Source organism: Eurosta solidaginis, chromosome 3 (genome assembly GCF_040869045.1).
Source record: "Eurosta solidaginis isolate ZX-2024a chromosome 3, ASM4086904v1, whole genome shotgun sequence".
Lineage (NCBI taxonomy): Eukaryota > Metazoa > Arthropoda > Insecta > Diptera > Tephritidae > Eurosta > Eurosta solidaginis.
In genome coordinates, this window is record NC_090321.1 from 97,536,680 (window position 1) to 98,690,112 (window position 1,153,433).

At 38.2% G+C, this 1,153,433-nt stretch overlaps 3 protein-coding genes, 4 long non-coding RNA genes and 2 pseudogenes across 17 annotated transcripts; 4 read left to right on the top strand and 5 right to left on the bottom strand.

Moving 5' to 3' along the window:
• Positions 1-15,261: 15,261 nt before the first annotated feature.
• LOC137244196 (beta-glucuronidase-like) lies at positions 15,262-680,209 on the top strand. 10 transcript variants are annotated; one of them, XM_067772845.1, is made up of 12 exons: positions 15,262-15,568; positions 16,644-16,825; positions 587,060-587,466; positions 587,536-587,702; positions 587,769-587,911; positions 660,637-661,001; positions 663,550-663,722; positions 676,744-676,887; positions 676,968-677,052; positions 677,114-677,290; positions 677,349-677,487; positions 677,555-680,209. In XM_067772845.1, exons 3-12 carry the CDS (start codon positions 587,077-587,079, stop codon positions 677,755-677,757), a joined length of 1,986 nt encoding a protein of 661 aa, XP_067628946.1. In that variant the 5' UTR covers positions 15,262-15,568; positions 16,644-16,825; positions 587,060-587,076; the 3' UTR covers positions 677,758-680,209. The 10 variants fall into 10 exon arrangements, with proteins under 10 accessions (XP_067628946.1, XP_067628945.1, XP_067628949.1 ...); XM_067772844.1 differs by lacking the exon at positions 15,262-15,568 and having other exon boundaries at positions 15,907-16,825; XM_067772848.1 differs by lacking the exons at positions 15,262-15,568; positions 16,644-16,825 and adding an exon at positions 453,046-453,323.
• Positions 166,252-166,788, bottom strand: LOC137245938 (tigger transposable element-derived protein 4-like; annotated as a pseudogene).
• On the bottom strand, positions 544,599-546,343 carry LOC137246550 (uncharacterized). Its single transcript, XR_010951548.1, has 3 exons — positions 546,252-546,343; positions 545,192-546,195; positions 544,599-544,869 (listed from the first exon to the last, which is right to left on the bottom strand). It is a non-coding gene; the product is annotated as an uncharacterized lncRNA (long non-coding RNA).
• Positions 680,210-831,600: 151,391 nt separating the features above from the next.
• LOC137246551 (uncharacterized) lies at positions 831,601-832,629 on the top strand. The gene is made up of 3 exons (XR_010951549.1): positions 831,601-832,295; positions 832,362-832,421; positions 832,490-832,629. It is a non-coding gene; the product is annotated as an uncharacterized lncRNA (long non-coding RNA).
• Positions 832,630-903,977: 71,348 nt separating this feature from the next.
• Positions 903,978-907,930, bottom strand: LOC137246552 (uncharacterized). The gene is made up of 5 exons (XR_010951550.1): positions 907,633-907,930; positions 907,460-907,563; positions 906,945-907,177; positions 904,542-904,730; positions 903,978-904,460 (listed from the first exon to the last, which is right to left on the bottom strand). It is a non-coding gene; the product is annotated as an uncharacterized lncRNA (long non-coding RNA).
• Positions 907,931-940,190: 32,260 nt separating this feature from the next.
• LOC137246553 (uncharacterized) lies at positions 940,191-942,220 on the top strand. The gene is made up of 4 exons (XM_067777643.1): positions 940,191-940,282; positions 940,347-940,494; positions 940,574-940,704; positions 941,955-942,220. The coding sequence occupies exons 2-4, from the start codon at positions 940,356-940,358 to the stop codon at positions 941,991-941,993; spliced, it is 309 nt and encodes a 102-aa protein (XP_067633744.1). The 5' UTR covers positions 940,191-940,282; positions 940,347-940,355; the 3' UTR covers positions 941,994-942,220.
• A 40,902-nt stretch (positions 942,221-983,122) lies between these two features.
• Positions 983,123-1,053,186, bottom strand: LOC137247287 (protein fuzzy-like; annotated as a pseudogene).
• Positions 1,027,638-1,106,848, top strand: LOC137244200 (uncharacterized). Its single transcript, XR_010950841.1, has 3 exons — positions 1,027,638-1,027,757; positions 1,106,477-1,106,624; positions 1,106,685-1,106,848. It is a non-coding gene; the product is annotated as an uncharacterized lncRNA (long non-coding RNA).
• On the bottom strand, positions 1,053,166-1,055,361 carry LOC137246554 (regulator of G-protein signaling loco-like). Of its 2 annotated transcripts, none has more exons than XM_067777644.1 (2): positions 1,055,076-1,055,361; positions 1,053,166-1,054,990 (listed from the first exon to the last, which is right to left on the bottom strand). In XM_067777644.1, exon 2 carries the CDS (start codon positions 1,053,966-1,053,968, stop codon positions 1,053,234-1,053,236), a length of 735 nt encoding a protein of 244 aa, XP_067633745.1. In that variant the 5' UTR covers positions 1,053,969-1,054,990; positions 1,055,076-1,055,361; the 3' UTR covers positions 1,053,166-1,053,233. The 2 variants fall into 2 exon arrangements, with proteins under 2 accessions (XP_067633745.1, XP_067633746.1); XM_067777645.1 differs by having other exon boundaries at positions 1,053,300-1,054,990.
• Positions 1,106,849-1,153,433: the final 46,585 nt, after the last annotated feature.

A 1,153,433-nucleotide genomic window follows, 5' to 3' on the forward strand; every position in this document is an offset into this window, starting at 1 on the left:
ATATCATAATGAAATTTGGCAGGAACGTTACTACTATTACTATATATGTGCCAAATAAAAATTAGCAAAATTGGACGAAGAACACGCCCACTTTTAAAAAAACAAATTTTTTTTAATTCAAATTTTAACAAAAAATTTAATATCTTTACTGTATATAAGTAAATTAAGTCAAAATTCAACTCCAGTAATGATATGATGTAACAAATTACAAAAATAAAAGAAAATTTCAAAATGGGCGTGGCTCCGCTCATTTTCATTTAGTTTGTCTAGAATACTTTTAATGCCATATGTCGAACAAATATTTACCAATCCTTCTCAAATTTGGTAGGAGCATAGATTCTATGACGGTAACTGTTCTCTGTGAAAATGGGCGAAGTCGGTGGAAGCCACGCCCAGTTTTTATACACAGTCCACCGTCTGTCCTTCCGCTCGGCCGTTAACACAATAACTTGAGCAAAAACCAATATATCTTTACTAAACTTAGCCCACGTACTTATCTGGACTCACTTTATCTTGGTATAAAAAATGGCCGAAATCCGACAATAACCACGCCCACTTTATCGATATCGAAAATTACGAAAAATGGAAAAAATGCCATAATTCTATACCAAATACGAAAAAAGGGATGAAACATGGTAACTGGATTGGTATGTTGACGCAAAATATAACTTTGGAAAAAACTTTGTAAAATGGGCGTGACACCTACCATATTAAGTAGAAGAAAATGAAAAAGTTCTACAAGGCGAAATCAACAGCCCTTGGAATCTTGGCAGGAATACTGTTAGTGGTATTGCATATATAAATAAATTAGCAGTACCCGACAGATGATTTTCTGGATCACCGGGTCCACATTTTGGTCGATATCGCGAGAACGCCTTCACATATACATCTAAGGGCTACTCGCTTTTAAAACCCTCATTAATACCTTTAGTTTGATATCCATATCGTACAAACACATTCTAGAGTCACCCTGGCCCACCCTAATGGCGATATCTCAAAAAGGCGTCCACCTATAGACCTAATGCCCACTCCCTCTTAAAATGCTCAGTAACACCTTTCGTTTGATACCCATATCGTACAAACATTCTAGAGTCACCCCTGACCCACCCTAATGGCGATATCTCGAAAAGGCGTCCACCTATAGACCTAATGTCCACTCCCCCTTAAAATGCTCAGTGACACCTTTCGTTTGATACCCATATCGTACAAACATTCTAGAGTCACCCCTGGCCCACCCTAATGGCGATATCTCGAAAAGGCGTCCACCTATAGACCTAATGCCCACTCCCTCTTAAAATGCTTAGTAACACCTTTCGTTTGATACCCATATCGTACAAACATTCTAGAGTCACCCTTGGTCCACCTTTATGGCGATATCTCGAAAAGGCGTCCACCTATAGAACTAAGGATTACTCCCTTTTAAAATACTCATTACCACCTTTCATTTGATACCCATATCGTACAACCACATTCTAGAGTCACCCTGGCCCACCCTAATGGCGATATCTCGAAAAGGCGTCCACCTATAGACCTAATGCCCACTCCCTCTTAAAATGCTCAGTAACACCTTTCGTTTGATACCCATATCGTACAAACATTCTAGAGTCACCCTTGGTCCACCTTTATGGCGATATCTCGAAAAGGCGTCCACCTATAGAACTAAGGATTACTCTCTTTTAAAATACTCATTACCACCTTTCATTTGATACCCATATCGTACAACCACATTCTAGAGTCACCCTGGCCCACCCTAATGGCGATATCTCGAAAAGGCGTCCACCTATAGACCTAATGCCCACTCCCTCTTAAAATGCTCAGTAACACCTTTCGTTTGATACCCATATCGTACAAACATTCTATAGTCACCCCTGGCCCACCCTAATGGCGATATCTCGAAAAGGCGTCCACCTATAGACCTAATGCCCACTCCCTCTTAAAATGCTCAGTAACACCTTTCGTTTGATACCCATATCGTACAAACAATCTAGAGTCACCCTTGGTCCACCTTTATGACGATATCTCGAAAAGGCGTCCACCTATAGAACTAAGGATTACTCCCTTTTAAAATATTCATTACCACCTTTCATTTGATACCCATATCGTACAACCACATTCTAGAGTCACCCTGGCCCACCCTAATGGCGATATCTCGAAAAGGCGTCCAAATATAGAACTAAGCCACGCCCTTTTGAAATACTCATTAACACCTTTCGTTTGATACCCATATTGTACAAACGCATTCTAGAGTCACCCCTGGTCTACCTTTATGGCGATATCTCGAAAAGGCGTCCCCCTATAGAGGCAAGGTCCACTCCCTTTTAAAATACTCACTAAACCCTTTCATTTGATACCCATATCGTACAAACAAATTCTAGGGTCACCCCTGGTCCACTTTTATGGCGATATCTCGAAACGGTGTCCACCTATGGAACTAAGGATCACTCCCTTTTAAATACGCATTAAAACCTTTCATTTGATACCCATATCGTACAAACAAATTCTAGAGTCAACCCTGATCCACCTTAATGGCGATGTCCCTAAATGGCGTCCACCTATAGAACTATGGCCCACTCCCTCATAAAATACTCTTTAATAACTTTCATTTGATACACATATCATACAAACACATTCCAGGGTTACCCTCGGTTCATTTTCCTACATGGTTATTTCCCCTTATGTTGTCACCATAGCTCTCAACTGAGTATGTAATGTTCGGTTACACCCGAACTTAACCTTCCTTACTTGTTTTTATACTCAGTTGAGCAGAGCCCACAGAGTATATTAACATTGATTGGATAACGGTTGGTTGTACAGGTATGAACGAATCGAGATAGATATAGACTTCCATATATCAAAATCATCAAGATCGAAAAATATTTGATTAAGCCATGTCCGTCCGTCCGTCCGTCCGTCTGCCCGTTAACACGATAACTTGAGTAAATTTTGAGGTATCTTGATGAAATTTGGTATTTATGTTCCTGAGCACTCATCTCAGATCGCTATTTAAAATGAACAATATCGGACTAAAACCACGCCCACTTTTTCGATATCGAAAATTTCGAAAAACCGAAAATGTGCGATAATTTATTACCAAAGACGGATAAAGCGATGAAACTTGGTAGGTGAGTTGAACTGATGACGCTGAAAAGAATATTAGTAAAATTTTGGACAATGGGCGTGGCACCACGCACTTTTAAAAGAAGGAAATTTAAAAGTTTTGCAAGCTGTAATTTGGCAGTCGTTGAAGATATCACGATGAAATTTGGCAGGAACGTTACTCCTATTACTGTATGTATACTTAATAAAAATTAGCAAATTCGGAGAACGACCACTCCCACTTTTAAAAAAAATTTTTTTTAAGTCAAATTTTAACAAAAAATTTAATATCTTTACAGTATATAAGTAAATTATGTCAACATTCAACTCCATCAATGATATGGTGCAACAAAATGCAAAAATAAAAGAAAATTTCAAAATGGACGTGGCTTCGCCCTTTTTCATTTAATTCGTCTAGAATACTTTTAATGCTATAAGTCGAACAAAAATTTACCAATCCTTTTGAAATTTGGTAGGCGCTTAGCCTCTGGGATAATAACTTATTTCTGTCAAAGAGGGCGAAATCGGCTGAAGCCACGCCCAGTTTTTATACACAGTCGACCGTCTGTCCTTCTGCTCGGCCGTTAACACGATAACTTGAGCAAAAATCGATATATCTTTTCTAAACTCAGTTCACGTACTTATCTAAGCTCACTTTGTATTGGTATAAAAAATGGCCGAAATCCGACTATGACCACGCCCACTTTTTCGATATCGAAAATTACCAAAAACGAAAAAATGCCATAATTCTATACCAAATACGAAAAAAGGGATGAAACATGGTATTTGGATTGTTTTATTGACGAAAAATATAACTTTAGAAAAAAACATTGTAAAATGGGTGTGGCACCTACCATATTAAGTAGAATGAAATGAAAAAGTTCTGCAGGGCGAAATAAAAAACCCTTGAAACCTTGGCAGGAATACTGTCTGTGGTATTATATATATAAATAAATTAGCGGTATCCAACAGATGATGTTCTGAGTCACCCTGGTCCACATTTTGGTCGATATCTGGAAAACGCCTTCACATATACAACTACCACCACTCCCTTTTAAAAGCCTCATTAATACCTTTAATTTGATACCCATATCGTACAAACCCATTCTAGAGTCACCCCTGGTCCACCTTTATGGCGATATATCGAAAAGGCGTCCACCTATAGAACTAAGCCCCACGCCCTTTTAAAATACTTATTAACACCTTTCATTTGATACCCATATCGTACAAACATATTCTAGAGTCACCCCTGGTCCACCTTTATGGCGATATCTCGAAAAGTCGACCACCTATAGAACTAAGGCCCACTCCCTTTTAAAAAGACTCATTAACACCTTTCATTTGATACCCATGTCGTACAAACAAAGTATAGAGTCACCCCTGGATCACCTTTATTCCGATATCTCGAAAAGGCGACCACCTATACAACTACCACCACTCCCTTTTAAAACCCTCATTAATACCTTTAATTTGATACCGATATCGTACAAACACATTCTAGAGTCACGCCTGGTCCACCTTTATGGCGATATCTCGAAAAGGCGTTAACCTATAGAACTAAGCCCCACGCCCTTTTAAAACACTCATTAACACCTTTCGTTTGATACCCATATTGTAAAAACATATTCTAGAGTCACCCCTGGTCTACATTTATGGCGATATCTGGAAAAGGCGTCCACCTATAGAACTAAGACCCACGCCCTTTTAAAATACTCATTAACACCTTTCGTTTGATACCCATATCGTACAAACGCATTCTAGAGTCACCCCTGGTCCACTTTTATGCCGATATCTCGAAAAGGCGACCACCTATACAACTACCACCACTCCCTTTTAAAACCCTGATTAATATCTTTAATTTGATACCCATATCGTACAAACGCATTCTAGAGTCACCCCTGGTCCACCTTTATGGCGGTATCTCGAAAAGGCGTCCACCTATAGAACTAAGGCCCACTCCCTTTTAAAATGTTCATTAACCCCTTTCATTTGATACCCATATCGTACAAACAAATTCTAGAATCAACCCTGATCCACCTTTATGGCGATATCCCTAAATGGCGTCCACCTATAGAACTATGGCCCACTCCCTCATAAAATACTCTTTAATACCATTCATTTGATACACATGTCATACAAACACATTCCAGGATTACCCTCGGTTCATTTTCCTACATGGTTCTTTTCCCTTATGTTGTCACCATAGCTTTCAACTGAGTATGTAATGTTCGGTTACACCCGAACTTAACCTTCCTTACTTGTTTATTATCAATCATCCCTGCCTTCTCTGCAAGGTAGTTCTAAAATGGAGTGGCCAAAATTCGTAAAAAACGGACACTCGCATTGGGTGAATTTTCGAGATTCACCTTCAACCTCTGGCAAATGACTTCTGAGACCTATTCGAAGGTTTTTAGCATTCAGCATCAAAAATATACAGATATGATACAAAATCGGGTCAGTCTAATGTACATACAACCCAAGCTTTTAAAAGCTTGGTAATACAGGAAATGAAATAAAATATCGTTCCCGCTTAGGTATCGGTTGATCAAAGAGTTTTCCGCAGACCACTTGCAGGCTAAAAATGCCTTGAAGGAAAAATCAAACGAATGCTGAAAGACTTATTCACACCAAAGGCAAATCGAACAGGGTAGAAGGGAATTTGAAATACTTGGTTTTTGAAGGAGTTCTTGCTTCAAAAAATTGTAAACAAGCAGCGCATTAACCCTTTCTGATCGAAGCATATTTTGGGGTACTACATACATATTTAATTCAAAAATCATAATGCGTATGTTAAATCCTCCAATTTCTCCACCGATGACATCAAAGATTTTGCGTCTACTAACTGAAAAATATGCTTTCATGTTTTATACTCTATAACTTCATTCGCTTTAATAATCCCTGAATGAAAAAAATTTACTACTTAGTAATACGGGTGTTGTTGTTTGCACTACTAGTACTGTTTTATTCGAATATAAACTTATATCATTTCCATAATTCCACACCACATATTTGAAGATACATAATTTTTCAAACGAAAAAATTGTACGTAAAATTCAAATATTTTTAAAATCAAAGGGTTAAATTCTTTTTTTTGTTTGGCGCAAGAACTCCTACAAAAAAGAGAGAACTGTCAAGTTCACTATTACTTTGCTCAATATGTTTATTACTCCCGTTTCTAGCGTTAATCTCCGAGTCGTAAGATCAGAGTTGAGAAATTTTAATTTAGTTGTATACTTTTTATCCTCGTCGCAATGCAATCTTCGAGCGCATTTTAACAGCAATCGTCTGATTGGATGCCAAGGTTGTGGCTACTTTCTGCCCAGATCAGTTTAAATGCAATGCGTTTGTAATAAGCGCTGGCGTGTTAAAAATTACGTGACACAATTAAATATTTCTCCACCCACACGGGCCCCGATGTTTTCCATTAAAAAATAAACATCAAGCCGTTAGAAGGCTAAAGCCCTGTTTTTCAGTACAAGTTCAACTCAGCTTGTGAGTTAAATTACGATTAAACTTATTCTGCAATTTTTCAGTCTACTTTAACTGGGTTTTAAGATGAGCTTAAGTTGCCAATCTGGCAGGGTTTAACTCTAGTCAACCTATCAGTTATTTCCGTTTATTCGCAATGGACTCGAATAAACCAAAATAGCATTTGGCTTGAGTTCCGTAAGAACTCATGTTGATAACTAAAAAAAAATAAATGTAAGGCGCGATAACCTCCGAAGAGATCTAAGGCCGAGCTTCTCTTCCAATTTGCGTCGTGCTCCTATTGATTCTCCCTACAAATTGGCCGGACGGGACCTACATGTTTTATGGCGACTCCGAACGGCATCTGCAAGCAGATGAGTTTTCACTGAGAGCTTTTCATGGCAGAAATACACTCGGAGCGCTTGCCAGTCACTGCCGAGGAGCGACCCCACTTAGAAAATTTTCTTCTAATTGAAAAGCTTTATTTCTAAAATTATGATGTTGCTTTGCCCGGAAGTTGAACCCAGGGCATACGATGTGATAGCACGCTACCATCACACCACGGTGACCGCCACATGTTGATAACTAGTATACTTCTAAATCACAAGCGTTGCATCGCACTGTTTCGAAACAAATTGAAAATTGTAGCGTTCTCGGCAAAAAAGGGAATTTTTTTAAAGGAAAAAAAAAACGCTTTATTACTGCTAACTACCAGGTGTTTATTTCTCACCGTAAACAGTTCTTGAATATGGTGGTACCACCATGCAGAATTTTTTAAACGGTTTTATTTAGGTTGACTTGACAGGCTACACGGCCGGCCGTTGTGAACGAATTTTGTAATTAAAATTTAAGTAACTTCCCGATAAGCTACAAGCTTGAAACTTGGAATATAGTTCAGAACCCGATGACAATGCAATAATAAGAAAAAAATCGCCGCTAGGTGGCGCAAGGATAGAGATATTCACAAAAATCGTATTTGTGGTCCGATTTGGCTTATATTTGAAACACATAATACATACATGAATAGAAAGAGATCTATGATGTCCGGTTTGGCTCATATTTGGAACAAATATTACATACAGTCCGGTTGAAGTGACATCAAAATATTTTGGAGTTGGAGGAGGGACAATCATATGTGGCGCAGATTCGAGTAAAGTCTTTGGAAGGACTATGTACTGAGGACTTAGATTGTAACAAATTGTCAGGAAAGAGTCCTTGTAATAGTGAGTCACTAAATGAACTAAATAGAATGGGAAATAATAAGCAATTAAATAATGACTAAAAACTTTCAAATAAAATAATTAAAAAAAAATTTTATTAAACGGTGTTATTGAAAACAATACTTACATGAAGTAATAATAATACTAAAAGCTAGAAAATAATTAGGTAGGTCCTAGGTACTAGTCATCACACTCCTCATCAGTCTAGGGCGTTGATCAGACAATTAAATAAAAGCGTTGGACACGTAAAATTTCTATTGATAGTCATAAGTATGACCAACTGAACCTTCACAAGGTTATGATACGCCTCACATTTTTAGAAATTTCAATAAAACCGTTTAACTAAAAAAATTTTTTTTTTATTATTTTATTTTAACTCCACCTCAACTCGATAGGCAATTTGGAAGGTCAACTGGAGAAATATGTTGTATATTCATTTGAGAACTATACGTTGAAGATCAACTCGAGAAGTATAAATTTTACAAAATTTCTCAAAGTTTGGATAGTGATTGAAGAATGATGTTGGATATCAACTTGTGAACTATCAGGTTTAGGAATAAATATAAAATGATGTTGGATATCTCCCTTTCCTTAAAATTTAAGAATAAATATTTCATTTGGCAGCTGGCTTAAAACGCTGTTTATAAAACACAATTTCTATTACTCAACTGACGCAAACATGTTTTCAACGTAACACTAATCAGTTGAAACTCTAATTCAAAAGGGGCTACAATTGATACACTTATCAATGAACAGCTAATCACTGAAACTCAAAAGTGGAAAGAAATTTTATATAGAATTTTGGACAACACTATTTTACTTTGGGTGAAAGAGGCCTAGCTTTCAAGGGCGAAACCAAGATATATAGATGAACGAAACAATGGAAATTGTTTGTGCATCTTATAACTCATAAGCCATTATGATCCCACACTTAGAGATCATTTGGAGAAAGATAGGATTTCAAAACAGTAGCAAAAACGTTTACAGGTTCTCTATCTTTCCCCAGACATTCAGAACAAGTTTATAGAAATTTGTGCAAAACACGTGAGGGAAACTATATTAGATCAACGCAAGAAAGCCAAGTATTTTGCTCTTATCGTTGATGCTACGCCTGATGCTAGTCATGTTGAGTACGTTCATTTTGCGCTACCTCCATTTCAATTCGAAAGCAACAAATTCAAATTTTACAATTCAAGAACGGTTTTTAGGTTTCGTGGATTGTAACCAAAAAACTGGTCAGGAAATCACTGATTTAATTTGCCATACTCTAGGTAAACATGGAATCCCATTAAAAGATTGTCGTGCACAAGGGTACGATAACAGCGCCAATATGAAAGGAGCTTACAACGGACCATTACGTCACATTCTCGATAAAAACCCGAATGCTGATTACTCGCCTTGTGCAACCCGCAGTCTCAGTTTATGTGGTGTTGATGCTGCAGAATGTTGTAGTGCTGCAATTACTTTCTTCGGAGTTGTACAAAAATATTTTACTATTTTCAGCAGCACTCCACAACGATGGGACATCCTAAAAAAAAATGTACCGAGCTCTCTTCATAGTCTTTCAGCCAAAAGCCCAATTTGACTGTGCAAGCATACGTAGATGTTACCAGCATTCCCAAGTACATCTACAAGTTCGAATGTATCTTGCTGTCCTCAATTTGGTTCAAAATACTGACTATCATTATTTAAAGAAACGTCATACTCCAAGCTAGAGACGCCACCATAGATGTTGAGGTCCGACATCTAGATGCCTTATTAGCTGATTTGAAGTCGATCAGGAACCAATGGGAAAAATAAAACGAATGACAAATAATTCCTATTCAATTGAACATCTCGCCAAAGTTTCCGGACATTCGAAAAGGAAAACCCAAAAGACGCTTTGAAGATAATGCAAATGAGATGATTACGACTGATCCAGAGTCTGATTTTAACAAGTAAGGAAGGCTAAGTTCGGGTGTAACCGAACAATAAATACTCATCTGAGAGCTTTGGAAAAAAATAAGGGAAAATCACCATGTAGGAAAATGAACCTAGGGTAACCCTGGAATGTGCTTGTATGACATGGGTATCAAATGGAAGGTAATAAAGAGTATTTTAAAAGGAATTGGGCCATAGATCTATAGGTGGACGCCTTTTCGAGAAATCGCCAAAAAGGTGGACCACGTGTGACTCTAGAATGTGTTTGTACGATATGGGTATCAAATGAAAGGTGGTAATGAGTATTTAAAAGGCAGTGGCCCTTAGTTCTATAGGTGGACGTCTTTTCGAGATATCGAAATAAAGGTGGACCAGGGGTGACTCTAGAATGCGTTTGGACGATATGGGTATAAAATTAAAGGCATTAATAAGGGTTTTAAAAGCTAGTGGTCCTTAGTTGCCTTCACATAGGTGTTTTGGAGATATCGACCAAAAAGTAGACCAGGGTGGCCCAGAACATCATCTGTCGGGTACTGCTAATTTATTTATATATGTAGTACCACGAACAGTATTCCTGCCAAGATTCCAAGGGCTTTTTATTTCGCCCTGCAGAACTTTTCATTTTCTTCTACTTAATATGGTAGGTGTCACACCCATTTTACAAATTGTTTCCCAAAGTTATACTTGCGTCAATAAACCAATCCAATTACCATGTTTCATCCCTTTTTTCGTATTTGGTATAGAATTATGGCATTTTTTTAATTTTTCGTAATTTTCGATATCGAAAAAGTGGGCGTGGTCTTAGTCGGATTTCGGCCATTTTTTATACCAATACAAAGTGAGTTCAGATAAGTACGTGGACTGAGTTTAGTAAAGATATATCGATTTTTGCTCATTTCTTCGTGTTAACGGCCGAGCGGAAGGACAGACGGTCAACTGTGTATAAAAACTGGGCGTGGCTTCAACCGATTTCGCCCTTTTTCACAGAAATGAGTTATCGCCTTAGAATCTAAGCCCCTACCATATTTCAAAAGGATTGGTAAATTTTTGTTCGACTTATGGCATTAAAAGCATTCTAGACAAATTAAATGAAAAAGGGCGGAGCCACGCCCATTTTCAAATTTTCTTTTATTTTTATATTTTAGTGCACCATATCATTACTGGAGTTGAATGTTGACATAATTTACTTATATACTGCAAAGATATTAAATTTTTTGTTAAAATTTGACTTAAAAAAAATTTTTTTTTTTAAAGTGGGCGTGTTCGTCATTTGATTTTGCTAATTTTTTTTAGCATACATATAGTAATAGGAGTAACGTTGCTCCCAAACTTTAAATAATATCTTCAACGACTGCCAAATTACAGCTTGCAAAAATTTTAAATTACCTTCTTTTAAAAGTGGGCGGTGCCACGCCCATTCTCCAAAATTTTACTAATTTTCTGTTCTGCGTCATAAGGTCAACCCACCTACCAAGTTTCATCGCGTTACCTGTCTTTGGTAATGAATTATCTCGTTTTTTCGGTTTTTCGAAATTTTCTATATATATGGTTATATTCCGATTTCGTTCATTTTAAATAGCGATCTGAGATGAGTGCCCAGGAACCTACATACCAAACTTGATCAAGATACCTCAAAATTTAATCAAGTTATCGTGTTAACGGACAGATGGACGGACGGACCTGGCTTAATGAATTTCTTTTTTCGCCCAGATCATTTTGATATATAGAAGTCTATATCTATATCGATTAGTTTATGCCGTTACGGATTACCGCTATGCGAACAAAATTAATATACTCTGTGAGCTCTGCTCAGCTGAGTATAAAAACAATACATTAGTGGTGATCGTTGATTCGGTAATCACTGGCATTACTGAACAATTTGCAGCTATGAGAAATTTGAACGAGAAGTTTTCCTTTTTGTGGCAATTTGAAGACATGGATGAAACTTCGGTTCGGCCGAACGCAGCAAAATTTGTCGAAAAATACAAGACGGGCGTTTCTCAAAGCTTAGAATGCGAAATAATTCACTTGAAACACATTTACGAAGCAAATTTTGATAAAGGTCTGTCACCATTGGAATTGCCAAATGCCATCTATGTTCCGAATTTGTATACAATTTTCTCCAACATTTATGTTGCCTTACGTATCTTTTGCACTATACCTGGCACTGTAGCTAGTGCAGAACGTTCTTTCAGAGTCCTTGCAAGAATCCAATACTTTCATAGATCGTGTTCATCTCAAGAGCGAGTTTCAGGACTTGCCACGCTTTATGTTGAATCCGTTTTGGCAAGACAGTTTAACTTTGATATTATTATAAAAAAAAGCCACTCTTTGATATCCGAACCTTCTATGTAGAATAACTAAATTTATAATCATCATTATATTTATCAGAAATGTACTAAAACTAACTAGAAAAGATTATTTGAAACAATATGTGGCTCATATATGTAATACTCCTATATTGCTACAAAAGGCTAGGTACATTCCCAAACATCAGAGTGCCGATATATTGCTGTTTAAACGTTTTTGTTATTGTATTCAATAATCGAATGTACCTAAATTTAAATTTTTTCTTGTCACACTTATGCTGCTACAATCACAAAAATTTTATCGATCTCTATTGATGGATTACAACAAAAAAAATTTTTGCCACATCAACTAAATGATTTTTGGACTATGAGCTGAAAATAAAATTAACACAGAATATTTATAATTTATACTGTTTTATTGTAACGTAGAAAAAAATTCTCTTTTAACAGCCACATCATATATGTACATATTTAATACTTAGAGATGGGAAACGGGTAAATAGTCAAATGGTAAATATCCGGTAAATTGGTTATATTGGTAAAAATGGGTAAATGCCCAAATATTTACCCAAAAGAGGGGTAAAATAATCTTTTACAAAATATGAGAAACAAACACACAAACTCAACTAAAAATGTACCCGAATTGTCCTATATAGGTGTGGGTGGTTATCCATTGCCCTATCGAATCAGTTTTAATCTGTAATCCAGCGTTTTTCAAAAATCTTTACCCAATAATGCATGACGTTGCAAAAATTTTAGTTTACCCAGCAAACATTTTAAAACACAAAAAAGTAAGAAAAAATGTTTAAATCGGAGCTGTTACAGTTGATATGAGCTTATTTGAGAGGCTGGAATGAATGTAGTTGCTGTACGAGCTATACGCAGACATCAACATAGTCCAGCGAATTAAAACGCAGCGGCTGCGCTGGATAGGCCATGTTTTGCGAATGAATGATGGTGCTCCGGCCAAGAAAGTGTTTCTATCGGAATCCGCCTATGGAAGCAGAGGTAGAGGACGGCCCCCACTCCGTTGGAAGGACCAGGTGGAAAACGATTTAAACTCCCTTGGTGTGACCAATTGGAGCCGGTTGGCGGAGCGAAGGAGCGACTGGCGCGCCTTGTTGGACGGCCATAACCGTTTAGACGGTTAAGCGCCAATTAAGTAAGTAAGTAAGTAAGTAAGATGACTGTGAAGAGGCGTCCAAAAGCGGAAAAACTTCGATGCCAATACAAAAAGGAATAGCAAGGGTAACAATAATGTACAAATGTAACTAATTTTTTATTAAAATGAAAAACTGTAGTGACAAAATATCAATATTTGTTCCAAACTCGCTTTGACAAATATAAATATTTGCAAAATGATCATTTTCTGATTTCGACATTTCCCACAATGTGGGTCCGAAATATATGAAAAATATTAGCCTCACCTATGAGTCTGTTATGATTCAAATTTGATGAAATTATAGACAAACAAAAATTTTTAAATTAGTAAATTAGACAGCTCCGGATAATTTATTCTAAATAAAAATTTAATTCAATTAATACTAATTTCATTTCTATCTTATCCTTATGGGAGTTTTGTTACAACAATTTAACAAAAGTTCTTCCTAAAAGCCCTTAAATGGTGTCACTATTGGTCTCAAAACTAGCAGTATATGAGGCCAATAAAGCTCATATATGATATCGGGAAGAGACCTGTATAAGAAGCAAAATATGAGCGTGCTAGGAGTTATATCAAATTCACTTCAGGCTCCTAAATGAGTTCATAATGAGTGCAAACGATCCAAAATCGGACTCCTTTCGGACTTATTGTTGAATCCGAATGTTTGTTGGGTTGTTTGTTTAAAATCAATACTATTTTTTTTTTTTATTTTCAAACGACGTATAAATTTAATTGCTGAATTGTAATGCTAAGCAGACTCGATTCAAATAATTTTTAAATATACAAAAGAAGATACAAACAAGTAAGGACGGGACTGTCTTCGGCTGTGCCAAAGACTTCATACCTTTCATCAATGGGGCTGAACAATAATCTTATCCCATGCATTTTTTTAATTTTTCGAAATTTTCGATATCGAAAAAGTGGGCGTGGTCATAGTCGGATTTCGGCCATTTTTTACACCAATACTAAGTGAGTTCAGATAAGTACGTGAACTGAGTTTAGTAAAGATATATCGATTTTTACAAGTTATCGTGTTAAGGGCCGAGCGGAAGGACAGGCGGTCGACTGTGTATAAAAACTGGGCGAGGCTTCTACCGATTTCGCCCTTTTTCACAGAAAACAGTTATCGTCCTAGAGTCTAAGCCTCTACCAAATTTCACAAGGATTGGTAAATTTTTGTTCGACTTATGGCATTAAAAGTATCCTAGACAAATTAAATGAAAAAGGGCGGAGCCACGCCCATTTTGAAATTTTCTTTTATTTTTGTATTTTGTTGCACCATATCATTACTGGAGTTGAATGTTGGCATAAAATACTTATATACTGTAAAGATATTAACTTTTCTTTTAAAATTTGGATTTAAAAAAAAAAAAATTTAAAAAGTGGGCGTGGTCGTTCTCCGATTTTGCTAATTTTTAGTAAGCAGACATATAGTAATAAGGGTAACGTTCCTACCAAATTTCATCATGATATCTTCAACCACTGCCAAATAACAGCTTGCAAAACTTCTTAATTACCTTCTTTTAAAAGTGGACGGTGCCACGCCCTTTGTCCAAAATTTTACCATTTTTCTATTCTGTGTCATAAGTTCAACTAACTTACCAAGTTTCATCGCTTAGTCCGTATTTGGTAATGAATTATCGCACTTTTTCGATTTTTCGAAATTTTCGATATCGAAAAAGTGGGCGTGGTTATTGTCCGATATCGTTCATTTTAAATAACGATCTGAGATGAGTGCCCAGGAACCTACATACCAAATTTCATCAAGATACCTCAAAATTTACTCAAGTTATCGTGTTAACGGACGGACGGACGGACGGACATGGTTTTTTTCTATACTGATGATTTTGATATATTGAAGTCTATATCAATCTCGATTCCTTTATATCTGTACAACCAACCGTTATGCAATCAAAGTTAATATACTCGGTGAGCTCTGCTCAACTGAGTATAAAAATAGGTAGGTACTTTGTGTGAGGGTGTAAAGTTTCAGCTTGTGGTCTGCGTGTAAAAACTATGACTACGAATCACGTATTTCAACAATATACTGTGAAAGCGACTGTCGTGCTGTTCGGACGTGTTTTGTTTGCATTCCTATTTCTTTCTATAAACTAATAATTTATTAATATTACTGAGAATATGACTTTTCTCTTTAGTGTCTTTTGAAATAGTTGGTTATTGCCTACTCTATAATTATGAGATAGTGACTCTTGTTATTGTGACAAATCAATAATTAAAAAATTAAATAAATAATTAAAATTTTATTTCGCTTATCCACGCATATACAAAACAACAATAATACCTTGTGTATGCGGCAAAAGGTTGATAGAAATCTCCCGAGAGAGCAGAAAGTGCAGTGTGCAAAGGGCAACGATCTCTTCCACGTTACTTGTGTTGGTATCTTTCCGGCTGATGTCGATTTTTTGCAAAGTGCTGGTCAATGTTTTGTCTGCGATGTTTGCGCTGCTAAGCGTGGGACTTTCCTCCGTTCACCTCCCCCACCTACTGCAAAGGAGAACCATCTGCCTTCATCACCTGTTCTTATTCTTCTGGTTCTCAAAAGTCGAATGATTCTTCAAAGCATAGTGACATTTCTCTTATTAATGCAGAGAGCAATCAAATAACATTAAACTCTCAATTTGATCTAATAACATATCTTTAAACCGAAAATGCTAGTGTGATATATTTGGTGACTGAGCTTAATGCTGCAAACAATAAGCTAGTGCTGGAATCTGCCAAAATAAATTCGGCCCTTCAATATATTCAAAGCAAACTCGCTGATAAAGATGAAATGATTGCTGCCCTCGCCTCTGAAGTAAAATGTCTTCGTAACTCTTTCAATGTTGCCTTTGACAGTTTCAAGCTAAGAGTTAGCAGCGAAGCTAATTACTCTTCGATGCCAGTTAATACATTATCAACGTGTGCTACCTCTGTTCCATCTTTCGTTGGCACACTCTCCTACGCTCATACTCTATTACCAAACAAGAGTGTAAATTCTAATATCATTCCCACAAGAACCAGTGTTGCTAGGTTAGCCTTTTCGAGGCTAGATTTAGCCTTTTTTTTACCTTTAGCCTCGAAACTCTGGGTTTAGCTTCTTGACTTTTTTCTAGCCTTTTTTACTCCGAATGTATTTTTAAAAATTTCTAAAATAAAATAATTTCAATAGTTCCTGTGAACACCTAATACCTAATAATATGAGTTCTCTACAAAAGATTAATTCTTTTTCTGCTGAAAATTCGTTGAACATTTCAAAGCCAGATGTATTTTCTTACTTTGAAAAAGAGAAGTACAGTTATTCTTCAAGTCAAATGGCATTAATAGAGCTGCAGTGGCGAAAACTTATAACTATACAATGGAAAAATGTACACTTCACCATAGAATTTTGGTCGGAAGTCTGAGAACATAAAAATGCATTAAACGAACCTCCTTTTTTAGAACTTGTCGAATTAATATTTAGTTTTTTAGTATTACCACTCAGTAACGCGGAAGTTGAAAGAATTTTTGGTGGCATGAAAATTCTGAAAACTAAATTAAGGAACACACTAAAAATTAAAATGCTTAATGCGCTGCTTAATATTAGATGCTCGTTAAAACGCTTATCTAAATGTTGTAATGACTTTGAAATTACCGATGATCTCATATCTATGGTAAATAGCGAAACTTTATACCCAGACTTAAGCTCTTCTGATTCTTCAGACGGGGAATATTTTATATAAATAATTAGTTTGTAATATTTTTTTATGTATATACACATATGCAATCATTTAAAGTAATTCCATGTGCTAGTCAAGGAAAATGTGCCTGATATGTTTTGAAACAGGAAGTTATGATTAAGTTATGTTTATAAGTTTTTATTTACAAATGTGTAAACTAAAATATAAAAAATTTAATGAATTAACCAAAAAATTTCTGGCCGTTTTTTAGCTTCTTTTTTTTTACTAAATTTAGCCTTTTCTAACCTTTTTTTTTTGCCAATCTAGCTTTTTTTTTTGCATCACCTTGCAACACTGACAAGAACAATGGCTTGCCCAATGCATTCAATATCTACGTGCACTGTGACGTCGGCAATAACTGATGTCATCTCAGTTTTGACCTCCCATCTGATTCTTCGGCTGACGCTAATGCTTGTGCGTCGATTGGTAAAGCTGATGCTTGCGCTACTGTTACAACTACGGCTGCAGTGACTGCGGCGCCCGTATCCGAAGCTTCTGCTTCACCTTCGCCAATTGTTAACACTAGTATCACTAACAATGTCACTGATAATGATCAGTGGGTGAAGGTGACGAATAAAAGGGCCAGAAGCAATAATAAAAATGCTCGTGCTACTACTACTACTACGGCTGCAGTGACTGCGGTGTCAGCATCCCAGCGGACCAAATGCTCACAAATGATACCCCATTTGAGTGATTTACGGTATTTAACCGGATAAAACTCTCGCAAACGCATCTGAAAACGATAGCAGTATGATTCATATGTCGTTTAGTTTGTGGCAGTGAAAGTATTGTTTAAGATAGTCGCAATAAATAAAGCTGGCGAATATTAAGCAATATTTTTTATAGGCTTTTTTTGATACTTCTGCGTAGTCCGATAAAATATTTCATTTGATACATTTTCGACTGAAATTAGATACTGAAAAAATTGTTTTCCCGAGTCGGAAACAATATTATATAAGTATCAAAAAGGATATTGCAAAATGATCACAAGAAATAGGATAAGCGAATTTTTCAGTTGTTCCGTTTCCCGTTGTGTTCCCCTATATTAAATACATTGAAGCGCACTTGAGGCGTTTATACTTACGTTGCACTTTGTTTATTTGAGTATAATAAATATTAAAAAATATTCAAACACAGCACTCAAGTATTCACTTTCACGGATATCATAGAACTAAAAAATTGTTTTATTTCTTATTTGCGCTGCGCATTGATAGAAGAAATAACGCTATACACGAAATTATGAACCGTTATTTTGTCTGCATTTTGGTTTTTGTCACAAAACGCATGTTACAAAGATCATGAGAAGTGTTTTGCGCCACAAAAATGAGCATCGTCCTTTGCTCACTTGCGAGAATTCCTGCAAACATTAAGCGAGTGATATGCGGTAAACAAATTTTCTATCGCTCTTTGTTCGCGTAGGAGCTTGGTTACAGGTTTTTTGCGATAAAAATAAAGTGTATATCTTCTTTTGTTCACATATGAGCTCACTTCTGAGCATTTTGCAAGTCTCGCAAATTAATCAAACTTGGTCCGCTGGGATCTGAAGCTGCTGCTTCCTCTCATATGCCTACTGTTATGCCTAATAATGTTGCTGACAATGCACAAGGGGTAAAGCTGTCGCATAAACGTCAAAATAATAATAATAACATTCGCATAAGAGGAACCAATGACAATACTGATCTGAATGTCGCTGACCCCTACAAATGGCTCCATTTGGCTTCTTTTTCACCATCTGTATCAGAGGATGATATAAAAAATTATGTGGCTAAACAAATTGATTTAGATAGAACTCTACTTTCATGCTCTAAACTGATAAAGAAAGATGTCTCAACTCAATCCCTGAATAGGATTAATTTTAAATTAGGAGTTCCTGAATCCTCTTATGAAAAATTATTATGCTCGGATATCTGGCCAACAAATGTTACCGTAAAGCCTTTTCAGATTTTTTGGAAGGGTCGACGAAAGCTATTACGGGCGTAGCAAGTAGTACCCGATTACACATAAACAATAATAGTGAGCTGAAAATTTATTTTCATAATGTATCTGGTATGAGAACCAAGTCCGAATTGGTGTACAACTTTTGTGAGCAAATGAATTACGACATCTTTGTTTTCGTTGAAACATGGTTAAACAAGAACTTTTTTGATGGTGAATTCTTCAACTCAAATTTGTTCACTGTATTTCGTAAAGATCGTGATGCTGAAAAAACTGGCTGCCTTCGAGGATGTGGTGTTCTTATCGCCATTAAGCGTCAATTGCAAGCGTCTTTAGTCCCACTTTCGAATGGTGACTCTTTACTGGATCAGCTTTGTGTACGTGTTAGCGGTTCCACACCGCAAGGCTCTTTATATATTCTCGTATCGTACGTGCCACCGGGCAGCTCTTTTGAGTTATACAAGCACACGCAGACAACATTCCATCATTAGCTCTCAACAACGTTAAAGAGCACTATCTCTGCGTGCTTGGCGATTTTAATCTCTCTAACATTAATTGGTCAACCAGCATTTCTAATAAATACGGTCTCACGCCCAATAATGTCATCTCAAATCTGGAGTTGTATTTTACCGATAATGTACTTAGTCTTAACTTAATTCAAATTAATAAGTATTTTAATACTCTAAATAGGTTATTGGATCTCATATTCATAAGTGACAATTTTTGTTGTGAAGTTAGTGAGTGCTTGAGTCCAGTTACTTCTAAGGACAGTCATCATCTACCACTTGTCGTTGAGTTTAGTTTTTATCATTTTCTTCCGGTTACTACTGACAGTAAATTAATATTTAATTATTCTTTATGTGACCTTGCAAGTCTCAATGATTTTTTACTTGAAATAAATTGGGAGGAGCTACTTGGTGGACTTGATACTTCTGTTAGCTTTTCCACTTTTAAGTCTATTTTATTCACCGAATGTTTGGATAGAATCCCCCTGCGGGTAAAAAGAGCGTACAAATTACCTTGGTACAATAAGGAATTAAAAAAACTCAAGAATCTTAAAAACAAATTCTTAAAAAAATTTCAAAAGAATAAGAATAACATGTTTTTCAGTAAATATAAGTCGTACTTAAAGGATTTTAATATTTTGAATAAAACTCTTTATTCTGAGTATATGCGGAATATCGAGGGTAACATCAAATCGAATCCAAAATGTTTTTGGAAATATCTTAAGGACAAAAAGTGTTCCGCTAGTGTGCCTACCGGAGTTTTCCTGGATGATAACTCGGCGAAAACTCCAAATGAGGCTGCTAACTTATTTGCTGATTTTTTTAAATCCAATTTTTCTGTGGATGATAGTTATCAACCGCTCGATTTTTTGAATAGTCTGAACTCTGCCTTAAAATTCGGAGCTCTACATCTTTCTTCTGATGATATTAGTGAAGCTATTAATAATCTTAAGCTTTCTTCTCAAACAGATTTAGACGGATTTTCTCCCATCTTATTGAAAAATTGTCCGGCCCTGGTTTATCCTCTCCAACTTATTTTCAACAAATCACTGCCCTCTGGGAATTTTATTGATGATTGGAAGGTTACGTCTATTCCACCTATCTTCAAGAGTGGCAACAAAAATGATGTACGTAACTACAGACCCATATCCAAACTGACCACTGTTTCCAAAATTTTTGAGCATGCAGTCTATGCTAAGTTGAGCTTTGCGGTTAAGTCCCTTATTTCTCCTTATCAGCATGGTTTCGTTGCGGAGAGGTCAACGATTTCTATCCTTGCTGTTTTCAGAGAGTATTGCATTGAGTCTTTTTCAGCTGGTTCGCAGGTAGATTGTATCTATACTGACTTTTCGAAAGCCGGGGAGTGTTGTTACTGTTGATGGGGAGTCTTCTATTCCCTTTATTGCCTCTTCCACAGGGGAGTATACTAGGTCCATTATTATTTAATCTTTTTATTAATGAAATTAGCAATAGCTTTACATTTGCTAAATGTCTCCTTTACGCTGATGACCTAAAATTGTTTTCAATTATTAAGTCGCCTGATGATATACTGAAATTGCAAAATGACATTACCAAGCTACATCTGTGGTGTCTCAGGTCTCATCTGTCCTTAAATGCATCTAAATGCTTTCATGTGACCTATTCTAAGTCATCCAATATACCTAGCTCAAAATATAGTATTTCTAATTGTGAACTTCAATGTCTTAGTGAGATTAAGGACTTTGGGGTTATATTTGATAGCAAGTTTTCCTTCAATAATCATATTAGCCACGTTACCTCTAAATTTTACTCAATGCTGGGTTTTGTTAGGCGCAATTCTGCGAAGTTCTGTGACCCTTATATTTTTAAAGCTCTCTATACTTCTTTTGTAAGGTCTCATTTAGAATATGCTGTCTTTATTTCGAGATCTAGTACTATGACAGCTATAAATAGACTAGAGAGAATACAAAAACGCTTTCTTAAGTATGCTCTTTGGACGTTAAATTTTGAGGAGCCCATACAGTCTTATACTGCTCGTCTTACTTGTCTTGGAGAGTCGAAGATCTATACTCTCCTTGTCCTTTATTTTCAAAATTGTCAAGGGCCTCATTGACTGTCCATACTTATTAGAAAGGATTCGGTTTAATGTCCCTCAACGGTTTCTTCGTAATATGTCTCCTTTCTATGGGGTTAATACGAGAACGCTATATGCTCGTAATGCTCCCGTAAATCGTGCTTTAAGGGAGTTAAATTCACTAAGTGATGCTATCACTTTGGATTTTTCGATGCCAATAACGCTTTTCTCGTGATGCTTAACTCAACCCTATAAGTGGTTCGATTTATACACAAAATTAGTATGTAATCTATAAATTAGTTAAGTACATAGTCTGTAAGGATTGTATTCCAAAGACTCATAATTAAATAAAGAAATAAAGAAATAAATAAATATATGACGTAAACCTATTTGATGAAATTTTATGAATTTTGAAACTTCTAGCCGTAAAAAAGGGGCAAAAAAATGCAGTTTATATGGGGTATATAATATATGTACCACCGATCTCTATGATTTTTTCAGACAACAATATATGCTATATACGTAAGCATTTGGTGAAATTTGAAGCTTCTAGCTGTTAAAATGGGGCAGAAATTTCGCAAAGTTTCTTATCTGAACAATCGGTTGTATGAGATATATACTATATATACCAACGATCTCAATGATTTTTTCAGACAACAATATATACTATACACGCAAGCATTTGGTGAAATTTGAAGCTTCTAGCTGTTAAAATGGGGAAGAAATTGCGCAAAGTTTCTTATCTGAACAATCGGTTGTATGAGATTATATATACCACCGGTCTCTATGATTTTTTCAGACAACAATATATGCTATACACGTAAACATTTGGTGAAATTTGAACATATCTAAACGATTTTTAAGATAAATATAAAATAAACAAGTAAGGACGGGACTGTCTTCGGCTGTGCCGAAGACTTCATACCTTTCATGAATGGGGCTGAACAATAATCTTAGCCCATTCGTAATCTCCGAATAATCGGATGTATAAGATAAGAAATATATAGTGAACAAATCTACATACCTAAACGATTTTTAAGATAAATATAAAATAAAAAATAGGTAGGTACTTTGTGTGAGGGTGCAAAGTTTCAGCTTTTTTGTGGTCTGCGTGTAAAAACTATGACTACGAATCACGTATTTCAACAATATATGACGTAAACGTAACTATTTGATGAAATTTTGTGAATTTTGAAACTTCTAGCCGTAAAAGAGGGGCAAAAAAATACAGTTTATACGGGGTATATAATATATGTACCACCGATCTCAATGATTTTTTCAGACAACAATATATACTATACACGTAAGCATTTGGTGAAATTTGAAGCTTCTAGCTGTTAAAATGGGGAAGAAATTGCGCAAAGTTTCTTATCTGAACAATCGGTTGTATGAGATATATACTATATATACCACCGATCTCAATGATTTTTTCAGACAACAATATATTCTATACACTTAAGCATTTGGTGAAATTTGAAACTTCTAGCTGTTAAAATGGGGCCGAAATCGCAACAAAATAAACATATATATATACTATATATACCATCATACTATATATACCATCATATATATATTATATATACCACCGATCTCAATGATTTTTTCAGACAACAATATATGCTATACACGTAAGCATTTGGTGAAATTTGAAGCTTCTAGCTGTTAAAATGGGGCCGAAATCACAAAAAAAAAATATATATATAATATATATACCATCTAATATATAAAATTCTTCTGTCACGGTTTTAGAGGCTGAACTCCTCCGAAACGGCTGAACCGATTCTCATTAAATTTTGTGAGCATATTGGGTAGGTCTGAGAATCGGCCAACGTCTACCTCTTTTTTCGCTACGTGTCCAGGTTCTTGAGATCAAAACGTGGACCCGGGTACACCTAGAATGTGTTTATATAATATGGATATCAAATGAAAGCTGTTGATAAGTGCTATAGTACAGGATAATTTCCATACCCCTGGGTGACTAGGGTCTCGAGATATAGGACAAAACGTGGACCCGGATACCCCTAGAATGTGTTTATACGATATGGATGCCAAATGAAAGCTGTTGATGAGTGCTATAGTACAGTATAATTTTTATACAACTGGGAGGCTGGGGTCTCGAGATATAGCCCAAAACGTGGACCCGGGTACCCCTAGAATGTGTTTATACGATATGGATATCAAATGAAAGCTGTTGATGAGCGCTATAGTACAGGATAATTTTCATACAACTGGGAGGCTAGGGTCTCGAGATATAGCCCAAAACGTGGACCAGGGTACCCCTACAATGTGTTTATATAATATGGATATCAAATGAAAACTGTTGATGAGTGCTATAGTACAGGATAATTTTCATACAACTGGGAGGCTAGGGTCTCGAGATATAGCCCAAAACGGGAACCCGGGTACCCCTAGAATGTGTTTATACGATATGGATGTCAAATGAAAGCTGTTGATGAGTGCTATAGTACAGGATAATTTTCATACAACTGGAAGGCTAGGGTCTCGAGATATAGCCCAAACGTGGAGCCGGGTACCGCTAGAATGTGTTTATACAATATGGATATCAGATGAAAACTGTTGATGAGTGCTATAGTACAGGATAATTTTCATACAACTGGGAGGCTAGGGTCTTGAGATATAGCCCAAAACGTGGACCAGGGTACCCCTAGAATGTGTTTATATAATATGGATATCAAATGAACGCTGTTGGTGAGTGCTATAGTACAGGATAATTTTCATACAACTGGGAGGCTATGATCTCGACATATAGCCCAAAACGTGGACCAGGGTACCCCTAGAATGTGTTTGTATAATATGGATATCAAATGAACGCTGTTGATGAGTGCTATAGTACAGGATAATTTTCATACAACTGGGAGGCTAGGGTCTCGAGATATAGCCCAAAACGTGGACCAGGGTACCCCTAGAATGTGTTTATATAATATTGATATCAAATGAACGCTGTTGATGAGTGCTATAGTACAGGATAATTTTCATACAACTGGGAGGCTAAGATCTCGAGATATAGCCCAAAACGTGGACCCGGATACACGTAGAATGTGTTTTTACATTATGGGTATCAAATTGAAGCTGTTGATGTATGCTTTAGTACAGATTAAGTTTTACACCGCTGGGTGACTACGGTCTCGAGATATAGGCCAAAACATGGACCCGGATACACCTAGAATGTGTTTTTATATTATGGGTATCAAATTGAAGTTGTTGATGTGTGCAATAATGCAGAGTAAGTTTTACACCGCTAAGTGACTAGGCCCTCGAGATATAGGCCAAAACATGGACCCGGATACCCCTAAAATGTGTGTGTATTATGGATATCAAATGAAAGCTGTTGCCGAGAGCTCTAAAATTTATTGTGATATTCGATTTAGTCGCATCAACCTGGCAAAACTGATAAATATGCATGCGAAGCCGAAATAAAGACAAGAATTAATAATACCTACATACCTAATTACATACGTCCTATTCGATTTGCCTGAAATTTCGTATATAAATTTGCGTATATTAGTATTTACGATGCTTGTTTCCGGGAAGTATACCAGAGACGGACTGGGACTGGGATTAGGACTAGGACTGGGACTGAGACTGATACTCGGAGTGGGACTGGTTCTGAGACTCGGAATGGGACTGGAACAAAATACATGCCACCTTCTGGGACTTGCAATAAGAGATGAAGAAGAAGGAGGTAAACTTGAGAGAAGAGAAAATGGAGAAGGAGACTGAGAAAGAGATAGAATGAGACGAAGATGGAGATGAAGCGAAAAAGACGGAGGGAGGAGTGAATAAAAAGATTAGGAAAAAGTGTAGAGGGGTAGGCAGAGTTAGACGGAAAAAGTTATTAAAAAGTATGCATATAGGCCAAATTTAGGGCAGAACAACGTCTGCCGGGTCTGCTAGTCATACTATATATATCATCATATATATATTATATATATCACCGATCTCTATGATTTTTTGACACAACAATATATACTATATATGTAAGCAATCGGTGTAATTTGAAGCTTATAGCTGTTAAAATGGGGTAGAAATTGCGAAAAGTTTCTTATCTGAACAATCGGTTGTATGAGATATGTACTATATATACAACCGATCTCAATGATTTTTTCAGACAACAATATATGCCATATACGTAAGCATTAGGTGAAATTTGAAGCTTCTAGCTGTTAAAATGGGGCTAAAATTGCGAATATATATATTTATATACTATATATACCACCATACATATACTATATATACCACCGATCTCTATGATTTTTTCAGACAACAATATATGATATATACGTAAGCATTCGTTGAAATTTGAAGCCTCTAGCTCTTAAAATGGGGCAGCAATTACGAAAAGTTTCTTATCTGAACAATCGGTTGTGGGGGATATATACTATATATACGACCGATCTCATCAATTTTTTCAGGCAACAATATGTGCAATATAAGAAATTATATGGTGAAGTTTGAAGCTTCAATCTGTTAAATTCAGTAAGATATTACAAAAATCCTCTTTTTCTGAAAAATCGGTTGTATGGAGGATATATGCCATAGTGGTCCGATCCGGCCGGTTCCGACAAATGTCTAATCGGACACCCAAATACACCCGCTCACCAAATTTTATCAAGATAATTCAAAAATTGAGGGACTTGTTTGCATACAAACAGACAGACGGACAGACAGACAGACAGACAGACGGACATGGCTAAATCAACTCAGCTCTTTAACCTGATTATTTCGGTATACTTAATGGTGGGTCTATCTATTTTCCTTTAAGGACTTACAATTTTGGGTTTCGTGACGAAATTAATATACCACTTCATTTTCATGAAAGGTATAAAAAGGAATATTCCGGGTATTTTTCTTGTATTTACCCATAAAAATGGTAAATACCCGGTAAAATCTCATCTCTATCAATCAATAATGATTCATGAATGAGACGTCATTAATTCAAATTAATCAAATGTATTAATGGATTTTTTATAGGGGGCCCGTAAATTGTTTAGTCCCGGGCCCGTATTTTCTCTCTACGGCCCTGCATACGTACATACATATGTATGCACACATATACTGTGGAAGGGTATGCCATGAACGGGAGGGATTCGATTGTAGCTCTTACAGAATATTCGATGAATGGCTTTGCATAGGTTAAGCGCCAAATACACGACACGAACATTTCCGCGAACATTCCCGTTATGTCATGTTTCTGCGACCTTTTCTGTCGTGTATGGTGGTGTTTGCCAGTTCGCGCGTGTATGGCGAAATAGTTCATAATCGTAGTAGTTTCTGAACGGAACAGACGTGCGCGGAAAAGTAAAATGGACAATAAAAAATTTCTGAGTGAATTTATTGAAATGTATAAATCTTTGCCATCATTGTGGCAAGTAAAAAGCAAAGATTATTGTAATAGAATTAAAAATAATAATGATTATAGCAAAATTTTTTGTAAAAGTTGGTCAAATGTTGCCTTGCTCATACGAACATTAAACCATTCTTTGCACCAAATTCTTTTTTTGCGATCTTCTCTCTTTTTTTTACGCTGAATTGCCACAGCGAGCAATAATGCTGCAGCACAATTGTTGTCCGTATTCATCGCTGTCTGAAAGAGAACTAATGTTCGGCCAAAAGTTCGTATGGTGTATGGCCAAAGCTGCGAACAAGATTGCGGAATGTTCGCGGAAATGTTCGTGTCGTGTATTTGGCGCTTTAGGTTGAACTGGCCGGTCAATAAAGACCTCAATGTACTGAATGTGTCCACAATGTTACCAGAATTTGTTTGACGATCAAACATTAAAAGTCCCAATTAAGTACCAGGGCTTATGTTATAAAATAAATCAATCCTCTTGGCGAATACTAAAGCTTTTCTAGCACCTAGCTTAATAGCTGACTAATAGTAGCTGGAGCCTTGACGTGGCAGCTCTTGCTGTTATTGGAACTTATAAGCATGTGACGCCAGAAGGCAGTGTCCTCTTAGTATGCCCATCATGAGCCTTAAGTGTTTTGTCTTCAGAGATATAAGCCAATTTGTGTGTCTAATACCATAGGATTTGCACATGATCTTAGAAATTTTGCAGCCCCACGCTTCTGCCAACGCCTTTCCTGCTTAATGGGTCATATGCAACTCTTGTCTCCTCTCCAAACGAATTGGGACATCTAACGTCGACTCGTCGAATGCTGCACCCTCCTCAGCCAACTTTTCGCTACCTTCTATCTATCTAGCGCTGGCCGGAGACCCAGTAAAGATGTAAGGTCCGGCCGGAACGAAGTCTCTCTAATGCTTATTTGCGTTCCAAGACATTTCTTGATGAGATACTGGGTAAGGGTTTTGCCTTAATCGTAGCGACTGTAGCTTAAGCACACTTCTCTCCAGAATTTCTGCTGCTTTCTGACGGTGCAATAATTTGGCAGCCTGTAGGATCTATTTATTTCGACACAGTAAACAACAGGCCCGACGCCTTCCATTAATTTAGAACCATCCGTATACACGTGTATAGTATGTTCTGCCATTTCTGCACCCCAACACCAACCCTCCGGCTTAATTGGGGCCCCAAAAAAAAAGGAAGAAAAGGAAAAAGTCGAATAATTTTCTAAACTCCTTAGCAACCATTTTTTATTCCTTCATATTGATTAGTTGGAAAAATGCACAATGTTAATTTCTGTCCATAGACTAAGCCTGTACATGGAATATATATGTGGATATAAGTAAAAGAGTAAGAAGAGAATTTAGGCCTAACTACAGTTCCAGCTAACGTCGTGCTCCTTTTAATTTTTCCTAAAAATTGTTTTACGCCGACCTCGAACGGCATTGACAAGGCAGTTAAATTTTCACTAAGAAACTTTCCATGGCAGAAATACACTCGAAATCACTTCCGAGGGGCAACCCCGCTTAGAAAATGTAGTAAACTACATTGCTACATTGTTGGAGATCTATGGGTGTTTTTGTTTTTGTAAAGCACGTTGCCAAAGTGCAGTTCGACCTGTATGCTAGTTTAGTGTTTGTGTTTGATGTTTTTGTCAAGTCATGTGTGAAATTTTCTGTGAGCTTAGGAATGTAAGTGACACTGAAGTATCGCTTTGTCTGGTTATTTGTATCTGAAGACTGTGTTTTTTGGGTTATATTTTCTATTTCCATTTGTTTCTGATATATTAAATTTGATATGATATGGTCCGGATAATTATTCTTTTTAAGCGTCAATTTAATTTTCCTAATATTTGCGTCATGAAAACTTTGATGGCTGATAGATAGTATTTTGTCTATAAAGTTCTTCGCCGTATTTATTTTGTATTTGAAAGGCTGTGAAGATATAAAGTTTATGAGGCGCCCAGAAGAGGTTGGTTTCGAGTACCAATCCAATATTAGTTTATTATTGAGCCTGTGTATACGTGTGTCTAGAAAGGGGATGTTGTTGTTTTTTCTTTTTCGATCGTAAACTTTAGTCGATTATGGTATTTATTTAAAATATCTAATAGTGTATTTGTATTTTTTCTTGGGGTTTTAGTTAATGTCTAAAAAAAAACAATTGTACGACTTGTTCCGTACCAACCGTGGAATGCTCCAGTAGCAATTATTGTAAAGAGCGGATGGAGCATTATCACCTTCGCTGGGTGATTCAACGTTGCCTCCGTTTAAGATGACGTAGACCACTTCCCCCTAGAATCTGAACACTCTCTGAATATTGGTTTCCAGGTCGCCCTCTTTTTTTCTTACAGAAATTTTACTCGGACTTGAAACCTTCCGTCTTTCGCCGAATTTTTGAAAACATTTTTAATTTTTCCTATACTATGTGACATATTTTTCAAGCGGGTGACAGCCATGTTGCTCTATGAATCGTTTAATGTTATGGCTTTGATCTGGATATGAAAACATTTCGGGAAACAGCGAATTCGATCGTCCTCACTCTATTAAGTAATATCTGAAATTGCGGAAGAGAATATGTCCGACACTACCCGTATGGATACAAAAAGGGCCTATGGGACACTTCCCATAGGGGTACAAAGAGGAAGTGTCGAACAGTACAGAAAAGGTCTGTTGAACAGTACCCGTAGGGGTAAGAAGGGGAGTGTCGAACAGTACCCAAAAGTGTACAAAGAGGAAGTGTCGAACATTACTAAAAGGATCTGTTCGACAGTACCCGTAGGGGTATAAAGAGGATCAGTCCGATACTACCCGTTCAGGCATAAACAGGTACAATTGGTCTCTCCATAGGACATGCTCAAACAAAAGGGACCACCTCAACCCATATAAAGAGATCAGAACTGGTTATGGTCGCATACTCCATTGCGACTCATCCCGGATTCATCCTAGACTGTCGCATTTTTTGCAGGGATTCTACAGATCTCGAATTTGTATGTGTGTTCTATATGTGTATTTTTCATTTTTATATAGAAAGTGGGCGTAGTAATCAACCGATTTTGTGATTCTTGTCTAAAGCAATTCTATTTTGAAAAGGATATACATAAATAATATCACTACATCTTCAACCTTCTTTGATGTCGATGTAAAGATTTTCAGATGGTTCGAGGGGCCTTACTAAGCATCGCCAAGCGCTTCTTTTCAAGATATTTATATTTAGTTTTTAAGTCAACCTTATAAAATAGATCATAAAAAATCTTAGCAGTGTAGCCTTATAAATGACAAAAATATACCGCAAAGTATTGCATTATCACAGAATTATATTTCATTTTGAAATAATATTACTTTTTTACAGGATTATTACTCGCGATCAGAAGAAGTAGTGTGTTTTTAGTAGTTTCTACCTATCCTGGTTTTAGCATATTATGGTTTTTCTAAAAACTCTCAGCACCATTGATCTGCTTGTGCGCCTTTGCCATAGCACCTTTGCCCCTCCATTTGCCACTGCTTTCACGTTTTCGTGGTCCTTTTCCTCCTCGCCAGGTTTTAGCGTATTGGGGTTACTGTCCTGAAGACTCCTCTTTCTAAGGCACATATAAATACTACCAGCGTCCAAAGACATTTTCAGGTTTTGACGCTGTAGCATGTTAAGCGTGTCCTCCACTTGGGGTATCCAAACCTTGATTTTTGGTATCTTGGGCATCAGTTCTCTATCCACCACCTTCAACCTTGCGCCTTCTTGGGTTGGAAGGTCTGGAGTAACTCTCTGTAGCCATTCTAAACTCACATTATTGGTGCAGGTCATCAGTTTAACCCAGTTGTGTTATCCAGCTGTTTCCAAAGATGATAGCGGTTTATTTGGTTCATCATGCATCATTTTGATCATGATAATGATCAGCTCCCTTCTACGAATATCCACCTTTCGGTTGACATTTGCCCATTGGGGTTGCTGCAATATAGTAGTGCCCAGTCACTTCCTCTTCGGTGCAGCTGTTAATTGAGGATTGTCCGTAGCAAATTTATTGTCAGTGAACTGTCTCTCGGGCCCATGCAAAGCCATCGCTCACGTCGTTGATTGGGTCAGCCACTGGACCTAAGCGCTGCATAATTCAACATGTCATTATTCACTATGCTTTAATGTAAGTACCTGTCAATGGAAAACTCAACCTCACGGTATCAAACCCGGATCTAATTGCACGGTCAATGGCCCAACTGTCGGCTCCATATTACCTACCTCAACACTTCGTAGTCGAATCATTGGTACCAAATTAGCTTGCAGTTGTGCGTTTCAATCACAAATACTTGCCTTTAACCTGTTACAGTACCCATATTGAAGTTAAGCTAGAGCGACGTGCGTTTCCCTAGGGAGAGTGCGTTCCTCCTCTGCTAGTTTTGGGTATTGTTTTTTGAGGACAGGATTCACCGAGCAATTCCTGGCATAGAGGGTCAACGCCCGTTTGTGGATTTCAGTAACATGTCCTAATTGTAGGGCTCATCAGAAACATTGATACAATTCCACAATTGTAATACAAGTAATGGGGATATGAAAACCCCGTTCTGAGCACCAGGAATAATAATAAAGCATAACCTGTGTCACAATTAAGGGACTGTAATTCAACCTCTTCAACACATCATGATTAAAATGTCCGTTCGCTGTGAATAACATTTCCCAATGCTAGGCTCCTCAGATAGATACATCATTAATCACAGGAACCTAACGCATTTATACTTAAGATGCATCTTCATTAATCACAGGTACTAAGACATTTACTCTAGATCAGATGATACCGGTCAGCATACCCTAACGCAGTTTCAAACATTTCCAAAAGAAGGGTCAGCACAAACCCACTCTTACAATTATAAACTGTAATCAACAAACTATAGGCATCTGTTTATTTTTCTTTATGTCCACACAAGTTTTATTCAACATTTTTTAATTTCATTCACAATTTTTGGATGTGATCAACTTTTGCTTTGACCTTCCGCAGAAGCGTCTTTGAGATATTTATGCTTAGGTTAGAATAAATAAAAGGCAGTTTACCCGTGCGGGCGGACAAAGAGTTAGATATATGCCAACTTTCCAACGAAGAAGACCGCATTACTCAGAAGAGAATGCTTTATTGTCTGATTCGAGGGCTGAAAGGAGAAAATATATTTTTTTATCAGCCGCTTATACCAGCAAACTCTATACGATGACGCTCTGGGAGAGCTGGAAAGCAAATACATCTTACATATGAGTAGTGGCAGGGCTGTTATATCCCTCCCCTTGTTAATTTTTATACTCAGCTGAGCAGAGCTCACAGAGTATATTAATTTTGTTCGCATAACGGTACCCTGTAACGGCATAAACTTATCGATATAGATATAGACTTCTATATATCAAAATGATTCATTTTTGATTGATTCATTTAGTCATGTCCGTCCGTCCGTAAACACGATAACTTGAGTAAATTTTGAGGTATCCTGATGAAATTTGGTATGTAAGTTCCTGGGCACTCATACCAGATCGCTATTTAAAATTAACGAAATCAGACTATAACCACGCTCACTTTTTGGATATCCAAAATTTCCAAAAACCGAAATAGTGCGATAATGTATTACCAAAAATGGATAAAGCGATGAAATTTGGTAGGCGGGTTGATCTTATGACGCAGAATAGAAAATTAGCAAAAGTTTGAGCAATGGGCGCGGCAACGGCCACTTTTAAAAGAAGGTAATTTAAAAGTTTTGCAAGCTGTAATTTGCCAGTCGTTGAAGGTATCCACCGTGAAGGCGGCCACCGTGGTGTGATGGTAGCGTGATCCGCCTATCACACCGTATGCCCTGGGTTCAACTCCTGGGCAAAGCAACATCAAAATTTCAGAAATAAGGTTTTTCAATTAGAAGACAATTTTTCTAAGCGGGGTCGCCCCTCGGCAGTGACTGGCAAGCGCTCCGAGTGTATTTCTGCCATGAAAAGCTCTCAGTGAAAACTCATCTGCCTTGCAGATGCCGTTCGGAGTCGGCATTAAACATGTAGGTCCCGCGGGCGGACAAAGAGTTAGCTATATGCCAACTTTCCAACGAAGAAGACCGCATTACTCCGAAGAGAATGCTTTATTGTCTGATTCGAGGGCTGAAAGGAGAAAATATATTTTTTTATCAGCCGCTTATACCAGCAAACTCTATACGATGACGCTCTGGGAGAGCTGGAAAGCAAATACATTTTACATATGAGTAGTGGCAGGGTTGTTATATCCCTCCCCTTGTTAATTTTTATACTCAGCTGAGCAGAGCTCACAGAGTATATTAATTTTGTTCGCATAACGGTACCCTGTAACGGCATAAACTTATCGAGATAGATATAGACTTCTATATATCAAAATGATTCATTTTTGATTGATTCATTTAGTCATGTCCGTCCGTCCGTAAACACGATAACTTGAGTAAATTTTGAGGTATCCTGATGAAATTTGGTATGTAAGTTCCTGGGCACTCATACCAGATCGCTATTTAAAATTAACGAAATCAGACTATAACCACGCTCACTTTTTCGATATCCAAAATTTGCAAAAACCGAAATAGTGCGATAATGTATTACCAAAAATGGATAAAGCGATGGAATTTGGTAGGCGGGTTGATCTTATGACGCAGAATAGAAAATTAGCAAAAGTTTGGGCAATGGGCGCGGCAACGGCCACTTTTAAAAGAAGGTAATTTAAAAGTTTTGCAAGCTGTATTTTGCCAGTCGTTGAAGGTATCCACCGTGAAGGCGGCCACCGTGGTGTGATGGTAGCGTGCTCCGCCTATCACACCGTATGCCCTGGGTTCAACTCCCGGGCAAAGCAACATCAAAATTTTAGAAATAAGGTTTTTCAATTAGAAGACAACTTTTCTAAGCGGGGTCGCCCCTCGGCAGTGACTGGCAAGCACTCCGAATGTATTTCTACCATGAAAAGCTCTCAGTGAAAACTCATCTGCCTTGCAGATGCCGTTCGGAGTCGGCATAAAACATGTAGGTCCCGTCCGGCCAATTTGTAGGGAAAATCAAGAGGAGCAAATTGGAAGAGAAGCTCGGCCTTAGATCTCTTCGGAGGTTATCGCGTCTTACATTTATTTGAAGGTATCATGATGAAATTTGGCAGGAACGTTACTCCTATTACTGTATGTGTTCTAAATAAGAATTAGCAACATCGCATGACGAACACGCCCACTCTTTAAAAAAAAAATGTTAAGTAAAATTTTAACAAAAATTTAATATCTTTACAGTATATAAGCAAATTATGTCAGCATTCAACTCCAGTAATGATATGGTGCAAGAAAATACAAAAATAAAAGAAAATTTCAAAAGGGGCGTGGTTCCGTACTTTTTCATTTAATTTGGCTAGAATACTTTTAATGCCATAAGTCGAACAAAAACTTACCAATCCTTGTGAAATTTGGTAAGGGTATAGCTTCTGTGACGATAACTGTTTTCTGTGGAAACACATTCTAGAGTCACCCCTGGTCCACCTTTATGGCGATATCTTGAAAAGGCGTCCACCTACAGAGCTAAGGCACACTTCCTTTTAAAATACTAATTACTACCTTTCATTTGATACCCATATCGTACAAACACATTCTAGAGTCACAATCTACAATTTCGGACTCATAATTAAGAGCGATTCGAAAATATTTCAGGGGTGATTTAAAAAATAAAACGGTTGATATATGAAGAAAATTCATACCAAACGGCGGAATCTTTCGATCAAGTTTTAAGAAGCTTCCCTCTGCGCTACAAATTTGTAAACTTACGGTAAGTTCAGAGGACTTGGAGAATGCAGCCAACGGAAAAAAATTGGAAAGATATGGATTTTCGGGATCTCGTTTTAAAATATTCCATGACAGTTTGAGACATATGACAAAAAATTTCGTTAGGTGACGCACGGATATAGATATTTCCAAAAATCGTGGGATTCGAATGGAGTCCTGCGATCAGTTTCTGTGAGACTCGCCATCGAGCTACAAACTAAATACCTGGTACTAAGTTTAGCGCCTTATTATAATGCAATATAAAAGAAGAAAAATTCCAATAGGTGGCCACCGGGCGAGATATTATAAATTTCGTAGCAAACGCGGCAATCTCGCGATAAAGTTCAAACAACTTCCATTAAACTAGAAGCTTCAAATCTCACACAAAGTTTCCTCGGCGGGTATGGGTTTAATAGAATATATCCACGGCAGGCATGACGGCGTAAGGTGTTTTTGCTCAAAGGTAGCGAGCTGCAAAGTTGAGTATCTCTTGAGATAACTACCATGGTCTATAAAAACCCGGTTCCGCGGGAAGCTGGAGCCCAGTTGTAATCTATATATGTGATCCGGTCTACGAAAAGGTGGCTTATGACTCAAAAAAGAAGTTGCGAGAAACAGTTGTTAACAGCTGTTTTTTTTTCTTGCGAGAAACAGCTGTAAACATCTGTTTTTTTTAGTCATAAGCCACCTTTTCATAGACCGGTTCAAATATATTGTATTATTGTATAGAGGTCTCATCACCAGTAAAACCATAAAGTTTCACCCCGGGTTTACCCTCCTCCTAGGGAACTCGGTGTCCAAGCTTGTCCCAAAAACTTCATTCATTGAAAACTGACCCTTACAGTTTTTTTGCCCATAAGCTTGTTTGCATTAGCTGCTAAAATTTCAAAATCATAATTCATTAACATTAGCTGTGTTTTTTATTACGTGCATATACATCTGCTTTTAAACTTTATATGTAATGCTAAGTGCACAACTTTATCCACACTTATGAAATAGGTTTTTATAAAATCAGTACTTCCAATTTTCATTATGTAGTTTTTATCGAGTTTTTTAATGTTTTGAAAGGTCAACTGAGGAAATATATGTCATGTTGTTCAATTGCTTTGACATTAACGGGGCAGTGCTGCCAAATATTTTGTTAGGCTATGCGCAATTGACGATGAGTGTTTTTTAAACGGTTTTATTTAGCTTGACTTGACAGGCTGGCTGGCTGGCACGAATTTTGTAATTGAAATTTAAGTATCTAACTTCCCGATAAGCTTCAAGCTTAAACTTGGAATATAGTTCAAAACCCGATGACAATGAAATAATAAGAAGAAAAAAACTCCGATAGGTGGCGCATGGATCGAAATATTTCAAAAATCGTATTTGTGGTCCGACTTTTTTCATATTTGGAACACATAATACATACATGATTAGAAAACGGCCTGTGAAAAAATCGACGCTACTTGGCACAATCGTATTTTTGGAACACATAATACATACATGAATAGAAAGCGACCTATGATATCCGATTTGGCTCATATTTGGAACAAATATTACATATAGTCCGGTAGAAGTGACATCAAAACATTTTGGAGTCCGAGGAGGGACAAGCATATGTGGCGCAGAGTCGGGGCCGCACCGAGAGTGGTGCAAGCGGTGCGGTGCACCAGGGCTCCCAGCTCCGAGGGGCCCTCAAACCCCCGAGTCGCAAAAGTTTCACCGAAAAATGTATACACTAAATTATGGGAAAAATTCAATTTTTTATTTATTTTATTCAAATTCAAATCCAAAGGCAAAAATTGGGATGGACGTCTAGGATAGAAATTGAGTAAAATACCCTATTCTACACATACTAAACGTCGATTTAGACCATCCACTAAAAATTCTAGGCTTCGCCTTGGATTTTGAACTGTGGATGAGCGAAAATCGACGTTTCGAATGTGCCAAATGAGCTTTTAGTGTCTGAAAATTATCTAAATATTGAAACATTTTAAGCCCATTAATATTTATATAGTTGTCTAAATGGACACAATGAAATTCCACTTATATACGAACGACTCCAGACTAGAGAACCGTGCGCGAAGATTATATTAAAACCTAGTAGGAAATAGAGGGACCTAGTAGGAAGTAAAGTAGATCAATTAAGTCAGGTTTTTCGGTATGACAAGAACTCAAGATATGTGAAGTGTTTACAGGGTTTCAAGAAATTTAAGATTCAACTGCGAAGGGTCCCTCACAACAAATTGTTGAATTAGTTGAGAAAAAAGGATTACAATTGAAACAAGTAAGGAAGGCTAAGTTCGGGTGTAACCGAACATTACATACTCAGTTGAGAGCTATGGAGACAAAATAAGGAAAATCACCATGTAGAAAATGAACCTAGGGTAACCCTGGAATGTGGTTGTATGACATGTGTATCAAATGGAAGGTATTAAAGAGTATTTTAAGAGAGAGTAGGCCATAGTTCTATGGATGGACGCCATTTAGGGATATCGCCATAAAGGTGGACCAGGGCTGACTCTAGAATTTGTTTGTACGATATGGGTATCAAATGAAAGGTGTTACTGAGCATTTTAAGAGGGAGTGGGCCTTAGGTCTATCGGTGGACGCCTTTTCGAGATATCGCCATTAAGGTGGACCAGGGGTGACTCTAGAATGTGTTTGTACGATATGGGTATCAAATGAAAAGTGGTAATGAGTATTTTAAAAGGGAATGGGCTTTAGTTCTATAGGTGAACGCATTTTCGAGAAATCGCCATAAAGGTGGACCAGGGGTGACTCTAGAATATGTTTGTACGATATTGGTATCAAATTAAAGCTGGTAATGAGTATTTTGAAAAGGAGTGATCCTTAGTTCCATAGGTGGACGCCGTTTCGAGATATCGCCATAAAGGTGGGCCAGGGTGAATCTAGAATGTGTTTGTACGATATGGGTATCAAATGAAAGGTGGTAATGAGTATTTTAAGAGGGAGTGGGCATTAGGTCTATAGGTGGACGCCTTTTCGAGATATCGCCATTAGGGTGGGCCAGGGGTGACTCTAGAATGTATTTGTACGATATGGGTATCAAACGAAAGGTGTTACTGAGCATTTTAAGAGGGAGTGGGCATTAGGTCTATAGGTAGACGCCTTTTCGAGATATCGCCATTAGGGTGGGCCAGGGTGACTCTAGAATGTGTTTGTACGATATGGGTATCAAATGAAAGGTGGTAATGAATATTTTAAAAGGGAGTAATCCTTAGTTCTATAGGTGGACGCCTTTTCGAGATATCGCCATAAAGGTGGACCAAGGGTGACTCTAGAATGTTTGTACGATATGGGTATCAAACGAAAGGTGTTACTGAGCATTTCAAGAGGGAGTGGGCATTAGGTCTATAGGTGGACGCCTTTTCGAGATATCGCCATTAGTGTGGGCCAGGGGTGACTCTAGAATGTTTGTACGATATGGGTACCAATCGAAAGGTGTTACTGAGCATTTTGAGAGGGAGTGGGCATTAGGTCTATAGGTGGACGCCTTTTCGAGATATCGCCATTAGGGTGGGCCAGGGGTGACTCTAGAATGTTTGTACGATATGGGTATCAAACGAAAGGTGTTACTGAGCATTTTAAGAGGGAGTGGGCATTAGGTCTATAGGTGGACGCCTTTTCGAGATATCGCCATTAGGGTGGGCCAGGGGTGACTCTAGAATGTGTTTGTACGATATGGATATCAAATTAAAGGTATTAATGAGGGTTTTAAAAGCGAGTGGCCCTTAGATTTATATGTGAAGGCGTTCCCGCGATATCGACCAAAATGTGGACCAGGTGATCCAGAATATCATCTGTCGGGTACTGCTAATTTATTTATATATGCAATACCACTAACAGTATTCCTGCCAAGATTCTACCTAATATGGTAGGTGTCACACCCATTTTACAAAGTTTTTTCCAAAGTTATATTTTGCGTCAATAAACCAATCCAGTTACAATGTTTCATCCCTTTTTTCGTATTTGGTATAGAATTATGGCATTTTTTTCATTTTTCGTAATTTCCGATATCGATAAAGTGGGCGTGGTTATGGTCGGATTTCGGCCATTTTTTATACCAAGATAAAGTGAGTTCAGATAAGTACGTGGGCTATGCTTAGTAAAGATATATCGGTTTTTGCTCAAGTTATTGTGTCAACGGCCGAGCGGAAGGACAGACGGTGGACTGTGTATAAAAACTGGGCGTGGCTTCTACCGATTTCGCCCATTTTCACAGAGAACAGTTACCGTCATAGAATCTATGCCTCTACCAAATTTGAGAAGGATTGGTAAATTTGTGTTCGACTTATGGCATTAAAAGTATTCTAGACAAACTAAATGAAAATGGGCGGAGCCACGCCCATTTTGAAATTTTATATTATTTTTGTATTTTGTTGCATCGTATCATTACTGGAGTTGAATTTTGACTTAATTTACTTATATACAGTAAAGATATTAAATTTTTTGTTAAAATTTGAATTAAAAAAAATTTTTTTTAAAAAGTGGGCGTGTTCTTCGTCCAGTTTTGCTAATTTTTATTTAGCACATATACAGTAATAGTAGTAACGTTCCTGCCAAATTTCATCATGATATCTTCAACGACTGCCAAATTACAGCTTGCAAAACTTTTAAATTACCTTCTTGTAAAAGTGGGCGGTGCCACACCCATTGTCCAAAATCTTACTAATTTTCTATTCTGCGTCATAATGTCAACCCATCTACCAAGTTTCATTGCTTTAACCGCCTTTGGCAATGAATTATCGCATTTTTTCGGTTTTTCGAAATTTTCGATTTCGAAAAAGTGGGCGTGGTTATAGTCCGATATCATTCATTTTAAATAGCGATCTGAGATGAGTGCCCACGAATCTACATACCAAATTTCATCAAGATACCTCAAAATTTACTCAAGTTATCGTGTTAACGGGCAGACGGACGGACGGACATGGCTCAATCTAATTTTTTTTCGATACTGATGATTTTGATATATGGAAGTCTATATCTATCTCGATTCCTTTATACCTGCACAACCAACCGTTATCCAATCAAAGTTAATATACTCTGTGAGCTCTGCTCAACTGAGTATAAAAATGCTGCGGAAAAACCTACGATAGTGCAGCTGTCATGAATGGTTGCTTGAATGGGATGCAAAAACATTTAAAAGAAAAAGCTCCTTATGCGTATTTTGTTCATTGTGCTGCGCATAACTTGAATTTAGTTCTGAATGATGCTGTCAAACAAAATCCCGAAATTTTCCGTAGTTCAAGATGTTTATAATTTTTTTTTGAAAAAGTATCGTTCGTTAGAATCCGATGAAAAAAATTAAGCTGCGGCACTCCAAAAAAAAATTAGAAAAGTTTGATTTCGTATTGCTACTGACAATCCAATGCAGAATCCTAGAAAAAGTAAATGTTGCATCTAAAGTTCTTCAGTCAAAAGAACTTGACCTTTTTACAGCTAAGGACTACCTGGAAAATGCTTTCTCAGAAGTCCCCAACATTCTTCACTCTTTTAACGACTTGGTTTTAGAAGCTTCTGAATTGTGTGCGAAATTAAGTATCAGTAACTGTCATTTGAGGAAAAAAGAACAATCAAAAATATTTTGATGAGCTCTACGAAGATGAAAGACTCACTGATCCTGAAAAATTGTTCAAGGTTTCAATATACTATCCAATGGTTGATACGATTTGCTCACAGTTAAAACACGGATTTGAAGGAATGACTATGGTTCTGGATACGTATAGAGTTGTACAACCTCAATTCAGTGCTACTTCAAGTGAATCCGAAATAAGAGTAGAGGCAGGAAAATTCGTTCAAAAGATTCCAGATTACATATTCCCATTGTTTCCTGCACAGTTGATGTCAATGAAAGCTGCGTTCAATTCAAATGAAAACAATCAAAGAGCTGGCAGATTTCTTGTAATTGAAAACAGTTCATTGATATCAAATTTTTCAGATGTTTATACTGCTTGATTAATGTTCTTGACCATCCCAGCAACAGCCACCACTGAACGATCGTTTTCAAAATTAAACTTGATCAAAAATTATTTGCGAAGTTCGATGGGTATTGAACGATTAAATTGACTGGCAGTTCGGAAAAATGATTTTTCAAAAACAATCGATGATTTTGCGAGTATAAAAAGAAGAAAAAAACTTTTCTAGAATGAGAGACACAAGAAACTCTCAATATGTGCAAGAAAATTTGAAGTTATAATGTTTCTGAGATTTTACATTGAGTATTAGTCATTAATTTACTAGTCAAATGTAGTGATATAAGAATATTTTTTTTTGTCACTTTCACTTGTGATTAGCGACACAAGTAGTACGAAAATTTGGCTCTAAAAAAGTATGTAAAAAAACTATGTATGCAACATAATATATAAAAATATCCTACAAGCAAAACCTTTTGTGTCGTATAACCTTTTTTTTTTAGAAAAAGGGCCTCCTGTGAATTTTGCACAAGGGCCCCCACGACCTCCGGTACGGCCCTGCGCAGAGTCGAGTAAAGTCTTTGGATGGATTATGTATTGAGGGCTTAGATTGTAACAAATTGTCAGGAAAGAGTCCGTGTAATAATAGGTCACTAACTCAACTAAATAGAATGAGAAATAATAGGCAAATATGTAAATAAAGACTAAAAGCTTGAAAATAAAATAATACAAAAAAATTTTAAGTTAAACGGTTTTATTGAAAACAATACCTAGAAGAAGTAATAATAATACTAAAAGCTAGAAAATAATTAGGTAGGTCCTAGTAGAGGTATACGCCGTCGATAAAGGCCGCCACCGCCGCCGATTTTGGTCGTTTTTCGCACGCCGCCGCCGAATGTCAAAAATACCGGCGCGGCGGCGGCGTCCGGCGCGTTATTATATTTTCTACTCGTTTAAGACTGTTTAGGCCATTTACTGTTCATGTTCAAAATTAGTCGGATATGGTCGAAAGTGATATCAACGGATGCGCAACACTTACTTACTTACTTAATTGGCGCTTAACCGTCTAAACGGTTATGGCCGTCCAACAAGGCGCGCCAGTCGCTCCTTCGCTCCGCCAACCGGCGCCAATTGGTCACACCAAGGGAGTTTAAATCGTTTTCCACCTGGTCCTTCCAACGGAGTGGGGGCCGCCCTCTACCTCTGCTTCCATAGGCGGGTTCCGATAGAAACACTTTCTTGGCCGGAGCATCATCTTTCATTCGCATAACATGGCCTAGCTAGCGCAGCCGCTGCGTTTTAATTCGCTGGACTATGTTGATGCGAAATTTAACTCTTTCTAACTTTTATGTATAAAAAATAGGCGCTTTCGATGTCAGCTTAACACGGACTTTACATCACCCAATTCACTTTGAATATTTGAACAATGAATTCAATAAAATTACCCAAGGCGAACATGTTTTCCAGTTGTTAAAAAAGCAAATTACAAAATAGGTGCCGATTTTTTAAAGAATTTTATATTGCGATTGGCTGAAAGTATAAGCGAAATCAGTGATACAAAAACTTTAGTAGGTTCTAGGGGCATAAACACTCCTTTGAAAGGTTTCTTACTTCATACTTAAGTTGAGGGTATACATATGTACGTATGAGAAGGGTTTGAAAAATCACTTGGGCTTACATTCAAACATCTGCTGTTTGTTTGCGAAACTATACAATAGCGTCTCCAAAACTACTCCCTTGGAGTGAATTATAGCCTATTAACCTAGTTTAAATATCACCTACACGTTACGGCTCCTTTTACAAATGTGAATACGTTGGCACATATATTTACCAGGTTAGGCTTTGTCCTTCACAAGAACACCAAAAGTGGTGAAGCAAAAGCTTTCCCAAGACAATCGAACTAATGACCGTGTGTGCTACTACCCTAACGTAGTGGACATTGAAACTAGTCTGAAAACTGAAGATACGCGGCCATCCATAATGAGCTCTTATATCATAAGGCCGGAAAACAGCAGTTAACTTCTTTCAACTTAAAATCGGTCGAATTCTATAATATCGTTTTGATTTAACGAAGACAATTGAAATCAATGTTGTGAAGACAAACGTCTGCAAACTTTGGCCTACATTTTAAGAATTTTATCCAGGGTCCTTGTAAAATTGTAATTATGTAGATGCGCCGAGGATTAAGCGATTTTCACCCATGAGTTACGCAATGCCATTCACTTAGACTGCTTATGATTTCGAGGGCGGCATCCTCGGTCGTTTCAAGGTGTTTCTCTGGTGTAGCTCGGCAGCATACCGCGACAAAAACATCCGTTAGAAAGTCTTCGGAGCTACACCTAGAGCTTCAAGGAAAGTGACGTCGGCGAAGGTCAGGCCCGTCGAGAGGGGGGAGGGGGGGGGCGCGCGATTTAGAGGTACTAAAACATTTTTTTTTATTAACGAGAGTCTTTAGTTGTTCCATGTGCATACTTTAATTCGAATTTCAAAAGAAACGAATATTGATAATGATTTTTTGCTTGGGCCTGAGGAGACAATGAAAACATTAAAAAAAATTTGTTTCTCAGGGGGCCGTGATTTAGAGGTACTAAGACATTTTTTTTAATTCAGGAGAGTCTTTAGTTGTTCCATGTGCAAATTTTAAGCCGAACTTCAAAAGCAACGAATATTGATAATGATTTTTTGCCTGGACCTGAGGAGACAATAAAAACATCAAACAAAAATGTGTTTCTCAGGGGGCCTGCGATTAAGAGGTACTAAGACATTTTTTTTTAATTCAGGATAGTCTTTAGTTGTTCCATCTGCAAATTTTAAGCCGAATTTCAAAAGCAAAGAATATTGATAATGATTTTTTGCCTGGGCCTGAGGAGACAATAAAAACATCAAACAAAAATGTGTTTCTCAGGGGGCCCGCGATTTAGAGGTACTAAGACATTTTTTTTTTTTTAATTCAGGAGAGTCTTTAGTTATTCCATGTGCAAATTTTAAGCCAAATTTCAAAAGCAACGAATATTGATAATGATTTTTTGCCTGGGCCTGAGGAGACAATAAAAACATCAAACAAAGATGTGTTTCTCAGGGGGCCCGCGATTTAGAGGTACTAAGACATTTTTTTTTAATTCAGGAGAGTCTTTAGTTGTTCCACGTGCAACACGTTTCCACGTGTTCACGAGCGTGACTGGTTAGTGTGGTTAGCCAGTATCAATGCTTTTTATTGCCTACCATGTCGTCTGTTAAGCACCAATACTTTAAATCGACCTAAAATTTGTTGTATTGGCATTTGAAATATTTGAAATTCCAGGAGGAAGAAGATATACGATAAACTGCCATCACACGAAAATACTCAAGATCACATTAAATGTTATATACCAATGGCGATCTTTACAAAATCTAATTCAAAAGGAAGCTACAATTGATACACTTATCAATGAACAGCTAATCACTGAAACTCAAAAGTGGAATGAAATTTTATATAGAATTTTGGGCACGCTTATATTTCAAAGGCGACAGTATATATCATGATGAACGAAACAATGGACATTTTTTGGGCATCTAAGATCTCATAAGCCATTATGATCCGATACTTAGAGATCATTTAGAGAAAGCACAAACGTTTACAAGTTCACTATCTTTCCCCAGACATCCAGAACGAGTTGATAGAAATTTGTACAAAGCACGTGAGGGAAACTATATTAGATCAAGGCAAAAAAGCCAAGTTTTTTGCTATTATCGTTGATACTATGCATGATGCTAGTCACGTTGACTACGTTCATTTCAGTTCGAAAGCAACAAATTTTACAATTCAAGAACGGTTTTTGGATTTCGTGAATTGTAACCAAAAAACTGGTCAGAAAATCGCTGACCAACTTGGTTCAAAATACTACCATTAATGAAAGAAACGTGGTCCTCCAAGCTAGACACGCCACCATATATGTTGTGGTACGACATCTAGATGCTTACAATTTTAAACGAATGCAAAACAGTTGCTATTCAGTTGAACATCTCGCCAAAGTTTCCGGACATTCGAAACAGAAAACCCAAAAGACGTTCTGAAGATAATTTAAATGGGATGATTCAGAATCTGATTTTAAAAACAATACATTCCTGGTAATCGTTGATTCGGTAATCACTGGCATTACTGAATGATTTGCAGCTATGAGAAATTTAAGCGAGACGGTTTCTTTTTTGTGGCAATTTGAAGACATGGATGAAACTACGGTTCGGGCGAGCGCAGCAAAATTTGTCGAAAAATACAAGTCGGACATTTCTCAAAGTTTAGAATGCGAAATAGTTCACTTGAAAAACATTTACGAAGCTAATTTTGATAAAGGTCTGTGACCATTGGAATTGCTTAATGCCATCTAAATAACTAAAAATAAATGTAAGGCGCGATAACCTCCGAAGAGATCTAAGGCGGAGCTTCTCTCCAATTTGCGTCGTGCTCCTCTTGATTTTCCCTACAAATTGGCCGGACGGGACCTACATGTTTTTATAATTTCATAAAACTTGTAAATTTGCCTAACGACCATCTACATACATATCAGAGAACAACAAAAATCGAACACAACAACGTTCTATTACATTCGGCAACATGATCGGGTTCAATGATCCAACTTGCTTAAACGAACATAATCGACAATGATTTAAAATCAACCAACTTATTGCATGCGTGAATATAATCAATTCAGGCGTTTTCTCGTTTGCCTCAACCGCGATTACATTCATCGGAATGAAAAGGCAAATATGAAAACTCCATGCGTCTGAATATTTGCACAATTCTTCTGCCCTTACGTCACGGCGAAAAGTACATATAAACATTGCTTACGGTTCTGTTTGTTTGCCGAACTAAACGATACAAATTCTCGTGCTTTGATTTTATTCTCCACATTTAAATAATACTAAATTTACAGCATTTTTTCGAAGTACACATTTTCTATTTTGAAATAGAATGCAAATTTGACATTATTTTCCATGTGGAAAACATATTATTATAATGTAATATCTACATTTTTGTTCATGTCAAAAACACATTTCAAAAAATGTAAAATTCAAATTATTTGATAAATGAGAAAATAATGTGTTTTTCACATTTTAAAATGTAAAAAACACATTAGTGTTTTTTCCGTGTAGTTATGACTTTTTTTAATTAAATTTTTTCTATTCGATCAGTTTCTTTCTTTTGAATTTTATATACGTATACGTTAGATCCCATGCATAGGCTCAAAAAGCATGAATTCTACTTATTCCTGAAGGAGGTACTTCTGTTTTTTTTATCAATTTATCTATGATTGATATTACAGGAATGCGATTCTGTGGCTTTTCCTAATGTTCACATGTTGTTGAAAATCTTGTGTACGCTTCCAGTAACAACGGCCACGAACGAGAGATCTTTTTCAACTCTTAGGCTGATTAAAAACTATTTGAGAAACACGATGAGTGAAAATCGATTGAATAGCTGTGCATCACTAAGCATCCACCGTGATCAAATTGTTACCGTTGATGAAGTTTTAGATGAAATGGTAAACAAAAGCCGACGCATGCGCTTGAGTTTTTAATGTAACCTTTTTCATATCATATTCTAAATACACATACTTTAATGTTAAAGCTAAAGACAACATTTTTTTTATATATTTAACTGAAAAAAAAAATTTTTTTGTTTGAACATAAACTTGAATATCGCACACGTGTATTTTAATGGTGATTCGTACACCCGTAGGACGTTAAAATTTGAATAAAAAAATTGGAAAAAATTTAATTTTCATCGGCCACCATTTTGGTAAGTCGTATATTTGGCGAACCTATAGCCGTGCCATCATTGTAACAGTGTGAAAAATACTTCTTAGGTACTTTTTAAGGATACCTTACCGCTAAATGGCAAAACAAAAGTTAAAAAAAAAATTCATTTTTGTTATTAAAAATATGAAATGAACTACAAAAACCGTATTATTTATGTACCTCTCTTGTACCTTATTTTTGTTTTTTTTGTTTTTTTTTTGTTAGTTTACTGTACCTATTTTATAACTTTGTTTAAGTTTGATTTGAAATAAATGTGAAAACTTACATTGAAAAGTATACATATACTTTTAGCTCTTTTCGAAACGGGTTTTGGATTTTCTTGAAGAAATTAAGCTTTGTCTAGCCCTTTTTTTCTAGATTCTAGCCCCAAAGAAATTTTTTTTGTGACAACACTGATGCGAAAACAAACAAGGTTATTATGTCTGTGTTCAAGTACACATTTTCCCCTGTACCTAAATTCATGCATATACATAGAGGAAGGAACCGCCACCGGCTGTTTTCTTATGTCCCCAGAGCACCATCTTCATAATGGGGCGCGAATATTTCCCATCAGGGAGAGAAATGAGATGCTAACCAAACAGTTCCTGTTGAATACCCAGAAACCTGGGCATCCCAACATACATCTGATTGATGAGCCAACACCGTCCAGGGGCTTATTAGGTCATCTCCGTAAGCATTATGCGGAAATACGACACCTGAGAACTCGGCCGTATGAAGCAAAAAAACACAAGCAGCGAACTCCACAAACAGGAGTCAGAACTTTATGCCGAGAATTGCCCGGTGAATCAAGTACTCAAAGAACAGTACCCTAAACTTGCGGAAGAGGAACGCACACTCCCCAGGGAAACACGAGTCACTCTAGCTCAACTTCGATCTGGATACTGTAACAGGTTAAACTCTTACCTATCCAGAATCAACCCCGACATACAAAATGTATGCCCCGCTTGCAATGTGTTCCCACATGACACCAACCATCTCTTTAATTGTAATGTGGAACCAAAGTCTCTAACACCCCTCTCATTATGGTCCACCCCTGTTAAAACAGCAAGTTTCCTTAGACTCCCGTTAGAGGATATTAATGAAAATTTGTGATCGGTCGCACCTATTGGATGGGGCGAAGCACTGCTACAACAGCAACAACTCCACGTTGCTATAAAAAATATGGAAAATAAATAAAACACCTTTAAAACACTTCTTGTTTCACATTTATAAGCAGTATATATATATTTATTATTTGTGTTGACATTTTCTGATGATTAGTTTAATACTGTAATTAGCTCCAAAACTAAATAATGTAATTATAGGATTTTTTTTAATTTAATGAAACCAAATTCTGGACTGGTGTCCGACCAGAAAAGGAAAATATCTAAGAAAATTCCCAAAAAAAAAAATATAAAGCAAATAATTCGTAGGTATTTTGTATGGAACGAACAAAGTGACGTTAGCTACTATGCTTCTAATTGAAGAGCGCCTAGACTGATGTCAATGATTCACACCAATTGTTGACTCAGAAAAAAAATATCATAAATTAGCGAACGTACTAAATGGAAAGTTCAAAGTTGTGGGAGTTCTCATTCCGAGAATTTCAACGCACTGATTTCAATTTCTGTTGCCCATCAATGGCACGCGTGCAAATAGTCTGCCATCCCTGCGGGCGGTATGCCATTCGAGTTGAGCGAATCCAAGTTTCAATTCTCCTAGCTTTCATCGTGACAATCAATAAATCATAGAACCAATTGTTGAGTGTGGTCTGAATGTGGGAAATTAATGTTTTTCACACGGTCAACTATATTTCTCATGTTCTTGTGTCGGAAAACCATTCACTTTGATCGTTCTCCGACCTAAGAACAGAGCGCAAAATATCGCTTAAACATTCATATTGCTTCATTATGCAAAAAATTACAAAATCGACACGGCTGCAACCCATTACGAACCGTTTCAACAAAAATCATCAATTCGATTAGACAATTGACAACAGATTGTCTGCTATTTGAAATGACTGCCGATTGTCATACTTTTCAAAATAAACTAATTAATTAATTAATTAACTAATTATTGAATAGCTCTTTCATATACAATATTTTTTTGTTTTGCCCTGAATTTTGGTGTATATAAAAAGAGCTGATGGCTTACCTATACGAGAACATGCTACATACGAATTTACTGAAATTCCGCTTATTTGCAACCTTCTACTAACGTCCGTATCGCTAAAATAAATGTAAGGCGCGATAACCTCCGAAGAGATCTAAGGCCGAGCTTCTCTTCCAATTTGCGTCGTGCTCCTCTTGATTTTTCCCTACAAATTGGCCGGACGGGACCTACATGTTTTATGCCGACTCCGAACGGCATCTGCAAGGCAGATGAGTTTTCACTGAGAGCTTTTCATGGCAGAAATACAATCGGAGCGCTTGCCAGACACTGCCGAAGGGCGACCCCGCTTAGAAAAATTTTTTTCTAATTGAAAAATCTTATTTCTAAAATTTTGATGTTGCTTTGACCGGGAGTTGAACCCAGGGCATACGGTGTGATAGGCGGAGCACGCTACCATCACACCACGGTGGCCGTATCGCTACACTGTTGGATAAATAAATATTCAATAATGCAAAATTGTCTTTATTAGACTACTTTGAAAATACTTCACAATAACACTTATACTTCGCAACTGATGGCGTGCTTAAATCAATCTGATTGCTCATGCCTCAGCTGGTGATGCTTATATACCCTGCGGTTTCCTCGTTCGCATATTTCTAGGCGATTCTCCTTCTAGAATTTACTAGTTCGCAGAAGATTGCATACTTTTATAAGTATCTCAGAAATATGCATGTGTATGTGTGAGAACTACTTTGCTGATGATTGCATACTTTTGTGAGTATTTCTCCGCTACTTATGTACATATGTGTAGACATAATGATTGATTTGTTTATGTAGTTAAAAGTGACTGCTTAGTGTCGGCTTAGAGATGATAGTATCCCTTAGTGTTGCTTATATTCGTCACACTGCCCTCCACCTAAGTCTGATCGGGACAAATTTCCTGATATAAACGCCGCCAGCCTTTCCAGATGAACTACTTTCATTTTGGTTCGTGGTTTACCAATAGTGTGTATGCGGTAAACTACATCGTTGATCCGTTTTACAACTGTTTATGGGCCTTCCCAGTTACACTGCAATTTCGGGGACAAACCTTTTTTCCGTTGTGGGTTGTATAAGAGCAACAAATCTTCTTCCTGAAAACCTTCCGAATTAATTGCTTTATCGCATCTGGCTTTCATCTTGTCACTCATAATCTTTGTTCGTTGCCTTATCAGATCGTGTATTTCTCTCAGCTCTTCTTTCAAAACACCAATGGATTTCTTGACATTTCTCTCCGCATCAGCATCTATCCCAAACTTCAAATCAGCTGGCAGTCGAAGATCATTGCAAAAAATTACTTTTGCAGGGGTTTGGCCCGTTTTCTCATGCACTGCTGATCGGTAAGCCATCAAGAATAATGGTATGCGGGTATCCCACTCTTTATGGAACTTGTCCACTACTTTCCTTAAGTGCTCCTCCAATGTTCTATTGAATCGTTCCACCACACCATCGGACTGAGAATGCAACGCAGTTGTCCGTGTTTTTTGAATGCCCAATATTTTACACATTTCTTGGAACACAGCTGATTCAAAATTTCTCCCTTGGTCAGAATGTAACTCTATTGGTACAACATACCTTTCAACCCAATCGTTTACGAACACTTCTGCTACTGTTTCCGCTTCTTGATTTGGAATTGGATATATGTAGCTCTGGCCATTTGCTGAAATAATCCACAACCACCAGTACATATTTGTTTCCGCAGTTGCTAGTAGGAAATGGACCTGCGACATCCATAGCGATCCTTTCAAATGGCGCACTTGAGTTATATTGCTTCATCTGGCCATTACTTCTGGTTTTGGGCCGTTTCGCTCTGCTGCAAACCTCGCGGTTCGCAATCCACTCAGTGACCGACTGACGGCAACCAACCCAAAAAAATATCTGCTTAATCTTCTCGAGCGTCTTCGTGATTCCAAAATGACCTCCACTTGGACCATTATGTAGCTCGTCGAGAACGTCAGGAATCCTTTTCCTGGGAACAACTATCAGGTTCCACTTACATTGACTATCTTCACTCTCCCATACTCGATGCAAGCAACCGCATATCAACTCTAAACTCTTCCATTGTGCCCAATATGACTTCGAAGTGCGACTCTCTGCTGACATCTCCTCTCTGTTTGGTTTTTCGTTTCGTTCGAACCCTTGCATAACATGTGACAGCTCTGTATCTTCTAGCTGACACTTCCTTAGTTTTTCCTTGTCCCCTTCATCCGTACACGTTATAGTCATTAGCCGGACAACTATAATGTCTTCTTTAGCCACGGCCTTTGAACAGTGCTTGCATTCCAAACTACATGATCTTCGTGACATTGCATCAGCATTCCCTTGGGTACTACCTTTCCGATGCTCAATGGAAAAGTCATAGTTTTGCAGCCGCTCGATCCACCGTGCCAATTGTCCTTCCGGATTACGGAACTGCAGAAGCCACTTCAACGCTGCGTGGTCTGTCCTGACGCGGAATCGATGGCCGTAGAGGTATTTGTGAAAATGTTTAATGCACTCTACCAATGCCAACAGCTCTCTCCGTGTAACGCAGTAGTTCCTCTCTGGTTTCCAATTGAACGGCTGTAATATGCAACTACCTTCTCTTTTCCATCAACCAGTTGAGACAAAATGCCTCCTATAGCATATCCGCTCGCATCTGTATCTAGAATAAACGTTGCTCCTGGAATGGGATATGCAAACATTGGGGAAGTGCACAAACGCTCTTTCAATGTTTGGAAAGCTACTTCTTGCCCCTTGTTCCATTCAAAATCTTTTTTTTTCTTGTGAGCTCGTGGAGGCTATGGGCTACGCTGGCAAAATTTGGTACAAATCGCCGGTAATATGTGCACAGCCCAAGGTCTTGGCCAATCCTTCACTGATTCTATCTTTTCATTCGCGGTGCAGATGCTCTCCGTCGTTACTTTATGACCCAAGTAACTAACTTGAACAGAGAACACTTTTTGAGACTAAGTTTCAGACCAGCACCAGCTGTTATTTGGAAAACCTCCTCCAAGTTCTTCAGATGTTCTTTCCCAATACGATGATATCGTCTAGGTACACTAAGCATATTTTCCAATGTAGTCCTTTCAGTACCTGATCCACGAGTCTTTCAAAAGTAGCTGGTGTATTACATAGTCCAAAAGGCATCACTGTAAATTGCCAAAGACCATCACCGAAACTGAAGGCTGTTTTCTGTTTGTCTTCCTCCTTCACTTCCACTTGTCAGTAGCCGCTTTTCAAATCCAGTGTGGAAAACCATTTCGTGCCAGATAGCGAGTCCAGAGTGTCGCCAATTCTTGGCAATGGGTAGCTATCCTTTTTCGTAACGTCATTCAACCTCCGGTAGTCTACGCAAAACCTCATTTTCCATCCTTCTTCTTTACAAGTACTACCGGTGGGCTCCATGGCCTAGCTGATGGTTCGATGACGCCGCTGTCGCTCATTTCTTATATGATTTGACTCACAACTTCCCGCTTCGCCAGTGGAACACTACGTGGAGCTTGACGGATCGGCCTCGCGTCTCCAGTGTCAATTTGATGTTTCGCAATGTTGGTGCGGCCTGGTTTTGAACCATCTTGGTCAAATATGTTCGCGTACTTTGGGAGCAGTTGTTTTGCCTTACTCTGAAGGTCTTCCTCTAGCCCCTCCGTCTATGCCGTGATGTCATTTGAAAGATCAGTATTACTAGTTGAAACGTGTTCCTGGAGCTGTTCACAGTTAGTAACTACTTCAGCCTCTTGGCATCTTCCCAATATAGCTCCTTTGGTCAGTTTGAGTGGTGACTTGAATTCATTGAGTAGTCTTACCGGAATATGTCCATCTTGTTTCGTCATAGCAAGGGTTTTTCCTACAAGTACGTTCGGCGCTGATTTGTTTGCTGCTTCGACAACCCACAATTTGTTTGTCGCACAATCTCCATCAATCTTTGCCCAGATGACTGCTTCTTATTTTGGTGGTATTTGCTGACTCTCTTCCACCAGCACTCGTTTACTGCTGTAGTCTCTCTCGTAGCCGAAATTAAGTAGCACATCCATGTTCTTGTATCGCATCGTCTTGCTTTGCATGTCGATCTTGATGCCTTGGTCGATTAATAAGTCTACTCCAATTATGATTTCATCAACAATCTCTGCCACTATAAAATTGTGCACCACCGTGACGTTCCCAATTGTGACTTCACATGCTACTTTTCCTACAACCATGGTGTCTTTTCCAGTGGCTGAACGCAATCTTACTCCATGTAATGGTCTTATCTTCTTGTTGACTAAATCCGTTCGAATGATGTTATGAGATACACCCGTATCTACAATCAGTAAACGTTCCTTTCCATCCACATGTCCTCCTACAGTGAGATTATTAGACCTTCTTCCAATTTGTCAGATAGAGATTATGGGGCATTCAATTGAGGGAGCCAGCTGTCGCCCCTTGGGGCTGACTCGCTTTAGTTTAACGATTGAGTGGACTTGGAGATTTGCTCATCTCCTTCAGCTCTGCGTTTATGGCCACCCATATTACTGGATCTGTTAGGGCCGGTGCTGCAATGACGTGCAATGTGCCCTGGCTTTCCACACTTAAAGCATTTGACGGCATCATCGTTTTTCTGCTGCGTTCCTTTTAATGCTTCCAAAATTGTGTCTACACAGTAAGCACCGCACGAAAGAGAAATTCGTCTTAGTTTGCAGCAATTTAGGACTAATTTAAATAGATTTTTTGAAAGCAGTGAAGGTCGACATACACGACTCAGCACTGACCGAGAGCACCATGTATTGTCTCGAAGTTCTGAACCTGTTGTCGAGAGAGAGTCCCGGCTAAATGATCAGCGTATCCGCTCCGCAAACTTAGGGTCACAGGAAACAAGTGACCAAAGGGACAATAGGCAGATGGCTGATCGTGAAAGTCACGCGCTGTCTCGCGAATTAGAAACCTCCCCTGAGAGAGAAATTCGTTTAAGTACGCAGCAAGTTAGGACAAATTTAAATCGCTTCTTTGAAAATGAAGAAAAACAACTTATACGACTGAGCAATGACCGAGAGCGCCACATATTGTCTCGAGGTTCTGAACCTGTTGTCGAAAGAGAATGCCGTTTAAATGATCAACGCATCCGCTCAGCAAACTTAAGGTCACAGGAAACAAGTGACCAAGGGCCAATTGGCAGATGGCTGATCGTGAAAGTCACGCCCTGTCTCGCGAATTAGAAACCTGCCCTGAGAGAGAAATTCGTTTAAGTAAGCAGCAAGTTAGGACAAATTTAAAATACTTCTTTGAAAATGAAGAAGAACAACTTATACGACTCAGCAATGACCGAGAGCGCCACATATTGTCTGGAGCTTCTGAACCTCCGGAGCAGTATAGTTATGACTGCAGAAAATTACGAACGCCTAGGTGAAGATCAAGAAACATACAGGGCCAATGAGAGGGAAAGAATACGCGGAATACGGCAGTTGGAGGCAGAGGAAAATCGCCAAGTTCGCCTGCATGTTGACCGCGTGCGACATACGCTAAATAGGGAACAAAATGGCTCTGAAGAGCTTCCCCCAAATATTGATGTAGGTAACGGCTTACTCTCCTGTCCTAAGACAAAAAGTGCTTTTGCATATAACCCTTCAGTAGATTATGATAAATACTCATTAATTGGCGAAATGAATTTGAAATGCAGATTTTGTGAAGCCCTTAAATTCCAAAAAGAAACGGTTGGAATGTGTTGTTCCAATGGAAAGGTCAGTTACGAAATTTTCCTAAATCCGCCTGAAGTTTTGAAAGCTCTGCTCAACGGTGATCACTCGCAGTCAAAGTATCTACTTTTTAGAAAACATTCGTGCGTATAACAGTTCATTTCAAATGACATCTTTTGGAGCAAAAAAAGTTACGGAAGGACCTTTTATGCCTGCCTTCAAAGTCCAAGGACAGGTTTATCACCTTATTGGTTCATTGTTACCCGAGAATGAGCCAAAGTTCCTGCAAATATATTTCGTAGCGAATTATGAAGATCAGGCGGCTATTAGAAACGAAAACTGTCCATAACTTAATCGTAGTCTGATATATATTCAGCAAAATATGCTACATGATGTAAATCCATACGTTCGCGATTTTAAAAATGCCCTTTATTTCGTTCCCGAAGAGCAAAATAATAATTATAAATTTGTAATATGTGCTGATAAAAGGCACGCAACAGAACATCCAAGAAGGTACAATCCTCCTACTACAAATGAAGTTGCAGTTGTTTTAGTTGACTAAGAGTGTGAAAGGCACGATATTGTTCTGCGCACTCATGACGATCGTCTTCATCGTATATACGAGACACTTCGATCATACGATGCGCTTCAATACCCATTAATTTTTTGTCACGGGGAAGATGGATATAATTTTGAATTACATCAAATTAACCCTACTACTAGATTGCCAAACCCACATAAAAAGTTGTCATCACAACAATTTTATGCATACATGCTACAGATAAGAGTAAACAGTTTTGTATACTTGCAAAGATTTCGTGCACTATTTAATCAGTTTATCGTCGATATGTATGCTAAAATTGGAACCGAGCGTTTGGTTTACATATGGACTAATGAAAGACGTTTGCGTGCTGAGGAGTATGTGCACTTAAGTGATGCTATGCAACAAGATGGAGGTACAGAAAATTTGGGCAGATTAGTAATACTTCCGTCCAGTTTTACGGGAGGTCCACGATACATGCACGAACGTACACAGGACGCTTTTTGCTACGTTAGAAAATATGGAAAGCCTGATCTCTTTATAACGATGACAACAAATCCGAAGTGGGCTGAAATTACACAGCAACTTTTGCCTGATCAAAATGCATACGATCGGCACGACATAATAGCTAGAGTGTTCCTCTTAAAACTTAAAGCTCTAATACGCCCAATTACAAAGGAGAATCTGTTTGGGCCAGCTTTGTGCTTTATGTACAGCGTTGAATGGTAAAAACGAGGTCTACCACATGCACATGTACTTCTCTGGTTGGAAGACAAAATACGCCCTAACGATATTGATAATGTGATAAGTTCCAAATTTCCAAACAGCAACACAGATGCCACACTATTTGACATAGTAAGAACACACATGGTTCATGGTCCTTGCGGGATATTAAATAGCAACTCTCCATGCATGCAGAACGGCCGATGCTCGAAAGATTATCCACGGGCACTTATAGAACACACCATAACGGGGGAGGATGGATATCCCTCTTATCGGCGACGGTCCCCAGAAAAAGGTGGGTTTACTGCCGCTTTAAGATTACGTGGTGAAGATATAATTTTGGACAATAGATAGGTCGTACCATATTCACCTCTACTCTCAAAAACGTTTCAGGTCCACATCAACGTGGAGGTGTGCAGTAGTGTATCATCCATTAAATATATATGCAAGTATATAAATAAGGGCAGTGACCAGGCAACGTTTGCGTTAAGTAATGAGAATGACGATATAACTAGATTTTAATCAGGGCATTATATAAGCTCTTCAGAAGCCGTTTGGAGAATAAAAAGCTTTCCCATCATGAGCGATATCCCCCTGTAGTGCATTTGGAGGTTCATCTAGAAGGAGGGCAAAGGATATACTTCAATTGCGAAAACGTGACAAATCGAGTAGAAAACCCGAGGCAAACCACTTTACTGGCATACTTTCGGCTTTGCGAAAGAGACAGGTTTTCGAGGACATTAATGTATGAGGAGGTTCCCTCTTATTACACGTATGATAAGCAAAGAGGTGTTTTTAACCGCAGGAAACGGGGCAGATCTGTAGATGGGGATCTCGGCATTTTTAAGGAACATGTCATTGGACATGTATATATGGTTCATCCGAACAATGCCGAGTGTTTTTACTTGCGGTTGTTGTTGCATACAGTACGAGGACCTACTTCCTTTTCGGAACTTCGCACTTTTTTGCGAGTTGAATATCCCACTTTCCGCGATGCTTACCGAGAACACCACTTGCTTGACGATGACAAGAATTGGGATGATGCTATATCCGAAGCAATCATTAGTGACAGTCCAAGCCGGTTGCGACATGTGTTTTGCGTTTTAGTGGTATTTTGTTCTCTATCGAATCCTATGGCTCTGTGGGTAAAACACAAGGATAAGCTGTCAGAAAACTATCTCAGAAGCATGCGACGCCATATTGAAGGAAATTAACAACGTAATGCGGGACAGAGCTGTTAATCAATGCTTAATCGAACTTCAGAATACAGTTTTGTCAATGGGGGAGGAACTTACTATCCCAATACGGCTTACCCGAACTATCTATAGACGGTGAACGCGTGAACAGGGAATACGCAAGCGAAATTTCGTATAATCCTACAGAACTTGCGGACACTCTACGTAATGGGATTCAACGTTTAACGGATGAGCAAAGAGGAGTATTCGAACGCGTTTGTTATAGTGTCGATAATGAAGTAGGTGAGATTTTGTTTTTAGATTCCCCTGGTGGGACAGGAAAAACTTTCCTAACTTAAATTGTTTTGGCAAAGGTGCGAGCTCAAGGCAAAATAGCTCTGGCAGTGGTTTCATCTAGTATAGCTGCAAATCTATTACCTGGTGGTAAAACTGCCCATTCCATGTTTAAAATCCCCATACACTTAGATATCAATGAATATCCAATGTGCAACATAGCAAGAAATTGCGATAAAGCCAGCCTTATTCGTGACTGTGTGTTGGTAATATGGGATGAATGCACCATGGCGAACCGGACAGCCGTAGAAGCTGTGGACAGAACGCTGAGGGATATACGCCAAAATGACAAAGTTATGGGTGGTGTTACTTTTCTCTTTTGTGGAGATTTTCGGCAGATACTACCGGTCATACCACGCGGTACAAGAGCAGATGAAATACGAGCGTGTTTGAAGAGCTCATATTTATGGTGTAACATTAAAAGAATGCATTTAACAGAAAATATGCGCGCTCGAATCGGAGGCAACATAAATGCGCAGAACTTCTCCGAAACTTTGCTAAAGATTGGAAATGATACATACCCCGAAGAAGAGGGAAAAATTACACTGCCCGATCATTTGTGCCGTACCGTACATTCTTTGCAAAAACTAATTTCTACTGTTTATAATGATCTAGGAGTCTGTCATGATAACTTTTGGCTTTGCGAGAGGGCTATCTTGATGCCACGAAATGACCAGGTTTTGAAAATCAATTCATATATAATCAACGATATTCAGGGAGAGGAGGGCGAATACTTTTCAATCAACAGAGTTTTGGAGCAAGATGTCTCAACAAATTTCCCTGTGGAGTTTTTAAATAGCCTTAGTGCACTTGGACTTCCATTCCATAAAATTACTTTGAAAATCGGCGCACCAATTATTCTGTTGCGTAACCTAAGCCCACCAAAATTGTGCAATGGAACGAGGCTCAAAGTTGTTTCTCTAAAACAAAATATAATTGAAGCACAAATTTTGACAGGCAGTGGCAGAGGAGAGAGAGTCTTTATACCACGTATCCCCCTTATACCAAACAACTTTCCCTTTAGATTTATACGTATTCAATTCCCGGTGAGCCTTTGCTATGCTATGACAATCAACAAAGCACAAGGCCAGACGATGAGTGTTGTGGGCGTTGATCTGACTGTGAGTTTTTTTCTCATGGCCAGCTTTACGTGTCGCTCTCACGTGTTAGTGAAGCAGACAAATTCATCGTCTATGTTCCTAACACTTCCACATCAAACGTTGTTTGTAAGGAAGCATTATAAAACAATTCTTTTTTTTAAATAAGCATTAAAAATGTTAAATTTTGTATTACAAGTTAACTCTCCACACATACATACATATTCACACTGAAGAGCTTGGAATAATTTTGTTTTATGTGTGCTAAGTATGTAAGCATTCACTTTTATAACAATCATAATGCTATATTTGTCTATGTATGCGCATAAGTTATTCTATAACAGTTTTATATAATTCGCCTTATTGTATGCAACAATTAAAAATTAAAAAACCGTAAAAAGCTATCAAAATGAATTCTTTTAAAATTATTCACTCAACAAAAAAGTATTATTTTTTCCAACCTAATTTGTAAAAACTAACAATTTTAAAAATGTGTACTAGTTTTTTTTGTCAAACTCAACGATTTTCAAGCGAAATAAACACGTATGTACCCATATATAAAAAAAACTTTCTTTTATTCTCTGGTATATCAACGGGATCTGTAAGTATTTTCTGTTTTATATTTTTAATGTGTATGTATATCCATATATGTATGTAAGTTACGGCTTATAACTTTTAGCCGATTGAAGCAATACTTATTGATTTTATTGCATGCTTTAGCGGTAAGCTTAGACAAAAGAACTGAAAATAAGATATGGTAATAGAAATGTGGGGGGAAGAGTGAAGAAAATACCGAAAAGAGGTTGAGCGCGAGAAAAGAAGAACGGGATCGCCAGAAAAAGGCACAGAGTAAAGTAAGTGTGATGGTCCAAGCAAAAAAAGGGGAGGAGGGATAATGTGGGAAAATAAATAGTGTTTTATATAAACGGAGCCTGCGGATGGTTTCGTGATTTAGGTTAGCAGAAATGTTTTAAAATTTGTTAAGTTAAAGACCCCAGATATCGATATTTAGAAAAAAATAAGGGCCACTTTACTATAAATACGCATCCCGAACAACGTCGGGTATCCTGCTAGTTTAAATATTTCTATGTACATATGTATGTATGTATGTTTGAATATGTTTGTTCAATAGGGAAATGGATAAGGATAGGGCTAGTGATAGGGATAGGGATGGGGATAGGGATAGTGACTTACTTTATATAACCCCTTACCTATTTTCAGTAATTAAATTCTATTTTTTCACTCTTCACTAAAATAAACACGTTTGTATAAGCAGGAAAACTTTAAGAGTGGCATCGTGAAATAAATTTTATTTACTATTGCAAAAGTAAAGCGCAATTAAAAATTTGCAATTTTAAATATTTCTATATACATATGTATGTATGTCTTTGAATATGTTTGTTCAATAGGGAAATGGATAAGGATAGGGCTAGTGATATGGATAGGGATGGGGATAGGGATAGATACTTACCTTATATAACGCCTTACCAAATTTCAGTAGTCTCGCATTAATAGTTGCATAGATATTGAGTATGAAGGATCCTCTTTGTATGGGAGGTGCCACCCCCATTTTTCCGATTTCAAAAAGGGATAGATATCGGGATAGGGACTTACCTTACATAACGCCTTACTAAATTTCAGTAGTCTAGCGTTAATACTTCCAAAGATATTGAGTATGAAAAATCCCATTTGTATGGGAGGTGCCACGCCCCCTTTTCCGATTTAAAAAAAAAGTGCATAAGAACCATGCGGGGCCATGTACCTGAAATGTGTGTAAGTTTGGTTAAAATCCGTCAACGCGTTTGAGCGTCAAGCGGCGACAGGAAAAAAAGTGTTTACTTTTTATAATATGTATAGATAGGGTAGATGTACCAGTAACCGGCCACTTAACTTTTTTTTTTGCTTTGGAACTCTTCTTGGTTACATTTTATAAGTGATATTAAAAAACTTTGAATTTTGAAATGACAATTGCTTAATTCTAAATTTAATAAAATCAGCCACTTCGATAGAAAACTCGCTATTTTTTTGTAAAAATTATTGTTTTGGTACAAGTCAGAATTTGCCAGTAACCGGACAGTTTTTTCAGAAACCGGACAGTAAAAGTCCAGTTACCGGACGCTTATGATCTAAAACAAAAATAATTGTTTTGTAAGGTTTTATAACCTTCTTTTTATTTTTATTTAATATTTAAACCAAATAAATAAATAAATAAATACAACAAACTTTTGCACATTCTTCACATTTCATTGATTTGCATAGGTACTTATTACTTAAATATTAAGAAAAACAAGTAAGGAAGGCTAAGCTCGGGTGTAACCGAACATTACATACTCAGTTGAGAGCTGTGGAGACAAAGTAAGGGAAAATCACCATTTTGTAAAAAGAACCTAGGGTAACCCTGGAATGTGCTTGTATGACATGGGTATCAAATGGAAGGTAATAAAGAGTATTTTAAGAGGAAGTGGGCCATAGTTCTATAGATGGACGCCGTTTAGGGATATCGCCATAAAGGTGGACCAGGCCTGACTCAAGAATTTGTTTATACGATACGAGTATCAAATGAAATGTGTTAATGATAATTTTAAAAGTGATTGGGCCTAAGTTCTATAGGTGGACGCCTTTTCGAGATATCGCCAGAAAGATGGACCAGGGGTGACTCTAGAATTTGTTTGTACGATATGTGTATCAAATGAAAGGTGTTAATGAGTATTATAAAAGGGAGTGGGCCTTAGTTCTATAGACGGACGCCTTTTCGAGATATCGCCATAAAGCTGGACCAGGGGTGACTCTAGAATTTGTTTGTACGATATGAGTATCAAATGAAAGGTGTTAATGAGTATTATAAAAGGGAGTAGGCCTTAGTTCTATAGATGGATGCCATTTAGGGATATCGCCATAAAGGTGGACCAAGGGTGACTCTAGAATTTATTTTGTACGATATGGGTATCAAATGAAAGGTATTAATGAGTATTTTAAAAGGGCGTGGGCATAAGTTCTATAGATGGATGCCATTTAGGGATATTGCCATAAAGATGGACCAGGGGTGACTCTAGAATTTGTTTGTACGATATGAGTATCAAATGAAAGGTGTTAATAAGTATTTTAAGAGGGCGTGGGCCTTAGTTCTATATGTGGACGCCTTTTCGAGATATCGCCATAAAGGTGGACCAGGGGTGACTCTAGAATTTGTTTGTAGTATATGGATATCAAATGAAAGGTGTTAATGAGTATTATAAAAGGGAGTGGGCCTTAGTTCTATAGGTGGACGCCTTTTCGGAATATCGTTATAAAGGTGGACCAGGGGTGACTCTAGAATTTGTTTGTACTATATGGGTATCAAATGAAAGGTGTTAATGAGTATTATAAAAGGGAGTGGGCCTTAGTTCTATAGGTGGACGCCTTTTCGGAATATCGTTATAAAAGTGGCCCAGGGTTGACTCTAGAATGCGTTTGTACAATATGGGTATCAAACGAAAGGAGTTAATAAGTGTTTTAAAAGGGAGTGGGCCTTAGTTCTATGGGTGGACGCCTTTTCGGGATATCGCCATAAACGTGGACCAGGGGTGACTCTAGAATGCGTTTGTACAATATGGGTATCAAATGAAAGGTGTTAGTGAGTATTTTAAAAGGGCGTGGGCCTTAGTTCTATAGGTGGACGCCTTTTCGAGATATCGCCATAAAGTTGGACCAGCGGTGACTCTAGAATTTGTTTGTACGATATGGGTATCAAATGAAAGGTGTTAATGAGTATTTCAAAAGGGCGTGGGCCTTAGTTCTATAGGTGGATGCCTTTTCGAGATATCGCCATAAAGGTGGGCCAGGGGTGACTCTAGAATTTTTTTGTACGATATGGGTATCAAATGAAATGTGTTAATGAGTATTTTAAAAGAGAGTGGGCCTTATTTCTATAGGTGGATGCCTTTTCGAGATATCGCCATAAAGGTGGGCCAGGGGTGACTCTAGAATTTTTTTGTACGATATTGGTATCAAATTAAAGGTGTTAATGAGTATTTTAAAAAGGAGTGGGCCTTAGTTCTATATATGGACGCCTTTTCGAGATATCGCCATAAACGTGGACCAGGGGTGACTCTAGAATGTGTTTGTACGATATGGGTATCAAATTAAAGGTATTAATGAGAGTTTTAAAAGGGAGTGGCCCTTAGTTGTATATGTGAAGGCGTTTTTGAGATATCGACCAAAATGTGGACTAGGGTGATCCAGAACATCATCTGTCGGGTACCGCTAATTTATTTATATATGTAATACCACGAACAGTATTCCTTCCAAGATTCCAAGGGCTTTTGATTTCGCCCTGCAAAACTTTTTCATTTTCTTCTACTTAATATGGTAGGTGTCACACCCATTTTACCAAGTTTTTTTCTAAAGTTATATTTTGCGTCAGCAGACCAATACAATTAACATTTTTCATCCCTTTTTTCGTATTTGGTATATAATTATGGCATTTTTTTCATTTTTCGTAATTTTCGATATCGAAAAAGTGGGCGTGGTCATAGTCGGATTTCGGCCATTTTTTACACCAATACAAAGTGAGTTCAGATAAGTACGTGAACTGAGTTTAGTAAAGATATATCGATTTTTGCTCAAGTTATCGTGTTAACGGCCGATCGGAAGGACAGACGGTCGACTGTGTATAAAAACTGGGCGTGGCTTCAACCGATTTCGCCCTTTTTCACAGAAAATAGTTATCGTCCTAGAATCTAAGCCTCTACCAAATTTCAAAAGGATTGGTAAATTTTTATGCGACTTATGACATTAAAAGTATCCTAGACAAATTAAATGAAAAAGGGCGGAGCCACGCCCATTTTGAAATTTTCTTTTATTTTTGTATTTTGTTGCATCATATCATTACTGGAGTTGAATGTTGACCTAATTTACTTATATACTGTAAAGATATTAACTTTTCTTTTAAAATTTGAATTAAAAAATTTTTTTTTAAAAAGTGGGCGTGGTCGTTCTCCGATTTTGCTAATTTTTATTAGGCAGATATATAGTAATAAGAGTAACGTTCCTGCCAAATTTCATCATGATGTCTTCAACGACTGCCAAATTACAGCTTGCAAAACTTCTAAATTACATTCTTTTAAAAGTGGGCGGTGCCACGCCCATTGTCCAAAATTTTACTATTTTTCTATTCTGCGTCATAAGTTCAACTCACCTACCAAGTTTCATCGCTTAATCCGTATTTGGTAATGAATTATCGCACTTTTTCGGTTTTTCGAAATTTTCGATATCGAAAAAGTGGGCGTGATTATTGTCCGATATCGTTCGTTTTAAATAGCGATCTGAGATGAGTGCCCAGGAACTTACATTCCAAATTTCATCAAGATACCTCAAAATTTACTCAAGTTATCGTGTTAACGGACAGACGGACGGACGGACAAGGCTCAATCGAATTTTTTTTCGATACCGATGATTTTGATATATGGAAGTCTATATCTATCTCGATTCCTTTATACCTGTACAACCAACCCTTATCCAATCAAAGTTAATATACTCTGTGAGCTCTGCTCAACTGAGTATAGCAAACGAAAACATTGTTTCATTTTCAGTTAAAATATACTTAAATAAAAAATAAACACACAAAACTCCAATAAATAAAAAATTTAAATCTAAATATTTCAATAATTTCAATAAACTTTAGCTGAAAACATACCGACGTAGTAATTAAACATAATACAAATGCCACATTCTGAGACTGCTTCGCAGCTTCGCTCATCTTCTTCCCGGTGAAAGCCGGAGTCTCAGCGTTAGCTTCCTTTAGTATCATCGATTCAGCTGGAGTCTGATTGTTATCTCCCTTGTGCCTTCCAAGCCATTATTGTCTTCCTCTTCCTGTATTACAGCTTTTGGTGTACATGGCTTTCCAATACTTATATTTCCCTCTTCGATCCTCTTTGCAGATTTTGAGGTTTGATTCCTGTCATTCCGGCTAATACGCCTCCTGGTTCTTGGGAGGGTAAACGCTCCACCCCTTATGCCTCATAAAAGCATGCTTGTCAGGTTCTGTCGATCGCTGCCTCTTGACTCTAGGGACATCTTCCTCTTCGATGCGATTGCAAAATTGTTGTTCGCAGCAAAGTTTTCGTCTGTGCATAGTCTTCGACATTCTTCCACTGTCTCACGGACCCTTGCCAATCAATCGCTCTCATCGTTGGCTGGGTGAACTACTGGGTCCAAGCGCTGCATAATTCTTAATACAGCCCGATATTTTGAGAGGGTTATCTTAAGCTCCCTATCTCGTTGTTCCCGTTCTAACCTTAATTCTTTGTCCGAGCTAGTATGCCGCTACTTTAACGATCGCACTAAGTGCGCACTATCATCGCTTGCGATGCCATCGCTTTTTCCTTCGCATCCTTAATTTCTCTTAAAGTTTTTTAGTTCATCTTGGTCGTACGATCACCTACCCAAAAGGCGGGCTCAGCGGTCTAATGTTCAAAATGGGGATAAAAACCGTCCGCCACAACAGCACCCCTTGCTGTGGTAAGGCCATCATTACTTCCCGAGGCGGCCCAATATCGGGAAGCCTCCGTTCAAATACAGCCGAATATATCCCCTGGCTGCAAATCGTCCAATAGGCACGGTCCGTAAAACACCCTGGATTAGGGATTATCACACATAGTCTAGGTTAGGTTGAACTGGCCGGTCCATGAGGACTTCACATACTGAATGAGTTCGTAGTGTTACCAGAAGTTTGTTTTAACGACCAAACTAAAAAACTCTATCAAAAACCAGGACCTATGTTAAAAAATAACTCCGTCCTCTTGGCAAATACTAGAAGCTTATTAGGACTTAAGCCACTTGCTGCTCCTAGATCTGACAGCTGTATCACTCCTAATAGCTGGAGTCTTAGCCTGGCAAGCGCAGGGCACGAGCACTGAACGTGCTCGATCGTTTCCTCCTCCAACCCGCACTTCCTACATCTGCTATCACTGACCAAGCCTAATTTAAAGGCATGTGACGCCAGAAGGCAGTGTTCAGTCAGAATACCCATCATGAGTCTACAGTCTTCTCTTTTTAATGACAGAAGCAACTTTGTTAGTCTAAGGTTGTAAGACCTGCACATAATCTTCGACACTTTACAGACCAGTGATTGAACCCACGTTTTTCCTGCTTGGTCGGTCATGTGCACCTCTCACCTTCACTTAATCTCACCCAGTCTAATTGGGATTATTACACATACCATAACTAACTTTAATATAAACAAAAATTATTTAAAAAAAGGGCTAAAGAAACAGTATGTCCGGATACTAGAATTGTCCGGTTGTTAACTATTTCTAGTAACCGGACACTTTGTCCGGATTTTGGAAAGCACTATTATTTTTATTCCAGTATCCGGTCAGGTGCATTTACGAAACTATATACATATTTTCACTAATTTTAAACTGTCATCACGTATTTTTATCAATTATTTATGGAATAAGAGTCATTTGAAACACTTTTGTCACAAAATTATTAGTAACAAGTAAGGAAGGTTAAGTTCGGGTGTAACCGAACATTACATACTCAGTTGAGAGCTATGGTGACAACATAAGGGAAAATAACCATGTAGGAAAATGAACCGAGGGAACCCTGGAATGTGTTTGTATGACATGTGTATCAAATGAAAGGCATTAAAGAGTATTTTATGAGGGAGTGGGCCATAGTTCTATAGGTGGACGCCATTTAGGGATATAGCCATAAAGGTGGACCAGGGGTGACTCTAGAATGTGTTTGTACGATATGGGTATCAAATTAAAGGTATTAATGAGGGTTTTAAAAGGGAGTGGTGGTTGTTGTATAGGTGGTCGCCTTTTCGAGATATCGCCATAAAGGTGGACCAGGGGTGACTCTAGAATGCGTTTGTACGATATGGGTATCAAAATAAAGGTGTTAATGAGTATTTTAAAAGGGAGTAATCCTTAGTTCCATAGGTGGACGACGTTTCGAGATATCGCCACAAAGGTGGACCAGGTGTGACCCTAGAATTTGTTTGTACAATATGGGCATCAAACGAAAGGTGTTAATGAGTATTTTAAAAGGGAGTAATCCTTAGTTCCATAGGTGGACGCCGTTTCGAGATATCGCCATAAAGGTGGACCAAGGGTGACCCTAGAATTTGGTTGTACAATATGGGTATCAAAAGAAAGGTGTTAATGAGTATTTTAAAAGGGAGTAATCCTTAGTTCCATAGGTGGACGCCGTTTCGGGATATCGCCACAAAGGTGGACCAGGGGTGACCCTAGAATTTGTTTGTACAATATGGGTATCAAAAGAAAGGTGTTAATGAGTATTTTAAAAGGGCGTGGGGCTTAGTTCTATAGGCGGACGCCTTTTCGAGATATCGCCATAAAGGTGGACCAGAGGTGACTCTAGAATGAGTTTGTACGATATGGGTATCAAATTAAAGGTATTAATGAGAGTTTTAAAAGGGAGTGGTGGTAGTTGTATATGTGAAGACGTTTTCCAGATATCGACCAAAATGTGGACCAAGGTGACCCAGAACATCATCTATTGGACACCGCTAATTTATTTATATATGTAATACCTGCCAAGATTTTAAGGGTTTTTTATTTCGCCCTGCAGTACTTTTCATTTTCTTCTACTTAATATGGTAGGTGTCACAACCATTTTATAAAGTTTTTTCTAAAGTTATATTTCGCGTCAATAAAATAATCCAATTACCTTACCATGTTTCATCCCTTTTTTCGTATTTGGTATAGAATTATGGCATTTTTAAATTTTTCGTAATTTTCGATATCGAAAAAGTGGGCGTGGTCATAGTCGGATTTTGTTCATTTTTCATACCAAGATAAAGTGAGTTCTAGTAAGCACGAGAACTAAGCTCGTTAAAGATATGTCGATTTTTGCTCAAGTTATCGTGTTAACGGCCATGCGGAAGGACAGACGGACGACTGTGTATAAAAACTGGGCATGGCATCAACCGATTTCTTCCATTTTCACAGAAAACAGTTAACGTCATAAAATCTATGCCACTACCAAATTTCAAAAGGATTGGTTAATTTTTGTTCGACTTATGGCGTTAAAAGTATCCTAGACAAATTGAATGAAAAATGGCAGAGCCACGCCCATTTTGAAATTTTCTTTTATTTTTGTATTTTGTTGCACCATATCATTACTGGAGTTGAATGTTGACATAATTTACTTATATACTGTAAAGATATTAAATTTTTTGTTAAAATTTTACTTTAAAAAAAAAAAATTTTTAAAGTGGGCGTGGTCCTTCTCCGATTTTGCAAATTTTTATTAAGCGTACATATAGTAATACAAGTAACGTTCCTGCCAAATTTCATCATGATATCTTCAACGACTGCCAAATTACAGCTTGCAAAATTTTTAAATTACCTTCTTTTAAAAGTGGGCGGTGCCACGCCCATTGTCCAAAATTTTACAAATTTTCTATTCTGCGTCATAAGTTCAACTCATCTACCAAGTTTCGTCGCTTTATCTGTCTTTTGTAATGAATTATCGCACTTTTTCGGTTTTTCGAAATTTTCGATATCGAAAAAGTGGGCGTGGTTATATTCCGATATCGTTCATTTTAAATAGCGATGTGAGATGAGTGCTCAGGAACCTACATACCAAATTTCATCAAAGATACCTCAAAATTTACTCAAGTTTTCGTGTTAACGGACGGACGGACGGACGGACGGACGGACATGGCTCAATGAAATTTTTTTTCGATCCTGATTATTTTGATATATGGAAGTCTATATCTATCTCGATTCCTTTATATATGTACAACCAACCGTTATCCAATCAAACTTAATATACTCTGTGAGCTCTGCTCAACTGAGTATAAAAACTTACCTGATAGAATTGAAGTACAACTAGTCAAAAAATTTAAAAGTAGCACGTCTTAACACTTCACTTCACACACGTAAACTAAAAGTGAAACAACAAAGCTTCTTTTGAGAATAAAGCAAAAGGCAAATTGCAAAACCGTTATAAACGAATGGCTTCTTTTAATGAATTTTTCGAATTTTAAAATAAGCAACGGTTTGCTTATTTCAAACGATTAAAATGAAAAATTTCCTGTTACTGGGGGAGTCCGGTTACTGGTACATCCACCCTACATAAGTGATGCCAGTCTTGAGTGGATGTCCATAGTGATCGGTCGCTACTGCAGTTTCTCTCCGCGATTTAAAATCAGTGCATTACATATGTGTCGGATATTTCAAGAAAAAACGTGTTCACCAATGGAAGAAAATATTACTCTGTCGACCCCCCTTAGGGGCGGCGAGCGCAGCCATTTACAACTATTTTTTGAAAAATCAATTAAATTAAAAAAATTTAACTCCTGGACCTAAATTTCTTCTAATGAAAAGAATTAAAAACAGTGAAAGTTCATCAGAACCAATTACAAAAGACAAAAGTGTAGTGAACGGTAGTTATAATAATGGTGCAATTAACGAGGTTGAAAATAAAGAGAGCAGCTTAGACAATATTTCCCCTTTTCTTATTAAAAAATGTATAGACAAAACATGTGGAAGTGAAGTGAGTGAGTGTATAAAACTCAACAATGGAATGCGTCTAATTAAAACAAAAAAATTAGAGCAAGCTAAAAAACTAATATCACTCACTGCTCTCAATGAACAAATATTAGTGGAAGTGTCAGAACATCCCCTCTAAATTATACTAAAGGTGTTATATACTACAATTATTTTACGTGGTATTGACGAGAAAGAGATAGTAGAAGAACTAAAATCATCTTTTGTTGTTGACGTCCAAAAAATAAAAAGAAAAGTTAATGATCAATTAATCGAAACTGGGCTACTAATACTTTCTTTCTCCTTATCATCACTACCAACTCACATACATATTGTAACGAATTTACTTGCAAATCCTCTTATTTGCAATCCTCTGCTAAGTTCGAATCACTAAACTGTTGAATAAATAACTCCAATATTGAATAATGGAAAAATTGCCTTTATTAAAGTACTTCACAATAACACTTATACTTTGCTACTCGCTGGCTTAATAACCAAACTGATTGATAACTCAAATTAAACTCTACTATTGGCCGCCAGATCGCGTGCTTAATCAATAACTGATTGATTGCTCAACTCAAACTGAATTACTTCTTACTCGCTTGCCCCGCTTTTATAGTTTACGCTGCATACTTCTAGGCTCTTCGATTTCCAGAACTTACTAGTTGTTTCGGCTACAAAATCGCCAGCCACAACTACGTGCACAAATTATTGCTCTCTCTTGTGACAACTCAGATAAGATATATGCATGTGTTTGTGCATTGCCGCTCCGCTGCTCGTATATGTACATATGTGTAGACGCAATTATTTATTCGTTTATGTAGATACATAAAGATTGAATTATTGATGTGAATGTTTGTAGTTTACAGTCTCTTGCGCGCACATAGGCATATAAGTAAATACATCTGTGTGTGACATCTATCTGGGCTGCCTTACATATGTGTATACTTGATTTGATTATTAACGTAAATACTGCTTGGCATGGCCTTAGCATCGCCTTAGTGATGGGATAATTTAGTGATGCTAATATCCGTGACACTGCCCTCCACCTAAGTCTGATCGTCCCGATCAGACAAATCTCTCGATCTAAACGTTGCTAGCTTTCCAAATGGACCACCTTCATTTTGGTTCGTGGTTTACCGATGGTTTGTATGCGGTACACTACATCGTTGATCCGTTTTACAACTTTGTATGGGCCTTCCCAATTACACTGCAATTTCGGGGACAAACCTTTTTTACGTTGTGGGTTGTATAACAGCACCAAATCTCCTTCCTGAAAACCTTCTGAATTAATTGCTTTATCATATCTGGCTTTCATCTTGTCACTCATAATCTTTGTTCGTTGCCTTATCAGATCATGTATTTCTCTTAGCTCTTCTTCCAAATCACCAGTGGATTTCCTGACATTTCTCTCCGCATTGGCATCTATCCCAAACTTCAAATCAGCTGGCAGTCTAAGGTCATTGCCAAAAATTACTTTTGCAGGGGTTTGGCCCGTCGTCTCATGCACTGCTAATCGGTAAGCCATCAAGAATAATGGTATGCGGGTATCCCATTCTTTATGGTACTTGTCCACTACTTTCCTTAAGTGCTCCTCCAATGTTCTATTGAATCGTTCTACCATACCATCGGATTGAGGATGCAATGCAGTTGTCCGTGTTTTTCGAATGCCCAATGACTTACACATTTCCTGGAACACAGCTGATTCGAAATTCCTGCCTTGGTCAGAATGTAACTCCATTGGTACACCATACCTTGCAACCCAATTGTTTATAAACACTTCTGCTACCGTTTCCGCTTCTTGATTTAGGATTGGGTATACCTCTGGCCATTTGCTGAAATAATCCATAACTACCAGTGCATATTTGTTTCCGCCGTTGCTAGTAGGAAATGGACCGGCGACATCCATAGCGATCCTTTCAAATGGCGCACCTGAGTTATATTGCTTCATCTGGCCATTATTTCGTGTTCTGGGCCCTTTCGCTCTGCTACAAACCTCGCAGTTCGCAATCCACTCAGTGACCGACTGACGGCAACCAACCCAATAGAATCTCTGTTTAATCTTCTCGAGCGTCTTCGTGATTCCAAGATGACCTCCGCTTGGACCATTATGCAGCTCTCTGAGCACATCAGGAATCCTCTTTCTGGGAACAACTATCAGTTTATTCTTGTATTTATCATCCTCACTCTCCCATACTCGAAAAAGGCAACCGGATATCAATTCTAAACTGTTCCACTGTGCCCAATATGACTTCGCAATCGGACTCTCTGCTGACATCTCTTCTCTGTTTGGTCTTTCATTTCGTTCGAGCCCTTGCATAACACGTGCAAGATCTGCATCTTCTAGCTGGCACTCTCTTAGCTGTTCCTTGTCCCATTCATCTGTACATGTTATAGTCATTAGCCGGACATCTATAATGTCTTCTTTAGCCTCGGCTTTTGAACAGTGCTTGCATTCCAAACTACATGGTCTTCGTGACATTGTATCGGCATTTCGATGGGTACTACCTTTTCGATGCTCAATGGAAAAGTCATAGCTTTGTAGTCGCTCGATCCACCGTGCCAATTGTCCTTCCGGATTACGGAACTGCAGTAGCCATTTTAAAGCTGCGTGATCTGTCCTGACACGGAATCGCTGGCCGTAGAGGTATTTGTGAAAATGTTTAACGCACTCTACCAATGCCAACAGCTCTCTCCGCGTAACGCAGTAGTTCCTCTCTGGTTTTCCAATCGAACGGCTGTAATATGCAACTACCTTCTCCTGTCCATCGACCAGTTGTGATAAAACGTCTCCTATATCCACTCGCATCTGTATCTAGAATAAATGTTGCTCCTGGAATCGGATATGCTAACATTGGGGCAGTGCACAAACACTCCTTCAATGTTTGGAAAGCCACTTCTTGCTCCTTCTTCCATTCAAAAGCTTTATTTTTTTTTTGTAAGCTCATGGAGGCTATGGGCTACGCTGGAAAAATTTTGTACAAATCGGCGGTAATATGTGCACAGCCCAAGGAAACTTCTTAATTCATGTAGGTTCTGTGGTCTTGGCCAATCCTTTACAGCCTCTATCTTTTCGTTCGCAGTGCAGATGCCCTCTGTCGTTACCTTGTGACCCAAATAATTTACTTCCTTTTTAAACAGCGCACACTTTTTGGGACTTAACTTCAGACCAGCGCCACCTATTCTTTGGAAAACTTCCTCCAAGTTCTTAAGATGTTCATCGAAATTCTTGCCCAATACGATGATGTCGTCCAGGTACACCAAGCATGTTTTCCAATGTAGTCCTTTCAATACCTGATCCATGAGTCTCTCGAAAGTAGCTGGTGCATTACATAGTCCAAAGGGCATTACTGTAAATTGCCAAAGACCATCTCCGACGCTGAAGGCTGTTTTCTCTTTGTCTTCCTCCTTTACCTCCACTTGCCAGTAGACGCTTTTCAAGTCCAGTGTGGAAAACCATTTCGTACCAGAGAGCGAGTCCAGAGTGTCGTCAATTCTTGGCAATGGGTAGCTATCCTTTTTCGTAACGTCATTCAACTTCCGGTAGTCCACGCAAAACCTCATTTTTCCATCCTTCTTCTTTACAAGTACTACCGGTGAACTCCAGGGACTAGCTGATGGTTCGATGACGCCGATGTCGCTCATTTCTTGTATAATTTGACTCACACCTTCCCGCTTCGCCAGTGGAACACTACGGGGAGCTTGACGGATCGGCCTCGCATCTCCAGTGTCAATTTTATGTTTCACAACGTTGGTGCGGCCTGGTTTAGAACCATCCTGGTCAAATATGTTCGCGTACTTTAGGAGCAGTTGTTTTGCCTTACTCTGATATGCTTCCTCTAGCCCCTGCGTCCATGCCGTGATGTCATTTGAAAGATTAGTATTACTAGCTGAAACGTGTTCCTGGAGCTGTTCACAGTTAATAACTACTTCAGCCTCTTGGCATCTTCCCAAAATAGCTTCTTTAGTCAGTTTGAGTGGTGAATTGAACTCATTGAGTACTCTTACCGGAACACGTCCATCTTGTTTTGTCATAGCCAGGGTTTTTCCTACAAGCATGTTCAGTGCTGATTTGTTTGCTGCTTCGACAACCCACAATTTGTTTGTCCCACAATCTCCATCAACCTTTGCCCAGATGACTGCTTCGGATTTTGGAGGTATTCGCTGACTCTCTTCCACCAGCACTCGTTTACTGCTGTAGCCTCTCTCGTAGCCGAAATTAAGTGGTACATCCATGTTCTTATAGCATCGTCTTGCTTTGCATGTCGATCTTGATGCCCTGGTCGATTAAGAAGTCCACTCCAATTATGATTTCATCAACAATCTCTGCCACTATAAAATTGTGTACTACCGTGACGTTCCCAATTGCGACTTCACATGATACTTCTCCTAGAACCGTGCTGTCTTCTCCAGTGGCTGTACGCAATCTTGCTCCATGCAATGGTGTTATCTTCTTGTTGACTAAATCCGCTCGAATGATGGAATGAGATGCACCCGTATCTACAGTCAGTAAACGTTCCTTTCCATCCACATGTCCTCCGACAATAAGATTGTTTGACCTTCTTCCAATTTGTGAGATAGAGATTATGGGGCATTCAATTGAGGGAGCCAGCTGTCGCCCCTTGCGGCTGACTCGCTTTAGTTTAACGATTGAGTGGACTTGGAGATTTGCTCATCTCCTTCAGCTCTGCGTTTACGGCCACCCACATTGTTGGAGCTATTGGGACCGGTGCTGCAATGTCGTGCAATATGACCTGGGTTGCCGCACTTGAAACATTTAATAATTCCGGCATTTTTCTGTTGTGATCCCTTCAGTGCTTCCAAAATTGTGTCTACCCATTCTGGCCTTTCTACTTCTACACGATGAGCCTTATATGCTGGTTTACTTAATAGGGAGGCAGTTTCCTGAGTCAATGCATGTGATATCGTTTCAGCAAATGCCAGTTTTGGGTTCGCGTATGTAGCTCGCTTCGTTTCCACGTCTCGTATGCCATTTATAAAACTCTGGATTTTTACCCTCTCGGTGTATTCCACGGGTACGTCCGCATTTGCGAGATGAGCCAACCTTTCAACATCTGAAGCGAACTCCTGTAATGTATCATTTGCTTTTTGGTAGCGGTTTTGCAACTCAATTTGGAATATCTGTTTCCTATGCTCGCTTCCGTAACGTCTCTCGACAGCGGCCATCAATGCTTCATAGTTGTTCCGCTCTCCTTCGGGAATCGTCTGTAGGATTTCGGCTGCTGGCCCTTTCAATGCCACGAACAGAGCTGCAAATTTATCTTCATCATTCCAGTTGTTCGCTGTCGACGTCTTCTCAAATTGGAGCTTAAATACCTGGAATGGAACAGAACCATCAAACGTTGGGGATTTTACCTTCAGAGTAGACGTTGAAGTGATTGGATGGTTCAATTGTAACTCCTGAATCCGATCTTTCAAAGCATCCATCTCGGCCTCCACTTTATTTTGTCGTTCACTAACAGCCTCCAGCTGCGATGAGAATTTTGTTTCCTGTGCCTCCAGCTTTGTTGAGATACGTTCTTCTTGTGCTTCGAGCTGTAATGTTATGCGTGCCTCTTGTTCTTTTAATTGTTCTGCAATTTGTGACGCCATGTGTGTTTTCTGTTCTTCCAATTGTGATGCCATATACGTCTTCTGTTCTTCCAGTTGAGATGACATGTTGGTGGATATTTGCGATGACATTTCTGTTATACGTGCCTCTTGCGCTTCCAGTTGGGATGCCAATTGCGACGACATTGATGCTACTGTCGATGTTTGTGCAGATATTGCAGCCAATATCATGTTCAAGTCTGTGCTGGTAACCGTCTGCGATGTTTCGTTTTTCTCTTCAATTTTTGTTGTCTCCTCGCCATCAAGGTGAAAGACATACTCTTCCACATCAATTCCTTCTGCTTCCATTGCCTCTCGTAGCCGTGCCTGAAGTTCGAGTTTAACGCCGCTTGTATTCAATCCACGGCTCTCCAACTCCTTCTTCAGTTGCTGGATCTTTAATTCACTGAACTTTGCCATGTCCTTGTTGTCTTCTGGAATTTATTCAACAATTCCTCTTCTGACACCAATTGTAACGAATTTACTTGCAAATCCTCTTATTTGTAATCCTCTGCTAAGTTCGAATCACTAAACTGTTGAATAAATAACTCCAATATTGAATAATGGAAAAATGGCCTTTATTAAAGTACTTCACAATAACACTTATACTTTGCTACTCGCTGGCTTAATAACCAAACTGATTGATACCTCAAATTAAACTCTACTATTGGCCGCCAGATCGCGTGTGTCACCGACAGTTTGCGTGTGAGAGCATTGAGGGGCATTCGCTGGTTGACTGTGAAGCAGAACGGTAGTCAGTTCGTGGTACAATCAATTTCCTTAACATTTGAATTATAATTTAACCTAAACCTTTTGTTAATTAAATAAACAAATACATGTATTACTTTTATAAACGTGGTGAGACTATTCATTTTAATCCATTTGGACATTCCTGACATCTCAGAAGTGATATGAACATATTTTACATCCATTCCTACATACGAATTGAATTTTCAATCAACGATACAAGCGAGGGGAAATACCACAAGTAAGCGAATCAACGAATAAGTTTAAAAAGAAAAAGAGCAAACAAAATTGCTTCAAACGTCTCTTAACATATTTAAGAGATCATTTGCAACAGTTACATACGAAAAGTTACAACGGCAAGTGACTTTGCATACGTACAAAACAAAAGGTAAACGCAAACGAATCAACAATCGAAGTAGCGAATGTAAGAACACAAGCAGAAGGGCAGTTTGTGTGTTTGCAACGACTTCGATACAAATAAAACGACGAGAACGCAACAACAACAACAAAAAAAAAAAACAAGACAACAGCAAGAGTAGATTTGTTTTGTTTTGTGTTTTTGGCAACGGCTTAAGAGCAACGTAAAAGGGGCAGTGGTGTTTATAGCTGCAATATTAAAGAACGTTCTGGAATTCTATTGAGGAGAATTATTGTGTGCCATACGGGCTGAACAACGGCGAGACGTTCAAGAAAAACCAACGTGATTACAAGTGAATTTCTGCAGAACTGGAAAAAAAAAGATGCAAGACAATTTTTTTCATATTTGTGGATGACAATTGCATGCAGAAAAGTTAATTGCACTATAATATGGGAAAAATGATCAAATTAAACACTTTAAAGGTTGATCAAATCAACAAATTGCTACAAAACCAAGGTGCGACGGTAATGGGCAATAAAGCAACAAAAATTATTAAATTGACAGAAATGTACGGCGTTGATGCTGAAGAGTTGGAGGTAAGCAGCGAAGTTACAGCTATGCAGAAGCAAATGGAAGAAATGCGTGGCATTATTGCGGGGCTAGCTAAGTCTGTAAACGATTTGGTGACAGTACAGACAAGGCAAACGTTAACACCGTCGAACGCCACAACGATTCCAGCAGAAGCAAGTTGCCACGACAACCATTCAACTGCCACAACAGAGGTTCACGCTGAAATACCAAGGAGTTCATCGGAACATGATTTTAATGGTACACCAATAGCAGTTCGTCCATTGTTAGTCCCAATGACGCAACGTGAATGGAAAAGAAGTGCAGTACACGACATCATCGCAATATTACCGGATTTTGATCCATTAAAAGGGAGTTTAACATCGAAACAGTTTGTTGATAAAGCTATACAGCTACGAGAAGCATACGGATGGTCTGAGCAAGAAATTTTGTTAGCCGCTCAATCAAAGTTGAAAGGGGTGGCCAAAGAATGGCTCGATGCACAAACCGTATTTCAACGATGGTCAGCTTTTGTATCAGCATTTCAAACAGATTTTCCTTTCACAATGTGTACGGCAGAAGTGCACACGGAATTATCACGAAGAAAGAGGCGAACAAATGAAACTTATAGTCAATACTATTACGCTATGTTAAATATTGGTAGGCGAGGTAAGGTTGATGATGAATCAATCAATACATATATTATTGGGGGGTTAAATGACAGTAATTTAACACGAACCCTTATGGCAATGAAATTATCAACATGTAACGATTTATTGCGATCTCTTGATAGTTTAGCAAATGTATATTGTGCGTTCAAAGGTACAGATAGTGGTAATAGAAATGTAAACGAGGTAACACGAAATGTTACTACAGAAAAAAAATATACAAAATGTTTTAATTGCAACGAGTATGGACACATTGCAGCAAAATGTCCAAAGCCTGCAAGAAAGGAAAGATGCGCAAAATGTAACAAGGTGGGACACGATTCTAAGTCTTGCCGCTATGAAAAATCAACGGTTGCAAAGGTAGTTAGTGAAAATTTATATCCACCTTTAATGTCAAGTGTCTTGCTGAATGGTGACCAGTATTCGGCGTTTATCGATACTGGCAGCGACACATCAATCATATCCGAATCCAAAGTACCAACCAATGTGGAAAAGAAAGTATGTGCTAGAAAGTTAGAGGGATTTGGGGGTGCAAGCGTTGAAAGCAAAGAAGAGATTGAAGTAGAATTAGTTATAGAAGGCAGCGCACTTAATACGAAATTGCATGTAGTACCCGACGAGTTTATGCCATACGATCTGTTCATTGGACGAGATGTTTTATGTCGAAAAGATTGTTCACTGGTTATACAGTCGGGAAATATGCAAATACAGAAAAATACGGCAAAGGGTTTTAATGTTAATGTATCATTAAGCAAAGATGAAATGCATGAAGTACTTCACTTACTAGAAAAATACGATGATTGTTTTGCAGAAGATTTAGGAAAGCTTGGACGTTGTAAAACAACAACTATGGAAATCGTTGTCAGCACCGAGAAACCAATTACAGGTAGGCAGTACCAGGTACCTTTTATCCAAAGACCTGTACTTTCCACGATAATTGACGAATTGCTTAAGCACAATATAATTCGTCAGAGTTCATCACCTTACGCAGCTCCAGTTGTAATAGTGAAGAAGTCAAACGGGGAAGATAGAATGTGCGTTGACTTTAGGGCACTTAATGCGGTCACCATAAAAAAACAATTCCCAATGCCAATAGTAGAAGAGCAGTTGTCAAAGCTTGGGGGGAATACGTTTTTTACCACCCTTGATATGACTGCAGCATATTATCAAATTCCATTACATGAGGAGAGCAAGAAGTTCACAGCGTTTTTGACGCCTGAGGGATTATATGAGTATAATGTAATGCCATTTGGACTGCGAAATGCACCAATGGTCTTTCAGGAGATGATTATTCAACTTGTACGTGGTTTGAGAAACCGAGATAAAATTATAAGCTACGTTGATGAGGTTATAATTGCAACAAAGAATGTTAGTGAAGGTATTGATGTCCTAGCCGAGTTTTTGGATGCAGTACGAAATGCTGGTCTCACGCTAAAACCAAGTAAATGTACTTTTATGTCAAGAAATGTTAAATTCTTAGGCCATGTCGTAAGCCAAGATGGTATTAAGCCTGGTGAAGAGAAAACAAAATCAATTAAAGCTTTTCCTCAACCCACTAATGTAAGTGAAGTCCGTCGATTCCTTGGCTTAACAGGGTTTTTCAGGAAGTTTATACCAGATTATGCTAGTACCGCTATGCCGCTAACAACGTTACTAAAGAAAGCACAAACATTCGTGTGGACAGACGAACATGCCATAGCTTTTGAAAAATTAAAACATGCACTTTGCACTCAGCCGGTGTTAGTTTTGTTTGACATAACAAAGAGCCACGAAGTACACACCGACGCTAGTTCCATAGGGCTATCTGGAGTGTTGTTGCAGCTAGAAGGCGAGGATTGGAAGCCGGTACACTATTACAGCAGACGATGTAAGGCAGCTGAGTCTACGTATCCATCACATGAATTAGAAGTATTGGCGATCGTAGAGACGCTTGAACGATTACGAGTTTATTTAGTCGGTACTCCATTTGTTGTACGAACGGACTGCAATGCAATTGCAACAACTAAGTCCACTACAGCATTGAAGCCGCGCATTGCCAGATGGTGGCTAAAACTACAAGAATTTGATTTTACATGTACATATCGACCTGGGTCTAAAATGCAGCACGCAGACTCACTTAGTCGAGCGCCTGTTGAAATATCGAAAGGTACAAACACTGTTGCAGAAAAGGTATTGAAACTTAACCGAGGCAATACGATGGATGATTGGATTTACTCAATGCAACTCCAAGATGAAAATTTAAAACGAATAAGCGATATAATTACAGGGAAAGAAACGGCAGATGAAGCTACAATTAAGCAAATGAAAACCGATTATACGATGCATAACAGTCGATTATTTAGAAAAGCTAAGGGCGAAATGAAATTAGCAGTACCAAAGGCAGTAAGATGGCGAGTTGTTAAGTCATGTCATGATGACTCTGGACATTTTTCTTTAGAAAAAACATTACAGCGACTATGCAAATATTTTTGGTTTCCACGCATGAGGAGGTATGTCAAATCATACATAGCAGCTTGTGAAGAGTGTTGCTTAAATAAAATGACGGGAGGTAAACCGCAAAGCCAATTGCACGTAAGCGATGTGTTGCCGATCCCATTTAGGCACATTTTTATTGATCATGTGGGTCCATTCCAACGCAGCAAATCAGGGTTTTCGTACATATTAGTAGTTGCATGCGGATTCAGTAAGTACGTAATCCTAAAGGCAGTCAGAACTACGAAAACTGAACCAGTCGTAAAAGCACTAGAAGAAATCATGGCCATTTTTGGTCAACCACTTAAAATAACATCAGATCGAGGTACGGCGTTCATTTCGAGGCAATTTGAAGAATTCATTTCCAATCATGGTATTCAACACAACAAAACTGCAGTACGAACACCGAGAGCTAACGGACAGGCCGAACGCGTAAATAAAACAGTTATCAACGCTTTGAAATGTATGAGCGAAACGGCCAAAACATGGGATAAAATGCTTCCAAACATTCAATGGACGATTAATTCCCAACGTAATGAGGTAACAAAATACACGCCTAATGAACTTGTGTTTTATTTCAATCCCAGAGATGTAACATACAACCGAATGATACAAGCTATAAACGATGATGATAAGGGTAATCCAGATATCGAGGTGAAACGTGATGAAGCAGCAAACAATATAATGGCAGAGAGACATAAGTGGAAAGAGCGTTATGACAAAAGACACCAAACTCCAAAGAAATATGATGTTGGCGACTTAGTGGTCATTGATCATGTTCCAAATGCAACAGGTCTCACCCATAAGCTGGATCCCGCATTTAAAGGACCATATATTGTTACGAAAGTACTTAACTACGACAGATATATTATCGAAGATCTACCAGACTCAACACATACACAAAGACGTTATTGCAACATATGTAGTGTGGATCACATAAAACCGTGGTGTGCATTGATTCCTGAACTTGATGGTATCGACGACGACGATGATTCGTCCATGCAGGACGAAATGTCAGGAAAGGCCGAGCTGTCACCGACAGTTTGCGTGTGAGAGCATTGAGGGGCATTCGCTGGTTGACTGTGAAGCAGAACGGTAGTCAGTTCGTGGTACAATCAATTTCCTTAACATTTGAATTATAATTTAACCTAAACCTTTTGTTAATTAAATAAACAAATACATGTATTACTTTTATAAACGTGGTGAGACTATTCATTTTAATCCATTTGGACATTCCTGACACGTGCTTAATCAATAACTGATTGATTGCTCAACTCAAACTGAATTACTTCTTACTCGCTTGCCCCGCTTTTATAGTTTACGCTGCATACTTCTAGGCTCTTCGATTTCCAGAACTTACTAGTTGTTTCGGCTACAAAATCGCCAGCCACAACTACGTGCACAAATTATTGCTCTCTCTTGTGACAACTCAGATAAGATATATGCATGTGTTTGTGCATTGCCGCTCCGCTGCTCGTATACGTACATATGTGTAGACGCAATTATTTATTCGTTTATGTAGATACATAAAGATTGAATTATTGATGTGAATGTTTGTAGTTTACAGTCTCTTGCGCGCACATAGGCATATAAGTAAATGCATCTGTGTGTGACATCTATCTGGGCTGCCTTATATATGTGTATACTTGATTTGATTATTAACGTAAATACTGCTTGGCATGGCCTTAGCATCGCCTTAGTGATGGGATAATTTAGTGATGCTAATATCCGTGACAATATATTTTGGATATGAGGGCAAACCAATTCGACCATATATACCGCGTCCAATTCGCTGCAACATATGCTTCCAATACGAACAAAAATAATGATATATGTATTAATTGCAGTCAATCTTCACACATAAACAAAGAGTCCAATGATAAATGCACAAGAGAAACAGTTTGCATCAACTGTAAATCTACCGACCACCGGCCAGAAATTTGATCACTTAAGTTCCATATGTCCCATATTTGTAAAAGAGAAACAGCTTCAAACTATAGGCACTTTTCAAAAGGTTGGACATAAAGTAGCACTCAAAATATACAACGACCGGCATATTTTACCTTATACATACTTTGATGTAACAAAAGAAAACAACAACAACTCACTTACAGTACAAACCTATGATGACATCCCATCGCAAGCGGAACAGTGTTGTCACTTCTAAAATCTATTAGTGGTAGATTTTCAAAAAAAGGGTGGTAGATCTCCTAAAAATAGTGGGAGAATTTTCAAAAACATTAAAACCAATTTTTTCAAATTATTATTATCCAACAATTAAAACGAACATAACAACTTCAAGTGCATTAACAACATACATATAAACATCTGTATGAAGAGTATGTGTATACTGTATAGGCTATAGACCTTATCAAATAAAAAAATAGAATTAAATAATAGTGGGACTCTCACCTAGTTTTTAATTCTGAAGTTAGTTGTCGGTAGTTTTTAGGCGTTTTTTTGAGAAACTATTTGAATAAATATCAAAGAACTAGTCTTAAAAGTTTGAAACTTTTTTTACTACAAAAACCTTAACAGCTGAAATTGATAATCAAATGCGAACTACCGACCAAGAACTTTAACAAAACATGTGTGGATACGACTGAAGTTATATGAGTTAACCGGGGATTCCCCGTATCGCTTTAAATGTATGAAAACATTTATTTCAAGCAATTTTTAATTTTATAATTTATTTAACAATTTGGGAAAAATTTAAACAACGTGATCTCAGGACGGACAAGGCGACAGCTGTTTTGATTATACTTTGTAAATCTCTTCAAAGCCTTTTCTCCCGGGAGTGGGAGTCGAACCCGCACGCCTACGATAGTTGAAATGGTTACAAACGCATTCAGCTACGTCATGCCTTAGTTGTTGTAAAGTTTTTCCCAATTGCCTTCTTTTCGCATATATTATCTTCTACACATCACATAATTCGTATGTAGTTATGTTTTGAAGTTATTGTAAGGCGGTTTTCAGAGAAACTTGGTATTTGTTGTTGTTTTTGTTCTATTTATAGAACTACAACGAATTAATCAAATTTCGTCTACTTATATGAGTTAACCGGGGATTGCCCGTATCGCTATAAATGTATGAAAACATTTATTTAAAGCAATTTTTAATTTTATAATTTATTTAATAATTGGGAAAAATTAATAATTAATAATTTGGGAAACGGCTAAAGTTAATTTACAGTCTCGAAATATTCCATTTTTCATAACACATAGTTAAAACATATAATAATACAACTAAGAAACCTTAAAATATCAAATTACTTCAATGGTATCCAACGAATACCAATAGCCCGAATCTAATGAAATAGACTTGTGCATTAAACCAATTTATTTTTTAAATCTTACAACTTACATCCGTGACATCGAAGGCATCCATCGGATACTGCAATCGACGGCTGAGTGGAATATCGCTCGTATCTCGGCTGCCAGTTCGAGAACGCCCTATCTGAGAATGTTTTTCAAAAACACCATGTTTCAGTTTTTCTTTTGAAAACGACCTATCTCAGAACTCGATTGAAGAACGCCCAAAATGTTTTTCATAAACGTCCCAGATTATGTCACAAATTTATTGAATTTAAGCTGAGATAGAGCGTTTTTGAAACGTGTTCTGAAAAATGGCGTTATTCTAAAATTTTCATGGATAGGGCGTTTTCGAAACGGCGGCAGAAATACGGCGATATTCCACTCAGCAGTCGAAAAATCAGATTATTACAAAGTTTTTGGCATGAATTTCCCATCAATAAAGTTAAATGTTACAAAAAATTGTATAAGTTCTTTCGAAGGTACGTAAGTGTTATAACAATCACACATTTCTTTGGTGAAAATTTGAAAAACTTATACAGAGTGTGCTTTACATTTAATTTTCAACATAATTAAAATCCATAATTTTAGGTCATTGTGAGAAACTTAAAGAACATAGTCAAATTCAGGCAAATAAAAAAGTGGTAGATTTTTAAAAAAAGTGGTAGGAGTGGTAGATCCGGATTTTAGCGTAAATAGTGGTAGATCTACCACTATAGTGGTAGAGTGACAACACCGAAGCGGAAATTCACACAGCTGAAAACAGCACTCTCAACCCAGCAACGTTAAACAAAAACACTAGCGAGACGGCGGAAAAACACTCAGCGGAAACCAACTCTCTCACACTAGCAAAGACAAACGACAACACAACGAATTGTAGTAGTAAAGCAACTGAGAGCAGCCCTCTTACCACAGCAAAGGTAAGCAAAGACACAAATGATACAGTTCGCGTATGTATGTACATCCTCGGGAAGTAGCACAGCAATGAAAATCACTATACTGCCTAAAAATGCATCAAAGCGTTTGAAAAGGCAAATAAAAATTGCTCGTAAAGCTCAATCTGCGTTGAGAAAAAGTCTGAGAAGACAATTGAGGCGATGGAGGAAGAGTTTAATTTCTCTGACTCAATTTAATGGCATAGTTCATACTCTTTTATTTTAGAACAGAGCCAGGCAAAAGTTGCACATTGTGCAATTTGAGTTCGTATTTTCACACAGACACTGTACGATCACGATCGTTTGCTTTCGCTTGTCACTCACTAAAATCAACAGTGAATGCTACTTTTTGGGCACATAATAAAAACAATATCCTGCAATGTTAAAGTGACTTTTAATACGTTTTAGTTAGTATTATTTAGTTCCGTTGAACATACATAGTAATTTTGACAATTTAAATATTAATAATTAAAAATAATTAATTAATTATTAATAAATGTTGACAATTTAATATAAGTAACTTTTTATACGTTCTACTCAGTTTTATTAATTTTTATACATTTTTTTTTTTTATTGAATAACTTTATGTTTTGAAAATATATATTTCTATCTTTACATTTACTTTGTTTTATAGTTTTTTCTTAATGAAAAAGTGATTTTATTAAGTAAATTTTGCATTAAAAAACACCATACCTTTTATAAAAAAGTTTTATCTGACTAGCTCGACCTCCGCGTTCTTAGTTATGTGAATATAAGTAACTATTGTTAGGATTAGCTTGAAATCAAATAACCAGAGTCCTTTTTAATTTCGAACTTCACTCAATTTTTACACACACTTATGCAATTGTTTTAGGATTTGTGTGGCGGGCTCTCCTTTATAAATAACAAATCTACAGACCACGCAAATTAATAGAGGCAGAATGTCTCAATTGTGTTGTTAGTGTAGAAATGAGATAAACTGAATTAAGCAAGGAGACAAATACAAGCAGGATAAAGTATGCTCGCACAGTTCAAAGCGAACCAGGCATGCTTAACCAACGAACCGATATCATTTCGTTATGATAATTAACGTTAATAAACGAAACAAAGTCATTTCTTTTCGTTTATTAACGTTAAGAACGTTAAATTAACGATATGATTTTGTTTCGTTTTCTGCCATATCAAAACGAAATCAAATCGTTTATGTTGATTATTAATTTCAAACTATGCTGGCAAAGCTGATTGATGGCGGAGTCATTAAGGCGAAAGCATTAGCCAAGCTGATTGCACCTTTTCTCATGAATTTTGACAGTACGAACATTTCTCAGAGTATTTTTGACATTACCACCAACGAATTTCACAAACAAATTACATGGAGTTTGTATGTATGTCCGCTCGCTGTTACCACCTTACGGCTTCACCATGGCTATAGCCTATAGCATTGCCAGCACAATTCAAACATAAATTATCACGTTTTTGTTACCGTTTTTAACGTTAACGAAAGCTTTTCGTTTCGGTTAAAAACGAGATACAATTTATCTTGATAATTTCTTTATCGATAATATTTCGAAGTGTTTCAACGGAAACGGTGGAAATTTTTTGATAAACGATTAGCTTAACGTTAATGTGCATCCCTGCAGCGAACAAACACAAGCATTGAATATTTTGGAAAACAATTTTGCTTTTGTTTAGACAATTTTGTTCATATTAGAAAGGAATGAAGTATTTTTTTGATGCAGAATGAATACGAATATTTCAAAGTTTTACAGCAAGGAAGAAATATTAAAAACGAATCCATACAAGGTATTGACAAAACAACATCTTGTTGGACCAAAGCGTTGGTTGGCAAATATCAAAAAGAAGAAATCATCTGGTACTGAATTTGCCTTGCCAGGTTGTAATATTTCACGTAATTGGGTTTAATGAAAAATTTTCTTACTCCGGGTTGCTCTTCATTTTGTTTCATGGAAATGCTCGAAATTAATCCAGAGCATGCGTCTCCAAAAATTTTAAGTTATTGCCCTTTCGCATTGTGCTATGGAATGCAAACTCCTGATCTAGAGCGTTCTACATTAAAAATTTCTCTACCAACTTTTTTGTTAGAGCAAAAAAGAAGTTGTCAGTTATCAAAACGAAAATTGTAATTCGGATGGAGGATGGAGCTGTATTTAGAAGTCCACGTAAGTGGGAAAAGCTTCTGATCGCCATTCACCAGGGAATAGCCAGGGTGATTCGAACCCCGATATCAGTGTCCAATACCCGAAACTCGCACACATTTTCTTTTAGCACACTGTGGGGAGTTGTCACTCAATTTTTACACACAGTTATGCAATTGTTTTAGTATTTGTGTGGCCGGCTCTGTTTTAGAACGTTATTCGCATTAAACCTTTTGTATTCCTTTCTTACTTAGTTTTACTCTCTATTTTTTAAGTTGGTCATAATGAACTGCAGTATAATTTGTTATAGTCCACCTGGGAGAGTCACCTTTGGAACGCACCTAGTGTCTAGTGATGGCAAAGAAAAGGTGCCATGGCAATTTTAATTGAAAATGGACACTAGAGATCGCCACGGCCGCGCGAAGGATGAACTCTAGGAGGAAACACGCTATTTCCAGGAAGAAAGAAAAATAAAAGGTTACGGGATAGTCAGGAGAGATTTCAGGAGATGGTGGAGCATAATTTTGTACGTGCTTTGAAAAATCAAAAAATTACATAAAATATTTAATTAAATTTCACCAAAAGTATCGCAAACAATCTAAGCAATAGTAAAGTGTGAAAATTTCATAAATTTTAGTGTTGGGAACTATCGAATGAAAACTATCGAGTTACTCGATAGTTCACCAATTTTCATTCATTCGATAGTCATTTGAAATTCGTTCATTACTATTTTTTCGAGTTCCTAGTTTTAGGTATGAATGATTCGTTCATTACTATTTTATCGAACTACTAGTTTTTGGTATGAATGATTCGCTCATTACTATTTCTTCGAATCGTTCGTTCTATTTAAATTTTTGCTGTGCATATATCAGTGTTAAAAAGATATTAAAATAAATTTAGCATACGTCAACATAATCGACAAACGTTTTAAGCGTGGTAATTATTAAATATTTTTAACTGAGGAAGTGATTTTAACGACTTAATTTGTGTAGATATTTATAATGCGGCCTGGATTGAAGAGATCTTCCGTTTGGGAGTTTTTTTACCAAAAATGGCAATGAAGTTAAATGCCATATATGCAAAAAAATTTTTTAATTTTCTGGCAACACATCAAATTTGAATGACCATCTGCGCCGTAAGCATCCGTCTTTCTCAGAACATAGGAATCTAACTTCAGGAGAAATAGCGCCAGTAATTTCAGAAGAAGAACGTAGTTCCACTTCTCTTTCGTCAACTACTGCAGGGAGTGCAGCGCGCAGTTCGTTAACCGCGCAGTTCGTTAATTCGTACCTACCGAAGACATTTCCAATAGTGGATGTTTGAGAAGGACTGTTCAAACAAAATTATTTGTTACCAGCACACGTTCTGAGCTCTCAGAGCAAGAAAAAAATAATATTGATGAATTTCTTTTAAAGATGATTAAAAAAGACTTGCAGCCGATTTCCATCGTTGACAATGTAGGATTTGTAGAATATACACAAAAGCTTCAGCCTTTATATTCCTTGCCAAACAGAAAAGTTTTATCAAATACAATGCTACCTTTTAAATACAATGAAGTAAGAAAGAAACTGCATGACTAGCTCAACATTGTAACTCATATTTCAGTTACAACTGATATGTGGACTTCTGACAGTCAAAAATCTTTTTTGTCAGTTACTAGTCATTTCGTTCGGGATAACAAAATGATTTCTGCAGTTTTATCAACAAAGGAAATCATACCTCCCAAAATATAGCTACAAAATTCAAGTTAATATTTGATGAGTGGTCCGTTTTTGACAAAATAGTTACTGCAGTAAGTGATAACGGGGCTAATATTAAAAAGGATATAATTGAAATGCTACAGAAGCACCACCACCCATGTGTAGCGCACACATTAAATTTATGTGTAATTGATGCCATCAAAGCTGTTCCACAAGTTACTGTGCTCATAACCAAGTGTCGTGCCATAGTCACTTACTTTAACCATAGTTCTCAAGCGACGGAAAAATTAAAAAATATGCAAAAGCAAATGGGCGTTACTGAACTGAGGTTAAAACAAGATGTCCCTACCCGGTGGAATTCCACGCTTATAATGATGGAGCGCATATGCTTGGTAAAAGAACCACTCTCTGCCATAATAACTTCTTTACCAAATGCTCCTGATTTCCTCAATTCATCAGAATGGGAAACATTGTTGGACTACACTAATCTTTTCAAGCCCGTAGAGGCCATGACAACCGAATTGTCAGGAGAAAATTATCCCACGATGTCACTGGTAGTGCCCCTAATCAGAGGTCTTCAATACGCAGTACGAAATCGCAAAATGAAAACTGTAGAGGGAGAAAGTTTGAAGAGCAGATTGTTAGAGGTAGTTTGGAGACGATTAGGGCAGTTGGAGTCTGACAAAATGTGCGCCAAATCAACATTCCTAGATCCTAGGTTTAAAAAAATTGCGTTCGGTAATGAAATTAATGCAAATAATACAACAAAATGGCTAGTGGAAGAAGTAACTTCCCTAATACGGCAACAAAGCACAAGAATTTCTACCAACACCCCAAGAGAAGTATCGGTCGATAAAAGCGAAGTATCTCTCTGGGACCTTCTCGATGAAAGAGTTGCTGAAGCAAAAACAATTTGTCAAAACGCGCCCGATGTCAATGCAAATATTCAGTTGGAGCAATATCTAAGGCAAAATTTTGTTGATCGCTCAAATAATCCCCTAGACTATTGGAATCGTAGCCAGTCAACATTTCCGAAACTATATATGCTTTCGAAAAAATATTTATGTATACCCGCAACATCGGTTCCGTCAGAACGAGTTTTCTCGAAAGCAGGGCAAATAATTAACGACAGGAGAAACCGACTTAAAGGGGATAAACTAGATATGATAATATTTTTGAACAGAAATTTAAACATTCAAGGTATTTTTCATGTCAACTCGATGCACATACTTGTATTATTTACTTTACAATCAATTTTTTAGGGGTTTAATAACACAATCAGTTGCCATCTCTGCGGCGAAAATTTAATATGGACCCTCATGCACTATCCGATTTTGGCTAGAACAACTATAGCGACTTTTAGTATTTAAGTGCTTGAAATATTTGTTTTATGTTTCTTTTATAAGTGAAATTTAATGTGCAATTTTTATATTAATTAAACGTGACCTGAATTTTGAAAAAAAAACAGTAGCTTATGTATAAGTTAAGGCAATCAATAATGCCTCTGAAACAGATTTGAATAATACAGATAAAAATCCATTTTAAGTAACCTTCTTTCCTGTTGTTGTTGTTGTTGTAGAGGCATAAAATCTCCCCACAGGTTTGGGGGAGACCAAAAACTCAGTGGGTTGCGAACCAAGGTCATTTGCATATCATTCATGCGCTTTGCATAATATGTAACAAAGGCATTTAAATTGAATATTTTCATTATTTACTTGAAGCAAAATTTACACCATGTTAGTCATATTTAACGTTTTTGTTACGTTCCAATGTAGCGTGATCCAGATACGGATAGAAATTTAACATACAAATGCAACAACAAATTGATCCATATGGTTCACATTGTTGTCGCATTTGCATGTTAAATCTCTAGCCGTATCTGGATCACGTTTCATTGGAACACGACGTTTTTTGTCTTATATAGGTTTGTTCCTTAGCTACCCCGAGGGGTAACTAAAACAATCCAGAAATTGTTCTTTTGGCTTCTGGCAAGCTAAAGAACAAATCAAATGAATGAATGAATGAAAAAATTCGTTCGATAGTTAAAATCACTCAGTAACTAACTATATATAGTTGAATTCATTCGATAGTTCCCAACACTAATAAATTTATGGAGGTATAAGGGTATAAAAGTAGTATAAATTGCGTCAAAAATTTGGAGTACCACCCACGAATTGCTACATAATTGTCTGGCGTGTGAAGGACCAGTAAAACCCGAGAAAGCAACCATCTGCTTACTTGAGGGAAAAAAATGTATGTATGTATGTGCACCACCACCAACTTTGTGCGCCCGAGACAGTGCACAACCGCCAACAGTGCCCTCCAAAACCGTGCACCATCACCAACTTTGCGCGCCCAAGACAGTGCCCAACCGCCAACAGTGCCCCCAAAAACCGTGCACCACCACCAACTTTGTGCGCCCGAGACAGTGCACAACCGCCAACAGTGCCCACCAAACCCGTGCACAGCCACCACTACGGCGCCAACACCACGCGCACATACCACCAAATACGACAACCACCACACCGGCAACAACCCTCTATACCGACAATGACAAATGCCCAGATACATTCGACACCAGCTACAACAACAGCAGCAGGGCCGCAACCATAGGCCGGCTACAATAACATCAACTTTATAACAACACCGGCAGGGCCGACAAGCATAGGCCTGCTGCAACAGTACCGGTAAAGACCGTTACTAGCAACGACAGCAAACACCAAATTCAGGAACAACCGGGTGAGTCCGTTCACGAGCAATGATCGGCTTACAATATGTTCGTGTAGAAATATGAGTTGGTCCATTGCTGCATTACAGTGGAGTATAATGGTAAGTACTCCAGTGGACCACATGATCCAACGATTTTTGCAGGGTGGAAATACATACTTAGGTGCTTATAGTGAATATAGCTATATGTATATATGAGCATATACCTAAGTAAAGTTACACATATGTGTACAACCCCCTAGAAATACATACTTAGGTGCCTATATTGGATATAGTAATATATATATATATATAAGCAGAGGCATACGTAAAATTAAGCCCCCATTACTGATACTTAGCATAGACTTGACTTGACTTGGCGTAAACTTGGCAACTTAGCCACGATTATACTCCACTTAGCGCATAAAATCTGGCATCATAATCAGCGTTGAAATTTATTTTTAAATAAATGTCAATTTGTATGACAAAATGTCAAAATGAAATGGAAACAAACAAATGGCATCTCAAAATGTAAACGTCACTTAGAACTTACATAGAAAATCAAAATTCAACAGACTTCTGAGTCAAGTTAAGTTTTGAGTAATCAGTAACATGCAATGTTCATTTAACAGAACTGTAAGTGACAGTTCGCAAGCCAAGTCAAGTCTATGCTAAGTATCAGTAATGGAGCCTTTACCCATAGGTATACATTAACGTAGAAATACATACATATATACTTATATTAAATATGGATGCATATAAGCACATACATACAGGGAGATACACGTATGCATACAATTATATTGGATATAGTTAGGTATATATATAAGCAGATGCCTACGTGGTATTACACATATGTATACAGTGACATAGAAATACATACTTGAATACTTATATTAAATATAGATGCATATAAGCCAATACATACATAGAAATACACGTCTGCATACAATTATTTTGGATGTAGTTATATGTATGAGCGAGCATATATATACCTATAAATGCACAGGTGTGCAAGGACATATACATACATGCGTGTATCCTTATAGTAAATATAGTTGTAGGTATACATAAGCAGATAGATACGTAAAATTATCCGTATGTGTACAACAACATAAAAATATATACTTAGGTGCTTATATTGGATATAGTTATATACATATATAAGCACATACATACGTAAAGTTACACATATGTGTACAACCCCCTAGAAATACATACTTAGGTGCTTATATTGGATATAGTCTAATCTAATCTAATATATTGTCACGGATATTAACATCACTAAGTTATACCATCACTAAGGCGATTCCAAGGCCACGATAAGCAGTATTTACGTCAATAATTAAATCATGTATACACATATATAAGGCAGCCGAAAGATGTCACACACAGATGCATTTACTTATACGCCTATGTATGCGCGAGAGACTGTAAACTACAAACATTCTCATCAATAATTCAATCATTATGTATCTACATAAACGAATAAATAATTGCGCCTACACATATGTACGTATACGAGCAGCGGAGCGGCAATGCACAAATAACTAGTAACTTCTGGAAATCGAAGAGCCTAGAAGTATGCAGCGTAAACTATAAAAGCGGGGCAGGCGAGTAAGAAGGAATTCAGTTTGAGTTGAGCAATCAATCAGTTATGGATTAAGCACGCGATCTGGCGGCCAATAGTAGAGTTCAATTTGAGTTATCAATCAGTTTGGTTATTAAGCCTGCGAGTAGCAAAGTATAAGTGTTATTGTGAAGTACTTTAATAAAGGCTATTTTTCCATTATTCAATATTAGAGTTATTTATTCAACAGTTTAGTGATTCGAACTTAGCAGAGGATTGCAAATAAGAGGATTTGCAGAAAATTCGTTACAATTGGTGTCAGAAGAGGAATTGTTGAATAAATTCCAGAGGACAACAAGGACATGGCAAAGTTTAGTGAATTGAAGATCCAGCAACTAAAGAAGAAGTTGGATAGCCGTGGATTGAATACAAGCGGCGTTAAACTTGAACTTCAGGCACGGCTACGAGAGGCAATGGAAGCAGAAGGAATTGATGTGGAAGAGTATGTCTTTCATCTTGATAGCGAGGAGACAACAAAAATTGAAGAGAAAAACGAAACATCGCAGACGTTTACCAGCACAGACTTGTACATGATTTTAGCTGCAATATCTGCTGAAACATCGACAGTGTCATCTCAACTGGAAGAGCAGAAGACATATCTGGCATCACAACTAGAATCGCAAAGACAGATATAACATCTAAGATGGAAACACAACTGGAAGAACAGAAAACGCGTATGTCAGAAATGTCGACACAGATTACATCGAAGATGGAAGCACAAGAGGCACGGATATGCGAAATGTCGGCTCAAATTTCAGCACAGATATCATCGCAGATCTCTGCTCAACTGGAAGAGCAAGAAAGACGTATTTCCTCGAAGTTGGAGGCGCAAGATACAAAAATTTTACAGTTTGAAGAAAAAATCGAGGCCGAGGTGGATGCTTTGAGAGGACGTATCGAGCAGTTGCAACTAAATCGCCCAGCAGTTTCAACTAGTAATCCAAAGGTAAAAACACCATCCTTTGACGGTTCTGTTCCTTTCCAGGTCTTTAAGCTTCAATTTGAGAAGACGTCAGCAGTGAACAACTGGACTGCTGAAGATAAAGTTGCTGCTCTATTCGTAGCATTGAAGGGGCCAGCAGCCGAAATCCTACAGACGATTCCCGAGGGAGAGCGGAACAACTATGAAGCATTGATGGCCGCTGTCGAGAGACGTTATGGAAGCGAGCATAGAAAACAGATATACCAAATTGAGTTGCAAACCCGTTACCAAAAAGCAAATGAGACATTGCAGGAGTTTGCTTCGGATGTTGAAAGATTGGCTCATCTTGCAAATGCGGACGCACCCGTGGAGTACACCGAGAGGGTAAAAATTCAGAGTTTTATGAATGGCATACGAGATGTAGAAACGAAGCGAGCGACATATGCAAACCCAAAACCCACATTCGCAGAAACGGTATCCCATGCACTAACTCAAGAAACAGCATTGCTTCTGTATAAGTCAGTTTTCAAAGCACGCCGTGTGGAGGTAGAAAGGCCAGAGTGTGTAGACGCAATATTGGAGGCGCTGAAAGGATCGCATAAGCGGAATGAAAAAGTTATCAAATGTTTCAAATGCGGGAAGCCCGGTCACATTGCACGTCAATGCGATCTTGGTCCTGGTAGTTCCAACTTGGGTGGCCGTAAACGCAAAGCTGGAGGAGATGAGCAAGAGCGTGCCAGATGGAAAAATCGAGAGCTAGCTCCAGCTATTGAATGTCCTGTGATGTCTGTGTCACAAATTGGAAGGAAATCAAGCAGTCTTGCCGTCAGAGGGAATGTGGATGGCAAGGAGCGTGTACTGACTGTAGATACGGGCGCATCTCATTCCTTGATCCGATCTGACTTGGTCAACAGGAGAGTAAAACCGTTACCTGGAGCAAAGTTGCGTACGGTCACTGGCGAATATAACCAAGTTCCGGGAGAAGTGATATGTGAAGTATTGATTGGGAAGGTCATAGTTCTACACAAATTTGTTGTGGCGAAGATTGTTGATGAAGTTATATTGGGAGTGGATTTCTTGGTTGACCATGACATCAAGATCGATATGCAGAGAAGGGTGATACGTTATGAGAACCAAGATGTGCCACTTAACTTTAGTTTGGAAAAAGGGTTCAGCAGTAATCGGGTACTGGTGGAGAATACTCGACGAAGGCCACGAAATTCAAAGGTAAAGGTTGATGGAACAAATGGGCCAAACAAATCAAAACCGAAGGTACCTGTGAGAGAAACACTGGCATTAAAAGGCCTTAACGGACGTACTAAAACGAAGAAAGAATGCAAGAGTGGTTTCAAGCCAAGGCACACTACTGTTGTGAAGCGTCGGAACGATATTGATTATGCAAAGCAAATCCGTCCAGCGCAAGCTCTGCGAAGTAGTTCTTCATTGGCCGAGCAACAGAGTGCGAGGGAACGATCGAGGATAATGAGTAGTAAGATGAAACACAGGTCCGACAAGGAAAATAATTCCGAAGGTTTCCGGGAGGGAAATTTGGTACTGTTATACAACCCTCACCGGCGGAAAGGTGTTCCATCCAAATTTCGGTGCAGTTGGGAAGGCCCGTACAAGGTTGTGAAGAAGATCAGTGATATCATCTACCGCATACAAAGCATTGGGAAACCACGGAGTAGAAGAGTGGTACATATGGCGATGCTAGCAGCGTTTAGATCGAGAGATTTGTCTGCTCGGGACGATCAGACTTAGGTGGAGGGCAGTGTCACGGATATTAACATCACTAAGTTATACCATCACTAAGGCGATGCCAAGGCCACGATAAGCAGTATTTACGTCAATAATCAAATCATGTATACACATATATAAGGCAGCCGAAAGATGTCACACACAGATGCATTTACTTATACGCCTATGTATGCGCGAGAGACTGTAAACTACAAACATTCAAATCAATAATTCAATCATTATGTATCTACATAAACGAATAAATAATTGCGTCTACACATATGTACGTACTAGCCTTTACCCGCGGCCCCGTCCGCAAGGAGAAAATGAAATATGTGGGCTATTCACGTTAGCCTGCTTATAAAGTTATCTGTTTAAAATTTTTTTTCTGTCTAATGCATTTTATTTTTGTAATTGAGTAAAAAAAAGAACTTTATGAGCTGATAACCTGATAGGATCCCAAAATGATAACGAAATTATCCAGAAAAATCCACGAAATGACCCCGACGCTGTCGCGGACGGATCCCGAAAACCATCCAGAAACGCCCCGGAAGTGTTTCCAAAAGTTCCCGAAGTAGTCCCAAAAAAACCCGAAATGACAACGACACGATTCTAGACTTATCCAGATAACCACACAGAAATGATGCCTGAAGGGTACCAAATTGATCCCGAAATAGTCCCGAAAAAGTTCCGAAATTACCCTGACGGGCTCCCGGACGGATCTCAGAAACCATCCAGAAAATATCCAGGAAGGGTCCCTAAATTATCCCGACTAACTCCAGAAAAAGTTCCGAAATGGCTCCGAGGGGATCCACGATGGATCGCGAAAACCATACAGAAATGATTCCGGAAGGATTCCATAATGATCCCGAAATAGTCCGGAATTGACCCAGATGGGATCCCGCACAGATCCAGAAATGATCCCGGAAGGGTGCAAAAACTATCCCGGAAAAGTAACAAAAAATCCCGAAATGGCTACTACGGCATCCCGGACGGATCCAGAAATGATCTCGGAAGGGTCCCCAAATGATCCCAAAATGGTCCCGAAATGACCCTGATGGATCCGGCAAACCATCCAGAAATTATGCCGAAAGGGTCCCAAAATGATCCCGAAATAATACAGAAAAAGTCACGAAACGACCCCTAGAGGATCCCCAAATGATCCCGTATTAGCCCCGAAAAGGTCCCGAAATAACCCCGACGGGATCCCGAACAAATCCCGAAAACCATTCAGAAATGATGCCGGAAGGAATCCCAAATGATTCCGTAAAAGTCCCGCATTGATTCCGACGGGATCCCGAACGGATACCGAAAATCATCCAGAAGTGACGCCGGAAAGGTCCTCAAATGATCACCTAATAGTCCCGAAATGACCCTTAATGGGTCATGGACGGATCCCATAAACCATCCAGAAATTATCCCGATATATTCCCGAAGAAGTCCCGAAATGACCCTGACGGGATCTCGAACGCACCCCTAAATGACCCTGACGGGATCCCGGACAGATCCCGAAATCCATCCAGAAATGATCTTGGGAGGGACCCCAAATGATCCCGAAAAAGTCCCGCAATGATTCCGAGGAGATCCTGATCGGATACCGATAACCATCCAGAAGTGATGCCGGAAAGGTCCTCAAATGATCACCTAATACCAAAATGACCCTGACGGCATCCCGGACTGATCCCAAAATCCATCCAGAAATGATCTTGGGAAGGTCCCAAAATTATCCCGAAATAGTCTCGGAAAAGTTCAGAAATTACCCTGACGGGTTCCCGGACGAATCCTGAAAGCCATCTTTAAATGATCCCGAAAAAGTCCCGAAATGACCCTGACTGGACCCCGAAAGGATCCCGAAAACTATCCAGAAATGATGCCGGAAATGTCCTCAAATGATCACTTAATCGTTCCGAAGAGACCCTGACGGGATCCCGAACGGATCCCGACAACTATCTAGAAATGATGCCGAAAGGGCCCGCAAATGATCCCGTATTAGTCGAGAAAAAGTCGTGATGCCGAAAAGGTCCTCAAATGATCACCTAATAGTCCCAAAATGACCATGACGGCATCCCGGACAGATCCCGAAATCCATCCAGAAATGATCTTGGGAGGGTCCCAAAATTATCCCGAAATAGTCTGGGAAAAGTCCAGAAATTACCCTGACGGATACCGGACGAATCCTGAAAACCAATCTTAAATGATGCCGAAAGAGTCCCGAAATGACCCTGATGGGACCCGGAAAGGATCCCGATAACTAACCAGAAATGATGCCGGAAAGGTCCTCAAATGATCTCCCAATAGTTCCGAAAAGACCCTGACGGGATCCCGAACGGATCCCGACAACTATCCACAAATGATACCGAAAGGGCCCGCAAATGATCCCGTATTAGTCGAGAAAAAGTCCGGAAATGACCCCGACGGGATGCCGGACGAATCCCAAAAACCATCCAGAAATGATTTTGGAAGGGAACCCAATGATCCCGAAAAAGTCCCGCAATTATTCCGACGGGAATCTGAACGGATACCGAAAACCATCCAGAAGTGATGCCGGAACGGTCCTCAAATGCTCACCTAATAATCCCAAAATGACCCTGAGGGCATCCCGGACAAATCCCGAAATCCATCCAGAAATGATCTTGGGAAGGTCCCAAAATGATCCCGAAATAGTCTCGGAAAAGTCCAGAAATTACCCTGACGGGTTCCCGGACGAATCCTGAAAGCCATCCTTAAATGATCCCGAAAAAGCACCGAAATGACCCTGACGGGATCCCGAAAGGATTCCAAAAACTATCCAGAAATGCTGCCGGAAAGGTCCTCAAATGATCCCCTAATAGTTCCGAAATGACCGTGACGGGATCCCGAACGGATCCCGACAACTATCCAGAAATTATGCCGAAAGGGTCCGCAAATGATCCCGTATTAGTCGAGAAAAATTCCCGAAATGACCCCGACGGGATCCCGGACGAATCCCAAAAACCATCCAGAAATGATGCCGGTAGGTATCCCAAATGATCCCGAAATAATCCCGAAATGACCTCGTCGGCATCCCGAACGGATACCGAAAATTATCCAGAAATGATGCCGGAAAGGTCCACAAATGATCCCCTAATAGTCCCGAAATTACCCTGATGGGATCCCGGACGGATCCCGAAAACCATCCAGAAATGATGCCAGAAGAGCCCCCAAATGATCCCGAAAAAGTCCCCAAATGACCCCGACGATATCCCGGACGGATCCCGAAAACCATCCAGAAATGATGCCGGAAGAGCCCCCAAATTATCCCGAAAAAGTCCCCAAATGACCCCGACGAGATCCCGCACGGATCCCGAAAACCATTCAGAAATGATGCCGGAAGAGCCCCAAATGATCCCGAAAAAGTCCCCAAATGACCCCGACATACTCCAGAAAAGGTTCCGAAATGGCTCCGAGGGAATCAACGACGGATCGCGAAAACCATACAGAAATGATTCCGGAAGGATCCCAAAATGATCCCGAAATAGTCCGGAAATGACCCAGATGGGATCCCGCACAGATCCAGAAATGATCCCGGAAGGGTCCAAAAACTATCCCGGAAAAGTAACAAAAAATCCCGAAATGGCTCCTACGGCATCCCGGACGGATCCAGAAATGATCTCGGAAGGGTCCCCAAATGATCCCAAAATGGTCCCGAAATGGCCCTGATGGATCCGGCAAACCATCAAGAAATTATGCCGGAAGGGTCCCCAAATGATCCCGAAATAAAACAGAAAAAGTCACGAAACGACCCCTAGAGGATCCCCAAATGATTCCGTATTAGCCCCAAAAAAGTCCCAAAATGACACTGACGGGATCCCGAAAGGATTCCGAAAACAATACAGAAATGATGCCGGAAAGGTCCTCAAATGATCCCCTAATAGTCCCGAAATGACCGTGACGGGATCCCGACAACTATCCAGAAATGATGCCGAAAGGGTTCCCAAATGATCCCGTATTAGTCGCGAAAAAGTCCCGAAATGACCCCGACAGGATCCCGGACGGATCCCGAAAACCATCCAGAAATGATGCCGAAAGGGTTCCCAAATGATCCCGTATTAGTCGCGAAAAAGTCCCGAAATGACCCCGACGGGATCCCGGACGGATCCCGAAAACCATCCAGAAATGATGCCGGATGAGCCCCAAAATGATCCGGAAAAAGTCCCCAAATGACCCCGACGAGATCCCGGACGGATCCCGAAAACCATCCAGAAGAGCCCACAAATGATCCCGAAAAAGTCCCCATATGACCCCGACGAGATCCCGCACGGATCCCGAAAACCATCCAGAAATGATGCCGGAAGGGTCCCCAAATGATCGCGAAATAGTCCCGAAATGATTCCGGAATAGTCCCGAAAATGTTCCAAAATAACCCCGACGGGATCCCGGACGGATCCCGTAAACTATACAGAAATGATCCCGGAAGGGTCCCAAAATGATCCCGAAATAGTCCCGAAAAAGTCCCGAAATTACCCCGGCGTAATCCCGGACCGATCCCGAAAACCATCCAGAAATGATCCCGGAAGGGTCTCGATATGACCCTTACGGGATCACAAATAAGGTGAAGCTAATTATAAAACCATGTTAATAAGGCAGCAGGCGCATTGGAGCGAATAAAAAGTTTGATAGAAACATACAGGTAAAGCTAATAAAAGCGTGCTAATAAAAACAATTGATGGAGGGCGGATGGCGGGAGTAGAGGAGAGGACCACTGATCGTTCCTCCAAAATTGTCTAGATCTCGATCTGTATGTACCAGATACCAAAAACTATTGATTTAGGAGACAATTTAGATTGAGTTATAACAATTTATGGATTTTACACCAGAGGGGGAGATAAAGGGGGGCGGGCGGAGGGTGTCACTGCTTACTTTGTAAGCCCTCGACTTATTTGACCCCTTGAGTCTGTGATATTGGTGAAGGCCAGTATACGTAAAGTTATAATGTGTAAAAATTATGAAAAATAATTTCTCGAAGGGTCGTGGGACCGCCACCCCTCTTTCCATGTTCGAAAAAAATTTCGCTAGTAGACTACTGTCTGTGTCCCAAATTTCATCAAAATCCGTGTAGCCATTCTGGCGTGATTCAGTCGCAAAGACGAAAAAATATAATAATTAAATTATAACTGTTCCTAGGGGGCGGGGACCACGCCCCTTTTGAAAAATATATAGCTAGTAGATCCTTCTAGACTATTGGCTATATGTGTGCAAAATTTCATCCAAATCGGTCCAGCCGTTCTTGCGTTATTGAGTCACAAAGACAAACGTCTGGACAAACATCCAAACATCCAAACATCCAAACATCCAAACATCCAAACATCCAAACATCTAAACATCCAAACATCCAAACATCCAAACATCCAAACATCTTAACATCCAAACTTTCCCATTTATAATATATATTAGATACGAGCAGCGGAGCGGCAATGCACAAATAACTAGTAACTTCTGGAAATCGAAGAGCCTAGAAGTATGCAGCGTAAACTATAAAAGCGGGGCAGGCGAGTAAGAAGGAATTCAGTTTGAGTTGAGCAATCAATCAGTTATTGATTAAGCACGCGATCTGGCGGCCAATAGTAGAGTTCAATTTGAGTTATCAATCAGTTTGGTTATTAAGCCTGCGAGTAGCAAAGTATAAGTGTTATTGTGAAGTACTTTAATAAAGGCTATTTTTCCATTATTCAATATTGGAGTTATTTATTCAACAGTTTAGTGATTCGAACTTAGCAGAGGATTGCAAATAAGAGGATTTGCAGAAAATTCGTTACAATATATTAAAATTGGCAAAGTTTGGATATTTAGATGTTTGGATGTTTGGATGTTTGTCCAGACGTTTGTCTTTGTGACTCAATAACGCAAGAACGGCTGGACCGATTTGGATGAAATTTTGCACACATATAGCCAATATTCTAGAAGGCTCTACTAGCTATATATTTTTCAAAAGGGGCGTGGTCCCCGCCCCTTAGGAACAGTTATAACTTAATTATTATATTTTTTCGTCTTTGCGACTGAATCACGCCAGAATGGCTACACGGATTTTGATGAAATTTGGGACACAGACAGTAGTCTACTAGCGAAATTTTTTTCGAACATGGAAAGAGCAATTACTTTTTAATAACTTTTACACATTATAACTTTACGTATACTGGCCTTCACCAATATCAAAGACTCAAGGAGTCAAATAAGTCGAGGGCTTACAAAGTAAGCAGTGAAACACTCCGCCACCCCCCTCCCCCCTTTATCACCCCTCTGGTGTAAAATATATAAATTGTTATAACTCAATATAAATTTTCTCCTAATTCAATAGTTTTTGGTATCTGGCACATACAGATCGAGATCTAGACAATTTTGGAGGAACGATTAGTAGTCCTCTCCTTCTACACCCGCCATCCGCCCTCCTTCAATTGTTTTATTAGCACGCTTTTATTAGCTTTACCTGTATGTTTCTATGTAACTTTTCATTGGCTCCAATGGGCCTGCTGCCTTATTAACATGGTTTTATAATTAGCTTCACCTTATTTGTAATCCCGTAAGGGTCATATCGAGGACCTTCCGGGATCATTTCTGGATGGTTTTCGGGATCGGTCCGGGATCCCGCCGGGGTAATTTCGGGACTTTTTCGGGACTATTTCGGGATCATTTTGGGACCCTTCCGGGATCATTTCTGTATAGTTTTCGGGATCCATCCGAGATCCCGTCGGGGTTATTTTGAACCATTTTCGGGACTATTCCGGAATCATTTCGGGACTATTTCGCGATCATTTGATGACCCTTCCGGCATCATTTCTGGATGGTTTTTGGGATCCGTCCGTGATCTCGTCAGGGTAATTTGGGGACTTTTACGGGATCATTTGGGGGCTCTTCCGGCATCATTTCTGAATGGTTTTCGGGATCCGTCCGGGATCTCGTCGGGGTCATTTGGGAACTTTTTCGGGATCATTTGGGGGCTCTTCCGGCATCATTTCTGGATGGTTTTCGGGATCCGTCCGGGATCCCGTCGGGGTCATTTCGGGACTTTTTCGCGACTAATACGGGATCATTTGGGAACCCTTTCGGCATCAATTCTCGATGGTTTTCGGGATCCGTCCCGGATCTCGTCAAGGTCATTTGGGGACTTTTTCAGGATCATTTGGGGGCTCTTCCGGCATCATTTCTGGATGGTTTTCGGGATCCGTCCGGGATCCCGTCGGGATCATTTCGGGACTTTTTCGCGACTAATACGGGATCATTTGGGAACCCTTTCGGCATCATTTCTGGCAGGTTTTCGGAATCCGTCCGGGATCCCGTTGGGGTCATTTCGGGACTTTTTCGCAACTAATACGGGATCATTTGGGAACCCTTTCGGCATCATTTCTGATTGGTTTTCGGGATCCGTCCGGGATCCCATCCGGATAATTTCGGGACTATTAGGGGATCATTTGGGGACTTTCCGGCATCATTTCTGGATAATTTTCTGGATCCGTCCGGGATGCCGACGAGGTCATTTCGGGACTATTTCGGGATCATTAGGGATACCTACCGGCATCATTTCTGGATGGTTTTTGGGATTCGTCCGGGATCCCGTCGGGGTCATTTCGGGACTTTTTCTCGACTAATACGGCATCATTTGCGGACCCTTTCGGCATCATTTATGCATAGTTGTCGGGATCCGTTCGGGATTCCGTCACGGTAATTTCGGGACTATTAGGGGATCATTTGAGAACCTTTCCGGCATCACTTCTGCATGGTTTTCGGTATCCGTTCAGAATCCCGTCGGAATAATTGTGGGACTTTTTCGGGATCATTTAAGGATGGCTTTCAGGATTCGACCGGGAACCCGTCAGGGTAATTTCTAGACTTTTCCGAGACTATTTCGGGATCATTTTGGGACCTTCACAAGATCAATTCTGGATGGATTTCGGGATCTGTCCGGGATGCCGTCAGGGCCATTTTGGGGCTATTAGGTGATCATTTGAGAACCTTTCCGGCATCACTTCTGCATGGTTTTCGGTATCCGTTCAGGATCCCGTCGGAATAATTGCGGGACTTTTTTGGGATCATTTGGGGTCCCTTCCGGCATCATTTCTGGATGGTTTTTGGGATTCGTCCGGCATCCCGTCGGGGTCATTTCGGGACTTTTTCTCGACTAATACGGGATCATTTGCCCTTTCGGCATCATTTCTAGATAGTTGTCGGGATCCGTTCGGGATCCCGTCAGGGTCTTTTCGGAACTATTAGGAGATCATTTGGGGACTTTTCCGGCATCATTTCTGGATAGTTTTCGGGATCCTTTCGGGGTCCCGTCAGGGTCATTTCGGGACTTTTTCGGGATCATTTAAGGATGGTTTTCAGGATTCGTCCGGCAACCCGTCAGGCTAATTTCTGGACTTTTCCGAGACTATTTCGGGATAATTTTGGGACCTTCCCAAGATCATTTCTGGATGGATTTCGGGAGCAGTCCGGGATGCCGTCAGGTTCATTTTGGGACTATTAGGTGATCATTTGAGGACCTTTCCGGCATCACTTTTGAATGGTTTTCGGTATCCGTTCAGGATCCCGTCGGGATCATTGCGGGGCTTTTTCGGAATCATTTGGGGTCCCTCCCAAAATCATTTCTGGATGGATTTGGGGATCTGTCCGGGATCTCGTCAGGCTCATTTGGGGATGCGTTCGAGATCCCGTTAGGGTCATTTCCGGACTTCTTCGGGGCTATATCGGGATCATTTCTGCATGGTTTACGGGATCCGTCTAGGATCCCTTAAAGGTTCATTTAGGGACTATTAGGGGATCATTTGAGGACCTTTCCGGCATCACTTCTGGATGATTTTCGGTATCCGTTCGGGATCCCGCCGGAATCATTGCGGAACTTTTTCGGAATCATTTGGGATCCCTTCCGGCATCATTCCTGGATGGTTTTCGGGATTTGTCCCGGATCCCGTCGGGGTTATTTCGGGACCTTTTCGGGGCTAATACGGGATCATTTGGGGATCCACTAGGGATCGTATTATGTCGGGATCATTTGGGGACCCTTCCGGCATAATTTCTTGATGGTTTGCCGGATCCATCAGGGTCATTTTGGGATCATTTGGGGACCCTTCCGAGATCATTTCTGGATCCGTCCGGGATGCCGTAGGAGCCATTTCGGAATTTTTTGTTACTTTTTCGGGATAATTTTTGGACCCTTCCGGGATCATTTCTGGATCTGTCCTGGAACCCATCTGGGTCATTTCCGGACTATTTCGGGATCATTTTGGGATCCCTCCGGAATCATTTCTGTATGGTTTTCGCGATCCGTCGTGGATCCCCTCGGAGCAGTTTCGGAACTTTCTCTGAAGTATGTCGGGGTCATTTGGGGACTTTTTCGGGATCATTTGGGGGCTCTTCCGGCATAATTTCTGGATGGTTTTCGGGATCCGTCCGGGATCCCGTCGGGGTCATTCCGGGACTTTTTCTCGACTAATACGGGATCATTTGGGGACCCTTTCGGCATCATTTCTGGATAGTTTTCGGGATCCGTCCGGGATCCGGACGGGGTCATTTCGGGACTATTTCGGGATCATTTGGGGTACCTACCGGCATCATTTCTGGATGGTTTTCGGTATCCGTCCGGGATCTCGTCGGGGTCATTTGGGGACCTTTTCGGGATCATTTGGGGGCTCTTCCGGCATCATTTCTGGATGGTTTTCGGGATCCGTCCGGGATCCCGTCGGGGTCATTTCGGGACTTTTTCGCGACTAATACGGGATCATTTGGGAACCCTTTCGGCAACATTTCCGGATGGTTTTCGGGATCCCTCCGGGATCCCACCAGGGTAATTGCGGGACTATTAGGGGATCATTTGGGGACCTTTCCGGCATCATTTCTGGATAATTTTCGGGATCCGTCCGGGATGCCGACGAGGACATTTCGGGACTATTTCGGGATCATTTGGGATACCTACCGGCATCATTTCTGGATGGTTTTTGGGATTCGTCTGGGATCCCGTCGGGGTCATTTCGGGACGGTTTCGGGATCATTTGGGGTACCTTCCGGCATCATTTCTGGATGGTTTTCGGGATCCGTCCGGGATCCCGTCGGCGTCATTTCGGGACTTTTTCGGGATCATTTGGGTTCCCTTTCGGCATCCTTTCTGGATGGTTTTCGAAATTCATACGGGATCCCTTCGGGGTAATTTCAGGACTTTTTCGCCACTAATACGGGATCATTTGGGGGCCCTTTCGCCATCATTTCTGGATGGTTTTCGGGATCCGTCCGGGATCTCGTCATGGTAATTTCGGCACTATTTGGGGATCATTTGGGAACCTTTCCGGCATAATTTCTGGATAGTTTCCGGGATCCGTCGGGGATCGCTTCAGGGTCATTTCGGAACTATTAAGAGATCATTTGAGGAACTTTCCGGCATCATTTCTGGATAGCTTTCGGGATCAGTCCGGGATCCCGTCGGGGTCATTCCGGGACTTTTTCTCGACCAATACGGGATCATTTGAGGACCTTTCCGGCATCATTTCTGGATGGTTTTTGGGGTCCGTCCGGGATCCCGTCGGGGTCATTTCGGGACTATTTCTCGACTAATACGGGATGATTTGGGGACTTTTCGGGATCATTTCTGGATGGTTTTCGGGATCCGGCCGGGATCTCGTCAGAGTCATTTCGGGACTATTAGGTGATCATTTAGGACTTTTCCGGCATCATTTCTGGATGGTTTTCGGTATCCGTTAGGAATCCCGTCGGGGTCATTTCGAGACTTTTTCGGTATCATTTGGGTTCCCTTCCGGCATCATTTCTGGATGGTTTTCGGGATTCGTCCGGGATCCCGTCGGATTCATTTCAGGACTTTTTCGGGATCATTTGGGGTACCTTCCGGCATCATTTCTAAATGGTTTTCTGTATCAGTCCGGGATCCCGTCGAGGTCATTTCAAGACTTTTTCGCCACTAATACGGGATCATTTGGGGACCCTTTCGCCTTCATTTCTGGATGGTTTTCGGGATCCGTCCGGGATCCCGTCAGGGTAATTTCGGCACTATTTGGTGATCATTTGGGAACCTTTCCGGCGTCATTTCTGGATAGTTTCCCGGATCCGTCGGAGATCCCTTTAGGGTGATTTCGGGACTATTAAGGGATCATTTGAGGACCTTTCCAGCATCATTTCTGGATAATTTTCGGGATCAGTCCGGGATCCCGTCGGGGTCATTTCGGGACTATTTCGGGATCATTTGGTGTACCTTCGGCATCATTTCTGGATGATTTTCGGGATCCGTAAGGGATCCCGTCGGGGTCATTTCGGGACTTTTTCTCGACTAATACGGGATCATTTGAGGACCTTTCCGGCATCAGTTCTGAATAGTTTCCGGGATCCCGACGGGGTCATTTCGGAACTATTTCGTGATCATTTGGGGTACCTACCGACATCACATCTGGATGGTTTTCGGGATCCGTACGGGGTCCCGTCAGGGTCATTTCAGGACTCTTTCGGGATCATTTGGGTCCCTTCCGGCATCATTTCTGCATGGTTTTCGGGATCCGTAAGGGATCCCGTCGGGATCATTTCGGGATCATATGGTGTACCTTTCGGCATAATTTCTGGATGGTTTTCGTGATCCGTCCGGAATTCCGTCGGGGTTATTTCACGACTTTTTCGGAATCATTTTGGGTACCTTCCTTCATCATTTCTAGATAGTTTTGGGGATCCGTCCGGGATCCCGTCGGGGTCATTTAGGGACTTTTTCGGGGACAATACGGGATCATTTTTGAACCCTTCCGGCATCACTTCTGGATGGATTTCGGGATCTGTACGGGAACCCATCAGGGTAATTTCGGGACTTTTTCGGGACTATTTCGGGATCATTTGGGGACCATTTAGGGGTCATTCCATGACTTTATCTGTATTATTTCGGGATCATTTGAGGACCCTGCCGGCATCAATTATTGATCGTTTGCCGGATCCATCAGGTTCATTTCGGGACCATGTTGGGATCAATCTGGATCCGTCCAGGATGCCGTAAGATTCATTTGAGATTTTTTTGTTACTTTTTCGGGTTAGTTTTGAAACCCTTCCGGGATCACATTTGGATCTGTGCGGGATTCCATCGGGGTCATTTTCGGCCTATTTCGGAATCATTTTGGGACCCTTCCGGAATCATTTCTTTATGGTTTTCGCTATCCGTTGTGGATCCCCTCGGGGTCATTTCGGAACTTTTTCGGAGCTTTTTCTGGACTATGTCGGGATAATTTAGGAACCCTTCCTGGATGTTTTTTGAGATCCGTCCGTGAGCCCGTCAGGGTAATTTCGGAACTTTTTCGGGACTATTTGGGGATCAATTTGATACCCTTCAGGGACCATTTCTGTGTGGTTCTCTGTATAAGTCTAGAATCGTGTCGTTGTCATTTCCGGTTTTTTTGGGACTACTTCGGGAACTTTTGGAGACACTTCCGGGGCGTTTCTGGATGGTTTTCGGGATTCGTCCGCGATAGCGTCGGGGTAATTTCGTGGCTTTTTCTGGATAATTTCGTTATCATTTTGGGATCCTATCAGGTTATCAGCTCATAAAGTTCTTTTTTTTACTCAATTACAAAAATAAAATGCATTAGACAAAAAAAAAATTTTAAACAGATAACTTTATAAGCAGGCTAACGTGAATAGCCCACATATTTCATTTTCTCCTTGCGGACGGGGCCGCGGGTAAAGGCTAGTATCTAATATCTAATATATATTATAAATGGGAAAGTTTGGATGTTAAGATGTTTGGATGTTTGGATGTTTGGATGTTTAGATGTTTGGATGTTTGGATGTTTGGATGTTTGGATGTTTGGATGTTTGGATGTTTGGATGTTTGTCCAGACGTTTGTCTTTGTGACTCAATAACGCAAGAACGGCTGGACCGATTTGGATGAAATTTTGCACACATATAGCCAATAGTCTAGAAGGATCTACTAGCTATATATTTTTCAAAAGGGGCGTGGTCCCCGCCCCCTAGGGTCAGTTATAATTTAATTATTATATTTTTTCGTTTTTGCGACTGAATCACGCCAAAATGGCTACACGGATTTTGATGAAATTTGGGACACAGACAGTAGTCTACTAGCGAAATTTTTTTCGAACATGGAAAGAGGGGTGGGGGTCCCACGACCCTTCGAGAAATTATTTTTCATAATTTTTACACATTATAACTTTACGTATACTGGCCTTCACCAATATCACAGACTCAAGGGGTCAAATAAGTCGAGGGCTTACAAAGTAAGCAGTGACACCCTCCGCCCGCCCCCCTTTATATCCCCCTCTGGTGTAAAATCCATAAATTGTTATAACTCAATCTAAATTTTCTCCTAAATCAATAGTTTTTGGTATCTGGTACATACAGAACGAGATCTAGACAATTTTGGAGGAACGATCAGTGGTCCTCTCCTCTACTCCCGCCATCCGCCCTCCATCAATTGTTTTTATTAGCACGCTTTTATTAGCTTTACCTGTATGTTTCTATCTAACTTTTTATTCGCTCCAATGCGCCTGCTGCCTTATTAACATGGTTTTATAATTAGCTTCACCTTATTTGTAATCCCGTAAGGGTCATATCGAGACCCTTCCGGGATCATTTCTGGATGGTTTTCGGGATCGGTCCGGGATTACGCCGGGGTAATTTCGGGACTTTTTCGGGACTATTTCGGGATCATTTTGGGACCCTTCCGGGATCATTTCTGTATAGTTTACGGGATCCGTTCGGGATCACGTCGGGGTTATTTTGGAACATTTTCGGGACTATTCCGGAATCATTTCGGAACTATTTCGCGATCATTTGGGGACCCTTCCGGCATCATTTCTGGATGGTTTTCGGGATCCGTGCGGGATCTCGTCGGGGTCATATGGGGACTTTTTCGGGATCATTTGGGGGCTCTTCCGGCATCATTTCTGGATGGTTTTCGGGATCCGTCCGGGACCTCGTCGGGGTCATTTGGGGACTTTTTCGGGATCATTTTGGGGCTCATCCGGCATCATTTATGGATGGTTTTCGGGATCCGTCCGGGATCCCGTCGGGGTCATTTCGGGACTTTTTCGCGACTAATACGGGATCATTTGGGAACCCTTTCGGCATCATTTCTGGATGGTTTTCGGGATCCATCCGGGATCCCGTCGGGGTCATTTCGGGACTTTTTCGCGACTAATACGGGATCATTTGGGAACCCTTTCGGCATCATTTCTGGATGGTTTTCGGGATCCGTCCGGGATCCCATTAGGGTAATTTCGGGACTATTAGGGGATCATTTGGGAACCTTTCCGGCATCATTTCTGGATAATTTTCGGGATCCGTCCGGGATGCCGACGAGGTCATTTCGGGACTATTTCGGGATCATTTGGGGTACCTACCGGCATCATTTCTGGATGGTTTTTGGGATTCGTCCGGGATCCCGTCGTGGTCCTTTCGGGACTTTTTTCGACTAATACGGGATCATTTGCGGACCCTTTCGGCATCATTTCTGGATAGTTGTCGGGATCCCGTCACGGTCATTTCGGGACTATTAGGGGATCATTTGAGGACCTTTCCGGCATCATTTCTGTATTGTTTCGGAATCCTTTCGGGATCCCGTCAGGGCCATTTTGGAACTTTTTTGGGGCTAATACGGGATCATTTGGGGATCCTCTAGGGGTCGTTTCGTGACTTTTTCTGTTTTATTTCGGGATCATTTGGGGACCCTTCCGGCATAATTTCTTGATGGTTTGCCGGATCCATCAGGGTCATTTCGGGACCATTTTGGGATCATTTGGGGACCCTTCCGAGATCATTTCTGGATCCGTCCGGGATGCCGTAGGAGCCATTTCGGGATTTTTTGTTACTTTTCCGGGATAGTTATCGGACCCTTCCGGGATCATTTCTGGATCTGTGCGGGATCCCATCTGGGTCATTTCCGGACTATTTCGGGATCATTTTGGGATCCTTCCGGAATCATTTCTGTATGGTTTTCGCGATCCGTCGTTGATTCCCTCGGAGCCATTTCGGAACCTTTTCTGGAGTATGTCGGGGTCATTTGGGGACTTTTTCGGGATCATTTGGGGCTCTTCCGGCATCATTTCTGGATGGTTTTCGGGATCCGTGCGAGATCTCGTCGGGGTCATTTGGGGACTTTTTTGGGATCATTTGGGGGCTCTTCCGGCATCATTTCTGGATGGTTTCCGGGATCCGTCCGGGATATCGTCGGGGTCATTTAGGGACTTTTTCGGGATCATTTGGGGGCTCTTCCGGCATTATTTCTGGATGGTTTTCGGGATCCGTCCGGGATCCCATCAGGGTAATTTCGGGACTATTAGGGGATCATTTGTGGACCTTTCCGGCATCATTTCTGGATAAGTTTCGGTATCCGTCCGGGATGCCGACGAGGTCATTTCGGGATTATTTCGGGATCATTTGGGATACCTACCGGCATCATTTCTAGATGGTTTTTGGGGTTCGTCCGGGATCCCGTCGGGGTCATTTCGGGACTTTTTCTCGACTAATACGGGATCATTTGCGGACCCTTTCGGTATCATTTCTGGATAGTTGTCGGGATCCGTTCGGGATCCCGTCAGGGTCATTTCGGGACTTTTTCGGGATCATTTGAGGACCTTTCCGGCATCATTTCTGGATAGTTTTTGGAATCCTTTCGGGATCCCGTCAGGGTCATTTCGGGGCTTTTTCGGGATCATTTAAGGATGGCTTTCAGGATTCGTCCGGGAACCCGTCAGGGTAATTTCTGAACTTTTCCGAGACTATTTCGGGATCATTTTGGGACCTTCACAAGATCATTTATGGATGGATTTCGGGATTTGTCCGGGATGCCCTCAGGGTCATTTTGGGACTATTAGGTGAGCATTTGAGGACCGTTCCGGCATCACTTCTGGATGGTTTTCGGTATCCGTTCAGATTCCCGTCGGAATAATTGCGGGACTTTTTCGGGATCATTGGGGTCCCTTCCAAAATCATTTCTGGATGGTTTTTGGGATTCGTCCGGCATCCCGTCGGGGTCATTTCGGGACTTTTTCTCGACTAATACGGGATCATTTGCGGACCCTTTCGGTATCATTTCTGGATAGTTGTCGGGATCCGTTCGGGATCCCGTCAGGGTCTTTTCGGAACTATTGGGAGATCATTTGAGGACCTTTCCGGCATCATTTCTGGTTAGTTTTCGGGATCCTTTCCGGGTCCCATCAGGGTCATTTCGGGACTTTTTCGGCATCATTTAAGATTGGTTTTCAGGATTCGTCCGGTATCCGTCAGGGTAATTTCTGGACTTTTCCCAGACTATTTCGGGATAATTTTGGGACCCTCCCAAGATCATTTCTGGATGGATTTCGGGATCTGTCCGGGATGCCGTCAGGGTCATTTTGGGACTATTAGGTGATCATTTGAGGACATTTTCGGCACCACTTCTGGATGGTTTTCGGTATCCGCTCAGGATCCCGTCGGAATTATTGCGGGACTTTTTCGGGATCATTTGGTGTCCCTTCCGGCATCATTTCTGGCTGGTTTTTGGGATTCGTCCGGCATCCCGTCGGGTTCATTTCGGGACTTTTTCTCGACTAATACGGGATCATTTGCGGCCCTTTCGGCATCATTTCTAGATAGTTGTTGGGATCCGTTCGGGATCCCGTCAGGGTCTTTTCGGAACTATTAGGTGATCATTTGAGGACATTTCCGGCATCATTTCTGGATAGTTTTCGGGATCCTTTCGGGGTCCAGTCAGGGTCATTTCGGGACTTTTTCGGGATCATTTAGAGATGGCTTTCAGGATTCGTCCGGGAACCCGTCAGGGTATTTTCTGAACTTTTCCGAGACTATTTCGGGATAATTTTGGGACCTTCCCAAGATCATTTCTGGATGGATTTTGGGATCAGTCCGGGATGCCGTCAGGGTCATTTTGGTATTAGGTGATCATTTGAGGACCTTTCCGGCATCACTTCTGGATGGTTATCGGTATCCGATCAGGATCCCCTCGGAATCATTGCGGGACTTTTTCGGGATCATTTGGGGTCCCTCCCAAGATCATTTCTGGATGGATTTCGGGATCTGTCCGGGATCCCGTCAGGGTCATTTAGGGGTGCGTTCGAGATCCCGTCAGGGTCATTTCGGGAATATATCGGGATCATTTCTGGATGGTTTATGGGATCCGTCCATGACCCATTAAGGGTCATTTCGGGACTATTAGGTGATCATTTGAGGACCTTTCCGGCATCACTTCTGGATGATTTTCGGTATCCGTTCGGGATCCCGTCGGAATCAATGCGGGACTTTTACGGAATCATTTGGGATTCCTTCCGGCATCATTTCTGGATGGTTTTCGGGATTTGTCCGGGATCCCGTCGGGGTTATTTCGGGACCTTTTCGGGGATAATACGCGATCATTTGGGGATCCTCTAGGGGTCGTTTCGTGACTTTTTCTGTATTATTTCGGGATCATTTTTGGACCCTTTCGGCATAATTTCTTGATGGTTTGCCGGATCCATCAGGGTCATTTCGGGACCATTTTGGGATCATTTGTGGACCCTTCCGAGATCATTTCTGGATCCGTCCGGGATGCCGTAGGAGCCATTTCTGGATTTTTTGTTACTTTTCCGGGATAGTTTTGCACCCTTCCGGGATCATTTCTGGATCTGTGCGGGATCCCATCTGGGTCAATTCCGGACTATTTCGGGATCATTTTGGAATCCTTCCGGAATCATTTCTGTATGGTTTTCGCGATCCATCGTGGATCCCCTCGGAGCCATTTCGGAACTTTTTCTGGAGTTAGTCGGGATAATTTAGGGACCCTTCCTGGATATTTTCTGGATGGTTTCTGAGATCCGTCCGGGAGCCCGTCAGGGTAATTTCGGAACTTTTTCGGGACTATTTCGGGATCAATTTGGTACCCTTCAGACATCATTTCTGTGTGGTTATCTGGATAAGTCTAGAATCGTGTCGTTGTCATTTCGGGTTTTTTTGGGACTACTTCGGGAACTTTTGGAAACACTTCCGGGGCGTTTCCGGGTGGTTTTCGGGATCCGTCCGCGATAGCGTCGGGGTCATTTCGCGGCTTTTTCTGGATAATTTCGTTATGATTTTGGGATCCTATCAGATTATCAGCTCATAAAGTTCTTTTTTTACTCAATTACAAAAATAAAATGCATTAGACAGAAAAAAAATTTTAAACAGATAACTTTATAAGCAGGCTAACGTGAATAGCCCACATATTTCATTTTCTCCTTGCGGACGGGGCCGCGGGTAAAGGCTAGTATATTATAAATGGCAAAGTTTGGATGTTTAGATGTTTGGATGTTTGGTTGTTTGTCCAGACGTTTGTCTTTGTGACTCAATAACGCAAGAACGGCTGGACCGATTTGGATGAAATTTTGCACACATATAGCCAATATTCTAGAAGGATCTACTAGCTATATATTTTTCAAAAGGGGCGTGGTCTCCGCCCCTTAGGAACAGTTATAACTTAATTATTATATTTTTTCGTCTTTGCGACTGAATCACGCCAGAATGGCTACACGGATTTTGATGAAATTTGGGACACAGACAGTAGTCTACTAGCGAAATTTTTTTCGAACATGGAAAGAGGGGTGGGGGTCCCACGACCCCTTCGAGCAATTACTTTTTAATAATTTTTACACATTATAACTTTACGTATACTGGCCTTCACCAATATCACAGACTCAAGGAGTCAAATAAGTCGAGGGCTTACAAAGTAAGCAGTGAAACACTCCACCACCCCCCCCCCCTTATCTCCCCCTCTGGTGTAAAATCTATAAATTGTTATAACTCAATATAAATTTTCTCCTAAATCAATAGTTTTTGGTATCTGGCACATACAGATCAAGATCTAGACAATTTTGGAGGAACGACCAGTAGTCCTCTCCTTCTACACCCGCCATCCGCCCTCCTTCAATTGTTTTATTAGCACGCTTTTATTAGCTTTACCTGTATGTTTCTATGTAACTTTTCATTCGCTCCAATAGGCCTGCTGCCTTATTAACATGGTTTTATAATTAGCTTCACCTTATTTGTAATCCCTTAAGGGTCATATCGAGGCCCTTCCGGGATCATTTCTGGATGGTTTTCGGGATCGGTCCGGGATCCCGCCGGGGTAATTTCGGGACTTTTTCGGGACTATTTCGGGATCATTTTGGGACCCTTCGGGGATCATTTCTGTATAGTTTTCGGGATCCATCCGAGATCCCGTCGGGGTTATTTTGAACCATTTTCGGGACTATTCCGGAATCATTTCGGGACTATTTCGCGATCATTTGATGCCCCTTCCGGCATCATTTCTGGATGGTTTTCGGGATCCGTCCGGGATCTCGTCAGGGTAATTTGGGGACTTTTACGGGATCATTTGGGGTCTCTTCCGCCATCATTTCTGGATGGTTTTCGGGATCCGTCCGGGATCTCGTCGGGGTCATTTGGGAACTTTTTCGGGATCATTTGGGGGCTCTTCCGGCATCATTTCTGGATGGTTTTCGGGATCCGTCCGGGATCCCGTCGGGGTCATTTCGGGATTTTTCGCGACTAATACGGGATCATTTGGGAACCCTTTCGGTATCAACTCTCGATGGTTTTCGGGATCCGTCCCGGATCTCGTCAAGGTCATTTGGGGACTTTTTCAGGATCATTTGGGGGCTCTTCCGGCATCATTTCTGGATGGTTTTCGGGATCCGTCCGGGATCCCGTCGGGGTCATTTCAGGACTTTTTCGCGACTAACACGGGATCATTTGGGAACCCTTTCGGCATCATTTCTGGCTGGTTTTCGGGATCCGTCCGGGATCCCATCCGGGTAATTTCGGGACTATTAGGGGTTCATTTGGGGACCTTTCCGGCATCATTTCTGGATAATTTTCGGGATCCGTCCGGGATGCCGACGAGGTCATTTCGGGACTATTTCGGGATCATTAGGGATACCTACCGGCATCATTTCTGGATGGTTTTTGGGATTCGTCCGGGATCCCGTCGGGGTCATTTCGGGACTTTTTCTCGACTAATACGGGATCATTTGCGGACACTTTCGGCATCATTTATGCATAGTTGTCGGGATCCGTTCGGGATTCCGTCACGGTCAATTCGGGACTATTAGGTGATCATTTGAGAACCTTTCCGGCATCACTTCTGCATGGTTTTCGGTATCCGTTCAGGATCCCGTCGGAATAATTGCGGGACTTTTTCGGGATCATTTAAGGATGGCTTTCAGGATTCGTCCGGGAACCCGTCAGGGTAATTTCTGGACTTTTCCGAGACTACTTCGGGATCACTTTTGGACCTTCCCAAGATCATTTCTGGATAATTTTCGGGATCCGTCCGGGATGCCGACGAGGTCATTTCGGGACTATTTCGGGATCATTAGGGATACCTACCGGCATCATTTCTGGATGGTTTTTGGGATTCGTCCGGGATCCCTACGGGGTCATTTCGGGACTTTTTCTCGACTAATACGGGATCATTTGCGGACACTTTCGGCATCATTTATGCATAGTTGTCGGGATCCGTTCGGGATTCCGTCACGGTCAATTCGGGACTATTAGGTGATCATTTGAGAACCTTTCCGGCATCACTTCTGCATGGTTTTCGGTATCCGTTCAGGATCCCGTCGGAATAATTGCGGGACTTTTTCGGGATCATTTAAGGATGGCTTTCAGGATTCGTCCGGGAACCCGTCAGGGTAATTTCTGGACTTTTCCGAGACTACTTCGGGATCACTTTGGGACCTTCCCAAGATCAATTCTGGATGGATTTCGGGATCTGTCCGGGATGCCGTCAGGGTCATTTTGGGACTATTAGGTGATCATTTGAGAACCTTTCCGGCATCACTTCTGCATGGTTTTCGGTATCCGTTCAGGATCCCGTCGGAATAATTGCGGGACTTTTTCGGGATCATTTGGGGTCCCTTCCGGCACCATTTCTGGATGGTTTTTGGGATTCGTCCGGCATCCCGTCGGGGTCATTTCGGGACTTTTTCTCGACTAATACGGGATCAGTTGCGGACCCTTTCGGCATCATTTCTAGATAGTTGTCGGGATCCGTTCGGGATCCCGTCAGGGTCTTTTCGGAATTATTAGGAGATCATTTGAGGACTTTTCCGGCATCATTTCTGGATAGTTTTCGGGATCCTTTCGGTGTCCCGTCAGGGTCATATCTGAACTTTTTCGGGATCATTTAAGGATGGTTTTCAGGATTCGTCCGGGAAACCGTCAGGCTAATTTCTGGACTTTTCCGAGACTATTTCGGGATCATTTTGGGACCTTCCCAAGATCATTTCTGGATGGATTTCGGGAGCAGTCCGGGATGCCGTCAGGTTCATTTTGGGACTATTAGGTGATCATTTGAGGACTTTTCCGGCATCACTTCTGGATGGTTTTCGGTATCCGTTCAGGATCCCGTCGGAATCATTGCGGGGCTTTTTCGGAATCATTTGGGGTCCCTCCCAAAATCATTTCTGGATGGATTTCGGGTTCTGTCCGGGATCCCGTCAGGGTCATTTAGGGATGCGTTCGAGATCCCGTTAGGGTCATTTCCGGACTTCTTCGGGACTATATCGGGATCATTTCTGGATGGTTTACGGGATCCGTCTAGGATCCCTTAAGGGTCATATCGGGACTATTAGGTGATCATTTGAGGACCTTTCCGGCATAATTTCTGGATGGTTTTCGGGATCCGTCCGGGATCCCGTCGGGGTCATTCCGGGACTTTTTCTCGACTATACGGGATCATTTGGGAACCCTTTCGGCAACATTTCCGGATGGTTTTCGGGATCCGTCCGGGATCCCATCAGGGTAATTGCGGGACTATTAGGTCATCATTTGGAGACCTTTCCGGCATCATTTCTGGATGGTTTTCGGGATCCGTCCGGGATCCCGTCGTGGTCATTTCGGGACTTTTTCGCGACTAATACGGGATCATTTGGGAACCCTTTCGGCAACATTTCCGGATGGTTTTCGGGATCCGTCCGGGATCCCATCAGGGTAATTGCGGGACTATTAGGGCATCATTTGGGGACCTTTCCGGCATCATTTCTGGATAATTTTCGGGATCCGTCCGGGATGCCGACGAGGACATTTCGGGACTATTTCGGGATCATTTGGGATACCTACCGGCATCATTTCTGGATGGTTTTTGGGATTCGTCCGGGATCCCGTCGGGGTCATTTCGGGACTTTTTATCGACTAATACGGGATCATTTGGGGGCTCTTCCGGAATAATTTCTGGATGGTTTTCGGGATCCGTCCGGGATCCCGTCGGGGTCATTCCGGAACTTTTTCTCGACTAATAATTGATCATTTGGGGACCCTTTCGGCATCATTTCTGTATAGTTTTCGGGATCCGTCCGGGATCCGGACGGTGTAATTTCGGGACTATTTCGGGATCATTTGGGGTACCTACCGACATCATTTCTGGATGGTTTTCGGGATTCGTCCGGGATCCCGCCGGGGTCATTTCAGGACTTTTTCGGGATCATTTAGGGTACCTTCCGGCAACATTTCTGGATGGTTTTTGGGATTCGTCCGGGATCCCGTCGGCGTCATTTCGGGACTTTTTCGGGATCATTTGGGTTCCCTTTCGGCATCATTTCTGGATGGTTTTCGAAATTCATACGGGATCCCTTCGGGGTCATTTCAGGACTTTTTCGCCACTAATACGGGATCATTTGGGGGCCCTTTCGCCATCATTTCTGGATGGTTTTCGGGATCCGTCCGGGACTCGTCATGGTCATTTCGGCACTATTTGGGGATCATTTGGGAACCTTTCCGGCATAATTTGTGGATAGTTTCCGGGATCCGTCGGGGATCGCTTCAGGGTCATTTCGGGACTATTAAGAGATCATTTGAGGAACTTTCCGGCATCATTTCTGGATAGCTTTCGGGATCAGTCCGGGATCCCGTCGGGGTCATTCCGGGACTTTTTCTCGACCAATACGGGATCATTTGAGGACCATTCCGGCATCATTTCTAGATGGTTTTTGGGGTCCTTCCGTGATCCCGTCGGGGTCATTTCGAGACTTTTTCTCGACTAATACGGGATGATTTTCGGGATCCGTCCGGGATCTCGTCAGAGTCATTTCGGGACTATTAGGTGATCATTTAGGACTTTTCCGGCATCATTTCTGGATGGTTTTCGGTATCCGTTAGGGATCCCGTCGGGGTCATTTCGAGACACTTTCGGTATCATTTGTGTTCCCTTCCGGCATCATTTCTGGATGGTTTACGGGATTCGTCCGTGATCCCGTCGGATTCATTTCAGGACTTTTTCGGGATCATTTGGGGTACCTTCCGGCATCATTTTTAGATGGTTTTCTGTATCAGTCCGGGATCCCGTCGAGGTCATTTCAAGACTTTTTCGCCACTAATACGGGATCATTTGGGGACCCTTTCGCCTTCATTTCTGGATTGTTTTCGGGATCCGTCCGGGATCCCGTCAGGGTAATTTCGGCACTATATGGGGATCATTTGGAACCTTTCCGGCGTCATTTCTGGATAGTTTCCCGGATCCGTCGGAGATCCATTCAGGGTGATTTCGGGACTATTAAGGGATCATTTGAGGACCTTTCCAGCATCATTTCTGGATAATTTTCGGGATCAGTCCGGGATCCCGTCGGGGTCATTTCGGGACTATTTCGGGATCATTTGGTGTACCTTTCGGCATCATTTATGGATGGTTTTCGGGATCCGTAAGGGACCCCGTCGGGGTCATTTCGGGACTTTTTCGGGAATATTTCGAGATCATTTGGGGACCATTTAGGGGTCATTCCATGACTTTATCTGTATTATTTCGGGATCATTTGAGGACCCTGCCGGCATCAATTATTGATCGTTTGCCGGATCCATCAGGTTCATTTCGGGACCATGTTGGGATCAATCTGGATCCGTCCAGGATGCCGTAAGATTCATTTTGAGATTTTTTTGTTACTTTTTCGGGTTAGTTTTGAAACCCTTCCGGGATCACATTTGGATCTGTGCGGGATTCCATCGGGGTCATTTTCGGCCTATTTCGGAATCATTTTGGGACCCTTCCGGAATCATTTCTTTATGGTTTTCGCTATCCGTTGTGGATCCCTCGGGGTCATTTCGGAACTTTTTCGGAGCTTTTTCTGGACTATGTCGGGATAATTTGGGAACCCTTCCTGGATGTTTTTTGAGATCCGTCCGTGAGCCCGTCAGGGTAATTTCGGAACTTTTTCGGGACTATTTGGGGATCAATTTGATACCCTTCAGGGACCATTTCTGTGTGGTTCTCTGTATAAGTCTAGAATCGTGTCGTTGTCATTTCCGGTTTTTTTGGGACTACTTCGGGAACTTTTGGAGACACTTCCGGGGCGTTTCTGGATGGTTTTCGGGATTCGTCCGCGATAGCGTCGGGGTAATTTCGTGGCTTTTTCTGGATAATTTCGTTATCATTTTGGGATCCTATCAGGTTATCAGCTCATAAAGTTCTTTTTTTTACTCAATTACAAAAATAAAATGCATTAGACAAAAAAAAAATTTTAAACAGATAACTTTATAAGCAGGCTAACGTGAATAGCCCACATATTTCATTTTCTCCTTGCGGACGGGGCCGCGGGTAAAGGCTAGTATATTATAAATGGCAAAGTTTGGATGTTTAGATGTTTGGATGTTTGGTTGTTTGTCCAGACGTTTGTCTTTGTGACTCAATAACGCAAGAACGGCTGGACCGATTTGGATGAAATTTTGCACACATATAGCCAATATTCTAGAAGGATCTACTAGCTATATATTTTTCAAAAGGGGCGTGGTCTCCGCCCCTTAGGAACAGTTATAACTTAATTATTATATTTTTTCGTCTTTGCGACTGAATCACGCCAGAATGGCTACACGGATTTTGATGAAATTTGGGACACAGACAGTAGTCTACTAGCGAAATTTTTTTCGAACATGGAAAGAGGGGTGGGGGTCCCACGACCCCTTCGAGCAATTACTTTTTAATAATTTTTACACATTATAACTTTACGTATACTGGCCTTCACCAATATCACAGACTCAAGGAGTCAAATAAGTCGAGGGCTTACAAAGTAAGCAGTGAAACACTCCACCACCCCCCCCCCCCCCCCTTATCTCCCCCTCTGGTGTAAAATCTATAAATTGTTATAACTCAATATAAATTTTCTCCTAAATCAATAGTTTTTGGTATCTGGCACATACAGATCAAGATCTAGACAATTTTGGAGGAACGACCAGTAGTCCTCTCCTTCTACACCCGCCATCCGCCCTCCTTCAATTGTTTTATTAGCACGCTTTTATTAGCTTTACCTGTATGTTTCTATGTAACTTTTCATTCGCTCCAATGGGCCTGCTGCCTTATTAACATGGTTTTATAATTAGCTTCACCTTATTTGTAATCCCTTAAGGGTCATATCGAGGCCCTTCCGGGATCATTTCTGGATGGTTTTCGGGATCGGTCCGGGATCCCGCCGGGGTAATTTCGGGACTATTTCGGGATCATTTTGGGACCCTTCGGGGATCATTTCTGTATAGTTTTCGGGATCCATCCGAGATCCCGTCGGGGTTATTTTGAACCATTTTCGGGACTATTCCGGAATCATTTCGGGACTATTTCGCGATCATTTGATGCCCCTTCCGGCATCATTTCTGGATGGTTTTCGGGATCCGTCCGGGATTTCGTCAGGGTAATTTGGGGACTTTTACGGGATCATTTGGGGTCTCTTCCGCCATCATTTCTGGATGGTTTTCGGGATCCGTCCGGGATCCCGTCGGGGTCATTTCGGGATTTTTCGCGACTAATACGGGATCATTTGGGAACCCTTTCGGTATCAACTCTCGATGGTTTTCGGGATCCGTCCCGGATCTCGTCAAGGTCATTTGGGGACTTTTTCAGGATCATTTGGGGGCTCTTCCGGCATCATTTCTGGATGGTTTTCGGGATCCGTCCGGGATCCCGTCGGGGTCATTTCGGGACTTTTTCGCGACTAACACGGGATCATTTGGGAACCCTTTCGGCATCATTTCTGGCTGGTTTTCGGGATCCGTCCGGGATCCCATCCGGGTAATTTCGGGACTATTAGGGGTTCATTTGGGGACCTTTCCGGCATCATTTCTGGATAATTTTCGGGATCCGTCCGGGATGCCGACGAAGTCATTTCGGGACTATTTCGGGATCATTAGGGATACCTACCGGCATCATTTCTGGATGGTTTTTGGGATTCGTCCGGGATCCCGTCGGGGTCATTTCGGGACTTTTTCTCAACTAATACGGGATCATTTGCGGACACTTTCGGCATCATTTATGCATAGTTGTCGGGATCCGTTCGGGATTCCGTCACGGTCAATTCGGGACTATTAGGTGATCATTTGAGAACCTTTCCGGCATCACTTCTGCATGGTTTTCGGTATCCGTTCAGGATCCCGTCGGAATAACTGCGGGACTTTTTCGGGATCATTTAAGGATGGCTTTCAGGATTCGTCCGGGAACCCGTCAGGGTAATTTCTGGACTTTTCCGAGACTACTTCGGGATCACTTTTGGACTTTCCCAAGATCATTTCTGGATAATTTTCGGGATCCGTCCGGGATGCCGACGAGGTCATTTCGGGACTATTTCGGGATCATTAGGGATACCTACCGGCATCATTTCTGGATGGTTTTTGGGATTCGTCCGGGATCCCTACGGGGTCATTTCGGGACTTTTTCTCGACTAATACGGGATCATTTGCGGACACTTTCGGCATCATTTATGCATAGTTGTCGGGATCCGTTCGGGATTCCGTCACGGTCAATTCGGGACTATTAGGTGATCATTTGAGAACCTTTCCGGCATCACTTCTGCATGGTTTTCGGTATCCGTTCAGGATCCCGTCGGAATAATTGCGGGACTTTTTCGGGATCATTTAAGGATGGCTTTCAGGATTCGTCCGGGAACCCGTCAGGGTAATTTCTGGACTTTTCCGAGAGATAGTTTTCGGGATCCTTTCGGGGTCCCGTCAGGGTCATATCTGGACTTTTTCGGGATCATTTAAGGATGGTTTTCAGGATTCGTCCGGGAAACCGTCAGGCTAATTTCTGGACTTTTCCGAGACTATTTCGGGATCATTTTGGGACCTTCCCAAGATCATTTCTGGATGGATTTCGGGAGCAGTCCGGGATGCCGTCAGGTTCATTTTGGGACTATTAGGTGATCATTTGAGGACCTTTCCGGCATAATTTCTGGATGGTTTTCGGGATCCGTCCGGGATCCCGTCGGGGTCATTCCGGGACTTTTTCTCGACTAATACGGGATCATTTGGGAACCCTTTCGGCAACATTTCCGGATGGTTTTCGGGATCCGTCCGGGATCCCATCAGGGTAATTGCGGGACTATTAGGTCATCATTTGGAGACCTTTCCGGCATCATTTCTGGATGGTTTTAGGGATCCGTCCGGGATCCCGTCGTGGTCATTTCGGGACTTTTTCGCGACTAATACGGGATCATTTGGGAACCCTTTCGGCAACATTTCCGGATGGTTTTCGGGATCCGTCCGGGATCCCATCAGGGTAATTGCGGGACTATTAGGGCATCATTTGGGGACCTTTCCGGCATCATTTCTGGATAATTTTCGGGATCCGTCCGGGATGCCGACGAGGACATTTCGGGACTATTTCGGGATCATTTGGGATACCTACCGGCATCATTTCTGGATGGTTTTTGGGGGTCGTCCGGGATCCCGTCGGGGTCATTTCGGGACTTTTTATCGACTAATACGGGATCATTTGGGGGCTCTTCCGGAATAATTTCTGGATGGTTTTCGGGATCCGTCCGGGATCCCGTCGGGGTCATTCCGGAACTTTTTCTCGACTAATAATTGATCATTTGGGGACCCTTTCGGCATCATTTCTGTATAGTTTTCGGGATCCGTCCGGGATCCGGACGGTGTAATTTCGGGACTATTTCGGGATCATTTGGGGTACCTACCGACATCATTTCTGGATGGTTTTCGGGATTCGTCCGGGATCCCGCCGGGGTCATTTCAGGACTTTATCGGGATCATTTAGGGTACCTTCCGGCAACATTTCTGGATGGTTTTCGGGATCCTTCCGGGATCCCGTCGGCGTCATTTCGGGACTTTTTCGGGATCATTTGGGTTCCCTTTCGGCATCATTTCTGGATGGTTTTCGAAATTCATACGGGATCCCTTCGGGGTCATTTCAGGACTTTTTCGCCACTAATACGGGATCATTTGGGGGCCCTTTCGCCATCATTTCTGGATGGTTTTCGGGATCCGTCCGGGACTCGTCTTGGTCATTTCGGCACTATTTGGGGATCATTTGGGAACCTTTCCGGCATAATTTGTGGATAGTTTCCGGGATCCGTCGGGGATCGCTTCAGGGTCATTTCGGGACTATTAAGAGATCATTTGAGGAACTTTCCGGCATCATTTCTGGATAGCTTTCGGGATTCGTCCGGGATCCCGCCGGGGTCATTTCAGGACTTTACCGGGATAATTTAGGGTACCTTCCGGCAACATTTCTGGATGGTTTTCGGGATTCGTCCGTGATCCCGTCGGATTCATTTCAGGACTTTTTCGGGATCATTTGGGGTACCTTCCGGCATCATTTTTAGATGGTTTTCTGTATCAGTCCGGGATCCCGTCGAGGTCATTTCAAGACTTTTTCGCCACTAATACGGGATCATTTGGGGACCCTTTCGCCTTCATTTCTGGATGGTTTACGGGATCCGTCCGGGATCCCGTCAGGGTAATTTCGGCACTATATGGGGATCATTTGGAACCTTTCCGGCGTCATTTCTGGATAGTTTCCCGGATCCGTCGGAGATCCATTCAGGGTGATTTCGGGACTATTAAGGGATCATTTGAGGACCTTTCCAGCATCATTTCTGGATAATTTTCGGGATCAGTCCGGGATCCCGTCGGGGTCATTTCGGGACTATTTCGGGATCATTTGGTGTACCTTTCGGCATCATTTATGGATGGTTTTCGGGATCCGTAAGGGACCCCGTCGGGGTCATTTCGGGACTTTTTCTCGACTAATACGGGATCATTTGGGTCCCTTCCGGCATGATTTCTGCATGGTTTTCGGGATCCGTAAGGGATCCCGTCGGGATCATTTCGGGATCATATGGTGTACCTTTCGGCATCATTTCTGGATGGCTTTCGGGGTCCGTCCGGAATTCCGTCGGGGTTATTGCACGACTTTTTCGGAATCATTTTGGGTCCCTTCCTTCATCATTTCTAGATAGTTTTGGGGATCCATCCGGGATCCCGTCGGGGTCATTTAGGGACTTTTTCGGGGACAATACGGGATCATTTTTGAACCCTTCCTGCATCACTTCTGGATGGATTTCGGGATCTGTACGGGAACCCATCAGGGTAATTTCGGGACTTTTTCGGGACTATTTCGGGATCATTTGGAGTCCATTTAGGGGTCATTCCATGACTTTATCTGTATTATTTCGGGATCATTTGAGGACCCTGCCGGCATCAATTCTTGATCGTTTGCCGGATACATCAGGTTCGTTTCGGGACCATGTTGGGATCAATCTGGATCCGTCCAGGATGCCGTAAGATTCATTTTGAGATTTTTTTGTTACTTTTACGGGTTAGTGTTGAAACCCTTCCGGGATCACATTTGGATCTGTGCGGGATTCCATCGGGGTCATTTTCGGCCTATTTCGGAATCATTTTGGGACCCTTCCGGAATCATTTCTTTATGGTTTTCGCTATCCGATGTGGATCCCTCGGGGTCATTTCGGAACTTTTTCGGAGCTTTTTCTGGACTATGTCGGGATAATTTAGGAACCCTTCCTTACCGTGAGGGTAATTTCGGAACTTTTTCGGGACTATTTCGTGATCAATTTGGTACCCTTCAGGGACCATTCCTGTGTGGTTCTCTGTATAAGTCTAGAATTGTGTCGTTGTCATTTCGGGTTTTTTTTGGGACTACTTCGGGAACTTTTGGAGACACTTCCGGGGCGTTTCTGGATAGTTTTCGGGATCCGTCCGCGATAGCGTCGGGGTCATTTCGTGACTTTTTCTGGATAATTTCGTTACCATTTTGGGATCCTATCAGGTTATCAGCTCATAAAGTTCTTTTTATACTCAGTTGAGCAGAGCTCACAGAGTATATTAACTTTGATTGGATAAGGGTTGGTTGTACAGGTATAAAGGAATCGAGATAGATATAGACTTCCATATATCAAAATCATCAGTATCGAAAAAAAATTTGATTCAGCCATGTCCGTCCGTCCGTCCGTCCGTCTGTCCGTTAACACGATAACTTGAGTAAATTTTGAGGTATCTTGATGAAATTTGGTATGTAGATTCCTGGGCACTCATCTCAGATCGCTATTTAAAATGAACGATATCGGACTATAACCACGCCCACTTTTTCGATATCGAAAATTTCGAAAAACCGAAAAAATGCGATAATTCATTGCCAAAGGCGGTTAAAGCGATGAAACTTGGTAGATGGGTTGACGTTATGACGCGGAATAGAATATTAGTAAGATTTTGGACAATCGGCGTGGCACCGCCCACTTTTACAAGAAGGTAATTTAAAAGTTTTGCAAGCTGTAATTGGCAAACGTTGAAGATATCATGATGAAATTTGGCAAGAACGTTACTACTATTACTATATATGTGCCAAATAAAAATTAGCAAAATTGGATGAAGAACACGCCCACTTTTAAAAAACAAATTTTTTTTAATTCAAATTTTAACAAAAAATTTAATATCTTTACTGTATATAAGTAAATTAAGTCAAAATTCAACTCCAGTAATGATATGATGTAACAAAATACAAAAATAAAAGAAAATTTCAAAATGGGCGTGGCTCCGCCCATTTTCATTTAGTTTGTCTAGAATACTTTTAATGCCATAAGTCGAACAAAAATTTACCAATCCTTCTCAAATTTGGTAGGAGCATAGACTCTATGACGGTAACTGTTCTCTGTGAAAATGGGCGAAGTCGGTGGAAGCTACGCCCAGTTTTTATACACAGTCCACCGTCTGTCCTTCCGCTCGGCCGTTAACACAATAACTTGAGCAAAAACCGATATATCTTTACTAAACTTAGCAGACGTACTTATCTGAACTCACTTTATCGTGGTATAAAAAATGGCCGAAATCCGACCATAACCACGCCCACTTTATCGATATCGAAAATTACGAAAAATGAAAAAAATGCCATAATTCTATACCAAATACGAAAAAAGGGATGAAACATGGTAACTGGATTGGTTTGTTGACGCAAAATATAACTTTGGAAAAAACTTTGTAAAATGGGCGTGACACCTACCATATTAAGTAGAAGAAAATGAAAAAGTTCTACAAGGAGAAATCAACAGCCCTTGGAATCTTGGCAGGAATACTGTTAGTGGTATTGCATATATAAATAAATTAGCAGTACCCGACAGATGATTTTCTGGATCACCTGGTCCACATTTTGGTCGATATCGCGAGAACGCCTTCACATATACATCTAAGGGCTACTCGCTTTTAAAACCCTCATTAATACCTTTAGTTTGATATCCATATCGTACAAACACATTCTAGAGTCACCCTGGCCCACCCTAATGGCGATATCTCAAAAAGGCGTCCACCTATAGACCTAATGCCCACTCCCTCTTAAAATGCTCAGTAACACCTTTCGTTTGATACCCATATCGTACAAACATTCTAGAGTCACCCCTGACCCACCCTAATGGCGATATCTCGAAAAGGCGTCCACCTATAGACCTAATGTCCACTCCCCCTTAAAATGCTTAGTAACACCTTTCGTTTGATACCCATATCGTACAAACATTCTAGAGTCACCCCTGGCCCACCCTAATGGCGATATCTCGAAAAGGCGTCCACCTATAGACCTAATGCCCACTCCCTCTTAAAATGCTCAGTAACACCTTTCGTTTGATACCCATATCGTACAAACATTCTAGAGTCACCCTTGGTCCACCTTTATGGCGATATCTCGAAAAGGCGTCCACCTATAGAACTAAGGATTACTCCCTTTTAAAATACTCATTACGACATTTCATTTGATACCCATATCGTACAACCACATTCTAGAGTCACCCTGGCCCACCTTAATGGCGATATCTCGAAAAGGCGTCCACCTATAGACCTAATGCCCACTCCCTCTTAAAATGCTCAGTAACAGCTTTCGTTTGATACCCATATCGTACAAACATTCTAGAGTCACCCTTGGTCCACCTTTATGGCGATATCTCGAAAAGGCGTCCACCTATAGAACTAAGGATTACTCCCTTTTAAAATACTCATTACCACCTTTCATTTGATACTCATATCGTACAACCACATTCTAGATTCACCCTGGCCCACCCTAATGGCGATATCTCGAAAAGGCGTCCACCTATAGACCTAATGCCCACTCCCTCTTAAAATGCTCAGTAACACCTTTCGTTTGATACCCATATCGTACAAACATTCTAGAGTCACCCCTGGCCCACCCTAATGGCGATATCTCGAAAAGGCGTCCACCTATAGACCTAATGTCCACTCCCTCTTAAAATGCTCAGTAACACCTTTCGTTTGATACCCATATCGTACAAACAATCTAGAGTCACCCTTGGTCCACCTTTATGACGATATCTCGAAAAGGCGTCCACCTATAGAACTAAGGATTACTTCCTTTTAAAATATTCATTACCACCTTTCATTTGATACTCATATCGTACAACCACATTCTAGAGTCACCCTGGCCCACCCTAATGGGGATATCTCGAAAAGGCGTCCAACTATAGAACTAAGCCACGCCCTTTTGAAATACTCATTAACACCTTTCGTTTGATACCCATATTGTACAAACGCATTCTAGAGTCACCCCTGGTCTACCTTTATGGCGATATCTCGAAAAGGCGTCCCCCTATAGAGGCAAGGTCCACTCCCTTTTAAAATGCTCATTAAACCCTTTCATTTGCTACCCATATCGTACAAACAAATTCTAGGGTCACCCCTGGTCCACTTTTATGGCGATATCTCGAAACGGCGTCCACCTATGGAACTAAGGATCACTCCCTTTTAAATACGCATTAACACCTTTCATTTGATACCCATATCGTACAAACAAATTCTAGAGTCAACCCTGATCCACCTTAATGGCAATATCCCTAAATGGCGTCCACCTATAGAACTATGGCCCACTCCCTCATAAAATACTCTTTAATAACTTTCATTTGATACACATATCATACAAACACATTCCAGGGTTACCCTCGGTTCATTTTCCTACATGGTTATTTCCCCTTATGTTGTCACCATAGCTCTCAACTGAGTATGTAATGTTCGGTTACACCCGAACTTAACCTTCCTTACTTGTTTTTACTCAATTACAAAAATAAAATGCATTAGACAGAAAAAAAATTTTAAACAAATAACTTTATAAGCAGGCTAACGTGAATAGCCCACATATTTCATTTTCTCCTTGCGGACGGGGCCGCGGGTAAAGGCTAGTCTAATATCTAATATATATTATAAATGGGAAAGTTTGGATGTTAAGATGTTTGGATGTTTGGATGTTTGGATGTTTAGATGTTTGGATGTTTGGATGTTTGTCCAGACGTTTGTCTTTGTGACTCAATAACGCAAGAACGGCTGGACCGATTTGGATGAAATTTTGCACACATATAGCCAATAGTCTAGAAGGATCTACTAGCTATATATTTTTTAAAAGGGGCGTGGTCCCCGCCCCCTAGGAACAGTTATAATTTAATTATTATATTTTTTCGTCTTTGCGACTGAATCACGCCAGAATGGCTACACGGATTTTGATGAAATTTGGGACACAGACAGTAGTCTACTAGCGAAATTTTTTTCGAACATGGAAAGAGGGGTGGGGGTCCCACGACCCTTCGAGAAATTATTTTTCATAATTTTTACACATTATAACTTTACGTATACTGGCCTTCACCAATATCACAGACTCAAGGGGTCAAACAAGTCGAGGGCTTACAAAGTAAGCAGTGACACCCTCCGCCCGCCCCCCTTTATCTGCCCCTCTGGTGTAAAATCCATAAATTGTTATAACTCAATCTAAATTTTCTCCTAAATCAATAGTTTTTGGTATCTGGTACATACAGAACGAGATCTAGACAATTTTGGAGGAACGATCAGTTGTCCTCTCCTCTACTCCGCCATCCGCCCTCCATCAATTGTTTTTATTAGCACGCTTTTATTAGCTTTACCTGTATGTTTCTATCTAACTTTTTATTCGCTCCAATGCGCCTGCTGCCTTATTAACATGGTTTTATAATTAGCTTCACCTTATTTGTAATCCCGTAAGGGTCATATCGAGACCCTTCCGGGATCATTTCTGGTTGGTTTTCGGGATCGGTCCGGGATTACGCCGGGGTAATTTCGGGACTTTTTCGGGACTATTTCGGGATCATTTTGGGACCCTTCCGGGATCATTTCTGTACAGTTTACGGGATCCCGTCGGGGTTATTTTGGAACATTTTCGGGACTATTCCGGAATCATTTCGGGAATATTTCGCGATCATTTGGGGACCCTTCCGGCATCATTTCTGGATGGTTTGCGGGATCCGTGCGGGATCTCGTCGGGGTCATATGGGGACTTTTTCGGGATCATTTGACGGCTCTTCCGGCATCATTTCTGGATGGTTTTCGGGATCCGTCCGGGATATCGTCGGGGTCATTTGGGGACTTTTTCGGGATCATTTGGGGGCTCTTCCGGCATCATTTCTGGATGGTTTTCGGGATCCGTCCGGGATCTCGTCGGGGTCATTTGGGGACTTTTTCGGGATCATTTTGGGGCTCATCCGGCATCATTTCTGGATGGTTTTCGGGATCCGTCTGGGATCCCGTCGGGGTCATTTCGGGACTTTTTCGCGACTAATACGGGATCATTTGGGAACCCTTTCGGCATCATTTCTGGATGGTTTTCGGGATCCGTCCGGGATCCCGTCGGGGTCATTTCGGGACTTTTTCTCGACTAATACGGGATCATTTGCGGGCCCTTTCGGCATCATTTCTAGATAGTTGTCGGAATCCGTTCGGGATCCCGTCAGGGTCTTTTCGGAACTATTAGGTGATCATTTGAGGACATTTCCGGCATCATTTCTGGATAGTTTTCGGGATCCTTTCCGGTTCCCATCAGGGTCATTTCGGGACTTTTTCGGCATCATTTAAGATTGGTTTTCAGGATTCGTCCGGTATCCGTCAGGGTAATTTCTGGACTTTTCCCAGACTATTTCGGGATAATTTTGGGACCCTCCCAAGATCATTTCTGGATAATTTTCGGTATCCGTCCGGGATGCCGACGAGGTCATTTCGGGATTATTTCGGGTTCATTTGGGATACCTACCGGCATCATTTCTGGATGGTTTTTGGGATTCGTCCGGGATCCCGTCGGGGTCATTTCGGGACTTTTTCTCGACTAATACGGGATCATTTGCGGACCTTTTCGGCATAATTTCTGGATAGTTGTCGGGATCCCTTCGGGATCCCGTCACGGTCATTTCGGAACTATTAGGGGATCATTTGAGGACCTTTCCGGCATCATTTCTGGATAGTTTTTGGAATCCTTTCGGGATCCCGTCAGTGTCATTTCGGGGCTTTTTCGAGATCATTTAAGGATGGCTTTCAGGATTCGTCCGGGAACCCGTCACGGTAATTTCTGGACTTTTCCGAGACTATTTCGGGATCATTTTGGGACCTTCCCAAGATCATTTCTGGATGGATTTCGGGATTTGTCCGGGATGCCCTCAGGGTCATTTTGGGACTATTAGGTGAGCATTTGAGGACCGTTCCGGCATCACTTCTGGATGGTTTTCGGTATCCGTTCAGATTCCCGTCGGAATAATTGCGGAACTTTTTCGGGATCATTGGGGTCCCTTCCAAAATCATTTCTGGATGGTTTTTGGGATTCGTCCGGCATCCCGTCGGGGTCATTTCGGGACTTTTTCTCGACTAATACGGGATCATTTGCGGGCCCTTTCGGTATCATTTCTGGATAGTTGTCGGGATCCGTTCGGGATCCCGTCAGGGTCTTTTCGGAACTATTGGGAGATCATTTGACGACCTTTCCGGCATCATTTCTGGTTAGTTTTCGGGATCCTTTCCGGGTCCCATCAGGGTCATTTCGGGACTTTTTCGGCATCATTTAAGATTGGTTTTCAGGATTCGTCCGGTATCCGTCAGGGTAATTTCTGGACTTTTCCCAGACTATTTCGGGATAATTTTGGGACCCTCCCAAGATCATTTCTGGTTGGATTTCGGGATCTGTCCGGGATGCCGTCAGGGTCATTTTGGGACTATTAGGTGATCATTTGAGGACCTTTTCGGCATCACTTCTGGATGGTTTTCGGTATCCGCTCAGGATCCCGTCGGAATTATTGCGGGACTTTTTCGGGATCATTTGGTGTCCCTTCGGGCATCAGTTCTGGCTGGTTTTTGGGATTCGTCCGGCATCTCGTCGGGTTCATTTCGGGACTTTTTCTCGACTAATACGGGATCATTTGCGGGCCCTTTCGGCATCATTTCTAGATAGTTGTCGGGATCCGTTCGGGATCCCGTCAGGGTCTTTTCGGAACTATTAGGTGATCATTTGAGGACATTTCCGGCATCATTTCTGGATAGTTTTCGGGATCCTTTCGGGGTCCAGTCAGGGTCATTTCGGGACTTTTTCGGGATCATTTAGAGATGGCTTTCAGGATTCGTCCGGGAACCCGTCAGGGTAATTTCTGAACTTTTCCGAGACTATTTCGGGATAATTTTGGGACCTTCCCAAGATCATTTCTGGAAGGATTTTGGGATCAGTCCGGGATGCCGTCAGGGTCATTTTGGTATTAGGTGATCATTTGAGGACCTTTCCGGCATCACTTCTGGATGGTTATCGGTATCCGATCAGGATCCCCTCGGAATCAATGCGGGACTTTTTCGGGATCATTTGGGGTCCCTCCCAAGATCATTTCTGGATGGATTTCGGGATCTGTCCGGGATCCCGTCAGGGTCATTTAGGGGTGCGTTCGAGATCCCGTCAGGGTCATTTCGGGACTTCTTCGGGAATATATCGGGATCATTTCTGGATGGTTTATGGGATCCGTCCATGACCCCTTAAGGGTCATTTCGGGACTATTAGGTGATCATTTGAGGACCTTTCCGGCGTCACTTCTGGATGATTTTCGGTATCCGTTCGGGATCCCGTCGGGATCAATGCGGGACTTTTACGGAATCATTTGGGATTCCTTCCGGCATCATTTCTGGATGGTTTTCGGGATTTGTCCGGGATCCCGTCGGGGTTATTTCGGGACCTTTTCGGGGCTAATACGGGATCCTCTAGGGGTCGTTTCGTGACTTTTTCTGTATTATTTCGGGATCATTTTGGGACCTTTTCGGCATAATTTCTTGATGGTTTGCCGGATCCATCAGGGTCATTTCGGGTCCATTTTGGGATCATTTGGGGACCCTTCCGAGATCATTTCTGGATCCGTCCGGGATGCCGTAAGAGCCATTTCGGGATTTTTTGTTACTTTTCCGGGATAGTTTTTGCACCCTTCCGGGATCATTTCTGTTTCTGTGCGGGATCCCATCTGGGTCAATTCCGGACTATTTCGGGATCATTTTGGAATCCTTCCGGAATCATTTCTGTATGGCTTTCGCGATCCATCGTGGATCCCCTCGGAGCCATTTCGGAACTTTTTTTGGAGTTAGTCGGGATAATTTAGGGACCCTTCCTGGATATTTTCTGGATGGTTTCTGAGATCCGTCCGGGAGCCCGTCAGGGTAATTTCGGAACTTTTTCGGGACTATTTCGGGATCAATTTGGTACCCTTCAGGCATCATTTCTGTGTGGTTATCTGGATAAGTCTAGAATCGTGTCGTTGTCATTTCGGGTTTTTTTGGGACAACTCGGGGACTTTTGGAAACACTTCCGGGGCGTTTCTGGATGGTTTTCGGGATCCGTCCGCGATAGCGTCGGGGTCATTTCGTGGCTTTTTCTGTATAATTTCGTTATAATTTTGGGATCCTATCAGGTTATCAGCTCATAAAGTTCTTTTTTTTACTCAATTACAAAAATAAAATGCATTAGACAGAAAAAAAATTTTAAACAGATAACTTTATAAGCAGGCTAACGTGAATAGCCCACATATTTCATTTTCTCCTTGCGGACGGGGCCGCGGGTAAAGGCTAGTATATTATAAATGGGAAAGTTTGGATGTTAAGATGTTTGGATGTTTGGATGTTTGGATGTTTGTCCAGACGTTTGTCTTTGTGACTCAATAACGCAAGAACGGATGGACCGATTTGGATGAAATTTTGCACACATATAGCCAATAGTCTAGAAGGATCTACTAGCTATATATTTTTCAAAAGGGGCGTGGTCCCCGCTCCCTAGGAGCAGTTATAATTTAATTATAATATTTTTTCGTCTTTGTGACTGAATCACGCCAGAATGGCTACACGGATTTTGATGAAATTTGGGACACAGACAGTAGTCTACTAGCGAAATTTTTTTCGAGCATGGAAAGAGGGGTGGGGGTCCCACGACCCCTTCGAGAAATTATTTTTCATAATTTTTACACATTATAACTTTACGTATATTGGCATTCACCAATATCACAGACTCAAGGGGTCAAATAAGTCGAGGGCTTACAAAGTAAGCAGTGACACCCTCCGCCCGCCACCCCTTTATCTCCCCCTCTGGTGTAAAATCCATAAATTGTTATAACTCAATCTAAATTTTCTCCTAAATCAATAGTTTTTGGTATCTGGTACATACAGAACGAGATCTAGACAATTTTGGAGGAACGATCAGTGGTCCTCTCCTCCCGCCATCCGCCCTCCATCAATTGTTTTTATTAGCACGCTTTTATTAGCTTTACCTGTATGTTTCTATCTAACTTTTTATTCGCTCCAATGCGCCTGCTGCCTTATTAACATGGTTTTATAATTAGCTTCACGTTATTTGTAATCCCGTAAGGGTCATATCGAGACCCTTCCGGGATCATTTCTGGTTGGTTTTCGGGATCCGTGCGGGATCTCGTCGGGGTCATATGGGGACTTTTTCGGGATCATTTGGGGGCTCTTCCGGCATCATTTCTGGATGGTTTTCGGGATCCGTCCGGGATATCGTCGGGGTCATTTGGGGACTTTTTCGGGATCATTTGGGGGCTCTTCCGGCATCATTTCTGGATGGTTTTCGGAATCGGTCCGGGATTACGCTGGGGTAATTTCGGGACTTTTTCGGGACTATTTCGGGATCATTTTGGGACCCTTCCGGGATCATTTCTGTATAGTTTACGGGATCCGTCCGGGATCCCGTCGGGGTTATTTTGGAACATTTTCGGGACTATTCCGGAATCATTTCGGGACTATTTCGCAATCATTTGGGGACCCTTCCGGCATCATTTCTGGATGGTTTTCGGGATCCGTGCGGGATCTCGTCGGGGTCATATGGGGACTTTTTCGGGATCATTTGGGGGCTCTTCCGGCATCATTTCTGGATGGTTTTCGGGATCCGTCCGGGATATCGTCGGGGTCATTTGGGGACTTTTTCGGGATCATTTGGGGGCTCTTCCGGCATCATTTCTGGATGGTTTTCGGGATCCGTCCGGGATCTCGTCGGGGTCATTTGGGGACTTTTTCGGGATCGCTATTTAAAATGAACGATATCGGACTATAACCACGCCCACTTTTTCGATATCGAAAATTTCGAAAAACCGAAAAAATGCGATAATTCATTGCCAAAGGCGGTTAAAGCGATGAAACTTGGTAGATGGGTTGACGTTATGACGCGGAATAGAATATTAGTAAGATTTTGGACAATCGGCGTGGCACCGCCCACTTTTACAAGAAGGTAATTTAAAAGTTTTGCAAGCTGTAATTGGCAGTCGTTGAAGATATCATGATGAAATTTGGCAAGAACGTTACTACTATTACTATATATGTGCCAAATAAAAATTAGCAAAATTGGATGAAGAACACGCCCACTTTTAAAAAACAAATTTTTTTAAATTCAAATTTTAACAAAAAATTTAATATCTTTACTGTATATAAGTAAATTAAGTCAAAATTCAACTCCAGTAATGATATGATGTAACAAAATACAAAAATAAAAGAAAATTTCAAAATGGGCGTGGCTCCGCCCATTTTCATTTAGTTTGTCTAGAATACTTTTAATGCCATAAGTCGAACAAAAATTTACCAATCCTTCTCAAATTTGGTAGGAGCATAGACTCTATGACGGTAACTGTTCTCTGTGAAAATGGGCGAAGTCGGTGGAAGCTACGCCCAGTTTTTATACACAGTCCACCGTCTGTCCTTCCGCTCGGCCGTTAACACAATAACTTGAGCAAAAACCGATATATCTTTACTAAACTTAGCAGACGTACTTATCTGAACTCACTTTATCGTGGTATAAAAAATGGCCGAAATCCGACCATAACCACGCCCACTTTATCGATATCGAAAATTACGAAAAATGAAAAAAATGCCATAATTCTATACCAAATACGAAAAAAGGGATGAAACATGGTAACTGGATTGGTTTGTTGACGCAAAATATAACTTTGGAAAAAACTTTGTAAAATGGGCGTGACACCTACCATATTAAGTAGAAGAAAATGAAAAAGTTCTACAAGGAGAAATCAACAGCCCTTGGAATCTTGGCAGGAATACTGTTAGTGGTATTGCATATATAAATAAATTAGCAGTACCCGACAGATGATTTTCTGGATCACCTGGTCCACATTTTGGTCGATATCGCGAGAACGCCTTCACATATACATCTAAGGGCTACTCGCTTTTAAAACCCTCATTAATACCTTTAGTTTGATATCCATATCGTACAAACACATTCTAGAGTCACCCTGGCCCACCCTAATGGCGATATCTCAAAAAGGCGTCCACCTATAGACCTAATGCCCACTCCCTCTTAAAATGCTCAGTAACACCTTTCGTTTGATACCCATATCGTACAAACATTCTAGAGTCACCCCTGACCCACCCTAATGGCGATATCTCGAAAAGGCGTCCACCTATAGACCTAATGTCCACTCCCCCTTAAAATGCTTAGTAACACCTTTCGTTTGATACCCATATCGTACAAACATTCTAGAGTCACCCCTGGCCCACCCTAATGGCGATATCTCGAAAAGGCGTCCACCTATAGACCTAATGCCCACTCCCTCTTAAAATGCTCAGTAACACCTTTCGTTTGATACCCATATCGTACAAACATTCTAGAGTCACCCTTGGTCCACCTTTATGGCGATATCTCGAAAAGGCGTCCACCTATAGAACTAAGGATTACTCCCTTTTAAAATACTCATTACGACATTTCATTTGATACCCATATCGTACAACCACATTCTAGAGTCACCCTGGCCCACCTTAATGGCGATATCTCGAAAAGGCGTCCACCTATAGACCTAATGCCCACTCCCTCTTAAAATGCTCAGTAACAGCTTTCGTTTGATACCCATATCGTACAAACATTCTAGAGTCACCCTTGGTCCACCTTTATGGCGATATCTCGAAAAGGCGTCCACCTATAGAACTAAGGATTACTCCCTTTTAAAATACTCATTACCACCTTTCATTTGATACTCATATCGTACAACCACATTCTAGATTCACCCTGGCCCACCCTAATGGCGATATCTCGAAAAGGCGTCCACCTATAGACCTAATGCCCACTCCCTCTTAAAATGCTCAGTAACACCTTTCGTTTGATACCCATATCGTACAAACATTCTAGAGTCACCCCTGGCCCACCCTAATGGCGATATCTCGAAAAGGCGTCCACCTATAGACCTAATGTCCACTCCCTCTTAAAATGCTCAGTAACACCTTTCGTTTGATACCCATATCGTACAAACAATCTAGAGTCACCCTTGGTCCACCTTTATGACGATATCTCGAAAAGGCGTCCACCTATAGAACTAAGGATTACTCCCTTTTAAAATATTCATTACCACCTTTCATTTGATACTCATATCGTACAACCACATTCTAGAGTCACCCTGGCCCACCCTAATGGGGATATCTCGAAAAGGCGTCCAACTATAGAACTAAGCCACGCCCTTTTGAAATACTCATTAACACCTTTCGTTTGATACCCATATTGTACAAACGCATTCTAGAGTCACCCCTGGTCTACCTTTATGGCGATATCTCGAAAAGGCGTCCCCCTATAGAGGCAAGGTCCACTCCCTTTTAAAATGCTCATTAAACCCTTTCATTTGCTACCCATATCGTACAAACAAATTCTAGGGTCACCCCTGGTCCACTTTTATGGCGATATCTCGAAACGGCGTCCACCTATGGAACTAAGGATCACTCCCTTTTAAATACGCATTAACACCTTTCATTTGATACCCATATCGTACAAACAAATTCTAGAGTCAACCCTGATCCACCTTAATGGCAATATCCCTAAATGGCGTCCACCTATAGAACTATGGCCCACTCCCTCATAAAATACTCTTTAATAACTTTCATTTGATACACATATCATACAAACACATTCCAGGGTTACCCTCGGTTCATTTTCCTACATGGTTATTTCCCCTTATGTTGTCACCATAGCTCTCAACTGAGTATGTAATGTTCGGTTACACCCGAACTTAACCTTCCTTACTTGTTTTTACTCAATTACAAAAATAAAATGCATTAGACAGAAAAAAAATTTTAAACAAATAACTTTATAAGCAGGCTAACGTGAATAGCCCACATATTTCATTTTCTCCTTGCGGACGGGGCCGCGGGTAAAGGCTAGTCTAATATCTAATATATATTATAAATGGGAAAGTTTGGATGTTAAGATGTTTGGATGTTTGGATGTTTAGATGTTTGGATGTTTGGATGTTTGTCCAGACGTTTGTCTTTGTGACTCAATAACGCAAGAACGGCTGGACCGATTTGGATGAAATTTTGCACACATATAGCCAATAGTCTAGAAGGATCTACTAGCTATATATTTTTTAAAAGGGGCGTGGTCCCCGCCCCCTAGGAACAGTTATAATTTAATTATTATATTTTTTCGTCTTTGCGACTGAATCACGCCAGAATGGCTACGCGGATTTTGATGAAATTTGGGACACAGACAGTAGTCTACTAGCGAAATTTTTTTCGAACATGGAAAGAGGGGTGGGGGTCCCACGACCCTTCGAGAAATTATCTTTCATAATTTTTACACATTATAACTTTACGTATACTGGCCTTCACCAATATCACAGACTCAAGGGGTCAAACAAGTCGAGGGCTTACAAAGTAAGCAGTGACACCCTCCGCCCGCCCCCCTTTATCTGCCCCTCTGGTGTAAAATCCATAAATTGTTATAACTCAATCTAAATTTTCTCCTAAATCAATAGTTTTTGGTATCTGGTACATACAGAACGAGATCTAGACAATTTTGGAGGAACGATCAGTTGTCCTCTCCTCTACTCCGCCATCCGCCCTCCATCAATTGTTTTTATTAGCACGCTTTTATTGGCTTTACCTGTATGTTTCTATCTAACTTTTTATTCGCTCCAATGCGCCTGCTGCCTTATTAACATGGTTTTATAATTAGCTTCACCTTATTTGTAATCCCGTAAGGGTCATATCGAGACCCTTCCGGGATCATTTCTGGTTGGTTTTCGGGATCGGTCCGGGATTACGCCGGGGTAATTTCGGGACTTTTTCGGGACTATTTCGGGATCATTTTGGGACCCTTCCGGGATCATTTCTGTACAGTTTACGGGATCCCGTCGGGGTTATTTTGGAACATTTTCGGGACTATTCCGGAATCATTTCGGGAATATTTCGCGATCATTTGGGGACCCTTCCGGCATCATTTCTGGATGGTTTGCGGGATCCGTGCGGGATCTCGTCGGGGTCATATGGGGACTTTTTCGGGATCATTTGACGGCTCTTCCGGCATCATTTCTGGATGGTTTTCGGGATCCGTCCGGGATATCGTCGGGGTCATTTGGGGACTTTTTCGGGATCATTTGGGGGCTCTTCCGGCATCATTTCTGGATGGTTTTCGGGATCCGTCCGGGATCTCGTCGGGGTCATTTGGGGACTTTTTCGGGATCATTTTGGGGCTCATCCGGCATCATTTCTGGATGGTTTTCGGGATCCGTCTGGGATCCCGTCGGGGTCATTTCGGGACTTTTTCGCGACTAATACGGGATCATTTGGGAACCCTTTCGGCATCATTTCTGGATGGTTTTCGGGATCCGTCCGGGATCCCGTCGGGGTCATTTCGGGACTTTTTCTCGACTAATACGGGATCATTTGCGGGCCCTTTCGGCATCATTTCTAGATAGTTGTCGGAATCCGTTCGGGATCCCGTCAGGGTCTTTTCGGAACTATTAGGTGATCATTTGAGGACATTTCCGGCATCATTTCTGGATAGTTTTCGGGATCCTTTCCGGTTCCCATCAGGGTCATTTCGGGACTTTTTCGGCATCATTTAAGATTGGTTTTCAGGATTCGTCCGGTATCCGTCAGGGTAATTTCTGGACTTTTCCCAGACTATTTCGGGATAATTTTGGGACCCTCCCAAGATCATTTCTGGATAATTTTCGGTATCCGTCCGGGATGCCGACGAGGTCATTTCGGGATTATTTCGGGTTCATTTGGGATACCTACCGGCATCATTTCTGGATGGTTTTTGGGATTCGTCCGGGATCCCGTCGGGGTCATTTCGGGACTTTTTCTCGACTAATACGGGATCATTTGCGGACCTTTTCGGCATAATTTCTGGATAGTTGTCGGGATCCCTTCGGGATCCCGTCACGGTCATTTCGGAACTATTAGGGGATCATTTGAGGACCTTTCCGGCATCATTTCTGGATAGTTTTTGGAATCCTTTCGGGATCCCGTCAGTGTCATTTCGGGGCTTTTTCGAGATCATTTAAGGATGGCTTTCAGGATTCGTCCGGGAACCCGTCACGGTAATTTCTGGACTTTTCCGGGAATATTTCGGGATCATTTTGGGACCTTCCCAAGATCATTTCTGGATGGATTTCGGGATTTGTCCGGGATGCCCTCAGGGTCATTTTGGGACTATTAGGTGAGCATTTGAGGACCGTTCCGGCATCACTTCTGGATGGTTTTCGGTATCCGTTCAGATTCCCGTCGGAATAATTGCGGAACTTTTTCGGGATCATTGGGGTCCCTTCCAAAATCATTTCTGGATGGTTTTTGGGATTCGTCCGGCATCCCGTCGGGGTCATTTCGGGACTTTTTCTCGACTAATACGGGATCATTTGCGGGCCCTTTCGGTATCATTTCTGGATAGTTGTCGGGATCCGTTCGGGATCCCGTCAGGGTCTTTTCGGAACTATTGGGAGATCATTTGACGACCTTTCCGGCATCATTTCTGGTTAGTTTTCGGGATCCTTTCCGGGTCCCATCAGGGTCATTTCGGGACTTTTTCGGCATCATTTAAGATTGGTTTTCAGGATTCGTCCGGTATCCGTCAGGGTAATTTCTGGACTTTTCCCAGACTATTTCGGGATAATTTTGGGACCCTCCCAAGATCATTTCTGGATGGATTTCGGGATCTGTCCGGGATGCCGTCAGGGTCATTTTGGGACTATTAGGTGATCATTTGAGGACCTTTTCGGCATCACTTCTGGATGGTTTTCGGTATCCGCTCAGGATCCCGTCGGAATTATTGCGGGACTTTTTCGGGATCATTTGGTGTCCCTTCGGGCATCAGTTCTGGCTGGTTTTTGGGATTCGTCCGGCATCTCGTCGGGTTCATTTCGGGACTTTTTCTCGACTAATACGGGATCATTTGCGGGCCCTTTAGGCATCATTTCTAGATAGTTGTCGGGATCCGTTCGGGATCCCGTCAGGGTCTTTTCGGAACTATTAGGTGATCATTTGAGGACATTTCCGGCATCATTTCTGGATAGTTTTCGGGATCCTTTCGGGGTCCAGTCAGGGTCATTTCGGGACTTTTTCGGGATCATTTAGAGATGGCTTTCAGGATTCGTCCGGGAACCCGTCAGGGTAATTTCTGAACTTTTCCGAGACTATTTCGGGATAATTTTGGGACCTTCCCAAGATCATTTCTGGATGGATTTTGGGATCAGTCCGGGATGCCGTCAGGGTCATTTTGGTATTAGGTGATCATTTGAGGACCTTTCCGGCATCACTTCTGGATGGTTATCGGTATCCGATCAGGATCCCCTCGGAATCAATGCGGGACTTTTTCGGGATCATTTGGGGTCCCTCCCAAGATCATTTCTGGATGGATTTCGGGATCTGTCCGGGATCCCGTCAGGGTCATTTAGGGGTGCGTTCGAGATCCCGTCAGGGTCATTTCGGGACTTCTTCGGGAATATATCGGGATCATTTCTGGATGGTTTATGGGATCCGTCCATGACCCCTTAAGGGTCATTTCGGGACTATTAGGTGATCATTTGAGGACCTTTCCGGCGTCACTTCTGGATGATTTTCGGTATCCGTTCGGGATCCCGTCGGGATCAATGCGGGACTTTTACGGAATCATTTGGGATTCCTTCCGGCATCATTTCTGGATGGTTTTCGGGATTTGTCCGGGATCCCGTCGGGGTTATTTCGGGACCTTTTCGGGGCTAATACGGGATCCTCTAGGGGTCGTTTCGTGACTTTTTCTGTATTATTTCGGGATCATTTTGGGACCTTTTCGGCATAATTTCTTGATGGTTTGCCGGATCCATCAGGGTCATTTCGGGTCCATTTTGGGATCATTTGGGGACCCTTCCGAGATCATTTCTGGATCCGTCCGGGATGCCGTAAGAGCCATTTCGGGATTTTTTGTTACTTTTCCGGGATAGTTTTTGCACCCTTCCGGGATCATTTCTGTTTCTGTGCGGGATCCCATCTGGGTCAATTCCGGACTATTTCGGGATCATTTTGGAATCCTTCCGGAATCATTTCTGTATGGCTTTCGCGATCCATCGTGGATCCCCTCGGAGCCATTTCGGAACTTTTTTTGGAGTTAGTCGGGATAATTTAGGGACCCTTCCTGGATATTTTCTGGATGGTTTCTGAGATCCGTCCGGGAGCCCGTCAGGGTAATTTCGGAACTTTTTCGGGACTATTTCGGGATCAATTTGGTACCCTTCAGGCATCATTTCTGTGTGGTTATCTGGATAAGTCTAGAATCGTGTCGTTGTCATTTCGGGTTTTTTTGGGACAACTCGGGGACTTTTGGAAACACTTCCGGGGCGTTTCTGGATGGTTTTCGGGATCCGTCCGCGATAGCGTCGGGGTCATTTCGTGGCTTTTTCTGTATAATTTCGTTATAATTTTGGGATCCTATCAGGTTATCAGCTCATAAAGTTCTTTTTTTTACTCAATTACAAAAATAAAATGCATTAGACAGAAAAAAAATTTTAAACAGATAACTTTATAAGCAGGCTAACGTGAATAGCCCACATATTTCATTTTCTCCTTGCGGACGGGGCCGCGGGTAAAGGCTAGTATATTATAAATGGGAAAGTTTGGATGTTAAGATGTTTGGATGTTTGGATGTTTGGATGTTTGTCCAGACGTTTGTCTTTGTGACTCAATAACGCAAGAACGGATGGACCGATTTGGATGAAATTTTGCACACATATAGCCAATAGTCTAGAAGGATCTACTAGCTATATATTTTTCAAAAGGGGCGTGGTCCCCGCTCCCTAGGAGCAGTTATAATTTAATTATAATATTTTTTCGTCTTTGCGACTGAATCACGCCAGAATGGCTACACGGATTTTGATGAAATTTGGGACACAGACAGTAGTCTACTAGCGAAATTTTTTTCGAGCATGGAAAGAGGGGTGGGGGTCCCACGACCCCTTCGAGAAATTATTTTTCATAATTTTTACACATTATAACTTTACGTATATTGGCATTCACCAATATCACAGACTCAAGGGGTCAAATAAGTCGAGGGCTTACAAAGTAAGCAGTGACACCCTCCGCCCGCCACCCCTTTATCTCCCCCTCTGGTGTAAAATCCATAAATTGTTATAACTCAATCTAAATTTTCTCCTAAATCAATAGTTTTTGGTATCTGGTACATACAGAACGAGATCTAGACAATTTTGGAGGAACGATCAGTGGTCCTCTCCTCCCGCCATCCGCCCTCCATCAATTGTTTTTATTAGCACGCTTTTATTAGCTTTACCTGTATGTTTCTATCTAACTTTTTATTCGCTCCAATGCGCCTGCTGCCTTATTAACATGGTTTTATAATTAGCTTCACGTTATTTGTAATCCCGTAAGGGTCATATCGAGACCCTTCCGGGATCATTTCTGGTTGGTTTTCGGGATCCGTGCGGGATCTCGTCGGGGTCATATGGGGACTTTTTCGGGATCATTTGGGGGCTCTTCCGGCATCATTTCTGGATGGTTTTCGGGATCCGTCCGGGATATCGTCGGGGTCATTTGGGGACTTTTTCGGGATCATTTGGGGGCTCTTCCGGCATCATTTCTGGATGGTTTTCGGAATCGGTCCGGGATTACGCTGGGGTAATTTCGGGACTTTTTCGGGACTATTTCGGGATCATTTTGGGACCCTTCCGGGATCATTTCTGTATAGTTTACGGGATCCGTCCGGGATCCCGTCGGGGTTATTTTGGAACATTTTCGGGACTATTCCGGAATCATTTCGGGACTATTTCGCAATCATTTGGGGACCCTTCCGGCATCATTTCTGGATGGTTTTCGGGATCCGTGCGGGATCTCGTCGGGGTCATATGGGGACTTTTTCGGGATCATTTGGGGGCTCTTCCGGCATCATTTCTGGATGGTTTTCGGGATCCGTCCGGGATATCGTCGGGGTCATTTGGGGACTTTTTCGGGATCATTTGGGGGCTCTTCCGGCATCATTTCTGGATGGTTTTCGGGATCCGTCCGGGATCTCGTCGGGGTCATTTGGGGACTTTTTCGGGATCATTTTGGGGCTCATCCGGCATCATTTCTGGATGGTTTTCGGGATCCGTCCGGGATCCCGTCGGGGTCATTTCGGGACTTTTTCGCGACTAATACGGGATCATTTGGGAACCCTTTCGGCATCATTTCTGGATGGTTTTCGGGATCCGTTCGGGATCCCGTCGGGGTCATTTCGGGACTTTTTCGCGACTAATACGGGATCATTTGGGAACCCTTTCGGCATCATTTCTGGATGGTTTTCGGGATCCGTCCGGGATCCCATTAGGGTAATTTCGGGACTATTAGGGGATCTTTTGGGAACCTTTCCGGCATCATTTCTGGATAATTTTCGGGATCCGTCCGGGATGCCGCCGAGGTCATTTCGGGACTATTTCGGGATCATTTGGGATACCTACCGGCATCATTTCTGGATGGTTTTTGGGATTCGTCCGGGATCCCGTCGTGGTCCTTTCGGGACTTTTTTTCGACTAATACGGGATCATTTGCGGACCCTTTCGGCATCATTTCTGGATAGTTGTCGGGATCCCGTCACAGTCATTTCGGGACTATTAGGGGATCATTTGAGGACCTTTCCGGCATCATTTCTGTATTGTTTTCGGAATCCTTTCGGGATCCCATCAGGGTCATTTTGGGACTTTTTCGGGGCTAATACGGGATCATTTGGGGATCCTCTAGGGCTCGTTTCGTGACTTTTTCTGTTTTATTTCGGGATCATTTGGGGACCCTTCCGGCATAATTTCTTGATGGTTTGCCGGATCCATCAGGGTCATTTCGGGACCATTTTGGGATCATTTGGGGACCCTTCCGAGATCATTTCTGGATCCGTCCGGGATGCCGTAGGAGCCATTTCGGGATTTTTTGTTACTTTTCCGGGATAGTTTTTGGACCCTTCCGGGATCATTTCTGGATCTGTGCGGGATCCCATCTGGGTCATTTCCGGACTATTTCGGGATCATTTTGGGATCCTTCCGGAATCATTTCTGTATGGTTTTCGCGATCCGTCGTTGATTCCCTCGGAGCCATTTCGGAACCTTTTCTGGAGTATGTCGGGGTCATTTGGGGACTTTTTCGGGATCATTTGGGGCTCTTCCGGCATCATTTCTGGATGGTTTTCGGGATCCGTGCGGGATCTCGTCGGGGTCATTTGGGGACTTTTTCGGGATCATTTGGGGGCTCTTCCGGCATCATTTCTGGATGGTTTTCGGGATCCGTCCGGGATATCGTCGGGGTCATTTGGGGACTTTTTCGGGATCATTTGGGGGCTCTTCCGGCATCATTTCTGGATGGTTTTCAGGATCCGTCCGGGATCCCATCAGGGTAATTTCGGGACTATTAGGGGATCATTTGTGGACCTTTCCGGCATCATTTCTGGATAATTTTCGGTATCCGTCCGGGATGCCGACGAGGTCATTGCGGGATTATTTCTGGATCATTTGGGATACCTACCGGCATCATTTCTGTATGGTTTTTGGGATTCGTCCGGGATTCCGTCGGGGTCATTTCGGGACTTTTTCTCGACTAATACGGGATCATTTGCGGACCCTTTCGGCATAATTTCTGGATAGTTGTCGGGATCCGTTCGGGATCCCGTCACGGTCATTTCGGAACTATTAGGGGATCATTTGAGGACTTTCCAGCATCATTTCTGGATAGTTTTTGGAATCCTTTCGGGATCCCGTCAGGGTCATTTCTGTTTTTTTTCGGAATCATTTAAGGATGGCTTTCAGGATTCGTCCGGGAGCCCGTCAGGGTAATTTCTGGACTTTTCCGAGACTATTTCGGGATCATTTTGGGACCTTCCCAAGATCATTTCTGGATGGATTTCGGGATTTGTCCGGGATGCCCTCAGGGTCATTTTAGGACTATTAGGTGAGCATTTGAGGACCGTTCCGGCATCACTTCTGGATGGTTTTCGGTATCCGTTCAGATTCCCGTCGGAATAATTGCGGAACTTTTTCGGGATCAGTGGGGTCCCTTCCGACATCATTTCTGGGTGGTTTTTGGGATTCGTCCGGCACCCCGTCGGGGTCATTTCGGGACTTTTTCTCGACTAATACGGGATCATTTGAGGACCTTTCCGGCATCATTTCTGGTTAGTTTTCGGGATCCTTTCCGGGTCCCATCAGGGTCATTTCGGGACTTTTTCGGCATCATTTAAGATTGGTTTTCAGGATTCGTCCGGGATCCGTCAGGGTAATTTCTGGACTTTTCCCAGACTATTTCGGGATAATTTTGGGACCCTCCCAAGATCATTTCTGGATGGATTTCGGGATCTGTCCGGGATGCCGTCAGGGTCATTTTGGGACTATTAGGTGATCATTTGTGGACCTTTTCGGCATCACTTCTGGATGGTTTTCGGTATCCGCTGAGGATCCCGTCGGAATTATTGCGTGACTTTTTCGGGATCATTTGGTGTCCCTTCCGGCATCATTTCTGGATGGTTTTTGGGATTCGTCCGGCATCCCGTCGGGTTCATTTCGGGACTTTTTCTCGACTAATACGGGATCATTTGCGGGCCCTTTCGGCATCATTTCTAGATAGTTGTCGGGATCCGTTCGGGATCCCGTCAGGGTCTTTTGGGAACTATTAGGTGATCATTTGAGGACATTTCCGGCATCATTTCTGGATAGTTTTCGGGATCCTTTCGGGGTCCAGTCAGGGTCATTTCGGGACTTTTTCGGGATCGTTTAGAGATGGCTTTCAAGATTCGTCCGGGACCCGTCAGGGTAATTTCTGAACTTTTCCGAGACTATTTCGGGAAAATTTTGGGACCTTCCCAAGATCATTTCTGGATGGATTTTGGGATGAGTCCGGGATGCCGTCAGGGTCATTTTGGTATTAGGTGATCATTTGAGGACCTTTCCGGCATCACTTCTGGATGGTTTTCGGTATCCGATCAGGATCCCCTCGGAATCATTGCGGGACTTTTTCGGGATCATTTGGGGTCCCTACCAAGATCATTTCTGGATGGATTTCGGGATCTGTCCGGGATCCCGTCAGGGTCATTTAGGGGTGCGTTCGAGATCCCGTCAGGGTCATTTCGGGACTTCTTCGGGACTATATCGGGATCATTTCTGGATGGTTTATGGGATCCGTCCATGACCCCTTAAGGGTCATTTCGGGACTATTAGGTGATCATTTGAGGACCTTTCCGGCATCACTTCTGGATGATTTTCGGTATCCCTTCGGGATCCCGTCGGAATCAATGCGAGACTTTTACGGAATCATTTGGGATTCCTTCCGGTATCATTTCTGAATGGTTTTCGGGATTTGTCCGGGATCCCGTCGGGGTTATTTCGGGACCTTTTCGGGGCTAATACGGGATCATTTGGGGATCCTCTAGGGGTCGTTTCGTGACTTTTTCTGTATTATTTCGGGATCATTTTGGGACCCTTTCGGCATAATTTCTTAATGGTTTGCCGGATCCATCAGGGTCATTTCGGGACCATTTTGGGATCATTTGGGGACCCTTCCGAGATCATTTCTGGATCCGTCCGGGATGCCGTAGGAGCCATTTCGGGATTTTTTGTTACTTTTCCGGGATAGTTTTTGCACCCTTTCGGGATCATTTCTGGATCTGTGCGGGATCCCAACTTGACCGATATACACCTGCGACTACAACATCCAACATCAGCATTATCGTCTGCATCTTAAAATACGGATATGATACGGGATGTTGAAGCCGTATCCAGGTATGTCAAGATAGTTTCACTTACCTGGGGTTCAAATAGCTCACAACCTATGTATTGTCCAATCATTATGTATTTTCTGGGAAGCTGAAAGGTAGAAATGGTTGGGGAAATCTTCGTTCACGAGCAGCATTACATTATTTTTGTCTTGAAGAATATCTTTTGCATAAATAATACAATTTTTATATATTTTTTCTTAGCTTCATGATTGACAAAATATGTGTATGTGAAAAAAATAAAATTTTTAATGAAAAGTAAAATTTCAACAAGTATAAAATTCATTATTCAGTCAACAAATATATTCATAAAAGATTCAGAAAGTTGAATGAAAAATGATTATAAATTTTTGATCAGCTAAAGTAAACACATTTGATTCAAATTTATTTCCAAAATGTGATTGAAAAACTATATTCAGTTTTTGATCATCAAAGGTAATAATATTTGATTATTCTTTTTGTTGGTTTTTATGAAATATTAAAATATAGTCATTAAAGGACTTCAAAAATGATTCCAAAAAGTGACCGAAAAATGCTTTTTAGTTTTTCATCATCAAAAGTATTCATATTTGATTATTTCTTTTGTTCAATTGTATGATAACTCATTATTTAGTCAGAAAGAGTAATCAAATTGTATTGATATGTAGGGAAATTGAAAATTGAATCACCTAAATGCTGAGTGTAAAATCTATAAATTGTTATAACTCAATATAAATTTTCTCCTAAATCAATAGTTTTTGGTATCTGGCACATACAGATCGAGATCTAGACAATTTTGGAGGAATGATCAGTGGTCCTCTCTTTTTACCCCCGCCATCCGCCCTCCTTCAATTGTTTTTATTAGCACGCTTTTATTAGCTTTACCTGTATGTTTCTATGTAACTTTTCATTCGCTCCTGCGCCTGCTGCCTTATTAATATGGTTTTATAATTAGCTTCACCTCATATGGAGACCCTTCCGGGATCATTTCTGGATGGTTTTCGGGATCGGTCCGGGATCCCGCCGGGGTAATTTCGGGTCTTTTTCGGGACTATTTCGGGATCATTTTGGGACCCTTCCGGGATCATTTCTGTATAGTTTTCGGGATCCGTCTGGGATCCCGTCGTGGTTATTTTGGGACATTTTCGGGACTATTCCGGAATCATTTCGGGATTATTTCGCGATCATTTGGGGACCCTTCCGGCATCATTTCTGGATGGTTTTCGGGATCCGTCCGGAATCCCGTCGGGGTACTTTCGGGATCATTTGCGTACCTTCGAGAGACAAATTCTTGATGGTTGCCGGGATCATTACGGGACTTTTTCGGGGTTATTTTGGGTCCCTTTAGGCATAATTTCTGGATGGTCTTCGGGATTCGTCCGGCATCCCGTCGGGGTCATTTCGGGACTTTTTTGCGACTAATACGGGATCATTTGGGGACCCTTTCGGAATCATTTCTGGATGGTTTTCGGGATCCGTCCGGGATCTCGTCGGGGTAATTTGGAGACTTTTTCGGGATCATTTGGGGGCTCTTCCGGCATCATTTCTGAATGGTTTTCGGGATCCGTCCGGGATCTCGTCGGGGTCATTTGGGGACTTTTTCGGGATCATTTGGGGGCTCTTCCGGCATCATCTCTGGATGGTTTTCGGGATCCGTCTGGGATCCCGTCGGAGTCATTTCGGGACTTTTTCGCGACTAATACGGGATCATTTGGGAACCCTTTCGGCATCATTTCTGGATGGTTTTCGGGATCCGTCCCGGATCTCGTCGGGGTCATTTGGGGACTTTTTCGGGATCATTTGGGGGCTCTTCCGGCATGATTTCTGGATCGTTTTCGGGATCCGTACGGGATCTCGTCGGGGTCATTTGGGGAATTTTTCGGGATCATTTGGGGGCTCTTCCGGCATCATTTCTGAATGGTTTTCGGGGTCCGTCCGGGATCCCGTCGGGGTCATTTCGGGACTTTTTCGTGACTAATACGGGATCATTTGGGAACCCTTTCGGCATCATTTCTGGATGGTTTGCGGGATCCGTCCGGTATCCGTCGGGGTCATTTCGGGACTTTTTCGCGACTAATACGGGATCATTTGCGGACCCTTTCGGCATCATTTCTTAATAGTTGTCAGGATCCGTTCGGGATCCCGTCACGGTCATTTCGGGACTATTAGGGGATCATTTGAGGACCTTTTCGGCATCATTTCTGGATAGTTTTCGGGGTCCCGTCAGGGTCATTTCGGGACTTTTTCGGGATCATTTAAGGATGGCTTTCAGGATTCGTCCGGGAACCCGTCAGGGTAATATCTGGACTTTTCCGAGTCTATTTCGGGAATATTTTGGGACCTTCCCAAGGGATGCCGTCAGGGTCATTTTGGGACTATTAGGTGATCATTTGAGGACCTTTCCGGCATCACTTCTGGATGATTTTCGGTATCCGTTCGGGATCCCGTCGGAATCATTGCGGGACTTTTTCGGAATCATTTGGGATCCCTTCCGACATCATTTCTGGATGGTTTTCGGGATTTGTCCGGGATCACGTCGGGGTTATTTCGGGACCTTTTCGGAGCTAATACGGGATCATTTGGGGATCCTCTATGGGTCGTTTCGTGACTTTTTCGGTTTTATTGCGGGATCATTTGCCGGAAGCGGCATAATTTCTTGATGGTTTGCGGATCCATCAGGGTCATTTCGGGACCATTTTGGGATCATTTGGGGACCCTTCCGAGATCATTTCTGGATCCGTCCGGGATGCCGTAGGAGCCATTTCGGGATTTTTTGTAACTTTTCCGGGAGAGTTTTTGGACCCTTCCGGGATCATTTCTGGATCTGTGCGGGATCCCATCTGGGTCAATTCCGCACTATTTCGGGATCATTTTGGGATCCTTCCGGAATCATTTCTGTATGGTTTTCGCGATCCGTCGTGGATCCCCTCGGAGCCATTTCGGAACATTTTCTGGAGTATGTCGGGGTAATTTAGGGACCCTTCCTGGATATTTTCTGGATGGTTTTTGAGATCCGCCCGGGAGCCCGTCATGGTCATTTCGGAACCTTTTCGGGATCATTTTGGAACACCTTCAGGGATCATTTCTGTGTGGTTCTCTGGATACGTCTAGAATCCTGTCGTTGTCATTTCTGGTTTTTTTGGGACTATTCCGGGAACTTTTGGAGACCCTTTCGGGGCATTTCTGGATGTTTTTCGGGATCCGCCCGCGATAGCGTGGGGGTCATTTCGTAGCTTTTTCTGGATAATTTCGGGATCATTTGGGATCCTATCAGGTTATCGGCTCATTTAGTTCTTTTTTTTACTCAATTACAAAAATAAAATGCATTAGACAGAAAACAAAATTTTAAACAGATAACTTGATAAGCAGGGTAACGCGAATAGCCCATATATTTAAATTTCTCCTTGCGGACGTGACCGCGGGTAAAGGCTAGTAATATATATATATATAAGCAGGGCATACGTAAAATTACACATAGGTATAGAGTGACATAGAAATACATACTTGTATACTTATATTAAATATAGATGCATATAAGCCAATACATACATAGAAATACACGTCTGCATACAATACCTATAAATGCACAGGTATTCAAGGACATATACATACATGCGTGTATAGTTATAGTAAATATAGTTGTAGGTATACATAAGCAGATACGTACATACGTAAAATTACCCGTATGTGTACAACAACATACAAATACATACTTAGGTGCTTATATTAAATATAGGTTTATACATATATAAGCAAATACATACATAAAATTACCCGTATGTGTACAACAATATACAAATACATACTTTGGTGCGTATATCAAATATAGTTATATACATATATAAGCATATACATACGTAAAATTACACATATGTATACAAGGACATGAAAATACATACCTAGGAGCTTTTATATTAGATATAGTCATCTATATGTATATATAAGCAGATACATACGTAAATTTACACATATACATACAGCAACATAGAAATATATACATGTATACTTATATTAGATATAGTAGTATATAAGCAAATACCTACATGGAAATGCGCGTATGCATATCCTTATGTGGAACATGATTATATGGATATATAAGCATATACATATCTATGAACCCACCTGTATGCACTGACGTATACATACTTACATATAGACTTATAGTTAAATATAATTATATATATAATCATTTCAAAAATACAAATGATAAATACATTCAGGCACATATACTTGCATCGAGTACCTATATATATACATGTGTAAGCATTTAACGACCTAGAAATAACCGGTCATATACAAGGAAAGAATTTTAAATAATGAATTATAAATAAAATTATAATTAAAATGGGAATGCTGAGGTGTCTATTTATTTAGAGGACACTAGGTAGGACAGGTAAGGGGCCACCGAAAACTAGGGGCATCGGTGGCCATGGATTTGGGGGTGGGTAAATGCACCGGCGTAGCAACAACATCCGTGGCGCCCCTCTATATATTCGGCCTTTTGTTTACTATCTTCTTTCCTTACTTTTCAGGAATATTTTTTTATTTTGTTTTTCAGTGTTGGTAACCGGCCATGTCCGGTTCGGTAAATTTTTTTTTGCGGTTATTTTTTTTTTGAATTTAAATTTTAGAATGTCTAACGGTCTGTCCGTGACATCCGGTTCGGCCGGATATTGTTTTAGTCCATTTGAGCGTTTTGAGTCCTCTCTCCGCTTTTTGTCAGTTGATTTTTTTAAAGGCATGATAAGAATTTTTTTTGTTATGGCCGCCCAGCCGACATGACTAGCCACTGTGCAACACCAGATCATGCCGACTGCCTTCCTTGCTGCTCCCCTAGTAGATGCGAATCCATAACAAATTCATTGCAACATAAGGGCTATTTAAATAATTACAAAGAGTTCTTAATATTTATAAAAGAGAAATCACCAAAATCATCAGTCTTCAATCAACTCATTTGCAATCTACAATAAATATACCTATTCCAATAAATTATAATTTATTTATTTCTAAGAGTTCTAACTCATTTGGTGGAGCTGCACGTTTGATACATAATTCTGTGCAGCATTACTTAAATACAACTAACAATAGTATAAGTGATATAATCTCTGCAACAGTTACCTCAAAAATTAAGTGTAAAAAAGCATTTGATAGGATAGGAGTACATGCAGTTGTAGATCAACTACAAAAATGAAAAATAGGTAGAAAAGTAACGAATTATGTAAAGAATTTTATGTACAATAGAAAAATTAGAGTTCGCGTTGAAGCACTCTGCTCGCAACCTTACAATATCGAAAACGGCATACCACAAGGTTCATCATTATCCGTGGTCCTTTTCCTTGTGGCAGGTAATAAACTGGATGTGACTTCAATTCATAACGAAATAAGCGTTTTCGCCTATGCAGACAATTTTGTTCTCATCATAAAACTTAACAAACACAAAACCAATCAATTGAACTTAATAATTTGTACAATAATATATCCACCTATTGCTATTACATAGGAGCGAAATTATCCCCAGAAAAATTTAAACAAATGCATATATGCCGTAAGAAAAATTGCCTGGTAAACCTAAAATTAAATAACATTCCCATCCCTATCGCTGAGGAACTAAAAATACTTGGCGTTGTTTTTAATAAAAGATACAACTATAAGAATGGCACTTGGAGCCAAAAATATCACCAATAGAAAATCGTGTATTATTTTCAACAACTAAACTCTTTAAAATATTATTGAAAAACAATAAACTTCTTTCAAATATTGTCAAAACAATAGATTCCTAAAAAAAAAGTACCAAAATATAAGTCCGCTATACAAAAATGTATTGAGTTATGTAAAAAGATAGGCATACCATATATAGCTGCAAAATCAGTTACTGAAAGATACCCTCCGTGGTTTTTAAATGACGAATGCTTTGACGACAGCCCAAGTTATTTTATGAAATCAGACACAGCCCCAGAGATCTACCGCAGTAAATTCAATTTTATTCGGAATAGATACAAAACTGACTTATCTTGTTTGGTTGATTTTCCGACAGGGTGGATAAATGATGTATATTGGAACGATTTTCCGTCATCCCTTGTCAAATTTGGTTTTGAGACAAACCGGTTTCGGCGTTGTGCCATCGTCAGTGTCGATTTTCCTTCTGATCTGTTGTTGTCGTTTGTCCTGTATTTATAGTTCGTAGGTATATGAGCAGGTATTGTCAAATTGATGCTTGTGTATATTTAGTTATTTGTATGTGCTGTGTGTTCATTTAGAACCGAGGGTGGTTTACTAATCGATATAAGAGAGAACTTGAGGTCATATATAATATCGCTGCGAACAACGGATATAAAAAAGCACTAGTAGATAAGCTCAGAAGGACAAATGGAGAACCAAAAAGAAATAATGAAAAGGAAAATAATAGCTGGACGACTATGACATATACTGGAAAAGCAACATATAAATTGGCAAACTTCTTCAAAAAATACAACATTAACACAGCATTCAAAACATCGAACAATCTAGGGCGAAAACTAAGAACTAACATTAACTCAGAGGATCGGTTTAGCAGCCACGGCGTATACAAGCTCACCTGCGGATGCCAGCATGGTTACATAGGACAAACAGGACGGCAAATAAGAACAAGGTTCAGAGAACATATTAGAGATTACAACAAAAAAATACGGAATCCAAACATTATACCCGAGTCTAACTTCGCGAATCACATGGTCGAGAATGAATGTTCCCCAGCAAACATCAATAAAACAGTTAGGGTTCTTCACATACAGGAAAAGGGCCGACGTCTCAACGTACTCGAAAACATGGAAATCTACAAACAGAAAACATTCGACGGTAGAATAATAAACGAACAGATAAACACAATTTCTGACACAATATTTGAGCCTTTAAAACTTGTTTACAGGAAACAACTTAATCACACAGGTACAGCAGACAAACACACAACAACAAATAAACACAAAACAATTGACACACCAAAACAAAAAATCGACAAAGAAGGTCAAACGACTAAAATCACAGATTTCTACCTACCCCAGTCAGCCACACAAATCGATTAGTAAACCACCCTCGGTTCTAAATGAACACACAGCACATACAAATAACTAAATATACACAAGCATCAATTTGACAATACCTGCTCATATACCTACGAACTATAAATACAGGACAAACGACAACAACAGATCAGAAGGAAAATCGACACTGACGATGGCACAACGCCGAAACCGGTTTGTCTCAAAACCAAATTTGACAAGGGATGACGGAAAATCGTTCCAATATACATCAGATACAAAACCTATAAATTTATATACACTGATAATTCGAAGTCAAATGAGAGCATCACATTCAGCATTACAATAAGCAAACCACTTTAAAAGTAGGCGTACCCCCTGAGTATAGTTCTGTCTACTCGGCTGAAATAGCAGCTACGCTCGAAGCATTATTGTTACTAAAAAATAACAATAGTAACTATATTATTTCCGCTGGTTCACTTGGAGCTATTAGTTCTGTTAAAAATGTAAAAAATACAAACTTTTATTCGAACCAAATAAAAACTATTTTAATTAATAGTTTTCCAAAATTTATTCTACTTTGTGTACCCGGGCACGTAAACATTACTAGTAATGAATTCGCCGACAAGATCGCTAAAGAAGCTCACTAATCACCTACCTTCTTAAATAAAAACGTTAACAACACAGATATTATAACATAACCAAAAGCAAAACTACAAAAGGCCCACATTTCTTGTTTCAATAAAACTTCAAACTGGTATAAAATATCTAACCCTCATAGAAACAGCCTAATAAATAAAATTTCCCGTATAGGAAAAAATAATTTAAAACGACTAGATTTGATCAAATATATCCGATTAAGATTAGGGCATACTCGAGTGACACACCAACACCTAATGGATAGAAGTTATTCGCATTTATGTAAATTTTGCAATTGTTCAACAATAGCCTCTATTGACCACCTTCTTTTCCATTGTACCAAATTCAGATACGTTGGACAAAAATATTAACGAATGATAATATATTGGATTGTTGATTTGATCCCACGGACACAAATATTAAATCTGTAACTGAGTTCTTAAAAGAAACTCATCCTTGATTCAATATTTAATACTTCTTTTAGCTTAGCATTAAATAGACCTTAAAATTAACCCCTACTATTAGTTCAAAAAGCCTGTAAAATAGGGTTCCCTTAGATTAAGCATTAGCAATAAGCATTACGTATCAATTAGCCTAAGGCCCTTGCTGCTATGGCTTTATAGCTATATTATAATTTCATATTATAATTTTAGCTTTTGAAATGCGTCGAGGATTATACGATTTTCACCCATTACGCAATGACATCCATTTAGACTGCTTATGATTTCAAGGGCGGCATCCTTGGCCGAATAGTCATTCCCTAACGTTTCAAGGTGTTTCTCTGGTTTAGCTCGGCAGCATAGCGTGACAAAAGCATCCGTTGGAAAGTCTTCGAAGCTACACCTAGAGCTTCTGCGAAAGTGACGTCGACGAAGGTATGAGTTCGAAGTCGCAGTCATATAGCTTCTGTGCTGGCATATGGTGTGAGGGTCAGTAGGCGTGGTAGCGTCTGGTGGTCGCGATTGCTACTGTTCGCACATCGGGAATTGTGGCTCTTAAAAACAGCCGAAAAACTGGAGGCGCCCTGTGCCACTAGAGTCATGAATATTAATAGACCATTAATAGCAACCGTAAATCGCCTTTGTGCGTGACCGCCAAGAAGCCACAAATGATTTAAAGAAATTGTGTTCGCGACGATTATTAGGAGTTAACCCCAGGTGAAACTACGCTTTGCGCGACATATACAGACAAAAGTGTGACCATTTTATGTATCTCATTTCTTTTCAGCAGACGCAGCAGTACCAATTTCAAAGACCGGGGTAGGTTCGAAGCCTCTCTGGAATAAGCGAACGAGGGGCAATCCCTCCGCAAGGAGCTACTTCTGAAAATTTTTTAACGGTGTGCGAGATCTTGGGGCAAAAACCCTGGATCTTTCCGAAATGGCCAACACGTTGATAAATACATACAAACAAAACCTTTCCTAAATATTATTTTTTTTTAATAGAAAAATCAAGCTTTTTGAAGTAAGAACACCGGCGTACGCCGCGCCGCCGGTATAGAATAGAGCCTACGGCGCCGCCTCCGATAAAGTTATCGGCGTAAACCTCTACAGGCTAGACAGCCGATTGCTAACTAGAGTCTAAAACGCCAGTGTTGAGTGGTTAAACTTTAGTAAACTCGACATGAAGATCAGAAATCTTTAACACAGTGTTACGAAAAAGACAAAAAGTGGAGTGATGCCAATTTTTTGTAGATTACTGTAGAATGACTGACTGCATATAAGATTTTGCTCGTTTTATTCAAATTTAATTGCAATAATTGACAGTCAAAAATAAATGTTTTCAATTATTTTCGAAAAATACAAAAACACACTAATTATTTTATTAACCCTCTATGTGAAATTGGAATAAGTCCTTATAGCGAAAGCAATTCAAATAATTTACATGCAAGAATAGAGTTCTATAGAATTTGGGCCAGACACGTACATATCGTCGCCCGCTTGCCAGAAGCATGAATGTGCCAAAATGAAAATGTTGGGAAATCGAGTTTCAAATTTTATTGCTCTCTCAAAATTATAAGAATTAGTTTCTAGTGTAAAAATGTACTTATATATTATACTCACACTATGGTCTTTTAACTGAGATACTTGTTCTGCTCGCATTCCTTCTATTCTCCGAGAGTTAGTATATTCTGGAACAACAAAAATTTAAAAAGCTGCTATCTTTTGTTAACACATTAATACAAAAAAATCAAAAGTAGTCGGATCAGGCTAATCTGCTCATGCTTTCTATGCATTAAATTGCGCTGAATCCGAATAAGCTATAAGAATTGGCCCTACTGATCATGATATGACCTTAACCTCAAATGAGCCAAGACCTGCTAGGCCTATTCCGTTGGCGGATTGCGATTCGGAACATCAAAATACTTGGGAAAACATCCGCGGCTTTGACTTATCGAAAGTATGTATGTAAATGAAAAAAACAAAAAATAAATAAACACATTCAATTCAATTTCAATTATTGCAAACTTAGAACTAGTTCTTATTTTCATCAGAATCAGAATCTTCTGAAATGTTGCGTTCGGGTAAATCGTTGCCCTCAAGATTTTTATAAAAAGAATGATATTATAACCAGTTTTTCACAAGTATTTTAGCTTTTATAAGTATTTTAGTTTTGATTCGGGAAGTGGCAACGGCTTTGAATAAACCGGTTTGCCTTCAATTAAACAACTATTTTTTTCAGATATTAAGCTATTAAAAATTCTTCATCGGTATAATTTCTTTTGAAGAATACCAGGCACGCACACCCGAACATTCGAACATACGAATATGTGCTGTTCTTATTTTTTTCAAAAATTGTTTAGCCATATCAACGAATGTCTCATACAATGTGCCACATTCATTTTTCTGGCTCAATTTGTGTGATTGAATTACACATTCGTGAAAATGGCATTGCAGATTATTGGGGTTTCCATCTACGTAGGAAGCCCTAGATTTAAGTAGAACCTAGAGAATCTGAAGGGTAATCCAAAGAGGCCTCAAAATCGGAAAATTGCACATTCATGGCTCTAGCTAGCGGGTGACGATATGTATTGATGGAAGAAAAACTATTTTGACGTCAACTTGCAATATATGTATATATATATATTAATTAGTACTTTTGTTATCCGCGAAAAAAAAAATTAGCCACACTCAAACAACAGAAGTCCCGAAACTATATAAACTGCATGAATACACAATACCCTATTCTGTTCGTAATCCTGCTCGATATTTCAAGCTCAGCAAATCGAACATATCATTTACGTAGGTCATAAACACTTGTTTTGACAGTTCCACTTTATTCTTTGGCCTATTCCTGCCTTGCGAATGTTTAAATCTTTTATATCAACAATCTAGTTTACAAATGTACTAACAACGTCAGCAACAGTGGCATCAACGCCAGCATAGCAAACAACAACAGAAGATTTGGTTGCAACTTCAAATTCGTATATGTATGTATGTAAGTATGTACATGAGTTTTGCTCATGTAGGTATAAACGATTCATACAATCGCACATACATATATATATGTCCATAAGAGCGGGTCAAATTGTATGGATGGATTTTTTTCCATTAGGAGTATAGCAAAAACGTAATCTACAGATGATTCTAAGAAAAACTGCTGAAGACACCAAAGCTTTAACTCCGATTTCGAGGCCCCACTGTAGGGTTATCTACTTATAATAATTATACCTTGTTAAATTTAAAAGTTTATTGTTTTAAGATTGTTTATGGTTAATTATCAAAAATTTAAAATATTTTCAGTCATCAAAAATATCTTTTAAAATAAATAAAGTTTAAATAAATTATTAAAAGTTTGTTGAACATTAGGAGTGTGCCTGAATGCAAATTGGGAATTATACTCACGCCGGGTATTTATTCCGAATTGATGGGTACAACTTCCTTTCAATTAATTCAGGGTTTTTATTAACAATAACAACTTATGAACTAACAAAGGAAGATGTAATGAATTAAATTTAAAGTAAACCAAACTTCAATGATGAAAGTTAAACTAGGTAACTATCGACTTAAGAAAATGTTCGAATTCATGAAATTGGTAACAATTTAGGTAAATGGAAAAATATATAAACGATGATTTATGTTGCTGTATATAGCTATATATGTGCATGAGCGAACCTATGCACATATGCATGTATATATATCGAAGTCACAGGAATGGATCCGGGAGTTTTGGGATTTTGGGAAAAATGTAAAAAATGGATAGATTTATGAGATACTTATCACGTTGGCTTAGATGTGCTGACACTGAAGATGTATCCTCTTAATCCTGGTCGTCTTGATGTGACCGCGGTGATTTGCTCAAAATAATACTTCGTTGACTATGATGTGTCCTCGACGATGGTAGTTGATGAGAGATCGAAAATTAAGTGACAATAGACTATATACTATGCAACACTGGAAGCAATTCCAATGTCGCATTCGAAGTTCCAATTACAGCAGGGATGCTTGTAAAGGAATTTTTTGCAGGGATGCATGGGTACATGAGCGCAAGTCACGCGAAGACTTTAAACGACGTAAGTCGCTTAAACAAAGTTATATAGGAAATTATTATTTTCTATATCTGGCGATCCTACCAACGATCTTTCTGACCTTCTCACCTATTCTCGATTTACGCGATAACAAAATTACGAAAATCCTGGATGAAATTTCGCTGTTAAATAATCTAATAAAACTTGATTTTACAAATAATTTAACAACTAATCTACCATTGTCATTAACCTCCTTGGCACATTTAGTTAACTTACAAATCGACGGCAATCCGATTAAATCCATACTACGCGTATTCAATGAACATTACGTGAACGTGCGTGTACCTCTATCGAAAAACAACAACATCTTTATCAAAGTGATACAAATTCTCTTTAATCGACATCATCGGCAATTTCATTAAACATGATGGCAGATAGTTTGAATTGCCCACGTCGTCCAACTGACGACTGTAATGAGAAATACACAAACACTTAATGTGACAATGCAATATCTTTCACCAATGCTTTATGAAGTATTCCAAACGGCATCAGAGGAGCATATTAGCTTCATACGTTAATTTATCTAAAAATCTTCTCGAAACATTGCCTGAATCGCTTCAATTTTTCAAAAGCTATACTAAACTTGATATGCTGAGTAGGTACGTTACGGGAGTTGAACATATGCAATAATCTTTTTGATCACATACAAAGCTGTCTTTATAAAACAAAAATCTTGAAATGTTGTTGTTGTTGTTGTTGTTGTAGCAATGCTCGCCCCACCTAATAGCCGCGACCGATCACAAATTGTCATCAATATCCTCTAACGGGAGTCCAAGGAAACTTGCCGTTTCAACAGGGGTGGACCATAAGGAAAGGGGTGTTAGAGGCGTTGGTTCCACATTACAATTAAAGAGATGGTTGGTGTCATGTGGGGACACATTGCAAGCGGGGCATACATTTTGTATGTCGGGGTTGATTCTGGATAGGTAAGAGTTTAACCTGTTACAGTATCCAGAACGAAGTTGAGCAAGAGTGACACGCGTTTCCCTGGGGAGTATGCGTTCCTCTTCTGCGAGTTCTGGATATTTTTCTTCAAGTACTGGATTCACCGGGCAATTCCCGACATAAAGGTCCGACGCCTGTCTATGGAGTTCACCAAGGACCTGCTTGTGTTTTTCCGCTTCATACGGCTGGGTTCTCAGGTGCCGTATTTCCTCAAAATGCTTACGGAGATGACTCCTTAGGCCCCTAGGCGGTGCTGGTTCGTCAATCAGATGTCTGTTGGGATGCCCAGGTTTCTGGGTATTCAACAGAAACTGTTTGGTCAGCATCTCATTTCTCTCCCTGATGGGGAGTATTCTCGCCTCATTATGCAGATGGTGTTCTGGGGACATAAGAAGACAGCCCGTGGCGATTCTGAGAGCAGTATTTTGGCAGGCCTGTAGTTTCTTCCAGTGGGTGGTTTTTAGGCTTGGCGACCATATGGGTGACGCGTAGCACGTAATCGGCTGGCTAATTGCTTTGTATGTGGTCAAGAGCGTTTCTTTATCTTTTCCCCAGGTACTTCCAGCAAGGGATTTGAGAATTTTATTACGGCTCTGAATTCTTGGAACAATTGCGGTTGCGTGCGCACCAGAATGTAGATCCTGATCAAACGTCACACCCAAGATTTTGGGGTGGAGGACAGTCGGTAGCGTAGTGCAATCGACGTGGATGTTCAATATGGTCGACATTTGGGGCGTCCATGTTGTAAATAAGGTCGCGGAAGATTTAGTCGGTGACAATGCCAGGTTTCGCGAGGTGAAAAAACTGGAGAGATCAGGGAGATAGCCGTTTATTTTATTGAATAGCTCATCGATCTCTGGGCCTGGGCCTGTGGCCATTATTGTGCAGTCATCGGCGTAGGAAACGATTGTGACTCCTTCCGGTGGTGAAGGTAGCTTAGATATGTAGAAATTAAACAAAAGCGGGGATAGGACACCACCCTGTGGCACCCCTTGTTTAATTCTCCTTTGTTTTGATGTTTCGTTTCTGAATTGCACCGATGCCTGCCGACCACCCAGATAATTTGCGGTCCACCTTTTAAGACATGGGGTAAGGGTAGACCCTTCCAGGTCTTGCAGTAACGAGCCATGGTTGACCGTATCAAAAGCTTTTGATAGGTCTAACGCTACGAGTACTGTTCTATGGTGGGGATATTGATTCAAACCGCAATTTATTTGGGTGCTAATGACATTTAGCGCGGAGGTAGTGCTATGGAGTTTTCTGAAGCCATGCTGATGAGGGGCTAGCTGCAAATGTGCGTGGAAATAAGGGAGCAACATGGCTTCAAGCGTCTTTGCCACTGGCGATAGGAGAGATATCGGACGATATGACTCACCTACGTTAGCTGGTTTCCCAGGCTTTAGTAGCGGGACCACCTTGGCCATTTTCCATTTCTCGGGTATGACAAAGGTGGAAAGAGACAGGTTGAAGACATGCACTAAATATTTGAAACCCTCTTTCCCTAGGTTTTTAAGCATCGGCATGGCTATGCCGTCTGGGCCCAATGCTTTGGATGGTTTAGCGCGACCAATGGCGTCCTCAACCTATCTAGCGGTGATGGTAATTGGTGACGCGCTGAGTTTGTGTTTATGTGCGTGTCTATTGGCTCTCCGTCTATCTTTGTCGACCGTAGGATGCATTATATATTGTCGGCAGAAAGCGCTCGCGCATTTTTTCGCATCCGACAGCACCTTATCGCCAAAGGCGATGGAAGTTTTGTCTTTGTGCTTAGTCGGATTCGATAGGGACTTTACGGTGGACCAAAGTTTACCTACACCGGTAGAGAGGTTACAACCTCTTAGGTGCTCTTCCCATTTCGCCCGCTTGTGTTCGTCCACAAGCAATCTGATGCGTTGGTTTATATCCCTTATTTGGGGGTCGCCTGGATCAAGCTGTCTTATAAGGTCGCGTTCCCTCGCTAAGCTCGCGGCCTCCGCCGGGAAGTGGGGCCGGATTTCGGGAATTCTTCCGGCGGGAATGAAATGTGCCGAGGCGGATTCAATGACCTTACGGAAGGCACGCTCCCCTTGGCGGGCATCAGTCGGGATAGGGAGGGCAGCAAAGCTGCTGTCTGTTGCAGATTTATATTCTTCCCACTTTCCTTTTTTGAAGTTTATGAAAGTGTGTTTTTCGGTGACGATGAAGTCGGCGGTACGCTCGAACGAAATAAGTATGGGCAGGTGTTCGGATGCCAATGTTACCATCGGCTGCCAGTTGACGCAGTTTACGAGTGATAATTGTGTCAATCATATAGATACTTAAATCAAAAATTAAATATATATATACATATATATGTTTAACATTATGAATTTTGGTCTACGACGACATTTATTTTTTAACACTAATAATCTACTTAACAAGTCATATAACGTACAATTTGTTTTTGAAAATTATACTTTTTTAAAATTTAAAAATACCAAAATAAATGTAACACATAAATTAGTAGTATCAATATAATGATATTACCATTTAGTGAGCTGTATTGTTAAAAATTTTTGCATTTTTCGACAACTAATACTCATATTTTATTTAAAAAAGTTTGTTTCTCCAATCAAATTTAATCTAAACAAAATAACTCCATTTAGAATACTAATGTTACATTGCTTAAAAATTTATATTAATTGATATAAAACTCCAGTTTATATTCAAGAATATTTATCATCTACACATATACAATATTTTACAACAACAGACCTACAAATTCCGCAATGCAAATTAATTCATATTCAATTCGAAAATAACACAATACATTACAAAAAAAAAGAAATAACTTTGATTTTTAAAAATCAAACAAATTTCTACAATTTTAAAAAACCTCTTAAATATTTTTTAAAATAAATATTAACGAAATATTTTCCTAAATATCAATATTTCACATTGAAATGTAAATCATATTAAAAACTCAATTTATACTCATTAACTTAACATGAATCAATGACAATTTCACCCTCAACCAATTAAAGGAATCAACTTTTCATTTCTTATCAACAACTTGGACATACATACATTATGCAGAGTACAATTATATATTGAACATATATTCTGCATAATACAAGTTTTTAATTTTTGAGTAATGGTGCACACAAAGTTGCCATCTACTATAATTCAACCTCATTCTAGGTTCTTCAAAAACATAATTATAATTGGCATTATTTAACAAATAGCTATTAAGTGATTTTTAACCTCAACAACATAACAATAACACAACCAAATATTAATATACACAAAATATTAATGCAATAAGTAAACATAACAACAACTTAAAATAAGCTATTAAGTACATCGAATCATCAAAAGATTGAGTACTTACATCAATACCAACATAAGCTTTTTACACAATTAACACAAAATTCAAATGTTTTTCAAACTACAACACAAAACTCTTACAATAATCAATATACACTATAAATTAACATTTAAAACATAAATTTTTCGTTTCACTGGAGGGGGAGTATATGTAGGGTTATCTGCTTATAATAAATATACCTTGTTAAATTTAAAAGTGTATTATTTTAAGATTGTTTATGGTTAATTATCAAAAATTTAAAATATTTTCAGTCATCAAAAATCTCTTTTAAAATAAATAAAGTTTAAATAAATTATTAAAAGTTATATAGGAAATTATTATTTTCTATACCCACCTTTGCAAAATAGATATTTTGCATTTGAATATACTTAGGATTTGGCCAAAAAATCTTCATAGATTTTGATAGAATTATAGGAAAAATATCATATTGGGCTTTCTTTAACCCTAGAATATCATACTTCGTCGAAACGACGATGCATGTTTTTGTTTTTGGTTTTTCTCCTTAAATTATATATTTTTTTTTGCTGATTTTTTGTATAGATAATATTTAAAAGCTAAACTGTTTTTGTCTTATTTCATTAAAATACATTAAAAAGAATTTATTAATACAAATTTAAACATCTTTTTTAAACAGGAGACATCCTTTGTACCCTTTTAAATATTACCGTAGTCGATTCGACGAAGTATGATGTTTACGTATTAAAAATAAGTATGATATTCTAGGGTTAAAGGTATTTTACCTACATTTCAGAATCTGTATTAATATCTATAGTGTTTTTGAATTTTAGTAGAGATATCAGGCTTAAATTATGAGAAATTAGCCTAAAATTAACTTTTAACTACTATATTATCATTTTTAACAAATTTCTTATGGACATTAAGCCTAATATCTTTCCTAAAATTCAAAAACGCTTTAGATATTAATACAGATTCTGAAATGTACGTAAAATACCTTTAAAGTGAGGCCAATATGATATTTTTCCTATAATTCTATCAGAAGCTATGAAGATTTTTTGGCCAAACCCTACATTTAATTTCAAAATATCTATTGTGCAAAAGTGGGGACCTCGAAATCGGACTTAGAGTTATGGTTCAGGAATTTTCCTTAGAATCATCTGTAGACTACATTTTTGCTATACTCCTGATGGGCAAAAAGTTTGGCCCGCTCTAACGTCCATATATACATGTGGGCAAATCCCAGAAAAGTGATGTAAAAAAAAATGAAAATATCGCCATTGGTAAGGTAGTAACCAGCCTTTTCATTTTTATATACTTTTATGCTAAAACTATAGGCAATCCTGGTTATATTAATTTAAAAGTCTGTCAGTGTTTTAAATATTATAATTCGTTTTTAGAGATGGGATTCCACCCGGTATTTACCATTTTTCAGGGTAAATACCCGGAATATTCCTTTTTTCTACCGTTTCTTGGGTATTTTCAAAAGCATTTGAATCGAGGTTCGTTGGAATTATATGTCAGAAATTCAATGTATGTATACGTAATTTGAAAATACATATTTGTTTTGATTTTCCAAAAGTGAATGTTGATAAAATTTTACAAATCTACATATATTTGCGCAAACAAAACAATTAAAATTGTAGAAACGGTATGTATTGTTAATAAGCCAATACCAATGAAATTCGTTAAGTTTTCATTTCTTTTGGGCTAAATCATGGGAAGAACCAAGAGAGCTAAAATAAGGAAACATTTTGAGTCACATGCAAATGCCAAAACAATTTCTTGCAAATACTGCAGTACAGTGTACCAATGGGCGAATGTTAACAAAATGGCTAATCATTTATCCAAATGTTTTAAATGTCCAAGCTTGGTTAAAACAGATATTGTGGGAATAAATCCCTGTGATCCAGGAACAATTTCGAATTCCCCTTCCATTAATGCTAGCGATATTTCCAGCTCATCCAGTTCTCTCCGATCATGGAACTTAGTTCATGAAAAATTATCCAAGGATATAATTGTATCTGGTACTCCATTTTCCATTGTGGAGCATCCTCTCTGGGTAGAGTTTTTTAAGGAATTACAACCTGCATACAAATTGCCGAACAGGAAGACAGTTTCTTGTAAGTACTTAAACAAATTACACAATGAAATGGCAAGCGATATAACCACACAATTAATGTCGTCAAGCTACTTACATTTGCAATGTGATGGTTGGAGTAACATTTGTAATGAAGGTATGATAAATTTCCTTATTTCTAAGCCAGATTGTTTCTGTGCGTAGTTTAACTGCGGAAAACAACAGTCACACTTCTTATCTCGCTGACAAAATTATAGGGACAATGAAAAAATACGGTGAACAAAAGTTCGTTGCCTTGATAGGCGATAACGCCGGAAACATGCAAGGTGATTTTAAAGAAGTAAAAAAAAAGTGTATCCTCACGTTGTACCGCTAAATTGTGTAGCACATTGCCTCAATTTAATAAATAAAGATTTTTTAAAATCTCGTTTGCTAAAGAACAGTTTTTTACAAGTTATTGAGATAGTAAAAGCAATTAAATACAGTCAAGTATTGTCATCCCTAATTTACAAAATTTGTAAAGAGAAAGGATGCGGAGAACAATTAAAGCTTCCGGTTGAGATCAAATGGGGCAGCTATGTACATATTTCAACAGCAAAGTGGTACTTCAAACTTTGGCTGTTCGTGAAAATGTCAATTTAAGATTAGCACTAAATCAGTATTGTTGAGTGAAGATTTTTGGAAAACAATGGATTACAAATTGAAACTATTTCAACCGATGCCGCAATTGATAACTTATTTTGAAGCCAATAAGTATAGTATACATCGAGTATATTTTGCATTTAATCATATTCGAAATAAGATACGAGCTGAATTGGAGTCTATTGCAGAAATTGATGACGATGGCAAGCAACAGTTATTATCTTACTTTAAGGAAAGGTTTGAAATGTAGGTAAAGCCCACACATTTGGCCGCTAATTTCCTTGATCCGAATAGCCAAGGGCACGAACTACATTTAACGATGTATGTTCTGTATTGGCAACGTTTTCTTTTGACGAAGTAAACTTTCTTAGAATCTGAATAGCGGAATAAGCTTGATTAAATATAGGTATAGTTTCAGTCGTTTTTTCAATCTCGCTTTCACTAGAGACTTCCTCCTCTAAGTCTGAAGCAATATATTATTTTTGTTTAACAATGTTGAGTTCTACAAAGTTTACTTTAGACTTACCTATTACAGAAGGACTTAGATTCTCAATAATGCTATCTAAAATGTCTTCGTCTGTTGGGAATCCCATTATTTGAACAAAATCGTCAATATCAACGTAATCATCAAAAGAAACATTATCACTTCCCATTGCCGTTCTGTATGTGGTTCAAATTTATTTCAATTCAGCAATGTAAGATCGTCTTCTTCATTACATTCACTTGTAGTTGCATCCTGCATTAATTCATGTTTGGCAGAACCGGCCTTTCTAAAACAATTCCAGATTGTTTGTTGTTTAACATCGTGATTCCAGGGTTTATTTAGATCCCTGATTGTATCAAGTAAAGACACAGTCGTAGATTTTGATTCCTCCATATTGGCCAACACTTTCATCACAATTCGTTTTCTATAATGTTGCTTTAGATTTTGTATAATCCCTTGGTCCATTGGTTGTAGAACAGATGTGAGATTAGGGGGAAATGTTTAATGTTTTTTATAAATTTGGTTGTACATTTTTAGGATGTGCGGGACAATTGTCAACAAGCATTCGAATTTCCCTATTTTGGGCAACAAAGATTTTATCTAGTTTTTTGAGCCACTTATCATAAATTTCATTTGCATCGCTTTTTTGTTGAACTCATAGTCCACATCAAGTGATATTATGCCCTTAAAACAACGTGGATTTTTTGACTTGCCGATAACTAGCAATTTCAACATTTTTTTTTTCCAATCTTCGCCAGACATATGGGCGATATTATGCCTTTTTTTTAATTTATCTAGCCACCCTATACTAGCTGAAAAATCTTGGCGACCCAAAGCAACTGCAAATTCTTTACCTTTTTCTCTGATTAAGGTTCCCGAAAAAAGAAGATTTTTGGCACGTGCGGTAGTAACCCACATAAGCATAGGTTTCATCAATATCATTATTTAAACAAGCTGTAATCCTTTTTCGTTTCGAGTTAAAATTATAGTCACCTTTATCTAAAAGTTTGTGTTTGTTTTTCAGAATGGTTGATGGCGTGTTAGGAGGTATCCCAAATTGTCGTGCACTTTTTTCTTTTCGCCCTTTTCAACCTCAGCGCTTAATTTAAATTTTTCCTTAATCGCTAGACACTTCACATTTCGCTTTGATGTCATTTTAGTCTCCCAATAATATTGTGACGAATATTAGTGACACTAAATAATACTCACATCACTAATCTGAAAATAATTAAATAAAGCCACAACAACAATAAATACACCTCTTTATTTCGATGAGTACTGTGCTTTGCGCCATCTGTACGCCGTTGTCGCCTTTAAGTTTTAAATAACTGCCTGTTGCGGCATCTGTGAGAAAAAGTCAAAGCTTCAAACCACCTAACAGCCACTATAATTTTCCCAGAGTAACTACTAGCGCTGGAAACTATAGCCTGGTTCAGATGATTCTGAACGTAAATGGTCGCGTAAAAAGTTCACATGTAGGGTGCCTCAAAAGAACAAGTTGCGATATTTATGCGGAATTTATTATTCTATAAAATATACCTAATACATACATATTTACCTAATAAGGTATTGCTTCCAATAAAAATGTTCACTTAAGTTTGGGACTATTGTTTACGAGGGGCGGCGAAGCAAGTCTGAGAAGGCGTTTTTGCTAGATTCCAACTTTTTTGCATGTGAACACGTCTTGCACTTCACCACCCACAATCCAATTTCAATGTTAACCAGTTAACAGCAGAAAATTCTCTGTCAACTGTTTCAGCTGGTGTATAAATTCTCTGGATTTTCTCTTAAATTGATTTCTTTGTGGGAATATAGGTCTTTAGTAGGGTTAATTAAATTTAAATTTTATTACTTGTAGCAATATATTTGCTTGTTTTATGATTTAATATGAATTTGAACTTAATTAATATAATAATAGCAATATATTTGCTTCTTTTATGTTGCAGCAAATTGCAGAAATTTTGCTTATGTTAGGAAAATGTATGCAAATTGAAATATGCATGCAAATAGTGTTTTGCCGACGGCATTTGCACACTTGGAATTTCTGTGCACACGAAATCCATTGCATATTTATAAAACGTTAATTTGCATAAAATGTATGCATATTAACCATGAAGTATGAATTATTAATAAATTGAAAAATTGAAATAAATAAAATTGAATAAATAAAAAAATATTTAGTTATTATTTGGACTATGGGTGGGAGGGGAGGTACCTATAAAGAAATTTCCTAAAGCATTTTATATGTGTTATTCAGTACAATGAGGTAAGTACCTATGTACTTGAATATTTTCAAAGGCAGGTTTGATAATCCAAGTCAAACTTAAATACATTTGACCTGCCTCAAATCAACCCTTAAATATGTTAATAAGACCAACAATACACAAAAGCCATGTGCCTGTTGATCAGATGTTGAGCATTGTATCATTGAATATATATGTATGAAAGTACAAACCAAAGCAAAAAACTACAAATGTACATACATATATACATATTCAATAATACTCCAATTAAAGGCAGACATGTATAAAAAGGTTGGTCGCTTTGATGCTGTGGCAGTGTCTTAAGTTATTAATAAAACAACTTGTCGCTTTCCGCGTTATGAAGCGACCAAATCAATTATGGCAATCCGCGTATACGGCCATGTATAAATATCAATGCTCGTAGCAATTAGCCGACGAAATACAATAGGCACGAGCCAAATTATGTGTCGTCGGTGGTTAAAAGTGTTGCCGTTTACACCTTTAACAACTCACAGCTAAAAGGGGAATTTATTATAAAATTAAAATAAACGAATTTATTTCTCTTTTGCGAAATAATGTTATATTTCTTCGCAAAATTACTTTAATTTATTTCGCCGCTCCCATATATTAATTTTTATCTATGAAAACAATGTAAAATTCTTACTTTGTACTGACATGTGATAAACAAGTCAGCATATACAGTATGACGTCACAGCGCGAATTCGGGCCAGAAACGGGTAAAACACCAGTCTTATGTAGCAACTGCAACACAGTTGCTGCAAATTTGGCAGCGTGACTGCGCGAACAATTTTTCGGCAGAATACGATAGGGCTTTTCAAATAGCAAATAAAAATGTCCATAAGCTGTGACAACTCGGCAATTCAGGATATGAGAAAATTATTTGCAATAATTTATATGAACAATGGATGGAAATTTTTAGATTATATTGCTAATATGTTAGTGGACATTTACTAGGCAATATCTGTGCATGTTTATTTGCATTTTTTACTACCATATTAGTACTTTCATACAGGCTTATAAATAGTTTAGTATTATTCCATAGGAAAAGTGCGGGGTTATGAAAGTAGTTATGCTCGTCATAATGAATACCCCCAATATGCATCGAAGTTGGAATTTATAAAATCGCAAAAATTTGTCTTTTGACGATTTTATCAAATGCCATGTTGCCGAATTGCAAAATTCTATCATCAATTTGGACAACTTAAGAAGAAGCATTTATGAATGAAAAATCAAGAGGAAGCTAGTTTTCAGGATTTTGTGATTTACATACAAAACATGAGCATACATATGTAAATATGTATGTGTGCTTGTGCGTATGGTGTGGTTGATTGAAACTGTTTGTCTTTTATTTGAACATGTGAAAGTACAAACATTTGTTAGCTTATGCATGGATATATTGGTATCAATGAAGTGGGTGGGAAAGGGGGGTGTGTAGGCTGATCTTTAGTTTAGGAATATATGTGTGTACATATATACCAATCTAGGTTTGTTTATACCCACTCACCATTTAGGTGATTAAATTTTCAATTTTCCTACATGTCAATATAATTTGATTACTCATTCTGACAAAATAATGAGTTACCATACAATTGAACAAAAGAAATAATCAAATATGAATACTTTAGATGATCAAACACTGAATATATTTTTTCAACCACATTTTGGAATCATATTTGAATCAAATGTGTTTACTTTAGGAGATCAAAAATTTATAATTTTTAATTCAGCTTTCTGAATCTTTATACTCAGTTGAGCAGAGCTCACAGAGTATATTAAGTTTGATTGGATAACGGTTCGTTGTACATATATAAAGGAATCGAGATAGATATAGACTTCCATATATCAAAATAATCAGGATCGAAAAAACATTTGTTTGAGCCATGTCCGTCCGTCCGTTAACACGATAACTTGAGTAAATTTTGAGGTATCTTGATAAAATTTGGTATGTAGATTCCTGTGCACTCATCTCAGATCGCTATTTAAAATGAACGATATCGGACTATAACCACGCCCACTTTTTCAATATTGAAAATTTCGAAAAACCGAAAAAGTGCGATAATTCATTACAAAAGACAGATAAAGCGACGAAACTTGGTAGATGAGTTGAACTTATGACGCAGAATAGAAAATTAGTAAAATTTTGGACAATGGGCGTGGCACCGCCCACCTTTAAAAGAAGGTAATTTAAAATTTTGCAAGCTGTAATTTGGCAGTCGTTGAAGATATCATGATGAAATTTGGCAGGAACGTTACTCCTATTACTATCTGTACGCTTAATAAAAATTAGCAAAATCGGAGAAGGACCACGCCCACTTTTAAAAAAAATTTTTTTTAAAGTAAAATTTTAACAAAAATTTTAATATCTTTACAGTATATAAGTAAATTATGTCAACATTCAACTCCAGTAATGATATGGTGCAACACAATACAAAAATAAAAGAAAATTTCAAAATGGGCGTGGCTCCGCCCTTTTTCATTCAATTTGTCTAGGATACTTTTAACGCCATAAGTCGAACAAAAATTAACCAATCCTTTTGAAATTTGGTAGGGGCACAGATTTTATAACGTTAACTATTTTCTGTGAAAATGGGCGAAATCGGTTGATGCCACGCCCAGTTTTTATACACAGTCATCCGTCTGTCCTTCCGCATGGCCGTTAACACGATAACTTGAGCAAAAATCGACATATCTTTAATGAACTTAGTTCACGTGCTTACTTGAACTCACTTTATCTTGGTATGAAAAATGAACGAAATCCGAGTATGACCAAGCCCACTTTTTCGATATCGAAAATTACGAAAAATGAAAATATGCCATAATTCTATACCAAATACGAAAAAAGGGATGAAACATGGTAAGGTAATTGGCTGTTTTATTGACGCAAAATATAACTTTAGAAAAAACTTTATAAAATAGTTCTGACACCTACCATATTAAGTAGCAGAAAATGAAAAAGTTCTGCACGGCGAAATAAAAAACCATTAAAATCTTGGCAGGTATTACATATATAAATAAATTAGCGGTATCCAACAGATGATGTTCTGGGTCACCCTGGTCCACATTTTGGTCGATATCTGGAAAACGCCTTCACATATACAACTACCACCACTCCCTTTTAAAACTCTCATTAATACCTTTAATTCAATACCCATAACGTACAAACTCATTCTAGAGTCACCCCTGGTCCACCTTTATGGCGATATCCTTAAATGGCGTTCACCTATAGAACTATGCCCCACTCCCTCTTAAAATACTCAAGTTGAAAAAAAATAAAATAAATTGGTGCAAGTGCTTTACATCTGCACCAAACATGCTATTGAATAATTGTCTCCTAAGACCTTACTTAATGGGGCAAGTCAATTTACAATGAAACAATTCCAACCATCATAATTTATTTACAAAAAATCAGAGAATTAAATTTGCAATATACTTGCTCTGATCAGAGAATTTTTTGGTAACAGATACAATGATTGGAGTTTTAGAGAGTAAAAATTAAAATTCTGAACAGATTAGCTGAATAAAAAATGTACAAATAATTGTGAAACAATAGATACAGACAGTGGTAGTTTAACACATTCTGCTGTGCTGAGTGGTGAATGAGGCCTACTACATTTTTTCGCGCATGCAACATCTTCATTCTTCAAAAATATTTGCCTATGCCTTCGACGATTACTTGATGCCTTTTTCATGAAGTTACACAATTACGCCCCGATTATAGTGTGGTAACAACATTCTTCACCACGGTAACGAAATCATGTGGCAACTTTTACACCCTTTTGGTATTCCACCCGCGAAAGTAGAAGGATAATTTTTTACCCACAAAAGTAGGTGGTTACATCGAAATAACCACACAACAGCTGTTGTTTAGAAAAAGGCAAAACTGAAAAATAAAAAATGTAAGCGCAAATAAGTAAAGATAATAGTAAAAAAGTGTTGCCTCTTGCTATACATATTTGTATACATTATGTACTTTCACAGAATAAATTACAATATACCTATGTAGAAACTTTTCATGCATAATATGCATATACACACCGTCCCGTTTATTCGTTAACCTCGTATAAGTGAGACATTTTCGGTAAAGCGAACACGGTTGCCACACCATGTTTTCATTTTGGGACCAAAATTCATCGAAAAAAGGACCAAATTTTTGTTTTATTTTATTAGTATAAAATACAAATTTTTAGGATGCGTCCATATAAAATTTTACTAAACATAGTGAAGACTTTCCTTTAATTCAAGCTGAACAAACAAATATATGTGCATGCAACCAAAAATGGTACTAAGCCTTTGTCTTTCACCAACCGAACGTTGTAAACCTAGTTTTGGTCACAAAGCTCTTGATTCTAGCATTATGTTGTTGATTGCAATGAAATAAAATGTATCGTGCAGTTAGGTTTTAGTAAGAAACGGTTCAAAATTTGCGTTCTGGTGTTGCCGAACTATGTATATGGAAAACTCAGTAAATCATAAATGAAACTAAGCAATTTTGTTAGTGCTATTTTTATAGATGCTTACTTTTTCCGTTAACGTTTAAGCTTCATATCAGAGCCTAGATTCAGTAAGTGTGAGTTTTGATCCCAAGCCTCAGGGGTTCTGCTAGCACCTACGGGAATAATTTTATACAAAACATTTCTTCCAAAATCAAATATCTTTTGCATTTGCTTCCTTCTCTCTTCGAGTTAAAATATTTCTTGTGACAAGATACTTAGTTTTCAATTACCTTGCGTGGCTTAACACCACAATAGTCCTGGAATTCGTTGAACTCATTGAGCTGGGTGAGAAAGATTTAAATATCAACGTCCCAAACGAGAAGTAATGCATAGAATTTCTTTGTATAAGTTTTGAAAGTGTTAGGCTCACTGTAGAGTGCTCGCTATAAGCTATGCTAAGCGAGAAGCAATTTTTATTTTGATATATTTTACATAGTGTTGTATAGCCGATCGAAATATGTAGCCGTTATTAATATTAGCCGTGTTTTTTTTTATACGCGTATACGTTTCATTTTCGCGTGAAAAAACGCCTATCCTCGCTTAGATAATGGTGAGGAGACCCATCTAGAGGCTGTGGTTAAACAACTAGCTGCAGCAACAGGGTGTACCGAAAAGCGGGGACACAACGCTCTGATGGCCATAGGGTAACATATGGCTGAATCAGTTGCGATGAATTGTGGACACACATAGAATACATAGAATTAGTGTAGAGGATGAAACAAAGACACATATTTCAGTTACATCTGAGTATAATGCGTATTGAAATTTAGTAGGACAAAATTTATGCGCAGCAATTTCAGAGGTATATTTAAAGTTTGTCGCTTAGCAGTCCACATAAAGTTTAAGTGTAAACGGATATACGCGTGTTAAAAAACACGGCTATTATTAAAAACAAGAGTTTTTTGATTACTCGGTTATTTCATCAACAATTAACGACAATGTGTTTGCCAACACTTTTCTTTTTAATGCCTGGGATAAATTATATCCTAGGTGAAATGTTATTGTTCTGGTACATTTTATTGACTGAGCAATTTTTTATGGTGAGAGTTCCATTGAAGTAAATTCAAAATTATATGGGGGCTAATGAAAGTGTGGCGAATTTTTGGGCAATATTGTGAATTTATACCTGAGTGAAAAAGAAAGAAAAGTGCCAATCGTGGCTACTGTCTAAAGAGGACCAAAATTGAAGAAAAGGGACCAGCGGACCAAGAGCATTTTTGGTCCAAATGGACCAAAGTGGCAACAGTGAATGTGAAGAAAACTACCTTTAAAATTTCTCCACAGACACTGGTGAGTTTTTCGGTGAAGACAGCGTTACCACTTGGGCCAGAATCGCGGATAAAAGAACTGGTAACGATATTCGGTTACATAATGTTATGGGTACTTTTTTACAGGTAACGCTCAAAATCGGGGCGTTAATGTCAAAAAATGGTTGAAACACTTTTAAACGTTATGACTGCTAGTATGATTGTTAACTATGCATATACATATTTATGCATTGAAATATACAAGTATACTTAAGGCCGAATTAATGGTGACTTAAAACCATAAAGCCATAACCAGATAAAACAGCTGATCGAACCTACCTTTTGGAAATCAATGTAATCGATTAATGGTGCCATACCATAACGCTAACTCAATTACATTGATTTCCTTAAGGTAGGTAGCTGATCGATGTTTTATCTGGTTATGGCTTTATGGTTATAAGTCACCATTAATTCGGCCTTTATTGACCTATCTTAATCGAAGGCTCGCAACTTAAAAGTTTTGTTAATAAGGCCGTATCTGAGCGAAGTCGTTAATAAAGTCGTATCTCGGGTTTTAAAAAGGTCGCAACTGAAAAAAATATTTTTTTTGTCAAAAAAGCTTCGAATTTAACTTTATTTCCTACTCACAATTTGCAAAAGGCATAAATTGGTAAACCAGAATATTGATTTTTTGTCTTCTATATTATAGTTTAGCATTTAACCAATTTTCAAAAGAAATTGAACTAAAATTAGTTCATATCTCGACTTTATTAACGACTTCGTTGAGATACATCCTTTTTAACAAATCGTTTAAGTTGCGTTTATAAAATTGTTAAGTTAAGTTTATAAAATTGTATGAAAAAAGAAGGTTCGGTTGAAAAGAAATTGATTAAAATTAGAAAATTGTTTAGCAGCTTGGTATTATGTCTCTATCTCGAGCTTTAACTGTTGAGATACTTAAAATTCGTTTTTTTACGGCTTGAGGTCTATTAAATATCTTAATTTAAAGAACTTCTAAAACATCACGAACGAAAATCAGTGCTGATTAAGTCCACTTACTTAAAACCTGAGTAAGTTTGATGCTAAAGTTACGGCTAAGAAATAAGGAAGGTTCTACTAACTGATTCACAGGGGCAAAATTAAATTATATAAAATTAATCATTCAGGGATTTGTATTAAATTTTTTTCATAATTTATATTTATGTTTTTGTCTTATCTATTTTGTTTTACTTTATTTAGAAAAAAAGTAATAATTATGCGCGGCTAAACTCTGAAAATTGGAATCACCTCAAATGATTCGTACAACACCAAAAATGATTCGCTGCTTTTTAGAAGGCAGCAATGTCATTCGACGTGTATGCCGATTTTAACGTGGGGAAAGCAACGTGCATCATACATACGTCGACAAAATGTTGCATACTTTTGAGGGTTTTTCACGCACATAGAAACATTTTCGTTCATATACTGACAAAAGTACAAAATCTTAAAATTAAGTTGAATGAGTTTCTCTTGGTACAAAAAAAATTCATATACATATACATATATCTGAATATATTTATATTTTTTTTATTTCTTTGATACCTATCTTTGACATTTCTGTTAAGTAAACTACAAAACCAGATAGATATCGCGCCTTTAGGAGCATAGGGCAAAAACGAGTTCCCTCCACCGAGTTCTGTTATGGGCTAGTCTCTTGACCTCTCTCCACGACCCTTCCGACCGACATTCTGCCTTAACAGTTCTAATCCATGTCGTCCAGGTTTGTCCTCTTCGCCGAGTTCCTTGTGGGTTCCAGTCAAGCGCCCTTTTTGCTATACGTGATTCGCTTTTTCTTAGAATATGGCCGATCAATTGCCATTTTCTTCTCTTTATAGTTGTTTGAATCAACTCAGTGTTCGTCAGTCTTAAAAGATCTTCATTTGAAATAATATTGGGCCAGAATATATGGCATATTGTCTGCAAGCACGTGTTTACGAACACCTGTAGTTTACTGCTTATGAGTTCCATCGCTTTCCACGTTTCAGCGCCGTATAGTAGCACCGACTCCACGTTGCTGTTGAATATTTTAAGTTTAGTGCTGCGGATGAGTGTGCTAGATCGCGACACTTTTCTTAGTTTTTGAAACGCCACCCAGGCCTTAGCTATTCGTGAGCTTACATCAATTTCAGCTCCGCCAGTACTAGCTACTATACTTCCGAGATAACAGAACTGAGAAACTTTTTCAATAGTTTCGGTTGTAACGGCGAGCAGAACTATCAGCTCTTGCGTGTTTTGTGTTTGGAGCCACATTAGCTTAGTTTTCTGCACGTTTATTTTCAGTCCCACTTTGCTCGCTTCTTCTATTAGCTTGTCGATCTTCATTTTAATCTCAGTAAAAGAATGCGGCAGGAGACATACATATATCGTCCGCATAACCCAAATAATTTAATTTTTCGCGTAATCCCCACTGAATGCCATCTGGCGCTGTACGATTTGTTACAGCTACTAAGCCATCTAGCACAAGTGTACACAGCAGCCGCGAGAGAACGCAGCCTTGGCGAACGCCTTTGGTGATGTTAAACTTAGAGCTTGATTTTTATTTGAATTTAAATTGGGGTTTTTGTATAGATCCATTATTAGCTTAATAATTACATCCCGTACTCCGTGATGCTGCAGCGCACTCCAAATAGCGCTTCTGTGTATCGTGTCGAAAGCACGTTCAAAGTCCGCAAAGAGTAGATAGAGGCGATTGCCATTCAGCCACATGACCGTTGCGGCCCAAAACCATTTTGGTCCTCTCGCAGCGCCGGTGCGATTGTCTCCAAAATAATAAAAACAAGTAATTTTTGGACGATGTTAAGAGGGTAACTCCCCTCCAGTTTTTGCAGATGCTACGATTTCTCTTTTCTGGAATAGGTATTATTACGCCTTCTTTCCAGTCCTCAGGTATTATTCCTGCCTCCCAGGCGCAGCGTAAAACAGGTTGTAACACTTCCGACAGACACGAGGCACCGTGCTTGAATAGTTCTGCCGGTACTCCATCGGGACCTGCAGCCTTATTTCTTTTTAATTTCTTAATTGCTGCAGTTATTTTAATTACTGATGGCGGCTCGGACGAAATCTTTCTGTTTGGGTTGTGCCCTCTACCGAGCCTCAGTGGATCGCTGTTTTCCGCTATTGGGAGCGCTGGTACTTCGAAAACCTGTCGCCACCTTATAGTTTGGGGCTCATCTGAGGTCAATACGCTTCCATCATCACCCTCTAAGGGTGTAATGTTCTGTCTATTTCCAGTTAATTTTTTTGTCGTAAACTATGTGCAAATTTCCAGCGCGAGAGGCAGATTCGGCGTCTGACGCTAGGTTGTTGACGTATCTTCTTTTGTCTCTCTTGACCATCTTCTTCACTTCCTTTCAGCTTCGTTATATCGTTGATGTATCCTATGTCTCTCGTCGGCGCTGTTTACATGTTGCAGGTCAAGCTTTAAAGATTGACGTTTCTTAATGCAATCCTACGTGTCATCACTCAACCACGGTTTTTTGTTTGACTTTAAGATTCCCACCACTTCTCTGGTGGTTTTTGTACAAGCTTTGCTTATTTGTTTCCATGTATATACGTCATTCATTTGCTCAATGCGTCTCCCAAGGTTGACATTTTATGCTTCTTGTATGGCCGGGACATTTAATTTAGCTAAATCAAATCTAGGGTTGGAGCTTTTCCTCTGCTTAATGGCAGAAGGTCGTAGACGAACTTTTGCGACGAACAAATTGTGATCAATATGTATGTCCGCGCTTCTACGAGATCGAGCATCTAGCAAAGTATTGTGAAATTTTCGGCTAATAAACACATGATTGATCTGGTTACGTGTAACCCAATGAGGGGACTGCCAAGTATATTTGTGTATGTCAGGGTGAGGAAACCTTGTGCCACCAATGAAAAGATTGTGCGATTCGCAAAATTCGATGAGCCGCTCGCCGTTATTGGATCTATTTGCATTTAAGCCATGAATGCCCATAATTTCCTCAAGACCGGCGTTGTTATTACCAACTTTCGCATTAAAATCGCCCGTAACAATTGTAATATCTCCAGCTTGAACCGAGGTTAGAACTGAATTAAGTAACTGGTAGAAGGAATCTTTGTTCCCATCATTATCTGGGTCTGTGGGGGTGTAGCATTGTATGACCGTAACTTTCCTGAATTTGCAATTAAATCTGGCCGTTATAATTCTTTCAGAAACAAATTTATATTCCAATAACGCTCCTTTAGTGTCCGCCGTCAACAGAAAACCGACTCTATTTATTCTTAACTCTTGGTTGCCACTGTATATATAATATAATATATATTTAGTTATTATTATTTTTAAAATTACTTAAAGGATTTAAGAATAATAAATTATTTAAAATTTTTGGTCTTAAGCGATTCCTTTTGTCAGTTATAATATTTCTTGCGAGTGAAAAAACTCTTTCAGATGGTGCACTGCTTGCAAGAATGCACAAAATCATTCTTGCAAATTTTGATAGGCTGGGATATTCTGATAAGTGATGATCCCACCATTTCAATGCCTCAACATTTTTATCCGGATTTACTTTATACGAGCAGTACCTTTGCAATTCATCTCCTACACGCTCTCTATCCCTGCAAAAATCGTTTGATCATGTGGTCCACTGGAGTACTTACCATTATACTCCACTGTAATGCAGAATGGACCAACTCATGTTTCTACACGATCATATGCTCGTTTTTAACGATTGTAACCACTAAACGATGTTTATTGGACTGTGGGTACTCCATGGATTACTCTGATGTAATGCGGACCTGGAGTATATGCTCCAATCCTAGGACATCGCAATGTTAATTGGACCATATTTTTTGTATGAATTGTGGTTAATTTTGGAGCACTCGGTTGGTCCATAGCGAGTACTCCATACATGCATGCATGGAGTACTCGCGATTTTTGCAGGGATCTGAACGGTTCCCTGTACTAATCACACTTGAGAAAAATTAACTGAAATCTAGATCTTGATTTGTGGAACTCATTGGGGTATTATCGACTGCTAAATCAATTGTTGAGTTAACCATATTTCATTCAAAAATTTTAGAAATGCAAAAATTTTTGATTTCAGCATTGTCTTCAATTAGATTGATAGTGGGAAGATTCAAAAAACAAGCTACTTTGTGGTATATGCTAAGATTTGGTGTCCACTTCTCCTCTATTTGATGCAAAATCTTATCCTTCAATGTTTGTATGACTAACAAGTCTTAATGATGAGGAGAACAAATCTGCCTTATGCTGGGAATCGAAAGGTATATAAAGCTGTGTTTTTTTTTTACATCTATAGACGCTTACGCTTAAACTTTATGTGGACTGCTAAGCGTCAAACTATAAATACGCCTCTGAAACTGCTGCGCATAAAATTTGTACTACTAAATTTCAATGCGCATTATACTCAGATGTAACTGAAATATGTGTCTATGTTTCACCCTCTACACTAATTCTATGTATTATATGCGTGTCCACTATTCATCGCAACTGATTCAGCTATATGTTATACATTATGGCCACCATAGGTTTGTGTCTCCGATTTTAGGTACACCCTGCTCTGTAGCTACTTATTTAACCACTGCCGCTAGATGGGTATCCTAAGCATTATATAAACGAGGATAGGCGTTTTATAACGCGCAAACGTAAACGTATACGCATGTAAAAAAAGCACGGCTTTTATTGACACATAATTTGTTCCCTGTAGCTTTCGGTTGATTCTATCAAACTTTTCAAAAAGTTCTACCAAAGCATTTAAAGTCGCGTAATCTATCGAACTTATTCTATACATTTCGTTGTGATTGTTGTGGCTAATAGCCGTGTTTTTTTTTTTACACGTTTATAAGTACGTCTACGTTTGCGCGTAAAAAACCGCTTATCCTAACTTAGATAATACATGCTTAGGAGACCCATCTAGTGGCAACTAGCTACATAACATGTACCGAAAAGCGGAGACACAAACCTCTGTTGTATGTCTGTGTATAACCTATAGCTGAATCGGTTGCGGAGAATAGTGGACACACACCATTTGTAGAGGTGATACATAGAATTAGTGTAGAGGTGAAAACTAGACACACATTTCAGTTGCATTTGAGTATAATGCGTATTGAAATTTAGGAGTACTAATTTTATGCGCAACAATTTCAGATGCGTATTTAAAGTTTGACGCTTAGTGGTCCATATAAAGTTTAAGCGTAACACGCACCCGTAACAGCCTTTTTTTCAATTGCCTACCTAGTCCAAAGTAGCATTAATTGGCAAGAGTGATTCTTCGCTGAGTTTCAGAACTGAAGTTGTTGTTTGTGTTAATGCTGGTAATGCTTGTCCTCATTCACCATCAAACCCATCTTTACCGCTTCTTTTTCCAGTTTGGAGTAAGCAGAACCAGCAGAACTAACGGCGCGGGTGTTTAGGCCGATATCAATGTCATCAACATATGGCAGTAATTGCCCGCTTTTATAGCATATTGGTCGAGAGCGGGTAAGCTCTGCAGCTTGTATTATTTTCTCCACCACCAAATTAAAGAAATCGCACGATAAGGGTTCACCCTGTCTTAAAACTCGGTTAGTTTCAAACGGATCGGAGAGGTGCTTCCCAACGTAATCAACGTCGTTTTTTCACAGGCGTATAAGTTTTGTGTGGAAACCAAATTCAGACATGGCGGCATATGGGTATCCCCTTTTCGTGCTGGCGAAGACGGCTTTAAATTCGACGAAGAGATGTTGTGTTTCTATTCTTTTTTCGTGGGTGTTTTCCAAGATTTGGCACATTGTGAAAAGCTATTCTATAGTAGATATACCAGGTATGAAGGCGCACTGATAATGCCCAATCTGCCGAGTCACGGTGGCCAATCTTTCGCCCAATACATTTGACAGGACCTTATATGCGATATTAAGACGCCTGACACCTTGAAAGCTGTGGCAATTTGCAGGATCCTCCTTCTTGCGGACTGGGCAAAGAACACTTAGATTGCAATCGTCGGGCATGTACTCTTCCAACCATATTTTCCATAGAAGCAGATGCATGCGCCTTACCAACTCCTAGCCACCGTATTTGAATAGCTCTGCAGTCCATCCCTCACCACCCGCGTCCTTGTTGTTTTTTAATCTGCCCCGAACTTAAAACATTCTGTAAATTGGTAAATTGGCGTTATTCCGGGTGGCTAGCAGCGAAAGTGTGGTTGCTCTGACTGCGTGTATTTATTTGCCCACCCTGGCGTTAAAGTCACCAATCACGACCTTTATATCATGGCGGGGGCAGCGCTCGTATGTGCGTTCATAGAAAGCGCCTTTCACCTCATCGTCTTCTCCTCTGTCGGTAGCTTGGCGCAGATAAATGATACATTAAATAATTTGTTTTAATTTGGATAGTGGCGAGACGTTCGTCCACGGGTGTGAACGTCAGTAATAAACGACAAAGTCTTTTTCCACCACGAATCCGATGCCGCAACTTATTTACATGATAGTTCCTTAACCATCGTATTTCCTGGATGGCGCTGATGTGGGTTTTTGGTTTGACCATGACATCAACCATCCGGGTTTCTGCACCTATTTCATTAAGGGAACGGACGTTCAAGGCGCATGCCGTCAAATCACAGTCCCTTAAACGTTTGCGAGGTAGTCATCATTGATGGTTGTGTTCTTATACGAGGCCTTAGTGTTCTTTTCATTGGAGTGTAGTTTAATGTGACTGGCCCCAAGCTCAGAGCACAACCCGCTCAGCGGTGATAAAAATATTGGGGCATATTCATAGTCAAGTTAAAGTATGCGCTAAAAAAGTTAGAGCATATTTCAATAAAAAGTATACTTTATCTTTATCATAGTCGCAAAAAAGTCGGATTCATCGGTTAGAGCCATCACTAAAGTTAAAGAGGCGAAAAGCTCTCACTAAAGCTATTACTAAAAGCTGTCAAATGAAATGAAATTTCAATTTACGTGTTTATTCGGTAATTTAAGCTGTATTTTTGATTCAAGAAGAGTAAATATGTCTTACTTTGAGGAAATCGAAAGAGATTTTGAAACTATTGACGATTCGCGATTAATGAGAAAAATAAATAAAATAAATATAAGGCGCGATAACCTCCGAAGAGATCTAAGGCCGAGCTTCTCTTCCAATTTGCGTCGTGCTCCTCTTGATGTTCCCTACAAATTGGCCGGACATGTTTTATGCAGGTCTCCACATGTTTTATGCCGACTCCGAACGGCATCTGCAAGGCAGATGAGTTTTCACTGAGAGCTTTTCATGGCAGAAATACACCCGGAGCGCGTGCCAAACACTACCGAGGGGCGACCCCGCTTAGAAAAATTTTCTTCTAATTGAAAAACCTTATTTCTAAAATTTTGATGTTGCTTTGCCCGGGGTGTGAACCCAGGGCATACGGTGTGGTAGGCGGAGCACGCTACCATCACACCACGGTGGTCGATTAATGAGAAAGCCAAAAATAAATAAAGAACGATTTGATCCATTTGTTTTAGGGTACAAGGTTTCTTTAAATACTAAAAAAAAAAACATAATTCGATTTGCGAGCAAAGCTCATTATTTAATACAATTTGTATTCTTTTTGGTATTAGACAAAAGGTGCACACGGCGATGGTTACTAGGGCATGTTTCTGAATTTCACTTCTTCATCGGATGGCGAGCTTCGAAATCAAGTACCTGCATTTGAAAAACAAGCTGATGACGAAGTGAAATTCAGAATCAAGTCCTTGTAACCATCTCTCTAATATGAATAACAAACGTAATTCAATCTAAATATTTCAAATATACTACATGTTAACACCGTTCTATCATTTGGTGCTAACCACTTCTTATTGTATTTGTATCTGGATTTGTGTATAAAATAAATAATAAAATTAATTACTTACTTACTTACTTGATTGGCGCTTAACCGTCTAAACGGTTATGGCCGTCCCACAAGGCGCGCCAGTCGCTCCTTCGCTCCGCCAACCGGCGCCAATTGGTCACAACAAGGGAGTTTAAATCGTTTTCCACCTGGTCCTTCCAACGGAGTGGGGGCCGCCCCCTACCTCTGCTTCCATAGGCGGGTTCCGATAGAAACACTTTCTAATCTTTCATCTAATTACTACAAAATACTTAAATGGAATCATTCTTCCAAGCAGATATGCGTATATATACATATAAAGCAGCGAACAGAAAAATAGCAGTGGAATTTTTATTAAATTTCGTAAATTTTCTGTAATATCTATTTGGCAGTTTTGTTTTTTTTTTATTGTTCTGTAGTAATAAATACAAATTTTAATTAATTAACGAGGTTAAAATACATTTTTTATTAACAAATTGCTTACTTTTTGAATTTTTAGCAATCAGGCGCAAGAAATGAATAACAAGAAGCAAACGTCAAGACGAGTGATTTGACAACATTGCGTAATAGATTTTTTTTATGTAATAGAATTTTGCCTAAAGTAGGCTCTCGTTACAGCACGTCACTAAACTGACTATGATATACTTAGAAATGAAATGTACTCTATCTTTTTAGTACCGCACCAAGTGAAGCATACTCTAACTCAGGACTATGAATATGCCCCATTGTTTGCACGTTTATATAGCGAGCCGCTTTATCCAAGAGAGGTGCCCGCTTGCAGCCGCACCTTGTGGTAGGCAGATGTTGCCGATGAAAATCCCCAAGCCGAGTATGTTAGAGGTGGCTAGCCAGGTTGTCACCTTCTCACGTTAACTCACCACTAAACGGATCTTCAGTGGCTTCCCAAGGGATACTCGGCCGCAAACGACCGGCAGTAGTAAGCTGCTTGAATCATATTCAAAACAATCGATATGACTGTTCCTTGGTTAATGGCGGTCAGAACCTTTCCCTATTTGTGTGGACTTTAACACACGGCTTCATCCTTCTAAAAAGGCGTTAACAACTGTTTTACTGGTATGTATCGTTATTTTCCGCAATCAAAATACGAAAAGTTGTTTGTCATTTTCATAATCGGGTAAAAGAATGTTGTTACCAGCTTAGAATAAAGGTTTAAGAAGCCTTTCTGAAAAGTATTGTAACGAATTTAGTGCAGTTTCGCTTATTTCATACCTTCTACTAACGTTCGTATCGCTAAATTGTTGAATAAATAACTCCAATATCCAATTATGCAAAATGGTCTTTATTAGACTACTTTCACAATAACACTTCTACTTCTCAACAGATAGCGTGCTTAAATCAAACTGATTCCTGCTTACTCAGCTTTACCTCCCTTTATACTCTGTAATAATTCGTTCGCATACTTCTAGGCGTTTCTATTTCTAGAATTTACTACTCGTTTACCAGCTATAAATGTCTCAGCTATAACTACAGATGCACGACTATTATAGCTTCTCGCATAGCCCATGTGCGTGTATATGTGAGTGATACTTCCACAGATGATTGCCTACTTTTGGGAGTATCTCAGATATATGCATGTGTTTGTGCGTTACTCTCCGCTGCTTGTATGGACATATGTATAGACATAATGATTGATTTTTTGATGTGCATACAAGTCAAAGCTTAGTATTGGCTTAGAGATTATAGTATTCCTTAATGTTGCTATTATTCATCGCACTGGCCTCCACCTAAGTCTGATAGTCCCGATCAGACAAATCTCTCGATCTAAATGCTGCTAGCATCTCCAATTGAACCACTCTTCTATTTCGTGGTTTCCCAATGGTTTGTATGCGGTAGATGGAATCACTGATCTTCTTCACAACTTTGTACGGGCCTTCCCAACTGCACCAAAATTTGGATGGAACACCTTTCCGCCGGTGAGGGTTGTATAGCAGTACCAAATCTCCCTCCAAGAAACCTTCCGAATTGTTGTTCTTGTCAAACCTGTGTTTCATCTTACTACTCATTACCCTGGTTCGTTCCCTCACACTCTGTTGTTTGGCCAATGAACTACTTCGTAGAGTTTGATCTTGACGGATTGGCTTTGCATAATCAGTATCGTGTTGACGTTTCACAACAGTAGTGCGCGCTGGCTTGAAACCATCATTGCATTCTTTCAGTCGTTTTAGTGCATCCATTAGGGTTTGTCAATGCCAGTGTTTTTCTCGCATGTACCTTCGGTTTTGATTTGTTTGGCCCATTCGTTCCATCAACCCTTGCCCGATCGACCGCCTTTGACTTTTGTGGTTTTTGTCGAATCTCTTTCACCGGCACTCGCTTACTTCTGAACCCTTGCTCAAAACTGAAGTTAAGTGGCACGTCCTTATGTGTAGAACCATGACCTCCCCAATTAAGACTCCACATACCACTTCTCCCTGCACTTGGTTATACTAGCCAGTAATCGTACGCAATCTTGCTCCAAGTAATGGCTTTATTCTCCTGTTGACCAAATCAGATCGGATTAAAGAATGAGATGCGCCCGTATCTACAGTCAGTACACGCTCCTTGCCATCCACATTTCCTTTGACGGTAAGACTGCTCGATTTCCTTCCAGTTTGCGAGATAGGTATCACACGACATTCAATAGCTGGGGCAAGTTCTGCATCTTTACATCTGACTCGATCTTACTTATCTCTTCCAGCTTTGCGTTTACGACCAGCCAAGTTGGAACTACCATGACCGGTGCTGCAATGACGTGCAATGTGACTTGGGTTTCCGCACTTGAAACACTTCATTACTCCGGCATTTTTCTGCTGTTATCTCTTCAGTGCTTCCAGAATTGTGTCTACCCAATCTGGCCTTTCCACTTCCACGCGATGAGCTTTGTATGCGGGCTTACTCAAAAGTGACCCTGTTTCCTGAGTCAGTGCATGGGATACCGTTTCAGCAAATGTTGGCTTTGGGTTCGCATATGTAGCCCATTTCATTTCGACATCCCGTATTTCATTTATAAAGCTCTGAATTTTAACCCTCTCGGTGTATTCCACGTCTGCATTTGCGAGGTGAGCCAATCTTTCAACATCCGACGCAAGCTCTTGCAATGTTTCGCCAGGCCTCTGGAAGCGGTTCAGTAACTCCATTTGATATATCTGTCTATGCCCAGTTCCGTATCGTCTCTCTAGAGCGCCCATCAATGCTTCATAACAGTTCCGTTCGCCCTCTGGAATGGTTTGTAAAACCTCAGCTGCAGGTCCTTTCAATGCCATGAACAGTGCAGCAACTTTATCTTCCGCATTCCAGTTTTTCACTGCTGACGTCTTCTCAAATTGAAGCTTAAATACCTTGAAAGGAACAGAAACGTCAAAGGATGATATTTTTACCTTTGGATTACTCGCTGAAACTGCTGGCCGATTTAGTTGCAACTGCTCCATACGACCTTTTAAATCATCGACTTCTGCCTGAAACTGAGCGATTTTTGCATCCTGCGCTTCCAGCTTTGATGTTACCCTTGCTTCCTGTGCTTCTAACTACGAACACATTTGTGCCACCTGCAATGATAAGCGCTCCTCTTGTTCTTCCATCTTGGATGCTATGCGTGTCTCCTGTGCTTCCATCTTGGATGTTATACGTGCCTCCTGCGATTCCAGTTGGGATGCTATACTTGTCTTCAGTTCTGCCAGTTGGGATGTTATATTTGTCTTTTGTTCTTCCAGTTGAGATGATATTTGTGACGACATTTCTGAAATGCGTGCCTCCTGTGCTTCCATCTTCGATGTTAAACGTGTCTCCTGCGATTCCAGCTGAGGTGCCACTGTCGATGTTTGAGCAGTTATTGCAGCCAATATCATGTTCAAGGCTGTGCTGGTAACTGTCTGCGATGTTTCGTTTTTCTCTTCAATTTTTGTTGTTGATTCTTCCACATCAGGATTAAAGACATACTCGTTAATTCCTTCCAATTCCATATTCCAAATTCGTGCCTGAAGTTTGAGTTTTTTGCCGGTTGTATTCAATGCACGGCTCTTTCACTCCTTCTTCAGTTGCCGGATCTTCAATTCACTCCACTTTCCCATGTCCTTGTTGTATTTAAAATCTTCGGAATTTATTCAACAATTCCTTTTCTGACGCCAATTGTAACGAATTTAGTTCAGTTCCGCTTATTTCACACCTAACGCTCGTATCGCTAAATTGCTGAATAAATAACTCCAATATTCAATTATGCAGAATGGTCTTTATTAGACTATTTTCACAATAACACTTCTACTTCTCAAGAGACAGCGTGCTTAAATCAAACTGATTCCTGCTTACTTAGCTTTACCTCCTTTTGTACTCTGTAATGTCTCGTTCGCATACTTCTAGGCGTTTCTCATTCTAGAATTTACTACTCGTTTACCAGCTATAAATTTCTCAGCTATAACTACAGATGCACGATTATTATAGCTTCTCGCATAGCCCATGTGCGTGTATATGTGAGTGATACTTCCACAGATGATTGCCTACTTTTGGGAGTATCTCAGATATATGTGTTTGTGCGTTGCTCCCCGCTGCTTGTATGGACATATGTATAGACATAATGATTGATTTGTTGATGTGCATACAAGTCGCTGCTTAGTATTGATTTAGGGATGATAGTATCCCTTAGTGCTGCTAATATTCGCCACAGTACTTTGACAGATAAATCGGTCGTCTTATTTTGATTAAACTGATTAGTATAATAAAGGAAAATAAAATCAGCTTTAATGCTATAACTGGATAAAGTAAGTGCGTCAATCCAGGAACGCTGATTTAAAAGATAATAAATTGAAATCATTCCTAGTCTACAAGGTGGTTAATCATAGCAAGTAGGTAAATCAAATTAGAAAAAAAAAACTGGTTTCATATCAAAATACTGCAAAATCTTCATTTCGGGTACCTCCACGTATTAGGATTACAAATTAGTCATACTAAACATGTTTGAATTTTTTTAAATCTCTATCGTCATTTCGGGAATGCAAAATATACCGACTAAAATTTAATTGTAATACTCTTGTATTGCTAATATAAAATGCTCGCAATGAGTTTTGAATTCGAAATGAAAACAAGACGGCCTACAAAGTTTTCGTGTTTGTTTCAGCATATGTAAGTGTGACAAGAAAAAATTTAAATTTAGGTACATTCTGTAGGATTCTTATTATTTTCATTTAACTTTGTGTTTAAGTTACTTTGAATTTTGTAATTTTGAAATGTTTTACCAATTTTTAATATTCAATATTGATTTTGTGATTATCAAAAGTTTTCATTACAAAAAGAAATTGTGTTGAATATAAACTTAATAAAAGATAAATATCTATCAAAATAAAAATTACATTTTATAAAATAATATATGTTAAATAGAAATTTATTAATTTAGTCGGATCTGTATATTCAATACGAGAAAGTCGCGTATACGCCTAGTGGCTACACGGGAAGTCTAAACAATTGGATCTGTACATTCAGTACGAGAAAGTTGCGTATACGCCTAGTTGTTACACGGAAAGTCTAAACAACATATTTTCATATAACCACAATTGGCGATCCTGCCTTTTGTCGAGTTCAGTTGCAGATACATAGAAGTACTAATATTACAGACGGATGTTCAATTCGATTTGCCACACCAGAGCTGAAAAGATAACATAGAGGTACTAATATTACAAACGGACATTCAATTCAATTAAAATATAGATCACATTTTGCCACACCAGAGCTGAAAAGATAGTGACACCATAACTGATAAAGTTCTAACAAGTTGAAATACAAATAGTTCTTGTATAACAAAAACGGAAACGTTAGCCTAACGCAGTGAACTTCCTTTGGAACTACTTTGCCGTTTTTGTGTTCCATTTAAGTGTAAAAAAAGCAATAAAAACATCAGAACATTACCAATAATGCCCTTTACACAATTGCAACGTCATTATCGAATCTTGGATTGTATGTAGTTGACAAACGTTAAATCAAAATAACGCAAATACATATAACATAGAAAAAGAAACACAAACATTGAACGTTGTTTGCGTAAAAGATTGGTGGTAGTGAAACGTTGGTAGTCATATTTAATATTGTTTTATAATATCATTTATGTATTAATGTTATTCTTTTTCTAATTTAATATCACTTTTGCGTAATTCAATTACTCAGATATAAATTTACATACTATTAATTTTTCTTTTGGTCAATAATAAAGATTTATTTATTTTTATTTGGTAAAAATTTTTAAATTGTAAACGCTCTTTTCCAGAGATCTTAAATATTATTTTTAATTATCACCAATAACATCTATTTCTGAGAATTAATATAATTTATTATGTATCATACACCAACACACCACAGACATTCATCTACATCAACACATCAAATTAACGATTCGCTTATCAATTTAGAAGATTGTTCTTCACAAAATGATCTAATAAATCCGTATGCGAATCAAAACAATAATGAAATTTTTTCTACTTCAGTAAAACTTCCTCAATTTTGGACAAATTGTCCTGAAGCATGGTTAATACATGCTGAAATGCAGTTTAATACCAAAAAAATTACTCAAGAAACAACTAAATATGAGTATATTATTACTGCATTACCTCAGGAAGTCATAATGACCATTTTAGATTTTATTCAAAATCCACCAGAAACAAATAAATATTCTGCATTAAAACAAATTTTGATTGAAAGGCATTCCATAAGTGAGAATGCGAAAATAGATAAAGTGTTGTCCGATTCTGAAATGGGTGATCGCAAACCTTCGGAATTTTACCGATCTTTAGTTCTACTTTCTGGTTCTAATTTTAGCCAAGAAGTTTTAAAGAAACTTTGGATGCGAAAATTACCCAAAAACTTGAATGTAATTTAAACAAGTTCAAATTCCAATGACATAAATGATCTAACCAAATTAGCTGATAACGTTTGGGAAGTTATCAGTAAAAATGAAGTTGCTTTGATAAACAATTCTCAAAATTCTAAAGGAGAAAATGCTATTATTACTAATTTGGTTAAGACAACATCTTTAATTTGTGAAAATTTTCAAAAATTATCTTTGGAATTAAGTGAAATTAGGAAAGAAATTAATCAGAATTATTCAAGATCACGTTCAACAAGTAGAAATAGTTATAGAAGTCCTGTTAGATATCGTTCAAAATCTCGTGATAATCCCAACTGGTTATGTAGATATCACTACAAATTCGGAAATAAAGCTAGGAGATGTGAAGAACCGTGTGCGTTTGTGAAAAATAGTACTCCAAAAAACTAAAATGTTCCGTTGTTGCAGCGACGAATAATGGAATTTCAGAAGTATCAACTCGTCGTTTATTTATATTTGACAAAGAAAATAAATTAAATTTTTTGATTGATAGTGGAGCAGAAATTTCAGTGCTTCCAGTTTCAAAATTCTCGTGTACAAAAAAATCTTCTGATATTATCTTAACAGCAGCTAATGGTTCAACGATTTTTACATATGGAAAAAAACTTATAAATGTTAATTTAGGTTTAAGGAGAGAATTTCCTTTTGAGTTTTTGATCGCTGATATAGCAAAACCAATTATAGGTGCAGATTTTTTATGCAAATATAGACTTCTTATTGATATTAAAAACAAACGTTTAATAGATCCATTCACAAATTTATCAGTTAACACAATTGCGTACTATTGTAACATCTCTCTTCCAAAATTTTTTTCAGTAGAAAATCAATACACAAAATTGTTGAAAGAATTTCCTTCTCTTATAAAAGAGCCAAGTTATTCAAAACCAGTTAAACATACCACAGTTCATAGATTAGTTACAGGAGGTAATCTTCCTTTCTCAAAACCCAGACGTTTAGACCCAATCAAATTTTAGGTAGCTAAAACTGAATTTGATTTTCTTGTAAAAACTGGAATTTGTAGACCATCAAATTCCTCTGTAGCATCACCACTTCATTTAGTACCAAAAAAAGAGAGTAATGATTGGCGTCCCTGTGGTGATTTTAGAAGACTTAATACTGTTACTGTTCCTGAACCGCTATCCTTTACCACATATTCAAGATTTTAATATGAATCTAAGAAATAAAAAGATATTTTCAAAGTTGGATCTTGTTAGAGCGTATCACCAAATACCAATGGCAGAAAAAGATATTTACAAAACAGCGATTACTACTCCTTTTTGTATGTTCGAGTTCATTCGAATGCCTCAAGCCGAAGGAACTCAGCACAAACTTTTCAAAGATTCATCAATGAAGTTGTAGTTGAATTAGATTTTGTTTTCACGTACATTGATGATCTTTTAGTTGCAAGTGAGAGTGAAGAGCAACATTTTAAAGATCTACGTATACTTTTTGAACGTTTGTCTGAATATGGTTTGAATGTTAAACCAAATAAATGTATTTTTGGTGTCACTAGAATTGATTTTCTAGGGCATAGTATTTCTGAGTTAGGAATACGTCCATCTGAAGATAGAATAAAAGCTATTCGAGATTTTGAACTACCAAAATCCATTAAACAAACACAAAAGTTTATTGGTATGGTTAATTATTACCATAGATATATTTCACAATTAGCAGAATTTACTGGAGTTATATATGATTTAATTAACAAATCAAGTAAAACAAGTAAGAACGGGACTGTCTTCGGCTGTGCCGAAGACTTCATACCTTTCATGAATGGCGCTGAACAATAATCTTATCCCGTTCGTAATCTCCGAATAATCGGATGTATAAGATAAGAAATATATAGTGAACAGATCTGCACACCTTAACGATTTTTAAGATAAATATAAAATAAAAAACAGGTAGGTACTTTGTGTGAGGATGCAAAGTTTCTGGTTTTTTGTGGTCTGCGTGTAAAAACTATGACTATGAATCACGTATTTCAACAATATATGACGTAAACGTAACTATTTGATGAAATTTGATGAATTTTGAAGCTTCTAGCCGTAAAAAGGGGGCAAAAATTAGAGTTTATATGGGGTATATAATATATATACCACCGATCTCTATGATTGTTTCAGACAACAATATATGCTATATACGTAAGCATATGGTGAAATTTGAAGCGTCTAGCTGTTAAAAAGGGGCAGAAATTGCGCAAAGTTTCTTAACTGAACAATCGGTTGTATGAGATATATACTATATATACCATCGATCTCAATGATTTTCTCAGACAACAATATATGCTATACACGTAAGCATTTGGTGAAATTTGAAGCTTCTAGCTGTTAAAATGGGGAAGAAATTGCGCAAATTTTCTTATCTAAACAATCGGTTGTATGGGATATATACTATATATACCACCGGTATCTATGATTTTCTCAGACAACAATATATGCTATACACGTAAGCATTTAGTGAAATTTGAACATATCTAAACGATTTTTAAGATAAATAAAAAATAAAAAATAGGTAGGTAATCTGTGTGAGGATGCAAAGCTTCACGTTTTTTGTGGTCTGCATGTAAAAACCATGACTACGAATCACGTATTTCAAAAATATATGACGTAAACGTAACTATTTGATGAAATTTGATGAATTTTGAAGCTTCTAGACGTAAAAAAGGGGCAAAAATGATAGTTTATATGAAGTATATAACATATACACCACCGATCTCTATGATTTTTTCAGACAACAATATATGCTATATACGTAAGCATTTGGTGAAATTTGAAGCTTCTAGCTGTTAAAATGGGGTAGAAATTGCGAAAAGTTTCTTATCTGAACAATCGGTTGTATGAGATATATACTATATATACAACCGATCTCTATGATTTTTTCAGACAACAATATATGCTATATACGTAAGCAATCGGTGAAATTTGAAGCTTATAGCTGTTAAAATGGGGTAGAAATTGCGAAAAGTTTCTTATCTGAACAATCGGTTGTATGAGATATATACTATATATACAACCGATCTCTATGATTTTTTCAGACAACAATATATGCTATATACGTAAGTATTCGGTGAAATTTGAAGCTTCTAGCTGTTAAAGTGGGGCTAAAATTTGCCAAAAATATATATATATATACTATATATATATACTATATATACCACCATATATATACTATATATACCACCGATCTTTATGATTTTTTCAGACAACAATATATGCTATATACCTAAGCATTCGTTGAAATTTGAAGCCTCTAGCTCTTAAAATGGGGCAGTAATTACGAAAAGTTCCTTATCTGAACAATCGGTTGTGGGGGATATATACTATATATACAACCGATCTCATCAATTTTTTCAGGCAACAATATGTGCAATATACGAAAGTATATGGTGAAGTTTGAAGCTTCAATCTGTTAAATTGGGTAAGATATTACAAAAATCCTCTTTTTCTGAAAAATCGGTTGTATGGAGGATATATGCTATAGTGGTCCGATCCGGTCGGTTCCGACAAATGTCTAATCGGACACCCAAATACACCCGCTCACCAAATTTTATCAAGATATCTCAAAAATTGAGGGACTAGTTTGCATACATACAGACAGACGGACATGGCTAAATCAACTCAGCTCTTCAACCTGATTATTTCGGTATACTTAATGGTGGGTCTATCTATTTTCCTTTAAGGACTTACAATTTTCGGTTTCGTGACGAAATTAATATACCATTTCATTTTCATGAAAGGTATAAAAAGAGACAAAATTTTAGTTTGGGATGATAAATCTATTAAAGCGTTTGAATGCATTAAAGATAAATTTGCATCTAAGATCTTGTTAAATCATTTTAGCAAAGATGCAAAACTGACTTTAACTCTAGATGCATCCAATACGGCTGTCGGTGATGTTCTACAACAAAATTTTAACAATAAATCTGAGCCTCTCGCATTCTATTCGAAGAAACTTTCTCCAGCTGAAATGAAATATAGTGCTTTTGATAGAGAGCTATGGGGCTAAGATACTTGGCTTGGATATCATAAGTGGTTTCAGGCTCTGGATCAGGGACTGATATCAGTCTTAGACCGGCCATAGTGACGAATGTCACGCGTGATTAGTTATCACGTCCTGCACGAGGTGCCCCTGCTTCTACTGATAATGGCGGATCTAGAGAGGACAACTCGATAAAACCCGCACCCCTTGAGTCATTGTGCCGAGCTCAGGGGAGGGAGAGTCAAGATCGGTACACAACGGTGACGAACTGGACTGTTTTAGGACTTTGATTTCACTTTACATTTTGACTTCATGACATTGGGCTGGTAGGTGCGGTATTCTGCCACTTTAGTAGGTCGGGGTGAAACCCTACCAAAATGGCTGGTAGGCTAATGCTGCACCTGCCCACGTCCCGTTAAAACCGTGGCGGGCCTCAAGGTACGTTCCGGCTCCGTCGCCGTTAAGTTGGTGGTGTAGGTGCGGTTGAAGATTTTCCCGCTTCGCGTCCGGTCTGGCTCTGAACGCATTACTCATAAGGTAATGCGTCAACCCTCGCGTGGCCTCCCTGCGTAGCATAGATAACCACGAGATCGTTAAAGGGCAACTACACAATCGGCTCCGGATAGCGGCCTTGAGGGGGGACTTTTTTTAGAATGGACAATACTAATACGAATCCGCCAAGGATGGGGTGCGGAAGAAGAGCGCTTTTGATGGAAATCCGTCAAATAAATCTTCAGCACTCTAAGGCGGCTTCCGCAAATTTGTTGCTCTGCCTTGAAAAAGGCGGAGTGGATATAGTCCTTGTCCAGGAGCCGTGGCTGAGTAGTAACGGCAGTAAGATTTCTGGATTAAGGACTAGAAAATTCAACACCTTGGTGCATGGGGAGGCAAGTAGGCCTAGATCCTGTGTGCTTGTTAAAAAAGAGATTAAAGCTTTTATTCTCTCTAATTTCAGCAATGCTGACGTAACCACGGTCTGCCTCGAGCGAGGAAGTAATGAAATGTGGGTGGTCTCAACGTACATGCCCCACGGGGACGTAGTGGGACCACCACCTGCGATACTGTGTGAAATCACCGCTGAAGCAAGGCGGAGAGGTGTTGGCGTGATCATCGGTGCCGATGCAAATGCCCATCATAGCATTTGGGGAAGCTCGGATACCAACACTAGAGGTGAGTCTTTATTTACTTTTATTGTAGATGAGGGACTTTGTATATGTAATAGGGGGAATGACCCGACTTTTATTACTGCGTTAAGGGAGGAGGTCCTGGACCTCACCCTGGTTAGTAGAGAACTGGAAGGTCGGATATCTGGATGGAGGGTTCTCAACGAGCACTCCTTCTCTGATCACCGATATATTCAGTTCTCAGTGAACGAAGAACGTCCCGGTAAAATATCTTTTAGGAACCCTAAAAGTACTAACTGGGACTTGTATTGTAGGAAGCTGGGAGAGCTACTGCCTGCGGTGCCTATCATTAGTTCGGGCCTGTCCGAATCTGAGATAGACGTTCTGGTGGAAAACTTCACCTCGGCAAGCAATAGCGCCTTTCAGCTGTCCTGCCCATTGAAAACTTACAGGGGGAAGGGCAAGCCGCCCTGGTGGTCGGATTCTCTTGACGACCTAAGAGCGTCCAGTCGGCGGCTCTTCAACAGAGCCAGGAGGAGTAAATTACCCTCGGAATGGGAGCTCTATAAGGTGAGTCTGGGGATTTATAAATATGAAATAAGGATAGCCAAGCGAGATGCATGGCGAAGCTTCTGCGAAAACGTAGAAGGCTGCAATGAATCCGCGAGATTTAGAAAAATACTCTCTAGGAACCCCGCTCCTCTCGGGTATCTGAGAGATGATGGTGGGGACTGGTCGATGAGTAGCGAGGAGTCCCTAAGGCTTTTACTGGACAATCATTTTCCCGATGTCCCAGTTGCGCAGGGATCTTCGCCTGCATGGTCGGCGGTCGTTGGCCATGCAGAAGTGCCTGCCATTCCAATACGGGAAAGTCAGATAACCTGGGCTATAGGGTCGTTCAAGCCCTATAAGTCTCCGGGCCCGGATGGAATCATTCCTGCGCAGCTTCAAAGGTCTTTGGGGATTTCCTGCCGCTGGTTGGCCATCATATATACTAACTGCCTCAGGCTTAACTATATCCCGAAATCTTGGCACACGGTTAGGGTTATTTTCATTCCGAAGGCCGGCAGAAGCTCTCATGTATCACCTAAGGATTTCAGGCCAATCAGTCTCTCGTCGTTTCTTCTTAAGACGTTTGAGCGGCTGATTGACCTGTACCTACGGGAAAGGATACCTCGGGGGTTACTGTCGGCTTCACAACATGCGTACTGCAAGGGCAGATCGACGGAAACGGCTCTCCATTCGATTGTAAAGCAAATAGAGGGGTCCCTAGAACATAAAGAGTATGCTCTGGGTGCCTTTCTAGACATCGAGGGAGCTTTTAACAATGTCTTACCGGGGTCAATCGAAAGAGCTCTGGTAGGTTTAGGAGTCGAGGCGGCTCTGGTTGAATTTATTAGCAAACTTCTATGCGGCAGAATTGTCGCAGCGGAGTGGGGAGGGGCCATAATAAAGAGGAAGGTGTGCAGGGGCACGCCACAAGGGGGTGTCCTATCTCCTCTCCTCTGGGTTGTGGTAGTCAACGAGCTTCTTGTGGAGCTGGAAGCCAATGGTTGTCGGGTGGTTGCCTATGCAGATGACCTCGCTATCCTAGTCAGAGGCAAATTTCTGGGCGCCCTGCGCGATGTTCTTCAGGGCTACCTGGATACTGTGGCTAGGTGGGCTGAATCATGTGGATTGGCGGTCAACCCGGGAAAAACGGAATTGGTCCTTTTCAAAAGAAGATATAAGGTGCCCGATTTCAGAACTCCCTCGATTGGAGGGGTACCGTTGGTACTTTCTGATAGGGTTAAATATTTGGGGATTGTTTTGGACAAGAAACTGTCCTGGAGACCCAATGTGGAAGATCGGGCCAGGAAGGCCGCCATTGCCTTGTACTGCTGCAGAGGAGCTATCGGAAAGAGATGGGGACTCTCGCCAAGAATAGTACACTGGCTTTATGAGATGGTGGTCAAACCGATTCTGCTATATGGGGTGCTGGTCTGGTGGAAAGCACTGGACACGGCGAGCACCTCCAAAATGTTAGTGTCAGTGCAACGGACGGCGCTGATCGGTATCAGTGGCGCTCTCAGAACAACGCCTACCTTGGCACTGAACGTCATGCTGAACATATACCCAGTAGATATTGCGGGAAAGGCGGCCGCGGCAAGGTCGTTGGTCAGGCTTCGTGATATGGGATATAGACTTTCTGACCGCGGACACTCTAGCCTTCTTACCAGTTTCGACTTCATCCCGGACAGAACGGACTACTGTATGCCATTAACAGCTCCCTATACAACCTTCACCCCAGTTATTCCAGAGAGAGAGGATTGGGGAAGAGGAATTATCTGGGGCATGGGACCGGTTAACTTGTTCACGGATGGGTCAAAGCTGGATGGAAAGGTTGGTGGGGGGTCTTTTGTCAAGAGCTAAATTTAAGCCGCAAGTTTAAGTTGGCTGATCACTGCAGTGTATTCCAAGCGGAAATTGCTGCGATTAAGGATGCGGTGGATGGAATGCTATCCAGTGCTACCACGGTTAGGGAATTTAACATCTACTCTGATAGCCAATCGGCTATCAAGGCCTTGAGCTCAACTACAGTGCGATCGAGGGTGGTCTGGGAGTGCCTGACCTCGCTTGCGATTGCATCGAATTATTTTACAATTAAGATTATCTGGGTCCCGGGCCATAGTGATATCCCGGGTAACTGTCAAGCGGATCTCTTAGCCCGCATCGGTACAACTGAACCGGATGAAGATGGCTGTAGGGACTTCGGGATCCCGCTGGCCACCTGTGGATTGCTCCTCCATAGCTGGGCCTCGAATCAGCTCAGCAAACGTTGGGCGGATACCACGTCTTGCAGGGTAGCAAGATCTTTCTGGCCGAAAGTGGATGGCAGGAGGTCTGCTGAAATAATTGGGTTCACTAAGGCTCACCTATCAATGGTCATTGGGGTTTTGACAGGGCACTGTCCCATGGGTATCCATGCGGTACGTCTCAATATACTGGAAACTCCATCCTGCTGCAGCTGTATGGAGGATGATGAGGTGGAATCACCAAATCACTTTATGCTTGATTGTCCAGCTTTTGCCAGAATTAGGCGAAAGTACTTCGGTCGCGACTCACTTGGATCTCCCGAGGATATATCCAAAGTTGAGATCGGTATCATTCGGAGCTTTATCGTTGCTACCCAACGATTCTCTAAGTAGCTGGATCTAGGTCACCGTTATTTTTGGTGTATGTGGTATCACAACGGACCTTCGTGTTGTCCAAGTGAGCTATCCTTATCAGGGCAGCTACCACCTAACCTATCCTATCCTATCCTATAGAGAGCTATTAGCAATTTATCTTAATATTAAGCATTTTCGATACCTATTAGAAGGAAGAGAATTCACTGAGTTTACTGACCACAAGCCTTTAATTTTCGCTCTAAATTCAAAAACTGAACGTAGTCCACGACAAACCAGACATCTTGAATTTATTGCACAATTTACAAGTGATATCCAGCATATTACTGGACAAGCAAATGTGGTAGCCGATACTTTATCTAGGGCATTTGAAATAGAAACAATTCAAAATTCAGAACTTAATTTTAAAATTTTAGAAAAGGAACAACAACAAGATGATGAACTAAACAACCTTGTATCTCAACAATCATTTCAAAATTACAAAATTCAAAGTAACTTAAACACAAAGTTAAATGAAAATAATAAGAATCCTACACATTCGATTATTGAATACTGATGGAGCTAGAAGCCTTTTTCTAGCTCTGGATTCCCAATGAATAAAAAACTCGAATAGAATTTATTTTAACTTTATTAAATAACAAGAGTTAATCTTAACGCGTGGGTGGTTGAAACCATAATAATTTCTTTTAATTATATGTGCAGCTAGCCTAGCGACAGCGAAGATTCTTGAGTGCTGTTTGTTGTTGTATTATGCGACCGGTGGTATGATTTTGTGCCGTGCCGAAATATTCATTTTTTATGCACGCAATTTTGTATAAGCTCTTGATTAGCGGTACCTTTAATGAAAAACATCAAAACAAGTTGCTGTTAGGTGAATCGCTGCTAGCGTCCTACCGTACGCTGCTGCTGCGTTGTTTTAAACCCAGTGATAAATTTTGATGCTTCAATAACCACCCGCCCCTGGGAAGCGATTCTTTACAGTATTTACTGAGGATTTTCGACTGGAAGTTTTGCTACCTTGGTGATTGCTCTTTTGTGTGTGCCGTTGGCGGTTTTCACCACAACTACTCGTACCTTTCCGTCTGAACCTTCAATTGTCTCTGTAACGCGGCCCATTGGCCATTTGAATGGTGGATTATTTTTTTCAGATAACATAACCAAGTCATTTTTAATTATGTTTGGAGTCGATGATTTCCACTTCTTTCGAAATTGTAGCTCTTGGAGATAGTCTTTACTCCACTGAGTCCAAAATTGTTGTTGAATTCCTTGCATAATTTGATATCGCTTGAGGGTTCCAGTTTTTAATGATTCCAGAGACGGTTCGGGTATGGAGGTTAAAGATCGACCGATAATGTTGTTGTTGTTGTTGTAGCGATTAGGTTACTCCCCGAAGGCTTTGGGAAGTGTTATCGATGTGATGGTCCTTTGTCGGATACAGATCCGATACGCTCCGGTAACACAGCACCATTAAGGTGCTGGCCCGACCATCTCGGGAACGATTTATATGGCCACATTAAACCTTCAGGCCATCCCTCCCTCCCCGATAATCAAATGTGCTGGTGTTAATGGGCGAAGACCTTTTGGTGAGCTTGACATGGGCATAAGTGGTCTACTGTTAATCATCGCCTCAGTTTGGCAACGAAGTGTATGAAGTTCATCGAATGTGAGGATATGGGAGCCAATCGTCCTTCTCAGATAATGTTTAGCTTGCTTGACCGGACTTTCCCACAGACCACCAAAGTGAGGCGATCTTGGGGGTATGAATTTCCATTCGATACCTTCCATGGCGCAGGCCGATTGAACATTGTCTGCGTGCTGTTGAGATGTGTGTTGATTAAGAAGTTGCTTTAGTTCGCGGTTTGCTCCGACAAAATTGGTGGCGTTGTCGGAGTAGATAATCCGACATATGCCGCGACGAGAAATGAACCGTTTCAAGGCAGCAATGAATGCATCTGTGGTGAGGTCTGGAACCAACTCCAGGTGGACTGCTTTGGTGCTAAAACATATAAAGATTGCTATATATACCAAAAATTTTTGAATATAAAGATATTGCATGCGCGAACTTCGGTGGAAAGCAGCGGAGCGTAACAAAATTCTAGTAGGTCACTTTCACCACACCAAAAACTTTAACACAATTTTTAACATAATTTAAGCACAGAAATACACTGATTGGAGCTTTAGTGAGTAAAAGTTAAAATTCTGAACACATTAGCTGAATAAAAAGTGTTCAAATAATTATTAAATAACAAATACAGACAGTGGTAGTTTAACAAATTCTGCTGTGGTAAGTGGTGAATGTGACCTACTAGAATTTTGTGAAGCTTGCTTTTTCGTCTATGCAATGTCTCTATATTATATCGTTTCTGTATATACTTTAATTGGGGATTTACCTCTGAGCCTTTGGGTGATGAGCAAAGGGCCACAGTAATCTACTCCAGTTTTCTGAAAGGGCAGCGATCTCACTACTCTGTCTCTTGGCAAATCTCCCATTAATTGCTCTGTCAAAATTGGTCGAAAACGATAACAGGTAATGCATTTGTGAAGTTCGTGCTTGATGGTGTTTCTGGCACCAATTATCCAAAACTTTTCTCGAAGAATGCTGAGTAATGTTTGACAACTAGCGTGCATGTGATGCCGTTGAAAGTGCATGATAATGGTATAAACGAAAGGGTGCGATTTCGGTAATACGATTTGGTGCTTTTCATCAAAACTTAATACAGAGTTTTTGAGGCGGCCTCCAACTCTAATTACTCCGTTGTGCATGAAAGGTGTTAGTTGCGAGAGTGGTGATTTCCGAGGTACTGGTAGATTTTCTTCGCTGAATGTGTGATTTTGAATGATCTGGCAGATGGTGAGTAAAGCATTATTCATTTCCAATGGTGTGATATGATCATGGTGGCTGTGGTGCCTTATTTTTCGAGCTGCGTCAATATAACATAAAATGCGAAGAATTTGGTGTAGTTATTGACGAATTTGTGCTCACCGACGATGTCTACTGTGTGTTTTACTATTAATGTTGTTTTCTGCCGACGACGTTCCATGATTTCGATGTAGATATTCGATGGTGGTGGTGGCCAATGGTTATGTTCCAGTGTAAGAAACCCGGGGCCGTTAAACCATAACTTGTTTTCAATGAGCTGGTCTACCTTTTCCCCGCGTGACAGTATATCTGCTGGATTCAGCTCGCTTGGGATGTGATGCCACTGATAATTATTGGTGAGCAATTGAATTTGTGTTACTCGATTGCTGACGAATGTAGTCCATCGCGATGGGTCACCGTTTATCCAGCAAAGAGTGATCATTGAGTCTGTCCAGCAGTGAATGTTGGCTGGATCGTGATTTAGTTTGCTGCACACTGACTCCAACAACTCTGCTAGTAGCAATGCAGCACGCAACTCCAATCGAGGGAGACAAATTTCTTTTGTAGGTGCAACTCGCGACTTCGCGCACAACAGCCCCGAACTGGATTTAGTTACCAAATATATTGATGCTCCATCTGCCTTTGTGCTGGCATCTGCAAATGCATGAATTTTAGAATCATGATTGAATGGTACTAACCTTGGCGCTTGAATATTTTCGATAAGAGGAAGTTTGCCCATGAAAGCCTCCCATTGTTTGTGCACGTCAGGAGGTACACTTTCATCCCAATTCAAGCTAAGCTTCCAGAGTTGTTGCAATAAGACCTTGCACGTGACAATTAGAGGATTGAGTAACACGAGGGGATCGAAGAATCTAGCGATGTGGGACAGAATGCTTTTCTTGGTGATCCTAGCTGATACTGGTGGTGGTGTATAGCGAAAAACAAAACTATCTTGAGTGGGGGACCACATAAGGCCCAATGCCTTGACGTAGTCGATGTCATCTAGCTGTATGATTTTTTCTCGCTCTGTTTGTGGTACTTCTGCTATGATGCGTTGATCGTTCGAGGCGAACTTCCTTAATGGAAATCTCCCATTGCTCAAAACTTCGATCACTTCTTTCTTAATTTTGATCACTTCTTCGACCGTGGACGCACCCGTCATTAGGTTGTCCACAAAAAAGTCGTTGTGAATGACAGGCGCGCCGATTGGATGGGATGACATATGCTGAAGTGCTAATTGCTGCAAACACTTTGTAGCTAGATAAGGTGCACATGCCGTCCCGTAGATCACTGTTTGGAGCTGATATGTCACGATGCGGTCGGTTATTTCGTCGCGCCACAAAATGCATTGCCACTTCGAGTATTGCTTGTCAACCAAGATCTGTTGGTACATCTTGGCAATGTCAGCCATCAGTACGAAGGTGTGGATCCTGAACCTGATAAGAATCGAAAAAAGGTCTTCTTGAACTGTGGGACCAACAAACAGTATGTCGTTAAGTAATTTGCCGTTTGAGGTGCGGCACGATGCATCGAAAACAACCCGGAGCTTGGTGGTGGTGCTGTCCAGCTCCATCACAGCGTGGTGCGGGATGTAATTTACGAAGGCGCCAGAATGAGGAATGTGAACCATGTGGGAGAGCTCTATATATTCCTTTACGAAAGAACAGTAGTCGCTTTGCAAACGTTTGTTACGCTGAAGTTTGGATTCGATGGAAATTAATCGCCTTTATGCTATATCATAAGAGCTTCCTAGGGACTGTGGCGATTCTTTGTACGGTAAACGAAAGATGAATTTGTTAGTGATGGGGCACCTTTTTGCAGTCTCTGCGAAGTGTTTTTCACACATAATTTCCTCAGCCGTTAAAGGTTGTTTTTTTTGTTTGCAAGTGAAATTATTTTTCCCAATCGTTGGTAATTTTTGTAACATTTTTCACAATTGAAAACTGCAATTTAACAGATGAATAGGACACAAAATATGTTACAAAGTATATTTCTTGTATGTATAGTGAGAATGTTTATAATAGTGATTCGCCAAATTTTGTATATGTATATGTGAATGGCTAAGGCGAAATAAAGTTCAATTTCAACACGACACACAAACGAACTGAAGTGTGGTGTTGTTTGGCAAAAACAAATACATATGTATGTGTGTATGTTTGTATGTACTAGGCCAAGAAAACATATAAAAGATGTACTTCGAAATAGTAAAGCAGTACTACAAAATTGTTCATTCACTCAGCTGGTCGATAGAACGTCCGACTTATGTATTCCCTGTAGGAAATTCTATTAACGAAATTCCGGGACGGTTTCGTGTTTTCTCCTCAGAATCCTCTGCGAAATTTATTAATCCAGAATTTCTGAATCGGTAGGGTTATATATTAAGGTTGAGCGGTGTTATGTAAAGGAAGTGTGCTGGTCTAACTAACCGATTCAAGTAATGAAACAGTTGTGTTTTTGCTTTCATTAGTAGATGAAAAAAAGCTTTTTTAACCATGTAGCCACAGAAAATGCTTTTTCCAGATGCTTTGGTAGAGAATTCTGAGTAATTATATGGCGAAAAGATATTGCCAAAAGATCGAATATACATATATACCTAGGTACATGCATAAACTGTAGTTGCAAAGTTGTCTTACATATTGTAACGAATAATAGCAACACTAAGGGATACTATCATCTCTAAGGCGATACTAAGCAGTCAATTGTATGTACATAAACAAATCAATCATTATGTCTACACATATGTACATACTAGCAGCGGAGAGATACGCACAAACATATGCATATATCTGAGATACTCACAAAAGTATGCAATCATCGGTGGAAGTATTACTCAAATATACATGCGCATATGACTATGCGAGAGGCTATAAACTTGCATCTGTAGTTTACAGCTGGTAAACAAGTAGTAAATTCTAGAAGAAGAAACGCCTAGAAGTATGCGAACGAGACAGCAGAGAGTATAAAAGGAGCGAAAGCTGAGTAAGCAGCAATCAGGTTGTATTGAACACGCTACCAGTTGCGAAGTGAAGTTAATTGTGAAGTACTTTCAAAGCAGTCTAATAAAGACCATTTTGTAATAGTTACAGAATATTTTAGTATTTTATTCAACAGTTCAGCGATACCAACGTAGGCAGAAGGTTGCAAATAAGCGGAATTTCCCTAAATTCGTTACAATTCGTGTCAGAAGAGGAATTGTTGAATAAATTCCGAAGATTGCGAATACAACTTGGACATGGCAAGTTAAGTGAATTAAGGCTCCACCAACCGAAAAAAGAGTTGGAGAACCGTGGATTGAATACAACCGGCAATAAGATCGAACCTCAAGCACCGCTACGAGAGCTATGGAGCCGGAAGGAATTAATGTCGACGATGATGTCTTTCATCCTGATGAGGAAGAGACAACAACAAAAATTGAAGAGAAAAACGAAACATCGCAGACAGTTACGAGCACAAACTTGAGCAAGATTTTGGCTGCAATATCTGCTCACAAATCGACAGTGTCATCTCAGCTGGCAGCACATGAGACACGCATAACACCCAAGATGGAAACACAACTAGAATCCTAGGAGGCAAGCATAACATCCAATATGGAAACACCACTAGACTCGCTGGAGAGCCGTACAATATCCATGATCAAATCACAAGAAACGCGTATTTCAGAAATGTCGATACAGATTACATCTAAGATGGAAGAACAAGAGGAGCGCTTATCATTGCAGGTGGCACAAATGTCTTCGCAGTTAGAAGCACAGGGAGCAAGGGTAACATCAAAGCTGGAAGCACAGGATACAAAAATAATGCCGTTTGAGAACAAAATCGAGGCTGAGGTAGATGCTTTAAAAGGTCGTATACAGGAGCTGCACCTAAATCGCCCAATTGTTTCAGCCAGCAATACGAAGGTAAAAACTCCCTCTTTTGGCGGCTCTGTTCCTTTCCAGGTGTTTAAGATTCAGTTCGAGAAGACCGCAGCAGTGGACAACTTGAGTGCTGGAGATAAAGTTGCTGCACTATTCGTGGCATTGAAAGGATCTGTTGTTGAAATCCTACAGACTATTCCCGAGTGAGAGCGGAACAACGACGAAACATTGATGAGTGCTCTAGAGAGGCGATACGGAAGCGAACACAGAAAGCAGATATTTCAAATAGAGTTGTAAAACCGCTACCAAAGAGCTAATGAGACTACCCCTGCGGGTTAGGGGGTCAGAATATATCCGCGGTAGGTATGCCTGTCGTAAGAGCCGACTAAAATACCAGATTCAAGGGGCTGTGTAGCGCAACTCTTCAGGTTGCCAGTGCAATATATAGCTTATCCAGACCCAATTGTCAACCTCACCTATCCGCGGCGAATCCTGTTTCACTAACAGATGAGACTCTGGCGACCCTAAGCTCCTCATGGAACTTGGGGGTGGAGAGGGAGGGATGGCCTGAGGGTTTGATTTGGCTAAATAGATCATTCCCGAGATGGTCGGGCTGGCGCCTTAATGGTGCTGTGTTACCGGAGCGTACCGGATCTGTATCCGGCAAAGGACCATCACATCGATAACACTCCCCAAAGCCTTCAGGGAGCAATCTTATCGATACAACAACAACAACAGCTAATGAGACTTTGCAGGAGTTTGCCTCGGATATTGAAAGATTGGCTCATCTCGCAAATGCGGACGCACCCGTAGAATACACCGAGAGGGTAAAAATCTAGAGTTTTATAAATGGCATACGGGACGTGGAAACGAAGCGAGCTACATATGCAAATCTACAGCCAACATTTGCTGAAACGGTATCCCATGCACTGACTCAGGGAACAGCGTCACTTTTGAGTAAACCCGCATACAAAGCTCATCATGTGGAAGTAGAAAGACCAGAGTGGGTAGACGCAATTTTGGAAGCTTTAAAGGGTACGCAGCAGAATAATAATGATGCAGTCAAATGCTTTAAATGTGGAAAGCCAGGGCACATTACACGTCATTGCAGCACCGGTCCTGGTAGTTCCAACTTGGTTAGCCGTAAACGTAAAGCTGGAGGAGATAAGCAAGAGCGAGTCAGATGTAAAGATCGAAAACTTGCCCCAGCTTTTGAATGTCCTGTGATATCTATCTCGCAAATTGGAAGAAACTCGAGCAGTCTTACCGTCAGAGGAAATGTGGATGGCAAAGAACGTGTACTGACTGTAGATACGGGCGCATCTCATTCCTTAATCCGATGTGACTTGGTCAACAGGAGAGTAAAACCGTTACCTGGAGCAAGATTGCAAAGAGAAGTGGTATGTGAGGTCTCATTTGGAAAGGTCACAAATCTACAAAAATTCGTGATGGCAGAGATTGTTGATGAAGTCATATTGGGAGTGGACTTCTTAGTTGACCATGACATCAGGTTCGATATGCAGGGAAGGATTATGCGCTATAAGAACCAGGATATACCACTTAACTTCAGTTTGGAGAAAGGGTTCAGCAGTAAGCGACTGCTGGTAGAGGACATTCAACAGAGAGCACAAAAGTCAAGGAAAATAAAGCGAGCAAAGGTTGATGGAATGAATGGGCCAAACAAATCAAAACCCAAGGTACCCGCGATAAAAAAACTGGCATTGAAAAACCCAAATGAACGCTCTAAAACGAAGGAAGGAATTTCGCAGAGTGAATGCAAGGGTGGTTTCGAACCAGGGCACACTACTCTTGTGAAACGTCAAGACGATGCTGATGATGCAAAGTCAATCCGTCAAGATCAAGCTCTGCGAAATAGTTCATTGGCCAACCAACAGAGTGTGAGGGAAGGGTCCAGGGTAATGAGTAGTAAGATGAAACACAGGTACGACGAGAACAAAACTTCGGAACGTTTCTTGGAGGGAGATTTGGTACTGTTATACATCCCTCACCGGCGGAAAGGTGTTTCATCCAAATTTCGGTGCAGTTGGGAAGGCTCATACGAAGTTGTGAAGAGGATCAGTGATACCATCTACCGCATACAAACCATTGGGAAACTACGAAATAGAAGGGTGGTCATTTGGAGATGCTAGCAGCGGTTAGATCGAGAGATTTGTCTGATCGAGACGACCAGACTTAGGTGGAGGGCAGTGTGACGAATATTAGCAACACTAAGGGATACTATCATCTCTAAGGCGATACTAAGCAGTCAATTGTATGTACATAAGCAAATCAATCAATACGTCTACACATATGTACATACTGGCAGCGGAGAGATACGCACAAACACATGCATATATCTGAGATACTCACAAAAGTATACAATCATCGGTGGAAGTATTACTCACATATACACGTGCATAAGGCTATGCGAGAGGCTATAAACAGCAACTGTAGTTTATAGCTGGTAAGTTTAAAGCTGGTAAACAAGTAGTAAATTCTAGAAGAAGAAACGCCTAGAAGTATGCAAACGAGATAGCAGAGTAAGCAGCAATCAGTTTGTTTTGAACACGCTACCAGTTGCGAAGTGAAGTTAAGTGTGAAGTACTTTCAAAGCAGTCTAATAAAGACTATTTTGTAATAATGAACATTGGAGAGTTTTATGCAACAGCTTAGCGATACGAACGTTAGCAGAAGGTTGCAAGTCAGCGGAATTTCCCTAAATTCGTTGCAATATTTTTTTTAATATTGCTTGATGGATTGAAATTATAGGAACGAGTTGGGATACATATACATATGTGCAGTATATTTATGATAATTTTTATCGATATCCGAAACTCGTTTTCGGAGATATCGGTTACAAGGCCGTCGAGAGCAAATTCGGCCCCAGTACCAAAAAAGTGATGAGCTTCTATACTAAAATGAACTAATCCTCAAAGTCAAATATACCATCTATTACATATTTTATTATTTATTAACATCTATATATATGTAACTTAAAGGATCTGTGATCCTTACACTAAAAAAAAATTAAAGGGCCAACTTGCCCTGCAAACACAATAGAACAACACAGTTAAATTTTACAGACTGATTTATTTTAGGATAGTTGTAATTGTAAATACAAACTTAGTGAATAGAATAAGGATAGGTTAGAACGAATACCCCAACGCATCTGCCCTCTGCGTGGACTGCTGCTTCCTTTTATAACATTTTGTGTGGCTACATTCTGTAGCTAGACATATGCGACGTCTGAGGGTGAGTTTGGCCTTGACTTCCCGCAGGTGTCTTACTTGGCTGGAATGTGCAATGCAAAAGTCTCACAACATTGTGAAATAGAAACATGCTGACTCCGCTGCAATGAGTATAGGTACTGACTTGGTTCCCATAGATTTGATAACGTTGCGCAATATTGTCATTGCGCGATATGATGAAATGCACTTGCCCTTGAAGCGGGTGTTGGGTTGCAATTATGCTGCTTACAATAATTATGCCAGCGCAGCTGCAGGTGGCCCATCTAACGTGGGAAGAATAATTATGCTGACACAGCTGCAGGTGGCCCATGGGACTGTGGGAAGAATGATTATGCTGACATAGCGGCAGCTGGCTATGGGATTGTGGGAAGAATGGTTATGCTGACACAGCTGCACGTGTAAATCCAACATGTTGGGGAGCCGGCAGCGTGTTAACTCCTCCCCCTTTAAAGATCTGCGTCCCGCGGATTAGTTGGCGAAGAAGGATTTTCGCCTCTTCGACTTAGCCGATTTGCAATGTGTATTTCAGGTAAGATTATCCTTGCTGTGATCTTCCTCCAAATGCACCAAATGAATAGCATAAGTAGCAATAACCCTGATCCTTCAGAAAGTGCGAACCAATTGGTCTTGTCCCTTAGGTATTTCAGAAGTTTGATGTTTTCCATTGTTATTCCGTGTACCAGGTTGAGGTTCAGTGCCATGCTGTGGTTTGTAATGCTGGTCAAAACTGGTGGGAGAACCTGTGCTCCAGAACTATCAGCGCTTGAGTATGTTTCGTTGTTAATGACAATGGTCTCGTTGTCCATCTGAAGAATATAAGAACCGTTTAGATAAATTAAACTTTTACCTGATCCTACTGTGCCCATAAAGTTATCAAGGAATATCGTATCCTCTTTGATAACTTCTACCGTGGATTCGTTGTATGTAGAGTAGGTACAGCTTGTGTGTCCGCCTTTGAGGAGGCGTGCCAGACAACCAGTTTCCGGTAATAAGTCAAGAGATTTCCGGTCGCAGACCATAGCAGAAGATAATTGCAAGCAATTTTCCCTTATCCCATAAGTCTCGAATTTGTTGGTCAGGATTGATCTGTATCGCAAATGTATACGGTGACCTCCTTGGATGTTTGCCCTCGTGATTAAGTGATTAAATCTAGCATCAGTGACCTTAGGCAAGGACAGCACATACAGAAGGAATGTGCTGTTGGGGTAAATCGATGGCTTGCCATATTCAATGGCTTCGATAGCGTTGCTGTATGGGAGGACGTCGATTTCACTAACAAGTTGGTTGACTTCTTCTTTGCTCAAAAGGTTACTGTTAATAATGCCAGCTTTAGCCATCTAGCAGGCGCGGATTAGCTCTTTAACGTCCTCCTTTAAAATGGTTATTCCGTGCTGGATTTCTTGCTCTAATTTTTCCAGGAGCCTTCGATCACGGACTTTGTTCGTGATGGTCACTACTTCATTTAACTTCTGCAATAATTCATTAGTCTTTTTGAAAATGGCATTGTTTACCTTGTATTGCTGTTCAGTGTTTTCTTTGAGGGCATTTTCGTTACGGAGGACTTCGTCCCAGTCGGTGGCATCAGGTGAGCCAGCGATCCACTTCCAAGCAGACCCAATCCAGTTAATTGACCGTCTTGCTCTTTCGGATTTATGTCCTCTTAGTTCGCTCAGGTGTGTGCGGATTCTGTTTAATTGGAATGATAGTACCTCTGTCGATGATGTTGTTTCATTAAGCGTTTCTAGTGTTTGCTCTAGTCTCGTTGTTGCCAAGTCATATCGCTGCAGGTCAATGGTATGAAAAAGTTTGAAGTGCCCATCAATGATCCATGCGTATCCATCTCGTATGGTAGCTAGTGGTGAGTCTATCTCGAATATATCGTACGAGTGTACAGTTGCGCATAGGCAGATGCTATTAATAAAATAAAGACATTAATCTAATTTTATTGAGTTAATTTCCCATGCTTTTACCCCATACGTATATTTTAATTCTAATATTAATTTTCTAATCTAGGATTTTACACATTCATTCATTCATACAGTGAATCGATTAAAGCTATGTAAAATTATAACTATCATTATTCTAGGATTTTTATACTAGTTGAGTTGCGTGGGTTGGAAAGGAAAGTAAGTATTAGTAATTTGAAAGAACAATTAGATTTTGTTTTCATTTTTAAGGTATTTTTAAGGGTTTTTTTTGTTTGTTTGGGATCAGTGAAGCAGTGTAACGAAATTACTTCGCTCTTTGTTTGGTGTTAGTTATTAGTATGTTAGTTGTTTCTTTTTTCTTTTTCTTTTTCCTTTAGTGAGGATGCCCTTTTTTTTATTTTTTTTTTTTATTTTAATGAACGCTTTTATGCGTTTTACGTATTGTCGCTTTATGCGGGTTTATTTACCAGCCTAATGACTGTAAGATTGTTTATTATTATTATTATATTTTTTCGTTTTTATTTTGAGCAGTGCGTGCATTGTAAAAAAAAATTTATTTTGCATCGGAATATAGGCGATTTCTCAGCTGACGAAAGGGTCGTGGTGATCCTTTTTAACCATAAGCGTTGATGATTGCAAATGGTCTACTCGGGGCACGAGTAGCTTCACGTCAATTAAAGCAAAGACCTTATGGTGGAGTTGAACCACACCGATCGTCATCATTCGAACCAACGAGTTATTTGGAATTGAACCAACCTCTGACTGGATCGGCTACAAAATAATTTGCACCCAAAGCCCTGGGACCAAAGGATCTAAGCATGAGACTTGCCTTGTGACCAATGTTATCTCAGACGTTTTTTACGTCGGTCTTGTGGAATTTTTTCCCACTTTCAGTAACAATAGTTATGTTTCTGTTTTCAGCAACAGTTTCTTCTTTGTACAGTGGCTTTTGTTTAGCCTTTATCTGTTTATTTGCAATATATAATTTGTCTTCTGCACTGAAGGTGCGTGGGGTAGAACGTTTATTGTTCAACCTAGCGTTCCTGACCTCCTGTTCCCCTTCCAATAATGCTTTAATGTCTTCATACGTTTTCTCTCTGAAGTCCACCAATCCCTGGTAATTGATTCTAGAAGTCCTGTTAAGGAATACGTCTGCTGGTTTTCGTTTAATCACAGAGTGAACGGTATTGTTGTACCGGTCCACTGTTATTGAGACGCGTTCCTTCGGAGTTAATCTATTAAATTCAACAGAAATGCAGCGGTATATTTCAATCAAGGTTGAGTGCAAGCGCTCAACCTGACCGTTGCTTTCACTTCGTTGTGTGGGGGTTTGGTAGACTTCTATACCGAGTGAGCGGACATAGTTTAAGACAAGAGGAGTTAGAAAACCTCTTTCGTTGTCCATGACCAATATTTTTGGTACTGAGAAGTAGTGCAGGAGATCAGTCAGCTTTTTTCGAATGTGTATTGAAGACTTGTTCTTTATCGAAAATAGCTTAGCGAAATTTGAAAATTTATCTATTGCGCTAAGGTATTTTTGTTTTTCAATCTCGAAGATGTCTATTTTCAGAATCTCACAAGGATAGCCTAGTGCCTACTAATTCGTTTCCATTAATCGGTTGAAATAATTCGCCATATTTTTCAATTTTTTCGCTTATCCTTCTTCTCGCTTCTAAAGGAAGGTCGCTAGACATTGTATAATTTACTTCACTGGATATTCGTGCCTTAAGGGGTATTTTATATTTCTTAATTTTTAAAACATTGTTCTTCCTATCTACCACTGCTCCGATTTCCTTAAGGGTATCGTCGCCAATAATCCCATCGAATGTTTTAAGACCGGGAAGGATAAAGAAAGTTATCTCGGAATTAATGCCTATGTCTGTAAAAAATTTCGAAGTTATCTTTTCGTTTATATCTACACAGCCCCCAGCTGATCTAACGCTAAATGCTTTCTGCACAGGACAACCCTCTTTGGCCACAGTTGGTCTAATAAAATTTTTATTAGCACCCGTATCGACCAGAAAGTCCAGCGTGCGGCCGTCGGAAAGTTTGTATTCTATATATGGTACGCTAGATGGCCGTTCGGTAAAAAATCCTCTTCCTGTACTGGTTCAGGTTCTTTCTCCGCGTCGTCTGTGGTCACATGATAAAGTCGCTGTTGCTTTGTGTTTTCCGACGTAGCATCACATTTGAAGGAGCTTGGCCGGATTATGTAGTTTACGCGCCTACTCTGAATGGACTGGTCCACGTCCATCTTTTCAACGGGTGGTTGCGAAGAAGTTGGTTGGCCTAGCTGTGGGGATTCCTGTTGATTTGAATTTCGCTTTTCGAAAGGTAATATTCACTCCTGGGGACGCCACGTTGTCCTTGGAGGTATTGGTGGTGCCTTGGTGGCACCTAAACCATGCATGTGATCTAGTATCACGTTCATTGGCGCAACAACGCGATTGTCGTGGCGTGCGCTGTGAATAGTGTAGTTTCGGAAATTAGTGTTTTGAATTTCGAGGCATGCAGAATATGCCTCAGGTAGGGTTTTGGGACGTTGTATGAGGAGCATTTTAGCAAGCTCCCCGTTCAGGCCGCGGATGAAAACATCCAAGGCGCGATTCCTATAAGTATCTATGAGGACTTTTGTCGTCTCCTCAGAGTACGTCTCCGTTTTGATCTTGTTTATAATTAAGGAGAATTGGTGGTTAACGGCAGCGTAGAATTCATCAAGCCGTGAATTTTTTTGGGACAATTGATGGAGTTGATACTCTAAAGTGCGGATGTCGCGTTTATCCGCATAATGGAGTGATAGGCACTCCTTAATGGCACTCCAGTTAGTGTCGAATATATTGTACGATATTAGGGCACTGTCAGCTGATCCCCGTACCTTTTGGCGAATGTGCTGTAAAATAGCACGATATATCGGTTTGTTTTTTACCACCTTGAAGTCGGACAGGATGCTCTCAACAGAGTGCACCCATGAAATGTATTGGACGGGATTACCGTCAAAGGTTTGCAATTCTTTCACACATTCGGGTAACCTGGAGATGTCCTTAAGATCCGCCTCCGTTGCAGGAGCTCGCGGTTCCGCTTCCGGTACGGATGATTGGCTTGTTCCTTCCAAAACGTCGAGCCGGGATCGCAGATTATCCAAGGCAGATACCCGCCTATCTACGCTATTCACCTTCTCCAAGAGTGCGCACCTGTCAAATTTGTAACTGTAGTCTGCAGCGCTTCCATTATCCTGCAAGAAAATATTAAGGTTTATTTTTAGATATTCTACTTACGCCCCTATTACGTATAGGTTTAGCATTAGCACACTGTTTTTTGTTTTTATAAAAAAATTTTTGGGCTATCAGCCTCTTTTCACTTTATACAGCAGGGTTATTCCCTTTTTTTCCAATTTCTTGGGCTATCAGCCTCTTTTCACTCTATATAGCAGGGTTTTTCCCTTTTTTTCCAATTTCTTGGCCTATCAGCCTCTTTTCACTTTATACAGCAGGGTTTTTCCCTTTTTTCCAATTTCTTGGGCTATCAGCCTCTTTTCACTTTGTTGTGCACTTAGCTTCACTGGTCCCTGCTCGGGCGCCACTTAAAGGATCTGTGATCCTTACACTAAAAAAATTAAAGGGCCAACTTGCCCTGCAAACACAATAGAACAACACAGTTAAATTTTACAGACTGATTTATTTTAGGATAGTTGTAATTGTAAATACAAACTTAGTGAATAGAATAAGGATAGGTTAGAACGAATACCCCAACGCAACTGCCCTCTGCGTGGCCTGCTGCTTCCTTTTATAACATTTTGTGTGGCTACATTCTGTAGCTAGACATATGCGACGTCTGAGTGTGAGTGTGGCCTTGACTTCCCGCAGGTGTCTTACTTGGCTGGAATGTGCAATGCAAAAGTCTCACAACATTGTGAAATAGAAACATGCTGACTCCGCTGCAGTGTGCATAGGTACTGACTTGGTTCCCATAGATTTGATAACGTTGCGCAATATTGTCATTGCGCGATATGATGAAATGCACTTGCCCTTGAAGCGGGTGTTGGATTGCAATTATGCTGCTTACAATAATTATGCCAGCGCAGCTGCAGGTGGCCCATCTAACGTGGGAAGAATAATTATGCTGACACAGCTGCAGGTGGCCCATGGGACTGTGGGAAGAATGATTATGCTGACATAGCGGCAGCTGGCTATGGGATTGTGGGAAGAATGATTATGCTGACACAGCTGCACGTGTAAACTTTAGTTCGTGGGAATCCAACATGTTGGGGAGCCGGCAGCGTGTTAACTTGTATATATGTATGTAGATATATTTTATATTCAATGAATATACATATGTTTATCAACCCTAATATTTTTTTTACATACAGATCCACATATGCGTAAATATGTTTATGTATAAATATACATAGTTTTCATAAAGTACTAATATCTTTGTTGGCTAAAAAGAAATATTATACTGATTGCGAGAGATATCACACTTTAAAAATCGGTGAATTGAGGTGTGAAAACTAAAATAAGTAAATTGATTTGTTTATAGTGCTTTATTTAAATATTGCATTAATTGGAACAAACGTCCACTGAGTTGAGAAAAGCAGGTGGAGGAAGGCTCCACCTCCCTTGCTACTTCCAATTGGCATTAGTTTTCGCGATAGAGGGATAGCTGACTTGTTAAATCGTTTAGTGCCTGTTTCCTGCTATGTTTTGCAAACGGCTTAACTGCTTCAACTCTAGCTGACCACCATCAAATGCCCCTTTTATATTAGCACTGTTGTCGTATTCACGAAAATATTCCAAAGCGACCCCGCTTAGAAAAGTTTTCTACTAATAGAAAAAAAGTTGTTTCTAAAATTTTGATGTTGCTTTGCCCAGGGCGTGAACCCACGATATTCGGTGTGGTGAGCGGATCACGCTACCAGCACACCACGACCGCCGTGTGAAAAAACGTTGGTACTTCGTACCATATTTTTCGTATATCGAGCGCCCGACGTTTTACAATAGTACTAGTATTTTTCGTTTATTTTGTTGTAAACATATTTTGAAAATTATTTTTAACTTTTTAGTTCGATATTATGTATTTAACCCAGATAACCCTGATGTACTGTATGTAGTACACCAATTTCATGTCGATTCACGCACGCGCCCGATGGCCAGGAAATAACGGGAATGTATTTTTGCATGCAGTAGAAATGGTGCAACACCGCTAGTAACTGTTTACAGTCCCTCAGTGAGAGAAGTGTTCGTTGTCTTATTCAGAAAATTACTAATTTTGAAAAATGCAAAAGTATAACATACGATTTCAAAAGTGAGTTAAAATTTATATCATAAAATTTAAAAAATATATAATTTTTATTAAAAAATTATAGAGAAATAAACGAGTTTTTAAATGTGTAAAATTATAGTTAAATACATTGAAAATTAATTAGTAGTAAAAATGAGCAAATATTAGTGTACTACATATAGTACATTAGGAAGATAGGTGTCTACAAGATCTATTTTTTTGCAGGGGTCTCTGGCTTCATGAGGTTGTTGTTTTGTTGGAAGATGGTGAAGAAAACACTGGCGACATCGATGAAGTGGTTTTGTTTCCTCCAGTTAATGCAAACGACGAAGATTCTGGTCCTGAGCAAGCTTTTGGCGTGAATAATTTTCCATCTGCCCAACTGCAAGCGCCAGCAGAAATAAAATGTTAGTGCAGCCGGGCCTGAAAGGTCATCGGATGAGTGGGACCATAATATATCGTTATATATGTAGAACAACCGCATTTGATTTACATGTATAACTGGGAGGAGTGGAACGTTCTGACCAAAATATAAGCTTGTACACAACTTCAATGAGGGGCAAATGGTACCTGCCTTTGCCAGCCCACTGCATCGATATGGCGCTCCAAAACGCTTGGATCATACATCGCGAACGGGGCGGAAGTTTTGACCAACTGAGCTTTAGGCGTGCAGTGGCTACCATGCTGCTGACTGCCCATAGAAAGCAATCAACCTACCAAAAGGCCATCCAAGTTGCCCTAAATAAGCCGAGATTCGCTATTACGGTATGGATCATCTTGTAGAGCCACAGGAAAAACAAACCCGATGTGGATATTGCCATCAAAAAACCATTACAAGATGTGTAAAATGCAATATTGGAGTACATACAAAGTGTTTTGTAAACTTCCATTCCAATACATAAAAATATGTTTTTATCCCTTATATTCCTAATGCACTATATATAGTACACGTCTAAAATAATAAAGAAAAAAATTAAAAAAAAAAAAAAGTATCAGAGTCTCTTTATATAGTGGTTTTAAACAGACATTTCCAAAAAAATGAAAAGTTTTCGCCTGAGTAACTTTCAGGGTTATCTGGGTTAAAAGCGTGTTTTTTTTATTTTTTTAAACTATATTTATTTGGATAGTAAATTTTCTAGTTTGAAGACTTAAGTCGAGATACCGTAAAATGAACATAGTTTCGCCAACGTGGCTTGAATCGGCAAAGATGACTCAATATTAATCAGTAGAAAATGAAGCTTATTAAAGCCGACGAGCAGCGATAATAAACCGACACATTTGTGACAAAAGCTAAAGGAAAATGACGCATGAATTGCCCATAAAAAACAGCTGATCTAGTGTTTACATGCGCAATGCGCAATCTTTTCTTGTGCGATTTGTGGGGAATCAGAGTAGGTTACATGTCGTCGGTACAACGCCAAAGAAACGAATGTGCCATTTCTGTTTAAAAGAAATATTATATATGTAAAATTTTGCAAAGCCAAAACAACAAATGTGCATTAAAAAAAAAAAAAAATTTAAAATAATTTTTCAATTAACATTACTTAGTGGTATACAAAGTAAACCTTCCAATAGTGGTTGAAAACACAAAATTTAATCTCTTTTAATTAAATCTCTTTTTTTAACAATGTCTTACGCGTTTTTCTCAACACATCAAATATGCACATTCGTTTCATTCAAGGGCGTAGCCAGGATTTGATTTTGGAATAATTAGGGGGGGAAGGGGCAATCCAATTTAATGTTTTTTTTATGAGGGGGAAGCATCGAAAGCCTCAAAGTTAGTGTGGGACTTGAACCGCACTAAACTTCCTACTGTCTGATTACCATATACCCCCGGTACCACCGTCAATTATTCCGTCGGGAGGTAGGTTGAGCACTAAGCTCTACGTCTGTCGGGGTCAGGTTGCGCAATTCCATCCAATTTAATGTCAAGAAACAAGAAGCAGTGAATTATATAAGTGCCAAAGGGCGTGGATCTTGTGCAAATCGTTCTAAAGCTCTGAGTACCATACCCTTTCCTTTATCCTTAACCATTTTCCTATGTACACTCATCATGCATAATCCTAAAAAAAATGTATCATATTCATCATTACAATTAATAAACTTTTAGATTTTCATCACTTTTCTTACCATTCAAACGATTTTCGACCATCGTTGAGCGAAGCCAAGTCTTTACTGTTCTCAACTTGGAACTTGTCGTACAAGGTAATGCGATAGCAATATACAAAGCAAGCTTCGTTGTTGGATAAAACAGTTCCGCTTCTTGAACATCACACAGGTCTAACTTATGAAGTTCTTCAGCTTTTAAGTGTTTGTCCTTCCAATGAAAATACCACAATTCGGCCCCGCAGCAAAACTTGTAAGACCGTAAAACTGAATAAAATTTTTTGTTGCTTTCTTGAAGTCTTGGAAATTCATTTTCACATGTTAGGTGGGTGCAAGTGAAACAATGCATACGTTGGCAAGTTCTCTTCAGGAAATCTTTGCTCCAGTGAGGCGAAAAATGAATATAAATACGGAATTAAAACTGATCTCTTCCAAAATTGAGCGTCATCAGAAGCAGGATGATTCGAGCGATGTTTTTGACGGTCATCGGTCCTCGGTTTTTGTAGTTCTAATCCTAGTTATTCAGCAATCGACTTTGAATCTGTCAAAAGTTCATAAATTCCAGAATCCGCATTCATTCGATGATCTTTGGCTAATTGAATGATCCGTTGGATTTGTTTTCTGCACGAAAGAAGATCCAACTGCTTTGATTGTAAAATATTAACCACTGGCTCAAGATAAGACGAGTATTTCGAAATCAAAGAAAGACATATGATGAAAGTTGATTGAGCGACAGCTGAAAGGCAGTTGTTTTTGCTGAAGTGTTTCCTTCGATGAAAAGTTCTTTGAATCCATTAACGATGCTGACAAAGTGCTGTAGAAAGATCGAAATACTCCTGTGTTTCTATGACCATCGTGTTTCGCAAAAAGCAGGAATATGTGGAACATATTTCCTTCTGGCAAGAGAACAACGATAAAAATTGATGACATCCTTGATTGTTGCAATAGTGTAACGAATTTCGGGGACTTCATTTAAATCATTTACCACTAAATTCAGTTTGTGACTTGCGCAATGAAAGTATAAAGCTTGAGGATATTTCTCCCTCAAAATAGCTTGCACACCATTTTCTTTTCCTGACATTGCTGAACAACCGTCATACCCTTGTCCTTTAAGTAAAAATAATCTATCGCGGTGGCAATTGTTTTGGCATCCATAGCGTTTAGTTGAACAAAATCTACAAATTCTTCTCGAATAACTTACTTTTCTTCATCGTAGAGTCTGATACCAATTGATAATTTTTAATTTCCTGCTATGTCACGGCTTTCGTCCCCAATAAGACTGAATGCTGTAGCTCTTTCTGCATCGTTTATAATGTCATCTTGAATAACCTGTCCACAAAAAATGATGATTTCATTCTGGATTTGGGGCGAGGTGTATGTAGCATCTTTTTTCCCTTCTTCAAAATGATTTGGAGGCCGAGTAGGTCATAAAATAGTTTTCGAAGTTTGCTCTAAATCATGAGATATGAGGATAGAAGTAAATGTTTTGAAACAATAAGCAGTAACAAGGCAAATTAAACAAGGTAGAATTGACAACTGAAAAATTTTAGTTTTGCATGAATTGTTAATTTAAAAAAATTGCAAACAAGCGCATTAACCCTTTGTGGCCTAAGCATATGTTTTGGATCCTACACATGATTCAACTACTGCAGGTTTTCTCACTCGAAGCACTCGAAATCAAAAATCAGTACCGGTTGCTTTTACTTAGCATGGAAAAGTAGTATGTAGTAGTAGTAGTAGTGCTAGCAAATGCGTAAATGCGAGTAGGTTTTCGTCACTTTGCACAACTAATGAATGTCTTCCCACACTGATTTATTCCAGGATATCACTTATTACGGATGTGCGTTGTTGTTTTTTTCTTTTTAAACAAATGTATTCAAATTGAAAATTCTGTGTGTTTACGAAAAAAATTAAATTTTTCGGAAGTCAACGGGTTAAATATTTTTTTCATTTGAAACAACAATCCATACAGAGAAGGGATAACTGTCCAGTTCACTATAACTTTGTTTAATATACTTTGAGCAGTAATATTCAGATTTGTCTTATTTACAACACTTCTATTCTATCACAACTGAAAATGAAAAGTGATATTTGGCTGAAGTGATAAAGTTACACAATTCTATATAAATCTGTAATTTAAGAAGCTTCACTGGAATTTAGAACAACCAAGTCTCAAATGCGAAAAGCGTGCTTATGTATTTGTCACAATAAAAATTTTAGACACGATTTAAAAACTGGTGCTAGTTTAAAAATAAATACTTCTACCATATACATAAAATTCAAAATATGAATGTAATATCATCATTGTTCTTTCCTCTCAGTGGCAGATCATGGCCGCCACAGAATATAACAGTTTCTATAACAGACGATATAAATTTTCTATTCTCCTCCACTATTTTTTCGTGCCCAATTTTGTAATGACAGGTTGATTGGTGTTATTGGTATTGTAGAGTGCTTTTTGCAATATTCATGCATTGGTTGGTTTTTTTATCAAGGATCCTAGGACACCTGGAACATTTTTCGACGGAAAAAGAACACAATATAAACACCATGCTCCCTTCAGTTTTTTTCGAATATTGAAGCCAAGGAGAATACATTTTCAGCCATTCAAATTTAAATTTTCGGCCTAAGTCTTCGACGTCGTCATTAAAATTATAATTTTCTGACGGTACTCAACATCTCTTTAGAAATTCCATCTTGTCAGTAGTTGATATCTGTGATGATCGTCCAACACAAAAGCCTAAATCATGTGAGTGATATTCTTCCAAATTTGTTTCATTTAAACATGATGATGCTGAAGTGAAAGACCTTTTTTTAACACGTTGATGACTAGAGGTCGAAGTTTGGCCTTCATCACACTTCGAAGTGCATTCTTTAGGATCGTTCGATGGAATATCTGTTAAATTTTCTACAAATACGAGCAATTATTTGTTACTGAGAAACTCACAATAAATGTTATCAGTATGAAGCTATAATTTTTACCAATCACAATATTCATTAGCATGTATACGCAGGTAATGTTCTAGGAGAGTGGCCGAGTGCTAAAAAAATAGCTACAAATCCGAAAGTGGTACCCAAAAACGCGATTTGCACAGCATTTCTGCGCAGAACACTTTTACCCACAAATTTGTTTGTGTGTACAACAAAAACAAAAGAACCACATGAAAACTTCAAATTGGTTTTGCAAAAATCTCGAGAGTTATCAGAGATATCGAGTTTACGGTTTCGGATTCGAGATCCTGGGGTCAAAACGCGTTTTTGGGTACCACTTTCTGATTTTTAGCTATTTTTTTAGCACTCGGCCACTGTCCTTGAACATTACCTACGTATACATCCTAATAAATATTGTGATTGGTAAAAACACAAAAAATTTATATCATTCATTCAAGCCTTTTGAACATGTAGGCTTCTCTTGCAGACTCAAACAAGAAGCAGCAACTTCTTCAACCCGAGTCGTGGGGGTTCCACAATCTTTCGTTTGGTACTGTGAAGACACAAGTATACAATTTGGGTTGAAGCAAGAACAAAACTTTTTGAGGAAGATAAGCTTCAAATGCGAATCTCTTGAATTTGAATAGTTTTGTGATTATGTGTGGAAATGCATTGTATACTTTAACTCTTTCAGCCTGGCTTTTACTTGAAAAATTTTAATTGATAAAACTCATTTTGGTAATATTCTAGAATAGGGATCAATTTCAAAAACATTTCCAAATATATATGGAAAGTTGTCGAAAGACGCATTTTGACTTCAGTATTATTAATCCGAAGGCGGGAGTCCAAAACTCACCAAAAAAAAACACAAAATGACCACGGATATACATATTTGTATGCGCTAGTCCATATATGTTTTATGGTGGATGTCAAACCCAGCTAAGTGCCAGGTCCCTGACAAAGTTCAGGAAGATCTTGTGGTATAACCGTAATATATATATGTATTTGTACGCGCTAGTGCATATATATATTACGGTGGATGTCAAACTCGGCTAAGTGCCAGGTCCCTGACAAAGTTCAAAAGATTTTGTACTATCATCGTAATATATACATATATTTGTACGCATTTGTGCATATATGTATTATGGTGGATGTATTTTCTGGCGCCCGCTGGTAATTGCATTTTTTTGGAGTTTTCGCCTTGCGCCATTGCGATTTTATGAAATATAGAATAGATTTATTAATTAATACAATATCTCGAAAAAAACAATAATACATCACAAAAGTGTGTAAAATGCATTTCAAAAGCGGGCGGCAGAAAATTCATCAACCGAAATTTTAGCAAACTCTGCCCGAATAACGTGTTGGCGCCTCTTTTTGGAATTACCAAGGTTAATTGCAGACTGCAATTTTATAGAAATGTTACTAAATTTAACCAAATGGTAGCCACTGTGGTTAAAAGTGCTAAGGTTATCAGTATGTCCATTTTTGTAATTTATTATTAAACAATTCTACTTTTTTTTTTATGTATGTTTGTTTAATGGTTTGTTCAGTTTATACTTATATTTAAGAATTCATGAGCTTAACACCGGCTTATAATAATTGAATTTCAATTATTATGTTTTCTATGAGAGACTGAAAAGAAAGAAACATTTACTGGCATATTGCGATGGACCCATTTCGAAAACCGCCAACGTAATCATCATCAGGCAATTTTGTAATGTTATCAAAGGTTTCACCGGGATTCGAACCGTGAATCACATGATGAAACTGCAGTAGCCTTTAACCACTAGGTCATCCTGCTGGTATTTGTTTTCATGCTTAATTCAGTTTTTCTCATTTCTACACTAACAATACATTTGAGACATTTTGTCTCAATATTGATTTGTGTGTTATGTAGATTTGGTTTTGTAAAGTTCTTCTTCGTTGCGAATGAGAAGCTTTGTAAACTCGGGCTCAGTTGTACATATTTATGTATGTTTGTTTAATGGTATGTTCAGTTTATACTTATATTTAAGAATTCATGAGCTTAACACCGGTTTATAATAATTGAATTTCAATTATTATGTTTTCTAAGAGAAACTGGAAAGAAAGAAACATTTACTGGCATATTGCGATGGACCCATTTCCAAAACCGCCAACGTAATCATCATCAGGCAATTTTGTAATGTTACCAAAGGTTTCACCGGGATTCGAACCGCGAATCACATGGTGAAACTGCAGTAGCCTTTAACTACTAGACCATCCTGCTGATATTTGTTTTCATGCTTAATTCAGTTTTTCTCATTTCTACACTAACAACACATTTAAGACATTTTGTCTCTATATTGATTTGTGTGCCATGTAGATTTGGTTTTGTAAAGTTCTTCTTCATTGCGAATGAGAAGCTTTGTAAACTCGGGCTCAGTTTTACATATTTATGTATGTTTGTTTAATGGTGTGTTCAGTTTATACTTATATTTAAGAATTCATGAGCTTAACACCGGCTTATAATAATTGAAATTCAATTATTTTGTTTTCTAAGAGAAACTGAAAAGAAAGAAACATTTACTGGCATATTGCGATGGACCCATTTCGAAAACCGCCAACGTAATCATCATCAGGCAATTTTGTAATGTTATCAAATGTTTCACCGGGATTCGAACCGTGAATAATTTTTTTGAACTTTAAATCAATGGCAGAGAAACTAAGTCTCCTTAAACTAAATGTATTCCAAGAATTTTGTATTCAAATCCAAGTAATTATAACACATTATACACACTTTCCACTTTAAGAATAGCATTTAATTGTAATAACGGTGTGATAAAAACTATTACTCAAGTAGTCATATTTGGACATGAAATACTACAGGGTGATCAATTGCATTCAACTTCACCAAAACATCTTTTGGTAAATTGTTATCGGATTTGAGTGGGAGAGAGAGGGGGGGGGGGGGGGGGGGGTTTTGACAAGCGCAAAAAATAAAAAAATCATCCCACTTAAATTAAAAATGGCCAAAAAATAAATAAAAGTAATTGTATAAATAAAAAAAATGATAAGACTTCATGAATTTAGGGATGGGTACTTCCCGCCCATCCCCCCCTGCCCCCTGCCTAAGCCCTTGGTTTCTTTGGCATTGGACCGACGATGTCGTTTGTTTATGTGTTGTACCCCGCTGTGCCAAAACTTCGTTTGTTTTGAATTATAGAAATACTTATTGCTGAAGTGGCTTATTGATGAGAAAGGTGATTAAAGATGTGGCCCGGGGGTAATACTCCATCACCAGTACCTAAAGTCAATAGTACAAGTTAACTGTATATATTTTACATATCGCTCCTTTACTTCAATAGTGTCATAACTCAAAAAACACAATTTTCGAGGAGAGCCATTGAAAGATTTTAACTGCCATATGTTGCGCATATAAAGGCATATTTTCTTTTTTATAGCACGTGGTAAATTTTTAACTGAACACAAAGATTTTTTTACACAACATAGATCATGATATTGGGAACGTTTCTATGTTATTAACTCAAACAGGCCCGTCGAGAGGGGGTCTGAGGGGGTCATTACCCCGGGCCCGGGCTTTGGAGGGGCCCGGTAATCTCAAAATGTTATCCAAGCTTTTTGCTTACAGAAAATAAACAAAACACACCTTTAATCACCTTTCGTGTATAGCAATAATTTTAAATTTCAACAAATTTTAAAAATCTCTTAACGTGTCTGCACCCCGCATAAGGTGTTGTTGGTTTTTGGCATTGGCTTTGTAGCATAAAGTTGAATTCGTTTTCTGTTCCAGCAGAAAAATTCGGTATGATGCAAATTCTTATACAGCGATATACATGTATGTACGTATGTAAAAACATTGGCGATAACAGTTTTTTGAAAAAAAAAACCAGATATCTTTTGGGTCCGTATTTTTTTTGCCCCCGGGCCCGGATTTTCTCTCGGCGGCCCTGAACTCAAAAGTCATGTTTTTTGAGTTATGACACTATTGAAGTAAATGAGCGATATGTATCCACATGCTTTAAGTTCTTCTGACCAGAGTAACATTTAAGGAACAGAAAACTCAAAGATTTGGTTGCAGTTTATGCCCATATACTGCTTCTATTACTTACAAAAACTTGTATGTTTTGCTACCTGCGGTAAATTGGAAAAGGGGCTCCGCCGAAATCTTTTCCGCGGTATATACTACCATGTATAAATTTTATTTCATAGTGTTTCGCAGATGCACTCCAAATAAAAATACGAATAAATTTTTTTATGCAGTGAGGTGAAGGTAAGTTGTTTTTAGAAGAATATTCTCATTGGGGTATGTGTTAACCACCTAAGTTTTCAAGGCAAATGTTCACGAGCATTTCCTGGTGATGATATCTCTTAGATTCTTCGTTTTCGCCAGACTCCCAGCTAAAAAAAAACTTCAATATGGCGCCTCAAGAATTAGAAGTTCTCAAAGGATGGAAACAAGCGTTTTTCAGGCATACATTTATTAAAAAAACCATATTTTATTTTAATTTTTTAATTTTGGCAACCCAAAAAATGATATTAGATTTAAAAGAAAAAGTTATGAAACTTTAAAAATTTTGAAAAACACATAAAAACTTTAAGTCTGGTTTTCTAAAAAACAGCTTTAAGTGACTTTTTCTGTTATACCGGGAAGCCACAGAATTAAGTTTATAGTAAGTGTTTTTCAATTATGGTACTATTTTGTTATAATAAAAAACTCGAAAATGAAATATAGCCTTCTCGAACAGGAAATAGAACCCTGGAACTTCACATTTTTATCCGCAGTAGTCTATCGCTGGGCTATAAGTATTGCGTATGTTTCTATGCTTTTTTACAATCATCTTTGCTGTTTGTATTTATTTATTATACTCAGTTGAGCAGAGCTCACAGAGTATATTAACTTTGATTGGATAACGGTTGGTTGTACAGGTATAAAGGAATCGAGATAGATATAGACTTCCATATATCAAAATCATCAGTATCGAAAAAAATTCGATTGAGCCATGTCCGTCCGTCCGTCCGTCCGTTAACACGATAACTTGAGTAAATTTTGAGGTATCTTGATGAAATTTGGTATGTAGGTTCCTGGGCACTCATCTCAGATCGCTATTTAAAATGAACGATATCGGACAATAACCACGCCCACTTTTTCGATATCGAAAATTTCGAAAAATCGAAAAAGTGCGATAATTCCTTACCAAATACGGATAAAGCGATGAAACTTGGTAGGTGAATTGAACTTATGAAGCAGAATAGAAAACTAGTAAAATTTTGGACAATGGGCGTGGCACCGCCCACTTTTAAAAGAAGGTAATTTAGAAGTTTTGCAAGCTGTAATTTGGCAGTCGTTGAAGATATCATGATGAAATTTGGCAGGAACGTTACACTTATTACTATATGCCTGCTTAATAAAAATTAGCAAAATCGGAGAACGACCACGCCCACTTTTAAAAAATTTTTTTTTTAAATTCAAATTTTAAAAGAAAAGTTAATATCTTTACAGTATATAAGTAACTTAAGTCAACATTCAACTCCAGTAATGATATGGTGCAACAAAATACAAAAATAAAAGAAAATTTCAAAATGGGCGTGGCTCCGCCCTTTTTCATTTAATTTGTCTAGGATACTTTTAATGCCATAAGTCGAACAAAAATTTACCAATCATTGTGAAATTTGGTAGAGGCGTAGATTCTTGGACGATAACTGTTTTCTGTGAAAAAGGGCGAAATCGGTTGAAGCCACGCCCAGTTTTTATACACAGTCGACCGTCTTTCCTTCCGCTCGGCCGTTAACACGATAACTTGAGCAAAAATCGATATATCTTTACTAAACTCAGTTGACGTACTTATCTGAACTCACTTTGTATTGGTGTAAAAAATGGCCGAAATCCGACTATGACCACGCCCACTTTTTCGATATAGAAAATTACGAAAAATGAAAAAAATGCCATAATTATATAGCAAATACGAAAAAAGGGATGAAACATGGTAATTGTATTGGTCTGTTGACGCAAAATATAACTTTAGAAAAAAACTTGGTAAAATGGGTGTGACACCTACCATATTAAGTAGAAGAAAATGAAAAAGTTTTGCAGGGCGAAATCAAAAGCCCTTGGAATCTTGGAAGGAATACTGTTCGTGGTATTACATATATAAATAAATTAGCGGTACCCGACAGATGATGTTCTGGATCACCCTGGTCCACATTTTGGTCGATATCTCGAAAACGCCTTCACATATACAACTAAGGGCCACTCCCTTTTAAAACCCTCATTAATACCTTTAATTTGATACCCATATCGTACAAACACATTCTAGAGTCACCCCTGGTCCACGTTTATGGCGATATCTCGAAAAGGCGTCCACATATAGAACTAAAGCCCACTCCTTTTTAAAATACTCATTAACACCTTTCATTTGATACCCATATCGTACAAACAAATTCTAGAGTCACCCCTGGTCCACGTTTATGGCGATATATCGAAAAGGCATCCACCTATAGAACTAAGGCCCACTCCTTTTTAAAATACTCATTAACACCTTTCATTTGATACCCATATAGTACAAACAAATTCTAGAGTCACCCCTGGTCCACGTTTATGGCGATATCTCGAAAAGGCGTCCACATATAGAACTAAGGCCCACTCCTTTTTAAAATACTCATTAACACCTTTTATTTGATACCCATATCGTACAAACAAATTCTAGAGTCACCCCTGGTCCACCTTTATGGCGATATTTCGAAAAGGTGTCCACCTATAGAACTAAGGCGCACGCCCTTTTAAAATACTCATTAACACCTTTCATTTGATACCCATATCGTACAAACAAATTCTAGAGTCACCCCTGGCCCACCTTTATGGCGATATCTCGAAAAGGCGTCCACCTATAGAACTAAGGCCCTCTCCCTTTTAAAACACTTATTAACACCTTTCGTTTGATACCCATATTGTACAAACGCATTCTAGAGTCAACCCTGGTCCACTTGTATAACGATATTCCGAAAAGGCGTCCACCTATAGAACTAAGGCCCACTCCGTTTTAAAACACTTATTAACACCTTTCGTTTGATACCCATATTGTTCAAACGCATTCTAAAGTCAACCCTGGTCCACTTTTATAACGATATTCCGAAAAGGCGTCCACCTATAGAACTAAGGCCCACTCCCTTTTAAAACACTTATTAACACCTTTCGTTTGATACCCATATTGTACAAACGCATTCTAGAGTCAACCCTGTTCCACTTTTATAACGATATTCCGAAAAGGCGTCCACCTATAGAACTAAGGCCCACTCCGTTTTAAAACACTTACTAACACCTTTCGTTTGATACCCATATTGTAAAAACGCATTCTAAAGTCACCCCTGGTCCACTTTTATAACGATATTCCGAAAAGGCGTCCACCTATAGAACTAAGGCCCACTCCCTTTCAAAAGACTCATTAACACCTTTCATTTGATACCCATATAGTACAAACAAAGTCACCCCTGGTCCACCTTTATGGCGATATCTCGAAAAGGCGTCCACATATAGAACTAAGGCCCACACCCTCTTAAAATACTCATTAACACCTTTCATTTGATACTCATATCGTACAAATTCTAGAGTCACCCCTGATCCATCTTTATGGCGATATCTCGAAACGGCGTCCATCTATAGAACTTAGGTCCACGCCCTTTTAAAATACTCATTAATACCTTTAATTTGATACCCATATCGTACAAAATAAATTCTAGAGTCACCCCTGGTCCACCTTTATGGCGATATCTCGAAACGGCGTCCATCTATAGAACTTAGGCCCACGCCCTTTTAAAATACTCGTTAATACCTTTCATTTGATACCCATATCGTACAAAATAAATTCTAGAGTCACCCCTGGTCCACCTTTATGGCGATATCTCGAAAAGGCGTCCACCTATAGAACTTAGGCCCACTCCCTTTTAAAATTATCATTAACACATTTCATTTGATACCCATATCGTACAAACAAATTCTAGAGTCGGGCCTGGTCCACCTTTATGGCGATATCCCTAAATGGCGTCCGTCTATAGAACTATGGTCCACTTCCTCTTAAAATACTCTTTAATACCTTCCATTTGATACACATGTCATACAAAATAAAATACTCATTAACACCTTTCATTTGATACCCATATCGTACAAACAAATTCTAGAGTCACCCCTGGTCCACCTTTATGGCGATATTTCGAAAAGGCATCCACCTATAGAACTAAGGCGCACGCCCTTTTTAAATACTCATTAATACCTTTCATTTGATACCCATATCGTACGTTATGGCGATATCTCGAAAACGCGTCCACCTATAGAACTTAGGCCCACTCCCTTTTAAAATTATCATTAACACATTTCATTTGATACCCATATCGTACAAACAAATTCTAGAGTCAGGCCTGGTCCACCTTTATGGCGATATCCCTAAATGGCGTCCATCTATAGAACTATGGTCCACTTCCTCTTAAAATACTCTTTAATACCTTCCATTTGATACACATATCATACAAACACATTCCAGGGTTACCCTAGGTTCTTTTTACAATATGGTGATTTTCCCTTACTTTGTCTCCACAGCTCCCAACTGAGTATGTAATGTTCGGTTACACCCGAACTTAGCCTTCCTTACTTGTTTTTTCCTCGCTTTGTTCTAGGCAGGGTGCAGTTGGTTAATATGACACAATATAGGAATGCTATAAAATAAAATAACTTCATACGTAAACGAGATTACATTTGATGGAGACAGTAAGTACAACACAATCGATGAATGCGTTCAATATTCATCGTTGGTGTATGATCTCATAATTGATGAAGCATATCCGTTCAATACCTTCCCTCGGTGGCCGTCGGTGAATCCGCCCAAAACTGCTGGGAAGCCAACAAGAGGAAATGTTGACTATCCCTAATATTAATGGCTGCAGAACGAACAGGCTAGCGATTCCAGTCACTGGTAGACCATGTCTATACCGAAATAAATTATTTTTGTTTACCAATATTATATATTATAATGCCCCATGTATTCCTGCTTGTTTTAACTATATTATGTATATTAAAGCATTCAAAATGCCTGTACTCTGCTTATGTGAATAATACAATCCGGAATAGAAGCAAGTAACGAAGTGTAAGCTCCAGCGAAACAACACATTATATACCCAGCTGTGAGCTTTTAAATATACATATTTAGTAAGGATACATTTAAAGAGAAATCGCACGAACATTATGAAAACTGAAATATACTACTTATACATATCCAAATATCGCCATGTGTTAGAAGCTATAAAACAATGACTGACGCAGAAATAATACCTTTATCAAATGTCGTTAAAAATGGTCGATATTTGTTCTACTTGAGTAATAAAAGATATGTGAAGAGCTTAACTGAAAGGAGCGGACTAGGCTCACTTAAAATTTTTTATATTTTTTCGTACATTGCACCACCTGATCTATTATAGTAATGCAGCTAATTATACCCGCTGTACTTGTACACAAGTTATTATAACTTTGATTGGATAACGGTTGGTTGTACAGGTATAAAGGAATCGAGATATATATAGACTTCCATATATCGAAATCATCAGTATCGGAAAAAAATTTGATTGAGTCATGTCCGTCCGTCCGTTAACACGATAACTTGAGTAAATATTGAGATATCTTCACCAAATTTGGTACACGAGCTTAACTAGACCCAGAATAGATTGGTATTGAAAATGACCGAAATCGGATGATAACCACGCCCACTTTTTATATATATAACATTTTGGAAAACACAAAAAACCTGATTATTATTAACTAAATACATCTGGAATGTTGAAATTTGACATGTAGACTGATATTGACAATCTTGCTAAAATCAATTTTACAAATATTATTAATCATAAATCAAAAATCGTTAAACCTATCGTAATAAAATTCGGCAGAGAGGTTGCCTCTACTATAAGGAATGCTTTGAAGAAAAATTGACGAAATCCGTTAAGGACCACGCCCACTTTTATATACAAGATTTTTAAAAGGGTCGTGGACGAATAAAATAAGCTATATATTGAAAAAAAGCGTTTTATAACAATGGTATTTCATTTCCCAAGTGGATTTATAACAAGAAATAGGAAAAACTTCAAATTAAAAAAATGGGCGTGGCACCGCCCTTTTATGACTAAGCAATTTTCTATGTTTCGAGAGCCATAACTCGAAGAAAAATTAACGGATCGTAATAAAATTGGGTACACAAATTTTTCCTATAGCAGGAAATATTTCTAGAAAAAATGGTCGAGATCGGTCAAAGAACACGCCCACTTTTATATAAAATATTTTTAAGAGGGTCGTAGACGGAAATAATAAGCTATATCTTAGAGAAAAAGAACTTTGTATCAATAGAATTTTTCTTTCTAAATTGAATTAAAACATTAATTGGAAAATACTAAAATTTTTGAAAATGGGTGTGGCACCGACCCTTTTTTGTCTAAGCAATTATCAATGTCTCGGGAGCCATAACTCGAACCCGAAGAAAAATTTACCTAACGTAACAAAATTGGGTACATATGTTTTCCTTATAGCAGGAAATATTTCTAGTAAAAAGTGATAAGATTGGTTAAGGACCACGCCCACTTTTATATAAATGACTTTAAAAAGGGTCATAGGCAAAAATAAGAAGTTAAATATTAGCCAAAAATAGTTTTGTACCAATCGTATTTTTATTGTTCTATCTTTATTTAAAAAAAAAAGTAGGGAAATCTCCATATCTGAAAGAAAACTGCATTATTACCCGCTCAAGATCATTGGTGTTAGCCTCTGTATCATTTTTGCTTCTGTTAAACGAAAATTAGTTCAGAATAGAACCATACTCTGATGAATATTAGCAACACTAACGGATACTCTCATCTCTAAGCTGATACTAAGTAGTCACTTGTATGTACATAAGCAAATCAATCATTGTGTACACACATATGTACATACAAGCAGCGGAGAGATACTCACAAAAGTATGTATCATCAGCGAATTATTTCTCACATATACACACGCATATGGCTATGCGAGACTCTATAAACTACAAATTCACATGCATATATCTGAGATACTCACAAAAGTATGCAAACATCGGTGGAAGTATTACTCACATATACACGCGCATATGGCATTGCGAGAGGCTATAAACGTGCATATGTAGTTTATAGCTGGTAACCAAGTAGAAAATTCTAGCAAAAGAAACGTCAAGATATTTGGGTACAGAGTACAAAAGCAGCGAGTAATCTGCGTCAGTTTGATTTAAGCACGCTATTGGTTGTGAAGTAGAAGTGTTATTGTACTTTCAAAGTAGTCTAATAAAGACCATATTGCATTATTGAATATTGGAGTTATTTATTCAACAATTTAGCGATAAGAACGTTAGTAGAAAGTGTAAAATAAGCGGAGTTTCACTATATTTATTACAATATGTTTATGCATTATTGCGCAGCCTTGTAACACTATTAAGCACACAAAACAAACAATAGCATTTCAGGTATACAGCTGGGTATGTTATATTCGGTTTCACCCGAACTTAGACTTCCTTGCTTGTTTTTAGTAGTAGTAAGTTTTTAAAAAAGTGGACGGGGTCCCAGATCGATTTTGCACAGATCTATATATAATATCAAGAATCAGACTTCTGACAAATTGCAAAATGATATTAATGCCTTCTGATTTGCGGCTTCCACAACTTTTAAATTTTCTTTTTTTTTTGGTGCCACGCCCATTCCCCAAAATTTTACTAAACTTATACTTTGCATTTTAAAGATACTAACGATTAATGCATTGTTCGATCATTTCCATTTCGATATTGGAGAAGTAAGCGTGTTTATTAATACACTACGCCCAATTCCAATCTTTCCATGTGTTTTCAAATAAGCACGTATATGGGTAAAAAAAGGGCCGAGGCTTCTATCCGATGTCGTTTCCATTTTTAAAAAAAGCAGTAGTTAGTTTTCATAAAAACAATCCTTACACAGAATTTCGTTAAAATTGCTCGATTTATGGCAATTATTGTAATATGGCCACGCCTATCTTCAACATTTTTTCAACTGTCGTCCTCTGCTACACCATATCATTACTGAGGTGATATACTGCAAGAATATTTAATTTTAATTATTTTTTAAGTAGGCACTTTAGTCTAGCGCTATTTACTTGCAATGAATACACTTTACTTCTGAAATTTCATTATTATATTGTTCATTTTAAACTATCAAAATATAAAAATTATTCCCACTCAGCATTTAGGTGATTAAATTTTGAATTTCCCTACATATCAGTACAATTTGATTACTCTTTCTGACTAAATAATGAGTTATCATACAATTGAACAAAAGAAATAATCAAATATGAATACTTTTGATGATCAAAAACTGAAAATCATTTTTCGATCATTTTTTGGAATAATTTTTGAAATCCTTTGATGATTTAATTTTAATATTTCATAAAAATCAACAAAAAGAATAATCAAATATGCTCTCCTTTCGATGAACAAAAACTGATTATAGTTTTCAATCACATTTTGGAATTATATTTGATTGCAATGTGTTTACTTTAGGCATATATGTAATACTCCTATATTGCTACAAAAGCTAAGGTACATTCCCAAACATCAGAGTGCCGATATATTGCTGTTTAAACGTTTCTGTTTTTGTATTTAATAATCGAGTGTACCTAAATTTAAATTATTTCTTGTCACACTTATGCTGCTACAATCACAAAATTTTTATAGGCTGTCTTGTTTTGATTTCGAATTCAAAACACATTGCGAGCATTTTCTATTAGCATATATGACTTTAGGTGATCAAAAATTTATAATCGTTTTTAATTCAGCTTTCTGAATCATATAAGTTAACACGCTGCGGCACCCAACACATTCCATTCCCACACTCTTCCTGTACGCGTGCCGCTGTATCAGCATAATTGCAGTCATACCATTTTGCAACCCAACACCCTAATTCAAGGCCAATGATATTTCACCATATACATCTGTGGGAAACCAAGTTCATGATTAGTACCACGTACTAATGTTTACGCAATAAGAACCATAGCAACAGGGCCAGACAGTAGCGTCAGCAAATTATGTTTCACACGATTGTGAAATACTTGCAAATCAACAAGAATCATACCAACAGGGCCAGACAGTAGCGTCAGCAAATTATGTTTCACACGATCAACAAGAATCATACCAACAGGGCCAGACAGTAGCGTCAGCAAATAATGTTTCACACGATTGTGAAATACTTGCACATGCCCTCAGTGCATGTCAACCGTGAGAAGTTAGGGCCTAAGCCAGCGTACCAAATACTGCGCACCCCAAGGCAGCAGAGCAACAATTCTATATAAGGAAGCAGCGCGCATCAAAGTGGCAGTTGTATCGTGGACTCCTAACCCGCTTGTTCTATTTCAATAAATTACTGTAAATCTAACTTTTCTGTTTTTCATTTCAGGGCAAGTTCGCCCTTTAATTTTTTTAATGTTCAAGGACCTTCAGTCCTTTACTTATATATATTTTTTTCACGACTGAATAATGAATTTTATACTTGTTAAAATTTTACTTTTCATTAAAAATGTTATTTTTTTCACATACACATATTTTTTTCAATCATGAAGCCATGGCTCAATTATATGGTTGGCTCATTTCATCAGCTGATTTTATTTATTTCATTGCATGGTTGATGGGATTGTCAAAAGGAGATGGCAAACTCAAAATGAAACCAACACATTGGCAACATTTTCTTCCACATACAAAAATTGCTAAGTTTTATGTTTCCATTCCATACTATTCGCACCAACACCAATACACAAATGTTGTCTACTCATATGAGTTAACCGGGGATTGCCCGTATCGCTTTAAATGTATGAAAACATTTATTTCAAGCAATTTTTAATTTTATAATTTTTTTAATAATTTGGAAAAATTTAAACAACGTGACAGCAGGACGGACAAGGCCACAGCTGTTTCGATTATACCTTGTAAATCTCTTCAAAGCCTTTTCTCCCGGGAGTGGGAGTCGAACCCGCACTCCTACGATAGTTGAAATGGTTATGAACGCATTCAGGTACATCGTGCCTTAGTTGTTGTAAAGTTTTTTCCAATTGCCTTCTTTTCGCATATATTATCTTCTACACATCACATGATTCGTATGTAGTTATGTGTTGAAGTTTTGCATGTTTGTAAGGCGGTTTTCAGAGAAACTTGGTATTTGTTGTTGTTTTTGTTCTATTTATAGAACTACAGGGAATTAACCAAATGTTGTCTACTTATATGACACTTACAATCATGAAGCTCAGAAAAAATATATAAAAATTTTATTATTTATATAATTATACATATTCTTCAAGACAAGAAATAATGTAAATGCTGCTTGTGACCAAAGATATCCCCAACTATTTCTCCACCTTCGGATTCCCGGAAAATAGATAATAGTTGAATAATACAAAGGTTGTGAGCTATTTGAACCCCAGGTAAATGAAACTCTCTTGACATATGTATGTACCTGGATATGTCTTCAACATCCCGTACCGCATCGTATTTTAAGATATTGACGATCATATGTAGCTGATGTTGGATGTTGTAGTGGCAGGTGTATATCGGTCAAGTTTGTTTGCGAGTTTGCTGTGGTTCGAACAGCTCTCTTTCGCATGCTTTCGTCCCCTGATGAAATAAAATTATTATGTAGTATCCTATTTTGAATGAGATATGAAGAATAAATTCATTATAATGGCATTCAAAAATGATTCAAAAATCTCAACCAAAACGATTGAAATATATTCACGAATATGATCAAAAAATGACTGTGAAAAGCAGTCAAATATTACTCTAAAACAATTAAAGCTCAATTTTACAATGATATCAAATATGAATAAAAAGCGTTTCGAAATAGGAATCATAAATGATTATTCAAGAATAATCATATTTATGGTACATTTTTCTCCCGACGATACGTTAATTTTCGAACAGAAACTGCTTTTAAATTTGAACGTTTTTAATCATCTCGGAGTATGATATTTAAATATTTTTTGATCAAAATTTTCAAAAAATGTTGACTGGTAAAAGACATGTTTTGTTATTGTACAGATGAGCCAACCATATACTTGAACCATGCATGAAGCTAAGAAAAAATATATAAAAATTTTTTTATTTATACAAAAGATATTCTTCAAGACAAAAAATTATGTAATGCTGCTCGTGACCGAAGATTTCCCCACCCATTTCTCCACCTTCGGCTTCCCATAAAATACATAATGATTGGACAATACAAAGGTGCTGAAAGCTATTTGAATTCCCCAGGTAAGTGAAACTATCTTGACATACCTGGATACGGCTTCAACATCCCGTATCGTATCCGTATTTTAAGATGTAGACGATAATAGCTGATGTTGGATGTTGTAGTCGCAGGTGTAGGTATATCGGCCAAGTTTGTTTGCGAGTTACCTGTAGTTCGAATAGCTCACTTCTGCATGCTTTCTTCCACTGATGAAATAAGATTATTATGTAGTATCTTATTTTGAATGAGATATGAAGAACAAATGCATGACAATCAGATTCAAAAATCTCAACCAAAACGATTGAAATATGTTCACGAATATGTTCAGAAAATGACTGTAAAAAGCAGTCAAATATTACTCTAAAACTATTAAAGCTCAATTTTACAATGATATCTAATATGAATAAAAAGCGTTTCGAAATAGAAATCATAGATGATTGTTCAAGAATAATCACATGTATGGTACATTTTTCTCCCGACGTTAGCAACACTAAGGGATGCTATCATCTCTAAGCCAATACTAACCAGTCACTGGTATATACATAAACAAATTAATCAGTACGTCTACACAAATGCACATACAAGCAGCGGAGAAGCAGCGGAGAGATACGCACAAACAAATGCATATATCTGAGATACTCACACAAGTATGCAATCATTTGTGCAAGTATCACTCACATATACGCGCGCATATGAGAAGGTTTTTTTTTCTGTTTTTTTTTTTACGAGGAGGAAGCATTGAAAGCCTCATAGCCAGTGTGGAACTTTAACCGCACTAAACCTCTTACCGTCGGAGTACCATTTACCCCCAGGTACTACCGTCAAGTATTCAGTCGGGAGGTAGGTTGAGCACTAAGCTCTACGTCTGTGGGGGTCACGTTGCTGTACTTAGATAGTCCCGCGGTATAGTTAACGCTGGGACTGGCACGCCCTGCTTACTAACTGAATGGCACATACCACTTCTACGAATATTTCCAAGCATACCTTAAACACTGTGCATATAGTGCTTGTGGCATGTTTGTGCGTTCGACTACTTGTATTGTAGGGTTTTGTTTTTTTATACTCAGTTGAGCAGAGCTCACAGAGTATATTAACTTTGATTGGATAACGGTTGGTTGTACAGGTATAAAGGAATCGAGATAGATATAGACTTCCATATATCAAAATTATCAGTATCGAAAAAAAATTCGATTGAGCCATGTCCGTCCGTCCGTCCGTCTGTTCGTTAACACGATAACTTGAGTAAATTTTGAGGTATCTTGATGAAATTTGGTACGCTGGTTCCTGGGCACTCATCTCAGATCGCTATTTAAAATGAACGATATCGGACAATAACCACGCCCACTTTTTCGATATCGAAAATTTCGAAAAATCGAAAAAGTGCGATAATTCATTACCAAATACGGATTAAGTTGGTAAGTGAGTTGAACTTGTGACGCAGAATAGAAAACTAGTAAAATTTTGGACAATGGGCGTGGCACCGCCCACTTTTAAAAGAAGGTAATTTAGAAGTTTTGCAAGCTGTAATTTGGCAGTCGTTGAAGATATCATGATGAAATTTGGCAGGAACGTTACTCTTATTACTATATATCTGCTTAATAAAAATTAGCAAAATCGGAGAACGACCACGCCCACTTTTAAAAAAAAAATTTTTTAAATTCAAATTTTAAAAGAAAAGTTAATATCTTTACCGTATATAAGTAACTTATGTCAACATTCAACTCCAGTAATGATATGGTGCAACAAAATACAAAAATAAAAGAAAATTTCAAAATGGGCGTGGCTCTGCCCTTTTTCATTTAATTTGTCTAGGATACTTTTAATGCCATAAGTCGAACAAAAATTTACCAATCCTTGTGAAATTTGGTAGAGGCTTAGACTCTAGGACGATAACTGTTTTCTGTGAAAAAGGGCGAAATCGGTTGAAGCCACGCCCAGTTTTTATACACAGTCGACCGTCTGTCCTTCCGCCCGGCCGTTAACACGAAAACTTGAGCAAAAATCGATATATCTTTACTAAACTCAGTTCACGTACTTATCTGAACTCACTTTGTGTTGGTGTAAAAAATGGCCGAAATCCGACTATGAACACGCCCACTTTTTCGATATCGAAAATTACGAAAAATGAAAAAAATGCCATAATTATATACCAACTACGAAAAAAGGGATGAAACATGGTAATTGTATTGGTCTATTGACGCAAAATATAACTTTAGAAAAAACTTTGTAAAATGAGTGTGACACCTACCATATTAAGTAGAAGAAAATGAAAAAGTTTTGCAGGGCGAAATCAAAAGCCCTTGGAATCTTGGAAAGAATACTGTTCGTGGTATTACATATATAAATAAATTAGCGGCACCCGACCGATGACGGTCTGGATCACCCTGGTCCACATTTTGGTCGATATCTCGAAAACGCCTTCACATATACAACTGAGGGCCACTCCCCTTTAAAACCCTCATTAATACATTTAATTAGATACCCATATCGTACAAACACATTCTAGAGTCACCCCTGGCCCACCTCTATGGCGATATCTAGAACTAAGGCCCACTCCCTTTTAAAATACTCACTAGCACCTTTCATTTGATACCCATATCGTACAAACAAATTCTAGAGTCACCCCTGGTCCACCTTTATGGCGATATCTCGAAAAGGCGTCCACCTATAGAACTAAGGCCCACGCCCTTTTAAAATACTCATTAACACATTTCACTCGATACCCATATCGTACAAACAAATTCTAGAGTCACCTCTGGTCCACCTTTATGGCGATATCTCGAAAGGGCGTCCACCTATAGAACTAAGGCCCACGCCCTTTTAAAATACTCATTAACACCTTTCATTTGATACCCATATTGTACAAACGCATTCTAGAGTCGCCCCTGGTCCACGTTTATGGCGATATCCCGAAAAGGCGTCCACCTATAGAACTAAGGCCCACTCCCTTTTAAAACACTCATTAACACCTTTCATTTGATAACCATATTGTACAAACGCATTCTAGAGTCGCCCCTGGTCCACTTTTATAACGATATTCCGAAAAGGCGTCCACCTATAGAACTAAGGCCCACTCCCTTTTAAAATACTCATTAGCACCTTTCATTTGATACCCATATAGTACAAACAAATTCTAGAGTCACCTCTGGTCCACCTTTATGGCGATATCTCGAAAAGGCGTCCACATATAGAACTAAGACCCACGCCCTCTTAAAATACTCATTAACACCTTTCACTTGATACTCATATCGTACAAACCAATTCTAGAGTCACCCGTGGTCCATCTTTATGGCGATATCTCCAAAAGGCGTCCATCTATAGAACTTAGGCTCACGCCCTTTTAAAATACTCATTAATACCTTTCATTTGATACCCATATCGTATAAAATAAATTCTAGAGTCACCCCTGGTCCACGTTTATGGCGATATCCCGAAAAGGCGTCCACCCATAGAACTAAGGCCCACTCCCTTTTAAATCACTTATTAACACCCCTTGTTTGATACCCATATTGTACAAGCGCCTTCTAGAGTCAACCCTGGTCCACTTTTATAACGATATTCCGAAAAGGCGTCCACCTATAGAACTAAGGCCCACTCCCTTTTAAAATACTCATTAACACCTTTCATTTGATACCCATATAGTACAAACGCATTCTAGAGTCGCCCCTGGTCCACTTTTATAACGATATCCCGAAAAGGCGTCCACCTATAGAACTAAGGCCCACTCCCTTTTAAAACACTCATTAACACCTTTCATTTGATAACCATATTGTACAAACGCATTCTAGAGTCGCCCCTGGTCCACTTTTATAACGATATTCCGAAAAGGCGTCCACCTATAGAACTAAGGCCCACTCCCTTTTAAAATACTCATTAGCACCTTTCATTTGATACCCATATAGTACAAACAAATTCTAGAGTCACCTCTGGTCCACCTTTATGGCGATATCTCGAAAAGGCGTCCACATATAGAACTAAGGCCCACGCCCTCTTAAAATACTCACTAACACCTTTCACTTGATACTCATATCATACAAACCAATTCTAGAGTCACCCGTGGTCCATCTTTATGGCGATATCTCCAAAAGGCGTCCATCTATAGAACTTAGGCTCACGCCCTTTTAAAATACTCATTAATACCTTTCATTTGATACCCATATCGTACAAAATAAATTCTAGAGTCACCCCTGGTCCACGTTTATGGCGATATCCCGAAAAGGCGTCCACCCATAGAACTAAGGCCCACTCCCTTTTAAATCACTTATTAACACCTTTTGTTTGATACCCATATTGTACAAGCGCATTCTAGAGTCAACCCTGGTCCACTTTTATAACGATATTCCGAAAAGGCGTCCACCTATAGAACTAAGGCCCACTCCCTTTTAAAATACTCATTAACACCTTTCATTTGGAACCCATATAGTACAAACAAATTCTAGAGTCACCTCTGGTCCACCTTTATGGCGATATCTCGAAAAGGCGTCCACATATAGAACTAAGGCCCACGCCCTCTTAAAATACTCATTAACACCTTTCACTTGATACTCATATCGTACAAACCAATTCTAGAGTCACCCGTGGTCCATCTTTATGGCGATATCTCCAAAAGGCGTCCATCTATAGAACTTAGGCTCACGCCCTTTTAAAATACTCATTAATACCTTTCATTTGATACCCATATCGTACAAAATAAATTCTAGAGTCACCCCTGGTCCACGTTTATGGCGATATCCCGAAAAGGCGTCCACCCATAGAACTAAGGCCCACTCCCTTTTAAAACACTTATTAACACCTTTCGTTTGATACCAAATTGTACAAGCGCATTCTAGAGTCAACCCTGGTCCACTTTTATAACGATATTCCGAAAAGGCGTCCACCTATAGAACTTAGGCCCACTCCCTTCTAGAATTATTATTAACACATTTCATTTGATACCCATATTGTACAAACAAATTCCAGAGTCAGGCCTGGTCCACCTTTATGGCGATATCCCTTAATGGCGTCCATCTATAGAACTATGGCCCACTTCCTCTTAAAAGACTCTTTAATACCTTCCATTTGATACACATGTCATACAAACACATTCCAGGGTTACCCTAGGTTCTGTTTACAACATGGTGATTTTCCCTTACTTTGTCTCCACAGCTCTCAACTGAGTATGTAATGTTCGGTTACACCCGAACTTAGCCTTCCTTACTTGTTTATCTATGTATATATGTATTTTTTATGTGTTTTTTTTTTAATTTCAATAGGTTTTTTTTCATTTAATTTCAATAGGTTACGTGCTCAGCTCAATCCCCTCCACCTTTGCAGTTTGTTCTCCACCAACACAACTCGATTGTTCAATGGTCCCTCCTTTCCAGACTTCGTAGACACTTCATTATTTCCGCTATTACATCACATGCCGCGGACCATTTTACCTTGCTTTGTAGCATGCATCCAACAATTGTATGGGGAGTGTAATCCTCTCCAAAAATTCTTCGTGGTTTGCACCTCGAGCTATAGAACCTAGGACACTCGAAAAATACATGGTAAACATCTTCTACTGTATCGCCGCCACAGTGATCGCATATGCTGTTAGGCTCGTAATTGAATCGGTGCAAACATTCCTTAAAGCATCCGTGACCACTCAGAAACTGTGTGAAGTAGAAATCTACTTCGCCGTGCTTTCTAGATATCCATATATTAATATCTGGGATACATCGGTGTGTCCAGCGTCCATTTTTTTGAGGCATTCCACCTGAGCTGCCAGTTCTGCACACTTAGCTCTCGTGCTCCATCACGCGAGCTTTGATGCCGATAAATCGTCGCTGCTTCTTTTGTTAATATGTCTATAGGACACATTCCTGCGATGATTAGTGCTGCGTCGTCAGGGACAGTTTTAAAGGCGCTACAGACGCGTAGTGCACACAGGCGGTAAGTCGACTTTACCCCGCGGAAGTATGATTTATACTCCGTGGCCTGATGCCAAACAGGAGCCCCGTAAAGTATTTGGCTTTTTACAACGCCAGACAGAAGTTGACGCCGTCGTTGCTTTGGTCCTCTTGCATTTATCATTATCCTAGATAATGCTGCTACGGTTTTTGCTACCTTTCCATTGGCATACTCTAAGTGGGTTTTGAATGACAACCTCCTGTCTATCACAACCCCCAAGTATTTTATTGCAGGCAGTGTGTCGATATCATGCCGGCCGCTTCTTGTAGTGACCTGCTCCACCCTTTTCCTACTTGATATGAGTACAGCCTGTATTAGATTGGCGCATATTTCGCCTAGGTGCTTTTGGCCGTGATTACCAATGCGATATCGTCCGCGAATCCGATAATTTTCACCCCATAATGTTCCAAAGCAGTGGACCGAAGAACGCCGCCTGTGACGTGAAGCTTTTCTACTCCAGCAGCCGTTTCATATTCCAGCACTCTACCTTAAAGTAGCTGCGTATGATCCTACGCAGGTAAAGGGATATGCCTATCTGGTCCAGCGTGTCTAGAATTTTTGCCCAAGTGGCAGTGTTGAAGGCATTTTTCACATCTAAAGTAACGATAAGGCAATATTCCTTAGAGCTTTCGAGCCATCGAGTGCAACTTATGGCTTCTAGGGCCCCTTCCTTCGCCATGTTCGCAGCTTGGATGGTAGATCTTCCTTTCCTAAACCCAAGCTGGTTATCGGAAATACCACCAAATCTTCAATTTCTTTTTCGAGCTGATTATAGAGGACTCGCTCAAGAACTTTACCGGCGGAGTCGAGCAGGCAAATGGGCCTGTAGCTAGATGGTTCCGCCGTATTTTGACCAGGCTCTGGCAGCAGTACCAGCTTTTGTCGTTTCCATATTGTAGGAAATGTCCCCTAAACCAAGCTTGCATTAAATAGTTTCACAAATGTTGGCGTGTTATAAGTGAGAGCTAGTTTGAGTGCTTTATTTGGTACCCCGTCTGGGCCAGGAGACTTGCGGTCTTGCAGTCTATTCACCGCTTGAAGGACCTCGACGACGGTAACCTCGTCAAATGAGTATAATGCGGCGCCTGATGTGGGAGAAACTAGCTCCCTTTGCGTGGGAAATAAAGTATCTACCACGTTTCTGAGAAAAAAGGCGCATGTTGGCATCACCTCTCCTTTGTGTTTCAATTTCTTAAAAACCAATTTATAAGCTGTGCCCCAAGGGTCATTCTCGACGTCATCGCAAAGCTTAAGAAAGCATTCGCGCTTACTATCTTTTATTTCTCTCTTAAGTGCGAGTCGCGCTCTTTTGTAGGCAGCTCTGCACTCTAGAAATTCCGTTCTCCCTCTGGCTCGTTGATAGCGCCTCCTAGCCTGAATACACTCTCTCCTTACGGAATGTATGCGCTCGTTCCACCAAAATGTGGAACAATGTTGTATGTGCTTGAGTTTTCTAGTCATTGACGCATCGCATGCTGCTCTAATATCAGCCATTAATTTATTCGCCATGTTGTTAGCACTGCCTCTATGCTCGGCTGTTGTCAACATTAGCTTGAATATGTCGGGGTCAAAAGTATTGAGTATTTTTTAAGGGTGGCTGTATAGTGGGCCGCCCTCCCCCCTCGAGGTTGATTTCCACCACAATCGCTGAGTGATCGCTTTGGGTACAGCAATCACTGATTTTCCACTCAGCCAACCTGTGGAGATTGGCGCTGACAAACGTTATGTCGATTACGGAGCCGAACCCGTTTCTTAAGAAGGTGTTTTGCCCACGCACGTTAAGGAGCGCTACATCAAGGCATGCAAATGCTTCGAGCAGAGCCCTCACTTTGGGAGATGTTCTCTGTGAGCCCCACTCTATAGCCCATGCATTAAAGTTTCCCGCGATGACAAAACGCTCCCGCAACGTCGCATCTATGGCTATTTTCCCGAAGATTTCTTCGAACGCGTCCAGCGGCGTACTAGGTGGTATATAGCAACTGTAAACGTAAATGCCATCTATCTTACCGCATACGAATCCTCGTTCCTTAAGTATTAATTCCGCATATAAGGGATTATGTGTGTGATGGTCTGTGCCGCTGAGCCCTCTTCTAGCGCAGAATAAGCACTTAAGCACGTTAGTGCATGATTTCGCGGCGTAACCTTGGCCCCCGCACTTAAAGCAAACCCCTTTGAGATTGGATTCGGTGCCGCAGTTTCTTGCTATGTGTCCGAACTCGAGACAGTTAAAGCATCGTTTCGGCTGAACTTTTGCTCGGACTCCGCATATAACCCATCCGATTCAGACTTTACCACTTCTCGTAAGTTCCCGAACTAATTCCGTGGGTAAAGAAATAGTCGCAGTCTGCGTACCGCCATATGCTTTACGCAAGGATCGCACACTAGACGGATTAGCATTGAAGCCTGCAAGCTGTGTGTTCAGCGTCCGGCAGATCTCTTCAACCGTCGTTACTTCGTCGGAGGAGTTCTCCCTTAACAGTTTTGCGGATCTTACGAACCATTGTGTTCATTTCTTTCAATGACTCTTAATTTTTAACAACTGTAAGGAAATCCGCGTATGAGCAATCTCCTGAGCTTTTGATCAGGATTGCATCGGGGCGGGCTGGCATATGAGAAGCTATAAACGTGCATCTGTAGTTTATAGCTGGTGAGCTTATAGCTGGTAAACAAGTAGTAAATTCTAGAGGAAGAAACGCCTAGAAGTATGTGAACGAGACATCACAGAGTATAAAAGGAGTTAAAGCTGAGTAAGCAGTAATCAGTTTGATTTAAGCACGCTATCAGTTGCGAAGTGAAGTTTAATTGCGCAGTACTTTCAAAGTAGTCTAATAAAGACCATTTTGTAATACAGAATATTGGAATGTTTTATTCAACATTTTAGCGATACGAACGTAAACAGAAGGTTGCAAATAAGAGGAATTGCACTAAATTCGTAAAAATATGTATAATAAAATTGTTACAGGCCGAAGTCTGTACATTGGAGATATAACGGAAAAATTGGTCGCAGGGCTCATTATTAGAGTAACTGAGTCCAAATTAACAGGTTTTAAAATTTGTGTCAGTCTGTCTGTTTGTTTTACCAGGTATCACTCAAAAAATAACTGCATAGAATTTAATGCATGCGCCCAACGCTTTTATTTAACCCTATACTCCTAACCTTCGTCGAATCGTCGAAGAGAAGATAGAAATATCGTTGTAACTTTTTAATATTCAGGATGATCGCCATACCTTTACTTGTCAACTCAGTATTCATTGAGCTCTCTTGAGAAGCGGAGTTGTAAAGCGCGTAGTTTGGTAGTTTTTTGATATTCCGAGATTCGAAATGCAATATTGCAATTTGTGGTGAACACAAAATCGACTTTTGCACACAATGTGCTTCAAAAAATTTGCAATGAAATTTTTTTTCATATTAAAAATAGAATATAGTTAAATATCGCCAAAGAAGAAGATGCTGTTTTTGTTGCGTTTGTTTTTTTTTTTAGATTTTATAAGTATGTTATCTCACAGTGATCTCAAAAGAGAGCAACATAGATTATAAAAAAATATACTAACAAAAAATTTAATTTATTGTGTGTTTTACTTAAAATATACTGGGTTAATATAACTGTGTGTTAAAACTTTCAGAAATATATATTTTCAACCGATTTTATATATCGCGAATAATAGCTCGTTGATATGACGAATGGTTATGTTTAAAAGGGCTTCTTAGAAGGTTATGTGTATAGGGTTAATTGTCTGCTCAACGCCATAGATGTGTGATGACTAGTACTTAGGACCTACCTAATTATTTTCTAGCTTTTAGTATTATCATTACTTAATGTAAGTATTGTTTTCAATAAAACCGTTTAACTAAAATTTAATAATAATAATTATTTTATTTTCAAGTTTCTAGTCTTAATTGCCTATTATTTCTCATTATATTTAGTGACTGATTATTACAAGGACTCTTTCCTGACAATTTGTTACAATCTAAGTCCTCGAACTCCAAAGTATTTTTATGTTACTTCTACCGGACTGTATGTAATATTTGTTCCAAATATGAGCCCAATCGGACCTCAAATACGATTTTTCTGAATATCTTGATCCTTGCGCCACCTAGCGGCGATGTTTTTTCATAGTTCGCTTTCTATTCTTGTATGTATTATGTGGTCGAAATATGAGCCAAATCGGACCACAAATACAATTTTTTGAAATATTTCGATCCAATTTCGATATCGATTTTGTTTTAATGTGAGAATAGGTGGGTTGACAACCGATTTTGTTAATTTTCACAATATGTACATATATAAAATAGCAAGGAAAACTTCTTTGCTACATTTCAACATGAAATGTTGTTGTTGTTGTAGGGATAAGGACACTTACCGAAGGCCTTGAGGAGTGTTATCGATGTTGATGGTCCTTTGCCGGATGTAGATCCGGTACGTTCCAATACCAAGCCCCACCATCTCGGGAACGATTTGTTATGACCACATACGACTTTCTTGGCCATCCTGCCCTCCCACCTCCTAGATCCATGAGGAGTTCGGGGTCGCCAGGGCCTCGGTTGTTAATGACACAGGATCCGCCACGGATAGGTGAGGTTGACAATTGGGTTTGAAGAAGCTATATATTGCGCTGACAAACTAAAAGCGTTGTGCTACACAACCCCTTGAATCTATTTGGCATTTTAGTCGCCTCTTACGACAGGCCTGGTATATTCTAACCCCCTAACCCGCTGGGGGTTAATGTAATCTGCAACGGCTTTTGTTTTATGCATTAAACACTTTTAAATTTTCTTCTAAACGAGGGCGGTGTCAAGCCTATTCCAAAATTTCCAATATTTCTACATGATATTGTGACTAATACAAGCACCACTAAGGGGTACTATCATCTCTAAGGCGATACTGAGCAGTGACTCATATGCACATGAACAAATCAATCATTATGTCTATCCATATGTCCATACGAGCAGCGGATAGTAACGCACAAACACATGCATATATCTGAGATACTCCCAAAAGTATGCAATCATTTGTGCAAGTATCACTCACATATACACGCGCATGGGCTATGAGAGAAGCTATAAAATCGTTCATCTGTAGTTATAGCTGAGAAATTTATAGCTGATAACTAACTAGTAAATTCTAGAAATAGAAGCGCCTAGAAATATGTCAACGACGAAACCAAACGGTATAAAAGAAGCAACAGTTGAGGCACGACAATGAGTTTTATTTAACCAAGGTATTAGTTGGGAAGTATAAGTGTTATTGTGAAGTACTTTAATAAAAGCCATTCATTTTGCATTATTGAATAGTGGAGTTATTTATTCAACAGTTTTGTGATTCGAACGTTTGTAGAAGGTTGCAAATAAGAGGAATTGCACTAAATTCGTTACAATATCTTCAACAGCTTTTGATTAACGGTTTGAAACTTTAGAAATTTTGAACTTCTAAATGTGAGCGGTGCCTCGCCCATTTTCCAAAATTCTACAATGCTTCAATTTTGAGTCATAGTCAAGATTCATAACTTTATCGGTCTTTGGTAATTAATTCAATACATACCAATCTACCAGTATACCAAATTTCGTAAAGACCGGGTTGCCCTACACAACCCCTTGAATCATATGGGTATTTTAGTCTCCTCTTACGGCAACGAGAGGCATACCTGCCGCGGGTATATTCTAAGCCCCTAACCCGCTAGGGTTATATTCTACTCGCTTTTGGTAAGATAAGCTAAGCGTTATAGTATGAAACTTTGTTTAGATTAGACTCTCACTACCTTCCTTTTTCCAAAAAATGAGAAAATCCAAGGCAGACTCTTAAATATAAAATGTTATAACTCCAGCGTAATGCTTGGATCATTTCTTCTTGGGTTATACGTAGCTCTGAGAAATATGTATAAAAACCCAAAATAGCAGTCGGTTGTTGTTGTTGTTGTTGGTGTTGTAGCAATGCTCGCCCCACCTAATAGCCGCGACCGATCACAAATTGTCATCAATATCCTCTAACGGGAGTCCAAGGAAACTTGCCGTTTCAACAGGGGGGGACCATAAGGAAAGGGGTGTTAGAGGCGTTGGTTCCACATTACAATTAAAGAGATGGTTGGTGTCATGTGGGGACACATTGCAAGCGGGGCATACATTTTGTATGTCAGGGTTGATTCTGGATAGGTAAGAGTTTAACCTGTTACAGTATCTAGAACGAAGTTGAGCAAGAGTGACACGCGTTTCCCTGGGGAATATGCGTTCCTCTTCCGCGAGTTCTGGATATTTTTCTTCAAGTACTGGATTCACCGGGCAATTCCCGACATAAAAGTCCGACGCCTGTCTATGGAGTTCACCAAGGACCTGCTTGTGTTCTTTCGCTTCATACGGCTGGGTTCTCAGGTGCCGTATTTCCTCAAAATGCTTACGGGGATGACTCCTTAGGCCCCTAGGCGGTGCTGGTTCGTCAATCAGATGTCTGTTGAGATGCCCAGGTTTCTGGGTATTCAACAGAAACTGTTTGGTCAGCATCTCATTTCTCTCCCTGATGGGGAGTATTCTCGCCTCATTATGCAGATGGTGTTCTGGGGACATAAGAAGACAGCCCGTGGCGATTCTGAGAGCAGTATTTTGGCAGGCCTGTAGTTTCTTCCAGTGAGTAGTTTTTAGGCTTGGCGACCATATGGGTGACGCGTAGCACGTAATCGGCTGGCTAATTGCTTTGTATGTGGTCATGAGCGTTTCTTTATCTTTTCCCCAGGTACTGCCAGCAAGGGATTTGAGGATTTTATTACGGCTCTGAATTCTCGGAACAATTGCGGTTGCGTGCGCACCAAAATGTAGATCCCGATCAAACGCCACACCCAAGATTTTGGGGTGTAGGACAGTCGGTACATGCATATTATATTCATTAACCCTGATTTTCCGACTTTGACGTAGAAAGCAAGACCACTTACAAATGTTCGTTGAATTATAGAAAAGTTCTCTATGAAAATTGCAGACGAGCATCTCAACTTAATCATCCGGGATGCAGGATAGAAATAGTAGAATAATCGGCAGCAAAAACTTCCGAAAAAATCTCTTTGTCCATTAGCTGGGTTTAATTTTAAGATGTTACTAACGAGAGCATTGAAATGAAGGTCATTTAAGTTTTCATTCATTTGAAACTATCTCTAAACACAAAAGTCGGTTTATCCGAAACAATGACATTAATATTTAAAGGGATTAAAATATCTTTCCGAAATTTGAGAATGGATAAGTAAATGCACTCAATAATTGATAACGGGAAGACAGCAGCAAAGACATGGTCTTAAAATTATTAGCTATGTTTTCTTTTACATGTATATACATATGCACCTAAACTTTATATGGCCTGCCAAGTGCATAACTTTATCTAAACTTGGGGAAATAGTTGCGCAGAAAATTATTACTGCTAAATTTCAATATTATTTCATTTCAGTATTATACTCAGTTGCAATTGAAATATGTCTCTTTATTTTATATCTACACTATTCTCCACTTCTAAGACCGAAAAGTGTATTGGTCCACTGTGACCAACAGAGAGAGGTTCAGTCTCCGCTATTAGGTAAAACCCCTTCAATAATTGCCGCTTGATGAGTCCCCTAAACATTATCAAAGTGATGAAACCCGTTTTTTTACCCGCAAAAGTATATGTAAAAACACACGGCTAATATTTCAACATATTTTTTGTATTGGTTAAGCTTCACATTTTAACGATCTATCAAGAAACAGGGCCTACTAAGGCCTTCTACAGAAGCGTGACTTAAAGCTTGAGCTCTTGACGATGCTCTCATTCACCTTAGTATAGTAGCAGTATGTGTATATTTGAAAATACCAAGATTTAGTATTGTAACGAATTTAGGGAAATTCCGCTTATTTGAAACCTTCTGCTAATGTTCTAATCGCTAAACTGTTGAGTAAATCGCTGCAATATTCCGTATTGCAAACTGTTCTTTATTTAGATTACTTTGGGGGTAGTACTTCACAATTAAATTTCACAGCCAAATAGCGTGTTTAAATCAAACTGATTAATGATTGCTCAGCTTACTCTGCTTTTATACTCTCTGTTGCTTCATTCGCATATTTCTCCTAAGGTCTAAACGTTTCACCTTCTAGAACTTCTGTATCTGCTGCTTGGTTACCATCTATATATGTATATTTGTAGTTTATGTTTTCTACTGCCATATGCGTGTGTATATGTGAATAACGGAATTCTGGTTGCCTTTCCTTCATTCACACTTTCTTTTTGAAATAACGTGTGCTTCTTTTATTTTTATAATTTTGTATTCACAACCATATAATAAACAATAGTATAATTGTGGATGTATAATGTGTGATTTCATATTTTAATCAATAAATTGACAAAGTGAGCAAAAACAATACACATAGTATGTATGTAGGTATAAACAGCAATCAGAACATTCTACATACAGTGCTGGCCATACTTCTACAACTACTCGTGCTTTAGTGTTGTGTGTATTTAATTTATTTAATATTTTATTAAATGTGTGATGAAATTTTTGTTATTTATTATGTACGTAAAGCAAACCAATTAGAAATTTACAATGTAAACAAAAGTGTATGTTTCGAGCTTTGGAAAATGAACGTTCACAAAATGCGGCCATCATGACTACTTCTTGGAGTCCTATGCACGAATATGATAAATTTTACAAAGAGCATGAAAAACACTAAATATATAATATCTTCACCCTGATGCTGAGTTTAGTTATTTGTTTATGAGGGGTTTTTGAGGACTTTTTTAACAAGTCTTACCGTCTTCAAGTTTCGATACATATCCTCAACAAAGTATTTATGTTTCTAACGAACATTTTTTCTTTGTAGCTTAACTAAACATTTTCTACACTTGAACAGGGTACACCCTCATATAGTTCACAGCTGTTAAGTTTTATTTGTCATTGTTCAAAATGTGATGAGATATCCCCAAAAGGCACTTGCACTACAACACAATGTTGTGCTACCCATTCGAATTTGTCGTAATCGGGCGTTGAGAGGAGATGATACAAATAGATGACGTTTTCCTGGCGGCGGCCTTTGCAAATTTCATTGAGGCGTACAACTTTCAGTTGTTGACAGGTTCTGTAAGGGTGCATACATGGAGCCATAGCAATCCGCTAAACTTTACGAGCCATTCTGCAAACGTGCTTCGTTTAGTTGTAACATTTTGTGGTGTTGTTGCTGTGATACATATCGTTTGTGCTCTCTTTTCTCTTGTCCTAATTTCCAAAAAATAAACTTTTAATTCGGCAACTAAAGTTACTGAGATTACAATGCATAAATAGAACAAACAAAAACAATAATCAAATTCGAATAACTGGTCTTGTCACAACCGTTAAGCGCCTTGGTGTAGGCTACAGTGCAATTATATCATACACATGTACATATGTATGTGAAGTTATACTTGCGTAGTAAACGCACTAAATGTTTTTTGTACAAAATTATTCATGATGATATTTTTAATATAATGAAAGTATCAAAGATATTTAACTTTGTTTAAGGGAGGACGAGTGATTTGTTATTGAAAAACCAACGAAATGTGTTCATGTTTTGCTAATAAAAATCAAATTCTCAATTCTCCAAGTTTTACAAAGCCGTAAATTTGGTCATAACTTATTTGTTATCATGAAAGCCACAAAGAACAATTTTAACTAAAAGGAAAAATCAAAAAGTAAATAGGTCATATAAATGTATTTGAAGTTTCGTTGGAAGATTATACTTCCTTTAACAGGTAAGAGTTACTGGCATCTAGATATAACAAGCAAGCGGATACATGCGTACGTACTTACTTAAATGGTGAATTTCGCGAAAGAGAGGAATTAAATGTTAATCAACTCATGATAGAAAAATTTCTCATAAAACGCAGTTTTATTAACCTTTTGTTCAATTAAAATCCTGACCTAAGCTTAAGTTTGGTTGAACCGGCCGGTCCATGAGGACCTCACATAGACTGAGTGAGTCCGTAGTTTCAGCAGAAGTTTGTTTAACGACCAAACTGAAATACCCTATCAAAAACCAGCACATACATATTTTATAAAATAACTGCGTCCTCTTGGCCAATACTTGAAGCCTTGCACGATCTATGTCACTTGCTGCTTCTAGATCTGACAGCCGTATCACTCCTAATAGCTAGAGTCTTAGTCTGACGAACACAAAATGCTTCCCCCAGTCCCGATTCATTCCAGGGATTGGTTACACTCTAACACACTTTAAGACACTATGTTATGCGATATTATTATCTTAATTAAATAAATAAAAAAATAAAAAATTAATTGCTGCTTGGCTGTTAATATAAAAGTCGACGCGGCTGCAGTTTAAGCTATTGTATTCTAGTGTTTCTACTGCTTTGGTTACGGATACTACTTCCGCCTGAAAACGCGACAGTGACCTGGCAGATTATAGGTTCTTTTTATTTCTGGATCAGCACAGTAAACCGCAGGCCCTAATCCTTCCACTTCTTTGTTGTAAAAGCAGAGACCACTATGGCAATCAGTATGCAAAATATCTGCTAATCCAGCGGAATATTAATAGCCATCAATGAATTTTTTTGTAATTTCTTATCAAACTTATACAAAATTCATCACAAAAAGTGATTATCAAAATTTACCTATATTTCAACTATATGGTAGGTTCATCTCTACAGCAACAACATACCTTTTCTCAGATCTGCGTGTTGGTGTTAGGCCAATGGAATGTAATGAAAACATAAAACTTTGCAGTTTTTGTGTGTGTAGTAAGAAAATTTTGTCAATGTGTTGGTTTCATTTTGAGTTTGCCATCTCCCTTTGACAACCCCTACTCCAGTGAAATGAAAAAAATAAAATCCGCTGATGAGATGAGCCAACCATATAGTTGAGCCATGATTTCAACGTTGTGATGAAAAGAACCATCTATGAAAATATAGTCACTGCTGGTTAAGAAAACCGCATTGTAAAAATATTTTGATTGAACTTTCAAGTTCTTACTCCTCGAGTACTTTAGATTTCTAAGCCAGCTGGCCTACCTCTTGGCTATGCCTGCACATGTTCGTACGCTTCTTATTTAAATTTTTTTCTTTGTTTACCAGCTCTTGGAAGTGTACCTGGTTTTATATTTCGAATAATTTCTATTCCGTTATTGTATTTATTATTGTAGAAAAAAAGAAAACATTTAGCAAATACTGGTCGATTTTAAAGCTATTTGGGGCCTGCCAAAGATATATATCGAAACAAGTAAGGACGGGACTGTCTTCGGCTGTGCCGAAGACTTCATAACTTTCATGAATGGGGCTGAACAATAATCTTATCCCGTTCGTAATCTCCAAATAACCGAATGTATAAGATAAGAAATATATAGTGAACAGATGTACATACCTAAACGATTTTTAAGATAAATATAAAATACAAAATGGCAAAAAACCCCCTTATCTGAACGACCGGTTGTATGGGATATATATTATATATAGCTCCGATCAAAATGATTTTTGCATGAAATCTTCTATGATATATTAGAATATATATCACCAAGTTTCACGTTTATATATTGGAAACTAAGGGAGAAATGGCCAAAAATGTTTGTATCTGAACGATCGGTTGTATGGGATAGGTGTATACTATATACATATAGCTCCGATCAAAGTGTTTTTTCAGGAAATCTTTTATGATAATTTAGAATAAATATCACCAAATTTAAGGTTTTTATATTGGAAATTAAGGGAGAAATGGCTAAAAATCGTTCTATATGAACGATGGGTTGTATGGGATATATACTATATATAGCTCCGATCGAAATGATTTTTTCATGAAATCTTCTATGATATATTAGAATAAATATCACCAAGTTAAACGTTTTTATATTCGAAATTAAGGGAGAAATTGCCAAAAATCTTTCTATCTGAACGATCGATTGTAAGGGATATGTACTATATATAGCTCCGATCAAAGTGATTTTTTCAAAAAATCTTCTATGATACATTAAAATATATATCACCGAGTTTCACGTTTCTACTTTCTAAATTAAGGGAGAAATGGCCAAAAATCTTTCTATCTGAACGATCGGTTGAATGGGATATATACTATATATAGCTCCGATCAAAGTTATTTTTGAGGATATCTTCTATGATATATTAGAATATATATCACCGAGTTTCACGTTTATACTTTCTAGATTGCGGCAGGAATGACCAAAATCGTCTTATCTGAACGATCGGTTGTATGGGAGATATATGTTATAGTGGTCCGATTCTACCGGATCCGACAAATGTCTAATATAATACAAAAATACATCATTTGGCAAAATTTCCTTGAGATATCTCAAAATTTGAGGGACTAGTTTGCGTTCAAACAGACAGACGGAAGGACATGGCTATATCAACTCAGTTCGTCGCCCTGATCAATTCGGTATACTTAATGGTTAGTCTCAACGTTACAAACATCGGACCAAAGTTAATATACCATTTCATGTTCATGAAAAGTATAAAATAGGTAGGTACTTTGTGTGAGGATGCAAAGTTTCAGGTTTTTTGTGGTCTGCGTGTAAAAACTATGACTACGAGTCACGTACTTCAACAATATATGACGTCAAGGTAACTATTTGATGAAATTTGATGAATTTTGAAGCTTCTAGCCGTAAAAAAGGGGCAAAAATGAGAGTTTATATGGGATATATAATATATATACCACCGATCTCTATGATTTTTTCAGACAACAATATATGCTATATACGTAAGCATTTGGTGAAATTTGAAGTTTCTAGCTGTTAAAATGGGGCTGAAATTGTAAAAAAAATATATATATATACTATATATACCATCATATATATATTATATATATCACCGATCTCTATAATTTTTTTACACAACAATATATACTATATACGTAAGCAATCGGTGAAATTTGAAGCTTATATCTATTAAAATGGGGTAGAAATTGCGAAAAGTTTCTTATCTGAACGATCGGTTGTATGATATATATACTATATATACAACCGATCTCTATGATTTTTCAGACAATAATATATGCTATATACGTAAGCATTCGTTGAAATTTGAAGCCTCTAGCAGTAATTACGAAAATTTTCTTATCTGAACAATCGGTTGTGGGGGATATATACTATATATACGACCGATGTCATCAATTTTTTCAGACAACAATTGTGCAATATATGAAAGTATATGGTGAAGTTTGAAGCGTCAATCTGTTAAATTGAGGGAGATATGACAAAAATCCTCTTTTTCTGAAAAATCGGTTGTATGGAGGATATATGCTATAGTGGTTCGATCTGGCCGGTTCCGACAAATGTCTAATCGGACACCAAAGTACACCCGTTCACCAAATTTTATCAAGATATCTCAAAAATTGAGGGACTAGTTTGCATACAAACATACAGACGGACAGACGGACATGTCTAAATCAACTCAGCTCTTCATCCTGACTATTTCGGTATACTTAATGGTGGGTCTATCTATTTTCCTTTAAGGACTTACAATTTTCGGTTTCGTGACGAAATTAATATACCATTTCATTTTCATGAAAGGTATAATAAATGTGTGTGTGCGGAGTTGAGGAAGCACTTTATGTGCGTGTTGTGGACTGTTGAATAAGTACTTTTTTTAACTAATCGATAAATATTTCTTATTGTTTTGCCGTTTTACTTACTTAATTGACGCTTAACCGTTTAATTTTGCTGTCTAGTTCTTTATATTTACCAATTACTCGCTAATGTAGAATTGTAAAAATGCACCAATTTGTTGGAAAAAACAAAAATATATAAAAACGAATTAAGCCTGCGATGGGCTTCACAAATGTTTAGGTTATCATGGGCCGGACGCTACACAAAAGCACGCCAAACGGTCCGCTAATCAAAAAAATGATAGAAAATTTTGAATTTTTATTATACTGTAACGAATTTAAGGAAATTCCGCTTATTCCAAATCTTCTGCTAACGTTCGAATCACTAAACTGTTGATTAAATCACTCCAATATTCAATAATGCAAAAATGGTCTTTATTATACTACTTGAAAGTACTTCACAATAACACTTCACAACCAATAGCGTGCTTAAATCAAACTGATTGCCCATGCCTAAGCTGGTGCTGCTTTTATACTCTTCGGTTCCCTCGTTCGCATACTTCTAGGCGTTTCTCCTTCTAGAATTTACTACTTGTTTATCAGCTATAAACTCACCAGCTATAAACTACAGATGCGCGTTTATAGCTTCTCATATGCGAGTGTATATGTGAGTGATACTTCGACCGATGATTGCATACTTTTGTGAGCATCTCAGATATATGCATGTGTTTGTGCATATGCTTCTTGTATGTACATATGTGTAGACATAATAGCCGTGTTTTTTTACAAGCGTATACGTTTCGTTTTCGCGTGAAAAAAAACGCCTATTCTCGCTTAGATAATGCTTAGGAGACCCATCTAGCGGCTGCGGTTAAACAACTAGCAACAGCAACAGGGTGTACCGAAAAGCGGAGACACAACCCTCTGATGGCGATAGGATATAACATATAGCTGAATCAGTTGTGATAGATAGTGGACGCGCATAGAATACATGGAATTAGTGCAGATAGTGAAACAAAGACACATATTTCAGTTACATCTGAGTATAATGTGTATTGAAATTTAGAAGGACAAAATTTATGCGCAGCAATTTCAGAGGTGTATTTAAAGTTTGTCGCTTAGCAGTCTATACAAAGTGTAAGCGTAAACGGATATACGCGTGTTAAAAAACACGGCTAATGATTGTTTTGTTTATGCAGATACTAGTGACTGCTGAGTAACGGCTTAGAGATGATAGTATGCCTTATTGTTGCTAATATTCGTCACAATATTCATTTTTGAAATATATTGACAATTTGGTGTCAGTGTACTGTCTTAACTCGACTGAATTATTCATACTTTCATCAACTTCAAAAATGGAAAGTGAGTCGACTATACGGCATACACATACAATCTTTTTGCTGCCCTCCCAACCCCGACTAAAGTCCGTCAAAAGGGAACGTGCTTTTCGCAAGGTCATTGAACTCACGTCGGCTCGTTTTATTCGCGCTGGAAAAACTCCGGGTTTTCCAACGGGCGCCGCAACATTAGCGAGAGAGTGTGACCTTGTGGGACAGCAAGACCCTGGCCACCCTCAAATCAAGGACATAAACCTTCGCATAAGACAGCTAGTAGATAAGCACAACGGGCGAAGTGGGAGGAACATATAAAGAACATCTTTTCCGATGTTAGTAAGCTATGGTCAACCGGAAAGTCCCTCTAAAACTTGACTTAGCACGATGACCAAATATCCATCGCTTTCGGCTATATAGTGCCTTCGGCGAGTGTCGTTATCGCTACAACAACAACAACAAGAAATCACACTACTAAGAGAAATACAAGTCAATGGGCCCAACTTCGTTCTAGATACTTTAACAGGTTAAACTCTTACATTTTCAAACCCCGAAATACGTAATGCATGTCCTGCATGCGACGTTTTCCCACACGACACCAACGATCTGTTAAATTGTGGAACCTACACCTCTAATACCAGGTTCCAAGTTCCCTATGGTCCACCTCTGTTAACACAAAAACAACAAGCCATCAAACTTGCTTAATCATCTAAAGTAGGCCCGAACGGTATCGCCATGCCGAGATTTATTTACCTGGCGCTTGTCTTCAACAAGTCTCTGTCTACTTTTTTTTATCCCTGAAAAAGGGAAATTGGCGAGGGTGATACCGTCCGAAATCTCTACTATCACCTACTTCCTTATTTCACCACAAACCTGCGACATTCCAACCAGCATGGCTTCTGAAAATTACGTAGCAACGCCCCACGCTTAACGCCATCGACGCATAAAAAATTGCGGATTGAACCAAAAATCCCACTTTAGAACAGTACTCATAGCACTAGATTTGTTAAAACCTTTTGACACAGTCAATCACAGCACTTTACTGCAAGAATCGGAAGGGCCCCAGCGCGTTAGGTGGCCTAGAATATGCCCGAGGCAGGTATGAATGTCGTAAGAGGCGACTAAAATACCCAAATGATTCAAGGGGTTGTCAGCGCAATTTATAACTTCTCCAACCCAATTGTTACCTCCACTTCCCGTGGCGAATCCTGTTTCTTTAGCAGCCGAGGTTCTAGCGACCCCAAGTTCTATGGAAGTAACGAGTGGGAGTGTGATGACCTAAAAAGATCAATGGTGCTTGTAACCGGAACATACCGGATCTATATCCGTCAACAACAACAACATCCAGAAAAGGACCATTAATATCGATTACTTCCAACAAAAGTTGGAAGGGTCTATACTTCCGTCTAGTATCAAGCCGTATACCGCAAGTTATCTGTGTATTCGCCAGATATCGGTCCAGATCAGGAATGTAACTTCAAAACCAAGAAGTATTAAAGAAAGGGTGCCGCAGAGCGGTGATCTATCCCCACTTTCATATCGAAGGTCCTTTCCCCACCCGAAGAAGTTACCATTGTTCCTCACGTCGATAGCAAAGTTCTGGATCTTTCATTGATAAGCTATGCTGTAAAATTAGCAAATAGTTTTTTCACTCGTGTAACTTGGCACTATCACCGACGAAATACTTAGCGACCTTATTCACTACGCACTATTAGGAAAATTGGAAAAAGTTGTCTCAAAATCAGATTGCTCTGCAACGGTTTAGGCTAGAGTTAACAAGCGAAATACGCTTGACAAGAAATCGGATATTGATAAAAATTTCAAAAATAAATGTTGAAAAACGTTTTAAAAAATGTTATGTTGGGTATTTTTACCGATTTTTAATTATTAAAAACAAACTAAAAGCTTATTTTTCTTCAAAATGAAATCTACAATAAATTTTGAGTTGCTGAGCAAGAGTTTAAAAAAAGTATAGGTAGGTTAGGTTAGGTTGAACTGGCCGGTCCATGAGGACCTCACGTAGACTGATTGAGTCCGTAGTGTTACCAGAAGTTTGTTTTAACGACCAAACTGAAAAACCCTATCAAAAACCAGGACCTATGTTATAAAATATCTCCGACCTCTTGGCAAATACTAGAATCTTCCTAGGATTTAAGGCACATGCTGCTTCTAGATCTGACAGCTGTATCACTCCTATTAGCTGGAGTCTTAGCCTGGCAAGTTCAGGGCACGAGCACAGAACGTGCTCGATCGTTTCCTCCTCCAACCCGCACTTCCTACATCTGCTATCACTGACCAAGCCTAATTTAAAGGCATGTGACGCCAGAAAGCAGTGTCCAGTCAGAATACCCGTCATGAGTATACAGTCCTCTCTTTTTAATGATAGAAGCATCTGTGTTAGTCTAAGGTTGTAAGACTTACACATAATCTTCGAAACTTTACAGCCCCGCGCCTGAACCCACGCCTTTCCTGCCAGGTCGAACATGTGCACCTCTCGCCTTCACTTAATCTCGCCCAATCTAATTGAAACGTCTACGGCGTAAGCTTCAAGGGATGCGCCCTTTTTAGCTAGTTCGTCCGCTTTTTCATTCCCATCTATTCCCATATGCCCTGGGGCCCAATATAGATGTATGCTTCTCCCTGTCCCGATTCTCTCTAGAGACTGCTTACACTCTGACACGCATTTAGATGCTGTGCTATGCGAGATTATTGCCTTAATTGCTGCTTGACTGTCAATATAAAAGTTAGCACGGTTGCAGCTTAAGCTATTCTCTTCCAGGTTTTCTACTACTTTGGTTACGGCTAATATTTCCTCTTGGAAAACGTTGCAGTAATCCGGCAGCCTGTAGGATCTGCTTATTTCCGGATCAGCGCATTATACCGCAGACCCTACTCCTTCCACTACTTTGGAACCATCGGTGTACACATGTATCGCCTCGTCCGCCATTTGCGCACTCTTGCGCTAACCGTCCACCTCTATTGTGGCCTTAAGATCTCCCTCGAAGCGCAGATAGGGAATCATGTAGTCTGTTCGTCTTGTGATTGATGACGCTATACTACTATGGCCATATGGTCGGGGCTCAAGCTGCCCCGAAGCACCGAGCCTGGTTGCGGTCGTTAACGCTTTGTTCTTTGCTACCAGGTCTACAAGTGGAATGTGCAAAATGGCATACAGTGCAGCCGTTGGGGTTGTTTTCACGGCACCCGTAATGCTAAGCATCGATAGTCTGCATACCCCCTCTAATTTTTTGACGTATGTTGTGTTTTGTGTGGCTTTCCACCAAACAAGAACTCCATAGTATAAAATAGGGCTTACAATCGCTGTAAAAACCCAATCAGAAAGAGAGGGCGATAGACCCCACGTACATCACAGCATTCTTTTACATGCATAGAGTGCCGTTGAGGCCTTCTTCACCCTGTCCTCCACGTTGAGCTTCCATGACAGCTTACTGTCTAGGATGATTCCTAGATATTTTGTGCAAGGTTTCTCCTGTAAGGTCACCCCTCCTAACGTAGGCCTGGTCCAATTTCGGACCTTGCACCTCTTTGTAAACAAGACCATATCCGTCTTCTCCGCATTGACTTTCAACCCGACATTAGATGCCGAGGTATGAATATCCCGAAGCGCCCGATCCATCAAAGAACTAATCGTTGGAAGGCACTTTCCACTTATGACAATTGCAACGTCATCTGCGTAAGCCGTAAGTTTTACGGGTCACTCATCAAATCGCCTGAGCAGTTGGTTGATGACGAGGACCACAGCAGAGGTGATAGCACCCCTCCCTGTGGCGTGCCCCTGTCCACTGATTTCGTGGCCTCGTACAATCCCCATTGTGATGTAATCTTTATGCAATTTAACATGCAGCCGATCCATCTGATTAAGGCGGGATGTACTTTAATGTAATTAAGACCATCCATAATATTTTTTACAAATAAGCATCTGAAAATCTATAGAAAATGTGATTCGAAATAACAAATTTTCTTTCGTTTATGTATATTTTACAATTAAAAAAAAAGTAAGGGTGTCTAAGTTTGGAGGGTGGGGCCGTGTGTAGAAGTCCACGAAAGTGGGGAAAGCTTCTGACCGCCATTCACCTGGGAATGGCCAGAGCGATTCTTTTGCATGCGGTTCAAGCAGCTCACTACTGCCGGTCGCTTGCGGCCAAGTATCCTCTGGGTAGCCGCTAAACACCCGTTTAGCGGTGAGCTAATGTGAGAAGGCGACAACCTGGCTAGGCCACTCTGACATAATCGGTTTAAGGGCTAGCCGGGGGAGATTTCATCGGCAGCGTCTGTACACCTCTAGGTGCGGCTGCAAGCGGGCGTCTGTCTTGGAGCAAGCGGCTCGCTATATAAACGTGCCAAGTAATATTTTCACCCCCGCTGAGCGGGTTGTGCGCTGGGCTTGGGACCCGCCACGTAAAACCATACTCCAATGAAATATAACAACAAGCCTCGGATAAATACACTCTCTATTGATGACGACCATGGCAAACGTTTGAAGGACAATGAATTGAGGGCATGCACCTGGAACGTCCGCTCCCTGAATGGGATTGGTGCAGATGCCCGGCTGGTTGATGTCCTCGTCAAAGCAAAATCTGACATCACCGCCATCCAAGAAATGCGTTGGACGAAGCAAGGAAGAAAGAAGATCAAAAATTGTGACATATATTGGAGTGGCCATGCGAATAAGCGCAGTTTCGGCGTCGGATTCGTGGTGGGAGAGAGACTTTGTCGCCAAGTGCTGGCGTTCACGCCTGTGGACGAGCGTCTCGCCGCTATTCGAATAAAAGCAAAATTTTTTAATATATCATTCATCTGCGCCCATGCGCCGACAGAGGAGAAAGACGATGAGGTGAAAGACACTTTTTATGAACAATTAGAACGCACATACGAGCGCTGCCCCCGTCATGATATAAAAGTCGTGCTTGGCGACTTTAACGCCAGGGTGGGCAAAGAAGGTGTTTTTGGCCCTACAGTCGGAAAGTTCAGCCTACACAATGAAACTTCTCCTAACGGACTGAGGCTGATTGACTTTGCCGGTGCTCGAAACATGGTCATATCAAGCACGAGGTTCATGCATAAAAAGATACATCAAGCTACATGGCTGTCTCCTGATCGAAATACTCGCAATCAGATCGATCACGTTGTGATAGACGGACGGCATGCCTCCAGTGTTTTAGATGTGCGAACGATCCGAGGACCTAACATCGATTCGGACCATTATCTCGTTGCAGCCAAAATACGCACCCGCCTCAACGCGGCTAAAAACAAGGAACAAAAAACACAAGGAAAGCTAGACGTCGAAAAGCTTCAATCACAATAGACTGCCAATGATTTCGCAACTCGAATCTCACACCTGCTCTCTGAGGGCACAACTCATCCTGAAGGAATACAGGAGCAGTGGGAGCATATCTCCAAAGCACTTCATACTGCCGCCGAGGAAAAATTGGTTACCGGCGGCCACGAAAAACAACTGGTATGATGAAGAATGCCGCGTTGCAACCGAAAGAAAAGACGCTGCCTACAGGGCTACGTTAAAAGCGAGCGCGACAAGAGGAGTGTGTGAACGCTATCGTGAGTTGAAAAGGGAAGCGAGACGCCTTTTCAGGAAGAAAAAAGCAGAAGCAGAAAGGCGTGAGTGCGAGGAGCTTGAGCTGCTAGCCACCAGGAATAACGCCCGAAAATTCTACCAAAAAATACGGCGACAGACGGAAGGTTTTAAGACCGGGGTAAACTCCTGTAGGAATGAAAACGGCGACCTTGTAACTGATGTCCAGAGAGTGCTTAGATTATGGAGGGAACACTTCTCTGCTCTCCTAAATGGAGGCAGCAATTCACCGCGCAGAGATGAAGAACCCGATCCCGCAATCGATGATGATGGAATATATGTCCCCCCGCCCGATTATGAGGAAGTTAGAATAGCAATAACCAGATTGAAAAACAACAAGGCCGTGGGCGCTGATGGATTGCCTGCGGAGCTATTCAAGTTCGGCGGCGAGGAGTTGGTAAGGCGCATGCAGCAGCTTCTTAGCAAAATATGGGCGGACGAAAGCATGCCCGACGGTTGGAATCTAAGTGTTCTTTGCCCAGTCCACAAGAAGGGGGATACTGCAAAATGCACCAACTATCGTGGAATCAGCCTTCTTAATATCGCATATAAGGTCCTTTCAAGTGTATTGTGCGAAAGATTGAAGCCCACCGTGAACCGGCTGATTGGACCTTATCAGTGCGGCTTCAGACCTGGTAAATCTACCATCGACCAGATTTTCACAATGCGCCAAATCTTGGAAAAAACCCGTGAAAAGAGAATCGACACACATCACCTCTTCGTCGACTTTAAAGCCGCCTTCGACAGCACGAAAAGGAGCTGCCTATATGCCGCTATGTCTGAATTTGGTTTCCCCGCAAAACTTATACGGCTGTGCAAAATGACGTTGAGCAACACTATCAGCTCAGTCAGAATTGGGAAGGACCTCTCCGAGCCGTTCGAAACTAAACGAGGTTTCAGACAGGGTGACCCCCTATCGTGCGATTTCTTTAATTTGATGCTGGAGAAAATTATACTAGCTGCAGAACTTAACCGCGCTGGAACAATATACTATAAAAGCGTGCAATTACTGGCATATGATGATGACATTGATATCATCGGCCTAAACACCAGCGCTGTTAGTTCTGCTTACTCCAAGCTGGAAAAAGAAGCGGTAAAGATGGGTTTGATGGTGAATGAGGACAAAACGAAGTACCTGCTGTCATCGAGCAAAGAGTCAGCGCATATGCGCCTTGGCAACCACGCTACTGTTGGCAGCCATAATTTCGAAATAGTAAAAGACTTCGTTTATTTGGGAACCAGCATCAACATTAGCAACAACATCAGCACTGAAATCCAGCGAAGAATCAATCTTGCCAATAAATGCTACTTTGGACTAGGTAGGCAATTGAAAAGTAAAGTCCTCTCTCGACGAACGAAAATCATACTCTACAAGTCACTTATCGTACCCGTCCTGCTATATGGGGCAGAAGCATGGACCATGACAACAGCAGATGAAGCGGCTTTGGGAGTGTTCGAGAGAAAAGTTCTTCGAAAGATTTATGGACCTCTACGCGTTGGCGATGGTGAGTACCGAAGAAGATTTAATGATGAGCTGTACGAGCTATACGCAGACATCAACATAGTCCAGCGAATTAAAACGCAGCGGCTGCGCTGGCTAGGCCATGTTATGCGAATGAAAGATGATGCTCCGGCCAAGAAAGTGTTTCTATCGGAACCCGCCTATGGAAGCAGAGGTAGAGGGCGGCCCCCACTCCGTTGGAAGGACCAGGTGGAAAACGATTTAAACTCCCTTGGTGTGACCAATTGGCGCCGGTTTGCGGAGCGAAGGAGCGACTGGCGCGCCTTGTTGGACGGCCATAACCGTTTAGACGGTTAAGCGCCAATTAAGTAAGTAAGTAAGTCTAAGTTCGGGTGTAACCGAACATTATATACTCAGCCTGAGCTTCTATTGTACATTTCACTTCAGATAAATTACTTTTCTACATAACACGTGGCACCGCCCGTTTAAAGAAAATGTCTCCCCATTTCCTCTTACAATAAAACTTGATAAGTGAAATATCATTGATTCAAAACTATTTTTTGCTAAGTTATAGCTTATTATTCTAGCCTACGAACCTTTTAAACTTGTTTTATATCTAAGTTGCCGTGATCTGTAACCGATCCCGTCCATTTGTACTAGAAATATTTTCTGCTATAAGGAAAATATGTGTACACAATTTCATTACGATATGTTAAATTTTCTTCGAGTTATGGCTCCCGAAATATAGAAAACTGCGTAGTCAAAAATTTTAGTGTTTTCCTGTTTAATGTTATAATTCAATTTAGAAAGTAAAATTCTATTGACACAAAGCTCTTTTTCGCTAAGATATAGCTTATTATTTTCGTCTACGACCCTTTTAAAAATCTTTTATATAAAAATGGGCGTGGTCTTTAACCGATCTCGTCCATTTTTTCTATAAATATTACCGGCTATGGGGAAAATTTGCGTACCCTATTTATATAGAAAATTGCTTAGTCATAAAAAGGGCGGTGCCACGCCCGTTTTTTAAAATTTGAAGTTTTTCCTATTTATTGTTATAAATCCACTTGGGAAACGAAATACCATTGATATAAAGCTGTTTTTTGCAAAGATATAGCTTTTTTGATTCGTCCACGACACTTTCAAAAATCTTTTATATAAAAGTGGGCGTGGTTATCATCCGATTTCGCTCATTTTCAATACCAATCTATTCTGGGTCCAGATAAGCTCGTGTACCTAATTTGGTGAAGATATCTCAATATTTACTCAAGTTATCGTGTTAACGGACAGACGGATGGACGGACATGGCCGAATCAAAATCATGGCTCGATACTGATGATTTTGATATATGGAAGCCTACATCTATCTCGATTCCTTTATACCTGTAAAACCAGCCGTTATCTAATCAAAGTTAATATACTTTATGTGCAAAGCACGCTGAGTGTAAAAATGGCAAAATTACGCTTTCAAACACGCTTTGTAGCGATATAGAAATGCGGTCATATAAATTGTACCACAGACCAATATCTTAAATTTCAGTCGTACTTTTAGTGAAAATTTTTGTTATAAGCGATACCCTATTTTTACATACTCGAGCTCAGCATCTCAAAAGCTTTGATTTTAAACAATAAGGAACATTTCATTATTCTGTTATTAGAAAAAACCTCAAAAAAATTTGAAATCATTTTTTTTCGAAAACGTCAATATTTTTATTTGAAATTTCTTTGCAATATCCGATTTTCTCACATCTCTTAAAAATTGGTCTTTCAAGCATTGTTGGTTTGACTAGTCTAGCCTAAATCGATGCAGAGAAATTTGTTTTTGAGACAACTTTTTCCAGAAATATTGCTAGTTTTAGTTTATTTTTTACACCTAGCACAGTTTATTGCTGATTTTAAGCAAATTCGAAGATATCTGGTTTTAGTCTAGACACTTGAAAAATGTCATTTTCGAATGTTTAAAATTAAAAACCCAAAAGTTTTTCCAGTACTGCGTTTTTGATCTTTATTGGCCTATGTTATAAACTGTTAGAGGATGAGTCCAATTTTTAATATTTTGAGGCTTAAATTTTAGTCCTGAAATTTTAAAAATATCATTTTCAATGAGTGGTAAAGTTAGTCTAGTTTTAGTCTCTCCCCTACGTGGCAATGTTACATATAAAATACTTATTTCGTGAAAAAATGGAGCACAACGAAGACGTTTTAGTTGTTGAACTAAATTATCTGGAAATTACCAGGTAATTTCATTTGCGAAAATCGAATTAAATAAATAAAAATATGTTGAACAAACTAGTAATTAAAATAAATTTGTATTCTTAAATAAACTTCCAATAACATCTGCATCTACATTTCCCTCACTGTCGTTGGTGTGAGGGCTTAGCCGAACTCCATAGCGCCCGACTATGAGGCGGAGCTATTTAGGACTGACATCTACGTCGTTTCACCTCATAGGAGGGCGGCGGGTTGTCGGTGACCAAGAACTGCCAACACCCTAATCCAGGGTGTTATGCGGATTGTGCCTATTGGACGATTTGTAGCCAGGGGATAAATTCGGCTGTATTCGGACGGAGCCTTCACGATACCGGGCCACCTTGGGAAGTATTGATGGCCTTACCACAGTAAGGGGCGCTGGTGTGGCGGACGGTTCTTTCCCCGTATATAATACTGAACCGCTGAGCCCGCCTTGTCGGGCAGGTGGTAGTACGACCAAGATGAACGACTCAGAGGAGGACTGAGTCGCAAGCCAAGGCCGACAAATACACATTAAGCGATGCGTCGGACTCGGGGAGCGAGTGTAGTGCTGATTGAATGAGCTCCGTGTTGGAGAAGCACACAAATGAAAACGGAGTAGAAGAGTAGAGAAGGGTACGGAGCAGAGGAAGTAAAAGAGCTCTCTCGCAGTACCGTGCAGCACTAAGAATTTTACAACGCCTGGGAGCAGTGGTCGACCCAACAGAAGTGGAGACCGAGCGCTTGGAATGGGCCCATGGGGCGGTAGCAGTATGTCGAAGGCAGATCAAAAGGTTTGCTGCGAGTAACCCTCGGTTCTGCAACCGTTACGAGGAGGAAGAAGCGTCAAATGGCAGAATGAAGAGGCAACGTTCGGCGGAAGGCGACAAGCCTGCTTTCAAGAGGTAGAAAGGACCTAGTCTTACAGCCGCGAGGCAGAGCAGTCGCATAGACAGCTGTAAGACAGATGGGTCCCAATAACGAGGTAGCAACTACCTCGCAAGATGAGGGAAGTTCCAACTACGGAAGTAGGAAATAAGCCAAAGGGAGATAACGCTAAGACTCCGGCTTTCTCGGAGGTGCTAAAGGGAGTTAACGCTAAGACTCCGGCTTTCTCGGAGGTGCCAAAGGAAGATAACACTAAGACTCCGGCTTTTCCCGAGAAGATGAGTGATGTGGTAAAGCAGTCACTGACTGTGGCGCTGGTTGATCGTAGCAGTCCTTTCGGACAAATGACTACTGAAAGGTGGAGATCTGTGGAAAGGGAGCTTATAAGCTTAATGCTTAAGATGTTGCGGGAATAACCAAGTAAGCCCCTTCCAACCTTTGATTCGGGGGGATGGTATAATGGTATGAAGATAATAGCGTGCTCGCCGTGGCTGGAGGAAGTGTTTCGTAACCTCCAAAGGCAAGGCACGAACGCGCGGTTTGAAATGGTGGATAAAGCGCAAATCCCCACGGTACCAAAAGTTAAAATGTGGATACCATGCGTGATGAAGTCGGAGGATACACTGCGACTTCTGCAGAATCAGAATCCGAACATACCGACACAGGATTGGAAGGTACTTACTGTATCTCGGTCTACCGGAGAAGGTCAGTTCTACATCTCCCAAATGGCTTGGCAAAATGTTCTTTGGCACTGACAAAATTTACATGCGACTCAGGAAAAGAAGTTCCGAGGATAAAAATCCTAACACGCTAGAGGTGGGCGAAGTCGAAAAGGACCTCAAAAGCCTAAGGGAAAAAAGATTGGTGGAGGTCCCCGACGTCACCACGAAGGTGTTAGAAGAGGACCAACCGCCAAATGGTGCTGTGACTCACACAGAGGAACACAACAGTTACGAGAGGCTGAAGGGGGCTTCAAATACTCTAAACCAGAAGGGCAAGGGGAGGACAACGACGTCACGACGACGGTGCTGGAGGGGGCAAACAGCCCAATGGTGCTGCGAGTCCTACAGATAAACCTCCAACACAGTAAAGTGGCGTCGAGCAAACTCCTCCTAACCCTTGAGGAGGGTTCGTTTGACGTGGCGCTGATCCAGGAGCCGTGGCTCTCGTCGGGAGGAAAGGTTTCTGGACGTAGCGCGCGCGGGTTTGGCGTTTACTAGGCGCAAACGGAAGGACGGGTGCGAGCTATAGTAATGGTAAGGAAACAGTTGCATTCATATATGCTGCCTAATTACACTACTGAGGACCGCGTAGTGGTGGCCGTTGAGCAAAAGAATAAGCAGGTATTTATCCTGGAGTCCTGCTACATGGCCCATGCTGCGGAGATTCCACCGATAGAGTGCAAAAGGCTAGTACAGGAGGAAGGGCGCAAATGGCGGTTGGTCATAAGCGCAGATGCAAATGCGCACCACAATGCGTGGGGAGGAGCAGATACGAACGCAAGAGGTGAATCTCTATTTTGTTACATCCTGCAAACCAATTTGCACATAGCCAACAGGGGAAATGTCCCTACATACGTTGGTCAAACATCCTGCAATGTTCTGGATATTACATTGAGATCCGAGCGTGATATATCAAGGTAATATTGGATGGTTCTTGATAGACCATCCTTCTCCGACCATGCGTATATCAGCTTCAGCATCCCCCTAAAGAGGGTAGAGAAGGGAAGAACCTTTAGAAACCCTAAGTCAACGAACTGGACTAAATTCCAGAAACAGGCAAAAACAAAGCTGGGACAACCCAAGGAGGTTGCCAATGTGGAGGAACTGTAGGAGTCGAATGAATTCCTAACAAGGACGTTTATGACTGTGTATAACAAAGCTTGCTCTCTAAGGATATTCGGAGAAGAAGCAAAGCCGCCATGGTGGAACAATGAGCTGAGTCTTCTAAGAAGACAGGTAAAAGAAATGTTTAAGCTCGCAAAGACCGCTGAAAGCGAAACGTGTCGGTACGAGGACAGGGATCTACTGAGGATCTACAAGCGTGAAATTTCAAAGGCGAAGAGAATCTCATGGAAAATTTTTGTACGGACACAGAGTGCTCCAGCGAAACAGCACGGCTGAAAAAAGTCCTAGCAAGGGGAAACCTAGTCCAGGGACTAATAAAGAAATAGAATGGGGAATGGTCACATAATAGTGAGGAATCCCTTGAGGTGCTTCTGGGTACACATTTCCCATCGGGAGACTGTTTAGAAGAGCCAGCAATCATCACTCACACTTCGATCGCGGATCGGGTAGTGCCGGGCTTGGTGACCGATACCAAAATCGAATAGACAGTGAAAACGTTTTCTAAGTTTAAATTGCCGGGCCCAGATGGTATATTTCCTGCCATGCTACAAGTTTCAAGTACGGCGGTCGTGGAATGGCTTAAAATAATATACTATGGGTGCATAAGACGGAATCATGTACCGCACTCTTGGAGAACTGCTCGTGTAATTTTCCTACCAAAGGCGGGGAAGATCGCTCCCGTGTATCCCAAAGACTATAGACCCATTATCTTAACATCATTTCTGCTCAAAACCTTTGAGAGGCTGATAGATGTGTACATAAACGTGGATGAAAAGCTGCTCTCCACAACACAGCATGCGTACACCAAAGGCAAGTCGGTAGACACCCCATTGCATAGGGTGGTAATATGCGCAGAGAAATCCCTGGAGCATAAGGAGTATGCTCTAGGAGTCTTCTTGGACATTGCCGGGGCTTTCAGTAATGTTTCTATATGGGCGATTATGGATGGTCTTAATTACATTAGAGTACATCCCGCCTTAATCAGATGGATCGGCTGCATGTTAAATTGCAGGAAGATTACATCACAATGGGGATTGTACGAGGCCACGAAATCAGTGGACAGGGGCACACCAAAGGGAGGGGTTCTATCACCTCTGCTGTTGACGCTGGTCATCAACCAACTGCTCATTTGATTCGATGAGTGACCCGTATAACTTACGGCTTATGCATATGACGGTGCAATTGTCATAAGTGGAAAGTGCCTTCCAACGATTAGTTCTTTGATGGATCGGGCGCTTCAGGATATTCATACCTGGGCATCTAATGTCGGGTTGAAAGTCAATGCGGAGAAGACGGATATGGTCTTGTTTACAAAGAGGTACAAGGTCCCAAATTGGACCAGTCCTAAGTTAGGAGGGGTGACCTTACAGGAGAAACCTTGCACAAAATATCTAGGAATCATCCTAGACAGTAAGCTGTCATGGAAGCTCAACGTGGAGGACAGGGTGAAGAAGGCCTCAACGGCACTCTATGCATGTAAAAGAATGCTGGAGTATACGTGGGGCTTATCGCCCTCTCTTTCTCATTGGGTTTTTACAGCGATTGTAAGTCCTATTCTATACTATGGAGTTCTTGTTTTTGGAAAGCCACACAAAAAACAATATACTTCAAAAAAATATAGTGAGTATGCAGACTATCGATGCTTAGCATTACGGGAGCGCTGAAAACAACCCCGACGACTTCACTGTGTGCCATTCTGCACAATTCCAAAGAACAAAGCATTAACAACCGCAACCAGGCGTGGTTCCTCATGGCAGCTTCAGCTCCGACCATATGATCATACTAGTATAGCGTCATCAATCACAAGACGAACATACTACCTGATTCCCTATCTGCGCTTCGAGGGAGATCTTAAGGCCACAATAGAGGTGGACGGTTGGCGAAAGGGTGCGCAAATGGCGGACGAGGCCATACATACATATGTACACCGATGGTTCCAAAGTAGTGGAAGGAGCAGGGTCTGTGATATATTGCTGGTCCGGAAATAAGCGGATTCTACAGGCTGCCGGATTACTTTAGCGTTTTCCAAGCGGAAATATTAGCCATACCCAAAGCAGTAGAAATCCTGGAAGAGAATAGCTTAAGCTGCAACCAGGTTAACTTTTATATTGACAGTCAAGCAGCAATTAAGGCAATAATCTCACATAGCAAAGCATCTTAATGCGTGTTAGAGTGTAAGCAGTCTCTGGAGAAAATCGGGACAGGGAGAAGCATACTTCTATATTAGGTCCCAGGGCTTATGGGAATAGATGGGAATGAAAAAGCGGACGAACTAGCTAAAAAGGGCGCATCTCTTGAAGCTTGCTCCGTAGACGTCCCAATTAGACTGGGCGAAATTAGCGAAGGCGAGAGGTGCACATGATCGACCAAGCGGGAAAGGCGTGGGTTCAAGCGCGGGCTGTAAAGTTTCGAAGATTATGTGTAGGTCTTACAACCTTATACTAACAAATTTGCTTCTATCATTAATAAGAGAAGACTTTAGACTTATGACGGGTATTCTGACTGGACACTGCCTTCTGGCGCCACATGCCTTTAATTTAGGGTTGGTCAGTAATAGCAGATGTAAGAAGTGAGGGTTGGAGGAGGAAACGGTCGAGCACGTTCTGTGCTCGTGCCGTGCACTTGCCAGGCTTAGACTCCAGCTATTAGGAGTGATACAGCTGTCAGATCTAGAAACAGCATGTGGTTTAAGTCCTAGGAAGCTTCTAGTCTAGTAGGACGGAGTTATTTTATAACCTAGGTCCTGGTTTTTGATAGAGTTTTCAAGTTGGTCGTTAAGACAAACTTCTGGTACTACTACGGACTCAATCAGTCTATGTGAGGTCCCCATGGACCGGCCATTCAACCTAACCTAACCTAACATCTGCATTTCAAGTTAGTGACAGGTGTTTTACATAAACGAGTTTGTTTAACATAAGTCAAAATGTTTTGATTCTAGAGGTTTTTTGTACATAAAAATTCAAACCGAAAAGTTTTAACTGCCGATTCCGTAGTTTTAAATATGGGCTATTTTTGCTCTAAAGTAATTTGAAGGTTTCAAATATACACTCAAGGGCTTAAAAAACAATCAGAGATGTTTTAGTTTTAGTATTTTTGAGTTTCACATTTGAGCAATACAGTTTTGGATCTTAACCGAAATATTGAAATATTAGTTTTTCTTAATTTGAAAGATGAAAATTTTATGGACTAAAATTTAAACCAAAATGCTTCAATTCGAAACCAGTCATATGAGCTCGCTTCTTTTTAAGCCTTGTAAGGTCTGCATTTAAAACCTTAATAAATTTAATCGTATAAGTAGTAGACAAAAAGTTTAATATTTAAACCAAAATATTCAATGGTGTGTAAAAGCATCACCACATTTTCTGTTGTTAAATATAAAACCCAAAAATGTAAATTGCATCCCCACGAACAGATGTACATCTAGCAACTAATTTGTTTGAGCTAACTTTTTCTCTAACCTCTCACCCGGAAGTTGAAGTTAAACCACAATGGATGTGACTTTCCCAGAAACAAGCAGTTTCGAGCTTTTTGAGAAGAGTTTCGTCGGTTTCTTATCGGTAACAACCGATACCGAGAAGTTATTGTTATATAATCGGTTTATTATTGATAACGAATTCTTATTACCGGGGTTTAAATTTGTTATCAGCTTACTATTGGTTTGTTATCAGCTTGTCATCGTATTCTTATTGGTTCCTATCGGCTTGTTATCGAGGTGGTGCACATGTGTTATCCATTTTATATTGAAGTTTTATCGGTATCTGATTCATAACAAACCGATGAGTCGCGTTAACAAATCGATAATTAAATTAGCAACACTCCGATAAGAAATCGATAACTTTACAATGACAAATCAATAAAGTTTAGAAAAAACAAGTAAGGAAGGTTAAGTTCGGATGTAACCGAACATTACATACTCAGTTGAGAGCTATGGTGGCAACATAACGGAAAATAACCATGCAGGAAAGTGAACCGAGGGTAACCTTGGAATGTGTTGTATGACATGGGTATCAAATTAAAGGTATTAATGAAGGTTTTAAAAAGGAGTGGTGGTAGTTGTATAGGTGGTCGCCTTTTCGAGATATCGCCATAAAGGTGGACCAGGGTTGACTCTAGAATTTGTTTGTACGATATGTGTATCAAATGAAAGGTGTTAATAAGTATTTTAAAAGGGAGTGATCCTTATTTCCATATGTGGACACCGTTTCGAGATATCGCCATAAAGGTGGACGAGGGGTGAACCTAGAATTTGTTTGTACGATATGGATATCAAACGAAAGCTGTTAATGAGTATTTCAAAAGGGCGTGGGGTTTAGTTCTACAGGTGGACACCTTTTCGAGATAGCGCCATAAAGGCGGACCAGGGGTGACTCTAGAATGTGTTTTTACGATATGGGTATCAAATTAAAGGTATTAATGAAGGTTTTAAAAGGGAGTGGTGGTAGTTGTATAGGTGGTCGCCTTTTCGAGATATCGCCATAAAGGTGGACCAGGGGGGACTCTAGAATGCGTTTGTACAATATGGGTATCAAACGAAAGGTGTTAATGAGTATTTTAAAAGGGCGTGGGGCTTAGTTCTATAGGTGGACGCCTTTTCGAGATATCGCCATAAAGATGGATCAGGGGTGACTCTAGAATTTGTTTGTACGATATGGGTATCAAATGAAAGGTATTAATGAGTATTTTAAAAGGGCGTGGGCCTAAGTTCTATAGATGGACGCCGTTTCGAGATATCGCCATAAAGGTGGACCAGGGGTGACTCTAGAATTTATTTTGTACGATATGGGTATCAAATGAAAGGTATTAATGAGTATTTTAAGAGGACGTCGGCCTAAGTTCTATAGATGGACGCCGTTTCGAGATATCGCCATAAAGATGGATCAGGGGTGACTCTAGAATTTTTTTGTACGATATGAGTATCAAATGAAAGGTGCTAATGAGTATTTTGAAAGGGAGTAGGCCTTAGTTCTATAGGTGGACGCCTTTTCGGAATATCGTTATAAAAGTGGACCAGGGTTGACTTTAGAATGCGTTTGTACAATATGGATATCAAACGAAAGGTGTTAATAAGTGTTTTAAAACGGAGTGGGCCTTATTTCTATAGGAGGACGCCTTTTCGAGATATCGTCATAAAGGTGGACCAGGGGTGACTCTAGAATTTATTTTGTACGATATGGGTATCAAATGAAAGGTATTAATGAGTATTTTAAGAGGGCGTGGGCCTTAGTTCTATATGTGGACGCCTTTTCGAGATATCGCCATAAAGGTGGACCAGAGGTGACTCTAGAATTTGTTTGTACTATATGGGTATCAAATGAAAGGTGTTAATGAGTATTTTGAAAGGGAGTAGGCCTTAGTTCTATAGGTGGACGCCTTTTCGGAATATCGTTATAAAAGTGGACCAGGGTTGACTTTAGAATGCGTTTGTACAATATGGGTATCAAACGAAAGGTGTTAATAAGTGTTTTAAAACGGAGTGGGCCTTAGTTCTATAGGTGGACGCCTTTTCGGAATATCGTTATAAAAGTGGACCAGGGGTGACTCTAGAATGCGTTTGTACAATATGGGTGTCAAATGAAAGGTGTTAATGTGTATTTTAAAAGGACGTGGGCCTTAGTTCTATAGGTGGACGCCTTTTCGAGATATCGCCATAAAGGTGGACCAGGGGTGACTCTAGAATTTGTTTGTACGATATGGGTATCAAATGAAAGGTGTTAATGAGTATTTTAAAAGGGCGTGCGCCTTAGTTCTATAGGTGGACGCCTTTTCGAAATATCGCCATAAAGGTGGACCAGGGGTGACTCTAGAATTTGTTTTTGTACGATATGGGTATCAAATGAAAGGTGTTAATGAGTATTTTAAAAAGGAGTGAGCCTTAGTTCTATATGTGGACGCCTTTTCGAGATATCGCCATAAACGTGGACCAGGGGTGACTCTAGAATTTGTTTGTACTATATGGGTATCAAATGAAAGATGTTAGTGAGTATTTTAAAAGGGCGTGGGCCTTAGTTATATAGGTGAATGCCTTTTCGAGATATCGCCATAAACGTGGACCAGGGGTGAATATAGAATTTGTTTGTACGATATGGGTATCAAATGAAAGGTGTTAATGAGTATTTTAAAAGGGCGTGGTCCTTAGTTCTTAAGGTGGACGCCTTTTCGAAATATCGCCATAAAGGTGGATCAGGGGCTACTCTAGAATTTGTTTGTACGATATGGGTATCAAATGAAAGGTGTTAATGAGTATTTTAAAAAGGAGTGGGCCTTTGTTCTATATGTGGATGCCTTTTCGAGATATCGCCATAAACGTGGACCAGGGCTGACTCTAGAATGTGTTTGTACGATATGGGTATCAAATTAAAGGTATTAATGAGGGTTTTAAAAGGGAGTGGCCCTTAGTTGTATATGTGAAGGCGTTTTCGATATATCGACCAAAATGTGGACCAGGGTGATCCAGAACATCATCTGTCGGGTACCGCTAATTTATTTATATATGTAACACCACGAACAGTATTCCTTCCAAGATTCCAAGGGATTTTGATTTCGCCCTGCAAAACCTTTTCATTTTCTTCTACTTAATATGGTAGGTGTCACACCCGTTTTACCAAGTTTTTTTCTAAAGTTATATTTTGCGTCAATAGACCAATACAATTACCATGTTTCATCCCTTTTTTCGTATTTGGTATATAATTATGGCATTTTTTTCATTTTTCGTAATTTTCGATATCGAAAAAGTGGGCGTGGTCATAGTCGGATTTCGGTCATTTCTTACACCAATACAAAGTGAGTTCAGATAAGTACGTCAACTGAGTTTAGTAAAGATATATCGATTTTTGCTCAATTTATCGTGTTAACGGCCGAGCGGAAGGACAGACGGTCGACTGTGTATAAAAACTGGGCGTGGCTTCAACCGATTTCGCCCTTTTTCACAGAAAACAGTTATCGTCCTATAATCTAAGCCTCTACCAAATTTTACAAGGATTGGTAAATTTTTGTTCGACTTATGGCATTAAAAGTATCCTAGACAAATTAAATTAAAAAGGGCGGAGCCACGCCCATTTTGAAATTTTCTTTTATTTTTGTATTTAGTTGCACCATATCATTACTGGAGTTGAATGTAGACTTAATTTACTTATGTACTGTAAAGATATTAACTTTTCTTTTAAAATTTGAATTAAAAAAAAATTTTTTTTAAAAAGTGGGCGTGGTCGTTCTCCGATTTTGCTAATTTTTATTAAGTAGGCATATAGTAATAAGTGTAACGTTCCTGCCAAATTTCATCATGATATCTTCAACGACTGCCAAATTACAGCTTGCAAAACTTCTAAATTACCTTCTTTTAAAAGTGGGCGGTGCCACGCCCATTTTCCAAAATTTTACAAGTTTTATATTCTGCGTCATAAGTTCAACTCACCTACCAAGTTTCATCGCTTTATCCGTATTTGGTAAGGAATTATCGCACTTTTTCGATTTTTCGAAATTTTCGATATCGAAAAAGTGGGCGCGGTTATTGTCCGATATCGTTCATTTTAAATAGCGATCTGAGATGAGTGCCCAGGAACCTACGTACCAAATTTCATCAAGATACCTCAAAATTTACTCAAGTTAACGTGTTAACGGACAGACGGACGGACGGACGGACGGACGGACATGGATCAATCGAATTTTTTTTCGATACTGATGATTTTGATATATGGAAGTCTATATATATCTCGATTCCTTTATACCTGTACAACCAACCGTTATCCAATCAAGGTTAATATACTCTGTGAGCTCTGCTCAACTGAGTATAACAAAGATGTGACAACCAACAAAATCTTATAAAGAAATTATTTGAACTTAAACCTGAATAACTAACCACGTTCTTTGTTTTTATAAACACTATCTGGCTCTTTATCTCCAAAGCAGCAGTGTATACATCCATTCGTGCACTGGCATACATAAAAAGCGTGTACATGATTACAGACTTTAATTTATATGTAGGTTAGTTTTTTGCTCTCAGTTGTTGCACATTGTTCCCTCAACCTCATCGACGATGAGCCAGCAAAGTTCTACGCCAATAAATATCCGGCGAGGTCAATTCTCAGAGGCCAATATTACAATTGAGGAAAACAGACTCCAGAGAGACGCGCATCGCTATGGCACAACTTCGGTCTGTAACTGTAATAGTCCCCCTGTGGGTTAGGGGTAGTAGAATATGCCCACGGCAGGCATGCCAGTCGTAAAAGGCGACCATAATCCACAAAGGGGTGTAATGTAGGTTTATGTTGATCCGTGGATTTTAATACTCCAAGCCGAAAGTCACCTCGGTAACAAATTGCCGTCATATTATTAGTGACGAAAAGGGTGGAAGACCACCCTGACAAAATTTTCGTCATCGTATTAGTGACGAAAAGGGATTGTACTGGTGGTTAAATTGCTTTGTGTTTGATCTTCGGATCTTCACACTCCAAACCTATCAGTTCCCCCTAACCGTAACAAATGTACGTCATCTTATTAGTGACGATAAGGCTAACCAATCCTGAGTGGCTTTACTCGAAAGGGAGCAGGGAGAATGCTGGTATCACCCTGTGGGACCCCAAGCATGGTCCTTATAAAAACTGTCACCGCGGGAGCAGGAAATAAAGCCGGTGATCTGAATTTTCAGGTCTCACCTTCCTATCCTGGGATGGCCCCCTTGTGGGAGCATCGCGGGGGCTGTGGTTTCATATCGTATTCTGGAAAGGTAACCCAGAATGCGTAGGATTGCCTCTGAGGAAGTTCGCTTCTTCGTTGGAGTTGCCAGTGTTCACTTCGGAGTAATGCTGTTGCTTCAGCCGCCGAATCAGAAAATATAGTATTCTCTTCGGAGTAATACTGTCTTCTTTGGTGGGAGGTGGGCAAGAAAGTTTACTCATATACTTCTCATATGGAGTAGGCTGCCCGAGTACGTGCTAATCTGCACACAAGTAATTCAAAGACACTTCTGCGGAACATCAAAGAAAAGGTTGGTTACATCCCTAAATTGTGCACGTTGTTTAAAAAGGATATATAACTGTTGATTATAAAGCATAAAAACAGGATGAGAAAAATGGTGCACATTCCAGTGGAGTTGGATAAATGTAGCAAATAATGTTGGTAGAGTCGAAGGTTGCATAAATGAATGAGAAACGTTTAGCTGGTAGTTCAGTTGGATTATGGATAATTGTAAGGGTGGGTAGTTCCCACGCTTCTTGTACTTGTGAGCACCACTGTCTGTTGTGCAAGAACAGATAGTTTTATTCACAAGGAATTATATGACGCTCTCACTCTATGGAACACCTGAGTAGTTATTCATAAAGAAAGACATTTGCACTGATGGATTACATCGATATTTAGTTCATGGCGAAGGTGCGTTGTGGATCATAAGGCTTTAAAAGGTTGTTTCACATCCCTAAATTGTGTTCCAAATTGTGGTGCTTAGCAAGGGTTGCTCACAATGCCCCTAATACTTGTATTTAAATTGTGAACTGTAGTATGTATCTGCTTTTTACACACAGAACATGTTGCAGGCGAATTACTTGTGGGCAGAGAAGAACGTACTATGATCTGGGGTGGAGTTGCCCAACAACCGGATGCCATTATCCATAAAATGGCTGGTGCTTGATACACTCCTATCTTACCAAGGTAAGGACTTGTAATTGAATCGCCCGATTACAAGCAATTTGGTACCAAACGATTCGGCTAAGAAGTGTTGAGAGAAGGCAACATGGAGCTGATAGTTTGGGCCATTGATCATGCAGTAGATCCGTGTTTGACAACGTAGAGTTGAGTCTACAAAGACAGGTATTTGCGTTAAATTCACCTTCGACTGTAACTGTAATAGGTTAAACTCCAACGCATCCAGAATAAAAGATACGCAATGTATGTACTGCATGAATGTGTCCCCACATGCCACCTAAGATATTTTCAATTGCAATGTGGAATCAAAGTCTTTAACACCCACGTCTTTTTGGTCAAATCCTATTGAAACTGTTAGTTTCATTGGACTTCCGGTAGAGGATATCGATGACAATTCGGATGTGGGCGAAAGGTTGTTAAAAGAACAAGTAGAAGATACATACATGCATAATTTCTTCTCACGTTTAACGGGGTTATTAATTAAGCAAAAACTGTCAAACTTGAATCTGGTCAATGTACATGTGCTACAGAACGAAGCATGCACAATAACCTGGGTCGATTTGTATGGACGAAAGTTAGCCGATATCGCGCCATCGATTTTTCGATAGGATTGGGCTCAGGAAAAAAAGTTCCACTACGCATATCCAAAGAAAAAATTTTCGAGCCTGCAAAAAAAAAAAAATGCCGAAAGGGTAAATTTTTCGACCAAAACACTCCCAAAACCCAAAAAAATTTTTTTTTTTCAAAAAACTGTTGTAAAAGCGTTGGCGATAACAGTTTTTTGGAAAAAAAATATGTTTTGGGGGTTGGGGAGTGTTTTGGTCGAAAAATTTACCCTTTCGCCATTTTTTTTTTCGCAGGCTCAAAAATTATTTTTTTGGGTATGCGTAGTGGACCTTTTTTCCTGAGCCCAAATCCTATTGAAAAATCGATGGCGCGATATCGGTTAATAAATCGACCCAGTCTAATGCACAACCAAAGGGGATAAATATGTATAATAAGAAACGTCACTCGTTACTTTGCATATTGTTTTTGGTTAGGGTAATCGCAGGTTTTGCATAAATGTCTTCTATACATTTAATTAATTAATTAATTCTCTTTCCAAAAATCACATTTGCATAAGGTGCCTACCGGCATGGATAAATACAAGACAATTAAAAATGCCCCTCTTAGAAAACATTTTTAATTTCCAGCGAGTTACTGGCCACTCGTAGCAGACTGGTGGCTCTTATTAAATTTATCCTCTTTGGCACAACTATTAAAAAATAGCAAAGGACACTGTCAACAGATAGAAGATTGATATCTTTAGTTAATTTCTGGTATGAAACGTTAAGCAGGAGCACATGGATAGCTTAAATTACATGACGCTAGAATAAATTTGTGAAGAGGAAATAGTAAAAGCGATCTTTGTGAAATTGAAACTGGGATATTGAAGCAGTAAGAAGACACAGCAAAATGTATGTACCGTTGCCAATTTATAGGAAAAATTAAAAAGGTGCACGACGCAAATTGGAAGAGAAGCTCGGCTTAAAGCTCCTCGCAGGTTATTCGCACCAAGAAAACTTTTTTCCCAATTAATTTTACTAAAGCCTCTTTCCATTTCAGGACACCCTGTCCGTGAAGGACATGATTTTTGATTTCAATGAAATTTTAATATGTTGTTCTTTGCTCAAAATAATGAAACACGTGTTTTTTTTGCTTCAAAAAAAATTTTTTTCGGATTTATCGGCAATTGAATTCCATAAAATGCAGTAGGTATTTTATTCACCTATTTTTTCAACTGTCAATAATTTTGTCAAAAATTAACCGATTCTCATGATTTTTTCTTTGATATGTTCGTTATTATATTTAATTTTATATAACCTTATAAAGAATAGCAAATAGTTTAAAAAAATTTTTTGTTTAGTATTTAGTAAAAATTTATGACTTTTTTCAAAAATTTATTTCTCAAAAAACGTTATCTTTTTTTGCTTAAACTTTTTCTATATAGAGTGAGCAGTTCATATTTCAACTTGGCTAAATGCCTATTAGCCGAAACTTGTTGTTTTCGAGATATGAATTTTTGAATATTAAACATTTTTCCCCCCATTTATTGATGCAATGCATTACAGCATAAAATAACTTTGTCAAAAATTAACCGATTCTCATGATTTTTTCATTGAAGTGTTCATTATTAATTTTAATTTTGTATAAATTTATAAACAATTGCATATAGTTAAAAAATATTTTTTTAGTATTTAGTAAAAATTTATGACTTTTTTTGTCAAAAAATAATATTTCAAAAAAAGGTTAATGTTTTTTGTTTAAACTTTTTCTATATCGAGCGAGCAGTTTATATTTCAACTTGGGTAAATATCCATTAGCCAAAGCTCGTTGTTTTCGAAATATGAATTTTTGAATATTAAACTTTTTTTCCCCATATATTGATGCAATACATATGAGCATACAAGGCGATCAATGCCAAATGCTTAAAATTAATAAAAATTATCACATTTATTATTGAAAACATTAATTTGTTGTTATTTTTCAGAATTATAGTGATTTTGTAGTAACATGGCGGCAAGTGATGTGCAAAATATGCCGCCGATTAACTACAAAATCACTGTAATTCTGAAAAATAACAACAAATGAATGTTTTCAATAATGAATGTGATATTTTAATTAATTTTAGTATCGTTAAATATGTATGTATATGTACATATCTTTTTAGGGATATAATATATATTCATATTTTTTATTGTTTCGCTACTGGGTGTTTTAAAAATGTTCTTAGAAGCGCGGTATCCATATCATATGTATATATTTTTTTTAATTTTCCTCTTGTAAGCCAAGTTCGAAATTTTTTATACTCAGCTGAGCAGAGCTCACAGAGTATATTAACTTTGTTCGCATAACGGCAACCCGTAACGGCATAAACTAATCGAGATAGATATAGACTTCTATATATCAAAATGATCTGGGCGAAAAAAGAAATTCATTTAGCCATGTCCGTCCGTCCGTAAACACGATAACTTGAGTAAATTTTGAGGTATCTTGATGAAATTTGGTATGTGGGTTCCTGGGCGCTCATCCCAGATCGCTATTTAAAATGAACGAAATCGGACTACAACCACGCCCACTTTTTCGATATCGAAAATTTCGAAAAACAGAAAAAGGGCGATAATTCATTACCAAAGACGGATAAAGCGATGAAACTTGGTAAGTGGGTTGACCTTATGACGCGGAATAGAAAATTATTAAAATTTTGGACAGTGGGCGTGGCACCACCCACTTTTAAAATAAGGTAATTTGAAGGTTTTGCAAGCTGTAATTTGGCAGTTGTTGAAAATATCATGATGAAATTTGGCAGAAACGTTACTCATATTACTATTTGTGTGCTAAATAAAAATTAGCAAAATTGGATGGCGAACACACCTACTTTAAAGAAAAAGTTTCTAAATCAATTTTTAACAATATATAAGTAAATTATGCCAACATTCAACTCCAGTAATGATATGGTGCAACAATATACAAAAATAAAAGAAAATTTCAAAATGGGCGTGGCTCTGCCCTTTTTCATTTAATTCGTCTAGAATACTTTTAATGCCATAAGTCGAACAAAAATTTACCAATCCTCGTGAAATTTGGTAGGGGCATAGATACTATGACGATAACTGTTTTATGTGAAAATTGGCGAAATCGGTTGAAGCCACGCACAGTTTTTATACACAGTCGACCGCCTGTCATTCCGCTTGGCCGTTAATATGATAACTTGAGCAAAAACCGATATATCTTTACTACACTTAGTTCACGTACTTAGCTGAACTCACTTTATCTTGGTATAAAACCACGCCCACTTTTCGATATCGAAAATTACGAAAAATTAAAAAAAATGCCATAATTCTATATCAAATATGAAAAAGGGATGAAACGTGGTAATTGGATTGTTTTATTGACGAAAAATATAACTTTAAGAAAAAACTTTGTAAAATGGGTGTGACACCTAGCATATTAAGTAGAAGATAATGAAAAAGTTATGCAGGGCGAAATCAAAAGCCCTTGGAATCTTGGCAGGAATACTGTTCGTGGTATTATATATATAAATAAATTATCGGTACCCAACAGATGATGTTCTGGGTCACTCTGGTCCACATTTTGGTCGATATCTCGAAAACGCCTTCACATATACAACTAAGGGCCACTCCCTTTTAGAACCCTCATTAGTACCTTTAGTGTGATACCCATAACGTATAAACACATTCTAGAGTCGCCCCTGGTCCACATTTATGGTGATATCTCGAAAAGGTGTCCACCTATAGAACTAAGGCCCACTACGTTTTAAATAATCATTAACACCTTTCATTTGATACCCATATCGTACAAACTCATTCTAGTCACCCCTGGTCCACCTTTATGGCGATATCTCGAAAAGTCCACATTTCAAAATACTCATTAACACCTGTTTAAGTGACTTAAACTATGAACATTTTTCGTTCGTTTGTTTCATTAGCCATTGATTGTGCTTGTAATTCTCAACTGGTTAGTGAAATATTCTAAAGACATAGTTTAAATTTTTTATCCCAAAGGGGGGTTTTTCAAAGCAAAACAAGGTGGCTCAACACGCAGCCAATACCTTGGAGTCCCCCGTCGAATCACCAAGCTTAGACAACAGCTTTCATTTGATACCCATATCGTACAAACACATTCTAGAGTCACCTCTGGTCCACCTTTATGGCGATATCTCGAAAAGGCGTCCACCTATAGAACTAAGGCCCACTTCCTTTTAAAATAATCATTAACACCTTTCATTTGATACCCATATCGTACAAATGCATTCTAGTCACCCCTGGTCCACCTTTATGGCGATATCTCGAAAAGTCCACCTTTCAGAATACTCATTAACACCTGTTTAAGTGACTTAAACTATGAACATTTTTCGTTCGTTTGTTTCATTAGCCATTGATTGTGCTTGTAATTCTCAACTGGTTAGTGAAATATTCTAAAGACATAGTTTAAATTTTTTATCCCAAAGGGGGTTTTTCAAAGCAAAACAAGGTGGCTCAACCCGCAGCCAATACCTTGGAGTCCCCGTCGAATCACCAAGCTTAGGCAACAGCTTTCATTTGATACCCATATCGTACAAACACATTCTAGAGTCACCTCTGGTCCACCTTTATGGCGATATCTCGAAAAGGCGTCCACCTATAGAACTAAGGCCCACTACGTTTTAAATAATCATTAACACCTTTCGTTTGATACCCATATCGTACAAACTCATTCTAGTCACCCCTGGTCCACCTTTATGGCGATATCTCGAAAAGTCCACCTTTCAAAATACTCATTAACACCTGTTTAAGTGACTTAAACTATGAACATTTTTCGTTCGTTTGTTTCATTAGCCATTGATTGTGCTTGTAATTCTCAACTGGTTAGTGAAATATTCTAAAGACATAGTTTACATTTTTTATGTCAAAAGGGGGTTTTTCAAAGCAAGACAAGGTGGCTCAACCCGCAGCATATACCTTGGAGTTCCCGTCGAATCACCAAGCTTAGACAACAGCTTTCATTTGATACCCATATCGTACAAACACATTCTAGAGTCACCCCTGGTCCACCTTTATGGCGATATCTCGAAAAGGCGTCCACCTATAGAACTAAGGCCCTCGCCCTTTTAAAATACTCATTAACACCTTTCATTTGATACCCATATCGTACAAACAAATTCTAGAGTCACCCCTGGTCCACCTTTATGGCGATATCTCGAAAAGGCGTCCACCTATAGAACTAAGGCCCACGCCCTTTTAAAATACTCATTAACACCTTTCATTTGATACCCATATCGTACAAACAAATTCTAGAGTCACCCCTGGTCCACCTTTATGGCGATATCTCGAAAAGGCGTCCACCTATAGAACTAAGGCCCTCGCCCTTTTAAAATACTCATTAACACCTTTCATTTGATACCCATATCGTACAAACAAATTCTAGAGTCACCCCTGGTCCACCTTTATGGCGATATCTCGAAAAGGCGTGCACCTATAGAACTAAGGTCCACGCCCTTTTAAAATACTCATTAACACCTTTTATTTGATACCTATATTGTACAAACGCATTCTAGAGTCCCCCCTGGCCCACTTTTATGGCGATATCCCGAAAAGGCATCTACCCATAGAACTAAGGCCCACTCCCTTTTAAAACACTTATTAACACCTTTCGTTTGATATCCATATTGTACAAACGCATTCTAGAGTCAACCCTGGTCCACTTTTATAACGATATTCCGAAAAGGCGTCCACCTATTGAACTAAGGCCCACCCCCTTTTAAAATACTCATTAACACCTTTCATTTGATACCCATATCGTACAAACAAATTCTAGAGTCACCCCTGGTCCACCTTTATGGCGATATCTCGAAAAGGCGTCCACATATAGAACTAAGGCCCACGCCCTCTTAAAATACTCATTAATACCTTTCGTTTGACACCCATATTGTACAAACGCATTCTAGAGTCACCCCTGGCCCCCTTTATGGCGATATCACGAAACGGCGTCCACCAATGGAAACAAGGATCACTCCCTTTTAAAATACTCATTAACACCTTTCATTTCACACCCATGTCATACAAACAAATTCTAGAGTCAACCCTGATCTACTTTTATGGCGACATTTCTAAATGGCGTCCACCTATAGAACTATGGCCCACTCCCTCATAAAATACTCTTTAATATCTTTCATTTGATACACATGTCATACAAACACATTCCAGGGTTACCCTCGGTTAATTTTCCTACATGGTTATTTTCCCTTATGTTGTCTCCAAAGCTCTCAGCTGAGTATGTAATGTTCGGTTACACCCGAACTTAGCCTTGCTTACTTGTTGTATCTAAAAATATGTATTTTCCTATTCTATTATTTATTTTCTTTAAAAATGTTCGTTCTAAATGCGTTCTGCATTCACCAATTGAAACGTGAAAGGATTATTTGATCATTTCCTTAAACGTCAAAGAAATAGTAATAATTCCCAACGGTTTAACCCTCCAAAGCCCGCCCAACCTACTTGAGGGGCGCATCCGCATGACGCAGGAGTTGTAGTTTTCGTTTTCCGAGTCGTTGAAAGGCAAAGATTTGTCGAGCACTTAGCTACAGAGAATTGTTAAACTCATCAGCTAAGTAAAACACTAACAAAGTAGGCTAAATACTACTGACATATAAATAGTTAGAAAAGAATAATAATCAGGTTAGTAGGACAAGTGAATTGCTAATTATTAAGAGAGGAAAGAATATATTGTTTAATGCTAAAAAGTGATTCCGAACTATCAATTATCCTGGAGTGAGAGTTATAGTCCCTATGCAAAATTGGTTCTACATTGTTTCAGGAAAAGGGGCTTAAAATGTCCAGTTAGCCGAGAAGGAACATTAAAGTCAAATTCGCTTAGTAAAAAAGGACTAGAAACTAAGCCATTCACATAATTGATCATAAGAATTACTTCAAGCATCTCTCTACGACTTGCAAGGGTGGGAAGATTAATAATTTTTAGCAGATTGTTTTAAGGGGGTAGATTATACAAGGAGTCTCATTGAAAATCGCTTAAGAAATGCTGAAGAAAAACTGGCAGGCAAAAATTTACGAAAGCAGCACGCATTTCGGAAGAAGTTTCACAAAATTCACGATAATAAGAATGGAAAATGCATATTTCCAAATAAAAAATTCAAACTTGGCTTATAAGAGAAAAATTAAACAACTCTTTATCATTTTGTTGTGATCATCCAGATCCACGCTTGAATATATAAAATAAGCACAAGGTTTCTTTTGGTCAAATTTTAGAGTATCATGTTTTCTTAAGAATGGCAGGGGCAAGATAAGCTCGATACTCCACTGGTTAGCGATGAATCAACCCGTTAGAAATAGAGAAAACGAATTGGATGCTTTAGTTAAAAATTTAATTAAAACATTTTCCAATAAATGTGGGGGTTAACAATAAAACGTAACATTTCCAAAAATGTGGAAAAAACACCTTCAACGCACTGATTTAAAACAAAGTTTCCAATATATTGTGACGAATACTAGCAACACTAAGGGGTACTATCATCTCTAAGCCGATACTGAGCAGTGACTTGTATGCACCTAACCAAATTAATCATTATGTCTACACATATGTACGTACACACAGCGGAGAAGCAACGCACAACCACATGCATATATCTGAGATACTCCTGAAAGTATGCAATACTTCTGCAAGTATTACTCACATATACACGCGCATGGGCTATGAGAGAAGCTATAAAAAACCGTGCATCTGTAGTTAAAGCTGAGCAATTTATAGCTGATAACTAAGTAGTAAGTTCTGCAAATGGAACGGCCTAGAAGTATGCGAACGAGAAATCACAAAGTATAAAAGGCAGCAACAGTCGAGGCACGACAATCAGTTTGATTTAAGCAAGCTATTAGTTGCGAAGATAAGTGTTATTGTGAAGTACTTTAATAAAGGCCATTTTGCATTATTGAGTATTAGAGTTATTTATTCAACAGTTTAGCGATACGAACGATAGAAGAAGGTTGTAAACAAGAGGAATTTCAGTAAATTCGTTACAATATGCTTTGGGTTATACATATATGTATATACAGTAATTTCATGTTTAACTCTTTGTTTGAAGATTTTTTTTAAAACAAGAAATTTCTTAATCAATTCCACTAAAATGTAATATTTCATTTTAATAATAGCTTCTAATGGCGAAAGAGCCGTATTAATTTACGATTTGTTACGTACTTACATAAAAATACGGCATTTATTTATTAGTGATAAATGATAAACTTCGTTAATTTAGTCGAAATGGCATGACTAAAATATTATGTTTGGTGTGGGCGTTCGCATTTGGCATCCCTGCCACCAACTAAAATGCATTGTAGGTTTATCGGAAATATCACTACCTAATACGGCCACCGTGGTGTGATGGTAGCGTGCTCCGCCTACCACTCCGTATGCCCTGGGTTCGCACCCCGGGCAAAGCAACATCAAAATTTTAGAAATAAGGTTTTTTAATTAGAAGAAAATTTTTCTAAGCGGGGTCGCCCCTCGGCAGTGTTTGGCAAGCGCTCCGTGTGTATTTCTGCCATGAAAAGCTCTCAGTGAAAACTCATCTGCCTTGCAGATGCCGTTCGGATTCGGCATAAAACATGTAGGTCCTGTCCGGCCAATTTGTAGGGAAAATCAAGAGGAGCACGACGCAAATTGGAAGAGAAGCTCGGCCTTAGATCTCTTCGGAGGTTATCGCGCCTTACATTTATTTTTATTTTTAATGCCATGAACCTTTGTTTAGCAGTTTTAACTTTAATAAAAAATTATTGGGGAAAGTTAAACCACATTTAAAAAATATAAATACATCTTTAAAAATGCATTAAGCTGGACTTATCCCAATTCAATTAAAAACTGAGTTTTATGGGATATGTTTGTACTTAATAATGAAATGGTAAGATATCCCTTGAATTCTTGCCAAGTTCTGATATGATATTTCTTTAAATAACACCACTGTTTAACATCTGCATAGTGAAGCAAGATAAAATGCCGCAATTTATTCAAACTCTGCTGTAACACAGCAACATGAGTCCAGTGCACAGTGGACCAGGAAGGGGTCAAAAACAGCCAAAAGTCAATGTTGGAATTTTAATTTTTCGTGTTATTAGCCAAAATATATAATACTAAGGCAACTGTTCGTGAAATATTATAGAAATTGCTTAATTATTAAGGTCACAATTTCAATTTGATTAAGAGCGTTGGATTTAAAATTTACAGGTGGGGTGTTTTTGAAACTGAATTTTTCATTGCCTAAAATAGTAAATATTTAACGTTTCTCTTCTTTTTCTTATTAACACTGTTCACTACGATAAAAAATAGTAAAAATCGATTTAAAGAAGTCCCTATTTATAAATTTTAGCGTATTTTATTGATTAAAATGTTCATTTTTTATGAGGCGTGCTCCATATCGTTTGCCTGTACCTCCTACGTACCACCTCCTATCACAAACGCTTAACATAAAATCTATTCTACATTTAATATACTTTACGATGATGTTGCTCATTTTTGTTCTTTTTTTTTTTTTTTGAACTGGCGCTACTCCCGTCTGAGCAATTTTGGTCGAGCCGATTCAAATTCACATTCATTATTTCCTTGAAATACATTATTGCCGTGGGTTTGTCGAAAATTGATGGTCAGCTTTTAGTTTACCAAATTGCAGTAATAATTAAATTAATATCAAGTATACATTTCATTGAACTCAGCTTTTTTAGCATATTTTTTTAAATATTCGTGATTTTGTTCCTTTCGATTAAGTACATTTACGTAAATATGGCAGAATTTACTAAAAGGGAAATCTTCAGCAATTAGATGATTTAAAAGATATTAATTTAGTCATGAACTATATTTTTCAGAAAAAAATATAGATATTTCCAAAGTGGACAATAAGTGTCTTTCTAGACTGAACCTATCAATTAACTCTCTAAATGGTAAGCGGAATGTGAAATATAGCGCTGAATGTAGAATAAAATCTCGATTCGAACAAAAGCATGCAGAATGGTTGAATTCCAATTTTAATATCCCTGAACTGGAAATTGAAGATTGTGTAATACAAGAGCAGGGTTCTCGCCCTCGCCCTGGCCGTCCGAGTCTTAAATTTGATGACAAATCTTCTCGATCTAAACGACGTGAAGTTTCAAAAATTAACTCGCATCAAAAACATAGCCCAGAATCGTTGTTAATAGCATGTCGCCAGTCAGAAAGTAGAAGTGGAAACAAAGATTTTAATTCAGTCATACGTTTTGTTTTAAAAAATATTGAGCAACCAAGAAAAGTTCGAAAATTGTTTGAAAGTTTAATCCAAGCAAAAACCACTGAAGAAGCTTTAGCCTTTTTGTTGAACAATAATCTTAATAAGAGCGTATACAAATAATAATAACAAATATGCGTTTAGAATCCAAATCAAGTGGTGCCGATATCTGGCCACCATATAATGAAGTAAGGGAAATGAAGTCTCAATGTAGACCATATAAAGAATACATCTCTATTTCTGAGAACGGAATTGAGGTGTCACTACAAGCTTTGTTAAACCACACAGCAAAGAGAATTGTTGAATTGCAGAAGGATGTTATTATACATGATATGATTGCAAACGGCGCTATGGAATCGACTGCTGTTTTAATATGTTCATGGGGATTTGATGGCAGTTCAGGTCATTCAGCTTATAAACAACATTATAAATAAATTCCTGATGAAAACCTGTAGTGATAAAATTCCCCATTTTAATACATAACGACACATCTGGCAACGCCATTGCTGACAATGCAAGATGTGACATTGTGAATGGTGCACTCTGTAAGAAAGAGTAGGAAACATGCCCATATCATATTCTAATAAGTAGTCAGCTATTGTAATACGATGTGTAAGACAGTAGGCAAAGTATGTTGTATATAATGAAATATAAAAATGACGAATGGCAATAGTGCCATCGAAGCCAACTGACCAAAATTGGTTTGCTCATTGCACAACGAATGTTAACCGTAAATAATAATGTTTTGTGGAATAACAGATCACCACAATCAGCCAGATTTTGACGACCTATATCTTTGGAAAATGTTTCTGAATCAGCGGAAGTCATCCTAAGGCAAAAGTTGAATATAGAGGATCAAATCGACAAGTTAGAAAGTTTTCAGGCTGCTGTGGATGATGACCGGAAAATTTCAATACATTTCTCTTTGTTCCTGACTCTAATAGATTACGGGCACTAAAAGTATGCAAACATGTCCTGTCTGTCATGCCACACCCAAATTATTTAACGATTTTTCGAATAAGCTAAAAGGAGTTTTTTTAACGAACCCAAAATCCCTTGTCTATGGAATTAGCCCATTACATGCGTGGATTAACGTTTTCGGCTGTTTTTTAAAAATCTCATATAGGCTGGATCTTAAGATATGGCAAATACGTACCTCTGATTAAAAATCAATATTTGCTGAAAGAAAGAAACACATTAGGACTTATTGTGGATAAACCATCGCGATTTCAATTCATCTTGCAGTAGATCCTATGAAATTTCAAAGCGTTTGTGACTCTGCTGCTCAGAAATATGTAAATCTCTATCCTTGGTACCCTATGCCATCAACATTGCATAAACTGCTTCTGCATGGTGCTGATATTATTAGTACAAGTATACTACCTGTTGGTGTTTTAGGGGAAGAAGCTTCTGAAGCCCGAAATAAGGACTACAAGAATTTCAGACGAGCTCATAGCAGGAAGCATAACAGAGAATCTAATATTGAGGATGTTTTTAACAGGGCATGTCCATTGTCTGATATAATAATATCAAGTATTGGTCTCAAAATGCGTTTAAAACATAAGCGATATTTGTCAATTCCAACAGAAGTCCGCAATTTGCTCATTATGCCAGAAGTTGAATCCAAATCAGCTGCTGTATTTGTGGAAGAAAATGAGGAAGAAGTAGACGAAGGTGGACTATTTCAACTTTAAACATGATGTTGTACTGTCAGATGATGAACTCGAATAAAACATCACAGATAATCGTTTTTTTATAGGAAAAACATTTTTTTAACTCAAATTTTAAATAAAACTCACTTAAAATTAAAAATTATAGATTTAAAAAACAAAAAAAAATAATAAATAATTTAAAAAAAGTTACAAAAAAAGTCTGAAGTTAGCAAAAAACAAAAAAAAAAAAATATTATTAAAAAAACTACAAACAAACGAACTTTTTTTACACACAATTTAAAAAGATTAAAACCAAAAAATGAAAAATCTTAAGTTAGCAAAAAACAAAAAAAAAAATAAATAATTTACAAAAAAAAAAATTTTTATTCAAAATTTAAAAAAATAATTCAAAAAAAAAAAAGAACACAAAAAAATAGATATAATTAAACAAAAAATTATAAACAAATAAAATTTGTTTACTCAAAATTTAAAAAAATTTAAATCAAAAAAATAAAAATTAAAAAAAATTGTTATTAAAAAAAATTACGAAAAAAATTTTTTTTCCAAAATTTTAGAAAATTAAAACCAACAAGTAAGGAAGGCTACGTTCGGGTGTAACCGAACATTACATACTCAGTTGAGAGCTATGGATTCAAAATAAGGGAAAATCACCATATAGGAAAATGAACCTAGGGTAACCCTGGAATGTGTTGTTTGTACGATATGGGTATCAAGTGAAAGGTGTTAATGAATATTTTAAAAGGGCGTGGGCGTTTGTTCTATAGGTGGACGCCTTTTCGAGATATCGCCATAAAGGGGGACCAGGGGTGACTCTAGAATTTGTTTGTACGATATGGGTATGAAAAGAAAGGTGTTAATGAGTTTTTTAAAAGGGCGTTGGCCTCAGTTTTCGAGATATCGCCATAAAGGTGGACCAGGGGTGACTCTAGAATTTGTTTGTACGATATGGGTATCAAATGAAAGGTTTTAATGAGTATTTTAAAAGGTAGTGGGCCTTAGTTCTATAGGCGGACGGCCTTTCGAGATATCGCCATAAAGGTGGACCAGGGGTGACTCTAGAATTTGTTTGTACGACATGGCTATCAAATGAAAGGTGTTAATGAGTATTTTAAAAGGGAGTGGGCCTTACTTCTATAGGTGGACGCCTTTTCGGGATATCGTTATAAAGGTGGACCAGAGGTGACTCTAGAATGCATTTGTACAATATGGGTGTCAAATGAAAGTTGTTAATGAGTGTTTTAAAAGGGAGTGGGCCTTAGTTCTATTGGTGGACGCCTTTTCGAGATATTGCCATAAAGGTGGACCAGGGGTGACTCTAGAATTTGTTTGTACGATATGGGTATCAAATGAAAGGTGTTAATGAGTATTTTAAAAGGGAGTGGGCCTTAGTTCTTTGGGTGGACGCCTTTTCGAGATATCGCCATAAAGGTGGACCAGGGGTGACTCTAGAATTTGTTTGTACGATATGGGTATCAAATGAAAGGTGTTAATGAGTATTTTAAAAGGGAGTGGGCCTTAGTTTTATAGGTGGACGCCTTTTCGAAATATCGCCATAAAGTTGGACCAGGGATGACTCTAGAATGCGTTTATACAATATGGGTATCAAACGAAAGGTGTTAATGAGTATTTTAAAAAGGAGTGGGCCTTAGTTCTATGGGTGGACGGCTTTTCGAAATATCGATATAAAGGTGGACCAGGGGTGACTCTAGAATTTGTTTGTACGATATGGGTATCAAATGAAAGGTGTTAGTGAGTATTTTAAAAGGGAGGTGGCGTTAGTTCTGTAGGTGGACGCCTTTTCGAGATATCGCCATAAAGGTGGACCAGGGGTGACTTTAGAATTTGTTTACGATACGGGTATCAAATGAAAGGTGTTAATGAGTATTTCAAAAGAGCGTGGGCCTTAGTTCTATAGGTGGATGCCTTTTCGAGATATCGCCATAAAGGTGGGCCAGGGGTGACTCTAGAATTTTTTTGTACGATATTGGTATCAAATGAAAGGTGTTAATGAGTATTTTAAAAAGGAGTGGGCCTTAGTTGTATATGTGAAGGCGTTTTTGAGATATCGAACAAAATGTGGACTAGGGTGATCCAGAACATCATCTGTCGGGTACCGCTAATTTATTTATATATGTAATACCACGAACAGTATTCCTTCCAAAATTCCAAGGGTTTTTGATTTCGCCCTGCAAAACTTTTTCATTTTCTTCTATACCCATTCTACCAAGTTTTTTTCTAAAGTTAGGGGTGACTCTAGAATTTTTTTGTTCGATATGGGTATCAAATGAAAGGTGTTAATGAGTATTTTAAAAGAGAGTGGGCCTTATTTCTATAGGTGGATGCCTTTTCGAGATATCGCCATAAAGGTGGGCCAGGGGTGACTCTAGAATTTTTTTGTACGATATTGGTATCAAATGAAAGGTGTTAATGAGTATTTTAAAAAGGAGTGGGCCTTAGTTGTATATGTGAAGGCGTTTTTGAGATATGGAACAAAATGTGGACTAGGGTGATCCAGAACATCATCTGTCGGGTACCGCTAATTTATTTATATATGTAATACCACGAACAGTATTCCTTCCAAGATTCCAAGGGCTTTTGATTTCGCCCTGCAAAACTTTTTCATTTTCTTCTATACCCATTCTACCAAGTTTTTTTCTAAAGTTATATTTTGCGTCAACAGACCAATACATTTTTCCATTTTTCATCCCTTTTTTCGTATTTGGTATATAATTATGGCATTTTTTTCATTTTTCGTAATTTTCGATATCAAAAAATGGGCGTGGTCATAGTCGGATTTCGGCCATTTTTTACACCAATACAAAGTGAGTTCAGATAAGTACGTGAACTGAGTTTAGTAAAGATATGTCGGTTTTTGCTCAAGTTATCGTGTTAACGGCCGAGCGGAAGGACAGACGGCCGACTGTGTATAAAACTGGGCGTGGCTTCAACCGATTTCGCCCTTTTTCACAGAAAACAGTTATCGTCCTAGAATCTAAGCCTCTACCAAATTTCAAAAGGATTGGTAAATTTTTATTCGACTTATGACATTAAAAGTATCCTACACAAATTTAATGAAAAAGGGCGGAGCCACGCCCATTTTGAAATTTTCTTTTATATTTGTATTTTGTTGCAACATATCATTACTGGAGTTGAATGTTGACCTCATTTACTTATATACTGTACAGATATTAACTTTTCTTTTAAAATTTGAATTAAAAAAAATTTTTTTTTAAAAAGTGGTCGTGGTCGTTCTCCAATGTTGCTAATTTTTATTAAGCAGACATATAGTAATAAGAATAACGTTCTTGCCAAATTTCATCATGATATCTTCAACAACTGCCAAATTACAGCTTGCAAAACTTCTAAATTACCTTCTTTTAAAAGTGGGCGGTGCCACGCCCATTGTCCAAAATTTTACTATTTTTCTATTCTGCATCATAAGTTCAACTCACCTACCAAGTTTCATCGCTTAATCCGTATTTGGTAATGAATTATCACAATTTTTTTTTCGATACTGATGATTTTGATATATGGAAGTCTATATCTATCTCGATTCCTTTATACCTGTAGAACCAACCGTTATCCAATCAAAGTTAATATACTCTGTGAGCTCTGCTCAACTGAGTATAAAAATGAAAAATCTAAAGTTAGCAATTTGTAAGCTATTTCGATAAGATTTTGAATTATGGCTACATTTGACCCCTTCGTGACCCACTGTGCAGTGCTGTAAATGCAAATGTTTATAATTTTTTAATATATTTATTTTGGGCCAATTTTTTGTTACAATTGTAATTATTTGGTGCTTTTCGGCCGATAAAATAAAGACAAAACACAAGGTTACTCTTTTTCTCCTACGCGTTTCGATTAAATTTTTTCATCTTCATCAGGGAGAATTCAATTTACAACATTGAAACTTTAACATCTAACACATAAATAAGCAAAACTTTACATTTAATTTACTGCCTCCATTCATGTTTCCTGCTTCGTCCATAATAATTTTTTGTAAACAATGATTTCAGTTTCCTGCAGTTTTATCGTGAATAAACATTGTACTGTAAACACACATATTCCAAGCAGTAAATATTATAAGGAATGGAGGACAAAGTATAAAAATAACATAAATATAGTTTAAAAAAACTAAACAACGCGCCATAGCTCAGAGGTTCGTGTCTTCGTTATTTAGCCACTGTCTTCTTCTTCAGTTGCCGCTAGATTGGTCTCTTTGCGCGCCTAGCCTAGCCCTTTCACTACCGCCAGCTAGTACGCAATACAAGTATATTTCTAAATAATGGTAATTACTGTAAGGAACTTCGGAAGCACTTTAGTGAAAGCAGAAATCGCCTCCTTATATGGGCGTGGTCAGAACTTCGTGTCCACCTGAGTGGACATGGGTAGCCAAGGTAGTCAATTTAAAAGGCAGTAAGGTCTAAAAAATTTTGAAAGAGATAAACATTTAAAATAATTTTACAACCAAATTAATTTTTATTAGAGAAAAATGTAAATTGGAATGGTATTCACCAAAATAGTAGGAATTTGGACGAATGCAGAGGTGGGCATTTCGTGCAATAAAAATATGTGTTTTGCTTGCATCCTTTCATTTTACAACTTGCATTTGAGAACATTGAGGGTATGTGCATGATATTTTGAAAATAGTTAAACCAATCTTTTTCTGAAAGCATATAAATCCATTTGATTGAAGCAACAAAATCAAGTTTGTTTAATTTACAATAAAATTTCAGTGGAGGGCCCCTGCTACTCAACAAAATCATAGGCATTCCGCTTTTCCCAGCAAGGCTTACCACGCTTATACTGCTTTATTCCCAGGCGCCCTTTAAATGTTATAATCTGTTCATCAACACAAAAGATTTCCTCCACCTCTTGCTCCAATAACACTGGCCGACGGCCAAAATTTACCAGATACGCCGTTATGAAATTCGTATGTAAAACCACCCCCTGATTTCGAAAATCGAGTTCATTTTTGATTCTATGGTACCGTTTTTGAGATATTTGCAATTTACCGTTATTCGAAAAAACCAAAAAGATGGCTCCCTTTAACTACGTATATCTCACGAACGGGTCAAGCAATTGCAAATAAGTTTACAGAATCGGAAAGACTATAAAATTTGCTATAAACGCATTATACATTGTTTTTTGCTCAACCATACAGTTTTCGAGATATTAGCTCATCATTTCAGATTTTTGTTTTTTTTTATGAAAAAATATGAAAAAAATTACTTTTTGCGAGGGCAGCATTCCAAAACCACAACCTTTTTTCCAAATAATTTTTATCTGCGTAAAGCTCTTTTTAATTAGAAAAAAGATAAGCTATCATCGAAGAAAGTGGATGCAAAACTACGTAAGTTATAAGCGATCAAATAAAAATAGCCAGGTTGCGCAATTTCAACGTATACCACAAAACGTATGTATGGTATAAAGAAGAGTGAAATATCTAGCTATTCTCTGTTTCTATTTAGTTAAAAGTTCAATTTATGAATGAAATTACCCATATTTTTAACTTTTTTTTTAAATTTATTTATGTTTGTACTATATTCTAACAATCTTTATCTTAATTTTATTTTACTATGTAGTCGAAATAATTATGTGTTCGACTTTGACGTTTATTCAGTTTAGGATCGGTTTCTCTTATGAGAAACCAGCAGTAATCACCCATCATTGCGACGTCCCAGAATCCTTGATATCGATTTTCAATTAATTTCATTTGCTGATGAAACCTTTCGCCATGTTCGTCACTTTCGTCGCCAAGATTTGCCGGAAAAAAGCTCAAATGTGAGTGCAGAAAGTGAATTTTTAACGACATGTTTACGCCTGGAAAGAAAATATTAGTTAGGTAAACAAGTTATAGAATTTTGGGAAATTAATTTTAATAAGCCTTTAATATTTACCCATTTTCGCATAATTATTGATAGAGTCATTCACTATCTGCTCGTATCTACCGAGAAAAGAAGCAACGACGTTTTCAAAGGATTCCCACGCTGCTGCCTCAACTGATGAGAGTAGTCCTTTGAATTGATTATTGTTGATCAACTTTTTTATTTGTGGTCCGACAAAAATACCTTCCTTTATCTTGGCTTGAGAAATATCTGGAAAAATTGTTTTCAAATAGTCGAATGCTTCGCCTTCTTTGTCCAAAGCCTTAACAAAGTTTTTAATGAGACCGAGCTTGATGTGTAAGGGTGGAAGTATGATTTTCTCTTTCTTGACAAGAGACGTGTATTTGATGTTATCCACAACAACGGTAAACTCGACTCTTTCCGGCCAATCCTTTCTGACGTAGTGGTCCTTACGAGCTCGGCTATCCCACTTGCAGAGGAAGCAGCAGTGCTTGGTGTAGCCACTTCGTAGACCGCATAGCATTGCAACGACTTTGAGATCAGAACATATTTTCCAATCATGCTCTTCATATTTGATAAATTTGAGTAGTTTTTGCATTTGCTCGTAGGTTTCCTTTGTATTTACTGCATGTGCTAGCGGGATAGAAGGCTTTTTGTTACCAATATGCAATAATACAGCCTTTAAACTCAGTTTATTGCTGTCTATGAACAATCGCCACTCTTTTGAATCTCATGTTTGACCAAACTCTTTGAATAAACCAGGAATGTCGTTGCAGTAGCATATACTGTCTTTCTTGGTATAGTGTTTGGAAAATGGTTCGTGACGAGTTCTACAATATATCACCTTAACACCGGATGATACAAATTTAAATTGTTGCATACGAGAAGTGTGGATCTCGGCCTTTTCCTTGGATAGTTGCAAATCTCTTATCCAATCATTAAGTTGTGCTTGTGATAGAACGTTTCTCTCCTTTCCCATGGGAAATTCAGTACAACTTGATTCCCCGCACTCAGGTGTTACTGTTGACAGTGGAACTGGATCCGCAACTGCCGTTGAATGTAGTACTGGTAATGTCACTGTAGGTACGCTTGCATAGGTTACTCTTCTTGATCTTCCAACGCCAAGTACTTTTATTTGACAAATATAACGCTCTATTGAATGGCAAGTAGGTTCTCTCCATATCATTGGTGTGTCAAATTTTATTTGTTATCCGGATTCCGACTCAATCAATTCTACTCGACGCGATGTACACAAAGTGTTCGGTGTCCATGGTTTTTCAGCATTTTTAGGCTCAATGCCAAAATACTTGGAATATAAAGTTTTGATATGATCTGAGAACACTCGTCGTCGCCTTATGATAGTATATTGGCCACACATGAAACAGAACATATCTGGATCGTTATTGCACTCAACTTCTCGCGTCCGTTTACTCATTTTATTTTTTTACTAAATCACAATCAAGGCGCATTAACTCATATTTATACTCGGAACAAGAATAAAATTTAAAAAATCAAATCTTACCTAGACAGAAAGGTTCTTTTTATACGAAGCCGGGAAAAGAAAATACTACCTGCTTTAGATGTAGGCTTCAAAAATTTTCTGTGTCTTATAATTTTGAAAATCTACCTGCATACTTACCCATAAGTGTCGGAAATACATGTTTATAACTACATGCCTACAGCAGCTTTCGAACCCAACCACTCTTCTATATTCACTATTTGATTTATTTAAAGAAAAAGTATTATCATTGTTATGGTGTTATTCGTTTATCCGGATAATATCCCATTTGCACTTTATACCTTTAATATATTGTAACGAATTTGCTTGCAAATCCTCTTATTTGCAATCCTCTGCTAAGTTCGAATCACTAAACTGTTGAATAAATAACTCCAATTTGTAATAATGCAAAATGGCCTTTATTAAAGTACTTCACAATAACAAACTGTGCAACGAATAGCTTGCTTAATAACCACACTGATTGATAGCTCAATGAAACTCTTCTATTCAAAATAACACTGCTATTGCTCGTTAGATATCGTCTTAATCAAAGTGCTTGACAACTCAAATCAAACTGAATTACTTCTTACTCGCCTGCACCGCTTTTATAGTTTACGCTGCATACTTCTAGGCTCTTCGATTTCCAGAAGTTACTAGTTGTTTCGGCTACAAAATTGCCAGCCACAACTACGTGCACAAATTATTGCCCTCTCTTGTGACCACTGAGATAAGATATATGCATGTGTTTGTGCATTGCCGCTCCGCTGCTCGTATACGTACATATGTGTAGACGCAATTATTTATTCGTTTATGTAGATACATAAAGATTGAATTATTGATGTGAATGTTTGTAGTTTACAGTCTCTCGCGCGGACATAGGCATATAAGTAAATGCATCTGTGTGTGACATCTCTCTGGGCTGCCTTATATATGTGTATACTTGATTTAATTATTAACGTAAATACTGCTAGGCATGGCCTTAGCATCGCCTTAGTGATGGGATAATTTAGTGATGCTAATATCCGTGACAATATGTATGTATACATACATTGAAGTTGCGCAACCTGGGTATTTTTCAGGCATGCTTAACGAACGAAACGATATCATTTCGTTACGATAATCAACGCTAATAAACGAAACGAAGTCACTTCGTTTCGTTTATTAACGTTAAGATCGTCAAATTAACGTTAATTTGACGTTCTTAACGTTAATAAACGAAACGAAGTGACTTCGTTTCGTTTATTAGCGTTGATTATCGTAACGAAATGATATCGTTTCGTTCGTTAAGCATGCCTGGTATTTTTATTTGATCACTTATAACTTACGTAGTTTTGCATCGATTCTTTTCGCTGATAGCTTATCTTTTTTCTGATTAAACAGAGCTTTACATAAATAAAAAATATTTGGAAAAAAAGTTGTGGTTTTGGAATGCTGCCCTCGCAAAAAGTAATTTTTTTCATATTTTTTCATAAAAAAAAAAACAAAAATCTGAAACGATGAGCTAATATCTCGAAAACAATATGGTTGATCAAAAAACAATGTATGATGCGTTTATAGAAAATTTTATCGTCTTTCCGATTCTGTAAACCTATTTGCAATTACTTGACCCGTTCACGAGATATACGTAATTAAAGGGAGCCATCTTTTTGGTTTTTTCGAATAACGGTAAATTGCAAATCTCTCAAAAACGGTACCATAGAATCAAAAATTAACTCAATTTTCGAAATCAGGGGGTGATTTTACATACGAATTTCATAACGGGGTTTCTGGTAAAGAAAAAAAGTTGAAATTCGTGGTCCAGTGTAATCGTTCCGAATAGAATCCATTATAGGTAGTACACTATATGATTTATCTTGGGTTGTGGGGGGTAGACTAGTATCCACTAAATGCAAATGTGTTAACAGCCCATAAGAACGATTACATGTCATATTGTTAGCAAATAATGTGCTGAACTTCCGAATTTTCCCTGGACTAGTTGGTCGAAAGTTTGATTATTTCTGCACACCATAAAGATTAGTGAAGTTGGATGCATCTTCAAAAATTGAGTGGGCAACTAGTTTTGGAAATACTTGCATCCACTTTTGACTCCTTTAGGCATCTGAACAGGTGGGTAAAATTAAAATCAGCTATTCGGTCATTACTGCGGGAGTTGCTCCATTGAATGTCCCATTTCTGAGTTATATATGCCCAATCAAAACATTAATTTCCCGCTTCCGCTTCTGGGGTACTTATTTTTCTAGTAGAAAAATGAAACTTAACGCAATACTCTCACGGAAAAATACTCAATTTGTGGAGCATTCTCTCATCTCCTTATTGAGGATAGTGTTGAAAAAGATGATTTTCAAATGCTGGACTGAGCTCTCGTTCCATTTCACTTTCCTCACAACTCGTATCGTCACATCCCACCTCTTGATCTCCTTCATAACGTTTCCTAGTTAGCGCTGTGGAATCAATTTCATCATTATCCGACTCATCGGCGAAATTTGAGAAATTATTTAGAACATCAGACATCTCGTTTTCTGTCAACACTTTCTGCCTAGCCATCATAACTTTTACCTACAATGTAATATTGTCTTCCCGTAACTCACAACTCTTGACTACTCATGTCCATTATAAGGGACATAAGGTTTTATCTCTCTAGAAAACTCACCTGAATTCCAATCATCTCCCACATACAACTTTGTATGATGAATTAAACAATAAACATATCAAATATAATATTTCAACCTACCTTCACAAAAGCCTGCACAATACTGACACAATTTTAAAGCAATTAGCGGGAATATTATTTTTATATTCGTAATAAACCGCTAAGACTGTGTTCACCGAAAATAATGCTTAAAAGTTTTAAATTCAAAATAACTGTCACTTCAAAGTCATATCCACTGCAGTGGACATCAGTAGCGAAAGGGCTAGAGAGTTAAAAACATACAAGTGGACCTAATATAGGCTTGTTAAAAAAGACGGCATCAGCGCTGTTTGCTCGCATAATCCATAATAATAAGGTGAATATAGCTCAACAACCGGATTCCAGTAATCGCCATCGCTTAGTGCGAAAATGTTAAAGCAAATCTATGGTTTGCATGCATGGCCGAAAAAGTCACTTACAGCTGTTTCAGAGAAAACGAGCCTTAAAGTTCCAAGGTTCGATTCGAGCTCAAGGTCAGAACAATAATTTCTTTATAATGATAATTATTTTTTTTTTGTTTTGTATTTTGTATAAAATTGTATTTTGTTTTTGGAATAGTAAGCAGAAACAGACAACCTGCCATAGCTGCGCAGTTAGATCCATTTCGAAGGGTGCTAAGACCTCATCATCAGTACGCTTTAGGGACGCTGCGCTAACCATTTAGCTATACAGCGGTGGTTTGTTTGACTAATAAATTGCTACTTCTATTCCTCCTTACCAACTATATTTAATCAACGTTGCGCCATCTAAAGTATTTTCAGAAGTTGCAAACTTTAATCACTTTTTTAATGTTTATGAGTAGAACTATTATTTTTTCTTCTTGGCGCATATATAATACTCATATTTTTATTATATAAAAATTCTACAGATGTTATTTTATTGACCTTTGAATTCAAGAAGTTTTATAGTACTTAAATTATGAAATAAATGAAAACAAAACAGGCAGTATTCAGTTCAAAGTTTTATAACTATAAAAATGAGGAGTAATTTCAATATATCTAATATATAAATTTAATGCTTTTTGTTGAAACATTCTAAGCAAAAGGCTGGATTTTCATCGGATGAGCTGCAGTAGGTCGATATCTTTTTGGCTTTTTTGGTTGCTATGTTTCTTCCTTCCTGTTTTGAGATTTTTTGGTAGCAATTTTCGCACCGTTTCCCCGCTTCGCGATTAGTGGCATCTCTAGCTTCAAATTCTTTTAGAATATGACTTTTCGAAGATTTCGATGATTTTTCAATACTTTCTCCGTAGAGACTTTCACAAACGGACCGTCTGAAGTTAAGAATTGGTATGTCCTTGTGCTTCTTATATAAGTTAACAGCGGTTAACGCTAATACCATGTGCCACATTCCCACAGCAAAATTCTGGATAATTTTATCCACACTCGGACACCAGACTAAACAATGCATTTTTGAGTATGCGCTTCTGTTTCCACATAATGAAACATGACCACACTTAAGTTGGTCTTCCTACATATTCTGTTCACTGCTCAAAGCTAGTGAACTAATATTCGCGGAAAATGATGACGTTGCCAAATTCCCATATGAGCATCTGCATGCATTAAGGGCCCATTACTGATACTTAGCATAGACTTGACTTGGCTTTAGAACTGTCACTTACAGTTCTGTTAAATGAACATTGCATGTTACTGATTACTCAAAACTTAGCAACACTTAACTTCACTTAGAAGTCTGTTGAATTTTGATTTTCTAAGTGACGTTTACATTTTGAGATGCCATTTGTTTGTTTCCATTTCATTTTGACATTTTGTTATACAAATTGACATTTAATTAAAAATAAATGTCAACGCTGATTATGATGCCAGATTGTATGCGCCAAGTGGAGTTTAATCGTGGCTAAGTTGCCAAGTTTACGCCAAGTCAAGTCAAGTCTATGCTAAGTATCAGTAATGGGGGCTTTACAGAGGGCGTAGATTAAGCTAAGAATAGAAGGGGGACTCATGTAACCGTATAAATGCCTTATAAAGTGTGTAAACGTATAAATTTATCTAGTGCGTAATCGAACTGTCAAATTTTGTATGAAAAATCGTTTACATAATTTGTATAAATTTACGCGCACATTTCATTGTGTAAACGCGGTAAACTCAAAGGAATGCAACCTTGCAGACATTACAGCAGGCATTTTCATCAGAAATCTCCAACATCAGCAAGGCATTTACAAGAATATCTTAGTAAAGACGTTTTAGTTTTGATTTTTCACTTAATCTTAGCATTTTTTAATTTGTATAACAATCAAAAAATTTTTGTTTGGCAATAATACAGCTGATAAACAATCAAGTTTATCAAGAGTATTTCTAGGTGCGTTCATATAACAGCGTGTGTAAATGGATATAATTTTACACCTTATAAGTTTATATGCTTTCATGAGTCCCCCTAGGATAAGAAAATAAAGTAAGCAAAAGATGCATAAAAATGTATAGAAATACCAATAAAGATTCAGATTTGTTTTGACCGCAAAACGGGAATGGCACTCTAGTTCATTGGCGCCCAACGGAATAAAATTGTGATATGCTTGTAAGAGGATTTAATAGCTTTATGTGTGAACAAAAAAATCCTTATAAAAGGATCAAAATTTGAAACAATTTGTGAAAAAGAAAGTCCTAGTAAAAGGACAGAACACAAAAATCCTTATAAAAGGATCAAAACTTGAAACAATTTGTTAAAAAGAAAAATCCTAATAAAAGGACAGAACAAAAAGTCCTTATAAAAGGATTGAAATCTAAAACAATTTGTGGAAAAAAAGAGGAAAATCCTAATAAAAAGACAGAACAAAAAAATCCTTATAAAAGGATCGAAATTTGAAACAATTTAAATAATAAAGGCTTTAAGCTCGCTACAAACAAGAACACTTGATACAAAAGTAATAAGCCGATAATAACAATCAAAAAAATCCTTATAAACGGTTTGAAAAAAAAAAACAAAACACCAAGAAGAAATTGTCCATATCAGGGACAACATAACCCCGCAACGATTTTGGAATCCGGGTTAGTACATCAGCATACCGGCGTGGCAGCACATCAAAATACTAACACATGAGAATGGCGTGCGGAATTATCGCTTCGTAAGTTTAATTAAGCACCAAGTAGTTACAACTTATAATATTTTTTAGTTTTGGAATAAAAAGAGATAAATAGGGGAAAAAGAAATTAAGGTTGAATTTTTATGACAGTTAAAGAATTACGTGATTTAGAGGACATTATTGACACCCTATCCAACTTAACAATACAAACGATGGACTAAACTACAGTACAGACGCTGGTACAAACAGCCGTTGCGCAGGCATTGGACCAGAGTAGACAGCAACCGTAGATAACCTAACAAGAAGACTGAACGTTCTTGAGGTCACGTCCGCAGTAGAGGAGTATAAGGAAATTGAGACAGTTAACGGAAGAGAGCGTAATGAATCACTGGATGTGGTAAAGTCGGTACCCGAGTTTAGTTGACTTACGCCAAGATACGTTTCTTGGCGCCAGGCTGCCGTAACAGCGCATAAATTGTAGGAAAAGTATAAGGGTAGTTCAAAGTACTACCAGGCAGTAGCTATAATACGCAACAAGGTAACTGGAAATGCCGACATGCTCCTAAGTTCTTATAATACGGTGCTAAATTTTCAGGCAATTCTGTCCAGACTGGAATTTGCCTATGCCGACAAACGCTCGCTCTATACACTCGAACAAGAACTGTCTACCCTAAAGCAGGGTTCCAATACAATCACAGACTTTTATGATGAAGTCGAACGCAAGCTAACGTTAATCACAAATAAGGTCATTATGACTAACGAGGGCAATCAACAACTGATCGCCTCATTGAACGCCAAATATAGGCACGATGCCTTAAGAATATTCATATCGGGACTGAAGCGTCCAATGTGTGACATATTATTCTCTTGCAAACCCTTGTCTTAGCACAAGAATTAGAAACAAACCAGGTTAGGTATAATTTTGCCAATACATTCTGGAATAACTCAAGACAAAATCCAACACCCACATCCTCTCCTCATTATCAGAGGCTATCCCGTACGTCCACGCAACAACAAAACATAGCTGCACCACCCTGTAGGATTAGGGAATACGAACATAAGACAGGATTCCTCCCCAGAGCCCATGGAAGTTGACAGCAGTTTTAGGAGTGCCATGCAAAGCTTCCAACGGAAACAGCAGCCGCAAGCTACTAAGAGACCACTGGAGTCGACCAAAAAGGTTGCTCCAGGGTAAATAATATAAATGAAGACCCCATACCAGAAGAAATAAATTTTTTAGGGTAAACTCGCTTCTGCCATTTATCACTAAAACATTGAACAACGGGCAGAAGCTTAAGATATTAGTGGATACCGGAAGATCTAAAAATTACGTAAAAAAATTGAACAATCTAAAAAATATAACTAAACTTGAAAAAGCATTTAAGGTGAGAACGATAAATGGCGAAACTTACGTTACAGAAAAATGTAAGGTTTCGCTTTTGGATCATATAGGCACATTTTTTATCCTTTCAGGGTTGACAACCTTCGATGCTATCGTAGGATACGACTTTCTAAAGGAAATTGAGGCAGAAATTAACATAAAGAATGATATTTTATGCTATAGAGGTGGCAGGGAAGAATTGCACTTCTTTGGTTCCGAAGAAGTGAATAATTTCGAAATTGACTTTGCCACGGTTCCGCTAAGCGTTAGGAAAGTGTTCATGCAAATAATAGAAAAAATAAATGCGCTTTCGCGGAACCGGACAGGGCACTTCCCTATAACACAAACGTGGCTGCAAGAATCAGGACAACCACTAACGAACCTATTTATACTAAAACCTACCCATACCAAATGTCAGCAGCAAGCTTTGTTAATAAGGAGCTGGAGTCTTTGTTAGCGGATGGGATCATAAGGCCTTCGTGTTCACCTTATATTTCACCGATACATTTGGTGAAGAAGAAAGGACTGGATGAAAACGGTGAACCCAAGCTTCGGCTGGTAGTCGATACCCGAAACCTCAGTTATTTTGAGCAACTTGGGGAATTCAAGAATTCAAGAAAAGGGGGGTTTTCAAAGCAAAACAAGGTGGCTCAACCCGCAGCCAATACCTTGGAGTCCCCGTCGAATCACCAAGCTTAGACAACGGCTTTCATTTGACACCCATATCGTACAAACAAATTCTAGAGTCACCCCTGGTCCACCTTTATGGCGATATCTCGAAAAGGCGTCCACCTATAGAACTAAGGCCCACGCCCTTTTAAAATACTCATTAACACCTTTCATTTGATACCCATATCGTACAAGCAAATTCTAGAGTCAACCCTGATCTGCTTTTATGGTGACATTTCTAAATGGCGTCCACCTATAGAACTAAGGTCCACGCCCTTTTAAAATACTCATTAACACCTTTTATTTGATACCTATACTGTACAAACGCATTCTAGAGTCACCCCTGGCCCACTTTTATGGCGATATCCCGAAAAGGCATCTACCCATAGAACTAACGCCCACTCCCTTTTAAAACACTTATTAACACCTTTCGTTTGATATCCATATTGTACAAACGCATTCTAGAGTCAACCCTGGTCCACTTTTATAACGATATTCCGAAAAGGCGTCCACCTATTGAACTAAGGCCCACTCCCTTTTAAAATACTCATTAACACCTTTCATTTGATACCCATATAGTACAAACAAATTCGAGAGTCACCCCTGGTCCACCTTTATGGCGATATCTCGAAAAGGCGTCCACATATAGAACTAAGGCCTACGCCCTCTTAAAATACTCATTAATACCTTTCGTTTGACACCCATATTGTACAAACGCTTTCTAGATTCACCCCTGGCCCCTTTATGGCGATATCACGAAACGGCGTCCACCAATGGAAATAAGGATCACTCCCTTTTAAAATACTCATTAACACCTTTCATTTGACACCCATGTCGTACAAACAAATTCTAGAATCAACCCTGATCTACTTTTATGGCGACATTTCTAAATGGCGTCCACCTATAGAACTATGGCCCACTCCCTCATAAAATACTCTTTAATATCTTTCATTTGATACACATGTCATACAAACACATTCCAGGGTTACCCTCGGTTAATTTTCCTACATGGTTATTTTCCCTTATGTTGTGTCCAAAGCTCTCAGCTGAGTATTTAATGTTCGGTTACACCCGAACTTAGCCTTGCTTACTTGTTGTATCTAAAAATATGTATTTTCCTATTCTATTATTTATTTTCTTTAAAAATGTTCGTTCTAAATGCGTTCTGCATTCACCAATTGAAACGTGAAAGGATTATTTGATCATTTCCTTAAACGTCCAAGAAATAGTAATAATTCCCAACGGTTTAACCCTCCAAAGCCCGCCCAACCTACTTGAGGGGCGCATCCGCATGACGCAGGAGTTGTAGTTTTCGTTTTCCGAGTCGTTGAAAGGCAGAGATTTGTCGAGCACTTAGCTACAGAGAATTGTTAAACTCATCAACTAAGTAAAACACTAACAAAGTAGGCTAAATACTACTGACATATAAATAGTTAGAAAATAATAATAATCAGGTTAGTAGGACAAGTGAATTGCTAATTATTAAGAGAGGAAAGAATATATTGTTTAATGCTAAAAAGTGATTCCGAACTATCAATTATCCTGGAGTGAGAGTTATAGTCCCTATGCAAAATTGGTTCTACATTGTTTCAGGAAAAGGGGCTTAAAATGTCCAGTTAGCCGAGAAGGAACATTAAAGTCAAATTCGCTTAGTAAAAAAGGACTAGAAACTAAGCCATTCACATAATTGATCATAAGAATTACTTCAAGCATCTCTCTACGACTTGCAAGGGTGGGAAGATTATAAATTTTTAGCAGATTGTTTTAAGGGGGTAGATTATACAAGGAGTCTCATTGAAAATCGCTTAAGAAATGCTGAAGAAAAACTGGCAGGCCAAAATTTACGAAAGCAGCACGCATTTCGGAAGAAGTTTCACAAAATTCACGATAATAAGAATGGAAAATGCATATTTTCAAATAAAAAATTCAAACTTGGCTTATAAGAGAAAAATTAAACAATTCTTTATCATTTTGTTGTGATCATCCAGATCCACGCTTGAATATATAAAATAAGCACTAGGTTTCTTTTGGTCAAATTTTAGAGTATCATGTTTTCTTAAGAATGGCAGGGGCAAGATAAGCTCGATACTGCACTGGTTAGCGATGAATCAACCCGTTAGAAATAGAGAAAACGAATTGGATGCTTTAGTTCAAAATTTAATTAAAACATTTTCCAATAAATGTGGGGGTTAACAATAAAACGTAACATTTCCAAAAATGTGGAAAAAACACCTTCAACGCACTGATTTAAAACAAAGTTTCCAATATATTGTGACGAATACTAGCAACACTAAGGGGTACTATCATCTCTAAGCCGATACTGAGCAGTGACTTGTATGCACCTAACCAAATTAATCATTATGTCTACACATATGTACGTACACACAGCGGAGAAGCAACGCACAACCACATGCATATATCTGAGATACTCCTGAAAGTATGCAATACTTCTGCAAGTATTACTCACATATACACGCGCATGGGCTATGAGAGAAGCTATAAAAAACCGTGCATCTGTAGTTATAGCTGAGCAATTTATAGCTGATAACTAAGTAGTAAGTTCTGCAAATGGAACGGCCTAGAAGTATGCGAACGAGAAATCACAAAGTATAAAAGGCAGCAGCAGTCGAGGCACGACAATCAGTTTGATTTAAGTAAGCTATTAGTTGCGAAGATAAGTGTTATTGTGAAGTACTTTAATAAAGGCCATTTTGTATTATTGAGTATTAGAGTTATTTATTCAACAGTTTAGCGATACGAACGTTAGAAGAAGGTTGTAAATAAGAGGAATTTCAGTAAATTCGTTACAATATGCTTTGGGTTATACATATATGTATATACAGTAATTTTCTTTGTTTGAAGATTTTTTTTAAAACAAGAAATTTCGTAATCAATTCCACTAAAATGTAATATTTCATTTTAATAATAGCTTCTAATGGCGAAAGAGGCGTATTAATTTAAGATTTGTTACGTACTTACATAAAAATACGGCATTTATTTATTAGTGATAAATGATAAACTTCGTTAATTTAGTCGAAATGGCATGACTAAAATATTATGTTTGGTGTGGGCGTTCGCATTTGGCATCCCTGCCACCAACTAAAATGCATTGTAGGTTTATCGGAAATATCACTACCTAATACGGCCACCGTGGTGTGATGGTAGCGTGCTCCGCCTACCACACCGTATGCCCTGGGTTCGCACCCCGGGCAAAGCAACATCAAAATTTTAGAAATAAGGTTTTTTAATTAGAAGAAAATTTTTCTAAGCGGGGTCGCCCCTCGGCAGCGCTCCGTGTGTATTTCTGCCATGAAAAGCTCTCAGTGAAAACTCATCTGCCTTGCAGATGCCGTTCGGAGTCGGCATAAAACATGTAGGTCCTGTCCGGCCAATTTGTAGGGAAAATCAAGAGGAGCACGACGCAAATTGGAAGAGAAGCTCGGCCTTAGATCTCTTCGGAGGTTATCGCGCCTTACATTTATTTTTAATGCCATGAAACTTTGTTTAGCAGTTTTAACTTTAATAAAAAATTATTGGGGAAAGTTAAACCACATTTAAAAAATATAAATACATCTTTAAAAATGCATTAAGCTGGACTTATCCCAATTCAATTAAAAACTGAGTTTTATGGGATATGTTTGTACTTAATAATGAAATGGTAAGATATCCCTTGAATTCTTGCTAAGTTCTGATATGATATTTCTTTAAATAACACCACTGTTTAACATCTGCATAGTGAAGCAAGATAAAATGCCGCAATTTATTCAAACTCTGCTGTAACACAGCAACATGAGTCCAGTGCACAGTGGGCCAGGAAGGGGTCAAAAACAGCCAAAAGTCAATGTTGGAATTTTAATTTTTCGTGTTATTAGCCAAAATATATAATAACTAAGGCAACTGTTCGTGAAATATTATAGAAATTGCTTAATTATTAAGGTCACAATTTCAATTTGATTAAGAGCGTTGGATTTAAAATTTACAGGTGGGGTGTATATTGAAACTGAATTTTTCATTGCCTAAAATAGTAAATATTTAACGTTTCTCTTCTTTTTCTTATTAACACTGTTCACTACGATAAAAAATAGTAAAAATCGATTTAAAGAAGTCCCTATTTATAAATTTTAGCGTATTTTATTGATTAAAATGTTCATTTTTTATGAGGCGTGCTCCATATCGTTTGCCTGTACCTCCTACGTACCACCTCCTATCACAAACGCTTAACATAAAATCTATTCTACATTAATATACTTTAAGATGATGTTGCTCATTTTTGCTCATTTTTGTTCTTTTTTTTTTTTTTTTTGAACTGGCGCTACTCCCGTCTGAGCAATTTTGGTCGAGCCGATTCAAATTGACATTCATTATTTCCTTGAAATACATTATTGCCGTGGGTTTGTCGAAAATTGATGGTAAGCTTTTAGTTTACCAAATTGCAGTAATAATTAAATTAATATCAAGTAAACATTTCATTGAACTCAGCTTTTTTAGCATATTTTTTTAAATATTCGTGATTTTGTTTCTTTCGATTAAGTACATTTACGTAAATATGGCAGAATTTACTAAAAGGGAAATTCTTCAGCAGTTAGATGACTTAAAAGATATTAATTTAGTCATGAACTATATTTTTCAGAAAAAAATATAGATATTTCCAAAGTGGACGATAAGTGTCTTTCTAGACTGAACCTATCAATTAACTCTCTAAATGGTAAGCGGAATGTGAAATATAGCGCTGAATGTAGAATAAAATCTCGATTCGAACAAAAGCATGCAGAATGGTTGAATTCCAATTTTAATATCCCTGAACTGGAAATTGAAGATTGTGTAATACAAGAGCAGGGTTCTCGCCCTCGCCCTGGCCGTCCGAGTCTTAAATTTGATGACAAATCTTCTCGATCTAAACGACGTGAAGTTTCAAAAATTAACTCGCATCAAAAACATAGCCCAGAATCGTTGTTAATAGCATGTCGCCAGTCAGAAAGTAGAAGTGGAAACAAAGATTTTAATTCAGTCATACGTTTTGTTTTAAAAAATATTGAGCAACCAAGAAAAGTTCGAAAATTGTTTGAAAGTTTAATCCAAGCAAAAACCACTGAAGAAGCTTTAGCCTTTTTGTTGAACAATAATCTTAATAAGAGCGTATACAAATAATAATAACAGATATGCGTTTAGAATCCAAATCAAGTGGTGCCGATATCTGGCCACCATATAATGAAGTAAGGGAAATGAAGTCTCAATGTAGACCATATAAAGAATACATCTCTATTTCTGAGAACGGAATTGAGGTGTCACTACAAGCTTTGTTAAACCACACAGCAAAGAGAATTGTTGAATTGCAGAAGGATGTTATTATACATGATATGATTGCAAACGGCGCTATGGAATCGACTGCTGTTTTAATATGTTCATGGGGATTTGATGGCAGTTCAGGTCATTCAGCTTATAAACAACATTATAAATAAATTCCTGATGAAAACCTGTAGTGATAAAATTCCCCATTTTAATACATAACGACACATGTGGCAACGCCATTGCTGACAATGCAAGATGTGACATTGTGAATGGTGCACTCTGTAAGAAAGAGTAGGAAACATGCCCATATCATATTCTAATAAGTAGTCAGCTATTGTAATACGATGTGTAAGACAGTAGGCAAAGTATGTTGTATATAATGAAATATAAAAATGACGAATGGCAATAGTGCCATCGAAGCCAACTGACCAAAATTGGTTTGCTCATTGCACAACGAATGTTAACCGTAAATAATAATGTTTTGTGGAATAACAGATCACCACAATCAGCCAGATTTTGACGACCTATATCTTTGGAAAATGTTTCTGAATCAGCGGAAGTCATCCTAAGGCAAAAGTTGAATATAGAGGATCAAATCGACAAGTTAGAAAGTTTTCAGGCTGCTGTGGATGATGACCGGAAAATTTCAATACATTTCTCTTTGTTCCTGACTCTAATAGATTACGGGCACTAAAAGTATGCAAACATGTCCTGTCTGTCATGCCACACCCAAATTATTTAACGATTTTTCGAATAAGCTAAAAGGAGTTTTTTTAACGAACCCAAAATCCCTTGTCTATGGAATTAGCCCATTACATGCGTGGATTAACGTTTTCGGCTGTTTTTTAAAAATCTCATATAGGCTGGATCTTAAGATATGGCAAATACGTACCTCTGATTAAAAATCAATATTTGCTGAAAGAAAGAAACACATTAGGACTTATTGTGGATAAACCATCGCGATTTCAATTCATCTTGCAGTAGATCCTATGAAATTTCAAAGCGTTTGTGACTCTGCTGCTCAGAAATATGTAAATCTCTATCCTTGGTACCCTATGCCATCAACATTGCATAAACTGCTTCTGCATGGTGCTGATATTATTAGTACAAGTATACTACCTGTTGGTGTTTTAGGGGAAGAAGCTTCTGAAGCCCGAAATAAGGACTACAAGAATTTCAGACGAGCTCATAGCAGGAAGCATAACAGAGAATCTAATATTGAGGATGTTTTTAACAGGGCATGTCCATTGTCTGATATAATAATATCAAGTATTGGTCTCAAAATGCGTTTAAAACATAAGCGATATTTGTCAATTCCAACAGAAGTCCGCAATTTGCTCATTATGCCAGAAGTTGAATCCAAATCAGCTGCTGTATTTGTGGAAGAAAATGAGGAAGAAGTAGACGAAGGTGGACTATTTCAACTTTAAACATGATGTTGTACTGTCAGATGATGAACTCGAATAAAACATCACAGATAATCGTTTTTTTATAGGAAAAACATTTTTTTAACTCAAATTTTAAATAAAACTCACTTAAAATTAAAAATTATAGATTTAAAAAACAAAAAAAAATAATAAATAATTTAAAAAAAGTTACAAAAAAAGTCTGAAGTTAGCAAAAAACAAAAAAAAAAAAATATTATTAAAAAAACTACAAACGAACTTTTTTTACACACAATTTAAAAAGATTAAAACCAAAAAATGAAAAATCTTAAGTTAGCAAAAAACAAAAAAAAAAATAAATAATTTACAAAAAAAAAAATTTTTATTCAAAATTTAAAAAAATAATTCAAAAAAAAAAAGAACACAAAAAAATAGATATAATTAAACAAAAAATTATAAACAAATAAAATTTGTTTACTCAAAATTTAAAAAAATTTAAATCAAAAAAATAAAAATTAAAAAAAATTGTTATTAAAAAAAATTACGAAAAAAATTTTTTTTCCAAAATTTTAGAAAATTAAAACCAACAAGTAAGGAAGGCTACGTTCGGGTGTAACCGAACATTACATACTCAGTTGAGAGCTATGGATTCAAAATAAGGGAAAATCACCATATAGGAAAATGAACCTAGGGTAACCCTGGAATGTGTTGTTTGTACGATATGGGTATCAAGTGAAAGGTGTTAATGAATATTTTAAAAGGGCGTGGGCGTTTGTTCTATAGGTGGACGCCTTTTCGAGATATCGCCATAAAGGGGGACCAGGGGTGACTCTAGAATTTGTTTGTACGATATGTGTATGAAAAGAAAGGTGTTAATGAGTTTTTAAAAGGGCGTTGGCCTCAGTTTTCGAGATATCGCCATAAAGGTGGACCAGGGGTGACTCTAGAATTTGTTTGTACGATATGGGTATCAAATGAAAGGTTTTAATGAGTATTTTAAAAGGTAGTGGGCCTTAGTTCTATAGGCGGACGGCCTTTCGAGATATCGCCATAAAGGTGGACCAGGGGTGACTCTAGAATTTGTTTGTACGACATGGCTATCAAATGAAAGGTGTTAATGAGTATTTTAAAAGGGAGTGGGCCTTACTTCTATAGGTGGACGCCTTTTCGGGATATCGTTATAAAGGTGGACCAGAGGTGACTCTAGAATGCATTTGTACAATATGGGTGTCAAATGAAAGTTGTTAATGAGTGTTTTAAAAGGGAGTGGGCCTTAGTTCTATTGGTGGACGCCTTTTCGAGATATTGCCATAAAGGTGGACCAGGGGTGACTCTAGAATTTGTTTGTACGATATGGGTATCAAATGAAAGGTGTTAATGAGTATTTTAAAAGGGAGTGGGCCTTAGTTCTTTGGGTGGACGCCTTTTCGAGATATCGCCATAAAGGTGGACCAGGGGTGACTCTAGAATTTGTTTGTACGATATGGGTATCAAATGAAAGGTGTTAATGAGTATTTTAAAAGGGAGTGGGCCTTAGTTTTATAGGTGGACGCCTTTTCGAAATATCGCCATAAAGTTGGACCAGGGATGACTCTAGAATGCGTTTATACAATATGGGTATCAAACGAAAGGTGTTAATGAGTATTTTAAAAAGGAGTGGGCCTTAGTTCTATGGGTGGACGGCTTTTCGAAATATCGATATAAAGGTGGACCAGGGGTGACTCTAGAATTTGTTTGTACGATATGGGTATCAAATGAAAGGTGTTAGTGAGTATTTTAAAAGGGAGTGGGCCTTAGTTCTGTAGGTGGACGCCTTTTCGAGATATCGCCATAAAGGTGGACCAGGGGTGACTTTGGAATTTGTTTACGATACGGGTATCAAATGAAAGGTGTTAATGAGTATTTCAAAAGAGCGTGGGCCTTGGTTCTATAGGTGGATGCCTTTTCGAGATATCGCCATAAAGGTGGGCCAGGGGTGACTCTAGAATTTTTTTGTACGATATTGGTATCAAATGAAAGGTGTTAATGAGTATTTTAAAAAGGAGTGGGCCTTAGTTGTATATGTGAAGGCGTTTTTGAGATATCGAACAAAATGTGGACTAGGGTGATCCAGAACATCATCTGTCGGGTACCGCTAATTTATTTATATATGTAATACCACGAACAGTATTCCTTCCAAAATTCCAAGGGTTTTTGATTTCGCCCTGCAAAACTTTTTCATTTTCTTCTATACCCATTCTACCAAGTTTTTTTCTAAAGTTAGGGGTGACTCTAGAATTTTTTTGTTCGATATGGGTATCAAATGAAAGGTGTTAATGAGTATTTTAAAAGAGAGTGGGCCTTATTTCTATAGGTGGATGCCTTTTCGAGATATCGCCATAAAGGTGGGCCAGGGGTGACTCTAGAATTTTTTTGTACGATATTGGTATCAAATGAAAGGTGTTAATGAGTATTTTAAAAAGGAGTGGGCCTTAGTTGTATATGTGAAGGCGTTTTTGAGATATGGAACAAAATGTGGACTAGGGTGATCCAGAACATCATCTGTCGGGTACCGCTAATTTATTTATATATGTAATACCACGAACAGTATTCCTTCCAAGATTCCAAGGGCTTTTGATTTCGCCCTGCAAAACTTTTTCATTTTCTTCTATACCCATTCTACCAAGTTTTTTTCTAAAGTTATATTTTGCGTCAACAGACCAATACATTTTTCCATTTTTCATCCCTTTTTTCGTATTTGGTATATAATTATGGCATTTTTTTCATTTTTCGTAATTTTCGATATCAAAAAATGGGCGTGGTCATAGTCGGATTTCGGCCATTTTTTACACCAATACAAAGTGAGTTCAGATAAGTACGTGAACTGAGTTTAGTAAAGATATGTCGATTTTTGCTCAAGTTATCGTGTTAACGGCCGAGCGGAAGGACAGACCGTCGACTGTGTATAAAACTGGGCGTGGCTTCAACCGATTTCGCCCTTTTTCACAGAAAACAGTTATCGTCCTAGAATCTAAGCCTCTACCAAATTTCAAAAGGATTGGTAAATTTTTATTCGACTTATGACATTAAAAGTATCCTACACAAATTTAATGAAAAAGGGCGGAGCCACGCCCATTTTGAAATTTTCTTTTATATTTGTATTTTGTTGCAACATATCATTACTGGAGTTGAATGTTGACCTCATTTACTTATATACTGTACAGATATTAACTTTTCTTTTAAAATTTGAATTAAAAAAAATTTTTTTTTAAAAAGTGGTCGTGGTCGTTCTCCAATGTTGCTAATTTTTATTAAGCAGACATATAGTAATAAGAATAACGTTCTTGCCAAATTTCATCATGATATCTTCAACAACTGCCAAATTACAGCTTGCAAAACTTCTAAATTACCTTCTTTTAAAAGTGGGCGGTGCCACGCCCATTGTCCAAAATTTTACTATTTTTCTATTCTGCATCATAAGTTCAACTCACCTACCAAGTTTCATCGCTTAATCCGTATTTGGTAATGAATTATCACACTTTTTCGATTCTTCGAAATTTTCGATATCGAAAAAGTGGGCGTGGTTATTGTCCGATATCGTTCATTTTAAATAGCGGTCTGAGATGAGTGCCCAGGGATCTACGTACCAAATTTCATCAAGATACCTCAAAATTTACTCAAGTTATCGTGTTAACGGACAGACGGACGGACGGACGGACATGGCTCAAACGAATTTTTTTTTCGATACTGATGATTTTGATATATGGAAGTCTATATCTATCTCGATTCCTTTATACCTGTAGAACCAACCGTTATCCAATCAAAGTTAATATACTCTGTGAGCTCTGCTCAACTGAGTATAAAAATGAAAAATCTAAAGTTAGCAATTTGTAAGCTATTTCGATAAGATTTTGAATTATGGCTACATTTGACCCCTTCGTGACCCACTGTGCAGTGCTGTAAATGCAAATGTTTATAATTTTTTAATATATTTATTTTGGGCCAATTTTTTGTTACAATTGTAATTATTTGGTGCTTTTCGGCCGATAAAATAAAGACAAAACACAAGGTTACTCTTTTTCTCCTACGCGTTTCGATTAAATTTTTTCATCTTCATCAGGGAGAATTCAATTTACAACATTGAAACTTTAACATCTAACACATAAATAAGCAAAACTTTACATTTAATTTACTGCCTCCATTCATGTTTCCTGCTTCGTCCATAATAATTTTTTGTAAACAATGATTTCAGTTTCCTGCAGTTTTATCGTGAATAAACATTGTACTGTAAACACACATATTCCAAGCAGTAAATATTATAAGGAATGGAGGACAAAGTATAAAAATAACATAAATATAGTTTAAAAAAACTAAACAACGCGCCATAGCTCAGAGGTTCGTGTCTTCGTTATTTAGCCACTGTCTTCTTCTTCAGTTGCCGCTAGATTGGTCTCTTTGCGCGCCTAGCCTAGCCCTTTAACTACCGCCAGCTAGTACGCAATACAAGTATATTTCTAAATAATGGTAATTACTGTAAGGAACTTCGGAAGCACTTTAGTGAAAGCAGAAATCGCCTCCTTATATGGGCGTGGTCATAATTTCATGTCCACCTGAGTGGACATGGGTAGCCAAGGTAGTCAATTTAAAAGGCAGTAAGGTCTAAAAAATTTTGAAAGAGATAAACATTTAAAATAATTTTACAACCAAATTAATTTTTATTAGAGAAAAATGAAAATTGGAATGGTATTCACCAAAATAGTAGGAATTTGGACGAATGCAGAGGTGGGCATTTCGTGCAATAAAAGTATGTTTTTTGCTTGCATCCTTTCATTTTACAACTTGCATTTGAGAACATTGAGGGTATGTGCATGATATTTTGAAAATAGTTAAACCAATCTTTTTCTGAAAGCATATAAATCCATTTGATTGAAGCAACAAAATCAAGTTTGTTTAATTTACAATAAAATTTCAGTGGAGGACCCCTGCTACTCAACAAAATCATAGGCATTCCGCTTTTCCGAGCAAGGCTTACCACGCTTATACTGCTTTATTCCCAGGCGCCCTTTAAATGTTATAATCTGTTCATCAACACAAAAGATTTCCTCCACCTCTTGCTCCAATAATACTGGTCGACGGCCAAAATTTTCCAGAGACGCCGTTATGAAATTCGTATGTAAAACCACCCCCTGATTTCGAAAATCGAGTTCATTTTTGATTCTATGGTACCGTTTTTGAGATATTTGCAATTTACCGTTATTCGAAAAAACCAAAAAGATGGCTCCCTTTAACTACGTATATCTCACGAACGGGTCAAGCAATTGCAAATAAGTTTACAGAATCGGAAAGACTATAAAATTTGCTATAAATGCATCATACATTGTTTTTTGCTCAACCATACAGTTTTCGAGATATTAGCTCATCATTTCAGATTTTTGTTTTTTTTTTTTTAAGAAAAAATATGAAAAAAATTACTTTTTGCGAGGGCAGCATTCCAAAACCACAACCTTTTTTCCAAATATTTTTTATTTGCGTAAAGCTCTGTTTAATTAGAAAAAAGATAAGCTATCATCGAAGAAAATCGATGCAAAACTACGTAAGTTATAAGCGATCAAATAAAAATAGCCAGGTTGCGCAATTTCAACGTATACCACAAAACGTATGTATGGTATAAAGAAGAGTGAAATATCTAGCTATTCTCTGTTTCTATTTAGTTAAAAGTTCAATTTATGAATGAAATTACCGATATTTTTAACTTTTTTTTTTTTTAAATTTATTTATGTTTGTACTATATTCTAACAATCTTTATCTTAATTTTATTTTACTATGTAGTCGAAATAATTATGTGTTCGACTTTGACGTTTATTCAGTTTAGGATCGGTTTCTCTTATGAGAAACCAGCAGTAATCACCCATCATTTCGACGTCCCAGAATCCTTGATATCGATTTTCAATTAATTTCATTTGCTGATGAAACCTTTCGCCATGTTCGTCACTTTCGTCGCCAAGATTTGCCGGAAAAAAGCTCAAATGTGAGTGCAGAAAGTGAATTTTTAACGACATGTTTACGCCTGGAAAGAAAATATTAGTTAGGTAAACAAGTTATAGAATTTTGGGAAATTAATTTTAATAAGCCTTTAATATTTGCCCATTTTCGCATAATTATTGATTAAGTCATTCACTATCTGCTCGTAGTTAGGGCTTTTGTGTATACCGAGAAAAGAAGCAACGACGTTTTCAAAGGATTCCCACGCTGCTGCCTCAACTGATGAGAGTAGTCCTTTGAATTGATTATTGTTGATCAACTTTTTTATTTGTGGTCCGACAAAAATACCTTCCTTTATCTTGGCTTGAGAAATATCTGGAAAAATTGTTTTCAAATAGTCGAATGCTTCGCCTTCTTTGTCCAAAGCCTTAACAAAGTTTTTAATGAGACCGAGCTTGATGTGTAAGGGTGGAAGTATGATTTTCTCTCTCTTTTCCTCCTACGCGTTTCGATGAAATTTTTTCATCTTCATCAGGGAGAATTCAATTTACAACATTGAAACTTTAACATCTAACACATAAATAAGCAAAACTTTACATTTAATTTACTGCCTCCATTCATGTTTCCTGCTTCGTCCATAATAATTTTTTGTAAACAATGATTTCAGTTTCCTGCAGTTTTATCGTGAATAAACATTGTACTGTAAACACACATATTCCAAGCAGTAAATATTATAAGGAATGGAGGACAAAGTATAAAAATAACATAAATATAGTTTAAAAAAACTAAACAACGCGCCATAGCTCAGAGGTTCGTGTCTTCGTTATTTAGCCACTGTCTTCTTCTTCAGTTGCCGCTAGATTGGTCTCTTTGCGCGCCTAGCGTAGCCCTTTAACTACCGCCAGCTAGTACGCAATACAAGTATATTTCTAAATAATGGTAATTACTGTAAGGAACTTCGGAAGCACTTTAGTGAAAGCAGAAATCGCCTCCTTATATGGGCGTGGTCATAATTTCATGTCCACCTGAGTGGACATGGGTAGCCAAGGTAGTCAATTTAAAAGGCAGTAAGGTCTAAAAAATTTTGAAAGAGATAAACATTTAAAATAATTTTACAACCAAATTAATTTTTATTAGAGAAAAATGAAAATTGGAATGGTATTCACCAAAATAGTAGGAATGTGGACGAATGCAGAGGTGGGCATTTCGTGCAATAAAAGTATGTTTTTTGCTTGCATCCTTTCATTTTACAACTTGCATTTGAGAACATTGAGGGTATGTGCATGATATTTTGAAAATAGTTAAACCAATCTTTTTCTGAAAGCATATAAATCCATTTGATTGAAGCAACAAAATCAAGTTTGTTTAATTTACAATAAAATTTCAGTGGAGGGCCCCTGCTACTCAACAAAATCATAGGCATTCCGCTTTTCCCAGCAAGGCTTACCACGCTTATACTGCTTTATTCCCAGGCGCCCTTTAAATGTTATAATCTGTTCATCAACACAAAAGATTTCCTCCACCTCTTGCTCCAATAATACTGGTCGACGGCCAAAATTTTCCAGAGACGCCGTTATGAAATTCGTATGTAAAACCACCCCCTGATTTCGAAAATCGAGTTCGTTTTTGATTCTATGGTACCGTTTTTGAGATATTTGCAATTTACCGTTATTCGAAAAAACCAAAAAGATGGCTCCCTTTAACTACGTATATCTCACGAACGGGTCAAGCAATTGCAAATAGGTTTACAGAATCGGAAAGACTATAAAATTTGCTATAAACTCATTATACATTGTTTTTTGCTCAACCATACAGTTTTCGAGATATTAGCTCATCATTTCAGATTTTTGTTTTTTTTTATGAAAAAATATGAAAATAATTACTTTTTGCGAGGGCAGCATTCCAAAACCACAACCTTTTTTCCAAATAATTTTTATCTGCGTAAAGCTCTGTTTAATTAGAAAAAAGAAAAGCTATCATCGAAGAAAATCGATGCAAAACTACGTAAGTTATAAGCGATCAAATAAAAATAGCCAGGTTGCGCAATTTCAACGTATACCACAAAACGTATGTATGGTATAAAGAAGAGTGAAATATCTAGCTATTCTCTGTTTCTATTTAGTTAAAAGTTCAATTTAAGAATGAAATTACCCATATTTTTAACTTTTTTTTTTTTTTTAATTTATTTATGTTTGTACTATATTCTAACAATCTTTATCTTAATTTTATTTTACTATGTAGTCGAAATAATTATGTGTTCGACTTTGACGTTTATTCAGTTTAGGATCGGTTTCTCTTATGAGAAACCAGCAGTAATCACCCATCATTGCGACGTCCCAGAATCCTTGATATCGATTTTCAATTAATTTCATTTGCTGATGAAACCTTTCGCCATGTTCGTCACTTTCGTCGCCAAGATTTGCCGGAAAAAAGCTCAAATGTGAGTGCAGAAAGTGAATTTTTAACGACATGTTTACGCCTGGAAAGAAAATATTAGTTAGGTAAACAAGTTATAGAATTTTGGGAAATTAATTTTAATAAGCCTTTAATATTTGCCCATTTTCGCATAATTATTGATTAAGTCATTCACTATCTGCTCGTAGTTAGGGCTTTTGTGTATACCGAGAAAAGAAGCAACGACGTTTTCAAAGGATTCCCACGCTGCTGCCTCAACTGATGAGAGTAGTCCTTTGAATTGATTATTGTTGATCAACTTTTTTATTTGTGGTCCGACAAAAATACCTTCCTTTATCTTGGCTTGAGAAATATCTGGAAAAATTGTTTTCAAATAGTCGAATGCTTCGCCTTCTTTGTCCAAAGCCTTAACAAAGTTTTTAATGAGACCGAGCTTGATGTGTAAGGGTGGAAGTATGATTTTCTCTTTCTTGACAAGAGACGTGTATTTGATGTTATCCACACCAACGGTAAACTCGACTCTTTCCGGCCAATCCTTTCTGACGTAGTGGTCCTTACGAGCTCGGCTATCCCACTTGCAGAGGAAGCAGCAGTGCTTGGTGTAGCCACTTCGTAGACCGCATAGCATTGCAACGACTTTGAGATCAGAACATATTTTCCAATCATGCTCTTCATATTTGATAAATTTGAGTAGTTTTTGCATTTGCTCGTAGGTTTCCTTTGTATTTACTGCATGTGCTAGCGGGATAGAAGGCTTTTTGTTACCAATATGCAATAATACAGCCTTTAAACTCAGTTTATTGCTGTCTATGAACAATCGCCACTCTTTTGAATCTCATGTTTGACCAAACTCTTTGAATAAACCAGGAATGTCGTTGCAGTAGCATATACTGTCTTTCTTGGTATAGTGTTTGGAAAATGGTTCGTGACGAGTTCTACAATATATCACCTTAACACCGGATGATACAAATTTAAATTGTTGCATACGAGAAGTGTGGATCTCGGCCTTTTCCTTGGATAGTTGCAAATCTCTTATCCAATCATTAAGTTGTGCTTGTGATAGAACGTTTCTCTCCTTTCCCATGGGAAATTCAGTACAACTTGATTCCCCGCACTCAGGTGTTACTGTTGACAGTGGAACTGGATCCGCAACTGCCGTTGAATGTAGTACTGGTAATGTCACTGTAGGTACGCTTGCATAGGTTACTCTTCTTGATCTTCCAACGCCAAGTACTTTTATTTGACAAATATAACGCTCTATTGAATGGCAAGTAGGTTCTCTCCATATCATTGGTGTGTCAAATTTTATTTGTTATCCGGATTCCGACTCAATCAATTCTACTCGACGCGATGTACACAAAGTGTTCGGTGTCCATGGTTTTTCAGCATTTTTAGGCTCAATGCCAAAATACTTGGAATATAAAGTTTTGATATGATCTGAGAACACTCGTCGTCGCCTTATGATAGTATATTGGCCACACATGAAACAGAACATATCTGGATCGTTATTGCACTCAACTTCTCGCGTCCGTTTACTCATTTTATTTTTTTACTAAATCACAATCAAGGCGCATTAACTCATATTTATACTCGGAACAAGAATAAAATTTAAAAAATCAAATCTTACCTAGACAGAAAGGTTCTTTTTATACGAAGCCGGGAAAAGAAAATACTACCTGCTTTAGATGTAGGCTTTAAAAATTTTCTGTGTCTTATAATTTTGAAAATCTACCTGCATACTTACCCATAAGTGTCGGAAATACATGTTTATAACTACATGCCTACAGCAGCTTTCGAACCCAACCACTCTTCTATATTCACTATTTGATTTATTTAAAGAAAAAGTATTATCATTGTTATGGTGTTATTCGTTTATCCGGATAATATCCCATTTGCACTTTATACCTTTAATATATTGTAACGAATTTGCTTGCAAATCCTCTTATTTGCAATCCTCTGCTAAGTTCGAATCACTAAACTGTTGAATAAATAACTCCAATTTGTAATAATGCAAAATGGCCTTTATTAAAGTACTTCACAATAACAAACTGTGCAACGAATAGCTTGCTTAATAACCACACTGATTGATAGCTCAATGAAACTCTTCTATTCAAAATAACACTGCTATTGCTCGTTAGATATCGTCTTAATCAAAGTGCTTGACAACTCAAATCAAACTGAATTACTTCTTACTCGCCTGCACCGCTTTTATAGTTTACGCTGCATACTTCTAGGCTCTTCGATTTCCAGAAGTTACTAGTTGTTTCGGCTACAAAATTGCCAGCCACAACTACGTGCACAAATTATTGCCCTCTCTTGTGACCACTGAGATAAGATATATGCATGTGTTTGTGCATTGCCGCTCCGCTGCTCGTATACGTACATATGTGTAGACGCAATTATTTATTCGTTTATGTAGATACATAAAGATTGAATTATTGATGTGAATGTTTGTAGTTTACAGTCTCTCGCGCGGACATAGGCATATAAGTAAATGCATCTGTGTGTGACATCTCTCTGGGCTGCCTTATATATGTGTATACTTGATTTAATTATTAACGTAAATACTGCTAGGCATGGCCTTAGCATCGCCTTAGTGATGGGATAATTTAGTGATGCTAATATCCGTGACAATATGTATGTATACATACATTGAAGTTGCGCAACCTGGGTATTTTTCAGGCATGCTTAACGAACGAAACGATATCATTTCGTTACGATAATCAACGCTAATAAACGAAACGAAGTCACTTCGTTTCGTTTATTAGCGTTGATTATCGTAACGAAATGATATCGTTTCGTTCGTTAAGCATGCCTGGTATTTTTATTTGATCACTTATAACTTACGTAGTTTTGCATCGATTCTTTTCGCTGATAGCTTATCTTTTTTCTGATTAAACAGAGCTTTACATAAATAAAAAATATTTGGAAAAAAAGTTGTGGTTTTGGAATGCTGCCCTCGCAAAAAGTAATTTTTTTCATATTTTTTCATAAAAAAAAAAACAAAAATCTGAAACGATGAGCTAATATCTCGAAAACAATATGGTTGATCAAAAACAATGTATGATGCGTTTATAGAAAATTTTATCGTCTTTCCGATTCTGTAAACCTATTTGCAATTACTTGACCCGTTCACGAGATATACGTAATTAAAGGGAGCCATCTTTTTGGTTTTTTCGAATAACGGTAAATTGCAAATCTCTCAAAAACGGTACCATAGAATCAAAAATTAACTCAATTTTCGAAATCAGGGGGTGATTTTACATACGAATTTCATAACGGGGTTTCTGGTAAAGAAAAAAAGTTGAAATTCGTGGTCCAGTGTAATCGTTCCGAATAGAATCCATTATAGGTAGTACACTATATGATTTATCTTGGGTTGTGGGGGGTAGACTAGTATCCACTAAATGCAAATGTGTTAACAGCCCATAAGAACGATTACATGTCATATTGTTAGCAAATAATGTGCTGAACTTCCGAATTTTCCCTGGACTAGTTGGTCGAAAGTTTGATTATTTCTGCACACCATAAAGATTAGTGAAGTTGGATGCATCTTCAAAAATTGAGTGGGCAACTAGTTTTGGAAATACTTGCATCCACTTTTGACTCCTTTAGGCATCTGAACAGGTGGGTAAAATTAAAATCAGCTATTCGGTCATTACTGCGGGAGTTGCTCCATTGAATGTCCCATTTCTGAGTTATATATGCCCAATCAAAACATTAATTTCCCGCTTCCGCTTCTGGGGTACTTATTTTTCTAGTAGAAAAATGAAACTTAACGCAATACTCTCACGGAAAAATACTCAATTTGTGGAGCATTCTCTCATCTCCTTATTGAGGATAGTGTTGAAAAAGATGATTTTCAAATGCTGGACTGAGCTCTCGTTCCATTTCACTTTCCTCACAACTCGTATCGTCACATCCCACCTCTTGATCTCCTTCATAACGTTTCCTAGTTAGCGCTGTGGAATCAATTTCATCATTATCCGACTCATCGGCGAAATTTGAGAAATTATTTAGAACATCAGACATCTCGTTTTCTGTCAACACTTTCTGCCTAGCCATCATAACTTTTACCTACAATGTAATATTGTCTTCCCGTAACTCACAACTCTTGACTACTCATGTCCATTATAAGGGACATAAGGTTTTATCTCTCTAGAAAACTCACCTGAATTCCAATCATCTCCCACATACAACTTTGTATGATGAATTAAACAATAAACATATCAAATATAATATTTCAACCTACCTTCACAAAAGCCTGCACAATACTGACACAATTTTAAAGCAATTAGCGGGAATATTATTTTTATATTCGTAATAAACCGCTAAGACTGTGTTCACCGAAAATAATGCTTAAAAGTTTTAAATTCAAAATAACTGTCACTTCAAAGTCATATCCACTGCAGTGGACATCAGTAGCGAAAGGGCTAGAGAGTTAAAAACATACAAGTGGACCTAATATAGGCTTGTTAAAAAAGACGGCATCAGCGCTGTTTGCTCGCATAATCCATAATAATAAGGTGAATATAGCTCAACAACCGGATTCCAGTAATCGCCATCGCTTAGTGCGAAAATGTTAAAGCAAATCTATGGTTTGCATGCATGGCCGAAAAAGTCACTTACAGCTGTTTCAGAGAAAACGAGCCTTAAAGTTCCAAGGTTCGATTCGAGCTCAAGGTCAGAACAATAATTTCTTTATAATGATAATTCTTTTTTTTTTGTTTTGTATTTTGTATAAAATTGTATTTTGTTTTTGGAATAGTAAGCAGAAACAGACAACCTGCCATAGCTGCGCAGTTAGATCCATTTCGAAGGGTGCTAAGACCTCATCATCAGTACGCTTTAGGGACGCTGCGCTAACCATTTAGCTATACAGCGGTGGTTTGTTTGACTAATAAATTGCTACTTCTATTCCTCCTTACCAACTATATTTAATCAGCGTTGCGCCATCTAAAGTATTTTCAGAAGTTGCAAACTTTAATCACTTTTTTAATGTTTATGAGTAGAACTATTATTTTTTCTTCTTGGCGCATATATAATACTCATATTTTTATTATATAAAAATTCTACAGATGTTATTTTATTGACCTTTGAATTCAAGAAGTTTTATAGTACTTAAATTATGAAATAAATGAAAACAAAACAGGCAGTATTCAGTTCAAAGTTTTATAACTATAAAAATGAGGAGTAATTTCAATATATCTAATATATAAATTGAATGCTTTTTGTTGAAACATTCTAAGCAAAAGGCTGGATTTTCATCGGATGAGCTGCAGTAGGTCGATATCTTTTTGGCTTTTTTGGTTGCTATGTTTCTTCCTTCCTGTTTTGAGATTTTTTGGTAGCAATTTTCGCACCGTTTCCCCGCTTCGCGATTAGTGGCATCTCTAGCTTCAAATTCTTTTAGAATATGACTTTTCGAAGATTTCGATGATTTTTCAATACTTTCTCCGTAGAGACTTTCACAAACGGACTGTCTGAAGTTAAGAATTGGTATGTCCTTGTGCTTCTTATATAAGTTAACAGCGGTTAACGCTAATACCATGTGCCACATTCCCACAGCAAAATTCTGGATAATTTTATCCACACTCGGACACCAGACTAAACAATGCATTTTTGAGTATGCGCTTCTGTTTCCACATAATGAAACATGACCACACTTAAGTTGGTCTTCCTACATATTCTGTTCACTGCTCAAAGCTAGTGAACTAATATTCGCGGAAAATGATGACGTTGCCAAATTCCCATATGAGCATCTGCATGCATTAAGGGCCCATTACTGATACTTAGCATAGACTTGACTTGGCTTTAGAACTGTCACTTACAGTTCTGTTAAATGAACATTGCATGTTACTGATTACTCAAAACTTAGCAACACTTAACTTCACTTAGAAGTCTGTTGAATTTTGATTTTCTAAGTGACGTTTACATTTTGAGATGCCATTTGTTTGTTTCCATTTCATTTTGACATTTTGTTATACAAATTGACATTTAATTAAAAATAAATGTCAACGCTGATTATGATGCCAGATTGTATGCGCCAAGTGGAGTTTAATCGTGGCTAAGTTGCCAAGTTTACGCCAAGTCAAGTCAAGTCTATGCTAAGTATCAGTAATGGGGGCTTTACAGAGGGCGTAGATTAAGCTAAGAATAGAAGGGGGACTCATGTAACCGTATAAATGCCTTATAAAGTGTGTAAACGTATAAATTTATCTAGTGCGTAATCGAACTGTCAAATTTTGTATGAAAAATCGTTTACATAATTTGTATAAATTTACGCGCACATTTCATTGTGTAAACGCGGTAAACTCAAAGGAATGCAACCTTGCAGACATTACAGCAGGCATTTTCATCAGAAATCTCCAACATCAGCAAGGCATTTACAAGAATATCTTAGTAAAGACGTTTTAGTTTTGATTTTTCACTTAATCTTAGCATTTTTTAATTTGTATAACAATCAAAAAATTTTTGTTTGGCAATAATACAGCTGATAAACAATCAAGTTTATCAAGAGTATTTCTAGGTGCGTTCATATAACAGCGTGTGTAAATGGATATAATTTTACACCTTATAAGTTTATATGCTTTCATGAGTCCCCCTAGGATAAGAAAATAAAGTAAATAATTTGTAAGCAAAAGATGCATAAAAATGTATAGAAATACCAATAAAGATTCAGATTTGTTTTGACCGCAAAACGGGAATGGCACTCTAGTTCATTGGCGCCCAACGGAATAAAATTGTGATATGCTTGTAAGAGGATTAAATAGCTTTATGTGTGAACAAAAAAATCCTTATAAAAGGATCAAAATTTGAAACAATTTGTGAAAAAGAAAGTCCTAGTAAAAGGACAGAACACAAAAATCCTTATAAAAGGATCAAAACTTGAAACAATTTGTTAAAAAGAAAAATCCTAATAAAAGGACAGAACAAAAAGTCCTTATAAAAGGATTGAAATCTAAAACAATTTGTGGAAAAAAAGAGGAAAATCCTAATAAAAAGACAGAACAAAAAAATCCTTATAAAAGGATCGAAATTTGAAACAATTTAAATAATAAAGGCTTTAAGCTCGCTACAAACAAGAACACTTGATACAACAGTAATAAGCCGATAATAACAATCAAAAAAATCCTTATAAACGGTTTGAAAAAAAAAAAAAAACACCAAGAAGAAATTGTCCATATCAGGGACAACATAACCCCGCAACGATTTTGGAATCCGGGTTAGTACATCAGCATACCGGCGTGGCAGCACATCAAAATACTAACACATGAGAATGGCGTGCGGAATTATCGCTTCGTAAGTTTAATTAAGCACCAAGTAGTTACAACTTATAATATTTTTTAGTTTTGGAATAAAAAGAGATAAATAGGGGAAAAAGAAATTAAGGTTGAATTTTTATGACAGTTAAAGAATTACGTGATTTAGAGGACATTATTGACACCCTATCCAACTTAACAATACAAACGATGGACTAAACTACAGTACAGACGCTGGTACAAACAGCCGTTGCGCAGGCATTGGACCAGAGTAGACAGCAACCGTAGATAACCTAACAAGAAGACTGAACGTTCTTGAGGTCACGTCCGCAGTAGAGGAGTATAAGGAAATTGAGACAGTTAACGGAAGAGAGCGTAATGAATCACTGGATGTGGTAAAGTCGGTACCCGAGTTTAGTTGACTTACGCCAAGATACGTTTCTTGGCGCCAGGCTGCCGTAACAGCGCATAAATTGTAGGAAAAGTATAAGGGTAGTTCAAAGTACTACCAGGCAGTAGCTATAATACGCAACAAGGTAACTGGAAATGCCGACATGCTCCTAAGTTCTTATAATACGGTGCTAAATTTTCAGGCAATTCTGTCCAGACTGGAATTTGCCTATGCCGACAAACGCTCGCTCTATACACTCGAACAAGAACTGTCTACCCTAAAGCAGGGTTCCAATACAATCACAGACTTTTATGATGAAGTCGAACGCAAGCTAACGTTAATCACAAATAAGGTCATTATGACTAACGAGGGCAATCAACAACTGATCGCCTCATTGAACGCCAAATATAGGCACGATGCCTTAAGAATATTCATATCGGGACTGAAGCGTCCAATGTGTGACATATTATTCTCTTGCAAACCGGACGATATGCCCTCTGCCCTTGTCTTAGCACAAGAATTAGAAACAAACCAGGTTAGGTATAATTTTGCCAATACATTCTGGAATAACTCAAGACAAAATCCAACACCCACATCCTCTCCTCATTATCAGAGGCTATCCCGTACGTCCACGCAACAACAAAACATAGCTGCACCACCCTGTAGGATTAGGGAATACGAACATAAGACAGGATTCCTCCCCAGAGCCCATGGAAGTTGACAGCAGTTTTAGGAGTGCCATGCAAAGCTTCCAACGGAAACAGCAGCCGCAAGCTCCTAAGAGACCACTGGAGTCGACCAAAAAGGTTGCTCCAGGGTCAATAATATAAATGAAGACCCCATACCAGAAGAAATAAATTTTTTAGGGTAAACTCGCTTCTGCCATTTATCACTAAAACATTGAACAACGGGCAGAAGCTTAAGATATTAGTGGATACCGGAAGATCTAAAAATTACGTAAAAAAATTGAACAATCTAAAAAATATAACTAAACTTGAAAAAGCATTTAAGGTGAGAACGATAAATGGCGAAACTTACGTTACAGAAAAATGTAAGGTTTCGCTTTTGGATCATATAGGCACATTTTTTATCCTTTCAGGGTTGACAACCTTCGATGCTATCGTAGGATACGACTTTCTAAAGGAAATTGAGGCAGAAATTAACATAAAGAATGATATTTTATGCTATAGAGGTGGCAGGGAAGAATTGCACTTCTTTGGTTCCGAAGAAGTGAATAATTTCGAAATTGACTTTGCCACGGTTCCGCTAAGCGTTAGGAAAGTGTTCATGCAAATAATAGAAAAAATAAATGCGCTTTCGCGGAACCGGACAGGGCACTTCCCTATAACACAAACGTGGCTGCAAGAATCAGGACAACCACTAACGAACCTATTTATACTAAAACCTACCCATACCCAATGTCAGCAGCAAGCTTTGTTAATAAGGAGCTGGAGTCTTTGTTAGCGGATGGGATCATAAGGCCTTCGTGTTCACCTTATATTTCACCTATACATTTGGTGAAGAAGAAAGGACTGGATGAAAACGGTGAACCCAAGCTTCGGCTGGTAGTCGATACCCGAAACCTCAGTTATTTTTAGAACTTGGGGAATTCAAGAATTCAAGAAAAGGGGGGTTTTCAAAGCAAAACAAGGTGGCTCAACCCTCAGCCAATACCTTGGAGTCCCCGTCGAATCACCAAGCTTAGACAACGGCTTTCATTTGATACCCATATCGTACAAACAAATTCTAGAGTCACCCCTGGTCCACCTTTATGGCGATATCTCGAAAAGGCGTCCACCTATAGAACTAAGGCCCACGCCCTTTTAAAATACTCATTAACACCTTTCATTTGATACCCATATCGTACAAGCAAATTCTAGAGTCAACCCTGATCTGCTTTTATGGTGACATTTCTAAATGGCGTCCACCTATAGAACTAAGGTCCACGCCCTTTTAAAATACTCATTAACACCTTTTATTTGATACCTATACTGTACAAACGCATTCTAGAGTCACCCCTGGCCCACTTTTATGGCGATATCCCGAAAAGGCATCTACCCATAGAACTAACGCCCACTCCCTTTTAAAACACTTATTAACACCTTTCGTTTGATATCCATATTGTACAAACGCATTCTAGAGTCAACCCTGGTCCACTTTTATAACGATATTCCGAAAAGGCGTCCACCTATTGAACTAAGGCCCACTCCCTTTTAAAATACTCATTAACACCTTTCATTTGATACCCATATAGTACAAACAAATTCGAGAGTCACCCCTGGTCCACCTTTATGGCGATATCTCGAAAAGGCGTCCACATATAGAACTAAGGCCTACGCCCTCTTAAAATACTCATTAATACCTTTCGTTTGACACCCATATTGTACAAACGCTTTCTAGAGTCACCCCTGGCCCCTTTATGGCGATATCACGAAACGGCGTCCACCAATGGAAATAAGGATCACTCCCTTTTAAAATACTCATTAACACCTTTCATTTGACACCCATGTCGTACAAACAAATTCTAGAATCAACCCTGATCTACTTTTATGGCGACATTTCTAAATGGCGTCCACCTATAGAACTATGGCCCACTCCCTCATAAAATACTCTTTAATATCTTTCATTTGATACACATGTCATACAAACACATTCCAGGGTTACCCTCGGTTAATTTTCCTACATGGTTATTTTCCCTTATGTTGTCTCCAAAGCTCTCAGCTGAGTATTTAATGTTCGGTTACACCCGAACTTAGCCTTGCTTACTTGTTGTATCTAAAAATATGTATTTTCCTATTCTATTATTTATTTTCTTTAAAAATGTTCGTTCTAAATGCGTTCTGCATTCACCAATTGAAACGTGAAAGGATTATTTGATCATTTCCTTAAACGTCCAAGAAATAGTAATAATTCCCAACGGTTTAACCCTCCAAAGCCCGCCCAACCTACTTGAGGGGCGCATCCGCATGACGCAGGAGTTGTAGTTTTCGTTTTCCGAGTCGTTGAAAGGCAGAGATTTGTCGAGCACTTAGCTACAGAGAATTGTTAAACTCATCAACTAAGTAAAACACTAACAAAGTAGGCTAAATACTACTGACATATAAATAGTTAGAAAATAATAATAATCAGGTTAGTAGGACAAGTGAATTGCTAATTATTAAGAGAGGAAAGAATATATTGTTTAATGCTAAAAAGTGATTCCGAACTATCAATTATCCTGGAGTGAGAGTTATAGTCCCTATGCAAAATTGGTTCTACATTGTTTCAGGAAAAGGGGCTTAAAATGTCCAGTTAGCCGAGAAGGAACATTAAAGTCAAATTCGCTTAGTAAAAAAGGACTAGAAACTAAGCCATTCACATAATTGATCATAAGAATTACTTCAAGCATCTCTCTACGACTTGCAAGGGTGGGAAGATTATAAATTTTTAGCAGATTGTTTTAAGGGGGTAGATTATACAAGGAGTCTCATTGAAAATCGCTTAAGAAATGCTGAAGAAAAACTGGCAGGCCAAAATTTACGAAAGCAGCACGCATTTCGGAAGAAGTTTCACAAAATTCACGATAATAAGAATGGAAAATGCATATTTCCAAATAAAAAATTCAAACTTGGCTTATAAGAGAAAAATTAAACAATTCTTTATCATTTTGTTGTGATCATCCAGATCCACGCTTGAATATATAAAATAAGCACTAGGTTTCTTTTGGTCAAATTTTAGAGTATCATGTTTTCTTAAGAATGGCAGGGGCAAGATAAGCTCGATACTGCACTGGTTAGCGATGAATCAACCCGTTAGAAATAGAGAAAACGAATTGGATGCTTTAGTTCAAAATTTAATTAAAACATTTTCCAATAAATGTGGGGGTTAACAATAAAACGTAACATTTCCAAAAATGGTGAAAAAACACCTTCAACGCACTGATTTAAAACAAAGTTTCCAATATATTGTGACGAATACTAGCAACACTAAGGGGTACTATCATCTCTAAGCCGATACTGAGCAGTGACTTGTATGCACCTAACCAAATTAATCATTATGTCTACACATATGTACGTACACACAGCGGAGAAGCAACGCACAACCACATGCATATATCTGAGATACTCCTGAAAGTATGCAATACTTCTGCAAGTATTACTCACATATACACGCGCATGGGCTATGAGAGAAGCTATAAAAAACCGTGCATCTGTAGTTATAGCTGAGCAATTTATAGCTGATAACTAAGTAGTAAGTTCTGCAAATGGAACGGCCTAGAAGTATGCGAACGAGAAATCACAAAGTATAAAAGGCAGCAGCAGTCGAGGCACGACAATCAGTTTGATTTAAGTAAGCTATTAGTTGCGAAGATAAGTGTTATTGTGAAGTACTTTAATAAAGGCCATTTTGTATTATTGAGTATTAGAGTTATTTATTCAACAGTTTAGCGATACGAACGTTAGAAGAAGGTTGTAAATAAGAGGAATTTCAGTAAATTCGTTACAATATGCTTTGGGTTATACATATATGTATATACAGTAATTTTCTTTGTTTGAAGATTTTTTTTAAAACAAGAAATTTCGTAATCAATTCCACTAAAATGTAATATTTCATTTTAATAATAGCTTCTAATGGCGAAAGAGGCGTATTAATTTAAGATTTGTTACGTACTTACATAAAAATACGGCATTTATTTATTAGTGATAAATGATAAACTTCGTTAATTTAGTCGAAATGGCATGACTAAAATATTATGTTTGGTGTGGGCGTTCGCATTTGGCATCCCTGCCACCAACTAAAATGCATTGTAGGTTTATCGGAAATATCACTACCTAATACGGCCACCGTGGTGTGATGGTAGCGTGCTCCGCCTACCACACCGTATGCCCTGGGTTCGCACCCCGGGCAAAGCAACATCAAAATTTTAGAAATAAGGTTTTTTAATTAGAAGAAAATTTTTCTAAGCGGGGTCGCCCCTCGGCAGTGTTTGGCAAGCGCTCCGTGTGTATTTCTGCCATGAAAAGCTCTCAGTGAAAACTCATCTGCCTTGCAGATGCCGTTCGGAGTCGGCATAAAACATGTAGGTCCTGTCCGGCCAATTTGTAGGGAAAATCAAGAGGAGCACGACGCAAATTGGAAGAGAAGTTCGGCCTTAGATCTCTTCGGAGGTTATCGCGCCTTACATTTATTTTTAATGCCATGAACCTTTGTTTAGCAGTTTTAACTTTAATAAAAAATTATTGGGGAAAGTTAAACCACATTTAAAAAATATAAATACATCTTTAAAAATGCATTAAGCTGGACTTATCCCAATTCAATTAAAAACTGAGTTTTATGGGATATGTTTGTACTTAATAATGAAATGGTAAGATATCCCTTGAATTCTTGCTAAGTTCTGATATGATATTTCTTTAAATAACACCACTGTTTAACATCTGCATAGTGAAGCAAGATAAAATGCCGCAATTTATTCAAACTCTGCTGTAACACAGCAACATGAGTCCAGTGCACAGTGGGCCAGGAAGGGGTCAAAAACAGCCAAAAGTCAATGTTGGAATTTTAATTTTTCGTGTTATTAGCCAAAATATATAATAACTAAGGCAACTGTTCGTGAAATATTATAGAAATTGCTTAATTATTAAGGTCACAATTTCAATTTGATTAAGAGCGTTGGATTTAAAATTTACAGGTGGGGTGTATATTGAAACTGAATTTTTCATTGCCTAAAATAGTAAATATTTAACGTTTCTCTTCTTTTTCTTATTAACACTGTTCACTACGATAAAAAATAGTAAAAATCGATTTAAAGAAGTCCCTATTTATAAATTTTAGCGTATTTTATTGATTAAAATGTTCATTTTTTATGAGGCGTGCTCCATATCGTTTGCCTGTACCTCCTACGTACCACCTCCTATCACAAACGCTTAACATAAAATCTATTCTACATTAATATACTTTAAGATGATGTTGCTCATTTTTGCTCATTTTTGTTCTTTTTTTTTTTTTTTTTGAACTGGCGCTACTCCCGTCTGAGCAATTTTGGTCGAGCCGATTCAAATTGACATTCATTATTTCCTTGAAATACATTATTGCCGTGGGTTTGTCGAAAATTGATGGTCAGCTTTTAGTTTACCAAATTGCAGTAATAATTAAATTAATATCAAGTAAACATTTCATTGAACTCAGCTTTTTTAGCATATTTTTTTAAATATTCGTGATTTTGTTTCTTTCGATTAAGTACATTTACGTAAATATGGCAGAATTTACTAAAAGGGAAATTCTTCAGCAGTTAGATGACTTAAAAGATATTAATTTAGTCATGAACTATATTTTTCAGAAAAATATATAGATATTTCCAAAGTGGACGATAAGTGTCTTTCTAGACTGAACCTATCAATTAACTCTCTAAATGGTAAGTGGAATGTGAAATATAGCGCTGAATGTAGAATAAAATCTCGATTCGAACAAAAGCATGCAGAATGGTTGAATTCCAATTTTAATATCCCTGAACTGGAAATTGAAGATTGTGTAATACAAGAGCAGGGTTCTCGCCCTCGCCCTGGCCGTCCGAGTCTTAAATTTGATGACAAATCTTCTCGATCTAAACGACGTGAAGTTTCAAAAATTAACTCGCATCAAAAACGTAGCCCAGAATCGTTGTTAATAGCATGTCGCCAGTCAGAAAGTAGAAGTGGAAACAAAGATTTTTATTCAGTCATACGTTTTGTTTTAAAAAATATTGAGCAACCAAGAAAAGTTCGAAAATTGTTTGAAAGTTTAATCCAAGCAAAAACCACTGAAGAAGCTTTAGCCTTTTTGGTGAACAATAATCTTACTAAGAGCGTATACAAATAATAATAACAAATATGCGTTTAGAATCCAAATCAAGTGGTAACGATATCTGGCCACCATATAATGAAGTAAGGGAAATGAAGTCTCAATGTAGACCATATAAAGAATACATCTCTATTTCTGAGAACAGAATTGAGGTGTCACTACAAGCTTTGTTAAACCACACAGCAAAGAGAATTGTTGAATTGCAGAAGGATGTTATTATACATGATATGATTGCAAACGGCGCTATGGAATCGACTGCTGTTTTAATATGTTCATGGGGATTTGATGGCAGTTCAGGTCATTCAGCTTATAAACAACATTATAAATAAATTCCTGATGAAAACCTGTAGTGATAAAATTCCCCATTTTAATACATAACGACACATCTGGCAACGCCATTGCTGACAATGCAAGATGTGACATTGTGAATGGTGCACTCTGTAAGAAAGAGTAGGAAACATGCCCATATCATATTCTAATAAGTAGTCAGCTATTGTAATACGATGTGTAAGACAGTAGGCAAAGTATGTTGTATATAATGAAATATAAAAATGACGAATGGCAATAGTGCCATCGAAGCCAACTGACCAAAATTGGTTTGCTCATTGCACAACGAATGTTAACCGTAAATAATAATGTTTTGTGGAATAACAGATCACCACAATCAGCCAGATTTTGACGACCTATATCTTTGGAAAATGTTTCTGAATCAGCGGAAGTCATCCTAAGGCAAAAGTTGAATATAGAGGATCAAATCGACAAGTTAGAAAGTTTTCAGGCTGCTGTGGATGATGACCGGAAAATTTCAATACATTTCTCTTTGTTCCTGACTCTAATAGATTACGGGCACTAAAAGTATGCAAACATGTCCTGTCTGTCATGCCACACCCAAATTATTTAACGATTTTTCGAATAAGCTAAAAGGAGTTTTTTTAACGAACCCAAAATCCCTTGTCTATGGAATTAGCCCATTACATGCGTGGATTAACGTTTTCGGCTGTTTTTTAAAAATCTCATATAGGCTGGATCTTAAGATATGGCAAATACGTACCTCTGATTAAAAATCAATATTTGCTGAAAGAAAGAAACACATTAGGACTTATTGTGGATAAACCATCGCGATTTCAATTCATCTTGCAGTAGATCCTATGAAATTTCAAAGCGTTTGTGACTCTGCTGCTCAGAAATATGTAAATCTCTATCCTTGGTACCCTATGCCATCAACATTGCATAAACTGCTTCTGCATGGTGCTGATATTATTAGTACAAGTATACTACCTGTTGGTGTTTTAGGGGAAGAAGCTTCTGAAGCCCGAAATAAGGACTACAAGAATTTCAGACGAGCTCATAGCAGGAAGCATAACAGAGAATCTAATATTGAGGATGTTTTTAACAGGGCATGTCCATTGTCTGATATAATAATATCAAGTATTGGTCTCAAAATGCGTTTAAAACATAAGCGATGTTTGTCAATTCCAACAGAAGTCCGCAATTTGCTCATTATGCCAGAAGTTGAATCCAAATCAGCTGCTGTATTTGTGGAAGAAAATGAGGAAGAAGTAGACGAAGGTGGACTATTCCAAACTTTAAAAATGATGTTGTACTGTCAGATGATGAACTCGGATAAAACATCACAGATAATCGTTTTTTATAGGAAAAACATTTTTTTAACTCAAACTTTAAATAAAACTCACTTAAAATTAAAAATTATAGATTTAAAAAACAAAAAAAAATAAATAATTTAAAAAAAGTTACAAAAAAAGTCTGAAGTTAGCAAAAAACAAAAAAAAAAAATAAATAATTTACAAAAAAAAAATTTTTTATTCAAAATTAAAAAAAATAATTCAAAAAAAAAGAACACAAAAAAATAGATATAATTAAAAAAAAAATTATAAACAAATAAAATTTTTTTACTCAAAATTTAAAAAAATTTAAATCAAAAAATTAAAAATTAAAAAAAAATTGTTATTAAAAAAAATTACGAAAAAACTTTTTTTCCAAAATTTTAGAAAATTAAAACCAACAAGTAAGGAAGGCTAAGTTCGGGTGTAACCGAACATTACATACTCAGTTGAGAGCTATGGAAAAATCACCATATAGGAAAATGAACCTAGGGTAACCCTGGAATGTGTTGTTTGTACGATATGGGTATCAAATGAAAGGTGTTAATGAATATTTTAAAAGGGCGTGGGCCTTTGTTCTATAGGTGGACGCCTTTTCGAGATATCGCCATAAAGGAGGACCAGGGGTGACTCTAGAATTTGTTTGTACGATATGGGTATGAAAAGAAAGGTGTTAATGAGTTTTTTAAAAGGGCGTTGGCCTCAGTTTTCGAGATATCGCCATAAAGGTGGACAGGGGTGACTCTAGAATTTGTTTGTACGATATGGGTATCAAATGAAAGGTGTTAATGAGTATTTTAAAAGGTAGTGGGCCTTAGTTCTATAGGCGGACGGCCTTTAGAGATATCGCCATAAGGGTGGACCAGGGGTGACTCTAGAATTTGTTTGTACGACATGGCTATCAAATGAAAGGTGTTAATGAGTATTTTAAAAGGGAGTGGGCCTTACTTCTATAGGTGGACGCCTTTTCGGGATATCGTTATAAAGGTGGACCAGAGGTGACTCTAGAATGCATTTGTACAATATGGGTGTCAAATGAAAGTTGTTAATGAGTGTTTTAAAAGGGAGTGGGCCTTAGTTCTATTGGTGGACGCCTTTTCGAGATATTGCCATAAAGGTGGACCAGGGGTGACTCTAGAATTTGTTTGTACGATATGGGTATCAAATGAAAGGTGTTAATGAGTATTTTAAAAGGTAGTGGGCCTTAGTTCTATAGGCGGACGGCCTTTCGAGATATCGCCATAAGGGTGGACCAGGGGTGACTCTAGAATTTGTTTATACGACATGGTTATCAAATGAAAGGTGTTAATGAGTATTTTAAAAGGGAGTGGGCCTTACTTCTATAGGTGGACGCCTTTTCGGGATATCGTTATAAAGGTGGACCAGAGGTGACTCTAGAATGCATTTGTACAATATGGGTATCAAATGAAAGGTGTTAATGAGTATTTTAAAAGGGAGTGGGCCTTAGTTTTATAGGTGGACGCCTTTTCGAAATATCGCCATAAAGGTGGACCAGGGATGACTCTAGAATGCGTTTATACAATATGGGTATCAAACGAAAGGTGTTAATGAGTATTTTAAAAAGGAGTGGGCCTTAGTTCTATGGGTGGACGGCTTTTCGAAATATCGATATAAAGGTGGACCAGGGGTGACTCTGGAATTTGTTTGTACGATATGGGTATCAAATGAAAGGTGTTAGTGAGTATTTTAAAAGGGAGTGGGCCTTACTTCTATAGGTGGACGCCTTTTCGGGATATCGTTATAAAGGTGGACCAGAGGTGACTCTAGAATGCATTTGTACAATATGGGTATCAAATGAAAGGTGTTAATGAGTATTTTAAAAGGGAGTGGGTCTTAGTTCTTTGGGTGGACGCCTTTTCGAGATATCGCCATAAAGGTGGACCAGGGGTGACTCTAGAATTTGTTTGTACGGTATGGGTATCAAATGAAAGGTGTTAATGAGTATTTTAAAAGGGAGTGGGCCTTAGTTTTATAAGTGGACGCCTTTTCGAAATATCGCCATAAAGGTGGACCAGGGATGACTCTAGAATGCGTTTATACAATATGGGTATCAAACGAAAGGTGTTAATGAGTATTTTAAAAAGGAGTGGGCCTTAGTTCTATGGGTGGACGGCTTTTCGAAATATCGATATAAAGGTGGACCAGGGGTGACTCTAGAATTTGTTTGTACGATATGGGTATCAAATGAAAGGTGTTAAAGAGTATTTTAAAAGGTAGTGGGCCTTAGTTCTATAGGCGGACGGCCTTTCGAGATATCGCCATAAGGGTGGACCAGGGGTGACTCTAGAATTTGTTTGTACGACATGGCTATCAAATGAAAGGTGTTAATGAGTATTTTAAAAGGGAGTGGGCCTTACTTCTATAGGTGGACGCCTTTTCGGGATATCGTTATAAAGGTGGACCAGAGGTGACTCTAGAATGCATTTGTACAATATGGGTATCAAATGAAAGGTGTTAATGAGTATTTTAAAAGGGAGTGGGCCTTAGTTTTATAGGTGGACGCCTTTTCGAAATATCGTCATAAAGGTGGACCAGGGATGACTCTAGAATGCGTTTATACAAAATGGGTATCAAACGAAAGGTGTTAATGAGTATTTTAAAAAGGAGTGGGCCTTAGTTCTATGGGTGGACGGCTTTTCGAAATATCGATATAAAGGTGGACCAGGTGTGACTCTAGAATTTGTTTGTACGATATGGGTATCAAATGAAAGGTGTTAGTGAGTATTTTAAAAGGGAGTGGGCCTTACTTCTATAGGTGGACGCCTTTTCGGGATATCGTTATAAAGGTGGACCAGAGGTGACTCTAGAATGCATTTGTACAATATTGGTATCAAATGAAAGGTGTTAATGAGTATTTTAAAAGGGAGTGGGTCTTAGTTCTTTGGGTGGACGCCTTTTCGAGATATCGCCATAAAGGTGGACCAGGGGTGACTCTAGAATTTGTTTGTACGACATGGCTATCAAATGAAAGGTGTTAATGAGTATTTTAAAAGGGAGTGGGCCTTACTTCTATAGGTGGACGCCTTTTCGGGATATCGTTATAAAGGTGGACCAGAGGTGACTCTAGAATGCATTTGTACAATATTGGTATCAAATGAAAGGTGTTAATGAGTATTTTAAAAGGGAGTGGGTCTTAGTTCTTTGGGTGGACGCCTTTTCGAGATATCGCCATAAAGGTGGACCAGGGGTGACTCTAGAATTTGTTTGTACGATATGGGTATCAAATGAAAGGTGTTAATGAGTATTTTAAAAGGGAGTGGGCCTTAGTTTTATAGGTGGACGCCTTTTCGAAATATCGCCATAAAGGTGGACCAGGGATGACTCTAGAATGCGTTTATACAATATGGGTATCAAACGAAAGGTGTTAATGAGTATTTTAAAAAGGAGTGGGCCTTAGTTCTATGGGTGGACGGCTTTTCGAAATATCGATATAAAGGTGGACCAGGGGTGACTCTAGAATTTGTTTGTACGATATGGGTATCAAATGAAAGGTGTTAGTGAGTATTTTAAAAGAGAGTGGGCCTTAGTTCTGTAGGTGGACGCCTTTTCGAGATATCGCCATAAAGGTGGACCAGGGGTGACTTTAGAATTTGTTTACGATATGGGTATCAAATGAAAGGTGTTAATGAGTATTTCAAAAGAGCGTGGGCCTTAGTTCTATAGGTGGATGCCTTTTCGAGATATCGCCATAAAGGTGGGCCAGGGGTGACTCTAGAATTTTTTTGTACGATATGGGTATCAAATGAAAGGCGTTAATGAGTATTTTAAAAGAGAGTGGGCCTTATTTCTATAGGTGGATGCCTTTTCGAGATATCGCCATAAATGTGGGCCAGAGGTGACTCTAGAATATTTTTGTACGATATTGGTATCAAATGAAAGGTGTTAATGAGTATTTTAAAAAGGAGTGGGCCTTAGTTGTATATGTGAAGGCGTTTTTGAGATATCGAACAAAATGTGGACTAGGGTGATCCAGAACATCATCTGTCGGGTACCGCTAATTTATTTATATATGTAATACCACGAACAGTATTCCTTCCAAGATTCCAAGGGCTTTTGATTTCGCCCTGCAAAACTTTTTCATTTTCTTCTACACCCATTCTACCAAGTTTTTTTCTAAAGTTATATTTTGCGTCAACAGACCAATACAATTACCATTTTTCATCCCTTTTTCATATTTGATATAGAATTATGGCATTTTTTTAATTTTTCGTAATTTTCGATATCGAAAAAATGGGCGTGGTCATAGTCGGATTTCGGCCATTTTTTACACCAATACAAAGTGAGTTCAGATAAGTACGTGAACTGAGTTTAGTAAAGATATGTCGATTTTTGCTCAAGTTATCGTGTTAACGGCCGAGCGGAAGGACAGACGGTCGACTGTGTATAAAACTGGGCGTGGGTTCAACCGATTTCGCCCTTTTTCACAGAAAACAGTTATCGTCCTAGAATCTAAGCCTCTACCAAATTTCAAAAGGATTGGTAAATTTTTATTCGACTTATGGCATTAAAAGTATCCTACACAAATTAAATGAAAAAGGGCGGAGCCACGCCCATTTTGAAATTTTCTTTTATATTTGTATTTTGTTGCAACATATCATTACTGGAGTTGAATGTTGACCTCATTTACTTATATACTGTAAAGATATTAACTTTTCTTTTAAAATTTGAATTAAAAAAAAATTTTTTTTAAAAAAGTGGTCGTGGTCGTTCTCCAATTTTGCTAATTTTTATTAAGCAGACATATAGTAATAAGAATAACGTTCTTGCCAAATTTCATCATGATATCTTCAACGACTGCCAAACTACAGCTTGCAAAACTTCTAAATTACCTTCTTTTAAAAGTGGGAGGTGCCACGCCCGTTGGCCAAAATTTTACTATTTTTCTATTCTGCATCATAAGTTCAACTCACCTACCAAGTTTCATCGCTTAATCCGTATTTGGTAATGAATTATCGCACTTTTTCGATTTTTCGAAATTTTCGATATCGAAAAAGTGGGCGTGGTTATTGTCCGATATCGTTCATTTTAAATAGCGATCTGAGATGAGTACCTAGGAATCTACGTACCAAATTTCATCAAGATACCTCAAAATTTACTCAAGTTATCGTGTTAACGGACAGACGGACGGACGGACGGACATGGCTCAATGGAATTTTTTTTTCGATACTGATGATTTTGATATATGGAAGTCTATATCTATCTCGATTCCTTTATACCTGTAGAACCAATCGTTATCCAATCAAAGTTAATATACTCTGTGAGCTCTGCTCAACTGAGTATAAAAATGAAAAATCTAAAGTTAGCAATTTGTAAGCTATTTCGATAAGATTTTGAATTATGGCCACATTTGACTCCTTCGTGACCCACTGTGCAGTGCTGTAAATGCAAATGTTTATAATTTTTTAATATATTTATTTTGGCCAATTTTTTGTTACAATTGTAATTATTTGGTGCTTTTCGGCCGATAAAATAAAGACAAAACACAAGGTTACTCTTTTCCTCCTACGCGTTTCGATGAAATTTTTTCATCTTCATCAGGGAGAATTCAATTTACAACATTGAAACTTTAACATCTAACACATAAATAAGCAAAACTTTACATTTAATTTACTGCCTCCATTCATGTTTCCTGCTTCGTCCATAATAATTTTTTGTAAACAATGATTTCAGTTTCCTGCAGTTTTATCGTGAATAAACATTGTACTGTAAACACACATATTCCAAGCAGTAAATATTATAAGGAATGGAGGACAAAGTATAAAAATAACATAAATATAGTTTAAAAAAACTAAACAACGCGCCATAGCTCAGAGGTTCGTGTCTTCGTTATTTAGCCACTGTCTTCTTCTTCAGTTGCCGCTAGATTGGTCTCTTTGCGCGCCTAGCCTAGCCCTTTAACTACCGCCAGCTAGTACGCAATACAAGTATATTTCTAAATAATGGTAATTACTGTAAGGAACTTCGGAAGCACTTTAGTGAAAGCAGAAATCGCCTCCTTATATGGGCGTGGTCATAATTTCATGTCCACCTGAGTGGACATGGGTAGCCAAGGTAGTCAATTTAAAAGGCAGTAAGGTCTAAAAAATTTTGAAAGAGATAAACATTTAAAATAATTTTACAACCAAATTAATTTTTATTAGAGAAAAATGAAAATTGGAATGGTATTCACCAAAATAGTAGGAATTTGGACGAATGCAGAGGTGGGCATTTCGTGCAATAAAAGTATGTTTTTTGCTTGCATCCTTTCATTTTACAACTTGCATTTGAGAACATTGAGGGTATGTGCATGATATTTTGAAAATAGTTAAACCAATCTTTTTCTGAAAGCATATAAATCCATTTGATTGAAGCAACAAAATCAAGTTTGTTTAATTTACAATAAAATTTCAGTGGAGGACCCCTGCTACTCAACAAAATCATAGGCATTCCGCTTTTCCGAGCAAGGCTTACCACGCTTATACTGCTTTATTCCCAGGCGCCCTTTAAATGTTATAATCTGTTCATCAACACAAAAGATTTCCTCCACCTCTTGCTCCAATAATACTGGTCGACGGCCAAAATTTTCCAGAGACGCCGTTATGAAATTCGTATGTAAAACCACCCCCTGATTTCGAAAATCGAGTTCATTTTTGATTCTATGGTACCGTTTTTGAGATATTTGCAATTTACCGTTATTCGAAAAAACCAAAAAGATGGCTCCCTTTAACTACGTATATCTCACGAACGGGTCAAGCAATTGCAAATAAGTTTACAGAATCGGAAAGACTATAAAATTTGCTATAAATGCATCATACATTGTTTTTTGCTCAACCATACAGTTTTCGAGATATTAGCTCATCATTTCAGATTTTTGTTTTTTTTTTTTTAAGAAAAAATATGAAAAAAATTACTTTTTGCGAGGGCAGCATTCCAAAACCACAACCTTTTTTCCAAATATTTTTTATTTGCGTAAAGCTCTGTTTAATTAGAAAAAAGATAAGCTATCATCGAAGAAAATCGATGCAAAACTACGTAAGTTATAAGCGATCAAATAAAAATAGCCAGGTTGCGCAATTTCAACGTATACCACAAAACGTATGTATGGTATAAAGAAGAGTGAAATATCTAGCTATTCTCTGTTTCTATTTAGTTAAAAGTTCAATTTAAGAATGAAATTACCCATATTTTTAACTTTTTTTTTTTTTTAATTTATTTATGTTTGTACTATATTCTAACAATCTTTATCTTTATTTTATTTTACTATGTAGTCGAAATAATTATGTGTTCGACTTTGACGTTTATTCAGTTTAGGATCGGTTTCTCTTATGAGAAACCAGCAGTAATCACCCATCATTGCGACGTCCCAGAATCCTTGATATCGATTTTCAATTAATTTCATTTGCTGATGAAACCTTTCGCCATGTTCGTCACTTTCGTCGCCAAGATTTGCCGGAAAAAAGCTCAAATGTGAGTGCAGAAAGTGAATTTTTAACGACATGTTTACGCCTGGAAAGAAAATATTAGTTAGGTAAACAAGTTATAGAATTTTGGGAAATTAATTTTAATAAGCCTTTAATATTTGCCCATTTTCGCATAATTATTGATTAAGTCATTCACTATCTGCTCGTAGTTAGGGCTTTTGTGTATACCGAGAAAAGAAGCAACGACGTTTTCAAAGGATTCCCACGCTGCTGCCTCAACTGATGAGAGTAGTCCTTTGAATTGATTATTGTTGATCAACTTTTTTATTTGTGGTCCGACAAAAATACCTTCCTTTATCTGGGCTTGAGAAATATCTGGAAAAATTGTTTTCATATAGTCGAATGCTTCGCCTTCTTTGTCCAAAGCCTTAACAAAGTTTTTAATGAGACCGAGCTTGATGTGTAAGGGTGGAAGTATGATTTTCTCTCTCTTTTCCTCCTACGCGTTTCGATGAAATTTTTTCATCTTCATCAGGGAGAATTCAATTTACAACATTGAAACTTTAACATCTAACACATAAATAAGCAAAACTTTACATTTAATTTACTGCCTCCATTCATGTTTCCTGCTTCGTCCATAATAATTTTTTGTAAACAATGATTTCAGTTTCCTGCAGTTTTATCGTGAATAAACATTGTACTGTAAACACACATATTCCAAGCAGTAAATATTATAAGGAATGGAGGACAAAGTATAAAAATAACATAAATATAGTTTAAAAAAACTAAACAACGCGCCATAGCTCAGAGGTTCGTGTCTTCGTTATTTAGCCACTGTCTTCTTCTTCAGTTGCCGCTAGATTGGTCTCTTTGCGCGCCTAGCCTAGCCCTTTAACTACCGCCAGCTAGTACGCAATACAAGTATATTTCTAAATAATGGTAATTACTGTAAGGAACTTCGGAAGCACTTTAGTGAAAGCAGAAATCGCCTCCTTATATGGGCGTGGTCATAATTTCATGTCCACCTGAGTGGACATGGGTAGCCAAGGTAGTCAATTTAAAAGGCAGTAAGGTCTAAAAAATTTTGAAAGAGATAAACATTTAAAATAATTTTACAACCAAATTAATTTTTATTAGAGAAAAATGAAAATTGGAATGGTATTCACCAAAATAGTAGGAATGTGGACGAATGCAGAGGTGGGCATTTCGTGCAATAAAAGTATGTTTTTTGCTTGCATCCTTTCATTTTACAACTTGCATTTGAGAACATTGAGGGTATGTGCATGATATTTTGAAAATAGTTAAACCAATCTTTTTCTGAAAGCATATAAATCCATTTGATTGAAGCAACAAAATCAAGTTTGTTTAATTTACAATAAAATTTCAGTGGAGGACCCCTGCTACTCAACAAAATCATAGGCATTCCGCTTTTCCCAGCAAGGCTTACCACGCTTATACTGCTTTATTCCCAGGCGCCCTTTAAATGTTATAATCTGTTCATCAACACAAAAGATTTCCTCCACCTCTTGCTCCAATAATACTGGTCGACGGCCAAAATTTTCCAGAGACGCCGTTATGAAATTCGTATGTAAAACCACCCCCTGAAAACCACAACCTTTTTTCCAAATATTTTTTATTTGCGTAAAGCTCTGTTTAATTAGAAAAAAGATAAGCTATCATCGAAGAAAATCGATGCAAAACTACGTAAGTTATAAGCGATCAAATAAAAATAGCCAGGTTGCGCAATTTCAACGTATACCACAAAACGTATGTATGGTATAAAGAAGAGTGAAATATCTAGCTATTCTCTGTTTCTATTTAGTTAAAAGTTCAATTTATGAATGAAATTACCCATATTTTTAACTTTTTTTTTTTAACAATTTTTGTTGTTATATCGGCCTACTGATTTTAAGATCGCGGGTTCGAATCGAGCTCAAGGCATAACAATAATTTTTTTATCATTATTATTGTTATGATAAATTTTTTCTTAATTGAAAAAATTTTTAAATTAGAATAGAAGAAAGAAAAAATTTTAGACAACTGCCAAAGCTCGCTGTATAGATCCATTTCGGGAACTGCTAAATTCCTTCATCGGCAACGTTTAGGCGCCGCTGCTATAACCATTCAGCCACCACAGCGGTTTTTTGTTTGTCTTCATTAATCCTACTTCTATTCTGGTTCGTGCCAATTGATATCCACACCACTGCGACATCTGTTGCAGAATAGCTGTGAAAATTGGACTTGTTTGTTGGCAATGCTGCCATAGTGTCATATTTTATTGACACTTTTTTCCCCGTGCTCTGGGATGTATTAACAATTTTTGTTGTTATATCGGCCTACTGATTTTAAGATCGTGGGTTCGAATCGAGCTCAAGGCCTAACAATAATTTTTTTATCATTATTATTGTTATGATAAATTTTTTCTTAATTGAAAAAATTTTTAAATTAGAATAGAAGAAAGAAAAAATTTTAGACAACTGCCAAAGCTCGCTGTATAGATCCATTTCGGGAACTGCTAAATTCCTTCATCGGCAACGTTTAGGCGCCGCTGCTATAACCATTCAGCCACCACAGCGGTTTTTTGTTTGTCTTCATTAATCCTACTTCTATTCTGGTTCGTGCCAATTGATATCCACACCACTGCGACATCTGTTGCAGAATAGCTGTGAAAATTGGACTTGTTTGTTGGCAATGCTGCCATAGTGTCATATTTTATTGACACTTTTTTTCCCCGTGCTCTGGGATGTATTAACAATTTTTGTTGTTATATCGGCCTACTGATTTTAAGATCGCGGGTTCGAATCGAGCTCAAGGCCTAACAATAATTTTTTTATCATTATTATTGTTATGATAAATTTTTTCTTAATTGAAAAAATTTTTAAATTAGAATAGAAGAAAGAAAAAATTTTAGACAACTGCCAAAGCTCGCTGTATAGATCCATTTCGGGAACTGCTAAATTCCTTCATCGGCAACGTTTAGGCGCCGCTGCTATAACCATTCAGCCACCACAGCGGTTTTTTGTTTGTCTTCATTAATCCTACTTCTATTCTGGTTCGTGCCAATTGATATCCACACCACTGCGACATCTGTTGCAGAATAGCTGTGAAAATTGGACTTGTTTGTTGGCAATGCTGCCATAGTGTCATATTTTATTGACACTATTTTTCCCCGTGCTCTGGGATGTATTAACAATTTTTGTTGTTATATCGGCCTACTGATTTTAAGATCGCGGGTTCGAATCGATCTCAAGGCCTAACAATAATTTTTTTATCATTATTATTGTTATGATAAATTTTTTCTTAATTGAAAAAATTTTTAAATTAGAATAGAAGAAAGAAAAAATTTTAGACAACTGCCAAAGCTCGCTGTATAGATCCATTTCGGGAACTGCTAAATTCCTTCATCGGCAACGTTTAGGCGCCGCTGCTATAACCATTCAGCCACCACAGCGGTTTTTTGTTTGTCTTCATTAATCCTACTTCTATTCTGGTTCGTGCCAATTGATATCCACACCACTGCGACATCTGTTGCAGAATAGCTCTGAAAATTGGACTTGTTTGTTGGCAATGCTGCCATAGTGTCATATTTTATTGACACTTTTTTTCCCCGTGCTCTGGGATGTATTAACAATTTTTGTTGTTATATCGGCCTACTGATTTTAAGATCGCGGGTTCGAATCGAGCTCAAGGCCTAACAATAATTTTTTTATCATTATTATTGTTATGATAAATTTTTTCTTAATTGAAAAAATTTTTAAATTAGAATAGAAGAAAGAAAAAATTTTAGACAACTGCCAAAGCTCGCTGTATAGATCCATTTCGGGAACTGCTAAATTCTTTCATCGGCAACGTTTAGGCGCCGCTGCTATAACCATTCAGCCACCACAGCGGTTTTTTGTTTGTCTTCATTAATCCTACTTCTATTCTGGTTCGTGCCAATTGATATCCACACCACTGCGACATCTGTTGCAGAATAGCTGTGAAAATTGGACTTGTTTGTTGGCAATGCTGCCATAGTGTCATATTTTATTGACACTTTTTTTCCCCGTGCTCTGGGATGTATTAACAATTTTTGTTGTTATATCGGCCTACTGATTTTAAGATCGCGGGTTCGAATCGAGCTCAAGGCCTAACAATAATTTTTTTATCATTATTATTGTTATAATAAATTTTTTCTTAATTGAAAAAATTTTTAAATTAGAATAGAAGAAAGAAAAAATTTTAGACAACTGCCAAAGCTCGCTGTATAGATCCATTGCGGGAACTGCTAAATTCCTTCATCGGCAACGTTTAGGCGCCGCTGCTATAACCATTCAGCCACCACAGCGGTTTTTTGTTTGTCTTCATTAATCCTACTTCTATTCTGGTTCGTGGCAATTGATATCCACACCACTGCGACATCTGTTGCAGAATAGCTGTGAAAATTGGACTTGTTTGTTGGCAATGCTGCCATAGTGTCATATTTTATTGACACTTTTTTTCCCCGTGCTCTGGGATGTATTAACAATTTTTGTTGTTATATCGGCCTACTGATTTTAAGATCGCGGGTTCGAATCGAGCTCAAGGCCTAACAATAATTTTTTTATCATTATTATTGTTATGATAAATTTTTTTCTTAATTGAAAAAATTTTTAAATTAGAATAGAAGAAAGAAAAAATTTTAGACAACTGCCAAAGCTCGCTGTATAGATCCATTTCGGGAACTGCTAAATTCCTTCATCGGCAACGTTTAGGCGCCGCTGCTATAACCATTCAGCCACCACAGCGGTTTTTTGTTTGTCTTCATTAATCCTACTTCTATTCTGGTTCGTGCCAATTGATATCCACACCACTGCGACATCTGTTGCAGAATAGCTGTGAAAATTGGACTTGTTTGTTGGCAATGCTGCCATAGTGTCATATTTTATTGACACTTTTTTTCCCCGTGCTCTGGGATGTATTAACAATTTTTGTTGTTATATCGGCCTACTGATTTTAAGATCGCGGGTTCGAATTGAGCTCAAGGCCTAACAATAATTTTTTTATCATTATTATTGTTATGATAAATTTTTTCTTAATTGAAAAAATTTTTAAATTAGAATAGAAGAAAGAAAAAATTTTAGACAACTGCCAAAGCTCGCTGTATAGATCCATTTCGGGAACTGCTAAATTCCTTCATCGGCAACGTTTAGGCGCCGCTGCTATAACCATTCAACCACCACAGCGGTTTTTTGTTTGTCTTCATTAATCCTACTTCTATTCTGGTGCGTGCCAATTGATATCCACACCACTGCGACATCTGTTGCAGAATAGCTGTGAAAATTGGACTTGTTTGTTGGCAATGCTGCCATAGTGTCATATTTTATTGACACTTTTTTTCCCCGTGCTCTGGGATGTATTAACAATTTTTGTTGTTATATCGGCCTACTGATTTTAAGATCGCGGGTTCGAATCGAGCTCAAGGCCTAACAATAATTTTTTTATCATTATTATTGTTATGATAAATTTTTTCTTAATTGAAAAAATTTTTAAATTAGAATAGAAGAAAGAAAAAATTTTAGACAACTGCCAAAGCTCGCTGTATAGATCCATTTCGGGAACTGCTAAATTCCTTCATCGGCAACGTTTAGGCGCCGCTGCTATAACCATTCAGCCACCACAGCGGTTTTTTGTTTGTCTTCATTAATCCTACTTCTATTCTGGTTCGTGCCAATTGATATCCACACCACTGCGACATCTGTTGCAGAATAGCTGTGAAAATTGGACTTGTTTGTTGGCAATGCTGCCATAGTGTCATATTTTATTGACACTTTTTTTCCCCGTGCTCTGGGATGTATTAACAATTTTTGTTGTTATATCGGCCTACTGATTTTAAGATCGCGGGTTCGAATCGAGCTCAAGGCCTAACAATAATTTTTTTATCATTATTATTGTTATGATAAATTTTTTCTTAATTGAAAAAATTTTTAAATTAGAATAGAAGAAAGAAAAAATTTTAGACAACTGCCAAAGCTCGCTGTATAGATCCATTTCGGGAACTGCTAAATTCCTTCATCGGCAACGTTTAGGCGCCGCTGCTATAACCATTCAGCCACCACAGCGGTTTTTTGTTTGTCTTCATTAATCCTACTTCTATTCTGGTTCGTGCCAATTGATATCCACACCACTGCGACATCTGTTGCAGAATAGCTGTGAAAATTGGACTTGTTTGTTGGCAATGCTGCCATAGTGTCATATTTTATTGACACTTTTTTTCCCCGTGCTCTGGGATGTATTAACAATTTTTGTTGTTATATCGGCCTACTGATTTTAAGATCGCGGGTTCGAATCGAGCTCAAGGCCTAACAATAATTTTTTTATCATTATTATTGTTATGATAAATTTTTTCTTAATTGAAAAAGTTTTTAAATTAGAATAGAAGAAAGAAAAAATTTTAGACAACTGCCAAAGCTCGCTGTATAGATCCATTTCGGGAACTGCTAAATTCCTTCATCGGCAACGTTTAGGCGCCGCTGCTATAACCATTCATAACCATTCAGCCACCACAGCGGTTTTTTGTTTGTCTTCATTAATCCTACTTCTATTCTGGTTCGTGCCAATTGATATCCACACCACTGCGACATCTGTTGCAGAATAGCTGTGAAAATTGGACTTGTTTGTTGGCAATGCTGCCATAGTGTCATATTTTATTGACACTTTTTTTCCCCGTGCTCTGGGATGTATTAACAATTTTTGTTGTTATATCGGCCTACTGATTTTAAGATCGCGGGTTCGAATCGAGCTCAAGGCCTAACAATAATTTTTTTATCATTATTATTGTTATGATTAATTTTTTCTTAATTGAAAAAATTTTTAAATTAGAATAGAAGAAAGAAAAAATTTTAGACAACTGCCAAAGCTCGCTGTATAGATCCATTTCGGGAACTGCTAAATTCCTTCATTTTTTTTTAGGCGCCGCTGCTATAACCATTCAGCCACCACAGCGGTTTTTTGTTTGTCTTCATTAATCCTACTTCTATTCTGGTTCGTGCCAATTGATATCCACACCACTGCGACATCTGTTGCAGAATAGCTGTGAAAATTGGACATGTTTGTTGGCAATGCTGCCATAGTGTCATATTTTATTGACACTTTTTTTCCCCGTGCTCTGGGATGTATTAACAATTTTTGTTGTTATATCGGCCTACTGATTTTAAGATCGCGGGTTCGAATCGAGCTCAAGGCCTAACAATAATTTTTTTATCATTATTATTGTTATGATAAATTTTTTCTTAATTGAAAAAATTTTTAAATTAGAATAGAAGAAAGAAAAAATTTTAGACAACTGCCAAAGCTCGCTGTATAGATCCATTTCGGGAACTGCTAAATTCCTTCATCGGCAACGTTTAGGCGCCGCTGCTATAACCATTCAGCCACCACAGCGGTTTTTTGTTTGTCTTCATTAATCCTACTTCTATTCTGGTTCGTGCCAATTGATATCCACACCACTGCGACATCTGTTGCAGAATAGCTGTGAAAATTGGACTTGTTTGTTGGCAATGCTGCCATAGTGTCATATTTTATTGACACTTTTTTTCCCCGTGCTCTGGGATGTATTAACAATTTTTGTTGTTATATCGGCCTACTGATTTTAAGATCGCTGGTTCGAATCGAGCTCAAGGCCTAACAATAATTTTTTTATCATTATTATTGTTATGATAAATTTTTTCTTAATTGAAAAAATTTTTAAATTAGAATAGAAGAAAGAAAAAATTTTAGACAACTGCCAAAGCTCGCTGTATAGATCCATTTCGGGAACTGCTAAATTCCTTCATCGGCAACGTTTAGGCGCCGCTGCTATAACCTTCTATTTTAATTTAAAATTTTTTTCAATTAAGAAAAAATTTATCATAACAATAATAATGATAAAAAAATTATTGTTAGGCCTTGAGCTCGATTCGAACCCGCGATCTTAAAATCAGTAGGCCGATATAACAACAAAAATTGTTAATACATCCCAGAGCACGGGGAAAAAAAAGTGTCAATAAAATATGACACTATGGCAGCATTGCCAACAAACAAGTCCAATTTTCACAGCTATTCTGCAACAGATGTCGCAGTGGTGTGGATATCAATTGGCACGAACCAGAATAGAAGTAGGATTAATGAAGACAAACAAAAAACCGCTGTGGTGGCTGAATGGTTATAGCAGCGGCGCCTAAACGTTGCCGATGAAGGAATTTAGCAGTTCCCGAAATGGATCTATACAGCGAGCTTTGGCAGTTGTCTAAAATTTTTTCTTTCTTCTATTCTAATTTAAAAATTTTTTCAATTAAGAAAAAATTTATCATAACAATAATAATGATAAAAAAATTATTGTTAGGCCTTGAGCTCGATTCGAACCCGCGATCTTAAAATCAGTAGGCCGATATAACAACAAAAATTGTTAATACATCCCAGAGCACGGGGAAAAAAAGTGTCAATAAAATATGACACTATGGCAGCATTGCCAACAAACAAGTCCAATTTTCACAGCTATTCTGCAACAGATGTCGCAGTGGTGTGGATATCAATTGGCACGAACCAGAATAGAAGTAGGATTAATGAAGACAAACAAAAAACCGCTGTGGTGGCTGAATGGTTATAGCAGCGGCGCCTAAACGTTGCCGATGAAGGAATTTAGCAGTTCCCGAAATGGATCTATACAGCGAGCTTTGGCAGTTGTCTAAAATTTTTTCTTTCTTCTATTCTAATTTAAAAAATTTTTCAATTAAGAAAAAATTTATCATAACAATAATAATGATAAAAAAATTATTGTTAGGCCTTGAGCTCGATTCGAACCCGCGATCTTAAAATCAGTAGGCCGATATAACAACAAAAATTGTTAATACATCCCATAGCACGGGGAAAAAAAGTGTCAATAAAATATGACACTATGGCAGCATTGCCAACAAACAAGTCCAATTTTCACAGCTATTCTGCAACAGATGTCGCAGTGGTGTGGATATCAATTGGCACGAACCAGAATAGAAGTAGGATTAATGAAAACAAACAAAAAACCGCTGTGGTGGCTGAATGGTTATAGCAGCGGCGCCTAAACGTTGCCGATGAAGGAATTTAGCAGTTCCCGAAATGGATCTATACAGCGAGCTTTGGCAGTTGTCTAAAATTTTTTCTTTCTTCTATTCTAATTTAAAAATTTTTTCAATTAAGAAAAAATTTATCATAACAATAATAATGATAAAAAAATTATTGTTAGGCCTTGAGCTCGATTCGAACCCGCGATCTTAAAATCAGTAGGCCGATATAACAACAAAAATTGTTAATACATCCCAGAGCACGGGGAAAAAAAGTGTCAATAAAATATGACACTATGGCAGCATTGCCAACAAACAAGTCCAATTTTCACAGCTATTCTGCAACAGATGTCGCAGTGGTGTGGATATCAATTGGCACGAACCAGAATAGAAGTAGGATTAATGAAGACAAACAAAAAACCGCTGTGGTGGCTGAATGGTTATAGCAGCGGCGCCTAAACGTTGCCGATGAAGGAATTTAGCAGTTCCCGAAATGGATCTATACAGCGAGCTTTGGCAGTTGTCTAAAATTTTTTCTTTCTTCTATTCTAATTTAAAAATTTTTTCAATTAAGAAAAAATTTATCATAACAATAATAATGATAAAAAAAATTATTGTTAGGCCTTGAGCTCGATTCGAACCCGCGATCTTAAAATCAGTAGGCCGATATAACAACAAAAATTGTTAATACATCCCAGAGCACGGGGAAAAAAAGTGTCAATAAAATATGACACTATGGCAGCATTGCCAACAAACAAGTCCAATTTTCACAGCTATTCTGCAACAGATGTCGCAGTGGTGGGGATATCAATTGGCACGAACCAGAATAGAAGTAGGATTAATGAAGACAAACAAAAAACCGCTGTGGTGGCTGAATGGTTATAGCAGCGGCGCCTAAACGTTGCCGATGAAGGAATTTAGCAGTTCCCGAAATGGATCTATACAGCGAGCTTTGGCAGTTGTCTAAAATTTTTTCTGTATAATTTTCTTTAATCGGGTTTCCAGTCAAAATAATCAGAAAAACGCCTTTATTATTTTATTGCCGACGTTTCGACCGTTTATTGTGGTCTTCTTCAGGGCCTAGTTACAAATTTAAAGAAATTAAAATAACTCAATTTAGTTTCGCAGTTCTATAGAATTAAATTTACATATATATATATGGACATTCGATTGACAAAACAATTCTTACTTAAAAATCTCTGCGTTCTTCTTCGTCAGGTTTTCTTTATATATATGTGTTTCGAAATAAAACATAGTCACTTTAATACTCAATTAAAGGGAACGGAAATTATTTTACAATTTAAAAATTAGTATTTTCAATACACAAACCACAATTTATACTTCAAACTCTAATTTGTATGTAAGTACATATGTATACATATTTGACGTTTGTTGATCACCGGCGAATTCATGCTTGATGGGTTATTGCAGTTTCATTTTAGTATACACGCATAGATGTCGCTAATATTTCTTGCTTCTATACTTCTTTTGTTTACACATTGTTTGTCTGCTTTTATGTGTATTTCTTCCAGAAGCATTCTCTTTTGCCAGTTTGTTTCTCTTGCTATTACTTTGGCATTATCAAAATCAAATTTGTGCCCAAAAGTAATGGCATGGTGAGCAAGAGCGCTTTTTTCTGTTCGTTTGTTTTCAACATCTTTGCTGTGTTGTCCCAATCGTTTGTATAGTTGTTGTGATGTGGTGCCTATATAGCTTTTCTTACGTTGGCAGTCAACGCAGTCAATTTTGTATACAATGTTCTTTTGTTTTTTTGTTGGAATGTTGTCTTTTATTGTTTTGTATAGCTTCCCTACGTTGTTTCTGTTCTTGAAGGCAAACCGTATGTTGTTTGTGTACGCTTTGAGTTTTTTAGTTATCTTCTGGGTTATGTTTTGGTAATATGATATTGAAAAAGTTTTTATGTCTGTTTGTTGTTGTTGGTTGTTGGTACTGATTTGGGTATTTGACGTATTAGTGTTGTTGTTTTGTGCTTGATACTTGTTGAGTAGCCTGTATATCAATTTCTTTGGGTAATCATTACCTTTTAGAATATCTACAATTATCTTTTTGTTTTTGCAATGATATTTTGGATCGCTGATGCTATATATTCTGTTTATTAACCCTTTGGCGGTGCTAATTTTTTGTGACAGTGGGTGGATAGACATATAATTTAATATGCGACCCGAAGATACTGGTTTTCGATACCAGTCCGTGTTAAAACTTCCGTCTTCAGTATTCCTATAAATGGTCATATCCAGGAACGGTAGTATGTTATCATGTTCCTGTTCATATGTGAACTCGATTCCCTTCTCTGTATCGTTAAAAATTCCAAATACCGACGGGAAAATGCCTTCTGGTATTACCAAGTATAAGTCGTCTACGTATTGTAACGAATTTACTTGCAAATCCTCTTATTTGCAATCCTCTGCTAAGTTCGAATCACTAAACTGTTGAATAAATAACTCCAATTTGTAGTAATGCAAAATGGCCTTTATTAAAGTACTTCACAATAACACTCCAACTGTACAACGAATAGCTTAATAACCAAACTGATATCTTAAAGGAAACTGACTTTCAAAATAATAGTGCTATTGCTCGCTAGATATCGTCTTACTCGTAACTGCTTGACAATTCAAATCAAACTGAATTGCTTCTTACTCGCTGGAGCCGCTTTTATAGTTTACGCTGCATACTTCTAGGCTCTTCGATTTCCAGAAGTTACTAGTTGTTTCGGCTACAAAATCGCCAGCCACAACTACGTGCACAAATTATTGCTCTCTCTTGTGACAACTCAGATAAGGTATATGCATGTGTTTGTAGTTTACAGTCTCCCGCACACACATAAGCGTATAAGTAAATTCATCGGTGTGTGACATCTCATCTCTTGCTGCCTTGTATGTAAATGTTGCTCGTCGGAATGTGTACATATGTGTAGACGCAATTATTTATTCGTTTATGTAGATACATAATGATTGAATTATTGATGTGCATTCACGTCACGGCTTAGATCGGCTTAGAGCTGGCAGCACTCCTTAGTTTTGCTAATATTCGTAACACTGCCCTCCACCTAAGTCTGATCGTCCCGATCAGACAAATCTCTCGATCTAAACGCTGCTAATCTCTCCAAATGAACCACTTTCATTTTGGTTCGTGGTTTGGTAGTGGTTTGTATGCGGTACACTACATCGTTGATCCGTTTTACAACTTTGTATGGGCCTTCCCAGTTACACTGCAATTTCGGGGACAAACCTTTTTTTCGTTGTGGGTTGTATAGCAGCACCAAATCTCCTTCCTGAAACCCTTCCGAATTAATTGCTTTATCGTACCTCGCTTTCATCTTGTCACTCATAATCTTTGCTCGTTGCCTTACCAGATCGTGTATCTCTCTCAGCTCTTCTTCTAAGACATCAGTGGATTTCTTGACATTCCTCTCCGCATCGGCATCTATCCCATACTTCAAATCAGCTGGCAGTCGAAGGTCATTGCCAAAAATTACCTTTGCGGGAGTTTGGCCCGTTGTGTCATGTACTGCCGATCGGTAGGCCATCAAGAATAATGATATGTGTGTATCCCAGTCCTTATGGTACTTGTCGACTACTTTCCTTAAATGCTCCTCCAATGTTCTATTGAAACGTTCCACCATACCATCGGACTGAGGATGCAATGCAGTTGTCCGTGTTTTTCGAATGCCCAACTTCTTGCACAGTTCTTGGAACACAGCTGATTCAAAATTCCTGCCTTGGTCAGAATGTAACTCCATTGGTACACCATACCTGGCAACCCATTCGTTTTTAACCACTTCTGCTACTGTTTCTGCTTCTTGGTTTGGGATTGGGTATACCTCTGGCCATTTACTGAAATAATCCATAACCACCAGTACGTATTTGTTTCCGCGGTTGCTAGTAGGAAATGGACCTGCGACATCCATGGCGATCCTTTCGAATGGTGCACCTGAAATATACTGCTTCATCTGGCCACGACTTCGGGTTTTGGGCCCTTTCGCTCTGTTGCATACCTCGCAATTGGCAATCCACTCGGTGACCGACTGACGGCAACCAACCCAATAGAATCTCTGCTTAATTTTCTCGAGTGTCTTCGTGATTCCAAGATGGCCTCCACTTGGACCATTGTGCAACTCGCTGAGCACGTCAGGAATCCTCTTTCTGGGAACAACTATAAGTTTCTTCTTGCACTGACCATCCTCATTCTCCCATACTCGATGCAAGCAACCGGATATCAATTCCAAACTGTTCCACTGTGCCCAATATGACTTCGCAATGGGACTCTCTGCTGACATATCCTCTCTGCTTGGTCTTTCGTTTCGTTCGAGCCCTTGCATAACATGTGACAGATCCGTATCTTCTAGCTGACACTTTCTTAGTTGTTCCTTGTCCCATTCATACGTACACGTTATAGTCATTAGCCGGACATCTATAATGTCTTCTTTAGCCTCGGCCTTTGAACAGTGCTTGCATTCCAAACTACATGGCCTTCGTGACATTGCATCGGCATTTCCATGGGTACTACCTTTTCGATGCTCAATGGAAAAGTCATAGCTTTGAAGTCGCTCGATCCACCGTGCCAATTGTCCTTCCGGATTACGGAACTGCAGAAGCCATTTCAATGCTGCGTGATCTGTCCTGACATGGAATCGCTGGCCGTAGAGGTATTTGTGAAAATGTTTAATGCACTCTACCAATGCCAACAGCTCTCTCCGCGTAACACAGTAGTTCCTCTCTGGTTTTCCAATCGAACGGCTGTGATATGCAACTACCTTCTCCTGTCCATCGACCAGTTGTGATAAAACGCCTCCTATAGCATATCCACTTGCATCTGTATCTAGAATAAATGTTGCTCCTGGAATCGGATATGCTAACATTGGGGCAGTGCACAAACGCTCCTTCAATGTTTTGAAAGCCACTTCTTGCTCCTTCTTCCATTCAAAAGCTTTGTTTTTTCTTGTAAGCTCATGGAGGCTATGGGCTACGCTGGAAAAATTTGGTACAAATCGGCGGTAATATGTGCACAGCCCAAGAAAACTTCTCAATTCATGTAGATTCTGTGGTCTTGGCCAATCCTGTACAGCCTCTATTTTTTCGTTCGCAGTGCAGATGCCCTCTGTCGTTACCTTGTGACCCAAATAATTGACTTCCTTTTTAAATAGCGCACACTTTTTGGGACTTAACTTCAGACCAGCGCCAGCTATTCTCTGGAAAACTTCCTCCAAGTTCTTAAGATGTTCATCAAAGTTCTTGCCCAATACGATGATGTCGTCCAGGTACACCAAGCATGTTTTCCAATGTAGTCCTTTCAGTACCTGGTCCATGAGTCTCTCAAAAGTAGCTGGTGCATTACAAAGTCCAAAAGGCATCACTGTAAATTGCCAAAGACCATCACCGACACTGAAGGCTGTTTTCTCTTTATCTTCCTCCTTCACCTCCACTTGCCAGTAGCCGCTTTTCAAGTCCAGCGTGGAAAACCATTTCGTACCAGATACCGAGTCCAGAGTGTCGTCAATTCTTGGCAATGGGTAGCTATCCTTTTTCGTTACGTCATTCAACTTCCGGTAGTCCACGCAAAACCTCATTTTTCCATCCTTCTTTTTTACAAGTACTACCGGTGAGCTCCATGGACTAGCTGATGGTTCGATGACGCCGCTGTCGTTCATTTCTTGAATGATTTGACTCACAACTTCCCGCTTCGCCAGTGGAACCCTACGTGGAGCTTGACGGATCGGTCTCGCATCTCCAGTGTCAATTTGATGTTTCACAACGTTGGTGCGGCCTGGTTTGGAACCATCCTGGTCAAATATGTTCGCGTATTTTATGAGCAGTTGTTTTGCCTTACTCTGATAGGCTTCCTCTAGCCCATGCGTCCATGCCGTGATATCATTTGAAAGATCAGTATTACTAGATGAAACGTATTCCTGGAGCTGTTCACAGTTAATAACTACTTCGGCCTCTTGGCATCTTCCCAAAATAGCTCCTTTGGTCAAATTGAATGGTGACTTGAACTCATTGAGTACTCTTACCGGAATACGTCCATCTTGTTTTGTCATAGCCAGGGTTTTTCCTACAAGTATGTTCAGTGCTGATTTATTTGCTGCTTCGACAACCCACAATTTGTTTGTCCCACAATCTCCATCAACCTTTGCCCAGATGACTGCTTCTGATTTTGGTGGTATTTGCTGACTCTCTTCCACCAGCACTCGTTTACTGCTGTAGCCTCTTTCGTAGCCGAAATTAAGTGGCACATCCATGTTCTTATATCGCATCGTCTTGCTTTGCATGTCGATCTTTATGCCCTGGTCGATTAAGAAGTCCACTCCAATTATGATTTCATCAACAATCTCTGCCACTATAAAATTGTGTACTACCGTGACGTTCCCAATTGCGACTTCACATGATACTTCTCCTAGAACCGTGCTGTCTTCTCCAGTGGCTGTACGCAATCTTGCTCCATGCAATGGTGTTATCTTCTTGTTGACTAAATCCGCTCGAATGATGGAATGAGATGCACCCGTATCTACAGTCAGTAAACGTTCCTTTCCATCCACATGTCCTCCGACAGTAAGATTGTTTGACCTTCTTCCAATTTGTGAGATAGAGATTATGGGGCATTCAATTGAGGGAGCCAGCTGTCGCCCCTTGCGGCTGACTCGCTTTAGTTTAACGATTGAGTGGACTTGGAGATTTGCTCATCTCCTTCAGCTCTGCGTTTACGGCCACCCACATTGTTGGAGCTATTGGGACCGGTGCTGCAATGTCGTGCAATATGACCTGGGTTGCCGCACTTGAAACATTTAATAACTCCGGCATTTTTCTGTTGTGATCCCTTCAGTGCTTCCAAAATTGTGTCTACCCATTCTGGCCTTTCTACTTCTACACGATGAGCCTTATATGCTGGTTTACTTAATAGGGAGGCAGTTTCCTGAGTCAATGCATGTGATACCGTTTCAGCAAATGTCAGTTTTGGGTTCGCGTATGTAGCTCGCTTCGTTTCCACGTCTCGTATGCCATTTATAAAACTCTGGATTTTTACCCTCTCGGTGTATTCCACGGGTGCGTCCGCATTTGCGAGATGAGCCAATCTTTCAATATCTGAAGCAAACTCCTGCAATGTTTCATTTGCTTTTTGGTAGCGGTTTTGCAACTCAATTTGGAATATCTGTTTCCTATGCTCGCTTCCATAACGTCGTTCTACAGCAGCCATCAATGCTTCATAATTGTTCCGCTCTCCTTCGGGAATCGTCTGTAGAATTTCCGCTGCTGGCCCCTTCAATGCCACGAATAGTGCAGCAACTTTATCTTCCGCATTCCAGTTGTTCACTGCTGCGGTCTTCTCAAACTGTAGCTTGAAGACCTGGAAAGGAAGAGAACCGTCAAAAGATGGAGTTTTTACCTTCGTATTGCTCGCTGAAGCAGTCGGCCGATTAAGTTGCAATTCCTGTATACGACCTCTCAATGCATCCACCTCTGCCTCGAATTTTTCTTCAAACTGCGTTATTTTCTCGTCCATACGCGCTTCGAGTTTTGATGATATACGCGCCTCTTGCTCTTTCAGTTGTGTTTCCATCATTGATGTAATCTGTGTCGACATTTCTGAAATACGTGTCTCATGTGTTTCCAGCTGGGATGCCATATATGCCTTTTGCTCTTCCAATTGTGATGTTATACGGGTTTCCTGTTCTTCCAGTTGTGATGACATGTTGGTGGATATTTGTGATGACATTTCTGTTATACGTGCCTCTTGCGCTTCCATCTTAGATGTTACTGTCGATGTTTGAGCAGTTATTGCAGCCAATATCATGTTCAAGTCTGTGCTGGTAATTGTCTGTGATGATTCGTTTTTCTCTTCAATTTTTGTTGTCTCCTCGCCATCAAGATGAAAGACATACTCTTCCACATCAATTCCTGCTAATTCCATTGCCTCTCGTAGTCGTGCCTGAAGTTCGAGTTTAATGCCAGTTGTATTCAATCCACGGTTCTCCAACTCCTTCTTCAGTTGCGGGATCTTCAATTCACTTAACTTTGCCATGTCCTTGTTGTCCTCTGGAATTTATTCAACAATTCCTCTTCTGACACCAATTGTAACGAATTTACTTGCAAATCCTCTTATTTGCAATCCTCTGCTAAGTTCGAATCACTAAACTGTTGAATAAATAACTCCAATTTGTAGTAATGCAAAATGGCCTTTATTAAAGTACTTCACAATAACACTCCAACTGTACAACGAATAGCTTAATAACCAAACTGATATCTTAAAGGAAACTGACTTTCAAAATAATAGTGCTATTGCTCGCTAGATATCGTCTTACTCGTAACTGCTTGACAATTCAAATCAAACTGAATTGCTTCTTACTCGCTGGCGCCGCTTTTATAGTTTACGCTGCATACTTCTAGGCTCTTCGATTTCCAGAAGTTACTAGTTGTTTCGGCTACAAAATCGCCAGCTACAACTACGTGCACAAATTATTGCTCTCTCTTGTGACAACTCAGATAAGGTATATGCATGTGTTTGTAGTTTACAGTCTCCCGCACACACATAAGCGTATAAGTAAATTCATCGGTGTGTGACATCTCATCTCTTGCTGCCTTGTATGTAAATGTTGCTCGTCGGAATGTGTACATATGTGTAGACGCAATTATTTATTCGTTTATGTAGATACATAATGATTGAATTATTGATGTGCATTCACGTCACGGCTTAGATCGGCTTAGAGCTGGCAGCACTCCTTAGTTTTGCTAATATTCGTAACAGTATTTTTTTATAATGGTTATGTTAAAGCCTAGTTGTTCATTTACTTTTTTAATGGCTCGCTGCAACACGTTATCCATTAGAATTTCTACCAATATACAGCTTATGGGTGAGCCCATTGGACAACCATGCTTTTGGGAATAAAATTTCCCGTCGAATTGGAAGTAGGCGTTCTTTGTACAGATGGATATCATTTCTATAAACTCGCTTTGTGACATATTGGTACATGTTTGTATGTCATTCCAACGTTCGATAAGTGCTTTTAGAATGGAGTCTACCGACGCATTGGTGAACAAGCTTTTTACATCAAACGACACCTGTATTTGGCCTCGTTGGTGTGTTTGTGCTGTGATGAAGGTTTTAAAATCATATGAGTTGCGTAGGTGGTACTGAGACTTTGGTATATTTTCCAGAATTGTTGCTGCATTTTTTCTTTCTTCTATTCTAATTTAAAAATTTTTTCAATTAAGAAAAAATTTATCATAACAATAATAATGATAAAAAAATTATTGTTAGGCCTTGAGCTCGATTCGAACCCGCGATCTTAAAATCAGTAGGCCGATATAACAACAAAAATTGTTAATACATCACAGAGCACGGGGAAAAAAAGTGTCAATAAAATATGACACTATGGCAGCATTGCCAACAAACAAGTCCAATTTTCACAGCTATTCTGCAACAGATGTCGCAGTGGTGTGGATATCAATTGGCACGAACCAGAATAGAAGTAGGATTAATGAAGACAAACAAAAAACCGCTGTGGTGGCTGAATGGTTATAGCAGCGGCGCCTAAACGTTGCCGATGAAGGAATTTAGCAGTTCCCGAAATGGATCTATACAGCGAGCTTTGGCAGTTGTCTAAAATTTTTTCTTTCTTCTATTCTAATTTAAAAATTTTTTCAATTAAGAAAAAATTTATCATAACAATAATAATGATAAAAAAATTATTGTTAGGCCTTGAGCTCGATTCGAACCCGCGATCTTAAAATCAGTAGGCCGATATAACAACAAAAATTGTTAATACATCCCAGAGCACGGGGAAAAAAAGTGTCAATAAAATATGACACTATGGCAGCATTGCCAACAAACAAGTCCAATTTTCACAGCTATTCTGCAACAGATGTCGCAGTGGTGTGGATATCAATTGGCACGAACCAGAATAGAAGTAGGATTAATGAAGACAAACAAAAAACCGCTGTGGTGGCTGAATGGTTATAGCAGCGGCGCCTAAACGTTGCCGATGAAGGAATTTAGCAGTTCCCGAAATGGATCTATACAGCGAGCTTTGGCAGTTGTCTAAAATTTTTTTTTTTAAATTTATTTATGTTTGTACTATATTCTAACAATCTTTATCTTAATTTTATTTTACTATGTAGTCGAAATAATTATGTGTTCGACTTTGACGTTTATTCAGTTTAGGATCGGTTTCTCTTATGAGAAACCAGCAGTAATCACCCATCATTGCGACGTCCCAGAATCCTTGATATCGATTTTCAATTAATTTCATTTGCTGATGAAACCTTTCGCCATGTTCGTCACTTTCGTCGCCAAGATTTGCCGGAAAAAAGCTCAAATGTGAGTGCAGAAAGTGAATTTTTAACGACATGTTTACGCCTGGAAAGAAAATATTAGTTAGGTAAACAAGTTATAGAATTTTGGGAAATTAATTTTAATAAGCCTTTAATATTTGCCCATTTTCGCATAATTATTGATTAAGTCATTCACTATCTGCTCGTAGTTAGGGCTTTTGTGTATACCGAGAAAAGAAGCAACGACGTTTTCAAAGGATTCCCACGCTGCTGCCTCAACTGATGAGAGTAGTCCTTTGAATTGATTATTGTTGATCAACTTTTTTATTTGTGGTCCGACAAAAATACCTTCCTTTATTTTGGCTTGAGAAATATCTGGAAAAATTGTTTTCAAATAGTCGAATGCTTCGCCTTCTTTGTCCAAAGCCTTAACAAAGTTTTTAATGAGACCGAGCTTGATGTGTAAGGGTGGAAGTATGATTTTCTCTTTCTTGACAAGAGGGGTGTATTTGATGTTAATCCACACCAACGGTAAACTCGACTCTTTCCGGCCAATCCTTTCTGACGTAGTGGTCCTTACAAGCTCGGCTATCCCACTTGCAGAGGAAGCAGCAGTGCTTGGTGTAGCCACTTTGTAGACCGCATAGCATTGCAACGACTTTGAGATCAGAACATATTTTCCAATCATGCTCTTCATATTTGATAAATTTGAGTAGTTTTTGCATTTGCTCGTAGGTTTCCTTTGTATTTACTGCATGTGCTAGCGGGATAGAAGGCTTTTTGTTACCAATATGCAATAATACAGCCTTTAAACTCAGTTTATTGCTGTCTATGAACAATCGCCACTCTATTGAATCATATGTTTGACCAAACTCTTTGAATAAACCAGGAATGTCGTTGCAGTAGCATATACTGTCTTTCTTGGTATAGTGTTTGGAAAATGGTTCGTGACGAGTTCTACAATATATCACCTTAACATCGGATGATACAAATTTAAATTGTTGCATACGAGAAGTGTGGATCTCGGCCTTTTCCTTGGATAGTTCCAAATCTCTTATCCAATCATTAAGTTGTGCTTGTGATAGAACGTTTCTCTCCTTTCCCATGGGAAATTCAGTACAACTTGATTCCCCGCACTCAGATGTTACTGTTGACAGTGGAACTGGATCCGCAACTGCCGTTGAATGTAGTACTGGTAATGTCACTGTAGGTACGCTGGCATAGGTTACTCTTCTTGATCTTCCAACGCCAAGTACTTTTATTTGACAAATATAACGCTCTATTGAATGGCAAGTAGGTTCTCTCCATATCATTGGTGTGTCAAATTTTATTTGTTATCCGGATTCCGACTCAATCAATTCTACTCGACACGATGTACACAAAGTGTTCGGTGTCCATGGTGTTTCAGCATTTTAAGCTCAATGCCAAAATACTTGGAATATAAAGTTTTGATATGATCTGAGAATACTCGTCGTCGCCTTATGATAGTATATTGGCCACACATTAAACAGAACATATCTGGATCGTTATTACACTCAACTTCTCGCGTCCTTTTACTCATTTTATTTTTTTTACTAAATCACAATCAAGGCGCATTAACTCATATTTATACTCGGAACAAGAATAAAATTTAAAAAATCAAATCTTACCTAGACAGAAAGGTTCCTTTTTATACGAAGCCGGGAAAAGAAAATACTACCTGCTTTAAATGTAGGCTTTAAAAATTTTCTGTGTCTTATAATTTTGAAAATCTACCTGCATACTTACCCATAAGTGACGGAAATACATGTTTATAACTACATGCCTACAGCAGCTTTCGAACCCAACCACTCTTCCTTTCGATGCAACCACTCTGCCTACTATAAAACAATTCGAGTATTAAAAGTACTATTTGATTTATTTAAAGAAAAAGTATTATCATTGTTATGGTGTTATTCGTTTATCCGGATAATATCCCATTTGCACTTTATACCTTTAATATATGTATGTAACATACATTGAAGTTGCGCAACCTGGGTATTTTTATTTGATCACTTATAACTTACGTAGTTTTGCATCGATTTTCTTCGCTGATAGCTTATCTTTTTTCTGATTAAACAGAGCTTTACGTAAATAAAAAATATTTGGAAAAAAAGTTGTGGTTTTGGAATGCTGCCCTCGCAAAAAGTAATTGTTTTCATATTTTTTCATAAAAAAAAACAAAAATCTGAAATGATGAGCTAATATCTCGAAAACAATATGGTTGATCAAAAAACAATGTATGATGCATTTATAGATATATGTAATTAAAGGGAGCCATCTTTTTGGTTTTTTCGAATAACGGTAAATTGCAAATCTCTCAAAAACGGTACCATAGAATCAAAAATTAACTCAATTTTCGAAATCAGGGGGTGATTTTACATACGAATTTCATAACGCGGTTTCTGCTAAAGAAAAAAAGTTGAAATTCGTGGTCCAGTGTAATCGTTCCGAATAGAATCCATTATAGGTAGTACACTATATGATTTATCTTGGGTTGTGGGGGGTAGACTAGTATCCACTAAATGCAAATGTGTTAACAGCCCATAAGAACGATTACATGTCATATTCTTAGCAAATAATGTGGCTGAACTTCCGAATTTTCCCTGGACTAGTTGGTCGAAAGTTTGATTATTTCTGCACACCTTAAAGATTAGTGAAGTTGGATGCATCTTCAAAAATTGAATGGGCAACTAGTTTTGGAAATACTTGTATCCACTTTTGACTCCTTTAGGCATCTGAACAGGTGGGTAAAATTAAAATCAGCTATTCGGTCATTACTGCGGGAGTTGCTCCATTGAATGTCCCATTTCTGAGTTATATATGCCCAATCAAAACATTAATTTCCCGCTTCCGCTTCTGGGGTACTTATTTTTCTAGTAGAAAACTGAAACTTAACGCAATACTCTCACGGAAAAATACTCAATTTGTGGAGCATTCTCTCATCTTATTATTGAGGATAGTGTTGAAAAAGATGATTTTCAAATGCTGGACTGAGCTCTCGTTCCATTTCACTTTCCTCACAACTCGTATCGTCACATCCCACCTCTTGATCTCCTTCATAACGTTTCCTAGTTAGCGCTGTGGAATCAATTTCATCATTATCCGACTCATCGGCGAAATTTGAGAAATTATTTAGAACATCAGACATCTCGTTTTCTGTCAAAACTTTTTGCCTAGCCATCATAACTTTTACCTACAATGTAATATTGTCTTCCCTTGACTACGCATGTCCATTATAAGGGACATAAGGTTTTATCTCTCTAGAAAACTCACCTGAATTCCAATCATCTCCTACATACAACTTTGTATGATGAATTAAACAATAAACATATCAAATATAATATTTCAACCTTCCTTCACAAAAGCCTGCACAATACTGACACAATTTTAAAGCAATTAGCGGGAATATTATTTTTATATTGGCATTAAACCGCTAAGACTGTGTTCACCGAAAATAATGCTTAAAAGTTTTAAATTCAAAATAACTGTCACTTCAAAGTCATATCCACTGCAGTGGACATCAGTAGCGAAAGGGCTAGAGAGTTAAAAACATACAAGTGGACCTAATATAGGCTTGTTAAAAAAGGCGGCATCAGCGCTGTTTGCTCGCATAATCCATAATAATAAGGTGAATATAGCTCAACAACCGGATTCCAGTAATCGCCATCGCTTAGTGCGAAAATGTTAAAGCAAATCTATGGTTTGCATGCATGACCGAAAAAGTCACTTAGAGCTGTTTCAGAGAAAACGAGCCTTAAAGTTCCAAGGTTCGATTCGAACTCAAGGTCAGAACAATAATTTCTTTATAATGATAATTATTTTTTTTTTTGTTTTGTATTTTGTATCAAATTGTATTTTGTTTTTGGAATAGTAAGTAGAAACAGACAACCAGCCATAGCTGCGCAGTTAGATCCATTTCGAAGGGTGCTAAGACTTCATCATCAGTACGCTTTAGGGACGCTGCGCTAACCATTTAGCTATACAGCGGTGGTTTGTTTGACTAATAAATTGCTACTTCTATTCCTCCTTACCAACTATATTTAATCAGCGTTGCGCCATCTAAAGTATTTTCAGAAGTTGCAAACTTTAATCACTTCTCCTTTTATAATATCATTGTTTGCGTTGGAAAGGTTGAAATATTAAAAAAAAAAAATTATGCCGGAGAAAAATGCAATTGTTTGGTTGAGAAATGCAGATACTCAGCCCAATTCTAAATATTCCCTCGGCATTTTGTTCTCGCGGATTTTTTTATTCCCGCGAAGAAATTCCTCCAATTCTTTTCTCATAGGGAGAAGAATAATTGAGGAATAGGAATTTCGAATTTTCGAAGTCAGCCCAACGGTGGGTCACACAAATTTCTCATCAGAGGCCATGTGCACCACCGGTGGGTCACACAAATTTTTCATACCGCATACGTAGTATTATTTTGTATTGATCATTTTAATGTTTATGAGTAGAACTATTATTTTTTCTTCTTGGCGCACATATAATACTCACATTTTTATTATATAAAAATTCTACAGATGTTATTTTATTGGCCTTTGAATTCAAGAAGTTTTATAGTACTTAAATTATGAAATAAATGAAAACAAAACAGACAGTATTCAGTTCAAAATTTTATAACTATAAAAATGAGGAGTAAATTCAATATATCTAATATATAAATTGAATGCTTTTTGTTGAAACATTCTAAGCAAAAGGCTGGATTTTCATCGGATGAGCTGCAGTATGTCGATATCTTTTTGGCTTTTTTGGTTGCTATGTTTCTTCCTTCCTGTTTTGAGATTTCTTGGTAGCAATTTTCGCACCGTTTCCCCGCTTCGCGATTAGTGGCATCTCTAGCTTCAAATTCTTTTAGAATATGACTTTTCGAAGATTTCGATGATTTTTCAATACTTTCTCCGTAGAGACTTTCACAAACGGACTGTCTGAAGTTAAGAATTGGTATGTCCTTGTGCTTCTTATATAAGTTAACAGCGGTTAACGCAAATACCATGTGCCACATTCCCACAGCAAAATTCTGGATAATTTTATCCACACTCGGACACCAGACTAAACAATGCATTTTTGAGTATGCGCTTCTGTTTCCACATAATGAAACATGACCACACTTAAGTTGGTCTTCCTACATATTCTGTTCACTGCTCAAAGCTAGTGAACTAATATTAGCGGAAAATGATGACGTTGCCAAATTCCCATATGAGCATCTGCATGCATTAAGGGCCCATTACTGATACTTAGCATAGACTTGACTTGGCTTTAGAACTGTCACTTACAGTTCTGTTAAATGAACATTGCATGTTACTGATTACTCAAAACTTAACAACACTTAACTTCACTTAGAAGTCTGTTGAATTTTGATTTTCTAAGTGACGTTTACATTTTGAGATGCCATTTGTTTGTTTCCATTTCATTTTGACATTTTGTTATACAAATTGACATTTAATTAAAAATAAATGTCAACGCTGATTATGATGCCAGATTGTATGCGCCAAGTGGAGTTTAATCGTGGCTAAGTTGCCAAGTTTACGCCAAGTCAAGTCAAGTCTATGCTAAGTATCAGTAATGGGGGCTTTACAGAGGGCGTAGATTAAGCTAAGAATAGAAGGGGGACTCATGTAACCGTATAAATGCCTTATAAAGTGTGTAAACGTATAAATTTATCTAGTGCGTAATCGAACTGTCAAATTTTGTATGAAAAATCGTTTACATAATTTGTATAAATTTACGCGCACATTTCATTGTGTAAACGCGGTAAACTCAAAGGAATGCAACCTTGCAGACATTACAGCAGGCATTTTCATCAGAAATCTCCAACATCAGCAAGGCATTTACAAGAATATCTTAGTAAAGACGTTTTAGTTTTGATTTTTCACTTAATCTTGGCATTTTTTAATTTGTATAACAATCAAAAAATTTTTGTTTGGCAATAATACAGCTGATAAACAATCAAGTTTATCAAGAGTATTTCTAGGTGCGTTCATATAACAGCGTGTGTAAATGGATATAATTTTACACCTTATAAGTTTATATGCTTTCATGAGTCCCCCTAGGATAAGAAAATAAAGTAAATAATTTGTAAGCAAAAGATGCATAATATAGAAATACCAATAAAGATTCAGATTTGTTTTGACCGCAAAACGGGAATGGCACTCTAGTTCATTGGCGCCCAACGGAATAAAATTGTGATATCCTTGTAAGAGGATTAAATAGCTTTATGTGTGAACAAAAAAAATCCTTATAAAAGGATCAAAATTTGAAACAATTTGTGAAAAAGAAAGTCCTAGTAAAAGGACAGAACACAAAAATCCTTATAAAAGGATCAAAACTTGAAACAATTTGTTAAAAAGAAAAATCCTAATAAAAGGACAGAACAAAAAGTCCTTATAAAAGGATTGAAATCTAAAACAATTTGTGGAAAAAAAGAGGAAAATCCTAATAAAAAGGCAGAACAAAAAAATCCTTATAAAAGGATCGAAATTTGAAACAATTTAATAATAAAGGCTTTAAGCTCGCTACAAACAAGAACACTTGATACAAAAGTAATAAGCCGATAATAACAATCAAAAAAATCCTTATAAACGGTTTGAAAAAAAAAAAAAAAACACCAAGAAGAAATTGTCCATATCAGGGACAACATAACCCCGCAACGATTTTGGAATCCGGGTTAGCACATCAGCATACCGGCGTGGCAGCACATCAAAATACTAACACATGAGAATAGCATGCGGAATTATCGCTTCGTAAGTTTAATTAAGCACCAAGTAGTTACAACTTATAATATTTTTTAGTTTTGGAATAAAAAGAGATAAATAGGGGAAAAAGAAATTAAGGTTGAATTTTTATGACAGTTAAAGAATTACGTGATTTAGAGGACATTATTGACACCCTATCCAACTTAACAATACAAACGATGGACTAAACTACAGTACAGACGCTGGTACAAACAGCCGTTGCGCAGGCATTGGACCAGAGTAGACAGCAATTTCAGGCAACCGTAGATAACCTAACAAGAAGACTGAACGTTCTTGAGGTCACGTCCGCAGTAGAGGAGTATAAGGAAATTGAGATAGTTAACGGAAGAGAGCGTAATGAATCACTGGATGTGGTAAAGTCGGTACCCGAGTTTAGTTGACTTACGCCAAGATACGTTTCTTGGCGCCAGGCTGCCGTAACAGCGCATAAATTGTACGAAAAGTATAAGGGTAGTTCAAAGTACTACCAGGCAGTAGCTATAATACGCAACAAGGTAACTGGAAATGCCGACATGCTCCTAAGTTCTTATAATACGGTGCTAAATTTTCAGGCAATTCTGTCCAGACTGGAATTTGCCTATGCCGACAAACGCTCGCTCTATACACTCGAACAAGAACTGTCTACCCTAAAGCAGGGTTCCAATACAATCACAGACTTTTATGATGAAGTCGAACGCAAGCTAACGTTAATCACAAATAAGGTCATTATGACTAACGAGGGCAATCAACAACTGATCGCCTCATTGAACGCCAAATATAGGCACGATGCCTTAAGAATATTCATATCGGGACTGAAGCGTCCAATGTGTGACATATTATTCTCTTGCAAACCGGACGATATGCCCTCTGCCCTTGTCTTAGCACAAGAATTAGAAACAAACCAGGTTAGGTATAATTTTGCCAATACATTCTGGAATAACTCCAGACAAAATCCAACACCCACATCCTCTCCTCATTATCAGAGGCTATCCCGTACGTCCACGCAACAACAAAACATAGCTGCACCACCCTGTAGGATTAGGGAATACGAACATAAGACAGGATTCCTCCCCAGAGCCCATGGAAGTTGACAGCAGTTTTAGGAGTGCCATGCAAAGCTTCCAACGGAAACAGCAGCCGCAAGCTCCTAAGAGACCATTGGAGTCGACCAAAAAGGTTGCTCCAAAAATTCTTAGGGTCAATAATATAAATGAAGACCCCATACCAGAAGAAATAAATTTTTTAGGGTAAACTCGCTTCTGCCATTTATCACTAAAACATTGAACAACGGGCAGAAGCTTAAGATATTAGTGGATACCGGAAGATCTAAAAATTACGTAAAAAAATTGAACAATCTAAAAAATATAACTAAACTTGAAAAAGCATTTAAGGTGAGAACGATAAATGGCGAAACTTACGTTACAGAAAAATGTAAGGTTTCGCTTTTGGATCATATAGGCACATTTTTTATCCTTTCAGGGTTGACAACCTTCGATGCTATTGTAGGGTACGACTTTCTAAAGGAAATTGAAACAGAAATTAACATAAAGAATGATATTTTATGCTATAGAGGTGGCAGGGAAGAATTGCACTTCTTTGGTTCCGAAGAAGTGAATAATTTCGAAATTGACTTTGCCACGGTTCCGCTAAGCGTTAGGAAAGTGTTCATGCAAATAATAGAAAAAATAAATGCGCTTTCGCGGAACCGGACAGGGCACTTCCCTATAACACAAACGTGGCTGCAAGAATCAGGACAACCACTAACGAACCTATTTATACTAAAACCTACCCATACCCAATGTCAGCAGCAAGCTTTGTTAATAAGGAGCTGGAGTCTTTGTTAGCGGATGGGATCATAAGGCCTTCGTGTTCACCTTATATTTCACCGATACATTTGGTGAAGAAGAAAGGACTGGATGAAAACGGTGAACCCAAGCTTCGGCTGGTAGTCAATTTTAGAAAGATCAGTGACAAAACCATTGCCGATAAGTATCCGATACCCGAAACCTCAGTTATTTTAAGCAACTTGGGGAATTCAAGATATTTTCTACTCTTGACCTAAAGTCCGGCTTTCATCAAATACTGTTGGCAGACGAGGATCGCCAGAAAACTGCTTTCAATCTCAATAATGGCAAATACGAGTTCTGTCGTTTGCCGTTTGGACTTAAGAATGCCCCGAGCATTTTCAAAGGGCAATAGACGATATTCTCAGGCCACATATTGGGAAATTTTGTCACGTCTATATCGATGACATTATAATATTTTCCCCTTGTGAAAAAACTCACCTGAACCATATAAATACAATACTTGGCGATTTGGCTAAGGCACTTATGCGGGTTTCGGTCGAAAGGTCGAAATTTTTTAAAGAAGTGCATTTCTTGGGATTTGTAGTGTCCCAAAAGGGAGTCAAGACTTCACCAGATAAAATAAAAGATATTGTGAGCTACAAAATCCCTGAAACCCTTAGAGCGTTAAGGTCATTCCTTGGGTTATCGGGATATTACAGAAAATTCGTGAAAGATTACGCGGCAATAGCCAAGCCTCTTACTAGATTTTTACGTGGCGAAAACGGCCATATCGGGGCAAATAGGTCCAGAAGCATCCGCATTGATTTGGATGAAGATGCGATAAATGCATTCGAGAAAATTAAGCAAAGTTTTGTCTCCGAAGATGTTTTGTTGCTCTATCCTGATTTTGGAAAGCCTTTTGAATTAACAACAGACGCTTCGAGTCATGCACTGGGAGCCGTTTTATCTCAGAATGGACCCCCAATAACTATGATTTCCAGAACGTTAAGCAAGACAGAGGAAAATTACGCTACAAACGAGCGGGAGCTTCTGTCTATTGTCTGGTCATTGAAGGCCCTAAGAAATTACCTTTATGGAGTGAAGAATATAAGGATCTTCACGGATCACCAGATCGACTTTTGAACACAATTACAATTCATCACCGACACTCGCGCAGCATAAACTTTTTGGGCACGGCATTAAAAGTTATTACCGGTACCCCTGACTTCGACGACTTTAACGAACTTAGAACTAAAACGGAAATAATATTACAAAATAATGACGAGCAAATGGTAATAAATACTAAAATACAAGAACAAATAAACAAACTTACGGACGCAGTAACCAAACTAAGTTTCACCAAGAAATTTTCTGAAAGTCAAGCACTAAATCTATTTCAACTAGCAAGTAGCAGAACAAGAGCAATTATTGAAGATTTAGAAAATACGGCATTGTCAATAGCACTAGCAAAAGCAAATATTATAAATCCAGTAATTTTAGACAATAATGAAATAAACTTTATCTTTAATAATGAAAATTTTAGTATAAGCATTAATGATATATTAATTAACAGTAAATTTAAGATAGTTCAGCAAAACAATATCATTATTTACTATGTCAGATTTCCTATTATTCGAGACCTCTGTAATGCAGCCTCTATCTATCCGGTTTCCCATAACAACAAAATATTAAATTTCGAATCTAGTTTAGCCGCAAAATGCCAAAATAATTATAAAGTTTTGAAAAATTGTAACAAACAAAGTGGTACGATTTTTTGCCAAGATCTTAAAGAACCAGGTAATCACTGTCTCAAAAACCTTTTAAATACTTACGAAGCAAACTGCTCCGAGGTAACGGCATACTTAAGCCAATAACAGAGGTCAATAACGGTGTCCTTATTATAAATAACGCGATTGCAACCATCAAAATTTCCAACAAGCAACCAACCCAAATTATTGGTACCTACCTTGTAACATTCAAAGACTCTGTCACAATTAACCAAACGCTATTCATAAACAAGGAACAACGAATTTTCGTTCACCCAAAAACTGCATTGGCACAGTTGAGTTAATATCACAGAGCACATAAAAAACCTTTCCTTGCCCGTTCTTTAAGAACTTCATTTCAAGAACCTTATCCATATAGAAAGCCTTAAAAAAAATTACATTGCATGTCTCAATATACAATTTACTCTTCTCGTCAGTAATTGTCATTGCATTTATTTTGATAATTTTTAAAATCATATCTCGAAAGCAAAAAAATAAAGAGAAAAAAAGCCTAAGTGAAGCAATTAAATCTCTTCAGCAAAAACTTAAAAAAGCCGAGGACGGCTTTTCTCTAAGGGGGGAGTAGTTAACAGCGGTTAACGCTAATACCATGTGCCACATTCCCACAGCAAAATTCTGGATAATTTTATCCACACTCAGACACCAGACTAAACAATGCATTTTTGAGTATGCGCTTTTGTTTCGACATAATGAAACATGACCACACTTAAGTTGGTCTTCCTACATATTCTGTTCACTGCTCAAAGCTAGTGAACTACTATTCGCGGAAAATGATGACGTTGCCAAATTCCCATATGAACATCTGCATGCATTACAGAGGGCGTAGATTAAGCTAAAGGCCCCATTACTGATGCTTAGCATAGACTTGACTTGACTTGGCGTAAACTTGGCAACTTAGCCTTGATTATACTCCACTTAGCGCATACAATCTGGCATCATAATCAATAAATGTCAATTTGTATGACAAAATATCAAAATGAAATGGAAACAAACAAATGGCATCTCAAAATGTAAACGTCACTTAGAACTTACATAGAAAATCAAAATTCAACAGACTTCTAAGTCAAGTTAAGTGTTGCTAAGTTTTGAGTAAACAGTAACATGCAATGTTCATTTAACAGTTCTCAAGCCAAGTCAAGTCTATGCTAAGTATCAGTAATGGGGCCTTTAGCTTAATCTACGCCCTCTGTAATGCATGCAGATGTTCATATGGGAATTTGGCAACGTCATCATTTTCCGCGAATAGTAGTTCACTAGCTTTGAGCAGTGAACAGAATATGTAGGAAGACCAACTTAAGTGTGGTCATGTTTCATTATGTCGAAACAAAGTAAATAATTTGTAAGCAAAAGATGCATAAAAATGTATAGAAATACCAATAAAGATTCAGATTTGTTTTGACCGCAAAACGGGGATGGTACTCTAGTTCATTTATATAATCAAAGCGTTTACCATCGAAGTGGAAAGCAAGTATTCAAATGCTATTTTGTGATACCATCTGATTTTCTTACGTCGTGGTGTAAAATAAGAAGCCATTTGATTAGATATGTCAATAATACCCTGTTTAGCTTGATAATATTCGATGATCATTCTTTGTTTTTTTATATCCTCACCATTGAGATTCTTTATCACTGTCGCAATCTCGTCAAAAACGTGTTTTGTGCTTAGCATCAACACGTCGCGTTTATCTTTCCATTTCGCCACTACAACTCCTAAAGCTTCGCGCCCAATAAAGTCCTTCTTTTTGAGCTTAGCTTCGATGACTTCTTTTGGATTGCCTTGTCTGTTTTTTCGAAGAGTTCCAATTAGATGAGTTCGACGGCCGAGTAGCGTCCTTCCTGAGGAAACCGATGTATACAAATTGTCAGTTGCGATGGTCCCGCCTTTGTCTGAATATTTTTCCGCCAAATCGAGGACAATTTTAGTGCTATGCGATGTTGTTGGAGTTTGTACTCTTCTTTCGTTATTGCTGTGATTTCTCCCCGCATAAATACTACTGGTATATGTGTAGCCGTAAAGATCACACAATTTGTATAGATTTATCCCATATTTATTAGATTTTCCCGGATTGTACTGCCGAAGTTGAAGCCGTCCACGCCAGGGAATCATTGATTCGTCTACTGATAGAAATTCTCCAGGAGTACGACCGTTTACAAAATTGTTTTCAATGATTTCCAATAAGCTGCTAATTTTTCCTAAACGCTTACCTTCAATTTGGGAATTATCCGAAAAATGTATAAATTTCAAGAGTAATTGAAATCTGTTTCTCGTCACAATTTTAGGGACATATCTTATAAAAATTGTTAGTGCTCCAGTATAAGGAAACTGACGGGTATTTCAGTATTCCCATGTACAGGATTATACCAAGAATTTTCTTTCTCTCAGGAATGTTGGTCTCGACCTATGACTTCTTTCGCGACTTCCGAAGGATTTGCTTATTTTGGACCCAACTGTTGGCATTCAAATTCGTCTGAATAACAATAAGCTCATACATTTCATCCGTTACCATCAAATTGAACACATCAATCGGTTCCACTATACCGACATCAACTTCATATGTAGGTGCTGACTCAAAACTGAAGGACTGTAAAGATGCTACACTGGCATTACTCCAAATATTTGGAACTGGGTTTGCGGAAATACCATCTTCAGACTGGGCATCTGTAGATGATGAATAATCCACTTCCGAAAGTTCGATCGAATCACTGGAATCAATGTCTGATGGGACATAGTCATCCGATCCGGACGGTCAAATTCCCTCTTTCTCGTCTCGAAGGCGACTGCCATAAAAAACGCTGGATTTTACCGAATAATCCTTATTTGCCATTTTTCAACTTATTCAATGTCTATAAAAATAAAGATAAAAAAGAAAAAAATAAAAAAGTTGAAATTACTGTTGTGACCTCCGGTGGGTCACACGGCACTATATATATACATGTATATGCGAGGTTCCACGTGACCCAACGGAGGTCACCCTCTTAAAACACACAAATTTTAACAAAAAATGGAAATAAACCCCACTATATATATAACTACTACGTAAATATGACTTTAAAATAAAAAAAATATATTGCCACCTGGGTGATGGTTTTTATTTTGTATGGCGGCAGCGAACGTGTTAAGCCTTCTTAAAAAATCATTGCGCAATTTCTGGATGGCTGCTTCAAATATACCAAGAGTTCTTCCGTTGCTTATGATATACTTTTCGACTTAAAATAAAGAATATTGTGGTAGAATGTGCATATTTTTGCACAAATTTATAAAAATAAGTGCTATTTCTTAAAAGAACCAATTTTCTTTAACTATTTTGATGAATTCCCTTTAATTTAACGAGTGAACAAACTCCTAAGAAATGGCAGAGAAATCTCCCTCTCACTCACATTCATAATATCTGCTTTTCTCCCATATCCGGTTTCAGCCTTTTCGAACATTGTTCAGAATAGGAGGAAAGGGAGAAGTGGAAAAACTCACAAGGAATTTTTATTTAGAATACGAGGAATGGGAGAAGGGAAAAAACTCGCAAGGAATTTTTGTTTAGAATTGGGCTGATTATAAGCTGAGTGTTGGATATTAAAGTGTAAATTGATATTTTCTAGAAAGATTCAAATTTATAGATATTGAATCGCTGTGATTCTGAAACTAAAAGCTGAACTCTGTAATTCAATCCATCTCAAGTCTTTAAATTTGAAATTTTCCATTAGAGGCTATGTTTGTGACAGGGAATGATTTCGATATTCAGTAAAGGCTTGGTTTCCTCGAAAGCGGTGTCGCTATATAGCTAGCGGCCGATATAGAGTACGTTATCAAATATGTTGAAATGTAAAAATAATTATGTGGAAACTAAGAAGACGGTGAAGTTCACCTTAACGTAATATAGCGACGGGCATAAAATATTAGGGCCGACATGACAGTAGAAACTCTTATTTATAAAATAAACAAAATTTTTTAACCAACATTTTTTTTCTTACACTTTTGTTTAAAAAGATTATAAAAAAACTAAAAAGAACACGCAAAAATGCAAAATTCCATTTTTGGGAATCGTCTGCCGTAACTCTTCGTTGTTTCCAACAAAGCGAACAAGATGAATCAAAACAGGCGTCAACATTAAACCAAATGATGGTTCGTTCGCGCGGAGGGAACACGTGCAACCGCAAAAGGGGGGAGGGATCAAATACAAGAAAGAGCGACTCGGTGGGGGTCGGCAAGAGTACGGCTGCAAGCGGAGGTGCGCTGGAAACAGCGAACATCGGCGTACCAGCTGATGCCATACACCGACCAAGCGCCGGAACGCAATCGCTCTGGCCACGGCTGAGGCAGGGGTCTGGCGGCCTGGCCACTGTCACCCCAGTAACCAAGCGGCCCCAACTTCGGGTAGGCTCCCTCTGGACGACAATGGAGCAACCACTTTTAACTTATCGGATTTTGGCGAGCTGACGGGGACAAGCACCTGTATGGCGACGACGGTAGTTGTCCTGGCAACGGCGAACACCGGCACGCCTGGGTATGCTGGTACCCATTAGACGCCGGTCTGGCAACTGGTTGTGAAAGGGGTCTCTCGACCTGGTCACACTGCGGGGGCAACTACAGGTCGAACCCCTTATCGAGGGGATTACCACAGTGGCTCGATCCACCGGGACAAAAGAAGAGCCGCGAAACTCAGAGAGCACTAGGAATTCGGTGAAGAGACGCAAGCTCTGCTGCCGAATTTCCAAAGAAGTTTGGAACAACCACAACACGGACATAGATGCACCCGAACAGGAAGCGGAGCTCTCCGACGCGAAAAGCCTGGTGTCCGCCACGTCAAATAGCGCAGGTGCTCGTGCAATTTGTCGATGGTGGATACTCTGGTGGACGACAACGGAGATGATCACGACGTCACGGTGATGTAGGCAAGGCAGTATGAGCAAGCTCGTGCTGAGGTTGCTCCAGACAAACCTGCACAAATGAGAGCAAGGCTCATTAGTTGACTTTCGAAAGGAATGATAATGGCGACCTGGTAACTGACGTACCGGGTGTGCATAAGGTATGGAGGGAACACTTCTCCTCAATGCTAGCTAGTGAGGGAGAAGACGAACCCGATACAATGGCCGATGATGGAAAATATGATCCAGCACCCGATTATGACCAAGTGCGAATGGCAATAGCCCCGCTATTCAAAAGGCGCCAGATAATGACGGAATACCCACCGAGCAGTTCAAACGCGGAGGCCAAGAGTTGGCAAAGAGAATGCATCAACTCCAATGCAAAATATGGTGGGATGAGCGCGTGCCTTCAGATTGGAATTAGAGTGTGCTCTGCCCAATAAAAACGAAAGGCTGAAAAGACTGAACCGCAGGCTTCAGACCTGCTAAATCGTTGATGAACCAAATCTTCACGATGCGCCAGATCCTTGAGAAGACTCACAATAACAGAATCGAGACTCACCATCTTTTTGTCGAATTCAAAGCAGCCTTTAACAGCGCGGAAAGAAGTTACTTGTACGCTGCTATGTCTGAATTCAATTTCTTAAAAAGTTCTGCCAAATGATGTTGAGCAACACCACCAGCTCCGTAAGGATTGGGAAGGACCTCTCCGAGCCTTTCGAAATCAAATGAGGCTTCAGACAAGGCGACTCCCTTTCATGCGATTTCTTTAACATAATGCTTGAGAAGATAATTCTAGCAGTAGAATTAAACCTCGGGACTAGACAAAGAACCAAAAAATAAGAAGATTAAGTACTTGCTGCCAACCAAGAAAGAATCGGGTATAAAATCCAAGGGGAACCAGCATTAACATCAAAAACAATTTCACCTCAGAAATCAAACGCACAGTAACACTTGCCAACAAGTGCTACTTTGGACTGAGTAAAATCCTTTCTCTCAACGAACAAAAATCACGCTCTGCAAGTCGCTCACCATACCTGTCCTGATTCATGGCTTGGAACTATCAACGGAACCATCGAGAGAAGATGAGATGGCTCTTGGAGTGCTTGAGAGAAAAGTTCTCCGGAAGATTTATGGTCCTGTCCGTGATGTCGACGGCGAGTATCGAAGGAGGTATAATGATGAGCTGTATAAGTTTAACGCAAACATGACTTTAGTGCAGAAAGTGTTTCAGTCGATACCGCAGTTTGGAAGTAGAGGAGGGGGGAGACTTCCCTTGAGTTGGTAGAGGCAGACTTGACCTACCTTAGTGCTTCCAAACGGCCATGGCTTACAAGTTTAAGCTCCCATTAATGATTAATGATGCGTGTTTTTCTTTGTAGTGGGAGTCCACCTCTTTGTGAGGATAACGAACTCCGTTTTTGCCGTTGTTAGCTGGAAACCGTGATTAGCAATCCACTTTTTTACTCTACGCATGACCTGGTTTAGTTTCAGCTGTGACAGCTCGCAGCTTGGTACTGTTATTACAGCTGATCTGGTTGAATTAAAAGCATTTTTGACGTCTAACGTGACTAGCAAGACTATCGGCCCTGCCCTGTGGGACGTTGTCTCTGCTTGTCCTATGGCATCTATTGTAGAGGGCCCTTTTCCGAAAATCATGCTGTCGGCGAGACTGTCCTCCCCCGTCCTATAATGGAGGTTCTCCAGCGATTTCCCTGCAGTGTCCAACATGCACAGGGGGCGGTAAGCCGATGGAAAAGTGGGGTCTCTTTTCCTAATTGGGATGAGAACTAGTAGTGCCGTCTTCGATATGGCGGGGAAAGATCTTTCTTCTAGACATTTGTTGTACATGTGCAACATTAGTTCTGGGCAGTTATTTGCAGCTAGCGTAATTGTCTCTGCGGGCATTCCGTCGGGCCTCGAGTCTTTTGTAGGTTTCATAGTGCGTTCCTTTGTACGCTTCTGACTTTTCTAGAGCTTTGATCCTGCCACGCACGCGGGTTGCTAGCCATCCTGTAGCATATTTTCCGTAGCCATGCAATTTCGCTGTTCCACCAGGAATCTGCTTTTAACCCCTCCACGTTCCGTCCGTGACATAGAGACATTTTAATTGTAACGTCGCCCTGGAGCTGATGTAGTAGTTGTAATAAAGGAATATACAAGGATTATGTCTGCATATTTTATCTCTGCAGAGATGTTTTTTGTTCATAGTAAACAAATAGCAAATTACCCGTTCATATTTCATAGTAAATGTGCAACATTATTTCAACAAACATTTATTTCAAAAATCCCATTAAATTTTTCAAAATTTATTTTTCAACTTCACTACTCAGGTGTGAGAAAGTCCGTTTCAAATAAATTTCTAAAGAAATAAGAGGACATTTTCTATAAGCGTTCGAAAGTTCCGGTTTTTGTCCTTGACTGCTAATGTTTTTCAAAAAACAAATTATGGACCCATAAAGATACCTGCAATGCCGTTTAGTGTAAAAATTTGAACACATAAAAACATCGCTACGACTTTTTTCTTAAAACTTAAAATAAACAAGTAATGATGTCTTAAGTTCGGATGTAACCGAACATTATATACTCAGCGTGAGCTTCTATTTTACATTTCATTTCAGATAAATTATCGCCCGTTTAAAAAAAATGTCTCCCCATTTCCTATTACAGTAAAACTTGATAAGTGAAATATCATTGATTCAAAACTACTTTTTGCTAAGTTATAGCTTGTTATTCTAATCTACGACCCTTTTAAACTTGTTTTATATCTAAGTTGCCTTGGTCTTTAACCTTAAACATAGAAAATTGCTTAGTCTTAAAGGGACGGTGCCACACCCATTTTCAAAAATTTTTGTGTTTTCCAGTTTATTGTTATAACTTAATTTAGAAAGTAAAATTCTATTGATACAAAGCTCTTTTTTGCAAAGATATAGCTTATTTTATTTGTCTACGACCCCTTTAAAAATCTTTTATATAAAAGTGGGCGTGGTCCTTAACCGACTTCGTTAATTTTTCTTCAAAGCATTCCATATAGTAAAGGCAACCTCTCTGCCGAATTTTGTTACGATAGGTTTAACGATTTTTGGTTTATGATTAATAATATTGTAAAATTGATTCTATCACAAGTGGGCGGTGTCACGCCCATTTAAAAAGATTTTTAAAATTTTTTTTTCAAGAGTCTCAGTATCAGTCCACCCGTCAAATTTCAACATTCTAGGTGTAATATTTACTAAATAATCAGGTTTTTTTTTTTCCAAATTTTTATATATGTATATAAAATGTGGGCGTGGTTATCATCCGATTTCGATCATTCTCAATACCAATCTATTCTGGGTCCAGATAAGCTCGTGTACCAAATTTGGTGAAGATATCTCAATATTTACTCAAGTTATCGTGTTAACGGACAGACGGATGGACAGACAGACGGACGGACGGACGGGCGGACATGGCCCAATCAAATTTTTTTTCGATACTGATGATTTTGATGTATGGAAGTCTATATTTATCTCGATTCCTTTATACCTGTACAACCAATCGTTACCCAATCAAAGTTAATATACTCTGTGTGCAAAGCACGCTGGGTATAAAAACAATTATTTGGAATCCTTGCCTTTAGGTGCAGTTTTTATTATTAGTTTGACAGAACATAGTGCGTTCTTAGAAAATATATGGATAACCTCATTATTTTGCAATGTTAATATCTATATTATGGAAGCTTATCCAAGAAAAAAATAGTAGCTAAGTATATTTAATTAACATTAACTGGGACTGGTACAAAATTGAACCACCAGTTCTATTGTGTGGTACAACATCTGTACCAGCAGTTCTCAACTTACAAATAAAAATAAAAAGTTTTCATATAGATGGCTAAGCATGCAAAATATAAGCCTTACAAAAAAGAATATTCACTTCCAAGAAAAATGTTTAAAACATAAACGTAAAATTCTTAAATTTCGAAAATTATGTATGAACCTAATTTATTTTTGAGTATGATATTGTTACGAATATTAGCAAAACTAAGGGGTGCTGCTATCCCTAAGCCGATGCTAAGCAGTGACGTGAATTCACATCAAGAATTCAATCATTATGTATCTACATAAACGAAACAATAATGGCGTTACACATACATATGTACCATGTACGTATACGAGCAGCGGAGAATCAATGCACAAACACATGCATATATCTGAGATACTCCTGAAAGTATGCAATGAGAGAGGCCATATAATCGTGCAATTGTTGTTACACCTGAGAAGTTTGAGAGCTGATGGCAACTAGTAGATTCTGGAAATGGAAGCGCCTAGAAGATGCGAACGTTGAAATCAGAGAGTATAAAAGGCAGCAAATGTAGAGGCGCTAGAATTCAGTTTGATTTGAGCTATCAAGCAGTTTCAATTAAGACGCTATCTAGCGAGCAATAGCAGTATTATTTGAAATATCAATCAGTTTGGTTATTAAGCAAGCTATTCGGTGCAAAGTATAAGTGTTATTGTGAAGTACTTTAATAAAGGCCATTTTTCCATTATTCAATATTGGAGTTATTTATTCAACAGTTTAGCGATACGAACGTTGGCAGAAAATTGCAAGTAAGGGGAATTGCAGTAAATTCCTTACAATTGGTGTCAGAAGAGGAATTGTTGAATAAATTCCAGAGGACAACAAGGACATCGCAAAGTTCAGTGAATTGAAGATCCAGCAACTAAAGAAGGAGTTGGAGAGCCGTGGATTGAATACAAGTGGCGTTAAACTCGAGCTTCAGGCACGGCTACGAGAGGCAAGGGAAGCAGAAGGAATTGATGTGGACGAGTATGTCTTTTATCCTGATGGGGACGAGACAACAACAAAAATTGAAGAGATAAATGAAACACCGCAGACAATGGCGAACACAGACCTGAACATGATATTGGCTGCAATATCGGTACAAATGTCCGAAATGTCATCACAAATATCTACCAATATGTCATCACAATTGGAATCGCGGGAGACACGTATAACATCCAAGATGGAAGCACAGGAGACACGTATATCCGAAATGGCGTCGCAAATGTCATCTCAGCTGGAATCGCAGGAGAACCGTATAACAGCGAAGATTGAAGCACAATTGGATGAAAAGAAAACATACATGGCGCCACAAATTGCAGAACAATTAAAAGCGCAAGAGGCACGCATAACATTACAACTCGAAGCCCAGCAAGAGCGTATTTCAACGAAGCTGGAGCCACAGGAAACAAAAGTCTCATCACAGCTGGAGGCTTTTAGTGAACGACAAGATAAAATGGAGGCCGAGATAGATGCTTTGAAAGATCGTATACAGGAGTTGCAACTAAATCGCCCAGCAGTTTCAGCGAGTAATCCAAAGGTCTTTAAGCTACAGTTTGAGAAGACCGCAACAGTGAAAAACTGGAATGCTGAAGATAAAGTTGTTACACTCTTCGTAGCATTGAAAGGACCAGCTGCCGAAATCTTACAGACTATTCCAGAGTACGAACGGAACAGCTATGAAGCATTGATGGCCGCTGTCGAGAGACATTATGGAAGCGAGCATAGAAAACAGATATTCCAAATTGAGTTGCAAAACCGTCACCAAGGAGTGAATGAAAATTTGCAGGAGTTTGCCTCGGATGTTGAAAGGTTGGCACATTTGGCAAATGCGGACGCACCCGTGGAGTACACCGAGAGGGTAAAAATCCAGAGTTTTATAAATGGCATACGAGATGTGGATACGAAGCGGGCTACATATGCGAATCAAAAACTAACATTTGCTGAAACGGTATCCCACGCACTGACTCAGGAAACAGCGTCACTTTTGAGTAAGCCCGCATACAGAGCTCATCGCGTGGAAGTGGAAAGGCCAGACTGGGTAGACGCAATATTGAAGGTGCTGAAATGATCGCAAAAGCAGAGTGGAAGAGTTATCAAATGCGGAAAGCCCGGTCACATTGCACGTGATTGCGATCTTGGTCCTAATAGCTCCAACAATGTGGGTGGCCGTAAACGCAAAGCTGGAGGAGATGAGCAAGAGCGTGTCAGTTGTAAAGAACGAAAACTAGCTCCAGCTATTGAATGTCCTGTGATATCTGTGTCGCAAATTGGAAGAAAGTATAAGTGTTATTGTGAAGTACTTTAATAAAGGCCATTTTTCCATTATTCAATATTAGAGTTATTTAAAATTTTTAAACTTTTGAACGGCGAAGAAGTGCGAGGAATTTCTGGACTTATTATACATTCACGGTAATAACTTATAATATGTTTAGGTCTGAAAGTTTCTTCAGGAGAAAACTACAACCTAAAGTCTGATGAGATGTGATTCTCATTATCTTCTTGTGCTAAATTGGATCCCGCTAATTCATTCGGTGCTATTATGCTTTCAACATCTGATAGCTCACTATTGGACGATGAAGGGGAACCAGATTCTTTGCCGTGCAAACGAAATTTTCGCCCATAATTATCATCACTTCCGTTTCAAAAATCAGTGCCTGTATCATCGTCATTTGAATCAAGCATTTCATCAATTTCGGTTATATCGCCTGAGCTCAGTTTTTTCGACATCGTATTTCTTTATAAAAGAAAGCCGGGAGAAAACTTACTTATTGAAGAGAGGAACTGCTGGTACATATATGTACCAGTATAAAATACTACTGGTACGTATAAGAACCAGCTCCCTGAAACTCCACGAACTCAAGAAAATCCATATAAATGGTTCACTAAATATATGTATGTACTTACGTTTGTGAATATAATAAATATCTTCCATAAAAATAAATTTGTTGCCAGTTAACACTTTTTTTAAGATCATTATTCAAAAACCAAACACGTGTCCGAACCTTTCACTATTTAACTCAAAACTGAGGGTACTGCGTGGGAGAAAACAAATTTGTTTTTATATGTACCGCTAGACAAACTAAAAAGCCTGCTTTGGTACATTTTTTATTCAGTTTGAGTGTGATTTTTAGGTTTAGTCCAATATACACATTTAGTGGTACAAACGATGTACCAACAGGTTCGAAGGAGTAAAAGAAGTGATATTTTGAAAAGCAAATGAATGAAACATTTATTTAAATGAAGTGAAATTTAGTATTATCTGTGTATTGCGCGTGAATCACTATGCATCGTCAAACGTCAAAATTTCTGCTCCTATTTCCACGTAAAAAATTAACCAAAATATTTTGTAAGCATTTACTTGAGAGCTGTGTTGGGCTATTAATGCGCGGCTTATCGGGATTATTATGCTTTTATTATAACAGTTACAAACAGATAAGAACAGTCCAACTTTTTTGAGACTGAAATTGTTTACTAGGTACATAGATAGTTGATAAGTAATACAGAAGTAACCATCTATGACCTTTTTCGGGCATTGCCATACAAGAGTAGTTAGCTTTTTACAAAGGAAATAAAAAAACAAGTAAGGGTGGGACTGTCTTAGGCTGTGCCGAAGGCTTCATACCTTTCATGAATGGGGCTGAACAATAGTCTTATCGAATTCGTAATCTCCAAATTATCGGCTGTATAAGTCAAGAAATATATAGTGAACAGATGTACATACCTAAACGATTTTTAAGATAAATATAAAATAAAAAATAGGTAGGTACTTTGTGTGAGGATGCAAAGTTTCACGTTTTTTGTGGTCTGCATGTAAAAACTATGACTACGAATCACGTATTTCAACAATATATGACGTAAACGTAAGTATTTGATGGAATTTGATGAAATTTAAGCTTCTAGCCGTAAAAAAGGGGCAAAAATTAAAGTTTATATGGGGTATATAATATATGTACCACCGATCTCTATGATTTTTTCAGACAAAAATATGTTAAAATGGGGCAGAAAGTGCGAAAAGTTTCTTATCTGAACAATCGGTTGTATGATATATTTACTATATATACCACCGACCCCTCTGATTTTTTCAGACAACAATATATGCTATATACGTAAGCATTTGGTGAAATTGGAAGTTCCTAGCTGTTAAAATGGGGCTGAAATTGCGAAAAAATATATATATACTATGTAAGGTATATATATACCACCATATATATACTATGTATACCACCGATCTCTATGATTTTTTCACACAACAATATATGCTATATACGTAAACAATTGGTGAAATTTGAAGCTTATGGCTGTTAAAATGGGGAAGATATTGCGAAAAGTTTCTTATCTGAACAATCGGTTGTATGAGATATATAGTATATATACCACTGATCTCTATGATTTTTTCAGACAACAATATGTGCAATATACGAAAGCATATGGTGATGTTTGAAGCTTCAATCTGATAAATTGGGAAGATATGACAAAAAGCCTCTTTTTCTGAAAAATCGGTTGTATGGAGGATATATGCTATACTGGTCCGATCCGACCGGTTCCGACAAATGTCTAATCAAACACCTAAATACACCCGTTCACCAAATTTTATCTAGATATCTCAAAAATTGAGGGACTAGTTTGCATACAAACAGACAGAAGGACAGACGGACATGGCTAAACCAACTCAGCTCTTCATCCTGATTATTTCGGTATACTTAATGGTGGTTCTATATCCTGTCCTTTAAGGACTTACAATTTTGAGATTCGTGCCAAAGTTAATATACCATTTCATTTTCATGAAAGGTATACAAATAGGTAGAAGCTTTGTGTGAGGATGCAAAGTTTCACGTTCTTTGTGGTCTGCATGTAAAAACTATGACTACGAATCACGTATTTCAACAATATATGACGTAAACGTAAGTATTTGATGAAATTTGAAGCTTCTAGCCGTAAAAAAGGAGCAAAAATAAAAGTTTATGTGGTGTATATAATATATATATACCACCGATCTCTATGATTTTTTCAGACAATAATACATGCTACGGTAAGTGTCCCTAATTTCGTGGTACTAAGGATTTTTTTGATTTTCTGCCTCTCTTGCGGTAAAACAAATGAAGGAAAACTAAACAAGTAAATTTTTTCCATTTAGTTGATCAATTAAGATAAGTTTCCGCCTGCCTTCACAAAACTAACAAATGTTTTAATTTATATAAATCAAAATGTGTGAGTACCTCAAATGTACCTAATTTCGTGGTAAACATTTTCTGATGTTTAATACTTTACGTGACATCAGGACGGACAAGGCGACAGCTGTTTCAATTATACCTTGTAAATCTCTTCAAAGGCTTTTCTCCTTGGAGCGGGAATCGAACCCGCACTCCTACGATAGTTGAAATGGTTACAAACGCATTCAGCTACGTCATGCCTTAGTTGTTGTAAAGTTTTTCCCAATTGCCTTCTTTCGCATATATTATCTTCTACACATCACATACTTCGTATGTAGTTATGTGTTGAAGTTATGCATGTTTGTAAGGCGGTTTTCAGAGAAACTTGGTATTGTTGCTGTTTTTGTTCTATTTGTAGAACTACAACGAATTAACCAAATGTTGTCTCTTTATATGAGTTAACCCGTCTAACTCATATAAAAATTTTCTGATGTACCTAATTCCATGGTAAAGCGTCCCTAATTTCGTGGTATTTAGTTAAACTCTAATTTTATGGAAAAAAATAGTTATAATTGATTTCAAACGCAAATTCCTATAGATACACAAATTGATTTACTGAAACTCTTATTCAGAAATTTAAAATTTTAACTATTTTTATACTCAGTTGAGCAGAGCTCACAGAGTATATTAACTTTGGTATAAAGGAATCGATATAGATATAGACTTCCATATATCAAAATCATCAGGATCGAAAAAAAATTGATTGAGCCATGTCCATCCGTCCGTCCGTCCGTCCGTTAACACGATAACTTGAGTAAATTTGGAGGTATCTCGATGCAATTTGGGATGTAGGTTCCTGGGCACTCATCTCAGATCGCTATTTAAAATGAACTAAATCGGACCATAACCACGCCCACTTTTTCGATATCGTAAATTTCGAAAAACCAAAAAAGTGCGATAATTCATTACCAAAGACAGATAAAGCAATGAAACTTTCTTGGTGACTTGATACTTATGACGCAGAATAGAAAATTAGTAAAATTTTGGACAATGGGCGTGGCACCGCCCACTTTTAAAAGAAGGTAATTTAAAAGTTTTGCAAGCTGTAATTTGGCAGTCGTTGAAGATATCATGATGAAATTTGGCAGGAACGTTACTCCTATTACTACATATATGCCTTATAAAAATTAGCAAAATCGGAGATCGACCACGCCCACTTTAAAAAAAAATTTTTTTTTAAGTCAAATTTTAACAAAAAATTTAACATCTTTACAGTATATAAGTAAATTATGTCAACATTCAACTGCAGTAATGATATGGTGCAAAAAAATACAAAAATAAAAGAAATTTTCAAAATGGGCGGTGCTCCGCCCTTTTTCATTTAATTTGTCTAGGATACTTTTAATGCCATAAGTCGAACAAAGATGAACCAATCCTTGTGAAATTTGGTAGGGCTTAGATTCTAGGACGATAACTATTTTCTGTGAAAAAGGGCGAAATCGGTTGAAGCCCAAACCCAATTTTTATACACAGTTGACCGTCTGTCCTTCCGATATGAAATCGATATATCTTTACTAAACTTCACGTACTTATTTTAACACGCTTTATCTTGGTATAAAAAATGGTCGAAATCCGACTATGATTATGCCCAATTTTTCGATATCGAAAATTACGAAAAATTAAAAAAATGCCATAATTCTATACCAAATACGAAAAAAGGGATGAAATGTGGTAATTGGATTGGTTTATTGACGCAAAAATTTAACTTTAGAAAAAAACTTTGTAAAATGGGTGTGACACCTACCATATTAAGTAGAAGAAAATGAAAAAGTTCTGCAGGGCAAAATAAAAAACCCTTGGAATCTTGACAGGAATACTGTCCGTGGTATTACATATATAAATAAATTAGCGGTACGCGACAGATGATGTTCTGGGTCACCCTGGTCCACATTTTTGTCGATATCTCGAAAACGCCTTCACATATACAACTAGGGCCACTCCCTTTTAAAACCCTCATTAATACCTTTAATTTGATACCCATATCGTACAAACAAATTCTAGAGTCACAACAGGTCCACCTTTATGGCGATATCTCGGAAAGGCGTCCACCTATAGAACTAAGGCCCACTCCCTTTTAAAATACTCACTATCACCTTTCGTTTGATACCCATATTGTACAAACGCATTCTAGAGTCAACCCTGGACCATCTTTATAACAATATCTCGAAAAGGCGTCCACCTATAGAACTAAGGCCCACTCCCTCTTAAAATACACATTAACACCTTTCATTTGATACCCATATCGTAGAAACAAATTCTAGAGTCACCCCTGGTCCACCTTTATGGCGATATCTCGAAAAGGCGTCCACCTATAGAACTAAGGCCCCTCCCTTTATTAACACCTTTCATTTGATACCCATATCGTAGAAACAAATTCTAAAGTCACCCCTGGTCCACCTTTATGGCGATATCTCGAAAAGGCGTCAACCTGTAGAACTAAGGCCCACTCCCTTTTAAAAAATACTCATTAACACCTTTCATTTGATACCCATATCGTAGAAACAAATTCTAGAGTCACCCCTGGTCCACCTTTATGGCGATGACGATATCTCGAAAAGGCGTCCACCAATAGAACTAAGACCCACTCCTTCTTAAAATACTCATTAACACCTTTCATTTGATACCCATATCGTAGAAACAAATTCTTGAGTCACCCCTGGTCCACCTTTATGGCGATATCTCGAAAACGCGTCCACCTATAGAACTAAGGCCACTCCGTTTTAAAATACTCATTATCACCTTTCATTTGATACCCATATCGTAGAAACAAATTCTAGAGTCACCCCTGGTCCACCTTTATGGCGATATCTCGAAAAGGGGTCAACCTGTAGAACTAAGGCCCACTCCCTTTTAAAAAATACTCATTAACACCTTTCATTTGATACCCATATCGTAGAAACAAATTCTAGAGTCACCCCTGGTCCACCTTTATGGCGATGACGATATCTCGAAAAGGCGTCCACCAATAGAACTAAGACCCACTCCTTCTTAAAATACTCATTAACACCTTTCATTTGATACCCATATCGTAGAAACAAATTCTTGAGTCACCCCTGGTCCACCTTTATGGCGATATCTCGAAAACGCGTCCACCTATAGAACTAAGGCCACTCCGTTTTAAAATACTCATTATCACCTTTCGTGTGATACCCATATTGTACAAACGCATTCTAGAGTCAACCCTGGTCCACCTTTATAACGATATCTCGAAAAGGCGTCCACCTATAGAACTAAGGCCCACTCCCTTTTAAAATACTCATTAACACCTTTCATTTGATACCCATATCTTACAAACAAATTCTGGAGTCACCCCTGGTCCACCTTTATGGCGATATCTCGAAAAGGCGTCCACCTATAGAACTAAGGCCCACTCCCTTTTAAAATGTACAGTAACCCCTTTCATTTGATACCTATATCGTACAAACAAATTCTAGGGTCACCCCTGGTCCACCTTTATAGCGATATCTCGAAACGGCGTCCACCTATGGAACTAGGGATCACTCCCTTTTAAAATACTCATTAACACCTTTCATTTGATACCCATATCGTACAAACAAATTCTAGAGTCAGCCCTGGTCCACCTTTATGGCGATATCCTTAAATGGCGTCCACCTATAGAACTATGGCCCACTCCCTCTTAAAATAGTCTTCCATTTGATACACATGTCCTACAAACACACTCCAGGGTTACCCTAGGTTCATTTTCCTACATGGTGATTTTCCCTCCCTTTTTGTCTATATAGCTCTCAACTGAGTATGTAATGTTCGGTTACACCCGAACTTAGCCTTCCTTACTTTTTTTTATACCTTACATGAAAATGAAATGGTATATTAATTTCGTCACGAAACCGAAAATTGTAAGTCCTTAAAGGAAAATAGATAGACCCACCATTAAGTATACCGAAATAATCAGGTTGAAGAGCTGGGTTGATTTAGCCATGTCCGTCTGTCCGTCTGTCTGTATGTATGCAAACTAGTCCCTCAATTTTTGAGATATCTTGATAAAATTTGGTGAGCGGGTGTATTCGGGTGTCCGATTAGACATTTGTCGGAACCGACCGGATCGGACCACTATAGCATATATCCTCCATACAACCGATTTTTCAGAAAAAGAGGATTTTTGTAATATCTTACCCAATTTAACGGATTGAAGCTTCAAACTTCACCATATACTTTCGTATATTGCACATATTGTTGCCTGAAAAAATTGATGAGATCGGTCGTATATATAGTATATATCCCCCACAACCGATTGTTCAGATAAGGAACTTTTCGTAATTACTGCCCTATTTTAAGAGCTAGAGGCTTCAAATTTCAACGAATGCTTACGTATATAGCATATATTGTTGTCTGAAAAAATCATAAAGTTCGGTGGTATATATAGTATATATATGGTGGTATATATAGTATATATATATATAGTATATATATATATATATCTTTTCGCAAACTTTAGCCCTATTTTAACAGCTAGAAGCTTCAAATTTCACCGAATACTTACGTATATAGCATATATTGTTGTCTGAAAAAATCATAGAGATCGGTTGTATATATAGTATATATCTCATACAACCGATTATTCAGATAAGAAACTTTTCGCAATTTCTACCCCATTTTAGCAGCTATAAGCTTCAAATTTCACCAATTGCTTCGTGTATAGCATATATTGTTGTCTGAAAAAATCATAGAGATCGGTTGTATATATAGTATATATCTCATACAACCGATTGTTCAGATAAGAAACTTTTCGCAATTTGTACCCCATTTTAACAGCTATAAGCTTCAAATTTCACCGATTGCATACGTATATAGCATATATTGTTGTCTGAAAAAATCATAGAGATCGGTTGTATATATAGTATATATCTCATACAACCGATTGTTCAGATAAGAAACTTTTCGCAATTTCTACCCCATTTTAACAGCCATAAGCTTCAAATTTCACCGATTGCTTACGCATATAGCATATATTGTTGTCTGAAAAAATCATAGAGATCGGTTGTATATATAGTATATATCTCATACAACCGATTGTTCAGATAAGAAACTTTTCGCAATTTCTACCCCATTTTAACAGCTATAAGCTTCATATTTCACCCATTGCGTACGTATATAGTATGTATTGTTGTGTCAAAAAATCATAGAGATCGGTGATATATATAATATATATATGATGGTATATATAGTATATATATATAGTATATATATATTTTTTTACGATTTCGGCCCCATTTTAACAGCTAGAAGCTTCAAATTTCACCAAATGCTTACGTGTATAGCATATATTGTTGTCTGAAAAAATCATTGAGATCGGTGGTATACATAGTATATATATCATACAACCGATTGTTCAGATAAGAAACTTTGCGCAATTTCTGCCCCGTTTTAACAGCTAGAAGCTTCAAATTTCACAAAATGCTTACGTATATAGCATATATTGTTGTCTAAAAAAATCATAGAGATCGGTGGTATATATATTATATACTTCATATAAACTGTCATTTTTGCTCCTTTTTTACGGATAGAAGCTTCAAAATTCATCAAATTTCATCAAATAGTTAGGATAGGATAGGATAGGTTAGGTGGTAGCTTCCCTGATAAGGATAGCTCACTTGGACAACACGAAGGTCCGTTGTGATACCACATACACCAAAAATAACGGTGACCTAGATCCAGCTACTTAGAGAATCGTTGGGTAGCAACGATAAAGCTCCGAATGATACCGATCTCAACTTTGGATATATCCTCGGGAGATCCAAGTGAGTCGCGACCGAAGTACTTTCGCCTAATTCTGGCAAAAGCTGGACAATCAAGCATAAAGTGATTTGGTGATTCCACCTCATCATCCTCCATACAGCTGCAGCAGGATGGAGTTTCCAGTATATTGAGACGTACCGCATGGATACCCATGGGACAGTGCCCTGTCAAAACCCCAATGACCATTGATAGGTGAGCCTTAGTGAACCCAATTATTTCAGCAGACCTCCTGCCATCCACTTTCGGCCAGAAAGATCTTGCTACCCTGCAAGACGTGGTATCCGCCCAACGTTTGCTGAGCTGATTCGAGGCCCAGCTATGGAGGAGCAATCCACAGGTGGCCAGCGGGATCCCGAAGTCCCTACAGCCATCTTCATCCGGTTCAGTTGTACCGATGCGGGCTAAGAGATCCGCTTGACAGTTACCCGGGATATCACTATGGCCCGGGACCCAGATAATCTTAATTGTAAAATAATTCGATGCAATCGCAAGCGAGGTCAGGCACTCCCAGACCACCCTCGATCGCACTGTAGTTGAGCTCAAGGCCTTGATAGCCGATTGGCTATCAGAGTAGATGTTAAATTCCCTAACCGTGGTAGCACTGGATAGCATTCCATCCACCGCATCCTTAATCGCAGCAATTTCCGCTTGGAATACACTGCAGTGATCAGCCAACTTAAACTTGCGGCTTAAATTTAGCTCTTGACAAAAGACCCCCCCACCAACCTTTCCATCCAGCTTTGACCCATCCGTGAACAAGTTAACCGGTCCCATGCCCCAGATAATTCCTCTTCCCCAATCCTCTCTCTCTGGAATAACTGGGGTGAAGGTTGTATAGGGAGCTGTTATCGGCATACAGTAGTCCGTTCTGTCCGGGATGAAGTCGAAACTGGTAAGAAGGCTAGAGTGTCCGCGGTCAGAAAGTCTATATCCCATATCACGAAGCCTGACCAACGACCTTGCCGCGGCCGCCTTTCCCGCAATATCTACTGGGTATATGTTCAGCATGACGTTCAGTGCCAAGGTAGGCGTTGTTCTGAGAGCGCCACTGATACCGATCAGCGCCGTCCGTTGCACTGACACTAACATTTTGGAGGTGCTCGCCGTGTCCAGTGCTTTCCACCAGACCAGCACCCCATATAGCAGAATCGGTTTGACCACCATCTCATAAAGCCAGTGTACTATTCTTGGCGAGAGTCCCCATCTCTTTCCGATAGCTCCTCTGCAGCAGTACAAGGCAATGGCGGCCTTCCTGGCCCGATCTTCCGCATTGGGTCTCCAGGACAGTTTCTTGTCCAAAACAATCCCCAAATATTTATTTATAATTCATCAAATAGTTACGTCTACGTCATATATTTTTGAAATACGTGATTCGTAGTCATATTTTTTACATGCAGACCACAAAAAACGTGAAGCTTTGCATCCTCACACAGATTACCTACCTATTTTTTATTTTATATTTATCTTAAAAATCGTTTAAATATGTTCAAATTTCACTAAATGCTTACATGTATAGCATATATTGTTGTCTGAGAAAATCATAGATACCGGTGGTATATATAGTATATATCCCATACAACCGATTGTTCAGATAAGAAACTTTGCGCAATTTCTTCCCCATTTTAACAGCTAGAAGCTTCAAATTTCACCAAATGCTTACGTGTATAGCATATATTGTTGTCTGAAAAAATCATTGAGATTGGTGGTATATATAGTATATATCTCATACAGCCGATTGTTCAGTTAAGAAACTTTGCGCAATTTCTGCCCCTTTTTAACAGCTAGATGCTTCAAATTTCACCATATGCTTACGTATATAGCATATATTATTGTCTGAAAAAATCATAGAGATCTGTGGTACATATATTATATACCCCATATAAACTCTAATTTTTGCCCCCTTTTTACGGCTACAAGCTTCAAAATTCATCAAATTTCATCAAATAGTTACGTTTACGTCATATATTGTTGAAATACGTGATTCGTAGTCATAGTTTTTACACGCAGACCACAAAAAACCTGAAACTTTGCATCCTCACACAAAGTACCTACCTGTTTTTTATTTTATATTTATCTTAAAAATCGTTAAGGTATGTGATCTGTTCACTATATATTTCTTATCTTATACATCCGATTATTCGGAGATTACGAACGGGATAAGATTATTGTTCAGCCCCATTCGTGAAAGGTATGTAGTCTTCGGCACAGCCGAAGACAGTCCCGTTTTTACTTGTTTATTGTTATTTTGTTTATGAAAAGAAAGAGTTTCAAGATCAAAATAAATAAGTAAAAAAAATTGTTTAATGTATGTACTTTTCAAAAAGTTTTTATTTTTTTGTTGTTGTTTTCTTTTTGATTTTTTGTTTGTTTTTTTTTATTTTTTTTTTTTTTGTATTTTTGCATCAAATCTAAGATTTCTTAGTACTTTATACATTATTGATATTGTAACGATTTTACTTGCAAATCCTCTTATTTTAAATCCTCCGCTAAGTTCGAATCACTAAACTGTTGAATAAATAACTCCAATATTGAACAATGGAAAAATGGCCTTTATTAAAGTACTTCACAATAACACTTATACTTTGCTACTCGCTGGCTTAATAACCAAACTGATTGATAACTCAAATGAAACTCTACTATTGGCCGCCAGATCGCGTGCTTAATCAACTCAAACTGAATTACTTTTTACTCGCTTGTGCCGCTTTTATAGTTTACGCTGCATACATCTAGGCTCTTCTATTTCCAGAACTTACCAACTATTTCGAGTGTTTACAGTTCTCATATAGTTTCTACTTGTTTACTATTTTCTACTTTTCAGCGTCTCTCAGATGTATGTGAGTTTGTAGTTTACAGTCTCTCGCACACACATAGGCGTGTAAGTAAATGCATCTGGGTATGACATCTCTCGGCTGCCTTATATATGTGTATACATAATTTGATTATTGACGTAAACACCGCTCAGCATAGCCTTAGCATCGCCTTAGTAATGGTATAGCTTAGTGGTGCTAATATCCGTGACAATATGAAATAAGTAACATTAAATGAAAAAGGTTTAAAACAAAAATAAACAATAAAATTTTTTTTTTGCAATTGATGTAACTTGTTACTTTTCTAAAAATTACTTTTATTTATTATTACTAAAAAAATTTATTTTTTATTTTTGTTTTTATTTTTTTCATTAGTGACACCATTAAGCGCTTCTGTCAAATCCTCTTTTGTGTAACGAGCTTTTGTCATTTTTTCTATAAAATTAAATTATTAACCCAATAATCAGCGAATAGAGATCGAATTAAGTTTGAGCCAGTTTTCTTAAATTTATTTGAAAAAATACGCGCATAAATAACTCCACTCCAAAAATGCGTGCTTTCCTGCTGAAATGTAAATGCGCAGTATACCACGAAATAAGGGGCATGCACAAAATTTGGTGTACGTAAATTCGTGGTATCGCTTTTTTTTTTTTTTTTTTTTTTTAATGGACGTTGTGGCAGCACGCTGCCCTCAAGTGGCCCAATGAAATCAGGCTAATCCTGTTCACGCGATCGATTTATATATATATATAATAACTTTTTTTTATTTTTTTATTTTGCCGAGTCTTTGATGGGCAGCGGTTTGTCAAGCGTCACGATCTGAGACTGCTCAGCTACAGAAGAAATTTCATCAGCCAAGCGTAATACTTAAAGAGAACAGAAGCAAACGTATTATACATTAATTTAGAGAGGTGAGAACAATCTTTCTTATAGAAAAAAGGGAGTCCGAGCTATCAAATGTGTTTGAGTGAGAGTTATAATCTTGGCATAAACGCCGAAAAGGTTCATTTTGTTCGAAATTCGTTCTACATTGTTTCAGCAGAAGAGGTTTGAAGTGTCTCGATGTCCGAGAGGGAACGCAAAAGTTCACTTCATTCAGAAGGAATGGGCTCGAAATTGATCCATTTAAAAGTTTTGTCATAAATATTACACCAAGCATTTCCCTTCGACTAGCAAGAGTTGGAAGATTGATAAGCTTTAATCGATTAGTATAAGGTGGAAGATTAGTTAAAGAGTCCCATTGGAAATTTCTTAAGGCAAATAGTAAAAATTGGTTTTGTATTGATTCGAGACTGTCTGCATGGACTTGATAACGCGGATTCCAAATTATCGAGCCGTATTCTAATATTGGCCTAACTAATGTTGTAATAAGTGCTTTAGTTATGTAAGGGTCGTTAAATTCTTTTGACCACCGTCTAACAAATGCAAAAACACCTTTGCCTTTATTCACTGTAGCATTAATATGAAGATTGAAACTAAGTTTGGAATCCATCATGACTCCCAAGTCAATAAAATTATTTACAGTTTCTAGACTATAGTTGTTAATTGTATATGAAGCTGGTGGCGAAACTCTCCGAGAAAAACACATGAATTTACATTTTTTGAGATTGAGCGGCATATAATTTACATTGCACCAGGTAACCAAGTGATTTAAATCCATTTGAAGCAAGGAATGTTCTTCAACCGAGGCACATGATTTTAAAAGTTTTACATCGTCTGCGTACATCAAGATTTTTGAGTATTTAATTGTACCAGATATATCGTTTATGAACAACAAGAACAGAATCGGACCAAGATGGCTGCCCCGAGGAACACCAGAAGAAACATTGATGACCCCAGAAAGTGTATTTTTAAAGATTACTTTTGCGTACGATAACCAAGATACGAAGAAATCCAACATATAAGACGGGGTTGAAAACCGAGTTGACTGAGCTTATGAATAAGTAATGGGTGTGATACTTTGTCGAAAGCTTTACTGAAATCGGTGTAAATTACATCAGTGTGGAGGCCTTTTCTAAATCCATTAGAAACGTGGGTGGTAAATTCTAGTAAATTGGTGATAGGTGATTTGCCCTTACAGAACCCATGCTGCGAGCTTGCAATTATGGGGGAAATAGAGAATGTTAGGTGGTGGGTAACAATAGCCTCAAATAACTTTGGGATAGCGGATAACTTTGCTATGCCCCGGTAGTTTTCTATTGAAGACCTGCTTCCATTTTTATGAAGCGGAATAAGAAAAGATTCCTTCCATATTGTTGGCAAAACGCCATAAATTAAAGATAAATTAAATAAATCTGTTAGCGGCTGATAGATGTTTGCGGCACATTTTTTATGAAAGTGTGTCGGGATCCTGTCGGGGCCGTATGAATATGATACTTTTAAAGTTTTTAAATAAGATAATACATCTTCTGAAGATATAAATGGAGCTCTGATTGAATAACATGAATCAATATGGTACGGGTATTCATTAGGTGAAACGTTGGTCTCAATAGAGTAATTTGATTTGAAAAATTCCGCAAAGAAGTCGGCGATCTCTTGGTCATCGCTGGAAATATTATCTCCGAATTTCATGGATGATGGAAACCCTTTCACCCTGCGTTTAGAGTTTACGAATCCGTAAAATGCCTTCGGGTTGCAAGTTATATTTCTTTTCATTTTACAAAGATAAGCTTTGTAACACTTTTTGTTCAATTGAAAATACTTGCAGCGTAGAATCGAGTACTGTAAGTAATGGTTATGTAAACCCGTCTTTTTGAACAACTTGAAAGATCGAGACTTTTTATTCTTTAAAATTTTCAGCTCTTTAGTGAACCATACTTGGCTTGTATCGGAATGTACACAAATCCGCTTAGGTACGTATTTTTCAAAAAGACAGTAAATGGTATTGTAAAAGTGAGAAACGCTTTGCTCCACATCAGCATTAAATATTGGCCACACTATTCGATATAGATCACGATTTAATTTTTTAAAATTGGCCTTCGCAAAGTCGAAGCGATAACTGGAGTCGTATCGTTTATTTCCGCTGTTACAAGCATAATTTACAACTTCGTAAACTATTTTGAGGGAAGGGTGGTAAGCATCTTCAGGTTCAATAATGGGTTCGCATCGACTAATGGAATATTTAGATTCATCATCCACAAAGGCTAAATCTAACACTCTTCCGAATTTATTCAATTGGATGTTGATTTGTTGTAGGCACAGCTCAGACATTCCGTCTAGAAATTCATTGTTGGAAGACTTTGACGAAACTGGTACGATATTAAAATCAGAGATGCACCATGATATGTGTGGCATATTGAAGTCCCCCAAGACAATAATGGAATCGGAAGGCTTTAGCATCGAATTAACAGTTCTTAGCAAGGAAATGTGATGCATATAAACGGACAGTTCAGAAGATGGCGGTATATAACAGATGGCCAAATAAATGTGGATATTTGCTAGTTGTGTGCGTATGCACAAGAACTCAGTTGTATCGGTGGCGGTTACGCAAATCTCTTCAGATGGTATTGAAGAGTGTACAGCAAGCAGAACCCCACCTCCAACCCTGTTCAGGCGGTCATTTCGATATATCAGGTAGTCATTACAGAGGATCTCTGAGTTAAAAACATGAGGTTTCAGCCAGGTTTCGGTTAAAGCAATTATATCGTAGCTTGAGTTAAATGATTTTAAAAACAGTTCTGTTAACTTGGTGTTTAAGCCTCTAACATTTTGGTAAAGTATATCTAAAGCAGATTTTTCGTTCAGTTTTTTGACTCAGTGTTATTAACAGGATCTTTGCTAAGTTTGGAACACTCTTATTCCGCCTACATTCAAATTCCCGCACAAGTGCCCCAGAGGGCCAAAAATCGTTACTCAAGATAGTGCCAAACTGGTCAATAGGTACATCTAATCTAAAGGAAGATACGTTTCTTTCATAACTAAAATTAAATTTCCGAATTGTTACGCCATGGGTTTTCCTTTTTGAGAAGATATACGATTTCAGATCCTCCTCAGTAGTATTCCTCTCGAATCTTGACACGAATATCGATTTTTTAGGAGGGACTACAACCAACTTCCTAGTTCCAGGCTCAGTCGCCTGAGAACGGTTTGCAGGTTCAATATTTTTTCTAGCTGCTAGTTTTGTTGGAGGTGCCTTTGATGTTGAAGGCTCTACTGTAAGAGGACTTGGAGATGCTAAGTTTATTAATTCTATCGTGCTAGGTGTAGGAACGATTGGGTTCTGGATGTTTTGAACGGGGTCTAGGGTCAATACGCCAGCCGAGACATCAGTTCGTTTTCGTTTGCTGTCACGACTGTCGCTGTTTGCATTAGCAGCTGAATCGGTAATACATTTGAAAGTTTTAAACAAGTTTTCATAATACTTGAATTTATCCCCTAATGTAGAAAGTTCCTTACCGATTTCGGAGAATGCGTTTCGCACACCCTTGTTATCGTTGATCGCATCACACACCCTTGCTGTCAAACTAGCGCACTTCATATGAACAAGCTCATCACAAAGCCAGCACGACACGAAACGCTCGGTATCACCTTTCAATTGGCAGTTAACAAAATTGCAAGACATTATAAGTTAAAGTAAAATTGATTAAACAGACGGAGGCAGTGAAAATAGTTTGGAGATCACAGTAAGAAAATCACTGTTTGAGCAGTTTGAAGATCACTGTATGAGCAGTTTAAGATCGCTATTAACTGACGCTTAACAACACACAATGCAAACAGCTGTGGCAGTGAAAAGAAAATGAAGTAAATGTGCACGAGCAAATAACAATTGAAAACTGAAAATATATAAAAGCCAATCAAATGCAACAACAAATATGCAAAGTGATTCGGCAAATATGTATGTATGTATGGATATACACACTTTATCAATTATTGTTAAGATACAATTTATTTTAGTAAAGAAAAGCAGAACTTTAAATTGCCAATGCAGTACACAACGTGTTTACACTTATTTTTAGCACACTAATTATTTAAACAAACAAATTTATTGATTTAAGACAAAATAAGGCACAGTAGAAATCAAAACACAACTTCACAGCTTGACGTTCGCACTTTAATCTCCAAAAGACGAATTAAGTGGTAATTTGAGGTTTATATTCAAATTTTTTTTTTATTATCAATATTCATTCAAATAAATAGTAAAGGAGTTGAAATCTTGATACATTTTTATAAATTAAATGAAAAATTATTGAATAAACAAAAGTTCTACAATACCATTATTTCGTTAAAATGTTGTGATTAAAATACTGACGAATAGATTAATAAAAGTGTAACACGAAATTACGTCAAAATCTTCCTTGGGTGTTTATTTAATAATTAAAATACTTACAAAAATAGGGTTTCTTATGACATGTTAAAGAAAATATGAAAAACATACAGTATTGTTACGAATATTAGCAACACTAAGGGGTACTGCCATCTCTAAGCCGATGCTGGGCAGTGACGTAAATACACATCAATAATTCAATCATTGTGTCTACACATACACGTGCACGCAGCGGAGAGGCAACGCACAGACACATGCAGATATCTTATCTGAAGGGCTCCTAAAGGTATACAATTGTAATTGTGGAAGTGTCGCTCACACATACAAGCGCATGGGGTATGACAGAAGCGATAAAAATTATACATCTGTAGCTGAGAAATTTATAACTATCTAGTAAGTTCTGGAATTAGAAAAGCCTAGAAATATGCAACAAGGAAATCGGACAGTATAAAAGGGCGGCAACAGTAGAAGCGAGAAGTCAGTTTCGTTTTAACTATCAATCAGTTTTTGATTAAGCACGCAATCTGTCGGGCAATAGTAGAGTTTTTCATTTGAGCTATCACTCAGTTTGGTTATTAAGCAAGCTATTAGTTGCAAAGTTTAGTGTTATTGTGAAGTACTTTAATAAAGGCCATTTTTTCCATTATTCAATATTGGAGTTATTTATTCAACAGTTTAGTGATACGAACTTAGCAAAAGGGCAAATAAGAGGATTTGCAAGTAAATTCGTTACAGTATTATATTTCCCTAATTTCGTGGGTACCACGAAATTAGATACATCACAAAAAAAGTGTGTCCCTAATTTCGTGGGTTAGAAATATTAAAAAAAAGTTAAAAAAAATTATTGGAATCAGTTTTGCAGTAATAGAAACTTTTAAGAAATGTTCACCAAATATCAAAAAATTATCATCATAAAAAAAAAAATTACCGATAAAATGTTTAAAGGCTTAACAAAATACACTGGAATCCTTAACACTTTTCTTACTGGCTCATTTCCCACTGGGTCATTTTCCGAGCTTCCAACATTATATTGCTTGATATTTAATATTAGGTTCAATATTAAAATTGGTAAAATATCAATTATTATACCGTAAAAACCAATCTTTATTATGAAATTTTTAGTTTAAAGAAACACTCTCCCAATTCCTTGTTTGGAAGAAAAAATCGAATGCCACGAAATAACGTACTACCACGAAATTAGGGACACTTACCTTATATACGTAAACATTTGGTGAAATTGGAAGTTTCTAGCTGTTAAAATGGGGTTAAAATTGTGAAAATATATATATATACTATATATGGTATATATATACCACCATATATATACTATATATAACACCGATCTCAAAAATTTTTTCACACAACAATATATGCTATATACGTAAGCAATTGGTAAAGCTTGAAGCTTATATCTGTTAAAATGGGGCAGATATTGCGAAAAGTTTCTTATCTGAACAATCTGTTGTATGAGATATATACTATATATACCACCGATCTCTGTTATTTTTTCAGACAATCATATATGCTATATACGTAAGCATTTGGTGAAATTTGAAGCTTCTGGCTTTTAAAATGGGGCTGATATTGCGAAAAGTTTCTTATCTGAACAATCGTTTGTATGAGATATATACTATATATACCACCGATCTCTGTTATTTTTTCAGACAACAATATATGCAATATACGTAAGCATTTGGTGAAATTTGAAGCTTATAGCTGTTAGAGTGGGACTGAAACTTCGAAAATACATGTATACTATATATACCACCATATAATACTATATATAACACCGAACTCTATGATTTTTTCAGAGAATAATATATGCTATATACGTAAGCATTCGTCGAAATTTGAAGCCTTAGCTCTTAAAATGGGGCAGTAATGACGAAAAGTTTCTTATCTGAACAATCGGTTATGGGGGATATATACTATATATACGACCGATCTCATCCATTTTTTCAGACAACAATATGTGCAATATACGAAAGTTTGAAGCTTTAATCTGATAAATTGAGGAAGATAAGACAAAAATCCTCTATTTCTGAAAAATCGGTTGTATAGTGGTCCGATCCGGCCGGTTCCGGCAAATGTCTAACCGAACACCTAAATACACCCGTTCACCAAATTTTATCAAGATATCTCAAAAATTGAGGGACTAGTTTTCATACAAACAGACAGACAGACATGGCTAAATCAACTCAGCTCTTCATTCTGATTATTTCGGTATACTTAATTGTGGGTTTATCTATTTTCCTTTAAGGACTTACAATTTTGAGATTCGTGACAAAGTTAATATAACATTTCATTTTCATGAAAGGTATACAAATAGGTAGGTACTTTGTGTGAAGATGCAAAGTTTCGCGTTTTTTGTGGGCTGCATGTAAAATCTATGACTACGAATCACGTATTTCAACAATATATGGCGTAAACGTAAGTATTTGATGAAATTTAATGAAATTTGAAGCTTCTGGCTGTAAAAAAGGGGCAAAAATGAAAGTTTGTATGGGGTATATAATATATATACCACAGATCTCTATGATTTTTTCAGCCAACAATATATGCTATATACATACGTATGCACTTGGTGAAATTTGAAGTTTCTAGCTGTTAAAACAGGGAAAGTGCGAAAAGTTTCTTATCTGAACAATCAGTTGTATGAGATATATACTATATATACCCCCGATCTCTATGAATTTTTCAGACAACAATATATGCAAGCATTTGATATACGTAAGCATTTGGTGAAACTGGAAGTTTCTAGCTGTTAAAATGGGGAAAGTTCGAAAAGTTTCTTATCTGAACAATCGGTTATGGGGGATATATACTATATATACGACCGGTCTCATCCATTTTTTCAGACAACAATATGTGCAATATACGAAAATTTGAAGCTTCAATCTGATAAATTGAGAAGATATGACAAAAAGCCCCTTTTTCTGAAAAATCGGTTGTATGGAGGATATATGCTATACTGGTCCGATCCGACCGGTTCCGACAAATGTCTAATCAAACACCTAAATACACCCGTTCACCAAATTTTATCAAGATATCTCACAAATTGAGGGACTAGTTTGCTTACAAACAGACAGACGAACAGACGGACATGGCTAAATCAACTCAGCTCTTCATCCTGATTATCTCGGTATACTTAATTGTGGGTTTATCTATTTTCCTTTAAGGACTTACAATTTTGAGATTCGTGACAAAGTTAATATAACATCTCATTTTCATGAAAGGTATATAAATAGGTAGGTACTTTGTGTGAGGATGCAAAGTTTCGCGTCTTTTGTGGGCTGCATGTAAAATCTATGACTACGAATCACGTATTTCAACAATATATGACGTAAACGTAAGTATTTGATGAAATTTTATGAAATTTGAAACTTCTAGCCGTAAAAAAGGGGCAAAAATGAAAGTTTATATGGGGTTTATAATATATATACCACCGATCTCTATGATTTTTTCAGGCAACAATATATGCTATATACGTATGCATTTGGTGAAATTTGAAGCTTCTAGCTGTTAAAACGGGGAAAGTGCGAAAAGTTTCTTATCTGAACAATCGGTTGTATGAGATATATACTATATATACCACCGATCTCTATGAATTTTTCAGACAACAGTATATGCAAGCATTTGATATACGTAAGCATTTGGTGAAATTGGAAGTCTCAATTAAGACGCTATCTAGCGAGCAATAGCAGTATTATTTTGAAAGTCAGTTTCATTTAAGCTATCAGTTTGCTTATTAAGCCAGCTAGTTGCAAAGTATAAGTGTTATTGTGAAGTACTTTAATAAAGGCCATTTTTCCACTATTCAATATTGGAGTTATTTATTCAACAGTTTAGTGATTCGAACTTAGCAGAAGGGCAAATAAGAGGATTTTCAAGTAAATTCGTTACAGTTGGTGTCAGAAGACGAATTGTTGAATAATCCAGAGGAAAACAAGGACATGGCAAAGTTCGGTGAATTGAAGATCCACCAACTAAAGAAGGAGTTGGAGAGCCGTGGATTGAATACAAGCAACGTTAAACTCGAATTTCAGGCACAGCTACGAGGAGCAATGGAAGCAGAAGGAATTGATGTGGAAGAGTATGTCGTAAGAGGTCGTATGCAGGAGTTGCAACTAATTCGCCCATTTGTTTCAGCAAGCAATACGAAGGCAAAAACTCCATCTTTTGACGGCTCCGTTCCTCTCCAGGTGTTTAAGATTCAGTTTGAGAAGACCGCAGCAGTGAACAACTGGAGTGCGGAAGATAAAGTTGCTGCACTATTCGTGGCATTGAAAGGATCTGCTGCTGAAATCCTACAGACTATTCCCGAGGGAGAGCGGAACAACTACGAAACATTGATGAGCGCTCTAGAGAGGCGATACGGAAGCGAACACAGCAAGCAGATACACCAAATTGAGTTGCAAAACCGCTACCAAAAAGCTAATGAGACTTTGCAGGAGTTTGCGTCAGATGTGGAAAGGCTTGCACATTTGGCGAATGCCGACGCACCCGCGGAATACACCGAAATAGTAAAAATTCAGAGCTTTATAAATTGCATACGGGACGTTGAAACGAAGCGAGCCACATACGAAAACCCAAAGCCAACATTTGTAGAGACGGTACCACATGCATTGACTCAGGAAACTGCCTCACTATTGAGTAAACCAGCATAAAAAGCTCATCGTGTGGAAGTGGAAGGACCAAATTGGGTAGACACAATTTTGGTAGCACTGAAGGGATCACAACAGAAAAATGCCAGAGTTATTAAATGTTTCAAGTGCGGCAACCCAGGTCATATTGCACGACATTGCAACAACAACCCTAACAGTTCCAACAATGTGTGTGGTCGTAAACGCAGAGCTGAAGGAGATGAGTAAATCTCCAAATTCACTCAATCGTTAAACTAAAGAGAGTCAGCCGCAAGGGGCGACAGCTGGCTCCCTCAATTGAATGCCCCATAATCTCTATCTCGCAAATTGGAAGAAGGTCAAACAATCTTACTGTCGGAGGACATGTGGATGGAAAGGAATGGTTACTGACTGTAGATACGGGTGCAATCCATCATTCGATCAGACTTAGTCAACAAGAAGATAAGACCGTTGCTTGGAGCAAGATTACGTACAGCCACGGGAGAGGAAACCCAGGTAATTGGAGAAGTAGAATGTGAAGTAGCAATTGGGAACGTCACGGTACTACACAATTTTATAGTGGCAGGTATTGTTGATGAAATCATAATTGGAGTGGACTTCTTAATCAACCAAAGCATCAAAATCGATATGCAAAGCAAGACGATGCGATATAAGAACATGGATGTGCCACTTAATTTCGGCTACGAGAGAGGCTACAGCAGTAAACGAGTGCTGGTGGAAGAGAGTCAGCAAATACCACCAAAATCAGAAGCAGTCATCTGGGCAAAGGTTGATGGAGATTGTGGGACAAACCACTTGTGGGTTGTCGAAGCAGCAAATAAATCAGCACTGAACATACTTGTAGGAAAAACCCTGGCTATGACAAAGCAAGACGAATGTATTCCGATAAGAGTACTCAATGAGTTCAAGTCACCATTCAATTTGACCAAAGGAGCTATTTTGGCAAGATGCCAAGAGGCCGAAGTAGTTTTTAACTGTGAACAGCTCCAGGAACACGTTTCATCTAGTAATACTGGTCTTTCAAATGACATCACGGCATGAAGGCAGGTATTAGAGGAAGCCTATCAGAGTAAGGCAAAACAACTGCTCCTAAAGTACGCGAACATATTTGACAAGGATGGTTCCAAACCAGGCCGCACCAATGTTGTGAAACATCAAATTGACACTGGAGATGAGAGGCCGATCCCTCAAGCTCCACGTAGTGTTTCACTAGCGAAGCGGGAAGTTGTGAGTCAAATCATACAAGAAATAAGCGACAGCGGCGTCATCGAACCATCAGCTAGTCCATGGAGCTCACCGGTAGTACTTGTAAAGAAGAAGGATGGAAAAATGAGGTTTTGCGTGGACTACCGGAAGTTGAATGACGTTACGAAAAAGGATAGCTACCCATTGCCAAGAATTGGCGACACTTTGGACTCGCTATCTGGTACGAAATGGTTTTCCACACTGGACTTGAAAAGCGGCAAGTTGAGGTGAAGGAGGAAGATAAAGAGAAAACAGCCTTCAGTGTCGGTGATAGTCTTTGGCAATTTACAGTGATGCCTTTTGGACTTTGTAATGCACCAGCTAATTTTGAGAGACTCATGGACCAGGTACTGAAAGGACTACATTGGAAAACATTTTTGGTGTGCCTGGACGACATCATCGTATTGGGCAAGAATTTTGATGAGCATCTTAAGAACTTGGAGGAAGTTTTCCAGAGAATAGCTGGCGCTGGTCTGAAGTTAAGTTCCAAAAAGTACGCGCTGTTTAAAAAGGAAGTAAATTATTTGGGTCACAAGGTAACGACAGGGGGCATCTGCACGGCGAATGAAAATATAGAGGCAGTAAAGGATTGGCAAAGATCACAGAATCTGCATGAATTAAGAAGTTTCCTTGGGCTGTGTACATATTACCGCCGATTTGTACCAAATTTTGCCAGCGTAGCCCATAGTCTCCACGAGCTAACAAGAAAAAATAAAGCTTTTGAATGGAAGAAGGAGCAAGAAGTAGCTTTCCAAACATTGAAAGAGCGTTTGTGCACTGCCCCAATGTTGGCATATCCGATTCCAGGAGCCACGTTTATTCTAGAAACAGATGCGAGCGGATATGCTATAGGAGGAATTTATCACAACTGGTCGATGGACAGGAAAAGATAGTTGCATATTACAGCCGTTCAATTGAACCAGAGAGGAACTATTGCGTTACACGCAAAGAGCTGTTGGCATTGGTAGAGTGCATTAAGCATTTCCACAAATAACTCTACGGCCAGAGATTCCGCGTCAGGACAGATCACGCAGCGTTGACATGGCTTCTGCAGTTCCGTAATCCGGAAGGACAATTGGCATGGTGGATCGAGCGACTACAAAGCTATGACTTTTCCATTGAGCATCGAAAAGGTAATACCCATGGAAATGCTGATGCAATGTCACGAAGACCATGTAGTTTGGAATGCAAGCACTGTTCAAAGGCCGAGGCTAAAGAAGACATTATAGATGTCCGGCTAATGACTATAACATGTACAGATGAATGGGCCAAGGAACAGCTAAGAAAGTGTCAGCTAGAAGATATAGATCTGTCACGTGTTATGCAAGGGCTCGAACAAAACGAAAGGCCAAACAGAGAAAAGATGTCAGCAGAGAGTCCCATTGCGAAGTCATATTGGGCACAGTGGAACAGTTTAGAATTGATATCCGGTTGCCCTCATCGAGTATGGGAAAGCGAGGATGGTAAATGCAAGAAAAAACTGATAGTTGTTCCCAGAAAGAGGATTCCTGACGTGCTCAAAGAGCTGCATAATGGTCCAAGTGGAGGTCATCTTGGAATCACGAAGACGCTCGAGAAAATTAAGCAGAGATTCTATTGGGTTGGTTGCCGTCAGTCGGTCACCGAGTGGATTGCCAACTGCGAGGTTTGCAACAGAGCGAAATGGCCCAAAATACGAAGTCATGGCCAGATGAAGCAGTATATTTCAGGTGCACCATTTGAAAAGATCGCCATGGATGTCGCAGGTCCATTTCCTACTAGCAACCACGGAAACAAATACGTACTGGTGGTTATGGATTATTTCAGTAAATGGCCAGAGGTATACCCAATCCCAAACCAAGAAGCAGAAACAGTAGCAGGAGTGTTTATGAACAATTGGGTTGCAAGGTATGGTGTACCAATGGAGTTACATTCTGACCAAGGCAGGAATTTCGAATCAGCTGTGTTCAAGGAAATGTGTAAATCATTGGGCATTCGAAAAACACGGACAACTGCATTGCATCCTCAATCCGATGGTATGGTAGAACGATTCAATAGAACATTGGAGGAGCACTTAAGGAAAGTAGTAGACAAGTACCATAAAGAGTGGGATACCCGCATACCATTGTTCTTGATGGCTTACTGATCAGCAGTGCATGAGACAACGGGCCAAACCCCTGCAAAAGTAATTTTGGGCAATCACCTTAGACTGCCAGCTGATCTGAAGTTTGGGATAGATGACAATGCGGAGATAAATGTCAAGAAATCCACTAGTGATTTGGAAGAAGAGCTAAGAGAAATACATGATCTGCTAAGGCAATGAACAAAGATTATGAGTGACAAGATGAAAGACAGATACGATAAAGCAATTAATTCGGAAGGTTTTCAGGAAGGAGATTTGGTGCTGTTATACAACCCACAACGTAAAAAAGGTTTGTCCCCGAAATTGCAGTGTAATTGGGAAGGCCCATACAAAGTTGTAAAACGGATCAACTATGTAGTGTACCGCATACAAACCATCGGTAAACCACGAACCAAAATGAAAGTGGTCCATTTGGAAAGGCTAGCAGCGTTTAGATCGAGAGATTTGTCTGATCTGGACGATCAGACTTAGGTGGAGGGCAGTGTTACGAATATTAGCAAAACTAAGGGGTGCTGCTATCTCTAAGCCGATGCTAAACAGTGATATCATGCACATCCATAGATCAATCAATATGTATCTACATAAACGAAACAATAATTGCGTCTACACATATGTACCATGTACGTATACGAGCAGCGGAGAATCAGTGCACAAACACATGCATATATCTGAGATACTCCTGAAAGTATGCAATCAGAGAAGCTATAAAATCGTGCAATTGTAGTTACAGCTGAGAAATTTGAGAGCTGATGGCAAGTAGTAGATTCTGGAAATGGAAGCGCCTAGAAGATGCGAACATTGAAATCAGAGAGTATAAAAGGCAGCAAATGTAGAGGCGCTGGAATTCAGTTTGATTTGAGCTATCAAGCAGTTTCAATTAAGACGCTATCTAGCGAGCAATAGCAGTATTATTTTGAAAGTCAGTTTCATTTAAGCTGTCAGTTTGGTTATTAAGCCAGCTAGTTGCAAAGTATAAGTGTTATTGTGAAGTACTTTAATAAAGGCCATTTTTCCATTATTCAATATTGGAGTTATTTATTCAACAGTTTAGTGATTCGAACTTAGCAGAAGGGCAAATAAGAGGATTTGCAAGTAAATTCGTTACAATATCTATATTTATAAAAATGAATGCCATTTTTCGTTGTGATTTTATAACTCAAGAACGGGCGCACCTATCCAAACCAAATTTTTAGGCTTTGTTCTGACTATTCAGTAGATGGCTTGTGTTTTGAAATTTTAAGAATCGGATACCAGGGTCTCGAGATATAGGCCAAAACGTGGACCCGGATAACTTTAGGATGTGTTTATACAATATTGGTACCAAATGGAAGCTGTTGATGAATGCTATAGTACAGAGTATTTTTCATGCCGCTCCGTGACTCGGGTCTCGAGATATATGTAGACCAAAATTTGGACCCGGATAACTTTAGGATGTGTTTGTACAATATGGGTAGCAAATGGGAGCTGTTGATGATTGCTATAGTAAAGATTATTTTTCATGCCCCTCCGTGACTAGAGTCTCGAAATATAGACCAAACCGTGGACCCGGATAACATAAGGGTGTGTTTATACAATATGGGTATCAAATGGAAGCTGTTGATGAATGCTATAGTATAGAGTATTTTTAATGCAGCTCCGTGACTAGGGTCTCGATATATAGACCAAAACGTGAACCCAAATGGGAGCTGTTGATGATTGCTATAGTATAGATTATTTGTCATGCCCCTCCGTGACTAGGGTCTCGAAATATAGACCAAAACGTGGACCCGGCTAACCCTAGGATGTGTTTGAACCACATGAGTATCCATTGCAAGTTGTTGATAAATGCTAATGAAAAGAGGGTTTTTCTTTTCGCTGGGTAACTAAGGACTCGAGATATAGACCAATTGGGAACTCGCCTTCAGGTTAAGAGATTGCATTCTTATGTACTACAACCAGTTAAAATCGTATATTCAATCACATAACAATATAATCTTTTTACCTGAAGGCGCTGAAAAGCGCTCAGTGTATGGCGAAATTATTTTGAAAAACACACCAAAAACCCATTTGTATGGTCAGATGGGTTGGATTTTATATAAGGTGCCACGATTTTCAAACTTTTGTTGATTAGTAAGGGTAGAGGGGGTCCTAAAAATCACCAAAATGGAATCCGCAGCTCTAGGAAACTCTTAGTTTATGAAATATAAGCTTTTTAATTTCCAAATTTAGTAAAATTTCAACTTAAGTCCCGCACTTAAAATTCGGGTCGCACATGTCGATAGCGGTACCAAAAGACGCGTATTTGCGTCAAGATTCAGAATCCGAAAGCAGACACTATATTTTTTATCTCGTTTAAAAGTTATTCGCGGAAAACCCGTCGATACTATTGTCGCTTTTTTCGTTGCTGCAATTAAAGAAACGAAAAGAAATGAAGGTGGTGAATAGTGTTACCAGCTCCGCAACAATATATTTTTATCTTGGTAGAACATTATAAGGTGGTGCCACGTCGACATAAATGCAAGCATATATATCTTTAAATTACCGCGGTGCAAATTATTACATAAAAATGAAAATAGTGTTTTTGTTTAATAATTATTGAAGTTTGTGTGAATTTGTAAAAAGAAGAAATATAGCGCAAAGCGAATTTCCGAGCAAAAAACGGTAAGTTTTGAACTGTTGAAGTGAATTACACGAATGCATGTGTGTTTCCTTATTGGAAAAAATATACGGTGTACCACTATTAATGTAGACATTTTTTTAAATTTAATTTATTCTTTTTTAATTGAAAGAAAAATGCCACGACCCACACGAGGAAATATAACAAACGCGTCATGCAAATGCTGCGGCATTACAAAGACGATCACAGACTCCAGATGAACGAGCACAAGCTAATGCATCGCAGCGTGAACGCAATGCACGAAATAGATCTGTTGTACCTAAAATTATGCGTGCTGCTTTTAATTACAACAGTCAGATTGATTACAGTATGTACGGATATATTGGAATAATGGGCGCAATATGTCCACATTGTGATGTGGCTAAATTTCCAGGTGAAACGCCCGGCATATGTTGTGCTGATGGCAAAGTGAGATTGCCAGCATTAGAAACTCCACCCGAACCATTGTCTTCATTAATTTTTGGGACTTCTGAAAATTCGAAGCACTTTTTGAGTCATATTCAACAATACAATTCGGCATTTTAAATGACTTCTTTTGGTGCTACTAACATTATTAGAGATAATTTTATGCCGACGTTTAAGGTAAATACTTAAACAGGATTGTCCCAATCAATCTGAATCATAAAAGTGTTCTATAGTTTTAAAAATTATTATGCAACATATACCTAAAATGCATACATGTTTCAGATTCAGGACCAAATTTATCATCAAACTGGTTCGTTATTGCCATACCCCGACGCTGAATATAAATTTTTGCAAATTTATTTTATTGGTGATGAAAATCGTGAATTGGATCAACGTTGTGCAATTGCTTTGAATACAAGACGAGACATTATTTGTGAGCTACAAAGGGTTTTCTTTCAGCATAACGCATTAGTTCAATTGTTCAAAATTGCTCTGGATCGTATGCCATGTGATAATCACAAAATCGTAATAAGGGCTGATAGAACACCTTTTGGAGAGATGAAAGGCGATTCAATGCACCGACAATTGATGAGGTTGCAATTGTAATTCTTGGTGATCAGTTTCAATCCCGTGATATTATTCTTCATCGCAGAAATGAGCAAATGCAACGTGTTTCGGAACTTCATCGTAGTTACGACGCATTACAAACACTGCTGATCCTGAGTTATTTCAAGTTGTCGTTAAAAACATGATACATGGACCGTGCAGTGAACTAAATGTGAATTCACCATGTATGATTGATGAAAAGTGTTCGAAACGATGCCCAAGGCAATTTCCTCCAGACACAGTAACGGGCAATGACGGATATCCGTTGTATCGACGTAGATCACCTAATGATAATGGCAAAACGGCAACCATTAGAATGCATAACCGGGAAGTTGAAGTTGATAATCGTTGGGTGATTCCGTATTGTCTATTATTATCGAAAATATTCAATGCTCATATAAATGTGGAATATTGTAATTCTGTCAAATCCATTTAATATATTTGCAAGTATGTAAATAAAGGGGGCGATATGGCAATTTGCGGTGTTGCTGGTGATAATACAAATGATGAAATTACTCAGTACCAAATGGGGTGCTATATTAGTAGCAATGAAGCTGTCTGGAGGATTATGTCGTTTCCAATGCACGAAAGACATCCTGCGGTTGTTCACTTGGCTGTACGTGTTTATTTTAATGTAGCAAATATATTGGAAAGAGCAGCACAACCACCAGCAACTACGTTAACAGCTTTTTTCAAATTATGCGAAACTGATACATGGAATGTGTCTTCGAAACAATTTCAAAGACGTAAACAAGGAACAGCAGTTCATGAGCATCCTGGCATTTTCCAAACAGATGCAATTGGGAGAATATATAGAGTACATCCAAACAATGTTGAGTGTTTTTATTTGAGATTGTTATTAGTTAACGTGAATGGCCTAAAATCATTTCAAGAATTGAGAACAGTCAACGGTCATTTGTGTCAAACATACCGTGAAGCATGCCAACTTTTGCATTTGTTGGAGGATGATGCACATTGGGATTCAACACTTCATGATGCATCTATTTCGGCTCATCCTCAACAAATACGAATGCTATTTGCCATTATATTATCAACATGTATGCCATCAAATCCACTTGAAATATGGAACAAATATAAACATTATATTGTAGAAGATATTTTAATTCGTATGCGTCATCATGCAAGAAATCCTGATTTGTTGATAACTTTGGAAATGTACAACGAAGCTTTGATAATAATTGAAGATATGTACGATTGCAAATAAAACATTAGTACAATTGGGTATGATCGCACCAAATCGTGAGATGCATGATCTGTTTGATCGTGAATTGCAACGTGAGCAGGAATTCAATACTAATGATTTGCGTTTATTTGTACAATCGAATATAACCAAAATGAATATTAAGCAATAACATGTATATGACACAATCATGCAAGCCATTTCTAATAATGCAGGTGGATTATATTTCTTGGATGCACCTGGTGGTACAGGCAAAACGTTCGTTATATCATAGATTTTAGCGACTATTCGATCGGAACAGAAAATTGCATTGGCACTTGCATCTTCGGGAATTGCTGCTACATTATTAGAAGGTGGTAGGACAGCACACTCTGCATTAAAATTGACATTGAATGTACAGGTGATTCAAACTCCAACTTGCAATATTTCAAGAAATTCTGCTATGGCAAAAGTTCTGCGATTAAAGTCAATTATTTTATGGGATGAGCGTACAATGGCGAATAAAAAATACTAGAAGCATTTAATCGAACAATGCAAGATTTACGTGGTAATCAACAGCTTTTTGGTGGTGCTTTGATATTACTGTCAGGGGATTTTCGACAAACATTGCCTGTCATTTCTCGATCAATTCCTGCTGATGAATTGAATGCATATATGAAGTCACCAGTTCTTTGGAGATATGTACAAAAATTGACACTGAACATCAATATGGGTATTCACCTACAAAATGATCCAGCTGCCCATGAGATTTCAAAACAATTGTTAGAAATTGGTGATGGCAAAATACAAATCGACAGAGCCAACCGATTGATCACTGTACCGAACAATTTTTGTACAATTACGAAATCGATAGATGAATTGATTGAATGTGTTTTTCCAAATATTCTTCAGAATTACAGAACTCATGATTGGTTGAGAGAACGCGCCATTTTAGCACCGAAGAACATTCATATAAATGCCATTAATTTTCAAATTCAAGCAAAACTCACAGGTGTAGTCACGACATATAAATCAAGTGACAGTGCTATGAATCAAAATGAGGCAATGAATTATCCAATTGAATTTTTAAATTCATTAGAAACGGCTGGCATGCCACCGCATTGTTTGAATCTGAAAGTGGGTTCTTTGAGCTGGCATGCCACCGCATTGTTTGAATCTCAAAGTGGGTTCTTTGATTATATTGTTACGAAATATTAATCCACCAAAACTGTGTAATGACACCAGATTGGCAGTAAAAATTTATTGCCAAATTTGATTGAAGCTACGATCTTAACTGGTAAATCAAAAGGAGAAGTTTGTTTAATACGTAGCGAAGCACGTACCGAGCCGCTAGTACTATATATATACTATATACTATATATATACCACGGATGTCTATGATTTTTTTCAGACAATATATGCTATATACGTAAGCATTCGTCGAAATGTGAAGCCTCTAGCTCTTAAAATGGGGCAGTAATTACGAAAAGTTTCTTATCTGAACAATGGGTTATGGGGGATATATACTATATATTCGACCGATCTCATCCATTTTTTCAGACAACAATATGTGCGATATACGAAAGCATATAGTGATGTTTGAAGCTTCAATCTGATAAATTGAGGAAGATATGAGAAAAATCCTCTTTTTCTGAAAAATCAGTTGTATGGAGGATATATGTTATAGTGGTCCGATCCAGTCGGTTTCGACAAATGTCTAAGCGGGCACCTAACTACACCCGCTCACCAAATTTTATCAAGATATCTCAAAAATTGATGGACTAGTTTGAATACAACCAGACAAAAGGACATGGCTAAATCAACTTAGCTCTTCATCCTGATTATTTCAGTACACTTAATGGTGGGTCTATCAATTTTCCGTTAAGGACTTACAATTTTGAGATTCGTGCCAAAGTTAATATACCATTTCATTTTCATGAAAGGTATACAAATAGGTAGGTACTTTGTGTGAAGGTGCAAAGTTTCACGTTTTTTGTGGTCTGCATGTAAACACTATGACTACGAATACCGTATTTCAACAACATATGACGTAAAATAAGTATTTGATGAAACTTGAAGCTTCCTGATGTCCTAGTAACCATCGCCGTTTGTAAACTTACAATTTTTCTCTAATACCAATTACAAAACCATTGTATAAAGCAATATGAGCAAAGCTCGCTAATTAAATACATATGATCATATTGATATAATAGTAACAGCGGAAGTATTAAAAACAAATACTATAAAAATCCGAACAAATGTTACTAAGCTTTCAAAAGCGCGCCTAAGAATCATAATCACGTCATTAGGAATAAACTACATACAGAATGTATGTGCCTACATGGTGATCAAAAGGAATATAAACAAAAAGGCAACTCTTAGAGACCAATTGTACAGCGAACAACGGGACATCCATATGGCTTAGCAGCTAAAGGCTTGCACTGATATGAATGTTGGAGATTCGAGTTCAACGCTCAGCTCCCGAAAAGCTAGCTGATGAAGAAGTGAAATTCAGAAACATGTCCTAGTAACCATCGCCGTTTGTAAACTTACAATTTTTCTCTAATATCAATTACAAAAACCATGGTATAAAGCAATATGAGCAAAGCTCGCTAATTAAATACATATGATCATATTGATATAATAGTAACAGCGGAAGTATTAAAAACAAATACTGTAAAAATCCGAACAAATGTTACTAAGCTTTCAAAAGCGCGCCTAAGAATCATATTCACGCCATTAGGAATAAACTACATACAGAGTGTATGTGCCTACATGGTGATCAAAAGGAATATAAACAAAAAGGCAACTCTTAGAGACCAATTGTACAGCGAACAACGGGACATTCATATGGCTTAGCAGCTAAAGGCTTGCACTGATATGAATGTTGGAGATTCAAGTTCAACGCTCAGCTCCCGAAAAGCTAGCTGATGAAGAAGTGAAATTCAGAAACATGTCCTAGTAACCATCGCCGTTTGTAAACTTACAATTTTTCTCTAATATCAATTACAAAAACCATTGTATAAAGCAATATGAGCAAAGCTCGCTAATTAAATACATATGATCATATTGATATAATAGTAACAGCGGAAGTATTAAAAATAAATACTGCAAAATCCGAACAAATGTTACTAAGCTTTCAAAAGCGCGCCTAAGGATCATATCCACGCCATTAGGAATAAACTACATACAGAGTGTATGTGCCTACATGGTGATCAAAAGGAATATAAACAAAAAGGCAACTCTTAGAGACCAATTGTACAGCGAACAACGGGACATTCATATGGCTTAGCAGCTGAAGGCTTGCACTGATATGAATGTTGGAGATTCGAGTTCAACGCTCAGCTCCCGAAAAGCTAGCTGGTGAAGAAGTGAAATTCAGAAACATGTCCTAGTAACCATCGCCGTTTGTAAACTTACAATTTTTCTCTAATATCAATTACAAAAACCATTGTATAAAGCAATATGAGCAAAGCTCGCTAATTAAATACATATGATCATATTGATATAATAGTAACAGCGGAAGTATTAAAAACAAATACTGTAAAAATCCGAACAAATGTTACTAAGCTTTCAAAGGCGCGCCTAAGAATAATATCCACGCCATTAGGAATAAACTACATACAGAGTGTATGTATGTATCAATTACAAATACCGAATTTTAATTTGGAATAATTTGCAGCAAATCCATGGCCATAAAGTTCATAATTTAAAAAGGCATGTGCTGAACTACCGGTTGCGAAAAGAACTAAAATGATCCCGGAAGGGTCCCAAAATGATACCAAAATAGTAACGAAATGATGCCAACGGGATCCTGGACAAACCCCGAAAATCATCCAGAAATTAACCAGGAGGGGTCCCAAAATGATTCCGAAATAGTCCCGAAAAAGTCCCAAAATGACCCCGACGGGATCCCGGACGGATCCCGAAAACTATCCAGAAATGATGCCGGAAAGGTCCTTAAATGATCCCCTAATAGTCCCAAAATTACCCTGACGGGATCCTGGACGAATACCGAAAACCATTCAGATGTGATCCCGGTAGGTACAAAATAATGATCCCGAAATAGTCCCGAAATGAGCCCGTCGAGATCCCCGACGGATCCCGGAAGCTATGCAGAAATGAGGCCGGAAAGGTTTTCAAATGATCCCCTAATAGTCCCGAAATGATCCCAGACGGATCCCGGGAACCATCCAGAAATGATGCCGAAAGGGTCCCAAAATGACCCCGTCCCGATCCCGAACGGATCCCAAAAACTATCCAGAAATGATGCCGGAAAGGTCCTCAAATGATACCCTAATAGTCACGAAATTACCCTGACGGGATCCCGGGCGGATCCCGAAAACCACCCATTTGTTAATTCGTACGAAACGGACGTGTTATTCTTCGCTCCGTGGTTGTTTGTCTTTTTCTTGCTATTCTTACAAGTTTTAATAGTTTGTGACTGTTACTATATTAAAACAATGACTCTTCTTGAATTTTATAACCAAAGTTTTTAAATGTCCAAATGAATATAATATAATAATAACTTTGCCAAATTATTAATACAATTTATTCGTAATGCCGTGTGAGTGTGGGCGTAGGGTTGAGATAGGCCAACCGAATGTGTTGTGTGCTAAGTGCAATGACCTCTATCATCTGAAGTGTCACTTGTCAGTGGACGATCTTGATTTTCTCACCGCATCAAGTAAATCGTTATTTTGTAAAGTATGTTCGGTTGTGCGTCGCACGTCTTTTTTAGTTTTAATAGTTTGTGACTCTTCTTGGATTTTATAACCAAAGTTTTTAAATGTCCAAATGAATATAATATAATAATAACTTTGCCAAATTATTAATACAATTTATTCGTAATGCCGTGTGACTGTGGGCGTAGGGTTGAGATAGGCCAACCGAATGTGTTGTGTGCTAAGTGCAATTACCTCTATCATCTGAAGTGTTTCACTTGTCAGTGGACGATTTTGATTTTCTCACCGCATCAAATAAATCGTTATTTTGTAAAGTATGTTCGGTTGTGCGCCGCACGTCTATTCGAACTCCGCCACCAATGGCTCTCCCCGCTACCGCTGCCGATAATATGGAGTGCAATGATAATCTAAGTGACATCATTAAAGGCATTGTCGATCTATGCCAGGGCTATTCATTTCATAGCACAATTGTGCCCTCTCAATTCACACGCATATGATTCGCTCTGTCGTCGTTAATTGAGTTAGTCGTCGCTTGGCACTTGGCGTAGCAACATCAGTAGTGGGTATCGGCTGATCGGTATCAAAATATGTAAGAAAAATTATGCGCGATACATATCCTTACTGTTAGATCGTTGCTTGTTAGTAAGCACTGATAACATGATATGAAACTCCTCGCTCTCTGAGAGCGCGTGAAAATGTGCATTTTTTATAATATTGGCCATAGATACCATCATGCTCAAAATCAAGTTTGGGCATTTCAGAATAACTTTGGGGTATTTTACATGGTAAAGATTTAATTTATAATTTTCACCGAAAACTTACTCAAGATTGTCAAATGGAATATCAAAAAACTCGAATTTTTGTCCGGATTACAAATCCGAAGAAAAAATAACTATTTTTCACCCGTGGAAAATTGATCAGTGACAACATCTTTCATCAAAGGGCTGCACGCGAAACGGGTTTTGGTAGCAGCTTTCGATTGGTGAAAAAGTCAGCTTCTTAGTCGTCGCATTGATGTAAATGGATGCATAAAGGTCAGGTTTTTGTTGAGCGTTGCAACATTCCACTTTTGACAGCTGAGATTTATTGTAAGTATACGTATAGGTTAACGCAACATGTACAATTATCAGTCTTTTGCGGGCGACAACGCAGACACTTCACCAAGTGATCTAATTTCGTAATTTCTTATAAATTTTTTGCGTTTTTTATTGTATGTGGATATACATATGTATGTATATAGATATTTTGGTCGCATCAAAGTGAAAAAAGGGCTAGACGTTCATTGTTATCTTATGGCGGTCCCAGCGCAACAAAGCAAAGCAACGCAATCGAAATATATTATTTCATATTTTTTCACTTATCTACCACAAAATATTTCTACAAAACTTTGCCTTTTTTATAAATTTTAATAAGTTTTTATCACCTTACTTGCTGATTTTTTTGAAAATAATGAAACCGAACGGATTTCTTGGAGTTTTTTTTTGGGTAGTTTAGGCAACTCTATAGCCATCTGATGTTCTTGGCAACGAATGAACTTTTGTTTACAATCGAATGAACTTCAAGACCCATTCTTGGAAACGAATGAACTTTTGTTTACAATCGAATGAACTTCAAGACCCATTCCTGGAAATGAATTGAAGGAGAATAAAAGTTTCGTATCATGTCATTAGTGCTAGTAAGCGAGTAAATGAAAAATCAATTCACCCGCACGATCATCGCTACGATTGCGCTCTCACTAATACAGGTGCACTTTCAGTTTTGAATAGCCCTGATATACGCAGTGAAAACAGCCGTATACTCTCAGCTGTTGATGCTCTCAAATACGGGAACTCTCAAATTTCACAAAAGTGTGATTTATCCGAAATTCGTTCATTACACTCAACTATTGATGATAAGAATGATGCAATTTCTATGCTGAGTGCTGAACTGAAAGATCTGCACAGTGTTGTTGCTGCCTTTACTAATGAACTCAAATCAACTCTCGCAAATGCTGTGGACAGTAATAAACAAAAAAAGTCTGCAAAAGCAAAAAAAGTAAAAGCAATGACAATGTCAATGGCAAGTTTTTGGCTGCCAAAACAAATACAGAGCAATCTAGCGGAACTCTTAAAGCTAACTCGCAAATTGATCCGGCTGCAACAATAAAACAGGCATCCCCTCATAATGAAGAAATGTCATCAAGCAAACCTAGTTCCATAGATGACACGGCTCCAATAACTATAACGCCAACAGATGATATTGGGAATAAAAGCCCGACTGTATCATCTATTCAGTGTGCTACTGTGGATTTGTCTACATTTAGTTCATGTAATGATGCATCGAAATCAATTTTTTCAACGAATTCCATTAACGTTCCGAACGAGGACTCAAGCCTGCTGCCGACGTCTGGGAATGCTGCGGCTGAATCAACTAGTATAGCTAGCAACAATTATGCTACACCTGTTACTAACATACCTATGTATTCCGATATTGCACGTTCTGGCCATCAGGTATCAGTCGCTATAAAATCTAGTGACAATAATACAAATATTCGTAGTAAATCGCCTACTATTATAGTAGGAAGTAACTCAAATGTGTCTGGCCATCAGATATCAGTCGCTACAAAATCTAGTGATAATAATAAAAATATTCTTAGCAAATCGCCAACTATTGTGGTAGGTAGTAACTCTAATGCTAACCTTAATTTAGCTGTTCGTCTGAAATGGTTGCGTTTGTCGTCGTTTAAACCAACCGTAAACGCAAGTGATATTGTTGACTACGTCTCGAAAAATGCAAACATTTCACCCTCATTAATTCACTGTTTCAAATTGGTTAAGAAAGACGCTGATCCCAAATTGTTATCTAGATGTAATTTCAAACTTGGAGTTTCGGCTTCTATATATAATAAGCTGCTGGACTCCTCGTTATGGCCATCATATGTCAAAATTAAACCTTTTCTTTTTTTTTCAAAAAGCAAAGGGCTCAACTGCCAAGCCTTAGCTAAGGCGTCCCCTTCTCTCTTCCCTTGTTCCGCTCTATAATAGTGACTCTCTTTCAGATCAGCTCTGTGTTTATATTATGGGGTCGTCTGGTAAGTTATTTATTTGTGTCTCTTACATTCCGCCTTGCAGCGCAGATTCGCTGTACTGTGCTCATGTCAAGAACATATTTGACCTTTACGAAAACAATGTTGATAGTCATTTCTGCGTTTTGGGTGATTTCAACCAAAGTAAGATTGTATGGTCCAAAATTATTACTGATAACGTCCTAACGCCTACTAATATCAATCATCCTCATGAGATCAATTTCTTGGACACCCTTTTTGGGGCTAACTTAATTCAGATTAACCACTTCGTTAACCAGTTAAATAATATCCTGGACCTTATTTATGTTGATGAGAATCTAATTACCCACTTGACTGAATGTACGTTTCCTATTTATAAGTCTGATATGCATCATGTATCATTATCGTTATCTATAGAATTCTTCGACCTGGTGCCGAATAACAACATTAATAATACTGTCCGCTCCTATAGTTTTAAGGACGCAAATTATGATACTCTTAACTCACTCATATCTGAAACTGATTGGAACTCTATTTTCTTTGCTAAAAACCCTGCTGAATGCTTCGATGCCTTCTTGCTTGTGTTGTCAGACATCTTTAGTACGAATCTCGCTTTACTTCCGGTTAAAGTCCACAAGCTACCCTGGTACACTACTAGGTTAAAAAAACTGAAAAATCAAAGAAATAAGTACCATAAATTATATAAAGCGACTCTCGACATTTCTTTTAAAGATCAGTATACCTATTATATGACTCAGTTCAATGTTCTGGATAAGTTCTTATACAGTAAATACATTTCCCGATTTGAGGATGAGTTAAAAGCAAATCCTAAATCTTTTTGGAACTATGTTCGGTCTAAGAAAGGTTGTACCAATATCCCAACCTGTGTGAAATTTTACGATACTAGTTCAGAGAGCCTGGCTGTTACAGTAAACCTTTTTGCTGATTTTTTCAAATCTACATTTGTTGATGCGGATGATCTAACAACAGGTAGCGTTTAAACTTTGGGTCCCTGTCTGTATCTGAAATGGACATTATTAAGGGTATCTCCTCCTTTCAGTCCTCACTGAAAAACGATATTGATGGTTTGTCCTGTTCTTTATTTAAAAAGTGTAGTAGTTCCCTTTGTGTTCCATTGCGCCATATTTTCAATACTTCTATTTCGACCGGAGTTTTTATTGATCGCTGGAAGCTGGCGTCCATCACCCCAATCTTGAAGTCAGGCAATAAAAATGATGTCAAGAATTATAGGCCAATATCTAAATTGTCGACCTGTTCCAAACTTTTTGAAAAGGGAGTTAAGGACAACTTATCATTCGCTATCAATAAAATAATCGATCCATGTCAGCATGGTTTTATTGCAGGGCGTTCGACTGTCATGGATGTCAAGTTGACACCATATATACAGATTTTTCCAAGGCCTTTGACACAGTTTCGCATAAACTACTTTTGTGGAAACTTGAAAACATGGGCTTTCATTCAAGTTTTCTGTTGTGGATGAAGACATACCTGGAAAATAGGATATATTTTGTTGAAATCGAGAAAACTAAGTCCTACAAATTCTTAGCAACTTCCGGTGTACCACAAGGTAGCATCCTTGGTCCTATTTTATTCATAATTTTTATTGTATAATTCCTTAGTACGTTCAAAGTTAGAATATGCCTCAGTCATTTGGAATCCGATATACTCTTCACACTCTTTAAGAATTGAACGAGTTCAGCGGAAATTCATGCGGTTTGCTCTTCAACCTCTACACTTTGATAATCACATGCCACCCTACAATGCGAGCTGCATGCTTATAAATGTCTTGCCACTTGAAGTCAGGCGTTCTGTTCAAGGCTTAATGTTTATTTTTGATATAATATCTGGTGCTATTGATTGTTCCGAACTTCCGGGTCAGGTAACTTTCAATGTGCCCAACAGAGCCCTCCCCTTTCACAATACATTCCGTATTGAAGTGTTGCGTTCTAATTACTTCAGTTTTGCTCCTCTTTTAAGAGGACTTGTAGAATTCAATCATCTATCTAGGAGTATAGATCTTGACTTTGCCATGTCTAGGTCTCTCTTCAAGGCATGCATTGAGTTTTACTATCTATCACATTAAGTCATACTTAAATTAATAATTTAGTTCTAAGTACACCTGTAATCTAGTCAGTAAGGTATGTTACCATTGACTCAATAAAGAATGAAATGAAATGATGCCGAAAGGGTCCCCAAATGATCCCGTATCAGTCGAGAAAAAGTCCCGAAATTACCCCGAAGGGATCCCGGACGTATCCCGAAAACCATCCAGAAATGATGCCGAAAGGGTCCCCAAATGATCCCGTATTAGTCAAGAAAAAGTCCCGAAACGACCCCGACGGGATCGCGGACGAATCCCGAAAACCATCCAGAAATGATGCCGGAAGGGACCCCAAATGGTCCCGAAATGATCGCGACGGGATCCCGGACGGATACCAAAAACCATACAGATGTGATCCCGGTAGGTACCCGAAATGATCCCGAAAGAGTCCCGACCTAAACCCGTCGAGATCCCCGACGGATCTCGGAAACTATGCAGAAATGATGCCGGAAATGTCTTCAAATGATCCCCTAATAGTCCCGAAATGATCCCGGATGGATCTCGAAAACCATCCAGAAATGATGCCGAAAGGGTCCCCAAATGATCCCGTATTAGTTGAGAAAAAGTCCCGAAATGACCCCGATGGGATCGCGGACGAATCCCGAAAACCATTCAGAAATGATGCCGGAAGGGACCCCAAATGATCCCGAAAAAGTCCCGAAATGATCGCGACGGGATCCCGTACGGATACAAAAACCATCCAGATGTGATCCCGGTAGGTACCCCAAATGATCCCGAAAAAGTCTCAAAATTACCCCGACGGGATCGCGCACGAAACCCGAAAACCATCCAGAAATGATGCCGGAAGGGACACAAAATGATCCCGAAAAAGTCCCAAAGTGACCCCGACGGTATCCCGGACGAATCCCGAAAGCCATCCAGAAATGATGCCGGAAGAGACCCCAAAAAATCCCGAAAAAGTCGAGAAATGACCCCGATAGGATCCTGGACGGATACCGTAAACCATCTAGAAATGATGCCGGTAGGTACCCCAAAATGATCCCGAAATAATCCCAAAATGACCCCGTCGGGATCCCGGACGGATCCCTAAAACCATCCACAAATGATGCCCTGAAATTACCCCGATGGTATCCCGAAAACCATCCAGAAATGATGCCGGAAGGGACCCCAAAAAATCCCGAAAAAGTCCCGAAATGACCCCGAAGGGATGCCGGTAGGTACCCCAAATGATCCCGAAAAAGTACCGAAATGATCCCGAAAGTACCCCGACTGGATGCCGAACGGATCCCGAAACCCATCCAGAAATGTTGCCGGAAAGGTCCCTAAATGTTCGCGAAAAAGTCCCGAAATGATCCCGGAATAGTCCCGAAAATATCCCAAAATAACCCCGACGGGATCCCGGACGGATCCCGAAAACTATACAGAAAGGATCCCGGAACGGTCCCAAAATTATCACGAAATAGTACCGAAAAAGTCCCGAAATGACCCCGGCGGGATCCCGGAGGCATCCCGAAAACCATCTAAAAATGATCCCGGAAGGGTCTCGATATGACCCCAACGGGATTACAAATAAGGCGAAGCTAATTGTAGAACCATTTTAATAAGGCAGCAGGCGCGTTGGAGCGAATGAAGAGTTACAAATAAACATACAGGTAAAGCTAATAAAAGCGTGCTAATAAAAACAATTGATGGAGGGCGGATGGCGGGAGGAGAAGGAGAGGACCACTGATCGTTTTTCCAAAATTGTTTAGATCTCGATCTGTATGTGCCAGATACCAAAAACTCTTGATTTTGGAGAAAATTTATTTTGAGTTATAACAATTTATAGATTTTACACCAGAGGTGGAGAGAAGGGGGGAGGGAGACGGAGGGTGTCACTGCTCACTTTGTAAGCCCTCGACTTATTTGACCCCTTGAGTGTGTGATATTGGTGAAGGCCAGTATACGTAAAGTTATAATGTGTAAAAATTATTAAAAAGTAATTGCTCGAAGGGGTCGTGGGACCCCCACCCCTCTTTCCATGTTCGAAAAAAATGTCGCTAGTAGACTACTGTCTGTGTCCCAAATTTCATCAAAATCCGTGTAGCCGTTCTGGCGTGATTCAGTCGCAAATACTAAAAAATATAATAATTAAATTATAACTGTTCCTAGGGGGTGTGCAAAATTTCATCCAAATCGGTCCAGCCGTTCTTGCGTGATTGAGTCACAAAGAAAAACGTCTGGACAAACATCTTCACATCCAAACTTTGCCATTTATAATATATATTGTAACGAATTTACTTGCAAATCCTCTTATTTGCAATCCTCTGCTAAGTTCGAATCACTAAACTGTTGAATAAATAACTCCAATATTGAATAATGGAAAAATGGCCTTTATTAAAGTACTTCACAATAACACTTATACTTTGCTACTCGCTGGCTTAATAATCAAACTGATTGATAACTCAAATTAAACTCTAATATTGGCCGCCAGATCGCGTGCTTAATCAATAACTGATTGATTGCTCAACTCAAACTGAATTACTTCTTACTCGCTTGCCCCGCTTTTATAGTTTACGCTGCATACTTCTAGGCTCTTCGATTTCCAGAACTTACTAGTTGTTTCGGCTACAAAATCGCCAGCCACAACTACGTGCACAAATTATTGCTCTCTCTTGTGACAACTCAGATAAGATATATGCATGTGTTTGTGAATTGCCGCTCCGCTGCTCGTATACGTACATATGTGTAGACGCAATTATTTATTCGTTTATGTAGATACATAAAGGTTGAATTATTGATGTGAATGTTGGTAGTTTACAGTCTCTCGCGCGCACATAGGCATATAAGTAAATGCATCTGTGTGTGACATCTCTCTGGGCTGCCTTATATATGTGTATACTTGATTTGATTATTAACGTAAATACTGCTTGGCATGGCCTTAGCATCGCCTTAGGTATGGGATAATTTAGTGATGCTAATATCCGTGACACTGCCCTCCACCTAAGTCTGATCGTCCCGATCAAACAAATCTCTCGATCTAAACGTTGCTAGCCTTTCCAAATGGACCACCTTCATTTTGGTTCGTGGTTTACCGATGGTTTGTATGCGGTACACTACATCGTTGATCCGTTTTACAACTTTGTATGGGCCTTCCCAATTACACTGCAATTTCGGGGACAAACCTTTTTTACGTTGTGGGTTGTATAACAGCACCAAATCTCCTTCCTGAAAACCTTCTGAATTAATTGCTTTATCATATCTGGCTTTCATCTTGTCACTGATAATCTTTCTTCGTTGCCTTATCAGATCATGTATTTCTCTTAGCTCTTCTTCCAAATCACTAGTGGATTTCCTGACATTTCTCTCCGCATTGGCATCTATCCCAAACTTCAAATCAGCTGGCAGTCTAAGGTCATTGCCAAAAATTACTTTTGCAGGGGTTTGGCCCGTTGTCTCATGCACTGCTGATCGGTAAGCCATCAAGAATAATGGTATGCGGGTATCCCATTCTTTATGGTACTTGTCCACTACTTTCCTTAAGTGCTCCTCCAATGTTCTATTGAATCGTTCTACCATACCATCGGATTGAGGATGCAATGCAGTTGTCCGTGTTTTTCGAATGCCCAATGACTTACACATTTCCTGGAACACAGCTGATTCGAAATTCCTGCCTTGGTCAGAATGTAACTCCATTGGTACACCATACCTTGCAACCCAATTGTTTATAAACACTTCTGCTACCGTTTCCGCTTCTTGATTTGGGATTGGGTATACCTCTGGCCATTTGCTGAAATAATCCATAACAACCAGTACATATTTGTTTCCGCCATTGCTAGTAGGAAATGGACCGGCGACATCCATAGCGATCCTTTCAAATGGCGCACCTGAGTTATATTGCTTCATCTGGCCATGACTTCGTGTTCTGGGCCCTTTCGCTCTGCTGCAAACCTCGCAGTTCGCAATCCACTCAGTGACCGACTGACGGCAACCAACCCAATAGAACCTCTGTTTAATCTTCTCGAGCGTCTTCGTGATTCCAAGATGACCTCCGCTTGGACCATTATGCAGCTCGCTGAGCACGTCAGGAATCCTCTTTCTGGGAACAACTATCAGTTTATTCTTGTATTTACCATCCTCACTCTCCCATACTCGATGAAGGCAACCGGATATCAATTCTAAACTGTTCCACTGTGCCCAATATGACTTCGCAATGGGACTCTCTGCTGACATCTCTTCTCTGTTTGGTCTTTCATTTCGTTCGAGCCCTTGCATAACACGTGACAGATCTGCATCTTCTAGCTGACACTTTCTTAGTTGTTCCTTGTCCCATTCATCTGTACATGTTATATTCATTAGCCGGACATCTATAATGTCTTCTTTAGCCTCGGCTTTTGAACAGTGCTTGCATTCCAGACTACATGGTCTTCGTGACATTGCATCAGCATTTCCATGGGTACTACCTTTTCGATGCTCAATGGAAAAGTCATAGCTTTGTAGTCGCTCGATCCACCGTGCCAATTGTCCTTCCGGATTACGGAACTGCAGAAGCCATTTCAACACTGCGTGATCTGTCCTGACACGGAATCGCTTGCCGTAGAGGTATTTGTGAAAATGTTTAATGCACTCTACCAATGCCAACAGCTCTCTCCGCGTAACACAGTAGTTCCTCTCTGGTTTTCCAATCGAACGGCTGTAATATGCAACTACCTTCTCCTGTCCATCGACCAGTTGTGATAAAACGCCTCCTATAGCATATCCACTCGCATCTGTATCTAGAATAAATGTTGCTCTTGGAATCGGATATGCTAACATTGGGGCAGTGCACAAACGCTCCTTCAATGTTTGGAAAGCCACTTCTTGCTCCTTCTTCCATTCAAAAGCTTTGTTTTTTCTTGTAAGCTCATGGAGGCTATGGGCTACGCTGGAAAAATTTGGTACGAATCGGCGGTAATATGTGCACAGCCCAAGAAAACTTCTCAATTCATGTAGGTTCTGTGGTCTTGGCCAATCCTTTACAGCCTCTATTTTTTCGTTCGCAGTGCAGATGCCCTCTGTCGTTACCTTGTGACCCAAATAATTGACTTCCTTTTTAAACAGCGCACACTTTTTGGGACTTAACTTCAGACCAGCGCCAGCTATTCTCTGGAAAACTTCCTCCAAGTTCTTAAGATGTTCATCAAAGTTCTTGCCCAATACGATGATGTCGTCCAGGTACACCAAGCATGTTTTCCAATGTAGTCCTTTCAGTACCTGGTCCATGAGTCTCTCAAAAGTAGCTGGTGCATTACAAAGTCCAAAAGGCATCACTGTAAATTGCCAAAGACCATCACCGACACTGAAGGCTGTTTTCTCTTTATCTTCCTCCTTCACCTCCACTTGCCAGTAGCCGCTTTTCAAGTCCAGCGTGGAAAACCATTTCGTACCAGATAGCGAGTCCAGAGTGTCGTCAATTCTTGGCAATGGGTAGCTATCCTTTTTCGTTACGTCATTCAACTTCCGGCAGTCCACGCAAAACCTCATTTTTCCATCCTTCTTTTTTACAAGTACTACCGGTGAGCTCCATGGACTAGCTGATGGTTCGATGACGCCGCTGTCGCTCATTTCTTGAATGATTTGACTCACAACTTCCCGCTTCGCCAGTGGAACACTACGTGGAGCTTGACGGATCGGCCTCGCATCTCCAGTGTCAATTTGATGTTTCACAACGTTGGTGCGACCTGGTTTAGAATCATCCTGGTCAAATATGTTCGCGTACTTTAGGAGCAGTTGTTTTGCCTTACTCTGATATGCTTCCTCTAGCCCCTGCATCCATGCCGTGATGTCATTTGAAAGATCAGTATTACTAGCTGAAATGTGTTCCTGGAGCGGTTCACAGTTAATAACTACTTCAGCCTCTTGGCATCTTCCCAAAATAGCTCCTTTAGTCAGTTTGAGTGGTGACTTGAACTCATTGAGTACTCTTACCGGAATACGTCCATCTTGTTTTGTCATAGCCAGGGTTTTTCCTACAAGTATGTTTAGTGCTGATTTGTTTGCTGCTTCGACAACCCACAATTTGTTTGTCCCACAATCTCCATCAACCTTTGCCCAGATTACTGCTTCGGATTTTGGTGGTATTTGCTGACTCTCTTCCACCAGCACTCGTTTACTGCTGTAGCCTCTCTCGTAGCCGAAATTAAGTGGTACATCCATGTTTTTATATCGCATCGTCTTGCTTTGCATGTCGATCTTGATGCCCTGGTCGATTAAGAAGTCCACTCCAATTATGATTTCATCAACAATTTCTGCCACTATAAAATTGTGTACCACCGTGACGTTCCCAATTGCGACTTCACATTCTACTTCTCCAATTACCTGGGTGTCCTCTCCCGAGGCTGTACGTAATCTTGCTCCAAGCAATGGTCTTATCTTTTTGTTGACTAAATCCGCTCGAATGATGGAATGAGATGCACCCGTATCTACAGTCAGTAACCGTTCCTATCCGTCCACATGTCCTCCAACAGTAAGATTGCTCGATCTTCTTCCAATCTGCGAGATAGAGATTATGGGGCATTCAATTGCGGGAGCCAGATGTCGCCCCTTGCGGCTGACTCCATTTAGTTTAACGATTGAGTGGTCTTGGATATTTGCTCATCACCTTCTGCTCTGCGTTTACGACCACACACATTGTTGGAGCTATTGGGGCCGCTGCTGCAATGTCGTGCAATATGACCTGGGTTGCCGCACTTGAAACATTTAATAACTCCGGCATTTTTCTGTTGTGATCCCTTCAGTGCTTCCAAAATAGTGTCTACCCAATCTGGTCTTTCCACTTCTACACGATGAGCTTTGTATGCTGGTTTACTCAATAGTGAGGCCGTTTCCTGAGTCAATGCATGTGATACCGTTTCAGCAAATGTCAGCTTTGGGTTTGCGTATGTAGCTCGCTTCGTTTCCACGTCCCGTATGCCATTTATGAAACTCTGGATTTTTACCCTTTCAATGTATATCACGGATGCGTCCGCATTTGCAAGATGAGCCAATCTTTCAATATCTGAAGCAAACTCCTGCAATGTCTCATTTGCTTTTTGGTAGCGGTTTTGCAACTCAATTTGGAATATCTGTTTTCTATGCTCGCTTCCGTAACGTCTCTCTAAAGCGCTCATCAATGTTTCGTAATGGTTCCGCTCGTACTCTGGGATGGTCTGTAAGATTTCCGCGGCAGGCCCTTTCAGTGCCACGAACAGAGCTGCAACTTTATCTTCAGCATTCCATTGGTTCACTGCTGCGGTCTTCTCAAACTGTAGCTTAAAGACCTGAAAAGGAATAGAACCGTCAAAGGATGGTGTCTTTACCTTTGGATTACTCGCTGAAACAGCTGGGCGATTTAGTTGTAACTGCTCCATACGACCTTTTAAATCATTTACTTCTGCCTGAAATTGAGCCATTTTTGCATCCTGCACTTCCAGTTTTGATGATACCTGTTCCAAAATTTCTGCCGACATTTCAGATATACGTGCCTCTTGCGCTTCCAATTGAGATGCCATATATGTCTTTTGGTCTTCCAGTTGAGATGACACTTGCGACGTCATTTCTGAAATACGTGCCTCCTGTGATTCCAGTTGGGATGCCATATATATCTTCTGTGACTCCAGTTGGGATGTTATATTTGTCTTTTGTTCTTCCAGTTGGGATGTTATATTTGTCTTTTGTTCTTCCAGTTGTGATGACATGTTGGTGGATATTTGTGATGACATTTCGGACATTTGTGCCGATATTGCAGCCAATATCATGTTCAAGTCTGTGTTTGTAACTGTCTGCGATGTTTCGTTTTTCTCTTCAATTTTTGTTGTTGTTTCGTCCCCATCAGGATAAAAGACAAACTCGTCCACATCAATTCCTTGCGACTCCATTACCTCTCGTAGCCGTGCTTGAAGTTCGATCTTATTGCCGGTTGTATTTAATCCACGGTTCTCCAACTCCTTTTTCAGTTGCTGGATCTTCAATTCACTGAACTTTGCCATGTCCAAGTTGTATTCCCAATCTTCGGAATTTATTCAACAATTCCTCTTCTGACACCAATTGTAACGAATTTACTTGCAAATCCTCTTATTTGCAATCCTCTGCTAAGTTCGAATCACTAAACTGTTGAATAAATAACTCCAATATTGAATAATGGAAAAATGGCCTTTATTAAAGTACTTCACAATAACACTTATACTTTGCTACTCGCTGGCTTAATAATCAAACTGATTGATAACTCAAATTAAACTCTAATATTGGCCGCCAGATCGCGTGCTTAATCAATAACTGATTGATTGCTCAACTCAAACTGAATTACTTCTTACTCGCTTGCCCCGCTTTTATAGTTTACGCTGCATACTTCTAGGCTCTTCGATTTCCAGAACTTACTAGTTGTTTCGGCTACAAAATCGCCAGCCACAACTACGTGCACAAATTATTGCTCTCTCTTGTGACAACTCAGATAAGATATATGCATGTGTTTGTGCATTGCCGCTCCGCTGCTCGCATACGTACATATGTGTAGACGCAATTATTTATTCGTTTATGTAGATACATAAAGATTGAATTATTGATGTGAATGTTGGTAGTTTACAGTCTCTCGCGCGCACATAGGCATATAAGTAAATGTATCTGTGTGTGACATCTCTCTGGGCTGCCTTATATATGTGTATACTTGATTTGATTATTAACGTAAATACTGCTTGGCATGGCCTTAGCATCGCCTTAGTGATGGGATAATTTAGTGATGCTAATATCCGTGACAATATATTAGACTAGCCTTTACCCGCGGCCCCGTCCGCAAGGAGAAAATTAAATATATGGGCTATTCACGTTAGCCTGCTTATCAAGTTATCTGTTTAAAAAGTTGTTTCTGTCTAACGCATTTTATTTTTGTAATTGAGTAAAAAAAAGAACTAAATGAGCTGATAACCTGATAGGATCCCCAAATGATCGCGAAATTATCCAGACAAATCCACGGAATTACACCGACGCTATCGCGGACGGATCCCGAAAACTATCTAGAAATGCCACGGAAGGGTCTCCAAAAGTTCCCGGAATAGTCCCAAAAAACCCGAAATGACAACGACACGATTCTAGACTTATTCAGAGAACCACAAAGAAATGATGCCTGAAGGGTACCAAAATGATCCCGAAATAGTACCGAAAAAGTTCCGAAATGACCCTGACGGGCTCCCAGCCGGTTCTCAAAAACCATCCAGAAATTATCCCGCCATAGTCCAGAAAAAGTTCCGAAATGACCCCGAGGGGATCCACGACGGATCGCGAAAACCATACAGAAATGATTCCGGAAGGGTCCCAAAATAATCCCGTATTAGTCCCGAAAAATTCCTGAAATGACCCCGTCGGGATCCTAACGGATCCCGAAAACTATCCAGAAATGATGCCGGAAAGGTCCCCAAATGATCCCCTAATAGTCCCGAAATTACCCTGACGGGATCTCGAACGGATTCCTAAATGACCCTGGCCGGATACCGGACAGATCTCGAAATCCATCCAGAAATGATCTTGGAAGGGCCCCAAAATGATCCCGAAATAGTCTCGGAAAAGTCCAGAAATTGCCCCGACGGGATCCCGGACTGATCCTAAAAACTATCCAGAAATAATGCCGGAAAGGTCCTCGAATGATCCCCTAATAGTCCCCAAATGATCCCGAAAACCATACAGAAATGATGCCGGAAAATACCCCAAAGGATCCCGTATTAGTCGAGAAAAAGTCCCGAAATGACCCCAACGGGATCCTAACGGTCCCCAAATGATCCCCTAATAGTCCCGAAATGACCCTGACGGGATCTCGAACGGATTCCTAAATGACCCCGACGGGATCGCGGACGGATCCCCAAAACCATCCAGAAATGATGCCGAAAGCGTCCCCAAATGATCCCGTATTAGTCGAGAAAAAGTCCCGAAATGACCCCGACGGAATCCCGGACGGATCCCGAAAACCATCTAGAAATGATGCCGGAAAGTACCTCAAATGATCTCGTATTAGTCGAGAAAAAGTTCCGAAATGACCCCGACAGGATCCCGGACGGAACCCGAAAGCCATCCAGGTATGATGCCGAAAGGGTCCCCAAATGATCCCGTATTAGTCGAGAAAAAGTCCCGAAATGACCCCGACGGAATCCCGGACGGATCCCGAAAACCATCTTGAAATGATGCCGGAAGGTACCTCAAATGATCCCGTATTAGTCGAAAAAAGTCCCAAAATGACCCTGACGGATTCCCGAACGGATACCGAAAGCCATCCAGAAATGATGCCGAAACGGTCCCCAAATGATCCCGTATTAGTCGAGAAAAAGTCTCGAAATGACCCCGACGGGATCGCGGACGTATCCCGAAAACAATCCAGAAATGATGTCGGAAGGGTCCCCAAATGATCGCGAAATAGTCCCGAAATGATCCCAGAATAGTCCCGAAAATGTTCCAAAATAACCCCGTCGGGATGCCGGACGGATCCCGAAAACTTTGCAGAAATGATCCCGGAAGGGTTCCAAAATGATCCCGAAAAAGTCCCGAAATTACCCCGGACGGATCCCGAAAACCATCCAGAAATGATCCCGGAAGGGTCTCGATATGACCCTAACGGGATTACAAATAGGGTAAAGATAATTATAAAACCTTGTTAATAAGGCAGCAGGCGCGTTGGAGCGAATTAAGAGTTACAAGGAAACATACAGGTAAAGCTAATAAAAGCGTAGTAATAAAAACAATTGAAGGAAAGCGGATTGCGGGAGGAGGAGAGTACCACTGATCGTTTTTCCAAAATTCTTTAGATCTCGTTCTGTATGAGCCAGATACCAAAAATTATTGATTTAGGAGAAAATTTACATTGAGTTATAACAATTTATAGATTTTGCACCTGAGGGGGAGAGGAGGGGAGGGAAGGTGTATCACTGCTCACTTTGTAAGCCCTCGACTTATTTCACCCATTGAGTCTGTAATATTGGTGAAGGCCAGTATACGTAAAGTTATCATGTGTAAAAATTGTTAAAAAGTAATTATTCGAAGGGGTCGTGGGACCTCCTCCCCCTTTCCATGTTCGAAAAAAATTTCGCCAGTAGACTATTATCTCTGTCCCAAATTTCATCAATATCCGTGTAGCCGTTCTGGCGTGATTCAGTCACAAAGACGATAAAATACAATAATTAAATTATAACTGTTCCTAGGGGGCATGGACTACCCCCCTTTTCAAAAAAATATAGCTAGTAGATTCTTCTAGACTATTAGCTATATGTGTGCCAAATTTCATCCAAATCCGCCCAGCCGTTCTTGCGTGATTGAGCCACAAAGACAAACGTCTGGACAAACATCCAAACATCCAAACATCTAATCATCCAAACATCCAAACTTTCCCATTTATAATATATATTAGACTAGCCTTTACCCGCGGCCCCGTTCGCAAGGAGAAAATTAAATATATGGGCTATTCACTTTAGCCTGCTTATTAAGTTATCTGTTTAAAAAATTTTTGCTGTCTAATGCATTTTATTTTTGTAATTGAGTCAAAAAAAGAACTAAATGAGCTGATAACCTGATAGGATCCCCAAATGATCCCAAAATCATCCAGAAATATCTACGAAATTACCCTGATGCTATCGCGGACGGATCCCGAAAACCATCTAGAAATGCCACGGAATGGTCTCCAAAAGTTCCCGGAATAGTCCCAAAAAACCCGAAATGACAACGACGCGATTCTGGACTTATCCAGAGAACCACAAAGAAATGATGCTTGAAGGGTACCCCAAATGATCCCGAAATAGTCCCGAAATGACCCTGGCAAGATCCCGTACGGATCCCGAAAACCATCTAGAAATGATGCCGAAAGGCTCCCCTAATTATCCCGTATTATTCCCGAAAAAGTCCCAAAATGACCCCGACGGGATTCCTGACGGATCCCGAAAACCATCCAGAAATTATGCCGGAAGGGACTCCAAATGATCCCGAAAAAGTCACGAAATTACCACAACGGGATCCCGAAAACTATACCCGAAAGGTCCCCAAATGATCCCCTAATGGTCCCGAAATGGCCCTGAGGGGATCCCGAAAACCATCCAGAAATGAAGCCGAAAAGGTCCCCAAATGTTCTCGTATTAGTCGCGAAGGAGTCCCTAAATTACCCCAACGGGATCCCGGCCGGTGTCCTAAAACCATTTAGAAATGATGCCGGAAGGTACTTCAAATGATCCCGTATTAGTCGAGAAAAAGTCCCGAAATGACCCCGATGGGATCCCGGACGGATCCCGAAAACCATCTAGACATGATGCCGGAAGGTACCTCAAATGATCCAGGTCGAGAAAAAGTCCCAAAATGACCCTGACGGGATCCCGGACGGACCCCGAAAACCATTCATAAATGATGCCGAAAGGGTCCCAGATGATCCCGAAATAGTCCCGAAATGACCCCTACGGGATCCCGGACGGACCCCGAAAACCATCCAGATATGATGCCGGAAGGGTCCCGAAAACCATCCAGATATGATGCCGGAAGGGTCCCCAAATGATCTCCTATTAGTCGAGAAAAAATCTCAAAATGACCCTGACGGGATCCCGGACGGACCCCGAAAACCATTCATAAATGATGCCGAAAGGGTCCCAGATGATCCCGAAATAGTCCCGAAATGACCCCTACGGGATCCCGGACGGATCCCGAAAACCATCCAGAAATGATGTAGAAAGGGTCCCCAAATGATCCCGTATTAGTCGAGAAAAAGTCCCGAAATGACCCCGACGGGATCCTGGACGGATCCAGAAAATTCATCTAGAAATGATGCCGGAAACACCCCAAATGATCCCGAAGTAGTCCCGAAATGACCCGACGGGATCCCGGACGGATCCCGAAAACCATCCAGATATGATGCCGAACGGGTCCCCAAATGATCCCGTATTAGTCGAGAAAAAGTCCCGAAATGACGAAGGGGGGATCCCGGACGGATCCCGAAAACCATCTAGCAATGATGCTGGAAGGTACCCCAAATGATCCGGTATTAATCGAGAAAAAGTCCCGAAATGACCCCGACGGGATCCCGGGCGGATCCAGAAAGCCATCTAGAAATGATGCCGGAAGGTACCCCAAATGATCCCGGATATAGTCCCGAAATGACCCTGACGGGATCCCGGACGGAACCCGAAAACCATCCAGAAATGATGCCAAAAGGGCCCCCGAATGATCCCGTATTAGTCGAAAAAAAGTCCAGAAATGACCTCGACGGGATCCCGGGCGGATCCCGAAAATCATCTAGAAATGATGCCGGAAGGTACCTAAAATGATCCCGTATTAGTCGAGAAAAAGTCTCAAAATGACCCTTCCGGAATCCCGAACGGATCCAGAAAACCATCCAGAAATGATGTCGGAAGGTGCCCCAAACGATCCAGTTTAGTCGAGAAAAAGTCCCGAAATGACCCCGACGGGATCCCGGACGGATCCAGAAAACCATCTAGAAATGATGCCGGAAGGTACCCCAAATGATCCCGGATATAGTCCCGAAATGACCCTGACGGGATCCCGGACGGAACCCGAAAACCATCCAGAAATGATGCCAAAAGGGCCCCCGAATGATCCCGTATTAGTCGAAAAAAAGTCCAGAAATGACCTCGACGGGATCCCGGACGGATCCAGAAAAACCATCTAGAAATGATGCCGGAAGGTACCCCAACTGATCCCGAAATAGTCCCGAAACGACCCCTACGGGATCCCGGACAGATCCCGAAAACTATGCAGAAATGATGCCGGAAAGGTCCCAAATGATCCCCTAATAGTCCCGAAATGACCCCGTCGGGATCCCGGGCGGATCCCGAAAACTATCCAGAAATGATGGTCCCCAAATGATCCCCTAATAGTCCAGAAATGACCCTGAGTGGACACAGAAATGATGCCGAAAGGGTCCCCAAATTATCCCGAAATAGTACCGAAATGACCCCGACAGGATTCCGGTCGAATGCCGAAAACCTTGCAGAAATGATGCCGAAGGGACCCAAAATGATCCCGAAAATATCCTGACGGATATGTCGGAAAGGTCCCCAATTGATCCCGTATTAGTCGAGAAAAGTTCCCGAAATGAATCCGACGGGATCCCGGTTGGATCCCGAAAACCATCTAGAAATGATGCCGGAAAATACCCCAAATGATCCAGAAATATTCCCGAAAAAGTCCCGAAATTACCCCGCCGGGATCCCGCACGGATCCCGAAAACTATCCAGAAATGATGTCAGAAAGGTCCCCAAATGATCCCCTAATAAAAAAGTTTCGAAATGACCCCGGCGGGATCCCGAAAACCATCTAGAAATGATGCCGGAAGGTACCCCTAATGATCCCGAAATAGTCCCGATACGACCCCTACGGGATCCCGGACGGATCCCGAAAACTATGCAGAAATGATGCCGGAAAGGTCCCAAATGATCCCCTAATAGTCCCGAAATAACCCCGTCGGGATCCCGGGCGGATCCCGAACACTATCCAGAAATGATGTCGGAAAGGTCCCCAAATGATCCCCTAATAGTCCCGAAATGACCGTAACGGGATCACGGACAGATCCCGAAGACCATCCAGAAATGATGCCGGAAGGGACCCAAAATGACCCCGAAAAAGTCCCGTAATGATCCCGGAAACCATCAAGAATTTATCTCTCAAAGGTACGCAAATGATCCCGAAATTACCCCGACGGGATGCCGGACGGATGCCGAAACCCATCCAGAAATGATGCCGAAATGGTCCCCAAATGATCGCGAAACAGTCCCGATACTATCCCGAAATAGTCCCGAAATGACCCCGGCGGGATCCCGGACCGATCCCGAAAACCATCCAGAAATGATCCCGGAAGGGTCTCGATATGACCCTTACGGGATTACAAATAAGGTGAAGCTAATTATAAAACCAAGTTAATAAGGCAGCAGGCGCGTTGGAGCGAATGAAGAGTTACATAGAAACATACAGGTAAAGCTAATAAAAGCATGCTAATAAAAACAATTGCAGGAGGGTGGATGGCGGGAGTAGAAGGAGAGGACCACTGATCGTTCCTCCAAAATTGTTTAGATCTCGATCTGTATGTGCCAGATACCAAAAACTATTGATTTAGGAGAAACTTTATATTGAGTTATAACAATTTATAGATTTTACACCAGAGGGGGGAGAGAAGGGGGGAGGCGGGCGGAGGATGCACTGCTCACTTTGTAAGCCCTCGACTTATTTGACCCATTGAGACTGTAATATTGGTGAAGGCCAGTATACGTAAAGTTATAATGTGTAAAAATTATTAAAAAGTAATTGCTCGAAGGGGTCGTGGGACCCCCACCCCCCTTTTCATGTTCGAAAAAAATTTCGCTAGTAGACTATTGTCTGTGTCCCAAATTTCATCAAAATCCGTGTAGTCGTTCTGGCGTGATTCAGTTACAAAGACGAAAAAATATAATAATTAAATTATAACTGCTCCTAGGGGGCGGAGACCACCCCCCTTTTCCAAAATATGTAGCTAGTAGTTCCTTCTAGGCTATTGGCTATATGCGTGCCAAATTTCATCCAAATCCGTCCAGCCGTTCTTGCGTGATTGAGGCACAAAGACAAATGTCTGGACATACAAACATCCAAACTTTCCCATTTATAATATATTGTCACGGATATTAGCATCACTAAGTTATCCCATCACTAAGGCGATGCTAAGGCCATGCCAAGCAGTATTTACGTTAATAATCAAATCAAGTATACACATATATAAGGCATCCCAGAGAGATGTCACACACAGATGCATTTACTTATACGCCTATGTGCGCGCGAGAGACTGTAAACTACAAACATTCACATCAATAATTCAATCTTTATGTATCTACATAAACGAATAAATAATTGCGTCTACACATATGTACCATGTACGAATACGAGCAGCGGAGAGTCAATGCGCAAAAACATGCATATATCTGAGAAGTTTGAGAGCTACTGGACTAGTAGATTCTGGAAGCGCCTAAAAGATGTATAAAATTGTGCAATTTTAGTTATAGCTGAGAAGTTTGAGAGCTCATGGACAATGCTAGTACATTCTGGAAAAATGCGAACGAGGAAACCAAAGGGGTATAAAAGGCAACAGATGTATAGGCGTTGGAATTCAGTTTGATTTGAGATTTCGATTAAGCGCTATCTAGCGAGCTATAGCAGAATTATTTTGAATAGTAGAGTTCCATTTGAGCTATCAATCAGTTTGGTTATTAAGCTTGCTATTCGTTGCAAAGTATAAGTGTTATTGTGAAGTACTGTAATAAAGGCCATTTTTCAATTATTCAATAATGGAGTTATTTATTCAACAGTTTAGCGATACGAACTTAACAGAGGGTTGCAAATAAGAGGATTTGCAGCAAAATCGTTACAATTGGTGTCAGAAGAGGAATTGTTGAATAAATTCCAGAGGACAACAAGGACATGGCAAAGTTCAGTGAATTGAAGATCCAGCAACTGAAGAAGGAGTTGGAGAGCCGTGGATTGAATACAAGCGGCGTTAAACTCGAACTTCAGGCACGGCTACGAGAGGCAATGGAAGCAGAAGGAATTGATGTGGACGAGTATGTCTTTTATCCTGATGGGGACGAGACAACAACAAAAATTGAAGAGAAAAACGAAACATCGCAGACAATTACCAGCACAGACTTGCACATGATATTGGCTGCAATAACTGCTCAAACATCGACAGTAACATCCAAGATGGAAGCGCAAGAGGCACGTATAACAGAAATGTCATCACAAATATCCACCAACATGGCATCACAACTAGAAGAACAGAAAACGTATATGTCATCACAGATGGAATCCCAAGAGACACGAATAACATCGAAGATTGAAGCACAGGAAACACAAATTTCTTCACAACTTGAAGAACAGAAGACGTATATGGTATCCCAACTGGAATCGCAGGAAACCCGCATAACATCACAATTGGAAGAACAGAAGACATATTTGGCATCTCAACTGGAACGCAAGGGGCACGTATATCTGAAATGTCGGCACAAATTTCGGAACAGGTATCATCGCAGCTCTTTGTGAAACTGGAAGAACAGGATGCAAAAATTTTACAACTCGAGGACAAAATTGATGCCGAAATAGAAGCGTTAAAAGGTCGTATGGAGCAGTTACAACTAAACCGCCCAGCTGTTTCAGCGAGTAATCCAAAGGTAAAGACACCATCCTTTGACGGTTCTGTTCCTTTTCAGGTCTTTAAGCTACAGTTTGAGAAGACCGCAGCAGTGAACCAATGGAATGCTGAAGATAAAGTTGCAGCTCTGTTCGTGGCACTGAAAGGGCCTGCCGCGGAAATCTTACAGACCATCCCAGAGTACGAGCGGAACCAGTACGAAACATTGATGAGCGCTTTAGAGAGACGTTACGGAAGCGATCATAGGAAACAGATATTCCAAATTGAGTTGCAAAACCGCTACCAAAAAGCAAATGAGACATTGCAGGAGTTTGCTTCAGATATTGAAAGATTGGCTCATCTTGCAAATGCAGACGCACCGTGGAATACACTGAAAGGGTAAAAATCCAGAGCTTCATAAATGGCATACGAGATGTGGAAACGAAGCTGGCTACATATGCGAATCCAAAACTAACGTTTGCTAAAACGGTATCGCATGCACTGACTCAGGAAACAGCCTCACTTTTGAGTAAGCCAGCGTACAAAGCTCATCGCGTGGAAGTGGAAAAGCCAGACTGGGTAGACGCAATTTTGGAAGCATTGAAGGGTACGCAGCAGAAGAATAATGATGCAGTCAAATGCTTTAAGTGTGGAAAGCCAGGGTATATTGCGCGTTATTGCAACACCAACCCTAACAGTTCCAACAATGTGGGTGGTCGTAAACGCAGAGCAGAAGGAGATGAGCAAATCCCCAAGACAAATCAATCGTTAAACTAAAGCGAGTCAGCAGCAAGGGGCGACAGCTGACTCCCTCAATTGAATGCCCCATAATCTCTATCTCACAAATTGGAAGAAGGTCGAGCAATCTTACTGTCGGAGGACATGTGGATGGAAAGGAACGTTTACTGACTGTAAATACGAGTGCATCTCATTCCATCATTCGAGCGGATTTAGTCAACAAGAAGATAAGACCATTGCATGGAGCAATATTGCGTACAGCCACTGGAGAAGACACCCAGGTAATTGGAGAAGTAGAATGTGAAGTAGCAATTGGGAACGTCACGGTACTACACAATTTTATAGTGGCAGGTATTGTTGATGAAATCATAATTGGAGTGGACTTCTTAATCAACCAAGGCATCAAAATCGATATGCAAAGCAAGACGATATGATATAAGAACATGGATGTGCCACTAAATTTCGGCTACGAGAGAGGCTACAGTAGTAAACGAGTGCTGGTGGAAGAGAGTCAGCAAATACCACCAAAATCAGAAGCAGTCATCTGGGCAAAGGTTGATGGAGATTGTGGGACGAACAAATTGTGGGTTGTCGAAGCAGCAAATAAATCAGCACTGAACATACTTGTAGGAAAAACCCTGGCTATGACAAAACAAGATGGACGTATTCCGGTAAGAGTACTAAATGAGTTCAAGTCACCATTCAATTTGACCAAAGGAGATATTTTGGGAAGATGCCAAGAGGCCGAAGTAGTTATTAACTGTGAACAGCTCCAGGAACACGTTTCATCTAGTAATACTGATCTTTCAAATGATATCACGGCATGGACGCACGCTAGAGGAAGCCTATCAGAGTAAGGCAAAACAACTGCTCATAAAATACGCGAACATATTTGACCAGGATGGTTCCAAGCCAGGCCGCACCAATGTTGTGAAACATCAAATTGACACTGGAGATGCGAGGCCGATCCGTCAAGCTCCACGTAGTGTTCCACTAGCGAAGCGGGAAGTTGTGAGTCAAATCATACAAGAAATGAGTGACAGCGGCGTCATCGAACCATCAGCTAGTCCATGGAGCTCACCGGTAGTACTTGTAAAGAAGAAGGATGGAAAAATGAGGTTTTGCGTGGACTACCGGAAGTTGAATGACGTTACGAAAAAAGAATAGCTACCTGTTGCCAAGAATTGACGACACTCTGGACTCGCTATCTGGTACGAAATGGTTTTCCACACTGGACTTGAAAAGCGGCTACTGGCAAGTTGAGGTGAAGGAGGAATATAAAGAGAAAACAGCCTTCAGTGTCGGTGATGCTTTGGCAATTTACAGTGATGCCTTTTGGACTTTGTAATGCACCAGCTACTTTTGAGAGACTCATGGACCAGGTACTGAAAGTACTACATTGGAAAACATGCTTGGTGTACCTGGACGACATCATCGTGTTGGGCAAGAGTTTTGATGAACATCTTAAGAACTTGGAGGAAGTTTTCCAGAGAATAGCTGGCGCTGGTCTGAAGTTAAGTCCCAAAAAGTGTACGCTGTTTAAAAAGGAAGTAAACTATTTGGGCCACAAGGTAACTACAGAAGGTGTCTGTACAGCGAATGAAAAGATAGAGGCAGTAAAGGATTGGCCAAGACCACAGAACCTACATGAATTGAGAAGTTTTCTTGGGCTGTGCACATATTTCCGCCGATTTGTACCAAATTTTTCCAGCGTAGCCCATAGCCTCCATGAGCTTACAAGAAAAAACAAAGCTTTTGAATGGAAGAAGGAGCAAGAAGTGGCTTTCCAAACATTGAAGGAGCGTTTATGCACTGCCCCAATGTTAGCATATCCGATTCCAGGAGCAACATTTATTCTAGATACAGATGTGAGTGGATATGGTATAGGAGGCGTTTTATCACAACTGGTCGATGGACAGGAGAAGGTAGTTGCATATTACAGCTGTTCGATTGGAAAACCAGAGAGGAACTACTGTGTTACGCGGAGAGAGCTGTTGGCATTGGTAGAGTGCATTAAACATTTTCACAAATACCTCTACGGCCAGCGATTCCGTGTCAGGACAGATCACGCAGCGTTGAAATGGCTTCTGCAGTTCCGTAATCCGAAAGGACAATTGGCACGGTGGATCGAGCGACTACAAAGCTACGACTTTTCCATTGAGCATCGAGAAGGTAGTACCCATGGAAATGCTGATGCAATGTCACGAAGACCATGTAGTTTGGAATGCAAGCACTGTTCAAAAGCCGAGGCTAAAGAAGACATTATAGATGTCCGGATAATGAATATAACATGTACAGATGAATGGGACAAGGAACAGCTAAGAAAGTGCCAGCTAGAAGATGCAGATCTGTCACGTGTTATGCAAGGGCTCGAACGAAATGATAGACCAAACAGAGAAGAGATGTCAGCAGAGAGTCCCATTGCGAAGTCATATTGGGCACAGTGGAACAGTTTAGAATTGATATCCGGTTGCCTTCATCGAGTATGGGAGAGTGAGGATGGTAAATAAAAGAATAAACTGATATTTGTTCCCAGAAAGAGATTCCTGACGTGCTGTGTTCAGCTGTGTTCCAGGAAATGTGTAAGTCATTGGGCATTCGAAAAACACGGACAACTTCATTGCATCCTCAATCCGATGGTATGGTAGACCGATTCAATAGAACATTGGAGGAGCACTTAAGGAAAGTAGTAGACAAGTACCATAAAGAATGGGATACCCGCATACCATTATTCTTGATGGCTTACCGATCAGCAGTGCATGAGACAACGGGCCAAACCCCTGCAAAAGTAATTTTTGGCAATGACCTTAGACTGCCAGCTGATTTGAAGTTTGGGATAGATGCCAATGCGGAGAGAAATGTCAGGAAATCCACTAGTGATTTGGAAGAAGAGCTAAGAGAAATACATGATCTGATAAGGCAACGAACAAAGATTATGAGTGACAAGATGAAAGTCAGATATGATAAAGCAATTAATTCAGAAGGTTTTCAGGAAGGAGTTTTGGTGCTGTTATACAACCCACAACGTAAAAAAGGTTTGTCCCCGAAATTGCAGTGTAATTGGGAAGGCCCATACAAAGTTGTAAAACGGATCAACGATGTAGTGTACCACATACAAACCATCGGTAAACCACGAACCAAAATGAAAGTGGTCCATTTGGAAAGGCTGGTAACGTTAAGATCGAGAGATAGGTGGAGGGCAGTGTCACGGATATTAGCATCACTAAGTTATCCCATCACTAAGGCGATGCTAAGGCCATGCCAAGCAGTATTTACGTTAATAATCAAATCAAGTATACACATATATAAGGCAGCCCAGAGAGATTACACACACAGATGCATTTACTTATACGCCTATGTGCGCGCGAGAGACTGTAAACTACAAACATTCACATCAATAATTCAATCTTTATGTATCTACATAAATGAATAAATAATTGCGTCTACACATATGTACCATGTACGAATACGAGCAGCGGAGAGTCAATGCGCAAACACATGCATATATCTGAGAAGTTTGAGAGCTACTGGACTAGTAGATTCTGGAAGCGCCTAAAAGATGTATAAAATTGTGCAATCTTAGTTATAGCTGAGAAGTTTGAGAGCTCATGGGTAATGCTAGTACATTCTGGAAAAATGCGAACGAGGAAACCAAAGGGTATAAAAGGCAACAGATGTAGAGGCGCTGGAATTCAGTTTGTTTTGAGATTTCGATTAAGCGCTATCTAGCGAGCTATAGCAGAATTATTTTGAATAGTAGAGTTTCATTTGAGCTATCAATCAGTTTGATTATTAAGCTTGCTATTCGTTGCAAAGTATAAGTGTTATTGTGAAGTACTGTAATAAAGGCCATTTTTCAATTATTCAATATTGGAGTTATTTATTCAACAGTTTAGCGATACGAACTTAGCAGAGGGTTGCAAATAAGAGGATTTGCAGCAAAATCGTTTCAATATATTAGATTAGATGTATACCACCGATCTCTTTGATTTTTTCAGACAACAATGTATGCTATATACGTAAGCTTTCGTCGAAATTTGAAGCCTCTAGCTCTTAAAATGGGGCAGTAATTACGAAAAGTTCCTTATCTGAACAATCTGTTTGGGGGGGGATATATACTATATATGCCACCGATCTCATCCATTTTTTCAGACAACAATATGTGCAATAATGATTTAAATCATGCATTGGACGATTTGGTGAAATCAAAGCTAACTGCCCCAATGCTTTATTGGCAATCGCAAAACACATATCTTCAACTATTATCAAAGCTTCATTGTACATTTCCAATGTAATCAGCAAGTCAGGATCCATTGCTCTACGACGCATCCGAATTAAAATATCTTCAGTCATGTAATCTTTATATTTATTCCACAATTCAATTGGATTCGATGGCATGCATGTTGATATTGTAACCGAAAATAACATTCGTATTTGCTGTGGATGAGATGAAATCGATGCATCATGAAGTGTTGCGTCCCAATGAGTGTCATCTTCTAACAAATGCAAGAGCTGACATGCTTCGCGATATCTCTGACAAAAATGACCGTGAACTGTTCTTGAATCCTGAAATGATTTTGGTCCTCGAACGTTTACCAACAACATTCGCAAATAGAAACATTCAGCATTGTTGGGATGTACCGTATACATCCTGCCCAAGGCATCTGTTTGGAAAATACCTGGATTACCATCAACTGGTGTTCCTTGTTTACGCCGTTGAAATTTTTTCGATGATGCATTTCAGGTGTAATATTTCGATATATCAACATATATCAAATTTCTGGCAAATGTGTCGATTTCACATAATTGAAAAAAATCAGTTGAAGTAGTTGCTGGTGGGTGTGCTGCTCTCCACTGTACATTCCCAGTAGTGAAATAAACTCGTTGACCATTCTCCAGATGAACTGCCAAATGGACAACAACAGGATGTCTTTCGTGCAAAGGATATACGCCAAACTGCTTCATTACTGCGTATGTATCGCCCCATCTGATATTGAGTGATTTCATCATTTCTATTTTCACAATCTACTCTAAAAACAGCCATATCACTTCCTTTATTCACATATTTACAAATGTATTTGATAGACTTTGCTGAGTTACAGTACTCAACATTTATGTAAGTCTGAAAAAACTTTTGACAGCATCGGTGAATATGGTATGACCCAACGATTGTCAACTTCGATGTCTTAATTGTGCACTCTTATTATCGCCGTTTTACCATTATTTTCAAATGTTCAACGTCGATACAATGGATATCCGTCATTGCCTGTTATGGTATCGGAAATTAATGCTATCGGATACCGCTTTGAATTCGCATCGATCATACATGGTGAATTCATATTTATTTCACCGCATGGACCGTGAATCATGTTTTTTGTTGCCTCTTCAAATAATTCTGGATCGATGGTTTGATCTGGTATTTCGGCTGATATGACGCTATCAATCTCGTCCGGTGTTATTTTACGTACCATCCATATCAATATGTGTGCGTGTAGCAAACCTCTTTTTTGCCATTCAATCGAGTACATCCGACATTGTACCTTTCCAAAAACGCTTAACTTCACAATTAAATCCATCTTTGCTTCAATTTTTGCCGGAACACACGTGCTGTAACATCTTGTCGATCTGTTGGTGACTGACCGTCGAACAAATTATTTTTTATATCGTACCACATCGGATTACACGTAAAAGTGATGAAAAGATCTGGTCGGCCGTATTTTCGAAGATATGACATAGCATCTTGTGCATATTCGTGCATGTGGCGTGGACTACCAATATAAGAAGCTGGTAATATCGTCAGACGTCCGATATCATTCACATTTGTATCATTCGCTATTGCATCTTGCAAATGTATGCACTCTTCAGATCGCAATTTGGCTTGATTGAATCGGATGAAATTGAGACGTTCAGTTTCAATTTTTGCATACATATCTACAATGTATTGGTGAAAAAGTTTACCACATCTCAGAATGTAATTTTGTTCTTCTGCATGAATCATCAAACGATAAGAATAATAATTCATCGCACTAACTTTCTTTTGAATATCTCGACCTGTAAAAAATATGCTCATTCGATTTTAAATTTTAGTTTTTATTTAATATCTGATTAATATAATTAGTATATTATTTACCGGTTCGTAGATCTTTCATTGGTATATTAATGTGATAACCATAACCACCTTTCCAATGTAGAATTGGATATTTTAATGCGTCGTAACTGCAACGATGCTCCGAAACACGCTGTAATTGTTCATTTCTACGATGAAGTACAATATCGCGGGATTGAAACTGATCGCCATCAATTACAATTGCCACTTCATCAATCGTCGGTACCTTAAATTTTCTGGCATGCTCACCAAAAGGAATTTTATCCGCTCTGATTATGATTTTGTGATTATCAGATGGCATACGGTCGAGAGCGGTTTTGAACAATTTCACCAATTCATTGTTCTGATGAAAAAATCTTTGGAGATCGCAAATAATCCCTCGTTTTGTATGTGAGCCAATTGTGCAACGTTCATCCAACTCACGAATTTCATCTCCGATAAAATATATTTGCAAAAATTGATGGTAAGCGTCAGGAAATGGTAACAATGCACCCGCTCGATGTTAAATCTGACCTTGAACCTGTAATGTGTATGAAATGTAATTTGATGTTGGATCATAATCCTTAAAAACATTGTAGAAACTGTTACTTAGATCCACTTAACAATTACGTATTCCACATGAAGTAATCACCTTAAATGTCGGCATAAAATTGTATCTTATAGCACCAAAAGAAGTCATTTGAAATGATGAATTGTATTCTTGTATATGATTCATAAAATGCTTCGACATTGGTGATCCTCCAAAAATCAATAAGTGCAATGGATCAGGTGGAGTTTCAAATGCCGGCAATTTCACTTTGCCATTAGCACAACACATGCCAGCCGTTTCACCCATAAACTTAGCTGCTTCACAATGTGGACATATCGCACTCATTAATCCAATATATCCATGCATACTGCAATCAATTTGTGGATCGTAATTAAAAGCACCACCGTGGTGTGATGGTAGCGTGCTCCGCCTACCACCACCAAAAATTTTAGAAATAAGGTTTTTCAATTAGAAGAAAATTTTTCTAAGCGGGTCGCCCCTCGGCAGTGTTTGGCCAGCGCTCCGAGTGTATTTCTGCCATGAAAAGCTCTCAGTGAAAACTCATCTGCCTTGCAGATGCCGTTCGGAGTCGGCACAAAACATGTAGGTCCCATCTGGCCAATTTGTAGGGAAAATCAAGAGGAGCACGACGCAGATTGGAAGAGAAGCTCGGCCTTAGATCTCTTCGGAGGTTATCGCGCCTCACATTTATTTTATTTTTTTTTTTATTTAATTAAAAGCAGCACGGTGCATATTTTCTAGAACACGACGTCGTATTTGTCTTGGTGGTGCTGGATTTCTTTGCCGCTGTGGTTCTGCAGATCTATTTCGTGCATATCGTTCACGTCGTATTTCATTTTGCTGTGACAGGTCATCAATACTTTGCGCTCTTCTTTGAAGTAACATTCTGTTAGCACTACGCGTGGCATTTTCTTCAAGAGAAAGGAAAAAAATTCACTAAAACTCCATGTTCAGAAATTTAATTTAAGAAAAGCACATGTACAAACAAAAAATGCGCGGTCGAAATACATCCACACGTATATGTCCAAAAGACAAAACGAAAATACAAACCGTGTAAAAAATGTTATGAAAAACACAATAAAACACGTGCGCACGATTAGATACAGTTGAAATCACTGAACGTATTCTGTAAAATGGACGAAGAAAGAACATTTGAAAAAATAAATTTGAAGAGAAAAACATTATACATCATTGCCACAATTTTCTACTATGTTTTTGTTCAACGATAGGACATACTTACAGAAGGAATTCCCAATGTATTATAAATATTGATATGAATTCAATTGAAAATGAAGAAATACTCAATTATGAATCATGGTATATCTCTTTCCATTGTATCTGAAAAATCCCTATTGCCAAAATGGCAGCCCTGTTCATTGTTCATACTCTTGTCTAAGAAAACTCGATCAGATGCAGATGAATCAGTACAACACATCATAAATACATTTCTTCATTACTTTTTGTTTAATTTTTGTATTCTTAAAGGAATTCCCAATGTATTATAAATATTGATATGAATTCAATTGAAAATGAAGAAATACTCAATTATGAATAATGGTATATCTCTTTCCATTGTATCTGAAAAATCCCTATTGCCAAAATGGCAGCCCTGTTCATTGTTCATACTCTTGTCTAAGAAAACTCGATCTGATGCAGATGAATCAGTACAACACATCATAAATACATTTCTTCATTACTTTTTGTTTAATTTTTGTATTCTTAAAGCATCAGAGTAAAAAAGTTAGTTAAGTTGGTAAATATATTCGTTGAACTCGAGGTATCCATGAGTTCGGTTACCAAATAGTTGTAGCGATATTGATTCGAAAACAGGTGGGTGAATGTTTCTAATGTTGAATTGATCCGTATTTCGAAGATAAATTGTATATGTAAATCTTATGGCTACCAGATTTAGTCGTCGTAAATTTGCAAGTTCAATGGCAACAGTCAACAATTCTGTATATTCGTTTTCCCAATAAGTGATTTCTCGTCGTGAAAGAAGATTGAACACGTTGCGCCGAACCGTTGTTTGTTGGGCCAGTTGTGTAGTGAAGAGATATTGTAAATTTTCAGTAAGAAAGCGACCATTTGAAAAGAAACAGTTGAAATTTGCGGAATGTCGGGTTTTGATTTCGAGAAATCTAAAATATTCACCGAAATAATGCGATGAACTCGATACTCTTGAATTCTTGTTGCCAAAATCCCAGCTAAAAATGAATTTGCCGAAGCGAATGTATGACATCTTCATCAGAATGCAGTCGGTCAGCAATTTCCAAGATTATTTCAACTGGATTCATGGTTGTTTCTGAAGAAAAGCAACGCAATTCTATTACAATATTGTTTCTTTTACACAACAAAATCACACTTAATGTATTTAGTGGGATATTACTCATCAAATTGAAGCACAGCATATACAGAGTTTACTTAAATCCAGTTCATTTATTTTTTTTTTTCAGTTTTTATGAAATTTGAAGCTTATAGATGTTAAAATGGGGCACATATTGCGAAAAGTTTCTTATCTGAACAATCGGTTGTATGAGATACATATATACTATATTTGAGAAATTTGAAGCTTCTAGCTATTAAAATGGGGCTGAAAAAGCGAAGATATATATATATATACTATATATATACTATATATACCACCATATTTATACTATTCTACCACCGATCTCTATGATTCTTTCAGACAATAATATATGCTACATGCGTAAGCATTCGTCGAAATTTGAAGCCTCTAGCTCTTAAAATGGGGCAGTAATTACGAAAAGTTTCTTATCTGAACAATCGGATGTGGGGGATATATACTATATATACGACCGATCTCATCCATTTTTTTCAGACAACAATATGTGCAATATACGAAAGCATATGGTGATGTTTGAAGCTTCAATCTGATAAATTGAGGAAGATATGACAAAAATTCTCTCTTTCTGAAAAATCGGTTGTATGGAGGATATATCCTATAGTGGTCCGATCCGGCCGGTTCCGACAAATGTCTAATCGGACTCCTAAATACACCCGCTCACCAAATTTTATCAAGATATCTCAAAAATTGAGGGACTAGTTTGCATACAAACAGACAGACGTACAGACGGACATGGCTAAATAACTCAGGTCGTCATCGTGATTTTTTCGGTATACCTAATGGGTCTATCTATTTTCCTTTAAGCACTTACAATTTTGAGATTCGTGCCAAAGTTAATATACCATTTCATTTTCATGAAAGGGATAATAACTGTGCACGTTAGTTTATTAGAAAGCAACTGATGGTTAGTTTGTGGTAAGCTTCTTTGCTGGCTAGGTACAGCTAAATATAAATCCAAAACCTAGAAAAAGGTTCAAAGGTCAAAACTATTCACTTACAAGCATGCACGTACTATTTCATAGCTTATGTTTTTGTCGAATTTTAAACGTAGTTTTCAACTTCTTTGTTTGAATGTTCGAGAGTTCCCTTTTTTCAAAAGTTCTGGAATTGTGTAATACTATTTATTTAGTGTTAGTTGCAGTCAATAAATTTTGTGTAGTAAAGTATGGCTTAATATGTATTTTGGTCCTGTTCTTTACCGTTCAAACCACTGTACATTAGGGCGGATCTATTTAAAAATCGCTCATTGCTCTGTGAAAATCGTATTCTAGGGATCAAAATAAGAAACTTTGCCGAAGGAACCATACCTCTAAAACGAATTCTGATGTCCCCCCCTTTGGGTCGAACTTTTGGGTAGGGGCAATTTCAATTCTACCTGCTGTGTCTTGTGGTGGCTTAAAAAAAAACACAAGCAATTTTACGATCTGCAATTTTGTCACAGTGATACCTTCATTTTTTAGAACGGTTGAATAAAAACCCCACACAACTATGTTTACGACATGCAAATGCATCACAGTGATGCCTTGGTTTTAAAAGGGGGTTGTAAAAACGCTAATTTCTAATAATTATTTTTAATTTCTTTTCTATTACTAAGTTAAATTCATTTTTTCATTTACATATGTTCTGACTAAATAAATTTCTAAAGAGAAAAATAAACTCCAAAAAGAAAAAACTTAGGCATTTCAAAGTGGGATTTTTCAAAATTTGCCCCTACGACCCAAAGGGGGGGACATCAGAATTCGTTTTAGAGGTATGGTTCCTTCGGCAAAGTTTCTTATTTTGATCCCTAGAATATGATTTTCACAGAGCAATGGGCGATTTTTTTGCCTCCCCACAAATCGACCCGGCCTATTGTACATCTATCTAAAAGACATCGATGCATGAGGCTTTATCGCTGGTTTGTCTGCGCTCTTGCGGTCAGTTGCTTCGGGCTTATGAGCGCGTGTGGTTGGTTTGGATTTTGTTTAATTGATTGTTCGTAGGTATGGTGGCATGCCGCTTTTGTTGCTGCAATTTGTGTATTCTTGATGCAAACACAAATATCACGAAACGAAAAAATTTCAACAATTAGCATTTATATGTGAAATTCAATAATAAGAAATATACATAAAATCTATGTGCTTGTGTATATATGCATTTTTAGGACCATAGTTGATTTGTCGTTAACGTATTTATATCAAATTTATCAAAAGTAACTGCCCAAGTTTTTGATTTTCTTCAATCTTTGAAAGTGCTTGCATGACCTGCCTTGTGCTAGACTTACAAAAGGTTAGTACATAAGCTTCAAAAGTCATATGCATTTTATCAATAAAAGAGAAAAGCTGTTGCATACATATTTTTGATTGAAACGTGAAATTCATTACACTCATTTAGTGTTACTTATGTCATAATAATGCAGAGTGAAAATTTTACTACGACCATTTGCCTCTGTATTCGCATGACATTGTAAATTACACATCCAACCTAGCCACGTGTATATCATATCTATGTGTTTTCTACTTATTCTCTCTAATCAAGTGTCAAATTTGCCTCTTTTCTTTGTCACGCATTGATTATAAGTCTCGTGCCTTGTGGCAAGCGAAAGTGCAAATACAAGCGCACTAAATCTTGTGTGTGTCCCATGCGAGCTTCTAAGCGATAGAGCTCTAAAAAAAATTAAAACATACTAGTATGTTTACAAAAACCTGTGAACACAATGCCGAGCGACGACGATACACGCTGCGTCGGGCGCTGACATATTACGCGCAGATATTTCGTTTACCCAAAACACAATACCGGGCGACATTTTCTGACGCTTTTTATTCAGAGTGGCCATTTACAGAAATAAAGATAAAAGCAATTAAAACTTTTTTAATTCTTTGCTTTAGCACTTGACTGCTAGAACACGCCCAAAGCTCTTAAGCTCTATCGAAAAACACGTTTGATTCTCAGGCATCTTAATTCGGAGGGCGAACATTAGTATTATAAACCTTTAATTTAAGCCGAAGACTTCATACCTTTCATGAAAGGGGCTGAACAATAATCTTATCCCGTTCGTAATCTCCGAATAATCGGATGTATAAGATAAGAAATATATAGTGAACAGATCTACATACCTAAACGATTTTTAAGATAAATATAAAAAAAAAACAGATAGGTACTTTGTGTGAGGATGCAAAGTTTCAGGTTTTTGTGGTCTGCGTGTAAAAACTATGACTACGAATCACGTATTTCAACAATATATGACGTAAACGTAACTATTTGATGAAATCTGATGAATTTTGAAGTTCTAGCCGTAAAAAGGGGCAAAAATTACAGTTCATATGGGGTATATAATGTATATACCACCGATCTCTATGATTTTTTCAGACAACAATATATGCTATATACGTAAGCATTTGGTGACATTTGAAGCTTCTAGCTGTTAAAATGGGGCAGAAATTGCGCAGAGTTTCTTATCTGAACAATCGGTTGTATGAGATATATACTATAAATACCACTGATATCAATGATTTTTTCAGACAACAATATATGCTATACACGTAAGCATTTGGTGAAATTTGAGGCTTCTAGCTGTTAAAATGGGGAAGAAATTGCGCAAAGTTTCTTATCTGAACAATCGGAAGCTTGTAGCCGTAAAAAAGGGGCAAAAATGACAGTTTATATGAAGTATATAATATATATACCACCGATCTCTATGATTTTTTCAGACAGCAATATATGCTATATACAGCATTTGGTGAAATTTGAAGCTTCTAGCTGTTAAAACGGGGCAGAAATTGCGCAAAGTTTCTTATCTGAACAATCGGTTGTATGAGATATATACTATGTATACCACCTATCTCAATGATTTTTTCAGACATCAATATATGCTATACACGTAAGCATTTAGTGAAATTTGAAGCTTCTAGATGTTAAAATGGGGCCGAAATATATATATTATATATATCACCGATCTCTATGATTTTTTGACACAACAATATATACTATATACGTAAGCAATCGGTGAAATTTGAAGCTTATAGCTGTTAGAATGGGGCAGAAATTGTGAAAAGTTTCTTCTCTGAACAATCGGTTGTATGACATATATACTATCTATACCACCGATCTCTATGATTTTTTCAGACAACAATATATGCTATATACGTAAGCATTTGGTGAAATTTGAAGCTTCTAGCTGTTAAAACGGGGCAGAAATTGCGCAAAGTTTCTTATCTGAACAATCGGTTGTATGAGATATATACTATGTATACCACTGATATCAATGATTTTTTCAGACATCAATATATGCTATACGCGTAAGCATTTGGTGAAATTTGAAGCTTCTAGCTGTTAAAATGGGGCCGAAATGGCAAACAAAAAATATATATATATGCTATATATATATACTATATATACCATCATATATATATTATATATATCACCGATCTCTATGATTTTTTGACACAATAATATATACTATATACGTAAGCAATCGATGAAATTTTAAGCTTATAGCTGTTAGAATGGGGTAGAAATTGTGAAAAGTTTCTTATCTGAACAATCGGTTGTATGAGATATATACTATATATACAACCGATCGCTATGATTTTTCCAGACAACAATATATACTATATACGTAAGCAATTGGCGAAATTTGAAGCTTATAGCTGTTAGAATGGGGTAGAAATTGTGAAAAGTTTCTTATCTGAACAATCGGTTGTATGCGATATATACTATATATACAACCGATCGCTATGATTTTTTCAGACAACAATACATGCTATATACGTAAGCATTCGGTGAAATTTGAAGCTTATAGCTGTTAAAATGGGGTTAAAATTGCGAATATATATATATGCTATATATACCACCATATATATACTATATATACCACCGATCTTTATGATTTTTTCAGACAACAATATATGCTATATGCGTAAGCATTCGTTGAAATTTGAAGCCTCTAGCTCTTAAATTATGGCAGTAATTACGAAAAGTTTCTTATCTGAACAATCGGTTGTGGGGGTTAAATACTATATATACGACCGATCTCATCAATTTTTTCAGGCAACAATATGTGCAATATACGAAGTTATATGGTGAAGTTTGAAGCTTCAATCTGTTAAATTGAGTAAGATATGACAAAAATCCTATTTTTCTGAAAAATCGGTTGTATGGAGGACATATGCTATAGTGGTCCGATCCGGCCGGTTCCGACAAATGTCTAATCGGACACCGAAATAGAGCCGCTCACCAAATTTTATCAAGATATCTGAAAAATTGAGGGACTAGTTTGCATACAAACAGACAGACGGGCATGGTTAAATCAACTCAGCTCTTCATCCTGATTACAATTTTGGGCTTCGTGACGAAATTAATATACCATTTCATTTTCATGAAAGGTATAAAAATATATTTTACATATATACGTTGAACGTAACGTACGGCGGCCACCGTGGTGTGATGGTAGCGTGCTCCGCCTATCACACCGTATGCCCTGGGTTCAACTCCCGGGCAAAGCAACATCAAAATTTTAGAAATAAGATTTTTCAATTAGAAGAAAATTTTTCTATGCGGGGTCGCCCCTCGGCAGTGTCTGGCAAGCGCTCCGATTGTATTTCTGCCATGAAAAGCTCTCAGTGAAAACTCATCTGCCTTGCAGATGCCGTTCGGAGTCGGCATAAAACATGTAGGTCCCGTCCGGCCAATTTGTAGGGAAAAATCAAGAGGAGCACGACGCAAATTGGAAGAGAAGCTCGGCCTTAGATCTCTTCGGAGGTTATCGCGCCTTACATTTATTTTTTTTTTAACGTACGTTTCCATAAGTTTGCATGAGCTTAAATTTTTACAGCACACGTACGCCGGTTAGTTGAAAACATTGATTAAATAAAATTAAAAAAAAAAAAAATTTAGTTAAACGGTTTTATTGAAAACAATACTTACATTTTTTTTTTGTATATACTTTTATTTGCAATCTGTCTTTACGACAATAAGCAAATGGTATAATTTTGTAATTTTAACCTAGGTCTTAACAGAAATGGTTTAGTATCCACTGAAACTAACCATTATACGCCATTTTTACGTTAGGATCTTTTATACTATTCATTTGGTAAATCTAATACATGGACTCGTTTTAGTCTTCGTGTACTTTGACTATTATCTAGGAGATTTATGGCTAAATTTTTACAATGGTTGTCGAGTTGATTAACATACTTTTTGCTATATTTTAATATCTCTTCTTTAACATAAGGTATATTGAGGTCTTTATGTATTTCCTCATTTTTCACAATCCAAGGACAACCTGTTATGAGTCTTAAAGTTTTCGACTGATAACGTTGAACTATTTCCACGTTTGAGTGACTTGCCGTTCCCCAGAGTTGTAATGCATAAGTCCAAACCGGTTGAAGGATTGCTTTATATATTTTTACTTTATCTTCCAGGCTTAGTTGTGATTTTTTCCAAGAAGCCAATATATCTTTTTTGTTTTTTGGTTCAGTTGCTTCACTTTGGCATTCGTATGCGATCTCCAGGTCAACCTCCTGCCAAGATGTACGCCAAGATATTTCACTGTCGTATTTTGTGGTATTTGAGTCCCACAAAGATTAACAGGAGGACAATCTCCCCTTCTAAGAGTGAAAGTTACATGCGTAGATTTTTGGGGGTTAACTCTAATTTTCCATTTGTGCAGCCATTGCTCTACTTTATTAAGCTCTTTCTGTATACTTCTTCTGGTGTCAGGGATGTTGCAATTATAGCTGTATCGTCAGCATACGAGGCAATGTTTACATCCGCCAACACGGGCAAATCGGCAGTGAATATTGTACACAATACCGGACCCAGTACGCTGCCCTGCGGCACACCAGCATTTATGGAGTATATATTAGATGTTACGCCTTGATTTACATCATAGAATTTCCGGTTGGTTAAATATGATTTTAGTAATAAATAGTACGGAGCCGGTAGTATTTTATTTATTTTGTATAGAATTCCCCTATGCCAGACGCATTCAAAAGCTTGTTGTATGTTAAGGAAATCTGCTGTACAGTACTTTTTGCTTTCCAGTGCCTCTGTATTATCGTTGATAACTCGGTGGCATTGCTCTACTGTTCCATGACCCCTTCTAAACCCAAACTGGTGTTCCGGTATTATATTATTCTTGTCCAGTACTGGTACCATTCTTCTCAAAAGTATTCTTTCAAATACTTTGGGGAATGTTACCAGCAAACCTATCGTCGGTATGAAGACGTGATGTTTTCAGGTTTATTGGGCTTCTGTATCATGATAACTTCTGCACATTTCCACTGCGTTGGATAGTGGTCAAGTCTTAGCATTGCGTTGTATATACGCGTTAATAGTTGAATACACTTTTGGGGCAGGTTTTTTATAGTTTTTCATCTATTTTGTCATATCCTGGTGATTTTTTGCTATTAATGTTTTTAATCTCTAGTTCTACTTCTATTGTGCTAATATGGCTTATTGGAAGACTCATTTGGCATGGCGCATCTAAGAAATTTCTTCGTCTATTCTATCACCATCGGGATTGGGTTGGAACACTGTATAGAGGTGTTGCGCAAATGCCTCCACTTTATCTTCATTTGACCGGCACCAAACTCCATTGTTGTCTTCAATGGCAACATTTTTTCTAGTAGGACGCTTTAGACATCGCGTAGCTCTCCAAAGGGAGTATTCAAAATCATGTGTAAAGGGATCGAGATTTTTTAGGAAATCAACTTTTGATTCGTTTCTTAATTCGGCCAGTCGTTTCTTAAGCTCGTTTCTAGCCTTGTTTACATTGTTTTGTCCTCAGGACTTTGGGTTTTTGCAATTTTTTCCTCAAACCTGGTTTATGTTTTATAAGTCGTCTAATTTCTGCTGATATAAACTCGCTACTTCTTGTCATTTCTTTTGGTGGTGGCGTAAAGTACAGTCCGGCTTCATGTATCTTGTTGGTCAACGTTTCGACCACAAGGTCTACTTCAGTGCCAGTTTTTAGGGACACATTTATATCAATATTATGTTCAAGCCAGTTTTTGAACGCAGTAATAACTGTCTTCGATGTAATAACCTTGTAAGGGAAATTCAAGTTTATGGACACGGAGTTGTAGGTTACAATAAGTGGCGAGTGATCCGAACTGAGGTCAAAGCTTTCAGCTATACTTATTTGGTGCTGGGGTATACCTGAGTATACAATGAAATCTAGTAGGTCAGGAATTTCCTTAGGGTCAGAAGGCCAGTAGGTTGGTTTTCCTGTAGATAGCGTGGAGAGATTATTACCAGTTATGCACTTATAAAGTTGCCTGCCTTTTGGATTAATTAGTCTTGACCCCCACCAGGGATGTTTGGCATTGTTATCACCACCAGCAATAAATCTTGTCCCAAGTTTATGAAAAAAATTCCAGTATTCTTAGCAATTTATAGAAAATCTTGGTGGAAAACACATGGCTGATAAACTTAAGTCAAAGTGTAAGCACTTCACTTGGATGCAAGCATATTGTATAACGTTGCTACTCACGCTGTGCATAACCCTGTACTTAATGCTGCTTTTTATGATTATTGCTGATCCTCCATGAGCTTTGTTATCTGGGTGATTTGCACAAATCAGTTCATAGCCGTGTATTTCAAGAAAAGATCTATTAGTAAAGTGTGTTTCAGATATTAATATAATATAAATATGGTTTGATTTCAAAAATGCTTGTATTTCATCTTTGTGGTTAGAAAGGCCATTGGCATTCCAAATTGCAATACGTAAATCTATTTGCATAATTAAGAGATTGTTGGTTAATTTAAATTGCTTGGCAAGTAAGGCTTCAATTCTTTCAAATGGATTGTCGTCCCTGGATCCATGGTTGCCTTGAATCGCTTTTGCGTATGTGGGCTGGCTCTCATGTTGGTTTGTGTTTTGGAACTTCGATAGAGCTTGTATTTTTGTGATGTGTATTAATTACGTAACGGGCTGTCTTTACATACTACCAGTTCTTGATACACACTGCAACTTTTATAACTAGCATCATGACTTTCAAAACAATTGGCACACTGTGCAGGTAACTCTTTACTTTTAGGGCAGTCATTTGTAGGATGGTCTAAAGGGTATTTCACACATTTGTAGCTTTTTGTGCAATAGGACTTGGTGTGCCCAAATTCCTGGCATCGAAAGCATTGCACTATGTCATTCACTTTTCTTGGCTGTTCCACCTTGACAATAGCATTGCCAATATGTTTGATTCGATATATATCAGAGTTTTTGTTGTTTGGCTCAAGATCATTGAAGAACATATATAAAGGCTCCTTGGTGATACGACTCTTAATTATATTAACGCTTCTCACCTGGTAACCTAGATTTTCAATTTCTTGCTTGATGAATTCAGTTGGAGTAGAGTAGTGCAAGTTTTTAACAACTACGCCAAATGCCCTGTCTTGCTTTAACTGATAAGTGTGAAATTTAATGATATCTTTTCTTAAGCAATCTACTAATTGTCTTTAGGTATTCACAGACTTAATAAGAACCCTTACGTGTCGATCTCTTTGAGATTTATAGCTGAAACTGTCTTTCTGGATACACTTACAAATATATGGCTCATGCCACTAATATCATAGACATCAGAAAAAAATATTGGCGGCGGCTTTACAATGATTTCACCTTCAATGTTATTGTTCATATTTCATCATTATCATTAATTTTATCACTAGAAGCTTCCATTGCAGCTGCATTTTCACCATTTTCGTTGTCAAGGTTGTGGTCAATTCTTAGAAGGTCAAAGCGGTTGGCACTATTAGATGTTCCAGGTGTATCGAGTAATGCTGGTCTTTTCCAATTTAGAGGTGAACCTCCATGTGGTCGTTTTTTACCCATTGGTACGCTTTGCCATTGTATGTCTGGATAATCGTTGTTTTCGTCAAGCATTCTTGTTTTTTTTTTTTAGCACCAAACGGTGCCTTTGTTGTTGACTACTTCAATGGTCAATTGTTTTTTGGAAAGAAAAAACTAATTATAACGAAGAAAAATGCATGCAAACAATGAGAACAAAAATGCGAGTTAATGCTGTTATTTATTTGCACAGGTGCAGAGAAACACTTCTGATCGCTAACGCAGTCAAATCGCGACTAACAATACTTACATGAAATAATAATAATACTAAAAACTAGAAAATAATTAGGTAGGTCCTAGGTACTAGTCATCACACTCCTCATCAATCTAGGGCGTTGATCAGACAATTAAATAAAAGCGTTGGGCGCGTGAAATTTCTAAAAATGTGAGGCGTAGCATAACCTTTTTTAGGTTCAGTTGGTCTTATATATGACTATCAATAGAAATTTCACGCGCCCAACCCTTTTATTTAATTGTCTGATCAACGCCCTAAATTGATAAGGAGTGTGATGACTAGTACCTAAGACCTACCTAATTATTTTCTAGTTTTTAGTATTATTATTACTTCTTGTAAGTATTGTTTTCAATAAAACCGTTTAACTTAAAAATTTATTTTAAATTATTTTATTTTCAAGTTTTTAGTCTTTATTCAATTGCCTGTTATTTCTCATTCTATTTAGTTCATTTAGTGACTCATTATTACAAGGACTCTTTCCTGACAATTTGTTACAGTCTAAGTCCTCAATACATAATCCTTCCAATGACTTTACTTGACTCTGCGCTAGGTATGCTTGTCCCTCCCCGAACTCCAAAATATTTTGATGCACTTCTACTGGACTATATGTAATATTTGTTCCAAATATGAGCCAAATCGGGCATCATAGGTCGCTTTCTATTCATGTGTGTATTATGTGTTCCAAATATGGACCAAATCGGACCACAAACACGATTTTTTTAAATATCTCGATCCTTGCGCCACCTAGCGGCGATTTTTTTCATAGGTCACTTTCTATTCATGTATGTATTGTGTTCCAAATATGAGCCAAATCGGACCACAAATAGATTTTTTTGAATATCTCGATCCTTGTGCAACCTGGCGGCGTTTTTTTCATAGGTCTCTTTATATTCTTGTATGTATTATGTGTTCCAAATATGAGCCAAATCAGCCCACAAATAAGTTTTTTTTGAATATCTCGATCTCGATTGCGCCACCCAGCGGCGATTTTTTTTTCATAGGTCGCTTTCTATTCATGTATGTATTATGTGTTCCAAATATGAAATCGGACCACAAATAGGATTTTTTAAATATTTCGATCCATGCGCCTCCTATCGGTGTTTTTTCTTATTATTGCATTGTCATCGGGTTCTGAACTATATTCCATGTTTCAAGCTTATAGCTTATCGGGAAGTTGCTTAAATTTCAACTACAAAATTCGTGCCAGCCAGCCATCCGGGATATTTGTCGTCATCGCCCGGCGGCGACGATAGAAAAATGCCGTCGCGTAAATTTCGCTCTTCGCTTTCATTGTGTTCACCTTCATGTAATTACGGGGATTCTATTTTTGACACGGCGAAGTTCGTTGCGTTTATTTCGGGCATTGTGTTTCAAGCTAAAGATAGAAAATTATAATCAGAATCACGACGATAATATCCATGCACCTTATCTGATAAATAACACATGCAAAAGATAATATTTACTTCTTTAAATATCGCCTTTTTAGTGAATAAAGTAAAATAAATACTTAAGCAGGTTACAGCACCCCCGAATTTTTTTATATACACTCTAAAGTTAAAAGGGGCACAGCGAGAGGTATCGAATTACGGGGCTGTGCTAGTTTTCAATCTATATCTAAGCAGTACATACTGGTCCCAAATCGAAAATTTGTGGCATAAACTCATTTTTTATTTTCACAAATTTTTAACAAAGGCAAAGATTTCCGTCCATCCGTTAACAAGATAATTTGCTTAAAAATTTAGATATTTCACCAGATTTATTGTTGTATTAAGTACATGAGCATATCTGAATTCCAAATATAATTGTATAGAAAATATTTGAAATCAATTAAACACCACGCCAACTTTTTCGACATTTCGTAGAAGAAAATGTAAAGTTTTGCAATTTTCCGGAAGTATCGTTATTGGTATGATGTAAAGTCCTGAACAAAATCGGTTTATGACCACGCCTACTTTAAAAAAAGTATGCTTTAAGATTTGACCATCACAAAATTGACAACTTATTTGTTCGCACAGTACGAAAAACAGCGATTGTGAGTGGTTCTGGTTCGCTACTTTTAGTTATGCTCTTTAGAAAACTTAAAACCAACGCCGATCAAAAAGCGACTAATTTCAACGAAATTCGGTAAGAATATTGTTTCTCTGAGAGTATAGTTATAGAGTCTTACGGAAGACGGTACTTGCGTATGTATAGGGATTTTTTTCAGCTTTCATTACCTAGACTTCTTAAGTGGTATTTAATCTTACTTTGTAATATTACCATATATATTTTACAAAACGTTGGCATTCTTATGTGTTAATGGTTCATTTGACAATCGAATGTATTGCCCACAATAAACAAAAGTATTGTGTTAAATTCCGCATTCTTACTTACTTGGAAAGATACCCTAACTCCATTTATTTAATAATGTAGCAAATGGTAAATGAAGTGAGTTCAAATAATTTGACCGTGATCGTCTTCTTTGTATTTACACATGCATACATACGTACTTCAAAATACCAGTGCTTTAACTAAATTTAACACTTGTAGATTTTATTAAAATTATAAATATAGACTCGACTATAAAACTTCTGATATTTGAACATCGGTGTTTTTTTTTAAATAGGGTATCAAGGTAGAAAAAATCGGCGCTCTTGAGGAATACATTCGCACAAGATGCTGCTGAGCCTGTGTATATAGCCTATATGTTTCAGCGAGCCACAAGGAAAGAATTTGCGAGATAGCGGACTTCGTGGGACAATAGAAAAACGAAATACCCATGCAGACAAAATATGGACCTATTTGGATCACAATTTTGGAAACGGCGTATAGGGGATATTGTAAGTCAGCAGACACAATTAAATACGTTGTACAACCGCTATTCTTTGCCGCAAACTGCTTGCATGTACATTCGGCGCTAACATCCATTGCAATCTGGAAGCCCAATATTTGGCTTATAATGAAGATTTTATGTATACTAACAAGTTCACAAATATATATGTAGGTGTAAGTTTTTAAATTCCTTAAAGTACTGATAAGTTACTAACGACAACAATGAGGAGTTTAATTTTTATTGACTCATTTTGTTTTGTTGATTTTTCGATAGAGTGGATAGTTGATATATGTATGTATATTGGAACGATTTATCGTCATCCCTTGTCAAATTTGGTTTCGACGCTGTGCCATTATCAGTGAAGATTTTCGTTCTGGTCTGTCGTTGCCGTTGGTCTTGTATTTATAGTTCGTAGGTACATGAGCAGGTATGGTCAAAATGGATGTTTCCGTATGCAGAACCGAGTGTGGTTTTTGCTGACTGAGACGAAGACGAAGTCAGTAATCCTAGTCGTTTGACCTTCTTTGTGGTTTTGTTGCTTTGGTGCGTTTATGGTTTTGTGCTTATTTGTTGTTGTACCTGTGCGATTACTTCGTTCTTTTAAACAAGCTTTAAAGGTCCAAATATTGTGTTTTTCTGTTCGTTTCTTATTCTACCGTCGAATTTTTCTGTTTGTAGATTTCCATGTTTTCGAGTACGTTCAGACGTCGGCCTTTTGCTTGTATGTGAAGGACCCTGACTGTTTTATTGATGTTTGCCGGGGACATTGATTTTTGACCATGTGATTCGCGGTATGATGTTTGGATTCCATGTTTTTTTGTTGTAATCTCCAATGTGTTCTCTGAACCTCGTTCCTTTTGGCATCATATGTGCCCTATGTAACTGTGTTGGCATCCGCAGGTAAGCTTGTATATGCCGTGGCTGCTAAACGGATCCTCTGAGTTAGCGTTGATTTTTAGTTTTCGCCCTAGATTTTTCAATATTTTGAACGCTGTGTTAACGTTGTATTTTTTAAAAAAGTTTGACATTGACGGTACTCGCCGTCGCCAATGCGTAGAGGTGCGTAAATCTTTCGAAGAACTTTTCTCTCGAACACTCCCAAAGCCGCTTAAGCTGATGATATCATGGTCCATGCTTCTGCACAATAAGCAGGAGCAGTATGATAAGTGACTTGTAGAGCATGATTTTCGTTTACCGAGAGAGGACTTTACTTTTCAATTGCCTACATAGTCCTTGTTTAAGTGACTTAAACTATGAACATTTTTCGTTCGTTTGTTTCATTAGCCATTGAGTGTGCTTGTAATTCTCAACTGGTTAGTGAAATATTCTAAAGACATAGTTTAAGTTTTTTATCCCAAAGGGGGGTTTTTCAAAGCAAACCAAGGTGGCTCAACCCGCAGCCAATACCTTGGAGCCCCCCAGTGCTCGCCCCCAATGAATAAATACAAGGTGTAACAGGTGCATAGCAACCTCCCTCTCTAAAATAACACACAGTCCACTTAAATAATATAATAGCAAAAAAACTATTCGCCCGCCGAATCACCAAAGCTTAGACATGGTCCTTCGAGCCGGGTAACTGGCTCGTATGGAAATTTCACTAGACAACTAAGCCGTCTAAGCGGGCGAGTATGTTTAAGTGACTTAAACTATGAACATTTTTCGTTCGTTTGTTTCATTAGCCATTGAGTGTGCTTGTAATTCTCAACTGGTTAGTGAAATATTCTAAAGACATAGTTTAAGTTTTTTATCCGAAAGGCGGGTTTTTCAAAGCAAAACAAGGTGGCTCAACCCGCAGCCAATACCTTGGGGCCCCCAGGGCTCGCCCCCAATGAATAAATACAAGGTGTAACAGGTGCATAGCAACCTCCCTCTCTAAAATAACACACAGTCCACTTAAATAATATAATAGCAAAAAAACTATTCGCCCGCCGAATCACCAAAGCTTAGACAGTCCTAAATAGCATTCATTTGCAAGAGTGATTCTTCGCTGGATTTCAGAGCATATGTTGTTGTTTGTGTTAATGCTGGTTCCCAAATAAATTAAGTATTTTACTATTATGAATTTATGGCTGCCAACAGTACCGTAGTTGCCAAGACGCAAATGTGCTGACTCAAGCGCGGGGCTGTAAAGTTTCGAAGATTATGTGTAGGCCGTACAAACTTAGACTAACAAAGCTGGTTCTATCATTAAAAAGAGAGGACTGTAGACTCATGACGGATATTCTGACTGAACACTGCCTTGCATCACATGCCTTTAAATTAGGCTTGTTCAGTGATAGCAGATGTAGGAAGTGCGGGTTGCAGGAAGAAACGATCGTGCTCGTGCCCTGCGCTTACCAGACTAAGACTCTTGCTCTTGCAAGCTCTTGTACGCATACAAAAAAGGTTGCCGAAGCACATACTGAAACGCATCACTCGATTAACTCAGTGCATCGCCGTGCAGATGTTGCCTACGCGCTTTACTAACATGCGTAAAATGCCTACATACTACATAATCACAACGCTTTGTTCGCATGATCTGGAAGTCTCCCATCCATAGTACTCCAAGGTAGGACATAGATGTAACTATTCTAGATTGCATAGTCCAGAAGACAATTATAAACATGTAAAATAGATTTAAGTTAGGCTTAGGATAGCCGTAATAAATAAATACATTACATTATACATTATTACTCTAGCTATTAGGAGTGGTACAGCTGTCAGATCTAGAAGCAGCAACTGGCATAAATCCTAGAAAGCTTCTAGTATTTGCCAAGAGGACGGAGCTATTTTATAACATAGATCCTATTTTTTGATAGGGGTTTTCAGTTTTTTCGCTAAAATAAACTTCTGGTAACACAACACCCAGAGAAAACCAGTCTTGGAAAAATAAATACGTTCCTATTCATTTTAAGTTTGCTTTATTTAAATATGAAAAGCTGCAAGTTTGAATACACAACAACTTAAATTAACAAAATACAAATGTTTAATAAAAAATATTTATCAACCAAACAAGTATGTACAAATCTCAACAGGTTTAAATTCAATATAACCATTCAAAAAATTCATTATAAAATACTGACATGCTAAACTTATGGTGAGCCATATTTATTTTAACTATTGTGAATGCTGCAAGACGAATTCCTAATAGCATTGCTCAATTATATGGTTGGCTAACCTCATCAGCTGATTATATTTTTTTCATTTCACTGGTATACGTATTGTCAAAGGGAGATGGAAAACTCAAAATGTAACCAACAAATTGACTTTGACGTCCCGATTCTAGTGTGGTAACAACATTCTTCACCACGGTAACGAAATCATGTGGCAACTTTTACACCCTTTTGGTATTCTACCCGCGAAAGTAGCCGGATAAATTTTTACCCACAAAAGTTGGTGGTTACATTGAAATAACCACACAACAGTTGTTGTTTAGAAAAAGGCAAAACTGAAAAATAAAGAATTGTAAGCGCAAATAAGTAAAGATAATAGTAACAAAGTGTTGCCTCTTGCTATACATATTTGTATACAGTATGTGCTTTCACAGAATAAATTACAATATACCTATGTAGAAACTTATTATGCATAATATGCATATACACATCGTCCCGTTTATTCGTTAACTTCGTATCTACAAGTGAGACATTTTCGGTAAAGCGAACACGGTTGACACACCATGTTTTAATTTGGGACCAAAATTCATCGAAAAAAAGGACCAAATTTTTGTTTTATTTTATTATTATTATTATTTATTATTATTATTACTAGCAGACCCGACAGACGTTGTTCTGCCCTAAATTTGGTATATGTGCATACATTTTAGTAAGCTTTTTCCGTCTAACTCTGCACTCGCCCCTCTACACTTTTCTCCCAATCTTTGTATTCACTCCTCCCTCCGTATTTTTCACTTCAACTATTTCCATCTTCGTCTCATTCTATCTCTTTCTCAGTCTCCTTCTTCTCTCATTTCTCTTCTCTCAAGTTTTTCTCATTCTTCTTCATATCTTATTGCCAGTCCCAGAGGGTGATATAGGCAAATTTATATACCAAATTTCAGGCAAATCGAATAGGACGTATGTAAATAGGTATGTGGGTATTATTAATTCATGTCTTTATTTCGGCTTCGCATGCATTTATCAGTTTTGCCAGGTTGATGCGACTAAATCGAATATCACAATGAAAATTACTTAAAAGCTCTCAGTAACAGCTTCCATTTGATATCCAAAATGCACATACATTCTAGGGGTATCCGGGTCCATGTTTTGGCCTATTTCTCGAGACCCTAGTCACCAATAGGTATGAAAACTACCCTGTAGTAAAGCACTCATCAACAGTTTTTATTTGATATCCATATTCTCGGGGTATCCGGGTCCACTTTTTGGCCTATATCTCGAGACCCAAGATACCCAGCGGTATAAAAAATTATCTGCAGTAAAGCACACATCAACAGCTTCAATTTGATACCCATAATGTAAAAACGCATCCCAGTGTTACCCTGATCCACGTTTTGGCCTATATCTCGAGACCGTAGTCACCAATAGGTATGAAGACTACCCTGTATTAAAGCACTCATCAACAGCTTTCATTTGATATCCGTATTGTATAAAGACATTTTAGGGGTGCCCAGGTCCACGTTTTGGCCTATATATCGAGACCCTAGTGACCGATAGGTATGAAAACTATCCTGTACTAAAGCACTCATCAACAGCTTTCATTTGATATCCATGTTGTATAAACACATACTAGGGGTACCCGGGTCCACGTGTTGGCCTATATCTCGAGACCCTAGTCACCGATAGGTATGAAAACTACCCTGTACTAAAGCACTCATCAACAGCTTTCATTTGATATCCATATTGTATAAACACATTCTAGGGGTGCCCGGGTCCACGTTTTGGCCTATATCTCGAGACTCTAGTCACCCAGGGGTACGAAAAATACCCAGTGTCAAAATTCTCATAAACAGCTTCCATTTGATACCCATATTGTATAAACACTTCCTGGAGTTACATGGGTCCATGTTTTGGCCTATATCTCGAGACCCCAGTCACCAGGTATCAAAGTACTCATTATACAAACCTTCCCCGTGGAAAAATATATATATATACCAATTTTCGTAATAATCGGTCCAGTAGTTTTTGAGTTCATCGATGACATACATACAAACATTCATTTTTATATTATCACTAGTAGACCTGGCAGACGTTGTTCTGCCCTAAATTTGGTCTATCTGCATACATTTTAATAAGCTTTTTCCGTCTAACTCTGCCCACTTTTTCCTAATCTTTTTATCACTCATTCTATCTCTTTCTCAGTCTCCTTCTCTCTTTTCTCTTCTCTCAACTTTTTCTCATTCTTCTTCATCCCTTACTGCCAGTCCCAGAGGGTGGTATGTATTTTGTTCCAGTCTCATTCCGAGTCTCAGTCTCAGTCCCAGTCCTAGTCCTAATCCCAGTCTCAGCCCGTCTCTGGTGTACTTCCCGAAAAAAGCATTGCTAATACTAATATAAGTAAATTTATATACCAAATTTCAGGCAAATCGAACAGGATGTCTGTAAATAGGTATGTGGGTATTATTATTAATTCATGTCTTTATTTTGGCTTCGCATGCATATTTATCAGTTTTGCCGGGTTGATGCGACTAAATCGAATATCACAATGAAAATTACTTTAAAGTTCCCAGTAACAGCTTTCATTTGATATCCATAATACATACACATTCTAGGGGTATCCAGGGTCGATGTTTTGGCCTATATCTCGGGAACCTAGTCACCCAGTGGTGTAAAACTTACTCTGTACTAAAGCACACATCAATAGCTTCAATTTGATACCCATAATATAAAAACACATTCTAGGTGTATCTGGGTCCACGTTTTGGCCTATATCTCGAGACCCTAGTCACCCAGAGGCATAAAACTTACTCTGTACTAAAGCACACATCAACAGCTTTCTTTTGATATCCATATTCTATAAACACATTTCAGGGGTACCCGGGGTCATGTTTTGGCCTATATCTCGAGACCCTAGTCACCGATTTGGGATTTCAAAATCAACTAACCATTATCTCTCCTTCCTGTATCTTTCCTAAAAATTTCATGGCAATTTTTCTATCCGTTCTCGAGTTATGGAGTGAAAATCAAAATGTACACTTTCTTGTTATATATATAGATTATTATTATTAATAAGTCATTGGACAAAAATCCTTATAGACTATGGAATCTAAGAAAGTATTATACTATGTGCAAACACACAACAAATTGGCAATTTACACCATTTGGGCAATTTATTACGCAATTTAGCATATAATAAATTGTAATAATAAATTGCCAATTTAAAAAAAATTGCGTAATAAATTGTTTCAAACTGCATATGCAACCTTGTAAAGTGTGTTTATTGATTCGATTTAAACGTCAGTTACGCATTGCTCATCTATATGGTTGGCTCGTCCGATCAGCTGATTTTATTTTTTTCATTTCACTCGAGTAGGGATTGTGAAAAGAAGATGACATTTTCAAAATGAAACCAAAACTTTGAACACATTTTCTTACAACACACAAAAATTTCAAAGTTTTATGTTTTCATTCAATCCTTTTGCCTAATACCAACACGCACATTTTGACAGTCTGAACAAAGGTATGTTGTTGCTGTAGAGATGAGCCAACCAGCTATCAAATTAATATTTTGTTAGCTAAATTGAGTTGTACGACCACCACTCAATTAAAATATACAGCTTAAAAAGCGGAACTCAAAATTATCAAAAAATGGGCTCTTGGAAGCGAAAAATGAAGAGAGACTTTTTTACTTAGTACATTGAACTCACAAGTAGCGCGATTAACAGGAGCATAACTAGCATAATTTGTTATGAAGTTATCTCCATAGAAAGGAAAAAAATTCCGAAGAAGTCGTTGAGGAACATTAAAGCGAATCCTTTCCAACAAATCAGGTCAGTCAATAACCCCCTTAATCACATTGTATACAAAAGTTTAAAAGAGTATAGATCGCCGACTCTCAAGTGACTTGAGCCCTAAGAGCATAAGCATAAGAATAGGAGGGCATGGGTTCTGAAAAGTTTAAAGGACGAAGAGCATACTTTAGAAAAATTTTGCGACCTAATAAACGAGGTATATAAAAGTTTTATTGTATAAGGATCAGAAAATTTGTAGGTATTACGCCTAACAAAACCAAGCATGGAGTAAGATTTAGAAGTTACATAATTAATATGACTATTAAAAGAAAACTTACTATCAAAGAGGACACCAAGGTCTTTATTCTCGCTTACGCACTGAAGTTCGCAATCATAAATAGTATACCTTGTGCGAAAGACGGAAGTTGACTTAGAGTAGGTCATATGGAAACATTTATTACTACATATTAGTATAAAATACTAAATTTTAGGATGTTTCCATATAAAATTTTACTAAACATAGTGAAGACTTTACTTTAATTCAAGGTAAACAAACAAATATATGCATGCAACCAAAAATGGTGCTATATTTTGACATAGGATAAGTCTATGTCTTTCGCCAACCAAACGTTTTAAACCTAGTTTTGGTCACAAAGCTTTTGGTTCTAGCATTATGTTGTTGATTGCAATGAAATAAAATGTGTAGTACAGTTAGGTTTTAGTAAAAATGGTTCAAAATTTGCGTTCTGGTTTTGCCGAACTATGTATGTGGAAAACTCAGTAAATCATGAATGAAATTAGGCAATTTTGTTAGTGCTATTTTTATAGATGCTTACTTTTTCCCTTAACGTTTAAACTTCATATCAGAGCCTAGATTCAGTAAGTGTGAGTTTTTATCCCAGGCCTCAGGGGTTCTGCTAGCACCTACGGGAATAATTTTATACAAAACATTTCTTTCAAAATCAAATCTCTTTTGCATTTTCTTTCTTCTGTCTTCGAGTTAAAATATTTCTTGTGCCAAGATACTTAGTTTTCAATTACCTTGCGTGGCTTAACACCACAATAGCCCTAGAATTCCTTGAACTCATTGTGCTGGGTGAGAAAGATTTAAATATCAACATGCCTACCGAGAAGAAATGCATAGAATTTCTTTGTATAAGTTTTGAAAGTGTTAGGCTCACGGCACAGTGATATGCTAGGCGAGAAGCAATTTTTATTTTCATATATTTTACATAGTGTTGTATAACCGATCGAAATATCTAGCCGTTATTAATATTATTAGAAAAGAAGAGTTTTTTTTATTACTCATTTATTTCATCAACAATTAACGACAATGTGTTTGCCAACACTTTTCTTTTTATTGACTGGCAAAAATTATATCCTAGGTAAAATGATATTGTTCTGGTACATTTTATTGACTGAGCAATTTTTTATGGTGAGATTTCCATTTAAGTAAATTCAAAATTATATGGGGGCTAACGAAAGTGTGGCGAATTTTTGGGCAATACTGTGAATTTTTTACCTGAATAAAAAATATAGAAAAGTATCAATCGTGGCTACTGCCTAAAAAGGACCAAAATTGAAGAAAAGGGACCAGCGGACCAAATGAGGTTGGGAGGGACCATTTTTGGTCCAAATGGACCCAAGTGGCAACCGTGAAAGCGAAGAAAACTACCTTTCAAATTTCTCCACAGACACTGGTTAGTTTTTCGGTGATGACAGCGTTACCACTTGTGCCAGAATCGCGGATAAAAGAACTGGTAAAGATATTCGGTTACATAATGTTCTGGGTACTATTTTACCGGTAACGCTCAGAATCGGGCGTGAATATGCACAATAATAGTAACGTTCCAATGAAGCGTGATCCAGATACGGATAGAAATTTAACTTACAAATGCAACAACAAGGTTGTGATCCTGATATTTATCTGGTTAAATTTCTGATCCGTATAGCAGTTCTGTTCGTTTTGTTTTCTGTAGTAGATTTTTTGACAGCTAACCACTTTTGAGTTGGTAGCACTGAAATAATATGTGTATACATAAAAGATTTCGCCATATTTAAAAGCAAAAACACGGAAGGAGTAAACAACTTGAAGAAAATGTAAGGAAAATAAATAGTTTTGTGAAACTATTTAAATGTTAATAAAATAAATTTCACAGTTAGGGAAAAGAAAATGTGGACCACCACCATTATATTAGTGCTGCCAGCTCTCATAAAGTTGATCCAGATCGTTCCAATGAGATTTGATCGTGAGCCAGAGCTCGATAACTCAATGGAACGCTCCTATATTTTCGACATTTTGTGAGAACACATTGTTTATATTTCATGTCAAAGTTTAAAGCTACAGTGATGTGAGCAACAGCGAGAACAAAAATTTTTTATTTGTTTCGTTTATTTATTTGAATTTTCATTATTTTACTGCAGTTGAAAAGCTAATCATCTCACTGCTATAGTTAACGTTACTAAGGAAAATTGTAAAATATTTAAACTAATAGTCCTGCCAAATAAATTTAGAGCTTTCATGCGATCCTTCACGAAAGCTGGATTACGAAATCTTGAAATGGAAAAATGAGCACAGAACTAATGTTTTCGTTTGCCCTTATTCTGGAAAACAAAGTAGCTTATTCAAACGTGCTAGAGGTTAAAAGTTTTAAAGTTTCTAATATTCGACTTAAAAATAGAAGGATAGTGTAATTTCTTCAGAAAACATTCCCATCATATTTTTGGAACAGAAATAACTCAGTTGCATAAAAACGCCACTCAGCTTCCAATTTTTTTGGAATGTATTGTAAATATACCTATGGAGCTTGCAGCTTTTCATATTAATTTTTCTTGTTGTTGTAGCAGTGCTTCGCCACATCCATTAGGTGCGACCGATCACAAATTGGCACCAACGTTCTCTAACGGGAGTCCAAGTAAACTTGCAGTTCAACAGTGGTGGACCATAGAGGGGGATATTAGAGGCGTTGGGTTCCACATAACAATTGAAGTTGGTGTCATGAGAGAACACATTGCAAGCAGGACATACATTTTGTATGCCGGGGTTGATTCTGGATAGGTAAGAGTTTAACCTGTTACGGTACCCATATCGAAGTTGAGCTAGGGAGACGCGCGTTTCCCTATGGGAGTGCGTTCCTCTTCTGCGAGTTCTGGGTATTTATCTTTAAGAACTGGATTCGCCGGGCAATTCCTGAAATAGAGGTCCAATGCCTGTTTGTGGATATCACTGAGGACTTCCTTGTGCTTTTTTGCTTCATACGGCTGTGTTCTCAGATGCCGTATTTCCTCATAATGCTTACGGAGATGACCCCTTAAGCCCCTGGGAGGTGTAGCCTCATCAATCAGATGTCTGTTGGGATGGCCAAAGAGCGAATAAAAAGGAGAGGAAACAGGAGAAGGAAGGAGATGTAAAAAGCAGCAGGAGATGGAAGAAAAGTGGGAGTAGAAGGGAGAGAGTTAAATGTGGAAGATATGCACTTTTTTTGCAGAAGCTATAGTATTCCAATGCCTCTGTACCTGTTAGAGTATATGTATCGTAGGGAGAAATATTATCGGAGAGGGGAACGTCTCAGTATATATCTATATTTTAGATATAAAAAGAAATGCAATTTCAAAAAGTTTTACCTGTGACAGAGACTGGGAGCTGGGGTAGGAATGGGTTTGGGAATGATAAATGGAACAAGGGATAGAAAACAATAAGAAGAAAAATGGGCATAACTTTCATTTGCAATTAAGTCTTGCCAAATCATTATCACCCTAATTACATTGGACCACGAATTTCAACTTTTTCTCTTTACCAGAAACGCCGTTATGAAATTCGTATGTAAAATCACCCCCTGATTTCGAAAATTGAGTTCATTTTTGATTCTATGGTACGGTTTTTGAGATATTTGCAATTTACCGTTATTCGAAAAAACCAAAAAGATGGCTCCCTTTAATTACGTATATCTCACGAACGGCTAAAGCAATTGCAAAATCGGAAGGACGATAAAATTTTCTATGAATACATCATACATTGTTTTTTGCTCAACCAGACAGTTTTCGAGATATTGGCTTATCATTTCAGATTTTTGTTTTTTTTATGAAAAAATATGAAAAGAATTACTTTTTGCGAGGGCAACATTCCAAAACCACAACCTTTTATCCAGATATTTTTCCTTTGCGTAAAGCTCTGTTTAATTAGAAAAAAGATAAGCTATTATCGAATAAAATCGATGTAAAACTACGTAAGTTATAAGCGATCAAATAAAAATACCCAGGTTGCGCAACTTCAATGTATGTATACATACATATATTAAAGGTATAAAGTGCAAATGGGATATTCTCCGGATAAACGAATAACACCATAACAATGATAATACTTTTTCTTTAAATAAATCAAATAGTACTTTTAATACTCGAATTGTTTTATATTAGGTAGAGAGGTTGCATCGAAAGGAAGAGTGATTGGGTTCGAAACCTGCTGTAGGCATGTTAGTTATAAACATGTATTTCCGTCACTTATGGGTAAGTATGCAGGTAGATTTTCAAAATTATAAGACACAAAAAAATTTTTAAAGCGTACATCTAAAGCAGGTAGTATTTTCTTTTCCCGGCTTCGTATAAAAAGGAACCTTTCTGTCTAGGTAAGATTTGATTTTTTCAATTTTATTCTTGTTCCGAGTATAAATATGAGTTAATGCGCCTTGAAACTTCATAACATCTGCAAGGCTCGCCGAAGATAGTTCAGTTCATAAGTCAAATTTCAAAACCGTGATTTATTAAAAAAAAAATAAAATGAGTAAAAGGAAGCGAGAATTTGTTTGTAATAACGATCCAGATATGTTCTGTTTCATGTGAGGCCAATATACTATCATAAGGCGACGACGAGTATTCTCAGATCATATGAAAACTTTATACTCCAAGTATTTTGGCATTGAGCCTAATAATGCTGAAAAACCATGGACACCGAACACTTTGTGCACATCGTGTCGAGTAGAATTGATTCAGTCGGAATCAGGACAACAAATAAAATTTGATACACCAATGATATGGAGAGAACCTACTTGCCGTTCAATAGAGTGTTATATTTGTCAAACAAAAGTAGTTGGCATTGGAAGATCAAGAAGAGTAATCTATGCCAGCGTACCTACAGTGCATTACCGGTACTACATTCAACGGCAGTTGCGAATCCAGTTCCATTGTCAACAGTAATATCTGAGTGCGGGGAATCAAGTTGTACTGAATTTCACATGGGAAACGAGAGAAACGTTCTGTCACAAGCACAACTTAATGATTGGATACGAGATTTGGAACTATCCAAGGAAAAGGCCGAGATCCACGCTTCTCGTATGCAACAATTTAAACTTGTGTCATTCGATGTTAAGGTGATATATTGTAGAACTCGTCACGAACAATTTTCCAAACACTATACCAAGAAAGACAGTATATGCTACTGCAACGACATTCCTGGTTTATTCAAAGAGTTTGGTCAAACATATGATTCAAAAGACTGGCGATTGTTCATAGACAGCAATAAACTGAGTTTGAAGGCTGTATTATTGCATATTTGTAACAAAAAGCCTTCTATCCCGATCGTACATGCAGTAAATACAAAGGAAACCTACGATAAAATGCAAAAACTACTCAAATTTATCAAATATGAAGAGCATGATTGGAAAATATGTTCGGATCTCAAAGTCGTTGCAATGATATGCGGTCTACAAAGTGGCTACACCAAGCACTGCTGCTTCCTTTGCAAGTGGGATAGCCGAGCTCGTAGGGACCACTACGTCAGAAAGGATTGGCCGGAAAGAGTCGAGTTTACCGTTGGTGTGGATAACATCAAATACACCCCTCTTGTCAAGAAAGAGAAAATCATACTTCCACCCTTACACATCAAGCTCGGTCTCATTAAAAACTTGGTTAAGGCTTTTCAATTTTCCAGATATTTCTCAAGCCAAGATAAAGGAAGGTATTTTTGTTTGAGCACAAATAAAAAAGTTGATCAACAGTAATCAATTCAAAAGACTACTCTCATCAGTTGAGGCAGCAGCGTGGGAATCCTTTGAAAAGTTCGTTGCTTCTTTTCGCGGTAGACACAAAAGCCCTAACTACGATCAGATAGTGAACGACTTAATCAATAATTATGCGAAAATAGCTTAAAGGTTTATTAAAATTAGTTTCCCAAAATTCTATAACTTGTTTACCTAACTAATATTTTCTTTCCAGGCGTAAATATGTCCTTAAAAATTCACTTTCTGTACTCACATTTGAGCTTTTGTCCGGCAAATCTTGACGACGAAAGTGACGAACATGGCGAAAGGTTTCATCAGCAAATGAAATTAATTGAGAATCGATATCAAGGATTCTGGGACGTCGCAATGATGGGTGATTACTGCTGGTTTCTCATAAGAGAAACCGATCCTAAACTGAATAAGCGTCAAAGTAGAACACATAATTATTTCGACTACATAGTAAAATCAAATTAAGATAAAGATTGTTAGAATATAGTATAAACATAAATAAATTTAAAAAAAAGTTAAAAATATGGGAAATTTCATTCATAAATTGAACTTTTAACTAAATAGAAACAGAGCATAGCTAGATATTTCACTCTTCTTTATACTATACATACGTTTTGAGGTATACGTTGAAATTGCCCAACCTGGGTATTTTTATTTGATCGCTTATAACTTACGTAGTTTTGCATCGATTTTCTTCGATGGTAGCTTATCTTTTTTTTAATTAGACAGAGCTTTACGTAAAGAAAAAAACATCTGGAAAAAAAGTTGTGGTTTTGGAATGCTGCCCTCGCAAAGAGTGATTTTTTTCATATTTTTTCATAAAAAAAACAAAAATCTGAAATTATAAGCTAATATCTCGAAAACTATCTGGTTGAGCAAAAAACAATGTATTATGCGTTTATAGGAAATTTTATTGTCTTTCCGATTCTGTAAACTTTTTTGCAATTGCTTTACCCGTTCGTGAGATATACGTAATTAAAGGGAGCCACCTTTTTGGTTTTTTCGAATAACGGTAAATTGCAAATATCTCAAAAACGGTACCATAGAATCAAAAATGAACTCGATTTTCGAAATCAGGGGGTCGTTTTACATACGAATTTCATAACGGCGTCTCTGGTAAATTTTGGCCGTCGACCAGTGTTATTAGTGATCGTACGAAATTCATTATTCCGCGGAATATCCATGTCGCTCCATTTTATTATACTCAGCTGAGCAGAGCTCACAGAGTATATTGATTTTGTTCGCATAACGGTACCCCATAACGGCATAAACTAATCGAGATAGATATATACTTCTATATATCAAAATGATCTGGACGAAAAAAGAAATTCATTTAGCCATGTCCGTCCGTCTGTCCGTAAACATGATAACTTGAGTAAATTTTGAGGTATCTTAATGAAATTTGGTATGTAAGTTCCTGGACACACATCTCAGATCGCTATTTAAAATGAACGAAAACGGAATGGAACCACGCCTCCTTTCTCCATATCGAAAATTTCGAAAAACCGAAAAAGTGCGATAATTCATTACCAAACACGGATAAAGCGATGAAACTTGGTAGGTGGGTTGACCTTATGACACAGATTAGAAAATTAGAAAAATGTGGGACAATGGGCGTAGCAACGCCCACTTTTAAAAGAAGGTAATTTAAAATTTTTGCCAGCTGTAATTTGGCAGCTGAGTATGTAATGTTCGGTTACACCCGAACTTAGCCTTTCTTACTTCTTCGATTTTAAAATATGAAAATCATAATTTTAGTTGTCTCTCGCAAGATGCAGTATTACTGAACATAAGCACCTTTTTAAGAAAAACTAACTGTTGCATTGTTTACATTGCTTGATTTTGGCAGGTTCTATAAGTAAGTGAACCTTGGGGATAATTTTTCTTTTAAAATCAGAGATAGTGTGAATATAAATGTTGTAATATCCTTCATGCATGCCCGAATAGTGAAGTCTGGTGTACGGTTCGGAAACAGGGATGATGTCAGAGAAGAAGTTTTCGAGAAAAAACTTCTCCTCAATGTTTATGTTCCTCTCCATGATGCCGACGGGGAGAGTCAAACGAGGAATGATGATGAGCTGCATGAACTTTACGCAGGTATGAAGATAGTACAACAAATAAAAGTTTGGCTGGCTAGGTCGTGTTAAGCGACTGAGCGAACAGCTGCGATCAAGAAAGTAAATATTTCTATCGACGCCAGTATTGGAGGGAAATTAACTCGACGTCTCCACTTAGACACAGTTGGAGGAAGACATGATCTCCCTTGGTGCTCCCAAGTGCAGTAATCTGATATGGTGCCAATTAATAATTTTTTTTTTATAAATTCTCGCATGATCTTATATACTTATAAAAAGTAATCCTTTTCGACAAAAATAATTTTGCCATATAAGGTACATTTATTCTACTGTTTATATGTATTTTCGAAGTTACAAAAATTGACTAAGTAATATCGTGGTAATAGTAAAAACGCTTAAGCGCGGTATCCAGATCACATGAAAACGCTCAAGTAACTTTTTTAATTTTTTTCTTGTAAGTTAAATTTCATAATTTTTATTTCAAAAACATATATTTATGTTATGTTTATTCAATTTCTTTATAAAATTGCTTCCAAAATAAGTGCTACAACCATCAATTTTAACCTGAAAATATTTCTTGAGCATTTCTTGGACCCTTGATGAAATACTGAAAAAATGCCAAGGAAATCCTTTTAGGTTTCAATTTAAGCATGCAGACAGCATTAAACGAAATTTTGTAAAGAAAATGAACAATAATAATGATATAGGCTTACAAGGGAAAATAAAAAAATCTTCAGCGTTTTCTTATTATCTGGATACCGTGCTTTAAAAGCAAAGATGTGCTGAGGTTTCCGTAGCCACTAGTAGAACATCTTTCAATGCCTACACTGCAAGAAATATGCAGGCTCGCTTGTTGATGCTGCGCCAACGATGAGCTTAATTTATTTAATTCAATTTACAAATTTATACGACTACTCAATTTGTTTATCGCGTATCGTTTTATTCTATCCGCAATGTGGTCGCTGAAACCATTTGATTACTGCGCATAGTGTCCGCTTGTGAGGTTTAAGGGGGGCGTTTTTAGGGCAGTTGCGTAGTCTGAGGTATTGTCAGCGTGAAATGAATGACAATTGAGTTCATACTGGAATTTGCAGCTCTATACTAAATCTACAATAAAATGGAAGAATTACAAGAGCCGAGAAAGTGCACTTAAGCCGCAACTAAAGTGATTGATTAGTCTGCGTTTGAGTGTTGGACACGCGTATTGGTCATCAACGCTAATAGTACATGAAATTTGCAATAAAAATGTGAAAATTCAAACAAAAAAGAATAATTTGCTTCTAAATAAGTATAAAAATTAATTCATTATGCGTTTAAAAATTGGACTTCAGTGCCATCGTTTTGAAATTTACGGTATGTCACGTCTAAAACCGTTAAAAGTTGAGGTGCATAACTACCCTGCAGTCAAAAGCCCAAGTAGTCAGCAAACATTCTAGTTCATTGACTAGAATTTTGTGGGGTTATTCATACTAGTCAGCTTTTGACTAGTTCATTGACTATAATTTTGTGGTGTTATTCATAATAGTTAGTGTATGAGTAGTTAATTGACTAGAATTTTTTGGCGTTCATCAAACTAGTCAGTTTTAGAATGATTTTGTCGTGTTATTCACAGTAGTTAGTATTTGAGGAAATGTGCGAGTGCCTTCTGTAGCCAGTTTGCAATGCATACTTCAGTTGACAATGCTGGATATCGTCCAAATCAACGAAAGGGCCAAGCCTTCCATATCAATAGTCTCAGACGGGAAGCCTATGCCAATGCCAAAACCCTTTGGCCATGAGGGCATCAGCAGCCTAGCATTTTTTTCTACTTGTCGTTAAAAGCCTTTGCAATTCCATAATAACAGATAATGGTAAGGATAGGAAGACCAAAGGCCGGAAACCCAGCCAGTGCCTACCTTTGGTCAGTAACGAAAACGTTTAAAGCCGTTATTGTTCCCCCAATTAAATGAAATTCTTCGGTAATCCAGCCATCATCATGACTTTCGTAAAGTGAATATCACTACCACCGTTCTGAACTCCATTAACACTCATCATGGGATGGTGCTAGTGCAGCTTGGCCTGTTTTGACATAGTCAACCACGATTGGTTCGTCCTTCTCCGTTAGATAGATAGATAATTTATTGAAGATTGCACTGCGACTATTGGTCTGTTATGCCCTCACCTCCTTCACAACACATCATAAAAGCCGACTTCCTTGATGATTCCTAGCAGTTCTCTCGGCTTGAGGGATTTAATGTGGGAATTTTCTGGCCATGGTGAGCCCACAAACTAAGCCCTGCGTCTTGAGATTGTGTCACATTCCAGGAGGATATGGTCCGCCGTCTCCGCTGATCGATCACAAAATCGGCATGTGTTATTCCGTCACTTTATATATGTGTACGTATTTTTTTGGGTACGCGTGGTGGAACTTTTTTTCCTGAGGCCAAATCCTATCGAAAAATCGATGGCGCGATATCGGTTAATAAATCGACCCAGTCTAATATACATACTTTTTCTATATATGAAATATAATGAATAAAACAAATTTGAGCTAATTTATAAATTTTCAAGTAATTTTTCAACCCAACTAGGCCTAGTATATTAACTAGTTGGATGCTGATGCAAATATCCACTAGTATGACAACTGGTATTACAATGATGCATACACTGAGTGGTATGCCAACTGGTATGTTGATAATAAATACACTAACTAGTATGTCACAGTTGGTATGATGTGATGTATATAATAACTAGTATGCCATTTGGTATAATGCTGGCGCAAAGGCTGACTACTATGTTAATTGGTATGACCTTGATGGGTATGCTGACTAGTATGTCATCTGGTATGATGTTGGTGTATATAATGACTAGTTTGTCAATTGGTATGATGCTGATGCAGAGGCTGGCAATTGATATTTCGTAGGACATCGCCGTGTTAAAAATACCAGTTGCTAATATGGAAAAAACACAGAACTCATACTAGTTAGGATTTTTGGCAAACTAGAATTCTTCTCGTATACAACTAGTTGGTTTGACTGCAGGGTAATATACCACATATCTACATATGTATGCTAAAAATTTAATTTTATTTTATATTCTGTTGCTGAGGGAATGGACAGCTCCCAATTAATTTCATACCAAGGCCTATGTTTGTGTTTGTAATGAACCTCATTAAGTAATGTGAAGTCCGCACTCAAAAGTTAACATTTCTAATTAGGTCAGACGCACCCGCAGGCTTTCTTATTGTGTGCCCAGCGGCAGCCGCAGTTTGCATTTTAATCACGGATCCACATTCCGCAGCACTAGCCCTCATTGCGTATGCGACAGTGTAATCGCTTCTAATTTTTGCCGACCCTTGATTTAGATTGAAATGAAAGAGAGCAACAAAGCAGTTTAATGAAGACTTAATTCAGCAAAGATAAAACTTACATATCTGAAAACGAAGCATGCTTTTCTTTCAGTAAATTTATCGCTTTCTTAAAACATTATGCTGATAATTTGCATGTGTATATACAACAGCGAACAGCAAAATAGCAGTGGCAACTTTTTTAAAGGTTTGATTTTTACGAGAATTCGAGATAGTATTAGGAAAATTTGGAACTTTTTATTTGGAATTCTCTCAAATTTTTTGAGCATTCAGTTTTTAAATAAGAAAGGAAGAATTTAACTAACGAAATAAAACAAGAAATGCCACTGCTATTTTTCTGTTCGCTGCGGTATATGTACAAATGCACACTAACCGTTCCGTAACTTGTTTAACGTTTTATTTCCAAACAGAGAGAGTGAAAAATGGTTGGGGGTTATCCGTCTCCTTCATGTGACAATTTGGAAGAGTTGTATGCGTTTTTTTAATACTAGGGAAATTTATGCTCAGGGCTGCCAGAATTGCCAGTTTTGCAATAGAGAAAAATATGAAATGTCAAGGAATAAACTCATCTCAGTTTTTACCAGGTCTACAAGCCATCTCAAAAATCGATGCGGTTCGGTTCAATGGCTCCAACCACCTTGGCAAAATTTGTACCGGTTCATGAACTGGTTCACGGGTACCGCCGAACCGGTTCAGTGCAATTGGTTCATCTTTTTGTACTAATTTATAAACACTGTTTTTAACCAAAAATTTTACAAAAAAAGGACTGTACTCATTAGAAGATAGTTAAATTATGATTATTATATCAAAATAAATTCTTAAACCATTAAAATTGGCGAATTTAAAGTTACATTTCTCCAGTGGTGAATAACCTTCCCCGATTTAATGTTTACTGTTTCCCACTATTCGTTCTGTTGGCGGCTCGGGGCGACACGTGCACGTATCACTCGTGACTCAGACGCATTGTTTAATATTATAATTATGAAATAACAGAATTTAAAAACGTTTAAGGAGAACAAAGCTTTTGAATGAAACATAAAATATTTGTGTACGATAAAGTTTTTATAAGTGTGTCTCAGCAGATTTTTAAGCATCTTTGTCAACTTTTAATAAAATGATTTCCACTTTTAAAAGTATCAAAACTTTCCACAATCGGATAAAAACGTATCAAAGATGATATCAAAATAAATTTAAAAATATGAGGTGTAAATATCAATACAATTGTATCAGGTAGAGAATAAGAACATTCATAAATTTCACATGACAATATCGTGGAATTGGAAATAAATAAATAAGTTTTAAAAGAAAAGAAAACAAATTAACGTCTTAATGTAAACAGATAATAATATATAGAGGGACTCGCTTATAACTTTATTTCTATTTGGTCTACGAACAAAACGTTTATGTCATCATAAAAAGGGTATTTTTGCAATTCCAACAATGTATAATTTTATATGTAGAAATGTCAAAGAAACCTTACAAAATGTATTAAAAACTCAACGTAGTGCATCACTATTTGTTGTTGTTGTTGTATTAACGATAAAGACACTCCCCGATGGCTCAGGGGAGTATTATCGATGTTGATGGTCCTTTGACGGATATATATTAGGTATCTACGTTCCGGTAACAAAGCCCCATTAAGGTACTAGCCCGACCATCTAGCGAACGATTAAAATGACCTCATTAAATCTTCTAGGCCATACCGCCCTCCCCACCCCTAGTTCCATGAGGAACCTGAGGTCACCAGAGCCCCATGTATGATACACTCATATTTGTCACAGGATTCCCCTCGCGTAGGTGAGGTTGACAATTGGGTTGCGAATGCTTTGAAGGTATAAAGCTTTGTATTGCGCTTATCAACCCTTGAATCTTTCGTATAACGGTTTTATTGACTATTTTGGTTACGTGTATATACAAACGATTATTAAAGAGAATCCACAGCCAATTTTGCTTCCAACAAGACACGAATTTCAAAGATCAATTAAGGTTTTATTGGTGTACTCTTCGATTTCGTATGAAAACACAAAAAAGGATAAAATAAGACCATCGTCCATTGCAGAACCAATATTTTTCGCATAAAAGTGATCAAAGTCGAGTATCTTAGCTGAATTTTAACGTTTGATCACTTCTAGGTGAAAAATATTGGTTCCGTAACGAACGATTTCGAAAGCTAATACAATTAAAATAAAGCACGGTTCAATTTTATACTGCTTTTTTCTATTCATATTAAATCATATAATGCAACAATAAAACCTTAATTAATCTTTGAAATTCGTATCTTGTTGGAAGCAGAATTGAGTGTGGATTCTTTCAATAGTCCTTTGTATATACATGCAACCAAAACAGTAAAGAAAACCTTTATACAAAATGAACTAGTGATGCACTACGTTGAGCTTTTAATATATGTATTTTATAAAGTTTCGCTGAGATTGTTGAATGCGCAAAAGTGTTCTTTTTCTGATGGCATACACGTTTTTTTCGTAGATCAAACGGCAATAAAGTTATAAGCTAATACATATATAAATCAACATATGAAAAGTGGGCTCTTGCCCCCTAAATCCAGAGTTTGTTGGTATATTGGAGATTCGTAAGTAAGCAGAGTTTATGTTCTCATCTGGACCTACAAATTGCGGTACATCTTGCCAAGAGTAAATTTTCACTGTCAACAATGCAATTTATGTTACATGTGGATGCGGTTTTTCTCAAAAAGCGCTCGACTTACTTTGTTATTTTATCGGATATCGAAATGGAACAGATTTATGTTATTATCAAAATAACAATCGTAAGGAACTAAACTAACTACTTTCATAAATTATTTAATTTCGATGGTGTTTTTATACATTTCATGAAAATGCACCCTGCCACGAATCTCAAAAGTATAAGTCATTACAGAGGTAATGCCCCTTATAATTATTTTATGACGAGCTTGACAATATTTTTTGGCAATTGTAAAAAAAATTTTTGACATACAAATTTCATTGCCTTTATTTCAATAAAGTCACACAAACATAAACTGCCTCTGCTTTTAATTAATTTATTTTGCTTTTCGAGCTCAAGGCCAGAACAATAATTTTCTTTCTAATGATAATTACTTATGGTTTCTTTAATTTTTCTATAATAGAAAAATTTTATTTTGTTTTTGGAATAGTAAGTAGACAATTTTTCAGACAGATCTATGTATTTCGAAGGGTGCTACCCCTTCATCATCAGTACGCTTAAGGCACGCTGCGCTAACCATTATTGCTACTTCTATTCCTTCTTACCAATTACATTTAATCAGCCTTGCGCCATCTGTTGTAAATCACTGACAATGATGGATTTGTTTATTGTAAATTACTTTGTTTGACATTCCCAAGTGCTCTTGGTTTATTACTTGGTTTATTAACAATTGTTTTTGTTTTATCGGACTATTGATAAATGATGCAAAGTTCGATTCGAGCTCAAAGCCAGAAAAATAATTTTTTCGTTTTGTAATGATAATTATTATTTTTTTAATGGATCTATCTGCGCAGCTATAGCAGGTTGTATGAAAAATTTTCTATTTACTATTCCAAAAGGATGCGGTGGATGAAATGTTATCCAGTGCTACTATGGTTAGGGAATTTAACATCCACTCTGATAGCCAAGCGGCTCAAGCCTTGAGATCAACTACAGTGAGATCGAGGGTGGTATGTGAGTGCCTGACCTCGCTTGCGATTGCATCGAACTAATTTATAATTAAGATTATCTGGGCCCTGGGCCATAGTGATATCTAGGGTAACTGTCAAGCGGATCTCTTAGCCCACAGCGGTACAACTGAACCGGATGAAGATGGCTGTAGGGATTTCGGGATTCCGCTGGCCACTTGTGGTTTGCTCCTCCATAGCTGGATTTCCAATCAGCTCAGCAAACGTTGGGCGGACACCACCTTTTACAGGGTAGCAAAATCTTTCTGGCCGAAAGCGAATGACAGGAGGTCTGCCGAAATAATTGGGTTCACTAAGGCTCAACTATCAATGGTCATTGGGGTTTTGACAGGGCACTGCCCCATGGGTATCGATGCGGTACGTCTCAATATACTGGAAACTCCATCCTGCAGTAGCTGTATGGAAGATGATGAGGTGTAGTCACTAAATAACTTTATGCTTGATTGCCCAGCTTTGCCCAGAACTAGGCAAAAGTACTTCGGTCGCGACTCACTGGGATCTCACGATGATTTATACAAGGCTGAGATCGGTATCATTCGGAGCTTTATCGTTGCTACCAAACGATTCTCTAAGTAGCTAGATATACGTCACCGTTATTTGAGTTGTATGTGGTATCACAACGGACCTTCGTGTTGTCCAAGCTTATCAGGGCAGCTACCACCTAACTTAACCTATTCCAAAAACAAAAAACAATTTTTCAATTATAGAAAAATTTAAAAAAAAAACAATAATTATCATTAGAAAAAAAATTATTATTCTGGCCTTGAGCTCGAATCGAGCCTTGAATCTTTTATCAATAGGCGGATAAGACAAAAACAATTAGTAATACTAAGAAATTTTAAATATTTTGGTAAAATTTTGAAAAAGATATAGTCGGTGAGTATTACTGGTAGAACCTGTCGGACCATGCCCGTAGGCGAACAATGATGATCTCACCGACAGAATCTTTAGCTCTCCTAGCTGTCCCACACTACCCGTAGGGGTATAAGGAGGACCAGTCCGACACTAACCGTTCAGCCACAAACAGGTTTAATTTGTTTCTGCATAGGACATGCTCAAAAAAAAAAATTGTAATATGTATGTGAAAACGAAAATAGCCATGAGAAACATTTTTACAGCAAAATAAAAAGATGACAATGTTCATGGACTTACTTTTTATAATTCAATATGCCAAAGAATTTTTATTTACTTGACCCACTCTAATGTATATACTAGCTGGAAAAACCTACATACCAATATATGTATAGACACAACTTATAAAAAGCGTTGCAAAGACTTGCAAGACCTTCAGTTCAATTAGAGTGATTGAGTGAAATTGGCATTTGCAGATTTTTTGCGGAGTTTGAAGTTATAAATTTTGCCGTAAGCGTTAACTGTAAGATGTGTTTGGGTATAGTCATTTGTATAGTAAAAACGATTCTCGTTAAACATTGCTTTAGTGATAGGCTTAATTAATTAATTGCGAGTGCACTACAAGTAACACACATACCCGTTCTTAAAACTTGGACGTGTCCAATTTAAGAGAGTTATAATGGCTACGAACAGTTTTCTTAGCTTAGTAACCATTATCCCATTAAAAAGATTTTAAAACAAGGCCTCCTAGGTTTTTCTAATTTTACTGTTTTACTAACAAAATGTAACGTTCTTTCTTTATATAGTGTCTTTGTTCAACCCAAGTCCATATATCGCAACGTTAGCTTTCGTTGCTAACTATTACAATTAAAATACTAGCTAGCTTACCGAATTGCATGGAAAGCAATAATAAAACGTAATCGAGTTGAGTTGGCTAAGTGGTTTCAGTTGAAACCAGGCATGCTTAACCAACGAACCGATATCATTTCGTTACGATAATTAACGTTAATAAACGAAACAAAGTCATTTCGTTTCGTTTATTAACGTTAAAAACGTCAAATTAACGTTGAATGAAATGACTTTGTTTCGTTTATTAACGTTGATTATCGTAACGAAATGATATCGGTTCGTTGGTTAAGCATGCCTGGTTGAAACTGCTTAGGTAATTGTTGACCTGATTAATAGTGTTGAATAGTGTTGCATATTCAAAAGTAGGGCACTATTGTGAACGAGCGAATGAAATGAACATACGAATGTGCAGATAAACAAAAATAACAAAATAACAGCGTGGCGGCAGGGTGACATACATACAAACAAACACACGCATTTCATGTATTTTGTTTTTGTAATTCTCTGGTTGAGTGTCAAAAACATACTGCGCTAGAAGTAGAAATGTCATAGCAGCTAAAAAAGTAACAATTAGCTGATAAACTTCCACCATCTGTATGGTTTTGCCATAATGACACGGTTTAGCTAGTTGAAGCGTTTTTTTCAAGCTCGCTTGCACAAAAAAGCAACTAATGTAAACAATTGTATATTACGCTAGCAAGTACCCGGCTTACTTAGTTACGCCGCAAAAAGTAAATCTATGGAGTTTTTTGCTAGTTGGGTATAGTTTAAAAGAAGAGAGACACATACATACGTCATGTATTTTTTTTGCTACGAAGGTAATAATGTAATACCCCCTGTTGTATGAAATGCAAACACTTTTAAATTCGTTAACGTTATAAACGATTTATTAATGAACAACTTTGAAATAAAACAAAGCGCAAAAAGATAACAATTCAAATAACATTAGGTACTTAATTAAATCGCCTGCTGAGTCTAATATCACTATATTTCAAAACGCCCACCTCAAAACTCTTTTCAAAAAGAAAACGCCCTATTTCAGAATTTGATTGAAGAAGGGCGTTCTTCAATCAAATTTTTGTACTTCGTCCCTATTATCTTCAACAGAAAATGTCGCTGCGTCGCTACCTTTGTTTACATACTTACATATATATTTTATTGATTGCACATTACTCTACATTTATGTGAGCGGAGAAACATCTGGAAAGAACGGGGCAATATGGAACGATCCATCGGTTGCCGACGTTGTACCCATTGGAAAGTACATGGGTATAGCCACCGTCCGCTGGGACCTTCGTCTATATTTACGAAATCCATCTTCCCCGCTTTGCGTATGCTGTAGGAGCTCGCGTGGGTGTTGTTTTGAGCATCGTTCATTCAACATACAGGGCAATCATAAATTATCAACCACACGTGGGCCGAGGATCATAGTTTTAGTAATTATGTATATCATACAAAATCGGATCTTAGTCTTTATTTGGAATTTCTGGTGATATAATGCGACCCATGTCATCGGGAAGAATTTTATCTATTAGCTAAATTAAAATATGTGCGTGAGGTAAGCCTCGCTTTTGCCATTCAACAATAAACATATGGCATCTAACTTTTCCAAAAATATCTTGTTTTGTAATTAAACTCATGAGTTAGTGTAGTTTCATATGGAATACTCTTGACACAATTTCATGGCGCTCACTTGGTCGCTGATTAGGACCCAGTTCGTTTTTGATTTCACTCCACTCTGGATTGCATGTGAATGTTATAAATAAGTCAGGCCTTCCATAATGACGGACATATAAGAGGGCGTCTCGTGTATGTTCATGCAAATATCGAGGCGATCTAGTAAATGAAGACGGCAAAATTACTAACTGACTAATATTTTCAGGATTGCAATCCTCGTTAACAGCATCCCTTAGATGTATATAATTATCTGAAAGCAACGTGTTTTGGTGTGCTCTTATAAAATTCAATCTTTCGGTCGTCATTTTAGCAGTCATATCCGCACAGTATTGGTTAAAGAGATATCTATAACTATGAAGCGCATTAAAGCTATTTTCTTGAATCATTATAGGCATAAAATTGCATACATTAAACGGTTTTTTGTGGGTTAGGTGCCCCACTGCTTGGAGAAGTTTGGGGTATATTTATGCTGTAACCGTCCTCACCATTTAAAAATATGATAGGGTATTGTAAGGGTCATATAAACGATCAATTTCTGACACACGATGGAAAGTGTTATCGCGGGACTGTAGGACAATATCGCGAGGACCAGTACTTTCGTCAACTATTAATACTGCGACCTCTCCTGTAGTCGGGGAATTATAGCGACCACGGTGTTCTTTTATAGGGCGTTTGTCGGCTAGGATTACAACCCTATAGTTATTCGAATTAGATGGCATTGGACCGTAGAGTCATAAACTTCGAATTACACATTATTTTCAAGCAAAATTTCTTGAATTACTTTCAAAATATCTCTTTAAAAAGTTGGTGCAGCATTTTGGCTCAACGAAAGCTGCTCCTCTTGGGAAGAAAAATATATTTGTAAAAATTTTGGAACCATGTTCGGCGGTGGTAATAAACTTCTAATAATATGGTACACTTGTCCATATATTTTGAAAGTCGGCATGAAATTACCTTCTCTGCAAATAAAGCAGCGCTTTGATTGCTGGCGGAGGCTCATCGATATCACTTAATTTGACATGACCCTTACTACAGCACATACATGGTGCTTCATTCGGCCACTTCCTAGCCTTACAAAAAATGCAAATCTCACTCATGCGGCAAATGAAAAGTAGAGAATTTTCCATATAATTCAGATGTGGTCTGTAGTTAAATGTTGACTTCAGACCAATCGCCCCTAGCCTGTTATTCAATGCTCGCAACTTTTCATTTTCAACATGCCTTGCACGCTCGTCGGCTGTTTCATTTCTGCGGAACCTAATTTTCCGCCTATTTACAGTGGATACTTTTAGCTGAGATTTTGCTTTCGGCATGTCTAAGGGATTATTTTACTAAATGATAAACTTATAATTAACTATTTAATTTAACATTTTACCTTTTAATTCAATTTAATTTAAGAACAATATTCATTAACTTCTAGGCAATGTTTTTCAGCATACAATCATAATTACAATGAAGTTTGAAAAAGAGATACAAACCTACGTTCTTTGATTTTTCTATGTACATACATATGTACTCGTTGTAGCTCGCTGTGTAGCAAAAAAGTACGCAGCTTAGTGCAAATGCACTTGCTCAACTCACCCCTTTGTCCCAAAAAGCATCTTATTCCGCTAATAAATATCAGAATTGATAAGGTAAAGGAAGGAAGAGACAGAAATAGCGTGTTTATTTGACTGTTTTGATTTTCAGTGGTTGCCGCAAAAAAATATCAAAGCAAAAAACTCGTGCATTTGCCAAGAGCGAAATGACGCACTCTCTTTGGCTGTGATTACATGTATCTCTTTAGTGCAAATACAAATGCTCTACGTCCACTTCATAAACACAAAGATTTTTTTGTCTCGCTATAGCTTGACTTTGGCTATCGAAAACTGTTTTGCTTGCGATATTTGGGAGTTTTAATCAATTTTATCCTAAAAACAAGTAAGGAAGGTTAAGTTCGGGTGTAACCGAACATTACATACTCAGTTGAGAGCTATGGTGACAACATAAGGGAAAATAACCATGTAGGAAAATGAACCGAGGGAAACCCTGAAATGTGTTTGTATGACATGCGTATCAAATGAAAGGCATTAAAGAGTATTTTATGAGGGAGTGGGCCATAGTTCTACAGGTGGACGCCATTTAGGGATATAGCCATAAAGGTGGATCAGGGTTGACTCTAGAATGCGTTTGTACGATATGGGTATCAAATGAAAGATGTTAATGAGTATTTTAAAAGGGAGTAATCCTTAGTTCCATAGGTGGACGCCGTTTCGAGATATCGCCATAAAGGTGGGCCAGGGATGACCCTAGAATTTGTTTGTACAATATGGGCATCAAACGAATGGTGTTAATGAGTATCTTAAAAGGGAGTGGGCCTTAGTTCTATAGGTGGATGCCGTTTCGAAATATCGCCATAAAAGTGGACCAGGGGTGACTCTAGAATGTGTTTTTACGATATGGGTATCAAATTAAAGGTATTAATGAGGGTTTTAAAAGGGAGCGGTGGTTGTTGTATAGGTGGTCGCCTTTTCGAAATATCGCCATAAAGGTGGACCAGGGGTGACTCTAGAATGAATTAGTACGATATGGGTATCAAATGAAAGGTGTTAATGAGTATTTTAAAAGGGAGTAATCCTTAGTTCCATAGGTGGACGCCGTTTCGAGATATCGCCATAAAGGTGGACCAGGGGTGACCCTAGAATTTGTTTGTACAATATGGGTATCAAAAGAAAGGTGTTAATGAGTATTTTAAAAGGGAGTAATCCTTAGTTCCATAGGTGGACGCCGTTTCGAGATATCGCCATAAAGGTGGACCAGGGGTGACCCTAGAATTTGTTTGTACAATATGGGCATCAAACGAAAGGTGTTAATGAGTATTTTAAAAGGGAGTGGGCCTTAGTTCTATAGGTGGACGCCGTTTCGAAATATCGCCACAAAGGTGGACCAGGGGTGACTCTAGAATGTGTTTGTACGATACGGGTATCAAATTAAAGGTATTAATGAGGGTTTTAAAAGGGAGTGGTGGTTGATGTATAGGTGGTCGCATTTTCGAGATATCGCCATAAAGGTGGACCAGGGGTGACCCTAGAATTTATTTGTACAATATGGGTATCAAAAGAAAGGTGTTAATGAGTATTTTAAAAGGGAGTAATCCTTAGTTCCATAGGTGGACGCCGTTTCGAGATATCGCCATAAAGGTGGAGCAGGGGTGACCCTAGAATTTGTTTGTACAATATGGGTATCAAAAGAAAGGTGTTAATGAGTGTTTTAAAAGGGAGTAATCCTTAGTTCCATAGGTGTACGCCGTTTCGAGATATCGCCATAAAGGTGGACCAGGGGTAACCCTAGAATTTGTTTGTACAATATGGGTATCAAACGAAAGGTGTTAATGAGTATTTTAAAAGGGAGTAATCCTTAGTTCCATAGGTGGACGCCGTTTCGAGATATCGCCATAAAGGTGGACCAGGGGTGACCCTAGAATTTGTTTGTACAATATGGGCATCAAACGAAAGGTGTTAATGAGTATTTTAAAAGGGAGTGGGCCTTAGTTCTATAAGTGGACGCCGTTTCGAAATATCGCCACAAAGGTGGACCAGGGGTGACTCTAGAATGTGTTTGTACGATACGGGTATCAAATTAAAGGTATTAATGAGGGTTTTAAAAGGGAGTGGTGGTTGATGTATAAGTGGTCGCATTTTCGAGATATCGCCATAAAGGTGGACCAGGCGTGACCCTAGAATTTATTTGTACAATATGGGTATCAAAAGAAAGGTGTTAATGAGTTTTTTAAAAGGGAGTAATCCTTAGTTCCATAGGTGAACGCCGTTTCGAGATATCGCCATAAAGGTGGGCCAGGGGTGACTCTAGAATTCGTTTGTGCAATATGGGTATCAAACGAAAGGAGTTAATGAGTATTTTAAAAGGGAGTGGGCCTTAGTTCTATAGGTGGACGCCTTTTCGAGGTATCGCAATAAAGGTGGACCAAGGGTGACTCTAGACTTTGTTTGTGCGATATGGGTATCAAATGAAAGGTGTTAATGAGTATTTTTAAAAGGGGGTGGGCCTTCGTTCTATAGGTGTTCGCCTTTTCGAGATATTGCCATAAAGGTGGACCAGGGGTGACTTTAGAATATGTTTGTACGATATGGGTATCAAATGAAAGGTGTTAATGAGAGTTTTAAAAGGGAGTGGTGGTAGTTGTATATGTGAAGGCGTTTTCCAGATCACAACCATTTTATAAAGTTTTTTCTAAAGTTATATTTCGCGTTAATAAAACAATCCAATTACCTTACCATGTTTCATCCCTTTTTTCGTATTTGGTATAGAATTATGGCATTTTTTTCATTTTTCGTAATTTTCGATATCGAAAAAGTGGGCGTGGTCATAGTCGGATTTCGTTCATTTTTCATACCAAGATAAAGTGAGTTCAAGTAAGCACGTGAACTAAGTTCATTAAAGATATGTAGATTTTTGCTGAAGTTATCGTGTTAACGGCCATGCGGAAGGACAGACGGACGACTGTGTATAAAAACTGGGCGTGGCATCAACCGATTCCGCCCATTTTCACAGAAAACAGTTAACGTCATAAAATCTATGCCCCTACCAAATTTCAAAAGGATTGGTTAATTTTTGTTCGACTTATGGCGTTAAAAGTATCCTAGACAAATTAAATGAAAAAGGGCGGAGCCACGCCCATTTTGGAATTTTCTTTTGTTTTTGTATTTTGTTGCACCACATCATTACTGGAGTTGAATGTTGACATAATTTACTTATATACTGTAAAGATATTAAATTTTTTGTTAAAATTTTACTTTAAAAAAATTTTTTTTTAAAAGTGGGCGTGGTCCTTCTCCGATTTTGCTAATTTTTATTAAGCGTACATATAGTAATAGGAGTAACGTTCCTGCCAAATTTCATTATGATGTCTTCAACGACTGCCAAATTAGAGCTTGCAAAAGTTTTAAATTACCTTCTTTTAAAAGTGGGCGTTGCGACGCCCATTGTCCAAAATTTTACTAATTTTTTATTTTGCGTCATAAGTTCAACTCATCTACCAAGTTTCGTCGCTTTATCTGTCTTTTGTAATGAATTATCGCACTTTTTCGGTTTTTCGAAATTTTCGATATCGAAAAGTGGGCGTGGTTATAGTCCGATTTCGTTCATTTTAAATAGCAATCTGAGATGAGTGCTCAGGAACCTACATACCAAATTTCATCAAGATACCTCAAAATTTACTCAAGTTATCGTGTTAACGGACGGACGGACGGACATGGCTCAATCAAATTTTTTTTCGATCCTGATTATTTTGATATATGGAAGTCTATATCTATCTCGATTCCTTTATATATGTACAACCAACCGTTATCCAATCAAACTTAATATACTCTGTGAGCTCTGCTCAACTGAGTATAATAAAGGGCTTTAGTTTGTGAAAATGGAAAAAATAAAAAGCGCAGGGTGTTTATTTGCGCGAATACTTTCTTTTAAAAAAAAATCATAAAAATCGGTTTGGTACTTCTTGAGATTAGCCGTTCCAAACATTTCTCATATAAGCCCGGGGTTTCTGAGGGGGTCCGCGATTTAGAGGTACTATGAAATTTTTTTAATTCAGGAGAGTCTTTAAGTAGTTGTTCCATGTGCAATTTTTAAGCCGAATTTCAAAAGCAACGAAAATCTGCATTTCGTTTTAATATTGTTTCGAATATTAGCAAAACTGAGGAGTGCTGCCATCTCCAGGCCGATGCTAAGCAGTGACGTGAATTCACATCAATAATTCAATCATTATGTATCTACATAAACGAATCAATAATTGCGTCTACACATATGCACACATGCACACATTCCGACGAGCAACATTTACATACAAGGCAGCGAGAGATGAGATGTCACACACCGATGAATTTACTTATACGCTTATGTGTGTGCGGGAGACTGTAAACTACAAACACATGCATATATCTTATCTGAGTTGTCACAAGAGAGAGCAATAATTTGTGCACGTAGTTGTGGCTGGCGAATTTTGTAGCCGAAACAACTAGTAAGTTCTGGAAATCGAAGAGCCTAGAAGTATGCAGCGTAAACTATAAAAGCGGGGCAAGCGAGTAAGAAGAATTCAGTTTGAGTTGAGCAATCAATCAGTTATTGATTAAGCACGCAATCTGGCGGCCAATAGTAGAGTTTAATTTGAGTTATCAATCAGTTTGGTTATTAAGCCAGCGAGTAGCAAAGTATAAGTGTTATTGTGAAGTACTTTAATAAAGGCCATTTTTCCATTATTCAATATTGGAGTTATTTATTCAACAGTTTAGTGATTCGAACTTAGCAGAGGATTGCAAATAAGAGGATTTACAAGCAAATTCGTTACAATATTATACTGAAGTGTGAAAAATAAAAATCTATATATATAAAAAGAAAGGCTAGAATGTGTGTTAATTTACCGCCGGTGTTTGAAGAGATGCATCTTTCGATTTTGTTCAAACTTTCACACAAGGTGCGTAAACCTTACGCGGTGGTTCGATCGACGTACAGGGTTCCGAGATATAGGCCGAAACGTGGACCCGAGTGCCCCTAGAATGTGTTTAGAGAACATGGATAACAAATGAAAGCCGTTGATGAGTGCTTTAGTAGAGGGTAATTTTCATACCCCTGGGTGACTAGGGTCTTGAGGTATAGGCCAAAACTTGGGCCAGTGAATGCCTAGACAGTGTTTATACAATATGGATATCAAATGAAAGCTGTTGATGAGTGCTTTAGTATAGAGTAATATATTATCCAGAGACGGACTGGGATTGGGTTTAAAACTAGGACCGGGACTGAGACTCGGAGTGGGACTGGGATTGGGACTGGAATAAAATACATACCACCCTCTGGGACAGGCAATAAGGGATGCAGAAGAATGAGAAGGAATTGAGAGAAGAGAAAAGAGAGAAGGAGATTGAGAAAGAGATGAAATGAGACGAAGATGGGGATATATGAAGCGAAAAAGACGGAGCGAGGAGTGAGTAAAAGGATTCGGAAAAAGTTAAGTGGGGGGGGGGGGGGGGGGGGGGCAGAGTCAGACGGAAAAAGCTTACTAAAATGTATGCAGATATGCCAAATTTGGGCCAGGACAACGTCTGCCGGGTCTTCTAGTAATAAGTATAGATTTTATATAATTAGTATAGATATAGATATGTGTATTGGCGGTCACCGTGGTGTGATGGTAGCGTGCTCCGCCTACCACACCGAAGATCCTGGGATCACGCCCCGGGCAAAGCAACATGAAAATTTTAAAAACAAGTTTTTTTTCAATTAGAAGAAGATTTTTCTAGGCGAGGTCGCCCCTCGGCAGTGTTTGGAAAACACTCCGAGTGTATTTCTGCCATGAAAACTCATCTGCTTTGCAGATGCCGTTCGGAGTCGGCATAAAACATGTAGGTCCCATCCCGCCAATTTGTAGTAAAACTTAAAAGGAGCACGACGCAAATTGGACGAGAAGCTCGGCCTAAATTCTCTTCGGAGATAAATTGCCCCTTGTATTTACTTATAGTATTCTATGTTTGCGAACATAATCTCACCAGCCGGCTGTTTTGGGGTACCACAATATCTTGAAAAATTAGTATTTCAATTTACAATATACGGTTAATTGAAACTTTGCACACGTATCAATGACCGATAACAACATAATGAGATTTAAATCCGTAAAATTAATTGATGCATGAAACTGCGAACCTGCGCCTTGCAACTATCAGCATGACTTCAGGAAACTACATAGCACTACCATCGCGCCATTTATTCCATCATCATGGATTGCGCGATCGGGTCCGTCAACCCTGTGCGGCACATTGCTGTCTCGATTTAAGGGAGCAGAACAGTGTTCCCTCCATAATCTAAGTACTCTCTGCACGTCGGGTAAAAGGTCGCCGTTTTCCTTCTTACAAGAATTTTTGGTACAATTTTCGGGCGTTACCCCTGGTGGCTAGCAACTTAAGCTCCACAAACTCACGCCTTTCTGCCTCTACTTATTTCTTCCTGAAAATGCGTATCGCTTCTCTTTCAAATCGCTGTAGCGTTCCCGCACTCTTCTTGTTGCTTTCACTTTTAACGTAGCCCTGCAGCGTCGTTTTCTTTCGGTTGCTACGCGGCATTCTTCATCCTACCAGGTAACCAATTTTTTCCTCGGCGGCGGTGCGAAGTTCTTTGGAGATATGCTACTGCATTCCATTGTGTTGACTTGTGCACTCAGAGAGCAGGTGTGAGAGTTGAGTTGCGAAAACATTGGCAGTCTGTTGCGATTGCAACCTTTCGACGTCTAGCTTTCCTTTTGATCTTTGGTTTTAGCCGCGTAGAGGCGGGTATTTTGGCTGTGACGATATAATGGTCAGTGTCGACGTTAAGTTCTCAGAACTTGGTCGATCTGATTGCGTGTATTCCGATCGGGGGACAGCCATGTAGATTTATGTATCTTTTTATGCATGAACCTCGTGCTGGATATGACCATGTTTCCAGCACCCGCAAAGTCAACCAGACTTAGTCCATTAGGAGAAGCTTCATTGTGTAGGCTGAACTTTCCGATTGTGGGCCACACCTTATTTGCCCACCCTGGCGTTAAAGCCGCCAAGCACGACTTTTATATCATGGCGGGGCAGCGCTCGTATGTGCGTTCTTAATATTCATAGAAAACGTCTTTCAGCTCATCGTCTGTCTCCTCTGTCGGTGCATGGACGCAGGTTAATGATATATTAACCCTTTCCCGGATAATGGTTTTCGGAGTTACGTTTCCGTGGGTCACTTGCCATATCTTCGGATCCAATTGACATAAACGCTTCGGAATTTCAGTAAAATGTTTTAAATCAGTAAGCGAATGAAATTCATCGATAACAAAAATATTTAAATTTCGGATAAATACATCATGTCTTATTTATAGAACAAACTTTATAACAAAGGGCAAACCTGTATATCCCGTCCTGATGGTTTATGCCGTTTCGTTTTGTTAAATACTTTTCATCAGGGCAGAGCTGGATATGTCGACAAATTTTTTTGTATGTACCACTTATGCAGGCCCGACGAGAGGGGAGGGGGAATGGGAGGGGGGATTCCCCCGGGCCCGGGGTTTATCAGGGGGGCCGCGATTTAGAGGTACTGAGAAATTTTTTTTTATTCAGGATAGTCTTTCGTTGTTCCATGTTCAAATTTTAAGCCGAATTTCAAAAGCAACGAATAATATTGATTATAATTTTTTGCCTGGGCCTTCGAACAGTGAGGAGACAATAAAAACATCAAACAAAGATGAATCCGAAATCGTAAAATTTTCGTGGTGACTCTGACGAAGGTTCATCTTCAAAAAGTCTTCCAACAATACCACCAACTCTGTATCAAAGTCCAGATTATTTAAACGACTTCGATATCGGTACCGTGAATAATGAGTTTTTGCCATCTGAAGAATTCAACGAAATAATTCGTCGAGGTCATCAAAAGTGTCCTGTTATTTTTCCACGTGATTTTCATGACGAGGCATTTCCTATCTCGTTGTTAAACAGAATCTAGCCAAATGCAGAGAAAGAGGAGCGTGACTGGTTAGTGTGGAGTGCCAGTAGCAATGCTTTTTATTGCCTACCATGTCGTCTGTTAAGAACCAATACTTTAAATCGACCTAAAATTTGTTGTATTGGCGGATATTTGAAATTCCAGGTATGGAAGAAGCTATACGATAAACTGCCATCACACGAAAATACTCAAGATCACATTAAATGTTATATACCAATGGCGATCTTTACAAAATCTAATTCAAAAGGAGGCTACAATTAATACACTTATCAATAAACAGCTAATCACTGAAACTCACAAGTGGGAAGAAATTTTATATAGAATTTTGGACACGCCTAGATTTCAAAGGCGACAGTATATATCTTGGTGAACGAAACAATGGACATTTTTTGGGCATCTAAGATCTCATAAGCCATTATGATCCGATACTTAGAGATCATTTGGAGAAAGTTAGGATTTCAGAACAGCAGCACAAACGTTTACAAGTTCACTATCTTTCCCCAGACATTCAGAACGAGTTGATAGAAATGTGTACAAAGCACGTGAGGGAAACTTGATTAGATCACGGCAAGAAAGCCAAGTATTTTGCTATTATCGTTGATGCTATGCCTGATACTAGTCACACTGACTACTTTCATTTTGCGCTAACTCCATTTCAATTCGAAAGCAACAAATTTTATTATTCCAGAACGGTTTTTCGCTTTCGTGAATTGTAACCAAAAAACTGGTCAGAAAATCGCTGATCTAATTTGCCATACTCCAGGTAAACATGAAATTCCATTAAAATATTGTCGTGCACAAGGGTACGATAACGGCGCCAATATGAAAGAAGCTTACAACGGAGCACTACGTCACATTCTCGACAAAAGCTCGAATGATGATTACTTGCCTTGTGCAACCCACAGTACCAATTTATGTGCTGTTGATGCTGCAGAATATTGTACGGCTGCAATTACTTTCTTTGGAGTTGTACAAAAATATTTTATAATTTTCAGCAGCACTCCACAACGATGGGACATCCCCACAAAAAATGTACCGAGCTCTCTTCATAGTCTTTCAGACAAAAGCCAACTTTGACTGCGCAAGCATACGGAAATGTTACCGGAATTCTCAAGTACATCAACAATTTCGAATGTATCTTGCTGTCCTCAATTTGGTTCAAAATACTGACTACCATTAATGAAAGAGACGTGATCCTCCAAGCTAGAGACGCCAACATAGATGCTGATGTTATTAGCTGATTTGAAGTTGATCAGGAACCAATGTAAACGAATGCAAAACAGTTGCTATTCAATTGAGTATCTCGCCAAGGTTTCCGGACATTCGAAAGAGAGAATCCAAAAGACGTTCTGAAGATAATTTAAATTAGATGATTACGGATGATTCAGAGTCTGATTTTGAAAACAATACATTCCTGGTGATCGTCTATTCTGGCATTACTGAACGAATTGCAGCTTTGAGAAATTTGAGCGAGACGTTTTCCTTTTTGTGGCAATTTGAAGACATGGATGAAACTACGGTTCGGGCGAGGAAATTTTGATAAAGGTCTGTCACCATTGGAATTGCTAGATGCCATCTACATACATATGTTCAAAATCTGTATACAATTTTCCCCAACATTTGTGTTGCTTTACGTATCTTTTGCATACCTGTCACTGTAGCTAGTACAGAACGTTCCTTCAGCGTCTTTTCAAGATTCAAAAACTTTCTTAGATCGTGTTCATCTCAAGAGCGAGTTTCACGACTTTCCACGCTTTGTGTTGAATCCGTTTTGGTAAGACAGTTAAATTTTCATATTATTATAAAAAATTTTGCAGCGAAAAAAGCAAAAAAAAAAACACTCTTTGATATCCGAACCTTCTATATTGAATAATTAAAATTTATAATCATCATTAAATTTATCAGAAATGTATTAAAATGTTACCAAATAACTAGAAAAGATTATTTGAAAAATATGTGGCTGATGAAAGAGAATTTTATTTCTACGTTACAATAAATAGTATAAACTAACAGACCCGGCAGACGTTGTTCTGCCCTAAATTTGGCTTATCTGCACACATTTTAATAAGCTTTTTTCGTCTGACTCTGCCCTCTTCACTTTTTCCTAATCCTTTTTTTCACTCCTCCCTCCGCCTTTTTCGCTTCATCTACTCCATCTCCGTCTCATTCTATCTCTTTCTCTTTCTCAATCTCCTGCAGATTTTCGTTGCTTTTGAAATTCGGCTTAAAAATTGCACATGGAACAACTAATCCTCCCCACCTTCTCGGCGAGCCTGGTGATGTGCTATACTTGATATCATTCGCTATAATATTTTTTATTGATAAGCATGTTGTTTAATTAAACACCAACCAATTACACGGAAGTATATCCGCACCACCTGAGAATGTGAGTGCCGGTGCGTATACGTAACATTTTATTATTACGTATAAACAAATAAAAAAATTGCAATAAAATAATATTGCGACCGTAAACTGAGATATGACCTATCCTATGTTTCAACCTAGATCGAACTACACAAGGTAAAAACGAACTCACAAAACAAATTCAAAATCGGTTTAGTAGTTTAGGAGTCCATCGCGGTTAAACATAGTGACACGTGATTTTTATATATTAAGATAGTAAATATTCTGTGTTAATTTTATTTTCAGGTCTTAGTCCAAAAATCGTTTAGTTGATGTGGCAAATTTTTTTTTGATTTAATCCATCAATAATGATTAATGACTGAGACGTCATTAATTCAAATTAATCAAATGTATTAGTTGATCTTTTATATGGGGCCCGTAAACTGTTTAGTCCCGGCCCGGATTTTCTCTCTACGGCCCTGCACTTATGTATTTAATTTTAAACAAATTGGATATATTTTACTTAAAGGTACTTCATTTTATTGAATATTTTATTGAAAAAAAGTCAAAACTTACAAAAACAAATAATACAGTTCAAATGAAAGTAAGATATATTATATATATATTAAATCGTATCGTATTAAGAAAATCATTGAATAATAAACATAAATTAAATATTAAGATGTATGGTATTCTTCGAAACACTTTCTAGGGCAAATGGCAACCTTATCTGGATAAGTTTTGCATCCATACGAAGTTTATTTACGAATTTTAGACTTTTTGCACTGGTTACACCTTAAGTAAACATTTTTTCGTTTCCTGTTATCCGTTACTAATGGTATGAGAATGAAATGGGTAGCTCATGCAAGATTACGATCCGACGTGGAAGTTGCTGATTTGTTTCCACCACGTCCCCAAGGCCATATCTCCAAGTACACTTCCAAATCGATTAGTATTAGGCAATTGAATCAAACACCTGTATCCTAACATCAAAACTCGACGAATGATATTTTTGAGTTAGACTTTTCTTTGAAAATATAATACGAGTCCCAAACGGCAACATCCAATAAATGGAAGATAACTTTTTTGTACTATTTTTAGGTGACGAATAGTACGATGTCCTTTGGTCTACTCTGTAAATTCCAGCCATATGGTTATTATAAAAAACAATTTCTTTTGGTTTGTTGGTTTTGCGAGTAGTTCGAGAATAAGTTCAGAGTGACTTGCAGTTCTTATGCAAAGTACTTCTCGCTTATCCCGCCATTACGAGTCATACACTTGGCCTTGTCGACGCCATATATAACAATCTTAGGATTACCATTACGATTTGCCCGTAAGGTGGCTGTAACATGCATTTTGTATGAAACAAGTTCTTTTGAGAGTTCGACGCTGTTGTAAAAGTTGTCCATGATATAGAGGTATGGAGACATAAGACGGTAAATGATATTGCCGACTTTTTACTTTATTTTCTCGCCTTCTGCTCCTTGATATATTTCAATGTTCAGAACGTATCCATCGCTTGTTGTTTGCTCGGACAATTTAATATTGGGCTTTTTTGCTTTGATAAATTGTCGAAAATGTAACCGTCCCCTGAAGAGTAAGAGCGATTCGTCTAAAGAAAGGTACTCTCCAGGATTTAAAGCATTTTGAAACCTTTGCAGAAAAAGCTTCAGTAACGGCTTGATTTTTCTAATTTTGGTTTCATCCCCAGTTTCTTCTGAGCAACACAGGCAACGTAAAAGCTGTTCAAACCTGCGTCCAGTCATCGTGTGCCTAAATATAGGAAGGATATATAAAGGATCGCGTGAAAATAAGTCACGAATTCTCGGAGCCTTCACTTTACCATGAAGCAAACAAACTCCCGGGAACTTGCACATTTCTTCAATGTCAGTAGGTTTAAAAATAGCAAAACGTGCATTTCGAATATATAGCTTCACAAAGATTGGACTCATATGCATTTGTTGAATCAACCAACTTTTGCATAATATCGGACGTCATTATCTGAACAAAAATATTTCTTGGTGTCCAGTTTTATTCAACATCAATTTTCACTCCACAGTTTCTAGAATCAAAATTGAGGTATATCTCTGACATTTTCAAACCACTCTGCGTCAGGCTTTGCCTCACAAAAAGCTTAAGAATTCGATCTCGTAATTTGTTGTATCCATCCATTTTTATACCTTTCATGAATATGAAATGGTATATATAGAGATATATAGAAGATAGACTCATCATTAATTATACCAAATTGATCAGGGCGACGAACTGAGTTGATATAGCCATGTCCGTCTGTCCGTACGTCCGTCTGTCTGTTTGAACGCAAACTAGTCCCTCAAATTTTGAGATATCTCAATAAAATTTGGCACAAGGATGTATTTTTGTATTATATTAGACATTTGTCGGGTCCGGTAGGATCGGACCACTATAACATATATCTCCCATACAACCGATCGTTCAGATAAGACAATTTTGGTCATTCCTGCCGTAATTTAGAAAGTATAAACGTGAAACTTGGTGATATATATTCTAATATATCATAGAAGATATCCGAAAAAAAATCACTTTGATCTGAGCTATATATATCCCATAAAACCGATCGTTCAGATAGAAAGATTTTTGGCCATTTCTCTCTTAATTTAGAAAGTATAAACGTGAAACTCGGTGATATATATATTTTAATATATCATAGAAGATTTTCTGAAAAAATCACTTTGAACCGAGCTATATATAGTATATATCCCATACAATCGATCGTTCAGATAGAAAGATTTTTGGCAATTCCTCCGTTAGTTTCCAATATAAAAACGTTAAACTTGGTGATTTTTATTCTAATATATCATAGAAGATTTCATGAAAAAATCATTTCGATCAGAGCTATATATAATATATATCCCGTACAACCGATCGTTCAGATAGAAAGATTTTTTGCCATTTCTCCCTTAATTTCCAATATAAAAACGTTAAACTTGGTGATATTTATTCTAATATATCATAGAAGATTTCCTAAAAAAATCACTTTGATCGGAGCTATATGTATATAGTATATACCTATCCCATACAACCGATCGTTCAGATAATAAGATTTTTGGCCATTTCTCCCTTAGTTTCCAGTATAAAAACGTGAAACTTGGTGGTATATATTCTAATATATCATAGAAGATTTCCTGTAAAAATCATTTCGATCGGAGATATATATAATATATATCCCATACAACCGATCGTTTAGATAAGGGGGTTCTTGTCATTTTTTATTTTATATTTATCTTAAAAATCGTTTAAGTATGTACATCTGTTCACTATATATTTCTTACCTTATACATCCGATTATTTGGAGATTACGAACGGGATTATTGTTCAGCCCCCTCCGTCCCGTCCTTACTTGTTTTCTATTAAAATAGAACGCGCAATTCTCAGTCTTAATTTATAACTTAACTAGTAGGTTAATTTGCTGCTGGATAAAATTATACTAGCTGCAGAACTTAACCGCACTGGAACAATATTCTTTAAAAGCGTGCAATTACTGGCATATGCTGATGACATTGATATGAGAAGCGGTAAAGATGGGTTTGATGGTGAATGAGGACAAAACGAAGTACCTGCTGTTATTGAGCAAAGAGTCAGCACATACGCGTCTTGGCAATATTTTCGAAATAGTAAAAAACTTCCTTTATTTGGTAACCAGCATCAACACTAGCAACAACATCAGCACTGAAATCCAGCGAAGAATCAATCTTGGCAATAAATGCTACTTTGGACTAGGTAGGCAATTGCAAAGTAAAGTCCTCTCTCGGCGGACGAAAATCATACTCTACAAGCCGCTTATCGTACCCGTCCTGGTATATGGGGCAGAAGCATGGACCATAACAACAGCAGATGAAGCGCCTTTGGGAGTGTTCAAGAGAAAAGTTTTTCGAAAGATTTATGGACCTCTACGCGTTGGCGATGGCGAGTGCCGAAGAAGATTTAATGATGAGCTATACGAGCTATACGCAGACATCAACATAGTCCAGCGAATTAGAACGCAGCGACTGCGCTGGCTAGGCCATGTTATGCGAATTAAAGATGATGATCCGGCCAAGAAAGTGTTCCTATCGGAGCCCGCCTATGGAAGCAGAGGCAGAGGGCGGCCCCCACTCCGTTGGAAGAACCAGGTGGAAAACGATTTAAACTCCACCAATTGGCGCCGGTTGGCGGAGCTAAGTAGCGACTGGAGCGCCTTGTTTGACGGCCATAACGTTATCTTTGGCCATAACCGTTTATACGGTTAAGCGCCAATTAAGTAAAGTAAGTAGGTTATAATTTTATTTTTATTTGTAGATTTTTCCATTTCTTTATTTAATATTCACTTTACTTTCGTTAACAAATTTTTTTCCCCACCGAAAAACTAAACCGTTCTGCTAGGACGTAACTCACTGAACCAGAAAAACTGACGTGATATGCCGCATTGATTCTATGAAAAAGTGCAAGTTCAAGTTTGCATAAAATAACTGTTACTTCGTTTCTTTATAACATGGATTTCAAATGAATACAATTTATGGGGACACATATTTTGCGAATCTGTAAATTAACATCGAACTGGCGGCGTTAGCTACAGGTTTTCTAAAATAGTTCATGACGGCAAACCCCGCCATGTCCCTGTATTTTTTCACGAATTTGACGGCATTTGCCGTTTTCTCCGCGAAAGGGTTACAAAATTTAGCGTTTATTCGGATAGCGGCGAGACGTTCGTCCACAGGCGTGATCACCAGTACTTGGCGACAAAGTCTCTCCCCCACCACGAATCCGACGGCGAAACTGCGCTTATTTGTATGGTCTTCTTTGCTTCGTCCAACGCATTTCTTGGAGGGCGGTGATGTCGGATTTTGCTTTGACGAGGACATCAAACAGCCGGGCATCTGCACCAGTCCGATTTAGGGAACTTTCCAGGTGCATGCCCTAAAATCATTGTCCTTTAAACGTTTGCCATGTTCGTCATTAGTGTGTTGTCAAGTGTTGTCTTCTTATCCCAAGCATATTGTTGCTTTTCATTGGAGTGTGGTTTGACGTGGCGGGTCCCAAGCCCAGCGCACAACCCGCTCAGCGGAGATGAAAATATTATTTGTACGTTTATATAACGAGTTGCTTGATCCAAGATAGATGCCCGCTTGCAGCCGCACCTCCTGGTGGACAGACGCTGGCCATGAAAGTTCCCCAGCTAGACTTTAAACTAAGTATGTCAGAGTGGCCCAGCTAGGTTGTCTTCTTCTCACAATTTTATTTTGAGTTAAATAAGTATTTCTTCTGTCACATAAACTATTTGTGATAAAAAAAAAAATTATTTGACAATTTTTTTTTATTCAGTTAGCTATAAAAACGTCGTTTTTTATTGTTATTTGTTTTTAACTATTATTTATTGCAAATATTATTACAAAATCCGGTGAATTTTTGCTGTCCCGCACAAATGAATGCTTTTGGATAATGGACATTTACAAAACAATATTTATGCAGTTATAATTTGTCTGTAAAAGTTATAGCTTGTCTTAAGTATAGGTCGAAAACTGTAAAAGTGCGTACGATTTGTCCCGTACCAACCGTGGAATACTCCATATATATTTACTTCCTGCCCATGTGTGCATCCGACGGGTAGTATTATAAAACACGGAACTTCAAGCTTTCTAAAAAGCATGTTCCCCTGATTTATTTTTTTGTGTACCACACTTAAAGCCGCTCTCACTAATAAACTTGTATTTTAATTTTTGTCGACCACTGATTGTAAACCACCGGTCCTCATTTAGTGAAAAAATTACAAAAATCCGGTCGAGGTGTCCACTGCAACTTTATTATTTCCAATGTCTAACAACTGCTTCGCAAACACATTTGCAGTTTCATCTTGTTGCAAAAATACTCGCATGTTAGTTGTTAAGTGGAGTGTCTTTACGTGCTGCCACAAATTTGATGATTTTAGGCATGTATTTAGTTCATCAGCAACAGTTGATCGGGGAATAACTGGAAGAGTCTGACGAAAATCACCTGACACCAGAATCATGGCCCCACCGAAAATATTTTGGTTGTCACGAAGATCTTTCAACGTTGTGTCCAGTGCCTCCAGTGACCTCTTATGGGCCATTGTGCATTCATCCCAAACAATCAATTTGCATACCTGTAGGATCTTGGCCATTGCGCTATTTTTGGCGATGTTGCAAATTGGTGTTTCGGTGATTTGCATGTTTAGTGGTAATTTCAAGGCAGAATGTGCAGTTCGCCCGCCTTCTAGCAGAGTTGCAGCTATTCCAGATGAAACCAACGCTAGAGCAACATCATTTCGCGATCTGATCCTCGCCAAAAGCAATGAAATTAAAAACGTTTTTCCGGTTCCTCCGGGAGCATCAAGGAAATAAATTCCACCAGATCCACTGTTCACAGCTTCTATCAAAGTGTCGTACGCAATTCTTTGTTGTTGATTTAATTGTGGAACATTTCTACGAACTGTTTCGGCCAATGCTTCAATGTCGCACTGATGTTCTCTTTGCAACTCGTGGTTTAATGCATCGTGCATATGACGATTGGGTGGTGTCATTCCCAAACACGACAATACTTTATTTGCCATCAATAAACACATATCTTCTATCATGATCAATGTGTCATTGTAAATTTCTTCAGTCATTTGTAGTGTAGGATTCAAAGTTTGACGGCGCACATGATGCAAAACATCCTCAGACATGTCATCTCTATACTTAACCCACAAATCTTTTGGATTCGAGGGGAAACATGTCGATATGATAATCGCTAACAATGTACGAATTTGATGCGCCGACGAAGATATTACGGAATCCTTGAGCGTATCATCCCAGTGCGAATCGTTCTCAAGTAAATTTAATAGTTGACATGCCTCACGGTAAGTCGCACACAGCTGTCCATTAACTGTTTTCAGTTGTTTAAACGATGTCGGACCACGAACATTCACCAACAACAACCGCAAATAATAACATTCATCGTTATTTGGATGTACTGTGTAGATGCGACCCAGAGCATCTGAAGCAAATACATTTGGATGTCCTTCAACTGGTGTTCCTTGTTTTCGACGCTGAAACGATTTCGATGATGCGTTCCATGTGTAATAGCGTGGCATGTCAGCATACAGCAAAGTGCGAGCAAAATCATCAGTTTGACAGACTGTAAAGAAACTTGTTAATGTTGTCGACGGTGGATGTGCCGCCCTGTCTGCCGCGTTAGATTCATTAAAATAAACTCGTTGACCATTTTCTAAATGGACTGCCAAATAGACTACTGTAGGGTGTCTTTCATGGATCGCAAATGAAAAGATACGCCAAATAGCTTCGTTGCTACTTACATAGCGACCCATCTGGTACTGTGATATTTCATCATTTGCATTGGTTACACCGAAGACAGCCATATCACTACCTTTATTAACATATTGTAACGAATTTACTTGCAAATCCTCTTATTTGCAATCCTCTGCTAAGTTCGAATCACTAAACTGTTGAATAAATAACTCCAATATTGAATAATGGAAAAATGGCCTTTATTAAAGTACTTCACAATAACACTCAAACTGTGCAACGAATAGCTTGCTTAATAACCACACTGATTGATAGCTCAATGAAACTCTACTATTCAAAATAATACTGCTATTGCTCGCTAGATATCGTCTTAATTGCAACTGCTTGACAACTCAAATCAAACTGAATTACTTCTTACTCGCCTGCCTTTTTGCTTTTATAGTTTATAGTTTACGCTGCATACTTCTAGGCTCTTCCATTTCCAGAACTTACCAACTATATTCGTGTGTGTATAGTTCTCATATAGTTTCTACTTGTTTACAATTGTCTACTTTTTAGCGCTTCTCAGATGTACATATGTGAGTTTGTAGTTTACAGTCTCCCGCACACACATAAGCGTATAAGTAAATTCATCTGCGTGTGACATCTCATCTCTCGCTGCTTTGTATGTAAATGTTGCTCGTCGGAATGTGTACATATGTGTAGACGCAATTATTGATTCGTTTATGTAGATACATAATGATTGAATTATTGATGTGAATTCACGTCACTGCTTAGCATCGGCCTGGAGATGGCAGCACTCCTTAGTTTTGCTAATATTCGTAACAATATTTACATATGTACTTTATCGACTTCACAGAATTACAATATTCCACATTGATGTGAGTCTCAAAAGCTTTGGACAATATTGGCGAGTATGGCACAATCCAACGATTGTCTACATCAACAGTTTGTCCTCTTACCTTCACAACTACCGATCGCCCACTGTCCGCAACTGATCGCCGACGATACAATGGGTATTCATCATTTCCCGTTATGGTTTCAGCAAGCAGGTCTCTTGGGTATCGCTTGGAACACCTACCGTCGACCATACAGGGTGAGTTGTAGTTGAAATGTCCGCAAGGTCCATGTATCATGTGTTTGGTAACTACTGCATGCAATTTTGGGTCAACTATTTCATCTGGAATTTCAGCTGAAATTATGGAATCAACCCCATCGGGCCTTATTTTCCCACTAACCATACTAAAATGTGCGCATGTGGCAATCCACGCTTTTGCCATTCTACAGAGTACATCCAACAACGGACTCGGCCATACACACAATGCTGTATTAAGAAATTCATGAGAGATTTTAATTTTTGTTTAAAATCTCTGGCAGTTATGTCATGTCTATCAACTTGTGTTTGGCTATGTAGTAATTCCTTCTCGATTTCGGACCATTTTGGGTTACATGTGAATGTAACAAATAAGTCTGGCCGGCCATAATGCCTAACATATGACATAGCATCCTGAGCATATTCATGCATGTGGCGTGGGCTTCCTATATAAGTAGCTGGCAAAATTGTCATTCTTCCTACATTATTCACATTGCCATCAGCATTTATAGCATCGCGGAGATGGATGTATTCCTCTGACCGTAGCCGTCGTTGGTTCAAACGGATGTATGTCAATCGTTCAGTCTCAATTTTGACATACATGTCAACTGCAAACTGATGAAAAAGTCGTTGACACATCAAAATATGATTTACTTCACCTTGACGGATCATGAGTCTGTATGAATAGAAATTCATAGCACTAACTTTTTTGTTGGTTTCAGCACCTGCAATCAAAAATGATAAATGTTTAAATTGTTACTTAGATGAATTGAATTTAAAAATATTATTTAATCTTGTTCAATTTATTTACCTGTTACTTGATTTACCATTTTGATATTAAAATGGTATCCATCTTCCCCCTTCCAGAAGATCAAAGGATATTGTAGTGCATCATAACTCCTGTGTGTTTCAGATACACGTTTTAAATCACTATTCCGACGATGAAGCACAATATCTCCAGATTGTAAATTTTCTCCCACAATGACAACAGCCACTTCATCAATGGTAGGTGAATTGAACCTCCTTGTGTGTTCACCGGCAGGTGTTTTGTCAGCTCGAATAATAATATTATGGCTATCAGATGGCATCCGATCCAATGCTATTTTGAACATGTTTACTAAATTGTTATACTGATGAAGAAACATTTGTAATTGTTGGACAATGGTTCTCTTCACTGTTGGATTGTGAGCACAACGATTATTAATTTCCGCATCTGAATTTCCCATAAAATAAATTTGTAAAAATTGATGATCTGCATCAGGTAGTGGTAACAGAGTTCCCAGTAAGTGATAAATTTGTCCTTGAATCTGTAATTTTTTAAAATTTGTCCATTAATTATTTCCGATATAGTACAAACTTGAATAATATAAAAAAATATTCTTATATAATACCTTGAAAGTGGGCATGAAATTGTCTTGTATAATATGTGTAGCACCAAATGATGTCATCTGGAAACAGTTGTTATATTTCTGAATGTTGGTCAAGAAGTGCTTAGAATCATTTTTAATCCCAGAAACTAAAGAGCGTAAAGGATCTGGTGGTGGGACCAATTGTGGCAATTTTACTTTGCCTTCAGCACAACATAATCCAGTAGATTCACCAGTGTATTTTAACGCCTTACAATATTTACAAATTGTTTTCATTTCCCCAATTGTTACCGATTTGTCGGCACAATAATCAATTGCCGGATCATAGTGGAATGCAGCTCGTTCAAGAATCACAGGGGCACTGCGTCTGCGGATTCGCTCAATTTCATTATATCTAGCTTGCTGTTGTTGTGTTTGATGTGCACGAACTCGTTGCATTCTAAGCCTATCTCCTACATTGTCACTCACTAAAGAACGCAATTCTGACATAGCAATACGATTATTTTCTTGATCTGTCTGTCTCTGGTCATCAGTGCGGTTAGCACGTGAGGTAGCTCTTCGCACATTTGATTGACTACGACGACCTAAGTCAGGTCGTCTTCTCCTCGGCATCGTAAATTGTAATTAATCAAAGTGAGAAAATTTCCCGCTCATTTAGCAGTAAAAGAGCACATTACTTGGAATGTCACTATCACAAAGGATCACCAAAGTAAAGAAAGTTCTCGCGCACGTAGCCACAAAGATAGATATAATATCGTAATACTTTTTTCCGTGCTCTGAAATGCGACAGGATGGATTGACATATTAGTTGGTTGTCAAATCTAATGTCAAATATTATGATTGCGTTCAGAAATTTAACTTAAGATTTATAACATAATTTGTGACAAAACTTAAGATTTATCTTTCGATTTCTATATAGTCTTATTAAAAAAAATAATCAGACAGTTTAACAACTGAAGTTAGCTAAAAGTGAGTTTCTCGAAGCCGACCACTATTTATGTACTATGTATTTTGAGACTATGCAATTTTGTCGCGTTCGCGATTCACTTTCACTTTTGTCGAGTTTAAGAACGCGATATTAGATCCTCCAACGCGCACGCGAATTTGAACTTTATGCAGGGGTAATAAATTAGAAATTGACTCTCCATTTTATTTAGAAAACGTTTGTATGGGAAATAGAAATATTCTGTTTTGAGTATTTTCCCGGCAAGTATTCGAATTTTTCTCACCTTTTAAACCTTCCCTAGATCTCCACGAATAATTCAAGACCAAGATAAGATAAATCCGTTCAGCCGTTCTCGAGTTTTAGCGAAACTAACGAACAGCAATTCATTTTTATATATATAGACATATGTACCTAAAAACTTTAATTAACATATATCATATCAACACAACTTACATCTTAAGCTGCACTTGCAAGACTAACATTTAACATCATTTTATAATTGTTTTGTTAAATGTTAGTCTTGCAAGTGCAGCTTAAGATGTAAGTTGTGTTGATATGATATATGTTAATTAATGTTTTTAGGTGCATATGTTTGTTATAAATACGTATTGTTTTTTTTTGCAGTCCTGATGATGTCTTCAGACTGAGGTCGAAATATTGACATTAAATAAAATAAAAACAAAATAAAAGCGTTTTATTTAATTCGGTCTTGAGCTCAACAATAACAACAACTGTAACTTATCATAAAAAAAAATATTTTTTTACATTCATTCTCAAAGAATTATTTATCCAGAGAAAGAAAAGTCATGGTTTATCAAAATCGGTTGATAAATGTTTATGTTACGACGCTTATTGTTGTTGTCAAGTTGTTCGAAAACTGCTTCATGTAGCCCAACTTGAGGTGTAGCGGTGGCAAAATAACTTCATCGTTCTGGAATGTTAACGACGTTTTTTTTCTTCATATTTCGAGTGTTTCCCTATACGGCAATTCACTGATTTTGAAATTATCTTTTCCTTGACTGTCCCTTTCGCACAGGTAACAAGGATATTTTGTGTATCCTCCTTGCATTCCGAAAGGAATTGTCAGAACTTTCAAATCACAAACAATTAGCCATTGGTGCTTATCATAATCTATGGAGTGTAAAATTTTCTCATTGTCTCATAAGTTTCTTTCATATTGGTAGCGTATGCTATTGGAGCTAATGAAAACTGGTTCTCGTAACGCAGTAGTACAGCTTTCAAACCTAATGAATTGACAGATCAAAAAAAATTTACGTAGGTAAACTTTTTTTCAGTTGTAAAGACATTTTCGATAAAACACTTACTTTTGCACGATCCGTCCAAAACTAAACGCCACTCTTGGTTGGTGTTCGTAGTCAGGGCCGGCGAGAAGGGGGGGGGGGGGGGGGGGGGGGGAGCCAGGGCAATTTCCCTGGGGCCCGGAAGGTTTTTGGGGGCCCGGCAAGGCAAAGCAGTATTGATAGTACTCTAACTAGGATTTCATAGATACATACATATTTTGTTGCTACAAAAAATTGTTTTAAAATTGAAAATCACTAAACTAAAATCATAAGCATCCAATCAAATACTCTGGAGCATAGTCATAGTCGAAATATAATGTGATTTTACACAATTTTATAAGCGCTATCTGTCAAAAATGCTTCAACTAACTTAAAATCATATTTTATTTCCACTATTTCGACGATCAATGATCTGGTAACCTTACCGTGCGCGGACGTGTTTTTGATCGCTCTTCGAATTGTTATTCTTTTTACTTTGTAAACATGTTTTATCTTTTATAAATATTCATTAATATAATAGAAAACAGTTTATAAGTTTAATTTCGTATTAAATCTTTACACAGTGCAATATACATAGTGGCTTTTTGTGCAATTTAAACATTCCGTCTGTGTGTTCATATATCATAGATTTTCACAAAAATTTGTGATAACTGCATACCTTTTTGTTGGTAGCTACTATTAGCAAGTCATTGTGTGCCCTTTTTGCTTTCTGTTGTGTTCGCTGCTAGCTATACGCTGTCTTGCGATTTGCATCCAGTGCTCCAAAATAACTCTCGCCCATAATTTTTGAACAGCTGTTCAATTTATCCTATACTTATAGTTTCTTTTACCTATTTTTCTTTTGGGTTTTTTTAACTTTGCAATTATGTTGGATTGCTGTGTCAAGAAGTGCACCAATCAAAAGAAAATTTCCCGTGGTGATACTTGTGTTTATTGTTGGCTCTGTGATAATATGGCTCATGTTATCTGTGCCGGTTTCTCTCACATAGGTGGTCGGGTGGTTGACCTTATATCCGGCAAAATTGGACTGAACTGGACATGTCATGATTGTCGTTCCGTAGAAAATGACATGCGAGCTTTTATGAGGCAAACTCAGAAAAAGTTCAACAACATTTGGGTTTCGTGACCTTAACGAAAGATTCAAAACGATGGAGGCTCACTTTAAAAAATTGAAAGTGATATCTGAATCCCCAAAACGTAAGAAATGTATGCCCAACAATGACTCCAACTTGTCTTCCAGTCAGGGGCAAAGCTGTCCTCCTACGAATGTCCCTTCAACCGCGTTGACTGATACGAACAGGCTTACCAAAGACGTTATGAACAATGCAGCTCAGGAATCTCCACAAGAATCTCCACAAGGCTGTGTCGAGACTTCCAGTGAGACGATCTCTGGCAAATTAAACGATGCACGAACTAATAGTGCTACCTTTGCTGCTGTTTGTTCTACGTCACCAGTGTTGATTTCGCTGGACTCCCCAATTCATCCTACACCTCCACCGGTATCTTTAACTCCAACAATAACAGTTACCGATACTGGGGTTGTTGCTGGCGATACAAGTGTACCTGAAAAAAATAGTACTTCTTTGACGGGCTCGATAACCAACGCTAAGTCAAGCAATGCGTTTTCTGTCAACTGTTCTATAACGGCCGCACCTTCCCAGCTCTCTGGTGCGCTGTCCGCTACTCCTTTGCAGGTGACTGCCGTGCCACCTCGTAGGGCTGTATTTGTGTCCCGATTACACGCCTCGCTTACTGAAAATGACATTGCTCATTACGTTTGCTCTAAACTTGGTGTTGCACCCACTAGTAACATCAATGTGTATAAATTAACCTTTAAATATGAGAGAGACATCTCCTCATTTAAAATATCCCTTTCAGATGAATATTTCGATAAGGTACTTGATTTATTTAGTTTTTTTACTTGATTCCTCTTTTTGGCCTAAGCATACTGTGCTTCACTTGTTCACAAGAAAGGCGAAAGCCGAACCTGTTTTATTACAGCCAAAAAACGGTATGACGAACACAGTAATAACAACACAAAGGTAATTGCTGATCTGTCCCGTCTTCTCATTAATTACCAAAATGTTCGTGGTTTACGATCAAAACTTTTTCCATTCTTCCTTAATTCTTTCAACTTTTCTGCACAAGTTGTAGCTTTTACGGAGACCTGGCTAAAGCCTGATAATTACAATTCTGAGGTTTTTTCAAATAAATATGCTGTTTATCGGCGTGTTCGCATCTCTAGAGCGGGAGGTGTCCTTATTGCTGTTGAATCTAACCTATCATCTGAGTTGATTTCGCTGGAAAATATCTCTCATATCGAATTCATAGCAGTTAGGCTTTCATTCGGTAGCTATAGCGTAATTGTTTGCTGTTCGTATATACCACCTCGTTCGGATATGGATGTTTATGCTAGTAATAGCTCGGCCATCTGCGATTTGCATTCGCAGTTGGGAGATAACGATCGACTTGTTGTTGTTGGTGACTATAACTTGCCAACAATTAATTGGGTTAATATAAGTGATTCAAACTTTTTAACTCCCACTGCTCAACATGAGTTTCTCAATTGCTTGTTAGACTCATCTCTTTACAGATTAACAATGTTCCAAATAGTGGAAATAAAATGCTGGATTTAGTATTTGTGGATGGCTCGGTGGGTACTGCCCTTACGCAAATACCACCTTTATCCCTTCCAAAAGACCCTCTTCACCCTACGCTAGAGATATCACTTGATATCAGCCTACCCCTTAGGATTCAAGTACAGTCTCGTCCCCGATATAGATGCTTCTATAAAGCGAATTTCATTATGCTCACTGATCTGTTGGCTTCCCATGATTGGTCGGATCTCTATGCTTGCACTGATGTCGATTCGGCTATCTCTATATTTTACAGTACGCTTGATGGCTTCTTTGATAGCTGCATTCCTACTCGCCAGGCATGCTTAACCAACGAAACGATATCATTTCGTTATGATAATCAACGTTAATAAACGAAACGAAGTCATTTCGTTTCGTTTATTAACGTTAAGATCGTCAAATTAACGAAATGATTTCGTTTCGTTTTCTGCCATATCAAAACGAAATCAAATCGTTTATGTTGATTATTAATTTCAAACTATGCTGGCAAAGCTGATTGATGGCGGAGTCATTAAAGGTGAAAGTATTAGCCAAGCTGATTGCAACTTTTCTCATGAATTTTGACAGTACAAACATTTCTCAGAGTATTTTTGACATTACCACCAACGAATTACACAAACAAATTACATAGAGTTTGTGTGTGTATGTGCGCTCGTTGTTGCCACCTTACGGCTTCACCATGACTATAGCATTGCCAGCACAGTTCAAACATAAAGTATCACGATTTTGTTAACGTTTTTAACGTTAACGAAAGCTTTTCGTTTCGGTTAAAAACGAGATACAATTTATCTTGATAATTTCTTTATCGATAATATTTCGAAGTGTTTCAACGGAAACGGTGGAAATTTTTTGATAAACGATTAGCTTAACGTTAAGGTGCATCCCTGCTACTCGCTATACCCTATGTTCGAATAAGCCCCCTTGGTTTTCAAGGCAAATTATCAGACTTAATAACATTAAATCTAGGCTTTATAAGAGATTCAAGAAATCTCTCACCATCTTAATCAGCTTTGTTATAAAAATTACTTGAGTTGTTTAGAAATCCAAAAAAGTTTTACAGTTTCGTAAATTCAAAGCGGAAAACTTCTGGGTATCCTTCCTCATTAACCTTTGGAGGTAAAAAAAGCTTACACTGATGACGACGTTGCTGAACTATTTTCTGAGTTCTTTAAGTCCACGTATTCATCTAGTGGTTTTCATTCCGGTCAATATCCCTATCGCTTAGATAGCTCGAATTACATTAGGAATCCTGCTATTGATGGTAATATTGTTCTTCAGAGTCTTCAATCTTTGAAGCCCACCTTTTCTCCGGGACCGGACGGTGTGCACAGTTGCGTGCTTAGGTACTGCGCCGAAAACATGTATGAGCCTATTTTAAAATTATTTGAGCTACCTCTGGGATCTGCGTCATTCCCGGCACTTTGGAAACAGTCTTTTATTATACCCCTGCATAAAAAAGGTAGTAGGTCAAAAGATGAAAACTACAGGGGTATTGCTAAACTTTCAGTCATTCCTAAAGTCTTTGTCCATGCCAACACGGTTTTATTCGTCAAAGGTCAACCACTACAAATTTGCTTGTATTCACCTCTATAGTTATGGAAGAATTTTTAGCGAACAAGCAAACGGATGTCATCTACACGGACTTCAGCAAAGCATTTGATACCGTCAACCATGAGTTGCTTATTCATAAGCTTGATTTACTGGGCTTTCCGTTTCACCTATTAATGTGGCTGAAAAGCTATCTTTCTAACCGGACCCAAATAGTCCTGTTCAAGTGCAATCTGTCGGAATCGTTCGGAGTTTCCTCCGGCGTACCCCAGGGAAGTCATCTAGGCCCTTTGATCTTTGCCCTTTTCATTAATGACTTGCCACAGACAATATTATATTCCCATACTATAATGTATGCGGATGATGTAAAACTTTGCTACACTTACTGTCCTACCGATTTGAGTTCCTTGGATCTTCTTCAGGCCGACTTGGACTCGTTCCTATGTTGGTGCACAACAAATTTACTAGCTTTAAATTGCTCTAAATATAAGCATATGACATTTCACCGAGTGAAGCCAGCATTGAAATCTTATGTAATAGATGGTACGCCTTTGGAGCGTATATCTATTGCAAATGATCTACATAGGTGTCTTTTTTGATCCGAAATTGAATTTTGACATGCATATTTCATCTATAGCCAACAAAGCGTTGGGTTTACTTGGATTTGTTAAAAGATGGGCTAAAGAGTTCGATGATCCGTACCTCACTAAGGTTGTTTACACATCGCTGGTTCGTCCAATACTCGATTATTGCTCATGCGTTTGGTCCCCTGTTTCTCAAAAGCATATAAAGCGTCTTGAGTCAGTTCAAAAGCAATTTTTGATATTTGCATTGCGCGGCCTTAATTGGAACTCAAGTCTCCACCTTCCTCCATACAGAAGTAGACTTCTTCTTATTAACTTACCCACTCTGGAAAATCGGAGAATATTACTGGGGGTATTGTTCATCCATAAGCTCATTATTGGAGAAATTGATTCCGAGGACCTCCTCAGCCGCTTGTTTTTTGCGGTTCCCCCTAGAGTATCCACACACTACGTTCCTTTCTATTTACCCCTTTGTCGACGAAACTTTGCTAAAAATAATCCTCTTCTTATCTGGTGCGCGCACTACAATGACTTGTATAGCTGCATCAGTTTTGAATGAACTTTTGCCACTATACGTAATGCAATACTTGCCTATCTAATTTAAGAGATACAAGCTAATTTAATTTGCCGGCGTTTTATTCCTTCCATAAAAAACAGGAACTATCTCGCTTAAGGATGGAGGAACATTTATCAACATGTATCATTAAGAAGGAACAAGACAGTACTGTGTTGATTGGAATCTGGTGCATTACAACAACGTAAAAAACATGCTTTTTCATTAGTCACTGACCGGAATCGTATGCATTCCGGCAGTATAATCTTATGGGTCAGGCATCGAGCTGATTGGAATCCGGTGTATTCCAACAACACACGTCATGTTACTTTTTTATGCCTTGTGATGGCGTATCCTCATTACACTACTCTTAACAGTGCCGGATTCCCATGACATGCTGATTGGAATCTTGTTGCATTCCAACAGGAAGATTGGAATCCACTGCATTCCGAAATCATGCTGAGCGGAATCTGATGCATTCCGCCAGTATAAGATTTTGGCATAAGATCTTATTTCTGCTCATATTTCTTATTATTATTATATTCTGAAATTAAAGAGTAATGTTCATTAATATTTCTTTGTTTGTAATATAACATTGTTGAAATCTCGATATATCTTAAATTTTATCTTTTGAGTTGTATATTTATATATCTTTTATATTATGCAGTCGACCATAGTTTGTCGTCGACTTTAATAATAAATAAATAAATATATAAATAAATAACTATGCCCCTATCGGTTTGGTCGTATTGCTTTTTCATTTTTGTAAAAGAAAGCGACATCTGTAAATACAGGCTGATAATAAACTAGAGCGTTAATTTGAAAAAATTAATACACTTGACCTGTTTTGCGAAGCGCAAATTTTTGCATACATATGAGTATACCGTGGATAAGCTTACATACGTCATTGATGAGTTGAAGAAGTTCAGGGATCAATGGTCGATCATACTTCAAGAATGTAAGGTTCTGGCAGGGAGTATAGGAGTTGTGAATACCTTCGCAGAGAATAGAAGGAAGATAATAAAGCGCCAGTTCGATGAATTACCTGGCGAATCACCTGAGTATTATTCCGAAACTCAATTCAAACAGCACGTTTTTTTCGTTCTTTTGTACTGCTTGATTGGTAACATGACAAGACGTTTCGAAGCCGTAAATGACATTGCGATTAGATTTAGTTTTTTGTGGAAGTATCAGGATCTGACGAAAGAAGAGCTCAGAGAAAAGGTAGCGGAATTCTGCACGATTTATGGCATCGATATTTCTACGGATCTGATAGATGAAATTCATCTCGAAGCCATCCACTTAGCAAATTTGGGAAGTGATTCGCTGCCACCATTTCAACTTCTGAACAAATTTCATGACTTGAAGATGGAAGTATTATTTCTTAACATCTGCATAGCATTAAGAATATTTTGCACACTTCCAGTCAGTGTGGCTGAAGGGGAGCGTTCTTTTAGACTATTGTCTCGCGTGAAAAATTTTTTACGTTCTACTATGAGCCAAAATCGCTTGACAAGCCTTGGAACATTGGCGTTGGAGTCCAGCCTTGCTCGCAGTATTAGTTTTGAATCGGTAATTTCCATATACGCAGATCAAAAAGCACGGAAGGTTTTCCATGGCTGATTCAAGCTCTTAAAATGTACATATTTAGAAAAAGTTAATGTAAGCAATCAAACAATGAAATCTAAGATTTAATTTATGTAAGTGCTCCAGTAAATCTTATTTTATATGAAATAAAACTGAAAATGTGAATTGAAAAATGTATGTATGTTATGTTATTTTTTTAATGGATTGAGTTTATTTTTTAGGGGGGCACGTGAACGCGAACTGTCCCAGGGGCCGGCTCGGCTCTCTGAGGCCCTGCTCATCTATATCTGAACAATAAACAAGTTAATTGTTGACGTCGTCAGCTCGAAATATTTTTTCGAAGGACGAAGGTTGTCATCCCTCGGGAATCTAGCCTTAAATTTCTTTTCCACAATATTCCACTGTTTCAGCCTAGAGACCAAAATTTCTGTGTGTCTCCAATACAATCCTAAATCACACAAAAGGTCACGAAAATCTTCATTTCAGACTACATGACGTTCCGTTGTTAGAATCCCCGTTAGAATTTTCTTCTTCAAATTCCAATGCATTTTTCGATTCAAGAGTTGCAACAAGAGTATTCCTTTTTTCTTCCTTTATTAGGCGAGATACGGTTACTACATCAGCATGTTTTATGCGGTCACGGGTTTTATAGTGATGCCCAACGGTGTTTGTTTGGCAGAAATAGAAATCCAATTGTTTGTGATTTGAAAGTTCTGACAATTCTTTTCGGAATGCAAAATATCCTTGTTATCTGTGCGAATGGGACAGTCGGGGAAAAGATAATTTCAGAATCAGTGAATGGCCGTGTAGGAAAACACTGGAAATAGCAAGAAAAAAAAACGTCGTTAACATTCCACTCGTTCAGAACGATGAAGTTATTTTGCCACCGCTACACCTCAAGTTGGGCTACATGAAGCAGTTTTCAAACGACTTGACAAAAACAGCGGGGCTTTTTTGCCCTTGAAAGCCGTGTTTCCAAAACTAAGTCACGCATGAATCAAGGAAGGTATGAAAATATTTTCAATTTATACATGTGATTCACAGCAACTAACAGAGTACACACCATTGATAGAATTTTTTTTATTAATTTCCTTGTTTAGAATAAGCGTCGTACCTTAAATATTTATCAACCGATTTTGATAAACCATGACTTTTCTTTCTCCGGATAAATATTTTTTTGGGAATGAATGTAAAAAAGTATTTTTTTTTATGATAAGTTACATAAAACAAACGTCAAACTCTGAAAAACGAAGAAAAAAATGGTAAATCTTAGATAACTTTTGGAAAATGTCCCCATTTTTTTGTGTAAAGTATAAACAAATATATATACCAGCTTAAAGCTTCCATCTTCTTCTTTCCAAAACCGTAAATCGATGAAAATCGGTTAAAACATGACGACGTTATGATTGGTAGAGTGCGCTCAGTAGGCGAAAAACGGTTTTTATGCAATAAATTGAAAATTTGGGGGTATTAGAAAATTTTGAAACACATTATCATGATGTACTCGTCAAGGCCTACAACGTACGCTCGGTCACATGAAAAGTGCAAAGCCACTGTAGCACTGTGTTACTGGCGCCACTTCAGTCGTATTATTATTAGGGGGACTCATGTAACCGTATAAATGCCTTATAAAGTGTGTAAACGTATAAATTTATCTAGTTTACGCACGAGCTGTCAAATTTTGTATGAAAAATCATTTACACAATTTGTATAAATTTACGCGCACATTTCATTGTGTAAACGCGGTAAACTCAAAGGAATGCAACCTTGCAGACATTACAGACGGCATTTTCATCAAAAATCTCCAACATCAGCAAGTAAAGGCGTTTTAGTTTTGATTTTTCACTTAATCTTGGTATTTTTATACCTTTCATGAAAATGAAATGGTATATTAATTTCGTCACGAAACCGAAAATTGTAAGTCCTTAAAGGAAAATAGATAGACCCACCATTAAGTATACCGAAATAATCAGGTTGAAGAGCTGAGTTGATTTAGCCATGTCCGTCTGTCCGTCTGTCCGTCTGTCCGTCTGTCTGTTTGTATGCAAACTAGTCCCTCAATTTTTGAGATATCTTGATAAAATTTGGTGAGCAGGTGTATTTGGGTGTCCGATTAGACATTTGTCGGAACCGACCGGATCGGACCACTATAGCATATATCCTCCATACAACCGATTTTTCAGAAAAAGAGGATTTTTGTAATATCTTACCCAATTTAACAGATTGAAGCTTCAAACTTCACCATATACTTTCGTATATTGCACATATTGTTGCCTGAAAAAATTTATGAGATCGGTCGTATATATAGTATATATCCCCCACAACCGATTGTTCAGATAAGGAACTTTTCGTAATTACTGCCCTATTTTAAGAGCTAGAGGCTTCAAATTTCAGCGAATGCTTACGTATATAGCATATATTGTTGTCTGCAAAAATCATAAAGATCGGTGTTATATATAGTATATATATGGTGGTATATATAGTATATATATATAGTATATATATATATAATTTCGCAAATTTTAGCCCCATTTTAACAGCTAGAAGCTTCAAATTTCACCGAATATTTACTTATATAGCATACATTGTTGTCTGAAAAAATTATAGAGATCGGTTGTATATATAGTATATATCTCATACAACCGATTGTTCAGATAAGAAACTTTTCGCAATTTCTACCCCATTTTAACAGCTATAAGCTTCAAATTTCACCGATTGGTTATGTATATAGCATATATTGTTGTCTGAAAAAATCATAGAGATCGGTTGTATATATAGTATATATCTCATACAACCGATTGTTCAGATAAGAAACTTTTCGCAATTTCTACCCCATTTTAACAGCTATAAGCTTCAAATTTCACTGATTGCTTACGTATATAACATATATTGTCGTCTGAAAAAATCATAGAGATCGGTTGTATATATAGTATATATCTCATACAACCGATTGTTCAGATAAGAAACTTTTCGCAATTTCTACCCCATTTTAACAGCTAGAAGCTTCAAATTTCACCAACTGCTTACGTGTATAGCATATATTGATGTCTGAAGAAATCGTTGAGATCGGTGGTATACATAGTATATATCTCATACAACCGATTGTTCAGATAAGAAACTTTGCGCAATTTCTGCCCCGTTTTAACAGTTAGAAGCTTCAAATTTCACAAAATGCTTTCGTATATAGCATATATTGTTGTCTGAAAAAATCATAGAGATCGGTGGTATATATATTATATACTTCATATAAACTGTCATATTGGACCCTTTTTTACGGCTAGAAGCTTCAAAATTCAACAAATTTCATCAAATAGTTACGTTTACGTCATATATTTTTGGAATACGTGATTCGTAGCCATAGTTTTTACATGCAGACCACAAAAAACGTGAAGCTTTGCATCCTCACACAGATTACCTACCTATTTTTTATTTTATATTTATCTTAAAAATCGTTTAGATATGTTCAAATTTGACCAAATGCTTACGTGTATAGCATATATTGTTGTCTGAGAAAATCATAGATACCGGTGGTATATATAGTATATATCCCATACAACCGATTGTTCAGATAAGAAACTTTGCCCCCCATTTTAACAGTTATAAGCTTCAAATTTCACCGATTGCTTACGTATATAGTATGTATTTTTGTGTCAAAAAATCATGGAGATCGGTGATATATATAATATATATATGATGGTATATATAGTATATATATATAGTATATATATATTTTTTTACGATTTCGGCCCCATTTTAACAGCTAGAAGCTTCAAATTTCACCAACTGCTTACGTGTATAGCATATATTGATGTCTGAAAAAATCATTGAGATCGGTGGTACACATAGAATATATCTCATACAACCGATTGTTCAGATAAGAAACTTTACGCAATTTCTGCCCCGTTTTAACAGTTAGAAGCTTCAAATTTCACAAAATGCTTACGTATATAGCATATATTGTTGTCTGAAAAAATCATAGAGATCGGTCGTATATATATTATATACTTCATATAAACTGTCATTTTGACCCCTTTTTTACGGCTAGAATCTTCAAAATTCATCAAATTTCATCAAATAGTTACGTTTTCGTCATATATTTTTGAAATACGTGATTCGTAGTCATAGTTTTTACACGCAGACCACAAAAAACCTGAAACTTTGCATCCTCACACGAATTACCTACCTGTTTTTTATTTTATATTTATCTTAAAAATCGTTAAGGTATGTAGATCTGTTCACTATATATTTCTTATCTTATACATCCGATTATTCGGAGATTACGAACGGGATAAGATTATTGTTCAGCCCCATTCATGAAAGGTATGAAGTCTTCGGCACAGCCGAAGACAGTCCCGTTCTTAATTGTTTATTTTATATTTATCTTAAAAATCGTTTAGATATGTTCAAATTTGACCAAATGCTTACGTGTATAGCATATATTGTTGTCTGAGAAAATCATAGATACCGGTGGTATATATAGTATATATCCCATACAACCGATTGTTCAGATAAGAAACTTTGCGCAATTTCTTCCCCATTTTAACAGTTATAAGCTTCAAATTTCACCGATTGCTTACGTATATAGTATGTATTGTTGTGTCAAAAAATCATGGAGATCGGTGATATATATAATATATATATGATGGTATATATAGTATATATATATAGTATATATATATTTTTTTACGATTTCGGCCCCATTTTAACAGCTAGAACCTTCAAATTTCACCAACTGCTTACGTGTATAGCATATATTGATGTCTGAAAAAATCATTGAGATCGGTGGTACACATAGTATATATCTCAAACAACCGATTGTTCAGATAAGAAACTTTACGCAATTTCTGCCCCGTTTTAACAGTTAGAAGCTTCAAATTTCACAAAATGCTTACGTATATAGCATATATTGTTGTCTGAAAAAATCATAGAGATCGGTCGTATATATATTATATACTTCATATAAACTGTCATTTTGACCCCTTTTTTACGGCTAGAATCTTCAAAATTCATCAAATTTCATCAAATAGTTACGTTTTCTTCATATATTTTTGAAATACGTGATTCGTAGTCATAGCTTTTACACGCAGACCACAAAAAACCTGAAACTTTGCATCCTCACACGAATTACCTACCTGTTTTTATACCTTTCATGAAAATGAAATGGTATATTAATTTCGTCACGAAACCGAAAATTGTAAGTCCTTAAAGGAAAATAGATAGACCCACATTAAGTATACCGAAATAATCAGGTTGAAGAGCTGAGTTGATTTAGCCATGTCCGTCTGTCCGTCTGTCCGTCTGTCCGTCTGTCTGTTTGTATGCAAACTAGTCCCTCAATTTTTGAGATATCTTGATAAAATTTGGTGAGCAGGTGTATTTGGGTGTCCGATTAGACATTTGTCGGAACCGACCGGATCGGACCACTATAGCATATATCCTCCATACAACCGATTTTTCAGAAAAAGAGGATTTTTGTAATATCTTACCCAATTTAACAGATTGAAGCTTCAAACTTCACCATATACTTTCGTATATTGCACATATTGTTGCCTGAAAAAATTTATGAGATCGGTCGTATATATAGTATATATCCCCCACAACCGATTGTTCAGATAAGGAACTTTTCGTAATTACTGCCCTATTTTAAGAGCTAGAGGCTTCAAATTTCAGCGAATGCTTACGTATATAGCATATATTGTTGTCTGAAAAAATCATAAAGATCGGTGGTATATATAGTATATATATGGTGGTATATATAGTATATATATATAGTATATATATATATAATTTCGCAAATTTTAGCCCCATTTTAACAGCTAGAAGCTTCAAATTTCACCGAATATTTACTTATATAGCATACATTGTTGTCTGAAAAAATTATAGAGATCGGTTGTATATATAGTATATATCTCATACAACCGATTGTTCAGATAAGAAACTTTTCGCAATTTCTACCCCATTTTAACAGCTATAAGCTTCAAATTTCACCGATTGGTTATGTATATAGCATATATTGTTGTCTGAAAAAATCATAGAGATCGGTTGTATATATAGTATATATCTCATACAACCGATTGTTCAGATAAGAAACTTTTCGCAATTTCTACCCCATTTTAACAGCTATAAGCTTCAAATTTCACTGATTGCTTACGTATATAACATATATTGTCGTCTGAAAAAATCATAGAGATCGGTTGTATATATAGTATATATCTCATACAACCGATTGTTCAGATAAGAAACTTTTCGCAATTTCTACCCCATTTTAACAGCTAGAAGCTTCAAATTTCACCAACTGCTTACGTGTATAGCATATATTGATGTCTGAAAAAATCGTTGAGATCGGTGGTATACATAGTATATATCTCATACAACCGATTGTTCAGATAAGAAACTTTGCGCAATTTCTGCCCCGTTTTAACAGTTAGAAGCTTCAAATTTCACAAAATGCTTTCGTATATAGCATATATTGTTGTCTGAAAAAATCATAGAGATCGGTGGTATATATATTATATACTTCATATAAACTGTCATATTGGACCCTTTTTTACGGCTAGAAGCTTCAAAATTCAACAAATTTCATCAAATAGTTACGTTTACGTCATATATTTTTGGAATACGTGATTCGTAGCCATAGTTTTTACATGCAGACCACAAAAAACGTGAAGCTTTGCATCCTCACACAGATTACCTACCTATTTTTATACCTTTCATGAAAATGAAATGGTATATTAATTTCGTCACGAAACCGAAAATTGTAAGTCCTTAAAGGAAAATAGATAGACCCACCATTAAGTATACCGAAATAATCAGGTTGAAGAGCTGAGTTGATTTAGCCATGTCCGTCTGTCCGTCTGTCCGTCTGTCCGTCTGTCTGTTTGTATGCAAACTAATCCCTCAATTTTTGAGATATCTTGATAAAATTTGGTGAGCAGGTGTATTTGGGTGTCCGATTAGACATTTGTCGGAACCGACCGGATCGGACCACTATAGCATATATCCTCCATACAACCGATTTTTCAGAAAAAGAGGATTTTTGTAATATCTTACCCAATTTAACAGATTGAAGCTTCAAACTTCACCATATACTTTCGTATATTGCACATATTGTTGCCTGAAAAAATTTATGAGATCGGTCGTATATATAGTATATATCCCCCACAACCGATTGTTCAGATAAGGAACTTTTCGTAATTACTGCCCTATTTTAAGAGCTAGAGGCTTCAAATTTCAGCGAATGCTTACGTATATAGCATATATTGTTGTCTGAAAAAATCATAAAGATCGGTGGTATATATAGTATATATATGGTGGTATATATAGTATATATATATAGTATATATATATAATTTCGCAAATTTTAGCCCCATTTTAACAGCTAGAAGCTTCAAATTTCACCGAATATTTACTTATATAGCATACATTGTTGTCTGAAAAAATTATAGAGATCGGTTGTATATATAGTATATATCTCATACAACCGATTGTTCAGATAAGAAACTTTTCGCAATTTCTACCCCATTTTAACAGCTATAAGCTTCAAATTTCACCGATTGGTTATGTATATAGCATATATTGTTGTCTGAAAAAATCATAGAGATCGGTTGTATATATAGTATATATCTCATACAACCGATTGTTCAGATAAGAAACTTTTCGCAATTTCTACCCCATTTTAACAGCTATAAGCTTCAAATTTCACTGATTGCTTACGTATATAACATATATTGTCGTCTGAAAAAATCATAGAGATCGGTTGTATATATAGTATATATCTCATACAACCGATTGTTCAGATAAGAAACTTTTCGCAATTTCTACCCCATTTTAACAGCTAGAAGCTTCAAATTTCACCAACTGCTTACGTGTATAGCATATATTGATGTCTGAAAAAATCGTTGAGATCGGTGGTATACATAGTATATATCTCATACAACCGATTGTTCAGATAAGAAACTTTGCGCAATTTCTGCCCCGTTTTAACAGTTAGAAGCTTCAAATTTCACAAAATGCTTTCGTATATAGCATATATTGTTGTCTGAAAAAATCATAGAGATCGGTGGTATATATATTATATACTTCATATAAACTGTCATATTGGACCCTTTTTTACGGCTAGAAGCTTCAAAATTCAACAAATTTCATCAAATAGTTACGTTTACGTCATATATTTTTGGAATACGTGATTCGTAGCCATAGTTTTTACATGCAGACCACAAAAAACGTGAAGCTTTGCATCCTCACACAGATTACCTACCTATTTTTTATTTTATATTTATCTTAAAAATCGTTTAGATATGTTCAAATTTGACCAAATGCTTACGTGTATAGCATATATTGTTGTCTGAGAAAATCATAGATACCGGTGGTATATATAGTATATATCCCATACAACCGATTGTTCAGATAAGAAACTTTGCCCCCCATTTTAACAGTTATAAGCTTCAAATTTCACCGATTGCTTACGTATATAGTATGTATTTTTGTGTCAAAAAATCATGGAGATCGGTGATATATATAATATATATATGATGGTATATATAGTATATATATATAGTATATATATATTTTTTTACGATTTCGGCCCCATTTTAACAGCTAGAAGCTTCAAATTTCACCAACTGCTTACGTGTATAGCATATATTGATGTCTGAAAAAATCATTGAGATCGGTGGTACACATAGTATATATCTCATACAACCGATTGTTCAGATAAGAAACTTTACGCAATTTCTGCCCCGTTTTAACAGTTAGAAGCTTCAAATTTCACAAAATGCTTACGTATATAGCATATATTGTTGTCTGAAAAAATCATAGAGATCGGTCGTATATATATTATATACTTCATATAAACTGTCATTTTGACCCCTTTTTATCGGCTAGAATCTTCAAAATTCATCAAATTTCATCAAATAGTTACGTTTTCGTCATATATTCTTGAAATACGTGATTCGTAGTCATAGTTTTTACACGCAGACCACAAAAAACCTGAAACTTTGCATCCTCACACGAATTACCTACCTGTTTTTATACCTTTCATGAAAATGAAATGGTATATTAATTTCGTCACGAAACCGAAAATTGTAAGTCCTTAAAGGAAAATAGATAGACCCACCATTAAGTATACCGAAATAATCAGGTTGAAGAGCTGAGTTGATTTAGCCATGTCCGTCTGTCCGTCTGTCCGTCTGTCCGTCTGTCTGTTTGTATGCAAACTAGTCCCTCAATTTTTGAGATATCTTGATAAAATTTGGTGAGCAGGTGTATTTGGGTGTCCGATTAGACATTTGTCGGAACCGACCGGATCGGACCACTATAGCATATATCCTCCATACAACCGATTTTTCAGAAAAAGAGGATTTTTGTAATATCTTACCCAATTTAACAGGTTGAAGCTTCAAACTTCACCATATACTTTCGTATATTGCACATATTGTTGCCTGAAAAAATTTATGAGATCGGTCGTATATATAGTATATATCCCCCACAACCGATTGTTCAGATAAGGAACTTTTCGTAATTACTGCCCTATTTTAAGAGCTAGAGGCTTCAAATTTCAGCGAATGCTTACGTATATAGCATATATTGTTGTCTGAAAAAATCATAAAGATCGGTGGTATATATAGTATATATATGGTGGTATATATAGTATATATATATATAATTTCGCAAATTTTAGCCCCATTTTAACAGCTAGAAGCTTCAAATTTCACCGAATATTTACTTGTATAGCATACATTGTTGTCTGAAAAAATTATAGAGATCGGTTGTATATATAGTATATATCTCATACAACCGATTGTTCAGATAAGAAACTTTTCGCAATTTCTACCCCATTTTAACAGCTATAAGCTTCAAATTTCACCGATTGGTTATGTATATAGCATATATTGTTGTCTGAAAAAATCATAGAGATCGGTTGTATATATAGTATATATCTCATACAACCGATTGTTCAGATAAGAAACTTTTCGCAATTTCTACCCCATTTTAACAGCTATAAGCTTCAAATTTCACTGATTGCTTACGTATATAACATATATTGTCGTCTGAAAAAATCATAGAGATCGGTTGTATATATAGTATATATCTCATACAACCGATTGTTCAGATAAGAAACTTTTCGCAATTTCTACCCCATTTTAACAGCTAGAAGCTTCAAATTTCACCAACTGCTTACGTGTATAGCATATATTGATGTCTGAAAAAATCGTTGAGATCGGTGGTATACATAGTATATATCTCATACAACCGATTGTTCAGATAAGAAACTTTGCGCAATTTCTGCCCCGTTTTAACAGTTAGAAGCTTCAAATTTCACAAAATGCTTTCGTATATAGCATATATTGTTGTCTGAAAAAATCATAGAGATCGGTGGTATATATATTATATACTTCATATAAACTGTCATATTGGACCCTTTTTTACGGCTAGAAGCTTCAAAATTCAACAAATTTCATCAAATAGTTACGTTTACGTCATATATTTTTGGAATACGTGATTCGTAGCCATAGTTTTTACATGCAGACCACAAAAAACGTGAAGCTTTGCATCCTCACACAGATTACCTACCTATTTTTTATTTTATATTTATCTTAAAAATCGTTTAGATATGTTCAAATTTGACCAAATGCTTACGTGTATAGCATATATTGTTGTCTGAGAAAATCATAGATACCGGTGGTATATATAGTATATATCCCATACAACCGATTGTTCAGATAAGAAACTTTGCCCCCCATTTTAACAGTTATAAGCTTCAAATTTCACCGATTGCTTACGTATATAGTATGTATTTTTGTGTCAAAAAATCATGGAGATCGGTGATATATATAATATATATATGATGGTATATATAGTATATATATATAGTATATATATATTTTTTTACGATTTCGGCCCCATTAATATCAATAGTTAACATCAAATAGTTACGTTTTCGTCATATATTTTTGAAATACGTGATTCGTAGTCATAGCTTTTACACGCAGACCACAAAAAACCTGAAACTTTGCATCCTCACACGAATTACCTACCTGTTTTTTATTTTATATTTATCTTAAAAATCGTTAAGGTATGTAGATCTGTTCACTATATATTTCTTATCTTATACATCCGATTATTCGGAGATTACGAACGGGATAAGATTATTGTTCAGCCCCATTCATGAAAGGTATGAAGTCTTCGGCACAGCCGAAGACAGTCCCGTTCTTAATTGTTTATTTTATATTTATCTTAAAAATCGTTTAGATATGTTCAAATTTGACCAAATGCTTACGTGTATAGCATATATTGTTGTCTGAGAAAATCATAGATACCGGTGGTATATATAGTATATATCCCATACAACCGATTGTTCAGATAAGAAACTTTGCGCAATTTCTTCCCCATTTTAACAGTTATAAGCTTCAAATATCACCGATTGCTTACGTATATAGTATGTATTGTTGTGTCAAAAAATCATGGAGATCGGTGATATATATAATATATATATGATGGTATATATAGTATATATATATAGTATATATATATTTTTTTACGATTTCGGCCCCATTTTAACAGCTAGAAGCTTCAAATTTCACCAACTGCTTACGTGTATAGCATATATTGATGTCTGAAAAAATCATTGAGATCGGTGGTACACATAGTATATATCTCAAACAACCGATTGTTCAGATAAGAAACTTTACGCAATTTCTGCCCCGTTTTAACAGTTAGAAGCTTCAAATTTCACAAAATGCTTACGTATATAGCATATATTGTTGTCTGAAAAAATCATAGAGATCGGTCGTATATATATTATATACTTCATATAAACTGTCATTTTGACCCCTTTTTTACGGCTAGAATCTTCAAAATTCATCAAATTTCATCAAATAGTTACGTTTTCGTCATATATTTTTGAAATACGTGATTCGTAGTCATAGCTTTTACACGCAGACCACAAAAAACCTGAAACTTTGCATCCTCACACGAATTACCTACCTGTTTTTTATTTTATATTTATCTTAAAAATCGTTAAGGTATGTAGATCTGTTCACTATATATTTCTTATCTTATACATCCGATTATTCGGAGATTACGAACGGGATAAGATTATTGTTCAGCCCCATTCATGAAAGGTATGAAGTCTTCGGCACAGCCGAAGACAGTCCCGTTCTTACTTGTTTAATTTGTATAACAATCAAAAAAATTTTTTTGGAAATAATACAGCTGAAAAACAATCAAGTTTATCAAGAGTATTACTAGGTGCGTTCATATAACCGCGTGTGTAAATGGATATAATTTTACACCTTATAAGTTTATATGCTATCATGAGTCCCCCTATTGTCTTTCGTCTTTAGTTGTCGCTGAGCAAGCCATTGTAAAGGGCTACATGTAGGATATGTAGCAGCACGCACATACACAGCCTACGCCTACCTGATAAAATGCTTGTTCTTGGTCGTTTTTTTGTGGATGCTTTTTGGCACTGTTGTACTTCTTAGGTCCAAGAAAAATGTTTTATTGTAAAATTACAAAGAAATATCCTTATTTACTTTCAAACGAGCACTTAATTGTATATCTCTTTAAAAGACATATGTTTTGGACAATTTTAATTAACAAATTGTGATACTTTATTACCGGGGACGATTGCTAAACCACGACCAAAACCGTCGGGGGAGGTACTAATAGACGCGTTTTTGCCTCGTTTCCAATAATTCGAATACTATTTTGCTTTGCACTATTGATAACAGGATAAAACGGGTCTTTCCATTTCTCTTTCCAAATTTTTGGATGGGTTATTGCAGTCAACCTCGGTTTCAAACTGTTTTTCGCGGATAACTTTTGAACGGGTAGAAAAACTTAGCACCCGTGTTTGTATTCTTAATACTGGAATAACTACGCGTCCTCAGATACCCCAATTCAAAGCTTTTTTTTAATTTTCTGTAGGACCAATATAGGTGCACCACATTTTCATTCTAAATTCGTTCAAAAAAATTTACCATCACAGCATCCATCAGCAACCCATATCTGATATTCGGCTCCTTTTTTTGTTTACCTGCATCGCAACCCCGGTAATTTTGACACTTCGTTCAGTGTCAAACGCATGTTCCACTGAGTTCCACAACAGTTTAACACTGACCGAATTGTCAAACTGCAGTGTTAGAAAGAGAAAGGAATTGTTTCCTTCTCATACACATCATACTTGTAAACCTGTACTATGGAACAAGCAGATTGGCAACATCGGATGAGGCTATTTTTTATTTGCGCATTTTCGAAAATATATTTTGCAAACAAACGTTCATGCGCAGAATGTTTTCATGGTTTAATGTTAACAATTTATTTTGTTTAAATTTTTCCTTAGACTCGAGCAATAAAGTCGTATTTGTATGGCATATTTACGAATTACTGTTGATTTTTCATCAACAACTAATCCACTACAAATAGGATGATTTTAGTTTTACTCACACAGCTACAGTTTTCAAATTGGAGACCACTGTTGTAAACTTTACCAAGTAGTGCAACTAACAGCTGATCGCTCAAAATTGTCACACACTCAAACATTCCTACTGGCCATATTACGAAAATCTTTAAAGAAATTAGAGTTAAATTTTTAAGCAGACATAAACTGAGATACTTTTGGAAAATATAGCACTAAAGGAACCTTATTTGAAGTAATTAAGAGAAAAGGTTTGCTTATATTCAGGTATTTAGTTATTTTATCTACATTTATCTTCAATATTGATACAAAGATTGAAGGTATATTGATGCAATGCAACTCTGCTCTTCCTGCTGTTCTTCATTCCACTCCATTCGACTGCCTTCCAATTTAAGTTGCCAAACTAAATGGTACACATTGATATAATTTTATGTGCAGCGTAATGAGTAGATTGCATGTAATTAAGTAAGTTTCACCTGGGCCCGTATTAAGTGTTACGATCTGTCATCGAAACTTATTTTTTAAATCACAATAGCTCTGAAATGGTGGATCGGATTAATGGCATATTTGAACTAGCGACAAATAGTACTCGTTAGATCCATAACGTATTATAATTTTTAGAAAAGGTTTGACAGTTGCATAATTATCGCTTGAGTGAAAATAGTTTTCAGTCACTGATCGTAAAACGTAATACGGCCCCTGCTTAGCTTGAAGTACTTTTTATATTTACAAATTCAGCAACTTGCGTGATTGTGAGGATTTTTTCTTCGAGATCAAAATTGTTGAATATAAAGAAATTTTTCTGAATGGATTCCTCGTGCGTTAAGTTTGGGCTGCAACAAATAAAAATGCCAATGGCAACCTTGTTTAGCTTATATTAAAAGCTTACCGAAAAGCTCTTTTGATTGTCACCAACCCTCTTAGGTGTTAGTTGTTCATAAACGAGTAAACAGAATTTAGCAAATGTGAATACTGACTTGCTATATAAAAGTTAAGAGGTTTTTGGCTTTATTCAACACCGTTCTTTCGAGAGTGAACATTAATAGCGAACAAAAATGTGGTTGGGAGAGAGAGAGAGAAACTTAAAGCTCTATTATGAGTACTTTTGAGCGAAAAGAAAAGAGAGAAACAAATTGTAATGTTTCAGTCATGGCGCAACGATACGTTCCGCTATGGTTTCAGTTTACTTGGTTTCGTACCTATTTACTTGTACCTATCTTTTTATTGGTTTAGGGTAGTGCTTATGAAAAATATAATTTTTTTTTTTAATTAATTGAAATATTAAAGTTTTTTTGCTTTATTTTATCTGCAAGTTGCAGCGCGGCCCTTTACATTTAAACGAATTTTATAAATCTTCTTAGTCGTTTGTGGCTCATTTGTTTGAAAGTTTAAGCAGTGCTCTCAATGAAGAATATCAATGTATCCACGACAGCCATTATTTATTTCATATGTGATTAGTTCATATTTTGATGCTGATCCGAACGTTACTTAGTCAAGTGTTTATATTAGTATTTTTGCTTGAAACACGGATATCTAAAGCAAAAAATAATTTTTAGTGTTCATTAAAAACTAGATTTGATAAATGTTTACATATATTGTATTGTGAAAAGTGAAAAAATCCGGTGATATAACTACAATAAATGTATTATGGGCTGGGGAATGCGTCGGCTACTGACATGTTTGTTCTGAATTTTATTTTGCTGCTTTTCGGCAACAACAATAACAACTTGCAGATTGCATACATTCCTAGATAGTATATACATATATGTAGTATATCTATCTTCATTATATCAGGTGTTTGCCATATATGAATTTACATATGTACATATATTTAGGAGACGAAATATAAAATGAAACATTACATACATTTTTATACCGAATCATACTTGTGTGACGTCATTTTGTATGTACGTACGACCGGTATAGAACCTATGACTAAGAACTCTATTCCACCAGTTACCTGTGATATTTACCGTCTTTCAGTGAGTTTTTCAGCTCCTGCTCACGCTCAATTCTAACGGGATGCTCTGGGTCATTGAGAGACTTGAGAAGCAGATGCCGTGAAATTTTCGCACACGTGAAATGTGATAGGCAGATGTCGCCGCTGTTTTCCATTTAATTCATACGGCGAAAGGCTAAGCAGCGACATCTATTTTTGAAAAAGTAGGTATATTAAAGGCCGCGTTGCCAACCCAAAAAGAAGTAATTAACAAATTATCTGGCTCACAAATTGAACCAGACTTCTATCTGGATTTATCAGGCTCAAATCGTTGTTGTTGCATTTACATGCAAAATTATTCGGGGAGTGTCTTGATCGCTACAACAACAGCTGCCGTCTTTCAGTGAGTTCTACGGCTCCGGCTCACGCTCAATTCTCACGGGAATGCTCTGGATCATTGAGAAGCAGATGTCGTTGCTGTTTTTCATTTAACTCATACGGCGAAAGGCTAAGCAACGACATCTATTTTTGAAAAAGTAGGTATAGCCGCGTTGGCAACCTAAAAAGAAGTAATTAACAAATTATCTGGCTCACAAATTGAACCAGACTTCTATCTGGATTTATCTGGCTCAAATAACGATTTGCATTTACATTCAAAATTATTTATCTGGCCTAGGATTTTGCCACCGGATGATAGCTATTATGTTTGGCTTCTGGAAATTGTCACACAGTCAAAAATAAAAATGTTAATGAAATTTTGTGGATAAATTGCTTATGCCATTTGGAATAACTTGTACACCAGATTTGTACTCAATTTGGTGCGTTGCTTTCCACATCGGTACATAATTACGAAAAAGTTGCGACGCGTTGCTTTGATACATTGCACTAAAAGCCTTCCGCGATTTACAACCAGATTGACTGAGTTTTTGTATGTGTGCGTGTCGGGTATTTGACGCTTGCCCCGCGACTATCAAATAAAAAGCCATCAATCAACATTTGCATTGAGAAACCGTAGCGTTCGGACGTGAATATGCCGTCATCGGATGATGACTTTTTTTTACTTGCAACTACAGCAGTTTTATTAAATAATAAAAAAATTAATAAAAATGTTATTAAATAATAATAAAAGCTTTACATTCCATAAAGCTGCTAAACATTGATAATTTTCAACAAATTTTAATATGAATTGCTGTTCTTCCGCGCACTTGTTCATTTTGAATGTCGACACAAACTAAATACAACACTGCGTTTTGTCAATCACACCCCGCGACTATCAAATAAGCTAGCGTCAAACGAAACAATCAAAAATTTTTGATTTTCATCAACGTGTAGCCGACAACAAATACGTGTGTCACGAAGCCACCCGACTGCACTAACACACACAAAATTCAGTCAATCTGGTTGTAAATCGCGGAAGGCTTTAACACTCAAAAGGGCTGATTACATTCGCCACGGCGTCTACCGACCACAACCACAATAAAGCAAGGCTTGGCGACAACCGTAGCCAAGCATTGGCTTCTTAATTACTTTGAAAGCGGCAGCCACCAATATAAATTACAGCAAACAGTAGCAAAAATTTTCAAAAAAATATTACTTATGTTTAAAAAACCCCCAAAAGAATGATTTTAGCTTTTATTATCTGTTATTTACTTCTGTTTTAGTTTTTATTGACAAAATGAAAAGGACGCCACTCACCGTCGCTTCCCAAAAATAGAATTAGGTTTAATCTAGCTACAACGGCTTTCGTGATTGGCAATATCATAAACCAATAAGCGATATACGCCTGACAATATCGTGACGCTGTGTGCGTAAGCTCAAAAACAACCCTATAAACATTTTTGTTGGAAATTGGTTTGAGGTCAAATGGAAATCCAACTCTTTTTCCAAATTCCAATGTTTATTATCCATTGTACCTCCATTGGAGAACCAACCCATTCTCAAACAAAACGGCACATTTTTTATACGTTAATAATTTCAATTCTCCACTTGAGAAATTATTTGATATAAATTTGAACTCCAACATCAATCTCCAATTGGATTCAAGTGAAAAAGAAAACTCTTCTAGAATTAAATTTCCCAACCCAATTGAATAAAAATAACAGCATTGTATATAAATTTGGTTTCAGTTTAATAGAATAAACATAAATTAAAATAAATAGTAATCCATTTTACATATTTAAAAATTAATTAAATGTATTTAAAAATTTTAAGTAATTGTAATTCATTAATTAGATTCTTACAGAATTTTAAAAATTCTTTGCACCAAACCTGAGATATTTTTTTTCGTGCAGGCTCCCTTTGCGAACTTTCAATTGTTGGCGAGGGCTCCGACCGCAAAACCACCACCTGTCTTACCTCACTTCTAATTTTCTTGCTTCTATGCATTTTAATAGTTGCACATAGGTATATTTAATTAATTAAATACTTACAATATTAAAATTGGATACTTCCCCGAAATATATCAATTAATTCACTTTTTCAGTTTCACTGCTATCACTGCTACCCAGTCTTTTGACAAATGATTGGACAGCATTGCCACACACGTAAATGAATAAACGCGTTACCATCTGAAAAAATTTTAACTAATACGTAATACCTCAAATTGACCTCCAAGAGTACTCAATTTGAAAACAAACTTTGTAAAAATGACTTGATCTCCAATTGTTGTAAAAGCTGGATTTCCATTTGAGAACTACATATTTCTCAAAGGTTGGAAAAGGGTTGTACCTGTGCATATTGGGAATACCTTCGTTGTATGCACGGTTGCCACATCATGTTTTCATTTGGGACCAAAATTCATAAAAAAAGGACCAGATCTCAAACAAAAGGACAAAATTTTAGTTTTATTTTATTGGTATACAAACAATTCGGCAAATTACTAGTGTCATATTCGATGTAAAATGTAAAAATAAATTGTAGGATGTTTCCATGGTTCCGCATATAAAATTGTGATAAACATAGCGAATAGACACGGCTTTAATTCAGATTACACAAAAAAAATAAAGTGTACCTTTAGGTATTACATTTCCACATTTCTAGGTTAAGTCTATAGCTGCAGCCAATGGTGCCGTTTGTCGTATCGCTGTAGTCGTATCCCTAACGTAATCAGCTGTTTATCGTTACGACGGTAAACCAAAAACCAATTGGTTGGCTGCGATACGGTTACGACCTTAGCGGCACCAATAATCGATTGTATTGATTCCCATAAAGTTGGTCGAATCAGCTGTTATAAGGTAACCGATACGGTTACCGATAAAGCACCAATGTCTGCAGCTTATGGCTTTCACCAACCAAACGTTGTAAACCTGGTTTTGCTTGATTGCAATGAATTAAATAAAATGTTACAGTTAGTGTTAAAGCCTGCATTATCATCCCTAAACCTCACCTGGAGAGTACGCTGGTGGAAACTCGCTGCAAGCACTCGTTGCGTTTCTTTTCCTTTTTTGGACTTTGCTCTACTAAAAACGGTTCCGTTAAATGGCATCAGTTCCTTAGAGCCTATAAAAGGGACGAACAGCTATAGGCTCTCCCTTATTCTTTTACCAGCGACCACCAGGTGAGTGTTTTAGATACCATTTATTTTACCATTATATTTGCATATATTTTGTATAAAGGTCTGTGCGACAGGCTAGCATATATATATACCTACATCGTTGCATAGCTAATTTGCATCTTTATTTGTTGTTGGATAGCTAGGTACAGCTGGTAAGTTTCGCATTATCCCGAGTTTCAAGAACCGGCTCCCCATAGGTTCCCCGTTTCCGGAATTCACGAGGAATTCCGGCTGCATTTATCCCCGCTCGAACAGTTAGGTTTTAGTAAACGGTTAAAAAATTTGCGCTCTGCAAACTCAGTAAATCGTCAACGAAACTAAGCAATTGTGTTAACTAATGTTATTTTTATAGATGCTTAATTTTTCCCTAACAGTTTAAACTTCAGACCAGGGCCTAGATTGAGTAGTGTGATTTTGAACTCTGAATAAAAATCAAGCGTCTTACAAGTTTGAACTGTATAATAACTGAACCGGATTACACGTAGTTACGTACGAGAAACTAGTTAACAGTGTTGTGATTGAAGTTTATGGGGTTCTGCAATCACCTATTGGAATAATTTTAGACAAAACACTTATTCAGAAATCAAATTTCTTTTGCATTTGCTTCAAAAGCCGAATATAAAAATAAATTTTTTAATCACAATTCGTTCCACATTTATGAAGCTATCACTTTCAAAAAGTATTTCTGCCTTACTTCCATTTAAATTTTTTAAGTTTTCAAGTATCTTAAGTGCCTTTACACCACAATAGTCGTGGAATTCCTTGAACTCATTGAGCTGCTTTGAACAGGGTGAGAAAGACTTAAATATCGACGTTCCAAACGAAGAGTAACGCTTTCAGAATTTTTGCATAAAATTATTATTATACTCAGCGTGCTTTGCACACAGAGTATATTAATTTTGATTGGATAACGGTTGGTTGTACAAGTATAAAGGAATCGAGATAGATATAGACTTCCATATATCAAAATACATCCGTCCGTCCGTCCGTTATCACGAAAACTTGAGTAAGTATTGAGATATTTTCACCAAATTTGGTACACGAGCTTACCTGGACCAAAAATAGATTGGTATTGAAAATGAGCGAAATCGGATGATAACCACGCCCACTTTTTATATATATAAAATTCCGGAAAACACAAAAAACTGATTATTTAGTAAATAATACACCTAGAATGTTGAAATTTGACATATTGAGACTCTTGATACAAATTTGAAAAAAAACATTTTAAATGGGCGTGGCATCGCCTACTTGTGATAAAATCAATTTTTCAAATATTATTAATCATAAGTCAAAAATTTTTAAACCTATCCTAACAAAATTCGGCAGAGAGAATGCCTTTACTATAAGGAATGCTTTGAAGAAAAATTAACGAAATCGGTTAAGGACCACGCCCACTTTTATATAAAAGATGTTTAAAAGGGTCGTGGATGAATAAAATAAGCCATATCCTTTCAAAAAAAAAAAAGACCTTAATATCAACGGTATTTCGCTTCTCAAGTGGATTTATAACAATAAATAGGAAAAACTTCAAATTTAAAAAAATGGGAGTGGCACCGCCTCTTTTATGACTAAGCAATTTTCTATGTTTCGGGAGCCATAACTGGAAGAAAAATTGACCAATCGTAATAAAATTGGGTACACAAATTTTCCCTATAGCAGGAAATATTTCTATAAAAAATTGGCGATATGGTTTAAAGACCACGGGTCGTAGACGAAAATAATAAGCTATATCTTAGCGAAAAAGAGCTTTATATCAATAGAATTTCAGTTTCTAAATTGAATTATATCATTAAATTTGAAAACACCAAAATTTTTGAAAATGGGTGTGGCACCGCTCCTTTTATGACTAAGCAATATTCTATATTTCGGGAGCCATAACTCGAAGAAAAATTAACATATCTTAATGAAATTGTGTGCATATATTTTCCTTATAGCAGAAAATATTTCTAGAAAAAATGGTCGGGATCGGTTAAAGACCACGGCAACGTATATATAAAACAAGTTTAAAAGGGTCGTAGATTAGAATAATAAGCTATAAATTAGCAAAAAATAGTTTTGAATCAATGATATTTTACTTATCAAGTTTTATTGTAAGCGAAAATGAGAAGACTTTTTTTTAAACGAGCGGTGCCACGTGTTATGTAGAAAAGTAATTTATCTGAAGTGAAATGTACAATTGAAGCTCACGCTGAGTATATAATGTTCGGTTACACCCGAACTTAGACACCCTTACCTGGTTTTTGTTAAATTTGAAAGATATTACTGGCGGTTTGGAACAAAGTAGTTTCATTCTTTTACCTAGTATGCAGATAGCAAACGTGATCAAATGCCTACTTTTAATCATTGATAAACAACAAAGCACGTGATAAAGTATTCAGGTCTATGTATTTAGGTTTTTATTGGTTGTAACGTTATTGGGATATTTTATTTCAAAATATTGGGTATCTCAAACAATTTGACAATATTAATGAAAAAATAAAAAATAACTAAAATAAAATTAATATTAGAGAAAAATTACTAAGTTTACAACCGACAATGGTTACTAGGACATGTTTGAATATGAATGCCCCGCTGCTCGATGTGCAATTGGTCTCTAAGTATTGCCTTTTTGTTGCTATTCTTTTATACAATATTAGGTACATACTAATTCTAATCCACACAATTAGAATTAAAAACATCTAATTCTATGTAAAAGGTAATACTTAGAGACCAATTGCAAAAATTAGCTGAGTGCATAAAACCAGTAGAAAGTATGAATGCTGGAGGTTTCGAATTCAATACTCAGCTCCCGAGAAGCTAGTTGATAAGGAAATAAAATTCAGAAACATGTCCTAGTAAACATCGCCGTTTGTTAACTTTGTAAGTATACTCAGCGTGATTTGCACAACATCGCGAAATCGGATGATAACCACGCCAATTTTTATACATATATAATTTTGGAAAACACAAAAAACCTGGTTATTTAGTAAATAATACACCTAGAATGTTGAAATTTGATGCGCTGACTGATATTGTCACTCTTGAAAAAAAATTTGAAAATGAGCGTGGCAACGCCCAATTGTGATAAAATAAATTTTTCAAATATTATTAATCATAAATCAAAACCCGTTTAACATATCATTACAAAATTCGGCAGCGAAGTTGCCTTTACTATAAGGAATGCTTCGAAAAAAGTTAACGAAATCGGTTAGGGACCACGCCCGCTTTTATATAAAAGAATTTTAAAAGGGTCGTGTACGAATAAAATAAGCAATATCTTTGCAAAAAGGACTTTTATATCCATAGTATTTCTTTTTCCAAGTAAAAATATAACAAGAAACAGCAAAAAATTCAGTTGTGAAAATGGGCGTGGTACCACCCCTTTTATGACTAAGCAATTTTTTATGTTTCAGGAGCCGTATTTCGAAGAAAAATTAACGGATCGTATTAAGTTTGGGTACAAATATTTCCCTTATAGCAGAAACTGTTTCTAGAAAAAATTTACGAGACTTTTAAAAGGGTCGTAGACGAATGCAACAAGCTATACTTTTGCGGAAAAGAGCTGAATATCAATGGTATTTTACTTTCTAAATGGAATTATGACAAACAGTTAGAAAATATTAAAATTTTTGAAAATGGGCGCGGTACTGCCCCTTTTTTGAAAAAGCTATTTTCTATGTTTCGGGAGTCATAACTCGAAGAAAAATTAGCATATTGTAACATTGAGTAATCGATTACAGAACCGTGCACACGTGCTTTCTGCGCTTCTTTAATTTTGTGTTCTGCCATATAAAGTAGTGATTTTGTTAGTGCGCCGCGTAATTTTGTTTTGATTTATTATATGTGTGTAGTACAGATTTATATAAATCTGATCCAAAATGGCCTCGACCCGGGATGTGGAGACTAAAACTACTTTGCCATACTTGGTGATCAACAACCTGCAAAACGTAGAACAGTGAACATTAATAATACTTGAGATTGTAAAAATTGTTTCCTTATAGGCCACACTCCTAAACATTACAATTCTGAGTCCAAGTGCAACGTTTGCGCTTTCGGGAATCACGAACCAACTCCCTGCTCAAAGGTCGAATGTATAAACTGCAAACAACAACACCGCTCGGATAACAAAAACTGCCCCACATCCTTAAAAAGAAAAGACATTCTAGTATACAAGACCTTAAACAAATGTTCTTTTCGTGAAGCAACAGAAATAATAAGTAATGTTACAGTCCGCTTGCTGAGAAACTAGAAGAAGCAATACAAACAAGAAAATCGCAGGGACAAAAAACACAACCCATTAGCAAATACCAAGGCGAATCCATACAGGTGGTGGCAAAGCGAATTCGACTATATTCGCCTTGATTCGCCTTAAATTTTTGTACCGACAAATGTCAATGTGAAATAGAACAGATCAAATATTGACAGCCATTTGCAGCCATTCTTTGTAAATAATTGTAAATAATTGTACATATAAGAGCATTTATTTACGTATTTCGGGAATAAATACGTGTAAACCAATGGTCATCAATCACTGTGTTTTGTTTTAATATTCATAAATAAACCTAATACAATTGTTCCAGGTGCAAATTGTGACCAGATAAATCTAGTGCCAAAAGATGGTTCAAGCCGGGATTATGGCTTCTTTTTGGACTAATACAATGGTTGTTCGTCTAGTTAGACAAAAAATTTCACGTTTACCACAACTTGCCGACAATAGCAGAGAAGTTGCAGATCCTGCGCTGTTTTCCCCATTTGTTACTTTTGTGCTGGTAGAGCCGTAGTCATATTTTTATATTGCTGTTCCATATTTGCCAGAAGAGAAATATTAAAGCGCAAGTTCGATTAAAAACAGAGTGAATCCCATAGAAGTAATTTTAGTGTAACCATTTCCTATGACATAAGTACATTTGTGTGGCCGGCCTTCTTATATTAAATGGAAATGGCTGCCTTTATCACACAATCACACCAGAACGGCTCGACTGTTTTGGACGAAGTTTAACTCTAAGTAAACTGAGTATAATGGTCAGTAAATCGATAAATTTATAATTCGTTATACTCCACCTAGACCAATGATACAATTTCGATGATGATATGACCACGTTGACCCTCTAGGTCATCAACCCCTTTCCGTGACATACTTGAGGTCGCCAGAGCCTCCCTGCTAAATAAACTGGATTCGCAACTAGTAAGTGAGGTCGACAATTGCGTTGGAGAGGCTACATAAGTTGCGCTGGCAGCACCTTGAAAAAGTTGCGCTGCATAACCCCTTGAATCCCTGGGCAGTCATCGTATGCACGAACATCTCTTTCAACTTGTGTTGTGCAACTGTTTTTTTTAATTATTTCCACAAATTAGCGGGTCGCTAGTTAAATATTTTTGCCGACTCCGAACGGCATCTGCAAGCAGATAAATTTTCGCTGAAAAAGTTATTGGCAGAAATACACTCGATACAACTTTTTCTAATTAAAAAAAACCCAAACATTTTCATGTTGCATTTCCCGGGACTTGAACCCAGGACCTTCTTTATAGATCGATTTGGAATAAATGTTGGAAAAAAATATGTCCCGCAAATGGGTTGCACATGAATCAAAGAGTAACGGAAAACGTAGTAATTTAATAATCAACAAGGCATTTATTACTATTATTATATATTTAAGCTTAAAATAAATTCTAAGACTAACAAACGAGAGAACTAGCTGTATATGCTGCTAAACAAGGCATTTAATTATACTAAGGGCATGCAATTTTATTCCTTTAACCAATAATAAATATTTTTCATAAAGAACTTAACTAAATAACAGGTATATATGTATATATATATGCAAATAAAGATGAACATTTTTCGTTTTAAAGGTTTTGACTTTGTATGCTGCATATGAAAAGAGACAAATGAATGCCAAAATTTCTGGGGTTCCAATGTATCACAAAACTGTAATATGTAAAAATTAAAATTAGTTTACCTACATTACACGAAATTATGTTTTTTTTTTTAATATAACTGCATATACAGCAGCGAAAAACATCAATAGCAATTGCAATTTTCAAACCTTCAATGAATTCTGTAATGAAACTTTGCAAACCAATCTCAAAATTTTCTCGAATTTTCGACTTTTTTGAGATGGTTTACAGAATTCATAGAAGTTTTTCGTTAAGGAAGTGGTTAAGAATAATTTCTTCATCCAGAAAATCAGTTGTGAACATTGTGAATTGCCATTTTTGTCTTAACTACTGCATGTGCACATTTTACTAACCCTGCTCAAAGCTTTATTTTAATAAACTTTTTGAAGCCCATTAATCTTTGCTTTGCTTTTTGAATTTTGAGTCGCCTATTGAGTTTTCTTATGCGGAAGAAAATTCTGCATTTAAAAAATAGCCGCTTCGCATTATCGGGCAAATCTACAGCTGCACTTTTTCTCATTAACTGCTGGTGGATACTTTTCGCATGGGATATTTGAAAGCCATTCATATTATGGAAAATGTTCTCCAAAGAGATCACACCAATCAAAAATTTTGTGCATGGCTTTTTTAAATACCCCTTCGACGCCAGGTCTACATAGGAGGAGGTGAACTCTGTGGTGTGATGCTCCTCTAGTTGCAGCTTTTTGATCACGTACCCTGAAATATACTCCAAAGCATCCTCTTGTAACACACCACATTCTTCTAACTGGGAACCATTCAGCGCGTTGACAACATCTGTTTCGATTTGCATGGAAGCTTCTTCATCCACATCCATTTCCTCGAAACCCTCTGACGTACCTGATTGGTTGGTGTCTACAGATATCTGTGGCGTCTGAAATTCAGTGGAATTCAGCCATTCGGTTGAGTCTCTCTCAAAGTTACCTGTTCCTTGAAGACACTCTGTGTTACGCGCTATAAATGTAAAAAATAATATATATATTCAGACTGAAATTTTGTAGCATTGGTTCATATTATATATACCTAAAATGTATTTTCGAATCCTGTATTTAAATTCTTTTGGTGACGGGTGATCGTTTAATCCCCCTTTACTTCGAATAGCACCAAAGAAATGCTCCAGAAAATCTTGGTTTAGGCGATTGGTGAGTATATATTCCACCTTTGATTTTGAATTAACATACTCGTACAGCAATACTAATGCTCGGTTCGTCATCAATATTCCCTTCTGAAAAAATTCAAGACCTGCACCGTTTTTACTAGGAACTATAGGCAACATCATGTAGTTGTTCATCCTATTAAGCACGCCTAACTGTTTGGGGAGCGCTGTTCCAAATGGTTCCTTAAGTGGTAAAGTTAAAGCAAAAAAGGTTTATCTAAAACAAATCGAGGGTTTACCTTGCCGGGATAACCGAAAGTATTTATACTCGAGTTAAGTACGTCGAACCAGTCATTGACAAGCTGAAAAAGTTCAGCGGTCTCAGTTGGCTGGTATACATCGAACCCTAGTGCGGAGCAACGCCTTATAGCATTGGCAACTGTGTTTGAAAACAGCTGCGCTGCAAGTTTTACTTTTTGAAGCCCTAAAAATATGTTGAAACTGCATAAATTTCGTGAAGAAGAGAATCTTTATTTACCTATGCCTTTAACTGACAAATGTTCCTGGTTTATTTTAAAGGCTATGGATACATCCGATGGTGATGTGTGTTTTAGCACGTCGCATATCGTCCTATTCGTCAGTAGCTTATTTTCCCAGATCAACCCACCCTCGTTGTAATGATTTCTTATCAATTTCAGTAAGTGTGGCGGATCAGCAAACGCAAACACTTTATCGTTGTTGTCACATGGATGTGGAAACCACGGCCTGTCTGAAAATTTGTGAAAGGGTTATTAGAAACACTCCAACACTAGGGTAGGCACCTTGTCGTTGGTGGGAGGACTTATCCCAACTCCATAGCGCCCAACTATGAGGCGGAGCGGCTTTGGACTGAAATCTACGCCGTTTCGCCTCATAGGAGGGCGCCGGGATGTCAGTGACCAAGAGCTGTCAACCCCCTAATTCAGGGAGTTATGCGGACCGTGTATATTGGACGATATGCTGAGTTCTTATGCGCTGGATTACTTCATAGTGCTCACGGAAATGACTCTCAAGTTCCTCTTCAGTCAGATGGAAGAGCCTCTACCTGTTGTCGTTGTCGTGCAGTCTTCGGCGTAGGGCCCAATGCTAGCTCCTTCTGGTGGCGAAGGGAGCTTTCATTCATATGTAAAAATTAAACAAATATGGGGATAGGACACAGGCACTGTCTCAAAGGCTTTTGATAAGCCTTTGTATAGAGGTTTGTATTTTGAGATTTCTGATCGAATGTTAGGATCTAACCAAGAACACCCCGCTCGGCGCAACCATCCTTTGCATGTGACACACTCACATTAGTGTGACCGTCCAAACAATCGTTTCTGGCAAACGCAGAAAAAAACTTCTCTGAGCAGGGGTTAGGTTCAACATATTCCCGGAGCAAGAGAGTATGGATTTGTGCTGCTGCAAGGATCTGCTCCGAGGATGACAATTTGTGGAAGGAATGCAACAAATTAAATGGGGTTAGACTTAAATAGCAGCCCTAGGTAGGGAAAAATCCTAAGTCAATCCGGTACAAAGAACCGGCTGCAGTGGGAAGCGTAGTTGTTTGTAGTGGTTTGCAGCCTTGTTATGAACCTTACCTAGAGTCACTCCTAATTTCTTCCATAGAGTACGATTTGTAGAGCCCATATCGCTCACGACACCCACCACAGGAAAACCTACATCTTTCAGTGCAGAAATAATACTATTTAGGATTGTTGCTGTCATTGGACAATCAAAATCGAAAAAGACCGGCTGTTTCCACGATTTTCGCAACCCACGTGCCATTGCTACTTGAACCATCCTTGAGGGCCTTAGTACTTGGTCTCCTCGTTCGTCATACTCATATACTTCAGCAACCTTCATCTCATCGAACGCAAGTATACATAGCTTGTCTTCATCACTGAGCTCAGAATACTTCATTTGTTCAAGGCATGGGGTCAGGAGACCCTCGCTTATATCGAATTTACGGTACCATCGCTGCAAAGTGGACATGTGTGGAAGGGGAAACCCATTTTCATATAGATGGTGGTATGGCCTTGGCCCCGAAGCGTGCAAGCACACTGCACTGGATATATCCTTATACGACCACCTTAATTTACTATCTATGAAATCAAATATAATTAATGTTTGCAATTTCTATCATTGAAGAGGGGACGTTGAAATATACCTGGGAAAACCATTTTTGTCCTTCCGTGAATATCGTCCTCAAGTTACTTATCAAAGCATTTACTTCATCAAGCTTGTAATTTAAATTCCTATTTTTCGCCTGCAACGCCTTATTTTCTTTCCTTAGGTTATAGTTTTCTACCTGGCATAGAAATTCAAATACCCTAGGGCTAAAAATACGAAAAAAAAATCATACAAATAGTCAGGTCCAGCGACTTATGTGTCGTACTCACTCTGTTTGGGTCTCGCAGTCTTTCAGCTGCACTTCCGTTAAGTCTGACAATTGAGATAACGAGCTATATGGAAAAAGATAATGCTTTTACTATCAAATCACAATTTTTTGATATGGTTTTGCCTCACGTTTCAAGTCATACTCCCTCGGTTTGGGTTTCGCAGTCTTTCAGCTGCCCTTCCGTTAAGTCTGACAATTGAGATAACGAGCTATATGGAAAAAGATAATGCATTTACTATCAAATCACAATTTTTTGATATGGTTTTGCCTCACGTTTCAAGTCATACTCACTCGGTTTGGGTTTCGCAGTTTTTTAGCTGCACTTCCGCCAGTTCCGACAAAGAAATGCTCGAACTATATTAAAATTAAATGGAAATAGATTCTTTGCCAAAATCATATATCTTTCTCTTTACCTTGGTTGCACGTTATCCTCGGTAATATATGTATTTATTGCTTGTGTATTTGGGGGAATTATTTCCGTACTAAATATAGTAAAATATACTTTCTAACTTCTAGGAAAACGAAAGTTAAATCACTTACCCAAATTTTCTGTTTACGTTATTTACAACAGATGGCATGCCGTGGTCTTTATCAATATATGCCGGTTGTAAAAACGGAACAGCTTTTGCCAATAACTTTATTTTTCTGCGTGAGCATACCATATCCGAAGGAGAAAAGTGATCGGCGCAAATAAAATCCTCTTCTCCAAGCTGCACTCGGCACAATGTGGACCACAAAAGCCTTTCGGCTTCACCAACTGGAACCATAAAAAACGAACATTTTCCAACCGCGTATTTTTTCTTACACACCGCGCACTTTCTCATTATGTTCGTTTTAATATTTTTTTAAAGGAATATCAAAAAAACTCAAATTTAATAATTTTTTTAGCCACAGCAGAATTTTTGAATACAAGAAAAAATAATTTAACCGTTCTATTTTGGTTCTATTATTGACATCCAACTGACATTCTACTGCTCACGGCGAAAAAAACGAAGAAGAACAAGCAATCAGCTGATGGGATAACACCACCTGTAATGAATTCGCCTTGGCAAATACAATAAATAGATCCAGCAATTCTCTCAATACTACTCACAATCAACATACCGTTGATAGTGCCGTCACTGAGCGTGACTCCACAGAATATAACGAATCTCTAACGCCTAAGACACTCTCCAACAACAACCCAACAACTAATTTCTCTATATAGATATCACGTATGCCCTGGGTTCGCACCCCGGGCAAAGCAACATCAAAATTTTAGAAATAAGGTTTTTAAATTAGAAGAAAATTTTTCTAAGCGGGGTCGCCCCTCGGCAGTGCTTGGCAACCGCTCCGGGTGTATTTCTGCCATGAAAAGCTCTCAGTGAAAACTCATCTGCCTCGCAGATGCCGTTCGGAGTTGTAACCAACATTCAAAGTAGCAAAGCTTTTATTTCGCTTGCCTGTTTGTGGCTAGTTTGATAGTTGGGCGGAACTCCTGGTAGCAGCTAGCAATCAGCCTGTGCGGGGGTTTATTTAACTATCCAACTACGCCTTATAATTGGTCCATAACTTTAATCGAGTTCCTGCGGAGTTGCTGAAGAAGACAACTACAATGTTAGGCAAAAAAATTAGGACTAGAATATATCATTCCTAACGAATGAAGACAAAAAAATATAGATACCCCCTAAAACTCTTCTAGGATCTCCTTCACCTGCATGCTATGGATATGGTGTTGATGTTAGCGCAATTGTAGGGACCAAGCCCACCCTCCATTTATCCTCTAGGGCGCTAAAATGAGGATCCCAGGTACACATCAAACTTCTACATCTTTACCCCATCGCAAAAGGAAACTGAATTTTTACTCCATATTTTTCTTATTTATTTACACAAAAAAAAATGTCTTTAAGAGTTTTCAAGGTTTAAACAATATGGCGATCACAGCCATTGGAATTACCCTTTCTTCACTTAAAAAGAACTGGTGTTTACAACAGGCATCGGCGTTTCATACATCTTAATATGGTGAGCAGCTCACACAGATAGCCTGCGCTCTTTGTTTAGTGAATGGTTCAGTCTGCAGCAGTTGGCGTGTCAACATCGAGTGTTGGTATCGCTAGTTCCGCAGCGAAAAATGTATGCACGTATTTACGTAAATACATTTTATTAATATGAATTAATTTAACTAATTTAATATGAAAAAATGCAACTCTCCTCAAAAAGTTTTAATTTTTTTGTTGCATTCAACTTATTTAAGTTTTTATGCGAACTTTCAAAATGTCGTTTGCTGTTATTTACATACGTCGCTGAAAATATTTTGTAGCATAAACCCCATTGAATTTGCCCAAAGGCGTTGTTCAACATAAAATATTCGCTTGCCATTGTGCGCATCAATAATTTATTATTTATTGCGTGCTTAGCCGTTGCAGTTTTACAAGCGAATGATCAGTGAATCAATTGGTTCGTGGGATCAAAGCGCTCTCACTAATACATCCACACAACATTTTTGCCGACACTTGGTTTACAACAACAAATCTAAAGCTAGAAGTAATTAATATTTACTGTTTATATGCCTAAAGTTCATTGAGAATGCTTATTGGCAAAACAAAAAGAATCCATAGTAAATTGTTTTGCCATAGAGAACAAGAGAAAGAGAGAGAACTCGAATGGTAACTTCAAATTTCACGCTCACGCTTTTTTTTTTTTTTTTATTTTGCCGAGTCTTTGATGGGCAGCGGTTTGTCAAGCGTCACGATCTGAGACTGCTCAGCTACAGAAGAAATTTCATCAGCCAAGCGTAATACTTAAAGAGAACAGAAGCAAACGTATTATACATTAATTTAGAGAGGTGAGAACAATCTTTTTTATAGAAAAAAGGGAGTCCCAGCTATCAAATGTGTTTGAGTGAGAGTTATAATCTTGGCATAAACGCCGAAAAGGTTCATTTTGTTCGAAATTCGTTCTACATTGTTTCAGCAGAAGAGGTTTGAAGTGTCTCGATGTCCGAGAGGGAACGCAAAAGTTCACTTCATTCAGAAGGAATGGGCTCGAAATTGATCCATTTAAAAGTTTTTTCATAAATATTACACCAAGCATTTCCCTTCGACTAGCAAGAGTTGGAAGATTGATAAGCTTTAATCGATTAGTATAAGGTGGAAGATTAGTTAAAGAGTCCCATTGGAAATTTCTTAAGGCAAATAGTAAAAATTGTTTTTGTATTGATTCGAGACTGTCTGCATGGACTTGATAACGCGGATTCCAAACTATCGAGCCGTATTCTAATATTGGCCTAACTAATGTTGTAATAAGTGCTTTAGTTATGTAAGGGTCGTTAAATCCTTTTGACCACCGTTTAACAAATGCAAAAACACCTTTGCCTTTATTCACTGTAGCATTAATATGAAGATTGAAACTAAGTTTGGAATCCATCATGACTCCCAAGTCAATAAAATTATTTACAGTTTCTAGACTATAGTTGTTAATTGTATATGAAGCTGGTGGCGAAACTCTCCGAGAAAAACACATGAATTTACATTTTCTGAGATTGAGCGGCATATAATTTACATTGCACCAGGTAACCAAGTGATTTAAATCCATTTGAAGCAAGGAATGTTCCTCAACCGAGGCACATGATTTTAAAAGTTTTACATCGTCTGCGTACATCAAGATTTTTGAGTATTTAATTGTACCAGATATATCGTTTATGAACAACAAGAACAGAATCGGACCAAGATGGCTGCCCCGAGGAACACCAGAAGAAACATTGATGACCCCAGAAAGTGTATTTTTAAAGATTACTTTTGCGTACGATAACCAAGATACGAAGAAATCCAACATATAAGACGGGGTTGAAAACCGAGTTGACTGAGCTTATGAATAAGTAATGGGTGTGATACTTTGTCGAAAGCTTTACTGAAATCGGTGTAAATTACATCAGTGGCAGGAGGCCTTTTCTAAATCCATTAGAAACGTGGGTGGTAAATTCTAGTAAATTGGTGATAGGTGATTTGCCCTTACAGAACCCATGCTGCGAGCTTGCAATTATGTGGGAAATAGAGAATGTTAGGTGGTGGGTAACAATAGCCTCAAATAACTTTGGGATAGCGGATAACTTTGCTATGCCCCGGTAGTTTTCTATTGAAGACCTGCTTCCATTTTTATGAAGCGGAATAAGAAAAGATTCCTTCCATATTGTTGGGAAAACGCCATAAATTAAAGATAAATTAAATAAATCTGTTAGCGGCTGATAGATGTTTGCGGCACATTTTTTAAGAAAGTGTGTCGGGATCCTGTCGGGGCCGTATGAATATGATACTTCTAAAGTTTTTAAATAAGATAATACATCTTCTGAAGATATAAATGGAGCTCTGATTGAATAACATATGGTACGGGTATTCATTAGGTGAAACGTTGGTCTCAATAGAGTAATTTGATTTGAAAAATTCCGCAAAGAAGTCGGCGATCTCTTGATCATCGCTGGAAATATTATCTTAGAATTTCATGGATGATGGAAACCCTTTCACCCTGCGTTTAGAGTTTACGAATCCGTAAAATGCCTTCGGGTTGCAAGTTATATTTCTTTTCATTTTACAAAGATAAGCTTTGTAACACTTTTTGTTCAATTGAAAATACTTGCAGCGTAGAATCGAGTACTGTAAGTAATGGTTATGTAAACCCGTCTTTTTGAACAACTTGAAAGATCGAGACTCTTTATTCTTTAAAATTTTCAGCTCTTTAGTGAACCATACTTGGCTTGTATCGGAATGTACACAAATCCGCTTAGGTACGTATTTTTCAAAAAGACAGTAAATGGTAATGTAAAAGTGAGAAACGCTTTGCTCCACATCAGCATTAAATATTGGCCACACTATTCGAGATAGATCACGATTTAATTTTTTAAAATTGGCCTTCGCAAAGTCGAAGCGATAACTGGAGTCGTATTGTTTATTTCCGCTGTTACAAGCATAATTTACAACTTCGTAAACTATTTTGAGGGAAGGGTGGTAAGCATCTTCAGGTTCAATAATGGGTTCGCATCGACTAATGGAATATTTAGATTCATCATCCACAAAGGCTAAATCTAACACTCTTCCGAATTTATTCGATTGGATGTTGATTTGTTGAAGGCACAGCTCAGACATTCCGTCTAGAAATTCATTGTTGGAAGACTTTGACGAAACTGGTACGATATTAAAGTCAGAGATGCACCATGATATGTGTGGCATATTGAAGTCACCCAAGACAATAATGGAATCGGAAGGCTTTAGCATCGAATTAACAGTTCTTAGCAAGGAAATGTGATGCATATAAACGGACAGTTCAGAAGATGGCGGGATATAACAGATGGTCAAATAAATGTGGATATTTGCTAGCTGTGTGCGTATGCACAAGAACTCAGTTGTATCGGTGGCGGTTACGCAAATCTCTTCAGATGGTATTGAAGAGTGTACAGCAAGCAGAACTCCACCTCCAACCCTGTTCAGGCGGTCATTTCGATATATCTGGTAGTCATTACAGAGGATCTCTGAGTTAAAAACATGAGGTTTCAGCCAGGTTTCGGTTAAAGCAATTATATCGTAGCTTGAGTTAAATGACTTTAAAAACAGTTCTGTTAACTTGGTGTTTAAGCCTCTAACATTTTGGTAAAGTATATCTAAAGCAGATTTTTCGTTCAGTTTTTTGACTCAGTGTTATTAACAGGGATCTTTGCTAAGTTTGGAACACTCTTATTCCGCCTATATTCAAATTCCCGCACAAGTGCCCCAGATGGCCAAAAATCGTTACTCAAGATAGTGTCAAAATGGTCAATAGGTACATCTAATCTAAAGGAAGATACGTTTCTTTCATAACTAAAATTAAATTTCCGAATTGTTACGTCATGGGTTTTCCTTTTTGAGAAGATATACGATTTCAGAGCCTCCTCAGTAGTATCCCTCTCGAATCTTGACACGAATATCGATTTTTTAGGAGGGACTACAACCAACTTCCTAGTTCCAGGCTCAGTCGCCTGAGAACGGTTTGCAGGTTCAATATTTTTTCTAGCTGCTAGTTTTGTTGGAGGTGCCTTTGATGTTGAAGGCTCTGCTGTAAGAGGACTTGGAGATGCTAAGTTTATTAATTCTATCGTGCTGGGTGTAGGAACGATTGGGTTATGGATGTTTTGAACGGGGTCTAGGGTCAGTACGCCAGCCGAGACATCAGTTCGTTTTCGTTTGCTGTCACGACTGTCGCTGTTAGCATTATCAGCTGAATCGGTAATACATTTGAAAGTTTTAAACAAGTTTTCATAATACTTGAATTTATCCCCTAATGTAGAAAGTTCCTTACCGATTTCGGAGAATGCGTTTCGGGTATGTTTGAAAAGCTTAAAAAGATCCACTTCCGTGGATCTGCATTTCAGGCACGACCAACGCACACTCTTGTTATCGTTGATCGCATCACACACACATGCTGTCAAACTAGCGCACTTCATATGAGCAAGCTCATCACAAAGCCAGCACGACACGAAACGCTCGGTATCACCTTTCAATTGGCAGTTAACAAAATTGCAAGACATTGTAAGTTAAAGTAAAATTGATTAAACAGACGGCGGCAGTGAAAGTAGTTTGGAGATCACAGTAAGAAAATCACTGTTTGAGCAGTGTGAAGATCACTGTATGAGCAGTTTAAGATCGCTATTAACTCACGCTTAACAACACACAATGCAAACAGCTGTGGCAGTGAAAAGAAAATGAAGTAAATATGCACGAGCAAAAAACAATTGAAAACTGAAAATAAATAAATGCCAATCAAATGCAACAACAAATATGCAAAGTGACTCGGCAAATATGTATGTATGTATGGATGTACACACTTTATCAATTATTTTTAAGATACAATTTATTTTAGTAAAGAAAAGCAGAACTTTAAATTGCTGAATGTAGTACACAACGTGTTTACACTTATTTTTAGCACAATAATTATTTAAACAAACAAATTTATTGATTTAAGATAAAATAAGGCACAGTAGAAATCAAAACACAACTTCACAGCTTGACGTTCGCACTTTTTTTTTACTCAAAAAAAATCATACAAAAATATAAAACTACTAGAAAGAGAATGAAATTATATATATATGTATGTTTATAAATAATTACTTATGTACTCATGTTTTAAACGGCAACATTTTCGGCAGCATGATGAAAGGCCTTATGTGGCAGTTACTCACGAACGTACGTACCAAAAACTTGTCAGCTGACACGACCTATCTTATGAGTGTGCAATGTAAACGAAAACTCACCGACGTGCAACGTCCGTACGTACGTAGCCCGGAACGTAGAAATCAAAACAATTTTGATTTTTTCCGTAAGAACGTGTCAGCTGATCGTTCTCTCACTAGACATAGTTGCCTAGTAAACTTTTGTGCGCTGATTTTTGGCCGTTTGCAGTTTTATGCAAAAACACCTAATTAAAGTTTGAAAAATTGTGAAAATAATTCGAAATAATTATGTAAAAGTGCAGATTATAAATATGTAATCTATTTATATTTATTTAATATTAATTCCAGACTTTTACGCCTGCAGCAAGGCGAGAGGATTTGATTGATGGAACAGAACTCTTGCAATTCTTCACCAATTGGAAGTAAAATATGATTGAAAAATTGTAGACGAATTACTTTTGCAGAGTTTAGACTTCACTCCTACCTTGAAGAAAACCAGAAACGGAAAGGAAGCTAGCAATTTCCTGGGAATCTTTTATATGCACGAAAATTTGACAGATGGATGAACAATCTGTCGTGTCAATCAGAAATGATTTGTCAATGATAGTGTTGTAAAGTAACCCAGAGTTGCGATGTTTTCTTCTTCGTTTATGAACACAAAATATACATTTCTATTCGATTTTCACTTAGTGCTGATGTATAGATTGTATGGTCATTTTGTGTATTTATAAACCTAGAGGTAATTTCTTCTTTCTTACAAAAATAACAACACAAATGAAGAGGATAGTCACAAAACCAGATAAGAGGGAATTTTCTTAAACTTCAATGTTAGATGGAAAAGCAATGAGTAACAGAAAAATTGCGTTTACGTCAAAGGACAAGTCTTAAGGCCGAATATCTTTCGCATTAAATGTACCTACTAGTTTTCCGTTAAGGTCTTCTAGGACGTAATAATGGTTTCCCACTTTTTGTCGAATTCGAGCTTTAATATAAGTAGGGGTAAACTTTGCGTTGGAATGCTTGGCCGAATTACTCTGAGAAAAATTTCGTCGAAGGAATTCTTGTCCTATTTGATATGAACAAGGTTTGGTTCTTAGATTATACTGTTTTCTGTTTCTCTCATAAGCTTCTTTTATTTTACTTTGGATGTTTTTTCGTAGCAATGCCAGCGAATCTTTTGGTGTTAGACGATTTTCATTTTCCTCCAGCAAATCGAGTTTTTTTAGTAGTTTGTACTCGGATCCATGAGTGATCATATTGAAGCCATATATGGCATGGTAGGGTGAATAGCCTATGCTTTGATGCACGCCATTCCGGAGGGCGCAGGAAATTTTGGGGAGATTTTCATCCCATTCGCGATGGTCTTGTTTAATGTAAGCCCGTATAGCTGCTAAGATTGACCTATTAACTCTCTCGGACGCATTGTTTTGAGGAGAATATATCGCCGTGTATACGTGGTCAATACCGAACACAGTTAGGAAGGCCTGAAAGTCGTTTGCTCTAAACTGGCTTCCGTTGTCACTAACGATGGTTTACGGGACCCCATATACGTAAAATATTTCATTTTCCAAAAACTCTATAATTTTTTTTGAAGTGAATTTTCGTAGTGGACACAGCCAATGAAACTTACTAAAGTGGTCCAAAATAATTAACAGCCCGATATGTCCTTTTTTGCTTCGTGGATATGGACCTAATAAGTCGATATATAACTTTTGAAATGGCCTTGATGAAGTTGAGGCGTTACCCATTGGTGGCCGGGTAATAAAGTTGGGAGCTTTAGTTTGCTTACAGATGTCGCACTGTCGGATGTATTCTCGAACGTCTTTAACCAATCCAGGCCAGTAAAGGTTTCTTCTAATTAGTTCCAAAGTTTTGACCACACCACCATGAGAACGAATTTTGTCGTTATGAGCTTTCTGCAATATACTGTTACGCATATTAACCGGTATCCAAAGTTTCCAGGACTTTTGTTCTTGATCGTTATCACCAGAAGCATGTTCAGTTCGAATGTAAACGTATTTATCCATTATTTTTAAATATGGAAGCTTTTCTTGTTCCATCCAAATTCGGTCCTTCAGTATCTTGTAATCCTTATCTTCAAAATGAGGCGAGTGAAGATCCATTAGTGGCTCTTCTTTTTCCACGCTAGATACATCTTCTTCGTACATACGGGACAAAGCATCAGGAACAATGTTGTGTTTTCCTTTGCGATGACTTATGGAGAAGTTATAGCCTTGTAGTTTTAACGCCCATCTGGCTAATCGTCCTGGAAGATTGGGTTGCCTCATAAGCCATATCAAACTTGCATGATCGGTAATGACTTCGAATTCTTGTAATTCTATATAACAACGAAAGCGTTCGATTGCCTCGATGGCTGCTAAGCATTCCCTTTCGGTCACGCTGTAATTTCTCTGAGCAGAGTTTAATTTCTTTGACATGAATGCAATTGGACATTCTGCACCTTCGTCATTTAACTGTACAAGCACAGCTACAATGCCATAATCACTGGCATCGCAATGGAGGTAAAATTTCTTATGGAAGTTCGGATTTGTTAATACAGGAGCGGTTGTAAGACAATTTTTTAAAGACTCGAATGCTTCTTGTGCCTCGTTAGTCCATTTAAATTTCTGTTTGGACTTTAGTACTTCGGTAATAGGACAAGCAATATCGGCAAAGTTTTTAATAAACCTCCTATACCAACCGCAAAGTCCTAAAAATCCTCGGACTTGTTTTAAGTTTTTTGGTGGCGGCCAGGATAAGATAGAACTTATCTTTTCCGGGTCTGTTGAAATCCCTCCGTCGCCAATTATATAACCTAAATATTTCACTCTCGTGACGCAGAATCGGCTTTTGGATAAGTTTAATGTCAAATTTGCCTTTTTGAATTGTTCTGCTAGACGAACCAAAATTTCCATATGCGTATCAAAATTATCTGAAACGATGCACATATCATCAAGGTATCCAAAAACACAATAGCGCAGGTCTGCCGGTATGAGTTCATCCATTAATCGAGACATGGTCGAGGGCGCATTACACAATCCAAATGGCATAGTGGTGAATTGATATAAAGGCCTCCCGGGAATTGTAAAGACGGTCAGCGGTTTGGATTCTGCTGTTAACTCGATCTGCCAGTACGCATCTTTTAGGTCCAATTTGGTTATTAAATTCGCTTTTGGAAGCCTCGCAAAAATTCCATCTATGTTGGCCAACGGATAGGCATCTTTTTTTGTTACGGAGTTAAGTTTGCGGGCATCTAGACATAATCTCACCTTACCAGGCTTCAAGACCAACCGCATTGGAGAACTCCATGGACTTTGGCTTGGTTCAATTACCCCTAAACTAAGCATTCGATCAATCTCGTCATACATTAATTTTTCCACCGCTGGACTAACCGGATAATATCTTTGCTTTATCGGCTTTGCATTCTCTGTGTCGATTTTGTGTTGAATTAATGGAGTTCGACCTAAGCCTTTGGTTTCAAAATTAGGAAACATCGACTTGACAACCTCCAATTGTTGGAGTTGAGAGGGAGTAAGGGGAAATTCTCCTGAAGGATTGTCACCCTTATCCAAAGTGGATATCATGGAAACTGTCGGTATTACACCCGGAGCAAGCTCAAAGAGTTTCCAAAAATCTACTCCCAATATTAACCTATTCGCAATAGACGGTATAATATAAAGTTTCATGTTTCTGGTCTGGTCTTTGTAAGAGATATCTACTTGTATAAATCCTATGACCTTCTGAGATTTACCTTCAGCTGTTTTGACATACGCTGAAACTTTCTTAAATGGTGGTAATTTCTGTAAAACCTCGGTAGCTAAACTCGACCCCACGCAGCTAACATTTGCTCCTGTGTCAAGTAAACCTGACTCATTAAAATCAAGAAATTTTACTTTGGCATAAAATCTCATATCTGAATAATCACAAAAAATTGAAGAAACTAACATTTTTTTGTTATTTCTGATTTTTTTATAATAGTTACGAATTCGCAGTGTTGACCGTTTAGGTTTTTGTTTTTGCGTCGATGGCGACTCATTGAAAATTCTCTCTCGAGTATCTATGTAATTTCTTAAACGTTCATGGTATGGACGAAGCGGTCTTAACTGTGGCACAATATTTTCTTGAATAATTGGTTGTCTCAAGTTTGTGTTATTTTGGAGGATCTGGTCAAACGCCAATTTATTTTCTGGATAACAGAAGTTGTAATTGGAGCTAGCCGGCAATGAACCTGGTGTATCCGAATTTAAGATTTCCGAGGCATCCGACTTGTGTCGAGTGCACTCGCCTGCGAGTTTTTTGTACTACGAATATTACACTTGGGACATTGTGGCTTGTAGGTGTTCGGCTCCCCGCAGCCATAACAAAAAATTTTTCGCTCTGCCAAACAGTCTTCCCAGTGGTGACTTTCTTCTCCACAATTCCAACAATTAAATGATTTAGTTATACTCTTTTGCATGGCAGTTATGGATAAATCAACATCCGCTTCTGGCTCGTTTTCTACCTCCAGGGCAGAAAGATTCCTGCGGGTAGGGCATTGGAAAGGTGGCGCGGCATTTGAGAAAATGCACGACGAAAGGACTCATCTGCAATAAGATGTTCCCGCATCTGTACTAGCTTTCGCAGATGCGCTATGGAATGAATCGGGATGTATAATAATTCATGCCTGATATCGGGTTTCAGGTTTCTGGTGAGTATCTCAACTAGTTCTGATTCTTCCATTGGAGTGGACAGTCTATCGGTAATGGTGCTAACAGCATCGTAGAAGGATTCAAATGTTTCATTAACTTTTTGTTTTCGGTTGCGAATTTGTTCACGGAAGTCAAAATCTGAACGAGAGTTTGTATTGATACCTGAGCACTGAACAGAAATCTTGCCATTCAATACGTGGTACCTGCTTATGGTAAGATGTGCAAGTTTTTACAAACATCGCTAAAATCATTATTAAGACTCTCGAGTTAATGAGCGTACTCTATAAATAAATTCCTCTACATTCAAACCTTCGGAAGAACCGTCGAACTGAACTTTCCAGTTCTGTATTATATTAGTTATCTTATTCGGGTTCAAGTGGCTATGTGAAAGATTCGGACGGCTTTCGGGTGGATTTAACTGCAGAGAAATCGGCCTATTCTGAGACGTATTTATATTTAAATTACTAAACATTCGCTGAATACTATCGTCTGTCATAGTCGCGATACGGGAGTAATCCAAGTTTACCTGTGGTACTGGCACATTATTCTGAATGAAAGAATTATTATTACTACCCCCACTTGGCTCATTAATTTCAATTAAAGGTAAAGAGTTATTGTTTATATTGGAATTAATACTTGGACTGCGCTCATGTGATCTTGTGTGGCATATAGTATTTGAGCACTGTTTCTTATCGCTCATTACTTGCAAACAAATGGAACATTGTTTTTCTGTCACATCCTTGGTTAAAGCCGGTATATTTTCCGCGCTATGTACTACAGACATTTTTTTTATTATATGAATTCGTAACAAACTGACTATTTCCTTTATTTGCGATGTGTATTGGTAATAGTAGGTTTGATGTGAAATTGTTTTTTTTTTTTTTTTTTCAAAGAGATCACTAAAGAAGAAAGATGAGTAGCATTAAAAGTTGACACCATATATACGGATTTTTCCAAGGCTTTTGACACAGTTTCGCACAAATTACTTCTGTGGAAACTTGAAAACATGGGCTTTCACTCAAGCTTTCTGTCGTGGGTGAAGTCCTATTTGGAAAATAGAATATCTTTTGTTGAAATCGAGGGAACTAAGTCTTATGAATTCTCAGCAACTTTGGGTGTACCACAAGGTAGCATCCTTGGTCCTATTTTGTTCTTAATGTTTATTAATGATGTTGGCTCATGCATAAACAATTCCAATTATTTGCTTTATGCTGACGACTTAAAACTCTTTCGGAGAATCTCCTGTACTTCTGATGCATTGCGTCTGCAAGAAGATCTGAATGCTATAAATAATTGGGCCTGTCAAAATAATCTGCGACTCAATATTAATAAATGCTGCCACATGACGTATACTAAGTCTACGAATGTGGTTTCATTCGCGTACTCGATTTCAAATGTAACTCTTGCGTCAATTAATGAGTTTCGCGATCTTGGCGTAATTTTTGACTCATCTTTTACTTTTTGTAATCATGTAAACTTTCTCATACCAAAGGCTTATACCAACTTAGCTTTCTTGCGACGATATGCCAAGGATTTCAAGGACCCATATACGAGGAAAATCTTATACAATGCCTTAGTGCGTTCCAAGTTAGAGTATGCATCAGTCATCTGGAATCCCATATACTCCTCACACTCTTTAAGAATTGAAAGAATTCAGCGCAAGTTCATACGATTTGCTCTTCAACCTCTGCACTTTGTTAATCCCCTGCCACCCTACAATGCAAGATGCATGCTTATCAATGTCTTGCCACTTGAAGTTAGACGTCTTGTTCAAAACGTAATGTTTATTTTTGACATAATATCCGGTACCATTGACTGCTCAGAACTACTTGGGCAGTTGAATTTCAATGTCCCTAACAGAGCTCTCCGCTTTCACAGTACATTCCGCGTTGAAGTGCTGCGTTCGAATTACTTCAGTTTCGCACCTCTTATAAGAGGTCTTGTAGAATTTAATCGCCTATCCAGAAGCCTTGACCTGGACTTTGCCATGCCAAGGTCTCTGTTTAAGGCACGCATTGAGTCCTATTACTTATCTCAGTAAATCTTACTTTAAAATTGTTAAACTAGTACTAAGTTAACCTGTAATCTAGTCAGTAAGGTTGTTACCATTTGACTTAATAAAGATATGAAATATGAAATATGAAAAGTGGCCTATGTAATATTGAATTTTCTGAAAAGTTCGAAAACAAGTATCGTACGGACGAAAACCAGCATTTCCACACATGTGAAGCGTAAATTTCGTATTCCATATACGAAAAAAATGTCATCCTAAGCTTTTCAAACTAAAACACTTTTGATAAGATGGAAATAATTGATATTAACATGTCTTTAAGGTCGTTCAACTTTAATTCAAAAATTGGCGAATTCCGTAAAGTCATATTTTCTGCCTGTGCACTGTGCCTTACAACGAAAGCTAGAATCATGTACAGAAATTCTATTAGCACAGGAAACTTATTTAGAGACTGGGACGGATGCTGAAGTGAAATGATTTGTTAAGTAAACACTTAATTTGAGGCAGGTTTTTCAGCTATTATGTCTGCCTCACACGTTGGGCGCCATTTATGTAACCAACATTCAAAGTAGCAAAGCTTTTATTTCGCTTGCCTGTTTGTGGCTAGTTTGATAGTTGGGCGGAACTCCTGGTAGCAGCTAGCAATCAGCCTGTGGGGGGGGGGTTTATTTAACTATCCAACTACGCCTTATAATTGGTCCATAACTTTAATCGAGTTCCTGCGGAGTTGCTGAAGAAGACAACTACAATGTTAGGCAAAAAAATTAGGACTAGAATATATCATTCCTAACGAATGAAGACAAAAAAATATAGATACCCCCTAAAACTCTTCTAGGATCTCCTTCACCTGCATGCTATGGATATGGTGTTGATGTTAGCGCAATTGCAGGGACCAAGCCCACCCTCCATTTATCCTCTAGGGCGCTAAAATGAGGATCCCAGGTACACATCAAACTTCTACATCTTTACCCCATCGCAAAAGGAAATTGAATTTTTACTCCATATTTTTCTTATTTATTTACACAAAAAAAATTTCTTTAAGAGTTTTCAAGGTTTAAACAATATGGCGATCACAGCCATTGGAATTACCCTTTCTTCACTTAAAAAGAACTGGTGTTTACAACAACAAATCTAAAGCTAGAAGTAATTAATATTTACTGTTTATATGCCTAAAGTTCATTGAGAATGCTTATTGGCAAAACAAAAAGAATCCATAGTAAATTGTTCTGCCATAGAGAACAAGAGAAAGAGAGAGAACTCGAATGGTAACTTCAAATTTCACGCTCGCTTTTCCGCTCGCTTTTTCTTACTCAACAAAAAAATCATACAAAAATATAAAACTACTAGAAAGAGAATGAAATTATATATATATGTATGTTTATAAATAATTACTTATGTACTCATGTTTTAAACTTACGGCAACATTTTCGGCAGCATGATGAAAGGCCTTACATGATAACTGCTGAGCTGTTGAATATATATGTATATGTAGAATTAGCAATATTCTTTCTGCAACAATTATAATTTCTTACTTATGTATATTACTATTTTATTATACAATTTATTATACCAATTATTATAAATAGTGGCACTCTTTTAATATCAACAAAACTGGGACATTAAACAATTTTTGTTTTGTTTTTCGTTGTAGCAAAATACGATAGATGTTTAAAGTTTCGTTCTTCTTAGCGTTGGTAATTAGGTTTGCGGTTTTTTTTTTGTGGTTTTTTTGTTTTTGGAGTTTTTGTTTTGGTTTTCTTCTTAAAACAGGACTAATCAATAATTGGTTGACTCCGACTGTCTATTTATTTTTTTTTTTTTTTTTTTTTTTGAAAAATTATTTTAATACTTATTTCTTCTTGGTTTGTTGTATGAATGGACTGCAAGAGTCCTCCACTTTCCGTTTATAGTTTGTTTGTTTTTAAGAACTTAACGAGAGCTTTAGTTAACTTTTAATTTTTCACAATCGCGTGGTTTCATTAACCGCGTCGTGAGCTCGCAGCACTCCGAACAAAACTAAAGGCTCCATTACTGATACTTAGCATATACTTGACTTGGCTTGCGAACTGTCACTTACAGCTTACTGTTCTGTTAAATGAACATTGCATGTTACTGATTACTCAAAACTTAACTTGACTTAGAAGTCTGTTGAATTTTGATGTTCTATGTAAGTTCTAAGTGACGTTTACATTTTGAGATGCCATTTGTTTGTTTCCATTTCATTTTGACATTTTGTCATACAAATTGACATTTATTTAAAAATAAATTTCAACGGTGATTATGATGCCAGATTTTATGCGCCAAGTTGAGTATAATCGTGGCTAAGTTGCCAAGTTTACGCCAAGTCAAGTCAAGTCTATGCTAAGTATCAGTAATGGGGGCTTAACAGCCACTATGGAAGGTAATTTGGTCTGCATTATTTCGGAGTGCAAAATCAATATTTGATATGCCGTTTGGCACCATATGATCTCCTGATTAGGTTGGATACGCAAAGTCAAAGGCTACGGATTCTTTATGGGTGCAGATCACTTGTCGCTGCTGTGTGCGTATACGCCTGCAGCAAGGCGAGATGATTTGATTGATGGAACAGAACTCTTGCAATTCTTCACCAATTGGAAGTAAAATATGATTGAAAAATTGTAGACGAATTACTTTTGCAGAGTTTAGACTTCACTCCTACCTTGAAGAAAACCAGAAACGGAAAGGAAGCTAGCAATTTCCTGGGAATCTTTTATATGTACGAAAATTTGACAGATGGATGAACAATCTGTCGTGACAATCAGTAATGATTTGTCAATGATAGTGTTGTAAAGTAACCCAGAGTTGCGATGTTTTCTTCTTCGTTTATGAACACAAAATATACATTTCTATTCGATTTTCACTTAGTGCTGATGTATAGATTGTATGGTTATTTTGTGTATTTATAAACCTAGAGGTAATTTCTTCTTTCTTACAAAATTAACAACACAAATGAAGAGGATAGTCACAGAGTCGGCATAAAACATGTAGGTCCCGTCCGGCCAATTTGTAGGGAAAATGAAGAGGAGCACGACGCAAATTGGAAGAGAAGCTCGGCCTTAGATCTCTTCGGAGGTTATCGCGCCTTACATTTATTTATTTTTTTTAGATATCACTTTAACTAACAATATGCCTTCTTTCTCACCTTTCCAAACAAATTTATTAAATCAATTTCAAGATCGCGGGTTCGAATCGAGCTCAAGGCCTAACAATAATTTTTTATCATTATTATTGTTATGATAAATTTTTTCTTAATTGAAAAAATTTTTTTAAATTAGAATAGAAGAAAGAAAAAATTTAGACAACTGCCAAAGCTCGTTGTATAGATCCATTTCGGGAACTGCTAAATTCCTTCATCGGCAACGTTTAGGCGCCGCTGCTATAACCATTCAGCCATCACAGCGGTTTTTTGTTTGTCTTCATTAATCCTACTACTATTCTGGTTCGTGCCAATTGATATTCACAACACTGCGACATCTGTTGCAGAATGGCTGTGAAAATTGGACTTGTTTGTTGGCAATGCTGCCATAGTGTCATATTTTATTGACACTTTTTCCCCGTGCTCTGGGATGTATTAACAATTTTTGTTGTTATATCGGCCTACTGATTTTAAGATCGCGGGTTCGAATCGAGCTCAAGGCCTAACAATAATTTTTTATCATTATTATTGTTATGATAAATTTTTTCTTAATTGAAAAAAAATTTTTTTTTTAATTAGAATAGAAGAAAGAAACAATTTAGACAACTGCCAAAGCTCGTTGTATAGATCCATTTCGGGAACTGCTAAATTCCTTCATCGACAACGTTTAGGCGCCGCTGCTATAACCATTCAGCCATCACAGCGGTTTTTTGTTTGTCTTCATTAATCCTACTTCTATTCTGGTTCGTGCCAATTGATATTCACAACACTGCGATATCTGTTGCAGAATGGCTGTGAAAATTGGACTTGTTTGTTGGCAATGCTGCCATAGTGTCATATTTTATTGACACTTTTTCCCCGTGCTCTGGGATGTATTAACAATTTTTGTTGTTATATCGGCCTACTGATTTTAAGATCGCGGGTTCGAATCGAGCTCAAGGCCTAACAATAATTTTTTATCATTATTATTGTTATGATAAATTTTTTCGTAATTGAAAAAATTTTTTTTTAAATTAGAATAGAAGAAAGAAAAAATTTAGACAACTGCCAAAGCTCGTTGTATAGATCCATTTCGGGAACTGCTAAATTCCTTCATCGGCAACGTTTAGGCGCCGCTGCTATAACCATTCAGCCATCACAGCGGTTTTTTGTTTGTTATATTATTATATATCTTAGGACCAAAAAAAGTGTAGTAGCTGCTATCGAAAACTGCGTAACATTTTTATTTTTATATTATAAAGAAGTATCCTTATTTACTTTCAAACGAGTACTTAATTACATCTCTTTTTAAAATCCATATATTTTGGACAATTTTAATTGTGATACTTTATTACCGGGGACGATTGCTAAAACACGGCCGAAACCGTCGGGGGAGGTATTAATAGAAGCGTTTTTGCCTCGCTCCCAATAATTCGAATACTTTTTCACCTTTGAACAATTGATAACAGGACAAAACGCGTCTTTTCATTTCTCTTTCCACATTTTTGGACGGATTATTGCAGTCGACCTCGGTTTCAAACTGTTTTTCGGGGAGAACTTTTGAACGGGTAGATAAACTTAGCACCCGTGTTTGTATTCTTAATACTGGAATAACTATGCTTCCTCAGATACCCCAATTCAAGAATTTTGTATAATTTTCTGTAGGACCTATATAGGTGCACTACATTTTCACACTAAATTCGTTCAAAAAAGTTTACCATCACAGCAACCCATATCTCATAATCCGCTCCTTTTTTTGTTTCCGTACGACAGCAACCCCGGTAATTTTGACACTTCGTTCAGTGTCAAACGCATGTTCCACGCTGGTTCCACTCAGTTCCACAATAGTTTGACACTGACCGAAGTGTCAAACTGCAGTGTGTTAGAAAGAGAAAGGAATTGTCTCCTTCTCATACATATCATGCTTGTAAACCTGTACCAAAAATTATCGAAAATAAAGATGTTGCAGGGACGAAAAATTGTGTGAAGCAAGCTTCACAAAACTTCTAGTAGGTCACATTCTAGTAGGTCACATTCACCACTTACCACAGCAGAATTTGTTAACTACAGACAGTGGTATTTGTTATTTAATAATTATTTGTACACTTTTTATTCAGGTTATGTGTTCAGAATTTTAATTTTTACTCTATAAAACTCCAATCAGTGTATTTCTGTGCTTAAATTATGTTAAAAATTGTGTTAAAGTTTTTGGTGTGGTGAAAGTGACCTACTAGAATTTTGTGAAGCTCCGCTGCTTTGGGCCTGCAACATCTTTATTTTCGATAATATCTGCCTGTACTATGTCCTACGATGGTTGAAGTGTTAAAAACGCATTCAGCCACGTCATGCCTTAAGCTGGAGACATTGGTGCTTTATCGGTAACCGTATCGGTAACCTTATAACAGCTGATTTGACCAACCTTATGAGAATCAATGCAATCGATTATTGGTGCCGCTAAGGTCGTAACCGTATCGTAGCCGACCAATTGGGTTTTGGTTTACCGTCGTAACGATAAACAGCTGATTACGTTAGGGATACGGATACAGCGATACGACATACGGCACCAATGACTCCGGCTTTAGTTGTTGTAAACCTTATCCCAATTGCCTCCTTTGCATATTTTCTTTATTCAGAGTCCATACTTCGTATTTTTCTAATAGAACTTAATTCATGCCTTTCAGCACTGAAAGGTAAAATGGAAAACCTGTATCATTATTCCTATTCCAAAATCCAATTAGCCGAAAGACCGCATAGAAGGATATCGTCCGATATTCCTTATGTCATGCATATCGAAAGTAATGGAAAAAATGATATCGAGAAGACGCATATGTATTTGAACAACAAAGAGCTTCTATTATACAACCAAACAGCCTTTAAAAGAGGTTGCGGGACACTACCGACGCACCCTAGCATTGGATGAACACATAGCGAACTCCATATCGACGAGAAACCACTTATCATTGCTAGCCTTGGACATGGAGAAAGCTTTTGACAGAGTTGGGATACATTCGATAATTAATAGAATGGAAGATTGGCCCTAAAATTATCAACTACATTAGAAATTACCTCACAAATAGGAAGATGCGAGTTAAAGCAAATGGCGGCATATCTGACCTTTACCCTCTCGAAAATGGAACTCCCCAGGGATCTCCATTATCCGTCACACTTTTCCTAATAGCATACAATAAACTTAATCCGTAACAATAAATACTTTAATAATTTTTCTTATGCCGATGATTTTTATGTATTGCAAAAGTCCGAAACACTCAAACATTTTATAACGAGATCCGCAAACTAACTAAAGTAGTTTACAACTGGTGTAGAACTAGTGGGACAAAAATATCATTCGAAAAATCAAATCATTAACATTTTTGCAATAAACACTTCTGTAATAATCAGATATAAGTATCAATAAAAAACTATATAAAATGCCAAAACCTTAACCATTCTTGGCCTAGTTTTCAATAACAAATACACATGGAACGATCATATAAAACATTTATGTAAGCAGCTTCGAAGTAGATTAAACATAATCAAATCTCTTAGCAACCCTATATTAAAATGTAAGGGCATTGGCTTACCCTAATAGTCACATCAATAATACTCTCAAAAATAGATTACTGCCTCCCAATTTAGGGAATTACCAAAAAAACAATATTGTAAACGTTTCATCAGTATATCACTCAGCAGCTAGATTAGCAATCCGGGGCCTTTCGGACGACTCCATTCATAAATATTCTCAGTGAGGCTGGACTCCCACAAATACAAGATCTAATTAAATACACAACTATAAATGTAATATTCAAACCCTTAAGCCTATAAGGAACTCCCATAAAAAACCTTATAAAAAATCGGCTTAAACGTAGTATCAACATGGGCGTCAAACTCAGTTATTTTAATGCTGGCAAAATACAAAAAGAAAAAACTTCTAATACCGTCTTTAGCCAGGATTTCCTAAACATTTGCAAAAGATATTCCGACTGGAAATTTCTCTACACAGATACCCAAAAGACCATGGTGCTACTGGATGCAGCATCTTTGACGAGAGCTCAACAATCGAGATAAATATTTTACCATCATTTGCATCAGTATTCACAGCCGAAGCAACAGCTATACTTAACGCCTGTCTACTAGCAAAAGTAAGAAATGCAAAATATATGATTTGTTCAGACACACTGGCGTCACTTGAGGCAGTTGCTAAACATCAACTAAGCTGGCAACAGTATGACCACTTAAACTAATTAACGCCTCAAGTAAAGCAGACATCAAGAATGCAGTACGTAACATGCGCTATCGTCCCATCTTCCCAACTGAAATACCGAGAAAACAGTTAATCGTTTATACACGCTTCCCTTTGGGCCATACTCGTCTGACACACAAACACTTATTACAAACGATATAAACACCAACCTGCAATTTTTGCAATACTGACCCCCTTACATCTACCCACATTCCTGTCCCCAACTAGGCAAGAGATTTTTGAACATGACCCTAGACAAAGTTTATTTGTAATTTGAACATCTACTTTGAAATATAATTATTTAATAATATCCTATTTACCATATATAACTTAAGACTCAGATTCTAAAATATAAGGAACCCGATGGCCTGTGTCGCTAGTGCTTTTTTTACACGTTGTTTAGGTTAATTTATTATCCTAAGTCAATAAAATAAATAATAAATAACATATCGTAATAAAACTGGGAATATAGTTTCTTTATAGCAGGAAGTATTTCTAGTAAAAATAGACGGGATCGGTTAAGGACCACGCCCACTTTTATAAAAAATATGTTTAAAATGGTTGTTGACTAGACTTATAAGCTAAATTTAAGCGAAAAATTGTTTTGTATAAATGATATCTCACTTACCAAGTTTTATTGTAAGAGGAAGTTGGGAGACATTTTTTTCAATGGGCGGTGCCACACTTCCAATCCCATCAAGAATTACACAACACTTCTACAAATATATCCCCCGTAACGATACATATGCTAGGCTTATAACAAGAAATATTTCTAATAAAAATCAGTTTTTTTGTGCTCTCCAAAATGAAACACTTGAAAAGCTGTTGTAGTTTGCTTTGCGTGGTTAAAAGTGTTATAAGGCGAAATTTTTTATTCTAAATGTTCAATGGTTCTATTTTGAGCTCATTTTCGTGTAAAAGAAGCAAAGGGGATACAGAGGCTACCACCAATGAACTTGATCGGGTAAAAATGTAGTTTTCTTCAGATAAATTCGGGCCCTAGAACGTGTTTATGCAAAATAGGTGTCAAACGAAAAGCATTGGCGAGGACATAAATATAGGGTGCTTTCCTTTCAATACCTCACTTCGGACTAGAGACAACACAAAGTGTGCAACCCAAATTGCGCGGCCCACAAACATAAATATTTAATCTATTTATGTAAGTGGATTTTGTTTTCAAGGTTTAATATTCGTGGAAAATCTGATTTATATAGCTTTTACAGACACATTTTCAGAGCTCTTTCATCCGGATTGCGAGATTTTTGTACGACTTATGGCATTAAAACTATTTTGGAAAGAGTAACAAAAAAGGGGCGGGTCACGCCTTTTTTCAAAATTTGTTTAAGTTTTGTTCTTAGCTCAACCATACCACTACTCAAGTAGAATATCAATCAAATGTAGCTAAACACCATAGGTTAGGTTAGGTTAGGATGCAAGGGCTGAGCTGGACACTATGGTAACAGCTCACTACTTAGGCCACCAATGGACCCTACCCTGCCTAAAGCCTTTACTTCATAGCTAGAGACCTCAGCGAGGTGATGTAGAAAAGGTTTACCAAGGATGGCCAACCTACGCCTACTAAGCGCTGTACAATGACAGAGAATGTGCTGGACACTCTTCTCCTCTTCTGTACATCTGCAGCTGCGACAATAGTCGAAGGTCTTTGCCCCCATTCTAGCACAATGCGTGCCTATTAAACAATGCCCTGTTAGAACCCTTATCAGGGACGATATATCTGATTTCTTTAAAATCAGAAGCGCTTCTTTGTGCCACTTGTCATATGAGGGCCAGGTTTGCCTGGATGTCTCACACGATGATATGACTGACCACAGTCCATTTGCAATTCTTATAGTGCTTGTGTTCACACGAAGTGTGAAAGTGGCCATGGGTATACCTAACGAATCATTTCCCGGAAAGATATGGTGGGTGGTGCCTCTTCTGGCCAGCTCGTCTGCTCTGCAGTTGCCTTCAATATCCCTGTGAGCAGGTACCCATATAAAGCTGATACTGAATTGCTGAGCCATCTCGTTAAGAGATCTGCGGCATTCAGTGACCGACTTTGCGTTGTCGACGAATGAGTCCAAGGCCTTTAATGCGGCCTGGCTGTCTGAGAAAATAAACATCCGTTTACCATCCGTAGGCATAGTCCCGAGATGGTACACAGCCCTGTGTATTGCCAGAATTTCCGCTTGGTAAACACTACAGTGATCTGGTAGGCGAAAAGAAATCTCTAGACCCAGATCCGGTGAAAGGAGGCCTGCTCCCACCTTCCCGTCAAGCTTAGAACCATCCGTGAATATTTTGATGGCACCCGGTACCGTATGCTGTATGGTATTCCAGTCTTGTTGCGATTGTATATATATACTATAGTTTTTAACGAAGACGTTCTTTGGCGTGCAGTAGTCAGTGCGCACCGGTATTGGGACTGGGGCGTTCGTGCCCAGGATTGTTGCGTGTCCACTAGATCCATTTGACCTGTTTTCCTTATGCGTAGAACGGGGATGACCGCTATTTCCTACGCCACCAGGTCAAGAGGTGGAAGGTATAGCATTGTGTTGAGTGCTTCAGATGGAGTGGAGCCGAGAACCCCGGTGATGCAGAGCTCCGAACTCCGTTGCACCTTTTGAAGCATTTTAAGATAGGTAGTTTTAGCTAGTGCAGGCCACCAGACCAAGGCACCATAAAGAAGAATCGGACGCACAATGGCTGTATAAATCCAGTAGGCCACCTTAGGGGAGAATCCCCAGGAGGTGCCAATTGCCTTCTTGCAGGTGAACAGCGCTGCTGCTGCCTTCTTGCATCGCTCCACTATATGGTCACTCCATAATAGCTTCCTATCCAGAATGACTCCCAAATACTTGACTTATATAAACGCTAAGAACTTACCCCCAATTCTTGGCGGGTTAAGATTTGGTACTTTGTTCCTCCTCGTGAAGAGGACAAGCTCGGTTTTATCCGGGTTGACTTCCAAACCTGTGCATGTGGCCCAGTACGAAATTTTGGATAGTGCCCCTTCCATTAGGTTGCAAAGAGTTTGCGGAAATTTCCCCCGCATGGTGACGCAGATGTCATCTGCATACGCGATCACTTGGTGACCTTCTGATTCCATAAGGCGTAGTAGTTGGTTGACGGCAACCACCTAAAGTAGCGGGAAGGTTCTCCCTGCGGAGTGCCTCTGCCGACCGGTCTGCGGATCACGCATCCACCTAGCTCAGTTTTAATCTGCCTACGCGTAAGCAGATTGCATATAAACTCCACCAGGCACGCGTCAACCCCCAGATCGACCAGCGCCGAGGTGATGGCCTCAGGGAGAACGTTGTTGAAGGCACCAGCTATATCTAGAAATGCCACCAGTGTGTATTCTTTGAGGTCAAGTGACCTTTGGGTAACGGATACCAGTGAGTGCAAGGCCATGTCAGTTGACCTGCCCTTAGTATAGGTATGCTGAGCTTGCAAAAGAAGCAACGGCTCAATCCTTCTCCTGATGTAGTCCTCTAGGAGTCTAGGTTGAGAGTGGGAGGGTTTCCCTGCCTTGGGGATAAAGACCACGTTGACTTCCCTCCACGATACTGGTACATAATTGAGCCTAAGACTACCTATAAACATCCCTTTTATCCAGGGCCTTATAAGTTCGGCAGTATACTGTTGCTGAGCCGGAAAAATTCCATCCGGCCCCGGCGATTTATAGGGCTTGAAGGTCTGTAAAGCCCAATCTATCCTTTTATCATCTGTGATTTCGCTTATTAGCTGATCATTAGGTGACCTTCCGCTGACAATACTTGAAGACACGCCCGCACTTGCTGGGAAGTGTGTATCCATAAGCAAAATTATGGTTTCAGCGCTGGAGTCCGTCCAGTGCCCATCCGGCTTTTGGACCTAACTTAGCTGAGTTGGCGATTTCGATAGCACCTTCCTTAACGGGGAAGCCGCGTAGGTGGATTCAATCCTGCCCCAGAAATCCCTCCAGGAGGATCGCTTTCCATTTCGGATTGCTTTTTTATATATATTTATTTTCGTTTTATAAGCAGCCCATGAGGATTCATGTCCATCATGCTTTGCTTTATTAAAGGCCGCCCTACATGACTTCCTAAGCTTATCAAGATCGGACGACCACCATGGTGGTTTGTTAGTTTCCAAAACCTTTTTAGTCGGGCAAGGCCTATCTAAAGCATTCCTACATTTTTGACTGAAATTATTTACAAACACGTTTAGCTCCTCCTCGCTTTCTGGGGCTCGCACCCCTTCAGATAGCTTTTTACCTATTATCTTCTTATAGTAGCCCCAGTTCGTTCTTCGAATATTTTGTATGTACTTAGGACTTGTGTGCGCCTGTGATATAGAAAAGCTTATATATCTATGGTCAGAAAAGGAGTGCCCCTTTAGAACTCTCCATGAAACGATCAGGTCACTTAAAGAGTCTGTGACCAGGGTTATGTCAAGGACCTCTTCTTGGTTCCTCGTAAAGAAAGTGGGGCCATTTCCCCCAATAAAATTTACTTAGATTAGTGCCTAAAAGATAGTTAAATAAAGACTCACCTCGGTCATTTGTATCACTGCTGTCCCACTGGGCGTGGTGAGCATTGGCATCGCCTCCGAGTAGGATGAAATCATTTCGTGGATTTGCTGCTCTCACGAACTCCCTGAAATTATCCGGTGGTAATGAGCCTTCGTGATCGTGCGCTAGGTAGAAGGAAGCAAGTGGTGTCCGCAGGCCAAAGATCCTATTGCCAGTGATCCACGGCTCCTGGACTAGTACGATGTCTACCGCACCTGAAGACAGGAGCAGTAAGAGTGCAGCTGAGGCTGTTTTGCAGTGATGCAGGTTTATTTGGAGGACTGGAATCACTGTTTGTTTGCGCTCTCCTCCGTGAGCGTCGCGTCCGAATCGCCATCCTCCAGAAGCTGACCCTCAAAGTACAACCCTCTGAGAGCCAAGCTTCCTCTCGAGCCTGACGAAGCTGAGCCACCAGCTTCTTTGCCCTCGTTTACTTCCATCTCGTCTTCACTGGGGGGGGAGTTCAACCACCTCCGTACGAGACGCAAGGTTTACCAAGGCTTCAACGTCAGCCTTATAAACCTTAAGCCTTATATTCTTGAAGCCGTAGCGTACCCTGAAATTCCGCCTTTTCAGCGCTTCGACGCTTGCGCTGTCGAGCAGCAGGACTATCTGCATCGTGGCCCGTTCGGTCTTCTCCACGTTAGCCACCTTCCAGTTTTGGGTCGGTAGACCCGGGTTGTACTCCTGGAGCAGCTCTAGGATATCAGCTGGGTCCGTTGGCGTCACTGGAACCCAGGCTCTCGCCCTTGGTCGTGAGGGGATATCACACGCTCCACTACCTTGAGGCGCGCGCGCGGATACACCTCACCTATTAGCGAGACGGCGGCTTTATAAAGCTTCACCGATCTGGCGTCGTCACATGCAGTTAGTTTAATATTGCCCTGGAACCACCCCGAATCGGTATAAGAAGGCGGTGGACCAGGGTTGTCTTTTTTGACCTTAACGGCCACATTAGCGAGCGCTGCCTCAATCCACTTCCACTGTTGTTTCGGGATCCTGCCATCTTCGCTGCTCTCGTCTATAACGCCAATGATCTGCCGATCCTTGGCTATTTCGCCAAAAGACCGCGTCCAGCCTCCCTGTGTCTTGGCCCTTTTCGGCGCCGTAGGGTTGGATTCATCCATAGACCGCTGGCGCTTCGAGGCTTCATCGCTCTCGACCCAGTCCAGCCTGAAGTCCGGCAACATTTTTTTCGCCCAAGCAAGGTCACGGTGCGCCTTCGCCCAGTCCTCCGCAGAAACTTCCCCCTCCCTTATCGGCGAGGAGGCATTCCTGCGCAGCCCAGCGCTTGTCCTGGTGACTGGGCTTTTTTAATCCTTTGACCCTAGAGCCGGCCACCCCCACATCCCTGGAGCCCCCAGCAGCCAAACCGCCAGACGCTTGACGCTGAGTGGCAGCCATGCTGGTGGCTACGAGATGGGCGGCCCGCCCCAAAGGCCTCCCGGTCGGTGGCCCCTCCCCGAGAGGTACCGGCCTTCGGAATACCCGGGCTGGATTTTCACTCAGCCCTACCCTGCCTAGATGGGCCCTTTGCCCTATAGGCGACCCCCCCTATCTCCCTTAGGCTGCCAGCAGTCGACTCACCAGACGCTTGTCGCTGGGTGGAGGGCCTGCTGTTGGGGGCCAAGGGAGGGGCGGTAGTAGCACTGATGGCCTCCCGGTCAGTACCCTCTCCATGGTACTGGCCCTCGGACTACTCGGACCGAAGTTAAATACCATAGAGTTATAGTTAAATACCATAGAGTTGTTCCAAACTTTGTTAAGGTTAGACCTTTAGGAATAGTGGGCGTGATCTGTAACGGATTTTGATTATCTTCGCTCAGTCTATATCATCATTTACGGCTGGTTAAACTTCCAAATTTTCTTCTTCTAAATGTGGGTGGTGCCACGCCCATATTCCAAAACTTTGTGGAACTTATGTTTTGCGACAAAAAGCCTACCAAATTTTTATAGCTTAGCGGTTTCGTTTCAGAATTATCTGATTTTTTCCATTTTTCTAAATTTTCGATATAGAAAAAGTGGGCGTGGTTATCGTCCGATTTCGCTCATATTCAATACCAATATATTCTGGTTTCATATAAGCCCGTATATTTTGTGAAGATATCTCAATATTTGCTCATGTTATCGTGTTAACGGACGGACAGACGAACGGGCGGACATGGCTTAATCAAATTTTTTTTCGAGACTGATGATTTTGATATATGGAAGTCTATATCTATCTCGAGTGAAGCTCGGCCTATAATCTCTTCGGATGTTATCGCGCCTTACATTTATTTATTTATATCTATCTCGATTCCTTTATACCTGTACAGCCAACCGTTATCCAATCAAAGTTATAATACGCCGTTTACAAGTACAGCTGGGTATAAAAAGTGAGCGTGGTTATCATTCGATTTCGCTCATTTTAAATAGCGATGAAGCATGAATGCCAAGGAACCCATATACCAAATTTCAATAAGATATCTCAATATTTACTCAAGTTCTCGTGATCAGACAGACATACGGACATGGCTAAATCAATTCCTTTTTTTCATCCTGAGCATTTTGAAGTATGGAGGTCTATATTTATCTCTATTCGTTTATACCGTTACCACCAACGGTTATTTTACCAAAGTTCATAATATTAGCCGTGTTTTTTCACACGCGTATACACTTACGTTTGCGCGTAAAAAAAAAGCTTATCCTCGCTTAGATAATGCTTAGGAGACCCAGCGGCAGTGGTTAAATAACTAGCTATAGCACAGGGTGTACCGAAAAGCGGAATACAACCCTCTGATGGCCATAGGGTATAACATATAGCTGAATCAGTTGCGATGAATTGTGGACACACATAGAATTAGTTTAGAGTGTGAAACATAGACACATATTTCAGTTACATCTGAGTATAATGGGTATTGAAATTTAGTAGGACAAATTTTATGAGCAGCAATTTCAGAGGTGTATGTATTTAAAGTTTGTCGCTTAGCAGTCCATATAAATATGTAAATAAATTTGCAAATACAATTGAAACTCACGCTGAGTACATAATGTCAGTTACACCCGAACTTATACACCCTTACTTGTTTTTCTCTAATAGCAATAACAAAAACAATTGTATAAGGCAATATGAGTATGTCTCACTTATTAAATACAGATAAAACAATATTAGAAAAAATTAATTAAAATAAAGCAAAATGAAACAAATTTTATAAAAATAAAATAAAATAAATTTAAATAAAATAAAATAAAACAAAAGTTAGATAAATGTAATAAAAGTACAATTTATTGAATAAAAAGTAGTAAAGTTAGAAACGAAAAAAGAGAAAGGAAAGAAATGGAAAAGGCAATGAAAAGAAAGGTGAGGAAAGAAGGAAAAGAAAATGAAAGGGAAGGACGAGAAAGGAAAGGATAGGATAGAATAGGAACGGAAAGGAAAAGATAGGAAACGAAAGGAGAGAAAAGGAAAGTAAAGGAGAAAATGTGAAGATTATGATACATTTTATGATCTGTGTGTTGTTATTCGTGACCACTGCAGGGGTTAATTGCAATAACTATACACTTAAAGAGGAATGTCATGAAAATTTAATAATATGAAAGTTGAAATATACTACAAAACATACTTTTCACAATTTTTCAGGAGAGCCATTCCAAAATTTCAACTCTCATGTGATGCGCATATAAGGGCAGATTTTAGTTTGTATAGCACGTGCTAATTTTTTAACAAATTACAATTTTCTATTTTTCGTACTAAAATCTATCCTTATATCAAGTTTCATCAATGTATCGGTCTTTGCTTCTCCATGCGTAATAATGAATGAAATAATGAAAAGGAAAATAATAACACCTGGACGACTATGACATATACTGGAAAAGCAACAAAAATTGGCAAACTTCTTTAAAAAATACAGCATTAACACAGCGTTCAAAACAGCGAACAATCTAGGGCGAAAACTAAGACTAACTCAGAGGATTATCTTAGCAGCCACGACGTATACAAGCTTACTTACGGATGCCAACATAGTTACATAGGACAAACAGGACGGCAAATAAGAACGAGATTCAGAGAACACATTACAACAAAAAACACGGAATCCAAACATTATACCAGCGTCTAGCTTCGCGAATCACATGGTCGAAAATGAATGTTCCCCAGTAAACATCAATAAAACAGTTAGGGTCCTTCACATACAAGCATGTATAATTTGGAACTTACCCTTTCTCACAATAAAGAATATAACGGCCAACGTTTATAGTTGGGAAAAAATGGTTATAAAAAACCCAACTCTTTATTTTCTTTAATCACAACCTGTCACAATCATTTCTTTTCTCTATCACTCAAATCAAAACTGAACTCTTTCACATTTCAAGTTAATCTGAACATGTCAATTTCCAGTCTGGCAAGCGCAGTATTGCCAGACTAGTTTTATTAAGAAATATAATACATATAAGGTTGCCAGCCATCATGAACTCGTATCCCGATACGATACAAAGCAAAAGGCCGACGCTTCAACGTACTCGAAAACATGGAAATCTACAAACAGAAAACATTCGTCGGTAGAATAGTAAACGAACAGATAAATACAATTTCTACACAATATTCGAGCCTTTAAAACTTGTTTACAAGAAACAAAGTAATCACACAAGTACAGCAGACAAACACACAACAAAAAAAAACACAAAACAATTAACGTACCAAAACAACAAACCCACAAAGAATGTCATACGACTAAAATTACCGACTTTTACCTGCCTCAGTCAGCCACACAAATCGATCAGTAAAAACCACCCTCGGTTCTGAATGAACACACAGCACATACACATAACTAAGTAAATATACACAAGCGTCAATTTTGACAATACCTGCTCATGTGCCTACGAACTATAAATACAGGACAAACTACAGCAACAGATCAGAACGAAAATCGACACTGATGATGGCACAACGCCGACACCGGTTTGTCTCGAAACCAAATTTGACAAGGGATGACGGAAAATAGTTCCAATATACATCATTTATCCACCCTGCCGGAAAATCAACAAAACAAAATAATTGATTTAATCTCCCTTGGTTATGACCACTTGGAGCCAATTGGCGGAGGGTTGAAGCGATTGGCGCACCTTGTTGGACGGCCATAACCGCTTAAACGGTAAGGTACCAATTAAGTAGAATTAGAGAGTTGTCGTACAGTCCATTTAGTTTCAGTTTTTTGACACTAAAGCTTTGGTTTCATCGAAAGCAGTGCCGTTATATAGCAGTAGAGTATGTTGTCAAAAATATTGTAGTGTAAAAGTAATTATGTGGAAACTAAGAAGACGGTGAAGTTCACCATAACATAATATAGCGGCAGGACATAAAATATCACGGCCGTCAAGAAGGTAGAAACTGTTTCATCCCCGTTTTTTGCCACCGCTATTGTCAAAGCGGTGAACATTTTGTCAAATAATTGAAATTATCTATAAAAAAAAAAAAAACATTTTTGAATAAAAATTTTTTTCTTGTAGCTTTATTTAAAGAAAATAATAAAAAAAAACTAAAAAAAAAACTCGCAAAAATGCAGAATTAAATTTTGCGAATCGTCGCCCGTAACAGTTCGTAGTTTCCAACAAAACGGTGCCACTGAAATGGCGTCTGCTCTTTAGCGGTCGTAACATAGCGGCACCGATTTGGAGGAAACCAAGCCTTAAGAAACACCCATTTCAAATATTTTAGTTTCTTAAATTTTTTGTTATAATGGTATTTTGAAAGTAAAATACGATGGGGAGCAATATGTGTACCGAATTTTGTCTTGATACGATTAAAAAATGGGAAGTGCCACGCCCATTTCCAAAAATTGTTTTTCATTAATTTTTTTTTATAAATACACTATAAGTAAAACTGCATATTTATAACTTTTTACAAGATTTTGACGGGCATTATTTTCGAAAATTAAAAAAAAAACAGTTTTGGGCATTTTCAATGGTAATGTGCCACGCCTTAAGCTGGTGTAATCTGCCGAGAAGTTGTGTTATTTATTACTTACATATGTACAAAGGAATAATAACCGTTTACAGGTATATACGTCTACGTTTGCGCGTAAAAAAGGCTTATCCTCACTTAGATGATGCTTGTGAGACCCATCTAGAGGCAACTAACATGTTGTACCGAAAAGCGGAGACACAAACCTGTGTGTCTGTGTATAACCTATAGCTGAATCGGTTGCGGTGAATAGTGGACACACACCATTTTTATAAGTAATACATAGAGTTAGTGTAGAGGTGAAACATAGACACATATTTCAGTTGCATCTGAGTATAATCCGTATTGAAATTTAGGAGAACGAATTTTATGCGCAGCAATTTCAGAAGAGCAGATAAAGTTTAACGCTTAGCAGTCCATATAAGGTTTAAGCGTAAACCTATATAGATGTAAAAAACAGAGCAAACGTGTGGGGGCAGTACAGTCTTTTTGCGGAAAACAAAATTTTAAGACCACTCTAATGTACAGTAGCAATATATCAACATCGCATAAAGTTTTTAAACTTAAACTTTAATATCTAGAGAACCAGATGTGACAACATAAACTGGGTTCAAACACATCATATAAACAAGTAAGGACGGGACTGTTTTCGGCTGTGCCGAAGACTTCATACCTTTCATGAATGGGGCTGAACAATAATCTTATCCCATTCGTAATCTCCAAATAATCGGCTGTATAAGATAAGAAATATATAGTGAACAGATGTACATACCTAAACGATTTTTAAGATAAATAAAAAATAGGTAGGTACTTTGGATACAAAGTTTCACGTTTTTGTGGTCTGCATGTAAAAACTATGACTACGAATCACGTACTTCAACAATATATGACGTTGACGTAAGTATTCGACGAAATTTGAAGCTTCTAGCCGTAAAAAAGGGGCAAAACTGACAGTTTATATGGGGTATATAATATTGTTACGAATATTAGCAACACTAAGGGGTACTGCCATCTCTAGGCTTATGCTAAGCAGTGACGTGAATTCACATCAATAATTCAATCATTATGTCTACACATACGCGTGCACGCGGCGGAGAAGCAACGCACAAGACCATGCAGATATCTTATCTGAAATGCTCCTAAAGGTATGCAATTGTGATTGTGGAAGTGGCGCTCACACACACATGCACATGGGGAATGAGAGAAGCTATAAAAATTATACATCTGTAGTTGTAGCTGAGAAATGTATAACTAACTACTAAGTTCTGGAATTAGAAAAGCCTAGAAATATGCAACAAGGAGGTCGGACAGTATAAAAGGGCGACAACAGTGGAGGCGAGAAGTCAGTTTCATTTGAGCTATCAATCAGTTTGGTTATTAAGCAAGCTATTAGTTGCAAAGTATAAGGGTTATTGTGAAGTACTTTAATAAAGGCCATTTTTCCATTATTCAATATTGGAGTTATTTATTCAACAGTTTAGCGATACGAACGTTGGCAGAAGATTGCAAATAAGGGGGACTGCAGTAAAACTCGTTACAATATATATACCACCGATCTGTATGAGTTTTTCACATAACAATATGTGCTATATACGTAAGCATTCGTTGAAATTTAAAGCCTCTAGCTCTCAAAATGGGTCAGTAATTACGAAAAGTTTCTTATCTGAACAATCGGTTGTGGGGGATATATACTATATATACGACCGATCTCATCCATTCAGACAACAATATATGCAATATACGAAAGCATATGGTGAAGTTTGAAGCTAAAATCTGATAAATTGAGGGAGATATAACAAAAATAGTGCTCCGATCCGGCCGGTTCCGACAAATGTTTAATTGGGTCAGCGATTAACGGAGAGCTGCAAAGTTATTATTGACACTTAAAATTAATAAAACAAAATACCAGATAATAACAAAGAGGAAATTTAATGAAAAGGAAGAAATCATATAATAAAATATTGTGACGAATTTTAGCATCACTAAGCTGTTAGTAAATAAAGGCGCAACAACAATAAAGCAAGCAGCCACTCTTGTGTACATAAACAAATCAATCATCATTTACACACATACATACAAGGCAACGAAGAGATACTCACAAACACATGTAATCATCAGCCGAAGTAGTTACTCACACGTACACCCGCATATGGCTATAAGATAAACATAAATTACAAATATACATACATGTATATAGAAATTACCAAGTAGGAGATACAACTATTCTAGAAGGCGAAACGTCTAGACCTTAGTAGAAATATGCAGACGAGGCAACAGAGAGTATAAAAGCAGCGCAAGCTGAGGCATGAGTAATCAATTGGATTTAAGCACGCTATTAGATGCGAAGTGAAGTATAATTGTACTACTCCCAAAGTAGGCTAATAAAGACCATTTTGCAATACAGAATATTGGAGTGATTTATTCAACAGTTTAGAGATTCGAACGTTAGCGGGGGCTTTCAAATAAGCGGAATATACCAAAAATTCGTTACAATATTTAAGATTTACTATATATAATTAATAACAAATACAAATTCGAAGAGCATTTTAAGTATACAATCGGGGATGTCTAAATAGAAAAGAGAACATTGAAATATGTACAAGAAATTACAAAACAATTTCACAGTATTTCAGAAAAGGCAAAAATGAAAATACTTGGGAGGTGGTACCATTTTTAAGTAGATCCTGGAAATCTAAGTATTACTGTATACAAGATTTTCCAAAGATTTGCCTCCAAAACCACTTCTGGAAATCGGCACATAAATAGGTATGTAATGATCTTTTATCCGGGCTGTGCCGTAAAGTTATTCCTCAAATTTTATATAACTTTGATTGGATAACGGTTGTACGTCAGGGTAATAGATATATGTACATAAGTAGACTTCCTTATATTAAAATTATCAGCATAGAAAAAATATTGTGATTGGGTTATGTCGGTTACTCAGTCCGTAACTTGAGTAAAAATTTAAATATTTGAAAGCGAATGATGACCACGCCCAGTTTTGCGATATCGAAAAATTAAAAAAAAAATCATTACAAAGACTAGGCCTGCCAGATTTAAGAAAAACGAAAAGCGGATATCTGGTTTACGCTAATAATTAACAATTAATAATTATCAACTGAATCAAATTTACTTCAAAGGTTCGAGAAATACATAAAAACATTTCCAAACATTTACTCTAAAATGTATGCAAGTCGTTGTTGTTATTGTTGTTTTATATTTTTGGATTTAATTATATACCTTAACTTACAACATATTTCGTCGTTTTGCATATATGTATGTATCATGTATGGGTCCTTTATCTCCTGGGCATTCAACGATATCACATTTGCTGCCAATGAAACACCAAATCGGGTAAGTAAAAGCCCCGCCACATAAGCAGTTTTTCATATAGAAGCGTTTAACTCAATCTTGTGCATTATGAGGAGATTGCACGTAGTTTATTTGAGAACGACAGATTGAACATGAAAAACTAGCCAACTTCCAACTTTTGTTGCAAGCTTAAGAATGAGAGTTTGACATTTGCTTTTGCTAAGGTTGCTTTCACGCTCTGCCAGTGAAATTTATTTTTTCCACTTGTTGGTACTTTTCTTATATTTTTCGCAGTCAAAAACTGCAATGTAAGAAATGATTACAATACAAAATATGTTAGCAAATGTTTTTCTTGTATAGAAGAATGAGAATGTTTATAACTTCGCGAAATTTTATATGTGAATGGGCAAGGCGAATTAAACTTCAATTGATAAGTATGAAATTCCTTTATATTTACAACAGCAACATCTTCGTTGATTGTCGCGATGTTACTGGCATGTATAAGATTGGGTTGAACGCACCTATGTATATGAAAAACTTCATTGTGTCTCGGCCATAACTGATTGTGTCAATAGAAATACTGATTGCATCGATAGTTTTAATTCTTTGAGGCTATCGTGACCAATGTTAGGCTGGATTGGTCGCTATTTAAAGAACGATTTTACGCATTTATACTGAGAAATATAGCAAATTGTTTTGCCATAAAAGTCTACGAAATAAGTAGTTTCACAATAGATTTTTGCGATCTTTTCGACAAAATATTAACAATTAACGATTCAACCGGGGGTTGGCCACCCTGTGTTAGTGAAGCCGAAAATGTCAAATGAAGTTATCTGAAAGATTTCGCGAGAAGAACAGGGAACCAAGCAACCATCAATCATATTCCACGCCACACACGGTAAATTAAAATCACCAAGAACTACAATCAAGTCAGAAGAAGTAGCCAAAGAAGTCACAGACATTATAATCGAAGCGTGTTTGTTGTATAACTGTAGGTCAGATTGCGGAGGAAGGTAGCTAATAGTAATGTATAAATGCATAGATAAGAGTTTGATACGAAGGCAAAGAAATTCGATTTCGTGAGGCTCTTTACCGATTTCAAGAAAACCGTTTCTTGCTGTTTTAAAGAGCCTGAAAAGATCCACCTCAGTAGACCGACACTTTGGACAGGACCATCGAACCCCTTTACCGCCATTCAAAGCGTCAGCCACTCTTCCAGTCAAACCAGCACATTTCATATGCCCGAGACTATCACATAACCAACATGCTACAAAACGCTCAGAGTCGCTCTTCACATTACAATTTTCAAATACACAAGAAGTTGCCATTATAGTCGTCTTAAAAATTTAGCAAATAAAATGTAAATATAAACTTGAATATGGTTACTTTTGAAAAGGGTTAAAAACAAAAGTAAGAAGTTTGAGAGCCACTCATATATCAAAAAAATATAAGCAATTTAGAGGCACTGGACTGTCAGCTTTAAGCAGCAATAGCGCAATGACGGCTGGAACGCACTGAATGCATGCAAACAGCTGTTCCTTCGATAACAAAATATTTACAATGCTGTTGATATAAACAGAAATGTGCGCTAGAAACGTTTACGCTGAGCGAATGTACGTACAGAACTTGAATCCTAAATATAACAGTTTAATAAAGCCCGAAGGTTCGTTCGCAGTTTCGAGGCTCTGAGTTATCGGATACTTCCTTAAAACTCAAAGGCAAAGTTTCCAAGCTTGGACGGTGTTTTGAACTTTCACGAAATAGAAAATTATATTCCCTTATGTTGAACTGCCATGAGGTTCTGAAGTATGTTCTTAGTTTCAAGATTCTAGCTATACGGGAAGTTACTCAAATAGCGGTCTCAAGATTCCACATGTTGTAAATCGACTTTCTAAATACTTCTATCTCCGGCCGATCTATCAAACTGTTTTATCGTACATTTACAAGTTCCTTAAAACTGGAAGACAAAATTTTAAAGTTTGGATCACTTTGTAAATTTTCATGATCCCTGGACCACCTGTCTAAACTTCCTCGTGATAAACTGTTATCGTGCTCTGAGCTGCGTTCCAAGTTTCAAAACTCTAGCTCCACGGGAAGTTAATTGAAAATAAATTGAGAGATTCCCTAATTTTGTACTGAAATGCACTGAAAAACAAGAAATGAATATAATATAAAGGAAGTAAAAAGTTTCTAGGGGGAGGCGGGAGGAGTTACCATGACCACTATCTATATGACCTAGATAGAAAATACTATAAACCTAGATCAAATAGACTTAAATCAGAGAAAAAATTCTGAAAGGGAGTTTATACCTAAATACTTAAATAGAAAAACAAAAGTTTCAAACTCTTCCTTTGAAAACGCAGCAAAAACATAATGTTGATGCATTTCTTAATTTCAAATTTTAAAAACAGCTATTTTAACCAGCTTATCACAAACAAAGCTATAAAGGCACTGCGCAATTTACAGATCTTAATATCTCCTTCAATGCGAAGTCTCAAATATAGATGAACCTTTCCAAGGTACGGTAGAGCACTTAGTCTTGGGATTACACCAATTTCACTCAAACGATAAATATGAATCTGTCAAACTTTTCGTAAAAGTAATAACATATTATTAATCTAATGAGTACTTGTAGTCACACCGTGGTGTGATGGTAGCGTGCTCCGCCTACCACACCGTATGCCCTGGGTTCACACCCCGGGCAAAGCAACATCAAAATTTTAGAAATAAGGTTTTTCAATTAGAAGAAAATTTTTCTAAGCGGGGTCGCCCCTCGGTCGTGTTGGGCAAGCGCTCCGAGTGTATTTCTGCCATGAAAAGCTCTTAGTGAAAACTCATCTGCCTTGTAGATGCCGTTCGGATTGGGCATAAAACATGTAGGTCCCGTCCGGCAAATTTGTGGGTAAAATCAAGAGGAGCACGACGCAAATTGGAAGAGCAGCTCGGCCTTAGATCTCTTCGGAGGTTATCGCGCCTTACATTTATTTTTTTTACTTGTAGTCAGAAGCTCATGTAATCACTGATCGTAGAAAAATCTTCGCCAGTGGTTATCCTTGACTGTTATCACATTTTTATTCTGAAGTAATGCATGTTTCTCCAAATAACATTTACAATCAAGTTGGCAAGTTTCCAAGCACGCGTGATAGAACCTTTAATTTAGTAGAAAGATGGTAGAAGTCACATTACTGTTGCTACTTATTCAGAGCGCTTAATTGCACTAAATATACCACTTTTCCTTACCTAGCTTTGTTTTCTATTAAATTCGGGTGTTCCTGCTTCATATCGTCTAAAGTTCTAGTAATTCAAATTTAGTTGCTCCAGTTGAGACACTACCAATAAATTTATAGCTTTAGTGTAATCGGTGCACAGTGCCCCATTAGGGTTATGAATTAAATACGTAACACCTAACAAAAATCCTATTGGGATGCTAATCGTGTGATACACTCACCAGTGCAAATGGTATCGGCTCACTACTACGCATAATATTTAAAAGTTTAGTACAGCCAATATCTTCGAAACTAAATGAAATATAGTGATGACCTCAAACTCTGACATCAGGAGGAGCTATGTTCTATTATAACCTTAGAAATATTAAGTTTTAAAATTAATGCATGTATATCTTTTCTCCCTTTTCCAGCATTTTGCTTACTTGCCATGGGTGTCGTCGGGTATTTCATTCATTTCGCAATAGCACTAGTCATTGTGAATAGAGAAGTAACTTTAACGCAAGGCATGCTGTACCCACGAGAGTCCGAAACACGAGAGGTGCGCTCATTGGATGGGTTATGGAACTTCGTCAAGTCAGACGAAACAAACCCAACCCAAGGTGTAAGGGATAAATGGTATGAGGATGATTTGAGTAAGATAAAGGACGTAATCCCAATGCCAGTGCCTGCTAGCTACAACGATATTACCACAGATAATACACTGCGCGATCACGTTGGCACTGTGTGGTACGATCGCAAATTCTTCGTTCCACGATCCTGGGCAAAGGATCAACGTGTTTGGTTGCGATTTGGTAGTGTGCATTACGAAGCTTTTGTGGTAAGTAATTTTTGTGATACATTTAAATGAACTTGTTTTTGGTATCAATTATAAATATATTATTAACAGTGGATAAATGCAGAAATGGTGGTTAAACACGAAATGGGTCACTTGCCTTTCGAAGCAGAAATCACAAACTTCGTGAAATATGGCGAAGAAAATCGTATTACCGTTATGTGCGATAATGCACTTATACAAACCACAGTGCCTCAGGGAAAAATTAGTGAAGTGAAAAAGTGAGTTAAAAACATAACTGAATTTTGAAGTCATATTTCACAATTCTTAATAATTTATATTACCAGAGATGGAGGAGTTGCGATAGTTCAAACATATACATTTGACTTCTTCAACTACGCAGGAATACACCGCTCCGTCCATCTGTACACAACGCCAAAAACATTTATCGAAGAAGTTGAAATTACAACTGACTTGGCAGCAAATTCAGGTTACTTTTACATACATAAATATATATATTAGACTGGGTCGATTTATTAACCGATATCGCGCCATCGGTTTTTCCATAGGATTTGGGCTCAGGAAAAAAAAAAATTTCCACTACGCATACCCAAAAAAATAATTTTCGAGCCTGCGAAATTTAATTTTTTTGACTTTTTTTCGACTTTGATTTTTAAGGTTTTTTCATGACATGCTAAAAAAATGTTCATATGTATACCCTGTCCGACCCATAAAATGTCCGCTAAAAACGCGGTCGATAACAGTTTTTTGAAGGACATTTTTGGGTCGGACAGGGTATACATGAACATTTTACAATCAAATGATAATTTTTTTAGTAGGTCATGAAAAAAAACTTCAAAATCAAAGTCGAAAGAGTCAAAAAAATGAAATTTCGGAGGCTCGAAAATTATTTTTTTGGGTATGCGTAGTGGAACTTTTTTTCCTGAGTCCAAATCCTATAGATGGCGCGATATCGGTTAACTTTCGTCCGTGTTTCGTGTTTTTATACCTAGCTAGATGTGTAGTATCTACACACATGAGCTGTAACAACTTCGTTCACATGTTGTTGTTGTGGTTGTATTAACGATAAAGACACTCGGCGAAGGTTTTGGGGAGTGATATCAATGTTGATCGCTCTTTGTCGGATACAGATCCGGTACAAGCACCATTAAGGTACTAGCCCGACCATCTCGGAAACGATTAATATGACCACACTAACATCCTCATTCTGATTGGGGAACGAGACGCTTAACGAACGATACTTGCGGTGGCGATGTCATCTGCTAATGGTACTCTGAAGTTTACGTTCTCGTTTGTCATCTAGCTTTACGTTATTCGCAAACCTCCTATTTTTGTGGAAGAAACTTAACTTTTAAGACCTTCAGTACTTATTTTCTTACTTAATTGGCGCTTAGCCGTTTAAGAGGTTATAGCCGTCCCACAAGGTGCCAGTCGCTTCTTAACTTTGCCAACTCGCGCCAATTGGTCACACCAAGGGATCCAGGGCGTTTTCCACCTGGACCTTCCAGTGGAGTGGGGGCCGCCGTCTTCCTCTGCTTCCATAGGCGGGCTCCAATAAAAATACTTTCTTAGCCGGAGAGTCATCTTTCATTCGCATAACATGGCCTAGCCAGCGTAGCCGCTGCGTTTTAATTCGTTGTACTATGTTTATGTCTGCGTAAAGCTCATACAGCTTAGCTCATCATTGAATATTCTTCGGTACTCTCTACTACTCATGGTCCATGCTTCTGCACCATATAGCAGGACGACTACGATAAGTGAATCGTAGAGCATGATTTTCGTTTGCCCAGAGAGAACTTTAATTTTCAATTGCCCACCTAGTCTGAAGTAGCATTTATTGGCAAGAGTGATTCTTCGCTGGATTTCAGAGCTGTGTTGCTGTTAATGTTAATGCTGGTTCCCAAATAAACAAAGCCTCTTACTATTTCGAAATTGTGGCTGCCAAGGCGCATATGCGTTGACTCCTTGCTCGATGACAGCAGGTACTCCGTCCCAATTCTGACTGAGCTGATGGTGTTGCTCAACGTCATTTTGCACAGCCATACAGGTTTTGCGGTGGAACCAAATTAAAACAAAGGGGCATATAGGTAGCTCCTTTTCGTGTTGTCGAAGGCGGCTTTAAAATCGACGAAGAGATGATGAGTGTATATTCTTTTTTCGCGGGTTTCTTCCTATGTTTGGCGCATTGTGAAAATCTGGTTGATGGTAGATTTGGCAGGTCTGAAGCTGCACTGATAAGGTCCAATGGAGCCAATTCATGAGGGGCTTCAATATTTCGCACCTTATATGCGATATTAAGAAGACTGATTCTGCAATAGCTGGCGCAGCTTGCAGTATCCCCTTTTTTGTGGACTAAGCAAAGAACGCTTAGATTCAAATCGTCGGACATGCACTCGGTTGACCATATTTTGCAAAGAAGCTGATGCATGAGCCTTATCAACTCCTCGCAGCCGTATTTGAATAGTTTCGCAGGCAATCCATCAGCTCCCGAGGCCTCTTTGTTTTTTAATCAGGTTATTGCTATTCTGACTTCGCCATAATCGGGTGGAAGACATTTATTCCATCTTCATCGGTTGCGGGATCGGGTTCGTCCCATAATTACCCAAATGCCTATCCAACTTCTTAGCGAGTCATGATACCATCCCAATGACGATTGAAGAAACTTGTAATATAATTTGATTTGTATTATTTTTTCATTCGATATCCTCTATAAGTATTGCAACGAATTTTAAGAACTCTTGATTAATTTGCACCTTCTGTTATAGTTCAAATCGCTCAACTGTCGAATAAATAACTCAAATATTAAGTATAGCCAAATATTCGTTATTTTCGCTACTATGGTAGTAGTATTTCACTCGCGTATTTCACTTACAGCGGTTTAAAAACAAACTGATTGACCATCACTAAGACTGCGCTGCTTTTATACTCTCATTTCACCTCTTTCACGTAGTTCTCTCAGGGTCTAGACTTTTCGCGAACAGCCGTTTCGAATAGTTCCTTGTTTATTTCTCGTTTCTGTATGTCATACTGGCTACATACATTTATATCTGTAGTTTATGTAAGGCAGCGATCGTCATTTCATAGCACAACTGTGCAGAGTTGATGTACATGGATTGTTCGGTATTTCGTTCATTGGATGTATTAGTCGTCGCTCAACAAGCGGATTAGCAACATCGGAGGAGGCTGTTGTTTATTTATGCATTTCAAAGTAACATATTTTTCAAACAAAAGCTCAAGCGCATAACTTCTAGCTATTCAATATACACAAGCATTATTATATTTCATTGGTACTCTCTTGTATTTAAAAAAAAATTCCATAGCATATTTACGAAATATTTTTTGAATGTTAGCAAACAATATCAAAATACTCTTACTAACGCAATCACAGTTTCAGTTTTGAAGAGCCCTTCGCAATTTATTTCAGCGTACAAGTGTGTAAAATGTTCTCTCCCATCAAACAATCTCGGAGCGCTCATAATATTTCATGATTTTTCATTGGAACCACAAAGTTGCCTCCGTGGTATGCCCTGCTTGGTCTATCCTACTTACTTACTTAATTGGCGCTTAACCGTTTAAACGGTTATGGCCGTCCAACAAGGCGCACCAGTCGCTTCTTCACTCTGCCAACCGGCGCCAATTGGTCACACCAAGCGAGTTTAAATCGTTTTCCACCTGGTCCTTCCAGCGGAGTGCGGGCCGCCCTCTTCCTCTGCTTTCCTAGGCGGGTTCCGATAGAAACACTTTTTTGGCTGGAGCATCATCTTTCATTCGCATAACATAGCCTAGCCAGCGCAGCCGCTGCGTTTCAATTCGCTGGACTATGTTAATGTCTGCATAAAGCTCGTACAGATCATCGTTAAATCTTCTTCGGTATTCGTCATAGCCAACGCGTAGAGGTCCATAAATCTTTCGAAGAGCTTTTCTCTCGAACACTCCCAGAGCCGCTTTATCTGATGTTGTCATGGTCCATGCTTCTGCACCATATAGCAGGACGGGCACGATAAGTGACTTGTAGAGTATGATTTTCGTTTGCCGAGAGAGGACTTATCCAGCCCTCCATATATTTATTTACAGCGGACGTCAGTATGTATGCCCTACTTTTATGGGTTTTCATCGAAATTCCTTTTTCCCGACGAATATTGAGGATACGCTTCCCCATTTTTAATGCCATGCGTCCTTGATCTGGCCAGTCCTAATCCCTAATACAAAGCACATAAATGACTCCGAAAGGGTCATATAAGAAGAAGAGGTGTTTATGAGCGTAATGGGAGTGTGATCGAACTCTTATTTGGGCTCACATAATATAAGTATGTAAAAAATTCATATCGGACGACCATTGTAAGAAGGGAAATACACTCATTCTGGACTCATAAATTGGCGTAAATAATCCGAATTAAGACTCCTTCCGGACTCTTTCTTGACCCCGAATATTTGCTGGGTTCGCTCTTTGCTGCTGCTTACATATGTGTGAAATATTATCTTAGCTCTTAGCTGCTGTTCTAGGGTAACCCTGGAATGTGTTTGTATGACATCTAAAGGAAGGTATTAAAGAGTATTTTAAAAGGGAGTGGGCCATAGTTCTATAGGTGGACGCCATTTCGGATATCGCCATAAAAGTGGACCAGGGGTGACTCTAGAATGTGTTTGTACAATATGGATATCAAATGAATGGTGTTAATGAGTATTTTAAAAGGGAGTGGGCATTAGTTCTATAGGTGGACGCCTTTTCGAGATATCGCCATAAAGGTGGACCAGGGGTGACTCTAGAATTTGTTTGTACGATATGGGTATCAAATGAGAGGTGTTAATGAGTATTTTAAAAGGGAGTGGGCCTTAGTTCTATAGGTGGACGCCTTTTCGAGATATCGCCATAAAGGTGGACCAGGGGTGACTCTAGAATGTGTTTGTACGATATGGGTATCAAATAAAAGGTGTTAATGAGTATTTTAATAGGGAGTGCGCCTTAGTTTTATAGGTGGACGCCTTTTCAAAATATCCCCATAAAGGTGGACCAGGGGTGACTTTAGAATGCGTTTGTACGATATGTGTATCAAATGAAAGGTGTTAATGATTATTTAAAAGGGAGTGGACCTTAGTTCTGTAGGTGGACGCCTTTTCGAGATATCGCCATAAAGGTGGGCCAGGGGTGACTCTATAATGTGTTTGTACGATATGGGTATCAAATTAAAGGTATAAATGACGGTTTTAAAAGGGAGTGGCCCTTAGTTGTATATGTGATGGCGTTTTCGAGATGTCGAACAAAATGTGGACCAGGGTGATCCAGAACATCATCTGTCGGGTACCGCTAATTTATTTATATATGCAATACCACGAACAGTATTCCTGTCAAGTTTCCAAGGCTTTTGATTTCACCCTGCAGAACTTTTTCGTTTCTTCTACATAATATGGTAGGTGTCACACACATTTTACAAAGTTTATTTTTAAGTTATAGTTTGCGTCAATAAACCAATCCAATTACCATGTTTCATCCCTTTTTTCATGCTTTTTATAGAATTATGGCATTTTTTTCATTTTTCGAGATTTTCGATATCGAAAAAGTGGGCGTGGTCATAATCTAATTTCCCCCATTTTTAGTACCAAGATTAAGTGAGTTCAGATAAGTACGTGAACCAAGTTTGGTAAAGATATATCGATTTTTGCTCAAGTTATTGTGTTAACGACCGAGCGTGGCTTCAAGCGATTTCGCCCATTTTCACAGAAAACAGTTGTCGTCATAGAATCTATGCCCTTACCAAATTTCACAAGGATTGGTAAATTTTTGTTCGAATTATGGCATTAAAAGTATTATAGACAAATTAAATGAAAAAGGGCGGAGCCGCGCCCATTAAGAAATTTTCTTTTATTTTTGTAATTTGTTTCACCATATCATTACTGGAGTTGAATGTTGACATAATTTACTTATATACTGTAAAGATATTCAATTTTTGTTAAAATTTGACTTAAAAAAATCTTTTTTAAAAAGTGGGCGTGTTCTTCATCCGATTTTGCTAATATTTATTTAGCCCACATACAGTAAGAGGAGTAACGTTCCTACCAAATTTCATCATGATATCTTCAACGACTGCCAAATTACAGCTTGCAAAACTTTTAAATTACCTTCCTTTAAAGGGTTTTTTTTTTTCCAAGATTTTACTAATTTTCTATTCTGCGTCATATGGTCAACCCACCTACGAAGTGTCATCGCTTTATCCGTCTTTGGTAATGAATTTATAGTCCGATTTCGTTCAATTTAAAAAGCGATCTCAGATGAGTGCCCAAATTTCATCAAGATACCTCAAAATTTACTCTAGTTATCGTCTTTAGGGACAGGCGGACGGACGGACATGGCTAAATGAATTTCTTTATTCGCCCAGATCATTATGATATATATAAGTCTATATCTATCTCGATTTTGTTATGCCGTTACGGATTACCGTTATGCGAACAAAATTAATATACTCTGTGAGCTCTGCTCAGCTGAGTATAAAAAAAGTACACAATCAGCTGTCCGTGCTGCCACCTTGTATAGTTCCGCTATGATGCTCAGCGTGCTTTGCACACAGAGTATATTTACTTTGGTAACAAAACGGTTGATTGTAACGGCATAAATGAATCGAGATAAATATAGACTTCCATATATAAAAATGCTCAACATTCTAGGTATATTAATTAATAAATAATCATGTCGTTATATATATAAAAAGTGGACGAGTTTATCATCCGATTTCGCTCAATTGACCCATATACACAGAGAGACGGAGGGACGGACGGACATGTGTAATGTTAAAATGAATAAGGAGGACCGCCGATGAGTAGCGTTAAAATATGATTGTTTTTATTGAAGAAATGCATTTCTTTTTATACAAAATGTCTTATTTTACACATACGTAATTACACTAATACTTACAAACTATAGGTATCTACATTCCTAATACATACATTCTGTGCATATTAGTTTGACCTGATTTTAGATATTTGTTATTATGTACATATAAATATTTTAAAGGCATGTTGACAAATGTATATGACTATTCCAGAGACCCACTTAACTTTTTAATTGTTTTCCATATTGTATTGTAGTTTATTACTCAATGGTAACTTGATATTCCAGTGATGAGTGTGCTAAAAACGGCATATTATTTGTTTACATTAGTTTACATTTGTTATACTCAGCTTGCTTTGCACACAAAGTATATTAAATTTGATTGGATAACGGTTGGTTGTACAGGTATAAAGGAATCGATATAGACTTCCATATACCAAAATCATCAGTATCAAAAAAAATTTGATTGAGCCATGTCCGTCTGTCCGTCTGTCCGTTAACACGATAACTTGAGTAAATTTTGAGGTACTTTGATGAAATATGGTATGTAGGTTGCCGGGCACTCATCTCAGATCGCTATTAAAAAGGAACGAAATCGGGCTATAACCACGCCCACTTTTTCGATATCGAAAATTTCGAAAAATCGAAAAAGTGCGTAATTCATTACCAAAGACGGATAATGCGATGAAACTTGGTAGGTGGGTTGACCTTATGACGCAGAATAGAAAATTAGTAAAATTTTAGACAATGGGCGTGGCACCGCCCACTTTTAAAAGAATGTAATTTAAAAGTTTTCCAAGCAGTAATTTGGCAGTCATTGAGGATATCATGATGAAATTTGGCAGCAAAGTTACTCCTATTACTCTATATGTGCTCAATAAAAATTAGCATAATCGGATGACGAACACCCCATTTAAAAAAAAAACAATTTTTAACAAAAAATTTAATATCTTTACAGTATATATGTAAGTCAACATTCAACCCCAGTAATGATATGGTGCAACAAAAGACAAAAATAAAAGAAAATTTCAAAAAGGGCGTGGCTCCGCCCTTTTTCATTTAATTTGTATAGAATAGCTTTAATGCCATAAGTCGAACAAAAATTTACCCATCCTTGTAAAATTTGGTAGAGGCATAGATTCTATGACGATAACTGTTTTCTGTGAAAATGGGCGAAATCGGTTGAAGCCACTCCCAGTTTTTATACACAGCCGGCCGTCTGTCCTTCCGCTCGGCCGTTAACACGATAACTTCAGCAAAAATCGATATATCTTTTCTAAACTTAGTTCACGTACTTACTTGAACTCGCTTTATCTTGGTATAAAAAATGGCCGAAATCCGACTATGACCACGACCACTTTTTCGATATCGAAAATTACGAAAAATGAAAAAAATGCCATAATTCTATACCAAATATGAAAAAAGGGATGAAACATGGTAATTGGATTGGTTTATTGACACAAAATATAACTTTAGAAAAAACTTTGTAAAATGGGTGTGACATCTACCATATTAAGTAGAAAAAAATGAAAAAGTTCTGCAGGGCGAAATCAAAAGCCATTGGAATCTTGGCAGGAATACTGTTCGTGGAATTACATATATAAATAAATTAGCGGTACCCGACAGACGATGTTCTGGGTCACCCTGGTCCAAAATTTGGTCGATATCTCGAAAACACCTCACTTATAAACCCAAGGGCGACTCCCTTTTAAAACCCTCATTAATACCTTTAATTTAATACCCATTTCGTACAACCGCATTCTAGAGTCACCCCTGGTCCACCTTTATGTCAATATTTCGAAAAGACGTCCACCTATAGAACTAAAGCCCCCTTCCTTTTAAAATACTCTTTAATACCTTCCATTTGAAACCCATGTAATACAAACACATTCCAGGGTTACCCTAGGTTAATTTTGCTAAATGGTGATTTTCCCTTTTTTCTCTCCAAAGCTCTCAGCTGAGTATGTAATGTTCGGTTTTTAATATGCTGACTTTGCTTATTTCCCTTTTTCATATCATGCTATTTTGTTTTGTCTTTGGCATGTTTGTATATTTATTATTATGAGTAAGGTGGAGTGCCGGCCACCGTGGTGTGGTGGCAGCGTGTTCCGCATGCCACACCGTATGCCCTGGGTTCGCATCCCGGGCAAAGCAACATCAAAATTTTAGAAATAAGGTTTTTCAATTAGAAGAAAATTTTTCTAAGCGGGGACGCCCCTCGGCAGTGTTCGGCAAGCGTATTTCTGCCATGAAAAGCTCTCAGTGAAAACTCATCTGCCTTGCAGATGCCGTTCGGAGTCGGCATAAAACCTAATTTGTAGGCAAAATGAAGAGGAGCACCACGCAAATTGGAAGAGAAGCTCGGCCTTAGATCTCTTCGGAGGTTATCGCGCCTTAAATTTATTTATTATTTAAGGTGTGCTTACAGTGAGGTTTTTTGATTTTATTACTAAAAAAAAGTATGTGGTATTAATGTGAAGTTGTTTTTTTTTATCAATATTCTTTACCTTATACTGTCCTTTATATTTGTTGTCTAATTTATGGCCGAATGACCTCCGGGAAATATATATTTATTTCTTTAATGTGTAGATAAGTTAAAGTAAAAATATTTTCCTATTAATATTTTCTATTCTACTGGGGATTAAAGTAAAAATAGTTTTTCTATTATATGAAATTATGACCTTTCTTATAGCGAGGTTTTCTTAGATGAGACCGGCCAAACTTATATTTATTTCTTTAATGAATAGGTTAAAGTAAAAATATTTTCGTATTAATATTGTCACGGATATTAGCATCACTAAATTATCCCATCACTAAGGCGATGCTAAGGCCATGCCAAGCAGTATTTACGTTAATAATCAAATCGAGTATACACATATATAAGGCAGCCCAGAGAGATGTCACACACCGATGCATTTACTTATACGCCTATATGCGCGCGAGAGACTGTAAACTACAAACATTCACATCAATAATTCAATCATTATGTATCTACATAAACGAATAAATAATTGCGTCTACACATATGTACGTATACGAGCAGCGGAGCGGCAATGCACAAACACATGCATATATCTTATCTGAGTTGTCACAAGAGAGAGCAATAATTTGTGCACGTAGTTGTGGCTGGCGATTTTGTAGCCGAAACAACTAGTAAGTTCTGGAAATCGAAGAGCCTAGAAGTATGCAGCTTAAACTATAAAAGCGGGGCAAGCGAGTAAGAAGAATTCAGTTTGAGTTGAGCTATCAATCAGTTTGATTAAGCACGCGATCTGGCGGCCAATAGTAGAGTTTCATTTGAGTTATCAATCAGTTTGGTTATTAAGCCAGCGAGTAGCAAAGTATAAGTGTTATTGTGAAGTACTTAATAAAGGCCATTTTTCCATCATTCAATATTGGAGTTATTTATTCAACAGTTTAGCGATACGAACCTAGCAAAAGGGCAAATAAGAGGAATTTGCAGCAAATTCGTTACAATTGGTGTCAGAAGAGGAATCGTTGAATAAATTCCAAAGGACAACAAGGACATGGCAAAGTTCAGTGAATTGAAGATCCAGCAACTAAAGAAGGAGTTGGAGACCCGTGGATTGAATACAAGCGGCGTTAAACTTGAACTTCAGGCACGGCTACGAGAGGCAATGGAAGCAGAAGGAATTGATGTGGAAGAGCATGTCTTTCATCTTGATAGCGAGGAGACAACAAAAATTGAAGAGAAAAACGAAACATCGCAGACGGTTACCAGTACAGACTTGAACATGATTTTAGCTGCAATATCTGCTCAAACATCGACAGTGTCATCTCAACTGGCAGAACAGCAAACATATATGGAATCGCAGGAGAACCGTATAACATCCAAGATGGAAGAGCAGGAGAACCGAATAACATCGAAGATTGAAGCACAGGAAACACAAATTTCTTCACAACTTGAAGAACAGAAGACATATATGGCATCCCAACTGGAATCGCAGGAGACACGCATAACATCAAAGATGGAAGAACAAGAAGAGCGCTTATCATTACAGGTGGCACAAATGTCTTCACAGTTAGAAGCACAGGAAGCAAGGGTAACATCAAAGCTGGAAGCGCAGGATGCAAAAATCGCTCAATTTCAGGCAGAAGTCGATGATTTGAAGGGTCGTATGGAGCAGTTACAATTAAATCGTCCAGCAGTTTCAGCGAGTAATCCAAAGGTAAAAACACCATCCTTCGACGGTTCTGTTCCTTTCCAGGTCTTTAAGCTACAGTTTGAGAAGACCGCAGCAGTGGACAACTGGAATGTGGAAGATAAAGTTGCCGCGCTCTTCGTAGCATTGAAAGGACCAGCTGCCGAAATCTTACAGACTATTCCAGAGTACGAACGGAACAGTTATGACGCATTGATGGCTGCTGTAGAACGGCGATACGGAAGCGAACACAGGAAACAGATATTTCAAATAGAATTGCAAAACCGCTACCAAAAAACTAACGAGACTTTGCAGGAGTTTGCTTCTGACATTGAAAGATTGGCTCATCTTGCAAATGCGGATGCACCCGTGGAAAACACAGAAAGAGTGAAGATTCAGAGCTTTATAAATGGCATATGGGACGTCGAAACGAAGCGAGCCACATACGCGAACCCAAAGCAAACATTTTCTGAAACGGTATCCCATGCATTGACTCAGGAAACGGCGTCATTATTGAGTAAACCAGCATACAAAGCTCATCGTGTGGAAGTAGAAAGGCCAGAGTGGGTAGATACAATTTTGGAAGCTCTGAAGGGATCACAACAGAAAAATGCCGGAGTTATGAAATGTTTCAAGTGCGGTAACCCAGGTCACATTGCACGTCATTGCAGTAGCAATTCCAATAGTTCCAACAATGTGGGTGGCCGTAAACGCAGAGCTGAAGGAGACGAGCAAATCTCCAAATCCACTCAATCGTTAAACTAAAGCGAGTCAGCAGCAAGGGGCGACAGCTGACTCCCTCAATTGAATGCCCCATAATCTCTATCTCACAAATTGGAAGAAGGTCGAGCAATCTTACTGTCGGAGGACATGTGGATGGAAAAGAACGTTTACTGACTGTAGATACGGGTGCATCTCATTCCATCATTCGAGCGGATTTGGTCAACAAGAAGATAAGACCATTGGATGGAGCAATATTGCGTACAGCCACTGGAGAAGACACCCAGGTAATTGGAGAAGTAGAATGTGAAGTAGCAATTGGAAACGTCACGGTACTACACAATTTTATAGTGGCAGGTATTGTTGATGAAATCATAATTGGAGTGGACTTCTTAATCAACCAAGGCATCAAAATCGATATGCAAAGCAAGACGATGCGATATAAGAACATGGATGTGCCACTTAATTTCGGCTACGAGAGAGGCTACAGCAGTAAGCGAGTGCTGGTGGAAGAGAGTCAGCAAATACCACCAAAATCAGAAGCAGTCATCTGGGCAAAGGTTGATGGAGATTGTGGGACAAACAAATTGTGGGTTGTCGAAGCAGCAAATAAATCAGCACTGAACATACTTGTAGGAAAAACCCTGGCTATGACAAAACAAGATGGACGCATTCCGGTAAGAGTACTCAATGAGTTCAAGTCACCATTCAATTTGACCAAAGGAGCTATTTTGGGAAGATGCCAAGAGGCCGAAGTAGTTATTAACTGTGAACAGCTCCAGGAACACGTTTCATCTAGTAATACTGATCTTTCAAATGATATCACGGCATGGACGCATGGGCTAGAGGAAGCCTATCAGAGTAAGGCAAAACAACTGCTCATAAAATACGCGCACATATTTGACCAGGATGGTTCCAAACCAGGCCGCACCAATGTTGTGAAACATCAAATTGACACTGGAGATGCGAGGCCGATCCGCCAAGCTCCACGTAGTGTTCCACTGGCGAAGCGGGAAGTTGTGAGTCAAATCATACAAGAAATGAGTGACAGCGGCGTCATCGAACCATCAGCTAGTCCATGGCGCTCACCGGTAGTACTTGTAAAGAAGAAGGATGGAAAAATGAGGTTTTGCGTGGACTATCGAAAGTTGAATGACGTTACGAAAAAGGATAGCTACCCGTTGCCAAGAATTGACGACACTCTGGACTCGATATCTGGTACGAAATGGTTTTCCACACTGGACTTGAAAAGCGGCTACTGGCAAGTTGAGGTGAAGGAGGAAGATAAAGAGAAAACAGCCTTCAGTGTCGGTGATGGTCTTTGGCAATTTACAGTGATGCCTTTTGGACTTTGTAATGCACCAGCTACTTTCGAGAGACTCATGGTCCAGGTACTGAAAGGACTACATTGGAAAACATGCTTGGTGTACCTGGACGACATCATCGTATTGGGCAAGAGTTTTGATGAACATCTTAAAAACTTGGAGGAAGTTTTCCAGAGAATAGCTGGCGCTGGTCTGAAGTTAAGTCCCAAAAAGTGTATGCTGTTTAAAAAGGAAGTAAATTATTTGGGCCACAAGGTAACGACAGAAGGTGTCTGTACAGCAAATGAAAAGATAGAGGCAGTAAAGGATTGGCCAAGACCACAGAATCTACATGAATTGAGAAGTTTCCTTGGGCTGTGCACATATTACCGCCGATTTGTACCAAATTTTGCCAGCTTAGCCCATAGTCTCCACGAGCTAACAAGGAAAAATAAAGCTTTTGAATGGAAGAAGGAGCAAGAAGTAGCTTTCCAAACATTGAAAGAGCGGTTGTGCACTGCTCCAATGTTGGCATACCCGATTCCAGGAGCAACGTTTATTCTAGATACAGATGCGAGCGGATATGCTATAGGAGGCGTTTTATCACAACTGGTCGATGGACAAGAGAAGGTAGTTGCATATTACAGCCGTTCAATTGGAAAACCAGAGAGGAACTATTGCGTTACACGGAGAGAGCTGTTGGCATTGGTAGAGTGCATTAAACATTTTCACAAATACCTCTACGGCCAGCGATTCCGTGTCAGGATAGATCACGCAGCGTTGAAATGGCTTCTGCAGTTCCGTAATCCGGAAGGACAATTGGCACGGTGGATCGAGCGACTACAAAGCTACGACTTTTCCATTGAGCATCGAAAAGGTAGTACCCATGGAAATGCTGATGCAATGTCACGAAGACCATGTAGTTTGGAATGCAAGCACTGTTCAAAAGCCGAGGCTAAAGAAGACATTATAGATGTCCGGCTAATGAATATAACATGTACAGATGAATGGGACAAGGAACAGCTAAGAAAGTGCCAGCTAGAAGATGCAGATCTGTCACGTGTTATGCAAGGGCTCGAACGAAATGAAAGACCAAACAGAGAAGAGATGTCAGCAGAGAGTCCCATTGCGAAATCATATTGGGCACAGTGGAACAGTTTAGAATTGATATCCGGTTGCCTTCATCGAGTATGGGAGAGTGAGGATGGTAAATACAAGAATAAACTGATAGTTGTTCCCAGAAAGAGGATTCCTGACGTGCTCAGCGAGCTGCATAATGGTCCAAGCGGAGGTCATCTTGGAATCACGAAGACGCTCGAGAAGATTAAGCAGAGATTCTATTGGGTTGGTTGCCGTTAGTCAGTCACTGAGTGGATTGCGAACTGCGAGGTTTGCAGCAGAGCGAAAGGGCCCAGAACACGAAGTCATGGCCAGATGAAGCAATATAACTCAGGTGCGCCATTTGAAAGGATCGCCATGGATGTCGCAGGTCCATTTCCTACTAGCAACCGCGGAAACAAATACGTACTGGTGGTTATGGATTATTTCAGTAAATGGCCAGAGGTATACCCAATCCTAAACCAAGAAGCAGAAACAGTAGCAGAAGTGGTTAAAAACGAATGGGTTGCAAGGTATGGTGTACCAATGGAGTTACATTCTGACCAATTTCGGAACACAGCTCCAGGAAATGTGTAAGTCATTGCGCATTCGAAAAACACGGACAACTGCATTGTATCCTCAATCCGATGGTATGGTAGAACGATTCAATAGAACATTGGAGGAGCACTTAAGGAAAGTAGTAGACAAGTACCATAAAGAATGGGATACCCGCATACCATTATTCTTGATGGCTTACCGATCAGCAGTGCATGAGACAACGGGCCAAACCCCTGCAAAAGTAATTTTTGGCAATGACCTTAGACTGCCAGCTGATTTGAAGTTTGGGATAGATGCCAATGCGGAGAGAAATGTCAGGAAATCCACTAGTGATTTGGAAGAAGAGCTAAGAGAAATACATGATCTGATAAGGCAACGAACAAAGATTATGAGTGACAAGATGAAAGCCAGATATGATAAAGCCATTAATTCAGAAGGTTTTCAGGAAGGAGATTTGGTGCTGTTATACAACCCACAACGTAAAAAAGGTTTGTCCCCGAAATTGCAGTGTAATTGGGAAGGCCCATACAAAGTTGTAAAACGGATCAACGATGTAGTGTACCGCATACAAACCATCGGTAAACCACGAACCAAAATGAAAGCGGTCCATTTGGAAAGGCTGGCAACGTTTATATCGAGAGATTTGTCTGATCGGGACGATCAGACTTAGGTGGAGGGCAGTGTCACGGATATTAGCATCACTAAATTATCCCATCACTAAGGCGATGCTAAGGCCATGCCAAGCAGTAGTTACGTTAATAATCAAATCCAGTATACGTATATATAAGGCAGGCCAGAGAGATGTCACACACAGATGCATTTACTTATACGCCTATATGCGCGCGAGAGACTGTAAACTACAAACATTCACATCAATAATTCAATCATTATGTATCTACATAAACGAATAAATAATTGCGTCTACACATATGTAAGTATACGAGCAGCGGAGCGGCAATGCACAAACACATGCATATATCTTATCTGAGTTGTCACAAGAGAGAGCAATAATTTGTGCACGTAGTTGTGGCTGGCGATTTTGTAGCCGAAACAACTAGTAAGTTCTGGAAATCGAAGAGCCTAGAAGTATGCAGCGTAAACTATAAAAGCGGGGCAAGCGAGTAAGAAGAAAGCAGTTTGAGTTGAGCTATCAATCAGTTTGATTAAGCACGCGATCTGGCGGCCAATAGTAGAGTTTCATTTGAGTTATCAATCAGTTTGGTTATTAAGCCAGCGAGTAGCAAATTATAAGTGTTATTGTGAAGTACTTAATAAAGGCCATTTTTCCATCATTCAATATTGGAGTTATTTATTCAACAGTTTAGCGATACGAACCTAGCAAAAGGGCAAATAAGAGGAATTTGCAGCAAATTCGTTACAATATGTTCTATTCTACCGGTGGTTAAAGATTCTAACAACTATTTCTATTAAATAACGTTTTTTATTGTTATTTCATCTCATTTAATGTTCCCGTGAGGCTATTAGGGGCATTTCCATCCGCTTTTTTTGAGCACATGTAGGTCGAATTTCGAAATGCACGAAGCTCTTCGTTGTTTGTGCCTGGATTTTAACAAGCATTATAGTAATTTTGATACGTCGGACTCGCTTTTCAAAATAAAGAGCTGTATTTTATTTGAGTTAAATTAGTATATATGTATACATATTTCAAATAACTAACTATAACTTACTGTTACTCCATTTTATGTTTATATAATATAGCAGCTCTTTCTGAGCGGTTCGCGTCAGCTCCCTTCTGAGCACATTTCGTTAGCCTCGTACTGGGCAATCAGCTCCTTTCTGAGCAATTCGCGTCAGCTCCCTTCTGAGCACCTTCGTCTGCCCCTTACTGGACATAAGTATACAAAACTCATACCCTCTTGTAAAGTTAAGTTATTTATTTAAGTTATCGCGCTTATAATTTTACATGTCGTCTCTTAATATCAAATATGTAACTATATATCTTAAGATCGCTTACTTAATGTTTTACACTGCACATTCATTTTGTATAGGACATACTATTTGTAAATGTACTGCTATTTGCTATTTGGTCTGTTTAAATTGCTCAATTTGTAGACTATTAAATAAAATAAATAAATAAATTAATTAGAGTTTTATTAAACTTAGAAGATAAAAAAAAAAAAAATCTAGCTAATTGTTTGGAAGATTTAGTAGCTGTAGTTGGTGGAAGAGCAAGGTAATTTATAATAGTAGTAATTCAGCTAATGGGTAGACGGAAGGTACAAGGGATGCAAAAATGTTTTCGTATCTTTAAATTTTCTTTTCATATTTTTCATTTTTTTCAGCAATATCTTTGATCTTATACATCATGTGATTTCTGCGGCGGCCACCAAGACAGAATCGTCATGATATTTATGAAGAATTATTTAATTTTGACCGGGATTTGTCACTTTCACTACCTATAGGATTAGTGCAATTATTAGATCTTTAGAGAACTTGGGTACCTTTTTATTATTTATAGATTTGCCCACTCGAGAAATATTCTACAATTTTCACCAATTTGTCCCTCAGGACAACTGTGTTTTTCCTTATAAATTTCAAATCTTGGATTGCCGGCATTTTTCAGCCTGCTCGAATATTGTCCTAAGTCAATAACTTCCTCAAAAATCTGGTTGCTGGACATTTTTTCTACGCTAACATTTTTCTATCCTAAGATGAAAACGAGTGCGACATGTCTTCTTGTTACAAATTTATATAGCGCTTCACATATACATTAAGGTTATCGTTGTGACTCTTCTTCATTTTCTGTGGTTATGGGCTGGTTTTTTAGTTTTTAGTGTTTTGCATATTTCCACTGTTCTAGAAGTATTTTTCTATTGCTTCATGACTATCTTTGTCTTCAAAGATATCAAGAGCATTCAAAGAAATTATGCAAATTCTTGATTTGCTATTGAATTTAGGCAGGGCTAATGAAGCTGCCTTTACTGTCGATTGCGACATTTTGGGGGTTAATGTTTAAAAGTTTATTTTCGAAAACTTGGTGCTCTTCCTCAGCTTTGAGTTTGGTTTTAAAGGATTTAGGGTGCTCAGTTTGAATATTAAATACGTGCTTGAACATTTTTCAACTGCCTGTATTTAACTTTCTTATAGTTTTGGAGTATCGTAGCTATTGCAATGGTCAATAGCACGATAACGCAGATTAAAACTACTAACCAAGCATCTGAAATGTTTGGAGCGTGTGATTCTGTTGGTGGTTCATATTTTGCTATTCTACTTTCTGTTACTTTATTATCAGAATCTCCAGAAGATTCCTTTCCTATCTCATATCCGGCTATTGCTATCATGATCCCGTTTGCTAATTTTTTCCACCAACATATTTTGATGAGAAAAAAAATTTCTTGTTACTTTGAAGAAAAAATTCTTATTTGAGATTATTTTTAATAAAATTTGTTATAACTATCTTATTTAGCTGGCTCGAGGTCTGTGTTGTAAAATAAAACACCGTTGATGATTTTTTCTTTTTTCTCAACCAATATATTTCGACTGCTCTGCGGCAATCGTCATCAGGGTTACAAAACTAATAAAAACAAAAATAATAATAAATAAACAATTAACAAATTATCACAAAAAATTTATCATTTTACATCTGCACATACGTTTCTTAGCACGTCTGCCACAGTGACGTGGAGTATGGTACTGTCTTCCTCTAAGCAAGTGTTTGTATATATGCGCGGAATTGTCCACGTCGCTCTTAAAGTTGAGTCGTATGCATATATGTAATACTTCTATATAGCTACTAATGAAATGTGCAGCCTGCCAAACATTACAGTACAGATATACAACGAGAGAAGGAGACAAAATCTCAAGACTGTCGTTTAATTTTTGTAAATAAGGGGATTAAATATATGTATATTTCAACAAGCCGTCTTTTATCTATCAATATTGTACATTAGGCTATTTCGTTCTCCAAATGAAAAATTAAGCTTTTGTTTTCAATTACTATTATAAAATTTTTATTGTTTTAAGAACTCCGCAGAATAGCATAACCGATTTGTGCTGAGTGTGTAGATATACGTATGTAATAGAGCCCTTAGCCTCGTTTGTTTTTTGAAACGAAAAAAAGCACGGACGAAAAAGATTATGTTAGAAGAAAATTTACAAAATTGATATTATTTCACCACCAATAGCAGCCTGCCCAGTACATACTCATATTTTGTTTACTTCATCAAAAATTTACTTCATTAGAAAACTCAAAATAAGTAAAATTTTTAAAACGGTTATATATCATTTGCTCAAGCTAATTCACTTTAAATTACTTTTGAAAACGTTTAAAGAAATGCTTGTTGGGATGTATGTATAAGTATATTTTTATACATGTATATTTGAATTTTTTTCATTTCAAAAATACGAATTCTTCGCCTTGTTTTTTTCTTTACTATTTATGTAAATAATGTACTTTGTATGGCTGCAGCCCATGCTTAAATAATAAATACATCAAGCCTTGTATTGTGTTTGTTGGCCTTTTCATTGTTTAATCGACTAAACTGAGATTTTATAACAATTAGTATGCAGAAGTTGGGTAAAGGGGATAGTGACCCGTTGTGATCCCTTTAATATTTTTTTACACACACTACTATAATTTTCTAACACTAACAAAGCCCGCGTGAACAAAGCCAGACCCAGTTAGAACGCTACTTGTTATATAATGCATTAAACAATCCGTAGTGCTACAAAAACTATACGTGAGAAATTCAGAAAGTTTACATCAGTTTGTTAAGGCAGTGACAAATTCTCACGTATATTTTTCTATACATGTGAGCAGCCTTCTCTTTTATGTTCACTAAATTCTGAATTAAGCTTTCATATATTTTTCTCTCTTCAATATGCTATTCATATGCCATATATAACATGATTTATACATCAACGAATGTCATAAAATGCGTTAGCGTTATGGCATAAATAACATATTATCTAGCTGTTGTATTTATCTGTTATTCCTATTGCATTTATAACGAAAAAAATAACACTTGCATTTTTTTATAAACTTTTTATTAAAATTAATTATAAAATTAACATTACATACATTATCTACCAATTCGAAAGTCCAAATTTGAATTGTAGTATCACTACTACCCGTCACACAACCTTTCAAATCGGGCAGTACTGCAATTGACCATTTTGTTGTTGTTGTTGTTGTAGCAGTGCAATTGACCATAATTCGCATTCATGGCTGGCATTTCTTCGATAATGTGCGCAGCGCCGACATCAACTATTACCAGTTGACCGCTTTTTATGCCCAATAGTGCATAGCGATCGCCTGGTACAAATGTGGTACTTAATATATAATCCGCTTGTATGGTACGCAGACATTGAGTGGAATCACGATTCCAAAATCTGAACGAATCGCCAGCACCAGAATCAATGGCTAGTGGATTGTTACTAAAGCATACCGAACGTACTTCTGATTGGTGGCTAAGACGTGTAACAGCTAACAATAATGTCTTGTTCTGCAGCAAAATGTTGTAAGAAATGTGTGTCCGTTATGGGCGCAATATACCAATGAGACGGTGACGCTCCCTAATCGTATGCCCATATCATCGAAATGTAGTACGGACGCCGCACTCGTATGCAATGCCAATGTGCATACAAATTGTTAGGGAGCACGCAAGTCAAAAAGCCCAACAACTCCGTCAATATCGCCTACGGCAATGTGTATGCGATCGGGCGAGGCACGTAATGCGGTAACTTCCTGCTTATCACGACGCAGCGTTAATACACGTTCACGCAATCTTAAGTAAACGCAAAATCAGCTTCAGTTTAATTAAATAATTTGCAGTTCACCTCTTACCACAAACAATATTTTCAGCAGCTGCGGCCAGTGCATATCGGCCTCCAATTTTATTATATACAACCGATAACATATAAGCCAGGTATTGTTTTCTAATGTCCATGTAATATATTTAAACAAGCACTAAACTATTATTTAAACTGAATACTTTTAATATTTGTAATAATATTTGCAACAATTTTTCTAAATTATAATTTATCGCTCTTGATGTACAATGACACCTGCAATCTGTCAAGAAAGCAAAATAAATTAGTGGGAATGCATACAATAGACAATAACGCAAAAATGATATCTCCCCTTCCCTCTCTGACATTCAGCCAGAACCATACAAGGTGGTAGCATGGTGACATAGCTACAAACATAAATACAAGTTCCACGTACTTTGCTTTTGTAAATCGATGGACTAATGTCAAAATCGTAATGCGCCGGAAGTTGATGTAGCAAATCATATTAAAAAAATACAAATCAGCGGTCACCGTGCTACCACCTTGTATAGTTCCGCCATAGCCAGAACAAACTTTTCTGTTGTAGAGGAGATGACAGCTGAAGATTTTGCATTTGTATACGTGAATGCGTTAGGCAGTTTTTGCTGGGAGAGTGAATCGTTTACTGTAGTGTTGTTCTTGTTGCAGTATTTTGGTCTCTTCAAAGTTAGGTATGTAAAATAAAACACCGTTGATGACTTTTTTCTTTTTTATCAACCAATATATTTCGACTGCTCTGCGGCAGTCGTCATCAGGGTTACAAAACTAATAAAAACAAAAATAATAATAGATAAGCAATTAACAAATTATCACAAAAAATTTATCATTTTACATCTGCACATACGGTTCTTAGCACGTCTGCCCTGTGTGACGTGGAGTATGGTATTGTCTTCTTCTGTTAAAATGAATAAGAAAGAACGCATAGCTTTGGGTTTTGGGCTCTTTTGCTCCGATGCAAGCAACGCAATGGGACCTCTACTTTATTTTCTCCCACGTCTTCGTGATTCCAAAATGACCTCCACTTGGACCTCACTGAGAACATCAAGGATCATATCAGTTTTCTCTTACATTGACCATCCTCACTCTCCCATATTCGATGCAAGCAACCAGATATCAATTGTAAGTTGTTTCACTGTACTCAGTATGACTAAGCAACAGGACTCTCAGCTGACATCTTTCTATTTGGTCATTCGTTTTGTTCTAGCCCTTTCGTTATATGTATCAAATCTGGATCTTCTTGCTGACACTCCTTTAGTTTGTTCATATCCTATTCATCCGTCTACATTGTTGTGGTCGGTCGTACATCTATTATGACTTCTTTGGCCTTAGCTTTGGAACAGTGCACTCTATATACATGGTCTTCAGGACATTGCATCAGCATTTCCGTGGGCGCTACCGTTGCGATGTTCAATGGAAAAGTCGTAGCTTTGTAGTCACTCGATCCACCCTGCCAATTGACCCTTCGGATTTCGGAACTGCAGAAGCCAGCACTATGCTGCTTCGTCTGTCCTCACTTGGAGCCGCTGCCAGTAGGGATATTTGTGAAAATGTTTAATGCACCAATGCCAGCAGCTCTCTCCGTGTAACGCAATAGTTCCGCTCTGCTTTTCCCTGTAATAGGCAATTACCTTCTCCTGTCCATCGGCCAGTTGTGAAAAAACGCCTCAAATATGTAGAATATCCACTCGCATCTGTATATAGAAAAAAAAAAGTTGCACCTTGAATCGGATATGACAACATTGGAGCAGGGCACATAGGCTTCTTAAATTTTTGGAAAGCCACTTCTTGCTGCTTCTTCCATTCAAAAGCTTTATCCTTCCAAGGAAACTTTTTAGTTCATGCAGGCTGTGCGGTGTTGGCCAATCCTTTACAGCTGCTATCTTTTCGTTCGGAAATAGTTTACTTACTTTTTAAACAGTGAACACTTTTTCGGACTTAGTTTCAGACCAGCACCAGCTAAACTCTGAAAAACTCCCTCCAAGTTCTTAAAATGGTCCTCAAAATTCTTTCCCGATACTATTTTGTCGTCTAGGTACATCAATCATATTTTCCAATGTAGTCCTTTGAATATCTGATCCATAAGTCTCTCAAAAGTAACCGGTGCAATAGAAAGTCCGAAGGGTAACACGGTAAGTTGCCAAAGACAATATCCGACACTAAAGGCTGTTTTCTCTTTGTCTTCCTCCTTCACCTCCACTTGTCAGTAGCCAATTTTCTAGTCTAGTTTGGAAAACCATTTCGTACCAGATAGTGAATTTAGAATATCGTAAATGTTTGGCATTGGTTAGCTATGCTTTTTCGTGACGTACTTCAACTTACGGCAGTCTACGCAAAACCTCATTTTTTCATAAGTACTACCGGTAAGCTCCATGGACTTGTATTATTTGACTCCGCTTTGACGTACCGCTTGGCCAGTGAAACAATACGAGGAGCTTGGCGGGTTGGCCTCACATCACCAGTGTCAATTTGATGTTTTAGTACGTTAGTGCTGCCTGGTTTAGAACCATCCTGTTCAAATAGGTTTGCGTACTTTGAGAGACATTGCTTGGCGTTATTTCGGTAATTTTTCACTAGTTCTTTCGTCCATGTTGTGAGATCACCGGAAGGAGCAATCTTGCTATTGGGAATACTATCTTGGAGTTGCTCGCAATTAAGGACTATCCCAGCCCCTTTCCAAAGTAGCCCCTACGGTAAGTTTCATTTGTGATTTGAACTCATTGAGTACTCTTACAGAGATACATCCATCCTGTTTTGTCATAGCCAGTGTTTTCCCTACTAGTATTTCCTATTTTAACTGCTTCGGCAACCCACAATTTGTTTGCTCCATAATCTCCACCAACCATTGCCCAGAATACTGCCTCCGGTTTTGGTGGTATTTGCTGACTCCACCGGCATCTATTTACTGCTGTATACATTTTGTAGCCAAGATTGAGTAGCAGATCCATGTTCTTATAACGCGTGGTCCTTCTTTGCATGTCGATCTTGATCCCTTAGTCAGCTAAAACGTATACTCAATTATAACTTCATCAACAAAATCTGCCACTATAAACTGTGTAGTACCGCAACCAATTGTAACTTCTCCCAGAACTCGGGTATCCTCGGCCAGTGGCCGTACTCAACCTTGCTCTGTGCAATGGTCTGGCCCGTATCTACAGGCAGTAAACGTTCATTTTATCCACATATCTTCCGACAGTAAGATTGCAAGACCATCTTCCGATTTGTGAGACGAAGATTATAGGGTTTTCATATAACAATTGTAACTTCTCCCAGAACTCTGGTATCCTCGGCCAGTGGCCGTACTCAACCTTGCTCTGTGCAATGGTCTGGCCCGTATCTACAGGCAGTAAACGTTCATTTTATCCACATATCTTCCGATAGTAAGATTGCAAGACCATCTTCCGATTTGTGAGACGAAGATTATAGGGTTTTCATATACGGGAGCCAGCAGTAGCCCTTTGCGACTGACTCGATTTAGTTCACTTGGAGATTTGCTTATCTCCTTCAGCTTCTCGTTTACGACAGTGGTCGGTGCGCAATAGCTCAACTGAGCCAAACGAATAAACACTGCGCACGGCTTTCGCATAAATGATAAGATTCCCTGTGGTATTTCTCACATGATGGGGTGTTTGCGTTTTTAACTTTTTCGATATGTTATATATATTAATAGCAATTGCATTTAATGTAATATCGGTTACACTTCGAAGCGACTACAACTTCATGAATAAGGAAGCTTGGGAATATTTCAAACTATTTCTGAATCAAGAAAGAAATTTTCCAAAAATTGTATTTAACTGTTTAAACAGTTGCAGTTTTAACTTTAATTTCTCATGTTATCGCTCTCACTAATACACTTACATTTTTGCCGACCACCCATATTGTTGGAACTAATAGGGCCAACTCCTTTGTGCATGCATCTTGGATGTTATACGACTCCCATGTAATTCCAGATGTCATATTTGTATGCCCTCTGTGCATCCAGCAGCGATGACATATCGGTTGATATTTATGACGACATTTGTTTCAGCACATAGCGTTAGTGTCCACACTTGCCAACGGTTTCGGAGTACCAATCTTCTCCTCCAGTTTAGTCTCTGACTCCTCCACATTAGGACGAAAAGTGTGTTCATCAACGTCGTTAAAAAAAAAAATAAATGTAAGGCGCGATAACCTCCGAAGAGATCTAAGGCCGAGCTTCTCTTCCAATTTGCGTCGTGCTCCTCTTGATTTTTCCCTACAAATTGGCCGGACGGGACCTACATGTTTTATGCCGACTCCGAACGGCATCTGCAAGGCAGATGAGTTTTCACTGAGAGCTTTTCATGGCAGAAATACAATCGGAGCGCTTGCCAGACACTGCCGAGGGGCGACCCCGCTTAGAAAAATGTTCTTCTAATTGAAAAATCTTATTTCTAAAATTTTGATGTTGCTTTGCCCGGGAGTTGAACCCAGGGCATACGGTGTGATAGGCGGAGCACGCTACCATCACACCACGGCGGCCGCCATCAACGTCGTTACCTTCCGATTTAATAGATTCCTGTAGTCGTGATTGGAGGTTGGATTTATTGCCAGTAGTATTCCACTTACGGGGCTCCTTTTTGATCTGCTGGAACTTAAATTCTGTTAATAACACAAGTTTACAAATTCAGGTCAACTTTTGGATCTGAGCAGATAAGAATGATTCTTAACTATATTTGATATGCTGAATTCGAATCTGCATTCAGTTTTTTAAGATTGATTCTAGTTTCCAAGTTCTCGCATGATAGCACCATTGTGCTGTTATAGCAGCTTTTAAATAGTGGCACTGCTTGATAAGTCATTTCAACTGTAACTGTAAAATAATATAAGTGATTAGAGCAAATAAAAATGCAGAGACAGTGTTGCAAAGTTGATTCAAAGTGTTTTTGTTATGTTTGTGGTTGTTATATGATTAATAAAAGTGGCAAAATAATAACAAATGCCCTCAAAGATACGTATCTGCACTACTTTGGTTTCAGAGTAGTAGACACTCATAAGTCATGGATACCAAAATTTATTTCAACAGGTAATTGGTATCTTAACTGAGATGCAATCTGGATTGACCAAATTTTGCTGTTTTTTATGCTTGTGGGATAGCCGCGCAACTGAACCTCGTTATGTGAGAAAATAATGGCAAAGTCGTACTCAATATGAGCCTGGAGAGCAAAACGTCTCCGCTGAACCACTTGTAAATCCACAAGACAGTTTGCTGCCACCTCTTCACATTAAACTAGGCCTTATAAAGAACTTCGTCAAAGCACTAAACCGTGAAGGACCGGCTTTTCAGTACTTAGTCAAGTTGTTTCCTGAATTGTCATATGCAAAAATCAAAGAAGGAATATTTGTCGGACCTGATATTAGAAAACTTATGGCTGACAAAATGTTTAACGCCCGATGAAGCAGCCGCATGGGCATCTTTTCAAAATATCGTTCACCACTTTCTTGGTAATCACAAATCCCCTAATTTTAAGGAAATTATTGGCGATATATTGGAAAATTATCGAAATATTGGAGCTAGAATGTCTCTAAAGATGCATTTTCTGCGTTCCCATCTCGATTTTTTCCCCGAAAACTTGGGTGATACGAGCGACGAACAAGGAGAGCGGCTACACCAAGATCTAGCCAGCACTGAAAGACGACACCAAGAATTTTGGGATGAAGGCATGATGAGCGACTACTGTTGGACTCTAATGCGCGAAACAGATACTAAACAATACAAAAGCAAAGTTCCACCAATCTTCATTTATGATTTGTTACTTTTAAGTTAATAAAATGAATATTATTTGAAAAAATCTTTAAAAATGAATTTATTAACTGTATTAAAAACTAGAATCAATCTTAAAAAACGGAATGAAAAATCGGATTCAGCTTCATAAATTGTCTTAAAAACCACTTTTAGTTGCCTAGATCCAAAACCGTGTATACTTGTGTAATGGTATGTCCTAGTTGTCTTTGAAATCTTCCGAATTTATTAAACAATTCCTCTTCTTACATGAATTTAAAGAATTCCTTGATTATATTTCACCTTCTGTTATCGTTTGAACCGCTGAACTGTCGAATATATAACTCAAATATTCAATATACCAAAATGTTCTTTATTTACACAATTATGGTAGTAGTACTCCACAATTAGATTACTCGCGTACTTCACTTACAAAGTTTCAAAATCAAACTGATTGACTGCGTTGCTTTTATACTCAGTTCGCCTCGTTCTCCCAGGGTCTAGACTTATGGCAAACAGTAGTATCGAATAGTAGCTTTTTTATTTTTCGTTTCTGTATCTCAATTTGTCTTTGGCTACATACGTGTATATCTGTAGTTTATGTAGGGCATCAAATCCTTTATTTATTTCTTGAACATTTGTGTGAAATATTCTCTTAACTCTAAGCTTTTGTGGGTATTATCCTCTGTTGCCTTCATGCATGTGCATGTATATTGTAACGAATTTAGGAAAATTCCGCTTATTTGAAACCCTTCTGCTAACGTTCGAATCAATAAGCTGTTGATTAAATCACTCCAATATTCTGTATTGCAAAATGGTCTTTATTAGACTACTTTGGTACAATTATACTTCACAATTTCACTTCGCCACTGATAGCGTGTTTTAATCAAACTGATTAGTCATTCCTCAGCTTGCGCTTCTTTTATACACTGTTGCCTCGTCAGCATATTTCTCCAAAGGTCTAGACGTTTCACCTTCTAGAATCTCCAGCTTGGTTACCAGTAGTTTATGCGTTTCTCATAGTCATATGCGCGTATATGTGTGAGTAACTACTTCGTGTGTGTGTGAGATACCTCTTCGTCGCCTTCTATGTATGTGTATAAATAATGATTTATGTGTTAATGTACACAAGTGTTGCGTGATTATTTACTAACAGCCTAGTGATGTCAACATTCGCCCCAAATATGTTTGCTCTCAATATTGTACATCATTTATTACGGCATAGTGATATGTCGAAACTGCTAATATTGGACACAATATAGTCACATACTAACATACCCTCTACCAATAAATATCGTTAGTCGCATACTGACACACCCTCTACTAATAACTCTCATGCTCTTCTTACTTATATCATATCCTCTCACACATTTCCTTCGCTTTCCATATCCGCTTACTCATTAGCTATATTTCCGTAAACAACTTCCAATAAATAAATCTCTTTCTCTTTATTCGCAATTAACAACAACATTACATATTACAGCTATCATTATTAGTTTTAATTTTCGTCAACTTAGTTATTAGCATTGTAAAATTTGGAGTTGATTAATAAAGTTTCATTCGAAAAGAACGGACTTCTTATTGGCGCAGTCTCACGCAAGCTAAATACGTAAAATCCCACTAAGCAAAAAGTAAAGTTTTTACTAAAAGCAGTTAACACGTCTCAAAATACGGAAAGTGTTTTTGAAATAAAGAAAAAGAAGCAGAAAATTGTTTCACAAAAAGTTAAATTTGTGAATTAAAAAAAAAAAAAAACAAAAAAATCGTTTATTAATACGTACATATGACCCGTTCAGTGGATAAAGAAAATGAGTCCATTTTTGGTATTTTTGAGATTTAGCGTGGATACACTTCCTTTTACAAATAACAATATATGGTACAAATTTTGTTTTCAAATTTCAACGGAAACCACCTTTTAAAGACAAGCCATTTTTTTGTACGAAACAGAAAATTTGTATTTTCAGTGGAAAAAGGGATAAGTCCACGCTTGCATTTATATTGCATTAATCAATTGTTAACTTTACTTTTAATCACTCTTATTTTTTTTATTTCTTGCCTCTTTTTGAGCTTTCGCTACTTGCCAATTTTTTGTGTGCATGAGAGCAGCAATCGGAAGCGTAAGTGTAATCCAAATGTATGCTTTATTGCATATGAATTCGACCATTGATCGCTGTTATGATATTGCTGTGGTTAGAAGAGTTTCTAATTTAGTAAGTGCAGTCAGGGCCGTAGAGAGAAAATCCGGGCCCGGGACTGAACAATTTAGGGGCGCCCTATAAAAAATCCACTAATACATTTGATTAATTTGAATTAATGACGTCTCATTCATGAATCGTTATTGATGGATTATATCAAAAAAAATTTTGCCTCATCAACTAAATGATTTTTGGGCTAAGAGCTAAATATAAAATTAACACAGAATATTTACTATTATACTATTTTATTGTAACGTAGAAATAAAATTCTCTTTTAGCAGCCACATATCGTTTCAAATATTCTTTTCTAGTTATTTGGTAACATTTTAATACATTTCTGATAAATTTAATGTGATTATAAATTTTAATTATTCAATATATAAGGTTCGGATATCAAAGAGCGGCATTTCTGGCTTTTTTCGCTGCAAATTTTTTTATCATAATATCAAAATTTAACTGTCTTGCCAAAACGGATTCAACACAAAGCGTGACAAGTCCTGAAACAGATTTTGAACATATTTAGATGGCATTTAGCAATTCCAATGGTGACAGACCTTTATAAAAATTTGCTTCGTAAATGTGTTTCAAGGGAATTATTTCGCATTCTAAGTTTTGAGAAATGTGCGACTTGTATTTTTCGACAAATTTTGCTGCGCTCGCCCGATCCGTAGTTTCATCCATGTCTTCAAATTGCCACAAAAAGGAAAACGTTTCGCTCAAATTTCTCATAGCTGCAAATCGTTCAGTAATGCCAGTGATTACCGAATCAACAATCACCAGGAATGTATTGTTTTTAAAATCAGACTCTGAATCATCCTTAATCATCTCATTTAAACTATCTTCAAAATGTCTTTTGGGTTCTCTCTTTCGAATGTCCGGAAACTTTGGCGAGATGTTCAATTGAATAGCAACTGTTTTGCATTCGTTTAAAATTGTTTCCCATTGGTTCCTCATCAACTTCAAATCAGCTAATAAGGCATCTAGATGTCGGACCTCAACATCTATGGTGGCGTCTCTATATTGGAGGACCACGTTTATTTCATTAATGATAGTCAGTATTTTGAACCAAATTGAGGACAGCAAGATACATTCGAACTTGTTGATGTGCTTGAGAATGCCGGTAACATCACCGTATGCTTGCGCAGTCAAATTTGGTTTTTGTCTGAAAGACTATGAAGAGAGCTCGGTACATTTCTTTTTATAGGATGTCCCATCGTTGTGGAGTGCTGCTGAAAATAGTAAAACATTTTTGTACAACTCCGAAGAAAGTAATTAAAGCCGTACAACATTCTGCAGCATCAACACCACATAAATTGAGTCTGTGTGTTGCATAAGGCGAGTAATCAGCACTCGAGTTTTAAGCTTCTTTCATATTGGCACCGTTATCGTACCCTTGTGCACGACAATGTTTTAATGGGATTTCATGTTTACCCAGAGTAAGGCATACCAGCGATTTTTGTACCAGTTTTTTGGTTACAATTCACGAAAGCCAAAAACCGTTCTTGAATTGTAAAATTTGTTGCTTTCGAATTGAAATGGAGTTAGCGCAAAATGAACGAAGTCAACGTGACTAGCATCAGGCATAGCATGAACGATAATAGCAAAATACTTGGCTTTCTTGCCTTGATCTGCATTTCTATAAACTCGTTCTGAATGTCTGGGGAATGATAGTGAACTTGTAAACGTTTGTGCTGCTGTTGCGAAATCCTAACTTTCTCCAAATGATCTCTAAGTATCGGATCATAATGGCTTATGAGATCTTAGATGCCCAAAAAATGTCCATTGTTTCGTTCAACTTTTCACTGTTGGGGATCAGTGATTAGCTGTTCATTGATAAGTGTATCTCTTTCTCTTTCCAAAATATACTAATTCAATTAAACCACTACACGAGGTAAGCCAATATTTAGATGGATATTTTTTTCTTCTTAAGGTAAGCCAATATTTCAACAACAAAAAATTTGGTGCACTTTTTCCCTTTTTCCACTGAAACTCTTAACAATAAAATCGTATTTGTATCTTATTGTAACGAATTTACTGCAAATCCTCTTATTTGCAATATTCTGCTAAGTTCGAATCACTAAACTGTTGAATAAATAACTCCAATATTGAATAATGGAAAAATGGCCTTTATTAAAGTACTTCACAATAACACTTATACTTTGCAACTTGCTTAATAACCAAACTGACTGATAGCTTAAATGAAACTGATCTATTGCCCGACAGATAGCGTGCTTAACTGAAAACTGCTTATAGCGCCTCTACCGCTGATGCTTTTATAGTCTGTGATTTCCTCGTGGCATCTTCTAGGCGCTTCCAGAATTTACTTTGTTAGTTATAAATTTCTCAGCTACAACTACAGATGTATACTATTTATAGCTTCTCTCATACCGCATGCGCTTGTATGTGTGAGCGACACTTCCACAATCACAATTGCATACCTTTAGATGCATTTCAGATAAGATATCTGCATGTGCTTGTGCGTTGCTCTCAGCTGCGTGCACCTACATATGTGTAGACATAATGATTTATTCGTTTATGTAGATACATAATGATTGATCTATGGATGTGCATGCAAGGCGCTGCCTAGCATCGGCTTAGAGATGGCAGCACCCCTTAGTTTTGCTAATATTCGTACCAATGCCCTCCACCTAAGTCTGATCGTCCCGATCAGACAAATCTCTCGATCTAAACGCTGCTAGCATCTCCAAATGAACCACCCTTCTACTTCGTGGTATCCCAATTGTTTGTATGCGGTAGATGGTGTCACTGATCTTCTTCACAACTTGGTGCGGGCCTTCCCAACTGCACCGAAATTTGGATGGAACACCTTTCCGCCGGTGAGGGTTGTATAACAGTACCAAATCTTCCGCCAAGAAGCCTTTCGAATTATTGTTCTCATCGTACCTGTGCTTCATCGTACTACTCAATACCCTGATTCGTTTCTTCACACTCTGTTGTTTGGCCAATGAACTGCTTCTTAGAGTTTGCGCTGGACGGATTTGCTTTGCATAATCAGTATCGTTCCGACGCTTCACAACAGTAGTGTGCCCTGGCTTGAAACCAACCTTGCATTCTTTCTGCGAAATTCTTTCCTTCGTTTTAGTACGTCCGTTAGGGCTTTTCAATGCCAGTGTTTCGCTCACAGGTACCTTCTGTTTTGATTTGTTTGGCCCATTCGTTCCATCAACCCTTGCCCGATCTGCTGCCTTTGACTTTTGCGGTTTTTGTCGGATCTCTTTCACCAGCACTCGATTACTGCTGAACCCTTCTTCCAAACTGAAGTTAAGTGGCACATCCTGGTTCTCATAGCGCATAATCTTTCTTGGCATATCGATCCTGATATCATGGTCAACTAAGAAGTCCACTCCCAATATGACTTCATCAACGATCTCCGCCACAACGAATTTGTGTAGAACCATGGCCCTCCCAATTAGGACTTCGCATATCACTTATCCTTGGACTTGGTTATACTCGCCTATGACCGTACGCAACCTTGCTCCAGGTAACGGGTTTATTCTTCTGTTGACTAAATCAGATCGAATCAAGGAATGAAATGCGCCCGTATCTACATTCAGTACACGCTCCATGCCATCCACATTCCCTCTCACGGTAAGACTGCTTGATTTCCTTCCAATTTGCGACACAGATATAACAGGACATTCAATAGCTGGAGCTAGCTCTCGATTTTTACATTTGGCACGCTCTTGCTCATCTCCTCCAGCTTTGCGTTTACGGCCACCCAAGTTGGAACTACCAGGACCAAGGTCGCAATGATGTGCAATGTGATCGGGCTTCCCGCATTTGAAGCATTTGATAACTCTTTCACTCCGCTTTTGCGATCCTTTCAGCGCCTCCAATATTGCGTGTACCCACTCTGGCCTTTCTACTTCCACACGGCGTGCTTTGAAAACTGGCTTACACAGAACCGAGACGCTGTTTCCTGAATCAGAGCTTGTGACAACGTTTCTGCGAATGTTGGCTTTGGATTCGCATATGTAGCCCGCTTCGTTTCCACATCTCGTATGCCATTTATGAAGCTCTGGTTTTTTACCCTTTCAGTGTATTCCACGGGTGCGTCCGCATTTGCAAGATGAGCCAATCTTTCAATATCTGAAGCAAACTCCTGCAATATCTCGTTTGCTTTTTGGCAGCGGTTTTGCAACTCAATTTGGAATATCTGTTTTCTATGCTCGCTTCCATAACGTCGTTCTACAGCAGTAATCAATGCTTCATAATTGTTCCGCTCTCCTTGGGGAATCGTCTGTAGGATTTCGGCTTCTGGCCCCTTCAATGCCACGAACAGTGCAGCCAGTGGTTCACTGCTGCGGTCTTCTCAAGCTGTAGCTTGAAGACCTTGAAAGGAACAGAACCGTCAAAGGATGGTGTCTTTACCTTAGGATTGCTTGCTGAAACAGATGGGCGATTTAGTTGTAACTGCTCCATACGACCTTTCAAATCATCGACTTCTGCCTGAAATTGAGCGATTTTTGCATCCTGCGCTTCCAGTTTTGATGATACCCTTTCTACCTGTTCTGACAGTTGCGAAGATTCTTGTGCTTTCAACTGCTCAGCCATATATGTCTTCTGTTCTTCTAACTGTGTTTCAATCTTAAATGTTATACGTGTCTCCTGTGATTCCAGTTGGGATGCTATGCTTATCTTTTGTTCTTCCAGTTGAGATGTTATATCCGTCTTTTGCGATTCCAGTTGAGATGACATTTCTGATATTCGTGCCTCTTGTGCTTCAATCTTCGCTGTTATACGGTTCTCCTGCGATTCCAGCTGAGTTTCCATCTTGGATGTAATCTGTGTCGACATTTCTGTCATTTGCGACGACATTGATGTTACTGTCGATGTTTGTGCAGATATTGCAGCCAAAATCATGTTCAAGTCTGTGCTCGTAACTGTCTGCGATGTTTCGTTTTTCTCTTCAATGTTTGTTGTTTTCTCGTCCCCATCAGGATAAAAGACATACTCGTCCACATCAATTCCTTGCGACTCCATTACCTCTCGTAGCCGTGCTTGAAGTTCGATCTTATTGCCGGTTGTATTCAATCCACGGTTCTCCAACTCCTTTTTCAGTTGCTGGATCCTCAATTCACTCAAATTTGCCATGTCCAAGTTGTATTCCCAATATTCGGAATTTATTCAACAATTCCTCTTCTGACACCAATTGTAACGAATTTACTGCAAATCCTCTTATTTGCAATCTTCTGCTAAGTTCGAATCACTAAACTGTTGAATAAATAACTCCAATATTGAATAATGGAAAAATGACCTTTATTAAAGTACTTCACAATAACACTTATACTTTGCAACTTGCTTAATAACCAAACTGACTGATAGCTTAAATTAAACTGATCTATTGCCCGACAGATAGCGTGCTTAACTGAAAACTGCTTATAGCACCTCTACCGCTGATGTTTTTATACTCTGTGATTTCCTCGTGGCATCTTCTAGGCGCTTCCAAAATTTACTTAGTTAATTATAAATTTCTCAGCTACAACTACAGATGTATAATTTTTATAGATTCTCTCATACCCCATGCGCTTGTATGTGTGAGCGACACTTCCACAATCACAATTGCATACCTTTAGGAGCATTTCAGATAAGATATCTGCATGTGCTTGTGCGTTGCTCTCAGCTGCGTGTACCTACATATGTGTAGATATAACGATTGATTCGTTTATGTACATAGATACATAATGATTGATCTATGGATGTGCATGCAAGGCGCTGCTTAGCATCGGCTTAGAGATGGCAGCACCCCTTAGTTTTGCTAATATTCGTAACAATATTAACAAATTCTGTGAACACATACACTTACATACTAACATTATATATTTACAAATTGTAAAAGAAGCCCCAATAATTAATTTTGCAATTTTAGTTTTGAGTTTTGTTGTGTCAACTAGTTTTAAAGTCAACGTCAACTGTTCTGTCGTTTTTCTCCATTTCAAATTTTTGGACTCATTCCCTTTATCCACTGAACGACTCATATGTACCTAAAATCAAATGAATAAAAACAGTAATAAGAAAGTTTGGAAAAGTTCCAAAAACATGTGAATTCTTAAAAATAAACATTTAAAATATTTACTTATAGGCATTTCAAATTTGAAAAGTGAATTTTTTGAAAAATTTAGATTGCCTATATTTATACATGGATGTTGTTTTCTTTTTACGAGGGGGAAGCATCGAAAGCCTCATAGTCAGTGTGGGACTTTAACCGCGCTAAACCTCCTACCTTCTGAGTACCATTTACCCCCCGGTACTACCGTCAAGTATTCCGTCGGGAGGTAGGTTGAGCACTAAGCTCTACGTCTGTCGGAGTCACGTTGCTGTACTTAGATAGTCCCGCGGTATAGTTAAAGCTGGTACTGGCACGCCATGCTTACTAACTGAATGTGCTTGACACATACCACTTCTACGAATATTTCCTAGCATACCTTAAACACTGTGCATACAGTACTTGTGGCATATTTGTGCGTTCGACTACTTGTATTGTAGTGTTTTGTTTTTTTTTTTTTTTTTATAGGTATATATATAAATAAATAAAGTTACTTTTCATTTAATTTAAATTTTTTTTATTTATTTATTTTTTTATTATTATAATTTTTTTAATTTTATTTCAATAGGTTTTTTCTTTTTTCCCCCACAATACGTAACGGCGGCTTTTCTCGTACTTCCACCGGTTGGAGAGGCCTTGTCTCCAATCTGTGTATAAGCCCTGTGAGACGTTTACACTCCTACTCGTTGTTTCTACAGTTGGAGAGGCCTTGTATCCAATCTGTAGATTTGTCGTTGCGTGTATGTTGACTGCTTTTGGTCACACGGTTGAAGAGACCGTGTCTGCAATCCGTGCTTTATTCCTGCACCTGGGGCAGTATTCGAACGGTTGGAGAAGCCTTGTCTCTAATCCGTCGCCTGGTTTACTATTACATTACCTACATATATTCCGGTATTTTCTTATTTTATCATTCTCACGCCGCTAGATGTACGGAGGCCTTGCATCCAATACGTGCTCAGCTCGATCCCCTCCACCTTTGTAGTTTGCTCTCCACCCACAAAACTCGACTGTTCAATGTTCGCTGCTGCGCCGGAGCCTTTCCAGACTTCGTAGACACTTCATTATTTCCGCTATTACATCGCATGCCGCGAACTATTTTACCTTGCTTTGTAGCATGCATCCAACAATTGTTTAGGGAGTGTAATCCTCCAAAAATTCTTCGTGGTTTGCATCTGGAGCTATAGAACCTAGGGCACTCGAAAAATACATGGTAAACATCTTCTACTGTATCGCCGCCACAGTGATCGCATATGTTGTTAGGCTCGTGATTGAATCGGTGCAAATATTCCTTAAAGCATCCGTGACCACTCAGAAACTGTGTGAGGTAGAAATCTACCTCGCCGTGCTTTCTAGATATTCATATATTAATATCTGGGATACATCGGTGTGTTCAGCGTCCATTTCTTGAGGCATTCCACCTGAGCTGCCAGTTCTGCACGCGTAGCTCTCGTGCTCCATCACGTGAGATTTGATCCTGATAAATCGTCGCTGCTTCTTTTGTTAATATGTCTATAGGACACATTCCTGCGATGATTAGTGCTGCGTCATCAGATACAGTTTTAAAGGCGCTACAGATGCGTAGTGCACACAGGCGGTAGGTCGACTATACCTCTCGGAAGTATGATTTATACTCCGTGGCATGATGCCAAACAGGAGCCCCGTAAAGTATTTGGCTTTTTACAACGCCAGCCAGAAGTTGACGCCGTCGTTGCTTTGGTCCTCTTGCATTTATCATTATCCTAGGTAATGCTGCTACGGTTTTTGCTACCTTTTCATTGGCATACTCTAAATGGGTTTTGAATGACAACCTTCTGTCTATCAACCCCCAAGTATTTTATTGCAGGCAGCGTGTCGATGTCAAGTCGGCCGATTCTTATAGTGACCTGCTCCACCCGTTTCCTACTTGATATGAGTACAGCCTCTGTTTTTTGTTCCGCCAGCTGCAGTCCATTTTCCGTAAGCCACGATTGAACCATCGCTGTGCTTGTATTAGATTCGGCGCATATTTCGCCTAGGTGCTTGGCCGTGATTACCAATGCGATATCGTCCGCGAAGCCGATAATTTCCACCCCATTGAGTACGCTGAGGCCCAATACTCCGTCGTATATAATGTTCCAAAGCAGTAGACCGAGCACGGATGCTTCAGGAACACCGCCTGTGACGTGAAGCTTTTCTACTCCAGCAGTCGTTTCATATTCCAGCACTCTACCTTCAAAGTAGCTGCGTATAATCCTACGCAGGTAAAGGGATATGCCTATCTGGTCCAGCGTGTCTAGAATTTTTACCCAATTGGCAGTGTTGAAGGCATTTTTCACATCTAAAGTAACGATAAGGCAATATTCCTTAGAGCCTTCGAGTGCCACTTATAGATTCTTGGGCCGCTTCCTTCGCCATGTTCGCAGCTTGGATGGTAGATCTTCCTTTCCTAAACCCAAACTGGTTATCGGGAATACCCCCCACATCTTCGATTTATTTTTCGAGTCGATTATAGAGGAATCGCTCAAGAACTTTACCGGCGGAGTCGAGCAGGCGAATGGGTCTGTAGCTAGATGTTTCCGCCGTATTTTTACCAGGCTTTGGCAGTAGTACCAGCTTTTGTCGTTTTTATATTGTAGGAAATGTCCACTCAGCCAAGCATGCATTAAATAGTTTCGCAAATGCTGGCGTGTTATAATTGAGAGCTAGTTTGATTGCTCTGTTTGGTATCCCGCCTGGGCCAGGAGACTTGCGGTCTTGCAGTCTATTTACCGCTTGAAGGACGTCTACAACGGTAACCTCGTCAAATGAGTATAGTTCGGCGCCTGATGTGAGAGAAACTAGCTCCCTTTGCGAGGGAAATAAATAATCTACTACGTTTCTGAGAAAAGAGTGGCATGTTGGCATCGCCTCTCCTTTATGCTTCAATTTCTTAAAAACCAATTTATAAGCTGTGCCCCAAGGGTCATTCTCGACGTCATCGCAAAGCTTAAGAAAGCATTCGCGCTTACTATCTTTTATTTCTCTCTTAAGTGCGAGTCGCGCTCTTTTGCAGGTAGCTCTGCACTCTAGAAATTCCGGTCTCCCTCTGGCTCGTTGATAGCGCCTCCTAGCCTGAATACACTATCTCCTTAGGGAATGTATGCGCTCGTTCCACCAAAATGTGGAACAATGTTGTTTGCGCTTTCTAGTCATTGACGCATCGCATGCTGCTCTAATATCCGACATTAATTTATTAGCCATGTCGTTAGCACTTCCTCTTTGTTCGACTGTTGTCAACATTAGTTGTTGTCAACATTATCTTGAATATGTCGTGGTCAAAAGTATTGATATTCCAACCTCTGTTTTTTAAGGATGGCTGTATAGTGGGCCGGCCTCCCCCCTCGAGGTTGATGTCCACAACAATTGCTGAGTGATCGCTTTGGGTATAGCAATCACTGATTTTCCACTCAGTCAACCTGCGCTGACAAACGTTATGTCGATTACGGAGCCGAATCCGTTTCTTAAGAAGGTGTTTTGCCCACCCACGTTAAGGAGCTCTACATCAAGGCATGCAAATGCTTCGAGCAGAGCCCTCCCTTTGGGATATGTTCTCTGTGAGCCCCACTCTATAGACCATGCATTAAAGTCTCCCGCGATGACAAAACGCTCCCGCAACGTCGCATCCATGGCTATTTTCCCGACGATTTCGTCGAACGCGTCCAACGGCGTACTAGGTGGTTTATAGCAACTGTAAACATAAATGCCATCTATCTTACCGCAGACGAATCCTCGCCCCTTAGGTATTAATTCCGCATATAAGGGATTATGTCTGCAGGACCAAATAGCAGCCTTGCTCAATTCGTCTGTATCCAATTCGCAGTCTTCGCTCTGTAGGGCTCACTAAGAAGTGCTAAGTCAATGTTCAACTCTTAAACTTTTTGTGCCAGAAGGTCCTGCGCTGCTTTACAATGGTTAAGATTAAGTTGCAATAATCTCATAAAGGTCTTTCTTTCTGGACCGCTTCTTTATATACTGGGCACTTATAGCCACCAGTGTGATGGTCAGTGCCGCTGAGCCCTCTTCTAGCGCACAATAAACACTTAAGCGCGTTAGTGCATGATTTCGCCGTGTGCCCTTGGTCCCCGCACTTAAAGCAAATGCCTTCGTTTCGGCTGAACTTTTGCTCGGACTCGGCATATAACCGGTCCAATTCGGACTTTACCACTTCTCGTAAGTTCCCGTACCGCCATATGCTTTACGCAAGGATCACACACTAAACGGCTTAGCATTGAAGCCTGCAAGCTGTGTGTTCAGCGCCTGGCAGACCTCTTCAACCGTCGTTACTTCGTCTATATCGCCTATTTCGCACAGAGACTGCTCCTTGAGGGACTTGACATCGGCTTTCCCTGAGAGAGCTTGTCCTTCAGCTGCTTCAAATTTTGCAGTGTAATTGTCCGACTGCATACTGAGTTGGAAGAGGAGTTCTCCCTTAGCAGTCTTGCGGATCTTACCAACCATTGTGTTCATTTCTTGCAATGACTCTTCATTTTTAACAACTTTAGGGATATCCGCGTATGAGCAATCGCCTGATCTTTTGATCAGGATTGCGTCGGACCGGGCAGGTCTCTGCTTTGGACGCTTTTGCTTTTTAACCGTCGCCCAAGCTCCTCCTTTTTCTGGTTCTTTTACTACTTCTGCTACTTCCTTCGTTGATGCGTTCACGACTTCTGAGTCTTTTGCGCGTTCTTCTTCTTCGTTGGCCGCACCTGCGGCGATGGCGTACCCCCGGAGGTGCAATCACTTAATTAAATGGACAACAACAAAATTAGGTCTTGATAATATCAGAAACAAATCCCGTTGAAACAAAATATTAAGAGAAACAGCTTCCGTTTCTACACGATGAAATTTACATATAAGCACAGTAAAAACTGATAGCCACAACAACTTCCGTTCCAACAGAAGCAATTCAGCAAGAAAGTGTAATGAGTATTTCCGTACTACTTCCGTTAAGCATAAGCGATCCAGTGAGAGAGTGAAGCGAACTTTGGGGGCATCATCAAGAACATTGTGAATGCATACAAGTGAAAAATCTGTCTATTCCTCCATTGCCATGCCTACCTGTCAAATAATGCTGACAGGGAGAACGCCTGTCGCGAATGGCCAGAGAGTGGAAGAAAGTTTTGTTTTTTGTTCACGGTTATTAAATTGAAGTGCAATGAATTGCTCATTTGTGTTCAAATCAGCTTTTCTTTTAAATGTGTATACAGAAAATCAGACTACATATTGATATTAATTTCTAAAATCTAGTTAATAGATTAAATGTGAGCAGCCAGTTAAGCAAACATGTTAAAATATCTAAATAATGCAAAATGCCAGTCGTCTACAAAAATGTTTGAAAACCCCTATTGGCAAATGACAGCGATTGAACAGGTGATCGAAGCTGTTTACTATTGTGGACGTTTTTGTCAAACATTCGCCACTTGTATGAATTCGCAATGATCAACAACTTCCGGTCCAACGCAAGTAAACAAACGTTAAAGTAAAGTGAGTATTGAGAGCAGCAGCGATAACTTCGTTTCCAACTCAAGGCAAAGAGGATAAATATAATAAGAGCCGTCACTCGTTATTTTTTAGGCATTTACTCGGATGTAAACTGTAAGGTAGTCGCTACTTTTTTTTTGGGCCAGATGTTTACAAATGTCTTATATGCATTTTCATGGGGTATTTGTGTTTATTTTTCCGACTGTATTTAATTAATTATTTAATTCTCTTTCCAAAAAACACGTTTGCATAAAGTGGCAAAACCGCATGGATAAATGGAAGGCAATTCAAAAATGTCCCTCATAAAACAAAAGTAGCGACTACCTCACAGTTAACATCGAGTAAATGCTCAAAAAATAACGAGTCATCACTCGCTCTTATTATATTTATCCTCTTTGCTCAAGGCACCAAAAAGCTTAGTCATTAGTGCGAGTAAGATTATGGATTTGTTCTTTTAGAAGCGAACAATTGTAATCTATTTTATTGTATATTTTTTAAATGAAATTGAGGTATTATAAAGTTAATTTAAATGAATTACATTGCAATTTAAGAAAAAGTATAAAATGTTCAATTCGGCTTATTAAATACACGTCTGCGTCGTTCGGCTTTTGCAACACAAGTCTTCTCGTTTTCGTTCTTCTCTTCTCTTGCAGTGCCGTCAAATGGCGTTGCCACCTGCATTCCCACAACTCGGCCATCCTATTATGCATTCGTCTCGAATGCGTCGTCGGTATTTTGAACGTCGAACCAATACTTCATAAATTCAGGACATGAAGACGTTTGCTTTGGACCCTCACATGTAACTGAATCCTTAATTACGTCGTAGGTATTGTTTGGTTTTACTTTAACAACTCGATATGGACCCAAGTATTTTCGCTTTAATTTGAGACCATCGCCTAGTTGCGTACTTTGTACATTGTTGCTGGTTTTCGTCTAAGGTTATATGTTCGTTTGTTTTCTGCTTGCATTTGTAAAATTTGTTGTTTCGCCTGTTTACGCATCTCGCCACGTTTTTCGTTGAATACTTTAACAATTTCGTCGTCTATCATCTCTTTTAATTTCACGTCAAACTCGGTACGCATCTTTATGCCAACTAACAATTCGAATGGAGTAGTTTTAATACTTCTGCAATGCGTAGAGTTTACAATTTGTTGCACTTTGCCAACCCATTTGAACCATTTGCTCGGATCGTCTACAGACAACTTAGACAAAACTGAAATAATTACGGCGTTAAGTCTTTCGATCTGTCCATTGGCCCTCGGAAGCCCTGTAGTTATTGGATGATGTAAAATACTTTCATTATCGCAGTATCGCTTAAATTATTCTGACATAAATGCTGAAATTCTATCGGAGATGATTCTTACTGGATTACCAAAAATTAAACTTTGTGCCTGAAGCCTCGTCGTTACTTCTCTTGCTGATGTTGTTTTTGTTGGGTACAACCAACAAAATTTCGTGAAACCGTCGATTATTGCAAGTATATGCTTATATTGTTTGTGTGTCGATTCAAGTGGTCCTAGAAAATCTATATGAAACGTTTGTAATGGTACTTCTTCTTTCGCTATTGGTTGCAGTTCGCCTTCCTGCTTACCATGTTTGCGATTAGCTATTATGCATGGTATACAACAACTAATGTGCTGTTTTATTTTGTCGTCTAGCTTTGGAATATAGTAATCTTTTCCAACCACCTCTTTCGTCTTGTTTACTGAAAAATGACCCTTCTCATGAGCCTTATTACTTCGCGCTGCAAACCTAATGGTACCACTAAAAGTTCAAGGTTGTCAACTAATTTGTATAGTAACCCATTCTTCGTAAAATAATTATTGTGCGTCGACTTCTCTGCTAATACATCTATAATAGCTTTCAATGTTTCGTCTCGTGCCTGTGTACACTTTAACTTGCTGTGCATGCTGTCGTCGTCAATCATCATCACGGGGTATCTACTAAGCGCATCCGCATGTCGAATTTTAGTACCCGCCCTATGTTCAACACTGTAGTTAAACTCTTGCAACAGCATTATCCAACGCGCCACTCTGGAACTAATATCTTTCTTTTCAACGGTTTTAGCAAAAGCATTACAGTCAGTAATTAATTTAAACTGTACTCCCAATAAATATACTCTGAATTTACGTAGTGCTTCTACAACTGCTAAAATTTCTAGTTCATAACTGGTAAACTTCTTTTCTGCTTCTGTCGTCTTCTTGCTCATGAAATAAACTGGGTACATAAGACCATCATCAGGTGACTTCTGTAATAAGACGGCACCAAAACCCTCTATTGAAGCATCAGTATGCAACTCTGTTTCATGCCCTTGATGAAATATTTTTAAAACTGGGTTTTCTGTTATTAGTTTTTTCAACGTATTAATTGCGGTTATTTCGTCGTTGTTTACTACAAATTTCGTATTTTTCTTTAAAAGATCAGTTAACGGTTTAGCTATTATTGAGAATTTTGAGAAATATCCAACTAACCCCAAGAAACTCTGCAACTGCTTTTGATTACTGGGAATCGGAAATTTAGTTACGGCTTGTGTTTTCGCTTCAGAAATACGTATCGACTTGTTTTCAATGACATGACCCAAAAAGTCAATATTCTTCTTCAAAAAACAGCATTTTTTGAAATTTATTACTAACCCATATATTTCGCATTGCTTAAAAACTAATTTCAAGTTTGAAATTGCCTCTTCTTCTGATTTTGCTGGTATAATTATGTCATCAACGTATGGAATAGCTATGCCTTTATTCGCCAAATCCCGAAATACAGCATTCACATGGCGTTGAAATACGCTTGGCGAGTTCGTCAACCCAAATGGAACTCTCAAAAATTGAAACTGACCATTGTGTGTAATAAAAGATGTATACTTACGGCTTTCTTTTCTACACCGACGTGAAAAAAAATCATTTTTCAAATCTATTGTGCTGAATATTTCCGCATTTTGTAGTTTATTGAGTTGATCTTCAATCAACGGCAAAGGAAAATGATCACGCATCATCTTTTTATTTAGCTGTCTATAGTCCACACTCAACCGCTGAGAACCGTCACGCTTTTGAACCAATACTACCGGACTACTATACTCGGATTCGGATGGTTCTATAATTTTATCTTTTAACCATTGCTCGACTTGGTTCTCAATCACACACCGTTCTGAGTAAGCAAATCTTCGCGGACGCGAAAAAACCGGATTGTCATCTTTTAGCACAATTCGTAGTTCTACATTTGTGGATTTAACACTTTTTGGCTTATATTCTTTAATCATTTTACACACCTTTTCTTTTGCTTGCTTGCTAGCTGTTATCTCAATGTCACTTTCCACATCGTTACAACTTACAATATCAATTTTCATCAATCTATTTAGTTCGTTTTCGTTTGCTGATTTATTAATTACAATACCGTCGCGATTTATTTTAATTTCAGCTTGTTTAGAAAATTCGGCACCTAACAACACTTCAATGTCTAATAATTGTGAAGGTACAACAACAAAATTATCCTTAAACTGTGTTTCGTGAATTTTGAAATTTATTTCAAATGCACCTATCGGTTTTATTTTATTTTGATTTCCAAAACCGACAAAATAAAAATTACATTCTTCCAGACACGGTTTGTTTAAATTTACGTAAACGCTTTCATTTACAAGATTGTATTTGCTACCTATATCTATCAATGCTACAAAACTTCGTTTATTTATTATTAAATTTTTACACATAGATTTATGCTCTACTGCAATCTTGCATACGCTACTCGAATTTTTAGCACTTTCATTCTTATTCTTTTGGCAATCTTTGCTTATGTGACCAAAATCATTGCATCTAAAACATTTTAAGCCTTTAGCTTTATTCTCACAGTTCACCGATAAATGTCCTTTAACGCCACAGTTAAAACATTTTAAATCTTTTTTGTCATTACCCGTTTTTTGATTTTTGTCACTCACAACATTTTTATTTCTGTTTTCCACGTATTTCGCATTAACCGACCGCTCGCTTATTTTCTCGTGGCACTTAAATTTGTCCTTAAAATCTTTTAAATCTTTTGCGTTATACAGCACTGATTTGTTAATACTCAAGTCATTAATACCGTCTGTGACGTATTGCATCAACGATTTGTCTTCTACCCCGCCGCGCAACGCTATTTATTTCATTCGCAATAAATATTCTTGTACATTTTCCTTACTCTTCATTTTCGTTTCCGACATTAATTTGTGTATTTGCGCGCTATTTACCTCCGCTTTAAATTCATCTAATAGTTCTTCAAAGCATTCCAACTTAAAATACCACGTTCGCTCATAACAAACATTTTTGCACGCCCTTTCAAAGACCGTTTTGCAAATATAAATTTCTGCAGTTCATTCCATGCCATCATGATGGACATTTCTTTAAATTCCCTGACCCATATTTCGATAGGAAATTCGTCATTCCCCGAAAATGGTCTAATAGAGTCTTCCAAATCTCTAAAACTGAACACAAATTTATGTGATAATATACCCTATCATTTCTTCCCATTGCTGACTCAACATTTTGTGCCACTACTGTTGAATGAGCACCCATTCTCTCGTTGTTTATCGTCGTTTCTTTATCTACCGTTTTGTACATATTATTTGCAGCGGAATCGTCGTTTACTTCCTTGCTGCGCATACTCTCGTTATTTGCGCTGACGTTGTCTTCGCTTGCGTCTTCGTCGTCGTCGTCGTCGTCTTGATCACCATCGTTTGCAAAAACAGCATCATCTAACAAATTACCCCTTCTTAAATTCGTAAATATGTGTGCAGCTAAATCGTCGTTGTTATGTTGCAAATTTAACATACTAGATATTATAACCAAATCATTGCTCGACAGATTTTCAGCTATGAATGTTATTTTTTTGTCATATTTTTCGTCATCTTTATCAAAAAAAAATCCGTCGAATTCACGTAACCGCTTTCGGTTATTTCTATCGCCGTCGCTCTCGAATATATGTATATTTGTGTAGCAATACAATGTTTTGCTTTTTTTCAATGCGCAACATTTCGCGAATTTTCTCAAACTCAACTAAGCGAGTCGAACCAATGGAATTGGGTGCTAATGAAAATAATCAGGATTTTCAACTAGCTCCACAAGAAAATTACCTTATAGTTGTACAAATACGTATAAAACCACTTAGATTTATAATAGATACAGGAGCAGAATTTAGCGTAATTAATCCCAAAATATGCAACACCAAATGCGGCCACCGTGGTGTGATGGTAGCGTGCTCCGCCTATCACACCGTATGCCCTGGGTTCAACTCCCTGGCAAAGCAACATCAAAGTTTTAGAAATAAGATTTTTCAATTAGAAGAAAAATTTTCTAAGCGGGGTCGCCCCTCGGCAGTGTCTGGCAAGCGCTCCGATTGTATTTCTGCCATGAAAAGCTCTCAGTGAAAACTCATCTGCCTTGCAGATGCCGTTCGGAGTCGGCATAAAACATGTAGGTCCCGTCCGGCCAATTTGTAGGGAAAAATCAAGAGGAGCACGACGCAAATTGGAAGAGAAGCTCGGCCTTAGATCTCTTCGGAGGTTATCGCGCCTTACATTTATTATTTTTTAAATATGAAATAAAACCCACAGTATTTTCGTAGCGCGTTTTAGGAAGAAAAATATCAACAACAAATGAATTTAGAATACCGCTTTTTAAAGAGTTTAATAAAAATGCCTACTTTGTACATTTTGTAGAATACCCTTTTCACTTTTATTTTGACGGTATTATAGGGAATAACATTTAATAATCTAAATGCGATAATCGATTATAAAGGTAGGAAAATAATAACAGAAAATGGAACAATAACTATATATTTTAATGAAGATGAGGAAATTTCACTAGAAGATTACACAAAAAATGAAAACTTGCAGGTAATTAGTTACGAGGAGGAACTAAAAGTAAATCCAGTTGAGAGGTTTCCCAAACATTTAAATTATAAGGATAGAGAAATTTTGACGACCGTATTGAATAACTACCAGGATATTTTCTATAAAGAAGGAGAAAGCCTACCTTTTACCACAGAAATTCAGAATATTTACTAAAACTGATACCCCTATATATACAAGACCTATAGATATCCCATAGTACATCGCGCGAAGGTAGATCGGCAGATTAAGGAAATACTAGTCCAAAAAATTATTCCTTTGTGGGTTGTACCCAAAAAGGCAGACGCAAGCGAAAAACCTCAATGGCGCATAGTTATTGATTATCGGAAATTGAACGGTCAGACAATTGATGATAAGATCCCAATTCCAAATATGCAGGACTTATTTGACAAATTGGGAAAATGTAGCTATTTTAGCACTATCGATTTGGCGAAGGGATTTCACCAGACTGAGGTACACCCTAATGACAGAGCCAAGACAGCATTCTCAACAACAGACGGTCATTATGAGTCCACGAGAATGCCTTTTGGGCTGAAAACGGCACCAGCAACTTTTCACCGATTAATCAATTATGTTTTGAGCATATAAACAAAATTTGTTCTGTCTATATATATATGTAGATGACATATTAATTTTTTCTACAAGCTATGATGAGCATATTCTTTCTATTAAAAAAATTTTCGATACATTGCGTTCATCCAATTTAAAAATGCAATTCAGTAAATGCCGATTCGCTGATTTAACCACAAAATTTTTAGGGAATATTATTTCAAAAGAAGGTATAAAACCAGATCCGTCAAAAGTGAAATGCATAGAAAATATGAAACCACCAAGGAATATTAAAGAAATAAAACAATTTCTTGTAATGACAGGATATTACCGCAAATTTATGCGGGCCTACGCAAAAGTAGCTTACCCTATGGTTCGCCTCTTGAAGAAAAGTGCGATTTTAGGCTACCAAAATATTGACTTTTTGAATGCTTTTAATACTTTAAAGAAACTGATAACCAGCGAACCAGTTTTACAGTCCCGTGATTTCAATAAAAAAATTATACTCACGACAGATGCATCCAAATTCGCTATTGGTTGTGTGTTAAGTCAAAATAGTCACCCTATATGTTACGCTTCGAGAACTTTGTCGGATCACGAAATTCGATATTCTACTATAGGGAAAGAAGCTTTAGCTATGGTTTGGTCCGTGAAACATTTACGTACTTATTTATAGGGGCGAAAGTTTGTTATACAAACGGATCACAAACCGTTGACGTGGTTGCATAACATCAAGGAGCCCAACATTAAACTTCAGAGATGGAAACTTCTTTTAAATGAATATGATTTTGAGTAACATATATTCGAGGAAAAGATAATGCAGTTGCGGATACCTTAAGTAAAGTTTTTGACCAACTTGATGATAATTTAGAATGTAGAGATATTTACAACAACATAGGAGATAGTGAAAATAAAATCGAAAGGCAGGAAGCGGTAGATGAGGACTTAATGTCAGTGGATGCAACGGCGCATAGCGCATTAGAAGATAACTTAAAATACTGTCACGGATATTAGCATCACTAAGCTATACCATCACTAAGGCGATGCTAAGGCCATGCTAAGCGATATTTACGTCAATAATCAAATCATGTATACACATATATAAGGCAGCCGAGAGATGTCACACACAGATGCATTTACTTATATGCCTATGTGTGCGCGAGAGACTGTAAACTACAAACATTCACATCAATAATTCAATCATTATGTATCTACATAAACCAGGGATGGGCCTATTTTCGGCTCCTAAATCAGTTTCAGTGCCAGCGAGTGCTAGGTGAGACGTTTGTGTGTTTGGGATGTTAGGGGAGTAACAAAATACATTGGAAATATCGCACGCTTCGCCTCAAACGATATTCATCGCAAGAAAGTTGCGGAAACACTAAAAAACTGAAATGAAAATATTCTCTCTCAACCTCGAAAACCAACTCCCAAACTGTGTTGCAATAGTACGAAAACAAAAACATACATTTTTTGGCAAGAAATACGAAAAACGGAATAACCATAGACTGAAGTCGACTTTATGTTAAGCAGCCCATTATTGACATTCATTTCGCCTTCACAAATATTTAATTATATGCAAGCCGATTCATTTTGCAATGTATCCATAAAAGTATTTAAAAAGGTATTTTTAAAGTATTAGCATTAGAGGAAGTAGTAGTAGAAAAACGTACTAATGCACGTTTCTTATACAATCGTGGGAAAACGAAACCCTTTTCAGATTTGTTGGGAGTGTTGCCGTGAGCCTAGGAAGAAATGTATCAGTTTACAAATAAAAAAGGTACCAATCGCATAAAAAATGACTAATCTTACCAGTTTTATTGTAAACATAACTGCTTTCATTTATAAATTTCAAATTATGGAAATTCAAATTTCTTCAGCTCACATACATATATCGTTAAATCCACACTGCAAAAATTGTTGGAGCATGTGTTGCATGTGTATTTAATTTACGGCGACCATTTTTCCAATTTTAAAACTTGCTTTGTTTATGATTTGAATCATAAAGGAACTTTTAAAATTACAACTGAAAATTCGGTTCGAGTTGTGAATCACAAAAGCGACATTACATATTTGTGGCCTTTAGTGCGAGCGAAGCCGCCGGTAAAGGCTAGTTTATCCTAAAACGCTTAATATTTGAACATAATAAAAGCGGTGGCAGCTCTATTTTCCGCATAGCTTGGTAAATGTTAAATATGTATTAAGCAAGATGAGCCGTGTAGTTGATGATGCTTATATATATTATAACGGTGTTCAAAAACTGTAATTCGTGCATCAAATTTTTATTAAATATATGTTTCGTAGTTTATTCGCTTTATTGTATTTTGAAAATGTCTTTGGAATGTGAAATAAGTGTAAGTTCTTTAAAAAGAAAGTCAGGCAGTTTTAATAAGGATTGGACTATAAAATATATGTGTCAACATAGTGGTGATGAATCTCAATGTCTACTTTACAAGAAGCATGTAGTTTGCAAAGTTTTTAATATTAGAAGGCACTATCAAAAATTTCATAGTGAATGTGATAAGTCTTCAGACGAAGCACGATTATATATTTCTAATGTTGCGATATTTCTGATGTTGCGCAGTTAGCAATATTTATTCGGGGAGTAGATATTGATTTCAATATTACCGAAGAATTACTTGATTTGATACCTTTGAAAGGAACTAAGACGGGTCAAGACATTTATGATGCGGTTTTAGATTGTGCTGTCAGAAGAGGGTTGGACTGGAGTAAATTCTTTAGTGTGGCAACTGATGGCGCGCCAGCGATGATGGGATGCAAGCAAGGATTCGTTGGGCGGCTTAAGGCAAAATTTGCTACCAAATTTGCTACCAAATTGAACCGAGATTGTATTGCAGTGCATTGTCTTATTCACCAGGAAGCTATATGCGCCAAATCTTTAAGTTTCCAAAATGTTATGGGTACTTTAGTAAAATGTACCAACATAATTCGTTCAAAGGGATTAAACCATCGCCAGTTTAAGGGACTTCTTGAGTCCGCGGGAAGTGAGGAATTGGATATCCCATATTTCACAGAAATCCGTTGGGTGAGTCGGGGAGAAGCACTGAGAAAATTTTTTGAGTTACGATCACTTATCTCAGATTTTATGGTATATTCCACCAGCTTATATTCTTAGGTTTGAAACTAATTTTATTTTTTTATAACCTGCAGATTTCTAAAAAATATTCATTTAGTGAACTTAATGACCCCGAGTGGATAGCTGACTTAGATTTCTTAACAGATATTACAGAGCATCTTAATATTTTGAATTTGACTTTGCAAGGTAAAGATAACCTTATATATGATTTAGGTGACGCAATAAGAGGCTTCAAAACAAAGCTCGAATTATGGAGTGAGCAGCTCGCAGTAAAAAATTGTCACTTCTTTCCACGTCTAAAGGCTGTTTCTCTGAACAATGCTATCGATGTTAAAAAATACTGCGAAGAAATTCAAAAATTACTGATGCAGTTTAAAGACCGGTTTGCAGTGCTGGATACTCTTCAAGGAATGTTTGATATGTTTGTATATCCTTTCAGTCAGAATATTCAAACAGCCTCGGCAGAACTACAAATGGAATTGATAGAATTGCAGTCTCCATTCCTTAAAAAAAAAAGTTTTTAGAATGCGGAGATGTGATACGGTTCTACAAAATATTGGATACGCAGAAATATCCAAAGTTGCGAAATTTTGCTGCGAATATAGTTTCAATGTTTGGGAGCACTTACACATGTGAACAATTCTTTTCGAAAATGAATTTGACAAAAACTAAGTTACGAAATAGGCTTTCCGAAGTAAATTTCGCATCTGTGATGCGCATTGCAGCAGCAAATTCTATCAACCCAAATATTGACTTAATTGTTGGTCAAAAACGAGGTGAATAAAAAAAATGTTAAATAAAATAAATAAATAAAATTTATGACTTTTTACCCACTGTGCAGTAACAGATGTATAAGGCCAAATACTCTCTCTTTATCAATCTTATGTGTGTTTGTATATTATTCTCTTCCTGTATTCTTCGCCCCACATAACTGCACTTGATCGTCCCTCACCTAGCACTTAAATGTGCAAAGCGTGCCCGTATGAGCAAAAGGCTCATACGAGCCGTTTTGCCCATCAGTGACATAAACGAATAAATAATTGCGTCTACACATACATATGTACCATGTACGAATACGAGCAGCGGAGAGTCAATGCACTAACACATGCATATATCTGAAAAGTTTGAGAGCTACTGGACTAGCAGATTCTGGAAGCGCCTAAAAGATGTATAAAATTGTGCATTTTTAGTTATAGCTGAGAAGTTTGAGAGCTCATGGACAATGCTAGTAGTTTCTAGAAAAATGCGAACGAGGAAACCAAAGAGTATAAAAAGAGACGGATGTAGAGGCGCTGGAATTCAGTTTGATTTAAGTTGTGAAGCAGTTACGATTCAGACGATATCTAGCGAGCAATAGCAGAGTTTCATTGAGCTATCAATCAGTGTGGTTATTAAGCAAGCTCTTCGTTGCACAGTTTGAGTGTTATTGTGAAGTATTTTAATAAAGGCCATTTTTCCATTATTCAATATTGGAGTTATTTATTCAACAGTTTTGCGATACGAACCTAGCAAAAGGGCAAATAAGAGGATTTGCAGCAAATTCGTTACAATTGGTGTCAGAAGAGGAATTGTTGAATAAATTCCAGAGGACTACAAGGAAATGGCAAAGTTCAGTGAATTGAAGATCCAGCAACTGAAGGAGTTGGAGAGCCGTGGATTGAATACAACCGGCAATAAGATCGAACTTCAAGCACGGCTACGAGACGTAATGGAGTTGGAAGGAATTGATGTGGACGAGTATGTCTTTTATCCCGATGTGGAAGAGCCAGCGACTAAATTGGAAGAGAAGATAGAGACTCCGAATCCATTGGCGAGTGTAGACACTAACGCGATACTAGCAGTGCTGAAGCAAATGTCGTCACAAATATCAACCGATATGTCAACACAGCTCGAAGTGTAAAAGACAGATATAACATCTCAACGGGAATCACAAGAGACACGTATAACATCCAAGATGGAAACTCAGCTGGAAGAACAGAAAACGTATATGTCATCACAGATGGAATCACAGGAGACACGTATAGCATCTCAACTGGAATCGCAGGAGAACCGTATAACATCGAAGATTGAAGCACAAGAGGCACGAATGTCCGAAATGTCGGCACAAATCTCTGCACAACTGGAAGAGCAAGAAGGACGTATTTCTTCGAAGATGGAGGCGCAAGACACAAAAATTTTGCAACTTGAGAACAAAATCGATGCCGAGATTGAAACATTGAGAGGTCGTATACAGGAGTTGCAACTAATTTGCCCAGTTGTTTCAGCAAGCAATACGAAGGTAAAAACTCCATCTTTTGACGGTTCTGTTCCTTTCCAGGTCTTCAAGCTACAGTTTGAGAAGACCGCAGCAGTGAACAACTGGAATGCGGAAGATAAAGCTGCTGCACTGTTCGTGGCATTGAAGAGGCCAGCAGCGGAAATCCTACAGACGATTCCCGAAGGAGAGCGGAACAATTATGAAGCATTGATGGCTGCTGTAGAACGACGTTATGGCAGCGAGCATAGAAAACAGATATTCCAAAATGAGTTGCAAAACCGCTACCAAAAAGCAAATGAGACATTGCAGGAGTTTGCTTCAGATATTGAAAGATTGGCTCATCTTGCAAATGCGAACGCGCCCGTGGAATACACTGAAAGGGTAAAAATCCAGAGTTTCATAAATGGCATACGGGACGTGGAAACGAAGCGAGCTACATACGCAAACCCAAAGCTGACATTTGCTGAAACGGTATCACATGCATTGACTCAGGAAACGGCCTCACTATTGAGTAAACCAGCATACAAAGCTCATCGTGTGGAAGTGGAAAGACCAGATTGGGTAGACACAATTTTGGAAGCCCTGAAGGGATCACAACAGAAAAATGCCGGAGTTATTAAATGTTTCAAGTGCGGCAACCCAGGTCATATTGCACGACATTGCAGCAGCGGTCCCGATAGCTCCAACAATGTGGGTGGCCGTAAACGCAGAGCAGAAGGTGATGAGCAAACCTCCAAGACCACTAAATCGAGTCAGCCGCAAGGGGCGACAGCTGGCTCCCTCAATTGAATGCCCCATAATCTCTATCTCACAAATTGGAAGAAGGTCGAGCAATCTTACTATCGGAGGACATGTGGATGGAAAGGAACGTTTACTGACTGTAGATACGGGTGCTTCTCATTCCATCATTCGAGCGGATTTAGTCAACAAGAAGATAAGACCATTGCATGGAGCAATATTGCGTACAGCCACTGGAGAAGACACTCAGGTAATTGGAGAAGTAGGATGTGAAGTAGCAATTGGGAACGTCACCGTACTACACAATTTTATAGTGGCAGGTATTGTTGATGAAATCATAATTGGAATGGACTTCTTAATCAACCAAGGCATCAAAATCGATATGCAAAGCAAGACGATGCGATATAAGAACATGGATGTGCCACTTAATTTCGGCTACGAGAGAGGCTACAGCAGTAAATGAGTGCTGGTGGAAGAGAGTCAGCAAATACCACCAAAATCAGAAGCAGTCATCTGGGCAAAGGTTGATGGAGATTGTGGGACAAACAAATTGTGGGTTGTCGAAGCAGCAAATAAATCAGCACTGAACATACTTGTAGGAAAATCCCTGGCTATGACAAAACAAGATGGACGTATTCCGGTAAGAGTACTCAATGAGTTCAAGTCACCATTCAATTTGACCAAAGGAGTTATTTTGGGAAGATGCCAAGAGGCCGAAGTAGTTATTAACTGTGAAAAGCTCCAGGAACACGTTTCATCTAGTAATACTGATCTTTCAAATGATATCACGGCATGGACGCATGGACTAGAGGAAGCCTATCAGAGTAAGGCAAAACAACTGCTCATAAAATACGCGAACATATTTGGCCAGGATGGTTCCAAACCAGGCCGCACCAATGTTGTGAAACATCAAATTGACACTGGAGATGCGAGGCCGATCCGTCAAGCTACACGTAGTGTTCCACTGGCGAAGCGGAAAGTTGTGAGTCAAATCATTCAAGAAATGAGCGACAGCGGCGTCATCGAACCATCAGCTAGTCCATGGAGCTCACCGGTAGTACTTGTAAAAAAGAAGGATGGAAAAATGAGGTTTTGCGTGGACTACCGGAAGTTGAATGACGTAACGAAAAAGGATAGCTACCAATTGCCAAGAATTGACGACACTATGGACTCGCTATCTGGTACGAAATGGTTTTCCACGCTGGACTTGAAAAGCGGCTACTGGCAAGTGGAGGTGAAGGAGGAAGATAAAGAGAAAACAGCCTTCAGTGTCGGTGATGGTCTTTGGCAATTTACAGTGATGCCTTTTGGACTTTGTAATGCACCAGCTACTTTTGAGAGACTCATGGACCAGGTACTGAAAGGACTACATTGGAAAACATGCTTGGTGTACCTGGACGACATCATCGTATTGGGCAAGAATTTTGATCAACATCTTAGGAACTTGGAGGAAGTTTTCCAAAGAATAGCTGGCGCTGGTCTGAAGTTAAGTCCCAAAAAGTGTGCGCTGTTTAAAAAGGAAGTAAATTATTTGGGTCACAAGGTAACGACAGAGGGCATCTGCACTGCGAACGAAAAGATAGAGGCTGTAAAGGATTGGCCAAGACCACAGAACCTACATGAATTAAAAAGTTTCCTTGGGCTGTGCACATATTACCGCCGATTTGTACCAAATTTTTCCAGCGTAGCCCATAGCCTCCATGAGCTTACAAGAAAAAATAAAGCTTTTGAATGGAAGAAGGAGCAAGAAGTGGCTTTCCAAACATTGAAGGAGCGTTTGTGCACTGTCCCAATGTTAGCATATCCGATTTCAGGAGCAACATTTATTCTAGATACAGATGCGAGTGGAAATGCTATAGGAGGCGTTTTATCACAACTGGTCGATGGACAGGAGAAGGTAGTTGCATATTACAGCCGTTCGATTGGAAAACCAGAGAGGAACTACTATGTTACGCGGAGAGAGCTGTTGGCATTGGTAGAGTGCATTAAACATTTTCACAAATACCTCTACGGCCAGCGATTCCGTGTCAGGACAGATCACGCAGCGTTGAAATGGCTTCTGCAGTTCCGTAATCCGGAAGGACAATTGGCACGGTGGATAGAGCGACTACAAAGCTACGACTTTTCCATTGAGCATCGAAAAGGTAGTACCCATGGAAATGCCGATGCAATGTCACGAACGCCATGTAGTTTGGAATGCAAGCACTGTTCAAAGGCCGAGGCTAAAGAAGACATTATAGATGTTCGGCTACTGACTATAGCGTGTACGGATGAATGGGACAAGGAACAACTAAGAAAGTTTCAGCTAGAAGATACAGATCTGTCACATGTTATGCAAGGGCTCGAACGAAACGAAAGACCAAACAGAGAGGAGATGTCAGCAGAGAGTCCCATTGCGAAGTCATATTGGGCACAGTGGAACAGTTTAGAATTTATATCCAGTTGTTTGCATCGAGTATGGGGGAGTGAGGATGGTGAATGCAAAAATAAACTGATAGTTGTTCCCAGAAAGAGGATTCCTGACGTGCTCAGCGAGATGCACAATGGTCCAAGTGGAGGTCATCTTGGAATCACGAAGACACTCGAGAAAATTAAGCAGAGATTCTATTGGGTTGGTTGCCGTCAGTCGGTCACCGAGTGGATTGCCAATTGCGAGGTATGCAACAGAGCGAAAGGGCCCAGAACCCGAAGTCATGGCCAAATGAAGCAGTATATTTCAGGTGCAGCATTTGAAAGGATCGCCATGGATGTCGCAGGTCCATTTCCTACTAGCAACCGCGGAAACAAATACGTACTGGTGGTTATGGATTCTTTCAGTAAATGGCCAGAGGTATACCCACTCCCAAACCAAGAAGCAGAAACAGTAGCAGAAGTGGTTAAAAACGAATGGGTTGCAAGGTATGGTGTACCAATGGAGTTACATTCTGGCCAAGGCAGGAATTTTGAATCAGCTGTGTTCCAAGAAATGTGCAAGAAGTTGGGCATTCAAAAACACGGACAACTGCATTGCATTCTCAGTCTGATGGTATGGTGGAACGTTTCAATAGAACATTGGAGGAGCATTTAAGGAAAGTAGTAGACAAGTACCATAAGGACTGGGATACACACATATCATTATTCTTGATGGCCTACCGATCGGCAGTACCTGACACAACGGGCCAAACTCCCGCAAAGGTAATTTTTGGCAATGACCTTCGACTGCCAGCTGATTTGAAGTATGGGATAGATGCCGATGCGGAGAGGAATGTCAAGAAATCCACTGGTGTCTTGGAAGAAGAGCTGATAGAGATACACGATCTGGTAAGGCAACGAGCAAAGATTATGAGTGACAAGACGAAAGCGAGGTGCGATAAAGCAATTAATTCGGAAGGGTTTCAGGAAGGAGATTTGGTGCTGCTATACAACCCACAACGAAAAAAAGGTTTGTCCCCGAAATTGCAGTGTAACTGGGAAGGCCCATACAAAGTTGTAAAACGGATCAACGATGTAGTATACCGCATACCAACCACTACCAAACCACGAACCAAAATGAAAGTGGTTCATTTGGAGAGATTAGCAGCGTTTAGATCGAGAGATTTGTCTGATCGGGACGATCAGACTTAGGTGGAGGGCAGTGTCACGGATATTAGTCACTAAGGCGATGCTAAGGCCATGCTAAGCGATATTTACGTCAATAATCAAATCATGTATACACATATATAAGGCAGCCGAGAGATGTCACACACAGATGCATTTACTTATACGCCTATGTGTGCGCGAGAGACTGTAAACTACAAACATTCAAATCAATAATTCAATCATTATGTATCTACATAAACGAATAAATAATTGCGTCTACACATATGTACCATGTACGAATACAAGCAGCGGAGAGTCAATGCACTAACACATGCATATATCTGAGAAGTTTGAGAGCTACTGGACTAGCAGATTCTGGAAGCGCCTAAAAGATGTATAAAATTGTGCAATTTTAGTTATAGCTGAGAAGTTTGAGAGCTCATGGGCAATGCTAGTAGATTCTAGAAAAGTGCGAACGAGGAAACCAAAGAGTATAAAAGGCGACAGATGTAGAGGCGCTGAAATTCAGTTTGATTTGAGTTGTGAAGCAGTTACGATTTAGACGATATCTAGCGAGCAATAGCAGAGTTTCATTGAGCTATCATTCAGTGTGGTTATTAAGCAAGCTATTCGTTGCACAGTTTGAGTGTTATTGTGAAGTATTTTAATAAAGGCCATTTTTCCATTATTCAATATTGGAGTTATTTATTCAACAGTTTAGCGATACGAACCTAGCAAAAGGGCAAATAAGAGGATTTGCAGCAAATTCATTACAATACATATTTACAACAGAGAGATGCATTAATTGGTATAAAAACCAAATTTATTTGAGCTATAGACAAGAGGAAAAAATTTACATTAAGATAGTAAACAAGGAGTGTCAAACTCATATTATAGTCACTGAAAATTCCGAATTAAAAAGTATCATGCAGAGGTGTCTAATAAATAAAGGTGTTTGTGTATTTACTGTGAAAATACTGAGCTTTTTGTAAAATTTCAGTATTTGTATGTAAATTTCTTTGAAAATAACATCCTTAAGCTTTACAAATCAGTTGGAAAACTTAACGAAATTACAGACAAAAATTGAAAATGAAATGAAAAATGAAATTTTTACAGTTATAGAAAACGAGATTAAACGTAGCATTCGTAGAGGCATACAGGAATTTTTCTTGAACTGAAGAATAAATATTCAGCCTTATTGTAAACTTCATGAGAATAAATCAATCCCATGAATTTTTTATTTCCCATCAACAAAAAATTTATATCGTTAATTTCATGTGAATCAATCCTTATATTCGAATTTCGAATATGCTATTGTGAACATCACTCATGTTTTGTTTACAAATTTTTGCAGAAAAAATTGCTGTTGTGTAGTCAAACATTTTTTTTTTTTTTGCGTTAAATATTAAAATTGTAATGATTAGTGCTTACTTGCGCCTTTGTTTAATTGAAGAAGAAACTAATACCAGTCAGCAATTGGCTGAACGAGTGTCCAGGAGGATATTACGCGAAAAGTGTAATCCCCTTGAATTACCCAATGCAAGGTAAACATGCAAATAATTATACTCGTAAACCAAATAAATAATCGCGTTTTAACTATTTATACATAGCTTTCACCAATTGTATAGAATAAATAAGCCGGCGTTCAAATATTTGTTAGATGTATTGCACAGTGGTCTGCCAGTGGCACGTAAACGTTTTGCAATAGACACAGTAGTAAAGGTTTCAGTTGCTCTAAGATTTTTTGGTGAAGGACCATACCAAAAAGGAGTAGGGAGGCAAGTGGATGTTGGCTTATCGCAGTCAAGTTTTAGCCACGTCTTGTCTGAAGTATTGAATGTTTTTGAGGAGTGCCTTTGCAATCAGTGGATAAAATGGCCTACTAAAGACGAAATGTGTGAAATTGCTTTGGATTTTCATCAGCAATTTAATATCCCAGGCATTATTGGCTGCATAGATGGCACACACGTTAGAATTATAGGCCCTAGGAATAATAAACACTTATATTGTAACAGAAAGGGTTACTATAGTATGAATGTTTTGTTGGTAGATTGGTAAAATTTGTGTATGCTTTTACGCATGTTAATAATTTTATCTGCAGGTATGTGATAACAAAATGGCAATAAGATACGTCGATGCTACACACGCTGGAGCCTGCCATGGCTCATTAATTTGGAATACAAGTGAATTGAGGGTTTCAATGGAGCAGGATTACTTGCTAGGTACTAGAAATGTTTGGACGCTAGGTAAAATTTTAATGAAATCTGTAAGTCCCAAAATCAAATTTTGTTCATAGGCGACGCTGGATATCCACTGGAGCCTTGGATGCCAACACCCCACAGATCAGCGGAAGAGGGCTCCACAGAAAACAAATTTAATGAGGTTCATGCACGTGGACGTAACATTGTGGAAAGGACGAATGGCGTCTTAAAAAATAGATGGGGGTGTGTACTAGGAGCCAGGGAGCTACATTATTCGCCTAAGAAAGCAGCTCAAATTACTAATGTGTATTGCGCGTTGCACAATATATGCTTAAAGTATCGGTGCGATGGCACACATTTTATTTCAAATAGAGCTTCTCAACCGGAAATTTCTGAACACGTGCAGTTTGAAGAATCTGAATCGCAATCATCATACCTCAATGAGGCTAAGCGTATTAGAGCAAATATAGGCAATTGCCTTATGTAAATTTATGACAAAATGTTTTTATAATTGAGTGACACTCTTCAAAGAAATGTCTGATTTGTATTAGCTCAAAAGCGGCTTTAAAGTACATAAAATTCATTTTATTTACAAAAACGTTCGAAACATTCTAATTAATGCCTAAGCTTTCCTTTGCAGCTAGTATTTTCAAATTTTGAACCTCGATTTGGCTGTTTATAAGTATGAGTTTACGGTCAACTTCAATTTTTCTGAGCCGTTCAATTTCCGAATTGTGGCGTTTTGTTTCCTTTAGTAAACTGTTTTGAATATTTTGAAAGTTTTCTAGGTTTTGGTTTAATTCCTTTAAGTGGCCTTCTATTTCAGTATAGCGATGACTTTGGATTTCCAAGCCCTTTCTGACGTTGTCATTCATTTCTTTTTGAACATCTAGTTCAATGTTTAATAGCTCCGAAGGGTTAATTTTTTTGCGAGTTTGCTGGCTGGTCTTTTGTGCAGGCAAAGCACTTTCCCTTTGCGTGTCACCGGCAGTTTCGGTGCTATTTTCGTCCAAACTTTTGTACATGCAACTAGGTTCCACTTCAGAGTCCTCGCTAGAGCTGTTGTCTTCATCACTACTGTTATTTTCACGTTGCTTACCAGTTAATTTCGTTGCATTCAAACCAAAAGGCTTGCCATCTTCGACACCTTCCGCAGCTGCTACTGACGCAGTTATATCCAAAATTGACTGTTCTAATACAGAAAACATGTTGCTTGCAAGGTCCTCCACCGGTCTTTTTCCTATTTTTGGTATTTCGACAGCCTTGTTTCGTGCGTATCGCTTTTGGTCAATCCAAACCTGTAAGCAATTGCTATATAAATTATGGCACATTCCATAGCCACATTGCACTGATAGTGTCCTTTTTCCATTCGGAGATTGATTTTGATGGTGGGCCCATGCTATTGAGGGAATTGTTCAATTTCTTCCAAAAAGCCAGCACTTTATCTTTATTTTTTTTTGGAAGCCCTTTCCTATTTCAGGATTTTCGGCCATAGTGCTTACCAAGAAAGTCAACTGAGTTTTTTTGTTTATAATAATTCTTAACTAAGTTTAATAAGCAATAAACAATCCTTACATTTTATCGAGTGTTGTTCCCCACTTTCAGTTTTGCGAACAAATTCTATACATTCACGTGGAAAAAAATTTCTTGACGGTTAGCGTAATTTTTCGAAAATGGGAATTTTTCACATGTGAAGTTCACAATGAGAACAGAACAAATGTGGGAATTTTTCCATTGGGAATTGCATTCACGCGAATTTTACAATAAGGCTGATTTACATCCAATTGATGTTGTTATTATTTTTATTTTCGGCCTTTCAAAAGTTATATCAACAAGAATTTCCGAGCTCTAGGCCACACATATATATTAGTAATAAAAATGCAATTAATTATACCATATATGTTGTCTTTATTTATTTTGTCGATATTTCGATTTCAATTAGAAATCACATTCAGGGCTGTAAAAAATACATTTTTCTATAAAAACCATAAATGCACAAACATAATCTAACACTTACACTTGTGAATGCCCCTTTGCGACTAATTTAAAATTTCAGTACAGAATATCATAAACAGAAAACAAAGATGTATACAAATAATAAACAGTAATAATAAACAAAATATCTGCTAACAACAACGTATATATTAACTTATTGGACACCCTCAGCATTATTTTTGCTAACTTCTCTTCATTACCAAATGTCTATATGCGTGAGCGATGTTGTCGGTGTCGCTCTTAAAATTCATGCGTATGTCATTAGGTGTATCGATAATATGTAGCATTTCGAGAGTGTACCGCTTGGAATATTGTTTTTCTTCTTGCAATATTGTAACATTCTCTAAGTCCGGAGAGTGTCCCGTAGTTTTGCAATATTGCGATAAAGCCGTTCTGTTGTCGTTAGAGTGGTCGCGATTTTTGATGTTCGATTTGTGAGCGGAAATCCTTGTCTTTAGTTTTGATTTAGTAGTACCCACATATACTTTGTTGCATACGTGGGACCCGTCGCCATTACATTTAATTTTGTATATTACGTCGGATTTCTCGCATTTTTCGATTTTGCTTTTTGTATTGCTGTATATTTGTTGTAGGGTATTTTTATACTGGAACGCGATTTGAAATTTTTCTTTGTCATACATGTTTGAATGTTTTTTTCGTTAGACAAACCAGGTACAAATACGGCAGTCTTATATATTTTGTTTATGTTTTGTTCTTTGTTTTTATTCGTAGCGTAAAATTGGTGGATATAACCATTATTTATATCCAAAGTTATATAAACTGATAACATACGTAATAAATAATTGCTCAATTTGTCAAATAGCTAAGTTTTGATAGAAAGCCAACCAAAATTCCTTACCAAGTCACAGAGACGCTCATTTTAACGACATTGTACATGTAGACATTTGGTTTCCGTATAGGAATACTATGTACCTTACAACTATCGATAAGTTTTCAAAATATGCTACCTTTCATAGAATTAATGACAGAAATTGGATAGCAATTTTAGCCGCTTTGAAGCAACGAATCCAATTTTCAGTTAAAATAAAATTAAAGAAAAAAAACTTTTTTAAAAATAAGCTTTTATTATTTTGGTTAATAAAATTAACTAAAAAGTAAACAATAAATTGACTCTAAAGAAATATAACACTTTATAAGTTCATTGTAAGCTTAAACGATAATTAGGCTTTTTCGTCTGCGACAAAAAAATTCTATATTGTACATAATTATATATTTTTAACATTAAAACTTTACACCTAAATTATTAAATCTTACAGTTTATATCACAGTCCTAATTGTTCTAATAAAAAACGTGTTAGATTTTGATGGTATAATTAAGAACATTTAGGATCTCATTTTCTTGCTATCGCAATGTAACACGCTTTTATTAGAACAATTAGGACTGTGATATAAACTGTAAGATTTAATAATTTAGGTGTAAAGTTTTAATGTTAAAATATATAATTATGTACAATATAGAATTTTTTTGTCGCAGACGAAAAAGCCTAATTATCGCTTAAGCTTACAATGAACTTATAAAGTGTTATATTTCTTTAGAGTCAATTTATTGTTTACTTTTTAGTTAATTTTATTAACCAAAATATTAAAAGCTTATTTTTAAAAAAGTTTTTTTTCTTTAATTTTATTTTTTACTTTTTAGTTCGTTTTATTAACAAGTAATAGAAGTTTGTTCTTAGAAAAGCTTTAAATATAAGTATAGGGGGTGAAACAAAAACACATATATCAGTTACATCTGCGTATAATGCGTATTGGAATTTATTAGTACACATTTTATGCGCAGCAACTTCAGAGGTGTATTTAAAGTTTAAAGCATTGTAAATATAAGTATTGAAGTCATGAGCCTGGGCATTCGCGCAATTTTAGTGATGTAAATTGCATGGCGCCAGCGCCAATGCGGTGCCAGCTCAATGGTAGCTCATTGACGAAATTACTCCAAGCGAATTTTTGACGCTTCTTAGTAGTGAGTGCGTAGTACATTTTACTTGCGCTATTGAGTGAAACGACTTTTGTGTGTCAGGCACGAGTTTGGTGTTATTGGCGCTACTGGCAATGATGACACTGAGCTGTTGACGGTAGCGCTGGTAGTTCAGATTTTGAATCAGAGAAAGAATTGATGATCCGTGTGAATTATTATGGCTTTGGCCCTGTAAATTATTATGGTGTATTTGTATATTTTAGATTTAATGCACAATTAATATTTGTGTGTTTGAGCTGCCAAATAATAACAGTAGTATTGCTAAAGTGCTGCTTAGTTGATGGAATGTCGCTAATTTCTTAGCGATGATCAGCAGATTGTCAATATTTCGTTCAACGGACGCGCGAAATTGCCACATCTGCTCAAATTTTCCAAGATTTTCCATTCTTGATTTAACTTAAGCTGTTATGCCAATATTTTTCAGCCAGCTTTTTATTTATTTATTATTTAAAGTCGACGACAAACTATGGTCGACTGCATAATATAAAAGATATATAAATATACAACTCAAAAGATAAAATTTAAGATATAACGAGATTTCAACAATGTTATATTACAAACAAAGAAATATTAATGAACATTACTATTTAATTTCAAAATATAATAATAATAAGAAATATGAGTAGAAATAAGATCTTATGCCGAAATCTTATACTGGCGGAATGCATCAGATTCCGCTCAGCATGATTTCGGAATGCAGTGGATTCCAATCTCCCTGTTGGAATGCAACAAGATTCTAATCAGCATGTCATGGGAATCCGGCAGTGCTAAGAGTAGTGTAATGAGGATACGCCATCACAAGGCATAAAAAAGTAACATGACCTGTGTTGTTGGAATGCACCGGATTCCAATCAGCTCGATGCCTGACCCATAAGATTATACTGCCGGAATGCATACGATTCCGGTCAGTGACTCATGAAAAAGCATGTTTTTTACGTTGTTGGAATGCACCAGATTCCAATCAACACAGTACTGTCTTGTTCCTTCTTAATGATACATGTTGATAAATGTTCCTCAATCCTTAAGCGAGATAGTTCCTGTTTTTTATCGAAGGAATAAAATGCCGGCAAATTAAATTAGCTTGTATCTCTTAAATTAGATAGGCAAGTATTGCATTACGTATAGTGGCAAAAGTACATTCAAGACTGATGCAGCTATACAAGTCATTGTAGTGCGCGCACCAGATAAGAAGAGGATTATTATAAGCTTTTATTTAGTTTCACTTTTGTTGTCTGTAATGGAATCTTGTAAGTTAAATTTGATACACTTCCCGGTGTCCGATTGAGCTGAAATTTTGCACACATGTATAACTCCGATGACAATGCAATAGTACTTTGTTAGAATTCGATAAATTAATCGATAACACAGTTATCGGTAAAGATTTGTATTTACTTTGGCATAACAGCCTAAGTCCCATACAAACCCGCCGCCCGCCGGTACCTATCCGTGGATTGTGATATTTGGACGTGGTGAATCACGCGTGTCACGCGTGGTGAATCTCAACGCTTGCGAAAGGCGGAGACACAACCCTCTGTTGTATTTCTGTGTATAACCAACATAGCTGAATTTTTAAGGCTGTTTAACTCTGTAATCTTTTCTGTAATTTATTTTGCTTTTGGAAAAATTACCTATTTGAAAAAAGCTGGCTGAAAAATATTGGCATAACAGCTTAAGTTAAATCAAGAATGGAAAATCTTGGAAAATTTGAGCAGATGTGGCAATTTCGCGCGTCCGTTGAACGAAATATTGACAATCTGCTGATCATCGCTAGGAAATTAGCGACATTCCATCAACTAAGCAGCACCTTAGCAATACTACTGTCATCCCTTGTCAAATTTGGTTTTGAGACAAACCGGTTTCGGCGTTGTGCCATCATCAGTGTCGATTTTCGTTCTGATCTGTTGTTGTCATTTGTCCTGTATTTATAGTTCGTAGGTATATGAGCAGGTATTGTCAAATTGATGCTTGTGTATATTTAGTTATGTGTATGTGCTGTGTGTTCGTTCAGAACCGAGGGTGGTTTACTAATCGATTTGTGTGGCTGACTGGGGTAGGTAGAAATCTGTGATTTTAGTCGTTTGACCTTCTTTGTCGGTTTTTTGTTTTGGTGTGTTAATTGTTTTGTGTTTATTTGTTGTTGTGCGTTTGTCTGTTGTACCTGTGTGTTTAAGTTGTTTCCTGTAAACAAGTTTTAAAGGCTCGAATATTGTGTCAGAAATGGTGTTTATCTGTTCGTTTATTATTCTACCGTCGAATGTTTTCTGTTTGTAGATTTCCATGTTTTCGAGTACATTTAGACGTCGGCCCTTTTCTTGTATGTGAAGAACCCTAACTGTTTTATTGATGTTTGCTGGGGAACATTCATTCTCGACCATGTGATTCGCGAAGTTAGACTCGGGTATAATGTTTGGATTCCGTATTTTTTTGTTGTAATCTCTAATATGTTCTCTGAACCTCGTTCTTATTTGCCGTCCTGTTTGTCCTATGTAACTATGCTGGCATCCGCAGGTAAGCTTGTATACGCCGTGGCTGCTAAACGGATCCTCTGAGTTAGTGTTAGTTCTTAGTTTTCGCCCTAGATTGTTCGATGTTTTGAATGCTGTGTTAATGTTGTATTTTTTAAAGAAATTTGACAAGGGATGACGGAAAATCGTTCCAATATACATCATTTATCCACCCTGTCGGAAAATCAACCAAACAAGATAAGTCAATACTACTGTTATTATTTGGCCGCTCAAACACACACATATTAATTGTGCATTAAATCTAATATATACAAATACACAATAATAATTTACACGGCCAAAGCCATAATAATTTACATGGGTCATCAATTCTTTCTCTGATTCAAAATCTGAACTACCAGCGCTACCGCCAACAGCTCAGTGTCATCATTGCCAGTAGCGCCAATAACACCAAACTCGTGCTTGACACACAAAAGTCGTTTCACTCAATAGCGCAAGTAAAATGTACTACGCACTCACTACTAAGTAGCGTCAAAAATTCGCTTGGAGTCATTTCGTCAATGAGCTACCATTGAGCTGGCACCGCATTGGTGCTGGCGCCATGCAATTTACATCACTAAAATTGCGCGAATGCCCAGGCTCATGACTTTGTTAATCCAGATGGTGAAAACGAACACTCAAAGGAATGCAACCTTGCAAACAACAGCCGTCATTTTCAAAGTGTAAAAATTCTGTGATACAACGAACGCTAACGCGGTTAGGCTCTTATTTTGTTTTACAGATTTTTGGCGATGGAATTTTAGCTAAGCGAAAGTTGGAATATTAGCCGTGTTTTTTTATACACGCGTATAGGTTTACGTTTGCGCGTGAAAAAAACGCCTATCCTCGCTTACATAATGCTTAGGAGACCCATCTAGCAGCAGTGGTTAAACAACTAGCTACAGCTACAGCGTGTACCGAAAAGCGGAGACACGACCCTCTGTTGTATGCCTGTGTATAATATATAGCTAAATCAGTTGCGATGAATTGTGGACACACATAGAATACATAGAATTAGTGTAGGGGGTGAAACAAAAACACATATTTCAGTTACATCTACGTATAATGCGTATTGGAATTTATTAGTACACATTTTATGCGCAGCAACTTCAGAGGTGTATTTAAAGTTTGGAGCTTAGCAGTCCATATAAATTATAAGCGTATAGACGTTTACGTTTAAAAAAAAAATACGGCTATTATTTTAAAACAGATTTAACACACAGAGCAGAGATCTGCAATGAGTAGTTGTAAACTGAACGCCACATAGGCCAAGTCACAATAAAATATGATTTTAAGTTAGTTAACACTGTTTGACACAATTTTATATGTGCTCTCTGTCAAAAGCCGAGTTAGGTCTTTAGCAGGTATTCGAATCGAAGAACTTGACTGTTCAAAGTTGACTTCGAAGAAACCCTGTAATGTTGATGCATTAAAAGAAATGGATAGAATGAGAAACGTTACAAATAACTAAGTAAAGTTTACGTAACTAATTTAAACAATATTTTGCCCTACTAAAAATAAAAAAAAAATCATATTTAAATTAAATTTAAGAAAAAGGCTTTCCTAAGAACAAGCTTGTATTACTTGTTAATAAAAGGAACTAAAAAGTAAAAAATAAAATTAAAGAAAAAAAAACTTTTTTAAAAATAAGCTTTTATTATTTTGGTTAATAAAATTAACTAAAAAGTAAACAATAAATTGACTCTAAAGAAATATAACACTTTATAAGTTCGTTGTAAGCTTAAACGATAATTAGGCTTTTTCGTCTGCGACAAAAAAATTCTATATTGTACATAATTATATATTTTTAACATTAAAAATTTACACCTAAATTATTAAAGCTTACAGTTTATATCACAGTCCTAATTGTTCTAATAAAAGCGTGTTACATTGCGATAGCAAGAAAATGAGATCCTAAATGTTCTTAATTATACCATCAAAATTTAACACGTTTTTTATTAGAACAATTTGGACTGTGATATAAAGTGTAAGATTTAATAATTTAGGTGTAAAGTTTTAATGTTAAAAATATATAATTATGTACAATATAGAGATTTTTTGTCGCAGACGAAAAAGCCTAATTATCGTTTAAGCTTACAATGAACTTATAAAGTGTTATATTTCTTTAGAGTCAATTTATTGTTTACTTTTTAGTTAATTTTATTAACCAAAATAATAAAAGCTTATTTTTAAAAAAGTTTTTTTTTCTTTAATTTTATTTTTAGCAAAGTTTCGTCGACAAAGGGGTAAATAGAAAGGAACGTAGTGTCTGGATATTCTAGGGGGAACCGCAAAAAACAAGCGGCTGAGGAGGTCCTCGGAATCAATTTCTCCAATAATGAGCTTATGGATGAACAATACCCCCAGTAATATTCTCCGATTTTCCAGAGTGGGTAAGTTAATAAGAAGAAGTCTACTTCTGTATGGAGGAAGGTGGAGACTTGAGTCCCAATTAAGACCGCGCAATGCAAATATCAAAAATTGCTTTTGAACTGACTCAAGACGCTTTATATGCTTTTGAGAAACAGGGGACCAAACGCATGAGCAATACTCGAGTATTGGACGAACCAGCGATGTGTAAAGAACCTTAGTGAGGTACGGATCATCGAACTCTTTAGCCCATCTTTTAACAAATCCAAGTAAACCCAACGCTTTGTTGGCTATAGATGAAATATGCATGTTAAAATTCAATTTCGGATCAAAAAGGACACCTAGATCATTTGCAATAGATATACGCTCCAAAGGCGTACCATCTATTACATAAGATTTCAATGCTCGCTTCACTCGATGAAATGTCATATGTTTACATTTAGAGCAATTTAAAGCTAGTAAATTTGTTGTGCACCAACATTGGAACGAGTCCAAGTCGGCCTGAAGAGGATCCAAGGAACTCAAATCGGTAGGACAGTAAGTGTAGCAAAGTTTTACATCATCCGCATACATTATAGTATGGGAATATAATATTGTCTGTGGCAAGTCATTAATGAAAAGGGCAAAGAGCAAAGGGCCTAGATGACTTCCGTGGGGTACGCCGGAGGAAACTCCGAACGATTCCGACAGATTGCACTTGAACAGGACTTTTTGGGTCCGGTTAGAAAGATAGCTTTTCAGCCACATTAATAGGTGAAACGGAAAGCCCAGTAAATCAAGCTTATGAATAAGCAACTCATGGTTGACGGTATCAAATGCTTTGCTGAAGTCCGTGTATGTTGTTGTTGTTGTTGTTGTTGTAGCGATTAGTTACTCCCCGAAGGCTTTGGGGAGTGTTATCGATGTGATGGTCCTTTGTCGGATACAGATCCGATACGCTCCGGTAACACAGCACCATTAAGGTGCTGGCCCGACCATCTCGGGAACGATTTATATGGCCACATTAAACCTTCAGGCCATCCCTCCCTCCCCACCCCCAAGTTCCATGAGGAGCTTGGGGTCGCCAGAGCCTCGTCTGTTAGTGAAACGGGATTCGCCGCTCGAAGGTGAGGTTGACAATTGGGTTGGAGAAGCTATATATTGCGCTACACAACCCCTTGAATCCCTACCTATCATGTTCTAATGAAGTCCGTGTAGATGACATCCGTTTGCTTGTTCGCTAAAAATCCTTCCATAACTATAGAGGTGAATACAAGCAAATTTGTAGTGGTTGACCTTTGACGAATAAAACCGTGTTGGCATGCAGATAAAAGACTAGAACACTGATATTGCAGTTGACTGGTGACAATCTGTTCAAAGACTTTAGGAATGACTGAAAGTTTAGCAATACCCCTGTAGTTTTCAACTTTTGACCCACTACCTTTTTTATGCAGGGGTATAATAAAAGACTGTTTCCAAAGTGCTGGGAATGACGCAGATCCCAGAGATAGCTCAAATAATTTTAAAATAGGCTCATACATGTTTTCGGCGCAGTACCTAAGCACGCAACTAGGAACACCGTCCGGTCCCGGAGAAAAGGTGGGCTTCAAAGATTGAAGACTCTGAAGAACAATATTACCATCAATAGCAGGATTCCTAATGTAATTTGAGCTATCTAAGTGATAGGGATATTGACCGGAATGAAAACCACTGGATGGATACGTGGACTTAAAGAACTCAGAAAATAGTTCAGCAACGTCGTCATCAGTGCAAGCTTTTTTACCTCCAAAGGTTAATGAGGAAGGATACCCAAAAGTTTTCCGCTTTGAATTTACGAAACTGTAAAACTTTTTTGGATTTCTAAAAAATTGGGCTTTACAACAACTCAAGTAATTTTTATAACAAAGCTGATTAAGTCGGTGAAATTTCGAACGAGCTATTAGATATTTAGAGAGGTCTGCAGATGCTCCAGATTTCTTGAACCTCTTATAAAGCCTAGATTTAATGTTATTAAGTCTGATAAGTTGCCTTGAAAACCAAGGGGGCTTATTCGAACATAGGGTATAGCGAGTAGGAATGCAGGTATCAAAGAAGCCATCAAGCGTACTGTAAAATATAGAGATAGCCGAATCGACATCAGTGCAAGCATAGAGATCCGACCAATCATGGGAAGCCAACAGATCATTGAGCATAATGAAATTCGCTTTGTAGAAGCATCTAGATCGGGGACGAGACTGTACTTGAATCCTACGGGGTAGGCTGATATCAAGTGATATCTCTAGCGTAGGGTGAAGAGGGTCTTCTGGAAGGGATAAAGGTGGTATTCGCGTAAGGGCAGTACCCACCGAGCATTCCACAAATACTAAATCCAGCATTTTATTTCCACTATTTGGAACATTGTTAATCTGTAAAAGAGATGAGTCTATCAAGCAATTGAGAAACTCATGTTGAGCAGTGGGAGTTAAAAAGTTTGTATCACTTATATTAACCCAACTAACTGTTGGCAAGTTAAAGTCACGAACAACAACAAGTCGATCGTTATCTCCCAACTGCGAATGCAAATCACAGATGGCCGAGCTATGACTAGCATAAACATCCATATCCGAACGAGGTGGTATATACGAACAGCAAACAATTACGCCATAGCTACCGAATGAAAGCCTAACTGCTATTAATTCGATATGAGAGATATTGTCCAGCGAAATCAACTCAGACGATAGGTTAGATTCAACAGCAATAAGGACACCTCCCGCTCTAGAGATGCGATCATGCCGATAAACAGCATATTTATTTGAAAAAACCTCAGAATTGTAATTATCAGGCTTTAGCCAGGCCTCCGTAAAAGCTACAACTTGTGCAGAAAAGTTGAAAGAATTAAGGAAGAATGGAACAAGTTTTGATCGTAAACCACGAACATTTTGGTAATTAATGAGAAGACGGGACAGATCAGCAATTACCTTTGTGTTGTTATTACTGTGTACGTCATATCGTTTTTTTGGCTGTAATAAAACAGGTTCGGCCCTCGCCTTTCTCGTGAACAAGTGAACCACAGTATGCTTGGGCCAAAAAGAGGAATCAAGTACCTTATCGAAATATTCATCTGAAAGAGATATTTTAAATGAGGAGATGTCTCTCTCATATTTAAAGCTAAATTTATACACATTGATGTTACTAGTGGGTGCAACACCAAGTTTAGAGCAAACGTAATGAGCAATGTCATTTTCGGTAAGCGAGGCGTGTAATCGGGACACAAATACAGCCCTACGAGGTGGCACGGCAGTCACCTGCAAAGGAGTAGCGGATAGCGCACCAGAGAGCTGGGAAGGTGCGGCCGCTAGCAACAACCCCAGTATCGGTAACTGTTATTGTTGGAGCTAAAGATACCGGTGGAGGTGTAGGATGAATTGGGGAGTCCAGCGAAATCAACATTGGTGACGTAGAACAAACAGCCGCAAAGGTACCACTATTAGTTCGTGCATCGTTTAATTTGCCAGAGATCGTCTCACTGGAAGTCTCAATACAACCTTGTGGAGATTCTTGTAGAGATTCCTGAGCTTCATTGTTCATAACGTCTTTGGTAAGCCTGTTCGTATCAGTCAACGCGGTTGAAGGGACATTCGTAGGAGGACAGCTTTGCCCCTGACTCGAAGACATGTTGGAGTCATTGTTGGGCATACATTTCTTACGTTTTGGGGATTCAGATATCACTTTCAATTTTTTAAAGTGAGCCTCCATCGTTTTGAATCTTTCGTTAAGGTCACGAAACCCAATAAAAATGTTGTTGAACTCTTTCTGAGTTTGCCTCATAAAAGCTCGCATGTCATTTTCTACGGAACGACAATCATGACATGTCCAGTTCAGTCCAATTTTGCTGGATATTAGGTCAACAACCCGACCACCTATGTGAGAGAAACCGGCACAGATAACATGAGCCATATTATCACGGAGCCAACAACAAACATAAGTATCACCACGGAAAATTTTCTTTTGATTGGTGCACTTCTTGACACAGCAATCTAACATAATTGCAAAGTTAAACAAACCCAAAAGAAAAATAGGCAAAGGAAACTATGAGTATAGGATAAATTGAACAGCTGTTCAAAAATTATGGGCGACAGTTATTTTGGAGCACTGGATGCAAATCGCAAGACAGCGTATAGCTAGCAGCGAACACAACACAAAGCAAAAAGGGCACACAATGACTTGCTAATAGAAGTTACCAACAAAACGGTATGCAGTTATCACAATTTTTTGTGAAAATCTATGATATATGAACACACAGACTGAATGTTTAAATTGCCCAAAAAGCCACTATGTATATTGCACTGTGTAAAGATTTAATACCAAGTTAAACTTATAAACTGTTTTCTATTATATGAATAAATATTTATAAATGATAAAACTTGTTTACAAAGTAAAAACAATAACAATTCGAAGAGCGATCAAAACCACGTCCGCGCACGGCAAGGTTGAAACCACTTTTTTCAAATAGGTAATTTTTCCAAAAGCAAAATAAATTACAGAAAAGATTACAGAGTTAAACAGCCTTAAAAATTCAGCTATGTTGGTTATACACATAAATACAACAGAGGGTTGTGTCACCGCTTTTTGCAAGCGTTGAGATTCACCACGCGTGACACGCGTGGTTCACCACGTCCAAATATCACAATCCACGGATAGGTACCGGCGGGTTTGTATGGGACTTAGGCTGTTATGCCAAAGTAAATACAAATCTTTACCGATAACTGTGTTATCGATTAATTTATCGAATTCTAACAAAGTAATATTGTATTGTCATCGGAGTTATACATGTGTGCAAAATTTCAGCTCAATCGGACACCGGGAAGTGTATCAAATTTAACTTGCAAGACTCCATTACAGACAACAAAAGTGAAACTAAATAAAAGCTTATAATATAATGAACAAAATTGTATTTGACAACGAAAGGTGTATTTTACACAGTGCTCTTCGTTTGTTTTTAAAAGAACAGAACATTCAAACACATACGACAACAGCATACCTAAAAACTGGACGTAGAGCGACTTCACCGAACTTTGAATGAACATTTACGATTAATGGAAACCGATATTCAAAACAAAGATCTAGATACAAAAACCCATAGATTTTATAATAAAAATATTCAGTAAAGAATATATTGATGAACTGAGTAAGCTATATGAAAAACAAAAGCTCGAGAGATCGGGAACCAAAGGAGCTCGAAAGTCTAGATACTATAAGACACAACTAAAAAGACGAGGACGCAAATGTCTTAGGGGCGGAGGAGTCACATACTGACACACCCGCTACCAATAATTATCGTTAGTCACATACTGACTCCCCCTCTACTAATAACTCTCATGCTCTTCTTGCTTATACCATTTCCTCTCACACCCTTCCTTCGCTTTCCACATCCGCTCACTAATTATGAGCTATATTTCCGTAAACAACTTCCAATAAATAAATCTCTTTATTCGCAATTAACAACAACATTACATATTACAGCTATCATTATTAGTTTTGAGCTCATTTTTGTCAACTTAGTTATAAGCATTGTAAAATTTGGAGTTGATTAATAAAGTATCATTCGAAAAGAACGGACTTCTTATTATATACAACAAATGTGTTTCTCTTAACCTGCTTCCACTTGCGATTTTGATTCCTATTTCGATAGCTCATACTACAGGAAACACTATTTCTCATCATATCCAAAATTGCAGTCTAAAAGTCTTCAAAATATTACCCCCAATGGGCTTGGTAATAGGGCTCTGAGGAAATGTTTGTCGAATCAGTTATATGCTGCTAGAAAGCAGAGTATGCACAAATAGCCGTTTTATTTTGCCTCAATACGTATATTATAAAAAATTTGCTTTGTTAAGTTGAAAATGAAAGCACTATATTAACCACTCTTAACGGATGTTTAAATAAAAATGTAAAAGAACTATTTTGGAGCAATTTTCCTTCATCCTTTGTCAATTTTGGTTTAAATACCAAGAGAAGAAAAAAGGGCACTGAAGGTGGTGCAACGCCGAACCGGCAAGGATGATGGGAGATCGTTTCATTCAAAACAGAAAATATACTTGTTAGGGGTGTTTAATACTGTTAATATTGCAATGTTTTACAGTGGGACGCGTATATTACAAAGTTAAAGTGAGCGGAACAGCGTCTAATGAAGCCGAGAGTTCACTCCAAATGCGTGCACGATTGCGTAACAAACAAGGCGTTATTGTAGCTAACGGAACGTCTGATAGCGATTTGAAAGGCGTATTAGAAGTAAAACAAGTAAAACCCTGGTGGCCATACTTAATGGACCCCGAACCCGGTTACCTCTATCAATTGGAGTTATTTTTAAACACTGCCGATAATAACTTACTAGATGTCTACCGACTGAAAGTTGGCATACGTACAATTACATGGAACAATACATCGCTCCTTATAAATGGACGGCCAGTGTACTTTCGCGGTTTTGGAAAACATGAAGATTCCGATGTAAGTGATCAACTCAACCCAGATTTTTACTGTTTTTTTCTTATTACTATCAGACGCCTGGCGTTATTCAAGAATATATTTTGGGTAGATATTCGCCATGTTAGATTTTTCAGGTAGAGCAGAACAAAATGAAAAGAAATAAAAAATAGAAGGGTGTCTAAGTACGGGTGTGGCCGAACATTATATACTCAGCTGAGAGTTTCTATAATACTGTATCGAATTTTAGGGAGCTCCTGATAATTATGCACCTTCTGCTAACGTTCGAATCGCTGAACTGTATATGAATGAATAACTATATGACTAAATAACTCCAATATTCAGTATTTAAAATGGTCTTTATTTAGACTACTTTGGGAGTAGTACTGCGCAATTATACTTGACTAATAGCGTGTTTAAATTAAACTGACTGATTATCGCTTGCATCGCCCTGCCATTATACTCTCAGTTAGTGTCGTTCCCTATTTCTCTTAAGGTCTAGAATTTTCATGAACTTGCCTTCTGGAACAGTTGTACCTCATACTTGGTTACTTAGTTATATGCGTGTGTATATGTGAGTAACAACTTCTGCTCTTAGCTGATCACTACATATGTGTATGTGAGGTAATCTCTTCACTTCGAGCTGCTGGTTATGTGTGTGGAATATTAGGAGCGTGCCATTGACTTATCTAGCTCTGGCTCACGATCAAATCTAATTGGAACGATCTGGATCAACTTGATGAGATCTGGTAGCACTAATATAAAACATCTGTTTTGTTCAGAATAAGAAGAAACGTACACAGAAATGGAAGATACTGATAGAATTATTAACATTTAAATAGTTTCGCACGTGAAGAAACTATTTATTTTCCTTACATTTTCCTCAAGTTGTTTACTCTTTGCGTTTTTGCTCTTAAATATGGCGAAATCTTTTATGTATACACATATGTACACATATTTATTTCAATGCTACCATGGCTCAACTATATCGTTGGCTCATCTCATCAGCTGATTTTATTTTTTTCATTTCTCTGGAGTAGGGATGGTCAGAAGGAGATGGCAAACTCAAAATGAAACCAACACATTGACAACATTTTCTTACTACACACAAAAGCTGCTAAGTTTTATGTTTCCATTCCATTACTTACATTCGTCTAACACCAACACGCTGATTTTGACAATGTGAACAAAAGTATGTTGTTGCTATAGAGATGAGCCAACCATATAGTTGAGCCATGAGTGATACCAACTCAAAAGTGGATAGCTGTCAAAAAATCTACTACAGGATACGAAACGAACAGAACTGCGATATGGATCAGAAATTGAACTAGATAAATATCAGGATCACAACGTTGTTGTTGCATTTCCATGTTAAATTTCTATCCGTATCGGGTTCACGCGTCATTGGAACGTAACAATTCTTCGTTGCCTTGTACCTGCATAAATGTGCCTGCTTCATTTAATGTGTATATGCACATAAGTGTAGCTGCTTGTTTTTTTGTTGTTGTGATTATTTACTAGCATCATAGTTATGCTAATATTCGCCACACTGCCCTCCACCTAAGTCTGATCGTCCCGATTTTCCGATTTAAATGCTCCTAGCCTCTCCAAATGAACTGCTTTCATTTTGTTTCGTGGTTTGCCAACGGTTTGTATGCGGTAAACTACATCGTTGATCCGTTTTACAACCTTGTATGGGCCTTCCCAGTTACACAGAAATTTCGGGGACAAACCATTTTTTCGTTGTGGACTGTATAACAGCACCAAATCTCCTTCCAGAAAATTTTCCGAATTAGTTGCTTTATAATATCCGGCTTTCATCTTGTCTCTCACAATCCTAGTTCGTTGTTTACAAGATCGTGTAATTCTCTCATTTCTTTCTCCAAGGCACCGGTGGATTTCCTAGCATTTCTTTCCGCATCGGCAGACAGACCAAGCAACATGGCGCAATCATAATCTTTTCGATGCTGATAATTGAGATGTAAAGAAGTCTAAATCTATCTCGATTAATTTATGGCATTACGTACAACCGTTATCCAAATGCATTTGCAATACGTTTGTATACCAGTATACGCTGGGTAAATTTCAGCTTTTGAAAATTTTTGATATACATACTTTCTAAACATTGATTTCTCTCGTAATTTTTGTAACCCCACAGAAAAATGCATACGAATTATTAGGATGATACGCTTACATCATACACGCAAAACATTATATGCAATCCGTGTAATTTATAGTATGCTGAAGCCCATGTATATACATATATTTGGTAGGAAATAAAAATCAACCGTGGCTTCATCGGTATTCCTCTCAATCTTCTGCAGCAATTGTTTTTAATATTTTTTCGCCGTATTATGTTATTTTATGTTGAAGTTTTTTATGCTCCTTACAGATGCATGCCATAACTTATCAATTGGGTGCTCTCGTAGTCTTGAATAACTTTTTATAGGATATAAAGAATCCATGCAATCCGTCCTCGTTGCTAGACAAAGGGAATCCCCCTTTTATTTGCTTCTTTATTATTGCGTAAGTACTAACATAACAGTTTAAAATTTGTTATTTTAATTTCCAGATACGTGGCAAAGGACTAGATTTCGCATTATTGACACGTGATATGAATTTATTGAAATGGATTGGTGCAAATGCCTATCGTACCTCACATTATCCTTATTCCGAAGAGTCCATGCAATTCGCTGATGAAAATGGCATTATGATAATCGACGAATGTCCAAGCGTTGATACTGAGTAAGCCTCTCATTTATGAATGTTTCTATATTTTAAAGCAGTGTCCGAAAATGCTATATTACTCCGGAGTTTTTGTGCTATCGGCTCTGAAAATGAAAAGACCATGGAGCAAATAGCAGAATAAAAACTCCAAACGAAATGCTCTTTACAGTGGAGTGAGGGCAAAAAAAAACAAGTAAGAACGGGACTGTCTTCGGCTGTGCCGAAGACTTCATACCTTTCATGAATGGGGCTGAACAATAATCTTATCCCGTTCGTAATCTCCAAATAATGGGATGTATAAGATAAGAAATATATAGTGAACAGATATACATACCTAAACGATTTTTAAGATAAATATAAAATAAACAAGTAAGGAAGGCTAAGTTCGGGTGTAACCGAACATTATATACTCAGTTGAGAGCTATGGTGACAACATAAGGGAAAATAACCATGTAGGAAAATGAACCGAGGGAAACCCTGGAATGTGTTTGTATGACATGTGTATCAAATGAAAGGCATTAAAGAGTATATTATGAGGGAGTGGGCCGTAGTTCTATAGGTGGATTCCATTTAGGGATATAGCCATAAAGGTGGATCATGGTTGACTCTAGAATGCGTTTGTACGATATGGGTATCAAATTAAAGGTGTTAATGAGTATTTTAAAAGGGAGTAATCCTTAGTTCCATAGGTGGACGCCGTTTCGAGATATCGCCACAAAGGTGGAACAGGGGTGACCCTAGAATTTGTTTGTACAATATGGGTATCAAACGAATGGGTATCAAAAGTGAGTTCAAGTAAGCACGTGAACTAAGTTCATTAAAGATATGTCGATTTTTGCTCAAGTTATCGTGTTAACGGCCATGCGGAAGGACAGACGGACGACTGTGTATAAAAACTGGGCGTGGCATCAACCGATTTCGGCCATTTTCACAGAAAAGAGTTAACGTCATAAAATCTATGCCCCTACCAAATTTCAAAAGGATTGGTTAATTTTTGTTCGACTTATGGCGTTAAAAGTATCCTAGACAAATTAAATGAAAAAGGGCGGAGCCACGCCCATTTTGAAATTTTCTTTTATTTTTGTATTTTGTTGCACTATATCATTACTGGAGTTGAATGTTGACATAATTTACTTATATACTGTAAAGATATTAAATTTTTTGTTAAAATTTTACTTTAAAAAAAATTTTTTTTTAAGTGGGCGTGGTCCTCCTCCGATTTTGCTAATTTTTATTAAGTGTACATATAGTAATAGGAGTAACGTTCCTGCCAAATTTCATCGTGATATCTTCAACGACTGCCAAATTACAGCTTGCAAAAGTTTTAAATTACCTTCTTGTAAAAGTGGGCGGTGCCACGCCCATTGTCCAAAATTTTACTAATTTTCTATTTTGCGTCATAAGTTCAACTCATCTACCAAGTTTCGTCGCTTTATCTGCCTTTTGTAATGAATTATCGCAATTTTTCGGTTTTTCGAAATTTTCGATATCGAAAAAGTGGGCGTGGTTATAGTCCGATATCGTTCATTTTAAATAGCGATCTGATATGAGTGCTCAGGAACCTACATACCGAATTTCATCAAGATACCTCAAAATTTACTCAAGTTATCGTGTTAACGGACGGACGGACGGACGGACATGGACAAATTTTTTTTCGATCCTGATTATTTTGATATATGGAAGTCTATATCTATCTCGATTCCTTTATATATGTACAACCAACCGTTATCCAATCAAACTTAATATACTCTGTGAGCTCTGCTCAACTGAGTATAAAAACAGGTAGGTACTTTCTGTGAGGATGCAAAGTTTCAGGTTTTTTGTGGTCTGCGTGTAAAAACTATGACTACGAATCACGTATTTCAACAATATATGACGTAAACGTAACTATTTGATGAAATTTGATGAAGTTTGAAGCTTGTAGTCGTAAAAAAGGGGCAAAAATTACAGTTTATATGGGGTATATAATATATATACCACCGACCTCTATAATTTTTTCAGACAACAATATATGCTATATACGTAAGCATTTGGTGAAATTTGAAGCTTCTAGCTGTTAAAATGGGGCACAAATTGCGCAAAGTTTCTTATCTGAACAATCGATTGTATGAGATATATACTATATATACCACCGATCTCAATGATTTTTTCAGACAACAATATATGCTATACACGTAAGCATTTGGTGAAATTTGAACATATCTAAACGATTTTTAAGATAAATATAAAATAAAAAAAAAATAGGTAGGTACTTTGTGTGAGGATGCAAAGCTTCACGTTTTTTGTGGTCTGCATGTAAAAACTATGACTACTAATCACGTATTTCAAAAATATATGACGTAAACGTAACTATTTGATGAAATTTGATGAAGTTTGAAGCTTGTAGTCGTAAAAAAGGGGCAAAAATTACAGTTTATATGGGGTATATAATATATATACCACCGATCTCTATAATTTTTTCAGACAACAATATATGCTATATACGTAAGCTTTTGGTGAAATTTGAAGCTTCTAGCTGTTAAAATGGGGCACAAATTGCGCAAAGTTTCTTATCTGAACAATCGGTTGTATGAGATATATACTATATATACCACCGATCTCAATGATTTTTTCAGACAACAATATATGCTATACACGTAAGCATTTGGTGAAATTTGAAGCTTCTAGCTGTTTAAATGGGGAAGAAATTGCGCAAAGTTTCTTATCTGAACAATCGGTTGTATGAGATATGTACTATATATACCACCGATCTCAATGATTTTTTCAGACATCAATATATGCTATACACGTAAGCATTTGGTGAAAGTCGAAGCTTCTAGCTGTTAAAATGGGGCCGAAATCGCAAAAAAATATATATATATACTAGGGCGGGTCGATTTAAAAATCGCTCATTGCTTTGTGAAAATCGTATTCTAGGGATCAAAATAAGAAACTTTGCCGAAGGAACCATACCTCTAAAACGAATTCTGATGTCCCCCCCTTTGGGTCGAACTTTTGGGTAGGGACAATTTCAATTCTACCTTCCGTGTCTTGTGTTGGCTTAAAAAAACAACACAAGCAATTTTACGATCTGCAATTGTGTCACAGTGATACCTTCATTTTTTAAAACGGTTGAATAAAAAACCCACACAACTATGTTTACGACATGCAAATGCATCACAGTGATGCCTTGGTTCTAAAAGGGGGTTGTAAAAACGCTAATTTCTAATAATTTTTTTAATTTCTTTTCTATTACTAAGTTAAATTCATTTTTTCATTTACATATGTTCTGACTAAATAAATTTCTAAAGAGAAAAATAAACTCCAAAAAGAAAAAACATAGGCATTTCAAAGTGGGATTCTTCAAAATTTGCCCCTACGACCCTAAGGGGGGACATCAGGATTCATTTTAGAGTTATGGTTACTTCGGCAAAGTTTCTTATTTTGATCCCTAGAATATGATTTTCACATAGCAACGGGCGATTTTTTTCCCTCCCCACAAATCGACCCGGCCTAATATATACTATATATATATACTATATATACCATCATATATATATTATATATATCACCGATCTCTATGATTTTTGGACACAACAATATATACTATATACGTAAGCAATCGGTGAAATTTGAAGCTTATAGCTGTTAAAATGGGGTAGAAATTGCGAAAAGTTTCTTATCTGAACAATCGGTTGTATGAGATATATGCTATATATACAACCGATCTCTATGATTTTTTCAAACAACAATATATGCTATATACGTAAGCATTCGGTGAAATTTGAAGCTTCTAGCTGTTAAAATTGGGCTAAAATTGCCAAAATATATATATACTATATATATATACTATACTAGCTGGCCCGGCAGACCTTATCCTGCCCGGTAATATTCCTTCCAGTGCTTTACAAACTTTTCCTGGAAACGGAAGCATTTGTCATTTAGAAGCCCCTATAAAAAATTTCGCACCTCGCTTCCTATCACAAGCTTTACCTCTCCGTTCGCTTTCTCCCTCTTTTCTCCTTTAAATATTTCTTTATTTTTCCTTCCCCTTCCTATTCATTTCCCTTTTCCATTTCCCTTTTCCATTTCCCTTTCTCTTTCCCTTTTTCCCCCTTTTCCTTTCATTTAGAAAAGAGGTGTGGCACCCCCCAATTTAACGCCTTCAGATAAACTTCAAGGATAATAAAACACAAATAATTCAAATTTAAATGTTATTTATTTGAACGGAATTGAAATCAGTAGAGAGCCATATGATGAACAATGTTTTTTGTTTTGTTTTCCGGCGCAAAAACAAACAACGAAGACGGTTTCCCAACACGCGAGCAGGCAACGTACAGCTGACCGTGCGATTTATTGTCATCGCAAAAGCCAATCGAACGGGAAACTGAATCCGCTTGAATTGGAATGGAAGATCAGATAGAATAATCGGAATTCGTGGGATAAGGACTTCCTCTCCCTTGAATTTGCCCTTGATGATCGTAGTTTGAATCACATTTTCATCAGTTTCTTGACGGACAACCGCGTACCGTTGCACAATTTCGGATGATTCAGATTCCGCAACGTGATTATGATCGATCCCTCTTTCAATTTTAAATTATGCGGCGGAGTTCCTGGCACATCAAGCGAGTTCAAAAATTCTGTTGGATAGTTTGTCGCTTCATCCTCGTCGGGCACGCTGTCAACGGATTTGTACGAATGCAGTTCTCCAGCTATTTGACTTTGAATAATTAAAATCAAGCTATCGACGTCCTTATTCGTCGCTGCAAGTATTGCCCGTTCACTAATCCAATCGACATTTTTATAATTTTGTGCAATGCCGGGGAACACTTTGGTGATGAGTTCTTCTTTCGACGATGTGAACTCGCAAAAATTTGCCGGGACCAATATTAATCCAGTGGAAACATCAACAGGTATTTGGCTATTGCCAAGCGCCAACAGTTGTCTCGAGAATTCAAGAGCCGATGAGTCGTTCTGCAACGCAACTCTCATGTTCGTGGTCAATTTCAACTTCTTGACATGCCGCCACAAAGACGACGATTTCAGGCATGCATTAAGTTCATCGGCAGCAGTAGATTTCGGGATGACAGGTAATGTTTGGCGAAAATCTCCGGAGAGCAATAGCATAGCCCCGCCTAATTGTCTCGAATCACCTCATAAATCCTTCATCGTTCGGTCAACTGCCTCAAAAGCTCGTTTATGCGACATCGCGCATTCATCCCAAATGATGATTTTGCATTCTCGCATCAATTTCGCTGTCGCTGAATTCTTGGTCATTGTGCACGTTGGCTTGTCTACCATGAGTAGATTCATCGGCAGTTTTAAAGCTGAATATGCAGTTCGACCGCCTTCCAACAATGTGGCAGCAGTGCCAGAGGAAGCAACAGCCAACACAATTTGAGATCTTGCCCGAATTGTAGCATCAAAGAAATGACGAATGTTTTTCCTGTCCCACCGGGAGCATCGAGAAAGTAAATGCCTCCCGTTCCATCGTCAACAGCCTTCATCAGGGAACCGTACATGTTCTTCTGATCTGCATTTAACAGCTGCATATTTGTTCGGACTCTTTCGGCCAGCTCATCTCGATCATAGTCTTGCTCCCGTCGCAGCTCCCGATTGAATGCATCGTTTATCGAACGATTTGGCGCTGGCATTCCCAATGTCGACACCAGACTGCCGCACATGAGGATGCACATGTCTTCGATCATGCGAAATCTGCGTAAAATGTCGTCAGCCATCTCGTCCTTATATTTGTCCCACAATAGGGTTGGGTACGATGAATGACATGCGGCTATGATGATCGCAAACAATGTACGAATTTGATTCGCTGGCGAAGAAACATTTGCATCGGGGAGAGTGGAGTCCCAATGTGTATCGTTTTCAAGCAAATTCAAATGTTGGCAAGCCTCTCGAAAAGTGGCGCATAGCACACTATCCACAGTACGCAGGGAATCGAAGGTGGTAGGGCCTCTGATGTTAACCAAAAGCAAGCGAAGATAGAAGCATTCGTCTTGGCGTCGATGAACTGTGTATATTCGTCCGAGAGCATCGGTGGAATAGAAATCAGTAAAGCCAGCAACAACATTACCTTTTTTCCGGCGTTGAAACCTCTTTGATGCAGCGTTAAATGTATAATAGCGTGGCATTTCCGAATATAGTAAAGTCCATGCGAACGGATCGCTTTCGCATGTCGAAAAGAAATTTGTCAACGTTGTAGCTGGTGGCTGTTCTGCTCTTTGCGCTGCATTTGCGTCCGTAAAGTAGACACGCTGGCCGTTCTCCAAGTGTACTGCCAAATGTACCACAGTCGGGTGACGTTCATGAATCGGAAACGAAAACAGCCGCCAAATTGCCTCGTTACAACTCACGTAACGTCCAAGTTGAAATTGCGTTACCTCGTCGTTTGCATTCGGTTCGACAATGCCAAATACCGCCATGTCGCTCCCTTTGTTCACATATTTGCAAACGTATTTGATGGATTTAATGGAATTGCAGTACTCAACATTGCAGTGAGTTGAGAACGTTTTCGACAAAAGCGGACAATACGGAACGATCCAGCGGTTATCGACGATGACATTGTTTCCTTTCACTTTCATCACGATTGATTTGCCATTGTTATCTGGAGAACGACGCCGATACAATGGATATCCGTCGATTCCAGAGATGGTGTCAGCCACCAACGGACGGGGGAAACGCTTTGTGCAATTTCCGTTTTCCATGCACGGCGAGTCTGGGTTGTGGACTCCGCAAGGCCCATGGATCATGTTCGTTGTCACAACGGAATACAGCTCCGGATCAATTTCTGGATCTGTTTTTTCGGCCGAAATGATCGAATCAATATCATCTGGGCGGATCGTGTCGAGCATCCAAAGCAAAATGTGTGCATGTGGTAAGCCACGTTTCTGCCATTCAACCGAGTACTTCCAACAACGGATTATGCCAAAAACCTTATGCTTAATGATGTAATCCATGAGTACTTTGATCTTTTGTATGAACACTCGTGCAATGATGTCATGTCGATCGCTGGATGTTTGTCCTGTCAGCAAGAGATCCGTATTTTCAGGCCATTTCGGATTGCAAGTGAACGTGATGAATAAATCCGGCCGTCCGTAATTCCGCACATACGTCATCGCATCCTGAGCGTACTCATGCATGTGGCGCGGGCTTCCAACGTAAGTAGCTGGAAGAATGTTCAAACAACTGATGTTGGTTGCGTCTCCTTCAGTAGCCAAGGCATCACGCAAGTGTATGTATTAATCTGATCGTAACTTGGACTGATTGAAACGAATGAAATTGAGGCGCTCCGTTTCGACCTTGACGTACATGTCAACGCAGTACTGTTGAAACAACCGGCGATATCTCAACAGATGATTGTCAACATCGCGTCGAATCATCAAACGATAAGCATAAAAATTCATTGAGCTGACCTTCTTATTCGTTTCTTCTCCTGAAATATGAATTCGAACTCGGTTGCAAAATAAAATAGAAGTGGTGACTTGTAAACAAACCTGTCGTTCGATTAACCATCTTTATATTGAAGCGATATCCATCCTCTCCACGACAGAACATCAACGGGTATTGAAGTGAATCATATGACCGATGCGTAACAAAGCGCCCGCTCGATGGTGAATTTGCCCTTGAATTTGAATGTTTGGAAGCAATTTCGAAAAAATATAACAATAATTGTTCATGTTTTGATAATAATGGGACATCATTACCTTAAAAGTGGGATTGTAGCCGGGTACATCAACAACTTGGGCTCCAAATGATGTCATTTGAAAGCATCCGTTATATTTTTGTGTATTCTCTAAAAAATGTTTTGATTGGATTGTATTTCCATAGAGTAACGATTACAATGGCTCTGGCGGGTGGGTTAAAACGGGTAATTTCACTTTGCCACCAGCGCAGCATAAGCCGGGGGTTTCTGATTGAAACTTCAAAGCATTGCAATGCTGGCATACGACAGACAATGAGCCGATATCAACGCAGACCGTTTGTGGATGTGATACGCGATATATGACTATCCGAAATGAGAAAAATAAATCGATGAACACGAAAATCAGAAAAACTCGAATCAATTGCAGCAAGAAAAATAGCACATTTGTTTAATAAAAAATGACAATGAGAAAAGTGCACCTGTCAAATTACGCTCAACCTAAGCACAGCGCCATCTGTTATTTATCCCTTTAATTTCTCCACTCAAAATGCAATTTTATCACAATGAATTTTACAGTTATCCGAAACTTACAAAAACACAGCACCATCTGTTATTTATCTCGTTATATTAATAAACAATTTTCGATTTCTCCAATTTTCCGACTTTTCCGCAGGATTTTCCCAGAATTTTCTTTCGTAAAAACCTTCTCCTATCAATTACGAAGAACTTTAAAAAAATGGGAGCGAAATCGGTCCTGCCGTTCTCAATTTTCGATTTCTCCAATTTTCCGACTTTTCCGCAGGGTTTTCCCAAAATTTTCTTTCGTAGAAACCTTCTCCTAGCAATTACGAAGAACTGAAAAAAAATTTGAACCAAATCGGTCCTGCCGTTCTCAATTTTCGATTTCTCCAATTTTCCGACTTCCGCAGGGTTTTCCCAAAATTTTCTTTCGTAAAAACCTTCTCCTATCAATTACGAAGAACTGAAAATAAATTTGAGCGAAATCGGTCCTGCCGTTCTCAATTTTCGATTTCTCCAATTTTCCGACTTTTCCGCAGGGTTTTCCCAAAATTTTCTTTCGTAAAAACCTTCTCCTAGCAATTACGAAGAACTGAAAAAAATTTGAGCCAAATCGGTTCTGCCGTTCTCAATTTTCGATTTTCCAATTTTCCGCAGGGTTTTCCCAAAATTTTCTTTCGTAAAAACCTTCTCCTAGCAATTACGAAGAACTGAAAAAAAATTTGAGCCAAATCGGGCCTGCCGTTCTCAATTGATGAATTACTATACATTTTTCACACCATTTATATATATATAGATATACCACCATATATATACCACCAATCTTTATGATTTTTTCGGACAACAATATATGCTATATGCGTAAGCATTCGTTGAGATTTGAAGCCTCTAGCTCTTAAAATAGGGCAGTCATTACGAAAAGTTTCTTATCTGAACAATCGGTTGTGGGGGATATATACTATATATATGTACGACCGATCTCATCAATTTTTTCAGGCAACAATATGTGCAATATACGAAATTATATGGTGAGGTTTGAAGCTTCAATCTGTTAAATTGAGTAAGATATGACCAAAATCCTCTTTTTCTGAAAAATCGGTTGTATGGAGGATATATGCTATAGTGGTCCGATCCGGCCGGTTCCGACAAATGTCTAATCGGACACCCAAATACACCCGCTCACCAAATTTTATTAAGATATCTCAAAAATTGAGGGACTAGTTTGCATACAAACAGACAGACGGACATGGCTAAATCAACTCAGCTCTTCATCCTGATTATTTCGGTATACTTAATGGTGGGTCTATCTATTTTCCTTTAAGGACTTACAATTTTGGGTTTCGTGACGAAATTTCATTTTCATGAAAGGTATAATGAATGCTATTTGCTCTGTTGAACATTAGGGTACGAACAGAGTGGGCGCTGAAAGCCGAGCCGACATTGTCAGTGCGATAAAACTGATCACATTCAAGTTAATACAAATAAGCTTGTGTATAACACGGTGAACGTCGACAAGAGCAGAGCGCAAAGCCGATGAGTGCGAGAAAACAGTTTCAAAGCGTTTTGCGCGATTTTTTGCATTGGATATTATATGCATTGTCGATGTTTGCTTTTTAGCGTGCAGTCGTGTTTTTAATGGTTTAAAAATAAAAAAATGGATATCGATCAAATAATAAGTGAACATTTTTTAGGGTATTTGGATGTTTTCCAAATTCTTTTGTGTTAATAATTGCATTAATCACACTAGGAGATATTCTTTATCTGATGAATCCATTACCGTGTAAAGGAATTTTATAAACACTAATGAACAACAAGGCTAAATGACATAAAAGCAAAACATAATGAAATAAACAGAATTTCAGCGCAGATTCTCGCATTCACTGTGTTATATACAAATTTTCTTCTCGCATGAAAATAAGCTCGGCTCGGCTCCGCTTGGCATCAGCGGTCACTGTGTTCGTACCCTTATTCCGAAGAACTTTGTGTTTTCTCACGCTACTTCTTATCTGCAGCAATTTACAATGCGACGTGGGAACAGAGGTGTGTTTCTCGTTGCAATAACAATAACAATAAAAACAAGAAGCCCCAACAATAACTGAAAGAAACAGAAAAGTAAAGCCACAAGTACAAAAATGGTATAATCACAGCGCTACATCAACTCCAACAAAAAACAAGCAAGAGAAAAGACATTGTTCTGCATAAAAGAACCGAACGGAGCTTGAAAATGTATGCCAAGGTTTTGTAGCATCGGTATAGCTATGATGCCTGCGCCTATCGCTTTTGAGGGTTTGACCTTTATGATGACTTTATTAACGTCTATGGCGATGATGGTGTTGGGAGACTCTCGCGCGCTTTTTGAATCCGCTAGTACTTTATAACAAAAGGTTGGGGGTTGGATTTGTCATTGTGCTTGGTTGGATTTGACAAGAATCTTACGGTCGGCCATAGCTTATCACCACCCTCAGAGAGGTTGTAATTATTTAGATGTTTTTCTCATTTTGCCCAATTGTTCTTATATGGTATTGCTGTATCACAAAATCGCATTCTCTCCCTAAGGCTGCTGCTGCATTCTCTCACTAACCCGACGCCGAATTGGCGACCATGGGAAAAGCACACCTCCCTTCATGGACATCAGCCGGGATAGGAAACTAATAAAATTTCGACATTCAGATGTAATGAATTCGGCTGATCGTTGCCCAAGGCAAGTGTTGTGGTGTCCGATGTTGTTGGAGAACTGCTAGGCAGTACAATGGAATAAACACATCCCTATTCAGCAAACCGCTTTCAAATGGGAGCTTTCCGTGCGTAGTTTTTCCGATTAATACGTATCTATGCATCGCCTTATTTTATAAGATGTACATATATTATACGTCCATATTTCGTAGCTTGTAAGCCTCGGGCAAAGCAATATCAAAAATTTAGAAGCAAGTTTCATCCAAAAGTGTTTCTAAGTTAGGGCGCCCCTCGGCAGTGATTTTGCAAGCACCCCGAGTGTATTTCTGCCATGAAAAGGCTTTTCAGTGAAAACTCATCTGCCTTGCATTTATTTATTTTATTATACTCAGCTGAGCAGAGCTCACAGAGTATATTAACTTTGTTCGCATAACGGTAATCTGTAATGGCATAAACTAATCGAGATGGATATAGACTTCTATATATCAAAATGATCTGGGCGAGAAAAGAAATTTATTTAGCCATGTCCGTCCGTCCGTAAACACGATAACTTGAGTAAATTTTGAGGTATCTTAATGAAATTTGGTATGTAGGTTCCTGACCACTCATCTCAGATCGCTATTTAAAATTAACGAAATCGGACTATAAGCACGCCCACTTTTTCGATATCGAAAATTTCGAAAACCCGAAAAAGTGCGATAACTCATTACCAAAGACGGATAAAGCGATGAAACTTGGTAGGTGGGTTGACCTTATGACATAGAATAGAAAATTAGTAAAATCTTGGACAATGGGCGTGGTACCACCCACTTTTGAAAGAAGTTAATTTGAAAGTTTTGCAAGCCGTAATTTGGCAATCGTTGAAGAAATCATGATGAAATTTGGCAAGAGCGTTACTCCTATTCCTATATGTGTGCCAAATAAAAACTAGCAAAATCGGATGACGATCACGCCCACTTAAAAAAAAAAAATTTTAGTCAAATTATAATATCTTTAAAGTATATAAGTATATTATGTCAACATTCAACTCCAGTAATGATATGGTGCAACAAAATACAAAAATAAAAGAAACTTTCAAAATGGGCGTGGCTCCGACCTTTTTCATTTAATTTGTCTAGAATGCTTTTAATGCCATAAATCCAACAAAAATTAACCCATCCTTGTGAAATTTGGTAGGGGCATAGATTCTATGGCAATAACTTTTTTCTGTGAAAATGGGCGAAATCGGTTGAAGCCACGCCCAGTTTTTATACACAGTCGACCGTCTGTCCTTCCGCTCGGCCCTTAACACGATAACTTGAGCAAAAATCGATATATCTTTACTAAACTTAATTCACGTACTTATCTGAACTCACTTTGTCTTGGTACAAAAAATGGCCGATATCCGACTATGACCACGCCCACTTTTTCGATATCGAAAATTACGAAAAATGAAAAAATGCCATAATTCCATAACAAATATGAAAAAGGGGATGAAACATTGTACCTGGATTGGTTTATTGACGAAAAATATAACTTTAGAAAAAACTTTGTAAAACGGATGTGACACCTTCCATATTAAGTAGAATAAGATTAAAAAGTTCTGCAGGGCGAAATCAAAAGCCCTTGGAATCTTGGCAGGAATATTGTTCGTTGTATTACATATATAAATAAATTAGCGGTCCCCGACAGATGATGGTGTGGGTCACCCTTGTCCACATTTTGGTCGATATCTCGAAAACGCTTTCACATATACAACTAAAACCCTCATTAATACCTTTAATTTGATACCCATGTCGTACAAACACATTCTAGGGTCACTCCTGGTCCACTTTTATGGCGATATCTCGAAAAGGCGTCGACCTATAGAACTAAAGCTCACTACCTTTTAAAATACTCATTAGCGCCTTTCATTTGATTCCCATATCGTACAAACACATTCTAGAGTCACCACTCGTCCACCTTTATGGCGATATCACGAAATGGCGTCCACTTATAGAACTATGGCCCACTCGCTTTTAAAATACTCTTTAATACCTTCCATTTGATACCCATGTCAATCAAACACATTCCAGGGTTACCCTAAGTTCATTTTCCTACGTGGTAATTTTCCTGTATTTTTTCTCCAAAGCTCTCAGCTGAGTATGTAATGTTCGGTTACACCCGCCTTCCTTACTTGTTTCTTTAATAAATTTGTATGCTAAACCTCCTTATTTTTGTATCACCCTGCAGCAATTATAGTCAAGCACTATTGGACAAGCATAAATCCGCTATGGAACAGCTTATACATCGTGATCGGAATCACCCAAGTGTAATTATGTGGTCTATAGCTAATGAGCCTCGTACTAGTCCGTTTCAAGCTGATTCTCACTTTCAGTAAGATTTAAATAATTTGTTGTTCATATTCTCTAGCTGCAAATATTTTACGTATTTTTGTAATATGTTTACTCAATAAGATTTGTGGCTGCCTTCACCCGCTCACTTGATGGTACAAGACCTGTTACTGCCGCCATTGCCGTACCTTCGAGCAGCGATAAAGCTGTAAGTGCCTTAAGAGAACTCCTTGTAGAGTTCAAAATTGTTTGATAAACTTTATTTGCAGGCTAAGCATTTGGATATTATATGCTTTAATCGATACAATGGTTGGTATAGTAATCCCGGAAAGTTGGACATGATAACTACAAATGTTGTCGAGGAAGCGATTACTTGGAATAAAAAGCATAACAAACCAGTTATAGTTGGAGAATATGGCGCAGACACAATTGAAGGACTACATTTAGTTAGTAGGAAACTTAAGAGTTGAAAAATGAGATCTAATCAAATAAATTTTCTTATAGCTTCCCGCTTATATCTGGTCCGAAGAATACCAAAACGAGTTGTACTCGAAGCATTTTAAAGCTTTTGATACGCTAAGAAAGAATCAATGGTTTATTGGTGAATTTGTTTGGAATTTTGCCGATTTCAAAACAGCTCAATGTATGTTATTAGAAAAAAAAAAAAATTATGTTATTTAATTAAAACTAACAGTTTTGTTATGTTTTAGCTACAACTCGTGTGGGCGGTAATAAGAAAGGTGTTTTTACTCGTAATCGTCAACCAAAAGCAACTGCGCATTTACTTCGGAAGCGTTATTTCGCGCTGGCTCGTGAACTGGATAGCTGCGATCTTCCAGAGGATTTATTCCTTTATATAACTGATGCAATATCGACTGGGTCACGTGGAAAGCATGAGGAAGCTGATTTATAAAACCAATTAAAAATAAACAAGCCTAATGTAATAAGTTATACCTAGTAGCTCCAATTTAAAGTTCAATTAAGCATTTTACTTTTTGTCTTTTGACCTTTTGACTGGCTGAATTTTCGTATATTAAAATAAGTAGACAAATTATTTTGTATTAAACAAGAAAAAACAAAAAAAATATATATATATTTTTATACGCATGTATTAAGCTCCGATATACTTAAAATTCGTAGTTAATGAAAAAGCCACACAAATTGTTAGATTTATACGTAACCTGTCTTCCCAATCGGAAATTAAATTCCCAAGCGCTTTTTAAAATATTTAAAAAATCATTTCTAGTTCATCAATTACTATTTTCTTAGATTTCTGTTTGAGGACATAGGCATCCTTAAAAGAAAGTCATCGATTTGACTTTATTCGTAACAAAAATAAATAACATTTTGCATGTCCTCAAAGAAATCTATTTTTACTCTAAAAAATTTAATTGTTTATATTATTTGTATTTCTTATATAACTAAGCCCAACCGGAATAGAAAATAATTATTATGCTACCCCAAAATATGGTCGCATTCGCTCCATTTATCACTAATGTCGGACATAAAAAGTTTGGGCGACTACTCTCCCTTTTCGCCAATTGAGGAATTATAATTAAATCGTATCAAAGGAATGTATCATGCCCTTTTATAATTATAATACATCATTACTGGTCCTGATTGTTTATTTCTGCAACGATAAAAATACTCCCACAATTTTTTCGAGAGTGTTGTCGATGTTAACAGTCCTTTACTGGATAGCCTGACTGTTAGGGGAACGATTTAATTTGACCAAGTCAAACCTTCAAGTTCGTCTCACCTTTCAAATGTATATGTTAGCAAATCTGCGTTTTCTGATACTTAATATTTCCACACGAACATACATACATATAAATCGCGATATACCTCCGAAAAGGTTAAGGAAGCCTCTCTTCCAATTTTCGTGGTGCTACTGTATTTGTACTTATACTTGGCGGGATTTAGGTCCAATATAAATATCATATGCCGACTCCAAACGGCATCTGCAAGCATGATCAATTTTCCCTGAGAAGATTTTAACATCACTTGTATAGGATATATGTATATTAGTATTATCATAAAACAACAACAAAATTGATTATATAGACCCTGGCAAAGTTGACATAGACATAATGCCTTAGTCATAACCATATTTTTACTTAACCATATCTATTGGCATCCTAAAAAATGTGATAACTTCACAAAAAAGAAGAAAATACCTAAAATTAGTAGCAAATTGCACAATGAATAAGTCATTTGGTCAAATCTATCAAAAACCAAAAATTAAATTGTTTAGCTATGGTATGGTTATGGCTGGGCGTTATGGTATGGCGCCATTGACCACTAAAGGGTTAGTGGGCTTAGAATATAACCGCGGTAGGTAATACCTACTAGGTATGCCTGTCGTAAGAGGCGAATAAATACCGCATTGATTCAAGGGGTTGTGTAGCGCAAGCCGCTCAAGGGGTTGCCAGCGCAATATATAGCTTCTCTAACCCAATTGTCAACCTCACCTACCCGTGGCAAATCCTTTCTCATTAACAGCCCAGGTTCTGGCGACCCCGAACTCCTGATGGATCTAGGGAATGGGAGGGCGGGATGGCTTAGAAGGCTTTATGGTGCTTATTACCGGAACGTACCGGATCTGCATACGGCAAAGGATCATCAACATCGATAACACTCCAAGGCTTTCGGGGAGTGTCCTTATCACTACAATAAAAACAACAAATGACCTAGAAAAGTTGACATAGTCATAACCATAAACGTACTTAACCATGTCTACTGTCATCTGTTATTGGTGCTTTAACCTAAAAATCGTGGCTTTTTTATAAAAACGAAGAAAACGTAAAAAATTACAAACCAACTCAACAAATAATGAGACAGTCAAAACCTATCCGAAACAAAAAGCAAAATATCGAAAAAGTTAATAAATTCACAATTCAAATCGGGCAAACGGAGTATATGGTCCCATGCCATGCTGCAGTCGCGTCAATGTACATAATGATAGTCAGGCGGCGATTAAGGCAATAATCTCACACAGTACTTCATCAAGAAGTATTTTGGAATGCAAAGAAGCATTGGGGAAACTTCACTGAGGTCGGACCACACATCTATACTGGGTTCCCAGTAATAAAGGGATAGAAGGTAACGAAAAGACCGATGCCAACGCTTCCTAGGCAGTCGGTTCTATGTACCGGAGCGACTGGGGATTTTTCCCGACCAAGGACTGTCATTTCAGTGTAACCCCATTTAATTTGTTGCGTCCCTCCCTCAAATTGTCATCCTCCCAGCAGCTCCTTGCAGCGGGACTGCTCCATATTCTGTTGCTCCGGGAAGGTATCGAATCCAATCCGGATGCGTCTCCTGACACCGGTCCTGAGAAATGGGTTTGCTGCATCTGCCGGAAAAGAATCTTTTTAGGACGGTCATACTCTGTTCAGTGTGTCTCGTGTAAGGGATGGTTGCATCGGACAGGTTGTTCTGGGCTTGATCCCAAAAGCCGACGTCCACGTAACTTTTATAAATCTTTTGTGGCTCCTTGCTGTTCACGTCCAAGGGCGTCCCGTAGTCTACGCCTTAGCACCCCCCCCCCCCCCTACCTTCTAGCAGCCCAGCTGCTCAGCAAGCCACAACTATTACCCGCTGATGCTCGCGCCCCCCGGCGCCAACAACTCAAACAGCTGCTACCACTCATAACTACTATCTTCGTAGTAGAGTAGGTAGCAATGCTGAGCATCAGCCCCTGCCGCCGTCTTCTCCCCCTCTTTTCCGGCAGCAATCGTGTAGTTCAGGGAAACAGACTCTTAGTCCCTAACCCCGTTTGCACCGTTTGTCAGCACAAAACATATATGTTTGCGACATCCGCCCCATGCAGCTCCTGCCTTGGGCGGTGCCACTTTCCTAGATGTTCTGGTCTCCGCGATGGCAACCCCCCGACGGGTCTCATTGCGCCATGTTGCCAGGTCGCAAACCCCAATCTACCGGGTACCCCAATGCTTGCCCAAGGACGCCCAGTCCCAGCAGTTGCGTCCTGGCCTTCCTCAACCCAGGCGTAGTAACCCGTCACTTACTCCCAGAGTGGCGACGTCTCCACATATGCACTTCAGAACTCTGCAGTTAAACTGTAATGGATTAACTGGGAAGATCACGTAGATAGTCGATTTCATGAAGCGGCACAACATCCGCATTGCTGCGATTCAAGAGACTAAACTCACAGCAAGATCGCACTGCAAACCTGTTCTGGGTATAATGTCCACAGAAAAGATCGCATGAGCGGAAATGGAGGCGGCCTTGCGTTTATCATACACCACTCTGTGCAATATCATATATTTGATCCTGGCATCGACCGCAGGGACAATGTCTTAGAACGTCAAGGCCTATCTGTCCGGTCAGGCGATGCAAACCTAGAAATCGTCAACATCTACATCCCTCCTGCCACCTGTTGCCCCTGTGGATACCGCCCTAATATTAGCGCCTTACTCACTGGTAACAATCGCATTATCTTAGGCGACTTTAATGCCCATCACGATCTATGGCATTCAAACTTGCGGGCGGATAGTAGGGGTGAGAAGTTGGCGGATCAAATAAAAGAAACGACGTTCTGCACAATAAACGGAGACGCCCCCACACGTATGGTAGGAAGCTGTCACAGTTCGCCGGATATCTCAATCGTGAGCGCAGAACTCGTAAACTGCGTCAACTGGCAGCCGATGGTAACATTGGCATCCGACCACCTGTCTATTCTTATTTCGTTCGAGCGTACCGCTGACTTCATCGTTACAGGAAAACGCAATTTCATAAACTTTAAAAATGGATAGTGGGAGGAATACAAATCTTTTACAGACAACCTCTTTGCTGCCCCCCCTATCCCGACTGATGCCCGCCAAGGGCAGCGTGCTTTCCGCAAGGTCATTGAATCCGCCTCGGCTCGTTTCATTCCCGCCGGGAGAATTCCCGAAATTCGGCCCCACTTCCCGGCGGAGGCCGCAAATTTAGCGAGAGAACGTGACATTATAAGACAGCTCGACCCAGACGACCCCCAAATAAGGGACATAAACCAACGCATCAGATTGCTTGTGGATGAACACAAGCGGGCGAAATGGGAGGAGCACCTAAGAGGTTGTAACCTCTCTGGCGGTGTGGGTAAATTTTGGTCCACCGTAAAGTCCCTATCGAATCCGTCTAAGCACAATGACAAAGTTTCCTTCGCCTTCGGCGATAAAGTGCTGTCGCATTCGAAAAAATGCGCGAGCGCTTTCTGCCGTCAATATGTAATGCATTCTACGGTCGACAAAGATAGACGGAGGGTCAACAGACACGCACATAAACATAAATTCAGCGCGTCACCAATTACCATCACCGCCAGAGAGGTTGAAGATGCCATTGGTCATGCTAAATCATCCAAAGCAGTGGGCCCAGACGGCATAGCCATGCCGATGCTTAAAAGCCTAGGAAAGAGGGTTTCAAATACTTAGCACATGTCTTCAACCTGTCTCTTTCCACCTTTGTCATACCCGAAAAATGGCCAAGGTGGTCCCGCTACTAAAGCCTGGGAAACCACCTAACATAGGAGAGTCGTATCGTCCGATATCTCTCCTATCGCCAGTAGTAAAGACGCTTGAAGCCATTTCGCTCCCCTGATTCCAAGCAAATTTGCAGCTACCCTCTCATCAGCATGGCTTCAGAAAACTCCATAGCACCACCACCGCGCTAAATGCCATCAGCACCCAGATAAATTGCGGTTTAAATCAAAACCCCTACCATAGAACAGTACTCGTAGCGCTAGACCTATCAAAAGCTTTTGATACGGTCAACCATGGCACGTTACTGCAAGACCTGGAAGGGTCTACCCTTCCCCCATGTCTTAAAAGGTGGACCGCAAATTATCTGGTTGGTCGGCAGGCATCGTTGCAATTTAGAAACGAAACATCAAAACCAAGAAGAATTAAACAAGGGGTGCCACAGGGTGGTGTCCTATCCCCACTTTTGTTTAATTTCTACATATCAAAGCTACCTTCGCCACTAGAAGGGGTTACTATCGTTTTCTATGCCGATGACTGCACAATAATGGCCACAGGCCCAGGCCCACAGATCGATGAGCTCTGCAACAGAATAAACGTCTACCTCCCTGATCTCTCCAGTTTTTTCTCCTCGCGAAACCTGGCATTATCACCGACTAAATCTTCCGCGACCTTAATTACAACATGGACGTCCCAAATGTCGACCATTTTGAACATCCACGCCGATGGCACTACGCTACCGACTGTCCTATACTCCAAAATCTTGGGTGTGACGTTTGATCAGGATCTACATTTTGGTGAGCACGCAGCCGCAATTGTTCCGAAAATCCAGAGCCGTAATAAAATCCTCAAATCCCTTGCTGGCAGTACCTGGGGAAAAGATAAAGAAACGCTCATTACTACATACAACACAATTAGCCAGCCGTTTACGTGCTATGCGTCACCCATAAGGTCGCCAAGCCTAAAAACTACCTACTGGAAGAAGCTACAGGCCTCCCAAAATACTGCTCTCATAATCGCCACGGGCTGCCTTCTTATGTCCCCAGAACACCATCTGCATAATGAGGCGAGAATACCCCCCATCAGGGAGAGAAATGAGATGCTGGCCAAACAGTTTCTGTTGAATACCCAGAAACCTGGGCATCCACACAGACATCTGATTGATGAGCCAACACCGCCTAGGGCTTAAGGAGTCATCTCCGTAAGCATTCTGAGGAAATACGGCACCTGAGAACCCAGCCGTATGAAGCAAAAAAACACAAGCAGGTCCTTGGTGAACTCCACAAACAGGCGTCGGACCTTTATGTCAGGAATTGCCCGATGAATCCAGTACTCAAAGAAAAGTACACAAAACTACCGCGTGTCACTCTTGCTCAACTTCGTTCTGGATACTGTAACAGGTTAAACTCTTACCTATCCAGAATCAACCCCGACATACAAAATGTATGCTCCGCTTGCAATGTGTCCCCACATGACACGAACCATCTCTATAATTATAATGTGGAACCAACGCCTCTAACACCCCTTTCATTAGGGTCCACCCCTGTTGAAACAGCAAGTTTCCTTGGACTCCCGTTAGAGGATATTGATGACAATTTGTGACCGGTCGCGGCTGCTAGGTGGGGCAAAGCACTGCTACAACAACAACAACAAAAGACCGATGAGTTGGTAAAGGAGTGTGCAACACTCGCTGAAACGATAATAGATGTTCCAATCCGTTTGGGAGAAATTAAAAGAAGATACGAGCTCCAAAATTTCTAAGATCATGTGCATATCCTACGATATTAGACTCATAAAGTGGCTCATATCCCTGAAGAGAGAAGACTTAAGGCTCACGATTGGCATACTAAGTGGACACTGACTTCTGGCGTCACATGCTTATAAGTTAGGTCTCATCAGTAACAGCAGGTGTAGGGAGTGCGAACTGCAGGAAGAAACGGTTTCACTGCTACAACAACAACAATAAGGCTTCAGTTATTAGGGGCGGCAGAGTTGCCAGATCTCGAGGCAGCAATTAAGTTAGGTCCTAGAAAACTTTTAGTATTTGCCGAGAGGACGCAGTTATTCAATAACATAAGTCCTGGTACTTGTTTGGGGTTCTTCCGTTTGGTCGTCAAACAAATTCTGGTAAAACTATGGACACATTCAGTCTATTTGAGGTGTTCCAGGCCAGTTCAACCTAACAACTCCAATATTTATAGGTTATGGATGTGGCGAAAAACCAAAAACCAATTGGTGGGCTATGGCTAGAGTGTTATGATAGGGCACAATTTACCAATTACATTGATTTCCATAAGGTTGGTTGGATCAGCTGTTTTATATGACTATGAACATGGGAATATGTCTAGGCCATTATATCTCAGAGTAATGGGAAAAGGTGTCAATGGATATGACACCAAGACATCATTACCATAAAAATATGCGCAATACTGACATTATTTCTTTGACAGATGTCGCAACACTGTGAAAATCAATTGGCAAGAAACAGCATAGAAGTAGAAATTATGAAGTTAATCAAAAAATCGGTCTGATAGCTGTATTGTTAGAACAGAGGCACCTAAACGGCGCCGATGAAAGAGTTTAGCAGCTCTAAAAATGGATCTATAGCATGGGTCTCCAAAATATTAAAGTTATTGCACTTTCGTATGCGTGATGAGAGCACAATTTTGCTATGGAATGACCCCTGATCTAAAGTTACAAACAGCTATGGCAGTCATCAAAAATTTCTTTCTATATTCTAATGTAAAATTCTTTCAATTAAGAAAAAATATATCATAACAATAATAACGATCCTAAATTATTGTTAAGACCTTGAGCGCGATCCGAATCAGCGGGCTTACAAATCATTAGGCCGATAAAGCAACAACAAAATTGTTAACTTCTTTTTTCTATTTTTAATTCATTTGTTTCTTAGAGCAACTAATGCCAAGTGGAGAAGCCAGAATATTCCAAAAAAAGAGTGCTTCAGAAAACATAATTTTTTAAACTCATCCTCCGGTTGCTCTCTCAAAAAGAAGCATGGATCGAGTGTACCAAGTCACCACTCTTGTCGAATATTGCTTTAAATTGTTGGTTTTGGCATTTCTTCTAAATCTTTGAAAATTTGTTGTTAGCTGTCAAAATTCTAGTAAGCGGGCTCAAACTGCTACCTACTTCTTAATTTAAATTTATTTACGGATATCCGTTGCAACGACTTCACCATTCACGCTAAATTCAAGCGTGATTTGTAAAAATGCGTGTCATGCGTCATCACTCGTCAATCGTGCAATATCCCTACAAGAACGCGCACTTTCCTAACTCATTAGTTTTAAAAACTTAACTCTTAAATTGTTTCGATAGGCGTCATTTCCTATAAAAATGCAAGAAAAAAATAAAGGCCGCGGGCTTTATCGCACTGCACCGTACATACATGCATATCGCTCATTTTCTGCAACGTCGTCATAACTCAAAAACACAATTTTCCAGGAGAGCCATTCAAAGATTTTAACTGCCATATGTTGCGCATATAAAGGCATATTTTCATTTTTATAACACGTGCTAAATTTTTAACTGATCACGAAACTTTTTTTATACAATATAGATCATGATATTGGGTACGTTTATATGTTATTAACTCAAAAGTCATGTTTTTTGAGTTATGACGACGTTGCAGCAAATGAGCGATATGTATATGAAAATTTACGTATGTATATTGAAAGCATATATCGAGAAACACATCGAAGCAAGACTAATGGAAGCATTGTAATGACGTATAATGCCCAAAAAATTCTAGTTGTTGGCGTGACGTACGGACGTGTTTTTTGACCGCTCTGTAATCGATGTTAATTTTTCTCAAGGCTAATGCTTTTGTCCACTTGATGACTCAAGTGTAATCAAACAATTTTACTTACCTGTATTTTACATTTTTGTATTGTGATTTGCAATCATAATTTGAAACAGTGACTCTATGGAGCATTTTTTATTTAACTCTGGCATAATAAGATATAATAAATAAATGTGCTATTTTGCTCAGTTTATGCATAAGTGAGACAGGACTCTTTTTTACCGTACTAATTTTTGTTGCTTTGCTCAGCTTGCTCTCTAAAATGCCTTGTTTCTGTGCAAATAAGGTAGTTAGATAGCATAAAACAGTGCAATGCGCAAAGTGCAATGATCTTTTTCATTTGGACTGTGTGAATATTCTGCCGGCTGATCTTGAGGGCCTAAGAGAAGCAGGCAAGCAGTATATATGTGACAGGTGTGTTGCTGCTCGGCGAAACTCCCTTCGATCGCCGCCCTCTATTGTTGATATGAAGCTATTGACAGATTCAAGCTCTCGCATACTCATACATCGTCATCATCTGACCCTTCTAAACAAATGCCTGCCTTAGATTTGGCGCTAAAGGAAATCAGTGCTCTTAAATTTGAAAACTCACGCTTGGCTGATATCGTCAACTCTTTGCGAGATGAATGCACAATACTCATTGAGCAGACTGACGTGCTTAAAGCCGCTGTTCGCTCATTAGAAAAGCAGCTTTGTTTAGATGAGCTGCTTTCTGCTATTGCTTCACTAGCCACTGAAGTGAAGGAAATGCAAAATGAAAACAAATACCAGAACAACTGTTTGGACAATAATCATGATCTAATGGTGTCGGGTAACTATCAAACCAGATTGCCAGGGAGTTCTGCGGATGTCACTGTTTTAGACACACTTACAACTGCAACTACGTTATTAAACGGCTCTCTGCCTTCTGCTGGAGTCGGCGTCACCTATAATGCTGCCGCTCTCTCTGCTGTCTCCGCTGCCGTTAGTTCTAAAAATTATTGTTCGTTGCCTTTGGCAACACAATCTTCAACAATGCCAAATGGCTCTCTGTCATATGCTATTGCAGCTGCTCCATACAACAGTTCTGCTATCTCCTCTTCTGCAGCTTCATCTGCTGTTAGCAATAATCAGCATTCGTCAAATATTATTAATAACAATAATAACAATGTGACTCAGCTTTGTGCCGATTTGCAAAAGCCTCTGTCGTTGGGTACTGCTAAAAACTTGCCTTCGTCTGGCCAGTGGAACAAAGTTCAGCGAAAAGGACGCAAAAATAAAAAGCAAGATATCAATAAACCTTTGCATACTGGAGTTAACAATGAAACCAAAATCTCCCCTAAAGATTCTGTAAGGGTAAATCATCAAAGCAAGACTCGCTCCTCCAATTTGTTAATCGGCGTTAGTGATAACACGGAACTTGACGTTGTTAGTTCTAGGAAATGGTATCATCTATCCTCCTTCAAACCAAGTGTTACTGCGGATAGTCTTATTGCTTTTGTTTCCAAAAACACTAACATTAGTGCTCATCATCTCACATGTTTTCCTCTGGTCAAAAAGGACGCGGATATCAAAGATCTGACACGATTAAATTTCAAGCTTGGTGTATCGCATGCACTAGTGGATAAAGTTTTAGATCCCAAGCTCTGGACGGCAGATGTTAAAATTAAGCCTTTCAAAAACCATCGTAAAGTTGTTCAAGGTGGCGGAGGTGATGCTTAGCAATCAGTAGTGCCAGAAAAACATTTTCCTAGGCAAGTCAGAATTTATTTTCAAAATGTCTCTGGCCTTAGGACTAAGGCAAACTTGCGTTTTGATATGAGCTCGCATTTGGAATATGATATATTCGTTATAATCGAAACATGGCTCAACTGTAATTTTTTTGATGGTGAATTCTTTGATCCTAACTTATATAATGTCTACCGCAAAGATCGTGACTACTGCAAAACTGGACTTTCTAGAGGTGGCGGAGTCTTAATTGCCGTACGCCGTCATTTTCGGTCATCGCTCGTGGACCTGTCTGACATGGATTCGTTGATCGACCAGCTTTGCGTCTCTGTTCAAGGCAGCTCGAAATTGTTTGTATGCGCTTCATATATTCCTCCGTCTAGTGCGGATTCTGTATATAAATCGCATGTTGACAATATTGTTAGTTTAATACATACACAGGATGGTAGTAACTTTTGCATCTTAGGTGATTTTAACTTACCAACTATCGAATGGTCTTATGTTGACAATAACTTCGCTCTACTTCCTTAAAATGTAAATAGTTGCGCTGAAATTCTCATCATTGATAATCTTTTAAGTGTCAATCTCTTCCAGATAAATAGCTTCAGAAATCAGTTATCAAGAACACTTGATCTTATTAACGATAATATTAATTATTCCCTAACTGAATGTCTGGGTCCACTGTCGTGTTCCGGTATTCAGCATATCCCGCTTGTTTTGGGTGTTGAATTTTATAATTTTGAAAGCATTGTTCCAGATAATGCTACTCCTAGTTTCTCATTTAGGCGTGCGAACTTTGCTAACATTACCCGAGAAGTTTCTCTAATTGATTGGGAAGCTATTTTTTCTGGAAGTGATCTCTCACGCTGTTTCAATGCCTTCAAAGGCCTTATCAATAAGATTTGTAGTAACAATATTCCGCGGAAAATTAAAAAGTGTTACAAAATTCCTTGGTATACTACTGGGCTCAAGCGGCTAAAGAATTTGAGGAATAGATTTTTTAAAAAATTCAAGACTACAAAGTCTTGGGTGTTTAAAATCAAGTATATTCGCTACAACAGGAAATTTAAAGCGTTAAGTAAGAGGCTGCGTATTAATTTCACCCGAAACTTCGAATCTTGTATCAAAGATAACCCTAAAGCTTTTTGGAATTATGTAAAATCTAAGAAAGCTACCTCGATTATTCCCTCGTCAGTTTTTTTATAGTGGGTTTCATACCTCTTCACCTATGGAGTCGGCTAACCTTTTTGCAGACTTTTTTCACTTCAATTTTGTTACTCAGCCAGTTAGTGTCCCTGAGTCCTCCTCAATGGTAGACTCTCCCATCAACTTCGGGGCTCTTACTCTTTCTCTAGATGATATTGTTGATGGAATCCGGAACCTCAAGTCGTCTTCCCAGACAGATATTGACGGCTTATCGTCTTATCTCTTTAAAAATTGTCTGATTCTAGCCACCCCGCTTCTTTTAATCTTCAACAAATCTCTCGAGTGTGGTGAGTTCATTGATGCTTGGAAGATAACCTTCATATCCCCCATTTTTAAAAGTGGTAATAAAAACAATGTTGCCAACTATAGACCAATTGCGAAATTATCTACTATCTCTAAACTTTTTGAGTATGTTGTAAAACAAAAAATTAGTTTTGCTGTCAAGCAATTAATTAGTGATAGTCAACATGGCTTCATGCCTGGTAGATCTACGGTTACAAACTTAGCAATTTTTTCTGAATTTTGCCTTGCAGCCTTCAACAACCGTCTTCAAGTCGACACGGTTTATACGGATTTCTCCAAAGCGTTTGATAAAGTCAGTCACCAAATCTTGATTTCCAAACTAGCCAGATTGAGCTCTCACTCTATATTTTTGTCTTGGATTAAGTCCTACCTTCACTCACGCAAATGTGTAGTTCTTGTTGACAATACTCACGCCAAGCCTTTTATTGCATCCTCAGGAGTACCGCAAGGCAGCATTTTGGGGCCACTGCTTTTTGTAATTTTTATTAATGACATTTCAGCCTGCTTTAAGCATTCCCATTTTTTGCTATACGCTGATGATCTGAAGGTGTTTACAACTGTTTCTACTTCTTCTGATTCAGAAAATATTCAGTCTGATCTGAATAACGTTGCTGATTGGTGCCGTAATAATAATCTACCTTTAAATATTGGTAAGTGCTTTCACGTAACCTTCTCTAAGTCTCGTGGCACAATTCCCACTTCATATTATATTGACGGCTCTCGTCTGTCCACACGTACTGAGATTTCTGACTTAGGCGTAGTCACACTCACATAACCTCGATGATTGCTAAATCCTACTCGGTTTTGGCTTTTATTCGGCGATTTAGCTCTGACTTAACAGATCCTTATACTCTTAAGTTGCTGTTTACGTCGCTCGTACGCTCTAAGTTGGAATATACTTGCCCTATCTGGAGGCCTTATCATGACTGCCATATCAAAAGGCTCGAGCGAGTCCAAAAAGACTTTTTATGGTTTGGCCTGCGGTCTCTGAACTTTTCTGAGCCGATTCCCTCTTATAATGCCAGATGTGCACTCATTAGCCTTCAATCACTTCAAAGTAGGAGGTTCATTCTTTCTATTACTTTTGTGTATGCTATTATTAATGCTGTGATTGATGCACCACGTTTACTCGAGAGTATTTGTCTCCATATACCCCCTAGATCACTTCGAAATTGGGATATGTTTTATATTGATTGCGCCCGGACCCTCTATGCCTCTAACGCTCCCATTTTTAGAGCACTGAGGGAGTTCAATACTATCTCAAATTCTTTGGCCGTTGACTTTTCTTTGCCAAAGACCACCTTCAAATCTTTGTTGAGTGTAATAATTTTTTGATTGTATTGCTAAGGTCTGTATTTTTAAGTACAAACTCAAGTAGTCTGTAAGAACATTAAACTATTTTTGAAATTAAATTAAATAAACTAAATAAATTCAACACTGTTTGAAGGAGCGCAAATCATTTCACTATTATTTTAAGCCCTTGTAATTAGCTCCGATTGGGTTACATTGTTACGTGTTTATATGTACTTTTTTAATTCCATATATGTGACCCGGTCTATGAAAAGGTGGCTTATGACTCAAAAAAGAAATTGCGAGAAACAGCTGTTAAAGATAAACAATGTATTTCTTCAGTATTAGTAATTTTTTTTAGTTATAAGCCACCTTTTCATAGACCGGGTCACATATGTAAAAGCTGAATAACTAATATACATTGCATAACAATTGTACAGAGTTTATGTATAGCAAGTTATATGTAAATAAAGAAATATTTAAAACAAAATTAATTACTTAGATAAGTATTTTTGAATTATCCACAAATGCCTTAAATTTAAATTTGATTGTTACCGAAAGGGTAAAAGTTAGGATACAACTACATATGTATGTATGTATATGTTATGTATAATGAATAAAAACTTTCACGCGTCCAACGCTTTTATTTAATTGTCTGATCAACGCCCTAGATTGATGAGGAGTGTGATGACTAGTACCTAGGACCTACCTAATTATTTTCTAGCTTTTAGTATTATTATTACTTCATGTAAGTATTGTTTTCAATAAAACCTCTTAATTAAAAAATTTTTTTAATTTTTTATTTTCAAGTTTTTAGTCTTTCTTTAATTGCCTCTTATTTCTCATTCTATTTAGTACATTTAGTGACTCATTATTACAATGACTCTTTCTTGACAATTTGTTACCATCTAAGTCCACAATACGTAATCCTTCCAAAGAATTTACTCGACTCGGCGCCACATATGCTCGAACTCCAAAGTATTTTGACGTCACTTCTACCGGGCTGTATGTAATATGTGTTCCAAATATGAGCCAAATCGGACCACAAATACGATTTTTTGAATATCACGTTCGTTGCGCCACCTGAAGCAGTTTTTTCTCTCTCATTATTGCATTGTCATCGGGTTCTGAACTATGTTCCAAGTTTCAAGCTTGTAGCTTATCGGGAAGTTACTTAAATTTCAATTACAAAATTCGTGTCGGCCAGCCATCCAGCCAGCCTGTCAAGTCCAGCTAAATAAAACCGTTTACAATACTTGCATGAAGTAATAATTATACTAAAAGCTAAAAAATAATTAGGTAGGTCCTAGGCACTAGTCATCACACTCCTCATCAATGTAGGGCGTTGATCAGACAATTAAATAAAAGCGTTGGACGCGTGAAATTTCTAAAAATGTGAGGCGTAGTATAACCTGATTAAGTTTCAGTTGGTCTTACTTATGACTATCAGTCACCGCGTGGTTTTGTCCCACATAGCACAGACCATTATTTAAAAGTAGAGTGGAAACAAATCCTCCAAGAGCAGATTGTTTATGGTCCATGCGTTGTGAAATAGTTCGTTTCCTTGTGCTTTCGTTAAAGAGTTTCTTGTGTTCGAACCTATTGACCAGCGCGGGGGATTTTTATGACAAAAACAATAACAATACATGAATAAACAGGAAGGAGACTGTGCCATCTAATTTGGTTGATGCCTTTTGTGATTAACAATACATATGCGCGCTGCTTTTTGCTTTCACAACAAAATCGGGATGCCCCACATAACGCCAACGGGATAAAAAGGGCGTAGGAAAATTCTGCCTTCACAAACTAACATCCCCTTACTGCGATGATAAGCTTGTGAAGGAACATTACCCCAGGTAAAATTCTTCGGTTTTCCACAGTTGGCAAACTAATAAGAAGCAGCCTATTTTTGTATGGTGGTAGATGAAGGTTAGGATCCCAGTTAAGGCCACGGAGTACGAAAATTAAAAATTGTTTCTGAACCGAACACAAACGTCTGCAAATTTTGGTCTACATTTTAAAACTGTTATCCACGGTCCTTGTAAAGTTTAAATAATGTATATGCGCCAAGGATTATACGATTTTCACCCATGAGTTACGCAATGATATCCACTTAGACTGCTTATGATTCTGAGGGCAGCATCCTTGGTCGAATAGTTACTCCCTAACGTCTCAAGGTGTTTCTTTCGTGTAGCTCAGTAGCATAGCGCGACAAAAACATCTGTCAGAAAGTCTTCAGAGAAGCACCTAACTAGTTAAAAATAAAGTCAATCTGAAAAGTTTCATTTTCTGCTGCATCTGTTCTTCCGTATTGCATAATCACATACAAACCGACAATGTCAAAAGGCAGAAGCGAAAGACAACAAACAACACCGACAGTTTTGTCGGGAATTGTAGCTCTTAGAAACAGCTAAAAAAAATGAAGGAGCCCTTTGGCGCGAACAATAATAAACCAGCATTGATGCTAATGGTTAAAACTGTGCCACGCGAGTCATGATTATTAGTAGATTATTGATAGCAACCAAAAGTCACCTTTGTGCCGACGACGAGTATTAAGAGTTAGCCCAGAATATCTCCTTGGGTGAAACTACGCTACAAAACTGTGACCATGTTAAGCACATCACCCTCCCTCCGCAAGGAGATACTCCTCAAATTTTTTGAACGATCCGCGAGATATTGAGGCAAAACCCCCGCATCTTTCCGAAATGCCCTAAACGTTGAATTCCTTAAATACATATAAACAAAACCTTTACAATTGATATTAGAGAAAAATTGTAAGTTTACAAACGGCGATGGTTACTAGGACATGTTTCTGAATTTCACTTCTTCATCAGCTAGCTTTTCGGGAGCTGAGCGTTGAACTCGAATCTCCAACATTCATATCAGTGCAAGCCTTTAGCTGCTAAGCCATATGAATCTCCCGTTGTTCGCTGTACAATTGGTCTCTAAGAGTTGCCTTTTTTGTTTATATTCCTTTTGATCACCATGTAGGCACATACACTCTGTATGTAGTTTATTCCTAATGGTGTGGATATGATTTTTAGGCGCGCTTTTGAAAGCTTAGTAACATTTGTTCGGATTTTTACAGTATTTGTTTTTAAAACTTCCGCTGTTACTATTATATCAGTATGATCATATGTATTTAACTTGCGAGCTTTGCTCATATTGCTTTAAACAATGGTTTTTGTAATTGATATTAGAGAAAAATTGTAAGTTTACAAACGGCGATGGTTACTAGGACATATTTCTGAATTTCACTTCTTCATCAGCTAGGTTTTCGGGAGCTAAGCGTTGAACTCGAATCTCCAACATTCATATCAGTGCAAGCCTTTAGCTGCTAAGCCATATGAATGTCCCGTTGTTCGCTGTACAATTGGTCTCTAAGAGTTGCCTTTTTTGTTTTTATTCCTTTTGATCACCATGTAGGCACATACACTCTGTATGTAGTTTATTCCTAATGGTGTGGATATGATTTTTAGGCGCGCTTTTGAAAGCTTAGTAACATTTGTTCGGATTTTTACAGTATTTGTTTTTACAACTTCCGCTGTTACTAATATATCAATATGATCATATGTATTTAATTTGCGAGCTTTGCTCATATTGCTTTATACAATGGTTTTGCAATAATAATTACAAAAACCATTGTATAAAGCAATATGAGCAAAGCTCGCAAATTAAATACATATGATCATATTGATATAATAGTAACAGCGGAAGTATGAAAAACAAATACTGTAAAATTCCGAACAAATGTTACTAAGCTTTCAAAAGCGCGCCTAAAAATCATATCCACACCATTAGGAATAAACTACATACAGAGTGTATGTGCCTACATGGTGATCAAAAGGAATATAACAAAGAAGGCAACTATTAGAGATCAATTGTACAGCGAACAACGGGACATTCATATGGCTTAGCAGCTAAAGGCTTGCACTGATATGAATGTTGGAGATTCGAGTTCAACGCTCAGCTCCCGAAAAGCTAGCTGATGAAGAAGTGAAATTCAGAAACATGTCCTAGTAACCATCGCCGTTTGTAAACTTACAATTTTTCTCTAATATCAATTACAAAAACCATTGTATAAAGCAATATGAGCAAAGCTCGCAAATTAAATACATATGATCATATTGATATAATAGTAACAGCGGAAGTATTAACAACAAATACTGTAAAAATCCGAACAAATGTTACTAAGCTTTCAAAAGCGCGCCTAAAAATCATATCCACACCATTAGGAATAAACTACATACAGAGTGTATGTGCCTACATGGTGATCAAAAGGAATATAAACAAAAAAGGCAACTCTTAGAGACCAATTGTACAGCGAGCAACGGGACATTCATATGGCTTAGCAGCTAAAGGCTTGCGCTGATATGAATGTTGGAGATTCGAGTTCAACGCTCAGCTCCCGAAAAGCTAGCTGATGAAGAAGTGAAATTCAGAAACATGTCCTAGTAACCATCGCCGTTTGTAAACTTACAATTTTTCTCTAATATCAATTACAAAAACCATTGTATAAAGCAATATGAGCAAAGCTCGCAAATTAAATACATATGATCATATTGATATAATATTAACAGCGGAAGTATTAAAAACAAATACTGTAAAAATCCGAACAAATGTTACTAAGCTTTCAAAAGCGCACCTAAAAAACATATCCACACCATTAGGAATAAACTACATACAGAGTGTATGTGCCTACATGGTGATCAAAAGGAATATAAACAAAAAAGGCAACTCTTAGAGACCAATTGTACAGTGAACAACGGGACATTCATATGGCTTAGCAGCTAAAGGCTTGCACTGATATGAATGTTGGAGATTCGAGTTCAATGCTCAGCTCCCGAAAAGCTAGCTGATGAAGAAGTGAAATTCGGAAACATGTCCTAGTAACCATCGCCGTTTGTAAACTTACAATTTTTCTCTAATATCAATTACAAAAACCATTGTATAAAGCAATATGAGCAAAGCTCGCAAATTAAATACACAAAACCTTTACAAATATTTTTTTTTTTTTAATTTTCGTATTAGAAGCCTCCCAGATACTCATCCGCAACTTTATGATATTGTTCTAGATCGTCAAACATACCATTGACGTCGGCAGTATGTTTCCATATTCATTAGTTGTGGAAAATGTGATACTCTGGAGTCCAGCCATTCAGTGATATAAAGTGATTGGCGTAAACCTCTAATATGTATATATTGTAACGAATTTAGAAATTCCGCCTATTTACAACCTTCTGCTTACGTTCGTATCGCTAAACTGTTGAACAAAACACTCAAATATTCTGTATTACAAAATGTTCTTTACTGGATTACTTTGAAAGTACGTAATTAAACGCAATTAAACTTCACTTCGCAACTGATAGCGTGCTTAAATCAAACTGATTACTGACTACTCAGCTTTCGCTGCTTTTATACTCTGTGCCCAAATGTCTAGACGTTTCTTCTGCTAGAATTTTCTACTTGGTTACCAGCTATATGCGTCGCGTGTGTATCTGTAGTTTATAGCCTCTCGCATAGCCATATGCGCGTGTATATGTGAGTACTACTTCAACTGATAACTGTGTGTGATATGTGTGTGAGTTATCTTTTCGTTGCCTTGTATGTATGTGGCTAAATGATGATTAATGTGTTTATGTAGCTTGCTTTAATGTTTTTATACCTTTCATGAACATGAAATGGTATATTAACTTTGGTCCGATGTTTGTAACGTTGAGAAATATAGAAGATAGACTCACCATTAAGTATACCGAATTGATCAGGGCGACGAACTGAGTTGATATAGCCTTGTCCGTCTGTCCGTCCGTCTGTCTGTTTGAACGCAACCTAGTCCCTCAAATTTTGAGATATCTCAATGAAATTTGGCACAAGGATGTATTTTTGCATTATATTAGACATTTATCGGATCCTGTAGGATCGGACCACTATAACATATATCTCCCATACAACCGATCGGTCAGATAAGATGATTTTGGTCATTCCTGCCGCAATTTAGAAAGTATAAACGTGAAACTCGGTGATATATCTAATCCAATCTAATATCTAATCTAATATTATATTATAAATGGGAAAGTTTGGATGTTTGTATGTTTGTATGTTTGTCCAGACCTTTGTCTTTGTGTCTCAATCACGCAAGAACGGCTGGAACGATTTGGATGAAATTTTGCACACATATAGCCAATAGTCTAGAAGGATCTACTAGCTATATTTTTTTGAAAAGCGGGAGGCCCCGCCCCCTAGGAACAGTTATAATTTAATTATTGTATTTTTTCGCCTTTGTGACTGAATCACGCCAGAACGGCTACACGGATTTTGATGAAATTTGGGACACAGACAATAGTCTACTAGCGAAATTTTTTTCGAAAATGGAAAGGGGGACCCACGACCTCTTCGAACAAATACTTTTTAATAATTTTTACACATTATAACTTTACCTATATTGACATTCACCAATATTACAAACTCAATGGGTCAAATAAGTCGAGGGCTTACAAAATGAGCAGTGACACCCTACGTCCCCCTCCCCCTTTCTATCACCCTCTGGTGTAAAATCTATAAATTGTTATAACTCGATATAAATGTTCTCAATAATTTTTGGTATCTGGGTCATAGAGATCGAGATCTAAACAATTTTGGAAAAACGATCGGTGGTGCTCTCCATCTCCTCCCGCCATCCGCCCACCATCAATTGTTTTTATTAGCACGCTTTTATTAGCTTTACCTGTATGTTTCTTTGTAACTTTTCATTCGCTCCAACGCGCCTGCCGCTTATTAACATGGTTTTATAATTAGCTTCACCTTATTTGTAATCCCGTTAGGGTCATATCGAGACCCTTCCGGGATCATTTCTGGATGGTTTTCGGGATCCGTCCGGCATCCCGCCGGGGTAATTTCGGGACTTTTTCGTGACTATTTCGGGATCATTTGCGTACCTTTGAAAGATAAATTCTTGATGGTTTCCGGGACTTTATAGGACTTTTTCGGTGTCATTTTGGGTCTCTTCCGGTATCATTTCTGGGTGGTTTGCGGCATCCGTCCGGGATCCCGTCGGGGTAATTTCGGGCCTTTTTCTCTACTAATACGGGATCATTTGGGGACCCTTTCGCCATCATTTCTTGGTGGTTTTCGGGATCCGTCCTGGATCCCGTCAGGGTAATTTCGGGACTATTAGGGGATCATTTAAGGACCTCTCCGGCATCATTTCTGGATAGTTTTCGGGACCCGTCCGCGATCCCGTCGGGGTCATTTCGGTACTTTTTCGGGATCATTTGGGGTCCCTCCGGCACCATTTCTGGATAGTTTTCGGGATTCGTGTGGGATTCCGTCGGGTTCATTTCGGGACTATTTCGGGATCATCTGGGGTACCTACCGGCGTCATTTCTGGATAGTTTTCGGGATTCGTCCGGGATCCGGACGTGATAATTTCGGGACTATTTCGTGATCATTTGGGGTACCTACCGGCATCATTTCTGGATGGTTTTCTGTATCCGTCCGGGATCCCGTCGGGGTTATTTTGGAACATTTTCGGGGTACTTTCGGTACTTTTTCGGGATTATTTGGTGTCCCATCCGGCATCATTTCTGGATAGTTTCCGGGATTCGTCCTGGATCCCGACGGGTTCATTTCGGGACTATATCGGGATCATTTTGGGGTGCCCACCGGCATCATTTCTGGATGGTTTTCGGGATTCGTCCGGTATCCCGTCAGGGTCAATTCTGGACTTTTTCTCAACTAATACGGGATCATTTGGGCCATTTTGGCATCATTTCTGGATGGTTTTCGGGATCCGTCCGGGACCCCGTTAGGGTGATTTTGGGACTATTAGGGGATCATTTGAGGGCGTTTCCGGCATCATATCTGGATGGTTTTCGGTATACGTCCGGGATCTCGCCGGGGTCATTTCGGGACTTTTTCGGGGTCATTTGGGGTATCTTCCGGCATCATTTCTGGAAGGTTTTCGGGATCCCGTCGGGATCATTTCCGGAATTTTTCTCAACTAATACGGGATCATTTAGGTTACCTACAGGCATCATTTTTGAATGGTTTTCGGGATCCGTCCGGGATCCCGTCGGGGTCATTTCGGAACTTTTTCTCGACTAATACGGGATAACTTGGGGACCCTTCCGGCATCATTTCTGGATGGCTTTCGGGATTCCGTCAGAGTAATTTTGGGACTATTACGGGATCATTTGAGAACCTTTCCGGCATCATTTCTGGATAGTTTTCGGAATCCGTCCAGGATCATTACGGGGCTATTTCGGGATCATTTGGGGTATCTTCCGGCATCATTTCTGGATGATTTTCGGGATCCCGTCGGGATCATTTCGGGACTTTTTCTCGACTAATACGGGATCATTTAGGTTACCTACAGGCATCATTTCTGGATGGTTTTCTGGATCCGTCCGGGATTCCGTCGGGTTCATTTCGGAACTTTTTCTCGACTAATACGGGATCATTTGGGGACCCTTTCGGCATCATTTCTGGATGGTTTTCAGGATCCGCCCGGGATCCAGTGGCGTTTTGGGACTATTACGGGATCATTTGAGGACCTTTCCGGCATCATTTCTGGATAGTTTTCGGAATCAGTCCGGGATCATTACGAGGCTATTTCGGGATCATTTGGGGTATCTTCCGGCATCATTTCTGGATGGTTTTCGGGATCCCGTCGGGATCATTTCGGTACTTTTTCTCGACTAATACGGGATCATTTAGGTTACCTACAGGCAGCGTTTTTGGATGGTTTTCGGGATCCGTCCGGGATCCCGTCGGGGTCATTTCGGAACTTTTTCTCGACTAATACGGGATCATTTGGGGACCCTTCCGGCATCATTTCTGGATGGCTTTCGGGATCCCGTCAGAGTAATTTTGGGACTATTACGGGATCATTTGAGAACCTTTCCGTCATCATTTCTGGATAGTTTTCGGAATCCGTCCGGGATCATTACGGGGCTATTTCGGGATCATTTGGGGTATCTTCCGGCATCATTTCTGGATGGTTTTCGGGATCCCGTCGGGATCATTTCGGGACTTTTTATCGACTAATACGGGATCATTTAGGTTACCTACAGGCATCATTTCTGGATGGTTTTCGGGATCCGTCCGGGATCCCGTCGGGGTCATTTCGGAACTTTTTCTCGACTAATACTGGATCATTTGGGGACTCTTCCGACATCATTTCTGGATGGCTTTCGGGATCCCATCAGAGTAATTTTGGGACTATTACGGGATCATTTGAGAACCTTTCCGGCATCATTTCTGGACAGTTTTCGGAATCCGTCCGGGATCATTACGGGGCTATTTCGGGATCATTTGGGGTATCTGCCGGCATCATTTCTGGATGGTTTTCGGGATCCGTCCGGGATCCCGTCGGGGTCATTTCGAAACTTTTGCTAGATTAATTGGAGTCCCTTCCGGCATCATTTCTGTATGCTTTTCGGTATCCTTCCGGGATCCCGTAGGGGTTATTTCGGGACTTTTTCGGGATCATTTGGGGTCCCTTCCGGCATAATTTCTGGATGGTTTTCGGGATTCGCCCGGGATCCCGTCGGGGTAATTTCGGGACTTTTTCGGGATAATTTGGGGTTCCTTCCGGCTTCATTTCTGGATGGTTTGCCGGATCAACCAGGTTTTCCCGACTAATTCCGGGATGCCGTCGGGGTCATTTCGGGACTTTTTTGGGACTAATGCGGGATCATTTGTGGAGCCTTTCGGCGTCATTTCTAAATGGTTTTCGGGATCCGTACGGGATCCCATCAGGGTCATTTCGGGACTTTTTCGGGATCATTTTGTGACCCTTCCAAGATCATTTCTGGATAGATGTCAGGATCTGTCCGGGATCCCGTCAGGGTTATTTCGGGACTTTTTCAGGACTAATTCTGGATCATTTCTGGATGGTTTTCGGGATCCGTCCGGGATTACGTCGGGGTCATTTCGGGACTTTTTCGGGGAACCTGCCGGCATCGTTTCTGGTTGGATTTCGGGATCTGTTCGGGAACCCATCAGGGTAATTTCGGGACTTTTTCGGGACTATTTCGGGTTAATTTTGGCACCCTTTAGGCGTGATTTCATGACTTTTTCTGCATTATTTCGGGATCATTTGGGGACCCTTAAGGCATCATTTCTTGATGGTTTGCTGGATCCATCAGGGTCATTTCTGGACCATTTGGGATCATTTGGGCTCCCTTCCGAGGTCATTTCTGGATCCGTCGGGGATGCTGTAGGAGTAATTTCCAGATTTTTTTTTACTTTTTCGGGATAGTTTTAGGACCCTTCCGGGATCATTTCTGCGTCCGTGCGGGATCCCATCGGGGTCATTTCCAGACCATTTCGGGATCATTTTGGGACCTTTCCGAAATCATTTCTATGTGGTTTTCGCGCTCCGTCGTGGAACCCCTCGTGGTCATTTCGGAACTTTTCTGGACTATGTCGGGATAATTTAGGAACCCTTCCGGGATATTTTCTGGATGGTTTTTGAGATCCGTCCGGGAGCCCATCAGGGTCATTTCGGAACTTTGTCGGGACTATTTCGGGATCATTTTGGTACCCTTCAGGGATCATTTGTGTGGTTCTCTGGATAAGTCTAGAATCGTGTCGTTGTCATTTCGAGGTTTTTTTTGGACTATTCCGGGAATTCTTGGAGAAACTTCCGAGGCATTTCTGCACGGCTTTCGGGATCCGTCCGCGATAGCGTCGGGGTCATTTCGTGGCTTTTTCTTGATCATTTCGGGATCATTTGGGGATCCAATCAGGTTATCAGCTCATTTAGTTCTTTTTTTTACTCAATTACAAAAATAAAATGCCTTAGACAGAAAAAAATGTTTAAACAGATAACTTGATAAGCAGGCTAACGTGAATAGCCCATATATTTAATTTTCTCCTTGCGGACGGGGCCGCGGGTAAAGGCTAGTCTAATATATATTATAAATGGAAAAATTTGGATGTTTGGATGTTTGTCCAGACGTTTGTCTTTGTGACTCAATCACGCAAGAACGCCTTGACCGATTTGGATGAAATTTGGCACGCATATAGCCAATAGTCTAGAAGGATCTACTAGCTATATTTTTTTGAAATGGGGGGAGGTCCCCGCCCCCTAGGAGCAGTTATAATCTAATTATTGTATTTTTTCGTCTTTGTGACTGAATCACGCCAGAACGGCTACACGGATTTTGATGAAATTTGGGACACAGACAGTAATCTACTAGCGAAATTTTTAATTTGGGGTCCCTTCCGGCATCATTTCTGGATGGTTTTCGGGATCCGTCCGGGATTCCGTCATGATCATTTCAGGAATTTTTCGGGATCATTTGGGGTCCCTTCCGGCATCATTTCTGGATGGTTTTCGGGATCCGTCCGGGGTCATTTCCGGACTTTTTCGTGATCATTTGGGGTCCCTTCCGCCATTATTTCTTGATGGTTTTGGGTCCCTCCGGGATCCCGTCGGGGTCATTTCGGGACTTTTTCGCGACTTACGCGGGGTCATTTGGGGACCCTTTCGGCATCATTTCTCAATGGTTTTCGGGATCAGTCCGGGATCTCCTCAGGGTTATTTCGGGACTATTAGAGGATGATTTGGGGACCTTTTCGGCATCATTTCTGGATAGTTTTCGGGATCCGTCCGGGATCCCGACGGGGTCATTTCGGGACTTTTTCGGGACTATTTCGGGATCATTTGGGGTATTTTCCTGCATCTTTTCTAATTGGTTTTCGGGATCCAACCGGGACCCCATCAGGCACATTTCGGGACTATTAGGGGATCAATTGGGGACCTTTCCGCCATCATTCCTGGATAGTTTTCGGGATCCGTCCGGGATCCCGACGGGGTCATTTCGGGACTTTTTCGGGACTATTTCGGGATCATTTGGGGTATTTTCCGGCATCTTTTCTAGATGGTTTTCGGGATCCAACCGGGATCCCGTCGGGGTCATTCGAGACTTTTTCTCGATTAATACAGGATCATTTGGGGACCCTTTGCATTTCGGGACTATTAGGGGATCATTTGGGGATCTTTCCGGCATTATTTCTCCATAGGTTTCTGGATCCGTCCGGGATCCCGTAGGGGTCATTTCGGGACTATTTCGGGATCATTTGGGGTACCTTCCGGCATCATTTCTGGATGGTTTTCGGGATCAGTCCGGGATCCCATCAGGGCATTTCGGGACTATTTCGGTATCATTTGGGGTACCTTCCGGCGTCATTTCTAGATGGTTTTCGGGATTCCGTTGGGGTCATTTCGAAACTTTTTCTTAACTGATACGGGATCATTTGGCGACCTTTCCGGCATCATTTCCGGATAGTTTTAGGAGTCGTCCGGGATCCCGTAGTGGTAATTTCAGGACTTTTTCGGGATCATTTGGGGTACCTTCCGGCATCATTTCTGGATGGTTTTCGGGATCCGTCCGGGGTCATTTCCGGACTTTTTCGTGATCATTTGGGGTCCCTTCCGCCATTATTTCTTGATGGTTTTGGGTCCCTCCGGGATCCCGTCGGGGTCATTTTGGGACTTTTTCGCGACTTACGCGGGGTCATTTGGGGACCCTTTCGGCATCATTTCTCAATGGTTTTCGGTATCCGTTCGGTATCCCGTCGGGGTCATTTCGGGACTTTTTTGGGACTAATACGGGATCATTTGGGGGGCCTTTCGGCATCATTTATGGATGGTTTCCGGTATCCGTCCGGGATCTCGTGAGGGTCATTTCGGGATCATTTGGGGTACCTTCCGGCGTCATTTCTAGATGGTTTCCGGTATCCGTTCGGGATCCCGGCGGTGTCATTTCGGGACTAATACGGGATCATTTCGGCATCATTTCTGGATAGTTTTCGGGATCCGCCCGGGATCCCGTCGGGGTTATTTCAGTACCTTTTCGGGATCATTTGGGGACTTTTCGGCATCATTTCTGGTCAGGTAATTTCGGGACTATTTCGCGATCATTTGGGATACCTTCCGGCGTCGTTTCTAGTTGGTTTTCGGTATCCGTTCGGGGTCCGTCGGGGATCATTTAGGTGTGATTTCATGACTTTTTCTGTATTATTTCGGGATCATTGATGGTTTACCCGATCCATGAGGTCATTTCGGGACCATGTTGGGATCATTTTGGGACCCTTCCGAAGTCATTTCTTGATCCGTCCGGAATGCCGTAGGAGTCATTTCGAGATTTTTTTGTTACTTTTCGGGATAGTTTTCGGACCCTGATGGGATCATTTCTGGATCCGTACGGGATCCCATCGGGCTCATTTCCTTACTATTTCGGGATCATTTTGTGACCCTTCCAGAGTCATTTATGTATGGTTTTCGCGATCCGTCGTGGGGACTATTCCTGGAACTTTTGGAGACCCTTCCGGGGCATTTATGGATGGTTTTCGGGATCCGTCCGCGATAGCGTCGGGGTCATTTCGTGGCTTTTTCTGGATAGTTTCGGGATCATTTGGGGATCCTATCAGGTTATCAGCTGATTTAGTTCTTTTTTTACTCAATTACAAAGACAGACAATTTTTTTTAAACAGATATCCTGATAAGCAGGCTAACGTGAATAGTCCATATAATTCATTTTCTCTTTGCGGACGGGGCCGCGGGTAAGGGCTAGTATATATTATAAATGGGAAAGTTTGGATGTTTGTCCAGACGTTTCTCTTTGTGACTCAATCACGCAAGAATGGCTCGACCGATTTGGTTGAAATTTGGCACGCATATAGCCAATAGTCTAGAAGGATCTACTAGCTATATTTTTTTGAAAAGGGTCCCCGCCCCCTAGGAACAGTTATAATCTAATTATTGTATTTTTTCGTCTTTTTGAGTGAATCACGCCAGAACGGCTACACGGATTTTGATGAAATTTGGGACACAGACAATAGTCTACTAGCGAAATTTTTTTCGAACATGGAAAGGCCCTGGGGGTCCCTCGACCCCTTCGAACAATTACTTTTTAATAATTTTTACACATTATAACTTTACTTATACTGGCCTTCACCAATATTACAGACTCAATGGGTCAAATAAGTCGATGGCTTACAAAGTGAGCAGTAACACCCTCCACCCCCCTACCCCCTTCTCTACCCCTCTGGTGTAAAATCTATAAATTGTTATAACTCAATATAAATTTTTTCCAAAATCAATAGTTTTTGGTATCTGGCACATACAGATCGAGATCTAAACAATTTGGAAAAACGATCAGTGGTCTCTCCTTCTCCTCCCGCCGTCCGCTCTCTTACAATTGTTTTTATTAGCACGCTTTTATTAGCTTTCCCTGTATGTTTCTTTGTAACTCTTCATTCGCCTCAACGCGCTTGTTGCCTTATTAACATGGTTTTATAATTAGCTTCAAGTTATTTGTAATCCCGTTAGGGTCATATCGAGACCCTTCCAGGGATCATTTCTAGATGGTTTTCGGGATCCGTCCGGGATCCCGCCGGGGTCATTTCGGGACTTTTTCGGGACTACTTCGGGATCATTTTGGGACACTTCCAGGGATCATTTCTGTATAGTTTTCGGGATCCGTCCGGGATCCCGTCGGGGTTATTTTGGGACACTTTCGGGACTATTTTGGGGTATTTTCCGGCATCATTTCTAGATGGTTTTCGGGATCCAACCGGGATCCAGTCGGGGTCATTCGGGACTTTTTCTCGACTAATACGGGATCATTTGGGGACCCTTTCGGCATCATTTCTGGATGATTTTCGGGATGCGTCCGGGATCCCATCAGGGTAATTTCGGTATTATTAGGAGATAATTTGGGGACCTTTCCGGCATCATTTCTGGATAGTGTTCGCGATCCGTCCGGGATCCCGTCAGGGCCATTTCGGGACTATGAGGGAATCATTTGAGGACATTTCCGGTATCATTTCTGGATAGTTTTCGGTATCTGTACGGGAACCCATCGAAGTAATTTCGGGACTTTTTCGGGCCTATTTCGGGATCATTTGGGGACCCTTTCGGCATCATTTCTGGATGGTTTTCGGGATCAGTCCGGGATCTCCTCAGGGTTATTTCGGGACTATTATAGGATCATTTGGGGACCTTTTCGGCATCATTTCTGGATAGTTTTCGGGATCCGTCCGGGATCCCGACGGGGTCATTTCGGGACTTTTTCGGGACTATTTCGGGATCATTTGGGGTATTTTCCTGCATCTTTTCTAATTGGTTTTCGGGATCCAACCGGGACCCCATCAGGCACATTTCGGGACTATTAGGGGATCAATTGGGGACCTTTGCGACATCATTCCTGGATAGTTTTCGGGATCCGTCCGGGATCCCGACGGGGTCATTTCGGGACTTTTTCGGGACTATTTCGGGATCATTTGGGGTATTTTCCGGCATCTTTTCTAGATGGTTTTCGGGATCCAACCGGGATCCCGTCGGGGTCATTCGAGACTTTTTCTCGATTAATACAGGATCATTTGGGGACCCTTTGCATTTCGGGACTATTAGGGGATCATTTGGGGATCTTTCCGGCATTATTTCTCCATAGGTTTCTGGATCCGTCCGGGATCCCGTAGGGGTAATTTCGGGACTATTTCGGGATCATTTGGGGTACCTTCCGGCATCATTTCTGGATGGTTTTCGGGATCAGTCCGGGATCCCATCAGGGCATTTCGGGACTATTTCGGTATCATTTGGGGTACCTTCCGGCGTCATTTCTAGATGGTTTTCGGGATTCCGTTGGGGTCATTTCGAAACTTTTTCTTAACTGATACGGGATCATTTGGCGACCTTTCCGGCATCATTTCCGGATAGTTTCAGGAGTCGTCCGGGATCCCGTAGTAGTAATTTCAGGACTTTTTCGGGATCATTTGGGGTACCTTCCGGCATCATTTCTGGATGGTTTTCGGGATTCGTCATTTCGGGACTTTTTCTCGACTGATATGGGATCTGAGCATCATTTCTGGATTGTTTTCGAGATCCGTCCGGAATCCCGTCAGGGTCATTTCGGGACATTTCGGGGTAATTTTGGGACACTTCCGGAATCATTTCTGTATGGTTTTCGCGATTCGTCTTGGATTCCCTCGGGGTCATTTCGGAACTTCTTCTGGACTATGTCGGGATAATTTAGGAACCCTTCCTGGATATTTTCTGGATGGTTTTTGAGATCCGTCCGGGAGCCCGTCAGGGTCATTTCGGAACTCTTCCGGGACTATTTCGGGATCATTTTGGTACCCTTCAGTGATCATTTCTGTGTGGTTCTCTGGATAAGTCTAGAATCGTGTCGGTGTCATTTCGTGTTTTTTGGGACTATTCCGGGAACTTTTGAAGAACCTTCCGGGGCATTTCTGGATGGTTTTCGGGATCCGACCGCGATATCGTCGGGGTCATTTCGTGGATTTTTCTGGATAATTTCGGGATCATTTGGGGATCCTATCGGGTTATCAGCTCATTTAGATCTTTTTTTTACTCAATTACAAAAATTAAATGCATTAGACAGAAAAAAAACTTTAAACAGATAACTTGATTAGCCTGCTTATTTCATTTTCTCCTTGCGGACGGGGCCGCGTGTAAAGGCTAGTCTAATATATATTATAAATGGCAAAGTTTGGATGTTTAGATGTTTGGATGTTTGGATGTTTGTCCAGACGTTTGTCTTTGTGACTCAATCACGCAAGAACGGCTGGACCGATTTGGATGAAATTTTGCACACATATAGCCAATAGTCTAGAAGGATCTACTAGCTATATATTTTTCAAAAGGGGCGTGGTCTCCGCCCCCTAGGAACAGTTATAATTTAATTATTATATTTTTTCATCTTTGCGACTGAATCACGCCAGAATGGCTACACGGATTTTGATGAAATTTGGGACTCAGACTGTAGTCTACTAGCGAAATTTTTTTCGAACATGGAAAGAGGGGTGGGGGTCCCACGACCCCTTCGAGAAATTATTTTTCAATAATTTTTACACATTATAACTTTACGTATACTGGCCTTCACCAACATCACAGACTCAAGGGGTCAAATAAGTCGAGGGTTTACAAAGTAAGCAGTGACACCCTCCGCCCGCCCCCTTTATCTCACCCTCTGGTGTAAAATCTATAAATTGTTATAACTCAATATAAATTTTCTACTAAATCAATAGTTTTTGGTATCTGGTACATACAGAACGAGATCTAGACAATTTTGGAGGAACGATCAGTGGTCCTCTCCTCTACTCCCGCCATCCGCCCTCCATCAATTGTTTTTATTAGCACGCTTTTATTAGCTTTACCTGTATGTTTCTATGTAACTTTTTATTCGCTCCAATGCGCCTGCTGCCTTATTAACATGGTTTTATAATTAGCTTTACCTTATTTGTAATCCCGTAAGGGTCATATCGAGACTCTTCCGGGATCATATATGGATGGTTTTCGGGATCGGTCCGGGATTACGCCGGGGTAATTTCGGGACTTTTTCGTAACTATTTCGGGATCATTTTGGGACCCTTCCGGGATCATTTCTGTATAGTTTTCGGGATCCGTCCGGGATCCCGTCGGGGTTATTTTGGGACATTTTCGGGACTATTCCGGAATCATTTCGGGACTATTTCGCGATCATTTGGGGACCCTCCCGGCATCATTTCTGGATGGTTTTCGGGATCCGTTCGGGATCCCGTCGGCGTACTTTCGGAATCATTTGCGTACCTTCGAGAGATAAATTCTTGATGGTTTCCGGGATCATTACGGGACTTTTTCGGGGTTATTTTGGGTCCCTTTAGGCATCATTTCTGGATGGTCCTCGGGATTCGTTCGGCATCCCGTCGGGGTAATTTCGGGACTTTTTCGCGACTAATACGGGTCATTCGGTATAATTTCTGGATGTTTTTCGGGATCCGTCCGGGATCTCGTCGGGGTCATTTGGGGACTTTTTCGGGATAATTTGGAGGCTCTTCCGGCATAATTTCTGGATGGTTTTCGGGATCCGTCCGGGATCTGGTCGGGGTCATTTGGGGACTTTTTCGGGATCATTTGGGGGCTCTTCCGGCATCATTTCTGAATGGTTTTCGGTATCCGTCCGGGATCTCGTCGGGGTAATTTGGGGACTTTTTCGGGATAATTTGGAGGCTCTTCCGGCATAATTTCTGGATGGTTTTCGGGATCCGTCCGGTATCTCGTCGGGGTCATTTGGGGACTTTTTCGGGATCATTTTGGGGCTCTTCCGGCATCATTTCTGGATGGTTTTTGGGATTCGTCCGGGATCCCGTCGGGTTATTTCGGGACTTTTTCTCGACTAATACGGGATCATTTGCGGACCCTTTCGGCATCATTTCTGGATAGTTATCGGGATCCGTTCGGGATCCCGTCACGGTTATTTCGGGACTATTAAGGGATCATTTAAGGACCTTTCCGGCATCATTTCTGGATAGTTTTCGGAATCCTTTCGGGATCCCGTCAGGGTCATTTCGGGGCTTTTTCGGGATCATTTAAGGATGGCTTTCAGGATTCGTCCGGGAACCCGTCACGGTAATTTCTGGACTTTTCCGAGACTATTTCGGGATCATTTTGGGACCCTCCCAAGATCATTTCTGGATGGATTTCGGGATTTGTCCGGGATGCCGTCAGGGTCATTTTGGGACTATTAGGTGAGCATTTGAGGACCTTTCCGGCATCACTTCTGGATGGTTTTCCGTATCCGTTCAGGATCCCGTCGGAATAATTGCGGGACTTTTTCGGGATCATTGGGGTCCCTTCCGACATCATTTCCCCTTCGGGGTCATTTCGGGACTTTTTCTCGACTAATACGGGATCATTTGCGGGCCCTTTCGGTATCATTTCTGGAGAGTTGTCGGGATCCGTTCGGGATCCCGTCAGGGTCTTTTTGGAACTATTGGGAGATCATTTGAGGACCTTTCCGGCATCATTTCTGGTTAGTTTTCGGGATCCTTTCCGGGTCCCATCAGGGTCATTTCGGGACTTTTATAGCCAATAGTCTAGAAGGATCTACTAGCTATATTTTTTTGAAAAGGGGGCAGGTTCCCGCCCCCTAGGAACAGTTATAATCTAATTATTGTATTTTTTCGTCTTTGTGACCGAATCACGCCAGAACAGCTACACGGATATTGATGAAATTTGGGACGGAGACAATAGTCTACTAGCGAAATTTTTTTCGAAAATGGCAAGGGGGGTAGGGGTCCCACGACCCCTTTGAACAATTACTTTTTAATAATTTTTAATCGGGACTAATACGGGATAATTTCGGCATCATTTCTGGATAGTTTTCGGGATCCGCCCGGGATCCCGACGGGGTCATTTCAGGACCTTTTCGTGATCATTTGGGGACCTTTTCGGCATCATTTCTGGTCAGGTAATTTCGGGACTATTTCGGGATCATTTGGGGTACCTTCCGGAGTCGTTTCTAGTTGGTTTTCGGTATCCGTTCGGGGTCCGTCGGGGATCATTTAGGGGTCATTTCATGACTTTTTCTGTATTATTTCGGGATCATTGATGGTTTGCCGGATCCATGAGGTCATTTTGGGACCCTTCCGAAGTCATTACTTGATCCGTCCGGAATGCCGTAGGAGTCATTTCGAGATTTTTTTGTTACTTTTCGGGATAGTTTTGGGACCCTGTTGGGATCATTTCTGGATCCGTGCGGGATCCCATCGGGCTCATTTCCTTACTATTTCGGGATCATTTTGTGACCCTTCCGGAGTCATTTATGTATGGTTTTCGCGATCCGTCGTGGAGACTATTCCTGGAACTTTTGGAGACCCTTCCGGGGCATTTCTGGATGGTTTTCGGGATCCATCCGCGATAGCGTCGGGGTCATTTCGTGGCTTTTTCTGGATAGTTTCGGGATCATTTGGGGATCCTATCAGGTTATCAGCTGATTTAGTTCTTTTTTTACTCAATTACAAAGACAGACAATTTTTTTTAAACAGATATCTTGATAAGCAGGCTAACGTGAATAGTCCATATAATTCATTTTCTCCTTGCGGACGGGGCCGCGGGTAAGGGCTAGTATATATTATAAATGGGAAAGTTTGGATGTTTGTCCAGACGTTTCTCGTTGTGACTCAATCACGCAAGAATGGCTCGACCGATTTGGTTGAAATTTGGCACGCATATAGCCAATAGTCTAGAAGGATCTACTAGCTATACTTTTTTGAAAAGGGGGGAGGTACCCGCCCCTAGGAACAGTTATAATTTAATGATTGTATTTTTTCGTCTTTGTGACCGAATCACGCCAGAACAGCTACACGGATATTGATGAAATTTGGGACGGAGACAATAATCTACTAGCGAAATTTTTTTCGAAAATGGCAAGGGGGTAGGGGTCCCACGACCCCTTTGAACAATTACTTTTTAATAATTTTTACACATTATAACTTTACGTATACTGGCCTTCACCAATATTACAGACTCAATGGGTCAAATAAGTCGAGGGCTTATAAAGTGAGCAGGGACACCCTGCGCCCCCTATCCCCCTTCTCCCACTCTGGTGTAAAATCTATAAATTGTTATAACTCAATATAAATTTTCTCCTAAATCAATAGTTTTTGGTATCTGGCACATACAGATCGAGATCTAAATAGTTTTGGAGAAACTCTGTGGTCCTCTCCTTCTCCTCCCGTCATCCCCCTTCGATTGTTTTTATTAGCACGTTTTTATTAGCTTTACCTGTATGTTTCTATGTAATTCTTCATTCGCTCCAACGCGCCTGCTGCCTTATTATCATGGTTTTATAATTAGCTTCACTTTAATTGTAATCCCGTTAGGGTCATATCGAGATCCTTCCGGGATAATTTCTGGATGGTTTTCGGGATCCGTCCGGGATCCCGTTGGGGTCCTTTCGGGACTTTTTGCTACTAACACGGGATCATTTGGGGACCCATTAGGCATCATTTCTGGATGGTTTTCGGGATCCGTCCGGGATCCCGTCGGGGTAATTTCTGGACTTTTTCCGGATAATTTGGGGTCCCTTTCGCTATCATCTCTGGATGGTTTTCGGGATCCCGTCCGTGCCATTTCGGGCTTATTTCGGGACCATTTCGGGTATCTTCCGTCATCACTTCTGGATGGTTTTCGGGATCCGTCCGGGATCCCGTCGGGGTCATTTCTGGACTTTTTCGGGATAATTTGGGGTCCCTTTTCGCCATCATTTCTGAATGGTTTTCGGGATACCGTTCGGGACTTATTCTCGACTAATACGGGATCATTTGGGGACCCTTTCGACATCATTTCTGTATGGTTTTCGGTATCCGTCCGGGATCACGTCAGAGTCATTTCGGGCCTATTAGGTGATCATTTTAGCACCTTTTCGGTATCATTTCTGGATTGTTTTCGGTATCCGTTCGGCATTCCGTTGGGGACATTTCGGGACTTTTTCGGGATCATTTGAGGTCCCTTCCGGCATCATATCTGGATGTTTTTCGGTATCCGTCCGGGATTCCGTCGGGGTTATTTCGGGATCATTTGGGGTCCCTTCTGGCATCTTTTCTGGATGGTTTTCGGGATCAGTCCGCGATCCCGTCGGGGTCATTTCAGGACTTTTTCGGAATCATTTGGGGTACCTTCCTTCATCATTTCTATATGGTTTTGGGGATCCGTCCGGGATCCCGTCGGGGTCATTTCGGCACTTTTCGCGACTAACACGGGATCATTTGGGGACCCCTTCGGCATCATTTCTGGATGGTTTTCAGGATCCGTCCGGGATCACGTCAGCGTCATTTCGGGACTATTGGGGGGATCATTTGGGGACATTTCTGGATAGTTTTCGCGATCCGTCCTGGATTCCTTCGCTTTCTTTTCGGGATCATTTGGGGTACCTTCCCGCATCATTTCTAGATGTTTTTCGGTATCCGTTAGAAATCCCGCCGGGGACATTTCGGAACTGTTTTGAGACTAATATGGGATCATTTGGGGAGCCTTTCGGCATTATTTCTGGATGCTTTTCGGTATCCGTCTGGGGTCATTTCGGGACATTTTCGGGGCTAATATGGGATCATTTTGGGACCCTTCCGGCATCACTTCTAGGTGGATTTCGGTATCTGTACGGGAACCCATCAGGGTAATTTCGGAACTTTTTTGGGACTATTTCGGGATCATTTGGGAACCCTTAAAGGGGTCATTTCATGACCTTTTTTTGTATTATTTCAGGATAATTTGGGGACCCTTCCACAATCAATTCTTGATGGTTTGCCGGATCCATCAGGGTCATTTCGGGACATTGCTGGGATCATTTGGGGACCCTTCCGAAGTCATTCCTGGATCCGTCCGGGATGCCGTAGGAGTCATTTCGAGATTTTTTTTGTTACTTTTTCGAGATAGTTTTGGGATCCTTCCGGGATCATTTCTGGATCCGTGCGGAATCCCATCGGTGTCATTTCGGGACTATATCCGGACTTTGGGACCCTTCCGAAATCATTTCTGTATGGTTTTCGCGATCCGTCGTGGATCCCTTCGAGGCCATTTCGGAACTTTTTCTGGACTATGTCGGGATAATTTAGGAACCCTTTCTGGATGGTTTTTGAGATCCATCCGGGCGCCCGTCAGAGTCATTTCGGAACTTTTTCGGGACTATTTCGGGATCATTTTGGTACCCTTCAGGGATCATTTCTGAGTGGTTCTCTGGATAAGTCTAGAATCGTGCCGTTATATTTCGGATTTTTTGGGGCTATTCCGGGAACTTTTGGAGACCCTTCCGGGGCATTTCTGGATGGTTTTCGGGATCCGTCCGCGATAGCGTCTGGGTCATTTTGTGGCTTCTTCTGCATTATTTCGGGATCATTTGGGGATCCTGTTAGGCTATCAGCTCATTTAGTACTTTTTTTACTCAATTACAAAAATAAAATGCATTAGACAGAAAAAAATTTTTAAACAGATAACTTGATAAGCAGGCTAACGTGAATAGCCCATATATTTCATTTTCTCCTTGCGGACGGGGCCGCGGGTAAAGGCTAGTATTCTAATATATTATAGAAGATATCCTGAAAAAATCATTTTGATCGGAGCTATATATAGTTATATCCCATACAACCGTTCGTTCAGATAGAAAGATATTTGGCCATTTCTCCCTTAATATAGAAAGTATAAACGTGAAACTCGGTGGTATATATTTTAATATATCATAGAAGATTTTATGAAAAAATCACTTTGATCGGAGCTATATATAGTATATATCCCATACAACTGATCGTTCAGATAGAAAGATTTTTAGCCATTTAGCCCTTAATTTCCAATATAAAAACGTTAAAGTTGGTGATATTTATTCTAATATATCATAGAAAATTTCCTGAAAAAATCACTTTGATCGGAGCTATATGTATATAGTATATAGGTATCCCATACAACCGATCGTTCAGATAGAAAGATTTTTGGCCATTTCTACCTTAGTTTCTAATATAAAAACGTGACACTTGGTGATATATATTCTAATATATTGTAACGAATTTACTTGCAAATCCTCTTATTTGCCCTTTTACTAAGTTCGTATCACTAAACTGTTGAATAAATAACTCCAATATTGAATAATGAAAAAATGGCCTTTATTAAAATACTTCACAATAACACTTATACTTTGCAACTAGCTGGCTTAATAACCAAACTGATAGCTTAAATGAAACTGAATTTCGGTTATTTCGCGATAACCGTTCTCAAGGATATTTCTTTGCACGTCTTTATAACTTGACGCGGAGCTATCGCGGAATAACCGAAATATATTGGAATAAATTAGTTAAAAAAACCTGTGGTTTTATTCAACGTATTTTTATTGACCTCGAGCCAGCTAAAGTTCAACATATTTACATATAAAAAGGTCGGTAAAAACATTCAGTTTGAAACTGACTTTCAAAATAATACTGCTATAGCTCGCTAGATATCGTCTTAATCGAAAATGCTTGATAGCTCAAATCAAACTGAATTCCAGCGCCTCTACATTTGCTGCCTTTTATACTCTCTGATTTCAACGTCCGCATCTTCTAGGCGCTTCCAGAATCTACTAGTTGCCATCAGCTGTCAAACTTCTCAGCTGTAACTACAATTGCACGATTTTATAGCTTCTCTCATTACATACTTTCAGGAGTATCTCAGATATATGCATGTGTTTGTGCATTGATTCTCCGCTGCTCGTATACGTAAATGGTACATATGTGTAGACGCAATTATTGTTTCGTTTATGTAAATACATAATGATTGAATTATTGATGTGAATTCGCGTCACTGCTTAGCATCGGCTTAGAGATAGCAGCACCCCTAAGTTTTGCTAATATTCGTAACACTGCTCTCCACCTAAGTCTGATCGCCCCGATTAGACAAATCTGCCGATCTAAACGTTGCCAGCCTTTCCAAATGGACCACTTTCATTTTGGTTCGTGGTTTACCAATGGTTTGTATGCGGTACACTACATCGTTGATCCGTTTTACAACTTTGTATGGGCCTTCCCAATTACACTGCAATTTCGGGGACAAACCTTTTTTACGTTGTGGGTTGTATAACAACACCAAATATCCTTCCTGAAAACCTTCCGAATTAATTGCTTTCATCTTGTCACTCATAACCTTTGTTCGTTGCCTTATCAGATCATGTATTTCTCTTAGCTCTTCTTCCAAATCACTAGTGGATTTCTTGACATTTCAGTTATTTTCCTTTTCTTGACATTTCTTGACATGGCAGTCTAAGGTCAATGCCAAAAATTACTTTTGCATGGGTTTGGCCCGTTGTCTCATGCACTGCTGATCGGTAAGCCATCAAGAATAATGGTATGCGGGTATCCCACTCTTTATGTTACTTGTCTACTACTTTTCTTAAGTGCTCCTCCAATGTTCTATTGAATCGTTCTACCATACCATCGGATTGAGGATGCAATGCAGTTGTCCGTGTTTTTCGAATGCCCAAAGATTTACACATTTCCTGCAACACAGCTGATTCGAAATTCCTGCCTTGGTCAGAATGTAACTCCATTGGTACACCATACCTTGCAACCCAGTTGTTTATAAACACTTCTGCTACCGTTTCCGCTTCTAGATTTGGGATTGGGTATACCTCTGGCCATAACTACCAGTACATATTTGTTTCCGCTGTTGCTAGTAGGAAATGGACCGGTGACATCCATAGCGATCCTTTCAAATGGCACACCTGAGTTATATTGCTTCATCTGGCCATGACTTCGGATTCTGGGCCCTTTCGCTCTGCTGCAAACCTCGCAGTTCGCAATCCACTCAGTGACCGACTGACGACAACCAACCCAATAGAATCTCTGTTTAATCTTCTCAAGCGTCTTCGTGATTCCAAGATGACCTCCGCTTGGACCATTATGCAGATCGTTGAGCACGTCAGGAATCCTCTTTGTGGGAACAACTATCAGTTTCTTCTTGCATTTACCATCCTCACTCTCCCATACTCGATGAAGGCAACCGGATATCAATTCTAAACTGTTCCACTGTGCCCAATATGACTTCGCAATAGGACTCTCTGCTGACATCTCTTCTCTGTTTGGTCTTTCGTTTCGTTCGAGCCCTTGCATAACACGTGACAGATCTGTATATTCTAGCTGACACTTTCTTAGCTGTTCCTTGTCCCATTCATCTGTACATGTTATAGTCATTAGCCGGACATCTATAATGTCTTCTTTAGCCTCGGCTTTTGAACAGTGCTTGCATTCCAAACTACATGGTCTTCGTGACATTGCATCCGCATTTCCATGGGTACTACGTTTTCGATGCTCAATGGAAAAGTCATAGCTTTGTAGTCGCTCGATCCACCGTGCCAATTGTCCTTCCGGATTACGGAACTGCAGAAGTCATTTTAACGCTGCGTGATCTGTCCTGACACGGAATCGCTGGCCGTAGAGGTATTTGTGCAAATGTTTTATGCACTCTACCAATACCAACAGCTCTCTCCGCGTAACGCAGTAGTTCCTCTCTGGTTTTCAAATCGAACGGCTGTAATATGCAACTAAATTCTCCTGTCCATCGATCAGTTCTGATAAAACGCCTCCTATAGCATATCCGCTCGCATCTGTATCTAGAATAAACGTAGCTCCTGGAATCGGACATGCCAACATTGGGGCAGTGCACAAACGCCCTTTCAATGTTTGGAAAGCTATTTCTTGCTCCTTCTTCCTTCAAAAGCTTTATTTTTTCTTCTTAGCTCGTGGAGACTATGGGCTACGCTGGCAAAATTTCGTACAAATCGGCGGTAATATGTGCACAGCCCAAGGAAACTTCTCAATTCATGCAGATTCTGTGGTCTTGGCCATTCCTTTACTGCCTCTATATTTTCACTCGCTGTACGGATACCTTCTGCCGTTACCTTGTGACCCAAATAATTTACTTCCTCTTTAAACAGCGCACACTTTTTGGGACTTAACTTCAGACCAGCGCCAGCTATTCTCTGGAAAACTTCATCTAAGTTTTTAAGATGTTCATCAAAGTTCTTGCCCAATACGATGATGTCGTCCAGGTACACCAAGCATGTTTTCCAATGTAGACCTTTCAGTACCTGGTACATGAGTCTCTCAAAAGTAAATTGCGAAAGACCATCACCGACACTGAAGGCTATTTTCTCTTTATCTTCCTCCTTCACCTCAACTTGCCTGTAGCCGCTTTTCAAGTCCAGTGTGGAAAACCATTTCGTACTAGATAGCGAGTCCAGAGTGTCGTCAATTCTTGGCAATGGCTAGCTATCCTTTTTCGTAACGTCATTCATTTTCCGGTAGTCCACACAAAACCTCATTTTTATATCCTTCTTCTTTACAAGTACTACAGGTGAGCTCCATGGACTAGCTGATGGTTCGATAACGCGCTGTCGCTCATTTCTTGTACGATTTGACTCACAACTTCCCGTTTCGCCAGTGGAACACTACGAGGAGCTTGACGTATCGGCCTCGCGTCTCCAGTGTCAATTTGATGTTTCACAACATTGGTGCGGCCTGGTTTGGAACCATCCTGGTCAAATATGTTCGCGTACTTTAGGAGCATGGGGAGGCAAGTAGGCCTAGATCCTGTGTGCTTGTTAAAAAAGAGATTAAAGCTTTTATTCTCTCTAATTTCAGCAATGCTGACGTAACCACGGTCTGCCTCGAGCGAGGAAGTAATGAAATATGGGTGGTCTCAGCGTACATGCCCCACGGGGACGTAGTGGGACCACCACCTGCGATACTGGGTGAAATCACCGCTGAAGCAAGGCGGAGAGGTGTTGGCGTGATCATCGGTGCCGATGTAAATGCCCATCATAGCATTTGGGGAAGCTCGGATACCAACACTAGAGGTGAGTCTTTATTTACTTTTATTGTAGATGAGGGACTTTGTATATGTAATAGGGGGAATGACCCGACTTTTATTACTGCGTTAAGGGAGGAGGTCCTGGACCTCACCCTGGTTAGTAGAGAACTGGAAGGTCGGATATCTGGATGGAGGGTTCTCAACGAGCACTCCTTCTCTGATCACCGATATATTCAGTTCTCAGTGAACGAAGAACGTCCCGGTAAAATATCTTTTAGGAACCCTAAAAGTACTAACTGGGACTTGTATTGTAGGAAGCTGGGAGAGCTACTGCCTGCGGTGCCTATCATTAGTTCGGGCCTGTCCGAATCTGAGATAGACGTTCTGGTGGAAAACTTCACCTCGGCAAGCAATATCGCCTTTCAGCTGTCCTGCCCATTGAAAACTTACAGGGGGAAGGGCAAGCCGCCCTGGTGGTCGGATTCTCTTGACGACCTAAGAGCGTCCAGTCGGCGGCTCTTCAACAGAGCCAGGAGGAGTAAATTACCCTCGGACTGGGAGCTCTATAAGGTGAGTCTGGGGATTTATAAATATGAAATAAGGATAGCCAAGCGAGATGCATGGCGAAGCTTCTGCGAAAACGTAGAAGGCTGCAATGAATCCGCGAGATTTAGAAAAATACTCTCTAGGAACCCCGCTCCTCTGGGGTATCTGAGAGATGATGGTGGGGACTGGTCGATGAGTAGCGAGGAGTCCCTAAGGCTTTTACTGGACAATCATTTTCCCGATGTCCCAGTTGCGCAGGGATCTTCGCCTGCATGGTCGGCGGTCGTTGGCCATGCAGAAGTGCCTGCCATTCCAATACGGGAAAGTCAGATAACCTGGGCTATAGGGTCGTTCAAGCCCTATAAGTCTCCGGGCCCGGATGGAATCATTCCTGCGCAGCTTCAAAGGTCTTTGGGGATCTCCTGCCGCTGGTTGGCCATCATATATACTAACTGCCTCAGGCTTAACTATATCCCGAAGTCTTGGCACACGGTTAGGGTTATTTTCATTCCGAAGGCCGGCAGAAGCTCTCATGTATCACCTAAGGATTTCAGGCCAATCAGTCTCTCGTCGTTTCTTCTTAAGACGTTTGAGCGGTTGATTGACCTGTACCTACGGGAAAGGATACCTCGGGGGTTACTGTCGGCTACACAACATGCGTACTGCAAGGGCAGATCGACGGAAACGGCTCTCCATTCGATTGTAAAGCAAATAGAGGGGTCCCTAGAACACAAAGAGTATGCTCTGGGTGCCTTTCTAGACATCGAGGGAGCTTTTAACAATGTCTTACCGGGGTCAATCGAGAGAGCTCTGGTGGGTTTAGGAGTCGAGGCGGCTCTGGCTGAATTTATTAGCAAACTTCTATGCGGCAGAATTGTCGCAGCGGAGTGAGGAGGGGCCATAATTAAGGGGAAGGTGTGCAGGGGCACGCCACAGGGGGGTGTCCTATCTCCTCTCCTCTGGGTTGTGGTAGTCAACGAGCTTCTTGTGGAGCTGGAAGCCAATGGTTGTCGGGTGGTTGCCTATGCAGATGACCTCGCTATCCTAGTCAGAGGCAAATTTCTGGGCGCCCGGCGCGATGTTCTTCAGGGCTACCTGGATACTGTGGCTAGGTGGGCTGAATCATGTGGATTGGCGGTCAACCCGGGAAAAACGGAATTGGTCCTTTTCACAAGAAGATATAAGGTGCCCGATTTCAGAACTCCCTCGATTGGAGGGGTACCGTTGGTACTTTCTGATAGGGTTAAATATTTGGGGATTGTTTTGGACAAGAAACTGTCCTGGAGACCCAATGTGGAAGATCGGGCCAGGAAGGCCGCCATTGCCTTGTACTGCTGCAGAGGAGCTATCGGAAAGAGATGGGGACTCTCGCCAAGAATAGTACACTGGCTTTATGAGATGGTGGTCAAACCGATTCTGCTATATGGGGTGCTTGTCTGGTGGAAAGCACTGGACACGGCGAGCACCTCCAAAATGTTAGTGTCAGTGCAACGGACGGCGCTGATCGGTATCAGTGGCGCTCTCAGAACAACGCCTACCTTGGCACTGAACGTCATGCTGAACATATACCCAGTAGATATTGCGGGAAAGGCGGCCGCGGCAAGGTCGTTGGTCAGGCTTCGTGATATGGGATATAGACTTTCTGACCGCGGACACTCTAGCCTTCTTACCAGTTTCGACTTTATCCCGGACAGAACGGACTACTGTATGCCGATAACAGCTCCCTATACAACCTTCACCCCAGTTATTCCAGAGAGAGGATTGGGGAAGAGGAATTATCTGGGGCATGGGACCGGTTAACTTGTTCACGGATGGGCCAAAGCTGGATGGAAAGGTTGGTGGGGCGGTCTTTTGTCAAGAGCTAAATTTAAGCCGCAAGTTTAAGTTGGCTGATCACTGCAGTGTATTCCAAGCGGAAATTGCTGCGATTAAGGATGCGGTGGATGGAATGCTATCCAGTGCTACCACGGTTAGGGAATTTAACATCTACTCTGATAGCCAATCGGCTATCAAGGCCTTGAGCTCAACTACAGTGCGATCGAGGGTGGTCTGGGAGTGCCTGGCCTCGCTTGCGATTGCATCGAATTATTTTACAATTAAGATTATCTGGGTCCCGGGCCATAGTGATATCCCGGGTAACTGTCAAGCGGATCTCTTAGCCCGCATCGGTACAACTGAACCGGATGAAGATGGCTGTAGGGACTTCGGGATCCCGCTGGCCACCTGTGGATTGCTCCTACATAGCTGGGCCTCGAATCAGCTCAGCAAACGTTGGGCGGATACCACGTCTTGCAGGGTAGCAAGATCTTTCTGGCCGAAAGTGGATGGCAGGAGGTCTGCTGAAATAATTGGGTTCACTAAGGCTCACCTATCAATGGTCATTGGGGTTTTGACAGGGCACTGTCCCATGGGTATCCATGCGGTACGTCTCAATATACTGGAAACTCCATCCTGCTGCAGCTGTATGGAGGATGATGAGGTGGAATCACCAAATCACTTTATGCTTGATTGTCCAGCTTTTGCCAGAATTGGGCGAAAGTACTTCGGTCGCGACTCACTTGGATCTCCCGAGGATATATCCAAAGTTGAGATCGGTATCATTCGGAGCTTTATCGTTGCTACCCAACGATTCTCTAAGTAGCTGGATCTAGGTCACCGTTATTTTTGGTGTATGTGGTATCACAACGGACCTTCGTGTTGTCCAAGTGAGCTATCCTTATCAGGGCAGCTACCACCTAACCTATCCTATCCGTATGAGCATTTTTTTTTGCCTTTCTCTGACAATATTGATTTAGCCCCTCCGTCCATGCCATGATGGCATTTGAAAGATCAGGATTACTAGATGAAACGTGTTCCTGCAGCTGTTCACAGTTAATAACTACTTCAGCCTCTTGGCATCTTCCCAAAACAGCTCCTTTGGTCAAATTGAATGGTGACTTGAACTCATTGAGTACTCTTACTGGAATACGTCCATCTTGTTTTGTCATAGCCAGAGTTTTTCCTACAAATTTGTTTATTGCTGATTTGTTTACTGCTTCGACAACCCACAATTTGTTTGTCCCACAATCTCCATCAACCCTTGCCCAGATGACTGCTTCGGATTTTGGTGGTATTTGCTGACTCTCTTCCACCAGCACTCGTTTGCTGCTGTAGCCTCTCTCGTAGCCGAAATTAAGTGGCACATCCATGTTATTATATCGCATCGTCTTGCTTTGCATATCGATCTTGATGCCTTGGTTGATTAAGAAGTCCATTCCAATTACGATTTCATCAACAATATCTGCCACTATAAAATTGTGTAGTACCGTGACGTTCCCAATTGCTACTTCACATTCTACTTCTCCAATTACGTGGGTGTCCTCTCCCGTGGCTGTACGTGATCTTGCTCCAAGGAATGGTCTTATCTTCTTGTTGACTAAATCTGACCGAATTATGGAATGGGATGCACCCGTATCTACAGTCAGTAAACGTTCCTTTCTATCCACACGTCCTCCAACAGTAAGATTGCTTGGTCTTCTTCCAATTTGCGAGATAGAGATTTTGGGGCATTCAATGGAGGGAGCCAGCTATCGCTCCTTGCGGCTGACTCGCTTTAGTTTAACGATTGAGTGGATTTTGAGATTTGCTCCTCTCCTTCAGCTCTGCGTTTACGGCCACCCACATTGCTGGAACTGTTAGGATTTTTACTGCAATAACGTGCAATGGGCCCTGGCTTTTCACATTTAAAGCATTTGACGGCACCATCGTTTTTCTGCTGCGTTCCTTTTAATGCTTCCAAAATTTTGTCTACCCAGTCTGGCCTTTCCACTTCCACGCGATGAGCTTTGTATGTGGGCTTACTCAGAAGTGACGCTGTTTTCTAGTCAGTGCATGGGATACCGTTTATTCGAATGTGGGTTTTGGGTTTGCATATGTCGCTCGTTTCTACGTCCCGTATGCCGTTTATAAAACTCTGGATTTTTACCCTCTCGGTGTACTCCACGGGTGCGTCCGCATTTGCCAAATGAGCCAACCTTTCAACATCCGAAGCAAACTCTTGCAAAGTCTCATTAGCTTTTTGGTAACGGTTTTGCAATTCTATTTGATACATCTGTTTCCTGTGTTCGCTTCCGTACCTTCGTTCTACAGCAGCCATCAATGCGTCATAACTGTTCCGTTCGTACTCTGGAATAGTCTGTAAGATTTCCGCGGCAGGCCCTTTCAGTGCCACGAACAGAGCTGCAACTTTATCTTCAGCATTTCATTGGTTCACTGCTGCGGTCTTCTCAAACTGTAGCTTAAAGACCTGAAAAGGAACAGAACCGTCAAAGGATGGTGTCTTTACCTTTGGATTACTCGCTGAAACTGTTGGGCGATTTATTTGCAACTCCTGTATACGACCTTTCAAAGCTTCTATCTCGGCATCCATATTGTCCTCGAGCTGAACAATTTGTGTATTCTGTGCTTCTAACTGCGAAGACAATTGTGCCACATGCAATCGCAAGCGCTCCTCTTGTGCTTCCATCTTGGATGTAATCTGTGTCGACATTTCTGAAATACGCGTTTCTTGTGCTTCAATATTCGATGTTATTTCTGACGACATTTCTGCAATACGTGTTTCCTGTGATTCCATCTTGGATGCCATATTTGTTTTCTGTTCTTCCAGTTGAGTTTCCATCTTGGATGTTATACGTGTCTCCTGCGATTCCAGTTGAGATGCCATTGTCGATATTTGAGCAGATATTGCAGCGAAAATCATGTTTAAGTCTGTGCTCGTAACTGTCTGCGTAACTGTCTCTTCCATTTTTGTTGTTTCTTCGCCATCAAGATGAAAGCCATACTCTTCCACGTCAATTCCTTCTACTTCCATTGCCTCTCGTAGCCGTGCCTGAAGTTCAAGTATAACGCCGCTTGTATTCAATCCACGCGTCTTAATCAAAGCTGCTTGATAGCTCAAATCAAACTGAATTCCAGCGCCTCTACATTTGCTGCCTTTTATACTCTCTGATTTCAACGTTCGCATCTTCTAGGCGCTTCCAGAATCTACTAGTTGCCATCAGCTCTCAAACTTCTCAGCTGTAACTACAATTGCACGATTTTATAGCTTCTCTCATTGCATACTTTCAGGAGTATCTCAGATATATGCATGTGTTTGTGCACTGATTCTCCGCTGCTCGTATACGTACATGGTACATATGTGTAGACGCAATTATTGTTTCGTTTATATAGATACATAATGATTGAATTATTGATGTGAATTCGCGTCACTGCTTAGCATCGGCTTAGAGATAGCAGCACCCCTTAGTTTTGCTAATATTCGTAACAATATCATAGAAGATTTCCTGTAAAAATCATTGCGATCGGAGCTATATATAATATGTATCCCATAAAACCGGTCGTTCAGATAAGGGGGTTTATGTCATTTTCTAATTTTTATATTCGGCGGCCACCGTGGTATGATGGTAGCGTGCTCCGTCTACCACACCGTATACCCTGGGTTCGCACCCCGGGCAAAGCAACATCAAAATTTTAGAAATAAAGTTTTTCAATTAGAAGAAAATTTTTCTAAGCGGAGTCGCCCCTCGGCAGTGTTTGGCAAGCGCTCCGGGTGTATTTCTGCCATGAAAAGCTCTCAGTGAAAACTCATCTGCCTTGCAGATGCCGTTCGGAGTCGGCATAAAACATGTAGGTCCCGTCCGGCCAATTTGTAGGGAAAATCAAGAGGAGCACGACGCAAATTGGAAGAGAAGCTCGGCCTTAGATATCTTCGGAGGTTATAGCGCCTTACATTTATTTATTTTTTTTTTATTTTATATTTATCTTGAAAATCGTTTAGGTATGGACACTTGTTCACTATATATTTCTTATCTTATACATCCGATTATTTGGAGGTTACAAACGGGATAAGATTATTGTTCAGCCCTATTCATGAAAGGTACGAAGATAGTCCCGTCCTTACTTGTTTTTGTTGTGCATTTACTTAATAACAGCTCAGAGATGGTAATATTTATCACAATATGTATATTTTACCGAGAAACTCTTAAGCACGATAGAGGAGAGACCCTGTACCATCATATCACTCTCGATGTTTACTGATAAATCTTATGTCACTAGACTCCAGGCGAACTCTGTTGTCCATGTGCGTCGTATTTGATATCGTTTCGGGTTCAATTGACTGTTCTTACCTCCACATGAAAATTCGTTTTAGTGTACCCTGTCGTATCCTTTTTGTAACGATTTGTTTTATATGGGTGTTGCTAGAACAGTTTATGCAATGAATGTCCCCTTAGGAGGACACTCTCAATTTAATGCTTATTCCTAGTCCTTGGGATTTTAGTTGTAGTAAATTTACATTTGAGGACCTGATAATCAGGTACTTGTCATAAAGTTAACTATACTTTTTATATAACTAAGCTATGCAAACTTGAAGTTTTGTATATTAACAGTCTATAAACAGTTTGTTGATTAAATAAATAAATATAAATATAACAAGTAAGGAAGGCTAGGTTCGAGTGTAACCGAACATTACATACTCAGTTGAGAGCTGTGGAGACAAAGTAAGGGAAAATCACTATGTTGTAAACAGAACCTAGCGTAACTCTAGAATGTGTTTGTATGACAAGTGTATCAAATGGAAGGTATTAAAGAGTATTTTAAGAGGAAGTGGGCCATAGTTCTATAGATGGACGCCATTAAGGGATATCGCCATAAAGGTGGACCAGGCTTGACTCTGGAATTTTTTTGTACAATATGGGTATCAAATGAAATGTGTTAATAATAATTCTAAAAGGGAGTAGGCCTAAGTTCTATAGGTGGACGCCTTTTCGAGATATCGCCATAAAGGTGGACCAGGGGTGACTCTAGAATTGCTTTGTACGATATGAGTATCAAGTGAAATGTGTTAATGAGTATTTTAAGAGGGCGTGGGCCTTAGTTCTATATGTGGACGCCTTTTCGAGATATCGCCATAAAGGTGGACCAGGGGTGACTCTAGAATTTGTTTGTACGATACGGGTATCAAATGAAAGGTGCTAATGAGTATTTTAAAAGGGAGTGGGCCTTAGTTGTATAGGTGGATGCCTTTTCGAGATATCGCCATAGAGGTGAGCCAGGGGTGACTCTAGAATTTTTTTGTACGATATGGGTATCATATGAAAGGTGTTAATGAGTATTTTAAAAGGGAGTGGGCCTTAGTTCTATATGTGGACGCCTTTTCGAGATATCGCCATAAACGTGGACCAGGGGTGACTCTAGAATGTGTTTGTACGATATGGGTATCAAATTAAAGGTATTAATGAGGGTTTTAAAAGGGAGTGGCCCTTAGTTGTATATGTGAAGGCGTTTTCGAGATATCGACCAAAATGTGGACCAGGGTGATCCGGACCGTCATCGGTCGGGTACCGCTAATTTATTTATATATGTAATACCACGAACAGTATTCCTTCCAAGATTCCAAAGGCTTTTGATTTCGCCCTGCAAAACTTTTTCATTTTCTTCTACTTAATATGGTAGGTGTCACACTCATTTTACCAAGTTTTTTCTAAAGTTATATTTTGCGTCAATAGACAATTACCATGTTTCATCCCTTTTTTCGTAATTGGTATATAATTATGGCATTTTTTTATTTTTCGTAATTTTCGATATCGAAAAAGTGGGCGTGGTCATAGTCGAATTTCGTCCATTTTTTACACCAATACAAAGTGAGTTCAGATAAGTACGTGAACTGAGTTTAGTAAAGATATATCGATTTTTGCTCAAGTTTTCGTGTTAACGGACGGGCGGAAGGACAGACGGTCGACTGTGTATAAAAACTGGGCGTGGCTTCAACCGATTTCGCCCTTTTTCACAGAAAACATTTATCGTCCTAGAATTTAAGCCTCTACCAAATTTCACGAGGATTGGTAAATTTTTGTTCGACTTATGGCATTAAAAGTATCCTAGACAAATTAAATGAAAAAGGGCGGAGCCACGCCCATTTTAAAATTTTCTTTTATTTTTGTATTTTGTTGAACCATATCATTACTGGAGTTGAATGTTGACATAATTTACTTATATACGGTAAAGATATTAACTTTTCTTTTAAAATTTGAATTTAAAAAAATTTTTTTTTTTAAGTGGGCGTGGTCGATCTCCGATTTTGCTAATTTTTATTAAGCAGATATATAGTAATAAGTGTAACGTTCCTGCCAAATTTCATCATGATATCTTCAACGACTGCCAAATTACAGCTTGCAAAACTTCTAAATTACCTTCTTTTAAAAGTGGGCGGTGCCACGCCCATTGTCCAAAATTTTACTAGTTTTCTATTCTGCGTCATAAGTTCAACTCACCTACCAAGTTTCATCGCTTAATCCGTATTTGGTAATGAATTATCGCACTTTTTCGATTTTTCCAAATTTTCGATATCGAAAAAGTGGGCGTGGTTATTGTCCGATATCGTTCATTTTAAATAGCGATCTGAGATGAGTGCCCAGGAACCTACGTACCAAATTTCATCAAGATACCTCAAAATTTACTCAAGTTATTGTGTTAACGGACAGACGGACGGACGGACGGACATGGCTCAATCGAATTTTTTTTCGATACTGATAATTTTGATATAGGGAAGTCTATATCTATATCGATTCCTTTATACCTGTACAACCAACCGTTATCCAATCAAAGTTAATATACTCTGTGAGCTCTGCTCAACTGAGTATAAAAAGCAATTGGAGAACAACGTGTAAGTATATACATACATATATAAAGCATAGAGGCAATTGCAATCCGAGGTAGATGCATTTAATTTTTTAAAGCCGATTCCGGAAACGAAACCAGATCGATCGTTTTAATGTTTTGCATGCCTCGGTCGAGACTGTAGTACCAAATCTCCTCAATAAAAACTTCATATATGTACATTTGAAAATGCTGTTTATGTTACTCATATACATACGTTACTTATATTCAGTTAATACTATAAAGGTCTAGACGTTTCACCTTCTAGAACTCTTGTATCTCATGCTTGGTAATTAGTTATATGAGTACGTGCATATTTGGGGTTTATAGCAGGCATGCTTAACGAACGAAACGATATCATTTCGTTACGATAATCAACGTTAATAAACGACACGAAGTCACTTCGTTTCGTTTATTAACGTTAAGATCGTCAAATTAACGTTAATTTCGCGTTCTTAACGTTAATAAACGAAACGAAGTCATTTCGTTGATTATCGTAACGAAATGATATTGTTTCGTTCGTTAAGCATGCCTGGTTTATAGCCATATGCGTGTGTATGTGTGAGTAACTACTTCGGCTTATGACCACATCTGTGTGTGTGAGATAGCTCTTCGTCGCCTTCTACATAAGTGTTGCTAGCTTTATATGTCTGAGTGGCTGCTTCATGTTTTTGTTGTTGTGTGATTATTTACTAACAGCTTAGTGATGCTAATATTCGTCACAATATGAAATTTTGGACGCTTAGATATTCGTCCAGATTATAAATCGTTTGTATTGTGTCGTACTTGTCATGGACCAATAAAACTTGGTATATGAGTCATACAGAGAGATGTAGAAGCAATTTTGAAAAAGTGAGCAGTGACGGGCTCCCTCTTGCTATCCAACCAAGAACAAGAATTGTTTATTAAATATTTCTCTTTAGTGAAATAATGCACTGTGAAAATGTTCGACTACAAAACTGCGTTAAAAAGAGGCCGGAGGATAGTACTGAAATGGAAAAGCAACTGAGAACAATCTACAAGTAATCTGGCTTGCAAGACCGCATTCGAGGTGTAGAGTTTGAGGAAAAGAATTTAGAGGAAAAACTTTTGGTAATGTTTAAGCCTTGACAAATTAAAACAAAATTAAACGGGGTAAGAAGCGTATGAGGTGGAATGAGGAGGATATATCGCGCTCGATTACTCTGTACTCTACGAGCGCAAAAATGTATAGGGTTCTGAGAAGGAATGGATTTCCACCACCACCACAACAGTGGAGGACAAATAAGGTGGACATTTCCACGGGGATAACGAACCAGTTTTAAAAATTTTATCGGCTACATCTCGTTTGGATGATGTACAAAAATATGCATTCTTAGCTTCGACGAAATGAAGATTCGGAAATCATATTGCTTTGACAAGTCCTCCGATACCTTGCTTGCTTCAGTTGATTACGTGCAAGTTGCTATGTTGCGAGGTATATTTTTGGATATTCTATACCATGTTGATACCTTTAGAAGTGGTAAAATTATAGGTTTAGTCTCCAAATGGAAGCAGCCAGTCTTCTACGCGGAAATACTCCGTAATATAATAAGCTCTGTACAGGGGCGCGGATACTATGTTGTGCAGTGGTAAGCGACTTAGGAGGACAGAACAAGGGAGTGTATAAGGAGCTTGGCGTAAAGCCAAATATGTATTTATTGTAACGAGTTTAGTAAAATTCCGCCTATTTACAACCTTCTGCTTACGTTCGTATCGCTAAACTGTTGAATAAAACACTCCAATATTCTGTATTACAAAATGGTCTTTATTGGACTGCTTTGAAAGTATAGCGTGCTTAAATCAAACTGGTTACTGACTACTCAGCTTTCGCTGCTTTTATAATCTGTGCCCAAATGTCTAGACGTTTCTGCTGCTAGAATTTTCTACTTGGTTACCAGCTATACGCGTCGCGTGTGTATCTGTAGTTTATAGCCTCTCGCATAGCCATATCCGCGTGTATATGTGAGTACTACTTCAACTGATGTGCGATCTGTGTGTGAGTTACCTTTTCGTTGCCTTGTGTGTATGTGGGTAAATGTTGATTAATGTGTTTATGTAGCTTGCTTTAATGTTTTTGTTGTTCTGCATTTACTTAGTACCAGCTTAGGGATGGTAATATGCGTCATACTGCCCTCCACCCAAGTCTGATCGTCCCGACCAGACAAATTTTCCGGTCTACACGCTGCCAGCCTTTCCAAATGAAGCACTTTCATTTTGTTTCGTGGTTTGCCAATGGTTTGTATGCGGTAAACTACATCGTTGATTCGTTTTATAACTTTGTATGGGCCTTGCCAATTAAACTGAAATTTCGGGGACAAACCTTTTTTCGTTGTGGGTTGTATAACAACACCAAATCTCCTTCCTGCAAATCTTTCGAATTAATTGCTTTATCGTATCTGGCTTTCTTCTTGTCACTCATAATCTTTGTTCGATGCTTTACAAGATCGTGTATTTCTCTCAGCTCTTCTTCCAAGACACCAGTGGATTTCTTGACCTTTCTCTCCGCATCGGCATCTATCCCAAACTTCAAATCAGCTGGCAGTCGAAGGTCATTGCTAAAAATTACCTTTGCGGGAGTTTGGCCCGTTGTCTCATGCACTGCCGATCGGTAAGCCATCAAGAATAATGATATGTGTGTACAGGCACGACAAGAGGGGGGGGGGGGGGGGGGGGGGGGGGGGGGGGGGGGGGGGGAATTCCCCCGGACCCGGGGTTTCTCAGGGGCCCCCGATTTAGAGCTTTAATTCAGGAGAGTCTTTAGTTGTTCTATGTGCAAATTTTAAGGCGAATTTCAAAAGCAACGAATATTGATAATTATTTTATGCCTGGGCCTTCGAAGAGTGAGGACACAATAAAAACATCAAATAAAAATGTATGTTGACATAAATCCGAAATTGTAAAGTTTTCGTGGTGACACTGATGAAGGTTCATCTTCAAAAAGTCTTCCAACAATACCACCAACTCTGTGTCAAAGTCTAGATTATTTAAACGACTTCGATATCGGTACCGTGAATAATGAGTTTTTGCGATCTGAAGAAGTCAACGAAATAATTCGTCGAGGTCATCAAGAGGTTCCTGTTATTTTTCCACGTGATTGTCATGACGAGGCATTTCCTACCTCGTTGCTAAACAGAATCTTGCCAAATGGAGAGAAAGTGGAGCGTCACTGATTAGTGTGGAGTTCCAGTAGCAATGCTTTTTATTGCCTACCATGTCGTCTGCTAAGCACGCATACTTTAAATCGACCTAAAATTTATTATCCTGGCGGATATTCGAAATTCCAGGTATGGAAGAAGTTATAGGATAAACTGCCATCACACGAAAATACTCAAGATCACATTAAATGTTATATTCAATGGCGTTCTTTACAAAATCTACTTCAAAAGGAGGCTAAAATTGATACACTTATCAATAAACAACTAATATATAACAATGTAGAATTTTGGACACTATTTTATTTTTGGTGAAAGAGGCCTAGCTTTCAAAGGCGAAAGTATATATCTTGATGAACGAAACAATAGAAATTGTTTGGGCATCTAAGATCTCATAAGCCATTATGATCCGATACTTAGAGATCATTTGGAGAAAGTTAGGATTTCTCAACAGCGGCACAAACGTTTACAAGTTCACTATCTTTCCCCAGACATTCAGAATGAGCTGATAGAAATTTGTACAAAGCACGTGAGGGAAACTATGTTAGATCACGGCAAGAAGCCAAGTATTTTGCTATTATCCTTGATGCTATGCCTGATGCAAGTCAAGTGCACAAGGGTACGATAACGGCGCCAATATGAAAGGAGCTTACAATGGAGCACTACGTGACATTCTCGACAAAAACTCCAATGCTGATTACTCGCCCTGTGCACCCCACAGTCTGATATATGTGGTGTTGATGCTGCAGAATATTGTACGGCTGCAATTACTTTTTTCGGAGTTGTACTAAACGTTTTAGTTTTTTCAGCAGCAGTCCGCAACGATGGGACATCCTCAAAAAATGTACCGAGCTCTCTTCATAGTCTTTCAGACAAAAGCCAAATTTGACTGCGCAAGTATATGGAGATGTTACCGGCATTCTCAAGTAGATCAACAAGTTCGAATGTATCTTGCTGTCCTCAATTTGGTTCAAAATACTGACTACCATTAATGAAATAAACGTGGTCCTCCAATCTAGAGACGCCACCATAGATGTTGAGGTCCGACACCTAGATGCCTTATTAGTTGATTTGAAGTTGATGAGGAACCAATGGGAAACAATTTTAAGCGAATGCAAAACAGTTGCTATTAAATTGAACATCTCGCCAAAGTTTCCGGACAGTCGAAAAGAAAACCCAAAAGACGTTGTGAAGATAATTTAAATGAGATTATTCGGATGATTCAGAGTCTGATTTTAAAAACAATAATTTCCTGGTGATCGTTGATTCGGTAATCACTGGCATTACTGAACGATTAGCTGCTATGAGAAGTTTGAAAGTTACGTTTCCCTTTTTGTGGAAATTTGAAGACATGGATGAAACTACGGTTCGGGCGAACGCAGCAAAATTTGTCGAAAAATACAAGTCGGACATTTCTCAAAGCTTAGAATGCGAAATAATTCACTTGAAACACATTTACGAAGCAAATTTTTATAAAGGTCTGTCACCATTGGAATTGCTAAATGTCGTCTATGTTTAAAAGCTGTATACAATTTTCCCCAACATTTGTGTTGCTTTACGTATCTTTTGCAACATACCTCTCACTGTAGGTAGTGCAGAACGTTCCTTCAGCGTCCTTTCAAGAATCAAAAACTTTCATAGATCGGGTTTATCTAAAGAGAGAGTTTTAGGACTTTCCACGGTTTGTGTTGAATCCGTTTTCGAAAGACGGTAAAATTTTGATATTTTTATAAAAAATTTAGGAGAAAAAAAATAAGAAAAGACACTCCTTGATATCCGAACCTTCTATGTTGAATAATTAAAATTTATAATCATCATTAAATTTATCAGAAATGTATTAAAATGTTACCAAATAACTAGAAAAGATTATTTGAAACAATATGTGGCTGTGAAAAGAGAAGTTTATTTCTACGTTGCAATAAAATAGTATAAATAGTATATATTCTGTATTATTATACCTTTCATGAAAATGAAATGGTATATTAATTTCGTCACGAAACCGAAAATTGTAATTCCTTAAAGGAAAATAGATAGACCCACCATTAAGTATACCGAAATAATTAGGTTGAAGAGCTGAGTTGATTTAGCCATGTCCGTCTGTCCGTCTGTCTGTTTGTATGCAAACTAGTCCCTCAATTTTTGAGATATCTTGATAAAATTTGGTGAGCGGGTGTATTTGGGTGTCCGATTAGACATTTGTCGGAACCGATCGGATCGAACCACTATAGCATATATCCTCCATACAACCGACTTTCAGAAAAAGAGGATTTTTGTAATATCTTACCCAATTTAACGGATTGAAGCTTCAAACTTCAGCATATACTTTCGTATATTGCACATATTGTTGCCTGAAAAAATTGATGAGATCGGTCGTATATATAGTATATATCCCCCACAACCGATTGTTCAGATAAGGAACTTTTTGTAATTACTGCCCTATTTTAAGAGCTAGAGGCTTCAAATTTCAACGAATGCTTACGTATATAGCATATATTCTTGTCTGAAAAAATCATAAAAATCGGTGGTATATATAGTATATATATATATATGTAGTATATATATGTATATAGTATATATATATTTTCGCAAATTTTAGCCCCTTTTAACAGCTAGAAGCTTCAAATTTCACCGAATACTTACGTATATAGCATATATTGTTGTCTGAAAAATCATAGAGATCGGTTGTATATATAGTATATATCTCATACAACCGATTGTTCAGATAAGAAACTTTTCGCAATTTCTACCCCATTTTAACAGATATAAGCTTAAAATTTCACCAATTGCTTACGTATATAGCATATATTGTTGTCTGAAAAAATCATAGAGATCGGTTGTATATATAGTATATATCTCATACAACCAATTGTTCAGATAAGAAACATTTCGCAATTTCTACCCCATTTTAACAGCTATAAGCTTCAAATTTCACCGATTGCTTACGTATATATTTCACCGATTGTCTGAAAAAATCATAGAGATCGGTTGTATATATAGTATATATCTCATACAACCGATTGTTCAGATAAGAAACTTTTCGCAATTTCTACCCCATTTTAACAGCTATAAGCTTCAAATTTCACCGATTGCTTACGCATATAGCATATATTGTTGTCTGAAAAAATCATAGAGATCGGTTGTATATATAGTATATATCTCATACAACCGATTGTTCAGATAAGAAACTTTTCGCAATTTCTACCCCATTTTAACAGCTATAAGCTTCAGATTTCACCGATTGCTTACGTATATAGTATGTATTGTTGTGTCAAAAAATCATAGAGATCGGTGATATATATAATATATATATGATGGTATATATAGTATATATATATAGTATATATATTTTTTTTTACGATTTCGGCCCCATTTTAACAGCTAGAAGCTTCAAATGCTTACGTGTATAGCATATATTGATGTCTGAAAAAATCATTGAGATCGGTGGTATACATAGTATATATCTCATACAACCGATTGTTCAGATCAGAAACTTTGCGCAATTTCTGCCCCGTTTTAACAGCTAGAAGCTTCAAATTTCACAAAATGCTTACGTATATAGCATATATTGTTGTCTGAAAAAATCATAGAGATCGGTGGTATATATATTATATACTTCATATAAACTGTCATTTTTGCCCCTTTTTACGGCTAGAAGCTTCAAAATTCATCAAATTTCATCAAATAGTTACGTCTACGTCTATATTTTTGAAATACGTGATTCGTAGTCATATTTTTTACATGCAGACCACAAAAAACGTGAAGCTTTGCATCCTCACACAGATTACCTACCTATTTTTTATTTTATATTTATCTTAAAAATCGTTTAGATATGTTCAAATTTCACTAAATGCTTACATATATATATAATATATAATATATAATAGCATATATTGTTGTCTGAGAAAATCATAGAGATCGGTGGTATATATATTATATACCCCATATAAGCTCTAATTTTTGCCCCCTTTTTACGGCTACAAGCTTCAAAATTCATCAAATTTCATCAAATAGTTACGTTTACGTCATATATTGTTGAAATACGTGATTCGTAGTCATAGTTTTTACACGCAGACCACAAAAAACCTGAAAAATTGCATCCTCACACAAAGTACCTGCCTGTTTTTATACTCAGTTGAGCAGAGCTCACAGAGTATATTAAGTTTGATTGGATAACGGTTGGTTGTACATATATAAAGGAATCGAGATAGATATAGACTTCCATATATCAAAATAAGCAGGATCGAAAAAAAATTTGATTGAGCCATGTCCGTCCGTCCGTCCGTCCGTTAACACGATAACTTGAGTAAATTTTGAGGTATCTTGATGAAATTTGGTATGTAGGTTCCTGAGCACTCATATCAGATCGCTATTTAAAATGAACGATATCGGGGCTCTGGGATGTTAGCACCCCATTTCTGGAATTTTATAACAAAACATATGCCAAATAATTGGTCACTAATTGGTCATAATTGGTCAGCAGGTTTCAGTAATTGGTCAGCATTAGAAAAAATTTTATGGAAATTTTAAAATTTTCATGGTCGGGTGTGGGATGTTAGCACCCCATTTCTGGAATTTTATAACAAAACATATGCCAAATAATTGGTCACTAATTGGTCATAATTGGTCAGCGGGTCCCACTAATTGGTCAGCCATAGACAATTTTTTATGGCCATTTAAAGTTTTCCAAGGGAAAAACAATTTTCCTGTTTAAACACCCTGTATACATAAATTTTCCAAAAAAAATTATGCCAATTAATTGGTCACTAATTGGTCATAATTGGTCACCAGGTTTCGTTAATTGGGCAGCCATAGGAACTTTTTAATTAATTTTTAAAGTTTTCTTTGTTATCGGATGTTACCCTGTTATCGGATGTTAGCACCCCATCGGTGGATTTTGAATTCGAAAAGCATGCCAAATAATTGGTCACTAATTGGTCATAATTGGTCAGTGGGTCCCACTAATTGGTCAGCCATAGACAATTTTTTATGGCCATTTAAAGTTTTCCAAGGAAAACCAATTTTCCTGTCTAGACACCCTGTATAAATAAATTTTCCAAAAAAAAATATGCCAATTAATTGGTCACTAATTGGTCATAATTGGTCAGCAGGTTTCGTTAATTGGTCAGCCATAGGAACTTTTTAATTAATTTTTAAAGTTTTCTTTGTTATCGGATGTTATCGTGTTATCGGATGTTGGCACCCCATAGGTGGATTTTCAAATCGAAACGTATGCCAAATAATTGGTCACTAATTGGTCATAATTGGTCAGCGGGTCCCACTAATTGGTCAGCCATAGAAAATTTTTTATGGCCATTTAAAGTTTTCCAAGGGAAAAACAATTTTCCTGTTTAAACACCCTGTATACATAAATTTTCCAAAAAAAATTATGCCAATTAATTGGTCACTAATTGGTCATAATTGGTCAGTGGGTCCCACTAATTGGTCAGCCATAGACAATTTTTTATGACCATTTAAAGTTTTCCAAGGAAAATCAATTTTGCTGTCTAGACACCCTGTATTCATAAATTTTCCAAAAAAAATTATGCCAATTAATTGGTCACTAATTGGTCATAATTGGTCAGCAGGTTTCGTTAATTGGTCAGCCATAGGAACTTTTTAATTAATTTTTAAAGTTTTCTTTGTTATCGGATGTTACCCTGTTATCGGATGTTAGCACCCCATCGGTGGATTTTCGATTCGAAAGGTATGCCAAATAATTGGTCACTAATTGGTCATAATTGGTCAGCGGGTCCCACTAATTGGTCAGCCATAGAAAATTTTTTATGGCCATTTAAAGTTTTCCAAGGAAAACCAATTTTCCTGTTTAAACACCCTGTATACATAAATTTTCCAAAAAAAATTATGCCAATTAATTGGTCACTAATTGGTCATAATTGGTCAGTGGGTCCCACTAATTGGTCAGCCATAGACAATTTTTTATGACCATTTAAAGTTTTCCAAGGAAAATCAATTTTGCTGTCTAGACACCCTGTATACATAAATTTTCCAAAAAAAATTTTGCCAATTAATTGGTCACTAATTGGTCATAATTGGTCAGCAGGTTTCGTTAATTGGTCAGCCATAGGAACTTTTTAATTAATTTTTAAAGTTTTCTTTGTTATCGGATGTTATCGTGTTATCGGATGTTAGCACCCCATCGGTGGATTTTCAAATCGAAACGTATGCCAAATAATTGGTCACTAATTGGTCATAATTGGTCAGCGGGTCCCACTAATTGGTCAGCCATAGAAAATTTTTTATGGCCATTTAAAGTTTTCCAAGGAAAACCAATTTTCCTGTTTAAACACCCTGTATACATAAATTTTCCAAAAAAAATTATGCCAATTAATTTGTCACTAATTGGTCATAATTGGTCAGTGGGTCCCACTAATTGGTCAGCCATAGACAATTTTTTATGACCATTTAAAGTTTTCCAAGGAAAATCAATTTTGCTGTCTAGACACCCTGTATACATAAATTTTCCAAAAAAAATTATGCCAATTAATTGGTCACTAATTGGTCATAATTGGTCAGTGGGTCCCACTAATTGGTCAGCCATAGACAATTTTTTACGACCATTTAAAATTTTCCAAGGAAAATCAATTTTGCTGTCTAGACACCCTGTATACATAAATTTTCCAAAAAAAATTATGCCAATTAATTGGTCACTAATTGGTCATAATTGGTCAGCAGGTTTCGTTAATTGGTCAGCCATAGGAACTTTTTAATTAATTTTTAAAGTTTTCTTTGTTATCGGATGTTACCCTGTTATCGGATGTTAGCACCCCATCGGTGGATTTTCGATTCGAAAGGTATGCCAAATAATTGGTCACTAATTGGTCATAATTGGTCAGCGGGTCCCACTAATTGGTCAGCCATAGAACATTTTTTATGGCCATTTAAAGTTTTCCAAGGGAAAAACAATTTTCCTGTTTAAACACCCTGTATACATAAATTTTCCAAAAAAAATTATGCCAATTAATTGGTCACTAACTGGTCATAATTGGTCAGTGGGTCCCACTAATTGGTCAGCCATAGACAATTTTTTATGACCATTTAAAGTTTTCCAAGGAAAATCAATTTTGCTGTCTAGACACCCTGTATACATAAATTTTCCAAAAAAAATTATGCCAATTAATTGGTCACTAATTGGTCATAATTGGTCAGCAGGTTTCGTTAATTGGTCAGCCATAGGAACTTTTTAATTAATTTTTAAAGTTTTCTTTGTTATCGGATGTTACCCTGTTATCGGATGTTAGCACCCCATCGGTGGATTTTCGATTCGAAAGGTATGCCAAATAATTGGTCACTAATTGGTCATAATTGGTCAGTGGGTCCCACTATTTGGTCAGCCATAGACAATTTTTTATGGTCATTTAAAATTTTCCAAGGAAAACCAATTTTCCTCTCTAGACACCCTGTACACATGGAATTTCCAAAAAAAATTATGCCAGTTAAATGTTCACTTATTCTTTATAATTTCTCAGTAGTAGGTCAATTATTTATCCCCTAACCATAAAGAAAATGCGGTTAGCGTTTTTAACAATTTTTACCGGTTGCACTAAATACTTGGTTATTCCATAATGCTTTCTTAATAATTATTTTTATCTTACGTGGCATCACAGTCGAAAAATGCGCGCAGAAGGCGTAAAGCTTAAATACAACATTGCTTATAATAGTAGAAAAGAAGCAATAGCAGAGATAATAAGATTTGCGCCTAAATGGATTCGTTCGCGGGTTCGAATCCGTCTATTTTATTATTATTTTTTTTTTTTCATTTAATTCTTTTAACATATTTTTTTAATTAATAGTTTTATTATTTAAGTATTATTTTTATTTAAAATATATTATTTTCCTTCCAAATTAAATATAACAATCATATGTTATAGACGTATACAACACAAACCTGCTTACAGCACCAAATTAAATACCTTTAGCTTAATCTCAAAATTAAACAATCATATGTAGACATAAAGCAAGTACAAGTATTGTTAAAAGTGTTACAAAATCACTTAAAAATAAAAAAAAGCAGCTAAACAGAGAATACAATATGAAATGTTGTTTAATTTGCTTAGAGAATTGACGTTTCACAAATTGATCATCCATAGAAGATTTTTTATTAAGGTTTAAACTTGATGTTGTTGTTGTTGTTGTAGCGATTAGGTTACTCCCCGAAGGCTTTGGGGAGTGTTATCGATGTGATGGTCCTTTGTCGGATACAGATCCGATACGCTCCGGTAACACAGCACCATTAAGGTGCTGGCCCGACCATCTCGGGAACGATTTATATGGCCATATTGAACCTTCAGGCCATCCCTCCCTCCCCACCCCCAAGTTCCATGAGGAGCTTGGGGTCGCCAGAGCCTCGTCTGTTAGCGAAACGGGATTCGCCGCTCGAAGGTGAGGTTGACAATTGGGTTGGAGAAGCTGTATATTGCGCTACACAACCCCTTGAATCCCGTTTAAACTTGATCGAGGTACCAAGTTACTTGTCCAGACATTCTGTATAGTTAGATGTTTGAAAAAATATATATGCCAAATAGTAAGTCACCATTGGTTATGACTTTTCAGTATGTTTTATTAATTAGAAACTCTTCCATACTTTTTTTTTGTATTTTTCGTTTTCGGCTACATTTATACGAAAATATAAAACCCGTTTTGAATATGACAAATTAGTATAACAATTCATTATTTACAGACCAATAAAACCAACATAACATTATATTTTATATTGGTAAAAGTTTGGTGAGACATGGAGTAACTTTAATTAAGTTTTAATAGCTGTCAGCTTTAACCCATACGTTTTTGCGGAGTATTTTCTTACTGGGAATTTGAGCTTATACGAATGTTGGCATGTAACTAGATGCAACCCAGTGTTGCCGTTCTCAAATTACCCAAAAAAACAATTTTCAATTCTCCAAAATATCAAAATTTCGTCAAATAAATTGTTTTGTTGCTTAGTGATAGGCAAAATAAGTTAACTTCGAACTTGTGACGACTGTAAATTACTTTGAAGCTGTAAAATAAATTGAAGCTAATTTCATTTTGACTATAGCAAGCTATGTTAGCCATTGTATCGTAAGCGCGAAATTATGGATTTATATTTTTTTAAGTGAATACCTCGCAAGTGATAGTGTAAAATTTCGGGAAATAATAAGAAGTTTATTTTATTTTTTGGTTTGTTTGTGATTTCATGTCATCACAATTATATCGTATTTATGAATTTCAAAATGTTCCTACTCATAAAATTTTGGACACATGTCTTTACTTTCCATGAACATTGGGTGGGTATCATACTAAATATAATTGAACAATATTTCACACCCATTTTCTGCTCTTTGTTTATTTTCTGAGATTGTAAGACAAAGGAAGACTTTCCGGTTACCCATATTTTGTATTTCGACATGTATTATTTTTGTTTACTTTAAACATTTTTGTATAAGCCATAAAAGCGACTAAGGCTTATAGCATATAAGAACATTGTAAAATAAGAAATATAGGTTTCATAATTTGGTAATAGTCTAGTTGAGGGGACGACTGCTAAGACGCGTCCCAAAATATCGAGAGAGGTGTTAGAAGACGCGTATTGACCTCGACAATAACAATCCGAAGTGGGAAAATAAAAATTTTAACTCGTTCTAAAGATATTAACGAAAAACCGAAAAATGACCCGCGGGTTCCTCCGAAACCGGGGGTGGTATCCATAGTATTTTTGTCCAGAACACGTTTCTGCGTATAAAAAATTACCCTCGGTGGTCCAACACCGGTTTAGAGACCAAAACTATATCCGCGCAAAACGCTTATGTTCATAATTTTTTTGTGGGTACGACAACATTACAACAACCACTTGATAATCGCCAACTTCAACTGCAAATATCTCCGGACAGATATACAATTTTTCTTTTTCGCCTTCGAATTATTGTTGTCGAGGTCAATACGGGCCTTTTGACACCTCTATCGATATTTTTGTAGCGTACTAGCAGTCGACTCAACTAGACTTTTACCCATAATTTAACGCAATCACGCCAATACTGGCCATGACTTCATGGGGTCGGAATAAAAAAATTATTTTCAGCCGTGAGCTTTAATAAATGCTGCAAACTACTGCAACTGTAGCCAACGAAACACGACGCAACCGAAATAGTGAAGTAAAAAATTTATTTAAGACCTTTCATGGAACTCCTTGCCTTCATAGGTAATAAAGAAGAGCGTACTCGAAAATTACCCACGCGCTTTCGAAACTCCCCAAATTTAGCGAATTACCCAGAAAACGGCAACGCTGGCAACAATATAAAATCTAACTGTTTGCAATTAAACCAATATAACCCAGTCAGCATTAATACATTAATATGATTAGAAAGTACAAAGTTTTATGAAAAACCTGATTCCCTTTATTATGTATATTTATATATATTTTATATATTAAAATGTTAACAAATGTTGATTAGGTTATAACTATTTATTCATATTCATCTCTCTTAATTCTGTCATCGCTTAAAGAAAGGGTTGATTTTTATGTAAATGGTTATTTAACTATATCAACCCCGATTACAGAGAATAAACTAATAAACTGAGTAATAATAGACTTGTTTTTTACACGGATATACGTCTATGTTTGCGGTTAAAAAAAACGCTCATCCTCACTCAGGTAATGGTTAGGGGACCCATCTAGCGGCCACTAGCTACAGAACATGTTGTACCAAAAAGCGGAGACACACACCTCTGTTGGCAATAGTGTATAACCTATAGCTGAATCGGTTGCGGTGAACAGTGGACACACACCATTTGTAGAGTTAATACATAGAGGTGAAACATAGACACATATTTCAATTACAACTGAGTATAATGCGTATTGAAATTTAGGAGTACTAATTTTCTGCGCAGCAATTTCAGAAGAATAGATAAAGTTTAACGCTTAGCAGTCCATATAAGATTTAAGCGTACATGTATATAGATGTAAAAAAATGCAGCTAATAACTAGGGTTAGCAATGAGTTAACTTTGTTTTGGCGAGAAAACTTCCATGCTAAAATCCATTTTTTAATTACTGGGATGGAATGGAACAATATTGCGAATGTCCATTATTAAATAAAGTTTTCATAGAAAGGACCTTTTTCTTCTTTAACATGGTTTATCTATTCTGGGTGATTGGTACCTAATTTTATAAACGATATAAAAAATCACTGCCCCGTTTCCTTGACTCGTTTATCTCTAATCTGAAATGCAGCTACATACATATTTTATAGTAAGTGTATTCGCAATTTGTTGCTAAACGAAAACTAACATCATAACCAAACAAAGAAAATTGATCTTCGTCTATTAACTGAATTCACTAAGTACCATCATATTATGATGTTCTTTGTTATACTTATTTGCGTAAAGTGGGCGTATTGTTTAGTTCTTTATGACATATTTAAACTTTCATTTAGCGTGCATTCGGCGAAAATATGGGCGTACAGGGGCTAAACTAGTATGGGTATTTCCATAACATTCAAATTGTTGGTGAAGGGACTTACGTACTTAGGTCCAGATTCAGTTCAAAATATGTATATGTTTCTCGTAAAAGAACAAATAAGATATTTATTATAGATACAAGATTCTAGCTTTACGACAAAAAGGTTTCACATATACATAGCTTGGTAAATGAAATATAAACACAAAATATAATAAGGAATATGTTTAAAATCGGTTATTATTAGTAATTATTTTCCTTATAGATGTATAGATATGTACGATTACTAACGTTGTTGCTACAGTAGTGATACTAGGTAATAACATAGCAAAAACATAACCTACTCATTTGCAGCAAAGAAAACTTGTAAATGTCCTTACCGCACTAATTAACAATTTTCCCAAAACAAAAGTACGGTTTTATTATTTTAATTTTAAAATAACCAAAATATTCAAAACTTCTCTACCACGTAGTGCTGTTATATTTTCATCTTATAGATCAGATTTATTTCAGGCACAAATTCAATTTCAGCTAGTGTGCAATCATAACAAAATTTAAACAACAGGTCTATTCATCAAGCGTGATTTATATTAGTTTGCCTGATTAAAGAATTGAATAGTGCACAAGATGGGATGTCCTTATTATACGGTTTCACAATGTGCGGCATGCCCAGCCGTAGGAGTATTATTCGTAAGCTACCCACGTACACAGGTAGTTACATTAGTCTCTTAGTTTTTCTGCTACAAGCACAATAACGGAATTTAGACAATCGATCGCGCGACACAAGGATAAAACATTATATTTGTAGTAATTTGCGTAAGTTTGATGCTAATTAAAGCGTTCATTATTATGTGCGAAAAAATAGCCTTTTTATGACATTGAGGACATCTTGCGAAATAATTGTATGTATCCATGTATATGTTTGGGTATAATCTTCGTCGAAAGAATTGAATAGAAAAGGATCTACATTGGATGTATGTTTTTGGCTAACATTTAATGAGCTCTCACTAGGGTTTGAAAAATAAAAGATTTTCATGTTTGGAAAATTGCTATGGTTTTGTTGTACATATATATGTAATAATTTCAAAATGTTTATAAAGATTCCGAAAAAAAATTAAAAAGCTCCGTTTAGAAATAGAGTTTACTTAGAGATAAATTATATGTAATGCATTTCTTTGATACATACTCAAACTGTGCCATCTACTTCCTATTGAATCTACATCGAGGCGAATGTAATTAGTGCACAAAAGTTTTAATTTTAATTCTTTATAATTTTATTATCACATAATTCTTATGTTAACGCTAAGTGGTAGTGGTGTAAATAGAAATAACTATCTAAATATTTATTAATTTTCAGTATTATCTTTTATAAAAATTGCTCCACTTGGAGCTAACTTCTGGTCATTTACGATTGATACTGGTTTGTTGCATAAATCGTCATGTAATTCCCATTTTCCATTGCTTCTTCGGCAATACGCTCGGAAGTGTCCAGGTACATAATCAATTATACCTTTCAAACTGAAGGAAGAGATAAAAAAGAAAAGATTTGTTTAGTTTTGTTAATTTTGTATGAGGCTTATATTTAACGCTGATATGTTTATATACCTGAATTTATTATTTTCGATTGAAAAGTTTACACTTTTTTCAATTTCCGACAACTTGCATGTTTGCAGCTCTGATCCTAAGTCTTTTCTTAGCTCCAACTCTACGAATACATGAGTGTTGAATGATCGTTTTACATAACATTCTTCACTACATTTGGAACATCGGGAAGTAAAATTTGTGGATATTTCGGCAAGGTGATTTCCTAGTGACTGATAGCCTTCTTCACACAACCTTTTGTGGTCCTTAATCCATAGTGTCGATACTTCATTTGAATATTGACCACAATTTTCGCAGTTGTAGGTGTCATGTCCACTGGGGCAATCAAAAAAACATTTTGACCATACCTCTGATAACGTTGAGTACATATTTAATACTTTGGGAAAAAGCGGAAAAAAAGGCTTTGATGACTTATCTTTTAGTTTGTCTTGAAAATAGTCTACGAGTATCCTTGCGCGGTCCTTATAAATTGTACCTACTCTTGATGCGGTGATGAAGTCCACAATAAATTTCATAATTTTGGACGTACTCGATTTCGCGAAAGAATAGTAAGATGTGTGATCCATCGCTGCTGTTCCCAGTATTTGTATAATGGAGTCAAAGGGGCAGCTATTTTTAATGCTGTAGTGAGTATCACCTATAAGAACTGCTCTGAGTGAGTTTGCGTTTTCTAATACTGTCATTTTTTTAACTGCTACTTTAGAATCTGCATGCATATTAATGAAGGATATGCTGGGCTGACTTTGGAAGTAATAGCCGAGTTTCTTTTGCTTGGGTTCCTTCTTTAAAACATACTCCTCTATAGGTTCCTCAAAGTCGTTTCTCTCCCTTTTAGATTTATTTCTCCAATTGTCATAAGAATTTGCGTCTTCGTTGATAACTTTGGTAACTTGAAGTTCAGCTCCTTTCTCTTCTCGTTCTTCGATGGCTTCTTTACTTATTTTTTGATATTCGTTTAGCAAGTGCGTATTTAATATCGCTGATCCTCCGTGATGGTCTCGAAATTCAATTTTGAGGAATTTATCAGCTCGTAAGAGATTTTTGTATCCCGACAGTACTCTATGCTTCTTGTCATTAAAATAAGCCTCAGCGTAACTTGTACTGGCATGGCCCTGCTGTCCAGGTAGACAAGCTGCTGACCAAAGAGGAAATTCCAAAGCACTTGTTTTAAAAAAGTCATCGATAAAACGTTTGTTATAGAATCCGTTGCTTTCTCTTCCTATTTCAGCAACTTCCTCTGCTGATTGCCGAATTCTACTAATCCATGTTTTCACAGTGGGGCTACAATCGTTTGAGTTATCGTCCACATTTTGTCCAATTTTATCTGTGGGAGTATATCTATCTTCACTTACATTGAAAGTGCGATCACCGATTGCCTTTTCCAAATCCCTTCTTGTATCGTTTACTGTCTTACCATGAGATAAATTGGAGTCATTATATTGATTTAAACAGACGATACAGAGACTTTTCAGGATTGATTCGAATTCGGCCAAAGTTTGAGCGTCAATCAACAATGCAATGCAAAATAAGTAAAACTTTCTTATCTGGCTGTTCTCTATTGCTTTGATGCACTTCCAATTTGCAATCATTTTAACAAAATGAGCTACGTCAAGCCTTATATATGTAGAGATTGCAGGCCGGTTCCTACTCAATGGATCATCGGAGGCCACCAAAAATAATGTCTCAATATATGTTTTTATATTTTGTTCATTAAACGCTAGAGATAGAGCATTAATCAACGCTCTCGAGCAATCACACGCCACCTCATCTGGCTTAGGAGCACCCATTCGTATCCACTTTTTCAGCCATAACTCTATTAAAATTGTGCTTTGATCATCTGTCAAAAGCTGTTGCACGGATATTGTGGAATGGCTAAAATTAATTACGATAACATATAAAAATATATGGCCACTTTGTTTCCCGTTGTCATATACAATTTTTTTGCAGATGGTCCCTGTTCCATCTATGGCTATTGACGACTTCTGCTTTTTAATTTTCATCAAATTGTGGTAACGCTTGTATGCATGCAGCTGGACGTTTGATCCGTAGAACACATAAAATTTATCTTTTTTTATGTCTCTGATGAAGTTATTAAAATCGGAGCTATATCTCATATTCTCAATGGCTTTTATGACACCAATTTTTTCCTTCCCAATTCCCAACTTGCCATCGCGATATTCATTGACACACTTTTGAACGACTGCTGCTGTCGGAATAGTAGGAGGTATGCGTTGGGTTTGTAGTCCACAAACTTGGCTTTTGAGCCAATTTTTAGCTCCAACAGCGGCAGCTTCTTCACCAATCCGAGCACGCTTCAGTTTTCGTGTAGGTCTACGGACATTCTCATGTTGTAGATCAAAAACCGTGTCTCTACATCTGACACGTAACACTACAGGAAACGTCTCTGGAACGGAGTCAATAAATCCATAAAATGGATTGTTGCAAGCTTGGCTTTTGCACTTCCCTCGGATCGTTACGTGATGAGCTGCGCCCTCCCTCTCGTAGATCTTGGCATTTTTAAATACAAAGGCGCATTTGGACTCGCTTACTTTCAGGAATTCTTCCGTTATGTAATCAGTCCAAGCATATCTCTGCAAAACGGGGTAATTTCGGTCATCATAGTTAACACTATTATCCTCACGAAGTTTTTTGTAGAAGTTCTCAGATACTTTAATTTCGAACTCATCCAGATCGGGGGCCTCCCAATCTTCCTCACTGTAATTGTCGTCAAATGTAGTATCAATTTCGTTCCCAAAAGACTGCGTTGAATTGAAAGTATTCTCCACCATAGGGTTTGAGTCGGTTGTAGGATACAACTTTGTCCATATATCACGCCGATTTTCGCGGCATTCTCTGTATACGTCTCGCTCTTTCCATTTTCCGTTGAACCTCTCGCTTCTTTTCGACCAAATAGGATGCGATGGTCCCGGAAGCAGTGTTCTATCTTCAGGTAGATGATCCAAAAACTCTCTAAGTACAGCCAGGCAGTCATCTAGCGGCACTCTGGAAGCTCGGCCAGGCTTTTTCTTGGAGTAGCAATCCATTAAACAACTCGTTATCTCACAACACAAGCTTCGCAATCAAATAGCAATGACTTTTTCCGCGAACACTTTAGCGAATATTTGAAATGTATATCTTAATATTCTGTATCGTAAAAAAACAGCTTGACTACGCGTTAATCATTCAACAAGTTCAGAAAAGACTGACTGAAAGTACTTCAGTTTCTGTACTATTTATACAAAAATCCTTTTCTTTGTTTTAAAAAAATAGCGAATATTTGCTACCTAGGAAAAGGGTTATTTCAGAATATTGAGCATTTTTTAATATTTACCGTCAACTTATTACATCTTAGTGCACATGGCACTTGGTAAAGATTTGTTATCATCGACTACCTAAAACTAACCACATTTGAAAATTCCTTCTTGAATTAATGTGTTCTGTGTGAGTATTTGTAATACAATACTAAAGTATTTAATTTGGCAAATTACGAGATTTAAAAACGCTAAGTTTATTTGTACCTTTATAGTGGCGTTCATGACTTAGTAATATTTGTAGGAAGCAAAGTTTGTAGATACAACAAGATTGAGTATGTATCAAATAGATTCATTACATATAATTTAATTAATGAGAGAGAAATTACTCGCTAAGTAAAATCTATTTCTAAACAGAGCTTTTTAATATTTTTTCGGAATCTTTATAAACATTTTGAAATTATTACATATGTATGTACAACAAAACCATAGTGCAAAAGCGAAAATTCACGCAAAGTAATTCCAATTTCTAGTTGGCTTTTATTGTACAGATTCCAATTTTGTTTGGTCCCATAGCAATTTTCCAAACATGAAAATCTTTTATTTTTCAAAATAATAAAACTTTAGCACTACTAGTGAGAGCTCATTAAATGTTAGCCAAAAACATACATCCAGTGTAGATCCTTTTCTATTCAATTCTTTCGACGAAGATTATACCCACACATATACATGGATACATACAATTATTTCGCAAGATTGACAATCCTCAATGTCATAAAAAGGCTGTTTTTCGCAAATAATAATGAACGCTATAATTAGCATCAAACTTACGCAAATTACTACAAATATAATGTTTTATCCTTGTGTCGCGAGATCGATTGTCTAAATTCCGTTATTTTGCTTGTAGCAGAAAAACTAAGAGACTAATGTAACTACCTGTGTACGTGGGTAGCTTACTAATAATACTCCTACGGCTGGGCATGCCGCACATTGTGAAACCGTATAATAAGGACATCCCATCTTGTGCACTATTCAATTCTTTAATCAGGCAAACTAATATAAATCACGCTTGATGAATAGACCTGTTGTTTAAATTTTGTTATGATTGCACACTAGCTGAAATTGAATTTGTGCCTGAAATAAATCTGATCTATAAGATGAAAATATAACAGCACTACGTGGTAGAGAAGTTTTGAATATTTTGGTTATTTTAAAATTAAAATAATAAAACCGTACTTTTGTTTTGGGAAAATTGTTAATTAGTGCGGTAAGGACATTTACAAGTTTTCTTTGCTGCAAATGAGTAGGTTATGTTTTTGCTATGTTATTACCTAGTATCACTACTGTAGCAACAACGTTAGTAATCGTACATATCTATACATCTATAAGGAAAATAATTACTAATAATAACCGATTTTAAACATATTCCTTATTATATTTTGTGTTTATATTTCATTTACCAAGCTATGTATATGTGAAACCTTTTTGTCGTAAAGCTAGAATCTTGTATCTATAATAAATATCTTATTTGTTCTTTTACGAGAAACATATACATATTTTGAACTGAATCTGGACCTAAGTACGTAAGTCCCTTCACCAACAATTTGCATGTTATGGAAATACCCATACTAGTTTAGCCCCTGTACGCCCATATTTTCGCCGAATGCACGCTAAATGAAAGTTTAAATATGTCATAAAGAACTAAACAATACGCCCACTTTACGCAAATAAGTATAACAAAGAACATCATAATATGATGGTACTTAGTGAGTTCAGTTAATAGACGAAGATCAATTTTCTTTGTTTGGTTATGATGTTAGTTTTCGTTTAGCAACAAATTGCGAATACACTTACTATAAAATATGTATGTAGCTGCATTTCAGATTAGAGATAAACGAGTCAAGGAAACGGGGCAGTGATTTTTTATATCGTTTATAAAATTAGGTACCAATCACCCAGAATAGATAAACCATGTTAAAGAAGAAAAAGGTCCTTTCTATGAAAACTTTATTTAATAATGGACATTCGCAATATTGTTCCATTCCATCCCAGTAATTAAAAAATGGATTTTAGCATGGAAGTTTTCTCGCCAAAACAAAGTTAACTCATTGCTAACCCTAGTTATTAGCTGCATTTTTTTACATCTATATACATGTACGCTTAAATCTTATATGGACTGCTAAGCGTTAAACTTTATCTATTCTTCTGAAATTGCTGCGCAGAAAATTAGTACTCCTAAATTTCAATACGCATTATACTCAGTTGTAATTGAAATATGTGTCTATGTTTCACCTCTATGTATTAACTCTACAAATGGTGTGTGTCCACTGTTCACCGCAACCGATTCAGCTATAGGTTATACACTATTGCCAACAGAGGTGTGTGTCTCCGCTTTGCGGTACAACATGTTCTGTAGCTAGTGGCCGCTAGATGGGTCCCCTAACCATTACCTGAGTGAGGATGAGCGTTTTTTTTAACCGCAAACATAGACGTATATCCGTGTAAAAAACAAGTCTATTATTACTCAGTTTATTAGTTTATTCTCTGTAATCGGGGTTGATATAGTTAAATAACCATTTACATAAAAATCAACCCTTTCTTTAAGCGATGACAGAATTAAGAGAGATGAATATGAATAAATAGTTATAACCTAATCAACATTTGTTAACATTTTAATATATAAAATATATATAAATATACATAATAAAGGGAATCAGGTTTTTCATAAAGCTTTGTACTTTCTAATCATATTAATGTATTAATGCTGACTGGGTTATATTGGTTTAATTGCAAACAGTTAGATTTTATATTGTTGCCAGCGTTGCCGTTTTCTGGGTAATTCGCTAAATTTGGGGAGTTTCGAAAGCGCGTGGGTAATTTTCGAGTACGCTCTTCTTTATTACCTATGAAGGCAAGGAGTTCCATGAAAGGTCTTAAATAAATTTTTTACTTCACTATTTCGGTTGCGTCGTGTTTCGTTGGCTACAGTTGCAGTAGTTTGCAGCATTTATTAAAGCTCACGGCTGAAAATAATTTTTTTATTCCGACCCCATGAAGTCATGGCCAGTATTGGCGTGATTGCGTTAAATTATGGGTAAAAGTCTAGTTGAGTCGACTGCTAGTACGCTACAAAAATATCGATAGAGGTGTCAAAAGGCCCGTATTGACCTCGACAACAATAATTCGAAGGCGAAAAAGAAAAATTGTATATCTGTCCGGAGATATTTGCAGTTGAAGTTGGCGATTATCAAGTGGTTGTTGTAATGTTGTCGTACCCACAAAAAAATTATGAACATAAGCGTTTTGCGCGGATATAGTTTTGGTCTCTAAACCGGTGTTGGACCACCGAGGGTAATTTTTTATACGCAGAAACGTGTTCTGGACAAAAATACTATGGATACCACCCCCGGTTTCGGAGGAACCCGCGGGTCATTTTTCGGTTTTTCGTTAATATCTTTAGAACGAGTTAAAATTTTTATTTTCCCACTTCGGATTGTTATTGTCGAGGTCAATACGCGTCTTCTAACACCTCTCTCGATATTTTGGGACGCGTCTTAGCAGTCGTCCCCTCAACTAGACTATTACCAAATTATGAAACCTATATTTCTTATTTTACAATGTTCTTATATGCTATAAGCCTTAGTCGCTTTTATGGCTTATACAAAAATGTTTAAAGTAAACAAAAATAATACATGTCGAAATACAAAATATGGGTAACCGGAAAGTCTTCCTTTGTCTTACAATCTCAGAAAATAAACAAAGAGCAGAAAATGGGTGTGAAATATTGTTCAATTATATTTAGTATGATACCCACCCAATGTTCATGGAAAGTAAAGACATGTGTCCAAAATTTTATGAGTAGGAACATTTTGAAATTCATAAATACGATATAATTGTGATGACATGAAATCACAAACAAACCAAAAAATAAAATAAACTTCTTATTATTTCCCGAAATTTTACACTATCACTTGCGAGGTATTCACTTAAAAAAATATAAATCCATAATTTCGCGCTTACGATACAATGGCTAACATAGCTTGCTATAGTCAAAATGAAATTAGCTTCAATTTATTTTACAGCTTCAAAGTAATTTACAGTCGTCACAAGTTCGAAGTTAACTTATTTTGCCTATCACTAAGCAACAAAACAATTTATTTGACGAAATTTTGATATTTTGGAGAATTGAAAATTGTTTTTTTGGGTAATTTGAGAACGGCAACACTGGGTTGCATCTAGTTACATGCCAACATTCGTATAAGCTCAAATTCCCAGTAAGAAAATACTCCGCAAAAACGTATGGGTTAAAGCTGACAGCTATTAAAACTTAATTAAAGTTACTCCATGTCTCACCAAACTTTTACCAATATAAAATATAATGTTATGTTGGTTTTATTGGTCTGTAAATAATGAATTGTTATACTAATTTGTCATATTCAAAACGGGTTTTATATTTTCGTATAAATGTAGCCGAAAACGAAAAATACAAAAAAAAAGTATGGAAGAGTTTCTAATTAATAAAACATACTGAAAAGTCATAACCAATGGTGACTTACTATTTGGCATATATATTTTTTCAAACATCTAACTATACAGAATGTCTGGACAAGTAACTTGGTACCTCGATCAAGTTTAAACGGGATTCAAGGGGTTGTGTAGCGCAATATATAGCTTCTCCAACCCAATTGTCAACCTCACCTTCGAGCGGCGAATCCCGTTTCGCTAACAGACGAGGCTCTGGCGACCCCAAGCTCCTCATGGAACTTGGGGGTGGGGAGGGAGGGATGGCCTGAAGGTTCAATATGGCCATATAAATCGTTCCCGAGATGGTCGGGCCAGCACCTTAATGGTGCTGTGTTACCGGAGCGTATCGGATCTGTATCCGACAAAGGACCATCACATCGATAACACTCCCCAAAGCCTTCGGGGAGTAACCTAATCGCTACAACAACAACAACAACATCAAGTTTAAACCTTAATAAAAAATCTTCTATGGATGATCAATTTGTGAAACGTCAATTCTCTAAGCAAATTAAACAACATTTCATATTGTATTCTCTGTTTAGCTGCTTTTTTTTATTTTTAAGTGATTTTGTAACACTTTTAACAATACTTGTACTTGCTTTATGTCTACATATGATTGTTTAATTTTGAGATTAAGCTAAAGGTATTTAATTTGGTGCTGTAAGCAGGTTTGTGTTGTATACGTCTATAACATATGATTGTTATATTTAATTTGGAAGGAAAATAATATATTTTAAATAAAAATAATACTTAAATAATAAAACTATTAATTAAAAAAATATGTTAAAAGAATTAAATGAAAAAAAAAAAAATAATAATAAAATAGACGGATTCGAACCCGCGAACGAATCCATTTAGGCGCAAATCTTATTATCTCTGCTATTGCTTCTTTTCTACTATTATAAGCAATGTTGTATTTAAGCTTTACGCCTTCTGCGCGCATTTTTCGACTGTGATGCCACGTAAGATAAAAATAATTATTAAGAAAGCATTATGGAATAACCAAGTTTTTAGTGCAACCGGTAAAAATTGTTAAAAACGCTAACCGCATTTTCTTTATGGTTAGGGGATAAATAATTGACCTACTACTGAGAAATTATAAAGAATAAGTGAACATTTAACTGGCATAATTTTTTTTGGAAATTCCATGTGTACAGGGTGTCTAGAGAGGAAAATTGGTTTTCCTTGGAAAACTTTAAATGGCCATAAAAAATTGTCTATGGCTGACCAATTAGTGGGACCCGCTGACCAATTATGACCAATTAGTGACCAATTATTTGGCATACGTTTCGATTTGAAAATCCACCGATGGGGGGCTCTGGGATGTTAGCACCCCATTTCTGGAATTTTATAACAAAACATATGCCAAATAATTGGTCACTAATTGGTCATAATTGGTCAGCAGGTTTCAGTAATTGGTCAGCATTAGAAAAAATTTTATGGAAATTTTAAAATTTTCATGGTCGGGTGTGGGATGTTAGCACCCCATTTCTGGAATTTTATAACAAAACATATGCCAAATAATTGGTCACTAATTGGTCATAATTGGTCAGCGGGTCCCACTAATTGGTCAGCCATAGACAATTTTTTATGGCCATTTAAAGTTTTCCAAGGGAAAAACAATTTTCCTGTTTAAACACCCTGTATACATAAATTTTCCAAAAAAAATTATGCCAATTAATTGGTCACTAATTGGTCATAATTGGTCACCAGGTTTCGTTAATTGGGCAGCCATAGGAACTTTTTAATTAATTTTTAAAGTTTTCTTTGTTATCGGATGTTACCCTGTTATCGGATGTTAGCACCCCATCGGTGGATTTTGAATTCGAAAAGCGTGCCAAATAATTGGTCACTAATTGGTCATAATTGGTCAGTGGGTCCCACTAATTGGTCAGCCATAGACAATTTTTTATGGCCATTTAAAGTTTTCCAAGGAAAACCAATTTTCCTGTCTAGACACCCTGTATAAATAAAATTTCCAAAAAAAAATATGCCAATTAATTGGTCACTAATTGGTCATAATTGGTCAGCAGGTTTCGTTAATTGGTCAGCCATAGGAACTTTTTAATTAATTTTTAAAGTTTTCTTTGTTATCGGATGTTATCGTGTTATCGGATGTTGGCACCCCATAGGTGGATTTTCAAATCGATACGTATGCCAAATAATTGGTCACTAATTGGTCATAATTGGTCAGCGGGTCCCACTAATTGGTCAGCCATAGAAAATTTTTTATGGCCATTTAAAGTTTTCCAAGGGAAAAACAATTTTCCTGTTTAAACACCCTGTATACATAAATTTTCCAAAAAAAATTATGCCAATTAATTGGTCACTAATTGGTCATAATTGGTCAGTGGGTCCCACTAATTGGTCAGCCATAGACAATTTTTTATGACCATTTAAAGTTTTCCAAGGAAAATCAATTTTGCTGTCTAGACACCCTGTATACATAAATTTTCCAAAAAAAAATTATGCCAATTAATTGGTCACTAATTGGTCATAATTGGTCAGCAGGTTTCGTTAATTGGTCAGCCATAGGAACTTTTTAATTAATTTTTAAAGTTTTCTTTGTTATCGGATGTTACCCTGTTATCGGATGTTAGCACCCCATCGGTGGATTTTCGATTCGAAAGGTATGCCAAATAATTGGTCACTAATTGGTCATAATTGGTCAGCGGGTCCCACTAATTGGTCAGCCATAGAAAATTTTTTATGGCCATTTAAAGTTTTCCAAGGAAAACCAATTTTCCTGTTTAAACACCCTGTATACATAAATTTTCCAAAAAAAATTATGCCAATTAATTGGTCACTAATTGGTCATAATTGGTCAGTGGGTCCCACTAATTGGTCAGCCATAGACAATTTTTTGTGACCATTTAAAGTTTTCCAAGGAAAATCAATTTTGCTGTCTAGACACCCTGTATACATAAATTTTCCAAAAAAAATTTTGCCAATTAATTGGTCACTAATTGGTCATAATTGGTCAGCAGGTTTCGTTAATTGGTCAGCCATAGGAACTTTTTAATTAATTTTTAAAGTTTTCTTTGTTATCGGATGTTATCGTGTTATCGGATGTTAGCACCCCATCGGTGGATTTTCAAATCGAAACGTATGCCAAATAATTGGTCACTAATTGGTCATAATTGGTCAGCGGGTCCCACTAATTGGTCAGCCATAGAAAATTTTTTATGGCCATTTAAAGTTTTCCAAGGGAAAAACAATTTTCCTGTTTAAACACCCTGTATACATAAATTTTCCAAAAAAATTATGCCAATTAATTGGTCACTAATTGGTCATAATTGGTCAGTGGGTCCCACTATTTGGTCAGCCATAGACAATTTTTTATGACCATTTAAAGTTTTCCAAGGAAAATCATTTTTGCTGTCTAGACACCCTGTATACATAAATTTTCCAAAAAAAATTATGCCAATTAATTGGTCACTAATTGGTCATAATTGGTCAGCAGGTTTCGTTAATTGGTCAGCCATAGGAACTTTTTAATTAATTTTTAAAGTTTTCTTTGTTATCGGATGTTATCGTGTTATCGGACGTTGGCACCCCATAGGTGGATTTTCAAATCGAAACGTATGCCAAATAATTGGTCACTAATTGATCATAATTGGTCAGCGGGTCCCACTAATTGGTCAGCCATAGAAAATTTTTTATGGCCATTTAAAGTTTTCCAAGGGAAAAACAATTTTCCTGTTTAAACACCCTGTATACATAAATTTTCCAAAAAAAATTATGCCAATTAATTGGTCACTAATTGGTCATAATTGGTCAGTGGGTCCCACTAATTGGTCAGCCATAGACAATTTTTTATGACCATTTAAAGTTTTCCAAGGAAAATCAATTTTGCTGTCTAGACACCCTGTATACATAAATTTTCCAAAAAAAATTATGCCAATTAATTGGTCACTAATTGGTCATAATTGGTCAGCAGGTTTCGTTAATTGGTCAGCCATAGGAACTTTTTAATTAATTTTTAAAGTTTTCTTTGTTATCGGATGTTACCCTGTTATCGGATGTTAGCACCCCATCGGTGGATTTTCGATTCGAAAGGTATGCCAAATAATTGGTCACTAATTGGTCATAATTGGTCAGCGGGTCCCACTAATTGGTCAGCCATAGAAAATTTTTTATGGCCATTTAAAATTTTCCAAGGAAAACCAATTTTCCTGTTTAAACACCCTGTATACATAAATTTTCCAAAAAAAATTATGCCAATTAATTTGTCACTAATTGGTCATAATTGGTCAGTGGGTCCCACTAATTGGTCAGCCATAGACAATTTTTTATGACCATTTAAAGTTTTCCAAGGAAAATCAATTTTGCTGTCTAGACACCCTGTATACATAAATTTTCCAAAAAAAATTTTGCCAATTAATTGGTCACTAATTGGTCATAATTGGTCAGCAGGTTTCGTTAATTGGTCAGCCATAGGAACTTTTTAATTAATTTTTAAAGTTTTCTTTGTTATCGGATGTTATCGTGTTATCGGATGTTAGCACCCCATCGGTGGATTTTCAAATCGAAACGTATGCCAAATAATTGGTCATAATTGGTCAGCGGGTCCCACTAATTGGTCAGCCATAGAAAATTTTTTATGGCCATTTAAAGTTTTCCAAGGGAAAAACAATTTTCCTGTTTAAACACCCTGTATACATAAATTTTCCAAAAAAATTATGCCAATTAATTGGTCACTAATTGGTCATAATTGGTCAGTGGGTCCCACTATTTGGTCAGCCATAGACAATTTTTTATGACCATTTAAAGTTTTCCAAGGAAAATCATTTTTGCTGTCTAGACACCCTGTATACATAAATTTTCCAAAAAAAATTATGCCAATTAATTGGTCACTAATTGGTCATAATTGGTCAGCAGGTTTCGTTAATTGGTCAGCCATAGGAACTTTTTAATTAATTTTTAAAGTTTTCTTTGTTATCGGATGTTATCGTGTTATCGGATGTTAGCACCCCATCGGTGGATTTTCAAATCGAAACGTATGCCAAATAATTGGTCACTAATTGGTCATAATTGGTCAGCGGGTCCCACTAATTGGTCAGCCATAGAAAAATTTGTATGGCCATTTAAAGTTTTCCAAGGGAAAAACAATTTTCCTGTTTAAACACCCTGTATACATAAATTTTCCAAAAAAAATTATGCCAATTAATTGGTCACTAATTGGTCATAATTGGTCAGTGGGTCCCACTAATTGGTCAGCCATAGACAATTTTTTACGACCATTTAAAATTTTCCAAGGAAAATCAATTTTGCTGTCTAGACACCCTGTATACATAAATTTTCCAAAAAAAATTATGCCAATTAATTGGTCACTAATTGGTCATAATTGGTCAGCAGGTTTCGTTAATTGGTCAGCCATAGGAACTTTTTAATTAATTTTTAAAGTTTTCTTTGTTATCGGATGTTACCCTGTTATCGGATGTTAGCACCCCATCGGTGGATTTTCGATTCGAAAGGTATGCCAAATAATTGGTCACTAATTGGTCATAATTGGTCAGCGGGTCCCATTAATTGGTCAGCCACAGAACATTTTTTATGGCCATTTAAAGTTTTCCAAGGGAAAAACAATTTTCCTGTTTAAACACCCTGTATACATAAATTTTCCAAAAAAAATTATGCCAATTAATTGGTCACTAATTGGTCATAATTGGTCAGTGGGTCCCACTAATTGGTCAGCCATAGAAAATTTTTTATGACCATTTAAAGTTTTCCAAGGAAAATCAATTTTGCTGTCTAGACACCCTGTATACATAAATTTTCCAAAAAAAATTATGCCAATTAATTGGTCACTAATTGGTCATAATTGGTCAGCAGGTTTCGTTAATTGGTCAGCCATAGGAACTTTTTAATTAATTTTTAAAGTTTTCTTTGTTATCGGATGTTACCCTGTTATCGGATGTTAGCACCCCATCGGTGGATTTTCGATTCGAATGGTATGCCAAATAATTGGTCACTAATTGGTCATAATTGGTCAGCGGGTCCCACTAATTGGTCAGCCATAGAAAATTTTTTATGGCCATTTAAAATTTTCCAAGGGAAAAATAATTTTCCTGTTTAAACACCCTGTATACATAAATTTTCCAAAAAAAATTATGCCAATTAATTGGTCACTAATTGGTCATAATTGGTCAGTGGGTCCCACTAATTGGTCAGCCATAGACAATTTTTTATGACCATTTAAAGTTTTCCAAGGAAAATCAATTTTGCTGTCTAGACACCCTGTATACATAAATTTTCCAAAAAAAATTATGCCAATTAATTGGTCACTAATTGCACATAATTGGTCAGCAGGTTTCGTTAATTGGTCAGCCATAGGAACTTTTTAATTAATTTTTAAAGTTTTCTTTGTTATCGGATGTTACCCTGTTATCGGATGTTAGCACCCCATCGGTGGATTTTCGATTCGAAAGGTATGCCAAATAATTGGTCACTAATTGGTCATAATTGGTCAGCGGGTCCCACTAATTGGTCAGCCATAGAAAATTTTTTATGGCCATTTAAAGTTTTCCAAGGGAAAAATAATTTTCCTGTTTAAACACCCTGTATACATAAATTTTCCAAAAAAAATTATGCCAATTAATTGGTCAATAATTGGTCATAATTGGTCAGCAGGTTTCGTTAATTGGTCAGCAATAGGAACTTTTTAATTAATTTTTAAAGTTTTCTTTGTTATCGGATGTTATCGTGTTATCGGATGTTAGCACCCCATCGGTGGATTTTCGATTCGAAAGGTATGCCAAATAATTGGTCACTAATTGGTCATAATTGGTCAGCGGGTCCCACTAATTGGTCAGCCATAGAAAATTTTTTATGGCCTTTTAAAGTTTTCCAAGGGAAAAACAATTTTCCTGTTTAAACACCCTGTATACATAAATTTTCCAAAAAAAAATTATGCCAATTAATTGGTCACTAATTGGTCATAATTGGTCAGTGGGTCCCACTAATTGGTCAGACATAGACAATTTTTTACGACCATTTAAAATTTTCCAAGGAAAATCAATTTTGCTGTCTAGACACCCTGTATACATAAATTTTCCAAAAAAAATTATGCCAATTAATTGGTAACTAATTGGTCATAATTGGTCAGCAGGTTTCGTTAATTGGTCAGCCATAGGAACTTTTTAATTAATTTTTAAAGTTTTCTTTGTTATCGGATGTTACCCTGTTATCGGATGTTAGTACCCCATCGGTGGATTTTCGATTCGAAAGGTATGCCAAATAATTGGTCACTAATTGGTCATAATTGGTCAGCGGGTCCCACTAATTGGTCAGCCATAGAAAATTTTTTATGGCCATTTAAAGTTTTCCAAGCGAAAAATAATTTTCCTGTTTAAACACCCTGTATACATAAATTTTCCAAAAAAAATTATGCCAATTAATTGGTCACTAATTGGTCATAATTGGTCAGCAGGTTTCGTTAATTGGTCAGCCATAGGAACTTTTTAATTAATTTTTAAAGTTTTCTTTGTTATCGGATGTTATCGTGTTATCGGATGTTAGCACCCCATCGGTGGATTTTCAAATCGAAACGTATGCCAAATAATTGGTCACTAATTGGTCATAATTGGTCAGCGGGTCCCACTAATTGGTCAGCCATAGACAATTTTTTATGGCCATTTAAAGTTTTCCAAGGGAAAAACAATTTTCCTGTTTAAACACCCTGTATACATAAATTTTCCAAAAAAAATTATGCCAATTAATTGGTCAATAATTGGTCATAATTGGTCAGTGGGTCCCACTAATTGGTCAGCCATAGACAATTTTTTATGACCATTTAAAGTTTTCCAAGGAAAATCAATTTTGCTGTCTAGACACTCTGTATACATAAATTTTCCAAAAAAAATTATGCCAATTAATTGGTCACTAATTGGTCATAATTGGTCAGTGGGTCCCACTAATTGGTCAGCCATAGACAATTTTTTATGGCCATTTAAAGTTTTCCAAGGAAAATCAATTTTGCTGTCTAGACACCCTGTATACATAAATTTTCCAAAAAAAATTTAGCCAATTAATTTGTCACTAATTGCACGTAATTGGTCAGCAGGTTTCGTTAATTGGTCAGCCATAGGAACTTTTTAATTAATTTTTAAAGTTTTCTTTGTTATCGGATGTTATCGTGTTATCGGATGTTAGCACCCCATCGGTAGATTTTCGATTCGAAAGGTATGCCAAATAATTGGTCACTAATTGGTCATAATTGGTCAGCGGGTCCCACTAATTGGTCAGCCATAGAAAATTTTTTATGGCCATTTAAAGTTTTCCAAGGGAAAACAAATTTTCCTGTTTAAACACCCTGTATACATAAATTTTCCAAAAAAAATTATGCCAATTAATTGGTCACTAATTGGTCATAATTGGTCAGTGGGTCCCACTAATTGGTCAGCCATAGACAATTTTTTATGACCATTTAAAGTTTTCCAAGGAAAACCAATTTTGCTGTCTAGACACCCTGTATACATAAATTTTCCAAAAAAAATTATGCCAATTAATTGTTCACTAATTGGTCATAATTGGTCAGTGGGTCCCACTAATTGGTCAGCCATAGACAATTTTTTATGACCATTTAAAGTTTTCCAAGGAAAATCAATTTTCCTGTCTAGACACCCTGTATACATAAATTTTCCAAAAAAAATTATGCCAATTAATTGGTCACTAATTGGTCATAATTGGTCAGCAGGTTTCGTTAATTGGTCAGCCATAGGAACTTTTTAATTAATTTTTAAAGTTTTCTTTGTTATCGGATGTTATCGTGTTATCGGATGTTAGCACCCCATCGGTGGATTTTCAAATCAGGTATGCCATATAATTGGTCACTAATTGGTCATAATTGGTCAGCGGGTCCCACTAATTGGTCAGCCATAGACAATTTTTTATGGCCATTTAAAATTTTCCAAGGAAAACCAATTTTCCTGTCTAGACACCCTGTATAAATAAATTTTCCAAAAAAAAATATGCCAATTAATTGGTCACTAATTGGTCAGCAGGTTTCGTTAATTGGTCAGCCATAGGAACTTTTTAATTAATTTTTAAAGTTTTCTTTGTTATCGGATGTTATCGTGTTATCGGATGTTAGCACCCCATCGGTGGATTTTCAAATCGAAACGTATGCCAAATAATTGGTCACTAATTGGTCATAATTGGTCAGCGGGTCCCACTAATTGGTCAGCCATAGAAAATTTTTTATGGCCATTTAAAATTTTCCAAGGGAAAAATAAATTTTCCTGTTTAAACACCCTGTATACATAAATTTTCCAAAAAAAATTATGCCAATTAATTGGTCACTAATTGGTCATAATTGGTCAGTGGGTCCCACTAATTGGTCAGCAATAGACAATTTTTTATGACCATTTAAAGTTTTCCAAGGAAAATCAATTTTGCTGTCTAGACACTCTGTATACATAAATTTTCCAAAAAAAATGATGCCAATTAATTGGTCACTAATTGCACGTAATTGGTCAGCAGGTTTCGTTAATTGGTCAGCCATAGGAACTTTTTAATTAATTTTTAAAGTTTTCTTTGTTATCGGATGTTACACTGTTATCGGATGTTAGCACCCCATCGGTGGATTTTCGATTCGAAAGGTATGCCAAATAATTGGTCACTAATTGGTCATAATTGGTCAGCGGGTCCCACTAATTGGTCAGCCATAGAAAATTTTTTATGGCCATTTAAAGTTTTCCAAGGGAAAAATAATTTTCCTGTTTAAACACCCTGTATACATAAATTTTCCAGAAAAAATTATGCCAATTAATTGGTCACTAATTGGTCATAATTGGTCAGTGGGTCCCACTAATTGGTCAGCCATAGACAATTTTTTATGACCATTTAAAGTTTTCCAAGGAAAATGAATTTTGCTGTCTAGACACCCTGTATACATAAATTTTCCAAAAAAATTATGCCAATTAATTGGTCACTAATTGGTCATAATTGGTCAGCAGGTTTCGTTAATTGGTCAGCCATAGGAACTTTTTAATTAATTTTTAAAGTTTTCTTTGTTATCGGATGTTACCCTGTTATCGGATGTTAGCACCCCATCGGTGGATTTTGAATTCGAAAAGCATGCCAAATAATTGGTCACTAATTGGTCATAATTGTTCAGTGGGTCCCACTAATTGGTCAGCCATAGAAAATTTTTTATGGCCATTTAAAATTTTCCAAGGGAAAAACAATTTTCCTGTTTAAACACCCTGTATACATAAACTTTCCAAAAAAAATTATGCCAATTAATTGGTCACTAATTGGTCATAATTGGTCAGTAGGTCCCACTAATTGGTCAGCCATAGACAATTTTTTATGACCATTTAAAGTTTTCCAAGGGAAAAACAATTTTCCTGTTTAAACACCCTGTATACATAAATTTTCCAAAAAAAAATATGCTAATTAATTGGTCACTAATTGGTCATAATTGGTCAGTGGGTCCCACTAATTGGTCAGCCATAGACAATTTTTTATGACCATTTAAAGTTTTCCAAGGAAAATCAATTTTGCTGTCTAGACACCCTGTATACATAAATTTTCCAAAAAAAATTCTGCCAATTAATTGGTCACTAATTGGTCATAATTGGTCAGCAGGTTTCGTTAATTGGTCAGCCATAGGAACTTTTTAATTAATTTTTAAAGTTTTCTTTGTTATCGGATGTTACCCTGTTATCGGATGTTAGCACCCCATCGGTGGATTTTCGATTCGAAAGGTATGCCAAATAATTGGTCACTAATTGGTCATAATTGGTCAGCGGGTCCCACTGATTGGTCAGCCATAGAAAATTTTTTATGGCCAATTAAAGTTTTCCAAGGGAAAAACAATTTTCCTGTTTAAACACCCTGTATACATAAATTTTCCAAAAAAAATTATGCCAATTAATTGGTCACTAATTGGTGTTAATTGGTCAGTGGGTCCCACTAATTGGTCAGCCATAGACAATTTTTTATGGTCATTTAAAATTTTCCAAGGAAAACCAATTTTCCTGTCTAGACACCCTGCACACATGGAATTTCCAAAAAAAATTATGCCAGTTAAATGTTCACTTATTCTTTATAATTTCTCAGTAGTAGGTCAATTATTTATCCCCTAACCATAAAGAAAATGCGGTTAGCGTTTTTAACAATTTTTCCCGGTTGCACTAAAAACTTGGTTATTCCATAATGCTTTCTTAATAATTATTTTTATCTTACGTGGCATCACAGTCGAAAAATGCGCGCAGAAGGCGTAAAGCTTAAATACAACATTGCTTATAATAGTAGAAAAGAAGCAATAGCAGAGATAATAAGATTTGCGCCTAAATGGATTCGTTCGCGGGTTCGAATCCGTCTATTTTATTATTTTTTTTTTTTTTTCATTTAATTCTTTTAACATATTTTTTTAATTAATAGTTTTATTATTTAAGTATTATTTTTATTTAAAATATATTATTTTCCTTCCAAATTAAATGTAACAATCATATGTTATAGGCGTATACAACACAAACCTGCTTACAGCACCAAATTAAATACCTTTAGCTTAATCTCAAAATTAAACAATCATATGTAGACATAAAGCAAGTACAAGTATTGTTAAAAGTGTTACAAAATCACTTAAAAATAAAAAAAGCAGCTAAACAGAGAATACAATATGAAATGTTGTTTAATTTGCTTAGAGAATTGACGTTTCACAAATTGATCATCCATAGAAGATTTTTTATTAAGGTTTAAACTTGATGTTGTTGTTGTTGTTGTAGCGATTAGGTTACTCCCCGAAGGCTTTGGGGAGTGTTATCGATGTGATGGTCCTTTGTCGGATACAGATCCGATACGCTCCGGTAACACAGCACCATTAAGGTGCTGGCCCGACCATCTCGGGAACGATTTATATGGCCATATTGAACCTTCAGGCCATCCCTCCCTCCCCACCCCCAAGTTCCATGAGGAGCTTGGGGTCGCCATAGCCTCGTCTGTTAGTGAAACGGGATTCGCCGCTCGAAGGTGAGGTTGACAATTGGGTTGGAGAAGCTATATATTGCGCTACACAACCCCTTGAATCCCGTTTAAACTTGATCGAGGTACCAAGTTACTTGTCCAGACATTCTGTATAGTTACATGTTTGAAAAAATATATATGCCAAATAGTAAGTCACCATTGGTTATGACTTTTCAGTATGTTTTATTAATTAGAAACTCTTCCATACATTTTTTATATTTTTCGTTTTCGGCTACATTTATACGAAAACATAAAACCCGTTTTGAATATGACAAATTAGTATAACAATTCATTATTTACAGACCAATAAAACCAACATAACATTATATTTTATATTTGGTAAAAGTTTGGTGAGACATGGAGTAACTTTAATTAAGTTTTAATAGCTGTCAGCTTTAACCCATACGTTTTTGCGGAGTATTTAAGCTCCTCATGGAACTTGGGGGTGGGGAGGGAGGGATGGCCTGAAGGTTCAATATGGCCATATAAATCGTTCCCGAGATGGTCGGGCCAGCACCTTAATGGTGCTGTGTTACCGGAGCGTATCGGATCTGTATCCGACAAAGGACCATCACATCGATAACACTCCCCAAAGCCTTCGGGGAGTAACATAATCGCTACAACAACAACAACAACATCAAGTTTAAACCTTAATAAAAAATCTTCTATGGATGATCAATTTGTGAAAATTAATTCTCTAAGCAAATTAAACAACATTTCATATTGTATTCTCTGTTTAGCTGCTTTTTTTTATTTTTAAGTGATTTTGTAACACTTTTAACAATACTTGTACTTGCTTTATGTCTACATATGATTGTTTAATTTTGAGATTAAGCTAAAGGTATTTAATTTGGTGCTGTAAGCAGGTTTGTGTTGTATACGCCTATAACATATGATTGTTATATTTAATTTGGAAGGAAAATAATATATTTTAAATAAAAATAATACTTAAATAATAAAACTATTAATAAAAAAAATATGTTAAAAGAATTAAATGAGAAAAAAAAAAATAATAATAAAATAGACGGATTCGAACCCGCTAACGAATCCATTTAGGCGCAAATCTTATTATCTCTGCTATTGCTCCTTTTCTACTATTATAAGCAATGTTGTATTTAAGCTTTACGCCTTCTGCGCGCATTTTTCGACTGTGATGCCACGTAAGATAAAAATAATTATTAAGAAAGCATTATGGAATAACCAAGTTTTTAGTGCAACCGGGAAAAATTGTTAAAAACGCTAACCGCATTTTCTTTATGGTTAGGGGATAAATAATTGACCTACTACTGAGAAATTATAAAGAATAAGTGAACATTTAACTGGCATAATTTTTTTTGGAAATTCCATGTGTACAGGGTGTCTAGAGAGGAAAATTGGTTTTCCTTGGAAAATTTTAAATGACCATAAAAAATTGTCTATGGCTGACCAATTAGTAGGACCCACTGACCAATTATGACCAATTAGTGACCAATTAATTGGCATATTTTTTTTTGGAAAATTTATTTATACAGGGTGTCTAGACAGGAAAATTGGTTTTCCTTGGAAAACTTTAAATGGCCATAAAAAATTGTCTATGGCTGACCAATTAGTGGGACCCACTGACCAATTATGACCAATTAGTGACCAATTATTTGGCATGCTTTTCGAATTCAAAATCCACCGATGGGGTGCTAACATCCGATAACAGGGTAACATCCGATAACAAAGAAAATTTTAAAATTAATTAAAAAGTTCCTATGGCTGACCAATTAACGAAACCTGCTGACCAATTATGACCAATTAGTGACCAATTAATTGGCATAATTTTTTTGGAAAATTTATGTATACAGGGTGTCTAGACAGCAAAATTGATTTTCCTTGGAAAACTTTAAATGGTCATAAAAAATTGTCTATGGCTGACCAATTAGTGGGACCCACTGACCAATTATCACCAATTAGTGACCAATTAATTGGCATAATTTTTTTTGGAAAATTTATGTATACAGGGTGTTTAAACAGGAAAATTGTTTTTCCCTTGGAAAACTTTAAATGGTCATAAAAAATTGTCTATGGCTGACCAATTAGTGGGACCCACTGACCAATTATGACCAATTAGTGACCAATTATTTGGCATACCTTTCGAATCGAAAATCCACCGATGGGGTGCTAACATTAGATAACAGGGTAACATCCGATAACAAAGAAAACTTTAAAAATTAATTAAAAAGTTCCTATGGCTGACCAATTAACGAAACCTGCTGACCAATTATGACCAATTAGTGACCAATTAATTGGCACAATTTTTTTTGGAAAATTTATGTATACAGGGTGTCTAGACAGCAAAATTGATTTTCCTTGGAAAACTTTAAATGGTCATAAAAAATTGTCTATGGCTGACCAATTAGTGGGACCCACTGACCAATTATGACCAATTAGTGACCAATTAATTAGCATATTTTTTTTTGGAAAATTTATGTATACAGGGTGTTTAAACAGGAAAATTGTTTTTCCCTTGGAAAACTTTAAATGGTCATAAAAAATTGTCTATGGCTGACCAATTAGTGGGATATGTGATAATAAAATTATAAAGAATTAAAATTAAAACTTTTGTGCACTAATTACATTCGCCTCGATGTAGATTCAATAGGAAGTAGATGGCACAGTTTGAGTATGTATCAAAGAAATGCATTACATATAATTTATCTCTAAGTAAACTCTATTTCTAAACGGAGCTTTTTAATTTTTTTTCGGAATCTTTATAAACATTTTGAAATTATTACATATGTATGTACAACAAAACCATAGCAATTTTCCAAACATGAAAATCTTTTATTTTTCAAACCCTAGTGAGAGCTCATTAAATGTTAGCCAAAAACATACATCCAATGTAGATCCTTTTCTATTCAATTCTTTCGACGAAGATTATACCCAAACATATACATGGATACATACAATTATTTCGCAAGATTGACAATCCTCAATGTCATAAAAAGGCTATTTTTTCGCACATAATAATGAACGCTATAATTAGCATCAAACTTACGCAAATTACTACAAATATATTGTTTTATCCTTGTGTCGCGCGATCGATTGTCTAAATTCCGTTATTGTGCTTGTAGCAGAAAAACTAAGAGACTAATGTAACTACCTGTGTACGTGGCTAGCTTACGAATAATACTCCTACGGCTGGGCATGCCGCATATTGTGAAACCGTATAATAAGGACATCCCATCTTGTGCACTATTCAATTCTTTAATCAGGCAAACTAATATAAATCACGCTTGATGAATAGACCTGTTGTTTAAATTTTGTTATGATTGCACACTAGCTGAAATTGAATTTGTGCCTGAAATAAATCTGATCTATAAGATGAAAATATAACAGCACTACGTGGTAGAGAAGTTTTGAATATTTTGGTTATTTTAAAATTAAAATAATAAAACCGTACTTTTGTTTTGGGAAAATTGTTAATTAGTGCGGTAAGGACATTTACAAGTTTTCTTTGCTTCAAATGAGTAGGTTATGTTTTTGTTATGTTATTACCTAGTATCACTACTGTAGCAACAACGTTAGTAATCGTACATATCTATACATCTATAAGGAAAATAATTACTAATAATAACCGATTTTAAACATATTCCTTATTATATTTTGTGTTTATATTTCATTTACCAAGCTATGTAGGTAGGTAGGTTGAACTGGCCGGTCCATGAGGACCTCACATAGACTGATTGAGTCCGTAGTGTTACCAGAAGTTTGTTTTAACGACCAAACTGAAAAACCCTATCAAAAACCAGGACCTATGTTATAAAATAACTCCGTCCTCTTGGCAAATACTAGAAGCTTCCTAGGACTTAAGCCACTTGCTGCTTCTAGATCTGACAGCTGTATCACTCCTAATAGCTGGAGTCTTAGCCTGGCAAGTGCAGGGCACGAGCACAGAACGTGCTCGATCGTTTCCTCCTCCAACCCGCACTTCCTACACCTGCTATCACTGACCAAGCCTAATTTAAAGGCATGTGACGCCAGAAGGCAGTGTCCAGTCAGAATACCCGTCATGAGTCTACAGTCCTCTCTTTTTAATGATAGAAGCAACTGTGTTAGTCTAAGGTTGTAAGACCTACACATAATCTTCGACACTTTACAGCCCCGCGCTTGAACCCACGCCTTTTCTGCTTGGTCGATCATGTGCACCTCTCGCCTTCGCTTAATCTCGCCCAATCTAATTGGGACAAGCTATGTATATGTGAAACCTTTTTGTCGTAAAGCTAGAATCTTGTATCTATAATAAATATCTTATTTGTTCTTTTACGAGAAACATATACATATTTTGAACTGAATCTGGACCTAAGTACATAAGTCCCTTCACCAACAATTTGCATGTTATGGAAATACCCATACTAGTTTAGCCCCTGTACGCCCATATTTTCGCCGAATGCACGCTAAATGAAAGTTTAAATATGTCATAAAGAACTAAACAATACGCCCACTTTACGCAAATAAGTATAACAAAGAACATCATAATATGATGGTACTTAGTGAATTCAGTTAATAGACGAAGATCAATTTTCTTTGTTTGGTTATGATGTTAGTTTTCGTTTAGCAACAAATTGCGAATACACTTACTAAAAAATATGTATGTAGCTGCATTTCAGATTAGAGATAAACGAGTCAAGGAAACGGGGCAGTGATTTTTTATATCGTTTATAAAATTAGGTACCAATCACCCAGAATAGATAAACCATGTTAAAGAAGAAAAAGGTCCTTTCTATGAAAACTTTATTTAATAATGGACATTCGCAATATTGTTCCATTCCATCCCAGTAATTAAAAAATGGATTTTAGCATGGAAGTTTTCTCGCCAAAACAAAGTTAACTCATTGCTAACCCTAGTTATTAGCTGCATTTTTTACATCTATATACATATACGCTTAAATCTTATATGGACTGCTAAGCGTTAAACTTTATCTATTCTTCTGAAATTGCTGCGCAGAAAATTAGTACTCCTAAATTTCAATACGCATTATACTCAGTTGTAATTGAAATATGTGTCTATGTTTCACCTCTATGTATTAACTCTACAAATGGTGTGTGTCCACTGTTCACCGCAACCGATTCAGCTATAGGTTATACACTATTGCCAACAGAGGTGTGTGTCTCCGCTTTTCGGTACAACATGTTCTGTAGCTAGTGGCCGCTAGATGGGTCCCCTAACCATTACCTGAGTGAGGATGAGCGTTTTTTTTAACCGCAAACATAGACGTATATCCGTCTAAAAAACAAGTCTATTATTAATCAGTTTATTAGTTTTTCTCTGTAATCGGGGTTGATATAGTTAAATAACCATTTACATAAAAATCAACCCTTTCTTTAAGCGATGACAGAATTAAGAGAGATGAATATGAATAAATAGTTATAACCTAATCAACATTTGTTAACATTTTAATATATAAAATATGTATAAATATACATAATAAAGGGAATCAGGTTTTTCATAAAACTTTGTACTTTCTAATCATATTAATGTATTAATGCTGACTGGGTTATATTGGTTTAATTGCAAACAGTTAGATTTTATATTGTTGCCAGCGTTGCCGTTTTCTGGGTAATTCGCTAAATTTGGGGAGTTTCGAAAGCGCGTGGGTAATTTTCGAGTACGCTCTTCTTTATTACCTATGAAGGCACGGAGTTCCATGAAAGGTCTTAAATAAATTTTTTACTTCACTATTTCGGTTGCGTCGTGTTTCGTTGGCTACAGTTGCAGTAGTTTGCAGCATTTATTAAAGCTCACGGCTGAAAATAATTTTTTTATTCCGAGCCCATGAAGTCATGGCCAGTATTGGCGTGATTGCGTTAAATTATGGGTAAAAGTCTAGTTGAGTCGACTGCTAATACGCTACAAAAATATCGATAGAGGTGTCAAAAGGCCCGTATTGACCTCGACAACAATAATTCGAAGGCGAAAAAGAAAAATTGTATATCTGTCCGGAGATATTTGCAGTTGAAGTTGGCGATTATTAAGTGGTTGTTGTAATGTTGTCGTACCCACAAAAAAATTATGAACATAAGCGTTTTGCGCGGATATAGTTTTGGTCTCTAAACCGGTGTTGGACCACCGAGGGTAATTTTTTATACGCAGAAACGTGTTCTGGACAAAAATACTATGGATACCACCCCCGGTTTCGGAGGAACCCGCGGGTCATTTTTCGGGTTTTCGTTAATATCTTTAGAACGAGTTAAAATTTTTATTTTCCCACTTCGGATTATTATTGTCGAGGTCAATACGCGTCTTTTAACACCTCTCTCGATATTTTGGGACGCGTCTTAGCAGTCGTCCCCTCAACTAGACTATTACCAAATTATGAAACCTATATTTCTTATTTTACAATGTTCTTATATGCTATAAGCCTTAGTCGCTTTTATGGCTTATACAAAAATGTTTAAAGTAAACAAAAATAATACATGTCGAAATACAAAATATGGGTAACCGGAAAGTCTTCCTTTGTCTTACAATCTCAGAAAATAAACAAAGAGCAGAAAATGGGTGTGAAATATTGTTCAATTATATTTAGTATGATACCCACCCAATGTTCATGGAAAGTAAAGACATGTGTCCAAAATTTTATGAGTAGGAACATTTTGAAATTCATAAATACGATATAATTGTGATGACATGAAATCACAAACAAACCAAAAAATAAAATAAACTTCTTATTATTTCCCGAAATTTTACACTATCACTTGCGAGGTATTCACTTAAAAAAATAGAAATCCATAATTTCGCGCTTACGATACAATGGCTAACATAGCTTGCTATAGTCAAAATGAAATTAGCTTCAATTTTAACACTGGGTTGCATCTAGTTACATGCCAACATTCGTATAAGCTCAAATTCCCAGTAAGAAAATACTCCGCAAAAACGTATGGGTTAAAGCTGACAGCTATTAAAACTTAATTAAAGTTACTCCATGTCTCACCAAACTTTTACCAAATATAAAATATAATGTTATGTTGGTTTTATTGGTCTGTAAATAATGAATTGTTATACTAATTTGTCATATTCAAAACGGGTTTTATATTTTCGTATAAATGTAGCCGAAAACGAAAAATACAAAAAAAAAGTATGGAAGAGTTTCTAATTAATAAAACATACTGAAAAGTCATAACCAATGGTGACTTACTATTTGGCATATATATTTTTTCAAACATCTAACTATACAGAATGTCTGGACAAGTAACTTGGTACCTCGATCAAGTTTAAACGGGATTCAAGGGGTTGTGTAGCGCAATATATAGCTTCTCCAACCCAATTGTCAACCTCACCTTCGAGCGGCGAATCCCGTTTCGCTAACAGACGAGGCTCTGGCGACCCCAAGCTCCTCATGGAACTTGGGGGTGGGGAGGGAGGGATGGCCTGAAGGTTCAATATGGCCATATAAATCGTTCCCGAGATGGTCGGGCCAGCACCTTAATGGTGCTGTGTTACCGGAGCGTATCGGATCTGTATCCGACAAAGGACCATCACATCGATAACACTCCCCAAAGCCTTCGGGGAGTAACCTAATCGCTACAACAACAACAACAACATCAAGTTTAAACCTTAATAAAAAATCTTCTATGGATGATCAATTTGTGAAACGTCAATTCTCTAAGCAAATTAAACAACATTTCATATTGTATTCTCTGTTTAGCTGCTTTTTTTTATTTTTAAGTGATTTTGTAACACTTTTAACAATACTTGTACTTGCTTTATGTCTACATATGATTGTTTAATTTTGAGATTAAGCTAAAGGTATTTAATTTGGTGCTGTAAGCAGGTTTGTGTTGTATACGTCTATAACATATGATTGTTATATTTAATTTGGAAGGAAAATAATATATTTTAAATAAAAATAATACTTAAATAATAAAACTATTAATTAAAAAAATATGTTAAAAGAATTAAATGAAAAAAAAAAAAAATAATAATAAAATAGACGGATTTGAACCCGCGAACGAATCCATTTAGGCGCAAATCTTATTATCTCTGCAATTGCTTCTTTTCTACTATTATAAGCAATGTTGTATTTAAGCTTTACGCCTTCTGCGCGCATTTTTCGACTGTGATGCCACGTAAGATAAAAATAATTATTAAGAAAGCATTATGGAATAACCAAGTTTTTAGTGCAACCGGGAAAAATTGTTAAAAACGCTAACCGCATTTTCTTTATGGTTAGGGGATAAATAATTGACCTACTACTGAGAAATTATAAAGAATAAGTGAACATTTAACTGGCATAATTTTTTTTGGAAAATTTATGTATACAGGGTGTTTAAACAGGAAAATTGTTTTTCCCTTGGAAAACTTTAATTGGCCATAAAAAATTTTCTATGGCTGACCAATCAGTGGGACCCGCTGACCAATTATGACCAATTAGTGACCAATTATTTGGCATACCTTTCGAATCGAAAATCCACCGATGGGGTGCTAACATCCGATAACAGGGTAACATCCGATAACAAAGAAAACTTTAAAAATTAATTAAAAAGTTCCTATGGCTGACCAATTAACGAAACCTGCTGACCAATTATGACCAATTAGTGACCAATTAATTGGCACAATTTTTTTTGGAAAATTTATGTATACAGGGTGTCTAGACAGCAAAATTGATTTTCCTTGGAAAACTTTAAATGGTCATAAAAAATTGTCTATGGCTGACCAATTAGTGGGACCCACTGACCAATTATGACCAATTAGTGACCAATTAATTAGCATATTTTTTTTTGGAAAATTTATGTATACAGGGTGTTTAAACAGGAAAATTGTTTTTCCCTTGGAAAACTTTAAATGGTCATAAAAAATTGTCTATGGCTGACCAATTAGTGGGACCTACTGACCAATTAGTGACCAATTAATTGGCATAATTTTTTTTGGAAAGTTTATGTATACAGGGTGTTTAAACAGGAAAATTGTTTTTCCCTTGGAAAATTTTAAATGGCCATAAAAAATTTTCTATGGCTGACCAATTAGTGGGACCCACTGAACAATTATGACCAATTAGTGACCAATTATTTGGCATGCTTTTCGAATTCAAAATCCACCGATGGGGTGCTAACATCCGATAACAGGGTAACATCCGATAACAAAGAAAACTTTAAAAATTAATTAAAAAGTTCCTATGGCTGACCAATTAACGAAACCTGCTGACCAATTATGACCAATTAGTGACCAATTAATTGGCATAATTTTTTTGGAAAATTTATGTATACAGGGTGTCTAGACAGCAAAATTCATTTTCCTTGGAAAACTTTAAATGGTCATAAAAAATTGTCTATGGCTGACCAATTAGTGGGACCCACTGACCAATTATGACCAATTAGTGACCAATTAATTGGCATAATTTTTTTTGGAAAATTTATGTATACAGGGTGTTTAAACAGGAAAATTATTTTTCCCTTGGAAAACTTTAAATGGCCATAAAAAATTTTCTATGGCTGACCAATTAGTGGGACCCGCTGACCAATTATGACCAATTAGTGACCAATTATTTGGCATACCTTTCGAATCGAAAATCCACCGATGGGGTGCTAACATCCGATAACAGTGTAACATCCGATAACAAAGAAAACTTTAAAAATTAATTAAAAAGTTCCTATGGCTGACCAATTAACGAAACCTGCTGACCAATTACGTGCAATTAGTGACCAATTAATTGGCATCATTTTTTTTGGAAAATTTATGTATACAGAGTGTCTAGATAGCAAAATTGATTTTCCTTGGAAAACTTTAAATGGTCATAAAAAATTGTCTATTGCTGACCAATTAGTGGGACCCACTGACCAATTATGACCAATTAGTGACCAATTAATTGGCATAATTTTTTTTGGAAAATTTATGTATACAGGGTGTTTAAACAGGAAAATTTATTTTTCCCTTGGAAAATTTTAAATGGCCATAAAAAATTTTCTATGGCTGACCAATTAGTGGGACCCGCTGACCAATTATGACCAATTAGTGACCAATTATTTGGCATACGTTTCGATTTGAAAATCCACCGATGGGGTGCTAACATCCGATAACACGATAACATCCGATAACAAAGAAAACTTTAAAAATTAATTAAAAAGTTCCTATGGCTGACCAATTAACGAAACCTGCTGACCAATTAGTGACCAATTAATTGGCATATTTTTTTTTGGAAAATTTATTTATACAGGGTGTCTAGACAGGAAAATTGGTTTTCCTTGGAAAATTTTAAATGGCCATAAAAAATTGTCTATGGCTGACCAATTAGTGGGACCCGCTGACCAATTATGACCAATTAGTGACCAATTATATGGCATACCTGATTTGAAAATCCACCGATGGGGTGCTAACATCCGATAACACGATAACATCCGATAACAAAGAAAACTTTAAAAATTAATTAAAAAGTTCCTATGGCTGACCAATTAACGAAACCTGCTGACCAATTATGACAAATTAGTGACCAATTAATTGGCATAATTTTTTTTGGAAAATTTATGTATACAGGGTGTCTAGACAGGAAAATTGATTTTCCTTGGAAAACTTTAAATGGTCATAAAAAATTGTCTATGGCTGACCAATTAGTGGGACCCACTGACCAATTATGACCAATTAGTGAACAATTAATTGGCATAATTTTTTTTGGAAAATTTATGTATACAGGGTGTCTAGACAGCAAAATTGGTTTTCCTTGGAAAACTTTAAATGGTCATAAAAATTGTCTATGGCTGACCAATTAGTGGGACCCACTGACCAATTAGTGACCAATTAATTGGCATAATTTTTTTTGGAAAATTTATGTATACAGGGTGTTTAAACAGGAAAATTTGTTTTCCCTTGGAAAACTTTAAATGGCCATAAAAAATTTTCTATGGCTGACCAATTAGTGGGACCCGCTGACCAATTATGACCAATTAGTGACCAATTATTTGGCATACCTTTCGAATCGAAAATCTACCGATGGGGTGCTAACATCCGATAACACGATAACATCCGATAACAAAGAAAACTTTAAAAATTAATTAAAAAGTTCCTATGGCTGACCAATTAACGAAACCTGCTGACCAATTACGTGCAATTAGTGACAAATTAATTGGCTAAATTTTTTTTGGAAAATTTATGTATACAGGGTGTCTAGACAGCAAAATTGATTTTCCTTGGAAAACTTTAAATGGCCATAAAAAATTGTCTATGGCTGACCAATTAGTGGGACCCACTGACCAATTATGACCAATTAGTGACCAATTAATTGGCATAATTTTTTTTGGAAAATTTATGTATACAGAGTGTCTAGACAGCAAAATTGATTTTCCTTGGAAAACTTTAAATGGTCATAAAAAATTGTCTATGGCTGACCAATTAGTGGGACCCACTGACCAATTATGACCAATTATTGACCAATTAATTGGCATAATTTTTTTTGGAAAATTTATGTATACAGGGTGTTTAAACAGGAAAATTGTTTTTCCCTTGGAAAACTTTAAATGGCCATAAAAAATTGTCTATGGCTGACCAATTAGTGGGACCCGCTGACCAATTATGACCAATTAGTGACCAATTATTTGGCATACGTTTCGATTTGAAAATCCACCGATGGGGTGCTAACATCCGATAACACCATAACATCCGATAACAAAGAAAACTTTAAAAATTAATTAAAAAGTTCCTATGGCTGACCAATTAACGAAACCTGCTGACCAATTACGCGCAATTAGTGACAAATTAATTGGCATAATTTTTTTTGGAAAATTTATGTATACAGGGTGTCTAGACAGCAAAATTGATTTTCCTTGGAAAACTTTAAATGGCCATAAAAAATTTTCTATGGCTGACCAATTAGTGGGACCCGCTGACCAATTATGACCAATTAGTGACCAATTATTTGGCATACCTTTCGAATCGAAAATCCACCGATGGGGTGCTAACATCCGATAACAGGGTAACATCCGATAACAAAGAAAACTTTAAAAATTAATTAAAAAGTTCCTATGGCTGACCAATTAACGAAACCTGCTGACCAATTATGACCAATGAGTGACCAATTAATTGGCATAATTTTTTTTGGAAAATTTATGTATACAGGGTGTCTAGACAGCAAAATTGATTTTCCTTGGAAAAATTTAAATGGTCATAAAAAATTGTCTCTGGCTGAAAAATTAGTGGGACCCACTGACCAATTAACACCAATTAGTGACCAATTAATTGGCATAATTTTTTTTGGAAAATTTATGTATACAGGGCGTTTAAACAGGAAAATTGTTTTTCCCTTGGAAAATTTTAAATGGCCATAAAAAATTTTCTATGGCTGACCAATTAGTGGGACCCGCTGACCAATTATGACCAATTAGTGACCAATTATTTGGCATACCTTTCGAATCGAAAATCCACCGATGGGGTGCTAACATCCGATAACAGGGTAACATCCGATAACAAAGAAAAGTTTAAAAATTAATTAAAAAGTTCCTATGGCTGACCAATTAACGAAACCTGCTGAACAATTATGACCAATTAGTGACCAATTAATTGGCATAATTTTTTTTGGAAAATTTATGTATACAGGGTGTCTAGACAGCAAAATTGATTTTCCTTGGAAAATTTTAAATGGTCGTAAAAAATTGTCTATGGCTGACCAATTAGTGGGACCCACTGACCAATTATGACCAATTAGTGACCAATTAATTGGCATAATTTTTTTTGGAAAATTTGTGTATACAGGGTGTTTAAACAGGAAAATTGTTTTTCCCTTGGAAAATTTTAAATGGCCATAAAAAATTTTCTATGGCTGACCAATTAGTGGGACCCGCTGACCAATTATGACCAATTAGTGACCAATTATTTGGCATACGTTTCGATTTGCAAATCCACCGATGGGGTGCTAACATCCGATAACACGATAACATCCGATAACAAAGAAAACTTTAAAAATTAATTAAAAAGTTCCTATGGCTGACCAATTAACGAAACCTGCTGACCAATTATGACCAATTAGTGACCAATTAATTGGCATAATTTTTTTTGGAAAATTTATGTATACAGGGTGTCTAGACAGCAAAATTGATTTTCCTTGGAAAACTTTAAATGGTAATAAAAAATTTTCTATGACTGACCAAATAGTGGGACCCACTGACCAATTATGACCAATTAGTGACCAATTAATTGGCATAATTTTTTTGGAAAATTTATGTATACAGGGTGTTTAAACAGGAAAATTGTTTTTCCCTTGGAAAATTTTAAATGGCCATAAAAAATTTTCTATGGCTGACCAATTAGTGGGACCCGCTGACCAATTATGACCAATTAGTGACCAATTATTTGGCATACCTTTCGAATCGAAAATCCACCGATGGGGTGCTAACATCCGATAACAGGGTAACATCCGATAACAAAGAAAACTTTAAAAATTAATTAAAAAGTTCCTATGGCTGACCAATTAACGAAACCTGCTGACCAATTACGTGCAATTAGTGAAAAATTAATTGGCATAATTTTTTTTATAAAATTTATGTATACAGAGTGTCTAGACAGCAAAATTGATTTTCCTTGGAAAATTTTAAATGGTCATAAAAAATTGTCTATGGCTGACCAATTAGTGGGACCCACTGACCAATTATGACCAATTATTGATCAATTAATTGGCATAATTTTTTTTGGAAAATTTATGTATACAGGGTGTTTAAACAGGAAAATTGTTTTTCCCTTGGAAAATTTTAAATGGCCATAAAAAATTTTCTATGGCTGACCAATTAGTGGGACCCGCTGACCAATTATGACCAATTAGTGACCAATTATTTGGCATACCTTTCGAATCGAAAATCCACCGATGGGGTGCTAACATCCGATAACAGAGTAACATCCGATAACAAAGAAAATTTTAAAAATTAATTAAAAAGTTCTTATGGCTGACCAATTAACGAAACCTGCTGACCAATTATGACCAATTAGTGACCAATTAATTGGCATAATTTTTTTTGGAAAATTTATGTATACAGGGTGTCTAGACAGCAAAATTTATTTTCCTTGGAAAAATTTAAATGGTCATAAAAAATTGTCTCTGGCTGACCAATTAGTGGGACCCACTGACCAATTAACACCAATTAGTGACCAATTAATTGGCATAATTTTTTTTGGAAAATTTATGTATACAGGGTGTTTAAACAGGAAAATTGTTTTTCCCTTGGAAAATTTTAAATGGCCATAAAAAATTTTCTATGGCTGACCAATTAGTGGGACCCGCTGACCAATTATGACCAATTAGTGACCAATTATTTGGCATACCTTTCGAATCGAAAATCCACCGATGGGGTGCTAACATCCGATAACAGGGTAACATCCGATAACAAAGAAAACTTTAAAAATTAATTAAAAAGTTCCTATGGCTGACCAATTAACGAAACCTGCTGACCAATTATGACCAATTAGTGACCAATTAATTGGCATAATTTTTTTTGGAAAATTTATGTATACAGGGTGTCTAGACAGCAAAATTTATTTTCCTTGGAAAATTTTAAATGGTCGTAAAAAATTGTCTATGGCTGACCAATTAGTGGGACCCACTGACGAAATATGACCAATTAGTGACCAATTAATTGGCATAATTTTTTTGGAAAATTTATGTATACAGGGTGTTTAAACAGGAAAATTGTTTTTCCCTTGGAAAATTTTAAATGGCCATAAAAAATTTTCTATGGCTGACCAATTAGTGGGACCCGCTGACCAATTATGACCAATTAGTGACCAATTATTTGGCATACCTTTCGAATCGAAAATCCACCGATGGGGTGCTAACATCCGATAACAGGTTAACATCCGATAACAAAGAAAACTTTAAAAATTAATTAAAAAGTTCCTATGGCTGACCAATTAACGAAACCTGCTGACCAATTATGACCAATTAGTGACCAATTAATTGGCATAATTTTTTTTGGAAAATTTATGTATACAGGGTGTCTAGACAGCAAAATTGATTTTCCTTGGAAAACTTTAAATGGTCATAAAAAATTGTCTATGGCTGACCAATTAGTGGGACCCTCTGACCAATTATGACCAATTAGTGACCAATTAATTGGCATAATTTTTTTTGGAAAATTTATGTATACAGGGTGTTTAAACAGGAAAATTGTTTTTCCCTTGGAAAACTTTAAATGGCCATACAAAATTTTCTATGGCTGACCAATTAGTGGGACCCGCTGACCAATTATGACCAATTAGTGACCAATTATTTGGCATACGTTTCGATTTGAAAATCCACCGATGGGGTGCTAACATCCGATAACACGATAACATCCGATAACAAAGAAAACTTTAAAAATTAATTAAAAAGTTCCTATGGCTGACCAATTAACGAAACCTGCTGACCAATTATGACCAATTAGTGACCAATTAATTGGCATATTTTTTTTTGGAAAATTTATTTATACAGGGTGTCTAGACAGGAAAATTGGTTTTCCTTGGAAAACTTTAAATGGCCATAAAAAATTGTCTATGGCTGACCAATTAGTGGGACCCACTGACCAATTATGACCAATTAGTGACCAATTATTTGGCATGCTTTTCGAATTCAAAATCCACCAATGGGGTGCTAACATCCGATAACAGGGTAACATCCGATAACAAAGAAAACTTTAAAAATTAATTAAAAAGTTCCTATGGCTGACCAATTAACGAAACCTGGTGACCAATTATGACCAATTAGTGACCAATTAATTGGCATAATTTTTTTTGGAAAATTTATGTATACAGGGTGTTTAAACAGGAAAATTGTTTTTCCCTTGGAAAACTTTAAATGGCCATAAAAAATTTTCTATGGCTGACCAATTAGTGGGACCCGCTGACCAATTATGACCAATTAGTGACCAATTATTTGGCATACGTTTCGATTTGAAAATCCACCGATGGGGTGCTAACATCCGATAACACGATAACATCCGATAACAAAGAAACTTTAAAAATTAATTAAAAAGTTCCTATGGCTGACCAATTAACGAAACCTGCTGACCAATTATGACCAATTAGTGACCAATTAATTGGCATATTTTTTTTTGGAAAATTTATTTATACAGGGTGTCTAGACAGGAAAATTGGTTTTCCTTGGAAAACTTTAAATGGCCATAAAAAATTTTCTATGGCTGACCAATTAGTGGGACCCGCTGACCAATTATGACCAATTAGTGACCAATTATTTGGCATACGTTTCGATTTGAAAATCCACCGATGGGGTGCTAACATCCGATAACACGATAACATCCGATAACAAAGAAAACTTTAAAAATTAATTAAAAAGTTCCTATGGCTGACCAATTAACGAAACCTGCTGACGAATTATGACCAATTAGTGATCAATTAATTGGCATATTTTTTTTTTGGAAAATTTATTTATACAGGGTGTCTAGACAGGAAAATTGGTTTTCCTTGGAAAACTTTAAATGGCCATAAAAAATTGTCTATGGCTGACCAATTAGTGGGACCCGCTGACCAATTATGACCAATTAGTGACCAATTATTTGGCATATGTTTTGTTATAAAATTCGAGAAATGGGGTGCTAACATCCCACACCCGACCATGAAAATTTTAAAACTTCCATAAAATTTTTTCTAATGCTGACCAATTACTGAAACCTGCTGACCAATTATGACCAATTAGTGACCAATTATTTGGCATATGTTTTGTTATAAAATTCCAGAAATGGGGTGCTAACATCCCAGAGCCTGATTATTGTATTTATTTTTTGATTCCATGGGTGGTTTGATTGGCAATTGATCATTCTAGATGATGCCACGGCTTTTTTGTACCAATTCGTTTTTACTTTCTTTCCGATGTTGTGGATTTCCAATGCCAGAAAAGCTAATCTGTGATGTTTTTCTTTTTCTATTGTAAATTTTAATTTGTTGTGTTGCTGGTTGAAAGTTTTTAGGATTTCGTCTACGTCTTTTGCCCTAACAATAGCGAAAATATCATCTACATATTTCGTTGTGTATTTTATATTTATGTCTTTAGATTTTAGCTCAATGATGCTGTCGTCAATAATTTTGTCGAGGACTATATTTATTTATTATTTAAAGTCGACGACAAACTATGGTCGACTGCATAATATAAAAGATATATAAATATACAACTCAAAAGATAAAATTTAAGATATATCGAGATTTCAATAATGTTATATTACAAACAAAGAAATATTAATGAACATTACTCTTTAATTTAAGAATAAAATATTAATAAGAAATATGAGCAGAAATAAGATCTTATGCCGAAATCTTATACTACCGGAATGCAGCAGACTCCGCTCAGCATGATTTCGGAATGCAGTGGATTACAATCTTCCTGTTTGAATGCAACAAGATTCCAATCAGCATGTCATGGGAATCCGGCAGTGCTAAGAGTAGTGTAATGAGGATACGCCATCACAAGGCATAAAAAAGAAACATGAACAGTGTTATTGGAATGCACCGGATTCCAATCAGCTCGATGCCTGACCCATAAGATTATACTGCCGGAATGCATATGATTCCGGTCAGTGACTCATGAAAAAGCATGTTTTTTACGTTTTTGGAATGTACCAGATTCCAATCAACGCAGTACTGTTTTGTTCCTTCTTAATGATAAATGTTGATAAATGTTCCTCCATCCTTAAGCGCGATAGTTCCTGTTTTTTATGGAAGGAATAAAATGCCGGCAAATTAAATTAGCCTGTATCTCTTAAATTAGATAGGCAAGTATTGCATTACGTAAAGTGGCAAAAGTACATTCAAGACTGATACAGCTATACAAGTCATTGTAGTGCGCGCACCAGATAAGAAGAGGATTATTTTTAGCAAAGTTTCGTCGACAAAGGGGTAAAAGGAAAGGAACGTAGTGTCTGGATACTCTAGGGGGAACCGCAAAAAACAAGCGGCTGAGGATCAATTTCTCCAATAATGAGCTTATGGATGAACAATACCCCCAGTAATATTCTCCGATTTTCCAGAGTGGGTAAGTTAATAAGAAGAAGTCTACCTACTTCTGTATGGAGGAAGGTGGAGACTTGAGTCCCAATTAAGGCCGCGCAATGCAAATATCAAAAATTGCTTTTGAACTGACTCAAGACAGTTTATATGCTTTTGAGAAACAGGGGACCAAACGCATGAGCAATACTCGAGTATTGGACGAACCAGCGATGTGTAAAGAACCTTAGTGAGGTACGGATCATCGAACTCTTTAGCCCATCTTTTAACAAATCCAAGTAAACCCAACGCTTTGTTGGCTATAGATGAAATATGCATGTTAAAATTCAATTTCAATTTTGCAACTAGGAACACCGTCCGGTCCCGGAGAAAAGGTGGGCTTCAAAGATTGAAGACTCTGAAGAACAATATTACCACCAATAGCAGGATTCCTAATGTAATTCGAGCTATCTAAGCGATAGGGATATTGACCGGAATGAAAACCACGGGATGAATACGTGGACTTAAAGAACTCAGAAAATAGTTCAGCAACGTCGTCATCAGTGCAAGCTTTTTTACCTCCAAAGGTTAATGAGGAAGAATACCCAGAAGTTTTCCGCTTTGAATTTACGAAACTGTAAAACTTCTTTGGATTTCTAAAAAAATGGGCTTTACAACAACTCAAGTAATTTTTATAACAAAGCTGATTAAGACGGTGAAATTTAGAACGAGCTATTAGATATTTAGAGAGGTCTGCAGATGCTCCAGTTTTCTTGAATCTCTTATAAAGCCGAGATTTAATGTTATTAAGTCTGATAAGTTGCCTTGAAAACCAAGGGGGCTTATTCGAACATGGAGTATAGCGAGTAGGAATGCAGGTATCAAAGAAGCCATCAAGCGTACTGTAAAATATAGAGATAGCCGAATCGACATCAGTGCAAGCATAGAGATCCGACCAATCATGGTAAGCCAACAGATCATTGAGCATTATGAAATTCGCTTTGTAGAAGCATCTAGATCGGGGACGAGACTGTACTTTAATCCTACGGGGTAGGCTGATATCAAGTGATATCTCTAGCGTAGGGTGAAGAAGGTCTCTTGGAAGGGATAAAGATGGTATTTGCGTAAGGGCAGTACCCACCGAGCCATCCACAAATTCTAAATCCAGCATTTTATTTACACTATTTGGAACATTGTTAATCTGTAAAAGAGATGAGTCTAACAAGCAATTGAGAAACTCATGTTGAGCAGTGAGAGTTAAAAAGTTTGAATCACTTATATTAACCCAATTAACTGTTGGCAACTTAAAGTCACCAACAACAACAAGTCGATCGTTATCTCCCAACTGCGAATGCAAATCGCAGATGGCCGAGCTATGACTAGCATAAACATCCATATCCGAACGAGGTGGTATATACGAACAGCAAACAATTACGCTATAGCTACCGAATGAAAGCCTAACTGCTATGAATTCGATATGAGAGATTTTGTCCAGCGAAATCAACTCAGATGATAGGTTAGATTCAATAGCAATAAGGACACCTCCCGCTCTAGAGATGCGATCACGCCGATAAACAGCATATTTATTTGAAAAAACCTCAGAATTGTAATTATCAGGCTTTAGCCAGGTCTCCGTAAAAGCTACAACTTGTGCAGAAAAGTTGAAAGAATTAATGAAGAATGGAACAAGTTTTGATCGTAAACCACGAACATTTTGGTAATTAATGAGAAGGCGGGACAGACCAGCAATTACCTTTGTGTTGTTATTACTGTGTTCGTCATACCGTTTTTTGGCTGTAATAAAACAGGTTCGGCCCTCGCCTTTCGTGTGAACAAGTGAACCACAGTATGCTTAGGCCAAAAAAGAGGAATCAAGTACCTTATCGAAATATTCATCTGAAAGGGATATTTTAAATGAGGAGATGTCTCTCTCATATTTAAAGTTAAATTTATACACGTTGATGTTACTAGCGGGTGCAACACCAAGTTTAGAGCAAACGTAATGAGCAATGTCATTTTCGGTAAGCGAGGCGTGTAATCTGGACACAAATACATCCCTACGAGGTTGCACGGCAGTCACCTGCAAAGGAGTAGCGGATAGCGCACCAGAGAGCTGTGAAGGTGCGGCCGTTATAGAACAGTTGACAGAAAACGCATTGCTTGACCTAGCGTTGGTTATCGAGCCCGTCAAAGAAGTACTATTTTTTTCAGGTACACTTGTATCGCCAGCAACAACCCCTGTATCGGTAACTGTTATTGTTGGAGCTAAGGATACCGGTGGAGGTGTAGGATGAATTGGGGAGTCCAGCGAAATCAACATTGGTGACGTAGAACAAACAGCCGCAAAGGTACCACTATTAGTTCGTGCTTCGTTTAATTTGCCAGAGATCGTCTCACTGGAAGTTTCGACACAGCCTTGTGGAGATTCCTGAGCTGCATTACATCTTTGGTAAGCCTGTTCGTATCAGTCAACGCGGTTGAAGGGGCATTCGTAGGAGGACAGCTTTGCCCCTGACTCGAAGACAAGTTGGAGTCATTGTTGGGCATACATTTCTTACATTTTGGGGATTCAGATATCACTTTCAATTTTTTAAAGTGAGCCTCCATCGTTTTGAATATTTCGTTAAGGTCACGAAACCCAATAAAAATGTTGTTGAACTCTTTCTGAGTTTGCCTCATAAAAGCTCGCATGTCATTTTCTACGGAACGACAATCATGACATGTCCAGTTCAGTCCAATTTTGCTGGATATTAGGTCAACCACCCGACCACCTATGTGAGAGAAACCGGCACAGATAACATGAGCCAGATTATCACAGAGCCAACAACAAACATAAGTATCACCACGGGAAATTTTATTTTGATTGGTGCACTTCTTGACACAGCAATCCAACATAATTGCAAAGTTAAACAAACCCAAAAGAAAAATAGGCAAAAGAAACTATAAGTATAGGATAAATTGAACAGCTGTTCAAAAAATATGGGCGAGAGTTATTTTGGAGCACTGGATGCAAATCGCAAAACAGCGTATAGCTAGCAGCGAACACAACACAAAGCAAAAAGGGCACACAATGTCTTGCTAATAGCAGCTACCAACAAAAAGCTATGCAGTTATCACAAATTTTTGTGAAAATCCATGATATATGAACACACAGACGGAATGTTTAAATTGCACAAAAAACCTGCTGGTAATGGTTATTTTCGTATACAAAGTAATTGTTTTCTATCAGGCAGAACTCTAGTATATGGAGGAATTGGGTTTAGTAATTTTAATAATCCTCAATATATTAGAGTTCTAGAGTGAATCCATAATAATGTCAGCTCGAGTCTTTCGCCACTACTGGCAAAGTCTGACGAAAATTCCCTGTAAAAAGAATTGTTATCCCACCAAAGGGTTTTTCGTTAGGTCTTTTAATGTACGATCTACTGCTTCAATATGTGCTCGGTTAGTCATTGCACACCCATCCCACACTATAAGAATTGCCTCTTATTGAACAAACCTTTTCTTTCTGGAGGGACACGTTTAAGGGTAATTTAAAAGTGGAGTGGGCTGTTCGACCACCAGATAAAAGAGTTGCTGTAATTCCCGATGATGCTACAGTGACCTTTACATCTGGCATACGCGAGAAGAAGATTAAGTAAAAGTGTTTTTCCATAACCACCAAGAGCATCTAGAAAAATGCTTGACCTCTTTAGTTTTCAATGCTGTCAACGACTTTATCATATGTCAGCTGCTGAGCCGAAACAATTTTTAGCTTGAAGTTAGTCATTTAAATAATTTAAGTCACATGGGCGCCTCAGGGTTGTCTCAAAAGAGCATTCCTGTCATTGAATATCACGATTTAGGGAAGGCAACCCAAAACTGGATAAATCTTTTTCGCAAAGGCCTATTACTTTGTCCTCGATGTCAATCAAACCTTAAAAGGAATGTTAACTACTAGTTCAATCATTATCATAATAGTCGTAAAATTTTTTCAAACCTTGATTTATTAAATCTTCAGAAATTTGTAAATCGGAATCGTTGCGCCTTCTGCGTTCATTGAAAAAGAAGTCTTCACAGAAGTCATCCTTGAGTTCCATAATAACTCAGCATTTGACGGCTGACATAAAACTATTAAAATGGAGAATAACTCTCTTAGCCTTGGCCGCGAATGCAACAGATATGCCTCAGCTATGGCATTTTTCCAATGGTCGTCGTTTTCCAAAAGTTGTAGTTCTCTGCAAGCGGCTTGAAAATTTGGGAAAACTATACCATTTACAGTCCTCAAGCTTTCAAAAGAGGTAGGACCTCGAATATTGTGAAGCAATAAACGTATATAAAAACATTCCGTTTGATTGGAGTGTACATTGTAAACTCTACCAAGCGCCGAATCCTTTTTAACCCCTGGGTTACCTTCAATAGATATTCCGCGCTTCCTTCTGGAAAATTTATTTTTGCTCCACGTATAATAAGACGGCACTTCATGATAAAGAAGCGTTTTCGCAAAAGAAACGGTAGCGCATAGTTCAAAAAATGCCATCAACGTAGTTTTACGAGGGTTTTCCAGGACACGGTGTACATTATCTTCCGAGAAGTACACTCGCTGCCCATTCTCTAAATGCACTGCTAAGTGTACAACAGTTGGATATCGCTCATGGATGGGAAAGTCGAAAAAAGCCAGAACGAATCTGAAGTGCTTATATACCGACCGTTGAGATATTTTTGAATCTCATCAGAAGTATTTTTAAAAGAAAATGTAGCTTGATCTGTGCCTTATTAACATATTTGCAAATGTATTTAATAGCTTTAACAGAATGACAGTATTCAACGTTAATATGGGCCGAAAAAAATTGCAGGAGTACAGGGCAATAAGGAACAACCCATATATTGTCTATGCTGGTCATAGTTCCACGTAGATCAAGGTCGTCAGTATTACCTCCGTTTTCAGGACACCGTCTACAGTATGTTGCGGGGAAATCTCTTCACACACTTACCAAATGCCATGCATGGGGAAAATATATTATGTTGTTCACATGGTCCATGTATCATATTTTTGCACACAGGAGTGGGTCATCGCGTTGGCTGGGTATTTCAGCACAAATAATGCTATCTATTTCTTGTGGTTGAATTTTCGTCTGCAGCCAAAGCAATATACAACAATGCGGTAACCCACGTTTTTGCCATTCTACTGTGACCATGTGGCACCTAACTTCTCTAAATATGAATTTTTTGATTAAAATAGACATTAGCTTTCTCATTTTTAAATGAAAAACTCTAGCTACAATATCATGTCGATAATATGACTTTTGTGAATCAAAAAGCTCTTGAGTTATTTCTGGCGATTCAGGATTACATGTGAATGTTGTAAATAAATCAGAGCGTCCATAATGATGTACATATGTCATCGCGTCTTGTGTTTTTTCCTGCATATAACGCGCTGAGCCCGATGGAAGTATAACTTTTTGGCCTATAGTAGAAACATTAATATTAGAATCTTCATTGACAGCATCACGTAAGTATATATATTTTTCAGCACGTAGTTTTTGCTGATTTCTGCGTATGAAGTTCAGTCTTACGGAAATCATCTTTGTCATCATGTCCACGGAGTATTGATTCAATAAATTTTTAAAATAATGAAGGTCATTTAAACAGTTATCTCTGATCATGAACCGGTGAGCATAGAACTGAATGCAAGATATATATTTCGTTTGATCACAATTTGGCATGTTCAAAGAGTATCCGTCCTCTCCTCTTACAAGCATGGTCGGATATTTAAGAGGATCATACGTTCGATGTAGCTCAGAGACTTATTGGAGTTGCCCTGTGCGACAGTGCAATACAATATCTCTAGACCCCATTGTCTTCGTCTATCAAAATGACGGCCACTTCATTTAATAACGGTGCATTATTTCGTCCTATATTGCACTTAAAGCTTGAAATTAATGAGTTATACATGTTCAATAAATTTTGAAGCATTTCAATAACTTCCACATTTAACGAAGGATTCATGTTTGAGCGAATAGATGTTTGGTCAGCTTCAGAAATAAAATAAATTTGTAAGTATTTAGCAAGTACATGTATGTGGTTCTGGCAATTTTGTATGTCGGCATAAAATTGCCTTCTCTCTTATCTCATATGTAGCAAAAAACGTAATTTGAAATAAGCTATTGTACTTTCTTGCATTATTTAGAAAATGCTTTGATAATGGATGATTACCAAGAATTAGGGACTTTAGCGGATCCGGTGGCTCCTAAAGCTTAGAAATAATAACTTTACTTCCAGCACAACAAAGACCTGGCGCCTAGCTACTTCATTTTTTCGCACCGGAATGTACACAAAATACATTCATTCTTCCTATTTGAAGGCCTTTTGAATTAGGATAATCTATATTTGTATGTAACAACGCGCATCTATTGTAAAAGAAATAAGTCCGTTCTTCTACACGATATGAAGCAGCCGTCAACTTATTGTGCGGTGTTTTCCGGGATATTCTCGTTCGCATTTTCGGCATTTTTCAATTCGTAAAAACTAACTTTCACTGATTTTTATTATTTTAAGTTATTTTTGAAAGGAACACACATTTGTTACATAAACTTTCACAAAATTAAAAAAAAAACAAGTAAGGAAGGTTAAGTTCGGGTGTAACCGAACATTACATACTCAGTTGAGAGCTATGGTGGCAACATAAGGGAAAATAACCATGTAGGAAAATGAACCGAGGTTAACCCTGGAATGTGTTTGTATGACATGTGTATCAAATGAAAGGTATTAAAGAGTATTTTAAGAGGGAGTGGGCCATAGTTCTATAGGTGGACGCCATTTAGGGATATCGCCATAAAGGTGGATCAGGGTTGACTCTAGAATTTGTTTGTACGATATGGGTATCAAATGAAAGGTGTTAATGAGTATTTTAAAAGGGAGTGATCCGTATTTCCATAGGTGGACGCCGTTTCGTGATATCGCCATAAGGGGGACCAGGGGTGACTCTAGAATGCGTTTTTACTATATGGGTATCAAATGAAAGGTGTTAATGAGTATTTTAAAAGGGAGTGGGCCTTAGTTCTATAGGTGGACGCCTTTTCGGAATATCGCCATAAAGGTGGACCAGGGGTGACTCTAGAATTTGTTTGTACTATATGGGTATCAAATGATAGGTGTTAATGAGTATTTTAAAAGGGAGTGGGCCTTAGTTCTATAGGTGGACGCCTTTTCGGAATATCGTTATAAAAGTGGACCAGGGTTGACTCTAGAATGCGTATGTACAATATGGGTATCAAACGAAAGGTTGTAATAAGTGTTTTAAAAGGGAGTGGGCCTTAGTTCTATGGGTGGACGCCTTTTCGGGATATCGCCATAAACGTGGACCAGGGGTGAGTCTAGAATGCAACATAAGGGAAAATAGCCATGTAGGAAAATGAACCGAGGGTAACCCTGGAATGTGTTTGTATGACATGAGTATCAAATGAAAGGTATTAAAGAGTATTTTAAGAGGGAGTGGGCCTTAGTTCTATATGTGGACGCCTTTTCGAGATATCGCCATAAAGGTGGACCACGGGTGACTCTAGAATTTGTTTATACTATATGGGTATCAAATGAAGGGTGTTAATGAGTATTTTAAAAGGGAGTGGGCCTTAGTTCTATATGTGGACGCCTTTTCGAGATATCGCCATAAAGGTGGACCAGGGGTGACTCTAGAATTTGTTTGTACTATATGGGTATCAAATGAAAGGTGTTAATGAGTATTTTAAAAGGGAGTGGGCCTTAGTTCTATATGTGGACGCCTTTTCGAGATATCGCCATAAAGGTGGACCAGGGGTGACTCTAGAATTTGTTTGTACTATATGGGTATCAAATGATAGGTGTTAATGAGTATTTTAAAAGGGAGTGGGCCTTAGTTCTATAGGTGGACGCCTTTTCGGAATATCGTTATAAAAGTGGACCAGGGTTGACTCTAGAATGCGTATGTACAATATGGGTATCAAACGAAAGGTTGTAATAAGTGTTTTAAAAGGGAGTGGGCCTTAGTTCTATGGGTGGACGCCTTTTCGGGATATCGCCAGACTCTAGAATTTGTTTATACTATATGGGTATCAAATGAAAGGTGTTAATGAGTATTTTAAAAGGGAGTGGGCCTTAGTTCTATATGTGGACGCCTTTTCGAGATATCGCCATAAAGGTGGACCAGGGGTGACTCTAGAATTTGTTTGTACTATATGGGTATCAAATGAAAGGTGTTAATGAGTATTTTAAAAGGGAGTGGGCCTTAGTTCTATATGTGGACACCTTTTCGAGATATCGCCATAAAGGTGGACCAGGGGTGACTCTAGAATGCGTTTGTACAATATGGGTATCGAATGAAAGGTATTAATGAGTATTTTAAAAGGGCGTGGGCCTTAGTTCTATAGGTGGACGCCTTTTCGAGATATCGCCATAAAGGTGGGCCAGGGGTGACTCTAGAATTTTTTTGTACGATATGGGTATCAAATGAAAGGTGTTAATGAGTATTTTAAAAAGGAGTGGGCCTTAGTTCTATATGTGGACGCCTTTTCGAGATATCGCCATAAACGTGGACCAGGGGTGACTCTAAAATGTGTTTGTACGATATGGGTATCAAATTAAAGGTATTAATGAGGGTTTTAAAAGGGAGTGGCCCTTAGTTGTATATGTGAAGGCGTTTTCGAGATATCGACCAAAATGTGGACCAGGGTGATCAAGAACTTCGTCTGTCGGGTACCGCTAATTTATTTATATATGTAATACCACGAACAGTATTCCTTCCAAGAATCCAAGGGCTTTTGATTTCGCCCTGCAAAACTTTTTCATTTTCTTCTACTTAATATGGTAGGTGTCACACCCATTTCAACAAGGTTTTTTTTAAAGTTATATTTTGCGTCAACAGGCCAATACAATTACCATGATTCATCCCTTTCTTCGTATTTTGTATATAATTATGGCATTTTTTTCATTTTTCGAAATTTTCGATATCGAAAAATCGGGCGTGGTCATAGTTGGATTTCGACCGTTTTTTACACCAATACAAAGTGAGTTCAGATAAGTACGTGAACTGAGTTTAGTAAAGATATATCGATTTTTGCTCAAGTTATCGTGTTAAAGGCCGAGCGGAAGGACAGACGGCCGACTGTGTATAAAAACTGGGCGCGGCTTCAACCGATGTCGCCCTGTTTTACAGAAAACAGTTATCGTCCTACAATCTAAGCCTCTACCAAATTTCACAAGGATTGGTACATTTTTGTTCGACTTATGGCATTAAAAGTATCCTAGACAAATTAAATGAAAAAGGGCGGAGCCACGCCCATTTTGAAATTTTATTTTATTTTTGTATTTTGTTGCACCATGTTATTACTGGAGTTGAATGTTGGCATAATTGACTAATATACTGTAAAGATATTAACTTTTCATTTAAAATTTGAATTAAAAAATTTTTTTTTAAAAAGTGGGTGTGGTCGTTCTCCGATTTTGCTAATTTTTAGTAAGCAGACATATAGTAATAAGAGTAACGTTCCTGCCAAATTTCATCATGATATCTTCAACGACTGCCAAATAACAGCTTGCAAAACTTCTAAATTACCTTCTTTTAAAAGTGGGCGGTGCCACGCCCATTGTCCAAAATTTTACCATTTTTCTATTCTGCGTCATAGGTTCAACTAACTTACCAAGTTTCATCGCTTAATCCGTATTTGGTAATGAATTATCGCACTTTTTCGATTTTTCGAAATTTTCGATATCGAAAAAGTTAGCGTGGTTATTGTCCGATATCGTTCATTTTAAATAGCGATCTGAGATGAATTCCCGGGAACCTACATACCAAATTTCATCAATATACCTCAAAATTTACTCAAGTTATCGTGTTAACGGACAGACGGACGGACGGACGGACGGACGGACGGACGGACGAACATGGCTCAATCGATTTTTTTTTCGATACTGATGATTTTGATATATGGAAGTCTATATCAACCAACCGTTATCCAATCAAAGTTAATATACTCTGTGAGCTCTGCTCAACTGAGTATAAAAATACTTATACGCAAATACTAACTTTCAGTCAAACCGAAAATCGTAACGAATTGTTCAAAACTAAATTCATATTTTTTAAATAACAGCTGATAAAGTGACATTATATTCAATGACATAACGATTAGACAGCCAAAAAAATTGCAATCCCCATCGCAAGTAAATAAATGCAGGTGTGCGATTTATCATTTCCTTTCACGGCGCTTTTGATTCCTCTCCCCTCTGCTGCTTCCCCTAACTCGCATTTTCAAGTTTCATGTTTATAAACCTTCTGAGGTTACCCTGGTCCACATTTTAGAAATCTCCCAAACCAACTAAAGGAAAAAAATTAAAAAATACCTTGCATTAATATCCTCGTCAATGCCTATCGTTTGATACCCATATCGCATGACCACATTTTGGGGTTACCCTGGTCCACATTTTCGCCGATATCTCAAAAAGGTTTCTAAATCTTTGCAGTTGCTTAGCCTATAACATTTCATCTCAATCGGTTCAGCCGTTCTCGAGCTTTGCGGTCCAGAAAAAAACGGCTTTCAAAATATATATTAGTACTAGCAGACCCGGCAGACGTTGTTCTGCCCTAAATATAAGCTAATAAGCTTTTTCCGTCTAACTCTAATAATATAGGCAAATTTATATACCAAATTTCAGGCAAATCGAATAGGACGTATGTAAATATGTATGTGGGTATTATTAATTCATGTCTTTTTTTCGGCTTCGCATGCATATTTATTAGTTTTGCCAGGTTAATGCGACTAAATCGAATATCACTATGAAAATTACTTTAAAGCTCTCAGCAACAGTTTTCATTTTAATATCCATACTGTATAAACACTGTCTAGGCATATGCGGGCCCACGTTTTGGCCTATATAACGAGACCCTAGTTGTTTTTCTTGTTGTTGTAGCGATAAGGTTACTCCCCGAAGGCTTTGGGGAGTGCTATCGATGTGATGGTACTTTGCCGGATACAGATCCGGTAAGCTCCGGTAACACAGCACCATTAAGGTGCTAGCACGAACATCTCGGGAACGATTTATATGGCCACATTAAACCTTCAGGCCATCCCTCCCTCCCCACTCCCAAGTTCCATGAGGAGCTTGCGGTCGCCAGAGCATCGTCTGTTAGCGAAACAGGATTCGCCACGGATAGGTGAGGTTGACAATTGGGTTTGGAGAAGCTGTATATTGCGCTAGCAACCTGAAAGGGTTGCGCTACACAGCCCCTTGAATCTAGTATTTTAGTCGCCTCTTACGACAGGCATACCTACCACGGGTATATTCTGACCCCCTAACGCGGCAGACGTTGTTCTGCCCTAAATTTGGGCTATATGCATACTTTTTTATAAGCTTTTTCCGTCTAACTCTACCCTCCCCCTCTTCACTTTTTCCCAATCATTTTATTCACTCCTCCCTCCGTCTTTTTCGCTTCATCTATCTCCATCTTCGCCTATTTCTATCTCTTTCTCTCTCTCCTTCTTCTCTCTTTTATCTTCTCTCAAGTTCTTCTCATGGTATGTATTTTGTTCTAGTCCCAGTCCCAGTCCCACTCCGATTCTCAGTCCCAGTCCCAATTCGAGTTTCCGGTCTACTTTCCGGAAAAAAGGGTCGTAAATACTAATATAGGCACATTTATATACCAAATTTCAGGCAAATCGCCTAAGACGTATGTAAACAGGTATGTGGGTATTATTAATTCATGTCCTTATTTCGGCTTCGCATGCATATTTATCAGTTTTGCCAGGTTATGCGACTAAATCGAATATCACAATTAAAATTACTTTAGAGCTCTCAGCAACGGCTTTCATTTAATATCCATATTACCCACACATTCTAGGGGTACCGGGATCCATTTTTCGGCCTATATCTCTAGACCTTATACGTCGATCGCAACCAAAGCTATGTAATAACCACCGCGTGAGGTATACGCAACTTGTGCGAAAGCTTGAACAAAATCGACCGACGCATCTCTTCAAACACCGGCGACCAACTAACACACATTTTGGCCTTTCTTTTTATATATACATATATAGATTTTTATTTTTCACACTTCACTGTAATATTAAAACGAAATGCAGATATTCGTTAGTTTTGAATTTCAGCTTAAAATTTGCACATGGAACCAATAAAGATTCTCCTGAATTAAAAGAAATGTTTTAGTACCCCTAAGCCGCGGGCCCCTCAGAAACCCCGGCCCGGGGGTAATCATCACATTCCCCTCCCCCCGTCTCGACGGGCCTGGTGATGTGCTATACTTGATATCATACGCTATAATATTTTTTATTGATGAGCACGTTGTTTAGTTAAACACCAACCAAGTACACGGAAGCATCACCTTAAAATATGAGTGCCGGTGCGTATACGTAACATTTTATTAATATATATAAAGATTTAAAAAAAATTGCAATAAAATAATATTGCGACTTAAACTGAGATATAACCTATCCTATATTTCAAGTTAGATCAAACTACACACGGGATGCAAAACAAATTCAAAATAGGTTCAGTAGTTTAGGAGTCCACCGCGGACAAATAATATGACACGTGATTTTTATATATAAAATCCTGGTGTTACCCTGATCCACGGTTTGGCCTATACCCATATCGCATTATGCGATATTCTAAGGGTACCCGGGTCCACGCTTTGGCCTATATCTCGAGACCATAGCCACAAATGGGTATGAAAATTACTCTGTCCTAAAGCACTTATCAACAGTTTTGATTTGCTATCCATATTGTACAAACACATTCTAAGGGTAGCCGGGTCCACGTTTTGGCCTATATATCCAGACCCTAGTCACCAATAGGTATGACAACTACTCTGTACTAAAGCACTCACCAACAGCTTTCATTCGATATCCATATTGTATAAACACTGTCTAGGCGTACACGGGCACACGTTTTGGCCTATATCTCGAGGCCCTAGTCACCTGGGTGTATGAAAATTACCCTCTAATAAAGCAATCATAAACAGCTTTCATTTATTATCCATATTCTATAAACACATTCTAGGGGCGCCGGGTCCACGTTTTGGCCTATATATCGAGACCCTAGTCACCCAGGGGTACGAAAAATTCCCCGTGTCAAAGTACTCATAAACAGCTTCCATTTAATACCCATATTGTACAAACACATCCCAGGATTGCCTAGGTCCACGTTTTGATTTCAAGACCCTATCCAGAATCGGATGAAAAGTATCCTATATCCGTCTCCTGCTTTTAAGCTACCTCTCCACCAATTTTCAACCAAATCGGTTCATCCGTTCTTTAGATATAAATAGTGTAATAACACCACTTTTTTTATATATACGTATGTATATTGTGACTGTCAAATAATAGACAAATAATTTGCAATAAAATAATATTGCGACCATAAACTGAGATATAACCTATCATATATTTCAAGTTAGATCAAACTACACACGGGGTGCAAAACAAATTCAAAATTGGTTCAGTAGTTTAGGAGTCCATCGCGGACAAACAAAGTGACACGTGATTTGTATATACATATAAAGACTAGCAAACCCAGCAGACGTAGTTCTGCCCTAAATTTGGCCTATATGCATACATTTTTATAAGCTTTTTCCGTCTAACTCTACCCTCCCACACTTCACTTTTTCCTCATCCTTTTATTCACTCTTCCCTCCGTCTTTTTCGCTTCATCTATCTCCATCTTCGTCTATTTCTATCTCTTTCTCTATCTCCTCCTTCTCTCTTTTCTCTTCTCTCAAGTTCTTCTCATTCTTCTTCAACCCTTATTGCCTGTCCCGGAGGATAGTATGTATTTTTTTCTAGTCCCAGTCCCAGTCCCACTCCGATTCTCAGTCCCAGTCCCACTTCGATTCTCACTCCCAGTCCCTCTCCGAGTCTCAGTCCCAGTCCGTTTCCGGTCTACTTCCCGGAAAAAAAGGTCGGAAATACTAATATAGGCAAATTTATATACCTAATTTCAGGCAAATCGCATAGGACGTATGTAAATAGAGATGTGGGTATTATTAATTCATGTCCTTATTTCGGCTTCGCATGCATATTCATCAGTTTTGCCAGGTTGATGCGACTAAATCGAATGTCACAATGAAAATTACTTTAGAGCTCTCAGCAACGACTTTCATTTGATATACATATTATACACACATTCTAGGGGTATCCGGGTCCATTTTTCGGGGTATATCTCTAGACCGTGTACGTCGATCGCAACCAAAGCTATGTAATAACCACCGCGTGAGGTATACGCAACTTGTGTGAAAGCTTGAACAAAATCGACCGACGCTTCTCTTCAAACACCGCCGATCAACTAACACACATTTTAGCCTTTCTTTTTTTATATATATAGATTTTTATTTTTCACACTTCACTATAGTATTAAAACGATATGCAGATATTCGTTGCTTTTGAAATTCGGCTTAAAATTTGTACATGGAACAACTAAAGACTTTCCTGAATTAAAAAAATATTTCTTAGTACCTCTAAGCAGGAGGCCCTCTCAGAAACCCCGGACCCGGGGTAATTCCCCCATTCGCCTCCCTCCGTCTCGACGGGCCTGATGAGGTGCTATACTTGATATCATACGCTATAATATTTTTTATTGATAAGCACGTTGTTTAATTAAACACCAACCAATTACACGGAAGTGCCACCTGAAAATATGAGTGTCGGTGCGTATACGTAACATTTTATTAATACATATAAACATTTAAAAGAAATTGCAATAAAATAATATTGCGACTATAAACTGAGATATAACCTATCCTATATTTCCAGTTAGATCAACTTACACACGAGGTGCAAAAGAACTTCAAAATCGGTTCAGTAATTTAGGAGTCCATCGCGGACAAACAATGTGACACACCCAAAAAAACAATTGTCGAGCCTGCGAAATTTCATTTTTTTGACTTAGATTTTTAAGGTTTTTTTCATGAAATAAAAAATTTTCATTTGATTGTAAAATTTTCATTTTACATATGAACATTTCTTTAATAGGTCATGAAAAAAACCTTAAAAGTCAAAGTCGAAAAAAATTAAAAAAATAAAATTTCGCAAGCTCGAAAATTATTTTTTTGGGTATGCGAGGGGAACTTTTTTTCCTGAGCTCAAATCCTATAGAAAAATCGATAGCGCGATATCGGTTAACTTTCGTCCATACAAATCGACACTGTGTTTTATATTGATAAGGCCTCGAGCTCATAAAATAGTTTAATAAATTTAGTAAAAGGCCAATAATAAATTTTAAGAAATATTAATAATGTTTTTTCGCCGTATATATCCGAGGAGATTAAGCCCGCTTCTCTTTCAATATGGGGTGCGCTGTTTTTAATTGTTCCCATTGGTTGGAGAAACTTCTCATTGCAGAATCACAAACGAAGGGTTTGACAAGCCACCAAATCTATTTGATGTAAGCTGGTCGCCTGCTTTTCAAACAGGAATAAAAAATATTCTCCAAAAATTTAACCCTAACTCAGGCGTAGTCGTTAAGTCCTAGTAATTTAGATTTGGTATGGAGCTCCGCTTTGCACGCAGAGTATATTAACTTTGATTGGATAACGGTTGGTTGTACAGGTTTAAGGAATCGAAATAGATATAGACTTCTATATATCGAAATCATCAGTATCGAAAAAAATTTGATTAAGCCATGTCCGTCCGTCTGTCCGTCCGTTAACACGATAACCGGAACAAATATTGGGATATCGTCACCAAATTTGGTACACGAGCTTATCTGGATCCAGAATAGATTGGTGTTGAAAATGAGCGAAATCGGATGATAACCACGCCCACTTTTTATATATATAACGTTTTGGAAAACACAAAAAAACTGATTATTTAGTAAATAATACACCTAGAATGTTGAAATTTGACGTGTGGACTGATATTGAAACTCTTGATAAACATTTGGAAAAAAATTTTAAAATTGTGATAAAATCAATTTTACAAATATTTTTAATCATAAATCAAAAATCGTTAACCTATCGTAACAAAATTCGGCAGAGAGGTTTTGTTTACTATAAGGAATGCTTTGAAGAAAAATTAACGAAAGCGGTTAAGGACCACGCTCACTTTTCTATAAAAGATTTTTAAAAGGGTCGTGGACGAATAAAATAAGCTATATCTTTGCAAAAAGAGCTTTATATCAATAGTATTTCATTTCCCAAGTGGATTTATAACAATAAATAGGAAAAACTTCAAATTTTAAAAAATGGGCGTGGCACCACCCATTTTATGACTAAGCAATTTTCTATGTTTTGGGAGCCATAACTCGAGGAAAAATTTACATATCGTAATAAAATTGGGTACACATATTTTTCTTATAGCAGAAAATATTTCTAGAAAAAATGGACGATATCGGTTAAAGACCACGCCCACTTTTATATAAACGATTTTTAAAAGGGTCGTAGACGAAAATAATAAGCTATATCTTATCGAAAAAGAGCTTTGTATCAATAGAATTTACTTTCTAAATTGAATTATAACATTAAATTGGAAAACACTAAAATTTTTAAAACTATTATGACTAAGCAATTTTCTATGTCCTATAGCGGCCACCGTGGTGTGATGGTAGCGTGATCGCCTACCATACCGAATGCCCTGGGTTCACACCCCGGGCAAAGCAACATCAAAATTTTAGAAATAAGGTTTTTCAATTAGAAGAAAAATTTTCTAAGCGGGGTCGCCCCTCGGCAGTGTTTGGCAAGCACTCCGAGTGTATTTTTTCTATGAAAAATTCTCATTGAAAACTCATCTGCCTCGGCATAATGGAAGTAAGTCCCGTCCCGCCAATTTGTAGGAAAAATAAAAAAGGAGCACGATGCAAATTGGAAGAGAAGCTCGGAGACTACGGCAACTTAGATATAAAATAAGTTTAAAAGGGTCGCAGACTACAATAATAAGATATAACTTAGCAAAAAATAGTTTTGAATCAATGATATTTCACTTGTCAAGTTTTATTGTAAGAGAAAATGGGGAGATATTTTAATTTTAAACGGGCGGTGCTACATGTTATGTAGAAAAGTAATTTATCTGAAATTGAATGTATAATTGAAGCTCATGCTGAGTATATAATGTTCGGTTATACCCGAACTTAGACACCTTTACTTGTTTTTAATATTTTTTGAAATAGGCTACATGGATTTCAAACTGACAAACCCCAGCTGTACCCGAAAGGGACTTAAAGGGATCAATTATGCCCAAATGTAGACAAAAGAGATCAATCGAAGATCAATCTCTTTAGAGATTAGTCGCACGATTTTTTGCAGGGGTTTCAATGTTTGTATATGTATATGTAAATAATTTTTACCCCCTTAAAAATGGTTAACTATATATTAAGGTATAGCCGTAAATCAGAACTCAGTTGAGAGCTATGGTGACAACATAAGGGAAAATAACCATGTAGGAAAATGAACCGAGGGTAACCCTGGAATGTGTTTGTATGACATGTGTATCAAATGAAAGGTATTAAATAGTATTTTATGAGGGAGTGAGTCATAGTTCTATATGTGGACGCCAGGAGTTGACTCTACAATTTGTTTGTACGATATGGGTATCAAATGAAAGGTGTTAATGAGTATTTTAAAAGGGCGTGGGGCTTAGTTCTATAGGTGGACGCCTTTTCGAGATATCGCCATAAAGGTGGACCAGGGGTGACTCTAGAATGCGTTTGTACAATAAGGGTATCAAACGAAAGGTGTTAATGAGTATTTTAAAAGGGCGTGGGCCTTAGTTCTATAAGCGGACGACTTTTCGAGATATTGCCATAAAGGTGGACCAGGGGTGACTCTAGAATGCCTTTGTACAATACGGGTATCAAACGAAAGGTGTTAATGAGTATTTCAAAAGGGCGTGGGGCTTAGTTCTATAGTTGGACGCCTTTTCGAGATATCGCCATAAAGGTGGGCCAGCGTGACTCTAGAAATTTCTTGTACGATATGGAAATTAAATGAAAGGCGTTAATGAGTATTTTAAAAGGATGTGGTAGTAGTTGTATATGTGAAGGCGTTTTCGAGATATTGACCAAAAGGTGGACCAGGGGACCCAGAACATCATCTGTCGGGTACAGAAATTTTTTTTATATATGTAATATCACGAACAGTATTCCTGCTAAGATTCCAAGGGCTTTTGATTTCGCCCTGCACAACTTTTTAATGTTTTTCTACTGATTATGGTAGATGTCACACCCATTTTGCAAAGTTTTTTCTAAAGTTATATTTTGCATCAATAAACGAATCCAATTACCATGTTTCATCCCTTTTTTCGTATTTGGTAATTATGGCATTTTTTTCATTTTTCGTTACTTTCGATATCGAAAAAGTGGGCGTGGTCATAGTCGGATTTTGTCCATTTTTTACACCAATAAAAGTGAGTTCAGATAAGTACGTGAACTGAGTTTAGTAAAGATATATCGATTTTGCTCAAGTTATCGTGTTAACGGGCGAGCGGAAGGATAGACGGTCGACTGTGTATAAAAGCTGGGCGTGGCTTCAACGGATTTCGCCCTTTTTCACAGAAAACAGTTATCGTCCTAGAATCTAAGTTCCTACCAAATTCCACGAGGATTGGCAAATTTTTGTTCGACTTATGGCATTAAACGTATCCTAGACAAATTAAATGAAAAAGGGCGGAGCCACGCCCATTTTGAAATTTTCTTTAATTTTTGTATTTTATTGCACCATGTCATTACTGGAGTCGAATGTTGACATAAATTACTTATATACTGTAAAGATATTACATTTTTTGATAATATTTGACTTAAAACATTTTTTTTAGTGGGCGTGGTCGTTCTCCGATTTTGCTAATTTTTAGTAAGCAGACATATAGTAATAAGAGTAACGTTCCTGCCAAATTTCATCATGATATCTTCAACGACTGCCAAATTACAACTTGCAAAACTTTTAAATTACCTTCTTTTAAAAGTGAGCGGTGCCACGCCCATTGTCCAAAATTTTACTAATTTTCTATTTTCCGTCATAAGTTCAACTCACCTACCAAGTTTCATCGCTTTATTCGTCTTTAAAAAATAAATAAATTTAAGGCGCGATAACCTCCGAAGAGATCTAAGGTCGAGCTTCTCTCCAATTTGCGTCGTGCTCCTCTTGATTTTTCCCTACAAATTGGGGACGGGACCTACATGATTTTTATGCCGACTCCGAACGGCATCTGCAAGGCAGATGAGTTTTCACTGAGAGCTTTTCATGGCAGAAATACACCCGGAGCGCTTGCCAAACACTGCCGAGGGGCGACCCAGCTTAGAAAAATTTTCTTCTAATTGAAAAACCTTATTTCCAAAATGTTTAATGTTGCTTTACCCGGGGTTTGAACCCAGGGCATCCGGTGTGGTAGGCGGAGCACGCTACCATCACACCACTGTGGCCGCCAGAATTATCGCACTTTTTCGGTTTTTCGAAATTTTTGATATCGAAAAAGTGGGCGTGGTTATAGTCCGATATCGTTCATTTTAAATAGCGATCTGAGATGAGTGCTCAGGAAGCCACATACCAAATTTTATCAAGATACCTCAAAATTTACTCAAGTTATCGTGTTAACGGGCAGACGGACGGACGGACATGGCTAAATCAAATTATTTTTCAATACTGATGATTTTGATATATGGAAGTCTATATCTATCTCAATTCCTTTATACCTGTACAACAAATCGTTATCCAATCAAAGTTAATATACTCTGTGAGCTCTGCTCAACTGAGTATAAAAATCGCCGCTAGGTGGCGCAAGAATCAAGATATTCGCAAAAACCGTATTTGTGGTCCGATTTGGCTCATATTTGGAACACATAATACATACAAGAATAGAAATCGACCTATGAAAAAAGTCGCCGCTAGGTGGCGCATGGATCGAGATATTCACAAAATCGTATTTGTGGCCCGATTTGGCTCATATTTGGAACACATAATACATACAAGAATAGAAGGCGACCTATGAAAAAAAAAATCGCTGCTAGGTGGCGCAAAGATCGAGATATTCACAAAAATCGTATTTGTGGTCCGATTTGGCTCATATTTGGAACACATAATACATGCAAGAATAAAAAGCGACTTATGAAAAAAATCTCCGCCAGGTGGCGCAAGGATCGAGATATTCACAAGAATCGCATTTGTGGTCCGATTTGGTCCATATTTGGAACACACAATACATACGAGAATAGAAAGCGACCTATGATGCCCGATTTGGCTCATATTTGAAACAAATACTGCATACAGTCCGGTAGAAGTGAGATCAAAATATTTTGGAGTTGGAGGAGGGACAAGCATAAGTGGCGGAGAGTCGAGTAAAGTCTTTGGAAGGATTATGTATTGAGGTCTTAGGTTGTAACAAATTGTCAGGAAAGAGTCCTTGTAATAATGAGTCACTAAATGAACTAAATAGAATGAGAAATGATAGGCAATTAAATAATGACTAAAAACTTGAAAACAAAATAATTAAAAAAAATTTTTAAGTTAAACGGTTTTATTGAAGACAATACTTACATGAAGTAATAATAATACGAAAAGCTAGAAAATAATTAGGTAGGTCCTAGGAACTAGTCATCACACTCCTTATCAATCTAGGGTGTTGATCAAATAATTAAATAAAAGCGTTGGACGCGTCATATTTCTATTGATAGTCAGTAAAACCAACTCAACCTTAATCAGGTTATGCTACGCCTCACATTTTTAGAAATTTCACGCGCCCAACGCTTTTATTTAATTGTCTGATCAACGCCCTAGATTGATGAGGAGTGTGATGACTAGTACCTAGGACCTACCTAATTATTTTCTAGCTTTTCGTATTATTATTACTTCATGTAAGTATTGTTTTCAATAACACCGTTTAACTAAAAATTTTTTTTTTATTATTTTTTTATTGTACAGTCGCCTTCGTAGGAATATGGAAAATAACACTCTAACTATGTCAGACCCTGTTAGTTCTTCTTTAATTGGATTTTTAGTTTTCTATTTACTGTGCTATAATGTAATGAGCAATTCAATTTGGCATAATTTGAAAACTCCGAGCGATAAATATGTAAATGAAAAATCTTCAAATGCTCGTTCATGATTGCGGCATATAAGTGAAGGGTAGATTGTGCAAAAAAATTTGGATGACATTGCTCATGAGTTTTTAAACAATTAAAGATAACATGATATGTATTTTTCTCAGTGTGAAATAGTCAGTCATTTATATGAATTATAATAAGTTATGGATCTAATGAGTACGAGTTGTCACTAATGAACATAAGTATCTTATTCATGATTATCCTTAAATCATAACTTCCAGAAAGGAGACTAAATTTGTAGGTCAAAACTTATTTTAAGATTGCATTATGGGAGGGGTAATTTTTCCATCTTTTTTGGCTATATCAAACACGGTAACATGTACCTGAATTCACTCATATTTTTCCAGGAGCCTGTGCTTTAGACTACCTGTTCCTAATATATTTGTAATAAATGTTAAAAAACGCATCATTTTATTCTTTTAATGTAGTAGTATGTATTTTATCGTTATTATTTTTACTTCCTTTATATTAGGTCGGTTGAATGTTAGTCCGCTTTTCATACAAATCTTGCAATCGATTTTTAAGTAACTTCACATTGAGCTACAAACGTGAAACTTTACACATAGGTTAGAACACCGTGACAATGCAACAAAAGAAAAAAATCCGTTAGGTGGCGCACGGATCGAAATAATTAGATAAGAATTTGAAAATTTTCAAACCAGTTTTTAAGTAACTTCTCGATGAGCTAGAGACTTGAAATTTCAAACTTTATTCAGAGGTCGATGACAGCCGATGATACAACACAAAAAAATTCGCTAGGGGGCGCACGGGATGAGATATTTAGAAAAATCGTACGAAACGGAGGGAATTTTGGGATTGAATTTTATGTAAGTTCTCATTGAGCTACAACTGTAAAACTTCACAGATAGAATAAGACGCCGAGAAAATTTAAGAAAAAGAGAAAAAATTCCGTTAAGTGGCGAACGGATAGAAATATTTAGGTAATAATTTGGAAATTTGGTGTTTTGAGATTTATTTTAAATTAACATCTCATTGAGCTACAAACATGAAACCTCAGAGACAGGTTAAGACACCGTGAAAAAAGAACAAAAGGAGAAAAAAATTCCGTTCGGTGACGCACGGTTCGAAAAAATTAGATAATAATTTTGAAGTTTGAAACCGGGTTTTAAGACGAGCTAGAGGCTAAAAATTTAGAGCTTAATTCAGAGGTCGATGACAGCCGATGGCACAATACAAAAAGTTTCGTTAGGGGCGCAAGGACTGAGATATTTAGAAAAATCAAACGGAACGGAGGGAATTGGGATCGATTTTTATGTAAGTTCTCATTGAGCTACAAACGTAAAACTTAACAGATAGGTAGGTTAAGACACCGAGAAAATGTAAGAAAAGGAGAAAAAAAAAAAAAAAAAATTTAAGCACTTCCTTTCTATAAATGGACAAAAATCACCGAAAAATGTCTCCTTATATAAAGACATATTCATGTTAAACTTTGATTTTTAAATGTTGACACAGAAATTGCAAAAGTATTGATGAGAAATAAAAATATAAAGGTGGAGCGCAATTGATTGACTAATAATATCTCCTTTCCTACCAACTTTCCAATCCAAGTAATGTGCGCTCCACTTTTATATTTTTACTTCTCATAAATATTTTTGCAATTTCTATGTCAAATTTTGAAAAACAAAGTTTAGCAAGAATATATCTTTATATAAGGAGACATTTTTCGCTGATTTTTGTCCATTTATATAAAGGAAGTGCTTATCTTTTTTTAATTTTATTTTTATTTATTTGCTTTTGCTCCTTATGTTTGTTATTTTTTTTATTAAGAGGATTTTTACTCGACGATTATTTGACAAAAATCGCCGCAATGAAGTCATCGCATAAATCAAGTGGCATTGCTGACGCATTGCCGTAGTAAATTGGCCACAACCTTCAAAGTTCGCATAGATATGAGCAGTAAAAGTTCTTTGTTGGGACAAGATGAAGTGCATCATTGATAAAAATGTTTGAAACTCTTTGAATGTGAATAAAAATTGTGCACTTCATTAAGCACTTGCCCTCAAATAAAAGTAAAAATACTGATGTATTTTTTAATAAATATAGAATATTTTTAAGCATTTATAGTTTGGGGTTAATCACACGGCTGATTTTCAATAAAAACCCGAACGCGTATTTCGACCAATTGTCTAAGGTTTTCGTTGATTTGTTGTGGAGGGCTGATGATCCTTCAACGGCCGCTTTTGCGTAAAAAAAACTTGCCAAAGGTTAAGTAGAGTGAAAGCAATATTTTTGTGGAAAATTAATTCCCTGCAATACTAAACTTTCTAGTAATGGGGCGACTACAGCGTCTCGTCCTACCTTGCTTTTATATAGCGAAGAATATCAAGGGATTGATGGTGGGTAGTCACGTGTTTTATATCCGTATATGAGGATTCGGGCTTTGTGGTAAAAACAGTATGTATTGGATTATTGCAAGGCGTCCCAAACTTTTAATGCAAAGTAGATTTTTTATAAAACATTAGAAACAGAGCGATATGTGGATTGCATGTTTATAGACCCGTTGATTCTTCATCAGATGCCTTTATCGGCTGCTGGGAGTCGATTTCATACACCAACATGGCAGCCGTTGTTAAAATGCAAGCACCTCTAACCACGGGGTTACCATGCCTGTGTTGAAATTTGTTTCTTAATATTAGTGCCAATTTGTACAACTTATTCACTTCCCCGATACACGTATTTGAAACGATCTTTCCAGTTAGCGTTGAAAAGTCTACTCTTTATTAAACATTTTGGGACCCCCCTACAATAATCCAATAATATGAATTTCATAAGGGTTGAGTAAAAATTCTTGGTTCTAAATAACGATGCCATTAAAACAGTTTTCGACGCTTCCTTGATAGATCTTATTGAAGATAAGAACCGGAAAAGTAAACAAAAGGAAATATTACAAATTGGCACTAATGTTAAGTAGTAAATTTTCAACACAGGCTTGGTAGCCGAGTAGTCAGAAGCGCTTGGATCGAACAACGGCTATTAAGTTGGTGCTGTGTTTTAGAGTTCTACCGAAGTTGGGTCATTAAGCCGAAGCCGAACCTAACGAATATATTGCCAGTTGAAAAAAATTGCTACCAAGTCATATATGTGCCCATTATTATGAAAGTGGTCTAAGTCATTTCGAACGCATACGTAGATGGTTCTACCAATTTAAACTAATAATAAGTATTGTATCTTTTGGCTATTGGACTCTAACAAATTGGAGGCGAGGAGAGATACAAATAAATTACAACAGAACTGAAACGACATGAAATTACTAAGACCTTTTTCATAATAACGGGCACATATGTCAACGCGTTATATATGCAAAAATCCGGCGGTTACTACTGCTGTCGATCTCACCGATATTCATGGCGTGACGATGCGGTCTGTCGCCTACAGCCGCTGTGGTCACCCCGCTATACGACTGGTGCCGTAGCTGTCATACCGTCGCCTGTCTATTGTGCTCAGGACGCCCTGCGTCGCTACAACGAACTTTTCCCGTCCGCTACCCTATGGCCGTCCAGACGCCTTGCATGTGGGTTCCAGCGTCCATCTGGAATTTGCCTTCTTGGTAAAAAATTATGTGAGCCAGTATTTACACGCAGGAAGAGGTGGAGCAATGTTCAGCTGGCTTAGCTCTGTCTGTTCAGTAGCCTCCCTCGCTAGTTCATCGGCAGCACAGTTCCCGTGTACACTGCTGTGACTTGGGAGCCATGTAAGAGCTGTTTCGCACCGCGATGTAGGTTCGTTTAGGGTCTGTCTGCATTCTATTGCTAATTTCGATGAAGTGTACTTGCCTTGGAGGGCTTGTATTGCCGCTTGTCTGTCAGAGTAAATTGCCACGGATGTGAGATTCTTATATAGCAGCCAGTGGGCGGCCTCCATTTTTGCAGCTGATTCCGCTTGGAAGACGTTACAGTGGCTTAGCAGCCCTATGCTTAGGGAAAGTGAAAGATCCTCAAAATAGATTCCACTGGGTTCCAGACCCCATATCGGTTATCGCTTTCCTGGTTCTGTTCTCGACGTGTTGGTTCCAGTTTATCTTACTGTCCAAGATGACGCCGAGGTATTTTACCTCCGCCGAAAGTTTGAGACACACTTTATTTAATAAAGGCGGTCTGAAAGATGGTATTTTGTAGCGCCTGGTAGATAAAACCATTTCGGTTTTCGAAGGGTTGACTCTGAGACCACTAAAGGTCTAAAGGTGGTATTTTGTAGCTCCTGGTAGATAAAACCATTTCGGTCCAGTATTCCACAAGGTACAACGCGCTCTGCAGTAGCTCGCTTAGAGTTTGGATTTGTTTACCGGTTGCTGTGAGTGCGATATCATCTGCGTAGGCGATGACTTGATTACCAATTCTTTCAAGTCTCTTTAGTAGGGTGTTCATCGTTAGGTTGCACATAAGAGGAGATAGCACGCCTCCTTTCCATAAAGTATTGGCACTTTTATAAATTTGTATAGACATTGGAAAGGCCTCTCTCGTTTTGGTAATATTTTGAACGTAGAACGTATTGTTTTTGCACTTACTTCTGAGTTATGTGGAATGTTGCACTGTGATCCTAAGTAGCAGGAATTAAAGGATTGATAAGAAGAGATTATATTTGAGATATGAATAAAAATACCAACATTTTAGATAAAATGTAGGCTAATGTGCATGGCTTCAAATTTTGAAAATTCAAATTTAAATTTGACTTTGTATTTCCTAATGGATTCAATATATGTACATACAGTCATGTAGAATATGTACAGTAAAGTAAATTCATACATACATATATATTTATATTAAAAAGATGAAGTGTTGAATTGTGAAAATAAAGCAATTTTATTTTTTTTTACTGCGACAAACCCCTGCTAAGATTAGCTAGTTTATTATTTCCAAAATATTACCCTCCAAATTTATTTACTTGGAATCTTCGGATACATACATACATACCTATGTACATACATGCATAATGGTGTCGTGCAAGTTTTTAGTTACGTTCCATTGAGACTTGAGCGAGATACGGATAGAAATTTAACATGCAAATGCAACAATAACGTTGTGATCCTGATATTTATCTGGTTCAATTTCTGATCCGTATAGCAGTTCTGTTCGTTTCGTTTTCTGTAGTAGATTTTTTGACAGCTAACCACTTTTGAGTTGGTAGCACTCATGGCTCAACTATATGGTTGGTTCATCTCTACAGCAACAACATACATTTCTTCACATTGCCAAAATCAGAGTGTTGCTGTTAGACGAATGGAATGGAATGAAATCATAAAACTTAGCAGCATTTGTATGTAGTAAGAAAATGATGTAAATTCGTTGGTTTCATTTTAAGTTTGCCATCTCCTTCTGACAATCTCTACTACAGTGAAATGAAAAAAATAAAATCAGCTGGTGAGATGAGCCAACCATATAGTTGAGCCATTGTAGCACTGAACTAAATATGTGTACATTTGTGTATACATAAAAGAATTCGCCATATTTAAAAGCAAAAACACTGAAAAAGTAAACAACTTGAAGATGATGTAAGGAAAATAAATAGTTTGCTTACGTGCGAAACTATTTAAATGTTAATAATTCTATCAGCATCTTAAAATTTTGTGTACGTTCCTTCTTATTTTCAACAAAACAGATGTTTTATATTAGTGCTGCCAGTTCTCATAAAGTTGATCCAGATCGTTCCAATGGGATTTGAGCCAGAGCCAGAGCTCGATAAACCAATGGAATGGCCCTTTTATACTCAGTTGAGCAGAGCTCACAGAGTATATTAACTTTGATTGGTTGTACAGGTATAAAGGAATCGAGATAGATATAGACTTCCATATATCAATATCATCAGTATCGAAAAAAAATCGATTGAGCCGTGTCCGTCCGTCCGTCCGTCTGTCCGTTAACACGATAACTTGAGTAAATTTTGAGGTAACTTGATGAAATTTGGTATGTAGGTTCCTGGGCACTCATCTCAGATCGCTATTTAAAATGAACGATATCGGACAATAACCACGCCCACTTTTTCGATATCGATAATTTCGAAAAATCGAAAAAGTGCGATAATTCATTACCAAATACGGATTAAGCGATAAAACTTGGTAGGTGAGTTGAAATTATGACGCAGAATCGAAAACTAGTAAAATTTTGGACAATGGGCGTGGCACCGCCCACTTTTAAAAGAAGGTAATTTAGAAGTTTTGCAAGCTGTAATTTGGCAGTCGTTGAAGATATCATGATGAAATTTGGCAGGAACGTTACTCTTATTACTATATGTCTGCTTAATAACAATTAGCAAAATCGGAGAACCACCACGCCCAGTTTTAAACATTTTTTTTTTTAAATTCAAATTTAAAAAAAAAGTTAATATCGTTACAGTATATAAGTAAATTATGTCAACATTCAACTCCAGTAATGATATATTGCAACAAAATACAAAAATAAAAGAAAATTTCAAAATGGGCGTGGCTCCGCCCTTTTTCATTTAATTTGTCTAGGATACTTTTAATGCCATAAGTCGAACAAAAATTTACCAATCCTTGCGAAATTTGGTAGAGGCTTAGATTCTAGGACGATAACTGTTTTCTGGGAAAAAGGGCGAAATCGGTTGAAGCCACGCGCAGTTTTTATACACAGTCGAACGTCTGCCCTTCCGCTCGGCCGTTAACACGATAACTTGAGCAAAAATCGATATATCTTTACTAAACTCAGTTCACGTACTTATCTGAACTCACTTTGTATTGGTGTAAAAAATGGCCGAAATCCGACTATGACCACGCCCACTTTTTCGATATCGAAAATTACGAAAAATGAAAAAAAATGCCATAATTATATACCAAATACGAAAAAAGGGATGCAACATGGTAATTTTATTGGTCTATTGACGCAAAATATAACTTTAGAAAAAAACTTGGTAAAATGGGTGTGACACCTACCATATTAAGTAGAAGAAAATGAAACAGTTTTGCAGGGCGAAATCAAAAGCCCTTGGGATCTTGGAAGGAATACTATTCGTGGTATTACATATATAAATAAATTAGCGGTACCCGACAGATGATGTTCTGGAATCATCCTGGTCCACATTTTGGTCGATATCTCGAAAACGCCTTCAAATATACAACTAAGGGCCACTTCCTTTTAAAACCCTCATTAATACCTTTAATTTGATACCCATATCGTACAAACACATTCTAGGGTCACCCCTGGTCCACGTTTATGGCGATATCTCGAAAAGGCGTCCACATATAGAACTAAGGCCCACTTTTTTTTTAAAATACTCATTAACACCTTTCATTTGATACCCATATCGTACACAAAAATTCTAGAGTCACCCCTGGCCCACCTTTATGGCGATATTTCGAAAAGGCATCCACCTATAGAACTAAGGCCCACTCCCTTTTAAAATACTCATTAACACCTTTCATTTGATACCCATGTCGTACAAACAAATTCTAGAGTCACCCCTGGTCCACCTTTATGGCGATATCTTGAAAAGGCGTCCACCTATAGAACTAAGGCCCACGCCCTTTTAAAATACTCATTAACACCTTTCATTTGATACCCATGTTGTACAAACAAATTCTAGAGTAACCCCTGGTCCACCTTTATGGCGATATCTCGAAAAGGCGTCCACCTATAGAACTAAGGCCCACGCCCTTTTAAAATACTCATTAACACCTTTCATTTGATACTCATAACGTACAAACAAATTCTAGAGTCACCCCTGGTCCATCTTTATGGCGATATCTCGAAAAGGCGTCCATCTATAGAACTTATGCCCACGCCCTTTTAAAATACTCATTAATACCTTTCATTTGATACCCATATCGTACAAAATAAATTCTAGAGTCACCCCTGGTCCACCTTTATGGCGATATCTCGAAAAGGCGTCCACCTTTAGAACTTAGGCCCACTCCCTTTAAAAATTATCATTAACACATTTCATATGATACTCATATCGTACAAATAAATTCTAGAGTCACCCCTGGTCCACCTTTATGGCGATATCTCGAAAAGGCGTCCACCTATAGATCTAAGGCCCGCGCCATTTTAAAATACTCATTAACACCTTTCATTTGATACTCATATCGTACAAACAAATTCTAGAGTCACCCCTGGTCCACCTTTATGGCGATATCTTGAAAAGGCGTCCACCTATAGAACTAAGGCCGACGCCCTTTTAAAATACTCATTAACACCTTTCATTTGATACCCATGTTGTACAAACAAATTCTAGAGTCACCCTTGGTCCACCTTTATGGCGATATCTCGAAAAGGCGTCCACCTATAGAACTAAGGCCCACGCCCTTTTAAAATACTCATTAACACCTTTCATTTGATACTCATAACGTACAAACAAATTCTATAGTCACCCCTGGTCCACCTTTATGGCGATATCTCGAAAAGGCGTCCACCTATAGAACTAAGGCCCACGCCATTTTAAAATACTCATTAACACCTTTCATTTGATACTCATATCGTACAAACAAATTCTAGAGTCACCCCTGCTCCCCCTTTATGGCGATATCCCTAAATGGCGTCCATCTATAGAACTATGGCCCACTTCCTCTTAAAATACTCTTTAATACCTTCCATTTGATACACATGTCATACAAACACATTCCAGGGTTACCCTAGGTTCTTTTTACAACATGGTGATTTTTCCTTACTTTGTCTCCACAGCTCTCAACTGAGTATGTAATGTTCGGTTACACCCGAACTTAGCCTTCCTTACTTGTTTAAGTATTAAATTCGCTTTGTTTTTGAGACAGGATTTCCAAACTTAGTGATAATTTAATTTTAAGCTATAAAGGTATTATTTGTTAGCTTTTGGCGATATAAACAAATTCCTATATGATTTACACAAAAAATTGTATCCCTTTTTTATTGCCAATTGAATTTTTTTGACTTTTAATTCCAAGGTTCATAAAATCTTGGTTGATTGTGACGATGTTATTGGAATGCAAAAGCTTGTGTTAAACACATCTATATGAAAAATGTCATTGTGTCACCGCCTTTAAACTCATCTATATGAAAATCTGGTTATGTGTCGGGGCTTTGAGTTGTTGCTGAACAAGTAGAGTAGCAACATCGGGTGAAGCTATTTCTCGTATTCCAATTGTGCATGAACCAGATACGGATAGAGATTTAACATGCAAATGCAGCAACAATGTGATCCATAGATTTAGCATGCAAATGCAACAACAATGTGATCCATATGGTTCACATTGTTGTTGCATTTGCATGTTAAATCTCTATGCTTATTTTTATACTCAGTTGAGCAGAGCTCACAGAGTATATTAACTTGGATTGGATAACGGTTGGTTGTACAGGTATAAAGGAATCGAGATAGATATAGACTTCCATATATCAAAATCATCAGTATCGAAAAAAAATTCGATTGAGCCATGTCCGTCCGTTCGTCCGTCTGTCCTTTAACACGATAACTTGAGTAAATTTTGAGGTATCTTGATGAAATTTGGTATGTAGGTTCCTGGGCATTCATCTCAGATCGCTATTTAAAATGAACGAAATCGGACAATAACCACGCCCACTTTTTCGATATCGAAAATTTCGAAAAATCGAAAAAGTGCGATAATTCATTACCAAATATGGATTAAGCGATGAAACTTGGTAGGTGAGTTGAATTTTTGACGCAGAATAGCAAACTAGTAAAATTTTGGACAATGGGCGTGGCACCGCCCACTTTTAAAAGAAGGTAATTTAGAAGTTTTGCAAGCTGTAATTTGGCAGTCGTTGAAGATATGATGAAATTTGGCAGGAACGTTACTCTTATTACTATATGTCTGCTTAATAAAAATTAGCAAAATCGGAGAACGAACACGCCCACTTTTTTAAAAATTTCATTTTTTAATTCAAATTTTAAAAGAAAATTTAATATCTTTACAGTATATAAGTAAATTATGTCAACATTCAACATTCAACAAAATTTCAAAATGGGCGTGGCTCCGCCCTTTTTCATTTAATTTGTCTAGGATACTTTTAATGCCATAAGTCGAACAAAAATTTACCAATCCTTGTGAAATTTGGTAGAGGCTTAGATTCTAGGACGATAACTATTTTCTGTGAAAAAGGGCGAAATCGGTTGAAGCCACGCCCAGTTTTTATACACAGTCGACCGTCTGTCCTTCCGCTCGGCCTTTAACACGATAACTTGAGCAAAAATCGATATATCTTTACTAAACTCAGTTCACGTACTTATCTGAACTTACTTTGTATTGGTGTAAAAAATGGCCGAAATCCGACTATGACCACGCCCACTTTTTCGATATCGAAAATTATGAAAAATGAAAAAATGCCATAATTATATACCAAATACGAAAAAAGGGATGAAACATGGTAATTGTATTGGTCTATTGACGCAAAATATAACTTTAGAAAAAACCTTGGCAAAATGGGTGTGACACCTACCATATTAAGTAGAAGAAAATGAAAAAGTTTTGCAGGGTGAAATCAAAAGCCCTTAGAATCTTGGAAGGAATACTGTTTGTGGTATTACATATATAAATAAATTAGCGGTACCCGACCGATGATGTTCTGGATTACCCTGGTCCACATTTTGGTCGATATCGCGAAAACGCCTTCACATATACAACTAAGGGCCACTCCCTTTTAAAACCCTCATTAATACCTTTAATTTGATACCCATATCGTACAAACACATTCTGGAGTCACCCCTGGTCCACGTTTATGGCGATATCTCGAAAAGGCGTCCACATATAGAACTAAGGCCCACTCCTTTGGAAGGTATTAAAAAGTATTTCAAAAGGGACTGGGCCATAGTTCTATAGGTGGATGCCATTTCGGGATATCGCCATAAAGGTGGACCAGGGGTAACTCTAGAATGTGGTTGAACGATATGGGTATCGAATGAAAGGTGGTAATGATTATTTTAAAAGGGAATGGTCCTTAGTTCTATTGGTGGACGCCTTTTCGAGATATTGCCATAAAGGTGGACCAGGGGTGACTCTAGAATGCGTTTGTACGATATGGGTATGAAGTGAAAGGTGTTAATGAGTATTTTTAAAGGTAGCGGGCCGTGGTTCTATAGATGTACGCCTTTTCGAGATATCGCCGTAAAGGTGGACCAGCGGTAACTCTAAAATGTGTCTGTAAATATATGGGCATTAAATGAAAGGTGTTAATGAGTATTTTAAAAGGGATGGGGCCTTAGTTCTATAGGCGGACGCCTTTTCGAGATATCGCCATAAAGGTGGACCAGGGGTGACTCTAGAATGTGTTTGTACGATATGGATATCAAATGAAAGGTGTTAATGAGTATTTTTAAAAGGAAGTGGGCGTTAGTTCTATAGGTGGACGCCTTTTCAAGAAATCGCCATAAAGGTGGACCAGGGGTGACTCTGGAATGCGTTTGTACGATATGGGTATCAAATTAAAGGTATTATAGAGGGGTTTAAAAGGGGGTCGTCCTTAGGTTTATATGTGAAGGCGTTTTCGAGATATCGACCAAAATTTGGAACAGGGTGACCCAGATCACCATCTGTCGGGTACCGCTAATTTATTTATACATATATGTAATACCACGAGCAGTATTTCTGCCAAGTTTCGAAGGGCTTTTGATTTCGCCACGCAGAACTTTTTCATTTTCTTTTACTTAATATGGTAGGTGTCACTTGACGCTTTTGTGTCTTTTGGATTTCTCCAAGTCATTTGACTCTGTCAACCATATCCTTCTCTGTGATAAGCTATATAAATGTTTCGGTTTTGATGAAAACGCAGTTAAGCTGGGAAAGAGCTATCTTAGCAACCGAACTCAAAAGGCTAAAGTCGGGAATAGTTTCTCTACAGCTGGGTTTACCAGGTCTGGAGTACCACAGGGCTCTGTCTTGGGTCCCCTTCTTTTCAGTATCTTTATAAATGACATTTTTAATGTCTGCTCTTTTGCTCGACGGCATGCTTATGCGGATGATGTGCAATTATACATTTCAAGCCATATCAGCCTGGTTCAGGATCTAACAGATAAGCTGAATGCGGACTTACGCTCGATTATGGAGTGGTCTAGGTCAAACCTTCTGTGCCTTAATGCTCGAAAATCATATGTTCTTCCAATCTATAAGGATAAGATCCAGTGTTCTGATATCCCACACCTTTATATCGGATCTGCAAGAATTCAGTTAGTCGATAAAGTACGAAATCTAGGCTTTGTAATCAACTCTAAGTTGTCCTGCGAAGACCACTTCAATCAAGTTGTGGGTAAAATCTATTACACATTGCGGTGTCTTAGGGTGTAATCAATTTTCGTACCTTCTGATACAAAGAAAAAGCTTATTCTGTGTCTTATTGTACCTTACATAACCTACTTTGAGGTCGTTTATAGCCATTTAGACGCTGTCTCCCTTCATAAGCTCAGTGTTGCTTTCAACCACGCTACTAGATATGTACACGGTTTAAAGAAATTTTCTCACTTATCTACGTTGAGAAACTCAATTCTTGGATGTGACTTAATAAATTTTATCAAAGCGCGTAATTGCATTTTTATGTTTAAATTGCAAGTTTACAAAAAGCCGGGTTATTTGTACGATAAGCTTACGTTTTCCAAAAGCACACGCTCCTCTAATTTTATTCTTCCAAAGTTTAATTATTTAATCTCTTCCAAGCTTTTCTTTGTTAACGGCGTTAGGCTATGGAACTCCATTCCACAGTCTTTAAGGAACTCAATGAGAGAAAATAATTTTAAAAATCTTATATTTGACTATTTTAGTGATCAAACTGCATAACACGGTTTTTATAAATTTGTGTATCTTATATTTTTAATTTTTATATAAGTATTTTCATATACATAAGTTTTATGTTTGTATTGCGCAATAAAGGATTTTAATCTTGGTGGGCTAATGTATTAAAACTAACACAGTTTTTATAAATTTGTCTATTTCATATTTTTAATTTTTGTATAAGTATTTTTATATACATAAGTTTTATGTTTGTATTGCGCAATAAAAGATTTTAATCTTAATGTACTAATGTATTAAAACTAACACCGTTTTTATAGATTTGTCTATCTCATATTTTTAATTTTTATATAAGTATTTTCATATACATAAGTTTTATGTTTGTATTGCGCAATAAAAGATTTTAATCTTAATGTGCTAATGTATTAAAACTAATAACTAATAAATAAATGATGATGAAATGATGATGATGAAAGGGAAGTAATCAAACCAGCTTTTAAAAAACCGCCAACAACAAGCATACGTTTCGGACGAGCTAATATTCGTAGCAAAGGCCTAATTACATTCACGACGGCGGCTACAAAGCGACACCTGTCAAATTATTTTTATACATATTGTATATTATTTTATACATATACAAATGTCCCTCCCCCCGTTGGTCCGCGCCTGCATGGTAGCCAGATTAAGCCATATTCTATTTTTGGGTAGCGATAGTGTGTGGCGCCATTTTTATGTTGGCAATAAAAATAAAATAGAAGTAAATAGCAGATAATAAAAAAATAATAGAATCAATCTTTTGGATGTTTTTTAACCATTATAAATTTTTTTTTTTAGTTTTTCGCTACTGTTTGCTATAATTTGGTAGTTGTGGCTGCCGCGTTCAAAGTAATGAAGTAGGCAATGCTTGGCTATGGTTGTCGTCAATCTTTTCTTTATTGTGGGTGTGGTCAGTAGACGCCGTGCTGAATTTTATCAGTGCTTATGACTGTCCAGAGAACAAGTCTTTGCAAGAAGGAAATTGGGGAAAGTCGCAAAACAACAACTGAATGTATTTGTCAACAGGTTAGGCATCGCAAGCGTGTGGTTTCAATGCCCACTGCCGGAAGAAAAGGCTTTGAAGAGATTTAAAAGGTATAATCGAGACAGCAAAATAATTTCAGTCACATCACTACTGAAGTGAAATATCACCTTAGTTTAGTTACATACCACAAGGGTGTTAAATTTTTTATTTAAGCAAGGTGTGTATATAACAGAAAGGACAACCTCCATGCCCTCCGAGCATGACCATCGCCGAGTTCGAAGACATGATATACGGGATCACCATTGAAGCACGAGGTAAACACCCGCTTTTAGTGTGTGGAGACTTCAATGCATGGTCATCTGTGTGGGGAAGTAGACGAACCAACGAAAGAGGGAGAGTTCTCCTCGAAAGTCTTACTTCTTTGAGGCTAGAACTCCTAAATGAACCAGGGATATATACCTTCGATACAGGTACCAGACGATCCATTATAGATCTCACCTTCGCTAGCAGCGAAATAGCAAGACGAGCAAAATGGTCCATAAGCAACGTCTACACACACAGCGACCATAAAGCTATTAGCGTAGAGCTGCTCGAAACTCCACGAACGGTAGCAGCAAGACATCGACAAAGTAGGAAATGGAAACAGCACCTTTTCGACCCACAAATATTTGACATTATCTGGAAGGACGCCATAGTACGAGAATCGCATGCGGAAGACCAGTCGGTTCAAATCACTAAGTTGCTATGTATGGCATGTGATGCTGCCATGCCCAGAAGTCGCGGAAAAGCACAGCGCACTCCGGTATATTGGTGGAATGACGAAATTGCGGAAGAGCGTAGAAAATGCCACAAAGCACGAAGAATAGCGCAGAGGGCACGCTCATCACCACGATATGCAGAGCTACACAGCACCTATGTCGCACAAAGAAAGGCACTTAAAAATGCCATAAAAAAGAGCAAGAAGTTATGCTTTAGGGAATTGCTGGATAATGTCGACCTAGATCCTTGGGGATCAGCCTACAGAACTGTGATGGCCAAAGTTAAAGGACCGATATCACAGCAACCTACGTGCCCGATACTGATGAATATTATTGTTGAAACACTTTTCCCGGCGCAAGATCGCTGGACTTATCCAAGCGAGGATCTAGAAAGTACGGAAATTCCGCAAATTACAGAGCAAGAGGTGCTGGACGCTGCAAAAAGAGTTGCTGATAACAAATCCCCAGGACCCGACGAAGTACCAAACATAGCCCTTAAAGCCGCGATTACAACTAGGGCTACATTATTTACTGATCTTTTTAATGCCTGTATGCAAGAAGGCGTGTTCCCTCGCCCGTGGAAACGACAAAGACTTGTCCTATTGCTGAAACGTGGTAAACAGCCGGACCAACCATCCTCATATAGGCCACTTTGTATGCTGGATTCCCTAGGGAAGATTTTCGAGCGTATAATTAGTGAGCGCCTACAGCTGACTCTAGAAAGACCAGGTGGCTTATCGAATAGTCAATATGGATTTCGCAAATCAAGATCCACCGTAGATGCAATACAAACAGTCGTCAATATAGCTAGAGAAGCTATCTCTGGAGGCCAAAATAAAAGGAAGTTCTGTGCACTGATTATGTTGGACATCAAGAATGCTTTTAACACTGCGAACTGGATGCAGATAATGGCAGCGCTGCAAAGCTTCGGCACTCCAGCTTACTTACGCAGAATTATAGGTAGCTATCTTAAAGACAGAGTACTTCTTTTTGACACGGATCAAGGAGCTAAAGAGTACAAAATCACAGGAGGCGTCCCACAGGGATCTGTTCTCGGTCCAACGCTTTGGAATGTAATGTATGACGGGGTGCTAAAGATTGATCTACCAGAAAACACGCAAATTGTGGGATATGCTGATGATATTGCAGTGGTAGTAGTGGCCAAGAAACTGGACCTGCTTCAAGCATTATGTAATGACGCCGTAGCAAGAATAAAGGAATGGCTGACCAATACAGGACTGGAGTTGGCTAGCCAAAAGACGGAAGTGGTATTAGTAAGCTCCAAACGGTCGGCGAACGAGTTAGTCTTAACTGTCGGGGATCATCAAATCACCTCAAAGGATTCCTTAAAATACTTAGGAGTGCACATTGACTTTAAGTTAACTTTCAAAGAGCACTTCAGAGCGGTGGGGGAGAAAATTACCAAAGTTAATGGATCACTTATGCGAATAATGCCTAACATTGGTGGTCCGAGCGAAGCTATACGTCAGCTATTGTCCACAGTAACCAGCTCAATAATACTATACGCAGCACCAGTGTGGTATGGATCTAAACAGACCCATCAAAAATATATATTAGCAGCGTACCGACTTGCTTCTTTAAGAATAGCAAGTGCTTATCGGACGGTGTCCGACGACGCGATCCTGGTTCTAACCCGGAAAATCCCAGTGGACTTACTGGCAAGCGAAATGGCCGATCTGTATAACACTAATATCGAGCGACCATCTGAAGAAGGCAAGAAAAGAGCAAGGATACAAACAATAGCTAAGTGGCAAGAACGGTGGGAGGCCTCGAGCAAAGGGCGTTGGACTTTCACACTAGTTTGGAACGTAGCTCAATGGAATGAGCGGAAGCACGGCGAACTGAACTACCATCTCACGCAAATAATGAGTGGACATGGCGGTTTCAAAGAGTATTTATGGAAGCGTAGGATAGAGGAAGATCCTCATTGCCCAATGTGTACCACAGAGTTAGAAAACGCAGAACACGTCATGTTCTACTGCCCCCGTTTCCACGAAGAAAGACTCACCTTGCATGGAGTCTTTGGGGAGGAACCTACCACGAGAAATTTAGTTTCACATATGTGCAGCAGGAAAGAATGCTGGACTGCAGTGAGCAAAATGGCATTTATAGTAATGACACGCCTGATGGATGCTGAGAGGGAGCGCAGAGAAATGCGCATGCGAAGCAGTGGTGATTAAATGGACACTCAGAGCAAATAGCGGGAACCTGGACGCAGGGACAACAGTAGGCTCTTAAAAAATGAGAAATATGGAACGCCACCCTGAAGTAATGCGAAAGTGGTGCCGGGGTGGGCGACGGTTCCAGAACGGGGCTGTTTTTTAGTCTACGGACACACGGTTGCTGCGACGGCAGCAATTATGGTGCATTAGGCATTTTTCAGCCTCCCCGCAAAAAAAAAAAAAAAAAAAAAAAAAAAAAAAAAAAAAAAAACCTCCATGCCAAATCCTCAATGGCATTTAATTTACGGATTGCAAAATTTTCCTCGTCTATATGTGGGCGGTGCCCCGCCGATTATTCAAAATTTTTCCAAGATTCTATTTTTCGTTAAAAGTCGAGCAACATATTGTAAGGGATTTAGGAAAACTCCACTTATTTTACACATTCTACTAACGTTCGTATCGCTAAACAGTTGAATAAAACACTCCAATATTCTGTATTACAAAATGGTCTTTTTAGACTACTTTAAGAGCAATTAAACTTCACTTCGTAACTGATAGCGTGCTTAAATCAAACTGATCACTGCTTACTCAGCTTTAACCCCTTTTATACTCTCTGATGTCTCGTTCGCATGCTTCTAGGCATTTACTCTTCTAGAATTTGCTACTTGTTTACCAGCTATAAAATTACCAGCTATAAACTACAGATGCACGTTTATAGCTTCACGCATAGCAATATGCGCGTGTAGATGTGAGTAAAACTTCCACCAATGATTGCATACTTTTGTATCTCATATATGTATACGCATGTGTTTGTGCGTATCTCTCTGCTTCTCCGCTGCTTGTATGTGTATATATGTAGATATAATGATTGATTTGTTTATGTATATACCAGTGACTGCTTAGTATCGGCTTAGAGATGATAGTATCCTTTAGTGTTGCTAATATTCGTCACAATATCATGTTTTGTCAATTTATCAATATTTCGTATTGAGTTTGGCATTTTTACCATTTTTCATTAGGTCAACCCAAGAATCAAGTTTCATGAGTTTATATATGAAGTTTTCGATATCGAATAAGTGATTATCGTGCAATTTCATTCATTTTGATGGGATCTTATCTGAGCGTAGATAAGACAGTATACCAAATTTCCCAAAGATGCCAAAATATACTCAAGGTATCGCGTTAATGGACGGACGGATATGGCTAAATCAATCTATTTTCGATTCTGATGGAAATTTATATCTATCTCGATCAAGAATGGCATAAATTACGTACTACCGTTATCCAATCAAAGTTATAATACCCTTGTGTACAAGTACACTTTGGGTATAAAAAGTTAGAGTGTAAAAATCAAATTGTTTGTGATGGAACACTAATGTGTTTGTACAAAAGTCAGTATTTAGAGAGAAGTTGTAACAATGAACGAAACAGACTTAATTTCAACCATTGCGGTATGAAAGTTGGGAATTTACCTGAACATGTATTAGTAAATGTATTTAGATCGCAATAAGATATTTGGCAGAAGTTCTGTTCTTTCGATATACAAACTTGCCGATATGTACTCGTCATTAATGCGAATTCTTTAGGTCTTATATATGTACAGTAAAAACGCTCTGAAGGTAAAATATTGTTGTATTTAAAGAGCATTGTTGCAGTCGTTTGTTTCCCAACACAAATGACCCAGTGTAAAACAAATTCCGATTCCCTAGTGGGGAAAGATTGAAACAGAACAGCCGCAACCAAAGTGGCAACAGAAGCACTGCCGCATTGCCTTTCACTTCCAGTGGCAGCATGCAACACCGGTCACAGAAGAAGGCGACTAAAGTCGAAAGGTAAACAAGTCAGTCGTGTGTGGTGCGCCAACAAAGGCGAAGTTAGCGCACTAGTGAGGCTCATTCGATGGCAGTTCACGATTTGTACTGAAGTCTTAATAAAAGGAAAAACAAACAAGTAAGGAAGGCTAAGTTCGGGTGTAACCGAACATTACATAATCAGCTGAGAGCTTTGGAGACAAAAAAGGGAAAATCACCAAGTAGGAAAGTGAACCTAGGGTAACCCTGGAATGTGTTTGTATGACATGGATATCAAATGGAAGGTATTAAAGAGTTTTTTAAAAGGGAGTGGGCCGTAGTTCTATAGGTGGACGCCATTTCTGGATATCGCTATAAAGGTGGACCAGGGGTGACTCTAGAATGTGTTTGTACGATATGGGTATCAAATGAAAGGTGCTAATGAGTATTTTAAAAGGAAGTGGGCCTTAGTTCTATAGGTGGACGCCTTTTCGAGATATCGCTATAAAGGTGGACCAGGGGTGACTCTAGAATGCGTTTGTACGATATGGGTATCAAATTAAAGGTATTAATGAGGGTTTTAAAAGGGAGTCGCCCTTAGGTTTATATGTGAAGGCGTTTTCGTTATATAGAACAAAATGTGGAGCAGGGTGACCCAAAACATCAGCTGTCGGGTACCGCTAATTTATTTATATATGTAATACCAAGAGCAGTGGCTTTTGATTTCGCCCGGCAGGGCTTTTTCATTTTCTTCTACTTAATGTGGTAGGTGTCACACCCATTTTACAAAGTTTTTTCTTAAGTTATATTTTGCGTCAATAAACCAATCGAATTACCATGTTTCATCCCTTTTTTCAAATTTGGTATATAATTATGGCATTTTTTTTTCCATTTTTCGTAATTTTCGATATCGAAAAATTGGGCATAGTCATAGTCGGATTTCGGTCATTTTTTATACCAAGATAAAGCGATTTAAAATAAGTACGTGAACTAAGTTTAGTAAAGATATATCGATTTTTGCTCAAGTTATCGTGTTAACGGCCGACCGGCCGAACGGAAGGACAGACGGCCGGCTGTGTATAAAAACTGGGCGTGGCTTCAACCGATTTCGCCAATTTTCACAGAGAACAGTTATCGTCCTAGAATCTAAGCCCCTACCAAATTTCACAAGGATTGGTAAATTTTTGTTCGACTTGTGGCATTAAAAGTATTCTAGACAAATTAAATGAAAAAGGGCGGAGCCACGCCCATTTTGAAATTTTCTTTTATTTTTGTATTTTATTGCACCATGTCATTACTGGAGTTGAATGTTGACATAACTTAGTTATATACTGTAAAGATATAAGTAAGAGATTAGAGGTATAAGATATTTTTTGTTAAAATTTGATTTTAAAAATATTTTTTTTTAAAAGTGAGCGTGCTCTTCATCCGATTTTGCTAATTTTTATTTAGCACACATATAGTAATAGGAGTAACGTTCGAGCCAAATTTCATCATTATATCTTCAACGACTGCCAAATCACAGCTTGTAAAACTTTTATATTATCTTCTTTTAAAAGTGGCCGCTGCCACTCCCATTGTCCAAATTTTTACTAATTTTCTATTCTGTGTCATATGGTCAAACCACGTACCGAGTTTCATCGCTTTAGCCGTCTTTGGTAATGAATTATCGCACTTTTTCAGTTTTTCGAAATTTCGATATCGAAAAAGTGGGCGTGGTTATAGTCCGATTTCGTTCATTTTAAACGATTTGAGATGAGTGCCCAGGAACCTTCATACCATATTTCATCAAGACACCTCAAAATTTACTCAACATCGTGTTAACGGATAGACGGACAGACGGACGGACATGGCTCAATCAAATTTTTTTTCGATACTGATGATTTTGATATATGGAGGTCTATATCGTTTATAAAGTTAATATGCTCTGTGCGCAAAGCACGCTGATTATAAAAATGCATTACAGTAAAACCAACAATACCAATAACATTGCAAATCTCCGTGGCAGGTGGAACACATCGTGGTATTTGTGGTCGCCTTAAGTAAAATTCTCACTGCCCTTTTAGCACCAACACCGCCAGCTCGGACAGAACCCTTATTTTAACTAACGCTATACATACAGGGGTGGATTAAAGGAGGACCTAACAGGGGCTATAGCATCGGGAGGGCCCCGCGAGCTCGAATAAATAATATCATATTACGTATTTGCGTACACATACTTTTTTTGCACCTCAAAATATATATACAATAGTAATATGGAAAAGAATACACGCACTCGTTAAGAATAAGATAATATAAGCAACCACGTTCAGAGTTCGGACTATAGTAAGTATATCATGACACATACTCATTGTAATATGAACCCACTTGCTTAGATTATCACAAAAACACTATTGATGGAACTTGGAGGTTTACTGCAGAAGCCGGTCGAACGTCGATGGATGTTTTAGTTCGCGAAAAACGCCATAGTTGCGGCGCTTCAGAAGGCGCCGCCATTCGGCGAGCGGGCACCACGCGATGCATGGCGGAACGATACAAGGTGGCAGCATGGGACAGCTGATTATAGACTTTTTATACTCAGTTGAGCAGAGCTCACAGAGTATATTAACTTTGATTGGATAACGGTTGGTTGTACAGGTATAAAGGAATCGAGATAGATATAGACTTCCATATATAAAAATCATCAGTATCGAAAAAAAATTGGATTGAGCCATGTCCGTCCGTCCGTCCGTCAGTCCGTTAACACGATAACTTGAGTAAATTTTGAGGTATCTTGATGAAATTTGGTACGTAGATTCCTGGGCACTCATCTCAGATCGCTATTTAAAATGAACGATATCGGACTATAACCACGCCCACTTTTTCGATATCGAAAATTTCGAAAAACCGAAAAAATGCGATAATTCATAGCCAAAGGCGGTTAAAGCGATGAAACTTGGTAGATGGGTTGACGTTGTGACGCAGAATAGAAAATTTGTAAGATTTTGGACAATGGGTGCGGCACCGCCCACTTTTACAAGAAGGTAATTTAAAAGTTTTGCAAGCTGTAATTTGGCAGTCGTTGAAGATATCATGATGAAATTTGGCAGGAACGTTACTACTATTACTATATATGCGCTAAATAAAAATTAGCAAAATTGGATGAAGAACACGCCCACTTTTTAAAAAAAAATTTTTTTTAATTCAAATTTTAACAAAAAGTTTAATATCTTTACTGTATATAAGTAAATTAAGTCAAAATTCAACTCCAGTAATGATATGATGCAACAAAATGCAAAAATAAAAGAAAATTTCAAAACGGTCGAACAAAAATTTACGAATCCTTCTCAAATTTGGTAGGGGCATAGATTCTATGACGGTAACTGTTCTCTGTGAAAATGGGCGAAATCGGTGGAAGCCACGCCCAGTTTTTATACGCAGTCCACCGTCTGTCCTACCGCTCGGCCGTTAACACAATAACTTGAGCAAAAACCGATATATCTTTACTAAACTTATCCCACGTACTTATCTGAACTCACTTTATCTTGGTATAAAAAATTGCCGAAATCCGACCATAACCACGCCCACTTTATCGATATCGAAAATTACGAAAAATGAAAAAATTCCATAATTCTATACCAAATACGAAAAAAGGGATGAAACATGGTAACTGGATTGGTTTATTGACGCAAAATATAACTTTGGAAAAAACTTTGTAAAATGGGTGTGACACCTACCATATTAAGTAGAAGAAAATGAAAAAGTTCTACAAGGCGAAATCAACAGCCCTTGGAATCTTGGCAGGAATACTGTTAGTGGTATTGCATATATAAATAAATTAGCAGTATCCGACAGATGATTTTCTGGATCACCTGGTCCACATTTTGGTCGATATCGCGAGAACGCCTTCACATATACATCTAAGGGCCACTCGCTTTTAAAACCCTCATTAATACCTTTAATTTGATATCCATATCGTACAAACACATTCTAGAGTCACCGCTGGCCCACCCTAATGGCGATATGTCGAAAAGGCGTCCACCTATAGACCTCATGCCCACTCCCTCTTAAAATGCTCAGTAACACCTTTCGTTTGATACCCATATCGTACAAACATTCTAGAGTCACCTCTGGCCCACCCTAATGGCGATATCTCGAAAAGGCGTCCACCTATAGACCTAATGCCCACTCCCTCTTAAAATGCTCATTAACACCTTTCATTTGATTCCCATATCGTACAAACACATTCTAGAGACACCCCTGGTCCACCTTTATGGCGATATCTCGAAACGGCGTCCACCTATGGAACTAAGGATCACTCCTTTTCAAAATACTCATTAACAGCTTTCATTTGATACCCATATCGTACAAACATATTCTAGAGTCACCCCTGGTCCACCTTTATGGCGATTTCTCGAAAAGGCGTTCACCTATAGAAGTAAAGCCCATTCCCTTTTAAAATACTCATTACCACCTTTCATTTGATACCCATATCGTACAAACACATTCTAGAGTCATCCCTGGTCCACCTTAATGGCGATATCTCGAAAAGGCGTCCACCGATAGACCTAAGGCCCACTCCCTCTTAAAATGCTCAGTAACACCTTTCATTTGATACCCATATCGTACAAACAAATTCTAGAGTCAGCCCTGGTCCACCTTTATGGCGATATCCCTAAATGGCGTCCGTCCATAGAACTATGGCCTACTCTCTCTTAAAATACTCTTTAATACCTTCCATTTGATACACATGTCATACAACCACATTCCAGGGTTACCCTAGGTTCATTTTCCTACATGGTGATTTTCCTTATTTTGTCTCCATAGCTCTCAACTGAGTATGTAATGTTCGGTGACACCCGAACTTAGCCTTCCTTACTTGTTTTATTTGATTTGATATACCAACTTCCCACGAAGTACGATTTTGACATTTGTAATTTACAAAAACAAAGTACATGGAATTTTTATTTATGTTCGTTGGTATGACACCATGCTGCCACCTTGTATCGTTCCGTCATGACTCGATACTTGTTTAATGTTTATTTTCGCGGAAAAACAACGAAAGACGAAATGACGAAGTTCGTACTAGTGATGGACGATATGGCGATTTTGAACTATCAGTGAAAATAGCTATAGCGATTTTTAACAAGCGAATGTGCAATTTGTATTCTTGGATAAAAAAAAAGGAATGTTTAAGTTTGTTTACCGGAGTAGATTGAATGTTATATATTAATTTAGTTTAGTATACAGGATAAATGAACCAAAACTGCAATAAAAAGAAAAAAATATTTTTAATTGTATAATAATTTATAGTTTTTAATACATAAGTACCAAAGAAAAAATATTTGCGAGAATAAATTATAAAAATAATTATAACAATTTTTATTTATTAAAAAAAAGATCATATTTTGCTCCCCTTAGGTGGGTCCCATATTCATTTCACTCCCGAGCCTCGTAAATCTTTAATACGCCCGTGTATACATACATACCACATATATATATGGATGGGGTATGATGTGTGTACGTGGTATGTGGCATGTGGCATATAGTATTCAATGCAATTTTACAACGCTTCCAGTTACACGTGTGATTATTTTATGAGATTAATCTACAGCAATGGCAACCAACGATCCAAAGAGGTAACATGTCATAGTCACTGATACCGCTGTGGTTTGCCACAATGCGTGGATGCATTTACCATTTTCCTTTTGTGGTTTAGTTTGGGCAAAAGAATGAGCTGACGGCTGAGTATATACCATCTCCACATTGCCCCAAGTCAGTGTTTATTTTTTAACTTCATGGCCACAAAGGTTCGCAAGCCGCGCATAGAACGATGCGGCGTATTGGTGCTGCAGCACTTTGAGTTATTGTTACGTAAAAATTCCAAACGAGATGTTGAAGAGACGCACTGATGCAAGCGTCATGCACCATATGCCATATCGCCTGTGGCAAGCCTTAAAAAATGTATTACGAACAATAAGGTCAAGCACACGAAACATGTCGATGCTACTTATCGTCAACTATTGCTTTACAATTTACATTACTGCACCTGGGTCGCAAATAAACACCACAGACAACAATAACAATGAGGATAAGGTAAGGCAGGATGGTCAAATAGTCCTTAACTCTGTACGCCTTATTTTGTGTTAAATGGTAAACTTGCGACGTATGTCTATCCAAGTTGCAAAATGCCAGAGAAAGGCACTTCAAGTGCAAAGCGATAATACACGTGTCGTGCCTCATTCTACATAACTATCGCTTTGCATCTATCAACACTAGTTAAGTTAGGGAAACACAAAATGAAACCATTTAGCTCATTGTTTGTTTTAATATATATATGTAGGCACAGTACATAATATGAAGTGTATGGAAAACCATAAATTCTGGCGTATGTATACTCTTCAACGTGAGGAGTATTTGAAAGGAAGTTTTGAAACAAATATAGTCACTTTTCTATGCACATTTTTGCATTTTCTTCACGTACTTACAATGGAATAATTAAGTCCAATGTTTAATATACTATAATTGGTGTAAAGTGAACATTAGTTTTTCAGTACATTCAATTGTACATATACATACATTAGAGCGGATCAAATTTTTTTCCATAGCTGGATATTAATACAGATTTTGAAATGTACGTAAAATACCTTTAAAGTAAGCCCAATATGATATTTTTCCTATAATTCTATCAGCAGCTATGAAGATTTTTTGGCCAAACGCTACATTCATATGGCAAAATATCTATTTTGCAAAAGTGGAGGACTCGAAATCGGACTTAGAGCTATGGTGTTTTCAGCAATTTTTCTTAGAATCATCTGTAGATTACGTTTGATTACTCCTGATGAAAAAACATCCATCCATACAATTTGACCCGGTCGAACATAAATACATATACGCTCAACTTTGGCACAGTTAATGACAAGATTGATAATGCACTTGATTTGTATAAACTAGTATCGCCAGGGGTCACAGATTCGACCAATCTAATTTCTTAGATAGGGGATATGCAAATTTAAGCTTGCATGCAGATTTCTCTACATTGGACATACAATTTCTTTTTATTTTAGATGTGCCGCAGTCATTTTGGCAAAATTTCTACTGCTTTGTACAATACAGTGTTAATGTTAATTTATAGCGAAGTCTCGTTTTTGGTATATCAGCTTTTGTACAAAATTGTCAACGTATGATAATTCAATTTTCTTGAAATCGGCGAATAACTTAATAAAAATAGGCTTAGCTATGCGAATGGGCTAAATTTAAATGAAGTAAAAATATCTTTTGTATTACCTTGTAATATATGTATAGTTATGATAATATAATTCTATGCGTGCACACTACTTTTTGCAAGACTTCCCACAGTAGCAATATTCAGCGAACACCAGTCATGCAGATTCAGTGGTTACAGACATTTGCTCATGAAGAAATGGTTTTGTGTGGGAGGTTCCATGCTCCTTTTTCTAATATACTCCAATTTTCGTTAAAACTTTGGCTTTAACAGTATTGGCAGCTATGCAACGTTTTAGTAATGTAACTTAAGCGGTTCTGGAGAAAAATTTGCAACTCTCCCCCACTTGTCTCCACTGGTATAATATTGATGTTGGGCATGTCTGCTATGTAACATTGCCCTGGAATTACGCCCTCAGAGATATCTGAGTTTAATATTTTGGAATATACATTAGATGCCAGAGTGCTGGGACGAATACAGAGATCTGATGAGGATCTATAAACATGAAATCAACAGGTCAAAGCGGGTTTTATGGAAGAAGTTATTTGCCGACATAGAATACTCCAACGAAACGGCGAGACTGATGGAAGTCCTATCCAAAGGACGACGGGGAATGCTCACACAGTAGTGAAGAGTCCCTTGAGGCACTACTTAACACACACTTCCCATCAGGAGATGAAGCGGAAGAGTTATGTAACCATGTCTACAATCCTAACACGGATCGAGAGGTACCAGGATTGGTGATAGATACCAAAATTGAATGGGCAATGAAACCTTTTGTCAAGTTCAATCGCCGGGTCCAGATGGGATATTCCCTGCAATTCTGCGGATGGTCGGTGGAACGATATAATGACTAAGAATAATCTTTGAAGATAGCATAACACTGAACCATGTCCAGCAGTCTTGGAGAACTGCTCGAGTAGTCTTCAAATCGAAATCGGGAAAAGTCAGTCATTTGCATCCGAAAGACTATTAGTTTGAAATATTTTCTGCTCAAAATTCCAGAGAGATTAATAAATGTGTATAAAAAATCAAATATGAACGAGGAATTATTTTCTTCAGCGCAACATGCCTGCGCCAAAGGCAAGATATTCGATATTGCATTGCATAGGGTAGTCATGAACATAGATAAAATCTTGGAACACTAGAAATATGCCCCAGGTGCTTTTCTGGACATAGTTCATGTAGCTTTAATAAACTGGATCGGCTCCATGTTAAGCTGCAGAATGATCACATCGCATTGGGGTCCATGCGACGAAATAAAATCTGTAAACCGAGGAACGCCGCAGGGTAGGGTTCTATTACCAATGTTATGGATGCTGGTTATAAACCGATTGCGTAGGCGGTTCGACGGAGGACCTGTCAAACCTACGACATATGCAGATGTCGTTTCAGTCATCATAAGCGGCAGAAGCCTAACAACAACCAGGTCTCTGGTGGATTAGGCACTTCGGGATGTACATGCCTGGGCATCTGGAGAAAGGTAAACCGCCAACACGGAAAAAACCGATCTAGTGTTATTTAATAAAAAATATAAACTCCCTAACTGGACTAGGCTTAAGCTCCGATGCTTAACCCTACAAGAAAAATATATCAGAAAGTATCTAGGAGTTATGGTTAGGTTAGGTTAGGTTTAGGTGGCTGCCCGAAGCACACTTAGGCCAGTAGTATTAGGCCCGTTGTGATACCACGAAAATACACCGTTACCTTTCCTCTTCGAACCATTTTGCGGACTTGATGAAAGCTACCAGGTCCTTGACGTCATGCTGCACAACCTGGCTCAGATTATCAAGAAATGGAGCGCCCAGAAAGCGCTGCCGTGCTCCGCTTAGTGCTGGGCAGTTGCAAATGAGGTGAACCACCGTTTCCTCCTCCTCATCCTCTTTACAACTCCTTCAGTATCGACAATAAGGCGCTCCTAACCTTTCTGAATGCCTTTCTATGAGGCAATGACCAGTTAGTGCCCCGACTAGTGTGGAAATTGTATCCCTTCTTAGGTTGTACAGGTGTCGGGATCTTTTAGGATCTCATTTAGGCCAGGTTTCTTTCGATGTTCGACACCCCGGTGTTTGTAGCTATCTTTCGTCGGCTTGACGTGGATGTGCTCTGCCTGGAGCTAAGAGCTGGAGGTCAAGGTCCCCTGAGTATACTGCACCTCCAGCTCTACCGTTTAGCTTGAAGCTGTCCGTGTATGTGGAAATGCTGCTGTCAGTAGCAAGGCACCTATCCGACTCCGTCCAGTTATCCCTACTGGGGATGTTTTTCTTAAAGTTGGTTTCCGCAACTTTTATGGTCGCACAGCGATCCGTGCTAAGAGGGAGAAAACGGTATTTGTTTAGTATACTTAAGTATCCTGTGGTCTTGTTGTTCCAATACGACAACTCTCTTAGACGAAGGGCTGACGTTGCCGCCGCTCGATAACCAGCTAGATCCAATGGTAGGATGTCAAGAATGACCTGAAGAGCTTCGCTAGACGTTGGTCTGAGGGCCCCGCTTGTGCTTATCATGCTGAATCTGTGAACTTTATCCAACAAGTTTAGTTTGGCGCCTTACTCAAGGCTGGCCACCATACGACTATCCAATACAACAGTATGGGTCGGATAATCGCGGTATAAATCAATCTGCATATGTTGGGGTGAGTCCCCATTTTTTGCCAATGGCTTTTTTACACGTAGAGTAAAGGGGGGTAATATGGACCACGCGGGTAATATGGTCCACCCAGTTATCTTGAAATTCAGACGTTACATCCTCCGTTATTTTCGTTTAATTTCTTTGTCTATTCGCGCTAGTTTCCTCAGTTTGAATTTGTCGTTCAGCAAGTGCGGGTATTCGAGTAAAAGTATTTTTTGTGAAATAGTGTTTGCTGATAATTATATGTCAGTAAGTGGAATTTGCGTTTTTATTTAAAATTTATTGTGCAACGAACAAATGGACGAATAACATGCGTTTAATAAATATGTTTTGCTAACTTTAAATGGCTATAGTTTATTAAACATCGTTAGCGTTCGAATTAAACCCAGTTATTTCGACAGCACGTGTTGTGGGTAATATGGACTACCACTATAGGGGCTAATATGGACTAGTGGTCCATATAACCCGCAGAAAAAATTCTTGCTCTTTTCGCTCTATTATCCTTGAGTTCATTAAGATTTTATTAATGTAGGATATGGCTCCTGGAAAGCGTAAAAACTGGAACACCGAGGACATGAAAAAAGCGATTACAGCGGTACGATCTAATACCTGTGGTTATTTAAAAGCAGCTAAATTGCACAATGTTCCTAAGTCAACTTTAATAAGGCTGGTGTTAAAGGAAGATTCCGAAATCGAAGAAGTCGTAAATACAAAACTAGGGCGTAAGCCAGTTTTTCCAGAACATTTTGAAAAGATGCTGGTGGATTACGTTCTGACGATGGATTCGAAATTATTTGGACTAAGCAGAATGGATGTTAAGTACTTAGCCTATCAACTGGCTGAAAAAAATAATATTATGAACCCATTTTCAAAAGAAAATCAGCTTGCGGGTAAAGATTGGCTGCGCGGTTTTTTAAAGAGGAACCCAAATTTAGCGTTCCGCTCTCCAACGGGAACTTCTTTGGCAAGAGCACGAGGCTTCACAAAAGATAATGTGAATACCTTTTTTGATATTCTTGAAAAGGAAATGGATAATTTTATTTATTCAGCCAACAATGTTTTTAACGTTGATGAAACAGGCATAAGCGTCGTCCCGTTGAAATTACCCCAAGTATTGTCAAGGAAGGGTAAAAGGCAGATTGGAAGCCTAACATCTGCAGAGAGGGGATCTACGATCACAACTATTGTTTGTATGAGTGCAAGTGGAATATTTGTTCACCCACTATCTATATTTCCACGCAAGAAGCGCTCAGACTTGTTATTAAAAGGAGCGCCGCCAGGATCAATATACGAATGTCATCCGTCCGGCTGGGTGCAAACATATATTTTTACAATATGGTTTAAGCACTTCATAACACATGTCAAACCATCAGCTGCTTCGCCAATATTGCTCGTCTTAGATGGTCATTCAAGTCATACAAGAAATATTGAGATTCTTGATTTGGCTAGAGAAAACCACGTATCTATCGTATCCATCCCTCCTCACTCAAGCCACAAAATACAGCCTCTAGATAAAACTTTCATGGGGCCTCTTAAAAGATATCTTTCGGAAGAAATACGTGTTTGGATGCGTTCGAATTGCAGAGCTTTGACGCACTTCGATATGGCAGACCTATATGGAAAGGCGTATATGCGAGTTCAGAGTGGGGAAATCGCAATCAATGGATTTCGCACCACCGGTATATTTCCCCTGAACAGGCATATATTTCGTGATGATGAGTTTTTAGCTGCCGATGAGGAAGAACCACATTCTCCTCCTCGAATTTGTGAAAGCGCTTGCGAAGCACCCGAAGAAATACTGAATAACGAAGCACAGTAGAATCAGAAACCACGTCTCGGGTAATAACACCGATGGAAATATCTCCGGTTCCTATAAAAAAACGAAGCGTTCTAATCGTGGCAGACCAGCAGGAAAGTCGACTTTATTAACGTCTTCTCCGTATAAGAAATCACTACAAATTTCGTTGGAAAAAGCAGCTGAAAGCAAACCTCTAAGAGAAACCAAAAAACGTCAAGATAGTCATTCTAATAAGCCCAGCACCTCCAAGAAAAATATTAAAAAATTTAATTTTGCAAAAGAAAAGTTCGCAGGTAAGACTGCTTAAGCAAAAATTTTGATTAAATTAGTAAAACATTCGTGCTCTATTTTCATTCAAGAATCCAGCACTTCCAAATCAGTTATGAAAACAATGAACTCCGCAAGAGAAAAATGCCCAGGTAAAGTTATTAAAGTAAAGGTTTTGATTTAGTATTTATAATATCGTCTTCTTCTTATTTCTTTTCAGGAAAAAGGAAGAAGACAAATTCATCATCCTCTTCGGATTTGGATGATAGTTATAGCGTCCGGGACGAATCTGACGAATTTTTAGAATTTGCAAACGCCGCTGAGAAAGAGGATGCGAAATGCCTATATTGCTCTACTTTTTATTCGGACGATCGATCTGGTGAGATATGGGTTCAATGCGTCTCTTGCAACAATTGGAACCATGAAGAATGTGCTGGTTGTGAACAAGATCTATTTATATGCGACATGTGTACACAGTAAACACTGCGGCTAATATGAACTACCTGGTCCATATTACCCCCTAATTTTTTTTTTCGCCTTTCTGGGTATTTTTAACTTTTTACATTTTTTTTATATTTTTTGAGTTTGGATTTATGTTATTGCAATAAAAAATAAAAATGAATTGTTTTTTAAAGTCAATAAAATTATTTTCATTGTATTATCTCATGTATTTGGTGAATTGTTTACCAAGAAAAGATTGGTGGTCCATATTTGCCTACTTTACTCTATATAATGCAATGTTTTGTCGCTGAATGACGTTGTCCTTCCAGTTCAGCTTTTTGTCTAAAACTGCGCCTAGAAATTTGGCCTTATCTGCCAGGCTTAGGCGCACCCCATTTAGTTCTGGTAGGTTTAACGATGGTTAGGTTAGGTTGGGTAGAACTGGCCGGTCCACGAGGACCTCGCATAGACTACTCAATCAGTTTCTTTAGTGTTACCAGAAGTTTGTTTTAACGACCAAACTGAAAAATTCTATCAAAAACCAGGACCCATGTTATAAAACAACCCCGTCCTCTTGGCAAATACTAGAAGCTTCCTAGGACTTAATCCACTCTGACAGCTGTATCACTCCTAATAGCTAGAGTCTTAGCCTAGCAAGTGCAGGGTATGAACACAGAACGTGCTCGATCGTTTCCTCCTCCAACCCGCACTTCCTACATCTGCTATCACTGACCAATCCTAATTTAAAGGCATGTGATGGCAGAAGGCAGTGTCCAGTCAGAATACCCGTCATGAGGCTACAGTCCTCCCTTTTTAATGATAGAAGCAACTTTGTTAGTCTAAGGTTGTAAGACCTACACATAATCTTCGACACTTTACAGCCCCACGCTTGAACCCACGCCATTTCCCGCTTGGCCGATCATGTGCACCCCTCGCCGTCGCTTAATCTCGCTCAGTCTAATTGGGACGTCTACGGAGCAAGCTTAAATGGAATTGCCCTTTTGCCCTGGGAACCCACATAGATGTATGCTTCTCCCTGTCCCGATTCTCTCCAGAGACTGCTTACACTCTAACACGCATTTAGATACTGTGCTATGTGAGATTATTGCCTTAATTGCTGCTTGACTGTCAATATAAAAATTAACACGGTTGCAGCTTAAGCTATTCTCTGCCGGGGTTTCTACTGCTTTGGTTACGGCTAATATTTCCGCTTGGAAAACGCTACAGTAATCCGGCAGCGTGTAGGATCTGCTTATTTCCGGATCAGCGCAGTATACCGCAGACCCTATTCCTTCCACTACTTTGGAACCATCTGTGTACACATGTATCGCCTCGTCCGCCATTTGCGCACCCTTGCGCTAAACGTCCACCTCTATTGTGGCCTTAAGATCTCCCTCGAAGCGCAGATAGGGAATCAGGTAGTATGCTCGTCTTGTGATTGATTACGCTATACTACTATGGTCATATGGTCGGTGCTCAAGCTGCCCCGAGGCACCGAGCCTGGTTGCGGTTGTTAATGCTATGTTCTTTGCTACCAGGTTTACAGGTGGAATGTGCAGAATGGCATACAGTGCAGCCGTCGGGGTTGTTTTGAAGGCTCCCGTAATGCTAAGCATCGATAGTCTGCATACCCCCTCTAATTTTTTGAGGTATGTTGTTTTTTGTGTGGCTTTCCACAAAACAAGAACTCCATAGTATAGAACAGACCTGTTAAATAATGATTACTAATGGTAATCATTAGCCGTTCCATTGATTATTTTCTTTAAACGCCATTTAATGATTACTTGCAATTATTTTCTATTTTTAATGATTACTTTTCAATTAATTAAAAAAACTAATCAAAAAAAATCATGATTTTTTCGATTTTTTTTGATTTTTTTTTGATTTTTTTTTTATTTTTTTGATTTTTTTTTGATTTTTTTTGATTATTTTTAATTATTTTTCTGCTTTGTTGAAAGAAAAATTCTCGTTTGTTGCATGCACGGAATAATTTCTACATACAAGTACATTTTTGGATGCAATATTAAATCGTAACCGCTTATCGAGGCAAATATACATACATGCACCATATAGGATAAGTATATACACGTGCATAATTTGCTACACCCATTGTATAAAATAATAACGATACTCTATGGTTCGTCCTTAAGTAATGCCAATTTTGTTTTGTATACAAAATTAATATATCCACTATTTTGGATTACGTTATGGCAATGCACTGATTGTTTTGTAATCAAAGTTTATCATATTGTCCGCTTTATTAAGTAATATTGGTTTCATATCATCGCCATTATATGAGTGTTCTTCGTCCCGTTTAGAGAGCTTTGTTATAAATTTGTTTCCTTAATATCCTTTGAACGACTCAAAATTTTTGTTTTCCGCCTTCGGATTATTAATACTGAGATCAAGTCTTTTAGGATGCGTATTAACAGTCGGCCGCTGTTATAGACTTTTACCACATATATATATATATATATATATTCCTTGTAAAATATGCAACCATGTTGAAAAATACTGTATAATAGGCAAACAAATGTGCTTGGGATTTTTCGTAAAAGTTTATGTATATAAAGGAAAAACTAATAGAAATAAAATTATTCAGTAAAAAGTTTTATAAAAAAACATTGTTGTGCGCGAACGGTAATTTGTCAGTTAATATCGGTTTCGGAAGTGCGTGATTTTTCTGGGGACGATACAATCGACCCCGATTATGTGCCGCAACCACAGAAAAGGAAAACGTCCTTTAACAATATTCAAATATTATCAAAAAAGTCAACAAAATAATTTTCAAGGACGAATATTATACCAATGTAGAAAGGGTGAGTTTTTTTTTCAATAAACGGTTATCTGTTATCATATTTTTCGCTGACTTTTTCTTATTTAGTAAATTTTTTCAAAAATGAACGTGCTTATATTACACAAGTTCTTAAATAAAATAATAAATATTTTAAAAATTTGGAATTTATTATATCAAAGCAATATATAAATTTGCAAATAAAAGTTTTTCTTTGTTTTACGTGTAATTGGTTAGGTATTTATTAATTAATCCATCCAAATACCTGGCTCACAGCTTATTTCGTGCAGCTACAGAACAACATTGTTAAGCTATACAGAAAGGAAACTAGTGACGGTATCAAAAAAAATCAAATGCACAATGTTAATAAAAATATGGTTTTATTTGAATAAATACTTAGTTTTCATGTGTTTACACGTTTGTGATAATTAATAAAAACTTAAATTATCTCTTTTTTCGTGCATTGCGCCCTGCCTTAGAAAAAATTACTTTTTTATTTAGTTTAGTACCTCGTAGGACCACCATTTTCTTAAGTAACATCTTTAAGATGATTTTCCATAGATGCAATTAGTTTTGAGCGGTTCGCGTGGTACCTTATGCCTTTCTTCGACAAAAGTAGTTTTTTAATCGCTAATCTTACAAATTTGCCTTTGCCTTGTAGCCGATTACCACAAATTTTCCAAGACATTTCGGGCGAGAGATTGAGGAAGTGGATTCATGAGTTGTAGCCAGTTGCATATTACCCATGCCTGTACAATCCCGGCACAATCCTGGATATGTGTTAGGAGTATTTGTCTTGGTTATTGCGAAATCGATCACGTACACCTGAATTAGGGACAATTTGCAACAAATTATCTTCTCGTAAGGTTAAATAAAAATGTTGGTCCATTGTGGCTTCAAAGAAAGTTACTTTGCCAACTCCAGAGGCCGCCAAGTAGGCCCAAACCCATCACACTTCCACCGCCATACCATAAAGGTGCGTTCAATTTTTTATTTTTGAGCTCTGTATTTGCTTTACACCTCATTTTAATGATGCCATTTAAGCCAAATATATAAAAATATTGATTCAGAGATGATACGTGCGGAGTATATCTCTAGTACACGCCATTAAATTAAAAACAAATCTTGGGATGATAAATTACATATTTGATTCCATCTTCTACGACAGTCGTTTTAATAAATTTAAATTTTTCCCATTTAGTTTAATGAAAATAACAGGGTGTCATTTACCCCGGGCCCGGGCTTTGGAGGGGCCCGGGAATCTCAAAATGCTATCCAAGCTTTTTGCGTACAGAAAATAAACAAACCACACCTTTAATCACCTTTCGTAGATAGCAATCATTTTAAATTTGAACAAATTTTATAAATTTCGTAACGGGTCTGCACCCCGCATAAGGTGTTGCTGGTTTTTGGCGTCGTTGCAGCAGAAAAATTCGGTATGATGCAAATTCCTATACAGCGATATACATTAGACTGGTCGATTTATTAACCGATATCGTGCCTGCGACAAAAATGTGGAAAGGGTAAATTTTTTGACTAAAACACTCCCCAAAACCATAAAAAAAAAATTTTTTTTTTCAAAAACCTGTTATCGCCTTAGTTTTTACAACAGTTTAAAAAAAAAAATATTTTTTGGGTTTTGGGCAGTGTTTTGGTCGAAAAATTTACCCCTTCGCCATATTTTTTTCACAGGCTCGAAATTTATTTTTTTGGGTATGCGTAGTGGAACTTTTTTTCCCTGAGCCCAAATCCTATCGAAAAATCGATGGCGCGATATCGGTTAACTTTACATATCGACCCAGGTTAATATACATGTATGCATGTATACGCTTAAATATACATGTATATACAAATGCATTTAAATATGTAAAAGGTGGTAAATTTTATTTTGAGAATTTATTCATTTTAGTATGTGGGTCCGTATTTATTTTGCCCCCGGGCCCGGATTTTGTCTCGACGGCTCTGTGGTGATAACTTTATACAATGGTGGCCACATTATTACCTTTAGATTGAATAGATCCCACTTAATGTAGTGCGTCCAAAGCAAAAATTACACATTTTTCGTTTCTTATTTAATTTGTTTATCATAGGTCCCACTCGTCACTCTAAGTATGTTTTCGATAATCACATAATTGAAACGCACTTTTTTTACAGGTTTTTGAAAAGTGCAATAATTTGTGGAAGAAATGTAAGTGGCCAAAGTCCTCGGAAATAATTATAGAGACTTTAGGCTGTTCGTTGATTGTACCAGTGGTTACACGCTAGAACTCCCTCTACGATTCTGTTGCAAAGCTTCTTTATTATAAAGAAACTCTGAACGACCTTAACGATAGACTAAGTCTTCCGCATATATCGTTAGAGGAGATTGATTATTTGGAGTCTTTTATATCTTTAATGAAGCCAATTTCCGAAGCTTTGGACTTTTTACAAGGCGAAGAAAATGTATTTTATGGATATCTTTTACCTATACTTATGAGCTTAAGTAACAAATTAATGAAAATAAGTAAACTAAATAAGAATCTGCTCTGTTTTATTGCTGGAAAACTGGAGATGCGTTTAAGGCAACAATTCGATATTTTTTTTAAATTGTCATCTGAAGCAAACATTTCCATCACTGCATCGGTTTTGACACCTGATGTTAAGTTAAACTGGTTAAGAGTATTGCAAAAGGACAACAAAGAAGCCAGCGAAGAAAACATTTTAAGAAGAGTATTGCAAACAATAAATTTGCACATCCACAATGGAAAAATTTCTTTTCCTAACAATTACATAAAAACAGAGTGTTCTACAATGCGGAGTGCATATTTCAGTTTTGATGACGATGGTATATATACACACATTTGCATGTGCATATCAAATTGAAAATACCTATTTTAAAAGGTTAATTCTTTTTTTCCAGACGACGAAAATATTTCCAGTGTGGGGCAATGTTCTCCAACAAAAGGTGGGCTGAAAAATTTGGTACAAAATGAGCTGTATAGCTATCTGGGTGATTCATGTACTAGCACGGACATTTGGAAAACACGAAGTGCGTTGAAAGAAGCTGCAAAACTCTTCAACACGCCCTTAACTTCTTCTGCTCCTGTTGAGCGACTATTTTCCTTTGCAGGAATTATAAATGCTCCAAGGCGTCAGTCTTTGTCGGACGTTTCGTTCGAAACCTTAACTTTACTGAAAGCAAATGCAAATTTGTTATAAAGACTAAAACAACTTTTAGATAATGAATATACCTCTTATTTTACTTTCTTTTAAGTTTTAATTTCCATCGAAATATCGTTATTTTTGGCAATGTTAATTTAATGAAAAAATGTGTAATTGATTCAAATAATTATTAATTAGATACACATTTCATAACATCACTACTTCCTTTTAAAACATCAACTTATGCAATTTTTATGTTTACAAAAACACATATACATATATAAAATTAATAAAAAATAACATGAAATTACCACAGCTTACATTTCCTAACTGTACCATTGAAGATGTACATTAGATTAGTACGAAACCTCACTTTTCTGTAATTTCCGTGGTTAATACTAAAAATATGGTTCACTATGCAAAACTTAAGATTTTATAGGAAATATCCTAGACGTAATCAAAAGGAAATAAAAAGAAACTTTAATCTAATGTACATGGACATCTGTTAATAAATTTATCTGGGACATAACAACTTTCGGTTAGACAGCTAATCATGATGATGAATGATAACTTAGAGGATCGCTCCAGTTGGAAGTGAATCTATCAACCTAAGTAGTATTACTCATACCTATTGTATGAGCATAAGCGCTCACGATATACCGGTACATCCTCCAATGTTCTGGTATGTACAAAACAATCAGTGCATAGCCATAACGTAATCCAAAATAGTGGATATATTACTTTTGTATACAAAACAAAATTGGCTTTACTTAATGATGAACCATAACGTTATTATTTTTGATAATGAGTATAGCAAATTATGCACGTGTATATACTTATCCTATATGGTGCATATATATTTTTGGCTCGATAAGCGGTTACGATTTAATATTGCATCCAAAAATGTACTTGTATGTAGAAATTATTCCGTGCATGCAACAAACGAGAATTTTTCTTTCAACAAAGCAGAAAAATAATTAAAAATAATCAAAAAAAAATCAAAAAAAAAAATCAAAAAAAATCAAAAAAAATCGAAAAAAATCGAAAAAATCTAAAATAATCAAAAGTAATCAAAAGGGCCTTTTTTGATTACTTTTGATTATTTTTGATTTTTTTTCAATAATCGGAAAAAGTCATGATTTTTTTTTGATTTTTTTCTAATGGTAATCAATTAGTAATTGCTTTTTACGGAAAACAATTGAAATAATCATTGGCCATTAAAATAGGCATCTAATTAATTGATTACTAATGCTAATTCAAATTTAACAGGTCTGGTATAGAATAGGGCTTACCATCGCTGTAAAAACCCAATGAGAAAGAGAGGGCGATAAGCCCCACGTACACCACAGCACTCTTTTACATGCATAGAGTGCCGTTGAGGCCTTCTTGACCCTCTCCTCCACGTTGAGCTTCCACGACAGCTTACTGTCTAGGATGATTCCTAGATATTTTGTACAAGGTTTCTCCTGTAAGGTCACCCCTCCTAACGTAGGCCTGGTCCAATTTCGGACCTTGCACCTCTTTGTAAACAAGACCATATCCGTCTTCTCCGCATTGACTTTCAACCCGACATTAGATGCCGAGGTATGAATATCCCGAAGCGCCCGATCCATCAAAGAACTAATCGTTGGAAGGCACTTTCCACTTATGACAATTGCAACGTCATCTGCGTAAGCCGTAAGTTTTACGGGTCACTCATCGAATCGCCTGAGCAGTTGGTTGATGACCAGCGTCCACAGCAGAGGTGATAGCACACCCCTTCCTGCGGTGTGCCCTTGTCCACTGATTTCTTGGCCTCGTACAATCCCCATTGTGATGTAATCTTTCTGCAATTTAACATGCATCCGATCCATCTGATTAAGGCAGGATGTACTTTAATGTAATTAAGACCATCCATAATCGCCCATTTTGAAACATTATTGAAAGCCCCGACAATATCCAAGAAGATTCCTAGAGCATACTCCTTATATTCCAGGGATTTCTCTATGCTTATTACCACCCTATGCAATGCGGTGTATACCGACTTGCCTTTGGTGTACGCATGCTGTGTTGTGGAGAGCAGTTTTTCATCCACGTTGGACTTTATGTACACATCTATCAGCCTCTCAAAGGTTTTGAGCAGAAATGATGTTAAGCTAATGGGTCTATAGTCTTTGGGATACACGTGACCGATCTTCCCCGCCTTTCGTAGGAAAGCTACACGAGCAGTTCTCCAAGAGTGCGGCACATGATTCAGCCGATGGTATTTTATATCGTTTGGTATATAAGACAAGCTCCACTTTATCGGAATTGACGCTGAGTCCACATCGGGAGGGCCATAGGGAAACATCGCGCAAAGCTACCTGCATCAAGTCGCATAAAGTTTGAGAGAACTTGCCTCTGTAGGCAATCGCTAGGTCATCAGCATATTCCACAACCTTTCCGCTCACCCAACTGGTATCCCTTAATGGCGAGTTTGCCGTTAGGTTCCATAGTAGAGGGGGAAGGACACCACCCTGGGGCGTACCCCTTGCGACAAATCGGTTTATATCAACCTTCCCCAGTGAGGAAAGCACTTTCCTTCCCTGAGCAGTTGATCAACCAGTCCCACTAGGTGTCTATTTACGTCCAGATCAGTTAAAGCATTGCTAACGGCGTCTGGATATTGTTGAATTCTCCTTCAATGTCTAGGAAGGCCACCAGATCCTTTTCGAACAGGGATTTTGCGATAGTAGAGACTAGGTGGATAGGAGGTTCCTATCAATGTTGGTAGTGAGAAAATTGTTAATTATTCTCTCTAGGGTCTTGAGTACGAAGGATGAAAGACTGATAGGTCTGTAGTCCTTCGGCTCGTAGTGAGAGGCTTTGCCTACCTTAGGAATGAATATGACCCTGGCGCTCCTCCATGTACACGGAATATAGTTTAGAGCCAAACAAGCGGTATATATGTGCCGCAGCCAGTTGGCTGATAACTCCGAAGAGTAGATAAGTTGAACGGGACAATCCCGTCTTGTCCAGCCTTAAAAGGTTTAAAACTTTTAACTGCCCACCTAACCCTCTCCTCAGTGATGGGTGTATTCACAGCTTGGTTTGCTGCAGGTACTTCTGGTGCGATGGTCATGTTTCCCGGTAAATGTGTGTCCAGGAGCAACTCTAGGGTTTCCCCTTCTATTCTGGTCCAGGTACCATTTGGTCTCCGCAGAAAGCTAATAGCTGTTTGCATCTTAGAAAGCACGCACCGTAGCCTTGATGTGTCAGCAACACTTTCGACTACAGTTCAGAAATTTCTCCACCAAGTTCTCATCGCTTGTCTCAGGACGTTTTTGTAAGTCTTTAGTTTGCCCTTGTATTCTAGCCATTGTGACCCCTCACCAAGGAATTTGGCTTTGTTAAACTGGGACTACGAAGTAGGTCCAGATCATGGGACCACCAGTGGGGTTTACGCTTACCGCGTGGTTTTGGCATTGGACAAGCCTGTTCTAGGGCATTTGAGAATCCGGATGTGAAGGTTTATACTAGACCCTCTAGCTCCTCCGTTGATGAGGGGCTTTGTGAGGGCAGTGCTTGTAGTTCTCTTACTAACAGCTCATTATGTAGTTCCCAGTTTGTATTACGTGGGTTACATCTCGCAATAGGCTGATCAACGAAGGACTCTAATATTTCTTCAATATAACGGTGGTCTGAGAAGGAATGTTCCTCAAGAACACGCCATTTTTTAACCCACCCATAAACGCTTTCGCAACAAATAGTGAGGTCAATAATCTCTTTACGGTTTTTAGTAATAAAAGTTGGTTCATTACCTACATTGCAAACTACAAGGTTAGTTGTTAAAAGGTAATCAAAAAGTGACTCACCACGAGTGTTTATGTCGGAACTTCCCCACTGTACGTGGTGGGCGTTTGCGTCTCTCCCGATGAGCAGATTGCCTTTGCTTAAGTCGGCGACCAGATCCTTTGCCGTCAAGAGGCTAGCGTTAATTGGGTGCCTCCGCTTGCCAAGCTGCCCGCTGTAACGCCACCATTGTTATAGTTAGGTAAGAGAAAGATTTTTAGCTCAGACTTTACTAAAATACAGGTTCTAACTTTACCTTAATCTGCAGCTCGGATGATCTTAAACCCAATGGCCTCCAATCCAAAAATCCTTGAGTTAATAAGGGCAGCCGAGGCTGCCTTACATTTGTGCAGGTTTATCTGGAGCAACCTCAGCATGAGCTTGCTCAGACTCCCCTGCCTCCATCACCGTAAACTTGTGATCCTCCCGCCGCTAACTAGCAGAGCATCCTCCATCGAAAAATTGCACAGACCCCTGCACAATTTGACGTGGCGGAAACCAGGCTTTCGGCGTCGGAGATCTCCGCTTCCAGTTCGGGTGCCTCAATGTCCGTGTCCAAAGAGGCACTCGAAAGGGATGCGCGCTGTGCGTCGCCACGGTATACATGAATTACGACCTCGACGAGGCCGTAAAATACTCTTCTTTTGCTCTATCTAAGGGGATCGAGAGCTTCCTTATTCAGGGCCAAAACGACATGCCTCCTAGGTCCAACAGCGTCCTCGACCTGAATCACACTCCAGTCCTGCGTTGGGAGAGCTGGGTTCATTAGCTGCAGCATCCTGAGAATTCTCTCAGGTTCTGCTGGAACTGCTGGAACTCATGCCCTAGCCCTTGGCCGAGCCGGTATGTCCTTCCAGTCGACGACCTCAATAATCTCCCCGGGATAGACTTGCCCCAGCTTTGCGGCTGCTGCCTTGTACTGCGCAACAGACCTTGCATCTTCGCAAGCGAGGACCTTGATCTGGCCCTGGTACCATCCTGCGTCAGAACCTCGCGGCGGACTACCCGGAGACTCCATCCTCACGTCGAGAACGGCGTTACCGATTTCATTCCGGACGTACGGCCACTGGTCTTTAGGGATTGCTCCACGGTCATTCCCTCGGTCCAGGATTCTTATAAGGATCCGGCCCTTGGCTAACTCGGCAAAGCTGGGTTTGGCGGGATGATGTCTTGTTTATGGCTCTGTTGGGTCAGTGTGACCAGATCGTGGGAGCCCTGTCACAGCCGTGGGGAGAACAGTCGCCGTACCGTCGTCGTACGCCATATTTAATAAGGTTGCCCTCTTGTCGTCCATGAGGAGCCGACTCGTCGTTTCCAACGCAGTCGTTCCCCCGGTAGAAATAGATGTTGCGGCCCTATTTTCCCTTGGCTCGGAGTGGCCAGGTTGGGAGACCCCTGCCACAGCCGTGGGAAAAATGGTTGCCGTTCCGGCGCTTGGTCGGTGTCCGGCATCAGCAGGTACGTCAGGGTTCGCCGTTGCTAGCGCAACTCCCTTCGCCGCCATACTGGTGCCGACCCCCACCAAGTCGCTCATTCCTCTACTCGTGGTAGCCCTCCCTATTTCACTAGGGCGTAAGGGTACCCTTTGTGTAGTCCTTCCCCTTGTGGAGGAGTACGAAGATTCTTTTTTGTTTTTGTTATTGTTATTCATCTTGTTCGTACAACCCCTTGCTAGACGAGGCCAGCTTAGGGTCAATTTATTGGAAAGGGGAAAGTGTCGTCCACCGCGGCAGATCCCCTTACCACGGTAAGACCATTTCTACTCTCTGAGGCGCCCCGGTGTCAGAGAGGCTCCGTACAAATACAGCCAGATTAACCTCCCGGCTGCAAACTATCCAATAGGCATGGTGCCGCATAACACCCTGGATTGGGAGGGGGCAGATCTTGGTCATCGCTCACCCTAGGACTAGGGCACCGCAGTCATGGATATCCATATGAACCTGCATTCTACTGGGTGGAATAGTCCCGTGGTCAGCGACTAAACTCTCGCTTCGCGTCGAGATGTCTTTCCTTCGCGAGGGATCTAGGAGTTATACTAGATAGTAAGTTGTGGTGGAAACTCCATGCGGAAGTGAGAGCGAAGAAAGCGCCCGCGGAACTATATGCGTGCAAGAGGATGCGTGACCCAAACTCTCATTTTTTACTGCCATTGTCAAACCGATATTTTACTATAGAGTTCTTGTTTGGTAACCAGCCACACAAAAAGGGAGTATGCAGATTATCAATGATTAGCATAATGAGAGCCCCAAAAACTATCCCGACAGCAGCAATTTCAGCACTTCTACACATACAGCCTGCGGACCTAATGGCCAAAAACATCACGTTAGCAGCTGCAACCAGACTTAAGGTATAGGGGAAGGTTTAGTGCGGGCCATATGGCCATAGCAGTATAGCGCCATCTAATATCGGGCAAACGGAATATATGGTTCCGTGCCTGAGCTTCGAAAGATATCTTGGTGACACAATGGAGCCGGAGGGTCCCAAATTAATGGAACGGGTCGGGTCTGCTGTTTACTGCGTCGATCCAGAAATTAGTAGATTCTACAGGCTGCTAAATTACTGCAGTGCCTTTCAGGCGGTAATTATAGCCTTGGAGAAAGCAGCAGAAACTCTGGAGTAAGCGTGCTTAAGCTGCAGTCGTGTCAATATACATATATATTTATAGCCAAGCGGTGATTAAAGCAATAATTTCACACAGTACTTCATCAAGAAGCGTTCTGGAAGTATTCCCGGTCATAAAGGTATAGAAGGTAACGAAAGGGCCTATGAGTTGGCAAAGAAGGGTGCAGCGCTCACTGAAACGACAATATATGTCCCAATCCGTTTGATCCATCAAGCAGGAAAGGCGTGGACGAAAGCGCGGGGCTGCCAAATCTCTTAGATTATGTGCTGCAGGAAGAAACGGTTAAGCACGTTCCGTGTTCGTGTCCTGCGGGTCAAGGCTCCAATTATTAGGGGCGACAGAGTTGCCAGATCTCGAGGCAGCAATTAAGCTAGGTCCTAGAAAACTTCTAGTATTTGCCAAGAGGAAGAAGTTATTCTATGGCATAAGTCCTGGTACCTGATAGGGGTTCTTACGTTTTGTCGTCAACTAAATTTCGGTAAAACTATGGACGCATTCAGTCTATGTGAGGTCTTTATTGACCGGCTAGATCAACCTTACTTAACCCCTTGTATACCACCTATGCACTGAGGAGTTCTATTCCCTGCAAGTATGTGCATATTTCATTCAACTCGGTGAAACGGTGACTTCAAAAAATGAGTTGAAAAATTTGCGTGGGGCCTTTTTGTATATAGATAAATTACCAATTACTACAGTTTGAACCTGGGGAATAAATTACCGAAATAACAGTTTCTAGTTAGCAAAATTAATATAGCGCATTGTTGAACTAACGGCGATTTTTTCCCAGTAATGTAAAAATCACTGTTACTCCCAGTCCCCCAGTTATTGAAATTTAATAGCCGTTTGGCGTGATCTGACTTTTAATGGGATTGTTGTTGTTATTGCTGTTGTAGCGCAAAGCCCCCAGGACAGGAGCTGCATATGATCCAGCAAGCAGGAAAGGTGGGGATAGAAGCGTGGGGCTGCAAAGTTTCGAAGACTAGGTTCAAATCTTTCAAGAGAGGTAAATTAAGGCTCATGATGGGCATGTTAACTGGACACTGACTGCTGGCGTCACTCTAAATTAGCCCTCGTCAGTAACAGCAGATGTAGGAAATTCGGGCTGCAGTAAGAAACGTTGATCTCCTGAGACTTATTTATTTTATAACATAACACCTAGTACCTAATTGGAGGTTTACCGCTTGGTCGTCAAACAAATTTTGGTATATTTTGTAGGGAAATAACTTAAAATTAGAAGTATGAAAAACATGTCAATTGCAGTTTTTAGTTCTTCAGGTGCCGTACGCTGTTATTATTTTATTTTGAGAGTCACAGTAGCAAGATTTCTTCCAAATATGTACATATGTATATGTTGGTACATTCAACTACTGTGTTAGAATCTACTTTGCAAATTTGGTATTGCGTCATTGAATTAAATTTGTAACATAATATGCGGTGAAAAGCACGTGTGATCTTTTCTTTTTTATTGAGATATTATTTTGCTAGAGCAAGGTAGAGTAAAGTAATATTGCTCAATCGAATGTGGCCCTGAGTGATATGTAAAAGAGAGTTTTATGATGAAAAGCACTTGTTGAAATTGCAAAGAGTATATGATGAAAATATATGATTCAGATATGTGGAGTTAGTTGAAATACAGGATTGAGATTTTTGAAGTTAGTTTTTATATTGGCAGCAATATCGACACATCCTTCGGGTACTCATTACGCTTCATAAAACAAATATTAATTGTGATGCCTTCATAACATAATCGTTTCAGCGAAATGGAATCAAATGAAAACGTCGAGGTAACCCCGACATCAGAAGTAGGATGGACTTCGCCTAAAGAAAATGAAAGCGACCATTGGCGTGCACTATTGGAGACCCAAAACCGTAACTTCCTTGAGCTGGTTAAGGCCTTGCAAATGCAAAAATCATCAAATCAAGAGGGCAAAATAATTGCACTACCGAAATTAAATCCTGAATGTCCTGGCGCTGATGCAATGTCCTGGTGTTCAACAGTGGACATGATTCTGTTAGAAAATCCTTTAACGGGTAGAAAACTTATTATCGCGTTGAGTAAATCTTTGCAGGGAAGTGCATCGCAATGGTTGTCACAAATATCGTTCACCGGCATATCGTGGCATCAATTCAAAGAACATTTTTTGCAACGTTTTGTGGGTGTTGAAACACCAGCTGCTACTATTTTAATATTATGAATGCGTTATATACGTTTCATTGACCCAAATAAATAGGTATAGAGGCGAACTTACAGACTTAGTTCAGAGAAAAAAGAAGAGTTAGAGTTAAATATCATTCGTCCAAGCTGTTCCCCTTTTGCCAGCCCAATTCTTTTAGTCAAAAAGAAAAATGGCTCTGACCATCTTTCTGTTGACTATAAATTCCAACACTATCTCTGACAAATACCCACTTCCTCTCATATCAGACCAGATATCTAGACTGCGTGGGGCAAAATACTTTTCTAGTCTTAATATGGAAAGTGGATTTTATCAAATCCCCGTACATTCCGATTCTGTAGAACGTACAGCTTTCGTTACATCAGAGGGACAGTATGAATTCTTGGCTATGCCTCTCGGTCTCAAAAATGCTCCTTCAGTTTTTCAGCGGTCTGTTATGTCAGCTTTGGGTGATATTGCTCATTCTTTTTTAATAGTCTATATGGATGATATTATGGTAGTTGCGACCACTAAGGAGAAAGCGTTTGAACGGCTAAAAACTGTTATAGACATTCTTACTAAAACAGGGTAGAGGTTTCGCTAGTAAAGATTTTCGTGATTTTTGTACCTCGCAAAAAAATGGATTTACATTTAATAGCTACCGGTGCAAGTCGTGCTAATGGTTAAGTTGAGCGTGTTATGAGCAATGAGAATCTGCTAACTGCTGTTGAAACTAGAAATCGATCTTGGCAATCGGGTAACTAAGGCCAGTCCATTAGAATTACTTATAAGGAAAGTGGCCCACTAGGCCTCATTCCAATTACTGTTGAGGAGATACTGTAGATATATCATTTGTAAGATCGCTTGCATTGGAAAATATGCAACGCAATGCTTGTTACGAAAAATGCAGATTTGATAAAGACAAAGCTAAAATTGTTAAACATAATGTAGGCGATTACGTTTTACTTAAAAATGAAGAAAGACATCAGACTAAGTTTGATCCTAAGTTCAGAGGTCCATTTTTTAGTGACAGAGGTTTTAGACGGTGACAGGTATATGTTGAAATCATTAACAAGTAAAAGAAAGTATAAATACTCACATGAGTATATGAGAAAACTGCCAGAAGGAGAAGTTCCCACAGAGTTGGTTATAGATGATGCAGTTAGCGAAAAAGAAGATGAGAACATTGAAGACGTTGAAAAAGACGTCGCACAGTGGCGCCTTTTGAGTTTTTTCTTTGCAAAAATCATAACTTTTGAACCAATGAAGATATTTTAAAAATTTAAAGAATGTCGCAGATACAGGGTGCTTCAAAAAAATTCGTCAAATTCGAAAATTTTTGGAAAATGTAAAGACAAAATGTTTTTAGTAAAAAATAAAAAAAAATTAAAATGAGATTTGTCTTATAATGACGTATTTAAGCATTAAATAAGATAAACTAATGATTTTAATAAGATAGCGTGGCACTGCCCACTTATGATAAAAAGTTGTATCTAAGTAGTCACGTAATCAATAACTACCAAAATCGATAGACGTATTGTTTATTTCAAATGGCAATACTCTTATAAAGCTCAAATGTCCATTTTTGGTGCCACAATAACAAGGTGTTTCAAAATTCATCATAAAATTTTACATGTTTTTTTTAATTTACAAGCCAAATATGTATTTTATTAATAACTAAAAGTTACTGAAAGTGGTTTTCAATGAAATTTTATTTGAACTAAAGATTAAACAGCCAAAGAATTTTGGAAAAGGGGATTGGCACTGCCCATTTATGCTAAAAAGTTTGATTTTGGTAACCGCTTTACCAATTTATACCAAACTCGATAGACGTATTGATTTCTATAAAAATTTAGTAATCGTTTGAAGGCGAAATGCCTAAGCTTTAAAATAAATTTGATAAACTTTGAAAAAATGCAATAACGAAAAGTATATATTTATAAATTACTAAATTAATTAATTCTTTTATTTGAAATAAAAAATTAACTTGTACATAGATATCTTATTTTTCAATAAAGTAACAAAATTGATTAGTAAATCTTTTTTTCATTATTGTGATAAGAAGTGAGAAACTTATTTTATCTTAACATAGTCATCGTCACTGGATCATATATCTAACAAAGCAACCATTTCTGAGCTATACGCATCTGTAAGATCTTTTTGTGTTCTTACATACCTCATAGATGATATGACTGGATCAGAAGAGGTAGCTAACATGTTGAAAAGGTCTTCGTTTTGTCTAACTCCTGATACTTTGCAGGTGTTCATACATCTATATCTTTTGTAGTCCTCGTTCTTAGATTCTTGAGCTTCTTCAGACAATTCTCCTAATGGTAAGCACTGATACTCTATTAAATCTTTTCCATGTGCTAAAATTTTATGTACCGTTGGTGTAAGTTTCTTCTCAGAGTACTTTTGATGCAGCAACTCTCTTGGGTCTATTAACTGGTTCATGGCAGTTTAAAATATTTAAAATTACTCCCAATCTTTTCACAATATCTCTATCAACTCCTGTTATGCGAGCAGTCACTTCATCGTTTTCAAAAAATATTCTTGAGGAGTTAACAACATTTGTATTTCCGTATCCATACTTTGGACAGTCAACGCTAAGGCCAATCTCTTTATAGAATGCATCCTGAATTATTTTTTTTCCTGTTTTGTTTCTCCTTACATGTTGTATTGTTGTCGAAAACTTCTCCTTGTTGTGGCAGTGTATAAGCCAGCTTCAAACCAAATTCCATACATCTTATCCTAGCATGCAAAGGAGATATTCCATACTCATAATTTAGTTCGTCAGTTATTGAATCAAATTGGACATTTCATTGTAGATGTCGTATTTGTTATTAAGTTCAAAACTTTTCCATCGACCATTGTTAGAAGAATATCATGCTTTATTCTAATGACATTCTCCTCTTCAATCTCAATTATTGTAGGTTCTAATTTGGCAATTTGATTTTTTATATCACTCACTGTAGCTTTTATGAGTTCGTAGGACTTCTTCGCGTATTGAAATAATATCGGGTGGCATAATATAGTTGATGACGGACGTGGATTTTTCCAATATTCTTAAGCTTCATCTTTTAGACGTTGTTACCGCCACATAATACATTTAGCTTCTAGTAGTTATTCAACACTGAAATTATCTATTGTTATTATTCTTTAGTACATACGATCTTCGTCGATTTCCGTACTCACACGGACTTATACACATTTTTTGTGGTCTGCATGTAAAAACTATGACTACGAATCACCTATTTCAACAATATATAACGTAAATGTAACTAAGCTATCACATGTGAAATTTGAGGTTAATCATTGCAATTTGAACAGTGTCCGATTTAAGATAACTTAGTATAGATCACAAGTAAAATTGTCTGTCTTTCTTCACTAAAAAAGTATGTATACTTATCCAAACTTTAATCATATTCTGTTAATAAGAGAAATTCCAATTTCCTCCAGGAATTTTAACTCTCTCTTTATGTCACTCCTGGTAAATCCAGTTCTGATTTGAGTTCAAAATCGACGAAGATCGGCAGACCATACGCAGAATAAATTTCTCCGCTTACAATTTAATTAAAATTCTTTTTTAATTATCAACAATTTATACGGACCAATCGCCGGACTAACTTGGTGCCGGAAATCAATTATAGCAATCGATCCAAAGCAAAATCACAATATCTATACTCTACCTCGCAGTAAGTACAAAATGAGCCATTCTAGTTTACAGGGTCAATCATCCAGCCACCCAAAACCACATCCTCCCGAAGACCAGCAAAAGCAGCAACTTAACACAATGGCGGCGAACAAATGTCCATTAAGCTTCGCCTCGTGTGCCTCTGCAAATACTCAAGCGCGTCGAAGGTCACTGGAGTTACGAAGACTCGCTGAGGAAGAACAAATAAAACTAGACTTCGTTGCCAGGAAGGATAAGCTATTAGAAAATGATGTAGATGAATCGAGTAACGATTCGGGTTCAATGAAAGCAAGTGCAGTTCAAGAATGGATAAATTCGGTGAATGCTGCACCAAAGGAATCTACAACGCTTGGTGTTGCGAATGCGCCAGCAGCCGCTGAAGATGCACTAAATTCTGTAAATGCGCCAACAGCCAATGGAAATAACATCGCACGTAATCACATAAACTCACAAACTGCTGATTATAGAAGAGCAAACGTCACTAGCAATACTCGGAATTACAATACACAGGCTACGTACATTCCAAACGCGACCATGAATTTCAACCGGCACGCGGAACCTATTATAGGCGATCAAACATGCCCTAACACTTACCCTATGCGGGCGGAATGCACAATGTTCGAACAAGGTAGAACACAAGAAAATGCAGCGACAACAAACGGCCGCGCAAATTTTGCCTTCAACACTTCTCGATATAACTCGACGACGTTACATATTCCCTCTTCGTTAATAGAGCAACAGAATTTTGCACCTCCACCACGTGTGTCAAACATGACGTTCCCACAACTTACAGAAACTGCACCGATTAATAATAATAACCATAACAATTTGACTTTGGAACAAATAAACGCACGTCACTCAGTTCCACGCGAATTGCCCACATTCTCTGGACGACCGGAAGACTGGCCAATTTTCAGTGCCACGTATGACTGGTCTACAACGGTCTGTGGGCTAAATGATGCTGAAAACTTAATCCGACTTCAAAAATCTCTAAAAGGAGACGCGTACAATATATCTTAATACACCCGGCATGTGTGCCTGATGCTATATCGACACTAAAAATGCTATACGGTCAACCAGAGAAAATCATCAACTCTATTAAAAACAAAATAAAAGCAATGTCACCAATTAATCAAAATAAGTTGGAAACTTTCACTTCTTTTGCTGTGAATGTCAAAGGCTTAAGAGCTACGATAGAAGCATCCGGCTTATATAATGAATTAGAAAACTCGTCTCTATTGCAAGAGCTTATAGAGAAATTGCCCCCAACTCTCCAGCTGAAGTGGGGCACCTTTAAATTAAGTTTATTAAAAGAAAACAAATATGTAAATCTTGATACATTTTCAGATTGGATATTTGACGTCGGAATTTCTGCTAGCAGTGTAAATGTAAATCAAGTTATGCAAACGTCAGACAGTAAAAACAAAAAAGCTTTTGTTTACTCTCACGCTACTCAGCAAAGGAAATGTTGCGTTTGCAAACTGAATTGCAACAATGTTGCGAAGTGTCAAAAATTTCTTAGCATGGATCGAGCAATGCGTTGGAATATTGTGAGACAACATAACCTCTGTAAACAATGCCTCGGGGAACATGTTGATAGAGCAAAATGTCAAAAAGGTTGCGAAGTGAATGGGTGCGTTTATAAACATCACTCTCTTTTGCATCGTTTTTTCAGTACACGAAATGAGGGCCAACAACAAAAGCAACCACAACTGCAGCCAATTGAAGAGCAATTAGCAAATGTCAAAACAAATGCAAACAGCTGTAATGCGCATTGCAATAAAAATCAAAACGTTTTATTTAGAATTTTGCCTATCACAATATTTGGTAAAGACAATAAGTCTGTTAAAACTTTTGCATTTATTGACGAAGGATCGTCAATAACGTTAATGGACCAATCAATTGCTGAAGAATTAAATCTAAGTGGAAAAAGCGAGCCACTATGCCTGAAGTGGACAGGCGACGTGCGGAGAACCGAAAATGAATCGAAGGCAGTAAATGTTCAAATTGCTGGACCAAATAAGCGAAAAATAAATCTTAAAGCACACACGGTGAACAAATTATCTCTTCCAATGCAGAGTCTGGATTATGGAAAAATCAGTGAGGAATACAAGCACATAAGAAACCTACCCATATCGAGCTACACCAACGCTATTCCTACACTTTTAATTGGTATCGATCACTTTAAATTGGGACTAGCGCAAGACATAAGGGAGGGTCAGCCAAACGAGCCAGTAGCAATAAAAACAGTGTTAGGGTGGCACATTTACGGAACAGCTGGAGATAAATCAGCGGCACATGAACAGTGGAATTGCTGCGTATGCGAATGTTCAAAAGAAAACGATGATGAACTGCATGCTGCGGTTAAGAAGTTTTACGCATTTGAAAGTCTAGGCATTGTTGCTACGCAGAAGTCGTTGCCTAGTAAAGAAGATGAGCGTGCTTTAAATCTGTTGCACGAATATACTCGCCAAGCTCCTAATGGCCACTACGAAAGTTGCCTTCTGTGGCGCTTTGGTGAATTTGAAATGCCGGAAAGCTACATTATGGCAAAAAATAGACTTATCTGTTTGGAGAAAAAGCTCCAACGCGAACCAAATCTTAAAGCCATATTTGATACCACTATAGCTGATTATTTAAGAAAAGGATATATTCATAAACTAACGAGCAGCGAGATCAACGAAAACGAACAAAGGCGTATATGGTATTTACCAATATTTGCGGTGTTCAACAAAAATAAGCCAGGCAAATCGCGTGTAGTATGGGACGCTGCCGCTAAATCACACGGCGTTTCCCTTAACACTTTTCTGTTGAAAGGACCCGATCTAATCGTATCCCTGCCCGCAGTTTTATACAGGTTTAGGCAAAAAGCTATTGCTATATCAGCCGACATTCAAGAAATGTTTCATCAAGTATTGATTCGCCCCGAAGATCAACACGCTCAACGTTTTCTTTGGCGTGGGTGTGATGCTTCCGTAGAGCCGGATATTTTTGTTATGAAGGTGATGATCTTTGGAGCAGCTTGCTCTCCATCGACTTCTCAATTTGTTAAAAACTTGAATGCTGAACGATTTGCCAGTAGCCAAGCTAGAGCAGTCGATGGTATTCAAAACAACCACTATGTTGATGACTACTTAGACTCCGTCGACTCTAAAGAAGAAGCCATCACTCTTGCGCATAACGTACAATACATTCACAAGGCTGGTGGGTTCAATATTCGTAATTGGTGCTCCAATTGTCCGGAAGTTTTAAAAACATTGGGCGAATCAGCCGCCAAACTTAAAATTAATATCAGCGGCGATAACACCACGGAAAAAGTATTAGGAGTTTTCTGGATTCCCAGTGACGACGTAATTACATTTAAACTTTCACCTTTAATGTGGCATGAAAACATTTTTAACGGGAGCAAAGTTCCAACGAAACGTGAGATGTTAAGCATGGTAATGACTATATATGACCCCCTTGGTCTAATCAATAATATATTAATATTTGGAAAAATATTATTACAAGCCGTCTGGCGCAGCTCAGTCAAATGGGATGAAGAAATTGGAGCCAGTCTAGCAGAAGAATGGTTTCAATGGCTAAAATGTTTGCCTATATTAGAAGACATCAAAATTCCGCGATGCTATATAAAATACCATGCTAATTACGAAGGAGCTGATGTTCAGCTGCATACCTTTGTCGATGCCAGTGATTCTGCTTATGCCGCAGTATGCTACTTACGTGTATCAAAAAATAACGTCGCAGAATGCTCTCTAATAGGTTCAAAGGCTAGAGTAGCGCCTCTAAAACAAATTTCTATACCCAGACTGGAATTGATGGCAGCACTGATAGGTGTTCGGTTTTCAAGGTCTGTATCGGATTCATTATCGATTAAGATAAGCCGTAAAGTTTTTTGGTCTGATGCCAAAACAGTTTTAAGCTGGCTGCACTCAGATACTAGACGCTACCATCAGTTCGTGGGACTGCGCATAGGTGAAATTTTGGAATCAAGCGACCTTTCAGAATGGAGATGGATTCCGTCAAAAAGTAACGTTGCAGATGAAGCCACCAAACGTCATAAAATATTTAACGTCACTTCATGTGGGCGTTGGTTTAATGGCCCGGACTTTCTTTGTAGGCCTGAGGATGAGTGATAAATGAATTACGCCAATATTTCTATATTCCACGCTTACGATCAACAGTGAAATCAATTTTGAAAGAATGTCAAATATGCAAAATTATGAAGGCTAAACCCGCACCTCCACAAATGGCAATATTACCACGAGCACGTACCACTCCATACGTAGCCCCATTCACGTTTACAGGTATAGATTATTTTGGACCGATCCTTGTTACGGTGGGACGTCATAAAGAAAAAAGATACGGTGTTTTGTTTACATGTTTGACATTGAGAGCTATTCACGTGGAAATCGCTTTCTCTTTGACGACGAGCTCTTGTATCCTGGCATTAAGGAGTTTCATATCTCGCCGAGGCACGCCCCGAGAAATTTACAGCGATAATGCTGCTAATTTTGTTGGCGCAGAACGGGAATTACGAGAAGCTTTAAAAGCCGTTGACAAAGAGGTGCTCGTTCGTTCTTTCACAACCGCAACGACATCATGGAAATTCATTACACCGGCAGCTCCTCATATGGGGGGCGCATGGGAGCGCCTGGTTCGCTCATTTAAAAACATATTTTATAAAATGACTCCGACTCGGGCACCGACTGATGAGCTGCTTCATAGTATGACGACGGAAATAGAAAATATCATTAACTCCCGACCACTAACGTATATACCAATCGACAGTGATCAAGAGGAAGCCTTAACCCCCAATCATTTTTTGTTGGGTAGTTCGAATGGGATGAAACCCCTTGCCATCTTTGATAATCACCATACTGTTCTACGTCATACGTGGCTTACAGCTCAACAATATGCTCAGCATTTCTGGCAGCGGTGGGTCAAGGAATACTTGCCAAGCTTAACTTGCCGCACAAAATGGCACGAGAAGAAGAAGCCGATTCGAGTAGGAGATTTGGTGGTGGTTGTTGACCCTGGAACTGTAAGAAATGTCTGGCAGAGAGGTAGAGTGCTAGATACAAAGACTGCTTCGGACGGACAGGTTCGGAGTGCCACTATACAAACCTCACAGGGAGTTTTCGAAAGACCGGCTGTCAAATTAGCAGTACTAGATGTGGCTCGGGAAAAGGAGTAAGCCCACGAATGCTTCTCGTCTTACTGGAAGGGGGAATGTTACCGCCACATAATACATTTAGCTTCTAGTAGTTATTCAACACTGAAATTATCTATTGTTATTATTCTTTAGTACATACGATCTTCGTCGATTTCCGTACTCACACGGACTTATACACATTTTTTGTGGTCTGCATGTAAAAACTATGACTACGAATCACCTATTTCAACAATATATAACGTAAATGTAACTAAGCTATCACATGTGAAATTTGAGGTTAATCATTGCAATTTGAACAGTGTCCGAGTTAAGATAACTTAGTATAGATCACAAGTAAAATTGTCTGTCTTTCTTCACTAAAAAAGTATGTATACTATATATATTATCCAAACTTTAATCATATTCTGTTAATAAGAGAAATTCCAATTTCCTCCAGGAATTTTAACTCTCTCTTTATGTCACTCCTGGTAAATCCAGTTCTGATTTGAGTTCAAAATCGATGAAGATCGGCAGACCATACGCAGAATAAATTTCTCCGCTTACAGACGTAATGGAACAATAGAAGCCATAAACATATTACTATCTGTAATTGTTTCATCGTCTACATTTATTCTTTGTTTATAATTATATAAAATGTTTAATTGTTACGATAGACGTCCTTCCATTTTCTTTCTATCATAATGTATTGCAAACAAATTTTTTCTTCCTTTTCTTTAATGCTTGTTTCACTCGCTAATTCTCTCATAATAGCCTAAACGAAGTCCCGTCGTGATTTTGTAGATTTAAACACCGCAAATAGTTTCGAGTTTTCTAGATACATATTAGAATTGGCTTCGAGGGTATCTGACTAAATATTAAAGTGTGAACTATATTTAAAAACACCTTTCACTTTATTTAAGTAAACAAAATACTTAGTTCCTTAATCTATAAAAGACGAATGATAAAGTGCATTGTATGATTGATAGCTTTATATACCTACTCAAATTATTAAAATGAATTTCAGGTATACAATTCGTAACTAAAAAAATGTATGTTGTTAACAAGTTCCAATAACAAAAACGACCTTACGGCCGTACTGAATTATATGTATATACCTGCACAGGCGCGTATTTATGCCCAAGGTTGTTTAACTTTATTTGATATAAAAAGTGAAGTTGCAGCTGGACGCAGGTAGACTTTATGAATTTAGGTAACTGAATATTTCACAAATAACTACTGTTAATTTGACGGAGCACATATTTTAACAATTTTTTTTCCATCAAAGTTTTAAAAAGGGCCTAAAAATAGGCATTTCGAAAAACAGGTATATCAGCCAACTTTTACCAAAAAAAATTTTTTTTTTTGTTTCACTCCTAAATTAAATTATCTTTAATTGCTATAAAAGAAAACGACAACCGGCCGCCTTATTTACTCACAAAACCATTTTAAATACAACGCAAAAGAAGAAAAATTTCAAATTTTTCCAGTGTTGAAAATTGGTCAACTTTGAGCGGCTCTACCTGGTAAACTATAATTTTCTGTGAAAACACGGTTGAATATTCTTGATCCCTGGAAAATTCTCTATTGGAAACATGTATTCGATTTAGCGAACGCTTTCATGATTTTTTTGATTTTTGCCATGTTTTAACTGCAGAGCGCCACTGTGCGTCGATCAGGCTTATAGCTGCTCCACAGTCATTTTATGCAAGCACAAGTGCAAACATATTGTTTGACCATGGCGTGTGGTGCATTTAAAGATGTGGCCAGGGTCTGTGTGGTGGTCGTGTCGACCATTTTATTGTTATATATGGTAACAAGAGCCTTATGGTGTGAAAGAAATATTGAGGAACTTTTGGGAGCTGTTGTCCTAAGCAATTGTTTTGTAATTTGAATCAATAACTTCGCCTATCAACATGTTACTAGAAATGAATCCCTGAACATAAAAAAAACCTGAACATTAAAAAAAATTGAACATAAAAAAAAAACCCTGAACATAAAAAAACAATAAGTAATCTTGTTTTTCACTACAGAATCATTGAGGTCCTCATGGACCGGCTAGTTCAACCTAATCTTGTTTTTGTTTATGTTAAATACACCCGAGGGCGTGTGATAGTCAGGAAGGCCGTGTCGGTACATTCAACTACTGTGTTAGAATCTACTTTGCAAATTTGGTATTGCGTCATTGAATTAAATTTGTAACATAGTATGCAGTGAAAAGCACATGCGATCTTTCCTTTTTTACTGAGATATTATTTTGCTAGAAGCAAGGTAGAGTAATATTGCTCTATCGAATGTAGCCCCGAGAGATGTGTAAAATAGAGTTTTATGATGAAAAGCACTTGTTAAAATTGCAAAGAATATATGATGAAAATATATGATTCAGATATGTGGAGTTAGTTGAAATACAGGATTGAGATTTTTGAAGAGTTAGTTTTTATATTGGCAGTAGTGATGGACGATATGGCGATTTTGAGTTATCAGTGAATATAGATATGGCTATTTTTTACAGCTATGGCGATCGCTTTCATTTATCTTTGATAAGCGAATCTGCAATTATTTGTATACTTGGATATAAAAAATGAATGTTTAAGTTTGTTTACCGGAGCAGATTGAATGTTATACATAAATTTAATTTAGTATACAGAATATATGAACTAAAATTGGAATAAAAAGACAAAAATATGTATCTTGAAAGGAAAGGACTCTTGAGCGGCCACTGTAGGCGGTAAATAAATTGTCAGGCGTTCTTTAAACTTAAAGAATAATTATTTAATTCAAGAATTTAGTTATAAGTAACATTTTAAAATAGTTTAGCAAATTCAATATTTCATTGTGAGTGCGAAGGTTCCGGCGGCTTTGAATATATACGATCAACTGCCTGTCGGTTACTGTTCAATTGTTCGCGTTGGTTTTATGTTAGTGTTGCATTTATGGCAGAGTTGCCATTAGCATCTTACATTCGGCCTCTCCTGACACATAGGAGCGCCCCCGCTCCTGCCCTGAGGTATTTTGATCGACCTCGTCTTCATACGTTTCATTATCATCGTAGGGTGGTAACTCACACCACAGTTTTATTCTATCCGATGAGTATACTGACGAATAATGTCGCTGTGTTCGACGAGAACCTGGCAAGTCCTCAACTACATACCTGTCATTACCAAGAGACCGCGTGATTATGAACGGACCCTTGTAATGAGGCTCTAATTTTCGTGAATGTCCCGTACTAGGTGCCTCATTTTCGACGAGCACCAAGTCGTCGACGTGATATACTGTTGGTTTACTATGTTGTCGGTCAAATCGGATTTTTGCTTGCTGCCTCATCTTGCTAATTTTAGCTGCTGCATTACGTCGTATTTCTTCTAAATCAATTTCGTTAAGTTCATGATTATCGTCGCGTAAAGTTAATAATATTTTGTTTCGCAAAATGTCTCGTGGCGAGAAACCTAGCAAAAGTTCTTGAGGTGTTTTCGTTGTCGTTTTATTCTTCATTGAATTTATTACCCATTGAATTTCGCGCAGCTTCTCATCCCAGCGTTTATCATTGGTTGTGGTTGGTAATAGAATTGACAAAATTGTCCTGTTTGTACGTTCAGCGTGTCCGTTTGCCCTCGGAGTACGCACAGCGTTTTTTACATGTTTGATTCCGTTGTCATTACAATATTTCGCGAACTCTTTGGATGTGAATGCGGTACCTCTGTCCGTAACGATTCGCTCAGGCATACCTACATAACTACTGACCTCGTTTAATATGTCTATCACCGGCTTGGTCCTTGTACTCTTGACTGCTCGTATAATTGTAAATTTTGTAAACGCGTCGACAAGGACAAGTATATGCTCGTTTCTCTGACTACTTTTTGTGAAAGGACCTAAATGGTCTAAGTGTACTGTCTTAAACGGGATTGGGTCGATATCATCAAAATGATATTCACCTTCTTTCCTCCCCCCTCTATCTTTATTGTATGCGCATTCTTCCGCATTCTCGGGAACCATAAATAACTTATCAATCGCTGTATCGTTTTTTCGACGCCTAAATGTCCAGCATTATCGTGGCAATCATGTAAAACCTTCCATCGCAGTGCCTTTGGTACAACCCATACTTTTTCACCTTTGCGTTTTTTTAATAATCGACCATTCTCAACTATGTACTCATCTATCATATTACTGTTTTTCATTTTCAATTGTTCGACTATATTCTTTATATCAGAATCCTGTAGCTGCATACTGGATAACCAGTCCGTTTTATCTACTCCTGTTTTCAACACACACAAGGAAGCTTCATCCACCTCATGCGATACTTCTACGGGTGCTCTGCTGAGAGCGTCTACGTGTTCCATACGCTTACCAGAGCGATGTTCTATCTTTACATCATATTCTTGGACCTTCAACCACCAGCGCGCTATGCGCGGGATAAGCTCTTTCTTTGACATAGCCGTCTTAATTGCATTGCAGTCGGTTACCACGGTAACTTCTTTTCCGTGAACATAGTATTTAAATCGTTCAAGTGTTTCTACCACAGCAAGAGTCTCTAACTCATAACTATGAAACTTCTTCTCGTTTTCGCTCGTTGGTCTACTGAAATAAACTACCGGCTTCCAGCCGTCGGCTTCTTCTTGCAATAATACTCCAGCTGACCCAATGGAACTCGCATCAGTATGAATTTCATGCTTAGCTTCGATTCTGTATGACGTCCTCACTGGCTTAGATGCTAATGCCATCTTTAGCTCTTCAAACGCGCGTTGTTGTTCTTCAGACCATTAAAACTTTTGATCTTTACGTAGTAAACGTCTTAGCGGTTCAGATTTTATCGAATAATGGGGTACGAATTTTCTAAAGTACCCACTCAAACCAAGAAACTGTCTTACTTCAGTTACGTTTTTCGGAGTCAGAAAATTTGTAATAGCTAGCGTTTTTGCCGTAGCTGGACTAATTCCAGTTGGTGTTAAAGAATGTCCCAAAAATTCTATCGTTTCTTTTGCAAACTCACACTTCTTCAAATTCAAAGTCAAATTTAATTCTCGTATTACATCAAATACTCGTCCCAATTTTGTTAACATTTCTTCAATGGTAGAACCCCCTACCATAATGTCGTCCATATAATTAATCATATCGCCGTTCTGTGTTCGTTCTTTTACCTTTGCCATTAAGCGTTGGAAAACCACGGGAGCATTCTTAAGCCCGAAAGGCATTCGTTTAAATTGATACAACCCCTCTGTTGTAACAAACGCAGTAAACTTGCGACTATCTGGATCTATTGGTATTTGGTAATATCCACTATTCATATCAAGTATTGTAAAATATTGATAACGTTTAGCTTCCTGAAGCTGTTCCTCAATATGCGGCATTGGATAAACTTCTTTTCGTGTATGCTGATTCACCCTCCTGTAGTCGACACACAATCTCGACTCACCGTTTTTCTTTTTCACGAGTACAATGGGACTCGCATATTCAGACTCTGACGATTCTATTATATCGCTATCTAGCAGTTCAGCAATCATTTGTTGCACGATGATTTTCTTAGGTTCTGGGATACGGTATGGATTTTGTGCAATGGGTACTGCGATATCTAACTCAATTTTCATGGATAATGTATTGGTCTTACCTATTTCGCTTATGTTATTTGCAAATATATCGTTATACTTATTCAGCATTCCTATTAATTTCTTCATCTTCGTATTTTCAAGTTCTCCGCATTTTATATCGTTTTCGGTTATTGTCTTACGTTCAGCTATCAACGTTTCCCGATTTCTCGCGACGGTCGCGTATTCGAATTTTAATTGTCCGTTATTTATTTTCGCGAGGACATTTCGACTAAATATCTCTTGACCTAATAGTACATCTGACGTTAACAAGTCGTCATCAACTATATATAACACTACGCTTAGTTTAATACTGTCTATCTGTATTTAAGTTTTTATCAATTCTTTTGCATATCGCGCGCCACCGCAAATACCTTTTATTTTCAATGAACAATGCTCTCTTTCAATTTTTAACTTGTTGGCACACGATTCCCGAATCATGCTACACTCACTTCCCGTATCAACAAACGCTTTTATTTGTTGTTTCTCAATGTATATTGTTTTCATACAAAACTGATCATTGCACTCGACTTTTCGTGTTATGGCACTCTTCTTACCACAATTCACAGGTTCACCTTTCGGATGAACTTTCTGACAATCGACACATCGTGCTTTGCGTTGTGGTTTAGGGCACTTAGTCGATATGTGACCTTCTTCACCACAGTTATAACACTTTATTTTACTTTTATTTTCCGTGGCAGGCTTATTAATAGTGTTACTCGCGCTTTTCGTTTTGTTTTGTTCAATTCTTAAAATCGGTGTACTGGTTTGATTTTTACTATACTCGTCAAGCGTTTCACGTAAATGTCTCATCGATTGGAATCGTAACGGAGCAATTGCTGTTTGCATTTCACGGTTTCTTAACCCGTTTCGCGTATATCTTATAATAGCATCTTCACTCAAATTATAGCGTTGACCGATAGCGTTCATACGGAAACAATAATCCACGATTTTCTCATCTAATTTACGTACCAAACTGTTCATCTTATAATGTACCTCTGCCTCGTTTGGCTTTGTACCGAATTCTTCAATTAATCGTTCCGCGAAAATTTTCCAATTCGAATAGCACTGTGGTGATGCATCTAACCATAGTTTTGCAACACCATGCAGCCGACTAAATACTGCTAACATTAAACTTTTTTCATTCCATTGATAAGCACTACGCGCTTGGTTAACACGTTCAACAAATTGTTCTACCGGCAAGGAAAGTTCATTTGTCGGATCGAATGTAGGTAACGTTTCGGCTATTTCTTTTACCGAACACCTTGTGCTTGGAAAATCTACCATTGATACCGGAGTAGCTATATTTCGCGTTTCTGTACTTGCGTTTGATTGTTCATTACTCACGTTATTTGTTTGTTGTAGTATTTGTTCATTACTTAAATTATTCGTTTGTCGTTCTCTATCGTTTCGTTGTTGCAACAGGGTAGTAATGCTTTGCATCATTTCCCGCAACTCATCAATTTGTTGTTGCATTGTACTATTATCAACAACATCTATTTCATCACTTTTTTCTACCTCGCACAAACGTTGAATTAATTCTGCTTTAGTACCCGTCGTCGGTTTATCTCGTTCGCGTAGCAGCGTTTTAAGCTGTTCTACTCTTAAGTTAGCTATTTTCTGCATTGCGTTTCTTTGTTTACGTCTCGTATTCTAATTAGATAATTATATGTACTCGTTTTTCGCGTTCCAACTACTCTTATTAGAACTTGTTTACGTTTTGCGATTTGTTTTGATCGTTTCGATTGTGACGTCTCGTTGTCACGCACTCGCACGGTTTGTTTTATTCGTACCTACTCGTTACTTCTCTTTGTTTACATTATTTTCTTTTCAACAAACTCTCGCTGATTTTTCAACTTCACCTGATGTTGTTATGTCGAACACATTCGTTAAGCTTTTCTTCTTTTTCTGGAATTTCACTCTCGTTGTTATTCGTTCAACTTAGGTCTTCGTAATTTGTTTCTTTATATGCGTTTCGTTTTTTGTAATCGTTGTTACTACACGTTCAACTCCGATTTACGTTTACTATTGTTATCTCGTTTATGCAACCGTCGTTATTATACGTTCAACTTCGGTGCGCGTACAGATTGTTATCTCGTTTTTCCAACCGTCGTTATTATACGTTCAACTTCGGTTCTCAATATATATGTATTCAACTCAACATTTATATTGATGCTACTATGCACATATGTATATTCATACATAAGTACGTCTAACGCTCGTTGCAAATTCAAATTTTGCTTTATATAATGCGCGCACTGATGATGCTGACAACTCGTCAACAAACACTTTTGTGTGGCAAATATATACACCGTTCTAGAATTTTCTCTTATTTACTCGAATGCATTTGTACATATGTACGTATGTATGTATGCACGTATCCACGTTAAGGGTTGATTTTCTGGTACAATCACGATCTTATCCACATATGTATATTTGTATATATGATTTTTAATCATGTTACTACACGAATCGAATTTTTCTTTTATTTTATATGTATCTAACCGTTGGTACATATATATATTTTCTCAAGTAATCAGTTTCAGCACTTTTTCCGTATATTATTTTTTTCCGGATTCACAATCCCCTTCTGACCTGAAAGGAAAGGACTCTTGAGCGGCCACTGTAGGCGGTAAATAAATTGTCAGGCGTTCTTTAAACTTAAAGAATAATTATTTAATTCAAGAATTTAGTTATAAGTAACATTTTAAAATAGTTTAGCAAATTCAATATTTCATTGTGAGTGCGAAGGTTCCGGCGGCTTTGAATATATACGATCGACTGCCTGTCGGTTACTGTTCAATTGTTCGCGTTGGTTTTATGTTAGTGTTGCATTTATGGCAGAGTTGCCATTAGCATCTTACAATCTTTTATTGTAAACTGATGTAATGTGAAATTCTAATTTTCTGAGATGTTATGATATATATTATTAACTGGCTTACGATAATATGTTCAGTCTCGTATTACACTCAATGAGATAAAACTAGCTGAAATAGATGTCTATGCATCTTTGTTTTATAAATTTTGCTAATTGAAAATGCTTTGATTTTTAAATGAAAGATGAATCAATCAGAAATAAATCTGTACATGTAACTCCATAGAAACATGATTTATTTACTATATTATACTACACCGATGTATTCAGAAATACTCCATATGAATTTATTCTGAAAGTTCTATTTGGCTGCATAATATTTGTATAGTAAAGTGAATCAATTTTTAATGAAAAATACAGAGCAAAATATAGCAAATTCTTCAAATTATTATAAAAATATTCTTTAGCAGAAAATTAGCCACCCACTTCAGTGCCCTAGAAATTAGACGGCGAATTCAACCATATACAAACCATATGACAAAGATTGAATTGCATTCTCCCAAAAAACTTAAATTTTGAGTTAATCTGTTTACAATAAGACGAGTGATTATGTTTCTATAATTCTTTTATTTTTCCATCAAAAACACAAATTTTATAAAACTGTTAACGGATACAGCCTAGAAGTATTAACTAATGAATAACACATGCATTAGTTTCATGTCCGAATCAGTTTTAGCAAGCGTAAAATCTGCTATTGTTTTTTTTTTTTTTTGTTTAGGCCAACGTCCCATCTTATTTCTATACCCTCCTGTGTTTGCGATTCTTTTAAATTTTTATCGCATTCTGTTTCTAGGCGTGGACCAAAAACTTTCTCGTATTGATAACCATCTTCATAACGCAATAGAACTTGTGATGGTTCAGTATCTATACCTGCCTTCTCTAAATCCTGAGATGTTGCATCAATATTTTCCTTCCATAATTCCTCTAATTTGTTTATTTGTGCTGCTGATATTTGTCGTGCACGCCACTGCTCTTGCTCGGTAGGCACCTTAACCAACCACGGCAAAAACGAACGATCAGTTATAAGTGGCTTCCATTGGTCTTGATCCCAATTCATATACATTACGTACGCCACACGAGTAACATTTTAGTACTGTTTCTCCAAATGGACCTTCAGAATGTAGGATGACTTCCCTATGTTTAGCCCTCAACGAATGGTTCACAATTTGAGATCCAGATGTGCTTCCACGCCCATTGCAAAACCATTTTTTGCAATTCTTGCACATCACTTCGTCGTCGAAATTGTTATTGCACAAGTTTGCTTTGTTCCGTTCGCCGTTTCCACAATTTCTCTGCACAAAAAACACATTTTTTTCGCCCTCATTTACCACTATATCTTGATGAAAAATTTTTTTCGTTGTGCAGTTCTTAAGACAACTATAACCATTTTTCGATAATAGCTGGCAAACTTTTGTAAAAGTATATATTTTTTTTCCAATTTTAGAGAAAATTATTCCTTTTTGTATCCAATAAACTTTTTTACTCAGTCGGAAAGTAAAGCACACTGATGAGTAGTGACGAACGATATTTCACTATCGATGATTGCATCCCCGCTATCACTATTAGTATTAGAATTTCATGCTGAAGGAAAATCGCCAATCGCTATAATCGCTATTGGCGATATTCTGCCAGAGGTGATTGTCATTCAAAAGAATCGAATGAAGGAAAATCGCCAATCACTGATATATTTGAATTGCAATAGCTATAGCTATTAGCGATTTGTCAGTAGCGGCGAAGCAATCACCAATAGCGAAATATCGTTCCATCACTAATTGGCAGCAATATCGACATAGCGTTCGGGGACTCATTACGCTTCATAAAACAAATATTAATCGTGATGCCTTCAGAATATAATCGTGTCATCGAAACGGAATCAAATGAAAACGTCGAGGTAACTCCGACATATATGTATAAGTATACTAAGCCAGAAGTGTGTAGTAAGCAAATCGCCGATGTCTGGCTTTGCATTCTTGGAGTGGCATACCTCGTCGTCGCGGCACATATTGTACGCTGCTGCATCTTTTAATATCGATGATTTGTTGGTCAGAGATAAGCTGTGATGCATGTGGACATTACCAACATCAATACGAACAATCAACAGCCAGCAGTTAGCTGCCAAGAGCCATACCACCGTTTTCGCTTCTCAGTAATGTTGATGTCTGTTGTGCATTGTAAATTTACAAACTTTGCTCGATACCACTTCAGACGTGTTGCAACGCCAACAGCAATTGTGCCGGTTTCATTGCGTTGTCCTATTTGTTTTTATATGATTGGATGCACTCCCCGTAATGGCTGCCAATTGACCTCACTCTGTACACGTCTATCATCTCCGTAGCCGACGCATTTTCTGACTTTTTCACTTCTTAGGTGGCGTATAACAGCAGAAAGGTTGAAATTTAATACGCAACAAAACCCCATAAGATATTTGTTGTTATAAGCTATTGATATCGAAGCTTTTTAATTCTGTATTAATGAAACATGAACCATTGCAACAATAGCCTCAACTCAAAACCAGCAAAATACCGGACACCACGCACATAACATTCGATGTTCACATCTGTTCCTTCATATTTGATTTTTTTGGCTTCAGCAGCAATACCATTGTGTAGATATGAAGGTTTCTATTTATGTATGTATATATGTATGCTGTATGTACTTTTTCTATTTCTGTGCTTTTGTGTTTATGCCATTTTCGTTTCTTTTCGATAATGTTTCCCCTGTACTGTAACTGCATTGTTGCACTTACTGCTTCGTCTATTTAAGAATGAATGAATTTGTTGAGTGTGTGTGTGTGCATGCATGTTTGTGTGTAAATACGAACCTTTGTGTTGGTAGCAGGATAGATTCCCAAGAGGCTTTTCAATTTTACTGCAACATAAATTAAATTACCTCTTTCCTTGGCGCATCGAATCTTCTTTCCCAATGACGTCACATTTTAATACTTTTAAACATTTTTTAATACGCACAAGCAAGCGCACTTACATACACATATATGTAAGTCTCAGGGTGGGCCCAATGAGATACTTTTCAGGACAGCGAAAAAGTTAGCCTGTGACAAATGAGTATTAAAAAGTTTCTTTCATCAAACTAAAGACAATTTAGTGTATGTATTCAAAAAGGGTAACTTTGATTAAAAATGAAAAACATGACAATGTAAATTTTATTTTGGACCGTAATATTTTTTTTGAACTTATTTAAAAAAAAAGTAGACAATTCGATTACGGTAAAAATAAATGTTTCACTTTTTATATATTTTATGGTTCCCGATAACTTTGAACACGACTTTGTAAATCTGGACTAATTTTTGGTTATGAGCCCTCTTCACACTTTTTGCCGAACGATTTGGGAATGTCAATGCAATTTAACCCACGATTTGACTGCCTGTTTGTGATAAAATTAAAACGAGCCAACTTTGCCAAAAATCCTGTTTACCTTTTTTCTATATCAATAAACTTTCCATAAGAATGTGTATTGCTAGTGATTTGGAAACTACACATGCCTTAGAGTTCGGATCAACTTCTAACTAAAAGTCGACAATTTCCCATGTAATATTCATTCTGCTTGAGAATGTGACAAAATCTGATTTGGGTACACTGCATTAAGCGCTTATATTTATTGCCTGGTTTCTATACCTCTAGGCGAATTCCGTAACTTCTTAGAAAGAACTATTGCAATTGAAGTATAATATAATATGTAAGATTTATATATATTTCCAATTTCATTACTCTTATTCAACGTTTATTTACAAAAACTACAACGTTCGGAGAACCGTTAGTGCTATCTCTTTAGTAGGCCTGAACTCCCTGTTACTCTTCAGCTGCCTTCTGCTACTAAAAGAATTAATAGCTAAAATATCTCAAAATGGCGGTATCTTTCAAAATCATTAAATATTGAGTGATAGGGCAACTTAGTAGCAATGCGAAACTGCCCAATCCTGGATATATGTAGTATAAGCCAATCATATGGCAACCAAATTCTTCTTTTTTATGCTATCTTCATATGGAATGTATATTCTGATTTCTGACAGCTATGCAAGCAGCAAGTATTTGTAGATTTGGTGAGGCGCGCGGGAAAAAAGTACTTATAGTGAAGTACTATTTGATAATTTCTGAGAAATATTCAATTTACACACACAATACTAATGCAATTCATACTGTCGAGCATTGGAATAGTCCAGCGTAGCGCAGCCGACCACTACGTAGCCCGCACTGCCAAGCTTTAAAAGTATGTTAAAATTTACATAAAGCATACAAGCAAATAGCGAAAACATTTCCCAAATTGCTGCATCGTGTGTTTGAAGTACGTAAAAGGTAATTATACCTTTCATGAACATGAAATGGTATATTAACTTTCGTCCGATGTTTGTAACGTTGAGAAATATAGAAATAGACTCACCATTAAGAATACCGAATTGAGTTGATATAGCCATGTCCGTCTGTTCGTCCGTCTGTCTGTTTGAACCCAAACTAGTCCCTCAAATTTTGAGATATCTCTATAAAATTTGGCATAAGGATGTGTTTTTGTATTATATTAGACATTTGTCAGATCCGGTAGGTTCGGACCACTATAACATACATCTCCCATACAACCGATCGTTAGATAAGACAATTTTGGTCATTCCTGCCGCAATTTAGAAAGTATAAACGTGAAACTCGGTGATATATATTTTAATATATCATAGAAGATATCCTGAAAAAATCACTTTGATCGGAGCTATATATAGTTATATCCCATACAGCAGATCGTTCAGATAGAAATTTTTTTGGCCATTTCTCCCTTAGTTTCCAATATAAAAAGTGTAAATTGGTGATATATATTCTAATACTTATACCGTAGAAGATTTCCTGTAAAGATCATTTCGATCGGAGCTTTATATAATATATATCCCATACAACCGATCGTTCAGATAAGGGGTTTTTGCCATTTTTTTATTTTATATTTATATTAAAAATCGTTGAGGTATGTCCATCTGTTCACTATATATTTCTTATCTTATACATCCGATTATTTGGAGATTACGAACGGGATACCATTCATGCAAGGTATGAAGTCTTCGGCCGAAGACAGTCCCGTCCTTACTTGTTTTTTCTTTGGTGTTGTGTTTTTTGCATTGGTGTGGTTGGATACCTTTGCTTCTGTTTCACTTTTGTTCCTGTTATTGTTATTACGTATACGCAGTGGTGCTTCAAAATTGAGGTTTCTGAATGTTCTGCATCTAATGTGCATGTCCGTTCTATTGCCAATGATATTTAATGAAATCAGTCTGATGTCATTGCTGGGCTAGAGTTTTCAAATTCATTATACGTTTGTATGTTAATGTTTGTATATTACTTTGTTATATCAACACTGAACGCGCAATCATACGTTTATTAACATTTGCAGTGCGACGCATCGATTGCTGACTTCGATGTATATTTGGCGTTTCATAAAATAACAGCCTTGGAAATGTGCATTAAAAAGTCGCCTACAAGAAAGGGTCTGTGAACTAGGTCGCTGATAACACCGGCTCCGACTTTGCCTTTATGCGATATGCACCTTAGGAGCCTAAATAAGAGTTCTCTGTGGCTTCTAAGACTCTCATAAAAAGCTTTTATCGAACTTTTTGGTGGTCGCCGTGGTATGGTGGTAGCGTACTCCGCCTACTACACCGAAGTCCCGGGCAAAGCAACATCAAAATTTAGAAAACAATTTTATCAAACAAAAAAAGTTTTTCTAAGCGGAATCTGCATTGAAAATTCCGTTTGGAGGCGGCATAAAATATGTACATAAATCCCATCCCGCCAGTTTGTAGAAAGAATTAAGAAGAAGCACAATGCAAATTAGAAAAAAAAATCTGTCCAAATTTCCTCTGGGATAAATGGAGCCCAGTATTTAGTTTTTTCTCTAATCAAATCGACCATTTCCGACGAGAAGATTAGGTTAGCTTGAACTGGCCGATCAATAAGATCTCACATATACTCAATGTGTCCATAGTGTTACCAGAAATTGTTTGACGACCAAACGTAAGAACCCCAATCAGGTCCCAGGACTTATTTTATAGAATAACTCCGTTCTCTTGACAAATACTAGACATTTTGTAGGACCTAGCTTAACTGCTGCCTCGAGATCTGGCAACTCCTTTTCCCCTAATAGCTGGAGCTTTAACCTGGCGAGCGCAGGATACGAGCACAGAACGTGCTCAACCGTTTCTTCCTGCAGTTCGCTCTTCTTACACACGTTGTTAATGACGAGGCACACGATCTTAGAAACTTTGCAACCCCGCACTTCTGTCCACGCCTTACTTGCTTGATGGCTCATGTGCAACTCCTGTTCCCTTTGATTTCTTCCAAACGGATTGGGATGTTTTTCGTCGATTCAACTAGTGCAAAACCCTCCTTTGCCACCTCAGCGGCCTTTTCGTTACCTTTAATATCTTTATAACCTTGAGTCCAGTACAGCTGCATGGGCCGGCCTGAACGAAATTTGTCTAATGCTTTTTTGCTTTCCAGGATACTTCTTGATGGAGTACTGTGTGAGATGATTGTCTTAATCGCCGCCTGATTGAAGGTTATCAGAACAGAATGTAATGCCTGTGCACTTTTCACTTCGTGTAAGCCAAAAAAATAGTAAAAATCGGAGTCAACTGCTCTTCGTACACGGTTGACAATTTTAGCTGAGATTTCAAACCACTGTAAAGCAGATTAAAAATTTAAAAAACTTTCAGACACTTCCGGTTTTGAAACAAACTCAAGAGGATAAACAATCTGCTGAAAATTTTAAAATAACAGGTAAGAAAGTCTAAGTTCGGGTGAAATCGAACATTTCGTACCCAGCTGTGTACTTGAAACACTGTTGTTGTTTGCTTTGTGTGGTTAATAAAGTACATACGCTTATACAAACAGTTATTTATTTATTTATTTAGAATTCCTTATGGTTTTTGACAAACATTACGACACATTGACAAATTTGCTAAACTCCGTATATTGAAGGGACAATTTCTCAGAAGCAAAATAAGATTTTGTAAAAGCTCGATCTCCAAGAAGCCGAGTGGAACTTTGAAGAGAAATAATGATTTTAAAGAAATCTAGAAATGGCATCAAATGTATTTAACTTATAGGTTTTCTTACAGCTTAGGCTTGAATATCTCAAAAGCTGTGCAGGAACTGGTTTGACTCAGATCCGGATGCAACACGTCGAAACCATGGAAAAAATAAAGTCCTGTTCCTGGTAACAAAATTTATTTCGATTTTTATCGCACTGTGATATAGCAGAAAAAGGGATTTTTCTCGAAACCATGAAATAATTTGCTAAGTCTGACTCCGGATTAAGGTGGTGTGCAACAAAAACCAGTAAAAACCATATGGGCACAGATTTTTTTTAGATATTTTGTCCCCCAATGTAATAATGGTTTTGGTCTTAAAGTAGGATATTTGTGGAACGAGTTTTAAATTATTTAAATGTATATTGAAATTATGCGTTTCAATGTCAATGTATTTCGATTTCGAAGCAGTATCAAGTTTTATTTATTTTTCACTGTCTGTCAAAACTCTGCTATAATGTAATAGTTGGTATCAACGGTTCGTTCATTTTGTCGTCTCAAAAAATTTTCTTTAAACTGAAAATTTTGTAGTATGGATTAGCAGTCTGAATTGCAATTTCGTTTATTTTGCTGGGTTAGCTCATATTCTATTCAAATTCCCTTCTAATGTATCAGAAGTATCTCATGAGAATATATTTGTAACGCTAGCCGGGTAGTGAGCACTATGCACCTTTTTAAAAAACTGTATATTCTTTCTGTGAGACACAAAGTTTTACAATTCTTTTATGAGTTGTGGATATTGACATGGTTGGTTGGTTGGTTGGAGTGACGAGTCCCAATTGACTCCAATTAGCGCTCATGCGCCATTTTGATACCACAAACTCGGGAGTTAACCAATGAAAGAGTGTTGTAAGAATACTAATGAATATTTTCAGGCGCCTCAAGGAAAAAAACCCGTCCCCCTGTGTCCATCCCGTGGAGTTTATGAATTTGAGAAGCTCTCCCGCCTTAACTTCCTTGAGTTCCAAGACACTTTATTCTGCTTCGACATTGTGCTGGGTATTCGCACAGCAGATGATCAACCGTTTCCTTCGCCTCCGGACGCTTGCAGCTGCGACAGGACGTATTGTGTTCCAGTCCCAACCTTTCCGCATGTACCCCAATTGCCCAATGCCCCGTGAGCACCGCAACTACTCTGGATATATCCCTTCTGTTCATCTTAAGGACAGCTACCGATCGCTTTTCTTTATATAGTGGCCACATGCTCTTGGAAAGTCTATAGGTCCGCAACCGATTCCACCTATTGTTGGCCTCACCCAACCAGTGCTGGGAGATGCGAGCCTTGATGAGTCCCAGGGGTGCAAGGACCTCATTCGTTCCTGAGACATCAAGAGCCGCTCCACGCCGTGCCAGCTCATCCGCCATCTCGTTACCCTGTATGTTTCGATGCCCCGGCACCCAAATCAGGGTAACGATCTGCCTGCTCGCCATAATCATGGCGCTCTCCCTACACTGCCCAACCTGGTCTGATGATATCGTCTCTGACCCGAGTGCCCCAAGAGCCGCCTGGCTATCGGAGAAAATGGCTACGCTGTTACCGTTACCTTTGATATCCATTAACGCTTTGCACGCCTCTCGAATAGTGAAAATCTCAGCTTGAAACACACTTGCCGAGTCGGGAAGCCTTATACATAAGGACGTGGGCGGAACAGTCGCAAACACTCCCGCTCCCACACCACAAGCCATTTTGGATCCGCCCGTGAAAACCGAGATGTCGAATCTCTGAATGATCCCCCATCTTTCCAATCTTTCCTTGTGGGAAGACAATTGTGTAGTTTGTGTCGAAGACTTTCCTTGGACATATGTAGTCCGTTTTTGACAAAATTGGGGAGTCGTTAATATTGAGCAGGATACGGCCGTGCTCGTATGTACGCTCGCTCCAAAGGCCCAACTCCCGAAGCCTTAGGGCTCCTTGAGATGCCATTTCCTTGATAAATAGATCTAACGGAGGAACACTGCAAATCACGTTTAAATCTTCCGATGGACACGACCTAATTGCCCCGTGATCTCTCCGCTGGCAGATCGTTGAACTTTCCCTAGCTTGTTAGTTATGTATTTCACCTCTACCGCCTTCCACCATACGAGTGACCCATATGTCAGAATTGGTCGAATAACTGCCTTATACATCCAGGCCATGAGGTCTGGCCTCAGACCCCACCTTTTACCTAGCATTCCTTTGCAGGTATACATAGCCCCGTAGGCTCCTTTGACTCTGTGTTCTGTGTTAAGCCTCCAGTTCATCTTTGGTATTAAAAAGACTCCTAGATATTTGGCCCTATCAGAAAGACTTAACTCCTGGGCATCAAGAGTGTGAAGGTTAAAACTTGAGATTTTCGCCCTAGTGGTGAAGAGGACTAGTTCCGTCTTTTAGGGGTTAACGCTTAGTCCGGCAGTCTCCGCCCAACTGCGCAGCTCCTCAGTGATCCCTGCATGATCCCACTATTAACATTGGGACACAGACCAGATACCAGTATTACTACGTTAGCCGCGTAGGCCACCACTTTAACCCCATCCTTGTTGAGTTGACGAAGTATGTTGTCTATAACGCAAAGCCAGAGCAGGGGTGACAAGACCCCGCCCTGAGGGGTCCCTTTCCATGGATATACCGTGACCCCATTAGCCCCAGTTTAGCGCTTATCATTCTGGACCGCAGAGCCGTCCCTATCCAGTTTACGATAGGGTCCTCTATTCCGAGTACATGAAGGGCGCCTTATATTTCTTCCAGCCGGACATTATTGAAAGTTCCCTCTATGTTCAAGAATGCAGCTAGGGTAAATTGGTTGTTTTCGACTCTACCTTGTGGACCACTTCATGTAAAGCGGTATCTGTTGAGCAGCCCCTGAGATGTGCGTGTTGGGCTGTTGACAGCCCCGAGGTATCCAACCTACCGCGAAAGTGGACGTCCATGTGGACGTTCAGAACAAACGACGAAAGACTGATGGGTCTGAAATCCTTAGGCTTTTCGTGTCCCCTCTTATTGACCTTTGGGATGAAGACCACCCTGGTCCCTTTCCAATTCAGGGGCACATGATTAAGTCGAATGCAGGCTTTAAAGATGCGTCCCAAGGGAATCACCAGACAGCTAGTTTTTTGTAGCATCGCTGGAAAAATGCCATCTGGCCCTGGGGATTTGATTGGCGAAAACCTGTTGATAGCCCATTTTATCTTTTTTCCGTTATAAGTTCATTTATTAACCGGAGGGAGGGTATTACCTCTGTATACTCCCTCTGTTCCATTTGGCTGGACCTACAGCCTGTAAAGTGCGTTTTTACCAGCAGCTCCACTGTTTCAGCGGAGCTTCCTGTCCATGATCCATCTTCTTTCCTCAAGAAGGATGGGCAGGATTTTTCCTTCGAGAAAATCTTACCAATTCTGGAAGATTCTCTAGTTGACTCGATAGAAGAGCAAAATTCTTTCCAGCATTCCGTCTTTGCCTTCTGAATAGCTTTTTTGTAGCACCTAAGACTATCTTTATATGGTTCCCAGTTTCCGTTTAACCGGCTCAGGTTGAATAGTTTGCGAGGCTCTTTCCTGAGCGTAAAAAGGTTGGAATTCCATCAGGGGTGGTATACATTTTACTAAAACTAGTTGGACAAGCTATCCGTAGGGCAGACCCTAAAGCCTCCTCCAGCTTGCTACTGTTAGCATAAAGGTCCTCCACTTATGAAATTTCCTGTGCCGAATGCCTACCCAGCTTATTTCCTTCCATTTTGACGAACTTTCGCCAATTGGTCCTCTTGGGATTACGATAGGGAATAGGAATTTCTACATTAAGGCAGATATTGAATAGTATCCTCCTGTGGTCTGAAAACGACTGATTATCTGATACCCACCAGCTGTCTACCCTAATATTGCTGTTTCCGCTTAGTAGCGTGACATCTAACACCTCTTCCCACCCTTTGAATGTGTCCGTGGTTGGAAATACAAAGGTGGGTGTGTTTCCCTGATTGAATACTACTAGGGCAGTATTAATGTTAAAATCGAAAAGTGACTCAACCCGAGTGTTGATTTCCTTACTTCCCCATAGGGAGTGCCTGGAATTGGAATCACATACCAGCACAATGTTTGCAGATCTCCAGTCCTGCATCAAGGCTCGGACCTCCTCCGGTGGAGCGTCCTTGTCATGCGGCATATAGCAAGCAATTAGTATGCTGACTCCGTCAGTTGTCTCTAGCGAAATCGGTGTCAGATCCGAAGAGCTGTGAGAAGAAACAAGAAAAACATTGTAGTTAGATTTTACCAAAACGCATATCCTAGGCTTACCGTCCTCGCGCTTGTAAAACGTAGAGTATCCCTTCATTGAGAGCAACTTCGCCTGGGTGTTTCACACCCACGGCTCCTGAACAAGGGCTATATCAACGTTTTTCTCCAGCGGGTAAGGGGGGTAAGAATATACCCGTGGTAGGTATGCCTGTCGTAAGAGGCGACTAAAATACCAGATTCACAGGGTGTGTAGCGCAACCCTTCAGGTTGCCAGCGCAATATATATCTTCTCCAAACCTAATTTTCAACCTTACCTATCCCCGGCGAATCCTGTTTCACTAACAGACGAGGCTCTGGCGACCCCAAGATCCTCATGGAACTTGGGGGTGGGGAGGGAGGGGATGACCTGAAGGTTTAATGTGACCACATAAATCGTTCCCGAGATGGTCGGGCTAGCACCTTAATGGTGCTGTGGTACCGGAGCGTACCGGATCTGTATCCGGCAAAGGACCATCACATCGATAACACTCCCCAAAGCCTTCGGAGAGCAACCTTATCGCTACAACAACAACAACAGTAGGAGGACGGCAAGGTTGTTGTTGCACAACCTTTAAACCTTGGAACTATTAGGGTCCAGGTTCTTGGTCGACGAGCTGCAAGCCCTCCAGGCGCTTGTTAGCATCGTCGACCTCATCCGGTTCTTCCTCCTCCTCTGAGGGGACCGGAGGATTTTCACCTTGGCGCGCCGCACGCCGAAACGGAGGGTGAAGTCCCCTTTTTCAAGCGGAGTAATGCTATCCTCTCATATGAGGAGCACAAAAGAGAGGCTGTTCCGTCGCGATTCCTCTGCCTTGATGACTACCTAGTCCTCCATGGGCACATCGCGGTTGGGAGCCCGCAAATACTTCAACAGCGTCCCGCTGTCTATTTTCATTCTCGGGATCCATACCCGAGCTCGGGGTCTTTTTGGTATATCGGCTGCCGAGATGAGCCTAATCCTTAAGCCTTCCCAGACCTCCCCTAGGTCCAGCACGCACTTCTCCAAGAAGTCCTTGAACTGCTGGTCCTCGCATTTGAACACCCGGTACCCGCGAACAACCTCCGCCGAGTCGAAGGAGGGGAGATTACCCTCAGGGTTGTCCATGACAAAGTCAATGACCATCTGAGACAGCTTTGCCTCTAGCTCCCCCTACTTCTCCCAAGACGGGCTTACCGCTGTTGGTGGTGTTGTTTGTTGTTGTAGCGATAAGGTTGCTCTCCGAAGGCTTTGGGGAGTGTTATCGATGTGATGGTCCTTTGCCGGATAAAGATCCGGTACGCTCCGGTACCACAGCACCATTAAGGTGCTAGCCCGACCATCTCGGGAACGCCGCTGTTGGTGGTCGCATCCACTAGCGCAGCTTGAAGGTTACTCCGAACCATTTCTGAAAAAGTTTGGCAGAAACTGAAAAAGTTTGACCTCCCAGCGCTCCGGCTGATACCGAGGCGTTACCACCGGTAATTTTGCTCCTCTTGGAGGTACAAGGGGCCTCTTCCATGGACCGGTTCCTCTTTGAGGTGCTAGGGGCCTCTTCCAGAGACCGGTTCCTCTTACCGGCGGTGGTTCTGTTATCCCCCATCGGAGTCGGTAATGTATATATGTATGTATATGTATATTCAGGTTTAGTCTCAAAAATGATCTTCCAAATTTAATAATTCATACCGGAAAACTAGTAGTTCGCAAATAGTGTTTGATGGTGAGTGCACGTTAGGTTGCGTGCTAATCTAACTCCCCGTGGTAAATGCAGTTTGCTTCATGGTGAATGTATGCTAGTTCGCGTGAAATTCAACATCTTAACCCACAGGTGTCAGGGTGCGTGGTTAATCGTTTTTAATGTCTCGTATTGCACAAACACCTGTGGGTGCGCGACATCTGTGCAGCGTACTTAGTTGTTTTTAACGTCTCATTCGTAATTCGAAAAATAATAATGAGTGAAACATTCATACCGAAAACTAGTAATTCGAAAAAATAGAAATGAATGAATTTCAAAAGACTATCGAATGAATGCAAATGAGTGAACTATCGAATAACAGTTCGTGCTTATTTTTCTGAAAAGTGAAAAGCTATGTAATGAGGCGACTTCTCGTGCCAATCAAACGTAATTGTGAATGTGCAGATAGTGATAACAACAATAATGCAGATGTGGAATCTGGTTCACAGGCAAAAAAGGTTTTCAATTCCACTCAAAGTTGTACCAGTGCAACTAGTCATGTCAGCAATAATGTTGAAAAATGTGTGTCTGCAGAGGTCGGTAACAGAATCGGCCTTGGAAAGTTTGTCAATATTCCGCTCACTGACTCACAAAGGCTCGATTTGTTAACCAAAGTTTGGAAGCCTCCTGTAAATTACGTTTTTCCGTTATTGGATAAATTTAAAACCCGAAAATTGAGATTTTACTATAATTGGTTTGATGAATATCCATGGCTCGCCTACTCTGAATTACATTGTGGTGCTTATTGTGTACCGTGTGTGACGTTTGCAAAAACCGGTGGAAGGGGATCACAAGATCTGTGGCAGTTAGTTATTAGAAAATTCGACAACTGGAAAAATGCAAAAGAAGTGAATAAGAAAATCTTTCATTAATGATACAAGTAATCCAATTTTTACACGCACATTGATAGTCTTTTGCACAATATATTTGAGATCTGCGCATTCTCAAAAACTAATGCCATTATCAAAAGAAATTTGTTTAATTTTGAGGTATATAATAACCATGCAATGACATCCTACCACGGTAGAGCACTTGATAGCACAGATAGTTTTCTGCATGTTATGCAAAACAAAGAAGAATCTATAGAAAATTTGATCGATCAGTCCCGTGTACAACAAATACGAGACAACAGAAGAAGCATCACTCCTGTTATTGAAGTTATAATTTTACTAGTGCGGCAAGAGTTGGCTTTACGAGGACATAGAGACAGGGGCAAAATAGTAATAGGATGACTTTACTGGTATAAACGAAGAGAATTTCCGAGCTATGTTAAAATTGCGAGCCATGGGAGATCCATTTTTAAGAGAGCATTTAGAAAGTCTGGGAAAACGTGATAAATATACAAGTCCGACAGTAAAAAATTAAATAATTGATGCCTGTTACAAAATCTTGACTGGAAAGGTTATTACAACAAGTAAGGAAGGCTAAGTTCGGGTGTAACCGAACATTACATACTCAGCTGAGAGCTATGGAGACAAAATAAGGCAAAATCACCATGTAGGATAATGAACCTAGGGTAACCCTGGAATGTGTTTGTGTGACATGTGTATCAAATGGAAGGTATTAAAGAGTATTTTAAGAGGGAGTAGGCCATAGTTCTATGGGTGGACGCCATTTACGGATATCGCCATAAAGGTGGACCAGGGCTAACTCTAAATTTGTTTGTACGATATGGGTATCAAACGAAGGGTGTTAATGAGTATTTTAAAAGGGCGTGGGCCTTAGTTCTATAGGTGGACGCCTTTTCGAGATATCGCAATAAAGGTGGCCCAAGGGTGACTCTAGAATGCGTTTGTACAATATGGGTATCAAATGAAAGGTGTTAGTAAGTATTTTAAAAGGGCGTGGGCCTTAGTTCTATAGGCGGACACCTTTTCGAGATATCGCCATAAAGGTGGACCAGGGGTGACTCTAGAATTTGTTTGCACGATTTGGGTATCAAATGAAAGGTGTTAATGAGTATTTTAAAATGGATTGGGCCTTAGTTCTATAGGTGGATGCCTTTTCGAGATATCGCCATAAAGGTGGACCAGGGGCGACTCTAGAATTTGTTTGTACGATATGGGTATCAAATGAAAGATGCTAATGATTATTTTAAAAGGGAGTGGGCCTTAGTTCTATAGGTGGCCGCCTTTTCCAAATATCGCCATAAAGGTGGACCAGGGGCGACTCTAGAATTTGTTTGTGCGATATGGGTATCAAGTGAAAGGTGTTAGTAAGTATTTTAAAAGGGCGTAGGCCTTAGTTCTATAGGAGATATCGTCATAAAGGTGGACCAGGTGTGACTCTAGAATTTGTTTGTACGATATGGGTATCAAATGAAAGGTGTTAATGAGTATTTTAAAAGGGAGTGGGCCTTAGTTCTATGGGTGGACGCCTTTTCGAGATGTTGCCATAAGGGTGACCAGGGGTGGCTCTAGAATTTGTTTTTAAGATATGAGTATCAAATGAAAGGTGTTAAAGAGTATTTTAAAAGAGCGTGGGCCTTAGTTCTATAGGTGGGCGCCTTTTCGAGATGTTGCCATAAGGGTGACCAGGGGTGGCTCTAGAATTTGTTTTTAAGATATGAGTATCAAATGAAAGGTGTTAATGAGTATTTTAAAAGGGGTTGGGCCTTAGTTCTATAGGTGGACGCCTTTTCGAGATATCGCCATAAAGGTGGACCAGTGGTGGCTCTAGAATTGGTTTGTACGATATGGGTATCAAATGAAAGGTGTTCATGAGTATTTTAAAAGGGAGTGGGCCTTAGTTCTATAGATTGACGCCTTTTAGAGATATCGGCTTAAAGATGGACCAGGAGTCACTCTAGAATTTGTTTTTGGGTATCAAATGAAAGGTGTTAATAAGTATTTTAAAAGGGACTGGTGGTAGTTGTATATGTGAAAGCGTTTTCGAGATATGGAGCAAAATGTGGGCCAGGGTGACCCAGAACATCACCTGTCGGGTACCGCTAATTTATTTATATATGTGATACCACGAACCGTATTCCTTCCAAGATTCCAGGGGCTTTTGCAAAGTTTTTTTCTAAGTTATATTTTCCGTCAATAAACCAATCCAATTACCATGTTTCATCCCTTTTTTCGTATTTGGTATAGAATTATGGCATTTTTTTCATTTTTCGTAAATTTCGATATCGAGAAATTGGGCGTGGTCATAGTCGGATTTCGGCCATTTTTTATACCAATACAAAGTGAGTTCAGATAAGTATGTGAACTGAGTTTTGTAAAGATATATCGATTTTTGCTCAAGTTATCGTGTTAACGGCCGAGCTGAAGGGCAGACGGTCGACTGTGTATAAAAACTGGGCGTGGCTTCAACCGATTTCGCCCTTTTTCATAGAAAACAGTTATCGTGCTAGAGTCTAAGTCACTACCAAATTTCACAAGAATTGATAAATTTTTGTTCGACTTATGGCATTAAAAGTATTCTAGGCAAATTAAATGAAAAAGGGCGAAGCCACGCCTATTTTGAAAATTTCTTTTATTTTTATATTTTGTTGCACCATATCATTACTGGAGTTGAATGTTGACATAATTATTTATATACTGTAAAGATATTAAAGTTTTTGTTAAAATTTGACTTTAAAAACAATTTATTTTTTAAGTGGGCTTGGTCGTTCCCCGATTTTGCTAATTTTTATTAAGCATACGTATGGTAAGAGGAGTAACGTTTCTGCCAAATTTCATCATGATATCTTCAACGAATGCCAAATTACAGCTTGCAAAACTTTTAAATTACCTTCTTTTAAAAGTGGGCGGTACCACGCCCATTGTCCAAAATTTTAATAATTTTCTATTCTGCGTCATAAGTTAAACTCGCCTACCCAGTTTCATCGCTTTATCCGTCTTTGGTAATGAATTATCGCACTTCTCCCGTTTTTCGAAATTTTCGATATCGAAAAAGTGGGCATTGTTATAGTCCGATATCGTTCATTTTAAATAGCGATCTGATATGAGTGCCCAGGAACCTACATACGAAATTTCATCAAGGTACCTCAAAATTTACTCAAGTTATCGTGTTAAGGGGCAGACGGACGGACGGACGGACATGGCTCAATCAAATTTTTTTTCGATCCTGAAGATTTTGATGTATGGAAGTCTATATCTATCTCGATTCATTTATACCTGTACAACCAACCGTTATCCAATCAAAGTTAATATACTCTGTGAGCTCTGCTCAACTGAGTATAAAAATGCAGCAAAGCAAAGCTTTAATCAGTCCTGGTTGATGAAACTCGAGATGTCTCTACAATCGAACAAGTGACGAATCGCATTCGATACATAAGTATTCCTGATGACGGAAAAAATCTTATGCACGAGGATTTCTTCAAATTTGTTCCCACAGCATCAACAAAAGGTACATCGTCATTGTAAATGTGACCCATATTCGCTTAAAATTACTCATCTTCGTATATGATTAAAAAGCAGAATCTAATATTATTAAAGTTATGCATAAAATGTGAACACGCAAGTGTATTCAATAATTATATCAATCAAGGTTTACTAAATATACATTTTTGTATGCATACAGGTGATGCTCTTGCAAAAATTATAGTGGAAAATCTCGAACAGAGCGAGCTCGAAGTTTCAAACTTAGTTGGACAGGGGTACGTTGGAGCAAGCAATATGTCAGGCAAATACAACGGTGTTCAGGCGATAATTCGAGAGAACTATGCTTCGTAATTATAGATATTGAGAGAAGAGAGAAAACGAGATTAACATTAGAAGGGCTGCGCATACAACAAAAAGTAAACAAAACGATGAATTTCGAAGAAGATGTGGATCACATAAACTGCGCCTACGCGACTGCAATCAATCACAGTGTACGAGGCAATGGACGCAGTGGAATTATCTAAATGTACAGAATGGTGTGTTGTTTATTATTGTTATTGCTTTAGTCAAAATCAAATAATATTTTAATGTGTGTAATTATACAAATTAATGTAAGTGAAATATTGATGAATGTTGTTGGTTGTGAAAATATTAATAATTGTCATTTTTGTTTTCTTTTTTATGTTAAATAAACCAGGCTCCCTGAAGAAGATGTATAAAACATCGAGACGCGTAGGAGAACAAGAAAAAACTTAGTTTTTGTCTTTCATTAACGGCCTTAAGGCTCTTACAATCAAAATATTTAAATTTCAAGAATTGGCCCAAAAATTATTAATATTATTATTAATATTACAATTTGGATTTAGTTCTAGCCATAGACCTGGCTAAAGATTAACACGCTAAGCTTATGAGAATGCGGTCTGAGAAATCTGAATTTTCAGAAATTTACAAAGCTTCAACAGAATTAGCCGAGTTTCTACAAATAGAAGTGAAACATAAAAGAATAGTGAGTAGACAGAAGCATCGTGGTAACCCTCAAGTCAGCAGTACAGAAAACTATTTTCGAGTGTAGGTATTCAATCCATTTTTGGAATTTGATATCACGGATCTTGAAGAAAGATTCACCAGTCATGAGAATATTCTGAAGGGATTCATGGCACTCTTCAAGCATGAACCGTCTAAAGTTGACGAATTATCTGAAGAATTTATAAAAACTGTCGATTTTTACCAGGAGTTTCTCACAGCTGGGTCAAGAGAAGTACTTTCTGAATTGAAAATGTAGAGAAGATATCTAACTTCCAAAGGAAACTTGCAGCCATTGATTGCATTGGATGCATTGGATAAATGCCCTGGTGGAAATTTCCCTAACATCAACGTGTTACTGAAGATTTTAGCCACCTTACCTGTATCGACTTCGACTCCAGAGAGAACGTTTTCCTCTTTTAAACGGATGAAGACTATTCAGAGAAACAAAATTGGAGAGGAAATATACTATTTCATGCTTATAACCTTTAAAGTCCCCAAAAACATTTTAGTTACATCAATCTCTTTTGTTATATAAGGATCGCTTGAATGGATTAGCAGCTCTAGCAATGCATCGTGACATCGGCATCACAGCTGATCAGGTCATTGATGAGTTATCTAAAAAGCCCCGCCGACTCAATTTTCTGTTGTAATAGACCGAGAGGCATGTCGTGTTAATTACACTTAGAAATAAAAGTTTTACTTTTTATAATAATAAACAAATTGTTGACTAATATATAAACTAAAATGCTAAAGACTGATTTCCTATGTATTATAGCACTGAAATTATAATTACTTCATTGCACATTCTCTATCCCTCCCATGTCCAAAAGCTATCTACGCCACTGGTTGTGTGTTTATTTCGATGTAACCACCTACCTTTGTGAGTAAAAAATTATCCGGCTACTTTCGCGGGTAGAATACCAAAGGGGTGTAAAAGTTGCCACATGATTTCGTTACCGTGGTGAAGAATGTTGTTACCACACTAGAATCGGGGCATTAGTGTTAAAATCTGTAAAAGTACCCCTAAAAATTATTTATTAAAACTTATAAAAAACTCGTCTGAACGCTTGCAAAAAATTACGTATTTTGAACCTTTCAACGCAGTTTTCATTGTTATTTTGACGCGACATAGTTCTAAGCATATTTATGGATAATCTCATTTATATCAAATGTATGGGCCATTTGTTCAAGCTTGTCTAAAAAAAATCTAGTAACTTAATAGATTTGACTAGAAAGGGTGTTAGAGGCGTTGGTTCTACATTGCAATTGAAAAGGTGGTTGGTGTCATATGGGGACAGGTTGCAATCAGGGCATACGTTATGTATGTCAGTAATCAGACCGAAGTTGAGCTAGAGTGACGCGCGTCGTCCTGTTCTCATCTTCTCCGAGTTCAGGGTATTTGTCTTTAACGGGGTTCGCCGGGCAATTCCTGGTATGGAGGTCCGACGACTCTTTTTGGATATCACTGAGGACCTTTTTATGTTCTCGTTCTACAAACGGCTGTGTTTCCATTCCTCATCATGTTTAAAGAGATGACTTCTTAAGTCCCTGGGGGCGGGGTTTCTTCAATCAGATTTCTGTTGGGATGCCCAGGTTTCTGGGCTGTTAGGCGTAGCATTGCACGCTTGGCACGTGAATGACATCACGTTATTGGCTATCTTCTTATGTCACAAAAACAGCATCTACACAGTGAGGTGAGAGTACTTCTCACTAGGGAGTTAGAGCTAAACAAGCATTTTCTGTTGAATCTCCAGAAACCTGGGCATTCCAACGTACATCTAAGTGAAGAGGCCCCACTTCCCAGGAACTTAAGAAGTCAACCCTGCAAGCATTATGAAGGAATTCGGCACCTAACAACTGAGCCGTATAAAAAAAGCACAAGGAGGTACTCAGAGATATCCACAAAAAAGCGTTGAATTGCACGGTGAGTAGTCGCACCTACTGGATAGGGCAAATCACTGCTACAGCAACAAACTCAAACAGGACGGAGAGTAGGAATGAGATCCAAAGAAAACATAAGATATTACAATAAAAAAACGTGGTCGAAATTAAATGCTCCCCATCAATAAAAAAAGTCAAAGCCTTTGACATGTAAGCAAAAGGCCGACGTCTGAACCTATTCGAAACTTTTTAAGTTTACAAACAAAACTATTTATTGGTAGAATAATTAACGAACAAACACCGTTTTTAGCACAATATTTGAACCTTTAATACTTTGTTTACAAAAAACAAAGTATGTAATAACACAGGTACAACAGAAAAACACGCATCAGCCAGAAAACAAAAAACAACAAACCAACCAAATCAACAAACACACAAAGAAAGTCAACCGACTTAAATAATATAATATTGATAGGAATTGCCATTTTTAAATGGTTTTATTTAGCTTGAGTTGACAGGCCGCATGGCCGCATGCACGGCTGCACGGCCGTTGTGAACGAATCTTGTAATTGAAATTTAAGTAACTTCCCGATAAGCTACATGCATGAAACTTGGAATATAGTTCAGAACCCGATGACAATGCAATAATAAGAAAAAAATCGCCGCTAGGTGGCGCATGGATCGAGATAATCGCAAAAATCGTATTTGTGGACCGATTTGGCTCATATTTGGAACACTTAATACATATAAGAATAGAAATCGACCTGTAAAAAAATCGCCGCTAGGTGGCGCATGGATCGAGATATTCGCAAAAATCGTATTTGTGGACCGATTTGGCTCATATTTGGAACACTTAATACATACAAGAATAGAAATCGACCTGTGAAGGAAAATCGCCGCTAGGTGACGCATGGATCGAGACATTCCCAAAAATCGTATTTGTGGCCCGATTTGGCTCATATTAGGAACACTTAATACAAACAAGAATTGAAAGCGACCTATCAAAAAAAATCGCCGCTAGGCGGTAGAGGGATCGAGATATTCACAAAAATCATATTTGTGGTCCGATTTTGCCCACATTTGGAACACATAATACATAGATACATGAATAGAAATCGATCTATGATACCCGATTTGGCTCATATTTGGAACAAATATTGCATACAGTCCGGTAGAAGTGGCATCAAAATATTTTGGAGTTGGAGGAGGGACAAGCATACGTGGCGCAGGGTCGAGTAAAGTCGTTGGAAGGATTATGTATTGAGGTCTTAGGTTGTAACAAATTGTCAGGAAAGAGTCCTTGTAATAATGAGTCACTAAATGAACTAAATAGAATGAGAAATAACAAGCAATTGAATAAAGACTAAAAACTTGAAAATAAAATAATTAAAAAACATTTTTTAAGTTAAACGGTTTTATTGAAACAAAACTTACATGAAGTAATAATAATACGAAAAGCTAGAAAATAATTAGGTAGGTCCTAGGTACTAGTCGTCACACTCCTTATCAATCTATGGCGTTGATCAGACAATTAAATAAAAGCGTTGGACGCGTCATATTTCTACTGATAGTCATAAGTAAAACTAACTGAACCGCAATCAGTCACATTTTTAGAAATTTCACGCGCCCAACGCTTTTATTTAATTGTCTGATCAACACCATAGATTGATAAGGAGTGTGATGACTATTACCTAGGACCTACCTAATTATTTTCTAGCTTTTCGCATTATTATTACTTCATGTAAGTATTGTTTTCAATAAAACCGTTTAACTTAAAAAAAAATTTTTTATTATTTTATTTAAATATGGATATACCATGGATATGCCGTGGATAAAACAAATCTGATTGACATTAATATCTTAAAATAATATAATTAAGTAAAATCGGCAAGTTGATAGGAGGATATCCAACGACTTATAATAGATTAAAAGCCAAGCATGGTGAGCTTTCCGGTGGATAAGGTCTGATATGTTGCACTATGGAAAATCGTAGAACAACTGCTGATTAAAAACGTTTTTTTTTTCAATATCGCTACTGGCATGCTTTTTTTATACTCAGTTGAGCAGAGCTCACAGAGTATATTAACTTTGATTGGATAACGGTTTGTTGTACAGGTATAAAGGAATCGAGATAGATATAGACTTACATGTATCCAAATCATCAGTATCGAAAAAAAATTCGATTGAGCCATGTCCGTCCGTCTGTCCGTTAACACGATAACTTGAGTAAATTATATCAACATTCAACTCCAGTAATGATATGGTGTAACAAAATACAAAAAAAAAAAACGAAATTTTCAAAATGGGCGTGGCTCCGCCCTTTTTCATTTAATTTGTCTAGGATACTTTTAATGCCATATGTCGAACAAAACATTACCAATCCTTGTGAAATTTGGTAGAGGCTTAGATTCTAGGACGATAACAATTTTCTGTGAAAAAGAGCGAAATCGGTTGAAACCACGCCCAGTAAACTCAGTTCACGTACTTATCTGAACTCACTTTGTATTGGTGTAAAAAACGGTCGAAATCCAACTATGACCACGCCCGATTTTTCGATATCGAAAATTACGAAAAATGAAAAAAATGCCATAATAATATACCAAATACGAAAAAAGGGATGAAACATGGTAATTGGATTGGTCTATTGACGTAAAATAGAACTTTAGAAAAAACTTTTTAAAATGGGTGTGACACCTACCATATTAAGTAGAAGAAAATGAAAAAGTTTTGCAGGGCGAAATCAAAAGCCCTTAGAATTTTGGGAGGATAAATGTTCGTGGTATTACATGATGATGTTCTGGGTCACCCTTGTCCACATTTTGGCCGATATCTCGAAAACGCCTCACATATACAACTACCACCACTCCCTTTTAAAACCCTCATATCCATATCGTACAAACACATTATAGAGTCACCCCTGGTCCACCTTTATGGCGATATTTCGAAAAGGCGTCCACCTATAGAACTAAGGCCCACTCCCTTTTAAAATACACATTATCACCTTTCGTTTGATACCCATATCGTAGAAACAAATTCTAGAGTCACCCCTGGTCCACATTTATGGCGATATCTCGAAAAGACGTCCACCTATAGAACTAAGGCCCACTCCCTTTTCAAATACTTATTAACACCTTTCATTTGATACCCATATCAAACAAACAAATTCTAGAGTCACCCCTGGTCCACCTTTATGGCGATATCCCGAAAAGGCGTCCACTTATAGATTTAAGGCCCACTCCCTTTTAAAAATCTCATTAAAACCTTTCATTTGATACCCATATCGTAAACAAAAAATTCTAGTCACCCCTGGTCCACCTTTATGGCGATATCTCGAAAAGGCGTCCACCTATAGAACTAAGGCCCACTCCCTTTTAAAATACTCATTAACACCTTTCGTTTGATACCCATATCGTACAAACAAATTCTAGAGTCACCCCTGGTCCACCTTTACGGCAATATCTCGAAAAGGCGTCCACCCATAGAACTAAGACCCACTCCCTTTTAAAATACTCATAACCACCTTTCATTTGATACCCATATCGTACAAACAAATTCTAGAGTCACCCCTGGTCCACCTTTATGGCGATATCTCGAAAAGACGTCCACCTATAGAACTAGGACCCACTCCCTTTTAAAATACTCATTAACACCTTTCATTTGATACCCATATCGTACAAACAACTTCTAGAGTCGCCCCTGGTCCACCTTTATGGCGATATCTCGAAAAGGCGTCCTCCTATAGAACTTAGGCCAACTCCGTTTAAAATACTCATTAACACTTTCATTTGATACCCATATCGTACAAACAAATTCTAGAGTCAGCCCTGGTCCACCGTTATGGCGACATCCCTAAATGGCGCCCATCTATAGAACTATGGCCCACTCCCTCTTAAAATACTCTTTAATACCTTCCATTTGATACACATGCCATACAAACACATTCCAGGGTTATCCTAGGTTCATTTTACTACGAGGTGATTTTCCCTTATTTTGTCTCCATAGCTCTCAACTGAGTATGTAATGTTCGATTACACCCGAACTTAGCCTTCCTTACTTGTTATTTTTATCAATAGTTTAAGGACCAAACTAGACTATAATATAAAAAAAATTATACAAATTATATGAAGTGATTTTTTACAACATCACAAATTTTATAGTTTTGACGGACGTCCATGTTAAGCCCGTTCCCTTCATCACTTTCAAATTGTTTTTAATGTTATACGTTACAGGAAAAGGTATGATGTATTATATATTTCTGGAAACCTCGTTTCTTGAAGAATATGAAACAACTAATATGTTTTTAATATTATGTTAATATTTACCTTGAAATAATTGCAAAACAAAATATGGTGAAAAAAGTTTTTTTTAACTTCATCGAGACTTTTGACAGTTGCCCACGTTTACCCACGCTTTACATTTTATGTTGGTTTGTAGCCTAGCTATCCATAAACATAATCAAATAAAAAAATCTGCGGAAATTTGCCATTTTCTGAGTAACTAGTAAAAATGTGATAAAAGTCAGAAAACGGAAAACCATTCGCTATCTATTGGGGTTTTAAATGTTGCTGTTTACGTCAATAGTTTGCGGTAAGATTTGTAATTTTTCATTTATATTAGGACGTTTATCTTCTTTGCTCTCATGTTGCGTGTGAGAATATTAATAAACAAGTTTCACACCATAGAACAGCGCTGAATGATTCTTCTTTCTTCTCAATAAAACTCCCAGTTTTCTCGAGTGACCGTGAGGGTTGAATACAGCTTTAAACAATAAAAAAAGTACACACAACACACAACTAAAAACTAAATGCAGCTTTGCCTAAACTTTTCCATTTCAGTTGTCGGAAATTTATTATTACTATGTATGTGGGAATGAGAACAGGTATTAAGAGTAATCTGCAGGATAGTCTGGTAACTACAAACAATAGAAACAATAGAGAAAGGGTGGCAACGTCCAACGTGCCGACGGCAAGTGGCGTCCAGCAGTTGAAGTTGAAATGTAAAAGCGAAAAGGTCGCAAAAATGTATCAGTTGTTGTGCGCGCTTACTCTTAGTATAATCGCATTAAAATAACTTTTATAATGCTATTTTAAATATCAATATACTTAACTTAAATTCTAATAAACATTCTTGAATTATTAAACAATAAACTAAACTGTTTAATTATCCTACAATATTTGGGGACTCAACCGATTTATGGACAAATTTGAGCCAAAAAAGTGCAGTGAAATGTGTACCAATATGCAAATTTAAACTGTAAAAAATGTATTGAATTGCCGAGGAAAATGTGTGCATCGAAAAACATGTACAAAAAAGTTAAAATTGTTAAAGATTAAACATTGAAAATGTATTGGGAAAAAATACAAATTATAGCGTGTCTATGCAAAAAGCAAAAATTCAAGGACAACGCAAAATCAAATTGCGCAAAGACAGTGTACGGGCGAATACACAGCTCATTGAAACGTTAATTTCAAAATTGTAGAAAATGTGTGTACTACAATCATACGAAGAAAAATAGACACGAAAAGTTATGAAGTAAAGAGAATATTTGAGTTTGATCGTTCCTTGAAACGCCAATTTCAAAAGCAAAGAGTGTAAAAACAAAACATCGTCTTTAAATAGAAACGAAAATCAAAAGCAAAACGCCCATAGACAAATATCGTAACGATGCGCCAAATTTTGTATATAGTGAGCGAGCGAAATAATCAGCTAACTGCAAAGAGAGTGCGAGAGCAAACAATGTTTGAGTTTGTATAGAATTTCTTCGTATGCAAAGCCAAGCGTAAGCAAGTGAATTTGACGAAAATCAAAGATAACGAGCATAATTTTGGTGGTTGCCGAATACTGGAGGAAGAAGACACGAAAGCAGCACAATGCAAATAACAAGGGAACGAGAAAATCGAAGCTAAGTGAAGCAGAAAGTAGTTGTGTAGTTTATCGTAGTTTGTTTTAATATGTTTTCACTTATTTCTTTTGTATTAACTTTGTACTTAGAATTTCATTTTAAAGAACTTAACATCGAAGCAATGTTAATAATATATAGATGTACCAAAATAATTGTTACAACCACAACAAGGCCAAGTAATACAAAATATTTTTAATCGATTTAAATGATCAGTAAGCAAACACTGATGTGTGCAAAAGTAATGTTCAGTTTGTATGTAGTAAATTGACATGAAGAAATTTAATACGTACATATTTATGTATGTTCGCAATAACAAGAAAACTTTTATTTGATTTTTATGGGTGTGAAGAATAACCACCATTTACCAGTGTATAAATATTTTAAGAAAGCATAAAAATTAAAATTGTAAGATGGACGCCCAGGAGATAGGTGTTCTTACAGTTGAGGCGCTAAGAGAAAAGCTTAGCGAGCTTAATTTAAGTACTGTGGGACTTAAAAAAGATTTAAAGAATAGGCTTTTAGAACATTTTGGTTTAAATAATGAACAAAATGAGCAAGAAAATGATAATGAATCTGTTCATTCTGTATATGCAGATGCAGGCATGAGTGAAGAGTATCGTTCGGCGGGACGAGGAAGAGCATTTTTTATCCTTCGAGATATCGAAGGTAGCATTTCATCGTTTTCGGGAGATAGCACATATGACGCAAACCAGTGGGTTTCGGAATTTGAAGATGTGACTGACACGGTAGGGTGGAACAATTTACAGAAGTACGTGTATGCAAAACAATTATTGAAGGGAGCGGCGAAGCTTTTTACCCGAGGTTTAGTGGGTGTCAGGGATTGGGCATCACTTAAACAGAAACTTGTGGAAGAGTTTGGTGAAAAGTTGTGTGCTTCAGAAGTATATCGCGCGCTAAGAAATAGGAAAAAGCAGGTGAAAGAAAGTTTGTTGGAATATTTGTATGCACTAATCGAAATGGGCAAACCAATTTCTCTTCATGAGCAAAGTATTGTCGAATACTTTGTGGAAGGCATACCGGACTCTAGAGTAAATAAGTCAATGATGTACCAAGCCAGGAATTTGAAAGTGTTGAAAGAACAAATTCGTGTCTATGAAAAAGTTAAGGGCGCTCAATCATCGCAAAATAGATTGGGTGGGCAACAAAACTTTTCAGAGGATAAGCGCGATAATAAAAACCAAGTAACAAAGCGTAAATGTTTTAAATGTGAAAAAGAGGGGCATTTTGCAAAAGATTGCCAAAGCGATGGTAAGGTTAGCGTTAGCAATGCAGGTACCAGTGGCGCCAGTACTAGTGGTAGCAGTACCAGCAGCGTCAAATGCTTCAAATGTAAGCAGTTAGGTCATTACTCGCGTCAATGTAAAGACAAGCAGGCAAACGTAAAAGACGTAAAATCAGAGCAAATAAATGTGTTGAGTGATGGAAGAGCAAAAAAGCATGCGCAACTTTTAGATGAACTCTTTTTTTTGGAAGTAACTTTAAATGATTTTACATTCAGTGCACTGGTGGATACCGGTAGTAAATTTTCGGTAATGAGGTACGATACCCTAATGATGCTAGGCGACGTAGAACTTTCAAAAGAAAAAATACAAATGTACGGAGTAGGCAGAGGCCAGCTCACGTCATTGGGTAGTTTCAATGCTCGCATTTATGTAGATGAAGTTTTAATGAAAATAACTTTTCACGTAGTTCGGGAGCGTGATCTACCGTATGCGGCAATAATTGGAAGCGACGTATTGAAAAACTTTGAACTGATCGTTAGGCAAGAAGGAATAGAGTTCCGTAGCTTAGGAAAACAGGTGGCTGTAACGCCAAACCGTAAAACTGCTAAGGTGAGTGGTGTTGTGCTGTGGGAGGCTGATGATAAGGCATCGGTTTGCGCAGATATTGTCAAGGTGGGCAATAAACCTGGTACATGGGTAGCAGGGGACGGAAGGGTAGCGGAAGTGTGGTTGTTTCAAAGAGTAATGCAAACAATACGGTAGGAAATAAAAACGATCTGGGGCAAAGTAAAGTTGCAAAAGACGAAAACCTTTTGCTAAAAGAATTCAATGCGTTGTGTTTAACCACGGATTTTGAGCAACATAAATCAAGTGTGGAAATAGATTTATCTCATTTAAGTGTAGCCAAAGCAGAAAAAGTCGAAAAGTTGATAGCGAACTATATTCCAAAAAAGCCAAACAATTTGCCGGTTGAGATGAAACTAATCTTGACGGATGAAATACCGATCTATCAGCGACCGCGTCGTATGTCGTACGCTGATCAATGTTGGGCTGACGAACAGGTCTAAAGTTGGCTTAAAGAAGGTATCATCAAGCGAAGTACATCGGCTTATGCTTCGCCAATAGTGGTCACTTCGAAAAAAAGATGGATCCAAACGGTTGTGTTGCAACTTCCGAAAAATAAATGAGAAAATAATCAGAGACAATTTTCCGATGACTAGAATTGACGAGGATAGATTGGCAGGGGCAAAAGTTTTTTCAACCCTCGATTTGAAAAATGGATTTTTTCATGTGCCGATCGAACCAGGTTCCACAATGTATACCTCATTTGTTACGCAAAATGGGCAGTTCGAGTTTTGTTTTGTTCCATTCGGAATCTCGAATTCCTCGGCAGTGTTTTGTCGCTATGTGCAAGCTGTTTTTCAAGACTTATTAAAACAGGGAATAGTAATAGTTTATATGGACGACATAGTAGTTTCAGCAAAGGATGAAGAAGAAGGTCTCCGTAAGCTAGAAATTGTGTTGAAACATGCCAGTGAGAACGGGTTGAGTATAAAATGGTCGAAATGTCAGTTTTTAAAGAAGCAAATAAACTTTTTAGGCTATATAGTAGAAAATGGGAAAATTTTGCCTTCAAATGAAAAAACAGTAGCCATTGAAAATTTTCCAATACCATTGTTTAGGCAGGATGCCTAACTTTTTCCGCATCTGTCTGCGATCCCCCCAATGCAACCCTGCGAATCGATACTCGATACTCGAATTAATTTGTAACCACCCACACCATCACCGCCACATGCATGTGCATGCATGTACATGTACGTGCATGTGTGTTTTTTGTCAGCACTCATGCATATGCATGTCGGGGTTGATGTGTGGGTGCATTTCCCCTCCAAAACGGAGGATTTTGCGGGTCAACGGTTGTAACTTGCTATACAACCGGCCTCTTGGATTCTAACAGCCAACGCATACACATCTGCCGTTTTTTCTACAATACAGTCAGGTAATATTGTAACCAGTTTATTTTACTTCTACCCAATAAAACAGATTATTATAACGAGAAATTCTCGTCTTCATTTTTCTTCTTTATTCCAAAAACCCAACATTGAGATCGACCCGGTGCGCCCACCTACCTCCAGGATTAGACGCACCCCGGCCGAACATTTGGTCCATCTTCACCAGGAATTTGGAATACAGTACCTATATACAGTCCACATCACAAGATACCATAGCTGACCGCACACACTTCAGAATTCCTAACATAAAAAGTTAGCCGGAGAATTTTTGCCACAACCACAAAAAGTCTATTATTTCATACCGGCGTGCAAAAACACTGAGAGATCAAGCCATCTTGCCACATCAGCAACAGTATAGGAATCACCAAAAAAGTTCAAAGTAAGTGCAATATTTCTTGCCACATTTTTTTTGGTTAAAAAAATAATAAATAAGAAAGTGCGAAAAATCGATTTAAAGTGCCATACGTGATTATAATTAACCGCGAAAAGTGTGAAAAAACTGTGTAGTGCCAAAAAGGAAAATAAGTGCAAACGCGTTGCATTAACGTCGTTTAAGATTCCTTGTCACTATCTGGCCTGTCCCCCCCACCAGCGGTAAGGCTCTCCGGACACAGCACATGGAAGAGGTACACATAACCTCACTTTCACATAAAATTTCACGCCATTCGATTTAAATTTTCTTTTTGCATCACATTATTTTCACTAATTTCTCTAATTAATCTTGTTACACAGTTTTTGTTCCTTGTTGCATAAGATTTATTTCACGGTTTCACACTTTTCGTCGAGTTTATATCAACGCGCGCACTTATTTCATAATAAAATTGAAGGTTGAAGTGGCGAGTGGCCCCTCCTTTACTTTACACAGTACACATCGGTGTTGCTACCCCCTGCTCTCTGTTTTAAAGCACACATAATCTGCAAAGTCAGACAAAAATAAACAAATTAAAAGTAGTAACTAAAATTTTGCGTAATTTTAATAGTTGTTGGTTGGGTGATTCGCTCAGGTTCTTCAAGTTTTATACTTACTTACTTACTTACTTAATTGGCGCTTAACCGTCTAAACTGTTATGGCCGTCCAACAAGGCGCGCCAGTCGCTCCTTCGCTCCGCCAACCGGCGCCAATTGGTCACACCCAGGGAGTTTAAATCGTTTTCCACCTGGTCCTTCCAACGGAGTGGGGGCCGCCCTCTACCTCTGCTTCCATAGGCGGGTTCCGATAGGAACACTTTCTTGGCCGGAGCATCATCTTTCATTCGCATAACATGGCCTAGCCAGCGCAGCCGCTGCGTTTTAATTCGCTGGACTATGTTGATGTCTGCGTATAGCTCGTACAGCTCATCATTAAATCTTCTTCGGTACTCGCCACCGCCAACGCGTAGAGGTCCATAAATCTTTCGAAAAACTTTTCTCTCGAACACTCCCAAAGCCGCTTCATCTGCTGTTGTCATGGTCCATGCTTCTGCCCCATATAGCAGGACGGGTACGATAAGTGACTTGTAGAGTATGATTTTCGTTCGCCGAGAGAGGACTTTACTTTTCAATTGCCTACCTAGTCCAAAGTAGCATTTATTGGCAAGATTGATTCTTCGCTGGATTTCAGTGCTGATGTTGTTGCTAGTGTTGATGCTGGTTCCCAAATAAACGAAGTCTTTTACTATTTCGAAATTATGGCTGCCAAGAGTAGCGTGGTTGCCAAGGCGCATATGCGCTGACTCTTTGCTCGATGACAGCAGGTACTTCGTTTTGCCATCATTCACCATCAAACCCATCTTTACCGCTTCGTTTTCCAGCTTGGAGTAAGCAGAACTAACAGCGCGGGTGTTTAGGCCGATGATATCAATGTCATCAGCATATGCCAGTAATTGCACGCTTTTATAGTATATTGTTCCAGTGCGGTTAAGTTCTGCAGCTAGTATAATTTTCTCCAGCATCAAATTAAAGAAATCGCACGATAGGGGGTCACCCTGTCTGAAACCTCGTTTAGTTTCGAACGGCTCGGAGAGGTCCTTCCCAATTCTGACTGAGCTGATGGTGTTGCTCAACGTCATTTTGCACAGCCGTATAAGTTTTGCGGGGAAACCAAATTCAGACATAGCGGCATATAGGCAGCTCCTTTTCGTGCTGTCGAAGGCGGCTTTAAAGTCGACGAAGAGGTGATGTGTGTCGATTCTCTTTTCACGGGTTTTTTTCCAAGATTTGGCGCATTGTGAAAATCTGGTCGATGGTAGATTTACCAGGTCTGAAGCCGCACTGATAAGGTCCAATCAGCCGGTTCACGGTGGGCTTCAATCTTTCGCACAATACACTTGAAAGGACCTTATATGCGATATTAAGAAGGCTGATTCCACGATAGTTGGTGCATTTTGCAGTATCCCCCTTCTTGTGGACTGTGCAAAGAACACTTAGATTCCAACCGTCGGGCATGCTTTCGTCCGCCCATATTTTGCTAAGAAGCTGCTGCATGCGCCTTACCAACTCCTCGCCGCCGAACTTGAATAGCTCCGCAGGCAATCCATCAGCGCCCACGGCCTTGTTGTTTTTCAATCTGGTTATTGCTATTCTAACTTCGTCATAATCGGGCGGGGGGACATATATTCCATCACCATCGATTGCGGGATCGGGTTCTTCATCTCTGCGCGGTGAATTGCTGCCTCCATTTAGGAGAGCAGAGAAGTGTTCCCTCCATAATCTAAGCACTCTCTGGACATCAGTTACAAGGTCGCCGTTTTCATTCCTACAGGAGTTTGCCCCGGTCTTAAAACCTTCCGTCTGTCGCCGTATTTTTTGGTAGAATTTTCGGGCGTTATTCCTGGTGGCTAGCAGCTCAAGCTCCTCGCACTCACGCCTTTCTGCTTCTGCTTTTTTCTTCCTGAAAAGGCCTCTCGCTTCCCTTTTCAACTCACGATAGCGTTCACACACTCCTCTTGTCGCGCTCGCTTTTAACGTAGCCCTGTAGGCAGCGTCTTTTCTTTCGGTTGCAACGCGGCATTCTTCATCATACCAGTTGTTTTTTCGTGGCCGCCGGTAACCAATTTTTTTCTCGGCGGCAGTACGAAGTGCTTTGGAGATATGCTCCCACTGCTCCTGTATTCCTTCAGGATGAGTTGTGCCCTCAGAGAGCAGGTGTGAGAGTCGAGTTGCGAAATCATTGGCAGTCTGTTGTGATTGAAGCTTTTCGACGTCTAGCTTTCCTTGTGTTTTTTGTTCCTTGTTTTTAGCCGCGTTGAGGCGGTTTTATATCCCTTGGTTAATTCGCTCTCCACTTTTCAACCATGAACATGGACTCCTACATTAGATTGGCCGATCGAATAATCGAATTCGAGGCCGATTTTAATGATATCAATGCGGCTCTGCACACTGTACACACTCTTGCAATACAGCAAAAGGGGTTGCAAGCCAAGTGGGAAAAAGCAGAGAACGCCCTAGAGGAGTTGCTTGGCTCTGACACGCTCGACGCAAAGAAAATTGCAGCGGTCAAGATCAAGCATAAAGCGGCATATGCCGTATTCCTGAGATGCATGTCGAACATGGCTGAAATTCAAACTAAATTGAAGGAGGAAAAAGATAGGGCAGTCAAACCTGAGGGAGAACGCGCGCGCGAACACAGTATCCGCCTGCCAGCTTGCGATACTGAGGTATTCAAGGGCGACTACCTAACTTGGCCAACGTTTCGTGACCTGTTCACGGCCATCTACGAAAAAAAACAGTCGCCTAAGCCCGGTAGACAAGTTGTTCCACCTTAACCAAAAAACCCAAGGTGAGGCAAAGGACATTGTCAAGAAATGTCCTTTGACAAATGAAGGCTTCGAAACAGCCTGGAAAAACCTATGTGAGAGATGCGAGAATAAACGGATTCTCGTAAACTCACAACTACAAATTTTGTTTAATCTAAAAAAGATAGATATCGAGTGCGGCAGCTCTATCAAAACCTTACAGCGTGGCATAAATAATTGTTTAGCATCCTTAAAAACAAATCAGATTGATGTTTCAAATTGGGATGCGGTTATTACTTATTTATGTTCGACAAAATTACCTGAGAATACTTTGGCTCTATGGGAGCAGAGCATTGACCACAAGACGGACATATCCAAGTGGGAGGATATGGACAAATTCTTGTCAAATCGTTTCCAGACACTTGAAACCGTGTCTGGTTTTACAGGGAATGCCACTTCTAAAGTGCAAAAATCAAACACGTCGCGCTAGTCGACGGAGACCCCTACAAAAAGACTTGGTGCTTTTCAAACAAAAGTAACCAAGCAAACAACAAAATCAATATGTAAAATGTGCAAATCTACGGAGCACAGATTACGCAACTGTTCACGTTTTTGCGATTTAAACCCGGTATAAAGGATTAAATTCGTCAAATCCACAAATGGCTGCCTGAATTGTTTATCCCCAGGACACACAGTGACGAGGTGCACCAGTTCGTACAACTATTCCACTTCAGCAACCGGCGGTGCGCAACCCTTTCAAAGATGCGGATAATGCCCCATCAACTTCGGCACATGCAAGGAAAAGACAGGAATCGGGACAACCACCTTCCTCTGCGAATCAGAATGTCAAATCCTGCCATGCCAATTCCAGCACAGGTGTGCTATTAGGAAGTGCTCGCGTACACATTCACCATAATGGTACCGACTTCTCCGCGCGGGCATTAATTGATTCTGGGTCCGAATGCTCCTTTATAACTGAAAGACTGATACGCAGGATCAATTTGCCAGCGAGGAAAGTGCATGCCCATGTTTCAGGCATCACAAATGCGGTGTCAGCTCAGGTGAAAGAAGCATCCAACATCGAATTACGTTCACCAGTGGATCCTTGCTTCAGCCTGACTACACCCGTACTAGTTCTAGCGAAACTCACTGGGAATCTTCCATCCTGCCATATCAACGCAATGACTATGCAGGCATTCCCAGACTTGGTTTTGGCAGACAAGACGTTCTACGTCAACGAAGACGTAGGCCTCATACTTGGCGGAGACATATATCCCCAAATTATAAGGAACGGTATAAAAAAGAATGTGCTAAACACACTCTTAGCCCAAGAGACAGTGTTCGGTTGGATACTAACCGGTCGTATCGAAGCACCGAATCCAACGAAGAGCATCATGTCCTTCTACAACGAGGTTGCGTTAGACAAGCAATTAAAAGCTTTCTGGGAGGTAGAAAATCTACCCAAAAAATAAAATATTAAATGAAGAGGAAAGGTACTGCGAACAATTATTTAAGGAAACAACGAAACGGAATGAAGATGGAAGATACACCCTATCATTACCACTCAGGCAGGATTACCCTAATAACATTAATTTAGGACCGTCCCTGAAACGCGCATGCTCTCAATTCTTCCGGAATGAGGGGCGGCTAATAAAAAACCCAGTTTTAGCTAAAGAATATGTTCGAGTGTTGTCAGAATATGAAACACTCGGAAATATGAGAAAAATTTAAAAGAATATTCCATCCGACGATTCGGATAATTATTTCCTGCCCCACCACGCCGTTATTAAAGCGGAAAGTACCACAACAAAGGTACGCGGAGTATTCAATGCCTCGAGCCCTACGGCCAACGGAAAGAGCCTAAATGATATTCTACTCCCAGGACCAGTTCTACAAGCCGATCTACCCATCCTTATCTTACGATGGAGACTATACCGTTTCGTCTTCAATAACGACATCGAAAAGATGTATCGACAAATTTGGGTGAAGGAAAATCACACCAAATTTCAACGTATTGTGCATCGCACTTCCCCGAATGACCCTATTAGTCTTTACGAATTAAAGACGGTCACCTTCGGAGTGAATTGCGCTCCATATCTCGCGATAAGAACGCTCCTACAACTGGCAGACGACGTGTTAAATTCACACCCTACAGCGGCTAACATACTACGAGAATACATGTATGTAGATGACGTGTTAGCGGGTGGACATACGATCACATCGACTATTAAAGCCGGAGATGAAATTCTTCAAGTCCTACACTCAGCGGGCTTTCCACTTCGCAAATGGACATCCAATTCAAAGGACATTCTAAGGGACATCCCCAAAGCAGACCTGCTCAATGAAAACTTCCTGGCATTCGAAGATACCAGTTCAGTTAAAGCGTTAGGCATTCGATGGAATGCCCTCTCCGATTTATTTTATTTTAAAGGAGGGACGCTGGACAACCCGGTGAACATTACGAAGAGAGCGATACTATCAGCAATCGCCAAACTTTTCGATCCCTTGGGATGGCTGGCACCAATGGTCATTGTGGCAAAAATACTCATGCAGAGTATTTGGTTGGAAGGCACCGCTCGGGACGAACCAGTATCTACCAGTACGCTGGAAGACCTTCCCCGACCAATACCATGAAATCGATAAAATCAGGATACCTAGATGGCTCAACTTTTCTCCAGGAACCGACATCGAGATCCATGGATTTTGTGACGCATCCGAGAAGGCTTATGCAGCAGTCATTTACATGCGCGTCAAAACGGATGATAATGTCTGCACAAACCTACTTCTAGCCAAAACCCGAGTAGCCCCAGTGAAAACTCTTTCTCTTCCACGATTGGAACTTTGCGGAGCCGTGCTGTTAGCGGAAATCACCGAATCAATTTTCAGAAACCTCAAGTTGGGACCAGTGAAAGTGCACCTTTGGACGGATTCAACTATCGTCCTCGCATGGATGAGGAAAGCGCCGTGTTCCTGGTCCACTTTCGTCGCACATCGGATCACCAAGATCATCTACATGGTCGGAAATAAGGACTGGTTGCACGTGAACTCAGAGTCTAACCCAGCAGATTTAGGTAGCAGAGGATTACCGGCGTCTGAATTGGTCAACAATTCGTTGTGGTGGCAGGGACCTTCATGGCTGCAAGAAGATATTTCCCAATGGCCAGCACAAGAAAGTGACTACATCACCTCCGTACAGGAAAAGAGGGCGAAGACCTGCGCCACAACAACAGTAAATACTACCGATGTTCTCCAACGCTTTTCAGACCTACCTAGGGCTTTACGGGTGCTCTCATACGTTATGAGGTTCTACCGAAGAACTCACCCCAAAACAAAAAAATCATTTTAGGTCAAGTCACCTTTAATCTCTCCTGATGAGATCAAAACAGTAACCCAACTCTTAATTAAAATCTATCAGAAACAACACTATAGTTCCGAAGATAGTGATCTAAAGGCCGGAAAACCAATTGCAGGGAAAAGTGCAATACTCTCACTTAATCCCTATCTAGACCAAGATGGCATCATTCGGGTAGGAGGGCGACTCGGGGCGTCAAAGGACTTAGCTTTTAATGAACGCCACCCAATCCTCCTCCCATATAACTGCCGGTTATCCCGTCTGACAGTCCTAATGTTTCATCAACAAAGTCTGCATGGGGAAAACCAACTCATGTTACGTCTGATACGCACCCAATACTGGATACCTAACATCAAAACCATGATTAGGGCAACCATTCATAATTGCAAAGTTTGCACTATACACCGAAAGCGTGCTCAGACCCAACTTATGGGTATTCTCCCTCGCGAACGCACGACTTTCAGCCGTGCATTCACGAATACTGGAGTCGATTTCGCCGGACCCTTCGACATCAAAAGTTACCGCGGTAGAGGGTGTCGACTATCCAAAAGCTATGTCTGCCTTTTCGTGTGTTTTTCCACACGAGCGATTCATCTGGAGGCCACTACTGACCTCAGCACCCCATCATGTCTTGCGGCTTTTGCCCGTTTTATATCTAGACGCGGATGTCCCAAAAACGTCTACTCCGACAACGGGACAAACTTTGTCGGGGCTTCACGATCCCTACGATCGGAATTCAAAACTTTCATTTCACAAGCCCGAGACAATGCTGTCTCGAAGTACAGCCACCAATCACTCACTTGGCATTTCATCCCTGCGGGCGCTCCCCATATGGGAGGGCTGTGGGAGGCGGGAGTGAAAAGCTTCAAAAGCCATTTCAAAAAGATAGCCTCACCACACAAATTCACCCTCGAGGAATTCCATACCCTCTTGTGCCGCATCGAGGCATGCCTGAACTCGCGGCCGCTCAGCCCGGCGTCCAATAACCCGACGGACCTAGAGCCGCTCACCCCAGGACATTTCCTCACTGGCAGCCATCTACTGACTCCGCCAGAGCCGGATGCGAGTGAGAGCCCTGCCTCGATGATCAATCGGTGGCAGAAACTCAAAGCCACTCACACTCACGCTTTCTGCAAGCGATGGAAAACCGAATATCTCACCGAGATCCAGAAACGATACAAGTGGAAACATCCACAACCTAATCTAAAACCCGGAGACCTAGTTGTTATCAAAGAAGACAACCTCCAACCCAACGAATGGAGAATGGGGAGAATCGTCAACACACACCCAGGCTCTGATAACCGTGTGCGTGTTGTTGACGTTCATACAAACAAGGGACAAACCACTAGACCAATGACGAAATTGGTACTCCTTCCGTCCCACGACAAGGAGGATTAAATGTAAGGGGCCAAATTCCGCCTTACAAAACCCCAAAAACCAAAACTCTATTTCCCCCAGCTACCTAAAATCAGAGGCCCACGGTTGGTGAGAGCATAGAAAGCAAATTAAGGAACCCGCGTCTTAGTGTCTCTCTATCCCTAAGCCTGCGTTTCTCCCGAGCCATATATTATAATCAACCCCCCGGTCTCGTGATGGTGCGAGTCTACCGGAGGGGAATTCAAAACGTACTACGCGATGGCAATGGGGGAAGTGAGCGCGGGACATAAAGACGCGTTCATCCACGCGCCGTGATGCTCCGCTATCCCTAAGCTTGTGTCTCTCCCGAGACCCTAAATATAATCAACCCCCCGGTCTCGTGATGGTGCGAGTCTACCGGAGGGCGATCCTACATATTCCTTTTTTTTTGTTCTCTACCCCCGGTCTCGTGTCGAGTCTACCGGAGGGAATCCTACACATGACTATTGGTGGGCAATGGGGAAAGGGAGCGAGATGCACGAGGACGCGGGAGAGCTTACCAAAAGCTCGCAAACAAAAACCATTTTTTTTCTTCTAAGTTTTTTTTCAACAAGACTAACCGGGGGCCCCTTGAACAGAAAACCCCACAATTCACTCGCTCACCCAGAGCAAGGACACCAGAAACCATTCCCATTCACTCGTTATCCCAGAACGAGGACACCAGAAAAGCCTACCGCAGAAGGGCGAACCGATCTGCCACAGAAGCTAAGGACCTTCGGCCTTTTATAATTCTTAAATTCCCAACAAATCAACACAAGTTCACTCGCTCACCCCGAGCGAGGATCACAGAACACAACAGCACTCGGCTAGAAGCACGAAGCCAACCGAATTTCTCAAACTCCCCACATCACATAACCAAAAGAAATGTGTGGATGCAATCGGAATTTCGTCTCAGGAAAATCTTGTCTTCCAAAATATTTCGACCTTCATGCGGGCTGGACCGACTTAGCAATACCCCCAGCTAATAACGGTCTGTGAAATCAAAGCTTTCCCACACTTACAACGACATAATATGGTCTACAACAAATATCTACAGATAACAGGCAATTACTCACATGTTAATCTACTCTGCTTGAATTTTCGCCAAAGCGCTGCGAGGTGCCATTTCGAGTCCTTCGTCCTTATACCATGTAGAGGCAGGAGTTTTCTGTCCTTTTCTTACGGTCGTTGATCTGGGTACCCTTTTCATCAGCCGCCCTTACCAGCTGTACTACGAAAAAAAAGGGGGGCATTGATGACAAATATTTTTAAACCAATGTAGAGATATATGTACATACACTCACGATTCGAGTTGGCAGGATCTCTCTACAACAAGACACATCTTTCTGATTATTGACAGGCCTGCGCCGTAGATAAGGTTAAGAAAGATTACCTTCATTACGGTTTGGCTAACACTCCAAGCACCCCTCAACCCACTAATCAATGAAATAAATAACAAGCTAATATAATTTCAAATAAACCGCGTTCGGCACGATAAAGTTATATTAAAATTCACAGTTACAACTTAGGTTACATTCTTTCATTGTCTCCTTTTTTAATACATATTAAATTAAAGAAAACAGAGCTGTCGGCGCTATTTTCACATCCGCCACATTCGGCACGATATATATTAATTTCCCTTCTAAACCTAAAACTACCTTCATTCATTTGTACTTTATCCATAAACATTAAATTGATTTAATTTGTACTTTATTCATAAACATTAAATTGAAAAAAATCGAGATTTGTGTACACTGACACTACTTAAACTAAAAGTTTTCGTTCCGTGGCGAATAGTCCTCGTCCGCGACACACTCCCAGGTTAGATGCGCCTGATAAAATTCTATGATGAGTTGCGGTCATACAACATTGGCCTGTTTGGCCGGCACCCAGTCGGTCCCGTTCAGTCCCTTCCACTTCATTAGGAGCATCAGCTCACCAGATACATCCGCAGCGCCTAAAACTTCAGAGGGCTCAAGCACCCGATAAAACCCTGTGGCCCGACAGTTAACTCGCTCTTCACCACCAGTTCTTCGTTCAACTGAGAGTAAAGAGAAACAAAAAAAAAATAGAAAAAAAGAAATAAATAGGCTGACTGGCGAAGTAGTTGAGCGTGCCTTACATTGTTTGGCAGTCAGCGATTCTTCAAATGCCGAAATAAGTTCCGGGCAATTCACATTCTCCGCTGGCTCCCATGTATTTTCCCACTTGATACAGTATTCAGTGCGGCCATTCTCCGTGCGTTTGGCTACAATGCGTTTCACCGAATAGTCTTCCGTTACGGACATGGTAGTATCATCCACCAAGTAACCTGCAAATCGGTACAGGATTACGTCTGGGCCACATGTACATTTACTATAACCGTTTCAGTTTACAATTGGCTGGTTGGAAACAAAAAAATACTATGGCCCATATTTGGGCAATCTGCATAATCATGCGTAGAAGGATCATGGGAGAAATGGGAAATGGGAAACGGTTCCCGAGCCTTGAGTAGTATCTAGTACCCCTTACCACTGGTGGGGGGAAGTACCAAACTTATAAAAGGTCGTAGAAATCGGGAGTGCATAACCCTGGGCGGTTATTCCCCTTACCTCGAACAGTATCTGACACCTCTTACCACTGGTGGGGGGAAGTGCCAGACTTGAACGAGGTTGTAAAAAAAAAAACAAAACAAAAACCTACTAACTTTATTTTATTGCTCCATGCAGTATCTGCCACCTCTTACCACTGGTGGGGGGAAGAGGCTAACTGACGCAAAGGTTCCCTGTGTTTTTCATAACAAAGAATATCCTACCTATGCAATACATCGATGAAAACAGAGCAATCGCCAATCAAGAAGGGACTCCAATTTTAGCGGCCTGCTGTAGGTAGGGGACACGCTTACGCACACCGCTGTGCTTCTGATCAAAGACGCCCCCCCCGTTTTTAGTAACCATTTTTTGACTCCGGGCAGCTGTTGACGGCAAGTCCTCATCCGAACATTTTTTAAGCCACATATAACTGTGAAGCTTGTATTCAAAATAACGTAAGATAAAGCACTGGGATGAGGAATCTTCCTTATTCATCCACATAGATTACAAGTAAGCTGATCGTCGCGAGAGTTTAAGTTAAGCTACCTGACGAAACTTTAAATCGAGGCCCTGCAGTGGTGGGCTTGCATATCACTAGCATACCGCAACGAACACGATAAAAGGAGTTGCGATTTTTTATCAAGTAAATTTATTTCTTCTTTATAATTCAAGAAAAGCTTCTTTGAGTTATGTAACTGCAACTATGCAAACTTTTCAAAAAATTAGAGAAACTTTCGAATTTTTCCCTCAAAACTCCATTGTCTTTCTAATTTTTCAGGTGTCAATTTTATCAAACACGGTGCAAGGCGTGGATCTCTCAGGATGCACTTTCGAAAACCCCATGCTTATCGTCTAAAAGAAATCATTTATCACTCGTCTTAGAAAATTCTCAAGAATTAATACGGTTCTGAAAACCACCAGCTGTTATTGTTATAGGTATCAAATGAGCTTAATCTCACTGGAGCCACCTTACGAACCTATCAGGGTGGTTGTCATAGTCCTGGCACTTATAGCAGTCAGCAACATCAACAATTCAGTCACAATAATGACAGTTCGCTGTCAACGGAAACTATTTTCGGGAAACCCGTGCTTGCAATAAACCACCATACTAATTAATAAGGCCTTTACATAGTTATCAACATTCTGAAATTGAACGTGAATCACACAGGCCCTTAGTTGCAACAGTTGCTAATGAAACCAAAGGCCACTTGTACAAGTCAATTGCATTGACTAGGGGAGACAAAGCCGAACAACGAAGACGTTTCATTGCTTACCATCAGCGTGGCCCAACTTCTGATAAATAAACTAACACTAATAGGTCCTTGATACATTGGAAGGGGTCATTGGCAACCTCAGGCACGTTTCTAATGCCCATTATACCATAAGAGGATGCAATAATTCGTCCCGTTCCGTAGAAAGAATTGCGGCCACAACGGTCACTGATGGTTTTCAAAGTTTATTTTAATTTTTCCCTTACATTCGTCATCAAATACCATCAAATATGAAAACGCACTGCGGCAACCTACGGTGTTTTCGACTGAGAGCACTTCAGGGGAATTCAAACATGTTTAAGCCGTTGGGTGACGCTTTCTGGGCTTACTGCCCAACCAATCCGAGTCTCCCATAGTACAAGGAATAAATCTCCCAAAATTCGCATTGTCTTTTGGGTTTTATTTCCCGAGCGATGCTCGGGACTTTCCGCCGAAAATGTACATATATTTTTGGCCACTATTCTGCAGTATATAAAATTTTAGTATGCCAAAGCGCCAGCGCAAGTTGCCCATATTAAGAAGGTATTTATAAAACCAAACACAGAAACTCCAATTAAATAGAAACAAAAGGGACGGCTTGTATGCCGGCTGCCGGCAGTATACACTCTATCAATAATATGTGTTCAATATTTGAATATAAGCTGACACCTAGGGTTGATCATCAGCGGCATACAAGGTACTCACCCCTTATTGTAAATCTCATTAACTGCGCAAAAATCACTAATATGCGTTAAAAAAATTGTATTCTTGACCACTTTGTTAACACCAGAGTTGGCGCCTTCCAATACGGCAACCAGTTTTTTTTTTCAAGGCCAACAAAATTGCAACACAACACCAAATTTCACCAACTTCAGAGTGTCTCTGTTCAGATCACAGCAGCCAGACAGATAACGGTACGATAGGCAACAACAGCTTGACTGGAATGTTAAATATAAGTATGTACTCGCATATCTATGTAGTTTGTGCGAATATTGTACGAATATAGAAATTAAAGGTTGTAACTATGCTGGTGGTCAATTACTTAAGGGTATATAGCCAGATTTTAAGATTCCTCATTTGACCAACTTCCTTTTCCAATTTTCAATTTGACCTTAATCAAATCATCAATTCCCTCCCAGCTTTCGACGCCTTTAATTTCTTTTCTTCGTCATTTTATGCAAATTTTCAACCCCGCATACCTGCACAAAGTATTTGCTTACCTCTAAATGCTGTACCAGTAGCAGTGACCCAATCAGCATACTTTAAACGCTCTCAATAATAATGAATTTGCTCGCACTAACTTAAAACCTTGTTTCTTTAGTACCTAAAATAAGAACAAAGACTATTAATAGTACTCAACTTAAGGGAAGAAATGGTTTCATATTTTTCGCACCTTTTTCTCAATGACCATCCGATGTCGTCCACGCGCCACAAAGAAAGAAAAAGCAACGAAAAAAAATGAAGTCGATGCAGGTCCCGTTTTGTCCTTTTTGTCCCAATTCAGTGGAAAATTCCATTCTCTACACGATATGATTGTTCATTTTTTTTTTGTATTACGCCGCCGTTGGCCGACGTTGTCTCTCACACGCTGTAGTGCTGCACAAAATGTGCAAGCAGGTACCGAAAACCCGCAAAACACAAAATCGGGATGAGCTTTTTTGACCCATACTGACGCCTCGGGCAGTCCCAAAACATACTTACGCACAAAAATAAAGGCAAAAACATCATTTAAAAATAATTATGCTCTCATTTACAAAAAAAAAAGTCATTTTTGATTTTTTGGATTGGATGAAAAACAATCCGAGTCCCGAAATAAAAGAATCCCGACACGACAAAGTCCCGAAATTGGAAAAAGTCAACTTTTTCTACTGGCCTAGTGTGCTACTGCCCCAGTGACCCAGTTTTTTTTTTCAAGGGCAAGCAAATACCTATATGTATATATATACTCGCACACCACAAATTCACCATACCAGCTGTCAGCTGGCCAATAAATACACAACAGGGTTGCATGACACATTTAGCATAATGGTACGTGCAGATAGAACGTGTCGTGGAGAACGCATCGCCAATCTGCATGCAAGCACCGGCAGTTGGTACACATTTGAATTTAAATACGATTTGCGCTATTCGCCATCAGTCATCGCACAAAATTAAATCCATACCTTCGTCAGCCTCTCCGCTTCGTTTTAAACTCGGTTTATTCATCTATTTTAACGTACCTTTGTTAATAAAACAATACGCGTATCACGAAAACAAGTAATTTTGCGCGGGTGGCTTGGAATCACGTCCGTTCCAACCTCCCACACACCGCAATCTTGCTGGTTTTGTTGAAATGCATAAGCTGCTCGAAATCACAGCACTAACTACCTTGACTAGTCATTTTACGGTGATAGGTTATATTCGTAGTCACATTTGCATGGGCGTGGGTAAGTTTTGTGACCAAGTGTTTTGTAGGGTAATAATATAATACACAACTGACGAAATACATGCGCTGCAGCGAAAACGCGCATCACCCAACAAACCTCACGGCCACTCGCCCTGGCACATCCATAAAATGCCACAGTCGACCTGAGAGCGACATGACACGTTATACGCTGGAACGGAGACCTCGGCCTCTTCGTCCAGCCCAGAAAAACCTCAAAACCCTCCAGTCTGGAACGGAGACCTCTGCCTCTTCGTCCAACCAACAAAAAAAACCGCAAATCTGGAATGGAGACCTGGGCCTCTCCATCCGGAACGACAAAACAAAAGAATAACAAAATGGTGCCACTCTGGAACGGAGACCTCGGCCTCTTCGTCCGGCCTTACTGGCCATCGACTATACACATATTACATTCTGAATTTCTATATTTATGTATAATTCAATGGCAACAAATATTCACCTATAACTGTTCATAACCGCTAATTTTTTCATCTTAGCTCAGGTGGCGTGCGAAGCAAGTCAGAAAGGATTCCCGGCCATTTTGCGTCGTCAGACGAACTCCTCATTTAGATTAAGTTTAGTGTGTAAGTCTTGTATTCATTTTTCTCGTTTCAGCGGAGGTCATTGGCGGAAAACGATGTTGCGTATCGCAAGGGGGGCCGGCATGTTTAGGCAGGATGCCTAACTTTTCCGCATCTGTCTGCGATCCCCCCAATGCAACCCTGCGAATCGCTACTCGATACTCGAATTAATTTGTAACCACCCACAACATCACCGCCACATGCATGTGCATGCATGTACATGTACGTGTATGTGTGTTTTTGTCAGCACTCATGCATATGCATGTCGGGGTTGATGTGTGGGTGCATTTCCCCTCCAAAACGGAGGATTTTGCGGGTCAACGGTTGTAGCTTGCTACACAACCGGCCTCTTGGATTCTAACAGCCAACGCGTACACATCTGCCGCCAGCGATCTCTGCCGTTTTTTCTACAATACAGTCAGGTAATATTGTAACCAGTTTATTTTACTTCTACCCAATAAAACAGATTATTTTAACGAGACATTCTCGTCTTCATTTTTCTTCTTTATTCCAAAAACCCAACATTGAGACCGACCCGGTGCGCCGACCTACCTCCAGGATTAGACGCACCCCGGCCGAACAACCATCAAATAAGAAGCAGATGCCAAGATTTTTAGGGCTCACATCATTTTTTAGGCGATTTGTTAAAAGTTATGCAGAGATAGCCAAACCTCTGACAGACTTACTCAGATTGGACGTCAAATTTAAGTTGGCAGAAGAACATATGTTAGCGATAGAGGGATTGAAACGTGCGTTAGTGAACGCCCCGGCCTTGAAGTTGTTTAACCAAGGAGCTGAAATTGAAGTACATGCGGATGCATCTAAGTTTGGCTATGGGGCAATTCTGTTTCAAAAAGATTCCGAACACCAAGCACTTCACCCTGTTGAATTTATGAGCCGCAGAACTTCGCCAACAGAAGAAAGGTACAGTTCCTACGAGCTCGAAGTACTAGCTGTAGTTAAAGCATTATAAAAATGGAGGTGCTATTTGAAAGATGTTCGATTTAAAATTTTGACTGATTGCAATGCGTTTGCGATGACCGTCAAAATAAGGGACGTTCCAGATAGGATAATGAGATGGGCGATGTATCTGCAGGAATACGACTACGTTATAGAGCACAGGCCAGGTACGCGGATGAAACACGTTGATGCGCTAAGCCGTGCTTATTGTCTTTTGATAGACGACCCTTTAAAATGTAGGTTGAGACAGGCACAAAAAGAAGACGACTGGATAAGAGCGGTGAAAAAGGTCTTAGAAAAAGAAAGCTACGAAAACTTTTTTGTAAGAAATGACGAAGGTGCACAGGAGGTAGTCGATCGACTACAAAAACAAGCAGCTACGTTTGAAAATCCTAAGCGAATAGTGACAGATAGGGGGAGTGCATTTACCTTGAATTTGTTTAGGGAATACTGTGAGCGGGAAAAGATTCAGCACTTACAAATAGCTATAGGATTACCTCGGGGTAACGGCCAAGTGGAGCGGGTCCATAAAATAGTTGTTCCGATGATTTCAAAGCTAAGTCATGCAAACCCGGCCCACTGGTATAGTCATGTAGATAAAGTGCAACAAATAATCAATAATACTGCTCCTCGAAGTACGAAAATTACGCCATTTAAAATTTTAACTGGTTTAGAAATGAAAACAGTAGAATATCCGGATTTACGAGAAATGCTAAATGATACAGTAATTAATGAATTAAACGAAGAAAGAAATTTAGTAAGAAAGACTGCGCAAGAGAACATTAATATTATTCAAATAGAAAACCGTCTACAAGAAGAGAAAACCAGACACAAATGATAAAGTTAACGAATTAGGTGCGATTAAAAGAACGCAATTTGGAACCAGTCTAAAATTAAAGCCCAAATTCCTCGGACCGTACAAGGTGACCGCCAAGTTGAACCGCGGAAGGTATAAGGTAGAGAAGGTAGGAAATCAGGAAGGACCAAATAAAATAATCACAGTCTCTGAGTTTATGAAACCCTGGCATTCGTCATTCGGGTCGAATAACGCGTCAGAATGGCCGAATGTGGGAATGAGAACAGGTATTAAGAGTAATCTGCAGGATAGTCTAGTAACTACAAACAATAGAAACAATGGAGAAAGGGTGGCAACGTCCAACGAGCCGACGGCAAGTGGCGTCCATCGCGAAAGTGCAGTTGAAGTTGAAATGTAAAAGCGAAAAGGTGGCAAAAATGTATCAGTTGTTGTGCGCGCTTACTCTTAGTATAATTACATTAAAATAACTTTTATAATGCTATTTTAAATATCAATATACTTTACTTAAATTCTAATAAACATTCTTGAATTATTAAACAATAAACTAAACTGTTTAATTATCCTACATATATTATTCCTATTTTTTATCAATAAAAATTCCAGTTCTCCCGTGCGACACTGAGCGTTGAATCCTATTTTAAACAATAAAAAACTAAAGCATTAAGTGCAGTTCTTTCTACATAATATACCTATAATTCGTAGCTTTGTGGGTGGATAATACATTAAACTAAGAACTTGTAGTTTTTTAAATTTATTAGTTAGACTGAATGAGTGTGAATCATGTGCATGGACATTTGGTTTCTACCTACTTGCGCAAGGAACTTAGGCATATGTTTAGGAGTACTTATAAATGTACACCTGAGGTAGGAAACTAAAAGCGATTATAACGGATTTTCCAAAATATCTTTGTTTGAACGCCCTACCGTCATATTTCGTATTATTAAATAAACGGAACAAAATATTGGTGAATTAGCAGAAGCATAATTGTTAAGAATACAAATAACTACGTGTTTTGTTGTCCCTTTTAAACGTGAAATAATACTTTCGTATATCGCAGGAGGAAAATCATTGGAGGCATTATCAACAGTTTTAAAAGAAAATTATCATGTATCTGAAGACAACTTATGTTTCATCCCCAGTGATTTTCAAAGACATAATATCCCTACTTTTAATAAATAATGGACCGAAACTTCACGGAAAAAGGATACATTTTTAATGAAAAGCAGTAATGGGTTAGAATCTGAATATTCATTAACTTTACCGAACTGTGAAGACGTTACAGCCGACTCCATACCATCTACTTCTTCTGGAAAACGTGGGAGGCAGTGCGTATCTTATCCAGATTTGTCAGAATCCAGTAAAAGAAAAAAAATACAATTCTACTTAATGAATATGGATTTGAACACATCTATAATACATATCTTCAAGGGTTACGTTCGATAGGAGAAGGAACAGAAGGTAAACTTGTGGCAACATTAAGGTTTGCTGACAGTGAAATATGTTAACGGATGAAGAAGCATTGAGCGTATTTATTGACGTGGATATAACGAAAGCACAATATTGGTACTTGAGAAATTTAACGACTGAACGAAAATTTTTTTGGTTTACACCAGGCATGCTTTTAACCAACGAACAGATATCATTTCGTTACGATAATTAACGTTAATAAACGAAACAAAGTCATTTCGTTTCTTTTATTAACGTTAAGAACGTCAAATTAACGAAATGATTTTGTTTCGTTTTCTGCCATATCAAAACAAAATCAAATCGTTTATGTTGATTATTAATTTCAAACTATGCTGGCAAAGCTGATTGATGGCTGAGTCATTAAATGTGAAAGCATTAGCCAAGCTGATTGCAACTTTTCTCATGAATTTTGACAGTACGAACATTTCTCAGAGTATTTTGACATTACCTTCAACGAATTACACAAACAAATTACATGTTAGCACCTTACGGCTTCACCATGGCTATAGCATTGCCAGCACAATTCAAACATAAATTATCACGTTTTTAACGTTAACGAAAGCTTTTCGTTTCGGTTAAAGCTGGAGTCATTGGTGCCGTATGTCGTATCGCTGTATCCGTATCCCTAACGTAATCAGCTGTTTATCGTTACGACGGTAAACCAAAACCCAATTGGTTGGCTACGATACGGTTACGACTTTAGCGGCACCAATAATCGATTGCATTGATTCTCATAAGGTTGGTCGAATCAGCTGTTAAAAGGTTACCGATACGGTTACCGATAAAGCACCAATGTCTCCAGCTTAAAAACGAGATGCAATTTATCTTGATAATTTCTTTATCGATAATATTGCGAAGTGTTTCAACGGAAATGGTGGAAATTTTTTGATAAACGATTAGCTTAACGTTAAGGTGCATCCCTGGTTTCCACCATATTACAAAGTGCAAGAAGTTAAAACTACTTGCTATCCACTAGCTTCAGCTATAGAAATTACAGACACAAGTGCAAAAATAGTAGGACATCAAGATTTATTAGATCACACTGCAGCTAGAATATTGATAATAGATTCAGTGTATAGGAATGGATTGAATAACTTATGGGGCTGTGATAGCTCATCCGGTCAAAGCCACTACAAACAAAAACTAACAGAAGAATCTGAAATAATTTCTGATGCAAAGTTATTTATCACTTCTTTGGTGCCCATTAAGTTAATTAGCGAGCTAACATGTGATGTTGTTTGGAAAAATCCGGTACCTTCATGTGTTCCTTTTTGTCGGCCTATATTAATACAATTTAGCAAAGAAACTCTCGAGAAAACTAAAGCTGTTGTGGATGAAATAAAAGGTCAAATAATTTATTTGGGGCCATCAGTAGCTAACAAAGAAGGTGAGGGAGTGCAAATGAAGCACGATCTCTTTCTTACAATGGTAGATGGCAAAGTAGCTCAGGTATTAACAGATACGCCTTCGGGTTCCACAGGTACAATATGTGGAGCTACTCCACGACAAATGAACGATTTGACTAAAGTGACTGCTAGGACTGATAATGAAGATTCTTATCAATACGGACTGTCTACTTTGCACGCCTGGATTCGTTGTATGGAAATGATTTTCCTATAATCTATCTTTCCAAACATGGTCACCCACAAGCGAAGAAAATAAACGACTAAAGCAAGAGAAGAAAACCCTGGTACAAAGGCGTTTCCTTGAAAAGCTAGGAGTGATCATCGACAAACCAAGACAAGTAAGTGGTAATACTAATGACGGTAATACTGCCAGAAGACTTTTTCTCAATGCAAGCTGCTCTGCTGAAATTACAGGAGTGGATATAAATTTGATTAAACGACTTTACATAATTCTGCATCGGGTGTAATGATAAATGCTGAAAAATTTGGCAGTTATGCTGTGGAGACTGCCAGGATCTATGTGAGCAATTATGAATGGTATTACAGCCATCTTCAGTTCACAAAATTTTGATTCATGGAGAAAGTGTCATAAAGCATTTTGCAGTACTTCCTATTGGTCAACTTTCGGAAGATGCACAAGAATCCCGTAATAAGGATTATATACATCACACTAGAAAATGCTTAAGATTCGCTACAACCGAGAACGTATTTCATACTCTTGTTTATACTTCAGATCCTTACATAACCAGCATTAGAAAACTGTAAGTTTTACTGTTTCATGGTAAACCATTAAAAGTCATTTGCAGTTTAGAGTTTATTACAATAATACGTTTTATTCATTGTCATGCCAAAAACTAACTGAACTTACATTCTAAAGTGCCTACTTAAAAACCCTGCACCTTAGTCTTGAAGGCAGCCAAAGCGACACAGACGCTTGCGTTCTTAATCGCTGCCAGCGTTGAGCTGCACCTGCTAGCGTGAGAATGGATATTCGCTGACACAGGCCAAATTGCTGTTTCATAGCACTGCTCATGTTATGCAATCGTTGTGGCTTATCCGTCAGCGTGAGAATGGATATTCGCTGACACAGGCCATGCGCGGACAGAATTATTGAGAAGCATTCGCTTGTGTTAACTGATATTCGCTGATACAGGCCATGCGCGCGAATTGTTGTTTCATAGCACTGCTCATGTTACGCAATCGTTGTGGCTTATCCGTCAGCGTGAGAATGGATATTCGCTGACACAGGCCATGCGCGGACAGAATTATTGAGAAGCATTAGCTTGTGTTAACTCCTCCCCTTCTAAGTGAAGGCCGTCCACGGACTTCTTAAAGTTATCAATGACATGCTGAAGATCTTGGCATTGGCGTCTTTTCTTTCTCCTCTGCCATATTTTAACTAGAGTGTAACAAACGATAATCAATATAATGCTAGCGAAGCCTGATATTGTTAGCCCCGTCATAGTTCTTGATTCAATTTTTGCGATAAAGCGCAGATTTTCCATACTTATCCTGTGAAGGTATGGAAGACTCAATACTTCTTGATGGTTGGTGATATTAAGGAGAACGGTCGCCGCTGGCCCTGGTAATTTCTTTAACATGCCATTTCGGTTTACAAAGTTAGATCCGTTAACGTAAACTTCATCGTCGAAGGAAAGTAAATAAGTTCCCCTTATTATTTTTTCGGAGTCTTCGCCAGTTTTGATCAAAGCGGTGTTATCGTTTATAATGATAATGCCATCGTCAACCACAGTAATAGGTTCAAGGTTGCTAGGGCAAGTACTGCAGTGAGCAACATTATTCGAATACAGCTGTTGTGCGCATGTGGGATGCTGCAATCTTTTGCAAAAAGTTGTTGTGAGTGTTGTGTTGCAGTTCCCAATCGTCAAATTTTGATTCCCACAGACAGCAACGTTGTTGTTGTTCCCAAGGTGCAGGATAGTTCCATTGTGTTGAACAGGGAAAATAATAATTTTCTTACAAACTAATGTAGGTTTAGGATACTTTATTATGAAATGCAGAAGGCTCCCATCTAAAAGGGCTTTGATATATGATACCTCCATTAGGTCAGTAATTGTTGTATTTGTAGAGCGTGCCTCAAAATTATTTTTTACATTTTCCGAGTTTAGCATCAGGGGATTTATGATTCATATCTTTGCAAGGGTTATGGTTGAAATTAAAGTCTCGATTTCGGTTATAAGGATTCTATTTCGCGCAAGCAGCGTTTCGTACAAATGATGAGTATCTATCTGTACAGCCTTTACGTTTTTAATAATTTTGTTAACTGTTTCCGTTAGCTGGTTTAATTTTTCCTGTATCCTTGTGTTTATTTCTATCTGATGTCCCTCTGATTCTATTAGCTCTTGCTGCCGAAATTTTAAGTTTTCAAAGTCTTCGAAGTCGGGTGTTCCTGCAATCACCTTTAGAGCAGTACCTAAAATGTTAATACTCCTAGCCTGTCTATGGTGAATGTCCAGTGTTTTTAAAAGAACTTTTATGTGTGAAATGTCTGAGTCGAGTAGCATTCTCATATGGGATAAGGGGAAATGCGTTGTTAGTCCTTTCGTTTCTTCTGCTATTTCTTTATATACCGTAAGATTGGTGCTATGCTTAAGATAGCCGAAGTGTGTCCAAACTATTACGTCGCCATCCTGGATCGGTATATAATCGGAAGTCGAGTAGTCCGTCAATTTTGCTATTGCCGTTTGGATGGAGAGCATCACAATGGGGATCCTGAAAGATGGGGGAAAATAACCTTCTTTTAATTTACCTTACAATATTGAAAGATATTCCACGGTTTTCATCTCAGGTTGTCCTTATGGACCACCCTCCCTTTTATGAGAACCGTGGTTCCTAGATCTGCCTCAACCCTTTCTTCGACATATAAAGGGGACAGTTTATTTCCCAGTCGTCTATTCGTCTTTACTAATACGCGTTCCCCTACGTCGAACACCCTATTCTGTCTGGAAGGGTTATTTCTTTCCAATTGTGCTTGTTGTGCTTTCGTTATTTTCATTTCTCATGTCGGTTGGTGTAGCGTGAACTATATCAATCGGTTTTTCATTGGTCACCGAATGAATCGTTCGGTTGTATTCAATTGTTGCCAGTAATATAAGGTCTGTCGTCTCGCAGATTTTTCTGTCCAATTTCAGACATCTGGCTATCTCCAAAAGTGTACTATGGAGGCGTTCAACCTGCCCATTCGAGGTGCTATGAAGAGGTGGCGCGTTGACGATGTCAACATTGAAGCTATTTTTTAGTAACGAGGTTGTCGTTTCAGAATTTAAAGAGGCCTCGTTATCACAATAAACAGTCTTTGTCCCTGGGAATATATTCATTAGTTGAATAATTGGGTATTTTATATCTGAGATTGTTCGAGATGGTATAGCACAGCAAATTTCGAAAACTTGTCGAGACAGGTCAAAAAGTATTTTTTATCTGTTGAGAATATGTCAATGTGCAAAATTTCTCCGGTATAGGATGGGACCGGTGTTACACCATACTCCTGCTTTCGTGGGTGCCTATCGTATTTGGCCTTAGTGCAGATCTTACAATTCGCGACCACTTCGTTTGCCAGTTTGGTCATTTTTGGGAAGTAATAATCACGAAGGATTTGCTTAACATTCTCCTGGGCAGCTCTGTGAGCTCGATTATGTTCGGCAAGAACAATCTCCCTCTGTTCGTCTTTATTTACAATGTCGGTCACCATATTTTTACAGTGCCAGAACTTTGTTGCCGGAAAGCACCTTATAAGTTCATGTTGTATGCTGGCCAGTATTGGCAAAGCGCAATGTATGGCGTTTACCACATTTGGGTTCACAGCTGTTTTAATTTCTTCAATGAGATTATCTTTATTTATGAATTGAATAACATGACGAGTTTTCTCGCCGAAATATATAAAATTCCGTTTTAGGTTCAAGTTGGCTTCCTCCAAAACAATTTGGTTTCGGAAACAATTTAGCGGTTTTTCGGATGCTTCCACCGTATAAGATAGCGATATTTCGCTATGAACTGTAGCTAAATCTGATTGACCTTCCTCTTCTAGAGTGTGGATGTGCTGTCGTGACAGAGCATCGGCAACATGATTTTCTCTACCGGGTTTGTAAAAGATTTGAGCGTTGTGCTCGTCGATAAACGCTTTCCATCGTTTAATTTTCGCATTTGGGTTTCGGTCTAAAACCGCAAATGTCAGTGGCTGATGATCTGTAAAAATATTTAAATTCTTTACGCCATAGAGATAATTTCTGAGACTTTTTAAGGCCCAGACTATCGCGAGTAGCTCGCGCTCGTTAGTTGCGAAGTTTTGTTCACTATCTTTCAGAGTTCGTGAAATAAAGGTAATTGGCTTACCATGCTGTGAGAGCACTGCCCCCAAACCCAAAGACGAGGCATCCGTCGTTAGATCAAATGGCCTCCTGAAATCTGGGTAGAGTAACATGACGTCCTCTGATGTAAGGACCTCTTTAAATTTATTAAAAGCTTGTGATTGTTTTTCGTCTAATTCCACTTTTATTTTTTTTTGATTGAGTGGCACTAACCTTGCCATTGTCTCCTTTCAGCATATCCGTTAGTGGTTTCGCTATTGAAGCAAAATCCTTTATAAAGCAACGGTAATAGCTTGCCAGACCCAGAAATGATCTAACGTTGAAAAGAGTGGAGGGTTTCTCATATTTGTGAATAGCATCTATCTTGCTAGGGCTTGTTTTAATGCCTCCTCTAGATACTACGAAGCCCAAGTATTCAACGTCCTCTTTAAAAAATTGCGATTTTTCGCGAGAAACCCTCATATTAGCCTCATGTAACCTTTTTACGACCCACTCAATATGTTCGACATGCTCCTCTTCGGTTTCTGAAAATATAATAACGTCATCGACGTAAACGTAGCAGTATTTCCCTATTTGTTCCCTTAGAACGTCGTCGATCGCCCTTTGAAAAATGCTGGGTGCATTCTTCAGACCGAGGGGAAGCCTGCAGAACTCATATGTCCCATTACTTACTGAGAAAGCTGTCTTTTCCCTATCGGATTCCGCCAGCGTTATTTGATGAAATCCTGATTTTAGGTCAAGCGTTGTAAAATACCTGGCCTTTCCTAGATTTGATAGTATAACCGTTACGTTCGGGATGGGATATTTGTCGTCGATAGTTTTTTTGTTCAGTTTTCTGAAGTCTATGACAAGTCGTTTTTTTACATTTCATTGGGTTGTTATATGGTGACCGAGACGGTCTGATGATACCGTTCTTCAGTAAATCGCGAATTTCAGTATTTACGAATTCTGCTACGCCCATAGGATAGGGGTATAGCTTGGAATAAACCGGTTCGTCACTCTCGGTGCGAATAGTGGCGACTATGTTTGTGTTAAATGAGAGTGCCTCGTTGGGCTCAGAGAAAACTTTCAATAAATTTTTTACCATTCTTTGAAATTTCACCCTCACAATTTCAGGAACCTCTATGTCCTCTACTCGTGTGAAATTTACATTAGCACACTTTAAAAATGTTATACCCTCTGAACCAACATTGGTTATTATTTTTTTGACTTTAAATCTATAGTCGTGTCTGCCTGCGTAAGCAAATCCAGACCTATTATTCCGTCGAACGTTGAAAGAGAAGGAAGAATAAAGAAGGTACTATTTATGTTAAAAAGGTTTATCGCGCATTTTTCTTTAATGTTAGTAAAACCATGAATTGATTTTACCAAGAAAGACTTTTCGATCGGTGTAATGTGCCTAAGGAATTTTAAGGGTTTTATATAATTTTTAGATGCACCCGTATCTATTAGTAATTTTATTTTCTTCCCTGCAACTATTCTTTCAATGAACGGTAGCAGGGAGTTCTGTCTAAAAAATTTATCTGGTCGGGATCGTTAAGGTCGCCCTCGATTGCTGATGTTTCCGCGTTTGCCACATCACTATAGGTGGAATCTTCCAGATTAGAAGTGGAATTTCCGCTTGAAAGGCAGTTTATTCGTTATTGCTTTGGTCCTGTAAATTTTCCAGAGCGATTGTTTGGCCGTTTCACTGCCTGCGGATATTTTTGATTTGGATTACTTTGGTATCGATAAGAGCCAGTGTTTTCCTGCCTTGCAGTAGGTTGACGGAAGCGTTGTGACGTGTCGACATCCATCGGTTCTACCTTATCCAGTTTCTGGGGACTCTTGTTGTTGAAGTCCCGAGTTCTGTTAAAGTAAGGGTTTTTTGAGTGATACATATCGTTTGTTTGGTATCTTCCCCCTGTAACTTTCTCCCCAGAGTGTGGTTTTGAGTCTAGCCTTTGTGTCTTATCTTCTAGGCTCCTGGCATAGGTGCTTGCGAATCGGTATCTCTCATGGTTCGATTCAACCTCCTGTGCCAGTGCTAAGGCCGAAGGCAGATCTTTAGGCCGGGCTGAGAATAGTACATCGCTAAGCGGTTTCTGGGTCCCTGATATAAATACGCGCAATGCGTCTAATCTGTATTTCTCATTAAGTGAAGCAGCTATTGACTTTTCGTAAGTCATTATGGTTTTGTTGGTCAGAAGCGTCAATTTCTTCTCTACTTCGTCGTAGTATTGGAGAAGAGATAAATTTCCCTGGCGGAGGGTTGACATTTCTTGCTCGATCAAGTAAATTGGTCGTTTGTCGGAATAACTAAAGTCAAGGCGGTTAATTATCGCTTTGAATTTCAAAACGGTGTTAAATGAGGCCAAAACCATGTCGGCTTTATTTCTAATGATGGCGACAGCTTGGAAATGTTTGCTGCTGCCTTCGTATTCCTGAAAAACTTTGTAGGAGGTGTGTGCTGCCTGCCTCCATGATACGTAGTTTTCTTGTTTACCATCGAAATCTGGTAGAGATTTAACGATGTCAAGGGGTTCCTCACATTTGATACCTGGGACAATTTGTGCTTCAGAATATGTTTCTATTGTGGGTGCACTAATGCTAACGCATTAGTATTTAAAAAAAAAATTTCAAGTTTTTTGTTTATAAACATTGATAACACTTAATTGACACAGATTTGTTTGTTTGGCAACACTCTACTTACATCTGTTTTACAACTATTGATAATACTCTCTTCATCTTATGCTTGGTTTTGTTTTCTGCTCCACTTAATTTAAAATAAAAATGCTAAAAATGTTTGTTGTCACTGCTGCTTGTTGTTCTCCGTTTTTTCTCCCGTTGTTGAGCACCAGTTTTACTGTTTCATGGTAATCCATTAAAAGTCATTTGCAGTTTAGAGTTTATTACAATAATACGTTTTATTCATTGTCATGCCAAAAATTAACTGAACTTACATTCTAAAGTGCCTACTTAAAAACCTTGCACCCTAGTCTTGAAGGCAGCGAAAGCGACACAGACGCTTGCGTTCTTAATCGCTGCCAGCGTTGAGCTGCACCTGCTAGCGTAAGAATGGATATTCGCTGACACAGGCCAAATTGCTGTTTCATAGCACTGCTTATGTTATACAATCGTTGTGGCTTATCCGTCAGCGTGAGAATGGATATTCGCTGACACAGGCCATGCGCAGACAGAATTATTGAGAAGCATTCGCTTGTGTTAACTGATATTCGCTGATACAGGCCATGCGCGCGAATTGTTGTTTCATAGCACTGCTCATGTTACGCAATCGTTGTGGCTTATCCGTCAGCGTGAGAATGGATATTCGCTGACACAGGCCATGCGCGGACAGAATTATTGAGAAGCATTAGCTTGTGTTAACTTGTATACTAAAAACGTCAAGGAACTTGATGAAGACACCTTAGATCTTTGGAAAGTGAATGAATTAGATCCCGAAGTTCATCAAGTATAAATAACATAATAAACATATATGTATGTACAATAACAATAGTAAACATTACAAATAATTAATTAATCTGTGTCCAATTTCAATCACAATTTTTTTGTTTTTATTATTTAAATTGATTTGTTTTACTTCAATATTTTATGTCGTATATTTGATTGTAACATAATGTAGGCAGGGTGCATTTAGTTTGATTTTTACCGATGGCCAAAAAGGCAAAACGCTCTCCAGAAAAAAATTTCGATTATACAACAATTAAGGAAATCTAATTTCGGGTGAAACCGAACCTTGCCGATACACTTGAAATGCTGTTGCTGCTTGTTTTGTGTGCTTAATAGTGTTACAAGGCTGCGCAATAATACATATACATATGGTTCTATTCTGAACTAATTTTTCTTCGAGTTATGGTTCCTGAAACATAAAAAATTGGTTAGTTATATAAGTGGCGGCCACGCCCATTTTTTTAAATTTGAAGTTTTTCCTATTTACTGTTATAAATACACTTGGGAAAGGAAATACCATTGATATAAAGCTCTTTTTTGCAAAGATATAGCTTATTTTCTTCGTCCACGACCCTCTTAAAAATCTTTTATATAAAAGTGGGCGTGGTCCTTAACCGAGTTCGTTAATTTTTCTTCAAAGCATTCCTTATAGTAAAAGCAACCTCTCTGCCGAATTTTGTTACGATAGGTTTAACGAGTTTTGATTTATGATTAATAATATTTGTAAAATTGCTTTTATCACAAGTGGACGGTGCCACGCACATTTTAAAAAATTTTTATCAAGATCAGTTCACACGTCAAATATCGGCATTCTAGGTGTATTATTTACTAAATAATCAGGTTTTTTTGTGTTTTCCAAAATGTTATATATATATAAAGTGGGCGTGGTTATCATCCGATTTCGATCATTTTCAATACCAATCTATTCTGGATCCAGGTAAGAACATGTGCCAAATTTGGTGAAGATATCTCAATATTTACTGAAGTTATCGTGTTAACGGACAGATAGACGGACGGACGGACATGGCTCAATCAAATTTTTTTTCGATACTGATGATTTTGATATAGGAAGCCTATATCTATCCCGATTCCTTTATACCTGTACAACCAACCGTTATCCAATCAAAGTTAAAATACCCTGTGTACAAGTACAGCTGGGTATAAAAAGAAAGTCGAAGAAAAAAATTGCAAAGCGTCTACCCAACAAGATGGGCCAATGTCATGAAGCGGTATCCACTTACATTGAATTTCAGCCAAAAATATTCGAAGCCTTTGAAGAGATACCAGAAGGGAAACACGACAAAACTTCCGCACAAGCTTCTCAGTTTCAAGCTGCTATATCTAGCGTGCAATTTCAAACGTTGCTGTTGTTGTTGTAGCGATAAGGACATTCCCCGAAGGCCTTGGAGAGTGTTATCGATGTTGACGGTCCTTTGCCGGATGCAGATCCGGTACGTTCCGGTAACAAGCACAATAAAAGTTCCAGCCCGACCATCTCGGGAAACGATTTGTTATGACCACATGAAACCTTCTAGGCCATACCGCCCTGCAAGCCCCTAGATCCATGAGGAGTTCGGAGTCGCCAGAGCCTCGGTTGTTAATGAAACAGGATTCGCCACGGGTAGGTGAGCATGACAATTGGGTTGGAGAATCTATATAATGCGCTGGCAGCCCCTTGAGAGAGTTGCGCTACACAAGAAATCACGCATCAGTAAACATCAATTAAATAAATGCAACGCTGATACTGAGAGCGTCGATGATTATTATAGAATCACATTCTATAATCCATTCCTTAATGCATTCATAACTCATATCAAGAGCCGTTACATGAAGCACCAATCAATTTTCGTTCGGTGTTTTGTTCCCCAAAAATTAATACAACGCTAAAAAATGCAATAAACTGCATGAGTTTTATGAAAGTGTTGTGAATTGTTCCAAAACTGAGTTTACAATGGAAGTCAAAATGTGGAGAAGGCGAGTCGATGGTCAGAATTTTAAAAACGTGTTTGATGCACTTGAGGTGGGTACAATTTTGACGATTATCTACAAAATTTGTATGCTATATTTCTTATTATGCTTATTTTTTCAGATGGTGAATCCAAATTAGATATTGCGCATATTAGCCGTTCTACCAGTTTCGACAGCAACACCAGAACACACATTTGCAGCCCTCAAAAGGTTCAAATCATACTTGCGGAGTACAAACAGTCAAGAACGTTTGAATGGACTCAATTCATTGAATATCCATATTGATATACCACTTTTAGAAACAGGCATTTATTTTCCATAGTGCGTTGGCCTCACTTATTGCATGAGCCGTAACATTTTATGTAAACTTACTTACTTACTTAATTGGCGCTTAACCGTCTAAACGTTTATGGCCGTCCAACAAGGCACGCTAGTCGCTTCTTCGCTCCGCCAACCGGCGCCAATTGGTCACACCAAGGGAGGTTAAATCGTTTTGCACCTGGTCCTTCTAACGGAGTGGAGGCCGCCCTCTACCTCTGCTTCCATAGGCGGGTTCCGATAGAAACACTTTCTTTGCCGGAGCATCATCTTTCATTCGCATAACATGGCCTAGCCAGCGCAGTCGCTGCATTTTAATTCGCTGGACTATGTTGATGTCTGCGTATAGCTCGTACAGCTCATCATTAAATCTTCTTCGGTACTCGCCATCGCCAACGCGTAGAGGTCCATAAATCTTTCGAAGAACTTTTCTCTCGAAAAATCCCAAAGCCGCTTCATCTGCTGTTGTCATGGTCCATGCTTCTGCCCCATATAGCAGGACAGGTACGATAAGTGACTTGTAGAGTATGATTTTCGTTCGTCGAGAGAGGACTTTATTTTTCAATTGCCTACCTAGTCCAAAGTAGCATTTATTTATTTATTGGCAATATTGATTCTTCGCTGGATTTCAGTGCTGATGTTGTTGCTAGTGTTGATGCTGGTTCCCAAATAAACGAAGTCTTTTACTATTTCGAAATTATGGCTGCCAACAGTAGCGTGGTTGCCAAGGCGCGTATGCGCTGACTCTTTGCTCGATGACAGCAGGTACTTCGTTTTGTCCTCATTCACCATCAAACCCATCTTTACCGCTTCTTTTTCCAGTTTGGAGTAAGCAGAACTAACAGCGCGGGTGTTTAGGCCGATGATATAAATGTCATCAGCATATGCCAGTAATTACACGCTTTTATAGTATATTGTTTTCTCCAGCATCAAATTAAAGAAATCGCACTAAACCTCGTTTAGTTTCGAACGGCTCGGAGAGGTCCTTCCCAATTCTGACTGAGCTGATGGTGTTGCTCGACGTCATTTTGCACAGCCGTATGAGTTTTGCGGGGAAACCAAATTCAGACATAGCGGCATACAGGCAGCTCCTTTTGGTGCTGTCGAAGGCGGCCTTAAAGTCGACGAAGAGGTGATGTGAGTCGATTCTCTTTTCACGGGTTTTTTCCAAGGTTTGGCGCATTGTGAAAATCTGGTCGATGATAGATTTACCAGGTCTGAAGCCGCACTGATAAGGTAAAATCAGCCGGTTCAAGGTGGGCTTCAATCTTTCGCACAATACACTTGAAAGGACCTTATATGCGATATTAAGAAGGCTGATTCCACTATAGTTGGTGAATTTTGCAGTATCCCCCCTCTTGTGGACTGGGCAAAGAACACTTAGATTCCAACCGTCGGGCATGCACTTTTCCACCCATATTTTGCTAAGAAGCTGCTGCTGGATGCGCCTTACCAACTCCTCACCGCCGTACTTGAATAGCTCCGCAGCAATCCGTCAGCGCCCACGGCCTTGTTGTTTTTCAATCATCGATTGCGGGATTGGGGTTTTCACATCTTCGTGGTGAATTGCTGCCTCCATTTAGGAGAGCAGAGAAGTGTTCCCTCCATAATCTAAGCACTCTCTGGATATCAGTTACAAGGTCGCCGTTTTCGTTCCTACAGGAGTTTGTCCCGGTCTTAAAACCTTCCGTCTGTCGCCGTATTTTTTGGTAAAATTTTCGGGCGTTATTCCTGGTGGCTAGCAGCTCAAGCTCCTCGCACTCACGCCTTTCTGCTTCTGCTTTTTTCTTCCTGAAAAGGCCTCTCGCTTCCTTTTTCAACTCACGATGGCGTTCACACACTCCTCTTGTCGCGCTTGCTTTTAACGTAGCGCTGTAGGCAGCGTCCTTTCTTTCGGTTGCAACGCGGCATTCTTCATCGTACCAGTTGTTTTTTCGTGGCCGCCGGTAACCAATTTTTTCCTCGGCGGCAGTACGAATTGCTTTGGAGATATGCTCCCACTGCTTCTGTATGCCTTCAGGATGAGTTGTGCTCTCAGAGAGCAGGTGTGAGAGTCGAGTTGCAAAATCATTGGCAGTCTGTTGTGATTGAAGCTTTTCGACGTCTAGCTTTCCTTTTGTTTTTTATTCCTTGGTTTTAGCCGCGTTGAGGCGGGTGCGTATTTTGGCTGCAACGAGATAATCGTCCGAGTCGATGTTAGGTCCTCGGATCGTGCGCACATCTAAAACACTGGAGGCATGCCGTCTATCACAGCGTGATCGATCTGATTGCGAGTATTTCGATCAGAAGACAGCCATGTAGCTTGATGTATCTTTTTATGCATGAACCTCGTGCTGGATATGACCATGTTTCGAGCACTGGCAAAGTCAATCAGCCTCAGTCGTTAGGAGAAGTTTCATTGTGTAGGCTGAAATTTTCGACTAGGGGGCCAAAGACACCTTCTTTGCCCACCCTGGCGTTAAAGTCGCCAAGCACGACTTTTATATCATGACGGGGGCAGCGCTCGTACGTGCGTTCTAATTGTTAATAAAAAGTGTCTTTCACCTCATCGTCTTTCTCCTCTGTCGGCGCATGGGCGCAGATTAATGATATGTTAAAAAAATTTGCTTTTATTCGGATAGCGGCGAGACGCTCGTCCACAGGCGTGAACGCCAGCACTTGGCGACAAAATCTCTCTCCCACCACGAATCCGACGCCGAAACTGCGCTTATTCGTATGACCACTCCAATAGATGTCACAATTTTTGATCTTCTTTCATACTTGCTTCGTCCAACGCATTTCTTGGATGGCGGTGATGTCAGATTTTGCTTTGACGAGGACATCAACCAGCCGGGCATCTGCACCAATCCCATTCAGGGAGCGGACGTTCCAGGTGCATGCCCTCAATTCATTGTCCTTCAAACGTTTGCCATGGTCGTCATCAATAGAAAGTGTATTTATCTGACGCTTGTTGTTATATTTCATTGGAGTATGGTTTTACGTGGCGGGTCCCAAGCCCAGCGCACAACCCGCTCAGCGGCGGTGAAAATATTACTTGCACGGTTATATAGCAAGCCTTGTGAAATTTGGTAGGGGCTTAGATTCTAGGTCGATAACTTATTTCTGTGAAAAAGGGCCAAATCGGTTGGATCCACGCCCAGTTTTTATACACAGTCTACCGTCTGTCCTACCGCTCGTCCGTTAACACGATAACATGATAAGTTATCTGAACTCACTTTGTATTGGTATAAAAAATGGCCGAAATCCGACTATGATCACGCCCACTTTTTCGATTTCGAAAATTACGAATAATGAAAAAAATGCCATAATTCTATACCAAATACAAAAAAAGGATGAAACATGGTAATTGGATTGTTTTATGGACGCAAAATATAACTTTAGAAAAAAACTTTGTAAAATGGGTGTGACAACTACCATATTAAGTAAAAGATAATGAAAAAGTTCTGCAGGGCGAAAAAAAAAAACCCTTGAAATCTTGGCATGAATACTGCTCGTGGTATTACATATATAAATAAATTAGCGGTACCCGACAGATGATGTTCTGGGTCACCCTGGTCCACATTTTGGTCGATATCTGGAAAACGCCTTCACATATACAACTACCACCACTACCTTTTAAAACCCTCATTAATACCTTTAATTTGATACCCATATCGTACACACATATTCTAGATTCACCCCTGGTCCACCTTTATAGCGATATCTCGAAAGGGTGACCACCTATAGAATTAAGACCCACTCCCTTTTAAAAAGACTCATTAACACCTTTCATTTGATACCCTTATCTGGCAAACGCCTTCACATATACAACTACCACCACTCCCTTTTAAAACCCTCATTAATACCTTTAATTTGATACCCATATCGTACAAACATATTCTAGAGTCACCCCTGGTGCACCTTTATGGCGATATCTCGAAAGGGCGACCACCTATTGAACTAAGGCCCACTCCCTTTTAAAATACTCATTAACACCTTTCATTCATATTCTAGAGACACCCCTGGTCCACCTTTATGGCGATATCTCGAAAAGGCGACCACCTATAGAACTAAGGCCCACTCCCTTTTTAAAAGACTCATTAACACCTTTAGTTTGATACCCGTATCTGGAAAACGCCTTCACATATACAACTACCACCACTCCCTTTTAAAATACTCATTAACACCTTTCATTTGATATCCATATCGTACAAATAAATTCTAGAGTCAACCCTGATCCACCGTTATGGCGATATCTCGAAAAGGCGTCCACCTATAGAACTAAGCCCACGCCTTTTAAAATTCTCATTAACATCTTTCATGATGCCATGTGTATATATTTTTTCCCAAAAAAAATTTTAAGTCATATGCCTAATGTACATAGGTATATGTGTAGATAAGAAAGTGTTTGCGGACTCTATATTTGTATATATTTTATATTCAGACCGCTTTATATATACGTATGATTTTATTTACTTGCATGCATGGCCACCCTTATACTTATTACTTATAAAATTATATAAATAAGATCGCGGGTTTGACAACTGTGACAAAACTCAGGAAACGGTCAATGTGGCCATAATTAATTGGCCAGTACACTCATAGATTGCAGCGAATATTTGGTAGTAGTAGTTGTGCATGTAAGTGTCTGCGGTCAATGAACCCCGTACTTATTTAAGTGCCGAAAATGACGGGGTTCCGAAAGAACAAGCTGGAATATTAGTTATTTGAAAGTTTGTGCAAATTATGTAAAATGGAGTGACAAAAACATTCTTTATGTCAAGCTTAATAAAATATTAATTGAGTCTACTTAGCCTACAGGGAACACATTTGCCCCCGCGCCAGCGCAAAACTATCGTACTAAAAGTCAGTACCATACGTTTTTACACTCAGCGTGCTTTGCACACAGAGTATATTAACTTTGGTAACATTACGGTTGGTTGTACAGGTATAAAGGAATCGATATAGGTATAGACTTCTATATATCAAAATCATCAGTATCGAAAAAAAAAATTATTAAGCCATGTCCGTCCGTCTGTCCGTCCGTTAACACGATAACTGGAACAAATATTGAGATATCGTCACCAAATTTGGTATAAGGGCTTATCTGACTCAGAATAGATTGGTGTTGGAAATTGGTTAAGTCGAATGAAAACCACGCACACTTTATATATATATAACATTTTGGAAAACACAAAAACCCGATTATTTAGTAAAAAATACATCTAAAATATTGAAATTTGATGTGTGGACTGATTTGAAATTCTTGATAAATACACTTTTAGAAATGGGCGTGGCACAGCCTACTTGTGATAAAATCAATTGTATCCATATTATTAATCATAGATCAAAAACCGTTGAAAATATCATAACAAAATTCAGCAGAGTTTGCCTCTACTATAAAGAGTGCTTCGAAGAAAAATTAACGAAATCCGTTAAAGAACACGCCTAATTTTATATAGAAAAAAGCTTAAAAGGGTCGTAGACTAGAATAATAAGCAATATCTTAGCGAAAAATAATATTGCATCAATGATATTTCACGTCCAAGTTCCATTGTAAGAGGAAATTGGGAGACATTTTTTTTAAATGGGCGGTGCCGCGTGTTATGTAGAAAAGTAATTTATCTGAAATGAACTGTACAATTTAAGCACACGCTGAGTATATAATGTTCGGCTACACCCGAACTTAGACACCCTCACTTGTTCAGTAGCAGTTTAGAAAGTTGCAATTAAAGCTCAGAAAGTTGCAATTGAAGTTCAGATTTTGTGATTGAAGATCAGAAAATTAAAATTTAGGTTGAGGAGCTTCTTCGGAGTTCAGAAAACTATGACTGTAGCACACAATTTTTAATTGTAGTTAAGAAAATTACAATGGTAGTTTGGAAAGTTTCATTTGAAGTCCACAAAATTTCAATTAAAATTCAGAAGCTTTCAATGCAAGGAAACTCTGGCTTGTTTGTATGAAAATTTTACGAGGAATGAGAAAAAATTAAGGTTTAGTAAATGCAGCTAGCGCCCTTCGAATTATATGTTTGGAGTTTTAAACCAAAACTCAACAAGTGACTCATAAAAAGTTCCTAGATAAATAAGAAAAAATACCTAGCCTTAAATGGAGGCACATTTTCAAATGATATTAATGGTACTATATCAGTTGTGAAAGAACACACATACAGACAAAAAATCGCCTTTATCGAACTACTAGATTTAAAGTAAAGAGAGATATCTGTGAATTAAGCTGACTCGAGGTTAGATGTATTAAAAACACAAGAAGTTCTTGTATAACCAATATATTTGGATTGGTATTCATCCTCAGGACAACTATTAACAATAAAAAACAACATGAATAATAATGAAACAATATATCACAACTAACAATATTTTTTTCTTTTTAAAAACTAATTATATACATTTATTTTCACGCTTGCACCGTCTGACGTGGAGTATTATACTGTTTATTTTTTATTAACAAGTGTGTGTATGACTGTGCAGTACTATCAATATCTCTTTTGTAGTTAATTCGTATGTCTGAAGATGTGTTAACGATATGTAACATTTCTAATGTGTATCTCTTCTTCCATTTCTCTTCATTCCCAATAATTGAAGCGTCGTCGAAGTTCGGACTGTGACTTTTTTAATATCTATGAGGATCAGTTATGATGTACTCGTATTTCCTTTAAATACTATTAAAGTACTCCTTAAATCATCCTTAAGGATTATTCCTACATCCCACAACCTATCAACATTTAAATAAATATAAAAAATTTTTCAACTCAAAAAAATTTTAAATTGTATGAAATTATTGCATTTTAAACTGTCTGTTTTACACTTCTCATAAAGATCATGACATAGATTTTAGAAAGTGAAGTTAAATACTCAGCGTGAGTTTCAATTGTACAGTTCATTTCAGATAAATTACTTTTCTTATAATACTGACGCATATTTTAAAAAAAGTGAAGAATCTAAGTTCGGCTGTAACCGATGTTGGATTTACGCTGCTGTTTATTTTACATATTTATTTGCACATCTGCATTTTAAGGAAACATGCCTAAAACTTGAAGCTTTCGATATGTTTCAATATTATGAATTTTGGTAACATAACGGTTGATCATAACGGCATAAACGAATCGAGATAAAGTTAGACATCCATATATCAAAATGCTCAGGATGAAAAAAGGAATTGATTTAGCTATGCCCGTCCATCTGTCTGTGATCCCGATAACTTGAGTAAAAATTCAGATAGCTTATTGAAATTCGGTGTATGGGTTATATGGCACTCATCTCCCATCGGTATTTAAAATGAGCGAAATGTGATGATAACCACTGCTACTTTTTATGTACATAACATTTTGGAAAACACCAAAAACTTGATTATTTAGTAATTTATACAGCTAGAATGTTGAAATTTAATATAGGCCATTTTTACTAAAAAAATATTTCTTGTTCTAAGCCTAACATATGTATCGAAGTTTTTACCAAATTTCAATAAGATATCTTAAATTTACTCAAGTTATCATGTGCACAGATAGACGGACGAACAGACGGACCGTCACGGCTAAATCAATTCCTTCTTTCATCCTGATCATTTTGAAATGTGGAACTCTATATATATCTCGATTCATTTATACAGTTACGATCAATCGTTATGTTAACATATTTAATATATGTGTGCTTTGCACACAGAGTATGAAAAATAAGGGTGCACTTATTGCGTTTTGGTTTGGAACCCCTCATTTATGCCGCTTTCTATGATATTTGGTTTTACATAATAAAACAAGTAAGGAAGGTTAAGTTTGGGTGTAACCGAACATTACATACTCAGTTGAGAGCTATGGAGACACATAAGGGAAAATAACCAAGTAGGAAAATGACCCGAGGGTAACCCTGGAATGTATTTGTATAACATGTGTATCAAATGAAAGGTATTAAAGAGTATTTTATGAGGGAGTGAGCCATAGTTCTATAGGTGGACGCCATTTAGGGATATCGCCATAAAGGAAGATCAGGGTTGACTCTAGAATTTTTTTGTACGATATGGGTATCAAATGAAAGGTGTTAATGAGTATTTTAAAGTGGAGTGATCTTCAGTTCCATAGGTGGACGCCGTTTCGAGATATCGCCATAAAGGTGGACCAGGGGTGACCCTAGAATTTGTTTGTACGATATGGATATCAAATGAAAGGGGTTAATGAACATTTTAAAAGGGAGTGGGCCTTAGTTCTATAGGTGGACGCCTTTTCGAGATATAGCCATAAAGGTGGACCAGGGGTGACTCTAGAATGCGTTTGTACAATATGGGTATCAAACGAAAAGTGTTAATGAGTATTTCAAAAGAGCGTGGGATTTAGTTCTATAGGTGGACGCCTTTTAGAGATATCGCCATAAAGGTGGACCAGGGGTGACTCTAGAATGCGTTTGTACAGTATGGGTGGACGCCATTTAGGGATATCGCCATAAAGGTAGATCAGGGTTGACTCTAGAATTTTTTTGTACGATATGGGTATCAAATGAAAGGTGTTAATGAGTATTTTAAAAGGGAGTGATCCTTAGTTCCATAGGTGGACGCCGTTTCGAGATATCGCCATAAAGGCAGACCAGGGGTGACCCTAGAATTTTTTTGTACGATATGGGTATCAAATGAAAGGGGTTAATTAGCATTTTAAAAGGGAGTGGGCCTAAGTTCTATAGGTGCACGCCTTTTCGAGATGTCGCCATAAAGGTGGACCAGGGGTGACTCTAGAATGCGTTTGTACAATATGGGTATCAAACGAAAGGTGTTAATGAGTATTTCAAAAGGGCGTGGGGCTTAGTTCTATAGGTGGACGCCTTTTCGATATATCGCCATAAAGGTGGACCAGGGGTGACTCTAGAATGTGTTTGTACGATATGGGTATCAAATTAAAGGTATTAATGGGGCTTTCAAAAGGGAGTGGTGGTAGTTGTATATGTGAAGGCGTTTTCCAGATATCGACCAAAATGTGGACCAGGGTGACCCAGAACATAATCTGTTGGATACCGTTAATTTATTTATATATATAATACCAAGAACAGTATTCCTGCCAAGATTTCAAGGGTTTTTTATTTCGCCCTGCAGAACTTTTTCATTTCATTCTACTTAATATGGTAGGTGTCACACCTATTTTACAAAGTTTTTTCCTAAAGTTATATTTTGCGTTTTTTCGTTTTTGGTAATTTTCGATACCGAAAAAGTGGGCGTGGTCATAGTCGGATTTCGGCCATTTTTTATACCAATACAAAGTGAGTCAGATAAGTACGTGAACTGAGTTTAGTAAAGATATATCGATTTTTGCTCAAGTTATCGTGTTAACTGCCAAGCGGAAGGACAGACGGTCGACTGTGTATAAAAACTGGGCGTGGCTTCAACCGATTTCGCCCTTTTTCACAGAAAAAAGTTATCGTCCCAGAATCTAAACAATACCAAATTTCACAAGGATTGGTAAATTTTTGTTCGACTAATGGCATTAAAAGTATTCTAGACAAATTAAATGAAAAAGGGCGGAGCCACGCTCAATTTGAAATTTTCTTTTATTTTTGCTTTTTGTTGCACCATATCATTACTGGAGTTGAATGTTGACATAATTTACTTATATACTGTAAAGATATTAAGTTTTTTGTTAAAATTTGACTTAAAAAAAAATTTTTTTTTAAGAGTGGGCGTGGTCGTTCTCCGATTTTGCTAATTTGTATTAAGCATTCATATAGTAATAGGAGTAAAGTTATTGCCAAATTTCATCATGATATCTTCAACGACTGCCAAATTACAGCTTGCAAATTTTTAAATTACCTTCTTTTAAAAGTGGGCGGTGTCACGCTCATTGTCCAAAATTTTCCTATTTTTCTATTCTGCGTCATAAGTTCAACTCACCTACCAAGTTTCATCGCTTTATCCGTCTTTGGTAATGAATTATCGCATTTTTTCGGTTTTTCGAAATTTTCGATATCGAAAAAGTGGGCGTGGTTATAGTCCGATATTGTTCATTTTAAATAGAGATCTGAGATGAGTGTTCAGGAACCTACATACCAAATTTCATCAAGATACCTCAAAATTTACTCAAGTTATCGTGTTAACGGACGGACGGACGGACGGACGGACGGACATGGCTCAATCAAATTTTTTTTCGATCCTGATGATTTTGATATATGGAAGTCTATATCTATCTCGCTTCCTTTATTCCTGTACAACCAACCGTTATCCAATCAAAGTTAATATACTCTGTGAGCTCTGCTCAACTGAGTATAAAAATGTCCAACGAAGCAAAAACGTTGCGATAAAATTTTACCTTTAAAAAGCTTAACAGCAATAATGCAACTACTAAAACAAATTCGACTTTTCTAACTTCAGTTTCCCGGGTTCAAATGCCGGCAATAGCAATTTCTATACGACAGTTGTTGTCAAGCTCTCGCAATATATTTGTGCTTGAAAACCTTGTCATTGAAAATTCATCTGCCTTGCGGATGCCGTTAGGAATCGGAATAAATTTCTAGAAAAAATAAAAAATAAAACAACTCAAATTGGAAGAGTAGCTCGGCCTTAGTCTCCTCAAAAACTTTTAACAAGTATATTGGAACGATTTTAACAGGTGTTTATTTTTTTTGAGTTAAATATATCAAGTATTTACTGAAACTTTATACCAACAATATTTTTTAATATTATTTATCAGACTGAAAAAATAAAGTCAAGTATTTATTCCAACTTTGTACCAACAATTTTTTCTAATAGAAAAGTAACTGTTTTTTTTTTTTACTTTTATTATAAAAACAATAGTTGGTTGGAACCCTCTTTGTAATTGTTTACCCTTTAAGCAACTTAAAAAAAATGGCGTGATTGTCAATGAACTTTCCACAAACTCAAATATAGTACTAAAAAAATCACTCTGCACAAATTCAGAATGATACTAACTGCTTCTGATTTACGGCTTTCAAAACTTCTAAATTTCCTTCTAATAATGCAGGCCACGCCTTTATTGAAAAATTTTAATTTTTTTTTTATTTATTTATAAACTTTCGTACATTGCTACATCATATAACTTCTAAGGAGAAATATCGATATAAATAAGTTAGTTTAGGTTTTTGTTGCCATTAGACTTTGAAAACACCTTTTTTTTAAAGCGGGCGTGATAGCCAACCGATTTTGTTAATTTACCAAGGTGTGTATAAAACACGAAGGACAAGCCAAATCTTCAAAGCTTTTAATTTACGGCTTGCAAAACTTTTAAACTTTATTCTTCTAAATGTGGGCAGTGTGACGCACATTTTCCAAAATTTTACCTAGTTTGTATTTTTCGTGCTAAGGTCAATACACCTATGAATTTTAATTATTTTATCTATCTTTGATAATGAACTCTCGCGTTTTTTTTCATTTTTCACAACTTATATATCGATTTTTTTTTTAAGTTGGCTAGGTCGCCAGCCGTCTCCGTTTATTTTCCCAAAGTATGTATACTTCAAACCTTACACTTGATTCAGGACACCTGGAAAATGCAACAAAAGTATAAAAATTTCATCTAGGTGGCCAAGGGATCTAGATATTTAGAAACATTTTACTTCACAACAGGCTTCAAACCTAATACCTCACACGGAGTTACGAGCCCGATGACAATACATTACAAAGGGGAAAGCTTCGATAAGTAGCGGCCGCGGCGAGTAATTTGGAGTTTTTTTCTCAGACGGGGAAAACTTCCGATCAAGTTTCTAGAAACTTCCCATTGAGCTAAAATCGTGAAATCTCACACATAGTTCAGTAGAACGAAACAATCCAATAAGAGAGCTAGTTGGCGCACGGGTCGAAATAATATCAAAGTTCATTTCCGGTAAGCGGGGATCTAAAAATTGTGCATTTTTCTAGGACCAACGGGAGTACAATACCTACCACAAAAAATTTAAAAATTTTGATTGATTGCGTTGGTTGATAATTATAATGATCCATTAATAAGTTTTTTTGTTGGCAATAAACGTTGTTATATTAATACAATTTTGAGTAGCTATTATTATTTTTATACCTTTCATGAAAATGAAATGGTACATTAATTTCGTCACGAAACCCAAAATTGTAAGTCCTAAAAGGAAAATAGATGGACCCACCATTAGGTATACCGAAGAGCTGAGTTGATTTAGCCTTGTCCGTCTGTCCGTCTGTATGTTTGTATGCAAACTAGTCCCCAAATTTTTGAGATATTTTGATAAAATTTGTTGAGCGGGTGAATTTGGGTGTCCGATTAGACATTTGTCGGAACCGGCCGGATCGGACCACTATAGCATATATCCTCCATACAACCGATTTTTCAGAAAAAGAGGATTTTTGTCATATCTTCCCCAATTTAACAGATTGAAGCTTCAAACTTCACCATATACTTTCGTATATTGTACATATTGTTGTCTGAAAAAATTGATGAAATCGGTCGTATATATAGTATATATCCCCCACAACCGATTGTTCAGATAAGAAAATTTTCGTAATTACTACCCTATTTTAAGAGCTAGAGGCTTCAAATTTCACCAAATGCTTACGTATATAGCATATATTGTTGTCTGAAAAAATCATAGAGGTCGGTGGTATATATATTATATACCCCATATAAACTGTAATTTTTGCCCCTTTTTACGGCTAGAAGCTTCAAAATTTATCAAATTTCATCAAATAGTTACGTTAACGTCATATATTGTTGAAATACGTGATTCGTAGTTATAGTTTTTACACGCAGACCACAAAAAAACATTAAACTTTGCATCCTCACACAAAGTACCTACCTATTTTTGATTTTATATTTATCTTAAAAATCGTTTAGGTATGTACATCTGTTCACTATATATTTCTTATCTTATACATCCGATTATTTGGAGATTACGAACGAGATATGATTATTGTTCAGCCCCATTCATGAAAGGTATGAAGTCTTCGGCACAGCCGAAGACAGTCCCGTCCTTACTTGTTTTTCTTAATATATTTTAGTCTACAATGCTAGTAGAGACGACTTTGTCCGTCCCCAATAAAGCACGGCAACAACTTCTTCCTAGAAATAGCTGACGCTTTAAACCGGAGTAGTCCGGAAACCAAATTTTCAATAAATGTAATATTTATCCCAATGCAGTGGATGCATCCACCAAAGTTCACCAACACCACGTGTCCAGCGAAGCCTTGATTTGCTATGTTTTACACAGTTTAAAATATACCGGTTTATAAGCGACTCGTTTTGGGGTTATCAAAGTTACTTTGAGCAAGATGGCGGAGCCTCTAGATGGTTTTGAGTATAAAGAAAATCTGGCCGAATGAGTTCATCTAGGTTTGGGCTCAATAAGCTTGAACTAAAGGCAAAACAAAAGCAGCCACAGAAATTGAAAAACGCAATTGGTCGTGGAGTGGACACTCGATTAGGAAGCCTCCAGACAATATAATTTATATAATATAATAAAATTGGAAGATGTAGGTTACACGTGGAATGATGTCACGAGGATAGCACCAAATAGACTAAGATTCAAATCGGTTGTCGAGGCCCTATGCTCCAATAGGAGTTACGGAAAGAAAGAAGAAGAAGAAATAGGCAATTGAAAAGGAAAGTCCCTTGTCAGCAAAAGAAAATGAAGCTCTACAAGTCACCGACAACATAAGATGAGAGGATCTTGTGGTACTTGAGGTAAACATTTCATGAACGATTAATGAACGTCTAAACGTTGGCGACTTCTAGCACCGAAGAAGATTTAGGGATGACATCAACATAGTCCAGTAAATTAAAACAAATGACTACAGTGGTCATATTGTGCGAATGAAAGAAAAGGTTCCGGCCAACAATCTACTCTTGTCGAGTGGGTAAAGTAGGGATGCATGACTTGGATGACGTCTTCGGAGAGCTCATCCGAAAGCTTGCAATCATAAAAAGCTGTGATTTAAATTATTCGATGACTCTAAGGCCGTAAGGACACCGCATTCTTCGGTCCAAAGATCTTGGTCATCAGCAATTCAAAAAAAAAAAAAAAAATTCCGCATGAGCACAATTTGTATGCTGAGGGGAAAAATAAACGAAAATGCAAAGAAAAAATTCGCAAAATGACGTGAACTGCGGCTACACCTGGTCAGGTAATTTACCCATTTGGTTGGCCAAATGTGTGTATGCACGAGTACATATGGGGTATTCCATCCCATTTCGACCAATTTTGATCCCGACCCCTTTAGAATTGGCTGAAAGCTTTTCTTCTTTTTCTAGCTTACGAAAGACGTTTTTCAGAATTTTTTAAAATTTTTTCATCCAACTCAAAAAAAGTTATGAATTTAAAAAAAAACACCGTTTTTGTTTTCAAAATGCTATAACTTTTTCAAAAATTGACCGTTTGGGATCTTTTTTTTTTTAATTGTTTTTTAAATGTACTTATCGGAAAAAATACAAAAAAATTTAAAAAAATTTTTTTTAATTTTTCAATTTTTCGAGATTTTTCGAATTTCGCCATTTTTTTTTTCTCATAAAAAACTTCAATCAATTCTGCAATCATCCCCACTAATCCCGGAGTGGGCCGATTTTTTTTTTTATATTTTTTTTTTTATAATTGATGATTTAGCGACCTTTATATTCTAATATATGTTTTTTGCTGGCTCAAGGTCCAAATTAAAACACAAACGTTTCGCCTTTTTTATTATTTATTTGAAAAAAAAAATTTCAAAAATAAAAATTTTTTTTTATCAATTTTATTTATATAACAAAAAATGTAAGAAAATGATTTTTAAGTATTCTTTTCTTTATATATTATGGTAATTTTTAGAAAACTTACATGTTTACTGTGTCAGTCATTAATCCTGGTTATTTTAATCATAGATTACCATAATATTATAGAAAAGAATAATTAAAAATCATTTTCTTACATTTTTTTGTTATATAAATAAAATTGATAAAAAAAAATTTATTTTTGAAAAATTTTTTTTCAATTAAATAAAAAAAATATAAAAAAAATCGGCCCACTCCGGGATTAGTGGGGATGATTGCAGAATTGATTGAAGTTTTTTATGAGAAAAAAAAAAAACTGGGGAAATTCGAAAAATCTCGAAAAACTGAAAAATTAAAAAAAAAACTTTAAAATATTTTTTTGTATTTTTCCGAAAAGTACATTTAAAAACAAATTTAAAAAAAAAGATCCCAAACGGTCAATTTTTGAAAAAGTTATAGCATTTTGAAAACAAAAACGGTGTTTTTTTTAAAATTCATAACTTTTTTTGAGTTGGATGAAAAAATTTGAAAAAATTCTGAAAAACGTCTTTCGTAAGCTAGAAAAAGAAGAAAAACTTTCAGCCAATTCTAAAGGGGTCGGGTCAAAATTGGTCGAAATGGGATGGAATACCCCATATATATACATAGGTTGGCCGCCAATAGTGAGCACTTTTCTGTACGTTGTATGCGTGTACAATGGTTTTGGCGTGTTGTCCTGCCGTGTAATTTTTTTCTTGTACTACCATGTTGTGTTTTTCAGCTATTTGCGACTATTTGACATTTTTAGTTTATTACCATCCACTGCGGATAGAAACAAATAAAAATGAAACAAGAGAATAAACGAGTTGCCAAAAACGGCCTTATAGCGCAATGACCATTATCTTCAATGTAAAGGAATGAAAGAATTCAATGTAATTACTTAAATGTGTTTAGTTTGTTTAATGAAAAAAGAACTTCCATTATGTTTCTTTTGTTAACTTGTTTAGGATTTGCTTATTTCATATGAACCACAAAGCTAATTTGAAGTGCTGTTTACCTTTTATTTGAAATCGGAAGGACTATAAATCTGTTGAAAGGTTCTATGATAATCATAAAACTTTTAATCAAATGAAATATTGGTAATCATATTTTGTTGTTCGCATGACATGTATGTACTAGCGGAACCGACAGTCTCAAATGAACGGTTGAAAGTTTTATCCTAAATCTGAAACTTTTTTGTACAGCATATATATATATATAAGTGACTCGATAGTTGTTCGGGGTTAATTATTTGTCGTTTGTTGCCGTGATCGGTTGGTGCAAAAATAAAAAATAAAAAATTGCCTGCAGGAATTGCAACAACACAGAAAAGGTGAATAATATTAAGTTTTGTTGCAAATAAAAAGTGATATGCAAGTGCATAGATATGTATGTATGTATGTATCTTTGCTGCGAAACTAAGTTCATATGCATGTACGCTGCAACAATAACAGCTAAAAAAATGTACATGCATAATTATAATTGTTTCTGCGTAGTTTTATTAATGTTTTCCATCAATGTATTTCTAATGCAGCGAAACATCATCAAAGGGGAATTTTTTAAAGCGTCAGTTACGCACCAACTTAGAATATCCGTTGTAAAACGATTTTGGTGTATATGAAAAGTAAGTATGGAGTGTCTTATTTTAATTTAAAATGTTTCTATTTTAAACAAATTTATGTTTAAAGGTTGAACAAATGGAGGAACTTAACGAAGAAGCCATTTTTGAAAGTATCGCTACAGTCGCAGAACAGCTGGAGATGTCAAGCTATGATGAGCTGCTTAATTTTGTTCAACAAAACAATTTGGGCATGTCATGCTATACAAATTTAATTGGTAAATATAAAAATATAAAAGAATGTATAGGTATGAGTTTTGTTTATTAATTTTTTTTAATCATATGCTCATATAAAAGAGTACGGGTACACATTTCATAAGTTGAAATATATAGACAAGGATGATGTAAACGTAATTTTTCCAAACCGTGAACAAACCGCACTACGCTCGGAGTTCAGAACTAAATTATTCAAATGGAAAGCCAGTCAAGTGAGCAATGCATATCTATATATATATATGTGTGTGGTCACAAGCAATGATCGCTTGTCTTCTACATTAAAGTATAGGGCTTAGTCGGTTATCGCTTATGGCGACATATATATAACTTTATTTAATGCACGTTTAATTTATTCTTTTATTTCCATGAAAGGGTATAAGCATTCCCATATATGATTCACAATCATCCACTTTATCATGGCCGCTACCAACATCCACATTTCCGTGGCCAGAATCAAGCTGTTCCACATCCAATTATATCTCTAAGATTTGTTATTTAGTTACGTGTTTAAAATTGGAGTTGTTGGAAACAATTGATATTTTATTGTGGTTGTTAACTTCCTGTTTAATATTTAGTTTTTAACTGTTTATATGTACCTACATATAGGGCACAAAAGAAATATTGCAGTCATCAGAAATTGGCAAAGAAATAATAAAACAATTTAATATCAACAAATATTTGACAGAAGACAACAGGCGTAAAATCGTACAAATTATTTCTGAGAATTTTTATGTGCCTGGTACAGCAAGCTATTCCACTTTAAAACTAACCGAAATAGAAAAACTTGCAGACGAAATCATAGAAATTTTTCCAACATAATGTAAAGATGTTTACTATTTGAGTCGAAAAATAATAGAACTAGCTCAAGCGGTATTTTTTACAATAAGCTACACAACCATCACCGGAAAAGAAACATCGTCCCAATTCCAAAAGACAACTATAACGAAAAAGAAGAAGAGCAAACTGTTTTTAGCTCAACTATTTTGGACTATGTAAATATGCTCAAATTTTATGCTGGATAAGAGGACGATTGTTATGAATTGTGGAAAGCCACATATTCATACCGCAAACATTTTATAAAACGCGCAGTATCGCTTGAGTCAGTTGTTGGCGAATTTCCCCTATATAAGCAAGCCATGGGACACAAATTTGTAAGATAGCTTTATTTGGTAGTAATAACACTAGTTTGCAGTTTAATCTATTAGTCTTTTAGGTCTTACCAGTTTTGGACAGAGGCCTTAGCAAGCCAAAGCTGGGAAATTTTGAGCTAATGTGTCATTTTTAAAAACGAAATTAAATATTTATTATTTTTTCTTGTTAAGCAATTTAAATTCAGGTCTAAGAAAATAATTTAGGACTTGTTTTTCGTGTAAACTAGTGTAAATGTTTGTGATAATTTCATTTGTTAAAAATTAGAATCATCACAATACTAACTCACATATGTATGTACATATTTTTTCAGATTGAAGAAGATTTTGAAGAACTTTACCCTGGAAAATAATTCATATTAACTTCGAAGTGGTGTGAAGCATTACCAAAGCTTAGTGCTTACTTAGGGCACAACGTAAAGGACAAATACTACAGGAATCCACTGACATCTGCAAAAGGCGAGATCGACATAATTAAGTCCCATAATCTCCTATTTATAATGAAATACCCGTCTAAATTAATCTTTACTTCAGATTCAAGAGACCCCATTTATTTTATGCTACTTCACATTATTTTAAAACCAACACACCAGTATATAATAAAAGAAGGAGATTTGAAAGTGCATTCTAAAGCAACCATACAAAACTCCGTGAATAGTTCCATTTTACATATAGCAACGATAAATGATTTACAACACCAAATAGAATTGCGTACTAAAAATTCCACAGAGTCGAAATCGCCAGTACAGCCATTTATAATTGTAGTGGGTCTTGGTCTTTTAAATTTAACAGATTTTTACGTGATCTTTGGTTATCACAAATTTAAATTTAGCTCGTTTGTAGTTTCATTGGACATTTGCTTTAAAATTTATCAAATATTTTCCTTGAAATACCCAGATGAATCCCATCAAGTATGGGCTTGTTATGATATAAAAAAAACCATGTGTAAATAATCTTATTCGTAATTTAAGCCATTGTATGTAAATGTAGTAACATTGTTCAGTTTATTTCGGCCAAAATGTTTTGTTTTAAATGCCATAAAGATTTTGTAAACTTGAGAGATTTATACTCACATTTCAATTTACATCATAGGTCATATGAAGTAGATATTTACAAATGTACACACAATAATTGTAATAAAGAATATACAAGTTTAAAAAGATTTAAAGTACACATAGAAAGGCATATGAATTTGAAAGTATTCAAAAATACTAAAATTGTTAGCAATACAGAGCTATTAAAAACTCATATTGACACCAGTGTAACACATAAATATTCCAATAATAATTTTGAAAGAAAAATGTACTCCTGTAATGAGTCAGTAATCTGTTTCTAGACCACAACTAATAGTAGTGAAGATGATAATGATATCACTATATGTAAGGATAAAGTATTTTCAAAGTTTGAAAGTCTCATCACACAAGCTTGTCAAGATATTTTAATGAAATGTTACGCAAAAGATAATTTTTGTAGAAAAGATGTCTTGTTTATACAAGAAAATAAACAAAATATATATTTAACTATTGCAGACGCTTTAAAACAAGTATTTTTAAAAATCATTTCAGAAGAATTTCATATAAAAACAAAAAAATCCTAGATTTTTGCTCTAATCCTTTTACCAATATTGACACGGAATACAAGTTATTCAAAACCCTAGCAATTAGTAAAAGCTTTGAAAAACCAATTGCTTTCAATGTAAATGACGAAATTATAGAAATACACAAAAATAATAGACCAATATTAGGGCCTGCTAATATAAAAGGACGTTTAATGCCTACTGAATTTCAAATAAAATTTTTTGAATTGCCTGATGTTCCAGAAGAAACTTTGGATAACATAAAGAGGCTAAAATGTGAATTAAAGATAACACATTACGTAAATTCAGTCTTTCAAAAAAAACAAATAGATAATTTTGACAACAAAATTGTAATTCCAATCAACCTATTTATTGACGGATTTGAAGTAAATAATCTACTAGGTAGTCATGCAAATTTCGATAATGTATGCGGGGTATATTACACTTTTCCAGTAATTGTTGTTGTTGTTGTTGTAGCAGTCCTTCGCCCCACCTAACAGCCGCGACCGATCACAAATTGTTATTAATATCCTCTAACGGGAGTTAGAGGCGTTGGTTCCACATTACAATTAAAGAGATGGTTGGTGTCATTTGGGGACACATTGCAGGCTGGGCATACATTTAGTATGTCGGGGTTGATTCTGGATAGGTAAGAGTTTAACCTGTTACAGTATCCAGAACGAAGTTGAGCAAGAGTGACAAGCGCTTCCCTGTGGAGTATGCGTTCCTCTTCCGCGAGTTTTGGATACTTTTCTTTGAGTATTTGATTCACCGGGCAATTCCCGACATAAGGGTCCGACGCCTGTTTGTGGAGTTCACCAAGGACCTGCTTGTGTTTTTTCGCTTCATACGGCTGGGTTCTCAGGTGCCGTATTTCCTCAAAATGCTTACGGAGATAACTCGTTAAGGCCCTGGGCGGTGTTGGCTCATCAATCAAGTGTTTGTTGGGATGCCCAGGTTTCTAGGTATTCAACAGGAACTATTTGGTTAGCATCTCATTTCTCGCCCTCATGGGTAGTATTCTCGCCTCATTATGTAGATGGTGTTCTGGGGACATAAGAAGACAGCCCGCTGCGGTTCTAAAAGCAGTATTTTAGCAGGCCTGTAGCTTCTTGCAGTGAGTAGTTTTTAGGCTTGCCGACCATATAGGGGACGCGTAGCATGCAATTGGCTATCCAATTGCTTTGTAAGTGGTTATAAGTGTTTCTTTGTCTTTTCCCCAAGTACTGCTAGCAAGAGATTTGAGGATTTTATTACGGCCTTGCATATTCAGTACAATTGCGGCTGAATGCTCACCAAAATGTAGATCCTGATCAAACGTCACACCCAAGATTTTGGGGTGTAGGACAGTCGGTAGCGTAGTGCCATCGACGTGGATGTTTAAAATGGTCGACATTTGGGACGTCCATGTTGTAAATAAGGTCGCGGAAGGTTTAGTCGGTGATAATGCCAGGTTTCGCGAGGCGAAAAAACTGGAGAGATCAGGGAGGTAGTCTTTTATTATATTGCATAGCTCATCGATCTGTTGGCCTGGGCCTGTGGCCATTATTGTGCATTCATCGGCGTATGAAACGATAGTGACTCCCTTGTTTAATTAATTGTGGCACCCCTTGTTTAATTCTTCTTGGTTTTGATGTTTCGTTTCTAAATTGCACCGATGCCTGCCGACCACCCAGATAATTTGCGGTCCACCTTTTAAGACAGGGGGGAAGAGTAGACCCTTCCAGGTCTTGCAGTGCCATGGCTGACCATATCAAAAGCTTTTGATAGGCCTAGCGCTACGAGTACTGTTCTATGGTGGGGGTTTTGATTTAAACCGCAGTTTATCTGGGTGCTGATGGCATTTAGCGCGGTGGTGGTGCTATGGAGTTTTCTGAAGCCATGCTGATGGCAGGCTAGCTGCAAATTTTGCTTGGAAGTAGGGGAGCAAAATGGCTTCAAGCGTCTTTGCTACTGGCGATAGGAGAGATATCGGACGATACGACTCTCTTATGTTAGATGGTTTCCCAGGCTTTAGTAGCGGGACCAACTTGGCCATTTTCCATTTTTCGGATATGACAAAGGTGGAAAGAGACAGGTTGAAGAAATGCGCTAAATATTTGAAACCCTCTTTCCCTAGGCTTTTAAGCATCGGCATGGCTATTCCGTCTGGGCCCACTGCTTTGGATGGTTTAGCGTGACCAATGGCGTCCTCAACCTCTTTAGCGGTGATGGTGATTGGTGACGCGCTGAATTTGTGTTTATGTGCGTGTCTGTTGGCCCTCCGTCTATCTTTGTCGACCATAGAATGCATTATATTGTCACGGATATTAGCATCACTAAATTATCCCATCACTAAGGCGATGCTAAGGCCATGCCAAGCAGTATTTACGTTAATAATCAAATCAAGTATACACATATATAAGGCAGCCCAGAGAGATGTCACACACAGATGCATTTACTTATATGCCTATGTGCGCGCGAGAGACTGTAAACTACAAACATTCACATCAATAATTCAATCTTTATGTATCTACATAAACGAATAAATAATTGCGTCTACACATATGTACGTATACGAGCAGCGGAGCGGCAATGCACAAACACATGCATATATCTTATCTGAGTTGTGACAAGAGTGAGCAATAATTTGTGCACGTAGTTGTGGCTGACGATTTTGTAGCCGAAACAACTAGTAAGTTCTGGAAATCGAAGAGCCTAGAAGTATGCAGCGTAAACTATAAAAGCGGCGCCAGCGAGTAAGAAGAAATTCAGTTTGATTTGAGATTTGGATTAAGCGTTATCTAGCGAGCTATAGCAGTATTATTTTGAATAGTAGAGCTTCATTTGAGCTGTCAATCAGTTTGGTTATTAAGTAAGCTATTCGTTGCAAAGTACAAGTGTTATTGTGAAGTACTTTAATAAAGGCCATTTTGCATTATTACATATTGGAGTTATTTATTCAACAGTTTAGCGATACGAACTTAGCAGAGGGTTGCAAATAAGAGGATTTGCAGCAAATTCGTTACAATTGGTGTCAGAAGAGGAATTGTTGAATAAATTCCAGAAGACAACAAGGACATGGCAAAGTTCAGTGAATTGAAGATCCAGCAACTAAAGAAGGAGTTGGAGAGCCGTGGATTGAATACAAGCGGCGTTAAACTTGAACTTCAGGCACGGCTACGAGAGGCAATGGAAGCGGAAGGAATTGATGTGGAAGAGTATGACTTTCATCTTGATGGCGAGGAAGTAACAAAAATTGAAGAGAAAAACGAAACATCGCAGACAGTTACGAGCACAGACTTGAACATGATTTTGGCTGCATTATCTGCTCAAACATCGACAGTGGCTTCTCAACTGGAATCGCAAAAGACAGATATAACATCCATGATGGAAGAACAGAAGACACGTATTGCAGAAATGTCGTCAGAAATAACATCGAAAATTGAAGCACAAGAAACGCGTATTTCACAAATTTCAGCACAGATATCATCTCAGATCTCCACACAACTAGAAGAGCAGGAAGTCCGTATATCATCTAAACTGGAAGCGCATATGGAAGAAAAACTAAACCAGTTTCATGAAGGCTTCAGTGGTCGACAGGATAAAATCGAGGCCGAGGTGGATGCTTTGAGAGGACGTATCGAGCAGTTGCAACTAAATCGCCCAGCAGTTTCAACGAGTAATCCAAAGGTAAAGACACCATCCTTTGACGGTTCTGTTCCTTTTCAGGTCTTTAAGCTACAGTTTGAGAAGACCGCAGCAGTGAACCAATGGAATGCTGAAGATAAAGTTGCAGCTCTGTTCGTGGCACTGAAAGGGCCTGCCGCGGAAATCTTACAGACTATTCCAGAGTACGAACGGAACAGTTATGACGCATTGATGGCTGCTGTAGAACGGCGATACGGAAGCGAACACAGGAAACAGATATTTCAAATAGAATTGCAAAACCGCTACCAAAAAGCTAACGAGACTTTGCAGGAGTTTGCTTCGGACATTGAAAGATTGGCTCATCTTGCAAATGCGGATGCACCCGTGGAATACACGGAAAGAGTGAAGATTCAGAGCTTTATAAATGGCATACGGGACGTCGAAACGAAGCGAGCCACATACGCGAACCCAAAGCAAACATTTTCTGAAACGGTATCCCATGCATTGACCCAGGAAACGGCGTCATTATTGAGTAAACCAGCATACAAAGCTCATCGTGTGGAAGTAGAAAGGCCGGAGTGGGTAGATACAATTTTGGAAGCTCTGAAGGGATCACAACAGAAAAATGCCGGAGTTATGAAATGTTTCAAGTGCGGTAACCCAGGTCACATTGCACGTCATTGCAGTAGCAATTCCAATAGTTCCAACAATGTGGGTGGCCGTAAACGCAGAGCTGAAGGAGACGAGCAAAGCTCCAAATCCACTCAATCGTTAAACTAAAGCGAGTCAGCCGCAAGGGGCGACAGCTGGCTCCCTCAATTGAATGCCCCATAATCTCTATCTCGCAAATTGGAAGAAGGTCAAGCAATCTTACTGTTGGAGGACATGTGGACGGAAAGGAACGGTTACTGACTGTAGATACGGGTGCATCTCATTCCATCATTCGAGCGGATTTAGTCAACAAGAAGATAAGACATTGCTTGGAGCAAGATTACGTACAGCCACGGGAGAGGACACCCAGGTAATTGGAGAAGTAGAATGTGAAGTAGCAATTGGGAACGTCACGGTACTTCACAATTTTATAGTGGCAGGTATTGTTGATGAAATCATAATTGGAGTGGACTTCTTAATCAACCAAGGCATCAAGATCGATATGCAAAGCAAGACGATGCGATATAAGAACATGGATGTGCCACTTAATTTCGGCTACGAGAGAGGCTACAGCAGTAAACGAGTGCTGGTGGAAGAGAGTCAGCAAATACCACCAAAATCAGAAGCAGTCATCTGGGCAAAGGTAGATGGAGATTGTGGGACAAACAAATTGTGGGTTGTCGAAGCAGCAAATAAATCAGCACTGAACATACTTGTAGGAAAAACCCTGGCTATGACAAAACAAGATGGACGTATTCCGGTAAGAGTACTCAATGAGTTCAAGTCACCACTCAAACTGACTAAAGGAGCTATTTTGGGAAGATGCCAAGAGGCTGAAGTGGTTATTAACTGTGAACAGCTCCAGGAACACGTTTCAGCTAGTAATACTGATCTTTCAAATGACATCACGGCATGGATGCAGGGGCTAGAGGAAGCATATCAGAGTAAGGCAAAACAACTGCTCCTAAAGTACGCGAACATATTTGACCAGGATGATTCTAAACCAGGCCGCACCAACGTTGTGAAACATCAAATTGACACTGGAGATGCGAGACCGATCCGTCAAGCTCCACGTAGTGTTCCACTGGCGAAGCGGGAAGTTGTGAGTCAAATCATTCAAGAAATGAACGACAGCGGTGTCATCGAACCATCAGCTAGTCCATGGAGCTCACCGGTAGTACTTGTAAAAAAGAAGGATGGAAAAATGAGGTTTTGCGTGGACTACCGGAAGTTGAATGACGTAACGAAAAAGGATAGCTACCCATTGCCAAGAATTGACGACACTCTGGACTCGCTATCTGGTACGAAATGGTTTTCCACGCTGGACTTGAAAAGCGGCTACTGGCAAGTGGAGGTGAAGGAGGAAGATAAAGAGAAAACAGCCTTCAGTGTCGGTGATGGTCTTTGGCAATTTACAGTGATGCCTTTTGGACTTTGTAATGCACCAGCTACTTTTGAGAGACTCATGGACCAGGTACTGAAAGGACTACATTGGAAAACATGCTTGGTGTACCTGGACGACATCATCGTATTGGGCAAGAACTTTGATGAACATCTTAAGAACTTGGAGGAAGTTTTCCAGAGAATAGCTGGCGCTGGTCTGAAGTTAAGTCCCAAAAAGTGTGCGCTGTTTAAAAAGGAAGTCAATTATTTGGGTCACAAGGTAACGACAGAGGGCATCTGCACTGCGAACGAAAAAATAGAGGCTGTACAGGATTGGCCAAGACCACAGAACCTACATGAATTGAGAAGTTTTCTTGGGCTGTGCACATATTACCGCCGATTTGTACCAAATTTTTCCAGCGTAGCCCATAGCCTCCATGAGCTTACAAGAAAAAACAAAGCTTTTGAATGGAAGAAGGAGCAAGAAGTGGCTTTCCAAACATTGAAGGAGCGTTTGTGCACTGCCCCAATGTTAGCATATCCGATTCCAGGAGCAACATTTATTCTAGATACAGATGCAAGTGGATATGCTATAGGAGGCGTTTTATCACAACTGGTCGATGGACAGGAGAAGGTAGTTGCATATTACAGCCGTTCGATTGGAAAACCAGAGAGGAACTACTGTGTTACGCGGAGAGAGCTGTTGGCATTGGTAGAGTGCATTAAACATTTTCACAAATACCTCTACGGCCAGCGATTCCATGTCAGGACAGATCACGCAGCATTGAAATGGCTTCTGCAGTTCCGTAATCCGGAAGGACAATTGGCACGGTGGATCGAGCGACTTCAAAGCTATGACTTTTCCATTGAGCATCGAAAAGGTAGTACCCATGGAAATGCCGATGCAATGTCACGAAGGCCATGTAGTTTGGAATGCAAGCACTGTTCAAAGGCCGAGGCTAAAGAAGACATTATAGATGTCCGGCTAATGACTATAACGTGTACGGATGAATGGGACAAGGAACAACTAAGAAAGTGTCAGCTAGAAGATACAGATCTGTCACATGTTATGCAAGGGCTCGAACGAAAAGAAAGACCAAGCAGAGAGGATATGTCAGCAGAGAGTCCCATTGCGAAGTCATATTGGGCACAGTGGAACAGTTTGGAATTGATATCCGGTTGCTTGCATCGAGTATGGGAGAGTGAGGATGGTCAATGCAAGAAGAAACTTATAGTTGTTCCCAGAAAGAGGATTCCTGACGTGCTCAGCGAGTTGCACAATGGTCCAAGTGGAGGCCATCTTGGAATCACGAAGACACTCGAGAAAATTAAGCAGAGATTCTATTGGGTTGGTTGCCGTCAGTCGGTCACCGAGTGGATTGCCAATTGCGAGGTATGCAACAGAGCGAAAGGGCCCAAAACCCGAAGTCGTGGCCAGATGAAGCAGTATATTTCAGGTGCACCATTTGAAAGGATCGCCATGGATGTCGCAGGTCCATTTCCTACTAGCAACCGCGGAAACAAATACGTACTGGTGGTTATGGATTATTTCAGTAAATGGCCAGAGGTATACCCAATCCCAAACCAAGAAGCAGAAACAGTAGCAGAAGTGGTTAAAAACGAATGGGTTGCAAGGTATGGTGTACCAATGGAGTTACATTCTGACCAAGGCAGGAATTTTGAATCAGCTGTGTTCCAAGAACTGTGCAAGAAGTTGGGCATTCGAAAAACACGGACAACTGCATTGCATCCTCAGTCCGATGGTATGGTGGAACGTTTCAATAGAACATTGGAGGAGCATTTAAGGAAAGTAGTCGACAAGTACCATAAGGACTGGGATACACACATATCATTATTCTTGATGGCCTACCGATCGGCAGTACATGACACAACGGGCCAAACTCCCGCAAAGGTAATTTTTGGCAATGACCTTCGACTGCCAGCTGATTTGAAGTATGGGATAGATGCCGATGCGGAGAGGAATGTCAAGAAATCCACTGATGTCTTAGAAGAAGAGCTGAGAGAGATACACGATCTGGTAAGGCAACGAGCAAAGATTATGAGTGACAAAATGAAAGCAAGGTACGATAAAGCAATTAATTCGGAAGGGTTTCAGGAAGGAGATTTGGTGCTGCTATACAACCCACAACGAAAAAAAGGTTTGTCCCCAAAATTGCAGTGTAACTGGGAGGGTCCATACAAAGTTGTAAAACGGATCAACGATGTAGTGTACCGCATACAAACCATCGGTAAACCACGAACCAAAATGAAGGTGGTCCATTTGGAAAGGCTAGCAACGTTTAGATCGAGAGATTTGTCTGATCGGGACGATCAGACTTAGGTGGAGGGCAGTGTCACGGATATTAGCATCACTAAATTATCCCATCACTAAGGCGATGCTAAGGCCATGCCAAGCAGTATTTACGTTAATAATCAAATCAAGTATACACATATATAAGGCAGCCCAGAGAGATGTCACACACAGATGCATTTACTTATATGCCTATGTGCGCGCGAGAGACTGTAAACTACAAACATTCACATCAATAATTCAATCTTTATGTATCTACATAAACGAATAAATAATTGCGTCTACACATATGTACGTATACGAGCAGCGGAGCGGCAATGCACAAACACATGCATATATCTTATCTGAGTTGTGACAAGAGTGAGCAATAATTTGTGCACGTAGTTGTGGCTGACGATTTTGTAGCCGAAACAACTAGTAAGTTCTGGAAATCGAAGAGCCTAGAAGTATGCAGCGTAAACTATAAAAGCGGCGCCAGCGAGTAAGAAGAAATTCAGTTTGATTTGAGATTTGGATTAAGCGTTATCTAGCGAGCTATAGCAGTATTATTTTGAATAGTAGAGCTTCATTTGAGCTGTCAATCAGTTTGGTTATTAAGTAAGCTATTCGTTGCAAAGTACAAGTGTTATTGTGAAGTACTTTAATAAAGGCCATTTTGCATTATTACATATTGGAGTTATTTATTCAACAGTTTAGCGATACGAACTTAGCAGAGGGTTGCAAATAAGAGGATTTGCAGCAAATTCGTTACAATATAATGTCGGCAGAAAGCGCTCGCGCATTTTTTCGCATCCGACAGCACTTTATTGCCAAAGGCGATGGAAACTTTGTCTTTGTGCTTAGACAGATTATACAGGGACTTTACGGTGGACCAAAGTTTACCCACACCGGTAGAGAGGTTAAAACCTCTTAGGTGCTCCTCCCATTTCGCCCGCTTGTGTTCATCCACAAGCAATCTGATGCGTTGGTTTATATCCCTTATTTGGGGATCGCCTGGATCAAGCTGTCTTATAAGGTCACGTTCTCTCGCTAGGTTTGCGGCCTCCGCTGGGAAGTGGGGCCGAATATCGGGAATTCTCCGGCGGGAATGAAACTTGCGGAGGCGGATTCAATGACCTTGCGGAAGGCACGCTCCCCTTGGCGGGCATCAGTCGGGATAGGGAGGGCGGCAAAGCGTTTGTCTGTAAATGATTTGTATTCATCCCACTTTCCTTTTTTACAGTTTATGAAAGTGCGTTTTTCTGTGACGATGAAGTCGGCGGTACTCTCGAGAGAAATAAGTATAGGCAGGTGGTCGGATGCCAATGTTACCATCGGCTGCCACTTGACGCAGTTTACGAGTCCTGCGCTCATGATTGAGATATCTGGCGAGCTGTGACAGCTTCCTACCATACGTGTGAGGGCGCGTTTATTTTGCAGAACGTCGTTTCTTCCATTTGATCCGCCAACATCTCACCCCTACTGTCCGCCCGCAAATTTGAATGCAATAGATCGTGATGGGCATTGAACTCGCCTAAGATAATGCGATTGTTGCCAGTGAGTAAGGCGCTGATATTAGGGCGGTATCCACTGGGGTAACAGGTGGCAGGAGGGATGTAGATGTTGATGATTTCTAGGTTTGCATCGCCTGACCGGACAGATAGGCCTTGACGTTCTAAGACATTGTCCCTGCGGTCGATGCCAGGATCAAATATATAATATTGCACAGAGTGGTGTATGATAAACGCGAGCCCGCCTCCATTTCCGCTCTCGCGATCTTTTCTGTGGACATTATACCCAGAGCAGGTCTGCAATGCAGATCTTGCTGTGAGTTTAGTCTCTTGAATCGCAGCAATGCGGATGTTGTGCCGCTTCATGAAATCGACTATCTCCGTAATCTTCCCAGTTAGTCCATTACAGTTTAACTGCAGAATTCTGAAGTGCATGAGGGGAGATGTCGCCACCCTGGGGGTAAGTGACGGGTGAATGCCCCTGGGTTGAGGAAGGCTAGGACGCAATTGCTGTTGTGGCCCTGGGACTGGGCGTCCTTGGGTAAGCATTGGGGTACCCGGATGATTTGGGTTTGCGATCTGGCAACACGGCGCAATGAAACCCGTCGGGGGGTTGCCGTCGCGGAGACCAGAACATCTAGGAAAGTGGCACCACCCAAGGCAGGAGCTGCATTGGGCGGATGTCGCAAACATATATATTCTGTGCTGGGAAACGGTGCAAACGGAGGTAGGGACTAAGAGTCTGTTTCCCTGACCTACACGATTGCTGCCGGAAAAGAGGGGGGGGGGGGAGACGGGGGCAGGGGCTGATGCTCAGCATTGCTACCGACTCTACTACGAAGATAGTAGTTATGAGTGGTAGCAGCTGTTTGAGTTGTTGGCGCCGTGGGGCGCGAGCAACAGCGGGTACGTGTTGTGGTTTGCTGAGCAGCGGGGCTGCTGGCAGATATTGGGGGACCCTTAGGCGTAGACTACGGGACGCCCTTGGGCGTGAACAGCAAGGAGCCACAAAAGATTTATAAAAGTTACGTGAACGTCGGGTTTTGGGATCAAGCCCAGAACAACCTGTCCGATGCAACCATCCCTTACACGAGACACACTGAACAGAGTATGACCGTCCTAAAACGATTCTTTTCCGGCAGATGCAGCAAAACCATTTCTCAGGACCGAGGTCAGGAGACGGACCCGGATTGGATTCGATACCTTCCCGGAGCAAGAGAATATGGAGCAGTACCGCTGCAAGGAGCTGCTGGGTGGATGACAATTTGTGGGAGGGACGCAACAAGTTAAATGGGGTTACACTGAAATTGCAGTCCTTGGTCGGGAAAAATCCCGAGTCGCTCCGGTATAATAGAACCGACTGCCTTGGGAAGCGTAAAATCCAGTAATTCCTCAGCATTTGTTATCAGAACTAGACTTAATATTTATAGCAGCTTATTTTAAAAGTTTACATAAAAAAAATTTGGCAAATATCCATTCCTACAACCTTTGTTAGATACTTTTAGAAATCTGCAAGAAATTGGCCTAAACATAAATACCAAAACCGGAAGTAAAAAAGTTTATTTTATATTAGCTAATATTCTTGGTGATAATTTAGGACTAAATGATATACTAGGATTGACTACTCCGTTTAATTCAAGTTTTTACTGTCGCTTTCGTATTCGTTCGAATGTCAAAAGATAGTTTAGCTTATCCTCAATATTCCGGAAGTAAAGAAAATTATGAAAACTCAGTTTTGCAAAAAAAGCAAAATTAACAGGAGTTAAATCGAATTGATTTGAAGCATTTTCATGTAACAGATAAATTTGTTGTCGACATTATGCATGATTGGTTTGAAGGTGTCTGTAGGTACGATATTTGTGAATTTCTCCTGTATTTTATTTTGGAGGAAAAATTTTTTACAATAGAAAATTTTAATTATCGAAAAGTCATGTTTGACTATGGGGAAACTGAAATAGGTAACAAATCGATTAATTTTACCTTACAGCAGCTTAAGACTTTTTCAATAAAAACATCTGCGCGTGAAATGATGACTCTAGTACATTCTATTACAAATTAATAATGCGATTTAGTGCCTGCCAATAATAATTCTGGAAATATGTTATAAATATGGTACAAATAGTTGATATATTAATTCAAAGCGAATTTGAAAATTGTATTACAAATAACTTGTCGAAACTTATACAAAAACGTAATGAAGGGTACATTCATTTGTTTAAGCAACCGCTCAAACCTAAATATCATTTTTAACACATTTTAACATTTTTAAAAGTGGCCCCCCAAAACACTTTTGGAACTTCAGGTTTGAGGCAAAGTATAGAGAAGCTAAAATGTATTCTCTAAATGTTATGAGTAGAAAGAATATTACATATTCGTTCAGTATAAAAGCTGCATTGAAATTTACAACATTTTTAGAACAATATGAAAATGGATTTCCAAATACATACCAGATAGTCCAAAAAAATTACTGTAACATGGACACGTCAGATTTTGCTTACGTTCTGTCTAATGTCAATATTTATTTTGAAAATACTACAATACCGCACTTAAATTATAATGGATTATTTTATAAAGAAGATTACTTCGTTAGATTTATGTGAAAATGTGCTAAGTCAACTTTTACGAATTTTACAGGAGACGAAAAAACTGAATAATTTTTGAAAAACCCTTCTTTTTTCAAAACTGTGAATGAGGATACCATAATTGGAATGCTTTTGGGTGTATAATCTTTGATAAAGATAAATAAAAATGATGTATGCCAACCCAGCAGCTATTTTATGACTTAGCACAATTTCCGCACTCAAAACCATTTTTTTCTCCGGACTTAGCACTTTTTACTCAATATGTTTTCCCATCACCCCTTCCCTTTAATGATTGAAATATAACACTAAAACTATATATTTGACAAAAAATACTATTTATTTGCCAAACAATTTATAACAGTTCTGATCTGGACTCTTTTAGCGGATGGTGCGCAGACAATAATTTATTTTTAAATTCAAACAAATACTGTGTTGTGTCTTATTCCATAAAGACAACTGCCACATAATTTATCTACAAACTAAATGTTAAATCTCTTAATCTTTGTCAAGATAGTAAACACTTGGGTGTTGTTTTTGACTCCAAACTCTCGTTTTCTAGTCACATTGATTTCATTGTTTCAAAATTTGTTGCAATGGTTGGGTTCAGTAGACGTAACACCAGTGACTTTAAGGACCCTATGACGTTGAATGCACTTTATATATCCTTGGTCAGAAGTAGTCTTGAATATTGCTCACTAACATGGAATCATTTCTATGAATCTAACTCCTATAAAATTGAGGGAGTTAAAAAATTTGTACAAATATTGGTTTACGTATGCTTCACTGACCAGACGGCCCCCCATCACATACCAGCAGGCGCAAATTGCTTGGCCTTCAGGCTTTGCGTGACAGAAGAACTTTTATCTCACTCATGCTTGCATATAATGTAATAAACTTTAGCACGAATTGCTCTGATTTATCTAATTTTTTCATTCCATATATTTCACTGCGTGATCTTCGGCATAATAGATTACACAGACCGACAGCATCTCAGACCCAGGAACCGGACCATATATTTTCGAAGGATTTTGATGCGATGAATCGAAATCTGGCCTCAAAATTGCTTTATCAGCTCTGGTTTTCGAGATATCCTAACCTAAAAGTGCAAAAAACACCGTTTTTGCCCATATTTGAAGTTATGTAGCCTTGCAGATGTTTCCTTTCACCAAAATAAAAGGATGTCATCTTTGAACACAAGTGCTATTCTTTCAAATGGCGTTGAGTTTGCTCAAATATCATTTTATTTCACTGAGATATCGTATTTTGAAATTTTGTGGTGTGGTAGGAGTGGTTTCTAGGGGTTAGGGGATACGGAAGTTGATGGGTTAACAGTTAAGTTGGTTAGCCCACTTGTGGTGTGAGATATCTAGATAAATACGACTGGGTTAGCCTCCTTGCGGTGCGATAGGGGTGGTTTCTAGGGGTTGGGGCTGTGTGTGACTTGGTACCCGTGGGTTAGATAGTGTAGGGATGTGGTGAGTTAGCAAACTTATGGGGTGAGGCAAAATTTTAAGAAAAATAAGATTCAATCCAAGAAAATTAGTAATCGACTATATCATATCTATGTTATTTCAATCGATTTTCAGGTGTAGGGAAATTTAGAAACATGAAAATTTCAAAATGCGATATCTCAGCGAAAGAAAATGATATTTGAGCAAACTCAACGCCATTTGAAAGAATAAGACTTGTGTTAAAAGATGATATCCTTTAATTTTGGTGAAAGGAAACATCTGTAAGGCTACATAACCCCAAATATGGACAAAAACGGTATTTTTTGCACTTTTAGGTTAGGATATCTCAAAAACCAGAGCAAGGCCAGATTTGGATTCAGCGCATCATAAACCTTCGGAAATATATAGTCTGGTTTCTGGGTCTGAATAATGGTTGAATTTTGTCGGCCTGTGCTATTTATCGAAATAACTCATAAAAGGAATTATGCTATGAATGAACCTATAACTAGGACTATACATCTACATAGCAAATAGATAAAATAGTGTTGCTAATTTTAATAACAGCTTATATAAGTTTAATCTTGAATTGTTTTCTATTTTTAACTAGTCTGTAAGAAAGCATGTATGTAGTTATCGACACGTAAAAATTGAAGTAGATAAAAGTCAGCGCAAAGTATTTATCAAACACCTAAAGCATGTCTCAATTGGGTGAATCCAATTTCAAGGAGTTGTGTTCGAAACTCTCTCAAGGAGTTGCCAGCGCAATATATAGCTCCTCCAACCCCACTTTCAACCTCAGCTACCCTCGGCTCTGGAGACCCCAAGTGCCTCAGGGAGCTAGGGCGTGGGGAGGGCGGAATGGCCTGGAAGGTTTAATGTGGTCATATAAATCGTTCCTGAGATCGCCGGCCTAGTACCTTATTAGCGCTTTGTTACCGGAACGTACCGGTTCTATATGCGGCAAAGGACCATCAACATCGGCCCAAAGCCTTCGGAGAGTGTCTTTATCATTAAAACAACAACAACAACAAAGCATGTACTTTTAGACTGAATGAATTAAATAAGTAACTATAATGCGCGCACAAAGAAATTACTAGTAGTTCAGATTGATATTATTAACTGGTTGACTTAGCACATTTTTTTTTAACAGCTGACGACTTAGCACATTCACACATCATTGCCCACAGCACGTAAAAATTAAAAATTAAAATATTTTTTTTGTGATCGTTGTATTTTGAATTCAGTTTTAAAACTTCATTAAAATAAAATTTTTCAAAAAAATGACTTAGCACATTTTCACATTAAGCTAACGACTTCTTAACTCTTAGAACAAATATGTTAACTTTGCACAAAATTAAACATATTCTGAAAAGTCATAGTAATGAAATCTATCAACGTTATAATATAAAAGGTTTTAATGAGCACTACAACTAGCTAACTAACTGATATAATGAAATCTATCAACGTTATAATATAAAAGGTTTTAATGAGCACTATAACTAACTAACTAACTGATATACGAATACCAACACATATGTACCAGTAGGGTACTTAAGCATTAAATGGATATATTTATTTGAATGCTTATAACTTTTGTATTAGTCCATCGATTTTGTTGAATAAAAGCTTTTTTTTTTTTTTAATAAAACAGAGCTTAGAGAGAAAACAAAAAAAATCTGCAAAAACTAAGTAACTGATATATGACTACTAAGACATATGTACCAGTAGGGTACTTAAGTATTAAATGGGAATATTTACATGAATGCTTATACCTTTTGTATTAGTTCATCGATATTATTGAATGAAAGCTTACTGTTATTGAAATAAAATAGAGCTTAGAGAGAAAAAAACAAATCTGCAAAAAAATAAAAAGTTTTCGAGATCGTTCCTCGTAAAATAAAATTTTTTTATACTTCTACAAAAAAATGGAAAAAATCCGTAATGATTGTTTGTTATCTTTGAATCTGCAGGGCCTAGCGAAAAGTGTTGTATGCGCAGTTTATTATTATTTTATTACCGTTTAAAGGCTTCAAACCGTTTTGGAACTGCTCAATTAGTTCTTGAGATATATATGATTAAGTAGACCCAATTTTTTATTTTTTTGGAAAAAACCGTTATTCGTCAATATCTCAAACACGTTACCATAGAATTAAAAATAACCTTGATTTTCGAAATCAGGGGGTGATTTGACATAGGTATTTCATAATGGCGTCTCTGGTGCATTTTGGCTGTAAACCAGTGATATTTAGCATCGCCCTGATACCAGCTTTTTTTTGAGTGTACATTTAAACTATATATTTTGATTTTGAGTCCAGAAGTGTGAATTCAGTTTTCTAAATTTTTTTTTGTATTTGATTAGCAAGAAAGGCTCATATTGCATTATACAATTTTTCTCTTTATACCCAGCGTGTACTTGTAAACAAGGAAAATTAAACAAAGTAGAAGTGACAACTGAAATATTTTATTTTTGTAAGAGTTTTCAGTTCAAAATGTTGTACCCAAGCACTTTAACCCTTTGTGGTTAAATCATATTTTTTGGGTACGTTATAACTTAATTCGAAATTTCAGTTTTTTTTAACAATTAATTGTAGCATATTTGTTTTTTAAGTTCTATTTTTATGGAAGGAGCAAGGGATTTATCACCTCTGTAACCACCATCGACAGCCAAAATAATGTACCCTTAGAAATCCCATATAAAATACCTTTTGCATACAAGTGTTAAATTGGACTGCGTTTATTTCTAAACTTGGCCCTCGGATAGCAAATTTCTCTTTGTATTCAAAGAATTTCCGTCCACTAGCTGCGCGTAAGGATCCGCAAGACTTGCTTCCACGTATTTTAATCTCTCCGAAGGGAGGTATATTTCTGCTCAAAAACTGCATTCACTTGAATAGTCTGAATGAAAAAGAAAATATAATAACTAGTTTAGTCATGCCGTGGATGAGGGTAAGATGATGTGTACAGGACCTCGTCTATTTGGGAACGCACATAAGAAGTAAAAAGAAGTGTAGCTTCAGTCATGCCAACAATTACCTTTTTCGAAATATCTGTAATCATATTTTTTGACATAGATTTGAATCCTTGGTCTTCAAATGCGTCGGAATTCTCAAACTATGTACGACCTATGTATCGAAATGAAAATTTGAACAAAATCGATGGAGTCTTCAAGCTACATATATATCTATATAAGATATTGTAACGAATTTACTTGCAATTCCTCTTATTTGTAATCTTCTGCTGAGTTCGAATCACTAAACTGTTGAATAAATAACTCCAATATTTAATAATGCAAAATGGCCTTTATTAAAGTACTTCACAATAACACTCAAACTTTGCAACGAATAGCTTGCTTAATAACCAAACTGATTGATAGCTCAAATGAAACTCTACTATTCCAAATAATACTGCTCTTGCTCGCTAGATAGCGTCTTAGTCGAAACCGCTTGATAACTCAAATCAAACTGAATTCCAGCGCCTCTACAATTGCCGCCTTTTATACTCTTTGATTTCAAACTTCTCATCTTCTAGGCGCTTCCAGAATCTACTAGTCCAGCAGCTCTCAAACTTCTCAGCTGTAACTGCAATTGCACAATTTTATAGTTTTTCTCATTGCATACTTATAGCAGTATCTCAGATATATGCATGTGTTTGTGCATTGACTCTCCGCTGCTCGTATATGTACATGGTACATATGTGTATACGCAATTATTGTTTCGTTTATGTAGATACATAATGATTGATCTATGGATGTGAATTCACGTCACTGCTTAGCATCGGCTTAGAGAAGATAGCATCGCTCAGTGTTGCTAACATTCGTTACAATATTGTATAAGATGACCTATGCAACCTTACTTACTCAGTCTTCGCCTGCTCATTTCTATACAAGGGGTCTTTGTTTTCGTATAGGGGCGGTACAGCTACAAATAAATATGGCCCTTCAGACACTCCCGAATCGCAAGGTGTAGGTACAGCACTGCAGAAAAAACGCACCTTCTTAAAAGCTAAACGTCTCCCTAAAGCTCTTTTTCCACTGGCGTCGCCTTTCGTTAGAATCAGCTGCCTTAAGACACCGAACGACTGCTATGCCCTGACAAACTTCGAAAACAGCGCAACGCGTCAATGATCTTGACCTCTTAATTTTTTTCGAATACGCGCAATGTTGTTCTTAACGGAAATACTCGAATTTTCACTTTTTGTATGCAGCAAGGACCGTCACACTACAATATATATATATGTATATGACTTCCGAGGCGACAACCGGGCTAGGCCACTCTGACATACTCGGTTTAATGGCTAGCTGAGGGGTTTTCATCGGCAGAGTTTGTCTACCACAAGGTGTCCAATGAAAACTCAACAAAGCCTCGGATGAGAAGACACCCTCAACTGGTGACGACCATGGCACACGTTGAAATCACTATGAACTGAGGGTATGCCTCTGGAATGTCCGTTCCCTAAATGGGATTGATGCAGATGCCCGGCTGGTTGATGTCCTCATCAAAGCAAAATCCGACATCACCGTCATTCAAGAAATGTGGTGGACGAAACAGGGAAGAAGATCAAAAATTGTGACATCTATAGGAGCGGCCATACAAATAAGCGCAGAATCGACGTCGGATTCGTGGTGGGAGAAAGAATTTTTACCAAGTACTGATGTTCACGCCTGTGGACGAACGTCTCGCCGCTATCCGAATCAAAGCAACATTTTTCATCATTCATCCATGCACCGACTAGAGATATGCGCCGCCGATAAACGCCGCAGCCGAATGTCAAGAATAACGGTGCGGCGGCGGCAGCGTTCGGCAACAACAGTTCATAAGTTATTTAAAACAAGTAAAAAAGTCTAAGTTCGGGAGAAACCGAACATTAAATACCCAGCTGTGCACTTGAAACGTTGTTGTTGTTTGCTTTGTGTGGTTAATAGTGTTATAAAGCTGCCCAGTAATACATATGGGGTATTCCATCCCATTTCGACCAATTTTGAACCCGACCCCTTTAGAATTGGCTGAAAGTTTTTCTTCTTTTTCTAGCTTACGAAAGAGCTTTTTCAGAATTTTTTCAATTTTTTTCAGGCAACTCAAAAAAAGTTATGAATTTAAAAATAAACACCGTTTTTGTCTTCAAAATGCTATAACTTTTTCAAAAATTGACCGTTTGGGATCTTTTTTTTTTAATTTGTTTTTAAATGTACTTTTCGGAAAAAATAGAAAAAATTTTTTAAAGTTTTGTTTTTTGTAATTTTTCAGTTTTTCGAGATTTTCGAATTTCGCCATTTTTTTTTCTCTTAAAAAACTTCAATCAATTCTGGGATGATTTCCCCACTAATCCCGTAGTGGGCCGATTTTTTTTTTTTATTTAATTGAAAAAAATGGCGAAATTCGAAAAATCGCGAAAAACTGAAAAATTACAAAAAAAAACTTAAAAAATTTTTTTGTATTTTTTCCGAAAAGTACATTTAAAAACAAATTAAAAAAAAAAAGATCCCAAACGGTAAATTTTTGAAAAAGTTATAGCATTTTGAAAACAAAAACGGTGTTTTTTTTTTTAAATTCATATCTTTTTTTGAGTTGGATGAAAAAATTTGAAAAAACTCTGAAAAACGTCTTTCGTAAGCTAGAAAAAGAAGAAAAACTTTCAGCCGATTCTAAAGGGGTCGGGTTCAAAATTGGTCGAAATAGGAGGGAATGGTTCTATTCTGAACTCATTTTCGTTCAAAAGAAGCAAAAAAGGGTACACAGGCTACTACTAATGAACTTGAGCTGGTAAATATGCAGTTTAACGATTGCAACTATAAAAAAAAATTGTTTATGCCAAATTTCGATCGAATTGGGATATTTTTCTTCGAATTATTACCCATTTTCAAAATTTGTTCTGCGAGGTTGAATATCAATCAAATGTAGTTAAATACCATAGAGTTATTGCAAGCTTTGTTATGGTTAGACCTTTAGAAAAAATGGGCGTGGTCTTTAACCAATTTGGATTATCTTCACTCAGTCTATATAATTCTGCAAGGATAGTGTCTCTGCCAAATTTCAAGGTAATATCTTTAACAGTTTATATACACAGCTGTACTTGTACACAGGGTATTATAACTTTGATTGGATAACGGTTGGTTGTACTGGTATAAATGAATCGAGATAGATATAGACTTCCATATATCAAAATCATCAGTATCGAAAAAAATTTTGATTGAGCCATGTCCGTCCGTCCGTCCGTCTGTCCGTTAACACGATAACTTGAGTAAATATTAAGAAATCTTTACCAAATTTGGTACACGAGCTCATCTGGACCCAGAATAGATTGGTATTGAAAATGAGCGAAATCGGATAATACCACGCCCACTTTTTATATATAACACATTTTGGAAAACACAAAAAACCTGATTATTTAGTAAATAATATACCTAGAATATTGAAATTTGACGTGTGGACTGATATTCAGATTCTTGATAAAAATTTTTAAAATGCGCGTGGCACCACCCACTTGTGTTAAAATCAATTTTACAAATATTTTTATCATAAATCAAAAATTGTTAAACCTATCGTAAAAAAATTCGGCAGAGAGGTGCCTTTACTATAAGGAATGCTTTGAAGAAAAACTAACGAAATCGGTTAAGGACCACGCCCACTTTTATATAAAAGATTTTTAAAAGGGTCGCGGACGAATAAAATAAGCTAAATCTTTGTAAAATAGAGCTTTATATCAATGGCAATTCATTTCACAATTCGATTTATAAGAATAAATAGGAAGAACTGAAAATATAAAAAAATGAAGAAGACTTATTGTCCAAGAGGGCGGACATGGCTTAATCAAATTTTTTTTCGATACTGATGATTTTGATATATGGAAGCCTATATCTATCTCCATTCCTTTATAGCTGTACAACCAACCGTTATCCAAACAAAGTTATAATACTCTGCGTACAAGTACAGCTGGGTATAATTATCCACAAGTTGATAAAAAAGCAAATTACCCATAAAAAGGTGCCGATTTTAAAAAAAATTCTATATCCCGATTAGCTAAAAGAATATGCGAAATCAGTGATCCAAAATCCCTTCATATGATTCTCACCTCATACCGACTATATATGTACGTATGAGAAGGGTTTGAAAAATCACTTGGCCTTATATTCAAAATCTGATATTTATGTGCGAAACTATAAAATAACGTCTAAAATGTTAATTTTGTTTTTCACACTTCTTCATTCAACACCCAAGCTTTGACATCTTTCAACTTAAAACCGTGCGAACTTGCATTCTAAAATATCGTTTTAGTTTAAGGAAGGCTATTGAAATCAGTGTTTCGAACACAACTTACTTAATTGGCGCTTACCCGTCTAAACGGTTATGGCCATGCAACAAGGCGCGCCAGTCACTCCTTCGCTCCGCCAACCGGCGCCAATTGGTCACACCAAGGAAGTTTAAATCGTTTTCCACCTGGTCCTTCCAACGGAGTTGGGGCCGCCAACTACCTCTGCTTCCATAGGGGGATTCGATAGAAACACTTTCTTGGCCGGAGCATCATCTTTCATTCGCATAACATGGCCTAAACAGCGCAGCCGCTGCGTTTTAATTCGCTGGACTATGTGGATGTCTACGTATAGCTCGTATAGCTCATCATTAAATCTTCTTCGTTACTCGCCATCACCAACGCGTAGAGCTCCATTAATATTTCGAAGAACTTTTCACTCGAACACTCCCAAAGCCGCTTCATCTGCTGTTGTCATGGTCCATGCTTCTGCTCCATATAGCAGTACGGGTACGATAAGTGACTTGTAGAGTATGAATTTCGTTCGCGAGAGAGGACTTTACTTTTCAATTGCTTACCTAGTCCAAAGTAGCATTTATTTGCAAAATTGATTCTTCGCTGGATTTCAGTGCTGATGTTGTTGCTAGTGTTGATGCTGGTTCCCAAATAAACGAAGCCTTTTACTATTTCGAAATTATGACTGCCAACAGTAGCGTGGTTGCCAAGGCGCGTAAGTTATACATTATGGCCCGTAATCATAGCCAAGTTAGAATAGAGTTTTATCGATTTAAACGTGATTCTAAATTATACATCGTTTTAAGTCTATCATAGTCAACTTAAGCACTGTTTTATCTCTAAAAAGGAGTTTTAATTTTAAAATGGCGTGAACGTCACGAAATTTTGGATATTGACGAACCTTTGAATAACAGGGGACTTCCAATTTCGGCCAGCCTGCAGGTTCTCACGGCGTTACGATTTTTAGGAAGAAATGTTCACCAAAGTGACATTGGTGGGTGGTATAACTTGTGCTCTGCAGAATTTTACTTGAATTTACCAATTTTAATCATTTAAGGTGATCTTCATGGAATGTCACAGGCTACAGTTGGAAGGGTTATAAAAAACATGTGCAAAAAGATTGCCCTTTTGCTGCCACACTTCATTGCATATCCATCCAATCAGGAGTTGGCTGATGTAAAATCTAAGTTTTACAACGTGTCCAGATTTCCTGCAGTTATTGGAGCAATTGATTGCACACACGTTAGGATAAAATGCCCTGCGAAGGATGTTGGAGTGATGATTGCAGGACATTACCTTAATGGAAAGGGGTATTATTCCTTAAACGTTCAGGTTAAACTTTTTTTGCTCATTTTGTTGTGTTTTTACTCATATAATATAAAATACATCCATAGATCGTATGTGATGCAATTTGCAAAATTTTGGATATTGTCGCAAGATCTCGTGGCTCAAAGCATGACGCTCGGATTTGGAACGAGTGCCAATTAAAAAATAAATTAGAGAGAATGAGAAGTTCCCATAATGATGTACTACTCGGAGATGGAGGATACCCTTTGTCACCTATTTTGTAACGCCTGTTAGGAATCCTTCAACACCAAAGGAAGAGAGGTATACACATCATGACATGATTGGCAATGTTATTTTTTCATGTTTGATTTTGTTCTGATGATAGGTACAATAGGTCCCACATTGCCACTCGAAGCAAAATAGAATGCCTAAACGGACAGATTAAATCGAAATTCCGTTCTATTTTCGAACGTCTTCGTGTAGATTTGGATACAGCGAAAAATGTTATTATTGCTGTCGCTGTACTTTACAACATCGCTAAGGAACGGAATTTGACATGTAAGTTAAAGAAAAATCAATTTCTAAACGATGTACTATCGTATTTTTTTTTACAGTTTTAGATGCTGAATCTGCCATAGAGACCGTGGCAGCAACAAATGCCAATGCGCCCCCAAATGTACCAAGTACCATCACAGGAAGGGCATTTCGTTCAGCATTTATTAATGCTCATTTTTAGTAATCTTTAATAATTGATACACCTTGGCATATCGCATGTACCTGTATTGTCGTGTGAACGCCCTAGGATTTTCAATCATGCGATTTAATTCGAACGCATTAAGCTTGTCAAAAATGACTTTTGAATGAAAACAAATCACCCATGTAAATAAATAAAGAAAATTCAACAAGCCACCAATTTAAGCAATTTTTTTAAAAACTATAATTAATAATTTACCGGAAGTTAGTTTTCGTAAACAAATTGCACACTAATTTTCCCACCAAATTTCATCTAAAAGTTTTATATTTTACCCGTGATCGGTAATAGTGCACTGATTAAATATACAACCTCGACTACTAGCACGCGTCTAAAAATGTCGGGATAGGCTCAAACTACGCGTCTTTTAACTCTGTGAGGAGATATTTTCTCCTAATTTTTATCAAAAATTATGAAAGGTCTCTGTTGTATTTCGCCAGACTTTTTTTTTTAAGTGCGCCAAAGGCTGCAAGTACAGAAAAGTGCTCTGCGCAATAGTACTATGAATCCCACGCCCTCCTTCGCATAATTAGTACCGCGGTAAAAGCCGGGGTAATTCTTTACTTTAGCTCACAACTGCTAAAACTCTTCCAAAAATATCAGGAGCGGTGTCAAAAGCCGCGCTTTGCACCCCGGATCACGAATCCGAAAGTGGAAATTCAAAATTTTATTTCGTTTCGGAGATATTTGCAAAAAAAATTGAAAACTTTCATGTGGTTGTTGTTGTTTTGATGTTTTTGTAGTACCCACAAGAAAAACTGTGGGTAAAAGTGTTTTGCGCGGATAACGTTTTGGTCTCCAAACCTGTGTTGGACCCACCCAGGGTAATTTTTTATAAGCGCGGCCGAAGGCCGCCAATGCAGAAATGTTCTGCGCAAAAATACTATGGATCCCACCCCGGTTTCGGAGCGCTCCGGGGCCATTTTTAGATTTTTTGGAAATAAGTTTTTGCAGAAATAATATATTTTGAATTTCCGCTCTCGGATTCGTAGTCCTGGGATAAAAACGCATCTTTTGACACCTCTCTCGATATTTTTGGTCGGGTTTAGCAGTTGTGAGCTAAATTAAACAACCAAAAATGACCAGTGGCGAATACACATTAAGTTAAGGTAATTCTATACGACAGCATAACACTGTTAATATGCATCAAAAATATCGAGAGAGATGTCAAACGACGCGCCTTGACATCAGTATTAATAATCCGAAACCGGAAAAGAAAAATTTTAAGCAGTTAAAAAGATATTAACGAAAAACCTAAAAATTACCCACGGGTCCCTCCGAAACCGGGGGTTGGCTCCACATTATTTCTGCGCAGAACATCTTTCTGCATTGGCGGCCTTTGGCCGCGCTTATAAAAAATTATTCTGGGTGGCTCCAACACCGGGTTGGAGACCAAAACTATATACGCGAAAAACACTTATGTTCAAAATTTTTTTCGTGGGTACATCAACATCACAATAATCACATGAAAATCGCCAACTTCAACTGCAAATATCTGCGGATAGAGATACAATTTTTGATTCAAGGTTCGAATCGAGCTGAAGGTCAGAACAATAATTTTTTTTCTAATGTTAATTATTGTTATTTTTTAATTTTTCTAAATTTGAAAAATTGTATTTTGTTTTTGGGATAGTAAGTAGAAAAATTTTCAGACAACCTGCCATAGCTGCGCAGATAGATCCATTTCGAAGGGTGCTAAGCCTTCATCGTCAGTACGCTTTAGGCATGCTGCGCTAACCATTTAGCTATACAGCGGTGGTTTGTTTGACTGGCAAATTTGCTACTTCTATTCCTTTTTACCAACTATATTTATTCAGAGTTGCGCCATCTGGTGCAAATCACTGATAATGCTGGATTTTTGTTTATTGTCAATTACTTTGTTTGACATTCCCAAGTGCTCATGGTTTATTAACAATTGTTTTTGTTTTTTATCGGCCTATTGATAAATCATTCAAGGTTCGAATCGAGCTCAAGGCCAGAACAATAATTTTTTTTCTAATGATAATAATTGTTATTTTTTAATTTTTCTAAATTTGAAAAATTGTATTTTGTTTTTGGAATAGTAAATAGAAAATTTTTCAGACAACCTGCCATAGATGCGCAGATAGATCCATTTCGAAGGGTGCTAAGCCTTCATCATCAGTACGCTTTAGGCATGCTGCGCTAACCATTTAGCTATACAGCTGTGGTTTGTTTGACTGGCAAATTTGCTACTTCTATTCCTTTTTACCAACTATATTTATTCAGTGTTGCGCCATCTGGTGCAAATCACTGATAATGCTGGATTTTTGTTTATTGTCAATTACTTTGTTTGACATTCCCAAGTGCTCATGGTTTATTAACAATTGTTTTTGTTTTTTATCGGCCTATTGATAAATCATTCAAGGTTCGAATCGATCTCAAGGCCAGAACAATAATTTTTTTTCTAATGATAATTATTGTTATTTTTTAATTTTTCTAAATTTTAAAAATTGTATTTTGTTTTTGGAATAGTAAGTAGAAATTTTTTCAGACAACCTGCCATAGCTGCGCAGATAGATCCATTTCGAAGGGTGCTAAGCCTTCATCGTCAGTACGCTTTAGGCATGCTGCGGTAACCATTTAGCTATACAGCGGTGGTTTGTTTGACTGGCAAATTTGCTACTTCTATTCCTTTTTACCAACTATATTTATTCAGTGTTGCGCCATCTGGTGCAAATCACTGATAATGCTGGATTTTTGTTTATTGTCAATTACTTTGTTTGACATTCCCAAGTGCTCATGGTTTATTAACAATTGTTTTTGTTTTTTATCGGCATATTGATAAATCATTCAAGGTTCGAATCGAGCTCAAGGCCAGAACAATAATTTTTTTCTAATGATAATTATTGTTATTTTTTAATTTTTCTAAATTTGAAAAATTGTATTTTGTTTTTGGAATAGTAAGTAGAAAATTGTTCAGACAACCTGCCATAGCTGCGCAGATAGATCCATTTCGAAGGGTGCTAAGCCTTCATCATCAGTACGCTTTAGGCATGCTGCGCTAACCATTTAGCTATACAGCTGTGGTTTGTTTGACTGGCAAATTTGCTACTTCTATTCCTTTTTACCAACTATATTTATTCAGTGTTGCGCCACCTGGTGCAAATCACTGATAATGCTGGATTTTTGTTTATTGTCAATTACTTTGTTTGAAATTCCCAAGTGCTCATGGTTTATTAACAATTGTTTTTGTTTTTTATCGGCCTGTTGATAAATCATTCAAGGTTCGAATCGAGCTCAAGGCCAGAACAATAATTTTTTTTCTAATGATAATTATTGTTATTTTTTAATTTTTCTAAATTTGAAAAATTTTATTTTGTTTTTGGAATAGTAAGTAGAAAATTTTTCAGACAACCTACCATAGCTGCGCAGATAGATCCATTTCGAAGGGTGCTAAGCCTTCATCATCAGTACGCTTTAGGCATGCTGCGCTAACCATTTAGCTATACAGCGGTGGTTTGTTTGACTGGCAAATTTGCTACTTCTATCTTTTTTACCAACTATATTTATTCAGTGTTGCGCCATCTGGTGCAAATCACTGATAATGCTGGATTTTTGTTTATTGTCAATTACTTTGTTTGACATTCCCAAGTGCTCATGGTTTATTAACAATTGTTTTTGTTTTTATCGGCCTATTGATAAATCATTCAAGCTATGGCAGGTTGTCTGAAAAAAATTTTCTACTTACTATTCCAAAAACAAAATACAATTTTTCAAATTTAGAAAAATTAAAAAATAACAATAATTATCTTTAGAAAAAAAATTATTACCATGAGCACTTGGGAATGTCAAACAAAGTAATTGACAATAAACAAAAATCCAGCATTATCAGTGATTTGCACCAGATGGCGCAACACTGAATAAATATAGTTGGTAAAAAGGAATAGAAGTAGCAAATTTGCCAGTCAAACAAACCACCGCTGTATAGCTAAATGGTTAGCGCAGCATGCCTAAAGCGTACTGACGATGAAGGCTTAGCACCCTTCGAAATGGATCTATCTGCGCAGCTATGGTAGGTTGTCTGAAAAATTTTCTACTTACTATTCCAAAAACAAAATAAAATTTTTCAAATTTAGAAAAATTAAAAAATAACAATAATTATCATTAGAAAAAAAATTATTGTTCTGGCCTTGAGCTCGATTCGAACCTTGAATGATTTATCAATAGGCCGATAAAAAACAAAAACAATTGATACAATTTTTGTTTTGCGGTTTCGGATTATTAATACTGATGTAAATACGCGTCTTTTAACACCTCATCTATATTTTTGGACGCGTATTAGCAGTGTCATGCTGTCGTATAGAATTACCTTTAATTAGTAATGTTCTTTAATGTTGAGCTCGTTGCCTCACTATGTAGACGATATTCAGGGTGTCATAACAAGCCATCTCGTGGCAGTGTTTTTAAGACAAGGCGACCAGACTGGTGCCGGCCAATGGGTTCGTAAGTGGTTAGCAAGGTTTCTTTATCCTTTCCCCAATTGCTATCGGCTAGCGACTTGTGGATTTTTTTCCAGCTTTGTACTTTGTATACAATTTCGGTGGCCTGCGTCTTAAAGGTCAGAGTGTTATCGAACGTTGTCCCTAAGATCTTTGGGGGGCTGACAGTCGGTGGTGTAACACAATCAACGTTAACATCCAATATTTGCGCTTTCAACGTCGTAAACGGAGAGGCCGTGGATTTGTTCGGCGATAGTACCTGTCGCACGAGGAGATTCCTCAGGGCAAAAGTCTGTAACAGGGGTCGACTACTAACACGCGTCCAAATTATCGGGAGAGGTGTCAAACGACGCGTATTGACCTCGACAACAGTATTTTGAGGTCGGAAAAGAAAAATCTAATCTATGTCTGGAGATATTTGCAGTTAAAGTTTGCAATTATCATGTGGTTGTTGTACACAGGAAAAAATTGTGTGGACAAAGGGATTTTGCACGGATTTAATGTTCATCCCACCCCATTGGTGGATCATCCAGAGTATTTTTTTATAAGCGTGGCCAAAGGTCGCCAACGCAGAAACGTGTTCTGCGCAAAAACACTATGGATCCCAACCCCGGTTTCGGAGTCCCGCGATTTTTCGTTAATATCTTTTGAACGAGTTAAAATTTGTATTTTCCTCCTTTGTATTATTAATAATATTCGGATATATAATATGTCAAAACGCCTCTACCGATATTTTTGGATGCGTATTAGCAGTCGACCCCTATTCTAGAGTTTCACCGAAATAGGAGATAGCTGTTTATTCTAAAAGCAAACTCGTCTATGAGAGGGCCATTTCCCGTTGTCATCATTATGCAGTCGGCGGCATAGAAAATGAAAATAACTCCTTCTGGTGGGGAAGACAGCCTTGATATGTAGAAATTAAACAGAAGCGGGGATAGGACACACCCCGTGGAACCTCCTGTTTAATTATTCTAGGTTTTTATGTTATGTCCCTGAACTGTACGGATGCCTACGGACCATTCAGACGGCGAGGATGGGTGGACCCTTATAAGTTTTTGGAGTCTTTGCTGTGATTGACTATATGTAAGGCTTTTACGTCTAGTACGAGTACCGTTGTATGGAGGGGGTTCTTTGGTTCAGCCCACAGTTTATCTGTGAGTTGGCATTTAGCGCGGTGGTGGTGCTATGTAATTTTTGCAAGCCATACCGATGATTGGAAAGTCGCGGGTTGGGGTGAATTGAGGAAACAGGACGGCTTCAAATGTCTTGGGTACTGGCGAAAGGAAAGATATTGGACGATATGAGTATCCAAGCTAGCTGGTTTCCCAGGCTTTAGTATTTAGTATTGGATTTATCTAGCCTTGTCAACTGAAGAATGGATCCCATCCAATTGGGGAGGGCCCAATGTACTTCAATCACGTTGAGACTGTCTATGATACTCGTTTCGGGACATGTATGGAGAAACAAGGGTATGTACATATTTATGAAGCTTATGGACTCCGAAACTACTCCGCTTTTGTGATCAGATTTTCGGGATAACTTCATAGCAATCCTGAGTTTTTCCGTAGTTTTAATCTAAATAATTAATTTTTATGCGAAATTCGTGAAATTTGGAACACATGACAATGTTAGTATTTGTTGAACTTTTCTTCACCGAAAGTCGATCAGGCCTGTAATGTTCTTAAGTATCTTATTTATGGTACAATATTTTTCAAAACTGCTACCTACCTAGGTAGCCTTTCTGATAGGTAAATATTTGGAATATTTTTCCTTCGACGACAGTGGGCGAAGTGCGACCGGTTTTCGAAATATTATGCAAGTAAATTTTATTAATACTGATGTAAATACGCGTCTTTTGACACCTCATCTATATTTTTGTACGCGTATTAGCAGAGTCATGCTGTCGTATAGAATTGCCTTATAATTAGTAATGCTCTTTAATGTTGAGCTCGTTGCCTCACTATGTAGACGATATTCAGGGTGTCATAACAAGCCATCTCGTGGCAGTGTTTTTAAGACTAGGAGACCAGACTGGTGCCGCGTAGCACATTAGCGGCCGGCCAATGGCTTCGTAAGTGGTTAGCAAGGTTTCTTTATCCTTTCCCCAAGTGCTGCCGGCTAGCGACTTGTGGATTTTGTTCCAGTTTTGTACTTTGTATACAATTTCGGTGGCCTGCGTCTTAAAGGTCAGAGTGTTATCGAACCTTGTCCCTAAGATCTTTGGAGGCTGACAGTCGGTGGTGTAACACAATCAACGTTAACATCCAATATTTGCGCTTTCAACGTCTTAAACAGAGAGACCGTGGATTTGTTCGGCGATAGTACCTGTCGCACGAGGTGATTCCTCAGGGTAAAAGTCTGTAACAGGGGACGACTGCTAACACGCGTCCAAATTATCGGGAGAGGTGTCAAACGACGCGTATTGACCTCGACAACAGTATTTTGAGGTCGTAAAAGAAAAATATAATCTATGTCTGGAGATATTTGCAGTTAAAGTTTGCAATTATCATGTGGTTGTTGTACACAGGAAAAAATTGTGTAGACAAAGGGATTTTGCACGGATTTAATGTTCATCCCACCCCATTGGTGGATCATCCAGAGTATTTTTTTATAAGCGTGGCCAAAGGTCGCCAACGCAGAAACGTGTTCTGCGCACAAAACACTATGGATCCCAACTCCGGTTTCGGAGTCCCGCGATTTTTCGTTAATATCTTTTGAACGAGTTAAAATTTGTATTTTCCTCCTTCGTATTATTAATAATATTCGGATATATAATATGACAAAACGCCTCTACCGATATTTTTGGATGCGTATTAGCAGTCGACCCCTATTCTGGAGTTTCACCGAAATTAGAAAGACTGAGGAGATAGCTGTTTATTCTAAAAGCAAACTCGTCTATGAGAGGGCCATTTCCCGTTGTCATCATTATGCAGTCGGCGGCATAGAAAATGAAAATAACTCCTTCTGGTGGGGAAGGCAGCCTTGATATGTAGAAATTAAACAGAAGCGGGGATAGGACACACCCCGTGGAACCTCCCGTTTAATTGTTCTAGGTTTTTATGTTATGTCCCTGAACTGTACGGATGCCTACCGACCATTCAGATGACGAGGATGGGTGGACCCTTATAAGTTTCTGGAGTCTTTGCTGTGATTGACTATATGTAAGGCTTTTAAGTCTAGTACGAGTACCGTTGTATGGAGGGGGTTCTTTGGTTCAGTCCACAGTTTATCTGTGAGTTGGCATTTAGCGCGGTGGTGGTGCTATGTAATTTTTGCAAGCCGTAACGATGATTGGAAAGTCGCGGGTTGGGGTGAATTGAGGAAACAGGACGGCTTCAAGTGTCTTGGGTACTGGAAAGGAAAGATATTGGACGATATTAGTATCCAAGCTAGCTGGTTTCCCAGGCTTTAGTATTTAGTATTGGATTTATCTAGCCTTGTCAACTGAAGAATGGATCCCATCCAATTGGAGGGCCCAATCACGTTGAGACTGTCTATGATACTCGTTTCGGGACATGTATGGAGAAACAAGGGTATGTACATATTTATGAAGCTTATGGACTCCGAAACTACTCCGCTTTTGTGATCAGATTTTCGGGATAACTGCATAGCAATCCTGAGTTTTTCCGAAGTTTTAATCCAAACAATTAATTTTTATGCGAAATTTGTGAAATTTGGAATTTTTTTTTTTATTGTATGAAGGCAGGTCATATATCTTAAAGCTACAATATTGTTACGAATATTAGCAAAACTAAGGGGTGCTGCTATCTCTAAGCCGATGCTAAGCAGTGACGTGAATTCACATCAATAATTCAATCATTCAAACGAAAACAATAATTGCGTCTACACATACATATGTACCATGTACGTATACGAGCAGCGGAGAGTCAATGCACAAACACATGCATATATCTGAGATACTCCTGAAAGTATGCAATTGTAGTTACAGCTGAGAAGTTTGAGAGCTGATGAACTAGAAGATTCTGGAAATGGAAGCGCCTAGAAGATGCAACGTTGAAATCAGAGAGTATAAAAGGCAGCAAATGTAGAGGCGCTGGAATTCAGTTTGAGTTGAGCTATCAAGCGGTTATTGATTAAGCACGCAATCTGGCGGCCAATAGTAGAGTTTGATTTGAGCTATCAATCAGTTTGGTTATTAAGCAAGCTATTCGTTGCACAGTTTGCGTGTTATTGTGAAGTACTTTAATAAAAGCCATTTTGCATTATTACATATTGGAGTTATTTATTCAACAGTTTAGTGATTCGAACTTAGCAAAAGGGCAAATAAGAGGATTGCAAGTAAATTCGTTACAATATGAAATAACAACTCCAATGCAAATAATAAAAACGGAATAAAAACTATATATATTAAAAGAAAAATCGATTCGTAAAAAAAACTAAAAATTAACTCTAAAAATAAATGCATAATATATTTCAAAAAATTTGTTGCATACGCGTTTCCACACCCTCATCATTGAAAGTTAAACCTTGATGATTATGCGATTAGTAGAACAAAATTCGAAGCATGCAGGCAAGCAAGCAGGTGCAAATGGCAATGTTAGTTGCAGGTAATAGAAGGCAAAACATGGAATCGCCAGCAATGGCCAAGATTGAAATTGGCAGCTCAAAACATTTTCAGCGCAGATCGAAAGACAGCCATTGCTACTGGAAATATTATTAAAGAGGCAGTTGCTGACAGCGTAGATATATCTACCCATTCAGATAATACACAAAGCACCTGAGTTAAAGGAAGATGCTATACTGTCAAGCAGCTGCACCTACTGCACATTATCTGACGGCATCGCCATTAGAGTGCACCTTTATGTTGGCCGTTGATTTGTTGGCGGAGAAGTTGCACCCTGAGAGCGTGTAACTCTTGCTCGTTCTCCTCGAGAGTTCGTTGATACTGAATTTGCGCTCGAAGAAGATTCTCTTGTAGTAAATGTAGAGCGTCGGAATTCGAAGCTTCCTTTTGGATCTGCCGTTGTCTTTCCTCCACGACATTCCTCTTGTATGGAGGAATTTGGCGCAGGCGATCGACGTGGGTTATTGGCTTTGGTTGTATTGCTGGATCCATCTCCGTGCTACGACCAACCTGGGCTACCGATTTTGGCCGTGTTGCTTCGAAATCCACCCTGCAGCTGGGAATTTCTTCCAACCCATCTGCAGAATCGTCGTCGTGCAGCTCCGCCACCACGTATGTGTCGCTGTCTATTAAAATAGTATCCTCCTCTAACTCAGGAGCTATCATGCTCTGAATGAGGAGATCTTCGCAATCCACATTTGGCACTTCAATAACATTACCTGTAGCTCTTCTGCTCTCCGCTATGCACCAAATGATTTTTTTGCTGCCAGTTTCATCCTTGCCCACTGCTGACGCAATTTTGTGACCTCCACTTCATATCCAGCAGCCAGCATTGTCATTTTAACCTCGTTCCATGCAACTTACGGGCCTATGTCTATATATTCCACTAATATGTTGATATTATTATTATGTCAGTTTTAATTTGTTAATTATATTAAATACTTATTACTGTTAACGCATTCTACTGGATATTTCAATATTTATTTATAAAACTATGTAACAATTGAAATTGAAAGAAAAATTCTAATACCAAAAAATAGAAAATTCATTCAATAAATAATCTTGCATCCAACAAGATATTGTTTTAAATTGAAATAATAAAACTGGCGCAGTCTTCGGCGAACATATTTTAAATTAAATTAAATAGGAAAACGCTTCCAATTCAATGACACAGAAGCAACAATAACGGAGAATAATTTTTGATTAAATATAAAAAAGGAAAACGCTTATAATTCAAGGACACACAAACAGCAATAAAGGAGAATTAAAACTGTTTTTTCTTCAATCAAAATAGTGATCTACAATATCTATGTACCTAGCAAATTAAGATACCATAAATATACGGAATATACAAACAACTGCAATTAAATCTAAGTAACGGTAAATTTTAAATAAGAAATTAAAACAAATCTGAGAACTGATTAAATGTGACCCGCTTTGTCAATCGCTATTATCTTTCCAATTAGAAAGGATAATTACAATTAAAATTTTGTTTGAGTCAACATAGTACTGAAATTGCGAAAATAAATATATACATAGATATATATCAAACAATAGTGAATAGTGAAAAAAAGCATTACTATAAGTTATATATATATAAATATACTTTTTTTTTGTAATTATGACGAATTTTCTAAATTCAAGAGGCATCATAAAAGATGCTCAGGCAATACAACTTTTTAAGGGCGATGACACATATGCATTATCGTCATTTATAAGAGAAGTTCAATCAGTGCAATCGCTGGTAGGAGAGGAGGAATTGTTACAGTCCTATATACACCAAAGAGTTATCCTCAACAAAATACAGGGACCAGCTCTACATGTATTACGTACGATAGGACCGATGCCAACATGGCCTTATGTAAAGAAGGCCTTGATAAGGAATTTCGGGGTAAAAGAATCATACGATGAGTTATGCAAGTGTGCTCATACAGCTGTCAATCAAGACATAGTTAGTTATTTTAAATACCTTATGGATTCGATGAAGAAAAATCATTGGAATTTGAACCACAGAGGGTAGATAATTTTATATTGCGAATATTTTTAAATAATATAGATGTTAATAGAGTTTCCGTTATAATTAATTCGAATAACAAATATTAGGGATGCCTTTAAGTTATTAGAAATAAATGGTCTAATAAGAAAGAGTATAAATTCTTACAATATTGAAAAATATACACTATATCCAAATTCAAAATTTCAATCTAGGCAATATAATGAACCTAACCAGTTTGACACCAAAAAGGAAAATTTTCAAAGATTTTCAAACCATAAAATTTCTTTTTCACCTTCTCAAGTTGGTAGTAGTTACTGTACTTATTTGCCACAAAATACTACTCGATATCAAAGAATCATAACAATAATTTGCAAATACAACACCAATGGAAATAGATCATTTACAAGCAGATGATTTTTGTGCTCCAAAAATGGAAGAAGATTTAAATTTTCTTACAATAGTCTCACAAAATCATTACCCTTAATAAAATTAACTATTGCTAATGAACAAATTTTAGCGTTGATTGATACAGGCTCAACCACTTCTTTACTTGATAATAATAAATTACTTCATTTTAAACGATTACCACTCAAACAAAATACATATTTTACATCTTTGAATAATAAAACAAGTATAACTCATGAAATCATCACTCAAGATCCCTTAGAGTTAAATGAAAATTCAACTATGTCAAGGAAAATTACTGATTTCAAAAATAAATATTTTAATGCAATTATAGGGCAAAACATTCTTACTCCACTGCATAGTGTTATAAATATGCATAATAAAACAATTACATTTAAAAATGTTGTTATTGGTTTTTATCAACCATTCCCATTTCATTTTAATGAAATTAACATACTTGAAGAAATTAATATCGATAAAAAACTAATTGGCCATTTGTTTAATGGCTTAAATACACAAGAAAAAAAAAGCACTTGAAAAAATTCTTGGCTCTCATAAGGCTTTAATATATTACTAATACAAATATTATAGAACATGAAATCAAAACTACAACTGATAGGCCTATCCATTCAAGACTATACCGTTATCCACGGATACATGAACAGGAAATTTGCAAACAAATTGATGAAATGCTTAGACAGGGAATCATAAAAGAAAGCAATTCACCTTATAATAGTCCAGTATGGATTGTTCCAAATAAAAACTGATAATTTTGGAGAACAGAAATGGAGAGTAGTTATTGATTATAGAGCACATAATAATATAACAATCGATGAGAAATTTCCAATACCAAATATTGAAAATTTATTAGATAAATTAGGACGTGCTCAATATTTTACAACTCTTGATTTAGCGAAAAGTTTCACCAATTCATTGTTAAAGAAACGGATCGTTTGAAAACTGCATTTTCTACTCCTTATGGGCATTTTGAGTTTATTTGCATGCCATTTGGCCTGAAAATGCACCTGCAACTTTTCAAAGACTAATGAATACCATTTTACGAGATTTGATCAATAAAGTTTGTGTAGTTTACTTAGATGATATTTTAATTTTTTCTACAAGTCTTCAAGAACATATAAATGATGTCAGTCGAGTGTTGGCGAAGCTTAAGGAAGCAAACCTCAAAATGCAAATAAATAAATGTAAATTTTTTGCAAAGGAAACTTTGTATTTGGGTCATATTTTGACACCTGAAGGAATTAAACCCAACACAACCAAAGTTGATCAAATTTTAAAATTAAAATTACCAAGTACCGTGAAACAGATTAAATCTTTTCTTAGTATAGCTGGTTATTATAGAAAGTTTATAAAAGATTTTTCAAAGGTGGCGTACCCAATGATCAAATATTTAAAAAAGGAGTTAAATTAAATGTTAATGATTCAAATTACATAAATTCCTTTGATAAGCTTAAGCTATTAATAACGGAACCACCAGTTTTAAAATATCCCGATTTCAATAAAAAATTCCAACTCGTTACTGATGCGAGTTGTTTCGCTGTTGGTGCCGTTTTACAGCAAGATGGTCACCCAATATGTTATGCAAGTAGAACGTTAAATGAGCATGGAAAAAATAATTCAGCTACTGAAAGAAAGCTTCTTGCAATTGTGTGGGGAAATAGTTATTTTCGGCCTTAATGATATGGTAATAAATTTGAAATCCTTTCTGACCATCAACCTTTACGATGGCTTTTTGTAAAATCGCAAGGGAAAATGAGTCCTCGTTTACATCGTTGGCTAATCAAATTAAGTGAGTTCAATATTAATGTAACATATATTAAAGGCAAGGAAAATCAAGCTGCAGATTACTTAAGTCGGATAAATGTAGATAGCAATGAAATTCATATGTTAACTGCTTCTGAAGATTCTTTACATAATAAGGTAACAAGCGATTTAGCCACAATTCATTCTCAAAATGAAGCCATTCAAGACCATATTCCTATTTTAAACACTGTAGTTAATAGATTCAAAGTACAAATTATATTAACAGATAATAAAATAAAAGATGTAGATGTGAAACACAAAAATAAGAAAGTTTTTATTAATTCTTCTGAGTTAGAAAATAATTTAGAGGAAATTCTGAAAAGGCACATAACTAGAGGTAAAATAGGTATATATACTGAGTTAGATGACCATCAATATGCCATTTTGCAAAATAAAATATTGGAGTTATATGGAAATTTGGATAGTATTAAATTTGTTCGATGTTCTTATTATGCTAAAGATATAGAAACGGAGGAAGAGGCTTATAGGCAAATTCATAATTACCATAAAAATGAAACAAGTCATACTGGCATAAGCGAAAATTATTTTGGTTTAAAGAAATTAATTTATATTCCTAATTTGAAAATTTTGATAAATATTATTACGAATATTAGCAAAACTAAGGGGTGCTGCCATCTCTAAGCCGATGCTAAACAGTGATATCATGCACATCCATATATCAATCATTATGTATCTACATAAACGGATCAATAGCAGCGGAGAAGCAATGCACAAACACATGCATATATCTTATCTGAATTGCTCACAAGAGAGGGCAATAATTTGTGCAAGTATTACTCAAATGAGAAGTTATAAACTTAGTTGTGGCTGGCGATTTTGTAGCTGAAACTAACTAGTAAGTTCTGGAATGGAAAAGCCTGGAAGTATGCAATGAGAAAGCAAAAAGTATAAAAGGGGCGACAATAGTGTCGAGGAGTGAGTTTCGTTTGAGCTATCATTCAGTTTGGTTATTAAGCAAGCTATTCGTTGCAAAGTATAAGTGTTATTGTGAAGTACTTTAATAAAGGCCATTTTTCCATTATTCAATATTGGAGTTATTTATTCAACAGATTAGCGATACGAACGTTGGCAGAAGATTGCAAATAAGGGGAATTGAAGTAAATTCGTTACAATATATTAACAATTGTTTTATTTGCACAAAAGCTAAATTTGATAGAAAACCTATAAAAGCTATATTTCACCTAACTGAAACTCCAACAGATATAAATCAAATTGTACACATGGATATTTATACAAACTCTAAATCAAGTTTTTTAACATTTATTGACCGTTTTTCAAAATTCGCTACCGGATATTATTTAGAGGATAGAAACCATCGAACAATTATTGAAAAGTTGAGCCGTTATAAATCACAAAAGGGACACTTCAGAAAACTGATTTGTGATAACGAGTTTAGAGTAAGCTGACCAGACGTCCTCCTTTTAGGAGGATTGTCCTCCGAAAATACAGCTTGTCCTCCGAAAAATTCTTGTCCACTTTTGTCCTCCTTTTTAACAAAATTGTCCTCCTTGTCCTCCTTTTCTAGTGTGTCAGCTAAAATTTTATTCGACGAATTTTTATCTCCTATGTACACTAAATTATTATATGTAAGCTTCGAAGATGCTCACAATACCACTTCGCTTTGAGAAGTTGACTAAAAACTACCGATTTTCTTTGTAATGTGCCCAGGCTATTATACTGAAATACTATGTGTCTAGGCTATTATGCTGAATACTATCTTAACATATTTACGTAGTTATCGATGTATCGATACTTGGCTTGAATCACTATTAATGTCATTGTTTTCGGATTATTTGTTGCTGTCGATATAAAAAGGTAACAAGTTAATTAGTTATAAAGATCAATAATAAATCTAACCTTTTCCCTAGAACTAATCCGCAAAAAAAAAGAAAATGTCATTTAACCGAAAATTTAAAGGCAGAATTCGCTTTCATACCTTTATGCTAGAAGAAAGACGATTCTTTTGTGAGATGCGACATTTGCTTAGCTGAATTCACCATTGCAGTTGGCGGTAGATCGAGCATAACAAAACATCTTTCTTCAAAAAACACCAAAGCAGTTCAAATTTGGCAACTACCTCACACAAGGTAACAAGCTTTGTAAGAGGTGAACAATTTGGAGATTCTGAAAAGAAACTGCGGAAGGTTTAACATCATATCACGCTGTAATGCATAACCAAAGTTTTAGAAGCTTAGACTATGTATTCAAAATTAACCGATGTTTGTATAATCAAAAATTTCACTGCGCTAGAACTAAAGGTGAGGCAATAGTTCGTAATATTTTTCATCAATATGCAATAGATGTGCTTAAAGATGACTTAGAGAAAGCTGCTTTTGTGACTATGTTGTCAGATGCCTCAAAACACAAAGATATAAAATTGTATCCTATTTTAGTTCGCTATATGGATTTTGAAAAAGGTATTCAAACAAAAATTTTGTCTTTTGAATCAATAAAAGGTGAGACGTCTGAAATATTGTCCAACCACATACATAATGTGATCGAAACCAATAATTTACAAAGTAAAGTAATTGCAATATGCACTGATAACACCAATACAAACTTTGGAGGCGTCAATCATAATGGTTATAACAATATCCATAAAAAATTTATGTCTTTGTGTAAAAAAACACTCCTTGGAATAGGGTGCAATGCACATATTTTTCAAATGATTTAAATAATGCTTCTAGTTTAATGAGTATTGATGTCGAAATCATCATAGTACAAATTTATTTACATTTCGAACGGTTTACGGTTAGGGTCACTTCGTTGAAGGGTTTTTGTGAGGACGCCTCAGTAGAATACAAAATGTTGTTAGGTTATTCAAAAACCAGGTGGCTGGCGCTAACCCTAGCAATTGAAAGAATGCTGAAATTATTTGAACTGTTGAAATCATATTTTCTAAGTTTGGAAAAATTTCCTCTTAATCTAAAAACTTCTTCTTAAATGAATATGCTGAAACAATTTTGTTATTTATCCAGGGAAAACATAACAGCAACTTAAGTAAGTTTTCACTATAACACTTTGAAAACTCAGCTAAAACGAAGATTTGATTGTAATTGTTTGCCATTAATTGTTCAGTCAAATTTAAACAAATTGTATAGAAACAATTCGGAAATTAAAAAGAAGTTTTATTGGATGTAAACAATTTTTATAAAGCCGCTATTGAATATTTAGAAAATTGGACAAAACACAATCATTACTCATTTTTGTTTGAATGGGTTTTGTTAAAAAATGAAATCGAATGGGAGCATGTATTGAAATCTTTGCTCTTTTGTAAAAACAAACTAGGTATTGTTATTGATGATAACTTGCTGTTTGATGAGGTATGCAGTTTAACAATGTGTTGAGCAATAATATATTAAATGAAATAGGAGATGTAGAGATTGATAAAAAATTGATCCATATATTCAACTTTTTTACAAAACACCACATTCCTTTTAATAACGTAAACATATTAATAGAAACCGCTCTATGTTTACCGGGCACAAACGAAAATGTTGAAAGAGTATTTTCAATATCTAATGATATATGGACTAGTGAAAAGTCAAGACTTGATGAGAAGACTTTAGCAGCAATGATAATTGTTAAATGTAATATTGATTTAGATTTTATGTCGTTTTATAACTTATTAAAAATAATGATGGTTTATTGAAGAAAATACATTCAAATGCCAAATTTTGTTCTCATTTTTTATTTGTACTAGCCATTAAAAGCAAAAATATGGAAAAATCTATATACAGTACCTTGAAATATGTACGTATGTATATCAACATTGACTAACTTAGAATTTTTTAAAATTCGTTTGCCGCTATTTACCTGTTTTTAGTTATATAACCTGTGAATTGTTTTTGTTTTTATTTAAAACAGTGTTCATTTTCGTATATTATATGTTTCTAAATAAATAAATGAAAAAATAATTTGTGTTTTATATGCGGAAAATTGGTCCTCCTTTCTTGCCAAAAATTTTGCTCATATTAGCAATTTTTATGTTTTTAGTACAGTTGTCCTCCTTTTTCTCCAAAAAATTCTGGTCAGCTTAGTTTAGAGGTATATATATTAAAGAGTATCTGGAAATTGAAAATATAGAGTTACATTTGGTAAAGCCAAATAATCATACTGGCAGTGCTGACATAGAAAGGCTAAATAATACAATTTCAGAAAAAATAAGAGTGTTGATGCTAGAACAAAAGTCACTTAATATTAAAAATAAAATTAGCAAGGCAATAGAATATTATAATAATACATATCATTCGGTTACTAAAGAAAAGCAAATAAATATTGAACTTGGATACTGTAATAAAGAAAATATATATAAAAATATTTTATTCATAAAACAAAAATATATTCAAAAAAGGTATAAGATTAGAGAAAATTATATAGAAGATAGAACTGAAGGATACATAAAGAACTATAAAGCTTTGCGACACAAAGAACAACCCAAATATATAAACTCAAAACTAGAAAATATTCCTAATTCAAATATTAAAAGGAAACTTACATATAATGTAACTGAATCTGTTTGAAATTTGTATGTAAAATTTAAAATATATTCTATCAATTGGTCTATTATATAAATAATATTAAATTTTTTCATGGCTGTTACTATTGTTACATTGTTATTATTGTTACTAATATTATTATTGTTATTACTAAGATATATATATATATTCTTTTTTTTTTTGGTTAATTTGCTGAACTATATTTAAATACTGTTAATTTAAAATACTTGAGGTATTTCAAATGCTAGCGATGGGGGAGTTATACATTATGTCTATATACTCCACTGTTTTTAATTATATTAAATACTTATTACTGTTAACGCTTTCTACTGGATATTTCTATATTTATTTATAAAACTATGTAACAATTGAAATTGAAAGAAAAATTCTAATATCAACAAATAGAAAATTCATTCAATAAATAATCTTGCATCCCACAAGATATTGTTTTATATTGAAATAATAAAACTCGTATGCGCTGACTCTTTCGAACACAAACGTCTGCAAATTTTGGTCTACACTTTAAAAATTTTATCCAGGGTCCTTTTAAAATTTAAATTATGTAGATGAGCCGAGGACTATAAAACTTTCTTGTAAAAAAAAGGAAAATCGGTTGGAAACCACGCCCACTTTTTTATACCCAGCATTCCGTCTGTTCTTTCGTCCGCCCGTTAACGCTATAACTTGGGAAACAAATTTAGATATCTCCACCAAATTTAGTTCACGGCTATTTTTTCGATATCGAGAATTTCGAAAAATGGAACATCAACATACATATGCAGGCAAAGCGATTAAATTTGGCTAGTGAATTAACTTAATAACGGAAAAAAGAAATAGAGTGAAATTTGGAGTGGCACCGCCCACATTAAGTAGAAGAAAATTTAAAAGTTCGCAAGCAGGAAATTAGAAGCAGTTATTATCACTTTGCAATTTCGCAGATTTGTGGTTCTTGGTATTATCTATATATATGTAAAAATTAAATTCTGTGTGTGCGTGTTTGTATGTTCGCTATGGAAATATATTTCCCACAATTCAATCATCAACAAATTTTGATTATAGGTTCCTTTGATCAACGGAAATGTTTTAGGCTAAAAGTAATTTCGTGACACCTCCCATACATGCCATGAAATTCAGTAAGGAGTTATATGAGGTCAATCCCTAACACCACCAAGAAAATGTGAAATTGGGAAGAAGGAGGCGTGACACCTCCCATACAAATGGAATATATCATACTACATATCTCTGGATGTAGTAATGGTAGGATAATGAAAATTGGTAAGGAGCTATATGACGTTAAGTCCTAACACCTCCAGTCAAATGTGAATGGGGGAAAAAGGGGCGTGGCACCTTCCCTACAAATGGAATTGTTTAGAACTATTGCTGCCGTACAAACTTAAGTTATTTTAACACCTAAAGTTTTACAAATAAGCGCAGAATCGGCGTCGGATTCGTGGTGGGAGAAAGAATTTTTGCCAAGTACTGGCGTTCACGCCTGTGGACGAACGTCTCGCCGCTATCCGAATCTAAGCAACATTTTTCATCATTCATCTGCGCCCATGCACCGACTAGAGATATGCGCCGCCGATAAACGCCGCAGCCGATTTTCATCGCTTTTTGCACGCCGCCGCCGAATGTCAAGAATAACGGTGCGGCGGCGGCAGCGTTCGGCAACAACAGCTCAGAAGTTACTTAAAACAAGTAAAAACGTCTAAGTTCTGGTGAAACCGAAAATTACATACCCAGCTGTGCACTTGAAACGTTGTTGTTGTTTGCTTTGTGTGGTTAATAGTGTTATAAAGCTGCCCAGTAATACATATACATATGGTTCTATTCTGAACTCATTTTCGTTCAAAAGAAGCAAAAAAGGGTACACAGGCTACTACTAATGAACTTGAGCTGGTAAATATGCAGTTTAACGATTGCAACTATAAAAAAAAATTGTTTATGCCAAATTTCTATCGAATTGGGATATTTTTCTTCGAATTATGACCCATTTTCAAAATTTGTTCTACGAGGTTGAATATCAATCAAATGTAGTTAAATACCATAGAGTTATTGCAAGCTTTGTTATGGTTAGACCTTTAGAAAAAATGGGCGTGGTCTTTAACCAATTTGGATTATGTTCACTCAGTCGATATAATTCTGCAAGGATAGTGTCTCTGCCAAATTTCAAGGTAATATCTTTAACAGTTTTTATACACAGCTGTACTTGTACACAGGGTATTATAACTTTGATTGGATAACGGTTGGTTGTACTGGTATAAAGGAATCGAGATAGATATAGACTTCCATATATCAAAATCATCAGTATCGAAAAAAATTTTGATTGAGCCATGTCCGTCCGTCCGTCCGTCTGTCCGTTAACACGATAACTTGAGTAAATATTAAGAAATCTTTACCAAATTTGGTACACGAGCTCATCTGGACCCACAATAGATTGATATTGAAAATGAGCGAAATCGGATGATACCACGCCCACTTTTTATATATAACACATTTTGGAAAACACAAAAAACCTGATTATTTAGTAAATAATATACCTAGAATATTGAAATTTGAGGTGTGGACTGATATTCAGACTCTTGATAAAAAATTTTAAAATGGGCGTGGCACCACCCATTTGTGTTAAAACCAATTTTACAAATATTTTTATCATAAATCAAAAATTGTTAAACCTATCGTAAAAAAATTCGGCAGAGAGGTGCCTTTACTATAAGGAATGCTTTGAAGAAAAACTAACGAAATCGGTTAAGGACCACGCCCACTTTTAGATAAAAGATTTTTAAAAGGGTCGCGGACGAATAAAATAAGCTAAATCTTTGTAAAATAGAGCTTTATATCAATGGCAATTCATTTCACAATTCGATTTATAAGAATAAATAGGAAGAACTGAAAATTTAAAAAAATTAAGAAGACTTATTGTCCAAGAGGGCGGACATGGCTTAATCAATTTTTTTTTCGATACTAATGATTTTGATATATTGAAGCCTATATCTATCTCCATTCCTTTATAGCTGTACAACCAACCGTTATCCAAAAAAAGTTATAACACTCTGCGTACAAGTACAGCTGGGTATAATTGTCCACAAGTTGATAAAAAAGCAAGTTACCCATAAAAAGGTGCCGATTTTAAAAAAAATTCTATATCCCGATTAGCTACAAGAATATGCGAAATCAGTGATGCAAAATCCCTTCATATGATTCTCACCTCATACATAAGTTGACTATATATGTACGTATGAGAAGGGTTTGAAAAATCACTTGGCCTTATATTCAAAATCTGATATTTATGTGCGAAACTATAAAATAACGTCTAAAATGTTAATTTTGTTTTTCACACTTCTTCATTCAACACCCAAGCTTTGACATCTTTCAACTTAAAACCGTGCGAACTTGCATTCTAAAATATCGTTTTAGTTTAAGGAAGGCTATTGAAATCAGTGTTTCGAACACAACTTACTTAATTGGCGCTTACCCGTCTAAACGGTTATGGCCATGCAACAAGGCGCGCCAGTCGCTCCTTCGCTCCGCCAACCGGCGCCAATTGGTCACACCAAGGGAGTTTAAATCGTTTTCCACCTGGTCCTTCCAACGGAGTGGGGGCCGCCAACTACCTCTGCTTCCATAGGGGGATCCGATAGAAACACTTTCTTGGCCGGAGCATCATCTTTCATTCGCATAACATGGCCTAAACAGCGCAGCCGCTGCGTTTTAATTCGCTGGACTATGTGGATGTCTGCGTATAGCTCGTATAGCTCATCATTAAATCTTCTTCGGTACTCGCCATCACCAACGCGTAGAGCTCCATTAATATTTCGAAGAACTTTTCTCTCGAACACTCCCAAAGCCGCTTCATCTGCTGTTGTCATGATCCATGCTTCTGCTCCATATAGCAGTACGGGTACGATAAGTGACTCGTAGAGTATGATTTTCGTTCGCGAGAGAGGACTTTACTTTTCAACTGCTTACCTAGTCCAAAGTAGCATTTATTTGCAAAATTGATTCTTCGCTGGATTTCAGTGCTGATGTTGTTGCTAGTGTTGATGCTGGTTCCCAAATAAACGAAGTCTTTTACTATTTTGAAATTATGACTGCCAACAGTAGCGTGGTTGCCAAGGCGCGTACGTTATACATTATGGCCCGTAATCTTAGCCAAGTTAGAATAGAATTTTATCGACTTAAACATGATTCTAAATTATACATCGTTTTAAATCTATCATAGTCAACTTAAGCACTGTTTTATCTCTAAAAAGGAGTTTTAATTTTAAAATGGCGTGGACGTCATTTTAAAATATTAAAATCACATTTAAGTTGACGTTTTGCGTTGCATACTTGCGAAAATAAAAGAAATTAAAATAAAAGTGAAATTATTGAAGTGAAAGTGAAAAAATGGACAGAAATCGACGAATTTTGAGGGATTTTGTGATTGTAGATGGTGCAATCCCAAGTAGGAGGGAAAAAGTGTACAAGACGCGGTACGATCCTTTCCAAATGGAGGAAGACGATTTTTATAAACGATATCGATTCGATAAGGCTACAGTTCTATATCTCATAGAAATTCTGGATATTGACGAACCTTTGAATAACAGGGGACTTCCAATTTCGGCCAGCCTGCAGGTTCTCACGGCGTTACGATTTTTAGGAAGAAATGTTCACCAAAGTGACATTGGTGGGTGGTATAATTTGTGCTCTGCAGAATTTTACTTGAATTTACCAATTTTGGTAATTTAAGGTGATCTTCATGGAATGTCACAGGCTACAGTTGGAATGGTTATAAAAAATATGTGCAAAAAGATTGCCCTTTTGTTGCCACACTTCATTGCATATCCATCCAATCAGGAGTTGGCTGATGTAAAATCTAAGTTTTACAACGTGTCCAGATTTCCTGCAGTTATTGGAGCAATTGATTGCACACACGTTAGGATAAAATGCCCTGCGAAGGATGTTGGAGTGATGATTGCAGGACATTACCTTAATGGAAAGGGGTATTATTCCTTAAACGTTAAGGTTAAACTTTTTTTGCTCACTTTGTTGTGTTTTTACTCATATAATATAAAATACATCCATAGATCCTATGTGATGCAATTTGCAAAATTTTGGATATTGTCGCAAGATCTCGTGGCTCAAAGCATGACGCTCGGATTTGGGACGAGTGCCAATTAAAAAATAAATTAGAGAGAATGGGAAGTTCCCATAATGGTGTACTACTCGGAGATGGAGGACACCCTTTGCCACCTATTTTGTTAACGCCTGTTAGGAATCCTTCAACACCAAAGGAAGAGAGGTATACACATCGTGACATGCTTGGCAATGTTATTTTTTCATGTTTAATTTTGTTCTGATGATAGGTACAATAGGTCACACATTGCCACTCGAAGCAAAATAGAATGCCTAAACGGACAGATTAAATCGAAATTCCGTTCTATTTTCGAACGTCTTCGTGTAGATTTGGATACAGCGAAAAATGTTATTATTGCTGTCGCTGTACTTTAGAACATCGCTAAGGAACGGAATTTGACATGTAAGTTAAAAAAAAATCAATTTCTAAACGATGTACTATCGTATTTTTTTTACAGTTTTAGATGCTGAATCTGCCATAGAGACCGTGGCAGCAACAAATGCCAATGCGCCCCCAAATGTACCAAGTACCATCACAGGAAGGGCATTTCGTTCAGCATTTATTAATGCTCATTTTTAGTAATCTTTAATAATTGATACACCTTGGCATATCGCATGTACCTGTATTGTTGTGTGAACGCCCTAGGATTTTCAATCATGCGATTTAATTCGAACGCATTAAGCTTGTTAAAAATGACTTTTGAATGGAAACAAATCACCCATGTAAATAAATAAAGAAAAGTCAACAAGCCACCAATTTAAGCAATTTTTTTAAAAACTATAATTAATAATTTACCGGAAGTTAGTTTTCATAAACAAATTGCACACTAATTTTCCCACCAAATTTCATCTAAAAATTTTATATTTTACCCGTGATCGGTAATAGTGCACTGATTAAATATACAACCTCGACTACTAGCACGCGTCTAAAAATGTCGGGATAGGCTCAAACTACGCGTCTTTTAACTCTGTGAGGAGATATTTTCACCTAATTTTTATCAAAAATTATGAAAGGTCTCTGTTGTATTTCTCCAGACTTTTTTTTTTTAAGTGCGCCAAAGGCTGCAAGTACAGAAAAGTGCTCTGCGCAATAGTACTATGGATCCCACGCCCTCCTTCGCATAATTAATACCGCGGTCAAAGCCGGCGTAATTGTTTACTTTAGTGGAAATTCAAAATTTTATTTCGTTTCAGTGATATTTGCAAAAAAATTGAAAATTTTCATGTGGTTGTTGTTGTTTTGATGATTTTGTAGTACCCACAAGAAAAACTGTGGGTAAAAGTGTTTTGCGCGGCCGCCAATGCAGAAATGTTCTGCGCAAAAATACTATGGATCCCACCCCCGGTTTCGGAGCGCTCCGGGGCCATTTTTAGATTTTTTGGAAATAATTTTTACAGAAATAATATATTTTGAATTTCCGCTCTCGGATTCGTAGTCCTGAGATAAAAACGCATCTTTTGACACCTCTCCCGATATTTTTGGTCGGGTTTAGCAGTTGTGAGCTAAAGTAAACAACCAAAAATGACCAGTGGCGAATACACATTAACACTGTTAATATGCGTCCAAAAATATCGAGAGAGATGTCAAATGACGGGCATTGACATCAGTATTAATAATCCGAAACCGGAAAAGAAAAATTTTAAGTAGTTAAAAAGATATTAACGAAAAACCTAAAAATTACCCACGGGTCCCTCCGAAACCGGGGGTTGGCTCCACATTATTTCTGCGCAGAACATCTTTCTGCATTGGCGGCCTTTGGCCGCGCTTATAAAAAAATACTCTGGGTGGCTCCAACACCGGTTTTCGTGGGTACACCAACATCACAATAATCACATGAAAATCGCCAAATTCAACTGCAAATATCTGCGGATAGAGATACAATTTTTGTTTTGCGGTTTCGGATTATTAATACTAATGTAAATACGCGTCTTTTGACACCTCATCTATATTTTTGGACGCGCATTAGCAGTGTCATGCTGTCGTATAGAATTACCTTATAATTAGTAATGCTCTTTAATGTTGAGCTCGTTGCCTCTCTATGTAGACGATATTCAGGGTGTCATAACAAGCCATCTCGTGGCAGTGTTTTTAAGACTAGGCGACCAGACTGGTGCCGCGTAGCACATTAGCGGCCGGCCAATGGCTTCGTAAGTGGTTAGCAAGGTTTCTTTATCCTTTCCCCAATTGCTGCCGGCTAGCGACTTGTGGATTTTGTTCCAGCTTTGTACTTTGTATACAATTTCGGTGGCCTGCGTCTTAAAGGTCAGAGTGTTATCGAACGTTGTCCCTAAGATCTTTGGGGGGCTGGCAGTTGGTGGTGTAACACAATCAACGTTAACATCCAATATTTGCGCTTTCAACGTCGTAAACAGAGAGGCCGTGGATTTGTTCGGCGATAGTACCTGTCGCACGAGGTGATTCCTCAGGGAAAAAGTCTGTAACAGGGGTCGACTGCTAACACGCGTCCAAATTATCGGGAGAGGTGTCAAACGACGCGTATTGACCTCGACAACAGTATTTTGAGGTCGTAAAAGAAAAATATAATCTATGTCTGGAGATATTTGCAGTTAAAGTTTGCAATTATCATGTGGTTGTTGTACACAGGAAAAAATTGTGTGGACAAAGGGATTTTGCACGGATTTAATGTTCAACCCACCCCATTGGTGGGTCATCCAGAGTATTTTTTTATAAGCGTGGCCAAAGGTCGCCAACGCAGAAACGTGTTCTGCACAAAAAACACTATGGATCCCAACCCCGGTTTCGGAGTCCCGCGATTTTTCGTTAATATCTTTTGAACGAGTTAAAATTTGTATTTTCCTCCTTCGTATTATTAATAATATTCGGATATATAATATGTCAAAACGCCTCTACCGATATTTTTGGATGCGTATTAGCAGTCGACCCCTATTCTGGGGTTTCACCGAAACTAGAATGACTGAGGAGATAGCTGTTTATTCTAAAAGCAAACTCGTCTGTGAGAGGGCCATTTCCCGTTGTCATCATTATGCAGTCGGCGGCGTAGAAAATGAAAATAACTCCTTCTGGTGGGGAAGGCAGCCTTGATATGTAGAAATTAAACAGACGCGGGGATAGGACACACCCTGTGGAACCTCCTGTTTAATTATTCTAGGTTTTTATGTTATGTCCCTGAACTGTACGGATGCCTACCGACCATTCAGACGGCGAGGATGGGTGGACCCTTTTAAGTTTTTGGAGTCTTTGCTTTGATTGACTATATGTAAGGCTTTTAAGTCTAGTACGAGTACCGTTGTATGGAGGGGGTTCTTTGATTCAGCCCACAGTTTATCTGTGAGTTGGCATTTAGCGCGGTGGTGGTGCTATGTAATTTTTGCAAGCCGTGCCGATGATTGGAAAGTCGCGGGTTGGGGTGAATTGAGGAAACAAGACGGCTTCAAGTGTCTTGGGCCCCAGGTTTTAGTATTTAGTATTGGATTTATCTAGCCTTGTCAACTGAAGAATGGATCCCATCCAATTGGGGAGGGCCCAATGTACTTCAATCACGTTGAGACTGTCTATGATACTCGTTTCGGGACATGTATGGAGAAACAAGGGTATGTACATATTTATGAAGCTTATGGACTCCGAAACTACTCCGCTTTTGTGATCAGATATTCGGGATAACTTCATAGCAATCCTGAGTTTTTCCGTAGTTTTAATCCAAACAATTAATTTTTATGCGAAATTTGTGAAATTTGGAACACATGACAATGTTAGTATTTGTTGAACTTTTCTTCACCGAAAGTCGATCAGGTCCTGTAATATTCTTAAGAATCTTATTTATGGTACAATAATTTTCAAAATTGCTACCTACCTAGGTAGCCTTTCTGATAGGTAAATTTTAGAATATTTTTCCTTCGACGACAGTGGGCGAAGTCCGACCGGTTTTCGAAATATTATGCAAGTAAATTTCATTTCATATATGAAAATATTTTTAGAAAAAAGTCGAGCGGTTTCGGTATGTAATTTTAGCTGGTATCCATGCTCTTTTGTACGCAACCCAACGAAGCAGTCGACAAGACTTTACATTACCTTTAATCCATTTTTCTTTTTACAAATACAATAACATATATCCATAAGTATTGAATTAAAAAGAAAGATATTTAAAAAAAATAAATTTGTATATTTCATTATTCAGTCTTTTTTTTAGTTTGCAGATTGTATAAATAAGGCAGGTCATATATCTTAAAGCTACAATATTGTTACGAATATTAGCAAAACTAAGGGGTGCTGCTATCTCTAAGCCGATGCTAAGCAGTGACGTGAATTCACATCAATAATTCAATCATTATGTATCTACATAAACGAAACAATAATTGCGTCTACACAAACATATGTACCATGTACGTATACGAGCAGCGGAGAGTCAATTCACAAACACATGCATATATCTGAGATACTCCTGAAAGTATGCAATTGTAGTTACAGCTGAGAAGTTTGAGAGCTGATGGACTAGAAGATTCTGGAAATGGAAGCGCCTAGAAGATGCAACGTTGAAATCAGAGAGTATAAAAGGCAGCAAATGTAGAGGCGCTGGAATTCATTTTGAGTTGAGCTATCAAGCGGTTACTGATTAAGCACGCAATCTGGCGGCCAATAGTAGAGTTTGATTTGAGCTATCAATCAGTTTGGTTATTAAGCAAGCTATTCGTTGCACAGTTTGCGTGTTATTGTGAAGTACTTTAATAAAGGCCATTTTGCATTATTACATATTGGAGTTATTTATTCAACAGTTTAGTGATTCGAACTTAGCAAAAGGGCAAATAAGAGGATTTGCAAGTAAATTCGTTACAATATGAAATAACAACTCCAATGCAAATAATAAAAACGGAATAAAAACTATATATATTAAAAGAAAAATAAATTCGTAAAAAAAACTAAAAATTAACTCTAAAAATAAATGCATATAATATTTCAAGAAATTTGTTGCATACGCGTTTCCACACCATCATCATTGAAAGTTAAACCTTGATGATTATGCGATTAGTAGAACAAAATTCGAAGCATGCAGGTAACCAAGCAGGTGCAAATGGCAATGTTAGTTACAGGTAATAGAAGGCAAACCATGGAATCGCCAGCAATGGCCAAGATTAAAATTGGCAGCTCAAAACATTTTCAGCGCAGAACGAAAGACAGCCATTGCTACTGGAAATATTATTAAAGAGGAAGTTGCTGACAGCGTGGATATATCTACCCATTCAGATCATACACAAAGCACCTGAGTTACAGGAAGATGCTATACTGTCAAGCAGCTGCACCTACTGCACATTATCTGACGGCATCGCCATTAGCGTGCACCTTTATGTTGGCCGTTGATTTGTTGGCGGAGAAGTTGCACCCTGAGAACGTGTAACTCTTGCTCGTTCTCCTCGAGGGTTCGTTGATACTGAATTTGCGCTCGAAGAAGATTCTCTTGTAGTAAATGCAGAGCGTCGGAATTCGAAGCTTCATTTTGGATCTGCCGTTGTCTTTTCTCCACGACATTCCTCTTGTATGGAGGAATTTGCCGCAGGCGATCGACGTGGGTTATTGGCTCTGGTTGTATTGCTGGATCCATCTCCGTGCTACGACCAACCTGGGCTACCGATTTTGGCCGTGTTGCTTCGAAATCCACCCTGCAGCTGGGAATTTCTTCCAACGCATCTGCAGAATCGTCGTCGTGCAGCTCCGCCACCACGTATGTGTCGCTGTCTATTAAAATAGTATCCTCCTCTAACTCAGGAGCTATCATGCTCTGAATAAGGAGATCTTCGCAATCCACATTTGGCACTTCAATAACATTACCTGTAGCTCTTTCTGCTCTCCGCTATGCACCAAATGATTTTTTTGCTGCCAGTTTCATCCTTGCCCACTGCTGACGCAATTTTGTGACCTCCACTTCATATCCAGCAGCCAGCATTGTCATTTTAACCTCGTTCCATGCAACTTACGGGCCTATGTCTATATATTCCACTAATATGTTGTTATTATTATTATGTTAGTTTTAATTTGTTAATTATATTAAATACTTATTACTGTTAACGCATTCTACTGGATATTTCAATATTTATTTATAAAACTATGTAACAATTGAAATTGAAAGAAAAATTCTAATACCAAAAAATAGAAAATTCATTCAATAAATAATCTTGCATCCAACAAGATATTGTTTTAAATTGAAATAATAAAACTGGCGCAGTCTTCGGCGAACATATTTTAAATTAAATTAAAAAGGAAAACGCTTCCAATTCAATGACACAGAAGCAACAATAACGGAGAATAATTTTTGATTAAATATTAAAAAGGAAAACGCTTATAATTCAAGGACACACAAACAGCAATAAAGGAGAATTAAAACTGTTTTTTCTTCAATCAAAATAGTGATCTACAATATCTATGTACCTAGCAAATTAAGAGACCATAAATATACGGAATATACAAACAACTGCAATTAAATCTAAGTAACGGTAAATTTAAAAAATTTTAAATAAGAAATTAAAACAAATCTGAGAACTGATTAAATGTGACCCGCTTTTTGAATCGCTATTATCTTTCCAATTAGAAAGGATAATTACAATTAAAATTTTGTTTGAGTCAACATAGTACTGAAATTGCGAAAATAAATATATACATAGATATTTGTATATCAAACAATAGTGAATAGTGAAAAAAGCATTACTATAAGTTATATATATATAAATATACTTTTTTTTTGTAATTATGACGAATTTTCTAAATTCAAGAGGCACCATAAAAGATGCCCAGGCAATACAACTTTTTAAGGGCGATGACACATATGCATTATCGTCATTTATAAGAGAAGTTCAATCAGTGCAATCGCTGGTAGGAGAGGAGGAATTGTTACAGTCCTATATACACCAAAGAGTTATCCTCAACAAAATACAGGGACCAGCTCTACATGTATTATAGGACCGATGCCAACATGGCCTTATGTAAAGAGGGCCTTGATAAAGAATTTCGGGGTAAAAGAATCACGATGAATTATACAAGTGTGCTCATACAGCTGTCAATCAAGACATAGTTAGTTATTTTAAACACCTTATGAATTAGATGAAGAAAAATTATTGGAATTTGAACCACAGAGGGTAGGTAATTTTATATTGCGAATATTTTTAAATAATATAGATGTTAATAGAGTTTCCGTTATAATTAATTCGAATAGATCGCGGGTTCGAATCGAGCTCAAGGCCTAACAATAATTTTTTATCATTATTATTGTTATGATAAATTTTTTCTTAATTGAAAAAATTTTTAAATTAGAATAGAAGAAAGAAAAAATTTTAGACAACTGCCAAAGCTCGTTGTATAGATCCATTTCGGGAACTGCTAAATTCCTTCATCGGCAACGTTTAGGCGCCGCTGCTATAACCATTCAGCCATCACAGCGGTTTTTTTTTTGTCTTCATTAATCCTACTTCTATTCTGTTTCGTGCCAATTGATATTTACAACACTGCGACACCTGTTGCAGAATGGCTGTGAAAATTGGACTTGTTTGTTGGCAATGCTGCCATAGTGTCATATTTTATTGACACTTTTTTCCCCGTGCTCTGGGATGTATTAACAATTTTTGTTGTTATATCGGCCTACTGATTTTAAGATCGCGGGTTCGAATCGAGCTCAAGGCCTAACAATAATTTTTTATCATTATTATTGTTATGATAAATTTTTTCTTAATTGAAAAAATTTTTAAATTAGAATAGAAGAAAGAAAAAATTTTAGACAACTGCCAAAGCTCGTTGTATAGATCCATTTCGGGAACTGCTAAATTCCTTCATCGGCAACGTTTAGGCGCCGCTGCTATAACCATTCAGCCATCACAGCGGTTTTTTGTTTGTCTTCATTAATCCTACTTCTATTCTGTTTCGTGCCAATTGATATTCACAACACTGCGACATCTGTTGCAGAATGGCTGTGAAAATTGGACTTGTTTGTTGGCAATGCTGCCATAGTGTCATATTTTATTGACACTTTTTTCCCCGTGCTCTGGGATGTATTAACAATTTTTGTTGTTATATCGGCCTACTGATTTTAAGATCGCGGGTTCGAATCGAGCTCAAGGCCTAACAATAACTTTTTATCATTATTATTGTTATGATAAATTTTTTCTTAATTGAAAAAATTTTTAAATTAGAATAGAAGAAAGAAAAAATTTTAGACAACTGCCAAAGCTCGTTGTATAGATCCATTTCGGGAACTGCTAAATTCCTTCATCGGCAACGTTTAGGCGCCGCTGCTATAACCATTCAGCCATCACAGCGGTTTTTGTTTGTCTTCATTAATCCTACTTCTATTCTGTTTCGTGCCAATTGATATTCACAACACTGCGACATCTGTTGCAGAATGGCTGTGAAAATTGGACTTGTTTGTTGGCAATGCTGCCATAGTGTCATATTTTATTGACACTTTTTTCCCCGTGCTCTGGGATGTATTAACAATTTTTGTTGTTATATCGGCCTACTGATTTTAAGATCGCGGGTTCGAATCGAGCTCAAGGCCTAACAATAATTTTTTATCATTATTATTGTTATGATAAATTTTTTCTTAATTGAAAAAATTTTTAAATTAGAATAGAAGAAAGAAAAAATTTTTAGACAACTGCCAAAGCTCGTTGTATAGATCCATTTCGGGAACTGCTAAATTCCTTCATCGGCAACGTTTAGGCGCCGCTGCTATAACCATTCAGCCATCACAGCGGTTTTTTGTTTGTCTTCATTAATCCTACTTCTATTCTGTTTCGTGCCAATTGATATTCACAACACTGCGACATCTGTTGCAGAATGGCTGTGAAAATTGGACTTGTTTGTTGGCAATGCTGCCATAGTGTCATATTTTATTGACACTTTTTTCCCCGTGCTCTGGGATGTATTAACAATTTTTGTTGTTATATCGGCCTACTGATTTTAAGATCGCGGGTTCGAATCGAGCTCAAGGCCTAACAATAATTTTTTATCATTATTATTGTTATGATAAATTTTTTCTTAATTGAAAAAATTTTTAAATTAGAATAGAAGAAAGAAAAAATTTTAGACAACTGCCAAAGCTCGTTGTATAGATCCATTTCGGGAACTGCTAAATTCCTTCATCGGCAACGTTTAGGCGCCGCTGCTATAACCATTCAGCCATCACAGCGGTTTTTTGTTTGTCTTCATTAATCCTACTTCTATTCTGTTTCGTGCCAATTGATATTCACAACACTGCGACATCTGTTGCAGAATGGCTGTGAAAATTGGACTTGTTTGTTGGCAATGCTGCCATAGTGTCATATTTTATTGACACTTTTTTCCCCGTGCTCTGGGATGTATTAACAATTTTTGTTGTTATATCGGCCTACTGATTTTAAGATCGCGGGTTCGAATCGAGCTCAAGGCCTAACAATAATTTTTTATCATTATTATTGTTATGATAAATTTTTTCTTAATTGAAAAAATTTTTAAATTAGAATAGAAGAAAGAAAAAATTTTAGACAACTGCCAAAGCTCGTTGTATAGATCCATTTCGGGAACTGCTAAATTCCTTCATCGGCAACGTTTAGGCGCCGCTGCTATAACCATTCAGCAATCACAGCGGTTTTTTGTTTGTCTTCATTAATCCTACTTCTATTCTGTTTCGTGCCAATTGATATTCACAACACTGCGACATCTGTTGCAGAATGGCTGTGAAAATTGGACTTGTTTGTTGGCAATGCTGCCATAGTGTCATATTTTATTGACACTTTTTTCCCCGTGCTCTGGGATGTATTAACAATTTTTGTTGTTATATCGGCCTACTGATTTTAAGATCGCGGGTTCGAATCGAGCTCAAGGCCTAACAATAATTTTTTATCATTATTATTGTTATGATAAATTTTTTCTTAATTGAAAAAATTTTTAAATTAGAATAGAAGAAAGAAAAAATTTTAGACAACTGCCAAAGCTCGTTGTATAGATCCATTTCGGGAACTGCTAAATTCCTTCATCGGCAACGTTTAGGCGCCGCTGCTATAACCATTCAGCCATCACAGCGGTTTTTTGTTTGTCTTCATTAATCCTACTTCTATTCTGTTTCGTGCCAATTGATATTCACAACAACGTTGCCGATGAAGGAATTTAGCAGTTCCCGAAATGGATCTATACAACGAGCTTTGGCAGTTGTCTAAAATTTTTTCTTTCTTCTATTCTAATTTAAAAATTTTTTCAATTAAGAAAAAATTTATCATAACAATAATAATGATAAAAAATTATTGTTAGGCCTTGAGCTCGATTCGAACCCGCGATCTTAAAATCAGTAGGCCGATATAACAACAAAAATTGTTAATACATCCCAGAGCACGGGGAAAAAAGTGTCAATAAAATATGACACTATGGCAGCATTGCCAACAAACAAGTCCAATTTTCACAGCCATTCTGCAACAGATGTCGCAGTGTTGTGAATATCAATTGGCACGAAACAGAATAGAAGTAGGATTAATGAAGACAAACAAAAAACCGCTGTGATGGCTGAATGGTTATAGCAGCGGCGCCTAAACGTTGCCGATGAAGGAATTTAGCAGTTCCCGAAATGGATCTATACAACGAGCTTTGGCAGTTGTCTAAAATTTTTTCTTTCTTCTATTCTAATTTAAAAATTTTTTCAATTAAGAAAAAATTTATCATAACAATAATAATGATAAAAAATTATTGTTAGGCCTTGAGCTCGATTCGAACCCGCGATCTTAAAATCAGTAGGCCGATATAACAACAAAAATTGTTAATACATCCCAGAGCACGGGGAAAAAAGTGTCAATAAAATATGACACTATGGCAGCATTGCCAACAAACAAGTCCAATTTTCACAGCCATTCTGCAACAGATGTCGCAGTGTTGTGAATATCAATTGGCACGAAACAGAATAGAAGTAGGATTAATGAAGACAAACAAAAAACCGCTGTGATGGCTGAATGGTTATAGCAGCGGCGCCTAAACGTTGCCGATGAAGGAATTTAGCAGTTCCCGAAATGGATCTATACAACGAGCTTTGGCAGTTGTCTAAAATTTTTTCTTTCTTCTATTCTAATTAAAAAATTTTTTCAATAAAGAAAAAATTTATCATAACAATAATAATGATAAAAAATTATTGTTAGGCCTTGAGCTCGATTCGAACCCGCGATCTTAAAATCAGTAGGCCGATATAACAACAAAAATTGTTAATACATCCCAGAGCACGGGGAAAAAAGTGTCAATAAAATATGACACTATGGCAGCATTGCCAACAAACAAGTCCAATTTTCACAGCCATTCTGCAACAGATGTCGCAGTGTTGTGAATATCAATTGGCACGAAACAGAATAGAAGTAGGATTAATGAAGACAAACAAAAAACCGCTGTGATGGCTGAATGGTTATAGCAGCGGCGCCTAAACGTTGCCGATGAAGGAATTTAGCAGTTCCCGAAATGGATCTATACAACGAGCTTTGGCAGTTGTCTAAAATTTTTTCTTTCTTCTATTCTAATTTAAAAATTTTTTCAATTAAGAAAAAATTTATCATAACAATAATAATGATAAAAAATTATTGTTAGGCCTTGAGCTCGATTCGAACCCGCGATCTTAAAATCAGTAGGCCGATATAACAACAAAAATTGTTAATACATCCCAGAGCACGGGGAAAAAAGTGTCAATAAAATATGACACTATGGCAGCATTGCCAACAAACAAGTCCAATTTTCACAGCCATTCTGCAACAGATGTCGCAGTGTTGTGAATATCAATTGGCACGAAACAGAATAGAAGTAGGATTAATGAAGACAAACAAAAAACCGCTGTGATGGCTGAATGGTTATAGCAGCGGCGCCTAAACGTTGCCGATGAAGGAATTTAGCAGTTCCCGAAATGGATCTATACAACGAGCTTTGGCAGTTGTCTAAAATTTTTTCTTTCTTCTATTCTAATTTAAAAATTTTTTCAATTAAGAAAAAATTTATCATAACAATAATAATGATAAAAAATTATTGTTAGGCCTTGAGCTCGATTCGAACCCGCGATCTTAAAATCAGTAGGCCGATATAACAACAAAAATTGTTAATACATCCCAGAGCACGGGGAAAAAAGTGTCAATAAAATATGACACTATGGCAGCATTGCCAACAAACAAGTCCAATTTTCACAGCCATTCTGCAACAGATGTCGCAGTGTTGTGAATATCAATTGGCACGAAACAGAATAGAAGTAGGATTAATGAAGACAAACAAAAAACCGCTGTGATGGCTGAATGGTTATAGCAGCGGCGCCTAAACGTTGCCGATGAAGGAATTTAGCAGTTCCCGAAATGGATCTATACAACGAGCTTTGGCAGTTGTCTAAAATTTTTTCTTTCTTCTATTCTAATTTAAAAATTTTTTCAATTAAGAAAAAATTTATCATAACAATAATAATGATAAAAAATTATTGTTAGGCCTTGAGCTCGATTCGAACCCGCGATCTTAAAATCAGTAGGCCGATATAACAACAAAAATTGTTAATACATCCCAGAGCACGGGGAAAAAAGTGTCAATAAAATATGACACTATGGCAGCATTGCCAACAAACAAGTCCAATTTTCACAGCCATTCTGCAACAGATGTTGCAGTGTTGTGAATATCAATTGGCACGAAACAGAATAGAAGTAGGATTAATGAAGACAAACAAAAAACCGCTGTGATGGCTGAATGGTTATAGCAGCGGCGCCTAAACGTTGCCGATGAAGGAATTTAGCAGTTCCCGAAATGGATCTATACAACGAGCTTTGGCAGTTGTCTAAAATTTTTTCTTTCTTCTATTCTAATTTAAAAATTTTTTCAATAAAGAAAAAATTTATCATAACAATAATAATGATAAAAAATTATTGTTAGGCCTTGAGCTCGATTCGAACCCGCGATCTTAAAATCAGTAGGCCGATATAACAACAAAAATTGTTAATACATCCCAGAGCACGGGGAAAAAAGTGTCAATAAAATATGACACTATGGCAGCATTGCCAACAAACAAGTCCAATTTTCACAGCCATTCTGCAACAGATGTCGCAGTGTTGTGAATATCAATTGGCACGAAACAGAATAGAAGTAGGATTAATGAAGACAAACAAAAAACCGCTGTGATGGCTGAATGGTTATAGCAGCGGCGCCTAAACGTTGCCGATGAAGGAATTTAGCAGTTCCCGAAATGGATCTATACAACGAGCTTTGGCAGTTGTCTAAAATTTTTTCTTTCTTCTATTCTAATTTAAAAATTTTTTCAATTAAGAAAAAATTTATCATAACAATAATAATGATAAAAAATTATTGTTAGGCCTTGAGCTCGATTCGAACCCGCGATCTTAAAATCAGTAGGCCGATATAACAACAAAAATTGTTAATACATCCCAGAGCACGGGGAAAAAAGTGTCAATAAAATATGACACTATGGCAGCATTGCCAACAAACAAGTCCAATTTTCACAGCCATTCTGCAACAGATGTCGCAGTGTTGTGAATATCAATTGGCACGAAACAGAATAGAAGTAGGATTAATGAAGACAAACAAAAAACCGCTGTGATGGCTGAATGGTTATAGCAGCGGCGCCTAAACGTTGCCGATGAAGGAATTTAGCAGTTCCCGAAATGGATCTATACAACGAGCTTTGGCAGTTGTCTAAAATTTTTTCTTTCTTCTATTCTAATTTAAAAATTTTTTCAATTAAGAAAAAATTTATCATAACAATAATAATGATAAAAAATTATTGTTAGGCCTTGAGCTCGATTCGAACCCGCGATCTTAAAATCAGTAGGCCGATATAACAACAAAAATTGTTAATACATCCCAGAGCACGGGGAAAAAAGTGTCAATAAAATATGACACTATGGCAGCATTGCCAACAAACAAGTCCAATTTTCACAGCCATTCTGCAACAGATGTCGCAGTGTTGTGAATATCAATTGGCACGAAACAGAATAGAAGTAGGATTAATGAAGACAAACAAAAAACCGCTGTGATGGCTGAATGGTTATAGCAGCGGCGCCTAAACGTTGCCGATGAAGGAATTTAGCAGTTCCCGAAATGGATCTATACAACGAGCTTTGGCAGTTGTCTAAAATTTTTTCTTTCTTCTATTCTAATTTAAAAATTTTTTCAATTAAGAAAAAATTTATCATAACAATAATAATGATAAAAAATTATTGTTAGGCCTTGAGCTCGATTCGAACCCGCGATCTTAAAATCAGTAGGCCGATATAACAACAAAAATTGTTAATACATCCCAGAGCACGGGGAAAAAAGTGTCAATAAAATATGACACTATGGCAGCATTGCCAACAAACAAGTCCAATTTTCACAGCCATTCTGCAACAGATGTCGCAGTGTTGTGAATATCAATTGGCACGAAACAGAATAGAAGTAGGATTAATGAAGACAAACAAAAAACCGCTGTGATGGCTGAATGGTTATAGCAGCGGCGCCTAAACGTTGCCGATGAAGGAATTTAGCAGTTCCCGAAATGGATCTATACAACGAGCTTTGGCAGTTGTCTAAAATTTTTTCTTTCTTCTATTCTAATTTAAAAATTTTTTCAATTAAGAAAAAATTTATCATAACAATAATAATGATAAAAAATTATTGTTAGGCCTTGAGCTCGATTCGAACCCGCGATCTTAAAATCAGTAGGCCGATATAACAACAAAAATTGTTAATACATCCCAGAGCACGGGGAAAAAAGTGTCAATAAAATATGACACTATGGCAGCATTGCCAACAAACAAGTCCAATTTTCACAGCCATTCTGCAACAGATGTCGCAGTGTTGTGAATATCAATTGGCACGAAACAGAATAGAAGTAGGATTAATGAAGACAAACAAAAAACCGCTGTGATGGCTGAATGGTTATAGCAGCGGCGCCTAAACGTTGCCGATGAAGGAATTTAGCAGTTCCCGAAATGGATCTATACAACGAGCTTTGGCAGTTGTCTAAAATTTTTTCTTTCTTCTATTCTAATTTAAAAATTTTTTCAATTAAGAAAAAATTTATCATAACAATAATAATGATAAAAAATTATTGTTAGGCCTTGAGCTCGATTCGAACCCGCGATCTTAAAATCAGTAGGCCGATATAACAACAAAAATTGTTAATACATCCCAGAGCACGGGGAAAAAAGTGTCAATAAAATATGACACTATGGCAGCATTGCCAACAAACAAGTCCAATTTTCACAGCCATTCTGCAACAGATGTCGCAGTGTTGTGAATATCAATTGGCACGAAACAGAATAGAAGTAGGATTAATGAAGACAAACAAAAAACCGCTGTGATGGCTGAATGGTTATAGCAGCGGCGCCTAAACGTTGCCGATGAAGGAATTTAGCAGTTCCCGAAATGGATCTATACAACGAGCTTTGGCAGTTGTCTAAAATTTTTTCTTTCTTCTATTCTAATTTAAAAATTTTTTCAATTAAGAAAAAATTTATCATAACAATAATAATGATAAAAAATTATTGTTAGGCCTTGAGCTCGATTCGAACCCGCGATCTTAAAATCAGTAGGCCGATATAACAACAAAAATTGTTAATACATCCCAGAGCACGGGGAAAAAAGTGTCAATAAAATATGACACTATGGCAGCATTGCCAACAAACAAGTCCAATTTTCACAGCCATTCTGCAACAGATGTCGCAGTGTTGTGAATATCAATTGGCACGAAACAGAATAGAAGTAGGATTAATGAAGACCAACAAAAAACCGCTGTGATGGCTGAATGGTTATAGCAGCGGCGCCTAAACGTTGCCGATGAAGGAATTTAGCAGTTCCCGAAATGGATCTATACAACGAGCTTTGGCAGTTGTCTAAAATTTTTTCTTTCTTCTATTCTAATTTAAAAATTTTTTCAATTAAGAAAAAATTTATCATAACAATAATAATGATAAAAAATTATTGTTAGGCCTTGAGCTCGATTCGAACCCGCGATCTTAAAATCAGTAGGCCGATATAACAACAAAAATTATTAATTCGAATAACAAATATTAGGGATGCCTTTAAGTTATTAGAAATAAATGGTCTAATAAGAAAGAGTATAAATTCTTACAATATTGAAAAATATACACTATATCCAAATTCAAAATTTCAATCTAGGCAATATTATGAACCTAACCAGTTTGACACCAAAAAGGAAAATTTTCAAAGATTTTCAAACCATAAAATTTCTTTTTCACCTTCTCAAGTTGGTAGTAGTTACTGTACTTATTTGCCACAAAATACTACTCGATATCAAAGAATCATAACAATAATTTGCAAATACAACACCAATGGAAATAGATCATTTACAAGCAGATGATTTTTGTGCTCCAAAAATGGAAGAAGATTTAAATTTGCTTACAATAGTCTCACAAAATCATTACCCTTAATAAAATTAACTATTGCTAATGAACAAATTTTAGCGTTGATTGATACAGGCTCAACCACTTCTTTACTTGATAATAATAAATTACTTCATTTTAAACGATTACCACTCAAACAAAATACATATTTTACATCTTTGAATAATAAAACAAGTATAACTCATGAAATCATCACTCAAGATCCCTTAGAGTTCAATGAAAATTCAACTATGTCAAGGAAAATTACTGATTTCAAAAATAAGTATTTGAATGCAATTATAGGGCAAAACATTCTTACTCCAATGTATAATGTTATAAATATGCATAATAAAACAATTACATTTAAAAATGTTGTTATTGGTTTTTATCAACCATTCCCATTTCATTTTAATGAAATTAACATACTTGAAGAAATTAATATCGATAAAAAACTAATTGGCCATTTGTTTAATGGCTTAAATACACAAGAAAAAAAAAGCACTTGAAAAAATTGTTGGCTCTCATAAGGCTTTAATATATTACTAATACAAATATTATAGAACATGAAATCAAAACTACAACTGATAGGCCTATCTATTCAAGACTATGCCGTTATCCACGGATACATGAACAGGAAATTTGCAAACAAATTGATGAAATGCTCAGACAGGGAATCATAAAAGAAAGCAATTCACCTTATAATAGTCCAGTATGGATTGTTCCAAAAAAAAACTGATAATTTTGGAGAGTAGTTATTGATGCGGCCACCGTGGTGTGATGGTAGCGTGCTCCGCCTATCACACCGTATGCCTCGGGTTCAACTCCCGGGCAAAGCAACATCAAAATTTTAGAAATAAGGTTTTTCAATTAGAAGAAAATTTTTCTAAGCGGGGTCGCCCCTCGGCAGTGTTTGGCAAGCGCTCCGGGTGTATTTCTGCCATGGAAAGCTCTCAGTGAAAACTCATCTGCCTTGCAGATGCCGTTCCGAGTCGGCATAAAACATGTAGGTCCCGTCCGGCCAATTTGTAGGGAAAATCAAGAGGAGCACGACGCAAATTGGAAGAGAAGCTCGGCCTTAGATCTCTTCGGAGGTTATCGCTCCTTACATTTATTTTTTTTTTTTTTTAGTTATTGATTATAGAGCACATAATAATATAACAATCGATGACAAATTTCCAATACCAAATATTGAAAATTTATTAGATAAATTAGGACGTGCTCAATATTTTACAAGTCTTGATTTAGCGAACCATGCGGCCACCGTGGTGTGATGGTAGCGTACCTGGGTTCAACTCCCGGGCAAAGCAACATCAAAATTTTAGAAATAAGGTTTTTCAATTAGAAGAAAATTTTTCTAAGCGGGGTCGCCCCTCGGCAGTGTTTGGCAAGCGCTCCGGGTGTATTTCTGCCATGAAAAGCTCTCAGTGAAAACTCATCTGCCTTGCAGATGCCGTTCGGCGCCGGCATAAAACATGTAGGTCCCGTCCGGCCAATTTGTAGGGAAAATCAAGAGGAGCACGACGCAAATTGGAAGAGAAGCTCGGCCTTAGATCTCTTCGGAGGTTATCGCGCCTTACATTTTTTTTTTTTTTTTTTTGATTTAGCGAATGGGTTTCACCAATTCATTGTTAAAGAAACTGATCGTTTGAAAACTGCATTTTCTACTCCTTATGAGTTTATTTGCATGTCATTTGGCCTGAAAAATGCACCTGCAACTTTTCAAAGACTAATGAATACCATTTTACGAGATTTGATCAATAAAGTTTGTGTAGTTTACTTAGATGATATTTTAATTTTTTCTACAAGTCTTCAAGAACATATAAATGATGTCAATCGAGTGTTGGCGAAGCTTAAGGAAGCAAACCTCAAAATTCAAATAAATAAATGTAAATTTTTTGCAAAGGAAACTTTGTATTTGGGTCATATTTTGACACCTAAAGGAATTAAACCCAACACAACCAAAGTTGATCAAATTTTAAAATTAAAATTACCAAGTACCGTGAAACAGATTAAATCTTTTCTTAGTATAGCTGGTTATTATAGAAAGTTTATAAAAGATTTTTCAAAGGTGGCGTATCCAATGATCAAATATTACAAAAAAGGAGTTAAATTAAATGTTAATGATTCAAATTACATAAATTCCTTTGATAAGCTTAAGCTATTAATAACGGAACCACCAGTTTTAAAATATCCCGATTTCAATAAAAAATTCCAACTCGTTACTGATGCGAGTTGTTTCGCTGTTGGTGCCGTTTTACAGCAAGATGGTCACCCAATATGTTATGCAAGTAGAACGTTAAATGAGCATGGAAAAAATTGTTCAGCTAAAAGAAAGCTTCTTGCAATTGTGTGGGGAACTAGTTATTTTCGGCCTTATTAATATGGTAAGAAATTTGAAATCCTTTCTGACCATCAACCTTTACGATGGCTTTTTGTAAAATCGCAAGGGAAAATGAGTCCTCGATTACATCGTTGGCTAATCAAATTAAGTGAGTACAATATTGTTACGAATATTAGCAAAACTGAGGGGTGCTGCTATCTCTAAGCCGATGCTAAGCAGTGAAGTGAATTCACATCGAAGATTGAAGTACAAGAAACGCGTATGTCAGAAATGTCGACGCAGATTACATCCAAGATGGAAACACAACTGGAAGAGCAAAAGACATATATGATATCTCAGTTGGCTGAGCAGTTGAAAGCACAGGAGGCCCGCATAACCTCGCAGCTGGAGGCACAGGAGATAAAGGTAACATCGAAGCTGGAGGCCCAGGATACAAAAATTTTACAGTTTGAGGAAAAAATCGAGGCCGAAGTGGATGCTTTGAGAGGATGTATCGAGCAGTTGCAACTGAATCGCCCAGCAGTTTCAAATAGTAATCCAAAGGTAAAAACACCATCCTTTGACGGTTCTGTTCCTTTCCAGGTCTTTAAACTACAGTTTGAGAAGACCGCAACAGTGAACAACTGGAATGCTGAAGATAAAGTTGCTGCACTCTTCGTAGCATTGAAAGGACCAGCTGCCGAAATCTTACAGCCTATTCCAGAGTACGAATGGAACAGCTATGAAGCATTGATGGCCGCTGTCGGGAGACGTTATGGAACCGAGCATAGAAAACAGATATTCCAAATTGAGTTACAAAACCGCTACCAAAAAGCAAATGAGACATTGCAGGAGTTTGCTTCAGATATTGAAAGCTTGGCTCATCTTGCAAATGCGGACGCACCCGTGGAATACACTTAAAGGGTAAAAATCCAAAGCTTCATAAATGGCATACGAGATGTGGAAACGAAGCGGGCTACAAATGCAAATCCAAAACTAATATTTTCTGAAACGGTATCCTATGCAATGACTCAAGAAACAGCGTCGCTTTTGAGTAAGCACGCATACAAAGCTCATCGTGTGGAAGTAGAAAGGCCAGAGTGGATAGACACAATTTTGGAAGCACTGAAGGGATCTCAACAGAAGAATTCCGGAGTTATTAAATGTTTCAAGTGCGGCAACCCAGGTCACATTGCACGTCATTGCGATCTTGGTCCTAATAGTTCCAACAATGTGGGTGGCCGTAAACGCAAAGCTGGCGGAAATGAGCAAGAACGTGTCGGATGTAAAGAACGAAAACTTGCCCCGGCTATTGAATGTCCTGTGATATCTGTGTCGCAAATTGGAAGGAAATCAAGAGTCTTACCGTCAGAGGGAATGTGGATGGTAAAGAACGTGTACTGACTGTAGATACGGGGGCATCTCATTCCTTGATCCGATCTGACTTGGTCAACAGGAGACTAAAACCGTTACCTGGAGCAAAGTTGCGTACGGTCACGGGCGAGTATAACCAAGTTCAGGGAGAAGTGATATATGAAGTCTTGATTGGAAAGGTCACGGTTCTACACAAATTCGTTGTGGCGAAGATCGTTGAAGAAGTCATATTGGGAGTGGACTTCTTGGTTGACCATGACATCAAGATCGATATGCAGAGAAGGGTGATCTGTTATGAGAACCAGGATATACCACTTAACTTCAAGTTGGAGAAAGGGTTCAGTAGTAATCGAGTAATGGTGGAGAAGACTCGACAAAAACCACGGAAGTCAAAGGCAAAGGTTAATAGGTCGAATGGGCCAAATAAAGCAAAATCAAAAGTACCTGCGAGAGAAACACTGGCATTGACAAAATCTAAAAGACGCAGGAAAACGAAGCAACGAATTTCCGAGAAAGAATGCGATGGTAGTTTCAAGCCGGAGCGCATTACTCTTGTGAAACGTGGGAACGATACTGATTATGCGAAGCCAATCCGTCAAGCGCAAGCTCTACGAAGTAGTTCATTGGACAAGCAACAGAGTGCGAGGGAACGATCCAGGATAATGAGTAGTAAGATGAAACAAAGGTACGACAAGGGAAATTATTTGGAAGGTTTCCGGGAGGGAGATTTGGTACTGCTATACAACCCTCACCGGCGGAAAGGTGTTCCATCCAAATATCGGTGCAGTTGGGAAGGCCCATACAGAGTTGTGAAAACGATCAGTGAGGTCAACTACCGCATACAAACAATTGGGAAATCACGAAATAGAAGAGTGGTACATTTGGCGATGCTAGCAGCGTTTAGATCGAGATATTTGTCTGATCGGGACGATCAGACTTAGGTGGAGGGCAGTGTTACGAATATTAGCAAAACTAATGGGTGCTGCTATCTCTAAGCCGATGCTAAGCAGTGACGTGAATTCACATCCATAGACCAATCATTATGTATCTACATAAACAAAACAATAATTGCGTCTACACATATGTACCATGTCCGTATACGAGCAGTGGAGGGTCAATGCACAAATACATGCATATATCTGAGATACTCCTACAAGTATGCAATGAGAAAAACTATAAAATTATGCAATTGTAGTTACAGCTGAGAAGTTTGAGAGCTAGAAGATGCGAAGGTTGAAATCAAAGAGTATAAAAGGCGACAATTGTAGAGGCGCTGGAAAATCAGTTTGATTTGAGTTGTCAAGCAGTTACGACTAAGACGATATCTAGCGAGCAATAGCAGTATTATTTTGAAAGTCAGTTTCATTTAAGCTATCAGTTTGGTTATTAAGCTATTCGTTACACAGTTTGAGTGTTATTGTGAAGTATTTTAATAAAGGCAATTTTTCCATTATTCAATATTGGAGTTATTTATTCAACAGTTCAGCGATACGAACCTAGCAAAAAATTCGTTACAATATTAATGTAACATATATTAAAGGCAAAAAAAATCAAGTTGCAGATTTCTTAAGTCGGATAAATGTAGATAAAAATAAAATTCATATATTAACTGCTTCTGAAGATTCTTAACACAATAACGTAACAAGAGATTTAGCCACAATTCATTCTCAAAATGAAGCCATTCAAGAACATATTCCTATTTTAAACACTGTAGTTAATAGATTCAATGTACAAATTATATTAACAGATAATAAAATAAAAGATGTAGATGTGAAACACAAAAACAAGAAAGTTTTTATTAATTCTTCTGAGTTAGAAAATAATTTAGAGGAAATTCTGAAACGGCACATAACTAGAGGTAAAATAGGTATATATACTGAGTTAGATGACCATCAATATGCCATTTTGCAAAATAAAATATTGGAGTTATATGGAAATGTGGATAGTATTAAATTTGTTCGATGTTCTTATTATGCTAAAGATATAGAAAGGGAAGAAGAGGCTTATAGGCAAATTCATAATTACCATAAAAATGAAACAAGTCATACTGGCATAAGCGAAAATTATTTTGGTTTAAAGAAATTAATTTATATTCCTAATTTGAAAATTTTGATAAATATTTTTACGAATATTAGCAAAACTAAGGGGTGCTGTCATCTCTAAGCCGATGCTAAACAGGGATATCATGCACATCCATAGATCAATCATTATGTATCTACATAAACGAATCAATAATTGCGTCTACACATATGTACGTATACGAGCAGCGGAGAAGCAATGCACAAACACATGCATATATCTTATCTGAATTGCTCACAAGAGAGGGCAATAATTTGTGCAAGTATTACTCAAATGAGAAGTTATAAACGTAGTTGTGGCTGGCGATTTTGTAGCTGAAACTAACTAGTAAGTTCTGGAATGGAAAAGCCTGGAAGTATGCAATGAGAAAGCAAAAAGTATAAAAGGCGCGACAGTATGGCGAGGAGTGAGTTTCATTTGAGCTATCAATCAGTTTGGTTATTAAGCAAGCTATTCGTTGCAAAGTATGAGTGTTATTGTGAAGTACTTTAATAAAGGCCATTTTTCCATTATTCAATATTGGAGTTATTTATTCAACAGATTAGCGATACGAACGTTGGCAGAAGATTGCAAATAAGGGGAATTGAAGTAAATTCGTTACAATATATTAACAATTGTTTTATTTGTACAAAAGCTAAATTTGATAGAAAACCTATAAAAGCTATATTTCACCTAACTGAAACTCCAACAGATATAAATCAAATTGTACACATGTATATTTATACAAACTCTAAATCAAGTTTTTTAACATTTATTGACCGTTTTTCAAAATTCGCTACCGCATATTATTAAGAGGATAGAAACCATCCAACAATTATTGAAAATTTGAGGCTTTATAAATCACAAAAGGGACACTTCAGAAAACCGATTTGTGATAACGAGTTTAGAGGTATATATATTAAAGAGTATCTGGATATTGAAAATATAGAGTTACATTTGGTAAAGCCAAATAATCATACTGGCAATGCTGACATAGAAAGGCTAAATAATACAATTTTAGAAAAAATAAGAGTGTTGATGCTAAAAAAAAACTCACTTAATATTAAAGATAAAATTAGCAAGGCAATAGAATATTATAATAATACATATCATTCGGTTACTAAAGAAAAGCCAATAAATATTGAACTTGCATATTGTAATAAAGAAAATATATATAAAAATATTTTATTCATAAAACAATAATATAGTGAAAAAAGGAATAAGACTAGAGAAAATTTTATAGCAGATAGAACTGAAGGATACATATAGAACTATAAAGCTTTGCGACACAAAGATTAACCCAAATATATAAACTCAAAACTAGAATATATTCATAATTCAAATATTAAAAGAAAACTTACATATAATGTAACTGAATCTGTTTGAAATTTGTATGTAAAATTTAAAATATATTCTATCAATTGGTCTATTATATAAATAATATTAAATTTAATTATCATGGCTGTTACTATTGTTACATTGTTATTATTGCTACTAATATTATTATTGTTATTACTAAGATATATATATATTCTTGTTTTTTTTTTTTTTTTTGGTTAATTTGCTTAACTATATTTAAATACTGTTAATTTAAAATACTTGAGGTATTTTAAGTGCTAGCGATGGGGAAGTTATACATTATGTCTATATACTCCACTGTTTTTAATTATATTAAATACTTATTACTGTTAACGCTTTCTACTGGATATTTCTATATTTATTTATAAAACTATGTAACAATTGAAATTGAAAGAAAAATTCTAATATCAAAAAATAGAAAATTCATTCAATAAATAATCTTGCATCCAACAAGATATTGTTTTATATTGAAATAATAAAACTCGTATGCGCTGACTCTTTAAATTTAAATTATGTAGATGAGCCGAGGAATATAACACTTTCTTGTAAAAAAAAGGAAAATCGGTTGGAAACCACGCCCACTTTTTTATACCCAGAATTCCGTCTGTTCTTTCGTCCGCCCGTTAATGCTATAACTTGGGAAACAAATTTAGATATCTCCACCAAATTTAGTTCACGGCTATTTTTTCGATATCGAGAATTTCGAAAAATGGAACATCAACATACATATGCAGGCAAAGCGATTAAATTTGGCTAGTGAATTAACTTAATAACGGAAAAAACAAATAGAGTGAAATTGGGAGTGGCAGGAAATTAGAAGCAGTTATTATCACTTTGCAATTTCGCAGATTTGTGGTTCTTGGTATTATCTATATATATGTAAAAATTTAATTCTGTGTGTGCGTGTTTGTATGTTCGCTATAGAAATATATTTCCCACAATTCAATCATCAACAAACTTTGGTTATACGTTCCTTTGATCAACGGAAAGGTTTAAGGCTAAAAGTAATTTCAAAATATAAAAGGGGCGTGGCACCTGCCATACAAATGGAATCTTTGGCACTGCATAACTTTGAAGGTATACATGCCAGAACATTGAAATTCAGTAAGGAGTTATATGAGGATCCTTAACACCACCTAGAAAATGTGAAATTGGGAAGAAGGGGGCGTGACACCTCCCATACAAATGGAATATATCATACTACATACCTCTGGAAGTAGTAATGGTAGGATAATGAAAATTGGTAAGGAGCTATATGACGTTAAGTCCTAACACCTCCAGTAAAATGTGAATGGGGGAAAAAGGGGCGTAGCACCTTCCCAACAAATGGAATTATTTTGCTGCCGTACAAAAAATTTGTTAGCTTCAGTCTTATTTTTTTTTTTTTTTGGCGGGGAGACTGAAAAATGCCTAATGCACCATAATTGCTGCCGTCGCAGCAACCGTGTGTCCGTAGACTAAAAAACAGCCCGTTCTGGAACAGTCGCCCACCCCGGCACCACTTTCGCATTACTTCAGAGTGGCGTTCCATATTTCTCATTTTTTAAGAGCCTACTGTTGTCCCTGCGTCCAGGTTCCCGCTATTTGCTCTGAGTGTCCATTTAATCGCCACTGCTTCGCATGCGCATTTCTCTGCGTTCCCTATCAGCATCCATCAGGCGTGTCATTACTATAAATGCCACTTTGCTCACTGCAGTCCAGAACTCTTTCCTGTTGCACATATGGGATACTAAATTTCTCGTGGTAGGTTCCTCCCCAAAGACTCCATGCAAGGTGAGTCTTTCTTCGTGGAAAAGAGGGCAGTGGAACATGACGTGTTCTGCGTTTTCTAACTCCGTGGTACACATTGGGCAATGAGGATCTTCCTGTATCCTACGCTTCCATAAATACTCTTTGAAACCGCCATGTCCACTCATTATCTGCGTGAGATGGTAGTTCAGTTCGCCGTGCTTCCGCTCATTCCATTGAGCTACGTTCCAAACTAGTGGGAAAGTCCAACGCCCTTTACTCGAGGCCTGCCACCGTTCTTGCCACTTAGCTATTGTTTGTGTCCTTGCTCTTTTCTTGTCTTCTTCAGATGGTCGCTCGATATTAGTGTTATACAGATCGGCCATTTCGCTTGCCAGTAAGTCCACTGGGATTTTCCAGGTTAGAACCAGGATCGCGTCGTCGGACACCGTCCAATAAGCACTTGCTATTCTTAGAGAAGCAAGTCGGTACGCTGCTAATATATATTTTGATGGGCCTGTTTAGATCCATACCACACTGGTGCTGCGTATAGTATTATTGAGCTGGTTACTGTGGACAATAGCTGACGTGTAGCTTCGCTCGGACCACCAATGTTAGGCATTATTCGCATAAGTGATCCATTAACTTTGGTAATTTTCTCCCCCACCGCTCTGAAGTGCTCTTTGAAAGTTAACTTAGAGTCAATGTGCACTCCTAAGTATTTTAAGGAATCCTTTGAGGTGATTTGATGATCCCCGACAGTTAAGACTAACTCGTTCCCCGACCGTTTGGAGCGTACTAATACCACTTCCGTCTTTTGGCTAGCCAACTCCAGTCCCGTATTGGTCAGCCATTCCTTTATTCTTGCTACGGCGTCATTACATAATGCTTGAAGCAGGTCCAGTTTCTTGGCAACTACTACCACTGCAATATAATCAGCATATCCCACAATTTGCATGTTTTCTGGTAGATCAATCTTTAGCACCCCGTCATACATTACATTCCATAGCGTTGGACCGAGAACAGATCCCTGTGGGACGCCTCCTGTGATTTTTGTACTCTTTTGCTCCTTGATCCGTGTCAAAAAAAGTACTCTGTCTTTAAGATAGCTACCTATTATTCTGCGTAAGTAAGCTGGAGTGCCGAAGCTTTGCAGCGCTGCCATTATCTGCATCCAGTTCGCAGTGTTAAAAGCATTCTTGATGTCCAACATAATCAGTGCACAGAACTTCCTTTTATTTTGGCCTCCAGAGATAGCTTCTCTAGCTATATTGACGACTGTTTGTATTGCATCTACGGTGGATCTTGATTTGCGAGATCCATATTGACTATTCGACAAGCCACCTGGTCTTTCTAGAGTCAGCTGTAGGCGCTCACTAATTATACGCTCGAAAATCTTCCCTACGGTATCCAGCATACCAAGTGGCCTATATGAGGATGGTTGGTCTGGCTGTTTACCACGTGTAAACAATAGGACAAGTCTTTGTCGTTTCCACGGGCGAGGGAACATGCCTTCTTGCATACAGGCATTAAAAAGATCTGTAAATAATGTAGCCCTAGTTGTGATCGCGGCTTTAAGGGCTATGTTTTGTACTTCGTCGGGTCCTGGGGATTTGTTATCAGCAACTCTTTTTGCAGCCTCCAGCACCTCTTGCTCTGTAATTTGCGGAATTTCCGTACTTTCTAGATCCTCGCTTGGATAAGTCCAGCGATCTTGCGCCGGGAGAAGTGTTTCAACAATAATATTCATCAATATCGGGCACGTAGGTTGCTGTGATATCGGCCCTTTAACTTTGGCCATCACAGTTCTGTAGGCTGATCCCCAAGGATTTAGGTCGACATTATCCAGCAGTTCCCTAAAGCATAACTTCTTGCTCTTTTTTATGACATTTTTAAGTGCCTTCCTTTGTGCGACATAGGTGCTGTGTAACTCCGCATATCATGGTGATGAGCGTGCCCTCTGCGCTATTCTTCGTGCTTTGTGACATTTTCTACGCTCTTCCGCAATTTCGTCATTCTACCAATATACCGGAGTGCGCTGTGCTTTTCCGCGACTTCTGTGCATGGCAGCATCACATGCCATACATAGCAACTTAGTGATTGGAACCGACTGGTCTTCCACATGCGATTCTCGTACTATGGCGTCCTTCCAGATAATGTCAAATATTTGTGGGTCGAAAAGGTGCTGTTTCCATTTCCTACTTTGTCGATGTCTTGCTGTTACCGTTCGTGGAGTTTCGAGCAGCTCTACGCTAATAGCTTTATCGTCGCTGTGTGTGTAGACGTTGCTTATGGACCATTTTGCTCGTCTTGCTATTTCGCTGCTAGCGAAGGTGAGATCTATAATGGATCGTCTGTACCTGTATCGAAGGTATATATCACTGGTTCATTTAGGAGTTCTAGCCTCAAAGAAGTAAGGCTTTCGAGAAGAACTCTCCCTCTTTCGTTGGTTCGTCTACTTCCCCACACAGATGATCATGCATTGAAGGCTCCACACACTAAAAGTGGATGTTTACCTCGTGCTACAATGATGATCCCGCATATCATGTCTTCGAGCTCGGCGATGGTCATGCTCGGAGGGGCATAGCAACTGAAGACGTATATACCGTTGATTTTTGCCCACGTGAATCCTGCTACCGTTGGCGTCATATTTTCCTGTGGGAGAAATTTCCATGGTGCCCTAATTGAGGCTTTCCCTGCTGAATCTGAGTGCCAACCCTGCTCCTGGCGATTTTTGTATTGTTCAGAGAGTACCACTATGTCATATCCTCCTTCATAGACTGTTTGGGATAATAGCTCTTGGGCTGCCTCGCAATGGTTTAAATTGAGCTGCAATACCCTCATGAGACAGTCATTTTGCTGCCCTCTCGTTGTGGGCATTTAAAACTGCCTGCTGAATGTTGTCCCCCACATAGCGCGCAGCTTGCAGCCTTATGACCTTCCTGGCCGCATGTCCTGCATAGGCTAGACCTATCTACAGTCTCCTTACATTTCTGTGCTATATGCTCGTAGCCCCAGCACCTATAACAGCGTTTCTCTTGCTTGAGCTCTCTAATTCGGCAGGAAACCCATCCTACCCGGATTCTTTGCGTATTAAGAACCGCATTGGCATCATCCGCTGTAAGGCTTATAAGTGCCGACTTCGTGCCACTGTACCCTGTGCGTATGCTTTTTATGGCAGCCACATCTGGAAGTTTGATGTTGCATTGCTGGTGGAGGGCGTTGCAAATCTCCTCGGGCGTAGTAATCTCATCGAGATCTCTGCACTGTAGTGCAACCATTTGGGACTTTGCTATAACTTTAGCCGAGTCCTTTAGTACCGCTTCAATTTCTGCTTGGTACGCGCTCGTTTTCCCATCTTGCGATTTTTTCAGCTCTAGTAACAGCTCTCCTTTCGCCGTTCTTCTAATCGTTTTGACGTCATCACCCAGGGATTTTAATTCGTCGCATCTTGTAAGTTTACGCAATATGTCGGCGTACGTCACATCCCCCGCCTTGGAAATGATAATTGCATCCGGCCTAGCCTTAAGTGCTTTTTTCTTGCTCTTCTTTTTAGCTAACTGCCACTCTGCCGTCTTTTGGGCTGCAGTTTCCTCTTTCCGCTCCGTCTTCTCTTGCGTTTCTTGCCGTCGTTTGTGACCACCCACGTGCCCTGGCAAGACGTCTTTTAGTGTAGTAGTGGGTTTTACCTTGTTGTTCTCCTTGGTCGAGTACGAGTTATTCCTCGGTCGCTTTCCTGGGGGTGATGGGCTTCTATCCTTGGCACATTCGCTTGCACGCAATATATGTTCTAATTCTTTACCTCTAGGGCCGACTCGATGTACAGAACTTTTATTACGGAGGCCAAGCGCTTAATTTCCGCGTGTATATTATTACGCCCTATGAAGAACTACATCAAGTCCTCAATCGCTTTTCCTAGCTTGGTCATCTTTTTTCTCCAGGGGGGTTTTTGCTGATTTAACGCAGCTGAAGCCTGCTTAATTAGCTCACTTAATAATGGTGTACCCGTTTGAGCCTTGCTGTCGGAGTTCTTTTTGCAAAGCTTCGGTGTAGCACCCGTTGATAACGCTCCTTGCTTGCTTTCGGCCTCCCCTCCTTTGGGTTTCGTTACCACTTGCTACGAGTTGTTAAGGCCCCCAGCCGATGGGCCACGCCCTTCTGGAGAGCGAGCCAGCTTCCTTCCTACGAATGGATTGAACGCCATTTCATTCTCATGTGTTTGGTTTTTTGTTAGCTTCAGTCTATCTACATCTATCTATCTATATATATAAAAATCAAATTATGTGTGTGTGTGTATGTTCGCTATGGAAACGTATTTCCCACACTTCAATCATCACCAAATTTTGGTTATAGGTTCCTTCGATCAACGGGAAGGTTTTAGGTTAAAAATAATTTCGATATATAAAAGGGGCGTGGAATCTCGCATACAAATGGAGTCTTTGGTACTGCGTAACTTTTAAGGTATACATGCCATTGAAATTCAGTAAGGATTTATATGAGGTCAATCCCTAACACCACCAAGAAAATGTGGAATTGGGAAAATGGGGCGTGGCATCTTACATACAAATGGAATTTTTTAGAACTATGGCTTCCGTACAAACTTAAGTTATTTTAACACCTAAAGTTTTACTGCATTTTTGAGTTTGGCTGTTATGCCTATTGGACGTTTAGTAATCTGCCGCAGTTAAAAAATTTTGTTAGCTTCAGTGTATCTACATCTTCTATAAAAATCAAATTCTGTGTATGTGTTCCTATGGAAATTTATTTCCCAAACTTCAATCATCACCAAATTTTGGCTATAGGATCCTTCGAGCAAGACGAATGTTTTTCATATTTCAGAATTAAGAATTTTAAATTAAGATTTTTATTTTTGGCTTATAAATGATCATGTTAACAAAATCAATGATCGCATTCAAAACCAAAAATTCTGGTGAAGTGACGACATATAAATCGATCGACACATGAAGATCAAATTGTGAATTATCCAATTCAATTTCTAAACTCTTTGAAACTCCTGGAATGCCTGCGCATATATTAACTTTGAAAATTGGCTCACCAATCATGCTTCTTCGGAATTTAGACCCACCAAAATTGTGGAACCAGTTATGCTTTAAGAAATTAGTGCCGTATGTAATCGAAGCAACAATCATCAGCGGTAAAAGCATACGTGAAGATGTGCTCATATCACGGCTCCCAATGATTCCTACAGATTTGCCATTCAATTTTAAGCGCTTACAGTTTCCTGTACTCCTTGCTTTTGCAATTACAATCAACAAAGCACAAGGACAATCGCTTACTGTTTAATGGATTAACAGGATTTAATTAAGAGAGTCTGTGCTTTTCCCATGACCAGCTATATGAGGCTTGCTCTAGAGTTGGAACGCCAAAAATTTGTTTATCTTTGCACCGAACGAAAAAACCAAAAATATTGCATTATAAGATACAATAATAAAATGTTTTAAACGAAAATTTCACCAAATATGCGTACAAAGTTCATTTCAATTTACAGAACAATAAACTAAATTATCAACAAACAAAACAGAGACAACTAAGGAAGGCTAAGTTCGGGTGTAACCGAACATTACATACTCAGTTGAGAGCTATGGAGACAAAACAAGGGATAATCACCATGTAGGAAAATGAACCTTGGGTAATCCTGGAATGTGTTTGTATGACATGTGTATCAAATGGAAGGTATTAAAGAGTACTGGTATCGCCCGTGGTCGAAATTCGACCAACTTGTATTTTTTTCAACTCACTCTATGCATCCAGTGTTGGGGTAGTGCAATAATGCGTTAATAGTTAAGCAGTGAGTGGAAATATAGCAAACTGATCTATCTTACTTAAAGTTCTCATTAAAATTTTGAATTTGACCTAAGACGTTATAATCTTTGATTGTATTTTCTTAAATTTTCTACAAACTTTTCAAATGTAATTATAAGTTTTGGTAGCTTCTTAAAAAATATAACAAATATGTAAAATCAAATGAAATTTACATAGAATTGTGGTGAAATTACTTGAAATTGATTTGAAAATTTGCTTTTTCCACACCACCCGGGAGATACGCCGTTGGCGCGCTACCGAAGTTAGTTTTCGGTGCTCGGTTCCCCAGTAGGCCTATATCACCAATATAAACTACATATACATATATCGCCCATTTACTTCAATAGCGTCATAATTCAAAAAACACGAATTTTTAGTTAAGAACGAAGAAATGTGCTAAAGGAATTTAACATATTTCACGCCACCGGTTAGGTATGCAGTCGGCGCTTTACTATTACATATGTATTTATAATTAATTAAATAAAATTATAATTAATTAAATTGGCAACAATGGGACACAATATTTTATTTCAACAGAAAATGAGCGAAGCAGTAGTTCTCTCACCGTTTGGCGTGTACAAATATATATATATGTAGAGATGAAACATTTGAGCAACGCGACAATTGAGAATTTGGAGCTATGTACTCAGGGGGGTTTGTCCTACAGATGGCAATTTCGATAGTTGCACAGATTTTCGAATTTTCAAAAAACTTTTTCTATTAATTATAAACAAATATAGTAATATTTGTTAACAAAAATAGGCCTATGCACTGCGGCTGATCAATACGAATCGATTCATATAACTTTTATATGATTTTACGTATGCTAAGTATGAGAAACAGCCTGTCAATTGATTGTAGGGAAATTTTGTTAGCGTATTAATATATAGATTTTAAGAGGGAGTGGGCCATAGTTCTATAGGTGGACGCCATTTAGGGATATCGCCATAAAGGTGACCAGGGGTGACTCTAGAACTTGTTTGTACGATATGGGTATAAAATGAAAGGCGTTAATGAGTATTTTAAAAGGGAGTAGGCCTTAGTTCTATAGGTGGAAGCCTATTCGAGATATCGCCATAAAGGTGGACCAGGGGTGACTCTAGAATTTGTTTGTACGATATGGGTATCAAATGAAAGGTGTTAATGAGTATTTTAAAAGGGAGTGGGTCTTAGTTCTATAGGTTGACGCCTTTTCGAGATATCGCCATAAAGGTGACCAGGGGTGACTCTAGAACTTGTTTGTACGATATGGGTATAAAATGAAAGGCGTTAATGAGTATTTTAAAAGGGAGTAGGCCTTAGTTCTATAGGTGGACGCCTTTTCGAGATATCGCCATAAAAGTGGACCAGGGGTGACTCTAGAATTTGTACGATATGACTATCAAATGAAAGGTGTTAATGAGTATTTTAAAAGGGAGTAGGCCTTAGTTCTATAGGTGGACGCCTTTTCGAAATATCGCCATAAAGGTGGAAAAGGGGGACTCTAGAATTTGTTTGTACGATATGGGTATCAAACGAAAGGTTTTAATGAGATTTTTAAAAGGGAGTGGGCCTTAGTTCTATGGGTGGACGCCTTTTCCAGATATCGCTATAAAGGTGGACCAGGGGTGACTCTAGAATTTGTTTGTACGATGTGGGTATCAAATGAAAGGCGTTAATGAGTATTTTAAAAGGGAGTGGACCTTAGTTCTATAGGTGGACGCCTTTTCGAGATATCGCCATAAAAGTGCACCAGGGGCGACTCTAGAATTTGTTTGTAAGATATGGGTATCAAATTAAAGATATTAATGAGGGTTTTAAAAGGGAGTGGTGGTAGTTGTATATGTGAAGGCGTTTTTGAAATATCGACCAAAATGTGGACCATGGTGACCCATACCATCATCTGCCGGGTACCGCTAATTTATTTATATATGTAATACCTGCCAAGATTTTAAAGGCTTTTGATTTCGCCATGCAGACATTTTTCATTTTCTTCTACTTAATATGGTAGGTGTCCCACCCATTTTACAAAGTTTTTTTCTAAAGTTATATTTTGCGTCAATAAACAAATCCAATTACCATGTTTCATCCCTTTTTTCGTATTTGGTATAGAATTATGGCATTTTTTTTGTTTTTCGTAATTTTCGATGTCGAAAAAGTGGGCGTGATCATAGTCGGATTTCGGCCATTTTTTATGCCAATACAAAGTGAGTTCAGATAAGTACGTGCACTGGGTTTAGTAAAGATATATCGATTTTTGCTCAAGTTATCGTGTTAACGGCCGAGCGGAAGGACAGACGGTTAACTGTGTATAAAAACTGGGCGTGGCTTTAACCGAGTTATCGTCCTAGAATCTAAGCCCCTACCAAATTTCACAAGGATTGGTAAATTTTTGTTCGGCTTATGGCATTAAAATTATCCTAGACAAATTAAATGAAAAAGGGCGGAGCCACGCCCATTTTGAAATTTTCTTTTATTTTTGTATTTTATTGCACCATGTCATTACTGGAGTTGAATGTTGACATAATTTACTTATACATATATTGTAAAGATATTAACTTTTTTTTAAATTTGACTTTAAAAAAAATTTTTTTTAAAAGTGTGCGTGGTCGTTCTAGGATTTTGCTAGTTTTTATTAGGCATACATATAGTAATAGGAGTAACGTTCCTGCCAAATTTCATCATGATATCTTCAACGACTTCCAAATTACAGCTTGCAAAACTTCTAAATTACCTTCTTTCCAAAATTTTACTAACTTTCTATTCTGCATTATAATTTCAACTCACCTACCAAGCTTTATAGCTTTATTCGTCTTTGGTAACGAATTATCACACTTTTTCGATTTTTCGAAATTTTCGATATCGAAAAAGTGGGCGTGGTTATAGTCCGATATCGTTCATTTTAAATAGCGGTCTGAGATGAGTGTCCAGGAACCTAAATACCAAATTTCATCAAGATACCTCAAAATTTACTCAAGTTATCTTTTTAACGGACGGACGGACGGACGGACGGACATGGCTCAATCAAATTGTTTTTTCGATACTGATGATTTTGATATATGGAAGTCTATACCTACTTCGATTCATTTATACCTGTACAACCAATCGTTATCCAATCAAAGTTAATATACTCTTTGAGCTCTGCTCAAATGAGTATAAAAACAAGTAGGGAAGGCTAAGTTCGGGTGTAACCGAACATTACATACTCAGTTGAGAGCTGTGAGACAAAGTAAGGGAAATCACCATGTTGTAAAAGGAACCTAGGGTAACCCTGGAATGTGTTTGTATGACATGTGTATCAAATGGAAGGTATTAAAGAGTATTTTAAGAGGAAGTGGGCCATAGATATATAGATGGACGCCATTTAGGGATATCGCCATAAAGGTAGACCAGGCCTGACTCGAGAATTTGTTTGTACGATATGGGTATCAAATGAAATGTGTTAATGATAATTTTAAAAGGGAGTGGGCCTAAGTTCTATAGGTGGACGACTTTTCGAGATATCGCCATAAAGGTGGACCAGGGGTGACTCTAGAATTTATTTTGTACGATATGGGTATCAAATAAAAGGTATTAATGAGTATTTTAAAAGAGCGTGGGCCTAAGTTCTATAGATGTACGCCTTTTCGAGATATCGCCATAAAGATGAAACAGGGGTGACTCTAGAATTTGTTTGTACGATATGAGTATCAAATGAAAGGTTTTAATGAGTATTTTAAAAGGGAGTGGGCATAAGTTCTATAGGTGGACGCATTTCGGAATATCGTTATAAAAGGGGACCTGGGTTGACTCTAGAATGCGTTTGTACAATATGGGTGTCAAACGAAAACTGTAATAAGTGTTTTAAAAGGGAGTGGGCCTTTGTTCTATGGGTGGCGCCTTTTCGGAATATCGCCATAAACGTGGACCAGGGGTGACTCTAGAATGCGTTTGTACAATATGGGTATCAAATGAAAGGTGCTAATGAGTATTTTAAAAGGGTTTGGGCCTTAGTTCTATAGGTTGACGCCTTTTCGAGATATCGCCATAAAGGTCCAAAGGGTTACTCTAGAATTTGTTTGTACGATATGGGTATCAAATGAAAGGTGTTAATGAGTATTTTAAAAGGGCGTGGGTCTTAGTTCTATAGGTGGACGCCTTTTCGAGATATCTCCATAAAGGTAGCCCAGGGTGACTTAAGAATTTGTTTGTACGATATGGGTATCAAATGAAAGGTGTTAATGAGTATTTTAAAAGGGAGTGGGCCTTATATCTATAGGTGGATGCCCTTTCGAGATATCGCCATAAAGGTGGGCCAGGGGTGACTCCAGAATTTTTGTGTACGATATGGGTATCAAATGAAAGTTGTTAATGAGTATTTTAAAAGGGTGTGGGCCTTAGTTCTATAGGTGGACGCCTTTTCGAGATATCGCCATAAAGGTGGACCAGGGGTGACTCTAGAATTCGTTTGTACGATATGGGTATCAAATGAAAGGTCTTAATGAGTATTTTAAAAGGGTGTGGGCCTTAGTTCTATAGGTGGACGCCTTTTCGAGATATCGACATAAAGGTGGACCAGGGGTGACTCTAGAATGTGTTTGTACGATATGGGTATCAAATTAAAGGTATTAATGAGGGTTTTAAAAGGGAGTGGCCCTTAGTTGTATATGTGAAGGCGTGGACCAGTGTGATCCAGGACATCATCTGTCGGGTACCGCTAATTTATTTATATATGTAATACCACGTACAGTATTCCTTCCAAGATTCCAAGGTCTTTTGATTTCGCCCTGCAAAACTTTTTCATTTTCTTCTACTTAATATGGTAGGTGTCACACCCATTTTACCAAGTTTTTTTCTAAAGTTATATTTTGCGTCAATAGACCAATAAAATTACCATGTTTCATTCCTTTTTTTATATTTGGTATATAATTATGGCATTTTTTTTATTTTTCGTAATTTTCGATATCGAAAAAGTGGGCGTGGTCATAGTCGGATTTCGGCCATTTTTTACACCAATACAAAGTGAGTTCAGATAAGTACGTGAACTGAGTTTAGTAAAGATATATCGATTTTTGCTCAAGTTATCGTGTTAACGGCCGAGCGGAAGGACAGACGATCGACTGTGTATAAAAACTGGGCGTGGCTTCAACGGATTTCGCCCTTTTTCACAGAAAACAGTTATCGTCCTAGGAGCTAAGCCTCTACCAAATTTCACAAGGATTGGTTAATTTTTGTTCGACTTATGGCATTAAAAGCATCCTAGACAAATTAAATGAAAAAGGGCGGAGCCACGCCCATTTTGAAATTTTCTTTTATTTTTGTATTTTGTTGCACCATATCATTACTGGAGTTGAATTTTGGCATAATTTACTTATATGCTGTAAAGATATTAACTTTTCTTTTAAAATTTGAATTAAAAAAAAAATTTTTTTAAAAAGTGGGCGTGGTCGTTCTTCGATTTGGTAATTTTTATCAACCAGACATAAAGTAATAATAGTAACGTTCCTGCCAAATTTCATCATGATATCTTCAACGACTGCCAAATTACAGCTTGCAAAACTTCTAAATTACCTTCATTTAAAAGTGGGCGGTGCCACGCCCATTCTCCAAAATTTTACTAGTTTTCTTTCTGCGTCATAAGCTCAACTCACCTACCAAGTTTCATCGCTTAATGCGTATTTGGTAATGAATTATCGCACTGTTCGATTTTTCGAAATTTTCGATATCGAAAAAGTGGGCGTGGTTATTGTCCGATATCTTTCATTTTAAATAGCGATCTGAGATGAGTGCCCAGGAACCTACATACCAAATTTCATCAAGATACCTCAAGTTATCGTGTTAACGGGCAGACGGACGGACGGACGGACGGACGGACATGGCTCAATCGAATTTTTTTTCGATACTGATGATTTTGATATATGGAAGTCTATATCTATCTCGATTCCATTATACCTGTACAACCAACCGTTATGCAATCAAAGTTCATATACTCTGTGAGCTCTGCTCAACTGAGTATAATAACGCAACATTCATTTGATCTCGGGCGTTACAACGTACGCCGGGAAAAGCTAGTCTATATATATAAAAATGAATGCCATTTTTCGTTGTGATTTTATAACTCAAGAACGGGCTCACCTATCCAAACCAAATTTTTAGGCTTTTTTCTGACTATTCAGTAGATGGCTTGTGTTTTGAAATTTTAAGAATCGGATACCAGGGTCTCGAGATATAGGCCAAAACGTGGACCCGAGTAACCCTAGGATGTGTTTGTACAATATGGGTAGCAAATGGGAGTTGTTGATGATTTCTATAGTATAGATAATTTTTCATGCCCCTCCGTGACTAGGGTCTCGAAATATAGACCAAAAAGTGGACCCGGATAACCCTAGGATGTGTTTGAACCACATGAGTATCCATTGCAAGTTGTTGATAAATGCTAATGTAAAGAGGGTTTTTCTTTTCGCTGTGTAACAAGGACTCGAGATATAGACCAATTGGGAACTCGCCTTCAGGTTAAGAGATTGCATTCTTATGTACTACAACCAGTTAAAATCGTATATTCAATCACATAACAATATAATCTTTTTACCTGAAGGCGCTGAAAAGCGCTCAATGTATTGTGAAATTATTTTGAAAATCATACCATAAACCCATTTGTTTGGTCACATTCATCCAACTTAGCCAGCGGATTATACGTTTTCATATTAACATACATACATCAATAATGGTTTAATCATTTACTAAACGATTTGTTACCTACTTAGCTACGCTCTTTCGCTCTCAAAATTTATGTACTTTCGTCTTAACTAGCTTACTTATTATTCCCACCTACAAACTTACTTGCATTATATTTATATCAACATTAGGGCGGGTCGATTTAAAAATCGCTCATTGCATCGTATTCTAGGGATCAAAATAAGAAACTTTGCCGAAGGAACCATACCTCTAAAACGAATTCTGATGCCCCCCCCCCCCCCCCCCCCCTTTGGGTAGGGGCAATTTCAATTCTACCTGCTGTGTCTTCTGGTGGCTTAAAAAAAACAACAAGCAATTTGACGATCTGCAATTGTGTCACAGTGATACCTTCATTTTTTAAAACGGTTGAATAAAAAACCCACACAACTATGTTTACGACATGCAAATGCATCACAGTGATGCCTTGGTTTTAAAAGGGGGTTGTAAAAACGCTAATTTCTAATAATTTTTTTTTATTTTCTTTTCTATTACTAAGTAAAATTCATTTTTTCATTTACATATGTTCTGACTAAATAAATTTCTAAAGAGAAAAATAAACTCCAAAAAGAAAAAACATAGGCATTTCAAAGTGAGATTTTTCAAAATTTGCCCCTACGACCCAAAGGGGGGGGGGACATCAGAATTCGTTTTAGAGGTATGGTTCCTTCGGCAAAGTTTCTTAGTTTGATCCCTAGAATATGATTTTCACAGAGCAATGGGCGATTTTTTTGCCTCCCCACAAATCGACACGGCCTAATCAACATGTATGTATGTAGCAGGCAGATCGAAAAACAAAGTAGGCTTTGAAAAGACATCGAACAATATTACGGTGCATTTTTTTTTGTATAGAGAAATACATGAATATTTTGAATAGATAGGTATATAGAGCTTTGGCTCTTAGCATTAAGAAAATTCAAATTAGGAGAATAAATGACATTGGGGTGTAAACATCGCTGGAGCGTTTTCTTTGGCCTCAACACCATTCGTTAGCAGAATAAACGAAGCAGCCCGGTACGTTCAGTAGTGTCCGAAATTACCGCGGTGCAAATTATTACATAAAAATGCAAATAGTGTTTTTGTTTAATAATTATTGAAGTTTGTGTGAATTTGTGAAAAGAAGAAATATAGCGCAAAGCGAATTTCCGAGCAAAAAACGGTAAGTTTTGAACTGTTGAAGTGAATTACCCGAATGCATGTGTTTCCTTATTTGAAAAAACATATGGTGTACCACTATTAATAGCCGTGTTTTTTAACACGCGTATATTCGTTTACGCTTAAACTTTATATTGACTGCTAGTGGACAAACTATAAATACACCTCTGAAATTGCTGCGTATAAATTTTGTCCTACTAAATTTCAATACGCATTATACTCAGATGTAACTGAAATATGTGTCTTTGTTTCACCCTCTACACTAATTCTATGTATTCTATGTGTGTCCACAATTCATCGCAACTGATTCAGCTATATGTTATACCCTATGGCCATCAGAGCGTTGCGTCTCCGCTTTTCGGTACACCCTGTTGCTGTGGCTAGTTGTTTAACCACAGCCGCTAGATGGGTCTCCTAAGCATTATCTAAGCGAAGATAGGCGTTTTTTAACACGCGCAAACGAAACGTATACGCGCGTGTTAAAAAACACGGCCAATGTAGACATTTTTTAAATTTAATTTAAAAACAAAATAAATGTAAGGCGCGATAACCTCCGACGAGATCTAAGGCCGAGCTTCTCTTCCAATTTGCGTCGTGCTCCTCTTGATTTTCCCTACAAATTGGCCGGACGGGACCTACTTGTTTTACGCCGACTCCGAACGGCATCTGCAAGGCAGACGATTTTTTACTGAGAGCTTTTCATGGCAGAAATACACCCGGAGCGCTTGCCAAACACTACCGAGGGGCAACCCCGCTTAGAAAAATTTTCTTCTAATTGAAACACCTTATTTCTAAAATTTTGATGTTGCTTTGCCCGGGGTGTGAACCCAGGGCATACGGTGTGGCAGGTGGAGCACGCTACCATCACACCACGGTGGCCGCCAAGATGCCCATGAACTGCTGTTCCTTGTTTACGTCTTTGAAAGTTTTTCGAAGACAAATTCCATGTGTAATACTGAGGCACTTCAGAATATAACAAAGTTATCGCAAATGTAACAGTTTCGCATAATTTTAAAAAAGCTGTTAACGTAGTTGCTGGTAGTTATGCTGCTCTTTCCAATACATTTGCTACTTTAAAATAAACACGTTGGCCATTCTCAAGATGTACAGCCAAGAGAACAACCGCAGAATGTCTTTCGTGCATTGGAAACGACATAATCCTCCAGGCAGCTTCATCGCTACTAATATAGCGCCCCACTTGATACTGAGTAATTTCATCATTTGTATTATCACCAGCAACACCGAAAATTGTCATAGCGCTCCCCTTATTTACATACCTGCAAATATATTTAATGGATTTGACAGAATTACAATATTCCACATTTATATGAGCATTGAATATTTTCGATAATAATGGACATTACGGAACCACCCAACGATTATCAACTTGAACTTTCTGGTTATGCATTGTATGCCGTTTTGCCATTATAATTAGGTGATCTACGTCGATACAACGGATATCCGTCATTTCCCGTTATTGTTTCTGAAGTAAATTGCCTTGGGTATCGTTTCAAACACTTTTCATCAATCATACATGGTGAATTCACATTTAGTTCACCGCACGGTCCATGTATCATGTTTTTAACGACAACTTGAAATAACTCAGGATCAGACGTGTGATAAGAAATTTCAGCTGAAATAAGGTTACCGATTTGATCCGGAGTTATTTTATGTACCAGCCAAATTAGTATATGTGCGTGCGGCAATCCCCTTTTCTGCCATTCGATGGAGTACATATGGCAACGCACCTCCCCAAATACATACAATTTCACAATTAAATCCATAAGTGCTTTACATTTTTGCCGAAAAACATGCGCAGTAATGTCATGACGATCGGTTGTCGACTGTCCTGCAAATAAATTGTTTTTGATGTCATCCCACTGCGGATTACATGTAAATGTAATGAACAGATCCGCTCGACCGTATTTTCGTACATAACACATTGCGTCTTGTGCATATTCGTTCATATTCCGAGGGCTACCAATATACGAAGATGGCAATATAGTTAAACGTCCGATGTCATTAATATTAGCATCATTCGCTATCGCATCATGCAAATGAATATATTGCTCAGATCTTAATTTTGCTTGGTTGAAAGGAATAAAATTAAGACGTTCTGTTTCTATTTTGTCATACATATCAACGATTTACTGATGATATAGTTTACCACATCTCAAGATATAATTTTGTTCTTGTGGACGAACCATCAATCGATACGAATAAAAATTCATGGCACTAACTTTTTTCTGTGCATGTAGACCTGAAACTAAGTCCAAAATGTGACTTAAGAAATTTATACAAATGATGAAATTTCAACACACTGAAAATATTATTTACCTGTTCATGGATCAATCATTGGTATATTGATATGATAGCCATTGTCACCTTTCCAATGCAATATTAGGTATTGTAATGCGTCGTAACTACGATGAAGTTCCGAAACACGTTGCAATTGCTCATTTCTGCGATGAAGTATAATATCACGGGATTGAAACTGATCACCAAGAATTACAATTGCAACCTCATCAATTGTCGGTGCTTTGAATCGCCTTTCGTGCTCTCCAAAAGGTATTCTATCATCCCTTATTACGATTTTGTGATTATCAGATGGCATACGATCCAGAGCAATTTTGAACAATTGAACTAATGCGTTATGCTGATGGAAAAACCTTTGTAGCTCACAAATAGTTTCTCGTCTTGTATTCAAAGCAATTGCACAACGTTGATCCAATTCACGATTTTCATCACCAATAAAATAAATTTGCAAAAATTTATAATCAGCGTCGGGGTATGGCAATAACAACCAGCTTGATGATAAATTTGGTCCTGAATATGCAACATGTATGCGATTTTAGGTATATGTTGCATAATAATTTTTAAAACTATAGAATGCTTTTATGATTCAGATTGATTGGGACAATCCTGTTTAAGTATTTACCTTAAACGACGGCATAAAATTATATAATAATGTTAGTAGCACCAAAAGAAGTCATTTCAAATGCCGAATTGTATTGTTGAATATGACTAAAAAGTGCTTCGAATTTTCAGAAGTCCCAAAAATTAATGAAGACAATGGTTCGGGTGGAGTTTCTAAAGCTGGCAATCTCACTTTGCCATTAGCACAACACATGCCGGGCGTTTCACCTGGAAATTTAGCCGCATCCCAATGTGGACATATTGCGTCCATTATTCCAATATATCCGTACAAACTGTAATCAATCTGACTGTTGTAATTAAAAGCAGCACGCATAATTTCAGGTACAACAGATCTATTTCGTGCATTAAGTTCACGCTGCGATGCATTAGCTTGTGCTCGTTCATCTGGAGTCTGTGATCGCCTTTGTAATGCCGCAGCATTTGCATGACGCGTTCGGCGACCTGTATTTTCTCGTGGTCGTGGCATTTTTCTTTCAATTAAAAAAGAATAAATTAAATTTCCAATGCACGAAAGACATCCTGCGGTTGTTCACTTGGCTGTACATCTTGAGAATGGCCAACGTGTTTATTTTAAAGTAGCAAATGTATTGGAAAGAGTAGCATAACTACCAGCAACTACGTTAACAGCTTTTTTCAAATTATGCGAAACTGATACATTTGCGATAACTTTGTTATATTCTGAAGTGCCTCAGTATTACACATGGAATGTGTCTTCGAAAAAATTTCAAAGACGTAAACAAGGAACATCAGTTCATGGGCATCTTGGCGGCCACCGCGGTGTGATGGTAGCAACATCAAAATTTTAGAAATAAGGTTTTTCAATTAGAAGAAAATTTTTCTAAGCGGGGTCGCCCCTCGGCATCTTGGCATTTTCCAAACAGATGCAATTGGGAGAATATATACAGTACATCCAAACAATGTTGAGTGTTTTTATTTGAGATTGTTATTAGTTAACGTGAATGGCCCAATATCATTTCAAGAACTCAGAACAGTCAACGGTCATTTGTGTCAAACATACCGTGAAGCATGCCAACTTTTGCATTTGTTGGAGGATGATGCACATTGGGATCCAACACTTCATGTTGCATCTATTTCGGCTCATCCTCAACAAATACGAATGCTATTTGCCATTATATTATCAACATGTATGTCATCAAATCCATTTGAACAAATATAAACATTATATTGCAGAAGATATTTTATTTTGATAATAATTGAAGATATGTGTCTAACGATTGCAAATAAAACATTAGTACAATTGGGTATGATTGCACCAAATCGTGAGATGCATGATCTGTTTGATCGTGAATTGCAACGTGAGCAGGAATTCAATTGTAATGATTTGCGTTTATTTGTACAATCGAATATAACCAAAATGAATATTCATCAAAAACATGTATATGACACAAACATGCAAGCCATTTCCAATAATGCAGGTGGATTATATTTCTTGGATGCACCTGGTGGTACAGGCAAAACGTTCGTTATATCACTGATTTTAGCGACTATTCGATCGGAACAGAAATTTACATTGGCACTTGCATCTTCGGAAATTGCTGCTACATTATTAGAAGGTGCTCGGACAGCACGCCCTGCATTAAAATTGCCATTGAATGTACAGGTGATTGAAACTCTAACTTGCAATATTTCAAGAAATTCTGCTATGGCAAAAGTTCTGCGATTAACTTCAATTATTTTATTGGTGAGTGTACAATGGCGATGAAATAAATGCCTGTTTGAAGTCATCAGTTCTTTGGAGATATGTACAAAAATTTACACTGAACATTAATATGCGTATTCACCTACAAAATGATCCAGCTGCCCATGAGTTTTCAAAACAATTGTTAGAAATTGGTGATGGCATAATACAAATCGCTAGAACCAACGGATTGACCACTGTACCGAACAATTTTTGTACAGTTACGAAATCGATAGATGAATTGATTGAAAGTGTTTTCTAAATATTCTTCAGAATTACGGAAATCATGATTGGTTGAGAGAACGCGCCATTTTAGACACGAAGAACATTCATATCAATGCCATTAATTTTAAAATTCAAGCAAAACTCCCAGGTGTAGTCACGACATATAAATCAATTGACAGTGCTATGAATCAAGATGAGGCAATAAATTATCCAATTGAATTTTCAAAATTCATTAGAACCGGCTGGTATGCCACCGCATTGTTTGAATCTGAAAGTGGGTTCTTTGATTATATTATTGCGAAATATTAATCACCAAACTGTGTAATGGCACCAGATTGGCAGTGAAAAATTTATTGCCAAATTTGATTGAAGCTACGATCTTAACTCGTAAATCAAAAGGAGAAGTTTGTTTAATACCGCGTATCCCTATGATTCCAACTGATATGCCATTTGAATTCAAACGATTACAATATCCTGTACGTTTATCATTTGCGATGTCCATCAACAAAGCCCAAGGGCAAACACTTAACGTTTTTGGTGTGAATTTGGAGGAATCATGTTTTTCATATGTCCAACTTTATGTTACCTGTTCCAGAGTCGGTACCCCCAGCCGTTTGTTTATTGATGCTCAAAATGGAAAAAACAAAAAATATTTTTTATCCAAATGTTTTGGATTAAGTTTTAAAATAGCTAGCAAATAATAAAATATCTTTCTTTTTTGTAATAAATGAGTTTGATTTAATATTTCACTTTATACGTAGCGAAGCACGTACCAGGCCGTTAGTATATAAATAGATTTGCGGAAAACACGTTAGAGATCACGCTCACTTGCTCTTAAAAAGTTGATTGAAGTTTTACCTTCTTGTTTAATTGGTGCCTAACCGTTTAAAAGTTGGCAATTGTTGGGTCCCTGAACTATATTGATGCCAGCATAAAGCTCGTAAAGCTCATCATTACATTTTTTTCGGTACTCACCGCCGCCGACGTGGCTCATAAGTCTTTCGAAGAACTTTTCTCTCGAACACTCTCAACGCGGCCTCATCTGGTGTTGCCATGCTTCTGCTCCATATAGCAGGACGAATACGGCTAGTGGCTTGTAGAGCACAATCTTCGTTTTCCGAGAGGGTACTTTATGACAGTACTACGGGTACAACTGGTACTACCTTTTGTCCTCATTCACCATCAAAACAATCTTTTCCAGTTTTTTTCAGTTTGGAAAACGCCAGTAATTTTTGTTTCTTGATACCTATCTTTGCCAGTAATTAGCATGCTGTTATACAATTTTGTGCCAGAGCAGTTAAAGTCTGCAGCTAGTATAATCTTCTCCAGCGTCAGGCCAAAGTAATCACACAACAGGGGCTCACAGCTTAAGATTCCTGATGAGGAGTTTATACTGAAGTCGAAATATCGAAAATATTTAAAGTTAAAATAAAACAAGTAAGGAAGGTTAAGTTCGGGTGTAACCGAACATTACATACTCAGTTGAGAGCTATGGGTGACAACATAAGGAACAAGTAAGGAAGGCTAAGTTCGGGTGTAACCGAACATAACATACTCAGTTGAGAGCTATGGAGACAAAATAAGGAAAATCAATCTGGGGTAACCCTGGAATGTGGTTGTACAACATGTGTATCAAATGAAAGGTATTGAAGAGTATTTTAAGAGAGAGTAGGCCATAGTTCTATGGATGAACGCCATTTAGGGATATCGCCATAAAGGTAGACCAGGGCTGACTCTAGAATTTGTTTGTACGATATGGGTATCAAATGAAAGGTGTTACTGAGCATTTTAAGAGGGAGTGGGCCTTAGGTCTATCGGTGGACGCCTTTTCGAGATGTCCCCATTAAGGTGGACCAGGGGTGATTCTATAATGTGTTTGTACGATATGGGTATCAAATGAAAGCTGTTAATGAGTATTTTGAAAAGGAGTGATCCTTAGTTCCATAGGTGGACGCCGTTTCGAGATATCGCCATAAAGGTGGACCAGGGGTGTCTCTAGAATGTGTTTGTACGATATGGGAATCAAATGAAAGGTGTTACTGACCATTTTAAGAGGGAGTGGGCATTAGGTCTATAGGTGGACGCCTTTTCGAGATATCGCCATTAGGGTGGGCCAGGGGTGACTCTAGAATGCTTGTACGGTATGGGTATCAAACGAAAGGTGTTACTGAGCATTTTAAGAGGGAGTGGGCATGAGGTCTATAGGTGGACGCCTTTTCGAGATATCGTCATTAGGGTGGGCCAGAGGTGACTCTAGAATGTGTTTGTACGATATGTGCATCAAACGAAAGGTGTTACTGAGCATTTTAAGAGGGAGTGGGCATTAGGTCTATAGGTGGACGCCTTTTCGAGATATCGCCATTAGGGTGGGACAGGGGTGACTCTAGAATGTTTGTACGATATGGGTATCAAACGAAAGGTGTTACTGAGCATTTTAAGAGGGAGTGGACATTAGGTCTATAGGTGGACGCCTTTTCGAGATATCGCCATTAGGGTGGGCCAGGGGTGACTCTAGAATGTTTGTACGATATGGGTATCAAACGAAAGGTGTTACTGAGCATTTTAAGAGGGAGTGGACATTAGGTCTATATGTGGACGCCTTTTCGAGATATCGCCATTAGGGTGGGCCAGGGTGACTCTAGAATGTGTTTGTACGATATGGGTATCAAATGAAAGGTGGTAATGAGTATTTTAAAAGGGAGTAATCCTTAGTTCTATAGGTGGACGCCTTTTCGAAATATCGCCATTAGGGTGGGCCAGGTGTGACTCTAGAATGTTTGTACGATATGGGTATCAAACGAAAGCTGTTACTGAGCATTTTAAGAGGGAGTGGGCATTAGGTCTATAGGTGGACGCCTTTTCGAGATATCGCCATTAGGGTGGGCCAGGGGTGACTCTAGAATGTTTGTACGATATGGGTATCAAACGAAAGGTGTTACTGAGCATTTTAAGAGGGAGTGGACACTAGGTCTATAGGTGGACGCCTTTTCGAGATATCGCCATTAGGGTGGGCCAGGGGTGATTCTAGAATGTTTGTACGATATGGGTATCAAACGAAAGGTGTTACTGAGCATTTTAAGAGGGAGGAGGCATTAGGTCTATAGGTGGACGCCTTTTCGAGATATCGCCATTAGGGTGGGACAGGGGTGACTCTGGTATGTTTTTGTACGATATGCATATCAAATTAAAGGTATTAATGAGGGTTTTAAAAGCGAGTGGCCCTTAGATGTATATGTGAAGGCGTTCTCGCGATATCGACCAAAATGTGGACCAGGTGATCCAGAAAATCATCTGTCGGGTACTGCTAATTTATTTATATATGCAATACCACTAACAGTATTCCTGCCAAGATTCCAAGGGCTGTTGATTTCGCCTTGTAGAACTTTTTCATTTTCTTCTACTTAATATGGTAGGTGTCACACCCATTTTACAAAGTTTTTTCCAAAGTTATATTTTGCGTCGATAAACCAATCCAGTTACCATGTTTCATCCCTTTTTTCGTATTTGGTATAGAATTATGGCATTTTTTTCATTTTTCGTAATTTTCGATATCGATAAAGCGGGCGTGGTTATGGTCAGATTTCGCCCATTTTCTATACCAAGAAAAAGTGAGCTCAGGTAAGTACGTGGGCTAAGTTTAGTAAAGATATGTCGGATTTTGCTCAAGTTATTGTGTTAATGGCCGAGCGGAAGGACAGACGGTGTACTGTGTATGAAAACTGGGCGTGGCTTCCACCGATTTCGGCCATTTTCACAGAGAACAGTTACCGTCATAGAATCTATGCTCCTACCAAATTTGAGAAGGATTGGTAAATTTTTGTTCGACTTATGGCAATAAAAGTATTCTAGACAAACTAAATGAAAATGGGCGGAGCCACGCCCATTTTGAAATTTTCTTTTATTTTTGTATTTTGTTGCATCATATCATTACTGGAGTTGAATTTTGACTTAATTTACTTATATACAGTAAAGATATTAAATTTTTTGTTAAAATTTGAATTTTAAAAAATTTTTTTTTAAAAAGTGGGCGTGTTCTTCATCCAATTTTGCTAATTTTTATTTAGCACATATAGAGTAATAGTAGTAACGTTCCTGCCAAATTTCATCATGATATCTTCAACGACTGCCAAATTACAGCTTGCAAAACTTTTAAATTACCTTCTTGTAAAAGTGGGCGGTGCCACGCCCATTGTCCAAAATCTTACTAATTTTCTATTCTGCGTCATAACGTCAACCCATCTACCAAGTTTCGTCGCTTTATCTGTCTTTTGTAATGAGTTATCGCACTTTTTCGGTTTTCCGAAATTTTCGATATCGAAAAAGTGGGCGTGGTTATAGTCCGATATCGTTCATTTTAAATAGCGATCTGAGATGAGTGCTCAGGAACCTACATACCAAATTTCATCAAGATACCTCAAAATTTACTCAAGTTATCGTGTTAACGGACGGACGGACGGACGGACATGGCTCAATCAAATTTTTTTTCGATCCTGATTATTTTGATATATGGAAGTCTATATCTATCTCGATTCCTTTATATATGTACAACCAACCGTTATCCAATCAAACTTAATATACTCTGTGAGCTCTGCTCAACTGAGTATAAAAATAACCATGTAGGAAAATGAACCGAGGGTAACCCTGGAATGTGTCTGTATGACATGTGTATCAAATGAAAGGTATTAAAGAGTATTTTATGAGGGAGTGGGCCATAGTTCTATTCGTGGACGCCTTTTCGAGATATCGCCATAAAAATTGACCAGGGGTGACTCTAGAATGTGTTTGTACGATATGGGTATCAAATGAAAGGTGTTAATGAGTATTTTAAAAGGGCGTGGGGCTTAGTTCTATAGGTGGACGCCTTTTCGAGATATCGCCATAAAGGTGGACGAAGGGTGACTCTAGAATGTGCTTGTACGATATGGGTATCAAATGAAAGGTGTTAATGTGTATTTTAAAAGGGCGTGGGGCTTAGTTCTATAGGTGGACGCCTTTTCGAGATATCGCCATAAAGGTGGACGGAGGGTGACTCTAGAATGTGTTTGTACGATATGGGTATCAAATGAAAGGTATTAATGAGTATTTTAAAAGGGCGTGGGGCTTAGTTCTATATTTTCGAGATATCGCCATAAAGGTGGACGAAGGGTGACTCTAGAATGTGTTTGTACGATATGGGTATCAAATGAAAAGTGTTAATGAGTATTTTAAAAGGGAGTGATCCTTAGTTCCATAGGTGGACGCCGTTTCGAGATATCGCAATAAAGGTGGACCAGGGGTGACCCTAAAATTTTTTTGTACGATATGGGTATCAAATGAGAGGGGTTAATGAGCATTTTAAAAGAGAGTGGGCCTTAGTTCTATAGGTGGACGCCTTTTCGAGATATCGCCATAAAAATGGACCAGGGGTGACTCTAGAATGTGTTTGTACGATATGGGTATCAAATGAAAGGTGTTAATGAGTATTTTAAAAGGGCGTGGGGCTTAGTTCTATAGGTGGACGCCTTTTCGAGATATCGCCATAAAGGTGGACGAAGGGTGACTCTAGAATGTGCTTGTACGATATGGGTATCAAATGAAAGGTGTTAATGTGTATTTTAAAAGGGCGTAGGGCTTAGTTCTATAGGTGGACGCCTTTTCGAGATATCGCCATAAAGGTGGACGGAGGGTGACTCTAGAATGTGTTTGTACGATATGGGTATCAAATGAAAGGTATTAATGAGTATTTTAAAAGGGCGTGGGGCTTAGTTCTATATTTTCGAGATATCGCCATAAAGGTGGACGAAGGGTGACTCTAGAATGTGTTTGTACGATATGGGTATCAAATGAAAGGTGTTAATGAGTATTTTAAAAGGGAGTGATCCTTAGTTCCATAGGTGGACGCCGTTTCGAGATATCGCAATAAAGGTGGACCAGGGGTGACCCTAAAATTTTTTTGTACGATATGGGTATCAAATGAGAGGGGTTAATGAGCATTTTAAAAGAGAGTGGGCCTTAGTTCTATAGGTGGACGCCTTTTCGAGATATCGCCATAAAGGTGGACCAGGGGGTGACTCTAGAATGCGTTTGTACAATATGGGTATCAAACGAAAGGTGTTAATGAGTATTTCAAAAGGGCGTGGGGCTTAGTTCTATAGGTGGACACCTTTTCGAGATATCGCCATAAAAATGGAGCAGGGGTGACTCTAGAATTTGTTTGTACGATATGGGTATCAAATGAAAGGTGTTAATGAGTATTTTAAAAGGGCGTGGGGCTTAGTTCTATAGGTGGACGCCTTTTCGAGATATCGCCATAAAGGTGGACGAAGGGTGACTCTAGAATGTGTTTGTACGATATGGGTATCACATTAAAGGTATTAATGAGGGTTTTAAAAGGGAGTGGTGGTAGTTGTATAGGTGGTCGCCTTTTCGAGATATCGGCATAAAGGTGGACCAGGTGTGACTCTAGAATGCGTTTGTACAATATGGGTATCAAATTAAAGGTATTAATGAGGGTTTTAAAAGTGAGTGGTGGTAGTTGTTTAGGTGGCCTCCTGTTCGAGATATCGGCATAAAGGTGGACCAGGGGTGACTCTAGAATTTGTTTGTACGATATGGGTATCAAATGAAAGGTGTTAATGCGTATTTTAAAAGGGAGTGATCCTTAGTTCCATAGGTGGACGCCGTTTCGAGATATCGCCATAAAGATGGACCAGGGGTGACCCTAGAATTTGCTTGTACGATATGGGTATCAAATGAAAGGGGTTAATGAGCATTTTAAAGTGAGTGGGCCTTGGTTCTATAGGTGGACGCCTTTTCGAGATATCGCCATAAAGGTGGACCAGGGGTGACTCTAGAATATGTTTGTACAATATGGGTATCAAACTAAAGGTGTTAATGAGTATTTCAAAAGGGCGTGGGGCTTAGTTCTATAGTTGGACGCCTTTTCGAGATATCGCCATAAAGGTGGACCAGGGATGACTCTAGACTTTGTTTGTACGAAATGGGTATCAAATGAAATATGTTAATGAGTATTTTAAAAGGGCGTGGAGCTTAGTTCTATAGGTGGACGTCTTTTCGAGATATCGCCATAAAGGTGGACCACGGATGACTCTAGACTTTGTTTGTACGAAATGGGTATCAAATGAAAGATGTTAATGACTCTTTTTAAAAGGGAGTGGGTCTTAGTTCGATAGGTGGTCGCCTTTTCGAGATATCGCCATAAAGGTGGACCAGGGGTGACTCTAGAATATGTTTGTACGATATGGGTAACAAATGAAAGGTGTTAATGAGTATTTTAAAAGGGCGTGGGGCTTAGTTCTATAGGTGGACGTCTTTTCGAGATATCGCCATAAAGGTGGACCAGGGTGACTCTAGAATGTGTTTGTACGATATGGGTATCAAATTAAAGGTATTAATGAGGCTTTTAAAAGGGAGTGGTGGTAGTTGTATATGTGAAGACGTTTTCCAGATATCGACTAAAATGTGGACCAGGTTGACCCAGAAGATCAAATGTTAGATACCGCTAATTTATTTATATATATAATACCACGAACAGTATTCCTGCCAATATTTCAAGGGTTTTTTAATTCGCCCTGCAGAACTTTTTCATTTTATTCAACTTAATATGATAGGTGTCACACCCATTTTACAATGTTTTTTTCTAAAGTTATATTTTGCTTCAACAAACCAATCCAATTACCACGTTTCATCGCTATTTTCGTATTTGGTATAGAATTATGGCATTCTTTTCATTTTTCGTAATTTTCGATATCGAAAAAGTGGGCGTGGTCATAGTCGGATTTCGGCCATTTTTATACCAATACAAAGTGAGTTGAGATAAGTACGTGAACTGAGTTTAGTAAAGATATATAGATTTTTGCTCAAGTTATCGTGTTAACGGCCGAGCGGAAGGACAGACGGCCGACTGTGTATAAAAACTGGGCTTAGCTTCAACCGATTTCGCCCTTTTTCAAAGAAATAAGTTATCGTCCCAGAGTCTAAGCCCCTACCTAATTTCACAAGGATTGGTAAATGTTTGTTCGACTTATGGCAATAAAAGTATCCTAGACAAATTAAATGAAAAAGGGCGGAGGGGTAACGTTTCTGCCAAATTTCATCATGATATCTTCAACGACTGCCAAATTACAGCTTGCAAATTTTTAAATTACCTTCTTTTAAAAGTTGGCGGTGCCACGCCCATTGTCCAAAATTTTACTAATTTTCTATTCTGCGTCATGAGTTCAACTCACCTACCAAGTTTCATCGCTTTATCCGTCTTTCGTAATGAATTATCGCACTTTTTCGGTTTTTCGAAATTTTCGATATCGAAAAAGTGGGCGTGGTTATAGTCCGATATTATTCATTTTAAATAGCGATCTGAGATGAGTGCTTAGGAACCTACACACCAAATTTCATCAAGATACCTCAAAATTTACTCAAGTTATCGTGGGACATGGCTCAATCAAATTTTTTTTTCAATCCTGATGATTTTGATATATGGAAGTCTATATCTATCTCGATTCCTTTATACCTGTACAACAAACCGTTATCCAATCAAAGTTAATATACTCTGTGAGCTTCGCTCAACTGAGTATAAACATGTTCAATTATATTGTACTTGCCCTTCGAAGAAGAGTTTCCTAGGGCATCAAATGCTTGCTTGTGAGAACGTACATCCATATAAATGACAGCTATTTAGAATTTGATGTTGTTGCGTTGTTACTGATTCATCTTCCCGCAAAAATATTGATTTAAAATAATTCTTTAAGTAGAGTGAACCAGGATTCTATACTTTGTAGGGAGAGCCCAATTAAATGCGATATTTGCACGCGTGTCGTAACGCTGTTTACGTCGGCGATTCTTACCCGAGTGACGCGGCTTGCTACGTGCCAATATATTCATCAATGTTTTTGGAGTTCTTTTCAATGATCAACCATTGGTTGCGTACTGAAAAAAAAGAAAAAAATCGAGAACTCGTCAATCTCAGTTGTTACTGATAACAAGCCAATAATGCTTCACATACAGTCCCGAAATTGTAGCAAAATGGTCGCAAAATCATCCCGACATGGTTCCGAAAAAGTCCTCAAAGTAGTTCCAAAGTAAATGCAAATTAATTCCGAAATATTCCTGTTGAAACCTCGCAAATACCCGAGCTAATCTCTAGCAAACATAACTAATCCCTGGATCATGACGAAAAAGTTCTGGATTGGTTACAGAGTAGTACTAAAGTCGTTCCAAACGATTCCAAACTTATTCCCAAAAACTACCAAATTATTCGAAAAAGATAATCCACGAATACAAAAGAAGAAATATTTACAAAGTTGTAAGGTGCGTTAGATTGAACTGGCGGGTTCATGAGCACCTCACATAGAATGAGATCGTAGTGTTACCAGAAGTTCGTTTAACGACCAAACTGAAAACCCTTATCAAAAACTAGGACGTATGGTATAAAATAACTCTGTCCACTTGGCAAATACTAGAAGCTTTCTAGGACCTATGTATTTTATTTGCTGCTTCTAGATCTGACAGCTGTATTACTCCTAACAACTGGAGTCTTAGCCTGGCACGTTGGACACGAGCACAAAACCTGCTCGATGGTTTCCTCCTTCAGCCCGCACTTCCTACATCTGCTATCACTGACCAAACCTAATTGAATGGCATGTGACGCCAGAAGGATGCGTTCTGTCATATTACCCGTCACCAGCCGACAGACCTCTCTAACCTTTATTATTATTTTACAAATCGAACAACTTTTGAGATTATAATTTTGATCCGGCTCAAACTTTTTTTTAAGTAGCGCGCACGAAATAAGCAAATACCTGTATCAGGATTTCCTCGAAACATTTTTTTTTTCAGAGATCTGCATGTGCTCAGATTCGATGGGTAAACAAACTTGCCCACATTCAAAATGCTATATCTTTGGTATCGTCGTATCTTATTCATTCTTATTTTATTTTGAAGGTAATAACTGCGTTAAAAAAAATATTCAGTTATAAAAATCAAAATAATGACTAAAAAATGATTTTTTTAAATAATTATTACATACTGTTTTCCCCCACGAATATTTTCGAAAAAATATATATAATATGCGATACGCTTTCATCTAAAAAACACTTTTTATTTTAAGTTGGACAATTTTGTGGTTCAAAAGATATTAACTCATTTCGGACCTGACCTCGGCAACTTGCTTACATTTACTTGCAGCAGATACGTGCTACAATTGTATACAGCCAACGCCTGATTATGTATGCATGCATGGTCAATTTAACTACAACATACATACATATATGTAATTGTAAATAAATCTACTAATCACTTAACAGGTAGCTAGTGAAACAACCACTGGAATCATGCAGTAGTAAGTCAACGTCGCTTTCACTGCTACTGCCTTTTTAAATCTAGCTTCAATGTTCTTTTATTCTTTGTAGTATTCCTCGTTTTCCACATAATTAAATGAAATTTTAGGATAGCCGCTATTGCCCAATCTAATAATTCTTTTGGCGTTTGAATTGGGTTATCCGCTCTCTGTAGACATGCTCTGGCAGCCAATCTTTTCAAGGTCCCACCTGAACCATCGCATGCATTTTTGCCACGTGTAGTTGGAAAAAAGTGCCACTCCGCACTCAAATCGAAATCTTTTTGATGGTAGGTAAGATTAACAAAATTCTTTTTGGTTTTTATACTGTGCACTTGACCCATCAGAAAAATATGTAATTTTGGAAATATTTTCAAAGTTATTTTTAACATATTCCACTAGGTATTTTTGAAATAAATGCACGGCAATTGTGTTATGATGTAAACAGTCCGAAATGACAACAAAGCTTTTCATACGAATTTCGCCGCTTTCATGCCTGTAATAAATCGCAAATAAATGAATTGTTGCCTGATTGTTATTCCAATGAATTCCTTGAGCAGCATTTTGCACCACGACAAATGCATAGTTTTCGGAAAAATCACAGAGAACGATGCATTCATTTTCTGATAAAGATTCCTTTTTGCTGCTTATAAACATGTTTTGGCTTTTAACTATATATGAATGCAACACTAATTTTTTTTCAACCGGACTCCAATTTTTATAAGTATTTATCAACTGGGGATACCATTACTTGCGAAGTGCTTCTATCGACGTTCACCCATTGTCTGTAAGTTATTTCTTCAATGAAGCTATCCTCCAAAATTGTTCTTGTTTACAATAGTTGATGCATTAAGACATAACATACGTTGTCAACAGGCTTGGTAGCTTTTCATTAGGTGCACAGACTCAGCAGTTAGATGTTTGATGTTAGGTCCTTCGACTAATAATTTGACGTTCTCATGTATAGTGCAAACACATACTGAATGTGTACCACTTAAACCTGCTAGAACACAATGTTTTGGCCTCAAAGTTGCAAATTTTGAAAAACTAAACTTAACCGTGGGGTGGTTTTCCTTAAACATTTGATGAAGTTCGCGTAAGTTTATCAACAGTAGCCTCTTTTGCACGTGAATGCGTTCGTTATTAATTTTTTCCCGGTCATCGCACGACTATTTTCATCGAGTTCATAAAATTATGTTATTAAATCAATAACTTCTCTTTCTAATGCCGGATGACTCTTGGGATTTCTTCCAGAATTCCTTTTTCTTCAGCAATTTTCTTAGCAACAGTTATCATATGAACTGTAGCACAGAAATGATGTTGAACTTTCCGATGAGGCCAATCTTTGCAAATAATTAAAATTCTAAGTTGTTTTGCTCGACCACTGGTGGTAGTGAATGCGTCTTTAGGAGTTTGTAATATTTCGTTTCCATCACTGAATATGCCAAAATTTTTTCCTGAAATTGCTCCAGAAACATTTTGTATTTTTTCAGTTGAATAGCGTTTTTGATGAAACTTTGTTTTATACTCAGTTTGATTGGACAACGGTTGGTTGTACAGGTATAAAGGAATCGAGATAGATATAGACTTCCATATATCAAAATCATCAGGATCGAAAAAAAATTTGATTGAGCAATGTCCGTCCGTCTGTCCGTTAACACGATAACTTGAGTAAATTTTGAGGTATCTTGATGAAATTTGGTATGTAGGTTCCTGAGCACTCATCTCAGATCGCTATTTAAAATGAACAATATCGGACTATAACCACGCCCACTTTTTCGATATCGAAAACTTCGAAAAACCGAAAAAGTGCGATAATTCATTACCAAAAACGGATAAAGCGATGATACTGATTCACGTAATCAACGCTGAAAAACTTCATTTCATTGCGGCATCAATAACATAAGACAGTGAAAAATGTCTGTGATTGGAATCGATTTTGGCAATTAGTCTTGCTAGGTAGCTGCAGCAAAAGCTGGAGGAATCGAAACACTAGCAACTGACTATAGTTTGCGTGCAATACCTTCCTTTGTTGCCTTCGACGGGAGAAAACGTATCATTGGTCCTCCTCACCAAGAACTCAAAGCACCTTTATATATATACAGTCCACAATACAGCACATTTGCCTACTACCAAATTTTTCAAAGGATTTGCCCCAGCAGCCAGGAAAAAACACCGATTTTCATTGCGAGCATATAATACACGATATTAGCAGCCACCGGAAACACAGCACAATTTGCCAAAGGTTTGCCACAGCCACAATCAATTTCTCCACAAAAAACAACATAAGAAGTAAGTTTATATTTCTTGCCATTTTTTTTTCGAGTGCTAGTTATTTAAAAATAAAGAAAAACACCTATTGTGCGCGAAGAATTGAGTTCAAAATGGGTGTACACAGTGAAGTTTATTTTTGTGAGCGCCAATTGTTTAATTCCTTGGTTCAAAATTTAAATCACTTGTGTTTCATTTATTTCGGTCCTTGTGATTATCTGGTCTATCCCCCCACCAATGGTAAGGTTTTCCAGATACAAAACAAGGAAGAGGATAACATAACCTCACTTTCAAACAACCTCACGATATTTAACCATTTTTTGTTGTTGTTGATTTGTAAATCACAGACACAGAATTAAGTACAATTTAGTTAAGCAGGCGCTCACGTCACTTAAAACACTTTTTGTACACTTTTTTTCCGCTTATTTTCAATTCCGAAAAACAATATCGCACGCACTTTTCTTTTTTTTACAATTCAACCATTAAACTGTGTTGGTAGCGAGTGGTCCCCTTTTTCTGTTATCATTGCCGAGGCAAAAGTCTATAAGACAAACCCTTTGTTGTTGTACTGCTGTGACCAAAAGTATGAAAAAATAAACCTGCGCTTGCCGCTACCAAGACAAAAAGTCCATAAAGTAAACCCTTTTCGTTGTCGCTACTCTGACAAAGTCTGCAATAAACAATATAAATAATAAACTTCGAATTTCAATAGTGTTTATTTACGGCTGGGCAGGTATTTTTACTCTAAAGCGTTCCATTTCTATAATCGGCAATTTTCTCTTTAATAAACGTAAAAAAAAACAATGGAAACCTACATCCGTTTAGCAGAGTCAATCGCAGAGTTTGATAAAGATTACAGCCTTATTCCAGAGAGCGACCATAGCAAACACACCCTTGCAATACAGCAGGAAGAGTTGCGGCTCTTGTGGAAGAAGGTAAAGTCTGCGTTTGATTCGCTATTGGGATCTGATGAGGTGTCAGCGGATGACGTTATGGCGATCAGAAAGAAGCAAAAGGCAGCATACGCAATCTACGTGCGATGTTCAGCGTCTATATCTGCTGAGGCAGAAAAATACAAGAAGGATGAAAAGAACGTCAACCCTGAGCAAGAACCTCATGGGCATAAAATTCGCCTCCCGGCTTGCGACAAGGAAGTTTTTAAAGGGGATTATCTGTCTTGGCCAACTTTTCGCGACCTGTTCATGGCAATATATATAAACAATTCTAGTTTGAAAGGGGTGGACAAGTTATTCCATCTCAATAACAAAACGCAGGGCGAAGCAAAAGATATCGTAAAAAAATGCCCTCTCACAAATGAAGCTTTCGAGATGGCCTGGAAAAACTTATGTGAAAGATACGAAAACAAACGTATCTTAGTTAACACATAACTACAAATTTTATTCAACTTAAAAAAGGTAGAAAGTGAGTGTGGCAGTTCAATAAAAAAGCTGCAAAATGATATAAATAATTGTATTTCGTCCCTCAAATGCCACAAAATTGACACTTCCAATTGGGATGCAATCCTGACCTATTTATGCTCAACCAAGTTACCAGAGAGCACGCTGGCTCTTTGGGAGCAAAGTATAGACCATAAAATGGACATATCCAAGTGGGAGGATATGGATAAATTCCTGTGTAATCGGTTTCAGACACTTGAAACAGTGTCTGGTTTTACAGGGCAGACCACTTCGAAAGTGCAAAAACCAAACGCGTCGCGACAATCGTCAGAAACCCCTACGAAAAGACTTGGTGCTTTTCAAACGAAAGTATCCAAGCAAACAATAAAATCAATTTGTAAAATGTGTAAATCCCCTGAACACAGATTACGCAACTGTTCACGCTTCTGCGAGTTAACCCCAGTAGAAAGGATTAAATTTATAAAATCCACAAGTGGCTGCCTGAATTGCTTATCCCCAGGACACACCGTGACGAAGTGCACCAGTTCCTACAACTGTTCCAAATGCCACTCTCGTCACCACACGCTCCTGCATGCGGATACATCTCAGCACACGGCTGTACGCAATCCTTTCAAAGATGCGGATAACATCCCAACAACTTCGGCACAGGCGCGACAATCTGCGAACCAGAATGTAAAATCCTGTCATGCCAATTCCAGCACAGGCGTGCTATTAGAAACCATAATGGTACCGACTTCTCCGCACGGGCATTAATTGATTCAGGGTCTGAATTTTCCTTTATAACTGAAAGACTGAAACGCAGAATCAATTTGCCAGCGAGAAAAATGCATGCACAAGTTTCAGGCATCACAAATGCGGTGTCAGCTCAGGTGAAATAGGCATCCAAAATTGAATTACGTTCACCAGTGGATGCCTGCCTCAGCCTGACTACACCCGTTCTAGTCCTAGCCAAACTCACTGGGAATCTTCCATCCTGCCATATCAACGCCATGACTATGCAGGCATTCCCAGACTTGGTTTTGGCAGATAAAAGGTTCTACATCAACGAAGACGTAGACCTCATACTTGGAGGAGACATATATCCCCAAATTATACTGAGCGGTCTGAAAAAGAATGTACTAAATACACTTTTGGCCCAAGAGACAGTGTTCGGTTGGATACTAACCGGTCGCATCGAAGCACCGAGTCCAACGAAGAGCATCATGTCATTCTACAACGAGGTTGCGTTGGACAACCAATTAAAAGCTTTCTGGGAGGTAGAAAATGTTCCCAAAAACAAAATGCTTAATGAAGAAGAAAGGTATTGTGAACAATTATTTAAGGACACAACAAAACGTGATGAAAGTGGAAGATATACAGTTTCGCTACCATTCAGGCAGGATTACCCTGAGAATATTAAATTAGGACCGTCCCTAAAGCGCGCATGTTCACAATTCTTCAGAAATGAGGGACGATTACTGAAAAACTTGGACATATGAGAAAAATCAAGAATAATGTACCATCCGACGATTCGGATAATTATTTCCTGCCCCACCACGCCGTTGTAAAGGCAGAAAGTACCACTACCAAGGTGCGCGTCGTCTTCAACGCGTCAAGTCCGACAGCAAATGGCATTAGTCTATACGACATACTCCACCCAGGTCCAGTACTCCAAGCAGACTTGCCTATTTTAATTTTACGTTGGCGACTGTATCGCTTCGTCTTTAATAGCGACATCGAAAAGATGTATAGGCAAATTTGGGTGAACGAAAATCACACCAAATTTCAACGGATTGTCCATCGAACATCCCCCAACGAACCCATCAGTCTTTACGAACTAAAGACTGTCACCTTTGGTGTAAACTGCGCCCCCTACCTCGCGATACGGTCACTTCTACAATTGGATGATGATGTAGAAAATAGCATCGGGTATATTACGAGAAATTATGTATGTCGACGAGGTTTTATCTGGAGGACATACAATAGCGTCAACCATCAGAGCAAGAAACCAGATTCGCGAAGCATTACACTCAGCTGGCTTTCCATTGCGCAAGTGGACATCAAATTGTGAGGAAATCCTTCAGGACATCCCCAAAACGGATCTGCTCAGCGAGGACTGCCTAGCGTTTGAAGAGACTAGCTCGGTGAAGGCACTCGGAATACGATGGAACGCGAATGCAGACATGTTTTACTTCACCGCAGGAGCTTTAGAGAGTGGCGAGAACATCACCAAACGCGTAGTCCTATCCGCTATAGCCAAAGTTTTCGACCCTTTAGGCTGGCTTGCACCAGTGAAAACCATTCCATTACCACGTTTAGAACTTTGCGGCGCCGTGCTGCTCGCAGAAATCATGGAATCAATATTCCGAAACATTCATTTGGGGCCAGCAAAAGTTCACCTCTGGACAGATTCAACCATCGTACTCGCATGGATAAGAAAGCCGCCCTGTTCCTGGTCAACCTTCGTCGCACACCGAATCACTAAGATCATCGATATGGTCGGTAGCAAGGACAGGCTTCACGTGGACTCTGAATCTAATCCAGCATTCTAGGAAGCAGAGGACTACTTGCATCATAGTTGGTCAACAGGGCAGGGACCTTCTTGGCTGCAAGAAGACAATTCTCACTGGCCAGCACAAGAGACCGAATACAAAACGCCCGTTGAGGAGAAGAGGGCACAAACATATGCCACGACAAGGGTAGATCATGTAGATATTCTCGACCGTTTTTCAAATTTACCCAGGGCTTTGAAGGTTCTATCCTATGTTAGGAGGTTTTATAAAAGAATTCACCCAAGAATAAAAGCCTCGTTCCACGAAAAAGCGTGTATAATCTCAGCCAGCCAATGAGATTAAGGCAACGACTCAGGCATTAATACGAGTCTGCCAGAAACAGTTTTACGGGACAGAATATTTAAAATTGAAAAATAGGGAACCGATCGACCGAAAGAGTGAAATATCGTCACTCAACCCATATATCGACAAAGATGATATTATTAGAACAGGGGGGCGTCTAGGGGCGTCAAAAGACATGCCATACAACGAGCGTCATCCGATCATCTTGCCGTACAATTGTAGGCTGTCTCGCCTTATAGTTATGATGGCTCATCATGACTCCCTTCATGGCGAGAACCAGCTCATGCTCCGCCTCATCCGAACCCAATACTGGATACCGAATGTCAAGACCATGATCAGAGCCGTCATCCACAATTGCAAAACCTGCATTATTCATCGAAGGCAGGCACAGTCCCAACTTATGGGTACCCTTCCCTGCGAACGGACTACTTTTACCCGCGCTTTCACCAATACCGGGGTAGACTTTGCGGGGCCTTTCGACATCAAAAGCTACCGCGGTAGAGGATGTCGACTGTCAAAAGGCTACGTATGCCTTTTTGTCTGTTTCTCCACTAAGGCCATTCACTTAGAGGCCACTAGTGACCTCAGCACCCCATGCTTTCTCGCAGCCTTCTCGCGTTTTATCGCGAGAAGAGGATGTCCGAAGAACATCTACTCTGACAACGGTACAAACTTTGTCGGAGCATCAAGATCTTTACGATCCGAATTTAAAACCTTTCTGGCCGAAAGCCGAGACAACACAGTCTCAAAGTACAACCATCAAGCATTAAGCTGGCATTTTATTCCCGCCGCTGCTCCACATATGGGCGGCTTGTGGGAGGCGGGAGTGAAGAGCTTCAAAAGCCACTTCAAAAAGATCGCATCTCCCCATAAGTACACCATGGAGGAGTTCCAAACCATTTTGTGCAGGATTGAGGCGTGCCTCAACTCGCGCCCACTCAGTCCAGGGTCGAATGACCCAACGGATCTGGAACCACTAACCCCAGGACATTTCCTAACGGGCAGCCACCTACTGGCTCCGCCAGAACCAGATGCTAGTGAGAGCTCTGCCTCGATGATAAATCGGTGGCAGAAACTCAAAGCCCTCCATCATACTTTCTGCAAGCGATGGAAGGTGGAATATCTATCCGAACTTCAAAAACGAGTGAAGTGGAAGCATCCCAAAGAAACATACAAGTGGGAGATCTCGGCGTCCTCAAAGAGGACAACTTATCTCCCAACGAATGGAGGTTAGGTAGAGTCGTCAACGTACACCCCGGCGAAGATAACCGAGTACGTGTAGTCGACCTCATAACCGAGAAGGGTCAAGTCAGACGACCTTTGGTCAAACTGATCCTTCTCCCTACGGAGATCGATTGTGGGAGGACCACGAGTTCCTCCTAACAATACGTCCGTTCCTCCACATACCTCCTTTCAGAAAATTCAACCCCAGCTCTCGTTCACCCGGAACGAGGCCAACCAACAACCCTAATGCAGATCCGTATCTGCCACCGAAACCAAGGGCATTCTCCGGCCCATTCAATTTTTAAAAATTTCAAATAAAATCTTCCCACTCACTCGTTCTCCCATAACGAGGATACCAGAAAAGCCCTCACACCGATCATCCATCTGCCACAAAATACTTATTTTCAATTTCCAAAATCAAACCCCAATTCACTCACTCCCCAGAGCGAGGACACCAGAACCCTAACGCAGATCCATGATCTGCCACATAATGCATATGCACTCGTTCAAAGGCACTCGGCGAACAGAATTTATGAAAATTCATCCCATCACCCAAAACCTTTTGTTAAAAAAAAGAAAAACAGAATTTCTTCTACTCATAAATTTTGAGTTTTCCAATGAAAAAATCGAAAAATTAGCAAAAACAAAATCTTTTGTGAAAGAAGGACTGGCAACAAATTATAAAACAAGTTAAAATACAAACCTAGATGCTTATACATATCGGACTATGTGAGCATCTACATTAGTAGCAGTTCAAGTTCTAAACTCACCCTCTTTTTGTTCATTGATTGATAGTTGCGTGCTGTGACTGGATGTGTAACTCATAAGTTCGGTACTTCCTGATCCATAATTTCATCAGTTTTCACTGGTTTCATAACGTCCGCAATGAATTGTGGATGCATTTAAGCATCACGTCTTTTATTATGAAGCACACGACACCTAAATTTATGGAAAAGGAAATATGAGGTTTTCCATCGCACATATTCATTGATATAAATACGGTTTATATCGTCTATGAAAGCTCAAACCACATATAAAAGTTTTCTACCATAGATGGGTCTTAATAACAAAAAGTGGAAATAATCCCATAGCCCGGTAGTAAGCCGACAGTCTTGGAGGCGATTTGATATAATCACTTCAAAAACTCAAAGAATACAACAACAAGAACATTTGGTCGGAACTTTCACCGACGATATATATTTTAGATTACAAATTCTACTAACCGTAAGCTATTGTACTCTCGGTCAGGTCTACATTCAAGTTCTCTGTACGCTCAAGTTCAAAATTTTGCAATATTAAATAAACTAATATGCAATGATTTATGTTGTGCCAGGTTTACTATTATTTAAGCGGCCGTTTCTATTAAATGAATATCCAACACAACTTATTATAAGGCTATGAAAAAAATCATTTCTTTGCCGTCAAAGGAAATGTATAGAAAACTTTACCAATCGATTATTTTATCTTGTAAAATGGAATACAAAAGCCTTTGCTAAACAAATCTCATCGCAGGCGTCGGTATTGAGGACATAAATAATATGAATATTGCATTCCCAAATTGGTCATAGTGTGCATAACACTTATGATATTCCAAACACCAATACTGGTCCAATGGTCCCATATAACGTGATCTTAATTGTACCTCCTGATATTCGCTACTATTCAGCGTCCTATTATTTTGTAATGTTTGATGAAAAATCTTTTTAGTAAATCTAGTCGCAAAAGCCCACCACCTAATGTTCTTTTACCTCCTGAAGATTGGTTTAAATTGCGTGAAAAAACACATGTCTTTACGTTTATGTTGGCCACAATCATAGCCAGAACACATTGGTCAATTTCAAAATGCTCTGGTAAATTCCGAGCCATGCAACGTTCCACATTCTGTAGTTGATTTTCAACTAAAAAATACGCTATGAGCCATAGCACGCAACTCATGAAGACTTGGAGCTGCTCCACATATTACACATATCACATTTGTTGGAGCCAATGGAATTGGTACAAATCTATATGCTAGCATTGCATCTCGTTTCGGCAAATAAACTGGAACATCATTTTGTAATGTAAGTGACGAATTCAATAGTAACAGAAGTAATTCCCGGTCTATGGGATCCAAATCCCACCAACCTTCGGTACCAACCGCAACACTATTACCAACAACGAGAGAACAAAAAAAAAAAGGGAACCACAAAGTCCACTAAAGTCGTTTAAGCGCTGACCCAATTGTTGATGTTCCACCGACAATGTACAATCCGTAAAATCTAACATGCGCGTTGTACAAACTTCCAAAGCGGCATCTACCAAAGGAACATTTTTATACTACATAATATTTTTCACTGTCCTCAAACTTGTTATTTTATAATTATTTGTTAGCATTGAATACGTGGATGCAGTCCTAATTTCGACTAAATTTTCAATATATTGAGTTGTTTAAAGTTTACAAAATTGTAATTATCGGTTACCCCAAACTCGCGTACACGTACTGCCGGGGCCATTATTGCACATTGCAGTGCTGCACCACGTGATACTGATTCATCTTGATTCAAAGTGGAAACTCCAGACACACGCTGGAGATAGGATCACGTGTGCAGTGTATACGAAACTCGGCAGCACGTGGCACATGTGCCCGATATTCGCACAGTTTTGTATCAACCACAAACACATGACAACTGTTCGAGATGCTAATGTGCGCATTACCATTATTCCTTATAGCAGCAGCAGCACCAGCAACATCTCTGACTGCTGGCGCGTTTCGTCCGTTATTTGGATCATTGTTCAGATCCTCATCGTCATCTTCATCTTCTTCCTCCATCTGTGATGTGTGCACAGCGGTTGTGACTAAGCCGAAAAAACTATTCTCACTCTCTGATGATGAGCTGGCATAATTTAAGCGTTCTGAAGCATAACTGGCAAGCGTATTTCCATTAGCTGCTTGCAGACGCAAGCAATCGGGTAATATTGTCATTAAAACCATATTTGGCTGACGCTTTTCTTGGCGCAATTTGCGTATACACGAGCGTACCGTTTGCAATTTGGAGCTATGCGATATCTGTTTCGGCATTTCTATTGTACCCAAATAACCGACAATTGCATGATATTCCAGAGCAGCGGCTGGTGCGCGCGCCATCGCGTTCACATTAGCCAAATCAGCGGCTGGGTTGGAGGCAGCTGAAACTACAGGTGGCTTCGGATTGCTTCCTTCCCCTACAAATACAGCTCCAACTCCCGTTGGAAGTGGTGGATCTTCGATGAGTGGTCTAAGTTTTTGTAATTCCATTGGTTTGAGTGCAGATACACATTTCGACAGTTGTTCGGCACGCGCAATCTGTTGTTGTTATTGTAAAGTAACACTCCTTTTCTTTTGCGGTGAATTACGCAAGCGATGCTTTTTAGCTTTGTGATGTAAAAAGCGTGGCTTAGCGCGTGCGCCACCTGTAAATAAACCTAATTGGTTGGTTAGTGTACCATTCAAACCTGTCACAGCTGTTTGATGCTGCAGCATCAATGCTGCATTTTCTTTATCCGAACTATCCGGATAATAATTCTCGGCAATTTGCATGCGTATACTGCCAAACGAATTGCCAATTAATTGCACTACCGTTTCATGTGGTAACTTAGATACGTTTAAACCAATAACGGAAATTAGAAAATCTCCGGCACGCAGGCCAGCCTGGTCGGCTGGTGAGTTGGCAACTATGCATGAGAGTCTGCATGGTTGTTGTCCTGATATGGTAAAACCGAAACCATTATAACCACGTCGCACTTCTACTGTGCGTGTACCATAGTTTGGTCGCTTCTTACGTCTTCGCTGTTGCACATGTGCTGTGCCTGTACTAGTCGAGGCGCAATTACCTCCACCTGCGCTAACAACAGCATTGTTGCCTCCAACATTTGGTATTGTAGCAGATGTTGCATTATTGCTGGTTGTTGGTGTGCTGCTGGTTGGCTGTGACGGCGAGAGTGGATGATGATGATGCATAATTGTTGAGACTGTTATATAATGTGTCGATGAACATAAGCATTCAGGAAAACCAGTCCATAAAGTGGAAAATTTTTGGCACAAAATTAATAAATAATTTGCCACCTATTTAGTGGAGCTTATTACTCAGTAGCTTATCACCGAATCTTCTGTATACCACAACGACGCAGCATCTTTACTCCAATATATGTATGTCGCCAAAGAATTTAAGATAGGCATGTACAAATCAAGTTTTTGTCACACACCTATCACGCCAGAGCGGTTATTATGCCACCTTGGTTGCGGCCAACACATTTGTTGGAACATTTCGGAAAAGTGCCCTTGCAAGAAAAGACATGTTATTAACTATTTTTTTGGTCAACTTTTGTTTGACGGCAAGTTCCTGAATGATCGGCCAATACTTACTGTATTTTTCATATTTGGGACCTGTTGGTTCTTGGCGGCCACACCAATGATACGTTTTCTCCCGTCGAAGGGACAAAGGAAGGTGTTGCACGCAAACTATAGTCAGTTGCTAGTGTTTCGATTCCTCCAGCTTTTGCTGCAGCTACCTAGCAAGACTCATTGCCAAAATCGATTCCAATCACAGACATTTTTCACTGTCTTGTGTTATTGATGCCGCAATGAAATGAAGTTTTTCAGCATTGATTACGTGAATCAGTATCGACGATAAAAAATACTATAAGATAGCTATTATTCCACGTTTTTTCCAGAGCTTATAACCAGTTTAATTTACGCACAATGAGTCATAAATTGTTTTTTGACAGCTAAAAGAAAATTGCAAATGGTTGTACTACGGCCACGCGCCGTAGTAAAAAGAATGAAACAACGGAAAAAATCTTTCGATTAGTCCCATTTGTTTCAATTCTGAGAAATTTACATTCTATACACGGGCGTGTATAAATGTTCGCAATTTTTTTTGTCTTTGCTGCCGGTAAATATCTACCAGTACGCGGACTTTTTAAGAGGAAAATGTTGGTAGACAAAAAAAAATGAAAATAGTAGTAGTTGGTAGATTTTTTTACCAAGAAAATAACAGCTATAGTTCTTATTTGTCCCAAACACTTAATAATTTATTGTAAAACAAATAACGCGCATTTCAGAAGATGACACTTTAAAACTCGTAAACAAGACAAAATTACATGTACATTTGTATATACCTACAACAAATGAACAAAATATAACCGCAAAATTCCCAAATTCGAGTCTCCCACTTGTGCCAGTTTATATATTAAACATATGTATATACATATATATATATATAAAATCTCACCCCAATCCCCATGCTTCTGTACATTGCTTATGCCTATACGACACTCACTTTTTCCTGTATCGTGAGTGTGAAATACCGACAAACATGCACCAAAACGTCTAATCACAACAATATTCCAAAGTACCAAAGGTACTGCCACAAAATAACCGATCTCGGCGGTTAATCGTTTCCGTAGAACCTTTTATTTTCATTCAAATCATTCAAAAAATTTCTCTACTCAAAAATTTATTTCCTGTTTAAGTTCTTCAGAAATTTTTCAAAATTTACTGATTTGGTCAGTATCGCCTCCTAATGTTAGTTGGGTGGGCTCGGCAATTCAATACTTTAAAATTATCGCAGCATACGTTTACAGTGCGATGATACTGAAATATTGGTAGATTGTGGGCCTCGGTAGTAGTAGTAGTAAAAAATGAAAATGAACCAGAAAAGTTAGTAAACCTACCAATGCGGTAAAGTCCGTGCACTGACTGTCCATATACTTACACCAACGTCTCTACATATACATGCCGAGTTTAAATGTACACTATATTAGGGATGCATAAAAGGAGGCAAACGGGTACCCAAAAACCCGTTTCTGACAAATCGGTATCGGAGCCAACTACCCTTCTGGAACCGTGCCTTTTGCTAAAGGCCATCAATAAAACAGGACTACAAGCGTACTTGGGGAAAAGTTGAAGAAATAAGTGAAGGGCAATACACACAAAAAAAAAAATGATTCACTCTACAAATTTTTCTCTTCGTCCAAAACGAAGATTTTTATTTTTTCTTTACATAGCAAACAATTTGCTGTCCAAACATTTTTTTTTGTGGCGGGCAGGAAAGTTGTTGGTTTTTTCAGCACGAATAACACAAATAACAGCGAATCAAAAGAACCCACGCTATACACTTTCTACCCGGTTCGGCACCAGAATGTGCGAACCGAAAATCGTAAATGCTAATTTTTCGGTAGCACTAGTGTGCCCGTGGCTAACTAAAACGCTACCGGGTGACACAAAATAAACAAAATAAGGCACTAAAGACCCAGGCACATAACGTGCAGGGAAAGAGGCCATGCACATAATGTGCGCCAAATATTTTTTTTTCCAGCAACAGATGATTTTCCCCCTACACACGCGCTAATAAAATTTCCTAACCTCGATAATCAAATTAGGGCCTACTCGCCACCGAACGCGTGACACAGTCATTATAAGTAAATGGGTTTCCTTTTGTTTTCTTACACACTCTGCATAGAATGACGCGCTACGCATCGTTGCGTCAAAGAACCGAGCGCCTGGCCGGTCGCTACCCCAAGCCTTGCCCTCTATGTGACGCTCAACATCCCATTCGCTCGTGTACTGTCTACCAGGCGAAGACCCCTCTGCAGCGGTTGCGCGAGATCATACGCCTTAACTATTGCCAAAATTGTTTATCGATGGTACATCGCGCTAAAAATTGCTCCAGCGATGGCAGGTGTCGACGATGTGGCCGACCGCACCACATCACACTACATCTACCCATGGAAGATCTTCCACGACAACCAGAGCCCTATAAGAGTTGGGCACAGCAAGTGGAAGAGGAGGAAGAGGAAGAGCGCGAAATAATACGGGCATCCAGAGAGAGTAGGTCCCACCACACAGGAGAAGAGACGGATGAAGTGCTATCCATTCACGCTTCAGAGTCAGCATTTTATCGCGATGCACCGGAAAATCGCCAGGCGGAAGCAATTACACAGTCGCCACAACAGGATATCGGAGGATCGGACCCACGGCCGTTCCGACCCCTGTTAGCCCATGAGAAACGAAACCAGAGGGGTGCGGAATCACGGCCTTTCCGCTTCTCAAACAAATGTCAGAATCATCCCATCCGCCATGATCGCAGACTGGCTACTCGGCCACGCCAGCTGCACCGCACGACGGAATCCTCCCACAACGACGGCAACCACGAGCGTAGACTGGCCCCACGGCCGCGCCAGCTACCTATCTATTCGGCATTTCGTAACGGTATTCCGACAATTAACACTACCTTGGGCCCAACTCTGCGACCGATGGCAAGTCTTGCGCCGACTGCGATCGTGAAGGTGGAAGCCGGGGGGCGATTGCATCTCATTCGAGCACTTATTGACGCATGTTCCCCCCGCACAACGATCGACCGCAGGCTGGCGCAAGATTTAGCGCTTCCGACCACCCACGCTGCCGGAGAGGTCGGCTGTTTTGTGCGACTCCGCGGGAAACATGGAAACAGCAGGACGCTGACGACCCATGCGGTATGCGTACGCGACTTTCAGCGTGTCAGCCCTTCACATAGTGTCGACGCCAGCATTGCGACTCCCTACGAGCATGTCCGCCTGGCTGACCCACACTTTTATGCTTCTACACCGATCCGTCTTGTTCTCGGCGCCGACGTCTATGGCGAGGTGATAACACCGGGAGTTTTGCCACCATCTTTCGGAGCGCTGCTCGCGCAAAGTACGATCTTCGGGTGGGTACTTTCGGGGACCCACCCGATCTAGTATGCCTTAAGAGTTATTTATTTTTTCTTACTTTTTATTTTATTTAAGTTTGTGCGCTTAAATAGTACGTTTTTTTCGAAATAAATGGATTCTTTCTTTAAACGGCAAGAAATATGAACATATATATCTTTTTACTTTTTTGCAATCCCTAGCTCTAGGCAAACATGGCTCAGGCCTCTAACCATGACGGGAAAGTGGCGAATGACCGAGGCATCCGCAACCAAGCTCGCACACTACGCAACTCATCGTGCGTGCTGCCAAGCCGGCGGACTGGCCGTCGTTAGGTTAAGTTTTTTATTTTTTTCCCCTCTTCTTTACGGTCGGTGATCCTTGGAGGACTGTGAGGTTGCGTACCGCAAGGGGGGCGGCATGTTTAGGCCCAATGCCTAACTTTCACTTGATTGACGGCGCCCCTCCCTAATGTTTTAATAATATTTCCAGCCACCCACACTCACGCCGCATTTGTGTGCATGCATGCACATGCATGCGTTGCTTACACATTTTTTTTTTTTTATACTCAGTTGAGCAGAGCTCACAGAGTATATTAAGTTTGATTGGATAACGGTTGGTTGTACATATATAAAGGAATCGAGATAGATATAGACTTCCATATATCAAAATAATCAGGATCGAAAAAAAATTTGATTGAGCCATGTCCGTCCGTCCGTCCGTCCGTTAACACGATAACTTGAGTAAATTTTGAGGTATCTTGATGAAATTTGGTATGTAGATTTCTGGGCACTCATCTCAGATCGCTATTTAAAATGAACGATATCGGACTATAACCACGCCCACTTTTTCGATATCGAAAATTTTGAAAAACCGAAAAAATGCGATAATTCATTGCCAAAGGCGGCTAAAGCGATGAAACTTGGTAGATGGATTGACGTTATGACGCAGAATAGAAAATTAGTAAGATTTTGGACAATGGGCGTGGCACCGCCCACTTTTACAAGAAGGTAATTTAAAAGTTTTGCAAGCTGTAATTTGGCAGTCGTTGAAGATATCATGATGAAATTTGGCAGGAACGCTACCACTATTATTATATATGCGCTAAATAAAAATTAGCAAAATTGGATGAAGAACACGCCCACTTTTAAAAAAAAAAAATGTTTTTTAATTCAAATTTTAACAAAAAATTTAATATATTTACTATATATAAGTAAATCAAGTCAAAATTTAATTCCTGTAATGATATGATGCAACAAAATACAAAAATAAAAGAAAATTTCAAAATCGGCGTGGCTCCGCCCATTTTCATTTAGTTTGTCTAGAATACTTTTAATGCCATAAGTCGAACAAAAATTTACCAATCCTTCTCAAATTTGGTAGGGGCATAGATTCTATGACGGTAACTGTTCTCTGTGAAAATAGGCGAAATCGGTGGAAGCCACGCCCAGTTTTTATACACAGTCCACCGTCTGTCCTTCCGCTCGGCCGTTAACACAATAACTTGAGCAAAAACCGATATATCTTTACTAAACTTAGCCCACCTACTTATCTGAACTCACTTTATCTTGGTATAAAAAATGGCCGAAATCCGACCATAACCACGCCCACTTTATCGATATCGAAAATTACGAAAAATGAAAAAAAGCCATAATTCTATACCAAATACGAAAAAAGGGATGAAACATGGTAACTGGATTGGTTTATTGACGCAAAATATAACTTTGGAGAAAACTTTGTAACATGGGTGTGCCACCTACCATATTAAGTAAAATAAAATGAAAAAGTTCTACAAGGCGAAATCAACAGCCCTTGGAATCTTGGCAGGAATACTGTTAGTGGTATTGCATATATAAATAAAATAGCAGTACCCGACAGATGATTTTCTGGATCACCTGGTCCACATTTTGGTCGATATCGCGAGAACGCCTTCACATATACATCTAAGGGCCACTCGCTTTTAAAACCCTCATTAATACCTTTAATTTGATATCCATATCGTACAAACACATCCTAGAGTCACCCCTGGCCCACCCTAATGGCGATATCTCGAAAAGGCGTCCACCTATAGACCTAATGCCCACTCCCTCTTAAAATGCTCAGTAACACGTTTCGTTTGATACCCATATCGTACAAACATTCTAGAGTCACCTCTGGCCCACCCTAATGGCGATATCTCGAAAAGGCGTCCACCTATAGACCTAATGTCCACTCCCTCTTAAAATGCTCAGTAACACCTTTCGTTTGATACCCATATCGTACAAACATTCTAGAGTCACCCCTGGCGTCCACCTATAGACCTAATGCCCACTCCCCCTTAAAATGCTCAGCAACACATTTCGTTTGATACCCATATCGTACAAACATTCTAGAGTCACCCCTGGCCCACCCTAATGGCGATATCTCGAAAAGGGGTCCACCTATGGACCTAATGCCTACACCCTCTTAAAATGCTCAGTAAGACCTTTCGTTTGATACCCATATCGTACAAACATTCTAGAGTCACCCCTGGCCCACACTAATGGCGATATCTCTAAAAGGCGTCCACCTATAGACCTAATGCCCACTCCCTCTTAAAATGCTCATTACCACCTTTCATTTGATACCCATATCGTACAAACACATTCTAGAGTCACCCCTGGCCCACCCTAATGGCGATATCTCGAAAAGGCGTCCACCTATAGACCTAATGCCCACTCCCTCTTAAAATGCTCAGTAACGCCTTTCGTTTTATACCCATATCGTACAAACATTCTAGAGTCACCCCTGGCCCACACTAATGGCGATATCTCTAAAAGGCGTCCACCTATAGACCTAATGTCCACTCCCTCTTAAAATGCTCAGTAACACCTTTCGTTTGACACCCATATCGTACAAACACATTCTAGAGTCACCCCTGGCCCACCCTAATGACGATATCTCGAAAAGGCGTCCACCTATAGAACTCATGCCCACTCCCTCTTAAAATGCTCAGTAACACCTTTCGTTTGATACCCATATCGTACAAACATTCTAGAGTCACCCTTGGTCCACCTTTATGGCGATATCTCGAAAAGGCGTCCACCTATAGAACTAAGGATTACTCCCTTTTAAAATACTCATTACCATCTTTCATTTGATACCCATATCATACAAACACATTCTAGATTCACCCCTGGCCCACCATAATGGCGACATTTCGAAAAGGCGTCCACCTATAGACCTATTGCCCACTCCCTCTTCAAATGCTCAGTAACACTTTTCGTTTGATACCCATATCGTACAAACATTCTAGAGTCACCCCTGGCCCACCCTAATGGCGATATCTCGAAAAGGCGTCCACCTATAGACCTAATGCCCACTCCCTCTTAAAATGCTCAGTAACACCTTTTATTTGATTCCCATATCGTACAAACACATTCTAGAGACACCCCTGGTCCACCTTTATGGCGATATCTCGAAACGGCGTCCACCTATGAACTAAGGATCACTCCTTTTCAAAATACTCATTAACAGCTTTCATTTGATACCCATATCGTACAAACATATTCTAGAGTCACCCCTGGTCCACCTTTATGGCGATTTCTCGAAAAGGCGTCCACCGATAGACCTAAGGCCCACTCCCTCTTAAAATGCTCAGTAACACCTTTCATTTGATACCCATATCGTACAAACAAATTCTAGAGTCAGCCTTGGTCCACCTTTATGGCGATATCCCTAAATGGCGTCCATCCATAGAACTATGGCCTACTCTCTCTTAAAATACTCTTTAATACCAGCCATTTGATACACATGTCATACAACCACATTCCAGGGTTACCCTAGGTTCATTTTCCTACATGGTGATTTTCCTTATTTTGTCTCCATAACTCTCAACTGAGTATGTAATGTTCGGTTACATCCGAACTTAGCCTTCCTTACTTGTTTTTTTTTGTTTTACGAGGAGGAAGCATCGAAAGCCTCATAGTCAGTGTGGGACTTTAACCGCACTAAACCTCCTACCGTCTGAGTACCATTTACCCCCCGGTACTACCGTCAAGTATTCCGTCGGGAGGTAGGTTGAGCACTAAGCTCTACGTCTGTCGGGGTCACGTTGCTGTACTTAGATAGTGCCGCGGTATGGTTAACGCTGGGACTGACACGCCCTGCTTACTACCTGAATGTGCTTGACGCATACCACTTCTACGAATATTTGCAAGCCTACCTTAAACACTGTGCATATAGTGCTTGTGGCATGCTTGTGCGTTCGACTACTTGTATTGTAGGGTTTTGTTTTTTACATATGTATATATGTGTAAATAAATTATATATGTATAAATAGAAATTTTTTTTTTTTTTTCCACAATACGTAACGGGGCTTTCCTCGTACTTCCACCGGTTGGAGAGGTCTTCTCTCCAATCCGAGTATAAACTCTGATTGCATGTGAGACGTTTACCCTCATACTCGTTGTTACTACGGTTGGAGAGGCCTTGTCTCCAATCCGTACTCAGGCCGAACATTGATCCGGCTCGAAGGACCAATGTTCGGCCTGAGTGCGTCTGGAACCGGCAGTGGGTAGGCGCACACGGGTCGATCTCGGGATTGTTGGTTCACTCAGAAGAAATAAAGAAGAACACAGGAGGATTTTCCCCGTTATAATATATGATTTAATGATAAAACGCAAGAAATGTACAGTGCAAGATTAAATAAGTGATATTATACCTGTATAAAAAGTACGGCGTTGATCCTTGGACGATGCGTATCGTTAGGCGGTTGATCGAGAAAGAGGCCGGTTGTGCCGTTGATGACAACCGCTAAGCCGCGAAAAGGTCCTTTATTATTAAGGAGGGGAAAAACCACACACACAACCACCCTTACGTATACGTGCATGAGTGCTGACAACCTGCACACACACACATGCATGTGTACGCAACGCATGCATGTGCATGCATGCACACAAATGCGGCGTGAGTGTGGGTGGCTGGAAATATTATTAAAACATTAGGGAGGGGCGCCGTCAATCAAGTGAAAGTTAGGCATTGGGCCTAAACAGTAGGTGAGTTGAAATGATGACGCAGAGCAGAAAATTTGTAAAATTTAGGACAATGGGCGTGGCACCACCCACTTTTAAAAGAAGGTAATTTAAAACTTTTTCAAAGTTGTAATTTGGCAGTCGTTGAAGATATCATGATGAAATTTGGCAGGAACGTTACTCCTATTACTATATGTATGCTTAATAAAAATTAGCAAAATCGGAGAACGACCACGCCCACTTTAGAAAAAAAGTTTTTTTAAAGTCAAATTTTAACAAAAAATTTAATATCTTTATAGTATATAAGTAAATTATGTCAACATTCAACTCCAGTAATGATGTGGTGCAACAAAATGCAAGAATAAAAGAAAATTTCAAAATGGGCGTGGCTCCGCCTTTTTCATTTAATTTGTCTAGGATACTTTTAATGCCATAAGTCGAACAAAAATTTACCCATCCTTGTGAAATTTGGTAGGGGCATAGATTTTATGACGATAACTGTTTTCTGTGAAAAAGGGCGAAATCGGATGAAGCCTCGCCCAGTTTTTATACACAGTCGACCGTCTGTCCTTCCGCTCTGCCGTTAACACGATAACTTGAGCAAACATCGATATATCTTTACTAAACTCAGCTCACGTACTTATCTGAACTCACTTTGTATTGGTGTAAAAAATGGCCTAAATCCGACTATGACCACGCCCACTTTTTCGATATCGAAAATTACCAAAAACGAAAAAAATGCCATAATTTTATACCAAATACAAAAAAGGGATGAAACATGGTATTTGGATTGGTTTATTGACGCAAAATATAACTTTAGAAAAAAACTTTGTAAAATGGGTGTGACATCTACCATATTAAGTAGAATGAAATGAAAAAGTTCTGCAGGGCGAAATAAAAAACCCTTGAAATCTTGGCAGGAATACTGTTCGTGGTATAATATATATAAATAAATTAGCGGTATCCAACAGATGATGTTCTGGGTCACCCTGGTCCACATTTTGGTCGATATCTGGAAAACGCCTTCACATATACAACTACCACCACTCCTTTTTAATACCCTCATTAATACCTTCCATTTGATACCCATATCGTTCAAACTCATTCTAGAGTCACCCATGGTCCACCTTTATGCCGATATCTCGAAAAGGCGACCACCTATGCAACTACCACCACTCCCTTTTAAAACCCTCATTAATACCTTCAATTTGATACCCATATCGTACAAACATATTCTAGAGTCACCCCTGGTCCACCTTTATGGCGATATCTCGAAAAGGCGTCCACCTATAGAACTAAGGCCCACTCCCTTTTAAAAAGACTCATTAACATCTTTCGTTTGATACCCATATTGTACAAACGCATTCTAGAGTCACCCCTGGTCCACCTTTATGGCGATATCTCGAAAAGGCGTCCACCTCTAGAACTAAGACCCACGCCCTTTTAAAATACATATTAACACCTTTCGCTTGATACCCATATTGTACAAACGCATTCTAGAGTCACCCCTGGTCCACCTTTATGCCGATATCTCGAAAAGGCGACCACCTATGCAACTACCACCACTCCCTTTTAAAACCCTCATTAATACCTTCAATTTGATACCCATATCGTACAAACATATTCTAGAGTTGCCCCTGGTCCACCTTTATGGCGATATCTCGAAAAGGCGTCCACCTATAGAACTAAACCCCAATGCTCATTAACACCTTTCGTCTGATACCCATATTGTTCAAACGCATTCTAGAGTCACCCCTTGTCGACTTTTATGGCGATATCTCGAAAAGGCGTCCACCTATAGAACTAAGGCCCACTCCCTTTTAAAATGCTCATTAACCATTTTCATTTGATACCCATATCGTACAAACAAATTCTAGGGTCACCCCTGGTCCACCTTTATTGCGATATCTCGAAGCGGTGTCCACCTATGGAACTAAGGATCACTCCCTTTTAAAGTACTCATTAACTCCTTTCATTTGATACCCATATCGTACAAACAAATTCTAGAGTCACCCCTAGTCCACCTTTATGCCGATATCTCGAAAAGGCGACCACCTATACAACTACCACCACTCCCTTTTAAAACCCTCATTAATACCTTTAAGTTGATACCCATATCGTACAAACACATTCTAGAGTCACCCCTGGTCCACCTTTATGGCGATATCTCGAAAAGGCGTCCACCTCTAGAACTAAGACCCACGCCCTTTTAAAATACATATTAACACCTTTCGCTTGATACCCACATTGTACAAACGCATTCTAGAGTCACCCCTGGTCCACCTTTATGCCGATATCTCGAAAAGGCGACCAGCTATGCAACTACCACCACTCCCTTTTAAAACCCTCATTAATACCTTCAATTTGATACCCATATCGTACAAACATATTCCAGAGTTGCCCCTGGTCCACCTTTATGGCGATATCTCGAAAAGGCGTCCACCTATAGAACTAAACCCCACGCTCTTTTGAAATGCTCATTAACACCTTTCGTTTGATACCCATATTGTACAAACGCATTCTAGAGTCACCCCTGGTCCACTTTTATGGCGATATCCCGAAAAGGCGTCCACCTATAGAACTAAGGCCCACTCCCTTTTACAATGTTAATTAACCCCTTTCATTTGATACCCATATCGTACAAACAAATTCTAGGGTCACCCCTGGTCCACCTTTATGGCGATATCTCGAAACGACGTCCACCTATGGAACTAAGGATCTCTTCCTTTTAAAATACTCCTTAACATCTTTCATTTGATACCCATATCGTACAAACAAATTCTAGAGTCAACCCTGATCCACCTTTATGGCCATATCCCTAAATGGAGTCCACCTATAGAACTATGGCCCACTCCCTCATAAAATACTCTTTAATACCTTTCATTTGATACACATGTCATACAAAAACATTCCAGGATACCCTCGGTTCATTTTCATACATGGCTATTTTCCCTTATGTTGTCACCATAGCTCTCAACTGAGTATGTAATGTTCGGCTACACCCGAACTTAACCTTCCTTACTTGTTTTTTTTTTTGAATTTGGGAAACTCCGATTATTTCTAAGCCTTTGTTGAATAAACTAGTTACCTCGAACATTGCTTCTCTGTCTTTCTCCAATGATACAGATGTAGAACATTCCGGAGCGTAATTCACGTCGCTATCAGTTTCAGTGAGTACTTCGCTGAAATTAATATCATCTGATTCTTTCATCTGAAAAAACGATTAAATGTATGATAAGTACCTAATATTTGACGAATTTAATAATATTGAAGTTAAAATATGGAAAACCATATGCGTACATGAGGGCAGCTGCCAATGTCTTACATATGAGTTCCATAACCTTTAATTTATTACCCATATCGTACAAACACCCCCGGTCCACCTTTATGGCGATATCTCGAAAAGGCGTCCACCTATAGAACTAAACCCACGCCCTATTGAAATACTCATTAACACCTTTCGTTTGATATCCATATTGTACAAACGCATTCTAGAGTCACCCCTGGTCCACCTTTATGGCGATATCTCGAAAAGGCGTCCACCTATAGAACTAAGGCCCACTCCCTTTTAAAATGCTCATTAACCCCTTTCATTTGATACCCATATCGTACAAACAAATTCTAGAGTCACCCCTGGTCCACCTTTATGCCGATATCTCGAAAAGGCGACCACCTATACAACTACCACCACTCCCTTTTAAAACCCTCATTAATACCTTTAAGTTGATACCCATATCGTACAAACACATTCTAGAGTCACCCCTGGTCCACCTTTATGGCGATATCTCGAAAAGGCGTCCACCTCTAGAACTAAGACCCACGCCCTTTTAAAATACACATTAACACCTTTCGCTTGATACCCATATTGTACAAACGCATTCTAGAGTCACCCTTGGTCCACCTTTATGCCGATATCTCGAAAAGGCGACCACCTCTAGAACTAAGACCCACGCCCTTTTAAGTACTCATTAACTCCTTTCATTTGATACCCATATCGTACAAACAAATTCTAGAGTCACCCCTGGTCCACCTTTATGCCGATATCTCGAAAAGGCGACCACCTATACAACTACCACCACTCCCTTTTAAAACCCTCATTAATACCTTTAAGTTGATACCCATATCGTACAAACACATTCTAGAGTCATCCATGGTCCACCTTTATGGCGATATCTCGAAAAGGCGTCCACCTATAGAACTAAGGCCCAGTCCATTTTAAAATACTCATTAACATCTTTCGTTTGATACCCATATTGTACAAACGCATTCTAGAGTCACCCCTGGTCCACCTTTATGCCGATATCTAGCAAAGGCGACCACCTATACAACTACGACCACTCCCTTTTAAAACCCTCATTAATACCTTTAAGTTGATACCCATATCGTACAAACACATTCTAGAGTCACCCCTGGTCCACCTTTATGGCGTTATCTCGAAAAGGCGTCCACCTCTAGAACTAAGACCCACGCCCTTTTAAAATACACATTAACACCTTTCGCTTGATACCCATATTGTACAAACGCATTCTAGAGTCACCCTTGGTCCACCTTTATGCCGATATCTCGAAAAGGCGACCACCTATACAACTACCACCACTCCCTTTTAAAACCCTCATTAAACCCTCAAATTGGAACCCATATCGTACAAACATATTCTAGAGTTGCCCATGGTCCACCTTTATGGCGATATCTCGAAAAGGCGTCCACCTATAGTACTAAGGCCCACTCCCTTTTAAAATGTTAATTAACCCCTTTCATTTGATACCCATATCGTACAAACAAATTCTAGGGTCACGCCTGGTCCACCTTATGGCGATATCTCGAAACGACGTCCACCTATGGAACTAAGGATCTCTTCCTTTTAAAATACTCCTTAACATCTTTCATTTGATACCTATATCGTACAAACAAATTCTAGAGTCAACCCTGATCCACCTTTATGGCCATATCCCTAAATGGAGTCCACCTATAGAACTATGGCCCACTCCTTCATAAAATACTCTTTAATACCTTTCATTTGATACACATGTCATACAAACACATTCCAGGATACCCTCGGTTCATTTTCATACATGGTTATTTTCCCTTATGTTGTCACCATAGCTCTCAACTGAGTATGTAATGTTCGGTTACACCCGAACTTAACCTTCGTTACTTGTTTTTTTGAATTTGGGAAACTCCGATTATTTCTAAGCCTTTGTTGATTAAACTAGTTACCTCGAACATTGCTTCTCTGTCTTTCTCCAATGATACAGATGTAGAACATTCCGGAGCGTAATTCACGTCGCTAACAGTTTCAGTGAGTACTTCGCTGAAATTAATAACATCTGATTCTTTCATCTGGAAAAAGGAATAAATGTATGATAAGTACCTAATATTTGACGAATTTAATAATATTGAAGTTAAAATATGGAGAACCATATGTGTACATGAGGGCAGCTGCCAATGTCTTACATATGAGTTCCATAAATTGATATATTGTTTCTAAATTTGTATATTCAATTATTATATGTTCAATTATTATACAAACCTCATTATCTTTGTTGATTTTAGATAGCTTAAGCGCTTTTTTGTTACAGGAATATCCAGCGTCAATAAGTGGTTTTATTACTTTTCTCAGAGTGCCGTAGTTTTTGGTGTTTGGGTGCGGAGACAAATCAAATGGATTAAAACGTTTAACTTTCGGCATTTTCCTAATAATATTTATTTAAAACTCGCAATAATAAAACAAGAACTTTCTGAATTAAGAAAATGAACGATGTTACTACATTGAAATAAAATTTAATTCTGTTTTCCATTTACAATCTTATATCTACTTATACTAATTCTGAGATAAATAATAATTTCGTAAAATTAGCTACCTGATAAGTGATAAGGTTTATTTACAAGTACATATACATATTGTCACGGATATTACCACCCCTAAGTTATCCCATCACTAAGGCGATGCTAAGGCCATGCCAAGCAGTATTTACGTTAATAATCAAATCAAGTATACACATATATAAGGCAGCCCAGAGAGATGTCACACACAGATGCATTTACTTATACGGCTATGTGCGCGCGAGAGACTGTTAACTACAAACATTCACATCAATAATTCAATCTTTATGTATCTACATAAACGAATAAATAATTGCGTCTACACATATGTACGTATACGAGCAGCGGAGCGGCAATGCACAAACACATGCATATATCTTATCTCAGTGGTCACAAGAGAGGGCAATAATTTGTGCACGTAGTTGTGGCTGGCGATTTTGTAGCCGAAACAACTAGTAACTTCTGGAAATCGAAGAGCCTAGAAGTATGCAGCGTAAACTATAAAAGCAGTGCAGGCGAGTAAGAAGTAATTCAGTTTGATTTGAGTTGATCAGCAATTACGACTAAGAAGATATCTAGCGAGCAATACCAGTATTATTTTGATTAGTGGAGTTTCATTTGAGCTATCAGTTTGGTTATTAAGCTATTCGTTGCACAGTTTGAGTGTTATTGTGAAGCATTTTAATAAAGGCCATTTTTCCATTATTCAATATTGGAGTTATTTATTCAACAGTTTAGCGATACGAACCTAGCAAAAGGGGCAAATAAGAGGATTTGCAGCAAATTCGTTACAATTGGTGTCAGAAGAGGAATTGTTGAATAAATTCCGGAGGACAACAAGGACATGGCAAAGTTAAGTGAATTGAAGATCCCGCAACTGAAGAAGGAGTTGGAGAGCCGTGGATTGAATACAAGCGGCGTTAAACTCGAACTTCAGGCACGGCTACGAGAAGCAATGGAAGCAGAAGGAATTGATGTGGAAGAGCATGTCTTTCATCTTGATGGCGAGGAGACAACAAAAATTGAAGAGAAGAACGAAACACCGCAGACGGTTACCAGTACAGATTTGAACATGATTTTAGCTGCAATATCTGCTCAAACATCGACAGTGTCATCTCAACTGGCAGAACAGCAGACATATATGGAATCGCAGGAGAACCGTATAACATCCAAGATGGAAGAACAGAAGACATATATGGCATCACAACTAGAATCGCAGGAGAACCGTATAACATCCAAGATGGAAGAACAGAAGACATATATGGCATCACAACTAGAATCGCAGGAGACACTTTTAACATCCAAGATGGAAGCACAAGAGGCACGTATAACAGAAATATCATCACAAATATCCACAAATATGTCATCACAGCTGGAAGAACAAAAGACATATATGGCAACCCAACTGAAAGAACAAGAGGCACGCATAACAGTACAACTAGAAGCACAAGAGGCGCGTATATCATCAAAACTCGAAGCGCGCATGGACGAAAAAATAATGCAGTTTGAAGAAAAATTCGAGGCAGAGGTGGATGCGTTGAGAGGTCGTATACAGGAATTGCAACTTAATCGGCCGGCTGCTTCAGCGAGTAATACAAAGGTAAAAACTCCATCTTTTGACGGTTCTGTTCCTTTTCAGGTCTTTAAGCTACAGTTTGAGAAGACCGCAGCAGTGAACCAATGGAATGCTGAAGATAAAGTTGCTGCACTGTTCGTGGCATTGAAGGGGCCAGCAGCCGAAATCCTACAGACGATTCCCGAAGGAGAGCGGAACAACTATGAAGCATTGATGGCCGCTGTCGAGAGACGTTACGGAAGCGAGCATAGGAAACAGATATTCCAAATTGAGTTGCAAAACCGTCACCAAAGAGCGAATGAGACTTTGCAGGAGTTTGCCTCGGATGTTGAAAGGTTGGCTCATCTCGCAAATGCGGACGCACCCGTGGAATACACCGAGAGGGTAAAAATCCAGAGTTTTATAAATGGCATACGGGACGTGGAAACGAAGCGAGCTACATACGCAAACCCAAAGCTCACATTTGCTGAAACGGTATCACATGCATTGACTCAGGAAACTGCCTCCCTATTAAGTAAACCAGCATATAAGGCTCATCGTGTAGAAGTAGAAAGGCCAGAATGGGTAGACACAATTTTGGAAGCACTGAAGGGATCACAACAGAAAAATGCCGGAGTTATTAAGTGTTTCAAGTGCGGCAACCCAGGTCATATTGCACGACATTGCAGCACCGGTCCGAATAGCTCCAACAATGTGGGTGGCCGTAAACGCAGAGCTGAAGGAGATGAGCAAATCTCCAAGGCCACTCAATCGTTAAACTAAAGCGAGTCAGCCGCAAGGGGCGACAGCTGGCTCCCTCAATTGAATGCCCCATAATCTCTATCTCACAAATTGGAAGAAGGTCAAACAATCTTACTGTCGGAGGACATGTGGATGGAAAGGAACGTTTACTGACTGTAGATACGGGTGCATCTCATTCCATCATTCGAGCGGATTTAGTCAACAAGAAGATAACACCATTGCATGGAGCAAGATTGCGTACAGCCACTGGAGAAGACAGCACGATTCTAGGAGAAGTATCATGTGAAGTCGCAATTGGGAACGTCACGGTAGTACACAATTTTATAGTGGCAGAGATTGTTGATGAAATCATAATTGGAGTGGACTTCTTAATCGACCAGGGCATCAAGATCGACATGCAAAGCAAGACGATGCGATATAAGAACATGGATGTACCACTTAATTTCGGCTACGAGAGAGGCTACAGCAGTAAACGAGTGCTGGTGGAAGAGAGTCAGCGAATACCACCAAAATCCGAAGCAGTCATCTGGGCAAAGGTTGATGGAGATTGTGGGACAAACAAATTGTGGGTTGTCGAAGCAGCAAACAGATCAACACTGAACATACTTGTAGGAAAAACCCTGGCTATGACAAAACAAGATGGACGTGTTCCGGTAAGAGTACTCAATGAGTTCAATTCACCACTCAAACTGACTAAAGGAGCTATTTTGGGAAAATGCCAAGAGGCTGAAGTAATTATTAACTGTGAACAGCTCCAGGAACACGTTTCAGCCAGTAATACTAATCTTTCAAATGACATCACGGCATGGACGCAGGGGCTAGAGGGAGCATATCAGAGTAAGGCAAAACAACTGCTCCTAAAGTACGCGAACATATTTGACCAGGATGGTTCTAAACCAGGCCGCACCAACGTTGTGAAACATCAAATTGACACTGGAGATGCGAGGCCGATCCGTCAAGCTCCACGTAGAGTTCCACTGGCGAAGCGGCAAGTTGTGAGTCAAATTATACAAGAAATGAGCGACAGCGGCGTCATCGAACCATCAGCTAGTCCCTGGAGCTCACCGGTAGTACTTGTAAAGAAGAAGGATGGAAAAATGAGGTTTTGCGTGGACTACCGGAAGTTGAATGACGTTACGAAAAAGGATAGCTACCCATTGCCAAGAATTGACGACACTCTGGACTCGCTCTCTGGTACGAAATGGTTTTCCACACTGGACTTGAAAAGCGGCTACTGGCAAGTGGAGGTAAAGGAAGAAGACAAAGAGAAAACAGCCTTCAGCGTCGGAGATGGTCTTTGGCAATTTACAGTAATGCCCTTTGGACTATGTAATGCACCAGCTACTTTTGAGAGACTCATGGACCAGGTACTGAAAGGACTACATTGGAAAACATGCTTGGTGTACCTGGACGACATCATCGTATTGGGCAAGAACTTTGATGAACATCTTAAGAACTTGGAGGAAGTTTTCCAGAGAATAGCTGGCGCTGGTCTGAAGTTAAGTCCCAAAAAGTGTGCGCTGTTTAAAAAGGAAGTCAATTATTTGGGTCACAAGGTAACGACAGAGGGCATCTGCACTGCGAACGAAAAAATAGAGGCTGTAAAGGATTGGCCAAGACCACAGAACCTACATGAATTGAGAAGTTTTCTTGGGCTGTGCACATATTACCGCCGATTTGTACCAAATTTTTCCAGCGTAGCCCATAGCCTCCATGAGCTTACAAGAAAAAACAAAGCTTTTGAATGGAAGAAGGAGCAAGAAGTGGCTTTCCAAACATTGAAGGAGCGTTTGTGCACTGCCCCAATGTTAGCATATCCGATTCCAGGAGCAACATTTATTCTAGATACAGATGCGAGTGGATATGCTATAGGAGGCGTTTTATCACAACTGGCCGATGGACAGGAGAAGGTAGTTGCATATTACAGCCGTTCGATTGGAAAACCAGAGAGGAACTACTGCGTTACGCGGAGAGAGCTGTTGGCATTGGTAGAGTGCGTCAAACATTTTCACAAATACCTCTACGGCCAGCGATTCCGTGTCAGGACAGATCACGCAGCGTTGAAATGGCTTCTGCAGTTCCGTCATCCGGAAGGACAATTGGCACGGTGGATCGAGCGACTACAAAGCTACGACTTTTCCATTGAGCATCGAAAAGGTAGTACCCATGGAAATGCTGATGCAATGTCACGAAGACCATGTAGTTTGGAATGCAAGCACTGTTCAAAAGCCGAGGCTAAAGAAGACATTATAGATGTCCGGCTAATGAATATAACATGTACAGATGAATGGGACAAGGAACAGCTAAGAAAGTGCCAGCTAGAAGATGCAGATCTGTCACGTGTTATGCAAGGGCTCGAACGAAATGAAAGACCAAACAGAGAAGAGATGTCAGCAGAGAGTCCCATTGCGAAGTCATATTGGGCACAGTGGAACAGTCTAGAATTGATATCCGGTTGCCTTCATCGAGTATGGGAGAGTGAGGATGGTAAATACAAGAATAAACTGATAGTTGTTCCCAGAAAGAGGATTCCTGACGTGCTCAGCGAGCTGCATAATGGTCCAAGCGGAGGTCATCTTGGAATCACGAAGACGCTCGAGAAGATTAAACAGAGATTCTATTGGGTTGGTTGCCGTCAGTCGGTCACTGAGTGGATTGCGAACTGCGAGGTTTGCAGCAGAGCGAAAGGGCCCAGAACACGAAGTCATGGCCAGATGAAGCAATATAACTCAGGTGCGCCATTTGAAAGGATCGCCATGGATGTCGCAGGTCCATTTCCTACTAGTAACCGCGGAAACAAATACGTACTGGTGGTTATGGATTATTTCAGTAAATGGCCAGAGGTATACCCAATCCCAAACCAAGAAGCAGAAACAGTAGCAGAAGTGGTTAAAAACGAATGGGTTGCAAGGTATGGTGTACCAATGGAGTTACATTCTGACCAAGGCAGGAATTTCGAATCAGCTGTGTTCCAGGAAATGTGTAAGTCATTGGGCATTCGAAAAACACGGACAACTGCATTGCATCCTCAATCCGATGGTATGGTAGAACGATTCAATAGAACATTGGAGGAGCACTTAAGGAAAGTAGTAGACAAGTACCATAAAGAATGGGATACCCGCATACCATTATTCTTGATGGCTTATCGATCAGCAGTGCATGAGACAACGGGCCAAACCCCTGCAAAAGTAATTTTTGGCAATGACCTTAGACTGCCAGCTGATTTGAAGTTTGGGATAGATGCCAATGCGGAGAGAAATGTCAGGAAATCCACTAGTGATTTGGAAGAAGAGCTAAGAGAAATACATGATCTGATAAGGCAACGAACAAAGATTATGAGTGACAAGATGAAAGCCAGATACGATAAAGCAATTAATTCCGAAGGTTTTCAGGAAGGAGATTTGGTGCTGTTATACAACCCACAACGTAAAAAAGGTTTGTCCCCGAAATTGCAGTGTAATTGGGAAGGCCCATACAAAGTTGTAAAACGGATCAACGATGTAGTGTACCGCATACAAACCATCGGTAAACCACGAACCAAAATGAAAGTGGTCCATTTAGAAAGGCTGGCAACGTTTAGATCGAGAGATTTGTCTGATCGGGACGATCAGACTTAGGTGGAGGGCAGTGTCACGGATATTACCACCCCTAAGTTATCCCATCACTAAGGCGATGCTAAGGCCATGCCAAGCAGTATTTACGTTAATAATCAAATCAAGTATACACATATATAAGGCAGCCCAGAGAGATGTCACACACAGATACATTTACTTATACGGCTATGTGCGCGCGAGAGACTGTTAACTACAAACATTCACATCAATAATTCAATCTTTATGTATCTACATAAACGAATAAATAATTGCGTCTACACATATGTACGTATACGAGCAGCGGAGCGGCAATGCACAAACACATGCATATATCTTATCTCAGTGGTCACAAGAGAGGGCAATAATTTGTGCACGTAGTTGTGGCTGGCGATTTTGTAGCCGAAACAACTAGTAACTTCTGGAAATCGAAGAGCCTAGAAGTATGCAGCGTAAACTATAAAAGCAGTGCAGGCGAGTAAGAAGTAATTCAGTTTGATTTGAGTTGATCAGCAATTACGACTAAGAAGATATCTAGCGAGCAATACCAGTATTATTTTGATTAGTGGAGTTTCATTTGAGCTATCAGTTTGGTTATTAAGCTATTCGTTGCACAGTTTGAGTGTTATTGTGAAGCATTTTAATAAAGGCCATTTTTCCATTATTCAATATTGGAGTTATTTATTCAACAGTTTAGCGATACGAACCTAGCAAAAGGGGCAAATAAGAGGATTTGCAGCAAATTCGTTACAATATGTATGTATTTTGTAGTTAAGTTGACCATGCAAGTTAACGCCACCATTTACCCATAGCACTTACCCGCCAAGTAAACAAATATAGCTTCATTGAACCACTTAGGCATATGATTCAAATATGTCTTTGCTACACTGGCAATTAGTAACCACATATTTTAATTCTAAACAGGAAGAGCTAAAGTGGATAATAACTCAAATATCCCAAGCTCTGCATTTTTAATCTAAACAGAAAAAGCTAAAGTAAATAATAACTCAAATATTCAGTTGGCTATTTTTATTGGTTTTTCAAGGGCAAGCCATTTCAAGGCTAAACCTATTTCATCGAATGATGAAATTGGTTTTAAGTAAACATTTAAGCTTCACATTGTTTAGAACTTAAGCACAAAGCAATTGTATGTAGTGGTAAGTAAATAAGTTATAAATAAGAGAAGATCAATAAAGATTTTTTAGATTTATATGAATTATTTCAGGCTTGGCTGATCCATTTATTTTGGTGCAAATGAAAGAATTCAATTCACCATTCTGCCCAACGTTTCGCTGACAAATTTCGGCATCATTTTTTAACTAAAAAAAAATAAACAGAGTTGCCCCTGATGATGCTGAAATTTGTCAGCGAAACGTTGGGCAGAATGGTGAATTGAATTCTTTCATTTGCACCAAAATAAATGGATCAGCCAAGCCTGAAATAATTCAGATAAATCTTAATTTGAACTGATCGAAAAAATTACAAGAAAGATTTTTTAGATTTGATTTGAACCACCAAGCAAGACGGTTTATTTTTTAAAAACCTTTCGCGCTTCGTGTAAAAGTTAAGTGGCGATCCTGCCAGGAGGCAAAAAATATAATCCGTAAATAAATAACGGGATTAAATAAAGAATAATTATCCTCAGAAGAAGGAGAAAAAATAAACAACAACAAAAGACTTATGAAATTCTATGTTCTAAGGGATATGTTTAAATAAACGAAAATAAATATCTTCATGGGAAACGAAAAAATTGTATTGAAACCAAAGTAGCGATTTAATAGTGGTTGAAACTGCCTATCAGGAATTGAAACACCAAAAGCGCAACCAGTTACATTTCTTTAACATCATCAACAAATCCAGATAAAAGTGGACAACTAACAGAAGGACAACTACAGTGAGTCGATGTTTGTTTATAAGTTATGTATTTACATTAAAACTAGGAATTATAACTAAGAATATTTTCATAAAATTTTAAAACAAATTAAACGTTTGTATGGGCAATAAACCGAGTCTGCCCCGTTACGAGAGACTTTACTATTGCAATCATTGTGGTGATAACCATGAAATAAAAAAGTGTCCGTATTTAAAGAATAAATAAAGACTGAAGAGAAAGCTATTTTATTAATTTGAACTAAATTAAGGAGGAAATTATTTATTGGTTTGTGCGACATTCTGGACAGTTTGATAGAGAGTTTTTCTAAGATGGCAGTAAATGGAGATAATGAGGCAATTATAGCCAGATTGATAGCAGCTACCAATGCTTCTCTTAGATTGGAGGTCTCGGATTTGAAAAGACAAATCGAGAACCTTACAAGGACAGCAACAGTGACGGATTATAGGACAGAAGAAATAGATCCCCAGGTTCATTGCGACGAATCTTTGGATGTCATAAAATCTTTACCGGAATTTAGTGGTAAACCAACCAAGTATGTTAGCTGGAGGGAGTCAGCTAACAATACAATGAGCTTGTACATTAGGGGTAGCCGTGTCGTTGCCTTGACAATACTGAGGAACAAGGCAACGAATGAAGCAAATGATATACTTTCAAATCACGGGACATTATTGAACTTTGACGCCATATTGGCCCGCCTTGATTTCGCGTATGCTGACAAGAGACCTGCTCATATTATTGAGCAGGAGATGAGTATATTGCGTCAGGGCAATAACACTATCATTGAATATTTTAATAAAGTGAATGAGAAGTTAACCTTACTTATAAATAAAACTATAATGACGTACGGATCAGATAGTGCGGTGACCAAGGAATTAAATTCTAAAAATAGGCGCGATGCGTTACGAATATTTATTACGGGATTAAATGGCAATTTGTCCCAAGTATTGTTTTCACTTTCGCCAAGTGATTTGCCAAATGCTCTTGCGAAAGCTCAAGAGCTTGAATCAAATAATATGCGAGCGAATTTCGCATTAAAGTTTGGAAAAACACCAACTTTTTCGGACATAGGCAACAAAATAATTTTAACAACAATTTTAATAATAATTTACGATTTGCGCAAAGCCAACCTCGAAGAAATAACTTTGGCAATAACTTACGGTTGGGGCGAAGCCAACCACAAATTGATTACAACCAAAGGACGGTTCAAGCACCTGAGGTGCTTTATGAGATTAAACAGAGGCATACCCTACGATGAAATTTCTATATTCGAAGTCATTTCCGAATGATATAACCAATAGAGAGGATCAAGGAATAATTATTGAACAAAGTCATAATAGGGCACATAGGAATTATAGAGAAAATATAGCTCAAATTAGACAGAAATACTATTGGCCGTTAATGATAAAGCAATTTAAGCAATATGTAAAAAATTGTAATATATGTAATAATAATAAATATGAAAGACACCCAAAACTTATTCCGATAGGTGAGGCACCCATTCCAGAGAAAGAAGGGGAACAACTCCATGTTGATACTTTTTTTTGCGCAGAAGAAATTGAAATTTCTGACATGTGCGGATTCTTATTCTAAGTATCTGGTGGTGAAATACATTGAAGATAAGGTAAAATTAGAAGATAAGGTTTTAGAACTTCTACAGACATTCCCAGATGTTAGAAGTATAGTTTTAGATGATGAACCAGGTTTGAGTACGATACAATTCAAATCTCTAATGGAAAGTTAAATATACAAATTTATTACTGTACGCCATGCCACAGCACTAACAATGGCCAAATAGAGACAGTTCATTCAACACTCATAGAAATCTCCCGTTGTTTGAAACAGGAGCACAATCTAATAAGTGATTTCGAATCAATTATGAGGGCGGTACAGCAGTATAATAAAACAATACATTCGGCAACAGGTAAACAACCTTGTAATATTTTATTCAATAAAGAAACTCACGTGCAGGAAAATATGTTAAAGCATCATAATAAAAAAAGGCCATAGTTCTATAGGTGGACGCCATTTAGGGATATCGCCATAAAGGTGGATCGGGGTTGACTCTAGAATTTGTTTGTACGATATGGGTATCAAATGAAAGGTGTTAATGAGTATTTTAAAAGAGAGTGATCCTTAGTTCCATAGGTGGACGCTGTTTCGAGATATCGCCATAAAGGTGGACCAGGGGTGACTCTAGAATGTGTGTGTACGATATGGGTATCAAATTAAAGGTATTAATGAGGGCTTTAAAAGGGAGTGTTGGTAGTTGTATAGGTGGTCGCCTTTTCGAGATATCGGCATAAAGGTGGACCAGGGGTGACTTTAGAATTTGTTTGTACGATATGGGTATCAAACAAAAGGTGTTAATGAGTATTTTAAAAGGGAGTGATCCTTAGTTCCATAGGTGGACGCCGTTTCGAGATATCGCCATAAAGGTGGACCAGGGGTGACCCTAGAATTTGTTTGTACGATATGGGTATCAAATGAAAGATGTTAATGAGTATTTTAAAAGGGCGTGGGGCTTAGTTCTATAGGTTAACGCCTTTTCGAGATATCGCCATAAAGGTGGACCAGGGGTGACTCTAGAATGTGGTTGTAAGATATGGGTATCAAATTAAAGGTATTAATGAGGGTTTTAGAAGGGAGTGTTGGTAGTTGTATAGGTGGTCGCCTTTTCGAGATATCGGCATAAAGGTGGACCAGGGGTGACTCTAGAATTTGTTTGTACGATATGGGTATCAAATAAAAGGTGTTAATGAGTATTTTAAAAGGGAGTGATCCTTAGTTCCATAGGGGGACGCCGTTTCGAGATATCGCCATAAAGGTGGACCAGGGGTGACCCTAGAATTTGTTTTTACGATATGGGTATCAAATGAAAGGGGTTAATGAGCATTTTAAAAGGGAGTGGGCCTTAGTTCTATAGGTGGACCCTTTTCGAGATATCGCCATAAAGGTGGACGAGGGGTGACTCTAGAATGTGTTTGTACGATATCGGTATCAAATTGAAGGTATTAATGAGGGTTTTAAAAGGGAGTGGTGGTAGTTGTACAGGTGGTCGCCTTTTCGAGATATTGCCATAAAGGTGGACCAGGGGTGACTCTAGACTTTGTTTGTACGATATGGGTATCAAATGAAAGGTGTTAATGACCGTTTTTAAAAGGTAGTGGGCCTTAGTTCTATAGGTGGTCGACTTTTCGAGATATCGCCGTAAAGGTGGACCAGGGATAACTCTAGAATATGTTTGTACGATATGGGTATCAAATGAAAGGTGTTAATGAGTATTTTAAAAGGGCGTGGGGCTTAGTTCAATAGGTGGACGCCTTTTCGATATATCGCCATAAAGGTGGACCAGGGGTGACTTTAGAATGGGTTTGTACGATATGGGTATCAAATTAAAGGTATTAATGAGGGTTTTAAAAGGGAGTGGTAGTAGTTGTATATGTGAAGGCGCTTTCCAGATATCGACCAACCAGGGTGACCCAGAACATCATCTGTTGGATACCGCTAATTTATTTATATATATAATACCACGAACAGTATTCCTGCCAAAGATTTCAAGGGTTTTTTATTTCGCCCTGCAGAACTTTTTCATTTCATTCTACTTAATATGGTAGGTGTCACACCCATTTTACAAAGTTTTTTTCTAAGGTTATATTTTGCGTCAATAAACCAATCCCAATACCATGTTTCATCCCTTTTTTCGTATTTGGTATAGAATTATAACATTTTTTTCGTTTTTGGTAATTTTCGATATCGAAAAAGTGGACGTGGTCATAGTCGGATTTCGGCCATTTTTTATACCAATACAAAGTGAGTTCAGATAAGTACGTGAACTGTGTTTAGTAAAGATATATCGATTTTTGCTCAAGTTATCGTGTTAGCGGCCGAGCGGGAGGACAGACGGTCGACTGTGTATAAAAACTGGGCGTGGCTTCAGCCGATTTCGCCCTTGTCACAGAAATAAGTTATTGTCCCAGAGTCTAAGCCCTACCAAATTTCACAAGGATTGGTAAATTTTTGTTCGACTTATGGCATTAAAAGTATCCTAGACAAATTAAATGAAAAAGGACGGAGCCACGCCCATTTTTAAATTTTCTTTTATTTTTGCATTTTGTTGCACCATATCATTAATGGAGTTGAATGTTGACATAATTTACTTATATACTGTAAAGATATTAAATTTTTTTTTAAATTCGACTTAAAAAAAAATTTTTTTTTAAAAGTGGGCGTGGTCGTTCTCCGATTTTTCTAATTTTTATTAAGCATACATATAGTAATAGGAGTAACGTTCCTACCAAATTTCATCATGATATCTTCAACGACTGCCAAATTACAACTTTGAAAAAGTTTTAAATTACCTTCTTTTAAAAGTGGGCGGTGCCACGCCCATTGCCCAAAATTTTACTAATTTTCTATTCAGCATCATCAGTTCAATTCACCTACCAAGCTTCATCGGTTTATCCGTCTTTGGTAATGAATTATCGCACTTTTTCGGTTTTTCGAAATTTTCGATATCGAAAAAGGGGGCGTGGTTTATTCCGATATTGTTCATTTTAAATAGCGATCTGAGATGAGTGCTCAGGAACCTACGTACCAAACTTCATCAGGACACCTCAAAATTTACTCAAGTTATCGTGTTAACGGACAGACAGACGGACGGGTGGACGGACATGGCTCAATCAAATTTTTTTTCGATCCTGATGATTTTGATATATGGAAGTCTATATCTATCTCGATTCCTTTATACCTGTACAAACAACCGTTATCCAATCAAAGTTAATATACTCTTTGAGCTCTGCTCAACTGAGTATAAAAATATATGGAGAAAGAAATAAATTAAAACCAAGGTACAAAAAGCAGGTAGTAGTAGAAGATTTTGGGAATAAAGTTAAAATACAGAATAGAAACAGAATAATTCATAAAGATAATTGTTCTATAACCAACCATAAAGCTTAAAATTTCCTGTAGGGTATACATAATCTGCTGTACTGCCTGCCTATGTAACGATGCATTTTGATTTCTCATCAATACATAGCTGCATAGATATGTATGTAATTTATGTATTTAGTCTCTCTTAGCAAATAACCACAGTTATGAATATAAATATCCGCACATAGAGGGTCACCTGATGTCTTCATTTTTTCTTTGTTCACTCCAAATTAGATTCGCTTCAGCATAACATGTAAAATAATAAACCGTACATAAAAATAAAATACCGTTCGTAGAAAAAATCTATAATCAAGCGTTTTAAATACAGTCCGCTGGTTTAGTATCAAACAATAATATTAAAGTTTAAATACCTTATTTTATAGGGATGAAGAAACTCATACAAATAAAATAAAAAAATAAATATAAGGCGCGATAACCTCCGAAGAGATCTAAGGCCGAGCTTCTCTTCCAAGTTGCGTCGTGCTCCTCTTGATTTTCCCTACAAATTGGCCGGACGGGGCCTACATGATTTTATGCCGACTCCGAACGGCATCTGTAAGGCAGATGAGTTTTCACTGAGAGCTTTTCATGGCAGAAATACACCCGGAGCGCTTGCCAAACACTGTCGAGGGGCGACCCCGCTTAGAAAAATTTGCTTCTAATTGAAAAACCTTATTTCTATAATTTTTGATGTTGCTTTGCCCGGGGTATGAACCCAGGGCATCCGGTGTGGTAGGCGGAGCACGCTACCATCACACCACGGTGACCGCCATACAAATATCATTGATATTTTTGAATCTTACTATTATCACGTCGGACATAATTGATTACACCAGAGAAAATTATATATTGGTGGAGGAGGAAGATTCAGCAATTTTTGGAAGTTATCATTGTTTCATGACGTTGTGGAAAAATATGAATCTGACGAGAAATTAATTGATGATTTGGGAATGAACTTTGAAATACAAATGATCAAAACATTATTAAACCAATTAAAAATTAATAATAATAGACAAAAAAGGGGGATTAATGAGTTGGTAACAGTGTGGAAGTGGATTACAGGTACACCTGGCCATGACGATTTTATTCAAATAACAAATGAAGTAAATGAGTTAATAGATAATAATAATAAACAATTTACAACCAATTCTCAAATATTTAAAACAATAACCGAATTAACACAAATAGTAAAACAACTACAAGATAGCTCTAATGAAGTGACTTTTTTAAGACAAAGAACAAACTTATAATCACTGAACTTGAAAACACAATACAGACTATTACATTGTCAAAAGCAGGAGTTTTGAACCCTTTAATTTTAGATATGTCGGAAATTCAAGAAATAATAAGTAAAGAGCAGATTAATGTAACGATAGCAGACGTCATAGATGTTTCAGAATTTAAGATCGCACAAAGCAATAATTTAATAGTTGTTTATATTAAATATCCAAAAGTAAATAAGATGTGTAAATTATATAAAACAATAGCTAGAGCACAAAATGATGGAAAATTGCTCATTGAAAACGAAATAATAAAATGGCACAATGAATTTTATTCCGTTAAATTCTGTCAAAGAGAATTGAATAATGCTTTTTGTATGATAGGAAAAAATGTCACATGCTTATCAAGTTTGTTGAATAATAAGCAAGCAAACTGTACAAAATTCAATGAAGCAAATGAACCCATAAGAATAGTAAAAGATGGAGCTATAATAATTGCAGGAGAACATAAAGTTAATAATCATACGCTACAGGGCGTTTATTTGATAACCTTTCAAGATTTGGTTATGATAGTTAATGTAAGATATGAAAATCCATCAGAAAAAATTTTAAAATACCTAAAAGATGGACAATTCAAACCATATTTTGTGAAACAGTATGTTGAAACAAAAACTATAGATATAAGATTGAACAATTTTAATGTACTAACGCCACTTAAGCAAGAAATAAAAAGGAATCCCGTTTGGTGGTCATTTACTACTCTTTTGATCATTAGTGTAATTATATATTTCATTTATAAATTATTCATATGTATTGATTTTAAAATTAAGTTGAAAAATTCTAAAGATCAGGAAAAAATGTTGATGAAATTATCAAATCAAATAAATCACCTTACAACTATATATTCGAAGACGGGACGCTTCGATTTAGAAGCGGGGGAGTTAACGCCACCATTCACCCATAGCACTTACCCGCCTAGTAAACAAATATAGCTTCATTGAACGACTTAGGCATATGATTCAAATATGTCTTTGCTACACTGGCAATTAGTAACCACATATTTTAATTCTAAACAGGAAGAGCTAAAGTGGATAATATCTCAAATATCCTAAGCTCTGCATTTTTAATCTAAACAGAAAAAGCTAAAGTAAATAATAACTCAAATATTCAGTTGGTTATTTTTATTGGTTTTTCAAGGGCAAGACATTTCAAGGCTAAACCTATTTCATCGCAAGACGGTTTATTCTTTAAAAACCTTTCGCGCTTCGTGTAAAAGTTAAGTTGCATGCATAAACAGGCAGGCGTTGGCTGTATACAATTGTAGCACGTACCTGCTGCAAGTAAATGTAAACAAGTTGTCGGAAGTCAGGTCCGAAATGAGTTAATATCTTTTGAACCACAAAATTGTCCAACTTCAAATAAAAAGTTTTTTTTTAGGTGAAAGCGTGTCGCAAATTATATATATTTTTTCGAAAATATTCGTGGGGGAAAACAGTGTGTAATAATTATTTAAAAAATTCATCTTTTAGTCATTACTTTGATTTTTTATAATTAAATATTTTTTAACGCAGTTATAAAGTAAATATTATTACCTTCAAAATAAAACAAAAATGAATAAGATACGACGAGTGGAATCAAAGATATAACAAATTTGAATGTGGGAAAGTTTGCTTATCCATCGAATCTGAGCACATGCAGATCTCTGAAAAAAAAGTTTTTCGAGGAAATCCTGATATATGTATGTGTTGACTTAAATTGAGAAAATATTCCAACAAATAAATTTCATGTCTTTTAAAAAAGTGAAATTTTTTTTTTCTACAAATCCGTACGATTTATAAAATAATGACCCCTATACATAATCTTCGACACTTTACAGCTCCGCGCTTGGGCCCATGCCTTTTCCTCGTGGTCGATCATGTACACCTCTCGCCCTCTCTTAATATCGCCCAATCTAATTGGGACGTATACGGAGCATTTCCACCTATTCCTATGCGCCTTTGGACCCAATTTATATGTATGATTCTTCCTGTCTCGATTCTTTCCAGAGATTGCTTCCACTCTAACACACTTTTAGATGCAGTGCTATGCGCGATGATTGCCTTAATTGCTGCTTGGCTGTCAATATAAAAGTAGACACGGCAGCAGTTTAAGTTTTTTTTTCCAGTGTTTCTAATGCTTTAGTTTCGGCAAACACTTCCGCCTGAAAAACGCTACAGTGGTCTGGCAGGTTGTAGGATCTGTCTAAATCTGGATCAGCACAGTATACCACAGACCCTACTCCTTCCACTAATTTGGAACAATCGGTAGACACATGTATCGGCTCCTCAGCCATTTGGGCACCCTTGTGCAAACCATTCACGTCTTTTGTGGCTTTATGCCACAAAAGTTGACTTGCACAAATCTTATGCTAAAAAATTGTAAATGCTCTCGAAGATCAAGCCCAGCTTGATGTAATTTATGCTGACTTTTCGAAAGCCTTTGATAAGGTTGATCATGCAATTTTGATCAACAAACTCTGGGCTTTCGGTTTCAACGGAAACATTTTAAATTTCTTTCATAGTTTCTTAACAGGAAGGAAACTATTTGTTAAAATAAGCACCACCAGCTCTTCTATATCAGTATACGCATGGTCAGGTATACCGCAGGGAACGCATTGCGGTCCACTCCTATTCCTTATATTTATAAATGATTTGCCAAATCTTTTTGCAAAAGCAGTGTTTGATGTTCGCTGATGATGTGAATGAAGCTCTTTATCAAAGTACGTAATTTGACTGATTGCCTCGATCTTCAGTCAGATCTAGATAATTTGCATAGTTGGTGCTCAGTCAACAATTTACATCTTAGTATCCAAAAGTGTTGTATTGTTTCACATGCAAGAAAAAGTAATCCTTATAATTTCACCTACTCAATAGATGGGAAAATATTAGAAAGGAATACGCTGTTTAAGGACTTAGGTCTTATTTTTGATTCGAAACTAACTTTTATAAAGCATATCGACCATATAGTGTCTAAAGCTTTCTCAATGTGTGGCTTCATACGTCGTAACTCCGCCGAATTCTCTGACCAAATGACCTTAAAATCACTGTATATCTCGTTGGTGCGTAGTCTTCTAGACAATTATTTGGAGTCCATACTTCCAAATTCACTCTCACATAATAGAAAGGGTGCAAAAAATTGTATCAATGATTTGCCAAATCTTATCAAGTTTGCTTTATGTAAACTTAATTGGCCTGACGGCGTGCCTAATTATCTGGGAAGGCGTAAACTATTAGGATTGACAAGCTTATCAGACAGAAGGAGCTACTTTTCAAATATTGTTCATATATAACATCATCAATGGTAAAGTAAATTGTACTTAAATCTATGGGTCAATAAATTTAAACTATACAGCGCGTGAACTTAGACAGGTTAGACCTTTTACTGTTCCTGTGCATAGATTTACCTATGCATATAATGAGCCAATAACGAGATGCATTCGTTTATGCAACACATATTCGGCTATTGATTTTAATTTGAGTGTACATACCTTCAAACTAAATTTATTTAAAATATTTAATTAAACAAGTAGTCTGTAGACGAAGAAATAAAATAAAAAATAAAAATAAAATATGGCGGTATGGTCTGCGCTCAACGCTATGTTCTTTGATACCAGGTATACAGGTTGAATGTGTAGCCGTCGTGGTTGTTTTCAGGGCTCCCGTAAATCTAAACATTGATAGCCTGAATACCCCCTATAATTTTTTTAGGTATGTGCTATCCACCAAACAAGAACTCTATAGTATAGAATAGGGTTTACAATCGCGTAAATACCCATATACACCCCAGCATTCTTTTACATGCATAAAGTGCCGCCGAGGCCTTCTTCACTTTCTCCTGCACGTTGAGCTTCCAGGAGAACTTACTGCCCACTGATTTCGTGGCCTCATACAATCCCCATTGTGTAGTAACCTTCCTACAATTTAACATGCAGCCTATCCATCTGGTTATGGCAGGATGTGCTTTAGTGTATTTAAGTGAATCCGTGATTGCCAGTTTAAAAACATTGTTCAATGGGTAAGTACACTCCTAGATCATACTCCTTATATTCCAGGGCTCGCTCTATGCAGTGCAGCGTCTACCGACCTGCCTTTGGTGTACGCACGTTGTGTTGTGGAGAGCAGTTTTCATCCACTTTGGACTTTACGTACACATCTATCAGCCTCTCAAAGATTGGGAGCAGAAATGATGTTAAGCTAAAGTGCCTGTAGTCTTTGAGATACATATGCCGATCTTCCGCACCATTGGTAGGGAAGCTACAGTCTTAGGCACCCAACGAATATAATTTTAAGCAGGGCAGCTGAAACTGTTATTCCTTTTATAATATTGTGATGAATATGAGTGACACTAAGTGATACTCACATCCCTAGTCTGATGCTAAGTAAATGAAGTCACAACAACAATAAAGCAGACAGTCACTTGTATCTATATAAACGAATAAATCATTATGTCTACACATATGTACGTACACGCAGCTGAGAAGCAACGCAGAACTACATGCATATATCTGAGATACTCCCGAAAGTATGCAATGAGAGAAGCTATAAAATCGTGCAATTGTAGTTATAGCTGAGAAATTGAAGCGCCTAGAAGATGCGAACGAGGAAATCAGAGAGTATAAAAGGCAACAACAGTCGAGGCGCAATAATTCAATTTTGATTAAGACGCTATCTGGCGAGCAATAGCAGTATTATTTATTGTGAAGTACTTTAATAAAGGCCATTTTTCCATTATTCAATATTGGAGTTATTTATTCAACAGTTTAGTGATTCGAACTTAGTAGAAGATTTCAAATAAGGGGAATTGCAAGTAAATACGTTACAATTGGTGTCAGAAGAGGAACTGTTGAATAAATTCCAGAGGACAACAAGGACATGGCAAAGTTCAGTGAATTGAAGATCCAGCAACTGAAGAAGGAGTTGGAGAGCCGTGGATTGAATACAACCGGCATTAAACTCGAACTTCAGGCACGAATACGAGAGGCAATGGAATTAGAAGGAATTGACGTGGAAGAGTATGTCTTTCATCTTGATGGCGATGAGACAACAAAATTGGAGGAGAAAAATGAAACACCGCAGACAATGGCGAACACAGACTTGAACATGATATTGGCTGCAATATCGGCACAAATGTCCGAAATGTCATCACAAATATCCACCAACATGTCATCACAACTGGAAGAACAGAAGACATATATGGAATCCCAGGAGGACCGTATAACATCCAAGATGGAAAAACAACTAGAATCGCAGGAGAACCGTATAACAGCGAAGATTGAATCACAGGAGACACGTATCTCAGAAATGTCGTCAGAAATAACATCTAAAATTGAAGCACAAGAAGCACGTATGTATATCAGAAATGTCGACACAAAATTCAGCACAGGTATCATCGCAGATTTCTGCACAACTAGAATCGCGTATGGAAGAGAAACTAACGCAGTTTCAGGAAGGGTTCAGTGGTCGACAAGATAAAATGGAGGCCGAGATAGATGCTTTAAAAGATCGTATTCAGGAGTTACAATTGAACCGTCCAATAACGTCAACGTCTACTCTGAATGTAAAATCCCCAACGTTTGATGGTTCTGTTCCTTTCCAGGTATTTAAGCTCCAATTTGAGATGACGTCGGCAGCGAACAACTGGAATGCTGAAGATAAAGTTGCAACTCTGTTCGTGGCATTGAAAGGGCCAGCAGCCGAAATCCTTCAGACGATTCCCGAATGAGAGCGGAACAACTATGAAGCATTGATGGCCGCTGTCGAGAGACGTTATGGAAGCGATCATAGAAAACAGATATTCCAAATTGAGTTGCAAAACCGTCACCAAAGAGCGAATGAGACTTTGCAGGAGTTTGCCTCCAATGTTGAAAGATTGGTTCATCCCGCAAATGCGGACGCACCCGTGGAATACACCGAGAGGGTAAAAATCCAGAGTTTTATAAATGGCATACGGGACGTGGAAATGAAGCGAGCTACATACGCAAACCCAAAGCTGACATTTGCTGAAACGGTATCACATGCATTGACTCAGGAAACTGCCTCCCTATTGAGCAAACCAGCATATAAGGCTCATCGTGTGGAAGTAGAAAGGCCAGAGTGGGTAGACACAATTTTGGAAGCACTGAAGGGATCACAATAGAAAAATGCCGGAGTTATTAAATGTTTCAAGTGCGGCAACCCAGGTCATATTGCAAGACATTGCAGCACCGGTCCCAATAGCTCCAACAATGTGGGTGGCCGTAAACGCAGAGCTGAAGGAGATGAGCCAATCTCCAAGTCCACTCAATCGTTAAACTAAAGCGAGTCAGCCGCAAGGGACGACAGCTGGCTCCTTCAATTGAATGCCCCATAATCTCTATCTCGCAAATAGGAAGAAGGTCAAACAATCTTACTGTCGGAGGACATGGGGATGGAAAGGAACGTTTCCTGACTATAGATACGGGTGCATCTCATTCTATCATAGTATAATGGAAATGCGGGTTCTAGGCCAATTTTGTATGGGAAAAATGGTGCAAGGAAAATAGGTTTGTGTTCTGGCTAATCTCACCATTCACCGATCTATACACCTCTAGGTGTCGCACCCGTTCTTCCGTTTGTGTTCTGGCTAATCTCACCTCTGGCTGCTCAAGATCATTCAACAATTCCGCTAGGTGGTACATACGTTTTTCTGGTTTGTGTTCTGGCTGATCTCACCTCTGGCTAACTTCCGCTAGGTGGCGCATAAGAAAAAGTTTAGAGGTGAATAAGAAAAAGCTTAGAGCTTTTTACCTTTAGCAGAGCTTTGCCGTAAAAATGACATCATATAAATAATATATATATGTATATATATCAACAAACCGCAAAATACATACCGACACAGACACACCCATCCATATACATACATTTAGATAAGGGCGTGTTGTCTCACAGAGTTGACATTTGTTTCAATTGAATTGCTATTAAATTATTAGAAAATTTGCTCAGACTATGGAAATTTGGTTTTGCTATTAAGTCCCTAGTACCTAATTTTTCGTATCTCTTCCCCCAATACTAGTATTTTCCCAATCTTGTACTAATAATGAAGGAATTTATTGGTTTGAGAACAAACAATTTATTCTATTCACATCGATCAAGAAGAAAAAGAGATTAAAAAATTAAGGGTGTTAAACAATGTGTTACTCTCAAACTTTCTGCAAATGATTTTAAAAGATGTTTATTCGAAAAGAAGATGTACTTTGACTCAATGTATATTTTAGATCAAAATTTCATGAATTGTATACACAAGAAATAAATAAAGTAACGTTAAGTTTTTAGATGATAAGAGATTTTTAAAAAATAATGGAATTAATACCTACGCTTGGGAAATGTTTGTACAAGAGAAAAAATCAAAATATGCTGATAAGAAACCTTAACTGTTCAACATTGCATATGTATATATATGCATGTGAGAATTTCACAAAACCGCAAATAAATATGAAGACTAAACATTGTTTATCTTCTTATTAGTTTGTAAGTTTGTGTACCTGCATTTAGACGCATAAGTTCTAGCCGATCTATAAGAAAAAGCTTCGAATTATTTGTTTTGTATTCTGACTGCAAGAAAAAAATAGCTTAGAAGTTCATCAGTGCAGCAGAAGATCGAGCTCAGATTTTAAAGGGGGGCTCCAAATTTTAAAGGGTCCATATTTCTAAAGTATATAAGTGTGGGCGAAATATAAAAATTCTATTTTATACCCAACTATGCTTCACCTGTCTGTGCTTAACGTATAAAAAGCCTACCTTTACAAAGATATTTGTTTATTAATTTTCATAATGTTTGCGACAGTAGATGTTCAAGGCTTTAAAGCATACGTTAATAGATTTATTGTAAAGGAAATAGCTATGGTCCTCAACAATAAAGAATTCCATTGTTTCCACATAAAAGCTCCATTTGAATTTTCGGATCTGAGTAAGGATAATCAACGACAAGCTAATTGGTTAATATTACACCACCATAATTTATTAGTTTTAAATCTGTAAAAAACTATTTGATGTCAACATTGAAGAACATAAAAGTTTATATTAAGGGGCAAGAAAAAAGTGTATGGATAGCAGAGTTCCTCCAAAAGCCGGTGTTTAACATTGAAGAGGAGAGTACAGGATGTGATGGAATGAATCTCTTTAGATTATATAGTTTACACCCAGATGTTGTGCGTTGTCAATATCATTTCCATACTGATTGTAATGTGAAAATCAACCAACGACAAATTCGTTGTGCTTTAAAATCAGCATATATTTTGTTCAAATACATATCGGCTAGTAATTTAAATTTATAATGAAATAAAATAGAATTAGAAATCTTAACTTTAGTGTTTTTTTTTATTATAAAAGGGTGAGAATAAGAAGAAGAAGAAAAAGAAAAGTAAGTATATAAATACATTTTTTTCCAATATCAACCTAATTTTAAATTGACGTAAACAAAGGGATATATCACAATGAAATTTAAATTTTATATCTCATTATTATTATTTGTTTTAAAAACTACTTACGGAGCACCATTTTGAGAAAACCTAGATAGTAATGCGCTTGCGATAAACCAAAACTCGAAAAGTATTCAATTTAATTTAACATTACCCAATAGTAATGATATTTTATCAATCAATATTTCATTATTATTACTAATGACGAAGAAGAAATTGAAGTGTTGTTAACGATACCATTATTTTCACCATCCACAACAATCGCACCATCGTCTAAAGATAATTTTTCAACGGAAGGGAAGCCTATGAGAACTTTTACTATAGATGAAGCTATAGAAGCATTTCGTAGAGAGCTCATTGAAAAGGAATCTGATATTGGAGGAATCATTGAGGCACATTTTAAATTGGAATATGATAATTTTGATCTACCAATTCGTTGTACTTATGATAGTAGATACGTGGAAAAAATGTTTAGTATAAAGTGCTTTGAATATCGCGAAATTGAAACTGAACGAATTCTTAGTAATGGTGATATTGAAAATATTATAGCCCAGGATACTTCATTTAAAAGACCACATATAGAAATAATTGATGTAAAAAACTATAGACAAACATATTGTAATTACTTGCACATCCTCTTATTTGCAATTCTCTGTTAAGTTCGAATCACTAAACTGTTGAATAAATAACTCCAATTTGTAATAATGCAAAATGGCCTTTATTAAAGTACTTCACAATAACACTCAAACTGTGCAACGAATAGCTTGCGTAATAACCAAACTGATTGATAGCTCAAATGAGACTACTATTCAAAATAATACTGCTCTTGCTCGCTAGATAGCGTCTTAGTCGAAACTGCTTGACAACTCAAATCAAACTGAATTCCAGCGCCTCTACATTTGCTGCCTTTTATACTCTCTGTTCGCATCTTCTAGGCGCTTCCAAAATCTACTAGTCCATCAGCTCTCAAACTTCTCAGTGTAACTACAATTGTATAATTTGTATAGCTTCTCTCACACCCCATGCGCTTGTATGTGTGAGCGACACTGCCACAATTATAATTGCCTACATCTAGGAGCATCTCAATAAGATGTCTGCATGTGTTTGGGCATCTCATCTCCGCTGCGTGTATGTACATATGTGTAGACATAACGACTGAATTATTGATGTGAATTCACGTCACTGCTTAGCATCGGCTTATAGACGATAGATCGCTCAGTGCTGCTAACATTCATTACACTGCCCTCCACCTAAGTCTGATCGTCCCGATCAGACAAATCTCTCGATCTATACGCTGCCAGCCTTTCCAAATGAACCACTCTTCTAATCCGTGGTTTCCCTGTGGTTTGTATGCAATATATGGTATCGCTGATCTTCTTCACAACTTTCTACGGGCCTTCCCAACTGCACCGAATCTTGGATGGAACACCTTTCCGCCGGTAAGGGTTGTATAGCAGTACCAAATCTCCCTCCCGGAAACCTTCCAAATTATTTCCCTTGTCGTACCTGTGTTTCATCTTACTACTCATTATCCTGGATCGTTCCCTCGCACTCTGTTGCTCGGCCAATGAACTACTTCGTAGAGCTTGCGCTTGATGGATTGGCTTCGCATAATCAGTATCGTTCCCACGTTTCACAACAGTAGTGCGCTCCGGCTTGAAACTACCCTCGCATTCTTTCTCGGAAATTCGTTGCTTCGTTTTCCTGCGTCTTTTAGGTTTTGTCAATGAAGGTGTTTCACTCGCAGGTACTTTTGATTTTGCTTTATTTGGCCCATTCGACCTATTAACCTTTACCTTCCGTGGTTTTTGTCGAGTCTTCTCCACCAGTACTCGATTACTACTGAACCCTTTCTCCAACTTGAAGTTAAGTGGTATATCCTGGTTCTCATAACGCATCACCCTTCTCTGCATATCGATCTTGATGTCATGGTCAACCAAGAAGTCCACTCCCAATATGACTTCTTCAACGATCTTCGCCACAACGAATTTGTGTAGAACCGTGACCTTTCCAATCAACACTTCACATATCACTTCTCCCTGAACTTGGTTACACTCGCCAGTGACCGTACGCAACTTTGCTCCAGGTAACGGGTTTATTCTCCTGTTGACCAAGTCAGATCGGATCAAGGAATGCGATGCGCCCGTATCTACAGTAAGTACACATTCTTTACCATCTACATTCCCTCTGACGGTAAGACTGCTCGATTTTCTACCAATTTGCAACACATGGCATTCAAAGCTGGATCTAGCTCTCGATCTCTACCTCTCACTCGCTCTTGCTCATCTCCTCCAGCTTTGCGTTTACGGCCACCCACATTGTTGGAACTATTAGGACCAAGATCGCAATGACGTGCAATGTGACCGGACTTCACGCATTTGATAACTTTTTCACTCCGCTTTTGCGATCCTATCAGCGCCTCCAATATTGCGTCTACCCACTCTGGCCTTTCTACATCCACACGGCGTGCTTTGTAAACTGGCTTACACAGAAGCAATGCTGTTTCTTGAGTCAGTGCATGGGATACCGTTTCTGCGAATGTAGGTTTTGGGTTTGCATATGTCGCTCGCTTCGTTTCTACGTCACGTATGCCATTTATAAAGCTCTGAATCTTTACCCTTTCAGTGTATTCCACGGGTGCGTCTGCATTTGCTAAATGTGCTAGCCTTTCAATATCCGACGCAAACTCTTGCAATGTTGCACCAGGTCTCTGGAAGCGGTTCAGCAACTCCATTTGGTATATCTGTCTCCTATGCTCAGTTCCGTATCGTCTCTCTAGAGCGCCCATCAATGCTACATAACAGTTCCGTTCGCCCTCTGGAATGGTTTGTAAAATCTCAGCTGCAGGCCCTTTCAACGCCATGAACAGTACAGCAACTTTATCTTCAGCATTCCAGTTGTTCACTGTTGCGGTCTTCTCAAATTGTAGCTTAAAGACCTGGAAAGGAACAGAACCATCAAAGGATGGTGTTTTTACCTTTGGATTACTCGTTGAAACTGCTGGGCGATTTAGTTGCAACTGCTCGGTACGTCCTCTCAAAGCATCCACCTCGGCCTCGATTTTATCTTGTCGACCACTGAAGCCTTCATGAAACTGGATTAGTTTTTCTTCCATATGCGCTTCCAGTTTAGATGATATACGGACTTCCTGCTCTTCTAGTTGTGTGGAGATCTGAGATGATATCTGTGCTGAAATTTGTGCTGAAATTTCCGAAATACGCGTTTCTTGTGCTTCAAACTTTGATGTTATACGTGTCTCTTGGGACTCCATCTGTGATGACAGTTGAGATGTTATTTCTGTCTTTTGCGATTCCAGTTGAGAAGCCACTATCGATGTTTGAGCAGATATTGCAGCCAAAATCATGTTCAAGTCTGTGCTCGTAACTGTCTGCGATGTTTCGTTTTTCTCTTTAATTTTTGTTGTTGTCTCGTCTCCATCAGGATAAAAGACATACTCGTCCACATCAATTCCTTCTGCTTCCATTGCCTCTCGTAGCCGTGCCTGAAGTTCGAGTTTAACGCCGCTTGTATTCAATCCACGGCTCTCCAACTCCTTCTTCAGTTGCTGGATCTTCAATTCCATGAACTTTGCCATATCCTTGTTGTCCTCAGGAATTTATTCAACTATTCTTCTTCTGACAACAATTGTAACGAATTTACTTGCAAATCCTCTTACTTGCAATCCTCTGCTAAGTTCGAATCACTAAACTGTTGAATAAATAACTCCAATTTGTAATAATGCAAAATGGCCTTTATTAAAGTACTTCACAATAACACTCAAACTGTGCAACGAATAGCTTGCTTAATAACCAAACTGATTGATAGCTCAAATGAAACTCTACTATTCAAAATAATACTGCTCTTGCTCGCTAGATAGCGGCTTAGTCGAAACTGCTTGACAACTCAAATCAAACTGAATTCCAGCGCCTCTACATCTGCTGCCTTTTATACTCTCTGTTCGCATCTTCTAGGCGCTTCCAGAATCTACTAGTCCATCAGCTCTCAAACTTCTCAGTGTAACTACAATTGTATAATTTGTATAGCTTCTCTCACACCCCATGCGCTTGTATGTGTGAGCGACCCTTCCACAATTATAATTGCCTACATTTAGGAGCATCTCAATAAGATGTCTGCATGTGTTTGGGCATCTCATCTCCGCTGGGTATATGTACATATGTGTAGACATAATGATTGAATTATTGATGTGAATTCACGTCACTGCTTAGCATCGGCTTATAGACGATAGCATCGCTCAGTGCTGCTAACATTCGTTACAATATAATATGATCATTGTATAATGTGACTCACACGTATATAGACAAAAATAAAAAAACCGATATGAAATTAGCTAATTTATTAAAAATTTTACTTATTTACCTGTTTCACTTAAGTTATGAAATAAGTTATCCCTATAATCAATTTACGAATCAAGAACAAAATATAAACAGCTTTAGAAATTTTGAAAATGTAAACAGACTAGTTTGGAATAGAATATTCCAAACACTTCATTACGCTTAAAAATAAATGTAACAATTCAATTGTTAGATCAGAGTTTTCCTGAGCTCAACCCCTCATTATTAAAAACAACATCAACAACAACAACAACGCAGAGCCCTGGGGGATTCTTTATAACAACGATCCGCGATCAAAAGAGTGAGTCACATCGTGTGAAAAAAAAAGTGAATACACCATTCTAGAGGCTATTTACAATTTTAAAGAATTACTAGTTGAAAAGGAAAAGAGAATAGGAGGCATTCTTGAAAGCCCAGAGGTTTTTTATAGACATTTCAATTTAGTTTACGATAATTGTGAAATACGAATTAAATGCTCTTATTACACCAATTATATACAGCGTACATTAAATATCTATTGCTTTGAATTTCCGGAAGACAATAAGGAGATATTACATAAACGAGAAACATTATATGAGCACACTTCGTACGATATAAATCCAACAATAATTCATGTTGATCGTTATTATCAAACATTGCATATGAAGGTTCAGTAATCACAAACATGACACCGTCATCGTCAGCAGCAGTAGACATATTTAATTTTCTGAAACAATTTAAACGTATTTTACCTGAAGAGCAGAGGAAAAGGCTTTTCGAAATTTATTCAAAAATTGAGTATAGAGATAAATTAAGTAAAATCAATTCGGTGAACACTAGGAAAAATGTGTTTGGTCGAATTCTAATAGCATAGATGGCCCAGACACTTACAATTGCTCACACCTAGAGCGTTTGGATGAGGAAGCCTACAAAATTATGAACACTTACACAAAATATTTATAAATCAGCTCTAAGCGAATTGTACGAGAAAATCATATTGATACTTATGCTTATAGTCATTTCGAAACCTTATAGTAGTACTTTACTGTAATACATTTAAGAAAAAAATAATAAACAATTTATATTTTATATAATTTATTTTTATTAAACAAAAATTTTAAACATAATTTACTGTGTTGTATTTTTCTTTCTGCTCATAATTGTAATGTATTGGTCACTCCAGATAATTAATCAGCTCAATCGGTGGCTGTAAATTTCCAAAACTATCAAAATATTCTTTTTAGTTTTTCTTAATACTTTCATGATCTTATCAAGATTTGCTAATACAGTCATATGATTATTTGACATGATTTTAAACGAGCGATCGAAAAAATCTGTTATCTATCAGATGTGTATCTGATAAGTCTGTTACCTATCAGTTGTGTATCTGATAAGAATCTGGTTTGATATCATGTTTTACTTATTGTGAACTGTTATATATTAAACTTGACTCGGGGTTTGCTAACAAGGTCACTGTAACCTTTAATAATGTTACCGGTAATTTCCTTGTACATATTTGTTGTGAAGATCTCTTCTAATAATTGTTTTTGTTTTTATCGGCCTATTGATAAATCATTCAAGGTTCGAATCGAGCTCAAGGCCAGAACAATAATTTTTTTCTAATGATAATTATTGTTATTTTTTAATTTTTATAAATTTGAAAAATTGTATTTTGTTTTTGGAATAGTAAGTAGAAAATTTTTCAGACAACCTGCCATAGCTGCGCAGATAGATCCATTTCGAAGGGTGCTAAGCCTTCATCATCAGTACGCTTTAGGCATGCTGCGCTAACCATTTAACCAAATTTGCCAGTCAAACAAACCACCGCTGTATAGCTAAATGGTTAGCGCAGCATGCCTAAAGCGTACTGATGATGAAGGCTTAGCACCCTTCGAAATGGATCTATCTGCGCAGCTATGGCAGGTTGTCTGAAAAATTTTCTACTTACTATTCCAAAAACAAAATACAATTTTTCAAATTTAGAAAAATTAAAAAATAACAATAATTATCATTAGAAAAAAATTATTTTTCTGGCCTTGAGCTCGATTCGAACCTTGAATGATCTCTTCTAATTGAAAAAATCTGTTATCTATCAGCTGTGTATCTGATAAGAATTTGCTAAATCTGTTACCTATCAGTTGTGTATCTGATAAGAATCTGATCTGATATCAATTTGACTTATTTTGAACTGTTATATATTAAACTTGTCTCGGGGTTTGCTAACAAGGTCACTGTGACCTTTAATCAGGCATGCTTAACGAACGAAACGATATCATTTCGTTACGATAATCAACGTTAATAAACGAAACGAAGTCACTTCGTTTCGTTTATTAACGTTAAGATCGTCAAACTAACGTTAATTTGGCGTTCTTAACGTTAATAAACGAAACGAAATGACTTCGTTTCGTTTATTAACGTTGATTATCGTAACGAAATGATATCGTTTCGTTTTAAGCATGCCTGCCTTTAATAATGTTACCAGTAATTTCTTTGTACATATTTGTTGTGAAGATCTCTTCTAATTATGAATCGATTTTGTTTTTGCAGATGGTAGGTTTTTATGTGTATATTAATCCACAAGTTGATTAAGTACCCTGCAAAAAATCGTGCGATTAATTCCTAAAGAGATTGATCCCCGATGGATCTCTTCTGTCTACAGTTGGGCATAATTGATCCCCTTTAGTCCCTTTTGGGTACAGTTGGGATTAGTCAGCTGTATGCCCTTTTTAAGACAGGAATTGAATTATTTAAGAAAAATTTAGAGCCCTATACCGAACCTAAATTACTATGACTTAACGACTACGCCCAAGTTATGGTTAAATTTTCGGATAATGCTTTTCAATCCTTTTTGAAAAGTTTCTCAGCTAGAAATTCATCTACCTAAGCATATGCGTTCGGAGTCGGGTAAAAACCTTTAGGATAACCAATCAATGGGAACAATTAAAAACAGCACATGGGAACAAGAAAAAACACCATTATTATTATTTTGGAAGTATATACAGGATCATATATATTTCACGTTCTTGTAAATTTGTACATAATTGTAGATAATAAACACCACCCTCTATACTGCTAACTACTTCATTTTTCTACAAACCATATTTTGAATTTTGGCATTTTTTAATAACTGTGGAATCATTTCACCTCAATCATCCCGGGTAGTACACATCATCCAAAGAAATATTTGTACCCACAAAAATATAAAAGAATAACAAGCATTTATTTATTCTTTGGGTGCTGCAATATCCAATTCGCTTTCTGCATGTTTCCTTGCTTACATTTTTTCTCCTACCGCCTGAAGTCGTTTATTCATATCCTCAAGTGATACGAATAAATTATTAGGGGACTCATGATAGCATATAAACTTATAAGGTGTAAAATTATATCCATTTACACACGCGGTTATATGAACGCACCTAGTAATACTCTTGATAAACTTGATTGTTTTTCAGCTGTATTATTTCCAAAAAAATTTTTTTGATTGTTATACAAATTAAAAAATACCAAGATTAAGTGAAAAATCAAAACTAAAACGCCTTTACTTGCTGATGTTGGAGATTTTTGATGAAAATGCCGTCTGTAATGTCTGCAAGGTTGCATTCCTTTGAGTTTACCGTGTTTACACAATAGGGGGACTCATGTAACCTTATAAATGCCTTATAAAGTGTGTAAACGTATAAATTTATCTAGTGCGTAAACGAGCTGTCAAATTTTGTATGAAAAATCATTTACACAATTTGGATAAATTTACGCGCACATTTCATTGTGTAAACACGGTAAACTCAAAGGAATGCGACCTTGCAGACATTACAGCAGGCATTTTCATCAGAAATCTTCAACATCAGCAAGTAAAAGCGTTTTAGTTTTGATATTTCACTTAATCTTGGCATTTTTTAATTTGTATAACAATCAAAAAAATTTAATTTGGCAATAATGCCGCTGATAAACAATCAAGTTTATCAAGAGTATTACTAGGTGCGTTCATATAACAGCGTGTGTAAATGGATATAATTTTACACCTTATAAGTTTATATGCTTTCATGAGTCCCCCTAATGAAATGTGCGCGTAAATTTATACAAATTGTGTAAATGATTAAACTAGATAAATTTATACGTTTACACACTTTATAAGGCATTTATACGGTTACATGAGTCCCCCTATTTTATATTTTTAATTTTGTATTATCTTCTGCATGTTATTTTAGCTTTTCAGTACATTCACCCGGTATACTGAAAAATATTCAGCACTGATCAAACTCCATGTAAATCTGGAGCTATAGCACTCAGATTTACCTCTTTAGACCGCACTTGCTGGGTTTCCTCTAAAAAAATTTTGATCTAAATATTTTTCCAGCTCAGGAGCACGTGAAATAGTTTTAGTGATTTGTTCTCGGTTGTCAATAACTCCAATTTACATACTACTGACTGTTAGGAAGGAGTCAACAATTGTTTCTGGTAGAGTACCTGCAGATTTATTGAACTCAGCGGTGTAAGTTGCAGTGGCTGTAGTGCCACCTTTGCAAAGTGGGCCCAATGTTTCAAGTTATGTCTTGATGAAGTAAACGAAGAGAATATATAATAAACATTGCAAATAAAATGATGTCAACTACACCGACGTACACTAATGTTCAATGTTTTCATGCACGGAAAAGATATAACAGCTGTTTTTTGTTGTCAAGAGCTGCAAAACTAACGATGGCACTATCGATAGTTTAATTTTAAGAAAACAATCGATTTTTTCAGTCGAATGTTGGGAGTGGTATTAAACACCACAAATCACACACACAGATTGCGCATTGCACATGTAAACAAAAGATCAGCTGTTTTTTATGGGCAATTTTTTTACGTCATTTTCCTTTAGCTCTTGTTTTTTCTTTCTTTCTTTCATTCGATCAAGCAGTCAAGTGTGACGTAATGCGCAGAACGAAGCAACTTTGAAGTCGTGAATGCGCAATCTTCTGTGTTTGATTTGTGATCAAACACAAATCACCTACCCAGATTGCGCTTTCACGAGTTCAAAATTGCTTCGTTCTGCGAAACTACGTCACAGTAGACCCGCGAGCGAACAGCTGATATGCTGTTCTATAGTTTTTCATACGAACTACAAGATGTTTTTGTGTAAATTTTCTTTTATTTTAATGAATAATTGTTTAATTAAAATGTTTTCAACCGTAAATGTATCGTTCTTATCGGTCAACTCTAATTTTAACATATGTAAACACTGTTTGCCAAACGTTTTGTGTATTTTTGGGAACACAAAAAGCAAGCGCTACAAGTTGCGAAAAAAACATTAAAAAGGCCGTGAATTGTTAAGGATAACGAGCTATTACATGCCGTAGGATTTGAAAAAGGGTAGGTAATTTTCTCAAATTTAAGTTTTCCAAACATTTAATGATTTTCTTATATCCAAAGTTATAGCACGCTTCCGACCAGAATTAAAGCTTTTAGTTTGCAGTGTAACTTTGGATGCTGCTAAATTTTCAAAACTCTTTGATGATGCGCCTATATTTCGTATACAAGATGAAATTGAAACATGCCAAGAAGTTTTAAGAGATCGAGTTAAGCGTTTGGGCTCCAAAGATACGTGAACTTCCCATCATATCAGTGTATGCAAATCTACCAAGTGATATGCAAGCAAACATTTTCGAACCTCCACCACCCAATGTTAGGAAAGTTGTGCTGGCTACAAATATCGCCGAAACTTAACTCTAGAACAATTATACACTTTGGGTGCGCTCAATCACTATGGTGAACTAACAAAATTGGGTAGACGTATGGCCGAATTTCCATGATGGGTAAAATGTGTTGGTTAGTGAGAAATAGTTTGGAAAAATTCCATTCCGAATTTGAAATGTAACTAATCAATGCGTAAAAATTAGTTTGATTTCATAATCGGAATTCCATACATTGTAAACAGGATTATTAAATTTGAATTCCGTAATTTTAGGTACAAATGTTCTAAAAGCAGAGGTAATGTCACTAAAGAAAGAAGTTGATAGATGTGAAAATGTGGCAGTTTCCACTGATCTAATTTTAAGCGGCATACCTAATGTTGTTAATGAGAAGTGTGTGGAGATCTTCGCTAACATCTGTAAAGCTGTACACACTGAGGTGCCTGCTGTTAGAGAAGTTTTCTGATGGTGTAAAAAAAGCTTTAGTTTCTTGTGTTTATAACCCGTCTAAATGTTTCACGTTAGATTGTTTTTTTACTGCCCTGTCCGTGTATATAATTGATTATGAATGTTACGTCATTAGCGGTGATTTCAATGTTAATTTACTTGTAAATGACTCCTATAGTAAAAAACTGTGTGATCAAGTTTCAACAGCTGGTTTAGTCATAGTAAATGACACAATGCCTACGAGGTACGCTAACAACTCCAATCCCAGCTTATTAGACTATTTTATGATATCTGACTTGACATATATTCTTAAATTTGACCAGCTTTGTTTTGTATCAGACCATGACCTAATTTTTTGTACTGTTAACGTTGGGTTTAATCGTCCTGAGCCATATGTTTATGTATATCGTGATTTCCGTTCTGTGTTGCTCAGCGATTGTTCCTGTATTCCTTGGTACGATTGTTGGTATTTAGATACGGTAGATAAGAAACTTGAACATCTTACCCAAAACATAAATGTCATATTTGATCGTCATGTCCCTACACGTACTGTCCATGTTTTAAATAAATCTTGTCCTTGGTTTAGTAGAAGAGTTATTTGTGCAATAAAAAAGCGCAATAAGCTGCACGCCAAATGGAGAAGGTCCCGAAATGATGCTTCATGGGCTTTGTACAAAGCTGCTCGCAACGAAGCGACTGCCGTAATTAGGCAGTCCAAATAGAATTTCTTTCATAGCAAATTGGATCCTTCTCTGCCATCAAAAGCGCTTTGGCGTAACCTTAAAACCCTAAAGGTCCATGGGAGAAATAAGGTGGAATGCTGTATTGACCCTGACATACTAAATAATTTTTTCATCGGTTCCAGCAACAACTCCAGCTCTGTCTCTCCTGAGAGGATGCCTGAACTTGTCAATACTTTTATTAATACGTTTGAGTTTAAGTGTGTTAGTGAGTGTGACGTAATAAAGTCTATCTTGTCTATAAAATCGTGTGCCGTGGGTAATGATGGGGTTTCGTTAAAATTCGTAAAAATTGTTCTTCCTTTTATTGTAAATCCTCTGACCCACATCATTAACCACTGTTTTAGAAGTGGTTGTTTTCCTTCTGCTTGGAAGAAAGCAATAGTTGTGCCTGTGCCTAAGAAACCGCTTGCTGCGCATCCTTCGGACTTCAGACCGATTAGTATCGTACCATCGTTCTCAAAAGTGTGTGAATCTTTAATGGCTGAACAAATATCTAATTTTGTTAGAGAAAACAACTTGCTCTCACCTCTACAGTCTGGCTTTAAGTCTAAACACAGTTGTGCCACTGCTATGGTAAAAATCATGGATGACATCAGAGGGCCATTTGATAATGGCGACCTAACCATTCTTTGCATGTTGGATTTCTCTAAGGCATTCGATTCGGTCAGCCACGAGCTATTGTGCTGGAAACTCCGTCACTTCTTTGCCTTTTCTGATAGTTCCATTAAAGTCATGGCTAGTTACCTCCAAGGTAGGGAACAAAAGGTCAGAGGAGAGAAAGCTTCGCCAGAATTTAAATCCATTAAAGCAGGTGTTCCTCAGGGATCAATTCTTGGTCCTCTATTATTTAGTATGTTTGTCAATGATGTGTTTTCCGTGTGTAAGTATGTTTACGTCCACGCATATGCTGATGATATTCAGTTGTACCTTTCTAATCGTGTTGGCCTCGTTGAAGACTTATGCTTCAAAGTAAACTGTGATCTGTCTGCTGTTTTCTGTTGGGCTAAAAACAATGCTTTATGTCTTAACGCTGCAAAATCGTACGTTATGCCGATATCCAAAAATGAAATCGACCCTGAAAGTATTCCATCTTAAAAGATTGGCTCGCAGGCACTTAGTACCACTGACAAAGTTAAAAATTTTGGCTTTGTATTAAATAACAAATTAACTTCTTTCGACCACGTTAATAAAGTAGTCCGCAATGTTTATGTTATACTGCGGACCTTACGCATATCGGCACCGTTCACACCACAGGAAACTCGTCGCAAGCTTGCAATGCAGCTAATTGTACCCTAATTCACATACTTTGAACTTGTGTATACTAAACTTGACTCGGAGTCCGCCAACAAGATCAATGTAACCTTCAATAATGTTACCAGGTACGTGTATGGGGTAGGTCGATACGATCACATATCACCCTGGAGGGATAAAATCTGGGATGCAACATCCTTAATTACTTGGCTGCCAGAAACTGCATGTTCATGTTTAAACTATTAGAATGTAAGCTCCCCAAGTATCTTTATGACAAACTGCATTTTACCAGGTCTCAAAGAAACCGTAAATTGGTGGTTCCGATGTTCAAATACTTAGCGTCTAGCAGATTGTTTTTTATTAGCGCTGTTAGACTTTGGAACGCTATTCCCGAATCAATTAAAGTAGGGCTGAATAATAGAAACTTCAAAAGCATTATATTGAAATACTTCGCAGATGTTGATATTTCTTCTATATTTTGACTAAAATACTATTTCTAAAATAATCTTTATGTCATCTAATTTCCTTGCTTCTCCTTTCATTGTTTTCTGTACCTCTGCTATTCATGTGTCTCGATTAATTTGTAATAGTTATAAGATTAATTTAAGTAAGTGCATATATTAAACGCATACTTTTATGTCAGTAGGTAAATTTTAGTTTTCTTTAAATTTTTATATTGTGAACTTCCCATTTACATAAAATGTATTAGCATAAGTTTTTAATGTCAGTTGATGTACATATAAAAGACTTAAGTTCTTAGTTGTACAAATTTGTTAAATAAATGAAAATGAAAAATGAAATGAAATGTTCCGAAGAATTGGTATCAATTGCTGCAATGCTTTCTGTGAATAGCGCAACATTCTATCGTCTAAAAGATAAAATCATACATGCCGATACAGCTCGTAAGAACTTCAATCATATGCACGGCGATCATTTGAGTTTGTTGCAAGTCTATAATCAATGGCTTGATACAAGTAGCTATACACTTTCGTCATGGCGGAACTATGCAGGTGGTGAAAGAATTTCGGCTAATTGGCTCTTTTTTTAGCTTCTTCACCAATCCATTTACCCAACTAAACTAGGTTACTTCGTGTTGTTCTTTCTAGGCAATTCGCAAATTTAGTTAGCGTTTTATTTCCACTAGCTTGCAAAAAAAAAAAAACGCTAATCGAAATTAATTCAGTTCTTACAGGATTATTGAGTCACACTATTAATGATAGTTTTTATACTCAGTTGAGCAGAGCTCACAGAGTATATTAACTTTGATTGGATACCGGTTGTTATAAAGGTATAAAGGAATCGAGATAGATATAGACTTCCATATATCAAAATCATCAGTATCGAATAAAAATTTGTTTGAGTCATGTCCGTCCGTCCGTCCGTCCGTCCGTTAACACGATAACTTGAGTAAATTTTGAGGTATCTTGATGAAATTTGGTATATAGGTTCCTGGGCACTCATCTCAGATCACTATTTAAAATGAACGATATCGGACTATGACTACGCCCGCTTTTTCGATATGGAAAATTTCGAAAAATGAAAAAAATGCCATAATTCTATACCAAATACGAAAAAAGGGATGAAACATGGTAATTGGATTGGTTTATTGACGCAAAATATAACTTTAGAAAAAAACTTTGTAAAATGGGTGTGACACCATATTTAGTAGAAGAAAATGAAAAAGTTCTGCAAGGGCGAAATCAAAAGCCCTTGGAATCTTGGCAGGAATACTGTTCGTGGTATTACATATATAAATAAATTAGCGGTACCCCACAGATGATGGTCTGGGTCACCCTGGTCCACATTTTGGTCGATATTTCGAAAACGCCTTCATATATAAAACTACCATCACTCCCTTTTAAAACCCTCATTAATACCTTTAATTTGATACCCATATCGTACAAACGCTTTACTTATAGAGTCACCCCTGGTACACCTTTATGGCGATATCCGTAAATGGCGTCCACCTATAGAACTATGCCCCACTCCCTCTTAGAATACTCTTTAATATCTTCCATTTGATACATATGTCATACAAACACATTCCAGGTTTACCCTAGCTTCATTTTCCTACATGGGGATTTTCCCATATTTTGTCTCCATAGCTCTCAACTGAGTATGTAATGCTCGGTTACACCCGAACTTAGCCTTCCTTACTTGTTAATTTATTATCGAAGCCACCTAATGCGGGTCCGAAGCTGTGTGCTGCAACCATTGTTAAATATTGACAGGCAACTACAATCAATTGATAGGAAATTAGAAAAATTGGATGCAGTTAGTTCGCCAGGAAGTAAAAAATACACCTGTCGTAAAGTGTTTTCCACTTTGTAACGTACATGAGATGGAGCAATTGGACGTAAAAATACATCGACAAACTATTAAATACTTTTTAAACACTTTTTGTTTATTTTACAGGAATCTACGATTACATCAATATTGTGCAACAATACGAAAAATTTACCACTAATTATAAAAACAGACGTGATAATTACTTTGAATTTGGACGGGACTCATGGCAAGATTGGGCTGAAACAGTTCCAAAATTTGTATAGCGCATTGGCAGGTATTTATAACCCCTTATATAAATACATTGTTTTTTGAATTTAAACTTTTAAATTTTTAGGAGCTGTTTCTACAATTCCTTTTAAGGGATCAACCCCCGAGGATATGCTCCGAAAAGGATTGCAATTTGCCAAATCAAAACATTTTAAGAAACTTCATCGACAAAAAAAAACAGGGGTCACAATCATAACAATGCCTTTGTACAACAATATGTCAGTTGATCGAAATCAATCAGCTCTATTCTTGAATCCATCGTAGAAAATCTACGAATACAACCCTCCGTTACGAATTCGAAGAATTTACTATCACTGAACTCATGTGAAACCGAAAAAAGTGCTGCCAACATATAATGTAAAATTTTGGTTATTCGAAGTCAGCTGAGCGATTGTAAATAAAAAATTTCAATTTAAATTTTAGTTTAAAATTGCATTATATCATTTAAAAAAAAAGTTTAGTGCTTAAAATGGATTCCATATCATTTGCAGCTTTATTAGAAGAAAATGAGCAAGAAAGGCGTGATTTTAAAATTGCGAGGAGTCTTGAAATTAGAAGAGGCTATGTATGTGAAAGGATCCGTGTTTTAATGAACTTATAAAGTTTTAATAAATTGTGTTTTATAAAAACTTTCCGCCTAAACAAGGCTGCGTTTACCTACGTGCTCGGTGTTATAAATGAAGGAAGTACACCGTTCGGTGGGTCATGTTCAAGTCGGTAGCATCGGTAAAACTTTTTTTTTTGTGGATGGTAGCTATCAGCACGGAGTTCGAAAAGATTTTGACTTTCCCATTTTTCAGACCACATTTTCCAAAGTTTTGAAAGATGCCTTACTAATTTTCCAAACGCGGCTATGTCCACAATTGATATACTTAGATATGACCAACGAAGAGAAACGTAGCGTAAAAAGGGAGTTCTACGAAAAATATAGGTTTCAGGGTGTAATCATGTTTTATAGTTTTTGCAATAATTGTCATTATTATAAGACCCTTAAAAATTAAAATAAATATTTTAGTAATTTAATTTAAATTTAATTATTTTAAGCCTTCTTCCAAATCTGTGAAGCTAAGTTGCCGATATGCATACGTATTACAAAAGCATTACTTTTTTCCAGATAGTTGCATCTTTTGTTGGTGGTGCAATACTATTTGCAATGTTTTCCAAAAATTTGTTAACCTCCTCCGTTGGGCACTTTGTAAAGCCTAGCGCTGCTGCAATATGTCAAGTAAGCAGGAACATTGTTGGCGAGTTGTGACAATTTTTGACCTATTATAACAACAGATTGTAATTAAATTAGTATACATATCACTTTTAATAATATACTTATGTTTTATTTGTTTAATATCCCTTTTTATTCTGAATTTTTAATGATTTTACTTTTTCCCGCAAACTGATACGCGTCGTAGAAAATTTGTACGAAACTCTACGATTTCACAGTTCGAGTGTGTTCAGTGAAGGCTTTCTACGAATTTCGAACTTACGATGGATTCAGTAAACGTACTTTCGTAGAATTTACGAAAATCGAGTATCCGATAGATTCAAGAATAGGGCTGAATGCATATATTCTTTTGACTTGACACTCTTCTGCATTGGGTTGAATTCGCTTTGCCATCACCTTATCCTGACAAGTTCGCTATACATATTTTAGAGGGTTGTCTATCATACATAACTGCATTTAAATTCTACTACGATCGGAGTAAATTTTACTATACGTTTACAAATAATAACTATAGAAGCCGCTACCATAATTTTTTAGACACAAAAATTAACGGTTCGAGACCAAAAATCTGAAGTTAGTTTTAGGATATACAATAATTTTTTTTTTTTTTTATAATAATATTAGGACCTTTCGTTTGTCCAAAAGTTGTGCAAAACAACAGGCATTTAAGGCAAAAAAAAATCTTGTTATGAATTATTATTTTTCGTTTATTTCTAAGATTTTATTATATACTCAATGTATATACTTAATTACTATGTGAATTATTTAAGTTCTTGTTCAATACAAAAAATTTGCCCACTCTTAAATATTAAAAAAAGTACTTAATGCAAATTGTACACAGGAGGTTAATCTTTATCACAAAGCCTTTATTGAACTCAATCTTCCGTACAAACTGCCAATTCCGAATGATCTCATTATTGCTTTATTGAATGCCTAGTGTAGTCAAAAATCTGGTACGTTTTGTTTAATTGGTCGGATTTTATTGTCAATGTAACAAATGGCAATCAAATTTCATAATAATAAATTGTGATTACATTAAGTTTCTGTGTGAAATCGATATAATAAAGATATATCATTTTGTATAACTTTGATGCAATAACTTTTAAGTTAATTTTAAATTTAAAAATTTCCCATACTTGTATATATAAATTACCTCTGAATTAAATGCATATATTTTAAAGATAGTAAACAAGAACAAAATACTAAATTTTAAAGAGAAACACTAAAAAACAGTTTCGTAGTCATATATATAATACTCCTATATTGTTAATACAAAATGCTCGCAATGAGTTATCAGTTAAATCAAAACAATACAGCCTACAAAATTTTTGTGGCTGCAGCAGCATATATGTGACAAGAAATAATTTTAATTAAGGTACATTCGGTCATTGAATACAAAAACTAAAACATTTAAACTGCAATATATTGGCACTCTTATATTTATGAGAGCACCTAGCCTGAAGTAGCAATATATGAGTATTACATATATGATAGTCGATAAAGTTTGGGACAATATTTTGAGGCTGATAAAACTTTGACGCGTTACTTGACATTTACTACATTGGCACAGAAATTTTACTCGCAAATAATTTATATGGTAAATTCACTAGGTCTCCTATTGTCTTATGTACTATCTTTTTAAATACGACACTCGTGAACACCACATTCTGTTGTAGATCGTATTTAAGTATACCCATAAAAATGCGGCTAGGCCGTATTTGAGTCCTTATTGGACCGAAAAGGAACTACTCTCTTATGTTCCCATATGGGTACAAAGGGGATGGGTCCCATCGATCCCTTTCGGGTATAAATGGGTACAATTAGTCTCTTCATAGGACATGCTCAAACAAAAGCGAACAGTTGAACTCATACAAAGAGATCAAAACTGGCATTGGTCGCATACTCTGTTGCGACTCTGCCCGGACTAATCCTAGACTAATAGAATTTTTTGCAGGGTATTTACACACCTACACACATATATACAGCAAAACAATTTCGTTGCCTACACTTAGGCGCATCCGTTCTTTCGGTTTGTGTTCAGACCGATCTATATCATTTAGGTGCATACGTATGACACCGCAAAACAACAAAACAATTTCGTTGCCTACATTTAGACGCATCCGTTCAAAACCGCAAATATGTGCATGTGTGTGTGTGTATGTGTGTGCACAAAGTTAAAACGCACAACAAATATGTACAAGGAAATTACCGGTAACATTATTAAAGGTTACAGTGACCTTGTTAGCAAACCCCGAGTCAAGTTTAATATATAACAGTTCAAAATAAGTAAAACTTGATATCAGGCCAGATTCTTATCAGATACACGACTGATAGGTATCAGATTTACCAGATTCTTATCAGGTACACATCTGATAGATAACAGATTTTTTCGATCGCTCGTTTAAAATCATGTCAAATAATCATATGACTGTATTAGCAAATCTTGATAAGATCATGAAAGTATTAAGAACAACTAAAAAGAACATTTTGATAGTTTTGGAAATTTACAGCCACCGATTGAACTGATTAATTATCTGAAGTCACCAATACATTACAATTATGAGCAGAAAGAAAAATACAACACGGTAATATGTGATCAATTATGTTTAAAATTTTTATTTTATAAAATTAAATTATATAAAATATAAATTGTTTATTATTTTTTTCTTAAATGTATTACACTAAAGTACTACTATAAGGTTTCGAAATAACTATAAGCATAAGTATCAATATGATTTTCTCGTACAATTCGCTTATCATCCATATTGCTTAGAGCTGCTTTATAAATATTTTGTGCAACTGTTCATAATTTTGTAGGCTTCCTCATCCAAGCGCTCTAGGTGTGAGCAATTGCAAGTGTCTGGGCCATCTGTGCTATTAGAATTCGACCAAACACATTTTCCTAGTGTTCACCGAATTGATTTTTTATTTTACTTAATTTATCTCTATACTCAATTTTTGAATGAATTTCGAAAATCTTTTCCTCTGCTCTTCAGGTAAAATATGTTTAAATTGTTTCAGAAAATTAAATATGTCTACTGCTGCTGACGATGACGATGTCATGTTTGTGATTACTGAACCTTCATATGCAATGTTTGATAATAACGATCAACATGAATTATTGTTGGATTTATATCGTACAAAGTGTGCTCATATAATGCTTCTCGTTTATGTAATGTCTCCGTATTATCTTCCGGAAATTCAAAGCAATAGATATTTAATGTACGCTGTATATAATTGCTGTAATAGGAGCATTTAATTCGTAAACTAAATTGAAATGTCTATAAAAAACCTCTGGGATTTCAAGAATGCCTCCTATTATCTTTTCCTTTTCAAATAGTAATTTTTTAAAATTATCAATAGCCTCTAGAATGGTGTATTCACTTTTTTTCACACCATGTGACTCACTCCTTTGATCGCGGATCGTTGGTATAAAAGATCCCCCAAGGCTCTGCGCTGTTGTCGCTGTTGATGTTGTTTTTAATAATGAGGGGTTGAGCTCAGGAAAACTCTGATCTAACAATTGAATCGGCAGTGTTTGGCAAGCGCTCCGGGTGTATTTCTGCCATGAAAAGCTCTCAGTGAAAACTCATCTGCCTTGCAGATGCCGTTCGGAGTCGGCATAAAACATGTAGGTCCCGTCCGGCCACTTTGTAGGGAAAATCAAGAGGAGCACGACGCAAATTGGAAGAGAAGCTCGGCCTTAGATCTCTTTGGAGGTTATCGCGCCTTACATTTATTTTTTATTTAACAATTGAATTGTTACATTTATTTTTAAACGTAATGAAGTGTTTGGAATATTGTATTCAAAACTAGTCTGTTTACATTTTCAAAATTTCTAAAGCTGTTTATATTTTGTTCTTGATTCGTAAATTGATTATAGGGATAATTTGTTGCATACCTTAAGTGAAACAGGCAAATAAGTAAAATTTTTATTAAATTAGCTAATTTCATATCGGTTTTTTATTTTTGTCTATATACGTGTGAGTCACATTATACAATGATCATATTGTAACGAATTTACTTGCAAATCCTCTTATTTGCAATCCTCTGCTAAGTTCGAATCACTAAACTGTTGAATAAATAACTCCAATATTGAATGATGGAAAAATGGCCTTTATTAAGTACTTCACAATAACACTCAAACTGTGCAACGAATAGCTTAATAACCAAACTGATATCTTAAAGGAAACTGACTTTCAAAATAATAGTGCTATTGCTCGCTAGATATCGTCTTACTCGTAACTGCTTGACAATTCAAATCAAACTGAATTACTTCTTACTCGCCTGCATCGCTTTTATAGTTTACGCTGCATACTTCTAGGCTCTTCGATTTCCAGAAGTTACTAGTTGTTTCGGCTACAAAATCGCCAGCCACAACTACGTGCACAAATTATTGCTCTCTCTTGTGACAACTCAGATAAGGTATATGCATGTGTTTGTAGTTTACAGTCTCCCGCACACACTATACGCTTATGTAAATTCATCGGTGTGTGACATCTCATCTCTTGCTGCCTTGTATGTAAATGTTGCTCGTCGGAATGTGTACATATGTGTAGACGCAATTATTTATTCGTTTATGTAGATACATAATGATTGAATTATTGATGTGCATTCACGTCACTGCTTAGATCGGCTTAGAGCTGGCAGCACTCCTTAGTTTTGCTAATATTCGTAACACTGCCCTCCACCTAAGTCTGATCGTCCCGATCAGACAAATCTCTTGATCTAAACGCTGCTAGCATCGCCAAATGTACCACTCTTCTACTCCGTGGTTTCTCAATGCTTTGTATGCGGTAGATGGTATCACTGAGCTTCTTCACAATCTTGTACGGGCCTTCCCAACTGCACCGAAATTTGGATGGAACAACTTTCCGCCGGTGAGGGTTGTATAACAGTACCAAATCTCCCGCCAAGAAACTTTTCGAATTATTGTTCTCATGGTACCTGTGTTTCATTGTACCACTCAATACCCTGGTTCGTTCCTTTACACTCTGTTGTTTGGCCGATGAACTACTTCGTAGAGCTTGCGCTGGACGGATTTGCTTTGCATAATCAGTATCGTTCCCACGTTTCCCCACAGTAGTGCGCTCTGGATTGAAACTACCCTCGCATTCCTTCTCGAAAATTCGTTGCTTCATTTTCCTGCGTCTTTTAGGTTTTGTCAATGCTAGTGTTTCTCTCGCAGGTACTTTTGATTTTGATTTATTTGGCCCATTCGATCTATCAACCTTTGCCTTCGACTTTCGTGGTCTTTGTCGAGTCTTTTCCACCAGTACCCGATTACTGCTGAACCCTTTTTCCAAACTAAAGTTAAGTGGCACATCTTGGTTCTCATAACGCATCACCCTTCTCTGCATATCGATCTTGATGTCATGGTCAACCAAGAAATCTACTCCCAATATAACTTCATCAACAATCTCCGCCACAACAAATTTGTGTAGGACCATGACCTTCCCAATCAATACTTCACATATCACTTCTCCCTGAACTTGGTTATACTCGCCAGTGACCGTACGCAACTTTGCTCCAGGTAACGGTTTTACTCTCCTGTTAACCAAGTCAGATCGGATCAAGGAATGAGATGCGCCCGTATCTACAGTCAGTATTCGTTCTTTGCCATCCACATTCCCTCTGACGGTAAGACTGCTTGATTTCCTTCCAATTTGCGACACAGATATCACAGGGCATTCAATAGCTGGATCTAGCTCTCTACCTCTTACTCGCTCTTGCTCATCTCCTCCAGCTTTGCGTTTACGGCCACCCACACTGTTGGAACTATTAGGACCAAGATCGCAATGACGTGCAATGTGACCTGGGTTGCCGCACTTGAGACATTTAATAACTCCGGCATTCTTCTGTTGAGATCCCTTCAGTGCTTCCAAAATTGTTTCTACCCACTCTGGCCTTTCTACTTCCACACGGCGTGCTTTGAAAACTGGCTTACACAGAAGCGACGCTGTTTCCTGAATCAGAGCTTGTGACACCGTTTCTGCGAATGTTGGCTTTGGGTTTGCGTATGTAGCTCGCTTTGTTTCGACGTCCCGTATGCCATTTATAAAGCTCTGAATCTTTACCCTTTCAGTGTATTCCACGGGTGCGTCCGCATTTGCAAGATGAGCCAATCTTTCAATATCTGAAGCAAACTCCTGCAATGTCTCATTTGCTTTTTGGTAGCGGTTTTGCAACTCAATTTGGAATATCTGTTTCCTATGCTCGCTTCCATAACGTCGTTCTACAGCAGCCATCAATGCTTCATAATTGTTCCGCTCTCCTTCGGGAATCGTCTGTAGAATTTCCGCTGCTGGCCCCTTCAATGCCACGAATAGTGCAGCAACTTTATCTTCCGCATTCCAGTTGTTCACTGCTGCGGTCTTCTCAAACTGTAGCTTGAAGACCTGGAAAGGAACAGAACCGTCAAAGGATGGTGTTTTTACCTTTGGATTACTCGCTGAAACTGCTGGGCGATTCATTTGCAACTCCTGTATACGACCTCTCAAAGCTTCTATCTCGGCATCAATTTTGTCCTCGAGCTGCACAATTTTTGTATCCTGTGCTTCCAGCTTTGATGTTACCCTTATCTCCTGTGCCTCCAGCTGCGAGGATATGCGGGCCTCCTGTGCTTTCAACTGCTCAGCGAACTGAGATGTCATATATGTCTTTTGCTCTTCCAGTTGAGTTTCCATCTTGGATGTAATCTGTGTCGACATTTCTGACATACGCGTTTCTTGTGCTTCAATCTTGGATGTTATGCGTGTCTCCTGCGATTCTAGTTGTGATGCCATATATGTCTTCTGTTCTGCCAGTTGAGATGACACTGTCGATGTTTGAGCAGATATTGCAGCTAAAATCATGTTCAAGTCTGTACTGGTAACCGTCTGCGATGTTTCGTTCTTCTCTTCAATTTTTGTTACTTCCTCGCCATCAAGATGAAAGTCATACTCTTCCACATCAATTCCTTCCGCTTCCATTGCCTCTCGTAGCCGTGCCTGAAGTTCAAGTTTAACGCCGCTTGTATTCAATCCACGGCTCTCCAACTCCTTCTTTAGTTGCTGGATCTTCAATTCACTGAACTTTGCCATGTCCTTGTTGTCCTCCGGAATTTATTCAACAATTCCTCTTCTGACACCAATTGTAACGAATTTACTTGCAAATCCTCTTATTTGCAATCCTCTGCTAAGTTCGAATCACTAATCTGTTGAATAAATAACTCCAATATTGAATGATGGAAAAATGGCCTTTATTAAGTACTTCACAATAACACTCAAACTGTGCAACGAATAGCTTAACCCCTTGTTGTCTGACGGTACTCTCCAGTACCACTTCTGATTTTGCTACTTTAAAAGCAATCAGTAAGTTTTTTACATTATGCAGACCAACGGTACTTTAAAGTAAAAAACATAGAACATATATAACGGGATTTTTATAAAAATTCGTGGATTCTCTGCTTTTTATGCTCATTGCAAGTAAGTGTTTTCCATAGTGCGGTCACAAATTAGAAGTGGTGTATTATTTTAATTATATCTTGCTAAATTCTTAAAATATCTCTATTAAATAAAAAGAAAATATAAGTTTTGTGGATTTGGTATTTAGTTTTGAAGACACAAAGAACTTTACTGTTTTTGTTTACCAGTGATCTTTGATTTTCCGAAGGAGACTTGTAAGTACCGTCGGGCTCTGCTGTCCTTGCATTTTCTGATTTTTATAGCACAGCTTTTTACAAATACTAATGGATAATGGCTGGAGTCCGTGGATTTTTGTCAGAAAATGAAATTGCTTCCATTTTGGAAGGAATTCCAATCGATAATGAGCAAGATACGGATATCGAGAGTGATGATGAAGATGAAGAGATTACTTTACCGAACGAGGAAGATCAGTTTTTGATTGAAGTCCTAAATCAAATTCAGGAAGAAGAAAATGAAGAGACAAATATATTGCTAGAAAACGAAAGAAGCACAGTTTTCGAAGAACCATTGCGAAAATGGAAAAAAATTGATAAAACCACCGTGGTTTCACAATTTGATTCTGCAGAGGGACCAATAATTGGATTTTTTGATGATATGGAAACGCCAAAACAATTTTTCCTATCTTATATGGAGCCTATTGTGGAAGGAATCATATTTCATTCGAATTTATATGCGGTACAAAAAAACAAAACCTTGAATTTACAAAAAAGTGAATTTCATGCATTTGTAGGCATACACTTTTTTATGGGCTACCATAACCTGCCAAGTTATCGTCATTATTGGAGTACTAGCGAAAATCTGGCTGTGCCCATAGTACCAAAAACCATGTCCCGAAACAGATTCGATTCAATCTTACGTTTTTTGCACGTAAATGATAATTCTAAAATTCCAAAAAACAATAAGGATCGACTGTGCAAAATTCGCCCTATGATTGAAGGTCTGAATCAACGTTTTCTTCAGGTATACCATGGAACGAAGGAGCTATCAGTTGACGAATCTATGATTCTTTTCAAAGGTAGAAGTGCTATAAAACAATATTGCCCTATGAAACCAATTAAGCGTGGTTACAAATTATGGTGCATGGCGGATCAATGCGGATACATCTGTCAGGCTACTAGAATTTCTACAAATGCAGAAAGTTTTTGCTTGCGGTACAGTACGAGGAAATCGAAAAGGACTTCCTTCAAACATGAAAGCGGACAAGAATATGAAAAGAGGCGAGTTCGATTCACGAACAACTATGAACGATGTAACTTTTTTTAAATGGATTGATAACAAGCCCATACTGTTGGCTTCCAGCTTCCATGGCACTGAGAAAAGTACTGTCCAGAGGAGAGATCGTAAAGGTCAGGCAATGCAAGTTCAATGTCCAACTGCAATTAAAGATTATAATTCATTCATGGGTGGCGTAGATCATGCAGATCAGTTGCGTTGTGCATACGGTATAGGCAGGCGATCAAAAAAATGGTGGCATAGATTGTTTTGGGGGCTCTTGGAAATAGCTTTCGTTAATTCCTACATTGTATATTGCCGAAGTCATGATAAAATGACTCTTCTAGAGTATAGACGATCCGTTGAACAAGGCTTAATGACGCAAAAAGATGTTGCCAACAAACGCAAGTTGAGTCTTACACCAACACCCTCAAGAAAAAAACGTCGTGGAAAAGGTGAGTCAGTACCAAAAGATGTCCGATTAGGTAATTTGGGAGTACATAGGCCAATTTTTGGAGAAAGTCGAGGAAGATGTGAAATGTGCAGTAGAAAAAAATTCAATCAAAGCCGCATTCGAAATGTCAACACTGCGGAATATTTTTTTGCTGTAATGACAAAAAAACTGTTTTTCCGAGTACCATGGCATTAAAGCATAAAAATATGAGCTTTTCAAGCCCGAAGGTACTTCTGAGTACCATATCCTTTTTTTATACTACAATGTCCTTGAAATATTTTGTTTACTTTTTTGGTTAATATTTCATGCCTTTGAATAAAAATATACTAAAGCATATAACATAAAAGCCTTTTTTCTTGGTTTGGTCAACAAGGGGTTAATAACCAAACTGATATCTTAAAGGAAACTGACTTTCAAAATAATAGTGCTATTGCTCGCTAGATATCGTCTTACTCGTAACTGCTTGACAATTCAAATCAAACTGAATTACTTCTTACTCGCCTGCATCGCTTTTATAGTTTACGCTGCATACTTCTAGGCTCTTCGATTTCCAGAAGTTACTAGTTGTTTCGGCTACAAAATCGCCAGCCACAACTACGTGCACAAATTATTGCTCTCTCTTGTGACAACTCAGATAAGGTATATGCATGTGTTTGTAGTTTACAGTCTCCCGCACACACTATACGCTTATGTAAATTCATCGGTGTGTGACATCTCATCTCTTGCTGCCTTGTATGTAAATGTTGCTCGTCGGAATGTGTACATATGTGTAGACGCAATTATTTATTCGTTTATGTAGATACATAATGATTGAATTATTGATGTGCATTCACGTCACTGCTTAGATCGGCTTAGAGCTGGCAGCACTCCTTAGTTTTGCTAATATTCGTAACAATATTATATGTTTGACTATAGTTTTTTATATCAATTATTTCTATATGTGGTCTTTTAAATGAAGTATCCTGGACTATAATATTTTCAATATCACCATTACTAAGAATTCGTTCAGTTTCAATTTCACGATATTCAAAGCACTTGATACTCAACATTTTTTCCACGTATCTACTATCATAAGTGCAACGAATTGGTAGATAAAAAATATCATATTCCAATTTAAAATGTCTGTAAAATGCTTGTTTTGCCTCAATGATTCCTCCAATATCAGATTCCTTTTCAATGAGCTCTCTACGAAATGCCCCTATAGCTTCATCTATAGTAAAAGTTCTCATAGGCTTCCCTTCCGTTGAAAAATTATCTTTAGACGATGGTGCGATTGTTGTGGATGGTGAAAATAATGGTATCGTTGACAACACTTCAATTTCTTCTTCGTCATTCGTTAAAAGAGGCTCACTTTGTTGTAGTAATAATAATGAAATATTTATTGATAAAATATCATTACTATTGGGTAATGTTAAATTAAATTGAATACTTTTCGAGTTTTGGTTTATCGCAAGCGCATTACTATCTAGGTTTTAGTTTTGAAAACAAATAATAATAATAATAATGAGATATAAAATTTAAACTTCATTGTGATATATCCCTTTGTTTACGTCAATTTAAAATTAGGTTGATATTGGAAAAAAATTTATTTATATACTTACTTTTCTTCTTCTTCTTATTCTCACCCTTTTAAAATAAAAAAAAACACTTAAGTTAATATTTCTAATTCTATTTTATTTCATTATAAATTTAAATTACTAGCCGATATGTATTTGAACAAAATATATGCTGATTTTAAAGCACAACGAATTTGTCGTTGGTTGATTTTCACATTACAATCAGTATGGAAATGATATTGACAACGCACAACATCTGGGTGTAAACTATATAATCTAAAGAGATTCATTCCATCACATCCTGTACTCTCCTCTTCAATGTTAAACACCGGCTTTTGGAGGAACTCTGCTATCCATACACTTTTTTCTTGCCCCTTAACATAAACTTTTATGTTCTTCAATGTTGACATCAAATAGTTTTTTACAGATTTAAAACTAATAAATTATGGTGGTGTAATATTAACCAATTAGCTTGTCGTTGATTATCCTTACTCAGATCCAAAAATTCAAATGGAGCTTTTATGTGGAAACATTGGAATTCTTTATTGTTGAGGACCACAGCTATTTCCTTTACAATAAATCTATTATCGTATGCTTTAAAGCCTTGAACATCTACTGTCGCAAACATTATGAAAATTAATAAAGAAATATCTTTGTAATGGTAGGCTTTTTATACGTTAAGCACAGACAGGTGAAGCATAGTTGGGTATAAAATAGAATTTTTATATTTCGCCACACTTATATACTTTAGAAATATGGACCCTTTAAAATTTGGAGCCCCCCCTTTAAAATCTGAGCTCGGTCTTCTGCTGCACTGATGAACTTCTAAGCTATTTTTTTCTTGCAGTCAGAATACAAAACAAATAATTCGAAGCTTTTTCTTATAGATCAGCTCGAACTTATGCGTCTAATTGCAGGTACACAAACTTACAAACGAATAAGAAGATAAACAATGTTTAGTCTTCATATTTATTTGCGGTTTTGTGAAATTCTCACATGCATATATATATACATATGCAATGTTGAACAGTTAAGGTTTCTTATCAGCATATTTTGATTTTTTCTCTTGTACAAACATTTCCCAAGCGTAGGTATTAATTCCATTATTTTTTAAACATCTCTTATCATCTAAAAACTTAACGTTAGTTTATTTATTTCTTGTGTATACAATTCATGAAATTTTGATCTAAAATATACATTGAGTCAAAGTACATCTTCTTTTCGAATAAACATCTTTTAAAATCATTTGCAGAAAGTTTGAGAGTAACACATTGTTTAACACCCTTAATTTTTTAATCTCTTTTTCTTCTTGATCGATGTGAATAGAATAAATTGTTTGTTCTCAAACCAATAAATTCCTTCATTATTAGTACAAGATTGGGAAAATACTAGTATTGGGGGAAGAGATAGGAAAAATTAGGTACTAGGGACTTAATAGCAAAACCAAATTTCCATAGTCTGAGCAAATTTTCTAATAATTTAATAGCGATTCAATTGAAACAAATGTCAACTCTGTGAGACAAGTAGCCCTTATCTAAATGTATGTATATGGATGGGTGTGTCGGTATGTATTTTGCGGTTTGCTGATATATATATATATATATATATATATATATATATATATAATTTATATGCTGTCATGTTTACGGCAAAGTTCTGCTAAAGGTAAAAAGCTCTAAGCTTTTTCTTATACACCACTAAGTTTTTCTTATGCGCCACCTAGCGGAACTTAGCCAGAGGTGAGTTCAGCCAGAACACAAACCGAAAAAACGTATGCACCACCTAGCGGAATTGCTGAATGATCTTGAGTAGCCAGAGGTGAGATCAGCCAGAGGTGAGATCAGCCAGAGGTGAGATCTGCCAGAGGTGAGATTAGCCAGAATTCAAACGGAAGAACGGATGCGACACCTAGCGGTGTATGGATCGGTCAGTGATGAGATTAGCCAGAACACAAACCTATTTCCCTTGCACCATTTTTCCCATACAAAATTGGCCTAGAGCCCGCATTTCCATACTACTTATCATTCGAGCGGATTTAGTCAACAAGAAGATAAGACCATGGCATGGGGGAAGATTGCGTACAGCCACTGGAGAAGACACCGCAGTTCTAGGTGAAGTAGCATTGGAAGTCACAATTGGGAACGTCACGGTAGTACGAAATTTTATAGTGGCAGAGATTGTTGATGGAATCATAATTGGAGTGGACTTCTTAATCGACCAAGGCATCAAGATCGATATGCAAAGCAAGACGATGCGATATAAGAACATGGATGTGCCACTTAATTTTGGCTACGAGAGAGGCTACAGCAGTAAACTAGTGCTCGTGGAAGAGAGTCAGCAAATACCACCAAAATCCGAAGCAGTCATCTGGGCAAAGGTTGATGGAGATTGTGGGACAAACAAATTGTGGGTTGTCGAAGCAGCAAACAAATCAGCGCCGAATGTACGTGTAGGAAAAACCTTGGCTAGGACAAAACAAGATGGACGTATTCCGGTAAGAGTACTCAATGAGTTCAAGTCACCACTCAATTTGACCAAAGAAGCTATATTGGGAAGTTGCCAAGAGGCTGAAGTAGTTATTAACTGTGAACAGCTCCAGGAATACGTTTCATCTAGTAATACTGATCTTTCAAATACTGGCAAATTGAGGTGAAGGAGGGAGATAAAGAGAAAACAGCCTTCAGTGTCGGTGATGGTCTTTGGCAATTTACAGTGATGCCTTTTGGACTTTGTAATGCACCAGCTACTTTTGAGAGACTCATGGACTAGGTACTGAAAGGACTACATTGGAAACCATGCTTGGTGTACCTAGACAACATCATCGTATTGGGCAAGAACTTTGATGAACATCTTAAGAACTTGGAGGAAGTTTTCCAGAGAATAGTTGGCGCTGGTCTGAAGTTAAGTCCCAAAAAGTGTGCGCTGTTTAAAAAGGAAGAAAATTATTTGGGTCACAAGGTACCGACAGAGGGCATCTGAACTGCGAACGAAAAGATAGAGACTGTAAAGGATTGACCAAGACCACAGAACCTACATGAATTGAGAAGTTTCCTTGGGCTGTGCACATATTACCGCCGATTTGTACCAAATTTTTCCAGCGTAGCCCATAGCATCCATGAGCTTACAAGAAAAAATAAAGCTTTTGAATGGAAGAAGGAGCAAGAAGTGGATTTCCAAATATAGAAGGAGCGTTTGTGCACTGCCCCAATGTTAGCATATCCGATTCCAGGAGCAACATTTAATCTAGATACAGATGCGAGTGGATATGCTATAGCAGGCGTTTTATCACAACTGGTCGATGGACAGGAGAAGGTTGTTGCATATTACAGCCGTTCCATTGGAAAACCAGAGAGGAACTACTGCGTTACGCGGCATTGATAGAGTGCATTAAACATTTTCACAAATATCTATACGGCCAGCGATTCCGTGTCAGGACAGATCACGCAGCGTTGAAATGGCTTCTGCAGTTCCGTAATCCGGAAGGACAATTGGCACGGTGGATCGAGCTACTACAAAGATATGACTTTTCCACTGAGCATCGAAAAGGTAGTACCCATGGAAATGCTGATGCAATGTCACGAAGACCATGTAGTTTGGAATGCAAGCACTGTTCAAAGGCCGAGGCTAAAGAAGACATTATAGATGTCCGGCTAATGACTATAACGTGTACGGATGAATGGGACAAGGAACAACTAAGAAAGTGTCAGCTGGAAGATAAAGATCTGTCACAAGTTATACAAGGGCTCGAACGAAACGAAAGACCAAACAGAGAAGAGATGTCAGCAGAGAGTCATATTGGGCACAGTGGAACAGTTTAGAATTGATATCCGGTTGTCCTCATCTAGTATGGGAGAGTGAGGACGTTAAATGCAAGAAGAAACTGATAGTTGTTCCCAGAAAGAGGATTCCTGACGTGCTCAGCGAGCTGCATAATGGTCCAAGTGGAGGTCATCTTGAAATCACAAAGACGCTCGAGAAAGTTAAGCAGAGATTCTATTGGGTTGGTTGCCGTCAGTCGGTCACCGAGTGGATTGCCAACTGCGAGGTTTGCAACAGAGCGAAAGGGCCAAAACAAGAAGTCATGGCCAGATGAAGCAGTATATTTCAGGTGCACCATTTGAAAGGATCGCCATGGATGTCGCAGGTCCATTTCCTACTAGCAACCGCGGAAACAAATACGTACTGGTGGTTATGGATTATTTCAGTAAATTGCCAGAGGTATACCCAATCCCAAACCAAGAAGCAGAAACAGTAGCAGAAGTGGTTACAAAAGATTGGGTTGCAAGGAATGGGGTACCAATGGAGTTAAATTCTGACCAAGGCAGGCATTTTGAATCAGCTGTGTTCCAAGAAATGTGCAAGACAACTGCATTTCAATAGAACATTGGAGGAGCATTTAAGGAAAGTAGTAGACAAGTACCATAAGGACTGGGATATACACATATCATTATTCTTGATGGCCTACCGATCGGCAGTACATGAGACAACGGGCCAAACTCCCGCAAAGGTAATTTTTGGCAATGACCTTCGACTGCCAGCTGAATTGAAGCATGGGATAGATGCCGATGCGGAGAGAAATGTCAAGAAATCCACTGGTGTCTTGGAAGAAGAGCTGAGAGAGATACACGATCTGGCAAGACAACGAGCAAAGATTATGAGCGACAAGATGAAAGCGAGGTACGATAAAGCAATTAATTCGGAAGGGTTTCAGGAAGGAGATTTGGTGCTATTATATAACCCACAACGAAAAAAAGATTTGTCCCCGAAACTGCAGCGTAAGTAGGAAGGCCCATACAAAGTTGGTAAACGGATCAACGATGTAGTCTACCGCATACAAACCATTGGCAAACCACGAACCAAAATGAAAGTGGTTCATTTGGAAAGGCTGGCAGCGTTTAGATCGAGAGATTTGTCTGATCGGGACGATCAGACTTAGGTGGAGGGCAGTGTGACGAATATGAGTGTCACTAAGTGATACTCACATCCCTAGTCTGATGCTAAGTAAATGAAGTCTCAACAACAATAAAGCAGACAGTCACTTGTATCTACATAAACGAATCAATCATTATGTCTACACATATGTACGTACACGCAGCTGAGAAGCAACGCACAACTACATGCATATATCTGAGATACTCCCGAAAGTATGCAATGAGAGAAGCTATAAAATCGTGCAATTGTAGTTACAGCTGAGAAATTTGATAGCCAACTAGTAGATTCTGGAAATGGAAGCGCCTGGAAGATGCGAACGAGGTAATCAGAGAGTATAAAAGGCAACAACAGTCGAGGCGCAATAATTCAGTTTAGATTAAGACGCTATCTGGCGAGCAATAGCAGTATTATTTATTTTGAAGTACTTTAATAAAGGCAATTTTTCAATATTGGAGTTATTTATTCAACAGTTTTGTGATTCGAACTTAGTAGAAGATTACAAATAAGGGGAATTGCAAGTAAATACGATACAATATAATTCCTTGCAAAACTATTAATTTTGGACTTTAAATATATTTGGATAAAGATAAAAATTATTTTCGGATTTTTATTTTTTGAGTCCGATATAACTAGTTAAACTCAGACTTTGGAAATAAAGGTCCGGAAATAAAAAAAATTGTTTAATTCGGATAAGCCGCTTGTTTGTTATCAAGCGGGACTGTTATTTTGGCCTTAAAAAATAAAAGTCCGGATTTAACTTTTATTTCCGGACTTTTAGTTTAAAAGTCCGAATTTAACTAGTTCTATCGGACTCAAAAAATAAAAATACAGATTTTATTTTTATATGTGGACTTTTATGGAAAAATTTCGAAAAATAAAATGGATGCTTGATTCGACATGATATTGCTATAGGGATACTTGGGAACTCAAACATTTTTACCTAGGACAATTTTTTGACCAGGACTTTTTCGACTCCGAAAACAAAAAAAATAATTATTTTCCGTCCATGATTTTAAGCCATTCCACGACCACTCTACTTGAAATTTGTCGCATGGCTGGGAATATACTATCTGGGCCCCGCGATTTAAACTTATAGAACGTCTTCACCGCCCATTCGATCTACCTGCTCCTTGATAGAAGAGTGAGTGTATTCGCTGGCTCTTCTGAATCATCTCCCAATGGGAAATATTTATCGAAAGTTCGTTGACCTAGGGTTTCTAAATGGCCTTCCGTTCTATTCCCTCTTTAGGGAGATGCTGAAGCTGATATACGCACGGTCGGAAAAGGATGGTATAGCAAGAACCATCCAATCATACCTTGATATATCACGTTCAGAGCTCAATGTAATATCAAGAACATTGCTGGATGTTGCACCAGGGACACTTCCCCTGTTTGCTATCTTCAACTTGGTTTGCAGAATATAACAAAATAGACACTCGCCCCTATCTTTCGTATCTCCTCCTATAGTCGTAAAGTAATATTTTCCAGAAATTGTCTCGCAAATAAATTAATGTTGTACTTGCCAATCTCAAAATTTAAACTTCAATTAATTTCTAACTCGGCTATCGGGAAGTTTCTTTGAACTAGAAGGCAGAATTTCCAAGCTCGGACGATTTTTTAAATTTTCACGATGCCTGGACCAACTAGCGAAGATTTTGACTCTTATGTTGCATTGTGATGGGGTTCTGAAATATGTTCTTAGTTCCAAATATCTAGCTCTACGGGAAGTTACTCAAATATCGGTTGCAAGATTCCAAATTTTGTATGTGGACTTTCTAAATATCTCTAACTATTTCGATCTCTCTCCTATTTAGAGAACTCTTTTATCCTAAATATTAAAACCTAATAGAGCTCAAATCTTCGTTCAAACAAATTCAGCTGCCATAGTTATGGGAAAGTTCCTTAAAACTAGAAAGCAAAATTTACAAGATCGCACGTTTTTGGAATTTCTACTATCCCTGGGCCACCTATCTCGTGGCACAGTTTTAACGATTAGCATAAACCCTGGCCTATTGTTGATCGCGCCAAAGGGCGCCTCACGTTTTTTTCGGCTGTTTTAAAATATACAATTCCCGATGTGCGAACAGAAGCAATCCCGACCCCAGTCGCTACCACGCCTCCTAGCCCTCACACCATATGGCAGCTCCGAAGCTATAGGATTACGACTTCGAAATCATACCTTCGTCGAAGTCACTTTCCTAGAAGCTCTAGTTGTAGCTCCGGTGACTTTCTGATGGATGTTTTTGTCGCGCTTTGCTGCCGAGCTACACCAGAGAGACACCTTCAAACGTGAGGAAGTAACTATTCGATCAAGGATCCCGCCTCCGAAATTATAAGCAGTCTAAGTGGACACCTTTACGCAACTCATGGGTGAAAATTGTATAATCCTGGGCGCATATAGATAATTTAAATTTTACAAGGACCCTGCAGACATTTGTCTTCGAAGCATTCATTTCAAAACTCTTCGTTAGACCAAACAATATTTTAGGATGAAAGTCAACTGATTTTAAGTCGAAAGATGTTATGGTTATATGTTCAGTCCAAACTGTTGTTTGTCGGCTTTATGATATAAGAGCTCATTATGAATGACCGCGTATTACGACTGTCCACAACGCGTATTACGACTGTCACTACAAGGAACCAGTTGGGGACAGGGCCGCCAACTTTAGGAATTGTAAAACCGGGAGATTCAAGTTGAATGATGAAGTGTAAAAATGAAAATTAACATATCAGACACTATTTTATAATTTCGCAAATAAACAACACTTGGCCTTATATTCAAACATCGAATATAAGGCCAAGTGATTTTTCAAACCCTTCTCATATGTACATACATCTTCAACTTAACTATGAGGCGAGAATCATTTCGAAGGAGTATTTAAACCCTGAACCATACTAAAGGATATGGCAACACTGATTTCTTTTAGTCAGTCAGGATATAGAATTTTAAAAAAAATTTACGCCTTTTTCGGGTAATTTGCTCTTTTAACAACTTGAAGACAATTTGAAAACATGTTCGACCTGTGTCATTTTATTTGAATTTATCGGACTAATTTTCATCATGAACAAAAACCGGCCTAGAGAGTCTTAAATGAGTAGAAAAAAAGTAACGCGTCGGACGCCGCCGCAGCGCCGATATTTTTAACATTATGGGCGGCGTGCGAAGGACTACGAAAATCGGCGTCGGCGTTTATCGGCGGCGTATATCTCTAGTTGGCGGCCACCGTGGTGTGATGGTAGCATGCTCCGCCTACCACACCGTATGCCCTGGGTTCACATCCCGGGCAAAGCAACATCAAAATTTTAGAAATAAAGTTTTTCAATTAGAAGAAAATTTTTCTAAGCGGGGTCGCCCCTCGGCAGTGTTTGGCAAGCGCTCCGAGTATATTTCTGCCATGAAAAGCTCTCAGTGAACACTCATCTGCCATGCAGATCCGTTCGGAGTCAGCATAAAACATGTAGGTCCCGTCCGGCCAATTTGTAGGGAAAATCAAGAAGAGCACGACGCAAATTGGAAGAGAAGCTCGGCTTAAGATATCTTTGGAGGTTATCGCGCTTTACATTTTTTTATTTTACATCTCTAATGTGTACTTAAATAAGCGCGCGAGAAGTTATGGTTCTTTGGCATCATTAAAAATAAGAGCCATCACGGACGCCTGGCAGATGTGAAACATGTACATTATTTATATAATGTGCAGTAAATAACAGATTGCAGAAGGAACTAAATAGTGAATAAGATAAATTATTACGATTTTTCCAGCCTGGGAGAATCCCGAGGAAGTTCCGAAAATCCTTTCGAAATGCCCCCCAATTTAACCCCAGACTATCCCGAGATAGCCCCTGGCATGACTCCATAACGCCCCGAAGTGATCCCTAAGTGACACCAAACGATCCAGGGAAGACCCCTGGAGATCCCCCAAAATTACCTCTAGATCGCAGAAGAGTCCGCGAAATAGCCCGCAAAATACCCAAATGATTCACAATAGACCATCAAATGACCGCGGGAGGATCCCGACAGCGTCCCCAAAGTTATCCTGGAATGACCCCGAAGTGACCATAGGAGGATTAGTTTTATATAAAATTAGAAATTCTTACTTATTACATTGAAATTTTCCTCAATTTAAAGAAATTTTTTTCAGGAAATGTTTTCCTCATTTGAAGTGTTTTTTTTTTCTTAGTGTAAAGAGGTGCTCTTGTTTCTGGATGCATAATAAGAAAGGAGAATATTTCACTACAGTGCGTTTAGCTTTCCATTAATTTCAATTTCACACTAACGCCCGATTCTGAGCGTTACCGGTAAAATAGTTCCCAGAATATTATGTAACCGAATATCGTTACCAGTTCATTTATTCGCGATTGTGGCACAAGTGGTAACGCTGTCATCACCGAGAAGCTCACCAGTGTCTGTGAAGAAATTTGAAAGGTATTTTTCTTCGCTATCACGGTTGCCACTTTGGTCCAATATTATGTGGGCAATATTGTGAATTTTTTCACTCAGGTAAAAATTCACAATATTGCCCAAAAGTTCGCCACACTTTCGTTAGCCCCCCTATAATTTCGAATTTACTTGGAATGGAACCCTCACCATAAAAATTGATCAGTCAGTAAAATGTACCAGAAAAATAACGTTTCACCTAGGATATAATTTATGCCAGGCATTAAAAAGAAAAGTGTTGGCAAACACATTGTCGTTAATTGTTGATGAAATAACCGACTAATCAAAAAAAACTCTTGTTTTATACGGGCCTGTTCCTGATTTCGATTCCGACCAATTTATTCGGAATCGAAATGGATTGGTGTTCTGAATATCGATTCCGACCGGACTTGGTCGATTTGAAAAAGTTTTGCCTCTGAGCAGTCGGAATCGAAAGTACTTAGCCTATTAAGAACAGATTATTACATTATTTTTCCCACAAATAAGTTTTATTAAATTATTAATTTTATTTGGAAGATTTATAACAACTTTTTGCTGGAATATATAGGTTCACAACGTTTGGTTGGTGGAAGACATAGACTTATCCTATGTCAAAATATAGTATAATTTTTGGTTGCATGCACATACATATATTTGTTTGTTCAGATTTAAATTCAAGGAAAGTCTTCACTATGTTTAGTAAAATTTTATATGGAAACATCGCAAAATTTTTTATTTTATAGTAATAAAATAAAACAAAAATTTGGTCCTTTTTTCGATGAATTTTGGTCCCAAATGAAAACATGGTGTGGCAACCGTGTTCGCTTTACCAAAAATGTCTCACTTGTAGATACGAGGTTAACGAATAAACGGGACGATGTGTATATGCATATTATGCATGATAAGTTTCTACATAGGTATATTGTAATTTATTCTGTGAGTAAACAAATATGTATAGCAAGAGGCAACACTTTTTTACTATTATCTTTACTTATTTGCGCTTACAATTCTTTATTTTTCAGTTTTGCCTTTTTCTAAACAACAGCTGTTGTGTGGTGATTTCCCTACTTTTGTGGGTAAAAAATTATCCGGCTACTCTCGCGGGTAGAATACCAAAAGGGTGTAAAAGTTGCCACATGATTTCGTTACCGTGGTGAAGAATGTTGTTTCCACACTAGAATCGGGGCGTAAAACTGTTTCCTTTGATTTAGTAAATTTTTTTCAAATGTCACGTGTATGTACAATGTACATATACCTCACAGAAAAAAAGTTGGAAATATCATCGGAAGTGTGGATATACATATATGGGGAACGTATCTGTTTTATAGATATTTAGAAAAATTTCATTAAAAAAACAAACTTTGGGCACGCTTGGAATATTGTGCGTGGGTATGGAAGATATAGCCTCACAAAAATAGTGGGTTCTGGGACTGGAATCTATCAATATGTGTTACTGATCGGTGAAAGAACTCAGCCAAAAATTTCGAATTATCATTATACTGATATTCTAATAAACAGATTTTTGAATTTAAGTCTTTCAACTTTCAAGCCATTCATTGCGGATGCAGCTAGCCACCGGTCTGATTTCTCAAAACAAATTTATTGCTCACCAACGGCCAACGGTTTGTATGTATTATGCCGCGCTTTTACTGCCCCTTATTTGAGCGTTGGTTGTGCGGAAAATAAAAATTGTCACTTATTTATTAACTCGTGTCCAAACTAGTACAATGTTCACGAATACATGTCCAACTTCCAGCTGCAACAATTAAAAAAAAAACACATTTGAATCGCGAGGACTAAGGTTCCGTTGGGAGGCATATGAAATGGGGTGAAGAATGTAATTGCGTTGCGTGGCATAAAAACAAAATTTACAACTGCAATAAAATATGATAAACAGCAGCAGAAATAAAACAAACTCATTCAACATTTTGGTGTTCCTGCCCCTATAGACCCAACCACACCCTGCGCTGTGGTGCCGTCATTAGTTGCTTACTGTTGTTGGTGGTGTTACTGTTTTCGGGTTGACCAATTTTCGGAGACACTGCAATTCTATTGGTATATGTATAAGTGTATATACATATGTTTGTATGATGCAATAATACCGTTAGATGAAAATAAGAGGAGCATCGACATTTTATTGTCGGCATGCTGAGTACCGGACACGCATTTAAAAAAAGGGTGACGAGCAGCATGTGATCTACAAGATTTCGCATTGGTGTATCGCTTTACGTAAATAGTGGCACACTCAACTAGACGCAACGTTCATATGCTTTCGGCAAACACAATTGGTCTAAAATAAGTGCGAAACTAGTGTCAAATTTTGATTTAGCTGTTCTAATATGGAGACGGATTGTACTCGCGCAACGAGTTTACTACCTTGAAGAAAAAATTTGCTTCAGACAAATTGCCAAAGGAGCAATTGGTTGAAAAAAAATTTCACCAGAAACCGAAAACGTATAAATTAATAGTTTCATCGTGATGAAAAATGTGTTTAAAATGAAATCTCGCATTTTTGTACAACAGTACAATATCTTTTGGGAGTCTTTGCCTCCTGTCGCAGCTGTAGGAGGAGATAAGCTGCTAAGCTCTTTTTTTGTCAAAACATATTTTTAAATGCAGTTTGGTAGAGCATTAAAATTTAGTTGAAATATTCAAATGTTAAAGAAAGAAGAAGATAAAAGAAATTGCCTTTTGGTGCTAATGATTAAATCGAAAAACTCTCTAGATGTGCTTATAAATATAGACTCGATTATTTATTTATTAGGTGACACATTTAACAATTAATCAGACTTGACTGAACTGAAGTATGCAAAGTGAAAGAAATTTATACTACTTAATTGTTATTACTTTTTTTTAATTTAATTTTATTTATTTATTTATACACCTACAATTTAAACAATCATATAGGCGTATATGCATAATAGGACTTAAAGATAGCACGTACTATGTAAATAATTACTTACTTAATTGCCGCTCAACCGTTTAACCCGCCGTTACTCGCGCACTTATTTTAGGACGTCGTTACTCGCGGGGTATCATATACACCCCAAGCCAAAATGTATTATTTCTTGGAAAGGTGAAAACTTAGAGATTGATAACCAATACGTGTTGTATATAAGGTCACGAAAATACTAATTAATATTTTTTTAATACAATTTTAGACAAAAACAAGGTACACAAATTAAGAAATCCGTCCTATCAGTATTTTGGCCACATTGTCCAAAGTAGTTGAGTCCATAATGTCTGAACAAATTTATAACCATTTAAATAACTCAAACTTGCTGTCTCCATTTCAGTCTGGCTTTAGAGCCAAACATAGTTGTGCTACCGCCATGATTAAGATACTCGATGACATCCGCATACCATTTGACAGGAACTACCTTACTCTGCTTTGTTTACTTGACCTCTCTAAGGCATTCGATTCGGTAAACCATGCACTGCTGTGCGCTAAGCTTGTGAGATTCTTTGGTTTTAGTGAATCCGCGGCACGTTTAATGAAGAGTTATCTGGAAGGGAGATCTCAGTGTGTAAAAGTAGGCTCGGTGACTTCTGATCTGCGTCCTCTTTCGGTTGGTGTTCCACAAGGCTCTATATTGGGTCCACTTTTGTTCAGTATGTTTTTCAACGATGTGTTCTCCACGTGTTGCCATGTTCAAATGCACGCTTATGCAGATGATATACAATTGTACATGTCGCGGCCTCTTGATAAGACGGATGAACTGTGTGCTAACTTCAACGAAGACCTGTCATCTATCGAAGCATGGGCTTCGCAAAATGGTCTTCGTCTGAACTGCGCCAAATCATATGTGCTTCCAATATGTAATATACGACTGGATTGCTCAGCTATTCCACCACTGTTTATAGGTCATGAGAGCACCAGAAGTTACGTTTATGTATTGAGACCAACTATTATTATAAATGACTCTTAGTTTTCTTACTTTCAAATAAGAAGAAACCCATGACAAAAGCAATGAAGGGAAACCTATCAACCAAGTTTCAACAAAACTATTGAATGGGAAACAAATACATTTTTTTTGTGATAAATCTTCCTCGGATAAGTTAAAAATTGTATCTTTTTGAAATATATATCATGTAACTTTTAGGATTTGTTGGATTGTTATAAAGGTATAGAACAAAAATCACGACGAAAGGACTATTACTGAAGTTCTGATATCTATATATAGGTCTTTCAATGTTACGGACGTTCCATCCTGGCACATTGTTTTGAGTGTAAAACTATATAAACATATATAATACACAACTATTATATATATATATAAATACACAACTATTTTATGGCAAATTTTCGGATGTTCCGAAAACAAAAATAAAAATATTTGAGGTGACACAATATTTGCTAAGAATTTAGCGAACTGGTTAATGCTGCATGAAAATGTTGTAGGAATAGTAAATATACAAATGTATAAGAATTATAACTTTTATCTCTGCAGCGGTGTTTTTTGTTGGTCAAAAATCGAGTTGGACCTGCTCGGGCTGTTGCTTTAAAACTTTCGACTTTTTTTCTTTCCAAAAAAAGGAGTTTTGAATACAAATAACAAATGGTATGTTAATATCATTGTTTACTATATAGTTTGGCTACTTAAATAGAGTTTATGTTGCGAATAGAGTGGAAGGCAGTGGACTAGGCAGTCGAATGTCATATAATGAAGGAATTGATATTCGTAATACGAAAATGAAAAAATGTAGTTAGGGTTTGCTCCTTTTTTAGCAGGAGATTTTCATTTTAAAAATGTAATATACAAACCAATGTTCACTCTATTACTTTTTTAGCAGGAGATTTCCATTTTAAAAATGTAATATATAAACCAATGTTCCTTCTATTACTCATTTTATCTATGGAGCTTCACATGCACTTTATAAAAATGTGCTTTTTATTTTTACGAACTTATTCCTCAATGAAAATAAATGAAACACGTATTAATGTAAGCATTAATTATGTTTCTTACTTCTTAAATGTTTTTCTTAAATATTATAAATGTGTTATAAATAGCAGGACTAAAATAATATTGACAAATCTGATATGTCAAACTAATTTTATATAATAAAAATGATTTCATAAATTGCATGCCTTTTATACATATGCATTATATTTTAAATTTTCTCTAACTCTTCGTTTTGTGCTGACTAAATTTTGCTTACGCATAACTTTCTTTGGCCATATAAGAGAACAATTCCAGGGGCCGTTTTCACCATTTTCGGTGAACGATAACAAACACTTATTTGAAAGAAATCGTTCAGTGATTCGTCAAATAAGGGTTACTTTAAAATAACGGACGCTGAAAGTTCCCCTGTCACATGAGGAAACATGAAATACAACTATTTTTATAACACGAAGATAGATAGGAAATTTATTGGGGATTTCACTGCGACCGTTGATCTATTGTGCCCTCATCAGATTGCGTCGCGGTCCAATTATGTTTTTTATTTAGTTGAACGACGATAAAAATTCTTATATTTTTCAAGAAATCCAGGAAACTTCAAGAAGAACCCTAAGTGTTTAATTATTTGTGTTTTGCTTTGACGTTGGCGGTGCGTTGCTTATAGATTGAAGCAATTAAAGCGCGTGTGTTCAAAGTCAGATGTAGACGCAACGCAAGTGCCAAAACGACTCAAAAGTGACCTTAAGCTTAGTTGCTTCACGTGTTATTTATCATTATTAATTAAAAATGTTGGATCTCGTAAGAAGCTAAACTTAGGCAGCTAGGATTTTCTACGCCTCAAGATTTCTTAAGCTGTATCTAATACGCGTCTATGAAGATACGCCTCGTGTGTATCTTCCTTTAGATTATTTTCAAAGAAAAAATGCTTTTTTTTTAAACTTTGCTAATATTCATATACATGCCTAGTACTATGGCTGTCGCTTCCATACTACTATTTCATTATTAAAAAAAAAAATTAGTTCTGAAAAATGCAACCTTGTCACATGCGTTCTCAAACACGGTTGCCACACCATGTTTTCATTTAGGACCAAAATGCATCAAAAAAAGACCAGATCTCCAAAAAAAGGACCAAATTTTAGGTTTTTTATTGGTATACAAACAATTGGGATGTTTCAGTGGTTTAATGTATAAAATTTTAATAAATTAGAAACTTGGTTTTAATTCAAACTGCACAAACAAAAATAATGTGCACCTTTAGGTATTATATGTTCACATTTCTAGGATTAGTCTATGTCTTTCACCAACCAAACGTTGTGAACCTAGTTTTGCTTGATTGCAATGGAATAAAGTGCATAGCGCAGTTAGGTTTTATTAAAGAACGGTTAAAAAATTTGCTTTGTGACAAACTCAGTACATCGTAAATAAAACTAAGCAGTGGTGTTAATGCTATTTTTATAGATGTTTACTTTTTCCCTAACAGTTTAAACTTCATACCAGAGCCTAGATTCAGTAAGTGTGAGTTGGAACTCAGACTAAAAATCAAGCGTCTTAAAAGTTTCAACTGTGTAATTACTGAATACCGATCGAAATATCTAACCACTAAAACAAGTCTTTTTTCTGATAAGTCCGTTGTTTCATCAAAAATTAATGACAATGTGTTTGCCCGAACATTCAACACTTCCCTTTTTAATGCCTTGCCTAAATTATCTACCAGGTGAAATTTCATTGTTCTGCTACATTTTATAGATAGAGCAATTTTCGTGGTAAGAACTCCATTGAAGTGTAAATTGGTTAGGTATTTCAATTATTTTATACGATGTTTAATGATTAAGTTGAAACACGACTTTTCTACTCTTTGGATTTTCCGGAAATGCCGGCCAACATATTTATTTTCAAGGTTGCCCTCCATTTTCATATCGACATGTTTACAATATTTATAATAGGGTTGGTTAACTTCTAATAGCTTAAGCTATATGTACATAATGGGTTTACAGAGGAGAATTGAAAATTATGTGTGGGTAATAGATTTGCCGAAAATTTTATTAGAAGTATTTTGAATTTTTGTTTCAGTGAAAAAGAAATAAAAGTACCAAATGCGTGCCGAACAAGAACCAAAACAGGCATGCTTAACGAACGAAACGATATCATTTCGTTACGATAATCAACGCTAATAAACGAAACGAAGTCACTTCGTTTCGTTTATTAACGTTAAGAACGTCAAATTAACGTTAACTTGACGATCTTAACGTTAATAAACGAAACGAAGTGACTTCGTTTCGTTTATTAGCGTTGATTATCGTAACGAAATGATATCGTTTCGTTCGTTAAGCATGCCTGAACCAAAATTAAGAAAAAGGGACCAGCGGACCATATGGGGTTGAAAAGGGCCATTTTTTTTCCAAATGAACTGAGGTGGCAACCGCGTTCTCAAATGCAAGCTTCACATCAAATACATACACATATAAGTACTTCGACATTACGAAATACATTGTCGCGTTGTAAGCCAAAGTATTTTTGTATAAAACCTTTTTGACCTCCACAATACCTCAGATTGAGTGTAAAATTTCACAAAAATAATACATTTTTTCGAAAAATCACACTGAATAACTGCATCCTTGTTTACGAATTTAGAAACAATGAGAATGGCAAGCACGAACGAGTATGAAATATAATGTCAAAACGTATATACACATGGTTGTATTTCAGTGCACGAAAATGCTTTAAAACGCATGAAATTGTTAAATTAAAGTTGAAAAAAAAGTTAAAAACTTCAATATAAATAAAAAGTTTATTTTAATAACAACAAATAAGCCTTATATATTCTATTTATACATCAATTGGTAGCCACCAGCACGGTGACCTTGCTTGGGCGAAGCAGATGTTGCCGGCGTTCAGGCTGGACTGGGTCGAGAGCGATGAAGCCTCGAAGCGCCAGCGGTCTATGGATGAATCCAACCCTACGGCACCGAAAAGGTCCAAGACGCAGGGAGGCTGGACTCGCCGAAATAGCCAAGGATCGGCAGATCATTGGTGTTATGGACGAGAGCAGCGAAGATGGCAGGATCCCGAAACAGCAGTGGAAGTGGATTGAGGCAGCGTTCGCTACTGTGGCCGTTAAGGTCAAAAAAGATTTCCTTGGTCCGCCGCCTTCTTATACCGATGCGGGGTGGTTACAGGGCAATATCAAACTAATTGCGTGTGACGACGCCAGGTCGGCCAAGATGCAGATAGTCCTGCTGCTCGACTGCAGGCCTGCGGACACCAACGTATAAGCTTTATAGCGCTCAGAAAAAGGGTAAGCCTCGCGCATGTATATTGGCTAAGTCTACTCTTAATGTTTTTCTTCTACCCACCCTACACACCCGTTTAGCAATGGGGATCTAACAGCGGTTAGCGTCGAGGTGCTAGGGAGGAGCTTTAAACTTGCTTCCTTCTACCTAGCGCACGATCACCAAGGCTCATTACCACCGGATAATTTCAGGGATTTCGTGAGAGCGACAAATCCACGAAACGATTTCATCCTACTCGGAGGCGACGCCAATGCTCATCACGCCCAGTGGGGCAGCAGTGGCACAAATGACCGAGGTGAGTTTTTATTTAACTATCTGTTAGGCACTAATTTAAGTATATGTAATAGGGGAAACGCTCCCACTTTCATTACGAGGAACCGCGAAGAGATCCTGGAGGGATTTCTGCGGCAGCATTGAATCCACATCCGCGGCCTCCCGGTTAAGGAAGGTGCTATCGAAATCTCCCACTCATCTAAGTTTCGTCCAAAAGCCGGATGGGCACTGGACGGACTCCAGCGATGAAACCATAAACTTGCTAATGGATACGCACTTCCCAGCAAGTGCGGGCGTGTCTTCAAGTATTGTCAGCGGGGGGTCACCGAATGATCAGCTGATAAGCGAAATCACAAATGATAAAAGGATAGATTGGGCTTTACAGACCCTCAAGTCCTATAAATCGCCGGGGCCGGATGGAATTTTTCCGGCTCAGCTCCAGTATACTGCCGAACTTATAAGGCCCTGGATTAAAGGGATGTTTATAGGTTGTCTTAGGCTCAATTACGTACCAGTATCGTGGAGGGAAGTCAACGTTGTCTTTATCCCCAAGGCAGGGAAACCCTCCCACTCTAAACCAAATGATTATAGGCCTATAAGCTTATCTTCTTTTCTGCTAAAAGCACTCGAAAGACTCCTAGAGGACTACATCAGAAGGGGGTTTGAGCCGTCGCTTCTTTCACAAGCTCAGCATACCTATACTAAGGGCAGGTCAACTGACACGGCCTTGCACTCACTGGTATCCGTTATCGAAAGGTCACTAGACCTCAAGGAATACACATTGGTGGCATTTCTAGATATAGCGGGTGCCTTCAACAACGTTCTCCCGGAGGCCATCACCTCGGCGCTGACCTATCTGGGGGTGGACGCGTGCCTGGTGGAATATATATACAATCTGCTTACGCGTAGGCAGATTAAAACTGAGCTAGGTGGATGCCTGATCAGCAGACCGGTCGGCAGAGGCACTCCGCAGGGAGGTGTTCTGTCTCCGCTACTTTGGGTGGTTACCGTCAACCAACTACTACGCCTCATGGAATCAGAAGATCACCAAGTGATCGCGTATGCAGATGACATCTGCGTCACCATGCGGGGGAAATTTCCCCAAAATCTTTGCAACCTAATGGAAGGGGTCCTATCCAAAATTTCGAACTGGGCCACAGCCACAGGTTTGGAAGTCAACCCGGATAAAGCCGAGCTTGTCCTCTTCACGAGGAGGTACAAAGTACCAAATCTAACACCGCCAAGAATTGGGGGTACGGTTTTAGCGTTTAGCGATCAAGTCAAGTATTTGGGAGTCATTCTGGATAGGAAGCTATTATGGAGTGACAATATAGTGGAGCGATGCAAGAAGGCAGCAGCAGCGCTGTTCACCTACAAGAGGGCAATTGGCACCTCCTGGGGATTCTCCCCTAAGGTGACATACTGGATTTATACAGCCATTGTACGCCCGATTCTTCTTTATGGTGCCTTGGTCTGGTGGCCTGCACTAGCTAAAACTACCTACCTTAAAACGCTTCAAAAGGTGCAACGGAGTGCGGAGCTGTGCATCACCGCGGCTCTCGGCTCCACTCTATCTGAATCACTCAACACAATGCTATACCTTCCACCTCTTGACCTGGGGGCGAAGGAAATAGCGGTCATCCCCGCTCTACGCATAAAGTAAATAGGTCTCTGGCCAAATGGATCTAGTGGGCACACAACAATCCTGGGCACGAACGCCCCAGTCCCAATACCGGTGCGCACTGACTACTGCACGCCAAAGAACGTCCTCGTTAAAAACTATAGTATATATATACTAGAGATATACGCGCCGATAAACGCCGTCGCCGCCGCCGATTAGGGTCGTTTTTAGCACGCCACCGCCGAATGTCGGCGCGGCGGCGGCGGCGGCGTCCGGCGCGTTACTATATTTTCTACTCGTTTAAGACTGTTTAGGCCATTAATTGTTCATTTCTAAAACTGGTCGAAAGTGTTATCAACTGATGGGCATCACTGCTACTTATAAGAAACTAATTGCGAAATTGAACCCTTTCTAACTGTTCACAACTTATTTAAAAAAACAGGCGTTTCCGGTGTCAGCTTAACACGGACTTTGCATCGCCCAATTCATCAAGTTATTAAAACACTTTGCATATTTTTTTTCAAAAAATTAATAATGAACGAAGAATTCAAATAAAGGCGAACATGTTTTCAAATTGTCCTCAAGTTGTTAAAAAAAAAGCAAATTACCCAAAAAAGGTGCCGATTTTTCAAAAAAATTGTATATTGCGATTGGCTGAAAAAATAAGCGAAATCAGTGATCCAAACCCCTTTAGTAGGTTCTAGGGCATAAACACTCCTTTGAAATGATTCTTAACTCATACTAAGTTGAGGATATGTGTACGCATAAGAAGGTTTTGAAAAATCATTTGGGCTTACATTCAAAAATCTGGTGTTTATTTGCGAAACTATACAATAGCGTCTGAAATGTTAATTTTGATTTACAAACTTCATCCTTCAACACCCAAGTCTCCCGGTTTGACATAAAGTTGGCTGCCCTATCCAAAACTAGTCCCTTGGAGTGAATGACATTGATTATAGCCTACCAACCAAGTTTAAATATCACCTACACGTTACGGCACCTTTTACAAATGTGAATACGTAGGCAGGTGAGGCTTTGTCCTTCGCAAGAACACTCAAAGCGGTGAAGCAAAAGCTTTCCCAAGACAGTCGAACTAATGACCGTGTGTGCTACTACCTTAACGTAGTGGACAGTCGAAATAGTCATAAGGCTGGAAAACAGCAGTAAACATCTTTCAACTTAAAATCGGTCGACTTTCATTCTAAAATATCGTTTTGATTTAACGAAGGCTATTGAAATCAATGATGTGAAGACAAACGTCTGCAAACTTTGGTCTACATTTAAAAAATTTTATCCAGGGTTCTTGTAAAATTTTAATTATGTAGATGCGCCGAGGATTATACGATTTTCATCCATTCCGCTATGACATCCACTTAGACGAGGGCAGCATCCTTTGCCGTATAGTCACTCCCTAATGTTTCAAGGTGTTTCTCTGGTGTAGCTCAGCAGCATAGCGCGACAAAAGCATCCGTTGGAAAGTCTTCGGAGTACGAGTTCGAAGTCGCAGTCCTATAGCTTCTGTGGTGGCATATGGTGTGGGGGTCAGGAGGCGTGGTAGTGACTGGTGCTCGGGATTACTACCGTTCGCACATCAGGAATTGTAGATCTTAAAAACAGCCGAAAAAACTGGAGGCGCCCTGTGCACGAGAGTCATGAGTGTTAATAGACCATTAATAGCAACCGTAAGTCGCCTTTGTGTGTGACCGCCAAGGAGCCACACATGATTTAAAGAAATTGTGTTCGCGACGATTATAAGGAGTTAACCCTAGGTGAAACTACGCTTTGCACGGGATATGCAGACAAAAGTGTGGCTATTTTATGTATCTCTATTTCTTTTCAGCAGACGCAGCAGTATTCCAAAGAACGAGGTTAGGTTCGAAGCCTCTCTGGAGTAAGTGAACGAGGGACAATACCTCCGCAAGGAGCTACTCCTCAAAATTTCTGAACGGTCTGCGAGATCTTGAGCCAAAACCCCGGATCATTCCGAAATGGCCAAAACGTTGATTTCCTTAAATACACATCATATTCACGGATGGTTCTAAGCTTGACGGGAAAGTCTAGAGGTCTCTTTTCGCCTACCAGATCACTGTAGTGTTTACCAAGTGGAAATGCTGGCAATACGCAGAGCTGCGAACCATCTCGGGTCTATGCCTAAGGATGGTAAACGGGTGTTTATTTTCTCAGACAGCCAGGCCGCATTAAAGGCCCTAGACTCATTCGTCGACGACACAAAGTCGGTCACTGAATACCGCAGATCTCTTAACGAGATGGCTCAGCACTTCAGTGTCAGCCTTATATGGGTACCTGGGCACGGGAATATTGAAGGCAATTGCAGAGCAGACGAGCTGGCCAGAAGAGGCACCACCGACCATATCCTTCCGGGAAATGATTCGGTAGGTATACCCATGGCCACTTTCAGGCTTCGTGTGAACACAAGCACTATAAGAATTGCAAATGGACTATGGTCAACCATATCGTCGTGTGAGACATCCAGGCAAACGTGGCCCTCCTATGACAAGGGGCGCACAGAAGCGCTTCTGATTTTAAACAAATCAGTTCTATCGTCCCTGATAAGGGTTCTAACATGGCATTGCTTAATAGGCACGCATGGTGCTAGAATGGGGGTAACGACCTTCGACTATTGTCGCAGCTGCAGATGTACAGAAGAGGAAGAGAGTGTCCAGCACCTTCTCTGTCATTATCCAGTGCTTAGTAGGCGTAGGTTGGCCATCCTTGGTAAACCTTTTCTACATTCTTTAGCTATGAAGTAAAGGCTCTAGCAAAATTTATAATTTCCACGAGGTGGTTAGACCCGCTTTAGGTAGGGTAGGGTTCCTCCTTGAGACCGTATAGGGTATTACAATGGGCCCATTGGTGGCCTAAGTACTGAGCTGTTACCATAGTGTCCAGCTCAGCCCTTGCAACCTAACCTAACCTAACCTAGGACCATAAAGTTTGCTGAAAATGCCGTATATTCCTAAAATTTCTAGATGTTAAGCCTGTTGTAACTGTGACTATGCGCTATGGTACTTTAGGATTTTTTTTTCCAAAAACTTATATGTAATTTCACGGTTTGAGCAACTAGACGATCAAAATATTTTTTTGTTGTGAGATTAATGAGATTTTAGACCGAAAGGATATAATGTGGAATAGTTTTGAGCCATGTTAGATAAATTAACCTTTACAAATTTTGCGAAAAGTTTAGTTAATTCTCGATCTTTCCATATATTATTTCAATTGTAAAAATGAGTGGATATAATGATTCTGAGGTTTAAAAAGTGTCCAAAAGTCGGCATTTCGGACACAATGGGTTATAATTTCCGAACCTGGGGGGAAGGCGTTATGAGGAATTCTTATTATGTTGTGGAGAAATGAAAAAAAATGTGTCAAACAAAAATTTCACTTCATACTTTTGCAGAACAAGAATTTCGGAGAAGATAGCGATATATTTAAGTTTTTATATGGCTGATAATTCGTTTGATCGGCCACGTTTTCATTACATAAAGCAGAGAAGAAAATTATGGGGCATAATCATCGTCAAGATAAATGCGCTTTATCTTAATCATGGACGAGTTAGTGGCAGTTTTTGCAGTTAGAGCGACTCTAATTATAAGTGGCGTAATGGTAATGCTAAAATCTGTCAAACCAAATTAAGCTTAAATTTAGGTGTAGATTAGAAATTTCACTTTAAGCTTATAATTGTAATTGCCATACTATGGAGAAATTGCAAAAAATTGGAGCGAATGCTTGAAAGGCCAGTTATTTGTCGATGTCGCAATAATGGGATATACGTAAAAACTTCAAGAATGTTTGAAACATATAATGGATCCTTTTTGTAGCTTCTCAGTTATGAAAAAATCAATTTTAGTATAGATTTTAATCGAATATTTAAAAAATAAGTTGCGATTACTACGGAAATTTTAATTTTATCAGTTTCCAAAGTTATTGCCATTGATATATTTTATGTACGTATGATATTCTATTTTCGCTTATATAAGTTGTGGTACAGTGGCCCGATACGGTCGGTTCCGACAAATGTCTAATTGGACACCAAAATATACGCGCTCACCAAATTTTATCAAGATATCTCAAAAATTGAGGAATAGTTTGCATTTAAGCAGGCAGAGGGATATGGCTTAATCACCTCGAATCGTCATCCTGATCATTTCGGTATACATATTGGTGGTTCTATCTCTTCTCCTTTAAGGACTTACAATTTTCAGATTCGCGATAAACTTAATAAACCATTTCATTCTCATGAAAGGTATAACGAGTTTTTTATGTGTAAACCTGTATGTTTACACACCGAACTTAGCGGGTTACCCGCGGCAGGTATGCCTTTAGTAAGAGGCGTATAAAATACCCAAATGATTCAAGGGGTTGTGTAGCGCAACCCTTTCAAGGGATTTCCAGCGCAATTTATAGCTTCTCCAACCCAATTGTCAACCTCACCTACACCTGGCGAATCCTGTTTCTTTAGCAGCCGATGCTCTGGCGACCCCAAGGATATCATGGAATTAGGGGGTGCGAGCGCGGTATGGCCTAGAAGGTTCCACGTGGTCATATTAAATCGTTCCCGATATGGTCGATATTGGTGCTTGTTAAGAGAACGTGCCAGATCTATATCCGACAAAGGACCATCAACATCGATAGCACACCTCAAAACCTACAACAACATTAACAGTAATTGGTGCCTACGACCTTTCAAATGATCATATTACCATGAAGTAAATCGTATCAGGTGGCACAAGAGGCGTTTTTCGTCGATATTTCATTGCAACTATAACTTAGATAAGATAAGTCAGTACAGTATTTTATTTAAACAGTTGGCAAATTTTATTAGTTCTTACAAGCATTTAAATTTAGAACATTTAGTATGGGACGAACTGCCTCCCAATGCGATTAATCAGCATATACACCTTCAGATACTAGTTGTAATTGCATTTTCCAGGGGTAGGCAAGTTATTATGTATGAATGAGTGTATGTATGTGCGATATATGTATAACACTTCATGAGCTTTCTGGTCGTTATGGCATGTGCGTTAGACGTTGCTTGATTTTATGCCGCTCATTTTTATACTCAGTTGAGCAGAGCTCACAGAGTATATTAAGTTTGATTGGATAACGGTTGGTTGTACATATATAAAGGAATCGAGATAGATATAGACTTCCATATATCAAAATAATCAGGATCGAAAAAAAATTTGATTGAGCCATGTCCGTCCGTCCGTCCGTCCGTCCGTCCGTTAACACGATAACTTGAGTAAATTTTGAGGTATCTTGATGAAATTTGGTATGTAGGTTCCTGAGCACTCATCTCAGATCGCTATTTAAAATGAACGATATCGGACTATAACCACGCCCACTTTTTCGATATCGAAAATTTCGAAAAACTGAAAAAGTGCGATAATTCATTACAAAAGACAGATAAAGCGACGAAACTTGGTAGATGGGTTGACGTTATGACGCAGAATAGAAAATTAGTAAGATTTTGGACAATGGGCGTGGCAACGCCCACTTTTACAAGAAGGTAATTTAAAAGTTTTGCAAGCTGTAATTTGCCAGTCGTTGAAGATATCATGATGAAATTTGGCAGGAATGTTACTACTATTACTCTATATGTGCTAAATAAAAATTAGCAAAATTGGATGAAGAACACGCCCACTTTTTAAAAAAAAATTTTTTTAAATTCAAATTTTAACAAAAAATTTAATATCTTTACTGTATATAAGTAAATTAAGTCAAAATTCAACTCCAGTAATGATATGATGCAACAAAATACAAAAATAAAAGAAAATTTCAAAATGGGCGTGGCTCCGCCCATTTTCATTTAGTTTGTCTAGAACACAAATCGGTGGAAGCCACGCCCAGTTTTTATACACAGTCCACCGTCTGTCCTTCCGCTCGGCCGTTAACACAATAACTTTAGCAAAATCCGATATATATTTACTAAACTTAGCCCACGTACTTACCTGAACTCACTTTTTCTTGGTATAAAAAATGGGCGAAATCTGACCATAACCACGCCCACTTTATCGATATCGAAAATTACGAAAAATGAAAAAAATGCCATAATTCTATACCAAATACGAAAAAAGGGATGAAACATGGTAACTGGATTGGTTTATTGACGCAAAATATAACCTTGGAAAAAACTTTGTAAAATGGGTGTGACACCTACCATATTAAGTAGAAGAAAATGAAAAAGTTCTACAAGGCGAAATCAACAGCCCTTGGAATCTTGGCAGGAATACTGTTAGTGGTATTGCATATATAAATAAATTAGCAGTACCCGACAGATGATTTTCTGGATCACCTGGTCCACATTTTGGTCGATATCGCGAGAACGCCTTCACATATACATCTAAGGGCCACTCGCTTTTAAAACCCTCATTAATACCTTTAATTGGATATCCATATCGTACAAAAACATACCAGAGTCACCCCTGTCCCACCCTAATGGCGATATCTCGAAAAGGCGTCCACCTATAGACCTAATGCCCACTCCCTCTTAAAATGCTCAGTAACACCTTTCGTTTGATACCCATATCGTACAAACATTCTAGAGTCCCCCCTGGCCCACCCTAATGGCGATATCTCGAAAAGGCGTCCACCTATAGACCTAGTGTCCACTCCCTCTTAAAATGCTCAGTAACACCTTCCGTTTGATACCCATATCGTACAAACATTCTAGAGTCACCCCTGGCCCACCCTAATGGCGATATCTCGAAAAGGCGTCCACCTATAGACCTAATGCCCACTCCCTCTTAAAATGCTCAGTAACACCTTTCGTTTGATACCCATATCGTACAAACATTCGAGAGTCACACCTGGCCCACCCTAATGGCGATATTTCGAAAAGGCGTCCACCTATAGAACTAAGGATTACTCCCTTTTAAAATACTCATTACCACCTTTCATTTGATACCCATATCGTACAAACACATTCTAGAGTCACCCTGGCCCATCCTAATGGCGATATCTCGAAAAGGCGTCCACCTATAGACCTAATGTCCACTCCCTCTTAAAATGCTCAGTAACACCTTTCGTTTGATACCCATATCGTACAAACATTCTAGAGTCACCCCTGGCCCACCCTAATGGCGATATCTGGAAAAGGCGTCCACCTATAGACCTAATGTCCACTCCCTCTTAAAATGCTCAGTAACACCTTTCGTTTGATACCCATATCGTACAAACATTCTAGAGTCACCCCTGTCCCACCCTAATGGCGATATCTCGAAAAGGCGTCCACCTATAGACCTAATGCCCACTCCCTCTTAAAATGCTCAGTAACACCTTTTGTTTGATACCCATATCGCACAAACATTCTAGAGTCACACCTGGCCCACCCTAATGGCGATATCTCGAAAAGGCGTCCACCTATAGAACTAAGGATTATTCCCTTTTAAAATACTCATTACCACCTTTCATTTGATACCCATATCGTACAAACACATTCTAGAGTCACCCTGGCCCACCCTAATGGCGATATCTCGAAAAGGCGTCCACCTATAGACCTAATGCCCACTCCCTCTTAAAATGCTCAATAACACCTTTCGTTTGATACCCATACCGTACAAACATTCTAGAGTCACCCTTGGTCCACCTTTATGGCGATATCTCGAAAAGGCGTCCACCTATAGAACTAAGGATTACTCCCTTTTAAAATACTCATTACCACCTTTCATTTGATACCCATATCGTACAAACACATTCTAGAGTCACCCTGGCCCACCCTAATGGCGATATCTCGAAAAGGCCTAATGCCCTGCCTAGACCTAATGCCCACTCCCTCTTAAAATGCTCAGTAACACCTTTCGTTTGATACCCATATCGTACATACATTCTAGAGTCACCCTTGGTCCACCTTTATGGCGATATCTCGAAAAGGCGTCCACCTATAGAACTATGGATTACTCCCTTTTAAAATACTCCTTACCACCTTTCATTTGATACCCATATCGTACAAACTCATTCTAGAGTCACCCTTGGCCCACCCTAATGGCGATATCTCGAAAAGGCGTCCACCTATAAGCCTAATGCCCACTCCCTCTTAAAATGCTCAGTAACACCTTTAGTTTGATACCCATATCGTACAAACATTCTAGAGTCACCCCTGGCCCACCCTAATGGCGATATCTCGAAAGGGCGTCCACCTATAGACCTAATGCCCACTCCCTCTTAAAATGCTCAGTAACACCTTTCGTTTGATGCACATATCGTACAAACACATTCTAGAGTCACCCCTGGCCCACCCTAATGACGATATCTCGAAAAGGCGTCCACCTATAGACCTCATGCCCACTCCCTCTTAAAATGCTCAGTAACACCTTTCGTTTGATACCCATACCGTACAAACATTCTAGAGTCACCCCTGGCCCACCCTAATGGCGATATCTCGAAAAGGCGTCCACCTATAGACCTAATGCCCACTCCCTCTTAAAATGCTCAGTAACACCTTTCATTTGATTCCCATATCGTACAAACACATTCTGGAGACACCCCTGGTCCACCTTTATGGCGATATCTCGAAACGACGTCCACCTATGGAACTAAGGATCACTCCTTTTCAAAATACTCATTAACAGCTTTCATTTGATACCCATATCGTACAAACATATTCTAGAGTCACCCCTGGTCCACCTTTATGGCGATTTCTCGAAAAGGCGTTCACCTATAGAACTAAAGCCCATTCCCTTTTAAAATACTCATTACCACCTTTCATTTGATACCCATATAGTACAAACATATTCTAGAGTCACCCCTGGCCCACCTTAATGGCGATATCTCGAATACGCGTCCACCGATAGACCTAAGGCCCGCTCCCTCTTAAAATGCTCAGTAGCACCTTTCATTTGATACCCATATCGTACAAACAAATTCTAGAGTCAGCCCTGGTCCACCTTTATGGCGATATCCCTAAATGGCGTTCATCCATAGAACTATGGCCTACTCTCTCTTAAAATACTCTTTAATACCTTTCATTTGATACACATGTTATACAACCACATTCCAGGGTTACCCCAGATTGATTTTCCTTATTTTGTCTCCATAGCTCTCAACTGAGTATGTTATGTTCGGTTACACCCGAACTTAGCCTTCCTTACTTGTTATAGAGTGAATTTTTTGCTTAAAAGCTCGTCCTGGCTTTTCTGAGATTATCACAATTAATCATATTGCGGTTATACTAGCCTGTAGTTCATTCCCCTTGTAACCCATTCGTGTGTGAATTAGTGTATTTTTATACTCAGTTGAGCAGAGCTCACAGAGTATATTAACTTTGATTGGATAACGGTTGGTTGTACAGGTACAAAGGAATCGAGATAGATATAGACTTCCATATATCAAAATCATCAGTATCGAAAAAAAATTTGATTGAGCCATGTCCGTCCGTCCGCCCGTCCGTCCGTCTGACCATCCGTCCGTCCCTCCGTCTGTCCGTTAACACGATAACTTGAGTAAATTTTGAGGTATCTTGAAAGTTTTGCAAGCCGTAATTTGACAGTCGTTGAAGATATCATGATGAAATTTGGCAGGAACGTTACTCCTATTACTATATGTACGCTTAATAAAAATTAGCAAAATCGGAGAACGACCACGCCCACTTTAAAAAAAAAATTTTTTAAGTCAAATTTTAACAAAAAATTTAATATCTTTACAGTATATGAATAAATTATGTCAACATTCGACTCCAGTAATGATATGGTGCAATAAAATACAAAAATAAAAGACAATTTCAAAATGGGCGTGGCTCCGCCTTTTTCATTTAATTTGTCTAGGATACTTTTAATGCCATAAGTCGAACAAAAATTTACCAATCCTTGCGAAATTTGGTAGGGGCTTAGATTCTAGGACGATAACTGTTTTGAAAAAGGGCGAAATCGGTTGAGCCACGCCCAGTTTTTATACACAGTCGACCGTCTGTCCTTCCGCTCGGCCGTTAACACTTTAACTTGAGCAAAAATCGATATATCTTTACTAAACTCAGTTCACGTACTTATCTGAACTCACTTTGTATTGGTGTAAAAAATGGCCGAAATCCGACTATAACCACGCCCACTTTTTCGATACCGAAAGTTACGATAAATTAAAAAAATGCCATAATTCTATACCAAATACGAAAAAAGGGATGAAATATGGTAATTGGATTGGTTTGTTGACGCAAAATATAACTTTAAAAAAAAACTTTGCAAAATGGGTGTGACACCTACCATATTAAGTAGAGAAAAATGAAAAAGTTCTGCAGGGCGAAATCAAAAGTCCTTGGAATCTTTGCAGGAATATTTTTCGTGGTATTACATATATAAATAAATTAGCGTTACCCGACAGATGATGTTCTGGGTCACCCTGGTCCACATTTTGTTCAATATCTCGAAAACGCCTTCACATATACAACTACCACCACTCCCTTTTAAAGTACTCATTAAAAGCTTTCATTTTATACCCAAAACGTACAAGCAAATTTTAGAGTCACCCCTGGTCCACGTTTATGTCGATATCCCGAAAAGGCGTACACATAGAACTCAGTCCCACGCCCTTTTAAAATACCCATTAACACCTTTCATTTGATACCCGTACCTTACAGACAAATTCTAGAGTCACCGCGGGTCCACCTTTATGGCGATATCTCGAAAAAGCGTCCACCTATAGAACTAAATACCTTAATTAATCATTAATACATTTCATTTGATACCCATATCGTACAAACATATTCTAGAGTCACGCTGGACCACCTTTATGGCGATATCTCGAAAAGGCGTCCACCCATATAACTAAGGCCCCCGCCCTTTTAAAATACTCATTAATACCTTTCATTTGATACCCGTACCTTACAGACAAATTCTAGAGTCACCCCGGGTCCACCTTTATGGCGATATCTCGAAAAGGAGTCCACCTATAGAGCTAAATACCTTTTAAAATACTCATTAATACATTTCATTTGATACCCATATCGTACAAACATATTCTAGAGTCACGCTGGACCACCTTTATAGCGATATCTCGAAAAGGCGTTCACCCATAGAACTAAGGCCCCCGCCCTTTTAAAATATTCATTAATACCTTTCATTTGATACCCGTACCTTACAGACAAATTCTAGAGTCACCCCGGGTCCACCTTTATGGCGATATCTCGAAAAGGCGTCCACCTATAGAACTAAATACCTTTTAAAATACTCATTAATACATTTCATTTGATACCCATATTGTACAAACATATTCTAGAGTCACGCTGGACCACCTTTATGGCGATATCTCGAAAAGGCGTCCACCCATAGAACTAAGGCCCCCGCCCTTTTAAAATACTCATTAATACCTTTCCTTTGATACCCGTACCTTACAGACAAATTCTAGAGTCACCCCGGGTCCACCTTTATGGCGATATCTCGAAAAGGCGTCCACCCATAGAACTAAATACCTTTTAAAATACTCATTAATACATTTCATTTGATACCCATATCGTACAAACATATTCTAGAGTCACGCTGGACCACCTTTATGGCGATATCTCGAAAAGGCGTCCACCCATAGAACTAAGGCCCCCGCCCTTTTAAAATACTCATTAATACCTTTCATTTGATACTCGTATCTTACAAACAAATTCTAGAGTCACCCCGGGTCCACCTTTATGGCGATATCTTGAAAAGGCGTCCACCTATAGAACTAAATACCTTTTAAAATACTCATTAATACATTTCATTTGATACCCATATCGTACAAACATATTCTAGAGTCACGCTGGACCACCTTTATGGCGATATCTCGAAAAGGCGTCCACCCATAGAACTAAGGCCCCGCCCTTTTAAAATACTCATTAATACCTTTCATTTGATACCCGTACCTTACAGACAAATTCTAGAGTCACCCCGGGTCCACCTTTATGGCGATATCTCGAAAAGGCGTCCACCTATAGCACTAAATACCTTTTAAAATACTGTTTAATACCTTTCATTTGATACCCATATCACACAAACATATTCTAGAGTCACGCTGGACCACCTTTATGGCGATATCTCGAAAAGGCGTCCACCCATAGAACTAAGGCCCACTTCCTTTTAAAATACTCATTAACTCCTTTCGTTTGATATCCAATTGTACAAACGCATTCTAGAGTCACCCCGGGTCCACCTTTATGGCGATATCTCGAAAAGGCGTCCACCTATAGACCTTAATATCTTTTAGAATACTCATTAATACCTTTCATTTGATACCCATATCGTACAAAAATATTCTAGAGTCACGCTGGTCCGCCTTTATGGCGATACCTCGAAAAGGCGTCCACCTATAGAACTAAGGCGCACTCCCTTTTAAAATACTCATTAGCTGCTTTCGTTCGATATCCATATTGTACAAACGCATTCTAGAGTCACCCCTGGCCCACCTTTACGGCGAGATCTCAAAAAGGCGTCCACCTATAGAACTAAGGCCCTCGCCCTTTTAAAATACCCATTAACTCCTTTCATTTGATACCCGTATCTTATAACCAAATTCTAGAGTCACCCCGGGTCCACCTTTATGGCGATATCTCGAAAAGATGTCCACCTATAGAACTAAATACCTTTTAAAATACTCATAAATACCTTTCATTTGATACCCATATCGTACAAACATATTCTAGAGTCACGCTGGTCCACCTTTATGGCGATACCTCGAAAAGGGGTCCACCTATAGAACTAAGGCATTCTAGAGTCATCCCGGGTCCACCTTTATGGCGATATCTCGAAAAGGTGTCCACCTATAGAACTAAATACCTTTTAAAATACTCATAAATACCTTTCATTTGATACCTATATCGTACAAACATATTCTAGAGTCACGCTGGTCCACCTTTATGGTGATACCTCGAAAAGGGGTCCACCTATAGAACTAAGGCCCACTCCCTTTTAAAATACTCATTAACTCCTTTCGTTTGATATCCATATTGTACAAACGCATTCTATAGTCACCCCTGGTCCACCTTTACGGCGATATCTCGAAAAGGCGTCCACCTATAGGACTAAGGCCCATGCCCTTTTAAAATACCCATTAAAACCTTTCATTTGATACCCGTATATTACAAAAAATTCTAGAGTCACCCCGGTTCCACCTTTATGGCGATATCTCAAAAAGGCGTCTACCTATAGAACTAAGGCCCCGCCTTTTTAAAACACTCATCAACACCTTTCATTTGATACCCATATCGTGCAAACAAATTCTAGAGTCAGCCCTGGTCCACCTTTATGTCGATATCCCTAAATGGCGTCCACCCATAGAACTGTGGCCTACTCCCTCTTAATATACACTTTAATACCTTCCATTTGATACACATATCATACATACACATTCCAGGGTTACCCTAGGTTCATTTTCCTACATGGTGATTTTCCCTTATTTTGTCTCCATAGCTCTCAGCTGAGTATGTAATGTTCGGTTACACCTGAACTTAGCCTTCCTTATTTGTTAATACTCAGCTGAGCAGAGCTCACAGAATATATTAATTTTGTTCGCATAACGGTACCCCGTAACGGCATAAACTAATCGAGATAGATATATATATATCAACATGATCTGAGCGCAAAATAATTTCATTTAGCCATGTCAGTCCGTCCGTCCGTCCGTAAACACGATAACTTGAGTAAATTTTGAGGTATCTTAATGAAATTTTGTATGTAAGTTTCTGGGCATTCATGTCAGATCGCTATTTAAAATGAACGGAATAGGACTATAACCACGCCCATTTTTCGATATCGAAAATTTCGAAAACCCGAAAAAGTGCGATAATTCATTACCAAAGATGGATAAAGCAATAAAGCTTGGTAAGTGGGTAGATCTTATGACGTAGAATAGAAAATTAATAAAATTTTGGACAATGGGCGTTGCACCGACCACTTTTAAAAGAAGGTAATTTAAAAGTTTTGCAAGCTGTAATTTGGCAGTCCTTGAAGATATAATGATGAAATTTGGAGGAACGTTACTGCTATTGCTATATGTGTTCTGAATAAAAATTAGCGAAATCGGATGACGAACATGCCCACTTAAAAAAAAAAGTTGTAAAAGACAAATTTTAATAGAAAATTGAACATCTTTACGGTATATAAGTAAACAATGTCAACATTCAACTCCAGCATTAATATGGTGCAACCGAAAACAAAAATAACAGAAAATTTCAAAACGGGCGTGGCCCCGCCCATTTTTCATTTAATTTATGTGATATCGAATTAAAAACCACTTATGAATCATTTAGGAAACCAACGCAGCTAAGCTCTCAGCTGAGTATGTAATGTTCCGTTACACCCGAACTTAGCCTTCCTTACTTGTTTTTGGTAGTGTGTGGCTTGAGTGGTTATGTTCCACGTTACGTAAAACGTTGATAAAAGGGATTTTATGCCAAAGGAAAAATTGTGTTGATTTAGCAGTTAAATTCAAAATATATGATGACTGGAGTTTGAGCAAACGAAATTGTTAAAAATTGGTGTGTTGATATGATAAGAATAATTTCGAATTTTCAAAATATTACACTTTCTGGTTCCTGAGTTTAAATCTACCGATCCATTGAATAATTGTACATAGTAGGGCATCATCTTTCATTCGCATAACATGGCCTAGACAGCGTGGACAATGTTGATATCTGCATAAAAGCCTTACAGCCCATAATTTTATTTTCTTCGGTACTCGCCGTCACCAACCGTAGAGATCCGCAAACCTTCCGAAGAACTTTTCTCTCGAACACTCCCAGAGCCGCCGCCTTTACTTTTCAATTGCCTAACATTTATGGGCGATGATAGGTCTTCGGTGGAAATCTGACTTGGTTAATAATTATTATTAATATTGGTTTATTATTATTATTAATTACAACAGTGACGTAGGTGGTAGGACGCCAATGCGCCACCCTTTTGCTTGATGACAGCACTTCGATTTGTCCTCATTCACATTCAAAGAAAGATTTTCTTCTTTTTTTCAGATTGGAATAAGCAGAATGGCATTACGATTGCCGGGTGTTCACGCCGACAGTGGCAATATCGTCAGCAAGCGTCAGTAACTGCACGCTATTATAAAATATTATTCCAGAGTGGTTAAGTTCTGCAGCGTCACCATGTCTAAAATCTCGTTTAGTTTCGAACGGATTGGAGAGGCCCCCTCTAAAACACTAACAGAAAATACATAGTTGCCACGTTACGGTACATTGTAGTTACATTTACGCTCAAATTCTGTATTCTCCAATAAAGCGTACCACTTCTAAAAAGTACGCTTACTATTAGTTTCTGGATTCCAGCATATTGTGAGGAAATATGTTGACGAGTTGTCGATTTGTTATCAAAGTATTTTACATTTGTTATCGTTAACAAAGGTTATCAATGAGCTACTGATTTTTGTAGATGAGCTATCGGTTTGTTATCGGAAATTTATCGATTTATGTTCTATTATTCATCGGAAAGTAATCGATTGGCTCTGTTGTGGTTTAAGTTAAACTCATGGGTGAGCTCCCCTCACTAGGGTA

What these genes read in the sequence shown, in the direction of transcription:
- LOC137244196 (XM_067772845.1), top strand. Translation starts at nt 587,077, where the DNA reads ATGGGTGTCGTCGGGTATTTCATTCATTTCGCAATAGCACTAGTCATT. An exon ending in TGCATTACGAAGCTTTTGTG is followed by an intron (nt 587,467 to 587,535) that starts GTAAGTAATTTT and finishes TATTATTAACAG; the next exon opens with TGGATAAATGCAGAAATGGT. An exon ending in AAAATTAGTGAAGTGAAAAA is followed by an intron (nt 587,703 to 587,768) that starts GTGAGTTAAAAA and finishes TTATATTACCAG; the next exon opens with AGATGGAGGAGTTGCGATAG.
- LOC137246553 (XM_067777643.1), top strand. Translation starts at nt 940,356, where the DNA reads ATGGAGGAACTTAACGAAGAAGCCATTTTTGAAAGTATCGCTACAGTC. An exon ending in ATGCTATACAAATTTAATTG is followed by an intron (nt 940,495 to 940,573) that starts GTAAATATAAAA and finishes CTCATATAAAAG; the next exon opens with AGTACGGGTACACATTTCAT. An exon ending in TCAAATGGAAAGCCAGTCAA is followed by an intron (nt 940,705 to 941,954) that starts GTGAGCAATGCA and finishes ATATTTTTTCAG; the next exon opens with ATTGAAGAAGATTTTGAAGA.
- LOC137246554 (XM_067777644.1), bottom strand. Translation starts at nt 1,053,968, where the DNA reads ATGGAATTACAAAAACTTAGACCACTCATCGAAGATCCACCACTTCCA.